We start from the raw sequence: 1,005,441 nt of genomic DNA on the forward strand, positions 1-1,005,441 counted from the left end.
CAAGGACCGCAGACTCCCCCCAGACATGATCGACGATGCCCTCCACCGCATCTCCTCCACTTCCCGCTCCTCCGCCCTTGAGCCCCGCCCCTCCAACCGCCACCAGGGCAGAACCCCACTGGTTCTCACCTACCACCCCACCAACGTCCTTGTACAGCGCATCATCTACCGTCAATTCCGCCACCTCCAAACGGACCCCACCACCAGGGATATATTTCCCTCCCCTCCCCTATCAGCGTTCCGAAAAGACCACTCCCTCCATGACTCCCTCATCAGGTCCACACCCCCCACCAACCCAACCTCCACTCCCGGCACCTTCCTCTGCAACCGCAAGAAATGCAAAACTTGCGCCCACACCTCCTCCCTTACTTCTCTCCAAGGCACCAAGGGATCCTTCCATATCCACCACAAATTCACCTGCACCTCCACAGGCATCATTTATTGCATCTGCTGCACCCGATGTGGCCTCCTTTATATTGGGGAGACAGGCCGCCTACTTGCGGAACGTTTCAGAGAACACCTCTGGGACACCCGGACCAACCAACCCAACCACCCCGTGGCTCAACACTTCAACTCCCCCTCCCACTCCACCAAGGACATGCAGGTCCTTGGACACCTCCATCGTCAGACCAGAACAACACGACGGCTGGAGGAAGAGCGCCTCATCTTCCGCCTGGGAACCGTCCAACCACAAGGGATGAACTCAGATTTCTCCAGTTTCCTCATTTCCCCTCCCCCCACCTTGTCTCAGTCAAATCCCTCGAACTCAGCACCGCCTTCCTAACCTGCAATCTTCTTCCTGACCTCTCCACCCCCACCCCACTCCGGCCTATCACCCTCACCTTGACCTCCTTCCACCTATCGCATCTCCATTGCCCCACCCCCAAGTCCCTCCTCCCTACCTTTTATCTTAGCCTGCTGGGCACACTTTCCTCATTCCTGATGAAGGGCTATTGCCCAAAACGTCGAATTTCCTGCTCCTTGGATGCTGCCTGACCTGCTGCGCTTTTTCAGCAACACATTTTCAGCTTCTAGAATTAAGTGTCCAGGTAACTTGCTCCCTTCTTGATTTGTCACATGTCTACAGTTCAACTTCCAGCTCATAAATTATGATCTGAAACTGCTAGACTTACACTGCAGATGCATTTATTCTGGATCGCATTGGCATTCTGCAGCTCTCATATGTTTAGATTAGATTAGATTAGATTCCCGTGGAACTTAACATCTCATTTCTCCTGGCATCCTTTATGTGTTCTCTTGAATTATGTTTTTCAAGTGTTTACTTTTCCTTTTGATATATTTATGAACAAATACCACCTTTCCATCAGATCCTGTACTATTTTAACCTTAGAACAAGGATAGCCCTGAACCACGAATCAGATATTCACCAAAAAGCTAGCACCTTTCACTATATTGTAGCTGCCATGCACCCACAAGTTCTTCACCTCTAACAACCTCTGACACCAACAACCCAGGATGACTGTCTCTCCCTGGCCTTCTGAACCGTGCTTTTCTGAAACATACATGCAGTAGAGTGCAATGGTGATTGCTGTGGACTCTGAACCAATAGTCTGAGTTCAAATCTTAGTAAATAGGGTTTTGTTGCTTTAGACAGGTAGAGAGGAAGGTAAAAGAGGTGTTGGAGAGTTCCATTACTAATCAAGGAGAATGTTACATCTGCACTCACAAAAGGCATGTTGAAGGGCTAATCAACTGAAGCAATATGGCTACAGTTCAAAAGTAAGATGGGCGCAATCACTCTGATTAGATTATACTATCTGCCCTTCAACAGCCACTGAGAGATTCAGGAACAAATTTGTAGGCAGATTACGGAAAGGTGTAATAAAAACAGAGTTGTCATGATGGGTAATTTCACTGTCCCCAATATTGACTGGGACTCCCTTACAGCAACAAGCTTTGACAGGGCTGAATTTGTTAAGTGCATCCAAGAGGGTTTCTTGAAACAATATGTGAATAGTCCAATTAGAGAAGGGGCCACACTGCACCTTGCATTGGCTAACGAGCCTGACAAGGTGACTGATGTTTCAGTGTGAGAGCATTTTGGTAACAGTGATCATAACTCCTTAAGTTTTAAGTTAACTATAAACAAGGATAAGTCAGGACCTTATGGGAAGGTACTAAATTGGGCGAGGGCAAATTTCAGTACTAGGTAGAAGCTTGGGAGTGTTAATTGGGAGGAGCTGTTACCAGATAAGTCCACACTTGACATGTGGGAACTGTTTAAAGATCTGTTGAGGAGAATTCAAGAACGGCATATTCAAGAAAGGGGATGCTTGGATAATGAGGAATGTTGTGATTTTAGCCAAAAGGGAAAAAGAAGCATATGTAAGGTTTTGGAAGCTGAAATCAGACAGAATTCATGAGGAATGTAAGGAAAGCAGGAAAGAACTCAAGCAGGGAATTAGGAGAGCAAAAAGTGGCCACAAAATGATTTTGGCAAGTAGAGTTAAATAGAATCCCAAGACATTCTATAGATATATTAAAAACAAAAGGTTAACTATGGAGAAGGTAGGACCACTCAAAGGTAAAAGAGGGAAATTGTGCTTGGAGGCAGATAATGTGGGTGAGACCTAAATGAGTACATTGTTTAGGAGAAGGATATGGAGGATAATGAGATTTATATGGAGTATGCTAATATACTAGGGTGTTTTGAGATCAAAAATGAAATGGTGTTGGATCTTTTGAAGATCATTAAGATGGAAAAATGCCTAGGACCTGATGGTATCTACCCCAGGTTACTGAGAGAAACAAGAGATGAGATTGCTGGGGCCGTGACCAAGATCTTTGTATCCTCGCTAGCCACTGGAGAGGTCCCAGAGGGCTAATGAGTAGCCTACATTGTTCCTCTGTTCAAGAAGGGAAATAGGGATAATCCAGGAAACTGCAATGAGTTTCACATCGGTAGTTGGAATATTAATGGAGAAAATTTTTAGGGACAGGATTTACGGCATTTGGTAAAACATGGCCTAATTAGGGGCGGTCAGCATGGCTTTGTGCAGGGCAGGTCATGTCTTACTATCTTAATAAAGTTTTGTGAGGTGGTGAGGAAGGTGATCGATGAAGGTAGATCAGTGGATGTTGTTTACTTGGATTTTAGTAAGGCTTTAAATAAGGTCCCTCATAATAGGTTCATCCAGAAGATTAAGATGCATGGGATCCATGGTGATGTGGCTGCATGGATTCAGAATTGTCTTGCCTGCAGCAGGCAGAGGGTAGTGATGGAAGGTCCATAACCAGTGGTGTTCTGCATGGATCCATATTGGGACCTTTGCTGTTTGTGGTATATATAAAATGACTTAGATGAAAATGTAGATGGGTTGGTTAGTGTGTTTGCAGATGATATAGAGGTCAATAGAGTTGTGGATAGTGTAGAAAGATTTTAAAGGATACAGCAGAATTAGTTATTAGTTATTAATCAGTTATTAGAATATGCAGATATGGGAAGAGAAATGGCAGAAAGAGTTTAATCCAGATAAGTGTGAGGTGCTGCACTTTGGGACATCAAATTTCAGGGAAAAGTACACAATTAATGGCAGGATTCAGAAAGTCAGTGATGTGCAGAAGGATCCTAGGGTTTAAGTTTAATTTAGATGAATGCGAGGTGCTGCATTTTGGAAAGGCAAATCAAGGCAGGACTTAGAGGCTTAATGATATAGTTTTGAAGAGTGTTGCTGAACAAAGAGATCTTGGAGTGCAGGTTCATAGTTCATTGAAAGTGGAGTTGCAGGTAAATAGGATAGTGAAGAAGGCTTGCCTTTATTGGTCAGTGCATTGAATAAAGGAGTTGGGAGATCATGTTGTGGTTGTATAGGACTTTTGGAATAGACCATTTTTGGAATATTACTTGCAATGTTTGTCTTCCTTTATAGGAAGGATGCTATGAAAATTGAAAAGGTTTATAAAAGATTTACAAAGTCATTGCCAGGGTTGGAGGGTTTGAGACATAGGGAGAGGCTGAATAGGCTGGGGCTATTTTCCCTGGAGCATCGGAGGCTGAAGGGTGATCTTATAGAAGTTTATAAAATTATGAAGAATAAGGATAGGGTGAATAGTCAATGTCTTTTCCCTGGGTTGGGTGGGTCCAGAATTAGAGGGTATAGGTTTAGGGTGAGAGGGGAAAGATTTAACAGGGACAATTTTTTCACGCAGAGGGTGGTGTGTTAATGGAATGAGCATGCCAGAGGAAGTGATGGAGGCTAGTACAATAACACCATTTAAAAGGCACCTGGGAGGGTATATCCAATAAACAGGAAGGGTTTACAGGGATATTGGTCAAGTGCTGGCAAATGGGACTAGATTAATTTAGGATATCGATTTGGCATGGACAAGTTAGACCAAAGGATATGTTTCTGTGCTGTACATCTCTATGACTCTAAACCCATAGCTCCTTGAAAGAATCAACAAGTTGGTAAAGAAGGCATATGGTATGCTTGCTGTTATTAGATTAGATTAGATTAGATTACTTACAGTGTGGAAACAGGCCCTTCGGCCCAACAAGTCCACACCGACCCGCATCCCTACATTTACCCCTTACCTAACACTACAGGCAATTTAACATGGCCAATTCACCTGACCCACACATCTTTGGACTGTGGGAGGAAACCAGAGCACCCGGAGGAAACCCACGCAGACACAGGGAGAACGTGCAAACTCCACACAGTCAATCGCCTGAGTCAGGAATTGAACCCGGGTCTCAGGCGCTGTGAGACAGCAGTGCTAACCACTGTGCCACCGTGCCGCCCACAGAGGTTGGGGAATTGAGTACAAGAGTCAGGATGTCATGTTGAAGTTTTAAATTACTTTGGTTAGGCCATACTTAGAGGATTGTCTTCAATTCTGTTCGCCACATTACATGAAGGATGTGGAGGCTTCGAGAGAGTGCAAAATAGATTTGCCAGGATGCTGCCTGGATTAGAGAGTATGAACTATAAGAACAGGCTGAAAAAATTCCAGTTGTTTTCTCTTTGAGTGGTGGAGGCTGAGGGGATGCTTGATAGAAGTCTATGAAATTATGAGATGCACAGATAAAGTTGATTGTCAGAAACTTTTCTCCAGAGTTGAAATGTCAAATACGAGGGGGCACGCATTTAAGGTTAGAGGGGGGACAGTTCAAAGGAGACGTGAGGAGTTAAGTTTTTACACAGAGAGTCATAGGAGTCTGAAACGCATTGCCAGTGATGGTAGTGGAGGCAGATACGATAAAGGCATTTAAGGGATGATAAGCACATGAACATGCAAGGAATGGAGAGGTATGGACCAGTGACAGACAGAAGGGATTAGTTTCATTTGGTGTCATGTTTGGCACAACATCGTGGGCTGAAGGATCCATCCCTGTGCTGTACAGTTCTATGTTCTAACTCCTGAGCATCTGTTAGTTCAGTTGGGTGGATGGCTGTTTTGTGATGCAGAATGACATCAAGAGTACAGCATCAATTCTTCCACTAGCTGAGGTTCCCATGGAGGCCCTGCCTTCTTAACCTTGCCCCTCGTTTGAGGTGTGGTGACCCTCAGGTCAAACCACCACCAGTCATCTCTCTGTAATGAGAGAACAGTCCTGTGGTCCTCTAGGACTACTGTAACTTTAGCTTACATACAGATAATGTTAGATTTATGTCTCATTCCGCTCATGCAAGGATTCTTCATCAGGAATTGGTTGAAACTTTGACTCTCCTGCTCCTCAGATGCTGCTTGACCTGCCGTGCATTTCCAGCACCACATTAATTTAACATAGTAGTTCATGGTTACTAATGCTTTAAAAACAAAAGCACAATAATACAAGCTTATGCTTTAATCCAAAATCCTCAACTCAACCATCCACTAGTCACTTTAACTTGCATACTGCTACTGCTTTTGACTAACTTCAATGTTTTCACAGCTATCTTGTAGGTCTAGGACACTTTAGTTCAAGCCTGAACTCATTCATTATTCCTTCACAGTGGAGTTATTACAAAAATACCTGACTCCTAATAGCTTATTTTCCTAGTTTGTATCTGTTTCACAGTTCTTGGCAAAAGCCATTATCTGCCTTCTCTGAGCTGACTGTCCACGGATCTCCAACTGCCGCAAGGCTATCTAAAAGCCAGGAAAATATTCCATCCTCTTTGCCCCTCACACACTCAAAGTGAGTTGCAAACTACATAACTCCCAATCTGCAATAGCTCTGTCTTTGAAATTCCTGGATTCATATGAAAGCCTATAACTTGCTCCTAAATTGGTTTCTCCTATTCCCTTCTCTGGCAAACACCCTAACCCTGTCTCAAGCAGAAATGTCAACTATTTATGACCAAGCATTTCATTTTAGAACAAAGGTTTCAGCCCCACATTTAAAGATTTTAACTTTATGGATTAAAAGCCCCAGGTGTAGCATTGAAATGCAGAAGTGTTCTGTCAGTGGATTGGAGTTATGTCATGAGGATTCTTAGACACTGGTACATGGTAGATGCCAAGGTCTGTGGACCTGGCATGTTATAGCCAGTGCCTCTAGAGCATGTCTCTTGATGTTTGGGCCCAGTTTCAAACAAGGAGTTTGTTTGGAGCAAACAGAGAGCTGCATTTGCCAGGTACTCATTCTTGATTCTTCAAGTCATATGGCATGGACACAGATCCTTTGGTCCAGCACATGCATGCTAACCAAACTTCCCAGATTAAACTAATCCCACTTGCCAGAATTTGGTCCATATCCCTCTAAACCTTTCCTATTCATGTACCTATCCAAATGTCTTTTAAATGTTGTAACTGTACCTATATTCACCATTTCCTCTGGTAATTCATTCCACATATGAACCACCCTCAGGTTCCTTTTAACATTGTCCTCTCTCACCTTAAAAATATGCTCTCTAGTTTTGAATTTACCTAGCCTAGCGAAAAAGACCTTTCCTATTCACCTTATCTATGTCTTTGGATCTTGTAGAATCTCTTTGGATTATCCTTAATGTTATCTGCTATCTCATATCCCCTTTATACCCTCTTAATTACCTCCATGAGTATGCCTCTGTACATCTTACACTCTTCAAGACATTCATTTGATCCCAGTTGTCTATTACCTAATATATGACTTCTTCTTATTCTGAATTGGAATCTCATTATCTTTATTCATCCATTGTTCCCTACTCTTCGCTTGTTGACAAATTTGGTAAAATTATACTCTGAATATTGATGAATTAACAAGAGTTAATCCCCATCAGTTGGCATCTCATTGCTGCCTAGCAAGAATCTCAACACACTGCAAAAGGCATGAGATGGAGTGAGACAGTCTCCACATTGAGATGGAAACAGCATGGCCCAATTCGACACACATCCCACCATAGCCTCCAATTCTCAGACTCCTTTTATATTCAATCATTAAGGTGTGATTGAAGCCACTGTGTGATTGCCATGAAATATTTGTCACCTCTCAGTAGCACAACTTGAATCTTCCTTTTGATCCTTACTCATCACATAGTCATTTGGCTAACATAGATCACATGATCGCTCTCGTTTACCCACCTTTAAATATATAGCCCAAACATGTAACCTTCCCACAAATCAAAAGATACAATCCTAAAACATAATAGTCATATAAATTTCACCATTATAACATTTTGTCTTTGAAAATTTGGAGACATTTCTCCTGCGGTAATTCTCAACCTTCAATGTTGCTTTGCACTTCATTTACTCACTCATGCTACTCAAACCATGACATGAACTCTAAGTTGTGTATTAGCATTTCACTTTCTGCTATCATGGGCAAATGCAATCAATCCCTAGCAGATTGCCAGTGGGAGCTCACTGAAAATTATGCAAATCATCCTATTGTAGGAGATTATTCAGAGATAGTGTAAAAGCCATGAGACTGGAACAAATGCATCTCTGCTGCACTTCTGCTGATGGTTTATAATAATGGGAAATCCGGTCCTTGATTCACTAAATTAACTTATTAATACAGCTCATGCAAATAAAATGAAAATAATTAAAATAGTTGTGTGAATAAATTATTCATTTATACTTTTTGGAAATGTTTAAGATCAATTTGAAATGTAGTTTGAGAGCTAGTAAAAGACCCAGTGTTTCAATATCTGCAAGTGACAATCTGCTTTATTTTGAGACAATCACACAGATTCATCAGTCAAATGGATTCATTTATTTAAAAAAATAATCATTTAAAGCATTAAATATCTTAATTACTGAAGGAGTGACACATTGTTGGTACTATTGACTTCTGCGAGGGATGTTAAACCAAAGTTCCACCTCTTTCAGGAGGATGACAAAGAGTCCACAGCACATATTGCAGAAGAACAGGGGTCCTCTGGTCAATATTTGCCCTTCAACAAACCCCATTAGAACATAATATCTGGTCATTATCACTGCCATTTATAAACATTTCTGTGTAACAATTGCTTTTCAAATTTCCTACATTACAACTGTGATTATAGTTTAAAGATACATAATTAAATGTGAAATCCTTTGTGGATCCCGAGGCCTGAAGTGCATTACATAAATGCACGTCTTCCTTCATTTTATCTGTATTGGCGATTTCAATTTTAAAGGTATAAATCCAAGCAGCTGATTGATGTTCATGTATCCACTAAATTGTGCTTATCTTCTTTCTAATGTTGACACTAATTTCTATTGGTTAAAGTAAGATTATGATGATAAACATTGAAGAGAGTAACAAAAAATATCCTGTGGTTAATTAAGTTTCCTGGAATCCAGTTGTACTGCTTGTCATCATAAAATATATTGTACTTAACTATAGTGCCAAAGTTCTATGTACATAAGTTCCACTTGAAAGACTAAATGACACAGTTTCAGTTTAGTTCAGCCAACCTGACTGCAAGAATAGCATACTCAATTAACTGAAAAGACAACTCAAAGATGGCAGTATTGGTTTCCTTCCAACAGCAGATTTTAAAGAGGTAATAGTTGATCTAAATGTTAGTGACCAAAAATTCTTGGAGCTTTAGTGTTTCTACTTAATAAGGTAATATATTCTTTTCAAAAACATCATCATATTGTAGTTTACAATAATATGAAGATATGAAGAATAACAGGGTAATACAGGTATACAATAGTTAAGAGCAGGAATCACAACAGTTTCACTGATATACAAAATAATTGTTTAAATCAGTTATTGTTAGAACTGATTTATCTTCACATAGTCTAATGATAATACTTCCTTGTCCTGGAAGCAAAAACCAGGGTGGCTCAAAGATAAGGGGAGGTGTAGGACAAATTTACCACAGGAGATTGATGGAACATACCACTTTACAAAATTCAAACACTTTTAGGACATAGATGGTGAGACAACTTAAAGAGTACACCAAACAGCAGATATTCAGCATCCATGTCAGCACAGTGAAACAATAAAGCCTCACATGTGTTACAGACTTCATCTCTGACAACAGAATGTTACATCCATAAAACTGTAGGTAACTTTCCGAAGATGTGCAGAAATAGGCCAGTTTCAGAGCAGCGACAAGTCAAATGCTTCCTCAAACAAAGGTGCTTATTATGGTAGAATCCCTTCCTTCAGAAAAGATAACTCTACCTACAATAGAAAAGATAGGGGCAAATCAATGATTCAACCAAACAAAATTTGATAGAATTTGCATTTGTCAATGGACAGCTCATTACTTTTAAGCTTTTGCAATACAAGTATCACTTTTCTATCAGATCAAATACCATTGCAGAAGAAATAAAAGTTACATCCTACAGTGATGCAGCTACATGGTGCAGATTTAATAACACTTAAGATCCAAGGTATCAGGTTTCATAGCGGAAACAGTAATGCAGAGACTTGAACAAGCTGCCCTCCCATCTATCCAACCCAATCTTTGGGTTCACTATATAGATTACATTTTTGACATCACAAAAAGGTTCAAATTAGAGGAAACATACAACACCATCAACAATATCCTGACAGGCATAATATTCACAAAAGACGAGAACGACAACAGTCTCCCATTCCTAGACGTGACAGTTGAATGTATAGTTAACAGAGAGCTTCAAACCAGCGTCTAGAGAAAAAAACAACACGGACCAAATAATTAACTTCAGAAGCAATTATTCCAACAACCACAAATGGTACTATATCAAGGCATTATTTCAATGAGCTACATCACACCACAGCACCCAAAAACTACAAAAAGCAGAAGAAAAATATCTATGCAATGTTTTCAAGAAAAATAGGCATCCAATAAACACAATCCACCGATTCCTCAGAAAGAAACTCAAACAAACAGACACAATGCAACCAAAAACTATAGCCACATTACCTTACACCAAAGACATCTCAGAAATGACTTCCAGACTACTCAGATCCCATGGCATCATGGTAGCCCAGAAACCTACAAACACTCTTAAACAATGACTAATAAACCTAAGGATCCATTAGATTCTACCAGCAAAGCTAATGTCATTTCCAAGATACCTTGCAAGAACTGTAAAAAACACTACAATGGACAAACTAACAGGAAACCTGCCATTAGGACACATGAATACCAATTGGCCACCAAAGGACATGACCCACTATCACTAGTTTCTATACATACCGACAAAGAAGGACACCACTTTGACTAGGACAACACACACATCCTAGGACAAATGAGACAAAAACACACATGAGAATTCTTAAAGGCATGGTATTCTAACCAGGACTCCATCAATAAACACATTGATTTAGATCCTATCTACCTTCCTTTGAAAAAGAGAACCTGAAATTACATCACTCACCTTAAGAAACCAAGACCTATAAACAGAGAGGCAGGACATACCACCAGCACTTCACCAGAGACTCTCACGGATGATGTTACCTACAATGCTGACAAAACACCTGAAAACAAATCTTCAAGCTCAGCGAACTAATTTACATACTTATCCAAACTATCTTATAAGCAATACTGAAACACAAAGAAGGTTGAAAAAGTGTAAATGATTTGCAATCAATACTTCGCACTTTCGAGCTTGCATGCATGTCTTGACAACTGGCCTGATTTCTTGTTGCCCAACCAGTCAAGACACAACCAGTCAAAGGTTTTCATTGAGCTTTCTATAATCATGGGATCTTCCCAGATACTGTGTATTCTTGATAGGTATGTCCCTGTCAGGCAGAGAGGAAGTGATAAGGGAAGGGAACAAGTGCATCTCTTGTTAAGCGGAAGAAGGAGGTTGATGTGTTGATGAGACAAGATGGTTCAGATGAGCGATGGAGAATTACATATCAGCTAGGAAGAATTTAAAGAGAGAGTTAAGAAGAGCAAAGAGAGGACATGAGAAAATAGACAGAATCTGTTAAGGTGACCTGTTTGGCATTAGAGAAATGTTTTACACTGTCAACAAATAGGAGGTTCTTGGATTTACAAGAGTTGTGGAAAAATTCTTATGTCTCTGAAGATAGAAGACAAAAATCAGCAAAGGTTACTAAAAGCAAATACTGAGACCAAGAAAGAGCAGTATGATCCACTTTAAATTATTGACTCTTAATTCAAAATTGTTCAGACAGCACAACATACTGAACTCATTGATATGAATCTGACTTAGATGTTAGATGATGAATCAACATAAATTCAATCCTTTGTTTTTAGAAGAATTATCAGGAGTAAAAAAAGAGATAATGCTAAGTAAGCCTCAACCTTTTTGTACCATCAGTACTTTGAGAATGTGCACGTGTCCAGGGAGATACATGAACACATCCAACCTAGTCAACATATTAAAGGAAGGAATTTACATAATTCAACTCAGATGTATCAGCAGATTGAGATTAAAGATTTGCGTAAAAAAAGTGGAGATGAGCTGTATGCAATTCCATGGAAACTAGACCATTGTTTGCAGATTCAGCAAATGGTCAAAAAGAAGAAATGTATGATCTAGAAATGCAGGATATTGCAAGCACTTATTTCAGCCATTTTCCATAATAGACAATCATGAGATTAAAGGTATGTCTTTTAAATGCATACGTTTGTGGGATGTGGGCATCACTGGCTGGCCCATCGCTGCTTGTCTTGAAAAGGTTGTTGTGAGCTGACTTGTTGAACTGCTGCAGTCCACCTGCTGTGGGTTGACTGACAAAGCCAAAAGGGAGAGAATTCCAGGATTTTGACCCGGTGACAGTGAAGGAACAGTGATATGTTTCCAAGTCTGGTGCTTGGTAATGAACCAGGCCAAGTATTTGATTTAGTTGTAGGTGGACACTTTGGAGAGAGTGACCATAATTCAGTTACATTTAGTTTAGCGATGGAAGGGGATAGGTACATGCCACAGGTCAAGAGTTAACGATGGGGCAAGAGCAATTATAATGGAATTAGGCAAGAATTAGGATGCATAGAATGGGGTAACAAATGCAGTGGATGCAGACAATGGAAATGTGGAGCTGGTTTAAGGAACAGATATTGCGTGTTCTTGATAGGTATGTCCCTGTCAGGCAAGGAGGAAGTGATAAGGGAAGGGAACTGTGGTTTATTACAGAAATTGCATCTCATGTTAAGCAGAAGAAAGAAGCTTATGTGTTGATGAGACAATATGGTTCAGATGAGGTGATGGAGGGTTGCAGATCAGCTAGGAAGGATTTAAAGAGAGAGTTAAGAAGAGCAAAGAGAGGACATGAACAGTCTTTAGCAAATAGAATAAAGGAGAACCCTAAAGCTTTCTATCGGTACGTGAGGAATAAACGGATGACTAGGATAGGAATAGGGCCAGTCAAAGACAGAAGTGGGAACTTGAGTGTGGACCATGCGGAGATCGGAGAGGTGCTAAATGAACATTTCTCATCAGGTTTCACTCAGGAAAAGGAGAATATTGTAGAGGAGAAGAATGAGATATGAGATATTAGACTATAAAGGATCGAGGTTAGTTACGAAGAGGTGTTATCAGTTCTAGAAGGAGTGAAGTAGACAAGTCCCCTGGGCCGGATTCTCTGGGAAGCTGGGGAGGAGGTAGCAGAGCCTCTGGCTTTGATATTTGAGTCGTCATTGTCTGTAAGTTTAGTAAAAGTGGACTGGAGGATTGCAAATATTGTGCCCTTGTTCAAGTAGGGCAATAGAGATGACCCATGTAATTATAGACCAGTGAGCCTTATGTCTGTTGTAGGAAAGGTTTTGGAAAGGATTATAAGAGATCAGATTTATAATCATCTAGCAAGCAACAATTTGATTTCAGATAGTCAACATGATTTTGTTAAGGGCAAGTCGTGTCTCACAAGCCTCATTGAGTTTTTTGAGAAGGTGACAAAGCATGTAGATGAGGCTGGGACAGTTGATGTGGTATACATGGACTTCAGTAAAGCCTTTGGTAAGGTTCCATATGGTAGGCTGTTGGAGAAAATGCAGAGGCATAGGATTGAGCTGATTTAGCAGTTTGGATTAGAAACTGGCTTTCAGAAAGAAGTCAGCGAAAGGTGGTTGATGGAAAGTACTCAGCTGGAATCCAGTTACAAGTGGTGTGCCACAAGGATCTGTTTTGGGATCACTGCTGTTTGTCATTTTTATAAATGACTAAGACGCAGGCATAGGTGGATGGATTAGTAAATTTGCAGATGACATTAAAGTCAGTAAAGTAGTGGACAGTTTGGAAGAATGTTACAGGTTGCAGGGGTATTTGGATAAACTGCAGAATTGGGCTGAGAGATGGCAAATGGAATTCAATGTAACTAAATGTGAGGTGATGCACTTTGGGAAGGATAACAGGAAGACAGAGTACTGGGTCAATGGAAAGATTCTTGGTAGTGTGGAAGTGCAGAGGACCTTGGAGTCCATGTACATAGATCCCTGAAAGTTGCCACCTTGGTTGATAGTGCTGTTAAGAAGGCATACGGTGTGTTAGGTTTCATTGGTAGAGGGATTGATTTCTGGAGCCGCAATATAATGCTGCAATTATACAAAACGCTCGTGCAGCCACACTCGGAATGTTGTGTAGAGTTCCAGTTGCCATATTTTGGGAAGGATGTGAAAGCATTGGAAAAGGTGCAGAGGAGATTTACCAGGATGTTGCCTGGTCTGGAGGAATGGCTGAGAGACTTGGGTCTGTTCTTATTGGAATGGAGAAGGCTAAGAGGGGATTTCAGATTAGATTAGATTACTTACAGTGTGGAAACAGGCCCTTTGGCCCAACAAGTCCACACTGACCCTCTGAAGAGCAACCCACTCATACCCATTTGCCTATATTTACCCTTTCACCTAACACTACAGGCAATTTAGCATGACCAATCCACCTAACCTACACATTTTTGGACAGTGGGAGGAAACCAGAGCACCCAGAGGAAACCCACGCAGACACGGCGAGAATGTGCAAACTCCACACAGACAGTTGCCTGAAGTGGGAATTGAACCCAGATCTCTGGCACTGTGAGGCAGCAGTGCTAACCACTGTGCCACCATGCCTTGATTTGATGGAGACATACAAGATGATCAGAGGTTTAGATAGGATAGACAGTGAAAGTCTTTTTCTTAGGATGATGAAAAGCTTATATGAGGGGACATAACTACAAATTGAGGGGTGATAGATTTAAGACAGATGTCAGAGGCAGACTCTTTACTCAGAGAATGGTAAGGGTGTGGAATGCCCTGCCTGCCAATGTAGTTAACTCTGCCACATTAGGGAGATTTAAACAATCCTTGGATAAGCACATGGATGATGATAGGATAGTGTAGGGGGGATGAGCTGAGAATAGTTCATAGGTCGGCACAACATTGAGGGCCGAAGGGCCTGTTCTGTGCTGTATTGTTCAATATACTATGTTTAAAGTTAGGATGATGATTGACTTTGAAGGGGAATGTGTAGATGATGGTGTTCCCATATATGTGCTGCCCTTGTCCTTCTAGGTGGAAGTACTCATGGGTTTGGAAGTGCTGTCTCAGTATCTTTGGTGAATTTCTGCAGTGTATCTTGCAGCTAGTACATTGTTGCTACTGAGCATCGGTGGTAGAGGGGTGGATGCTTGAGGATAGATTAGATTAGACTTACAGTGTGGAAACAGGCCCTTCGGCCCAACAAGTCCACACCGACCCGCCGAAGCGAAACCCACCCATACCCCTACATTACCCCTTACCTAACACTACGGGCAATTTAGCTTGGCCAATTCACCTGACCCGCACATCTTTGGACTGTGGGAGGAAACCGGAGCACCCGGAGGATACTACCAATCAAACAGGCTGCTTTGCCCTGGATGGTATCAAGTTTCTCAAGTGTTGTTGGAGTTGCATTCCTCCAGGCAAGTGGGGAGTATTCTATCACACACCTGACTTGTTCCTTAGTGATGATGGACAGGCTTTGGGGAGTCAGGAGGTGAGTTACTCGCTGCAGTATTCCTAACTTCTGACCTGCTCTTGTAGACACTGTGTTCATGTGATGAGTCCAATTGAGTTTCTAGTCAATGACAACACCCAGAGTGTTGATAATGGGGAATTCAGTGATGGTAACACAATTAAATGTCAAGGGGTAGTGGATAAATACTGTTAAGTAGCAACTACCTGAGTTTGCAGGGAAGACTTCTTCTGCAAAGGGAATCCGGGAAATTATAAGCATCCTCTAGTTAATGTGATAGATAGGTTTATTGGGAACAACACTCTCCATGAAGGACATCTAGAGGTAAAATAATCATCTAACACTATTTAATTGGATAGGCTCTGAGACTCAATAGAAAGCAGGAGTACTGGTGGACACTTCAGGGGCTCAGTTACATCATCATCCCCAAAATTATACTTTGATTGAAATTTGATGGCTTCTTCATGATTTGAACTACTGTTACAGTGTCCTTAGGAGTTTGCAATATTAACTTTCTTTATTTAGCCATCTGATTATCTTAAAACAATAGAAACAATAATAAAACAATAAAACAAAGTACTATGATTTTTTTTCCCCTTTGGCTGAAGTGGAATGGAGCAACAATTAAGGTATTCATCCAGCTGTCATTTAAAGGAACTGGTCAGGGAACCATTACCTGGAAATATGTTTCATTTAAATAAAAACAGAAAATGCTGGTAATTCTCAGCAAACATCTGTGGAAAGTGATGAAAAATCATCGATATGAAATGTTAACTCAGTATCTCTTTTCACTGATGACATGCTGATTAATTTCTGCATTTTCAGATTTTATGGCAGGCTTATAGCATTCACAGTATTTTGCTTTTGATGTCTGTTTTATGTATCCATTGTTCTGCAGAAAACAAAAAAAAAAGCTACAAATGCCATGGTAGATTTTATTGTGATTTATTTTGAGAGCAATATTCTGGCAGGTTACCTGAAAAGCATGTAATGCCTGGTGGGGTATTACTTGGCTCAGAGCGAGACTTCCATCCCTGTCTTGGGAACACGTCCCATGTCCAAGACAATTTAAACAATTAGGTGACTGATAGCTTTCTTGCCCTAATAGTTCCACATTGGAAGGAATGGCTGCTGTTGCAACGGCATCCAGATCTCAACAGGGAATGTGATGGCTTGAGATGCAAGCTGAGAGGCATTAGAGAGGATGGGCTGGAGGTAGGGGAGGGAAATCTTAGAGGGAAGAGGACACAAAGGGCAGAAGACCTTATAGGGGAGACATCTGATAAGTTCAAGGGTTCATAGGTCCAAGCAGTGAGCAAGCTTCCCTCTTGGCACCAGCCCAACCCCTCCCCCTCCCCAACCATGTAAAATAGTAATGGGAATAGAATAATAATCTATTGTCATTTGTATTTTCACAAAAAAATACAATGCAAAATGTTTGTCACTATACTCTGGCACCTACATCAATAATAGAAATCATACATTTAAAAAATGAGGACAAAGTCCATCTGTATTCAATTCATGGCTCATGTGTTTCCATTGTCAAAGAAAAGACAGGAACAACATTCTTCACCGCTGCAGAAAGTCAACATCAAAGCCAACATAAAAGAAATTGGTGATCCAGTGTTCCTAGATTGTGTTCAGACGAATTTCCTGCAGCAGTATATGTCCAGTCCAATGAAAAAGGATGCACTGAGTGGGAGTGGCCAGTCAGATGCATCCATGGTGGTACACCCAATTTCACTTTCCAAGACACACCTCTGGGCAGTGTAAGATTCTATCTCAAATCTTACTGTGATTTCTGTATGTCTATTATCCAGGTCCCAAATAACAGCCTAAGTTAAACAACCTGCTTATTCAACATCTGTCAGCATATTAAGCTAAATCAGAACATATAATCTGTTTTGAACAAAACATATTCAGAATTACTTTTTGCTTATTTGCCATCATTTCACTGTGCAATGAAAGAAAGAAAATATTCTCTTTATGTTGACAACACTGCACCTTTTTTTAACATTTCTGGATTACTGGAATTGTTATACATTGGCAGACACAGCATTCAAACAGCATACAAGCTTTAATGTAATTGTTAGGTTGTAGAATTGATGGAGCATTGCTGATGGTTGCAGTTGGGTAACTCAGGTGACTGATTTCAAATAATAACAGCAGTACAGTGGAAAGAGCTCCTGGAGTCCCATATAATGGAGGCTTCATTAAATATGGGATGTTATTCTCCAAACACCTATAGTGCTTGTCCACTCTTTCAGCATCTAATGAGTTTTGATTGTTCCAGCACAGAGCCAACAGTTATTCTATTTGTTTGAGGGACAGCACATACCACGCTCAGCCATTAACCTCTGGGTTGGGAACGTGAGTGATGGGAGTCAGATTTCGAAGTTGCCTTCAGATAGACTGAGAATTATCAAAGGCAGTCATGCCAGCAGCAAGTCTACAAACGCAGCAAACAGCTTATCAAGAAAATTGCAAATGTATCACATGCGGATTTCTATTTGCTGACAATAATGGATGAAAACTTACTGGCTACATTCGTGTGATTTTCTGATAAGCCACTTGGTGCTCGATGGTCTCTTCCCTCAGAAATGTGATTGAGTGAATATAGAATATTCTTTATTTGATGCCACAGATTTATTGTTTGTATCAATCAGATACTGAGGCAGAATCACCACCTGTTCTTTTTCTACTTTAAATTGAAGATGTTGGTGAGCTGCAGTTAAAAAGCAGCAAGTACTTTCTTTTATTTATCTTGTGATATCAGTTAACCACTTCAGGCACTAACTGTTAAGTACTTGATACCGACATGGACTTTAAACTGACCAATATTAATGTACTAGGTGAAAGTGAGGACTACAAATATCAGAGTCGAATAGTGTAGTGCTGGAAAAGCACAGCAGTCAGGCAGCATCCGAGGAGCAGGAGAGTGGACATTTTGACATTCCTGATGAAGGGTTTATGCCCAAAATGTCAACTCTCCTGCTTCTTAGATGCCGCCTGACCAGCTGTGCTTTTCCAGCAGCACACTCTATAATTAATATTAATGTCCCCTGTGCAGGCTCAGGACCTGAGGCAAAAAGTTGAAGGGTCTTGTTACTTCCAATGTCAAAAAATTGAAGTCATCATAAGCACTTCAGTCGAGCTAGAGAAAGAAGAACAGCAGCAACAAGCACACAGGATTTCACAGAATGTTAATTAACATTATAGTAAATGTACAAAAGGTGTAAAGTCACAGGCCATTAACCCTGACCATCAAAAAGCCCAGGGACCTCTACTACCAGTGCACTGGTTGCAAGTTTGTAGCATGGGTTTTTTGGAAGGGGCTGCAGAAATCTCTAAAAATCTCAACAGCCAGTTCTATCCTCCTTCCAGAGCACTGGTAGTAGACGTTCCTGGGCTTTTTGATGGTCAGAGTTAATGACTTGTGACTTTACACCTTTTGTCTTATGAGGAAAGGCTGAGGGCCTTGAGGCTGTTCTCATTAGAGAGAAGAAGGTTGAGAGGTGACTTAAAGAGACATACAAGATAATCAGAGGGTTAGATAGGGTGGACAGGGAGAGACTTTTTCCAAGTATGGGGACACAACTTTAAAGTGAGGGGAGATAGGTATAAGACAGATGTCAGAGGTAGTTTCTTTACTCAAAGCGTAGTAAGGGTATGGAATGTTTTGCCTGCATCAGTAGTAGTTTCGCCAAGCTAAAGTGCATTTAAGTTATCATTGGACAGGCAAATGGACATACATGGAATAGTGTAGGTGGGATGGGCTTCAGATTAATATGACAGGGCAGCGCAACATCGAGGGCTGAAGGGCCTGTACTGCGCTGTAATGTTCTATGTTCTATGTACATTTACAAAAATGTTACTTAACATTCTGTGAAGTCCTGTGAGCTTGTTGCTGGTGTTCTTCTTTCTTTAGCAAGACTGAAGTGATTTAGATTACTTCAATCTTCAGCAGTTGCCAGCATCACCCCAACACAAAAGCAAACTACTGAGGATGCTGGTGTGCTATTTGCTCTCATTTCTCTCTTCTTTACTCTTGGATGACTCCAACCAGCTGTTCGCTATTCCTCACCCCTCAGTCACATATTCTGTTCTGTTATGTTGTAAGCGATGACAGGAAAAGCTGCTCACAGTGATGATCATTATACCAGGCTCTGGCACCAGATATTGCTCCCCCCCACCCAACCCCCTGCCTCCCCCAGACCTTCCATCTCCCCTCTTAACTTGCATTACCTCAACAGCCCATTTCCCTATGTGGAGACCCACCACATTAGACTTTGCTTCCAACTGCCGTCTTTGTCCCCAAACACAGGCATTACACCTTAATGAGTTTTAAGAAGATTTGTAGCTCAGGTTGAGGTTCTGGGTGTAGGTTTGCTCACTGAGCTGGAAGGTTCAGTTCCAGATGTTTCATCATCCTACTATGTAACAGCTTCAGTGGGCCTCAGGCGAAACACTACTGAAAGTTCCTACTTTCTATTTATATGTTTGGGTTTCTTTGAGATGGTGATGTCATTTCCTGTGGTGAAGTCACTTCCTGTTCTTTTTCTCAGGGGGTGATAGATGGGGTCTAACTCGATGTATTTGATGATAGAGCCCTATCCAACTGGAACTCTATCAACAAGTGCATCGGGTTAGACCCCATCTACCACCCCCTGAGAAAAAGAACAGGAAATGACTTCACCACAGGAAATGACATCACCACACAAAAGAAACCCAAACATATAAATAGAAAGCAGGAATTATCTGCAATGCTTTGCCTGAGGCTCACTGAAGATATTACCTAGTAGAGTGATGAAATGGCTGGAAATGAACCTTCCAGCTCAGTGAGCAAACCTATATCCATTACACTTTAATGATATCTACCCTGGTTCTCCCTCCTCTTGTGGAGGCTTTGATCATAGTTACTACCAATAACTCCCTTTCCTGTAGCTTACAGTATCCCCTAATACTGTTCCACATATTCCACTTTATATCTGAGCTACCTTCTGGCCATAATTCCTGACTCCACCCCAACATTTACTTTTGCTTTACTGTGCTCAGACTTGACTGTTTCATCCCTTTTACTCCTTTGTCCCCACAACAGCCCATTACACATTCCTCAATGATTAATTCATGCACCCCCAGGACTGATTCATCTGTGATCTTTGACCCACTGTCTTTGCAGCTCCCTGATGACTATACATGAATCTCCTGACTGCTGGTGCTGACCCTACATGATGGACCATTATACACAAACCAGGCTGTAGTCAGACAGGTTTCCTGACAATGACTGTCCTGAGCAGACCACTGACCATAGCCAAGCCAGAGACTGTGTGTAAACTGTGTGCATTACTGACAGTATTGGGAACATCTGCCTGACAGCAGACCCTCCACCCTCCACTCCCCAAACTGGACTCGCCCCCTTGCTCCACATTCCGCTTCACTGGGTTAACCCTCACCACCCTTTGAACATGGCCATTTGGTTGCAGAAATGTATAGTCTATTTGTCGCCCAAGCAGCTGCTGGCATGTACTATCGGTGTTCGAATGATGTTGCAGTGTGTCCGTTTGCCAAGTACGACAAGTAATCTGTCTGTGTGTGCCTGCTCAAAAGAGCATGTCAATATGATAGTACTGATAGCTTTTAGGGTCTGGCTGAAGCACCAATGCGCTAAAGGCACAGCACAGCTCGGCAAGGCAAGGCATGGATGCTGTGAGCATGTAGGTAGACTATACGCCAGTGACCATACAAACAGGAAGTGAGCAATCTTGACAGACAGTCTGCTTCAATCCACAAGCTTGTCCCTGAGCACTAAGTATCCTTGCAGCTGCCTTTCAATTCTAGTTTCTGGTGCACATTGCAATATGGTCTACAGAGTCATAGAGTCAGATGTACAGCACAGAAACAGACCCTTCAGTCCAACTTGCCCATGCCAACCAGATATCTCAACCCAATCTAGTCCCACCTGCCAGCACGCAGCTCATATCCCCAAACCCTTCCTATTCATATACCTAACCAGATGCCTTTTAAATGATGTAATTGTACTTCCTGAACATCCTGAAAGTGGATCAGTGAGAGTGCCAGCACGATGCTGAGGGTTTGGAAAATATGGGACACTAATGTTCGTGGACAAGGGCTGTGTGAGATGCTATTCCATGGTGAGTGACATGGAAGCTCTTCATTGCCAGCAGCAAGCTGAAGTCTCCAGGTATTTGCTCTAACCTACATGTTGAGAATTCTCAGTGTTTCATTTGCTCTCGGCTGGTGGTAAGATGGGAAATCGAATTTTATTGGGAAAGATTTTTTTTCTTTATTCATTCATGGGATGAGGGAATTGCCAACGAGGCAGCGTTTATTGCTCATCCCTAATTGCCCAGAGGGCAATGAAGAGTCAACTACATTGCATCACATGGCCAGACCAGGTAACGTTGGCAGTTTACCTCCCTAAAGGACATCAGTAAACGAGATGGGTTTTGCCAACTATCGGCAATGAATTCATGGTCATCATCAGATTCTTAATTCCAGATATTCATTGAATTCAAATTCCACTATCTGCTGTGGTGGGATTTGAACCCAGGACCCCAGAATGTTTTCTGGATTTCCGAATTAACAGTCTGACAATATTAACACTGTTGCAATGTTGGTCTTTTTACAAGGTTAATATTTCCTTGAGATGTTTACCAGAGAGGGGATAATTGGCCAGGATCTAACTGGGCCAAGTTTGAAAGGTTTATTGGGGCCTTTTTTATTTGCCCCCTAACATATAATGCCTCTGGCCTAAGGCTTTTTATGCCTTTAAAAAAACCTGGTATAATCAAAAGGGAGTGGCTAGGTAGCTGTATAGCTAGCCTTTGTTTAGAGGTTTTGATTCAGCTCAGCAGCAGTGTGTGTGTGAAGAAAGGCTGCTGCGGTTTGGTACTCTCTCTCTTTGGCTTAAAGCCTGTAAGCCCTGGTTTGTTTCATTTTTACCCTTCGTGCTAAGAGATCTGTTTATGGGATTGTTGCAGGTATTTTCAGAACAGCATCATTATGGCAGGATAATCTGTCAGGTTTTGGAGGGGATAAGTTATCCCGTATTCTATTTTCTGTTCTTTGTGTTTCATTTCTTAATTTTGCAAATAAATTGTTTGTTTAAAACTTGCCAGTCGGATCGGCTCATTCACTCTGGAATATCCACTATACATTTACAAACAGCAAAGTTATGGTCTATGCTACATGCTTAAAAATGTTTTGAGGGGTCAGGCCTGGTCCATACACCACCCACCATCGCCTCCCCTCAAATAAGATGCTGTTAATAAAGTCATTGAAAAGAAATATACCTCCTTAACAGCTAACTTGCCACTTGGCAATGAGAATCTCATCTCAGTGCCTGGACCTTACTTAAAGATTGCAATAAGTTGCTCCAATTGTCGATATGAGCCTTTGCTGGACTTCTTGTGAAATTCTACCACATTTCTCAAAATAGCAAATGTCATACGTGACCCAAAAGCATTCCACCTTCTGTTTCTAATGCTGCAGATGCCGCCAATATTTTCTCTTTATTCTGAAACTGTTGCAGCAACCACAAATGAAAGCAACAATTTTTTAGACAAAGACAACAGGTTCATTAAACACACAAATGCAGTTGACATCGGGGTGCAATCATATACCCAATTCTTCTGCTTTAATGAGGTATCCACCTGTTCCCACAGCACATGATGACTAAATTGAAGCCCATTTTAAAACTTGCAGCAAGTAGACCTCAAGCAGGGAGTCAGAAGGAAGAGACTGTTTTGAAATTTTGATTTTGTAACTGTTTCATTCCTTTCAAAGAAAATGGAATGGTATAAATGGAATGATATATTTATAACCTCAAATCCACATTCCCATGTACCCCTGATAAGCTTTCAAACCCTTGCTTAACAAGAATCTACCAACTACTGTCTTAAAATATTCAAGAATGCAACTTCTGTCATTTTCTTCAGGAAGAGAGCTCCAAAGACTCTCGACCCTCTTGAGAAAAATCTATTGTTTCATGTACTCTGTTTTAAGTCATCTGTATATTCTTTTGGTGTTGCTTCTCTGGCTGATTCATTTATTTGCCTTCATGGCTGTTGCCCATTTTGAGGTGGCCTTCTTGTCAAGCGATATTGTGCAGAGTGAACAACCATTTCACCTTTGCTGCCCTATGTTTTAAGATTGATTGAGGGACCTAAAGCATGACTTTAAGTAGCCATGGTTTGGCAGATGAATGGATCTAATTATCTAGCATTGTTTAGCTGCTTCTGGGAAAGTAAACATTCAGCCTCAGCTTTGATTTCTAAAATTCATCCAGATATTTGCCTGTCTGGGGGAATAAAAAAAAACAGTGGTGATTGTTATAAAAACAAGCATTGTGACAGCTCCTAAAAAAATAACTGTGAAGTGGTGGCAACTATAGGAAAGAGAATTGATTTTTCTTCACAAAAGCAGCATATCACATTGCCAGTTATAACCATGTGTTTGGTGCTATTTGCTCTGGACACTGAGTCCACTGCAATTTCTAAGGCTGGGACTGACAGATATTTCTTACTGAATACATCATGGGGCATTGGTCAAAGGCAGCTAATTGAACCTTAAGTCGAGATTAGCCAGAATTCTAATAGAATGGCAGAGTAAGCACTATGGGCTCCTCATATTCTTATCATGTATGAAACAATAAAGCAAGAGGTGTGATCTCTCCATTACTCTCCGAATTAGCCTCTCACACTGAAGTGCAAAGCTGATAGCATTTTATTTGTAGTTGGTCATATTTGAGGCTACCAAAATGTGTGATGTCTTAGTGTAACAGGCAAGGTGCAGCATGCTGGCCAGGAAATATGTACTTTCATACTGTTTTAATATATTGTTGGTCAATCACTGCTCATTACAAAAATAAATGAAACAATTATAAATGTATGATTTTTATATCATGAATCTGCACCTTCCTCGTGCGAAGTGGGATATTATATTTCTTAATGGGAGGAAGGATACTTATGGTTGAGAATGTTATTGTGATATATATATATATATATATAGCTGCTGGAAAGAAAGGAAGAGTAGTAATAAAATCAAGGCATAAATTAAAAACTGACATAGAAATTTAAATTAATGCAATGTAAGAACTACCTAGTGGAAGAGTTTATATAAAATGATTGATTTATGAGTTAAAGAAATGGGAGCAAAATAAATGAGATGTTGGCGTAGTAATATGCATATATATGTGAATTGCAAAAATATTTTTCTCCTAATATATGCACTGAATTGAATTGAATGTAAATATTTTTGGTGTAGCTATTTAAGTATATATATTATATATCAAGAAAGTTTGAGTTTGATTTATTGCTATCACATGTACCGATATAAGGCAGATCATATCATACAAAATGCATCAGAGTAGTAGACTATAGTACTGAATACAGTGCTATATGCACAGAGAAGGTGCAGAGACAGAATTCAAAATTAATATTTGAGAGGTCCATTCAAAAGTCTGAAAACAGAGGGGAAGAAGCTGTTCTTGAAACTGTTTGTATGTGTATTAAAACTTCTTTATCTTCTGCCTGATGGAGAGGGTTTAAAAGAGTATAACCAGGGTGGGAGGGGTCTTTGATTATGTGAAAGTGAGGACTGCAGATGCTGGAGATCAGAGAGAAGATCAGAGTTGTGCTGAAAGAGTACAGCAGGTCAGGCAGCATCCAATGAGCAGGAAAATGGACGTTTCGGGCAGAAACCCTTCATCAGGAATGCTTACCTGAAACATTGAGTTTCCTGCTCCTTAGATGTTGCCTGACATGCTGTGCTTTTCCAGCACCACTCTAATCTTGGGTCTTTGATTATGTTGGTTGCTCTCCTGATGCAGGAAAGACTCAATGAATGGAAAGTTGTGTTGTGTAATGGACTGGCCCGTGGTCATGACTCTCTGTAGATTCTTGAGGAAGTACAGTCACCATACGACACTGATGCATCCAGATAGAATGCTTTCTATCGTCCATCTATAAAAAACTGGTAAGGGTCTTTGTGGACATGCTAGATTTCCTTAGCCCTCTGAGGAAGTAGAGCCATTGTTGTGCTTTCTTGATCGTGGTGTAGATGTGGGTGGACCAGGACAGATTGTTAGTGATCATCACTCCCAGGAACTTGATGCTTTCGATTATCTAAACCTCAGCACCATTGGTGGAATGCAGTCCACTCTGCTTCCTTGAAGTCAATGACCAGCTCCTTCATTTTGCTGACACTGATGGAAAGATTGTCGACTTTACACCATGCAGCTAAGCACTCCACCTCTTTCCTGCGTTATGTCTCGTCATTGTTTGAGATCCAACCTTCAATGTGGCATCGTCAGCAAACTTGTAAATCAAGTTGGGATGGAATTTGGCCCCACAGTCATGAGTATATAGGAATATAGTAAGGGGCTGAGTATACAGCCTTGTGGGTCATCTTGCAGTGTTGAGGATTATGATGGAGGTGGTGTTGTCACCTATTCTAACTGATTGTGGTCTGTGAGTCAGGAAGAGAAGTAGCAAGAAGATTTATACACCATGAAAAAGTGACATGGAGAAAGAAGGCGAGAGGAATAATTGGGACTGGAAAATTTAGACAGAACAGATGGATACTTCTAAATACATTAGAGGCAACAGCTCAAATGGCAGTGAGTAGTTGATGTAAGAATCAAATAATCAGCTTGTAAATGTTTTTGAAACTGGTTAGTTATTTCTTGATTTGCTTCAAATAATAAGTATTATGACTAAAGTTTGCAGTTTTGTACAACTTATTTGTACATTGAGAAATGGAGCACAAATAATTGCAAGCTTATATAAAGTTAAATAATAAATAGCAAAATCCTAAACTGTTCTTATAAGTGAGTTTTGATAGTAAGTGCATGGTCTTGTCAGGAACCTTTCTTGACAGTCAAGAGCTGATATAAAATTTCATTGCCCTCCGTCATGCAATAAATGTCTAAATAATGTTACAGCTATGGTGTGTTATTCTTGCATCAATCCATCATTCAGCTTTCTTTGGAAAGTATTTTGTTTCATGCCTAAGGCAGCGATTGCTATCCTGCATCTTTTAACTGCTGTTTTTTATGCGCTGAGATCCACCGAATGTCATACAAACTGCAAACAAGTCGAAGAGAGCTTAAGCTGTTAACTGTCACTGTGCTGTTGAGGTTTTCATAAATTAAAAGGGATTAGTACAGGTCAATGTCCTCTTTTTTTTAAAGTTACTGCTATTTTTGTTTGTTTCTTCGCTTAAAGGTTTAGCTTGCGACGAATACATTAAATTACTTGTTTAAAATTATCACGCAGTCATTTATGGAAAAATTTTGAACTTTGAGGAGGCAGAAATTTCTCAAAAGAGGGTGCCTTGGTGCGACATGAACCCAGCTCTGTTTACAGTGTTAAACATTAAATTGAATGGTGAGTCATGATTTCATACCTTGAGAACAGATTTTTCTTTACTTAAGTCTTCTAATGGTTTCGGAGCACTAACATATATGACATTCAATTTTATTCCTTTACCCCAGAGGCAATGAATCTAGGCTGCATAACTGAATTACAAAACTGGAAGACTGCAGGGAAAGAAGAGTGAATTTTAAAGCAGTGTTTAGAACTGAGATGGGACAGTGATATGGGCTTGGCAAAGGAAGGAACATAGTGGGTACAAACTGGTTAGAGAACGGGGGATAGGGAACAGGTAATGAGGATTATATGTTGAAACAGAATTTACATTAATATAAAGTTAAGTTTCTTAAAATTAAGAAAATTGAATAATGTGCTTATATAAAATGTCCATGCAAATATATTCAATGGAAGAAACATGGCTAATGGAAGCAGGCTGAAGAGAAGATAACTGCTACAGACAGAGTGATAACTGGCAGGGTATGTGCAAATGGTGTAAGAATAGAGTGCTCATAGAAAGGGGTGGCAGCAGTGATAATGTAGTATTTTGTTCAATTGGTGAGGCAACAGTTGTCTGTTTGAGCAAGTACTTGCATTCGTTGAACTGCTAAATAGGCTGAGGTGTTTAACAGGTGTGATTGCCTTCCATGCATGACAACGTGTAGATTTTGTTACATGTCTAGTGACACCTAAACTCCTTGTCTGCAAATATTGCTATCACATGTACTAGCCTGTCAGTAGGATATTGGATGCACATGCTCATACAAGCCAAAGTGTCACATGATTTTGCTTCAATTGCCATAAGCTACTGGGATTGATTGTATGTTCACCCAAATGGCCCAATTGTCTATTACTTGGTTATCTCACAAGAGATCCTTTGGTAATGTGAGATTGTGCCACTTACCATGGTATCTTGGAAATCATTGACTCTTTTTTTGTACTGGACCTAGGAAATTCACAGTTGTTCACTGTTGAGGACTGCTTTTAGCACTATCCAGAATGAGAATGTAATATGGACTTAGTGGGAGAGCATTTGAGGATCTCGAAGGTGTAAAATCTACCATGTGTGTCTTCCTCATAGTCTCTGTTATAATGTCTATCATATTAATTAAATTTGTATCTCATTGCTATCATGCTATAAATTGCACCTTTTTTCAGGCTTAATCTCATTAGTCTACCAAGCGGTTTTTCTCTACCAAAGCAGGTCTTGTAACTCCCTCCCAGGAAAGACGATGGTAATGGCAAATCTTCCTATACTATACTATGATGAGCATTAGATTCATCTTAGAAGTGGCAAACAATACAGACTCTGTTTAGTTTCCTCTTACATGTTGGCTGTGGTGGAAGCCTGAGGATTTCTTTGGGCATAGTTTTAAAGTGGCTGCTCATGCATATGGCCACCAGCCAGAATAGCTAAACATTCAAGTCTGAGCTGGGAAGTCCATGGAAATGAATCATTAGTCACACCAAGGAAGTTACAGATTGCATTGGGTGCTGATGGTCTGCTGAAGCGATCCTAGTCAAGGGTCAGTTTGACCAGAGCAAATGGACAAGAGGCACCTTGAATTCAGTTGAAATGCTTTGGGCAAGGAGAAAACTTTAAGAAATGGTACCAATATACTGGCTTAGAAAGTTAGTAGTAAAATAATTACTTAGGGCTCAAATTGGGCATCGTGAGGCATAGATATAACAGGGAAATCAAGATTCACAGAAGCAATTTAAAATGAAGTCACTGATTCAGGAACATTGCAAAGCAAAAAAATACAGCAATAAAGGGGCAATTTAGAAACCTAAGCAGACGAAGATAAATGGAAAAAGTTAGGAGACCATAGAGGTTGAAAATACAGGAGATTCATTTCTTAAACTGTGGTAAAGGACTCATCTTATAAAGCTGTGAAAAGCTGGATTCTTTTGTCAAAGCAATTAATAGAACAGCAATTGTTAACCACACTACAGATAGTGTAATTTGTTCAGCAAAGTTGCTAAGGAAATGGGAATCATTCATAAAGGCTGTGATTAGCTGGGTCCATCTAATGAATACTTGAAAAAGGTCACAGAACTTGAATCCTCTACTTTTTCCACAATATTACCCTAAAACATTTGAATACACTTCAGCAGAATTGGTACATTGCAAAATTAAAAGCCTTTAATGCAAGAAAAATAGTCACATTTGAAAATAAAATCTCAGAAATAATAACAATGGGAAGATTTAATTGCAGAGGTGGGCCAAAGAGAACATAATATTGAGTATCTAAGGAAAATAACTCTGAGATACCAAATTGCTTCCAAACTAGACACCAAATCAGAAGCTGATAAAAAATGTACCATTGTAGAAACTGGGGGACATTGTTGATGTTGTAGCTCACCAAGATTTAAAAGAAACAATAGATACTTCTGATTTAGTTCTGAGAGTGTTTGACAATTACTTTAACCTCAATACCAAAGAAATTCTTGAAAGTGGACTATGTATCAGTTGAGTACAGCATCCAGGATAATCCATAGATAACTCCATTAATGATTCTTCCAGATTAGTGGAAAGCTGTGACTATGGAGCTTTGAAATCAGAATTGATAAGAAACAGAATTGTTTTTGGAATTATTGTGCAGTCTTTGTCATATTTATTATGGCCAGCAAAATTTTTCCCTCAATAAAACCATTCAGGTAGTGTGTGAAGCTGAAGCCTAGAAGCAGCACAAATCAATTCTCAGAGAAGATCAACCTTATCACAGGAGATCAGCAGAATGAATTCTGTCTTTAGGTACAAATTTCCTAAAGATACATGTGAGAAATCAGTACAGTCCCAAGGACAGATATCAGATACTAACTGTCATTGTCTTCAATGTTCAGCAAAGGAGCCTCACAGCAGAGGCAGTGCCCAGCTACTGAACAAGAATGTTTCATCTATAAAATGTACACTCTTTCAGAAAATGTGCTGAAATAGGACATAGTAACAGAGTAACCAAAAATCAAACAGCTATTCATACAAAGAAGTCCTTTTGGTAGAACAGGCAACAATAGAATAAATGACAAAAGATATTCCTAGGTGGGAAAAATAATCCAGAGGATATTTATAGGACCATAATATGTAGGAACAGAAGTAGGCAATTTGGACCATCGAGTCTGCTCCACTATTCAATTAGATCATGGCTGATCTCATAATCTTCAACTCCACTTTCTTGACTATAACCCTTGATTTCCTTATTGAATATACATCTGTCTATCTCAGTCTTGAATATGCTCAATACCCAGACTCAACAGCCCTCCGTGATTTAAAAAAAATCCACATAATAACTATCCTTGAGAGAAGAAATTCCTCCTCATCGCTGTCTTAAATGGTGATTCCTTATTTTTAGATTATGATCTTTAGTCATAGACTCTCTCATGATTCCAATTTATTCCAGATCAATCTTCTGACCCTCATTTCCTCAGGTAATCTTTTGTTCCACTTTTGTTGCTTTTTAAAAAATTCTTCATGTTATGGGTAGAAAGAACATTATATCTTTTAGATAGATGTATAAAGCTGAGGAACCCCTTCTGATTTCAATACATATTGCTTTCTGTTTTGCAGTAGGTGGTCTTTCACTTACCTGCAGTTTTTGACTGTCACCTTCATTCTGAGAGGTCGAATTGCTTCTGAAAAGGTGATCCATAAAAATCTGCTGTGTTTGCTGTGTAGCTTTTAAATGCTCTCCTTAAAGTCACAGTCATATGTTATTTCCTACTAGTTTACACCTCAGACTTCTGGATCCAGGATGATCCACAGTATCTAATAGACTCTTTTTAACCTGTCTTCACGTTTTTGTTAGTCCTTTCTAACTAAACCTCTATTCTGACAATAAGTTGACAAAAACAAATCAACTTTTGTATTCTATAATAAACTTTGTGCAGTATCCAAAATCACTCACACCAGAATCCTGGTATCTAATATCTCATTGCTTTTTGTCGCACATGATTTAAGTGTTTTGACTTGGGCTGTGATAGCTTATTCCTGGAACTATCACAAATACCTAAACCTGTGTGCTCAGTTTTAAGTAATCTCTTGAATGCTTTATTCCAGCATTTTTGATTTGGGACTAACACAAAATCTTCACTCTAAGGTAAACTAGTGCACTATATATTCTTCCCTTCTCAGGAGCCACAGGTCCATACAACTATCCTATTCTAAAGACCTCACAGAACTTATTAAAACTCACAGCAAAACTGACCAAAATTCTTCCTCTCTTAGGTTAGGGTACTTTCCTAAACCTTAAAAAAAACAAGTTCACAAGTTTATAACAAATGTTGAGGCCCCATTCTTCATTCTGCTTTGTTACACAATAATCTAAGATAAACAAAATAATTGATTAGTGGTGATCACGAAACCATTCAGTCTGTAGCGTGGCCTCAAAATTGTTTTAAAAGAAGTCACCATGGCTAAAGGAATACTTAAAAGTTCATCATTAACTTAAAATACACACAACACCGACAGGTTAAGTGGAAGATAGACTGAGAGGGGACAAGAGTTGGCATTGGAGCATGGAGGAGCGAAATGGGAAGGGATTGGTATCAAGGGAGTGGAATAGGTGGACTCTCTGGGGAATGGTGAGAGTAGTCATTCAAGGGAAGAAAATAAATAGCCTAAAGGAGAAGTTCAGCACTCTCCATGTGTATGTCCATTTCAGGGCATTGCCTGACAGAGTTCTTAGAGGGCTTGAATTCACCTACAAATTTCAAAATTTTAGTATAGCAGGTTATCACTTTTAACTACATCACGGAACTTTTTTTAAGACAGGAATGAAACAACAATAATGTCATAAGGTGCTGCATTAGTCGATGTGGGATTTTACATATGCAAATGAGTTTAAGCAGAAACATAAGCAAAAATAAAATGAATTCTGAAAACTGGTGCAATTTATGCCTGGATTTCCAACTGAGTCCAAGAAAAACTTCCACCCAATGTATCTGTAAACTAGACACTCAACTTATATCCATCACAGAAAGCCTCCAAGTTACTGTATAATTTTTATTCTACTGAGCTTTGCATTCATTTAGTTTTATCTTGCACCCAAAAAAAGCCATTTTTACTGATGAGTGAGAACATCAATAACATTTATTGATAAAACAAACCAAATTTGAGGTGCTAATTTGAACATTATTTCTGCCATCTCTTGACTTTCAATGGATCAGCTGATAAAGATATGTTTTTATTTCCATATTCTGGCAGATTTCTACATTATACCTCGCCATTTATTTGCACCAAATATTCTCTTAAGAGATTTGAAAATTCTGAGAACTAACAGTGATACATGTTATGCAGATCTGAGACTTAACTAATTAAAATACAATGAAAATTCAAACAATGACATTTTTTAACATTTTTATTTTTTATTTTGGGAGTCAGTAGTGAATTCTGATTAATCTAGTTTCACTCATATCATGATTACAGAAAATGTTAAAAATTAATTTTAGAAATCATAAGCTCATAATAAAAGTATTGTAGGAAGAGATAGTTGGCATATTCCATTTCCCATTTTTACCCTATTAAATAAAACTAAAACATGACCTTTTAGCAAAATATGACCAATAGTTTACAGTCAACAAGCTTTAAAATTCTAAAAAGCTCTTACTAGGAATAAATCCATTTGCAGAATTATACTAAGCAATTGTAATAAATGTTGACACCATAAAAGAAGATTTAAAATTTTCAGCTTCATATATATATATACAAACCTCTGTACATAATGATTACACTCCATGGACAAAGCAGTAATTGGTTTCAAAGACTATTACTTTACCCGTCTTATTTGAAAATTAAGCGAAGTTTTATATCTGAGAATGGAATGGTGATTTGCTATTTAAACTGAAACCAAAAGAAGTAATATATGCATGTACTTTTATAGCAAGAATCATTGGTCTGGATGTTGCAGTGGTAATGATGGTGAAATTGTCAATATTTTCAGACATCACACTTATGAAACATATGCACAGTAAACAAGGAAATAGGGAAATTGTTTACGTGACTCCATGCTTCTCCAAAGGGTGCCTGTTGTAATCAATTAGAAATCACTGAACTGATTAGAACTTTATGTTTTACACTGTAATGTTTCTGTTGAAAATCTCCCATTCCCGAAACGTGATGCCTTTTTAATCAGCTGCAATTTAATTTTCAATAGTGTATCTCTTTCATGCCAGAAAACTGATTTGATATTTGTGTAATGTCAATTTCTTTCCATTGCAAAAAATTCCTTGATTTTAGTTTTCTTTAAATGTTTATGATATTCCAGCTTCAAATACTTATGACCAATCATTGTTTAAAATTTAAGTGCATTCTACTTTCTGGTTTGGTGCAATGAGCATACTTCAATGTAACAGGTTGCTCACTCTACTCAATGTTACTTCTGCTGCTGGATCTTGAGAGATTTTCATAACTTGGCATCAGTTTGAAACTAATGCTAGGAAAGATGAAATTCGCACCACTGTGTCTTCAAAGTCAGTGATGGATAAATCACATTTGCCACTGTCTGCAAAATCCTGCCCAATAAATTAGTTTCCAAACCAAATGCCAGAAATTTTAAGCCACTCAGCAACATTTTCAATCTCTTATAGGACAAAAGGAATTTCAAATACATTTCAGCTGTTTAGCATTTTTTGCACATTGTATGTATTTATTAATATTTAAAGCTCAGCAGCAGAATCTGTTGGTTAAAGTACATACTTTTTGTCTCATTGTTCTAATTGGAATCACTGCAATAAACTGTATTGATCTAAATGAGGTGCATCATTTTGTTCCATTCCCTCAGTTTGAAAACTAAAAAAAATTTGCAGACTGCATATTTTGTCTTCTGAAATGGAATTGTGTCGTTAGAATTGGTAAAGAGTTCAGTGAAATACATCACTGCCCAATCCCAGAATCTACGGAGGTTTGTTTTCGAGTTGTTTTTGGAGGAGGAGGAGGAGGAGGAGTCTTGCTCGGTAGAGGTGGTGGGAGCTGTGGAAAGAAAATCATTTTAGTGAGCTGTTTCTCTGACTTACAGAAACTCTAACAGTGAGCTTGGCTTCTATTGAATACAGTCTTAAATAGATTTAACGTTGTCATATTATGGCAAAGATTCAACAATACAAGGATAAAGAACAGTGTTGATATTTGTGAATTATTTGCAAAACAGTTAAACACGATTATTTTCTATTATTCAGATGATTTATCAGCAATTACAGTGAATGGATTTATGCAAATTATGCTGCAACACCAGTTGTGCAGTTAGCCATGGAACTCTGAGTTGCATTGGGAGTTTTGAAAATTACATCTTGTATTTTTGTCTCATCAGCGATAAGTGATGATATCTATATCTACTATATCTGATATAATAGAAATAAATTAAAATGATTGCAAGTTAAGCCTTATCTAATTAAGTTTGAGTACCCTCTTAAATGATGTGATAAACCTTAACTACTTTAGTCAACCTCTCCAGCTCTGAAGATGCACTATTAAAAGCATGGATTCTTATTTCTTCAGATTTGAATTTCTAATTTTTAAATAAGTTATATCTAAAATTGCCATACTTCTCCAAAATCATTTTTCTTTCAGCCATTTTTTCTCTCTCTCTTAAACAATCCTTTCTTTCACTCTTGATTTCTTAATTTGGTACCTGATTTCGCTTTGAATTTTCCTCATCATTTACCTTGCTTTTTCCTGTTTATTTCATGATGCTTTAGGTTTATTGGTTATTGTTACTGTGATCTCTCAGGTTGCAGATGCCTTCCTACCCTCATTGAGGTACTGTCAACTAAAAAACCCTTAAGAAATTAAACCTGCAAAAGCAAGTCTAATAAAATACCCATTAGATATCTTGCCACAGCAAATATATTTATCAAACTAATTTTATCAAATTAAATCAAACATTTTTGAAGTTTAATTGTGAAACTTTTAAAATTGCCAAGATTGACAGGTGCTAGTAGTTCAAAATACAGCCAAATGATTTTTTTTTCTTTATTCATTCACGAGATGAAGGCGCTGCTGGCTAGATAGCATTTATTGCCCAGAGGGCAGTTAAGAGTCAATCGCATTGCTATGGGTCTGAAGTCATATGTAGGCCAGACCAGGTAAGCAATGGCAGCTTCCTTCTGTGAAGAACATTAGTGAACCAGATGAATTTTTCCACCAATTGACATGGGTTCATGGTCGCCATTAGACACTTAATTCCAGATTTTTATTGAATTCAAATTCCACTATCTGCCATGGCGGGATTTGAACCAGGGTCCCCAAATCATTTCCCAGGCCTCTGAATTAACAGTCTAGCAACAATACTACGAGGCCACCGCCTCCCCCAAGTAGCTGACCTCTCTTAGTATCAACTTAGTAAACAAAACAAACTGTAACTTCACAGAGTTTTACTCTAATGAAGAAAAGTGATCAAATGTACTTAAATAGACTTACTAGAAAAATTAAAGTTAATAATTTCTCAGAATACAGGTAATTGATCCAAAGATACTGCAATTATGAAAAGAGAAATTTTGCTATTCAGCTTTAGATCTATGATTACCCTTGGTTGTAGAGGTGCAATGGAAATGGCAGATTCTTGACTATCAGTCAGAGTTCCATAATCACCAGAATTGCTTTTGAGAGGAAGAGGAGGTGGTAGTCCAGTCTGCTCAGGATTATCTGAGCCATTAAGATCCACATCTAGAAAGAATAGGTTGAAATTGTATTTCAATTTTAATCAGGATTTATTTGGTATGCAACATTTTCTCTTGCACACAAAGAAATTATAAAATGCAACTTTGAATAAATTGTGAGAAACACAAACAGAGCGAACAAAATAAAGTACAAATAGGTAAATACATAACTTAAACTACAAACAATACTTAAGAATGTAATATATCTAAAACTAGATACAGTATCCTTTGAAACTAAAGTATTATAAAGAATATATCTTAGAATAAGCTTATATTTTGTGAGTCATTTAGTGGGCAATTGAAAAATACAAATTCTATTAATTCCTGGCCAGTATTAGGAAAATATGGCATATGACTTAATTCTATGAAATAATGCGTCTAGTTACACTGTAACAATGATTTTATTGCTTAAGCTGGTGCAATTAATTTGAATGTGAAAAATAATTAAATCTCAGGAACATTTCAGAGTGTCTTAATTTGATTCATTGTGGTTTATTCCTAAGTTATGCTAATTTTCTCCTGTACATTAGAGATCTTATCATATGTAGAGGAAATTTTTCTCCTTTTAAATGTGAAGGCATGGATATTTTGATTTTTTTTTCATGTAAGTACAAATATAATTGCTCAACTTACGCCTGAATGTGGAAAAGATGTCATCTTCCCCATTTTTCCCACCATTCCATTTTGCATGCATACACACAATGCTTTCTGTTTCTGTCTCTCATGCCTCTTTCACAAAATATACCACAAATTATTTGATACCAGGCTATATTATATATTTATTAGTAAGATAACGTGCAACTTTTCTTCTCAGGTAGAAAGACAGTGCTGTCATGAAATAAAGCCTTTTTGTCATTTATTAACATATAAATACAAATGAAAAGAAAGCATTTGAATTGAAACCTATCCCCATTTGTTTTGATGATTATATATTAGTCTTGCACAGCAAGATTAGTCATGAAGATGGCCAGTGAAAGAAATAGCTAAACAACCTAATTAATGCTGTAATACTGGCTATAGCCACAACCTTGTGTAATCTATTTTCAGTCCTGAGCTTCAGTGTGCTATGTTCTATATACTGAACTCATACAACATGGTGTGCATTTTGTGGTAGTGGCAAAACAAGGTTGTTCGCCACTGGGCTCAAAGAAAGCATTGTTGATAGAATTAGTGATCTTGGTGGTGAGGACATGAATTATCTTTCTGTGAAATTAATGGTCATGTTTTCAATGGGGGCTCCCAGAATTAAAGTGCAGCAACCTGATCAAGCTTCTTAAGTACTCAGTTACAATAAAATTACTCACTGACAACCAACTATGAAAAGTAAAGTGTTAGCAATCAGAACAGGTCTTTATAATTTAACCAATACTGTAGGCATTTATAGACACTCCATATATTTTTCAGGGCCAGATGAGTGGTCCAGAAGTAAGTATTACTCAAATTGCTGTTATAAACACAGTTAAACTTCTTTGAACAAGCCTTAAATGTTTCTGAAGTTTCTAACAATGGCATAAGAATGGAAAGGGAAAGTTCTGGTCAGATCAACTTACCGCCTTATTTCACTGTAGGTGTCTACTATGTAACCCATGAAAAAATAGGGAAAGACAGACTTCATTTTCAGGCCTTTTATATTTTTAATCATCTGAATCTGATCAGATAGACTGTCACCAAAACCCCTTTAAGTTTATGTTCCAGTTCAATCTTATTTATAAATGATATATTGAGCATTAAACCAAGATTCAATAAAACAACTCTGCCAATGCCAGCAAAATGTGGGTGTTAAAGAATTTGGCTCCCACGAATGTTCCAGGTATGGCATTTCAATTTTGCACAGTATTTTAATATTAAAAAAAGCTCTTACTTCTCTTTTTCTTATTTTGTCCTTTACCTTACTTATCAGAAAGAAACAACTGTTTCCAACCTTATAAAATAATCTCAGAACATTTTCACTAGGATCTTACAATTTAGATTTCCCTCCCAGAAAATTGTTTCAACAAATTGCTTCTGCAATTTCTACACAGTGTGGTCTCTTCTCCTGTAATGGGTTGCTTAACATGGGACAAATATCCTAACTGCAGCCATATAAATGATCTACATGTTTGTTCTTGAACTTTTTGACATGCACCTATAAAATGACTAATTTCAAACTTAAGTAAAATATTGCTTTACCATCTACCTCCCTATTTTAAAAGATAAGTTTCTGATAACAAGATAGTAATCATTCATTCATTTCATCCATACAAAAAAATCTAAATTGTTTCAATGCTAATTGTTTTGAAAGTACTTCAGAGATTTTGCCTGTACTAAATTTGCAGAAAGACTGTAATTCTGATCATAGGTGATAAAAAAAATTCTGACATCAGTCCTAAATCTATCTTTTATTATTGATTTAAACTCTATCGTCTTCTCCTAATCTTGATAACTGTTTATATTTTCAAACTTCTTTCCCAATTCTCGAACTACCTCCACACTGACAGCTTTCAGACACTTCATTTCCATGCTGTAAACCCAACTGATTTGCATATTTCCTAAAATGGGCAAAATTTGCCATTATGGACTCGCCTGGTCTACCATTTTTGTATTTGTTCATGGGATGTGGATCTTGTTGGCGAGGCCGGCATTTATTGACCATCCTTAATTAAGTGTCAATCAAAATTCTGTAAGTATGGAATCAAACATATGGAATAACAGGTAAGGACGATAATTTCCTTCCATAGGGGACATTAATGAACTAGATGGGCTTTTCCTTACAATTGATAATGGTTTCATAGTGATTATTAGACTCTTAATTCCAGATTTTTATTGAATTCAAACTTCACCATCTGCCATTTTAGGATTCAAATCCAGGTCCCCAGAACAATACCCAGATCTCTGGATTAATAGGCTAGTGGTAATACCACTAGGCCAGCACCATCTGATTTGAATAGATCTTGAATAAGTCCTCATAAGAATAGCATCAAGATAATTTCTGCCCTGAGCAGTATGCAGTTTATCCTCAAACAATTTGCAGTCTGTTGCTTCAGCTTTGAGTTTCCACATTTGTTTTATGCATCAGATGGGCATGTTGGCTTAGAAATTTGATCACACGTGAAAATGGATGAGCATTGCAGATTCTAGTTCATGTAAGACATTGCAGACCCAAGTCCAAATTGTACTTTTTCACTAAAAAGGCAATCGAAATCTTGAATTTTCTTGTTTTAGAAGGCAACAGATTTTGGAACAATTGAAGCTTTCAAGACTGAGATTGCTAGATTTTTATTTAGTAATGATATCAAGGAAGTCCGAGATAAGATAGATACAGGATCACTGCAGGTGACAGAACAGGTGGCAAGAGCAGTTAATAATAAATCATTAAGTTAATAAAGCATACTGCATTAATGGGGCATTGAGTACAAGAGCAAGGAAATGATGTTAAACCTGAACAAAACACTTGATAGACCTCAGCTGGAGTAATGTGTACAGTTGTGAGTACTACATTATAGGAAAGATGTGAATCCATCGAAGACAGTGCGAAAACGGTTTACAAGAAAGGTTCCAGGAATGAGAGACTTCAGATATAAAGATAGATTGAACAAGTTGGAATTGTTCTCCATGAAGAGAAGGCTGAGAGCAATTTTGATAGAAGTTTTCAAAATCTTGGTGGAACTGGATGGAGCAGATAGGGAGAAGATGTTCTTTCTCGCAAAAAAAGAATAAGAGGACATAGATTTAAAATGATGTGCAAATAAAGCAAGGTGACATGAGAAAGCTTATTCACATGGTGAGTAATTGGGGTATGGGGTGCACTCCTGGAAATATGATGGAGGTAGGTTCAAGTGAGGTACTCAAAGGGGCATTGGATGGTTATGATGTTCTTTTTGACACAACCTCAGCACATCTGAATGAACACTGACTTCTTGCAATAAGCAACACTGCATTTTCTATAGAGTACTTGAACTTTGCAATGGAATAAAAGACAAAGCTAGGTTGATTATACTTCCAACACTGTCTTTGAGTTTGTGAAATGCGAAGCATTATGAGATGCAAAGTATAATGTGATTCAAATCTTGATGGATGTGCATTGTTATGACTGAGATGGGTGTGCACTGTCTTTCTCACTATTCCGTGGATCACAACATAAATTTAATTGTTTTACCCAATATGCAATAAGGCCAACTGAATGCATTCTTTATCTTTCATGCAGAATAAAATCAATCCACCAACTAGGTTTCCTTCATAAACAAAAATAATGCAAAACTGGTTCCTGCTCACAGTTTGTAATATGAAAATGTAAATGTTTATTTCTCTAAATAACCCCTAAACCATATACACAACACACACATATCATGTAAAGGGTACAAATCGCTGCAGAGTTTTAAAAAAAAACTTTTGGTCAATGTCTTAGTCCTTTAAATCAAAGAAGTTTGAAATGTTCAGATGCTCAAAGATGTATGTCACTGAACAGCTGCGATTGTCTCTGGGGACCTTTGCAGATGCAGTCATTGAGGAAATAACTGACAAACTCTATCAGAGGCTTCTCATGCAAAAGCAGCTGGACCACAACAGGGCTTCTTTACCAGAAACAGGAGACCTGAACTGTGAAGTTTCTTTCTTTTAATAGGCTTCTCCACAGTCACTCCAACTATTATGCAAAGTTGAAACTGAAGTTGACATAAACTAAAGCCAGGACTCTCCAGTTCACAAGCAGTTATCACAAGGCACGTGATAACTCCAATGTCCTTATATTGACTTCTTTAAAACACAAATTCATACATCTCAAATCCACAAAATGATGAAAGATGATGCCTTCGAAAACAGGTTTGGATGTGCTGGCAATGAAGGCTACCTCCCAATTACAGAATCACTAAAATCGTGTGTTGCAACAAGAAGCAATGAAAATAGGTGTGATGAGGGTATGTCATTCGTAATGCTTTGTTTTTAAAAAGGTAGCGCTTTCAGTAACCAGTGTAGTTTGCGTTTACAAAAGATAAATTGAAGAATGTAATACAAAAGTTTTGTTCCAAGAAAGCATTTGCTGAACAGGACGCTATTTGCACTCTTATGGATCAATGCTAGTAAGTAATTGGCTCTTACAAAAATAAATGCTTGTCAATGTAATTCCTTTTGGGATACATCATAATACTTACTCAGGCCAGGTTGTAAGGAGAAGGATAATTTGGGTTTGGGAGTTACTGGCGTTGTTATTGGTGGTGCAGTCAACCGTTTATCAGCTGACATATTAAGCACCTGGCTCTTTGGTCTTTGCGGTCTTAACGGACTGATCTGAAAACAAGAGAAAAGTTACGGTATGAAAAGAATCATGGCTTGAACAGAATCAATTTATCTTACAATGCAAGAATGGCTTGTCATGTGCCAAGTTAATTACTAGAAAATAAGGGTTTGCTACTTTGATTTAATACATTTGTTATGCATAGGTAACTTGATAATCTGACATTAATGTCACAATTATCGAGATGTAGGACTTTTAGTTCTGTGAGTGTATGCACTGCGTCAGTGGATGAGAAGTCTCATGTTTGATACTAGTTTGTACTCAGTAAAGGTGGCAATAGGAATACTTCAATTGATTGTAATGTGATTTGTTTGGATTTTAATTTGATATCATTTTGATTATCATGTAATTAATTAACTCATATCATGTGGACTTATACACTTGAGAAATAGTATATTTGAGGATTGGTAGTTCCTCTGGAACTATACCCAATTTAAGCAACAATTTTCAGGAAAGGAGAAAAAAAGTTGGAAAACAAAATCTTAAATCTCCATTTTATGTCAACTCATTTGTTGCAGTAGTTGAAACAACTAGTAATATTATATATTGGCATGGATCACAGTTGAGTTTGCTTCTTATTATGCAATCTCATCAGGATTTTATTCCATACACATCTAGCTTCATGATAACTATTACAGTAAAATGATTTAGCTCTAAGTAAAATCACTAAAAGTAGCAATAGCTTAATTGCAAAACATCCTTTGAAAAAGAGACACTACAAAAAACCTAAACACAATAGTTAAATAGTACTTCTGATTATTGACAGGATGCTATTTTGGCTTCCTTTTTTTCAATTGGAAACCTTTAATGTTCAATTTGGGTAGAACTGTGCATGTTATTTTACAAAGTTATGTTGTAAAATGGTTCAATGTACTTAGTTACCCAGCAAGATAATTTTCACCCTAGGGACTTACCTGTCCTCTTGAAGCGTTCTGACGTACTTGGAAAACCTATTTTGTTTTGAAATCTGAATATGAATTAATTACCCCTTTTAAAACATTTGACTATGACATTATACTTATTTAAAAGAAAATCCTTGCAACGTGACAAAGTGAAAGTTTGTCAACTGTGCAATTTCTTAATGTTACATTACCTCTTACAGTGTTTGCAATGCTAAATGTTTCAAGCATTCATTAAAATGGTTTCTCCTAATTATTTCATGGTTCTCAGAACTTGCATTTTAAGTAGTCAGGAGAAACACTGAATATTTAAATTGCAGTTACTTTATCCAGAAGTCGACAGAGGTTCCTAGCTCATAAATTATCTTGCAATTACTGTTTCAGACAGAATCACTGTCTCTGTAGTCTGGCCAGAAGTATTACCCAGCTGATGGAATTTTAAAGATCTAAATATCCTCCTCCTTAATCAGCTTCACCTTCTGTGATTTTAATTTGAACCTGCTACACTTATCAATGCTATTTTCATTATTTCTCAATGATAAATGCATTTTCCAGATACTTAGCCACCTAGCAGGGATATTTTCATTCTAGGTACTTGTGTGCCCTCTAAGTGCCTCTGATGTACTTGGAAAACAAATTCTGTTTCAAGTTAAAAATCACACAACACCAGGTTATAGTCCAACAGAGCGCTCTGAAAGCTAGTGCTTCCAATTAAACCTGTTGGACTATAACCTGGTGTTGTGTGATTTTAACTGTGTACACCCCTGTCCAACACCCGCATCTCCAAATCAAATTTTGTTTTGAAATTTAAATGTGAATCTGTTATCCATTTTTGAAAATCTGATTATGATTTTATACTTATTAAAATATCCTTACAATGTGACATCAATTAAAGGTTTAAAATATGGAGAATCATCAACAGCAAATTGGGTTACATTTTCAATATCAACAATGCAATTTCATAATATTACGTTTCCTCTTACAGACTTAGAAAATGCAATGCCAAATGTTTCAAGCATTCATTAAAATAGTTCCTCTTATTTATTTCACGGTTCTCAGAACTTGTATTTTAAGTAGTCAGGAGAAACACTGAATATTTAAATGGAAGTTACTTGTTCCAGAAGTCGACAGAAGCTCCTAGTTCATTAATTATCTTGCAATTACCGTTTCAGAAAGAATCACTGCCTCTGTAGACTGGCCAGAAATATCAGTAGTTTTAAATTCTTTGTCAAACATTTCTTGATGCTTGCTATTCCTTTTTTCCTTTTTTCGTTCTCTCTTATCTTTGTCTGTTTCATCTTTGTCCAATTTATCCTGAGATCTTGAATGCATTTTCTTTGGAAGAAGTGGTTCAAGAATAAATCTAAAGTAAACAATATTAAATAATGAAAAAAATGGATTTTCTCTTACAAATAATTAAATCTGATGTTACAATACAAAACCTGTTTAGATTAGTTCAGATTATTACAGTGTGGAAACAGGCCCTTCGGCCCAACAAGTCCACACCGACCCTCTGAAGAGCAACCCATCCAGACCCATTTCCCTACATTTACCCCTTCACCTAACACTATGGGCAATTTAGCATGGTCAATTCACCTAACCTGCACATTTTTGGACAATGGGAGGAAACTGGAGCACCCGGAGGAAACCTACGCAGACACGGGGAGAATGTGCAAACTCCACACAGACAGTTGCCTGAGGCGGGAACTGGCGCTGTGAGGCAGCAGTGCTAACCACTGTGCCACCGTGCCACCCATTATTTTCTATTAATACAATTTAAAGGACACGTTCTCGAAAAATATTTTGGTACAAAATATTACTGATGGACATTTCATAAAACTCCATTCGAGCAAATTACAATCCATAGAATGTTGACCAATTTTTACCTTTTAAGAATAAATGTTAACCAATTCTTTATTTTGGTTATGATGCAAAAGTCCCCGAAATATCAGTACTCATATCCTGGATTTTCTATTCTGCATTATTTTAATATTGACATTACTATTAGTGACAATGTACTTGCTCCAGAACAAAATTATTTAAGAGATTTTGGAATTTTCACTTATACTGTATTTTGAAATAATGCTTAGATTGAAAATTATATAGGCTGACATATTAAGATTATCTAAATTGGACATAAGAAATAAATTCTGCTGCACATGAAATGATTTTAAATGCTATTAATGGTTTACCTTTACAAACTATAACAGACAGTCATAATCAATTGCTGTCCTATTCTGGACCTGAATTTATTTCTAAAACTAATAGTTAAGCCTTAGCTATATACTTTAGGCCTTCTAACACTTTAAAAATGGAAAACTTCTTTACTTTAACCAAGACAAACTTTTAAACACATTTCAGTCATGGTTTGCAAATAGAAATCATTACACGACCAATAGTTAGCAAATACACAAATAAACTAAGTTGCAGCATATTTAACCATGAGGAAGCATTAGGAAATCATATACTTTTAGCTTGTCTTCCAGCAAACTTTCGATGGATTCGATTTCTGAAGAAATGCAAGATTCATTGGTCCCTGTTACTACTACTCATGCTTGGCTTCAGTCATCATCACCAATTCAGTTTGTAAAAATTGATGAAAGTATTTAATATATTGTCCTATCCTGATGATTCATAGGAACGTATATCCAATTTATCCTCTGGTGGACCCATCTGCCGTTTGAACTTCTTGTGATAATCATAGCTGTACTATTTCCCCAGATAAATCTTTGTGCGACCTATCACTGCATTTCTTCGACATTTCTTTTCCTTCTATACTTAGATTGCAGAATAAATTCCAATCCAACTCATTTTTGTTTTTGTTTTTAAATACTTGTCTCCCTGGTAATTTAAGATCATCAGAGTTGATGATCTGGAATCTGAGCTTCAAACACTGTGGCACATCCGGGAGGGGGAGAGTTACCTGGACGCTTTGTTTCAGGAGGCAGTCACTCCTGGGAGATTAAGTAATTCACATTCAGTTAGTGATCAGGGACATCAGAGTGTGACTGTAAGTGAGGCAGGTAGGGGGAACCGGAGTTCAGGAGTGCAGGAGCCTCAGCCCTTGACCTTGTCCAACAGGTATGAGATTCTTGCTCCCTGTACGGATGAGGAAAAGGGCTCTGGACAGGATGAGCCACGGCACCATGGTGCAGAAGGCCATTCAAAAGGGGGGAGCAAAAAGACAAGTAGTCGTTATAGGGGATTCTATAATTAAGGGGACAGATAGTATCTTCTGCAAGCCGGATCGGGAGTCTTGCATGATGTGTTGCCTGCCCAGTGCCAGGGTGCGGGACATCTCTGATCAGCTTGAAAGGATATTGGAGCAGGAGGGGGAGGATCCAGTTGTTGTGGTCCACGTTGGGACTAACAACATAGGCAAAGCTAGGGTGGAGGACCTGTTTGGGTATTATCAAGCACGAGGAAGGAAATTGAAGTACAGGTCCTCATGGGTCATAATCTCCGGATTACTGCCCGAGCCACGTGCCAATTGGGGCAGTAAATTAGGGAAGTAAACACATGGCTAAGGGATTAGTGTGGGAAAGAGGGATTCCACTTCATGGGGCATTGGCATCAGTTTTGGAACCGGGGGGATCTGTACCGTTGGGACGGTCTCCACCTGAACCGATCAGGTACCAATGTTCTAGCGAAGAGGATAAATAGGGTGGTCAGTAGGACTTTAAGCTTCTGAGTTGGGGCTGGGGGGGGGGGGGGGGGAGGGGGCTGGGAAAGTGAAAGCGACAGGGAGTATGGAGTTAAATGGAAAGCAGCAGGATAGCATGTGTGCAGGCGGATTTAAACTTGAGGCAGACTGGGAATGCAGCAAAAAGGAAGGATAACTTAGGACATTTTATGACTTCCAATATCTCTAATGATAAGAAAGTTAGCATTAAGGCACTTTACCTGAAAGCTCGTAGCATTCGTAACAAAGCATGTGAACTAATGGCACAGATCATTGTGAATGATTATGATGTGGTAGGCATCACAAAGACGTGGTTGCAGGGGGGTCAGGACTGGCAGTTAAACATCCAAGGATTTTCGACATATCGAAAAGACAGGGAGGCGGGCAGAGGGGACGGGGTTGCCTTGTTAGTTAAGAACAAAATTAAATCTATGGCACTGAATGACATAGCGTCGGATGATGTGGAGTCTGTGTGGGTGGAATTGAGGAACCACAAAGGCAAAAAAACCATAATGGGAGTTATGTACAGACCTCCTAACAGTGGTCAGGACCAGGGGTGCAACATGTACCGGGAAATAGAGAAGGCATGTCAGAAAGGCAAGGTCACGGTGATCATGGGAGATTTCAATACGCAGGTGGACTGGGTAAATAATGTTGCCAGTGGATTCAAAGAAAGGGAATTCATGGAATGCTTACAGGATGGCATTTTGGAACAGCTTGTCATGGAGCCCACAAGGGAGCAGGCTATTCTGGACCTAGTGCTATGTAATGAACCAGACTTTATAAAAAGTCTTAAAGTAAGGGAACACTTAGGAAGCAGCGATCATAATATGGTAGAGTTCAGTCTGCAGTTTAAAAGAGAGAAGGCAAAATCAGATGTAATAAAGGTAATTATGAGGGCATGAGAGAGGAACTGACAAAAATAGACTGGAAGCAGAGCCTAGCAGGGAAGACAGTAGAACAAAAATGGCAGGAGTTTGTGGGTATAATTGAGGACACTGTACAGAGGTTCATCCCCAAGAAAAGAAAGATTATCCGTGGAGGGATTAGACAGCCATGGCTGACAAAGGAAGTCAGGAAATGTATTAAAGAAAAAGAGAGATCCTATAAAGAGGCCAAGAGCACTGGCAAATCAGAAGATTGGGAAGGCTACAAAAACAAACAGAGGGTAACAAAGAGAGAAATAAGGAAGGAGAGGATCAAATATGAAGGTAGGCTAGCTAGTAATATTAGAAATGATAGCAAAAGTTTCTTTCAATACATAAGAAACAAATGACAGTCAAAAGTAGACATTGGGCCAGTTCAAACTGATGCTGGAAGCCTAGTGATGGGAGATAAGGAAATAGCTGGAGAACTTAATTAGTACTTTGCATCAGTCTTCACAGTGGAAGACATAAGTAATATCCCAACAATTAAAGGGAGTCAGGGGGCTGAGTTGAGAATGGTTGCCATTACAAAAGAGAAAGTGCTAGAAAAGCTAAAAGGTCTTAAAATTAATAAATCTCCTGGCCCCGATGGGCTACATCCTAGAGTTCTGAGGGAGGTGGCTGAGGAAATAGCGGAGGTGTTGGTTGAGATCTTTCAAAAGTCACTGGAGTCAGGGAAAGTCCCGGATGATTGGAAGATCGCTGTTGTAACCCCCTTGTTCAAGAAAGGATCAAGACAAAAGATGGAAAATTATAGGCCAATTAGCCTAGCCTCGGTTGTTGATAAAATTCTAGAATCCATCATTAAGGATGAGGTTTCTAAATTCTTGGAAGAGCAGGGTTGGATTAGAACAAGTCACCCCTGCTTATACGTCAAAAGAAATTCCTAAATATTGCAAGTAAGAATTTGCTGCCCTATTTTTTAAGAATCCCTACAGTGGAGAAACAGGCCCTTCGGCCCAACAAGTCCTCTCTGACCCTGCGAAGAGTAACCCACCCAGACCCATTCTCCTACTACTCTACATTTACCCCAGACTAATGCACCTAACCTACACATCCCTGAACACTATGGGCAAGTTAGCATGGCCAGTTCACCTAACCTGCACATCTTTGGATTGTGGGATGAAACCAGAGCGAACTCACGCAGGCACAGGAACAATGTACAAACTCCACAGAGACAGTCGCCTGAGGCCAGTAATGAACTGGGGTCCTTGCCGCTGTGAGGCAACAGTGCTAACCACTGAACCACCATGCCACCCCATAAAGATTACACCCATCCATTGAACACCAAACCAAACAGACCCACACAGCCCCCTTACCCTCTCTTCCCATAACCCTGCATTTCCCCATGGTTAATCCATTTCTAACCAGCATATCTTTGGACTGTGGGAGGAAACCCAAACAGACACGGGGAGAATGTTCAAACTCCACAAACAGTGATGGGTGGAATCGAACCAGGCTCCCTGACACTGTGAAATAGCATTGCAAACTGCTCAGCCACGGTGCCACCCTCATCAGTTCTATCTGTATTCCATCTTATTCTTCCTGTTCCTGTAACCACCCATTTGATAGGGGATATATTATTCAACAGTAATATAATCCTCTTTATAGTTTTACCTTTGAGATATTTGATCCTTCCTTAGCTTTGGATCTTAATTTATTCTACAATGCCAATATCGTTGCATGTACCTTGAACTCCTTATGTTCTTTGTATTTGTACTTCAATACATTTTTCAATATTTTACTCTCTAACCTGATGATTGCTACCGATTACAGCAATTCATCCTTTTGGTCTGGGTTTAAAGCGTTTAGCTTTTCCATACCTGATAGGCTTAAACCCTCCCTGTACTGCGCTACTTATCTTATGGTTTCTGATTTAGGACCTCTGCAGTTCATAAGATTATATATATTTATACAACTCTATATAAATTGTGTCTCACAAACTTGGTTGAGGCTTTTGAGGAAGTAACCAAGATGATTGATGAGGCCAGATTGGTAAAAATTGTTTACATCAACTTCAGTCACATCTTTGACAAGGCTCTGCATGCTGGACTAATTAGTAAAGTTAGATCACATGGGATTCAGTGTGAGTTTGCCAATTGGAACAAAATTGGCTTAACGGCAGGAGACAGAGAGTGATAATGGAGGGTTGTTTTTTGGACTGGAGGCCTGTCAACAATGGTGTTCCACAAGGATTGGTGCTGGGTCCACTCCTCTTTGTCATTTATATAAATGATTTAGATGAGAATATAGGAAGCATGGTGTGAATGACACCAAGTTTGTGAATGACACCAAGAATGGTGGTATAGTGGACAGGTAAAAAAGATTATCTAAGATTACAAAGAGATCTTGACCAATGGGTGGCATAGTTAGCATTGCTGCCTCACAGTGCCAGGGACCTGAGTTAAATTCCAACCTTGGGAGACTGTCTGGGGTGTGGAGTTTGCACATTCTCCCTGTATCTGTGTGGGTTTCTTCCGGGTGCTTCAGTTTCCTCCTACGATCCAAAGATGTGCAGGTCAGGTCAATTGGCCTTGCTAGGTTGCCCACAGTTTAGATTCCCTAGTGTGGAAACAGGCCCTTCAGCCCAACAAGTCCACACCGACCCTCCGAAGAGCATCCCATCCAAACCCATTCCCCTACATTTACCCCTGATTAATGCACCTAACACTATGGGCAATTTAGCCTGGCCAATTCACCTAACCTGCACATCTTTGGACTGTGGGAGGAAACCGGAGCACCCGGAGGAAACCCAAGCAGATACAGGGAGAATGTGCAAAGTCCACACAGACAGATGGGAATTGAACCTGGGTCCCTGGCACTGTGAGGAAGCAGTGAATGTTTAGGTATGGTGCATTAGTCAGGGTAAATATAGGATAACAGGGTAGGGGAATGGGCCTGGATGGGTTACTCTATGGAGGGATGGTTTGGGCTGAAAGGCCTGTTTTCACGCTGTAGGGATTCAAGAAAATTGGGTCATTAGCTGAAGAATGGCAAATGGAGTTTAATTTGGATAAATGCAAAGTATTGCATTTGATAAAACAAAGACAAGACTTTATAATTAAAAGTAGGGACTTGGATAGTGTTGTAGAACAAAGAGACCAAGGCGTTCAAGTACATAATTCTTTGAAGTTTGCATCATGTAGAGATAGGGTAGTTAAGAAGGCATTTAGCATACTTGCCTTCATTGCTCAGACTTTTGAGTATAGGAGTTGGGACGTTATGTGAGACCTTTTCTGAAGTACTGTGTCCAGTTCTGGTCGCCATGTTATAATCGAGAGTGTGGTGCTGGAAAAGCACAGTCGGTCAGGCAGCATCCAAGGAGCAGGAGAATCAACGTTTCAGGCATATGCTCTTCATCAGGCTTGTTATAGGAAGGATATTATTAAGCTGGGGAGGGTCCAGAAGAGATTTACCATGTCTGGGAATGGAGTGTTTGAATTATAAGGAGAGGCTGGCAAGGCTGGGACTTTTTTTCACTGGAGTGTAGGAGGTTGAGAGGTGACTTTACAGAAGTTTATAAAATAATAAGGGGTATAGATAGGTGAATGGCAGGTGTCTTTTCTCCAGGGTGGGGGATTTCAAGATTGGGGACATATTTTTAAGGTGAGAGAAGAAAGATTTAAAGAAGACATAGAACAGTACATCACAATACAGGCTCTTCGGCCCTCGATGCTCGCCTTCTATCCTACTCTAAGATCAGACTAACTTACATACCCTTCATTGTACTAACTTCCACGTGCCTATCCAAGAGTCACTTAAATGTCCCTATTGTGTCTGACTCTTCTACCACTGCTGGCTGTGCATTCCACGCACCCACCACTCTGAGTAAAGAACCTACCTCTGACATCTCCCCTAAACCTTCCTCCAATCACCTTAAAATTATTTCGCCCCATGACAGCCATTTCCACCATGGGGGAAAAAGGACTATCCATTCTATCTATGCCTCTCAACATCTTGTACATCTCTATCAAGTCACCTCTCATCCTTCTTCACTCTAATGAGAAAAGTCCTAGCTCCCTCAACCTTCCAGTCCAGGCAGCATTCTGGTAAATTTCATATGCACCCTCTCGAAAGTTTCCACATCTTTCCTATAATGAGGTGAGCAGAACTGAATACAATATTCCAAGTGTGGTCTAACTAGGACTCCATAGAGCTACAGCATAACCTCATGGCTCTTAAAACTCAATCCCTCCTGCCAATGAAAGCCAACACACCATAAACCTTCTTAACAACCCTATCTACTTTGGTGGCAAGTTTAAGGGATCCATGTACTTGGACCTCAAATCCCTGTATTCTTTCATACTGCCAAGAATCCTGCCTTTAACCCTGTATCCTGCATTCAAATTTGACCTTCCAATGTGAATGACTTCACACTTTTCCAGGTTGAATTCCACCTGCCATTTATCAGCCCAACTCTGTTTCCTGTCAATGTCTCGCTGCATCCTGCAACAGCCTTCCACACAATCCACACCTTTGTCATTGGCAAACTTACTAAATCACCATTCCACTTCCTCATCCAAGTCATTTATAAAACTCAAAAACAGCAGAGGTTCCAGAACAGATCCCTGCAGAACATCACTGGTCACCGAGTTCCAGGCTGAATACTTTCCATCTACCACTCTCAGACGTGATTGACGATGCTCTCCACTGCATCTCCTCTACGTCCCGCTCCTCCGCCCTTGAACCCTGCCCCTCCAAACACCACCAGGACAGAACCCCACTGGTCCTCACCTACCACCCCACCAACCTCCAGATACATTGTATCATCCTTCGTCATTTCCGCCACCAAGCGTATATTTCCCTCCCCTCCCCTATCAGCGTTCCAGAAAGACCACTCCCTCCGCGACTCCGTCAGATCCACACCCCTACCAACCCAACCTCCACTCCCGGCACCTACCCCTACAACCGCAAGAAATGCAAAACTTGATCCCATACCTCCCCCCTCACTTCCCTCCAAGGCCCCAAGGGATCCTTCCATATCTGTCACAAATTCACCTGCACCTCCACACATATCATTTACTGCATCCGCTGCACCTGATGTGGCCTCCTCTACATTGGGGAGAGGGGCCGCCTACTTACGAAACGTTTCAGAGAACACCTCTGGGACACCCGGACCAACCAACCCAACTGCCCCGTGGCTGAACACTTTAACTCCCCCTCCCACTCCGCCAAGGACATGTAGGTCCTTGGCCGCCTCCATCGCCAGACCATGGCAACACTACGCCTGGAGGAAGAGCGCCTCATCTTCCGCCTAGGAACTCAGTACCGCCTTCTTGACCTGCAATCTTCTTTCCGACCTCTCCGCCCCCACCCCCTCTCCACTCTATCACCCTCACCTTAACCTCCTTCCACCTATCGCATTCCCAATGCCCCTCCCCCAAGTCCATCCTCCTTACCTTTTATTTTAGCCTGCTTGGCACACCTTCCTCATTCCTGAAGAAGAACTTATGCCCGAAACGTCATTCTCCTGCTCCTTAGATGTTGCCTGACCTGCTGCGCTTTTGCAGCAGCACATTTTTCAGATCTACCACCACCCTTCTATGGGCCAGCCAATTCTGTATCCAGACAGACAGGTTTCCCTGTATCCCATGTCTCCTTACTTTCTGAATGCCCCTGCAATAGGGAACCTAATCAAACGCCTTGCAAAAATCCTTTTACACCACATCCACTGCTCTTCCTTCGTCAACATGTTTTGTCACACCCTCAAGGAATTCAATAAGGTTCATGAGGCATGACCTGCCCTTCACAAAGCCATGCTGACTATCTCTAATCAAATTATGGTTTTTCAAATAATCATAAATCCCATCTTTCAGAATCCTCTCCAATACTTTGCCCACCGCAGACATAACACTGACTGGCCTATAATTCCCAGAATTATCCTTATTCCCTTTTGTGAACAAGGGAATAACATTTGCTACCCTCCAATCATCTGGTACAACTCCAGTGGACAGTGAGGACACAAAGATCATCGCCAAAGGCTCTGCAATCTCTTCCCTTGCTTCCTGTTGTAACTTTGGCTATATCTCATCTGGCTCAGGGGATTTATCTATCCATATGTTTTTCAAAATCTTCAGCACATCCACCTTCCTAACATCAACCTGTTCAAGCATCAGTCTGTTTCACACTGCCCTCAGAAACGTCAAGGTCCCTCTCAGTAGTGAATACTGAAGCAAACTATTCATTGAGGACCTCTGCTACTGCCTCCGACTCCGGGCACAAGTTCCTCTACTATCCCTAATTGGCCCTACCGTCAATCTGGCCATCCTCTTGTTCCTCACATAAGTGTAGAATGTCTTAGGGTTTTCCTTAATCCTATTTGCTAAAGCTTTTACATCCCCCATTCTAGCTCTCCTAAGCCCATTCTTCAATTCCTTCTTGGCCATCTTGTAACCCTCTAAAGCCCTGTCTGATCCTTGCCTCCTCAACTTAAGTAAGCTTCTTTTCCTCTTGACTAGATGTTCCACATCCCTTGTCACCAGAGGTTCTTTCAACCTACCATCCCATTCCTTGCCTCAGTGGGACAAACTTGTCCAGCACTATCAGGATGTGCTCCCTCAACAACCTCCACATTTCTGTTGTGCATTTCCCCATGAATCCCAGCTCCTGTCTAAATGCATTGTAATTCCCCCTCCCCCAAATAAATACTTTCCCAAACTATCTGTTCATATTCCTCTCCATGAATATAGTAAAAGTCATGGAGTTATAATCACTATCACTGAAATACTCTCCCATCAAGAGATCTGACACCTGGCATGGTTTGTTGCCAAGCACCAAATCCAATATGGTCTCTCCCAGTCGGTCTGTCTACATATTGTGTCAGGAACCATTTGACACACCTGACAAAAACTGCTCTATCCAAACTATTTGAACTAAGCAGGTTCCAATCAACATTAGAGAAGTTAAATTTACCCATAACAACAACCCTGTTACTTCTACACATTTCCAGAGTCTGCCTCTCAATCAGCTCCTACGTGTCTTTGTTGCTATTGAGGGCCTGTAGAAAACTCCCAATAAAGTGACTGCTCCTTTCCTGTTTCTGACTTCCACCCATACTGATTCTGTAGACAAACCCACCTCGATGATCTCCTTTTCTGCAGCTATGATACTATCCTTGATTAGCAATGCCATTCCTCCACCTCTTCTACCTTCCCCACCACCACCCCAATTCACTTTGAAACACCTAAACCCTGGAACAGCCAACAATCATTCCTGCCCTGTAATATCCAAATCTCTATAATGGCTACAACATCATAGTTCCAAGTATTGATCCATGCTCTGAGGTCGTCACCCCTATTCCTGATACTCCTTGCATTAAAATAGATACACTTCAACCCATCACACTCACTGCACCTTTTCCCTATCAAGTGCCTATCCCTTCTCGCAGACTCTCTGAACGCTGTATCTGGCTGTTCACTACCTACTCCATTATCTGATCCGTAACTTAGGTTCCCTCCCAAATAGCTCTAGCAAACCTCCCGCCCAGGATATTGGTGCATCCCCCTCCTCGCCCCCACAAGTTCAGGTGCAACCCATCCTTCTTGTACAGGTCTCACCTTCCCTAGCAGGTATCCCAATGATCCACATATCTGAAGCCCTCCCTCCTACACGAGCCCTGCAGCCATATGTTCAGCTGCATTCACTCTCTATTCCGAGCCTCATTAGAATGTGGCACCAGTAGGGGGCAATGTTTTTGACACAGACAGTGGTGCATCTGTGAAATGAACTTCCAGAGCAAGTGGTGGATGCAGATACAGTTACAATGTTTGAAATACATTTGGATAGGTACATGGATAAGAAATGTTTGGAGGTATATGGGTCAAGTGCGGACAGATGGGACTGGTTTAGTTTGGGATTATGGTTGGCAGGGACTGAAGGGTCTGTTTCCATACTGTACAACTCTATGACAATATGTCTCAGTACAGATCAGGAGAATGAGGCCAGAAAATCATTTTTCCTAGTCCCTCACCCTTTAGGGTACTTTAGCATCTGTGGAAATCCAAGCTCTTGCTTGTGACAAGCTATTTCAATATTCAGATTTCAATGGGGCAGAGGGGGAATTTTAACCCTTATTTCCCAAAACTATGACAATGTGGCTGGCAAATATAGATGTTCCTTAAAGACATTGGTGATAGGCTCACCACAGTATTCCTTCCCAGATAGATCAAAGAATGATAAGAGAGCCTCAAGTAAATGCCAAAAAGAACTCAATAACTAATTAAAGACATTTTCTGTTTCTCATAAAGCTGATTTTATGCCTTGAAGTTCTATTTCCAACATTACTTTCCGACATAAGGTTTTGCTCGGAATGTACTCATGGTCTCACCATGCATACGAAAATCAATTTATTCAGTAACAATTATTGTCTTCGTATGCGTCACATTTCTCAGAAAGTTAATCATGTAAGCTCTCAAACATACCCATCAGAACCAGGCCTAGACGGGGTACTGTCAGATGACATAGAGGACACTGATGCAACTGACAAAGGTCTTGGAGTTGACGGCATTGTGAAGGATCGTACCATTGAGCGAGGCCGGCTTCCTCTGCGCTCATCTGGATTTATAGGCTGGGAGTAAAATATTCATAATGTAAAAATACATTCAATTTCTGAACATATTATGCTGTCAAGATTAACTATATTTTAAGGTTTCCTCAACTCCTTGAATTTGAACACAAGTCAGAAACATATGATAACACTTAGGATAGATCTGGTTTATCCACCAAGTGTATGTAAAAAATGAAAATTGGTGCAATATGAAAATCACTCTCTTTTTCACCCTGAATGCTGATGTCATCGTATTCAGAATAAAGAAATGTACACCGCGGAATAGTAGCTCCCAAATGCCTTGCTGAATTTGAGAACATGTTCTTAGACAGCCATAGCTTTTCAGTTAAGGTAGGAGCCAAGTAGTTGCTAAAACTCTGAACAGATGATACCATTTAGTGGACAAACTGCATATAAAGACAACAATGGCAATGTACTTACATATTTAATACTGAGTTGTAATATTATGCCATCTGAAAAAGCTACTGACATTTGCTATCCAACTAATGCATGTGTAATTCTGTGTGGGTGTCTGATATCTGTCTAATGTTTTTTATTCACTCATGGGAAGTGTGTCACTGTCAAGGCCAGCATTTATTATTATTCCCCTTCAATAAGGCACTAATAATGATTTTTGAAATGTGGCAGTCCAGGGTACAAATAAGGAGAGAGTTCAAGGATTTGATCCAGCAATAGTGAAGAAATAATTCTATATCAGTGTAGTGAGAGACTTGGAAGGGAACATGCAGATGGTGGTTTTCCCTTGTATCTGTGGTCCGTGTCCTTCTGGATAGTAGAAGTCACGGATTTGAAAGGTGCTATCGAGAGTTTCCTTGGTTAGTTACTGCAGTGCATCGCATAAAAGGTGCAGACTGCTATCACTGTGCATTAGTGGTAATGGAGTGAATATTGAGGATAGTGTGTAAATGATGTGAGTCAATTTGTTTTGAATGGTGCCAAGCTTCTTGAATGTTATTGGAGCTGCTTTCATTCAGGAAACTTTTCCATCACATTTATGACTTTTTGATGGTGGACAGGCATTGAGGAATTACGGGTTGTGTTACTCATCACAGAAGTCAAGTCTCTGATTTGCTGTTGTAGTCACAGTCTTTATATGGCCAGTGCAGTTCCTTTTATTGTCAATAGTATACCCCACAAGGTTGACAATGGGGTTTCAGTGATTATAATGTTGTTGAACATCAAGGGCAATAGTTAGATTCTCTCTTGTTGGAGATTGCCTGGCATTTGTGTATCATGTTGTGCATTTGTTTCTTGGCACTTAGCAGGCCAAATCTAGATGACATCTAGTTCTTGCTGCATATAGATATGGACTGTTTCAGTAGCTGAGGTGTTGTGTGTGGTGCTGAACATTGTGCAATCACCACTGAACACCCCCACTTTTGATCTTCTGATGGATGGCTATAACATGTCAATGGTGAGTGTGACCATATGGCCCCATGCTATCATGAATTTAAACAAACAAAAGATACTCTGAAGTGGAACTGCTTATGTCTTAATTGACATAGTTTGTAACATCAAATGCCTAATAGAGAAAGCACTTTTAAAGAAAAATTAATATGTTACAGGCTTATATCTGTATATCACTTCAGAATTAAGTTGTAGTTTTGTACATTGATAAGATTTAATTCTTGTTGTGTGACCCTACATATCTGGAGAATGAAGCAAGTGCTTTTTTTAGTTAACTTGTTTCAGGCATCAGCAGCAATCGTGAAGTCAAACTTTTACAAATGATTCCTTTAAGTATATCGATAGACTCTGGCACTCTCTGGAACACTTGAGCAAATCAATTTGTCATAAGCAAACATAAATCACCTTGCAATGCTTCATTATCTTAGCAGAGCACTTTAAACCAACAGGGAAAAGCTATAATGACAAGGATGTTCTCATAAGTGACTAATAACTAGTCTGGAAACAACAGGAAATGATATCGATGAGACGACCATCGCTCTTGAGAAACCAACAATAAATCTAGCCAACCTAATACAGTATGCTGTTCATTCACTGGTTAGCAAATAATGAGTTCCAGGATGCCACTGACCATGCACAGTGACTGAGGTTAGCAAGAATTAATGAACTCATAGCAGTTAGGTACGTAATACCTATTGCGGTCTCTTAGCTAATCAAGACTGAAAGATCTGTTAGAACTCCAGCCCATGTTTATAGTTGACTTAAATCAAGTTTAGAGTGGTGCTGGTAAAGCACAGTAGCTCATGCAGCATCCAAGAGCAGGAAAATCAACGTTTTGGGCAAAAGCCCTTCAGATTCCTGATGAACCACTCTAATCTTGACTCTGATCTCCAGCATCTGCAGTACTCACTTTCACCTATAATTGGCAATTCTTACAATTAAAGTTAAATCAAACACCCCAAAACAACAAAGAAATTCTGAAAAATTATGGATTCTGGAAATCAGAAACAAAAACTGAAACTGTTAGGAAAGCTCAGCAGATATGGCAGCATCTGTGGAGAGAAAGCAGAGTCAATGTTTTGGGTCCAGTTTGTAGAACAGTTCTGAAGAAGGATCACTGGACCTGAAATGTTGACTCTACTTTCTCACCTATACTGCCGGTGCTTTTGAATTTTTCCAGTAATTTTGGTTTTTGTTTTGACTATATAATTACACTTGTGGGCATGTTAGTGGGCTCAATCCTAAAAGGTGGTCAAAATTGAGGCTGTCCTCACTTCTCTCATCTCAAGACTCAAGTAGGATAAATGCTGGGTTTTCCCCTCTAACCCATAACCTGAACTCCTCTCACTGGCCTCAGAAATGCACTGCAAAGGTGGCCCCCAACATTTAGCCCTTTGTTCATATTATAATTTCTAAACTCCAAACTATCATTTTTTTCTGAACAAGAATCTAATTTGCATTGAATGAACTAATTCAGGCACTTATGCTTTATTTTGAATTTCTTCCTCTTCAAATGAGGGCCATGCCCTATACTTTGATTTCCTGGATAAGACAAAAGAGCTTTTCATAATCTAGACTGTGAGGATCCTAAAAATGAAAATCATGTCACTGCTAAATCTTCTCTTCTCCAGTGAAAGAATTTCACTGTACAATCCTATAAACTGCAATCCTCATGGATAGGGTGGACCTCAGTGCATTATAACAGTGCAGGCTTAATCAATTAAATTCTAGCAGTCTCAAGGAGTCTGTTCCACCATTCTATTCAATCATAACTGGTTTGTACTTCAACATTGTTTAGTCACCTTCATCCATATTCTTGGATACCTTTACTTAACTCAAAACTTCAGGCCTGAAAATTTTAATTGATATGCAGCACAAGAAAACTTTGCGGCTGAGGGTTCTAGATTTCCACCACCTTGATGTAAAAACTGGATCCTGATTTCACTCTTAAATGTCCTAAATCCAATTAAATGATTCTGTTCTCTACATTAGGATTGCTCCCCCAGATGAAGTAGTTTACTTGTAATTATCCTACTGTAACATTTTTATGATTTTAATCCCTTCAATTAGTTCTTCCCTAAACTTCAAACCTTGGTTCTTGTCAGCCTTTATTTAAACAAAGGACAATTTCTATAGTAGGAGTGCGTTACACAATGTTATCAACATTTTACATTGCTATGATTTTACTGAAAATATACCTAATTCAGTTTGGATGAGTAGTCCAGAATGAAACCCCCTACTTGAAATTTGGATAGTGCATGCTGCTACAAAATGGCAATAACTCACACTGAAAAAAGCACTTGACAAATTTGACATGTGTGGTTGGATCTTAAGTTTTAGATTTGTGGTCAAGTGGAGGTCCTGATCCTGCCAATCACCCGACACTGATTTACTTCAATTAATGACCAAACGGTGGGTGCACCATCAATTAAGAATGGGAGGTAGGCTCTCAAATCTGGAGAGCTTGTAGTCCGAGTAAGAGAGAGTACTTGCTTCTTGAGCTGCTTCCTCAACATTTTTTATAACTTTTCAATGAAAGTGCAACCATAGCAGCCAGGTTACTGTTGTGAATGGTGAACCAGGTAGGCAGGGAAACCCTTACAACATATACTTGGTGTGATGGTCCTCTATCCATTATGGAGAGGTCATATTCTAGCAGCTGGCCAGTTCTTGATACTGCAGAGGCCCCGGTGGTTTACTGGAAAATTCCAGGCAGTCTTTCACCTTTGCCCTTTATTTGCTGTTAACTTACCTGGAATGAGGACTCCCTGCTTACTAGCCCTTCGGCTATGGGAAAATAGGTAAAAACAAGGACTGCAGATGCCATTTGCTTTCCTGATTGCTTGTTGCAACTGCATGCTAATTTTTGATGTTCCATGTACCGATATTCTCAAGTTTTCTGAACATCAACATTTACAAATTCAAATGTAATCTCATACTTCCAAACATTAGATTTCATGTAACCTTGTTCCCAATCATTTAGGCAGCACAGTGACTTAGTGATTAGCACTGATGCCTCACAGTGCCAGGGACCTGAACAAACTTCCACCCTCAGGTGACTGTGTGGAGGTTGCACATTCTCTGCATGGGTTTCCTCTGGGTGCTCCGGTTTCCTTGCCCAATCCAGAGATGTGCAGGTTAGGTAGGCTGGCCATGCTAAATTGCCCATAGTGTCCAGGCTGGACGGATTAGCCATGAGAAATGTAGGGTTACAATGATAGGATTGGTCATGGGCATAATGTGAAAATGCCACATCAACAGTCACCCAAGCCTGGAATCAAACCTGGTGCTGTGAGGCAGCTGTGCTAACCACTGAGCCACCTTGCCAGCCCTTGTGTGGCTCATTATCGATTTCTTTGGGGAAATTCAGACATATTATTTTTTACTGACTCTATTCTTAAAATCTTAAAGAAATTTGTCAACCAAATGTTCCCTTTTATAAGACCATGTTACTTTGTTGTAATCATACTTTGCTTTTCTTGAGTGCATTGTTAAATATTTAATAATAGATTCCAGCAAATTCTTGATGTCAGGCCAACTCCAGGCCTGTTTTACTTGTTTTGTTTTCTCTTCTTTCTTCCTGGAATAGTGAGGTTTCAATTTCTAATTTTCAATCTGGTAGACTGAACCAGAATCTAGGTAAACTTGGGAAATCGCAGCCAGTACATCCACCATCTCTGCAAAAGTACTTTGTAGAACCCGAGGCCATTGTAGGCGATACGGTCCTAGGTATTTACGGACTTTTATTCCCTTAAATATTTCCAATGTATTTTTTCTGTTGATGCTAATTACATTACATTCCCCATTCTTATTAGAATTTATGTTAACCTTTATTACTACAATGAAGTTAAGCTCTAAGCTGTGAAGACAGACACATGATATTTGTTGAATATTTATGCAATACCTTCATTCCCTATGATACTTGTCTTGTTTGCTCTAAGGGACTATTGTTTATTGTGGCTACATGTTTTCTTTTTAACATTCTTATAAAGAAAAGATTGTGAGAGCTTTTATAATCCTGGCTAGTTTACTCTCACGTTCTACCTCTTTCCCCTTTTTGTCAGTATTTTAATGACGTTTTGCTGGTTTCTAAAACATTCCCAATCTTAATATTATTCTTTGCAAAATTATAAGCCTCTCCCTTTTAATCTAATAATATTCATTTCAACCGATCCTTGTGGCACACCAACTGGACTCACCATAAAGCTACAGTGGCTACAAGCGTTGGTCAGAGGCTAGGAATATTGCAATGAGCAACTCACCTCCTGACTCCTCAAAACATCTCCACCATTTACACGGTAAGATAGGGTTGCAATGGAATACTCCCCACTTGCCTGGTTGAGTGCAGCTCCAGCAACACTTATGACACCAACTAGGACAAAGTAGCCTGCTTAATTGGTACCGTATTCACAAATAGCCATTTCTTCCACCACCGACACTCAATAGTAACAGTTTATACTATCTATAAGGTGCACTGCAAAAATTCACCAAAGATCTTTCGATAAAACCTCCTAAACCATGATCACTCCATCCAGAAGGACGAGGACAGCAGAAATGTGGGAACACTACCACTTGCAAGCTCCTCTCCAACCTACACACCATCCTGACTTGGAAATATATCCATATTCCATCATTCTAAATCCCTGGAATTCCCTTCCTAAAGACATTGTGGTTCTAGCAGTACCTCAAGACAGTAGCTCATCAGCAATTTTCAAGGGCAGTTAGGGAAACAGAAAATCTTTAGTAAGCTATGGATCTTTCTTTTCAGTTTTTATTCTTTAACTGAATGCAATTCTGTTGAATGTTTGACTGGCTTAAGTTTTTCTCATTGCTTAGTTACTGTGCGGTAAACATGTATAATATACCATGTTAGGAATTTAGATCTTTTAATACAGAAGCAGATAGATTTTCATTTCAGTTACATGAATTTAACAGTTTATAAAGGTTCAGAAAGCCATTTGGAAGAGTGATCCAAGTACATAATTTCCGACAAAGCATGTGATGCTGTTAAGTGTCTAACTAGATCATTGTGGTGGTATTACCCAATTTGATATTTGTTGTATTGAGTTTATAACATACAGAAAAAAACCAGATTGGAGCCATTAGTGTCGTGGCCTGCTGCAAGGAACAGTTGGTAAGAACAAAAAGTTCAGATGAAAACTTCTGGCGGCACGGTGGCTCAGGGGTTAGCATTGCTGCCTCACAACACCAGGGTCCCAGGTTTGATTCCAGCCTCGGGTGACTGACTGTGTGGAGTTTGCACATTCTCCCTGTGTCTATTTGGGCGCTCCAGTTTCCTCCCACAGTGCAGGTCAGGTGAATTGGCCATATTAAATTGCCCATAGTGTTAGGTGCATTAGTCAGAGGGAATGGGTCTGGGTGGGTTATGCTTTGGAGGGTCGGTATGGACTTGATGGGCCGAAGGGCCTGTTTCCATACTGTAGGGAATCTAACCTAAGTCTACTGCATGCCAGTGCACTGGCACCTGTGCAATTCCAGTTAAGACTGGCCAAATGCTACTGCTCCCCCTTTCCCAATTCAAGTTCTGTTGACTTGTCTAAGCAACTTTTTTCAAAGTGTGAAAAGTGATTTTTTTTTAAAGATCTGGAGTTTTGTATTAAGTAGTATTGCTTTCTCTACACGGAAGTGCCTGAGCAATGAACAAAATTTAGTGAGATAACTAGTGACAGAATGACAATAATAGAAATTCTAATCTGGGGGAAAAACACAGATGAATGAGAACATAATTATAAAGGTAAGGCCTTGCATTCCAGATCATGTCAATACATTTAGGAACTTACTACTTTTGAAAATATAATTTAGGAGGTTCATTGAAGCTTTGCATCTGACAACTTACATTTGTTGAGCAAAGCAACATGATGTATTGTGTGTCAAGTTTGGTTCCTCATCATTGGCTTCAGTGGGTTAGATCCACATTGTGTCCTGTTTAAGTGTACAAACTCAAATTTTCACTTGGGACGATCATTTGATCAGGTCCTCCCATTCTCACTGCTAAGATCCCAACTTTTGTTTTGACTATTGAAACTATTGGTTAAAATCAGCAATTTGGATATAAAATTTATTGAGGAATGTACTATGTGAAAAGCGATTGGCACAGTAGCAGCTGATCAAAGATTTGATGCTAACAGCTCTTCGCATTTTTTCATCCATCATTTGTGACAATGGTTCAGCACGGAAAACAGAAAACTGAAGATGCATAAAAGAAATTAAATATTCAAATTCACGTAGCTGCTTAACAATATTATGTTGTCTCAAAGGAACGTAATTAGTCAATTATCTTGAGTGTATTGGCCATTGTTAAATAGATATATCCAGTAGCAGTATACACAAAATAAAGAACAATGAACAACTGCATTGGTGTAGTTGTTGAAATAGAATATTATCCATGACATCAGAAATAGCACTGAAAAATTTCTTACATAGACTTGAAAAAGCAAACTGGCCTTTAGTTTACTGTCTTGTCTGAAAAGAGAATACGTGTTCTAAGGTAGCTTATCTGTCTTGTACCGGATGATTAACCTGTACCATTATGTTAATCAAATTCTGCCAACTGACTCAAACTCAAGATCTAGATTCAGAGATATTGCTGACAATAGCACAAAGGCAATAAAACATTGAGATATTTAAATGTTAAAATTAATCGACAGAACCTGCTCAGTCTATTTGTATCTTTTATCATTTTTGTAATGCTGGGATAGACTTTTGTTATTGCTGTCCAACTGAGGTGGTGTACTACGTCATTATTTGGCTCCCTAAAGGTTGTGAACTCTGAGCAGGCACCCACTACAGCCTGCCAGGTATCACAAGGTGGACCTGGTGGGGTGGGAATATTGAGTGTTAGTAGCTTAGATTAATCTTGCATTCCAGCACTCCTAACCCATAAAAATAACATTGCACTTACCATTTTGGATCCTCTTTAGCTATAACTGTTGGGAGTATGCAGAGCACACATGCTGTCTAATTATCTCTCAAAATGCCAATCTGGGCTCTATTTATATCACTGCATTCAAATTTGCATAATGAGGGTTATCATAGGAAAGATATGCTCACTCCAGCTTCCACAGTTTTCACCCAAGATTTTCAGGAAGGACCAAACTGCTTTTGCCTGCAGACTGGTGAAACTCTCTCTTATTATCTACAGTTAATGCTGTTCTCAAGTTTGGATTTTGTAGCTGGCTTTGGTTAGATATTTTTCCCCATTGCTATGAGAGATCACTGCAGATAGAAAGTACCTATTATCAAATTACAAATTTTGATTGAGTACGACTATATCGTGGGACTATAAATGCAGTGTTAATTGATTTTATTTTGCCGTATGTTGTAGGGAAATAGTGCGTTTTGCACAATAAAGTATTACATTAAGTCATTGAGCAAAACTGGGTCAGGCTGTTTACAATATATATAGATGTATTTTGCATTTCTCATTCAATTATGATTTTGTATGGAAACCATTCACGGAGAAAAGAATGTGCTATGTGTGAAATAAATTCAAAATACTATGGATACTCAAACTTGAGTGGTTTCATATTTACTCATGAACATTGATTTCTATTAAGACTTAGTTAAAAATGTTTGATTATTTGTCATGAATCTAAAATGCTCTCTTTTTGAATTCCTTGGACAGTACAATTGAAGTGTTTTCTACTTCACCACTTAGAAAATAAATATTAAGTAAATATTAAATAATACTCCTAATTTTGTTCCAATGTTGTTCAAACACTTAATTGTTTGTTTAGGATCACAATCTAAGAAAAACAAAATAAAACACTGATACTTTCTGTGACTGGCAATCAGAGGCTGGTATAAAGAATAGGAAGCTGGATTTCAGAATATTGCAAGAAATAGACTGGACATTGGGGATTAGAGTACAGGCTGATGGATTGAAAGTTGGGAGACTGGGGATCAAATTTCTTTGGAGGAATATCTGCATTGGAAAAGTGAAGACACATCTTAAAACCTCTCATTATGATCATATTCTTGTGTCTGCAAAATCAGAGGGGATTAACGTGGTCCACAGTGCCTTGCGATCTCAAAGAGTCACCAATGCCCAGCTTTTCCCCCATTACTCTGCAAATTTTACTTTTCAAGTTCATATCCAATTCCCTTTGATTTATTACTACCTAATTCGCTATCATTATTCTTTCAAGTAAAATTTAACAGGTCGGTTATAGAACTTCTCCCTTTTGCCTACCTTTATTTGAAATTATTATAGCTCTCTTCTGGTTACCAACCCCCTGCCAAATTATTGGAAACTGTCGAGAACCTATTTTTATACAAATAATGAAGCAGCACTAAACAGCAGAAACACTGTCGTCCAAAAGGCAGTAAATTCCTTAACAGAAAGTATTAGATCTCCAATAGGATAGCAGGTGGGCTGCTAGGGCCTCTCGGAGTTTGAGTTTATACATTCTTATAACTCTCTCAATAGAAAATTGGTAGTAAAATACTGCAAATGAACTTAGGTCAAATACTACATTATTCGTATAATCTAAAACTTTAAACACGATGTGAATTTTTAATATATCACATCATGTAACATTTCTGGTTCCCTTCCTAAAATCTCATATAGTGTTTGCTTTTTATTCTCCATCCCAGCTTTGTATTTTCATGAATCCATTAAAATGCTTGACCATCTTTAGCTTTTCATTGCTGAAGGAGGTTTGGATCACACCAGTGACCTGTCACTTCTTTCTGATTGCTAGGATTATTTCCTAATATATGTTTTTCTATTTATGGTTTTTTTCACTTTTGCCCATTATGAATTTGAAGTATCTTGCTTTAAGATGTAAGCATTTTATTTCTTACTTTCATGTCCTCCCATCCAAAAAAAACTTGCTTCTGTTTATAACAATTATATACATGAATGAAATTCTGCTCCTGAGTTCTCTCAGTGAATAAAATGTTCGTTTAGGTTTACATTTACAACATGTAGATTTTTTTGTAGTGTTTTATTTCCAACTATTAACATCTAAGTAGTGTGTTTTGTTAGGCTTCCAAAAAGCTTCAACTTTAGAACAATGTTGAATATATGAATGTTACAATTTAATCAGACAATGTCTGAAATTTTATGAAATCAAGCACAGCCTAGGAACATTTTATGTAAGCAAACACCAGGAATTTTTGTTATACTTTTTGATATGGCAGATCTGGAAAGTTAGTGAATGGTGCAGATTACTTCAGAAAAGAACAGATGGTTGCACAGGAAGAAACAACAAACATAACTGATGGGATCATAGATGTTAGAATATATTTGGGAGTGAAAATGGACCCTCTCAAATTATACAGAGTTATTTTGAATCTGATTGCCTTGATACTTTGCAGCATTTATCAAATTGTATGCCCAGAACTTAGTCACTGTATAATTGCTTTAATAAGTAAATGCTTTGTATATTTTAATTTTATGCCTGGTTGCTCTTTAAGTAAAATAAAACTATATATTTTGGAACAAGACTCCGTCCGGCGTATAAGTATCACACACTAACATCTATAACGTATTTAGATTCAAAGTGACGATAATTCGTTATGATAGATTGAAACATTAATTGCAGTGTCAATGTTCAAAATCAATGCATCTTATTTAATTTTTTTCTGACCATAATGTGAACATTGGTATTCTTCACTTTGACACAAAATAATTTCATTCCAAATAACTGTCTTAAATCGCACATGATGCAATCAGAAAGAAAAACCTTTCAGTTTTCTCTTGTTGCTGCTGCCATTTTTCTTGTCTGCATACAGGTGCAGTCAGGCTAAGACCCAGAGTATGGTGAAAATTAAACCTTCTAGCATGTACAATGCAGGGAAAACAACAATAGACTACAGATTGGGGAGATTTACAGGTATTTCAATTATTAAGTACTTTGTATGTGGGTTAAATGTCTTTTTCATTCATGATTAGCAGTAACTGCTTTTTGTTTTGCAAAGTATGATTGATGACGTTTTATGCTGCACCTGTGTGTAATATACCTCGTAACCAAGGGGTTTTGCATATTAGTTAGAGAGTCGGTGAGACCCTTAGTGTCACCTCCACTAGGAAAGCCCACTTTCTTAGAGTCAGCTGTGGACCTTCCCAGGGTTAAAGGACGGCGGTCTGGAAAGTGTGCATCCCTGTCTGGGAGTTACTGGCGACTGTTATATTGCAGGCAAGATATTTGTGGAGAAGCATGGCATCAGCAGCAAGGGACCCAGCCACAGCTGAGTGATGGCAGACTGGCAAGTGGTGAGAGGAAGAAGAGTTCAGACGAGTGGGTTTCATGAATGTCCTCTGGAATTTTGCTGCAAGGTTTCTTTACATAAGTTTCTGTGGAGGTCTTGCCCACTCTGGTAGGATGTATGGTGGGCTGTTTCAGGCAGGAAATCTGCTTGAAGAGTTGAAGGAGGAGAAAGTGAGGACTGCAGATGCTGGAGAGCAGAGTCAGAACATGTGGTGCTGGAAAAGTACAGCCAGTGAGGCAACATCCGAGGAGCAGGAGAATTGACGTTTCGAGCATAATGAGGAATTCCTGATGAAGATCTTATGTTCGAAACATCGACTCGCCTGCTCTTCTGATGCTGCCTGATCGGCTGTGCTTTTCCAGCACCACACTTTTTGAAACGATGAAGCCAATGATAGTAAGTAGTATACATAGGATAGGTTCACTGGGAGTGCAAGAGATCATTGGGTGGATGCCAGAAGAGAGGAATCTCAGAGAACAGAACAGAGGGTAAACCCAGTGGTGATCAAGTCTGGTCCGGAAGAGGGAGTATTATCAAAGGCCACAATAGTAAGAGGAGAGTCAATGGTAGTCTTTTGTCATTGAGGGAAATAGTAGTCTGGGGTATCCTGATTTCTTGGGAAAAAACAGAAATGTTGTGAGGCATGTTAACCACATAGCTTCCTTTTTTGGATTGCTTGCGCTTTAAACTCTGAAATGATCTCTACCCATTAACTTTAACTTACATATCTGGCAGATTAAGATAGCAACAATTACTAAAGACATATTCTTTGGTGGGTCAAAAAAAACTTGTTAAATGCCAAGAGGCCTTTGGATTGATGCAATAGTATGTTACACCTAACAGGTTAATATCAATTTGAACCTAATAGCCATCACATAGTGATTCTTCAGTTACAACGACTCACTATGAAGACACGTGGAACAGTGAGGTACTTGCCCATAGGAAGTCAATCACTAGGCAAATTACTACTCTGTGTTGTTTCAAAGCTCAATGAGCTCAGCAAGGAAGTAGCTGAACTAATTGAGGCAGCACGAACTATGAACAAAACAAGTTAGCTTGTCTTGGAGTTTTATTACTTATCTCAATGAACCATGTTTAAAGAACCAAAAAAATGGAATGATGCAAAATGCTGGAAATCTGAAAGAGAGAGAATAAAAGCTAGAGATACTCAGCAGGTCTTGCAGCAGCTGTGGAAAGAGGAACAGTTAACATTTCAGATTAATGATCTTTTATTGACACACTGATGTTTCTGCCTCAGACTGAAAACTGAGAGAAAAGCTTCAGTGGACCATCTTCACCTATGGTATATATCAAAAAATAATACGTACACATGATTTGACTCCATATTGTTTCTCCACTTTTTCTTTTAATTCTTTGAAGCAGGTTTCCAATCTCTCATGGAAGGGTCTCAATGCTTCAGTTACTTTCTCACCATGAATTCGTACGCCTTCGTTCAAGAACGGGATCTAAATGATTTTTAAAAATGCACAATGATGTCATTGTTCCACATCAATAACTTACACCTGTACATCTCCTTTCACATAACCAATCTCTCAAAACACTATAGGAAATAAGAGAATTGTGAGGGAACTTACAAGAAGTATTGAAAAATACCAGGAAAAATCCAAGTTTAATGCATTAGAAACAAAGTATTGGTGAAACTCAATAGTTCTTGCAGAGTTTATAGAGAGGTTAAAATTTTGGTTAGAGTTAGGTTGGAGGGTGAGAAACATTAGGGACAAAGATGTCATGGGAACAAAGGCTTAGGTTGTGGTAATAATAGTAATAAAGAAACAAAGGATTGATCCAGAGTATTTATTAATTGTAGAATAAAGACTAATTCCATCTGAAAGTAAAAGCATGAAAAAAGGTTGGCATTTGGCAAAATAAAATCAAAAAGAGGGGACAGTATTTAAGATCTGAAGCTGGGCTTAATTGTAACATTTCAAGTTCGGGACAGCAAGCATTTTCTTTTTGGTTGCTTTCATGTTTTTACTTTCAGACACAGTGTAATCTGTCTTTGCAACAATATAAAACTTGTTGTATTTCTACCTCTCTTCAGTTCCAAGGAGCCATAGGACTCAAAAGTCTCTCTCCACACATATATAATACAACTATGTTGTTGCACTGTCCTCAGGCACTGGTTCATGGAAATGATTTTATATTTGTGATTACCCAAGAAGTACAAATATAACTTCACTTCAGCAAACTAGTGCATAGAATCATAGAAAACCCAGAGTGTGGAAACAGGCCATTTTGCACAAGTCCCCATCGAGCAGCCGAACAGCATTCTACCCAGTCCCATCCCTCTACCCAATAACCTGCATTTCCCATGTCTAATGCATTTAACCTACACATTCCTGAATACTTTGGGGAATTTAGCATGGCCAATCTACCTAACTTGCACATCTTTGGTGGGAGGAAACTGGAGCACCCAGCGGAAACCCACGCAAACATGGGGAATGTGCAAACTCCACGCACAGTCACTCGAGGTTGGAATTGAAGCTGGGTCCCTGATGCAGTCAGCCAATGTGCTGCCCCACTTTAACTGCACGCCTTGCATTTGCATCTAAAGAGGAAGCTCTTTACCAATGTATTTTAGATAAAAATAGAATGAATGGGGTAGAGTTCCAGGAGCCAGCAAAGAGAATGCTGAGATAAATGAAGCTTTCATAGGATGGTGTGAATAAAGATTTCAAACGTGAGGTATGAATATAGACATGCAATGACGTGGAGGTGGAAACCGGTGGTTTTGGCAATACAGCAGTTGTCTGAATGGAAAAACAATTCATGGTCAAACAGGATACCTGTTCAGAGAACACTAGTTCAACCTGTAAACAGGATTGATTATAAACTTAATAATATCGGTCAACTCCAACTGTCAATATTATCAGCCATAAATCATCACCTGTAGGGATAAAACTATGTTTTCCAACACATGTCTATTTTAAACCTTTTATATCAATTTCTCTACAATGTCATTCATATCAATACAAAACAAATATTTCTAGGCACCTATTTGCTGCATTTTAATTACCTTTCCAACTTTTAAAAACCAGTTAGTTCAGATTAATGTATTATCACTTGTTTTTAACCTCTCTAATATTCAGGCTTAAGCAAACCAAGCTGCTTAATTTTTGATCTCTATTCATTTATATAGTACAAGAAATTAAAATGTTTAGCTTTTATTAATTAAATATGAGTGGTCCTCTTTTCACTCTCATTCTTGGCAAAGGGATATGCATTACAAGGTATATATTTCACTGGATTTCTGTAAGTTATTTTAAGCCGATTGTTCTGAATTCTTGTCATGGAAGTATTCCTTTCATGCCTGAAAACAAATTTGTATTTTAACTGCATTGCTGGCTTATAGTGAAATAAATTCACATAATGTATTTTAGTTGTGTGCAGTGTGTTGGTTTTTGTATCTTTACATTTTTTAAGTTAAATGTTCAGTGAAGAAATGAATTGTATGCTCAAGTAAATGATTATAGTAGAGCAAATTCTGTCCATTTTTCAGTTGACTGCATCCAGTCCTATCACCAAATACTCCCTACTGCAAAGTTCAACACAATAATACACTCACATTAAAGTACAATAACTTCAACTTCAGTGAAATGTTTTTACAACTCCAATGCAATATTTTCATTTTTGACACTAGCTACTGTTATGCAACTAACACTGAATTCTTCAACAATAGTGTCACATTCCTTGGACAGACTGATAAAACAATATTGTTAAAACAAGAATTCAAAAGTCCAAAGAATGTCATAAAGTATCACAAGTTTTCAAGTTTTAAGACTTTTATTGTAACTCAAATTAAAAGCAACACTACCGAAATACTAAAATAAAACCATAAACTATGAAACTCTTCATGTGCGATATTCAGTACCCATGGCTCTCTTATGATTGCAACGTCATATTCTTATGTAGATATCTCTGCTTGCAGCTCATCAGTTCTGATGAAAGGTCACTGGACCTGAAATGTCTCCCCACAGATCCTGCCTGACCTGAATACTAATACAGTAGGTCATTTATACCGTACACTACAGAAAAGATCACACCTCTCTCCCATCAACAATGGGAAAAGTATCCCATTCTTTGTAACTTCTACACAAAAAAAGACACAAAGTTTGCAAATAAAAGTTGCTTGCTAATTGTGTTCATGGTTTAACCCTCCCATCAACTGGAACAGTAGGTTCTTTTATTTTGGTAAGTTTTAGATTTCTCTATGTTCGTAGCATCCTCTTCTCATGCTCTCTCTTTGTTGCTTTAACTTGTCTTTTCACTTTCCTTCAGAACTGTCTATAGTGAGCCTTATTCTTTTCATTGTACTATCAACCTGACATCAGTGAAACAATTTCTACTTCAACTTACTATCCTCCTTCATGTAGCTTTGGTTTCCCTGCCTTTGTATCTCATGGGAATGTCTCTCAACTGCACAGGAACCATCTCCTCTTCTTCAAAGGAAGCCCATTATTCTGTTAGATTTTTCTGCCAATTTTGAGGAGCACAAGTTGTCAGGACCTCTGCTTGAATACTGTTAAGGCCCCTAGCCTTTGTGGAATTCAGTGCTATCAAACATTTCTAGATTTCACGTGGAGTAAATTGAATGGCTGACGCTGAGAACCTCATGAGGAAGCAAACATGATTTATCCAGTCGGCACTTCTGGTGGAAAATGATTGCAAATGCTTTAGTGTTGTTTTTTGTAATGATGTGCTTAGCTTCCTCAATATAAAGGATGGCAATGTTACTGGAGTCTCCTCTACTTAGTGCTTAATAGTCCACTAGTGGATTCACCACACTGGATTGCTGTTGACAATGCAAGCAGTCTGACTTGGTTAACACCTTATTTTTAGGAATTGCTGGCACTGCTTCTAGCATGTCCCCACCATGACTTCTGATCATGGACTTCCCCAGCACCAATGTTTAATTGGACAACATTTCAACGCAACCACTACTACATTTCACAAAGTTAATGTAACAATTTAGCAACAGCAGAAAGGTCATAAGGTGGTGGTGAGGTAGAACTAGAAGTTGTTACATGTAAAAACGAGTGTTTTAACTTTAGCAAGGAGCAATATGTGAATGAAAAATTGAGGAAACTACAAATAGGCTCATGAACACACTAGAATTGACAATGCAGCAGGAAAACTCTCCAGCGCTGAGATAGGAAAGAAAACAAGTGAGAGCAGTTCCATTCAGCTGAATGGCAATACAAAGGTATGTCAAAGGATACAGGCAGGCTGAGAAGAATGAACAGGAATACTTAATAAAAAGGAATAAGAATAGTTAATTTTGTCAAAGCTTAGGATCTCACTTGAGACTGGTTGAGAGCCACTTTGCTACTGTGGTAGGGCAAAAGCTGATTGGAGAAAATCATGGATGGAATTCCAGGAATAATAGGTGTGCACATGTATAACATCACGTTCAAGACTTTTAGAGGGAAAAGGGAGTTAGAGATGGGGTAGTAGTTTGCAAAGACATTGAGTTGAAGCGTTTGTTGTTTTCTCACCCAGACCTTTCTGATGCCTCTTCAGGGCCTAGATCTCAGGAGTATGCTGCTGGAAAAGCACAGCAGGTCAGGCAGCATCCGAGGAGCAGGAGAATTGATGTTTCAGGCAAAATCACAGCCAAGAGGGTTGTGAGATAAACGGTGGTGGTGGTGGTGGTGGTGGGGGAGCGGAAATAGCTGAGAGTATGATAGGTTAGTGGAGTTGGGGGTAATGATGAAAGGCCGGAGAGGACGGTGGAGCCGATAGGTGGGAAGGAAGATGGACAGATAGGACAGGTCATGAGGGTATGCTGAGTTGGAAGGTAGGCACTAAGATAAGCTGGAGGAAGGGGAAATGAAGAAACTGGTGAAATCCACATTTTTGCCATGGGGTTGCAGGGTCCTGATGTGGAAGAGGAGGTATTCTGCCTCGATTGGTTAAGGAGTAGTGATGGAGGAGGCCAAGAACCTACATATTGTTGGAGGAGTGAGAGAGGGAATTGAAGTGTTCGGTGATGGGGCAGTGGGGTTGGTTGGTCCAGGTGTCCCAGAGATGTTCTCTGAAGTGCTCTGCAAGTTGGCATCCCAATGTAGAGGAGACTGCATCGGGAGCTACGGATACAGTAAATGACATGTGTGGAATTGCAGGTAAAACTCTGATGGATGTGGTCGGCTTCTTGGGGCCTTGGACTGAGGTGTGGGGAGGTGTGTGGGTGCAGGATATGCAATTCTGTGAGGGGCATGGACTCGATAAGGGAGTCGTGGAGGTAATGGTCTTTATGGAAAGCAGAGAGGGGTGGGGAGGGAAATACATCTCTGGTGGTGTTGGAAATGTCTGAAGGTGATGCTACATATACAGAGGTTGGTGGAGTGGAAGGTGAAGCCTAGATCTCCTCCATCCATCAGATCTTCCTTGACAACCAGCCTTGCCTTCTCTACAAGGCCAGGATTAAGTGGTTCGATCGTGTTCTGGGCTGGGTTAGACAAATTGCAGGTTTAGGAGCCAGGATGTGGCATTAGAAAGGATAAATAAGGTGCACAAAGGATTTAATAAATCATTTAGGATTAGCATCAGAAATTAATAATTACAATAATACAAATGACATATTGAAAGATCTATACCATACATACAGTGCTTGTATGTAAATACCTGGAGTGTGATAAAATACAAATTGCTGAACTGCAAGCACAAATATCTACATGTAAATATAATGTCGCAATAATAAGGAACAACTGCGTACTGAATATTTCTAGACACAAGGAAAGGATGGAGAAGGGTTGGCAGCTTTAAAAAGAATATTAAAGCATTAAACAGAATGGATGTCCTGCTGGGATAAGGATAGAATCAATTTTACTAAAATTAAGAAACATTGGAGGCGCTATTACACTAATGGATGTAATGTTTAAGTCACCAACTGGTGGGAAAGATATTAGATTAGATTAGATTCCCTACAGTGTGGAAACAGGCCGTTCGGCCCAACAACTTCACAATGACCCTCCGATGAGCAACCCACCCAGACCCATTCCCGACAATTACCCCTGACTAATCAACCTAACACTACGGGCAATTTAGCATGGCCAATTCACCTAACCTGCACATCTTTGGACTGTGGGAGAAAATTGGAGCACCCGGAGGAAACCCATGCAGACACGGGGAGAATGTGCAAACTCCACACAGACAGTTGCCCGAGGTGGGAATTGAACCCGGGTCCCTGGCGCTATGAGGCAGCAGTGCTAACCACTGAGTCATCATGGCGCCCCTACAAATAGAACTACACATTTTCAGGGAAAATATAGAGAGGTGCAAGGACTATATTAGTATAAACAGGCCTTTAGTTATCCTAAATATCAATTGATACCAATACTGTAGACAGAAGAGGTATTTCTGAAATACATTTAGGAGAGTTTTCTCAATACATATGTTACAGATTCAGTAAGGATGAGGCATTTCCGGATCAGGTTCTGGCGGTTTGCATACAACCCCCTACCGACAAATCTCATTCCACCAACACTTGCTGTGATTCTTGGTGAAAGCCTCAGTGCACTACAATCTACAACTACCACCACAGTGGCATGATCAGAAATCGGGAGCTATTGGCCTCTGATTGCTGCAACTCTTGGGGTAGGGTTTCTGCGCAACCAAGGACTTGATCAAGTGGGAGGCCTGACATTACCGAGGTAGATACCTGCTTGAACTTAAATTGTGTTGCAATTCCCCTGCAATGGAGCCAAGGGATTCTGCTGATACTCTTAACTGTTGAATAAAATCCCTTTCACTTCAACTAAGTTCTGCTGCAAATGTCAGTGGGGAGATATTTAGGGAGCAATGATAATAATGTCGTAAGGTTTAGACCAACTATGGAAAAAGGAAAGAAGCAAAGTAAAAATATTTAATTTGACAAGGATTCATTTCAAAGTTAGGCTTAGGTTTGGGCCCTAAATAAACTGAAAATCAACAGGAGAAAATTCCCCACAGCTTTCAGTCATACCGAGCATGCATGAAGATGATTGTCGTTGGTGGTCAATCATTTCTGTCCTAGGGCACAGCTGCAGGACTTCATGTTTTCCTGGGCCTGATCACTTTTTGGCTTTTTTATTAATGACATTTTCTCCACCATGAAGTCAGAAGTGGGGGTGTTCACTGATAACCACACAACATTCTGTACCATTCACACCTCATCAAAACAGGAGACTTTGAGGCCGTATGTCCATAAATAGTAACACAACATTCAGACTTGAACTGATAATTGGCAGATATCATTTGCACCATATAAATGCCAGGTAATGACCATGTCCAACCAGAAAGAATCTAACCCTCACTCTTTGATAGTCAATAGTATTACCATCACAGAATCCCACACTATCGTGATGGTTGCCACTGACCAGAAACTAAACTAAACAAGCTGTATCAATGCTTTTGCTACTATGACAGGTCAGAAATCAGGAATTGAGGTGAGTAACTCACTTCCTGAATACTGAATACCTGCCCACCACTGACAAGGCACATGACAGGAGTGAATTAGATTAATCACCATGTGATTGCAGTAGGGCAGCTCTAACAACAATCAGCAGTCTTGACACCATTCTGGCCAAAACTGCTCACTTGACTGGCACTTGATGCACAAAATTAAACAATAATTCCTTCCACTGAAGACACAGTAGCAGTAGTGTGTACTACCTACAAGATGCGATGCAGTAACTTATCATAAGCCCTGCAATAGAACCTATGCAACCAGTGACCTCTAGGAACAAGGTCACCAGATACAATGGGAACATAATCACATGTGAGATATCCCCCATTCTCCAAGTACACACTATCCTGACTTGGAACTATATTGCTGATTCTTAATTGGTACTGAAGCAAAATGCTGGAACTCCCTCCTTTACAACACTGTGAGTACACCTACATCATATTGACTGCCGTGATTCAAGAAGCCATGGCATGGAGGCGTTGGTGTTGGACTGGGGTGGACAAAGTTAAAAATCATACAGCACCAGGATACAGTCCACAGGTTTATTTGGAAGGCTGCTTCTTCATCAGGTAGGAACAGTGCTCCTCGAGCTAGAACATCCAAATTAACCTGTTGGACTATAATCTGGTGTGAGATTTTTAATGTGGTTCAAGAAGGCAGTTCACCTTCTCAAAGGAAATTAGGAATGGGCAGCAAATGCTGGCCTTGCCAGTGCCAGACACATCCCCTGAAACTAGAACTAAAAGAAAGATTGAGAAAATTATCTCCCTCCATGTATTTGAATGTTAGGCAACTCTTCAAATCACTGCTAAACCTCAAGAATCTTAGTAAAGCCAAAACTGAACCTTTTCCCTCAGAATTCTCAGGTCCATGGGCTGCCTTTCATGTTCTTTATCAGAGATCTTAATAATACTATTGTTAATACTACAGTAACCAGATCCTCTGAAGCATCTGATAAAATGTATACGATAGTAATGACCACTTCAGCAAACTTTCTTTGTAAAATATTCTTCCATTTTAATTTGTTTTTATAAGTAGCTGATTGAATGGCATTTAGAAAAAATGCCAACGGCATGATTTTTGTGGATTTTTTAAATCTAAGATTTCATTTTATAGGTTATGTTTTTATTTCTCTCAATACGAAAGTGCAAGAAATCACAACACATGGGCAAATCTTTATTTCATATACTTTTGGAAAATGGTTTGGTGACAAGTGGAAGGTTGTGCCCCACTCGTATGCTCTTGCATGACTAAGGGCATGGAACAATGCGTGGGTAGATGGCAAATAGGCCAATAGAGATGTGTGGAAGGAGCTTTGTGCAGATTTGTACAGCTGCAGGGATAAACCAAATATGCTTTTAAACGCCATATTAAAGGTCAGAAACTCTCCCACGCACACAAAAAAAATTGAACTGTGTAATGACAGAACTTTATTCATTGTGAAGACAGCTTTTGTAGCTGAAATTCATTCTTGATTCAAATCATGGTTTGTGCAAAACCACTGGACAATCTCAATAACTCTGATATAGCATAAATGTTTAGTGCTCACTACTGGGTAGACGGCATTGTGCATAGTGCAATGCAATTTCCACAAGCATAAGACTGTTTCATAAGCAAATGTAGCTACCTTTTCTTGGATTGATTTTGACATCCAATTTTGACTACATTCTCCAATAATGCAATATCACTGCATTAGGGATAGTGCAATTCACAATATTGCCTGCCGTTACCCTTTTATATTAAAGTACAGTAGCTTCAGACTTCAGGTTCTGCTTGTCCCAAAAATGTTCAGATAGAATCCCAGAATCCCTACAGTGTGGAAACAGGCCAGTCGGCCCTACAAATCCACATCGACCCTCCAAAGAATAAACCACCCAGACCGATTCCCTTATTACTCTACATTTACCCCGAACTAATGCACCTAACCTACACATCCCTGAATACTATTAATTTTAGCATGACCAATTTACCTGATCTGCACATCTTTGGATTGTGGGAGGAAACCGGAGCACAGGGAGAATGTGCAAACTCCACATAGTTGCCCAAGGTTGGAATTGAACCCGGGTCCCTGGCGCTGAGAGGCAGCAGTGATAACCACTGAGCCACCATGCCACCCATCAATGGTTTGGGCCTCAGATTTAACATCCCCTAACCAGGTGGAAATCAGAAAGGAACAGAAGTTAAACTGTACCTCAAGACTGCACACTAGTTCTTTGCAACAGATTGGCTCACTCCAAATTTTAAATGGTAGACAGCAGGGACACTCATTTAAAGTCAGTGGTATCCTTTTCAAAAATGCAGGTAGGCACTCAAACTACCATCATAATCTAAAGCCAAAACAGAAGAACAATGGTGGCATACACCACCCTCAAACATCCAGAAGTGGTCAGTGCGAAAACATCCTTCCATCTTATAACATTTCCATTGTCAATTAGCTTACAAACTCGCACACTGCATAACACATTCAGTTGTGTTTTTTGTTGTAATGTTAATTATGTCCTTGACCAGATGTTCATTCAGTTCTTCTAATAAATATTAATTGACATAAGATTAGCCTAGTCTCTCGAAGAATGAACACTTCTCAGTACCAAACTTTCCTTCAGTGTTTTAATTTATAATTGTGTATTTTTTAGACAATCCCCAAAACTGTAATAAATCCAATAAGAAGTTCAAAAGAAACTCTTTTTCTGACAGTTAAATGCATTTAAGGTGAATTTAAACTGAAGAAGATATTGATAAGGTAAGATAAAACAAAGTGGGGACAACACTCGTGTGGAGCATAAACACTAGTTCAGATCTTGTGGGCAAAATTAACATTTCCAAGTCTTATAATCCTGCCCCACTAGCCACCTGATGAAGGAGCAGCACTCTGAAAGCTAGTGCTTCCAAATAAAACTGTTGGACTATAACCTTGTGTTATGTAGTTTTTAACTTTGTCCACCCCAATCCAACACCAACACATCGTAAATTTCATTGACCATGTTAGCCAGATAAGATCGGCTAAGAACACAATTCTCCACACGGTGTCCAAAATTATTGTTGTTAATGATACAATCCCTACCCATGCTTTTGAAATACTTCAGGGTGCTGAAAAATATTCTAACACATAGTGGATCTTCTGAACTTTAAACATTTTTTTGGCATAGTTGATTAATTTGATGAAACTGTTTTAAGGATCACTTTCAGCAACAATTCCAAAAGGCTATTCTACCTTTAAAGTCTTCTCTTTTAGTAATGATACTAGTTGTCAGTCAAAATGGAAATATAAAAGTTGAAATATTCTGACCGTCAAAGAATCTGCAGAAGACAGTGGCACCCAGATTGCAAAAAGCAAATTAAAAATTCGTAAGTGAAGAAAATAAGCAGTAGTTAGAAAAGAAAGGGATATCACCAGCATGAATGAATGAATAAAGATTAAAGAATGAATCAAGGAAAGAGGGGAACAATGCATTGGGATTTTAGAGAAAAAAAGTCAATATGACAATATTCCAAAGAATGGAAGGATGGAAAAAAGGGGAGAACATTAATACTGAAGGCATATTGCAAAATAGACACTTTAATAATGAGTTAATTAGAGAAAAGGAATGAGAACATCTTTAAAGAACAGTGTATCACACTCGAAGATTGAATTAGCCAGGAAACGTAAACCTTCCTTATGCAACAAGAAAGGAGATTAAGGGCATGCAGTACAAAGGGTAGAAAATAACAAAGAATTCACAAGTTTTTCAATTAACAAACACTAACAAAAAAATGCATATAAATGGAAGGAGCATATTGAAGAGCTCTACAAAATCCATAGAATCCCTACAGTGTGGAAGCAGGCCAGTTGGCCTAACAGGTCTATACTGACAACTCCGAACAGCATCCCTCCCAGACCCATCTCTCTACCCTATCCCTGTAACCCTATATTTCCCATGGCTAATGGACCTAACCTGGACATCACTGAACACTATGGGCAATTTAGCATGGCCAATCCACCTAACTCCACATCTTTGGATTGTAGGAGGAAACCGGAACACCCATGGAAAACCCACACAGACCAGAGCACCCATGGAAAACACACACAGACACGGGGAGAATGTGCAGTCCCCACACAGACAATCGCCCATGGGTGGAATTGAACCTAGGTCCTTGGGGCTATACGCATACAGGGTGAAAACATGAGAAGAGTGCATTAGAAGAAAGCAATATTGATGTTGAATTCATTAGACCGCACATAAATACTAGTGACTCAGATATAAACAGCAATGAATGAGATAAAAAATGAAAAAGCTGCTGGAATGGATCAATTGTCTGCAGAGCTGATTATAAAAATGGGAAAAAGAACTTAATATCATGGTTTCCTAAGTAGTGATAAGATATTTACTGATCAGGCGAATGGCCAGACAGTTTCCATGACCACAACTCCACCATGGAACACAAGTGTCCACAAGTGTCAGGAACCTCATTTCATCTGGTGATCTTCCCCAACTGCCTCCAAGATCATAGTCCTTGAACCCTGTACAGCTTGCTTCTATATCCTTCGCAAAGTCCAAAAACAGGACTGCCTAGGCAGACCCATTGCATCAGCTTGCTCCTGCCCCACAGAACTCTTGCTCAAAACTCAACTCGTTTTTTTTTCTTCTCTTATCCAGTCTCTCGCTACTTGCATTCCCACACGATTCCTTTCATACTTCACTTCGCTTTTAGAATTTGCAGTTTGTGGGCTCCAGAGCCTCCTCTTTACCATGGATGTGCAATCCGTTTACACATCCATCCTCCATCAGGATGGTCTGAGGGGTCTCCACTTCTTCCTGGAAAATAAGGGCTGAATGGTCCCCATTCACCACTTTACTCCTCTGCCTGATTCACTCTGAACAACTTCTCTTTTAACTCCTCTCACTTTCTTTAGGTCAAAGTGTAGCTGTGGGTATCCACATGGGTCCCAGTTACAACTGGCTCTTTGTGGGGCAAGTGGAATATTCCATGTTCAGTCCTACTCCAGTTCCCATCCCCAATTCTTCCTCCAGTATATCAATGGCTTCATGGGTGCTGCTTTCCTCTTTTGGAAGAATTGAAAAAGTTTATCCATCTCGCTTCCAATTCCTACCCCCTCTGCCACCGTCACCAGGTCCATCTCTGACTCCTCCCTTCCACTCCTCCATATTTCTGTTCTTACTTTTTGGCAATAGGCTGGCTGCCAATATCCACTACAAATACATTGACCCCCAGAGTAAACTTGACTATGCATCCTCACGGATGAAGGGCTTATGCCCAAAATGTCAATTCTGCTCTTCGGATGCTGCCTGACCTGCTGTGCTTTTCCACCCTCACACCTCCTTTCTGTAAAGACTCTATTCTATTTTCCCAGCTCCTCCGTCACTGTTGCATCTGTCCAGAAGATGCCAATTTCGACAAGACGGCCTCTTAAAATGTCCACCTTCTTCCTCAACTGAGGATTCCCCAGCACTAAGGTTGACAGGGACCTCAGCTGTGTCCAATCCATCTCCCACATATTAGTCCTCTCTCGTCCCTCTCTTCCCTCTCACAACAGCAAGAGATTCCCCTAGCATCCTGCCAGCATCCACACCCATATGATCATTTGCCACCATTTCCGTCACCTCCAGTAAGATGCCACCACCAAGCACATATTCTCCTCCCCATCCTTGTCAGCCTTTCACCAGGACCATTTGTTCTGGAACACCCTGGTCCACTCTGCCTTCTCTCACAATACTTCTCCACAGCACCTTACCCTGCAATCGCAGAAGATGTAACATTTGACCATTTACTTCCTTCCTCCTCAGTATCTAAGGCCCCAAGCACAACATCCAAATGAAGCAGTGCTTTATCTGCACTTTACCCATTTTAGTCTATTGCATTTGCTGCTCACAATGTAGTCTCCGCTACATTGCGGAAATGAAGTGTAGACTGGATGACCACTTTGCAGAACACCTATCCCACTAATTTGGACAGACGACAGATTTCTTTTAATCAATAAATATCATAGTCGGTTGGCATTTTAAAATAATTAGTTTATTTTCCAAAATAGTTTCAAAATCTCTAGAAAAAAGGCGTTTAGCTGAAATTCAGTCCATTTTAGATAACTTTTCTTCCATTTTTATTACTGACATTACTGAAGTGTAACAGGTTACGAATGAATTTGCAGGTTATGATGTGAAAAAATAAAACACTTACAGAGAAAAAGTAGTCTCATGTGAAATTATCTACTAATATTTCTGTGTCACTATTGCAACTCATGATCTTCAGATATTTATTCTGTCTGATCAAATTAAGACAATCTTTTTAACCAGGAAAAATATAGTGCTAATTTTCTGAACCAGGTGATATTGGTTTACTCCTTTCAGACAAACAACATCTCATGTTAAAATCAAAGAGAATTTACCTGCCAGGCTATGAGGTCCTTCAGATTTTCGATCTTCTCAAGGTCTTCAGTGTGTTCTTGCATGTATTTTTCTGTAAAGAATGCCTATTATCAAAACAAAACACGTTGAAACAGTTTTATTAAAAACAATTGAAAATCTGTTTTTAAGTCGCGTTTTCATTATGGACCTAGCATACCTGGAAGTGGTACTACAATAATTGTAAATATATGATTGATTGGTCATGCTGGTGGGGATGGGGTAATCAACTTCTCGTTAATTTTACTAAACATTCAATGAAGAATTTCTAACGGGTATTGTATATAGAGTAAATATGTTGAGATGGGATTAATTTATCCATGACTTTGCTAAAACTAGCTAAGTACCAGTGAAAAATTATTTGATAATCTTAACAAAAATCTTGTTTTTCAAAAATATAGCAATTTTAAAAAGTTTCATATTTTTTCTATCAGTATTGTTAAACACAAAAGGGAGAAAAAAAAATAATGAACAAACCTTTTCATAATTGGCGAAACCCCCCATCACTGCAGGGTCGACAATTCCGTTCAGCAGCATGGACAAAGGGTTAATGGGCAGACTTGGATCATTCATGTGTTGTTGAACCATGTTGCTGATCTTCTCATTTGTTAACTGCATTGTCTCAATTGCGTTCTCCAAAGGGCTTATCTCGACCTGCAAGAATATATTAAAAAAATAGCATTCAAACCAGGACTTCTCTACTTGTTATAATTATTATTTGAAAGCATTCTGATATTTTGGTCTGCACTCAGATAATTATATATTAAAATATTTTATTCAAGTTGACAAAATATTTTGCTGTTCAGTTTTTTTAATCTTTCCCACCATTACCAATTACCAGTAATATATTTATGATGTAAAAACTGCTAAGATGATTCAGGACTCAAAAGGTTCATAATCCCATGGACTGAAATATTTTAGTAAAATAGTTTGTATTATGCAAATTCTAGAGGGTTATCTTTCTCTCAATGATTTTTCTTAGAATTTATCAATCTAAGACTAGTGCCTACAAGTACATGCAGGCAACTCCCTCGATTACAACCCAGTTCTGCTCGAGTCTGTTGGCAAGTCCATTTGTACAGTTGGAACTTGGGACAACATAAGTTGGAGGACAATATAAAATAGCTGTTCACAAATATGAAAAAATGTTCGTTTGTCCAATCTTTAAAATTATTAATACATCCCTATAAGAGATCACATTCTTAAGTACTAGCGTTCATTAGTCATTTGCAAATCCAGGGCCCCTTATACTGGTAAGCTAGATGAAATTTTTTAATGCATTGTTATAAAATTACTCCTTGGATGATGAAAATCTTGCTATGTATAATCTTGGATTTCAGACCAACTATGACTCAGTTTTACAACTGTCAGTAAAATATTAAAAATATAAAACTGAATAATGTCATCATAATAGCCAACACCAACAAATATTGAAAGCACAGAATGGCCTGGATTTTGGACTTAATTGCAAATATATGACACATCATGTTTTTTATGTTGACAGAGACTTCTCATGGGCATGTTATGATCCTTCAGAGTCCAATACAGTGGACTATTATCCACATAGAATTGGGATGCAGGAGAACAGAATGGTGAATGCTATTGTGGCCTGCAGAGTCCAAACCAGGAAATGTATAATTGAATAATAAACTTATTGTAAGACCACATTAAAAAAGTAAAATAGAGAAAGGGATAGAAAAATGGACTGAGAAACAAAAGCAAAAGATGTGTCAAAAAACAAATTTATCGATAAGTAAAATAAGAAAAATGAAATTCCATATGCTAACTTATAAACATTAAGTTTTAATGTCTGTGATATTGTTTGTTTAACAGCAATTGAAACTAGCTCAATGTTACAAATACATCTTGTTTTGAACAAATAACATCCAAGCTTTTATTCTACATTTAATTAGGTAACTAGTGGGTGACCATTGCTAGTCCACACAATTCATGTTTTTGAATGCTGAATCTTTGGCTAGATAATTTTGTATTGAAGCTTGAGGAGTTATCAGACAAGAGAGAGCACCCTCGCAATATGCGGACTTTGGACAGTGCAATCCAATTTAATACTGATACTGATATTCCGTGAACATATTCTTTAAGAATGTAACAAAGGTAAAGGGGAACATGTAGATCTAGTGTATTCAGATTTAGAGAACTCTTGTAAGGTGCCACATAAAAGGTTCCTGCACAAGTTGATGCGTTGGCATGGTACAGAATTGGCTAACTAACAGGAAAGAGTGTGTTTGGATAAGTGGACCATTTTCAGGTTGGCAAACTGTCACTCAGTTGAATTCTATAGGGATTAGTGCTGGTACCTGGTCTACATACAATCTATATTAATGACATGGAAGAAAGGAAGACTGTATTGCAGCTATGTTACCTAATGGTAGGAAATCAAGTTGTGAGAGGATACAAAGAGTCTGTAAAAGGATATGGATAGGGTAACTGAGGGGGTAAAAAAAATGGCAGATATCACGTGTGATTGCCCATTTTGGCAGGTAGAATAGAACAGCAGATTATGTAAATGGGGAGATACGGCAGAAAACTGTAATATAGAGGAATTTAGGGGTCTGCACATGAATCACATAAGTTAGTATTCAGATATATCATTAATTAGGATGGCAAATTGAATATTGACTTTATTGCAAGGGGAAAGGAGTTTAAACATAGGGAAGTCTTATTACAACTGGACAGGCATTGATGAGATAGGACCCCGGAGCAGTGTGTAGTTTTATCATTTTAAATGAGGAACAATATATTTGTATTGGAAGCAGATCAGTAAAGAATCAATAGGATGATTCCTGAAATGATGAGGTTCTCTAATGAGGAAACGCTGAACGGGTTTGTCAATACCAACTGAAGTTAAGAATCAGAAGTGAGCAATTCAACACATAATGTTCTTAGGGGGCATGACAGGGTAGATATTTAAAGGATGTGCTCTCCTTTAGCGAATCTATATATAGAGGAAACAGATTAAAAGTAAGGGGTTGTTCATTTAAAATGGAGATTAGGAGGCACTTCCTCACTCATTTCCTCAATTTACATTTGGATTTTCCTACCCAGAAAGCAGTGGAAAGTTGTGCCATTGAATATATGTGAGGCAGAGTCAGACAGATTTTTGATTTGACAAGGGAGATAAGAGAATTGTGAGGACACAAGGAAAATGCAATTCAGTCCAAAATCTTATTGAATGGTACAGCAGATTTGATTGGCCAAATTCTTATGAATTTTACTTACGATCTCCTGACTCCAAATTCCAGCTAAAATACTAGCATTACAGTTGTTATCTTAGGAAATGTGGGATTTGAGATACCTCTCCAAACAAACTACATCCATCTCTAACCTGGACACATATAAACTATCTGGCTTAATAAATTGTGGAATCTTGGTGTTGGTGAGTTATGTGCAACACTATGATATACCCAATTTCCTTCCCTCTGAAGTCTTCTGTATTTGAATTTTGACTGGTAGTTTACTCTGCTGATAAGAGAACAAAACTTTTTGGCAGAGTGTCAAGAAATAGACTGCACGCAAAATAAATCCTGTTGATTTATCAAGCTTCCTGTTGAAACAAATCTATGCCCTCAAAACCAGCTTCCTTCGCCTCTCAAATGGGACTATGGTTAGGGTTAGCACTCATCTATTAGTATGCATTTCAAAACATTTTTCTCCACTGCATTCAAAACTGCTCAAACAAATTTTTCTTGTTGTAATGGCAATATTTTTAAAACTTTTTTAAAAGTTAACTCTCACTTGTGACCAGTGTTTTGACGGATACATTCCTATTGCACAAGGAAAAAGTTAACATTAAAAATTCAACAACTTCACTGATTGCAAGATTTTAAACACGCTGTGCCTAATGTGAGTGGAGGATGATTAAATTCGTTCAAACTTAAATTTTATAATTCAAAACAAAAGTATACAGGAACTGAATTGGTGTTTTTAGGGTCCAACTGTTTGTACTGAGATCTGCTAATGTACATCCATTTAAGATTTGTGCATATCCTGATGAGATTGGGAAGTTCTTGAGCATTTCTGGCATTGCCAACATGGTAATGACATTGGGTACTTTTAAGTTCTAACTTCAGGAGCACACCTGGAGGAAGCTTCAGGCCATTAATTAAAAAAATAAAATTAAAGTCTACAGGAATTGCATTTCTGAATGCTAGCGATATTGCAATTGGGGTTCTCTTCACAAATGCAGTGAGAACTATTAATTAAAATGCAAATAAGCTTCACTGTGGATAACAAAAATCTAATTTAGTCATTATACCTGTCATCAAATTATAGATAAACTTTTTTCTGTAATACTGCATAAAATATGCAGTACTGAAACAGGTCATTCAGTCTGTGCTAGTACTGATACTCCCTGGAGTTCTATCAGCCTTTTAAGATACCCTCTTTTTTTATCCTGTACTTCTTTTAACTTCCTTCTGAAAGATCTAAGCTAGAATACTGCATATAATTTCAGTCTTTTAATTTAAGAAATGATATGAATGCATCAAAAGTGATTCAGACAAGGTTCACTTAACTGATTCCTGAGATTGAGGAAGTTTTCTCATGACAACATTGAGTGGGTATGTGAGTACAATACTCTAGAAATCCAAGTACTTTATGTCAACACATCTTCTGTATCTACAGTGCATGTTACTCCTTCAGAGGAGAAAAAGCATTAGATTGGCACTAGATGATAAAGTTGCCATAGTCCTAGTAGACCTAGGTTGCTTTTTCATTAGAGAGTTTAATGTGTGGGTCATCTTGCCTCAACCAAAGGGTGATGTTGAAAAGGTGGGTAACCTAACGTCTTGGTAACCTCAGCCAGTACTTGAGCGCTTGTTGGCATCACTCTACATCACAAAACATGTAAATTTCATTTAAAGAGCCAACGCAACACGATGGGCCAAGTGGCCTCCTTCTGCACCATAAAGCTTTTGTGAAAAAACTCCAGTAAGTTGGTTGAACATCATGGACATTTGCCAAAATCATTCTGACTACCTTGAGTTTTTCTGACTGTGCTTCTATACTATCGGATAATATATCAGATCCAAGCTCCGTGGTCCTGCCACAGCCAGCTATGAATTGTGGTGGACAGTGAACAACTCACTGGAGAGGAGGATTCACAATATCCCCATCATCAATAATAAGATAAGGCTAAAGCTTTCAAAATTAGTATTACAGAGACATGGTTACCGGGTGACTAAGACTATGAACTCTGTTCAAGGGTACCCGACATTTGTGAAGAACAGAAAAAAAAAATGGGGTAGCTTATTAATAAAAGTAGTGGTGGTGAGTATGATAGTGGTGTTCTAAATCACGATATGGAAGTGAAATTCAATTATTGTGCTCCATGCTACGGGTGCCTGTACACTGAAGTCATGAATAAATCCTGTCATATTACACAAATGCAAAGTTTAATATATAACCTAATCCCCAGTTGGTTTGAAAACGTGTTGCTTTAAGAAACTATCATGAAACATTCCAAGAACCTCCCATGCAGATGACTCCTGTTAATCTGATCTTTCTATTGTTTGTGTAGATTAAAGTAACCCATGGTTATTGTCATCCCTTTATCACAAGTTCCTAATATTTCTCCCTGATTACTTTGCCCCATATTAAGGTTACTGTCATGAAACATTTTTATCACTCCCACTAGGGACTCATTGGGCTTAAACATTTTTACATCCTGATCTCCTGAACCAAGGTAATCTTTCTAATTACTGCACAAATGCCATCCTTGATTAACAGTGCTACCACTCCACTTACACCTAGCTTACTTATCCTCTTTTCCCTCAATATTCAAGACTTAATTCTGGTCATTCTCAAGCCTGTAATGGTTGTCAGATCATATTTATTTACTTCCATGTGTTCAAAGTTTGTGAGAAGATTTGTAGCTCGGGTGCTCGTTGTTGTGCTTCTGTTCGCCGAGCTGGGAATTTGTGTTGCAGACGTTTCGTCCCCTGTCTAGGTGACATCCTCAGTGCTTGAGAGCCTCCTGTGAAGCGCTTCTGTGATGTTTCCTCCTGCATATATAGCAGTTTGTCTTTGCCGCTTCCGGTTGTCAGTTCCAGCTGTCCCCTGCAGTGGCCGGGTTCAGGTCGATGTGTTTGTTGATAGAATCTGTGGATGAGTGCCATGCCTCTAGGAATTCCCTGGCTGTTCTCTGTTTGGCTTGTCCTATAATAGTAGTGTTGTCCCAGTCGAACTCATGTTGCTTGTCATCTGTGTGTGTGGCTACTAAGGATAGTTGGTCGTGTCATTTCGTGGCTAATTGGTGTTCATGGATACGGATCGTTAGCTGTCTTCCTATGTAGCGTTTTGTGCAGTCCTTGCATAGGATTTTGTACACTACATTGGTTTTGCTCATGCTGGGTATCGGGTCCTTTGTCCTAGTGAGATGTTGTCTTGAGAGTGGCTGTTGGTTTGTGTGCTGTTATGAGTCCTAGTGGTCGTAGTAGTCTGGCTGTCAGTTCAGAAATGTTCTTGATGTATGGTAACGTGGCTAGTCCTTTGGGTTGTGGCATGTCCTCATTCCGTTGTCTTTCCCTTAGGCATCTGTTGATGAAATTGCGGGGGTATCCGTTTTTGACGATACATTGTAGAGGTGTTCTACTTCCTCTTTTTGCAGTTCTGGTGTGCTGCAATGTGTTGTGGCCCTTTTGAACAGTGTCCATGTGTGCTACTTATTTATTTTGATATGAATGTTATGTGCAGTTCAGATACAAAACCTTTAGCTTTGTAATGTCTAGTCTTGATTGTTGGTGTATTTCCTAGGATCCTCTTGGAAATCTTTTGACCTTCAATTCACACACTGCTATTTTCCTCTCATCTCTTTTCTTTGATACATCACTTCTTGCCAAATTTATTCCCTTATCTTTAGTTTAAAACTATCTTTACTTATCTAGAAATGCAGTTCACAAGATTGGCTCCAGCATGGTCAGATATGGATTTTTCCAATGGTTTATCCCACACTTGCCCCAGTATTAGTGTCAGTAGCCCAGAAACTGAAACCCACCATTCCCACCTGTCTTTGAGCCTGTATGCATCTCTCCAATTTTTTGCACCCTATGCCAATTTGCACGTTGCTTAATTAATACACTGGAGATTCGATGTTTTGCTTTCTAATTTAAAGCCTTGTTCCTCATACTCTTTATGCAGAATCTCTTTCTTCATTTTGTCTTTGTTGCTGATACCTATATGGACCATAATGACTGGATCTACCCTACTTCTTCAAGTCTCTTTCAACCTGAACTGATGTCTCAAACATTGCACTGGGCGAGCAACACAGCCACCTGGACTATTGCAATTTACTGTACAGAACTGTGTTGCTCTTAACCTCTTTATACTATCAACTATTACTACTTCTGCATTCCTGTTGTTCCTCACCTGAATGACTTCCGGTACCACTCATTTGCTAAAACTGCTCATTGACCCTGCATGCCCTGCTCTCATCCGAAAGAATCTCAAATCTACTGGACAATTGCAGAGGTAGACACTCCTGCCCTCTGACTCCCTTCCCTGCCTTGCTCTCAGTCATGCCCTCCTACCTCTGACCAAAGGAAAAAAAACAAAAGCTTCTATCCTAAGTGGTGTGATTGTCTCCCAGTACAAAAAGTTTCCTCCTCCCCGATTCTTCATAGTGTCTGTATTTCAGACTTTAAATCATAAACATTGGGCCAAAGCTGCTCGGACTTCACTTACTTCAGACACATTTGTCATGAATCACAATGGTATCCAGGAACTCCCATAAGCTTTAGTTTTGACAAATCACCTGCCATCCTCATCCTTCATGAACTTTGCTGAATTATTTGATAATATTATTCATTTTTATTATTTTATATGTGCCATTAACTTTAGCCCAAATTTGTTAACTATGTCAAAACATAAGAAAATATCTTTAGAGATCAGGTGTGGAAACAGGCCCTCCCGCCCAACAAGTCCACACCAACCATCTGAAGATCAACCTATCCAGACCCATTCCCCTACATTTACCCCTAACACTACGGGCAATTTAGCATGGTCAATTCACCTAACCTGCACGTTTTTGGACTGTGAGAGAAAACCAGAACACCTGGAGGAAACCCACGCAGACACGGGGAGAATGTGCAAACTCCACACAGACAGTTGCCTGAGGTGGGAATTGAACCCGGGTCTCTGGCACTGTGAGGCATCAGTGCTAGCCACTGTGCCACCATGACACCCAAATCTTAGCTACCTACTAGACTCGCTAAACAGTGAGCTGCTTTCTCTGTAGCAAAAGCAAATAATTTTCATCATCTCCAATGAATCTAGCTCTGTCTCAGACTGCCTATATTAGGATCCTGTCTTCACAAGTTCCTCTAGGTAATGATGAAAGGCTTGTCGCAGGGTCATCGCCATACTTGCTCTTCTCGGTGATACTGACTACATGTCTCAGGGTCTTTCTCTCACCCATTTTTCTCCCTGAACACAAAGGTTATTGATTCTCTCCTCACAGATGTTGTCTGACATGCTGAGCATTTACTTTTATATTATGGACTTCCAGCATTTGAAGTATTTTGCTTAGACTTAGCTTTTTATTCAGTGTCCAAATATGCTTTACCATTGCTTCGTCTTTATTTGAAAAATATTCTGCAAATTTTGCAAAACAAATTTTAAAAGATAATTTATTCTAATCCCCACCATTAAAATCCCACTGATGGTTCTTATTGGAGAGGATCATGATTCTCAGTCAGACACAAAATAAAATGCTAAAACAAGAAAATAACCAAAACACAAATATAATTGTCTATTTCTGACATATGTTTCTGCCTACTTATGACAAAAAAAATCTGTTTTTGCAACTGCTGTGCATAATCACTGGTGTAGGGACAGGTTATATAAATCATGATGCAAACCACATTAAAAAGTGAATATTAAGAGATGTAATTAAAATCTATTTAGCATGTTCCTCAGTAGAGTTGACAAAAATCCAATAAAAATGATTGCAAAGCTGTGTACCAAGTTGTCTCTTCTATATTCATTTCTTGACAGGAAACTGGATGATGATGACAGAAAAATTATTTGTCACGCTGAATGAAATCCTGAAGAGAAAACTTCAAGCAATTTAAGGGAGACAGTACAACTTACCAAAATCTGAAAGTGATATGGATGGTTGCAACCATGATCAACTTGGATAGTAAGCTGGTAAAAATAATTTGTTTGAATCCTTTCAGGATGATTGTCAGAAGTTGATATTCACAGACAATGAAAGCTGTCACAAATATTTTTCTCTTCCTCCAGAAGATGAGTTTTTTAAAAAAAATCTCACTTCAATGAACAGCAGAGCTTTGTTAATTAATGCCAGATAGTAAATTGCTATTTATTTGACATAAACATGTTCTACCTCTTTGATTAGGTACTCCAGTACTGAACATTCAGTTCAACAAATTCAGATCATAAACCGAGCTTCCACTTAGACAGACAGCAGGTATTGGTAATGGTCCTGTTGTTGCCATTCACACTTCATTTACTCATTTTTTGTACTTGCAACCCACCTAGCACCATAATTCCGCATGCCCTCTCACAATTCCAGCTTCCTTTTCCTCTCCATCAGCCCTTACCATTTTTGGCTGCATTCAATCTTGAATTTCGTGCATTTTTATTTGCTCATCAATGGTAGAGACAGGTGGTTGCTAAAGTGTGTGGTATGTTCAATGTATTCGAGAGACTCTTATTCAATACATTTAGAAGTGAGATATTTGATTGACAAGGTCTAGGTGATATACGTCATGATTTGGAGTTGCCGATGCTGGACTGGTTGTATAAAGTTAAAAATCACACAACACCAGGTTATACTCCAACAGATTTAATTGGAAGCACTAGCTTTTGGAGCGATGCTCCTTCATCAGGTGGTTCACTGATGGAGTGGCGCTCCGAAAGCTAGTGCTTCCAATTATACCTGTTGGACTATAACCTGGTGTTGTGTGATTTTTAACTAGGTGATATATGAGTTTTGTTTTGACAACATTCATGAACAAATTAAGTCTGCATCCAGCCCTGAAATCAGAAGTGGCAAGAAAAAACTTGTGCTCCATAGGTGCCAGGCAACAACAGAAAAATTAGATATTCCACACTATATTACATGATTCAAACATACTCTGCAATTTGAACTTCTGAGCCAAGATCATTTGCCATTACTATTCGGATTGCATTCTTTATAAGCAGATCCATCTCTCCTTATAATCCAGATGTGGAAACTAATCCACACGTATATTCCAGGCATCTGGGGTCAAAAAGGTCAACTTTTCAGAGTCAGAAACAAAGCGTACAGAAACAGACGCTTTGGTCCAACAAGTCCATGCTGAACATAATTCCAAACTAAACTAGTCCCACCTGCCTGCTCCTGGTCCATATCGCTCCAAAGCTTTCCTATTTATCTACTTATCCAAGTATCTTTTAAAAGTTGTAACTCTGCCCGCATCCACCACTTCCTCAGGAGGTTCAAACCACATGTGAACCACCCTCTATGTAAAATATTTGCCGCCATGTCTTTTTTAAATCTCTCCTCTCTCACCTTAAAAAAATGCCTGCTAGTCTCGAAGGAGGGAGAGTGTTGGAGATGGACGAAAGGGTCTGTGGGATGGGGAGAGAACTCTTGTTCAAAGAAATAGGCATGGAAGCGAGGGTGACAGAAGAAGAGTTCAAAGTAATGTCACGCCTGAAATTCACTAAGGCGGAGACCCAGAGGGATAAAACTGAGAGCTTTGTTGAGTACAGAACGTTCAGCATTAGGGACTGAAGGCGAGGAGGGATAGCAAATACATGGCAGGGGCTGGGAAAGGAGACAGAATTAGAGGGAAGGGGAGGGGAGGAAGGTTCCAGAGGGCTATGAGTATCTCTGAGTTGCTGCATTTTATGTTCCTTGATGTTTGAAAGAAAGATTCTTGCTACCATGTTGAATAAGCCAGTGGATGAAGTGGAATTTGGGGGACAGTGCGGCTCTGAGCCAGCATGAAGCGGTGCTGGTGGAGAGAAGTCAAGTGTGCATATAACAATGCGTGGCACTGAATGTGAATCTCAGAATGCAGCAGGAACAGCTATCTATTGGATGCTAGATATTATGGATCCATTGCTAGCCCAAACACCCATTGTTAGACACTAATTGTCCCCGCTAGTAGCAATTCATTCTCCTAAGCTGAATGATATCAACTCCTTTGTCTTTCCAAATGTATTTCTCTCTCTTTGGGATCAATTGCTTATTTCTTACCCTCTCTCCCCACCCTATTTTCTGCATAAAAAACAGCTTTTTCCGAACTACCAGCAGTTCTGAGGAAGGGTCACTGGATCCGAAATGTTAACGGAGTTCTATCCACAAATGCTGCCAGACCTGTTGAGATTTTACAGGAATTTCTGATTTTGTTCCCAATCCAAGTCAATAACATCTGTATAAATAATGCTGATAGACACCTTAGGTGGTTTTCTTTGTTTAAAAATTTCACTTGATTAGGTAGCAACCACTGACATGCTGGCTAAATTCATCAGTTCATAACTGTCCAAGCGAGTGTTTATTCTGTACCTAATAATAATGTCTAGCGGCCCTTCCACAAGTAATGCAACACCCATTGGTCCATAACTTTGTTCTTCTGAAATTATGCAATAATACCAGTATTATTTCAATCCAAGTAACAATCCCAGAATCAAAAGTTCTGAAAAATCATGATGATTGGCACAACAGTTTTCTAACTCACTTCCCTTGGGTGAAAATCCTCAGATCCGGGAATTTAAACTATTTTAGTCTTTTTAGTTCTACTTTCTATATCACTCCCTTCTTACAGCTCACATTAAATCTAGTTCATTCATTCCCTCAATCTATTTCTAGTTTTCTTTGTACTCCTGGGATTTAACAGTCATCCTCTACTCTGAAGATCAATACAAGGTAGTATAGAGTCATCGAGTCATACAACATTGAAACCGACCTTTGATAGCATAATGATAACAGACTGAATTTACACTGAGTAATTGGGAAGGTAGAATTGGGAAAGCTGACCTAGCAGATCGGTCTCTTAAATTGGATCCTTACCTGTTGGATGCGTTTGCAAAGATAAAACAGGCAGTGGATGAGCAGGCCAACAGGCTGGAATGCCTGCTGCCATTTACTTGCAATATAGGCTTAGTTTTAATGATAAATGTCAAGCACTAAAAGTTGGCTCCACACCAGTATATCCTCAACGGTAGTTACAGATGGGTAATGAATGCTTTTGCCAGTTATGCATAATCCCCAGGAACGTATTAAAAAACCTGTCATTTCTTAACCTCTATTTACAATATCAAAGAATTACTGCTTAATTCAATTAGTAATCATAGGATTTATAGATACTTAAAAGCACAATAGTTAAGATCCTATAAACAAAATTATTTGACTTATGATGAGAGCATTTATTTGATATGGGTGGACAGATGGTCAGATTCCCATTTGCCAAATTTCAAATGTTACTGAGAACCTGACGATAGCGAGTCTTGAATCTTACATGCAACACTCTGTTGAAGTGTTCACAGATGGCTTGTAAGACTGGCAGACAAAACAAAATGATGCTTTCATGTAAGTGACTGAACAGCAAAATTATGTCAATGTAATTCCTAATGCATGAACACCTTCTGCAAAGATGGTGCTGCAATTAGTTGTTAAATTCAAGAAAATTACTGAGTTACTTCCTCTTTAAAATAACATAGAAATTGATTAAAATAGTAACAATATTAAAGATTATTTAATATCACCCTGTTTAAAATGCAAGTGAAGATCTGTGGGATTATTTGGCCATTTAATGGCAGTGTTGTTCCATGAATAACTGCTCTTGCAGGTAAAACCATCTAATGAGATCCATCAAAGGAAATTACAAACAGACAAAACAGTGATAACATTTAAAGACTATTATAACCATTTCAAACATAAAGGAAACTTTAGTACTTAACAGTGCACACATGGCAAAAAGTCACAAGAATAAAAATTAACAAAATGACTTAATAGGATTAAGGGTTCAAGTAAACTGAATAATTCTTCCTCAAGTGTATTTGCACTGATAATACTATTAATAGTTACTGACATTTTGTCATTAAATTATGCAGTTCACTCTTATTTCACACCTAACTGTAAGCATCATGCAAAATTAGCAGGTACAGACTGTTAAATCATAAATATAAATTATTGCTATATCTAGCATTTAAGCCCACCATATTATTAAACTTAAAATAATAATTTTTCTTCTATAAACAATTCTCTACCTTTTCAATAATTTTTCATTTCATTATGCATATTAACATAATTTACTTTTATATTTCTCAGAATTTCTCAATATAGTTTCTAAAGGCTTCCATCAGTAAATTTAAAGAAGAAAAGCGATGAGTTGCTTAGCCATAGTAAGTAACCCTTAATAATATGCTGAAAACAAAGATCTCACAGGTACTGGCTCAAAGCTAAAAGCTATTCACCATATTACATCTAAAAATCTAGCTGGTATGCAAAGTATTGTGATTTATTTTACGCAGCAAGCAGTAGTGAAATTCACCTTGCTTTCTTCTTTTTAGTTTAATCCGTACAATTCTTGTAATTTGATAGATCTAAATTACTTTATTGAAAACCTTGCATTTCTTAAATGCCCACTTTTACCCTGAACATGGACATATCATTTACTGTGAATATTGCAATCTTACATTAACAGTCGTTCCTATTACAGTGGCATTGTCTTTACAAATCTGAGTCGGCATTCAATGTTACCTTTCTGCAGTTATGAATCTACTCAGTGTCCCTCTCACTCACATATACATAAACATACATACCCCTTTGATGCTAATTGTACATTAAAAGCTATCCTTCCCTGCCAGTTTTACCCTCCCCTCCATCAAATACAAATGCTCTGACTTCTTTGTCACTGATTGCGAACATTCTTTCAATTACCTTTCTTCTCTATTCCCTAGCTTTCAGGCTAAACTTGTCCTAATCCTCAACTCTCACTCTTTCTCAAGTTTCTCCATCTCCCTATATAGATACATTAAACTTGTCCACTCAAGCAACCTCCTATGTTCTCAACTATATGTTACCAACCACCAAATCTCCCTTTCTAGTTCTTAGTTGATAGTGTTAAGAGTTTCAGCTCCTTCGATTCCCTTGCCCATCAAAAAACTATCAATCTTAGTCTTTTGGCAAAGCATGATGTCCTGCAAAGGGTTTATAGCTTACTCAGCCCATCCAGAGCGTAAGCATTAATCTCTATCAAGACTATCCAAAACAAGCGGTTACAATAGACAAAAGTGGTGGCCTGGACTGATTTGCCTAAAAGCCTAGCTGTATAGATTGCTGAGGAGAATGAAAATTTTGATAATTCAGTACTTTCATTTTCCTTTGCTTTCCAGCTCCTCTCGAGACTCTGATGTTTGTTATACATAGCTCAGTGATAATGCCTGCCACTGCAGAAATGCAGAACCCATGATTTCAGATCAATCCCTGGACCAGGCTGGTGGCAATGCTTCTCAATGCCATTTAGATAGGGAGGTCACAGCCTGCCTCAATTTAACTGAATTAATGTGGTATGTAATCATAAAGTAAGTTACATATCAATTAGTCAAAATAATTTGCAAACAATCATCACTATGATGTATTAGATTGAACTATTAAACAGATAAAACTTTGAAAACATTTGATAACGATATTAAAGAAACTATTGGAACTGCTTATACTAAAAAGTTAAATTCCAGAATGTTTTTGGAACATTTCAACAAATTAGTTTGGGAAAACTGCAGAATTGCACTACATCTTACTGAATAATCTGCTAAATTTGTTTGGGTATCAGTATTTTTTCTAGATCAATTACTAATCATTGCTCAATACAAATCTACAAATAACACAATCTTATGTAAGAGCTTCCAGCATGATTTTAGTTTTCTGTGCACATCACAAATACATTATTAGCCATTGATCAGATGACTTGTGAAGCCTAAACAGATAAAAATGACATTAATTTTATCTGCATGCTGTATTTGTAAAGTAGTTGATTTAGGACACTCTAGGTAATGCTTACCATTGAGACAGATTTCACTTCAAACCATCTTAGGATGCCAGGCAATTTGTATGCTGTCACGTACGTGGTCCTTTCAATCCACATATTCTATGAAAACAGTTTATAGCAATTAGCTTAGCTTTGGAAAAATAAAGCTATTAAGAATCATTTACTAGACCTGCCATTAGGCACAAAACTGCACTAATAAATGATGCAGTTTAAAAAAACAATCTTGACTCCTGTTTGACGTTATTCATCTTGCATGGGCACAAGAGAAAAAAAAGATGCATCAGTAAAATTATTTCAGTTTCTTGAATGTCAATTGTGAAAAAATTACAAATATAGTTACTTTAAGCTCCAATTATTCTCCATTCAGTCCTTTTGCCTAATATGCTGCTGTTTGGAAGTGTGATTAGTTCTAAGTAAGCAAAACATTTGTAGGTCAATCTGATTAAAAATCTAGGCTGGACATTTTTTCTGAATCTCTGAACATTGAATAAAAAAAAAGAAAATAATGGATATGTGAAAATGTACTACAACATAACTGGGGGTTTAAATAATGAAAGATTGGAGAAGCTTGAATGATTAGAATTACAATAATGAAATACTCCCTGCAGTATAGGTGAATTGGAACTAAATTCAAATTGTAAATAATTGTAACACATTTCTCTCTCAGCTTTGGAATCCACATTGTTACTGGAAACATATTTGAAAAGTTAGCACTGTTGTGGTCAATTAGCAGAAAATAGTCATTTTCTTTTAATCTCAACTCTTTTGTTCTTTTTACAGCTTCCAAATTTAAAATAAAATCTTCTGCATTTTATATATAACTTGAAATATGGCAAACTTATTGATTGGAGGAAGCAAAAGGTATATAAAGTTGCATTATGATGAAAGGTGCTGATGAGTAAAGACTGGAGGTTAGGAGAACGCTCAATAAGCAGAGGGTCAAATTCAAGCCTCGGTGAAAAAACAGAACTTCAAAGATTTAAAGTACTTTGAGCAATGATTGCGCTTAAAGATCTCACTTTGGAGAACAATACGTTCTTTGATCTTTAGGGCCACTTAAATACATCACAAAAGCAATTTTCAGCCATGTCTCATTCCAATATTTTCTCTTTTTATTAATGCAAATATTAATGGGAGTCCACTGCTTTAGACTGCCATTTATTAGAAAATGATTAAAATTAATGACTTTTATAAGCATATGCCCACCTCTACCAATTAAGAACATATTCCAACTATGTCAAAAGTTACAGTTTAGGAACAAAAGTATATTACAGCAAATTCATTGTCAGGGTCTTTCTCTCCTTTCCTGATTGGTCTTGAATACTGGAACTTCTGTACTTCATTCACTGTATAAAAACTGTAAAAGAAAAATCATAAAAACTGTAAGAGCAAAAACAATTCTAGGTAAGAATACAACTGCTACGATAAATCAAAGTCATGAGGCTACAATATCAAATCACTTCCAATGATACACACACAAAAATTATTAGTACTCCTTTTATTTAGTTAGACTTTAACAGAAGTGACACTGACACACACTTTACTTTTGGAACAGCCTTGAACTTTACGTTGAACATCGACAATAGTCACTGTCGTGATTGTGACAAGGTCAGCCAGGCAGACCTCAGAGAATGAGTTAAACTGGTCCAATTAGTGAGCCCTACCTTGGTGATTTTCCTGGTGGTGGAGTAGTAATAAAATTGTTTACACCTGTGTTTTCACTGTGTTTTGCACCTATGCATACATGCATAGAATATAAGCACTATTGCGGGGCGGGGGAGAAAAAATACACACAAAAATAGAAAAAGAAGGAAAAAAGATATAAACAGGAAGGTCCAAGGTTCTGTTCACCCTGACAGCTGACTGAGGAAGCTGGATCAATGTCAAGCACACTCCATGTGTAAATAAAGGATGACTGAGTGGCAGGATTTCAGTGGCAATGAGAGAGAAGTACACTCCTGAAGAAATTCCCTCCCAACAGTCAGCTTTGAGTTGGGGGTAAGCATTTCTGACACCATGCTGTTAGTTGGGAAGGTTGACTCAGTTGAGGTAAAAACAATGACTGCAGATGCTGGAAACCAGATTTTGGATCAGTGGTGCTGGAAGAGCACAGCAGTTCAGGCAGCATCCAACGAGCAGTGAAATCGACGTTTCGGGTGAAGGGCTTTTGCCCGAAACGTCGATTTCGCTGCTCGTTGGATGCTGCCTGAACTGCTGTGCTCTTCCAGCACCACTGATCCTGACTCAGTTGATCCTACTGTCGAAGACTGGGCCCAGTATGTGGAAAGAATGCATTTTGTTTTCCAGACAAATGACATTGGGCCAAATGAAAAGCAATGATTAATTCTCCTAACAGCGTGTGGACGCACACCTTTCCTGGTCATCAGGAACATAACCTTTTCCTGAGGTACCAAAAATGAAAACCTTTCAGGAGTTGATGGATTTAGACCCCAAACCTCTAATTCTGAGACATTATCAGTTTTACTCAGCAATTTGAGAACCAAGGGAATCCAGGGGATTTTTGACGAGGTTAAGACAACTGGTAGAGGCATGCGATTTTGTTTTAACCCTTAATAAGATGCTAAAAGACTTTTGGTATGAGGGATCAATGATGTAACCATGCAATAGTGTCTACTGGATGAGGCCCAACTGGACTTCAAACAGATACTACAACTGACTTTATCGTTGGAAAAACGTGGCAGGTACAGCATACGAATTGCAGTGTATTTTTGATGGAAGTGGATACCCTCACCAGCCCAACAGACCTTGGGGAAGACAACTTGAGGAATGGCAATTGCATATCCTCACTCAGGACACATCCTGAACACAGGGACTCTTGGTTATGGATGTAAGCTTGCTTGCTAAGCTGGAAGGTTCATTTTCAGGCATTTTATCACTATACTAGGTCATATCATCAGTGAACCATTCCGGTGAAGCACTGGTGTTATGACCCGCTTTCTGTGTTTAGGTTTCCTTGGGATGGAGATGTCATTTCCTGTGGTGATGTCATTTCTGGTTCTTTTTCTCAGAGGGTGGTAAATGGGGTCCAAGCCGATGTGTTTGTTAATAAGAGTTCTGGTTGGAGTACCATTCTTTGAGGAATTCACGTGCGTGTCTTTCTAACATTTACCAGCAGGGAATTTGAGTTTTCCCTGATGTTGAATGGTATTCGACATATAAGAGCAGCGCCATACCATCCATCATCCAATGATCTGGCAGATAGAGCAATCCAAACTTTGAAGGCAGGTTTGAAGAAAAAAACAGCTTCACTAGAAACCGAACTGTCCTGGTTCCTATTTGATCATATAACTTCAGGGATAACTCTAGCAGAGTTGCTAATGGGGAGAAGACTCTGCATCAGGTTAAATCTGATCTTCCTAGATTCGGGGGGGGGGTTTGCCAATACTGGACACAAGATTCTGCTGACTGAGAGAGGCAGTTTCTTTCAGGGGACAAACTTTGGTGTAGGAACCATGGGAATGGCCCTGCAGGGTAAGAAGCATGGTCAATGTGAGGTCAGGTCTAGTGTAAGGTTTGGGTAGGTACAACAGTAAGTCCTGAACAAGCATAAGAAAACTGCAAACTCTTAAACGGTGTGGGAGAATAATGTGCCCAGCTCCTTGATTCTGACTGTTCTGGAACCAGTGGTTCTTCCTCTCCATCAAGCATTGAAGATACCCCTGAATCTGAGATGGACATGGTGGATGTTGCCACCATGACACTTTTGCTGCCCGAAGGAGGGAATGAATTTCTTCTGAGAAGCTCCAGATGCAAGAGGCAAGCTATTGTGCATTACATGCCATCCATATCCAAGGAAGAGTTGGAGGAATCTGAGCCGGTCCTACTGTTTGTAATGAGGTCAGCCAGGTTGACCTCATTGAATGAATTCCCTGATTGGACCAGATTAACAATCCCAATCAGGGAGTCCTAGCTGACAGATATAAACAGGAGCGTATGTGAGTTTCCAATCTCGACGGAGTTAGGTAAACCTCTCTTTCCCCTCTTTTTCACGTTCTTGTATAATGCGGATCATAATATTGCAAGTTAATATTGTGGATGTTAACACTAAAATGGAAATGGCATGTTTGTAAACAAGGACAGCTGTCCATTTCTTAGCTAATCTTGAGGAATGCAAGAGCTTTAAACCTATTTAAATGTCTGTAAATCAGACAATATTTGTCCACTCTGATTTGCCCTCTTGGATGTATTTCACTTCATCATTACTGTGTCTCTAGCGGTCCTGAATTGTATTGACTCAAGATTGATAGGTTAGGGTTGTCATATATTCAAGATGATTGAAATGTGCATGAGCATAGACTGTGCAGTCACTTTGTGCCATTGTTTTTTAAATAAAATAGTTTTGGACAATTAAAAAAACAGGAGTGTCAAAGGTTCTGTTCACCCTGAGAGCTAGAACAGTGTTAAGGCCTACCCATGTGTAAATAAAAGGGTGACTTTGTGACAGGATACTGGCCTCTGGAGTTATTTCAGTCCCATTTATTCAGGAAATAATTCATGGAACCTGTTCTACTAGATTTTGAAGTTTTTCTATGGACATTAATACTGATAATTAAAATTTGAAATTCAATTATGTTTCAGTAAAGCTGTTAAGTGCATCATTAATTCATTTATTTAAAAAAACAGTGGAGAGAGGAAGTTAATGTATATATATTTTAGTATCTTGTTGTAATTTCTGGCCTTATAGGATAAACTTAATAATATCCGGAAAATATCACCAAAACAACTTCTGTCTTGGAGTTTCTTCGCCAACTGGATAATATAATCAGTTCTCAGCAGAAAACCATGATGTCTGATCGTAAGCCAACTTTATCTTTGAGTACCATACTCTAGATGTGAGTGATCATTGTTCAAAAAAAAGTTTCATGATTGACAAACCTGACCCTAAAACCTTCTAATTTCTAAACTGACTCTGCAGTTAGTCTTCTTAAAACCAACATATAGTATACAGCAAAACTTCTAACCTATTGCTAAACATGTGCTGCCATCCAATTTAGCCCTATTCCACAGTCTTTTACTTTTTGCCTTGTGAATTAATTGCCAAGGAAATCCACTCTGATCCAGAGGGGAAGGTGATTGGGGACAACTGTTGCCAGTACGTTTGGGTGGAAAAAAAACTGTCAAGTTGGGGAAGGTGGGGTCTTGACCAGGAGACCTGAGTTCAAGTTCCACTTACTCCATTGGTCTATAATAACATCTCTGAATGGGTGATTGGAAAATCTAAACAGTGGGTCTTGAAATAATCTGGAATAACCATTTTGCTGTTTTTACTTAAAGATATCAACCTGGTGAATGAGTTAAGTATAAAGTACGAATTGCGGATGAGAAGTTCATTTAGGGCTGATTGTCAGTTGCTACTGCTCATTGGGTCAGATGGATTTGGAGGCTATTACTTATCCTAGAACTTCCTCTTACAGGGAGTGTGGGCATAGACTCCAAACACTACTTAAAGTGATTGACACCACTTCAAATATACTTGCTGCTTCAGCTGTGATGACCACCCATATAATGACAGACCTTCTGGTACACTTGAGCAACACCTGTTCCTTAAATTCTCTGAAGACTTAATCAAAAAATATTGTGGAACATCACACTATTGGAAAAAATATAGGAGTCATCATCAACCTCTGCTAGGGAGAGGGATACAACAGTGATGTGGGTGGACTCCTCACTTTGTATAGGACATCCCTTTGCCTCTGCGCCTCCTTCAAAAATGTCACAGCTGAAGATCTGTGTACTATCTTTTTTCAGTCCCCAAGCTCTCCTGTAACCTGCTGCTGGATGCTAGATAGCATGCTGAACATCATCTTTATGAGGAGGCAATATATACAGCTTCATGAAATGGCTTCTAATCAGTATTCATATGCAAAACCTTGAAATGTCTGACTAAGAATCTCCTGTCAAGTTCAAATTATGGTAATCATCAATTTGGACCAAATATTGTTTACTGAATCCAGACTTTCAAACAGACATGTATACTAGCTGGCGCAATCATTTTGTGTTTTTTTTCATCCTTGCTTAGGTATCCCCAAGATGTACAATACTGTGAAACTTAGCCCCTAGGGAAATGTTTCCAAGGATGAGGTATTAGTTATACAAATAGATAGATGTTTTGTTTTCAACTTTTGAGCGTGGAAGATGCATAAGAAATTTGACAATGCGATCTAAAATAATGAAGGGTTCAGACCAAGTAAGTAGAGAATTTTCTCTACGGCTGAGGGGTCAATTAGCAGAGAAGAGAAATAAAGTAATTGGTGAAAGAATTAAAAGTGACTCATCCCTTTGCTTTTATACTCACTTCAAAATAATACCAATTACATTTGTGCTCCATTCTGTTGCTCTTGAACAATATCATCTCACACTTATTCATATTAAATTGTATTTGCCACGTGTCTGCTTATTTCAGTGGTCTTTTTTGAAACATTGCACTATTCTGTCTAATTTTTGCAATGTGCCCAGGTTTTTTGCACAGGTTAAAGTTTATGAATGACAAATGATGAGACAACTTAATTTTCCAAAGCTTTCATATGTTTCTGTTGCAAATGAATGATATCACCCCAGAACACCAAGTCACACTTTTATTTTCCAGTTATTATTCTTCAGCAGTAGGAGACTTTTGTTTTATAAATGATTCTCATACTTAGTATAAAAGTTGATTGCTGGAGTAAGTATCTGCCACAAACGAAGGCAGTGACTAAATTTTTATAAATAAAAAAAGCCTAGTAATTATAAAACTGTGATTTTTAAACTTCAAGAGGTTGACTTAAGAAACCCCTATGGCAGTCAAGGTGCTATGGCAGAACAAAGACAGTATGACGCTGAGTAGAGAAAAATGTAATATACAAAGTGTAAAATATTGCAGGTAAGAAAGGTAAAATAAGCAATATACTTTACAAATGGTTTTGAAATAACTGATGACATCTTAATGCACTCAATTGAACACAGCAGCAACTATAAAGCTAAAACTCTGGAATATAATTCAAAAACAATGAATACCAGAAACACTTACTCAAGCAATATCCGTGTAAAGAAAAATAAATTAACTTTTTGGATGTAGGTACCCTGTCATCTAGTTAACTCATTTATTGTCTCCACAAAAGATGAGTAACTTGCTGATTGTTTCCAGAATGACATTCTTTAGCTGCAAATGTTAGGAACCTGCTTGATATTTTGCTTTTTTTACAGCAGTATAGAAGTCAGAGGATATTGCAATGGAAGTGTGCATTTGATCTGGCCAGATTGCAATGTGAGCATTTGGCTTAGCCCTGGTTGCCAAGACACAAGTGAAGCATTCAAGTGCTTGAGACACTGTAAAGAGCCTTAATTCAAATACTGCTTTAAATTAAACTTTGACAGTAGGACAACAAAAGGGCATAGGTTCAGAATAAAATGTTACCATCGAAGTAACATTGTAAAGTTCGTCATGCAAAGATTGATAAACACCAAAAGGAAACTCTTGCAAAGATGGTAGAGTTAACAAGTTACAAATCAATAGAAATGTAGTGGGAGTGTTTAAAAGGTCTGTCTATGGGTGAATGCATAAGTAGGGGCCAAATAACTTTTCTGGATGGATCTTGTAGCATATGTAAATAATGAAAGTTGGAGTCGATTTACCTCAATATTTGTTCAGACACAGTCTTGTTCTTGAATTTTGGTGGCAGTTCACGTATGGTTTGCACTGTGAAACACTGAATATCTACAAGGGTTTGTTAAAGAGTTTACTTGAGCATATTTCAAACACCATTTAGATATCAGGCATGGCTGAACCACATCATGTGTCCACGCAATATTTATCTATAACTTCAGGATTATCCTGGAGAGTAAATATAACCTCTGGCTTTTTACATATAATATCCAACTATCCCTGCACATTTCTCTTTGCTTTTTCAACTCACATTTCAAAAACACGGTACTAATGGAATTCTTTGTCAGTAAATTTGAATCCATTTGTTCCATTACTTCAACTGCCCATCATCACCAAATAAAACCTTCTCTTCATGCTCTCCCATGCCCTAGTTCTGAATCAGCTTTATTTTCTACTGTTTCCCCTATTTAGTTATCAATTTGAAGTCACAGCATCTCCAGCAATTATTTTTCCTTCTATCCGTTACCACTGGAAGCTAGCAAGGATACATCCTCTTTCAGAATTACATGTTGCTCTTAATAACACCAGATAAAAACATCGGATCAGATTTCAAATTTATGTTGACGACACCCAGCTCTACCTCAGCATCACCTATATGGTTTTCTCTATTGTTTTTGTCTAGCATCTAGCCTTGGATAATCCACAATGTCCTTGCCTTAAACGTGGGGAGAAATACATTCATTTTTAATTCCCATTACAACCTCGGTACCTTTTCCATTGAATGCTTCTATGCCATTCTGGCAATAAGTTGTTTGCAATCATGGCATCATATACAACTATGAACTAAATTTTTGATACAATATTAACTCCATTATAAATGTCACTTTTTCTTAATCTGCAGAGGATCACCTGTTTCCAAAGATAGCAAAGGTTCAAAAATCAAAGACTCAACAATAGATGAGCTAAAGCGGAAGTAGGTGATATTTTGCCAACTCGCATCAGGCATATTGTGTATAATTTTGTCCCTTTACTGGAGGAAAGATGTAATTACATTGGAGGCAGTTCAAAGAAGACTCACTAGATTAATTCCAGAGATGAAATGGTGGACTCATGAGCAGTTTAGGAATACATTTGCTCGAGTTTAGAAGAATGAGAGGATATCTAATTGAGATATATAAGATGTTAAAGGGGATTAACAAGTTAGATGTTGAGCAGACATTTCTCCTTGTGCAGTAACCTAGAATGAGAGGTCATGGATTTTGGCAGATTCAAAACAGAAATGAAGAGGAATTGCTTCTCTCAATGGATTGTGAATCTGTGGAATTAACTGCCCCAGAGTGTGGTGAATGCTGAGCCACTATAAATTTGAAGACAGAGATTTTCAATTACAGAGTCATAGAGTTACATAACATGGAAACAGATCCTTTGATCCAGCTTCTCCTTGCCGACCACAATTCTCAATTTAAACCAGCCCCATTTGCCTGCAATTGGCCGTCCCTTTAAACCTTTCCTATTCATGCAACTTTTAAATGTTGTAATTGTATCTGCATCAACCACTTCCTCTGACAGTCCATACCATATACGAATAAGTCTGTGTGAAAAGTTGCCCCTCAGATCCCTTTTAAATCTTTCTCCTCTCACCTTAAAATTATATCCTCTAGTTTTCAACTCTCCAATCCTAGAGATAAGACCTTGGCTATTCACCTTATCAATGCCACTCATGATTTTATAAACCTCTATAAGGTCACCTCCCAATCTTCTATGCTCTAGGGAAAAATGTCCCAGCCTATCCATATAAGTCATACCCTCCAGGGCCATTAACATCTTTGTAAATATTTTTCTGTACCCTTTCCAATTTAATAATATCCTTCCTGTAGCAGGATGACCAGAACTATATGGAATACCCCAAAAGTGGTCTCACCAATGTCTAGTAAAGCTGCAACAATGACATCCCAACTCCTATACTCAATGCTCTGGCCAATGAAGGCAAACACTGCAAATGTCTTCTTCATCACCCCATCTACTTCTGATGTTACTTTCAAGTAAATATATACCCGAAGCCCTAGTTCTCTCCGATCCCCAGGGTACTACCATTAACCGTGTAAGCCCTGCCCTGGTTCGTCTTATCAAAACGCAACTCCCCGCATTTAGTTAAAGTAAACTCCATCTGTCATTCTTCGGGCCACTGTCACAGTTGGTGAAGATCCCATTGTACTCTTAAATAATCTTTTTCACTGTCCACTATACCACCAATTTGGTGTCATCTGCAAAAGAATTAACAATGCTTCCATGGGACCCAGCACTGATCCCTGCCAAACACTGCTGGTCACAGGCCTCCAGTCTGAAACCACCTCCCCCCCCCCCCCCCTCTACTACCACCCTATTCATACCATAGAGCTAATCATGTGTCCAATTGGCAAGGTATTCTTGGATCTCATGTGATCTAACTTTAGTAACTAGTTTACCAAGCAGGACCTTGTCAAAGGCCTTGCTTAAGTCCATGTAGACAATGTCTATTGCTCCACCCTTATCTAATGTCTTGGTCATGTCCTCAAAACAAAACTCACTCAAGCTGATGAGACACTATTTTCTTTGTTCTTGCAGCTTGTACTTTAACTACCTGTAAACCGATGAGTTAGAACAGATCAAATTGATTGGTAATTAAATTTACCATATTGTCAAGAGTCTTTCAACTTGTTCATGAAGCCACTGGTATCTAAAGCACTTGTACCCGATTTCCTTCAAGAGGCAGGTAATAGTCAGCCAATTCACCTTTTTGGGAGACAATAACCGAATACCCTTTCCCTTTAATGACAACATAGAAATTAAGATATTAGCATGCTTATGGTTTAAACCATGATTGATGAGTAGCAGAACAAATATAGTCAAGAAACTCAGGACCAAAAAGGAAACCAAAGAGTCTTGAAGGCTTTTGGCTAATTAGCAATAGGTTAAAATGATTAAGGGAAGATGGCATGAAATTGGATTTGAGGTCGAGATGAGATCAGCCACAATAGTATTAGACAACGGAGCAGATTCAAGACACCGAATTGCCTTGTCCTGTTTATGTTCTTACTATACTATGACTGCAAACTACTGTACATCATTGTGCCAGAGCTGTTACTAGATTATAAACACTGCAGGTGGAACAACACTGATTCGGAACCACGATAAGCAAATTCAAAAAATATATGTCAATAAAATCTGAAGTAAACAAATGTTTCACTTTTTATTTCAAACAAAGCAATTTTTTTGGCATTTCGCATGTCTCAAAGTCTTTCCTGACAAAATTTGCTTTGAGCAAGATTAAGGAGAGTTTGTTATAAAAGCAATACAAGACATTGAATGTTGTTATATTCTGATGCTTGTGGCAACACCATTTGAATATGAGACAGTGTGTTGTCATCAGGGATTCAGAAAAGCATAACCGACGTAAAACTTTAATTTAAATTGCAATACCACCCAGATGAACAATGTGAGTTTGTACTTGTAGATTTCTGCTGAGAGTGGACAGTATAATTTGAATTACATACAAATAGTTGTTAAATGGTGTTGGCAACAATTTATTACTCTTGGTTGCACTGGTGAGATCAATTTGGGTCTGAGTTAATTTTTTGTTGAAGTAGTGCTTTGGGTCCAATACATAAAATAAATGCAGAGAAGATATTACATTAACACTAATGTCATATTATTATTTATTTATTTATTGTTAAATTGGAAATTTGCTTTGCGCACATTTAAAGGATACACTGTCCAGAAGAGTTTTTAATGTCATCACTTGGAGGAGATGTTGTCTTCATTTTTTCTGCATTCGGAAATATGCTGAACAGTCTTGCTTCAAAGTCTTCACGTCGCTCATATTCCTTTCCTCGATAAATGAACATCTTGTTCTAGAGAGAAAAAAAATATTAAGTTTTCTAACTATCAGAGCAACCAACTTTTCTGCTGTCATTTTGCTACACAGTGGAGAGGAGATTATGTTAAAATCTAAGACTACCTAATCTTTGTTATGGCGTAGCACCCTCTCACAATAATTGTTATTAGGCAATGGTGCATGCCAGTTGAGCCAACACAAATTAATGTTTCATTTACAGGGAACTTTGTAGAAAGAGGACAAGAGATCAGTGCACTGAAGATTCACGAACAATATATATAAACTGTTATAGCTGAATGGATGTTGAATTGTATTAATAGAACATTCAGCATAAATTATAGAACACCATTTTGACACTGTATTGGTTGGTGATCAGACTACATCCAGAAGAGCACTATGCGCTGCCTTTATCCTTGCAACATGGAGCAAAAAATTGTTTTGGAACAGGACAGATGCAAGAATAATTTAATGAACCTTAGGTAGACTCAAAGATATTTGTCCATTTACTAATCAGACCTTAAGACATGAGCAGAAATTGATTATTCAGCTCTACCACTCAATGAGATCATGACTGATCTGATGACCCTCAACTCCACTTGCTTGCCTGTTCCCCATCGCCATTCATTCCCTTTTTGCTTAACAATCTGTCTACCTCAGCCTTGAATATACTTAGTGACCCAGCCTCAACATCTCTCTCCAGATTCATAACCCACTATGAGAACAATTTCCTCCTCATGTCTGTCCTAAATGTGCAACCTGTCATAATTAGATTATGCCCTCTGGTCCTAGATTCGCCCACAGTGGGGAAACAACTGTTAATTTGTCAAGTCTTCTAAGCATCTTGTATGTTTCAAGAAGGTTGCTTCTCATTCTTCTAAACTCCAAAGAGTACAGCCCAACCTACTCATTTTCTATGTCGGTCCTCCTGTTTTGGACTGCCTCCAATGCCAGTATATCTATCTTTAGATAAGGATCCAAAAGTGTTCACAGTATTCCAGCTGTGGTCTGACTACTGCCTTGTATAGTTTTAACTATAGCCTGACAGAAATACAGACATAGAGATGGTCTACTAAAGGTCAATAATAAAGAACTGTATAGTATCCTCATTGACAGATCATTACAGTTTGACAGATTGAGAAGGGCCTGGGACATTAGCTCAACTGATGTTAGATTAAAACAGAAATAGACTGGATTTTTTCTTGTTTTATTAGATTCCCTAGAGTGTGGAAACAGGTCCTTCAGCCCAACATCCACATCGACCCTCCGAAGAGTAACCCACCAAGACCCATTTCCCTCTGACTAATGCACCTAATACTATGGGCAATTTAGAATGGCCAATTCATCTGACCTGCACATATTTGGACTCTAGGAGGAAACCTACGCAGACATGAGGAGAATGTGCAAACTCCACACAGACAGTCACCCAAAGCTGGAATCGAACCTGGGTCCCTGGTGCTGTGAGGCAGCAGTGCTAACCACTGAGCCACCGTGCCGCCCCAATAGTCCTTTTTCCAAAGTGTTGCAAGCTTCAAGAATACACCATCATTTACAGTGGCAGATGCAGATTCATTGTCTTCGAAAGGGAGTTCAACCAGTTCCTGACTGGAGCAGAAAACAGATGATATAAACATAAGTGTATTCATAGGTAAGATTTGGCCTTGTGATCAAGGGGAAGATGATTGATGATCAGGGGGATAAAAGGTGTTTTGAACAACAATGTTTTTTTTCCCAGCATGTTGTCAACAGGCTTGATGGACCAACTCATCTCTTCTGGCTTACATTTTCATATGCTGAAAATTATATTGGAAATAAACCTTATGTGTATTGCTAGCCCTCTAGAAAGTCTTGCTGATTATTGATAATCTGCAGATAAGCATGGACACCATATTTTACAGAGCCGCAGAACATTACTTTGAGGGTCTATACAACTTTTGTTTAAGAAGCAATAATTTAATTGCTATCAATATATGCTTAACTTCATAAATCATCAAATAGCACAGTTTTAAGAGCAATACTCGGTTTAAAAAAACTGGGGAATGGTTTACAGATTTGTCACTTATTCTTTACTTGAAAAAGACATGGACAGCAATTAAAAACTCAGTGGGTATGTCAGTAGTCAGTAATGTTCAGAGCTCACTTGAAGCGATTTGGAGGAAGATCTGAAATAAGCCAGTAAGCCCACCCAATTTAACAGTCAGAGGATGCTTACAATTGCAAATTAACATCCTATGGTGTAGTAAGGTCCCATATACTTTGAAGTTTTTTGATATAACTGGATGAAATTCAGAATAACTCTGAAGCATCACACAATGATAATTCTTGCTTTATAAAGGACAGTGGCACTTCTCTTGCTTTGATTACCATAATTCAATTATGTTAGCATAAAGGTCAATTCAGTAAATTAACATTGAAAACGATTGTTAACATACACAATAAAAATTGCAGAGGTTCCTTACAAGATAGTCCAGGGAGTTCATCATCCTGGATCCCCAACAATCTCCAGACTGATGCCACCATTAGGATCATTGCCACCAAAAGGTGAATTTGTTCACTGGCTCGAGTGAAAGTTGTTTAATTTGCATTGATTTATTATCCACAGTTTGTTCCAGACTTGCTGATGAGGTCAATGCTTCAAAGTGGCTTATGTGCCCCTTTACTGGTATGGAAAAAATGCAAATCACCTGGCCAATAGATTTCACAACTTTTTAAGACATTATTTTTATTTAGCCCTTGTTTAGTTTTTGTTATCATATACACTGAAACTGTTGATTGGAGTGCCAACACCATACAGACCACGGACATCTGTGCGGTAGCTTGAGAGATTAGAAGGAATGGAGGTGGCAGTTTGAGCATATACAGATCAGATCAAATATTTTGTTTTTACGTTTTAAAGTTGCTTCTTTCTTTCAACTGTATTTTCAAATATAATGTTCGGACTTTTTGAAAAACAATTGTACATTCCTCTAAGTATGCAAGAGTTGAAAACAGCATTTCTAACTGGAGGGAACATGCATTGATCAATGACAAGGATTCAATTCGTTCAGTGAGATGAAAAAAAAATTAAATCTAGGGTGACAGAGAGGAAAATAATGTCTTTATTTTTTCAATTAAAGGTCAAGGAGAAATATGATTTTTTAAAACCTTCAAACAATGAGAATTCTTTTTTTTTTGAAGAACTGCAGCACTTGAATTGATTTTCATAAACTCCGTTCTCTTAATAGCCAGTGTAAAAATTAATTCAATGAATTGATAGAGTAAATGCTTACTAACATACATAGCAAGGTATTTAACTTGGGGAGTTTAAGAAATGGTACAATGTATATTATAAATATATTTAAGTATTTTGAATAAGTGGCATTCATAATTTGTATTAATTTCTACTGAAGACAATAACTTTAAATAGATTCCAGTTGAAATTTTCAGAAGATATTCAGAAGAAAATTATAATTTTGACTAAATGTACATTTTAGAAAAGATTTTATATTCGACTGCGGTAAGGATTAGTCATTTAGATCAACTTTTCTGCAAATAATTGTTATTGCAATAAGATTACATGTGCAAGCAACTATTTGAATTTACAAATGAAGAAGTGTGTTGTTTGGAGGGATGTGGGCCAGGAGCAGGCAGATGGGTCTGGTTTAGTTTGAGATTATGTTTGGCATGGACTGGTTGGAACGAAGGGTCTGTTTCTGTATTGTATGATTGCATTCTGAAAATATCAGAACCTTTCTTTCAAGTACACTAGGATAATAGTAATGTTGTCAATTTTCAGTATTTGACTATGCAATAAAATTATCCATATAAACTTGCCTAAAACCAAAAATTCAGCAACACGCAAATATTTCTTGAAAAGATTTCTGAGGCTGATGTTACTCAGGGACTTGGGTGGCACAAGAATGCTGCAAAGTCATTCCACAGCCAAAAAGCGAGTTCAAATAAAATTCTGATGACATAGCAGTCTGTTGTCTGCAGTAGTATGGGTCATCCTATATGTGTTGACACAATGTCAATGCTAATCTTAATAGAAAACCGAGGACAAATTATCACAAAGAGACTTCAAGAAAGAATGTTTTACTTTCTTCTAAATAAAACAAAAGTGCCTTTATTTATCATTTCCTACCTAAACAACAGTTTGCATTTATGTAGTTCTTTTAACATAGAAAAATGTCAAAACATTCTGCATAGCAATATTATATTGTAAGAGTTCAGACCAAGCATACAAGGAGATTTAGGATAGGTGGCCAAAAGTTTGGGAAATTCCATAAACTCCTGCCTAGCAGCTGAAAGCATGGGCATCAATGGTTGTGGGATTAAACTGGAGGTATGCAATAGGGCAGAGATAGATGAGCACAGGTATCTCAAAGAGCTGAAAGACATTATTGGGACAGAGGATGGTGAGACCATGAGGAGACTTAAAAAATTGCTTCACAGAGGGCCAGTATAGCTGATGAGCTTAGTGGTGATAGGTGAACAAAGACTTTTTGTGTGTTAGGACAGTGGCAGCAGAACTTTGGATGACCTTAAGTTTAATGCAACAATATTCTGTAAATTCTGTAATTTTGACAATATAATTTGGTTTATGCTTACAATAATTTATTCATAAAGCAGACCAACTGATCGCACCTATACTGGATTGCTATTGTCAATTTATTTTTATGGGAAAAGTGATCTATAGGTATGCAATGTGAGCAATGACGGGGCAGGCATGGCAATATGTCACTCAAAATGTGAATACAGGATCACTATGAATACAGGGTTACTACCTATATTGAGATTTAGAGCAATTTGCATAACTTTCCAAGATGAGCACAAAGCGGAGACATAAATAATGATTAAGGAACAGAACATAGATATAAACATAAAGGACAGAAGTAGACACAAATATTAAGCCAAATTTTTCTGCAGAAAGACATCCAAGGGTATGCACTGTAAATTAGCTTTGATCTTCACATTTAGGTTTTTTTTTGCATGACAAGTTGCTGAATGTGCAAATTGATGACATTGCAGCAAGGGAAAGAAGGCATCTTGAATCCGAATGGACACGGTAAAAAACTGTCTTCTCTGAATGAGACTTTAGGACTGTGAAAGAAACAACAAAATAACTCAAAAGGAAGTGTAAAAACGTAAACTTGCTATCAATTCAAGTAAAAAAAAATAAAAGAGCCAGAATGAAACTCTGAAAGGAGAAAAGAAAATGTCAGAATGAAAAAAAAAAGCAAAATTTTCAAAATTTTGATATAAATATTGAGAAAAAGATGCTGGATCTGACTGGAGAAGAGCAGGATCTCTCACGTGGGGATGGGGAGACACCAATAGGCAACCAACCCAATAAGCCTGGTTCTATTGTGCTGCTCTTCCTTCACTAGCAGTGTTAACTCAATCTTAATCTCCATCAGCTTTTATCCATCTTTTACCAATAATCCCCTCTCTTTTCTTACGCACACACTAGTGAATGCCCACCATGAAGCAGTCAGTGCTGGAGATCTGCAGGTCCATCTCCAGCTTTGAGGGAGAAGCTCGTTAAAACTCAAAGGATACTCAAACAAGGTGCTTACTTACACCCTCCACCAACTCAGACTGTCATCTCAGTGAGTAGTCTTTCTAGATGAGATTTGGGTGCACAGTCTGGTGAGCACATCAGACATGTGATGCTGATATGTCTTTGCATCTGGTTGAGCAGAAAACAAGGCAGACATTCTAGGTGCCAGTTACCTGATCTGTCACAGGATGAAGATGCATTCCTGTTCTCAGGTATTATTGAATTGCTGACCACTGCACAGATCCAGGGGGGTGCTCTGTGGCTGATGGATATGCGCCTATATTGACACTCCTATCACTCTAGCCACAGACAGTCAGCATCAATGGTAAGGTGACAGGGGGATGAGGCACTTGACCTCATTCCAGGTTATTCCTTCTTCTCAGAGTAACAGGGTGGTGCCAGACTGTACAGACAGGATAGAGCAGCAACACATTGGCCCCTAGATGCTTCTTCCCTAGATATTCTAGAAGTGTCTGGTCCCTCTCTCTGGCCAATGATTTCAAAGCATATAGAAGTGTGATGGAATATTCCTCACCTGCCTAGATGAATTCAGCTCCAACAACATTCAAGAAGCTTGACACCGTTCAGGGCAAAGCAGCCTGCTTGATTAACATCACATCAACAAACCGTTACTCCCTCTTGCACCAAGCTTAATAGCAACAATATGTACCATCTACAAGATGCACTGCAGAAATTCACTAATTCCTTAGACAGCACCTTTCAAACCAATGATCATTTGCATTGAGAAGTACAAGGGCAGCAGATACATGGGAATGTCACCATCAACTGCAAATTATCCTTCAAGCCATTCGCAACGATTTTGTGAAGTCATTACACAGCTGACTTTTCATTTGCTACAGTGAGGTTCAAACATCTTGTTAGATAAATGATGTGCAGGCTCCATTTGTGAAACTCACACAATTCACCATCCCCTTCCTTTATGTCTCTTTTTATGATGCTGTTCCTGTGGCCTGACTGATTTTTCAGCCTCTTCCCCATTTTGGTTGATCCCCTTTACATAACTACTAAGAAGTCAATTTTACCTTTGACTTTGAAATTTCCCCAATCCTATCTGGCTCTGCACCCTCATCATATAGACTTCAGAGTTACAGTGATTTGTTGGAGGCCCACTGTTCTACTTTCAACTTCCAATGCTCCCAGTGAACATCTATGCACTATGAGGTTCCATTCCATTACTTGCAATTGCCTCCTGCTACAGGTAGCACTCTCAGAAACCCAGTACAATGACACCGACCCCTAAACTTGAGTTGCCCACTTTCCCAATGACCTCACAAAATGCCCCCAATAAGCTTCTTTACTAATGTTGATCAAATCCCTAACACTCAGCATGGCCCATTCTCAAGATTAACTTGGCAGAATAGACCCCTTTACCATAATCTGTAGACTGCTTGCACTTGACCTCAGCACGGACTGTGGCCCAACGAAGGACTGCAAGGATGGAGATTCCAAGAATCCCATAGGACCAAGCGCCTGACTAACCATGGCAAACCCTCTGTAGTTTAATCAGATGAGCCCCTTGACTAATTGTTGCAGTACTCTGTGACTGACTGTAGTCCTCCTTCACATTTGTGAGGACTGCTCCCTTTTGCCTTTCACACATCTCCATTTGCTTCAAGCACATGCAGTGTGTTTACCATGTAAGTGCTGACAGATATTTATCATTTGTCATTTATCTCAAGAGGGTTGGAATATAAACGCACCGTTGAGCTACTGAGACTTTATAAAGCTCTGGTTAGGCCCCATTTGGAGTACTGTGCCCAGTTGTGGTCCCCATACCTCAGGAAGGACATACTGGAACTGGAGCATGTCCAGCGGAGATTCACACGGATGATCCCTGGAATGGTAGGTCTAACATACGAGGAACGGCTGAGGATCCTGGGATTGTATTCGTTGGAGTTTAGAAGATTAAGGGGAGATTTAATAGAAACTTATAAGATAATACATGGCTTGGAAAGGGTGGATGCTAGGAAATTGTTTCCATTAGGCGAGGAGACTAGGACCTGCGGACATAGCCTTAGAATTAGAGGGGGTCAATTCAGAACAGAAATGTGGAGACATTTCTTCAGCCAGAGAGTGGTGGGCCTGTGGAATTCATTGCCGCAGAATGCAATGGAGGCAGGGACGCTAAATGTCTTCAAGGCAGAGATTGATAAATTCTTGATGTCACAAGGAATTAAGGGCTACGGGGAGAATGTGGGTAAGTGGAGTTGAAATGCCCATCAGCCATGATTGAATGGCGGAGTGGACTCGGTGGGCTGAATGGCCTTACTTCCACTCCTATGTCTTATGGATACTACAGGCCTGGTGATGTAGCACAATGCCATACAGCAACATGTGCATCCCTTCTGACTGATAGATTGACTATTCAGTGATACCCAGTATCACAAGTTCCTTTCCTCCATCAGCGCTGGAAATCAAACTCAAACTTTAGACACTGACAGCCTATAACTAAACACTCAATATCTTGAACACTGAGAGAGCAATGTGACCACACGGAAGGTGGCAACCTGTAACTCGCTGCTCAAGTCAGTGTGTATTATGAAAGGAACGTGAAGTCGGCAGAGGCTCACAGCTTTCGAGCAAGCTCTAAAGTGAGTGAGTCCTAAGAAAACAAGCTAAGAGCCATCAGATTTGTGTGCACTTCAGCTCAAAAACATCCCTGTTTGGAAGCACATCTGTCCCTCTGCATAAAGTAACCTGGCAGTAGCATGCCAGTCTTAGCTATGAAGTATTATGTTGAAGGCCTGCGGTGTTGTCTGAGTAGGGCTGAAAGCAGGCATGATGAGGAGATCAGGCCAATAGCTTGTTGATGCTGAGATGCAAGAATGATGGATCCAGCCATGAAGTATGCAAGGACGCTGTTCAGTTGAAGCAAGGCACGGTGGCTGGATTTTTTGAGCTGCAGCTATGAGATACCCATTTTTTTTAAAACCTGTCAGGAATATGTGCTATCTCGCTGGCATAATGGAGGATGAGAAATAGAAGTGGGATGTAAAAAGGAAAGGGAAGGGTACAATGAGATTCAAATACATGAAAATATGGTAAATGCCACTTCAGGACAAGGATCCTGAAGTTGCCATTTAAGGATTGAAGAGAAAGGTTTTCTCGACATTAAGAAATTGAATTTTTCATTCTCACCATATTGTCGCCTTTCTCACCATTACTCCTACCACATCAGGGAGAAGGAAATTAATTTTAAAATATCCAAATAATTCAGCGCATACTAATAAAAAATTGATTTTGTCGGCATTAGTTTTAGAGAAAGGAGACAAAATAATTGAAGGAAAAACATACATTTGGTGTTTATAATTAATTGAATGGGATGAACAGTTATTATTTTTTCCAAATGAGAAATTATCAAAGGCACATATAATTTTCAAATGTTTTAATTGAAAGTAACAATAATTATAAACTGCAAGACACAAATAGGATATATGCATTTTAATTAAAGCTATGTAAACAGTCTACATAACATTGGCTTTCCTGATGTTCATCCAGAACATTTCTGCTGTGTTCCAGTTTATATCAAATCTTCATTCACTCACCATTATGTGCTTGCTGACCTATGCTACTGCCTGGTAAAGACACATCTCGCATTTATAAAAAGATCAAGTGCATTTTCAAATTCCTCACTAGAATGGCTCCTCCCAACTCTGTAACTTCCTTCAAGCTGAAACCCTGACATATCAAAGCTCCTTTAATTTCAACAATTGAGCACACCCAATTTTAGTTATTCCGTCATGCTGCCTATATAAACAACTTCCTTGACATTATTTGAGGATTTCTCTATCTAATCACACTGTCTCAAGTTTCCTTTTTAAGACCTCCTTACAATCTACCCTCTTTAGTGGCTGAGTGTCATAATTTCTTTTATAATGTCTCTCCACACTTTCCATATTAAAAATGCTATAAATATAAATTATCATGAGTGTGTGGCTTTATGAAGACTAACATGCCTTTCTGAAAATTATCACAGAACAAAAAGTTTTTAAAAATCATAATTTTAAATGCAACTCACAAAGACGATTACTCCTTTCAAGCAACATATTACAAACAAATAATATCTGTACTTTGAAAATTGAAAGTGATCACTGTACACCAAAATCAACTATACTTCCTCACTTTCAGTCGTCATGATGTGTAGCCAGCTTTCATATTCTTCTCTTAAAACTTTAGATAAAGTTCAAATTGAAAACTGACTACTATACTTGGCAATCTGAAACATTTTCTGAATGTCAATGCACCACCAACTCAGCCATGCAGTACATTCACCCAGTGCGACATCATTCAGGTATTCAGAACAACAGACTGATTCTCATGCGACCCTGGTATAGTCCATTTCAATAGATTAACATTTTGTGGATCTAATTTTACAGGCAGGTACATTCTGATGCAAATGGTGTACTAAACTTTCTAACTTAAAACTGGGGCATGAAAGATTAATAGCAATGCCCTGCAATAAAACTGAGTCAGTTCAAGTTCGCAATACTCTTTGAACTAAAGATTTAGCAAAATATATATGGTCTGATAGCTTTCACTGATATTAGATAATTTATATTCTCATTCATCAAATAGTTTGATCTAACAACTATTAAATAGATTTTATTATTTAAGTTTAGAGACATGAATATATATAAAATCTCCATGCCTTGCTTTGTACAGCACTGAATAAGTAGTCATTAAAAATAACCCGTGTTTATAGAAGTTGCTGTAATACCTTACTTCAGGAATATTGAGAATAAGCAATTAAATATAATACACAAAATAAGATTGGTATTTGATTCCATTACAGCGATAAATGAAGTATAAAACTTCATGTTGGTCAGAAGAAGCAAGGCATGACGGCTGAACAGAGTTGTGGCCATGAGATACCGGCTCTCTTTTGCCTGTTGCAAATTTGGACTGTCTCGTTTCACGGTGGTGCAGAATTGGAAATTGGATGCAAAAGGAAGAGTTACAATGAGACGTAAATGAATGGAAATAAAGTAATCGCCATTTAAGGGAAAGACCTTGAAGATACCATTTAAGGCTTCAGGATAAAAAAGTTTTCTTGGTAAGGAGAAATTGATTTTTTTTATTCTCACCATATTTGAGAAGAGGCAGGTCTCCATAACTATTACAGAATTATTAAAAGGTCAAAAAATATAATTGCAGTAGAATTATGGGTATTATGGGGATACTCATATGTCTTATTCATATGCTTCTTTAGGACATCAATACAATCAAAAATTTATATAAAAAGTTCAAGTTTTCTGATAAGCATAGGATCACTTCACTGAAGATCGTAAACAATTAAGTGCAACTGAATATGAGAAGTTAGTTCAGTATCTCTCCCAACTGACGACTAGATCTGTAAAATAATTACAGCAATTTTTGCTTTTATTTCAGATATTCAAGTTATAGTACAATTGCAACAATGACCAGGAGAGTATGGATTAAATTCATTATGCTGAAGAATTGGTTTGGTGTGACAAATGTACTTAGCAGGGATAGACTGCAGAATTCCAAAACTGCAGATGCATCTTCAACTGACCGAACAAACTATTATCCAGAAGCAACCAGAACCATGTAAAAATACAAAAAAAAACTGAGGATGACACCAATTCAGTGGAGGGTTTATGCTCTCAATAATAAAAACAACATTTTGGATAATTCTTACCTTTTAACGAGTGAGAATTTCAGTTAAAATTTTTCACCAACTTGCCAGATTCTTGAAAATGATTCTTTGTTTGGTCTTGTACAAACCATTTTAAAAACACTTGAGTAATTGTTAGTATTGTTCATGAAATGAGTATAGAATTATGTAAATCAGTGTGTTTTAAGTCTAAGTAAATTTGGCATGAATTCAAAGTTAGTCGAAAAGGAAAGTGCAATTTTGTAGTCTATGGCTCTTTGTAAGATGTCTAAATTCAAATACAAAAATCGCATCTTGGAGTTAAATACTAATGCCATTTCCTTCAGTAAATCCAAATGGAAAAGTTCACCTCCTTTTGCATGTAATTTGCATACGTATAGATCTTTTTAATTACTTTAGATGAAACTCATTGTCACAACACTGCTGGTCTTGTCCCTCTACTGTATACATAATAACACACTGAGCAACTCAAAAAAGAAGTAGTCAAAAGACATTTTTGACAATACAAATAATAGAAAATTAAGATTGAAGTTTAATATGTTGGCACTCAAGAAAGACATTCTAAAAATATTAATATTGAAGAATATGCATTAAATCTGTCAAGGCATTGCCGACGGTGCAACAATGCCTCAGCAATGAATGTGCCTATTGAATCAACACAGCAGTTTTGACAGTTCACTTTAAAGGCAGGGAAAATTAAAAATCCATGTTAGGCAACATTGAAGGCTTATATGTAGTTTGATTCTGTCTCGTCTGTTCACATCTATTCATACTGCAAACTAATGTAAATAATAACTGCTAGTAACATTCATCTTGTATAATTATCTTCAGGTGTATATTATAATATGAGAGTTAGCCTTTCATGGTGCAACACATTTCCTTCCCATCAATTTTCTTTTCCCTATCTGAGAATGTTTCTGATTATAAACAAAAGAAACAATGAGACAATTAATATATCTGTAAAATGAGAAACAGTGTATTAAGCAAATGAACTAAAGTTTTCCTGCTGACTGAGTTGTCAAAATGTTTTCCATACCATTCTAAAAATGAAAAGTGCTCACCCGGATAAATGAAGGAAAGCCTTGACCATAGTATCCAACAGCAAAGTAATCTGGTTTTGCTCGAATCACTTTAACAATGTTCTCATAAAACTGAGCTTGTTTTTGCTGCAAAAATGATCCACAAAATTCAAATGATTAGCAACTCATATAAGAAAGAAGAAAAATTATCTGTCATTTAATGTCTTACCAGCAATTCACTCAGTTGCTCGTAATCAAACAGTTCATTTTCATATTGTTCTGCAAGTTCTTTGCCGATAGAAATGGCCTCCTCCCACATCTGAAAAAGAATGGCAAAGATAAAGCAGAAGTGCTCAATGTTTTCTACTTAATCAATACTGCATTTGATTCTCAATGCATTCAGCAATTAAGTTTAATACGTTTCATGTCATAAATTTTTTTCATGATTTGGAGGAACTGGTGTTGAATTGGGGTGGACCAAGTTAAAAATCAGACAACATCAGGTTATAGTTCAACAGGTTCACTTGGATGCACTAGCTTTTGGAGCACTGCTCCTTCATCAGGTAGCTGTGATTCTGCTACGTCGTACAAATTGTGCAACTACTAGCTTACTTTGACTGACAGCAACATAAACATTTTGAAAAGCAATTTTCATTTATTTTTACTGCTGTAGAAAAACACTAATTTCTGGAATTGCTGTGCATGGAGAAGGATTTTGGTGCCTTTCATCATTATAAGAGTTAATTACCCACGATTACACTATGGCATTGATTTGTACAGCATGAATGTATGGCGTAGCTTACCATCAGCAGATTACTTGAATTTCACAAAAACAGGAGGAATCTGGGTGGAGTGGGAATGAAAATTTGGTTTTAGCTTGGTCTGAGGGGTTGTTGAATTAGGAAGGTGAGTTGAAAGAACAGGGCTACGAGATGAGAAATCAGGAATCAAGAATTGAACTTCTTGAGGTGGAGTGGTTAGGAAAGGTAGAAGAATTAATCTAAACCACTGTCTAAAGTAAAAGATAATTCAATCAGCCATAAATGATCCAATGAGATCAAGAAACCTCCGTACCAATAATTTGAGTGGAAAGTAATTTTGAAGTCAGACCAGCACAGGACAACCTCATCGAGTCATAGAGATGTACAGCACGGAAATTAACCCTACGGTCTAACTCGTCCAAGCTGACCAGATATCATAACCTAATCTAGTCCCATTTGCCAGCACTTGGCACATATCCCTCAAAACCCTTCCTCTTCATATACCCATCCAGATGCCTTTTAAATAGTGCAATTGTACCAGCCTCCACTACTTCCTCTGACAGCTCATTCCATACAAGCAACACCCTCTCTGCATGAAAATGTAGCCCCTTAGGTCCCTTTTATATCTTGCCTCTCACCCTGCAACTATGCCCTCTAGTTCTGGATTCCCCCAACCCAGGGAAAAGAACTTGTCTGTTTAACCTATCCAAGTCTCTCATGATTTTACAAACTTCTATGAGGTCAACCATCAGCCTCCGATGCTCCAGAGAAAACAGCCCGAGCCTATTCAGCCTCTCCCTGTAGCTCAAATCCTCCAACCCTGGCAACATCCTTGTAAATCTTTTCTGAACCCTTTCAAGTTTCACAACATCCTTCCAATAGGAAGGAGACCAGAATTCCACACAATATTCCAAAAGTGGCCTAACCAATGCCGTGTACTCAATACTCTTGACCAATAAAGGAAAGTATATCAAATGCCTTCTTCACTATCCTATCTACCTATGACTTTACTTTCAAGGAACTATGAACCAGCATTCCAAGATCTCTTTGCTCAGTAACACTCCCTAGGACCTTACCATTAAGTGTATAGTCCTGCTTTGATTTGCTTTTCCCAAATACAGCACCACACATTTATTTAAATCAAACTTGGTCTGTCACTCCTCAGCCCATTGGCCCATCTGATCAAGATCCTGTTGGAATCTGAGGTAACCTTCTTCGCTGACCACAACAGCTCCAATTTTGGTGTCATATGCAAAGTTACTAACTATACCTCCTATGTTCATAACCAAATCAATTCTATAAAAGACAAAAAGTCGTGGACCCAGTACTGATCCTTGTGGCACTCCATTGGTCACGGGCCTCCAATCTGAAAAGCAACCCTCCACCATCATCCTCTGTCTCCTACCTTTGAGTCAGCTCTGTATGCAAATGGCTAGTTCTCCCTGTATTCCATGAGATCTAACCTTGCTGACCAGTCTCCCATAAGGAATCTTGTTGAATGCCTTACTGAAGTCCATATAGATCATGTCCACTGCTCTGTCCTCATTAATCTTCTTTGTTACTTCTTCAAAAAAACTCAATCAAGTCTGTAAGACATGTTGACTATCCCTAATCAGTCCCTGTCTTTTCAAATACATGTAAATCTTGTCCCTCAGGATTCTCTCCAACCACCTGCCCACCACCGACGTCAGACTCACTGGTCTATAATTTCCTGGTTTTTCCTTACCATCTTTTGAAAATAGTGGCACTGCATTCGCCAACTTCCAGTCTTCCAGCATCTCACCTCTGATTATCAATGATACAAATATCCCAGCAAGGGGCCCAGCAATCACTTCCCTAGCCTCCCACAGAGGTCTAGGGTACACCTGATCAGGTCCTGGGGATTTATCCACCTTTATGCGCTTCAAGACATCCAGCACCACCTCCTCTGTAATACTGACATTTTTCAAGGTGTCACCATCTATTTCCCCACATTCTATATCTTCCATGTCTTTCTCTACAGTAAACACTTGTTTAGTATCTCCCCCATGTTCTGTGGCTCCACACATAGGCTGCCTTGTTGAGCTACGAGGGGTCCTATTCTCTCCCTAGTTACCCTTTTGTCCTTAATATATTTATAAAAATCCTTTGGATTTTCCTTAACTTTCTTTGCCAAAGCTATCTCATGTCACTTTTTTGCCCTCCTGATTTCCCTCTTAAGTATACTCCTACCACCTTTATACTCTTCTAAGGATCCACTTGATCTATCCTGTCTATACCTGACATTGGTTCCTTCTTTTTCTTGACCAAACCCTCAATTTCTTTGCTCATCTAGCACTCCCTATACCTACCAGCCTTTCATTTCACCCTAACAAGAACATACTGTCTCTGGACTCTAGTTATCTCATTTTTGAAGGTTCCCATTTTCCAGCCGTCCCTTACCTACGAACATCTGCCCCCAATCAGCTTTTGAAAGTTGTTGTCTAAAATCATCAACATTAACCTTCCTCCAATTTAGAACTTAAACTTTTAGATCTGGTCTAGTTCTGCACCTTCTCTCGTAGGTACATCCACATACTGAATCAGAAAATATTCTGGTACACACTCAAATTCCTCTCCATCTAAACCCTTAACACTATGGCAGTCCCAGACTATGTTTTGAAAGCTAAAATCCCCTACCATAACCACCCTATTATTCTTACAAATAACTGAACTTTCTTCACAAATTTGTTTTTCAATTTCCCACTGAGTGTTAGGGGGTCTACCATACAATCCCAATAAGGTGATCATCCCTTTCTTATTTCTCAGTTCCACTCAAATAACTTCCCTGGATATATTCCGAGGAATATCCTCCCTAAGTACAGCAGTCATGTTATTCCTCATCAAAAATACCACTTCCTCTCCTCTCTTGCCCCTCCCCCACCAATCCTTCATGTGGCATTTGTATCTTGGAACATTAAGCTGTCAGTCCTGTCCATCCCTGAGCCATGTTTCCATAATTGATATGAAATTTCAGTCCTACATTCCTATCCATGTCCTGAGTTTGTCTGCCTTCCCTGTTAGGCCTCCTGCATTGAAGTAAATGCAGTTTAATTTATCAGTCCTATCTTATTCTCTGCTTTGTTCCTGCCTGCCCTGACTGTTTAACTTGCTCCCCTTCTCAACAGTGCCAGTCTCAGATTGATCCCTTTCCTCACTATTTCCCTGGGTCCCTCCCCAAAACCTTAGTAGTTTAAATCCTCCCGAGCAGCTCTATCAAATCTCCTTGTCAGTACATTAGTCCCCTTCCATTTCAGGTGCAAGCCTCCCTTCTTGTACAGGTCATTTCTACCCCAGAAGAGAGTCCAATGATCCAAAAATGTGAACCCTTCTCCCATGTACCAGTTCCTCAGCCACACACTCATCTGTTCTATTCATAACATCACTCACTTGTAGCACCAGGAGTAATCCAGATTTTACTACTCCCGAGGACCTCCTTTTTAAATTCCTGCCTGACTTTCTATATTGTCCCTTCAGAATCTCATCCTTTTCCCTTCCTGTCATTAGTTCCAATGTGTACAATGACGTCCTGCTGATCCCTTTCCCTTCTGAGAACATTTTGCACCCTCTCTGGGGCAACCTTGATCCTGGCATCAGGGAGGCAGCACACCATTCTGATTTTTCACTGCTGGCTGCAGAAATGTCTGTATGTGCCTCTGACTAGAGAGGCCCCTGTCACAATTAATTGCTTTGAACCCAACACAGCATTAGAGTCTGTCTTGATATCAATAATTTGGCTGTTCGTGCTACATTGCCCTGAGAGTCCATCACCTCCTATATTTTCCAAAACAGCACACTTGTTTGAAATGGGGAGAGCTATAGAAGACTCCTGCACTACCTGTCTACCCTTCCTACCTTTCCTGGAGTTAACCCATCTACGTGACTGTATCTGCAGCTTTTCTCCCTTCCTATAACACCATCCATCTCACCTCCTCGCTCTTGTAAATTCCTCATTGCCTCTGTCACTCCAACTGATCCATGCATTATGATAAGATTCGCAACCAAATACACTTACTGCAGACGTAATCAACAGCATCATAGAAACTCTCCCTAAACTTCCACATCTGATAGGAAGAGCCTATCACTCTACGAAGGGCCATCTTTGCTCCTTCACAATCTACAGACCCAGAAGATAGTACCGTCTTCTTGCTCTAAAAAAGTGCTCCAGGCTAACTTTGTAGTTATAGTTTATATTTTTAAAATGTAACTAAGAGACAGATTTCAATAAAACGTATAAATCAAGAAAGAACCCACCCTATTCATTACGGCAGACTTACAATAAGGTTACCCACATTAAAAACTATGCACTTATCTGTTCCTGTTATGTGAGCTCTCCCACACAGTTCCTCCAAGTTCAGCTGTGAATTTCGCTGTTTGTTAATTTTTCCTAGATTCACTCCGATGTCCAGGGATACATGAACTCAAACAGCAAAGGTAGCAACTGTACAGATTCACTGCTGTCAGTTAGCAGTGTAGGTTTCTTTCTCTCTCTCTCTCCCTCACTGATGAGGTGCTTGCTGCCTTTTGTCTGCCTTTCTTCCTTTTAAAAGTGCCGTTGTTTTGACTTTTTTCTCTAAAGTTCCAAAACAATGCAATAGCATATAAAATAGTAATTGCTGCCCTTGGAATTTGTGAAAATCACCCTCAACACCTAAAATACCTAAAAAAAATGTAGTTCTTATGACCACAATTTTTTCCTGTCCTCCATCTCGGAATACACAATAATAAGTTTTTATTATAGAATCCCTACAATGTGGAAACAGGCCCCTTGGCCCAACAAATGCACACCAACCCTCCGAAGAGCAACCCACCCAAACCCATTCTCCTACTCTATTACCTCTGACCTAGACATCCCTGAACACGATGGACAAGTTAGCATGGCAATTCATCTAACCTGCATATTTTTGGATTGTGGAAGGAAACCAGAGCACCCAGAGGAAACCCACACAAACACGGGAAGAATGTGCAAACTCCACACAGACAGTCGCCAGAGGTGGAATCAAACCCAGGTCCCTGGTGCATTGAGGCCCTGGTGCAATGATAACCACTGAGCCACCGTGCTGCCCAGTTCTATTTTAACTGTTACTTCATCAAAGTTGTTTAAAGTTAATGCTCCACAGAGTTTTTTTTTTGCAAATGTGGAAGGGTGTTAAGAAACCAGGTTGACGTTTTTCTGATAGTGAGCTAAATACAATCTAATGCATATAACTGATTATAGTACTTTTTACAATGCAAACTCTGTTGTACCCAGTGGATGAGTGGGACAATCAGTCAGTCCACCCTTCTAAGTGTAACAATACTTAAACAGACCAAATATGCCTTTCAAGTGCATTTACATCTACTCCATCAATTTTGGAATTTTAAACTGTGGGTTAAAATCCTTGAAAAAGCAGAATGGAATCTGTTTTAAATCAGCACGAAATGTAAATGGATTTGCAGCATTTGGGTTTCCTGTCTTGAAGATTCATGCTTCGTTCCCTTACACTGCTGGGAAAAATTGGATCTTTTAGAAACAGGGATTGGACAACCAGATCTTATGAAAGTCAGCTGAGTAATCTCGATTCTGTAAAAAGTGCAACTATTCGTGGGGAGATGGGAAGTCAAAAAGGAGTAGTAGCATGTATTGATTAGAAGCAGAAACGTGACAGGATGAACTGATAACTAGGTAAGGTATAAGGTGGGAATCATGGAAACTCTGAAGGAAAAGTGTCAATAAGCAAAGGAAAGTAAAAAACAGGATGAATATCAGATTAACCAAGAGAGTTGGGGAAGTTGAAGGGAATGAGATAGTAGACAGTGTGGTAAATAAAACAATTAGTAATAAGATTTATCAAATGAGACAACTTACTATCTATAATAAACCATAATTTCACCACTAAGAAAAGAACAATCTGTCAGTCATTTTTGCTATAGTATTCCTGTTTTTCGTAGCATTATGCATAAGGAACTTCTTAAAACAGTAAAGCAGTTCAGGGGTTAATCTAATTTTTAAAATATATCAAGTCAATAGATTAGGCAATATACAATTAACAAGTATGCTATTATCTTCACATCCAACATAAGAATTTAAAAAAATTATATAGTAAAGTGTGCATAAAAATAGAAAATGTGACCTTTTAAGATATTAAATTGTTAATGTTATTATACAATCAATGAAAAATTGTGTGATTATGATTATGTCGGTGTTGGCAGCAGTTGAACAAATGAGACAGTTAAGAAACTAGTCTGATCCAGTTCAAAATTGCGTGGGAAGAATGTAAGTATTTTAATTAGCATAATTTAGCTCCATGGAAGCACAGCCTGTTAAATGTCCCAAGAACGAGGATTTTTAAAATTCAATTCTGTATTATTCAAAACATATTGAAGAAAAAGTATACATTTAATAACATAATTAACAAATATAATTAATTATGAAATTATATTACTCTTTAGCACTTGTAATAATTCTGTGCAACAGAAATATGCAATTGTATTGGCTACAAAGGCACCAAAACGCTAACATATTGCTTATTTGAATTACAGATTCCCTACAAAATAGAAAGGGGTCTTTCAGCCCCTCAAGTCCTGCAACAACCCTCTGCAGAGCATCTCAACCTGACCCAACTCCCAACTTATTCCTGTAACCCTGTGTTTACTCTGGCTAATGGTCCACCTAGCCTGCATATCCTGAGGCACTATGGGTCAATTTAGCATGGCCAATCTACTAGCCTGCATCTTTGGACTATGGGAGAAAACTGAAGCACCTGGTGAAAACCACATAGACATGGGGAGAATGTGTAAACTTCACACAGACTATCACCCAAGGCTAGAAGCAAACCTGGGTCCTTGACACTGTGGGGCAGCAGTCCTAGCCATTGAGCTACCGTGCCCCTATGGAATATATTAGAAATGATTTCCCTGACACGTGCTTCGTTTCACAGAGTTGAAGGACAGGATAAAAGTGGAAATCTGGACAATTTTGAGTGCATAGTTTTACATTACTCTGAGAGTTCTGAGGAATGACTGAATTGGCAGATTTGGCTTGTAACTTTACTAAATACAGACCAGTTAAGGCACAATTACGATGAATGTGGAAACATCCAGTTCTCAACTAACTTTTAAGTCTCATTTTGAAGTTAACATCATGACATAGATACATGCAGTATAACTGGGATACTGATGCTGCGTCTAAATCTGCTTTGTAGAAGTCTTTTCTGAGTTAAGTATCTTCCTTGTTGGATGTTACTAGCTAGTCAGGACTTCGAAGTGCTGATCTCAATCAGCAGACAAATATTTATGACTGCTGGGGCTCACAGGCCTTACTAGGGGCAAGCAAACAATCAGAAAGATGCAGATGGGGACAAAGGGAAGGTTGGTCTGGCTCAAAAATAATCTGAAGCAGTGAACGTAAATGATTTTGTAACTGGACAGAATAAGATTTTTGGCTACACAGCTTTTCAGCGATAGTAAATTTGGAAATGAGTAAGCTAAGGGTTGCTGTTAAGATTGAAGACCTTCAGAACAGGTGATGACCTGGGGATTGCAGTGAGAGAGAGAAATTCTCACTGAGATCCTTGTAGAGGGAGGAGGAGAACTTCTTCAAGGTTGACATCCTTGGAAGAGACTTTGCAGTGAGATTAAAATTAACGAGGCAGAAGCATTGCTGATGAAGGGCTTTTGCCTGAAATGTAAATGTTCCCGCTCCTCGGATGCTGCCTGACCTGTGTGCTTTTCCAGCACCACTCTAATCTCCAGCATCGGCAGTACCCACTTTTGCCTTGCGCTTAAGTAATGCCATTCTATTCAAGCGATATACAACAAAAGGATATCCACAATAATCCCTCAGATGTAGGGACATAATTTCTCTAGCTTTTTGATTACTACTACTAACATTTTATGATGTAAATTTCCTTGTTTTTTAGACTGGAAAATGCTTTCAATACTTGGATGCACACTTCAATACTGGAAATTTTGTGAATCTTGACCAACACAATATTGCTGTTTTCAAAACATTCAAGTAGCTTAACAGTTGTTTAATGAGGCTACATTGCAATCTCACATTGTAAAGGCAGATGTAAAAAAACATAGCTTTGAGATTACTAAATCTGAGTCATAAACTCAAGAGAGCTTATTACACATATAAAACTATATCAATCTATGGATGCACTCAAATCGTGACAGTCCCCTTTTGGGTCAGCAGGAATCAACTCTGACAGCAGGTGCTAGAATGTCTGACAGGAAGTAGTCGACAAGGTGCACAATGCTGTGCTTAGATCAAAGAGTGAGGTCTGAGAGTTTGGAAGTGCTAAAATATTACTGCATACAGATATGAAATTGGCACAGACTTGAATTTACTGATTACTTAATGCAGACAGTTTATGACAGTTTATTACACTTTTAAATGCAATACTTTGTTTTATGTATTATGTTTAAATCTGTAAATTATGTAGCCTTTTTAGAGCATTTCCAAAAGGTGCTGCCTGCTGCAACTGAAAACATTCCTTTTGTCACAACATCTTTTATACACACAGTATTACCTTTCCTTTGTCAAAGTAATGGATGATTTCCTGGTAAAGCTGTTCTTTCAGTTGGCCTTGGGTCTGTGCTTGATATCCATCTCTCTGATTTAGGTGAGCTGCACATGGTTGGTCAGACCACTTAAAATTAATAAAGAATAAGTAAATGTTTTAATTTTATTTATCAATATATACATTTCTAAACTTCTCAACATTAACTAGATCACTGCAAGTTGATGTTGATGGCACAGAAGGGAGCAAATTGCGCACTGTCCTTGTACCTTTGCTAGATCAGTTTCACATTAACCCCATCTCCCATTAACCTGTTTTTTCCCCTTAAATGATCAAATGGTACTTGATAAAGCTACTCCCAAAAGCAGTGTGATTCATACTCCAACAATAATACAGTTCCAATTTAGTGTAAGAGGCCATCACAGAAATTGACCCCCATGGAGTGAATACTTTGCATCAATAGCGTTGAGAAAATATAACCTATTAATTGCCCAATGTGAATAGCTAGCAAACTGACGGTGAAGCACTTAACGAATAAAACTGTCTGTCTTTTTCATCTTTGCAGCTACAGTTCATTCTTCTTCGAATTTCTCAATGCAATTATAAAGATTAAATAAAACCTGAAATCAGCACAACATTAAAATTCTCAGAGCAAAACAAAATGCAGACTGCCAGTACCATTAGAACCTGTATCCTGCTGACTTTCCGGAGATACTTCCTTTGATTAATCTTTTGTGCTTCTGAAGCAACCTGGTATCTGTACATTTTACATTCATTCGTGGGATGTGGGCATTGCTGGTGAGCCATCATGTACTTGCGGACAAACTAGCAGGAAACCTGCCATCAGGATACATGAACACCAATTGGCCACCAAAAGACACGACCCACTATCACTAGTTTCTATACATAGAGACAAAGAAGGACACCACTTTGACTGGGACAACACACATCCTAGGACAGGCGAAACAAAGACACACATGAGAATTTTTAGAGTCATTGCATTCTAACCAGAACTCCATCAATGAACACACCGATTTAGATCCTATCTACCTTCCTTTGAAAAAAAGAACCAGAAATGACATCTTAAGAAACCAAGACCTATAAAGGGAGAGGCAGGACATACCACCAGTGCTTCACAGAGACTCTCACTATTACCTAGTATGGTGATGAAATGTCTGAAAATAAAACTTCAAGCTCAGCAAGCTAACTGACATCTATATCATCAACCTGAGTTACAAATCTTCTCAAAAACTGCTGACATGTATTTGCTGTCTCAAGCTGCCCTTGAGGTAAACTGCCTTCTTGAACTGTGTTAAAGAAAAATCACATAACACCAGGTTATAGTCCAACAGGTTTACTTGGAAGCACTAGCTTTCAAAACGCTGCTTTTTCATCAGGTGGTCCTGATGAAAAAGCAGCACTTCAAAAGCTAGTACATCCAAATAAACGTGTTGGACTATAACCTGGTGTTACCTGATTATTAACTTTGTCCACTCCAGTCCAACACTGGCACCTCCAAATCACAAATTCTTGAACTTATCATTTGGAGTAGGTACACCCACAATGCTATTATGGATGGAATTTACCAGTTTGACCCAATCACACTAGTTCAATAATGAGTGCAGGGAGACATGCCAGAGCAGAACCTGACATATCCATGAATGAAGTGGATCTCTTACACAGGATTACTTGCATATCAAACAGCATACGTAGCAAGTGGTAGACAAGCTAAATGATTGCACAACCAATAGATCAGATATAAGTCCTCCAGTTCTGCCATATCCAGTTGTGAATTAATTAATTGTGGAGGCTCCACAAACATCCTCATTCTCAATTTTGGGGCAATCAACACATCAATGCAAATGATAATGCTGAAGCATTTGCTACAATTTTCAACAACAAGTGCTAAATGCGTAATAGCATTTGGTCTCCACTGGCTGCCCTCAGCATCATAGATGCCAGTTTTCAGTCAATTTGATTCACTCTATGTGATATCGAGAACCAGAAAAAAGCAGTGACAATGGGTCCTGACAACATTTTGACAACAGCACTGAAAATGAATACATCCAACCTTGCTGCATCCTTTAGCCAACCTCATCTGATACAGCTGCAACACTGGCATTGTTCCAGCAAAGTGGAAAATTGCCAGCTTCATTATAAATACATACAGCAGGACAAATCCAACAATGTCAATAACTGCCCTCCAACATCAGTAAAATAATGGACAGTGTGAGCAATTGTGCTATCAAGCAGCACTTGCTTCACAATAACTTGTTTACTGCTGTTCAGTTTGGGTTCTGCAAGAGCCACTAAGCTCATAACCTAATTACAACATTGACCGAAACATGGACAAAAAAAACAGAATTTCAGAGATGAGGTGAGAGCGACTGCCATTCAGATCCAAGCCTCATTTCATCAAGCGTGCATTCGTCGTCATCACATCTAACACAAAGGAAAATAATTCTGGTTGTTGGAGGTCAGTTATCTCAACTCGAGGACATCTTTACAGTTGCTCAAGGTAGAGTTCCAGGCTCAATTATCTTCAAGTGCTTGATCAATGACCACCCCTCCATTAGGGTCAGAATTGGGTATGTTTGTTAATCATTGCACAATTTCTACATTATTTGTGATTCCTCAGAGAATGAAGCAACCTCTGTCCAAATGTAGCAAGACGTAAACAACATCCAGACTTGGACTGAAGCTTGGGAAGAAATACTGAAACCACTAAAATGCCAGGCAATGACCATCTTCAAAAAAAATTCAACAAATCACCCATGACATTCAACAGCAATACAATCATTGAAGACCCTCTACTGTCAACATCCTTGGGGTTACCAGAGATCAGAAACTAAACGACTGCCAATTGCTTTTAATTTTATTTTTCAAACTTAATCTGTAGTTGCATTATTTTCTTATGACTTAGGTGGACAGTTTCTTCAGCTCTTTCAACTAGGAGACAAAGCCAATAATAGACAGTGGTTAACATTACTGCCACACAGTACCAAGGATTTAGAAATGAACATACGAGGTATAGTTAATAAGTTTGCTAATAACACCAAAATTGGAAGTGCAGTGGAAAGCAAAGAAGGTTACCTCAGATTCCAACAGGATCTTCATCAGATGGGCCAATGGGCATAGGAGCAGCAGATCGAGTTTAATTTAGAAAAATGTGTGGTGCTGCATTTCGGAAAAGCAAATCAGAGGGGGACTGATACACTCAATGGTAAGGTCCTAGGGAGTGTTGCTGGACAAGGAGACCTTGGAATGCAGGTTCACAGTTCCTTGAGTGTAGAGTCACAGGTAGATAGGATAGCGAAGACGACATTTGGTTTGCTTTTCTTTATTGGTCAGGTTAATGAGTATAAGAGTTGGGAGGTCATGTTGCGGCTGTACAGGATGTTGGTTAGGCCACTTTTGGAATATTGCGTGCAATTCTGATCTCCTTCCTATTGAAGGAAATCAATAGGATTTCCTTCAAGTGTTCACAAAAGATTTGCAAGAATGTTGCCAGGTTTGGAGGATTTGAACTGTAGGGAGAGGCTGAATAGGCTGGGGCTGTTTTCCCTGGAGCTTCGGGGGCTGAGGGGTGACCTTATAGAGGTTTATAAAATCATGAGGCGCATGGATAGGATAAATAGACAAGGTCTTTTCCTTGGGGTGGGGGAGTCCAGAATTAGACAGCATAGGTTTAGGGCGAGAGGGGAAAGATATAAAAGGGGCAATGTTTTCACGCAGAGAGTTGTGTGTCTATGGAATGAGCTGCCAGGGCAGTAGTGGAGGCTGGTGCAATTGCTATTTTGAAAGGCATCTGGATGGGTGTATGAATAGGAAGGGTTTAGAGGGATTTGGGCCAAGTGTTGGCAAACTGGACTACATTAGGTTAGGATATCTGGTTGGCATGGATGAGTTGGACCAAATGGTCTGTTTCTGTGCTGTACATCTCTACAACTCTATGACCCGCATTAGATTTCAGCCTTGGATAGGTGGGTGGAGTTTGCACATTCTTCCAGTCTTCATGGGTTTCTGTCAAGTGCTCAGGTTTCCTTCCATAGTCCAAAGATGTGCAGGTTAGGAGGATCAGTCATGTTAAACTGCCCCTTAATGTCAAGGAATGTGCAGGCTAGCTGGTTTAGCCATGGAAAATGCAGGGTTATAGGGATAGGGAATGTGGCTCTTCGGAGAGTTGGTGCAGACTTGATGGGCCGAATGGCCACTTTCTGCACTGTAGGGATTCTATATCCCTTCACTGTGGGAGTTTTCAAGGTGGAATCAGGCAAATGAAAAAATTTATTGCTCCTCCCTCACATGCTTTATGAGCTGAACTAAGTAATGTATCAACCAAAGTCTGGGTGCACTTCTTTTTAAATGCTAATGAACTATTCAAATTACTTCTGGTGCAAAATCATCTCCTGCATATGATCTGTTTGACTTTTAACTTCATATAGTATAAAAGAATATTTTAAAATGTTCTGGTGTATTTTGTTTCTTTTAACAGTCGATATGAATGTGGGTTTATCAGCTATGATATTAGAAAAATATGAGGGATAAGTAATAAAGCTGCCATTAATTCATTATTCATGTCAGATACTGGCAGTGAAGTATACAATAGGCCAATCATGATACTGAAAAACGAATACTGCAGAATTTTAGGATGCTGCTCTTGTATATTGTGATACAATGTAGGAAAAAAACTGCTGGTTAATGCATTTAGCCAATTAAAAAAATTGTCTAGGAGCAAAAATGGGAGTAGAACTTTATAAACCACACATCTAATGGTTTATGATAAACAGAGGATATGATGGCAGAATAAAAATGGTAAATTTGTAGGAATACTAATTAAAGAACAGAAAACATCCAATCTTTCCAGATTATACAGAAACAAACAAAATAAACACTTCACCATAGCTTTTACAAGTTTTAATGGAGAGTGAGGGATTACATCCACATATTGTTTTTGTGGAGCGTAGCACCCAATAAAGCCAACAATATGAATTGTCTGGCAAATAACCAGAAAATATAATCACGCACAAGCACTTTAACTCAATCTGGAAAATTTATTCACTCAGCAAGCACAGAGGAAAGATAAGAAACTGATCAAAGTGTTATCAGAATTTATAACACTTTTGCCTTTCATCAGGTGACATCTGGAGCAGTGGAGTAATCAGCATATGCAGAAGATCATGCACATAAAACCTCAGTACCATTCTACAGAGAAGTAGTTTGCACTCATTGAAAGAGAACATTTTTGAAAGAAATCTAAATTTCCTGCAAAGTCAAATGATAGTCTTTCACCCTATTTGGCTAGAATTAGATAGGACCGAATCACAAATAACACTTTTATAAAGGAACTATGATGCAAAAGGTTTCAAGATTTAACCATGTGTCATTTCAGGTCTGAAATATTTGAAGGTTTAAAGACAGATGGATTCCATTTTGATATTATGGTTGCACTAATATATTCTGCTATGACTTATTTCAATGTAAACAAGTCTTTTGCATGCTCAAAACACTGTTTCTAAGACTAGGATTAAATAATATGTAGAATTACTAGTAGTATAATTCCTGTACTGCACTTGCTTTGGCTTAAAGTTGGCATTTCAGAACTAGATCAGAAAATCATATTGAACCTCTCTCCAAACTGATTCGGCAAATTGGGAAGTTGCAGACTTTTGAATACTTGGTTGACAGACAATGGGAACAGAGTTATATCTATTTTTTAGATCCACTGAGCAGGAGAACAACAATTTTGCCTCCACACACTGGATTGCGGGATAATTGCATTCAATAAAAATAACAAAATGCCCATGCCTTATGAATCATAAATAATGGGCAGCATGTTGGCTCAGTTGTTAGTACTGCTGCCACACAGCGCCAGGGACCTGATTTGGATTCCAGCCTCAGGCGACTGTGTGGAGTTTGCACATTCTCCCTGTGTCTGTGTGGATTCCTCCTACAATCCAAAGATGTGCAGGTCAGGTGAATTGGCCGTGCTAAATTGCCCACAGTGTAAGGTGTGTTAGTCAGGGGTAAATGTACTGGAATAGGTCTGGGTGGGGTACTCTTTGGAGGGTCGGTCTGGACTCGTTGGGCCAAATGGTCAGTTTTCACACTGTAGGAATTCTAATCTGGATTCAACATCTCTCAATCTCAGTTATTTTCATTATGGATACAATTCAGAGCATGATCTGCTGAAAGAAACATGTTTTCCCATTGAATGTAAAGAAGGGAAAAGCAAAAATAGAATGTTATACCAGAAACTGTTACCTGGGTACTGGAAACTATTTTCATTTATTCATGGGCTGTGGACATCACTGGCTAGTCCAGCATTTATTGCCCAACTCTAATTGCTACTGAGCAGGTGGTGGTGAAATATAAATAACACTTTCCAAATCATAATCAGAAACTAAGTAAACAAAATTCTACATGAGTACAAGTGAAATATTAGAATTATTTGTAATCTTTGCTGACAATCAAGAATTCAATTTAATAAAGAAATACAGCACAATATAACCATAAATTTCTTTCCAGTATTTGCACTGGGCATGAGTATAAGCTAACTGAGACTACAGACATATTAATTGATTTGGCTTAGATCAAAAGACAATCACAAACCCAATTAACTACTAAAAATCAAGAAGCATTTCACAACATCAATCCAAATTTATTCTGATCAATGCTGGTGTGAACAGATTAAATATAGTTTTTTTCCCAACAATTATAGACTGACTGGATGTGTTAGGTATCAAGATTTTCTGTATTGTTGATGTATTAAAAAATTCCCCTCTGAACTTATATTGCAATGTTAATAAATTATCATTCATTACAATAAATGTGTATATCTATCACTCACATATAGTATTTTCAAAATGGTCATTGGATTGTAAGATTTTGCACAAATATATTGAAACATTTTGCCAAGTTGTGTAAATGAGAAACTTTTGAAACTGCCAACATTTACCTTCAGCACTAGTTATGCCTGGTAAGTGATCAATATTTAAGGGTAATAAAGAACCACAGTGTTACTTTTTTAAACTCACTCATGACACAAGAATGTTCCCAGGATTGGTGAATTTAAACCAAAGGGAGAGGCTGAATAGGCTAGGACTAATTTCTCTGGAGCATCAGAAGCTGAACCTTATCGAGGTTTATAAAATCATGAGGGGCATGGATAGGGTAAATAGACAAGATCTTTTTCCTGGGATGGGGGAGTCCAGAACTAGAGGGCATAGGTTTAGGATGAGAGGGAAAAAATTTAATAGGGATCTAACGGGCAACATTTTCACACAGAGGGTGGTGCGTGTATGGAATAAGCTGCTAGTGGAAGTGGTGGAGGCTGGTACAATTACAACATTTAAAAGGCATCTGAATGATTACATGAATAGGAAGGGTGAAGAGAGATATGGGCCAAGTGCTGGCAAATGGGACTAGATTAGTTTAGGATATCTGGTTGGCATGGGCAAGTTTGATCAAAGAGCCTGCTTCTGTGCTGACTCCAGTTGTGCAGAGCATAGCATGTATGGACAATGTGGCACACCCAGACCAATCAAGCATTTGAATGTCATCTTCATGAGGTATTTTCATAGAATCTCTACAGGGTGGTAGGCCATTCAGCCCCTCAAGACCACACCGACTTCCCAAAGAGCATTCCACTCGGACCAACTTCCTACACTATCCCTGTAACTCTGCATTCTCCAGGCTAATCCACATAACCTATACATCTCCGGACACTATGGGTGATTTAGCAATGGCCAACCCACCTAACCTGCACTGTGGGAGGAAACCCATGCAGACACGGAGAGACTGTGCAAACTTTACGTATTCAGTTGCCAGAGGGTGGAATCTAACCTGGATCCATGGCTCTTCAAGGCAGCATTGCTAGCCGCTGAGTCACCGTGCCTTGAAAAAGGCAACATAAAGTAGGAATATCCTGAGCATCAAAGTAGACACAAAGTGAATGATTGACAAGAAAGAGAGCAAAAAGCCCTAAGATGCACTGTTGTCCATGTCATCAAATGGATGCCTGTGCCTGGGCACAAAGCAGTCTTGTGCAATATGGCAATCAGAGTTGGTTGTGCCCTCCAAAATGAACTACAGAGCATATTCTCCGTGGGTTAAGACGTGTCCTTATGATGTAGTGACGGTGATGTGTCAGATGCCAAGGTCCTTGGAAGTAGTATGTCTATCACTGCAGCCCATGGAGTCTACCTTAAGGTGTTGCTCAAGGTGTCCAAGATGGAAACCTGGAAGAGCAAGAAGTCACCAGGTAACCACTCTGGCTTTCAGGCTGGGCATTTTGGATATCTAGTTTTATCTAGCAGGTGAGAAAATGTACATTTGCATATTCATGAGATGAGATTAGCTAGTAATCAGAGTGATAACAAGCAATAAATCTTGCAAATAAGCATCTTGCTGCTCACTAGCGAGAATCTCATCTAGCCATCCAACACCTGTTTGGAAAGACAGAATTTTTAATTTTGACATCAGGAAGGTCCCTGCTGGACATCTCACTCAATTTCCCAACTATTTTGCCCAATATAATTGGGCAGAGTTAATGTTTCAAGTTCAATTACTCTTCTTCAGAACAGATTGAATTAGATGTTAAAAACAACCTGATTCAAGGGTTCAGAAATTGCATAATTAAAGCACTTCAAGTTAGCACAAATTACTGTAGATCAAGAGACCCTGTCTCCAGCCAAACTGACAAATTTCCCACCCGGGTTTGGGTCATTAATTGACCAAAGATCTCAAATTCACGACCGAACAGAAAAGTTGAACATGAACCTTTCGGGAGCTGAGAAGATTCCAACCACAGTCTTTAATGCTTTAAGTGGTTCCAATCTAGATTTTGTAACGTGCAGTTCAATCTACTTGTTATTAAATGCAGGCCATGAACTGGCATGAATATGACAATTCTCGAATGCCTAAAAATTGGCTAGTATGGTACAACAAAGGTCCTTTGTGTTCACAAGTTTCTTGCAGTGAAAAAGGGGCCAATTATCCGGTATCTCCCACAATAATGAGCATGCCAAAATACATTGTTACCACTCTCCCAACTAAATCTGGTAAACCTTGAAAATAAATTTGCTAGTATATTGTATTGGACTTAAGTGAGTAAACTAGTGAGATTGATAGAATCATAGAATCCCTACTGTGAGAAAAGAAGCTATCTTGACCATTGCATCTGCACCAATCCTCTGAAGAGCAACCCAGACCCCCAGCCTATCTCCATAACTATTCAAAGTTTGTGCGAAGATTTGTAGCTCGGGTGCTTGTTGTAGTGGTTCTGTTCGCCGAGCTGGAAGTTTTGGTTGCAAACGTTTTGTCCCCTGGCTAGGAGACATCATCAGTGCTCTGGAGCCACCTGCGAAGCGCTTCTTTGATGTTTCTTCCGGCATTTATAGTGGTTTGTCCTTGCCGCTTCCGGGTGTCAGTTTCAGCTGTCCGCTGTAGTGATTGGTATATTGGGTCCAGGTCGATGTGTCTGTTGATGGAGTTTGTGGATGAATGCCATGCCTCTAGGAATTCCCTGGCTGTTCTCTGTCTGGCTTGCCCTATGATAGCAACATGAATTCGACTGGGAAAACACTACTATCATAGGGCAAGCCAGACAGAGAACAGCCAGGGAATTCCTAGAGGCATGGCATTCATCCACAAACTCCATCAACAGACACATCGACCTGGACCCAATATACCAATCACTACAGCGGACAGCTGAAACTGACACCCGGAAGCGGCAAGGACAGACCACTATAAATGCCGGAAGAAACATCAAAGAAGCGCTTCGCAGGAGGCTCCAGAGCACTGATGATGTCTCCTAGCCAGGGGACGAAACGTTTGCAACCAAAACTTCCAGCTCGGCGAACAGAACCACTACTACTATCTCCATAACCCTGCAGTTACCGTGGCTAATCCACCTAGCCTGCACATCCCTGAACACTAAAGGGCAATTTAACGTGATTAATCCAACACATCTTTAGACTGTGGGAGGTAACAGGAGTACCCAGTGGAAATCCACAGAGATATGGAGAGAATGTTCAAATTCCAAACAGTCACCCAAGGCTAGAATTGAACCCAGGTTCCTAGTGCTGTGAGGCAGCAGTACCACAGTGTTGCCCTTGCCATTGGTAAAGTGTTTAGAATTGGAGCTGATGTTGGACCTGCATTGATATCTCCAGGATTAACCAAATGCCAACATTCTCTGTTGAAATTTTTAAGACTCTACACAGGTTAGAGATGTAATCCCTGGTCTGAACAAAAATAACATCCAGCAATTTCAGCTGGCAAATGTATGTAGGTAGACATGAAGCATTGCTAGGATTAAGTTCATTTGAAATAAAAACACTGTGCTAGAGAAATTTAGAAGATTTGCCAGCATCTGTGAAGTGAGAAGCAGAGTTAATGTTTCAAGTTCAATTACTCTTCTTCAGAACAGATTGAATTAGATGTTAAAAGCAACCTGATTCAAGGGTTCAGAAATTGCATAATTAAAGCACTTCAAGTTAGCACAAATTACTGTAGATCAAGAGACCCTGTCTCCAACCAAACTGACAAATTTCCCACCCAGGTTTGGGTCATTAATTGACCACTCAAAGATCTCAAATTCACGACCGAACAGAAAAGTTGAACATGAACCTTCTTGCCCTGAGTTTAATTTCTGTGGTGGCAGGAAGGAGGCAGGTGCTAACCCATTTGATCTCTTCCCTTCCCATTGCTCCTCACAAAGGGAACAGCCTAATCATGATTTTATATTGGTAAAATTGTTTTTAAAATGTCAAGTACTTTTTTGATTATAACTATTCTTTTTCCTCTTCTGGAAATGCTTATTCCTTTCAAGATACTATTCATGAACACAGGATCTCGAATCAGACTACAGTCATTTTTAATAAGTAAGCCTAAAGTATGAGACATCACAAGTAAGTTTAAAATTAAAATAAAGCACTGCAGATATCACAGATGTGAAATACAAACAGAAAGTGCTAGAGAAATTCAGCAGGCCTGGCAGCATCTTTGGAAACAGAAACAAAGTTAACATTTTGAGTCCAATATGACACTTTGGAACTTTTATTGGACTCTGCTTTTCTCTCTATTAGTAGTATCAGATCTGCTGAGAATCTATTCAAAAAGACTCAATGGAATCCTCACCAGAGGGTACAAACTTGTTATTAAACAAAATGACTCATCATTGGACAGCTTCATCTGAGCTACCTCTTTGCACTTCGAAGACCGTTAATTAAAGAATTTCTGAATTCTAGAATCAGTCTGCTATACAAGATAATCTGATTTCACCAGCCAAGAAAACATCACATTTCAGGCAAACAGCTAGGCCTGTTTGATAGTTTAAATATCTTTTGAGACCCATTTTCAGAAAGATTCTTACATTTGCCCGAAAAGTAAACTAGTTTCCTGCCTATAATTATCACCTCAACTGCATCATCTCTGACTTTGAGGAAGTTCCACAAATCCTGTCTTCAACGATCTGGACAATAAGACATGAGCAGAAATAGGTTATTCAGCTCATTGAGTCTATTCTGATATTCAATGAGAGCACGGTTGATCAGATAATCCTCAACTTCATTTTTCTGTCGGTTGCCCACAACCCTCGAGTCCCTTACAGATGAAAAAATATGTCAATCTCAGCCTTCATTTCATCACGGAACTCAGACGTTTACTAAGCATGATAATCATCCTTTTTGTTTGAATATTCAAAGGCGTAAAGCTCCGCTGTGTCTTCTATCTTTCTTGTGTGTTTTAATCTGTGTGAAATCAGAACAGTTACTCTGGGTTTGAATATGTGAATAAACAATATTCCTGGTTTAACTTGAAGGGAGTTTTCTGAGGTTCATTTTTAAACCAACTTTGCCAAAATAAGGTTTTGGGAATTACAGTACTATTTTCTCACTGTGGATCTATGTACTGTGAATGAACTGCAGCAGTTCAAGAAGGGGGCTCGCCACCATCTTTCTCAAGGGAAGCTACGGATGAGCAATAAATGCTGGACTGGCCAGCGACACCCATGTCACATGAGTGAATAATAAAATGACTCTTGACAAACAAAAAGCAAGGAGAATAATGGAGTGCAGACCGTCTCTCAACGTTTTCTGTAACACAAATCTGCTGGAGTTTCGCTATTCGGTCCCCGGGGTAGTCCTGTGTTCAAAGGCACTCACTTGGCATTAGGAACAGTCCTGTGTCCCACCCTCCAAGGAGCTCCACCCTGTGATCAGCATCATTTCTTCACTCATCTTTGAGCTTTGATCCCTGGTTGATCCTGTACCTCTTAGTTGCGTTGTTGATAGCTGTCACTGCTTCTGTTGGTGCTACCTGCGATGGAAAGTTCCTGGCCTCTGTCTGGTTAGTATCATTCAGGGGATGGGATTTTCACTCCGGGAAAGGCCTGGTGGTAGCCTTAAGGTGCTGAAAGAGACAGGCTTTCCCCAACAGATGCAATATTGGGCACAATGGCCTGAATTAAATTCTACCGTATTCCATTATGGGGAAAAGGGCATAGGCCTGTATGCAGCAATCTTCATATTTTCAAAAAAGTGCTATGCTTAAAATACAATGTAACATATGGCAAACTGACAATCAACATATTTGGAATTTGGAATGTGAGGCCACATTACTATTTTACTAACAACAATGAGAATAGCAAAGTAGAAAGTTTAAATACTGGATCCATTAGAAAGTTCATTCAGTTTCATGATTTCAATGAAAGTATTATCATAACGACAACAGCTTGTAGAAGCTTAGAAAATAATTTGACACTTTAAGTTAAAATGTTACCTTAAGAAGCTTTGCATTAAGCAGCAATGTGTAAGCAGCTTCAGTGTAGTTATCACATTCTTTGTGCAGGTCACACAGCTTATATAAATACCTAAGGAAACAACATTATCATTTTTGGACAGAATATGAAATTGAATATGAAATACTGAGAATGTTCTTAAGAAAATCCTTACATCACAGATTTAAAAATAAGACTACTCTTGAGTTTGAACAAATCTACATTGTTAATACCATATTATGGCTTGTTTAATTGGTATGGTGACTCTGGGTTTTGGACTTTTCATTATCTTGAAACCTCTACTGAAATGATGTGTAAATGTCAAGTAGCCCAAGTTCAAACAAGACCTTCTGACAACAATCAGTATATCCAAGAGACAGAAATGATTAGCAACAACTGAATCGTGTATGGCACAATGTTTAGCATTTATGGATCAAGAAGCCAAAATGTTCAGGGTAGGATATAAAAGGGAAAATGAGAAAGATCGGTTTAAAAAAAAGCATTATGTTGCCAAGCAGTAGGAACTTGTGTGGATATATCTTACTGGCATGTAATAAACCTCCACAGCACTGTGCAATTACGATGCCTAAAGGTAGCTATCCATGAAAGAAAATGTTGTAGTATAGTTTTTTTTTCAAGTTAAAACCCTCATTGGTTTTTATTCTTGGCTACTCTGCATTGTTCTATGATTGGCAGGAAATCACCTCAGAGTGCAGTAGAAATTGTTACTGAATGAAATCTAATCACAACGTGAAAAATTGGACTTTGACGAAAATGGGCAACAAGTCAAAGAAGCAATTGCTTTGTGTGCTGGTTCCCACAGCTTAAGTCCCAATTTAAATTTGACCTTGGGCCTTATTTACATTAAATAAGGCAAACTGTGGACACTATTTGAGAGATTCCATTCAGCTCATCAGTTGGACCCCAACCAAATCCAGATGCCTCTTAATTATTACTCATCTGTTGGAAATGAATCATTTGCAACAAGTTCAACTTTAACGGTGCTGTCAATGTCCCTGCCTGTTTCAAGAAGGCCAGCATCATCCCTGTGCCTAAGAAGGCTCATGCAGTATGTCTCAAACATTACCGCCCAGTGACCCTAACTGGCCCCAGTGGTCATGAAGTGCTTAGAAAGGCTGGTCATGGCATTAATCAACTCCAGCCTCTCCACTCCTTTTGAGCCACTCCAATTTGCTTATCAGACCAACAGATCCACATCAGATGTCATATTACTTGCCCTTCACTCCTCCCTAGAACATCATGACACCAAGAACATCTACATAAGAATCCTAAACATTGACTTCAGTTCGGCTTCAACACTATTATCTCCTTGAGACTGATTACTAAACTTAGCGATCTCGGACTAAGCCCCACTCTCTGCAACTGGATCCTCAGTTTCCTGACCCACAGGCCACAATCAGTGAAGACTGGGGACAATATTTCATCCTCACTAGCACTCAACACTGGAGCCCCCCAGGGGTGCATACTCAGCCCCCTACTGTACTCACAGTATACCCATGATTGTGTCGCCAAATACTAAACACATGCCATTTACAAGTTTGCTGATGACATCACCATAGTTGATCGAATCTCAGATGGCGATGAAACAGAGTACAGATGGGACATGGAAGATCTGGAAAAATACTGCTCTTAATGCCAGCAAAGCCAAGGAACTCATTATTCACTTTTGATGGGATGTTACTCATCCCCCCTACACATTAACAGCACAAAGGTGGAACAAATGGAGAGTGTCAAGCTCCTGGGAGTGGTCATTAACAACAAGCTTTCTTGGACTCTTCACGTGGATGCATTGGTTACAAAGGCCCAACAATGTCTTTCTTCCTCAGGCAGCTAGGAAAATTTGGCATGACAGCAAATACCCTTGCCAACTGTTATAGGTGCACCATCGAAGGCATTCTGTCTGGATGTATCGCTACCTGATATGGCAACTGGACCATTCCAGATCGTAGACAGTTACAGAGAGTGATGAGCTCAGTCTGGACAGTCACAAAGGCCAACCTCCCATCTAAAAAATTCATCTACCAGCCCTGCTGTCAAGGAAAGGCCTCCAGCATTCTCAAAGATGCATCCCACCCTGGCAATGATTTTCTACAACCTCTACCATCAGGGAGAAGGTACAGAAGCCTGAACACACGCACCAGCTGGTTTTGAAACATTTTCCACCCTATTGTTTTTAGAATACAGAATGGGCTCACAAACTCTTAGCATTCGCTTGTACCTGTGTTTTTTTTTGCTGCTGTTTACCTATTGTCTACTTATCTATGCTATTCAACTGTGCGATCTGCCTGTATTGCTTGTAACACAAAGTTTTCACTGTGCCTCGGTACACGTGAAAATAAATTCAATTCAATTCAATTTAAACATTTTGTTTTGCATACCGGATGTACATTTCTTCTCTCTCAATTTCTTTGTAGAAGTTCTGAAATATAAATCAGAAAATATTGCAATATAGTTATTTTTAATAATCGACATTTTAAAGTAAACAAAATAATTTTTGCTTAAAGACAATAGCTTAAAAATTCAAGAAGCTCTGCTTCACGGGTAGAACAGCAACATGCTGGAACTTCATACAGTTTGATTGTCTTGTTGTTGACCTGGATCCAAGTTTAAAAGATAAGCTTAAATGCATTACTTTTGTTCGTAGAATCCAACTGAATACCTGTTCCACAAAGAGCTTGGATTTTCAAACTGGCTTATTGATAATCCATCAGGGTAGCAGATCAGCATAACCAAAACCATGAGCATAGAAATTTCAAGTTGCAATTGCTCCCTCACTATTCTTATTCTCTCCAAAATACAAGTGAACTCTCAGATTGATTTCCATTGCTATATACTTTGTAAGGCCATTTATGGTTCCTGAATCGAAGCATATCATCTTTATTTCCTTGTTCAAAATGGTCTGGCTTTCCTATACAGATTTTCATAGAAAATAAGTATTCCACATTATGAGTCTCTTATGCACCCATTATAGTACTTCGGTTAGTATAATATTGATGTATTTTATTGATGATGTGAACAGGCAGCTGTTTAAACTCTACTTGCAGTACAGTTGAGAGAGAGTTCACAGAATCTTAAGGGGTTCGTGCTCAAGTGAAAACATAGATTACTAATCTCCAACTGCCAATTAAATTCACCATAACACAAAAGACATGGCAGGTAGCATGTTCCAATTATTTTAATTTAATTTGATTTGTGAAGGAAGCTAGTGATATCGGAAAAAATTGAAGCAAACTATCTGCTGAGATGTGTAACATTAGGAATGCAAGCTTTTCTCTTCCAGTTGGCTACCAAAGCTAAATCTCAAATTTTTGGAAGATCCTTTGGCACAAAAGAATAAAATGCTGTGTCAGAGCCAGACCACTGAGAAAAGAAATTAGGAAATAATTTTCACATAATGCATGGTAGAGGTCTGAAACCTTCTTCCACAATAGTAGATGCCAACTCAATCAATCATTTAAAATTTTGAGCCAACAGATTTTTGCTGGCCACGATAACCAAGGTGGCTAGTCACATTTAGGATATTGATCAGTAATGATGATCTTGCTGACTTCAGGTTTGAATGTTTATTCCTATTCCTAATTGACAAATGCAATATTTTCAAAATTATCTACAGCCCTGTCAGAAAGCTGGTGTAGATGCTCGATTGCTGCCCAGATCTCAAAACATCTTTCTCTAGAATGCATAAGAATTCAGCGACACTAAATGATATATCTTTGTTGAACTGTTTACAGAGGAACCTTGATTATCCGAATATCAATTATCCGAATTTTGGATTATCCGAAGAAGATCTTAAGATCCCACAAAACCGTTACATCAAAGAGGTAAGTGTAATCGATTTACCTGTACTGAGGAACATGTAAAAACGCTGCCAAAAACAAAGAAACATAAGCACCTCAAGCATTAGTGACGGGATATTTTTTAGGTAAGAGTTAGTTACACAGCCCTTTGCAAAATTTAAGTGTTTTACAGTATTCCCATCACTTTATCGGGCGTTCATGAATAGAATGGCTGAGAAGTATGCATGAGACAGTGCTCCTGTCTTTCTATCGCAACACTGAGTTCCCGGAAACTGACACATGCTTTTGAGATTAGAAAAGCTGTTTGGGACGTTGTTTAGTGCTGGGATTTCATATACAGTACTTATGTGATGGTAAGAATTTAGACCTTCTCAGTGTAACCTGAAATTTGCAGAATGTAAAGATTAGTTTGTTTAAATAGCAGACTCATTAAAATAATAGATTTAAACAAATTCTTTGGTAGAGCACAGTGTTAGATCAGTATGGCTTCCCTTGTTTACGGTAAAATTGATTATCTGAATAATCAATTATCCGAACAAAACAGTACCCACCCATCTCATTCAGATAATTGAGGTTCCTCTGTAGTTATATTAATCAAAGTCAAAGGCACAGAAAACTATCTAACCAGCTACTTATGGTTTAACTCTTGTATTTCCAAAATATATGCAGTTACTAATTTTTCAGCTTGGACAAGAAATTATTCAACAATATGATGTTTTAAAGGCTAATTTAAACTCAAATAGAAGGGTGGGCTTGTTTCCTAAATGCATTTCAACTGATACACAGAGTCACAGAGTCATACAATAGAGAAACAGGCCCTTTGGCCCACCATGCCTGTGCTGACCAATAAACACTCAACTACACTAGAGCTGAAAATGTATTGCTGGAAAAGCGCAGCAGGTCAGGCAGCATTCAAGGAGCAGGAGAATTGACGTTTCGGGCATGAGCCCTTCTTCCTGCTTCTTGGATGCTGCCTGAGTTGTTGCGTTTTTCCAGCAACACATTTTCAGCTCTGATCTCCAGCATCTGCAGTCCTCACTTACTCAACTACACTAATCTCATAAACCTGCATTTGGTTCACAGTCTACTATGCCCTGGAATTTCAAGTGCTCATCCAAAGGCTTCTTGAATTTTGCTTATCTCCATCAAACTCTCAGGCACACAATGATTCATGCTTTGACCATCTTGTGTGAGAGGAAGTATTTTCTCAGATTTCCTCTAAAACACTTATTTCCTCACCTAAAGCTTGTGCCTTCTGGTCTTAGACATGTCTGCCATGGGAAAAAGATTCTTATGATCTACCCTGTCTATGCCTCTCACAATTTTGTACACCTTAATCAAATGCCCCTACAACCTTTTCTGCTCCAAGGAAAACAAACCCATCCTAGCCAGTTTTTCCTGATAACTGAGTCTTTTCATGCCAGGCAACAGCCTGGTAAATCTCCTTTGCACCCTCTCCAGTACAATCATATCCTTCTGATAATGTAACAAACAGAACTGCACATTTACTCCATCTGAGGTTCAACCAATGTTTTATAAAAGTGTAACTAGATTTCCTTGCTCTTATATTCTATACCCCAGCTAGTGAAGGCAAGCATTCCATTTGTCTTTTTCACCACCATGTCTACTTGTGCAAGCACCTTCAGGAATTCTGTAGAATTGTACACTAAAGTCCCTTTGTTCATCCGTACTCTCTAGGGATCTGCCATTCACTGTGTATATCCTTCCCTTATTATAACTCCCAAAATGCATCACCTCACATTTACCAGGATTAAATTCCATCTGCCCTGTCAAATTTATCAGCTGATCAATATCAAACTGAAGCCTGCAACCATCCTCCTCACTATCAACACCACCATCAATTTTCATATGATCTTTAAACTTATTAATTATACCTTCTACATTCAACTCCAAGTTATTAATGTACATAACAAACAGCAAGGGTCCCAACATTCATTGCTGTGGTACAACGCTGATCATAAGCTTCCAATCACGAAAACAACCCTCCACCATCACCTGGCGCTTTGTATTTCCACCCCAATTTTGAATTGAGTTTGCCAACTTGCCTTAGATCTTTTTGGACAATCCTTCCATATTGGATCTTGTCAAAAATCTTACTAAAGTCCATGTAAACAAAATCAACCGCACTACCCTCATCAATAAATTAAGTCACCTTTTCAAAATACTTAATTTAGTCAGACAGAAACTCCCTCTAACAAATATGTGCTGACTATCTCTGTCCAATCTCTGCATTTCCAAGTGTTGATTAATTCTGTCTCTCATTATTTTCCAAGAATTTCCCTACCACGATGCCAGACTAACTGGTCTGTAATTACTTGGTCTGGCCGTGCTATCCTTCTTGAATATAGGAACCACATTAGCTATCTTCCAGTAATCTGGTACTTTAGTTATGTCCAGCAAAGTATTAAATATCTTCACGAGGGCCTCAGTAATCTCCTCCCTTGCCTCCCACAAAAGTCTGGAATACATCTCATTATGCCTACTAAAACATGTGATCCTTATTAATTTTCACATGTTCCAACGCAACTATTTTGTGATGTTTGCCCTGCATCTTTCAGAATTTGAACGATTTATGGTTTGGAAGGTTGTCCTAACTAGCCTTCCACATTGTTGGAAACATTATCATGTCCAGAGGTGTAGTCATTTCGGTACCAGTTTTGTGGCAGATTTCAAACGCATATCTCAGTACCTTTAGCAGAAGTCATTGTAGTTTAGGTAGAACACTTGTCACTGGTTACACCAAATAATTTCTGATGGCTTGTGACTGATTTCCAGTCTGAATTGCTTATTGAACAGGTACATATGGAATCCTGCGATATCAGACATTAGAGCAAGTATTTCATGCTCTGTGTTGGAGAAATTGGGATTGTGTTTTGAGACAGACTATTGGATGCAGATGCCACATTGCATCTTGTATGTTCCTAGCCTGTTCTGGGATGCATCGACTTCCAGAACTGCCTTCTGTCTTAGATCATAGTAAAGTAAAAGTGTTTGTTGACAATGCTTGTTGAGTGATTCGAACACATGTTGACAGCTCTCTCATCTCAGAATTCTGTCCTGTGTTGTTTCTAGGTGCTGCTTGAGATTAAAGAAAAAACATCAGGTACTCACTGTGGATTTTTTTCTGAGATCACAATGTAGATGTTCCTGTCTGAGGCCTTTTCTAGTCATCATTTTGATAAACCGTCAATACTGGTTTAACATTTAATTTTGACACTGCATCCTTTTTGTGACAATCTCTTAAATCTTCAAGTGATAAAGCAACCTTTCTTCCCCTTTCATATAATTATTTCCCATTTATTACAACTTTTTGAAAATAAGACTCTCTACCACAAAATGCTGTTCAATAAAATTTTCATTAGTAAAGGTGACCACAAAATCTTTTTTGTACAAAAACAGGGCATTATGTGACCATGTCTGGAAAACTGTGCACATTTAGTCTCATTACAGTTCAGAGAATGTTCGCTTTCCTAATTCTGGAGATGAAAGGATTATTTTATGACTAAACATTGGACAGATTGAGTCTGTATTTATTTTCATTTAAAAGGAGAGGCAATCATTATAAACTGAATGTATATAATGTGTGTAATGTTTGCATATGTATTTGTAAAAGATGCAACTTTAATATTTATTCTGATATTGAATTATACCGTAAAATACAATAATATGAACATTTTCTCCTCAAAATATGTATTTTTAACAATTTGTTGCAATTGAATTACTTTATATTCATGTTAAAGACCATTTGAATCAAATTCATCAATTAGGGCTGACTGCAACATGTACACTAAAATAGGACAAATATGATCTCAGATACATTTAATAAATAACTACGGGAATTGGTACTCAGACGAACATAGTGAGTAAATTCAATAATCCCAACAGGAGCTGTAATGGAATTGAGTTAGAGATTAGGTTTCAAAATTAACAACTTTAAGTACCATGAGGCAATGCAATCACTGAACTTCCATACAGAATATCAAATGCTGAACATTCTGACTCTTGTAATTTTTTATAAAAGAGATTAAATCTGATCACTGTAGGCATCTGCCATTCTTACTCTTTGACTGGCAAAAACAGTTTGGGACAATAAGTGGAAAATACTGATACAATTGCGTAAACTGCACTTTCCTGAAGTTGATCACCATCAGTAAAACATTCAATTAGTACTTACCAGTACATTAACTGTACAACTCATACGGTTTTCTTTATTTTCATCATGCATGATTGTTCTGTAGTCCAAAAGCCTCTCCATAAGCCTGACAACCAGCATGACAAAGTTTTCACCAGTCTTAGCCAGATACTTGTGTTTTCTACAGTGTTCCAGAAGGCTGGATAAAATGGTAAATAGCACATTAATTTCATACACAGGGAAAAGAATAATTGAAGTCAAATTTTAAGTATTTGAATGCTATGTGTTCTTCACATATTTCCATTATAGCAAAATCTGTTGTCCTGCAGTATAATTGTTATGCTATTTATTTCTGATACAGGATAATTATTCATAATAATTGACACTTACATCTTTTCGAATAGCACTTTGTACTGCTCATCCCCTCTACCTCCTTCCACTTCATGATCGAGCTTGGTTATGATTTCATTTTCAAACTATAATTAAATAGGGAGTGTAAATAATCAACAAAACAGCATGCTTCCAGTTCAAAGGAAATGCTTCATCTTCATTTATTAATAAAGTTTCTATGACTTACGTACTAAAATACATAAAGTAACTAATTGTTTCTAGCTTGCTTCATTGACCTTAAGAACAACAAATTTCAAAACGATCCATTGTCAGTTGTAGTGCATTTGCAGACAGTTGCAGGAATATAGAGCAAAACTTTGTTTGCTGCAGCATAAACAGTTGTTAGGTATTTGAAGAATGGTTTACTCATCTTACTTATATAAAGCAATGCTTATCCTGTATGAACGCATACAGACAATATTAACAAAGTTTACCTCGGTTAAAAACTTTGAAGTAACAATATGAATGGAGTCTTTCAACTTATTTTGAATAAGGAAGACATAAAAATGTAAATTTTCGACACTAAAAAATTGCAAAACTGAAGAAAATGCAGATAATAGGAAATATTTTGTGAGAATTACTATTCATTTACTCCACTGTCTCTCAAATGAGTTCTAATAGAAATTTGGTCAACTGTGCTTCTTAGTCCTGAGAACACAGAATGGATCAACATCTAATAATCAAAATCTATTTCTGATAATCTGTCTCCAGAATAGTTTCGTTCACCTTACAATTTGCTTGAGACACAAGCAGGAGACAAGAGCTATGCTATAAAAGTAACTTGGACAGAGCTTGTACAACCTGTAATGATTATTAACCTCATGGTGAAAATTACTTCGGAGTTTTTAACAGGATGCTCATCTGCACCATGTATATGCTTGATGGTGATCTTTACTATTCTATTTTGCTTTCCAAATAGAGATCCCTACTTTAGGGATATATTTAACTTGTAAGCAATTATTGTTAGACTCTTATATCAGATTAACAACTACCAATAACTGCATGATAAAGAACCTCAATTTTACAAACTTCTCCCTTTCCTGCTGAAATATTGGTTATTAATTAACTACACAATTAGACGTGTTCTTGAAAGGTATGTGATTATAAGGGGAAAAGAAATGAGCTGTAGAATCAAATTGGATAGTTCCTTCAAAAACTAGCACATATCCTATGAGATGAATTGCTTCCCATTGTGGTATAACCTATACATTCCTACTAGACTTTTCAAGAATACTCTTCATTTTCTAGGATGATAAGTTATATGATTAAAAGATTTGCATTCTCACTACACAATCATGACTATACAGTACAAATGTCATAAATATTCATAGATGGAGCCATCAATGTTTTAATATTTGTTAAGAATGCAATTTTCATAAACTCTGGACAAATGGCACTGTGTATGTAAATTTCATTCAAGCATCAAAGCATTCGAGAATCTATTTTGAATTATAGGCCCAAATCTTTCAAGGAGTGCCAAAAGGCATTGGATTGCCACTTCATTCCTATATTCTATGCCACAATTGCTCTGAATTTCTGACTGGTCTTTCAAGTCTGGCCTTTTCAGAAATACTGGGTGTACCTTAAACTGGATTGCCTCCAGATAGCACTGAATTGCCAGGGGAAAACAAACCACACTGTATTTTTATGGCTCTAGCTGCTACATTTTAATAAGTGTTTATGTCACACTGAAAAGTTTTGGGATATTTAAATGAGTTTTTCAGTGTGTTAGAGAATGACCGTGTGAATGGGTATGTGATCAGGTGAATATATCAGTAATTAAGTAGTTAAGTGGATAGCGTGGCAAGTAGGCAGGGCAGCAAGCTGGTTAGTCAGGTTAGGCGGAGCTGTCAGATCAGCTAAGTAAATGTGGGTGCCAGAGAGATTAGTCACAATGGCAAGTTACATAGTTACCCAGATGTTAGATTAGAATTTTTCTAATACATAATGAGTGAATATGCAGGTAAGTGAGTCTGACCGCTAATCCAGCATTGAAGACCAGTTTTGAAGGGACCTAGAGAACATTTCAAATGAGCTGGATAATTCCCACAGAATCAATGATTCAAGATTTCCATGGGATGTGTATCTTGGGTCATGCACCTGATCCTCAAATACCCAGGACTGGAAGACTGGAACATAATATTATATCAATGCAGTTCCTTATACTTAATGGATAATGGCATGTTTAGATTAGATTACTTACAGTGTGGAAACAGACCCTTCAGCCCAACACGTCCACACCGACCCGCCGAAGCGCAACCCACGCAGACCCATTCCCCTACATTTACCCCTTCATCTGACACTACGGGCAATTTAGCATGGCCAATTCACCTAACCTGCACATTTCTGGACTGTGGGAGGAAACCGGAGCACCTAGAGGAAACCCATGCAGACACGTGGAAACGTGTGCAAACTCCATACAGTCAGTCGCCTGAGGCGGGAATTGAACCCAGGTCTCTGGCACTGTGAGACAGCTCATGTTATTTAAGCCTCTGGAGAAACCTTAAGTATCCTTATGCTTGTATAAAAACAGATGAAGTAATTTACACATTGATGTTTCTGTACCATAAAAAGAGGGACCACAAAATATGTTCTGATAAAAGGTTATGATTTGAAATGTTAGTTCTTTCTCCACAGATATACCCAAACCTGCACATTTCCATCATCTTAATTTATTTCAAATTTCCAGCATCAAAGCCTTTTGCTTTTGCACAAACATTATATCCAGTAAAGTATATCAGGAATATTTCACACAGCTAATCACACATAAGATATGCATTGTCGTGGCGTTTGCTCCAGTTTCTGCTTACTAACTGGTTGGCCATTTTTTCTTGCTGATGCTCTTTGCACTAATAAAAAGAATAAAACACATAACGGTAATCTGAATTTAATAAATGGCAGAAGATACAGTAGGTCAGTCATTAAAGCTAGGGTCGCATTTGATTGTAAATTAGTCACCTGTCTTTTGCACTTAAAAGTCAGACATATTTTTAATAATTCTTCTATCTCTCAGGTACTCGACTGTTTTTTTTCTCTTCTCCCCGAAGTCTGCTATTTTTTTTCTCTCAGCTCATTCAAATTTGTCACTACTAGCCCAAGCTACAATACAACACAGTGCAACATCTGTTGTTCACTAACATTTTGAAAATTCAGCTTATTGCTCTTTTTTGCTGTTGTTTCAATATATAGCTGTCTATTTTACGGTTATTAAATGTAAATAATAAGCCAAAACAGGACAAATTAAAATTAAAGCAATTGTTGAGACTGTTTAAGGACAATGTATCCTTGTGCGCTTAATACTCACCTTTCAGGCATCAAAACAAAGCTTTTTTTTGTCTATAATCGATAATGAAATGGTTTGCTGTTTTGTCATGTACCTAATGGCAAAATTGTAGGCTCCCATTCAAAGAAGGCCCATTTATTTTGACAAAATTAACACAAAGCAGGAACTTTGGAAGGTGACAAGTGATGGTGGAGGACTAGAAATAAAGAAAGTTCTAACTTTGGATTCCCTTCATCACCTTCCAAGATGTCCTCAAGTTTCTACCCCATTATCTCACTAACCACCTTCCCACAATGACCAATTCCCTTCATCTGGGTTTTGTTGGTTGTCAATTTGTGATCTCACAGTTAGATTTAACAAATAAGTCTTAAAAGTCAATAAATTCTGTTTATTAATAGAATAATAAATCAATTTCTATATTTGGAAAATTATAATAAATCATTTGCTCAAACTGTTCTATAGTCCACTTGAAAGACTGAAGCCATGATGTTATAATTATACATACGTACTTTGTTTGGTACAGTTAAAATCAATCATAACTTGATGCAATTACATAATTAGTTAATCTCTTCTCAATGAAAGAAAAAACATCATTGCAAAATCTAGAGGACTTTAAAAAGCTGTTTCAAACAGATTTAGACAGCATTTGAAAGATATAACATCCACAAGAAATTAAATTTTTAACAACAACCTCAGAAATAGGCGAGTAGACCAGACAATGCTCGAAGGAAAGGTGCTCTGAATCGGACAGGGCTATTACCATGCTCTGCTCTCGGTTCCTGATATTAGGAGGTGGAGTTTCACTGGGCTCCTTGTGATGCCTGGCGTTGTGAATGTCAAAATGTACTTTGCTTTCTTTTGTTTATGGTTACCCTCCCGCATGTCTTCATCATCAGTGGAGCCGGTGTTACGTCTTTTATATAGATGCCTCTTCCCTCTGTGATGTTGGCCCAGTCCCAACCCCCGGAGCCAGCACCGGCCTCTTGACCTGCAATCTTCTTTCCGACCTCTCCGCCCCCACCCCCTCTCCGGCCTATCACTCTCACCCTCACCTCCTTCCACCTATCGTATTCCCAGCGCCCCTCCCCCAAATTCCCTCCCCCCAACCTTTCATCTCAGTCCGCTTGGCACACCAGCCTCATTCCTGAAGAAGGGCTTATGCCCGAAACGACGATTCTCCTGGTCCTCGGATGCTGCCTGGCCTGCTGTGTTTTTCCAGCACCACATTTTTCAACTTTCACCAGGGCCCTGTGTGGCTTCCTTTTGAAGTTTCTTCTCACCATTTTCCATTTACCTAGCTTCTCCACTGCCTCTTCCTTCAACAACCCTGTTTTCTCAGGTAGTGTTGAGTCAGTTGATGCCCCTCTGCTGCGTTCTCCATCCTTTTCTTGCAAGCCTCGCGCTCCTTTTGCTAACTCTCATCCCAATAGCTTTGGTGGAGAGAGAAACAAGGTCTGCTGCTGGTATTGCCACTTCTGGCCATTTGTGCGTATGTATCTGCAGCCCCCAACTCCCCAACCCTGTACCGCAAACCACCTCCCCATCCCCCACCTTCAGCAAGCTTTGTAGATGTGCCCTGCTTCCCCACACAGGTCACAGCTCTTAGTCAGGTGCCCCTTCTGTTTACAATTCCTGCATAGGGTAACTTTGCAGTCTACTGTCATATGCAGTGACCCCCCCCCGCAGGTTTGGCACACTCTAAACTGCTTCACATGTCAGGTAACTTTGACTCCCTCCGATCACAAAAGTGGAGGGTGGGTGGAGGGAGTTCCCATTGATGTCAACCTTCAGGGTCACCTTGATCTGCTGTTTGCTGGTCCAAATACCAAAGAGGTCCACTATATTGGTGCTGCCTTAATCCAGCTACACATAGCTCCCCAGGAGTCAGGTCATCTGCTAATGGGTCTTGGGGGCTGTACACATGAATTGTAGCAACCTGGTCCCTCTGTGCTGGGAGAATGAACATGGTGCCACAAACATGGGCCCTCACTTCCTTTCTCCTCAAACACCTTCAGGTGATGTCCGCATTGTTTTATGCTCCAGAAGGTGACATCAAAATATCCCTTGTTGGGGAAAGCCTGCAGACAAAACATATATGCTGCTTGGAACCTGCAGCAATCCCAGAAGATGCTCTTCACAAAGATGGTTCGCTGGATTGGCATACCTTTCTTCACTCCTTTATAGTCTCCCTGATTCTGCCAGCCTGGGGTTCTGGCACTGCATGTCAACCAGAGCTATGACTGCTGTACACTGAGTTGGTATAAAGGCAAAACCAGCATAAAGATTGACCAATAGCAGCTCAGCTCAATGTATGATCTTCCAAAAACCCTGATCTTAAAATCCTCTGATGATATGCAGCTTGGAACATACACTTAATCTTAGCCACAAGTAGAAGTAAAATTCTATGGATGCTGAACATCTAATCTAAAGTAGAAAATGTTTGAAGTACTCAGCAGGTGGGGGAATCATTTGTGGAGAAACAAACTTTTCACACTGAAAACTTTTCAACAAAACTAGATGTGTTCAGGTATTATGCAGGTAATAGGCAGGGAAAAACAATGGGAAGGAAGGTGGGAGGTGCTGCTGCTCATGCTTACATGGCTTTAATCAGAAAAGTGGAGGATGCCAAGGCATAGAGGTCAGAATGGTAATGGGTAGAGAATTAAAGTGAGTCGAGTCACATTTGTGTATTGAGCAGAGGTGTTTCTCAAAGGAGATTGCATTTGATCTCTCCAATGTAGAGGCAACACATGAGTCACAAATGCAGCACACAATGTTGAAAAAAAGTACCTGTAAATCATGGTTCTAAAAATCTTCACTAAGTTGAAAAAGACTTGAGAATGTTACAAATTTATAGCTAAAAACTTGCATTTAGAGCGTCTGCTTTTGTGTTTCATATGTTTTGAAAATAACAGCTGCAGAATGACAGACAAAAATTGCCAACAAATGTAATATTCTGAGGTCATTTTCAATATGTTTAAATTGATTTTGAATGGAAATCTGTATGATAGTTCACAACTTCCAATCTAAAATTTTCTTTTTAGCCTGTAGCACTTGAGTGCACAATATATTAGCACACGATCACGCCTAAGATCAGAAGCATAACTTACCTAATGGAGGCCATTCAGCAACCCAGTCTATGTTCACTTTTTGAAAGAGCAACCTGGCCTATCCCACAAAAGTGTCCTCTTATTCAAGTATGCATTCAAAAGTACCTTTTCAAAAGGGCAAGAGTCTCCTGTGGCTATCTGCCAGTGAAACTAGTATACCATTTTGGACACTGTTGCTGGGGATAGCCTCTCAGGGAAAAATAACAGTAGCAGCCAGGTCTGTGGTACTACGACTGACTCTGCTGTAAAGCAAGATATGGCAAAGTCCAAGTGGGAAATTATGATAGGGGGACTCTCTAGTCATGATGAAAGGCAAGGCTGGCATGAGTACGGAACACTGGATGATATTGACGCTGTAAAGAAAAAGGGGGTGGTATAGGTTAGGTATAGGCAGCTGAGATCAAGGGAACCCCCTGAGAAGTACAAGGGTTGTAGGAGTACACAAGAGGGAAATCAGGAGGGCAGAAAGGGGACATGAGATAGCCCAGTCAGATTAGGTAAAGAATAATCCAAAGAGATTCTGCAAGTATATCAAGAGCAAAAAAGTAACTAGGGAGCAAACACAGTCCCTTAGAGATCAACACGATCATCTAGGCGTACAGCTACAGGAGATAGGTGAGATCCTAAATGAATATTTCACATCAGTATTTACCATGGAAAAAGACATAGAAGCTAGAGATCTCCGGAAGTAAGCAGTGATGCCTTGAAAAGGGTTCATATTAGAGAAGAGGAGGGGTTGTGGGTGTCTTAAAATGGATAAATCCCTGAGATCTGATCAAGTGTATCCTGTGACATTGTTGTAAGCTATGGAAGAAACAACAGGGTCCCTAGCAGAGATATTTATATCATCAATAGCCACAGATGAGGTGCCAGCAGACTGCAGGGTTGGCTAAGATTGTGCCATGATTTAAGAAGGGCTGCCAGGGAACTTCAAACTGGTGAGCCTAACATTAGAAATGAGAAAGTTGTTGGGGGGGATTCTGAGAGACAGGATCTACATGCAATTGGAAAGGCAAGGTCTAATCAGGGATTGCCAGCATGGTTTTGTGCATGGAAAATCATGCCTCACAAATTTGATTGAATTTTTGAAGAGGTGACCAAGAAGATTGATAAGAGCAGTGTCGTACATGCTGTCAATATGGACTTTAGCGAGGTTTTCAACAAGGTACCTGATGGTAGACGAGATCACATGGGAGCCAGGGAGAGCTAGCCAATTGAATACAAAATTGGTTGACAGTAGAGACAAAGGGTTGTGGAGGAGGGTTGTTTCTCACACTGGAGGCTTGTGATCAGTGATGTGCTTTAGGGTTTGATGCTGGGTCCACTGTTGTTCATCATTTATATTAATTATATGAGAATACAGGAGACATGTTTGCGGATGACACCGAAATTGGCCATGATTTGGAGGTGCCGGTGTTGGACTGGTGTGGACAAAGTTAAAAATCACATAACACCAGGTTATAGTTCAAAAAGTGTTATCACCACCTGATGAATAGGCAGCACCTCAAAAGCTAGTGCTTCCAAATAAACCTGCTGGACTATAACCTGGTGTTGTGTGACTTTTAACGAAAATTGGTGGTATAGCAGATAGTGAAGAAGGTTATCTAAGAGTACAATAGGACCTTGATCAACTGTGCCAGTGGGCCGAGGAATGGCAGATGCAGTTTAGTTCAGATAAATGGGAGATGCTGCATTTTTGGTAAGACAAACTAGGGCAGGCAGGACTTGCACAGTTAATGGCAGGCCTCTGGGGAGTGTTATTCAACAGAGACCTAGGGGTGCAGGTATATAATTCCTTGAAAGTGGCACATCAGATAGACAAGGTAGTGAAGGTGGCATTTGCACATTTGCTTTCATTAGTTACAGCATCAACTACAGGTGTTGGGATTACAATTGTACAAAACATTGGTGAGGCCATGTTTGCAGCACTGCATACAATTCTGGTCGACCCGCCGTAAGATGAATGTTATTTAACTGTACAGGGTGCAAAAAAAGTTTGGGATGTTAATGAGGTTTGAGTTCTAAGAAAAGACTGGTGAAATAATTGCACAAAGGCCAGTATCCTGTCACCAAGTCACTCTTTATTCACTTGTGCACAGTACACTGGCTGTGGCCAACGAGCTCAGAGTCAGTCCTCTGGACTGAGGAGATAGTAAATCTCCTGGTTATATCGATCATCCAGAGTTTTCCAGATTAGCCTAGGTTAACCATCCTAATCAAGAATCTTATAGTCAACAAGATCCAATTGGTTCCTATCACTACAATTGGATAGGCTAGGACTTTATTCTCTAGAGTATGAGGGGTGACCTTCGGAGGTTTATAAAATTACAAGGGGCTTAGATAAGGTGAATAACCAAGGCCATGGGAGTCTAAAACTAGAGGGAGAAGGGAATGATTTAAAAATAACCTGAAGGTCAACTTTTTCACACAAAGGGTGACATGTATATGGAAAAAGCTGCCAAAAGAAGTGGTAGCGGTGGGTATAATTACAACATTATAGTATACTCCACAACCATCTGATGAAGGAACAGCACTCCGAAAGCTGGTGTTTCCAAATAAACCTGTTGGACTATAACCTGATATTGTGTGATTTTTAACATTGTACACCCCAGTCCATCACCGGCATCTTCAAGTCATTATAAAAGAAATTTAGGCAATTGCATAAATAGATGCATACAAATCCAACATAATCACATGCACATATACACTGTAATAAGCATTAACTCTATACAAACACTCCTTTAACACAAACACAGAAACCTAACACGGGACTCTTAAAATGGAGTGCTAGTACCCCTATCTCTGAGCCATGAGACCTAGTTTCAAATGATATGTAAGGACATCTCTGATTAGGTTGATTAGAAACTACCTACAAACCTAGCACAAATAAATAGCTACAAAGACATAAATTGCAGCAATATTCATGCTTCATAAACAAATATACATATTAGAAATACAGACATAATCAGTTACAAACAAATACTGGCAGCTTAAACAACTCAATGCAAGAAATCTTAGTAATGAATAGCTCAATGATTGAATAATTGAATGACTGAATGGTTGAATGAATGAATGACTGAATCAAGAAATCTGTGAGTAATATATTACAAATTTTACATATAGCAAAGATCTGTAGCAGTTTGTTGACAACACCTCCCTATATTTATTAAATTTATGTGACTACTCACCAAAAGCGAAAGTACAGGGAATTTTCTAACTTGTGTTTAAAAAGCACTCCAATTAACAAAGGCATTTTGATGGCTTTGTTTCACTAGCTTTTAATTCTACATGTTATGAATGAAATAAACTGATCAAAAATGAAAGACCAAACACCAACTGCTTAGCCCACATTTTATCCTGATATTTTAAAGGCCAATCCAAATGGAATAACAGCATTAGAATGTCTGCAGCTTAAAATGCAGTATGAAGATGTAACCTGTTTAACTGCATATCATTGGAACACAGTGCAGGAGCATACCTCGCTACATATACATCACTGCCTCAGAATGAAGTATTGATATGGATAACTCTGCAAGTAATGTCGAAGTTCAAGGAGCAAAAGTGAAAACAGTGGTCCAAATCTTCCAACTAGCATCAATGCAGCGTGCATTGCCACTGCCTGTGTCATTTACATTTACTCGGCCAGCACTCGCTATCCTGGCTGAGGTTTCAATGGGCTAATGCATATGCCCACAGGGAAGACTGTTGAACGCATTAAAATATGATAAAGACAGGACACATTCTCTTTTCATGATATGAGCTGCCTTATTAAGTTATGTTTTGAATATTCTGGTCTTTCACTGCAATAATGAGTTTGTGACTTGGGTGAGGTGGTCAGCTCAGTTATGCTAATTTCTGAGTTAGACCAGGTTAAGTGGTGTAATACTTCCTGGATGCAAATGCAGGTAAATCCTGCATATTTGGCTCTAGTCTTTGACAGTGAGGTCAATGTCAAATACTTTAGTGAAGAGCTCCAGAAAATGAAAAATCAATCAGGAGTTTAAACTTCCCAGGCAATTTATGTGCATGTACATGGTAGGACTTCATGAGCTCCTGATGCACACACCTCCCATCTTATGTTTAATCTCTAACAATCTGGATATTGGAAGACTTGTGTCTATATTTATTTGCAGACATAAATATTTCTTTGCACTGCAAATTTTATTACAGTATGTAATGTTATTAAGTCATTGTCAAATGGTTTTCGATATTCCCATGAATTCACTTACCCTCTGGAAACTTCTTGTTGAATGAAATTCACATTGCATCATATCAAAGAATATTGCAATTGTAGCTTTGCGCAGTTCAGTTTCTGGAATAAGAGTCATCTCCAAGATCGGACCCACCATTTCTGGGATAAATTTGATTTTGTGCTGGCCTTGAAGGAAAGAATAGCCCATAAAGACAAAGAATATAAAAGAAAATATTTGCTACTGCATAAAATTAAGCAAATTTACAAAATAAGCCATGCATTATTATAAAATGTTAGTAGCATCTGACAAAACAAGGGAATAAAACCAACAAAATAGCTTTACTTAACTAATAAGTAGGCTTAAATTTAAACAATCTGCCAGTTTGTTTCCTGATATTTTAATATCAATTTATTGTCTCTGACTCAAAGAGGTTGGTCTTTTAACACCACCTATTAGTCAATTAGCATGCTTAACTGCAATGTAACAACAATATTCTAGTGGCCTTACTGTACTACCTAGTCTAATTATAAGGGCACTTAAAATCCATCTATATTGGGCAACCACTACTTAAGAAAATCCACTCAAGTTTCTTTTGGAGTCATCAACTTCCAAGCGGATTAAACACAATCAACAGAAGGGCCACATTTAACACAACTCTTTCGTTTGAAAATTAGGCACTTGTTATAAACATAACAAATGACTTCTGAACATATTTATTTTCTAAGGGAGGGTCAATTATTTGCTGTTGATGACTTTGCCTTCTTTATCCTCCAATTCACCTGGTTGTACTAGGATCTGTGCGTTGTGTTTTTGCATTGGCTTGTGCAAGTACAGTACATAGCTGATGGGTTATTATTGTAATAATTCTACTTGTGTACATGAAAAGGTTGTGAAATGTTCTTCAGTGATCTTCATTTCAATAACTGGTATATCATATATAAAACTATGCTTCATTTCAGCAGGATTTGTTTACTTCTATAAATTCTTACACTGAAATAAAGTTAAAAATCACACGACACCAGGTGATAATCCAACAGATTTATTTGGAAGTACTAGCTTTCACAGTGCTGCTCCTTCATCAGGGTAACTAGTGGGGCAGGATCTTAAAGCACAGAATTCATTGCAAAAGATCACAATGTCATGCAATTAAAACAATATATTGAACAAACCTAGATTGCTGTTAAGTCTTTCATCTTTTAGAATGGTTTGCAGGTTTTGGTTTATTAATATGTAAATCCCAGAACTTCTCTGAAGTCGAATTCTCGAGATAATTTAAGGTTTTATTTTAAAAAATGACATCGCAGCTCAGACAATGTATTAAAGGTGTGAGGTTAGAGTCTGTCTGTATCCCAATCTTGAGTCAGACTGGTTCTATTTCCAAAGTAGGAATTGTTATATGGATTGAATGCCTGCAGGTTGTGTGCTTTTTCAGCAAAATAGAATGTATCTGCAAATACAATTCTGCAAATGCAAATTTCAATGTTCACCACCAAGAGTGGCTTGGTAGCAGTACTACTGATCGAGCTGGTCAGGTCCTAAAGGACTTGCTGTTTGACTGGCACAGTCAAACTGGTAGTTGGTTAGGGAACCAACAAAAGAGAAAAACATGCTGTGTGATACTATCACCATGCTAAATGGGACAGACTTTGAACAGATCTAGACTGGGCATCCATGAGGTGGTGCTGAGGGCCATCAACAGCAGCGCAATTGTACTCCAGCACAATCTGTAACCTGGATCGGCATATTCTCAAAACTCAACCATTAACTTGAATCCAGGGGAATCAACGCTGGTTCAATGGAGAGTGCAGGAGGGCATTCCAGGGGCACCACCAGGCATTCCTGAAGATGAGGTGTCAACCTGGTGAGGCCATCTAACTGGACTACCTGCATGCCAAACAGCATAAGCAGCAAGCGATAGAAAAAACTAAATAAGTCCCACAACCAAATCAGTCAGATCAACGCTCTGCAGTCCTCCCACATCTAGTCGTGAATGGTGGTGGATGATTAAACACATCACTAGAGGAGGAGGCTCCACAAAGAATCTTATCTTCAATGATGGAAGAGCCCAACACATCAGTGCAAAAGATAAGGCTGAAGCCTTTGCAGCAATCTTCAGCTAGAAGTGCTGAGTGGATGATCCATCTCAGCCTCCTCCAGTGGTCTCCAGCATTACAGACACCAGTCTTCAGCCAAGTCGATTCACTCCATGTTAGGATATCAAGAAATGGTTGGAGACACTGGATACTGCAAAGGCTCTAGGCTCTGACACAATTCTGGCAATAGTACTAAAGACTTGGGCTCCAGAAATTGCCCCTCTCCTAGCTAAACTTTTCAGTACATTTACAAGACTGACATCTACCCTACAATGTGGAAGATTGTCCAGGTATGTCTTGTCCAAAGAAACACACGACAAATCCATCCTGGTCAATTACTGCCCATCAGTCTACTTTCAATCATCAGTAAAAAGTGATAGAAGGTGTCATCGATTATACTATCAAACAACACATGCTCAGCCATTACTTGCTCAGTGACACTCAGTTTGGATTCCACCAGGGCTGCTCAGATCCTGGCCTCATTACAGCCTGGGTTCAAACATGGACAAAAGAGCTGAAATCCAGAGGTGAGGTGAGATTGACAGCCCTTGACATCAAGGCTACATTCGACCGAGTATAGCATCAAACCATCCTAACAAAACTGGAATCAATTGGTACTACGGGGCAAACTCTCCAGTGGTTGGAGTCAAAGCTGACACATAAGATGGTTGTGGTTGTTGGAGGTCAGTCATCTCAGCTCCAGGTCATCTCTGTATTTGTTCCTCAGTATAGTGTGTTAGACCCAACTGTCTACAGCTGCTTTATCAATTACCTTCTCTCCATCATAAAGTCAGCAGGGATGTTTGCCGATGATTGCACAATGTTCAACACTGTTTGTGACTCTTCAGACACAGAAACAGCCCATGTTCAAATGCAACAAGATCTGGTCAATATCTAGGCTTGGGCTGACAAATGCAAGTAATATTCACACCACACAAATGCCAGGCTATAACCATCACCAAGAGGAGAGAATCTAATGACCACTCCTAGAAATTCAATAGTATTATCGTCACTGAATCCCACACTATCAACTTCCTCGGGGTTATCATTGACTAGAAACTCAACTGGACTCATCACATAAGCACAGTGGTTACAAGAGCAGATCAGAGGCTTGAAGCACTGCGGCAAGTAACTCATCTCCTGACTCCCCAATGCCTGACCACCATCTACAAGGCACAAGTCATGAGTGTGATGGAATACTCCCTACTTGCCTGGATGAGTGCAGCCCCAAACTCAAGAAACTTGACACCACCCAGGACAAAGCAGCCCGCCTGATTAGCACTACATCCATTAACATCTACTCCCTTCATTACTGATGCTCATTAGCAGCATTACGTACTATCTACAAGATGCACTGCAAATATTCAGCAAGAAGCCTCAGATAGCACCTTCCAAACCATCACTGTTTCCATCTAGAAGGACAAGGGTAGCTGATACTTGGGAACACTACCACCACTTTCCCTCCAAGCCACTCATATATTCCTGACTTAGAAATATATTGCTGTTCCTTCACTGTCACTGGCTCAAAATCCTGGAATTCCCTCCCTAAGGGCAACATGGATCAACCTACAACAGATGACTGCAGCAGTTCAAGAAGGCAGCTCAACATTACCTTCTTAAGGACAACTAGGATGGGCAATAAATGCTGGCCAGCCAGCAATGCCCACATCCCACAATTGAATAATTTAAAAAAATCACCTAAAAGATTTTATAACCTGCACAAGGTTCAGGATTTGCTCAGTTCACACCTTGGATTCTGAGGTGCCCATACAATTATTCTACATGCAATGCTGTTTTTATTGGGTAATGTGAGAGTTGGGATGGGGAGGAGACATCCTCATTCTTGCCACATCTACAGTAACCTGCTGTGTGTGTGTCAAATGGTTTGAACAGCACACATGTGAATCCGTTCAACAGCATGAAAGGTCCATGCAGAGGCATCCAATTGCCCTCTGTGTTAAAGGCCTCCATGTTCCAGCATTTTGAAGATGTTGCTTGAATATTTATTCATGCAACTGCTAAATGATCATGTTTCTGAGCAGCTGTTTTGATTTTGATATTTCCCCAAAGACTCATTGGAACTATCTCCAATTGATCCAGGCACAGAAACTGTGGTCACCTCTGTGGATACAAATGGATGAAAAACACATGGGCCTGGAATCTCAGCATCAGCTTCAAGCCCCAGCAGATGTGCAGTCATCTTCTAATATGGAGTTTCTATCCAGAGGTACCCTCACAATGCAGCGAAAATGCAGGGAAGCCATGTTGCTCATCTGTCGTCGATCGCCGTGCAGATGCCAGGAAACATCATCACTATTCTCTGTTTCGAGGTGGCAGTCATAATGTCATGTCATGATGGCCAGCATATCTAAAATGCAGTCCCTCCTCCACCTCAGGTCCCCATGCAGGTCATGTATGGAAGTTCACTAAGTACAGACAAAGAACTGCACTTAAACCTTTAGATGCTTTGCTCCAGACAACTGAAAGATGCAATGAGGCTCTGTGATGGCCAATGAGAATCCATGAGAGCCACAGCTTTGTATCAAGTGGAACAATGAGGACATTCTTCATGAGGAACAACATCTTCAGCATCCATAACATGGCAACATTGGCTAAAGTAAAATCGACAGGATTTCTTTGTACACCTTTGCGTGAAGTCATCCTGCAGTGACTAAATGTTTTAATGCTATAAGGACTGTTAAAACCCAAGTACGAGATCAGCTTAGTAGTTTGATTTTTTTTTACATTTTCTCTGTCATTGGTTAAAGTTAAGGCTAAAGTTGATGGAACCTGACACAACAGCCTAATGCTTCATCGTTCAATTATGACAAAAGTTTCATGCAAGTGTAGGCACAATGTTGTCATTCGTACAAAACTATAACAACGTGTGGCACTAAGGATGACTGGTCTTTATTCCTTCATTTTTGTAGCTGCAGGTAAAGTCACAGTTGCTCGCAGAGCTGATGATGAAAAGAGACATCATATTTTAAAATGCAATGTATTTACAATCATGTTTCACTCTTGCAAGTTTTCTTCTTCCTCTACATCTCATTATCTCTAGGTGCATTCTCAGGATCTGTAGTTGGGATGGAGCTATGCTGGGCATTACCTAGACAGATGCAGACGCACCCTCTTTGACACCACATTGATCTGTGTGGCAACTTCAGACCAGATTGGCAGGGTCTGATGTTGTCGTCTCTTCTGTATGTCAGAAGAAACAGGACAGCCCATGTGTCTTCACTCACTCTACGACCACCTCCCCACGCCTGCCCCCGCCATCCCCTCACACACACACACACACACATCTCTCTCTCTCTCTCTCTCTCTCTCTCACACACACACACACACACACACACAAACAAGTCAAAATGATCAAGTCAGCAAAGTGAGATGACAATTTCCATTTTTCGGACACTTCCTTTACAATTGTGCCGCAATACTATGAAAGACAGTTGTGAGCATTCACTGTTTCATCGGATGCAGAATGCAGATGAAAATGCCTGAAACTGATACTTAGCTAATTTTTGGTAAAATTCAGCTGGAGGTAACTAATTAATTCTACTTATTGGATGATGGCATTTAATATTTCAATACACTCCCCTGTCACTCTTCAAAAAAGAAATCAGTGTCAGGTATTATATACTTTGCAAAATAAAATGTGAAATCTACTGTGGATGCTCAAATTCAATGGACTGGAAATATGAAAAATCATATTTGACCAAAATTTTACACGAGGCTCTTTCTCCACAGATGATACCTTGACTTGCTGAGTATTCTCATAATTTTCTATTTTTATTTTCAAATCCACCTTGACTGTCTCTAATCAACTGAAATGTTCAAGAAGCTGAGTCATCCCATTCTTAATTTAAGACTCTAGGAGTTTCCTCATTGACAGACTCTAGGTTAACTGGTTTATAATAAGGTGGTTTCCCTTTGTCATTATTTTGAAACAATGGACTGATAAGAATTTTCTTACCTACATGAATGGTCACTGAATCAAGACGTTTTTGGAAAATTATAGTTCAACCATCTGTAACTATTCTTTTCTTAAAACACTGGGATGAAAACAATCTTCTTGTGTCAACTCATTATTCTTTAGGGTCATGCATTTTTCCATTACTGTTAGCTAGCTCATGTTAATTTTGTTCAGCCTCTGTCCCTTATTCAATAATTGTTTCCCTGTCAAGTCTAGCACGTTGACCTCTTCTTTTATTGTAAATAATGATTCAGCGTGTCCAAGTTTACTTACTTTTATTGTTAACATAACTGTTACCAGTTTTGAAGGGCTTTCTCAGTCAAAAGGCCATGGCTCAAGACTGAACAGGTCAGCACAAAAATCTAAGCTGCAACTCCAATGGTTTACAGGGAAATGTTGCACTATGAATGGGCCATCTTTGGGATGGAGACCTTAAACATCGTCCTCTCCACCTTTTGAGCCTTTCTCAATGAAGACAATCCAGCACTGGTGTCATTGCACCAACTTTCTTCTTCATTTTCCTTACTCCAGAGTACCTTACCTCCAGGAAATTAACCACTCACATAAAGAAAGTAGGCAAAAGTGAGGACTGCAGATGCTGGAAACCAGAGTTTAGATTAGAGTGGTGCTGGAAAAGCACAGCAGGTCAGGCAGCATCCGAGGAGCAGGAAAATTGACATTTCGGGCAAAAGCCCTTCATCAGGAAGGGCTGAAATTTCTATGCAGCTGCATTCTTCCAAGGCACATGAATCTAGTGAGTGATCTCTTCATCACACATAAAGAAAGTCTACACAACAGAAAGGACACAGTTCAACCTCAGGCATCCTCAATCCAAAATGAAAATCACTTCAACCACAAAACCACAAACAGGACTAGGATATGTGGATGATCTTTTTGTGCTACTCACTCAGAAACTGATTTCCAGGTCATTACCGACTTCTTCCACAAAGCCATTTGAGCAAACAGACTTTTCACTGAGCACTTAAGATGCCTTTTGTACGTCAAAATTCAGACTTCTGAAGCAATGATTCACCCAGAACTCACTTTCAGGAGTGTGGTGGAAGTGCCTAAGGAGTGTTCTGAAAGCATCCCTGAGGGATCAAACAGTTACTTGATGTTTAGGAGCCCCTGGCTTGTGACCCACCAAAACAAAGAAGAGTTATTGAAGAAGGCACTGAACACATCAAGAGATTTCATTGGGAGAATGCAGAAGTGGTAAAGGAGTCTGAGAGAGTTCACGGAACTCCAAACTCTCATCTGCCTTACTCTTCAAGTATCACCAGCTCAACCCTCAGACTGCCCACTGTATATATCAACTACCTCAGAATTCATTAAACCGAGTGGAAGGAAATCACCCTTGATCGTGAGGGACTGTGTAAGAAAGGTACTTCAGAAAGTAATTTATTGGCTTCATTGGCTCTAAACTAGTTTGGGATGTCTTGAGAATATGAAAGGCTCTGCATAAAACAAAATATATAGAATACTTTCTTCCATGGATGCTACCTATGAAGCTGTACACTAAAATGAAGGGTGTCAACACTGCCCAACTAATACTACTATTCCATCAGGAAGGCACAAATACAGTGATAATCGCTCACTAGATTCATGTGCCTTGGAAGAATGCAGCTGCATAGAAATTTCAGAAGTTTCTTAATATCTAAGTACTTGGTTATGTTTTAAGAAACCTGCTTGAGCTGACTATGCCCAAGTAAACACACCCATATAAAATAAGTGAGGATCATGTGACAGACCCTCAGTGGACAAGCCTTCATTGGGATCATAGTTGAATAATAATAATGTCAAAAGGCCATATGAATCTCTGAAACCATGGTCAGAAATTAAGTGCTCTTTGACTGGGTGAGAGCGATTGCAGGCCCAGTTTCTTTGACTGCACTCAATTCCAGTGTGGCCCACGTGAAGCTTTGCCAATCAAAGTTCTAAGTTGCATCAACCTTAAAGTTGAAAGAACATAGAACATAGAACAATACAGCACAGAACAGGCCCTTCGGCCCACGATGTTGCGCCGAACATTTGTCCTAGCTTAAGCACCTACCCATGTACCTATTTAGACAACCCCAACATACACAAATACCTTCTACATTGAGTAATGTGCAAAATATCAAGTCTTAAACCAAGTTGGAAGATTGAAAAACCTCTAATAAAATCCATTAATTCACTTCCTAAAATGGATAAATGAATGATTAAGATGGATTAAATGCTTCAGTAACAAAGATGTGAAATTATCTACAACAGAACATCATGAATTTACTGCGCTATGTGTGTCTTCTGTGTAATGTGAATAATCACTGGTAAATGACGGAATTTAAGGTTGGATTGGCATTTTGGAGTTTTACTAGATTGCCTTTGAGAACTGGGGAATATTGATCTCGTTGAAGATTTCAGCCGTCATTGTTTACCATCTCCAGGAGATTTAGAGGGCTGTGTAGAGACGCATAACAAGGGGAAAGCATGACAGATTTGAAAGTAAAAGATAATGGCCCAAATGGCCTTTCTTAATTCCTTGTTTTCGTTTCTGTAAAGATATTAGGAGTTTAAATTAATTTGAAAAATGGATTTTTTACAACTTTACTGCAGATAATATTCTCTTTTGTTTTGAAAGTATATTTTAAGAGTATAAAGCACAGCATAGATCCTGAAGTATAATCTCAGTCATAATATATTGCTTATAGTTAGATTCAAAGCAAGGTTTTTTTTTCACAATTGTCACCATATTCAATGTTATTGAGAATGTGACACAAAAGATCACAAGAAAGCCTGCTGGCATTTGCTTCAATCAACTGCTTTTGAAAAATAACTAATGAGCATTGCTTGCCAAATTCAATTGCATAACATTTGTTTCAAATGTTGAGGAGTCCTTTAAGAGTGTACTATTAAGAAGCTTTTGTGATTCAAATTTTCAAACCTTATTTGCATTGGATGGCAATTTATGGTTAGCGTTTTACAATCATCAAAAATCATGCATATCCAAACTTTGCTCGCAATTACTGTAGCTTTAAATATCTTTTCTTTTAAAATAATAATGTTTCACAAAATATGCCATTCAAGAACACACAGAACATGTATAAATGTCAAAGATAAATTTTACATTTCGGAAATACGAACAACATAATTAATCTTTGAAATAACCCAGAAATTGACAAATATTTCTTAATAATCTTTGCCAAAAACATTGCGTGCCTGGTTAAAAACATTCTAATATTAAGAACATTTCCTTTCAAAAAGGAAAGCAGATATGTGTGTGCGTCCCTTATTTGTGATATGAAAAAGAAAATAATTCTTTTCATGTAGTATCTCTCAGTATTTGGTCATATAATCAAACAACCTGATAAAACTCCTTATTTCTACAACCAAACTGCAAATGTAGCCTGAATCTAAACTAAGTAAAGCAGTAAACAATGGATGATGGAAATCACAAACAAAAACAGAAATTGCAAGAGAAAGTAAGCAGGCTGGCGGTAACTGTGGAGAGAATGTGGAGTTAACATGTCGAGTCAGTGACCATTCGAATTACAGTGACACTAAAGAGAGATTCTTTCTCCACTTATTGCTGAATTCAATTTGGGCATCAACTCTGGATTTACACGTCCCAAGCTAATACAAAGCAGACTAACAACACAATCATTACCCAGAACAGGCAGAGTTTTGTTCTTTGGGTATGTGTGTGTGTTGGCAATGTTGAAAAGTGCCTTGGATTTTAATGGTACATTCACTCAATCATAAGATGATAAAATCCAGTTCTAAATGCTTCATGTGCCTTGGGATCAAGTTAGTTATCTTGAAAGATGTGCTGCTGTTGAGATGTAACTCCAGCAAGATATTTCAGGATATAGAAGGACACTGAGTAAAGGACTAACATAGTGAATAGTGCAGATGCTGAGATAAAGCTATTGTCTATTGTTCATTGCAACCTGCCTTAAAATGATTTCTGAGTGATCTACAGACATGTCTTGATTTGAAGTCTTCTACTGAACTTGGTTACTTAAGTGCAATCGGAAAGCTATTTTTCACACAAAAGATCATGGACATTTGGATTCTCTCTAATAAAAGACTATGAATACTTATTTAATGAAATCAATGGACATCGGTCAAGTTGGGTAAATATTATGGTTTATTTTGATTCATTCAGGGGATGTATTGCTCACCCTAATTGTCCTTGAAAACTGTCCTTGATGATGAGCTGCCTTCTTAAACCACTGTCTGGGTATAGGTTAACCAAGATCCAACTAAATTGCAGAATAGATTTGGGAAACCGAGTGTGTCGATTTACATTCCTTCGCATATCCTTTTCCTCATCCTCCAGATATAAATGAATAGCCATGAGTGCTAGGCAGGACTTGTTCAAGTACAACTGCCATGGGCAGTGACAGCAAAATAAAAGCACAATGTAAAGAAATAGAGATGAATGGTTGAAAATACATCAACTTCCTACAAGTACCTGCCAAATTGCTTGACATGGATTATAAGAGAGCTCACTATCAAATATGTTTCATTAGGTTTGCTGAACAAACTCCAGTTACAGAGACCTCACAGCAAGAAATCTAGTTTACTAACTTATATTGGTCCCTTAATAAGATCACAACACACTGGAGAAACTCAGCAAACCTGGTAGCGTATGTGGAGAGGGAAACACTCTTCTGCTGTCATGTTGGACACAAATGTTAACTCTGTTGTGGGATGTGGCCATTATGACAAAGTCAGCAATTATTTTTCATGCCAAATATCCCTTAAGAAAGAGTGACCTGTCGCCTTCTTGAAATACTTTGATTTATTGTTGAAGTTTTAAACAATTAGTTTGCAAGGGCATTTCAAGGACAGTTAAGACTCAACCACGTAACTGTTGGAATGGAATCTCATAAAGGCCAGATGAAAGAAGGAGGACAGATTTAGTTCCCAAAACAGTTAACTTTCTACATTAATCTAATTGTTTCATGGTCACATTACTAATAGTATCATTTTATTGCAGATTTGTTTTTAATTAACTGAATTTAAATACCCTCAAATAGCATGAAGAAAACTGAACTCATGCTTTTGAATTATTACTCTGCCTTGATTACTCTGCCAGTAATTTAAGGCAATGCCACCATACCCAATGCTTGCAAATTTTGGCTTTTTCAAACAATATTTGCAGTCCAATGGATTCCAGGTCGACGTATCCTTAACAGGCCATTAATATCATTGCTGTCTTTCAGACATTGCTACACACTAATTAGCTGTTTACTTGCTTCCAAAATGACTGATTATATTTCAAAAGGACATGTAGAATACAATGTAAAGGTAATTTTATTTTTGGTTTCAATGATGAATTAACTGTTATCCTGGAAAAAAGGATGGCCTAAGACAGAAGATGTATAAATTTCTTTGCATTAAAAATACCTTATTATTATTCTGTCTATTCATAGACACAACTTACCAAGGTTATACCACATGTCCCTGATCTCAAATCCAATTTGTCTCCTCATGTCACCATATCTGAAAAAAAACATAAATTCACTTCATCATAGTTAATGTTTTACTAATTTTAACACAAGCTAATTTCTATCAAAAAATAAAACCTGGCAGTACAAATTCGCATTGCAAGATCCCACATGACAAATCGTTGTTTGCATTCATCAGGTCAGCCAGCATACAATTAAAAATAAGAACAATTTAAACAGGTGGGAAGAGGAAAACACAAACAAAAAATTAGTGTGTCAAACCTGCATTTCCTCTGCTGTTATATGTTGTACATCTTGCAGTTGTGAAAATGTGATAAAGCAGCCATATATGAAATGTTAACTTCACTCTTCTCTAACAGATACTGCTAGACTTGCTGAGTGTTTCTCACAGCTTGCCTTTGTCGAATGCTTTGTCAACAATTCAGGAGGATGTCTCATTTTGATTTTTATAACTTACTATACTATTTAAAGACATTTGGGCGAACAGTTAAAAGTGGTTGGAATTTTGGGGAGCAGATTGGAATGCTGGGCATTGAATCAGACATACCCCATTAAAGCTTAAATTCCAACCTACAGTGGAGTGAAATGAAAAAAATTATAAAGTCGGAGAGTAAAATGGAGAGTAACATTTATGGAGTTTCCATGCAGTTCCCACTGCAGTTCACATCGTGGGTGTGAGAAACAAATTGAAATGTCACACTGATGCCCTAGCAGGCAGTTTCTTAAGGCGTAGGCTAGGCTGCAGGAATAGAGCAATATGAGTTTCATTTTGTAATCATACCTGATGTGGCAATGTTTGATAATGTGCATATGAAGTTGGAAATGCCCTACTTCTCAGTTCTAATATCCAGTACCATGATAAGCACTAAATAAGGCAGTAAAAAATAGCTGGGAATAGATTTTTGAAAGGTAACCTTTTATTTGAGTTAAGTGATTATAAATAATATTATAAATAACAAGTCTTTTAAAATGGATTTTGAAGAGATGTTTCACATTACATTCTGAATTTTAACTAACCATCAGTTAAATCAACCTCTTTCTTTTTAAAACCTCGGTCATTTTGATCCGATAATTAAAAATAATACAAATGTATGTAAGTATCTAAATGCTTTTGTTAAAGGTATTTACTTTTTCAGAATACGATAGTCATGGAAATATAAAATGTGTAATGAATAAAATATTTAAAACATTTTTAAGTGATGTGCAAATGTTGATTCAGCTTTCATCTCAGTTCCAATTCACTGAGGTGATTTGTACAGTTTCATAACTGTAAAAGAAATTGTGTTATCAATACAAATTAAAAGTTGTTCAGTAAAACAATCTCTAAGAGGTTCAAAGTCTTAACAACAAAACCACTTTTTCCAATGATTTGATCTCTCACTCATAATTCTTTCACATTCCAGCTTAGTTTCTCCTTTGTCCAAGTGCAGTACATTTTGCTCACAGTAATGTTATGTATGCAAGACATAGCACATGGAATGTTGCAAGCTCACCCGAAAAAGTATACTGCAAATTGCTTTGTAATCTTTACCCCTGTAAAAAATGGGAAGAACCCTTGGCCTGTTCTGTATTATCAACACTTCTACTGCCAATTTGAGGCAAGAAAATAATGCTCATTGCACGCTTCTGAATACTAACATAAATCTCTGTCATCTACTCAACAGAAATCCAAACTTGTATCACCTTTACTTAACTTTGTTGAAGTGTTGAGTTGCTAGATGCAAATATAATTGTGACAGTACATACTTTATAAAGTGTTGAACTCATGTTCCTGTTTGCCATCTATTCTGAGATTGCATGCTGTGCCTAACCAGAATTAGAAATGTTACATTTTCTGCCCATAGCCACTTACTGCTCAGGTTTACCTTGAGATAGGTTTATACACCGACCTTTGCATGTGTCAGGATGACATAATTCAAAGTGAAACAATTTTTAAGTATCAAAACAGTGCACATTGTTTTCTGAAATCCAATATCAAAATTTAGAGTGCAGATATTTATATTTACCAAGAAACTGAAAATCATTTATTCAACATTTCTGAGCTGTCTCCAATCAGACATTTAATTTTATCCAGGAACTGGTATTTATCCTAATCTTATACTCTCCTTAAAGTGCTGGCCTTAAGAGCCAGTTCCAGAATTTCAATATTTTTTCTGGTAACTCATTGCACCTGTTAAAAGAGGTAGTTATAGAACTGCTGAAGATATTGAATCTGCTTGGTTTTCTCTCTATGCATTCGAAGGTAGAAAATGTAACATTGCTATTGCAAGAGTAGAAGAGAAAAATGAGAAATATACTTCAGATAGCCTCCCATTGGTAGTGCACTTTTTTTTAAAAGAACAGATAACACTTGTGATTCTTCCATCTGCATAAGATGCAGACATGCAGAAAACAAAATTATTTGGGGATGGGGTAACTTTATATGCTGTATATTTGCTCATGGTTGAAGAGAATAATCTTTGCAAAGCATGCTCTGCCACATGCCGCTTGTGAAGTGATTATCAAGTATCGTTGTGGTTTGCTGTGCCAAGCTACTTCGCCACTGATTGTCATATTGGAACACCATTTTCCTGACATCAAATGTCTGCCTAATGTGGAAACTTTTACCATCTTCATGTCAAGCTTGCAAGCATCCTTGGTTAGGTTATTCATGGTTAGCCTGGCTATCTTTTCATACAGAACTTCTTTAGCTTTATAAGTTAATTTTTTGAATGGATCAATGACTAGTTAATGTGGGGAAAACAAACTAGGAACAGGTCAATATCAGGCTGACAGAATGTCACAAAGATCAGTGCTTGGGCCTTAGCTATTTATAATCTAAATCAAAAGACTACTGATGCTACAAAGCTAAATAGGAATGTAAGCTTTGAGGAAGACAAAAAGAGACTACACAGGGTAACAAATGGATTAATTGAGTTGGTAAGGATATGCCAGATGGAATTTAACATAGAAAAATTTGAAGTTATCCACTCTGGATGCAAATACAGAAATATAGACCTTTTTTTGCATCTTCCAATAGTTACCATTCTCATCTAACTTTGAATACTCAACTTGGAAATTGGTATTCAGAGGGACAAATCATGGAAAATTAACATACAATCACAGTAAGAGTTAGGAAAGCAAATGGTGCATGAGCCTTCATTACAAGGGATTAGTTCCTTTCCTCCAGATATTAAAAACAGGCAAGTGCACATGATGGTCTCCTCCTTCTGGATAATGTATTTTTCTAGATGATTTCTGGCTCAAAGTGGTTTGGAAGAGGAGACCTCTCTAATCTGTACTAGGAAGTTACAGGTGTTTGCTGAGAGGTCGCTGAGATAATACCACAGAGACTGTTCTCTTTGCAATAAATCTATCAGGTCATTCCTAGTCCATATCCAACAAGAGCATACATCCACCAAGAAGCTTCCTAATTTTATACTTATTAGTTTATTGTAGTCAATTTATACATAAACCAAAAAAAAAAGAATTTTGACAGACGTTTCTATGGCCAGCAGAGAAAAAGCAGAATGATGTGTTGTTTCCCTGGTGCCAGGATCAAGGATGTCTCAGAGAGGGTGCAGAATGTTCTCACGGGGAAGAGGGGCCAGCAACAGGTCATTGTCCACATTGGAACCAATGACATTGGAAGGGAAAAGGTTGAGACTCTGAAGGGAGATTACAGAGAGTTAGGCAGAAATTTAAAAAGGAGGTCCTCAAGGGTAGTAATATCTGGATCATTCCCAGTGCTATGAGCTAGTGAGGGCAGGAATAGGAGGATAGAGCAGATGAATGCATGGCTGAAGAGCTGGTGTATGGGAGAACGATTCACTTTTTTGGATCATTGGAATCTCTTTTGGTGTAGAAGAGACCTGTACAAGAAGGATGGATTGCACCCAAATTGGAAGGGGACTAATATGCTGGCAGGAAAATTTGCTAGAACTGCTTGGGAGGATTTAAACTAGTAAGGTAGGGGGGTGGGACCCAGGGAGATAGTGAGGAAAGAGATCGATCTGAGACGGGTATAGCTGAGAACAGAAGTGAGTCAAAGAGTCAGGGACAAGATAGGACTAATAAATTAAACTGCATTTATTTCAATGCAAGGGGCCTAACAGGGAAGGCAAGTGAACTCAGGGCATGGTTAGGAACATGGGACTGGGATATCATAGCAATTACGGAAACATGGCTCAGGGATGGGCAGGATTGGCAGCTTAATGTTCCAGGATTCAAATGCTACAGGAAGGATAGAAAGGGAGGCGAGAGAGGAGGGGGAGTGGCATTTTTGATAAGAGATAGTATTACAGTTGTGCTGAGGGAGGATATTCCCAGAAATACATCCAGGGAAGTTATTTGGGTGGAACTGAGAAATAAGAAAGAAAGAGATGATCACCTTATTGGGATAGTATCATCAACCCTCTAATAGTCAGAGGGAAATTGAGAAACAAGCTTGTAAGGAGGTCTCAGCTATCTATAAGAATAATAGGGTAGTTATGGGAGGGGATTTTAACTTTCCAAACAAACATCGACTGGGACTACCATAGTGTTAAAGGTTTAGATGGAGAGGAATATCTTAAGTGTGTACAAGACAATTTTCTGATTCAGTATGTGGATGTACCTACCAGAGGAGGTGCAAAACTTGACCTACTCTTGGAAAATAAGGCAGGGCAGGTGACTGAGGGGTCAGTGAGTGAGCATTTTGGGGCCAGCGACCATAATTCTATTTGTTTTAAAATAGTGATGAAACAGGATAGACCAGATCTAAAAGTTGAAGTTCTAAATTGGAGAAAAGCCAATTTTGACAGTATTAGGCAAGAGCTTTCGAAAGCTGATTGGAGGTAGGTGTTCACAGGTAAAGGGACGGCTGGAAAATGGGCAACCTTCAGAAATGAGATAATAAGAATCCAGAGAAAGTATATTCCTGTCAGGGTGAAAGGGAAGGCTGGTAGGTATAGGGAATGCTGGATGACTAAAAAAATTGAAGGTTTGGTTAAGAAAAAGAAGGAAGCATACGTAAGGTATAGACAGGATAGATTGAGTGAATCCTTAGAAGAGTACAAAGAAAGTAGGAGTATATTTAAGAGGGAAATCAGGAGGGCAAAACGGGGACATGAGATAGCTTTGGCAAATAGAATTAAGGAGAATCCAAAGGGTTTTTACAAATATATCAAGGCCAAAAGGTAACTAGGGGAAGAATAGGGTCCCACAAAGATCAGAAAGGCAGCCTTTGTGTGGAGCAACAGAAAATGGGGGAGAAACTAAATGAATATTTTGCATCAGTATTTACTGTGGAAAAGGATATGGAAGATATAGACTGTAGAGAAATAGATGATGACATCTTGCGAAATGCCCAAATTACAGGGGAGGAAGTGCTGGATGTCTTGAAATGGTTAAAAGTGGATAAATCCCCTGGACCTGATCAGGTATATCCGAGAACTCTGTGGGAAGCTAGAAACGTGATTGCTGGGCCTCTTGCTGAGATATTTGTATCATCGATAGCCACAGGTGAGGTGCCGGAAGACTGGAGGTTGGCATACGTGGTGCCACTGTTTAAGAAGGGCGGTGAAGACAAACCAGGGAACTACAGACTGGTGAGCCTGACCTCGATGGTGGGCAAGTTGCTGGAGGGAATCCTGAGGGAGACAGGATCTACATGTATTTGGAAAGGCAAGGACTGATCATGGATAGTCTACATGGCTTTGTGCGTGGGAAATCATATCCCACAAACTTGATTGACTTTTTTGAAGAAGTAACAAAGATGACTGATGAGGGCAGAGCAGTAGATGTGATCTATATGGACTTCAGTAAGGCGTTCGATAAGGTTCCCCATGGGAGACTGATTAGCAAGGTTAGATCTCATGGAATACAGGGAGAAGTAGCCATTTGGATACAGAACTGGCTCAAAGGTAGAAGACAGAGGGTGGTGGTGGAGGGTTGTTTTTCAGTCTGGAGGCCTGTGACCAGTGGAGTGCCACAAGGATCGGTGCTGGGCCCTCTACTTTTTGTGATTTACATAAATGATTTGGATGTGAGCATAAGAGGTACAGTTAGTAAGTTTGCAGATGACACCAAAGTTGGAGATGAAGTGGACAGCGAAGAGGGTTACCTTAGATTACAACTGGATCTGGACCAAATGGGCCAATGGGCTGAGAAGTGGCAGATGGAGTTTAATTCAGATAAATGTGAGGTGCTGCATTTTGGGAAAGCAAATCTTAGCAGGACTTATACACTTAATGGTAAGGTCCTAAGGAGTGTTGCTGAACAAAGAGATCTTGGAGTGCAGGGTCATAGCTCCTTGAAAGTGGAGTCACAGGTAGATAGGATAGTGAAGACGGTGTTTGGTATGCTTTCCTTTATTGGCCAGAGTATTGAGTACAGGAGTTGGGAGGTCATGTTGAAGCTGTACAGGACATTGGGTACGCCACTGTTGGAATATTGCATGCAATTCTGGTCTCCTTCCTATCGGAAAGATGTTGTGAAACTTGAAAGGGTTCAGAAAAGATTTGCAAGGATGTCGCCAGGGTTGGAGGATCTGAGCTACAGGGAGAGGCTGAACAGGCTGGGGCTGTTTTCCCTAGAGCATCGGAGGTTGAGGGGTGACCTTATAGAGGTTTACAAAATTATGAGGGGCATGGATAGGATAAATAGACAAAGTCTTTTCCCTGGGTTCAGGGAGTCCAAATCTAGAGGGCGTAGGTTTAGATGAGAGGGGAAAAATAAAAAAGACCTAAGAGGCAACTTTTTCACGCAGAGGGTGGTACATGTATGGAATGAGCTTCCAGAGGATGTGGTGGAGGCTGGTACAATTGCAACATTTAAAGGCATTTGGATGGGTATATGAATAGGAAGGGTTTTGAGGGATATGGGCCGGGTGCTGACAGGTGGGACTAGATTGGGTTGGGATATTTGGTCGGCATGGACGGGTTGGGCCAAAGGGTCTGTTTCCATGCTGTACATCTCTATGACTATGGCCTTAGCAAGAAACATTTAGTTATTTAAATCATACTTGAAATCAACTATTTAATATATTTTCCCACTTACTTCCCAAACATATCTCCTGTAACCTCTGGGATATGCAACCCACAGCTGGGAATCCTTTCCTTGGAGAAACTGCTAATGCATCTCCACTAGACTGATTTCTGCAATGAGCATTATGTCTTATGAAGTAAAACTGAGTAGGACAGACTTAAATTACAGAGAATTCAGAAGATTGGAAACTGGTCTCAGCTGAACATAGAAAACTCTTAAGTGTCTTAACAAGATAGACGCTGGGTGGATGTTTCCTTGGTTGAGGTTTAGAACAAGTGGTCACAGTGTTGAAATAAGGCTTAGGTCATTATTACTAAAATGGGGAGAAATTTCTAGAGGGTCATGAACCTTTTGAATTCCTGAGTATAGAAATCAATAATTTTTCGAATTAAGGGACATAGGGATGTAGATGTTCAGTAGTGATGCAGAGAATACAGGTAGGTTAATTGACTAGGCAAAACTGGGCGGATTGAACATACTGTTGGGAAATGTGAGGCTATACGTTTCGGCTGGAAGGATAATGTAGCTGAATATCATTTAAATAAAAAAAATTGCAGAATGCTATGGGACAGAAGAATTTTGTCTTCATCCATTAGTCATAAAATGCTAGTATCCAAATTCAGCACGTAAGGTAGATGGAATGTTGTTTACTTCAAATGGAATGAAGAGTAGAAGAAGGGAGGCTTTGCTAAAAATATACAAGCACTAGTCAGATCATCCGCTGGAATATTGTGAACAGTTTTGGTTCCCTTAACTAAGGAAAGATATACTGGTATTGGAGGTAGTCCAGAAAAAGTTCGCTCTGCTTATCCCACATATGGAGGGCCATTCTATAAACGTGCTGAAAATGTGTTGCTGGTTAAAGCGCAGCAGGTCAGGCAGCATCCAAGGAACAGGAAATTCGACGTTTCGGGCATGAGCCCTTCTTCCTGAAGAAGGGCTCATGCCCGAAACGTCGAATTTCCTGTTCCTTGGATGCTGCCTGACCTGCTGCGCTTTAACCAGCAACACATTTTCAGCTCTGATCTCCAGCATCTGCAGTCCTCACTTTTTACCCACTCAATAAATGTACTCACTTTGATTTAGAAACCTCCCCCTCAATGACGACGAAGCGCGAACTGGGGTTGGGGAGAGTCATTTAAAAAAAACAGTAGCGCCTTACTTAACTGGAGCTACAGTGCACGTGTGTCCATCATCGGTTTTAAACTTCTGTGGGTGGGGCCTTGAATCAAAGGATCATTTGGACCCCAACCATATTCTTAGCTAGCTACATGTTTTTTTTACCTAATGTCAACTTCTTCTGAAAATGCCTCAGCCAAAGATCAGTAGGTGTAGAATTTGGGGTCACTAAGAGGAGGACTGTTTTTCCAGGCTCCACAAGGAATTCTTGACCCTCTCTCTACCATGCTTCCCCGTCCTTGCAACAGAGCCCTCTCCTCATCTAATATTCCATAGACTATTTCCAGGGGTATTACGATGTGGCCTCCTCACATATTTACTGAGATTTGCACCCAATGACCTGACTAATTAATTGATTTCATGTTTAGCTAGGAGTTGGATCTAGTCATTCGAAATGAGTCAAGGGAGTTAACATGGTTTCAAACCAGTAAGGGCGAGTTCAACATTTATTCCATTGGCCTCACGGTTGCAAATTGTCTTGAGCTAAAACTAGCACTGGAATGTCAGTCAATGCTTGACTATGGAAGCATAGCAACTCTACCCAAATTGCTCTCAACGTATCTTTACTTCCAGTAGACGGTAAGATCCAGTCTGATTTTCATCTCCTTATCCTGATTACCCTATGGGAGCATGAAATTCAACTTTGATCATTTGAATTAAGCACAGAAATCACTTACTGTTTTCTCTTCAGTAAACAAAAATAAAGATATTGCGAGAAACAGTTATCTGTCAGTGTTTCACACATGGGGGGGATCTGGATTAAAGATGTGCAGTTATCATATTAACACACAATACATAATATGTTTTGACAGTTAAAATGATTGAGCCTATCCTTTATTTAATGGGAAAATAGATTTCAAGATGTAATACAATTTAATCAAAAGACACAAAGTTCAGTAGATTTAACTGGACAGAACACTATGGAAGTTGATTTAATAGATTTCATGTCTGTTGACCTAATTTTTTTTTTGTATGTATGTTGACAGCTGTCTTCTTATGCTATTTTTGTTCTGCATTGAACCATTGTACTCTTCATTTATCCTGGCTCACAGATGATGTCTCATTAAGCTTGGAAGAATATCTGTTTTCCTTGTCTGACAACTTCTAATAGATTAAAAATGGATTTTGTTATGGCATAAACCCACAGGGTATTAACTCTTTCCATCTGCTATCGTTAATGTCTATGGAAGTATTGCATCAACATGGCTGACAGAGCTATAATTGGTGACTATTTGGTGCCTTACAGATCAGCATTGTTGTAAGAAAATATAAGCAATTGCAAAAAAAAACTTTAAAATGACTAAATTTAAGTCGCAAAGCTTGTCTTCTAGTTCTATTGACAACAGGTATGGCATTAAAATTCTTGGAATAAAATTCTCGGTTTTTCAGTACTTTCATTTATAAGTGAAATTACTGCAGGAATATTGTTTTCATTGAAAGCTTTGTTTTCCCAGAAGTTCAAATACAATGATATTAATATTCACACACAACTCTACTGATTTATTTGCGCTCTAATGTTTTCAATGGGTAAGTCTTATGGCACATTGGATAGCATATTGATTTCTGAACCAGAAAATTCACATTCAACTCCTAGTCCAGGACTTGATTGCCATGATGTGTTTGTTATGTGGATAAGCAGTTGAGTTTCCTGGTCAGTTATGCTTCATGTGAAACAGCACATATTCGACCTATTCCAGGAAGGTCTAGCCTTGTGAACAGGTATAAACACATGCTGTGTCTGCCTCATACGGCATTAGACACAAGAGGAGAAAAGCAGAACAAAATTTTAGGTATTAGATGTCTGCTAAGTGTAGTAAATGGAGTGAATTTTCTATTATTGTTAATGCAATTTTAAAATTACTTTGCAGTGGTGAATATGATAAGACTTAAAATATTTGATATAAAACTTGAGCTTTCCATGGTTTAGTAGGTAAAGGCACTATGGTACTATTGTAACACAAAGCCCTAACTACCAGAAAATTCCAGATTCGTTTTCTCAAACATTCACTGTTGAATAGGTTAATGAGTGAAATTGGAGGCCAAACAAAAATTGGCAAGTGTTTGGAGAGAGGGGTTTTGAGAGCAGGCCAGGAAAGGAATTCAATAAAAGGTGCATTGATCTCTGGAGTTCCAGTGAAAAGTTGGTATCCAGGGAGAGCTAGCCAATTGGATACAAAAGTGGCTTGACAGTAGGAAAGAGGGGGTCGTGGAGGGAGGGTTGTAGTTTGAACTGGAGGCCTGTGACTAGTGGTGCTGAAATCACTGTTTGCTTTTTATATAGAAAATTTGAATGAGCAAATAGGAGGCATGGTTAGTAAATTTGGAGATGACACCAAAATCAGTTGTATTGTGGACTGTGAAGAAGTTATCTCAGAGTGTAGCAAGATCTTGATCAGCTGGGTCAATGGGTTGAGGAGTGGTAGATGGAGTTTAATTTAGATAAATGAGAGGTCTTGCATTTGGTAAGAAAAATCAGGGCAGGACTTACACAGTTAATGGTAGGGCCCTGGGGAGTGTTGTCAAACAGAGAGACCTAGGGGTGCAGGCACATAGTTCCTTGAAAGTGGCCACAGATAGAAAAGATGAAGAAGGGGTTTGATACACTTGCCCATCTACTGAAAGGCTAGATAAAGGACTATGGGGAGCGGCCAGGAAAATGAAGTTGAGACTAGGATAAGATCAGCCATGATCATGTTAAATGATCCTAATTCCTATGTTCCCATATTGCCTTCATTGATCAGAACATTGAATATAGGAATTGGGATGTCATGTCGCAGCTGTACAAGAACTGGGGAGGATACTTTTTGAGTACCGCATACAATTCTGGCTGCCCTGCCACAGAAACTGGAGAGGATGCAGAAAAGATTTACAAGGATGATTCTGGGTCCACAGGGTTTGAGTTATAAGGAGAGGCTGGATAGGCTGGGATATTTTTTCCCTGGAGCGTAGGAGGCTAAGGGGTGACCTTACAGATGTTTATGAAATCAGAGGCATAGATAAGATGAGTCGCCAAGGTGTTTTCCCCGGGGGAGTGGTGTCCAAAAGTAGAAGGCATAGGCAAAAGGTGAGAGGGTTAGATTTAAAAGGGAAATGAGGAGCAACCTTTTCATGCAGAGGGTGGTGGATATATGGAACTAACTGCCAGAGGAAGTGGTAGAGACGAGTGTAATTACCTTTAAAAGACATTTGGACAGGTACATGAATAAGAAAGATTTAGAGGGATTTGGGCCAAAAGGGATTAGTTCAGTTTGGGAAACTTAGTTGGCATGGACGAGTTGGACCGAAGAGTTTGTGTCCATGCTAAATGACTATGACACTATAATTGCTGCTGCATTTATATTAGATTAAGCAAGTATTATTTAGTCTACCTTATATTATTATTGATATTACAAGTCATTCCATTTACAAATATTTGAATTTCAGTCCAATTATTGCAATTGTGGAATACTGTCCTTTGAGCGAAACCTTTTTTTTAATTTACTTAAGGAATGTGGACATTGGCAGAGTCAATAACTGTTGACCATTTGAGAATATGGCGTTGATAGCTTTTTAACCCCTGCACCACTTGTGATGTAGGTACACATGCAGTACTGTTAGGTATGGAACTTTAGGATTATGACCTCCAATGAATAGTAATATATTTCCAAGTTAGGAAGGTGTAAGACTTGGATGTGGGACGTTCCCATGCACAATACTATCCTTGTTACTCCATGTGATAGAAATCATTGGAATTTGAATGTCCTATCATATTTAAGTTGTTACAGTATATTTTGTAAATGATATACACTGCATCCATGTTTCATCAGACAAACTGAGAAAGTTCTATCATACACCAGACATAAGTTTTGGTGGAAAGGCTGATTTGTTATGGAATATCTAGCCTCTGATGTAATTTTGTTGCTATTGTGTTTATGTGGTTGGCCCTAGGTTTCTGATCAATAGAAGCCCCAAGAAAGGTGATGGTTGGAAATTTGGTGATAGCAATGCCTATGAATCTCTAAGGAATGCGATTAACCTCTCTCTTATTAGAATGGTCATTGCCTGGAACTTGTGCATTGTCATTACTTATTAGCACATGCCAGAATTTTGTCCATTGCTGCCAATGGAAATTAATTGCTTCAGTACTTAGGAGTTACAAAAGGAAGTTAACACAAAAGCAATCACCAGTGAACACACTTTTGACCTGGAAGATCACTAAGCCAAATATGTATGTCTTCACAACATTGCCTGAAGAACTCCTGCAGCAATGCACAGGACCTTCCCCGAAGGCGTAACACCAGTCCATTTACCTCCTCCCTCCTCGGTATCCAAGGGTCCAAACCTACCTTCCAGGTGAAGCAGCACTTTACCTGCACTTTTCACAATATAATTTATTGCACTCACTGCTCACAATTTGGTGTCCACTAAATGGAGGAATCAAAGCGTAAACTGGGTGAGCATTTCACAGAAAATCTACATTCTGCCTGCAAAAAAAACCCCTGAGCTTTCCGTTGCATGCCACTTCAAAAATTCACCCTATTCCCTGGCCAACATTTCTGTCTCAGGGGTGCTGCAGCGCTCAAAGCGAGTTGGAAAAACAACACCATTTTATGCTTGGGGACCCTGCAGCCTTCCAGGCTCAATATTGAAATTAATAGTTTTAGGGCTTGAACTTTCCCATGTCCTAGCCTCCTACCTCACACACCAGACCTTGTTATCACATAGTCTGCCATTACACACAACCTATTGCTAGCCCACTAACAATCTTCATTAACAGCTATTCAGACTCCCAGCCAGATCTTTATCCACTCCTTTGTCTGTCCAACTGTTCTTCTCTCCCTTTGGACTCTATCCCTATCTATTGTTTATTCCTTAACCCCTCTACCCACCTTATCTTCTGCAGATAAACGGACATCTATCTAGCTACCATCAGTTCTGAGGAAGGATCACCAGACCCAAAATGTTAACTCTGATTTCTCTTCTCAGATGCTGCCAAACCTACAGAACTTTTCCAGAAACTTTTGTCTTTATTTGTGCATGACTTTGAGATGATTGGCCTCCAACATTCACAACTATTATCTTCTGTGTTAGTGGAACTGCAGCCAATAGAACTTTTTCTCCATTATGTTCAACTGACTTAAATTTTGCTAGCTATCCTGGAGGCCACATTTGGTGAAACGTTGCCTTGATTTCAGCAGCAGTCACTCTCATCTTATTCAAAGGCTGCAGTAAAGTTGAGGTGAATGACTGTGACAGAACCAAACTTAAGATTGGTTAGCAAGTCCTTGTTGAGGTAGTTGCTCTCAGAAGACTTGTTCTATCATTTTGCTAAGGTCAAGAGTAGGCTGATGGGGTAGTAGTTGGCTGGATTGGCTTTTTACAAACAAAAACACCTCAACAGTTTTCTATTTTTTTTTGTCAGATAAACAGATGCCACTGTTTATTTATACGTGAACCATTTTTTAAGTCTGTTTACTTCTGGATCATAAATTGTTAGCAATTGTTTTTAGGATCCATAACATTTGCTGTACCCAGTGTACTCAGCCGTTTCTTAATATCACAAGGAATTTATCAAATCAAATGATGACAGATTTCTCAGGAGGAGGCTGAGATGGATCATCTGACTGAAGATGATTACAAATACCTTCACCTGTCTTTTACACTCGCATCATGCTTCACCATTGTTGTGAATGGGGACACTCTCAGGACTCTTCTTCTGGTTTAATTATCCACCAATATTTATAATTAGAAGTGTAGGTCTGTAGATCTTTGATCTAATCTACTTGCGTGGACTACTCAGTTCTGTCTATAGCATGCTGCTTCCATTGTTCAACATGCAAGTACCGTTGAGCTTGACACCTCATTTTCAGACATGCTTCGTGCTGGTCCTGGTCTTACACTCCTTATTCAAGTTGGTCATTTGACTTGATGTTAATTGAAAAGTAAGAAATACAATCAGTCATTAAGTTACAGATTATGCTGAATTGCTACTATAAGCCCATTTGACACAGGAGCAAAAATTAGGTCATTCAGCCCAGCTCTGCATTCAATTGCAGCTCATAAGTTTCTCAACCTCATTTTCCTGCCTTCTCCACCTTTGATTCCCTCAGTTATTAAGAACTATCTACTTCTGTCTTAACTAAACTCAATGACCTGGCCTCCACATTCTTTGGCAATGAATTCCATAGATTCACCACTCCCTGGCTGAAGATGTTTCTCCTTTTCTCCATTCTAAAGGGTCTTCTTTTTACTTTAAGGCTGTGCCCTGGGGTCCTCGTCCCTCCTGTTAAAGGAAACACCTTCCCAACGTCCACTCTATCCAGGCCTTTCAGTATTCTGAAAGTTTCAATTAGATCCCTCCTCATCTTTCCAAAATCCATCGAGTATAGACTGATAGCCCTCAAACTTTCCCTATACATTAAGGCTTTCATTCCTGGGATCATTCTTCTGAACCTCCTCTGGGCCCACTCCAGGGCCAAAACATCCTTTCCGAGATATAGGGCTCAAAATTGCTCACACTAGTTTAAATGTGGTCTGACTAGAGACTTATAAAACCTCAGAAATACATTCCTGCTTTTGGGTTCTAGTCCTCTCAGAATAAATGTCAACATTGTATTTGCCTTCCTAACTACTGTCTGAACTTGCAAGTTAACCTGCAAATGGATTCTGAAGTAGGACTCCCAAGTCCCCTTGCACTTCAGATTTCTGAATTGTCTCCCCATTTAGAATTCTGTTGCTGGTAATGGCCCATAGTGTCTCATGGATGCCCAGAATCCATCATATCTAACATTGCGGAAAATGTCCTTAATGTGAAGATAGGGCTGCATTCAACAATGATTGTTTGATTGTTATTCCAATTAATATTGACATGAACAGATTTTTCTGTGACATGAAAGTGAGGATGAGTTCAAGTAGGTTTGGCTTGCCTGGCAGCCAAGTCCTTTTAGAATTGGCAAACTTGATTAGTAATTGTAATCTCCATCCCCATTATGTACTCCCACTTGCCTAAATATTTCTACCACTGGTGTCTAACATGGGGGAATATTATTCATCAACTGAGAGAAGGCAAAAGTGGTGATGAGCAGGGGTTTCCTTGTCACTAATAAAACACTGACATCTACCCAACAATGTGGAAAATCTCCCAAGCGTGTCCTGTCCCTAAAAAGCAGAATCAATCCAATCCAATTAATTATCACCCTATCAGATTACTCTCGCTCATCAGCAAGTGATGACAGGGGTCGCTGATAATGTTATCAAGGAACACTTGCAAAGGAATAAATTACTCACTGGCACTCAGTTTGCAATCTGCCAAGGCCACTTAACTCCTGATCTCATTACAGCATATATCCAAATGTTGACAAAATAGATAAACTCTACAATTGACGTGCAACCTAGAATTGATATCAAGGCAGAATTTGACCAAGTATGATATCATGAACCCCTGGCAAAATGGCAGTCAATGGAAATCAGAAGGAAAACTCAAGTAGCAAAAAGAAAGATGGTTGTGGTTAATAGTGGTCAAACATTTCAGCCACAGAATATCACTGGAGGAATCCATTTGGGCAGTCTACAAAGCCCAATCATCTTCTGCTGCTTCATCAATGACCTTCCCTCTATCATAAGGTAGTATTATTGATATATCACTAGACTTAGTAATTCAGAACCTCAGGCTAACCTTCTAGGGTCATGGTTTTGAATCCCAATATGACAGATGTTGAAATATAATTCAACAAAATAAGTAAAAAAATAGCCAAATCTATACATGTAACTACTCTCAATTGGTGTAAAAAACTTATCTGGCTATCGAAAGTCCTTTATGGAAGGAAATCGGTCTTCCTTACTTGGTTCGGCCTATATGTGACTATATATGACAGTAATGAAACTGCCTTTTTACTGGCCTCTGGGCAATTAGAATTAGTAAAAGGTGCGGACGTGGACACCCATATCCCATGAACAATTTTTGTTTGGAATGGAGCAGTTCTCTGATGACTGAACAATGTTCAGTGTTGTTTGTGACACCTCAGATATGAAAAAGATTGTGTTCGTATGCAACTAGACCTGAACAACATCCAGACTTGGGCTGTTAAGTGACAAATAACATTTGCGTCAGACAGACGTCAGGCAATGATCATTTCCAACAAAAGAAAATCTGCTGATTATCCTTGATATTAATGGTATTATGATTGCTGAATCCCTTTTGATATTCTGGGATTACCATTGACTAGAAACTGAACTAGATCAGCCATTAAAATACTGTAGATACAAGAGCAGGTCAGAAGTTTGGACTTCTGTACAGTAATGCACCTCCTGATTCCCAGTACCTGTCCACAAAGCAATCCCACTTGGTTAGCACTAAATCCATCAGCTTCAACATGTATTCCTTTAACACTGATGCATAATTGCACCAGTTTGTCCCATCTACAGGTGAACTACAGTAATTCACTAAGGGTCTACTACCGGTATCTTGCAAACCCGTGATATTGACCCGTGTAGAATCAGTAGGGCAGCATACACATTTGAACAGTATCATTTGCAAATACCCCGCCAAGCCACACATAATCCCGATTTGGAAAAATACCACTGCGAGGATCCACATCATCACAACCTCCACCAGGGCAATATGAGCAATAAATGTTGGCCTAGTTAGTAACTCCCACATCCCAGGAATGAATAAAATAATTCAAATCCAGCAGATTGAAGTAAAATCTTGCTGAAAGATTTCACTGAATTTTCAAAAGTCCATCATGATTCTTTAGTTCGATGCAAGTTAAACAGATCTTTCCATTACTTTACTGAAGACGATGACTAGGATGATGGGTATGTAATTGGGCAGATGGAATTTATCCTGCTTTTGTGGGTAGGACATACCTGTGCAATTTTCCACTTTGCCAGGTGAATATGCCAGTGTTGTAGATGCTGTCTTACAGCTTGGACGCATGGCTAATTCTAGAGCACAATTCTTTATCACTACAGTTTGGATAACGTCACGGTCATTGCATTTATTGCATCCAATGTACTCAGCTGTTTCTAGACTTCAAGTGGAATGAGTCAAATTGGTTGGCAACTGTGACTGCGGCAGCGATAGGCATCATACTCTACCTCTATTAGGATTTTGCTACTGTTTGCTATCTCTTGGAATAGGAAGAAAACTGTATGTTTTGGATATGACAATGACAAGTTCCCGCCATTGTCAAAAATTATACAATGATATGAACTTTCACACAAAAGTGGTTTTGCTGGGTGATACATTAAAGGCGTGCTTAGAAGAGCTCAAGGCTTTGAATTATACCCTACTTGGGTTGCCACATTCAGGAAAGGAGAGAATATAAGAAAGAATACCTGAAAATACGCAAGTGAAATGATTCATCTCTCCCCCAATAAATTATGATGTTTACCTGCAGGTCGGTAATGTTTATTGGAGTTTATATCAGGACTACATACATAGTTATCCAAATTGAGCCTTAATTCATTCACAGCACAAACACACAGAGACAAAAGATTACTTTCAGTTCCTAACAACAGAACAATACCTTATTTTCACTGATAGCTTTGATGAATTGACAAAGAAATGTTAACAGCTCAATAATAATTCCAAATATACATCAAAACATTGTTTGCAGCTATGCCATACTTACGACAGGCTTTCGAGGTGCAATACTGGAATTTAATAGCATAATTTATGAGAATAGCTCACAATATATCTGTGACATCAAGTATAAATTTAAAGGCTCAACATTGTATCCTTATATTTGGAGATAAGTAATGGCATGAAATCAAATTTGTATACCAGATTGGCGGGACCTTAACAAATATTACTACAAATTAATATTCTGTTGCTAACTTATCAATATGAAACTGACATTGCTTTTGACCATGAACAGTGTGTACGCTGATGAAAACTCAGAATATAAACACTTGAATGTCTGGATCATTTGCATACAAATGTAAGAATTTGGAGCAGATGTAGGCAATTCACCCCTCAAGCCTGTTCCAGCATTCAACAGGATTCATAGCCCTACACACGGATGAAAAAAACCACCATTTCGACAACACATCTATCCTGGGACAGGCTAAGCAAAGACATGCCAGAGAATTCCTAGAGGCCTGACACTCCAACCACAACGCCATAAGCAAGCACATAGATCTAGATGCCATCTATCAACCCCTCAGAAAACAAACAGGAAATGACTTCACCACAAACCCCAGGAACCCCATCTAGGAGAAAGATATAAATAGAAAGCAGGAGACAACAGCTTCACTTCACTTGGAGGTCGCCACTGATGATGTTACCTAGCCAGGTAATGAAACTTCTGGATATCAAACCTACAGCTCAGCGAGCAAACCTACACTCTAATTCAACAGGATCACACTGGTCTGTTCGCGATTTGAACTTCACATTGCAATCTAATCTCAATAGCCTTAGATTCTTGACAGTCAAATGAATCAATCTCTTTCAACCTTAAAAATATTCAATAACCTCATTTCCACTGGTTTCTGAGGCAGAATGTTCAAAAATCTCTCAACCTTCTGAGAGAAAAAATTCTCGTCACCAACCGAAAAGGACAATGTTTAAGTAACTCCTCCCAGGTCAGGGCTCACACCCAATGAAATATCTATCTAAATCCACATTGTCAAGACCAGTCTGGATTTTACATAATTTTCAATCAAGTAAACCCCACTCTTCTAAATTCCTGAAAGCAATTTCTAACATTTCCTCATAAGTTAACTCACATATTTCGGATATCAAGTAAACTGCCACTGAGCTTCTTCCAGCACATTTTACATCCTTCCTTAGGAAAGGAGACTAAAACTTCATTCAGTATGCAAGATGTTATTTCATGAATGCTCTATACAACTGAAATGTAACATACTGACTGTTATGCTCAACTCCACTCATAATAAAGTATGACATATTAGCCTTTAATTACATGCTGCAATTGCATACCAACTTATTGCAATTCAGCTAAATCCCTTCTAATTTCAGAATTTTGGAGCAGTACTTTAAATAATACTCTATTTTTGTTTTATTCTTCCCACCAAAACGAACATCACATCTTTTTCTGTATGATACTCCATCTGTCAAGTTTTTGTGAATTCACTCAACCTACTTATATCTGTCTTCATTCTCCTTTTCACAACATACCTCACTGAAGTTTTGGTGTCTTCTGCAAATTTAGCTCTCATATGCCTCAACTATCGATACAAATTGCAACAAGCTGTCATCTGAGCACAGACCGCTGCTGGACTTCACTCATTGTATCTACCAACTAGAAAAGAAAAGGACCTATTTATGCATACTGTTTTCTGCCAGCTAGTCAAACCTCTAACCAGACTCATTTGTCACTCCTTACTCCATGAACTTTGTGCAATGACCTTTCATACAGCACCTTGTGAAATACATTCAGGAAATCTAAGTATCGTACAGGCTTATACTTTTTTCCAAAGTGCTTGTTACTAATTCAAAGAACTCCAATAAATTAGTCAAACTTGATTTCGCTTTTACAAAACTTTGCTGATTCTTGCTGATTACCTTGAGATTTTCTTAGTGGTCACTGACAGCCTCTTTTATAACATTGCAACTCCTTCCCAACAACAATCTAATAAACATGTGGTTACCCATTCTGTGGCTCACTTCCTTCTTGAGTTATTTTTGATAGTTTCAGTTTAACTGAACTTTTCCAGGGTTTATTAAATATTGGTATATTTACGCCAATGCATCAACCTGCTCATTAGCAACCTCTTATCAGGTTTATCAAGATGTGTGGACTGGTGATTAAAATTTCTAATTTCATTACGTTCCTCTCTCACTGCCATCTTCTGACTTAAAGCTCGAATCATATTGTTTCTTTTAAATGTGGCCGACAGCAAAAACAGAAGCAATATAATTCATCATGATATCTGTCATTTCCTTAATATCTACTACTGACTCCCCATTCTCATTCACTGGAAAACAAAACACACTTGATTTATTTTATCCCTTTTTAAATACATACAGGAATTTCGTTATCTGTTTTTACATTTCAAGTTATCTTCCTCTTATAGTTTCTTTTTCTCGATTAACCTTTTGTTATTCGCTGCTATTCTTTATACACTTCCCAATCATCCGAATTCTCTCATCTTTGCATTAAGATGCATTTCCTTAAGTCTGATGATGTGCATGCTACAGATGAATGACTTTTCTTTATAGCAGGAATACATTTATTCAGAGTATTCTGAAATATCTGCTTGAATGCATGCCACTCTATTAATCCATCTCCTATCCTCACTTACCTATAGACTTCTGAGTTAGGTCAACTTTTTTTGTTCACATTGCTGCTCTCATTTAAGTTTGAAATATGAGAGTTAGACCCACTATTCCCCCAACTATGTTTCAAACCATGTATAATTCAACCATATTATGATAGGTACCACCTAGGGACTCTGAGATTATTAATAAATTGCCATATTACATATTATCGTGTTTAGTAAAATTTTCTTTCACATGGGTTCCAGAACATGCTGCTGTCAGAAATGATCTCTGACGCACCTATTAACTCTTCACCAAGGCTACCATTGTCAATTTCATTTTTCCACTTTGTATGTAGATTAAAGTTACCCATAATTATTGCCATCTCTTTATCACAAGCACTCAATATTTATTTTGTTCACTTGTCATTACATTATGGAGATCATTAGGGGACTGGCAGGCTACTTGTATTAGTGACTTCTCACCTCAACTACAGAGGAACCTCAATTATCCGGCATTCGATTATCCAAATATCAGATTATCTGGCAAGATCACAAGGTCCCGATGTTTGATTTAATTATATTATCCAGCATTCGAATATCCGGAATTCGATTAACCGAACGAAATACTCCCCACCCGTGTCCTTCGGATAATTGAGGTGCCTCTGTATTTCACATCTCCTCCATTCTGACCTTCTGAACAGAGTTAACTTCTATTACACCAAAACCATCTTTGATTTCACAGTACTATCCCTCCACATTCTATTCTTCTTGAAGAAGAATGTACCCATCTCATATACACCTCAATATTCAGGATTGAATCCTTGTCATCCTGCAGCCATGACTCTAATTAGTTCCCGCAATGTGTGCTATCATTTTGCTTCTTTTGTTATGAAGGCTGTTCACAAGCAATTGCCTTTAATTTTGTCACTGTCATCTTTGTAACATCCAGTCTTGATTATTGGTGTAATCATAGGTCTATTCCCATTGTTGCTTCCTTCATTTTTTCAACTTCATTTTCCATATTATCATGCTGCTCACAGCCATCAAAGATTGATTCTACACTCCCATTATTTAGTTTACAGCCTTCTCAATTTCCTGAGTTACATGGTTTTTGAAACTATCAGAGGCCCAGTCTGGTTCAGGTGTAGACAATCCCAGTGGTGCAGGTCCCATCTTTTCCAGTACTGATGCCAGTACCCAATGATCTGGCAGAAGGTTCTCCCACACCAGTCTTTGAGTAATGCATTTATTTCGCTCATCTTATTTGCCCTCCATCAATAGCTTGCGATTTAGTTAAATAATCCAGAGATTATTACCCCTGGGTTCTGCTCTTCAATTTGATACCTAGCTCCTCGTATCATCAAACCAGAAACTCTTTCCTTGTCCTACTTAGGTCATTGGTGTCAACATGGATCATGACAGTTGGAAATTCCCCATCCCACTAAAACTTCCTGTGCATCCATGAGCAGATGTATTGAATATTGGTACTAGTAGGCAATACAGACTTTTGGAGTTGCTTCCTCTGGATGGTAAATCAGGATCTTGCATTAGGGAGCATTGGTGGAAGGTAAAATTGCTCAGAGCTGATGAAACGGCTGCCAAGCACAGGCCCTTCTGAGTAATGTCCCTTAACTACAGTTAAAAGGTCTAACTAAGCTCAAGTTCCTATATTTGGAAAGTTTGAACAAGGATTAAAGCTTGCAAGCTGGTTGATAGATTGGGCTAGTATAGGTTAGGTAGGATTCGGTCGGCGCAACATCGAGGGCCGAAGGGCCTGTACTGTGCTGTATCCTTCTATGTTCTATGTTCTATGTCACAAAATCTAATCAACTACAGGATTAAAAAGCAAGATACTCATTCTCCAAGGGAAAACCTTCTTGGCAATTTCATAATAATGTTCCTATCGGTGATCGGTGTAGGATTACAACTTAAATATTTTAAAAATAATATACATACAGATATAGATACCAAATGTTCAAAGTGTAGAAATGAAGAAAATATTTCCTTTACAGAGAACTGGACAATGTCTAAGAAGTTCGGTTATCACGAGTTTGTAATAATTCACTTACTTGCTGATAATCTTGGCTCGTTTTGCACCAGAGAAATTCTCCAACTGAAGTGATTCTTGAGTGAGAAAAGCAACAGCCAAGTGAAAGTAGTTGTTCCATAACTGTGAATTAGACAGTAAAAGAAAATAAGCTAAAAAATAAAGCCACCAGTGAAAGCAGACATAGAATGATTACAAATCTTGAATACTGCCAAACAACTTTTCAAACATTGAAAATGATCTTTTATAAACAAGGAGTCTCATTTCCTTTAGAAGTAAATTATTGCTGAAAAAATTGAACAAAAAGATTAACAATCCTAAAGATTTTTTGTTAAGTTTCTTTCAAACCCACCTTTCAGTTGTATCCTATCCTTAATTTGGCATTCAATTAAATATTCAAATTTAGATTTCCTGTTTCAAACAGGCTTTGCACACCTGAGTTAAGGTTCTTCAATCTGATTGCCAACCAGTTGACAATGGTCGCAGCTTCGCTGTACAGGACACGACACTGAAATAGATTATTAATTGGTACAAGTTCCAGCACAAAAGAAGATATCAAAATCTGTGCGCAACTGTAATGGCTTCAAAAATGCAAATAACTGTAATATGTAAGGACTGCAAAATCCAGCCAAATATTTTAGCATCTTGCAACATAAGAAGATTGAAGTGTAATAAACAGAAGCAGACGGCCATCAGCCCCTTCGAGATGATTCTGCCGAGGGTCACTGGACTCAAAACATCAATTCTTTTTCTCTGTACAGATGCTGCCACACCTCTTATTTCTTTATCACTCTCTTTTCGCTTGAAATTGATGACATTTGTATTCTAAGATTTAATATAGGTAAGGGATGGTGATGCCTTTAAAAAGTATTGGTGAAGGAATCCTCAGGCAGCTGAACATATGCTCAATTTTGCATAAGGAAGAAACAGAGCCATAAGACCCAAAATGGCAGGGAAGGTCTGATACCACATTATAGCTGGTCTGTTAGCTTGGGATACTCATGCTAGTGTCCTCATAGGCATTGCACGCACCTTTGGAAATGACAAGCAGTATCCATACATACCTTACCCCTTGTGTTTTCACACGTTCACTAATTCTTACAGTGCATAGACCATGAGTGTGATCAAGCAATATTTTGTACGTATAACATTCAATTCCCAGAATACTTAGTAATTCCAAATCCAGAATATTTATTAATAAAAAGAACATGTGGTTCAATTGCTCAAAATGAATATTTCTGGTGTGATACTTTATTTTTGTAAAGCACTACATTTGGTAACTCACCATGCTATGAATTTTGTTTTCACAGAAAGTATGTGCAAAATAAAGCATTAGAGGGCATGTTGGGGAGATTGCAAAGAATGCTATGCTGTAAAGCTGCTCTGAGATATATTTACAGTACGATCAGAACAAACTTTCTAATTCCTACTTCTCATTGTAATTGTGGTCTTTGCTTTTTCATAGTTATTCATTCTTTACATGAAAACAGAAACTGCTATCACACTTATATAATCTCAGGAAAGACTACTTTTAAAAATGAATTTGAATTTTCAGTTAACTAAAATACTGCACAAGAGTTAACATTCTAAAAAAAAATTACTGCATAACAATTAAACAAACTGTAAACCCTCTCATTTATGTCCAAAAATCTGAATAAGACATTCCTTCTTTTCATTTTGACTTCCAGCCAAGAGTTGCCCTATACATTACAGGAGCTTGAGGATTTCTTCACCAATTCTGGGATCAAATCCAGGTATGTTTCTCCTCATTGTACTACTGTTTCCAAAATATGTGATGTTGCAAGATCTGTCCACTTGTAGTTGGCCAGACAACTATTGTTTCTGATAGTTGTTGACCACTGGTCTCAGCACACAATACTAGTAACTTTCGCTCATTCTTTGAGCCTGTGTAAAAACAAGCAAACAACACAAAAGACTCTTCCACGTGGCAACAGGAGACATGCTGGGATGTCCCAGACAAAGATTCAAACAAATCATACACAATTTTCAAATATGTGCTTTGACCTGAAAAGTGCATAGATGCTGTAAGAACTTCCTTTATTTACCAGTTTTATCTGCAGTTTTCTTACCTACCTCGGTTGCATATCCTCCTATTCCCATTAACTGAACCTATACCATTTCCTAATCTATGGGATGCAATTGCTTCCTAGATCAAATGCCCACAGATAACTCTCCCTTTCTTGGAAGCCTCAGGATATAGATTCCACCTATATAGCTCTGACCTGGGTTCCCCAAGTTCTTCGAGATGCGATTCTCTAAGATGTCAATACTTTTCATAGGCTCTTATATGACTCTTATGCTGAAGAAAGTGAGGACTACAGATGTTGGAGTCAGAGTCGAAAAGTGTGGTGCTGGAAAAGCATAGCAGGTCAGGCAGGAAAGCCTGAAATGTCGACTCCCCTTCTCCATGGAAGTTGCCTGACTTGCTATGCTTTTCCAGCACCATACTTTTCAACTCTTTTGTTGAAGACAATGGTTAGATTGTGAAAGCTGAATGAGGAATGTCTCAGTCCTTCACCATGTTTCATAATTTCAGTATGGAGTTATTAAAGTATGAATTTAACTTAATCTACAGCTTCACATAATGTACACCTAAATCATATTCACATAATCAGACACCAACAGAGCTTAGGAAGGTCTACTGCTGAATGCTAATCTAATTCTGTTGCAGTTAAAGAACATTTCCAAAATGCAATTTGACAATTTTCTTATGAATCATCTAAAATAAGATGACTGGCAATCATATTACTAAGAATCACAAGAATGATGACATTACATTTTATTCATTCAAGATATGCTAATTCATTTGTAGATTTAACATGCAATTATAGTGAAAAAAATCTCTCCAGTAGGGAGGATCAGACATGTTTATTCAAATGCCTAGCTTTGACCTTAACCTCTTGAATAAAAATAAATATTGGCAAATGTCACAATTTGATTAATGATAATATGCTTTTGTAAGCACCAATGCCTGGAGTACAAAAAAAATCAGTGTGCTTACAATAGTATGAAATGCTGAGAATTTAATGTTTTATTATCTGAAAAAATATATTATCTTATAATTTTTCAAAAGCAATGGAGAAGTAGACAAGTAAACAAATGGAAAATACTAAACAGAAGCTTTTCAAGTTATTTGTATTCACTGTCACCCAGTTTGCTGGGTCAAATTCTACACAGGTATACCTCCATTCCAAACGCAGCCATGTGCTATTAATTTAGAACTGGTAGATTTCAAAATTGCCAGTAATTCTGGGTAGAGGTTAGATGTTGTTTACATGCTTCATTAGGAAGCTGCTCCTTACTTTTCTGTGTGTTTGGAAGAAGGGCAATTGTATCTTTACCCGAATAGAATTTTTACAGTTGGCTTACTCTGCAGAAAAGACCATTATATATGAATATGAAAAGAAATGCATCAAATATGAAAAGAAATGCATCATGCGAAATGTAGAAATAAACTCATGAAATGTAATTTACCACTGGATTATAAACCTGCAACACTTCATTCCTAGCAATTCTGCATGACACAGATAGCAGTGGTTCAAGAAGGCACCTCACCACCACCTCCTTATGGGCAATTAGGAGCGGGCAGCAGATGCTGGCCTTACCGATAACATCCATTCCATTGTGAATGAAAAATAAAGAAATAACTGATTAAGACAGGAACTGTGGTGCTTTTTTGTTAAATCTATAAATCAATTAGCATAACTTGTATGAGTACAAAGGAGTGGCATCAGTCTTGATTTCTTATAATGCTATTTTATTCAAAACAAATGTTTGCAGTCCAAAGGTTAAATTACAGTGCTCAATTGTAACTTACTCAAAACCCATTCAGTTACATGGTTCAAAACAGAGCCCAGGGAGTCAGCTTACAGACGTTTACCAATAGTAGTGAACTCTATCTCTCCATCACTTGTCTTGACTCTCACATTTACTACTATCCAACAGAGTCTTGGACGAGCTTCAATTTCATCTAATTAAACAGAGAAAGTGGAAGCTGTGTTCTTCAGTTCTTTCAAAATTCTGTACTTCGATCCCTTCTCTGGATGCTGTTGCAGATTATACCAGACTTTCCAAACTGAAATTCTTCATTAATCTTGTAGCTGTGTGACAAACCTAATATCTTCTCAATCAAGAAGATTGCCTTGTTTGACCACCATAAAATTGCAAGTATCTGCCTTTCTTCAGCATATCTACTGCTACAGTCCTGATTATGACATTTAAATTCCCATTGTTCTGCTGTTGGCTTCTGATCTTTCACTCTTCATAAAGTTCAGATTATCTAATACTCTGCTGCCTGTATCCTATTCTACACTCAAGGCTGCTCGGTCACCACTTTTGTGCTTATCACCCCACATTGTTCTCCCATTATTCAAGATCTCCAATTATCTTCCCAATCCCGTAATCTGTTCAATGCTTTAGCCTTCCTTATCTCTATCACATTTTCTAGCCATACAATCCTCTGAAAAGTCTTAATTTATGTGACTTCAACCTCTTGTGCAACCTTACTCACTCCACCTACAATTGGCAATCATGCTCTAGATGCCTCAGGTCAAAGCTTTGGACCTTCCTCCATTAACACATCCTCTTTCAGCCCTCCTAAAAAACAACTTTCTTAGCTTGATTTTAGTCATTTCTCCTAATACATCCATCTTTAGTTAGGCTACCATCTTTGAATGTTCTACTGGAGTTTTTATTACTAATCCGTATTCATTTGGCAGCTATCTTTTTGATTAGACTACAATAACCTGGACAAAAGCAGTTGATTTGTGTACATAGCTTTTATTTTTATAACAGAAGTGCTAAACTGAGGATTCCTCTACTTTTTATGCCAAAGGTATACCTACATTGCTTATTCCTACCTAAAACAAGAAGCCCTGAGGGACAGTTCAAGAATTCTTCACCAGAGGCCATTGTTGAAGTAATGTCCTCTTCCAAACATCTTCAAGGAATGTTTCTGCACTAACATAATAAAATGCTTAAAGATGAATTTTAGTAGATCAGATAATAATCTGTTTTAGATCATATCCTACAGAAAACATTCACTTGTTGGTTGGAACAGCGTCCCTTTCAGGGCACAAAATCTAATTATTCAGTAAATAGAATCTCAGGCCATTCAACTTAGACATATTCAATGTTTATTTACTTATGCAAAGGTAGTATGTAGCACAGGATCTTTAATCATCCAAAATCTCAATATATATTTGTTTTGAAACTGTGACACATTGCACTAAGAGGTAGCAGCTCCACAATGGAGATTATGTTGGCAAGTTTCATCCATTGACTATTATAAAAAACATTTTTGGATACATGAATACATTGAGGAAGTCACACAAGCAAAACTTAAATCAACAATAGAACTGCTGTATCTGTTTAACTTTACTACGCTAGACATGTTACCATGTGGCCAACCACCAACCCCACCAAGGACATGCAAGCCCTGGACTGCCTCTATCACCAAATCCATGTCACCCGACAACTGGAGGAAGAACGCCTCATCTTCCACCTTAGGACCCTTCAATCACACGGTATCAACATTGACCTCAGTACTCATCACTCCCACATTCCTGATCCAACCTTCCAACTTGGCACCACCCTCTTAGCCTGTCCTCTCTGTCCATCTTCCTTTCCACCGACCTATCACAGTTACCCACAACGTGCATCCACCTATCGCCTTTCCATGTGTTCACCCCAGCCCCTCCCTCCCAAACATCTCAGCCCCCTTCTGCCCCCACATTTGTGATGAAAAGCTTTTGCCCGAAACGTTAACTTTCTTACTTCTCGTTGGGCCGATGGGCTTGTTTCCACAATGTAGGGAATCTAATCTAATCTTGAATGCTGCCTGACCTATTGTGCTTTTCCAGTGCTACCCTTCTCAACTCGGACTCTCCAGCACCTGCAGTCCTCACTTTCTCCTTGTTTGTTTGTCAAGCAATATTGATTAGGTTTCAAAAGTAACTTGTCATATGTGAAGTACTTTACATGTCCTGACAACATGAAACACAAAGAAATGGAACCTTTGGTTCAATAACCAGTCTAAGCTCCCTCACTCACATATTAGACAGTTTGAATGGAAGTGGGTTTCTGTGTAATCTATCACTGAAAATAGGCTGGAAGGTCCAGCAGTGACTGTAGAGAAACCAATATGATCATGCATAACAACTAATTCAAACTGAACTAGTGAAGCAGATTCTGTCTACAGGTATGCATTATTCATTGAAAAACAATTAAGAGTTTGTTTTTTCTAATCCGTTACTTCCCTAACGTCCTTCCAAAAGACTATTCCCGTGCAAATGTACTCTAATTTCTCACAACTGTCAGTGTCCATGTGCATAGATTCCTGAAAGTTGCCACCCAGGTTGGTAATGTTGTTAAGGCGACATATGGTGCGTTAGCTTTTATTGGTAGAGCGATTGAGTTTCAGAGCGATGAGGTCATGCTGTAACTGTACAAAACTCTGGTGTGGCCACACTTGGAGTATTGTATATAGTTCTGGTCACTGCATTATAGGAAGGTTGTGGAAGCATTGGAAAGGGTGAAGATGAGATATATCAGGATGTTGCCTGGTATGGAGGGAAGATCTTATGAGGAAAGGCTGAGGGACATGAGGCTGTTTTTGTTAGAGAGAAGAAAGTTGAGAGGTAACTTAATAGAGACATACAAGATTATCAGAGGATTAGATAAGGTGGACAGTGACAGCCTTTTTCCTCGGATGGTGATGGCTAGCAGTAGGGAACATAGATTTAAATTGAGAGGTGATAGATACAGGACAGATGCTAAACGTAGGTTCTTTACTCAGGAGGAGTAAGGGTGTGGAATGGCCTGCTTGCAACAGTAGTAGACTTGCCAATTTTAAGGACATTTAAATGGTCTTTGGATGAACAGATGGATGATAATGGAAGAGTGTAGGCTAGATGGGCTTCAGATTGGTTTCACAGGTCAGCGCAACATGGACGACCGAAGAGTCTTTACTGCGCTGTAATGATAACGAAAAGAAAAGAACAAACATATGATCAATGTATAGTAAGATTTTAAACCATGGACTTGAAATGAAATGTTCATCATTGCACTTTTAACTGATATTACATGCCATTAATTTTCTCGAGTTCTCCAAGGATTTAGAAAACAGTAGAATACACATTTATCAGACTGTGACTGAAAGTGGTTTAAAGAACTGATTCAGAGCAATGAACGAACACATGCCTTTATAACAGTAGTATAACAATGCTTGGCTGACACATGGAAATTCTTTTATGTGGGATTTCTTTGGCCCATTGATTTGCATTGTGCTAGAAGTCTGATAATATTTCAAATCTTCAGTATCTGTGATCAGTAAAAGGACAGCATACAGCATCAGATAATATAGCTATAGCTACTTTTTCCAAGATTAATTACTACATTTAACAAGACATTTAGACAGGAACATGGAAAGGAAAGGTTGAGAGGCATATAGACCAAACATAGGCACATGGGACTAAATCAATTTAGGAAATCTGGTTGGCATGGTTGAATTGGGCCAAAGGGTCTGTTTCTGTGTCGTATACATAGAACATTACAGTGCAGTGCAGGTCCTTTGGCCCTCGATGTTGCACTGACCTGTCATACCAATCTGAAGCCCATCTAACCTACACTATTCCATGTACGTCCATATGCTTGTCCATTGACAACTTAAATGTACTTAAAGTTGGCGAATCTACTACGTTGCAGGCAAAGCATTCCATACCCTTACTACTCTCTAAGTAAAGAAACTACTTCTGAACATCTGTCCTATATCTATCACCCCTCAACTTAAAGCTATGCCCCCTCGTGCTTGCCATCACCATATTTGGAAAAAGGTTCTTCCTGTCCACCCTATCTAACCCTCTGATTATCTTATATGTCTCTATTAAGTCACCTCTCAACCTTCTTCGCTCTAACGAAAACAGCCTCAAGTCCCTCAGCCTTTCCTCATAAGACCTTCCCCCCCCCCATTCCAGACAACATCTAGGAAATCACCTCTGCACCCTTTCCAAAACTTCCACATCCTTCTTATAATACTTCTATGATTCACGGTGACTAGCAAAAGTGACTGAAAAACCAAGGAACTGTGGATGCTGGAATTCAGAAACACAAACAGAAATTAGTGGAAAAACTCAGCAAAACCATTTTGCTAAGTGCTGAAGTCCTCAGTTCTGAAGAAGGATCATGGAGATATGCAGCATGGAAACAGACACATTGGTCCAACTCGTCCAAGACGACCAAATATCATAAATAAATCTAATCCCATTTGGCAGCATTTAGGCCTTATCCCTGTAAACCCTCCCTATTCATATACCCATCCAGATGCCTTTTAAACATAATTTAGATCCCTTTTAAATGTTTCGCCTCTCAACTTAAACCTAGGCCTTTGAGTTTTGGACTCCACTGCCCTGGGGAAAAGATCTTGTCTATTTACCCTATCCTTGTCCCTCATAATTTTATAAACTTCTATAAGGTCATCCCTCAGCCTCTGACACATCAGCTTCTTCCCCATAGCTCAAACCCTCCAATCCAGGCAACATAACTTGTAAATCTTCTCTGGACCCTTTCAAGTTTCACAATATTTGCAGCAGGGAGACAAGAATTGCACGCAGTATTACAATAGTGGCCTAAACAATGTTATGTACACCTGCAACATGACCTCCCAAGTCCTAGACTCATTGCACTGCCCAATAAAGACAAGCATACAAAACGCCTTCTTCACTAGCCTATTTACCAGTGAATCCACTTTCAAAGAACTAAGAGCCTGCACTCCAAGGTCTCTTTGCTTATCAAAAGTCCCCAGGACATTATCATCAAGTCCTGTAGCATTTCACATTTATCTAATTAAACTCCATCTGCCACTCTTCAGCCAGCCCATCTGATCAAGAATCTTCTTCACTGTCCACTACACCTCCAATTTTGGTATCATCTGCAAACATACTAACCATTTCTCCTATGTTCACATCCAATGAAAAGCAGCCCTGCTTGACCATCTTCTACCATGGAGTCATAGAGATGTACAGCATAGAAACAGACCTTTCGGTCTAACTCATCCATGTCGACCAGCTATCCCAATCTAATCAAGGACCACCTGCCAGCACCCAGCCCATATCCCTCCAAACCCTTCCTATTCACAGACCTATCCAGATACTTTTTAAATGTTGCAACTGTACAAGCCTCCACCACTTCCCCTGTCAACCCATTCCACACACACACACACCACCCTCTGCGTGAAAACATTGTCCCTAAGGTCTCTTTTATATTTTTCCCCTCTCACCCTAAACCTATGTCCTCTAGTTCTAGACTCCCACACCCCAGGGAAAAGACATTGTCTATTTATCCTATCCATGCCCCTCATGATTTTATAAACCTCTATGAGGTCACCCCCCAGCCTCTGAAGCTCCAAGGAAAACAGCCCTAGCCTATTCAACCACTCCCTGCACCTCAAATCCTCTAACCCTGACACCATCCTTGTAAAGGCAAAAGTGAGGATTGCAGATGCTGGAAACCAGAGTTTAGATCAGAGTGGTGCTGGAAAAGCACAGCAGGTCAGGCAGCATCCGAGGAGCAGGAAAATTGACCTTTCGGGCAAAAGACCTTCATTAGGAATAGAGGCAGGGATCCTCCAGGGTGGAGAGATAAATGGAGGGTGGGTGGGGCTGGAAGAAGGTAGCAAAGAGTACAATAGATAAATGGGTGTGGGGTTGGAAGTGATAGGTCAGAGGGGAGGGTGGAGTGGATAGGTGGGGAGGGTGGAGTGGATAGGTGGGGAGTGAAATTGGTAGGTAGGACAGTGATGAGGACAGAGCAAAGCTGGAAGGTTGGAACTGGGGTAAGGTGGGGGGAGGGGAAATGAGGAAACTGGGGAGGTCCACATTGGTGCCATTGGGGTTGAAGTGTTCCGAGGAGGAAGGTGAGGCGTTTTTCTTCCAGGCTTCGGGTGGTGAGGGAGCGGCGGTGAAGGAGGCCCAGGACCTCCATGTCCTCAGCAGAGTGGGAGGGGGAGTTGAAATGTTGGGCCACAGGGCGGTGGGGTTGATTGGTGTGGGTGTGGTGGAGATGTTCCCTGAAGCACTCTGCGAGGTGGCGCCCAGTCTCCACAGTGCAGAGGAGGCCGCATGAGGAGCAACAGATACAATAAATGATATTTGGTGGATGTGCATGTGAAACTGATGGATGTGGAAGGCTCCTTTGGGGCTTTGGATAGAGGCGAGGGAGGAGGTGTGGGCGCAGGTTTTGCAATTCCTTCGATGGCAGGGGAGGGTGCCAGGATGGGGGAGTGGGTTTTTGGGGGTGTGTGGACTTGACCAGGTAGTCACAGAGGGAATGGTCTTTGCGGAAAGTGGAAAGGAGTGAGAGGGAAATATATTTCTGGTGGTGGGGTCCGTTTGGAGGTGGTGGAAATGTCAGCAGATGATGCGGTTAATGTGAAAGCTGATAGGGTGGAAAGTGAGGTCCGGGGGGGGGTTCTGTCCTTGTTACAGCTGGAGGTGTGGGGTTTGAGGGTGGAGGTTCAGGATGTGGATGAGATGTGTTGGAGGGCATCTTCAACCACGTGGGAAGGGAAGTTGCGATCTCTAAAGAAAGAGGCCATCTGGTGTGATTGGTGGTGGAACTGGTCCTCCTGGGGTCAGATACAGTGGAGGCAGAGGAATTGGGAGTACGGGATGGCATTTTTGCAGGAAGTAGGGTGGGAAGAGGTGTAATCCAGGTAGCTGTGGAAGTCGGTGGGATCGTAAAAAATGTCAGTGTCAAGTCGGTCGTCATTAATAGAGATGGAGAGGTCCAGGAAGGGGAGGGAGTGTCAGAGATGGTCTAGGTGAATTTAAGGTCGGGGTGGAATGTGTTAGTGAAGTTGATGAACTGTTCAACCTCCTGACAGGAGCACGAGGTGGCGCCAATACTGCCATCAACGTAGGGGAGGAAGAGTTGGGGAGTGGTGCCAGTTAAACTACGGAAGATGGACTGTTCTACGTAGCCGACAAAGAGACAGGCATAGCTGGAGCCCATATGGGTGCCCATGGCTACTCCTTTGATCTGGAGGAAGTGGGAGGATTCAAAGGAGAAATTGTTGAGGGTGAGGACCAGTTCAGCAAAACGACTGAGAGTGTCAGTGGAAGGGTACTGTTAGGGATGTCAGGAGAGGAAGAAATGGAGGGCTTGGAGGCCCAGGTCATGGTGGATGGAGGTGCAGAGGGATTGGATGTCCATGGTGAAGATGAGGAGTTGGGGGCAAGGGAAACAGTCTTGAAGGAGGTAGAGGGTGTGGGTGGTGTCTCGAATGTATACGTGGAGTTCCTGGACTAGGTGGGATAGGACAGTATCGAGGTAGGTGGAGCTGAGTTTGGTGGGGTAGGAGCAGGCCCAGACAACGGGTCAGCTGGGGTGGTCAGGCTTGTGGGAAGGAGGTAGAATCAGGCGGTGTGGAGTTCCCGGACTACGAGGTTGGAAGCTGTGGGTGGGAGATCTCCTAAGGTGATGAAGTTCTATATGGTCTGGGAGATGATGGTTTGGTGATGGGGAATGGGGTCATAGTCAAGGGAGCGGTCGGAGAAGGTGTCTTTGAGTTGGCGTCTGGCTTCAGCGGTGTAGAAGTCAATGCGCCAAACTACCACTGCACCCCCTTTATCTGCTGGTTTGATGGTGAGGTTGGGATTGGAGTAGAGGGAGTGGAGGGCTGCACGTTGTGAGGGTGGGAGGTTGGAGTGGGGGAGGGGGATGGAATAGTTCATCTTCCATAGTTATACTGGCACCACTCCCCAACTCTTCCTCCGCTACATTGATGACTGCATTGGCGCCACCTCGTGCGCCCGCGAAGAGATTGAGCATTTCACCAACTTCACCAACACATTCCACCCCAACCTTAAATTCACCTGGACCATCTCTGACACCTCCCTCCCCTTCCTGGACCTCGCCATCTCCATTAATGACGAACGACTTGACAGTGATATTTTTGTTTTACAAACCCACTGACTCCCACAGCTACCTGGATTACACCTCTTGCCACCCTACCTCCTGCCAAAATGCCATCCTGTATTCTCAATTCCTCCGTCGTATCTGCTCCCAGGAAGAACAGTTCTACCACAGAACACACCAGATGGCCTCCTTCTTTAGAGATCGCAATTTCCCTTCCCACGTGGTTAAAGATGTCCTCCAACGCATCTCACCCATATCCTGCACCTCCGCCCTCAAACCCCACCCCACCAATTGTAACAAGGTCAGAAACCCCGGTCCTCAGTTTCCACCCTACCAATCTTTGCATTAACCAAATCATCTGCCGACATTTCTGCCACTTTCAAATGGACCCCACCACGAGAGATATATATCCCTCCCCACCCCTTTCTGCAAAGACCGTTCCCTCCGTGACTACCTGGTCAGGTCCACACCCCCAACAACCCATCCTCCTGTCCAGGGACCTACCCCTGCCACTGCAGGAATTGCAAAACCAGCGCCCACACCATCTCCCTCACCTCCATCCAAGGCTCCAAAGGAGCCTTCCACATCCATCAAAGTTTCACATGCACATTCACCAATGTCTTTTATTGTATCTGCTGCTCCCATGGGGTCTCCTCTACATTGGGGAGACTGGACGCCTCCTCGCAGAGCGCTTCAGGGAACATCTCTGGGACACCCGCACCAAGGAATCCCACCACCCCATGGCTCGACATTTCAACTCTCCATCCCCCACTCTGCCGAGGACATGCAGGTCCTGGGCCTCCTCCACCGCCACTCCCTCACCACCCGATGCCTGGAGGAAGAACGCCTCATCTTCCGCCTCGGGACACTTCAACCCCAGGGCATCAATGTAGACTTCACCAGCTTGTTCATTTCCCCTCCCCCCACCTTACCCCAGTTCCAACCATTCAGCTCTGCACTGTTCTCATGACTTGTCCCACCTGCCAATCTCCCTTCCCACCTATCTGCTCCACCCTCCCTTCTGACCTATCACCTCCATCCCCACCCCCATCCACCTATTGTACTCTTTGCTACCTTCTCTCCAGTCCCACACACCACCTATTTATCTCTCCACCCTGGAGGATCCCTGTCTCTATTCCTGATGAGGGGCTTTTGCCCGAAACGTCGATTTTCCTGTTCATTGGATGCTGCCTGACCTGCTGTGCTTTTCCAGCACCACTCTGATCGAAACATCCTTGTAAATCTTTTCTGAACCGTTTCAAGTTTCACAACATCCTTCCAATAGGAAGGAGCCCAGAATTGCACATAATATTCCAAAAGAGGCCTAACCAATGTTCTGTACAGCCACAACATAACCCCCCCAACTCCAGTACTCAATACTCTGACCGATAAAGGAAAGCATACCAAACACTTTCTTCACTATGCTATCTACATGTGACTCCACTTTCAAGGAGCTATGAACCTGCACTCTAAGGTCTCTTTGTTCAGCAAAACTCCCTAAAACTTTATCATTAAGTGTATAAGTCCTGTTAAGATTTGCTTTCCCAAAATGCAGCACCTCACATTTATCTAAATTAAACTCCACCTGCCACTCCTCAACCCACTGGCCCATCTGATCAACATCCCGTTGTAATCCGAGGTAACCTTCTTCACTGTCCACTACACCTCCAATTTTGGTGTCATCTGCAAACTCACTAAGTGTACCTCTTATGCTCACATCCAAATCATTTATATAAATGACAAAAAAGTAGTGGACCCAGCACCGATCCTTATGGCACTCCATTGGTCACAGGCCTCCAGTCTGAAAAACAACCCTCCACCACCACCCTCTGTCTCTACCTTTGAGCCAGTTCTCTATCCAAATGGCTATTTCTCCCTGTATTCCCTGAGCGCTAAGCTTGCTTGGGATCCATTATTAAGGTTAGGTAGTGTAAGAAACTTTATTGTTAGGTAGTGCTCACGTAAGGTAGTATTAGCAAGTCTGGAACTTGTTAGCTTCACTAGACAACAGTAAGCCATTATGTTACACTAAGAACAGACTGAAAAGCTGATGGCATAGCCTGAAGAGGCCCCAGGGAAGGTGAGAGATAACAGGACCTTGGAGCCGTGTCTAAATGCACGTAGCTCAAACTGAGGTAATAGAATGTTATCAGGTGAGAGCCAATGACATACGAAAATTCTGCATTTTACCAAATAAGGATGTAACTCTGGAATGTGACAGAACAAAAGGATAGACAAATTTGTGGGCGGCACGGTGGCAAAGTGGTTAGCACTGCTGCCTCACAGCGCCTGAGACCCGGGTTCAATTCCCGACTCAGGTGACTGACTGTGTGGAGTTTGCATGTTCTCCCCGTGTCTGCGTGGGTTTCCTCCGGGTGCTCCGGTTTCCTCCCACAGTCCAAAGATGTGCGGGTCAGGTGAATTGGCCAAGCTAAATTGCCCGTAATGTTCGGTAAGTGGTAAATGTAGGTGTATGGGTGGGTTGCGCTTCGGAGGGTCGGTGTGGACTTGTTGGGCCGAAGGGCCTGTTTCCACACTGTAAGTAATCTAATTTTAAAAAATAGTCAGAACGCGCCTTCTCCAGTGAGCTAGACACCTCACTGAACTGTGTACAATTCTCTCTCATTAAACCTGTTTATACTTTTAATCAGACCCGGTGTCTCTCTCCTCCAAACGAACACGGGGACAGAAGATCTGTCTCAACAACCACCACCATCTGTCTTCTATCTTTGAGCCAGTTCTCTATCCAAATGGCTATTTCTCCCTGTATTCCCTGAGAGCTAAGCTTGCTAACCAGTCTCCCATGGGGAACCTTGTTGAATGCCTTACTGAAGTCCATATAGATCAAGTCTACTGCTCTACCCTCATTTATCCTTTTTGTTACCTCTATCAAAAAAAATTCAAGTTTATGAGACATGATTTCCCATGCACAAAGCCATGCCTTTGCAAATACATGTACATTCTGTCCCTCCGAAATCCCTCCAACAACTTGCCCACGATTGCATCAGGTTCACTGGTCTATAGTTCCCTGGCTTGTCCTTACCACCTTTCTTAAATAGTGGCACCGCGTTTGCCAACCTCCAGTCTTCCAGCACCTCACCTGTGACCATCAACGATACAAATATCTCAGCAAGAGGTCCAACAATCACTTTCCCACAGAGTTCAAGGGTACACCTGACCAGACCCTGGAGATTTATCCAATTTTATGCATTTCAAGACATCTAGCACTTCCTCCTCTGTAATATGGACATTTTGTTTAGATTAGATTACTTACAGCGTGGAAACAGGCCCTTCGGCCCAACAAGTCCACACCGACCCGCCAAGGCACAACCCACCCATACCCCTACATTTACCCCTTACCTAACACTACGGGCAATTTAGCATGGCCAATTCACCTGACCCGCACATCTTTGGACTATGGGAAGAAACCGGAGCACACGGAGTAAACCCACGCAGACAAGGGGAGAACATGCAAACTCCACACAGTCTGTCGCCTGAGTCGGGAATTGAACCCGGGTCTCAGGCGCTGTGAGGCAGCAATGCTAACCACTGTGCCACCGTGCTGCCCACATTTTTCAAGATGCCACTATTTCCCTGCGTTCTATATCTTCCATGTCCTTTTCAACAGTAAATATTGATGCAAAATACTCTTTTAATATATCCCCCATGTCCTGTGGCTTCACACACAGGCCGACTTGCTGATCTTTGAGGGGCCCTTTTCTCTCCCTAGTTACTCTACTGTCCTTAATGTATTTGTAAAAACCCATTGGATTCTCTTGAATTCTATTTGCCAAAGCTATCTCATGTCCCCTTTTTGCCCTCCTGATTTCCCTCTTAAGTATATTCCTACTGCCTTTATCCTCACTCCATCTATTCTGTCTAATCCTGACATATGCTTCCTTCTTTTTCTTAACCAAAATTCTAAATTTCTTTTGCAGAAAGTGAGGACTGCAGATGCTGAAGATCAGAGTCGAGAATGCGGTGCTGGAAAAGCACAGCAGGTCAGGCAGCATCCGAGGGGCAGGAGTTTCAGGCATAAGCGCTTCATCAGGAATAGTCATCCAGCATTCTTTACACCTCCCAGCGTTTTCTTTCACCGTTATAGGAATATACTGATTCTGGACTCTCGTTATTTCATTTCTGAAGGCTTCCCATTTTCCAGCCGTCCCTTGACCTGTGAACATCTGCCCCCAAACAGCTTTTGAAAGTTCTTGTCTAATACTGTCAAAGTTCGTCTTCCCCCAATTTAGAACTTCAACTTTTACATTGGGTCTATCCTTTTTCATCACTATTTTAAAACTAAAATTATGGTCACTGGCCCCAAAGTGCTCCCCCACTGACATCACTGTCCTGCCTTATTTCCTAAGAGTAGGTCAAGTTTTGCACCTTCTCTGATAGGTACATCTATAAACCTAATCAGAAAATTTTCTTGTCCACACTTAACAAATTCCTCTCCATCTAAAGCCCTAATACTATGGCAGTCCCATTCCATGTTTGGAAAGTTAAAATCCCCTACCATAACCACCCTATTATTCTTACAGATAACTGAGATCTCCTTAAAAATTTGTTTCTCAATTTCCCTCTGACTATTAGGGGGTCTATAATACAATCCCAATAAGGTGATCATCCCTTCCTTACTTATCAGTTCCATCTAAATAAATTGCCTGGATGTATTTCCAGGAATATCCTCCCACAGTACGGCTGTAATGCTATCCCTTATCACTAATGGGCAGCATGGTGACACAGTGGTTAGCACTGCTGCCTCACAGCACCAGAGACCCGGGTTCAATTCCCGCCTCAGGCGACTGATTGTGTGGAGTTTGCACATTCTCCTCCGGGTGCTCCGGTTTCCTCCCACTGTCCAAAAACGTGCAGGTTAGGTGAATTGGCCATGCTAAATTGCCCGTAGTGTTAGGTGCAGGGGTAAATGTAGGGGAATGAATCTGGGTGGGTGCACTTTGGTGGGTTGGTGTGGACTTGTTGGGCCGAAGGGCCTGTTTCCATACTGTAAGTAATGTAATTTAATCTAATCCCTCCTCTCTTGCCTTCTTTTCTGTCCTTCCTGTAGCATTTGTTTCGTGGAACATTAAGCTGCCAGTCCTGCCCATCCCTGAGCCATGTTTCTGTAATTGCTATGATATCCCAGTCTCATGTTCCTAGCCATGCGCTGAGTTCATCTGCCTTCCCTGTCAGGCCTCTTGTATTGAAATAAATGCAGTTTAACTTATCAGTCCTACCTTGTTCTCTGCTTTGTCCCTGCCTGCTCTGTTTGCATACTTCTTTTCTCAGCTGTACCAGTCTCAGATTGATCTCTTTCCTCACTAACTCCTAGGTCCCACACCCCACCTTACTCGTTTAAATTCTCTCGAGCAGCTCTAGCACATCTCCCTGTCAGTAGTTTAGTCCTCTTCCAATTCAGGTGCAATCCGTCCTTCTTTTACAGGTTACTTCTACCCCAGAAGAGATTCCAACGATCCAAAAACGTGAATCCTACACCAGCTCCTCAGCCATGCATTCATCTGCTCTATCTTCCTATTCCTACCCTCACTAGATTGTAGCACCGGGAGTAACCCAGATATTACTACTCTCGAGGACCTCCTTTTTAAATTCCTGTCTAACTCTCTATATTGTCCCTTCAGAATCTCAACCTTTTCCCTTCCTATGTCGTTGGTTCCAATGTGTACAATGACTTCCTGCTGGGCCCTCTCCCCTTTGAAAACATTCTGCACCCTCTTTGAGATATCCTTGATCCTGGCACCAGGGAGGCAACACACCATTCTGATTTTTTGCTGCTGGCCACAGAAACGTCTGTCTGTGCCTTGGACTAGAGAGTCCCCTAACACAATCAAGCTTTTGGAATCCAATGTACTCCTCATTGCATTAGAGCCAGTCTCGATACCAGAAACTGTTTGTGCTACGTTCCCCTGAGAATCTATCACCCCCTACATTTTCCAAAACAGCACACTTGTTTGAAATAGGGATAGCCACAGATGACTCCTGCACTATCTGCCTATCTCTCTTATCTTTCCTGGAGTTAAACCCATCTCTGAGGCTGTATCTGTGATGTTTCTCCTTTCCTATAACTGCCATCCATCACACCCCCTTGCTCTTGTAAATTCCTCATTGCCTCTAACTGTCACTCCAACTGATCCATTGGATCTGATAGAATTCATAACCAACAGCATTTATTGCAGATATAATTCTCAATAAGATGCAAACTCTCCCAAAACGTCCACACATGACAAGTTGAGCATATCACTTTATTAAGGGCCATTTTTGCTTCTTCCAGTCTACAGACCCAGAAAATAGCACCATCTTCTTTCTCTACAAAACACTACGTTAGGCTAACTTAATACTTACATTATATATTTTTAAGTTTAAATAAGATGTCTTCTGCCTTTGAGCCAGTTCTGTATCCAAATAGCTAGTTCTCCCTCTATTCCATTCGATCTAAATTTGCTAACCAGTCTACCATGAGGAACTTGTGGAATGCCTTAATGAAGTCCACATAGATCACATCCACCACTCTGCCCTCATCAATCCTCTTTGTTACTTATTCAAAAAACTCCATCAAGTTTGTAAGACATGATTTTCCAAGGACAAATCCCTAATCAGTCCTTGTTTTTCTAAATACAAGTAAATCCTGTCCCTCAGGATTGACTGAAACTGAAACATGTTTGCTTTCTCTCCACAGATATTTCCACACCTACTGAGTTTTATCAGCAATTTCTGTTTTGGTTTGTAAAAGTGATTGTTGCAATATAATTTGTAATACTGTTGTAATTTGGTTGAGTGACAAAGATTTCCACTTCTGCTCCAAAAAATTCAGTTTGAATCTCGTACCTTGTTTGACATCTAGTGCAATATTGATGGAGATTTGCATTATTCAAGGGCAACTGTTGTGACTAAATGTTAATCCAAAATTTAACTTTACCAGTTGTTGTTCTTCTTATAGACTTAATATTTCAAGTTTTGAAAGGCACAAAGAAACCTTCATCTCCCGAATCTATTACAGTGCTGTTATTTAATGTCACATATTTCGATTCTGTAAACTTCTCAAAATACGTCCTTCCTATATTTTGGTCAATAGTCCGTCTTCATCCAGTACAACCTTCATCATATACAGCAAGAGCACAGATTTCAATGCAATTTTCCCATTTTACCTGGTGACTAGTAGAACTAAATTAGTTCTAAAACAAATGAAGATTTTTCATTTTCTACCTCTCTCTACTTTTATTTTGGTAACTATATTATTTAGTGCTGTTACTCAATACTCCATGCAACTATGTTATTGTCTCAAGAAAGATGCCTTGTTATTCCCCTCTCTTCAGCCTGGTTCAATCACAACTAAGCTGAATCTATTCTCTTGTCTTTACTGCTAATTTTGAAACAAAGCTGGAAGGTGCCTGACTCAGAAAGCCAGTAAGAGCTTTCAGCAATAGCAAGAATCCTGGAGACCATGAGGATGGCTATCTGAGACAAGATGGAGGACTTTACTACCAAAAACAGATTCATGGATATATTTAACCTCAGTGTTATCAAAAGGAAGCGAATGATGCAGAATGTTGACTCTGATTAATGAGATAGTGACAGCGTGCACTTAAAAAGTTAACTGTTTCAAAGCATCTCCAGAATAGTGACATTTGTTCCAATTTGCCTAACCCAGCCAGAAATCCCAGCCTGACCTTGTCCCATTTGCTAGCATTTGGACCATATCCCTCCAAATTCTTCCTTATCATATACCCATCCAGAAGCCTTTTAAATGTTGTAACTATAAGTGCCTCCACCATTTCCTTGAGAAGCTCGTTCCATACATGCACCACCCTCTGCATGAAAAAGTTACTCTTTAAGTCTTTTTTAAACTTTTCCTTTCTCACCCTTAAACCTATGCCCTAGCTTTAGACTCATCCAATCCTAGGTAAAAGACTTTGGCTATCCATCCTATCCTTGCCCCTCATAATTTTTTAAACTCCTATAAGGTCACTCCTCCGTGTCCGAAACTGCAGAGAAAAAGCCCATCCTATTCAGCCTCTCCCTAAACCTCAAAGCCTCCAGTCCCAGCAATATCCTTGTAAATGATTTTTGCACCGTTTCAAGTTTACCAACATTCTTTCTCCACTTTGAGCAGAGTGGTGAGGAGAGAGGGCAGAGAGAAGCGAGGGTTGCCGGATAAGTTAGTTTTCCCCACTGAAAAAAGGACTTACCTCGAGAGTCGGGCCTCGATTTTGAAAACAGCGGCGAGGAAAGAGAGCGGAGAGAAGCAAAGGCTGCCGGGAAGTTTTTAAGTGGGTGAGATCTAAACCCGAGACCCTACACCTTAGGGCCTCCCTCCCACCCACCTCCTCTCACCTTACTAAGAGTCTGTAAACTCATTCAGTTTTCAGGTTTTCTCATTCTTTTCTCCTTTTCTTCTTTTCCTTATTTAGTCCCTTGAGGTCTTTCAGATTAGTAGAGTATGGCTGATAGGACAGTTGCATGTTCCTCCTGCAGAATGTGGCAGGTGAGAGATACGACACACGTCTCTGCCGACCACATCTGCGGGAAGTGCACCCAATTCCAGATCCTCAAAAACCGAGTTAGGGAACTGGAACTGGAGGAATTGTGGATCATCAGGGAGGCTGAGGGAGAAATTGAGTGTTGTATAGGGAGGTGGTCACTCCTCAGACAGGATAAGGACAGTTGGGTTACAGTGAGGGGGAGGAAAGGAAGCCAACAGATAGAGCAGGGATCCCCAGTAGCCATTCCCCTCAGCAACAGGATTACCGTTTTGGATACTGCTGGTGGGGACAGCCTTAGTTATCAGATCTCTGGTACTGAGCCTGACACTGCGGCTCAGAAAGGAAGGGAGGAGAACAGAAAAGCGCAGTGGTAGGGGATTCAATCGTTAGACGGATTGACAGGAGATTTTGTGGTCAGGAGTGGGACTCCCGAAAGGTATGTTGCCTCCTCGGAGCCAGGGTCCGGGATGTCACCGATCGGGTTTACAAAACTCTGAACGGGGAGGGTGAGCAGCCAGAAATCGTGGTACATATTGGCACCAATGACACAGCTAGGAAAGGGATTGAGGATCTGAAAAGTAACTACAGAGAGCTAGTTTGAAGCTGAACAGCAGGATGAGTAGAGTAGTGTTCTCGGGTTTGCTACCGGTTCCACAAGAAGTGAGGTGAGGAACAGTCAGCGAATGCAGCTTAACACGTGGCTGCAAGGCTGGTGCTGGAGAGAGGGCTTCAGGTACTTGGATCATTGGGATGCCTTCTGGGGAAGGTTGCACCTGAACTGGAGGGATACAAATGAACTGGGTGGGAGACTTGTTTGTGTGGTTCGGGATGGCTTAAACTAGTTTGGCGGGGGGTGGGAACCAGAGCTACATATCCAAGAGGGAGGTAGTTGTAGATGTGGCAGTGACAGGATGTAGTGAATCTGTTGGGAAGTTTTCCATATGGTGAAACAAAGGGATCGGTTAAAGTGTCTCTGCTTTAACGCAAGGAGTATCAGAAATAAGAGTGATGAACTTAAGAGCATGGATCAGTACTTGGGACTATGATGTTGTGGTCATAACTGAGACGTAGGTTTCACAGAGGTAGGAATGGTTGCTAGATGTTCCAGGGTTTAGAACATTTAAAAAGAACAGGGAAGGTGGAAAAAGAGGAGGGAGTGTAATCAGAGAGTGCATCACAGTTTAGAAACAAAGGTTGTTCAGGAAGGTTTGTCTACTGAGTTAGTCTGGTTGGAAGTTCGGAACAGCAAGGAAGCAGCCACCTCAGTGGGGGTTTTCTACAGACCCCCTAATAGCAGTAGGAAGATTGAAGAACTCATAGGCCCTCAGATTTTGGAAAAATGTAGATGTAGCAGGGTTGTTGCAATGGTTGACTTCAACTTTCCCAATATTGACTGGAACCTCCTTAGTGCAGATGGTTTGGATGGAGCCGTTTTTGTCAGGTGTGTTCAGGAGAGTTTCCTTACCCAACATGTAGACAGGCTGAGGGGAGAGGCCATTTTGGATTTGGTGTTTGGCAATGAGCCAGCACAGGTGTCAGACCTTGCGGTGGGAGAACACTTCGATGACAGTGACCATAGCTGCCTCACATTTACCATTGCGTTGGAGAGGGAAAGGAGCAGTTACTGAGGGAAGATATTTAATTGGGGAAAAGAAAACAATGATGCTATCAGACAGGAATCGGAAAATACAGATTGGGAGCAATTGTTCCACAGGAAGAATTACCAGACATGTGGAGACTGTTTAAGGAGCAGTTGTTGCAAGTGATGCATGAATTTGTCCCTCTGAGAGGGGTAAGAAAGGATATGATTAAGGAACCTTGGATGAGGAGAACAGAGGAGCTTCTCATCAAAAGGAAGAAGGCAGCTTACGTAAGATGGAGGAAGCAAGGATCTAGCACAGCTTTAGAAGATTACAGGCTTACTAGAAAGGAGCTCAGAAATGGACTGGAGAGAGCCAGAAGGAGGCACGAGAAAGGCTTGGCAGGAAGGATTAGGGAGAACCCAAAAGCATTTTACTCACCCGTTAGGAATAAAAGAATGATCAGGGAGAAGGCAGGGCCGACCAGGGATAGCATAGGGAACTTGAGAATGGATTCTGAGCAGATAGGGGAAGCCCTAAATGAGCTTTTTGCTTCTGTTTTCACCAAGGAAAGGGACCTTGTTGTGAATGAGAACTTTAAGGAGCTGGGATACAGTCCTGACAGAACAAGATTGAAGAAGTTGATGTACTGGAAATTTTGGCAAACATTAAAATTGATAAGTCCCCAGGGCCAGACCAGATTTATCCCAGGCTGCTCCAGGAAGCGAGAAAGGAGGTTGCTAAGCCGTTGGTGAAGATATTTGCTTCTTCACTCTCCACAGGAGTCGTAACAGAGGATTGGAAGGAGGCGAATGTTGTTCTGCTTTTCAAGAAAGGTAATAGGGAAATCCCTGGCAATTACAGACCAGTCAGTCTTATGCCTGTGGTCAGCAAGGTTTTGGAGATTCTGAGAGATAGGATTTAGACTATTTGGAAAAGCATAGCATGGTGAAAGGCAGTTAGCATGGCTTTGAGAGGGGCAGGTCTTATCGAGTTCTTTGAGGTGGTGTCAAGACAGGTCGACAAAGCTTGAGCAGTGGATGTGATCTTCGTCAAGGCATTTGATAAGGTTCCCCATGGTAGGCTCATTCATAAAGTCAGGAGGTATAGGATACATGGAGATTTGGCTAAATGGATTCAGAATTGGTTGGCTGACAGAAAGCAGAGAGTGGTTGTAGATGGAAAATATTCTGCGTGGAGGTCAGTCTTGAGTGGTGTCCTGCAGGGCTCTGTTCTCGGGCCTCTGCTCTTTGTAGTTTTTATAAATGATTTGGATGAAGAGGTTGAGAGGTGGGCTAGTAAATTTGCATATGACACAAAGGTTGGAGGCGTCGTCGATAGAATAGAGAGCTACTGCAGGCTGCAGCGCGACACAGACAGGATGCATAGCTGGGCTGAGAAATTGCAGATGGAGTTCAACCTGGATAAATGTGAAGTGATGCATTTTGGAAGATCGAACTTGAATGCTCAATATAGGATTAAAGACAGGTTTCTTGGCAGTGTGGAGGAACAGAGGGATCTTGGTGTTCAAGTGCATTGATCCCTCAAAGTTGCCAGCCAAGTGGATAGGATTGTTAAGAAAACATATGGCGTTTTAGCTTTCATTCACAGGGGGATCGAGTTTAAGAGCTCCAAAGTTTTGCTACAGCTCTACAAGTTCCTGGTGAGACCACACTTGGAATATTGTGTCCAGTTCTGGTTGCCCGAGTATAGGAGAGATACAGAGGCTTTGGAGAGGGTGCAAAGAAGGTTTAACAGGATGCTGCCTGCACGGGAGGGCTTGTCTTATGAAGAGAGGTTGACTAAGCTCAGACTTTACTCTCTGGAGTGAAGGAGGAAGAGAGGTGACCTGATCGAGGTATACAAGGTAATGTGAGGCATAGACAGAGTCAATAGCCAGAGACTTTTCCCAGAGCCAGACTGACTGGCCTGAGGGGTCATAGCTTTAAGATATTAGGAGGAAGGTGTAGAGGAGACGTCAGAGGTAGGTTCTTTACACAGAGTTGTGAATGCATGGAATGCGTTGTCAGTGGTGGTAGTGGTGGAATAGAGTTATTAGGGACACTTAAGCCACTGCTGGACATTTACATAGACAGGAGTGAATTGAGGTTAGGTTGCGTAGATTAGGTTGTTTATTTTACATTACGATTAAATCCTCAGCATAACATTGTGGGCCGAAGAACTTGTTCTATGCTGTACTTTTCTAAGTTCTATGTAGAAGGGTGACGAGAATTATACACTGTATTCTTGAAATGGCAACACCAATGTCCTGTACAGCCACAAAATAACATCACAACTCCTATACTAGATGTTCCGACCAATGAAGGTAAGTGTGTCGAATGTCTCCTTCACAACTTGACTACTTGTGACTCCATTTTCAAGGAACTATGCTTCTATACCCCGAGGTGTCCTTGTTCAGCAACACACTCCAGGGCCCTACCATTAGCTGTATAAGTCCTGTCCTGGTTTGCCTCACCAAAGTACAACACGTCACATTTATTTAAATTAAGCTCAATCTGCCACTCTTCGGTTCACTGGCCCATCTGATCAGGGTCTTGTACTCCGAGATAATCTTTTTTCACTGCACATTAAACCACCTATTTTGGTCGCATCTGCAAACTTACTAACCATACCTCTTATATTCACAGCCAAATTAGTTTTAAAAATGACAAAAAAGCAATGGATGCAGCACCAATCTTTATGGTCACAGTCCTCCAGTCCAAAAAGCATCTCTTTGCCACCACCCTTTGTCTCCTACCTTCAAGCCAATTTTGTATCCAATTGACTAGTTTCTCTGGATCTTGTGTGATTTAACCCTCCTAACCAGTTCACCATGCCAAACACTTTGCTGAAATCCATACAGACAATGTCTACCACTCCATTTTTATCAATCTTCTTTGTTACCTCTTCAAAAAACTTAATTGAGTTAGTGAGACAAGATTTCCCATGCACAAAGCCATGTTGATGATCCCCAATCAGTCCTTGTCTTTCCAAATGCACGTAAATCAAGTCCTTCTGAATCCATTCCAACAACTTACCCACCACGGACACACTATATATATATATAGTTCCCTGGCTTTTCTTAGCAGCCTTTCTTAGATAATGGCACAACATTAGCCAGTTGCCACCTCATCCGTTGCCATTGATAATACAAATATCTCAGCAAAGGTCCCAGCAATCTCTTCTTTAGCTTCCCACAAAGCTCTGGAATACACCTGATTAAGTCCCAGAGATTTATATACCTTTATATATTTTAAGACCTCCAGCATTCCCTCTTTTGTAATACGAACTCTTTTCAAGACATTACTATTTATTTTTCCAAGTTCCCTCACTTCCATTTCCTTCTCCATAGTAAATACTGACGCAAAATACTCATTTAGGACCTCACCCAACTCATGTAGTGCCACACATAGACAGCCGCATTAATCTTTAAGGGGCCCTATTCTCTCCCTAGTTACACTTCTGTATTTTATGTACTTATAAGTTTTCTTTGGATTCTCCTTAATCATGATTTCCCTCTTAAGTATACACCTGCTGCCCTGATACTCCTGTAGGGATTCACTTGACCCAGCTATCTATGCCTGATATAAGCCTCCTTCTTTTCCTTGACCACAGCCTCAATTTTTCTGGTCATCCAGCCTTCTGTACACCTACCAGCCTTTCCTTCACAATAACAGGAACATACTAACTCTGAATGCTCATCATCTCATTTTTGAAGGCCTCCCACTTTTCAACCATCCCTTTCTCTGCGAATAGCCTCCTACATCAACTTTTGAAACTTCTTGTCTTATGCTGTCAAAATTGGCCTTACTCCAATATACAGCTTTAATGTTTTGATCAGTTCCATCCTTTTCCATAACTATTTAAATAGTAATAAAATTATGATCACTTGCCCCAAACTGCTCCCTTCCAGACATCTCAATCACTTGCACTGCCTTATTTACCAACAAAAGTTCCAGTATTGCTCCTTCTCTAGCAGGTACATCCACATACTGAATAAGAAAGTTTTCTTGTAACACCTAACAAATTCCTTCCCATCCAAACTCTTAACACTATTGTAGTCCACTATTTTTTGTTTCATTTTATAATTTAATAAATTCACTTAATTTTCCTGCACTGAGAACTGATGGGTCTTTATTTTCTCTCCTCTTTGCCAAAGAACTCCATTTAAAGAGATATTCATAAGGATACATTGCTTGAAACTTTTTATTCTTTTACAGCCTTAGAATAAACCACATAATTCGCAAACAGAAACATATTTTATACTTCTAACTAAACTACTGTTTTTGTAATGACTCAAAGATATAAAGTTGCTTTTACTGCTCTTACCTGTAGCTCGAAGTTCGTTTGATCAAGAAATTTCTTGTTCAGAATATCAGCATACTGATTTATTGCTCGGAGGAAGACTCTGAAAGGTAAAATCCAAATAAAAATACATTGTATTACCAAATCAATTGTAGCAATCTTAAAGGACCTGACAATGTAAACAAAGTTATTAACATTGTACTGTAAAACTACCAATTTTATTTAACATGCTGCAAGCGACAAATTAAAATCCTCCGAGCAGAAAATATTTCATTGATAATATCTTGTTGAATAGTATTGAGAACAAAATTAATGTACAACATATACATAAGAATTTTTATGAATTGGCAAATTCAGTACACACACAAATGGTTCTTCTTGCTGCAAAAGATGATGGTACTTAACACAAGAGAATTAAGACCTACGAAGCTCAGTGGTTCTTGAGGACAGAGTAAATTGGAGGCTGTGAGGTTCAGTGTTTGCGAACAAGATGTCTGGTTATTTCTCATACCTCAGAGAAACAGCCAGCCTGACAACATTGTGAAATCTATCATCAGCAATGGTGCAGTCAGTCTGTACCAAGCTACCAATCACTCCCTTTCTCTTCTTCAGATCAAGCAGAGTCAAGAGCCTCCAGAGAGAGAAACATCATATTAGAGCAACATTTCTGAGAAGGCACTGTCATAGCTTGCATCACTCTTGGAGAATGGTTTTTAGAAAAGACTTACAAGGATCTACTTGTGGTAATGCACCCAGAATGGATGATCAAGAGCAGGGAGAGCTTGGTAAAGAAAAGCTTGTTGGAAAGTGAGGCCCCCTCTCCAGTCTGATTGAGAAAGCACGGTTGAGGGTTTGTGAAAAATAACATTGCTTTCCATACAAATATTTATATCAAGGTTTGGACGGCTCTATGGTAGTTTCAGCTCTATGGTAGAAAACAATGCGTTCAAATCCTGCTTATACGTCACTTCATATCATTTGAAATCACCAATTTGCAATCTCCTTTCTCTGAGTTTATCATAATTTTCAATTTGGCATTTGAAGCAAATCTTAAAACAATTCCTCTTGTTTGAAAATATCTAAACAATTTGTGCAAATAGAAGACAAAAGCGGTCTCAGTTATACACAAAAATGTGGTTAAAGAAAAATTGTGATTCAATTGTTAATTGTTGGCAGTCTCCAGTATAAAGAGTTCAGACTAACGTTCACCCACTATCATCATACTGGGAAGGAGAAGCCATTTCTCAGTGGGAGGCACGCTAAGGACTTTCTTTATATGTACCTGTTGCACCATAGCCAATGACCATATTAAAGACCCCTAGCACAGCTCCGTCTATTTCAGCCATTGCTTGACAGGGTCAGGAATCAGTTGGAACCACAGGGAAAGCAGGTCTTACTTTCAATAGACAATATGCCTTTTATTGCAATCAACAGCATAGTGAGCCAGCTGATGGCTTAGTCATAGAGATGCACAGCACGGAAACAGACCCTTCAGTCCAACTCGTCCATGCCGACCAGATATCCTAAATTAATCTAGTCCCATTTGTCAACACTTGGCCCATATCCTTCTAAATCCTTCCTATTCATATACGCAGCCAGATGCCTTTTCCTCAGGCTGCTCAGGCTTTTAAATAGCATACCCTGAATAACTGTACATTCAGGTGTATGAGGTGCCTCAATAAAATAACCTTGATAAAAATTGGGAAAATAGCAAGGTTCTCAATCTGGACTGAATCCTTGTATGGGGAATAATTCTAACCTGCTGCACTACTGTTGACCCCCATGGGCAATAAATAATTGTCAAACAGATTTAGTATGCGATCATTACTCATAGTGTCAGAGATGTACAGCACGGAAACAGACTCTTTAAACCAACTCGTCAATGCCGACCAGATATCCTAACCTAATCTAGTCCCATTTGCCAGCACTATGTCCATATCTGTCTACACTCTTCCTATTCATATACTTATCCTGATGTCTTTTAAATGCTACAATTGTACCAGCCTCCATCACTTCCTCTGACATCTCATTCCATACATGCACCACCCGCTGTATGAAAATGTTGCCTCTTAGGTCCCGTTTAAATTTTCACATCTCACCCTAAACCTAGTGCTTAACTCCCTCACCCCAGGGAAAAGATCCTGTCTATTTACCCTATCCATGCCCTCTGTAAGGTCAACCTCCGACACGCCAGAGAAAACAGCCCCAGCCTATTCAGCCTTTCTGTATAGCTCAAATCCTACCAACCCTGGCGAATCCTTGCAAATCTTTTCTGAACCCTTTCAAGTTTCACAACATTCTTCCAATAGGCATTAGACCAGAATTGCACATAATATTCCAAAAGTGGCCTAATCCTTGCTAGATTATTTTATTTGAAGCAGACAAATTAAGTATTATCTAGGCCTCATTTGAGGAATTATGAATGACAGCTTCAAACTAGAATTAATAGAAATTACATAAAATCAGAGGAGCCAAAATAATGTTACACCAAAATATGCTTTGGCATTTTACATTATATAGCAAGATCTGAAAAAAAGTTGAGATTTTCATTCAAAGTAATTGGTATTAAGTTGTCTCAGAAAATAATGAAAGTTTCATTTCAGTCAATCCTAATGTAAGCATGTTTAAATGAGTCATTCAGTTGTGTACAATAGATCAGTGAGTGATTTGATTAAGGTCATATCTTTGCCATTTGTTGCAGCTCAATGAACATTTGAAAGAAGCCTTTGATTTAATAAAAAAATACCATTGCCTTGAGACAAAAAACAATTTTTGCAGAAGAATAGAATAGGTATAATTAAACTGGGTAGAAGGACAACTGAAGGGAATAGATAATAAGGAGTCATCATGACAAGGTATTGAATATCCAAACAAAACCCTAGACTCCTATACTCAGTTTAATGAGGTCAGATACATTTCTCTCCTGGTATCAAGACAATATAGTTTACTTGTCTTAATTGAGATTATCAGATCCTTCAATTTTTAACACTAATGTCTAAAGTACATCACATACATTACATATTTAATTATGCAAATTTCTTAAAATTTCAAATTCTCGCAAATCTTCAACAAAATGTTTAATTTGAAATAGAGATATCTAAAATGCCTGCACTAATTGGGAAACATTGCGGATTTATTTAAATGTAAAGCTTAATTTAATTATGCCTTCTGTCTAAGTTAAGAAATGCTGAAATAATCTGGATAACAGAGGATTAGCCTCTGTTATTAAGTGAATAATGAGAGGAGCATGTGCCATTATGAGCACTAGAAATACATTTATTTATAGTTTGCAAAAAAATGAAAAAAACTAAAACTTAAGGAAATCCCAAACCAACACTAGAATGACATGCTATTACTTTTCACCTAATATGAACTTCTTGGGTATGCTGTCCATTTCCAAGTGGAAGGTGAATTAGGTTGAAAAATGCTGAAATTCATTTTCTTTCTAGGAAAACTGTTCTAGGTCCTTTTGGTGGATTAGGAAGGGCTTGGGTGCAGAACACACATAAACCTTCTCTGGGCTTTAGATCCTTATTGTGAGAGCCACAAGAAAATTGTATTTTCCCTTGCATACATTTTTGTGAAAGTTTTTGAAAGTTCTAAAACGATACATCCTGCTTTCAGGTTTTCAGGTGGAAATCTGCTGAGCAGATTGGAGCCTTTTGAAAATGTTCTGATGCCATCAAATATCACTATTGGGGATGGTATTTTAATGTAGATTTGTTTTTAATGTAGTGATTCAATTTGTCATTGGAATCTGTCCTACAAAAATAAGTTTATCCTTAGATTGACTAAATTGTGTAACAATTGTTATGCATTATAGCACTTTTTCAATTCTCACATATATTATCATGCATTAATGAAAGGGCCTGTTGAGCTCTCCTGTAATGTTTTGTGCTGTGATTTATAGTAGTTGACAGATTTAGCAATTAAAAATAAATTGAAATCGAAAGTTGAAACAAAATTTCTACATTTGCGTCCCTTCAGTGAGTGTGAACACAGAAAATAATGGTGTCCTATTTGCATCAATGTCAGGAAGTGTCGCTAGGGGGCTGTGTCATGACAGCCACAGATCTTACAAATACTTGACTAAGTTCCAAAAGCCATGAAAGGGCTTCACCTTACCAGGTGGTCTAATGATCTGAAAACAACTGGATTTTAAGAGCCTTTAAAACAGAATATCCTTCTGATTTTTTTTTAAAAAGCAAACCTGATCAGCATTTAGAGGATTTCATTTCTTTGATACTAGGGAAAGTAAACTCCATTATAAATGATAATGTGTTTGAATTCAGGGCTTTCTGTTTAAGCTTTAATCTTCCACTAACAATTTTAAAACAACTCCCACTGCTGTGGTTGCTCCTGATGATAAAACATATGGATTGAAGTTATGCAGGATAAATAGGAAACATGGAAATAATATGGGTTCTGAGGGAGTATTCAGTAGCATGTCAGGATGAGGTGGGAGGCCTTTAAATGAAGTTGGGAGTTGAGCTGCTTTGAAATGGTCTTGATCTTAACCTGATTAAACAACTTTAAGGGAGAAAGTGACACCAATGTGAAATACGAGTTGTATCTGTGTGGGACAGCAACATTGATGAATTGATGGAAGTGGTTCATAGTAGATATAATGTAGGTAAAGTTCAGTAATACCCTGATTACACTGATACTGATTAAATTCAGTCTTTCATTTGTGACATTTAACTAGATTATTGAAATTAACAGCTTGAACCTCATCATAAGAGAAGCAGGAATTGGTGACTATGCTTGAAACTGCAGACTTACCTTTTTATAGATTAGATTAGATTACTTACAGTGTGGAAACAGGCCCTTCGGCCCAACAAGTCCACACCGACCCGCCAAAGCGCAACCCACCCATACCCCTACATTTACCCCTTGCCTAACACTATGGGCAATTTAGCATGGCCAATTCACCTGACCTGCTCATCTTTGGACTTATACTTCAGGAACTACATGGCTGGCTCCAGCTTCAACCCAGCAATAGCGTGAGTTGAGTGGCTCAGTGGTCAGACGCAATTCCCTCCAACAAAGGTAGGCCTCCTTTCACAACTGGAGGTGGGGGTCGGAGCGGGGGTGGGGGTGAAGAGTGTCATACTGGAGACAGCAGTAGTAAGGATGCTCACATGTCCTTTTATAACGAACTGAATGTTTGGGTGCAATTGTAAAGTAACTTCCTAGATCTTTTGATGCCACTGTGACCTTCAGTGGCAGTGAACAACTCAGTGTTCACAATTATTTGGGATCTGAGCTAATGTTGTCTTGTGCTCCTATTACTACTTGGCTGGTTTCTCTGATCAGGAGCAGATATTGATTTGACTTGACATAGTCCTTGTGTTTTGTTATAGAACATCTCACGATCAGATCTATTCCGCAACCAACAAAGGGATTGCCTTTCCTCGAGAACTGCTCAAAAAAAATCAGCTCAATTTAAAAAAGTAACCAGTCTTCATAACATAAAACACATGAGCCACACCTCTGAAGTTTAATTTAGATAACTGCAAAGCATTGCATTTTGGTAAGGCAAACCAGGGCCAGAATTACATAGTTAATAGCAGGGTCCTGTGGAGTGTTGCCAAACAAAGAGACGCAGGGGTGCTGGTTCATAGTTCCTTGAAAATGGAAAGTAGCCAGAATAGTGAAGAAAGTGTTTGGTCTGCTTGCCTTTATTGTTCAAAATATTGAGTATAAGAGTTGGAACATCATGGTGCAACTGTAAGGGACATTGGTGAGGTCACTTTTGGAATACTGAGTACAATTCCGGTCATCCTTCTATAAGAAGGATGTTGTTAAACTTGAGAGAGTACAGAAAAGATTTACAAGGACTGGAGGGTTTGAGTTACAGGGAGAAGCTGAACAGGCTGGGGCATTTTTCTCTGGAGCATTGGAGACTGATCAGTGACTTTCTGGAGCTTTATAAAACTGAGAGATGTGTTGATGGGTGACTGACCAAGGTATTTTTCCTAAGGTTGGGGAATCCAAAACTAGAGAGCATAGGTTTAAAGTAAGAGAAGGAAGATTGAGAAAAGACCAGAGGGATAGCTTTTTCATGCAGCGAGTAGTACATATATGGAACGAACTTGCCAGAGGAAGTGATGGAGTCAGGTTCAGTTACTCATTTGGATTCCTTTTAAATGTATTATAAGAATAGGACGGATTTAGAGGGATATGGGCCAAATGCTGGCAAGTGGGACTAGGTCAGATTGGGATGTCTGGTTGGCGTGGATGAGTTGGACTGAAGAGCTTGTTTCTATGCTGTATGACTTTATGAGTCTATAACTGAACATAACATGGATCAAGGCCAGAATAAAACTGAGAGCCTAATTTAGAAGCCTATAAAATAAAAAGATAAATCACTAAGCAGAATGAAGTGATTGCAATGATCTGTTTGAATATGATTTATACCAAAAGGAGAAAATTATTCAGGACAGCTAAGAATGGGCATAGAACAGTAAAGGTTTTTAGAAATTCTTGGGGAATTTATGTCAACTTTACATGGATGAAACACTAAAATTCCAATATTGTTCTTTTTTAGTCCAAATTAATAGCATTAGATTTTGTAGAGGAAATGGAATTTTCCTGATAAACATTTGCAAATACAAGTTCTATTTTATCTTCAGGACAAAATCACGAGTGATTGTTTCTTCAAATTTTACAAGAGTAAGAAAAAGTTTGAGTCACACCAATTGTGAACTGAGCATTGTACATTACATCAATAGATAGACTGCAAATGGAAGACTGATTGCTGCAGTGAGATAAAGAGAAGGAATCTCAACATTTATAAAATTATTTCTATACTCATTAATTCCATCATTTAATTCTGACTCAATGTAAATCAGGAGAAAGTGAGGACTGCAGATGCTGGAGTACCAGAGTTGAAAAATGTGGTGCTGGAAAAACACAGCAGGCCAGGCAGCATCCTAGGAGCAGGAGAATCGACGTTTCGGGCATAAGCCTTTCTTCAGGAATGAGGCTGGTGTGCCAAGCGGGCTAAGATAAAAGGTAGAGGGGAGGGAATTTGGGGGAGGGGTGCTGGGAATACGATAGGTGGAAGGGGGTGAGGGTGATAGACCGGAGAGGGGGTGGGGGCAGAGGTCGGGAAGAGGACTGCAGGTCAAGAGTGTGGTGCTGAATCCGAGGGTTTGAGGGGATGGGGGGAAAATGAGGAAGCTGGAGAAATCTACATTCATCCCGTGTGGTTGGAGGGCTCCTAGGCGGAAGATGAGGCGCTCTTCCTCCAGGCGTCGTGTGGCCAGGGTCTGGCGATGGAGGAGGCCAAGGACCTGCATGTCATTGGCGGAGTGGGAGGGGGAGTTAAAGTGTTCAGCCACGGGGTGGTTGGGATGGTTGGTGCAGGTGTCCCAGAGGTGTTCCCTGAAACATTCCACAAGTAGGCAGCCTGTCTCCCCAATGTAGAGGAGACCACATCAGGTGCAGCGGATACAGTAAATGATGCGTATGGAGGTGCAGGTGAATTTGCGACGGATATAGAAGGATCCATTGGGGTCTTGGAGGGAGGTGTGGGCGCAAGTTTTGCACTTCTTGCGGTTGCAGGGGAAGGTGCTGGGAATGGAAGTTGGGTTGGTGGGGGGTGTGGACCTGACGAGGGTGTCGCGGAGGGAGTGGTCTCTCCTGAATGCTGATAGGGGTGGAGAGGAAAATATATCCCTGGTGGTAGGGTCTGTCTGGAGGTGATGGAAATGACGGAGGATGATACGATGTATCCGGACATTGGTGGGGTGAAGGTGAGGACCAGTGGGGTTCTGTCCTGGTGGCAATTGGAGGGGCGGGGTTCAAGGGCGGAGGTGCGGGAAGTGGAGGAGATGCGGTGGAGAGCGTCGTTGACCATGTCGGAGGGGAAATTGCGGTCTTTGAAGAAGGAGGCCATTTGAGTTGTTCAGTAGTGGAATTGGTCCTCCTGGGAGCAGATGCAGCGGAGGTAGAGGAATTGGTAATATGGGATGGCGTTTTTACAGGGGACAGGGTGGGAGGAGGTGTAATCTAGGTAGCTGTGGGAGTCGGTCGGTTTGTAGTAAATCTCTGTGTTGAGTCGGTCGCCTGAGATAGAAATGGAGAGGTCTAGGAAGGGGAGGGAGGAGTCTGAGATGGTCCAGGTAAATTTGAGGTCAGGGTGGAAGGTGTTAGTAAAGTGGATGAACTGTTCAACCTCCTCGTGGGAGCACGAGGTAGCGCCAATACAATCATCGATGTAGTGGAGAAAAAGGTGGTGGTGGTGGTGGGGGGGCGGTGCCTGTATAGCTGCGGAAGATTGTCTGTTCCACATATCCGACGAAGAGACAGGCACAGCTGGGACCCATGCGGGTGCCCAATGTAAATCAGTCTAGTTTTCTAATGTCAATCGTAAAATAGTCTTGGTGCTCAGGGTGGCTGGTTTTCTCCCTGCTGTACTTATGATCTTTATGTGGCAAAGCATTTTGAAATGTTGTTTTGGGTCAATGATCCTAATTTCTAACTACAAAATTTGTTCAACAAACATATATTCCTTCTTGACTTCATAGAATGTTAATCCTTTTCTTGCTAGAAATTTTGCATGGTATCTATCTGTTGAAGGTTTTGAAGTTCTTTTGGAAGATGGACAAATTTCACATTATTTGACTAGAAATTTCCAGTTTCACAGGGTGGTTACCCATAATGAATACTATGTTCTTACTGTTAGCCTAACACAGGCTGAAACACTGTTCAAAAATTAAACAAAATTGCTCATTTACATACTAATTGGTCACACATTTTTGAAATACCCAGACTTTAACAGACGAACATGAAGAGAAAGCTTATTGGGCCTATATCAGCAAGAGCTATTTAGTCGTTTCTTCTTCAGCTACTAAGTGCTGTCAACAAAAGTGGTGAGTTTCCTTCCTACAGTCTCTCAGCAAAGTTCTGTTTTACAAAATTTGGAGCACATCATAAAACAGGTAATGCTACTGAAAGCCATTCATTAATTATTTCAGGAGTCACTTCGTTAGATTTTCTGGCATTTGTTTTTTGAATTATGGCATGAACTATTTCAATTTGTTAACTTAATCCAAGGTCTTTCAAAGAAATAACTATGTGATAATTTAGGTCATTTTGACAGTTTTTACCAAATAATACATATTCAGAAACTGTATTACAATTTTTTCACACATTTGTTGAACCATTCAAGAAGTTCTGCTCATCAAGTGTATAAACATTTTGCATCAATATCGAAATCACTGCTTCTACTCCATTGCAAGTCAGAATCACATTTTGCTTTGTCGATATTGTTGGTGGGTGCTTCAGTGATACTAAATTATTTTGTTAATTCAGTCTGTATCTTCAGCTTTTTTCCAAAAGCACTTGACGTTTAACTCAAATTCAGACCTATGTGGTTTAGTTTATTTTCAAAAATATGCACAATGCTCTTTCATGCTTTAATCCAATCCTGAAATTCTGTCGCTTATTTCATCCCTTGGTTCTTCCACAGAGTATATTATTTAAAAGTTATAGCGTTCAAAGCCACATCATACTAAGGATACACTTTGTCAAGCATTTTCATAACTGGGATCATTAAAAAGGAGCAGTACATGTAATATATTTGGATTTTCAGAAAGCAGCTGATAAAGTACGACACATCAGACCACTTAATAAGATAAATCCTCAGGTATATTAGCGTGGTTAAAGGACTGGCTAATAGAAGAGAGTGTTAGGATAAGGGGGGCATTTTCTAATTCTATAACTAGTAGAAAGTCAAAGGGATTAACACTGGAGCTACAATTAATTATAATAGTTATTAATGACTTGGATCAGGAAAATGAATGTACTAAAGCCACGTTTGCAGGTGAAAGCAAAAACAGATGGGAAGGCAAGCGGTGAGGATGACTCGGAGAGTAAAATGTGTGGGAAAATGAAATATAGTGTGGGAAAATGAGAGATTATACACTTTGGCAGAATAGAGAAACCAAATTTAACTTAAATGCAGAAGGATTGCAGAAAGCCAAATTACAGAGGAATTTGGATTTTCCGTGCGAAATTCTCAAAATTGGCTTCCAAGTTCAGCAGATAATGGAGAAGGCAAATGGAATACTGGCTTTTATTTTAAAAGGAATGGAATATAAAATAGGCAAGTCTTGCTAATACTATACAAGGTTCCAGCTGGAATACTGTCAACAACGTTGTCCCCTTAACTAAGCAAAGATATATTGGCATTGAAGGAAGTCCAGAAAAGGTGCACGCATTGAGGGGCTGCCTTATAAGGAGACAATGAGTAGGTTGGCTTGAAGAACCAGACAGTGCTGATTTAAGGTGACTGGCAAAAGAAGTGACAGTGACTTAAGGAAATAGGGTTGTCCACATATGCAACAGAGGCAAATTCAATTGTAGATTTCAAGAGAGTTGGACAATTACTGGACGAGTAAAGAAATTTCAGAGTGACAGATTCGTAGAAGAAAAGGCAAGACCGGGAAACTGGGTGAACTGTTCTTGTTGACAGTCATCATGGAGACGACGGATGAAATGGCATTTTTGAACCGAAAACATCACATGACAGCATGAAACTCAAACAGGTGGAAAACATACCAAGCATAATTAGGATTGACTTCCATTATAACATCATGATGGTTTCTCACAAGGAGCAAATTGAACATTGCATGAAAATGAACAGGAAAGCAATAAAAATGAAGGCAAAGTGACATGGGCCTTTGATGACAATGAATAAGGAATCGCTCTATTTACTGACCAGAGGGTTTATTAAGATAAAACCAAAAGTAAAATTTCACAGATCTTCGAACTTAAAATCAAAATAGATAAATGCTGAAAATACTCAGCAAATAAAGCAGTGCCCGTGGAGAGAAACAGAATTAACATTTCAGATCAATGACCATTCTTCAGAATTATAAGATTGATTTTGATGATTTGCATCAGAGCAGAGGAGAGAAGGGACTTTTATGATTTGAATGCATGGTCTGAAAAGGTGCTAAAAGCAGATTCAATAGTATTTTCAAACAAGAATTGGATATAGCAATTTTTGAGAAGATTTTAGCTCAGGTTGATGGAAATTAGCTCACTGAGCTGGAAGGTTTGTTTTCAGATGTTTTGTCATCATACTAGGAAATATCGCCAGTGAGAGTCTCTGGTAAAGTGCTGGTGGTATGTTGCATCTCTCTGTTTATAGGTCTTGGTTTCTTAAGGTGGGTGATGTCATTTTCGGTTCCTTTTTTTTCAGGGAAGGGAGATTGGATCTAAATCGATGTGTTTATTGAAGAAGTTCTAGTTAGAATGCCATGCCTCTCAGAATTCTCGTGTGTCTTTGTTTTGCCTGTCCTAGGATGAGTGTGAGGTCCCAGTCAAAGTGGTGTCCTTGTTTGTCTATGTGTATGGAAACAAGTGATAGTAGGGCATCGCTTTTGGTGGCTAGTTGGTGCTCGCGTATCCTGGTGGCGAGTTTCCTGCTTGTTTAGAACATAGAAAGAACATAGAAAGATACAGCGCAGTACAGGCCCTTCGGCCCTCGATGTTGCGCCGACCGAGTCCTACCTAACCTACACTAGCCCAATAACTTCCAAATGCCTATCCAATGCCCGCTTAAATGACCATAAAGAAGGAGAGTTCACCACTGCTACTGGCAGGGCATTCCATGAACTCACAACCCGCTGTGTAAAGAATCTACACAGTTTGTCCCATGTAACTTTTTTTTGTACAGTTCTTGCATGGTACCTTGTAAATGATGTTAGTTTTGCTAGTAGTATCTAATGGATCCTTCAGGTTCATTAATTGCTGTTTAAGTGTGTTGGTAGGTTTGTGGGCTACCACGATGCCAGAGGATCTGGGTAGTCTGGAAGTCATTTCTGATATGTCTTTGATGTAAGGTAATGTGGCTATAGTTTTTGGTTGCGTTGTGTCTATTGTTTGGGTTTGTTTCTTAAGAATCGGCGGATTGTGTTTATTGGGTATCTGTTTTTCTTGAAAATGTTGTATAGATATTTTTCTTCTGCTTTTTGTAGTTCTTGGGTGCTGCTGCATGATGTAACTTGTTGAAATATCTTGGAAAATATTGTGGATAAAGAGCTGGTAAGTAGAAAGAATTATATATTCTTTCAAAGAGCTGGCTCATAAACGATAGCTTAAATGGCTTCTTTCTGTGTTGGATGACTCTGTGGTAGAAGAGACTTAATGCATCATCCTTTATGGAAATAAAAATATCTTTATCGTTTCTTATGTATTTGTTTATATCTCTTGACCCCTAACAAGCAAAATAAACCACAACTGGCAATATTACTTGTAGAACTTGCAAACCAGACCAATGAGGATTCAAAGATCCTAGTACATCAGCGCTTTTAGTTTGTTTTCACGTTTAAATCCTTTTCAATATATTCTTTTACAAATCTAAATCCCAGATATCCTATTTTTCTTCTGATTTTGTTCTTCTGTGTACTCCACATTCATAAAACATACTCTCCATCAAATTGTTTGCAAAACACTGCTTTATAATTTCAACATTTTGGATATTGGGCGAACATAATTTTGAATTCAGAAATAATATAACATGACAAGCTGAAGGAACTTTTCCTCTCACTAATTGCAATTAACCTGAGACATTTATTTTTCCTCAAGGTAAAATGACAGTTTTAGTCTTGACATTTATTATGATACACACTGACTTGCTACTGATGATACTATTTTACAGTCTGATGTTTCACAGGTCAGCTAATTATCAAGTCACATTTGCCACAACTGTAACTTACAGTCAAGTCAATAAATGTTGTTAAAAATGTTGATTAGTTTTTTTTAAGAAGATTATCGTTGTTAAAATTTGAATCAATTCTCTTTCATAATTTATTTCTGATGAGTAATACCTAATGGATTATAAATCAGTTAACTACCCCCTGGGCATTAAAGAAATGAGGTAATATATGCCACTACTGCAATGAAGCTTGACACTTTGTCTCAGGTCAATTGAAGCGTTAAATAATCTAGAGATCATAATGTTGTCTCTTCCACACCATGTGGCTACTCCCTTGGCGTTTTAAATCCAACACTCAGCGCAGAACAATCAGTTCTGCAAGATAACACATTATCTATTGCGAGCAGGGTAGATTTATGATAAATCTGCTTTAACTGGAATTCCTAAACTGTTTTGTCCAAACTACTTTTTTTGTCAATGCATGATACACCAAATTTATTAAATGACTTGAGAATACTACGTGTTTTTTTTTAAGGTGAAATAGTATTAATTTTTGATCCTTGAAGGCAACCATATGTTCAGACTCCAATAGTCATAAAACGAGCACTCTTCAACCAGTAATAGAACTGCTGGGGCATGAGGATATCAATAAATAAAACAAAAAAACTTCAGGAAATACATCTGAATACATCAGAGAGGCTTAACAACCAGTGCTAAATGTTCACCAAGTATTAAATTACATTTTACAAAAAAGACTAAGATTTGATATAGTATAACTACAATCAAGAAGTAATGCTCAACCCACCTAAGAACTACTGCTTGGTGGAACTTGTATATGTGCACATATACTTAAATCTTCATTGTACTATCATCCCACTTATCAGGGTAAACCTTACTTCCTCTAATAAAAATTCTGTCAGGCTATTGTGAACTAATATCTACACATTATTTGATGCAAATCAAAATTTTATCCAAGTAAGTCTGTACTCTTACCAAACTGAAAATGGTTATTAATTCAATTCATAATAAAAAGAATTTATACAGTTTAAGTATTACACCCTGTTGTACTGTAGATTTATTCATATGATCAGAAATAAATATTTAATAATATACTTCAGATTAAATAAACTTTGCAGTGAGAAGTACTTTAAATTTTAGATTTAAAGTGTAAAGGAGAATATACCTCGAAAACTGTACAACATGGCCCCCTTGCTTTAAAAAAATAACTAAGTATTTTATATTTACAGCACATACGGTTGAAAAAGACAGACTTACATGTTTTAAAGAAAGGAGACTATAAAGGTTCAAAGAAGATCAAAAATACATTCCAAACATGTATTTTATACTATCATGCTAGCATACAAGAATTATAGCTCATAGACACAGTCCATTTTCAAAATTCCAAATGTGACCACTGCATACTTTATTAAATTGCATCTGATAGCCAGAATGGAGCTATATTAGAAAGTAGGATGATAATATGATTTTTATTTTTAGTATGTTTTGAGTAAAGACATTTTCAATTCAACTATTGTGCACGTTGTGGAAGTTTATCACAGTACTTATGATTGAATATTTTATTTTTAGTTGTTTCACTCTTTCATAAACTTTTACTTTACAATCTTCTATATTTTTACGTGCACTTGATTTCTAGAATTAGGAAAACTATCCCAATTAAGTTGATGATGAGAAGGGCCAGATGTAGAAGTCTCACCTATTGGTGGTGGAATGACAAGTTAGCTCATTATTGAGTTATGTGACATAAATTATCTTTGAGTCCACCAAGTCAATGGTGCCTCAGGAATGTAATGTAATGCACAGCCCTCCACTTACTCCTCAAGACCTTCTAATAAATCCTGTCAACTAGCTTACACCGATCCAGGAGTAATCCCTCATTAACAGGCATTCAGTGCCTGAGGGAGGTATTCAGCATTTGGAAAGAATGGAGGTAGACATAGAATGCCACCCCTTAAGTCTTGCCCCCAATCCATTACCAGATCACTGGCGATCCCAAAGCTACCCTAATCATGTGTCTTTGGAAACCAGTGACAATCTTCAAGCTGGACATCAAAGCATTACTGGCAACAGCCACTACTCCTGGATTTCAAGTTTACAAAACGAGGGAATTGCAAGGCCAGCAAAGAACTGCAATAGTTGAGTTTAAACCAAATGAAGGCAGGTGTTGAGTTAGGGGTATTGATGAGCCATGTTACAAAGGCAGAAGTAGGCCTTCTTGGTGATGGAGTAGATACGAGATTGTAGGTTCAGCTCAGAGTCAAATAACACATCATGGTTGAGAATGTCTTGTTTAGCTAAACAGTTTTGAGCCTCTTACCTAAGGAAAGATACGTTGGCACTGGATGCAGTCCACAGAAGGTTTACTAGGCTGATACTATGTATGGAGCAACTGTTTGTGAGGGCAGGTTGAGTGGATTGGGTGTGTACTTATTAGAGTATAAAAGAATGAGAAGCCACTTTTATCAAAACACACAAGATTGTTAGAGGACTTGACAGGGTAGGTGCAGAATAGTTGTTTTCCCTTGTGGAAGATTCTAGGACGAGATGGCATAATCTCAGTATAATAGATTGCATGTTTAAAAACAGAGATGAGGAGGAATTACTTCTCCCAGAAGTTAAAAATCACACAACACCAGGTTATAGTCCAACAGGTTTATTTGGAAGCACACTAGCTTTCGGAGCGACCCTCCTTCATCAGGTGATTGTGGAGGGCTGGATCGTAACACAGAATTCTGTGTTATGATCGAGCCCTCCACAATCACCTGATGAAGGAGCGTCGCTCCGAAAGCTAGTGTACTTCCAATTAAACCTGTTAGACTATAACCTGGTGTTGTGTGATTTTTAACTTTGTACACCCCAGTCCAACACCGGCATCTCCAAATCATTCTCCAAGAAGGTTATGAATCTGTGGAATTCTTTACAACAGAGAGCTGTTGAGGCTGGGTTATTAATTATATTCAAGGCTGAGACAGACAGATTTTTAATTTGTAAGGGAATCAAAGGCTATGGGGAAAAAGCAAGAAAGTAAAGCTGAGGATTATCAGGTCATTGATGATCTCACTGAATGACACTGCAAACTAGACAGGGTGTATGGCTTACATGCTCCTACGTCTTACTGTCTTAACTTCAGGTGATATCCTGAGAGAAGAGGAGCTGGCGGCTAGGGAGCAAAGTGTGAAATGGTATGCAAAGACAATATTTTTGGCCTTTCAAATATTTTATGCAAAACAATTTCTGCTCACCCAGTAATAGATGTTAGACAATCAGTTTGGCAAATCAGATGGCACAGAGGGGTCAAAGAGTGGTGGTGGTGACAGACGCTAGCATTGTAGGCTTTTGACTGAAATTCTTTACGATATTTTAAAATGTTATTGCCAAGGGACAACAACATCTAGAAGACAGATAGATAGATGGTATTCTGGCCACTGCTAAGATTATAGTATCAGCCAACATGGGGATGCAGAAAATAACTTGAGTGGTCAGCAATTTGTTGGACTAAGAATTAAGAAGAGTTTGCACAGGACATGAACATGACGTGAGAAAAACTAGAAAAAGGGCCTGGTTCATCAAAAGGGAACAGAGATATATTAGAAGGCTTGGCTTGGTGACAAGTGAATGACATGGAATCTGCAGATTCAGTCAACTGCATTTACTGAATTTTAGTGACAGTGAAGGCCTCGCATCTACTGTGTGACAGAATTTTTAAAAGCACTTTGTCTTGGAAAAGGGAAACCAGGGATGATCCTTAAGTAGTCAACAGTTGAGGAGGGCCGATTGTGCTTTATGTAGGCCAGCAAGACCTGGCAATGAATGGTTAAACCAGTTGGTTACCATAAAACATCAAGTCTGCACGTTTGGACTTATGGGAATAGTGATAAGAGGGAACCAAGGGAAATTACTAGGGTGAGGAAGAGTAAAGGCTTTGAAATGGTCAAACGAATCTGAAGTAAAGATGAGAGTTTGATTGAGCAGATCAGTTGCAACAGAAATGATGTGGTGAGTTGAGAGCCAAAGGGTAAACAGTTGGGAATTTTAAAGTCTTCGTGTAGGTTCCTTATGTGAGGGTGGAATCTGAATAGAAGCAATAGAAAGATTTGGTCAGGGATGCCCTCATCTGTGATAGACATGATGGGAGTAAAGAGGCCATGTGAAATGTTAAGGTCAAGGAGCTTGTTGAATATAGACAGGAAGCTAATAAGATTGTGCAGACTAAGAAGATTGAAGGACACGATAATATAGGTTGTTCACTTGTTCCTTGCTGTAATTTGCTTTTCTGTAATTACCTATGGCATTTATTTTTAAGCTGCAAATAGATTTGAAAATATCTGGTACCTCTAATGTATTCAGCAATAAGATGTCTCAAAAGATATCCAGCAAAAAAGAAATCCGATAGTAAAATCTGATATTTCCAAGTATAGGTAAAGCAATTCATCGAACAGGATGCAGGAATATGTATGTAAACATGGACAATATTCTATTTATTTCATTCCCTAAACCCCAATGCTAAATTAAGTTTTCCAACTGGTAAGTTGACAGACATGATTGATTCTTGCTCAATTAGAATAAAAATTATTTTGAACATCAATTAAAACCACTTATTACAATTTATCCTGGTGCTTTAAAATAACAGATAACATTTATTTATTGAATTAAGAATTTAGACTTTTGTTGAAGTATTTTACAAGTTGGATCTATTTTACATTTGTGCCTTGATTATCATACGAAGCAGATACTTTACTGAGCATGCAAGTAAATTAGTAAAACACAAAGGCTCTGTATCCATCTGAACACATTTTGGTCAAATTGATGAAAAGATCGGTGTTGATGAACTAATCAAGTTGGGTTAAAAATCTCTCTCAATGTGGGAACAATTCGCTGCATCTTTTAATTTCCAAGGTGTCAAGGCAAGATTCACATTAGGGAATGGCCAGTTGCATACTGAGGAGGATTATTGCTTGCTAGCAAACCTTATTAACTGCAAATCTCATTTCATTAACATCCAGTCCCCTGCTGTGAGCAAACTAGCCACTCAGAATTCCTGACATAGAAGCCAGAATGTGTATTTGCCAACTTTAGAACACGTTATGGCATTGCTGTCTATTCCTCTAGACCATGGAGACCACACTGACCTGGGTAGCACCGTGGACCAGGTGCCAGGGTCTGGTTTCTTGGCCACTATTGCTGGTCATGCAGGAAAAGGACAATGCTTCTCAGCATCACCTATTCATCAGGACCTTCATGTCCCTATCAAAGAATAGCAACACCACTTTCCCCTTCTCTGACATGTTCAAAATGCCTGTATGTCCCCAAGTTCTCATGTTTGGAATGATCTGTTAGGGAGTAAGAGGCATTGTGGGACAAATCCAACTGAATTGTCAGAATTATCACGAATAGTATGTTGCACAATGTTTTTCCTAAAGAAGACAATGTCAGCTTTGTTCAATGCATAAAAGAAAAATATCAAATGTTTCAAACACTGATCACACAAAGTGATTAGTTTGCCAAACCTGGATGCAAGTATCATCAATAATACATAAGAACATAATAAATTGTCAAAAGGTAGACCATATGAACCACTGAATCAGGTCCATCATTGAATAAGATTACAGATAAACTTTTATTATCAACTCCAGCTTCTCACCCTATCCACATATTCTTTGATTCCCTAAGTGAACTGCAGCCCAATGTTAAACATAGCTTTTAAACGTATCATGAATACAAAATTCAAGGCAGAGACTAGTTCTCAAGATATCTTAAATTGCCAATTACTGCAGATTTGTCAAGTTGAACTACTTCTATCCACAGAGATTGGTGTTTCATGTTTTTTTTATTTTATTGAGTGGAAAATCATGATATGTTGAGTATAAAAGTAAAAGACCAGACAAAATACCTGTGACTGTATTCTCCAGCAATGCCATACAGAAAGGAAGTAATTAGCAGGAGCATGCAGTACTGAAGAAAGCCACTGAACCTATCATACATTTATAATCCCAATGACTTAAATCACCCATATTTAAAATAGACAGTGCATGCATTAGTCAAAAGGTTTTAATCAGCATCCATTAGCATTCATATAAATTTCAAATATCCCAGTTATTGTACCTTAAGTGCTCTGAGTATTTCAAAAAGACAGTGAAGTCTTTGTTAATTTATGTCATTCTCTGAATGTTAAATCAGCTTGGAACGTGTTCTTTTGTTAATTATTTTAACATACTTATAGTTTGTAGGAAAGCTCAAACAGAAGATGCTGACATCCTCAGATCCAAAGTTTTTCTTGTTAGATATGAATTTTGTTTCCATAGAAGGGAGTGGTTGATGTTTTTAAATAACGTTATAAATATTGTTTTCCTCTGGGTACAATACCAGCTGAAACATAGTCACGTAAGACTGCAGAATTTAGAGTGATAGAGATATACAGCACAGAAATAGACCCTTCAGTCTAACTTGCACATACCGACCAGATATCCTAACCTAATCTAACCCCATTGGCCAACACTTGGCCCATATCCCTCTACACTCTTCCTATTACTGTACCCATTCAGATGCCTTTTAAATGCTGTAATTGTACCAGCTTATTCCATAAACGCACCACCCTCTGCGTGAAAACTTTGCTCCTTAGGCCCCTTTTAAATTTTTCCCCTCTCATCCTAAACCTATGCCCTCTAGTTCTGGGCTCCCGCAACCCAGGGAAAAGACGTTCTCTATTTATCCTATCCATGCCTATCATGATTTTATAGACATCTATAAGCTCAGCCCTCAGCCTCCCTGAGGGAAAACAGCCTCAGCCTATTCAGCCTCACCCTATAGCGGAATCCTCCAACCCTGGCAACATCCTTGTAAGATTTTTCTGAACCCTTCCAAGTTTCACAACATCCTTCCGATAGGAAAGAGATAAGAAATGCATGCAATATTCCAAAAGTGGCCTAACCAATATCCCGTACAGATGCAACATGACCTCCCCAACTCCTATACTCAATACTCTGACCAATAAATGAAAGCATACCAAATGCCTACTTCACTATCCTATCTATCTGTGACTCCATTTTCAAGGAACTATGAATGTGCACTCCAAGGGCTCTTTGTTCCACAACACTCCCCACGTCCTTACCATTAAGTGTATAAGTCCTGCTCTGATTTGCTTTTCCAAAATGCAGCACCTCGCATTTATCTAAATTCAACACCATCTGCCACGGCCCATCTGATCAAGATCGCATTGTACTCTCAGGTAATCTTCTTTATTGTCCACTATATCTCTAATTTTGGTGTCATCTGCCAACTTACTATGTTCACATTGAAATCATTTATATAAATGACGAAAATCACAGCAACGATCCTTGTGGCACAACACTGGTCACAAGCCTCCAGTCTGAAAAGCAACCCTCCACCACCACCCTCTGTCTTCTACCTTTGAGCCAGTTCTGAATCCAAATGGCTTGTTCAATTTCTTTAACAACATAATTTTTTTTTACACAAAAGACAAAAACAAAAGAAAAAATATTAAGCTACCTAAACATGGAACATTTTGAAAGATCTTAAACGACACAACAAAACAAACCCATTTTCTGACATTAAGCATTACAGAGACTGAATCAAGAGAAACTATTTCTCTATATCAAATCTTTAAATTTGACTTAATTCTTTTCCACTTTTTCGTGTGAACTGTGAAATCTTCTTACATGAAAACTCACAAAACTAAGAGCTTTGGCTTTTTCACCCCTTAATAATGTGCTGATTTCTAACCAAACACTCCTGAGCTGTCCTATACAACTAGAGAAACAATTTACCTCAAATCCCCAAAAGACCTCTTCAGAACTATCCCACAAATTTTCGGTTTCTAGGTATTCTAGGCTAAAATCAAACCTTGATTACTCTGAACTAAAACCAAGACAATGGCCTTTAATATTTCCACTCTGTATCCTTAACCATCACAGAAAGAAAATTCCACAAACACTCCAGATGGTCCCTGTTCTGACACATACTAGATTTGGTCTCTGTTCTAGAAGGACTGTCTGACCGAATTATTGTTTAAAATATCTCTTCACAAAAGAAACCCACCCATATGCTCCTACCTTACAATCAAATCTCTAAGTATATAAATACATCAGACACTCTTCATCACATATCTAATATTATTAATTCTTTATAAAAGTATATTTAAAAATAGTTTTGTATATTATTATAAAGAGGCAATATTCCAGAAGTCTACAATTTTCACTTTAGTTTACAAAGTAGAAATCAGAAGAAATCACTTCTAAACACAAACGGTGGTAGAAGTTTGGAACTCTCTTCCAGAAAGGGCAGTGGGCACCAAAGCAGTTGCAAATTTTAAATCTGAGATAGATATATTTTTGTTAAGCAAATGCATCAAAGGAATATTGGCAAAGGCAGGCATATGGAGTTCGCCCACAGATCAACCATAATCTCCCTGAACGGTGGAACAGGTTTGAAGGGCTGAATGGCTTATTCCATCTGCCTCATTTCATTGCATGTCTTTGGGAGATGTCTTATTAAAATGATGTACATCTCCCAGAATGCATGTCAAACACTATTCTGGCAAACTTGTCTAACAGATAAATCATGCTTACACAAATGTGCCAGCTACAGGGAATGTAGTTTAGAAATCAAATATATCACAAAGGAACATTCTCACTTTTCTAAATCTTGAGTTTTAAAATTAATACGCTTTGTTTTCCTCTTACTTGGGGTTTTTAAATTGGATTTTGTACCAATTTGAGGGTTGCTGAATGGAGTATTAAGGACAGATTAAGATGACTAGAATGTAATAAAACTGTTTAATCTCTGGTGGCATGGTACAAAGTGTTAGAGGGTGAACAATAAATACACTGATGTAATACTGTATTCTGATTTCATATTCTACATCCTATCATATTTTTATTAAACATTTTGATTTATTATTATTTGCAGTTAATTAGTGATCCAAAGTGCACTTGGGAAGCAAAGCCAGCTGAAGCTCTAGCGTATACGCTGAGGAACTGGGCACTATAAAAATCTACAGTGTTATGAGTGGTTGGAGGGTATAACTACGGTATGACAAGCTTATGTAAGCAGAGTTATAAATGCATATATAAGAAATTATAATGAGAACAAATAATAGGAAGTACAAAATATTCAATATATAATTATTGTATAGTAGTGTGCTATACCTACTTCTTTCTTGCAGGCATTTACTTAATGGATGGCACTGAAATCATTGACAGAACTATGACAATAACAAGCAAACATCAAAAAGTAAGGAATATAACATTTTGTATTTTAATAAATAATGTTCAATTCAATTAATTAATATTACTTGTTAATGTAATCAATTCTTATATCACATTTAAAACAACCAATTTCAATTTGGAGATTTTTACGTTCTCTAGCATCTGTTTTACAATTTCAATATTAATTCTCAGCCTTTCTTCATTTATGCATTTTGTTGAATGCACATCATCCCATAGTGACTTGTAAACAACGTGACACTCAATTGCTAATGCTGCAGAATCTCTTTTGCAAATTTCTTCTCGTATGTTCACTAATAAAAACATTGTTTCTATTGTCACAAGAAGTGCAAATGTTTCTGCTGCTGAGGTGCTTTGGAACTAATCTTGGGATCTTGTTATGCTTCCCAACTTAAAGGGAAACACTTACTTTGCTCCACCGAAAGAAGAATTATAAATCCTCCTAAAAGATAATCCAGATGCTATTGGAGGAAAGATTGATCTCTATAAGAGACAAAGGTTTTTGACAAACCAGTGGTATTAAAGGCAGATAAGTCAGCAGGATCTGATGGCTTTGCATCCAAGGATTTTAAAGGACATGGCTTAAGAGTGGAGGTATTCCTCAAAATATTCTAGAATTCTCTGAATTTTGGAAGTGTTCCAGCAGATTGTAAACTGCTAATATGACACTCTTGTTCAAGGAAGGGAAACAGATAAAGGAGAATTGTAGGCCACTTAGTCTAACATCAGTTGTTGAGTAAATGCTAGAGTCCAATATTAAGGAAGAAATAGCAAAGCATTTAGAAAGTGCAATCAAACAGCATCAATGTGACTTTGTTAGAGGAAAATCATACTTAACTGATTTTCAAGAGTGCATTGATGATGTAATAAACAGATTTGATAATGGGGAACCAGTAGACGTAGATTTTCAGAAGGCATTCAATACATTATCATATAAAAAGGTTATTGCACATGATAGGAATTTACATTATTGGGGGGAATTCGTTAGCTTGGATTGAGGATTGGTTACCTCACAAAAGACAGAAAATCAGGATTGTTTAGTCTTTTCTCAGGTTGGAAAGATGTAATTAGTGGAGTCTTACAGGAATCAGTCTTAGGGCTTCAATTATTTACTATTTATATGAATGGCTTGAAGGAGAAGGCAGTATATAATGTATCCTAATTTGCTGACAATGCAAAAAAAATGGTAGGGCATGTTGTGTTAAGGAATCTCCAAGGGGATATGAATATGTTGAGTACGCAAAAACTTGGCAGACAAAATTTATTGTTGGAAAGATTATGCACTTTGGTAGGAAGAATCAAAAGGCAGGCTATGATGTAAATGGAGAGACTCCCAAAGACTGCAGCTTAGAGGGATCTGGGTGTTCTTTTGTATGAAACACAAAATAATAAATTGTGTACAGCAAGTAATTAAGAAGGCAAATTGAATTTTGACCCTTATTACTAAGGGTTTGGAGGTTAAAAGCAGGGACACCTTATTACAACAATATAGAGTCTTGATGAAGCCACACCTGAACTATTGCATATACTTTTGGTCCTACCAAATAAAAGAAGGATATACTGGCATTGGAGGATATTCAAAAGAAATTCATTACACTGATTGTTGAGATGAAGGAGGTGGCTCATCAAGAACAGCTAAACAGGTTAGGTCTTTCTTCAGTAGAACCCAGAAAAATGTGGGGTGATATTATTGAAACATACAAAATTCAGAGGACTAACATAGATGTTAAGAAAATATTTCTACGATTGAGAAAATCTTGAACTAGGGAACGTAGTAACAAAATAAAGAGACTCTCATCTAAAACGGAGATCCAAAGAATTTCTCTCCCAGAATGTCTGGAATTATCTAACCCAATGAATTGGTAGGGCTAGATCACTGGAAGTGTTTAATATAGAGATAGATTTTTGATATATAGGGCTGTGATGCGCTAGTACAAACAAGAAGTTCAGACCTGGAGCAGGTCAGCCATGATCTTGTTGAATGGCTGGGCAGGACTGAGGGTCCTAACAGCCTATTCCTGTTCTTTTTTGTAACTCTCATCACAGTGCTGTCCATATAAAGGATTACTAAAAATAATAAGTCTCATGTTCCTGCCATCTCCCAATGATGAAAATTTCAAAACAAAATGCTCCATTTAGTTTTTTTTAAATGCTTTGTCTACCTGACAATGAATAATATTTTCCACATTAGGATTTTTCATAGTTATACTTAAAGCTAAGATCTCAAAATGGTATCTCACCTCGTTTGGGGGCTCAGCCAATTCATCCATTATGTGAGGATCTGCTTTGATTAACTACAATGTGCTAATGTTTTCTAAATAAGACTGCTCATGCTAATTCATTCTCAACACAAAGACAGAAATTGCTGGAAAACCTTAGCAGATCTGACAGGATCTGTGAAGAGAAAAGATTTAATGTTTCAGGACCAGTGACTCTTCTGCAAAACTGATAGTAGCAAGAAAAAGGTTGATACTTATTCAGAAGATAGGTTGAGGGAGAGTAAACAATAGGTGAAGATGGAGTCCAAAGAGAAAGTAAAACAGTCGGACATATAAAGGTGCCATGAAAGGTTGGTCTGGGGAATGAATTGCTGTCAATGAGGGGGGTTAGTAGCTGGCAATGGATTGTGTTTGGTAGCAGCCCGTGTAATGACAAGGCCGGGTCTGTGGGGGTGGGGGTAAGGACATGGCCTCAAGACCTAAAGTTTTTGAACTCGATATTAAGTTCCAGGGTTCCCAAGCAGAAAAGGAGGCATTGTTCTTTCAGCTTATGTGTGCTTCACTGGAGCACTGCAGCAAGCCTGAGAAATAGATATTGGCCAGGGAACAAGGTAGTGTGTTGAAGTGGCTGGTAACTGGAAGCTCAATCTTTTTTGCAGACAGAATAGAGGTGTTCTGCAAAACAGTTATCCAGTTTGCACTTCATTTCCCCAATGTAGCGGAGCGAACATTCCTGACAAAGAGCTTTTGCCCAAAACGCGATTCTCTTGCTCTCGGATGCTTCCTAACCTGCTGTGCTTTTCCAGCATCACACTTTCAACTCTGATCTGCAGCAAGTGCAGTCCTCACTTTCTCACAGTAGACTAGATTGAAGCAGCCCGTGTAATGACAAGGCCGGGTCTGTGGGGGTGGGGTAAGGACATGGGTAAAGTGCTGCTTCACCTGGAATGTGTGTTTGGGATATTGGGTAGTGAAGAAGGAGGAAGTAAACGGGGAGGGGTTACACTTTCTGTGATTGCAGGGCACGATGCCATGGGGCTGTGGTGATATGTTGGGAGTAAAGGAGTGGAGGACCAGGATGATCTCAAGGGAATGGTCTGCGGAAGGTTGACAAGGGAGGGAAGGGCAATATGTGCCTGGGGGTGGCATCTTGTCGGAGTGATGGAATGATCCTATGGATGTTGACGCTGGTGGAATGGTAAGTGAGGGCAAGGGGAACCCTATCATCATTCTATCTGATTTTGAGAGCAATGTGCTTAAAATCACAGAGACCTGACATCCAAGCTTGAATTTTGTTTTAAGCTCACTATGACAATGTTTTCAAATTCATTGTTCCTATTCTACAAAACATAATCGCCATATATCTGAAAGATGCCTGAAAGCTACTCCCATGGCAGGGTCTGCTTCCATCTGAGATGGCCTAATTTTAATAAGATAGATCTTGCTGATAAGTACCAAACTCCAGAAGCATAATTTAGTTCATATACATCTTTCTTTTAACTTCCAGATTGTTTGGTTCCTCTTTTGGAGAACAAAGAACTTCTTCCTTTTTGAGTCGATCTCCGAAGAGATATGTAGTTTCAACATCATTTCCCTATATTCCCAAGTATTTGATGGTAACAATGTCATAATCTCTTTGTCACTCAATTTTCTTCAAACCCTTCTGCCACTAGCCTTGATTTAACTTTATATGCACTATCAGGAGAGATCACTTTTGTGCATGTCCACATATATGATAGGGCAGTTTGTCCCCTTTTTGGCACCTCTGGTGTACATTCCAAATTTGCTCCAGATTTATAATTCTTGCTATTTGGCACCTTTCATTAATTTGTCTTTGAAACTGATTACAGCGATAAAGACTTCCTGATCATATGGGCTTCTGCTGCTGGTGGCATTCCTGGTCTACACCACATTGTTTAATTTTGCTCAGCTATATCCCCTATCTTTGCTTCTCCCTCTCTCTGGGCTGTTAGTGGTTGATCTCCCCTCCTATTAAAAGGGTTCCTTTCAAAGGTCTGTGATCTTTATCTAGGGACATGCTCATGCCCAGAGTCACTTTCTGAGTTTACACTATGGTTTTGCCGTCCAATTTTGTATCCATGTTCCAATTCATGGGGCTGACTTCTCGCCCCAGACAATGTACGTTTAACTGTTATACTTCCCGGTGGCTTTCTCCACTCTACGCATTATGGCTGCATTCCTCTAGACCAGCTCCATTTAGCAAATATTTGACTTTAGAACTCACTTTTGGTAAATGTCTTTTGGATGATGGGCTTATTTTGATCATAAGAATTGATTTGTCTTTCATCACACAAACTGTCAATTGGGACAGTCTGGTACTCATACCTGTGTAACATACAATTATGAGAAGCATGTGGTTCTTATAACTTCTACAAATTTACAATCCATACCAAGGCATCTTGAAGATGTTCTGAAGAGGGTCACTGGACCTGAAGCATTAACTCTAATTTATCTCCACAGATGCTGCTAGACCTGCTGAGGAGGTCTGTAGTGAACAATTATTTTTTCTGCCATTCCAATAATCCTTTTTGAACTTCCCCAATCTTTTACAATAAGCTATTTTTTTTCTTCTTAAAACGGCTTTCCAAATGCCTTACATTATGTTTTAAGGCTTGCTGAATTATTTCTGACACTGTGGTTTTAATGAGAATCTTTCTGCCTACATGCACCACATTCAAATGCCCAAAAAAGCAGAACCAATTGTATTCCCTTCAGCCAAATTGGGAACTCATCATATATCACAGAACAGAATAGAACCCTACAGTGGGGACATAGGCCATTTGGCCCAATGTCCATACCGATCCTCCAAAGAGTACCCCAATCAGACACATCCCTCTACCCCAAACACTGCACCACCTCCCCCCAATCTTAACTAACACTCCTAACCTACACATCCCTGAATGGGTAATTTAGAATAGCCAATCCACCTAATTTGCACATCTTTGGATTTTGAGAGGAAAGCAGAGCATGCACCGGAAACCACACAGACACAGGGAGAATGTGCAAACTCCACAGAATTTGCCCAAGGATGGAACTGAATCCAGGTCCCTGATGCTGTGAGGCAGCAGCCCCAACCAGTGATACCAGTGATGCCAATTTAGGATTTCTACCAAAACTAACTGAAACTGACAATATCTACCAACATTCTGCACTCAATCTGTAATGGCAGATCTGCCAAAATTTTAGGAACCATTTCCTATATGACAATGTGATTTATTTCATTTACACCTTTCTGGTGCTTTATTCATAACTATTATGTTCATATTTGTATGCATTTCTCTAAATTCATTGTGAGCAGTCTCCCCTGCATTATCAGTAGAATATTTTTCCAGTCATCCAAATCTAGCCCTTATCCACTTTTCCATTACGTTATCCATTGTTATATTAATACTTGTACTACGTATTTTTGCCAACTGACTAAATCTGGTCGTCAAATTTACAAAAGATAAAATGAAAATATTTTTTAGTCATCACATTCCTTTAAACCCATAAACTTTCTGAAATCTCTTGCTAAGAGTACACTTACTGTAGGCTGTAACTGTGGCCTTCAGTATTTCTTACAATTCTCACATCCATCATTTTTCTCTTCTATAAGCTTAATCTGTTCTTGCACCCTATTCCTGCACTCTTTACAAAATGCTTCAACCTTCCGAAGGACAGATAGACAATTGCTTTTGTAGTTTTAACACAATTAACATGTTGTCTTCTAAATTTCTGTCTCCCGATGTCAACAGTATCTCTTTAATTTCTTTAGTGCAGAGGTTATGTCCCATTAAAGGAAAGAAATAGTGTTTCAACTATATGGACTGCGAATGTAAAATTTTCCAAATACAAACAATCACTTGGTCATTTTCTATATCCAGTTGTATATGCAAATATATTTTCCCATTGATGGTTAGTGAATAACAATGCTATTTCACTGGATATTACATTGGCACTAATAAAATAATTGATTTGGCTGTTTTAAAGGGAATGACTACTCTTTATAAAATATTTTAGTACGTTATCATTCCCAAAGCTGAAACTGGTGAAATATTTAAATTCTTTAACGTTGTTCTGATCTGTATTACTGAGAGAGGCTCAATAGCCTTTTAGCCAGTTACTTCCACACAATGTGGTTGCTCCTCTGCTCTTTATTACTACACACTTGAAAGATTTTACCACCAACACATTCATTACTGAATTGACATTTATGGGTGATTGTACTATCGATCCCCAATAGACAGCGGGAAATTGAGAAGCAAATTTGTAAAGAGATCTCAGTTATCTATAAAAATAGAAGGGTGGCAATAGTAGGATATTTTAACTTTCCAAACATAGACTGGGACTGCCATAGTGTTAAGGGATCGGATGGAGAGGAATTTGTTAAGTATGTACAAGTTAGTGTTTTTATTTAGCATATGAATGTATCTACTAGAGAAGGAGCAAAATTTGACCTCTTCTTGGGAAATAAGACAAGACAAATGACTAAGGGGTCAGTGGGGAAGCACTTGGGGCAAGTGGTTATAATTCTACAGTTTTAAAATAGTTATGGAAAAGGATAGCTGGACTTAGAAGTTGAAGCTCTAAATTGGAAGAAGGCCAATTTTGACAGGATTAGGCAAGAACTTTCACAAGTTGATTGGGGGGGCGGATATTTGCAGGTGAAGGGATGGTTGGAAAGCGGGAAGCCTTCAAAAAGACAATAACAAGAGTCAAGGGACAGTATGTCTCTGTTAGGATGAAGAGCAAGGCTGACAGATGTAGGGAATGCTGGATGACTAGAGAAAGTGAAGTTCTAGTCAAGTAAAGTTTGGCATATGTCAGGCACAGACTGCAGGGACTGAGTGAATTCCTACAGAAGTATAAGAGCAGTAGGAATATACTTAAGAGGCAAAATGGGGGCTTGAGTGAGCTTTGCCAAATGGGGTTAAGGAGAATCTAAAGGTCTACAAATACAATGAGGACAAGAGAGTATCTAGGGAGAGAAAAGGGCCTCTTAAAGATCAGCAAGGCCGCAGGAGATGGGCGAGATACTAAATGAGAATTTTGTGTCAGTGTTTACTGTGGAGAAGGGTATGGAAACTAAAGAACTTGGGGAAATAAACAATGATGTGTTGAAAAGTATCCATACTACAGAGGTGATGTTGGATATATTGAAACATAAAGATGGGTACATCCCTGGGACCTGATCAGCTGTACAGGCCATTCTGTTATAACGAGTGTTTTGTCAACGCAAATTTGCTGTAACTCATTTGATGGATTGGGGATGCTGTTTCTCCACTGCAAACTTTTTAAGCATGTGTTGGCTGTAATCCTATTACAGCGCCAACACTTTAAGTGCTGTTTCCTATGTGATTTTTCTATAATGTGGGGCTGCTCAAGAGTGAAAGCATCGCGCTATAGAAGAACTGATTGTACCCTAGAAGTTTGACAGAAGCTAGAAAAATGATTGCTTGGCCTCTTGCTGAGATATTTGTATCATCAATAGGTACGGGTGAGGTGCTAGAAGACCAGAGGCTGGCTAACGTTGTGTCATTATTTAAGAAAAGTGGCAAGGAAAAGCCAGGAAACTATAGACCAGCGAATCTCACATCAGTGGTGGGCAAGTTATTGGAGAGGATTCTGAGGGACAGGATTTTGCATGTTTTGGAAAGTCAAGGAGTGATTAGTGATAGTCAATATGGCTTTGTGTGTGGGAAACCGTGTCTCACTAATTTGATTGGACTTTTTTGAAGAAGTGACGAAGCGGATTGATGAAAGCAGAGTGATGGATGTTGTGTATATGGACTTCTGCAAGGTGTTTGACAAGACTCTGCATGCTGGACTGATTAACAAGGTTAGATCACATGGAATGCAAGAAGGATCGGCTACTTGGATAAAAAATTGGCCAGAAGGTAGGAGACAGCGTGGTGATAAAGGGTTGCTTTTCGGACTGGAAGCCTGCGACCAATGATGCGCCACAGGGATTGGTGCTGGAACCACTGCTTTTCGTCATTTATACAAATGATTTGGATACAAACATAGGAGGTATGATGAGTAAGCTTTCAGATGGCACCAAAATTGGTGGTGTACTGGACAGTGAAGACAGTTACCTCAGATTACAATGGAACCTTGATCAGATGAGCCAATGGGCCAAGGAGTGGCAGATGGAGTTTAATCTAGATAAATGTGAGGTGCCACATTTTGGTAGGGCAGCACTTACTGCTAATGTCCTGGGAGTGTTGCTGAACAAAGAGACCTTGGAGTGCAGGTTCACAGTTCCTTGAAAGTGGAGTGGCAGGTAAACAAGGTAGTGAAGAAGGCATTTGATACACTTGGCTTTATTGGTCAGTGCATTGAGTGCAGGAGTTGGGAGGTCATGTTGTGGCTGTACAGGACATTGGTTGGGCCACTTTTTGAATACTGCATGAATTTCTGATCTCCTTCCTACAGGGAAGGCTGTTATTAAACTTGAAAGGATTCAGAAAATATTTACAAGCTTGCTGCTAGGGTTTGAAGATTTGAGCAATAGGGAGAGGCTGAATAGACTGGGATCTTCCTTGGAGCATCAGAGGTGAAGGGGTGATCTTATAGAAGTTTATAAAATCAAGAGTGACATGGATAGGGTGAATAGTCAAGGTTTTTTCTGCAGGATGGGGAAGTCCAAAACTAGAGGGCAGAGATTTAAGGTGAGAGGGGAAAGATTTAAAAGGGACCTAAGAAACAACGTTTTCATGCAGATGATGGTCTGTGTATGGACTGAGCTGCCAGAGGAAGTGGTGGAGGCTGGAACAATTATAACATTTTAAAGGCATCTGGATGGGTATATTAAGAGGAAGGGTTTAGAGGCATTTGGGCCAAATGCTAGTAAATGGGACTAGGTTGATTTAGGATATCCGGTCCGCATGAACGAGTTGGACTAAAGGGTCTGTTTCCATGCTGTAAATCTCTATGACTCTAATTGTGCAGAGCATAGCGTGTAAGGACAATGTGGCAAACAGTGTTTAGAGTATACTATAAGCCCACCCAGACCAATCCAAGCATTAGAACATCATCTTCATTGGGCGTATTCATGAATCTTGACAGTGTGGAAGCAGGCCATTCGGCCTCTCAAGTCCACATCGGCCTTCCAAAGAACATTCTACCCAGACCAACTCCCTACTAATACAATGATCTCACTTTGATCCATATCCCCATTTCTTCCTCTGAATATTCTATTTTGGTATAATTCTGAATACTATTACTACTGTTTTGGATATTTTACTAGTATAATTGTACTTTAAATTATACCTGAAGTATCAACTGACTATACCCTGGGCATTTCTGGGATTGATTCCTTTAACTCCCAAATTCTTTTCACTTCTCAAAATTGTCAAAAGCATTTCTGTTTTTATTTATCCCAGTTAAATTCTTGCTTCGTACTGTTGTCTGCAACCTGTATCGAGATGGTCTTGCCAGTCTGTTAACATTGTGTCCTCCATATTCTGTCATATGATCATCAGCCCTATTTGCACAATGAACACTGACAGAAAGTAACGTGTTTCAAGGAATATTTTGAGTGTCTTTAACATTTGTTCCAGCAGTGCTTTTTTTGTTGCAAACTAACCTATGTCAATCTAGAAGTCTGTCTAAACTCAAAACCTGGCACAATTTAATAACTGAGACGCCAGGGCAGATTGCAGAATGTCCGTATGGAATATTTTGCAATGTTCTAAGCTTTCTCCTAACAATGTTTCCTAAGAATGATGCCTACTTTTCAATATTTAACTTACAAACTTACTAACTACCCTCTGGATGTCACTGATAAACATTACAAGTTAAATTGATGGTTCTATGGATTCCAGTCATTTGTTTTTCTGGTCATAGTTTCATTCCAAATCTCACACATCAACTCCAGCTCTAATTCCCTATTCCTATAAGAAACACAAAGATGCACCCTGTCAGGTTCTCACCCAATTACCCCGAATTAACATATGACTATCATCTGCTCCCTAGTTTCAGGGCCTCAGGCATCCCTGCCAGACCCTACGAAACAGTAACACTAATAACTTTCTTTCAGTAGTTATTTGCTCGTCAAAGCAGTGTTTTAGAGCCCAGCTAAAGAGGAAGAAGTATGCACACAATAGTTTTTAGTTCACAAACTACTTTCATTTTTAAGATGTCATTGTTAGATTATTGTCACCATTTATTGTATAAAACCTATGAAGTTTTCCATCCAGTAGGGTCAGATAGGTGGAGAAGAAATACAGTTGAACTTCAAAAATAACTACAGTAGTTAGCTGTGGGCTACCTTGGGACATCTTGAGGATATAACAAGGCAAAACATAAATTCAAGTGCTTTCATCTATTTTTCAAGACTTTTGGTACGGGGCTCAACATTTACCACTTGGGTTTGCTAAGTGCAAAATTTGACTCACTGGGGAGAAAATACTGAATTAAATGAACATTCTTGGTGATGACCGGAAAATTATATGAAATCCATTCAAATAGACAGATCTTTTATAATGGATAGACAAGTCTTAGAAGCATCAATATAAACTTTTTATGGAATGGGTTTCATGTGTGCAAGGCTTATGAACAGAGCAGCTGTTCTGTTAAAAATTAATTCACAGATGCAACTCTTGGGAACAACATGACAGATGTGATGCTAGATAGAGAAAGGCTTCTGATACGTAAGATCTAAAACAGAACAGGGAACACATCTAGCTGCAACTTGCATTAAAAATCTGAGCTGGGTCAAATATTTCATATAAAAGTAGTGATTGAAATCCATATACCCAAGTTTTTTTCTCCATCATAATCAGAGTTAATTTTTGACAAAAGCTGTCAATTACACACACCAATGAAACTTTTAACTTCTAAATTTAAACTTGCTATTCATAATTACATTATTTATATAACTGCACAAACAGCACAAATTCAGTCCATTTAGCTGAATTATTACTGATGCCCTAGTTGAAGCAACTACTATAATATCGTTTAGTTTGAAAAGATTGCAATATCAGGCATAGTGGTTGAATGATATGCCCTAATTCATGAATGAATCACCATATATAGGTGGACAAATACAGCACTACTCCACGGTGCTACAGCTTACTTTATGAAGGGAAGTTTGAAGTATCTGTTCCTTTATCATAATACATGCAGCATGACAGTTGCTGTGACCATAGTTGGAATTAAATATCCCAAGATACTTGTTTTGTAAAACAGATAAGTAAAATGAAAAAGCAGTGTGGATTGTTTAAATAACAATAGATGGGGTAAAGTCAGAGAGAAGGGAACTTACCTTGGAAAACTAAGTCATGGAATCAGGATAGACGGTGCTAAGAGCCAAAATACTGGTGGGAGCAGTTCATTGACTTCTAACAGTATATAAAACTCTAAAAGGAGTTTAAATCAGGAAATTAAAGGTGCATGCAATAGGCTTAATCATTAATCATGGCAGACTTTAAAATCTGATATAGTCTGAATAAAGCAAATTTGTGTAAGCACATGGAGGACATGTTCATGGAATGAATTAATGGTAATTTTCTAGATTAATATGTTGAGGAACCAACAAGGCAACAGGTAATTTTACATGTAGCCATCTTCAACCAGACATGGTTAATTAATAACATTGTAATAAAGGAGCCTCTGAACCGAGCAACCATACTATGCAAGTCTCTCGTATTAAATTGAGAGTGCTTTAGTTAGTCTGAAGCTAAAATCTTACATTTGAACAAAGAAAACAATGTCGATGAAGACTGAGTTGGCTAAAATTAACTGGAAAACTATGTTAAAAGACTACATTAACAAATTGGCAATGGCAAACCCATTGAAAGAATTCATTCAAAATTTGCAACATACATTCTCTTAATCAATTCCACAGGATAAGTGATACAAACAGGATTAAAAAAAAGGAGAAAGTGAGGTCTGCAGATCAGAGCTGAAAATGTGTTGCTGGAAAAGCGCAGCAGATCAGGCAGCATCCAAGGAACAAGAGATTCAACGTTTCGGTCACAAGCCCTTCTTCAGGAGATTTCTGAAGAAGGGCTTGTGCCCGAAATGTCGAATCTCCTGTTCCTTGGATGCTGCCTGACCTGCTGTGCTTTTCCAGCAACAGGATTAAAAAAAAGTTTGTATTAGACTAAAGGACAAGGTTTATAATGTTGCCAAAGACAACGGTAAACCTGAAATCTTGAAGGATTTTAAAATACAACAAATAATGACAGAAGTAAAGGGAAAAAAAGTTAGGATATTTAATTTCTTATTAGATTCCCTACAGTGTGGAAACAAGCCCTTCGGCCCAAAAAGTCCACACTGACCCTCCGAAGAGCAACCTGACCCATTTCCCTACATTCACCTCTGATTAATGCACCTTACACTACAGGCAATTTAGCGTGGCCAATTCACCTGACCTGCACATCTTTGGACTGTGGGAGGAAACTGGAGCACCCGGAGGAAACCCACGCAGACAGGGTGAGAATGTGCAAACTCCACACAGAAATTGCCTGAGGCTAAAGAATTTTAACCATCAAAAAATATTCTACATTGCCCAACCTTTCCAGTGGCCAGCATGTTGTCTCTCCTCAGGATCTTAAGTGATTCAGTAACAGAACCTTTCATTCTTCTAAATTTCAAGATATCATTCTAACCTGTTCACATAAGACAACCAATTCATACCAGCAATCAGTCAAATGAATCTGCTCTGTATACTTTTATACAATTATACCCTTTCTTAAGCAAAGAGGCCAAAACTGTATTCAGCATTCTAGATGTGGTTACATCAATGCCTTGTACAATAGAAGTTACCAACTTTAATAACATCCTATTTATCTTTCTATTCTTTTGCTGTATACTGAGAGATTCGTGTACAATGACACTCAGACCCCTTTGAACAAAAATGTTCTGCAATTGTTCTCCATTTAGCTAATAATCTGTATATCTACAATTGCTGGTAATATGAACAAATTCATATTTAGTCATATTGTACCCCCATCTGCCAAATTTGTGCCCAATCACAACTTATCTGTATTCAAATAGTTGTTTGGTCATACAGAACTTGAGTATTGCTGAAAAAAGACATATTTACAACAGAAATTTAAATCGGCCAACACATCAGCAACACTGATGACAGTAAACATGGTAAATAACGTGTAAAAACAAAATATATTTTTATTTTTCTGTATTTTTGATTGTGCACTGAAATGGAAAAAAATATTGTTAGCAGAAACAGGAGTAATTGCTGTACTTCTAAAAAGCAAGTTATTAAAAGTCACTGTGCTGCATTATTCAAGCAGTAGTGGAGGCTGTTACAGACCAGATGGTGTGTACAAATTGAGATTCAGCAGGTTCCTGTTTGATTTGTGGAATTGTGACCAGTTGTGGATGACAAAGCTTGACAACAACTATGCAAAGGTTCCTGGGTAGTTGAATAGCTTGTGGAGGTCTAAGATACTGGTGGGAGCTTTTGGATTGCTACAAGAGCAGATGGTGCATCTTCCTCTCCGGGAAAATACCTCAAGCCTAAGGAAAGCCAGTTGATTTTACTACACCAGTTGCTGAAACCTGGTGCCTTTAACAAATAACCAATAGACTTTGCAGTTAGAGCACCAATTGTCTGTGACTTCTTGAAGTAGTGAAACAAACCTAGAGAAAGGAACCTGGATAAGAGGAAATCCTCAAAAGCAAAACAGTCATGGTAACAAACTCAGACTTTTTACCTCTCTACCCATAACACCATTTTTTCTTTGTGTGTGTGTGTTGGCAGGGCGGGGGGGGGGGGGGGGGGGGGGGGAAAGGGGCATGACGGGAGCTTTCAAAGAGGTTTTAAGGTATGACTACTGGAGTTATGTATCAACAGCTTATAGTGTTTTATCTGTGATTAGAATCTATTTACTTATAATACATAGTAGTTCTTGTTAAGTACAGAAACCTGATCCCCCTGTTTTCTATTCACCTAGGTTTAACTGGGGACTTTGCATATTTTGAAAAATAAATTCCAGTGCACCACTCCGGTGTGGAGTAACAACGCAGCTAAACTGAGGCAACATCTCAACAACAAATCAGGATGATAAAAATTTGTCATATTCCACTTTTAATTTGAAATTCTGGACAGCAAAATAAATAATGCTGGTTTAGTTTTGATAGAAGCTAAAATGTCAAAATTAACTAAGTTGACTTTATCTAAATGTATATTTTTATAATAATAATGGAGGGATTCACACTTCACTACAACAAAATTAGCATTTCACCCAGTGGAGGATATTTAGGATAGGTACAGGTAAAACCAGTAACCTCAGGTCTAAGTCCGTGCCAGATTTCAGATCCTGCTGGTCTTTGGTCTGGCTGCTCAGGGCGGTCAAATCAGGGGTTGCTTGGCCCATGAAAATCAAAAGAGACACTCAAAGCTTGCAGTTATATTGTGAACTATCCCAACATTGCAGCACCTAGCCAAACAAGCTGGTAAGTCATTTTACCCATTAAATAATAAATTAAAATTCATTCATGGCAGCTTAAAAATGTCTAGCTTCCAGCAGCTAGATTTGAGACCCTGTATCTATAATAATTATGAAACTATTATACCTTTAAAACATTGGTCATGCTTCATTTCATTAGGTGCTATTTTTCAAGGGTTTTTACAGTGAGACTAATAACATAAAGGTATAACTTAGTGGAGATTTATTGATTGCTCAAGGACTGTAATCTGAGGAAACCACATTATTTCCGGTGGAGGAGCTTGGAATCATTAACAGCAACTTCTGGATTTTCGCACAATTCTACATGTGCAAATTCCTGCAGTTGTCATCAGTTTAATTGAAATAATGAATGCTGTGTGGTTCAACATCATTGCCACAACAAGATCTGATGCATGTGTACAATCCTCACAGAATCCCTACAGTGCAGATGGAGGCCATTTGGCTCATCGAATCTGCACCAACCCTTTGAAGAGCATCACACCTAGACCCACCCCATCACTATGGCTAATCCACATATATTGTATACCCATGGACACTATGGGGGAATTTTACATGGCAGATCCATCTTACCTGCACATCGTTGCACTGGAGTATGAAGCTGGACCACCCAGCAAAAATCCTTGTTAAGACACAGGGAGAATGTACAAACTACACACAATCAGCCAGCCAAGGCTGGAATTGAATCTGTATCCCTGATGTTGTGAGGCAGCAGTGCTATCCTGCAGAATTCCTGTGCTCACCAAATCTAAATTTTTAGATTGAATTCACCCCGATATATAGTTTTAAACTGACTATGACAGTCATCTGCAGCCAATTGTTGCTGTGTGTTAATTGGCTCCAGGTTGAGATCCAGCTTAGATGAATGGAGCACATGCTCTAGTTCAGGACTGGAAAGCAGGAAGCGTCTAGGTACCCGCATTTTCAAATAATCAACGTACAAATTAGGTGCAAGAACATATTTCTCAAGCCTGCTCCACTATTCAATAAAGTCATGGCTGATTTGATTACTCCATTTTCTTGCTAACCCTTCACTCTTTGGCTTATCAAGAGACACACTCTCTTAAAATGTTCAAAGTCTATGTTTCCATTGACTTTTCAGTGAGAGAGTTTCAATCACTCACAACATTCCTTGAGGTTAAAAAAACTCATCTATCTTAAATGGGTGATTCTTTATTTTTAAACAATGACCCCTAGTTCTGTATTCTCCCATAAGAGGAAATATTCCCTCCATGCCAATCGAAACCCCTCAGGACATTATTCAGTCAAAGTGCCGCTTAGATGACTAAAATCTAAGGAATATAAGTCCAGTCAATCCAATCTCCCCTCATAAGAAAACCCACTATTCCCAGTTAACAGTCCAAACAAACTTCCCTGAGCTGCTTTCAACACATTTGCATCCTTCTTCAAATAAGGAGCCCAATATTTTGCACAATGCTCCAGATAAGATTTACAAGGATGTTGACAGAGCTACAGGGAGAGGCTGTTTTCCCTGGAGTGTCGGAGGCTGAAGGGTGACCTTATAAAGGTTTACAAAATTATGAGGGGCATGGATAGGATAAATAGGCAAAGTCTTTTCCCTAGGGTCGGGGAGTCCAGAACTAAGGGCATAGGTTAGGGTGAGAGGGGAAAGATATAAGAGACCTAAGGGGCAATTTTTTCACGCAGAGGTTGGTACATGTATGGAATGAGCTGCCAGAGGATGTGGTGGAGGCTGGTACAATTGCAACATTTAAGAGGCATTTGGATGGGTATATGAATAGGAAGGGTTTGGAGGGATATGGGCCAGGTGCTGGCAGGTGGGACTAGATTGGGTTGGGATATCTGGTCAGCATGGACGGGTTGGACCAAAGGGTCTGTTTCCATGCTGTACATCTCTATGACTCTATGTGGTTTCATCAATGTCCTGTGCAACTGAAGCATAAACTCCTTACTTTTGCATTCAAATCCATTGAAATTGACTGGCTTTCCCAATTGGTTGCTGGAGTTGCAAATTAACATTTCGTAACAAATTCACTGGGACACCCAGATTACACTGCATTTCAGAGTTCTGTAAACCCAAATAATTTAGATAAGATGCTTCTTTTTTATTTTTCCTGGCAAAATGAACAACTGCACATTTTCCTACATTGCATTCCGTTTGTCAAATCTTCTCACTTGCTTAGCTTCTATCCATTTGTAGTCTTATTGAGTCCTCTTCAAACTTACTTTCCAATCTATCTGTGTGATCAGCAAAATTAGCAACAGTAACTTTGATCCCTTCATTTAAGTCATTTATATAAACTGTGAAAAGTTAAGACCCCATCAATATTCCCTAACACACATTTGTTATACCTTGCCAACCAGAAATTTATGTCTGTTATCTCTGTTTGCTGTTATTTAACCAATCTTCTATCCAAGCCATTATGTTACTCACTACACCATGAACTTTAATTTCTGCAACAACATTTGATGTGGAACCTTATCAAATGCCATCTGGTAATCTTTCATCTAGCTCAACTCTTCCCTTTCTTCACAGGTCATACGATTACTGGGAAATTTAAAGAATGCAAAGGATTGTTTTAAAAGCAAGGACTGAGGAAGGAACTGCTGCATTCTTAAAAGCAAGTTTCAATTGTTCAGATGATGCAAGCTTCAATACCAGTGCTTCTGACATATCTTTTCTCCTCAATAGCAAAGTCTCTTCCAATATGATTAACAGAACACTTAACGCGACCATTCCATTTTTTCCAATTCTGCTCCTACCTCCTTGCCAATGAGAAGATTCCCCTGGTCCTCATCTCAACCTCCACACTGAACGGATCACCTGCTGCCATTCCAGTGTGATTCCATCAAAAAACATCTTCAGTTCTTATTCCTTTCCCACTCTCAGTCTTGCAAATGGATCATTCCCTCTGCAACACACTGGTTCCCTCCTCAAGTTGGCTCAACATCAACTACTGCCCCTTCCATGGAACCTTCCAGATCATGCATCGGAAATGCAGTGCTCGTATTTCTAAACTCATCTCTGCTTTATGACCATACAATTCTTCCAGATGAGACAGCATTTTATTTGTACTTCATTCAGTTTGAAATACAACTTTTACTCTCCATGTGATATCCCTTACTTTTGGATAAATATATGACCTATTGTGGAAACATCTGCTCAGTCAGTAATTGTGCCTCAAAACTTCTAGTGGAGTATAATATTATAATTCTCCTCAGTCCACTCAGATCTATGCTCTCGACTTCCATTACTAGTTCAATGTAAACTCAAGGAAATGTAGCTCATCTTTCAATCAGGCACCTCACAGCCTTTTGAACTCAACATCAAGTTTAACAATTTCAAAACCCAATCTTTGTTCACATTTTTTGGATGGTAATGGTTAATGAAAGCTCTGTGGCTTCCTTTTATATTTCCTCTAGATCTACATTTTACTTCTTGTCTCATTTACTTTGGCCTCTTTACTTGTCCCATTGCGGTCATCTGTGTGTACCATCTTTCCTTTCATCCATTAATTGCCCCTGCCTGCTGTGCTGCCACATACCTTTCCTTTATTCTTTCTCTACTCCTGCCTTTCCCTGCTTCAGTACTTTTTTACAACTGGTTACATGTGTATTGAACTGATAAACCTAAACACAGACATTGCATGAGCCTCTGAGTATTTCTAGCACCTGCAAATTTTAGCCCTCAGGCCTCAGGCTTTGGTCAGTAGTTGTGAACTGACATTACACTTCGGAGCCCTGAACACATATTCTAAGATAGTACTCTATTACAGTTCTGAGGCAGAATGACATTGCTGGAAGTGCTGGATTTCAATTGAATGAGATCTTAAACTACCATTTCAAAACTCAACATCTAAAATCAAATAAGTTAGTAATTTATTTATTTCAGTAATTTATGAATTCAGCCAGTTGTACTTAAGCTGAACCTTTGAGAAAGCAGCCATGCTTAGTTTCACACTCCATTTTTGCCCGTTTTTTTCTCAAGTTCACAACCAACCACCGAATTATGATCGAAGTTAGCTTCTACCATTGTTTGAGAAGAAAGGTTTGTAGTTGGACAACTCAGGAAAAAAACCTCTCATCTCCTTGTCAGATCTTTTGTGAATGATTTTAATTCTGTGATGACTGGTTTTGTTTCAGTCTTCAGAGAGGGAGAAAATTTTTTCTATCTACGCTATCACAAGCTCTCATCAACTGAAAATCTGTCTGAGGTCATGTCTTACCCTGTTCTAAGGGGAAGAGGCCTAAATTTCCAACCTCTTCTCATAGCATGTAAAAGTTTTCTCTGTTAAGGCCTTTAAATTTTCCTTGAAATGTCCAGAGTTTCCCACAATGCTCCATCTGAAGACTAACCTGGTGATAAAGTTCTAGCATTATCTTCTCTTTCATCCATGAGATATGGGCGTTACTGGATGGGCAAGTATTTATTGCCCATCTCTAGTAGCCATTGAAGTTTGGTGGTAAGCTGCCTTGAATCACTGCAGTCCATATGCTGTAAGTGAGTTCACAATACTAAAAGGGAGGGATTCCAGGATTTTGACCAAACTAAAGGAAGGCAGTATTTTTCTAGTCAGGATGGTGAGTGGCTTGGAGGGGAATTTGCTGGTGTATTCAATGGTGCTTTAATAAACCCAAGTAACTCACGATTTTTTTCAAATACCTGATCAACTCCCTCTACACTTCAAGGATTTGTCTTTTCAGATATCTAGATGTCTCTATTTTTCTCATGCAGGTTGCACCAGTTATAGTACATCAGTCCATATTAGTTGTCACATTTCTCTACATCGAACTTCATTTGTTATTTTTATTTTCAAATTCTGTGCCATTTTTTCCATTCTGTTTCTGTAATCCTGAAGTCCATAGCCAACACATCACAATTCATTGTTGCCCATGTTATTATCTGAAAACTTTACAATGCTCTTTCCTACACTCAAGTTCATAGGTTGTTCATAAAATTTATAAGATGCAAAACAATTGTTCATAAAATTTATAAGATGCTCCTTGGGGAACACCACACAAATCATCTCTCAGTGCAAAAACATCTATCATCAAAACTATTTCCTGTCACTGTGAGAAAACCATATCCATAACACCACTTTCCCCTTAATTACTTGCCTTCCATCTTTTAACAAGTTTCTGTGGAGCACATTGCTGAATGCCTTCAGAAAGTATATGCATAGATACTAAACTCAAACCACCTTTTCTGCTAACTCAAATAATTCATTCAAATTAGACAAACATAATTTGCCTTTTAACAAATCCACATTTCCTCACTTTGACTAAATCATTCCAAATAATGTTTTTTTCATAATGGTTTTCAATAACTACTCTAGTTTCCTCTTTTATGCCTCTCCTCTTGAATACTGGTACAACATGAGTAGTCTCCAGTTCCACGGCACCAATCCTGTACCCAATGAATACTGAAACACTGGGACCAATTCCTCTGTTAATTCTACCTTTGTTTCTTTGGGCTAAAAGACCAATTTGATATGGATCAATTTTCAGTATTGCTAATTATTTAGTATGTCTTCTCTGCTTGTTGGTGGAATGGTGGAAAGTGGTTACTTGATGTGGAAAAAACTGGCGACCATATTTTCTATTTTAAAATATTACTAATTGTCCTCCTATTTCAAAGTACTTAATTGGTTTCAAAATGTTTCTGGACTAGAGGTCATTAAAAACACTATAATACTTTTTTTCTCCCATCTACTTAGCTTTACTTATGTTTAGGCAATGAACCTCAATCTATTCAATCAGATCTCTGATTAACTGAGCCATAATAAAGCATAAATACAGGATTTCTGTGATACAGGATACTAAAAGACTCAAGCTCTCCAGAATTAAGCAATTTGTCACTCCATTAGTAATGTTTACTCTCAGCCATTCTTCACAGATTCTCAGTTGCTCACAAAGTTCAGAAGATTTGAACATTTTGACCAAACCTGTTTATATTTAGTTCATAAATTAAGAATTGTGATAAACATAGCAACCCAAGAAATAGCTTCTAACTTCTCAGAACAAGACGAGGTTTTTAGATTATAATGCACTGAGTACTATTCGATAATTCACATAGGATTAAGCGGTGGATACTTACTATCATGTCCACTTTTCCATATTGAATAAATGCACTCATGATCTTCTATTACATAAATGATTTGGATGGGAGCATAAGAGGTACAGTTAGTAAGTTTGCAGATGACACCAAAATTGGAGGTGTAGTGGACAGCGAAGAGGGTTACCTCAGATTACAACAGGATCTGGACCACTTGGGCCAATGGGCTGAGAAGTGGCAGATGGAGGTTAATTCAGATAAATGCGAGGTGCTGCGTTTTGGAAAACCAAATCTTAGCAGGATTTATACATTTAATGGTAAGATCCTCAGGAGTGTTGCTGAACAAAGAAACCTTGGAGTGCAGGTTCATAGCTCCTTGAAAGTGGAGTCGCAGGTAGATAAGATAGTGAATAAGGCATTTGGTATGCTTTCCTTTATTGGTCAGAGTACTGAGTACAAGAGTTGGGTGGTCATGTTGTGGCTGTACAGGAGATTGGTTAGGCCACTGTTGTAACATTGCGTGCAATTCTGGTCTCCTTCCTATCGGAAAGATGTTGTGAAATTTGAAAGGGTTCAGAAAAGATTTACAAGGATGTTGCCAGGGTAGGAGGATTGGAGCTGTAGGGAGAGGCTGAACAGGCTGAGGCTGTTTTCCCTGGAGTGTCAGAGGCTGAGGGGTGACCTTATAGAGGTTTACAAAATGATGAAGGATATGGATAGGGTAAAGAGGCAAAGTCTTTTCCATGTGTTTGGGGAGTCCAGAACTAGAGGGCATAGGTTTAGGGTGAGAGGGGAAAGATATAAAAGAGACCTACGGGGCAACTTTTTCACACAGAGCATGGAATGAGCTGACAGAGGTGGTGGTGGAGCCTGGTACAACTGCAACATTTAAGAGACATTTGGATGGGTATATGAATGGGAAGGTTTTGGAGGGACATGGGCTGGGGTGCTGGCAGGTGGGACTAGATTGGGTTGGGATATCTGGTTAGCATGGACGGGTTGGATCGAAGGGTCTGTTCCCGTGCTGTACATCCCTATGACTGTAAGTCATTCCATTAAAAATGATTTTTATAGAATAAGTGTTATATTTGTAAAAAACAAAAACCACAATAATTAATCAATTAGTTTCCTTAGCTTTAAATATTTCATGATTTGGAACTCTATCATGTGCATGTTAACTTCAAACTCAGAAATAGTAAATGCGAACTGTTACAGGGTGGGCAACCCATATAAAATGATAGAGGTCAATTATTCACTTCTTAACTAATGAAAGCCTAGATCACGTTTTTGTGTACCTTTAATTCATGCCCTATTAATGAAAAGGAAATGACTTGGGATGTGAGTAACTACCCTATTCGTAAAGCCAGTGCTTCTCCAATCCGTAAGTTTCTGTTACGTACAACTTTTTGAAATAAAATAGTCATTCACTGTTTACTGATACTTATAAGTCAGTAACAACTCAAATTTTTGACTAGAAACACAATTCTTCTGAATAACAGATTCTTACATTTCTGTGACCAATTGTCTTGGAAGGAAAATGCTAACAGGCTTCTTAAAACACTAAAGATGCAAATTGCTTGTCACCAACTTCCACCTGTAATCTGTTTCAGTCAGATAAACCCAATATAATTCTCAATTTATGATTTTCCTTCTCAACCAACAATGAATACATTAAGCAAAAGTCTAACCACATCAACATGAACACCTGAACAATCAAGATTCAGTGCACTTAATTAGTTATTTGTCTGCAACAAAATGGCAAATGACACATTGAATTTTAAATATCATTTAGTATCTATCATAAAAATGACTCAGGCTGCAAGTTAATGTAAATATAATTCATTTTGCAACAGCAGTGTGCATTTCACAGATCAAAAGGAACACAACAATAAAGCAAAGCTAATGCTAATTATATTGAATTTTGTTCATTTTTAAACATATCAAATGTTTTACGAACTTAAAACTGTTTTGCACCGGTAATTTGTAAACAAGATTTGCAAAATGATGCCACATACATTTTAAAAGTAATATTAGTACTATTCCAATGACTAGCCTTTTGAAATGCCGCTTGTTTCCATTGCCACTTCCAGACAGACTCACAATGATGGATCAAACATGGAGAAGAAATATTGCAGTAGCAATTTAGAATTTCTCTCAATACTTACTTATTTTGCATCATGTTCATTATAACCCAGTCAGCAAGATAGACGTTCTTTCCGATGAGATCTTTGAACATAATGAATGTCTCCATCAGAAAATCCTGAAAGAGTTCAAAGTTAAACTGTTTTTACAAAAAAACATTTTTTCGAGATTGTTGCATTACAAACTAAATGCACAAATATATAGGTTACTGGAGAACAGTTTGAACAATGCATTTTAGAAGCCTATTTCTGTCTGTTGTTTCAAAAACCTCCATCCTTTTGATCTCTAAGAAGTTCTCTCTTAATCATGACTGTTCCAAAGGAGTAAGCTCCAACTTTTCCAACCTCTCCTAATTTCTAAAGTCATTCATTCATTGGTGGTCCATTGCAGATGAGGATGATTCTTTCTTCCACTCTCAGGGTGAGTCCGTATATAACTGTACAGACCAAAGTGGCTGTACAGACCAATGTGGCAACCACAGGCTCTGTTACGCTTGGAGCAAAAGTGGTTGCGGAAAGGGGTGAATGGAATATGTTGTTACAGTGCCACCTTTTCGCTGTTTTCACCTGGCTTCTTTTTTCCTAAAGCATTCTAAATAATTTCTAAAGTACTTCATCCCTGGTACTGTCCTGCTAAATCTTCTCTATACTCTTTGAAAAGCTTTTATATTTTAAGTATGGTGCCCTGAATTGTCCACAATGCTCCACTGAAGCCAAACCGGTGATTTATAAAGGTCTAGTATGATCTTCGTACCGGTGAATCCAATGACTCCAAGTTCAAGTAATCCACACGTTTTTTAAAACCTTTTAATCTCTTCTACAACCTTTAAAGATTTGTCTTTACAGACACCAAGGGATTTTGCTCTGTTTACCTGGAACATACTATTTAACATACTGTTGGACGTACACTTAGTAGCTCTCACAATGTTCTACAATGGACTTAATTTGTCATCTTTCTGCCCATTTCACCATCCTGCTCATGTCATCCTGAATCCTCATCATAATTCACCATGTTGTCAAGTTAATATTAGCTGTAAACTTTAGAATGCTGCTTCCTAGATCCAAGTCTGACGTTGGATTTCGGATGGATATTAGATTTTTGGTTCCGTTAGATGAACTGTGGAATCTTTCCTGTATATGAATCAAGCATACACAATATGAAATTATTTCGTGTATCCTGGTGGCTAACTTTCTTCCTGTTTGTCCTACGTAGTGTTTGTGGCAGTCCTTGCATGGAATTTTGTGGATGACGTTGGTTTTGTCCATGGGTTGTACTGGGTCTTTTAAGTTTGTTAGTTTTTGTTTGAGTGTTGGTGTGTTTGTGTGCTACTAGAATTCCGAGGGGTTTTAGTAGTCTGGCTGTCATTTCTGAGACTTCTTTGATGTATGGTAAGGTGGTTAGGGTTTCTGGCTGTGTTAGGTCTGCTTGTCGTGGTTTGTTCTTGAGGAATTTGCGGACTGTATTTTTTGAGTTTTTGTTCTTCTTGAATACGTTGTGTAGGTGGTTCTCCTCTGTTTTCTGAAGTTTGTCTGTGCTGCAGTGTGCGGTGGCTTGTTGGAATAGTGTTCTGATACAGCTTCGTTTGTGTGTGTTGGGATGGTTGCTGGTGTAGTTAAGTATTTGGTCAGTGTTTGGTGGCTCGTTGGAATAGTGTTCTGATACAAACTCGCATTCCTGGACGTCACAGTCGAAAGAAAGGACAACAGAGAACTACAAACCTGCGTGTACAGAAAACTGACAAACACTGACCAAATACTTAACTACACCAGCAACCATCCCAACACACACAAACGAAGCTGTATCAGAACACTATTCCAACAAGCCACCACACACTGCAGCACAGACCAACTTCGGAAAACAGAGGAGAACCACCTATACAACGTATTCAAGAAGAACGGATACTCAAAAAATACAGTCCACAGGTTCCTCAGCAACAAACCACAACAAGCAGACCTAACACAGCCAGAAACCCTAACCACCTTACCATACTTCAAAGAAGTCTCAGAAATGACAGCCAGACTACTAAGACCCCTCGGAATCCTAGTAGCACACAAACCCACCAACACTTTCAAATAAAAACTAACAAACTTAAAAGACTCAGTACATCCAATGGACAAAATCAGCATCATCTACAAAATTCCATGCAAGGACTGCCACCGACACTACGTAGGACAAACAGGAAGAAAGATACACAAACATCAGCTAGCCACAAAAAGACACAATCCTCTCTCCCTCGTAGCCCTACACACGGATGAAGAAAACCACCATTTCGACTGGGACAACACATCTATCCTGGGACAGGCTAAGCAAAGACATGCCAGAGAATTCCTAGAGGCCTAGCACTCCAACCACAACGCCATAAACAAACACACAGATCTAGATACCATCTATCAACCCCTCAGAAAACAAACAGGAAATGGCATCACCACAAACCCCAGGAATCCCCATCCAGGACAAAGATATAAATAGAAAGCAGGAAGACAACAGCTTCGCTTCACTTGGAGGTCGCCACTGATGATGTTACCTAGCCAGGTAATGAAACATCTGGATATCAAACCTACAGCTCAGCGAGCAAACCTACACCCTAAACCTCAACCTGAGCTACAAACCTTCACAAACCTTGCTAGGTTAACATATTTTATGTAGTACTGAGAGACTGGTACACCAAATGAGGTAACATTTTTCATATGAGACATTAATTCAAGACCTTGCCTGCCCTCTTAGATGTACATGACCAATAATAATCTCTCAAATAATATCCCTAAGCTAAGTCATAGATTTATTATCACATTGTAGTTTGTGGACACTATAAAAAAAATTGCTCCTTTTCCTACTATTGTAATAGTAACTGCTCATCTGAAGTTTTTCCTTGGCTGAAAAGCTCTCCGGATATTTTTCAGTCATGACAGGCATTCTATAAAGAGAAAAATTCTTTGTTTTCTCTTTCGCTCTTTGCACCTGAAGTTCAAGTTATCCAGCAATAAGTTTTGAATACTTCTTCTGTCCTGTACCTCATTCCATAACATTTAATCACGAGTCCTGAGGCAAACATAGATCTTCCACTTCAAAAGAGAAGACTAATTTTGCACATTGCTTAAAATTCCTAGCATGTACCAGTGGGAATTGGCCAATTTAGACAAGCAATTTTCCTGGTTCAATTTCAGGTTACAAATCAGGTTTACAGAAAGTAAAATAGGAATTGGGAAAATATAATATACATTTAATTATTGTGTGGAGCATCGAAAACTCTGCTACAGCAGAACATAGAACATTACAGAGCAGTACAGGCCCTTCAGACCTCCACGTTGCACCGACCTATGGAACCAATCTGAAGCTCTTCTAACCTACCCTATTCCATTCTTGTCCATATACTTATCCAATTACCATTTAAATGCCCTTAAGGCTGGCGAGTTTACTATTGTTGCAGGCAGTGCAGTCCACACCCCTACCACTCTCTGAATAAAGAAACTACCTCTGACATCTGTCCTCTATCCGTCACCCTTCAATTTAAAGCTATGCCCCTCCTGCTAGCCATCACCATCTGAGGAAAAAGGCTCTCACTATCCACCCTATCCATTCCTCTGATAATCTTGCATGTCTCAATTAAGTCGCCTCTCAACCACCTTCTTTCTAACAAAACAGCCTCAAGTCCCTTAACTTTCCTCGTAAGACCTTCCCTCCACACCAGGCAACTAGTAAATCTCCTCTGAACTCTTTCTAAAGCTTACACATCCTTTCTACAATGCGGTGACCAGAACTATACGCAATACTCCAATTGTGTCCAGACCAGTGTTTTGTACAGCTGTAGCATGATCTTATGGTTCTGAAACTCAATCCCATCCGAATAAAAGCTAACACACATATGCCTTCTTAACAACCCTATCAACTTGGGTGGCAACTTTCAAGGATCTATGTACCTGGACACTGAGATCTCTCTGTTCATGTACACTACCAAGAATCTTACTATCAGGCCAGTACTCTGCATTCCTATTACTCTTTCCAAAGTGAATCATCTCACACTTCTCTGCAATAAACTCCACTTGCCAACTCTCAGCCCAGCTCTGCAGCTTGTCTATGTCTCTCTGTAATCTACAACATCATTTGGCACTACCCACCTTAGTGTCATCCACAAATTTACTAACCCATTCTTCTATGCCCTCATCCAGGTCATTTATAAAGATAACAAACAACAGTAGATCCAAAACAGATCCTTGCAGTACTCCACTAGTAACTGAACTCCAGGATGAATATTTCCCATCAACCACCACAGCTAGCTAATCTCTGATCCAAACTGCTAAATCACCCTCAATCCCATGCCTCCATATTTTGTGCAGTAGCCTACCAAGGGGAACCTTATCGAATGCCTTACTGAAAACCATATACACCACATCAACTGCTTTACCCTCATCCACCTGTTTGGTCACCTTCTCAAATAACTCAATAAGGTTGGTGAGGCATGACCTATCCTTCACAAAACCATGTTGACTATCCCTAATCAACTTATTCCTCTCTAGATGATCATAAATCCTATCTTTTATAACCCTTTCCAACACTTTACTGACAACCTAGGTAAGGCTCACTGATCTATAATTTCCAGGTTGTCACTACTCCTCTTCTTGAACAAGGGAACAGTATTGGCTATCCTCTAGTCTTCTGGCACTATTCCTCTAGACACTGATGACATAAAGATCAAAGCCAAAGGATTAGCAATCTCCTCCCTGGCTTCCCAGAGAATCCTAGGATAAATCCCATCTGACCCAGGGCACTTGTCTATTTTACGCTTTCCAGAATTGCTTGCACCTCCTTCTTATGCACCTCAATTCCATCTAGTCTAGTAGCCTGTACCTCAGTATTCGCCTCAACCACACTGTCTTTTTCTAATGTGAATACTGGTAAGTATTCGTTTAGCACTCCAGTAGTATAGCAAAAATATTTTAACATTAAAAGGGTTGTTGTAATACAATAGTTCCTTATGATTGCAAAATTTTACCACTTCACTTTTGTAACAATGTTTTGAACAATTTTTTTTGCTCAATAAATGTCTTTTCCAATATCCAAGGATTTGAAGGTAATTTTTCATTTTTCACCAGAAAATTTTTAATGAATGAATAAAACTTATTTTATGCTATAATTAAAGTTTTTATTTTAAAAGGCCAGAGCTTGGATTTCACATATGACCAGAATTGTGACTGTTAGGTGAAATTGCCAATTGTGCTGTCTGAGCACGTCTAATCTCTCAAGCTGCACCAACACTGTTCAGTCAACTTTATTAATGGGAATATTTTTGTTTAAAACTTAGTACTTTCTGTCCAGCAGATTTCTTTCAAATAATTTTGAAAAACAAACTTCACACTCATTATTAAGGAAAATGCATATAGATGTATAAATGAACAAAAGGAACCTTCTGATGATACTGCTTGTGTTGACAATGCTCTCTTCTATGAAATAGATTGCAGAAAGATCGAAAAAGAAAGAAGGGTGAAAAGAAATATTATTTTTGCATGGGATCTTCTAATTTGTCATTATTAAACTTTAGCCAGAGCAAACAATATGAAACAGTGGATGAAGAATTAGACTAGAGTTGAGGTTAGGTGAGATTTTATTGTCATAAGTACAAGAGTACTGGAATACAGTGGAATACAGTGAGTGGCCACTATTCAGCACCATCTTAGAATTAAAAAGTGCTAAAATTAAATAAACTGAAACAAAAGGAAAAGAAAATGTGCAGATCACCCTCACCGCTGCCATGAGTCTTGAGTCAGGCTTGCCAATGCCGCCTGCGCTGGATCCACCAATACCACAGTGCTGCCATCGCTGCAACCACTGCTTTGCCACTGCTGACGCCCAATGAGGTGAGCAACAGCAGAGCAAATAAGCACAGAAGGTGCGAGTTTGCATGAGTAGTTCAAAGTATAGTGATAGGATTAAGGATAATGATAGGAAAGGTAACAACGAGCAGGAAAGATCAAGAGAAAGCAAATTGGGTAGAGAAGCATGAGTGACAATAATACAATGCAAAGATTGTAGTGAACTGCAAACTTTAAGATTTAATAATATCAAATAATAATAATTTAATAATAGAGCTTTGAAAAACATAGGGCATCCAAAGAATAAAGTGTGGACTGCAGATGCTGGAGATCAGAGTTGAGAGTGTATTGCTGGAAGCATCCGAGGAACAGAAGAATCGACATTTCAGACCTGAGCCCTTCATCAGGAATGAGGCTTGTGGGCTGGGAGTTGCTGTGAGATAAATGGGAGAGGGGGGTGCTGGGGAGAAGGTAACTGAGAATGCAATAGGTAGATGAAGGTGGGGGAGAAGGTGATAGATTAGAGAGGAAGGTGAAGTGGATACAAGTTGGAGGTCTAGGAGTTGGAAGTATATCCCGAGTGGTGGGATCTGTTTGTAGGTGGTGGAAGTGGCAGAGGATGATGCGATATATATGGAAGCTGATGGGGTAGAAAGTGAGGACGAGGGGGATTCTGTTCTTGTTGCATTGGGAGGAGTGGGGTGAACAGTTCATGAACAGATGAAAAGTTCATCTCCCACAAGGAAGTTGAATAGTTCATGAACTTCACTAACACCTTTTGCCCTGACCTCAAATTCACCTGGACCCTCTTGGACATCTCTCACCCCTTCCTGTCCTCTTCATCTCCATCGCCAACGATCAACTAACCACGGACATCTCCTATAAACACACCAACTCCCACAACTACCTGGACTGCATCTCCTCTTGCCCTGCCTTCTTAAAAACGCCATCCCAAATTTCCAATTCCTCTGCCTCCACCGCATCTGTTCCCAGGATTACCAATTCCATCCCACATTCAAAGACCACAATTTCCTCTCCTATGTGGTCAATGATGCCCTTTTTGCACCTCATCCACTTCCCACAACTTTGCCCTTGAACCCCACCCTGCCCAACACAACAAGGACAGAACCACCTCACCTCATCTCCTCCCCTCCCCCAATCCCCAGTCCTCACTTTCCACCCCACCAACCTCTGTATACATTGCATCATCCTCCGCCACTTCCACCACTGAATTATAGATTTCCCTCCTTACTGCTATCAGCGTTTTGGAGAGACCATTCCCTCCGCAATTCCCTTGTCAGATCCATCTCCCCCACCAGCCCTCACCAGACTCCCAGCACCTTCCCCTGCCACTCCAAGAAGTGCAAACCCAGTGCCCACACCTCCCCTCTCATCTACCTCCAAGGCCCCAAAGGATCCTTCCACATCCAACTGAAATTTACCTGTACCTCCACAATGTCATCTATAGTATCCGTTGCACCCGATGTTGTCTTCTCTACACCAGACAGACAGGATGCCAACTTGCAGATCATTTCTGGGACACCCACACCAACCAATCCCACTGGCCTGTGGCTGATCATTCAACTCCCCCTCCCACTCCACCAAGGACATGCAGGTCCTGGGCCTCCCCCATCACTAAACCCTAACCCATCCAATGCCTGGAGGAAGAACATCTCATCTTTTGCCTTTGGACCCTGCAACCACATGGGATTAATGTGGATTTCATCAGTTTCCTTATTTCCCTCTCCCCACCTTATCACAGTCGCAAACCTCCAACTCAGCACCACCCCCTTGACCGGTCAATCGTTTTTCCCATCTATCTGCTGCACCCTCTTCTCCAACCTATCATCCTATCTCCCACCTTCAATTACCTAGTGCATTCTCAGCTACCTTCACCCAGCCCCACACCCCCCTCCCATTTATCTCTCAGCCTCCCAGCCCACAAGCCTAATTTCTGATGAAGGAATTATGCCCGAAACTTCGACTGTCCTGCTCCTCAGATGTTGCCTAATCTGTTGTGCTTTTCCAGCAACACACTCTCGACCAGCATCCAAAGGATACTTCAGAAAGTTTTACTAAAATGATTGGAAGCAATTTTTGAAATACATTTGAAGTTCATTGTCAGAATGAAGAATATTTACAATTCGAAACCTATTACTTGCACATGCTTCAAGTGCTATTGTGCATCTGTTCAATAGTTCATACAACTCAGTTCTGAAAACTAACTCCATAAAATTGTGCAAAATTAGTTGTTCCACTTACCACAACATCTGATCTCATTTTCCCAAAGACCTTGATTAAATGGGCATAATGATAATCTTCCATCTGCCTCAGAATGGCTGTCATGCAAGCAACAAAGTTACCCTGAAGTGCAAAATAGTTATTGTTAATCTTTATGGATCACTAATGTTTACATTCATGCATCTTACAATATCATTAATATTTTCCTCTGGAAGTACCTCTTTCAATCTGCTCTTAAAACGTCTTAAAATGAAACTATGGGTCAACTTATAAGGCAAGATCTGGATTAAGAGAAAAGGATTTTAGTTTTACAGTTGCTAAATTTAGCGTGCAACTCCAAAAAACCATCCAATCTGTATCCTCAGGAAAGTAGTCAAAATTCCTACCATTCGTTGTTTCAAATTGTTTTGATTTGGTGTCAAATGGTGATGTCATAGTTTGTTATCAAATGTTGATGAGGTATATTGGATCCTCTCAAAACTTCAGGATAATTTTCAATTTACTGCTATAGTATTAGCAAGCATTGTGGTTTGGGTATAGGTTTAGAAACTGATTCTCATATAGTACTTCTTGATGAAGAAATCTTCCAGATACTGAGTTGTTACTATAGCTTCCAATGCCGACTCTATTTCGCATTGAAGTGTGTGAAAGCTGCATTATTGAATTGATTTGATGTGTCTCAGTCATCAGCATGATCACTGACTACGGGGAGAAAAGTCAGAGTAGGGCTGAACAGGCCCAGTCAGAGCAGACAGGGAGGCTTTAGTACTTCCGTGAACTTTGAGAAATGAAACACTGAAGGAAGCTCTCAATGTCCCAGCTTCTAAACCACATAATTTACCTTATACCACAACCACCAATCAGGAGCTTAAACAACAGTCAATAAAGCTACATTCACTAGATTTGAACATTTGTTAGAATTTACTCAATTTCCCAATTTACTTTCAATTTAAAAAAAACTCTCAATTTGCACACCATCCATTCCTTGGATTGTTTACTTTTTAATCCAAGAAGCATAGCATGGGAAATGTATTTTTGACACTCGATGGCTCGAGGCTTATCCACAGTGGAAACTTTCTTGTTTGTTTCATAAATATCCAAAGGAGAATCAGCAGAAATTTTACTGGAGCACAGAGTTAGGGTTCCCCTGCTTCTACAGTAGCAGTTCGGAAGAGGAAACTCCCAACATGATTATTTTTGAAGTTTTTTTGGTATTTTACCAAGTGCTTTGATATGTTAAAAAACATTTGTTACGAAAGGATCTTTTCAGTGAAAAAAAAGTCAGACGTTTTGAAAAGCAATTTTTAACAAATTAGGAATATAGTAACAAAGTACAGATTATGCAGAAACATATGCCATTTTCTAATGTTTGTAAAATCTAAATGGCATTAATGGGAAGCTTTTCCACTTTGCATAGTCTAAGGTTAGAATTGCATTAGAATAAATTTGTAAATTTGCACATTCCATTTAACAATCATTGTCAATTACAGACCACATGTTCTTGTCTAATCTAATTACCATAACACAAAGCAAGCCATTTTTAAGGTAACAAATACAAAAAAAAAGACATAATGTACACATTCCAACCATATGTACTTTGTACATCAATGTTCTGAACTTGCTGACCAAAATCAGCATTCATCAATTCACAAGTCACCTTTATCTGAAGTTGCTGGCTCAGGCAATCAGAACTCAGTTAGGAATATCTAATCTTTTAAATCTGAAATAATTGCAAGTCCTAACTACAAAATGCAGCATAGTTTTGACTCCTCCAGAATAACTGTGCCTAATTTCTATGAGGCAAGCTTCACTCTCACTCATCCGGAAATACCTCAGAGATTCTAGTGTAAACTCCTGCACTCTTTTTTTTAAATTTGATGGCATCCTCTCTCATTGCAATTGGAACAGCAGTCACAGCAGGAGAGGACCGGTGTGAACCGGTGTGTAAACTGCAGCAGAGGGAATGAACTTGATAAGGCCTTAGGAGCGGACCTGGATTGAGCTACCATGCCTGATAGCTCGATTCAGGGCAGCAGGACTACAGCTTTGCTGAATCCAGAGGTAGAGCTCTGGAGGTGACGTCACAACTCAGGCCTAAGTCTGGGTGAGTAGTGTCTGGAGGGAGATAGAGTGTTTAGAATGTTGAGAGTGTTAAGTATTTAGGCTTGTGGTTTGCAATTTGTTAGGAATAGAGAGTGAGAGTGAGAAATTGATTTTGGTGAGTAGTAGATTGTACAACTGATTCCTGGTTTATTGCTTGCAGTTGGTAAGGATCACAAAGGCAGGGGTACTTGGCCCCTTCAGACACTTCCAGTGTCCATGATGAATATACATGTAGGAAGTGTGTTCAGCTGCAGTTCCTATTCGCCTCAGGAAGCAGCTGGAGACTTGGATGGCCTCACTATGGAGCATCAATGAGGCTGGGAACGTCATGGATAGCATGGCTAACGAGCTGGTCACACCATAAGTAAGGGCTACACAAACAGAAAAGTGTTGGGTGACGACCAACAAGACTATTTAGCATGGGCAGGCAGTGCAGGAGTCCTCTGCGACCATTTCCCTTTCAATCAGGTATACTGTTATAGATATTGTTCAGGGTATGCCTCTCAGGGGAAAGCAGCAGCAGTAGCAGTGGGACCATGACCAGCACTGTTGTACAGTAGGGACAGTCAAAGTGTAGGCAAGCAGTAGTGATAGGGATATGACAGATAAGAGCAGTTAGGCGTTTCTGTTGCCGCAAGCAAGAGCCCATGATGGTATGTTGCCTCCCTGGTGCCAAGATAAAGGATGTCCCCGAGTAGCACAGGATATACTGAAAGGGGAAAGTGAGCAACCAGTGTTTGTGGTCCATATTGGTATTAACAATATAGGCAGAATGAGGTAAAAGATTCTGTAAAGGGAATTTAGAGAGTTAGGTAGGAAGTTGAAAAGTAAGTCCTCGAGGTTTGTAATCTCACCATTATTCCCTAGGGCATGTACTAGAGAGGTCAGAGAAATAAAGATAATACAGATGAATGCACGGCTAAAGAGCTTGTACAGGAGGGAGAGCTTCCAATATCTGGATCAAAGGGATCTCTTCCAGGGCAGGTAAGACCTGTACAAGAGGGGGCTTGCATCTAAACTGGATAATATTTGTGCAGAAAGATTTCCTTGTGCCATTTAGAAGGGCTTAAATAAGTGAGATGGTGTGTGAGTAATAGAGCAAAAGGTCAGCATGTGAAGTGATTGAAAAGGTGGATATAAAGTCAAGTCAATCTAATAGGAAGATCAGGCAGGGCCTGGATAATGAACACTCCAGGACTGGAGGCCTGAAGTGTATTTACTTTAATACAAGATGTATATAACAGGTAAAGCAGATGAGTTTATAGCCTGGATTAGTACATGGGACTATGGTGTAGCAGCCATTACAGAAAGTCAGTTGAGAGGTCAGGATTGGCAACTCAAGATGCCAGGGTTTAGATGTTTCAGCATGATAAACAGGGATGTAAAAAGTGTGCGGGAGTTGAGTTAGGAGAATCTCACAGTTGTACTAAGAGAGGACATCTTGGAGAGTTCAGCTAGCAAGGCCATACAAGGAGAACTTAAGTATGGAAAGGTGCAATCATGATGATGGTGTTGTACCATAGGTCTCCCAACAGCCAGCAGGAAATAGAGGAATAGGTATGTAAGCAGATCAGAGAAAAATGCAAAAATAACTGGACTGTTGTAGTGGGTGATTTCAATTTTCCCAACATTGACTGAGACCTGCTTAAGTGTCAGGGGTTTAGACAGACAGAATTTGTTCGGTGATTACAAGAGGGTTTCTTCAAACAATAATGTAGAATATCCAAGTAAGGAAGAGGCCAAAGTAGACCTTGTATTGGGAAATGAGCCTGGCCTCACTTTCTCCTAATGAGCCTGGCCAAGCAATCAATGTTTCAGTGGGTGGGCATTTTAGGAATAGTGATCATAATTCAGTAAATTATAGGATAGATATGGATAAGGATAAGATTGGTCCTCAGGTGCATGTACTAAATTGAGGGAGGCTAATTACCACAGTATCAGAAAGGAATTAGAGAAATTAAATTGTCAGTGGCTGTTTGAGGGTAAATCCACATCTATCATGCGAGAATCTTTTAAAGGCCAATTGATCAGAGTTCAGGACCACCATGATTTTGTGAGGAAGACAGGATTTGGGAACCTTGGATGACAAGAGATATTGGAAGTCCAGTTAAAAAGAAAAGGGAACATATGAGAGATTCAGGAAACAAGGCCATTGAGGAATATAAAGGAAGCAAAAATGAACTCAAACAAGAAATCAGAAGGGCTGGAAAGGACACAAAATGTCCTAAGTAGGCAGGAGTAAGAAGAATTCCAAGACATTTTATACCTATATTAGGAGTAAGAGGGCAACCAGAGAAAGAACAAAGGAGTTAAGTTGTGTGCCAGTGGAAGTGGGTGATGTATTTAATCAGTATTTTTGCATCTGTATTCACTAAAAAGGACATAGATGATGGTAACATTAGGGACTTGCTTGTTGATTGTCTGGGACACGTTGATATTAAGGTGAGTGGTGATCTTGGGGGCCATGAAAAATATAAAGGCAAGTATATCCTTAGAGCCTGATGCGATCAATGCCACGATGGAGGTGGTGAGAAGGAGATTGCTGAGGCCTTGACAGAAGTCTTGATATCCTCTTTAGCCACAGGCAAGGACTGCTAAAAGAGGGGGTAGGGCAGTGGATTTTGTCTACATGGACTTCACTAAAGGATTTGACAAGATCCCTCACTGTAGGCTGGCCCAGAAGATTAAGTCACATAAGATCCCTGCCAAATTGGATATAAAATTGGCTTGGTCATAGAAGACAAAGGGTAGTTGTGAAAGGGTGTTGTTCTAACTGGAGGTCTATGACGAGAGGTATTCTGCAAAGATCAGTGCTAGAATCTCTGTTGTTTATAATACATATAAATGACTTAGTTGAAAATGTATGCAGTCAGAATTAGTAAGTTTAAAGAAGACACAAAAACTAGTAGAGTTGTGGATAGTGAGGAAAGTTATCAAAAGATATATGAGGAGAAAGTGAGGACTGCAGATGCTGGAGATCAGAGCTGAAAATGTGTTGCTGGAAAAGCGCAGGTCAGGCAGCATCCAAGGAGCAGGAGAATCGACGTTTCGGGCATGAGCCATTCTAAGGAGTGCTTTAGGAGTGACTAAGGAGTCAAGGAGTACTTAAGGCCCAAAAATACATCACTGCAGTGTCTCCCTACTTCCCGAACTAAAAGGGCTCATGCCCGAAACGTCGATTCTCCTGCTCCTTGGATGCTGCCTGACCTGCTGCACTTTTCCAAAAACACATTTTCAGTATCAAAAGATATAGCAGTTAATACATTGGGCAGAGAAACTGTAGATGGAACTTAATCCAGACAAATGTAAGGTGATGCATTTTGGGAGTTTAAATATAAGAGGAAGTGTACACAATAAATGGCAGGACCCTTAGGAACATTGATCTACAGAGGGATCTTGGGGTCAGAGTCTATACCTGCTTGAAAGTGATAACACAAGTGAATAAAATGTGAAGAAGGCATATGGTGTGCGTGTCTTCATTGGTCAGGGTATGGGTATATCCAGGCTTGGACTGACATCCACGCCACACAATGCCAGGCAATGACCACTCCTAACAAGAGAAAATCTAACCACTGCCACTTGACATTCAATAGCATTGCCATCATTGAATCCCCTAATATGAACATCCAGGGAGTTGCTATTGAGCAGAAGCTCAATTAGTCTAACCACAAGAATATTGTGGCTACATCAGTAGAACAAAGGCTAGGAATTTTGCCGCAAATAACACAGCTCTACATGGCATGAATTTGGAATTTGATAGAATGCCTCTTCACTTAGATGAGTGCAGTTCCAATTACATTCAAATGTACCTCACCCAGGTCATGCCACATCCACAATTGTCACAGAGTGCTATCAGTCTGTACCAACTATTTGATGCACTGCAAAAATTCACCAAGGCTTCTTAGACACCTTCCAAACCCATGATCATTACCATTCAGAAGTACAAAGGCAGCTGCTATGAGGGAACATCACCTGTAAGTTCCTCTGCGAGCCAATTGCCATCATGATTTGAAAATATTTGACCATTCCATCATAATTGCTTGGTCAAAGTCTTGGAACTCCCTAACAGCATTGTGGGTCTGCCTACTCCAAATGAACTGCAGCAGTTGAACAAAGCAGCTCATTATCACCTTCTGAAGACAGTTATGGATGGGCAATAAATGCTAGCATAGTCAGGAACATCCATATTCCATGAATGCACACCAAATAAATAAGGTGTTAAAGAAGACATACAACATGCTTGCCTTTATCAGTCAGGCATAGACTATAGAAGTTGGCAAGTAATGTAGCAGCTATATAAGACTTGTTATTCCACATTTGGCGTATTGTTTGCAGTTCCCGTCCCATCACTATAGGAAGGATATGCAGGCTCTGTAGACAGTGCAAACGAGGTTTACCAGGATGTCTCATGGATTGGAGTGCACTAGCTATAATGAGAAGTTGGACAAATCTGGATTGTTCTTGCTAGAATATCAGACGCTGAAGAACAACCTGATAGGGGCATTTATAGAGTCATGGAGTGATAGAAATGTAGAGCATGGAAACAGACCCTTCAGTCCAACTCATCCATGCCGACCAGATATCTTAACCTAATCTAGTCCCATTTGCCAGCACGTGGCCTATACCTCTCTTCACCCTTCCTATTCATATAACCATCCACATGCCTTTTAAATGCTGTAATGGTACCAGCCTCCACTACTTCCCCTGGCAGCTCATTCTATACATGCACCACCCTCTGCATGAAAACATTGCCCCATGGGTCCCTTTTATATCTTGTCCCTCTCATCTTAGACCTATGGCCTCTAGTTCTGGACTCCTCCACCCCAGGGAAAATACATTATCTGTTTATGCTATCCATGTCCCTCGTGATTTTATAAACCTCTACAAGGTCAACCCTCAGCCTCCGACGCTCCAAGGAAAACAGTCCCACATATTCAGCCTCTCCCAATACCTCAAATCCTCCAACCCTGGCAACATCCTTGTTCATTTTTTCTGAACTCTTTCAAGTTTCACAACATCCTTCTGATAGGAAGGAGACCAGAATTGCACACAATATTCCAAAAAGTGGCCTAACCAATGTCCTGTAAAGCCGCAACATTTAAAATTATGAGGGGGCTGAATAGGGTGGATAGTTGAGGTATTTTTACCAGGGTAGAAATATCAAATACTAAAGGCATAGATTTAAGGTTAGAGGCGATAAGTTTAAGTGAAATGTGTAAGGAAAGCATTTTTTTTTTAAACACAACGTGGTAGGTGCCTGGAACGTGCCACTTGGGGAGTGGTAAAAGTAGAAAAATTAGTTACATTTAAGAAGCATTTACATTGACACATGAATAGGCAGGGAAGAGAGAGATATTGACCATGTGTAGGAAGATAGTATTCTAAACGAATCCTATCATGATTAGCACAGACATGATGCGTCAAAGGGCCTGTTCAAGTGCCATACTATTGTATGTTCTAGCACCATGGCTTCAGCTACTGGACCTGATTTTCAAATCTTCAATTTGTCCATTTAGCATTATTAATGCTCTATGTAATAATTTAATTATGTAATAATAAACAAAATAATAAAAATAATAAACAAAACAAATTTTGGACAAACATAACTGGAAGGCAATAATAACAAAAGGAGATAAAGGTGAAGCAAAAATGAGAAGCAGCAAAATGGGAGGAAAGAAACATGAGTGAACAGAATGACAAGGTGGGAGGGACATAGCTGAAGACAAAAAGGCAAACAAGGTTAAGAGGAATTAAAACAAGAGATAAACATCAGCCAAATACATTTTTACAAACACAGCCAAACATTAGAACCAAGTAGCAGCTTGTTCTAAATTCCTAAATTAGCACTGGGTAAAATCTTAGCTAGTCACACGGGAATTCCTGGATTCTTCAAAGTTATTTTAAATATCCCAACATACTTTTATATTTTAGTGCACGGTGGCACAGTGGTTAGCACTGCTGCCTCACAGCGCCTGAGACCCGGGTTCAATTCCCGACTCAGGCGACTGACTGTGTGGAGTTTGCACGTTCTCTCCGTGTCAGCGTGGGTTTCCTCCTGGTGCTCCGGTTTCCTCCCACAGTCCAAAGATGTGCGGGTCAGGTGAATTGGCCACGCTAAATTGCCCATAGCGTTTGGTAAGGGGTAAATGTAGGGGTATGGGTGGGTTTCGCTTCGGCAGGTCGGTGTGGACTTGTTGGGCCGAAGGGCGTGTTTCCACACTGTAAATCTAATCTAACCTAAATTAAATGATTAACTCTGTTGCTGACACTATTGTTTTCTGCATATTGTCAGTTTCTGGATCCAACACTTAACTATTTTTGTAGAAATTTCAGAAAAGGACAGAATTTTAACCTGAGAAAAGGCCAGTTTGATTGGGTGCATATTAAAATCTGAATTCCAAACTAGCCAACTTCTAGATGCAATAGTATTGGGATAGATATGGGAAACTAATCTGCTTGCAGGATGAGGATTTGAATATTATAAGAAGTTAGAGCCTCATATTTAAATATAACCCCAACTGGCTGAAGCTTAAGAACTTAGATTCATAGAGATGAACAGCACGGAAACAGACCCTTCAGTCCAAATCGTCCATGCCAACCGGATATCCCAACCCAATCTAGTCCCACCTGCCAGCACCCGGCCCATATCCCTCCAACACTTCGTATTCATATATCCATTCAAATGCCTTTTAAATGTTGCAATTGTATCAGCCTCCACCACATCCTCTGGCAGCTCATTCCATACATGTACCACCCTCTGCGTTAAAATATTGCCCCTTAGGTCTCTTTTATATCTTTCCCCTCTCACCCTAAACCTATGCCCTCTAGTTCTGGACTCCCCAAACCCAGGAAAAAGACTTTGTCTATTTATTCTATCCATGCCCCTCATAAGTTTGTAAACCTCTATAAGGTCACTCCTCAGCCTTCGACGCTCCAGGGAAAACAGTCCCAGCCTGTTCAACCTCTCCCTATAGTTCTGATTCTCCAACCCTGGCAACATCCTTGTAAATCTTTTCCTGAACCCTTTCAAGTTTCACAACATCTTTCCGATAGGAAAGAGACCAGAATTGCACGCAATATTCCAACAGTGGCCTAACCAATGCCCTGTACAGCCGCAACATGACCCTCCAACTCCTGTACTCAATACTCTGACCAATAAAGGAAAGCACACCAAACACCTTCTTCACTATCCTATCTATCTGCGACTCCACTTTCAATGAGCTATGAACCTGCACTCCAAGGTCTCTTTGCTCAACAACACTCCCTAGGACTTTACCATAAAGTGTATAAGTCCTGCTAAGATTTGATTTCCCAAAATGCAGCACCTCGCATTTATCCGAATTAAACTCTCATCTGCCACTTCTCAGCCCATTGGCCCATCTGGTCCAGATCCTGTTGTAATCTGAGGTAACCCTCTTCGCTGTCCACTGCACCTCCAATTTTGGTGTCATCTGCAAACTTACCTCTTATGCTCATATCCCAATCATTTATATAAATGATGAAAAGTTGTGGACCCAGCACCGATCCTTGTGGCACTCCACTGGTCACATGCTTCCAGTCTGAAAAACAACCCTCCACCACCACCATCTGTCTTCTACCTTTGAGCCATTTCTGTCTCTAAATGGCGAGTTCTCCCTAAAGCTATACAAAGGGAAAGAATGCTGAAACTTGCATGTTACATCCAAAATAAGTGCTTCACTAACCCCCTCCAAGTGCCACCAATCACCTCCCATTCCTTCTACTCTCCTTCACAATGCCTCGGATTTATTTCACAAGATCTCGGCTCTCTCAATGACCCTTCAAAGCTCCACTGTGAAACTGAGAGTCTTCTCCTCAATCTGTCTTTCAGTTCTGATCTTCCTCATTCTTAATCACCTGGTGTTGCCGGCTCCATATTCTGATTACCCTCATCCTTCAGCTTTTTGCCAAAATTGATCCTGGTTCCGGATATCAGTCTTTCCCCACTTCTCTGATCCTTCTCAGCTCCCCTGCCACAGCTGTGTGCTGAAGGCCAGCCCCTGGATGACTGTGGTCAGGAAGGTAGAGACAGAGAAAAGTAATTTGCTTGTCTCCACATTAATGTCCAACTCAATGTAGCATGTTTTAAAAATGTAAGAAAGGCACCATAGCACAGACACTATAATTTCATAAAACAAAGATAGCAAAATCAACAATGCAATGACCAATTCAACAAAGTTAGTCTCACCAGCTACTAAAGAGCACTGATGATAAGGGGGGCCTACCACTTAAATAGATGGCATTATCACAATTGAATGAGACCAGAGACAATCTAATGATCAGATACTGCTAGAAAAATATGTTAAGAAATACAATATATTTTATGTTAATATGTTCAAGGGCTTATTGCAGTAAGGTTAAATATGTTTAACTGTATTATGTTGCCACTCCAAAGAAAATACATTAATGTGAATTTCCAGTCACGTCTGAGTGCCTCTCTCATCCATCAATTGTGCTCTGAAGGCAGCTATTCATACAAAAATATGTATGAAAGGAGCATAGAATCATTCTGTATGCATGCAGTTTGGATAGCTGACTCCCTGGATGCACAAAAACCCATTTTCTACTAACAGGACTTTTACTGTCTCAGAATGGATAAAGTATTCAAATATTCCCCATCACTCATAAGACCTTGGTTTTAAAATGAATCTAATATTTTTGTTCAGCAAAAGCATTTAAAATTACATCAGCTGTCTTACATACTGGCATATATTTCCCATAAAAATGAAAATAAACTACCAGCTGCAATTAGATTTAACAACTTGATTCGGATCTGATTTGCATTGCGAAGTTGAACAAACAATTTACTATCTCAACTATAATTAGTAATTGAGCTTTTGCTCTGCTGGTGAAAATCAAAGTAGTTACTAGTTTTTGTTTATATACCTGGGAAAATAGTTGAATAAAACACTAAGTTATAGTTGCCAATATTCTAAAGCAAAATAAAAATCTTGTATTGCTCAAAAAAGATTTTAGATTCAACCATTATATTTTCAAACCAATTTTCCATACAGCAAAACAGCAAACAACAAAAATGACAACACATATAACATTAACACAAAATTCATCATCTATACAATTCACATTTGTTCCATTAGGCATAAGGAAGTGACTTGGGTTCAAGTTTTAAATGGGGGCATTCCTGAGGGAAGTGAACTCTAATTTTTCTTGCTGAGGATACAGTACCAAAATCTGTACTAACAATAATAAAATAAAACTTATAATAGCCAGTAGATACTTTCAATTGCAAAATGGGACACATTTATCAGTATCTGGTAACTGCGTGAAATAGCTCAAGAGTTTAATTCATTTTGCAGAAAATATATTTTAAAGTTAAATTTGAGACTAAATGCAACATAAGATGCAATTCTTGTATATGACATTATATTCATAATATAGACAAAGCCAAAGTCTAACAATCCCTTGCTTTGTGGTATAAACTTCAAGAAATTTGCAAGTCAGATTGTATATAGTTAATCATGGTCCTTGAAGTCCACCTCTGGGAGGCAATGAAATCATCTTCTTGAGGGGTCACAAAATCTTATCAGCCTCGGCAAAGGACAAAAGGAAAATTACGACGTCAAAGAACTTACAAATCATTAATGCATCGCGCGTCTGTCTCTGCAGATGGCCTGTGATTATTTGATACTTCCATCAGGAAATGAACCTGCTATGGATAATGGCTGTAATACAGCATTTTATAAAGTGGCACTGATTGCCTCACCCTACTAATCCCAAGCACTTACAACTTGCAAAAGAGAAACAAAATGAAATGACAGAATTCACTCAATCTGAATAGCCACTACAGGATTTATTGAACACTGAAAATCAGTATGAACTTCTTCCCTGAACAACCTAACATCTTGTTACTTTTTTGCCAACATTTTCTAACTCTCCAGTTGTATGCTGTACCTCCATATATACAGCATGGCAATTAAAAAACTGGATGAACGAAACATTGTAAAAATGTGACATTCAGCACCCAATACAGTAGCACAACAAAGAACACTTTCTTTTTTAAAAAATCTTATTTAATTAATTCAAATTTATAGTTCAGGTGCTATCCTTCCCATATGATATTCACCCCATATTATGTTAGTAATTCCTTTTTTTTGAAGGCATTAGCAGCAACCACTGAAACTCAGCCAAAAACAGGAAAGTACTGCAACTCTTAAGTTCTACCGCTACGTCAAAAAGAAAGGCACAGCTTTCACCAGCACTGCACACCAGTTCAGAGACTTTCATGTCTAGATTACAGTTGGGAGGACAATCTTGTAGACATGTTTCTGAAGAGGAAGGCAGGCCCCAGATTGCTGGCACTTGGAGGACTGAAAGAGACTAGATACCTGCTTAACCTCCTGTATTAGACAATGCCAGGATCTTAGCCATTAAGAATTTCATGAAAATGCGTGGAGGGGTTCAGACACACAGACAGACTTGCCAGAGGCAGTTGCAGCTAGTAAACTGGAAGAAAAGATGGAGGATACTACAAATGCAATGAGTCCTGGACTGGCTTCAGCATACATGTGTCTGGCTGTCTTTACAGAGCAGTTGGTGAACCCATTGGATAGCCAAGTCAAGCATATTTGACGCCTGCCGGATATCTTTGTTATTCATTTACAGGATGATGGCGTTGTTGGCTCGGCTAGAATTTATTGCTAATTCCCAGTTGCCCAGGGGGCAGTTAAGAGTCAACCGCATTGTTATGGGTCTGGAGTCACATGTAGTCCGGACCAGGTAAGGATGTCAGTTTCCTTCCCTGAATGGCATTAGTGAACCAGATGGGCTTTTCTTAACAATCAACAATGGATTTGTGGTCATCATTAGACTCTTTATTTCAGTTTTGTTTTATTGAACTGAAATTCCACAATCTGCCATGGCTGGATTTGAACCTAGGTCCCCAGAATGTAACTTGGGTCTCTGGATTAATAGTACAGTAATAATACCATTAGGGCATCACCCCCACCGTGGGATATGTGCACAGAATTACACTCCATCGCTGTCACCATTGATGCTCTGTGTTAAGAGAAACCTTAATCTCATGCCACATGCTTATTCCTCTCAGAAAGACACCAACAGCGAGGAGAAACCCCATGCAAAGGATTCCCAAAAGTTTCCTCACAGCGGCTCCTCCTTCTGTCCCTTGCTATGATGCCAAGAAATTCCAGCTAAGATGCATAAGCATGAATCTGGGCAAGACGCTGTAGGGTTGGGCTCTCCGGCCACAAATTCCCCTAGGGATGAAGAACCAAGTCTTCTCAGCCAATGAGGTATAAAGTAGACAGTTTCAGGCCTGGCAACAGAAGTCAGGACTGCTCTTAAATATAGTGGGAAAGATGAGAAGAAAAAAATCTTCTGAAGGCACCCAGGTGACATGGATGCTACATCTGTAAACATATCCTCAGTGACAGCCTTACAAGGAGCTTTGTCATTGTTTCACATAGTTAAATCATATCCATGCAAGTGATGAGTGGTGTCTTCAGACATCCCAAGGATGAAAGAAGTCAAAATGTCCAAGAATTGCACATCTCTCATAAGATACCAATTCCTTGACAGTAGATAGCTTTAGATGTCAGGGCTCTTTGACCAATTATGTTGATGACTATAGCCAAGACGACGCACTTTAATGTGGATGGCACCGAGGCTAAACACAATTTGTAGGGAATTTGCTAAAGCTTGGCCTGCATAACTTTCTACATATTTTGTGAGAGAAAATATAGAAAAAGTGATGATTCAATAACACAGCAGAAAAGATTTATTCTATCAGCTTTCCATGGGATTGCACGGCCATTTAATGCTGGGAGGTGCACAATGGGCAGTTTGGTAGCTCTTGCTCATAGCTCACTAGCCTGCTGATAAAAGCTGCATACAACACTGCCTCTTGCAAATTCAATGCTTTTCAACAGGATGCTCAAACATTTCACGACAACTTAGCAGAATGCAGACACTTAGAAATGTTAAAGATGAATTGATAATGGATTGGTCAACAGGAGATTCCTTGCTATCTCCTGCATAACATGAGAAGACTTCAATGCACAACAGCTGGTATAAAAATTAGGATTTGCTTGTTGATTGGGTACAATGCTGATGTGACACCATTTGTGCAATTATATAGCTCAATGCTCCAGTAAATGCCCTCTCCTAATCTCAAACAGTTGAACACCTTTCAACAGCAGGGAGACCCCAACATTTGCATTATTCAAGAAGATGTTCCCTACTTAAAAATTAGTTACCAATTCATTTGTTTTCTCAGCATTTTCACAGTGCTTATTACTTTGTGTATCTGTAGTTATTTTAAGCTGCACATGTCTACAAGGAGATAGCAGGTGCTGAGGGATATTTTTCTGGTTCTAAGCTTTCAGTTCAAAGATGCAACACATTTTGTAACATAAGCAAAGAGAACACACAAAGCAGGATAAACATCTGGAAGTGAGGGGAAGATGGATTTTCACCAAGTGACCATCCCTCTCAGGATAATCAGGGAGTAATTCTTTTATTTGAAACACACTAAAGAGTAGTGTGCAAGACAGACATTCATGGTTCAGCAAGAGCATCAACACTGAAACTTAACATCCACTGCATATGTAACTGCAACTTCAGAGAAGAACAATAATTTTATTGTCAATAGTTATCAAGGAGATTGTGGTAATGAATTAAAGTCCACCTGGCTGCCTTCAGAACAAATCTCAATTTGCTATCCAGTGTTACATAGGGGAGGGCATAGATGCTCTCTATTCATTGAAGGCTAAGTATATATCAATTGAGTTTGCTCGAAAAATGAAGTTTAATGGTATAATTGGTTTAATTAGCATTGTACTTTCAATAGTGCAGGATACAATTGACTGCACACACATTGCTTTGCAGGCACCTCATATCAACTAAGCACAATGCTAGAACTGAACATATTCAACTGGTTCAATATACAGCTGACGTATGACCTCAGACAACCATCATACAGGTCAATGCTCTGCATCCTGACAGCACTGATGATCATTTTGGTTTGTGATAATCCACTTTGCCATAAAAGGTAGTGCCATAAAGCAACAACAGTTGACTGCTGACCATATGGCTGACTGTTTTGAGCAACAACCCATTCCTTCAGGTGCAGGAAGATTCAATGAAGAGTGCAGGACAGCATGCCAGATGCAGCACCAGGCATTATAAAAAATAAGGTATCAACCTGGTGAAGCTACAACAAAGGACTACTTGGCATGCCAAATAGCATAAGTAACAAGTGATAGGCAGAGCTAAGTGATTGCACAACTAATCTAAGCTCTGCAGTTCTGCCACATCCAACTAGGAACACTGTTGGATCACTAAACAACTCAATGGAAGAGGAGGTATAACAAACATCCCCACCCTCAAAGATGGGGGAGGCAGCATACCAACGCAAAAAGCACAGTTGAAGTATTTGCAACAATCTTCAGTCAGCAGTGCCGAATGGATGACTCATCTTGGCCTCTTCCAGAAGTCCCCAGCAACATAGATGCTGGTCTGCACCCAGTGCTATTCACTCCATATGATATAAAGAAATGGTTGGTTGGAGGCACTGGATACTGCAAATGCTATGGGCCTCGACCAACATCCTGCAATGGTACAGAAGACTTGTGCTCCAGAACTTGCCACACTCCGAGCCAAGCTCTACAACACTTGTCTGACAACCTGGAAAATTGTCTAGATGTGTCCTATAAATAAAAAGCAGGACAAATCTAATTCAGTCAAATGCCACTCTATCAGTCTATTCTTGATCAATAATAAGATGATAAAAAGTACCATCAATTGAGTTATCAAATAACATTTACTCAGTAATTTTGCACAATGTTCAGCATAATTTACCATTCCTCAGATAGTGAAGCAGTCCATGTCCAAATGCAGCATGAACTCGACAATATTCAGGCTTGGGCTGAAATGTGGTGAGTAACATTCACGCAACACAAGTGTCAAGGCATGACCATCTTCAATAAGTGACAATCTAATTACCTCTCCTTTACACTCAATGGCATTGTTATCACTGAATCCCCTATAATCAACATTCTAAGATTACCAGTGACCAGAAACTGAACTGAACTAGCCATATAAATAGCGTGGCTGCATGAGCAGGTCATAAGTAACTCACTTCCTGACTGCCAAAAGCTTGGCTACCATCTACAAGGCACAAGTCAGGAATGTGATGGAATATTCCCTACTTGCCTAGCTGAGTGCAGCTCCAAAAATAATCAAGAAACTTGACACCATCAGAACAAATCAGCCCACTTGTTTGGTACGATATCCACAAACGGCCATGTCCTCCATCACTGATGCTCAGTAGACGCAGTGTGTATCATCTATGGATTCACTGCAGAAAGTTACCAAGGTCCTTTGGACAGCACCTTCCAAAACCATGACTACTTCCAACTGGAAGTATAAGAACAGCATATACATGAAAACATCACCACTTGCAAGGAACTCCCCCCACAAAAAGCCACTCCCCATCCTGTTTGGAGACATATTGCCATTCCTTCACTGCTACTGGTAAAATTCTGGACTTCACTCCCCAACAATATTGCAGGTCTATCTAGAAGACATGGACTGCAGCAGTTTACAAAGGCAGCTCACCACTACATTCTAACAGGCAACTAGCAGTGGCAATACATGCTGGTCCAACCAGCAATACCCACATCCCATCAGTGGATATTAAAGAAAGTACAATGAAATGCTATGCTGATACATAAGATGAGACAGAGCAGACCATAGCTGTGCTGAAGCAACTCTTTTGCTGTCAGAGCCACTGCAACACTCAGCAAAGTATTACAGTCTGCACCCTGACCATCTTGAAGGGAATTCCCTTGCCAACAGCAATATGGTGAAAAGGTCTAAAATTAGAGTGTAAGGCAGAGGAAGAGCAGCAAGATTAGGATAGGAAGAGGAGAACAGAGGGCGTTACTTAGCTAGACCATTCTGCTGGACTGTCAGTGAAGTACTCGTCCATGTGGATCAGTAAAGGTAACCCAAATTGCTCACTCAACAAGTTCCACACCATATCCTTCTTCTCTCACTGACCATCGCAACATACGATTTAGTCATAATGCAAATAAAAAGCCACCAAAAAATAAACATTTAAAACCAAATTTATAAATGAAATCATTCCATGAACACAATTTTACTAATGTGGCTGCAGCTTATGTGGTTCATGGAACACTTGGCTTTCAAGGAGATTGCAGATGGCTTTGGAAAACGATCTTCAGCAGCTTTGGATCCAAAACACCTAGCTGTGCACTGCATTGCTTTGCTATGGGTGGCAGCAATCTGGACTGGAAAGGAAGGAAAGGAAAGTTGCTACATACTTAACAGAGGAAAACATGTTGTGCTACATGGAGGCCCTGCCATTCCCTTCAGGGTATCACTTTCAAAGTCCAGTAACCTGTTGAGAAAAGAGTGCTGCATTGGTAATGACACCCTGAAAAACCTCTTGCACACCAATGATGCCATGATAATGATAGCAAAAGTCTGACTTTTGACCGTAGTACTCAGACTCCTAGTCGAAGCTGTTTGTGCTTCAATTAAGCAGAGAAATTGACTAAAGATACTGATTTACAGTTGGGTTTATGATATTTTTATGCACTCAGTTTCCATTTCTGTAGTGGCAGCATTATGCTCCAAGTTGTGCAAAGTATAATGACAAGTTGATGTTGGATTCTCCCTTGTTTCTTTTTAGATAAATTTTCCAACTGGCTTCCCACGATTCCAGAAATGTTATTTGTGCTTATCCATTAGACATCTTCTCCAAGCTGTGACATGAAAGTCTTCTGCGGAAGAACTTGTGAGATTCCACTCTCTACCGAGTTGGAACCTGTATTATCTTTCTCATCTGCTGTTCCTCTCGGCCATTCATGCCCTCTTTCTATCCTCTAAATTTTGTTTGGCATCAGGATTTGAGCTGGTGACTGTAAATTTCAAATAGAATGATGGTGTCCCTCCATTGCCTGATCTGGTAGCATTTTCTCATCTGAAAGGAGAAAGATGCATGTATAAAATTGTGTTGTGAGGTGGATAGGAAAGCAAGAGGTTTGTACTTCAGCCATTTGAAGCTGGTAAAGCAGAAGAGATTCCAGAATGAGGATGAATGAGGGTCTGAAGGAAGATTAGGTGTGAAGATTGCTGGCATCTTTAGCAATTTCAGCTCCACCATTATGATAGACTCAGTAATGGTAACTCTGATAATGGGACTCGTCCATGGAGTCTGAATATGGCAAAATATTTCGCCTACTCCAGTTACTACGTTGCTGCGTCTAGTTGTAGAGTGATACAGCACAGAAACAGAGTCTTCGGTCCAACCAGTCCATGCTGAACATAATCCCAAACTAAACTAGTCCCACCTGCCTGCACCTGGCCCATGCCCCTCCAAAACTTTCTAATTCATGTATCTATCCAAATGTCTTTTAAATGTTGTCATTGTATATGCATCCACCACTTTCTCAGGAAGTTCATTCCACACACACACCACTCTTGTAAAAAAAAAAATTGCCTCTTAAGTCTTTTTCAAATCTCTTTCCTCTCACCTTAAAAATGTATCCCCTAATCTTGAAATCCCCCATCCTAGGGAAAGGACAACTACAATTAACACTACTTATACCTTTCATTATTTTCTAAACTTCTTTCGGATCACCTCTCAACCTCCTACGCACCACTGAAAAATGTGCCAGCCTATCTAGCTGTTCTTTATAACTTCATGCACTTTTTTTTGCAACAGAGCAAGACAGGTGCAACAGACAATATCTACAATCTATTTGGGTGGTGTGACTGTCATGGCTGTATAGCATGGTACAGTGTGCAGGATATGAGGTTTGCAGGAGTGCAAAGTTTTGGAGGGTACAGTACAGCTCATAAAATTCAGCCAAGTCCTCAATACCAGAGATGGTTCAGCTATAAGTGAAAAGTATGTGGTGGCCTGAGGAGTCCTGGGGCAGTTGGTAGGATATGGCATTTGAAGTTACATTTACTGACTTTGACCACTCATAATGTCAATAGACCTTTTTGCGTCACTGCAGCCAGGTCCACATGCTTTACTCTTGATACTGACCTGAAAAGTGCTGACATGGGATATATCCCTTCCTTTTGTTATGAAGTTAAAGGCATGTAATTTACTTTTAAGAGAGACTGAATACTGTTCTGAGAGATTACAAACACCTATGTATATGACTAGATTAGCAGTCCCAGAGTGTAATGGAAAATTGAAAATATAGAACATTTGGTTGTGAAATGGATACCTGAGTTTTCTTTGCTGTTTTGACAACAATTTGAATTTAACCAGTTTAAATTATACCCCAGGATACTAAAACCCATTTGAGTTTGAATTTATTGTTTTGCCAACATCAAAACAATGAGACAATCTAATGTTGGGGATAAGAAAATGTGGACATTTTGAAATTTGAAGAGAGAGCAACTGCCATCAAGACAGATAAGCCTGGAGATCTAATACTTGTTCTCCAAGAAATTAGGAAACACTCTCTATTCAAGGTACCTTTTCACTTGAAACATACTCGCATTAAAAAGATGACGACCCAGGGAGATCTTCAGCTGGAAGAAGAAAGGCACAGAAAATGACAGCGGCTGTATGGTTTTGAAATTAAGTAGATGTAATATTAATTAGTTAAAAAAAATTGATGTTATTTTCTTTAAACAGTGGAATTTGGGAGTTCTCGGTCACTCATATTTGAACAGATTGAGGTGAGGCAAGCTTTTCTGAGTGTTTGGGTTTAATTAACAGAGGGGTTCACCTCCATGTTGTAACATTTTTCAACTCCTCCAATAATATTTCCACTCCAAACACCCTGAATACAATTCTCTCTAAACCTGTCCTACCTTTCAAAGTTTCACAGATCAGACTTACTTCCTGCACGATCATACTACTTGCTCCAATCACAATGTACATTCTCCTTTTGAGGTGCAGGCTAGCTTTAACTGTCAACAGCTACTCATGATATTGGTTTCCAGTTCACATATCAAGCCAATCAATAGCACAGCTAGTGCTGTTTGGATGCCAAATTCATTTAAAATATGCAAGTTACCTATGGTGCACTGTACAGGCATCAGGTAATTATGCATTTTGTTCCATGTGCCCAACAGCTATAAAATTTGCTTGTCTTTTTGTGGGATGGATAAGGAATAAAGGCAGGATAACCAAGGAAACTTAATATATCTTCCGAAAACATATTTCTATTGGTAATAACATTATTTCTGACAGTCAGAAATAAAACAATTACAGTCTTACATGATTGCAAATCATACCATTTGGAATAGTGCAGCGATTTGGAACAAATAATTAATAAACAAAATTGACGTGTACCTTCAGACACGTTGAACAGAGATAAAGCAAGAATTTTTAGAATTCATTTTATTAGGTGGAGTAGTTTTATTCTTCTTTGCACAAACAACTGACACTAGCTGTAATTATACTGTTATCTTCATGCACCTGCAAAGTGCGTTTGAATACACATTGATAGCAAAGTGCTTGCTGCTTACAAGTTTGTTGGTCAATCTGATCCTTCAGTCTTTCAATACTTAGATTTTAGTTTTTTTATAAATTTTCTAACCAACTGTTTAAGAGATGTTATTACAAATGTTTGGAGAAAGTGATACTCGGCCTCCTGGCTCAAAAGTTGAAGTATTACCAATGGAGCACAGGAAATTAAGGCAGCATAGTTTCCGAGTGAGTCCAATCATGCATGCACAACTCATTTCTCTCAGTGAAAACCAGTAGCAGTATGACCATATTTCATCTCAAATATGTTTGTACTGTCTAGATTATGTTTGTATGGTCTTAACTTTGTATTACAGTCTTAATGAGCATTAATGACAGCAAAACAAATTAATTTAATGCATCCAACACTGAAATGTGCTCAAAATTTGATGGTTCTTAGAAAAAAAGATTAGTTTTTTTTAAATGTAAGCCTCAGTCCTTTACTTTGCCTCCAATTATGAGTATATGGAATGCAGATAATTAAAATGATTAATTAAATGGCTACACATTGTAAACCGTGACTTTTTGTCTCTAACGTATAGTTAAAAATGCCTCAAACTTCAAACTCATGATATTTTCCTTCAGTAAAGTGTGAGTGTATATTTTATGCCATGAGTAACAGAAATCAATAGATTGAGCAGTCTTGGTAAAATGAAGAGTTTACTGCTGACTTGATTCTGGCAACAACACAAGATTGATAATCTTGGTAAACTAGCCACTGCAAACCATCTCTATGCTCATAACTATGTTGCATAGTGGTCACCTATTTTCAAGAATAATTGTTGATTTTGCTGGAGTATATTTCTGTAATTGGACATTTCAAAGTCACACAGTAGCTAATGTTTAAATTACAATTGCTGAAATTTTCCCAATATATTTATTTTCTTTGTATAACCACTGCTATTTTTATGACTCAAATAATGAGTTTGAGTATATTTACAGAGAATATGATTGCAGTATTTCATGAATTATTCAGTGGAATGATATATTACCAAACATCCTCTGAATAGGTCACACAATCAAAATTCATATGATTTGGAATATATAATATCACTATACAATAAAGATATTCCACTATATTAAAATTCATAACACTGGCACCAACTCATAATTTTACATTAAATCTACCAAGTATATGCTGAACTCTCACTGTTTTTTTTAAAATCTAGAACAATTTCAGCTTTTAAGTGTACACGCATGTGGGTGATGAATGACCATTTTTGGAAATGGACGATTGGATATGGTACAATTTGCCAATATGCGTTAGGATAACTAGTGATACTGATCCATAATAATGACATACATTTCAGTGATCAGGGCACTACTTGCAGACAATACAAAGCTCAGTGGTATTATGAACAATGGGGTATGTGTTGAGAAACATCAAGACAACATTTTCAGGCTAATGAAATAGACATAATGGATGATATTTAATGAAGAGCAGTGTGAAGTCATACCATGTTTACCCTATTAAAATGTAAGTCAATAGAAAATAAGAGCCTACTCTAAAGCGGATGCAGAAGAAGAATGGACCTGAAGAATATACATAGAATTTATGCAGCAGCATTGGATAAGCAAAGCCATTTATTGGAAAAAAATGACAAAGATCATTAGAGCAGAGGCCAACACCATTTTTACAACCAATTTTTACCATATCATTTGCCACGTTCAAGTAAACGTTTAAAAATCTCATCTGTTGAATCAATGAGCACATGTCTGTAGGTGAAAGTGAGGACTGTGGATGCTGGAGATCAGAGTCGAGAGTGTAGTGCTGTAGGGCAGGCAGCATCCAAGGAGCAGGAGAATCGACATTTTGGACATAAGCCCTTCATCAGGAAGGAGGCTTATGGGTCGGGGCTGAGAGATAAATGGGAAGGGGTGGGGTTTGGGGGAAGGTAGCTGAGAAAGTGATAGGTAGATGAAGGTGAGGGAGAAGGTGATAGGTCAAAGGGGAGAGTGGTGGACAGGTCCGGAGAGTTGGGGTGAGTTGGAGGCTTGGGACTGGGAAAATGTAGGGGGAGGGGACATGAGAAAGCTGTTAAAACTTACATTTATCACGTGTGGTTGCGGGATCCCAAGACAGAATATGAGGCGTCCCTCCTCCAGGTGTTGGGTGGTAACAGTTTGGCTTACACGTGCCTATAGGTGGCTAAGTAAGTGAGCCAGGGTATGCAGTGAGTGAACGGATAAATTAGTGTGAGCGTAGGAATGGTTGAGTGGATGGAAGCATATAGTTGAGTTGGGTGGGATTTGGTGGGCATAGGCAGTTGGGTTATGGGAGATTTGTTTGGATTATTTGAGCAGTGGGCAGCCTGGTCAGTGGGTAGCGGGGTCAATGGATTGTTGGCTCTACGGGTGGGCAGTCTTGTATGGCAGGTTGTTGGAGTTGAGTGTCAGGTTTTACGAAGCTATGTTTAGGAAGACAATGTTAATTACTGAGTCATATTAGAGATTATAAGTTTAAGGTTAGTTTGATTTTAAGTCTCTGGTGCCAAAATCGGCATAAGCAGCACTCAGATAGGTCTGGGGCAGCATAAGTCAGCCCACTAGAAGTTTAGGTTTCCTGGGCATTACAAAGCTTGTGTGCATGTCAGGGTGCCTGACAATTGCTGAAAAGCAACAGTAGCAGAGATCTCAATATTCAATGTGGTTGACATCGAAGGATTTGCTCTCTTGAAAAACGGGAATATGTCTTAACTGATTTTTACATTTAAGTAAAAGCATGACAAAAATCTATAGCCAGTTTTAATAGATCACAGCCACATATATGGCTCAAACTATTTTCCTCAGTAATACTCCAAGCCTCACGATTATGTTTCATACTTCCCATTCCAGTACTCATACACTGTGTACTCAAAATAAAACCTTAAATTCGTACTCAATGTGTTAGAATTTGAAGCATTTTTACTGAACAGTTTTCTCTCTCAATAGTTTCATAGAAGTTTCTCTGAACCAAACAAGTTCCCTATGATCCAAAAGCTGTACTTTATCGATAATCTTCTCATTGCTAAGCCCCATGGCCAGCAGATTATGGCTATTATTTGCAGTAATCGACTTATTGGATTTACCACAGTATTGCACTATGATACCATTATTTCCAAAATGACTGGATACTAAACATAGATCAGAGGTTTTACAAGTTAAAGACATTTGTTGCCAATAAACAGAACTATGAATCATAAATAAAACGTATAAATGGTGTCAACAAAATAAAACTTATGGGTTACATATAGATTGCAAATTAAGAATGAAACAACTGTAATAGTTTTTCTCTCTGCCTCTAATACAAGTTTTGTCAGTGAAAACTTCATCAACTGACCAACTTTCTGAAGTTCTTGATCCTTTAGACTGCTTTAGCTTTTACTTGTTTGACAGAGGAACTTTCTTGGTGTGACGATAGCCTAGACTGAAGCGAGTGGGATCTTGAACTGGAAGTAAGTGGTTTTTCAATTCCCCCATGTGATCCAGTTTGCTGCATAAAGTGCTAATTGGCCAATTAATGGCAGCCATGAGTGTTCCTGGCCCACATCAATACAGTAGGGAGGGCTGCTTGCCCAATGGCCATGGGAGGGGGGAGGTGGGGGGGGGGGTTCTGGGCATGAAGTCAGCAGCCTCTCTGAGGTAGCTCAGGTCCCTGTCAGCTATGGCACTTTTACAAAAGAAAGAAGGAAATTATCCAGCAGGACTGTAAACCTGGACACCTTCAGAGCATTTGAACATCTTCTTGGAGATGAATATTTTATTTTAAAATTTAGTCTGAAGGCAGTTACTTAAAACTTGTCAGGGAAGGAGTCACAGCAATTATGAAAATTGGGGAAATTTGCAGCAGTTGCCAAATATTTGGGTTGCCACTGATGGCTGAAAGAAGGCACCTGACCAGAGAGTGAGAAGAGGAACTAAAATAGCCCAAGGATTCCTCCAGGTTATAAGGAGCATATGGGAGATTTTCTTGCCTGCCAATAATAAAATGAAAGCTCCCTGCCCGACACAGCAGTTAAATGAAGAACAAATAAGGTCTTAAGCTTTGGATTGTTCACAGAACATGGATCCAGTTTTATAAGCTAATAAGCAAATTCTATGATTTGCATGAATGAACAAGGCTGCACTGTAGAGGTGGGCATACATGGAAGATAATGGTGAGGCACTATCTGGGTATTGCATTACTTCCAATCAGAAGTATAGGGGGAAGAGGATCCACACATGGCAATGACACGAGTCTGAGGCAGATGCACATATTTGGGTAGCTGGGTGAAGCAGCAGCTTTGGATGATAAACTGTTCATTGCCTGGTAATGAACTGCACAAAATAGAATTCTCACAGTTCATGCTGTTGTGGAATGGGTGCCCCTGACATTCCCAGGAGGAAAACAGGGCCCACAGGTAAAGTAAAGGAATTGTACAAGAGGAGGATAGGTTGACCTGACCACGCTCATGCCAAATGAAAAAGTGATTGAGCTGTCTGCCAACAATTGGAGCAGAGGTGAGACTGGAGGACGGTGGCAAGATGGTGATCTCAAGGGTTTGCTTGTGAGATCAAGGGTTTGCTACTGACAGATACAGCAGCTCCAAGGCTCAAGAAGACAGTGTGTGATGGTGGCTATGCTTGCATTGGCTATTCTTTGTTCAATTGTGATGTTAAGGAGTACTATGCATTGGAGATCAAAGACTGAGTGCTTGCTGTAAATTGGGGAATATAAATTCTTAGACAGATCTCAGTGTGATTTCAAATGTTACCAAGGTGGAATGTTCTCCACTTGCAACCACCATGAGTTTGGAATATAGCCTTAACATTCCATCTTTATCTTTTTCATATGCTCCATTGATCAGGTACCCTACAAGAGATGCCATGCTAACTCTGCAGTGGAGAAAGGAAGCTCTAGTAGGTACGAGACACCAGCACAGATGCAGCAAACTTTGTTTTAACCAGCACCCTACGAACCAGCACTCTTGATTGACCAGCAAAAGTTATATATCTCAAATACTGCGAAGTTTATTGTATTATTCTGTCCAATTATTATAGTTTTTAACATTTACTCACCTAAATGTAAATATATTTGTTCAATCGCAAAATACCAATAGTTGGTTCAATTTCGAGTCAATTTATCCTCAAATACTGAGATTTATTGTGATGTCCAAGTAGTCCATTAAGGGAAGAGTGAGAAGGCTCTCTGCCATTAAATAATAATGCAGCTTTTCCTTAAATAGAACTTAAATAATTTACGCTGCAAATATAGTGTAATTGATGTATATACCTCATGCATTACATTTCCATTACTTAGTGTTGTTTTTACAATGATAATGTGGTCCTCTTTATTATCTGGAATATTTGAGCAATTGGCACACTCCAGATTCCATAGGTGCAGCTTAATAAAGATTTGCTGTACTGACACCTTCAGTAGAATTTTGCAGTTCAGTATACAGGGATGCACAAGCTGGTGAGTACAATGAACAATCACTTGTACAGTTGTCAGAGAAAAAGATGGAGCACATCTCACGAAGTTGGAGGATTTCTGGATTGATCCAGACACTAAATCCCAATCAGATGACAAGCCTCTGACATTGTCTGTAAGGCAGCAGATACTGGGCCTTCAGCAAGAAGTGCATGAAGCTGTGGCAAAGTTGGCAGAGGCATTATGGGCTAGAGCAAGGTCTTTGGAGGTATTCATCTAGGCCATGAGTATGCTGTCGCCCATGCTAGAAACTGTTTTGCAGGGGCATTCCCAGATGACCACAGAAGCGAGCACTGGTATGCACAGATACATGTATTCCATCGAGCTCTGTGCCACTAGTGGAACTAGGAGTCTCTTGTCACTCCCCGAAAACACAAAACTGCAAACAGATGTCACAAAGTTGAGAAGCAGCTGTCACCTGAATGCACCTCAGGGCACTTTTCTTTTGTACCTCTGCCATTTAAAAAAATCACCATTTAATAGTGTGGTGTGAGAGGGTTCCTCCACAACTGGTCCATCACAAGTTACGCCATCTAGAGGACTCCCAACAAAATCATCCAAAGCAAAGATACTACAGCTCATCAGCCTCTCTTCACTGCAGATGAATGCAAGGAAGGAACACCTTGCTATAATATATAGGAGAGAATACAAAAAAAAACACAGGACTCATATTTTGATTCACTTAGAAGCCTTTGTTTTCTCTTTGCCTCCACAAAGCAGAGGTATTTTAAGTTATTTTTGCTACACCTCATCATATTTGGGTTTAGTGGTTTATTTATGCTTAGAGAAAAAGAAGACAGTTAAATTTCATTAGGGTTGTTCGGTGCTGGGAAATCAAAATATGAACAGCTGTGATAATGGCTATGGGTGTAGTGGTGAACAGGCGTGCGTGATCTGAATTCCTACGGAGGTAACATGGTAGGAATATAGATTGACTGAAGGCTGTTCAGAAGGTTCTACTGTGTCCCCCATTGAAATTTCTGCATTATTAATTGCTCACATCATCATGACCATCGTTATTTCCTTGTAGGGGTCTACATCTCTCCAGTGTGGTGGTCTCTCCATATCCTCAGGAGGATGTTCAACTGAGGACTCTTACAGCTGCTTTTCCTCCAGGAAATCTCTTTGTCACAACACTAGATTGTGCAAGCACTACACACAACTACCATCCTGGCACTCTGCCTCAGCATACTTGTTGCAATCCATTGGGGTAGCAAGTTATAAATCAAGGCCTAACATTCCCAGAATCATATCAAACAGTAAAGTTTATTTTAAATATACATGCAGCACCCCAATTTACCGATTAAAGTTGGCAGAAAGCATGGACCATGTTTTTGTACTGAAGAGAATTATTTATTATAATTTATCAGACTGCAGCTGCAAGTAAACAGATAAACCACTGGCATATAACATTACTAACTCAACTTTAATCCTCAATAAAAACTCTCCTTTTATACACATGCACTAACAAGTAAAGAAAATAGACTATTGGCAAAGATAGAGAAAACCAGGAAAGTCAGTTCAATGGTATTTGCTTCCTTATACTGATGTTGAGATGATCTTATTTCAGCTTGCCAGATTCTTGGTGTTCTGCTGCCTTTCTCTAGAAACTTGCACTGGTTTGTAAATAGTAAAGAGCTGCTGATTCACTTGGAAAACGTATCTCATTTATCCATTCAAAAGTAACAACTCACAGCAAGTGCTGCAAGAAAAGTAACTTTTCCGAGTTTAAATTGATTTTTCTTTCACTGCAAAGAAGAGAAAGCTTCTCTGAGAGGGTACAGCACAAAATTCTGTGTCTTTCTTTCTTTAGGAGTCTGTGTCTCAGTGACTTGTTTCCGGTTCCAACCTGCTCAATTAGCTCAATCAGCTTCACTTGTAAACAATTTGTCAGTTCCTTTGTGTCTGCACAATTTGAGAAACCACAGTTACAGAAATCAGAGTGCATGTAAGTATTGAATTCCTTGCTGTAAAATGGTACAGTTGTCCTATAAACCCCTACTTTTGGAAAACAACTTTTTTCTCTTTGCAGTCCATAGTTTTCAAAGACACAAAAAATAAAAAGACAAAACTTCAGGCCTTCAGAGCCACTGGTATTGAATGCCCCCTTAACCAATGCCTCCCTTCCACCAACGCAGTTGGAGGTTTCTTTTCTCTGACAGCATTTCACATGGAAATATTACAGTGGAACTGGAAAAGCTGAGTTTCCTAAGGAACTGAACTTCAGACAGTTGCAATTCAGTCATTCTGACCTTGTAAACTCTGTTGTCTCTTGGCACATTTTTGTGGCTTAACTACTCTGGCCTCTGTATCCATCTGCACTAGAGACAATATCCCAAATTTCCTCGGAGCACAAGCTGCAGTGCATATAAGAGTGCACAAAAGTATCTGCACCTTTCGGGTTCCAATAATGAAACTTTATATAAATGCCAAACTTGTACTCAAAACCACCCACACCTACCAGTAAGTCCATCCCTGCTCCCAGCTGCCACGTGTAAACCTGTCTTGATAAACAAACTGATTGAAAATTAAGGTATTCACCCAGCCATTTTTCCAATCAGAGACCTGCATTATTCAAACCCAAACATTTTCTTGCAGCCTACTGGACCATTAATTAGCTTAACAATATTTAATTGCCACTTTGAATATGGTAGGTAGGCTTCAAGGGCTTGCTGAGTTATAGCATCGTGGCATGATTGCACCAGACATTACATCAGTATGGTTACGGAATGATCCCATTTTGGAAAAGGAACTTTTCTGCTCTACAATTCCCAAACTGAACTTAGTCTTCGAATAGTTTAACAGGCACCAGTAGTCAAGTTTCCTGATTATATAGACACAATACAATTAGATGATGGTTCAACAAAACTAGGAAAATCGATTGGTAAACAAATACTGTGTGTAAATATTACATCAATAGATATTCACACAATTCAGTGTGCTATACAAACGTTTCTGAGGCAGTGCCAAAAATCCTTAATTTCCCATTTATAATTTAATCGATGACAGAAAATAATACTAGAAATATTTATATATAAATATATGACAACTTGTTTAAAGAAAGGAACATAAGGCATCTCAAAATAACCTTCTACCTGTGAAAAATGGAAATAATAGAACATGAAAATATCTCGACTTCTCCAAAAATTAGAAATTAAAGAAAGGTTATGAATTCGCTTATGAAATGTCTATGGCTTGATACAAATCAGGAATGGTGGAGAGTCATGGACAAACCTGACAAATGGGCAGAACTGTAGTGCATGAAATTCAGTACAAAATAATGGTGAAATAAAAGTAGACGTTGCTGCAGAAACACAAGTCTGGCAGAATCTGTAGAGAGTCAGCTAAAGTTTAACATTTCAAGCCTAGTGTCACAATGAGTTTCGCCACCATTTACTGTTTTTATTTGCCACTTCAACATATGAATTTTGCTTTTATTTTACAGAATAATGCTGAACCAGCTAAAGGAGAAGATGAAAGTTATCTGGGAGTCTTGGTAGATTCAATACTTATTATGCCAATTCATTAAGGTTCTAAGGAAAGAAAAATGGAAGACTAACTGTACTGGAATGTTGCAATGAGTGTTACATATATTAGCACGTACTATTCTATTCTAAATTATGAGTCTATCAGAACTCCTGTGAGATATCCAACTTATCAGTTTTGCCTCCAATTTTTGCCCTTGCTCATCTTCAGCTAGTCCATCTCTTCGACTTTCTCTTTGCCTTCCTCGATATCGGTTTCCATTTCTGGGGTAGGCTGGCCACTGACGTCTACGAAAACCCACTGATTCCCACAGATAGCTGGACAATACATCCTCACACCTTGCTTCCTGCAAAGACTCCATTTTTTCTAATTTCTCCAACTCAGTTGCTTCTGTTCTGATGATCTTTCACAGGAGGGCCTCAGCAAACCTTTTCCTCAACCAAGGATTCTCCACCACTGTAGTTGACAGGGATCTTTGCCATTTCTAACCTTTCCCATACTTCAGCCCTCACTCATTCTTTCCCTCCCACAATACTGATTGGATATGGTTGCCAACATGTGAGGACAACATGAACCCAAAGAATCATAAACTGCCATTTCCATTACTTCCAGCAGAATGCCACCCACCCGATACACATTCCCCTCCCTTCCTTTTCAGCCTTTTGCAGAAACCATTTCCTCTGGGACACCCTGGTCAACTTCTCCTCTATTTCCATTACCTCACCATAATCCCATGGCACCTTCCCATTCAATTGCAGATGTAATACCTCTCCATTTATTTCTCTTTTCTCACTATTCAGGGCCCCAGACATAGCTTCCAGGTGGAGCAGCAATTTACTTGCATTTAATTCAATCTTGTCTACTCTATTCAGTGCACACACATGGTTCCCTCTACACTGGGGAGACGAGATTTACAAAGGATGACTGCTTTGCAGAACTCAATGTTCTGTCCACCAATATGACCCCAAGTTTCTGGCTGTTAGCCACTTCAACACACTACTGTGTTCCCTGGCTAACATTTCAGTGACAGGCTGCAACAGTGTTCCATTGAGACAGTATCTCATTTTCTGCTTGGGAACCTTACAGCCTCAATATCAAGTTCAATAATTTTAGGGCCTGAGTATTTTCTTCTAATCTCTTTACTGACCTCCACTACGAACCTCAGGCTTTTGCCCTGTTTCTCGGATGCTGCCTGACCTGCTGTGCTTTTCCAGCACCACTCTAATCTTGACTCTAATCACCAGCATCTGCAGTACTCACTTCCGCCTTCATTATAGCTAACCCATTTTTACTTACTAATGGTCTGGTTAGCAGCATTTCTTTTTCTCCAGCTCACCATTATCCATTCCTTTGTCTGCCCAACTGCTCTTCTCTCTCTCTCTCAGATTCCAGCTCTACCTATTGAACATAGAACAATACAGCCCTCAATGTTGCGTCGGTCTGTAAACTAATCTAAGGTCATCCCCCTACATTATCCCATTATCATCCATATGCTTATCCAAGGACTGTTTAAGTCCCACTAATGTGGCTGAGTTAACTACATTGGCAGGCAGGGCATTCCACGCCCTTACCATTCTCTGAGTAAAGAACCTGCCTCTGACATCTGTCTTAATCTATTACACCTCAATTTGCAACTATGCCCCCTCGTACAAGCCAAAGTCTTCATCCTAGGAAAAAGACTCTCACCGTCTACCCTATCTAACCCCCTGATCATCTTGTATGTCTCTATTAAATCTCCTCTTAACCTTCTCCTCTCCAATGAGAACAGACAAGTCTCTCAGCCTTTGCTCATAAGACCTTCCCTCCAATCAGACAACATCCTGGTAAATCTTCTCTGCATCTTTTCCCATGCTTCCACACCCTTCCTGTAATGGGGAGACCAGAACTTTACACGATATTCCAAATGAGGCCACTAGCATTTTGTACAGTTGCAGCATGACATCACGGCTCCAGAACTCAATTTCTCTACCAATAAAACCTAATATACCGTGTACCTTCTTAATAGCACTATCAACCAAGGTGGCAACTTGCAGGGATCTATGTACATGGACTCCAAGGTCCCTCTACACATCCACATTACCATGAATCTTTCCACTGACCCAGTATTCTGCCTTCCTGTTGTTCTTCCCAAAGTGAATTTTTACCTTTACCTGCATTGAACTCCATTTGCCACCTCTCAGCCCAATTCTGCAGTTTATCCAAGTCCCCCTGCAACCTGCAACATTCTTCCAAACTGTCCACCATTCCACCGACTTTAGTGCCATCTGCAAACTTACTCACCCATCCACCTATGCCTGCATCCAAGTCATTTATAAAAATGACAAACAGCAGTGGTCCCAAAACAGATCCTTGTGGCACACTACTAAGTAACCAGACTCAAGGTTGGATATTTTCCATCAACCACCTCTCGCTGCATTCATACAGAAAGACAGTTTCCGATGCAAACTGCTAGATTAGCCTTAATCCCATGCCTCTGCAGTTTCTCCAAAATTCTGGATTAGTAGTGCTGGAAGAGCACAGCAGTTCAGGCAGCATCCGAGAAGCAGTAAAATTGACGTTTCGGACAAAAGCCCTTCATCAGGAATAAAGGCAGAGAGCCTGAAGCTTGGAGAGATAAGCTAGAGAAGGGTCGGGGTGGGGAGAAAGTAACATAGAGTACAATAGATGAGTGGGGGAGGGGATGAAGGTGATAGGTCGGGGGTGGGTAGAGTGGATAGGATGTTAAGAAGATAGGCAGGTAGGATAAGTCATGGGGACAGTGCTGAGCTGGAAGTTTAGAACTAGGGTGAAGTGGGGGAAGGGGAAATGAGTAAACTGTTGAAGTCCACATTGATACCCTGGGGTTGGAGTATTCCGAGGCGGAAGACGAGGCTTTCTTCCTCCAGGCACCTGGTGGTGAGGGACCGGCGGTGAAGGAGGCCCAGGACCTGCATGTCCTCGGCAGAGTGGGAGGGGGAGTTGAAATGTTGGGCCACAGGGGGGTGAGTTGATTGGTGCGTGTGTCCCAAGAATGTTCCCTAAAGTGCTCTGCTAGGAGGCGTCCAGTCTCCCCAATGTAGACGGGACGGCATCAGGAGCAACGGATACAATAAATGATATTAGTGGGTGTGCAGATAAAACTTTGATGGATGTGGAAGGCTCCTTTAGGGCCTTGGATGGAGGTGAGGGAGAAGATGTGGGCGCAGGTTTTGCAGTTCCTGCGGTGGCAGGGGAAGGTGTCAGGATGGGAGGGAGGGTTGTAGGGGGGCGTGGACCTGACCAGGTAGTCACGGAGGGAACGGTCTTTGCAGAAGGCAGAAAGGGGTGGGGAGGGAAATATATCCCTGGTGGTGGGGTCTTTTTGGAGGTGACGTAAATGTCGGTGGATGATTTGGTTTATGCGAAGGTTAGTAGGGTGGAAGGTGAGCATCAGGAGCGTTCTGTCCTTGTTACGGTTGGAGGGGTGGAGTTTGAGGGCAGAGGTGCGGGATGTAGACGAGATGCGTTGGAGGGCATCTTTAACCACGTGGGACGGGAAATTGCAGTCTCTAAAGGAGGAGGCCATTTGGTGTGTTCTGTGGTGGAACTGGTCCTCCTGGGAGCAGATACAGCTGAGGCGGAGGAATTGGGAATACGGGATGGCATTTTTGCAAGAGGTAGGGTGGGAAGAGGTGTAATCCAGGTAGCTGTGGGAGTCGGTGGGTTTGTAAAAAAATGTCAGTGTCAAGTCGGTCGTCATTAATGGAGACGGAGAGGTCCAGGAAGGGGAGGAAGGTGTCAGAGATTGTCCAGGTAAATTTAAGGTCAGGGTGGAATGTGTTGGTGAAGTTGATGAATTGCTCAACCTCCTTGCTGGAGCACGGGGTGGCGCCAATGCAGTCATCAATGTAGCAGAGGAAGAGTGGGGAGTGGTGCCGGCGTAATTACAGAAGATCGACTGTTCTATGTAGCCAACAAAGAGACAGGCATAGCTGGGGCCCATACATGTGCCCATGGATTGTTAAGGGTGAGGACCAGTTCGACCAAACGAATGTGTGTGTCGGTGGAATGGTACTGTTGGGGATGTCGGGAGAGGAAAAAATAGAGGGCTTGGAGGACCTGGTCATGGTGGATGGAGGTGTAGAGGGATTGGATATCCACGGTGAAGATGAGGCATTGGGGGCCGGGGAAACGGAAGTCTTGGAGGAGGTGGAGGGCGTGGGTGGTGTCTCAAACGTATGTGGGGAGTTCCTGGACTAGGGGGGATAGGACAGTGTCGAGGTAGGTAGAGATGAGTTCAGTGGGGCAGGAGCATGCTGAGACAGTGGGTTGGCCAGAGTGGTCAGACTTGTGGATCTTGGGAAGGAGGTAGAACCGGGCAGTGCGGGGTTTCTCCAAAAGCCTACCATGTGGAACCTTATCAAAGGCTTTACTGAAGTCCATGTGCACCACATCAACTGCCCTAACCTCATCCACATGCTTGGTCACCTTCTCAAAAACCTCAATGAGGTTTGTGAGACACGACCTGCCCTTGACAAAACCATGTTGACTATCTCCAATCAAATTGTTGCTGGTTCAATGATTATAAATCCTATCGCTTATAATTCTTTCCAAAACTTTTCCTACAACAGATGTAAGGCTCACTGGTCTATAATTACCTGGCTCATCACTACTGCCCTTCTTGAACAAGGGCACAACATTTGCAATTCTCCAGTCCTCTTTTACTAAACCTGTAGACAATGATGATTCAAAGATCAAGGCCAAGGCTCCATCATCTCCTCCCTAGCTTCCCAGAGAATCCTCAGATAAATCCCACCTGGCCCAGGGGACCTATCTACTTTCACACCTTCTAGAATTGATAACATCTCCTCTTTACTAACCTTAACCCTTCTTAATCTAATGACCCATATCTCAATCTTCTCCTCTATAGTATTCTCCTTTCCCTGAGTGAAAACAGACAAGAAATATTCGTTTAGCACCTCTCCGATCTCCACAGGGTCCGCACACAACTTCACACTTCTGTCTTTGACAGGCCCTTTTCCTACTCTTGTCATCCTTTTATTCCTTATATACCTATAGAAAGCTTTAGGATTCTCTTTTATTCTCCCTGCTAAAGACTGCTCATGTCCCCTCCTTGCTCTTCTTAACTCTATCTTTAAATGCTTCCTAGTGAATCTGTAACTCTCCATCACCTCATCTGAACTATCTCGTCTCAACGTCACATAAGCCTCCCTCTTCCGCTTAAAAAGATCCAATTTCCTTAGTAAACCACGGTTCCCTCACCTAATCACTTTCTCCCTGCCTGACAGGGGCATACCTACCAAGGACACACAATATCTGTTCCTTAAACCAGCTCCCATTTTGATCATCCCCATCCTCTGCATTTTGCTACCCCATTCTATGTCTCCTAAGTCTTGTCTAAGCGCACTATAATTGCCCTTCCCCCATCTATAACTCTTGCCCTGTGGCATGTACCTATTCCTTTCCATCATTAAACTAAATGGTAACCATCATTTACTCCAGTCTACCACCCTGTCTTCAGAATGTAAACCTTTCCAATCTACAATTCGTTCTGAAGAAGGGTCATTGAACCCAAAACGTTGACTGTGCTTTTTCTCCACAGATGCTGCCAGACCTGCTGAGTTTCTCCAAAAATTTATGGGTTTCAGGCTTCTATAAAAGTAGGTACTAGATTGACAAAGATAAATGAAGGAGGAGAGTTGACCAATGTGCAGAAGAACTTACAGAACCAATCCTTACCTATTATTGAGCAGTTTTATCTGCAGCTGTGCAATAGCACTTTGAACTCTTAACTATAACATGTCCTTAAAAGATTTATCAGTTCACAATTACAGCTACAATATTCTCGTTAATTGAGGGTGACCGTACTTTTTCATTAACTAAGATACTAAACAGAAGGTATTTGATGTCAGTAAAGGATTAGGGCTTAACCAAATCGTTTCTCTCCCTTCCCGTCAACTGATAACCTGTAAGATACTTTTCAATGTGATTTTGAAATATTTTCAGATTCTCTGTGACCAGTACATTAAATCTCCCTATTATCATTCTACTCCATTTTCACTGTTGTGCAATTTCAAAAGCAAAAGATGCTAATTTCCTTTTCATTACTATCATTCAGCATGCTTTAGGCAATAATGCATGTGCTTTGTATCTCAATTTTCTGAGCATTACCATCACAGCATCACCGAAGCATAATCATTATCTTCCTCATCTAACAACATGAAAATTCTGCAGGGTACAGATTAACATCAAATTTCTTCTTTGATCTGAATGTGTATCCTGTATTCATTTCCTATTTGCCCTAACACAAATGCTAACTTATTTCATGAATAACGGCTGTATTTCTATATTTCAATCTTGGCTATCATAGAATTTTCTATTCTCCAAACTGGTCATTTTCTCCAGTTGATTTAATGTTAATTTCCCTATTTTTTACAATAAACATCACAATGTGATATTCATTTATTCACAAGTAAGGGGTGTGGTATTATGCCAAAGATATTTGCTGTATGATTCACAACTCGTCACTTCCACCAATTGTATACACATTAAAGTAGGTAAAAATTAAGTTTATAATCTCAGCTCAGTGATCTCTTTCGAAAACTGCATGTGTAAATGTCAAGTAAAGATGAAGCCAGATTCAGTTTGATACCATACAAATGATTATTTGGCAAATGCTTGCTGTCATGGTTCACGAGTGAACAACAATCACTGGGTTGAGATCGCATGAATGCAGTGATACCCTAGAGCCACAACCCAGGTTGCAGATGTTACTACTGGAGTGTTGTTAATTATTAATCAGAAACAAAACTAAAATTGGTGAATAGCTAGTGAGTGTTTATATAGTTTAGGGGCAAGTATTTAAGTTTACTTTTGCTAAGTTGAGAAAGTTGTTTAAGAAATAGAGGTATGCATAACCAGCTCAGCCTTGTGTCTTGTTAGAATTTAGGTGGCAGAGAAAATAAAGACTAGAAAGTAGAAAGGAAAGGAATTTGACAGTACTTAATGGAATACCCTTCAATGCATGGAGCCCAAGTGAAGAAAGAAAATAAGCTCAGGACCCTAAAATATATTTTTGTAACGATTGTCAAAACCTGGGCTAAAGAGGACAGGAATGGAAGGACAAAGATACTATGGCTCAGGAGTTAAGATTTCTCAAATAAGGAAAGGCCAATTTTACAGAGTTGAAATCTCACAAACAAAAAAGTGAACAGGAAATGGGTACTTCAAGTTAAATCAGTGGCACAGCAAATCTGGCATTCATGAAAGGGACAATGTGGGTTTAAAGAAATTATATTTCACAATGAAAAAAAATGAGATACATAAATCCACAGTAGTTAAATAGGATAAGGCAATAAAACAGAAGCTCATGCCATGTACTGAGATCTCACTATAGAAAATCCAGAGAACAGAAAACACAAGATTAATGAGATAAAAAGCACGAAGACACACAAAAAAGGACATTTAGAAGATTGCTTCAAATCACCCAAGATTACTGCAGTACCTTTCTTTCGAGTCCCCATTATTATTACGTATACACTTTGTGCTTCAGTAGTTACAGTATGGAAACATATAACCTCCTGCCAGAAGTGACTTTTTACCTTCGTTATTTCTTACCTCTACCCAAACTGCTGCTAAATCTTTATCTTCTGATCTTTGATAATTTCTCACAACTGTGCTAATGTCATTCTTAATTAACAGAGTCAACAACATCTTCCCACAGCATCTGAAATGTCAAAGAGCCTTGAATATTATGGTTGTGTTGCAACCACATTTTTGAAATGGCTACCAGTCTATATGTATTTTTTCCTTCTTGAACTATCAATTCATCCATTTTGTTCCAAATATTGCATGCATTTAGATAAAGCCTACTGATGTTTTTAATCATTCTTACAAACCTATGCACTATCTTTGGCCCAGGTAGAAGTTTATACAGTCTGTCCCTCTGCCACACTCTGGTTATCTTTACCCATGGTACAACCCTGATCTGAAAACCATTTGCCCCACAACAACTTTTGAGCCACACATTCAAATGTCTAATTTTATTTGGACAATGCCAATTTACTTGTAGTTTAAGTAGTATTCCAGAGTTTGGTACCTTGTGATTCTTTCTTTTAATTTAGTGCTTATTTGTTTCTAATTCCTCAGCCGAACTTGTTTCCTAATCACATCTACATCACTGATATCCACAGAATCCATGACAATGAATTGCCCCTGCCATCATGAATTCCTCTCCAGTCTATTGCAGGTTCTCAAACTCTGGCACAGTGAATGTTCTCGGTTTTATTTATGTTTACATTCTGTCCCCTACTACCACTATGTTTCTACTTATTTTCCCATTTGAATGGTTCCTGAATTACACTACAATGGTCAGTTCTCTCACCATCTTGCAGTCTCCATTTACAGCAATAAAAATGACAAGAACCTTAAAATGGTTGGATAATTGCAAAAAGGCCGAAGCACCAATCATGTCAACCATTGTACCTGCCTCTATTTCATGCAGCCTGTCCAAATGCATTGTCTTCATCCTGCTTTTATTCTTCAAAAAAACTTCCTGACCTTACTGTAAATCAAATTAGAAGACCCTAGACTAAGGAAAACAATATCCAAGCTACCTATCTGCTTCTGTGACGCACTGTAGTATCCAAAGAAAATGCTGAGCAATTCTTTATTATTAATCAACCTGTTTGGATGTGTTATGACAGACGTCTGCAGCTACCACAACCCAGAATAGGATGTGAAACCGGACCTTATGGTGCAGAAGTAGGGAAACCACCACTGCACCATAAGACTCTAAAACTGAACAGGTAACTTGGGCTACAAGTAACATCACAACAAGGTTTGACTGGTATGCAAATCCTTCTATGAGAAAATGCTGAAATGAATATTATACCTCAATAGCCAGAGAACAACGGATTAATCTCCATCTAAACTGACACAATTATTCAATAACAATCAGCATTTTACTTTAAGGGAAGATTTGTCTGTTTAATTTGATTATGTTCTTTTGAAGAGGTAAAAAGAATGGAGACAATGCATTTTGTATAGGCTACATGAATTTAAGGAAGGGTTTTTATGTGATTGGTTGATCCTGACCATCTCACATAATCAGAAAACTAAAAGCTGTGATCCAAGAGAAAGCAGCAAATTGGAGGCATAATTGGCTCAAATGGCAAGAAGGTTGAAGCATTATTTGAAACTGGAGTGTCCTGTCTTTTGATGTTCTACAATGTTCAGTATCTAGGTTTTGCTCTTGTGATTAATGTCAATAATTTTGAACTTTGAGTAAGGTACATGATTAAGAAGTTTGCAGATAATACAAGTACTGTTCATTTGATTGATAGCGAAGAAGAAAGCTGTAGGTCACAGGATGGTATCAGTGAATAGGAAAGGGTCAAATTGAATACAATCCATAGAAGTGGGAGATAACATATTTGGGGTGAGCAAAACATCAAGGGAATTCACAATAACTAGTATAATACAAAGAAATTTAGAAGAACAAATCTTTGGAATGAAAGTTCACAGATCCCTGAAGATAGCAGGACAGATTGGAGGTGGCATATATTTATTAGTTGTAAGTAGAGATTGCATATATCATATTAATACTTTCAACAGAATGGAGAGAAGTCAGAAGATTTAATTGCAATGTATAGAATTAGAAATATTAGATGTGGTGGAGTAAGGTCCACGACCATGGGGAACAGAGTAAATGGTAGCATCCCGACAGTGCGGAAAGAGGCCGTTCGGCCCACTGAGTTTACACCCAATGCCCCGAAGACCATCCTACTTAAGACCCAGATCCCTACTCAATTCTCAGAACCCTGCATTTACCGTGGTTAACTCACATAATCTGCACATCTTTGGACTGTGAGAAGAAACCAGAGCACCCAGAGGAAATCCATGCTGACATAGGGAGAATGTGACAACTCCACACATTCAGTCAAGGCTGGAATTGACCTGAGTCCTTTGCGCCGTGAGGCAGCAGCGCTAACTATTGTTAATAGAAGGGTTAGAAAAGGGTGGAGAAAAATTCTTTTCAGTCAGTGGCTTATAGAAGTTTAGACCTCCAACCTACAAAAATTGAAATCGTGATCATATTTAAAAAGTACTTGTGCGTACATTTGATGCCATAACCTACCAGACGATGCACCAGGAGCTGCAAAATGGGATGAGGCTAGACAGCTCTTTCATGTCAAATTCTCGATAGGCCAAATAGCCATTTTTGCGCTGTAAATGACTACAATTCTAAAACAATGTGATAATCACGGTTTAAAGGTGCTTGGATACTGTTCACTCCTCCAGCTTATTCAGAATGTTTCACAGCCATCCCAAGTGAATGCAGATTATCATCTCACTGCAATCTGATAATCACACAACAGCTACTTTCAAAACTCTGCAATATAAATATGATTTTTTATGGACAGGCTTTCAACAGAACCAATAATATTAGTTCATTCTTCAGTATACATCCAGAATGATTATTGACCAATATGAGTATTTATAACTAAGATTAAATTATGACATATTAAAATTCCTCTGGGAGTTACACAGAGGAAATTAGTATTCATAAAAGTCATAAACACATCCTGCTTTTAGACTCCCCACAAATGCAATGCGATGAAAATGTCCAGTCAGTGACTAAATGAAGAAAATTAAAGACTGACATATTTAGATAAATTTAATCACTAGTTTGCCATTTAGAGTTTATGAGTAAACATATTTTGAGCAAGGTGCAGGAGTGCAGATCTATTTGCCTCAATAGTAATGCATGTATCTAAAAGCAATGACACTAAAAAATTAAAACAATTGAAGAAAGACCAATCTTATAAAATAAAATTGATTAACTTCAATTTTGAAGATGTTATTTATGAAAATCAAATCCATTATTACCTTCAAATCCCTGCCACCCATTTTTTAAGGCACAACAATTTCTCCATTCAGGAGTTCTGTCAACAAATGGATCAATAAACTTAATCAAAAGCCATTTCTAGCTTGTAAAAGTCCAATGACATGAGCAATCATTGCAGAATGTAAGACTGCAATAAAAGTTCTCATTCTAGTTCAGCTGTTTTGAAAATGTCGATGAACTCTCCTTTAAGCTTCACAAATCAGGAAGCAAATCTCTAACAATCAGAAGTGAAAATTCTGCTGACATTGCTCAAAACACATACTGTGTAAGCATCATTACAGCAGGTTGTTTGGCTGGAGTAAATTATTTAGTGCTTCAAGGTAGACACTGTGAAATTTTTACTTCTATTTTACTGTTGGAAAATACATTCACATGGGAAACACTGAACATTTCTGCAAAGGCCAAACAATAATGAAATTCATGATTCCAGCAGAGGACAAATCAATGAAACACAGATTATTAAGGTAAAGTACAATAATATGCACATAGTGACCAAAAGTTTAAATAGATTGGGGCAGAATTTATGTGAAAGTGCAAGCAGGATGTGGCTACATCCACCCACTGACTATTTTACAGCTGTCGATTTACATCCAGATTCTTGCAGTTTTGTTAATATACGTAAAAATGCAACAATGAGCAAAAGCATTGTTCTGATTCCAGCTGGCAATACTCGACAAATCAAATTCCAGAGTGAAGCTTCGCTTGGTAGGCCTTAAAATTTATTTCGGTTATTTAGTTACAGTAGTGGTCAACCACGGACCATATTCACAAGAGGCTATCAATATATTTTAAAAGAGTGAATATTAGTTTATTCAATTAAAAAAAAACCTTATAAACATCTTACTATAGACAACAAAAATAAATACTCAACCTTTTTTCCCCTAGCGATAACGTTTACAGACATTCAGCTCCAGGGATGTATCACTTAGTGTCACAGAGCTGTACCACATGGAAAGACTCTTGAGTCCAACTCATCCACGCCTATTAGTTATCCTAAATTGATATAGTCCCATTTGCCCATATCCCTCTAAACTCTTCCTATTCATTTACCCATCCAGATGTCTTTTAAATGTTGTAATTGTACCAGCCTCCACCACTTCCTCTGGCAGTTCATTCCACACACACACCATCTTCTGTTGCCCCTTAGGTCCTTTTTAAATCCTTCCCCTCTACGTCCTGTAGTCCTGGGCCTTGACTGGTCACACCATCCATGCCCTCATGATTTAATAAACTTCCATAAGGTTACCCTTCAGCCTCCAATGCTCCAGGGAAAATAGCCACAATCTATTATGCACTTCCCTATAGCTTAAATCCTCAACCCTGACATCCTTTTAAATCTTTTCTGAATTTTTTAAAGGTTCACAATATCTTTTCTATAGCAGGGAGACTGGATTTGAATGTAGTATTCTAAAAATGGCCTAATTAATGTCCTGTATCATCGCAACATGACCTTCCAACTCCTACACTCAATTCAATGACCAATAAAGGCAAGAATATTGAAAGCCTTCTTCATTACCCTATCTACCTGTGACTCTACTTTCAAGGAACCATCAACCTGCATTCCAAGTCTCTTTGTTCAGCAACACTGCCCAGGATCTTACCAGTAAATTGTGCTCTGATTTACCTTTAACAAAACCTCACATTTACTTAAACTAACTCCACCTGCCTCTCCTCAGCCCATCAGTCCATCTGATCATGGTCCTGTTGCACTCTGAGATTATCTTCATCGCTGTCCACTACACCACCAATTTTGGTGTTATCTGCAAACATACTAACTATACTCCTATGTTCATATCCAAATCATTTATATAAATGACAAAAACCAGTGGACCCTCCACCGATCCTTGTAGCACACCGCTAGTCACAGGCCTCCTGTCTGAAAAACAACTCTGTCTCCTACCTTCAAGCCAGTTCTGCATCTAAATGGTTAGGTCTCCATGTATTCCATGTGATCTAACCCTGCTAACTAGCTTACCATGACGAACCTTGTCAAACGCCTTACTGAAGTCCATACAGATCACACCCACTGCTCTGTATTTATCAGTCCTCTTTGTTGCTTCTTCAAAAAAACTCAAGCAAGTTCATGAGATATGATTTCCCACACACAAAACCATGTTTACTATCCCTAATTAGTTCTTGCCTTTCCAAATGCATCTAAGTCCTGTCCCTCAGGATTCCTGACAACAACTTGCTCACCAGTTTGTAGCTTGCTGGTTTTTCCTTACCATTTTTCTTAAATGGTGGCACCACATAGGCCAACCTCCAGTCTTCTGGCACTCACCTGTGGCTATTGATGATACAAATATCTCAGGAAAGGGCCCAGGAATCACTTCCCTAGCTTCCCACAAAGTTCAACGTACACCTGATCATGTCCTGGGGATTTATCCAACTTGACTCATTTTAAGACGTCGAGCACCATCTCCTCTGTAATATAGACATTTTCAAGAAATTGCTATTTGTTTACCCAAGTTTTCTAGCTTCCATATCTTTCTCCACAGTAAACACTGATGCAAAATTCTTGTTTAGTATCTCCCCATCTCATCTGGTTCCACTAAATCCTTCCCTCTAAATTTTCTTACTCAGCTGACAGCGTTGCAAGTAGTGTTCTTTTGGCAAATTTCTGTATTCCTACATGTGATCTCACCAAGTAGCTTTTCTAGCTTTTTAGCCTAAGTCATAAGAAGTATTAGAAATGCTGTTTTGACATAATGCTAAAAAGTTGAATTCTATTTTGAAAAGGCACCTTCACAGAACGAAAAACCAAAAACCCATTTACATCCAATTTAGAATCCAAGTTCCCAAATAACAAGAATACATTTATAAAGCTTCATTACAAATGTAGAAACCATTGTGAACTGAGGGACATGCATGACTCACTGAATCTTCTCAAAGTAAAATAAGAAGTGTGTTTTACATATTCTGAGAATGTCCTAGCTGACCTTACATTTAGGTATTTTGAAGTGCATTCTTTGTTGTTGTATGTTATAATCTCTGTAGCCACTAATAACTATTAAAGGAATTCTTTCTATTAAAGGAATATTAAAGAATTGCAAATAATCTTCAGTGTTAAGTCCCATTCTGAACTACATCTTCCCACTAAAACATTTTTTTTTACAGAGAAAATTAAAATCATAATTAATGGAAAGACCATGTCTAAAGTTAACAGTTCTAAAGAACCGTTATAGTTATTGAGCTTGTTAGAACAGAGTCATGCATAATTGTCAAGATATTACATAAAAAAGCGGTAAGTTTAACAGTCATGACAGGTTCTGAAGGATACAAATACATAGAATGAATCAGATTCTGGCTTGAGATCCCAAACGTTATCTTGGAGAGACCAGCTAAATATATAAAAGCTGGTACACGATCTTCATGTTAAAGCACAAATTCAATGAAGAATTTTCAAATTTCACTACATTATAACATAGAAATCAATAAGAGTTCATATTTTCCCTCATTTCATGATAATAACAAAAATATATTGATTGTAAGATTGCATATGATCATGAAAATGTAACAGTGCAGTCTTTTTGTCTCACTTGTGTAGAATACAGCAGTTATTGCAGGTGCAGCAGCTTGTTGCCAGCAGTTACTTGCAGCTATCATACTTGTAATCATACTCATTAGCAACCACCTTGAACATTCATTTTTCAGGAGATAAGTAGTAAGTTAACAAGGCTCTTAACTCAGACAATTTATTTCAGCCACTAGGTTACCATGTAGCTTTCGCTTCATGAGACTACTAGAAAGGGACACAAATTGGGCATTGATGTGATTGTGGAAGCTTCCTCACAGTAACTTATCACCTTTGAATCATATTACCGGTATCTTCTGTGATTTTCTCACAATTGCAAAAGTTATCACATTTCAGCAAAATTTGCAAAGAATTATGGAACTATACTCACTCCAAGTTAACATCAGAAGTCATACTCTACACGTGTTTCTCATATCGAACTGCATAACTGCATATGTTTCCACATTATACTCTATTTGCCATTTTCCTGCCGACTCTCTGAGCCTGTCCAAATCCTCCTGAACGTGCTTTACATCTTCCTCACAGCAAATATTGTCGTTTAGCTCTGCATTATCTGCAAAATTGTAAATAGCACATTTGGTCCTCACATCCAAATAATCAATTTATGTTGTGAACAGCTGGGGCCCAAATTCTGATCCCTGTAATACCAATTAGTCATAGCTTGCCATTGTGAGAATTATCCATTTATTCCTAATATCAGCCTTCTGTCCATTAGCCAATCCTCAATTCATGTCAGTATATAATCTCCTATCTTGTGTATTTTGGTTTTGCTAACGAAATTCTTGTGGGGGACATAATCAAAAGGCTCCTCAAAGTCCAATTAAACTTGTCTTGATGAAACAGTTGCACACTGAAAGCTTGTGATTTCAAATAAACCTGCTGGACTATAACCTGCTGTCGTGCGACTTCTGACTTTTGTCCACCCCAGTCCAACACTGGCACCTCCACATCACGTTAACACCAAGAAAACAAAAAGAGAGGTTGAAAAATTCACAGCAGCGCAACTGAATAGTAAGGAATATTGTTAGATTATGATCCTCTGAGAATGAGAATGAATTTTAAATGAGCACATTAAGTGAATTGAATTATCTTCACTCATGAAATGTGTTACACATTTCAGTTTTCCATTTTGCAATGAGTATTTACATAAGTTAAATCTTAAAGCCTTTCAGATTTTGCAGTATCCACAATGTTCTAATACATGTCAGTTATTACCATGTTTCCACTTTGTTTCTTGAGTTGCTAGTGAGGGACTACAGAGTGTTAGGGAATGAGTTTAGGACTTGGGAATAAATCACACTGCAGGAGAAATTTTCTCCCCACCAGCCTGTGCTGTACCAAACCTTAGGCAGCATATATTGCTGACAATAGGTGGCCGAAATGGTAAAGATGCTGTTTCTGTAAAACTAACATGAGCATCTAAAAAAAGGTAATGGATCCAGTTCAAGTTTTGGTAAGGTAGTTTGATACCCCAATATTCCCTGCATAAAATTATCTGAAATTCTTCTTTTCCAGTTTTCGTGATTATAGAGTGATACCCTCCTGTTAGCAACTCATCAACGGTAAGATTTTCTTTGCTCTACCAAAAATCTCAAAACAGCTCCATTACGTCCACTTCATCTTCACTGTTTAATAAAGGTACTACAAAGTTAAAACCTCATTACTGTCCTGTTAATGAATCACTTTATCTCTTCTCTAAAACCTTATTCTTTTTGAGGTTGGGGGGTATCTATAAACAAAAAAAAAATGCTTTAACTGCTGCCTAAATAACAATTTATAGAGATTTATGATTATCTGTTGCATTTACATCCTGGATTCCCATTTATAGCAATCAGGATATCTTCCTTTACTCATATCCCCTATCAACTAATCCTCCAACTTTCAGGATATATATGACTAAAGCCTGAAAAATCTTTCCAGTTCTTGGTTTTAGTCTATGCCTCTAATTCTTTCTCTTAAGACCCATCAGTTCACATTTCATCACAGAAACTTTCTGACATTTGCCCAATCTACTAATATTTCTCTATTTCCATAACACTGTTTATCGCAATCTTCAAAATTAACCAGATATCACATCATTGTGAGTGATCTTTCGGTGTTCTACAAATTTCGATATGCTTGCTTATACCAGAGATCACACATATATATTCATAATAATTTTTGGAGGAGGGGCTTGAAGGCTGGGTGAGCAAGTTTGCGGATGATACCAAAGTCAGTGGAGTGGTGGACAGCGAAGAAGGATGTGGCAGGTTACAGCGGGATATAGATAAGTTGCAGAGCTGGGCAGAAAGGTGGCAAATGGAGTTCAATGTAGCTAAGTGTGAAGTCATTCACTTTGGTAGGAGTAACAAGAAGATGGATTACTGGGCTAATGGTAGGCTACTTGGTAGTGTGGATGAGCAGAGGGATCTTGGTGTCCATGTACACAGATCTCTGAAAGTTGCCACCCAGGTAAATAGTGCTGTGAAGAAGGCATATGGCGTACTGGGCTTTATTGGTAGAGGAATTGAGTTCTGGAGTCCGGAGGTCATGTTGCAGTTGTATAAGACTCTGGTGCGGCCTTATCTGGAGTATTGTGTGCAGTTTTGGTCACCATACTATAGGAAGGATGTGGAGGCACTGGAACGGGTGCAGAGGAGGTTTACCAGGATGTTGCCTGGCATGGCAGGAAGATCGTATGAGGAAAGGCTGTTCTCATTGAAGAAAAGAAGGTTTAGGGGAGATTTGATGATTAGAGGTTTAGATAGGGTTGACAGTGAGAACCTTTGTCCGCGTATGGAGTCAGCTGTTACTAGGGGACACAGCTTTAAATTAAGGGGAGGTTGGTATAGGACAGATGTTAGGGGTAGATTCTTTACTCAGCGGGTTGTGAGTTCATGGAATGCCCTGCCAGTATCAGTGATGGACTCTCCCTCTTTATGGTCATTCAAGCGGGCATTGGATAAGCATATGGAGGTTATTGGGCTAGTGTAGGTTATGTAGGCTTCAGTCGGCGCAACATCGAGGGCCGAAGGGCCTGTACTGCACTGTATTTTTCTATGTTTCTATGTCCTCAAATGTGTTGGGAGAGGAAATACTGTTGCTACATCTGGCAAAATATTAATTCACGTTCATTAACAGCAAAAATCTTAATTACGTGACATTTTGTTTACCTTAATTATGCCAGCACTTCAATAAATTTCAGTAAGAGTATATTTTGAAATGATTTATTTTTAGTTTGTAATAAGACACGAGTGTATTATTAGATCCTTTCTGTAAATGGTTTAGCCTTTATAAGGAATTTGTAAAAGTCCCTCATCGTGAAACTGTACATTAACTGTATAATAAATTTAAGCACATGAGTCCTCTTGGAATCCAAGTAAATTCCAGCTGTGCTTGCAGTGATTACACAATCCAATTTATCATAATCAATAAAACAAATATGCTTATAATAGGCTGCAAGTACTGTACTTTGCCACTTTCATAAATATAACAGGTTTAGTTTAAATCACATAAAGCAATGATGGTTTTACAGATTTCTAACAGTTCTCATTACTGTAATAATTGAGATGCAGTGTTCTATTCACTGTCATTAACAAAGTGTGCGTGTTTTGGACACGGATGGACATGGTTTTTATTCAGCCAAGCAATTAAATAAGCTGGCTTCCACATTTATTCATAGAACCACTGAAAAATGCAAGTACAAAATACAAAAATCTACACAGTTATTAAAAAATCAAGTTCCTGGTTAGCACAGCTGCCTCACAGCATCTGGAAGCCAAGTTCGATTCCAGCCTTGGATGGCTGTCTTTGCATGTCCTCTCACTGTCTGTGCAGGTTTTCGGCAGATTCTCCAGTTTCCCCCCATTGTCCAAAGATGTACAGGACTGGCCATGCTAAACTGCCCCGTATTTCTAGAGATGTGCAGGCTAGGTGCATTAACCATGGTAAATGCAGGGTTACAGAGAATTGGTAGTGGTAGTAGAGTATGGGTGGGATGCTCTTTGAAATGTAGACTTGATGGACCAAATGATCTCTTGCTGCACTTTAGGCATTCTACGATTCTATGATGATGAGTTGGAACGGATGCATAAATGTCTACTGAACCTAAGCAAAGACAGATGCATATCAGGAATAAACAGTAAAAGGAATTAAACTAAGGAAACAGACTAGAACAGAAAACGAGAGCAAATCTTTTTGTCTAAATGCAATCAGAAAGGGCCATGTATGTGAAAGAACATAAACACTGTCATGAATTGGAAAATGTCTCTTTGCATTCATGAGTCCCAGCATGCTAAGTATCTGGTCTCCTATTACTTTGTAGAAAGATATTGAGTTGTGATCCAGTGTCAAAAGAGGAAGTCTGAGAGAGTGAAATGCTTTTGAATGTGAAATGAATAATATCTTTATGAATACTTTTAGGTTGTTTAAGTCATGATTTGACTGGATTTATTATTCTCACATGTTCCAAGTGTGGATCTCATTGTAATCGTGAGACCTATCTCTTGGCACTCAACTTTTAATATTATTACGCAAATTAACAGATGTAATAAATATAAATTATTTGAACTCTTTAGCTCAAATATTTTGTTCCTCAGCTTCACCAACGCAGGCTAATTATCCATGTTTGCAGAACGTGAAACTTTAGACTTCAAGATTTATTGCCTCTAATTTCAGCCTCACATCTGCTACTCCAGCATTACAACAGACCAGCTTAGAATCGGCTTTTATGAGTGGTCAACTAAGTTCTGCAGCCGCTCTCTAGAAACCATCTATAATGTAGTGTGAGTTAAGAGTATAATATGATTTATTTAACATACTTTGGCATTATGTGAAAGCTACTCCTGGAAAATTGAATCTAAGACAATAGTTTAAATATTATCATTTCCAACTAATATTTTCCCAGTAGCAACATTATCTAAAACATTCAATATCTCACCTTAGTGCTAGATAGGTCAACTCCACTCTCTTTCAGTACCACACCAGTTTAGATGTGCAAAGCCTATAAATCTTGATGTTGGATACTATTCACAGTTCAGGTAGAAGCAATATGAAAATCTCTTAGAACACATTTCTATTTTAATGAAATGCCAATGGCAGTACTCATTTTTCTATTATAAGCTTGGAATGAGTTTTTATGCATATGCAATCTGAATACAGTGCACTTCAAAGTGATTCACTTAACTTTTTTGCCAAAACCCTTGGGTAAAGTGATGTACATTCAGCAAGAAGTGAAGGACTTCAAGGGAGTCCCAAACAATTGAAAGAACATATTTTCAAAAGTGTTTTTGATAAAAATAAGTTGTTTTGGAAATATTTCTAGGACAGAGATACTGGACCTAATTTTAAATCTCTGCAAGTGGACCTGTTTTAGGGTGAATTAAAATTCAAGTGTGATTAACAATGCAATTGAGTCAGCATTTAAATCTAATTCAAGTAGCTTTAAATATTGCCAGAATCCTTTTCTAAAAATACGAGCGGAGCATAGAAAAAGGAATGGCCACGACGTTTGGTGGGAATGTGGTAAGATGGGAGAAGATGGTCAGATGCCTCAACAGGTGGGCATCCTCTGTCCCCTGCAGACTGTTACTGGGCAATGAAATTCTACACTTGAGTCAAAGAGTTGAATGTTCTTCTGACAAAACATATAACTGTTGGACATTATCTTAGATACAGTAAATGTTCAAATTCCAAAAGTAGGTGGTGATCACATGCCCAATTGGGCATGCCAGAGGACTGCAACACAGGCAGCATACCAACACCGTGAGGCTCTCGCTCTACTTGAAATTCATCTCTATTCCTAAAATCTAACTTGCATTTCCTAAAATGGAGGTGCACCCTTACAAGAATAGGTGAAGGCAGTCATACAAAAAGTAACACTACCTTGGAAGCCCTGAAGAATGGCAAAAAATGGGAGATAGCATGGAGGCCTTGGTGGAAAAGACAGTGATAGCTTGTACTACCAAGGAGACAGAAGTGCTCTAGACACATCCATAAAAGACACTGAGAGCAGATAAGAATGGAAGTCAATGCCAGGTGTCAAATTACAAGAATTCTCCCTTCAGTACTGTAAGAAGTTCAATAGCATGAATGATCAAGATTAGTGAACGTTCTATCATCTGCTCCATTAGCTTCACACATTGTTTCATGCACCACAATGCACTAACCAATAATCAAATCAGAACTCACAACTAACATCCATTTGCGTCACTGCTGCATGCCTCAAACTCACATCTTGAACATACTGTCGGTTCTTTGACCACAACACCAAAACAAATTGTACAAAACTGACCACCACGTTCTTTCATTCAGGACACTGGTACTGCCAGCCAGTAGGACTTAACTGGAAGGCATAGGCAAGGCTACTAGTTTAAACACACATGTAGGAGATCGTGCTGGTTATTACACGGGCATAGATAACTCAGACTGTAGTCAGCAAGACTTAAACTATTGAAAATGATGCTCATATTCCCTTACATGTAGAACTAAAATGTCATGTTGCTATGACAACAAACATATACCTACAAGATTCACTCTCCATTGTCACTCAACAACTATATATTGAAGAAGTGGAATTCCTTTTGATTGTGATGTGGGTCAGAGTTGACATGTGGCACTCACAAAGCTAAATGTATACAGTCAATTACACATCGCTCTGTTAGAAAACTCAGAATCCTTGTATTCACTGTAGCTCAATCTCTCTGGCATGGGAAAATGAAATACAAATATTGCTCATTACGCAGAGAACCTTAATGACACGTCTTACATATCAGTGGACAGCAAATTAAGAGACATTGCAAATAACTCCTAAATCCAACTAAACATTAAAGCTTTTCACCATCACTGACAATATGACCCTTCTCCTACAGTATGGATCCCATTGTGGCTGCAGAAGTTCAAACATTACATTGAGGGCATCCTTAATGATTAGTAGACATTTTGCACACCATTTTTCATAGGAGTTAAGGCAGGAGACCTCAGCACCTTTTGGTGATGTGCCTGAAAGCATTCTGTTTTGCTTACTTCCCCTCTTGGTGGGGACCTTAGTTCATTGCTCTGTGGTGACCTTAGTTCATTGTCCCAATCACGCCGTATTCCAAGAGAAATGTCTACTAGTACATATATTTTTGGAACAGCTTGTTTTAGCAACTCAGAACGCAGCAAAATTCCTTTAGCATCTGCTACACTCTTCCCTGTAGACCCTTGAAGTGTTGCACAACTACAGAAAAAGTCAAAAACTTGAATTGGAGGCACAATCAGAATAAATCAACAAACATCTAACTAGAGCATACTCATTTAAAAAAAAAATGTTGGCAGGTGCATTAAGCTTTAAATTGACATAGATGGTATGAAATCTGAGGCTTGTTCTGTACACACTAACACCACCCTCAACAATGTGATGACTAGTGTGATTTGTCCGACTAGTGTGGCATGGAGTGGGTACCCTTCACAGCTTCAAGGGCATTCACAGCACCCATAAAATGGGTGCACATGATCACAATTTCTCACGAACTCAAATTATCTGTCTGGTTCAGTTGTGGAACTCAGCACCAGAAAAAACTATGATGTTTCAATTTGGGCTGCATCATTTTATAAACTGACATGCATATTACTGAAATCCACACAGATGACTAGATTTACTGTTTCAAAACATACTTCCCAACTAACTAAATTATTTAAAACAAAAAATTATTCAGACATTTTAATAGAGTTGGAGATGCAAATATAATGCAATTGATCAAAAGAACATTTCAAGGCCTTGTAAATTAAAAGGAAAGATCCTATAATTCATTGGTTACTTTCAGAAATCCAATGAAGCTATTAATTAATCATCTTATACTTTTGTCTTTCAAAATAAGTAATAACAATGCTAAGATAGCTAACCCAGAAATACATTTGGTCATATGTGTCAAACGTATATCTGATTCTGGGGCAAAATGTGCCATACAAAGGTCAGAGAAGACCCCAAGAAGACTTGACAGGGTGAATGGTGAAAATATGCTTCCACTTGTAGAAATCAAGAGCTAGGGCACAGCTTAAATATAAGGAGTCTCCTACTTACAAACATAACAGTTAGGAGGAATAGGCACTTCAGCCCTCGAGCTATCTCCAGCAATAAATAAGGTAATGTGTAATCTGATTATGCCACAATTTCATCAATCTCCAAATTCTCTCCCTTACTCATGAAGAATCAATCTACATCCGCCTTCAAAATGTTCAAATATTTTGCCTTCATTGACTTGGGATGAGGAGAGTTCCAAAGGCGTTCAATATGCTGTGAGTAAAATCTTTTCCTCAGCCATGTCTAAAAAAAAATGGAGCCTTATTAGGAAACCATAAACTAAAGATCTAAATACTCTCAAGAGGAAACATCATTTCCAGATCCACCCTGTATAATGTCTCATGACTTAACTTGTTTCAACCAAATGAACTCTTACCCTTTTACATTATAGCAAATACAAGAATAGCTTTGTCAAACTTTACTCATAAGATAGCCTTCTCTGATCTACTTCCAACATATTTGTATCCTTTCTTAAATAAGGAGAAAAGTACTGTACACTGAATGCCTGGTATACTCTCATCAATGCGTTACATAATTGAATTATGCAGTCTCAACGTGTGCAGGCAATTCCCCATGCAATAAATGAAATGGCATTTTTTAATGGTTTGTTGTGCCTGTGTCTTTTGTGGTTCACGCACAACCCCACTCAGAGCCATTGAATATCAAAATATTCAGTCTCTCAAGAATTATGGTAACTTGCTTTTTAAAATGTTCTGCTCAGTAAAATTGACAATTCTTGAACATTATACAGTCGGTTCTGATATAACGCGACAGTTCTGTTCTTGTACAATCTCATGCTATAAGAAAATTATCAAGGCTTACATTGACATTGAACGTCATTACCATTGTTGACTTTCCATGATCAATACCCTGCAGTTACTACTGATCAGAACTGAACTGCAGCAGCTACACAAATATTGTGGCTACAGGAGCAAGAAAAAGGCTAGAAATGTTGCAGTGACTAATTCATATCCTGTCACCTCAATTCCCATCCACTATTTACAAGGCACATGTCAAAGTGTTATGGAACATTCTCTATTTATTTAGGTGAGTGCAGTGCCAACCACAGTGAAGAAGTTTGAACCAAGTGGCAGTAATGTGCACCATCTACAAGAGGCAGTATATAAAATCAAGAATCTCTGTGGCAGAACCTTCTAAATCTGTGACCTCTTCCACCCAGAAGGACAATACAGATGATGTTTGGGAATACTATCAGCTCCAAGTTCTCCTTCAAGTCATTCATCATCCGGTCTTGAAAATATATCACTGTTTTTTCACTGTCGTCAAATCAAAATCCTGGAACTCCCTTCCTAATTTCATTGAGAGTGGCCCTGTCCCCTAAGAATAATGGTGGTTCAAGAAAGCAACTCAACATTTCTTTTTTCAGGTCATGTAGAGATGGGTAATAAGTAACGGCCAAGCCAGCACTCAGCAATCCCACATAAATCAGAAAAATAAATTGTTACTCAATATCACAGGACTAATATTATATTCATCACTATTTTCTAATGAGCTGTACACATTGTCATCACAAATCTATTCATTAAAGTTACTTTTTCTTTGTTAAATTCTACTCATTAAGCTGAGATGCTGATTTAATAAAAAAGGATTGCACTTAGATGTTATTTGGAATGATGCTGGATGTCCCAAATTTGTAAGATGTTAGGCCACAGCCGGAGTATTGTGTGCAGTATGCTTGCCACACTGTAGGATGCGACTACAGTAAGAAAGGGTGCTGAAAAGATGCACAGGATAATACTCAGACTGGAGTATTTCAGCTGCAAACAGAGAATAAATAGGCTGAAGTTGTTTACCTAAGAATACACAAGGTTGAGGAGGTTCTGATTGATGTGTTTACAATTCTGAGTGGCATAGATACGATAGATAAGAAGAAACTGCATGGTAAACTGGCAGTAAGGTTAGATCACATGGGATCAGGGAGAGCTAGCCAACTGGATACAAAATTAGCTTGACAGTAGAAGACAGATGGTAGTGGTAGAGGGTTGTTGTTCAGACTGGAGACAAGGATGGGTGCTGGATCCTCTGTTTGTCATTTACATAAACGATTTGGATGAGAATATAGAAAGCAAGGTTAGTGAGTTTGTAGATGACACCAAAATTGGAAGTATAGTGGACAGTGAAGAAGGTTATCAAAGCGTAAAACTGGATCTTGATAACTTGTCCAATGAGCTGAGGAATGGCAAATGGAGATTAATTCAGTTAAAGAAGAGGTGTTACACTTTAGTAAGGCAAACCAGGGCAGGACTTATACAGCTAATGGTAGGGCCCTGGGGAGTGTGTTATCAAACAGAGAACCTTGGGATACGGGCACACAGATCTTTGAGAGTGGCGTCATGGAAAGACAGGATAATGAAGGCGGCATTTGGCGCGCTTGTCTTCATCGGTCAGAATGCTGAGGACATGAGTTGGGGTGTCATGTTACAGCTATACAAGATATTGGTAAGAGATATTTGGAGTACAGTTTTGGTCATCCTGCTGTAGGAAAGATGACTATCACATTATAAACCTTTTCTCTTATGAGAGGGACCAATAACAAGGAAACATAGATTAAAGGTATGGGGCAGGAGATTTAGAGGGGATTTAAGGAAGAATTGTTTCATTTAGAGGGTTGTATGTATCTGGAACTCACAGCCCATAAGGGTATAGAGACAGAACCCATTGAAGAAGTACTTGGACGATCTCTTTCAGCACCATAGCATACGAGATTACAAGCCAAGTGCTGGAAAATGGGTCGAGAGTAGATAGGTATGTGATGATTGTTGCCTCTTTCCATGTTATAAAAACTATAAAGAATGCAAAAAAGATTTATAAAGTTGCCACCGAGACTAAAACGTATAAGTTATGAGAGAGGCTGGATAGGCTGAGACTATATTTCCGCAGCATCGCAGGCTGAGGGGTGACCATATAGAGGTTTATAAAATCATGAGGGGCATAGATAGGGTGATTAGCCAAGGTCCTTTCTCTGGGTACGCGATTCCAAAACTAGAGGGCATAGGTTTACGGTGAGAGGGGAAAGATTTACAAGGGACCTAAGGGGCAAGCTTTTCACACAGAGGATGGTCTATGTGCTTATGGAATGAGCTGCCGGAGGAAGTCATAGAGGCTGGTACAATTACAACATTTAAAAGACTTTAGGACAGGTACATAAATTGAAAAGATTTAGAGGGATATGGGCCAAATGCAGGAAAATGTGACTAGTTCAGCTAGGGAACCTGCTTACCACGGGTGAGTTGGGTCGACGGACCTGGTTTCATAGTGTATGACTACCACTCTACAAATCTTTCCCCTTACTAGAGGGATCAAAAACTAGGGAACATAGATTTTAAGGTATAAGGCAGGATATTTAGAGGAGATTTATGGAATTTTTTTTCATCTAAAGGGTTGTAGGTATCTTGAACTCACTACCTGAAACAGTATAGAGACAAGATCCATTGTAACACTGAAGAACTGCTGAGATGATTTCTTTCAGCACCATAGCATGCAAGGTTATGAGCCATGTGCTGGAAAAGGGTCGAGAGTAGATAGGTGCGTGATAACTGGTGCGGGCATGATGGGCTGAAGACTCTCTTTCCATACTATAAAACACTATGACTCTAATTTGAGAACTCGGTGCATTTCCAGCTGAAAACAAAGCCATTAATGATAGAGGCACTAAAATCCAAAATGCTCAAGAGGCTGTGTTGGACAGGTGCTGATATCTCAGGAGTCTAGAACTGGAGAAGATCAGAAAAAAAGAGAGGTCAATTGCAAACGAGAATGAGAATTTTAATATCAAGGCACTGTTTAACCAGAAGCCAATTAGGTCAGTGAACAGAATGCTGATGGGTGAAAAGGATTTGAGAGCTAGGAGACGTTTTGGATAACCTCAGGTTTACGAAGGGTACAGTTAATTAACAGCCATTCACTTATGTAATTATTCAACAAAATGTGCATTTTGAATTAATCAAGGCTCATTATCATAACTAAATTATTCAATAAATGCACAGATTCTTCACAAAATAAATAAATCTGAATTACAGAAATTCAACTTACAAAAATATAATATAGCCTATGAAACCCAGCTAACTTGATAACAAGCAGAACTTTAGATTGGTTTTGTGAAGATACCTAAATAAGAACTGCATAAATTTGATATTTTTGAAGAGACAACATGAAAGACAACAGTCACAAAAGCTGGCTGGTACCAAACTATCTGCAATTCATATTTCAGTATCATAGCTATCTCACACACTGCTTTTCTTTAATATTTAAAAGTGATATTCTTTGAATGGCATTGATTGCAATAAAACAACCCAGAGTCTAAGTGCATACATTTAGTGACATTTTTTTAAATGAAAAAGTTTTGATTCTTATATGGGATGTCTGTGTCATTGGCAGAGTTGGTACTTTGTACCCATCTCTGACTGCCCATAATTGATTGGCTGCCTGGCCTATTTCAGAGTGCAACTGTGGGTTATTTAGATCAGTTGGCTGGAAGGCTAGTTTGCAATGTAGAGTGACGCCAATAACAGGTTCAATTTCTGCATCGGTGGAGATTGCCATGAAGGCCCCTCCTTTTTGACCTCTCCCCTCCCTTTAAGTTGAACTACCACTAATCATCTCTCTATAATGAGACAGCAGCCATATGGTCCTCTGGGACAACATGGTGCCATTACTTACTCAGAGAGTCAACCACATTTGTATTGGTCTGTAGTCACAGGTGGCTGAATGCAGATGGCAGTTTTATTTCCATAAAAAGGTATTAGTGAACCAGATGGGTTTTAACGATTGATAACGGATATATGGTAATTCCAGATTTTATTGAGTTCATATTTCACTATTTGCCATGGTGGAATTTGAACCGTCCCCACAGGATTAGACTGAGGCTCTTGATTAATCATAGCTATAACACTTCTGTTGTCCTTGAACAATGTGCCACTCTTTCAATAATGTCGAATCAACAAATGTTCAGTTAGGTTGATCAAACTACATTTCAGCATTGCAATCTAACATGGATTGTAAACCATTGATTAATTGCAACTACTTTGGGAAGGCCAGACTAGACAGGTTATGAATATGCTAACTCATTAACATAGACAATTCATTTCAAATACAGTTCACAGTTTATCAATTAGCTCCACGATGACATTTGTTTATTGAAAAAAGGACAACTCTTATTTAAAATAATTTGACATTTCCATTTAACAAAGTATCAACCATAAAGTACTAATGTATTCTCTTTCCATTTAATTATCTTGCTATGAATTTATTTCAGCATTCTGGCCAAGGGATGTCAGAAACAGAAGGAAGGAAGATCTGCAAATCTTGCAGAAGGGGAAAATGGATTTTTTTTATTGGCACCAGAGTCAAACAAATTGATCATGGACAGCCCAATCAGAAAGACAATGTGGTAGATGCAATCTCCTTTCTACCTCTTTCACAGTTGCTTTCCTTTTACCTGGACAATAGGGTATGTGTGCCCTCAGGATGACAAGATTGAGCATAATACAGTACTCCAAAGTCTACAATGCAACATGCTGCAATAAACACTGCAGGGCTTCTCCAGGAAATACTGGCAGCAGATGCATTGCTTAATGGTTTGCTCTATGGCATTGTTTGTGGCAGCACAGCTCACTTTAGATTCATGCTATGCACATGGTTAGGTTGCACACTGGAGTTGTAAGCCTGCCGTTCTGTAGATAGTCCCTATCTGTAGTTGCTATTTGCTTATTTTGCATGGTAGCTCACATAGTGGTACAAAATAAAGTTATAATGATTCCATGGATACTAAGCATGCACAAATATGCTGAATGTGGTTAACATCTAATGTGCACACAAGACTAGAAACTTATGTGGTTGCACTGCATGTCTACATTTAGATGTTGCACCGAAAAGCAATGTATGTGCAGTCAATATTATGCTTATAGTCGCCGGAAGTAGTGTTCTCACCCTGTTGTGAGGCCTCAACACTACCCACAATTTGTGACAGATTTCAATAAAATGAACTTTCTTCAGAGACTGAGATAAGAGAGTTGCTTCGGGAAAATCCTGATTGGACAAGACATCTTGCTAGGAATCCTTCTTTGGGGTAGGTCCTCCTCCTTTGCCTCTGTAGTCAATCATCTAGTCATGCTGCAGGCCAACACAGATAGAAACTACAGTAGTCATAATTGAAATTAACTAGGAGAAAGTGAGGACTGCAGATGTTGGAGATCAGAGTCTGGAGTGTGGTGCTGGGAAAGCACATCAAGTCAGGAAGCATCAAAGGAGCAGGAGAGTCAACCTTTTGGGCAAGAGCCCTTCATCAGGAATGAGACTTGTGAGCTGAGGAGTTGGAGAGAGAAATGGGAGGATGGTGGGGCTGGGAGGAGGAAAGTAGCTGAAAGTGTAATAGGTAGATGGAGGTGGGAATAATGGTAGTGAGTCATAGAGGACAGTGGAACGGATAGGTAGGAAGGAAGATAGAAAGGTCATGAGGATGGTGCCAATTTTGAAAGTTGCAATTGGGATAAGGTGGGGGGAGGGAAAATGAGGAAACTGGAGAAGTCCACATTGATGGAGTGTGGTTGGAGGTGGAATATGAGGCTTTCTTCCTCCAGGCATCGGTCGGTTAGGGTGTGGCAACGGAGGCAGCCCAGGACCTGCATGTCCTTGGTGGAATGGGGGAGTTGAAGTGTTCGGCTATAGGGCGGTGGGGTTGGTTGGCACATGTGTCACAGAGACACTCTCTGAAGTGCTCTGAAAGTAGGTGTCCTGTCTCCCCGATGTAGAGGAGACCATATCGGAAGCAACAGATACTGTAAATTACATGTGTGGAAGCGCAGGAAGAACTCTGATGGCTGTGGAAGGCTTCTTTGGGGCCTTGGACAGAGGTGAGGGGAGAGGTGTCGGTGCAGATTTTGCAATTCTTATGGTGGCAGGGGAAGTCGGGAGGGGTGGTGGGTTGGTGAGGGATGTGGACCTGAGGAAAGTGTTGCCTTTACGGAATACAGATGGGGTGGGAAGGAAAATATATGTCTGGTGGCGGGGTCAGTTTATTGGTGGCGGGGTCAGTTGTTTATAGGTGGCGGAAGATGATGCGATGTATACAGAGGTTGGTGGGGCAGAAGGTGAAGGTGAGGACCGGGGGGGGGGTTCTGTTTTTGTGGCGGTTGGAGGGGTGGGTTTCGAGGGCGAAGGTGCTGGAAGTGGATTAGATGCACTGGAGGGCATCAAACACCACGTGGGAGGGGAAATTGCAGACTTTGAAGGAGGCCGCCATCTGGTGTGTTCTGTGTAGGAACTGGTCCTCCTGGAAGCAGATGCAGCGGTGGAGGAGGAATTGGGCATAACGGATAGCATTTTTACAGAAGGCAGGGTGGGAGGTGATAAGTCTATAGAAGATGTCCGTTTTGAGTCGGTCATTGTTGATGGAGTTGAAGAGGTCCAGGAAGTCTGAGATGGTCCAGGTGAATTTAAGGTTGGGATGGAACTTGTTGATGAACTGTTCAACCTCATCGTTGGAGCACGAGGTGGTACTGATACAGACATCAATGTAATGCAGGAAAAAGTGGGGAAATGGTGCCAGTGTAGCTGCGGAAGATGGACTGTTCCGTGTAACCGACAAAGGGACAGGCATAACTGGGGCCTATGCGGGTGCCCATGCCTACCCTTTTTGCTGGAGGAAGTGGGAGGATTCAAAGGTGAAATTATTGAGGGTGAGGACCAGTTCAACCAAACAAATGCGTGTGTCAGTGGAGGGGTACTGGTGGGAACAGCGGGAGAGGAAGAAACGGAGGGCTTGGAGGCCCTCACCATGGCAGACAGAGGTGTATAGAGACTGGATATCCATGGTGAAGATGAGGAATTGGAGATCAAAGAGAATACGGAGAAGGTGCTCTTGCCTGAAACATTGATTCTCCTGCTCCTGGGATGTTACTTGACCTGTTGTGCTTTTCCAACACCACACACTCAACTTATCACTGAAATTAAGTATTGCAAGTAGATGCTTGTGATTGAAAACTAAGAATTTTACCAAATGGAACACCAATTCCTGTAGAATTTAACAATTTAAATATAAGCACAAAATAGCAGATTAATTCAAGAACACACAGTACAATTAAATAAGCAACCCAGAAATAGTTAACGAACCCTACGAATAATACTGGTGGGCATCCTTTTTGCTGCTGAACATATATCTGGCTGCATGAGGTTGGGGAAAACAGTAGCTGGAGCACTTAAGTCAAAAATGGTACCTCTACAATTGAATCAGTGACAAATGCTGACTGACATCACGATCAGCCTAACAAGTGAAGTTTTAACATATGTTAAGAGTGCGGTGCTGGAAAAGTACAGGTCAGGCAGCATCCGAGAAGCAGGAGAATCGACGCTTCGGGCATAAACCCATCGCCAGAATTAAGCTTATCCCAAAACATCGAATCTCTTGCTCCTTAGATGCTACCTGACCTGTTGTGCTTTTCCAGCACTACACTCTTGACTCTGATCTCCGGCATCTGCGGTCCTCACTTTCTCCAAGTTTTAGTATATGCTCCTAATAATCACACAACAACCTTACCGAGATGCAACCTGACAAGGCACAACCAATTGTGTCCACATAAGCAGACTCAACTGCATTTCTTCAGCAAATGTACGTGCAGTTATTAAGATACAGCGAACAACAACAGTACAGAAAATTAGTATGCTAGTGCTGAAACAGCTTGGAAGGGGAAACACTTGTCCTTGCTTTCTTCCAGATATTCCATGCATCAAAGCTCCATCCTCCCTTCCCAAAGATTTTCAAGTTGCATGGTTCACAATTCACCTTTCTCCCACCATTTGCTTCCCACATACCAATCACCAACGTCTATGTCAGTAAAATATTGCTACTCCTGCAGAGAGGGACAACTCAAGACAACACTTCTTGTGAAGGTCGCAGTAATCTTAATCTTTAGTCGGGAATATTTAGGCAAAGCAATACTTTAATTTGGTAAATTCCTAACACCAGATACACATTACTGACAAATCACACCACTTATGCTAATGAAGATCACCAAAGAAAGTGTCATTATAATTTTGATGAAGTATTAAAGCAGTACTTCTTACACATATGTTGCTGCTAATATAAAATGGTGCACCTGAAACGATTAGCTGTATTATTCTAATTTTACATGTTTTTGGAAATTTAATGATAATCTTTAAGGAGACAATAAACTTACTTGTGTTGTTGTATTTAGGATGTCAGATTGGCAACAAAAGATTTTATTTGTGAAACAAAACAAGTAAAATAGAAAATAATAAAGAAATGATGCATCTGAACAAAAAATGTGCTCAAAGGACTGCAATTATGTTGCAAAAGACAAAGAATAATTTTAAATCGACTCAACACCATATTCTGAAAATACACACCCTTAAGTCTTTCAACTGTCCTCACAATTCCTCCTACAACGTATCATAAACTTCTTGAGCAGATTGTACAAACATACATTAAAACCTACAGGAGTGCAAATCAATAAGATCCTTACAGACACAAATCATTAGTAACAATGACAAGCTTAAATAATTCTTAGAGATAAGAAGTGATGCCTTTTCTAGAATAACCATGCAATTTTGGCTCATCAATGAAATTAAATTGCAGAAATGTATAAAAATTAAATTTATATTATTGACTCAAAAGCCTTTGTAACCCATATTAGTGAGCAAAGTTTTGTTGAATACTTACACATTATAGGTATTGTAAAAGAAAATTGCAATTAAGTTTTAGTTCACTCAACTTGAAACAGTATGTTGCAATGAAATATGATAACGGATAATTCATGAGCTGACCTGCACTTAAAAGGTAATTACAGAAAAATTGAAACCAGACAAAAAAATTATATTTGAATGGTCATGTACAGAAGTATGATCTTCTTGGCCAACATACATAATTTAGATTCACATACATCTAAGCAGTGGTAGGTACTAACAAGTGACTGTTCAAATGAAGTGCATCTGCAGTTTCTGCATGTTATGATTCCCCAATAAGAAAAATCTCCAGAGTCACATTACAAGTCTAAGAGCAGTGACCTATTTAATGTCATTGAAGATGCAGCAATATGAAAAGAATTGCTTTTAGCTCACCAACTAATGATGGTAGTGCTCCCAACTGACTAAACTGATGAACGACTCCCAACTGTTCACCGCTATATGCGTCAACTGATGCAGACAGCAGTCCCTTCGCAATTAAATAAAAGCTGCCAACTTTCGTATGCACTGCTCTCACATGACCTCTAGCTTTGAAAATATGGTGTTACTGTTTTATTTTATATGAATGCAAATGACGTTTCTGGGTTTTAGTATTTTGGTTAAAGCAGATGCAACAAAAGTCAGATACTTTTAAAAGTAGATTTGCATTTTTTGCAAAAAAAGGGAGTTTTATAAGAAAATGATATGGAATGAAAATGTCATAGCACTAAATGGCAGGGAAAACAATTAACATGCAGCCTTGGTTAAACTAATAGTTGTATTGTGCTCAACAGTCCAAGTAGAAAGTGTGTTAATTAATCATCAATATTTAAGTTTTTTGCTTAAAGATCAGTTATGCATATTAGTACACAGAATAGTTTCACTGTCAGATTCAACAAGTTTATCAAAATTCCACTAAGTGTGAAGAGGGGTTAAAGCACTAATATTCTAACTCTCCCTAGTGGGAGCCAGCAGCCTATAATACTACAGGAATTGATTGTTTTCTCTCAAATGTCAGCATGGAACATGTGGGCAGAAAACATCCAATTAAAAAAAACTGCAGCAAAATATCATTTTTCACTCTCACTTCAAGAAGCCTAGAATTCAGTTTGTGTAATAGCTTGCTGGCATGGATCCACTGTAGAACATCTCAGCCAAGATGATAAGGAGGCTATGTCTTGCTTTGCATGCACAGCTTGCCAGTAGCAGCTGATAGGAATTGGACTTCCCCAGCAGCCTGGAGAGCTTGTACACAGCAATCTCAGTAGCAGGAAATTTTATAAGTGCATGGCTGCCTCGAGTGAAAGCATCATTGGTCACAGCTGGCTAAATGTCTCACTGTTATAAGGAGAAAGGTGCAGACTAAACACTATGGAGGAGATGGAACTTTGAGCAATAGCTTAATGCGCAGCTTGGGAAGTAAGCTAACACTTGGTATTTTACAGTGCTGGATCATTACTAAAAATCTACTTCATATACACATGGATTTTAACGACAGAAACAGCACTCAGACGTTGCGCCTTCACTTCTAATTTACCTAAAGGTAAGCAATAATTTTTGTTTTAATTTCATAACTCTTATTTCTCATGACAAATGTTTAAATTAATTTCAACATTGCCTAATTGAAAAAATGTAGCTTCTGAGCATGGATAGCATAGACTTGAATGCAATATACATTACAGATTTTGAAAGGAGATTTGTGTTCTGCTTGCACTTTATAACTGTCATTATTTTCAAAGTCTACTATACTCACACATTGAATATAATGTGATTCATTTTAAGGAATTTACAAAACAGACTCTTGTTCAAACATCCAAATAAACTCATGTCATTTTACCTGCATCCCCATTGCTGCAGCTTTTCTATCATCACATAATTTATAAGTGACAGCTTGACAGAAATAATTTAGAGAACAGGCATGCATAAAAACCTTCTGAGATACATTGTCCAGTGAGACCTGATGGTCAATGATGACAAGTAGAAACTATAAGGCAATGATCTGAAATAATCAGAACACTTTAGGATACTCATCGCACAGCTTGGTTTTATTGTGCTCCTGTTACCTTGGAAATCCCCTGTAACGATACTGCAAAGCACTCCACATCTATGCTGCTGAAAAGATGATAAATAATTCTCACAGCTTTAAATCCTTTGAGAAAATATTCATTTGCTTAGCAACTTTACAGAAATCACACCTCCAGTATGAATTTTAAGCTTATTATGATGGTTTACAAATGGTATGGTTCAAGTACATAGTGGACCATTTTACCATTCTGGTACATACCATTGGCTTGCAGCATTATTTCATTTTAACTCCTTCATTTCCTGCTTTATAGAGTGTTTTATTATCAACTTTATTATATAAGATCAAGGATGTTGATGGTTCTCCATCTTTAATATTAAACAAAGACAGTAGAACATACTGAGCATTCCAAAGCCAAACAGTGAAGTCAGAAAGCACGACGAGTCTAAAAAACATTCAACCTTTCTCAAGTCACACCAAGGTGCATTGGTTACCTATAGGGTGTTTTCACTAAGTTTGTTTGATTTAATTGGGTTTAGGTTGGAAATAAACAAAAAGATTAAACAAGCAAAGTTATTTCTTATGAAAAACAGATGGTTTAGATAAATAACACTGAAGGTTTAAAATTAAGAACACTTTTGGTTGGAATTAAGGTGGCTAAAAAGACATTTTTTTAAAATTTAAAATTAGCTATCTACCTGATCAGTAAATCTTATGATTAAGTAATCAAATATATACTCAGACAATTAAGTTTTTTTATATTTAAATATTTGAGAAAAACACATTTTACTAATGGTCAAAAACACAGTTTATTTTAGATATCGTATCTCAGTGTTAGTTATTCGATAGTTTCAAGAACTAAAACATGAAAATACTTCATCATAATACCACCAAGCGCAATTCCATCAATATCTTTGCTTCAATTTTTCATAAAGTTAATTTGGAATTAACTGCGCCTAAGACCAAAATAACAGGTAAACATTCATTACAGAACAATAATAACAAATATTGAATATAATTTACATTCCATTTATACTTCTGTGGATGATCTGGAAGAAAATGATATTATTTTCTGAAGGATATAAAAGATGTGGACTACCTTAACTAGAGTTATAAAATATTAGAGAAGGAATCTACTATTTATTGACTAAAATGCCTAAGTTATGCATTGTCATTTTAAAAAAATATTATGTATATTGAATAAATTGTACATTACATTTAAATAATAACTGAATCTGTCAAAGATGCCTTTGGGAAGTTTGTCATTGGCAAAGTGCATGAAATATACTAAAATACAAATTCTTTCAAATAGAACTTGTCAGTAGAAACCTATCCTTGGCATATACCATTTAACATTAAGAAATTATTGCTTTCTGACTTAAACTGAAGAGAAGCAACTGTTATGTCGGTCTGAAGAATATATTAAATCTGATCTACAACCCAAAGGTAACATTATATCTAGAATGCATAATCCCACCCCAAATTTATGTCACTAAGTTTCTGTTTTTCTGTATTTATATCAAATGCGTTCTTGTTAATATTGCTGTTTCCAAGTCACATATCCTGGGTCCATTTCTGTTTATTTTTAAAAGTGAAACTTCCAATGATCCATGCTATGCAAAACCATCCAACATATAAGAAATGAACTTCGTGACGTAACTAAAAAGCGCTTTAAAAAACTAAATAGTTATGTTGTTGTAATAACTGAACAACAGGTCATTAAATAAGTGCATTTATCAAGCCTGCATTTCAAATGAAACAAATGTCAATTTAAGAAATCAGATCCATTCATCATTAATATTTTCAGTCTTTGACTTTAAAGTTCAAAATTCTTTATGAATCATTTTTATATTGAACAGGAACGAACTCTTGCAATGTTCCATCCTACTTATCTGCTATGAAAATGATAGTGGAAAACAGAAAATGTAATTTTGAAATAAAGACCTCAAAATATTTAAACAGATTGCGTAGCAGATTTCATAGCACATAAGTGTATGAATAGGGTCATTATATTTACATTTGTATAAAGCCCATAATAAAATCATTTCAAACAAGGTATATAAAATTGGTATAGTATCTGGAAAACAGTTCATGTTGCAACCTCCCAAAACATCCTGTGGGATTGTCTTGCAGCATATGAAGAAGCAGGACTGAATCAAGAAAGATCTTGGGCCACATCATAAATTTTGTGTTACATAAAGATGATATATAATCTTTAGAAAGCACTTCTGCAAAATAATAAGTACTTTCTATTTCCAATGTATTTCTGCTGTGATATGAAGATTATGATATTTCTGATAGCTGTCATATAATATTTAAATAGATCTCACCCAGAATTTAAAAAGGAAACAGAACCAGTTAATTCCAACACAAGCAAACTGCTGCTGTCTCACTTCTTTTAACTCTTAAATTAGCACCTTTTAATAATCTATTATTAATAGGTGCCAACATGATGTGTCAGCTATGTCTAAGTTGGTAATGCTTTCACTTCTATGTCAGATGGTGATGAATTAAAGCCCCACTCCACAGAAGTGAATACAAAATTTTAGGCTAAGATAACTGTCTCAGGTGAAAGTGCAAATGAGTTATCCTTACTATCCTAGACAAATTTCCATAACTCAATCATAAACATTTTTTAAGAGTCTTTACAATATTGCTACTTGCTGGAGATAGCTGTGTGCAAACTGGTTAATGCTTTACTAGCATAACATTGGAAGCATTTTTTTCACAGCCTCAAAAACATTATATGAATTCAAACTCTTTTATTTTTCTACAAAAGTAAGTATTGTGAAAGTAAAGAATTGAGTTAAAGAATAAAGGACATAGGAAGTAAAGGAGTTGTATGCCTGGGAACAGTACAATGTCTCTTCTGATACATAACAATAAAAAAATAAAAAGAATAACATTTCATAGTAGAAACTGTAGCATCAATTCAGTTGTTCTAATTATTTTTAAAATTGTTTAGTTTTCAAAGTGCAGCAATAAGACAATTTAACCATAACAGGTTTGTTTAGAGAAAATCTTTTTGTTGAACTGCCTGGAGTGTAAGTCAAATCATTTCAATGTTTTTACTTAAATCTATTTACTTTTAAAAATCATATTCAACTTGGACTTAGTAACGTAATGAAATATAATTTGAAATCTACCAATAATTCTACAGTTAAACAATCCCAAAACATCTGAAGTGTGTGAACCTGAATACAGTCTTTTGAAAACTCATCATTTAACTTCAGAATTGATTTTTGCATTTCTGATGTTGTTACAAGACTACCATTCAGCCACTGGCATCAGTCTAATTTCCAATTATGTTTGGGCTGATTAGAATTATTTTTCCAGCTATTAGCATGGAAGAAGATTAACCATGTGGTGGGTGAAGTATGGGTGCAGGAAATCGAGAGTCTCTGTTGTAGAGCAGAGCTGGAAGTTAGATATAAAGGAAATGTTGAGGGAACAGATTAGTGTGGGAAGATTTGTACGAAGTCCAGGGAAATAATCTTTTATTGCATTGATTTAATTTTTTAAAAAGTGCCTTTTTTTTTATTTATAGAGCTTTGAAGGCAATTTTATCAGGACCATTGCTCATGCCATTCAGTTGTATAGAATCTTGACAAGACCAGAACTGAAGTATTTCTCCTTTTTTGTGTTCATCATGGGATGTGAACATCTCCGGCTAAGTGCAAAAATCAAAGGAAGAAATAATTAATTATTGCCTAACCATAATTTCCCAGAAGGCAGTTAAGAATCAAGTACATTGCTGTGGGTCTAGAGTCACATATAGACCAGACCATGTAAGGATGTCAGACTTACCATAGAAGGATTACGATGGAGGTTCAAAAGACTAATCCCTGACTAATGAGAGTTTTTGATAAAGCGAGATTAAGGAATCTGGGCCTCTGTTCTCCAGAAGCATGAGAAATGATTTCATTGAAAGTTACAAGATTCTTATATGAGACAGAGTGGTTGTAGATTGGAAGTTTCACTTGGCTGGTGAATCTAAGACCAGGAGACAATGTCTCAGAATAAGGCGAGAGAGAATTTCTTCATTCAGAAAGTGGATAACATTTAGAATTTTCTACTTTAGAGAGCTCTGAAAGCTCAATTATTGATCATATTCAAGTCAAAAACTGGAAGATTTCTTAACCTTAATGACATCAAGAGATATGGAGGCATTGCTAAAAAGTGGCTTAAGATAGATGATCAGTCATGATATAATTGAATGACACTGTTGTCTTAATGGCTGAATGGTTTACTCTGTTCCAGTGTCCCTATGCCAAGTACCAATAGGAACATGAATTACTCGCCAATGGTAGCTGAAAATTGCATTAGAATCTTATGCCTAATGTAATTTACACATCTGCACAGTTCCAGGAAGGTCTCAAGGGAGGGAAGAGGAAGAAAGGCCTAAATTTTCCAATTATGGCTCAGATCATGCTTCCCTCCACTTCAACCTAATAAGGATAAGTAAAAGACTCCAAATAAGAATTAGCTTTACTGTTACATGTATTCTTTAGTGCTGTGAAAAATTCACAAGTCGCCACCTATAGCACCTTCTTAGATACAAAGGTACCTAAGTACAGATTGTTAAGCACAAATTCTTAGAGAAAAATTAGAAAGGTAAAGAAATCAAAAATCTATATCATCTTAGGTACAAAAGTACAAAATCAAAGGAATACATTAGAAAAATAAGGAAATAAAAAGTTCAGAATAACAGTGCCAGGGCACAATGGCACATAGCCTCCAGACTACGCTGGGTATCGCTTTAAGGCTCTTAGGCCAGGTGTCTGGTCTGGATTCACCGCAGGTCTGGGAGTCCACCTCGAGGCTCCCGGGACCAGGAATTCATGATGAGGCTGGGAGTCTGTGCTGAGGCTGGGAGTCCTCGCTGGCTTCACCTAAAGACCGAGATTCCACACTAAGGCCTGGAGTCTGCGGTGACTTCCCTTGACACTCAAGAATAGGCAATAGGAAAGGACAAAGGGGGAAAACATGAAAAGAGAAACTACAAGAAAAGAAACAGACAAAGCGAATGAGCTCCGGCTGAGGGATCCTACTCCTCTGCTATCTTGGATTTGACAGTCTTAACAGTGTTTGGCCTCTTCCCAGCCAGTTTGGTGGAAAAGTTGTTGTCGCTTCTATGCTTAGATCCAGACTAAAATTAAAGTCAGGTTACAATAATGTTTTTGCAATTCAAAATGAATATTTAGAAGAGCCTCACTGACTCTAAACAGATGCCCTTCCTACCTTCAGGCAATAAATACAGCCACTCTTATCTTGGTGACTGCAGGTTAATTAAGTAACTTGGAATACTTAGAGTAAAGTAGAGTAGAATTCCTACAGTGTGGAAACAGGCCCTTCGGCCCAACAAGTCCACACTGACCATCCGACGAGTAATCCGCCTAGACCCTTTCCCCTACCTTTACCCCTGATTAATGCATTTAAGCTACACATCCCTGAATACTATGGGCAATTCACCTAACCTACACATCTTTGGATTGCGGGAAGAAACTAGAGCACCTGGAGGAAACCCATGCAGACAAGGGGAGAATAATGTGCAAACTCCACACATACAGTCACCCGAGGCTCGAATCGAACTCAGGTCCCTGGCACTGAGGCAGCAGTACTACCTCTGAGCCACTGTGCTGCCTACTTGCATCTTTTTGGACAAGTAGCATTAAATTAAATCCTATTTAAAGTCATAAACATTTTTTAAAAATGTAGACTTCAACATTAAACCAAGTTTATAGTGGATAAAATGTACTTAGGACTCAATCAAATATAAGTGCATGTGGAAACTTCACTCACTGACCCCACAAATTTTTACTCCAGAAACCAATCTTTATTTTAGTCTTTCCTTTCAAGCAAACAGACAATATTCTGACTGAGAATTAATCTTTGTAAAGGAACATCCTTAATATTCAAGATCAAGAATAATTTAAACACAGACTAATAAGGCCATACACTAAGTTTTTTTTTGAATTAGATGCAAATACTATTGCTGGTCAAACTCTCAGTACTTGAAGACAGCTAAACAGGCTTTGCTTGGTGGATCTCTGAATGAATTCAGCAGTACACACGAATACATAGCTTGTGCATTTACTCAATTCAAAGATTATATCTCAATGTAAGATTCTACTGCTTCATTGGCTGTAAAAAAGTTTCATTGTCATGAAACTCAATTAAGAACAATGCTAATGCATTCTGATCCCTCTTCCCACCAAGATAAATGCTTAGATAGTTTTTTCAATTTTCCTCTGTTCTTAAGATAAGCTATTCTGATTAAAAGCAATTGTAGCCCTGTGCAAACTAGCAAAACCATCAGATTCATAAAACTGTTTTACTCTAGTTTTGCCATAAAGCTTAAACATGCAGTGAATTTTCATGCAAAGAATTTTCCTTGTGAAATAAGACAATGGGGTGGAGTTGGGGAGGGAATGAACAAACTCAAAAATAATTACAGTTAAATTAATTTTCACAAAAGTGCATCTCATTGCACAAGTTCAACAGTAATTTACAACAAAGCTTTTGATACACACAATCCTTTACACAGTACAAGCTGTTTTCAAAAATGATTTCCATTGTTCTCAATTGTAGGTAAAAGATGGTGAGTAAGGAACCAAGCAAATGTGAACTCACCAGTCCAGAGAATGAATCTGAACAGGCAGCTTCACAGACACTGGAAATGAAATATGCACCGGATCCAAACAGGCACATTAGAAAAAGAAATAAAGCTCTACAGGTGAGATTTAAAGATATCCGTGAGGCACAAAATGAACAAGAGAAGAGACTTTCTGCAGCACAGCAACTGGACAAGAAAACAATGAAAGCCATTTCTTATAAGGCAGCTTATCGCAAATACATGACAGTGCCTGCACGAAGGTCAATTCCAAATGTAACCAGAAGCACAGGTGTGCAGACATCACCTGATCTTAAAAAACGTTATCAGACATTTCCTTTGGAAAGGAAGAAAGTGAACGTCATTAAAATTGCTCCGACTGTTGATACATTCAGGAGACAAAACAATGATTGGACAATTGACTTGAAAGATAATGCCATCAATAAAGACTCCCAAATGAACACAGAAATCAGCTCACAAAGCTTCAGCAAACTGAATAAACAAGCTGGCAGTGACAGTTTTGATGATCCTAGCAACAAGGATCCAGGAGTACACAGTTACAATGAAGAGCTCGCTCAGGTTTTAAATTTAACAGAATCTAACCCTACTGAGCAAAATTATCAACTGTGCCATATGGCAAAATATAATAAGGTACCATCAGAAAATCAGAACTTTAACCAATCTGCACAAAGTGAGCTGCAGCTAACAGAGTTCACCTCCTTCCACTTAACAGAAACCAACTGTGAACTTTTGCAACCTGATTTATCAAATTCCTTTACACGGGACTCTTCACAAAATGTGACAGCACGAGAAGTACTTGAGAGAACTTTGCAACCAGCCAGTCTGCATTCTTTGCCAGTGAATGGTCAAGCTTGTTCAGTACAGTCTCCACAAACAGAAGAGGAGCCCTCTGAATCTACTGTGTCAAACATTACAACCAGACATGAAAATCAATGTCAGTCTAATCAGACAACAGTATCTGTAATGGAGTCAAGTCAGCAAATCAGGCCTCTTACAGAAGTGGTGGACCTGAAAGCACAGCTGCAAATAATGGAAAACCTGATCAGTTCCAGTCAGGAAACCATTAAGGTGTTACTTGGGGTTATTCAAGAATTAGAAAAAGGCGAAGCCCTCAGAGAAGGGTAAGATCACACAAAACTGTTTTATCAAAAGATATACACACAGTTTAGAAATGAGTTTCCAAATAATAAAATCAGGAAATGAGCTGCGACATGGTGTTCTAGAAAGCAAAGGACAAATGTTAAAATTATTAATTAAATAGATATTGTTTAAAATGGGTGACTCATATGCAACATTTTGATCAGCAAAATTCAAATAAATTTCCAAACATTTCCATAGCTTATGCCTAACAGAATTGAAGAATTTACTTAACAACTTATCCTCATCAGGCCAATAATTAAGGAGTGCAATGCACAACCAGTGACTGAAGTTATGTTGTCAACTGCACTTCACTGTAGGTTACACTGATCTCATTGATGAAATAAATACTTCTCACACCTGCTTGAACATATACCTAGAATTATGCTCACGTGGTAGGTGATATTAAATTAGAAAACATCTTTTTTTCCATAACATTAAGATGAGGGAGAATTTGCATTTCAACATGCCCAGGCAGCCCTGGCCCAGTTAGGAAGATATGAGCTGTGGCTATGCTTCACATTAGAATCATACTCCAGCCACATTAGATGATCTCCTACAGGATTATCAAATCATACAATTGGAAAGTCACGTCATAGCATGATCAAAGAATATTAAACATGTTAGTTATGTTTCACCACGGTGCTTTCTTAAATTGAAGAAAATCTGTTACAGTGCATTTTGTAAAGATAATTACAGCTCTTTTTTGTTCACAACATTACAGTTTGGATTTCTCTCCCACTAAAAGCAAGATCAACAAAATCTCTATTCTGCAGTTTTGAGAGATAAGCAAGCTGCTTTCTTTGTTTCATGCAGTTAGTACTTCATCTCTGTCCATTACGAAAAGAAGCATCAACAGTAAGCATATCAAGTCACCTCTGTCTTATGTACATGGCTGAATAATGTTCCACTAGGAGGAGTTGGTGATAAACACCTTTTTAAGCATTATAATTTGTAAACCAATCTTTCAATGACTTACTTAAAAAACAAATTAAAAATTGTCCGTGGATTAAACTTCAAGTTCTCAAAATCATGAATAATCGTTTTTTTTTATTTTAAGTGGGAAATATATATGTAATATTTAAATAATACCAACAGCTGATTCCACCAGATGTAACTTAAATTCATGAAAATTAAAATCTGACAAATTAGAAGTCCTGAACAAAAGTTAAAAAATAAGAAAAGCCAAGGTCAATTAAAACTTAAACTAGACAGAAAAAAAATGTTGAAGCTATTTTGAATAAAGTTTAATATTGCAACAGCGTAAAAAATTTGAAAATATGCTTTGCTGTCAGAATACTGTAGGATTGTATTAACCAAAAGACACATTTGATAGAAGCGAGCTGTGAAGAAAAATGTTCATGAAACAGAAATTAGAACAGATATATATTACTAAACACTGGTATTATTTCTCAAAGTTGTGAAATTCATATTTTAATAATAATCAACAATTTTACATAAATGTCTTATTCAAGGAAATCAGATTACGGGTCAGATATTACTGCTACCTTTTATTAGCATTCAAGCAATTAATACAACCATGTAATAATATTTTTCCAGTACTTTAACCCTTACATATATTAATTTCCAATCTTGTGTGTATTCTCCTCACGACATCATGATTGATTATCCAATAAAGACAGTAATTATTTTGTGTGAACAGTAAGTTGACATTTTTTTCAAACAAGTTTCCAGCTTGAATGTTTAAAATTATAAATATCTAATTCAAGAAAATATTTGAAATGATGCATTCAAATGGTTCAACAACCAAATGAAAATAATGTTTTGCAATGTACAAAAGCCAGACTCTATTGAAATATATCTAACTTATTGTAAAGGATTAAACCGATGCTTATGTGAACATCATCCAATAAAAACAGTGGCGGTTTTGTGTGCTTAGCTCTGGTGTAAACTGCTTTTCCAATAAGATGATGCATGACATTCACTCAAACCTTTAATACTACCATGCATATTTGCTCCCTTTAAGAGTTTAAATTGTAAGTAAATTACTATCAGCCTTCTACACAATCTTTTTTTCAAATACATTATTGGTAATAAAAGCTGTGATACCAGTGCAAAGACAGAGAGGGAGCAGATGGGTTGCTATTTTTGGGTCAGATAACCTGATAGGGCTTGAAGGAAAACTGTCCCATCAAGCTTAATAGCATCAGGCCTCAGCTGGGAAATACAGAAGTCCAGAAAAGTAAGGTGAGATGGGAAACTGCAGCTAGTGAAAACAGTAGAGGGAAAGAGGAAGGTCAGGGAAATCCTGTATGGTGGGTGGGAAAGATGAAACTGTGACTTAGAATAAAGGGAAAAATGATACATTTTCACTAAGCTGTGCACATGTGTAACCAGGCAGCAGCCAAGAAGATACCAAGCAGTCTTTGTTCTATGTCAACTAATGAACATGCAAAATAATGGGTTGCAAACTAGGAGGAACTTTTTTTTAACCAGAATCACTGCTGAGAGAGATGGTGGTAGGAGACAGAGGACACAGCTAAGTTGGATTAACAGGTCCATGGAAAGACATTTGATTTAGAATACCCTGCCTCCCTTTAGCCAGCCAGGGTTAACTTTAAAACGGAGATTAAATTTGCGTCACCCAGCGTCTGCCTTTCAGGAGTTGGTTGGTTGCTCCTCTTCTTGCCTTCATTACAATTGGAAGTCGGTTGATTCAAACTGGGTTTAAAATTGTTAACAATTTAACATCCCACTCAGCCTAGATTCACCCATTTTTTTAAGGATGCAACATCAGTGATATGTGTTCAAGATTTTAAATTAGAGAAAAAGTTGATTATAATTCATTCAGAGATATGGTCATGTAGCAAGTCTAACATTCATCATCCTCACCTAGTTGCCCTGAGAAGGTAATGGTGTGACTTCTTCAATCACTGTCAATAATGTGATGAAGGCGCAATCACAATATTCCAGGAAGTTGGCTTTTACAGACAATCTGACATGTTTATGGTGACTTTTCAAGTACTCCCAGCATTTAAATTTAAAGCTCCATGATGAGAGGTGGACCTTCAAAACGGCTACATGCTAAGAATGAACTTAACCAAAAGCATTGTTCAAACTGAGTTCAAAATTTAACTATTAGCAAGATTTAGGATTGTATGCTGCACACTGACATTACTTTGGTGATGAAAAGCCTGCTGAATCTGATCCTGCATTGCAGTATAGATGAAATTTGATCTTAATAATAAAAATCATGTCTTGTTTTAGGACAGGGGAGACAAGAGAGCAAAATGTTTAATTAGATCAACAACAAAATTAGATCAACAACAATGTGCGCCCACAATATGAACTAGGTAGAACATCTAACTGTATTTGTAACTGTTCAGAAGCATTACTTGCAATTTAGAACATAAGAATTGTCAAGTTCACTGCCATTTTCAACAACTCTAAAAAAATCAAGTTAAAATAACTTGGGCATGGCAGCATACATATGAAACAAATACTGAAAAAGTGTTGCATTCTCCTGATTACACACAATTCTCAATCCTATAATTTGTATGAAAAACCTCAAAGACCTTAATTTAGAATACAAAATACTTAGTGCAAAAGCTTTATTGCCTTTTTTGTAGTGGAATGAACTTCTACCAGAAAAACAACACTCACTACCAACCAAGATTTTCACTATTAGAAGACTTCAGGATGTCATTATATTGAGAACTATTTCCACAATAACAACATTATAGGAGAATACAAATGTTTCTTTAAGAATGCACATAACAGCCATCAAACGCTGTTAGCAATTTTCAATATTTCTTAAATCTTTAAGTTTCACTGCAGCCTGAGGGACACTACAAATTGCAAATGCAATATTGCTTATAATATTACTATTTCTTTGGGGAAATGGTTTTCAATTTCCAGCGACAGAAATCCCTGTGCTATAGAGAACAGAAAATAACTTCAAAGCTCTGACACATAGAATTAAGTTCGTATCCCTGCTTTTTGCTTGAATAAATTGTGACTTTCTCATCCTTTAATTTTTAGGCTCCTTTACCAGAAAATAAAAAGCACACTGCTTGCTTTTTACATACAAACATACACTAGTTAAAAAATAAAACTCTGTTACAGCCAACAGAACACGAGATTTTAATATGTCAAAAAAACTGCTCAATTATATGTTTTTTTTTCAAATTACATTTTTCCTTACATGTACAGGGATAGAGTTAGATATTGGGACAGGCTATATTGCCCTACTTGAAGCTGGCCAAAGCCCTTCTTCTGTATTATAACTACTCTGGGTCAATTTTTCAGACATCACAATATATAAAAATTGGCCCCTATACGACTGTCCCTCCATAGAGAGCCCTGGGATTGCCAAGTGAAGCATATATGATCTCCTAGCAGTTTATTAGTCTCCTTTCTTATCCTGTTGGTCATAAGTCTTAGACAGTCCTGCTGACATAAGGTGGGAGATGAAACAAAATCCAGTCTAAATCAAATGAACATTTAAGATTAAATCGGAATACAAAATTATCACTATTATAAACACACAAATATAGTTATGTACATAAAAGTTGAAATAACAAACTCACTATGCTAGGAAAGGCAGAAAACAAAGAGGTTGCACTCCTGAATTACACCACTGTGCAAATTAATACTGACAATTCCCACAGAAAAAAGATTTTTATATCAATAATTAGTGAACCTACTGATTCAAAGCCGCGATGGATTTGAATTTGTAATATGGTGGGAGCTAAATGAGTAGCATCTTTCTACAAGTTAGCTAAATTCCGAGCATCTTGCAATTGCTGGAGGAGAGTGGAGATATCTTCCTCTGTATTTTACTAGAGTTTCAAAGTCCATGCCTTATGAAAGTAAAATACTAAAATACCTACCCAAAATCTCAGAGAATACACATCAATTCAGATGATACCCCTAATGGTTGACATTTTAATCTCACTTCCTTGTCTCAGACATTATATTAATAACTCTCTCAAAATATTATTTTTGAAAGAAAACAGAGATCCACATATGTCATCAATAAGGTACGTTGCACAGACACTTTATTTGATTCACTTGTGGGATATAGGTGTTGCCAGCTAGGCCAGTGTTTATTGCCCATTCCTAATTGACTACACAGCAGTTAAGCGTCAATCACATTACTGTGGAATGTGGTCTGGAGTCACATGTAGGCCCAACCAGCTCAGGTCAACACGAGTCACCCAGATGCATTTCCTGACAAATAAAAATGGTTTCATGGTCATTATTAGACTCTTACTTCCTGATCTGTTGTTGTTATTATTTTTGTTGTTGTTGTTATTACTTATTCAGGCCAAAGGACATCTAAAGTCTCAACTTAGAATGATGGCTTTTTGTGACCACATTTAATTTTGTACGATTACTTAGATAGCTAAAACTCTAGCAATGCTTCACTGAAGATAAAATCTGAAAATTCTGAAAGCACTTGACGAATGCATTGGGGTTGACGGTGGCAACAAAATTCATTTTCAAATAAAAATGAAAGAACTTCTTTTACAAACATCTACATCCAACAAAATGGCCAACTATAGGAATGAAAAAACATATCATTGCTGCTTCCCTATATTGGTAAACTACAGTGGCCTACTTGTTAAATGGAGGCATTTAATTGGTTCTCTAAACAGCCTAAATAAATGCATCAGATGTAGCATCAGTGAAATCAAAAATCTTTGCTGCAATTGTGAACTGGATACTAAGGCAAAGATGAATTTAAAAAATTCATTTCTTATCTAATATTGCATTGTGACAAAGATAGGAAGTTATAACTTAGAACAAGAATACATCCCTTCTGAGCAAATATTTTTCCCAATGGAAAGAAATGAAACATGGCTAGACTCCAAACCCAAACTTCTCTCAGAGTACATTTGGCCATTTATCGCTGTGCAAAATGAAAAAGAAGACACATTCTTCAATGTTATACACATTCCAACATTAATCTTAAGAGAACAGAATCTTGTTACATTCTGTCCATGAATGCGAATTTATTCCATAACTGTGTCGACATAAATTTTAATATTTAAAAAAGTTACAGCCATACTGACAAATAATTTGCTAGGAGTCAAAAGGATGCTGCCTGCAATAGTCTTAAACATACATTATCTTATCTGTAGCATGAAAAAGAAATTAAATCATTATTTTTAAAAACACAAATAAAAGGTTATTTTCTGTTCCAAAAATTGAAGGGATAATTTTGATTAGTGAGCTTAAAAACTATAAGTTAAAATTAAAACATTGATAAATAATATTAACATGAGTGGTAATTTAATATTTCAATATTAACTGGAAATCAATAAATAAACTGTAAACATTTGTGTTACATTTTAATTCTTGCCTAAAAACTAATTAATGTCCATTTAGTATATAACATGCACCCTTCTCTTCATAGACTTTCCTATCGAACAGGACAGGATACTGCAAACTGTGACACCTGTCGAAACAGTGCGTGCATCATTTATAGGTAAGTGACTTGAAACGAAAAACAAAGCTTTTTAATGGTCCACATCATCTTAAATATGCAGGTTTCTGGTTATGGCTTGAAAAAATGGCATCATAGTTTTAAATAACACAAACATAACAAAGGTTACTTCACTTTAATTGTTCTTTTTATGTTCTTTAAATATATCTGAATCCCTGTATAGGAGACACCGCTGCAAACTCAATATAAACAAGCTACTGTCACTATCCTTTAGGATTCTAGTATCTGGTAACAGTCATGCAAACTTCCAAAATATCGATGAAGTTTATGTTTCAATTCTTTCGTGGAATGTTGGCATTGTTGGAAGGCCATTATTTTAAAAGTGGAGGGCTGTTTCAATGGGAAAATGTATAAAATCAATACAGTGAAGAAAAATCATGCAAGATATTCAAACCCTGAGAAGTAGCTGATCATCTTCCATACCGATGCACAGGTATTCTGTTCTTTGACAGCAATGTGAAGGAAAAAACCAACAAGAGTACTAAAATGTCACAAAATTAATAAGTATCATTCCAATCTAACATCAGATCAGAAAATGAGGGCATAGCTGGGTGGTAGGTCTACCTATGGAGGATGAACATCTTTAAAAGTAATGGGGCAGCACAGTGGCGCAGTGATTAGCACTACTGCCTCTCAGCGCCAGGGATCCAGGTTCGTTTTCCACCTTGGGCAACTATCCGTGTGGAGTTTGCACATGCACCCCATGTTTGTGTGGGTTTCCTCCAGGTGCTCTGGTTTCCTCCCACAATCCAAAGACATACAGCACAGGTGTATTGGCCATGCTAAATTGTCGGGTTAGGGGTAAATATAGGGTAGGAGAATAGATCTGGGTGAGTGACTCTTCGGAGGGTCAACACGGACTTGTTGGGCTGAAAGGCCTGTTTTCATACTGTAAGGAATCTAATCTAATTTAACATCCATCTGTACTGGTTCAATTGTCCTATAAAAGTGGGACATTTTTTAAATGTATCAGGAGATATAAGAAATGTTGTTCTGAACTTTATATTTCACTATTTTCTAATCCTATGATCTGCAATGTTGGACTTTGTAATTCTTTATTTTTCTAATTTTTGTTCCTCTGAAGAACTTTTACTGAAGAATCTGTATCTCAGTACCTTGTACCTAAGATGGCACTGCAAATGGCGACTTGAAAACTTTTCATTTTACACATTTGAATACGTGGGACAATAAAGCTAATTTAATTTAATTCAATGATACAAAGCTGATAAGAAGATTTTGTGGATTCACATTTTCAGTTTGGAATATAGGAGTACTGATATGTCTAGACATTAATTCCTAGCCAAATCATGTTAGCAGTACCAACCTGATGCAGTGTATATGTTTTTTAGAGGAACTATGTACATTTTAAGCTAAGTATATTATCTTGAGCCCTATAAAATAGTAAGGGAAGGCGGGGTTTATAGCTGTCCATGTCTTCCCTCTACAGCAGCATTTTACGGTTGACATAGTAAGTGAGGAAGATCATCACATCCAGAGACCAGCTGTACTACTTAAGTGGCTAATTAAGAGCTTTCTGCCCTTGATGACATGTTATCAGTAGTGTATGAGTCCTCTGCAGTGGGAGGAGTGCACCTGGTGAACCTTGAGTTCTCCCCTGCAGTGGCCAGTGCAGAGTAATAGTCGATGGTGGAATGACACATCTTTTTTAAAAACAGCCAAATTCATGTGGCTAAAACTTGCCCTGATGACAACATCCATCATTTCTGTACTTCAGTGCTGTGCAATTTGTAGAAATGTCTTCTCACCCACAGTGCACTGTAAAATGAAAGACTTGGTGCCAAAAGGCTCTCAAAATTCTGCCAAAATTAATTTTGCGCTACATGAATTCAATCACTCATCATTTGTTATTTTTATGCTACTGTAACGACTTAATTTGTAAATAAAACTTGTTATTGTTTAATGTAATAACCGGACAGTGTGGTATTTACCGCATTTTGAATGAGATAGAAATATCATCTGACTACCCTAGGTTGTAATAGGTATGTTAATAAAAAGGTACTGTTAATCCTTTGCATGTTATCCCATCAGTAGCACATTTAATAGTACAGGCTTTGAGCTATAAGAGACTCAAAGAAAAAATTGGTTCACATAGCTACTTTAAGTGGCACCATGCAGATTTAATTGAGATTCACTCCACACTTATAATCCACCAGGCAGGTAACTCAATGGGTTTGATCCTCATGGATTTCTTTACTACTATCATTAGTATGTTGCATACGTCATACACGTAATGACACACAGTCCCCAAGACTCAATGAAAGTCTGCACAGCAGAAACAAACAAATATTTACCTCCAGACTGAACTAAACAATGACTGAATTCAGTCAGGGTGTTAAGGTTCCCATCAATGGGCTAAAGACACAAGGGCAACTTCACACAGTCCATTTTTTGACCACCACCCAATCACATTTTAGGCCAATCTAGCATTCAATTAATGGCCACTGGGGTTCCCGTCCTTTCAAAACTACAGAAGTCAACCTTCAAGAGCTTCCAGACAACTGGAACTCTTTAGCGCCACATCGAAAAAGTGGAGTCTGGGATCATTAAAGCTAGTCAAGCAGATCCTAGTAAGGATGTTTAAAGATAATGGAATATAGCAGCGAGGGCATTCATTGTTATCTGAAAGCTCCTCTATGGGCCACAGAATACTTGATTATGAAGAATTCCTGGGTTCACCAAGTAGCCTTTCCAATATGGTGGAGAACACACCCGCTCCTGATAAAATGGAAACACCATAGAACATAACAGCACAATACAAGCCCTTCGGCCCTTGATGTTGTGCCGACCTGTGAAAATAATCTGATGCCCATCTAACCTACAACGTTCCATTATTATCCATATGAATGTCTAATGCCCTTAATGTCGACAAGTCTACTACTGTTATAGGCAGGCCGTTTCACACCCCTATGACTCTGAGTGAAGAAACCACCCCTAATATCTGTTCTAAATCTATCACCCCTCAATTTAGAGCTATGTCCCCTTGTGTTAGCCTTTACCATCTGAGCAACAAGGAGCCCTTAATTACTCATTTAAGCACCACAATTGGCTATTAGGTGGAAATAATATTCTCCATCTTCACCACCACAGGTCAAATACCACAGAAACGGGAGGACATAGTCACTCTATAAACTGACATTCTTACCATTTTCGGGTTCTCTCTACCTCTTAGCGGACTGAACGACCAACTAAAAGCACTGGGAAAAATCATGATTTCTATCATGAGTTACCACTTTCTCTGCACTTTTTACGAATCATGAGCTAAAATCAAAGTATGACCAACTTTTCTTAATTAAGAACTTGAAAATTATCTGGTATAGAGAATATCCGAGATTGCAAATAATCTGTGGCAGTGTCGTTGGCATAGCTTTCAAAGTCAATGTTGAAGAGAGATAATGAGGGAATCCTGCCACTTTTTAAGTCATTTGTGTGACCTCACTTGAAATATTGCTTAGTTTGTTATCACACAACAAAAATGGTTACTGCAGGTATTGATAGGGTATATTTGAGAGCAATCTAAATGATTGAAGGTTGCAGGGAGTAGGTTGATGTCTTTATTATGAAGGATTCATGATATTATTGAGCTACATAAACAATTTTTTCTTGTTTAAGACAAGTGAAGCAGAAATGTTCCCCTCATTCTAAGCCAAGTAAATTCAAACCTCATTTGTAGATACAATATTTTAATCAACAAGTGGTCAACCTTTGGATTGGAAAAAACGCTAAAATAACATGGTTATTCAGAAAAGGTGGGAACAGAAAGTAAGGATCTACAGACCAATTTGTTTAACATGTCATTGGGAAATTGGTAAAATCCATTTGTTAATGTTCCAAGATACAAATACTATGGGAAGGATAGAAGGGTGGGAGGGGTGGGGGGGCAGGACTAACATTACTGCTGTACTTAGGGAGGACATTGCTGGCAATATATCCAGAGAAGTTATTTGCGTGGAACTGAGAAATAAGAAAAGGACGATGACTGTAACAGGATTGTATTACAGACCCCTGAACAGTCAGAGGGAAATTTAGAAACTAATTTCCAAGAGATCTCAGTTATCTGTAAGGATAATAGTGAGGGTGTGGTGGGGGGGTTAACCTTCCAAATATAGATTGGGACTGCCACAGTAATAGGGCTTAGATGGAGAGCAATTTGTTAAGTGTGTGCAAGAAAATCTTCTGATTCAGTATGTGGATGTACCTACGGGAAAAAGTGCAAAACTTGACCTACTCTTGGGAATTAAGGCAGGGCAGGTGACGGAGGTGTCAGTGGGGGAGCACTTTGGGGCCAGCGACCATAATTCTATTAGTTTTAAATACTGATGGAAAAGGATAGACCGTATCTAAAAGTTGAAGTTCTAAATTGGAGGAAGGCCAATTTTGACGGTATTAGGCAAAAAATCAGCCTGATGAAGGAGCAGCACTCTGAAAGCTGGTAATTCCAATTCAACCTGTTGAACTATAACCTAGTTGTGTGATTTTTAACTTTATACACCCCAGTCCAACACTGGCATCTCCAAATCATAAAGGCTATAGGAGTATATACTTAAGAGGGAAATAAAGAGGGCAAAAAGGGGATATTAAACAGCTTTGGCAAATTGGTTTAAGGAGAATCCAAAGGGATTTTATAAATGCATTAAGGACAAAAGGGTAACTAGGGAGCGAATAGGGTTCCTCAAAGATCAGCAAGACAGCCTAGGCGTGGAAGTGCAGGAGATACTAAACAAGTATTTTGCATCAGTGTTTACTGTAGAGAAGGATATGGAACATACAGATGTGGGGAAATAGATGATGACATATTGAAAAATGTCCATATTACTAACGAGGAAGTGCTGGATGTCTTAAAATGCATAAAAGTGCATAAATCCCCAGGACCTGATCAGATGAACCCAGAACTCTGTGGGAAGCTCGGGAAAGCATTGCCGAGTCCCTTGCTGAGATACTTGTATCATCAATAGTCACAGACAAGGTGCTGGAAGACTGGAGGTTGGCTAACGTAGTGCCACTATTAAGAAAGGTGGTAAGAAAAAGCCATGGACTAGTGAGTCTGACATCAGTGGTGGGCAAGTTGTTGGAGGGAATCTTGAGGGACAGGACTTACATGTATTTGGAAAGGCGAGGACTGATTAGAAGTAGTCAACATGGCATGGGAAATCATGTGTCAATAACTTGATTGAGTTTTTTGAAGAAGTAATAAAGAGGATTGATGAGGTCTGAGCGGTGGAAGTGATCTATATGGACTTCAGCAAGGCATTCAACAAGGTTGCTCATGGTAGACTGATTGGCAACGTTAGATCACATGGAAACAGGGAGATCCACCCATTTGCATATAGAACTAGCTTGAAGGTAGAAGACAGAAACTGATGGTGGAGGGTTGCCTTTCAGACTGGAGGCCTGTGACCACTGGTGTGCCACAAGGATCAGTGCTGGGTCCACTGCTTTTCATCATTGGTATGGTTAGTAAGCTTGCAGATGATACCAAAATTGGAGGTGTAGTGGACAGCAAAGGAGGTTACCTCAGAGTAGAATGGAATTTTGATCAGATGGGGCACTGGGCCAAAGAGTGGCAGATAGGCTGGAGCTGTTTGCCCTGGAGTCTGAGGGATGAACTTATAGAGGTTTATAAAATCATGAGTGATATGAATAGAGTAAAAAGATGAGGACCTCTCCCTGAGGTAGGGGTGTTCAGAACTAGAGGACATAGGTTAAGAGGTGAGGGGAAAGATTTAAAAAAGGACCTAAGGGACAACTTTTTCACATAGAGGTTGGTGTGTGTATGGAATGAGCTGCCAGGGGAATTGGTGGAGGCTGGTACAATTGCAACTTTTAAAACGTATCTGGATGGGTATATAAATAGAAAAGTTTCAAGGGAAATGGACCAAGTTGGCAAATGGGACTAGATTAGTTCAGGATATCTGGTTGACATGGATGCATTGAACCTAAGGATCTGTTTCCATGCTGTACAACTCTATGATTCTAAGAAATAACAGGACATTTAAAGTATCAGCATGTTCGGATTCATCAACAGCAGCAGAACTGTATTCCAGCACAATCTGCAAACTCATAGCCTGGCATATTCCCCAATTCAACCATTACCATGAAGTCAGGGAATCAATTCTGGTTCAATTATCAGTACAGGAGGGCATGCCAGCAGCAGCATTAGGCATACCTAAAAATGAGGTGTCAACCTGGTGAAGCTACCAAACAGGACTACTGCATGCCAAATAGCATAAACATCAAGTAATAGACAGAGCTAAGCGATCCCACAACCAATGGATCAGACCTAAGCTCTGCAGTCCTTCCACATCCAGTCATGAATGGTGGTGGACAATTAAATAACTCACTGGAGGAGGTGGTTCCACAAATATCCCCATCCTCAATTACGGAGGAGCCCAGCAATTCATGCAAAAGATCAGGCAGATGCATTCGCAATAATCTTCAGTCACAAGTGCCAAGTGGATGATCCATCTCAGGCTCCTCCAATGGTCCCCAGCATCACAGATACCAGTCTCCAGCCAATTTGATTCTACCCACATGATATCAAGAAATGGCTGGACACACTGGATACTGCAAAGGCAATGGGCCCTGATAACATTCCACCAGTAGTACTGAAGACATGCATTCCAGAACTTGCTGCTCCCCTCACCAAACTCTTCCAGTAAAAGTACAACACTGACATCTCCCCAACAATGTGGAAAATTGCCGAGGTATGTTCTGTACACAAAAAGCAGGACAAATCCAACCTGGCCAATTACCACCCGATTGGTCGACTCTCCATCATCAGTAAAGTGATGAAAGGGGTCGTCAACAGTGCTATCAACAGCACCTGCTCAGCGACACCCAGTTTGGGTTTTGCCAAGATCACTCAGCTCCTGATCTCATTACAGCTTTGGTTCAAACATAGACAAAAGAACTAAATTCCAGAGGTGAGATGACAGCGACAGCCCTTGACATCAAAGCTGCATTTGACAGATTACGGCATCAAGGAGCCCTGGCAAAACTAGAATCAATGGGCATGAGGGGCAAACACTCCACTGGTTAGAGCCATACCTGGCACAAAGGATGATGATTCTGGTTGTGGAGGATCAATCACCTCAGCTCCAGGAAATCTCTGCAGGAGTCCCTCAGGGTAGTGCCCCCAGCCCAACAATCTTCAGCTGTTTCATCAATAACCTTTCCTCAGTCATAAGGTCTGAAGTGGGGATGTTCATACTGATGATTGCACAGTGTTCAGCACCATTCGTGACTCCTCAGATACTGAAGCAGTCTGTGCTCAAATACAACAAGATCTGGACAATATCCAGGCTTGGGTCAACAAGTAGCAAGTAACATTTGTGCCACACAAATGCCAGACAATGACCATCAACAATAAGAAACACTCTAACCACCACCCATTGACATTCAATGATATTACCATCATTGAATCCCCCACTGTCAACATTTTTGGGGTTATCATTGACCAGCAGCTCACCATATAAACACAGCGACTACCAGAGCAGGTCAGATACTGTGATGAATAACTCAACTTCTGACACCCCAAAGTCTATCCACCATCAACAAGGCACAAGTCAGAAGTGTGATGGAATACTCTCCACTTCCCAAAAAGATGCAGCCCTAACAACACTCAAGAAGCTTGACACCGTCCAGGCCAAAGCAACCCACTTGATTAGTACCACAAACATTCAATTCCCCACAACCAATGCTCAGTAGTAACATTGTATATGATCTATAAAATGTACTGCAGAAATTCACCCCTTGGACAGCACCTTCCAAACCCACAACCACTTCCATCTCGAAAGACAAGGGCAGCAGGTACTTGGGAACCTGCAAGATCCCCTCCAAGCCACTTACCACCCTGACTTGGAAATATACCGCCATTACTTCACATTGTGAGTCAACCCACAGCAAGTGGACTACAGCGATTTAAGGCAACTCACACCATCTGCTCAAGAGCAAATAGGGATAGGCTATGCTGGCCAGCCAACGACACCCAAGTCCCACAAATGAATAAAAAGACGTCAGAATCAGCATGTACTTATGAAGGGGAAATCAGATTTGATTAATTTGCTTGAGTTCTTCAAAGATGGAACAAGCAATGGGGGATAACAGAGACCCCATTGATTTGGTATATCTAGACTTCCAAAAGGCATTTGATAAGGTTCCGCAAAAATGGTTAATACATAGGATAAGATCACATGGAGTTTGGAATATTTTATTATCTTGGATAGACAATTGGCTAACCAACAGAAAGCATTATCAGGGGAGATAGGTCTTTATCTATATGGATTTCAGCAAGGCATTCGACAAAGTTCCTCATAATAGACTGGTTAGCAAGGTTAGATCACATGGAATATAGAGAGAACTGACCACTTGAATACAAAATTGGCTCAAAAGTAGGAGGCAGAGGGTGGTGGTGGAGGGTTGCTTTTCGGACTGGAAGCCTGAGACCAGCAGTGTGCCTCAAGGTTGGTGCTGGGTCCAGTGCCTTTTCTCATTTATATAAATGATGTGGACATGAATAAAGGAGGTACGGTTAGTAAGTTTGTAGATGATACTAAAACTGGTGGTGTCATGAACTGTGAAAGAAAGTTACATCAGAATACAACTGGACTTTGATCAGTTGGGCCAATGGACTGAGGAATGACAGCTGAAGTTTAATTTAGATAAAGGTGAGGTACTACATTTTGGTGGGGCAAATCAGAACAGGGCTTCTACACTTCATAGTAGAGTCCTGGGGGAGTGTTGCTGAACAAAGGGACCTTGGAGTACAGGTTCTTACTTCCTTGAATGTGGAGTCACAGGCAGACAGAATAGTGAAGGAGGCGTTTGGAAATCTTGCCCTTATTAGTCAGTGCAATGAGCATAGGAATTGGGAGATCATATTATTGCTGTAAAGGACATTGGTGAGGCCACTTTTGAAATACTATGTTCAATCTGGTTTACTTGCTATAGGAAAGATGTTGCAAAACCTGAAAGGGTACAGAATAGATCTGCAAGGATATTGCCAGGGTCTGAGCTACTGGGAGAGGCTGAATAAGCAGAGGCTACTTTCTCTGGAGAGTTGTAAACTGTGGGGTGACCTTACAAAAGTTTATAAAATCATGAAGGGCATGGATACGGTTAAAAGTCAAAGCCTTTTCCCCAGGTTAGGGGAGTCTAAAACTAGAGCGCATAAGTTTAAGGTGAGAGGGGAAAGACTTAAAAAAGACCTAAGAGGCAATATTTTCACATACAGGGTGGTGTGTGTATATGGAATGCGCTGGCAGAGATGATAGAGGCCGGTACAATTACATTTAAGTGCTAGTAAATAGGACTAGATAATTTAGGATATCTGGCTGGTATGGACAAGTTGTACCTGTTCAATGCTCCAATCCCAACTATTTAAAGGTGATATTAATAATCTGGATACAGGGAAAGCAAATTTACAGGTGACACTAAATTCAGTTGAGATGAAGAAATAAGACATTTACAAATAGATATGGTTAGGTTAGGTAAATGAGTAAAGTTTAACTACGGATAAATGTCAAGTTATTCATTTTTTTTGGAGGAATAGAAAGGCAACTTGTTATCCAAATGGAGTGAAACTTCAGGGTGTTTTGGGTGTCCTCATGCATGAATATCAGAAAACCAGCTTGCAGGTACAGCAGGTAATAAGGAAGGCAAATGGAATTTTGGTATTTATTGCTAAAGGAATAGAGTATAAAAGTAGAAAAGTGTTGCTTTACTATAAGGGTATTTGGAGGACCACACCTGGTGTATTATGTACAATTTTGGTCTCTGCACTTGAGAGGGAATGCAACTCCATTGGAGGCAGTTCAGAGGAGAATCGCATGATTGACTTCAAAGATGAGAGGTTTGTCTTATGAGGACAGATCGAGTAGTTTAGGCCAATACTGTCTGAAGTTTAGAAGAACAAGAAGAAATATAATTGAAAAAAAGAATATCTCTTGATGTATAGCAGTCTAGAACAAGAGGTCATAGCATTAAGGGAAAGCAGATTTAAAACAGTTTTAAAGGAGAAATTACTTCTCTTAGAGAGTCTCTATCTGTGGAATTCACTACCTCAGATTACAGCAAATTTTGGGACATTACATAAATTTAAAGAGGAGATACGACTTTTTAATTAGCAATGGGTTGAAGGGTTATGGAGAACAGTCAGGAAAGGGAAGTTGGCGCCAAGATGAGATCAACCATAATCGAAATAAATGGAGGACCAGGCTTGAGGGACAGAGTTGCTTACTTCTGTTCCTAGTTTGTATGTTATGAAGCAGCAGCATCTTCAGTCTCTTCTGCACAGTATTCCCAGTCTCATCAAATTATCAACCTTGCACTGTTTATAATGCAAGCTATTAATGTTGCAATCTGTGGTAATGATCCCTCAATAGTTGTATTCTTCATTCACAAAAATGCTTTGACTTTCAATGATTTTCTATTCTAATTTGTTATGCTACACTGTGGTGTTTAGTTTGACAGGGTGGGTGAATTACATGTTGAACACAAAATCATCTTTGAAATTAGCAATGAAATCTTTCTTTTGCACTGCCAAGTTTGGCCTGAATACATAAGGAAAAGATGAAATCGGTTAGCATTATATTTGCTGGAGTTCAGAGGAATGAGCAGGGATCTTACAGAAACCAATGCTTGGACCAGAGTGCTGGTGAATCATAAATTAGATCTGTAGATAGGGCTTTAAAGTAAAAAGGTAAAGGAGAAGGTAGGGTTCCAGGTTAGTGATGGGCCTGATTGTCACCAGAATATAAATCGAAAGGACAGGGTTTGCAAATGTTACACCATACCAATGAACCACCGAAGTAAGTGTAGGGAAATTCACGAACAAACTTAAAAGCTTTGTATCTTAATGTATGAAGCATGCAGAATAGGATAGACAAAACAAGTAACATAGTAAATCGAAATAAATGAATGTGATGTCATAGCCATTACAGAAGCACGGTTACAAGGAAATAAATACTGTGAACTTAACCTTCCATGGGGACAGGATGATAAAGGTGGTGGTGTAGCACTGCTATTAAGAGATGAAATGAGAACAGTTATGAGAGATATTCTAGGCTCAGATGATGTAGCTTTCATTTGAACAGATGTAAAAACAGCAAGGGAAATAAAAAAATCAAAAAAAAAAATAGAACAGTAATTATGGGTGATTTTAATCATGTTGGTTTGGTAAAACAAATAGTTGCTTTGACAAAAGATTCAGAGAGTGCATCAGGGATAGCATTAGAGAGAACACAGGTAAAAACAAGGACTGCAGATGCTGGAAATCAGAATCTAGATTGGTACTGGAAAAGCACAGCAGGTCAGGCAGCATGCGAGGAGCAGGAAAATCGATGTTTCAGGCAAAAGCCCTTCATCAGGAATAGAGGCAGGGTGCCTGCAGAGTGGAGAGATAAATGAGAGGGGGGGGTGGGGAGAAAGTAGCATAGAGTATAATAGGTGAATGGGAGTGGGGATGGAGGTGATAGGTCAGAGAGGAGGGTGGGGGAAATTAGCAAAGAGTACAATGGGTGAATGGGGGTGGGGATAAAGGTGATAGGAGAGAGAGGAGGGTGGAGTGGATAGGTGGAAAGATAGGCAGGTAGGACAGGTCATGAGGGTGGTGCTGACCTGGAAGGTTGGAGCTTGGGTGAGGTGGGGGAAGGGGAAATGAGGAAACTGGCAAAATCCACATTGATGCCATGGGGTTGAAGTGTTCCGAGGTGGAAGATGAGGCGTTCTTCCTCCAGGCGTCGGATGGTGAGAGAGCGGTGGTGGAGGCGGCCCAGGACCTGCATGTCCTCGGCAGAGTGGGAGGTGGAGTTGAAATGTTGGGCCACAAGACAGTGGGGTTGATTGGTGCAGGTATCCCGGTGATGTTCCCTAAAGCGCTCTGCAAGGAGGCGTTCAGTCTTCCCAATGTAGAGGAGACCGCATCGGGAGTAATGGATACAATAAATGATATTGGTGGATGTGCAGGTAAAACTTTGATGGATGTGGAAGGGCTCCTTTGGGGCCTTGGATGGAGGTGAGGGAGGAGGTGTGGGCGCAGGTTTTGCAATTCCTGCGTTGGCAGGGGAGGGTGGGTTGTTAGGGGACGTGGACCTGACCAGGTAGTCAGGGAGAGAACGGTTTTTGTGGAAAGCGGAAATGGGAAATATATCCCTGGTGGTGGAGTCTGTTTGGAGTGGCGGAAATGTCGTCGGATGATGTGGTTATTGCGAAGTTTGGTAGGGTGGAAGGTGAGCATCGGGGGATTCTGTCCGGTGGGTGCAGTGGTAGTTTGGCGCACTGACCTCTACACCAGACGCCAACTCGAAGACACCTCCTCCTACCGCCCCCTCAACCATGACCCCACCCTCCATCACCAACCGTCATCTCCCAGACCATACAGAACCTCATCACCTCAGGATATCTCCCACCCACAGCTTTCAACCTCATAGTCCGGGAACCCTGCACCGCCCGATTCTACCTCCTTCCCAAGATCCACAAGCCTGACCACCCTGGCCGACCCATTGTCTCAGCATGCTCCTGCCCCACCAAACTCATCTCCACCTGCCTTGACATCGTCCTATCCCCCCCTAGTCCAGGAACTCCCCGCATACGTTCGAGACACTTCTGGCACCCGTCTGGGCCCCAGCTCTGCCTATCTCTCTGTTGGCTAAGTAGAACAGTTCATCTTCCGTACTTACACTGGCACCACTCCCCACCTCTTCCTTCGCTACATTGATGACTGTATTGATGCTACCTCGTGCTCCTGCGAGGAGGTTGATCAATTCATCAACTTCACCAAAACGTCACACCCCAACCTTAAATTCACCTGGACCATCTCTGATACCTCCCTCCCCTTCCTGGACCTCTCCATCTCCATTAATGATGACTGACATGACACTGACATTTTTTTACAAACCCACCAACTCCCACAGTTACCTGGATTACACCTCTTCCCACCCTACCTCTCTCAAAAATGCCATCCCATATTCCCAATTCCTCTGCCTCCACCGTATCTCCTCCCAGGAAGACCAGTTCCACCACAGAACACACCAGATGGCCTCCTTCTTTAGAGACTGCAATTTCCCTTCCCACGTGGTTAAAGATGCCCTCCAACACATTTTATCCACAGCCTGCCCCTCCTCCCTCAAACCCCACCCCTCCAACCGTAACAAGGACAGAATCCCCCTGGTGCTCACCTTCCACCCTACCAACCTTCGCATAAACCACATCATCCGATGACATTTCCACCACCTCCAAATGGACCCAACCACCAGGGATATATTTCCCTTCCTACCCATTTCCGCTTTCCGCAAAGACATTCCCTCTCTGACTACCTGGTCAGGTCCATGCCCCTAACACACACTCCCTTCCTGGCACCCTTCCCTGCCACCGCAGGAATTGCAAAAGCTATGCCCACACCTCCTCCCTCACCTCCATCTAAGGCCCCAAAGCAGCCTTCCACATCCAAAGTTTTACCTGCACATCCATCAATATCGTTTATTGTATCCGTTGCTCCCGATGCAGTCTCCTTTACATTGGGGAGACTGGACACCTCCTAGCAAAGTGGTCTAGGGAACATGTCCGGGACACCCGCACCAATCAACCCCACTGCCCTATGGCCCAATATTTCAACTCCCCCTCCCACTCTGCCAAGGACAGGCAGGCCCTGGCCCTCCTCAACCATCGCTCCCTCACCACTTGACGCCTGGAGAAAGAGTGCCTCATCTTCCGCCCTGGAACACTTCAACCCCATGGCACCAATGTGGATTTCACCAGTTTGCTCATTTCCCCTCCCCCCCACCTCACCCCAGCTCAGCACCGCCCTCCTGACCTGTCCTACCTGCCTATCTTCCTTTCCACCTATCCACTCCACCCTCCGCTTTGACCTATCACTTTATCCCAACTCCCATTCACCCTCTGTACTCTTTGCTAATTTCCCCCACCCTCCTCTCTGACCTATCACCTCCATCCCCACCCCCATTCACCTATTGTACTCTATGCTACTTTCTCCCCATCCCCACCCCATCTCATTTATCTGTCCACTCTGCAGGCACCCTGCCTCTATTCCTGATGAAGGGCTTTTGCCTGAAATACGATTTTCCTGCTCCTCGAATGCTGCTTGGCCTGCTGTGCTTTTCCAGTACCACTCTAATCTAAACTTAGAGAGAACATGCCGACAACCAGGGAGTACGCTATCTTAGATCTGGAAATGGGTAATCAGACAAGTTTAATAAATTACCCCTGTGTATAACGTCTGCTACCAGTGATTATAACATAATGGAATTTAAAATTCAATTAATGGAGTGAGAAGTTGAGTTAGAAACAGCTTAACTTAAAGGGAATTACAATCCATTGATAGTTACCTAAAACGAACTGGGCAGGTAGATTAGCAGGATGATGATTGGGTGGGGAAGGAGCAGATGGAGGGTGGAGGAGCTTGAGCACCATTCCTCATGCTTTCCCCACCCCCACACACCAGGTCTTATCATTACATTGATTGCTGCCACATGCACCCCATTTTCAGTTCTTAACTATCATTAGCAGTTATTCATCTCCCAGCCTAGTTTTTTTATCCACTTCTTTGTCTGACTGTGTTTCTTCTCTTTGGGTTCTATTCCCTCCCCCACTCTATCTTCTGCATAAATTCCATCTTTTTCTGAACTACCATCAAGCCTGAAGAAGGGTCACTGGACCTGAAATGTTCACTTTGATTTCTCTCTAAAGATGTGCCACACCTGCTGAGATTTCCCAGCAATTTCTGTATTTTCTTCAGATTTCCGGTATCAGCAGTTCTTTTGGCTTTTTGTTATGAAGATTTCTGTCGTCGAAAATAGTCACAAAATTTAAAGAATGATCTTTTCAAATGCTATTTCATTTTACGGTTTTCCAATTTTACTCATTAGCATATAGTATTTCCATGAACTAACAGTCATATAAGTTTATCTTTGCTGATCTGAATCTAAGAGCTATTAGAAACATAAATCTCAATGAATTGCACATTTTAAGGATAGCTGGTTCCTTGTAGGCTGATTTCCCAATGCTGTGTTTTTTTTAAGATAATGTGATAGAAGTCTTTGGATTTTTATTTAGATTTTGATTGCTTTATTTGTGATATTAAGTTTTCATTCACAAAGCAATACTTCAATTTTTATTCCTTTAGACATCACTCCATTTTATATGTTCATCATACTGGAGTGCAGACTTAGTCTTTTGTCTTTGTTGACAATTGCAATGAACTGTTTAAGACATTGGTTTGGAAGAATTTAACTTGCTTGCCTGTTTATATACTGTTGCTTGAATATTTGTCCTTAATCTTTGGCTGACAGCGAGTTCTGAAATGGCTGATGCAATTTTATCCAACACTTATGCAGTATAACTATGATCTTTAACAATTTTGCCAATATTAATCTGTTTTATTTTTAAAAGTATAGTTTTAATTTTAAAAACATATTTAAATTTTTAAAATTCCTTTTGACAAAGGTAAGAATGTTGCTTCTTGTCATTTTACAAATGACAAGAAAATGTATCAGTAATAAAACTTGCTGGAAAAACTCAGCAGGTCTGGCAGCATCTGTGGACAGAAAGCAGAGTTACATGTTTTGGGTCCTGTGACCCTTCCTGTGAATTCTATAGGATCTGACCTGGTTAGTGACCTGCTGAAGTTTTCTAGCAATTTCTGCTTTTGTTTCTGATATCCAGCATCTGCAGCTCTTTACTTTTATAAACTGATGTATTAGAGTAGATTAGATTCTCTACAGTGTGGAAACAGGCCCTTTGGCCCAACAAGTCCATACTGCCTCCAAAGTCCTCCAAAGAGAAACCCACCCAAACCCATTCCCCTACCCGATATTTACGCCTTACTAACGCACCTAACACTGGGCAATTCAGCATGGCCAATCCACCTGATCTGCACATCTTTGGATTGTGGGAGGGAACTGGAGCACCCAGAGGAAACCCAAGCAGACACAGGGAGAATGTGCAAACTCCACTCAGACAGCTGCCTGAGGCTGAAATTGAACCTTGGACCCTGGTGCCATGGGGCAGTAGTGCTAACCACTGAGCCACCCAATTCTGAGTATAAAGAAGATGGACAAAAATTCAAAAATTTCAAATAATTATGAAAAAAAATCAGCCGTTATGAATACTCTAACAGCAGAGCATAATTAAAACTTCAGACCAAATTGTTACTACTAGTCATATGACAGTTCATTGAAAACAAAATGAATAGGAAACAATTGTAACATCTCATCCATTATAACATTTTAATTGTTAATATGGGATCAAATAAATGAATCAAGTCTCAGTATCACATTTTCGAAAGACACATTTTCTAGGTGCTCAAAACAAAATAATAATCTCAGAGTTTCTATAGCATGCAAAACATTGTGCTCTCCAATTTTTACTAAGCCTATGTTCTTTTGTGAAATATCTGGTGATCTGTTAAAACTTTGGATCACTATAGATGGATGACAATTTGATCATATCTTCCATGTAAAACTGTTGAAAAAAATCATGCTTGAATCTTTCCGTTTCTTCCCTTCAACAGTAACTTATACATGGGAGCCTCCTGTGAAGCGCTTCTGTGTTGTTTCCTCCGGCATTTATAGTGGTTTGTCTCTGCCGTTTCCGGTTGTCAGTTCCAGCTGTCCGCTGCAGTTGTCGGCATATTGGGTCCAGGTCGATGTGCTTATTGATAGAATCTGTGGATGAGTGCCACGCCTCTAGGAATTCCCTGGCTGTTCTCGGTTTGGCTTGTCCTATAATAGTAGTGTTGTCCCAGTCGAACTCATGCTGCTTGTCATCTGCGTGTGTCGCTACTAAGGATAGCTGGTCGTGTCGTTTCGTGGCTAGTTGGTGTTCATAGATACGGATTGTTAGCTGTCTTCCTGTTTGTCCTATGTAGTGTTTTGTGCAGTCCTTGCATGCAATTTTGTACAATACGTTGGTTTTGCACATGCTGGGTATCGGGTCATTTGTCCTGGTGAGTTGTTGTCCGAGAGTGGCTGTTGGTTTGTGTGCTGGAAGCAGCAGAGACAAACCACTATAAATGCCGGAGGAAACAACACAGAAGCGCTTCACAGGAGGCTCCCAAGCACCGAGGATGTCACCTAGACAGGCGACGAAATGTCTGCACACAAGTTCCCAGCTCGGCGAACAGAACCACAACAACGAGCAACCGAGCAACAAATTTTCTCACAAACTTTGAGTGACTTATACATTTGTGATAACTATGGTTAAAACAACACCCTAATAAAAATGAGTAATAACAGAGACACTACAGATTGTTATAAATAGATTTGGATTTGGGTAAACAAATAATGCATTAAGAGTGAAAAGGTCAAGTATTAATATTAACCTGTGTGCTCACGTTTACTCGTGAAAATTATAATTTTTTTTCTTGTATGAATATATACAAGAATAGCTAATCTAGGCTCGGATAAAGATATATTAAAGTGATTGGGAATTAGAGAAAGAGTAACAGTCTTTAAAACTCAGTGCAAAGTTACTACCTTCCAATTATATAAAACTGATCTGTAATGGAAGAAGAGCTTTGTATAATGGGCTGTGAAAAATCAATCTTGTGCTCTGGTAAACTGATGGACTTTACAAAGGTGGTGATCAGTCCAAGGACCTTGAGGTCCTCTGCACATTTCTCTATGCCTCATAGTTCTGTCCATGCCTCTACTCTTTCCTCTTCAGTCCTATAAGGGCTGCCCATTTTGAACATTGAGCAATGATGAGGGAAAAAAAATAGATGAAGTGATTTCCTACTGCCCTCCACATGTATGCCACAAGGAAAACACAGATCTTCTTTACAAAGGATCTTCCACTCAGTCATAGAGATGCACAGCACAGAAACAGACCGTTCGGTCCAACTCATCGATGCCAACCAGGTGTCCCAGTCCAATCTAGTTCCACCTGCCAGCAGCAGGCCCAAATGCCTCCAAACCCTTCCTATTCATATACCCATCCAGATGCCTTTTAAATGTTGCAATTGTACTAGCCTACACCACTTCCTCTGGCAGCTCATTCCATACACGCACCACCCTCTGCGTAAAAAAGTTGCCCCTTAGGTCTCTTTTATATCTTTCCCCTCTCACCCTAAACCTATGTCCTCTAGTTCTGGATTCCTCAGCCCCAGGGCTGAAAATGTGTTGCTGGTTAAAGCGCAGCAGGTCAGGCAGCATCCAAGGAACAGGAAACACAACGTTTCGGGCCAGAGCCCTTCATCAGGAAGGGCTCTGGCCCGAAACGTCGAATTTCCTGTTCCTTGGATGCTGCCTGACCTGCTGCGCTTTAACCAGCAACACATTTTCAGCTCTGATCTCCAGCATCTGCAGACCTCACTTTTTTCTCCTCAACCCAGGGAAAAGACTTGGCCTGTTTATCCTATCCATGCCCCTTATAATTTTATAAACCTCTATAAGGTCATCCCTCAGCCTCCGACGCACCAGAGAAAACAGTCCCAGCCTATTCAGCCTCTCCCTACAGTTCAAATCCTCTAAGCCTGGCAACATCTTTTTAAATTTTTTCTGAACCCTTTCAAGTTTCACAACGTCTTTCCGATAGGAAGGAAACCAGAATTGCACGCAATATTCCAACAGTGGTGTAACCAATGTCCTGTTCAGCCGCAACATAACCTCCCAACTCCTGTACTCAACTTGTGGAGGTTCTAGCCCTGGAGTTTCCAAACGAAGCTACAACCGTAGGGATAAGCAACAGGGTTCCACCTTCCAGCTATGGAAGCTATGGAGCGAAGACTCCAATTTGATTGGCTGCAAGATCCCTTTCAAGCTGTTTTTTTTGCCAGAGCCTGTGAAATGGTGTTTGGTCTTGTTTTAATTTGTGACAGTATCCCTATTATTTTAACACTGAGGCAGCCCAATGATTCTCCTTGCCACTCCCAAAACTTTTCACTGTGGGGTCATTGCAAACATGATGCATTAAAAGGAGGTGACTGCAGAAAAACTCTGGGAAGGACAATTTCAACTCAATTACATCATCAATTAAAATTTGCTGTTTTTTTCCATTGGTCATTACTTGTAACCTTGAGCACTAAAACCTTGCTAGGGCCTGAGGCAACTCAATTGCAGGAATAATCAGCCCAAAAACTCAAATGACTTGGTTATCCTATTTGAAAATCTTTGCACAAAAAACTCGAACTTCAGGCAAATTTGGCAGAAGCATCAGTCTGATGCAAGATACCAAACATGTCAAGACTGTAAACAAGGTATATGAACAATTACAATGCCACCTTCTGAAGGAGGGAGGCCTCAAAAATGTCGACTTTTTCTTCCTCAAACAAGGATTACCCACTACTATGGTCAACAGCGCCATAGCTATGTTCAACCCATCTCCCAAACTTCGGCCTCACCTCTTCCCTTCTGATCCACAACAATGATAGATTCCCCCAGTCCTTACTTTACCATGCCACCAGCCTTTGCAACCAAGGGTTGTAAGCTGTAATTCTGGTCATCTCAAATGGGATGCCACTACTAGACAGATATTCCCCTCCACTCTACAGGGACTGTTCTCTCTGAGACACTCTGGTCCACTCTTCCTCCATTCCCAACTCCGTCCCACACCACCACAGCCTCTGCAACTGCAGAAGGTGTACTATGTACCGTTTGCCTCCTCACTATTCAAGATCCTAACATACTTTTCAGGTGAAACAGTAATTTACCTGCTCTTGACTCAATCTAGTCTACTGTATTCGCTGTTCACAATGTCATTTCCTCTATACTGGAGAGAGGAAATGCAGACAACTAGGTGACCATATTGCAGAATATCTACATTCAATGACCACGAGCTTTCAGATGCTGCCACTTCAACACACCACAGTTGCCTGGCTAACATTTCTGTCTCAGGTCTGCTACAGAGTTCCCATGAGCCTCAGCACTAGGTTCCGGTACAGCATCTCATTTTCTGCTTGGGGACCGTTCACCTCGAGGACTCTAGTTTGAATTCAATAATATTAGAACTGGATTCCATTCTTCCATGCTTTTTATCCACCCTACACCCAATCCAATTATGACATATGTGCTAAAAGCAACCATCACACATTCTCATATACTCATAAGCCAATTGTCACATTATATAGCTTGCATTCAGTTCAGCTAACCCATTTTCTCCTACTCTTGGTTCTTATGATCACTTATTTAGCTTTTCTTTTGCTAGCCATACTCTCCTTGTTTACCTATCCATTTCATATGTCATTTTCTCTGGACTCCATTTCTACCTATCTGCTCACCTCTCCCATTCTCAGTTCCTTCGTCTTCACGCCAAACTTCAGCTTCAGCATAAATACTACTACTTCCCAGATGCGAACAGTTCTGAAGAACAGTGCCAGACTCAAAACATTAACACTGCTTTCTTCTAACAGATGTTGCCAAACCTGCTGAGTTTCCCCAGCAATTTGATTTCATTTCAGATCTGCAACACTTGGAGTTACTGTTTCAGTTCTGCTGCATTCATAGTTGTTTATATAAATTCTGAGGCATCTCTATCCCATCGCCCTTTTACCATTTGGAAAGTCCTCACAGAATGCTTGCTAAAAATAATGGTTTCTTCTTTACTTTACTTCTGTCTATGAAACATTCCCTGTACATTGAATCTTGTCTCTGCTCTTGTACGAGTAAGATCAAGTGGGAAATTAGTTACTCTTTGAACTAATGATTTTTAAACATGAGTTGGGGCAGCATGATGGCTCAGTTAGCACTACTGTCTCACAGCACCAGGGTCCCAGGTTAAATTCCAGCCTTGGGCGACTGTCTGTGTGGAGTTTGCACATGCTCCCAGTGTCTGCGTGGATTTTCTCCAGATGTTCCGGTTTCCTCCCACAGTTGAAAGATGTGCAGGTCAGGTGAACTGGCCATGTTAAATTGCCCATAGTGTTAGGTGCATTAGAGAGGGATGGGTTGCTCTTCGGAGGGTTGGTGTGGACTTGTTGAAGCGAAGGGCCTGCTTCCACAATGTAGGGAATCTAATTTAATCTAGCTTGGTGAAAAACAAAATCCAGTACAATTGCTCAAAACATCTTGCTTTACTCTCTGTAATTGTTGGGATAACTGCATTCATTTTTGCTATGGAAATTGGCACATGCACAAAGAGAGAGAGTGCAGTATTATGGTCAAAACCTCATCTTGGCATCAATTACAACACAAAAATGGAGAACATTCTAAAGTGTTTTGACAGTCGCCAGGGAAGGGGAGTGAGTTGATGACTAGAAAATGGTGCTTGTAACAGCAAATGAAGAGAATACTTTGGCCCCCCTGAATTGTAGTTGCTGGGACCATCTGAGAGACAGTTTAGAGGGGTGCAGGTGTCATCAGTGTAAGTGTAGAAACTGACACTTTTTCCTTTGGATGATGCCATCAAGTGTGTAAGTGTGAAAAATGATGGGCCAAGTATTTTGAGGGCAATCAGAGCTACTAACGCAGGGGTTTGAAGAGAAAGAGTACGGTTCTGGCCTGAGGCAGCAGAAGAGTTTCTGTGGTACTGCTTGGAATCAGTGGACTGAACCATATTCAAGAATTCGGAAGCCAACCTAAATGAGTATGCCACCATCGTCACTTCATTAGCTAGTAAGAAGAAGACTGTGTTGAAGTAGATTTTGTGCAAAAGAAGGTAATCCGCACATTTCCCAACCAAAAGTCACGGACGAACAATGAAATCAATTGCCTATTGCAGACCAGGTGTGGGGAGTTCAAGTCAGATGACCCAGACCTTTACAGGTAATCCAGATACAACCTTATAAGACCATTAAGGATGTCAAAAAACATACCAGATTAAGTTAGAAACCCAAACTAACTACACAGACACACTCTGTCTGTGGCAAGACCTACACAGCTATAAAAAGTGAAGCAGAATAGAATTGCAATAAAAGGCACATTTCTCCTTGATGTGCTCAATGTATTTAACACATGGTTTGAACAGAAGGTCAGCAAAATGATGTCACCTCTCTTGCCACCTTTTCTATCCTTCCTGTAGCATTTGTATCTGGAACATTAAGCTGCCGGTCCTGCCCAGTCCTCTGTTACGTTTCTGTAATGCTGTGATATCCCAGTCCCATGTTCCTAACCATGATCTGAGGTCACCTGCCTTTCCTGTTAGGCCTTTTGTATTGAAATAAATGCAGTTTAATTCAACACCTTGTTCTCTGCTTTGTCCTTCTCCCATTTACCAGCTCCTCAGCCACGCATTCATCTGCTCTATCCTTGAAATCCTATCCTCACGAGCTCGTAACACCAGGAGTAATCCAGATATTATGACCTTCGAGGACCTCCTTTTTAAGTTCCTGCCTAACTTTCTATATTCTCCTTTCAGAATCTCATCCTTTTCCTTTCCTATGTCGTTGGTCCCAATATGTGCAATGATGTCCTGCTAGGCCCTCTCTGCTTTGAGGACATTCTGCACCCTCTCGGAGACATCCCACCCTACCTCTTGCAAAAATGCCATCCCATATTCCCAATTCGTCCGCCTCCGCCATATCTGCTCCCAGGAGGATCACTTCCACCACAGCACACACCAGATGGCCTCCTTCTTTAGAGATCACAATTTCCACGTGGTTAAAGATGCCCTTCAACGCACCTCCGCCCTCAGACCCCACCCCTCCAACCATAACAAGGACAGAACGTCCCGATGCTCACCTTCCACCCTACCAACCTTCGCATAAACCAAGTCATCCGCTGACATTTCCGCCACCTCCAAACGACCCCACCACCAGGGATATATTTCCCTCCCCACCCCTTTTCTGCCTTCCGCAAAGACCGTTCCCTCTGTGACTACCTGGTCAGATCCACACTTCCCTACAACCCACCCTCCCATCCTGGCACCTTCCCCTGCCAATGCAGGAATTGCAAAATCTGTACCCACACCTCCTCCCTCACCTCCATCCAAGGCCCTAAAGGAGCCTTCCACCTCCAAGGTTTTACCTACACATCCACCAATATCATTTATTGCATCCGTTGGTCCGGATGCGGCTTCCTCTACATTGGGAAGACTGGATGCCTCCTAAGAGAGTGCGTTAGGGAACATCTCTGGGACACCGCACCAATCAACCACACCACCCTGTGGCCCAACATTTCAACTTCCCCTCCCACTCAGCCGAGGACATGGAGGTCCTGGGGCTCCTTCACCGCCGCTCCCTCACCACCAGACACCTGGAGGAAGAACGCCTCATCTTCTGCCTCGGAACACTTTAACCGCAGGGCATCAATGTGGACTTCAACGGTTTCCTCATTTCCCCTTCCCCCACCTCACCCCAGTTTCAAACTTCCAGCTCAGCACTGTCCCCATGACCTGTCCTACCTGCCTATCTTCTTTTCTACCTATCCACTCCACCCTCTCCCCCCGACCTATCACCTTCATCCCCTCCCCACTCACCTACTGTACTCCATGTTACTTTCTCCCCAGCCCCACCCTCCTCTAGCTTATCTCTCCACACTTCAGGCTCTCTGCCTTTACTCCTGATGAAGGGCTTTTGCCCGAAACGTCGATTTTTCCTGCTCCTCGGATGCTGCCTGAACTGCTGTGCTTTTCCACTCTAATCAAGATCCATGATCCTCTAACCAGGGAAGCAAAACACCATTCTGATTTTTCACTGTGGGCCACAGAAACATCTGTCTGTGCCTTTGACTAGACAGTCCCCTAAAACAATTCATCGTTTGGGACCCAACCTACCCTTCTTTACAGTAGAGCTCGTCTTGGTACCAGAAACCTGGCTATTCATGCCACATTCCACTGAGAATCCATCACTCCCTATATTTCCTAAAACAGCATACTTGTTTGAAATGGGGATAACCACAGAAGACCCTTGCACTCCCTGCCTACCTCTCTTACCTTTCCTGGAGTTAACCCATCTAGGTGACTGTATTCTACGGATTTTCTCCCTTCTTATAACGGCCATCCATCGCACTCTCTTGTTCTTGTAAATTCCTCATAGCATCTAACTGTTGCTCCAACCGATCCGTTCGATTTGATAGGATTTGCAATCAATGACATTTATTGCAGATATAATCCTCAGTAACACGTAAAACTCTCCCTGAACGATAAGAGGAGCATATCACTCTACTTAAGGCCATTTTTGTTTCTTCCAATCTACAGACCCAGAAAATAGCAGTCTTATTCTTCTATTAAACTCTGCTCCAGGCTAACTTATTACTTAGGACTACAGAAACATATCTCAATAAAACATATAATCAATAAAGAACCCACTCTACTCACTATTGTAGATTTACAGCAAGGCTATACTTAATACTATTCACTTATCTGTTTCTATGCTGTGACCTCTGCCCAACAAGTTCCTCCAAGATCAGTTCTAAAATTTGGCTGTTTGTTATGCTTCAATTATACACGACGTTGATGAGACCGCATTGAGTGTACTGTTTATTATACCTGTCACTGTATTTATGGAAGAATATTAATGTGTTGGAATCAGTTCAGAGAAGGTTTTTAGGCTAATGTCTGTAATAAGCGAACTGCCTTATTAGGGAAGGCTGAGCAGACCAAGTTTGTATCTTAGACTTTACAGGAGTCAGAGAGAACTTGACCAGGTGGATGTGGAAAGCGTATATCCTCTTCTTGGAGAATATAGAACGAGGAGGCACATTTAACACAGAGTTGAGAAAATATTTATCTCTGAGGGTTGAGTGTTTTTAAAACTCTCTTCTTCAAAAGGTAGTGCATGCAGAACCTTAAAATAGTTGTAAGGCAGAGGCAGATAGAGTCTTAATTACCATGGGGATGAAAGATTATTGGGGATATGCAGAAATGTAGAGTTGTCATTACAATCATATCAGCCATGACCTTATTGAATGGTGGAGCAGGCTTAAAAGGACTGACTGGCCTACTCTTGTTCTTGGTATTCAGTTACAGGATACATTGGAGGAAGATGATGTGGTGAACTGACAAAAGTTGTAGGCAGATCAAGAAGCATAAGGAAAAATCAGTTTACCACATGTGACTTTGAGGAGTTAGTTTGTCAAGAGAGAGGCATAACATTTGTTTTTTTTTTACAGTGGTGATGGCAAAAGTTTTGAAGGAAGAGGCAATACCCGAGAAAAGAAAACAATTAACGGTATCATTGAACATTTGGTAAATAGCAATGTAGGTTGGGTGATCAGCTGATTAAGCAAAATCAAGTTTAAAATCACACAAAACCAGGTCATAGTCCAACAGGTTTATTTGGAAGCACTAGCTTGTGGAGCAGGACCATAAGACATAGAATTTATAGCAAAAGATTAGTGTCATAGAAATGAAATGATGTACTGAACAAACTTAGATTGTTTTCAAATAATCCTGTTGGACTATAACCTGGTATTGTGATTTTTAATTTTGTCCACACCACTCCAACACCAGCTCCTCCACATCAAGCAAAATTAGATAAAACGAACAACAGATTTTTTTTCATGCACAGGTGAACTTGAAGATGGCTTGAAAAGAGATAAAAGACTGGAAATAACTCAATGATGACATTGAAGATGTCACTCTTAAGGGAATAGCAACATGCTGCAGTGTGTGGTGGCTCATTGGAATAGTGTTCTGATACAGCTTTGTTTGTGTGTTGGGATGGTTCTGGTGTAGTTAAGTATTTGATCAGTGTTTGTTGGCTTTCTGTATACGCAGGTTTGTAGTTCTCCGTTGTCCTTTCTTTCGACTGTATCAGAACACTATTCCAATCAGCCACCACACACTGCAGCACAGACAAACTTCGGAAAACAGAGGAGAACCACCTATACAACGTATTCAAGAATGCATACTCAAAAAATACAGTCTGCAGATTCCTCAAGAACAAACACGACAAGCAGACCAAACAAAGCCAGATACCCTAACCACCTTACCATACATCAAAGAAGTTTCAGAAATAACAGCCAGACTACTAAGACCCCCTCGGAATCCTAGTAGCACACAAACCCACCAACACTTTCAAACAAAAAGTAACAAACTTAAAAGACCCAGTACAACCCATGGACAAAACTATGCAAAATTCCGTGCAAGGACTGCCACAAACACTACGTAGGACAAACAGGAAGAAAGTTAGCCACCAGCATACACGAATACCAGCTAGCCACAAAAAGACACGACCCTCTCTCCCTCGTAGCCCTACACACAGATGAAAAAAATCATTTTGACTGGGACAACACATAAATCCTGGGACAAGCTAAGCAAAGACATGCCTGAGAATTCCTATAGGCCTGGCACTCCAATCACAATGCCATAAACAAACACATTGATCTAGATGTCATCTATCAACTCTTCAGAAAATGAACAGGAAATGACATCACCACAAATCCCAGGAACCCCATCCAGGAGAAAGATATAAATAGAAAGCAGGAGACAACAGCTTCGCTTCACTTGGAGGTCGCCACTGATGATGTTACCTAGCCAGGTAATGAAACATCTGGATATCAAACCTACAGCTCAGCGAGCAAACCTACACTCTAAACTTTCACAAACTCAAGTTATGTGGATCTGGCTATGTCAGGAGATTAAATAATTACGATCCAGGCAGTGAACTATCCCTTTTAACTCCAAAACTGAATCATCAAAAAACAATGCCCAACAAACTATCAGAATAATTCAGACAGCATCTGCAGAGAGGAAAATCTGATGTTAATTAGCTGCAGGATATTTTCAAGTTTTATATGTGGGGACGTACTATAATACTGGCACTGTTATGTACAGGAAACTTTGTTTTACCTGGCACCTTATGAATTAGCATTCTTGATAAACCGACAAAAAACATATACCTCAAATTTTGAAGTGTATTATTTTGCATTATTCTGTCCAATTATCAGTTTCAAATTTATTTCACTCAATGTAAATGTACATGTTGTTCAATCAAAGTAGCCACATGAAATATCAATGGTTGATTCAATCTTGCATCAGTTTCTCCTCAAATACAGTACTGTGATCTACCATGATGTCTGAGTAGTCAGTTGAGGCTGCGAGTAAGAAGGCTCTCAACTGGTAAACTTTATTTAAAGCGCAGTTGCATCATTATTTAAATGATTTATGCTGTAAATACAACATAACACTGATGTCTATACCCCCGCAATACATTTTTATTACTTAGTGTGTTTTTACATTGATTACATGAATCTCTTGATTATTGGAACATTTGATCAATCAGCACACAATCAAGTTCCATAGCTGCCAGATAATAAAACATTTACTGTACTCTCTTCCTTTCACCCAGCCATCCCAACTCCATCTAGCTTCTGATGGGCAAGGTCAGTTACCCAAAAGAGAAGGAATTTGATTGCAGAAAATGCAAGATAATAAATGATCTATAAAAGCACAAATTCACCCATCTGCACCAAAAAATAAGTGACAAGAAGATTCAACATCAGTGGGCAAAAATCACATTTCCGCAATATTTTTAACCATATTAACCTACTTTTAATTAACTCCACACTCGCGTATTTCATTACTCATGGGGGTTCTCTGGAAAGGGACCTCATGGATATGGATAAATGGTTATTTTTGGTTGCTGTGTATGTACAATGTGTCAGGAAACCAATGAATACTGTGAATTTAAAAGGATGCTTCTCTTAAAATATTTCACACATTCTTCATGGACCTTTGGTTGGAGGCATTTTGCCTCATAGGAACAAATTGTTTTATATAAATAGTATATTTCGTATATATTTATAATCAGCCTACTTAATTTCAGCAACCATACCTGACCTCATTGATCTGTTGGAATTCCAAGTGGTATCGAGTGTAATTAGCTGCTCTTTATCAATCCCATCTGAAACTGGCAATGTTTCCCTTAGTATTCGTAACAATGAAACATCTTTTCACAAACGCTTGAATCAACCACATGCCTGTTTTTATGTAACATTTCCAAGACAATATTTATTCCATTTTGTTCAGTGAATTTAATAAATTTGCAATTACATTGCATACTGCATTAAAAAATAGGTATATTGTCATGGCTCATCTAAACACAGTCAAAACACTTGTGCAGTTTGTTTTAAAATTCTGCTCTAGTTACAAAAAGCATTAAAATTCAAGTTACAAAATGCATTCATCAATTTCTGCATTTATACAAAGAGGATCAAAATTATACTTCAACACAAAACTAAACTGAACTGTCTAATCTCCATACTTTGGATAAAAATTTCAATCACTTTCAAATAATTCATGAGTTGCACACATCAATCTTCATGTTTTCTTATTAAGATTTATATTTACACTTATTCAATTATCAACAAAATACCACCACAACAATGTATCCTGATGTTATATTTATTTAGAATTATCAAATATATAGTGCAGTAACGACCAGTCAGTTGATATTATGTTTGTTTCAAGCTTTGTCACAATTTTCAAGACATTAACATAACTGCCACCCTCTATGCACTTCTCCCATCATACTTGTGTAGTTTTTCCTTAATGCATCTATACCAGTCTCTTCAACCACCCACTATGATAGAGTTCCACTTTATCATGTTTTGGTAAATAATTCCCTCCTGGATTTGTCGTATGTATTTTGTATTGATTGTGTCTAGATATATTCATCCCATACAAAGCATTCTCTTTGCATCCACTCTTAACAAAACCTTTTATAATTTTAATAACCTCCATAAAACTCTCAGCCTTCTTCAATGAAGAGGAAAACACTTAGCCTGTCAATTATTTCATGACGTTTGCATCCATACATTTCTGTCAACAGCATTATTCCACGTCATTTCTACACTATTTCCATTAACCGTCTTCCTTATGATAAGGCACCGGAACTGCATGCACAATTCAAAATCTAGTTTAAGAATGATAAAAAACAATTCCAACTTAACTTTTGTATATTTTATTTCTATCCCTCTCGAAATACAAATCCTTTTGTAATGGCTTCATAAAACTGTGATGTAATTGTTATCTAAGATTCCTGTTTTCTTGAGACTCACCCGGACTGCACTCACTTCTCCCCACATGGCCTTGCATTTCCAATAAGTGACATCCCTATTTTCCTAATTAAAATGTAGTATTTTATCCATGCTGAACTTTATTTGCCAATTACTGACTGATTCTGCAAATTGACTAATGTTCTTTAGCTTTGGATTCTTAACTTCTGACCTGCTCTTGTAGCCAGCTTATTTATATGGCCAGTTACATTTCTGGCTAAAGAAACCCACAGAATATTGGCAGTGGGGAATTTAGTGATGGCAACACCGATGAACGTCAATGGACAATGATCGGATTTTCTAGCTTTGGAAATGGTAATTGCCTGTCAGTCGTATGACACGAATGTTACTTGCGACTGGTCAGTCTAAACCCAGATGATGCACAGGTCTTGCTGCATTTGGACAAGGATTGCGTCTATATGAATGGCGCTGTACACTATGCAATCATCAGCAAAGATGACCATTTCTAACCGAGGGAAAGTTACTGGTGAAGCAACTTAATATGATTAGGCATGGGACATCTACCTGAGGAACCCCTGCACAGATGTCCTGGAGCTGAGGTGGCTGATCTCTGAGTCAGCTGAAGTGTGGCATTTGTAATACTGGGGTCCTCTCAACAAGGCTGAAATGCATTATCCACTTTGCACATCTGGTTGAACATGGTTGCAAATGCTTCAGCCTTATCTTTTGCACTGATGTGCTAATTATTCACTAATGGCTCCCACATTATTGAGGATGCAGATATTTGGTGAGCCACCTCCTCCAGTGAGATGTTTATTTGCCCATTCCCAATCATTGTGGATGTGGCAGGAATGCAGATATTAGGTCTGATATATTGGTTCTGGAAATAATTATCTATCAATCAATCACTTGCTGCTTACTTTGTTTGGTATACAAGCAAGCCTGGTTTTGTAGCTTCACCAAGTTGACACCTCATTTTTAAGGAATGGCTGGTGCTAGTCCTGGCATGCCTTCCTGCATTCTTCATTGAACCAGGGTTGATCCCCTGGCTTGATAAGTAATGGTATACTGGGGAATATGCCAGATCATAAGGTTGCAGATAGTACCGGAATAAGTTTCTGCTGCTGATGTTGAACCACAGTGTTTCATGGATGGTAGCAAAAATTAAAATTAATACTTCATAATTTTCAACAAATCTTTGACCAGGTTTTTGATAATCTTTGACTACTGCATATGATTTGATGTCAAATTGTGTTTTATAATGCCTCTATGAAGTGCCTTATGACATTTAAATGTGTTCGAGGTCTAAAATAATGTAATTTATTATTTCTATTGCCTGTCTGAGATCATTAACTGCACTTTGAATTCCACACAATCAGGGCAATTGGTTTCAATCGGAGAAAAAGCTTTGCGTGCACATAGATGCATACCTTCATTTCTGAGAGACAGCTAGCTATAATTAAAATATTTACAGCCATTAGTGGGAGAGTATTGGCATAAGATGATTGCTCCAAATTAGTCAGATGAGGATTAATAAAAGGGAAAAATCTTGTTTCAGACTAACTTGATTTGAGCAGGTGGAGTAGGCCAGTGCAGTTGATGTTCTGTAAATGAATTTACAAAAGGCAGATAAAACATCCCATATTACAGTTGTAAGAAAGATTGACATACATGGAATAAAATAGGCAATAGCAACATGGATACAAAACAGTAAGTTGTAATGACTAGTTGTTTTTAGTTTGGAGGGAGATGTACAGTGGTCTTAACCTTGGGAATAGGGGGCAAAATGCTGACATTTTCAGATGATAGAAAAGTAAACAATAAGGAAGATAGCAATGGACTTCAAGAAAACAAGAGAGCTGCTGTAATTGGCTGTTCAAAAGGCAGATTAAATTTTTAAAAAGCAAATGCTATTATTATAAAGTGTGCAAGATTAGAAAGCCCTGGGAACAATCTTGCACAAATCTTTGAAGGTGAAACAACAGGTTAAAGCAGCAGTTTATGAACCACATTTATTCCTGAGTTTTATAAATAGAAGTACAGAATGAAAACTCAGAAACTTATGCTACATCAATACAAATAGTGCATTCTTCCCAATTTTAGGCATCATTTAGAAAGGATAATATCAAGATAATCCAGCATCCAAATAAAATAATTACACTGAAATTCATGTTTTCCTTAAGATGGCTTGTTTCATTCAAGTATGTTGACAATTTTTCCCCAAAGTAAAAAAAAATCACTTTTTTGAAACAAACCAGTCAACTATTTTAGGTTCATGTATAGTTTATTATAATTCTGCAGGAAAATGGTATCATGCCAGATACATTGTTATTTATGTACCACTTAGCAGCTTTGATTTATTACAGTTACATTAGATATCCTCTGAACTGTAAGCTGCTGTAGCAAGGCTATGAGATCATTTCCAATTCAAGGAATTAAGAAAGCCTCCCTAAGTCTCATAGCAAGAAAACTTCTATTTTAAAATCCTGCATCAAAATTTACACTACAGTGCAAATACATTACGAGCATTTTTCATGTTGAAATAGGATATTTGCAAATTGCACGATAATTTGGATTATCTAACCAACAGTTTCAAAGAGATTGACAACCCAAAACACAACCTAAAGAATAGCCTGAGTCAAAGCTTGACACTGCATCAAGGTGACTGAAAAAAGTTAATTACATCAGACATTAGCGTTCGTATTAGTGTTTTACAGTCACATTCTATCTGTTTCTGTGGGAAAGCTGAAATCCAAAGGCCTCGCACATAACCCACCAGATGTATTTAGAATACGAGTGGAATGAGTCATGAACTTGTCATGGCCCAATATTCAGCCAGCCCAATATTCACAGTGCTTTTATAGGGGTACAATTTAAAAAAAAATAAAAACAAAAGTGTAAAATGCTAGGGGAATTTCTAGGTTGAAATTATGACATGTGCCCCAGAAAACGTTTGGTGCATTTTTGCAATCTGTGGGCATTTCTTTTATTTTTTTGAATATCATCCCAGTAAAACATTTCCTCTATCAAAAGTTACTTAAAACAAAACCTAAGCAGACTGCACAGTAGGGTCCTAACAAGAGAAAATTAAACATATAGCCAATCATAAGCGATGGACAAACTTTAGCAGCATATTAGGAGAACTGCTTTCCCTGCAGTGAATAACTTCATATGATTTTTCATGTGATCCGGAGAAGGCAAGTTGAGGCCCTGGCTTCACATATCAAATGAAAGGAATTCATGGTTTCCTTAAGATGCTTATTTCATTCAAGTATGTTGACATAATTGGAAGACAGTCATACCCCAAAAATTGTGCTACAGGACTATTCAGAAATCCCAAAGCATTGGTTATTCAGGAATTGACTAGGAAGCTTAAGGGGAGTGTCTGGAACTTTCTAAAAAGTCCCTTACTCAGCGTTACACTCAGACCTTTGTAGGATTCTGACTTACTTTCTTGAATAGTTACCCAGGAAAGGTTAAAGAATTAAATAACATTAAACTTCTCTAATTCCTGGCAGTTATAAAATTGACCATTTTCACTCACTGAACCCCAATTCCTCCCCCAATCTGATCCAATGATACCTCACGTCAAACTAACCCAAGCACCCCCCCCAACTACCTTTATCTACTGTGCCTCTCACACCCACTCACTTACTAGCTACCCCCTCTCACCCAATGACCTAATCCATCACCTATTCACCTGCCAGCCAACCACCTCACACATCAACCTGCCTCCCTATTCCTTCACCTACTTACCTTCTCACTATAGACTATCAGAAACATCTAAATCCTGAATTGTTTAAAAAGGGAACTCAATTTGGCTGCTAAAAAGAGTCCTCTGTTGCAACTTAAGGCAGCTACATCAAGTACCCTCTACTTTCTCAAAAGACTCAAATTAAAAGTTCCAGCTATAACTATAACATTCTGGGATAGGTAAGTCAATTAGACTCCCTACAGTTTACAAACAAGCACTTCGGCCCATCAAGTCCACACCAACCCTTCGAAGAGTAACCCACCCAGAGTCATTCCCCTCTCCTATATTTACCCCTGATTAATGCACCTAACGCTATGGGCAATTTAGCATGGCCAGTTCATCTGACCTGCACATCTTTGTATTGTGGAAGGAAACTGGAGCCTTTATAAACAATAAAGGATTTAGATGTCTCTTGATAGTGGTAATGTTCCCACATAGCAACTACCCTTAAACCTCCAGATGCTAGTGGTCATAGGTTTAGAAAAAGTAAAAGGAATGGGCTGGAATCACACCATAATTGCCATTGCTTATAAGATTTGGACAAGTATCTCTAACAAGAAATTGTGTTTGAGTCTAGGCTCGGCCCAAACCCACAAATATTTCACACACGAGGCGACAGCTTTATCAAAATCAGAGAGGTGTGGATGCAGGAAGCATGTGAGCTATAAAGGAAATCATCCCTCACTTTCCCATTATTATATACAATATCATGTATCTAGACAATATGCCTATATACCACATATCAGGAGATTTTAATGTGTAATTCACAATATTAAGATATCACATAAAGGAATGTATTACTTTCAATGATTAAATGTGACACACAAAGAATTGACTTATTATTGTCAGGTGATATCAGAGGAATAACGTTCAGTGACATCCACATCAGATGTTGCTTCTGCCAACTTGCTCACCTGATTACAATAAACGGCATTCCCAAGATACCCACAAATTCATGAAAAAGTCTGCTCCGTCAGAAATCACTTCACCTCTTCTCTGAGATGAGATCATAGAACTCATGACACACCAAGGCTTACACCTCAAATTATTCAAACTGTATGAATCCACATGCAAACCTTCAAGCGAAAAAAAAACTTGAGATCACTGCACTTCTTTTAGTGAACAAGATATTCCAGATGGCAAGATCTGCATATTTTAAATTTTAAAAATAATGCCTCATGCTCTGGGTTTGTCCCTACCAGAGAAACTGGTTTCTTTGCATCAAATATATTATCCTTTTAAACCTGTTAATTAGATCTCCACACAGCCTTTGAAACACAAGCAAAATTTAATTTCAGGTATAATTCTAGATTGATTCTTGCACCCTGTCCAAGCTCACGTATGCTTTGTTAGCTGTGCTGCCCAAATTTAAATGCAAAACACCAGATGGGGTCATAACCAATGTTCTGAGCCAAACTTCATCCTGGTTTCATTAGGTATGCACACACAGATTCTAAACAATCTATGAAATACCAGGAATTCTAAATTATTTACTTCTGCCCCCAGACCAGAGGTACTCTGAAGCTAAATGTGATATCCTATTTACAACAAATTATTCTTCCTTATACATTTAAATATCATGACATTTTAAAGATGACTAGATTGCTTACATTTTTCATTGTAAACTAATATACATAATTATTAATTCTACTATAACAGAACAAAAGAAGAATCTTCCAGATATTAACACTGCTGCCTCACAGCACCAGGGACCTGGGTTCAATTCCCACCTCAGGTGACTGACTGTGTGGAGTTTGCACGTTCTCCCCGTGTCTGCGTGGGTTTCCTCCGGGTGCTCCGGTTTCCTCCCACAGTCCAAAGATGTGCGGGTCAGGTGAATTGGCCATGCTAAATTGCCCATAGTGTTAGGTAAGGGGTATATGTTGGGGTATGGGTGGGTTGCGCTTCGGCGGGTCGGTGTGGACTTGTTGGGCCGAAGGGCCTGTTTCCACACTGTAAGTAATCTAATAATTCTAATACTATTAGATAGTGCATGACAACTACAGTCAGGTTTGATTGTATACACAAATTTACATGAACAGATAATTGTGTAGTAGTACAGGGTCTCCAGTGTCACTCAAGCCATTACCCCATTACCCTCAGGGTAGTTTCCTTGCCCTTACCATTTTCAGTTGGCTCAATAACTTTCCCTCCATCATAAGGTCAGAAATGGGGATGTTCACTCATGAAAGCACAATGTTCAGCACAATTCACGACTTCTCAGATACTGAAGCAGTCCATATACAAATGTAGCAAGACCTGGAAAATATTCAGGCTTGGACTGACAAATAACATCCATGCCAGACAATTAACATCACAAACAAGATAGAAGCTAACTATTGCCCCTTAACATTCTATGGCATTACCATCACTGACATCCTCCAGGAAGTTACCAATGACAAGAAACTGTGCTGTTCCAGCCACGTGAATAACATATCTACAACAGCATATCAGAGGTTAGGAATCTTGCAGCAAATTAATCTTCTCCTGCTTCCCCAAAGTCTGTCCATCCTCTGCAAAGCACAGTCTGGAGTTTGATGGAATACTGTCCTTTTTCTTGGATGAATGCAGCTCCAATTACATTCAAAAAGCTTGTTACAAGGTAGAACATGCAGCCTACTGATTGGCAACACATCCACAATCATTCACTCTCTCTAGCACTAAGTGACATCCATCTGTACTATCTATACAATGCACTGCAGAAATTCACCAAAGTTCCTTAGACAATATCTTCTAAACCCATTACCAATAGCATCTAGAGGTTTAAGGGTAGTTGCTATGTGGGAACATCACATGTAAGTTTCTCAAAAGCCACCCAGCATCATGATCTGGAAATATAGCACTGGTCCTTCAGTGTTGCTTGGTCAAAGTCTTGGAACTCACTCTCTAACAGCATTGTGGGTCTGCCTACACCAAAGAGACTGCAGCAATTCAAGAAGCAGCTTTGCCATCATTTTCTGAAGGTTATTTATGGATGGGCAATAAATGTTAGCACAGCCAGAAACACCCACATTCATGAATAAATAATAACAAACAATAATAAAAAAAAACAAGAAATGTAACCTGAGTGGTATTCAATATCCAAAGAAAATGAGCACAGAATTATATATCAAACATTAGACGTGGTGCTGAATATGTTCCTTCATGTTGCTCATGTTTAGTGCAGTTTGGGATGAAGAATATAGCACAGGATAAAGGATAATAAAACTCACTGGAATGTTTGAACCAATGTATTACACAGCAGTATTACTAGTTAACATGAACTATTAATGCTTACAATCTTTATTATTTTACGCAAAATATGTTTTATGATGAACTTGCTGTTTTATCACCAAGTGCCGATAGAAATTATTTAGACAAAGCTATGTCTTTTGAGGTAAAAACAATGACTGCAGATGCTGGAAACCAGATTCTGGATCAGTGGTGCTGGAAGAGCACAGCAGTTCAGGCAGCATCCAACGAGCAGCGAAATCGACATTTCGGGCAAAAGCCCTTCATCAGGAATAAAGGCAGTGAGCTGGAAGCATGGAATGATAAGCTAGGGGAGGGTTGGGGGTGGGGAGAGAGTAGCATAGAGTACAATGGGTGAGTGGGGGAGGAGATGAAGGTGATAGGTCAGGGAGGAGAGGGTGTAGTGGGGAGATGGAAAAGGAGCTAGGCAGGTCGGACAAGTCCGGACAAGTCATGGGACAGTGCTGAGCTGGAAGTTTGAAACTAGGATGAGGTGGGGGAAGGGGACATGAGAAAGCTGTTGAAGTCCACATTGACGCCCTGGGGTTGAAGTGTTCCGAGGCGGAAGATAAGGCTTTCTTCCTCCAGGCGTCTGGTGGTGAGGGAGCGGCGGTGAAGGAGGCCCAGGACCTCCATGTCCTCGGCAGAGTGGGAGGAGGAGTTGAAATGTTGGGCCACGGGGCGATGTGGTTGATTGGTGCGGGTGTCTCGGAGATGTTCCCTAAAGCGCTCTGCTAGGAGGTGCCCAGTCTCCCCAGCGTAGAGGAGACCACATCGGGAGCAACGGATACAATAAATGATATTAGTGAATGTGCAGGTAAAACTTTGATGGATGTGGAAGGCTCCTTTAGAGCCTTGGATAGAGGTGAGGGAGGAGGTGTGGGCACAGGTTTTACAGTTCCTGCGGTGGCAGGGGAAAGTGGCAGGATGGGAGGGTGGGTCGGAGAGGGGCGTGGACCTGACCAGGTAGTCACGGAGGGAACGGTCTTTGCGGAAGGCGAAAAGAGGTGGGGAGGGAAATATATCCCTGGTGGTGGGGTCTTTTTGGAGGTGGCAGAAATGTCGGCAGATGATTTGGTTTATGCGAAGGTTTGTAGGTTGGAAGGTGAGCACCAGGGGCGTTCTGTCCTTGTTACGGTTGGAGGGGTGTGGTCTGAGGGCGGAGGTGCAGGATGTGGACGAGATGCGTTGGAGGGCATCTTTAACCACGTGGGAAGGGAAATTGCTGTCTCTAAAGAAGGAGGCCATCTGGTGTGTTCTATGGTGGAACTGTTCCTCCTGGGAACAGATACGGTGGAGGCGGAGGAATTGGGAATACGGGATGGCATTTTTGCAAGAGATAGGTAGGGAAGAGGTTTGCAAGAGATAGGGTGGGATCTGGGAAAAGAACGATGTATTTCCCTATTTAACCTTCCTGATCTATACAGGTGCACCTAATATTACATCATACTAAAAGCTCTTCAGCATTTAAAAAAAATGTCTGTGACACTTCAGGAATTAGTCTGCATTCTCCTTGAAACAAAGATCAAGTAACATAGAATTATGAGGAATGATTCCCTGCAGACAGAGAAGTCAAAGGGACCCTTCCTTCAACTTCTCAATGAAACTTACAGCCCAACAGGTAATTCTGTCTATTACTCATGCTGGAGTTATCTGCTTAATCATAATTCCTTGCTCAAACTATAACCTCTTACTTTTTAAATGGTTATCCAATTCCCCTTTCAACAATCTTTCCTTTCTTTGACCTCTCCATCTCCAACTCGGGAAATGGACTGTCCACTGCCATCTACTACTGACTTCCATATCTAGCTTCACATCAGCTCTTCCTACCTCATTGCCCTGCAAGGAGTCTATCCCATTCTCCTAGTTCCTTCGCCTACATTGTAGCTATTTGGATGTTGCCACCTTCCGACAGGTTGGATCGAATATCTGTATATCTCTATAACTCTATTACATGGCTTCCTTCGTCCATAACTGTGGCTTCCCACCCAATGAGGTTGACAGGACCCTCAACCACATCAGATGCAGAACCCGTGCTTCTGCCCTTGCCCCTTCCCATCAGTTACATCATGATTGGGTTTTCCTTGTTCTCACTTTTCACCCATCAGCCTCCGCATTCAAAGAATCATTCTCTGCCATTTCAGACAACTCCAACAGATTACCCCAAAAAGATCTTCCCCTCATTCTCTGTCCGCATTTTGGATGGACCGTTTCCTTCAGAACACCCTAATCCATTCATCGACTACCAACACCACCCCGTTTTCCTGTGACATCTTCCCATGTAACTGCAGAAGGTGTAACAGCTGTCCCTTCACAACCTCCAATGTTCACCATCCAAGAGCCTGAACAGTCTTTCAAGGTGAAGTCGTATTTCACCTGTACCTCCTTCAATCTTGTGTATTGTATTTGCTGCACCCAACAGAGCTTACTATACATTAGACAAACCGAACACAGACAGTGTGACCACTATACAGAACACATCCAGTCTGTGCAAGTATAACCCTGTAACCGGTCATTTTAACACAGTGTCCTACTCGCATGCCCAAATATCAGTACTTGGCAAGCTGCAATGCTCCAGCAAATCACATCTAAAAATCGGAGGAGTAATATCTCATCTTCAAATTGGACACTTTATAACGTTCAGGGCTAAATATGGACTTCAACACATTCAAACCTTTAACCCATTCCTTCCTTTTCTTTTAGCTTTGATTGTTACATTCTCTGTCATCCTCTCTCCCACCCCCCCATCCCAGTGGGATTGTCTGTTCTTTCCAATCTGGCAGTTAGACACACCATTGTTCTGCCATTATCAAATTACAATCACTTAATCTGAACTATCAACATTCTTTCTCCTTGAGAACTTCCAAACCCTACCCCAATTTCTCCACTGTTGCAAAAATGCTGTCCTCTCTGCGCTTCACTTCAGCTCTGATGAAATCGTCTAGACTAGAAACATTAGCTTTCTTTCTCTCCACAGATGCTGCCCGACACGTTGTGATCTCCAGCATTTTTTGTTTTCAGTACAGATTCAAGCAGATTTACAACTATTCTAGTTATCAAACCTAAAATGGGTAAGACTTCTTAATAACTATTTTAACTTGCCTGGCCATCTTCAGAGAATTATGCACATGAACCCTGAGGACCTCTGCTCCAGTACTTGCCTTAAAATTATACTATTGAGTCGGTATTGTGTCTCCATGTTTCTTCTGTCAAAATGCTTATCTCACATTTCTCTGCATTGAAATTCATCTGCCCATTTGGCCAACTTGTCAATGTCACTCTGAAGTCACTCATTGTTATCCTCACAATTCACTATTCTCCATAGCTTAGTATCATCTGAAAATTTAGAGATCTTGCCCTCAATACCCATCTCCAAATCATTTATATAAATCATTATTGATCCTGGGGAAAACCATTTTCAAATAGTCTCCAAATCAAGAAATGACCATCTATACCTCCCCGGTTACTGATTATTTAGCCAACTTCTCAACCATGCTGCCAAGGACTTATCAAACCCAAACATTTCTAATTTGATGATCAATATGCCAACACCATGTCAAACAACATCCAAAGCACCACTCTCATCCACTGCGTGTGTCACCTTGTCAAAACTCGATCAAAAACTCAGACACACTCTTGACATGATCACTATCGAGTATTAACCTATTTCTCTCCAATTGTATATTTACCTTATCATATATTATGGCTTTATCAGTTTTTTCCACTATTAATTCAAGCTGACAGGTCTGTAGTTTTGTGTCCTTTTCTTAAATAATGACATCACAGTTGCAATCTTCTGGTCCCCCAGAATTAATCCTGTGTTCAGAGGGGCTTGGAAAGTTTCTGTCAATTTGTTTTGCAATTTGCTCCTTTAGCTCTCTCAGCAATCTAGGATACCTGATGAAGGGCTTTGCCCGAAACGTCGATTTCGCTGCACTTTGGATGCTGCCTGAACTGCTGTGCTCTTCCAGCACCATTGATCCAGAATTTGGTTTCCAGCATCTGCAGTCATTGTTTTTACCTCCAATCTAGGATACCTCCCAAGTGGTCGTGGCAACTTTTCCACCTGGAGTTTTTTTTAGCACTTCTTTGCAGCACTTTAGCTTTATTTTCAACTATACGAGTCGGTTGCTCAACACGTGGTTTCAGCTAGGCCACTGTCACCATTTTCTAACTTCGTAAAGGCAGAAGCAAAGTACTCACTTAGTACCGAATCAAAATTACTGGGGAAATTCAGCAGGTCTGGCAGCATCTGGGAGAGAAAGCAGATGCAGCTAGACCTACTGAACTTTCCCAGTGATTTTTTTGTTTCTGATTTCCGGCATTTGCAGTTCTTTGTTTTGATTTGAACTGATTTGGTACCTCTGCCTTAACCTTTGCTTCAGTGAGCAGCTTACCTCCTTGTTCGTTATAGGCCCCACTATTTGCTTTACTAATATTTTGTTATTAATATGTTAGATATCTAACAAAAATAGTAAAATTTAATAGTATTAAAACAAATATCCTACAAATATAGCCGCATAAATGACAAGTTTTGACAATTCAAAAAGCATCCCTTGAATTGACTATAGTCACAGTAAATCTTTGAATAAGCATTCCATTCCACTGATTTAGTTCAAATTGCATTAAGATATATTTTCGAAACAAATCATAGGGATTATTAAATTATTTGGATAATATGAGAACAGTACTCAGACTTCTATCACTTAGAACAAAAGTGCTTAATAGAAAGTCTTATGACAGGGTGAATGCACTCAGTCTTTTTCCCACGGTTGGGGAATCGAGGACAAGAGGGTAGCAGTACATTAGAAGGTTAGAGGGGAAAGAATAAAAGGGAACCTGAGGGGCAACCTTTTTTTTTTTTTACAGAGGGTGGTACACATATGGAATGAGCTGCCAGAAGTGGTTGAGGTGGGCACATTATCAATATCTTAAAGGCATCTGGACAAATACATGGATAGGAAGGATTAGAAGGATATAGGCCAAGTTCAGGGAAATATGATTAGCGTGGACAGACATTTTGGTCAGCATGGACCAGTTTGGGCCAAATGGCATGTCTCTGTGCTGTAGGATTCTATGACAAACATCCATGAAGAATAGAGTGAAAGAGTCATTTGGTAACTCAGAAACTGAATAATGTTGCCTGGATGAGTGCAACCCAACTACGCTCAATAGACATGACACCATCCAGGAAAAAGCAGCCTGCTTGATTGGCATCAAATCCGCAAGCATCCATTCCCTCCACCAATGACCCTCAGTAGCAGCAGTACTATATAGAAAATGCGCTGCAAAAAGTTACCAAATAAGCTGCTTAGACAGCACCTTCCAAACCCTCAATCATTCCCACGTAAAAGGGCAAGGGCAACAGATGCATGGAAACACTTGTTACTAGGTCAAATTCCTGGAATTCCCTCTGTAATGGCATTGTGCGTCTACCAACACGTGGAAGGCAGTAGTTCAAGAATGCAGCTCACAACCACCTTCTGAAAGGCAACTATGGAAAAGGAATAAATGCTGGCCAGCCAGCGATGTTCATGTCCCATGAGTGAATTTAATAAAGCACGATTCTTAACACACAGAATTGTTTACCAATATTCTTGCAATTCTGTCATGATGTGTGCAAGGCAAAAGACTTTAATACTATATCCCATTTTCAGCATAAATACAGACCTCCAACTGGCTTACAGAGATTTAAAGTGAATAGGAAAACTATGAAAAAGATAGCAGTCCTGGAATAAGTTAAGCTGTAAGGAAAAATATATTACTAATATTTATGTCAGGAAGGAATTTAATTGTAAATCTTTGCTGCAATAATTCAATATTAACTGTGTAAAAGCATCTTACATTCAGATTGATCTAATGCATACAATGGATGTTGTTTATGCTCCATTAGGATGAATGATTAATGACAGTGTAGTCTGCCCTTAACTGATTTAAAGCTACATCTATTATTACTTCCTAGTGTTGAACTCGACTTCAAGCAACAAGAGGACAAGTTTCAACCAGTTATGAAAAAACTACATCCGACTGAAGAAACTCAGGTTTCAACCATGCCTTACTCACAAGAATTCTGTTCATCTGCCTACCAAAAGCAAAAACCTAGCAAGACTGAATCAAAAAAGCATGGAAAATGGAAACTGTGGTTTCTTTAACATATCACTATTAAAGTTTCTATTTGTCAATTTCATTCATTTTGACTGATTTTGGAGTTGAGCTGAATACTCAATTATCAAGAATTTTAAATTAGCTGCCAATAATATGCACAAGGTAGCATTCATCCAAATAATCCATTTAGAAGATTTCAGTTTTCATAAATCACTTCCACACATGAGTAATGCACTCCTTTTCAGTTTATAGGTCACAGACAGGGAATTAAGTAATATTTTAAATGGATGTATTCAAATATTGTATTAATCTGTCAAAAATCATAATTGGGCCTGTTAATTTCAAATGTCACTTCACATGTTACTAATAAGATATTTTGATGCCTTCATCCATTAAATAATACCGAAAAGAAATAGCGCAAGTCGTACTTTTGCAGGGTTTTTCATGTTTATGATTAATTCAAGAACTCGAAATCAAGAGCGTGGAATTAGTATTTTCAAGCACATTACAGACTAATGTGGAAAAAGCACAATTTTCAAATAAGCATGTCTGATAATGTCGGTGCTGGTTGTTATAAGGTTTTTATTTGGCAAGTGATAAGCCTGTAAATCTGCTTAAAAGCATCACATTGAACTCCAATACTATATTCTGCCTTTCCAAATTTGCATTATGTTCCGGACTATACCTAAATGCACAAGTTGTGATGTATCTTTAATCATTTCCAATTAATAGCTGTGAACACAGGGTATATTCTTCTCCATTAGGAAAGTTTTAAGCTACTGGTACTTGAAATTAGGTCGACTGAAAATATTGACCACAGGTGTCTATATTTTGTTTTATTTTCAAAAGGTAAGGAAGAAATGAACTATTAATGGCCGCTACACAAGTTGTTTTTTGTGTTTTAACTTTTGCATAATGTAAAGTACATGAAAGAAAGCGACATACAAATGCAGAGGTTGATGATTTAATTGCACAGGTTGAGTTTAATTTCTCTATATTTGAAAAGTAAATGCCACAAAGAAACTTTTATAAAAAATGTAAAGTAGCATTTGCTATATGTACAAATTCAATTTCACGTTGTAAGTACTTTGCACTATAAACGTTCTTTTTCTTGTGAAAGTTTAAAGAGTCACTTGAAGAAATTAGGCTAAAGTAACACAACAGAAGTATATATAAAGTGAACTGAACAGATGAAATTGTTCAACTGTAAACACTTATTAAATAAATCACTATTTCTTACTTGAAGCAAAATTGCTGAGAAATTATTTTAATATTTACCTTCGTAAACTAATTTGACATAAATTTCAAATCTATTTTGCTTTAATTTGCAAATCAAGTTTAAGTAATTCCAAAATCCTAATACTTAAAAATCCACCATCAAAACCCAATATATTTATTTTTAATATATTAAATTTCAAATATAAGGATTTGAAAAATCATAGCTTTTCATTCACCAGTTAAAAATAATTTTGCATAAATGACTGTTTAGAAATCAAAATTATGTTGTATACTAGAGCAAATGAAATACGCAAATTAAACAAAAATTAAATACAACGGTCTACCTTCAGATCAATTCTACACTTTCTTAGATCTGCAAACCTGTTAAATTTTAAACAATTTTCCATATTTTAATCCAAAATCACTACATAATTTTAATTTTTAAGCCACAGCAATATTTAGCCTATTACATTTATTTTTGAACCTGCCGAATTACCATATTAAATATTACACATCTTACATCTTACAAAATTGAAGGTTATTGCACTGTACATTCATATGGGGTGGGGAATGGGGGGAAAGAATTTAATATTTCCCACTTAAAGAAAGGATGAGTGGAAATATGCCATTTTAAGGAACTAGCTTCAAAAAAAGTAATCAACTACATTGCCATTACTCTCTCCTCAAACACTTGGCCCACAATATACTTATCTACTGAGAAGGATGGTCAAAACAGGATTTGTTAGCATTTTGCTTTCTGCATTAACACAAAAATTTGGAAGTTATTACATTTTCCGGTGCATGACTGGACAATTAGGGGCAGCACAGTGGTTCAGTGGTTAGCACTGCTGCCTCACAGCACCAGGGACCCGGGTTCACTTCCCGCCTCGAGCAACTGTCTGTGTGGAGTTTGCACATTCTCCCAGTGTCTGTGTGGGTTTCCTTCGGGTGGTCTGGTTTCCTCCACAGTCCAAAGATGTGCAGGTTAGGTGAATTGAATCGTAGTGTTAGGTGTAGTAGTCAGGGGTAAATATAGGGGGCGTGGGTTTCTCTTTGGAGGTTCGGTGTGGACTTGTTGGGCCTAAGGGCCTGTTTCCACACTGTAGGTAATGTAATGTAATCTAATTGAGAAAAGGAAAGGATGCACTACAAAATGCCACTTTAAAATGTTCGGTTGCATACATATTACACCTCTCACTCCCTCTGTTTCTTTTTCCAATCTATTTTGCTTTGAAATATTTGCATTTTCTTATCCCGTGTTGCTATATTACAATTTTTCCCGTATCTCACAATGCTTCTCCACCCCTCTTTTCCAATCTCCATGCTGCCAACACGCAAACTCCACATTTATCATGCAGCAGGAATATTTTGAATGGGAAATGAGATCAGGAAGGAAAGCATGGTGCTTAGGGATAAATAAAAACTGACCATAGGAGAACACAAATAACTAGAAAATAAATCCATTGTGGGAGAAAAGGCAGGTAGTATTGAGGCAGTCTGTCAATATAAAAGCCTAAAGAATAGACCAAAGAAAACTGATATTCTGTAGTAGCACTTTGAAGACAACAAAAAATAGTCTTTTGTGTTGCAGTTGGCTGCATTTTGAAGCTAGAAAGTGTGTTTTGCATGGTAATAACATTGAAGATAAAGACTTAAAAATGTCAAAACTGTGGCTTGATGAGAGTTACGTTATTTTTCTTTTCAATTACAAGCAAAACCCTTGTCTCACAGCAAGATTATATAGCTTGTAATGTTACTGTAATCATTATCTAGATTTCTTGTTAATTGGTAGTTAAATAATGATTAAACAGACGTAACTTTCAGTTAGTATGCTTTTCACAGTCAGGAAAGAGAAACCACATCCGGAATGAGATACAACCTGCGTGTGTATATAGTTTAGGGAATTTTGAGGCAACTTGGGAATAAAACTTGGGACTCTCACTGTCTCTATTAAATCTCCTCTTAACCTTCTCCTCTCCAATGAGAACAGACACAGGTCTCTCAGTCTTTCCTCATAAGACCTTTCCTCCAGATCAGGCAACATCCTGGTAAATCTTTCCTGCATCTTTTCCAATGCTTCTACACCCTTCCCGTAATGGGGCGACCAGAACTGTACACAATATTCTAAGTGAGGCCACACTAGCATTTTGTACATTTGCAGCATGACAACACGGCTCCAGAACTCAATCCCTCTACCAATAAAACCTAATACACCGTATATCTTCTTAACAGCACTATCAACCAAGGGGGCAACTTACAGGGATCTACGTACATAGACTCCAAGATCCCTCGCACATCCACATTACCATGAATCTTTCCATTGACGCAGTATTTTGGCATCCTGTTATCCTTCCCAAAATGAATCACCTCACATTTAGCTGCATTGAACTCCATTTGCCACCTGTCAGCCCAATTCTGCAATTTATCCAAGTCCCCCTGCAACCTGTAACATTCTTCCATACTGTTCTCTACTCCACTGACTTTAGTGCCATCTGCAAACTTACTAACCTATCCACCTATAGCTGCATCCAAGTCATTTATAAAAATGACAAACAGCAGTGGTCCCAAAACAGATCCTTGTGGCACACCACTAGTAACCGGACTCAAGGCTGAATATTTTCCATCAACCACCACTCATTGCCTTCTTTCAGAAAGTCAGTTTCTAATCCAAAATGCTAAATCACCCTCTGCATTTTCCCCAACAGCTTACCATGTGGAACCTTATCAAAGGCTTTACTGAAGTCCACATACACCACGTCATCTACCCTACCATCATCCACATGCTGGTCACCTTCTCAAAACACTCAATGAGGTTTATGAGACATGACCTGCCCTTGACAAAACCAGGTTGACTATCTGAAATCAAATTGTTGCTTGCTAGGTGATTAAATCCTCTCTCTTATAATCCTTTCCAAAACATTTTTCCTACAACCTTTAACAGTAAGGTCCTGGGGAGCGTTGCTGAACAACCAGACCTTGGAGTGCAGGTTCATAGTTCCTTAAAAGTGGAGTTGCAGGTAAACAGGGTAGTGAAGGCAGCATTTGGTATGCTTGGCTTTATTGGTCAGTGCTCGGCTTTATTGATCAGTGCATTGAGTAAACGAATTGGGAGGTCACGTTGTGGATGGACAGGACATTGGTTAGGCCACTTTTGGAATAGTGCATGCAGTTCTGATCTCCCTACCACAGGAAGGATGTTGTGAAATAGAAAAGATTTACAAGGATGTTGCCAGAATTGGACAGTTTGAGTTATAAGGAGAGGCTGAATAGACTAGGGCTGTTGTCCTTGGAGTATCGGAAGCTATGGGGTGACCTTATAGAAGTTTATAAAATCATGTGGGGCATGGATAGAGTAAATAGGCAAGGTCTTTTCCTAGGGGTGTACAGGTTCTGAGTAAGGGTCACCAAACCCAAAACGTTAACTTTGATTTCTCTGTACAGATGCTGCCAGGCCTGTGAGCTTTTCCAGCAACTTTTTTTCCCCCTGGATTTACAGCATCCTCAGTTCTTTCAATTTCTGTTCAAAAAAGGGCCTATTGGAAGGGCACAATCAGTAAACCTTGCACAGGCAAGAGAGACCATATCCAGAGTGAGAGATAGCTCAACTGAGTATATAATTTAGGGAATTTGGTGGGAACACGAGAATTCAGAGGAGAAGAGGTGCTGTTTGCTTGTTTTTTTTGTGGCACATAATTTGTAAGGCTTTTTTTAAAAACAGGATACATTGAAGACCAGGATCAGAGGCCCTTCACAAAACAGTGACATCACAGGAAAACTAAGTTCATTGATTGGTGATCACTACTAATTTGACTATTGTAGGTTATTTTCAGATTCAAGGTAAATAGCAAAAATATTTACAGGTTACAAACTAAAAAACAAGCAGGACATTTCAAAAATCAAATTAAGAATAAAGTAATTAAAACAGAGAAGCTGGGCCAGGCGGGGTGTTGTAACTGCATGATGTAGAAGCTGGCGTTGATTGCTTCAGGAAGTCCGGCTCACAGCTGATGAGCTGGAGTCTGAGACTTGAACACTGCATAAGATCAGGAAAGGGGAGAGTTGTACATCAGGAGGCAGTAACACTCCTTAGATTAACTACCTTGAATTTAGTCAGTGGTCAGGGAATGTATGACTATCAGCAAGACAGTTAGAGGGATCTAGAAAGTAGTACTGAAGGAGCCTCAGACCTAAAGTTTGTCTGGCTTTTTCCCTGAGTGGATGAGAGCAGGGGCAATTGGGAGGATGAGCAAACTGACCACAGCACCGTGGTAGAAGGAGCCATTCAAGAGAGGAGAAAAAATGGGAAATGTAGTTGTAGTCAAGACAGTATAGTCAGAGGAATAGACCTGCTGTTCAGTGGTCAGGATTCCGAAGCCTGTGTTGCCTGCTTCGTGCCTGGGTTCAGGATATCTCATCTGAGCTGCAAAAGAACTTACAGGGCAGAAAAAGATCCAGTTGTCACGGTCCATGTAGGTAACAACAATATAGATAGTAACAATATTCCTGAAGGGAATTTAAGCAGTTAAGGGCTAAATTACAAAGCAAAACTAAAAAGGTATTATAGACCACACCATATCTCAAGGAGATAGCCTCAAGCATAATTGTCATCTTATTTAAAGATAAGCATAAAGCGTTGTGTTTCAGTTATGATTCGATTGTCTGCTATTCAGCTTTAAACATAACACTTATCCTTACAAAACAGTTAAAATAAAACAAAAAAAAAGAAGAATTGGCATAATTCTATAGTTTTATTTACTACTAATCATCAGCTGTTCCAATATATCATCAACACACCCTCGGCAAAAGCAAATTCAGCAAAACAGATTTTCCTCACTTGCTAGTTTGCCCAGTCCAAGAGAAAAGAACACTAAAATTAAAAATCCAGCAACAGAGAAGGAACTCAAGCAGTTTGCTGCAGCAGAGAGACAGCAGTACCTATCAGCTTCAAACCCCAATGTGAACTTAAACTGAAAGCAAACAAAAGCCCTGTGGGTCTGAGCGAGCCTGCTTCTGAAGCAGACATTCCGGCACTACTGCCAACACCTCTCTGCGAGAGAGGCAACACAAAACAAAATCCTCTTCAAGGCACAGTGACATCACAAAGATAATAATCTCTGGATAATCACCTGAGCCATGAACAACTGCCACACATTCAACATGATTAAAGAAATAAACATGTGGCTCAAAGATTGATGTGGGAGAAATATGTTAAAGACCCATGAATTTGAGCAGAGTACTGGGTGGAATTGTACCAATGGGAAGGGAATCATGCTAGGGCCAGAATCCAGGCAAATCACAGAGCTGCGGCTGTGGACAGTGTTTTAAACTGTTCTGTGGAAAATTATGAAAAACAAGGTGGGGGCGGGGGCTCAGCAGAGGGTATTAAATTTTTCAGACTAAGTAAAGAGGCAGTGAGTAAAAGAAAGAGTCGAGAAGGAATGGCACACTTGCTCAATGTTTAGCACTACTGCCTCACAGTGCCGAGAATCCAGGTTAGATTCCAGCCTTGGGTATTCTACTTAAATGTATGCAGTATATGAAATAAACTACATGAGCTTGTAGCGCAGGTTGGAATATGCTGCTGTGGGCATCACAGAGATGTGACTGCAAGCAGATGACGGCTGGGAATTAAATATCCAAGGATGCATGCCCTATCAAAAAGGCAGGCCGACGGGCGAGGGGTGAGTTTATATTGTTAGTAAAAAATTAAAATTAAACAACAGCAAGCAATGTAGGATTGGAAGGCATAAAATCTGGGTGGATAGAGTTGAGGAAGCACAAAGTTAAAAAAGACCTGATGGGACTTAGGTACAGGCGTCTGAGCAATAGTCAGGATATGGGGAAGAAAATAAAATTAGGAGACAGAAAAGGCATGAACTATTACAATAATCATGAGGGACTTCAATATGCAAGTGGGAAATCAGGTTGGTAGCAGATGCCAAGAACAGAAATTTGTGCCATGTCTATAAGATGGCTTTTTTGGAGCAGTTGAGGTACAGGCCACTAGGGAACAGACAATTCTGACTTTGGTGATTTGTAATGAGGGAGAAGCTGGAAATATTTGATTGGCAGGGGGGCCTAGCAGTGGCCTAAATAAAGGTTAGAGAGAGATAGGAGTGGATACTGGACCACTGGACACTGAGGTTAGAGAAGTAGAAGGCAAAGCAAAAAAATGACACAGAAACTGAATCAGAACTTTGCATTAGTTTTTACAGTGATACTAGTAGCTTAAATGGAACTTCAAGAGAGTAAAGGGGCAGAGGGCAGAGTTGAGTGCACTGGCCATCACTAAGGATAGGGTGCTGGGGAAGCTAAAAGTTCTGAACATGGATAAATCACCTGGTCTGATGGATTACACCCCAGAATTCTGAACAAGATAGCTGAGAAGATTGTAGAGGCTTTGGTGGTGATGTTTCACAAATCACAGAGTCAGCGAGGGTCTCAGAGGACTGAGAAATGTAACACACTTGTTAAAGATGGGAGGGAGGTTGACGACAGGAAACTATTAGCTAGTTGACCTTACTTCTGTCATTGGTATGATTTTTAGAGTCCGTTGTTCAGGAAGAAATTGTGAAGAACTTGGAAGTGCATGGTAAAATAGGTCTGAGTCAATACAGGTTTGTGAAGTAAGATCATGCCTGAAAAGTCTCTTAGAATTCTTTGAGGTGTTAATGAGTAAGATAGACAAAGGAGAGCTAGTGCATGTGATCTATTTGTATTTTGAGAAGGACTTTGACAAGTTACTGAATAGGAGACTGCTAAATAAAACAAGAACCAATCGTATTACGGGCAAGGTACTGGCATAGATAGCGGATTGGCTGACTGACAGAATTTCAAGTGCAAGGATAAAGGGACTTTGTCAGGATGGCAGCCGATTCAGGGTCAGTGTTGGGACCACAACTATTCGTGTTATACCTTAATGATCTAGACAAAAGAACTGAGGGCATTGCTGCTAAGTTTTCAGATGACACAAAGGTGGGGGGTGTGGGAGCAGGTAATGTTGACGAAGCAGAACAGGACAGTGGGCAAAGAAGTGACAGATGGAATACAATGTGGGAAAGTGTGATGTTACGCACCCAGGTAGGAAGAAGAGGTGTAGACTACCTTCTAAATGGGAAAGGCTTCCCAGTTAAGGTTAATACGCAGGTTCAGCTGGTAGGTCAGAAGGCAAATGCAACGTTATCAATCATTTCAAGAGGACTAGAACATAAGAGCAGAGATGTACTGCTGCAGCTGTATAAGGCTCTGGTCAGACTACATTAGCAATATTGAAAGTTGGTTTGGCCCTGTATCTAAGAATAGATGTGCTGGTGTTGGAGGAGTTCTAATGGAGGTTTATAAGAATGATTCCAGAAATGAAGGTCATGTAATATGAGCAACAGTTGAAGACTCTGGGTCTGTATTCTATGGATTTTTTTTGGGGGGGTGGAATCTGATTGAAACTTACAGAATCTGGAAAGGCCTGGATGGAGTGTACGTGGAGAAGATGTTTCCACTGATAGAAAAGATTAGGCCCCAGGGGCACAGCCTCAGAGTAAAGGGACGATCACTTAGTACTGAGAGGAGGGGGTATTTCTTCATCCAGAGGATGGTGAATCTGTGTAACGCATTGCTGCAGGAGGCCAAGTCATTGAGGGCATTTAAGACAAAGCTACATTGGTACTTGCTTGCTCAGGGGATCAAGGGTTACGGGGGAAGATAAGAGAATGAGGTTGAGAAATATATCAGCCATGATTGAACGATGAAGCAGAATTGAAGGGCAAAATGGCCTAATTTTTCTTCTATTTCTTATAGTTAAGAAGAGGGCCAGAGAGCTAAAATGTGTTTTGGGAAGGGCAACTTTTGAAAGTATGCTTTGATTCAATATAGTGGTCCTTATAACATGAACATTCAACCTGGCAACTTACTTAAAAATTAACAAATTTGGTGTCTTCTCAGTCAAATTAGATTTTCTGCGGAACATGCAAATAGTTTATCTGGCACCAAAACTTTCCTTGTCGGTGTTCTAACTATTTAGTGTCACATTTATAATTTTGATTCTTATTAACTAGACAGCTGAGATTTCTATATTTCATGAAATTTTCTTTTTCATAATTACAATCAAGTTATATTTTTGCACAGAATCATGAACAGATTCTTGAAGTGTGCTTCCAGTTTAATTTTCATATTCAGAAAACATTCGGGGATGAATGGAAGTTAAAATAATCACTACAATGGAAAAAAAACCCATTACAAGCTGTGTGAGCTCTTATCTGACCTGCGTCAATCGTATAAGTAGTCAGGTATTGGGCAGTAGTGAAGGGTTACTACAACAAAATGCCAATTCTAGTGGATGGCATGAATAAGAGAGTAAAGCAGTTCTGAGCATCCCAGAGATCTCTGTAACTAGTCAAATTATTGATCAAGTGCTATTATTGTTGCATTAATTGCATGATTTGTCATTTTTTTAAAATTGAGAGATTTCTAGTTGTTCATGGCATTGCAATAATTGCATGACTTAATTGTCATTTTTTTACATTGAGAAATTTCTAGTTGTTCATGGCTAGTGAGGGGTTTGGAGTGTGTTTTTTTTGTAAACCATTTCTATGTTAATTAGATGATCAGTGTCCACAGGCCAAGTAATATAATTATATATGCCAATGAACAGACCTGGGTTTAACAATTTCTGAGTAGATGTGTTACTAACTAATTGATACAGTAATCTTTTCTTCCACTCCATTAAACAAGCCAGGACTTACAGGTTAGAACCATCTGCAGGTCTAGTCTGAGAACATTTGACAAGTTTTTATCCATGTAACAATACTTCTTGTAGTTTGAATTTCATTATTAAACACTGAGAAACAGGAAGGTGCACATATACATTCAGAAGTACATATGTGGAAGCACATTAATTACTATCAGACTTTGAAGAAAGTAGTTCATGATTCACAGCAGGGATATATCCCAGTGGGGAAGGATTTAGAAAGGGGTACACAAACCATGGTTGACCAATCAAGTTAAGAATAATATCAAATTGAAACAAAAAACAAGTGGCGAGGATTAGTGATTAATGGATGGGAATATTTAAGCACCAAGAAAACATGATAAAAAAAGTATAAAACCAAAATCAATAAACTACTGACAGCCAAAAAACATACAGTAACAGCTTCTTTAAATATTAAAAAAACAACCTAAATTTAGGCCCCATAAAGAGCCAGGAATGACAAAAGGGTTGAATAAATATTTTGTATTACTATTTTCCACCATCTCTGTCAAAATTTTAAACTTATGAATAAACACTTGCAAAATTTAACACAAGGTTAATTTCAGTCAGACTTTAACTCAACTCAGGATGTACCTCATTGCTTTCTTTCCTTTAACGTAATGCATCATAGTCCTAGATGATCATACGGCTGTTCACTCTTTACAGAAAGATGACTGATAGTTGTTGCCTACTTTTTAAGCATTTTGCGAGTTTCATTTAGATCGGGTCTCATTCATCATCCCATAACACAATTCAGAATTACATTTCAATTATGGCTCAATGAATAGTATTCATGCCTTTGAGTTACAAGGTCTGCATTAAATTATTATTCCACAACTTGTAAACAAAAATCTACGTTGACACTCCAATGCCTCTCAAGTAAAAGATGAGCCCCTGAATACACTTGCAGGCGAATGCAAAAGATCACGTAGTACTATTTCAAACAAGAGTGTTATCCTTAGTGTAAAGCATTTTAAGACACCCTTTGATCCTGTTGAAAGACACTATATAAATGCAAGCCTTTTCTCTTGTGCTCTGTACCTCAAAGCATTAAAATTCAGTATTACATGAATTATACATTAATATTTAACTTAAAATGCTGCTTTGAAGATTCTGCAAATCTAAACTCCAAAATCCCCATTATCACCTAAATTGCTCTTCAATGTTTTCTCTCAGTATTAAATATATATTTCTGGGTACGGTAAAAAGCAATATGAGTTATTTATTACTGTAGTTAAATTACTCTACCACAATTAGAAAATATAAACTTAGTTTTCCTTAAATGTCAATTATTATATTGATAATCATTTTAAAACCCTATTTCAAAGTATTAATTTACAATAATGATGAAATAAGGGTGGAGAAAGCTCATATAAAGTGTAAACACAAGCACAAAACCAATGACCCAAATGGCCTGTTTCTGTGAAATATAAATATTAGTTTTTTTTAAAAAAATTGTTCATTGACAATTAAGTTGATTTATCACACTTTTGCCTATTTCATCATCATCTTGCAGTTTCGTTTGATATTCAAATGTGTTAATCAATTTTATAGTGCATTTTATTTTAGCATTGTTTATAAATTTGGATGGCAGTCTCTCAAACTCTGTGCCTAAATTATTGACAACCCAATGAAGAGCAGTATCAGAACTGAATTCTACACAACATTACCTCATTTCCAACCACACTGTAAATTGACCATAACTCCAATTCTCTGTCCCATTTCCTCTAACCAATCTTTAATCTAATTTACTACTCTTAGTTTCTCACCTTTTAAACTTCATCAACAGTCTCAATTGCAACACTGTCAAATGCTTCCTGAATTATATACACACCACTTCCAATGTACTTCTCCATGCATAACATTGGTCCTCAGTCACCTTTACAAAAACTCCATCGAGGTTGCCTGCATTACTCCACAAAAGCAATGCATTGACTACAGACTCTTGCACTAACCTGGGGAATGAAAGATAGAACATAAATGCAATAGTTCCTGCCATTCTATGACAGATTAAGTTTTGTTTGAGCTTCCTCAGGTTCATTCCATGTTGCTAAATTAGGTTAATTCACATAGCTGCATGCAGTGTTTGCTTTATAGGTACTATGACAGCAGTGTACATCTCTTCTTAAGAACAGCAATTTGGAAAATTAATTTGTTGTATAAAGAATTATCATGTATAGTCCCAAGCATATTATGTCATTGGTGAAATACAGCTCTCTCTACCATGCACGAGTCTAATTTTAGTTTCATTCAATTTAAGTAGCAAAGGAGATTGTTAAAGGAAAAGAAAGCCTAATGATCATAGATCAACTTTGATTTGAGTTCAATGGGTCAAATTCACTTACTAAGATTTAGCATGTGAAGTCTATCTCACTTCTAGCGAATGAGTTGCTGTTAGCTAGCAAGAACAGAACATCTCCCAGTACTTCAGTAAATCAAATCAGTTTACCTTTGAAAACAAACTGAAAGGATTCAACCTAAGTTTATAACATTAGCAAGCTGCATATTATTACTTTGCATCACTAAACAAAAAGAAAATAGACTGTTATCACAATGAAAATTTATCCTACACTATTCCATTTTCATCCATGTCTTTCCAATGACCATTTAAATATGCTTAAAGTATGACAGATGGGCTTCAGATTGGTTCCACAGGTTGGCTCAACATCGAAGGCCGAAGGGCCTGTGGTGCGCTGTAAAGTTCTATGTTCAGGTACCATGTAATGTCTAGCTGAACAGCCCAGCTAAATTAATTTTAATGCGGTAGAAAATGCAACGCATTGCCCATTACAAAATGTCTTTGAACAACTCTGGTTATCAGATGACTGGTTTCCAGAGAGCACCAGTACATCTTTGTGCTTGGCATTTTTAATGGAACAAGTATAATATGATGTTAAATGGCTTGCTACTTTACTTATAATGGTGTTCAAAGTTAAATGGAATCTCAAAATAAGATTTTTTTAAAAATTAAAATGACAGACATTGATTTATATAGTCCAAACATAAATCTATTATTCTTTACTTAAAAATCATCCTTATTGCTCATATGTGTGCAAAGCACCACTGTGAACTGAACATAAGAACACAAGAAATTGGAGAAAAAGACTGTGGCTCATCAAGCTTGCTCCACCACTGACTTATCATGTTGCTCATGAGTTCTAAATCTACTTTCCTGCCCATTCCCCATATCCCTCAGATTCCAAACATCTGACTGTAGGAAATTAAAAATAACTTCCTGATCAATAATCAGTTTTTTAAAAAAAGTAAACAGTGGAGAAAATCACATCTTGGAGCTGATTTCATGCTCAATTTTAATTTGCAGAATATTTGTCCATTAAATAGGATAACCTAAAACAGAAAGCAACCATGTATAAGCCAATAAAAACAATGTACTGTGGATGCTGTAAATCAGAAACAATAACAGAAGTTGCTAAAAAAAAACTCAGCAGGCCTAGCAGCATCGATGAAGAGAAATTAGAAGGGTCACCAGACCTGAAACTTTCTCTTCACAGATGCCGCCAGACCTGCCTAGCTTTTCCATCAACTTCTGTTTTTGATTGAAAAGCCAATACTTAGAGTAAAAGTAACTAAAGTGATTAATATTTGAATGCTAGATTTTTGCATCTTTAACTTGCTTGATAGGATTAAATAATTTGGGCATAAAAGAAGTGGGCGAGTGAAAATGTTTCTGAACATGCAATCCAAAATCCCAGGCTAATGCTCTTAGGACATGGATTCAAATTGCATCTTGACAATTGATACAATTTAAATTAATTTTTTTAAAAATCTGGAATTCAAAGTTATCTTCAGTAATAGTGACCATGAAGCTACCATCAATTATTGTAAAACTGTATCCAGTCATTAGGATATTCCTATTTTAGATTCTCTACAGTGTGGAAACAGGCCCTTCGACCCAACCAGTACACACCGACCCTCTGAAGAGTAAACCAACAAGATCCATTTCCCTCTGACTAATGCACCTAACACTATGGGCAATTCAGCATGGCCAATTCACCTGACTTGCACATCTTTGGAAACCAGAGCACCTGCAGGAGACCCACACAGACACGGGGAGAACATGCAAACTCCACACCGACAGTCGCCCGAGGTTGGAATCGAACCTGGGACCCTGGTGCTGTGAGGCAGCAATGCTAACCAAAGAGCCACCGTGCCACCCTTATCTTGTCTGATCAATCAAATTGCTGCAGAAAAGTATGACAAGATGGACTGCAGGCAGTACTGCAGTCACAGCTTTCTCCTGTCTCAAACCATGATCATTTGAATGGCAAAACAGACTCAGTGGAACATACTGTTTTCTCCAACTCCTATTTACTATGTTCTAATGGGGTGGTATCACCTTTGTACACATTTAGCAAATTTCACATCCAAAACTATTTCTGCTTCAATATATTTGCCCCTAACAAAAGTCTGTCACGAACCAGGGCAATCGAGTAGCACATTAGAATGTGATTTCAACATTTAAAAAAGGTTCAAAAATATTCCTGGACATATTTCAGTTTCATTCAAGCTAAAGTCCCCATTGTTATACCAGACCAGAAGGATGGTCTTGTTCAAGAGAGAAGATTGGTAGTGGTTTAGCCTCAGGCAACGAGAGCTTGATGAAGTGTGTCCTTCGTGGTGACCAGTTTGGTTAGGTCAGTTGACTGGTTTGCTATGCGGACTGACCCCAACAGCACAGGTTCAATTCCTGTACCAACTGAGGTTACCATGAAGTATTCTCTTTCTCAGCCACTCCCTTTATCTGAGGCGTGGTGACTCTCAAATGAGAATAGCAATTTGATTAATATGGTTGACAATGATTGTATCATAAAAAGCGTATATTTTATGGACTCTATACTAACACCTGTGCATAACTGATAATGACTTCAAAAGACTATACAATTATTGGATTGATAAGTAATCAGTTTCTCCATGAAGAAATTATATTTCAAAGCTTTCACAACACTCCTGTTAATATCCAATCACAAACCAATTACTGTTCCAGAAGACAGTAAGATAGAGGTGTCTTGTGTCATCGTGACTGTTCAATGTTGAGTGAAGGACAGTATGAGGACAGTGCAGTGATATGGCTGCATCATAAGAGGTCATGGGAAATCAAATCTCAGGTATGCAGGCAATACTATACACATAGCCAGAAGAAAAGAATATTTAGCACAGGGCTTGTCAGACTTTGGATCATGACATTCTCTGAGGTCATAAGCTCTGAGGCAGCAATGAACAACATGGAGCATGGACTGAATGACAACAACTGCGAGACGCCTTTAAATCTTTTTTTTCTCTAAGGATAGGCAATGGTCTAATGGATAGATATTTGATGCTTCCTGACCATTGCATAAAATGTCTTGAGAAAGTCGGGTGCCTTATTCGCTTCAAACAGATTAAACAATTCTAAAGGTGCTGAACTTCCCTCCCCTCAACCCCAATCCAGGACCTAAATTTCAATAAGGGCCACTAAGTTTAGCTCAAGAGGAGAAGGTAACAAAATACAAATATCAGTAACAAAGAATTGACACCTGTGATCAGGCATCAATTGAAGGAGAAATTAACATAAAAATAGATAGAGCTGCCAGAGGAAGTGTTGGAGACTGGTACAATTATAACATTTAAAAGACATCTGGATGGGGATATGAATAGGAAAGGTTTAGAGGGATATGGGCCAAGTGCTGACAAACGGGACTAGATTAGGTGAGGATGCCTGGTCAGCATGGGCGAGTTGAATCAAGAGATCTGTTTCCTTGCTGTACATCTCTATGACTCTATGAGATAAGAAATAAGGAAAATCAGATGGGTGTATGACATGGAAACATGGACAGAGGAAGACTTGCAAAAGGCCAAAGAAGGAGCAAGACATTGTCAATGATCTAATTAAAATACCGTGTATAAAGAAATTGTTAGCAACTAAGAGCTAGCTTATTGTTAAGAGTATCTTTGATAATGACTAATTCTATCGAGGGTTGTGACCAATTCAGAGAGCAAACACAATTTCCGATGCAATATTTGTAAAGTTTCCCAAAAGTCCAAAGAAACCTTAAAATGAATTTAAAGTACTCTGAATGTCGGAGATCTTACATTAAAAATAGAAATTGCTGGAGAAACTCTGGACTGACAGCATCTGTGGTGAGAGCCTCAGTTATAGCAGCAGAGCAGGCAATCCAACCCATCAAGTCTGCTCTGCGTTGAACTGCTAATTTGATAATCCTTGACTTCACTTTCCTGACTTCTTCCCATAACTTTTGCTTTTATTACCGATTAATAAATAATCGGTCTATAGTTCATGATAGAAATTATACAGCCCTTTGCAGTAAAGAATTCCACAGATTCATGACCTTTGAAGAGAAGAAATTCCTCCTCGTCTCTTCCTTCGGTAGAAATTCTCCCAAATGCTATCCACCTTTTTACCACATTGACATAACCTTAGAGATAAATGATATTATTTCATGTAAAAAAAAACACCCTAATTTAAAAGTAATCAGCAGAAAGCCAGTTGGAGGGGACTGAGAAAAGCATGTATCAGCAAATAAGATTAAGGGACAATTTTCAAGAAATTAGTTCCTAGTTCTCAACAAAGATGTATCCCAGCGAGAAAGGAGGATTCCAGGAAGGAGATAAGCCAACGATGGTTAACCATGGAGACTGAGGATGTCATCACACTGAAAGAAAGCATGTATAATGTGGCAAAGTTAGGGGTGACACAGAGGATTAGGAAAGTTTTATCATCAAAAAAAGCAGATGATGATGAACTTTGAGCGCAAAATTGCACAGAAAATCAACATGGACAGCAAAAGCTTCAATGGCTACTCTCTTCTTGTTTATATAACTAAAGTGAACAGAGACATTTTAGAGAAAGAGGCTGGGTAATAATAACGAAGAGGAAATGGTAGATGAATTAATACATTGTATCAGTCTTCACAGTAGAAGAAAATACGAAATCATAAAGGGTCATAATAGGTGCACGCAATAAATACAATAAGTATCACATAAAAATGCACTCAGAAAATTAAAGGGGCTAATAGTTGATAACTCCCGATTCTGGAAAAGCTTCAAATGACATGAAAACTTTGAATGCAAAACATATCTTCAAAAAGGGAAGGAGACAAAATAAAGTTAATTATAGGTCAGTTGTTAAATATCTTTGTGAAAATGTTAGAGTTCAGTATAAGCAATAAAGCGATAAGCGAAATAGCAAAGCATTTAAAATACCTAAAATAATCAAGCAGACTCAGTATCACTTTATAAACAAACACAGAGATTGCTAGAGAGCCTTCAAGGATTGGTAACACCTGCCAAGAGAAATAGAGTTAAAGTTTTGAGTTTGGTCTGACTCTTCACACAAAGTTTGCAGATGGATATAGACAGGTTAAGTAAGTGGGAAAAAGATGGTAAATGGAATATAATGTTGGGAAATGGAAGACTGGCACAAAGAATAGGGGAATTGGACATTATTTTATTGGAGGAGGACTACAGAAACCTACAGCAGAGGGATAGGTGGGTCCATATGTATAAATCACAAAAAGCTAGCATGTACGTTCAACAGGAAATAGGGAAGGCAAATACAATACTGGCCTTTATTTCAAAGAGAATGGCATATAAATATAGGCGTATCTTGCTAAAACTATACAAGACACTTGTTAGACTATACTCAAATACTGTGAACATTTTGGTACCTTGAACTAAGGAAAGATATGCTGGTATTAGGGGAGCCCACAGAAGGGTCACTAGATTGATTCTGAATATAGAGGGATTTTCTCAAGAGGAGAATTGAATAGGTTGGCCTGTACACATTGGAGTTTACAAGATTAAGTTAATGTAAGAATTCACTGAACAAATGTGCTCCGGCAGGTCTTAGGATTTGGAGTGCATGAGCGCCTTTGCTTAATAGTGGCAAACCTTTTGGAAAGCTAACAATGCATTACTCAATTGTTGCAGCAACAACAGCATACTGATATGTGGGGAATGTTTGTAGCATTAACTAGTCTATGGTACTGATGATACAAAAACAAATTGATTGAATGCGCTTTGCACCTCAGTTAATGGATCCCTCACTGGTCACTGTGTCTTGAAAGGCCTAAGACAGTTAACAATCAATGAGGGGCCATTCTCACATTTTGCATCATCATCAATATCATCCATCTCCTTGGTCTCTCTGACTCAGAAACCATCAGGAAAACCCTGTGAGAATGCTTCAGCTAAGGTGCGATCGTTGACCCCTTAAATTTAAACTGCAATCTTCAATCAAATATAAAATTGTATAAAACCTTCAACAAGAGGACGACTACAAAACCTTCACAATAATGCTGGACAAAACAGATAAAGGCATTAAATTAATGCAAGTTATTTCATTGTTTTCTAAAACAAAATGTCCAAATTTGAAAAACAAAATACCATTGAATTTGAATTACAATATAAAAAACTAAATTACTAAAGGAATAAGTTGCATAGTCAATTCTGTGGCAATAAAAATAACTGGTGATAAACAATGATGCACATATTAAAATGCCAAAAATGAGGGTTTTTCTTTAAACCGTCTTCATGCCAGAAGTATTACAACTCTCCACCCATAAATCTACGCATTTCCACGCTACCAAGACATAGTCCCAAGGGTAGAAAATGAAACAGTCATCCAACAACAATAGACAGATCATGGTCACAGTTATACAAACCCTAATGAACTCTAACACATTTAAACTGCTGTTAAGATTGGGGAGGGATTTAAATGCACAGTGTAAAACTATATAACTATCTATCAATCCCCTGAAATGATGTCATGTCCTTCTTGATTATATTTGTCATTTTTAGACAAAACAGTGTGGTAAGATTTTCTTAACCCATTTCCCTCTGTGATAATGTATTCTGTTTCTGTAATAAAAGCTTGTGTTTTTGGATTTATTTAAAATTTCCTAAAAAAGCCCTAGATTGGGAATAACAATTTACCATATTGTAAAGTATGCGAACAATCTTTGCAGTTGACTCCAATTACTTCCATTTCTTAACAATGTAATCTTTAATGAGACCACTAGAAATTATGTCTCTCTTTCAATACCAAATCTGATTTTGGTAAAGCGAATATATTTTAACGTGAAAATTTAGCCATTCAGACAGTTCGTGCAATTCCCTTTTTAACTTTCAAAAGTTACATGAGATTTTATATTATAAATGATGGGCTTTTAAACAAAATGTAGCAGTATATGTAGTCTTTTAACAGAAAGATTAGCTTACATTTGGCAAACAGTTTGAAGCGTTTTGTCGAAATCTCAGAGATTGTGGTTAAAGTAAATTATACAGAAATTATTATAGATCTGAACCACCTGTGGGCGCAACCAACCTAGACATAGAGGGCACTCTTTTTTTAAAAACTCTGTTTAAAATGCTAAACTGAAGACAATACACATATATAACAATGCAGTTATTCTTTAAATCTGAATAACTTCATCACTGAAATATTAGCCTTCATCTGTGTCAGTGTGAGAATTGAAAGATTGCATAAAATGCATGGTACTTTCTTGCCCAAAGACAAGTCTATAAAAAGGTATACATAAAATACATACACTTTAACAAACTTAGATTAAGAGCTAACTATTTTACTCCCATAAATTAGTCAATTTAGCCATCAACTAAAGCCAGATTCAAACATTAATTTCCACAGAAACTTACAATTAGATCAGAATCACGTCCCATGGAGATGACTGTCCTGTTTACAGTTCTCAATAGCTTCTCCATAATGAGCTGGACATGTCGCTGAGTTGGTCCCTAGGATAGAAATCAATCAATGAAGAGTGTTACCAACAACAATGAATATCATTGAAATTCATTTGCGTTGTGAAAAACATCAATTATAATTACATTTAAGGTGATGGTAACAGAATGAGTAGTCAATGGTAAAAGCAAAGTTTGTAGAACAAAGTGCACCAGTTACTATTAATCATACATTAATGAAATAAATTACTACTTTCCAACTTCCACTGTTACAGTCAACAGCAAAATGGTCAGTCATGTCAAGAGTCATGCTAAAAATCTAATGTGCACCTTTTGGAAATTATTCTGAAGTACAATGCAAAGACTCAGAAGTGTTGAAATATAATAGTAAATTGGGCATATTCGTATGTTCACAAAGGCTAAATCCAGATAAACAGGTGTTTTCCCAGACTTCACCAAGCATAAAGCCTGGTAGGTAATCTGGGCTGTATCATTTTCCATTCTATACTTTTGAAATGGAAAACACCATAGAAGATGAGATAACACCAAAGTTGTTTTTAAATATTAAGAATACCCGGCATTTGGATGATCTGCCTCACTGAATGAATTAATTCATCCTTCAGAAATATCAAAGATTGTACTTTTATAACCTTAAGATTACAAGATGCTTCATGAACGCAAAATCAAAACATGTCAATTTTTATTCAAATGAAGAATCCAGCTGAATCATTCTAGTAACTAAAATGCACCTATACAAATTGCAACCTTTGCTTACCCTGGCAAAAATAAACGTCTTCATGCTGGGTCAGAGAATTAACTGGGAAGGGAAGTTAAGAGATACGACAGCAATTAAACATGTAAAGATAAAAAAGAAACTATACGCTGGCATAGTTTGTTTTAATGGTTGAAAAATTATGACCGGAACAAAAGACATTGGAATCATCAATAAGCAGCTCTATTCATGACCTTCTCTAATACAGGGAAGATCATTACTCAAACATCTCAAGGTAATTGTCAGAGAACACTCCCTTGATAAACTCCTGCAGCTTGCTCCAGTCTCTGGTGAACTAAAAAAAACCACAATAATTTCCCTTTACATCAGGTATGACTGCAATTAAAGCATTATTATTAGCGTGCTATTTGAGCTGTCTTGAAATAGTAGTCACCAGCATAAAAGACCCAATGATAGAACAAATCAGACTTAACTTGCAAACTGAATTTGTCCTGAAGTTTATTAACAATCTTTAAAATGTTCCCAAAAAATATGGAGCATTTAGACTTCAGAAGACTGGGAATCATGTGTAGCTAGCAGGGCACAATATGTCTCATACAAGGTGTACAACAGAATTCCACTGAGAATTCACCTAGCATTCAGTAAGTCAGCCCAAACAGTTTGCCAAACTAGAAGCAAATTTGAAAAAAAGACCATTTGACAGACATCAATCATATTCCCATTGTGCCTTGACTCCAAACCATTGTGTAGACCAAGCAGGGCCTTGATAATGTCATGTGATTAATACTAGAGAGGAGGGACAACATCTTATTTATCAACAGCAGAACTCAGTAAGGTAATAGTGAACTGGCTGCAGCACAGAGGAGACATACCCAAACAAAAGAAAACACCCTGCTTAACACAAAAGTTTGACTGAGGGAGTGAAAAAGGACCAAGGGTTATATTTCTTCCTTACAAGTGCTTGGCCATAATTTCATCTGAAAAAGCCAGAAAATTCTCACCTTAATATACTTTAAAGAACCAAGAAAATTCTTCAGATTTGCAACACTTTTCAACACCTATCATAAAAGGACTGGTTAAAAATAAGGGACAGGTTTTACTTTACTCAGAGTAATCTAAGCATATGTTCCATCTTTTGAAATCACCTTTGCTTTTGTGTGAATGTATGCCTATTTTTTCATGGACGCACTGTCCAATGCATTAATACCAGGAGTTGTGAAAATAAGTGTTTATTCTTTCTTCATTTAAACTTCTAAGAAAGGCTGTATCTGTTCTTGAACATCATGACATCAGCCGGAAAGGTTTAAAACAATTCGAAAAAGATACCTTGCTACAGTCAGCCAACATGCGAGAAAGGCAAGTTATCCCAACACTAGTCCCTATCTATAATGACAGTTGAAAAAACAGCAAGGCCTCTGGAACAGATGGAATCACTTAAAATTCTGAAACACATAGACATACATATTATCGCTAACTACATTAATACAAATGAAGCTAAAGACAGCCATTTAAATTAACTACAAACCTCTTGATGAAAGCTAATTCTTACAGTACCTACATGTGCTATTAACTATGCAAACTAACTCAGATGACTGTTGTGACACATGACATTACATCATTGTGATGTTATTTTTACAATTATTTAAGTGAGCATAATAGCAAGTGCACTATCACAACAATATGTTTCTGACACAGCTGAACAATCATGTCTGTCCGACATTTGTGAAGTACAGTACATGGCAGGTGACCTGAGAGATGCTCTGATCGTGACTATTTTCAAATCTGATTCATGATAACTATAGAAGATCATTTCAAGGAACCTCCCCAGCTGCCTCCTCCCAAAAGCACAGGAACACCTTGCAGAGTCACAGTGCACATTTCATACATTGGGAGGTGCCACAAATATGCAAAGCAAATTCAAGAAAACATACAAGTAATAACACCTACCACTGCACATTTTGTTTTCACCACATAAAAACCTCTGACTCTACAAACCACATAAACTAACTCCCCTCATATTTGGCTGCCTCAGAAATGTATCCCTATCTACCATCCAGTCCACATTATTTCCTGACCTTTGCCTCCAGCAAAGAGGAGGCAATGCTGTAGTAACAAAACCACTGGGTGTATAATCTATCAGCCTAGATTAATGTTTTGGTGACATGGCCTCAAATCCCACCACTGCACATACTGAAGCTGGATTTCAATAAAACCTACTACAACGCAGAGTTCCCCTTAATAGCGTCTGGGGAATTATGCGAATGATGGAACAGCAGTCCCACAGATTAATCAAGGAACAGCCTGATATCATGTGTAAGATATTACTCAGAGGATGGCTATACACCTACGCTGTCATTCAATGAGATCACAGCTGATCTGATAATTCTTAACTTCACTTTCCTGTCTCTTCCTGATAACCCTGGATTCCTTTACTGATTAAAAATCTACCTACCTCGGCCTTCAATATACTCAACAGTCTAATTTCGACAGTCCTCAGTGGAAAAGAATTCCACAGATTCACTATCCTCAAGAGAAGAAATTCCTCCTTGTCTGTTGTAAATGAGCAACCTCTTATTCAGAGATCATGCCCTCTTGTCCTCAATTCTTCCACAAGAAACAACAACCTTTTTGCATTTATCCTGTCAAGTCCCTAAGAATCTTGCATGTTTAATAAGGTCATCTCTCATTCAACAAATATAGATCCAATTTACTGAATCGTGTCTCAAAAAACAGATCCGTTTCAGATCACCATATCTCCATATCAGCCAAGCGAACCTTCTCTGGACTGCTTTCGATGCCAGTTTATCTTTCTTCAGATAAGGAGTCCAAAATTACGCCCTTGCAGAGTTTTAGCAAAGTCTTGCTATTATATAAATTCACTGTGAAATTCTATTTGCCTTTCCTATTACCTATCAAAGTTAGATGATAGTTTTAGTGATTTATGCACAAGGCTTCCCAAATCCTCCTATTCAATAGTTTATTTCGGTGTTTAAGTAATATTCAGCTCCTCTATTCTTCCCGCCAAAGAGTATAACCTCACATTTTTTCCATCTGCCAAGTTTTTGCCCACTTGCTTACTCAGTCTTTACCCTCTTTGCATACTTTGTTTATCTATACCACTTGTCTTCCCACCTACTTCTGTTTAGTCCGCAAACATGCCTATAATGTATTCATTTCATTCATAAATATTGGAAAGAAATGTGGTCCCAGCACTGATCTCTGTGGCACGCCACCAGTTCAGGTTGCCATCCTGAAAACGCCTCCCTATCCCAACTGACTTACATTGGCTAACGAATCTTCTATCCATGCTGGTAAATTAACTTTAACACCTTGGAATCATACCTTGAGTAGCCTCATATGTGATATCTTATCAAATGCCTCCTGAAAAACCAATATGTTATAAGCACCACTTCTCCATGATGCATGTTAACTCCTCAAAGAAATCTAGTCAATTTGGCTGCCCCAATTTCCCCTTCATGAAGCTTAGCAGTCAGGAAGTTTTCATCCTGGGAGTCCTCAACATTGATTCGAGATCCAATGAACTCTCATAGCATCTGGTGAAAAATTGAAACAGACGCCTTCTGTTGATTACCACCAACTGTTCCCCCAACCTCAGTCTATAATCAGTGCTCCTTCAGAGTGCTGATGACACAGAATGCCCACTGGTGAGGGGACTTCAGTGTCAGTCACCAAGACTGCCTTATTAGCACCACTACTGAATGAACCGGCTGAGTCCTAAAGGATAGATAGGGTCCGTGGCAAGTAGTAGATCAACCATCAAGAAAAAAAATCTACTTGACTTCATCCCCACCAAACAACTGACCATAGATGATTCCAATCATGACATCAGTAAGAATGCCCATTATACAGATCTTATAGAGATGCCCCACCTTCACATTGAGCACACCCATCAGAGTTGTGCAGCACTACCACTGTACAATATGGGATCAACTTTGAATGATCTATCAACACAACATTGGATATCCACGAGGCCCTTTGGACCATCAGGAACAGCAGAAGTATATTCAAATACAACATGCAACCTTATGACATGGCACATCCCCACTCTAACACTATCAAGTTTGGACGAACACTAATCTAATTTTTGTCTTTCAGTTTGTGCAGATCTCCAATGTCCATATAAAGTATCGACTTCCATATCAGTAGTCAATGCACACATGCCAATCACGCCAAGCAGCATGCATGGACCCTCTGAGTTACAGGAAATCAATCTAGGTTCAATGAAGAATCTAGGAAGGCATACCAAAAGTAAACACAGGCATACATAAAATGGAGATATCAACTTGGTGAAGTTACAACCCAAGACTACTTACATGGCAAACTGTGGAAGCAGTTTGCAAGAGACAGGATTGAGCAATTGCAAAAGAAAAGTTCAGATCTAAGCTCTGCAATCAGACTACATCCCCATCATAAATGGTGACAGACAATTAAATGATCAACAGGGTATGGAGCCACCACAAATATCTCAATCCTTAATGACAGGAAAGCCCAGCACTTCAGTGCAAAAGGCAATGCTGAATTATCTGCATCCATCTTTAGCCAGAAGTGCCGAGTGGATGACCCACCTCGTCCTCCTCGAAAGTTGCAAATCTTCAACCCATTTGACTCAGTCCACATGACATCAAGAAATAATTGAAGACAATGAAAACTGCATTGCTGTGGCATTGACAACATTCCAACAACAGAACTAGCCCTGGCCCTTACCAAGCTGAACCAACACAACTGCAACAGTGGCACCTACCCAACTAGGTATGTTGGGAATGTCAGAGGTTCTGTTCACAGAGTTGGCTCTGAGGGAGCCAGACCAATGTCAAGTACTATGCACATATAAATAAAGGGTGACATGGTGAGGGGATATTAGCTTCTGTGGAGTTATTTCACATACATTAATCTAGGCTTTATTAATAATGGCAGAGTACAAAACCAAGGAGGTAATGCTGAACTTCCACTTATACCAAGGAGGTATAAGTCATTGGAGTATAGTCATACAAAGAGATGTAAGCACGAAAACAGACTCTTTGGTCCAACTCGTCTATGTCAAGCAGATATCCTAAATTAATCTAGGCCCATTTGCCAGCATTTGGCCCATATTGCTCTATTCATAAACCCATCAGGGTGCATTTTAAATAGTGTTAGTGTACCAGGCTCCACCACTTCTTCTAGCAGCTCATTCCAAACATACACCACCTTCTGGGTGAAAAGGTTGCTCCTTAGGTCCCTTTCAAATCTTTCCCCTCTCACCTTAACCTATGCCCACTAGCTTTAGACTGCCCTACCCTTGAGAAAAGACCTCATCTATTCACTCCATTCATGCCCCTCATGATTTTATAAACTTCTATAAAGTCACTCCTCAGCCTCTGATGCTCCAGGGAAAATAGCCTCAGTCTATTCAGCATCTCCCTATGGTTCAACCCTGCAAACCTGGCAACATCCTTGTAATCTTTTCTGATCCCTTTCAAGTTCCACAATATGCTTCATATAGCAGGGAGATCAGAATTGCACAAAGCATTCTAAAAATGGCCTAACTAATGTCCTGTGTATCCACAACATGACCTTCCAACTCCTAAACTCAATGCACTGAACAATAAAGGCAAGAATACTGAACGCCACCTTCACAATTCAGTCTTCCTGCAACTGTGCTTTCAAAAAAACTATGAAGCTGGACTCCAAGGTCTCTTCAGCACACCCCAGGACACTACCATTAAGTATATAAGTTCTACCCTGACTTGCCCTATCAAAATGTAGCACCTCACCTTTATCTACATTAAACGCCATCTTCCACTCTTTGGACCACCAGATCAAGGTCCCGTTGTACTTGGAGGTAACCTTCTTCAATGTTCACTGCACTTCCAATTTTGGTGTCATCTGCAAACTCACTAACCATACCTAACATCCAAATCATTTATATAATTAACAAAAAGCAATGGACCCAGCACCGATCCTTGTGGCACACAGCTGGTCACAGACCTCCAATCCGAAAAGCAACGCTCCATGTCACCCTCTGTCTCCTAACATGGAGCCAATTTTTTTTTACATTGTAAGGAGATCTGGGCACAACAGTAATAGGAAGGATATGAACACACTGGAGAGAGTGCAGAAGAGATTTACAAAAATGGCTCCACGGACGATAAACTTCCATTATGAGGACAGATGGGAGAAAGTCAGATTGATATCCTTGAGAGAAGGCAGTTTGGAGAAGATCTAATAGGAGCTTTCAAAATCACAACAAACCCAGATACAGTAGATTGGGAAAAACTGTTCTCACTTGTAACAGAATCGTGAATAAGATGACACAGATTTCAAGTGATGTAGCATGATGTGAGAAAAAAATCTTTACACAGAATGAGCAGTTCAGGTCTGGACTGCACCATTCATAACTATGGTGGATGCAGGTTTATTTGAAGAATTTAACAGGGTACTAGACGATTATGGAGTGTGTAAAGTTATGGAGCAAACCAGGTGAATAGCATTAAGTGATGGTGCTTGCTTACAACTGATGCAGACACAATCAGCCAAATGGTTTCCTTCTGCACTGTTACAATATAGAGTGATTCTGTTTCAAACTCCACCACCTTCAATTAACAGCTAAAACCACCTCAACCTCAGCCACACCCACAAAGTTTTGGTAAGCAAACAATGCTTGTGTCAGCTAGAAACTGAAGTCCAGGTCATTGTTGATTCCTTCTTTGACGAGTGTGGAAAAACAGGTCTTTCACAAAACACCAGAAAATTTAATAAAAACCAAAAGAACTGTGGATGCTGTAAATCAGAAACAAAAACAGAAATTGCTGGAAAAGAACAGTTCTGAGGAATGGTCACTCAATCCGAAACATTAACACTGATTTCCTTCCACAGATGCTGCCAGACCTGTTGTGCTTTTCCAGCAATTTGTTTTTTGTGACCCAGAAAACAAAGGCTATCTTCCAACATGCTCCCTCAATACAACAACTTGCTCAACAGTCAAATACCCATCAATTTGTTGGAGATCTTGGATTGTGTTAGATCAAAATTGAAAAACTCATGTGAAAAGGTACCGGACAATATGGGCAGATTTCATCAGGTATGAATAGGGTAGAAATCAAGGATTGGAGGACATGCACAAGCAATTCATTTACCAACATTCAAACACTAACCACCCTGCATGTAACAGTCCGCAGAGCATTGGACATGTCTGAACTCAAACTGAGCGGAAGCAGGCCATTCTTGATCCCAAAGGGACTGCCTAAGAAGTAGTAGCAAGCAAAGTGACCAATGACTGCTTGAACGAGAAGTCCAAGGAAAGTATTGAGCATGTTCCTGTGGTGCTATACGCTAATCAGCAGTGCCTTGATGTCAACATGTTGTTGCAGGAAAAGCTTTGGGTTTTTGTTTGATAAAACTAATGCTTTAGAACTCCTTTCTGAGGAATGCAATTAATAAAGTTTGGCATGACAGATTTTGCAGATGAAGAAAATAGGCAATTAAAATGGAGAAAAGCATTATGTAATGAGAACAAAGAAAACTGACAACTTCTGTCAATAATTATGGTAGTCAGACAATGTGCACAACAGACAATAAGTCTAACAATATACAAAATAGAAATAAATTTAAATAGAAATACTGTATTTTAGCATTTAAATATCCATACTGAAATGTCAAATGAAGAATTATAAGTGACAAACAGGATAAAACTACGAACCACATCTTTTCTGTAGAGTACTTCCAAAATGTTGCTAAGTAGATGGCAGCATGCTTTCAATTCCTCTTGTTTCTCCAAATGATACTTCAGTTGTTCAGTCATCATTGGTAGAAGGATGTCTCTGCAGTCTAGACAGAGTGAGTGGCACCATTCAAAATAACACAAAACTCTTATTAGGTAATAAACAGAGCTTAATTTTTACCCAAAGAACATCCATAGTACAAATATACTTGTGTCAATATAAAAATCATCCTTAATAAATAACTATATTTACATATATCACCAGTATGCAAATTCAAAATTTACATCATTTAGGATTATAATAAAAGAAAAATGACCAGATAACTTTCTAGGACTATACGGAACCTGTAAGCGTAATGTTGCAGTGCTGTCTTCATTTTTTAAAATTAATCCATTCACAGAATGAGAGCGCAACCAACATTTAATGTCATGCCAATTTTCTCTTTTTGGTGCTGGTGAGCCACCACTGCAATCCATGTGGCATAGATGCATCAATTTACCATTAAGTAGGGAATTACAGGATTTTGACTCATTATTCATAAAGAAAAGATTATATAATTCCAAGTCAGGATGGCATGTGACAGAGGCAAACCTTATATTCATATGTATCCACTGCCTTTTCTCCTCAGTGATAGGGGCTGCAGGTTTGAAAGGAGACTTAATGTGTGGCTGCTTTGCATGGTGTAGATGGAGCACACTGCTGCCAAAATATGCTGGTCATAGATTGGATACCACTCTAGTGAACTGCTCATTCTTTGATTGTTCTATTGTTATTGTATCCATTCAGGAAATTGAGCATACTCCACCACACTCCCTGATTGTGCTTTTTGGAACACATGGTTTTGCAGAGTCAGATATTAGCCACAGAATTCCCAGTCACTAATATACCCTTGTAGTTACAGTCATATTGGACTCAATACATTACCTTGATTCTCTCTCCACATATGCTGACAGTCCTACTGAGATTTTACGGCACTTCCTGTTTTTATTTTAAATGGCTGGTCTATTTGACTTTCTGGTTAAAGATCACCCCAGCAACCTAAGTCCATTGAATATTAAGGTAAAATGTTTGGCTGTGGCAAATAGTCATTATCTACGTGGGTGATGCAAACATTATTTGATGATTGCGAATTTGAATGCTGTGCAGGTCTTTCCACATGCAAGTTTGGCCTGCAACGGTTTCTGACAAGTCGGGAATTGCAATGAATTCTGCAACCATCAGTTAAATGTTTGAATTCCTGTGGGAAACCCCTACAGCAACATCCTGAGGCTCTGAAAACTGGCTTCTAAAAAACAACCAGAATCACCTTCCTTTATGTTCAATATAACTTCATTCAGTTGAAACATTTCTCCTTTAACTTCAGTGATATGAATTTTATTAAGGATCCCTGATACTACAGGGAAAGGCTGAATAGGCTGGAGCTGTTTTTCCTGGAGAGTCAGAGGCTGAGTGGTAATCTTATAAAGGGCTGTAAAATCATGAGGCACAGATAGGGGCAAATCAACAAGGTCTTTTCCCAGGATGGGGGGGGGGAATCCAAAACTAATGCGCTGCTTTAAGGTGAGAGAGGAGGGATTTAAAAGAGACCTAAGGGGGCAACCGTTTCACGCTGAGGGTGATGAGTGCATGGAATGAGCTAAAAAGGGGTAAAAACAATCACTGCAGATGCTGGAAATCAGATTCTGGATTAGTGGTGCTGGAAGAGCACAGCAGTTCAGGCAGCATCCAAAGTGCAGCGAAATCAATGTTTGGGTCAAAAGCCCTTCATCAGGAATAAAGGCAATGAGCCTGAAGCTTGGAGAGATAAGCTAGAGGAGGGTGGGGGAGGGGAGAAAGTAACAGAGTACAATGGGTGAGTGGGGGAGGAGATGAAGGTGATAGGTCAGGGAGGAGAGGGAGTGGAGTGGATAGGTGGAAAAGAAGATAGGCAGGTAGGACAAGTCCGAACACGTGATGGGGACAGTGCTGAGCCACATTGAAGTCCACATTGATGCCCTGGGGTTGAAGTGTTCCGAGGCGGAAGATGAGGCATTCTTCCTTCAGGCATTTGGTGGTGAGGGAGCAGCGGTGAAGGAGGCCCAGGACCTCCATGTCCTCGGGAGAGTTGAAATGTTTTTTTATTATTAATCCCCCCCACTATCGCCTAACTGCGGTAGTGCTTATTTTTTTCCCCAGCACCCATGGTGCGTGTGTGCAATTGTAAGACACAGTGAGAGACACAAAGTGCATAAATCTTTATTTAATTTCCACCACCAGGAAGATAGGAAACAGCCGAGTGGCCTGTGACAAGCAGTGCCCTTCACATCAAAGGGCAATGCTGTGAGATCAAAACAGTGAAGGGGAGGGCAGGGACTAAATCAAAATAGAGAGCCATCGGGTGGTGTGGTTGATTGGTGCGGGTGTCTCGGAGCTGTTCCCTAAAGCGCTCTGCTAAAAGGTGCCCAGTCTCCCCAATGTAGAGGAGACCGCATCGGGAGCAATGGATACAATAAATGATATTAGTGGATGTGCAGGTAAAATTTTGATGAATGTGGAAGGCTCCTTTAGGGTCTTGGATAGAGGTGAGGGAGGAGGTGTGGGCACAGGTTTTAGTTCCTGCGGTGGCAGGGGAAGGTGCCGGGAGTGGAGGTTGGGTTGGTGGGGGATGTGGACCTGACGAGGGAGTCATGGAGGGAGCGGTCTTTTCGGAATGCTGATAGGGGAGGGGAGGGAAATATATCCCTGGTGGTGGGGTCCGTTTGGAGGTGGTGGAAATGACGGCGGATGATACGCTGTATATGGAGGTTGGTGGGGTGGTAGGTGAGAACCAGTGGGGTTCCGTCCTGGTGGCGGTTGAAGGGGCGGGGCTCAAGGGCGAAGGAACGGGAAGTGGAGGAGATGCGGTGGAGGGCATCGTCGATCACGTCTGGGGGGAATCTGCGGTCCTTGAAGGAGGAGGCCATCTGGGCTGTACGGTATTGGAACTGGTCCTCCTGGGAGCAGATGCGGCAGAGATGAAGGAATTGGGAATATGGGATGGCGTTTTTACAGGGGGCAGGGTGGGAGGAGGTGTAGTCTAGGTAGCTGTGAGAGTCAGTCGGTTTACAGTAGATGTCTGCGTTGATTCGGTCGCCCAAGATAGAAATGGAAAGGTCTAGGAAGGGGAGGGAGGAGTCTGAGACGGTCCAGGTGAATTTGAGGTCGGGGTGGAAGGTGTTGGTAAAGTGGATGAACTGTTCAACCTCCTCATGGGAGCACGAGGCAGCGCTGATACAGTCATCGATGTAGCGGAGGAGAAGGTGGGGGGTGGTGCCAGTGTAGTTGCGGAAGATGGACTGTTCCACACATCCTACGAAGAGGCAGGCATAGCTGGGGCCCATGCGGGTGCCCATGGCAACTCCTTTGGTTTGGAGGAAGTGGGAGGATTGGAAAGAGAAGTTGTTCAGGGTGAGGACCAGTTCAGTCAGTCGAAGGAGGGTGTCAGTGGAAGGGTACTGGTTGGTACGGCAGGAAAGGAAGAAGCAGAGGGCTTTGAGTCCTTTGTGATGGGGGATGGAGGTGTACAGGGACTGGATGTCCATCGTGAAGATAAGGTGTTGGGAACCGGGGAAGCGAAAATCATGGAGGTGGTGGAGGGCGTGGGTGGTGTCCCGAACGTAGGTGGGGAGTTCTTGGACTAAGGGGGACAGGACATTATTCAAAAGGGCCACAACACACTGCAGCACACCTGAACTACAAAAAGAGGAAGAAGAACACCTATACAAGGTATTCAAAAAAAACGGATACGCGTGCAGTTTCATCAACAGATGCCTCAGGGAAAGACAACGAAATGAGGACATGCCACAACCCAAAGGACTGGCCACACTCCCATACATCAGGAGCATTTCTGAACTGACAGCCAGACTGCTGCGACCACTAGGACTCATAACAGCACACAAACCAACAGCCACTCTCAGACAACAACTCACCAGGACAAAGGACCCGATACCCAGCAGCAGCAAAACCAACGCAGTGTATAAAATCCCATGCAAGGACTGCACAAAACACTACATAGGACAAACAAGAAGACAGCTAACAACCCGCATCCACGAACACCAACTAGCCACGAAACGACACGACCAGCTATCCTTAGTAGCCGTACACTCAGATGACAAACAACATGAATTCGATTGGGACAACACCACTATTACAGGACAGGCCAAACAGAGAACAGCCAGGGAATTCCTAGAAGCATGGCACTCATCCACGAATTCGATTAACAGGCACATCGACCTAGACCCTATATACCGGCCACTGCAGCGAACAGCTACTGACAACCGGAAGCGGCAGATTCAAACCAGTATAAATGCCGGAGGAATCAGCACAGAAGCGCTTCACAGGAGGCTCCCAAGCACTGAAGATGTCACCTAGAAAGGGGACGAAATGTTTGCAAGAAAAACTCCCAGCTCGGCGAACAGAACCACAACAACACTTTCCTCATTCCTGATGAAGGGCTTATGCCCGAAATGTCGAATTTCCTGTTCCTTGGATGCTGCCTGACCTGCTGTGCTTTTCCAGTAGCACATTTTCAGCTCTGATCTCCAGCATCTGCAGACCTCACTTTCTCCAGGTAAATTTAAGGTCAGGGTGGAAGGTGTTGATGATGTTTCGGGCATGTTTATGCCCGAAACGTCGATTCTCCTGCTCCTCGAATGCTGCCTGGCCAGCTGTGTTTTTCCAGCACCACATTTTGCAACTCTAATGAATCATTAGCCTGGCATCCCTCAGGGAACTCAATCTGAACATCAGTAAGCAGATTACTACTGTGTTAGTGGCACTCGATAGCACTGAGGGTGACAACCTCCAAAATTTTGCTGATAATTGAAGGTAGAATGATGGCATTGTTATTGAAAGGAATGAATTCAGCCTGCTTTTGTAGACTTGGCATGCTTGAGCAACTTTCCACATTGTCAGGCTAGCATTGGGATTCTAGTGAAGAAGCCTGGCTGGGAGTTAGGCTAGTTCTAGAACACATCTTTATTTCTTAGCAATTGCATTTGCAGTATCCAGTACATTCAGACATTTCTTAAAATGAAGTGGAGTGAATCAAATTGGCTGAAGACTGACGATGCTGGAAACCTCACAAGGAGGCAGAGATGGATCAACAGCTTTTAACTGAAGATCACAAAGGAAACATAGTACAGAAAGAGGCTATTCAGCCTCACTAATCCCCATCAGTACTCCATGTTAGCCTGCTCTTATCTTTCCAAATTTAAATTTACCATCACAACTCTCTATTTTCTTATGCTTGTCCATTCTTCTCTTAAATGTATTGCTATGGTCACTTGACTTTGCATTAGCAAAACAAAGGAGCTGGTCATTGACTTCAGGAAATGGAACGGAGGGCATGTGGAGATGTTGAGAGGGTCAAGGTTCCTGGGAGTGACAATCAGTAACAATCTGCCCTGGTCCACCCACATTGACACTATGATCAAGAAAGACAGAAGTGCCTCTACTTCCCCAGAAGACTAAGGAAATTCAGCATGCTCATAATGACTCTTACAAATGTTTATAGTCGCATCTGGATACAACACAGCATGGTGTGGCAACTGTAGTTCTCAAGACTGCAGGAAACTACAGAGTTGTGAACACAGCCCAGTCCATCACAGCCTCCTCTCCATTGACTTCATCTATACTTCATTTTGCATCGGAAAAGCAACCAACACCAAAGACCCCTCTACTCCAGTTATATTCTCTTCCACCGCTTTCCATCAGGCAGAAGGTATACAATCTGAAAATACAAACAAACAGATTCAAGAACAGCTTCTTCCCCACTGTTACCAAACATTTGAATGGACCTCTTAAATGTTAACACTGATCTCCCTCTGCACCATCTCAGTAGTTGTAACACTGTATCCTGTTCTGCAAGCCTGATGTATTTGTGCAATATGAGCTGCCGAGAAAGCACATAACATTTTTCATTGTATCTCAGCACACGTGAAGGTAATGGATCAATTTTTTTTTAAAAGCGTTCCCTTTGCCTTGAGGTGAGACAAGATATTCTAAAAATAGGGATAGAGAAGTCACAATATACACCAAGTTTGTTATGGGATCAAAATGCCACCAGGAATAGAAACTGAAAAGAAATCTACTGAAATACTAAATGTCAGTATTATCACTTCACAGCATCTCAGAAAAAAAAGGCAACTGCTTCCTGAGAAGCACAGACAAAGATGATACTGCTGTATAGAAGCAAAAAAGGACTATTTTTCACAAACAACTAAGCAGGATGCTGCTTCTTCCAAAAAAATACAAAACATGGACGGACATAGACTAATGCGCCAAGGAAGGTTGGTACCTGGTAACCAGCTACAGGGTTCCTTGCTTCCATTTAACCTGATGCCAGGAGACTTATTTGGTTCTGGAATCAAGGTTGAAAACACTCAGCGTCATTCTGTCGCTTCTGGATACCACAGCTAAGTCTGTTCTGCTGGTGGAACTTTGGCTGTTGCTTGACTGGTCTGAGAAAAAGCTCTCAGTTTCAAAATAAGTCCTCAGATATGAGTGAGGAAGATTTTACATGGCCAATGTAACATGGTGTGCCATTGTTGTTTCCAGTGTCATTTTTCAAAATGTGTTAAAGGAACTACTGTTTAGCTTTTATTTGATGGGAAAAGCAAGTTAAGAATAATAAATACTAACCATCTTTCTCTCTCTCTGGATTCGCATTCCACCTACTACTTAATCTTTACCCATCCCATCTCGGCTTCAGCACGTATACCACCTTTGCCTACCTACAATCAGTTCCGAAGAAGAGTCACTGAACCCGAAACATTAACACTGCTTTCTCTCCACAGATATTGCCAGACTAGCTGAGTTTCTCCAGAAATTTATGTTTTTACTAATAATTCATGAATTTTACATATACACTTGGAAAGCATACTTTATTCAGCTTGCACACTTAATATCCTCACTTATAGGAAGTATGTTGTTCCATTCAGATTGCAGGCGATGATCAAGTTTCTTGCTGTGTATAATTCCTCTAGATTCAATGTTTACTCTTCCACTTGTCACATTACCAAATGGTCAATCAAAAGAGACAAAGAAGAAACACCCACGAATCGCCTAGATGTTTTCCTATGACACCGCACTTCGGCCCCAATAGGTTAAAAACAGGTTGAAGGGGCTCTGTCCTCGGGTTTTTACTTCCCCCTCCCATTGCCTTTCACTATGAGGGAGAACCTGCCATGCAAGTCTGTCCCAGTCTACTTCACTGTGATGCTGACTTGGTGCATATGCTTCCCAGTTTTTAAATAGGCCAACACACTTCTTAGTACTCTTTGTTAAATCAACTCTTGTTTATAGTTGTATAATTCCTAGGTTGTATACACCTTTTAGGCACAAATGTTCACAGTTCAGAGGTACTTGAAGGACCACCCCTCCCCACTCATCAAAAGATGACCTGATACCCTCTGCAATAAAAAGTGCCCTGAACTCTGAGGCCTCCTGGGACCATATCTTCAGGGTACTTCAGTCAAAGGGGGCCTCTGACTATCTAAGAAAGAATGCACTGACAACAAGCATGCTAAAAGATCTAATCTTCACTCTCTGGGTTCCCGACACCAGGAATGCCAAAACCTGATTTCAATAGGGACAGCTGGCATATAACTGGATAGATGCCTCTGGGTACTGTGAATTAGCAAATTAAGGAGCTATCCAAATCTCACACCTGCAAAAATTAGCAATGTCGAATTAATTAGCAGAATCTGGATGATTTCTTCTGGCATGTGGGACACAGCCGAGACATTTTCTCTCAAAGCAAAAATCAGAGCCCAAGTGATTAATTCCATTTTAAACCAAATGTAATAGTTTAGACTGGCTAGCTTTATTTGGATTAATTTACACTGGAATAGGAATACCTTAATCTTGTTTCAATTTGGAATTTCAAACGATTAGTATAAAGTTAATATGAGTTAGCATCATTGACTGTGGTATATGAACCAAATTGAATCCTCAGACAGACTGATTAGATATGCATCTCTCCTCTCTGCCTCATTGGTATTATTCCCACATTTATTCCAAGGGCAGACATTTTTCCCTTGTGCCCTGCTGAATGCTCAATGGTAATATCAATCAATTGAGCCAAGAACAAGTAACAAAGGGCACCTTTTTTTTAATTCAACCTATTTTTCGCAACAAACTGTTCATATATGTTATTACACACCTCTGGAGCAGGCGGGATTTGAACACGCACATCATGGTTAAGGGTTAGGGAGACTACCACTAATCCTACATGAGGACCACGAAGGGCTGCTTAAATGCTCCCTCTGATTAAAATCTTAAGGATCTAATTGACAAGACATATAGGCTCATAGAGTCATAGAAATGTACAGCGTGGAAACACACCCTGCGGTCCAACCTGTCCATGCCGACCATCCAAATGCCTCTTAAATGTTGCAATTGTACCAGCCTCCACCACTTCCTCTGGCAGATCATTCCATACACCTGGGGTGGCACGATGGCTTAGTGGTTAGCACTGCTGCTTCACAGCACCAGGGTCCCAGGTTCAATTCCAGCCTCAGGTGACCGTCTGTGTGGAGTTTGCACATTCTCCCAGTGTCTGCGTGGGTTTCCTCCGGGTGCTCTGGTTTCCTCCCACAGTCCAAAGATGTGCAGATCAGGTGAATTGGCCATGCTAAATTACTCATAGCGTTAGGTGCTTAAGTCAGAGGGAAACGGGTCCCGGTGGGTTACTTTTCAGAAGGTCGATGTGGGCAGGTTGGGCCGAAGGGTCTGTTTCCACACTGTAGGGAATCTAATCTAGGCCCTCTAGTTCTGGACTCCCCCACACCAGGGAAAAGACTTTGCCTATTTCCAAGCCCCTCATAATTTTGTAAACCTCTATAAGGTTACCCCTCAGCCTCCGACATTCCAGGGAAAACAGCCCCAGCCTGTTCAGCCTCTCCCTATAGCTCAAATCCTCCAACCCTGGCAACTTTTCTGAACGCTTTCAGTTTCACATCTTTCCAATAGGAAGTAGACCAGAATTGCACGCAATATTCCAACAGTGACTTAACCAATGTCCTGCAGCTACAACCTGACCTCCCAACTCCTGAACTCAATACTCTGGCCAATAAAGAAAAGCATACCAAAAGCCTTCTTCACTACCCTATCCACCTGCAACTCCACTTTCAAGGAGCTATGAACCTGCACTCCAAGGTCTCTTTGTTCAGCAACACTCCCTAGGACCTTACCATTAAGTGTATAAGTCCTGCTAAGATTTGCTTTCCCAAAATGCAGCATCTTACATTTATATGAATTAAACTCTATCTGCCAGTTCTCAGCCCATTGGCCCATCTGGTCAGGATCCCATTGTAATCTGAGGTAACCTCCTTTGCTGTCCACTACATGGCCAATTTTAGTGCCAGCTACAAACTTATTAACTATACTGGTTAGGCTCACATCCAAATCATTTATATAAATGATTAAAAGAAGTGGAACCAGCACTGCTCCTTGTTGGACACCTTTCATGTCTAAATAAATTTCTCACATGTAAGCTGTTCCTCCAAGATATTCAAAAGTTCTGATATTCTTTGCTAATAGGTAATTACCATACTCCGTGTTTTTGCCAGTCCCAGCTCTGTTGGTTGCTGTATATCTTTGAGCCAGAGGGTCTAACTTCCACTCCAGAGACCAGAGTTAAAAAATCAAGGTTGACAATCCTAGGTTTCTTTCACTCTCAGCAGGATGTTAAACATCACACAGCTCTATTTTGTGGAATAGTTCAGACTTGGAAGTTCTCCCTGGTTTTCTGGCTAACAAAGTCAACATCACTAAAATCATTTATTCAGCATTATCACATTCCTGTTTGTAGGTGTTCACAGCATGCTAATTAGTTGTGACATTTCCTCCATTATATAACTTATAAAATTTTAACAAATATTCAACTGGCTATAATGTGGAATATCCCAAATTTATGAAAGGTCACTACAGTAAATATTTTACTAAACAGCACTTATGGGACCAGGAGTGCACTGATGGATCAAATATTCCAGTTCATCAAGAGGCCCACATAATGTACAAACACACAATTAAATAATAGAAATGTAATGCAGAGGTATATACATCACTTTATTTACAGCATAAGTCACTTAAAAAAAAATGAAACTCTGCCTTTAATAAAGCTTATTAGTGGACAGCCTTCACACTTTTAGCTGACTACTCTAGCATTGTGGAGATTGCTATAATATTTGAGGTATATAATTTTTGCTTGTTTATCAAGAATCCAATTTCGTAAGCTGCTGTTTAAAACAAAGTTTGTTGTGCTTAAATACAATTCTTTCCTCATTTTATTTCAACACCATGAGTCCTCAGACCCCAGAGATCCAAGTTATCTTGGCTTTCAGTTACAGACATACAAACTTTGCGACAAAAATCCTAAAAGGGTGTCCCAGCATCAGCATCTTAGTCTGTAAAAGAGCAGTTTCAAAGCTGGTCATATAGCTTCAGGAGTCTGGTGTCAGACATTCAAGTAGCATGTCCTGTCCAGTGGAGTTGGTTTTGAGTGATTTGATAGAGATACTGGGCACGTGAATGCTGGGTTGCCTGTCTTGCCAGCTGACTTGGAGAACCTTGCAAAGGTATCAGTGATACTTCTCAACTGTTTTGAAGTGCCTATTGTGCACTGTCCAAATCTCCAAAGCACATAGGAGCATTGACGAAATGGCCTTCTTAATTAAACAAGCAAAAAACTAAGTTTTTTTTCGAACCAGCTCCCATCGGATAATAACTTGCCTCATCAAACAAGATGAATGGTGAGATCCTGGAAAATGTATGTCATTTTATATATCTTGAAAGCTTTACCTCAAGGAAGTTAGACATAAATGACAAAATCTGTCATAAGTTCCGATATGCCAGCTCAGTCAGCAGCCAACTTAGAAAAGAATATTTGAGGATCAGGATGTTAAACCCAAAACTAAGGTTGCAGTTTACCAGAAAGTGGCGATTGTGTTAAAATTTAAGTATAATGTTGGAGTCACAGTACAAAATGGCATGATGAAAGACAGATGCTGTGCAAGTTGATCATGAGAAGTAAACAAGATAGATCAGAGGTGCCATCAATTAATCTTATGCCATAGTGGCTGTTGAGTGGAGACATATGAAATAGAGACAGTCCAACGTACCAGTAAACATAAAAATCATTCATGAGGAAAACAATGACAAAAACTTTTCCAAGTTTGAATCTGCAAATAATCAAACAAACCATATAAAGTTTTTCAGAAGACCACCTTTTCATTGGCACAAAAGATCATTTGAATTATTCAACAACAACCTGTGCCAATCGTGACTCTGTTAGTAAAGTTCAGCCTCTTGAGTTATAAGGTTCTGGTTCAAGTCCCATTCCAGGACTCTCATGCAAAACCCAAAGCTGACAATCCAGTGCTACTGAGGGAGCACTGAAGACCCATCTACTTGCTTGGTTAGACTTAAAGGTCCTAAGTCAGTACTTCAAAGAAGAGAAGAGTTTTACAAGCTATTCTGCTGTAATGTGTTCTCTGCGAACCCACGCAATAGAAAATTGTGCTATGGAAAATCACACTGTACAAGATCGCTATAGAAAATCACTATCCCCATTCAGTCGAAAGTTCACATTATCCAAACAGCTTCCACAATTCGTCAATTGAGTTATAGCCAATTCATGTTATTGAAACATGTATTATACCAGGACAACCTTTACTGGTAATCTCAGTGATCCCCTCAATCAACATTACAAAAATATTATTTCAATATGACCGCACTGTTTGTAGGTATTATTATATGCATATTGGCTCCCACATTTTACAACACAACAACCAAACTTCAAAGTACTTTACTGCTCATAAAATGCTTGGAGACATTCAGGAGTCTTGAAAGTACTCTGTAAATGCAAGCTTTCCTTTTGAATAGAAAATTGTATTTCTAATATATCGGTGAAATAATTGTTTGGAAACTAACACTGAGGTCTAGCATTTTTAAAAGAACAGAATAATAAATAAAATACTGCTTCATTTGAGAAATATTATGGAAATGCAAATTATTAGCTCGGCGCAACATAGCATCTCAGTGTGCAAAAATACCTTTTGTTTAATGTTTGACAGGAAACGATAAATTAGTAGACAAAGAGCAGAAGGAAGGGAGCAAAATATACCAGTTCCTCTGAGAAATATAGATAGAAGTAACACAGAAGAGGTCAATGGGTAACCAGATTTTTAGAGGACATGGGTGCTGTTGTTGATGGGGAAGTCCTGATGGTGAATAAACAATGAAATCGCCTGTTAAAGAACAGATGTTTTTGAGCATAAATGCAGAGCTAAACACCAGACCTTGTAAAAACTTCGCTGCTGAACAAGAATTTCAGTAGATAAGAGGTAGAGTGTGCAAGAGTGAAAGTGGGAGTGCACAAGGGAGACAGAGGGAAGTCCTGGGTCTGAATGAGAATGTAAGACATGATGTTTCAGATTTCAAGTGTATAAAGGACAGCGATTAAGGAGACAATATTGCTTAAGATGTTGATTATGTCCTGCTCTAAAATGGAACTCAAACAAATGAGGAAGAATTAACCACTCTCAGCACAAGTTCTGTATATCTCAACCTTCATCGACATGCCTGCTACATGCAGTTGAACTCGCATTGATCTTATAATGGCCTTGATAAATCAATAACCTAAATTTTTTTTTGTATTTCAAAGGAATCTTTCCAGGTAAGATTTCCAGGTTTACCTATCGTCTCAAGTATGATGCATGATGATGTCAATTAACAATGATTGACAGATATAATTGATTCCACAGATATAAGACTGAGATTGATTAATAACTTAGCATTATGCATCCTCAAATGTTTGATTAATCTTAACAGAACATTGTCAAAAAAATTATATCTGTTGAGAATTGTATACAAGTAACAAAGAATATAATCTAAGTACACCTATGTCAGCCCATTTTCTTTTGACCTGAAAAAGGCATCTTAGTCAGGTAAAAAGGCACCTTCACATCATACAATTCCTGACGCAGAGTGGAATTTTGTTCCTATACAGTAGTATAAGAGAAGTTTGCATGCAACAAAGCTAACTAGGAACCTATTAAATCAGCTGCACAACTGAAGCTTGTTAACAGTAATCCCAAAATTGTAATTTTTGCATATATCATTCCACAAATATTGTTACATTAGAACAGGAAGCATGCAAATTTAACTGTGTGGAGTTCTATTACAATACTTGAAAGCACAGAATTAAAAGGATGTTCTCCTTACACGCGCTTTGAATCAATTCCACTGAAGTGAGTCGGAAAAATAGACAAATTTGTAAAAACCTGAGCAACATTTACTACATTAAAATTAGATGATATGCATACTTTAACCAATATGCAATTTAAGCATCTTGGAACATTAAATACTTTCCTCACACCGAACAATAATTTCATGTCCTTCTTAATTTATAACAAACTCCAAAACTCTTGATCATTTATATTGTAGTGAATGTTTTTACTATCTAGAACAAATTAGAACTTAAATGAAATAATTCAACCGCAGTGACAGATAACATACAAGAGCATATGAATTAGGAGCAGAAGCAGATCAGTCAGCTGATGGGATTGTTGCCTCAACTCCACTTTCCTGCCTATGTTGATATCACTGAACATACAAACAAGGAACAAGAATAGGCCAGATGGCATTTCAAACTCGCTCCACCATTCAATAAGATCATCTGCTCTAATTTTAACCTCAAGTCTATCTTCCTGTATACATCCATTAATCTTTCATTTCCTTGCTTATCAAAAATCTACTATCACTTTAAAAAATATTCAAATTTTCTAGATCCACTACCTTTTGAAGGAAGGAGTTTCAAAAACACACAAGCATCTCAGATTCTTTTCCTTATTTGTTTTAAATGGGTGGTCATTATTTTTAAACTAAGATCCCTAGTTCTAGATTTCCCTAAAAGAGAAAAAATCCTTTCAACATTCATCCAGTCAAGTCACCTCAGAATTTCATATTTCAATTAAGTCACCTATCATTTTTTTAAAACTCAAGAAGATACAGGTCTTGGTCTTTCTTTTATAAGGTATTATTTCTTTCTTTATTATAGGCATTAGCCTAGTAAACATTCCCTGAAATGTTTCCAATTCTCAAGGGATAGCATTAGCCGCCAGAGGTCATTGTACACATTGGTAGCAATGACATAAGTAGAAAAAGGAATGAGTTCTGACAAAGTGAAATTAGGAAGTTAGGCAAAAGGTTAAAAAGGAGGACCTCAAAAGGTAGTAATATCTGGATTGCTCCTGGTGCCACGTGTGAGTGAGATAAGGAATAGGAGGATAATGAAGTGCTGATGAATGCAGGGCTGAGGAGCTGATGCAGGGAGCTAGGATTCAGATTTCTGTATCATTGGGATCAGTTCTGGGGCAGAGGTGACATGCACATGAGGAACGAGTTGCTCATGAACTGGAGGGGGACTAATATCCCAGCGGGGAAATTTGGGAGGATTTAAACTAATCTGGCAGAGAGGTGAAACTCCAAATGGTAGTGAGGCAAAAAGAGAAATTTGAAGCTAAAGCAGAAGTTAAAGAGAGCAATAGACAGACAGGCAAGAGCACAACAAATAATGAGGGAAGACTGATGAATGAAACTGTATTTATTTCAAAGTAAGAAGCCGGACATATAAGGCAGATGAACTCAAGGCATCGATGAGAACATTGGACTGGGATATCATAGCTATTACAGAACCATGGTTGAAGGAGGGACAAGACTGGCAGAGTAAGTGGTCGGGGAAGGCACAATTACAACATTTAAGACGACATTTGGACAGGTTTTCATAGCACCACACTCTTCAACTCTGATCTCCAGCATCTACAGTCCTCACTTTCTCGTAGTTCATTATGACCTTACTGTGAAACCTCTTCCAAGAATGCCTACCTTGAAGGTCTCTCCTCCTCCCTCTATGAGGATCTCAATGAGTCTCTCTCACACTGCACCCTCCAGGTCGTCATCCTCAGCACCTGCCTACTGAACGGACTGATCCCACACAGATTTCGGACTATATTCAGACCATCACAATTTGAACCTGACCAGGACAACCAGTACATACAACAAATCCAAAGCCTCCAGAAACTATTCTTCTTCTGGATCCTCCACTCCACATTTGCAGCAATGTGGATTTCACCAGTTTCCTCATTTCCCCTCCTCCCACCTTCTCCCAGATCCAACCTTTCAACTCTGCACCACTCTCCTGAACCATCCTACCCGTCCATATTCCTTTCCACCTATCCGCTCCACCATCCTCTCGAACCAATGCCATCACCCCCCACCTTCCTCTACTTATGGCATTCCCAGCTATCTTCCTCCCAGTCTCACCCTCCCTCCCTTTATCTCTCAGCCCCCTTGGGCCACCTCCACATTCCTGATGAAGGGCTTATGCTCGAAACCTCGACTCTCCTGCTCCTCGGATGCTACCTGACTGGCTATGCTTTTCCAGCACCACACTCTTCGACTCTGATCTCCAGTGTCTGCAGTCCTCACTTTCTCCAAGTTGAGGGATAGTAAAGGTTTAGAGGGATGCGGGCCAAATGCAAACAATGGGGCTTGCTCAGTTTAGAAAATCTGGTCAACATGGATATGTTGGGCCAAAGGGCCTGTTACCATGCTGTATGTATCTATAATGTAAATACAGTGATCAGTACTGCACACATTATTCCAAAAATGGTCTCACCAATGCCCTGTATAATTGAATCATTAATCCTTTACTCTTGCATTCAATTCCCCTTGCAATAAAATAGAAGATTCCATTATATTTTTTGATCACTTGCTGTACTTGCATACTACATTCTGTGATTCATGTATTGGGACACCCAGATCTCTCTGCATCTCAAAGCTCTACAGCTTTTACTTAGATAATAGGTTTCTTTTTTATTCTTTCTGTTAAAATGGTCAATTCTACACATTCCCACATCATATCACTTGTCAAATTATTGACTACTCACTTAACCTGCCTACAACCCTTTATGCGCTTCTTTTGTCATTTTCAAGCTCATGTTCCTACCTATCTTTCTCATCAGTAAATTTAGCTTCCATACTTTTAATTCCTTTATCCAAATAATTCATGTAAATTGTTAAGGTTGAGGCCCCAGTACCAACGTCAGTGCCAGTCTAAAAAAAAGACCCACTTAACCCAATTCTCTGCTTCCTGTTAACCAGCCAAATGTCTATCCAGGCCAAAATGTTATTCATTAGGTTCTATTTTCTGCAATACCTTCTGACGTGGCACTTCACAAATGCATCCTAGAAATCTAAATACAACACATTCACTGCTTTCCCTTTTAGCACAGCACAAATTACGTCTTGAAAGAATTCTGATAAATTTGGACAGCATGTTTTGCCTTTGGCAAATCCATATTGATTCTGCCTGATTATCCTGAATTTATTCAAGTGACCTGTTATAACATCTTTAACAACAGCTTCTAATGAGTTATACTAGCTATTTTCCAACATAAAGGAATCTTCTCCAAATCTAATGAGTTTTGGAAATAAAAAACAAACGCATCAAAACATCAAGAGAGAGATGAGGAAACTTTATTTTCTCTCAGAGGGTTATTGGTCTTTGGAATTCCTTTTTTCAAAAGGCAGCAGACGCAGAATCTTTAAATATTTTTTAAAGAAGAGGTAAATAGACTCTTGATCACCAAGGGGATGAAAGAATATCAGGGATATGCAGGAATATATTTAAGTCATAAGATATTAGGAGCAGAATTAGGCCATTTGGCCCATCAAGTCTGCTCCGCCATTTGATTATGCCTAATATGCTCAACCCCATTTTCCTGCCTTCTCTCCATATCTCTTCAACCCATTACCACTTAAAATCTGTCTAACTCCTCCTTAAATTTACTCATTGTCCAAAGCATCCACTGCACTTTGGGGTAGTGAACTCCACAGATTCACAACCCCTTTGGGAGAAGTAGTTTCTCCTCAACTCTGTTTAAAATTTGCAACCCCTTATCCAAAGCCTATGACTTCTCATCCTAGAATGCCCCACAAGAGAAAGCATCGGTTCCACATCTATTTTATCCATACCTTCTATCATCTTGAATACCTCAATTTTATGTCCCCTCATTCTTCTAATTTCCAGAGAATATAGGCATAAACTGTTCAATCTCTCTTCATGCAACAAACCCTCATCAGTGGGGTCAATCGATTGAACCACTCTGAACCGTCTCCAATGCCACTACATCTTTCCACACACAAGGGGACCAAAACTGTGCACAATATTCCAGGTGTGGTCTCACCAATACCTTGTATAGATGCAATTTATACTTCCTTACCTTTGTATCCTATTCCTTTAGCTATAAAAGCCAACATTTCATTCACTTTCTTTGTTATCTGCAAACTAGCTTTCCGTGACTCATGAATGAGTATACGTAGGTCCCTCTGCACCACAGCACCCTAAAAGTTCTCCCCATTAAGATAATAGGTCGCCTTCCCAGTTCTTCAGCCCAAATGCATGACCACACACTTTTCCATATTAAACTCCATCTTACCATACTTTGGCCTACTCTCCTAACACATCTCTATCTAATTGTAAGGTTATATCCTCATTGTAATTTACAGTCCCACCTATTTTTGAGTTGTCGCAAATTTAGCTATAGAGCCTTCTCTCCCTGTATCCAAGTCATTAACTTAAATTGTAAATAGCTGGGTTCCAAGGACCGATTCCTGTGGGACCCACTAATTATATCTTGCCATCCAGAGAAAAAAAATTATCTCTGTCTTCTGTCCATCAGCCAGTCATCTATCCAGGTGAATAAATTACCCCTATTCCCATATAATCCAATGTGGTGAATTAAGCTTTTGTGCAGCACCTTATCAAATGTCTTCCAAAAGTCCAAATAAATTAAACCTACAACATCCCCATTATCTACTTTGCTCATTACAGTTGAGGTTAAAATCAGATCAGCTATATTTTTCATTAGTTGAGCAGGCTGGAAGCGCTGAGCGACTTATTCCTGTTCCTTGTTTGCATATTTATTTTTAGAAAAGTAACTAATGAGACAGATTAATATACTAGGATGAAATCCATCAGGACCTGCAGACTTCTCAACTCACAGCTTCAACAATTTACTCAGTACTTCCTTGGTAATTATAATTTTCTTGAGTTCCTCTCTTTCTTTCAATTCCTGATTTGCAGCTATTTCCAGGATGTTTCTTGCAGCTTTAGTGAAGGCTGATCCAAAATATCTGTTCAATTTGTCTACCAACTCTTTATTCTCCACTACTAATTTCCCAGCCTCACTTTCTTTATTGGATCAATACTTAGTTAATTTTTCTTTTTAAATATCTTAAGAATCTATCCCTGTTTTTATATTTTTAGCTAACTTTCTTTTGTACTCTGATTTTTCCTTCCTTAATCTTTTAGTAATGCTTTTTTTGATTTAATTATTCCTTTCTTTTACCTTCTGCTCACTCTTCTGACCTGCCACCTATCTTTGTACAATATATCTTTGCTTTAGAGTTTAATATTACCTTCGACTTTTTAAATTAACCTTAGATGACAGGCCCATCCTTTACAATTTTTCTTATTTATAGGAATGCATTAATTCAATGCTTCCTGGAATATCTCCTTAAATGTTTGCCATTGTATCTCTACTGATCCATCCGTTAGTCTAACCTGTCAGCTTACTTCTGCTAGCTCTGCCTCATAAACCCCACCCCACCCCCACCTCCAATTGCCCTTATTTAAATACAAAACAGTCGTTTTGAATCAACACTTCTCTCCCTTAAAAGTCGACAATCATTATGGTTGGTGCTACCTAGGAATGCTTTCACTATGAGTTCAGTAACCAAACTTAGCTTATTGGTCAAAGTCAGGTCCAGTATAGCCTTCTCTCTGGTTGGTTCCAAGCTGGTCTAAGAAATTGTCCTGAAAATGTTCAGTCAATTCCTCATCTACACTACTTCATCTGCATCTGATTTTTCCAGTCTTCGTGTAGCGTAAAATCTACCATGATAATCGTGAGACCCTTTCACAAGCTCTTGTTGTTTCCATCTTGAAACTCTATCCAACAATATATTGTCAGAGGGCCTGGACACTACTCACACAAGTAACCTCTTGCTTTTACCATTCCGCTTCCATATTTTAGTTTTCTGAATTTAGATCAACTTCCATTTTGTCAATGCTACCTTTAACTAACAGAGCCATTCCTTTCCCCTTTCCTAATCACCTGTCCTGACTAAAAATCACAGTCTTCAATATTCAAATCCCAATCTAGAGCATTCTGCAGATAAATGTATCTCTGGCGTGTAGATTACACTTATTTATCTCAATTTGTATTATTAGTTCATCTGCTTTGTTTCAAGTGCTACCTGAATTCAAATACAGTGCCTTACATTTTGTTCTTTTATTATACTGTAACCTCCAGTCTTATCTCCTGATTTGCTCTTTGATTTGAAGTCATAGACATTGACAGGAAGGGAACAATCATTTCCCACATTAAGTCCTTTCACTGTTGCCTTTTCCCCACACTTGGATTAACCACAAATTTCCAAATTTTGTCCCTTGTCCTCATTATTAGTTTAAAACGCTTCTCCAGTTCGGCATTCCTCAAAAACAAATCTCAGTCCGGTTCAGGTGTAGACCATCCTAATGGCACATATACCATTTTTCACAGTACAGTGGTTAGTGTCGCAGGAACTGGAGTCTTTTAGCCATGCATTCAGCTTTATAACATGGATCGCAGTATGCCAATTTGCAAGTGGCTCAGGTAATAGTCCTGACATTATTCAGAGATGATCAAGAACCATTGAGGTTCTACTTCTGAATTGGGCACCTAGTTCCTCATACAAGCTGGCAGAACTTCCTTCCTAGTTCTATATCTGTCATTGGTGTTTGCAAGGATCACAGAAAGCTCACCTCCAGTTCAGACCAGATAATCAGAACCCTGGCATCATGCAGCAAACAGGCCTGGCTGCAACTCTCATTCTTTCCTGCAACCAACACTGTCCATCCTTCTGACGATCCTGACCCCTACTGATCTACATTCCATTTGGCTCCCCCTGCTAAAATTCCTTCTTGTACCATGGTTCCATGATCATTTAGTTCATTCATTCCACAGACAAACAAGCTGAGAGAACCGTTTCGTAGAGGAATAAGACAGTTCTATTTTCTGGGTCTGTAGATTGAAAGAAGCAAAAATGGCCTTTAGTAGTGAAATACTCCTCTTGTCAGATGTGGGAGTTTAGGGAGAGAGTTTAGGTGTTCCTGAGGATTATATCTGCAATTAAATGCCACTGGTTGCGAATCCTATCAGATCAAATACATCAGGAGGCAATGAGAAATTTACAACAGCAAGGGGATGTGATGAATGGCAGTTATAGGAAGGGGGAAAATTCGCAGATACAGTCACGTAGATGGGTTAACTCCAGGAAAGGTAAGAGAGGTCGATTGCAAGTGCAGGAGGCTTCTGTGGCTATCCCCATTTCAAACTGGTATGCTGTTTTGGAAAATGTAGGGGGTGATGGATTCTCAGGGGAATGCAGCACAAACACCAAGTTTCTGGTATTGAGAATGGCCGCAATGCAATGTGGAGCACGTCGGGTTCCAAGAGATCAATTACGTTAGGGGACTCTCCAGTCAGAGGTGCAGACAGACATTTCTGTGGCCAGCAGTGAAAAATCAGAATCGTGTGTTGTTTCCCTGGTGCCAAGATCAAGGATGTCTCAGAGAGGGTGCAGAATGTTCTCAAGGGGGAGAGGTGCCAGCCGGAGGTCAATGTACATATCGGAACCAAAGGCATAGGAAGGGAAAAGGGCGAGATTTTGAAGGGAGATTATAGAGAGCTAGGCAGGAATTTAAAAAGGAGGTCCTCGAGAGTAGTAATATCTGAATTACTCCTGATGCTGCAAGCTAGTGAAGGCAGGAATAGGACAATAGAACAGATGAATGTATGGCTGGGGAGCTGGGAGAAGGATTTACATTTTTGAATCAGCAGAAGCTCTTTTGAGGTAGAAGTGATCGGTATAAGAAGGACAGATTGCACCTAAATTGGAAGAGGACTATATACTGGCAGGGAGATTTGCTAGAACTGCTCAGGACGATTTAAACTAGTAAATTTGGGGGTTGGGACCCAGGAAGATACTGAGGAAAGAGATCAATCTGAGACTAGTACAGTTTAGAACAAAGGCAAGTCAAACAGTCAGGGCAGGCAGGGACAAAATAGAAGAAGGTAGGACTGAAAAATTAAGCGGCATTTATCTCAATGCAAGAGGCCTAACAGGGAAAGCAGATGAACTCAGGGCATGATTAGGAACATGGGACTGGGAGATCATAGCAATTACAGAAACATGGCTCAAGGATGGACAGGACTGACAGCTTAATGTTCCAGGATACACATGTTACTGGAAGGACAGAAAGGGAGGCAAGACAGGAAGCGCTTTTGATAAGGGATAGCATTACAGCTATACTGAGAGAGGATATTCCCGGAAATACACCCTGGGAAGTTATCTGGGTGGAACTAAGAAAGAAAGAGATGATCACCTTATTGGGATAGTATCATCAACCCTCTAATAGTCAGAGGGAAATTGAGAAACAAATTTTTAAGGAGACCTCAGTTATTTGTTATGGTAGGGAATTTTAACTTTCCAAACATAGACTGGGACTACCATAGTGTTAAGATTTTAGATGGAGAGGAATTTGTTAAGTGTGCACAAGAAAGCTTTCTGCTTCGGTATGTGCACTTACTACAGAAGGTGCAAAACTTGATCTACTCTTGGGAAATAAGGCAGGGAAGGTGACTGAGGTGTCAGCAAAATTCTACTGGTTTTAAAACAGTAATGGAAAAGGATAAACCAGATCTAAAAGTTGAAGTTGGAGAAAGGCCAATTTTGATGGTATTAGGCAAGAACTTTCAAAAGCTGATTGGAGGCAGATGTTCACAGGTAAAGGGACAGCTGGAAAATGGGAAGCTTCAGAAATGAGACAACTAGAGTCCAGAGAAAGTATATTCCTGTTAGGGTGAAAGGAAAGACTGGTAGGTATAGGAAATGCTGGATGACAAGGTTAGCGGTACGGTGGCTCAGTGGTTAGCACTGCTGCCTCACAGCACCAGGGACTCGCATTCAATTCCCACCTCTGGCAACTGTCTGTGTGGAGTTTGCACATCCTCCCCGTGTCTATGTGGGTTTCCTCACACAGTCCAAAGATCTGCAGGTTAGGTGAACTGGCCACGCTAAATTGCCTGTAATGTTAGGTGTATGGGAATGTGTCTGGGTGGGTTGCTCTTGTTGGGCCGAAGGGCCTGTTTCCACACTGCAGGGAATCTAATCTAATCAGAAATTGAGGATTTGGTCAAGAAAAAGGAGGAAGCATATGTCAGGTATAAACAGGATAGATCGAGTAAATCCTTAGAAGAGTATAAAGTCAAGAGGAGTGTACATAAGAGAGAAATCTGGAGGGCAAAAAGGGGACATGACATAGCTTTGGCAAATAGAATTAAGGAGAATCCAAAGGGTTTTTACAAATATATTAAGGACAAAAAGGTATCTAGGGACAGATAAGGCCCCTCAAAGATCGGCAAGGCAGCATTTGTGTGGAGCCGCAGGAGATGGGTAGACACTAAACGAGCATTTTGCATCAGTATTTACTGTTGAAAAGGACATGGAAGATATAGAATGTAAGGAAATAGATGGCGATTTCTTGAAAAATGTCCAAATTACAGAGGAGGAAGTGCTGGCTGTCTTGAAACGCATAAAAGTGGATAAATCCCCTGAACCTAATCAGGTGTACCCTAGAACTCTGCGGGAAGCTGGGAAAGTGATTGCTGGGCCTCTTACTGAGATATTTGTGTCATCGACAATCACAGGTGAAGTACTGGAAGACTAGAGGTTGGCTAACGTGATGTCAATGTTTAAGAAAGGTGGTAAGGACAAGCCAAGGAACTATAGACCAGTGAGCCTGACGTCAGTGGGTAGGCAAGTTGTTGGAGGGAATCCTGAGAGACAGGACATACATGTATTTGGAAAGGCAAGGACTGGTTAGGGATAGTCAACATGGGAAATCATGTCTCACAAGCTTGATTGAGTTTTGTGAAGAAGTAACAAAGAGGATTGATGAGGGCAGAGCGACAGATGTGATCTATATGGACTTCAGTATGGCGTTTGACAAGGTTCCCATGGGAGACTGGTGAACAAGGTTAGATCTCAAGGAATACAGAGAGAACTAGCCATTTGGATACAGGACTAACTCAAAAGTAGAAGACGGAGTGTGGTGGTGGAGGGTTGTTTTTCAGACTGGACCTGTGACCAGTGGAGTGCTACAAGGATCAGTGCTGGGTCCACTACTTTTCATCATTTATATAAATGATTTGGATGTGAGCATAATAGGTATAGTTAGTAAGTTTGCAGATGACACCAAAATTGGAGGTGTAGTGAACAGCAAAGAAGGTTACGTCAGATTACAACAGGATCTTGATCAGATAGACCAATGGGCTGAGAAGTGGCAGATGGAGTTTAATTTAGATAAATGTGAGGTGCTGCATTTTGGAAAAGCAAATCTTAGCAGAACTTATACACTTAATGGTAAGGTCCCAGGGAGTGTTGCTGAACAAAGTGACCTTGGTGTGCAGGTTCATAGCTCTTTGAAAGTGGAGTCGCAGGTGGGTAGGATAATGAAGGCGGCATTTGGTATGCTTTCTTTTATTGGTCGGAGTATTGAGTACAGGAGTTGGGAGGTCATGTTGCAACTGTACAGGACAGTGTTAGACCACTGTTAGAATACTGCACACAATTCTGATCTCCTTTCTATCTGAAAGATGTTGTGAAACCTGAAAGGGTTCAGCAAAGATTTACAAGGATGTTGCCAGGGTTGGAGGATTTGAGCAATGGGGAGAGGTTGAATAGGCTAGGACTGTTTTCCCTGGTGCGTCAGAGGCTGTGGGGTGACCTTATAGAGGTTTGTAAAATCATGAGGAGCATGGACCGGATAAATAGACAAAGTCCTTTCCCTGGGATGGGGAAGTCCAGAACTAGAGGGCATACATTTAGGGTGAGAGGGCAAAGATTTTAAAAAAGACCTAAGGGGCAACTTTTTCACGCAGAGGGTGACATGTGTATGGAATGAACAGCCAGAGGAAGTGGTGGATGCTAGTACAATTATAATATTTAAGAGGCATTTGGATGGGTATATGTAGAGGTGGGGTTTGGAGGGACATGGGCCAGGTGCTGGCAGGTGGGACTAGATTGGGTTGGGATATCTGCTAGGCATGGATAAGTTGGACCAAAGGGTTGGTTTCTGTGCTGTACATCTCTGTGACTCTATGAATCCATAACCGCAGAGGCAGAACTCCTGTCCTGAGTCCTTGCCTACCTCACCTCATCCTCCAGCCCCTTGACCATATTGGAACACCCACTCTGAGGTCTGATCGCCTTCTGGTAAAAGAATCCAGGTGCCTCTCCATAAACTTTGAGCTGCAGTTAGTCAAACTGTAAATACTTAGCACAGATATGTTTTCCCTTGATCACAGTGGTATCTTTGAGTTCCAACAAACTGCAGCTTTTAAAAACACCTATACTGCCATTCTTCATGAATTTTTAATTAATTTAGTTACATTACTCATGCGTTTGTTGATTTTTGTATATTATATTAACTCTGTCACAAATGTGTATACTAATATTAAATTTTAAGAATAAAATAGGCTTTAACCAATTAACAAATACTCACTAAACAGTTAATTCCTCTTCCTGCCATAGAATAAGAATCAGCACCGATCAATCAGACCTCTGCTTTGTGCTGATGTCACTCTCCTTAGCTTTTTTAACTTTTGTTTTCTTTTGGGGGAAGTCGTGCCCACTGTGTCACACTCTGTTTTACCTAGTGTCCGTCTGCTCTCTTTCATGAGGTGTTTTATCTGGCACCTGTGCTTTCCCTTTCTTGCTGTGTTTTATTTGGTCTTGCGCGTTTTATCTGGTGTCCCCTCTCTCTCAATATTATATCTGCTGACCATTTTCTCTCTCTCGTGCTCTCTCTCTTGTTAATCAAAAACTAATCTACCAATGCCTTGAAAATATTCAGTGACCCAGTCTCTATTCTGGGGAAAAAGAGTTTCACTGACTAAGGACACTTGAGGGGAAAAGATGTATCATCACCTCTGACTTAAATTATTTATCCTTCATGTTTAAACTGTGCTCCCAAGTTCTAGTCTCTCTCATGAGGGGAAATATCTTTTTTTATCATCAAGATCGTCAAGTCCCATCAGGACCTTACACACTGCACATGGTTAATGCACTCTTCAGCTCTGGAGTTTCTCGACTTTTTAAAAAAAGAAATCCAGTGATGGGACTCGAAGCTGTTTACAGGCACACAAACATTTTCCTCGAGCTTAATTCTGCAGAAAACTGAAGAAACTGTGATGCCAAATATTGCTTTTCAAAGGTAATTTAATTAGCTCAATGCTAATTTCCTTCAAATCAACACAGTACTAGCAAATTCAAAATTTGAAAGATACCTTAGCAGGATAAAAATGCCACTTTAATTGCTAGAAAATCTTACTCACCATGCTGTGTGAAGAGGTCACTGTGCACTATTTCTATCAAACAGTACAGCTTCTGAAGCACAAGTCTGCCTGATGGAACTTTGTGGATAAAATCTGTAAATAGTTTACTGTACAAAAAAAAGCAATCATACAAGCCACAATTAAATTATGACCAAATTTAGGCCCTAAGTATACTATCAAAGAATACTTAATATTTTAAAATCCCTGAGGTTGACCACAAGAACGTCAGAACAATCATGTAATTTATCAAAAAATTCCAACACTACCAGACAACACAGCGAAAAGTACAACATAATTTTGTGATATGGCATTACTGGATTATAATTCTTATAACTCAATATTTAAAACTAAATGTTTGAAACACATATTCATATTTTTATAGTTAAAATATTTAAGGATGCTTTACTCTTTTAAATCTGACATTTTGAAGTCTATGCATGGATACCAAAACACAAAGCACATAGTTAAGAGTTTAAGTTTCAAACAAACAATTTTAAAAACATGCAACTCTTCATAAACTTTTCAAAGCTTGACAATTACTTTCTTTGCACATTTGAAACATTAGCAATTGCTATCTCAGCTGTCAAGTACCATAATAAACACCTCTCCATAAAAGATAAATTCCATAGAGGTCTATTTACAAATCTTCTATGGAATTAGTAGAACGGGCAATATTGAAAATACACATTACAAGAGAACATAGGTTAAAAATGGACCTACATTATTTTTACATTAGCTGTTATTTATGACCTGCCCATGTTAGTTCTGTTGGAGGCAGGAAACAAAATGTAGCGCCCTCATTTACATGACTATACAGTAAGTGAAGTATCTGCCAGCCAGCTGATTGTTTTGCACTTTGTTGAATGCAGAGACAATATACAGCTTTGCCAGTTTCCCTGAAGAGCAGATTTCTTAGAAGGTAACTACATCAAATTAAAGCTATTTAAAACTCAGTGAGGGGGAGCAGGGAAGGAGCAGGAGAAGGAGAAACAGACAAGAAAGGAGAGTGAGGTAGGAGATCCTGAGAAATAACCCACAGAAGGGAGGTGGTGACTAGGGAGATGAATTCATGCTGTAGAAAACCTAACAGAAAAGCCCAAAAAGTCTAATCAATTTGAGATGGTCAATGTCAGTGAATGCATTTCCACATGGCATCTCCCACTCCATTTCATGAGTCCCTTATTGTTCAATACACTACACCATTACGTATGACGAGTGCTACTACCCTGCGCACTTAAGGCACTCAACATTATACCCTCCTACTACATTGAGGGTAGTTTGTAAATTCCTTTCTCAAGATGGTCAGTCATGATTAGATTCCCTACAGTGTGGAAACAAGTCCACACCGACCTTCCGAAGAGCAACCCACCCAGACCCATTCCCCTACACCTAACACTATGGGCAATTCACCTAACTTTCACATCTTTGGACTGTGGGAGGAAACTGGAGCACCCGGAGGAAAGCCACGCAGACACAGGGAGAATGTGCAAACTCCACACAGTTAGTTGCCCGAGGCGGGAGTTGAACCTGGGTCCCTAGCGCTGTGAGGCAGCAGTGCTAACTACTGAGCCACTGTGTCGCCCAATGCAAGCCATTGAAACTGTTTATCAACACAGTAAGTGGTCAGGAGACCAATTATCTTCCATAGTACACCCTCAAGCAACCCTACAGATTCAAGTGTCATGTCACATCAGTCAGACAGTTTGACCATTGAAAAGACAACTTGTCTTTGTATTAAAAGAATCAATATTGCAATACTAGCAAAATCTGCAATACTTCTACCCAAGTCAAATCTAATCAGATAATGACTCCCATTTCTATTTCCAGGAAGAGAGGCCAGAAACTTGAAAGGCTTCATGACAGGAAATCAGGTGGGGCAACAACTAAGAAGAGCTTGCCAATCTATGAAATGGGTAGCAGAAAATATTTATTTTTGGATGGCACCTTGGATGCCCTGCTGCAATAAACACAGTAAAGGAATGGTTTGACAGATGCGGCAGTCTGAGTAATTCAAAATCTGGACCAGCTAGGTGCAGGAACTGCAAGTCACAAATGAATCGTAAAATTGCAAACTGGTTCACTAATTGACTCTGAGTGGGCAAAATCTAAAACATAACTTATAATTCCAAACAATCAGATTTGTTTTGCACTCAACAAGAGAAGCCTACTTAAGTAATTAGAAACGCATTAAGGCAACTTAGTTCTTACCTAAGTTCCTTGGGATCAAATACCAATTTCACATCATTGACAATTGTTGGCAGGTATTTCAAAGCTGCTCCCTATAAACATCATAGATAAGATACACTTAGTTTGGAACAGAAATTGACAGCCCTCAATCCCATTTTTGCAGATGGCTTTTATTTTGACATGACAATTTAAACAATATTTTTTTGAAGTATTACTGAAAAGTTCCTGAAAAATCACAGTTACATGATCTCTGTTATTTCAGTGCAAAGACATTATTGACAGCTTAAAAAAAAAATCAGGCTTGGAAACATTGCATCTAAGAAAATGGATTGCCTGCTGATAATAAAAGTGTTGATGCAGTATTGAGCCAAATGTCTGAAACACTGAAAATAACTGTTTATTCATTTGTTGATGTGGAAATCCTCGGTTGGATCATCATTTATTATACGTAAGTAATTGCTCTCACGAAGACAATGGCAATCAGCATTCCTGAAATGGTTACAGTCCATTTGGTGCAGATATATTGCGCTATTAGGAAATCAGTTTCAGGACTTCTGCCCCGGCAACAGAGAAGGATTAGTGATATAGTCCCTTGTCAGGATGGTGCATGGCGTAGAGAGGAATTTGCAGGTGGTGATACACCACTTGCTCCTGTCCTTGTCTTTCAAGGTGGTAGAGATTGTTGGTTTGGAAGCTGTTCTCTTGGAAACCTTGGTGAATTTTTTGACATGCATTTTGTAGATGATATATACTGCTGCCAACATGCATCGATGAAAGGAGTGAAGATTAAATCAGAAAGCAACCTCATGGTATTTGCTTTGTCATGGATGGTGTCAGTTTCTCAGATATTGCTGGATCTGCACACATCCAGGAAACAGGAAGTATTCCAACTGTGAGCTGTAAACATTGGACAAGCTTTGGGGAGTCACTCATAAAATGCCAAGCTTCTGCCCTGCAATTGAAGCCCAAGTATATATTTCTCAGGTCTAGTTTCATTTACTGTCAATGCTATATCAGCATTGATTGATACTGGAGGTGAAAATGTGTTGCTGGAAAAGCGCAGCAGGTCAGGCAGCATCCAAGGAGCAGGAGAATCAACGTTTCGGGCATGAGCCCTTCTTCGTGCCCGAAACGTCGATTCTCCTGCTCCTTGGATGCTGCCTGACCTGCTGCGCTTTTCCAGCAATACATTTTCAGCTCTGATCTCCAGAATCTGCAGTCCTCACTTTCTCCTTGATACTGGAGGTCTCAGCAATGATAATGCCATTGAATGTCAAAGTGCCATTAGTTGGACTCTTTCTTGCTAGATGTCATTATTGCCACATGTGGTGTGAATATTATTTCCCACTTACAAGCTCATTCCTGAACATTATCTAAATTTTCTTGTATTTGAATACAGGCTGTGAGAGAAATCAGGAATTGTTTTGAATGATTCATCAGTGAACATTCCTACTTCATTTCTTATGAAAAAAGGAAGGTCATTGACGAAGTAGCTTATGATGGGTGAGCATATAATATGAGCTTGAGAAAATCCTGCAGCGATGCCCTACAGCTGAGATGATGAACCTCTGACAACCACAACTATCTTCTCTTTTGCCAGGTATCACTCTGACCCCGTATAATCATCCTCATGACTCCTTTGCACACCTTAATGCCACACTTAGTCAAATGTTGTCTTCATATCAAGAACAATCATCCCCATTCCCCAACCCCTGCCAAATTTAGCTCTTCTGTCCATGTTTGGAACAAACTGTAATGAGGTCACGAGCTAAATGAGCCTATTGGAACCCAAAATGAGTGTCAGTGAGCATGTTATTATTAAGGAATTGTCATTTGATAGTACGCTTGATGACACCTTGCATCATTTTGATAATGATTGTGGGTAAACTAATAGGGTGGTAATTAACCAGATTAGATTTGCCCTTCATTTTGTTCAATGTTTTCCACAATACTGTAGATTACAATACACAATTTGTCCCAGGGTGCAGCAAACACTGGAGCAGAAGCTTCAGTATTACATTGTCACAGTCCTTAAACTTTGCAGTAGCCAGTACCTTCATTTTTTTCTTGATATCAGAGGGAGTGAATGAAATTGGCTAAAGGCTTACAAATGTGGCTGAAGGTTTCACATTTTGCACTAGCATGCTGGAGTCTTTCATCACTGAGAATGGGGATAATTGTGAAGTTTCTCCCTTGACTGAATTATGTAGAGGCTGAACATACTAGTCTTCACCAGACCAGACAAGATCATAGAAAAAGATACAAAAACAGAAATTGCTGGAAAAATTCAGTAGGTCTGAGCAGCTAGATACAGCATGCAGAGAATATGTGAGGAAGGATAGACAGTTGATAGATTGAAGTGTGCCTATTTTAACGCAAGTAGTATCAGGAATAAGGGTGACGAATTTCAGAGCATGGATCAGTACTTGGAAGTATGATGTATGGCAATTACAGACATTTGGATATCGCAAGGGCAGGAATGGTTGTTGGATGTTCCCGAGTTTAGATGTTTCAAAAAGAATAGAAGTGGGGAGGGGGAGGGGGGAGTGGAGATAAATGAGGTAGGGGAGCGGCATTGCTGATCAGGGATAGTGTCACAGCTGCAGAAAGGGAGGCCAGAAAGGAACTGAAGAATGGACTTAGGAGTGCTGGAAGGGGGAAAGAAAAAGCTTTCGCAGATAGGATTAAGGAAAACCCAAAGACATTCTATACTTACGTGAGGAACAAGAGGATGGCCAGAGTGAGGGTAGGGCCAATCAGGTATAGTGGAAGGAACTTACGTCTGGAGTCAGTGGAGATCAGGAAGGTCCTTAATGAATACTTTGCTTCACCATTCACTATTGAGAAGGACCTTGTTGTTTGTGAGGACAGCATAAAACAGGCTGATATGCTCGAACAGGTTGATGTTAAGAAGGATGTGCTGAAAAGTTTGAAGAACATACGATAGATAAGCCCCCTAGGCCAGATGGGATAAACCTAAGGTTACTAAGGAAGCAAGGGAAGAGATTGCTGCACCTTTGGCAATGAGCCTTGCGTCCTCGCTGTCCATTAGATTAGTGCCAGATGATTGGAGGGTGGCAAATGTTATTCCCTTGATCAAGAAAGAGAATAGGGATATTCCTGGGAATTATAGACCAGTCAGTCTTACGTCTGTGGTGGGCAAATTATTGGAGAGGATTCTGACAGACAGGATTTATGAATACTTGGAAAACCATAGTTTGGTTAGAAATGGTCAGCATGACTTTCTGAGGGGCAGTTCACGCCTCACAAGCCTTACTGAATTCTTTGAGGATGTGACAAAGCATGTTGAAGATAGAACAGTGGATGTGGTGTACATGGATTTTAACAAGGCATTTGATAAGGATCCTCATGGTAGGCTCATTCAGAAAGTAAGGAGACATGGAATACAGGGAAACCTGTCTGTCTAGATGCAGAGTTGGCTGGCCCATAGAAGACAGGGGGTGGTGGTAGATGGAAAGGATTCGGCCTGGGGCTCAGTGACCAATGGTGTTCTGTGGGGATCTGTTCTGGGATCTTTGCTCTTTGTGATTTTTTATAAATGACTTGGATGAGGAAGTGGAAGAGTGGATTAGTAAGTTTGCCAATGACACAAAGGTTGGTGGAGTGGTGGATAGTATGAAGAGACACTGACAGGATGCAGAACTGGGCTGAGAAGTTTCAGATGGAGTTCAACCTGGAAAAGTGCCAAGTGATTCATTTTGGAAGGTTAAATGTGAATGCAGAATACAGGGCTTAAAGCAAGATTCTTGACTGTGTATAGGAACAGAGGGATCTTGGGGTCCACATCCACAGACCCCTCAAAGTTGCCTGCAAAGTTGATAGATATGTTAAGAAGGCATATTGCATGTTGGCTTTCTTGAGCAGGGGGACTGAGTTTAAGAGTCGTGAAGTTATGCTACAGCTCTATAGAGCCCTGATGAGACCACACTTTGAATATTGTGTTCAGTTCTGGTCCCCTCATTACAGTAAGGATGTGGAAGTTTTAGAGAAGGTGCAGAGGAGATTTACCAGGATGCTGCTCGGACTGGACGGCACGTCTTATGAAGAAAGGTTGGGGGGAGATAGGACTTTTCTCATTGGAGTGAAGAAGGATGAGAGGTGTCTTGGTAGAAGTGTAGAAAATCATGAAAGGCGTAGATAAAGAGATTAGTCAGAGACATTTTCCCAGGTGAAAAATGGCTATCACAACGGGTCATAATTTTAAAGTGATTGGAGGAAGGTTTAGGGGAAATGTCAGAGATTGATTCTTTACACAGAGAGTGATGGGTGTGTGGAATGCACTGCCAGCAGTGGTAGTAGAGTCAGATACATTAAGGACATTTAAGTAATTCTTGGACAGTCATATGGATGATAATAAAATGAAGGGTATGTAGGTTAGTTTGATCTTAGCGTACAATAAAAGGTCAGCACCCCGTCGAGGGCCAAAGTGTCTCTGCAGTGCTGTACTGTTCTATGTTCTGTGTCTGACACATTTTATGGAGAAAAAGCAGAGTTAAGACCCACCGACTCGCAGTTATGTCCTCACACAGGGCATCCTACAAAGAGTCTACTCCATTCTCGCAGTTTCTCCATCTCCATCACATCTGTTTCAATGGTGCCAGTTTCTGCAAGGAAGTCTCTGAAATATCCACGTTTTTTTCCTCAATCAAGGATTCCCAACTACCATAGTTGGCAGGGCCCTCAGCTGTGTCTGACCCATCTCCCATATTTTGGTCCTCACCACTTCTCTTCCCTTACATAACTGTGATAGAATCTTCTTTGTCCTCATCCACCATCCCATATCTGAAGGAACATTAGCCATCATTTCCACCATCTCCAGACACATTCCCCTCCCCTCCCTTGCCAGCCTTCCACAGGGATCCACTCGTACTCCACTCCCAACACCTGCCCACATTCCCATGGCACCTTTCCACACAATTACAGAATACGTACCACTTGCCCATTTACTTCTACTCATTTCACTATCCAAGCCCCAGGAACACCTTCCAGGCGAAGCAATGATTTATCAGCACTTGACTCAATCTTGTCTGCTGAATACACTAATCAAAATGTGGTCTACTCGACACTGGGGAGATGAAATGCAAACTGGGTGACAGCTTTGCAGAACACCTATGTTCTGTCCACAAAAATGGTCAAGTTTCCTGTTGTCTGCCACTTCCACACACCACCGTGTTTCCTGGCTAATACCTCAGTCTCAGGCTTGCTGCAGTGTTCCAGTGAACTCTGCGCAAGATGTCAAACAGCATCTTGTTCGAGACCCTGCAGCCTTCAGGATTCAATATCAAATTCAATAAGCTTTACAGCTGAGCACCTTCTCCCATATCCTTAACCTAAACACCACACATTGGGTGCTGTTAGCACACAAGCTACTACCACAACCATCCCATTATCAGCTACTCATGATTTTCCCCTAGGCTGACCTTTACCCATTTTTTTTTAAATCTAACCAACTCTTATCCTCTCTCTCTCTGGGCTTCATCTCTAAGTATCATTTCCTCCTCCTCCCTCATCTACTCTATCATCAGCATATATACATCAATCTTTTCATACCTACACAATCTATTTTTTTTTAAGAGGAGTCCAAAACCAATCCGATATGTTAACTTTGCTTTTGCTCCACAGATGCTGTCAAATCTGCTTGCTGAGTTTTTGTTTCTGATTTCCAGCATCCGCAGTCCTTTAGCTTCTTCATAGGTGTAGTCCATTTGCCCGATTGAGCCACTTTATACAATTGTGGCTAATCAAACACTACACTATTCCCATAATCCTTTCTACCACTGGTAATCAGAAATCAATGTCAACTTTAAATGTACTCTAAGAATAAACTTCCAGAACCCTTTGGGGTAGAGATTTCCAAAGATTCACAATCCTTTGAGCAACATTTTTTTAAAAAAATTGCTCCTAATGGCATCTCTCCTATTTTTAAATTGTGATCCCTGGTTCAAGACAAACAAACAGGAGAAACATGTTACTTTCAGGTACTCTATCGTTTTTACTATTTTAGAGGCTTCAAGGTGACCACTTCTCATTCTTCAATACTCTACAGAATACAGGGCCAGTATGCACAATCTCTCTTCACAGAACAGTCCCATCAACCCAGAAATAAATTGGCAGAACATCATGGCTAGGATTAAGCAAGCCAGAGCAAAAAGCTTTGCAGGACTCAAAAATAATGGCCAGGTTGAAATTATTTTTCGGGTTCAAATACCTGTGTTCCTTAAGTTTTCTTGCATCTAACATACTGCTTATTTAACTGGGAGAAAGTGAGCACTGCAGATGCAGGAGATCAGAGTCAAAGAATTTGATGCTGGCGTAGTGCTTTTCCAGCACCACACACTTCGATACTGCTGATTTAAGACCATTGTTCCAAAGCACAAACTGTCCTGGACAGTTTAAAAACAGTGAGGTTTTATGGATGTATTGATGGTGAAACTGTCAGTATTCATTTTCTTTAGAGCTGTGAAAGTGACAGTGTCTTCTGGTGCCCACAGATGCAGTTAAAATGGGAACCCGGAAGCTACTGTCAATGATTTTCTCCTCCTTCACAAGTTGTTAAGTCTCTGCAAGGGAATCTTAGAAACCACTTGATTTGACATGAACTTCCAACTTTTTGTATTATTAGTGTTGCTATTTAAACCCTTGAAAAAGTTACATTTTGTTGAATAAGATCAAGTATCTTGCAGTATTCCCTGGAGATAAAGTAGCATTTTACAAATGCTGAATGTCAAATTCCTCCATTGTGATCAAAAAATCATAGATATTTAAAATCATGTGTTTTTAAAATGTCATGATTTAGAGATGCCAGTTTTGGACTGGGATGTATAAAGTTAAAAATCACACAACAGGTGGACTATAACCTGGTGTTGTGTGATTTTTCAAAATTTATGGTATTCTAGCTTCTACTTCAAAGCACATCTACATGGTCAAATCTTTATTTTGCTATTAGTGACAAAGATTATCAGTGTTCTTTACTACGGAGTTTGCAGTCTACAATCATTTTTAAATCTGATTTGCGTTTAACCTGTTTGACATCTGTAGTCAGTGTTTTTTTTAAGGTCAGTGGAGCGCAGCATAACATCACCACTGTTTGAGAAACCTGGGCCTTTGTCTACTTGCTCACCCTTGCTTTTTGAAATTGATTTGATTTATTTCACATGTAAACCAAAATGATTTGTGCTGATGTCTCAACAATTCTTTTCAATGCCCTTCACTACTTTCTCTTAACAGAAACAATATTGACAGTGAGTGAATTTGGCACAATTATTGTATATTTTTTATAATATATAAACAAATACATATTTGGACATACATTGATAATTTGTGTATTTTAATAAATGGCTATAAATGCAAGATTTTATAAAAGGACTATGTAAGCCATCTCCTTACAATTTAACATAAAAACACATTGTTTTAAATGGAGTTGGTGTGATCAGACCAAAGTCTACACATAGTCAGTTATAACCATAATGGACAAAAAAAGATCAACTCACAAGCTTTCATACCTTGGTACAAGAGTAGCTGTTTTTCCCTGGATAAACACATACAGACAGAGAGCAAGACAAGAGACAGAAACAGTTGCTGCTGTGGCAGCACACAAATAGCCATAAGCAGGATGCTATTGGGAAGTGGCTCTTTATTCAAAGAGACAGGATTTTAGATATCTTAGGAACAAGAAATTGTTGGCATGAGCTTTATTGCTGCAAGTTGTTTTGGGGAATCTCAGAATACCGTGTTGAACAACCTTCAAATAACAATGGAGGACTTACCTGGCACGCCAAGGAGAAAAATGATTGGCAAAAATTCAAGAGGAGCTTGGGATTTAACCTTCAAAGTTGTGTATTGTTTGGGAACATGATGTAAAATGTATCATTATGTATTTCAACTAAAGTTAATTAATGGGAAGTACCTTTTGTTTAGTTTCATGTACTATTGATATGTTTATTGCCTGTTAATATTTAGTCGATGCTTATTTTGTTTTGTCAATGTAAAATTCTTAGAATCTTTTCCTGCAGTTCTTTCTGTTGGTCACTGACAAATTCATTTGTTTTAAAAAAAAAGGTTGATTTCTAAAGTGATCATAACAATATATAAAGTCATAAATATATAACATATCCCCAATATATGAAAATAATACACATAAATAAACAACTAAATTAGAGCATTTTACATCTGTTTACACTGCATGAGCTTTTGAAACAACATTAAAGACACTCACAAAAGCAATCTTTTTTAAACAGAGAAGCTTCATGATTTTAGATTGTCAGGCAAGATTTACCTTAACTATTACTGTCTGATCTGAAGTACTGTTCATCATGTCATTGATTGACCTGAAGAGCTGCCTCAAGGAATCCATAAAGTTACTTTCTCCGTTATCCTCATACAACCTTGAAAAAAAAACATTTTATCTACATCTTAAGATTTAGTTACAGTATGTAAAGAAAAAAGCAAATATATTTGATCAATTATCTATTCCTAGTTATTAACATTGAGTGGTTAACATAGATTTTTTTGGTATATTCTACATGCACAAACACAAATTATTAAAGCAAATAGAATTATAAAAATGAATTTTAGAATGCCATTTATTCTAACTCTTCTTTTCTAGTACCAATAGTGAAGTCTTACATACATGTGACCACATCAGGTGATGAAACCAAGCATTTACAACAAATGAAACCGATATGCTGGAATAAGATTAGATTAGATTAGATTACTTACAGTGTGGAAACAGGCCCTTCGGCCCAACAAGTCCACACCGACCCGCCAAAGCACAACCCACCCATACCCCTACATTTACCCCTTACCTAACACTACGGGCAATTTAGCATGGCCAATTCACCTGACCCGCACATCTTTGGACTGTGGGAGGAAACCGGAGCACCCGGAGGAAACCCACGCAGACACGGGGAGAACGTGCAAACTCCACACAGTCTGTCTCCTGAGTTGGGAATTGAACCCGGGTCTCAGGCGCTGTGAGGCAGCAGTGCTAATAAGGTACACTATTTTTTTGTTCATCTGAAGTGAATACTATTTCTTGTTACAACTTTTGCTGATGTGCAGAAAATGAAAATTGGAGTATGCCATCAAGTAGTCTTGGCGTATGAACGTAAAGGCTATAGGTTGAAGATATAAGCATTTATCAAAATAAAAGCTGTTCAGAATTCAAAAAGGGAAGAATATAATCTGTTTCACTATTAATTCATTATTTGCATGTTTTGGTCTTAATGTATTTTTAAATTGAAAATTGAATGAAGCATTTAAAAGAGAAGTCTTTACTAATAACTCAACCTTGATCTTGCAATAGATTGTTCCATAAACTGTGGGTTTCACTGATCGCAGAGTTAAAGTGGATCATTTATCATCTACCTTCTATTTTATAAAAGATAATTAGTAGTAAAAGAAAATATAGAAAGTCTTATTTTATATTTAGATTTATTTGGTGTATTTGAAATTCAATGTAGTTTTAACATGATAATGAAATAACAAATATTGGTACCCTCCATAAAAGATGCTTCTTTTGTTTTTCTTTATATTCAAACTAAGAAATGTCATTGCCAGGGGCATAAAATACAGTTATTGCCAAATATGAATTTGAGTTAATATTGCCTTGAAAACAGAGGCTAAGGACCATTGTCACACTTTTAAAAAGGAGAAACCCATTCTTGGAGAGAATGAGGGAACTGAAAACAAGCACTGTGAATGAGTGAATGATGGAGTGTGTAGGTAACATGATAGCAAGTAGAACTCAGTGAAATAGAATATTGACAACTTCATAACTATAAGGATGTTTATGCCACACTAAGAATAATAGTGACCAAATGAAATTCTATGAATCATATGGTCTTCCAACAATATTTTTGACATTTTAAAGATTGAATTCTTTATCATTCTTGGCAATTTTGTATAAACTGAAAATGAATAGTATGTCATCGTTCTTTCCTGTAAGAAAAAAATAGTATGCCCATGTTTAAACTGATAACTTACAGAAGGGAGCTCTTTACTCTCTCCCTATTGTTCTCACATACAGTCGTGTATGAAAACATAAACAGTTTAATGTGTGCAACAAGTGTTCAATTAAAAATGAATTCAAGTGACAACAAGTACTTTTTCTCTTTGCTGGAACATAAATGCAATTAATCAGTTAAAAGTTAGAAGTGTTTTGCTTTAGTATTAAAATTGCTTATCACTGTTCTAGATTAAAATAGAGTAAGGAAAGATACTCAGCTTAATACACACCTGCAGAACATAAAACAAGTTCTAACTGACATGGTCCTATTTCTCTCTGCTTAGAAAACATTTGATATGAAATTGGGAGGAATGGTCAATGTCCAGCATTTCGAATGCTCTGCTTTTGTGACATAAACATTACCCGAATAAAGTTTTTGAAAATTATGCACATAAATTTTCTTTATATAATCAAAACACAAACATAATCAGAAACTGCTGAAAGCAACACAAAAAAGGTAGAGGTTATCTTTATTTTCATGTAAAACATTATTGCATAAAAGCTAAAAGATAGAAATTCTGAAACAAAGCACTGTGATACTAAATCAGAGATAAAAGTTATTTGCATGAGTTAAGAATCAAAGAACTGTGTTTAAAGTAAAATAATTTGTTTGCATTAATGTTTAACCTACGCCAAAGCACGTCACATGGCCATAAAGCATGAGTTGGGGATAGACCGAAACAGCTGCAGTTTTTATCTAGGTTTAGATTGTTTTGCATCAAGTTGGGATAGCAAAACAAAATAAATGTTAATCAATTAGGCATGTGCTTCACTCAAAAGAGTGTGGAATGCTGCTGGGATACTATCTAAATTTGGATCACATGAGGGAAAACCAGTTGGAAGAATCTAGTGCGATCCTCACAGATCTTCATGACGAAAAGTAGCCACCAAGTTAGTTTGGAAAGCAATGCAGAGGCAGTTGCATATCAGCCAGCAATCCATAAAATACCTGAAACATTTGCCAATATAAGGCCTTTAAAGAAAAAAATGGGAAGTTGCATAACTAAAATTCCGAATGGAAGAACTCCCAAAGAATTTTGCCTTAAGGATAGCTGGATTAATTCTTAATTGTTAGCAGAATTAAAGTGAATTCCAGAAAGCTTGGTATAAATTTGAATTGGCCCGTGAAGAAATGAATGGAATTTCAGGATTTTTGAAATGAATAAGGCAACTTTAGGAGGGAAAGTTAAAGAGTAGAACTGACTTAACTGATTTTATATATGGTGGTAACAATTGATTTATTTCATTTATATAACACCATTTTTCATTTTTTGTTTTCATTTACAAATGGAAATGACTGATGGCAAATGCTCTGTCAATTCATTAAACTTCTGGGTTTCTCTTTGAACAGTGACAGTCTCTTATAGCATCACCTTCACGAGTATATAATTATATATAACTATATACACAGGCAACTTAATGTTTTATCCAAAATGGCAACAAAATTTGAAAATATATGTGCTTGATTGATTCAAAATGCAAAACAGGATGTATTACATATCAAATATTCAAGTGTAAAACCACAGGGAGATTTCAATTTGAATGCATTGAAACAAAAGGAGGAAAAATGAACAGATTCTGAAATACAAATATGTGTCTGCCTGTCTTAAATGGAAAATGACAGTGCAGGTTTGTTATAATTGGTAAAATACAAAACAGAGCCACAAAAGCTATAAAAACAGAGACTGCTGGAAAAGGTCAGCAAGTCTGGCAACACGTGTGGAAAGAAATCAGAGTTAATGTTTCAGGTTGAGTGGCCCTTCCTCAGAAGCACAAAAGATACGGTGGGTAGAGTTTAATCAATATATAACTTTGGGCAATCTTTACTTCTCATGAAAACAAATAAATTACACATCAACTGTACTTTTGAAGCTAAAATGGTGAATGTAGTTCAGAAATGATGACATTGGGGTCATGCCAGAAATTATATCCACTACAATTAAAATCTAAAGTTTTGGCTCCCCTAATGCCTCAAAAGACAAATATTACAGCTGGACTGATACCAAGTCAATTCAAAGAGTTTCAAGATCTGACTTATCTGGTCTCACCCAAAATATCAACAGAAATGAAGCAACTAACTTAAGCAGTCAAGGAGCAGGAAGCTAGAAAAATAATATCAAACAAAATAAGCTGTACCTCCCAATCCTGATCAGTGTTCTCGTATTGCAGCTGGAAATTGAGCAAGTGTATTTAGCAGTGGAGAAGAGTGTCAAGCTCAGATATGATGTATGCTATTACGTGACCAGCAGACCACAATTCCCTATTTGGACTCATGCGTGGGTAAACCATCAGTTACAACAGTTGATTTATTACTCAATTCATTCAGCAATGTTACCAGGATTTCTCATAATTCTGAATCTTGAAAATGCAATGTTTGATCAAAAACTTATACTAAAGTCTAATATGTAGTAATTGCCAGGGTAGTTCAATGAACCAAGTCATTTGCCCTTCATAGAACAACACATATTGATAAGATTCTGGTCTCCATAAAATTGGACCTCAACTTGAGTAAACAGAACAAAGATGGACTTTGGCACAGATATAAAGGTGGAACAGGAACAAGAAAACAATCCTGTCTATGAATGAAATGTATATATAAACCTCCCACAAGCAAACTCAAGCATTCTAAAGTGCAAACCTCAAATTAAGTTACATACATAAAACAGTAAGATCCCAGGAATCTAATTTCAAATGTTGTTTGCTACTCAAACAAGAAATTAAAAAAAATCTAATATGATTCTTTATAGTATGACAGATGATTTCAACAGAAAAGAAAGCCATTTGGCCCAAATAGTCCATATGAGATCTCTCCAAAACTTCACCATCTCAATTCATGTGGCAGTGCAATTTTTTTTACTCCTCAGATAATCATACAATTCTCTTTATGTTGCCTCAACTGAATCAGCTGCCACAAAATCAGGTAATACTTTTCAACATAAAAGTATTTGCTCATTAGATTGGTATCCTCTGGTTCGTGATCCCACTGCCAACAGTCATGTTTTCTCCTATCTATCCCTAATGTTGATGAACAAGAAGAAATTTCTTAACAACCGTCTCCAAAGACAACAGCCTCAGCTCCTACATAGTAGTTGCGTAAGAATCATAGAATCCCTACACTGTAGAAATAGGCCATTTGGCCCAACAAGTCCACAAAAACCCTCCAAAGAGTAACCCACCTAGACCGATTCCCCCCCGACCCTATACTTAACCGACTATTGCACCTAACCTACACATTGCTGAACACAAGGGACAATTTCAAACTTAAATAGCTCAACCAAAGAACCATTTTCATGAATTGTATCTGTAATATATGTGATGCCTTTATACCCAGTGCTTAGCATCATAACTTCCTTATTATTACACAATATGGATCTATGTCTGCTCGCTGAGCTGGAAGATTCATTTTCAGACGTTTCAACACCATACTTGGTAACATCATCAGAGAGCCTCCAGTGAAGCACTAGTGTTAGTGACCCACTTTGTGTGTGTGTATTTTGGTTTCCTTGGATTGGCGATGTCAGTTTCTGTTCTTTTTCTCAGAGGGTGATAAATGAAGTCCAAATCAATGTATTTTGCTGATACAGTTCCTATTGGAATGCCATGCTTCTAGGAATTCTCGTGCGTGTCTCTGTCTGGCTTGTCCTAAGATGGACGAGTTTCCCAACCTAGGGAAAGGATCTTGACTACTCACCCTCTTCATGCCCTCATGATTTTATAAACCTGTCTAAAGTCACCCCTCAAAGACAACTAAATAACCAATCAATTGCCAAACTGAAAGATAATGATTAGATGTATACTACATACTCTATCAAGTATTCAAGAGCACTTCTCATTGCTATAGCCAGTGTTAGCAATCAGTAGGGTATTTACCTATTTCCCATACTAACCATTCTTGTAACTCCTAAACAAAAGTTTTAAAATATCATAATGGCTCGTGGCACAGTGGTATGTTCCTATCTCTGGGCCAGATGGCCTGGCTTCAAATCTCACCCATTCCTGAGGTGTGAGATATGCATTTCTGAGTAGGTTGATGATAAAGTTTCATAAGTAGCATTGTATTAAGAAAAATTATATGGCTTGTGCCTCTGCCCGCGAGGAGCTAGGTTAAGATTACCCAAATGCACTCGGGTACTCCGGTTTTCTCCCACAGTCAGGTGAATTGGCCATGCTAAAATTGCCCGTAGTGTTAGGTAAGTGTAGGGGAATGGGTGGGGCGTGGGTCAGTGTGGACTTGTTGGGCCGAAGGGCCTGTTTCCACACTGTAAGTAATCTAATCTAAAAAAAAACTAATGCATAGATTCTTATACATGACAGATAAAGCACTTTTAAGAATATCCAATCAGAGCTTTTTAATTCTGTGTGAGACTAGTATTGTTCCATAAAAATGAATTGCACAAAAGATAGTACAAAGGAGAACGCAGTGAGGATTTTTAAGACAATCAAAATATTTTTCAATTAATAAAATAAGAAAAGTAACATCTGAAAATCTGAATGTATGCTTTGATCCCTGAACAATGATACTCACATTGACTAATCGAGTTCTGTGTATAGAGATTCATTAGGATAGAAAGTTTGATGGAAGAACATAGGAGATCCAGGAGACCTGACATACACTCACTCTCTATAAGTGGATTTGCTACCCACTGCCCTTGATCTGCCACACTGATAGATCTGTGCCCTTATTCCTGGCAAAAACTTGGTGTATTTAACTCATATGTGAACCAGTTATGCCTAAATTCTATGATCTTTTAAGCCATGTAATATGTGCACCAATATGGAAACCACTATGAGTTTCTGCAGGTAAAATTACCCATGTAAAAGACTTTCAATTCATAAAATCTATTTAGTCAGCCCTTAGAATATATGATGATACATTTTTCAATGGATTCATGTGTGCATTAGGAATAGAATCATTTAAGAAGTAATACTTACTGATTAAAGAGTATTCGGGAACGAACAATGAATTTGAAGACATATTCTAAGGATTTCATCGCTTTATAAAGCTGATCTGTCACATTAGGTTTTTCTGAATTGTCCACATAATTTTTCAGCACTGTGGTAAGTTTCCTGATTAAAAATTAAGACTTAGTTCAATGCACCATTTACACATCTTGTTTCTGGAGAGAATTAAACCAAACAATTCATTTTCTTCAAAAACACTAATGACAGACTGTTCTACAAAACCAAATGACTATATTTTATTGTAGTAAATGGGTTATAGATGCCACTAGCAAGAGCAAACTTTGTTGTACATCAATATTTGCACTTAACTGAATGACTTCTCAGCCATTCTAGACAGCAATTAAGAGTGAACAATTTTATTATTAATTCGAGTCACACGTAACCCAGACAAAATGAAGATGGCAGATTTGCTTCCTGAAAGGACATTAGTGAACTTGGTGATTATTTTAAAAATAATCAATAGTTTTTGCGATCACTACTATTGAGATTAGTTTTCAATTCCAGATTTATGAATCTAATTTAAATTTCATCAGCTGCACAGGATCATAGGAGTACTCCAATGCTGCTATCTGTTAATTCCTCCAGGCATCCATATGTACTCTAAGTCTGGCATTGAAAGTTAAACAAAAATATGGGGAAGACTTGGACTACAGACCTGCCTGTTTTGAAACTTTCTGACTTCATTGCCATTAGGTTCCTAGCATCTAGCAGGAAAGACAGAATTTTAAAATTCTATTCATTCTACTCTAAGTATAAGCTGAGAGATCAGCAATAAAAGGATTATGGTCATTAGAGGTTTTTTGTAAATAGCTTAATTTCCATAAGTACCCCATCTTAGAAACTCTTTGCTTAGAACACAAAGCATTGAAAAGATTGGTAAGATTGGTGAATTTGTTAATTAAAAGAATTAAATTTCAATTCACACTACACTCCAGTAACCATTAACATGACATAGTAGATTGTTTTAATTACAACAGACCTTACACTATCCAGGATAGCATTTTCTTATTAGGATTTGTAAGCAAACTAGGCCTTTCCAACATGCAAACAGTATTATTGACATAAAAGAAAGGAAGCTATGTTCAATGAAGCAGAGCCATGTCACGAAATAAAAATTTGGGAACCAAAAACAAAAAGTTCAATTCTGAGAAAAGGTCACTCAAAGGGAAATGTTAATTATGATACCTCTTCACAGATACTATCAGATCTGTTGAGCTTTTCCAGCAATTTGTTTTTGGTTCATGATTTCTATTTGGTGACATGATTCTCAAGACTAATAACCTCATAGAAGAAAGGAAGTTATGTTCAATGTCAATATTACTGTCTGCAAATTGCAACAGCCTACCTTTCCAAAGCCAAAATGGCTGCAGATACTGTAAATCAGAAACAAAAGCACAAATGACTAGAAAAGCTCAATTCTGAGAAAGGGTCACTCAATGAGAAACATTAATTGTGATTTCTCTCCATAGATACTGTCAGACCTGTTGAGCTTTTCCAGCAACTTCTGCTTTTGTTTCTGATTTACAGCATCAGCAGTTATTTTTGTTTTTATTTAAGTTTGTGAAGCACTTTATTGATCAAAATACAGTGTCAGACTAGATGGATATCCATCTCAGATTACCCATCTCAGTAGAGTCTCCAGATAAAAAAAAAGGAGCATAATTGTCCAAGTCAAAATTACATGCAATCAGATTTTCCATACTAGGAGTTGCCGTCAAATTAAATCTATTGACATGTTAGAGGATTGGAAACTCTGGTGTATCTATTAATATAAGGGGTGCTCTAGGTACTGTACAAAATGTTTTGGAATCTGCAAAGAAATGTTTTTTAGAGATTAGTAGGATTATAATTGACCCCGCATTTCAACATTTTTAAGTTTGTGCCATAAGTATACTGGTTAGTTCAAGTTTATCTTCATTCCTTTTCTTGAAGGAACTTGTGTTCTGCAGTCAAAAACAAAACAAACATGAGATAGCCAGTTTTCAGTTTGCGATCTGACTTCTCCAGTAATAACATCACAACAGTAAAAACACGAGCTTTTGTCATAAAAAGCCAACTTATCAGAAGATATTAATCTGCATGCAGAATTTAAAGCAGACATCACTTGAAACACTTACGTATAAGCCAAGGTTGCGCTAAAGTGCTTTTTGATATAGGTTTCAAGAACAGGGTTGAAATGTTGAAATTTTCTATCAGCAATTAGTCCAATAATAAATACCTGTATTGTGGTAAAAGGTTTGAAACAAACAGCAGTCACTCATTGAGACTATAACTTACGTCTGTATTTTACTGCTTGATGTGCAATTGACAGCAAATTAGATTGCAAAAATAAAGCAATGAAATTGCAACACCAAATAACTGATTTTAAAATAACTTTGCTACAGTTAACATTATTTTGTTTGCAAAGATAGACATGATTTTGCTGCTTGTAAAACTAAAAAAAAACTTGCATTAAAGCACATATAGCACTTTTAAATTGCAACTTTACATAAGTCTGTCAAACAATATTTTGACACTCCGCCACATAAAGGAGATATTAATTTAAGGCACAAAAGCCGCAAAGTATTTTTTTACATTCCAACCTTCTCAGCTCACATAACCTGAGCTGCCCTTTTATTATTTTCTGCTTATACCCTAAGTCATTACTGTCCCCTAAATCCCTAATAGTACCCACAAGCCCCGTTCTCTCTTTTCCAGTTTGAGCATTTTTTTCAAAGTAAAACAGTAGGTGTCGAAGTAGAGAGTTAGGAAAATTTCTGAGATAATTAGAAAGCAACTAATTGTAAATAAACTGCAACCAGGAAATCAACAGGATTAATTTATCGAAATTCCACTTTTTTTCCACCTTGGGAATTTTTTTTTCAGAAAAAGCCTTAACTATGTTATCTGAAAGAAGATCCTAATGCACAATGTGCTCAATTTCCCAAAATGCATCAAGTAGAAAGTACAGAACTGATGGCAGAAGTCAGTGGAGTGGCCCTAGGTCCGTTGTGGAGCCAACACAGGCACAACACGTTTAACAGCCTATTTCAGCGCTGTATTTCCATTGTATCAGCACAACGGCTACATATGTCATGTATATATTTTCATGACATCCCTTGATTTACTATTAACATTCTGAACATCCGGGGAGCAAATATTTATATTTGTATGCAAACTCTGGACAGAATAACGTCACGTCAACATTCAACATGCAGATTTAAGAATGAATAATTATTTATTTGACTAAGATTCTGAAGAACAACCAATGAAACTATACCATGGCAGTATCTATGGTCATTGTTAAAATACTGCTTTAAAGCAAGTTATAAAATAAACCTCAAATATTTATTTCAACTGAGTAATCCCCATCATTTAAGAACAAGGTTATAACAAAGCTCACAACATAAATAATAAAAATATAAAATGCAAATGCTATAGAGAAATCTCTGCTTTAAATTAATTCTGAAAGCATCTCAAACAAAAATTTCTAAATTGATTAAATGAGACATGTCATCTTTAAAATTCTGTGATGCAACCAATTTTGTTGTACCACTTAATCATGATAAGCACAAGCAGGAAAATTAAATTTAAACTGTATACTGTATCATCAAAAGCACCAATGAAGTGGGCATCAAATAAGTTCCATTCAAAAAAAATCGATACTTAAATGAGCAGTTTAGGATATAATAAAAGCATAATCTGTTTAGCGCTGCGCTCAAAGCCATAAGTCAGAACAATTCTCAACATTTACCACCATCAATAAAATGGGCATTTACTACTCTACAAAAGAAAGAAAGAAAAAGAATGGCTAACAACTGGATTTATAGCCAAGTATACCTTTATCAATTACTAAGAATATTTTTCAAAGATTCATGGTTAAAATATGAATCAATTCATAATCAGAACTTATGATTTTTTAAAAGGATCTATGTTAAAAGGAAATAATAACTTGAAAAATGAAACTTACCAAAGAGTCAAACACTAAGGTGTCAAAAGTGTCACTGTCGGAATTCTCCATCATGATGTTAAAAAGTGCATCAAGTGTATCTTGCAAAAACTGAAAGAAAGGGGTTTAGATTAGAACAAATACTCAAATATGCAATATTAAAGTTTTATTGCTCACATTTTCTTTTATGTTCCAACAATGCCAGTATTAGTTCCACTATCTGTAAGAATAATAGGATAGTTATGGTAGGGGATTTTAACTTTCCAAACATCAACTGGGACTGCCATATTGTTAAAGGTTTAGATGGAAAGGAATTTCTTAAGTGTGTACAAGACAATTGTCTGATTCTGTATGTGAATGTACCTACTAGAGACGGTGCAAAACTTGACCTACTCTTGGGAAATAAGGCAGGGTAGGTGACTGAGGTGTTTGATGGGGGAGCACTTTGGGGCCAACGACCATAATTCTATTCATTTTAAAATAGTGATGTAAAAGGATAGACCAGATCTAAAAGTTGAAGTTCTAAACTGGAGAAAGGCCAACTTTGACGGTATTAGGTAAGAACTTTCAAAAGCTGATTAGAGGCAGGTGTTCGCAGGTAAAGGGACGGCTGGAAAATAGGAAGCCTTCAGAAATGAGATAACAAGAATCCAGAGAAAGTGTATTCCTGTCACGGTGAAAGGGAAGGCTGGCAACTATAGGGAATGCTGAATGACTAAAGAAATTGAGGGTTTGGTTAAGAAAAAGACCTTGTCTTTCCAAATACATGTACATCCTGTCAAGTATAGACAGGATAGATCGAGTGAATCCTTAGAAGAGTATAAAGGGAGTAGGAGTATACTTAAGAGGGAAATCAGGAGGACAAAAAGGGAACATGAGATAGCTTTGGCAAATAGAATTAAGGAGAATCCAAAGGGGTTTTACAAATATATTAAGGACAATAGGGTAACTAGGGAGAGAATATGGCCCCTCAAAGATCAGCATGGCGGCCTTTGTGTGGAGCCACAGAAAATGGGGGAGATATTAACTGAATATTTTGCATCAGTATTTACTGTGGAAAAGGATATGGAAGATATAGACTGTAGGGAAATAGATGGTGACATCTTGTCAAATGTCCAGATTACAGAGGGAGTGCTGGATGTCTTGAAACAGTTAAAAGGTAGATAAATCCCCAGGACCAGATCAGGTGTACCTGAGAACTCTGTGGAAAGTTAGAGAAGTGATTGCCGGGCCTCTTGCTGAGATATTTGTATCATCGATAGTCACAGGTGAGGTGTCGGAAGGCTGGAGGTTGGCAAACATGGTGCCACTGTTTAAGATGGGCGGTAAAGACAAGCCAGGGAACTATAGACCGGTGAGCCTGACCTCGGTGGTGGGCGAGTTGTTAGACAGAATCCTGAGGGACAGGATGTACATGTATTTGGAAAGACAAGGTCTAATTAGGGATAGTCAACATGGCTTTGAGAGTAGGAAATCATGTCTCACAAACTTGATTGAGTTTTTTGAAGAAGTAACAAAGAAGATTGATGCGGGCAGAGCAGTAGATGTGATCTATATGGACATCAGTAAGGTGTTCGACAAGGTTCCCCATGGGAGATTGATTAGCAAGGTTAGATCTCACGGAATACAGGGAGAACTGGCTCAAAGGTAGAAGACAGAGGGTGGTGGGTTGTTTCTCAGATTGGAGGCCTGTGACCAGTGAAGTGTGACAGGATCGGTGCTGGGTCCTCTACTTTTTGTCATTTACATAAATGATTTGGATGCGAGCATAAGAGGTACAGTTTGTAAGTTTGCAGATGACACCAAAATTGGAGGTGTAGTGGACAGCGAAGAGGATTACCTCCGATTACAACAGGATCTAGACCAGATGGGCCAAGGGGTTGAGAAGTGGCAGATGGATGATAAATGACAGGTGCTGCATTTTGGGAAAGCAAATTTTAGCAGGACTTATACACTTAATGGTAAGGTCCTAGGGAGTGTTGCTGAACAAAAGAGACCTTGGAGTGCAGGTTCATAGCTGAAAGTGGAGTTGCAGGTAGATAGGATAGTGAAGAAGGCATTTGGTATGCTTTCGTTTATTGGTCAGATTATTGAGTACAGGAGTTGGGAGGTCATGTTGCGGCTGTACAGGACATTGGTCAGGCCACTGTTGGAATATTGCGTGCAATTCTGGTCTCCTTCCTATCAGAAAGATTTGTGAAACTTGAAAGGGTTCAGAAAAGATTTACAAGGATGTTGCCAGGGTTGGCGGATTTGAGCTATAGGGAGAGGCTGAACAGGCTGGGGCTGTTTTCCCTGGAGCATCGGAGGCTGAGGGGTGACCTGATAGAGGTTTATAAAATTGAGGGGCATGGATAAGATAAATAGGCAAAGTCTTTTCCCTGGGGTCAGGGAGTCCAGAAGTAGAAGGCATAGGTTTAGGGTGAGAGGGGAAAGATATAAAAGAGACCTAAGGGGCAACTTTTTCACGCAGAGGGTGGCATGTGTATGCAATGAGCTGCCAGAGGATGTGGTACAACTGCAACATTTAAGAGACATTTGGATGGGTATATAAATAGGAAGGATTTGGAGGGATATGGGCCGGGTGCTGGCAGGTGGGACTAGACTGGGTTGGGATATGTGGTTGGCATGGACAGGTTGGACCAATGGGTCTGTTTCCATGCTGTACATCTCTATGACTCTATATCCTTATTTTACATACAGAGAGGTGAACTTAATTAATCTAATAATGTCTGTAACAGGGTTTTTGTCTTACATTTTTTTCCCTTTTAAAATAGCTATAACACTTATTTTATTGCCCTGTTCTTGTATTCTTGAACATTTTTCTTCAAATTACCCCACTTAAATGTCACAATTGACTTGGCTTCAGCAACCATTTAAGACAATTTTCAAAATACTAGTTACCTCTTATAGCTTTTCAATTTGGCATTATCCTTTGGATCTAGGTCTCGGTACCTCCAGATAATGTACAAAGTTGCATCTTATGATACTATCGCATGCTCCATAACATCACTAGCAACTATAGTCAAATGAGTCCATGTTTTATGAGACATAGGAAAATTATACAATATCAACAGAATATACTATTCTGCTACTGAAGTGTGCAGAGTCTCACTCTTTAAGACATCAAGAACAATTTTATTTTTCATTCTTAAATATGTGAACTAATTACATCAGGCTACAAAGATCTTAAGACCAAACCATATTTGATCTGCTCCAAACTGATGCCCTCCAGTTGGTGCCAGATATCCACGTCTCAGTGGGCTGCCTAAACCAAATGTTTTAGGTTGAATACTAGCTGCTGTTCCATATGATTAATATTTTATCCCACATATCCAGTTCCTATACAAAAAGAATCAAGTTATCAGTTCCTTGACATGGGAGCATGGCAGAGGGAAAAAAAAACTGCCTTCTGGTATGGAGTGTCCGAAGTGGAAGACCCTGAAACTGGAAAACTTTCAAAGACTGTCACATAATGGGTGAAAGGATGCTAAGGTGAACTTGGGGACCTGCTTCACAGTGAGAGATGTGGAATCCTCAGACAATAGAAGAATAATATCACAATGTAGAGTGCTCCTGAGAAAAAACAAACGACGGGAATTGCCTTGGTCATAGTGATGGCAGCATTGGTAGTGCAGGGAGGGAGTGTGTAGGTATGGAAATGCACAGAGAAGCAGCCTGAAATAAATTTCCACAAAAAGCTACAGTAATCCATTGTTACTTTGTGAGGCAGGACTAACAAGGGATATCAGAATTTGGAAACTTGTCTTACTTATAGTCAATTCTGCATCCTAAATATTACAATTGGAACAATCCCCAACATTTGAACAAGGCTATTATTAAAAATACCTACAATGGTAGTTTTAAAAAATTTATTCATGGAATGTCAGTATCATTGGCTCGGCCTACATTTCTTGCGCATTCCAAGTTTGCCCTTGAGATGGCAGTGGTGAGCTGCTTTCTTGAACCATTGCAGCCCATTTGGCGCATATACTTGCACAATTTTTTATGGAAGGAGTTCTTGGATTTTGATTGAGTACCACAGAAGGAACACTAATACATTTTCAAGTCAGGATAATCAGTGTCTTGGAGAGGAACTTGCAGGTGGTGGTGTCCCATATATCTGTTGCCATTGTCTTTCATTGGTTGAGAGTTTGAAAGGTACTGTCTAAGAAGCATTGGTGAACTTCTACAATACATTTCATGGATGGCACATACTGTTGCTCATCGCTACTGAGCAACGGTGTTGGACAGAGTGAATGTTTGTGGATGTGGTGTCAACCTAGTGAGCTGCTTTGTCTGGATAGTTTCAAGCTTCTTCAGTATTGTTGATGCTACACTTATCCAGGCAAGTGAGAAGTATTCCATCACATTCCTAACTTGCATTTTGTAGCCATGGGTAGACTTTGGGGAATCAGGACGTCAGGAATGCTTTTATGGCCAAAGGATTTACATGACATGTACAATCCAGTTTCTGTTCAACAGGAAACCATCTCCACTCCCTCCACACTCTGGTCCCCATCCATCTCTCTTTCGCGCGCACACTCTCTCACACACACACACACAACCAATGTTGGTAATTCAGAAATGCTAATCCCATTGAATGTCAAAGGAGCAATGGTTAGAGTCTCCTGTTGGAAATGATCGTTATCTGGTGCTTGCTTGGCTCAAACATTACTTGTTCTAATTACATGAAAAGATGCATCCTCATACTATTACAACAAACAGCTTCTAGTTAGTTAAACACCTCATGCACCACTATAAAAATTGAGGTTATGTTTAATACTCTATAAGCTATAAACTGAAAAAGGCACTAAAATCGGTGGTATAGTGGAAAAGTGAAGAAGATTATCTAAGTTAAAAATCACACAATACCAGGTTATAGCCCACAGATTTACTTGGAAGGACTAGCTTTAAGAATGCTGCTCCTTCATCAGGAAGGCAACCACCTGATGAAGGAGCAGTGCAGCGAAAGCTAGTGCTTCCAAATAAATGTCATGGACTATAACCTGGTATTTTGTGATTTTTAACTTTGTACACCCAAGTCTAACACCAGCGCCTCCAAACCAAGATTATCTAAGATTACTAAGAGATCTTTATCAATTGGGTCAATGGGCTAACAAGTGGCAGATGGAATTTAATTTGGATAAATGCGAGGTATCGCATTTTAGTAAAACAAACAAGAGCAAACGTATATGATAAATGGCATGGTCCTTGGTAGTGTTGTAGAACAAAAAGAGACGTAGGGGTTCTGGTACATAATTCTTTGAAATTTGCATCTCGGGTAGACAAGATGGTTAAGAAGGCATTTTGCACATGTGTCTTCATTACTCGGATCACTGAATATAGGAGCTGTGACATCATATTGAGGTTGTAGAGAACATTGGTGAGGTCTCTGCTGGAATACTGTGCACAGCTCTGGGCACTCTGCCAAAGATATTATTAAATTGGAGAGAGTTCAGTTTAGGTTTACCAGGAAGTTGCTGGGTTAGAGTTCTAAAAAAATAGACTGGATAGGCTGAGACTTGTTTCACTGTAACATAAGAGGTTAAGGGGTGAAATTATTGAGGTCTGTAACATCACAAAGGGAATAGATAGCAAGGTTTTCTTCCCTAAGGTGAGGGCCTTCAAAACTATGGGGGCATATTTTTAAGGTGAGAGAAGAAAGTTTTAAAAAGGACATGAGGGGCAACGTTTTACACAGAGAATGGTTTGTGTGCACAATAAAATGCCAGAGGAAGTGGTGGATGCAGATGTAGTTACAACTTTGACATTTGGATAATTACATGAATAGGAAGGGCTTGGAGGGATATGGCCAGACGCAGGCAAGTGGGACTAGTTTAGCCTAGGATTATGGTTGGTACAGACTAGTTGAAGCGAAGGATCTGTTTCCATGCTGTACGACTGTATGACATGCTGTAAAAGGTTACACAGTGAAGATCTCCTGAAAGGGCAGCTGGGAAGTTGTGTTGTAACCATTAGGCAAATGTGGTCAACAGAGATAGCAATTCAACACCTACATGAAAAATTAAGCTGATACTATCACATAATGGAGATAAATTTAGAAGGATTAAGGAAGTAAAAATTAAATAATAAGTATAATCGTGACAGGTAAAGTATGAAGCATTTTTAAAAATGGCATCATGAATAAAGGATGATAGGAAATTGTTACAGAAAGTACAAGTTTAAGTAAAGTGCTCATAATGTTGCCCAGCCAATTGCTGAATACACTTCGTTTTTAAAATATGGAAGATGGCAATGCAATTTGGAGACATCAGAAATACTCTATTACATCAACAAATGGCTTGACTTTGCAACTGAATCATTATAAGCAACTACATCCATATATAAAAACAATATCCAAACATACATATACCAATATATATGTTTGGGCGGCACGGTGGCGCAGTGGTTAGCACTGCTGCCTCACAGCGCCAGGGACCTGGGTTCAATTCCCGACTCAGGCGACTGACTGTGTGGAGTTTGCACATTCTCCCCGTGTCTGCGTGGGTTTCCTCCGGGTGCTCCGGTTTCCTCCCACAGTCCAAAGATGTGCGGGTCAGGTGAATTGGCCATGCTAAATTGCCCGTAGTATTAGGTAAGGGGTATATGTAGGGATATGGGTGGGTTGCGCTTCGGCGGGTCGGTGTGGACTTGTTGGGCCAAAGGGCCTGTTTCCACACCCGCATTAAAAAATCAGGTTGGATAAGAAATACATGCATACAAAAATGTTTCTCCAGGCTTCTCTTGCCCCACACTATTTCTCCAGGAGAGTACTCTCTAAATGGTGTTTGAATTTATTATGTACAACGGAAATGTCATTGATTTGCATTCAATAGTTAATTTTATTCCTATCAATGAATGCACTTCAAAATAAATCATTTTAGTCTAGATGTAATCTAATGACATGGTATTTTTCACCTTTTAGGGCAGACAGGAGAAAACGATGTGCATTCTACATCTCCAATGAACTAACTGCCAAATTTCAGAAGCTAAACGTTAAATCTAGGCAGATTAGCTCATACGCATAGAGTCGTGCAGATATGGTGGGAAATTGAGTTTTATTTATCGTGATGAAGACTAAACTGTTGAGAAAAAGCCTGCAGTATCACAACCTTTCTGGTCATAATACTCAATGCAGTACTCTGATCAAATGATATAAATTGCTGTTTGAAATCTCTCCTGAAAGTACTCGCCTGGAACTATAAAATTCCTTTCTGTAAAACTAGAGCTCAAGTATTATTTTGGATGGATCATATTCAAATACTTTATCAACATGAAACCTTTCAAATGAATTATGATTAACATTTAACTTCTGAAATGCAGAATCTAGCTCATTGGGGGTAACATCCAATACACCCGTGAATAGTTTGGAGCAAGTATGTGTTTTAAAGTTATACATCTGAAGAAACATAAAGCAGATACTGTGATATCTATAAAAAGTAAATTTGCTGAAACTGAAAATTTGAAACAGCAATCAATATGCAATATGGGGAAATGTGAAGTGACAAACTTTAGAAAGAAAATTGAGTAGAAGCAATAAAAACTGAACGATATAATTTTAAAAGAAGAGCCAGGAACAGAGGGAACAGGAGTTCACAGATACAAGCTGTTAAAAGTACCAGTTGATGATAAGGTTCTTAAAATAATCATATTGTACCTTGAAACAAACAGAGAATGCTGGAGAAATTCAGCAGGTCTGGCAGCATCCATTGAGAGAGAAACAAAATTAATATTTTGAGGTTAGTATGATTTTGAATTTGATACAAAGTTCGAAAATGAGAAACTTGGGTCAGAAACTGTTTAATTTAAATACACGCAATTACAAAGAAATGAGGATAGAGTTATCTGAAGGGAATGGGTGAATTGAATGACAATAAGCAAGCAGTGGCAGACATTTGAGGAGGAAATTCATGACTCTCAACAAAAATACTGTAGGAAGGATTCAAGAAGAGAGATAAAGCAACCATGGCTAACCAAGGAAGTTGACGAGAGTGTTTAGTTGAAAGAGAAAGCATAAAAGATGGCCACATTCAGTGATAGCCCCGAAGACTGGAAATAAATTCAGAACCCAGCAAAGGAGAACAAAAGAGATGGTAAGACAGAAAATAAACTACAGAAAATAAACTACAAGGGCAAACTAGTGAAAAACATGAACACTGATATTAAGAGTTTCTTGAAATATATGTAAAGGAAGAGAGAGGTCAAAGTAAACACATGCCTGTTAGAAAAAAGATCTGGGGAGACAATTTTGGGAAACAAGGAAATGGTAGCATCAGTCATAACAACAAAAGATGCATCAAACATTCCATTAATAGTAAAAGAACACAGGGGAGCAATTACATACAATCACCATTGTAATAGTGGTATTAGACAAACCAATGCACCTAAAAGCAGATATGTTGCCCGACTCCCTCCTCCGCACCCGTACCACCCCCCCCCCCCAACACCTTCACAAATTGGCCCCCATGTCTGCATTTGGTCTTCCCAATACAGAGGAGACTATATCAGGAGCAACATATGAGGTTAGATGACATGCAGGTGAATCTCTGTTGGACCTGGAAGGACTGTTTAGGGCCCTGGATGGAGGTGAGAGGGCAGGTGCAGGAGTACGTGTTACACCTCTTGTCGTTGCAGGGAAAGGTACTGGGTGTGGTGGAGAATGTGGTGAGGATCATAGAGTTGATGAGGGTGTCATGCAGTGAGCGGTCCCTGCGGAAAGCAGATGGAGTAGAGAAGGAAATATTTTATTGGTGGTGGGGTCTGATTGTAGTTGGCAGGATGATGCATTAGATTCGGAGGTTGGTGGGATGGTATGTGAGCATTAAGGGGACTCTATCCTTAATGTTGTTGGGGGGTGGGGGGAGAAAGAGAGAATGGCTCAAGGATAGGAAACAAGTGGGTACAAGGGTTCTTTTGCAGATTGACAACCTGTGACCAGTAGGGTTCCACAGGGATCAGTGCTGGGACAGCAATGATTTACAATACAGGTTATTGACTTGGAGAATGGATGCGAATATGCTGTAGCCTAATTTGCACAAGACACAAAAACAGATGGAAAGACAGGTTACGAAAGGAATCCAAACAGTTTATAGAGAGTTATTGATCAGTTAAATAAGTAGGCAAAAAGTTGGCAAATGAATGCGATGAAAATGTACAATTTTTACTTTGAAAGGGAGAACAGAAAAACTGCATAAAGCTGCAACACAAAGGGACATAAGTACACCTATGTGAAACGCAAAATGAACACATAGGTAATCAGGAAGGCTAATGGAATGTTGGTCCTTATTTCAAGGGGGAAAAGTATAGAAGTGAGAGTAGGCAAGTCTTACTGCAACCGTACAAGATGCTGCTGAAACCACATCTGGAGTACTGTGAACAGTTTGGTCCCCTTATTTAAAGGAAGATATAATTTCATGGGAGGCAGTTCAAAGATGACCCCCAGTATGGAGAGTTTGTCACATGAGCAAAGGTGAAACCGGTTGGAACTCTAATTATTGGAGTTTAGAAGAATGAGAGGGGATTTTATGAAAATATATGAGATTCGTTCTCGTTGAAATATATGGGGCTTAACAGGGTAAATGTTGAGAGGATGTTTTCCCTCACAGGAGATTCTAGGACAAAAGGGCATAGTCTCAACATAAAGGGATATCAAGACTGAGTTGAGGAGAAATTTCTTCTGAAAAGGGTTGAGGATCTTTGGAACTCCTTGCCACAGACAGCTCTTGGGGCAGATCCTTGTAAATCTTTAAGGCTAAGATAGGTAGATTCATGATCAGTAGGGGAATGGACAAGAAAGGGGACGTGAGGAGCTTTGAATCAGCCATCATTCTATTGAAGATTATGCAGGCTTGAGGCACTGAATAGCTAGCCCTTGTTCCTGTTACTTATGGTCTTATGGACTCTTCTTCAGAACTACTGCTCTTCTGAAGAGAAGCTCTACCAGACTCGAAGCATTAACACTGTTTTACTGTTTTTGTGATGCTGTCACAGCTGAGCTTCTCCAGTGTTCCATGTTGGTTTCAGATTTCCAGCATCTGCAGTGTGTTGCCTCAATAAAAATCCAGTGTGCCATAAAAATAAATTTTGCTTTTGAATTCTATCCACTGTTATGTGAAAATGTTACTTCATTTAAGGCTTTGCCGCTGAGTTATGAGTCCCATACTATAGATAGGATAACAAAAACTATGGAAATAATAGAGGAGGTTATTTTAGCACATGGAGAATGTCCTTTGATTATGTTATGAACCTAGAAAAGTTAGAAATGTTCTCCTGCAAACAGAGGTGGTTAGGGAGACCTTTGGAAAGGAATACAGGAACAAAGAAGCAGGACTAAATTATTTAGCTCCTCGTGCCTGATTTGGACTTCCACTAGAACATGATTTAGCATCAATCTTATTGCCATTTAATAGAAATGTTAATAATAGTTTTAATAGAATAGACAGGGAGAAATTGTTATTACTGCCAGGAGGATTGCTAATCCTATAAGGCAGATTTAAAATATACAATTATGTATGTGGAAATAAGCAAACACTATGACTGAAATGAAGAGCATAACATGTCCTTTATAGCACATTTTGATTTGGTAAATTATTTAACATTAATAAAAACTGAGCTAAGAATAGCCACTTAAGAACCATACTGTTATTAAGCAATTACAGAAAAAGAAATAGGTAGCTCAAAAAATATTGACACCTGCAGGGATTTAAGGTCGCTTTGTTCCTCAGTACTCCCTAGGGACCTACAATTTATTTAGTATATCCCTCTCAAAATGCATCACCTTGCATTTCTCAGGATTAAATTCCACCTGTCCTTGCTCTGCCCAATTTACCAGCTGATCAATATTAGGCTGTAACCTGAGACTACTCTCCTCACTACAAATAACAGCACAATTTTCGTGTCATCTTCTAACTTCCTAATTCCCCTCTACATTCATAGCCAAGTAATTTATGCACACATACACAGCAAAGGTCCCAGCACTAGCCCTGTGGTACACCATGTCACAGGCTTCCAATTACAAAGCAGCTGTCCAATATCACCCTTTGCCTTCAATTTGCAACTAATTTTGCATCCAGTTTGCCAAATTGCCTTCAATCTGATGGGTTCTTACCTTTTGGACCAGCCTTCCATGGGGTACTTTATCAAAGATCTTACTCAAACCCAAATAAACCACATCAATTACACTGCCTTTAACAATATATTCAGTCACATTTTCAAAAAGCTCAATTAAATTAGTCAGACAGGATCTCCCTCTCTCAAATCTGGCTGACAACCCCTGATCAATTCCTGTGATGTGTTGATTAATTTTGTCCCTCAGAACTGCTTCCAATAATTTCCTGACTACTGATGTCAGACTATGATTATCTGGCCTATCCCTACACTCTCCTTGAACAAAGGAAATACATTAGCTATCTTCCATCATCTGGCAGTTCACCCATGGCCAGTGAAGAATTATCTTCATCGGGCTGCCAGCAATCTCATCCTCTGCCTCCCAAAACAGGCTTGGATTCATCACATCAGGTCCTGGTGACTGTGCACCTTTGTGCCTGCCGAAACATCTAGTATCTCCTGCTTATTAATGTTAACATGTTCTAGAATCTCAAGATCCCAAATGAATCTCAGGCTACAATGCCTTTCTCTTCTGTGAATAAGTCCTCACCCATATCCACTGGCTCAACACACAGGTTGCCCCTTTGACCTCTAATCATCCCCACTCAACATATTCATAATGTGCCTTGGGGTTTTCCTTGATTCTCTCTGCCAAAGATTTTTCATGGCCCCTCTTGACACTACTAATTTCTTCTTTTGAGCATCCCACTCACACGGTAGCTCAGTGGTCAGCAATGCTGCCTCAAGGGATCTGGGCTCGATTCCACCCTCAGGTGACTGTGTGTGTGGAGTTTGCACATTCTCCCAGAGTCTGCAAGAGTGCTCCAGTTTCCCCTCTTGGTCCAAAAATGCGCAGGTTAAGTGGATTAACCATGGAAGATGTAGGGTTACAGTGGTAAGTTAGAGGGGTGGGTCTAGGTAGGATGTTCTTTGGAGGGTTGATGTGAACTCAATCGGCTGAATGGTGTGCTTCTGTGATGTAGGGATTCTATGATCAATGATCCACAACACACTAGATTCTTGAAGGGTATCCCCGGTTTTTAATACATTGCATCTGACATATACTTCCTTCTTTTTCTTTATAAAAATCTTAATATCTCTTAACATCCAAGATTCTCTGAACTTAGTACCCTTGGCCTTCCACTCTTAAGAGGAACATGCTGGCCTTGAATTACCACTTTTAAAAGACTCCCACTTTCCAAAAATAGACTTTGCTGCAAGTAGCCGCTTCTAATCTATGTTTGCCAAATCCTGACTAATGATATTGAAACTGGCCAACTTCCACATGATCCTTATCCCTTTTCATAATGACTTGAAACTTAAGAGTTATGGTCACTACCCCCAAAATGTTCACCCATAACCTTTATACCCCTTGACTGGTTTCATTCTCTAGGATTAGGTTGCGCATTGACCCATCACTAGTCGGTCTGTCTACATACTGGTACCAAATGCTCCGCTGGATACACTAAAAAGATTCTACCCCATCTAATCCTTTATATTAAGGTGATCCTAGTTAATATCCATAAAGTTGAGATCCCCTACAACTATAACCCAGTTTCTCTCACACCTTTCCTACATTACTTGCCAACATATCCACTCCTCTACCTACCTCCCTATAATTGTTGGGAGGCCGATAGTATAATACCAGCAAAATAATTTCCCTGAATTTCTAAGCTCTACCCAGATAGCCTTATTTGCAAACTGATCTAGAATATATCGTCCTTCATTGCTGCAGTAATGATTTCCTTTATCAATAATGCAATGCCCCACCTGTCTTACAACTTCCACATAATACGTGAAATATCTATTGCCTGCAATTTTGAGCTGCCAATCCTGTCCTTCCATCAACCATGTCTCGGTGATTGCAACAATATCATATAACAATAATCAAAGTTCCAAGTTCACCCATCTGGCCAGTCAGGTTCCTTGCATTAAAATAGATAAAATTTAGCTGTTTAGACCTGCCATGCCTTCTCCACCTACTGGACTGTTCTAGCATTCCTTCCAATCTGATTGTTGTAATCTCTGCTACATATGGCAAAGTACAAACAGCTTTAGCTAATTTACTTCGGTGGTTTGAATAGGCCACCTCTGTTCCTGTGTTCATATGCTTTGAAGAACTTGATAAAGGCAATATGCAGTGGCATTCTTTTTAACGGCATTCTTCCAGCACTTGCTCAACTGTGAAGATCATGACAGTCGGAGATCTTCCATTTCTGAAATTGCATTGGTGTTCAGGATAGTCAGGAAATACACTGTTATTAATTGTTGGAGATATTAAGCAAGAGGACTTAATGGACTTAGTCTGTAGGATTTATTTTGTGTTAAGCTATTAGGCAGCATACCAATACATATTGCTTACAATTTTGCCATAAAGTCCAGACGTCCCCTGACATATAACGTTATCAAAAAAACAGATTCATCAGCAAAGCAAACTGTAAACATTGAAAACAAAGGCACAGGAGATTCCAATAGAGGGGCGGCATGGTGGCTCAGTAGTTAGTACTGCAGCCTCACAGCACCAGGGACCCGGGTTCAATTCCAGACTAGGGTGACTGTCTGTGTGGAGTTTGCATATTCTCCCTGTGTCTGTGTAGGTTTCCTCCAACAGTCCAAAGATGTGCAAGTTAGGTGAATTGGTCAAGCTAAATTGCACATAATATTCAGGGATGTGTAGTTTACATGCATGAGTCAGAGGAAAGAAAGAGTAATAGGGTAGAGGAATGGGTTTGGGTGGGATACTCTGGAGGGTCAATTTGGACTTGTTGAACCAAATGGCATGTTTCCACGCTGTAGAGATTTTATGATTCTGTGAACAGATGAGCAAGATGAGTGCAATTCTGTATTCTTCACTAGTGAAAACACCACAAAGGGGGGTGCATCTAAACTTCACAAAGTCTAAACACCACAAAAAGCCCGCTTGTCCACAAATAGAGGAAACTTATGAAACTCCAACTGCAGATGCTATACCATATGAATTTATCAGTCACCAGAATCTAGCACCCCTGCAGCTATCTCCCATAATATTATCAGTTAATTTTCTACTAGATCATTCCTATTTTCTTACAAACTATAGATAAAGTAATAGCATCTTAAAATTTAGTAGTGGGGGGATAGAAGGTCAAAAGCCAGGAGATCATGTTAAACTTGAAATGAAATGTGAATTTAGCATATAGTCTGGGGAAAAAAAAATCACAGATGAGGAACGTCAGTTGTGTAGATAGATTGGAGAAGGTGGAACAAATTTCCTTGCAAAAGAAAACAGAGATTTGATAGAGATATTCAAGGTCACAAGGGGTGTTGACAGAATAGATAGGGAAATCATGTCCCCACTAGTATAAAGATAAAAACAAATGGGTATGGATTTGCAGTAATTATCAAAAGAAGCACTGTATACATGAAAGCTGTTCCTGAAGTGGGTTACGTGTGGAATATGCTGCTTGAGAACGTGGAGGACACAGATTCAATTGAGGCGGTTAAGATGAAATTGGATTATTTGGAGAAACTGGGGAGATGGCAGCAGACAAATCACTCATTTGAAGAGCTGATATAGACACATCAGACCAAATGCCCTCTTTCTATGCTCTAACAGTTCTGAGAAGACTCTAAGTTCCCCAAAATCTAAACAAAAGTGTTTACTTATCAATTTGTGGATAGTTGTGCTGTAAAAGGTCCAATAATTGCAAAATGAAAGGAAGGTGTGATCAAAGATACAAATTAGCCATTCTAACTAGATACAAAGGTAATGAATTTCAATTTACATGGGCAAAGAGCACAGAAAGCCATTTTTTTTTAAATGTGAACTCAAGACAATTTTGTCAGCTACTAATTTGAAACTGGCTTCTCTTTAAAAATTATCAGATTCTGTAGAAATCATAACACATAAAAGAGTTATGAGAGCAATGCTATGCTATGCTATGGAAACAGTAAGGACTGTAGATGCTGGGAGCCAGAGTCAATATATGCGAAGCTGGAAAAACACAGCCGGTCAGCCAGCAGGACTGCCAAATGATTTCGGCCTGAAACGTTCACTTTCGTACTCCTCAGACCCTATCTGACCTGCTGTGCTTTTTCAGCTTCACATCTGCTCTAACTTTGACAATTATATGACAATGTTGACATATAAGGACATGTTTGTTCAAGCAAACTATCCTTAATTCAAGTTGGGAAGGCACAGAAATAAATGGAACATCATTTGGACTTCAGCATGCCCTTAGTTGAGGCATTTGGCAATAAAGCAGCGGAAAATAATCGACTTTAAGTTTTGTAGTCACATTAGTTCTTCTCTACAAACCCAAAAAGTGCTACACAAAATGTGGAAACATTAGTTATATACAGATTTAAGAATCAAAAACTGTTCTTTATAACTCCAGAACAAAGTCCCCCTGACACAAAACAAGATCTTGGCCATTCCTTAGGCATAAACCATATACAAACAGCATACAGTTCTAGAGATTTCTAATTGAATAATTATTGAATTAGTTTACAGGGATAATATGTAGAAAATCCATTGATCCATTTTCATTGCCAGAAAGTCGAGCACTATTTTAATCCTGCCATACTGGAAATTTTCAATTCAATGTACATAGAAACTTAATGAAGAAATACAGCATGAGATCATCCGTTGTCAATGTATAATCTTAGAAACTCCAGTCCGCAGCCGAGAAAAATCAATTGCACATTTGCCAACTTTTAAAGATCAGTTATTGCACAACATCCATACTGAGGAAATTCAGGTAAAAATATCAGAAGTATAATTATACAGTCAGCAGCAAAGCAACAGTGCAGCCTTCTGGGAGGCAGCTTACTACGTGGCTGCCTCTACATCTGCCATCCAATAAATAATTGGGAGAAGGATAGGAAGCCTTCAGCTAAAGAATCTAGGACTAATTTAAATCAGGAGTATTGCCTTGATAACTTTTGTCCATGAGTTCAAGCCACTCAATCCTACAAATGCTTAGTCTTGAGCTTGTATGATTCACATATCCATCCAAAGCAGAATAAAACTGCCTGAGAATGTTACCTTCCTCTCAATAACCAGTCTAACTTTAATAAGCTAAGGTGTAGCTATGCTGTAAATATCTCAGATATTTTAAGATTCCAAGATTTCTCCCTCTAGAATTTCTCCCTTCACCATTAATGATAGGGCTAATTTCAGTTGTCACAGAAAAACAAATAAATAAGACCATTTACTAACATTACAATTTTATTAACAGAAATTAACAAGCAATACTTGATAATTGAAAGTATACTGTTGTGCTAAAATCTATCAAAAGTTGTAAATCTAAAACTATTAGAATCCAATTTCATGCTATTTCTAACTATTCAAGATCTAAAAATATCTAGGAATACCTAAAAATAGTTAATAGAATATCCATCAACATTTAAAGCTATATCTTAAAGCACTGAGTCAGATATCTTGGTGTGAGAAAATTTGTTTTTGAAAGTATTATTTGAGACTTCCAAATACTTCTGAAACCTCAGAGAGAGAGTTTTATTTTTACATAGTTTGGATCCCTCATGCTTTGCAAATGTGTAAGTGTTATGACACAAAGACACACAGCAAATCACAAGTTTCCCCATACCTGTGTTTGCTTCATAGAAAAATTAAAACATGCAAATGATCCTCAAAATTGACCCCAATGTTTCCAACCAACTTTTTGAATAACCATTACCAGACTCAAAATAATCGATATCAGACAAATAGTTGTATAACTTTTATTAATAATCCAGTAGCTTTAGCAGAGCATAGTTAATCAACAAGGTAATATAATTAATGTCTATGATTTAAGCCCTATCTTCTTCTGATTCTAGGCCCCACTCTCACAAAGACAGACTGAAAAACAGACAGACACATTTAAAGGATAAATCAAAAGGAAAAGAAAAATGAGATGTAATAGATCAGTTCATTTAAACAGTCTTGTATTCTGGGCAGAACGGTGGCTCAGTGGTTAGCACTGCTGCCTCTCAGTGCCAGAGACCCAGGTTTGATTCCAGCCTTGGTTAACTGTGTGGAGTTTCACAGGCAAAATCCTTCTAACTTAAACACAGTTCAAACTTTAGTTTGTCATTGTTAAACTGGTTGATGTCCTATAAGACGACTATTAGCATCTGCCATCTGTTTCATTATGCCGCCTCTCCAGATTAGAAATGTCTATAAAGTACTTTGAAGAAGAATTCACCTGCAATTAACTTTCAGGCCTGGCCTCAAACAAATATTAATTTGTTTGTTCTCCTCTTTCCTAACAAGAGGCAAGTTGATGCTCCAAAGGTCATCTGCAGCACTCAATTCACAGTTCACAGCTCCAAATCAAAAGTGATTTTAAAAAATGAAGGTCTCAACATAACCCTCTATAGAGATTCCTCCCACTTTCTCGTATCATTTAACATCACTCCATAATTATGCGATGAAGATTCAGATATGAAATTGTAAATTATCTCATCAACTTGTGATATTTTATACCCTTACTTGAATATTCCTTTCATCACTCTCCTTTTCTTGTAAACTTGAAAGGGACCCTCATTAAAGGTTTACCAGTAAGGAACATGTTTCATTTCTCACCTTCCTAAGTGTTGCCTTATGCAAGCTTCTAATGGTATCTGTGTGAAAAGGATCTTTGCAGTCTCTTATCACTTAGATGGTTGCAGTATTCTACCTGTAAATACCAGCTTATTTTCATGCCTAGATGTCACCATGAGTCTTCAGAAGCCTTCTTTTCAGTGATCAAACTGCTTATATCTTTGTTCTTTGTTGAGTGTGCATGAACGAGAAAATGCGCGTGAATGAGAGATGAGCAAATGAAAGAGAGAGCGAGCGCGAGATCGTGACCGAGCAAGAGACAGCATGCGAGAGAGAGGGAAAGAGCGAGAGCGAGAGTGAGACACCAATTTCGGTCTCATCTGCAATTTACTAACTTTCCCTATGTTCACGTGCAAATCATTTAAAAAACTGACAAAAAGCGGTGGACTCAGCTCTGATCCTTGTAGCACACCATTGGTCACAGGCCTCCAGTTTGAAAAGCAACACTTCACCCCCCACCCTGTCTTCTACCTTCAAGCGAGTTCTATTTCCAAATGGCTAGTTCTCCTTGTATTCTGTGATCTAACCTGCGAACCAATCCATCATGATGAAACCTGTCAAATACCTTAATGACATCCAGAGAGATCGCATTCACCACTCTGCCCTCATCAATCCTATTTGTTATTTCTTCAAACTCGTTAGCGAGACACAATTTCCCATGAACAAAGCCACACTGACTATCCCTAATCAGTCCTTGCCTTTCCAAAGACATGCAAATCCTATCCCTCAGGATTCCCTTCAATAACCATTGAATGACAACAAGAATAAAAGAAAAAGCCAAGTTTGACACCTTAATTAAAGATCTTCTGCAAGTGTAATGGATGGCCTTAGTAATCTTAGAAATAGCTTCCTGTTAGATTTACTTTCATGGATCCCCACATGCCTTTTTCAGACTTCGATAAATTTGTACAATAGTTTCAAGTGGAAGCCAATACCTTAACAACCTCTTCTCCATCCACCTTCATCAGTTGTCTCAAGTTCTGCTGTAGTAAATTTGTGTTTGATCGCCATTTCAAAAGTCCCAGGAGATCCACTGTAAACAGACCAGACATATGTAATTTCATTACTGATCAACATTGTAAATAAAAAGCGAATCTAATCTTAAGGAATTAAATAGCACAAAACATATTGTCTGCAGCTGCGACTTCATTTTACTATTGCATTTCACATGGTTCTCACAAGTAATCAGTTTTAGCCACAATGGTCTATTTTACAAAATGATCTATACAGTTTAAATTCCAATGAAGTACAATTAAATTATTTACTTTGTTGTGTTTTACATGAATACTAAGCATTAAGCTTTAAGAGTTGGTGGGGGAATTCAATTTACCACTGATACAAATGATCTTTCTGCTATGGAACTTGCTAATTATAAAGTTAAGCAGAGGTAGGAGACAGTTCAGTTTCTTTTCAGATTTTGAAGGAAAATTTAATATGAACTATTAGACAGAAGCTAATTTTGCAAAATATGAAAATTAAAAAGAGTAAAACAGGATTCTGAAGCAGCCTTATTTCATTACATCAAAACAAATTTAACTCATAAGGGGGAAGGATTGTAACAAGTGTTGAAAAAACATCTATTTATCTTGAAATTATAAAACTGCTAGTAAATATATTTAACTTTAGTGAAAAAAAAAGCTAAGTTAAAAATTTCACATTCTTCAGACAAGATGGAGCATGCCAGTTTCCATTTCCTGAAGGTTCTCTGACAGGCATTTCTAATTTGAACCTAATAATGATGACTAATTACTAGAATAATTATTACAATAATTTAATTATTATAACTAAAGTTATTATTAGTTTGGTGTCACAAACCCATTAGACATGGAAAATAGCAAATTCATTTAGCAGAGGATTACTACAGTGGAGATCATAATACGTGAGCTTGAACTCTATTTTGAGACTAATCCTAGAAGTGAAAGAGTAATGTCCATCAATGCCAACATTCAATAACGTAATCCTAAAATGACAAACTTGTTAAGAAAACAGGATGTACATCCCAACTTCTCATATGTTTATAAATCCTTCTTTTATCCTTATCCAATCCCTTAAAAAAGGTTTATTCTGTGCATCAGTGCAACAGGTTGCCATATTAGGTATTTCGCAAAGCAGTTAATGGTATATTTAAAATGAAATAATCTGAGTGTCATGCAGTTCACCAAAATAAATTCTCCAGAAAGTGTCATAGCATTTTCTTTTTTTAAAAAAAACAAAGCAAACATCTCAATATGATTTTGAAGTTTTCCAGATAGAGAGAGGCCATTAACTAACCCTCCAGGATTTTCTTTTCCCCGGTCCCCAACGCCTTATTTTCACGATGGATATCCAGTCCCTGTACACCTCCATCCCCCATCACGAAGGACTCAAAGCCCTCCGCTTCTTCCTTTCCCGCCGCACCAACCAGTACCCTTCCACTGACACCCTCCTCCGACTGACTGAACTGGTCCTCACCCTGAATAACTTCTCTTTTCAATCCTCCCACTTCCTCCAAACTAAAGGAGTTGCCATGGGCACCCGCATGGGCCCCAGCTATGCCTGTCTCTTCGTAGGATATGTGGAACAGTCCATCTTCCGCAACTACACTGGCACCACCCCCCACCTTTTCCTCCGCTACATCGATGACTGTATCGGTGCTGCCTCGTGCTCCCACGAGGAGGTTGAACAGTTCATCAACTTTACTAACACCTTCCATCCCGACCTCAAATTCACCTGGACTGTCTCAGACTCCTCCCTCCCCTTCCTAGACCTTTCTATTTCTATCTCAGGCGACCGACTCAACACAGACATCTACTATAAACCGACTGACTCCCACAGCTATCTGGACTACACCTCCTCCCACCCTGCCCCCTGTAAAAACTCCATCCCATATTCCCAATTCCTTCGTCTCCGCCGCATCTGCTCCCAGGAGGACCAGTTCAAACACCGCACAGCCCAGATGGCCTCCTACTGCAAGGACCGCAGATTCCCCCCAAACGTGATTGACGATGCCCTCCACTGCATCTCCTCCACTTCCCGCTCCTCCGCCCTTGAGCCCCGCTCCTCCAACCGCCACCAAGACAGAACCCCACTGGTTCTCACCTACCACCCTACCAACCTCCGTATACAACGTATCATCCGCCGTCATTTCCGCCACCTCCAAACGGACCCCACCACCAGGGATCTATTTCCCTCCCCTCCCCTATCAACGCTCCGCAAAGACCACTCCCTTCGTGACTCCCTCGTCAGGTCCACACCCCCCACCAACCCAACCTCCACTCCCGGCACCTTCCCCTGCAACCGCAGGAAATGTAAAACTTGCGCCCACACCTCCTCCCTCACTTCCCTCCAAGGCCCCAAGGGATCCTTCCATATCCGCCACAAGTTCACCTGTACCGCCACACACATCATCTATTGCATCCGCTGCACCCGATGTGGCCTCCTCTACATTGGGGAGACGGGCCGCCTACTTGCGGAACGCTTCAGAGAACACCTCAGGGACGCCCGGACCAACCAACCCAACCACCCCGTGGCTCAACACTTCAACTCCCCCTCCCACTCCACCGAGGACATGCAGGTCCTTGGATTCCTCCACCGGCAAGACATAACAACACGACGGTTGGAGGAAGAGCGCCTCATCTTCCGCCTGGGAACCCTCCAACCACAAGGGATGAACTCAGATTTCTCCAGTTTCCTCATTTCCCCTCCCCCCACCTTGTCTCAGTCGGTTCCCTCAACTCAGCACCACCCTCCTAACCTGCAATCTTCTTCCTAACCTCTCCGCCCCCACCCCACTCCGGCCTATCACCCTCACCTTGACCTCCTTCCACCTATCACATCTCCATCGCTCCTCCCCCAAGTCCCTCCTCCCTACCTTTTATCTTAGCCTACCTGGCACCCTCTCCTCATTCCTGATAAAGGGCTTATGCCTGAAACGTCGAATTTCTTATTCCTTGGATGCTGCCTGACCTGCTGTGCTTTAACCAGCAACACATTTTCGAAAGTTCATATCATACCCATACTTCATGCATACATCAAGACAGAAGTTAACAATGGGAATTTTCCTTACTTCCGAACAAACAAGAAATAGTGGGAAGATAGGTTTTCTTTACACTCTACTTTCCTGCCTTTTCCCCATAACGCTCGATTCTCTTTGATTTAAAAATTTGTCCATCTTAATAATCTAGACTCCACAGCTTACTTCTTCCTTATCTGTCTTAAATGAATGGTGCCTTGCTCTGAGATCATGCCATCTGGTTCTACATTCTCGAGGGGAAACAAATCTCTCAGAATCTACCCTTTGATGACTCCTAAGAATGCTGCATACTTCAATCAGATCTTCTCTCATTCTTCTACACTCCAATGAGTACAGACTCAATCCAATCTATCCTTCCTCATGAGACAGTCTATCCATACCCAGAATCAACTCGGGCAACGTTCTCTGGACTGCCCTGAATGACAGTACATCTTTCCTTAAATAAGGGGATCAAAACTGTTCAGTGTTTGAGGTATGGTCTCAATACAGTTTTGTAGAATTTTAGCAAGGACTTCCCATTTTTATTCTGTTTTATTTGAGTGCACCTAAACAGTGCTTTCAAAACCTGTAAACTGTTCCACTCAGACAAACAAGGGCAGCACCTAAAAGTTCAGCTCCATGCTAGGCAACATCCTGACTTGGAATTATATCACCTTTCCTTCAGTGACACTGTGATGAGATCATGTGAACCCTTTTTAACAGCACTCTAAATGGTCATAAAACATGGAAATAGAAGTCATTTAGGCCTATCAAGTCTGCTCCATCACTCAATCAAACCATGGCTCATCTAATAATTCTCAACTCCATTTTCTTGCTGTATGCACATAACCCCACTGTTTGCCGAACTGATTAAAAATCTGTCCATCTCAGCCTTCAACATACTTAATGACACAGCCTCTGCTGTAAAGAAGTCCACAGATTCAACATTCCTCATCTGTTTTAAATGTGAGAACTCTAGTGAGGTTAATAAAAATGGTTTCATGGTCCTCATTAGAGTATTAATTCCAGATTTTTCAAAACTGGGTACTGCTTCCATGTTATGTTCAGCATGGAGGAATACAAATTCACCAGCTGAGACTGGGTGATAAGTGATTACCAGCAGAAGGCTTCATTGCCCATGACGTTCTTGCCCTTAGTCCTAATTCATGAGAATTCAAGGGGTCCAGGGTCAATGTAAGGACTCTCAGGGCAACTCTCTCGACTACAGGCTATTGGGCCACCGCTTCTGCTGGCAGTGGTATCCGAGACATAAGATATGATTCCTTGAGTATAACTATTAGCAATGTAAGGCTACTGCTTGACTACTCTGTGGAACAGTTCTCCAATTTTAGCATGGATTTCCAGATTTTACTAACGAGGGCTTTGCAGAGTTAAGAAGGTTGGATTTTCTGTTGTCATGTCCAGAACCTAACTAAATACAGAATGACTCATTCAGCTTCATCCTTTTTACTAATTTTGTAGTAATTTAGTAGGCCACTTCAAATGACATTTAAGAGTCAACTATATTGTGGATCATAAAATGGAGATGCCAGTGTTGGACTGGGTTTTAATATTGTGGATCAGATTAGGTAAGGACAGCAGATTTCCTTCAAGGACATTAGTGAACTAGTTGAATTTTTATAACAATTAATGATGGTTTCACGGACATCAACAGACTAAATTTTACTTCCAGATTTACTAATTGAATTTAAATTCCATCGGTTGCCATGGTGGGATTTGAACTCACACCCCAAGAGCATTAACCTGAGCTTGTGCAGTACTTATCCAGTGACATTATCATAACACCACTGCCTATTAGTCAAAGAAATTCAATGTACCAAACACTTACAATCAATACAGTGAGGTTAAAAACAACCATTTTCTAATCTGATCAGTACAACTAACAAGCAGCAGGCATTTTTTATCCTTTCAATATCTTACCATTCTGTGTAAGTTTTGTTGAGCAGACCAAAGTGGAAATTTGAAATGAGTCTTTGCTGATGGCCAAGTTTCCAAAACTGTGCATATTTTTCCCAGTCATTGTGTAGCCCTTCTCTTCAAGTGTTGCTTTAGTCGCAGGCAGATTTAAATATGGTGCTGCATCTTCCAGCTTTTTGGCATCTGACTATTTAGAAAGAGAACTTAGACTCAATTATGTGCTTTATCTGAACATACATATTGAAAGCAAAACTCTTATTAGATCATCTACTGCTACAAATGAGGATAATACATCATTGTACTAACATACCTTATATACAATTAGGTCATGTTCACCATCTCTTAGTGTAGTTCCATCATACCTCATTAGCTTCACAAATGCCAATGCAAATATTTTCTCAGATTTGTCTTTCGCTGTTCAAAGGAGGAAACAGAGATTTAGATGATCTTTGCTGTATGAGAAACACCACAGAAATACATTTTTAAACCAAAAGTAAATGATTAAATACATATGCTTAAATTCATCAAAGACAATATACATTTTACAAATAATGCAGGAAGCACCAATCTTATTTTGTATATTAGCTTAGTACTACATATAAAAAAAGGTAACTACCAAAAATCAAAAAATTGTAATCAAGATTCTTTCAAATCCCAAAAGCAACATATTTGTTTCTTCTGGGGTAATAAATGCCAAATCGGTGTATCTAGTTTTATCTTACATTTATTTCTGAAATGTACTCAAAACATTTAGGAAATTGTAGAAATGCTTGCTTTCAATTAAGATATTGCATAAATTTGACAGGACAAGCTAAGAAGGGCAAAGATGAACACAGGACCATCCCACGGAATTAGAAACGTTTAAATGAGGCTATTTGAACTCTGATCAGTCAGCGGTCAATTTTCACTCTCGTCGCTGTGAAATCATGTAACTGATAAATACTGCTTGCTTAGAGTACAAAGATTCATAAACAGGCAATTAACAAAGTTGGTGCAACAATCAGCTGCACACTATTTTACAATTAATGTGCTAAGCAAAGGCCTTATTTGTGCATCTTGGCTTATTTTGAACTTAAATGAAATACTTGTTCTTTGTGAAGAAATCGCAGCAGCATAGCAACCCAGGAGGACTGATTTTTCATTGAAGAAAAATATATGTTTTCCAAAGGGTGCTTCGGACTACTTTGTAGTCCAGAAGGTATCAGGAGTGTTTAAAGTTATGGAGAGAGGGATCTAAAAATACAATTCCATTTGGATAAGCGTGTGGTAGGTCAATCTTCTTAGTTGATACTTCCGTTAGGATTGGCCCTTAATCACGGTCAACGTGCTGCATTTTCAATTTCTCCTCATCTTCTAGGAGATACTTGGTAACACGTGGTGAAGCACTCAGCAGACTATGGCAATACTGCGCCAAGATATGAATGCCTCTCAATACCAATAATGTCTCAATTATCCTGGGTGCTGAAACAGCCTCATCACGTTTTTAAGTAGTTTCTGTTCATGACTGCAAGACTATCTGCAAATTGATTGCATAATATGATTTTACAGTCTTTGGTCAGCATTAAATTTAAGCAGAAACATAATTTCTATTCAAAGGCTGTAACATCATGCCTAGGGACCTAGTTGGCATAAATGAAATTGAACTTTGGTAAACTTAGTAGTGGTAAAATTAGGTCGCAACGTCCTGCTTTTTATAAAGGATGCTCTTTTAACAGACAAGAAACTTTAGCATCTGCTGTTCATGAGAGCTAAGTACTCTACTTGCACTGTGAAAGGACAAAAACATTCAGAATTTCAGCAACTTTTTCGAATCATTTTAAGGTCTTCATTTCAACTCACTTACATGTGTTCCCTGCAATTTGCCAGCTTCACTCCCACTGTGGCTATTCAAACAAAATATGTATCATAGGGTTCAATATTCAATTGTTGTAAAAGATATTTCAATTTAGAAAGGTTCTGACCAGAAGTGTTTGATTACATCCATGAAGAGGTTACTTGAAGCTAAGAAAATCTAAGCTCAGTTGTGGGAAGGCTCCAGGAAGGGGCCATCTGATTTGCAAGAAATGGAATTGAAACCATAATTACATCAAAGCCCTATTGATGCGAAAGAGAAGGACACTCTCTCTGGTCTGAGTACTGTAAGCAGTTCATCAGGGAGTAATGGCATTATATTTTAGCATGTGTCCTAAAATCTTTAAATGCGTGTTAAACCCAAACAGTTTGATTTGTTCTATTTTATAATTGTCTGTGCACAATAAATGTTTTATTGTTAAAATCAAACCTTCACGAATTATGTGCGTGTGTTCTATTGAAAGACCACCTAGTTAAAACCAAAGAAAGTAAATATTGCCTATCGTGCCAGACTTCGCTCTGGGAACAAATTTGTTCAGTAATCACACTAGCTGGGTACATAAGATACCTTACGAAGCTTAGAGTATAGAAAGCGGAGAGGTGAAATGAAAAAATTAAATTAGGAAAGCAAAGTAAGGTGTTTTAAAAATATTCTCAAGTCAAGTATTTTATCAGTACATGGAACAGCAAGAATTTAAACTCAAGAAAGGGGTAGGCCTATCTGACATGTACTGTAACTTGTGCGTGGATGCAGAAGTTTTGTGGAATGCTCTTAATGAGTACTTTCTCTCTTCTCACCGCAGGAAGATGTTGCAGACATTCTAATTAAAAAGGAAATATCAGATAATATAAGCATAATAAGAACAGAGATACTGGAGGAACAAATATTATTGAAGGTGATAGATGAATTGTACCACGGACAATCAGACTATAATATATAGGAACAGAATTAGGCCATTCAGCCAATTGTGTCTGGTCTGCCATTCAAACATTACTCAACCCGTGGGCGGCACGGTGGCACAGTGGTTAGCACTGCTGCCTCACAGCGCCCGAGACCTGGGTTCAATTCCCGACTCAGGCGACTGACTGTGTGGAGATTGCACGTTCTCCCCGTGTCTGCGTGGGTTTCCTCCGGGTGCTCCGGTTTCCTCCCACAGTCCAAAGATGTGCGGGTCAGGTGAATTGGCCACGATAAATTGCCCGTAGTGTTAGGTAAGGGGTAAATGTCGGGGTATGGGTGGGTTGTGCTTCGGCAGGTCGGTGTGGACTTGTTGGCCCGAAGGGCCTGTTTCCACACTGTAAGTAATCTAATCTAAAAAAACCCCCATTCTCCTACCTTTTCCCTGTAAAAGTTGATCCCTTCACTCATCAAGAACCTATCTATCTCTGCCTTAAATTTGTCCAAAGTCAGAAGTCACAAGACACCAGGTTACAGTCCAATAGGTTTATCTGAAATCAAAAGCCTTTGGAGCATTGTTCCTTCACTGTTCCTGCACAGAGATCTCTCTGCATGTAATTTTGTACCTGTGCGCTTCCTTTTACTTCACCTGACCAAAAAGCAGTGCTCCAAAAGCTTCTAATTTCAAATAAGCCTGTTGGACTATAACCTGGTTTCATGTAACTTCTGACTTTGCTCACCCCTGTCCAATATTGGCACCTTCACATCATTAAATTTCCTCAATGACTTGGCCTCCATAGCCCTCAGTGGCAATGATTTCCACAGATTGAGCACCCTCTGGCTGAAGGAATTCCTCTTCATCTTAGTTATAAAGGGTTGTCCCTTCACCTTGAGGCTGTCTCCTCAGGTCCTGGTCTTTCCTAATAATGAAAATATCTTATCCACATTCACTCTATCCAGGCCTCTCAGTAGTCTGAGAATGTAAATGAAATTGCTCCTCATTCTTCTAAATTCTATTGAGTATACAGACCTAGAGTCCTCAACCACCCATGTGATAAGCTCTACATCCCAGGATTCTTGTCAAACTCCTCTGGATCCCGTCCAACATCAGCACATCCTTCCTTAGATTCAGGTCCCAAAACTGCTCTTATATTCTAATCTTCTCAAAACGAATGCTCACATTACATTTGCCTTCTTTAACTGCCAACTGAAACTGCATGTTAACCCTAAACCAGAACTCCCAAGTACCTTTGTGCTTTAGATTCTAAAGCCTTTCCCCATTTAGAAAATAATCTACACATCTCTTGTTGCTACCAAAGTGCGTAACCTCACTTTCCCACACTGTATTCCATCTGCCATTTCTTTGCCAACACTCCTAGCTTGTCCAAGTCGTTTTGCAGACTCTCCATTTCCTCAACACTAACTTCCCTTCCACCCGCCTTTGTGTCATCGTAAATTTCGCGACAATGCCCTCAGTTCCCTTGTGCAGTTCATTTATATATAACATGAATAGTTGTGTCTCCAATACAAATGTCTAAGGAACTTATTATCTCCTCAAAGAATTTTAATAGATTTGTCAGGCATGACCTCCTCTTGATAAAGCCTGATTGACTCAGGCCTATTTTACCACTTGCTCTCCTTTGTCTAACTTACTTGTTACTTCTTCAAAGGATTCGAAGAAACTTCCTCTTGACAAAGCCAAGCTGACTCTGTCTTATTTTACCATGCACTTCTAAATCTTCCAAAATCGCATCCCGAATAATGGATTCTAAAATCTTATCAACAACCGAGGTCAGGCTATCAGGGCTATGGTTTTCTATCTTCTGCCTCCCTCCCCCTTAAACAGGAGTGTTAAATTATACATTTTCCAGTACTCTGGGACCCTCCCTGACTAGAGTGATTCCTGAAGAGTCACAATGCCTCCACAATCTCCTTTGCTAGTTCTTCATAACCTTGGGATGTGGTCTATCCAGTTTGAGTGATTATTCACCTTCAGAAATTTCAGATTCCCCAGCACCTCCTCTATTAAGGGAGCCAGGAATGAAACAACAGAATGCTCTGCTGATCACTTTCTAGTCCTGACTAGATAATGGCAAGATGCCAGAGGAAGAGACATTTACAAGCATTGTACGCTTATTAAAATAGGATATAAGGGATATGCCAAGTAATTATGGGCCACTCGCTGTTACTTGGAAAAACATGGATTTGTTAAGGGAAAATTATGTCCTCTTAACAATTTTTTGAGGAAGTAACAAGGAGGATTGATTGGGTAGGGCAATTGGTTGGTGATGTCGTGTTCTGTGGTGATGCTATTTCCTGTTCTTTCGTAAAAGAACAGGAAATGGCATCACCACAGCAAATGACATCACCATAGGAACTGACATTACCACAGGATATGACATCACCCCCAAAGGAAACCTAAACACATAAATAGAAAGCAGGTCATGAACACCAGTGCTTCACTGGAGACTCAATGATGATGTTACCCAGCATGGTGATGAAGTGTCTGAAAACGAACCTACCAGCTCAATGAGCAAACTTACACCCATTTATGTGAATGTTGCTAAAGGTTGAAAACTTCAGTTATCAGGACAGATTGGACAGATGTGGGTCATTTTTCTTGGAATAGAAGAGGCTTAAAAGGTTGTTGAAGAATGTGTCCAAAATAACGAGGATTTTGGAAGTGAGCAGGGAAAACCGGTTTCCCTTAGTGGTGAGGTGAACGACCGGAGAACAAATTTAATCTGCTTGTTAGGTGGATCAGAAGTGACATGTGAAAATACTTTTTCACCCAGGTAATGCGTGTCTGGAAGTCACTGCCTTGTTTGGCAGATGGAAGCCCTCATCTCAGTTACAAGTAACTTCAAACTACACCTGAAGTGCTGTAATTTGCAGGGCTACAGATCAAGTGCTCATAAATGAGATTGGGGCCTATTTATTCAACTGGCATGATGGACTCAATGGTCTCTTTCTGTGTTGTAACTTTTCTGAATTTTTGTGGTTCTATAAGACTCACATCCAGAAGCTGAAATTTGCAAATAAAATATGAAAATCATAATAATGGCACAACTATCTAAAAAATACATGCCTTATTCATGCTTTTGCAATCCGGACAGAAGTAGTTCGGTATTGTATATAAAAGAAACATTGGCTCAAGTACTTACAATCTTGAGATGATCGATGTCGGAATGTGAACCTCAAGTGGCTTCTATTTACATCTTCAATAGGGATTGCCACCTTTAAAATAATACCAAAAGATACTCATGCTAAAGTTTACAACATAACCGCTCAGGATTTTATTTTAACTTTTTCAATTCCAGCTAATATACCGTGAACATACCTTTACCGTCTCAAACCAACGAGGCTGCTTCACTTGATAGTAAATAACAGACTTATATTCAGAGATACCATCATCTCCCGCACCAGGAAAAATTACATTCTTTTAAAAACAAGAAGCAAATATCAATGTGGTTTCAGAAATGTATTTAAAGATCTGAAAACTTCCTAAAGAACATGTAAGAAAACATATATATGTAAGACTTGGGAAATGTTCAGAAAATTTGTGGTCAGCATCAAATGTTCAGAACACAATTCACACAAAGTCACAGTCAAAACAGTAACAACTATTAATTAAGAGAAAGACAATAAAAAAAGTTTAATTTTGAATTCTAGAAAAATATTAACTGGTCAACAAACAACAGTTTAATTCATTTTCAGCGTCATAGATGTATCAGCCCATAATTATCATACCTCCAAACGCTTGCCTTCTTCATCATACACCATCATTGTGACCTCTACATTCTTGGAAGTTGTTTTGTTGCCTTTGTCAAACTCCCCTAGCTGTAGTGTAACATATATGTCATTACGAACATCACCTTTGCAAGAAAATGAGCAAGAAGATCCTTAAGTAACTGTTTTCAGGTCACTAAACATTAAAAAACACATTAACTACAATTATTAATTATTATAACAACAACAATAATTTATAAATAGACACAAGATTGTTTGAAAATAAATTGGGTCATTCTGACATTTACGTAGAATACAATTAGGAATAAATAAGACTCAACACATTTTAATCTGACCATAAATAAGATCACTATCACTTCATTCCATTTTACTTGGTTTTAATGTGAATACATTTTCCGAGCAAAACTACAGATTGATGAGTATTTACCATATTTAAATGATTTTTCAACGTACTCACCAGGCATTATTATTTCAGGAAAACCCATTTTTCTTGCAACTGCAGTAGTTCTATCAACTAGATGTGGAAAATCTTTTCGAATCTGATGAACATCACCTAACAGTAGCTTCATTGTAACCCACAAGCCTAGTGAATAACAGACACCAAATCAGATCTAGATCAAAAAATACATCTTTCCACTGGAAAAGGAACAAACATTTAAAATTCAGTTAAGTTCTAAAGGATAAATATAAATCCCCAAAATGTTTTGTTCTATTTATTTTAATGAAATGAGATAAGAAATGCAATCTATGAAAGTTTCTACCAATTCAGGTAGGTGTTTGATGAGGTGGCTGGTTGAAGTGCTCTGAATCCTGCATGCTTTTTCTGTTACTTGCACTTGGTCACCACACGCCTCATTCTGTGACACTCAAAGCAGTTGGGGCCTTCACAGATGTTTTTCCAATTCATACATTTTAAGGCAAATACTTCCAGTATATCAGTGGGGGTATTATATTTGTTTAGGAAGCCTTTCAGGGTGTCTTTACTGTATCTCCTATTCTTCTAATGATGGCTTACAATCGCAGAGCTCAGAGTACTGCACTTGTTTAGGGAGATTTGTGCTGGGCACACAGATAATGTGGCCCACTCACCACAGCTGGTTACATACGGCCTGTATCTTGATACTGGGATATTGGCTGTATTGAAAAATGTGTTGCTGGAAAAGCGCAGCAGGTCAGGTAGCATCCAAGGAGCAGGAGAATCGACATTTCAGGCATAAGCCCTTCTTCAGGAATGAGGAGGGTGTGCCAAGCAGGCTAAGATAAAAGGTAGGGAGGAGGGACTTGGGGGAAGGGCGTTGGGAATGCGATAGGTGGAAGGAAGTTAAGGTGAGGGTGATAGGCCAGAGAGGGGGTGGGGGCGGAGAGGTCGGGAAGAAGATTGCAGGTCAAGAAGGCGGTGCTGAGTCCAAGGGTTGGGACTGAGATAAGGTGTTTGGGGGGGGGGGGGGGGGGGGGGATGAAGCTAGAGGAATCTGCATTCATCCCTTGTGATTGGAGGGTTCCTAGGCGGAAGATGAGGCGCTCTTCCTCCAGGCATTGTGTTGCTATGGTCTGGCGATGGAGGAGGCCAAGGACCTCCATGTCCTTGGTGGAGTGGGAGGGGGAGTTAAAGTGTTCAGCCACAGGGTGGTTGGGTTGGTTGGTGCGGGTGTCCCAGAGGTTTCTCTGAAACGTTCCGCAAGTAGGCAGCCTGTCTCGCCAATGTAGAGGAGGCCACATCAGGTGCAGCAGATGCAGTAAATGATGCGCGTGGAGGTGCAGGTGGATTTGTGACTGATATGGAAGGATCCCCTGGGGCCTTGGAGGGAAGTGAGGGGGATGGTGTGGGCGCAAGTTTTGCATTTCTTGCATATGCAGAGGAAGATGCCGGGAGTGGAGGTTAGGTTGGTGGGGGATGTGGACCTGACGAGGTAGTCACGGAGGCAGTGGTCTTTCCGGAACGCTGATAGGGGAGGGGAGGGAAATACATCCTTGGTGGTGGGGTCTGTTTGGAGGAGGCGGAAATGACGATATATCTGGAGGTTGGTGGGGTGGTAGGTGAGGACCTGTCCTGGTGGCGATTGGAGGGGCAGGGTTCAAGGGCGGAGAGCGGGAAGTGGAGGCGATGCGGTGCACAGCATCATCAACCACATCTGAGGGGAAATTGCGGTCTTTGAAAAAGGAGGCCATCTGGGTTGTTTGGTATTGGAATTGGTCCTCCTGGGAGCAGATGAGGCGAAGGAATTGGGAATATGGGATGGCGTATTTACAGGGGGCAGGGTGGGAGGAGGTGTAATCTAGGTAGCTGTGGGAGTCAGTCGGTTTATAGTAAATGTCCACGTTGAGTTAGTCGCCCGAGATAAAAATGGAGGGGTCTAGGAAGGGGAGGGAGGAGTCTGAGACGGTCCAGTTAAATTTGAGGTCGGGGTGGAAGGTGTTAGTAAAATAGATGAACTGTTCAACCTCCTCATGGGAGCACGAGGTAGCGCCGATACAGTCATCAATGTAGCGGAGGAAAAGGTGGGGGTTGGTGCCAATGTAGCTGCGGAAGATGGACTGTTCCACATATCTGACGAGGAGGCATAGCTGGGCCCATGCGGGTGCCCATGGCTACTCCTTTGGTTTGGAGGAAGTGGGAGGATTGGAAAGAGAAGTTGTTCAGAGTAAGGACCAGTTTAGTCAGTCGAAGGAGGGTGTCAGTGGAAGGATACTGGTTGGGTCAGCGGGAAAGAAAGCAGTGGAGGGCTTTGAGGCCTTTGAAATGGGGGATGGAGGTGCATAGGGACTGGATGTCCATGGTGAAGATAAGGCGTTGGGGGCCGGGGAAGCGAAAATCATGGAGGAGGTGGAGGGCGTAGGTGGCGTCCCGAACGTAGGTGGGGAGTTCTTGGACTAAGGGGGACAGGACCATGTTGAGGTATGCAGAGATGTGTTCGGTGGGGCAGGAGCAGTCTGAGACAATGGGTCGGCCGGGGCAGTCAGGTTTGTGGATTTTGGGCAGGTGGTAGAAACAGGCGGTGTGGGGTTGTGGGACAATGAGGTTGGAGGCGGTGGATGGGAGATCCGCTGAGGTGATGAGGTTATGGAAGGTCTGGGAGATGATTTGGTGGTGGAAGGTGGGGTCATGGTCAAGGGGGCAATAGGAGGTGTCCGCGAGCTGGCGTTTAGCCTCAGCTGTATTGGACTGGGTGAAGATGGTCACATTGGTGTGCTACCAGTGATTTTGCAGAACTTTGCAAAGACAATGTTGGTGATAACTCTCCAGGGATTTGAGGTGACTGCTGTACATGGCACATGTTCCTCATATGCACAGATGGATGAGACTATTGCTGCACTATAGACCATGAGCCTTGGTGCTTGGCATGAGGTCTTGGACTTCAAACACTCTATTCCGTAGATATCTGAATGCCTGCACCGGTGCACTGGAGTCAATGTTGAATTTTATCATTAACATTTACTTGCACTAACAGGTGGTTTCGGAGGTGGAAAATTATCTACATTTGACAGGGGCTCACTACAGATTTTTTTAGTCATTAAACAGTATTGTGTGGCAGGAGCACACTTGTAGACAACTTTTGTTCGCTATGTTTAGTCTGAGCCCTATCTTTTATAGGCCTCAATGAATAGTGACTTGTATTTTGGCCTCTGAGTGTGTGCATATGCAGTTATCAGTGCAAGTAGACGTTAACTCACCTTATGCGCAGTTTGAGAACAGAAGTTGGGGTGGTCTTAGTTCTGGCCTGGAAGTGAAGGCTGAACAGTTTCCTGCTCGTTTTGTAAGATAGTTTCACTCCAGCAGAGCTTCATGGAGATGGAGTGGTATTGTATCAAGGAAGATGAAGAGAAGTGTTGGTGCAAAGACACAGCCTTGTATTGCATTTGCGGTGGATCCGTTGGTAAGGATCACAACTTGCACGTCAACGCAAAGCAGGCAGAGAATGGTGACAAATTTCTGGAGGCAGCTGAATTTAAAAAGAATATTCCACAATGCCTCAAAATTGACAGTGTCAAAGGCCTATGTGAAATTGAGGGTGGTCATGTACAGAGGTTGATAAACTTTCCTTGGATTTGTTACAGCACTGAAAATCATGCCATTGTGCCTTTTTGATGGACAGCAGGCACACTGAGATTGGGAAGGAAACTTGAGGAAGAATTTCAATGACCTTTCCCATGGTGGATAGTAAGGAAACCAATCAGTGATTTCCACAGTCATACCAGTCTACTTTCTTGAAGATCGCACAATTAGTATCTTTGAGATCTTCCAGCATGCTCTCTTCCTTCCGTAGAAGAACGATGAGCGCACAAAGTTGTGTCAAGGCTGCCTTTCTGCAACTGGTAGGACACTGCCCTGCAGCACCGAGCACACCAGAGACTGCAGCAGCCTCTCCCAAACCCCCGGAGACCTGGCAGACTCTCAGGAATTGGTGGCGGCGATAGCAAGACTTATCTCGAAGGTTGGGGTTGCGACTGAGGAGATCCGTGAGGAGATCCCAGGTCCAACCCATCGCAGAAGCATAAACAGGAGATCCAGGGTCTCATGGAGCGGATAGAGGTGGTGTAGGGTCGATCAGAAGAGGCGATCGAGTTCTTATCCGGTCGGACCAAGGCAGTGGAGTGGGAAGTGCAGGCCTTACAAGACCAGGTCGATGAAGTTGGAGGACGAATCTCTGGATTGACAAGCTCCCAGAGGGTAAAGAAGGTGGGCAGCCAGTCTCCCGTTCAAGGTTTTATAGTTGGTTTTCTTTGTAGTTTTTTGGTAGCAATAGTTGTTTCTAGTTATGATAGGGTAGCTTTTGTATACACTATTCTGTGACTCCATTTACTTGTGCTAGGCGCATTCTAAGCAGGGTTCTCCCTCCTGGGGGTTCAAGGGTCTCTGAAAGGAGATATGGCTAAGAGTCTTGTTAAACAGTGGAACTGAAACATCAACGAAAGTCATCCGCTTGTTAAAAGAAAAAAAAAGTGCTTTCTAGTCTTAAGAGGGAAAGGGTTGATATCACTGTTGCAGGAAACCCATTATTAGAGCATGTGAAAGACGAGCAAGGGCGGTTTGTGATACTCAAGGCCCTGATACATGGGAAGGAATATGACATTTTAAATGTCTACTACCCCCTGGTGCATCCCCTCAAATGTTTGGTTAGCACCTTCTCTATGTTGAGTGCCTTTGGAACATGGCACATTATTTTGGGGGGGATTTTAATTGCCTTTTGGCTCTAACAGTGGACAGGATGCCTAGTAGGCCCCCAACTATTCCTTTGCAGGCCAAGCAGGTGGCTAACTTATGTAAGGATGAGAGGCTGGTGGATATTTGGAGATGGCTTCACATTACCAGCAGGGACTTCACCTTTTTTTCAAACCCACATGAAAGTCACACAAGGATTGATCTTTTTCTGGCTCCCTCAACCTTTCTAGATTCAATTAAGGGTTGTAAAATTGGGAACATAGTCGTCTCTGATCACGCGGCGGAATATTTGGAGGAAGGCAAAGAGTGAGGGGCTAGGTTTGCGACACTGGCGTCTGGATCCTTTTCTCCTTAAGGATGCCAAATTTGTGGAATATGTTTTGAAGGAGTTTCAGGAGTTCTTGACTCACAACTAAGGCAAGGCTAGTAGTCAGTCAATGCTATGAGAGACCGCTAAGGCCTTTGCTAGGGAATTAGCTATTTCCTATTCGGCTGGCTGGAAATGACTGATGGGGGAGCAACAGAGTCTACTTGAGACGTGGTTGAAAGACTCCGAAGCAGTACATTTTGCGTGGCATTTGGTGACTAAGCTATAATGGATAATTGCCCTCTGGGCTGCCTTGAATTTAATACTTACACAAATTGCAAAGAAAGAAATTGCTTTTGCTCGACAAAGGCTGTTTGAGTATGGGGATAGACCAGGGAAGTATTTAGCATATCTGACTATGAAAAAGCGTGCTCCCCAATCCATTACTACAATTAGAGAAAGCATCGAAGTCCTTACATGCCAAAAGGATTAATAAGGCTTTTCAGAGTTTTTACTCTGAATAGTATCGGTCTGAAGGTTGCAAGTACGAATGGAAGCCTTTTTTTTAAGAACCCAGACCTCCCAGTGGTAATCTTGGAACAGGCCTCTCTCTTTATTGCCCCCTTGACAGTTCAGGAAATACAGGAGGTAGCTAGGCAACTTTTAAGAGTCAGAAAGCGCCTGACCCTGATGGTCTCCCAGGTGAGTTTTATAAGGAGTTTATAGGGATTCTGTCAGGGCTGATGTTGGAGCTGTACAATCACTCCTATATGCATGAATGTTTACCACCATCTTTGAGAGAAGCTAATATTTCCCTCATTCTGAAGGGGAAGTTTCCTGAGGATTGTGCCTCATACAGGCCCACCTCTCTATTAAATTCAGCTTTCAAGATTCTGCTTAAGAACTTGACACTGGGATTAGAGAAGGTGTTGCCCCATATTGTCAAAGAGGACCAGGCAGGTTTTGTAAGGGGCCGTAGGTATTCTAATAATATTAAAAGGTTGCTGAATATGGTCCAAGTATGTCAGCAGTGATCGATTCAGGGGTTGATGATTTCCTTAGATGCAGAGAAAGCACTTGAATGGGTGGAATAGCCGTATGTCTTTCATGTCTTATAGCAGTTTGGGTTGGGTGGGGTCTTTGCTCGGTGAGTGAAGGTTTTATATCACCACCCTCTGGCTATGGTAATCACCAACAGGGTGAAGTCTGGGAACTTTAGAATTGGTAGGGGTAGTTGTCAAGGCTGCCCCCTTTTATCACCGTTGTTTACAATGGTGATAGAACCACTGACAGAGGCCATTCATCAGAACGTCCATATAACCGCTCCGGAAGTGAGATTGAGGGTACACAAGATCACACTGTATGCGGATGATGTCCTTCTGTTTTTATCAAACCTGATCACCTCCATACCCCACCTGATACAATGTATCAATTCATTTGGGGCTATTTTAGGATATAAGATCAACTTTGCAAAATCGGAGGCTATGCCTTTGGGGAACCTCAAGGAAGTGCTAGGAGGTTGAAGGTGGCCCTAGGTTTCCATTTAAGTGGTCACAGGCGGGGTTCCGATTCCTAGGCATTTTTATCACCCCCATGTTTGATCAGTTATTTTGGACTAACTTTGCTCACTTGTTCTACAACATTAGGTGGTATCTCCAGAGGTGGGAGGCTCTTCCGATTTCATGGTTGGGCCGAATAGCCCTCATGAAGATGAATGTTCTTCCTCATTTGCTTTATCCCATATGTATGCTCCTTTCAATGTTTCCCAGGTCAACGCTGCGGAACCAATGGGTTGGTTTAGTTCCTTTGTCTGGCATAGTGGGTGGCCCCTCAAGCTTACTAAATTGTAGTCACCTCAAGGATGGGGAGGAGTTGATTTCCCATACATCAGGAGGTATCAATTGAGTTCCTTGCTGTCCTTTGTGTGCGATTGGGCAGGTAACGATCCGGACTCAATATGGCTGGATAGCAAGGCCTCCAAGGCAAAGTGCCCTCTTATTAACCTGTTGGTTCATGGATCAGATGAGGACATTTATGAACCACTGCCGGAATCCCATTGTTATTAGTACAGTCAAGGCATGGAGGGTGACACGTCAGAGCGAGGGTTGCTTATCCAAGACTTCGCCACTTACACCCATAGTTAGTATGCCGGGGTTCCAAACAGGGTTCAAACTATGGGCAGCGAAAGGAGTTTCCAGTTCTGGAGACTTGTTTGAGGGGGAGGTTATATGTCTTTCGAGAAATTGAGCCACAAATACAGGCTGCCCAGCAGAGATCTTTTCCATTTTTTTTTCAGGTTAGAGATTTCATCCAGAAAGAGACTACGCTTTTCACTAAGCCCTATAAGCCTGATACAGAGGGGTAGTTGCAACGTTCCACAAGTACCCTCTCGGTTAGTGCTCTCTATATCCTGCTGGGTGGCAGGGGCTGGCAGGATATTAACTGGTTATGTTAGGTCTGGGAGCAAGAGCTAGGAGTGGAGACCTCTTCTGAAATGTGGGAGGACATATGGGAGAACATGTGAAAGATCTCCATCTGTAATAGGACATGCGCTATGCAGTTAAAAGTCCTGCACAGGGTTCATCTGGCACCGGATTGTCTGGCGAAGTTTAAAAAAGGGTCATCTTCAACATGCCTCAAATATAAAATAAGTGTAGGTACTCTTACACATTGCTTCTGCACATGACACAGGCTCCATGTTTATTGGAGCACTGTGGCAGGAGAGACGGGAAGGGTTTGAGGACCGAAGTTAAAAGTAGACTCGATATCTCTGCCCCTAGGTCTACCGAATTTATCATCTTTAAATGGGCATGGAAAGAAACTACTTAATATTCTTACTGTGCACGGAAGAATATTCTGATGAATTGGGTGTCGGAGAACCCGCTGGGCTTGCTGGGTCGGCGGAAATTAATTATGGTGCACCACACAACAGACCTTTTTTTATACAAGACATGGCAGACCTTTTTGGGTTATTTAGATACAGATTTGACTGCTATCTTAACTAGGTAAAAACAATGACTGCAGATGCTGGAAACCAGATTCTGGATCAGTGGTGCTGGAAGAGCACAGCAGTTCAGGCAGCATCCAACGAGCAGCGAAATCGACATTTCGGGCAAAAGCCCTTCATCAGGAATAAAGGCAGTGAGCCGGAAGCATGGAATGATAAGCTAGGGGAAGGTGGGGGTGGGGAGAGAGTAGCATGGAATACAATGGGTGAGTGGGGGAGGAGATGAAGGTGATAGGTCAGGGAGGAGAGGGTGGAGTGGATAGGTGGGAAAGGAGCTAGGCAGGTCGGACAAGTCATGGGGACAATGCTGAGCTGAAAGTTTGAAACTAGGATGAGGTGGGGGAAGGGGAAATGAGGAAGCTGTTGAAGTCCACATTGATGCCCTGGGGTTGAAGTGTTCTGAGGCAGAAGATGAGGCGTTCTTCCTCCAGGTGTCTGGTGGTGAGGGAGCGGTGGTGAAGGAGGCCCAGGACCTCCATGTCCTCGGCAGAGTGGGAGGGGGAGTTGAAATGTTGGGCCACGGGGCAGTGTGGTTGATTGGTGCAGGTGTCTCGAAGATCTTAACTACAGCGTTTGTTTAACCAGGACAGTTAGGTTTGCTGAGCCCTGGAGGGGGTCCCCTGAGTTAATACAGATGTATATACAACGTTCCCATTCTTTTGTTTGGAAGCTTTGCGCTGAGTATTGCCATTTAGTGCTTTTGTGTGTATTTGTCATTTGTTATATTTTCAGTAACTTTATGTTTTGGTAAAGTCAAAAATAAATTTCTTGTTAATAAATACGTTTACAAAAACAAAAAGTGCCTTTCCACTGTATTTTGGTACTGCAGCAGGGATATCATCTGCATCGTAGACATTTTGTTTTTTTTAAGCAATCAGATGGCTTTTTCAACCTTACGGCATGCTGAGATGACGACAGGTAGTGTGGTGTGAGATGGTGCTCAGGCCACTTGTGAAGGCTATTTCTGGGTTAAGATTTTCGAAGTGCCCACCCAAGCAGTCAATGACTACGTCTCAGTGTATGCCGAGCTGTTTTCCCTTTCTTGGCTCTCAGTGAATAGCTTTGACTATGCTGAAGAAGCTGCACGCATCGTGATCGTCAGCCAGTTGCTGAGTCTGCAGCACTCTTTCCACCATCAGTATTCAGGCATACTGATCAGGATTAGGTGATATGAGATCCAAAAAAAAACAGCCTGGTACTGAAAGAGTAACCAGAAAAATATTTTTGCTCACTCAGCCAATTTCAGTCTTGGGTGCTGATAAGGACAATCTTGGAGGAGTTCAGCAACAGCCAAGCCCATATGCCATGGGCTTGTACAAGTGGGAAAAAAAAAGTGAAAACAAGTAATGAAAGAAGATTAACTGGTTAGGGAAATAGGAAGCATCCCTGTGGCCACAAAAGTGACTACAGAATGGATATTAATTCTAATGCAATGAGTGAAGGTTGTCACAGAGCAGCTGCAAGACATTCAGCTGGGTAAGTATGACCAGCAGATGTCATGGTCCACCTTGGGATGAACAATATAGGTAAAAAGGGAAATGCAGTCCTGACGTCAGACTATAGGTGAGAGTAGCAGTGATGAGAATGTCCCAGAGGATTCAAGAACAGAATGAATCTGTTAAGAGCTAAGATGATATTAAAGTAATACTTTGCGCCTTTATCTTTAACACCGAAGCAAATTTTTCCTAAACCACAACAACAAAAAAGGAAATCTAATCACTAGAAGGGTTCTAAACTGATACTGGATAGCTTGCCAGTACTTAAATTTGATAAAACACCAGGATCAGATAAGATGCATCTAAGGGCAATGAAGAAGTTGCAAGTGGAAATTGCGAGGCATTGACCATAATTTTTCAGACTTCCTTAGACTCTCACGTGATGTGAGAAAGCTGACAAATTGCAATCATTGCAACCATCAGTGCTGCTGAAATACAGACATTTTTTGTCAATGGTTTTAATATTGCACTTAACAAGAAAATTTGTAAGAATACTAATTTAAAAGGAAAACCAACATTTTTCGTAAGAGATTGCTAACTGGTTGCGAAGTGGGCTGTGATTGGTAGGGACATTGCCATGGAGAATATGCTAACAGTTAAGAACCAGGTTTTGCTGAAAACTGAAAGCAAGGCAGGTTGACTTAAACACTGCCCTGAGAAATGAACTAGGAAATGGCTGTCACCCACTTTGTTAACTGAGTTTAAATTGGTATTCTTCCAAATTGTCCTAAAGGGAAAGTTATAAAGCCTGGCACAATATGTCTTTTTGAAGTAATACTCAGTTACTTAACTACCACAGGACTATTCATTACAACCTTGTTCAAGCGGGGTTATAAAGATAAGTCCAGCAGTGACAGGTAGTTCATCTATAATGCCACAGTTGTGCTCTAGCGAAACCACACTGAATAGAAAATTGCTTAATAGAAATAATGAAGTCGAAGGAAAAAGTCGGGTTCGGGGCAGAAGGGGAAAAAATATCACTCACGATCACTCAAACATCATCCAAAAGTCTAATGCAAAGTATAACACAATCCGAATGAACACTAAAATCATACTTATTAACGAAACAAACATTAACTTGACACATTTAAAAAATGTAAGACAGCTGATCTCAGTACTGGTGCTCTCACAGAAAGCTGCTCTATCAACAGCTGACATCTGTGCATGTGCAGTACATATGAAGACTTGTGCTGACATTGCACATAGGCAGAACAGCGCAGAGACTTCCGACGCACGCACAAAATGGTACAAAAACTAGCAGTGACATCGCACATGCGCAGAACGGCGCGGACATGCACATGAACCAATCCTTACTGGGACTACGCTACTGTCAATGGAGGAAAGCATTCCAGAAAATACCGTCCCTAATTCTTCAGAGACATTACTGCCAAATCGCGCAGCCAAAACGTGCGTTATCCCAGAACTACCCGTACAGAATGGATAGTTTTGTCCTGCTGTTGGGGAACTTCTAGGAACAATAATTTAGGATAGAATTAACAGAGAAATGTGAGTTAATCAAGGAGAGTCAACACATATTTCTTAAGGCAAAAATCATTATTTAGTTTTCCAAAGAGATAACAGAAAAAGTAATGCTGTTGACCTGGGGTACATGAAGTTCCAAAAGCAGTTTGATACTGTGCCACATTACAGACTTGAGAGCAAAGAGACCATGGAATAAATAGTTGTGATGTAAGTACAAAATTGGCTGAGCAACAGAAAAGAGTGTAATAATTATTGGATATTTCCAGGCTGAAGGAAGGTTAGTAGTCCAGTTCCCCAGTGCTGGTACAGGTAACTTTGCTTTCCCTGACATTTATTAATAATCTAAACCTTGGTTTCAAGAAAACAAATTTCAAAGTTTGGAGATGATTAACAAAAACTTAGAAGCATTGTAAACTACGATGAGGACTATACAACTTCAAAAGGACAGTGACAAGTTGGTGGATTGAGCAATTAAATTGCAAATGAAGAACAATGTGGAAAAGTCTGACGAGATACATTTGATAAATAGAACCTGGAGAGACAGTATAAAATACTGCCTGTGCTGTTTTAGTTCAAATATCTCAGGATATTAGAGTGCGTCTAAGAAAAATTAAACAGCAAATTTCACAGGTGACCTTGGAGAAACCTGTGTGGAACAGCTCACACCATGGAAGCAGCTAAGTGCATAACTTTTAATTGTAACATTATTGCTCTTTTTTCTTTCTAGATCTAGAGTGGTGAGTGCAGTGGGTTCATTTTTTGACAACATTTAAAAGGCATCTGGATGGGCATACGAGTAGGAAGGGTTTAGAGGGATTTGGGCCAAGTGCTGGCAAATGGGACTAGATTAATGTTGGATAGCTGGTCGGCATGGACGAGTTGGACCAAAGAATCTGTCTCCGTGCTGTACAGCTCAATGACTCCATAAAGGGTGTGCAGAAGCAGAGAAACTTCAGTATGTATCTGAATGACATACGCAAGTGACATGAATAGACTTGCAGATTGGATAAATAATTGGTAAATTAATTTCAATACAAATAAATGGGAGGTAATACATTTTGTTGGGAACAACAGAAAGAAATGGCATTACTTGGAAGGGGCAGGTTTGGTTAAACTAGAGGAGGATATATTTGTTTCTAGTTAAAAGATACAATCTTAAGATGTTACAAAACCAGTTAGCAAAGGCCATAAAGAAATCAAATTCAGCACTAAGTTTCATTTCAAGCCGGACAGAATTGAAAAGTACAGCAGCTGTGATAAACCTGCATTTAAACTTGGTTAGACTGTACTTATGGTACTTGCAATTCTGGTTGCCATACTAGAAAAAAGAAGAATATACCAGACAGAGTTCCCAGAGAAGATCTGCAAGAATGATACCAAACATCTATGGGTATACAGATTAGGGGGAAAATGTTGAAAAAGGAGGCTGTGAGTGAGCTGATACAGATCCTTAAAATTATTAATCATTTGATAAAGTAAACGCAGAGGGAATGTTTTCTCTTCTCAGAAAGTACTACAAAAGGCATCATTAAAATATGACATGGAGGTGCCGGTGTTGGACTGGGGTGGACAAGTTAAAAATCACACAACACCAAGTTTTAGTTCAACAGGTTTATTTGGAAATACAAATTTTGGAGCTCTGAAAGCACGCACTTGCAAATAAATCTGTTCGACCATGACCTGGTGTTGTGAGATTTTTAACTTCTTCAGTAAAATCATTATCAAGAAGTTGAACTGGACTAGCCATATGTTGTAGCTACCCATGGCTGAAGGTAACATAAAATGAGCAACTGTGACTTTTAGGTAACAGAAGATAGCTGAAAGAAATGTCAGTTGAACACAGCAGTTTTCACAGTCAGTCAGTCAACTTGCAGGTGACATTCCAATGTGGAAGTGTTTGAGAGTTTGGAAGGTGCTGTCTTAGCTTCTCGGGTGAATGCCTGCACTGCGGTTTGAAAACCATGCAAAGTGCTGCTACTGAGCATCAGTGGAGGGGTGACTGGATGTTTCTGGATGTGTTGCCAATTAAGCAGGCTTTGTCCTGGATGATGTCAAGCTTCACGAATGCTATTAAGAACTGCACTCATCCAGGCAAGTGGGGAGTATTTCAACACGCTCCTGACTTGTGTTTTCTAGATGGTGCTGGCTTTGGGGAGTCAGGAGGTGAGTTACTCATTGCAGCATTCTAGCCTTGTACTTTGCCTTATAGCCACTGCATTTAAATGGTGAGTCCAGTTGAGTTTCTGGTCAATGGTAACTCCAGGAGGTTGATAGTTGGGAATTCAGAGATCTCAAGGGGCGGTGGTTTGACTGGCCCTTAGCAGAGATGATCATTGCCTGGCATTTATGTGGCATGAATGATACTTGTCCCTTGTCAGCCAAAGCTTGGATATTGTCCAGGTCTTGATGCATTTGGACATGGACTGCTTCATTATCTGAGAAATCATAAATGGTGCTGAATATTGTGCATCATCACCGAACATCTCCACTTCTGACCTTATGATGGAGGAAAGCTCGTTGAGTAAGCAGCTGAAAATAATTGGCCCTAAGACACTACCCAGAACTACTGAGGTTCTCCCAGGGACTGACATCCAACAACCGTAACCATCTTTCTATGTGTCAGGTATGACTTCAAGCAGCAGAGAGTTTGCCCTGATTCCCACCGATTCCAGTTTTGTTAGGGATCTTTGATGCCACACATAGTTCATTGCATCGATGTCAAAGGCTGTTACAATCATGTCACATTTTTGTTCATATCTGAACCAAAGCCAGGAGCTGAGTGGCTCGGATAGAATTCTAATTGTTGCCAGTAAGAAAGCCACTGTTGAGCAAATGCTGCTTCATAACTGACTCCTTTCATCATTTTACTGATCGAGAATAGACTGACAGGGTGATATTGACTGGGTTGAATGTGTTCTGCTTTGTGTACATAAGGAGTTACCCGGGCAATTTTCTATATTGTCAGATAGATGCCAGTGTTGTAGCCATATTGGAATAGCTCGGCTAGGGGTGTGGCACATTCTGGAGCAGAGGTCTTCAGTGCTATTGCCAGAACATTGCCAAGGCCCACAGTCTTTGCAGTATCCAATGCCTTCAACCATTTCTTGATATTACATGGAGTGGATTACGTTGGCTGAAGACTGGCATCTGTGATGCCAGGGACCACTGGAGATGGTCAAGGTCGATTATCCACTTGGCATTTCTGGTCAAAGATTGTTGTGAATGTTTCAGTCTTATCATTTGCACTGATGTGCTGGGTGCTTCCCTTATTGAGGATGGAAATATTTAAGGAGCCTTCTCCTCCAGTGATTTGTTTAATTGTCCACCACCATTCACGACTGAACGTGACAAGACTGCAGAGCTTAGATCAGATCCATTGGTTGTAAGATCACTTATTTCTGTCTATGACTCACTACTTATGCTGTTCGGCATGCAAATGGTCTTGCTTGGTAGCTGCATCAGGTTGATGCGTCACCTCTAGGAATGCCTGATGCTGTTCCTGGCTTGTCCTCTTGGACTCTCCATTGTACCAAGGTTGATTCTGTGGCTTGAAATAATGGTTGACTGGGGATATGCTGAGCTATGAGTACAATTCTGCTGCTGTTGATGGCCCAGAGGAGCTCACCATTGTTCAGTCTTGAGTCACTAGATCTGCTTGACGTCTGTCCCATTTAACATGCCACAGAATGGAATGGAAGGTATTCTCAATGTAAAACTGGGACTTAGCCTCCAACAGGACTATGTAGCGGTCACTTGTACTAACATTATCATGGACAGATGCACCTGCAGCAGGCAAACCAATGAGAAAGATGCATGTTTTACCCTCTTGTTGGTTCCCTCGTCACGTATGACAGGCTCAGTTGAGTAGCTATGTCCTTTAAATCCCAGTCGATCAGGTAATGTTGCTGTCAAGCCTCTCATGGTGGTGAACATTGAAATCTCTCACCCAGAATACATTTTACACCTTTGCCACCCTCAGTGCTTCCTCCAAGTGTTGTTCAAAATGGAGGTGCACTGATTCATCAGCTAAGGGAGTACAGAACATGGTAATCAGGTTTCCTTGCCTATGTTTGGCCTAGTGTCATGCGACTTCATGGTGTCCAAAGTCAATGTTGAGGACTCCCAGGGCAATTCATCTGCAAGTGTATACAACTGAGCCTCTGCTGAGTCTGCCCTACTGTTATCCAGGGATGCTGATGGGGCATTGTCTGTAAGGTATGATTCCACGAGCATGATTATGTTAGGCTGTTGCTTGAATAGTCTGAGAAACCGCTCTCCCGATTTTGGAACTTGCTTACAGATGTTAGGTAAGATGACTTTGTAGCATCGATAGGGCTGTTGTCGTTTCCAGAGCCTAGACTGATGCCAGGGCGTCCTTACAATTTTATTCCTTTTCTGAGACTTTGTAGCGATTGATGCTACCGAGTGGCTTGCTAAGCCATTTCAGAGGGCACTTGAGAGTGAACCACAGTGTGACGTCTCTGGAGTCATACGCAAGCAGACCAGGAGAGGATGATAGATTTCCTTCCATACTATCATAGAATCTCTATAGAGTGAAAGCAGGCTATTCAGCTTATAGAGCCCACACGGACCCTCCAAATCGTGCTGTAAAACTCTATGAACCCACACCGACCCCTCATCTCTATCCAATTAACCTCGCATTTCCCATGGCTAACCCCACCTAACCCTGGATACTATGGGCTATAGCACGGCCAATTCACCTAAGCTCCACATTTTTGGACTGAGAGAGCAAAGCATAAACTCCACAAAGACAGTCACCAAGAGTGGAATCGAAACCAGTCCCCTGATGTTGTAAGGCAGCAGTGCTAACTGAGCCACTATGTTGCCCTGAAGGACCTGACTGAACCAGACGAGTTTTTCCAACAAATGACAATGGTTTCACGATTATCATTAGATTCGGAATTCCAGATTTTTCTTTAAACGGAATTCAAATTCTACCATTTTCCATGGCGGGATCAAGCCTGAGTCCAAGAACACTGGCTGAGTTTCTGCATTAATATTCTAGTGATAATATAACTATTTGTGGTGAACTTTTATAAAAGTTCCAATAATTCTATTTTCAAAAGGAACATCTGTTATTTGAGGAATTAAAGACAGTGAAAATAACACTGCTCTTTTTTGATAGCCACAAATATGTTTTGAAGGAGAACTGCAAACAGAAACATAGATTGATGAGCTCAGTAGGCCAAGACAAATGGTACTGACTTTATGAGCACCCTTGTTCAGATGATCGTAGGCCAAAGATTACACCTGAAACCTTCCCTGTTTGAATCTCATATGTTTAAACAATGTTAAACAAAACAGTCCCTTTGTTACTAATCATTGGAGAAGTTGAAAAAGGTATGTTTTAATATTCCAGCCTTTCCACTGAAAACATGATTGCCTTGAGAGACATTCAATTAAAGAAACCTGTATATATTGCAATAAAATGTATAACAATTACTTCTATTTTATAGTAGGATAACAGAATTAAAATTCACAGATACTGTTATAACATTGCTTTACAGATATTTGATACTTCCACAAAGAACATAATGAAGCAGTTCTGAGTTTCTACAATTAGAAAAGGTACTGAAAAAAATTGCATGTAAAAACCTTCTTGCAAAACATTCACATATAAACAACTTTTCAGAATTGATTAACTTTGTCCTCATAACTTAGAAATACAGTGCAGAAAGGAGAAGGAACATAGATTGCACACAATCAAAATTAATCTAATAATTTGTATACAAATTTATTGAATCATGTTTTCTTACTTAGTATTTGTAATAAAATCCTTGTTCATTGAAAACTAAGTACATCTAAATGGGAAGCAACAGCAACTTATCAACTGATACAAGTTAAATTCTGAACGCAGACAAGAGGTTAGCAATATAAATCACAATAGATTATACGAGAATATTTAAGTTGACACTGATATCAGTGGTGGCTCAGATACTTTCCCCTCTTATGTGAAAATGACTAACTCCACAGATAATAATGAGTTATTTAAATGTTCAAATATTGTATACTTCCCTCCACATTCTGAACTATCAAATATAATGTGCTTAATTATCAACCCATTTCAGTAAAAGACATACTGAATGTAAATTACACTTGACCTTAAATTTTTCTAACATTTTGCCAAAATCTTGCTTATTCAACTTTGAATTAAAATTCAAAAGATTTGAACTCTAAATCATTTTAGTGAATCATTAAGGGTTATAGTGACCCAGTATGCATTGCAAGAAAATTCAACCAGAATGAAAGTGCACCTTGTTTTGAATACATTTGATCATTTTTATTTTATCAGAGAATCTCAGTGGGAAAAAAAAACAGCTGTAACTTTAATTCTGCTAAGCAATTTGCATACACATATAAAATGCATACTAGTATTACTGGAAATGCTCTTTTCAACTGAGTGATTTCATAAGATCTTTGCTTTCAGATTTTATTTTGCTAAAAATAGAATAATGTTCAATCAGAGTGCTACTAACAAGTTATTTTAATTTCTCTCAATTTTTTTTTGTAACAAAACAGTACTTACCTTGACCCTTGTGGTTTACTTCCTTGGCAGCAATTACTTTATTTATCACAGTCTGAAGGAAGTCATTCTCCCCTGCCACCCTGGGTGAAAAACGGGATGATATGTTCAGCTGCTTGTGTCGAATGGCGTCATCCAATGCTAGCCTGGAGGATGCACATGACGACCAACACCACAAGAAACAGAAGGGCCACACAAACCAGAATTCACAGTACAAGGGGACACAAAGTATCATTGCATAAATGCAACAAACGGTTATCATCAGCCAAAGCAAAGGGACAGGACAGATGGATAACAAGACAGACACAGGAAGATCATTATTCAAGAAATTGCTGATTGCACAAGATTGCAATACTACTGCCAACATCACAATAGGCTACCATAACTCCATCCCCAGCAACACATTTAAAAGAACCACCCAGTATCCACAGAAAACAAAAAATCTGAATGCATAGAGGAGTACTTTCCGATTACAATAGAGCACTCAAAAGTAAAATTCAAAATGTTTTTTCAGTAATTGAACATTTGATCACAATAACTACACATACATATACACACACACACACACACACACACACACCCATTCACCTACACGGAATTCATCCCGTTTGGATCACTATATCTAATCTTATGTTTCATGCATAACACTAAAAAATGTTTTAGATCTTGGTCAAAATCTACACCCATTTCTACAGTACTTCCAATAAATAATTTCATTCTCCTTCCAAACCCATGAACAACCAAAAACAAGGGAAGCAGATGCCTGGGAACATCACAACAGACGAGATACCCTCAAAGCCATACACCATCCTGACTTGCAACTACAATACCTTTTCTTCACTGTTGCTGGGCCAAAATCCTGGGAATTGTCTCCTAATACCACTAACTAACTGTAGCACATTCAAGAAGGCAGCTCACCATCATCTTTTCTAGGGAAATTAATGAAGAGCAATAAATGTTGACATAGCCAGGGACATCCTTTTGAAGTTTTCTTTTTCTCTCCTTAACTACATTATTTTCAATGGAAATGCTCCAAAGTTGGTTCGACCTTCCACAAATTGGATATAATTAGGACACTACTGAGCAGGCAGAGTAGCAGCAATACACCAAATATTTTAAAAGGTGGTTCACTGCAGTATGGTAAGGGGAAACGAGAAACACCTTGTAATATTAGTCCTCAGACTTCAGTGCATATATTATTTCCACAGTTAACCAATGGTCCACAATTGGTGACAATTTGACAGAATTCTCCATTGTCAAATTAAATCAATTCCTTGCAACTTCATAAATTATATTTGTTGACAGCAATCAACCAAGTTCAACATAAAATCCATATTTTTCTCACATCTAGACAAAGCCCAAACAGATGCTTCAAAGCTGACTCAGAACATACAGCACTTTAGAAAGTTAAAACTTTCAAACTGGAAGTTACTTTTGCCTGAACATTTATCTATTTTTTGAGTTCTTTATTCCGTTGGCCATTCTACTAGAATTTTCCATTGCTTTTTCTCCACAAAAATAGCATTAACATCTCTGTGAACAACAGCTAACAACATAAACTTAACAAATGGAACCTCCCACCCCCAAAATTTCAAACTCCGCCACTAACCCCATTCTAACACTTTTATTTTACAGCAGACCTATATTACAGGACAACCTCGATTAGCCAAACAATATGGGCGGGGAGTACTTTGTTCAGATAATCAAACGCTCAAATAATCACATGTTTGGATAATATAGTTTACCCAAGCATCAGGATCTTGAGATCTTGCTCGGCTAAGCGAGGTTGTACTGTATATCCTCAATCAAAATTATGTTGAATAGAACTCAATGGCAACTGAGCTTAAAACGCATTCTATTTTAGCTAGATTTTTTAAGTATAAACAAACAGAACGTAAAAAGAATAAGAAAGGGCATGTCAGTAGAGTATGCTACATTACTATGCAGCAACAGTCAAAGAATTGCATTAGCACACAATAAACTCAAGAAAATGCTAAATGGCCAAAACGTAGGAATGAAAGTTGACATAGATCGCATATATTAAATCAACTGAAGTGTGGTCGACCACAAACAGATAAAATGTGCCTTTATTAAACAGCTAACAAAAATATCAGACTGTCTTAACAATTCGTTTTTCACAATCAAAACTGTATGCAGATCAAATAAATTAAATTGGGAATGGACATCCATGGTTTATTAGATATCAGGTTTTGAATTTCTGAAATTTTAATCATCAGATTACTAGATTTTCAATGCTTTCATCTGATAATGTGACAATTACTCTAAAACAAAAGTGCTACCTTAGGTGAAAAAAAGGCCCCCAACTCACGGAAGGAGGTCCCACTTCCATGAACTAATTGTTAACCAGAAGGAGGCTAATTCCAGCAACATTACCATAGAACTGACTGCTGCTGGAACTATATCCAGTCCTAGCAAAGAACCACCAGGATCTGGATGACACTGACATTAGAAGGGTTGGGTCAAAGGGATAGGATCCATAGAGTGAACTAATAGAAAAATAAAGTTTTCAAGGTGCCTTGCAACAAAATGAAACACAGTAAACATAAAAACATTGATATGATTAAATAAACAAATATTTGATCAAAGATTGAGAGCTACTATGCTTTAAAATACGTACGGCTGGAACGGAATAAAATGTTGTTTGTCCTCATCATCCACTTTCCCAGTAATAATGTCAGTGACATCCATAACTGAAATAATAATACAGAAACATTTAATATGAAGAGGGACTTTAACGGAATGAGACAGAGGTAAAGTATAGCAGGGAATTTGGTTCATGCTGGAAATTTAACTGGTATAAACTTTGCCAAACTCATTTTAGAAATAAAGCCAGATTCAGACAGCAGTCTTTAAGAAACTTTAAAAACCCCTAATTAAACAAGGCAGTTGCATGACAGCAGCAATTTAAATCATTTGCCTCAATAAAGTCATGACTACTGTAGCTAAGAAGTGGTCTGAGTAAATCCACATTAAAAAAAGAGATTTGTTGCATCACATGGTCAGCAAGGAATATAGTCAACATGAATGGTGACTCCGTCTAACTGAGGAAAAGCTGAGTAAAGTGGGTTCTACGTGGATTTCGTTGCAAAGGCATACAGAGGTGCTTTAATTAAGGTTTACTGCAAGACAAATGCTCCATAACAATAGGTAGCAAGAGAGGTTAAAAGGCACTGACCAAAAGGCTTACATGCAGAGTGACATCACATACCACAAAATGATATACATGTAAGGAAATCAGATGACTGGTGGTAGGGTTGATCAATATTTCTAGTCTTTAGAGTAAAAAGTATTCAGTTTGTGTTGAGGTCTCTCGTCTTTTCCTCCTCGTTTCTTCTAAGCAGTCTAAGAATGAAACCTCTTCTTTTCAATTTAAAAAAATTGCAATCTAGAAAATGTACTACAGTGATTCACCATATTCCTACAATTGCATGTTTCGCCTCAGACATGTGGATGGGCAGTAGATGCATCAGACCGCCAACATCTATAAGTTCCTTTCAAGTCACACAACATCCTGATTTTGAATGATTTCACCACTTTTTCATTGTCACTGGATCAGTAACCTTAAACATCCCTTCTAATAGCACTGTGGGTGTAGCTATACCTCAACAACTGCTTTGGTTGATGAAGGCAGCTCACCACCATCTTCACAAGGGCAATTAAAGATGGATAACAAAGGCTGCCATGACGGAGAGGTGCTGGTGCTGGACTGGGGTGAACAAAGTTAAAAATCACACAACACCTGGTTATAGTCCAACAGGTTTATTTGCGGGATCAAGTTTTCAGAGCACTGCTCCTTTGTCAGGTAGCTAGTAGGGCAGCTAATAGGACACAGAATTTATCGTAAAAGATCATGCAACTGCTGCGATGTACTGAACAAACCTAAATTGCTGTATTTAATCACTTGGAATGGGTTGCAGATTTCAATTAATTAATATGTAATCCCCAGAACTACTTTCAAGTCATATTCCTGAGATAACTTAAGGTTTTATAAAAAGAGTGACATCTCAGTTCAGACAATGCATTAAAGGTGTGAGGTTAGAGGCAGGTCTGTATTCCAACCTTGAGTCAGACTGGTACTATCTTCGAAGTAGGAATTTATAAAATGTCACATGGACTGCCTGCCTACAGATGGTGTGCTTTTTGAACAAAATAGAATGCATCTGCAAATACAAATTATGTGTGCGTATGCATGTGATGAAATGAGAAAGAGGGTGCGTGAGAGAGAGAGGGGGAGAGTGTGTGTGTACACACACGCATGTGCTTGATAGAATGCATGCGCAAATGTGACAGAGTATATGCCTGTGGGAGGGTGCGCGTGTCCTTGAGAGCGTGTGTGCATATGAGAGGGGTTCTGCCTGAATGTGAGAGTGCGTGATCACTTGCAAGAATGTGTGTATGTGCGCAAGTGTATGAGACAGTGTATATAGTGTGCTGGGATAACCTGTAGTGTGACAGGAACATAAGATCCTGGTTGAGGCCATCCTCATGGGCACCGAACTGGGCTATCAGCCTCTGCTTGGTGACTCTGGTTGTTGCTTATCCTGAAGTCCGCCTTGGAGGGCGATCACTCAATGATCAAAGTCCTAATGTTCTTGACTATACACTCTCTCACACACACAAACAAAATATTACGAAGCTAGAAACTTTTGAAACTACTACTGCTCAAGAATTTGAAAGGGTTCAAAACAAAAAGTGTACAATAAATGAAGACTTCTGAAAAAAATAATTTAAGCAGCTTTTGATACAGGAATTAAGTGTGTAATGTTTTCTCAGTAATCCAACTATTTGACCCCTTCCTAAAATGAATCATGCAAAAAATTACTTAAAAATTTTAGTTCATTAATGTAAAACCATATCAAACAGTTTAACAGATGAAATCATAAAGTACATTTTGAGAGGCAACTTTTTAAAAAAGTTAAAACATGTAATGTGCAATCTCATTACTCTTTCTTTATATATGGGCAAAATATTCCCAGGTATTAATGACCAAGTTATCCTTGTATCCATTCATTGTACAGAACATTCCATTTTTATGCTGCAACTATACAAAACCTGGTGCGACCACACTTGGAATATTGTGTACAGTTCTGGTCGCCCCATTACAGAAAGGATGTGGAAGCATTGGAAAAGGCGCAGAGGTGATTTACCACAATGTTGCCTGGTCTGGAGGGAAGGTCTCATGAGGAAAGGCTGAGATACTTGGGTCTGTTCTCATTGGAAAGGCGGCAGCTAAGGGGGGCATTTGATAGAGACATACAAGATGATCAGAGGATTAGATAGGGGAGACAGAGAAAGACTTTTTCCTAGGACGATGATGTCAGCTTGTATGAGAGGGCACAACTACAAATTGAGGGGTGATAGATTTAAGACAGATGTCAGATGCAAGTTATTTATGCAGAGTTATAAGAGCGTGGGATGCCCTACCTGCTAAGGTAGTCAACTCAGCCACATTAGGGAGATTTAAACAATCCTTAGATAAGCACATGGATGATTTTGGGATAATGTAGGGGGATGAGCTGAGAATAGTTCACAGGTCGGCGCAACATTGAGGGCCAAAGGGCCTGTTCTGTGCTGTATTGTTCTATGTTCTAGTCAACATAATTACTGTTGACATATTTTTTTTTCAGGAGGGAGCTGTCAAAGATTATTATTTATATTCTGTGAAAAATGTTACTGCATCCACAAACAAAGGTAACTGAAGAAATACAATAAATTGATTATCACGTGTGATTATTAAAATAATAGGCTTTTTCAAAAGCAAAACAGGTACAAGCTGTAAGTTACATGGCGATTGTGCTATTCGGTCATATACTTTTGGTATACTGCATGCAAGTATTTTCGTATTAATGAAGGGACAGCACAAGATTTGCTACAACATTTAAGTGGGAGAAAGTGAAGACTGCAGATGTTGGAGATCAGAGCTGAAAAATGTGTTGCTGGAAAAGCGCAGCAGGTCAAGCAGCAACCAAGGAGCAGGAGAATCAACATTTCGGGCATAAGCCCTTCTTCAGGAAATGTATAAGTGTCAGTTGGGCTTAGATTTCTTGAGCAGTTCTACCTCTACCAGATTTCTTCTTGTTTACATACTGGAATACATCAATTAAAAAATTGCAGAAACCAATCTCCATCTTATTGTATTATCTACCCTTTTCCAATATGCTTCATCGCATTTCCTTTCATTTGAGTATTCAATTAGCATATTTGAGTTACTTACTCACTTTGTCAACTGTAGTATAAAACTTAAATACCTGTACATATTTGGAAAATGGCATCTATCACATGCAAAACCTTTAAATTATGCAAATTTCATACATATCCCTACTCGTTGTAATATTTAGTAGCTTAGTTGAAAATTTGAAAGTTGCTCAAAAAAGAAATGTTATGTTTATATTGCTTGATAGTTCAAGTTTAGTTATTTATATATTTTTATGTTATGACTGAGCCTTTACCTGCCACTCCAAAAGGTCTTCTCAACCCTGTAGTAAATTTCTTGGTATTGTTGTCTTTCAGCTCCATGCGACCCACTCTGACAATTTGGCACACAAAGCTAATTTTTTCTCTCTTTAGATCTTTGCTGCCAAGATCCTATGCAAAAAAACAGAAATATATCAAATAAAATATTCAGTTCAAATGAGACATATAGACACACACAAAGTATATAACCTCTTATTTTCCTTCACGTGCTGACTACTTTGGCTAAGGTGAGCACAATCTCACATCTTGAGTCAGAAGGTTCCAGTTCAAGTCCTATTCCAGGACTAGAGTACAAATAGCAAAGCTGAAAATCCACTGCAGAACTGAGGAGCCCTGCACCATCACGTATGTTTCTCAGCTAAAGAGGTTAAACGGAGGCCTCATTTGCCCTCTCGAGTGAGTGTTAAAGGTCCTTGGCAACAATTTTAAAAAATGTTATCCCAATTTCCTAGCTAATATTTATACCTCAATTAACATCACAAAAACAGATTGGCTAGCTATTACCACATTGTGAGACCCCCATACAGACTTGGGGCAGTCTTTCCACAACTATTCAAAGACCACACTTTATAATAATGAATTTGCTGAAATGAATTGTTGGGATATATTCAGTGGTCATGAATAGGGCTAAATAATGCAAGTTTTGTGAACTTGCAGCATTTTGTTTTAAATTGAGCAAAAAGCATACTCATCTTACATGATAGCTGTTCCTTTAAAAAAGTCTAAATGCATATTCTACTTAAAATGTAACTTTAATGTTGATTTTTTTTCCCATAGATGGTCTGAAAAAGCTAGTGACATTGGTTAGCTGAAAACAATTATGCATGTTACCATGGGATTAAAATTTAATCTGTGCAGTCATTTGAATTAAGCACACAAAATTCTTTTGACAAGCAAACTTTAAGTTTGGAACAGAAAACCTTTAAAAGCCCTTAATGCTAAACAACAAAGATTGCCTTAGTTTATGAAATCTTGGGAGAAGCTGTAGACTGATGTTGAAGGACAATTGCACCTAAGGATCTGTATACATGTCTACAGGTAGAATTGCACCTGTCTACGCAAGCACATTTGAGTCAAGTCTAAGCCAATTTGCAGTAGTCAGCACATCATAGCAAGTCTTATTACAAAAATACCAGTTGAAAATCAACAATTTGATGCAAGATGTCTTTTTATCTGCCAGTATTACAGCATGGTCAAGACTGCATCTTGCAGACACATAAACCAAGGGACCCGATCGCCATAAAAATTGCATAGTGGTCAATTCTAATAAGGGCAACTGCATCCATGAAAGACAGACTGCTGAGGGGGACAGCAAGTAAATTTTTGCCTCATTGGGTTCTTTATCACCCGCTCTAGACCTAACCCAGCAGATACATCCTTTAAGACTGCCAGTTCGATCAGTAGAGTCACAGAAATGTACAGCATGGAAACAGACTCTTCGGTTCAGCTCATCCATGCCAACCAGATATCCTAAATTAATCTGGTCCCACTTGCCTGCACCTGGCCCATACCACTCTAAAATTTTCCTAGTCATATACTCATCTGATGCCTTAAATGACGTAATTGTACCACCACTTGCTCTGGCAGCTCATTTCATACACGCACCACACTGTGTGGAAAAACGTGCCCCTTAGCTTCCTTTTAAATCTTTCCCCTCTCATCCTAAACCTATGTCCTCTAGTTCTGGACATCCCCCAACCCCAAGGAAAAGACCTTGTCTATTTACCCTATCCATGTCCCTCATGATCTTATAAACCTCCATAAGGTCATCTCTCAGTCTCCGATGCTCCAAGGAAAATAGCCCCAGCCTATTCAGTCTTTCCCTATAGCTCAAACCCTCCAACTCTGGCAACATCCACGAAAATCTTTTCTGAAACCTTTCAAATATCACAACATTTGTCCTATATGAGGGAGACAAGAATTGCACAAAATGTTCCAAAAGTGGCCGAAACAATGTCTTGTACAGCCACATGGCCTCCCAATGCCTATACTTAGTGCTCTGACCAGTAAAGGAAAGCATACTAAATATCTTTATCACTGCCTCTGCTACCTGAGACTATATTAGAAGAGTACCTGAAACACTAAGTGATGGATACTCAATATTCCATCTAGAGTACACTCATTCCTTCTTTCAAGAGGTGCCCAATATGGAGGAACAATGATTCATCAGCTGAGGGATTATAGTATAGGGTACTAGCCAACAGGTAAGTATCTTGCTTATATTTCACCTGATGCTGTATGCCTCTTTAGGGCATAGAGTCAATGTTGAGGATGCACGAGGCAACTTTCTTTTGACTGTATAGCACCCTGCTGCTATCTATTGATTCCTGTCTGTTGGAGAGGACATACCCAGAGATAGTGATAGAGGATTTGGGACATAGTCATACATGCTGAATTGTACCTTGGAGACAATTTCAAGCTAATCTTGTGGGACAGATGTTCCCATTTTAATCTCTCAAAGGTTAGCGAGGATGAATTTACAGAGTCAACAGGACTAACACACCTTTGAACTTTCTAGTTTCTAGGATAATACTGGGTAGTCTGTTCAGTTTTATTTTGATTTGGCTTTACACAGTAATTACTACAAAAATTACTTGCTGGGTTGCTTCAAGGGGAATTACAAGTCAGATATGGGCCAGACCAGGTAAAGTTGCCAGGTTTCTTTCCATGAGAGACCTTCTTTAATCAGCTGTATTTTTATGATCACCTGGTTGCTTCATAATCCCTATTACTTGTTCTAGCAATTTCTTCCAGATTTAATTTAAATTGTCGTAGCTGCCTTGCCTCATGAGCAACAGGCCAGCATCACCACTTTGCTGCAATTCTCATTCTGCTGAACTGAAGCGCTTTTACTGTATCATGATAACTTCAAGAACTCGGTTAATGAGCATAATGCAAATAATCCAAACAGCTGACTGCATGCAAAATTTCAATAAATTACAAAATTTGAAATTTTAAAACATAATTCTCTAGTTGCGCAGATTTTTTAAAACAAATGTCAGACATTTTACATCTTCTAACCTAAATCTATACAAATGAAAGCATATGCAAAGCCACAATTACATTGCCACCTTTTAATCAATAGCAAGGGATTAATTACATCATAATCCCTGAAATGTGAAACTAAGTTAAATTTAAAGTGAACAATCAGAAAACAAAATACCTGCACTAAAGTTTTATCAAGCTATTACTTGACCTAAAAGGTGAAAATAGCTTACTGTAAATACAGCTTTTAAATTGTTTAGCCGGTCTATGTCTTTTGGAAGGCCCGAACTCGCCCATCGCACTAGATAGTTTTCACTGCAGAGAGAAAAAAATAATTTTTATATTTTGATACTCCCGCCACACACACGCAGTCCTCATTACACCTTCTATCCATTAGTAACAACACTGCAGATTAAAGTATGTATTCTTATCAAATTAAAACAATTATGATATTAGAGAAACATTATGTTAAAATGAACTGTGGAATGTTAAATAATATGCAAGATATAGTTTTGTTTACAAACTAGAGAAACTATCAACAATAGGTGTGCATTCAGAAATACACATTTTAAATGTACTTTCAATTGTCATCTCAAGAATGTATTTCAGTTTAGAAACCAAAGCGAGAAAACAGAACAGTGGCAAGGACCATGAATTAGAACAATCATGAATTAATCCTATAAATAAATTATGATCAAGTATTTAGGAACTGCCTATAACATGCAATTACAAAGCTCAGTAACTGGCTATTTAGCCCAACAGTTCCATGCCAATGTTTAGGTCTTACCAGAGAGTCCTTCATTCAACCCCATCAATATATTTTTCTATTCCTTTCTTCATGCGCTTATGTCTAGCTTCCCCATAAACATATCTTTTTTCACATGCTCAACTACTTCTTTTGGTAATGAATTCCAACCACAGTGGAGGAAGAACAGGGTAAAACATGGTTTTCTCTGGCTCTGGCATCAAAAGTATAAGAGTGCAACCTCAGATAAGGGCTTAATTCTTTAGAACTACAGTGAGGAGAAATCTCTTCTAAGAATTCTGCGTCTTTAGAATAGTCTACTGAGGGTTGTGGATGCACTAAGTATATTTAAAACTGAGGACAGACTCATCTCAAAGAATCAAGGAATAAAGGAAAAAGCCAAAAGAATAAAGTTGAGGCAGATGATCAGCCATGAGATTATTCAATGGCAGAATATGCTTAAGGGACTGTATCACCCACTGCTACCATTTCTTGTGTGCTTAAATGGTACATGCAAAGGATTCAACAAAAATTGGTCAAGAATGCCTTTTCTTCTTGCAAACATTCTGATTTACTCTATTATGCTTTTAATTTCTGAATTATTTGCATTACATCTTTGAGTACACATTTCACAACTTTCCCATTACCTGCATGAAATTATTTGGACGACACTTCACTGGACTTGCTCTAATGCCCCTTCTAAGTAAAGGAATTATAACAGTTGTAGCTTACTCATTAAACATTATCCCTTTCTGTAATTAATGTATTTTCTTGTAATAGTGTCGCTGCTATTTCTTCTCTTACGTACTCCCAAATACGCAGATGCAATCCATCCAGATTGAGGGGTTATATCTTCTCTAATCCCGATTAGATTTTCAATTTTTTTTTACCTTTTTAACCTTGTATGTGTCTGCAGCGGTTTTGATCTCTTTTTAACTTCATGCATTTCTAACTCTATGTTAACCTCTCTGGTAAACATTAAAAGAAAGCGTATTACCCTTTTGTAATTTCACTGACATCAGTTGTGTTTATTCGTCACATCCTTCAACTTGATTGCTCTTTTGTTATTTGTGTAGATCCAACAATATTTCTATATTCCTTAATGATATATTTTCCATCTTCCTAATTATTTTTAGACTTAAGCATTTTATACAAGTTGTGTCATTTTTTTTGTCAATATTTTTAAGAGTATCCTTTCTTCCCTCTCCTTTTTCAATGTTGCCCGTATTTCTCAGTGGCGTGTAATTACTGGCCAGCTTGTTCTAGCATTTTACTCAGATATGTTTCTCCTAGACTTTTATTGACCACTAGTCCAAATTTTCCCACTGCTTTTCTATTTGCTTATCTAGAAATTTACCAGTTTATTTTCAGTATAATTATTCTCATCACTTAAAATCAGTTTTGATAAAAACAGGTTCTTACTTGGATATCAATACCTTCTTCTCTCAACCAAACTTTCACTCCATATCAATTATCCAAATTAAAAGTCAAGCTTACTATGTACCGAGGCTTGTGTTCCAGAGCCAAACCTATTATCTCAACTTGTACATTTAATTTTCAGTCCATTTTCTTTCAATGAAACCTTCCTGTCACATATTTACACAACCAAACAGGTCACTCAGCTCAGGGAAGTTCAGCTTGATTCTTATTCCAACTTATCATCACATCTCAGTTTTCTTTTCACTCTGCTGCAGTCTTTATTTAACATGTCTAAGTCTATCCTGTTCTTATGGCCATTAAGCTGCCTTTCTCTCTCCTGACGAAGGGCTCAGCCCGAAATGTCGATTGTCCTGCTCCTCGGATGCTGCCCGACCTGCTGCGCTTTTCCAGCAACACACTTTTGACCCTACCTTTTCCTCTCACCAACCATACCACCCAGAAAAATAGTTCACCAACTTCATACTTTGTTCTCATCATCCATTGCTGCAACTTGGATTATGCATTTAAGTCAACAATACCATTCCTCATCACATAACTCTGCTGAAGGTTGACTCACTTGCAAACAAAACTGTTTCCATCCACATTTACGTGTGGATGATTGCATTAACCTCTTGCCACTTATCATTTACATGAGTCTCAAATAGTTTATGCAATCCACAACATACCCTTCCCAAATATGTTAAGGAACCAGAGAGTGCTTGCATGCACAAGTTGTACAAATAGGAGCAAAAAAGTTAGATAGGGACTTAGACAAATTAAGCAAGTGGAAAAAGTGAAATTGGGAGTAAGTGAAGAAATTTATCATAATTTATTTTGGTTCTCAGAAAAATAATTTTGTGTACTTTGAAGTGGAAGTTTAGGAATGATGGAGGAACAAAGGGATTTTAGACCAAAAGTAGAAGTTGCTGCACAAGTACAGAAAGGAGCCAAAACGACTAAGGAAATGGAGGCTGAATTTTGGGGCAGCTCGGTGGCTCAGTGGTTAACATTGCTGCCTCACAGCACCAGGGACTCTGTTTTGATTCCAGCCTCGGGCAATTGCCTGTGTGGAGTTTGCACATTCTCCCTGTATCTGTGTGGGTTTCCTCTGGGTGGTCCGGTTTCCTCCTACAATCCAAGATGTGCAGGTCAGGTGAATTGACCATGCTAACTTGCCTATAGCTTTCGGTGCATTAGTCAGAGTGAAATGGTCTGGGGGGGGTTACTCTTCAGAGGGCCGGTGTGGACTTGTTGGGCCAAAGGGCCTGTTTCCACACTGTAGGAAGTCTAATCTAATACAGTGGAGAAGAACAATTGGGCAGCAGTTACATCCTATCTGGAATACTATCTTCAGATTTTGTCTTCCTACCCTAATGAAGTTGGAAATGTGGGGATGCTAGTCACAAGGTTCCTTACCTATTACATTGTATGAAAGGACTGGAGGAATGCAAACGTTACAAAGCTTCTTGGCTTATTTGGCTGGAAAGCTGATTTGTGATGCAGAGCGAAGCCAACAACATGGGTTCAATTCCCCCAAAGCTGAGGTTACCATGGAGGACTCTCTTTTGCAAGCACTCCCTTTGCTGAAGTATGGTGAGCCTCAGGTTAAACTACCACCAGTTATCTCTCTAATGAGAGCGCAGCTGTGGTCTGGTACTCTTAAAAATAAAAGGGGGGAAAAGGATAAACCTAACAATTAAAGATTGGTCAATTTAACTTCATATTTGAAAACTTACAGAAGCCAAGAGAAAATTAACAGCCATATGGACAAACATGAACAATAAAGGAATGGATTCATTTTTAAGGACAATTTTATTAATTTGATAACATTTTTGATGAGATGACTGACAGGATGGATGTGGACACTGCAGTAACATTTTCTATCTGACTTCAAAATTATGTTTGCTAACGTATCATACATTAGGCTTGCTAGTAAAATTATGATGCAAAAAAGACAGAGCAGGCTCGAGGCATGGAGCAAGCAGGGCGATTGTTACTGGAGACCGGTGCAGGCAGTCAGCAACTTGCAAGCCTCGTCAGATCATATGTGGAAGCTCCGCACTGATCTATTGCCATGGAATGTTTATCTCTAATCAGTTTCTGGCTGTAATGTAGAAAATAAGAAACTGTGTTTCGTATTTTTTAACCTATACTATGAATCATTAAGGTAATGTAACTTTTCTTTATTTCTCTATTTTGTAGCTCAGATTTGTATCTAGGTACTTTGTACCTAAGGTGGCACTGTGAGGGGTGCAAACTTTTCTAAGTACATTTAATTCTAATTCATAAACTTAATTGTAAAATTATGGATATAATGGACATAAATATATGGATATAAAGTTGATGGGTTATTAAAAATAAAGAGTTTAGTGAATGGCTATTTTCTGTAGTGGCAGAAGGTATTCAGTAGAGTTTCCATAGTTTTTGACATGTACCAATAGGACAAACTGGAGGTGAGAAGTTCAGTGGTTAAAAAACATTTAATTGACATATGGGATAAGTTAAACTTAGGCATGTGATAAATGGTACAGAAGGCAATGTGGAGTTCAAGAGTACCATAAGGCAGCATAGGTAAATAAATGCAGTCATGAAAAAGGCAGCAATGCCTTTTGCAAGCATAAAGTGTAGAAAATGGTACAAATTTAGAAGGGCTTCACAACAAAAAGAATTGAGGGCATTAGTGCACACAGCCATGAGGGTAACAAAAGAGGCTAACAAAGCAGTCACTAAAGCTCTGAATGGGATCCTGGGCCTTACAAATTGATTTAAAACAAACACTAAGAGGTTACACATCATGTCCAGATCTAGCCACCCAATTTCAAGAAGAGTGCTAGGGTTTTGAGAAGAGTAGAAAGTACATTCATTAAAATGATTCCAGCAATGAGTGATTACCATTATGTGGAGACTAAGGTTATTTTCTTAACAGCAGAAACTAGAGAGAGAATAGGACCAAAGTGGGCATGTATTTGTAGAACTGCAGGACATGGGTGAGGTCCTCAGTAAATATTTCTCCTCTGTTTACTGTGGAGAAAGACACAAAGACTTGGGAACTTGGGGAAGTTAGTGGTGATATCTTGGAGACAGTCCATATCACAGTATAAGTGGTGTTGGAACGTATTAGAATGTTTGGAGGTGGATAAATCTCTTGGTCCTGACCAGATATATCCAAGAACCCTGCAAAGACTAGAGAAAAAAATTGCAGGGGCCCAGGCTGATATTTTTGCATCATCGTTAGCCACGAGTGAGGTCCCAGAAGACAGCAAATGAGGCCCTTATTCAAAAAGGGCTGCAAAGAAATACCTGGGAACAATAGACCAGTAAGCCTAACTTCTGTGGTAGGAAAGATACTTGAGAAGATTCTAAGAGATAAGATATGCATGCGTTGCGTAAGACAGGATTTGTTGAGTAGTAGTCAGTGTGGCATTGTGCATAGGAGATCATGTCTCACAAATTTGTTGAAGTTCTTTGATGAATTGACCAGGAAGGTTGATGAGGGCAGAGTAGTGGAGGTAGTCTGTATGAATTTCAGTAAAGCCTTTGATAAGGTTCCACATGGTGGGGCGGCACGGTGGCACAGTGGTTAGCACTGCTGCCTCACAGCACCAGGGACCTGGGTTCAATTCCCGCCTCAGGTGACTGACTGTGTGGAGTTTGCACGTTCTCCCCGTGTCTGCGTGGGTTTCCTCCGGGTGCTCCGGTTTCCTCCCACAGTCCAAAGATGTGCGGCTCAGGTGAATTGGCCATGCTAAATTGCCCGTAGTGTTAGGTAAGGCGTATATGTAGGGGATGGGTGGGTTGCGCTTCGGCGGGTCGGTGTGGACTTGTTGGGCCGAAGGGCCTGTTTCCGCACTGTAAGTAATCTAATCTAATGGTAGGCTGTTCTGGAAGATTGGATCGCATGAAATCCAGGGGAAGCTGGCAGATTGGATAAACAATTGGTTTGATAGTAGGAAGCAGAGGACAACAGCAGAAGAATGCTTGTCGGACTGGAGGCCTCTAACTAGTGGAGTGCCTCAGGGGTCAGTGCTGGGCCCACTGTTGTTTATCTGTATCAGTAATTTGGATAAGAATATACAAGGCATAATTAGTAAGTTTGCAGATGGCACTAAAATCGGGGGTATTGTGGACAGTGAAGAAGGTTACCAGAAATTGCAGCAGCATCTTGATCAGCTGGGCAAGTGGCTGAGAAATGACAAATAGAGTTTAACATAGATAAGTATGAGCTCTTGGATTTTGCAAAGTCAAACCAAGGTAGGAGTTTTATAGTGAGTGGTAGGGCCTTAAGGAGTGTAGTGGTACAGAGGGATCTTGGGAGTTCAGGTGTACTGTTCTCCAAAAGTGGAGTCACAGGTAAATAGGGCAGTGAAGGCAGCTTTTGGCACACCTGCCTTCATCAGTCAGGGCACTGAATATAGAAGTTGGGAAATTATGTTGCAGTTGTACAGGATTTTGGTCATCTTGCTATCGGAAGGATGTTATTAAACTGGAAAGAGTGCAAACAAAACTTACAAGGATGCTGTCAAGATTCAACGGTCAGAGTTATAGAGAGAGGTTGGACAAGCTTGGTCTTTTTCCTTTAGAAGGTAGAAAACTGATGGGGAATTTTATAGAGGTGCATAAGATCATGAAAAACATAGATAGGGTGCACACACTTAGTCTTTTTCTCAGGGTTGGGGAATTGAGGACCAGAGGGCATCAGTTTAAGATTAGAGGGGAAAGAATAAAAGGAAATCCAAGGGCAATATGCATGAAATGAGCTGCTAGTGGAAGTGGTTAAGGTGAGTACATTAAAAACGTTTAAAAGGCATTAGGACAAATACATGGATAGGAAATGTTTAGAAGGATTAGGACCAAGTGACATTAGTGTGGATAGACATTTTGGTCGGTATGGACCAGTTTCAGCCAAAGGACCTGTCTTCATGCTGTAGGCATGGAAGACTCTATGAGCAGAAATGGTTAAGAGGAGAACAGGTATTTAATATCCCAAATGGTTTATATAGAATAAGTAAAGAGAAGCTGATTGCAGTGATAAATGGATCAATAGTCAGGCAGGATGGATTTAAGATGGTTAGCAAAAGACAACATGAGGAGAATTTTTTTTGAAAGTAATGAGTTAGCTAGGATTTGTAATGCACTGTCTTAACTGGGTGATGGATATGGATTCAAACAGAACCCTGCACTGAAGAGCTGGATAAACACTTGGATATTGACATAAATTGCAAGGACTATGGAAAGGAATGGGGAATTAGATCCAACTGAACTGAAAACAAATTTGCTGACAGTACAAAGCTAGATGAGAAAGCAAGTTGTAAAGGGACACAAAGAATCTGCAAAGGAACATATACTAGTTAAAGTGAGTAGTGCTGTTGGTCTACAATGTGGGAAAACGTTAAGTTATCCAACTGCAGAAAAACAGAACTGTATTTCCACAGAAACAAACTGCAGAATACAATTAAATGGAAGAGACTTTTCAGAATGCAGGCCTGTGACCAACAGTGTGCAACAAGGATCAGTGCTGAGTCCACTGCTTTTCATCATTTATATAAATAATGTGAATGTGAACATAGGATGTATGGTTAATAAGTTTTCAGATGACGTCAAAATTGGAGGTGTAGTGAACAGCAAAGGAGGTTACCTCAAAGTACAATGGAATCTTGATCAGATGGGCCAATGGGCAAAGAGTGGCAGATGGAATTTAATTTAGATAAATGTAAGGAGCTGCATTTTGGAAAAGCAAATCTGGACAGAACTTATACGCATAATGGTAAGGTCTTAGAGAGTGTTGCTGAACAAAGAGACCTTGGAGTACAGGTTCATAGTTCCTGTAGAAAGTCGAATCGCAGGTAGATAGGATACTGAAGAAAGTGCTTGGTATGCTTTCCTTTATTGGTCAGAACATCGAGTCCAAGTTCAGAGGTCATGTTGTGGTTGTACAAGACATTGGTTAGGGCACTTTTGGAATACAATGCGCAATTCTGATCTCCCTGTTAGAGGAATGATGGTGTGAAATTTGAAAGGGTTCAGAAAAGATTTAAAGATGTTGCCAGGGTTGGAGAGTTTGATCTATAGGGAGAGACTGAATAGGCTGGGGTTGTTTTCCTTGATGCATCAGAGGTTGAGAGTTGACCTTCTAGAGGTTTATAAAATCCTGTGGGGCATGGACAGGATAAATATGCAACATCTTTACTCTGGGGTTGGGGGAGTCCAGAACTAGAGGGCATAGGTTTAGGATGAGAGGGGCAAGATTTAAAGGGGATCTAAGAGGCAACTTTTTCAGGCATACATGGAAGTGAGCTGCCAGAGGAACTTCCAACTTATGGTGGAAGCTGGTAAGTTTACATGTAAATTGCATCTGGATGGGTTTATGAATAGGAAGGTTTAGAGGGATATGGGCCACGTACTGGCAAATGGGACTAGCTTTATTTAGAAAACCTGGTCAGCATGGACAAGTTGGACCGAAGGGTCTGTTTTCATGCTGTACATCTCTATGACTCTAATCTGTGTGTCCTTGCATAAGAATTGTAAAAGTTAGCCTCAGCAAATAATTAGGGAGGTGCTAAGCCCAGACAGGAAAAATAGGGATCCTAACTGTTTTTTAAAAAAGCTTTACCATGTTTAAATTTAAACAACTGATTCTTGAAGATTTTAAAATGTTTGCAATCAAACTCAATGAACAAGTTCACTGCATCCAGAAATTTCTAGCAAAATTCATCACCTCTTGGAAAGTGACACTACTTATATTGTTTGAACAGTCCAATCAAGCCAATACAAAGGTCTAGAAGATGAGAACTTCGGGTAAAAAATGAGGTCTGCAGATGCTGGAGATCACAGTTGAAAATGTGTTGCTGGTTAAAGCACAGCAGGTTAGGCAGCATCCAAGGAATAGGAAATTCGACATAAGATGAGGTGTCTACCACAGGCAAATCTTAACCAAGACAATCAAAGCCCAGTTTTGCTTGACTTGGTGCAAATGTCTCTCCTTAAATGTTTCAAAACAGAATTGCTTCTAACAAAGATAACATCAAAATGATCACATTATCAATGAGTTTCAACTCAAAACTCTAGTCACAAAGAGAAAGCAAGCTAGCATTTCAAGTCAACATGATTCTTCTTCAGAGCCGATGTGAAGTGGGCAGCAGTCACGCAAAAGGGGTGGTGGTGGAGAGGTTGGAGTGCTGGGAGAAGAAGTCTGAACTATCAACATCCTTTCTCCCACAGCTCTCCAACCCTCCCACTTGTCTAAACTATTGCATGAATGCTGCCCCCTTGTCATTCCACATCAACTGTGAAGAGTCATCTAGACTAGAAACATTAACTTGCTTTCTCTCCATGGATGTTGCCTGACACGCTATGATCTCCAGCATTTTTGTTTTCCATACCAATTCCAGCATCTACAGCAATTTACTCATAGGTTGTTTGAACCAACTGTAACTGCACAGCTTTAACATTTATTTATCGATCTACTTGTGTTCTACAAGAATAGTAAGCAGCACAAGGCTTAGTTAAAAGCCTGCTTCTGATCTCAACATCTCTTAAAAGCGTGGCTTATAAAAATTAACTTTTGTTTCACCTGTAAAGGTGAACCAATTTGCTTACAGTACAATTTCTGGTCAAGGTATAGTAGGTTGTATCTGTGTCCCTGCAAAAGAGACATCTGAGCACAGCCAACTGTAAAAACCTCAAATGAAGAATGATTTTCTGGACACAAATTCACAAAAATAATTTTAATATTTTTCATGTTTAGTTTCTAACTTATGATTTCTCTACTTTCTTTTGTCTGTCTTTGACACGTGCATGAATGTATTTGCGAACTGTTCCAATTGATCTTACATGCAGCAATATTTTTCTTTAACCCTAAAGGATTTTCTTTGGCCATTTTAAACTGAGCTTCACAAGCACAACTTGGAGACGAGGGCAATAATTTTGATGTAGTCTACTTGGACTTTATCCAGGCTTTTGATAAGATTCTGCATGGGAGACTGATAGCAACTTTAACAGCCCACATAATCCAAAGAAATTTGGCAAATTAGGTTTATAATTGGGTTAGTGGCAAGAAGCAGAGGTTGATGGTTGAGGAATGTTCTTTCTACTGAAATCCATGTCCAGTGGAGCCCCATAGAGGTCATTGCTGGGGGTCCTTACTACTTACAGGCTGGTCAGATGGGTTGAGCAGGAGCAAACAGAATTCAAACTGGAATTTATGAGGTGATGCACTTGGACAGGACAAACAGAGCAAGAAAGTACATGACTAATGGTAAGATCCTGGGAAGCACCGAGGATTAGAGGGGTCTTGATGTTCATGTAACTGGGCTCTTAAGATATCAGACAGGTGGGTAAAGTGGTTAGGATGGCATAGAGTATACTTACCTTTATTAGTCGAAGCATAGAGTTTAATAGCAGGGAGGTAATGCTGGCATTGTATAACAAATTGGTTAGGCCACAGCTAGAGTACTGTGTGCAGTTCTAGAATCCAAATTATAGGAGGGATGTGATAACACAGGAGAGGGTGTGGAGAAGATTTACCAGGATGTTTACCAGAGAGTTCCAGTTATGAGGGGAGATTGGACATTACAGCGAAGGAGAATGGACATGATTATGGATAAAATCACGAGGAGGAGTGTAGACAAGGTAGCCAGGAACAACCTTTTCCCCTTGATGGAGGGATCAATGACCGGCAGCATTGATTAGGTAAGGATCAGAAGGTTAAGAGGAAATTTGAGGGAAAACCTTTTCACCCAGAGGGTGGTGGGAATCTGGAACTCTCTGCCTTGATGTGGTAAAGGCAGAGACCTTCATAACATTTTAATCAATGGAAATGGATCAAAGACAAATAAGTGGAGAGGAGTTTGATTTTTGCATTAGGTAATGGAATGAGTCACTGGCAAGCACAGCATTTATTGTCCATCACTAATTGCAGTCAAGAAGTAGGTGGCATGCTACCTTTGTGAACTGCCGCAAACCATGATCAACCATCATAAAACAGAAGAGCAGAATAGGATTCATAGTTTGAAACATCTGTATACGTTAAACCAAGTGCAATCTCTTTATATATCAAACTAAAATGATTTAAACTAAAAACAGACAATGTATTTCAACTAAAATCGCATTATAAAAAGGCGCTGTTATTAAAATATATTCTAATAGTTAGGGCATGAAATCAGATTGCAGGCAAAAAGCAACTGTATAATCACTTAACAGCAATTGCAAAATAACTAAGAATAATGAATGAAATATTCCACTGACTACTGTTTTGAAATAATAGAAAGGAGCAGCACCTTTTAAAGGATAATTACTACATTTACCTGATGAAGGAGTGTCGCTCTGAAAGCTAGTGTGCTTCCAATTAAACCTGTTGGACTATAACCTGGTGTTGTGTGATTTTTAACTTTGTACACCCCAGTCCAACACTGGCATCTCCAAATCATTACTACATTTAACAATGTCTGTTCTACACTGATTGATTACTTGTAGAATGTATTAATTATGCAAATATTCATAGCTGAACAAATTTTGATTAAAAGGAAATGGACAAATAAATAACTTAGAAACTATGCAAAATTATGTTGACTACCAACCTGATAAACTTGGACATAATAGGATCATACAAAGACATTAAGACTTCAGCATCTTCTCCTATTTTGCAGACAACATTCTTCAAAGTTACAAAGAGACTGAAAGAAGGCGTGACAGCAAACTTTGCTTGTCTGTTTATGTCAATGTTATGCTTCTGAGACTGTAAGTGAGACAGACAAGAAATGGGTATTTAGGATACCTAGAAAGTTATCAATGCTCGATCCGTGTATTTTATTTACATAATCCACTTAATAAGCAGAAACATACATGCTCCAAGGACTTTGCAAGCATATAAGTATCACTTAAAATGTTGTTTTTTTTTAAGAATTACTACATGATGTCAAATCTACTTTGTGATTCTACAATGTATTTACTCCCACCATTTCAGGCAAAGAAAAAAATCACAATTATTTCCTGGAGCAAAGTTAAATGTTTAAATTGGAAGTTACATTGTTATCACCACATTATCCCCTTTCTCCATGAATTTAAGAAAAAAGCTTCCAAAGTCCCAAATCATATGAATATAAAACAATCTTAGAAGTTTCAAGCACCCAGATTCGTACAGCATTTTTGTTTAAATCTTGCATGTGAATATGACTGGAAAGACCTCTACATTAAAGTATCTCTTCACCAACGTATGAGAGTCCAATACGATCTACCGATTTGTTTACATCTGCAATTGCCATGTTGCTGTATTTAAATTAAACTAAAGCTCAATTTTGCAGATGAATTTAGTTATACAATATATACTCAAATACATTGTCATTTAAAATTAAAGCTGTAATCAATGTGAAAACTCATACAGCGTGTCAATTGGATACATAATTAGTTTAGCAACGAAGACAAACATGGTGGAGGTTGGTTTCAGGATTGAAGGCCTATCACCAGTTGTGTTCCACAGCGATTGGTTCTGGGTCCTCTTTTGTTTATCATTTGTATAAATGATTGGGATGAGAATACAGAAAGCATGGTTACTAACTTTATGGACAAAACAAAAATTGGTGGCATCGTGGTCAGTGAAGAAGGTTTTTTAAGATTACAAGGGGATGATCATCAAATGGATCAATGGGCTGAAAAGTGACAGGTGGAGTTCTGATTTGGGGATGCCGGTGTTGGACTGAGGTGTACAAAGTTAAAAATCACACAACACCAGGTTATAGTCCAACAGGTTTAATTGGACCAATTAAACCTGTTGGACTATAACCTAGTGTTGAGAGATTTTTAACCAAGTGGAGTTCAGTCTGGATAAATGCGAGGTATTGCATTTTGGTACAACAAACAGGGGCAAAACTTGTGTAATTCATGGCAGGGCCTTGGGTAGTGTTGTAGAACAGAGGGACCTAGGGGTTCAGGTACATAATTCTTTGAAGTTTGCATCACATATAGACAGGGTGATTAAAAAGGCATTTAGCATGCTTGCCTTCATTGCTTAGAGTATAGGAGTTGGAAAGTTGAAGTTGTACTGGACATTGACGAAGCCTCTTCTGGAGTACCGTTTCCAGTTCTGGTCACCCAGGGTTCAGAAGAGGTTTACCTGGATGTTGCTGGGTATGGAATGTTCGTGTTATAAAGAAAGGGTGGATAGGTGGGACTTCTTCCACTAGAGCATAGGAGATTCAGTAATGACCTTACAGAAGTTTTTAAAATAAGGAGGGATACAGATAGGTTAATAGTAGGTGTCTTTTCCCTAGGATGGGGGGTTTCAAAACTAGGGGGTACATTTTATAAAGTTGAGAGGAAAGAGATTTTAAAAAAGACAAAAGGGACAATTTTTTCTTGACAGGGTGGTTCCCATGTGGAATGGACTTCCCAAGGAAGTGGGCAGAGTTACAACATTTAAAAGACACTTGAATAAGTACATGAATAGGAAAGCTTTGGCGAGATATGGGCCAGGAGCAAGCAGGTGGGACCAGCTTAGTTTGGGATTATGTTCAGCACGGACTGGTTGGAACAAAAGGTCTGTTTTTTGTGCCGTATAACTATGACTCTATCACTACCAACCACAACATTCATATATATAGAATCTTAAATTAACATTTCAAACAGTTGCTTGCAATGTTACGGTGAATAAGGTTGCCTTTAACTGAAGCTGTGAATAACAGTAATAGCTGCATTAATAGCAAAAGCTTTGGTAATCTCACAGGAGACAGATTATTTATATCGGCAAACTTTGCCCATCTTCCAGTGCCACAGCAACCTCACCCCTGCTCAAAGCAGACGCTGAAATCACACGCTGCAGTTCAAGACATAATTAGAGTAACAGAATACTATGGAAAGGAGAAATACCTTTTCCAATTTTCAATAGGACAGAGTTTAAATTCTACGTAATACCTCATGCTGGCAGAATTAATGTCAATAAACCATCTTGGAAGACTTATTTAGGATACTATACATAGTGAAATCATGAATTTCTATGCAAAGAACAAATCTATAATTTTCCTACATTCAAAACATAATAACATTTCTCCCCTTGTGAGCGAAGTGTAGCAATATCCTGTGAGATAGCATTTCAAGCTCAATTCATGCTCTTAACTTACTTAATAAATTGGAAGCTAAACTTAAAGTTAAATTCTCTTCCTCCTGTTCAGGTCTTCTCACGTCAGGCAGGATTTTCTAAAAGGGCCTAATAAATGGCCACCATGGTACACAAAAATATTGAGTAAAGTATCATTTATTTCTTACCCAAACTTATCCTCTTTTAAATAGCAAGAATATAATCAGGAATATAATCCAGCAACACATTTTCAGCACAGGAGCATGTGTGTCATGCATAGAATTCTGAGATTGTAATTATATTAGGATCAACCTTAAATTACTCTTTAGTTGTTTGTAATTCATTATTCGCACAGTTTATATACACTAATCATGAAGGAAGTAAAACCTTGGGTACAGAAATTGAAACAATGTTTTCAAACACTACTTTTTTTAAAAAGCCGATTAAGCCAATTATTATATAGAATATCCAGCTTGATTAACCGAATTAAATATTAATTAGGTTTGAAGTTCACTAAATCTGTAAAGTTGACCATACTCAAGAGTTTGCAGCTGATTTCAGTATAAGTTCACTTGATCTTGACATAAACCCATCATCACTGACAATCCCCAAAACAATCATTCAAAATATTCAGCTAAAAGATTCTTTATGCAACAATTATTAGTTGGAAATGTAAAATGAATGAACAGGGGTTATTTGAGTGTTTCAAACATTACAGCAGAACATTAAAGAAATAAGTAAAATAAAATAAATTGCATACACTAAACCACTTCTCAAATCAACATAATATTGAAACATTAAATTAATCAATTCATACAAACCTGAAGCCATAGTTTAAGACAGTTACAACAATTAAAACCAGTTTACTTCCTCAGCAATTGTCATTTATGCTAAAATCAGATTTTACATCACTACAACTAAAAACCTGCAATTAAGTTTTAATAATAATAGTATGGCTGAATGGCAAACAGGGCATGAACATTTATTTTTAGTAGCAAATAGATTTTTTTTTAAACTGCTTCACCTAGCCATAAGTTTGCAAAGTATTCTTCCACCATTTCACTATATATGGAACTGACCTGACTCAGCCCTCAGTAAACCTTACTTTGGAAGGAATATTCTCAATACGGTTGTCTTCTTTAAAGGAAAACAAAACTGAAAAAGTAAATTTCTGATTTTGCAATATTTCAAAATATATCACAGAAGTGCTTCACAGGAGGCTCCCAAGCACTGAGGATGTCACCTAGACAAAACATCTGCAACACAAATTCCCAGCTTGGCAAACAGGACCACAACAACCAGCACCCGAGCTACAAATCTTCTCACAAACTTTGAACCATTTAATTTACAATTAATGTGCTTCATGTAGAAAGTATCCAGATTATAAAAATCTACTGCAATGCCCAATCAAAATTCATGACCAAAACAGATGGTAAATAATCCTCAATGCCATCTGCCTGCCTTTTCTCGATCACACTTGATTGCCTTACTGATTAAAAATCTCTCTCGGCCTTGACAACCTTCAGCAGTGAACAGATTCACCAAGCTCAAAGAATAAAAACTCCCTCTCACCTTGGTCTTAAATCAGCAACTCCTTACTCTGAGACCTAAAGCTATAACAATGGCTTCAGTCTTCCAAATATTTAAAAGTAGGAACTATTTATCCAGTACAGGATGTCAGATAGGCAATCTGACAATTTAGCAACAATGTAAGAGTCCACAGGGGTGGCAATAAGGTACAGCTCAGTGTCATTAGCACATGTGAAAAATAACTGCGCTTTCAACTGATGTCACTTAAGTTTAGCCTATAGTTGCAAAAGAAGGGTGCAGCTCTTTTTCTGGGCAACTAAAGTAGTAAGACTTTAGAAAAAAAAAGCCATTGCAATGGACTTGCTGGCTATGATTAGATAGAAAGAATGGAACTAAATAAAACAACGCTGGGGAGACATCGGAAGAGGTGTGGTCAATCATGTCAAAGGAAGGAGACTGATTGATAAAGATAGACAGTGTGCCTTTGTCACACTCACTCAGGATGTTATTTGTTACTTTGATAAGAGCTATTTCTGGAGCGTAACCTCATTGGAAGAATTCAAATAGGAATGGTTCTGGAAAGCTGGGAATGGATTTGGAAGGCAATGACAAATTCAAGGACTTCAGGAAAGAAAGAGACTGAAAATGGGATGAAAACTTCTAAGGTGTAACTCCACAAGCTTGTTTTCTTCGGGTACCAACTCAATGCCGTTATAAAATTGAAACCAGCTTTCATATCATATTAGGTGAAGTATTCAAAACTTCAATAATACCAGAGTGAAAAGATTTCTCATCTCCACTCTTCTGTCAATTTCAAATTAAAGATCTCTCATCACCAAGTCATGACCAGAAGGAATAGCCTTGCATTACTCTACCAAAACCTCTCATTAAAGCAAAATCAGTGTTATCTAGCAACAAGATGAATTGAGCTGGTAAATCAAAATATGCCAAACAAAGGAAGGAACACTGCACAAGGCTGTATAATGAGCAGCGTTTTATGATCCCCACAGGAGTACAACATTATATTATAATCCTTCCACTCAGTTTTATACAGTTATGGTCTCAGGAAACAACCACTAGTTTCACTTGTTTGCTAATCAAGCCAACAGTACTGACAGATTCCTTTTTCCTAGGTGATAATGACCTGTCTGTTAGAATACAGCTGTCAACTGAGAAAAAATGAATTAGGTAAGATTGCCAAATTATGAGCATGTCATCAAGTTTCAATAGCTAAATGAACATGGTCTTGGATGACTTCAGACATTCAATTTGGTGCAGTGCCAACTAACAAAATTTTTCACTGTATCATGAAAACCTTTACTAAATCATGTTAATTTTTTTTTTAAATGGACAGCAGCAGCACTATCTTTTCCAAGCTCTTTTCACAACTGAAGTCTCTCGTTCTTGATAACATTCTGGTAAATCTCCTCCATAGCTTTTCCAAAGCTTTTACATCTTATTTGAAAGCTGGTGTCCAGAACTGTCCAGATGACTCCAATCGAGGCTTAACCTCATTTATAAAGTTCCAGGGTGACCTTGCTGGTTTGATGTTCTATACATACTTGTAAATCCAAGTAATACATATAGTTTTTTCAATCATTTTATCAACTCTCCATCACCTTCAAGTTGTACATGTTTGGACATCAGGTGTCTCTCCTCAACTATACTTGTTAAAGTCATCCCACTAAGAATATACTGTCTTTCCATGTTAGTCCTGCCAAAATACATGATTTCACAATTCTCAGATGGAATACATGCTACTTACTATTTCTACCCATTTTGTCATCCTGTCTGTGTCATTCTGAAAATTACAACTATCCTCATAAATGCTTTGCCAAATTTGGCATCAGTGAACTTTATAATGCTACTCCTTATATCCAAGTAATCAGTTGTTAATAAAAGTTATTAAAGTGAGAATAAACCCCAAATTAAACCTCAATAACACTATGCCAATACCTATTCCATGGCTGAAATGATTCATCCATCAACATCCTTTGCCACATTATAACTTTCCCCTTAATTTGGTGGACTTCCATTTTTTTGGAAACCACCAAATTAAGACTTTGTCAGTTTCTTACAAACTTCCAGATACATAAACGTGTACTTTGACCAATCTTCTACCCGAAAGAATTTAATCAAATTAAGCATGATTCATCTTTAAAAATGTATGTCGTTCCAAGTTTATTTTGTCCCCAGTAGTGATTTGCAATAACTTTTCTAAGAACGATACAAGGCTGACTAGTCTGATTTGTGAACAGTTCTCCAGTACTGAATCTAATTAAGATTAGTAGAATATAAACACTGCCTCTAATATTTGCTTTGCTTCTTTCTTTGCCTCTTTCAGTGATCTAGGATACATGCTATTCAGGCCAGGTGGCAGATCAACTTTCAAGAATGTTAATATTTTTCAGGCATCTCTATTACTTCTTGTGATTTCCTTTTCCTTTTTTAACATAACTTGGTTTCCTTTATAAAATCAAATAAGAAGTGCTTGGTAATGTATTTGTCATAATATCTAATAATGGCACTCAATTTTGTTGCACAAGCTTGAATTCTACAACAAATTAACCAATCAATTTTTTTTGCACTGTTTGGAGGTCTGTTATATTAATAAAAACTCTTTCTTTATCTATTTGACTTCAAATAAGGAAAAGTACTAGACCCATACATTTGGAACTGGATCATCATCCTATTAAGCACTGCTATACCCCTCCTCTCTTTGCTTTGCCCATTCATGAATACTTGGTAGCCATAAATACTAAAAAAAAATTCCAGGCCTTGGTGACCCAAGCACACTAACACAACCACTTTACAAACCTTTATAGAAAGTGATGCTGATTGCTCAATCTGAGTTGCTATATTACAGGTACTGACAGATACTGATCAAATGCCCTCTTCACCACTTAAGAAAGGTAGAGTCAAAGAGATCCAGATCACAGAAAAAGCCCTTCAGCATTGGTTCCATGCTGATCACGAACAAGCATTTAACTATACTAACCCCACTTTTCAGCTCTGGACCATAGCCTTGTATGCTTTTGCATCACAAATGTACAACTAAATTCTTCTTAAATGTTGAGTGTTTCTGCCTATACCACCCTTATAGGCTGAGAGTTTTCGATTCCCAACACCCACAAGTTGAAAGAATTCTTCTTCCCCTTGTTGTTGTGGTTCTGTTCGCCGAGCTGGAAATTTGTGTTGCAGACGTTTCGTCCCGTCTAGGTGACATCCTTAGTGCTTGGGAGCCTCCTGTGAAGCGCTTCTGTGTTGTTTCCTCCGGCATTTATAGTGGTTTGTCTCTGCCACTTCCGGTTGTCCGTTCCAGCTGTCCGCTGCAGTGGCCGGTATATTAGGTCCAGGTCGATGTGTTTGTTGATAGAATCTGTGGATGGGTGCCACGCCTCTAGGAATTCCCTGGCTGTTCTCGGTTTGGCTTGTCCTATAATAGTAGTCTTCTTCCCCTTACCATACATTTATGCACCCATCATTAATCTCTCCACCAAAGGATAACGTTTCCTCCTGTCTACTCCCTATGTATGCCCCACAAACTTTAACACATCTCAATCAGAACCCCTATCAATCTCCTCTGCACTAAGGAAAACCTAGCCTGTCCAATTTCTTGACATAACAAACTCTCTAGCCCAGGCAACATTCCTGCAAATTTCATCTGCACCCTATCCCACGCCATCTGATCACTCCTATAATGTGGATTCCGGAACTGCACATAATACTTTGACTGTGGTTCCACAAATGTTTCATACAGTTCCAGCATTACCTCCTTGCTCCTAAACTCTATGCCTTAGCTAATAAAAGCAACTATACCATGTACCTTCTTAACGAGTTAATTCACCTGCATCCACCTGTCCCGATACCTCAAGGGCCCAATGTACTTCTGATCACCAGTGCTTCCCAAAGTCCGACCATTCATTGTCCTTTTCTGTTGGCTTTTATTTACGTTTGCCTGTTACTTTAATGTAAACCCTGATTTTTTTTTTGGTGGGGGATATTACTAACAATCTTCCATTTTCAACTTGTATGAAGTTCAAAACCAGACATCATAAATACAAACCAGCTCTGAAATCCAAGATTTCTGGAAAAAAATATTTACTCAGTGGTGAGAATATTAAATTCTTCATTACATTGTGTAGTTAGGTAATCAGGATAGATGCATTTAAGGGAGAGCTAATGAAGTATCTGAAGGACAAAGTTATAAGGTGATTCATCAAGCAAAAACATCAATGTAGATCAGTCGAGTAGAACAACGTTTGTGTGTGCAGTGAAATTCTGATTTCTGTATAACCTGAACGTCTGATAAATGGACAACAGATAAAACTTACCCAATACATTTTTTTAAATTTATAAAGGCTCTCTCTTTCTGGGATTCAGAGAGATTCAAAGCATTAAAATCCATTCATCTGTAACCAACAATGACCCTTTATCATCAACACATGTAGTTCACAAACCCTTTATATGCAGAAAGAAGGAATGAAAGACTGAAAGAAATAAAAAATTGAAAGAAATAAACATAAGATTAGAGATTCCACAGGATCAATACCCATATCCAAATTCCAATCCGCCATAAGAACGGAAACTGAGGAACAAATTGATATAGTTCCTACAAGGTCCCCAATTGTGGTTCTACTATCATCTAAATGAGTGCTAATCACTTCACAATACTTCAAAATATTTTGAAATGGTTGTGTCTCCGTCTAGCACTGAAGTAGAAGTACTGGATAACATGTTTATATTCAGTACCTTAAGCTGCACAATAATCTAATTTAGGCAGGCTGCTATAAATTTTGTTTTTACAAGTAACTTTTTTGACTTCTCCACATTTGACTACTTAGGACTTTTATACCTATTCATAATCCATACATTCCTGTGAATTTTGAAAGTCAATCAGAAAACAGCAATATCGAAATATTAAAACTGTATTTCAAAAGTAGACATTTAGTTATAGTTGTGTAAACGTGCATTCCTTTCTATTTTACATTAGATTGAGCACAGAATTTGGGAATTAGTGTTGGCATCAATTTTCCCTTACATTTATACATCTAACCCGAAGCTTGTATCTACACTTCCACTGTACCTTCAATTGACAGAAGCAGAACAGACATCATTTTTAACTGCCTGTTTCCTTGAACAGATCACAGCTGTACCTTCATTCAGCTGCAAATTTCCAATTGTTTTAAGTTTATACTTCGCTTTATCTTTTCCTTGGATCTTGAAAAGCTTTCATTTGTCATTTGCTTCTTCAAATTCGTACAAAAACTCTTCATCAGCTTTAATCTTTAACTTAATATCCCATCTGCAATAGCTTAGATTGTTCTTCACAGCTTCTAGTTTACACACTAACTGGGAAGTCACTGTTGGTCTCTTTCCTGATCTTGCATCCATGCTATCACCTTTCCCCTGCTGCTTCTGTAAAACTAGTCTCACTTTCAATTATATCCCAGACACTATCATATCAATTTCTGAATGTATTGATCTTTCTGGCTGCTAGCTTCATCAAAGTTCAATAGCAAATCTTTACCCAGAAATTCATATTTCTGCATTTTACTCAGATCGTAATTATACAACAGAGCATATTGTGGTATATCGAATGTCAATGTATATAACCCTAAGGGACACTGATCCTAGTAAGTCATGAGACGGTCTTCCTGACTTCAGAAAGCAGCAGAATAAACACCATCAGACCATAATTTAGATGATAAATTACGGAATAGGTTTATTAAAAATAGAGCAGCAACAGCATAATAAAATACACATTAAATAGGACAGTCCTTGAATAGAAAAAATAATGAACAAACACAACCCTGTAACACCAGTTTTGGCAATATCATATGTAATATCAGTTTTTAATAACAATAATGATATGTGAGATTTTCACACAGGACTTCAAAGAGACACCCACAATTCTCTAGCTATCATCAGAAAAACTGCTACAGACGTATTTGAAAAATATACATTCCGTTGTCTTCGGAGTTCAATTGGAAACCAAGGATATCTATTATGAAGCTTGCCAACTAAAAATGATTAATGCAAACCCATTTGCTATCTGGCTGTAAACCTTCGTTCATTGAATTAACAGTTCACAAAACAGAGGCAGTCACCATAAGGAATTGTTATCAGTTCAATTTTTTTTGTCAGGATGAATATTAGCAACTAAAAGCCAATTGGTCTCCTCCCAGCCTAGAACAGGATATGCTGACAGAACAAAATGCACAGCACTCAAACTGGAACATTAGATAACTGCAGTTTAATTCTGAAATTAGGATAAAAGAAAACGAACACCCAGCATGGGCAGGTTGAGCATTTTTAATACAGTGTGTTATAAAGAATTTTACGAAGCAATTTCTATGAATGCCTATTGAATATGCGCATTAAGAATTTCATACATCAATAATATGCTCTGAATAAAACCAACTAAAACATTCAAACCAGGACTGCAATTAAATTTAAATGTCGTATAAAGTAGTGGTATCGATCAAGGTTTTCACAGTGGCTTATGGTAATTGAGTGAAATTCAGGGTTGGCACTTAATAGGAAATTTTGCAGGGCATGGATACACTGCCTAAAAAAAGTCAAATTTTGTCTAAATTAGACAAATTACATTAAATTTTTTATCTCAAGCAATTGTCAATCATGCAACATTTCCTTTGCACAATCTTAATTTGTAAAGAGAATGTGGAAGGTTCAGAGAAAACATCACCTTCATCTTCCTTACTTTTCTAAGTACATTGCAAAGTCCAATGTTAAATTAAGGAACAAAAACAAAATGTTTACTGTCAATTTAACAAAACATTTCCAAGTTCTTTAGCACATTATCAAATTTGATGGTCAACATATAAACATTAAAACCCAAAAAAATTTAGACGTGAGCAAATTACATTGGTCTAAATGCAATTGACCATTTGTTTTAATCACCTTTTCTTCCTCGATTCTTTCTTCTATCCGTTTCAATGCCATTTCGTGAGCTCTAAACAGACTAATGGTGCTAGTTTGGTCAGGATCTAAAATATTGCCATCTTCATCTCGCACCACTAAATCAAGATCAAGGATTCTGGAAATTAATCAGAACAGATCTGTAATAAACTGAATGCATCATACATCTCGAAAAGTACTTTCTTAATTCCAGAAAAAGTGAAGACTATGGAAACCTAATGTGACTTTTTTTTGCATAATATGTCTGTACATATGAATTTGCCATAGTCATTCACTTACAGTATGCAACTTTAATCAATTTCGTGGTGTAGGCCCGAGTACATTCAAAAAAATAATAAACATGTTATATTGCTTCATAACACACCAGCAAATCTAGTGATTTATTAAGCATCTTCATTTAAACTCTACCAATTTTTAAACGGTATTTAATAGTATTTGTTCATTCACATCATACTGATTAGGTCAGGAATGGATTTGTTTTGCACCAATAAAATAGCACTTAGTTAATTAGATATTTAAAAGTTCATTGTCATATTTTGGTATGGAGTATTGTTCTTATGGGATGCATTTCTTTCAAAGTACTAATTTAAACACAATGTTTCCCCACATCCAATACATACTGCAGCTTTTTCAGAATCAGAAGTTTTGGTTCTACTGAAGTCTTGCCAAAAGAATAACTACTTTAAAGAACAATTCTGAAGGGAGGAACCACCATTTGATAAAGAAGGAAAAACATCTACTTTAGGGAAAAATATGAACTGTGCAACATTGAGTGGCAGGGCAGATGATTGATCCTATTATTCATATACTGACAATACAGAACAGAAAAGGCCCTTTGGCCTATCAAGTCCATAACATCAAACATACACAACGTACTGGTTCCACTTTTCAGCACTAGGCCCATAGCCTTGAATGTTATGACACCTATAAGCACTCATCCAAATACTTTTTTTTAAGAAGGTTGTGAGGTTGCCCTCCCAGGCAGTGCATTCCAGACCTCTACCAGACTCTGGGTGAAAACAAAAATTTCCTCAAATCCTTTTTGAACGCTGCCTCTCCCTTTAAAAGTGTACCCCCTTTTACAATCCTTTAACTAAGGGGAACAGCTGTTTTCTATCCAACATGTCCATAGCTCTCATAATCGTATATATCTCTAACAGGATCCCTTCAACGTCATTTGCTGTGAAAATAATGCAAGCTTATCCAGCCTCTCTTCAGAGATAAGGTGCTCCATCCCGGGCAATATTCTCGTGAATCGCCTCCATACCCACTATATCGCGATGACCGGAACTACACAGCACTCCAACTGTGCCCTAACCAAACTCCTGTGCGCTCCAACATAACCTCATAATCACTGACAAAGATGTGTCCCATTCTTAATTACTCTATTAACTTTCCCTGCCATATTCAGGAATCTGTAGGCAAGCACCCAAAGATCCCTCTGTCCCTTTGATCTAAGTGTCCTGCCATTCATTGAGTACTCAGTGACTTGTTACTTTTCCCAAGTGATTTATCTCACCGGCTGGTTCTATCTCCTAACCAAAATTCACAAACCTGACTGCCCCAGTTGATCTATTGTCTCGGCCTGCTCCTGCCCCACCAAACACATCTCTAAACACACTGTCCTACATCTCCCCATTCCAGGAACTCTCCTCCAAATTTCAGAACACCACCCTCGCCCTCAACCTCCTCCAAAACTTTCACTTCCCTGGCCCCCAACGCCTCATCTTCACAATGGACATCCAGTCCCAAAACATATCTACCTGCCATGGTGAAGGCCTCCAAACAGAAGGCTCTGTTTCTCCCTGTCCCATCAAACCCACCAGTACCCTTCCACTGACACTCTCGCTCGTTTGGCTGAACTGGTCCTCACCCTTAATAATTCCTCCTTTGAATCCCCCCCACTTCCTCCAGACCAAAGCGGTAGCCATGGGTACCCGCATGGGCCCCAGCTATGCCTGTGTCTTTGTAGGGTACATGGAACAGTCCATCTTCCGCAGCTACACAGGCACCGTTCCGTACTTTTTCCTCCACTACAATGACTGTACTCACGAAGTGGCTGTAAAGTTCATCAACTTCACTGGACCATCTCAGATACCTCCCTCCACTTTCTGGACCTTTCCATCTACACTAACGGTGACTGACTCAACATGGACATCTACTACAAATCCAAAGACTCCCCCAGCTACTTGGACTACATCTCCTCCCACCCTGTCTCCTGTAAAAACGCGACCCCATATTCCTAACTCCTCTGCAGCCACAGCATATGCTCCCAAGAGGGCCAATTCACAGAACATACCAGATGGCTTCCTTCTTCAAAGACCACAATTCGCGCTCCCACGTGGTCAATAATGCCCTCCAGCGCATCTCATCCACTTCCCGCACCTCTTCCCTCAAACACCACCACTCCAACTGCCCCAGGTCCTCACCTTCCACCCCACAAACCTCCAGACACATCATAGTATCCTTCGCTATTTCTGCCATCTACAAACAGACCCTACTACCAGGGAGATAGTTCCTCCCCACACCTATCTGCATTCCGTAAAGACCATTCCCCGAGTGATTCTCTTGTTAGGTCCATGCCCCCAACCAACCCATCCTCCACTCCCGGCACCTTCCCCTGCCATCACAAGAATTGCAAAACCTGCGCCCACACCTCACCCTTTAACTCCGTCCAAGGCACCAAAGGAGCCTTCCACATGAGTCAGCAATTTACCTGCACTTCCACATACACCTCATTTACTGTATCCATTGCTCCCGATGTGGTCTCCACTCCATTAGGGAGTCAGGACACCTACTTGTGGAACGCTTCAGATAACATCTCTGGAACACATGCACGAAACAATCCCATCACCCCGTGGCTGAACACTTTAACTCCACCTCATTCCACCAAGGACATGCAGGTCCTGGGCTGCCTCCACTGCCAAATCCTTACCACCCAAAGGCTGGAGGAAGAATGCTCATCTTCCGCCTTGGGACCCTCCAACCACATGGGATCAATGTGGATTTCACCAGTTTCCTGATTTCCCCTCCACCCACCATATCCAAGATCCAACCTTCCAACTCTGCACCGCCCTTCTGACCTGCCCATCTTCCTTCCCACCTATCCACTCCATCACCCGTTCCAAGGTATCACCTTCACCCACCTATTGCATTCTCAGCTACATTCCCCCCCAGCCCCGCCCCCCTCCCATTTATCTCTCAGCTCCACTGGGCCACCCCCTCATTCCTCATGAAGAGCTTAAGCTCGAAACTTCGATTCTTCTGCTCCGCGGATGCTGCCTGACCGACTGTGTTTTTCCAGCACCACACTCTTCGACTCTGATCGCCAGCATCTGCAGTGCTCAACTTCTTCCATTATCTCAAACTTATCAGGGTGAAATTCCACCTACCACCTATCTGTCCATCAGACCAATTCATCTATATCCTGCTTGAATCCAAAGTCACCTTCCTCACTGCTAGCCACCCAGCCAATCGTTATGTCATCTGCAAATATACTTATCACCCCTCTCATTCCTATCTACAAGAAAAACAAATCAAAGATTAATCAAAAGGAAGAAATTTGAAAAAGAATGGAAAGATGACTAGCCAGAGTTTCTACACGTACTTAAAAAGGAAGAGTTAAATGAAGTAAACTCAATGAAGAAATTATTGGTTCTCTAGAGAGGGAGAATAGAGAGTTAGTAGTAGATAATGAATAAATACTTTGTTTCCATTTTTACTAGATAGGATACAAAAACCATTCCAATGGTTATTATAAATTAGGAGCTGGAAGGGTCAGAGGAATTTAGTAAAATTTCAATTACCGGGAAATAGTACTAAGCAAACTGAAGAATCTGTGGGCTGACAAGTCTACTGATCTGGATGGATTTCATTTGGAGTTGGAACAGAGTGGCTAATGATCTACTAGATGCATTGGTGTTAATTTTCCAAGATTCTTTTAATTCAAGAAAGATTTTGTCAGACTGGAAAATAGCAAACACAAACGTCTACTAAGAGGGGAAGGAGGCAGAAAACAGAAGACTATTCATCAGTTGCACACTTAGGAAATCTCAACATTATTGGGAAGTCTGATTCCAAAGTGAAATCATGTCTGACCACTTTACCTATTATGCTGATAGGGTGAAATGAAATAAAGTGTTTATGCTCCATGTGGCACCAACAAAGGCCAGTGGGTGCAACAACCTGTGTCTACAAAATGTTATGGTTTCAATAATAACCTGAACATCCGTTACACAGATAGCAGATAAAACAAACACTGTACATTTGATGTCAAATTTATAAGACTTCCTCTCTGGGGATTGGAGAGATTCAAGGCATTAAAATCTAACCTACATCAACATGAAGATCTTTTGTCACGAGCATATTCTGCCCTCAAACCCCTTGTGTGCAGCAACAGGGGCTGGGAAAGGAATAAAAGGCTGAAGAAATAAACTCTAGATCACAGAAGCAAAGGATCAATGGTCATACTTAAATTCCAACCATCCATGAAACTAAAAACTAAGCAACAAAACGATACACAAGTCTGAAAGGTTGACTAGACAGATGGAATGTAACGTGGGAAAATGTGACAGAAAATGAAAACACATGAAGAACAACAACAGAAATACCAAAATGCAATGATATTTAGGCAACCTCGATTATCTAAACGACACGGGCAGGGAGTATTTTGTTCGGACATTAAGAGTAAAGATGTGATAAAAACAAAGAACTGCAGATGTTGGAAATCTGAATGAACAACACAGTAATGGAAAAGCTCAGCAGGTCTGGCGACATCTGTAAAGAAAAAATATTCAATGTTTCAAGACCCTTTGTCAAGACAAAGGTCATAGAATCCCTAGCATGGAAGCAGGTCATTCAACCCATCAAGTTCACAGCGATCCTCCAAAAAGAGTATCCTACACAAACTCACCCCTATCCTTTCCCTGTAGCCCTGCATTTCCCATAGTTAGCCCACCTAGCCTGCACATCCCTGAATACAATGGGCAGTTTAGCATTGCCAATCTACCTAACCTGAGCATCTTTGGACTGGGGGAGGAAATCAGAACCCCCAGAGGAAACCAATGCAGGCATCGGGAGAACGTGCAAACTTCACACAGACAGTCACCCAAGGCTGAAATCGAACCCAGGTCCCTGCTGTTGGGAGGCAGCAGTGCTAAACACTGTCACCCCAGGTCAGTGGACTTGAAACATTAACAAAGTACGGATGTTACAATTCAGTTTTCCGGGAAATTGATGGGACCACATCTTGAACACTACATGCAGTTTTGATTGGTTAAAGATGTAAATGCATTGGAAGCATTCAGATGAGACTTACTACATCAAGAACCAAAATTAAAGGGTTGTCTTCTGAGAATAGACTGAACATGCTGGGTGTGTTTCCACCAGAGTTTAGAAAAGGTGATGTGATTGGATTGTGGTGTAAAGATCACTTCATGTTTTGGCCTGGGGACTAAAAATTGGAAGAGGTTTCTTTAAGCTAAGGAAACATGCAAAAAGTTGTTTGCACGTTAATAACAAAAAACATTACAGCGTAGGAACAGGCTTTTCGGCCCTCTAAGCCTGCACCGATCCATGTCCTCCATCTAAATCTGTATCCCTTTGCTCCCTGCCCATTCATGTATGCCTCTAGATACATCTTAAATGACACTACTGTCCCGCTCCTACCACTCCTGCTGGCAACGCATTCCAGGCACTCACCACCCTCTGCATAAAGAACTTTCCATGAATATCTCCTGTAAATTTTTCCCCTCTCACTTTGAACTTGCAATTGAGTCCTCCACTCTGGGGAAAAAAGTTTCTTGCTATCCACCCTGCCTACACCTCTCGATTCCATAGGCCTCAATCAGGACCCCCCTCAACCACCTTCTTTACAATGAAAATAATCCTAATCTACCTCTCCTCACAGCTAGCAGCCTCCATACCAGACAATATCCTGGTGAATCTGCTCTGCACTCTCTCCAAAGCATCCCCATCTTTTTGGTAATGTGGCAACCAGAACTGTACGCAGTATTCCAAATGTGGTTGAACCGAAGTCTTATACAATTGTAACATGACCTGCCAACTCTTGGACTCAACACCTCATCTGATGAAGGAAAGCCTGCAGTATGCCTTCTTGACAACTCTACTGACTTGCATTGCCACCTTCAGGAAACAATGGACTTGAACACCCAGATCTCTACGTACATCAATTTTTCCCAGGACTTTTCCATTTACTGTATCATTCGCTCTGGAATTGCATCTTCCAAAATGCATCACCTCGCATTTGTCCAGATTGAACCCCATCTACCATTTTTCTGCCCAACTCTCCAATCTACCTATATTCTCTTACAGTCCCGTTTACTATCTGCTACTCCACCAATCTTAGTGTCATCTGCAAACTTGCCAATGAGGCAACCTTCCAACATACATACCACAAACAACAGTGGTCCCTGCACAGATCCCTGATCACAGGTCTCCATTTTAAGAAGCTGCTTTCCACTACTACTCTCGGTCTCCTGTTGCCCAACCAGTTCTCTATCCAACTAGCTAGAACACCCTGCTACTTCACCTTCGTCATCAGCCTACCATGGGAAATCTTATCAAATACCTTACTATAGTCCATATATGAGATCTACATCCCTTCCCTCATCAATCAACTTTGAAACCTCTTCAAAGAATTCTATTAGGTTTGTAAGACATGACCTTCCCTGCACAAAATCATGTTGTCTATCACTGATAAGCCCATTAACAAGTTACGGAAACACCTTGTGAATCGTAAATACAATTTTGCCATATTGGAGCAGTGAGAGAAAATTCCAGAAAGATTGGCACCCTTTGTGTACGGGGCAATCCTGACCAGAGATGCCTTTTGATTGGCTTTTCAGCTGGTACCAGTTATTGTGGGTTCAGACTTCTCAGCATAGCAACAACCACTTGACTGGTTCTGGTACAGGAGGATATAGCTTTACGTGTGGGCAATATATCCAGCAAAAAGAAAGTATAAATATCTCTTTTTCTCCCTGTGTATAAGTAGTAAAAGAAAATCTAGCTATTCTCCCTCACCTTTCCTGTGAGAGCTGTTGTGTCTGCAAATCCCCTGTTGAAAGGAAAAAAAAGGAAGAGCAACTTCAAAGACAACGGAAGGGCAAATTGTCAAGCAGTAAATGAAAGTCTCAGAATTGGTGTATCTACAATCGCGTGACATCAGCAAAGATCCATAAGGAATCAAAAGTTTAAAAAAAACTGACATGAATTAGTGCCATCAAACTGCATTCCCCAGATCTTCTTTCTGTCCACTCAATATTCATGTCAATAGCCTGAATGGGAATTTTTGAAAGGAATAAAGTTGAAGTAATTGATTATAGATAACAATCCAACTTGCTTACTTCTTGCCACTGATTAAAAACATTTTGATGATAGTAGTTATTTATTAGAAATGGAAAAAAGCCTCTAGTGGGCATATTCTTTACCCTGAATTGAATACACTGCATAGAATTAGAGCAATTTGGTGGTTTAGTCAAATTTTCACATTTGTGATGACTCCAGGAATAGTGGGGCTTGATTTCCAGTGCACTATTCATGAGAGTCATGGCAGTGGAAAAGATGTTACCACTTGTGCATGAGTCTAGAATCAGACAGCACTATTTTAAAATTCAGAGTCACCATTTAGAAGAGAAATAAGGAGCATTTTTTTTCTCTCTCTGATGGTTTTGCAACTTTGAAACTTAAGATGAGGGCATTAATATTTGTAAGACATACACATATACATTCCCTCGCCTAACAAGAATCTAAGGTTATTGGGGATAGATGGGAATGTGGAATCTGAAAGACAGATTAGCCATGATAATGGTTGAGTATACCACACCTGCGACTTGAAATGCTTGGAAGGCTACAGCGTGGGTCACTAACCGTAAGTGTAGCAGTGACGAAAATGGTGGAAGATAGATCTTGATATTAGACACCCCGTGACTATTCGTCAGATCTAGAAAGATGTTAGAGATGAAATACGTTTGAAGACGGGGCAGGGCAGACAAGGACAGATCGTTACAGGGTGAATGTTTCTACAGATTGAATGACAGGATTAGTTGGGTTACAGGTAAAAGGGAGGAGAATAGCACTAAAGTCAGAATGCTCATTCGGAGAGCTGGTGTAAACAGTATGAGCTGAATAGTCCCTTCTGCAATATAAGCATTTTGATTCTGTAATTCCAGGGCCTAACAGAATGGAGACAAGACAAGGATACAAAACATATGCCTAGATGAGGCGGGCCTCTGACTGAAAGAAAAACTAAGCAAGCAAAGAATACAGAAAAATGGAGCAGAGATTACGGATTTAATTTCTTGAACTCAGTAGTAATCCTGGATGTCCACAAAGTATCTAAAAAAATTTATAATTTGTTTCTCAAACTTACTGGAATAGTGCAATCAAAGATTGCATGGCTGAACTAATTTGGGTGGAGGTGGAGGAGACAGCATTGGAGGAATAATTAATATTAATTTGGAAAAGCTTTGTGAGCCTTTGTATACGTGCACACAAATAGCTATACATGTTATATATACATATATTTATTTTACAGCTAATAATTGCCTTGATTATCTACGAGGTCGTAAATGGAGTCAAGTATATAAAAAGAATATTTAATTACAGTGTCATCATCAACTAGTACTTTAATTCAGGTGAAATGAAACCTGATGTTCCTTTGGGGAGTCTGAACAAAAGGATTAGTACTGTAAAGAACACAAAGAACTTCACAAGTGTTTTGCTGCAAATATGATTGATACAATGAATACAAAAATTTTCTGTTACTTAATTGGCCTTATTACAGCGAACATTAGTATTTACCCCTCTAAACCAATATTGAGAGCTCATTAATTTCACCAATTAAACAACGTGATAGGTAATTGTCGGTTTAAATCTATAAATGCCATGGTTGTCCACGTGTGGCACATAAAAAGACTAACGTGAATAATTTTGAAATCACATCTGCAGCACTGTCACAGATCTTCCAAGCAAATTTATGGTACAAAGCAGCCTATTATGCAGTTTTGCCACGAAAGGCACTATTGTCATAAAATTATTCATCTGTTCTTTCCATATTTCTGAAGGTCACTATACTATTGGGACATGAGCACTTCAAAGATGGTTTCAAAATGAATAGAAATTTGCATATACATTTTAGAAAAGAGCTATAAAGATAAGCAACTAATGCACACATTTACATACAATGTGAAGCTGAAATGTATACATTATTAATGTGATGATTAAGTGAGAGGTAAAGTCCAACTTTAATGATTACTAATATAATTTTCAGTCAAAACTTCATACCTCATCACCCCACCAATAAAAACAAATTGTAATCAATGATTCGGTCAAGATTTCCAAAATGAAAACAAGCAATCTGAATGCTGCCATGAGCACTCAGGCTTTTACCAAGAGCATAAAGAACATTAATTATTCTTCTTTGGCACAGAGCAATCAAAAATAAATGTCAAAAGGTTTTGCTGACACAGGGTTAAGGTTAAAGGAGGCAGAGGGTAGTGTCAAGTACAAAAGCACCCAAATTGAGAACAATTAATTGATACCCATTCCTCAAAGTTACATTAGACAGTAGTAAGCAAATTTGTCACCCAAATTCCTACAGTCTTTTGTCAATTGAAATGAATAGTGAACATATACTCCTTAATTACCAAAATGTACCTGAATATTTATCATTGCTGATGGATTTCAGTGCACTTCAATTGCTCTACATAATAAAACATGGTCAGAAAAATAAGCATTCCATTTAAATTAAATAGACAAACTAATGCTTAAATTACTGAATTAACAATCAGCAACATAAATATTTCATAGGTTAAAATAGTCTGATATGAAGAATAGTTATCTGGATATATTTTATTATGCAGACCTGTTGCCGTAATCTATTTTGGCAGTGACTTTCTGCTTCAGTTCCTTCAGCTCATCTTGTGGGAGTGTTCCTGAAAGTATCTGGGAGCGCCATTCAATAAGATCATACATCATATGTCTAATTCGGCTGAACATCTCTTTGTTGTCATTCTAAAGGAGAAGATATTTGAATAGAAAATTAAATACATGGAAAACAAGCAGTGTTTTTCAAAACCATTCTTTATTAGATTTAACATTACTACTTAACAACTTCAGCTTAACTGAATACTGATCACTTGAAGCTCAGAGATGTTTACCACAAAACCTTGTTCTACAAATTACATTTTTCTGTCAAGCAGGAACTTCAAAATTGACACAAGTCATACATGTCATGGCAACAGACAATTATGTCAGCAGAAAAGGTAGATCCAGGAGTTGTGGTCTACTTCAATCCAATGAAACAGGAACATAACATATTTTATTTAGAATTTAAGCAGCTTGAGGGGGGAGGGGGAGAAGAGATTTAAAAGCAGACAAAGGATAGTAACCTCTAGATTAGTGCACAGAAGAAAATGGCAGGTTAAAAAATGGTGAGAGGCATATACAGGAGAGGGGGAGCTTCAGATTTGTAGAATATTGTATCGAATTTGTGGTCAAATGAACCAATGCAATTTGTACCTGTTGCATCTGATAAGTTGGGACTAATGTCTTGCAGGCAGTTTTAGGCCCCCTTGTGGCACAAAAGTTTATATCCCTATCCTAGAGCCAAGAGGCCAGGGTTCCTGTCCCAATTGCTCCAGAGGTGTGTAATAACATCTCTGAACAAATCAATGAGAAAAACAAAGTCTTTTTTTTAGAAAGCGGAGTCAGGTTTACAAGATTCTTGTGTTAACGAGATCGTGTCCCTACCCCTGAATCGAGACCAGGTTCAAGTCCCACCTGCTTCAGAGGTGTGTAATAGCATTGCTGAATAGGTCAATGAGAAAAATAGATGCAGGCCTGATTACAAGTGCTGTAAAGGAATTTGTACACAGTATTTTTGAAAATAGAATTAAGCAACACAGAGGAGAAGATTGATATTAAAAATAATAATGTTGGATGGAAACAGCAAAAATAGAGAAATCTAAATTTACATTTGGAGTGCATATGTGTATCTGCACAAAGTGTAATTAATCAATTTGGTCAGTCGCAGGTACAACTGCTAAGTGGAATGAGCATTTGTGATCATGGAAACAGTGTCAGAGACTTGGGACAGAAATATAGAATTTACCTGAATACTTATCCGGGGGGGAAAAAAAGTTGCCCACTCACCCATCCGCCCAGTCATCTACCAACTCACCCCAAAAACCTGAGAGCCTTAAAAAGCTACCCAAATATGGCAACTCATGTTCTAAAAAGAGTGGTATCACCCCTCTTTGACCACTGGGGATCAGAAGTCCTGGCTGAAAAATCACAAAGGTCAGGTCACAGAAGTCTTAGTGACCAGTGGCAATGCGTGCAGCACACCATCAATGCTGACCAGAAGATCCGGCCAGTAAGGTGCAGATGAATTCACCAGATGAATTCCAATGTGCAGAAGAGTGCAAATTTATGCACTTTGACAGGAATAATGCACAGAGATATGAAGGGGACAGGGCACAAATCTTTGAAGATGTTGAGCGATTAATGAACATATAGGGTCTTTGGGTTTATAAAATAGAGGCAACAGAACACAAAGGCTTGCAAGTTATGTTAAAATGATATGAAGCATTAGTTCAGTACCAGTTGAAGTATTAAGTATCAAGCTTTGGAGGGTGTAGAAGGCATTTACCACTTTTGCTGTAGGGGTGAAGAGACACTAGAGGTACAATTACATGGATAAGCTAAAGTTGCTGGGATTGCCCTCTGTAAAGCATGAACTGGAATGGGAAATGGTGTTTAAAATCATGAAAGATTTAGACAAAATAAATTACTCTCAGCATCTGAAGTAGGAAGAATTAGAGGTAAATATTTAAGGAAACTGGCAAAAAAACTAATGGTGACTTGAGAAAAGGCCTTTTGATACACAAGAGGTTAGGATTTGGATTGCACTGCTATTAAGTTGGTGGAAATAAGCTAAATAGCGGGAAACAGTAACAGATTCAATGGCAAAGTGGATAAATATTGATGAAAAACCAAACTATTGGGATTTTGAAAAAATAGAGGAGCAGGAATGACTAAATTTCATTTTGAAGGAGCTGGCAAGACTGCCTGGATCAAAGAATCTCTCCTTATGTGTTTTTTTGTTAGGATTTACATCCAACCATGACAGTAAAACGTGGCTCACATGTGGAACCGCAGGAAGTAGGTAAGATACTAAATGAGTATTTCATGTCTGTACTTACTCTGGAGAAGGATATGGGGGCTAGAGAAGCTGGAGAAATAAAATGGTGATATCTTGACAAGTGTCCACATTACAGAGGTAGTGGTGCTGGATACCTTAAAAAGCATAAAAGGTGCATAAAGGCCCAGAACCTGATCAGCTGTATCCCAGAACTTTGTGGAAAATTAGGGAAGTGATTGCTGGGCCCTCGGCTGAGATATCTGTACCATCGATAGCCACTGGTGAGGTATCGGAGGCCTGGAGGATGGCTATATGGTACAATTATTTAAGAAAGGCTGCAAGGAAAAGCCAGGGAACTATAGACTGGTGAGCCTTATGTCAATGGTGGATATGCTATTAGAGAGTATTCTGAGGGACAAAATCTTTGGAAAGGCAAAGAAGGATTAGGCACTGTCAATATGGTTTTGTGCATGGGAAGTAGTGTCTCACTAACATGATTGAGTTTTTTGAAGAAGTGACAAAGATGATTGATGAAGGCAGAGTGGTGGGCATTGTCTACATGGACTTTAGGAAGGCATACAATAAGGAGTGTGTTTATTGGGAATGTTGTGTATATTCGGAACAGCATACTTAAGTCTTGCTTGGATAGACTAAGTTCTCAAGGGGTTCTTTATTCTGTTCTTTGTGTTTCATTGCGTAATTTTGTGAATACATTTTTGTCTGTTTTAAAATCTAGTAGTCTACCTGGCTAACTTAATTGGGATAACTTTAACTGTACACTTACTGAAACAAATTACAAAGTTATGGTCTAGGCTGCCTACTGAAGAGTGTTTTGAGTGGTCTGGCTTTGTCCATAACGTTATATAAATGATTTGGATGTGAATAATGGAGGAATGGAAGTTTGCAGATGACACCAAAATTGGTGGTGTAGTGGGCAGTGGGCAGTGAAAAAGGTTATCTCAGAGTACAATGGGCGCTTGATCAGTTGGGCCAATGGACCGCGTACTGGCAAACAGAATTTAACTTAGATAAATGTGTGTTATTGCATTTTGGCAAGACAAATCAGGGCAGGAGTTATATATTTAATGGCACGGCCCTAGGGAGTGATACCGAACAAAGATACCTTGGGATACAGGTTTATAGTTCCTGACAGTGGAGTCACAGGTAGACAAAGTGTTTGATACTCCTGCCCTTATTTGTCACTACATTGAATATAGGAGTTACTGGTCATTTGTGGCTGTACAGGACATTGGTTACGCTATTTTTGAAATACTGTATGAAATTTTGGTCTCCCTGCTACAAAAAGATGTTATTAAACTTGAAAGGGTTCAGAAAAGATTTGCACAATTTTGCCGGGATTGAAGGGTTTCAGCTACAGGGACAAGCTGAAAAGGCTGCGGCTGTTTTCCCTGAAGCATCGCAGGTTGAGGAGTGACCTTATAGAAGTTTATAAAATCATGAGGGGCATGGATTGGGTGAATAGACAAGGTCTTTGTCACAGTGTAAGGGAGTCCAAAGCTTGACGGCAAAGGTTGAAGGTGAAATGGGAAAACGTTTAAAGGGACCTAAGGGCTCATTCCATACATGCACTACACTCCCACTATTTAGTTTATTTTCATCAACTTAATGAGCTGTCAGAGGAAGTGGTGGACGCTGGTACAACATTTAAAAGGCATCTGGATGGGTATATGAATAAGAAGGGTTTAGAGGGATATGATAAATGGGACTAGATTAATTTAGGATATCTGGTCAGTATGAACAATTTGACCCAAACACTCTGCTGTATAATGCTCTGCATATCATTCCATGAAAAAGTTTGGATAGACAAGATGGAATTGACAAAAACCATGCCCAACATATAGAGCTACAGTAATTATTTTCATGCTGTACAGAATATTACTAGATTCTTAGCTGCCTTCCAACTAATGGTCTCTTGCTACATTTCAAAACAGATTGTGGCTGAATTATATACAGAACAACTTCAGATTATCCGAACTTCAGATTATCCGAACTAGATCTCAAGTCCCTGCACATGCATTTCAATTGAAGTAGGAGAATTCTATTCCTCATCCATTTAATGGATCACTTTATAAAATACGCTCACACATTTCGCTTCTGTTGCTTTTTCTCCCATTATCTCATGATGACTCCTTTTTATTCCCAAACAAAAAGTAGCGCAACATCTTTCAGCTGACAAGAAAATATAAATGTATCTTTTTTGATGGGGGAGAGCAAATCGTAGTGAGTTAGCATACATGAAAATAAACAGGAAGAAATCTTGAAGGGAGGAAACATGAGGAAAACATTACCTCCCTTAAAAAAAACATTGATGAGAGGATGGAAACTGAAGTCAGCAAAAAAAACTTCCCTCTCTCTCGTGTTTTCCGTGTATTTTGTGCTTCTCTCTCTAAGGGCTCTGCGGTCGCTGAGCAGGGAGGGACAATGCTGCGTTAGTCTGGATGGCGGGACGACACCAAACAGAAAAATGCCAGCTACTTTCGAGAACCGGGATAAAACAGGAAAATATCAGCAAAACATTTCACAGATTACAGATTGATTTCATTTGTAAAACGTGATGAATTTTTTAAGCAATATCCAGTGTTTGTGCACATTTTATCGACTGAATGAGATAAAAACTCCGTAAACATTTTTTTTTAACCAAAATATGTTCAGTATGGCTTTGTTTGCAATCAGGTCAGTTATCCGAACAGTCAGTTATCCGAACAAAATACTCTCCGCCCATCTCGTTCAGACAATCGAGTTTGCTCTGTACATATACTTGCACCAATATCTAGTTTTGAGAAATAGATTTAGAGATAAGGAAACAAAAGGTAACATAGGTTATCTAGCAAGCAGTCACACCCAAAGCAAAAGCAGACGGGAATGTGACAATAAATGTATTGTATGCTGCAAAATTGCAACGACAAAACATGTGTGTCCAGAAATGATAACTGCTATCAATCTGACCTACCTCAGTTTCAAGAAATTACACTAAACCCACACAAAAATGACATTCTTGGCAATTATGCAATTATCCCTCTCATGTATTCCTTACAATCAAGGATCCTATTTATAGTGAAGCAGGACTGAAAAGATTGCCTGAGAAAGGTTGACTCATAACAACCTTCCTAGCAGGGTGGTTTAACATTCTCTTTACATCCTTGCAGACTGTACGAAACTCCTGTGGTGCTTTAATTAAAGTTCTTGAGCAAGATTGAAAAAAAAATGAAGGAACAAGAAAAGCAAAACAATATTCAAAATTCAAGAAAAAAGAACAAATGAGACACAAAAGCATTCAAGAAACAGGAGTTATGTTTAATGCCAGACCATTTTATTTTCAATGCATTTTCGAAGTCTCATTCATGGGTGTGGACATCACTGGCAAGGCAGCATTAGTCATCCATCCCTAGTTTTCCTTGGGAAGTTTATGGTGAGCTGTCAGTTGGATTGTTCAACTGGTGTAGGTATATCCGAACTGCTATTAGGAAGGAAGTTCCAGTATTTGGACCCAGACAGATCCATGGAGTGGAAGAACATTGAATAACAATAAAAAATAGAGGGTAAAATTCTAAATGGAGTCTTGGATCAGAAGGACCTGGGTATATATGTTTGAAAATTACATAGAGCAACGTACAGTACAGAAAGTAAAGCAACCAATATCCTTGGTTTCAACAACAAGGCATAGAGTATAGAGGTTAGAGATATTGAACTTGCATTAGATATTTGTAAGACTTCAGCTGAAGTATTGTCTGCAATTCTAGGTACCACAATATTTAAAGAATTTGAACGCATTGGAAAAAGTGCATAGGCCACTTACATGGATGGCTCCAGACATGACAAACTTAATTTATGAGGACAGACTGAAATTGGGAGCGCACTCTGCAGAGATGGCAGCTAGCAGGAAATATGATAGAGGTTTTCAACATCACGAACAGCAGTTGATACAGACAAACTGTTCTGGTATATAAAAGACCAAGATTTAAAATGATGTGCAAAAGCAGTAAAGATCTAGTAAAGCTAAACTGTTTCTTTGAATGAGTTAGAATATGGATTGCATTGCCTGGAGGTGGAGGCAGGTTAAATTGAGGCATTGAAAATGCATTAGATGATTATTTTGGATAAAATAATGTGCAGGAGTATAGCAGAAAAGCAAGAAACTGGCATTAGTTAATAACACTCACTAGTTATAGAGCCATAGTTAAGTACAGCATGGAAACAGAATCGTACTCCCCTCTCCCCCCCACCAAGATTGATTGGTTGTATTTGGTCCAGATCTTACAACATATGGACATATATTGCTTTGGTATGTAAGGAATTGCAAATGGCATTAAACGTTGTGCAATCTTCAGCAAGCATTTCCACTCTTGACCTTCTGATGGAGGGGAAGTCCTTGCTGTAGCAGCTAAAACTGAGACACTACACTCAAACTCCTGCAAAAGTTTACAGAAGCTGAGTACACTTACATCCAACAACCATCTTCCTGTGCTAGATGTTACAAAAACCGGTGGAGCTCTCTACCACCCAACAGTGCCTCACCCTAAGTTTCGCATGTTTTGCTACATTTGAACTAAGGCTGTAATGAGGTTGGATGTCTAGAAGCCTTAACAGAACAAACTGAGCATCAGTGACGAGGGGCTATTGCTGTGCAAGTGTTACTCTAGGACTGTTGACAATGTCCTCCCTCACTTTGGTCATAGATGAGAGGAGATTAATGGGGCAATAATTGGCTGAATTAGATATGCCCACACCAAGGTTAGGAATGGTTGCATTATGAAAAAAAATTGGTTTATCATAATACTCTACCCAACAGTGCTCAAATTGAGGTATGAAGGAGAATAAACAGGAAAAACAAAGCCAGAAATTTCAAGCAAGTGTTTGATCTCGAGTTCACCTGGTTGAAATTTAGGAGCACTAAGTTAACGTCAAATATGAAGACAGCAGTCATCATGGAGCTGAAGTGTTTCAATGATGTTAAATATAATAAACAGCTTAAAACATACAAGTGTAGAAAAAAAATGCTTAGAATATTGTAGTTCACTCACAACATACAACTGACGCCATATACTTGACCATTCTCGAAGAGTTGTAGTGACTTCCTGAACCAATGGAAGCTCATTTGGTATAACAGTTTCATGTTGCCTTCAATTAAATACAAAACAGGATGATTATATTCAAATTGCCAACTTACTTTCTTCAGAAACTTTGTTCCAGCAACAAGCGATTTCATGGGTTATATGTGCATATTACAAATTCTGATAGTGTGTAATTCCTTTCCACAAATTCATTCATCGAGTCAGAATTAATTTTTCTAACATTTAAAACTGAAGATACCAATATCGACATATAATTCAATTTCCTTAAGTAACCTGATAGCTGACACTATTTAAAGTCAAACAAAGCACACAAGTACACATTCAAAATAAGACATTAAAATCAAATTCAGATTGAAAATAAATTTCAATACTGCATTTAACTCACATATCAAATTAATTCATGCCTTTTCATTCCTAGTGGAAGATCTTAGCCTTAATCAAAAGCCTGGGCTTAATCTCTGTATTTTTACATTACAATAATTCAGGAAAATGGTTTTTAAAATTCTTATGTGCATTCGAAGCACGATTTGCACAAATTTTCAGTCAGCTATATTTGCACCAAGAGGAACTTTTGACATTTGAAAAGAACAAAAACAGAGTTGGAGTAATTATACAAATGTAACCGCACCAAGAATACCATTGCTTTCAGACTCAGCACTGTCAGAGATAGTTCACATGATATTACTCTTCCTATTAAACTTCTAACTCCCTTCCATAACAAAAATGCTACTGCTAAGAACTTTTAAGAAGGAAAAGCCAATAGAATTTAACTCAGCTTAACTTCCTAGAGCGTCAATAAACTTCAGCGATAAATTGAAAGAAGGTACAGGTCATTTTGTTATAATGCACTTTTCGCTAACAAATTAGCTGTAATGCACTTGACAAATTGGGTACTGTTTCTAAAGTGCAAACTTTTAAAATCTGTTGGCTGAGTGCGATTACATCACCAACACTAAGTGCTGCTTCAAAAGCGCAATTTTTCTATAATGTAAGGTTGCAAAGGAATGCAAGCATTGCATTATAGAAGAACTAACTGTACAAGTAAAATGCATCTGGAGGCAAGTGTGTGGCCATAAGTGCATTTTATTAAGATAATATCCCAAATTTTGAAAAACAGTTCCACAAATCCACAATGAAGTGACATATTTTAAGGACTTTAAGAGTAAACAGGAAACATTGGCTGTATTGTGAAATTACAGATATAACTATTTAAAACCTCAGTCTTCTGTAAATGCACCTTTTAAAAATTTCATTAGTCTGAAATAAGCAATTTATTGGTCAAAATTTGAAATTACTTCGCTCAAATTCATAAGTGTGGACAAAAATCTGTGGAATCCATCTGCAGCTAACAATATTTAGTTTCTTCAATGCAGTTTATAGATCCCATTAAATATTGCATGTTAAAGCATGACATTACTCCCAGTTAAACCCCACACCTCAAAATCTGCTAATAATGCAATGAGACCAAAATGCAACTATCCAGGAATAGCTTTACACAAGGAAATGAGGATTTCTTATTAGCACACCAATCATTATCCTTGGAAATAGAATGGAAAAAGAAGAGATAACTTTACATTGAAAGTGGTTCTACTAAAGTGAAATAATCACAGCAAAAAAAAATTGCAGCTTCAAATTTGTATGGTAAATCATTACACTTTCCTTGACATATCAAAGAATATATAAAATAATGATACCTACAAATTAATTTTTCATAGTTTTAAGTGGGGGACTTTTAGAACAAGTATTCCCAAACATTGAAAACACTCACATGGATATAGGTACATTGCACATAAAGTGGCCAAATTATTATTCAAATCCACAGAGTCATGCATGCATGAAAAAAGACCCTTCAGTCCAACCAGTCAATGCCAAACATAATGCCAAACTCAACTAGTCCCACCTGCCTATTCCTGGGCCGTATCACTCCAAATCTTTCCTACTCATATACTTGACCAAAAGCCTTTTAAATGTTGTAATTATATCCACATCCACCACTTCCTCTGGACATTCATTCCACATGTGAACCATCTGTGTAAAAGAATTTGTTCCTCGTGTCTTTTTTTTAAATCTCTCTCCCCTCACCTTAAAAATGTGCGCTCTCGTCTTGAAATGTCCCATCCCATGGAAAAGACACCCATCATTAACTCTGTCTATACCCGTCATAGATTTGTCAACTTCTGTAAGGTCACCTCTGAATCTCCTATGGTCCAGTGAAAGAAGTCCCAGCATATCCAGCCTTTTGTGACTCAAACCTTCCATACCCAGCAACCTCCAGGTAAATCTCTTCTGAATCCTCTCCAGCTTAATAATATCCTTCCTATAACTGGGCTACCAGAACAGGACGCATACCCTGATTTGGACGGTACTAGCTACGAGGAGAGATTGGACAAACTTGGTTTGTTTTCACTTGAAAATTGAAAAATGAGGCACAACCTGATAGAAGTTTACAAAATTATGAAGGGCATGGATAGAATAAATAATTGGGAATTTTTTTTCCAGGATATAAATCTTAATTACTAGGTGGCAAAAGTTTAAGGTACAAGTGGTAAGTTTAAAGGAGATGCGAGAGGCAAGTTTCTTTTCTTAAACACAAAGCATGGCAGTGTCTGGATTGCACTGCCAGAGGTGGTGGTGGAGACAGACACAGTAGCAGTGTTTAAGAAGCATCTTAACAGTAATAGGAATAAACAGAGAGTAGAGGGATACAGACCATGTAGTGGCAAATGGCTTTAACTTTCACAGACATCATGTGTCGACAGTCTTGGTGGTGTACGCCTGTGCAGTACTACTCTGTTCTTTGAAATAACTGCACGCTATTGCTGTCACAAAATTCCTTCTGAGTTGTTTCCCTTAAATCAAAACCCAACTATGCCCTCTCAACTGATGAACATTAATTACAGGGAACAGCTTCAGTATTCTTTTTATATTCTTGATAGTCATCCCATGGATTAAAAGGTTTTACAGTTATTACTACATAGCTTTTAATGGCATAACAAAGTGTTTTCCCTTGCTCCTTACAACAAATCCAAACTTAATCTCACTATTCTATTTCAATAATGTCATTGCTTCTCCTCATAGCCTGCATCGCCACCGCTCTCCGGCTTTCCACATCCTAACAGTCTGCACAAACCTTTCTAATGTTCTCCCAATATTTCCCAATTTATTCTATCAAAACTCTTAATAATCCTCAAATTTAAAAATCACTACTTTTTAAAAAAAATTCTTCTCTCAAAAAGGTGAAGCTCTAGCATCTTGTACACACTATATTTAATTCTGAATTTCTAGTACCAACCCAGTGAATCTAGGGTGAATGCGCTCATAGATGCGACAGAGCATCCAAAATAATGCAACGGGCTGGTCTTCCACTTTCAGACATCTAATGGATGTACTCATACAATTATCAGTTTATCTGAAGGCTAGTGTTCAAAGCACCACAACCTCCTCCTATTACTTTATTGCAAACAACCTAAATTTATAGCAGTTTTTTCAAAAAGTAGTAATTTTTTTAAAGTTGCATTTTAATTCTCAATTATTATTGTGGATTGACTGATACGTGCAAGTTCTACTCAATTTGTACAACAATACATCAATTATTTATTCACAAAGCATACTGTTCAACTACGTGGTTCCGTCTCTGTACTCTGGAAAACATTAGATGACATTGCTACATCTGTGGAAATTAGGTGCAGTTTTTTCATTAAAATGCAAGACAATTCTAAAGATTCAAAAATATAATTTGAATTTCATAGCTCACCCTTTGCCTTCAACCGTTGCTTCCTTCAGCTGAATATACGAAGCAGGAAAAATACCCTATAATAAAACAATATTTAATTGGAAAAATGGCATTTTGTCATCAGAAATGACAGTTTTAGTATTTTTCTAAAATCAGAAAATTAAAATCAGAATTTTGTGAACGTTGGTACATATAAATGTTCTCTACCAATGGAATTTTCACAGAAAAAAACATTATACTGTAAACAAATTGCTGTATGGACTGTCACATTCTATACACAAATGTATTCATTAATGCAATGCTGTTTCAATTTAATCAAATATCAATGTTCCAAAAATGCAATGAGACCATTTCATAATATCACTAAACATCAACAGGGTAACTGCATTACAACAAACTACTTTCCCCAGAAGCAGCATAAATTAGATATTATTCAAATTATAATAAAAATGTGTTCACTTGAAAATGAATAAAAGAAATAAACCCCAGCAACTAAGAATTAGTGTAAACTATTAAAAGGTCATTTTCTTGACTGTTGCCAACACACAACTAAAAATGTACTGTATTCATAATTACAAGAGTACTTGCTATTGTAAAACTTCAGTTACCAGAAAGACAAAGTTCAGCATAGCTCAAATTTAATAGCTGAAGTCAAAACTTAATTAAATTCAAACTCTCTCATTTCTTCCATTTTTTGCAACTTTTGTTCAACAGTATTTTAAATTGGGAAGGGAAAGCTAAGTGAGAGCGAGTATGGAGTTAAATGGAAAGATAAGCAGCAGAATAGCATGTGTGCAGGAGGATTTAAGCTCGAGGCAGACTAGGAATGCAGCAAAAAGGAAGGATAACTTAAGAACATCTTATGACTTCCAATATCATTAATAATGATAAGAAAGTTAGCATCAAGGCAATTTACCTGAATGCTCATAGTATTCGTAACAAAGTTGATAAATTAATGGCACAAATCATCGTGAATGGTTATGATGCGGTAGGCATCACAGAGACGTGGTTATTGGGGGTTCAGGATGGGCAGTTAAACATCTAAGGATTTACAACTTATCGAAAAGACAGAGGTGGGCTGGAGGGGGGGGGGGGGGGGGGGGGGGGTTGCCTTGTCAGTTAAGAATTGAAATAAATCTATGGCACTGAATGACATAGTCAGGTGACATGGAGTTGAGGTATCACAAAGGCAAAAAACACCATAATGGGAATTATGTACAGACCTCCTAAAAGTGGTCAGGACCATAGGCTTACTATATTTCGAGAAATAGATAGGGCATGTCAGAAAGGCAAGGTCATAGTGATCATGGGGGACTTCAATATGTAGGTGGACTAGGTGAATAATGTTGCTGGTGGATCCAAAGAAAGGGAATTCATGGAATACTTACAGGATAGTTTTTTGGAACACTTGTGATGGAGCCCACAAGGGAGCAGGCTATTCTGCACTTAGTGCTAAGTAATGAGCCAGACTTTATAAAAGATCTTAAAGTAAGGGAACACTTAGGAGGAGCAATCATAATATGGTAGAGTTCAGTCTGCAGCTTGAAAGAGAGAAGGCAAAATCAGATGTAATGATGTCACAGTTATATGAAGGTATTACAGGGGCATGAGAGAGGAACGCTGAAAACCGACTGGAAGCAGTGCCTAGCGGGGAAGAGAATAGAGCAACACTGGCAGGAGATTCTGGATGTAATTGAGGATACAGTAGAGTTCATCCCCAAGAAACGGAATGGAATTAGACAACCATAGCTGACAAATGAAGTCAGGAAATGTATCAAAGAAAAAGAGAGCGCCTATAAAGTGGCCAAGAGCATTGGGAAAAGAGAAGATTGAGAAGGCTACAAAAACAAACAGTGGATAACAAAGAGAGAAAAAGGACAGGATCAAATGTGAAAGCAGGCTAACCATATTAGAAATGATAGTAAAAAGTTTCTTTCAATGCATAAGCAGCAAAAGAAAGGCAAAAGTAGACACTGGGCCAATCCAAATTGATGCTAGAAGGCCAGTGATGGAAGATAAAGAAATAGCTGAAAAACTTAAGTACTTTGCCTCAGTCTTCACAGTGAGTAATACCCCAATAATTAAGGAGATTCAGGGACAGAGTTAAATATGGTAGCTATTACAAAAGAGAAAGTGCTAGAAAAGCTAAAAAGATCTAAAAATTGATAAATTTCCTGTCCCCAACGGGCTACATCCGAGAGTTCTGAGGGTAGCGGCTGAGAAAGCAGCAGAGGCGTTGGTTGTGATCTTTCAAAAGTCACTGGAGTCAGGGTAAGTCCCAGATGACTGGACAATCGCTGTTGTAGCCCCCTTGTTCAAGAAAGGATCAAGACAAAAGATGGAAAATTATAGGTCGATTAGCTGAACCTTAGTTGTTGGTAACATTCTAGAATCCATCATTAAGGATGGGATTTCTAAATTCTTGGAAGTGCAGAGTTGGATTATAACAAGTCAGCATGGATCTAGTAAAGGGAGGTCGTGTCTGACAAACCTGTTAGAATTCTTTGAAGAGGCAACAAGTACGTTAGACTAGGGAAACCCAGTGGATGTTATCTACCTCAACTTCCAAAAGGCATTTGATAAGGTGCCTCACGGGACGCTGCTGAGTAATGTGACAGTGTAAGAAAGTGGTCCAGGAAATGGCTGATGAAATTCAATGTGAGCAAATGAGAGGTCATGCACTTTGGGGAAAAAGTGAAGAGTACAGGTATGGACTATTTTCTAAGTGGTGAGAAAATTCATAAAGTCGAAGTACAAAGGGATCTGGCACTGCTAGTCCAGGATTCTCTAAAGTGAATGTGCAGGTTGTGTCCGTGATTAACAAAGTGAATATAATGTAATTTCTCTCAAGAGGGTTGGAATATAAAAGCAGCAATGTACTTCTGAGACTTTACAAAACTCTAGTTGTGCCCCATTTGGAATACTGTGTCCAATTTTGGGTCCTACACCTCAAAGGATTTACGGGCACTAGAGCTTGTCCAGCGAGATTCACAAGGATAACATACGATGAATGGCTGAAGATCCTGGGATTATATTCATTAGAGTTTAGAAGGTTGAGGGGAGATTTAATAGAAACTTACATGATAATGCATGGCTTAGAAAGGATGGAAGCTGGGAGGTTGTTTCCATTAGGCGGGCAGACTAGGACCCGTGGGCACAACCTTAGAATTAAAGGGACTCAATTTAGAACGGAAATGAGGAGACATTTCTTCAGCCAGTGAGTAGTTGTGCAGTGCAATGCACTGCATGGAGTGCAGTGGAGCCTTAGACGTTAAATATCTTCAAGGCAGAGGGTGATAAATTCTTAATCTTGCAAGGAATTAAGGGTTACGGGGGAGTGCGGTTAAGTGGAGCTGAAATGCCCATCACCCTTGATTAAATGGCGGAGTGGACTCAATGAGCTGAATGACCTTACTTCCACTCCAATGTTTTATGGACTATGGTCTAAATTGTGGGGTGAAAAGATTTGATATCGGATTTGTTGAAATGTCATGCTGTTGGAACACCATTGTACATTGTTTGAACATTTGTGTTCCAAGTAATATGCAGGAAAGACATTTTGAAATTGACTCTCACATAAATCATTCTATTCAGATAACCTTATAGTGTATTCTTTCTTTTATCATGAGTCTATCCAAGAATTAAATGGCAAATTATGATTTAATGAGAAAGAAAGGAAATCTATGCCAGCTACACAATTTCTTGGCTTTCTCCATTCTGTGCAGAACTAAGCCACATATTACTCCTCAGTAAAGACTAAAGAGATTTCTTAACCATTTAGTGATTACCTTTTAACAGAGTATGATATCTGAGTAAATGATGGACTGCACCATATAACGAGCAGCTCTTTTATACTTAGCTTGAAGGTCAAGATTCAATCCTTAGCAACAAGGTAATATTTTATATCCTTACTAAATTCTGAGTCATGGTTTGCTGCTGACAAAATGAATATGTTGTTAGAAGGCTAGATGTACACAAAAAGACTGAATTATATTATAGTCATAGAGTCATAGAGATGTACAGCACAAAAACAGATCCTTCGATCCATGCCTGACCAGGTAGACCAACCCAGTCTTGTTCCAACTGCCAGCACGTGGCCCATATCCCTCCAAACCCTTTGTACAATTATACCCATCGAGATGCCTTTCAAATGTTGCAATTGTACTAGCCTCCACTACTTCCTCTGGCAGCTCACTCCATACACATACCACCCTCTGCATGAAAACTTTGCCCCTTAGGTCTCTTTTACATCTTTACCCCCTTACCCTAAAGCTGTGTCCGATAGTCTGGACTCCCCCACACCAGGTAACAAAAGAACTTTGTCAATTTATGCTATTCATGCCTCTCATGATTTTATAAAACCACTAAGGTCACCCCTCAACCTCCAACGCTCCAGGGAAAACAGCCCCAGCCTATTCAACCTCCTCCGATAGCTCAAATCCTCCAACTCTGGCAACATCCTTGAAAATCCTTTCTAAACCCTTTCAAGTTTCACAATATCTTTCAGATAGCAAGGAGACCACAATCACAAGCAATATTCCAACAGCGGAACAGCCAATGTCTTGTACAGCCGCAACATGACCTCCCAACTCCTGTACTCAATACTCTGACCAATAAAGGAAAGCACACAAAACATCATCTTCACTATCCTATCTACCTGCGACTCCACTTTCAAGGAGCTGCACTCCAAGATCTCTGTTCAGCAACATTCCCCAGGACCTTACCATTAAATGTATAAGTCCTGCTAAGATTTGCTTTCCCAAAATGCAGCACCTCACATTTATCTAAATTAAACTCCATCTGCCACTCCTCAGCCCACTGGCCCATCTGATCAAGATCCCACTGTATTCTGAGGTAACCTTCTTTGCTATCCACTACACCTTCAATTTTGGTATAATCTGCTAACTTACTATGTGTCTTATGCTCAGAACCAAATCATTTGTATAAAAAATGCGAAGTAGTAGACCCAGCACCAATCCTGGTGACACTCCACTGGTCACAGGCCTCCAGTCTGAAAAACAACCCTCCACCACCACCCTGTCTCCTACCTTTGAGCCAGTTCTGTATCCAAAATGGCTAGTTCTCCCTGTATTCCATGAGATCCAACCTTGCTACCCAGTCTCTCATGGGGAACTTTGAAAAACGTCTTACTGAAGTCCATATAAATCACATCTACCGTTCTGCACACATCAATCCTATTTGTTACTTCCTCAAAAAACTCAATCAAGTTAGTGAGACATGATTTCCCACACACAAAGCCATGTTGACTATCCCAAATCAGTCGTTGCCTTTTCAAATACATCCTGTCCCTCAACTTGCCCACGATGGCATCAGGTTCACTAGTCTATAGTTCCCTGGCTTTTCTTTACCATCTTTCTTAAATATTGACATAACGTTGGCCAACCTCCAGTCTTCTAACACCTCACCTGCGACTATCAATGTAAGAGGCTCAGCAATCACTTCCCTAGCTTCCCACAGAGCACCAGGATACTCCTGATCAGGTCCTGGGGATTTATCCACTGTTACGTGTTTCAAGACATCCAGCACTTCTTCCTCTGTAATATCGACATTTTTCAAGATGTCACCATCTATTTCCCTACATTCTATATCTTCTATGTCTTTTTCCATAGTAAATACTGATGCAAAATATTCATTTAGTATCTTCCTCATTTTCTGTGGCTCCACACAAAGGCCGCCTTGCTGATCTTTGAGGGGCCCTATTCTCTCCCTAGTTACCCTTTTGTCCTTAATGTATTTGTGAAAACCCTTTAGATTCTCCTTAACTCTATTTGCCAAAGCTGTCTCATGTCCCTTTTTTGCCCTACTGATTTCTCTCTTAAGTACACTCCTATTGCTTTTATACTCTAAGGATTCACTTGATCTATCCTGTCTATACCTGACATATGCTCCCTTCTTTTTCTTAATCAAACCTTCAATTTCTCTAGTCATCCAGATTCCCTATACCTACCAGCCTTTTCTTTCACCCTAAAGGAATATACTTTCTCTGGACTCACGTCGTCTCATTTCTGAAGGTTTCCCATTTGCCAGCCGTTCCTTTACCTGCGAACATCTGCCTCCAGTTACCTTTTGAAGGTTTTTGTGTAATAATGTCAAAATTGGCATTTCTCCAAGTTAGAACTTCAAGTTTTGGATCTGGTCTGTCCATTTCCATCATTATTTTAAAGCTTATAGAATTATGGCCGCTGGCCCCAAAGTGCTCCCCCACTGGCACCTCAGTCACCTACCCTGCCTCATTTCCCAAGAGGAGTACAAGTTTTGCATCTTCTCTCTGAGGCACATCCACATACTAAATCAGAAAATTTTCTTGTACCCACTTAACAAATTCCTCTCCATCTGAACCCATAGCACTATGGCAGTCCCAGTCTATGTTTGGAAAGTTAAAATCCCCTACCATAACCACCCTAATTATTCTTGCAGATAACGGAGATCTCCTTCCAAATTTGTTTCTCAATTTCCCTCTGACTATTAGGGGGTCTATAATAGAATCCCAACAAAGTGATCACCCCTTTCTTATTTTTCAGTTCCACCCAAATAACTTCCCTGGATGTATATCCAGAAATATCCTCCCTCAGTACAGCTGTAATGTTATCCCTTATCAAAAAACGCCTCCCGTCTTGCCTCCCTTTCTGTCCTTCCAGTAACATGTGTATCCTGGAACATTATGCTGCCAGTCCTGTCCATCCTTGAGCCATGTTTCTGTAATTGCTATGATATCCCAATCCCATGTTCCGAACCATGTCCTGAGTTCATCTGCCTTCCCTCTTAGGCCTCTTGCATTGAAATAAATGCAGTTTAATTTATCAGTCCTACCTTTTTCTCTGCTTTGTCCTTGCCTGCCCTGACTGTTTGACTCGCTTCTGTTCTCAACTGTACCAGTCTCAGATTGATCTCTTTCCTCACTATCTCCCTGGGTCCCAACCCCCACCTTATAGTTTAAATCCTCCCGAGCAGGTCTTGCAAATTTCTCTGCCAGTATATTAGTGTCCTTCCATTTAGGTGCAATCCGTCCTTCTTGTACAGGTCACATCTACCCCAAAAGAGCTTCCAACGATCCAAAAGTGTGAACCCTTCTCCCATACCCCACCTCCACAGCCATGCATTCATCTGCTCTAGACTCCTATTCCTGCCCTCACTAGCTCCATAGCACCAGAAGTAATCCAGATATTACTCCTCTCAAGGACCTCATTTTTAAATTTCTGCCTAACTCTCTGTAATCTCCCTTCAGAATCTCAACTTTTTCCCTTCCTATGCCGTTAGTTCCAATGTGTACAATGACCTCCTGATGGTCCCACTTCCCCCTTGAGTACATTCTGCACCGTCTGAGCTATCCTTGATCCTGGTGCAGGGAAGTAACAAACCATTCTGATTTTTCGCTGCTGGCCACAGAAATGTCTGTCGGTACCTCAGACTAGAAAGTCCCCTAACACAATCAATCAATCTCTTGGAACCTGACGTATCCCTCATTGCATTAGTGCCAGTCTCAATACCAGAAACTTGGCTGCTCTTGCTATACTCCCCCGAGAATCCACCACCCCCAAAACAGCATACTTGTTTGAAATGGGGATAGCCACAGAAAACTCCAGCACTACCTGACTACTTCTCTTACTTTTCCTGGAGCTAATCCATCTATCTGACTGTATCTACGACCTTCCTGTAACTGCCTGCAACACATCTCCTTGCTCTTTTGAATTCCTCATTGCCTCCAACTGTCTCTGCAACTGATCAATTCGATCTGATAAGATTTGCAACCAACAGCATTTGTTGCAGATATAATCCTGAGTAAACCGTAAACTCTCCATAATCTCCCATATAGGGTCACAGAGTCATTGAGATGTACAGTACAGAAACAGACCCTTCGGTCCTATCCGTCCATATATCCCAATCCAATCTAGTCCCACCTGCCAGCACCCGGCCCATATCCCTCCAAACCCTTCCTATTCATATACCCACCCAAATGCCTCTTAAATGTTGCAATCATACAAGCTTCCACCACATCCTCTGGCAGTTCATTCCATACACATACCACCCTCTGTGTGAAAAAGTTGCCCCTTGGATCTCTTATATTTTTCCCTTCTCACCCTAAACCTATGCACTCTAGTTCTGGACTCCCCCACCCTAGGGAAAAGACTTTGTCTATTTATTCTATCCATGACCCTCAATTTTGTAAACCTCTATAAGGTCACCCCTCAGCCTCCGACACTCTAGGGAAAACAGCCCCAGCCTATTCAGCCCCTCCACCCTTTGGCTCAAATCCTCCAACCCTGGCAACATCCTTGTAAATCTTTTCTGAAACCAACATTTGTGAGAAGATTTGTAGCTCGGGTGCTCGTTGTTGTGGTTCTGTTCGCCGAGCTGGGAGTTTTTGTTGCAAACGTTTCGTCCCCTTTCTAGGTGACATCTTCAGTGCTCGGGAGCCTCCTGTGAAGCGCTCCTGTGCTGATTCCTCCGGCATTTATACTGGTTTGAATCTGCCGCTTCCGGTTGTCAGTTGCTGTCCGCTGCAGTGGCCGGTATATAGAGTCTAGGTCGATGTGTCTGTTGATAGAATTTGTGGATGAGTGCCATGCCTCTAGGAATTCCCTGGCTGTTCTCTGTTTGGCCTGCCCTATAATAGTGGTGTTGTCCCAATCGAATTCGTGTTGTTTGTCATCTGAGTGTATGGCTACTAGGGGTAGCTGGTGGTGTCGTTTCGTGGCTAGTTGGCGTTCATGGATGCGGGTTGTTAGCTGTCTTCCTGTTTGTCCTATGTCCATAGGACAAACAGGAAGACAGCTAACAACCCGCATCCATGAACGCCAACTAGCCACGAAACGACACCACCAGCTACCCCTAGTAGCCATACACTCAGATGACAAACACCACGAATTCGATTGGGACAACACCACTATTATAGGGCAGGCCAAACAGAGAACAGCCAGGGAATTCCTAGAGGCATGGCACTCATCCACAAATTCTATCAACAGACACATCGACCTAGACCCTATATACCGGCCACTGCAGCGGACAGCAACTGACAACTGAAGCGGCAGATTCAAACCAGTATAAATGCCGGAGGAATCAGCACAGGAGCGCTTCACAGGAGGCTCCCGAGCAATGAAGATGTCACCTAGAAAGGGGACGAAACGTTTGCAACAAAAACTTTTCTGAACCCTTTCAAGTTTCACAACATCTTTCCGATTGGAAGGAGACCTGAATTGCAAGCAATATTCCAACGGTGGTCTAACCAATATCCTGTTGAGCCGCAACATGACCTCCCAACTCCTGTACTCACTACTCTGACCGATAAAGGTAAGCATACCAAACACCTTCTTCACTATCCTATCTAGCTGCGAGTCCACTTTCAAGGAGCTATGAACCTGCACACCAAGGTCTCTGTTCAGCAACACTCCCTAGGATCTTACCATTAAGTCCTGCTAAGAAAAGCATATCACTCTACTAATGGCCATTTTTGTTTCTTTCAATCTACAGACCAAGGAAATAGCACTGTCCTATTCCACTACAAAACACTGCTCCAGGTTAAATTAATACTTATGGCTTATATTTTAAGTTTAATCAAGAGACATATCTCAATAAAACATATATTCAAGAAAGAACCCACTCCACTCACTACTGCAGATTTACTATAAGGCCACGCTTAAAATATCCTCTTATCTGTTTTGTGTTGTGACGTCTCCCAAACAGGTTCCTCCAAGATCAGTTGTGAACTTGACTGTTTGTTAATCTTCCCAGATGCACTCAGATGTCCAGCGATACATGAATTCAAACAGCAAAGACAGTAACTGTGCAGGTTCACTGCTCTGTCAGTTAGCAATGTGGGTTTCTTTTTCTTTGTCTCTCTTTCCTGCACTGACTGTACCATGTATTTCCTTTGTCTGTTCCTCCCCCTTTTAAAAGTGCTGCTGTTTTGACATTTTTTTCTCCAAAGTTCCAAAACAATGTAATAGCATATAATGTTTAGTGTTTTAAGTGGAATCAACAGAAACAAGACTAATTATTCCTGAGCTATTCCTTCATCAGAAACTAAAAAAAAAATTGAGTTCTGAATTTAACAAAGGATACTCCAGAATATTTTGGGTCAACTGAAATGTACTGCTATTAGATTTAAAATTACCTGCAATTACTATTTGTTGTTTTTAGGTCATGTTTTGGACTGCTTCTGAATTTCACTTCTGAAAGGTCCAGCTCTAATGTTTAGGCTGTCCACAGTCACCAAATAGCAGAAATAAGTTTTGTCTATTAATCTCTGTTTGCTTTTATATCAGTTTAAGAAGGAGCATGCTAATCAGCGTTAATCAAGATGTAGATCATGTGATGAACAACAATTATCAGTCTAAAGTGCAGCATGAAGTATGATGAAATTTAGCTGTGTTTTCCTGTAATGACAGTTGTTGAACCACAGCAAGAAATCTGTCTGCTGAGCATTTCTGCAACAGATCTTCAAATAACCAGAGCCATTGACCATTTACTGGTCCTGGTATAACACTGATAAGTTGAAGCATAAGTTCAGGTAACATTTTGGTAAATCTACATTGTACTCTCTCCAATCTTCGAATCGTGTGATGCGCAGATCTTTCATGAGTCTTGTCTCTGACTGATGAAGAGCTTTTGCCCGAAGCATCGATTTTCCTGCTCCTCGGATGTTGCCTGACCTGCTGTGCTTTTCCAGCACCACTCTAATCTTGACTCTGATCTCCAGCATCTACAGTCCTCCCTTTCGCCTTGTCTCTAACTTTGTATAGCTGTAATGATTCCTAGCTGCTATAATTTTTAATTCATATTTAACTTTAAATATGACAAGAACATTTACACCCAGTAATTTTTACAAACCATTCAGTGCAACCAGGTGACTAATTTAAACAAAGTAAATATTTTTTTCTTACAAATGATTCTGGATTTTTTTGTCAGTTCTGAAGAACTGTAGGCCACTATCAATTCCTTTAACTTTGTGAAAACAGAGTTTTCAGCCTCTGCCTATCTTTTCAAAATTCTGTATTGTGAATTAAGCAATCCAGTCACCTCGAATCAGATAGGAGCCTAATGAATTTACGTAAAATTTGGATTCTATGACCTACATAGGACCCAGTTCCCCAATACAATTTAACAGCCGACTTTGTGAAGTCTTTGTCATGGACATTCTGCTTAATGAAATCAAAAGTGGTCAAAAAGAAGCCCAAAGGTTCTGTCAGAAGCACTAGCCTCACAATGCTGACTCTCAACTAATCAAATACTTCATTGAGCTGTCAGGACGTAGCAATTGTGACAGAAAGGTGGTGCCTGATGAAGAATCAGCAACTTGTAGTAGAAGCCAGATAACCAACACACTATAACCAAGTTCGGACCTCAAAATAAACAAATTTGGCCTCCAACTGGAGGAATCAAACAGCCAGCCCAAAATCAAAACCCATATCCTGCAATTCAGTCCACTCAGAAATAGTGGTCACTGCTTCATTATAATTACAGAGGCTGCTATTAAAACATAAAATTCAGGAATATAGTAGATTGTTCTGAAAAACTGTAGCCTTGACCAAGCAGAACGTCATCAAAACTGAAGGGGAATCATTTGAGTTGATAAGTAATAAATCTAAACAAGCTCCCTAGCAGGATAGTGGAAACAGACAGTACTCATTCATCTAAATGTAAATTTCAATAGATTTTGTTCAGAGAACAGTATCTTACAATACAGTACAAATGACTGCAGGATTCTTAGCAGAAACATGCGACCAGACAGATAAATTTACCACTCAGTTTGTTTGTATAGCACACTTATACAACAATTTTTATTATACCCAAAGAAACAGATATTTAAAACTTGTCACTTTTGCATATATGTAAACTTTAAATTACTCACCTTTCTGGCTTTGCGACGATGTGTATACCCTCTGTACCAACCTAAACAGAAATGTTTAATGTAACTAATAAAGTCAAATTACAATGAGCATATTACATTACTATGCAGGAAACCTGAATTTACTTTAAGACCATGCCAAAATGGGTAAGATTAATAGCATAAATAACAAAGCAGTCAAATTCAAGTACTTTCTTACAACAGACAGACAGCCAAACCAAGTCAATCTTTCTATCTCTGTATTCACAGCGCACTTACTTGTTCCTAACCAGACTTTTTGAATGATCAACCCCAGACTGTGAATAAACAAAAGACTTAGTAATTCATGAATCTTACAATAACTATAGCAGAGTAAAATTAAACAACAAAGTAATCTAATTTGGTCTAAGCTATAAACTCAAAAACCTTTTACAGTTCAATTAAACTGTGGGCGGCACGGGTGGCACAGTGGTTAGCACTGTTGCCTCACAGCGCCTGAAGACCCGGGTTCAATTCCCGACTCAGGCGACTGACTGTGTGGAGTTTGCACGTTCTCCCCGTGTCTGCGTGGGTTTCCTCCGGGTGCTCCGGTTTCCTCCCACAGTCCAAAGATGTGCGGGTCAGGTGAATTGGCCATGCTAAATTGCCCGTAGTGTTAGGTAAGGGGTAATGTAGGGGTATGGGTGGGTTTCGCTTCGGCGGGTCGGTGTGGACTTGTTGGGCCGAAGGGCCTGTTTCCACACTGTAAATCTAATCTAATCTAATCTAAAAAGACATACAGACAAACATAGGTAAGAAATAAAATAATAAAAGTCAGATTATTTTAAGTTTTCATGTGGCATTGTTGCACAGGTTATGATGGTTTCTTGGTTGATATTGCAAAGGTGTCGATCAGAGACACATTTATAATTCGTTCAGATAAAAGCTGTAATACTTATAACCTAGCTTTCTATATTCTGAGCTTCCAAGAGCTGCTCAGGGGAGGTTAGGCAGGAAGCTTTGAAATATTCATGCTGTTTCCTTTTGCACAGAAAAAACAGTTCAAACCTCAATTCAAACTCTGACCACTCCATGACAGATTAACTACCTCCTGCACGAGGTACTCGTTACTATTCAACATCTACCATCTGCTTAAACATAAGGGCTTTTCCAGATTAATTGGAAGTAATTCTCAGGTACTAACCTCATTAATAGACAATTTCTATTATCTGTTTAAACAATGCTCTCCCCTCGCGATTAAGTGTTCACAGTAACTTCTGATTAAGAACCAACCTGTTATTAGCTTCCAAGGCTGGACTCCCAAATAAACAAAAGCTTGTTTGGTCAGTTTTCCCTTCAATGCAAGCCCAAAAGTCATCTTTAGGTCAAAGCTCCCAAATCACACCAACAAACCAAAATGGAGATAAAGAATTTTTTTTAAAATGAAGAATCAGCAAGGGCTCAACACTAGAATCATGGAAATTCACCGTAGCTTTGGTTTTGAACAGCAAAGAGGTGCTATGATTATGTTTAACCTGTTTCAGCAAAATTATTAAATCATTTATGACCAAAATGAGGAGAAATCTCTTCAAAGGATTATGGAATTCTGTCACTGAGGGTTGTACATACTCCAATATTGATAATATTTAGTGTTAAAAATGGAGAGACCTTAGGCTACTCGGACAGAATTACATACTCGTACCTAAAGTCTTGCAGATAACGTGAATCTGTAAAATTACACAAGGACTGATTATCCAGGTTTTCTTTGTAGTCTCAGATTAGATATATTTAATCAACCCTTTCAGAGATGCTACTAGGTCTCTGGAGCAGTTGGCACGTGAACCTGGGCATTCTGGCTCAGAGTTAGGGACACTACCATGGTGCTATAAGAGCTCCAACTCTGTCTTCTAATTAACCTGTACAGCAATGTTATTACACATTGCTGGAGTAGGTGCGACTTAAGTCTAGTACACCTGACCCAAAAAACAGGGACACCATTAATGCACCCTCAAAAGACATAGCTTTTCATTTGCTATTTAGCGATGCTAACTTTTCTTCTCTACCCAAATTAGCCATTACTACAAAGTCCAATAAGCATCCTCTCTGGAGCTGATGCATTCGACCCTTAAAAGGACCTGCATTTCCAACTCTGACAGTGCATTCCTCTTTCTAAAAAAAAACTATTTATACAAGGTACATAAGTATTGAAAAAAAAATGCCACTATTAAACAGTGAGAAATCCCTCTTGGGGAACCTTCAATAATGTTTCTACAGAGGCATATAGTATCTACTTTAAAGTTAGAGATTTCTTTCCTCTCCAGCTTTAAACTAGCTATACATATAGTATGCCATTTATCATGTATACTTTCTGTAGAATGCAAATTATTCCATAAAGACCAATTATTGATATAACATTCTATAGGCATAATTCTTTCAGTCCCTTTTATATGTAGCATTTCCTCTGAGATCTGTATCTAGATCTAAATAAAATGCTATGTCAATAGCATCAACGAAAGCTAGAGTTCCAGCAACTAATATGCTTTTCAGCACTCTTACTTTCTTTGTTTTCAAGCAGAGGGTAACTCTTCCCATTTTCTCGCCCATCACAAATCCTCCCGCACTGGAACATCCATCACATTTAATTGCATAGCATCACTAAAATGATTGATATCATACTCTTGGGATCCCAAATGGAGAACTTCAGTTAACACGTCTATATTCTCAATGTTTTAAAAAAGTTTCATTCACTCTCAAGAAGTCCTCCACCTTTAAATTTTATATCGCCAGACCTAGTTCCAGCACATCAAAACTTGGATTTGGTCTTGTCTGTGCCTAACCATTTGAGCTGTCTGACAAGACTTCAGCTGCTCCATCTCTCCTTGAAACAGCCTTAACTCTCTGTTCAGATGTGGCACAACTAATTACAATAAGATCGACATTTTCCAAGTATGAAAATTAGTAAACAATTACATTCAACTCAACCTGCTTAACTTCAAACCCAAATATTTGAAAGTTCACGAAGACTAACTGCCAATTTTGAATTCCTTCCTAATTTATTGGAGAACTTTCTCAACCCCAAGAGTTACAGGTTCCCAAGCTGAAAATGAAACACTGCTCTTTCAAGTTACACTGAGCTTCACTGAAGCACTGCTGCAAGCCTGAGACAGAGATATTAGCCAGGGAACATAGTGGTGGGTTGAAATGGCAAGCAACAGGAAGCTCAGGGCCATTTTTGCGGACTGAATGTAGGTGTTTTGTAAAGCAGTTAGCCAGTTTCCCCAGTGTATAGTAGACCACACTGTAAGCAGCAAACATAGTAGACTACATTGAGTGAAGTGAAGGTAAATCACTGTTTCACCTGGAAGATGTGCCTGCGGCCTGGGATAGTAAAGAGATACAAAGTGATTGGGCATGTGTTACACTTTCTGCGATTGCATGGGAAGGTGCTGTGGGGTGAGTGGCGGTCACCCTGGTGGTGGCATCCCATTGGAAGCAGTACAAGTGGTAGTGGACAGGCTGGACCGAAGGGTCTGTTTCCATGCTGTACATCTCTATGACTCTATGACTATGTGGATGCTGGTGGGGTGGTGAGGATTGGGGGACCCTACCACTGTGACAGAGAGAAGGATTGAGGGCAGAGTATGGAAGTTGGGTCAGACATAGCTGAGGAGCCCGTTAACCATGGTGAGAGGGAATCCTCAGCTAAGGAAGGAGGCTCCTTTGTAGAATCTTACATTGAAACAGATGCGATCAAGACATAGAGATTGCGAGAATGGAATAGAGTCTTTACAAGTAGCAGGATATGAGGATGTATAGTCAAACTAACTGTAGAAGTCGGTGGGTTTGTAATAGCCAGCCTAGTCCTAGAAATGGGAATAGAGATGTCGACAAAGGGGAGGTGAGAGAGTTGGCCAGAAGTCAAGAGCAAGGTGGAAATTGAAAGCAAAACTGATAAATCTTGCCAATGCCTGACAAGAGGGAGAAGCAGCACCAATTATGTCATTGGTGTATCAGAAAAAAGTTTGTGGGCCGAGTAGGACTGGAACAAGGCATCCCACAAAGGGGGAAGCCTAACTGTGGCACACGCTAGTACCCATGGCCACACCATTAATCTGAAGAAAGTGACAGGAATTAAAGAAGTAGTTGCTCAAAGTGTTGACTAGTTTGGCCAGGTGGAGGGTGGTGTGTGGTGATGGTGGCTGAGGACATTTCAGGCCCTTTTCCAGGAAGTGGAGAGCCCCAAAAGCACCAGTGGACAGATGTGTAGAGGGATTGCATATCCATGATGAAAAGGCTGCGGCTTGAGCCCATAAACTCAAAATTCTGAAAATGCCTTTTGATGAGCACCAGACTACTGATAAACAAAAAGATCATCTTCAGGTCCAGTGACCCTCCCACAGAATTCTCCACAGGTGCTGCCAGACCTGCTGAGTTTTTCCAGCAATTTCGATTTTTGTTCCAGATTTTCAGCATCCGCTGTGCTTTTGGTTTTTATGCAGTATATTTTCTGTATTTTGTTGGAATCTGCTGATAGGAACAAATATAGCACTTATTCCACCTTAATCAATTAGCAGGCTAAAGATCAATCCCTGCTACTTCCACAGTCATCACAAAAGGTAAAAAAAAATATATAGAAGACAATTTACCATTTTTTTCAAGACCAAGGCTGACAGAAAACATGGACCAGTTTCTGTACTTTTAACAAGAATGATTATTTATTACAAATGAATAGCTTCTATGTACAGATAAGATTATGACCATTGACAAAAGACTACTAGTTTAAGCTCTAATCCTTATCCCCATTATCACTGCTCTCACGTACAGACAAGAACGAAGTAAAAGGTAATAGGGGAGAGAGAAAAACATTTCAGGGAACCCTGCCCACTAAATTTGCAAAGATGATCTTTTTATTCATCAATACATTGCTTCTTGGTCTCTCTTCTGCAAATACTTTCAGTTGTTTGCAGAAAGCACAAGGCAACTGGTTCACAATTATAAAGGTCTTAATTTTACAATTAAAAATCACAAGTTAAAGAAACTGGAAATAGAAAACAAAGTGGCTGTCTTCAGGCTTGAGATGCTTTTTAATATAATGGGAAACAACATTTTTATGTACGAGGAAATGTTCACATTGGTTTGGTGAAGGATTCTAACTGGTAGACAGGTGACCATTGAGAATGCATTTGTTAGATGACGACAGGCAGTTGTAAGCTTTGTTTACATTAAAGTTGGCAGGTCAACTGATTCCTAAGGGCATTAACTTGACCAATGAACCAGAGAATGGCCATCATCTAAAATAAATGCAGTGTGTGTCCTTGTTCTTTTTGTCCGCAATGAAAAGCACCCTATATATTAATATATGTAGCTTCCAGGCTGCACAGGGCCAACTATGAACCCAACTGAATATCAAATTGGCTATCAGCATAATTTTTAGGATACTTGGGATAGTGTGACATTTGTTACCATCTCTCAGAATCACATCAAATATTGGACACTTATGTTTAAACAGAAGCAACACATTGACTAATCAGAGTCAAACATATTAGTTGCAATTTAAACAAAATTTGGTAGTTAATGGTCAGTCATTTTCCCAAAAAAGTCCACAACTGGATTTCAATCTGGTTGGGGTTTCTTAAAGTATTTTCCTCTTTCTTTCAATTCCCAAAATGGTTGTCTGAACCTCTTCAAAAAGAAGCCATTGCACAAAACTATTCAATTAGTTGGATGTTGTACAGAAACAAAAAAAAAAGGTAAACACTGTTAAAAATTTAAGTTGCACAGTGACAGATGATATTTCAATGTATTGAATTCGGACAAAATGTTTATATCTTGCACTAAGTATTTGTTGGTACATGTAACCATTTGCTTCCAGGGATTTGTATATTTAATAATGCAGGTATAAATGGATCTATTCCCAAGCATCTTGTATATTATGGATTATAATATTCTTTTCAGAACTGAAGTTTTACTCACAAAGAAGAGTGCAAGCATCATGTGCAAAGTAACATGGCTTCTTTAAATTTCCTATCACAAGCAACAACAGTGTTTCTGTGTCATCCATGTTGTTGTCGATCACAGCAGTGACATGATCCATGCTTTGTTTTCAACCAAAATACATTTAATCGTTAAACACTAATGAGCAACCTGATAAAGATGGTAAAACAGTCCCATTTTATCCGCAGTAAAACATCTTAATGCGTATGCATTCAGCGTGTGGGTGAGACCATTTTGGAACCATTACATATGATTCTGCAAAGCGGCTTGAACTAACTCTATTCTGATTGATGGCATGTACATACGACATGGGTACACAAGTTTGAATAATCTGGAGTTATCCGACTAGAATTTTGGCTTCTTGGGGGCATTTTTCACCTGGATTTCCTATTCTGTGATGGGAAAGGCTTATAACTTCATGACAATTAGTATTTCAGAATATCAGAATTTGATAGGAAGAATGTTGTTAATATTGAGAGGGTGTAGAAAAGATTTGTAAGGATTTTGCTGGAGCTGGGGGGTTTGAGTTATAGGGAGAGGCCCAAGGCTGGGGTTATTTTCCCTGGAGCATAGAAGGCGGAGGGGTGACTTTATAGAGGTTTATAAAACCATGAGGGGCATAGATAGGGTGAATAATCAATAATTGTTTTTGCTAGGGTGGGGGAGCCTAAATATAGAAGATGACGGTTTAAGGTGAGAGGGGCAAGATTGAGAAAGGTTCGGAGGGGTAACTTTTTCACGCAGAGGATGGTGTGTGTAGAGTATGCTGCCAAGGGAAGTGACTTATGTGGGTACAGTAGCAACATTTAAAAAGCAACTGAATAGGGATATGAATAGAAATAGTTGAGATAGATATGGGACAAATACTGGCAAATGAGGCTCAGTCAGATTGGGATGTCTGGTCAGTGCAGACGAGTTGGACCGTAGGTTCTGTTCCCATGTTATGCGACTCTATGATTCATCACAAGTTCACTGTGAAACACTAATACAAATACTTGCTGCTCACAAGGTCACACTACTGCTTGATTTCATGTCAAAGCCAGTATGGAATGATTATCTTTGGTGGAGTTGTCATACTTTTTGTTGACATGCTAGATCAGTTTTGCTAGCTTTCTAAATTGCCACATGTGTGACAGAGTAATCCATGTGAATAGATGGATCACTGTCAGCTGCCCAAACTAAATCAGAATCTGTTGGCCTAAAACTCAAATAAAGAGGGAGGAACCACTCCCTGAACATAAATAAGCCTAACAAAGACCATCTGAATCAAGTATTCAAACATCCTTAAATTAGGTAGGATAAAGTTCACAACTTACTGTCTGAGGATTACAGATATACCACCTGTTACCTGAATGCATAGGAAATTTGGAAAACTCCAACCACCAAAACATCAGTTCGCCAAGTTGCTATCTGTATTATACTTTTACAATGCTTTAATTTTGCTTGCAAAATATTGCCTTATATAAAAGCAACAGAATTAAGAAACTGGTTATCTACAATGGAGACACTCAGTAAACATTTCTAAATTCTATGTTTTAGACCCTTCACTTAGAGAGGTCAAAGTCCACACAGACGAAAATACACGTATGGAAAGTTCAGTTTTGAAAATTACATATCAGGGACGCTATAAAAATTTTTGCCTGCATCACATGTACTTTGAATAAAACTGACTTTTGTTAATAACGCAACAACTGATCAATAAGCAAGAAATCATCTCATTCCTAAGCTGGCCATATTAACTACACCAAATCAAATTTGGAACTCAGAAAGAGAATGAGTGCATCTATTAAAAAGGGTCTCATCGGGAGCACAATTCCTTTCCTTTAAGAGAAAAAAAAGCATCTTATTTCAGTCCTTTCTCCACTTCATACACATCTCCAACTAAGCAGGAGTTCGACAGAAAGTCAGTACAAAATAAGACCTAACAAAGTGACTTTGTTTGAGAACAAGCTAGCCTTCCAGTCGATATCTCGGGAGTAACTTCCAATAACAATTTGAATGAGGGGGTGGGTGGGAGCTTGCAGAAGTCAACATCTTACAACTTCTTGACAATGTCATCTTCATGCACAGTTAAGCTAACTATGGATGAAAGCTCAAAAGAATCTTTTTAATAGCACTACCAAAACTACAATTTTAACATGTAAAGGGATACAGAGAACAGATTATAATCTCCTGATTTTTAATATACATATTAAAATTCACAAAATATTTGCACTTGCCTTCACATGTTTCCAATATATGCACTGTATCACCAATCTGCAGAGGAAGTTCCACTTCGTCTCTGGAGTCATAATTGTATATTGCTGAAAACAAAATGAAAATATTCAAATTTAGTTCTATTTATAATATAAATAATCACTGCACAATCATACCAATTATTAACATGTCAATAATTTGTAGCATTACTTTTACTGAGAAACTCAAAGTAAACAGTACAAGCTTGTGACTGGCCCTGATCAAGAGATTTTACTAACTGTAAAATTGTAAACGCTACTTTCAAGCAGTGCTCATGGTCATAAGCATTTTGGTCTGAACTGAAATAGCAAATAAAACAAATCCCTGGACAACTACCAATGCTATTAAAAGGTGGTTACGATCTGATTCAAACTAGAGAGGATAAGCACAGAATAAGTTGTCAAGCAGAACACTAAAAACACTTAAGTGGGCACTTTGAAATTTGTACTATGTAAATAGTTTTTGGTTATCCATTTTTTTGACTGATAGGCGTTTCAAGTAGTGAAGACATTACCAGTAAATCTTTGCCTTCTTCAAAAATCACAGATTATACATACATAGTGTTTAACAAATATTTTGGACATTACCAATCTACTTACTACGCCAACATTTAGTTGAAGACAAATGCAAATTAAATTGAAAGTCATAAAGCCAAATTTAAATTCACATCTCTTAGAAGATCACTAAATTAAATACCTACAGCTTTCCTAAAGTAAAGTAATTGTACCCTGCTTTGTGCACAAATAGTTGCTTCATAATGCAGAAAAATTAACTTCCAAGTATTTCAATCAGAATGGGCTTGATTACTAACCCTTTTCTCATGCAATATCAATTGCTGCTCCCTTAAAATCTGGTATTTATTGCATCTAATGAATAGATGATAAAAAAATTCTCAAATTGCAAAGGAAAGCAGCATTTTGGAAGCATGTACATCTCAAAAATTATAATACAAATTTGCAACAATATCTTTCAACAGACTTCAGTTAACGAAATTCAAATTACCAAAATTTCGATTGAAAGCATAGTTTCTTTCTTCAGTAATACATATTTTTCACTTATCAAGAAACATAACTCGTTTTATCAGAGATATTTTTCACATCACCTGTAGCAAATGAACTATAATTATGCACAAGTGCTGATTAAACTAGAAACCACACTGTCAGAACTAGATCTTTAGCAGGTAAATCTCTCTTTGGAAAGGAATGTTTATTCACAATCCAGACATCAACTCTCATACTCGTTCTTAACGTTTATCCATTGTTCATACCAGGTAACACATGAAAATTTCTTCAAACAAGTCAAGTTCGCTGATAGAAATTAAAATATTTTTCAGCGACAGGTAATTTTCATTTTGCTGTGTGTTTTTCTGGTTTGATAGATTTTAAGTTATATACCAAAGAACTACACAGATTATTTCAGCAAACTAAAGTGGCTTAATGAAGAGTTTATTTAGCAATGGGAACATAGAGAACTGTCCTGAAGTACTGGTGAGAATCAATCAACTGGTTACAAAAGAGAAATTTAATGCATTGACAAGTCATATGAACACAAACTGAATAAATTTAAAGTAAATGAAGTACAAGGAACAGTCCAACACTTCTGTCACTTCCACTGTAGAGCTCATTCAGCTTGCACTACTGAACACTATGGTTAATTCATTAGTTCCAATATTCACTGTGCAAATGCACTTTTACTTTACAGCGGGTTGACAATCCAAAAAAAAAGTCTCAAAGACAAACTGAAGAAATGCAGGAAATCTGGCAACTGCAGAGAGAGAAACAAACGTTAACATTTCAAGTCCACTGTGACTTCTTTAAAACTCTCTGAAGAAGTCTGAGTGGACTCAAAAAAATTAACTATTTCTTACAATGCTGTCAGATCTGCTATTTTTTTGAAGGACTTCGTTTTTATTTCAGATTGCCAGCTTCTGTATGAATGATTGTGCATGATTTTGCTGCCGTGATAAGAGGCAGATTTAATACTTCACACACAGTCTGTGGGTGTGTTTACTGATCTAAATTAAACAAACATGAAGGAGGCAACTTATGGAATAATCTGAATATAGTCTTAATTAAAATTACTAAATTCAAATACAGGATATTCAAAATTCAGCGAAGAGAAAAAGAATAATGATATTTGATAAGGAGAGATGGAAGTGAGTACAGGCCTTAGATAGCTTTTCTCTTAGATATTCCTGCACCGTTTGTAGATTAGAGCTTCAAGTAAAGTCGATCATAGAAGTAACACACAACATACATTTATTCATTTTTTTACTTGCAAACTGCAAAGAAAATGGCATTCTGGAACTTTTGAAAATATGTACAGTTTCAAAAGTTATAATACAAATTTGTGACAATATCTTTCAACTGACTTCATTTAACAAAATTTGAAAGCATAGTAACATCGCTATAATCAACCATATTAGTTTCAATTTATCACTTCATCCACTTTAAACGAAAGCAAGATAGAAATCTTTGCCAACTGAGCAGCTTTTATATTATATGATGAGCTTGTGGTTGATAGTGCTCCAACTACAAATGGGTAGTCCTCCAAGCCACACAAACAGTACAGACCAACTACAAACAAATGCTTTATTAACTGATACCTATCGGAACAGGAGTGTACTGGTTGATCAAATAGTCCAGTTTATTGAAAGGTTCCCATAATCAATGTAAAATCTCACACTAAATAATAGAAACATAATGCAAGGGGTATACAGATCACTGTTATACTTCATTTACAACATGCATCACTTAAATATTAATGCAATTTTGTCTTAAATAAAACTTACTGGAAGAAAGCCTTCTCACTCGCACCCTCAACTAATTACTTAGACATTGTAGAGATCGTGGTAATGAGTAAACTTTCAGTATTTGAGGTATATAATTTCTGTCGAGTAAGTGAGGCAGTTAGAACAAAATTTACTTTATTTATGGCTTCACATTCAATATCTTATGTGGACTAGAGTTTGAAGAAGAGGTGTCTAATTTTTTAAAAAAGATAAAGGGAAAGAAAAAGGCACAATGGAACTTTCCTTTAAAATGGCACGGTCCCAGATAATTGCTGCTTTTTTTTTTAAAACTCACTTCAGGGAAGGCACGTGACTCTTTATTACTGGGCTGAAGTTCCATTCTGATTGAGCAGGCTTGAAGATGGTGTTGTCATTTCAGTTGGGGAAGCTTGCAGAAAGGAGCTACTTTCTAGAGCACTTTTGTGGAGAAACCACCATGAAACCTGACTGGTCACTTGAAGAGTGACTGAAACACTTTGTGATATCGTGTTTCTTGAGAAAGTTCCATCTGACTAGACCACAGAGACATCACCTATGTTGGTGACACCCACCTACACAGGCCACAATGCCTGTGGCAGTGTATATTTTTGTGGTAACCTGGAGAATAAACATTTGCACTTTGATATCATAAACTGTGTGGCAAACAATTCTACATCTTTACAGCATAAGATTTTTTCAACAATAAGTCAAATATTCGTATTTATAAAAGAAATAGCCAATGGATCTTTTTTATTCCAAGTAAAAATGATTGGCCATAAGGATCTGAGTACAACCAATAAATATTTGTTGTGACCAATGCAGGAGTGAGACTATTCTCATTTCAGTCGTAACATAAAATTTGAAATGGTCATCAAGTTACCCAATGCTGACGGATAATAGCAATTGGACAAGGATTAAAAGGTAAATCCAGGTTTCTTATGCAATTTTAAATAAAAACAGCTTTAGCATTTTGTTACAGTTCTTCTGTGAAGGAAGATACATCTCTCAGTAATTTACAATAAGTAACCAAGGGTAGGCATTGAATAGGCAAAATAATTTGGAATTAAAAGTATAAGTGAGGAAAACAGTTCTAACTGATCTAAGAGCACAACATTTAAAGGAGGAAAGCAAACCAGATAAGTCAACTGAATTAAATAGAACTCAATTGTAAATGAAACAGTTTAATTTTTTTTAAATGAAAAGCAATCTTGGACAGGTGAAGGAATTAGAAATGAGAAGACTGCACTTCAAAGAAAAAAGGGAGTGTTTCAGGAAAGACAGTAAAAACTGGAACAAAAAGAAATCACCTCTGACTTCAGAGAACAATTTTGTGAGATTAGAGTCCAAATCAAGATCCAAAGTGGAGCTGTCTAAATGCACGTAAAGCACCAAAAATTTGACAAAAGGGATTCCAAGTCATTTTGCATTGTTTGAAAAGATAGCTAAATGAACTGTAAAAAGAAAACTTAACACTTTTCATACAAGAATCTTATTTAGATTAGCATCTTTAAATCCAAACCAGCTTTCAAAGAAGCTTTTTGCAGGGCATTAGGAAGAGATTCGGTACCTTTACTAAAACAAGACCATGATCCGAAAATGTCTTTACTTTTTCAAGATTTGACTACTCAATTCCCAGAAGCCATTCAATGGAGAAAAAAAATACTGCTGCGGTGCTAGAGAAAAGTTAATCCAGTTCTTCACCTAACATGGATTACTGATGGAGATCCAGATGGATCAAGGTTCCAATTTTACACTTAGAATTTTTCAAGAGGTTTTGAGAACTTAAAGTATAACACAGATGAAGTCTCCAACATACCACCCATAAACCCTCCGTGAGCTTTAGGAAGGTAATATCAGACCACCAAAACAGTGGCCAAGGCATCGTGTCATGAGTACCCTTATTCTTCTGACAAAAGACTGGGATTTATTTTGTTTGCTAGCCAAAATTCACCCAAAATGCCTTCAGTCCTTTTGTATTAATTTAGTGACAAGGAAGAAACAAATCAAAAGTTTTTCAGAAGAGAGGTTTGAATGATCCATGTTAAAGGACTGGTGCACAGGAACATGCAATACTGCAGCACTACAAAGCACTGTTATGGCCCAGGCCAGGCCCCCTCAAAACATTTCAAGAAAGTAGCCCAGATCCTAAATTTTGCTAGTTGTTTTAAGCAGGTGTAACAAGGATATTCCATGCAGTTGGTCAAACCACAGTTTTAAACAAAACAGAATTTAACAAGATTACCAAATGAAGCTCAAACAATAAAAGGGAACAGAATACTGAATAACTTAACCTATCTGAAAACCAACCGATCATCCCAACTTAATGATGCCTTTCCAAATACTTGCAACAATCCTCATTAACACCCGTTGGCGCAAAACGTAAAATCAAACACAGGAGATACGTCAGAGTGAGACAGAGAATCAGTATGGAGCTGTTTCCTTGCATCCAGCAGCTTCACAACTGCTGGACTACCTTCAGTAAATAGCCAGACGGCCGAAAACCAAAACAAGCCAGAGAAAAGCTGAGCTCAGCGACCTGGCCACACCCCTTTTATTGTACAAGCGTTTTGTTTAAACTTAAAAGCCTTCTGCCCGAGGCAGTATCTGCTAGCTATAATCAAACTGGCCTTAAAACTATCCAAGCCCAGACTTTTCACAGTCTGTGTCTTTTACGACCTCTCTGGAAAAAACCAAAAACAACGCAACATTGTTAAAGGAGCAGCATTGTCACACCATGAAGAAATGGGCCAATAAGCATGTCAGGACACAAACATTTCAACCATGCAATGAGGTGTTCATTTTATCAACTTTATAAGGTGAAACATTTAAAGCACCACTCAATGGTTTATACAAGACATACAAAAGGATTGGTAAAGTAAGTGATTGACACCAAGATTGCTGGAAAAAAGATCTGACTGTGTCATATCAAGACAAGGAGAAAGACAAACAAACACAGGCATATCAGTTAGCAAAGGCAATGGAGAACAATAAAGATGATGAGAATTGCATAAGGCAAATCCCAACTATCCGCTTAGCTAATACTGAACTATTACGGAAGTCAGAACCTGGTTTTCATTGGTAGAGCCAGATGAGGAAACGTAATGAGGTTACTCGAAGTAGCAGTCTGCTTGGATAAACAAGATGTACATGTCAGCAATACATGTAGGTGTCGGGGAATCCTCTCTTATAAAGCATGGTCATAGTTGTTTGGGCTCAAGTGAAAGCAAAATTCTAATACATGATGGAAAACTACCTAATTGAATCCAGTCAAAACAGCTGGAGTTGTTATTGACTAAACCAGATATTTCAACCAGATTCTACGCAAAGCTCAGAAAGGTGAATACAATAACGAAGGCAGACTCCTCATCAATTCCTTGTTTGAAAGACTATTGACGGAGTTGGAAGTGTCAGATTTTGCATAAAAAGGTTTGTTAAAGGGATGCTAAGATGTTCCTTTAACACCCCAAGCTGAGAAGATAACAAAGGTAGCTTTTGTCTCAGCAACCGACTTTCGCCTTTGCTTAGTGATGTTGTTTAGACAAGAAAATACCTCACCATTTTACAGAGATATAGGAATTAAGTGGCAACCAATGCTTCTAATTGTGTATTTTACATTGAAGATGCACTAGTATACAGGAGAACTTGGAAAGAAAATTGGAACAAGAATTCCTATTCAGAAGATTATAATCAAATGATTGGATAATAAACCTGGACAAAGCTGAGTTTGCAAAAGCTCAGACAGCTTACATATGGTATATCATAGGGCAAGGAAGAACAGCAACAGGACAAACATTAATGGCGTTTGCTGACCCTAAAACTAAAGAGGAGATAACAGTTTTGGGGATGCGTGGTTTCTATTGAAAGTTTCTACCAAGGTCCACCAGGATTGCTTAATTAAATGGACAAATTTGAACCAAACAAAGCCAAGAGTGGGAGGAGGTCAGATCAGGCAAGTGGAGTCAGGCATCTTTTGAGAAGTTGAAAACAATTTTACGTCAGTGAAACAGGGCTAGCTGCGTCTAATTTTCCAAAACTCAAGATAACAATCAATGGTTGGGACTTCGGTGTAGGTACAATTCTGTTAAAAGATGAGAGTCAGGCCTAGAAAGTAAAACTTGAATCAACATCAAAAGATATTCTACAGAGGAAAGAGAACCTTTGGAAAGGTAGAAGACAGAGGGTGGTGGTGGAGGGTTGTTTTTCACATTGGAGGCCTATAACCAGTGGAGTGCCACAATGATCGGTGCTGGATCCACTACCATTCATTATATAAACGATTTGGATGGGAGCTATTTGGAAGAGGTATAGTTGGTAAGTTTGCAGATGACACCAAAATTGGAGGTGTAGTGGACAGCAAAGAAGGTTACCTCAGGTTACAACAGGATTTTGATCAAATGGGCCAATGGGCTGAGGAGTGGCAGATGGAGTTTAATTTAGATAAATGTGAGGTGCTGCATTTTGGGAAAACAAATCAAGCAGGTCTTATTCACTGAATGGTAAGGTCCTAGGGAGTGTTGCTGAACGAAGAGACCTTGGAGTGCAGGCTCATAGCTCCCTGACAGTGGTGTCGCAGGTAGACAGAATAGTAAAGGTGGCGTTTGGTATGCTTTCCTTTATTGGTCAGAGTATTAAGTACAGGAGTTGGGAGGTCATGTTGCAGCTGTGCAGGACATGGATTAGGCCACTGTTGAAATAGCGTGTGCAATTCCGGTCTCCTTCCTATCGGAAAGATGTTGTGAAACTTGAAAGGGTTCAGAAAAGCTTTACAAGGATATTGTCAGGGTTGGAGGATTTGAGCTACAGAGAGAGGTTGAATACGCTATGGCTATTTTCCCTGGAGCGTCGGAGGCTGAGGGGTGACCTTATAAAGGTTTATAAAATCATGAGAGGCATGGATAGGATAAATTGGCGAAATCGTATCCCTGGGGTGGGGGAGTCCAGAACTAGAAGGCATAGGTTTAGGATGAGAGGGGAAAGATATAAAAGAGACCTAACGGGCAACTTTTTCACACACAGAGAGTAGTATGTGGATGGAATGAGCTGCCAAAGGAAGTGGTGGAGGCTAGTATAATTGCAACATTTAGAAGGCATCCGGATGGATATATGAATAGGAAGGGTTTGGAGGGATATGGGACAGGTGCTGCTGGCAGGTGGGACTAGATTGGACTGGGATATCTGGTCAGTATGGAGGGATTGCACCAAGAGATCTGTTTCCGTGCTGTACATCTCTATGGCTACTGGTTCTTAATCTCTAGAAGCAGCAGAAAGAGTAGAACCAAGTCGATGTTTTGTTACTCAAAGGGTATCACAAGTACAATGGTAGTCCTTGCAGATTGGGCATTTACGGGTAAAATTTTAACTGTCAGAGGGCTTCCAGGGTGACCAGGAAACACCAGAAAACATCAAGATGGAAGTCTGAAATGGTTCTGCCTACTTCTGTGTTTAACTTGGCTACCTCAGGCATCATTTTTCTGCTTATTCACATCTAAAAGTGCTTATATTTTTGGCAAATTAAGTATTTGTTTGTTAAAGAAATAGAAATTTCATACATCACTGAAAGATTTGACAATTACACAAATTAAACTTCTGCTTATTTGTCTGAGGAATTCTAATGTCATCTAGTTATGGGACAAAATTCACAAGATGAAGGCCTTTTGCCTGAAACATCAATTTTCCTGCTCCTCAGATGCTGCCTGACCTGCTGTGCTTTTCCAGCACCACTCTAATCTTGATTCTGATCTCCAGCATCTGCAGTCCTCACTTTCGCCTAACCTACTGATATTATTGCTAGTGTCTGACGTTTACTATAGTAAGCTCTAATTGCTATAATAGATGATACTTCCATCTTTCAATAAAATATCTTAAACTATTACTAGCCTGACCCATATTTCATGCAAGATCTCAATTTATTCTCTATTCTTAGACTATCAAAAACTCACATCTAGAGAATAAAGTCATCCAATTCTCTCAGTTTAATCAGTGTCAATTATTTGACAGCCAAGTCAAGCATATTAAAGCTATCACTGCATAGATACTATTTTTTTCATGTAATAACACTGCAAGAGTTCATGGAAATCCAAAGTGAAACTCAAAAGTTTATGCTAAAAGGATAAACTCCTGCAAATTATCTGCTACAAGTTGGACACAGAACAAAAACAAACATGCTTAAGTGTTGCTAGGTTCAATATAGTCAGAACTCAGCTCAATAGTAACACTTCAGTGACAGACTGCCAAGACAAAAATTATCATAATTCAGCCTGAATGAGCTGAAGAAATAAATGGTGTCTTTTAGTGTGAAGATATTTCTCAACCTTATTGTTTAACTACTCAAGTACAATGTGATTAAAAAAGGAGTTTCTGATTCATTGCTGAAACATCTATTCAGATTGAATCAAATAATGTTTAAAGTATACCAAAAATAATGTTTTGCAGGAATATCTTCAGAAATCACAAGTAGGGCTCCATGCCCCTGCTTATGTTTGAAAAGCTTATTTATGGAGATACTTTTACATACTGAAAATGTCAAAAGCACTTCATATTCAATAAAAAAAAAAGACATTGATGATGCCTAGGTAAACCATACTTGCTGATTTGGCAGAAACAAAGTGAGATAGCACAAACCATTACAGCAATCCCAACCTTTTAGGTCTCATAAATTAGTCTTTATATCAGCTCCTGGGAGATACCAACTCAATAAATTGACAAACAAGATATGTATCTTCCTGCCATTTTGCAACTGGCTTGGCTAGTATAAAATCCAGTTGTTATAATCTCAAAGATAAAGTAATTAACTTTGTAAACTTTTCATTCAAAATTAGAAGCATCTAATAACAAGCAAGACTGTCCAGTGTTAATGACTGCAAACACCAACAATTTTGGTATCATTCCTTCACTGAAACTGACAGTAGTCTCTGGTGTCCACACAAGTGCAGAATAATGCGGAAAACTAAATGCTGCTGTCAGTGGTTCCATACTTGTCCACAGAATCAAGGTACTCCAATTGCAAGCAAGGGAAATGAATTGAGAACAACCTCCAATCTTACACTGATAATAACATAAAATATTTTTGAGGGTTTTTAACAGTAAGTCTGAGTTGAGTTCTAACTATATCGAACATGACTCAACATTTGGCTGTTTTTATTATTTATGTCTACTTTTTAAATCTCAATATTAGAGGAGTTTGAGGTTTAACTGGATTTTAATGATATAAAATTAAAATTAGAGTTAGCCAGACATTGTCACCATGCCTAAATAGTCACTTTTATATTTCTGTGACAACAAATTTCCTCAGTGTTGAAATGTCACATTATTTTAAATAAACTAGCAGAAATTTACTTCCCTTTATTTTAGCTTTGATCTTAATTCAGAGTAATTTACTTCGAGAATTTAAAAATGAACCATACTAAATTTTTTGTTCATGAGATGACGAAACTGCTCGCTCGACTAACATTTATTGCCCATTCATAACAGCTCGGGAGAAGGCCTTACTGAGCTGGCTTCTTAAACTGCTACACTCCTTGAGGTGTGAATAAACAGTTCTGTTTGGAAGGGACTGTCAAGATTTAACATGTCAGTACTGAAGGAACAGACAGAGAACATGCAAGCACATCCTATGCATCGCATCTCCTCCCTTTGTGATCTTTACCATAAGAGGGAGTCTTGAGGAGTTCATGCAGTGAATCTTGCATATGACACACACTGCCATCCCTGTAGTGAAAGGATAGAATATTGAAGGTAGTGAATAGGACACGAAAGCGAGCTGCTGTGTCCTGGACGTGTCATACTTATGTTCAATCTGCAGCCTTCAAGAGTAACCAAGAGTATTTCAACACTTTTTTATTCATTCATCGATGCAAGTGTTGCTTCCTAGGCCAGTATTTATTGCCCAATAAATTGGAGGGGGAAGAATGGAGGATCTGAGCTACAGGGAGAGGCTGAACAGGCTGGGGCTATTTTCCCTGGAGCGTCGGAGGCTGAGGGGTGACCTTATAGAGGTTAACAAAATTATGAGGGGCATGGATAGGATAAATAGACAAAGTCTTTTCCCTCGGGTCAGGAAGTGCAGAACTAGAGGGCACAGGTTTAGGGTGAGAGGGGAAAGATATAAGAGAGACCTAAGGGGCAACTTTTTCACGCAAAGGGTGGTACATGTATGGAATGAGCTGCCAAAGGATATGGTGGAGGCTGGTACAATTGCAACATTTAGGAGGCATTTGGATGGATATATGAATAGGAAGGGCATGGAGGGATATGGAACAGGTGCTGCTGACAGGTGGGACTAGATTGGGGTGGGATATCTGGTCGGCGTGGACAGGTTGGACCGAAGAGTCTGTGTCCATGCTGTACATCTCTATGACTCTAGAGAGCATAGGTTTAAGGTGAGGGGTAACATTTTCAAATAGAGGGTGGTGCATGTATGGAATAAATTGCTAGACTCTTAATTCCAGATGTCTGTTTACTTCAAATTCCACCATGCGCCATGGCAGGATTCAAGTCCCCAGGACATTACCTGGGTCACTCAATTAACAATCCCCGCTATATTATTACCAGGCCATCGCTGTTGGGCGTCACTCTAACTCACAAGTCAGCAATATTCAGGCAACTGTGTTAACATTACATTAGCAGCATTATGAATGATTGCTGTTCAGAGAGTTTTGGACATCTTTGAACTAGAAATGCAAAATTAGCATGCCAATACATAAGCAAATAGGAAGGCAAATAATATATTGATCTTTAATGCAAGAAGATTGAAGTGCAACAGTAAGGAAGTCATGCTGTAAATGTATAGGGCTCTGATTTCCTCCCACAGTCCAAAGATGCGCAGGTCAGGTGAATTGGCCTTGCTAAATTGCCCATTGTGTTAGGTGCATTAGTCAGAGGGAAATGGGTTTGGGTGGGTTACTCTTCGGAGGGTTGGTGTGGACCTTTTGGGCCAAAAGGTCTGTTTCCACAATGTAGGAAATCTAATCTAATCTAAACTTGTTCACTGGCTGTGTCCTTAAGACTTTCTCAATATAGGTAGCAGTCCCAAGCTGCGCTCAGCATATAACTCGGTCTCTGGAAGCATACTACATCCATTTTTCTTGATGTGTTTATTCTCCTCAGCTTCCCAGTTGTGGAGAATGTGGAATAAAGGCATAGCTGTCAACCAGAACAAGTGTTCCTTGACTTCCAATGACAGACTCCTTTCCTTTATGCTTTACTGCTCCTCCAATCATATACTCTGTCTTAGGAGTAGCAAAAGTAGAAAGGAGAGATCCTGTAATTAGAGGAACGGAAATCACAAGCATAAGAAAAACAGAATCTGTGGAAGAATAGCTCTCAGATCCTGCTTCAACTATTCTCACTATTCCTTTCATCAAAATCTGCACTACCGTTCCACATCTAGCGAGACACCTGCCCTTCAATCGTTCAGCCATAATATAAACTAACATTTTAATTTTTCATTTAAGTCTCGATTTTTCATGAGCTGTGAGATTTAGAAGGTGACTTTACCTTCTTCGCTATGTATTTTGGATTTCTGATTCTGTCCTAGCATCATCTTATGTGGTTTGATAACATTCTTAAAAGTGGCTTGGGATATTTTACTGCATTAAAAATTGAAGCTGATACCATTGCTGTTGCTCGTCTTTCAATAATTAGGTTCACATCAGAAAAAAAATCTATTTTTAGTGAAACTTACCTTTGGTTTTTGTCTGTAGTATTCAACTTAATGATTCCCAATACACAGTTATATAGTTTATTATCTACTCCTCCCTAAGTGAAAACTTATGATTCCTAACTAATCACCCCAAATAAAATCTCTGCTGTTGTAACTTAACTTCTTTATAATAATATTGCTCTCAATTCTGTAGTAATTATCAAACTATCAGCATTTTTACTTTATAATTGCTTTTCAATTCAAGGCTGAACCAATTCAAACAAGCTGTTGTTAACAACTGAGTCAGTTCAAAATTAATCAATATGCAGTAGTGTGCATTATGTTACACTTTGCAAATAATAAATCAGACTCGTGAGGTCACCATAATGTTTGAAGAGCGAGCACAGGGTGCAGGAAAAGTTTGTTGTTGTGCTTTTCCTGCCAGTCAGCAGGGCCTGAGAAGTAGCTTTACACCCTCCTATACATGTAATATTTCACCCCAAGAGTAAAGCAGCTTTAAGAAATTACATATTTAAGTAAAGAACTGCAGATGCTGGAAATCTGAAACAAAGTGAGTTTTGCCAGCAATTTCTGTTTAAGTGTGGCAGCATCTGTGAGGGGAAAGCAGAGTTAACATTTCAAGTCCAGTGACTCCTTTCCAGAACTGAAGAACAATCACAGGACTCAAAACGTTACTTCTTTTCTCCTAGGGATGTTGCCAGACCTGCTGAGTTTTGCAGCAATTTCTATTTAAGAAATAAAACAACTTCAAAAGAAAAACTTTACAACTGAAGCAGAATTTTATTTTCCCCATGTGAGAATTTGGACATAAAACAAATTTAATTCACAAGATCTTAGAATACTTTATAATTTGACAAATGGAACATCATGTTTCCTTTAATGATTTACATAAAAATAAAATTTCTGGAAAAAAGGTATTCGAGAAGTAACACTCAAAGAAGAATTTCTGATATGAATTTGCTACAAGTTTTCAACAGAAGTTTAAAAGAGTGAAAAAAATTATTACAAGATAAATTTGTAACGGAATCATACAGAGTAACCTTTTTAAAGGAGTTTACTGATCCTGGGAATGAAGGGCTTGTCACAGGAGGAGCAATTGAGGACCTTGGGTCTGTACTCTGAGTGTAGGTGAGGGGGGGAAAAAATCTTACCTAAACTCTAGATAGAGTGGACATGGAGATTATGTTTCCACTAATAGGCGAGATTAGGCACCAAAGACACAGCTTCTCATTGGAAGGAACAACCCTTTAGAGTTGAAATGCGGAGGAATTTCTTCAGACAGAGGGTAGTGAATCTCACTGCCACAGACGTCAAGTCACTGAATATTTAAGACAGAGACAAACAGGTGCTTGTTTGGCAAGGGAATCAATGGTGATTGGGAGAAGGGAGGAAAATGGAGTTGAGAAACAGATGAGCCATTATCAGATGGCGGAGCAGACTCGATGGGCTGAGTGTCCTAATTCTACTCCTCTACCTGATGGTCTTACAGTCTGAAAAAAATCTCTCCATTATGCCATACACCAACTAATCCATTTACAGCTATCAATTTCTTCTAAGCAGTAGTCAACAGCCAAATAATTGCAACTGGTCTGTCTCATATTGCTATCAGACTAGTATTTCACCAATGCTGTGTTACTTCAAATGCACAAATATGCTTGATGAAAAGATAAAGTAAAAGATTTACCATCCAACTGATGAATTCAATATCCAGGTTCTGACAATGTTCATCAATGAGAGAATCGCACTGTAATTTGTAATATCCAACATTTCAGATTTTCTCCTAATAGCAATGCTTGAGCAAAAGCTTGGAAATCTTTGCTGCAAATAATTAAATTTGCTCTCACTGCATGATTTCATACTTTCACCTTCCTACGTATGGCTTTAAAGAATGACATGTCTTTTATGATTGACAAAATAAGATCTAATTTTGAGCCAACAACAATTTAAAAGCTTTTCTCTGCTCAATATCTCTGGTCTTCCCATGTTCTCTTAAATTACCCTTCAGCACTTATGAGTCTCACACAAAAGTTATATCTACCATGCAATTACGAAGTGTAAAGCATTACTTTGCAAAGAAAGGCAGAAGAGCAGAAAAATACTGATGGAGTGAAAAGGAACAGGTATGAAAAATGAACATAAACCTAACCCATTTAAAAAGAAAAATAAGCCCAAGCTGAAAACATTTTATTATTTATGTCTACAAGAAGTCAAGCAAAGTTCATTATTCACTATAGGCCACATTCCATGCCCAACAACTTGGTCAGAAACTAAAGGCAATCAAACAAGACAAGTTTGGGAATTCCAGTAATTATACCACCATCACAAACTATTTGAAAATAAATAAATATTTTCAAGTTACAGAATAAAAATATTTTGAAAGTGACTTCTGAAAAAAAAATGCTACAGTAACTTTTACACATAACGCTGTCAGAAGTGCCGAAACACCCAAGTGACTTGACTGGAATTTGCTGAGCATAACAGATTCAATTTTCCTCTAAATCAACCAAATCCAGCATTTTTTTCCCCTCATTACCACCCAATAGCAACTGCTCACGGAACCAGAGAACATTGAACAATGTAAATGGCACTAAAAAAAGTTAGAAAAAGAACTTTTTGTTTGGCAGAAAAGTTTAGCATGGCATTTTCAAACCAAAACAAAATAAAAATTAGCATAACTAGTAAACAAATGAAACAACAGAAGTTGCTGGAAAAACTTAGCAGGTCTGGCATAATCTGTGGAGAGAAATCAATTAACGTTTCAGGTCTGGTAACTGTTCCTCAGTTCTTAGGAAGGATCACCGGACCCAAAATGTTAACTCTGATTTCTCTTCACAGATGCAGCCAGACCTGCTGAGCTTTTCCAGCAATGTTGGTTTTTGTTTAGTAGACAATGAAGGGCAGTTCAGATTGCTGTACAAGTAAAACCAAAACCGGTCTCTGGTATAATTGCACTAGCTGTTCATCAGTGGTTACATTATCTGGCTCAAAACCTTAACTAAAACTCCATTCCAGAAAAAATGAGCACAAAATCTAGGATAATACTCGACCTTTTGCCTCAAACAGGGTATTTGTATCTGATTAGGTAGTAGTCATGAGAGTTTACATCAGAATTAGATGTAGTATTAAAAATTTCAAAATATTTTTATTGCAGCTCCCGATATTGATACAGTCACTTCAATTCTCAGCCAATACTAAGCTATACAGTTTCAAAGGGTTGCAGTTTCCTCAGTATGTCGTGCTTTAAGTTTCCAAGTTGAGACCTTTATACCATTGTCACAGGTTATGACAGTGATGACATGAGCATGACTCTTAAAGAGTATGCTGCAAATAAGCTGCGAGATATAACAGGACACTCCAGTGCTGCACACAACAGTCCTTCTTTCAGACAAGAAGTCTGGGTTAAAACTCGATCTGCACACTCAAGTAAATACAGAAAGTCCCAGTGCACATTTCAAAGAACAAGACTTTCCCGAGCTCTCAATTAACATCACAAATAATTAATTGGTAAGCATCACATTTCTCTTTGGATGAATCTTCTTGCAGGCACATGAGCAAACATTCTCACATTACAACGGTTACTTCAAAAAAAAGGAGAAAGTGAGGACTGCAGATGCTGGAGATCAGAGTTGAAAAATGTGTTGCTGGAAAAACACAGCAGGTCAGGCAGCATCCAAGAGGCAGGAGAATCGACGTTTCGGGCATAAGCCCTTCTTCAGGAATGCCATTTGGCTCCTCAAGTCTGTCTGAAATCATTCAACATGATCACAGCTGACCTGCTCGAGGGCTTAACTCTTCTTTCACGTTAGTTCAGCATAGCCTCAATTACCAAAAATTTCAAAGATCTACCATCTCTTCAAATAGTTTCAGTCATCTAGACAGCAAAAATCACTGAATCAAAAATACAGCAGACAAATTCTCCTTTGACTCACTGTTCATAAATTTACTCTTGGGCAAGGATTATTCAAGTGACCCCACTGTCCTCTTAGTCACTCACTTATGAGACGTGGACATCACTGGCTGGCCAGCATTTATTGCCATCCTTAGTTGCCCTTCAGAAAGTGGTGGTGAACTGCCTTCTTGAATCAATGCAGTCTATGTACTACTGATAGACCCATAATGCCATTAGGAAAGGAATTCCAGGATTTTGATCCAGCGACAACGAGGGTACAGAAGGATCTCAGCATAGAATCATGTAAAAGATTACAGCACAAAATAAACCACTCAACAAATGATCATACCAGTTCAACTGAAGGACAACTCTCCTAGTCCCACTCATCAATTATTTCCTGATGGTAGTGCAAATTTTTCACCAGATAATTATCCAATTTAGATACAAGGACCTCTCAAACATATCTGCTTACACTACAAGCACGTAATTTCTGATCCTAATCACATATGGCATTAAAATGTTTTTTTCCCTGAATCACATGGTTGTGTCTATCATCTCAAGTTCTCAATCCTTCCATCAAAGGGAACAGTTTCTGTATAGATCCCTGTGTGAAGTTGCCACTCAAAATTTTCTTCTCGAAAGCAAACCTGCCCAGTTTTTCCAATGTATCCTTGCAACCGATGTCCCTCTTCTTTGGATAAATTCTCATACATCTTTGCCTATCTTCAGCTGCATCAATGACCTTCCCTCCATCTGAAGGTTAGAAGTGGAGTCATTTGCTCAAGACTGCGCAATGCTCAGCGCCATTTGCAACACCTCAAATACTGAAGCAGTCCAAGCTTAAGTACAGCAAAACCTAGACAATATCAAAGCTTGGGCTGACAAGTGACAAGCAATACTTACGCCACACAAGTACCGGGAAATGACCATTTCCAACAAGAGAGAATCTTATCTTTGCTCCTTAACATTCAATGGCAGAACCCCCACCACCACAAAGTTCCCCACTATCAATAACGTGGGGGTTTATCATTAACCAGAAAATGTTTTAGGCTTATCGTTTAATACTAAGGCTACAGCAGCAAGTCAATGGCTAGGAATCCTGCAGCAAAATACTTCACTTAACTCCCTAAAGTCTGTCCATCATCACCGGAGACAACCATCAACAGTCACTGGATTTGAAACATAACTCATTCTCTCAATAGATGCTGCCAGACTTGCTGCATTCCTCCAGCACAGTATTGTTCTTCCTGGCCACCATGCACAAGGCAAAAGCAAAAGGAGTGTAATGGAATACTCACCACTTGTCTGGGTGAGTTTAGCTTGAACAATACGAGGGAAGCTTGACACCATCCAGGACAAAGCAGCCCATTTTATTGGAACCACATCCCCAAACATCCATTACCTACACTTAGCAGTCGAAGCATGTGCCATTCCTGAATTTAGTGACAGGACCAGCACTTACTGTCCATCCCAATTTGAACTTAATAGGGTAGTGATGGACTGCTTCTTTGAACCGCCGCCTATCTATTTGCTGTACATAGTCCTACAATGCTGTTAGGAAGGGGGCACCAGAAATTTAGCCCAGAAACAGTGAAGAAATGGCAAAAAACTTCCAAGTTAGAATGGCAAGTGGTCTGGAGAAGTTGCTGGTGATAAACCCATGTATCTGCCTTATTTTACAAAATGGTAACAGTTGTGGGTTTGGAAGGTGCTGGCTAAGAAGGCTTGGTTAATATCTGCAGTGCATCTTGTAATGTGCACACTGATGATGCTTTACATTGGCAGTGGAGAGAGTGAATGCTAAAGAATAAGGCATCAGTCAGTCTGCTTTGTTCTCCATGGTGTCAATCTTCCCAAGTGTTGTTGGACCTTCACTCATCTAGGCAAGAGGGAAATATCCCATCCCATTTTTGACTTGTATCCTGCAGCAGGTGGACAGGCTTTGGGCGATTAGATGGCAAGTTACTTCTGCTTGATGCCTAGCCTCTGACCTGCTCATTGCCACAGTTCAGTTTCTAGTCAATGGTAAGAACACTGCATGCCATGGGACAATGATTAAATTCTTTCATGTTGTAGATGATCATTGGCTGATACTTTGTGACACCAATATTACTTGAAATTTGTCAGCTCAAGTCTGGATATTGCCCAGGTCTTGCCTTATTTAGATGTGCACTGCTTCAGTATCTGAGAAATCATGAGTAATGTTGAATATTGTGCAAATATCAGTAAATATCCTCAATTCTGATCTTAAAGTAGAAGGAAAGTCATAGATGAAGAAACTGAAAATAACTGAGACCTGGACTCTGCCTTGAACAACTCCCAGAGAGATGTCCTGGAGCCAAGATGACTGACCTCCAACAACATTTTTGTGGTTAAAAAAAAAGAAATCACTTTTGTCAATGTTAAAGAGCTATTAACACAAAAAACATGTTGGTAGAATTCTTGGACTATAAATCAGAGAATGTTGCATATAAAATGCAATGTATTTTAAGACCTTAATAACTCAGCTATTATGATCCTTGAAAGGAATGAGGGGCGCAGTGTATAAATGTATTTGCAGGAAAACTATACTTCTTAGAGCCAAACAGCAACACAGCTAAAGTTGTATTTGCCTTAAAGTGATTATTCAACATGGTATCAAATTTCAATCTTTCAATAGAAGCATGCCTTCTATATGCAGGAAATCTATCAATGCAGCAAAGCCCAAGTAGATGTAGAAAAAGAACTTAGCAGCACTAACAATTTTACCCTGGCTAAACACACCTGTACAATGCTTTAAGGTCAGTAAAGACATACTACTCATGACCAAGGCAAGATCCATGACCAGAAGGCATGTCACAATAGTAACTAAAAAATGCAGCCTTTTACTTAGTGCTGTGGAATTCAGATTATAAACAAGGAAAATTATTCAAAACAGCAGGTATCGACAGGTTACTCAACAAGCTCATATCTAGATTACTTCAGATGTTAGCATCTCATCGTCCCCACCCTAAAAATGGTATGTGTAAACCGATAGGCAAACATAGGTTATGACTGGACAAGTTTATTTTCCTGTGTGACACAATTCTCAGCATTTACAGAGAAGATAGTATAAACTCTGCTTTATGATGATATATTCTGAGTTTAATGAAAATATTTAAAGTGCTAGCATTATACAGTATAACAGCAAATAGACTTTAGTGATTGTTGAAAGGACAGAACATGAATAAATTACCCATATACTAAAAGGTACAAAGGAGCAAGTCAGAGATTTTCTATCATACAATACATACATCAATAAGTAGCAAATGAACAACCTTTGCATTTGAATTTCTGCAAAAAATTAAAGGAATCCAAGTGACAGCAAAATAATTTAAAGTAGTAAGATCACTTAATACCTTTATTACTGGACTGATTGCTGCTCCCATGCCTAATTAAAAGCCAACCCACCAGCTAAAGTACAATCCACACCATCTTGTTCCATTCACTATTTTAATGCACTAGTCATACAGCACAAAAACAGACCCTTCGGTCCATGCCGAACATAATCCCACTCCAAGCTCATCCTACCTGCCTGCTCCTGACCCATATCCCTCCAATCCTTTCCTGTTCATGTACTTATCCAAGTGTCTTTTAAACATTGTAATTGTGCCCACATTCACCACTTCCTCAGAAAACTTATTCCACACATGAACCACCCTCTGAAAAAAAAATTGCCTTTCATGCCTTTTTTTGAAATCTCTCTCCTCAGACTTTAAAAATATGTGGCCACTAGTCTTGAAGTCCCACTAGTCCCATCCTAGGGAAAAGCCAACTACCATTAACCCTATCCATACCCCTCATGATTTTATAAACTTCTCAGGTCACCTCTCAACCCCCTACACTCCAGTGAAAAAAGTCCCAGCCTTTCTATAAGTCACAAACCTTCCACACCTGGCAACATTCTGAACCCTCAACTCAAAATATCAAATGGGAAGTCATATTTTTCGATGTTCACTGATGACTACATTATCAACTAAGCAGTGAATAGATTTGGATAATAAAGCATGCAGGAATATGTGGAAAACATTTGGACTTAGGCTGCTAAGTGGCAAGGAACATTCACATTACACATATGAAACAATACAGTCTAATAAGCTCTGAATTACCATTGTTGAATTTCCCATTATCAGCATCCCGGGCACTGGTCACCATTGAAAAGAAAACTTTAACAGAATGAGAAACATAAATAATTTGACTACAAAAACAGTTGGAGGATTAGTATGCTGTGGCAAGTATTAAAGCCTTGCGACACATTACAAAATACCACTTGCTTGGATGAGCACAATTCCAAAAACACTCTAGTTCAGCATCATTCTGGACAACGCAATGTACTTGATCAGCATTCCACTAACCAAGTAAATTATTTATTCCCTCCTGTACTAATGCATCAATTCTGTTATATGTGCACTATCCACACAATGTATTACAGCCACCTCTTAAGACTTTTTGGACCTCCCAAATACTTGACCTCCTACACCAAGAAAACAAGGACAGTAAATGCATAAATCACCATTTGTGGGTTAGTCTCCAGGTTATGCACTTACCTGACTTGGAACTTTATAACTACAGCTTTAAAATCCTGAACTCCCTATCTAACAGTACCATGGGTGAACTACATAGACCGATTCAAGAAGATAGCCAACCTGTCATCACCTTCACAACAGTAATTAAGAACGGGAAATAAACGCTGATCCCATAAAACATCCAGATTCCAGTTGGAAAAAAAAAGTTACCAATGGCTTATCTGAAGATTCCTATTCCAGCAGTGATGCAAAAGGTATTCTACGCAGCACAGGAAAGCGGGTCTTGAAACATTTCCTAATGATTTAATGGCCTGTGTAAATGCTGCTGTACAGAATAGATGTAAAACTTTGATTTCATAAAGCACAAGTTTAAAACAAAATGATACACAAAATAAAATAAGACATAAATAAAACTGTTAGCTCTAGCTGAGCTTCTAACCAGGTGTACAATCTGTGTGACAAATTATTTTTAAATGTTAGAGTACAAGTGGAACTAATTCTCCTTTAATACTTAAAACCATTCAATGTACGGTCTCATTGCTTTCGATCACATTCTACATTGAGAAGGAGTCATACCTTGCCCTGAATAAACGCAAAATTGAGCATTTGTCTACTAGAAATTGTCTTAGACCTTCCAGCATCAGTACACAGACTACAAAGACTCAGCTTTCAAATGGGTAATAGCATTTTTGCATTAATGCATAGCTCTAGCCACCTCCTGACATGCAAGAGAAATACTACTCCAACAACATTGTGCAGTTCTATAGGAAGCGAAGAATATCAGTGACTTATTTATAATGCTGATTATTAGCTATTACTTTCTTCCCTTCCCCAAAATCATTTGGCCAAACTAATGGTCCCTTCTCAATGATCCAGAATGAACATATTTTCAATCATTAAATGCTTTTCATTATTAAAGTAAGTAATCTTCAAATATTTGCCAACAAATATTTAACGTAATTTATGGGATTTTCTTTCTTCCTAGGTATAATTGTAAATTTTGTCACCAAACCTTAAAATTCACATGCGTTTTATTAGTTTTAAAATACATATGCTACAGAATAGAAATGATCAAAAAGTTGAAGTTTAAATTGGAGTAAGGCCAGTTTTGACAGTATCAAACAGGAACTTTCACAAGTTGACTGGGGAACCTATTTGCGGGTAAAGGGATGGTTTGAACATGGGAGGCCTTTAAAAATTAGACTACAAGAGTTCAAAGACAGCATGTTCTTATTAGTGTGAAGGCAAGGCTGATAGGTGTAAGGCATGCTGGATGACTAGAGAAATTGAGGCACTGGACAAGAAGAAAAAAAGAAATGGAGGCATGTCAGATATAGACAACTGGGATTGAGTGAATTGCTGGAGAGTATAAAGGCAGTAGGACTATACGAGAGAGAAATCCCGAGGACAAAGGGGGACATGAGATAGCTTTGGCAAATAGGGTTAAGGAGAATCCAAAGGGGATTTTATAAATACATTAACAGCACAAAAAATAATTAGGGCATCTTAAAGATCAACATGGCCACGTACGGAACCGCAGATGGGTGAAATACTAACCCAATATTTTGCATCATTATTTCGTGTGATGATGGGCGTGGAGCTTGGGGAAATAAATAGTAATATCTCAGAGTTATAGAAGAGGAAGTCCTAGAGACCGTAAAACACAATTGTAGGTAAATCCACAGGACCTGCTCAGGTGTATCCAAGAGCTTTGTCAGAAGTATGGGAAGAGATTGCTGGGCCCCTTGCTGCGATATCTGTATCATTGACAGCCACAGGTGAGGTGCCGGAAGACTGGAGGTTGGCTAATGTTGCATTATTTAAGAAAGGATGTAAAGAGAAGCCAGGGAACTATAGATCATTGAGTCTTATGTTAGCGGTGACTAAGTTATTGGAGGGCAGTCTGAGGGACAGGATGTAAGTACATTTGGAAAAGCAAGGACTGACTCAGAATAGTCAACACTGCTTTGCGTGTGGGAAATTATGTCACCTTAGCTTGACTGAGTTTTGCGAAGAGACAACAAAGATGATCGATGAAGGAAAAGTTGTAGATGTCGTATATATGAATTCAGCAAAGCATCATCATGACAGACTAGTTAGCAAGGTTAGATCACACAGGGTCCAAGGGGAGCTGGCCAACTGAATATTAAATTGGCTTTAAGGTAAGAGACAGAGTGGTAGGAAAGGGCTAATTTTTAGACTGGGGCCTGTAACCAGCAAAATACCACAAGGAACAGTGCTAACTCCACTGCTTTTCCTCATTTATATAAATGAATTGGAAGTGAATATAGGAAGCATGGTTAGTGATTTTGCAAAAAAACACCAAAATAAGGGGTGGTGTGGTGAACAGTGAAGATTAATCTCAGAAAACAATCAGACCTTGATCAGATGAGCCAATTAGCCATGGAAGGCAGATGGAGTTTAGTTTAGATAGATCTAGATAAATGTGAACTGTTGCATTTTGGTAAGGCAAATCAGAGTAGGAGTTATACAGTTAATGGTAGGGGAGTGGAGCCAAAAGAAAGCTAGGGATGCAGGTGTTTTGTTTTACCAAAGTGGAGTGGTAGACAGGACAGTGAAGGTGGCATTTGGCATGCTTGCCTTTATTGGTCAGAACACTGAGTAGAAGGGTTGTGGCTCTACACAACGTTGGTGAGGCCACTTTTAGAATACTGCATACAGTATTAAGTGCAGGAGTTGGGACATCAAGTTGCAGCTGTACAGAACATTGGTTACGCCACTGTTGAAATATTGCATGCAATTCTGGTCTCCTTTCTATTGGAGAGAATTCGTGAAACTTGAAAGGGTTCAGAAAAGCTTTACAAGGATATTGCCAGGGTTGGAAGATTTAAGCTATAGGGAAAGGTTGAATAAGCTATGGCTATTTTCCCTGGAGTGCTGGAGGCTGTGGGGTGACCTTATAGAGATTTATAAAATCATGAGGGACACAGACAGGATAAATAGACAAAGTCTTATCCCTGGAGGTGGGGGGAGTCCAGAACTGGACACCATAGGTTTAGAGTGAGAGGAGAAAGATATAAGAGAGACCTAAGGGACAACGTTTTCACACAGAGGGTGGCATGTGTATGGAATGAGCTGCCAGAGGAAGTGGTGGAGGTTGGTACAATTGCAACATTTAAGCAGCATCTGGATGGGTATATGAATAGGAAGGGTTTGGAGGGATATGGGCCACATGCTGGCAGGTGTGACTAGACTGGATTGGGATATCTTGTTGGTACAGACAAGTTGGAGCGAAGGGTCTGTTTCCGGGCTGTACATCTCTTTGACTCTATTACTCTAATTCTAGTCGCCCAGATGCAGTCTTCTAGAGACATACAGCATGGAAACAGACCTATCGATCCAACCTGTCCATGTTGACCATAATCCTGAACAGGACAGATTATAAATTAGTTTTTAATGTCTAGCATCAAAGCCATAACATTGTTTAGTTCATTTATTACACTAATTGAATCATCCAACAAAGCTGAAATGTTTTGCTTCAAAACAGCTTAGGAATAAGAGTACACAAATTTTGTAAAGGCAAAAAAACTGATTTGATTCTGACATTGTGAATAAAAAACGTGCATTTGTATTTAACCTTACACAACCCAAGTGTCAGAAAAGACAGAAATATGTTGTGGTTCTGTTCGCCGAGCTGGAAGTTTTTGTTGCAAACGTTTCGTCCCCTGGCTAGGCGACATCATCAGTGCTTTGGAGCCTCCTGCGAAGCGCTTCTTTGATGTTTCTTCCGGTATTTGTAGTGGTCTGTCCTTGCCGCTTCCGGTTGTCAGTTTCAGCTGTCCGCTGTAGTGGTTGGTATATTGGGTCCAGGTCGACGTGTTTGTTGATGGAGTTTGTGGATGAATGCCATGCCTCTAGGAATTCCCTGGCTGTTCTCTGTCTGGCTTTCCCTATGATAGCAGTGTTTTCCCAGTCGAATTCATGTTGCTTGTTGTCTGCGTGTGTGGCTACTAGGGATAGCTAGTAGCCACACACGCAGACAACAAGCAACATGAATTCGACTGGGAAAACACTGCTATCATAGGGAAAGCCAGACAGAGAACAGCCAGGGAATTCCTAGAGGCATGGCATTCATCCACAAACTCCATCAACAAACACGTCGACCTGGACCCAATATACCAACCACTACAGCGGACAGCTGAAACTGACAACCGGAAGCGGCAAGGACAGACCACTACAAATACCGGAAGAAACATCAAAGAAGTGCTTCGCAGGAGGCTCCAAAGCACTGATGATGTCGCCTAGCCAGGGGACGAAACGTTTGCAACAAAAACTTCCAGCTCGGCGAACAGAACCACAACAACGAGCACCCGAGCTACAAATCTTCACACAAACCTTGAAGACAGAAATATCTTAACCCTAATAGCCGACAAAGGGTGCATGACTGTCATCCTGAACAGAATGCAATACATTTAAAAAGAAAATCCATAACCAACAGAAACCGATACCTTTCAATAGTTGGTGTTGGACCTGACTGTTAGAAAACTGCATTACAGCAGTCCTGAGGAAACAACACAAGACAGGTAAAATTAACAAGACAGACCTTGAAAGAATGAAACTAGAAGGATCCTGTTTCTACGGATTACTGAAGGTACATATAAACAAGGGGTCAACCCAAGACTCAGAGTCTCACTTCCTGGCACACCGATATATAGGCTAGCAAGGGAACTGCAAAGTAAACGGAAACACCTGGTAGAAAACTCAACCCATTCCTTCCACTCAACCCAGAAATTCCTTATCAGACATCGAGGTAGAGGATGACAAGATCACGATTTCCTTTGTGACGGCCCTAGTCCGACCAATAAACATCACCCTAGCCACAGAAACAATGGCCTCACTGCTAGATGAACCAAGGACACAAACATCTGACATCACCAATTCCATTCGCAAGGACAGCATCCTCAAACTATTAGACCTGTGACTTGTAACCCCTTCACCTTCAACGATAAGATCTACAAACAAATCACAAGTATAGGATCACTAATATCAGGATTTATTGCAGAAGCAGTTATGCAGAGATTAGAACAAATAGTCCTTCCCAAGATCCAGCCCAAACATTGGGTCCGCTGTAAGGACAACACATTTGTCATCACAAAACACAAACTAGAAGAAACCACAAGCACATAAACAACATCCTTACTGGGATAAAATTCACCAAAGACAGCAATAACTGACTCCCCTTCCTACACATCACAGTAGAACAAAAAGCCAATGGTGAGCTGCAGACCAGCATTTACATGAAAGCCGCACCCACCAACCAGATACTCAACTATCAGAGCAACCATTCCAATACCCACAAAACGGAGCTGCATCAGAACATTATTTGAAACTGGCCATGACACACTGCAGCACCCACGAATCGTGAGAAGCCAAGGAAAAACATCTATACAATGTATTCAGGAACAATGGTTACCCAATAAGCGCAGTCTGCCAATTCCTGCACAACAGATCTAAACTGGAAGACACAACACACCCAGAGACTCCAGTCACCCTAACATACATCAAAGACATTTTAGTGATGATGATCAGACTACTCTGGCCCCTCGGCATCATTATGGCCCACAAACCTACCACCACACTGAACAGCTCCGGATGAATTTAAAGGACCCCATATCCACAGCCAGCAGAATGAGCGTCATATACAAAATACCCTGCAAAGGCTGCATCAAACATTACATTGTGCAGACAGGCAGGAAGCTAGTCACCAGGATGCATGAAGTCACTAGCCACCAAAAGATATGAGCAACTATCACTAGTATCCACACACACTGACGAAGAGGGACACCGGTTTGGCTGGGACAATAAATCCATACTGGGACATGCCAAACAAAGACACACATGGGAATTCCTAGAGGCCTGGCATTCAAACCGGAACTCCATGAACAAACATACAGATTTGGACCCCATTTAACAACCTCTCAGAAACAGAACTGGAAATGAAATCATCTCTCACAACAAACCCAGACACACAAGTAGCAAGCAGGACAGAATAACAATGCTTCACCAGAGGCTCACTAATGATGTTACCTAGCACGGCGACAAAACATCTGAGAACAAACCTCATCAGCTCAGTGAGTAAACTCACAACCTGAACTTGGTTAGAGGATTTCAGCATGGAATTCTGAGAATAGTGAGTACAGATTTGAGGAGCAACAAAATGTTCAAGGAGTTTTGAAAGTAAAGGAAGGTTAGAGACCAGGTAAACCAATAGTAAGAAGGAAAGCTGCAGAGGCATCTGATTGGATATTCTCAATCTTTCTTGATAGATTTATAAGATCCTCACGCTAATTGGGATAAATGGCTTCCTGAAGCCAGGGTTATACTTGCATTCAAAGTGCTTCTGAAGTAGTAAGCAATTTTAGCTGAAGAAGCTGGACCCAGTACAATCTTGTTACGTTCCGGCTAAATCTAGCAGTGAATTGTTAAAACAGTTTTCTGCCATATAAGTTCGCATGTGGACTTGGACTTAAGGGAATGAAGTCGAGGCCTATATTGGAGGGATGATCAAACTGACCCCTTGTGGGTGTAGTGGTAGTGTCTCTACCCCTAGACTGGGAGGGCCAGGTTCAAGTTCCAACTGCTCTAGCAATGTGTAATGACATCCCCAAACATGTTTATTAGAACATAGTTTTAAAAAAATAGACCCAAGTGGGAGTTTCCTAATTTTAGTTGCATTTGTGGATACAATGATGGTACAGTTAAATAACATCTGTGGTATTGTGTAGATTGAAGAGTCAAAGGCTAGACAGATGAAATTTCATGAGTGCAGTTGTAAATGAATTGGAGGGAAATGTGTTTGCAAGCATGGACACCAAAGCACATAGGCTTGGCAACAGGAATACAGGTGGAGTTATGCAAGGATCAAAGACAGCTTTATCTCTGTGACTTAAAGTCTTCCTGGAAATCAGGAAGTTATACGTTATTTGGAGATCAAGGAAGTGGTTAAGGAAGTGGTTCAGAATGTGGGTTGAGGAGTTTCCATTGTGGCAAACATTTAGGTGGCTTTAAAAGGAACTGATTTGGGAGAGAGCATGATGATTGAGGTTGGAATTGCTGAGAATGAAAAGTTTGCTGGGGAGGCTGAGTGTGAAAAGGATAGATATCTGAACCTTTTGACTTTTAAGAGGTACTTGGATAGGTGGGAACAAAGTTGGGCATTCTGGAAGTGATCTGGGGGTTGAAGCCAAGTGAGGTTTTTTTTAAAATTTGATTTATTACTGTCATGTGTAGCGAGATATAGTGAAAAGCATTCTTTTGTATGCCACACAGACAAACCATACCTTACATAAGCACAGGGATATTAGAACAGATTGCAGAATATAGTGTTACAGCTGCAGAGAAGATGCAAAGAAAGATCACTAATATGAGAGGTTCATTTATAGATCTGATAACAGCTGGAAAGAAGCTGTTCTTGAATCTGTTAGTCCATGTTTTCAAACTTTTGTACCTTTTGCCTGATGGAAGAGTGTGGAAGAAAGTACAGAGTAGAGAGATCAAAGGAAAGAGAAATTGACAGGAGTAGTGGGGGGTGGGGTGGTTGAGGTGTAACTTAGTGATTGGTAACATCTGATAAGGACACAGAATCACTTAACTTTCAAAATGTTGTAGATTAGTTAGTTTCTCATAGTTGTAAAAACATTCATATTTTCCACTTGTCATTTTCATTCTGCCTGCTTTCCCTTCCCTAAAGATTTGGCCCATTTTGGGGGGTTTGGCCAGTTCTCCAAGTTCATGTTTTTTCTAGTTTGTTTTTAGTTGTATTCACAAGTGTGAGAGTTCAGAAGTAATGTAAACTTCAATAAGGAATTCCTCTGACTTTCTCTGCAATCTCTCTCCGGATGTTGTTTCCTCCTGCCTATAAGGATCTCTGTCTGAATTTTCCTTTTTGCCAAGGGGTGTGTTTTTGGGATGTTATTGTATTAAGACAATTAATTAGTAACAGTTACTATATTGGGATGGTTAAGTTATCCAATAGTTAAGTTATTCTAAGTTCCACCTTTTTCCATTCTGTTTCAACCGTAGTATTTAAATAAATTCTGTTTTGCTTAAAGCGGAGTGGTTAAACAGTTGCATCAGACCTGGAACACCCACTTCACACCCGCTTTTCAGAAAAAAAGAAAGTTTAGGTCTAGGCTACCTGGTTAAAATATTTTTAAGAACCTAGACTGGCCTATAACAATTATATGTCTTGATATCACAAGTATACATCTAGATGCTTCTTAAATGTTAAGGGGTTTGGCCTCTAATGCTCTTTCAGGCAGTGAGACCCAAATTCCCTTGAGGTGAATAAAAAAGTTTTTAACACATCCTTTTTAAACTTCCTGCCCCTTAGCTTAAAGCTGTACCTCCTAGTTTTTCTTTTGAGTTTTAAATGTAATTAATTAATTTGCATGACTTTTAGTTTAATTTTTTTCATTTGCTTGGCTCAAGACAGAAGTTTAAATGCATGGATAGTTGCTAAATACATAATCTGTAGAGACATATTTCAGCCATAGAAAAACTGCATGCACTTCAAGATAGCAGCTGGCAACATCTGAAATGTTTGCTGAAGGTATTACTAATGGCTATTTTATGCATTGACATTCTATCTAATACATTTTTTTATTTATATACAAATACTGAAATAACTTGAAACAACATTTTTGAAGTTATGCATTTGACATTTGTGATAAATTACAGTTACAGGAACGACAAAGTATTGTCAGTTGGAATGAAATTGACAATCATTGTACAAGGTTTTGTTTACATTTTGTTGCATCTTGCATTTAAGTTTTGATGAAATAAACTTTGAGTTGACTTAGAGTTCGAATGTGTTTGTCCCATATAGCTACAGAAAAAAAGTCTTCATTTCTTCCCAAATTTGAAATTAACTGTGGTAGTCAAATATCAAATAAAATGCATTTTCTGCGGATTATCAGTATTTATTCACTTGAAGCAATATTATAAATTCCCTTGCATGCTTACACTTGATGTATTGGACTGTTTAGCATGGTGTTGGAATAGATTCTGATAATCCAGAAGAAACAGTATTAATCTTCAAATAATGCTGGCTGTGATGCAGTCTTGAGATAAATAAATACTATTTGCACAACGTGGAATTCAGAATAGGCATGAGGGACAAAAAAGCTTTCATCTTGTTTAGTTTCTATCACGTTATTTGGGTAATCAGAGAATGTGTATTTTGGTGTTTAACCTCTGTTGTATTGTTGAAAAATATGAATGTGAATTTGTACACAGCAAAAGATAAGTGACCAGCTTGTTGGTTAAAAATTAGACATTGGCCAGAATGCCTGTTTTCTTCAAATTGTGCACTTAACTTGAAGCAATTCACAGTTGAACAGAGAATTTACAATCTCTCCACTGTAGGTCTTCTGCATGGTGCTGATTGTCCATCTCAATTACGTGCTTTGGTCCCGGATTTGAGTGTGAATCTGTAACATTATTAGTTAGGGAGAGATTGACCAAGCTTTCACAATAGGGTAGGAAAAATCATGCTTGTCATCAATGCTTTTGATAAAAGAAAGGGTACCTCAATCATTGATACAGATTATCAATGATGCAGATTCCAATTGTTTATACATTGCCAAATGTGCTCTGCTTCTGTTATATGCAAGTTTTAAAAGAGAAAAAAAAATCAATATCTGAAATGTTATTTCATATAATTTGACAGTCATGGTTCAGTGGGTAAACTCCTGACCTTCTCTAGCGTAGGGAGAACAATTCCCTTTTCTCAATATTTCTGCTTAACGTCAAAAACCACACAACACCAAATTATAGACCAACAGGTTTATTTGAAACCACAAATTTTCAGAGGCCCTACTCCCGCCTGAGGAAGGAATGGGAGCTACGAAAGCTTGTGATTTCAAATAAATCTGTTGGACTATAATCCAGTATGATTATAAGTTATAAGATTATATCCAAAGTTTTGACTTTGCCCACCCCAATTCAATACTCTTGCCTCTACATTAGATTAGATTCCCTACAGTGTGTAAACAGGCCCTTTGGCCCAACTAGTCCACACCGACCCTCCGAAGAGCAACCCACTCAGACCCATCTTCCCTAACTAATGCACCCAACTCTATGGGTAACTTAGCATGACCAATTCACCTAACCTGCACATCTGAACTGTGGGAGGAAACCGGAGCACCCGGAGGAAACCTACACAGACATGGGGAGAATGTGCAAACTCCACACAGACAGTGACCCAAGGATGGAATTGAACCCGGGTCCCTGGCTCTGTGAGGCAGCAGTACTAACCCCTGAGCCACCATGCCGCCTAATGAGTGCAGTCTTTTATCCTTGGTATCATCCTATAAATCTCTTCTGTATCCTCTCTTGGGTTTTGACAATTTTTCCTGGAGTGTGATGCCTAGAATTGTACACACTTCTCCAGATAATGCATAACTGGTGATTTTGTAAATGTTTAACATGGTTTCTTTATTTTTGTAATATCCCCTTTTAGCCAAAGATCCCATAATTTTCTTAACTCCTTATTCAGCTTATTCTGGTACATTCAAAAGTTTTTAATACTATGCACCCCAGATCCAGTGCTTGTATGTCCCTCTTAAAATACTGTTTAAATTACACTTCTCCATAATGGTTCATGTGTCACATTTTTCCACTTCATGTTGTAGCTACCACGTGTCTAGTCATTTCACCAGTCTATGTCTTCATACAATTTGGTATGATCCATCTATCTTTGCCTTATCCAATATTTTTACTTACCCCCTACAAAACTTAAACATTAACCTCATCCTTTTGTGAAGACGGGTGTATAGTGTCAGTGCTTCCATTCTGTCCTGTGTCCCTATAGGAACATTTTTTTTTGCTTATCATTGATACCATTCCTTCACTGTCCTTTTACTTTACAAGTTAAGTAAATACTTCCTGAATGCTATATAGAGTGATGCAATCAACATGGGTTCAATTCCTGCACTGACTGAGGTTACCACAAAAGGTCTCTTCTTGCCCAAGGCTTTGTGATCTTCAGGTTAAACTCAAATAAATGGGAGAAGAGCACCATGTTCTGGTTAGAAGTTTTCCTTTACGACTTGAAGAAAAGCAGAACGGCTGTTAGTGTCCTGGCTACGATTTATCCCTTTAGTAACATCACTGAAACTACATTGGCATTTAAGTCCTTGATGTAAATTGTCAATAGTATTTCCTGAAATTACACTTCAAGAAATACTTCAGAAAGGTTACATTATGATCAGTGTTTGAGATTTTGGAGAAGATTTGTAGCTCAGGTTGTAAATTTGCTCTCCGATGTTTCACCACCGTGGTAGCTCAGGTTGTAAGTTTGCTCGCTGAGCTGATGGGTTTGTCCTTACACGCTTTGTCACCATGCTAAGTGACATCAGTGAGCCTCCGATGAAGTGTTAATATTCTGTCCCATTTGCCATTTATGTGTAAACACATGTGTCGGGGGAGGGCACTGAAAGTCGTCTTTGTTCCCAGGTACTGTTGTTGAGACAATTCTTGATTTTTCTGCTGGCCAGCAACATGTTTCAGCATTCTTTCTCTGGTTGCTTCCACTGATTGTACCAACATCTCACTAATATAAACTCTGGCTTATCAGTAAGTTTTGGCTGTAGAAAACAGATATACTTGCAAGTTGTGGAAGAACTAACATTTCAATCTTCCCCACTCTCTCCCTGTAACTTGTTCCCAGCTCCAAGCTGTTCAATTACCCATGAATCAATCTCAGTTGTTGGCAGGCAAAAAGTCTCCATCATTAACAATTTTCATTAGTCCGTAGATCAATATTTATAAAGGTAAGTGAGTAGTCAAAAGGTTGGAAAATGGAGGATAATGTGAGAAAATGTGAAGTTTCCCATTTTGGAAGGGAGAACAAAAGAACAGATTATTATTTAAAAATAGAGAAAATGTGTAGAAGGCTGCAAACCAAAGCAACTTGAAGGTACTTATGCATGAAGCACAGAGAGCGAGTACATTGATGCAGCAAGTAATCAGAATGCTGATGGAATGTTGTCCTTTATTTCGAGGGGCTTGGAGTACAAGAGGATGGAAGTCTTACTGCAACTATACAAGGTGCTGGTGAGACCACATGTCAAATACTTTGGCAGTTTTGTTCCTCTTATTTAAAGTATCATTTCACTGGAAGCAGCTCAGAGAAGGTTCACTAGGATGATCCCCAGCATGAAGGGAATATCTGGTGAGCAAAGGTTAAGCAAAGGTTGGAGTTTAGAAGAATGAGGGGTGATCTCACTTAAACTTAAAGAATTCTTCAGGTTTTTTTTAAACAAAAGGGACATTACCCATCATGGGAGAGTGTCAGACCAGAACGCAGATTAAAGGGACATCAATTTAAAGACAGATGAGGACAAATTTCTTCTCTCAATCTTTGGAAATCCTTAACACATAACTGTGGGAGCAGTCATAGAGCATGGAAACAGACCCTTTGGCCCAACCAGTCCATGCCAAACATAATCCCAAACTAAATTGGTCCCATCTGCCTGCTCCCAGTACATATTCCTCCAGACCTTTCCTATTCATATAATTGATCCAAACGTATTTTTGACACTGTAAATTGTACCCACATCCAGCACTTTTTCCAGGAAGTTCATTCTCATTTGCCTCTCGTCTTTTTTAAAGTCTCTTGTTAAAAATGTGCTCCCTCGTCTGAAAGTCGCCCATTCTAGGGAAAAGACAACTACCATGAACTCTATCTATATCTCGCATGATTTTATAAACTTCTGTCAGATTGCCCCTCAATCTCCTATGCTCCAGTGAAAAAGGCTATAACTGTAGGGAAATCAAGGGTACGAGGAAACGCAGGAAAGTGGACATGGGGAATGTCGGATCAGCCATGATTCTACTGAATGGGAAAGAGGCTGAAGGGGCCAAACAGCCTAATCCTGTTCCAATTTCTTATGGTCTAACCAATTTCCTGTCACTAGCAAAAGCTGCATCAGTGCACTCCCTCAGCTCCAAATCATCCACAAATCTACAATTACTGCTTGTACAAACCACTGTTTGCAACGAAGCCTGCCATGTATGTCAGGTTATTTGCTTTTCAAAACTACAGCCACTCTTTCACAAAACTGACTTTTAAAACAGTTCAATTCCATCCAGAGTTTTAAAATAAAAAGACACAGTCCTTACATATGCTAATGATACCCACATCTATCTCTCCATCACTCAACTGTCAAGAAACCAGACTGCTTGTTTGTTCAACTTCCAGCAGCAGATAAGCAAATGATCCTCTATAAGTACAAAGCCATTGTGTTCATTACAATCTTCATTCTCTCGCTGCTAATTATAGTAAAGATAATGAAAGTGTGGCAGGGTTGGTGACATAAGACTGATAGAAGTTGCAAAAGCAGTAAAAGCACAGTATATTAATGCAGCTAGGAATCTCGACAAACCAATTAAATTGTCAGCTCAAAGGGAAATACACATTTTCTTTTGATAGCCCTTGGAGACATTACTCCAAGATGAATGGCTTGGAATTGAATATTCAAAAGATACATTAAATGTTCAAAAGGTCAGGAAGCGAGAAAAAGGTGACGGGGTTGCTCCATTAGTTAAGATTACTAACCACCAATATGAAAAAGCTTTTCTTCATATCTCCACTCCTCCTTTTGTCAATTATGTAAATATATGCCCTCTATCTCTTGATTCTTTCCCAAATTCAAATGTGGTACACTCTCAATCTATTCTGCCACCTTCAATGATTTATGCACCCTCTTTAGAATGACTTTTATTAATTGTCTGGAGACTAGCTTTTCTTTATTTCACGTTTTATTATTGAATTCAAATTTCAGAATCTGCCATAATGGGATTCAAACTCTTGAACACCAGGATATCAGTCTGGAGTTCTGGATTACCTTTCGTTATTTCTCTAATTCATAATTAAAAAGTTTGAACATTGCACTAATGGAAACTTTGTACAGTATTCTGGACAGTAATTGTACTTTTAAAAGGTTCCTTTAACTGTACCAAATTCAAGCTGAACTAGTAACAGAGATATTTTATACTTTCTCACAATGTGCATTAGAAGACTGAAGCCAAATTAAGGACATAAACTGTGAAGTAGATTGAAGTAATAAAAAGAGGCTATCCAAAATAGAGTACATTTGAACAAGGTGCAAAAATAAAGCACAGAGACCAATGTGCTGAAGCACTATTCAAACATTACAAACAATTTGCACTGAAGAAAGCAGATGATAGGCATGATTAATCAAAAATCAATTAGTAATGAATAAACAATTAATTTTGGGATACTGAACCACATTTGCAGGATAGGTCTTCATTTTTGATAGGGATCTGTTTGTGAACTACTGTACTATTACAAAAGTTAGTGGGCCATGTTCAACTGAAATCTGCAAATATTAAGTGATATGATTATAATGTGCCTATTCTCAGCACACAGAATCACTGAGGTTAAGCATTTATACAAAAAAACATTTTCTAAACATCAATGTTTTTAAAACATTAGTGGTAATCCCTTAGTGATAACTGGTTGCTGCAGCATGATGCAAGTTAATTACACGATCTTCCTTAAATGAATTTAGAAGGCTTACAGTTCAACTACCAGTACTTTTGCTAATAAAGTGAAGATTTAATAAACAGCTATTCCAGTAAAAGTCGCAGCTAAGTACAGTGGATGCAATTAGCCATTATACCCAAGGTTCGACGAAACGGGAGTAACTACAGCTAACTTTGCGAGATTGCAAGATATTCACAGATTTACAGTTCAACATTTAAACAAAATTATTTAATATTAATGAGGCCGTAGTTTGGGAGTGAACTCACGACCTCATGTTCAAAACATCCCAAAACTAAATCATTGGGCACGGCCTGGGAACTAGGCGCGCCCCAAACCCAATCTGTTTCATTTGATACGAGAGTAGAGAGAAGGAAAAGATTTCCAGGATCTATTCATCTTGATGAATTATTATATCATAAAAGAAATATTCATTCAAAAGCTGAAAACATTTCTTGAACTGAGCTGGGGTCAGAAAGGAGGCAGATGAAGAAGCTCGTGCGGAACGTAAAAGGAAAGAAACAGTAAAAAAAATAGGATTAGTTTTAGCTGCAAGATCTTTCATTCAGGACTAGCTGGAAGCAGTCACTCACTATCACTCACCCACTCCATATTTCTCTTTTTTGCTGGGAATCCAGCGCGTCATGGTTGCGTTTAAACTTCCTTGAACTTGTGTGTGTGTTTTTTCTCCCACCTTTTCCTCATTTCTCCTGGAAACTCCAGGCCGCCATTTTCCGCAGGAGGAGAGAGAAAGTTCCAGTCATGTGTCTCGAGCGTCACCGATCAAACTCCCAACGGTCACAGAGTTTACCCCAAAAAAAACTTCTCAGTGAGTCACTGCCTCACCGTTCCAGCGCCTGACGGTATGTTCCCTGCGCAAAGCCTTGTTACAGAGTTACTTAATTAGTTATCACATTTAATTATTTTTCTTCCAGTCAATCAGGCTTCCAGTGGATCGCACCCACACTAGGATTGTCCGAGGAGTGTTGAGAGGGTTATGCAATCGCCATTAGCTTGTGCAATATGCTTTGCCATTTGTTTGCACTGCGCCGTTGACAATCCAACTTGCCTTTTGTTTTAAATATATAGAATAGACTGCACGGCCAAAAGCTATTCGGCCCAACTAGTCCATGCTTCACTCCAGCCCCTTCCTTCCATCTTTCCTCATCTAATACTTATCCTTAAAACAACAAAGTACAGAGAGTGGTGGAAACCTGAAATTAAAAGTGGAAAGAACCCAGCAGTCTGGCAGATCTGTAAAAAGAGACAAGTTACTTTTCAGGTTTCCCGTGTTTCTCTCTTTGCTGACGTTTCCAAATCAGCTGAGCATTTTCTTTTTTGATTCAGTCCAGCACCTGTTTATTTTCTTCCTCACGTACTTATCCACTCTCCCTAAAATATGCCTACTGTATGCCATTAGCTTTACATCCCAAGTTCCACATTCTCACATTTAGGTAAATAAGTTTCTTTTGGTCACTGTCATATATACATGACCTCAAGCTCTTCCCTAAAAGAAAAAAGTTTTCTGTCTACAAAACCTTTTGATTGTTTAGAGTCATAGAGCTGTACAGCATGGAAACAGAGTCTAGATTAGAGTGGTGCTGGAAAAGCACCGAAGGCCAGGCAGCATCGGAGGAGCAGGAAAATCGACATTTTGGGCAAAAGCCCATAATCAGGAATGAGTTCATTATGTTAAACGGCATTATGGCACATATTTCCAGATAACTGAGGAATGTTCAGATAACCAGCACTCAAATTACCCCTTGTTACCATCAGATCAATTATCCGAACAATCTGAACAAAATACTCCCCGCCAGTCTCGTCTGGATAATCGAGGTTCTACTATATACTAAATTAAACTAGTCCCATTTGGCACATATCTCTCTAAACCTGTCCTATTCATGTAATCATCCAAATGTCTTTTAAATGTTGTAATTGTACCAGCGTCCACCAATTCTTCTGGCAGCTCATTCAATACATGCATCACCTTCTGTGTAAAAACATTGCCCTTAGGCCCCTTTTAAATCTTTCTTCTCTACTTAAACCTATAGCCTCTAGTTTTGGACTCCCCTAACCTGGGGAAAAGAACTTGTTTATTCACCTTCACCATGCCCCTCGTGATTTTATAAACCTTTATAAGGTCACTTCATAACATATGACAAGACATTTTTATTAGGTTACCTACAGCTTCTCCTTTCAAGATGAAATAAATTTTGATTGTCTCAGTATCATGAAACAAAAATAACTCTCAACAAAATAAGTTTTTTTCAATGGCCCAAAGCTCACGGAAAACTAAAACAAAGAAAACATATGAACTTAAACAATACCTACTATTTACACCTGTCCAAATTGTCCTCCAATACCTTGGGTATGTGCCAGAGAAAACCTGTAGACAGACACTCCACAATCACCTGGGTACAGACAAGATTGAAAGTAGGCAAGCAGCTAATGCAACTGCTCCCAAAGGAGTACCTATTTTATATAAAATTAAGAACCATGGATGCTGGAAATCTGAAATCAAAAAAGAAATTGCAGGAGAAACTCAACAAGAGTGTAGAGAAAGCAGAGTCAGTATTTCAGATCCAGTGACCCTTCATCAGAAGCTCAGTTAGCCAAATGGCCTATTCTTGTGGGGGTGTTTCTTAGGTTCTTATGATATCAGCTAATTAGGTAGTTCAATCTAAAATAAATATTTGCCAATTTTGACAATTTTAATTGTGCAGCGTCACCCGAAGTATGAATTTAACATTGCCAGTAGATTTATCAGATATGTTTCAGTAGGATAGCTATATAAAATAAATTAACCAACATATTTGATATATTAAAATATGCTTCAACAAATTGCTGTCTTTATTGCTCCCAATGAGTCAGAGTATTCATTTGATTTGTATCAAATGTATTTAAGATGATTGGAAAAGAACTTAAAGCTTTTCTCAAGTGAGGTTTTGATGCTTGGACCACTCTGGCATTGCATTGAATTATAATACCAAAAGATTTATCATCATGGTATGTTTGCCCTTCACAACTGGAGCCAACAAATGGAGGATATTCTGGAGAAGAAATGGGGGATCAATCGCAATCTGAAGTTTGAGAATTAAAACATTAACCAGGAATGTCATTCAAGCATCATGGAGCGTGAGAAGCCAGAGTGATCCCACTTGAAACCTCCTTCCACAGTGAATGGTTTCAATGAGCTGGTTTTGGACTTTTAATTCTTTAAACTATTATCGGTAATATGGTAAGTAGTCTTTGCTTAATGCAAAGGACAACTGAATGTTATTTCTGCTGTTCCTGAAATTTTCTGCACTGAATAAATATCTAGTTATCCTTCTAATTGTGCACTTGGTAATTTTGAGGGAAACCACTTTTAAAAAATTCTACATGTTACATGTCGGGTAAAAGTAGCAGTCTGTGAAATTGTGCACTAATGTTGTATGGTGCTACAATTATGTACCTCTTAATTAAAGTTGCCAACAAGATATCAAATTCAAGTTTTCTGTGGTGAACTCTCATGATAATACAGCAGGTTGAGATGAAACCTGAGGAATCTCTATTTGAACCTTACATCATTGGTAATCCTTCAATATTATTGTGTGCAGAGACTGAAAAATTGTAAAATGCTTGACTGGCCTGGAGAATGGCATGAAACCTATCAAAAAAACATTTGTGCAGCTTTTCTTAGCATACAGCTGTGCTATGAGGGACAAAGCCTCCCAGCTACAAATGGCACTGTGCTCCTTTGAAAAACTGATGGATACAATTAAGAATTCCCTCCTGAGATGTATGGAACAGATTCCACTCCCTCACTCAAGGTGGAATTTGACATGTACAAAGTTAAAAATTACAACACCAGGTTATAGTCCAATAGGTTTATTTGGAAGCAGTAGCTTTCGGAGCGCTGCTCCTCCTTCAGGTGGTTGTGGAGTATAAGATCATAAGACTCAGAATTTATTGCAAAAGTTCAGTGTGAAGTAACTGAAATTATATATTGAAAAAGACCTGGATTGTTTGTTAAGTCTCTTATTTTAGAATGAACATGTGAGTTTCAGTTCTTTCATATGTAAATTGCAGAACATTTTTTAAAGGTACACTCTCAAGTGAACTTTAATAATTGGTGTCATGTCAGCCCAGATAATGCATTTAAGGTGTGAGATGCTCTGTGCCAGCCACAGTGGTCAGACTGATTCTAATCTAAGAAATGGATTTATAGAGTCTTACATGTATTTGCACAGTTTTTGAACAAAACAAAACTTAATTCTGCAAGTGCAAATTCATCCCACAATGATATGTGGATACCAGTCCCTGATTTAAACCCTGCACGCTGCGTGATGTCTTTGTTGTCCACAGCAAATTGTGAATCCTTGGCTGCAATCCAGAACTTCATGTTTCAAGGATTTGTGATGTCTAAGGCAATTTGCCGTCAAGATGTTAGTTGTTCATCAGAGATAGTGGCAATTTTTTCATTCTTGATGGGTTTGAAGTGGCTACGTATCTCTCATTTAGATACTATTTGACCAGGTCTAACTGAACATTATGCCATAGCAGACATTTTAAGAGTGCAAGTGAGAATCTATTCACAAAAGGGCAAGGTTATCAACAATAATGTATCACCCAAGCCAATTATGTGCCTTCAAGACATTTTTTTTCCTCTCTCTCCCATTATATCTAAGTGCAATCCCAGACTTTGCAGCTGTAGTAAAGTGTACTTAGTAGTTGGTGCTATTGCCCAGGAAGGCATGAGTGGTTATTTCTGGCAGCAATTGTGCCTAATAGCCATGGCCTGCAGAAAATATACTGGCCAGATCCAGGCTCATCCTAATTAGCTTGGAGTTCTGAAAGCTTAGCCATCATAGGCAGGTGGAAGGATTGAACACATATGGAATATACTGATGGGAATCTTGCAGGAGGTCCCTGTGGGCACCAAAGGGGCAGCTAGAGTGAAGTCTAGGGCCCTTGTCATTTTACCATTGATGCTGAGCATCAATGGCTTGAGGCAATGGAGTGCAGGTCCGCATGTATATTTAGGAGACACTGAATGTGCTGCACTAGCTTTCTGGCAGTCACCACCCTCTATGGAGACAGCCAGGCACACCTAAATCAAGGCAAACACAGGACTGATATTAGTGGACTACTCCATCCTTTGATCCAACTTCACTGACAGCCACACACCCATGCCAGGGCCAACGCAAAACTGAATGTTGGGAGAATATTCCATCCTTTGATCCGATTTCCTTTGGCAAACCTGTGCCTTTTGAAGGAGTTATTAATCCTCAAAACAATGGGAATGTTGTGTGCTTGGCCTGACCAGGCCCCTGGTCTCCAGTAGTCTTCTGAATGCCGGAGCTTTTGTTGACTACCTGTGGAGTCATAGAAGTGAAACTTTTATCATATAATGTACAAAAGGTAATAGTCTCTGAATGTAAGGCTCTTACCTGCACTCCCCATACCATTAGTGGCTTCCTTCTCAGAGACTTATGGAGCTGAGGATCTTTGGTGCTGGCCTCTTCAGGGCAAAGGTTCACCTGAATGTTGCTAGTGTCTGCATAAGAGAAGAGACAATTGAGGAGAAAACCTTGTGCAGATTAGGAATGAGTTTTTGGACAGCAGACTGAAAGCAGGTGCTGCTATGCTATCTAGAAGAAAAGGGCAACAGAGTGTTAGTGAGAATGAATCCCCTTTTCAAAGAAACACAAAGATTTTCATAAGAGTGTTGAAAATTGTACTCAGAAGATTGAGAGAAAGAGATTTTGTTTCGAAGGACATTGGAAGATTCACATGAGCACGGCAGGGAGAAGGAAGACTGTTCAACCGCCAATAGATATTTAAGATTTAAGGCTAGCTATTGGTTAAATAATTGCCATAACAAATTCATGTGGCTGGAGATTTTGGTTATTTTAAGGAATGCTTTTTTCTGATTTAGTTTACGAGTTGCCTACTGAGTAATGTTTATTTGCTGTTGATTTTAATTTATTTGTTTCAATAGGAATTCTAAAAAATGAAATCTTATACAATTATTGACCTTAGTCACTGGGAAATTTATTTCTCTTTTAGAAGTTATTATTTTGTACAGAAGATTGAAACATACATCTTGATGCTTACTGAGGTTCAAAGAGCAGTTTTATTTCAAGCTGAAACTACACAAGATACATCATTGATGCAATCAGTCCTTATTTCTTAATTTGTTCTCTTCTTCTCTCATTCAGAACCACAGATATTTACTTTATTTTTTCAAGATTTTATTTAACATTTTTGATACTTCTCGGTTTAAAATTTGAACAAATTTTGATAAATAGTCAATTAAATGTTACTTATGATTAAGATTGATAACATCTACCATTTTGCTGACTTAAAAGATCCTGCGAAAATCTGAACACTTTGTGTTGGAACTGCTGTGCTTAAAGGAGAAGAAAGCCACCATTTTCTGGATAAATAATGATGAATAGCATATATATGGCTGTCACATCCCAACATCATAAAAGTCCACTTGCATTGTCCAAATGCCTCCTGAACACAAAACTCAAAAATCTGAGATTGAAAAATTTTGTCATAGGATTCTGAGAAGACCCTACAGACAGTAACACTCCCAAACATCTGTTTGATTTATCATATCTGTCTCATCATATTGCTTATATGCTCACGTGATTCATTGTGAGTCATTTTGTTCATGCTAAGAATGTGGACACCACTGGAAAGACCAGTATTATTGTACAGCTGTAATTATTAAGTAGCTTGATAATCTACTTCAGAGATTACTACATTGATGTGAGACTGGACTTACAGATAGTTAAAATGGGTAACATTGGATCTTCTCTGTAAAAGGGCATTTGTAAACAAGTTAGATGTTTTCCAATATAGTTCCTACCAATTACAGTGGACAAATTGTGTTAGCACCAACTGTATAAGTGATGGTTAGTAAGAATTCAGAAAAGTAGCCAATATTTTTAAAAAAGAGAGGAAATGGTAGAGGCAGGTACAAGTACAACATTTAAAATTCATTTATACAAGCACATGGATAGGAAAGGTTAAGAGGGATATGGGCCAAATGTGGGCAAATGAGACTAATTCATTTAAGAAACCTTGTTGGCATGGATGAGCTGGGCCAAAGGGTCTGTTTTCATGCTGTAGGACTCCATGTTTTATAGGACTCTATTACTAAACTGCTGCCTCTCTTATTTATTCATAGTGGTATTCACAATCTAACCACGTAAATAACTTACTATTTGACTAAGGCAAAGGTAACCTCCGCTTCCTCATAGTAGTTAATATTGGGTACTAGATTTGTTATTTGCACCTTTGTAGTCCTAGCAATGTACCAGGAGCATCACAGTTCCACCAGTGCCTGATGCCAAAGTACTGGATAGATTTAGATCTCAAGGTGGGAATGGGAATAGCGGCCCAGAAATAATAGGCTTTGAAGAATAGGAGTATGATGGGACAGCATGTTGATAAGTGAGCACAGATTGGTGGAAATGGAAATGGGGGTTGGTAGGCAAACTTTGGAGTACGCTGTCAATTGGAAAAGGGCGCCAGTAATACAGCACCCCCACCACTCTACCCTTCATGCCTAAGTTCCAAGCAGCAACTGCCAAGGTTCCCCAAGATCCCTGAACTCCAATCCAAATGAGTTCTCACTTTTTCTGAGAATAGGTGGACCATCCTAGGCCTCACCTGGCTTCTGTAAAATTGGGATCTGATCAGTGGTTGACAGGAAGGCCACTCAAGGGACATTTGGACCTCTGGAGTGAAAACCAGCCCATGGAGATAATGAAATTCTGTGCACCGATCACCCAAAGAATTTTCGGATCCCCTTGCCTGAAAAACAGTCAATGGAGATCTGTGAAAATCACCCAAACAAATAATTATTTATGTTGCATGTTGTGCCTAGTTCCTTGTCATTCCATCAGATACCTAGTTAGCCTGTTTTTCACACAATCTCCTTTACCAAGAGGCATGTGAATTGCATGCCAAGGATGACTTTATTTTTAATTTATTCATTCATAGGATGTGGATGTTGCTGGTCAGGCCAGCATTTATTGCCTAGAGAGCAGTTAGGATTTAACCACATTGCAATGGAGCCACATATAGGTGAGACCAGGTGAGGTCCCTGAAGTCATTAGTAAACCAAATGGGTTTTTCTGACAATCAATTGTTATTTCATGGTATTATTTTTTTGAACAGTGGGTTTTCATACATGGTCTTCAGAACATTAGCTAGGTCTCTATCAATAATCCTTCCATGCATATAGAGAGAGAGAGACTCATGGTGGTCTTACCTGAGGATCGCCACTCCTCAGGTGACGGGAGAGGTTGAGAAGGCAAGTCCTTCATTGTAACCATAGCTATTGTTGGCATCATTCTGCATTGTAAACGAGCCATCCAGCCTATTGAGGACAAAGTGAGAACTGCAGACATTAGAGATCAGAGTCAAAACATGTGGCACTGGAAAAGCACAGCCTGTCAGGCAGCATCCGAGGAGCAGGAGAGTCGATGTTTCAAGCAGAAGCTCTTCGTCATTCCACTCTTCAGCTCCTTGGATGCTACCTGACCGGCTGTGCTTTTCCAGTGTCACACTGTTTGATCCAGCCTACTGAGCCAACCTATTTTCCCTGTTCTGTAAAGAATGAAGAGGATTTTCTACACAGGACCCTTTCTGGTAGGCTTTGCCAATATTTCATACCAATATTTTTGTTTCTGGAAAATTTCTAAAGACATCATCAAAAATTTGTCAGTTTGGTTCCTGATGAAGGGCTTATGCTCGAAACGTCGAATTCTCTATTCCTGAGATGCTGCCTAACCTGCTGTGCTTTGACCAGCAACACATTTGCAGCTGTGATCTCCAGCATCTGCAGACCTCATTTTTTACTCGAAGATTTTAACCTACTGCGAATCCTCTTACAAGGATGCCTTCCTTGAAGAAGCTCTCTTCCTCCCTCTACAAGGATTTCAGTGAGTCCCTCTCTCACTGCACCCCCCAGGATTCCTGATGAAGGGCTTATGCTCGAAACGTCGAATTCTCTATTCCTGAGATGCTGCCTAACCTGCTGTGCTTTGACCAGCAACACATTTGCAGCTGTGATCTCCAGCATCTGCAGACCTCATTTTTTACTCGAAGATTTTAACCTACTGCGAATCCTCTTACAAGGATGCCTTCCTTGAAGAAGCTCTCTTCCTCCCTCTACAAGGATTTCAGTGAGTCCCTCTCTCACTGCACCCCCCAGGCATTCCTGATGAAGGGCTTATGCTCGAAACGTCGAATTCTCTATTCCTGAGATGCTGCCTAACCTGCTGTGCTTTGACCAGCAACACATTTGCAGCTGTGATCTCCAGCATCTGCAGACCTCATTTTTTACTCAGTTTGATACCACTAAATGGAAGACCTTATGTAAGTCAGAGCAGAATGTGAGTGACTGACCTTGGGAATACTGATGGAGACCCTTTGATCTAAAGAAGGAATGGGAGAAGATGATGAGTCTAAGCAGAGCAACACCATCTGCTGGAGAAGAGGAGGACACAAGAGAACTCTCAACTAGAGGCCCTCTCTACCCAGGATCTCCAGAAATCCCATGCAAACAACCTAATGCTAGTACATGAAGAGTGCACTTTACCAAAGAGGACATCACAAAGATGTTTAACCACATTGATAGAAAACATAGGCCTCAGAAGACTGCACAACCTGTGCTAATCAAAATTACTGAGGCACTTAATGTCATCCAAATAATGCGTTACTCCCCCAGTATTGCATTGAAGAATCAGGTTAGAATTTTGTGCTCAGAACTTTGGACAGGTACTTGAACCCACTTAAGTGATATGATAACATGAAGTCTTGTGAAGAAAAGGATTCCCAAGACCAAATTCAGAAACCCAATATTCCCTAAGATTAGTGTGCATACTTTGATAACTATATGTGGCCCTGTTGTGTTGTCTTACTATTTTGGATGAATCAGTAAAAGACCTATTAAATAGGACTATTATTTACTTATTAAATTTTCACCAAATACCTGATAGGCTGCATGCATACATGTAATTAATGGCAACCAAAAAGTGAGATCCAAGGAGTTAGTTTTCATAAAACTAGTGGGAAAGCCATTTAACCACACCTTGCCTGCTTGAAACTGAAGTCTACTGTAAGTAGTATGATACAGATGTCCTGAGCTTTCCTAGAAGAATAATTTTATTTAGATAAAATTTGCAGTTGTTCTAGTTATCCCATTTGATGTTGAAGCAGTAGTATGGAAGATACAGAAGGGTATTGAATAAATGTAGTTCTAGTTTCTCAGGCCAGGAATAGATCAGAGTCAAATCTGACTACATTTTAAATATAAACTACAACCTTAAAGAAATCATAGCTTTCCCTCCAATTGTTCTGTACTGTGACTGTAAACATCAAACTCAAATAAAAAAAACAATAATCAAAATATGTTAAAATAGTCAAAATCATTTGAATGAATAAATTATACACACAGTATCATAAACCCCAAAGGCACTCTGGTGGATTATCCTATTAGAATCAATAGTCACGCAGATGATTGCTTCAAATTGGTAAATTACAATCTCTATCATTAATTTACATCACATTTGAATCCAAGCTACTCAGCAGACCTTTGCCAATATCTTTGACATAACTTCCTTTTTTATGAGACATAAAAAATGATGTGAATGTCAACCAATCATACTGAATATTAAGTCATCCATCAAGTTCTTATCTGAAACAGTGTGGAAAACTAGTAACCAATCACTGAAAAATACTTTCTGACATGAACAGGAAATGCTACTGAAGTTGCTACTGTATTAATTCTGAAGATTATCCCAATTCACTAGAGGATTTATAGTCAATTTATATCCTCAAATAGGTGGCAGTGGACCTACTAAGGAAAATTTCTAAATATCAGTGCTGATCCTGTAAAATTCAATTTGAAACTACATTATGCTTTATATAAACTTGAAGATTCCCTCATTTAAAGTTAGCATTTATCAAATATTGAGTATTCAATAAATGTTAACAGTAAGCACCAAATTGACAACTGGATATCCATTAAAGTTCTGTTCTTTCCTTTTGCTCATTTTTAAATTGTTTCAACTTATCTAAAGTCCTCAGTAATTACTTGGTCTTGTATTTATTACATAATGTATTTAGTAGCATGAACAAATAAAACCAGAATGATATCAAGTGTACCACTATTATCAACGTACAGTGCATACAGCTTGACGAACTCAAAGTTAAACACCTGAAATCAAGGCTTCAAACACTGTGTCACATTCAGGAAGGAGAGAGTTCTCCAATACTGTGATCCAGGTAGTCACACCCTGTAGCTTAAAAATTTCAAATTTGACCACTGGTCAGAGACAGGAAGGCGTGACAACAAACAAGGCAGGTGGAAGAATCCTGAATGTAGCATTGGAGAAATCTCAGCTCTAAACCTTATCTAACAGTTATGCTTCCTGTTTAGATGAGGAAAGAGTCTGCAGAGAGGATGGTCAAACTGACCACTGCACTGTTCTCCAGGAAGCCCTTCATGCAGAGAGAGCACAAAGAAAAGTGATTGTGGTAGGAGATTCTATTATTAGGGGGATAGATAGGATCCTTTGTAAGCAGAACTGAGAGTCATGCATAGTGTGTTGCCTGTCTGGTGCCAGGGTGAAGGACATTACAAGTTGGCTTGAAAGGATACTGAGACAAAGGGGAAAGAATGAGTTGCTGCTGTCTATGTTGGCACCAACAACACAGGCAAGAGTAGGCAAAAGATCCTGATTGGATAATATCAGGAATTGGGAATAAAAGTTTAAATACAGACCTTAGGAGAGGTTATTAAAGTTGCCAGAATAAGTAATATAACAGAGAGTGTAGAATGGGTCAGGAATCTAACTTCAGGCACAGCAGATAAGATGACAACTGTGAGAAGAGGGCTGCCAATTCAGGATAGGATATTGTATTTAAGTGTATGCAGCATATGAAACAAGATAAATGATTGTACCCCAGATTAAAATTGAAAGGTATAATGTTATGGGCATCACAAGACATGGCTGCAAAGGGAACTTAATATCGAAGGATAAGCATCCTATTGAAAGGACAGGCAGATGAGCAGAGGAAGGAAAGTTCCTTTATCAGTAGAAAATAAAATTAAATCAATAGCAAAAAATGTTTTAGGGTTAGAAGGCATAGAATCTGAGTGGGTAGAGTTGAGAAACCACAAAGGGAAAAAGATCCCAGTGGGAGTTATTTACAGGCCCCCTAGCAGTAGTCAAAATGTGGGCAGAAGATTAATCAGGAGATTGAAAAGGCATGTAAGAGAGACACTATTACACTTCATGCAGGTTGGGAGCAGAACCAAAGATTATGGGATGTCAGTAAAAAAAATTTTTGAGCAACTTGTTGTATAGCCCATTAAAGAACAAACAATACTGAATTTGGTAATATTTAATGAGGCAGACTTGATTAGAGAGCTTTAGGGTAAAGGACCCCTGGGATGCAGTGACTGCAATATGATAAAATTCACCTTGAAGTTTGAGAGGAAGAAGCTGAAACCAGACATAACAGTATTACAATTATGGAAAGATAACCACAAAGAAAGGAGGAAGGAGTTGGCCAGAGTTGTTTGGAAGGGGAGCCTGGCAGGAAAGACAGTGGAGCAGTAAGAGCAAGAGTTTCTGTGGATAATTTGGGAGGCGCAGCAAAAATTCACTTGAAGGAAGAAGAAATATTTTAAGGGGAGGACAGGCAATTATGCCTCAAGGGAAGTCAAGGACAGTATAAAAGCAAAAGAAAAAGCAAACAATGTGTGTGAAAAAAAGCAATAATGAGAGAGAAAATGAAATATAAAGGTAATCCAGCTATGAATATAAAAGAAAATTACAGGAGTTTTTAAGGATATATAAAAGGTAAGAGAAAGGCAGAAGTGGACATTGGACTGATCAAAAGTTAGTCTGGAGAAGTAGTAATGGAAAACAAAGAAATGGCAGAGGAACGGAATAGGTACTTTGCATCAGTCTTCACTGTGGAGGACACCAGGAACATGCCAGAATTTCAGGGGAGTCGTGGATACAGGTGAGTATGATGACCATCACTAAGGAGAAGGTGCTGGGAAGCTGAAAGGTCTGAATCAGATGGGTTCTAAAGGAGGAATGTGAGGAGATCGTGGAGGCATTGGTGGTGATCTTTCAGGAATCATCTGAATGAGGGAGGATTCCACAGGACTGGAAAATGGCTAATATAACTGACCTATCACCATCATCCCCCACCTTCATCCACCAGTCGCATTCCTAGCTACCTTCCCCACAGCCCCACCTCCCTCTTATCTCAGCCCCCTTGGTCCCCATCCCCAATTCCTAATGAAGAGCTTATGCTCGAAACATCGATTCTCCTTCTCCTCGGATGCTGCCTGACTGGCTGTGCTTTTCCAGTGCCCACTTTTTGACTCTGATCTCTAGCATATGCAGTCCTCACTTTCTCCAAAGACAAGACTTATACAATTAAAAGTAAGATTTTGGGCAGTTCATAGAACAGAGACCTAGGAGTTCAGTACATAATTAGTTGAAGTGTGCATCACATGCAGATAAGTTGGTTAAGAAAGTATTTAACACCCTTGCCTTCATTGCTCAGAACTTTGATTGTAGGAATTGGGATGTTATGTTGAAGTTGTACAAGACATTGATGAGGCTTCTTTTGGAATGTGTCCAGTTCAGGTCACCTTGCTATAGGAATGAGACTATCAAGCTGAAGAGGGTTCAGAAGAGATTTACCAAGATATTGCTGGGAATGGAGGGTTTGAGATAGAAAGAGAGGCTGGATAGGCTGTGACTTTTTTTCTTTGGAGCATAGGAGGTTGAGAGGTAACTTTAAAGAAGTTTATAAAATCATGGAGGGTACAGGTAAGGTGAATGGCAGGTGTCTTTTCCCTCTGGTGGGGAGTTTCAAAACTAAGGGGCATATTTTTAAGGTGAAAGGAGAAAGATTAAAAAAGACGAGAGACCTTTCTTTCACACAGAGAGTGGTTCCTGTGTGGAATGAATTTCTAGAAGAAGGGCATAGGTTTAGGGTGAGAGGGGAAAGATATAAAAGAGACCTAAGGGGCAACTTTTTCACACAGAGAGTAGTACTTGTATGGAATGAGCTGCCAAAGGTGGAGGCTGGTACAACTGCAACATTTAAAAGGCATTTAGATGGGTATATGAATAGGAAGGGTTTGGAGGGGTATGGGCCAGGTGCTGGCAGGTGGGACTAGATTGGCTTGCGATATCTAGTCGGCATGGACAGGTTGGATCGAAGGGTCTGTTTCCATGCTGTACCTCTCTCTGACTCTAAGTAGATGCAGGTAAAGTTACATTGTTTAAAAGACATTTGACTAAGTACATGATAAGAATTTTTCAAAGAGATATGGGTCAAGTGCAGGCAGCAGTCTGTTTCTGTGCTGTTTGACTTTATCACAAGAGCAACAATACACTCTTGAGGCTGTATAATACTCTGGTGAGACCAGGTTTGGAATACTATAAGCAGTTTCAGGCCCTGTATCTAAGGAAGGATGTACTGCCCTTGGAGGGGGGGGGGGGGTCCAGAGGAGATTCACAAGAATGATCCTGTGAATGAAGGACTTGTTGGATTAGCAACAAAGCGAAGGACAGCAAACATGTGTGTGAAAAGTAGCAGCAGCAGCAGCAGGATAAATACCTAGGAACAGGACCTAGACCAAGGTCAGTCCAAGCAAAGAGCAAAAAAGATCAAACCTAGAGGTAAAACAGCAGCAACTGTACCAGGATAAATACCTCAGGAGATGAGGATGGAGTCATTCAGAGAGAAAGTGGAGCTGAATCTAAGCACCAAGGTCTGGAGGTGACACATGGCTTAAAATGGGACATAAGATTGGCTGCCCAGAACCAGCTCCATAGACTGAGTGAGTAGTATCTAGAGAGGGATGAAGTACTTTTTGTAGTTATAGTCAGCTGGGAATAGAGAGCAGGAATAAGCGACCTGAGTTTGGTCGGTATGGTTATGTAATCTGTTCCTGGTTTATTGTCTGTATTTGATAAGATTGATTTAGTCAATAAGATTTGAAATGGCAGAAGAACTCAGTCCCATGGAATGCCTGCAATATGTGGGAAATCAGGGACACTACAGCTGGACACAACCACCAGTGAGGGCTACAGACAGGATAGCATTAGGTGACCTTCAAGAAGACAAGTGAGCATGAGCAGACATTGTAGGAGTCTTCTATGGCCATTCCCCTCTCAAACAGTTCTGAATAATGTTATGCAGAGGGTGGCCTCTCATGGGAAAGCAGCAGCAGCAGCCAGATCAGTGGAATCGTGACTGGCACTGTTGTACAGCAGGAAAAGTCGAAATGTAGGCAAGCAGTGGTGACTGAGGACTGTATAGTTAGGGGCACCGAGAGGCATTTCTATGGCAACGAGCAAGGCTCCCTACTCAAACCTAGATTGTGTTTGAGAAGATCAAACACAGTAATTTTGACAGGTAGATAGGGGCATTAAAAATTGAGCAAACCTATGACACTCTTAGAAAGATGACTGTTTTGGAGAGTTAAAAAAAAGTTAACTTCCTGAGGTAATGAGAACTTGTGGAAGAACAGAGAATTAAAACGGCAAGATTAGCAGCTGAAATGGCTGATGTTTATGAGTTGGTTCATAAATCAAAAATTGGCTTCCAACATTAATTTCAATCCATGAGGGATAGAAATTGGGGAAAAGAGAAATCCTCACGTGCTAAGGGAAAGGTAGATCTCAATGAAAATCATAAGGATAACTTACCATGGAAAGAGAAGTTTGAAAGCTTCAGTGTTTTCACTGCAACAAAATAGGCCACGTGAAATCACTATGTTGGTGGGTTACTAAAAGCACTGGGAAGCCAGATGTAGGAAAACAGGATAAGCTGGTGAATTTTGTTGGAGTGGTAATGGACAGCACAGTGGAGGTTAAAAAGTTGTACCAGAATGTGCAACCTGCTTGGAGATTGATTAAGGAGGAAGTGTCAAATCTTCTTAAACCATATACCTGCAAAGGTAAAGTTTATTCACCTAGGCCAGGAGCCGCAAGGAAAGATGAGGGGATATGTACCTCTGAAGGACAATTACTAGAAAAAGTGTGAGTATTGGGAGCACACGTTGTGACAAGAAGTGCTCAATTATGTAGAGTGAGGTTAGAGCATCCAGTGAAGAGTGGAAAAGGCATGGTAGGAGCACTGGACAAACTCTCAGCTCCAGGAATACAAGTTGTGCTTGCTAACGATATAACTGGTTCACAGGTAGGAGTGCTGCCTACTGTGGTTGAAAATCTGTGAAAACTCAGGTAACAACAATTGCAGGAAGCATATCTTTTGATTTTCCTGACTGTGTGGTAACAAGGTCACACAATCACCAGTTGAAATAGAAAAGATCAAAGAGTATAGATAAGAAAATTGAAGTGGAAATAGCAGAGACCTTGTTTGATCAGATGGTTGAGACAAAACAGGAGCAGATGGATGGCAAAGTAGATATCTTTAGTTCAAATAAAGTAACTGAGTTACAACAGAAAGATGAGAAACTAAATCAATGGTATCAAAAGGCGTACACGGAAGAAGAATCTAGATGTATCCCGGTGTGCTACTATCTTAAAAATGATGTTTAATGAGGAAATGGAGACCATCACCATAAGACATAGGAAGTAAGGCCATTCAGCCCATCGAGTCCACTCCACCATTCAATGATGGCTGATGGGCATTTCAACTCCACTTACCAGCATTCTCCCCGTAGCCCTTAATTCCTTGTGACATCAAGAATTTATCAATCTCTGCCTTGAAGACATTTAGCGTCCCGGCCTCCACTGCACTCTGCGGCAATGAATTCCACAGGCCTACCACTCTCTGGCTGAACAAATGTCTCCGCGTTTCTGTTCTGAATTGACCCCCTCTAATTCTCAAGCTGTGTCCACGGGTCCTAGTCTCCTCGCCTAACAGAAACAATTTCCTAGCGTCCACCCTTTCCAAGCCATGTATTATCTTGTAAGTTTCTATTAGATCTCCCCTTAATCTTCTAAACTCCAATGAATACAATCCCAGGATCCTCAGCCATTCACATATTCAGGCAGATGAGAAATGTGCAGAAGTTCATCAAGTCATATTGCCAGTGGGTTATAGAAAGGAGGTGTTGCAGGTAGCACATGAACTACCAGTAGATGGTCATTTAGGAGTAAGAAAAACTCAAGCTAAAATACAAAAATATTTTGACTGACCTGGACTGCACAAGGATGTAGCTGAATTTTGCCAGACATGTCATACATGTCGGGTAACTGGAAAAACCATCGGCAGTAATAAAACCCACACCTTTAATACCTATTCCTGCATTTGAGGAACCTTTTTCAAGATTAATTGATGTGTAGGATCCCTACATAAAATAAAAAGTGGGAATCAGTATTCGTTAACAATAATGGATATGTCCAATTGATTCCCAGAGTCCGTTCCATTATTCATTATCACAGCTGAAAGGATTGTAGAGGGGTTACTCAAACTTTTCACGAGATATGGACTATCCACAGAGATACAATTAGATCAAGGATCAAATTTTATATAAAAATTATTCAAGGCAATTATGGACAGCTTAGGAATAAAACAATTCAAATCTACTGCATAACATCCAGAATCGTAGGGAGCGCTAGAAAGATGGCATCAGATATTTAAGACCATGTTGAGGGCTTATAATCAAGACTATCCCGATAATTGGGATAAAGGAATTCCATTTGTACTTTATGGCACCAGTGATGCACCAAATGAAATGACCAAATTCATGCAATTTGAATTAGTTTTTGGGCACGAAATGAAAGGACCACTAAAATTGATTAAGGAGAAATTGGTAAATCAAAATTCAGAGACCACATACTTAGACTATGTGTCAATTTTTTTGGGAATGGTTAAACAGAGTGGGGGAATTGGCTATTCAGCATTTAAAAGTATCACAGCATACAATGAAACAGGAAGCAGAGAAGAATTCAAAAATTTGCAATTTCGTTATTGGAGATAAGGTGTTAGTGTTACTTCCAGTGATAGGTGAACTTTTAAAAGCGTCAAAAAGGAGATTGTGTGAGGTGAACTATTTGATAAGGACTCCAGACAGAGAGAAATTTCACCGAGTGTGTCATGTGAACATTCTCAAAAAGTATTTTGGTAAGGAAGGAAAGCAAAAGGAGACTGTGTTACTGGTTACAACACAGAGTGAAGAACCAAGCTCAGAGGATTCTGAATTGGACATTCCTCAAATTATATTGGACAACAAGGAAGTTGTCAAATATTGGGATAAATTATTGAGTTATCTTCCAGAGGAAAATCAAAATGACCTGAAAGAGGTATTGCTATCGCATGCGGAGATATGTGGAAATAAGCTGGGAGGTACTAACCTAATTAAACATGATGTAGATATAGGAAGTGGTGTTCTGATTAAGCAACATTCCTTATAGGCATAACCCTCTAATATTGGCACGAGTTCAAAAGGAGATTGAATGCATGCTCCACAATGACATAATCAAAGTGAGTTACAGTGACTGGAGCTCACCCATAGTAATGATGCTAAAATCAGATGGTGCCCAATAGTTATGTGGACTATTGCAAAGTCAATGCAGTTACAAAGACTGATGCATATCAGATTCCACATTTGGAAGACTATTGAAAAGGTGGGACAAGCAACTTATATTTCTAAGTTGGACTTGCTCAGAGGATATTGGCAGGTACCTTTGTCTGAAGGAATGAAGACAATTTTGGCTTTTGTAACGCCAAATGGTCTATAAATTTAAAGTCATGGCGTTTGGTATGAAAAATACACCACATTTGAGAGACGAGCTAATAAGGTTATTTTCAGATTACTCAGTTGTGTGGTTTATTTTGATGACCTGGTGATATTTTGTCACACATGGAATGAATATTTGCAACATTTACAGTGCGGAAACAGACCCTTCAGTCCAACTCATCCATACCGACCAGATATCCTATCCTAACCTAGTCACATTTGCCAGCATTTGGCCCATATCTATCTGAACCTTTTCTATTCATATACCCATCTAGATGTCTTTTAAATGCTGTAATTGTACCAGCCTCCACCACTTCCTCTGGCAGCTTATTCCATTCACACACCACCCTCTGTGTAAAGATGTTGCCCCTTAGGTCCCTTTTATATCTTTCCCCTCTCACTTTAAACCTATGCTGTCTAGTTCTGGATGCCCCCACCTCAGGAAAAAGACCTTGTCCATTTATCCTATTCATACCCCTTGTGATTTTATAAATCTCTATAAGGTCACCCCTCAGCAAACGACGCTGCAGGGAAAACTGCCCCAGCCTATTCAGCCTCTCCTTATAGCTCAACACCTCCAACCCTTGCAGCATTCTTGTCAACCGTTTCTGAATCCTTTCAAGTTTTACAACATCCTTTCCATAGCAGGAAGACCAGAATTGCACGCAATATTCCAAAAGTGGCCTAACCAATGTCCTGTACAGCCACAACATGACCTCCCAACTCCTATATTCAATGCTCTGACCAATGAAAGAAAACATACCAAAGCCTTCTTCACTATCCTATCTACGTGACTCTACTTTCAAGGAACAATGAATTTGAACTCCAAGGTCTCTTTGTTCAGCAACACTGCCCAGGACTTTACCATTAAGCGTATAAGTCCTGCTCTGACTTGTTTTTCCAAAATGCAGCATTTCGCATTTATCTAAATTAAATTCCATCTGCCACTCATCAGCCAATTGGCCCATCTGATCAAGATCCCATTGTACTCTAAGGTAACTGTCCATTACGCCTCCAATTTTGGTGTCATCTGCAAACTTACTAACAATTCCTCTTCTGTTGACATCCAAATCATTTATATAAATGATGAAAAGCAGTGCACCTAGCACTAATCCTGGTCACGCACCACTGTTCACCAGCCTCCAGTCTGAAAAACAACACTCCACTTCCACCCTGCCTTCTACCTTCGAGTCAGTTCTGTATCCAAATAGCTAGTTCTCCCTGTATTCCATGAGATCTAACCTTGCTAACTGGTCTCCCATGAGGAACCTCGTCAATTGCCTTATTGAAGCCCGTATAGATCACATCTGGTGCTCTACCTTCATCAATCTTTTTTGTTACTTCAAAAAACTCAGTCAAGTTTATGAGACATAATTTTCCATGCACAAAGCCATGCTGACTATCTCCAATCAGTCCATGCCTTTCCCCAAATACATGCAAATCCTGTTTCTCAGGATTCCCACCAATAACCTGCCCACCACCGATGTCAGGCTCACCAGTCTATGGTTCCCTGGTATTTCCTTATGATCTTTCTGAAATAGTGGCACTACGTTAGTCAGTCTCCAGTCTTCCAGCACCTCTCCTTTGACGATCCATGTTACAAGTATCTTTGTCGAGACTTGGATTAGAAATATATGTATTCAGTGACAGGAGTAAATGGACCAAAACAGAATGTAGTAATGCATGTTTTCATGTGTATAGTCAATGTAATATATATGTATGTTGTCATGTACTAATAATTTAAGATTAAGGGGTTTTAAAATGAAGTCATCTTTGGATATTGATAGATTTTTTTAAGGGGGGAGGTGTGATGATACTGCTCCTTTAACAAGGTTATGTTGTCCTTGTTTTTTTTGTCAGAGGGATAGTAAAGGCAGAAGCTCCGATATGTCTGAGTTTATCTACTTGAAGAAGCTTTGAAGAGTTTTTTAAACACTTGTACAATGAAACCAGTTTAAAGTTTGGTTTGGTTTGGTTTTAACCAGCTGTTTTGTTTGCAGCTGCTGATCAGGTTTTAGCTGGGTACCCAGAGAAGCTGCTGCACCCAAAAACACAACTCCATGCTGATCCTATCTCACTCTATGACATCTCTCCTGGAGGAACCCTGTGTTTGATTTTTTTTTGCCAATGAGGTGTTTATGGGATGTTGCAAGTATTTGGAACAGCATCATTTTGTTGCATTTTCGTGTTGATTGGGTTTTCAGATAAGTTATGTTGTTCTATATTCGGTTCTCTTTTGTTTGCCAGTAAATAAATTCTGCTTTGTTTAAAACTGAGTGGTTGAGCCAGTAGCATCATCCCTGGAATATTTGGAAACAACTAGAAAAGTTAGAGTCTAGGCTACCTAATTGAAATGTTTTGAGGATGTCTAGCCTGGTCCATGTAAGCCGTGCCAGATTGGGAGGACCCCTCATCGTGTCTGCATTGAGGCAGGAGTTGGCAGAGGCCAGTAGAGAAGAAGGAAACAAGAACACAAAGAGGAAGAAAAAGAACAGATGAGCTCCAGCTGAGGTATCCTACTCCACCACCACCTTGGACTGGACTGGTTGTTTGAAGTGTATTTGTTTTAGTGCAAGAAGCAAGACGGGTAAGCCAAGTGAACTTAGAGTTTGGATTAGTATCTATAACTATGATGCTGTAGTGATTACACAGACTTGATTGAGAGAGGTACTAAACTGGCAGCTTATCATTCTGGGATTAAATGTTTCAGACAAGGTAGAGAGATGTAAAAGTGGTGGGGGAATTGCATAACTGAAAAGGAAGAATATCACAGCTCTACTGAGGGGTGAAACTTTGGAAGGCTCATCCAAAGTATGGGTACATCTCAGGAATAGGAAGAGCGCAATCACTTCAATGGGATCGTATTACAAGCCTCCCAAACAGCCAGTGGGTGATAGATGAACAGATACGTGGACAGATTATGAAAAGTGTAATAACAACAGGGTTGTTGTGGTCGGTGATTTTTAACTTCTCCTATTTTAACTCAGAGTCCCTTACTACCACGGCCTTGGATATCGGGGGATCTTTGTTAGGTGTGGCCAGGATAGATTTTAGAAACAATATATAAATAGTCCAACTGGGAAAGGGGCCATTCTCGACCTGGTATTGGTGAATCAGCTCAGCCAGATTAGATTAGATTTCCTACAGTGTGGAAACAGGCCCTTCGGCCCAACCAGTTCACACCGACCCTCCGAAGAGTAGCCCACCCAGACCCATTTCTCTCTGACGAATTGACCTAATACTATGGGGCAATTTAGAATGGCCAATTCACCTGACCTGCACATCTTTGGACTGTAGGAGGAAACCAGAGCACCCAGAGGAAACCCACGCAGACACGGGGAGAATGTGCAAACATTACACAGACAGTCATCCAGGGCTGGAATCGAACCTGGGACCCTGGTGCTGTGAGGCAGCAGTGCTATCCACTAAGCCACCGTGCCACCCTGAGGAAAGTTTCAGAGGAGGAGTGTTTCAGGAATAGAAAGATTTAAATTACTTATGGATAAGAATAAGAGTAATCCTAGGGTGAAAGTACTAAATTGGGGTAAGGCTAACTACCACAATATTAGTCAGGAAATGAGGAATGTAGATTATGGGCTAAATTGAGGCTAAATCCACTTCAGCTATGTGAGAATCTTTTAAAGGCCAGTTGATCAGATCTCAGGGCCAACATATTTCCTATGAAAATGAAGGATAAGGATGGCAAGATTCGGGAACCTTGGATGACAAGAGAAATTGAGAGCTTAGATCAAAAGAAAAAGGAGACTTACTCGAGGTTTGGGAAACTGAAGACAGATACTCAAAGAATACAATGATAGCAGGAAAGACTTAAGTAATGACTAAGGAAGATTAAAAAGGACCATGAAATGTCTCTGGCAAATAGGTTTAAGGAATACTCAAGGCATTTTATACATATATAAGGAGCAAGAAGGTAGCTGGAGAAAAGCTAAGTCCATGTAAGGACAAAGGAGGGAATTTAGGCCTGGAGCCAGAGAAAGTGGATAAGGTCCTTAATGAAGATTACACTGGTAATTACAAAGGAGAAGTACATGGTCGATTGTGTGTCTCAGGAACGGTATGATGATATTCCACGGCATGTCAATATAAAAAAGGAGGACGTGTTGGGTATTTCAAATAGCATTAGTGGACAGTTCTTGGGGTGTGATGGATCTATCCCAGAATGCTGAGGAAAGCAGGAGATGAAATTGCTGATGCCTTGTCCAAAATCTTTGTGTTCCCATTAGTGACAGGAGAGGTGCCAGAGGACTCAAGAATAGCCAAAATTGATCCTTTATTTGAGAAGGGCAATAGGGATAATCCTGGAAATAATAGGCTAATGAGCCTAATGTTGGTGATAGTGAAATTATTAGAGACAATTCTTAGGGATGGGAAAAATATGGACTTATTAGTGATAGACACAATGGATTTGTGTGGGGAAGGTTGTGTCTCACAAACTTGATTGAATTTTTTAGGAAGTGACAAAGATGATTGATGAGAGCGGGGAAGTGAATGCTGTCTATATAGACCTTAGTGAGGCATTTGACAAGGTCCCTCATGGCAGACTAATACAAAAGGTGAAGTAACATGGAATCCATGGTGAACTGGTAAGATGGAATACAGAATTGGCTTAGTCATGGTGGAAGGATTTTTCTTCTTAAATTTCCAAAATTATGAAAGGCATGGATAGAATAGATGGCCAGAATCTTTTTCCCAGAATAGAAATGTCAGTCCTATTAGTCTTAAGGGTTGAAGGTAAAAGGGGTAAGTTTAAAGGAGATGTCAAAGGCAGGATTTTTACATAAAGAATGGTAAATGCCAGATTGCGCTGCTAGAAGCTGTCGAGGCCAAGTCTTTGAGAGTACTTAAGACAAGGATAGATGGGGTCTTGATTAGTAAAGGAATCAATGATTATGAAGAGAAGGCAGGAGAAAGAGGTTAAAACCCATATTAGTCATGATCGAATGGCAGATGGGCTAACTGTCCTAATTCTGCTCTGGTATCTTATGGTTTTATGTTACCTCTTCAAAAAACTCCAGTGGGAAACATGACCTACACTTTAGAAATCCATACTGACTCTCCATAATCAATCTATAATTTTCAATATAATTACTAATTCTATCCTGAGTAATTGTTTCCAGAAGCTTCTGCAATACTGTGGTCTGTAATTGCTGGGCTTATCCTTAACAATCTTTCTTGAAGAAAGCCATAATATTTGCAATTTTCAAGTCTTCTGGCACTTCCCCCAAGTCTAAGGAATACTGAAAGATTATGGCAAGCAGGAGGCTTTTGACATTAATAACTGGTAACTTGTCCACAAACCAATCAGCCACTTGTTGCAGGCCAAAGCTCTATTCATACGCAGCTGCCTGGATTGAGTTGATCAGTTATAAGATTTCACTATTGCATGAACAAATAGCTGTGCGAATACTTACAATGCATCATTGGTGTACACATGATCAGTTGCACAATGTCATTGAAGAAAAGATTGTCCAAAGAAAAGAGCTGAGTGAAAGCACTTCTATACTTTGACAGACCATAAATATGAGACCCAGAGGGCATGCTGTTAGCTAAGTTCTAGCTAAAATGTACAGCAATCCTTCCACAATCCTTAGTTTTTAAAGTTAAAAATCAGAAGAGGCAGCGTTCTGAAAGCTTGTACAGGCACTTTCAAATAAGCCTGGAGACTATAATCTAGTGTTGTATGACTTTTAACTTAGTCCACCCCAGTCCAACACTGGCACCTCCTCATCTTGGTATTTAAAACAGGTCATTTCCTATTTCAGTCCTCAATCAAAATTACATGAAAAAATGTGATTTTTACACAGATGGTGAACTGCTTCTCTCTTTGTTGGAAAGCACCATGTTTAATAAAAAGAACCATCTGGACAAGGCTGGGAGATTAGATTTTTATGAAATAGCAAATAAGTGTAGTTTCACAGCTGTCAAACTGCAAAATTGCACAAGAGCTCTGGAGATTGGTTTCGCTGAAATAAAAAAAAGCAATACAATTTCATAACTGCTGTGGAAGGTCTAATATCCTGGGTAGAAGGTCCAATATCCTGGATGTAAGATTGCTCACTGAGCTGTAAAGTTCGTTTTCAGACTTTTTGTCACCATACCAGGTAACATCATCAGTGAGCCTCAGGTGAAGCCTGTTCTGCTTTCTATTTATGTGTTTAGGTTTCCTTGGGTTTGGTGATGTCATTTCCTCTTCTTTTTCTCAGAGAGTGGTAGATGGGGTCCAAACTGATGTGTTTGTTGGTAGTTGGAATGCCATGCTTCTAGGAATTCTTATGCATGTCTGTGTTTGGCTTGTTCTAGGATGGATGTGTTATCCCAGTCAAAGTAGTGCCCTTCTTCATCTGTATGTAAGGATACTAGTGATAGTGGGTCATGTCATTTTGTGGCTAGTTGACGTTCCTGTATCCTGGTGGTTGACTTTCTGCCTGTTTGTCCAATGTGGTGTTTGTCACAGCTCTTGCAAGGTAGTTTGTAAATGACGTTTGTCTTGTTTGTTGTCTGTATAGGGTCTTTTAAGTTCACTAGCTACTGTTTTGGTGTATTGGTGGGTTTGTGGGTTACCATGATGCCAAGGGGTCTGAGTAGCCTGGCAGTTATTTCTGAGATGCAGGGGAGAGTGGCTCGGGTTTCTGGACACGTTTTGTCTGCTTGTTTGGGTTTGTTGCTGAGACATCGGTGGACTATGTTCATTGGGTACCTGTTCTTTTTGAATACAGCTGTATAGGCCCAAAGGTGGGAAACCAATGCCATCCAATAGAGCACCAACCGTGAATAGGTGCACTTCATGCACAAATGCCGAAGGAAACAGGTGCTACCAAAATGTCTACTAGCCAAAAGAATGACAGAGCAAAATGGCCGCAGAATGCTTGGAGAAATGATTAAAGATGCCCCCAACAGACTGCATAAATACAACAGGGAAATTTCATACTGAAAACTTTACTCACTAACACATCAAGCCATGGAGAGACATAGTACAACGAGCCATATACATTAGACAGTGGCAACGCAGAAAATGAGAAAACTCGACCTGCAGAAAAAGATCACCAAACTCACACAAAATAAGAACACAGAAGCATGGATAAAAATCTTATCTTACCAACACTTAACAGGCACTGAAAAAGCCATCTTATTAAGAGGATTAAATACAACTACCGGGATGGGGACAAGAAAGATTTATTAGCTGCATGAGAAGCAACACTGAAAGACAATGAACTCACAGAAGAAACCCAGCAAACCATCAGAGAGACATTCACACCAACCTTAAGCAGGAAAAAGGAAGAAAACACACTCAATGCACAAGAAAAGAAAGTATTAGAAGGTCTCAAAAAAGATAAAAAAAACATCATTATTCCACCTGCAGGCAGTCATTTTAAACCAAGCAGACTACATTGAGAAAGCGAATGCAGAAAACTATCCACCAGAATACATGAATATCAACTAGCCACAACATGACATGATCCACTATCACTAGTATCCTTATATACAGATGGAGAAGGACACCACTTTGACTGGAACAACAATCCATCCTATGATAAGCCAAACACAGGCACGCATCAGAATTCCTAGCTTCATGGTGTTCCAACTGGAACCCTATCAACAAACACATCGATTTGGACCCATCTACCACCCTCTGAGAAAAAGAACAGGGAATGACATCACCTGCACAGGAAATGATATCACCAACCCAAGGAAACCTAAATACATAAATAGAAACCAGCGTTTCACCTGAGGCTCGCTGATAATGTTACCTAGTATTGGTGATGTAATTTCTGAAAATGAACCTTCCAGCTCAGCACACAAGCTTACATCCAGAACCTCAACCTAAGCTACGAATCTTCTCAAAATGCAGTCCAATATCCAGCTGCAGGTGCAACTGCAGAAGTAAACAATGATTTTAGAAAACATCATTGCCTAAACTACAGGAGAAGAAGACAATCTTCGGTTTTTGAGCAAGATCAGGCAAGTGCTTGAATTTAAGACTGTAAACACTTCTAAATCTAATCTTTATCTTAGTAAAATTATAACTTTTTTTCTTATGTATTTATTGTGATCTGTCTCTTGATTGATTAACAATTCGTATTAAGTTATCTCAGAGCAGTGATTTTGCTGTAAAGATACTAACGATATGTTCTTAAGCAAGGTATGTTTTTGTTTTTAGGTAATTTCTGGATTTGTAAATTTTTTAAAGAGCAGAAATGGCTTTTAGTAAGGCTTTGTGTTCTTTCCTTCAGATGCACAAGATCAGGCAGAATTTAAATGTTCTTGAAGAATATGTTTTGCAGGAAACGTGTTTGTTTGTGAATCCTATTGGACCACATGGATTGATTGGAGCAGCAGTTAGACGCAATGAGGAGTTTACAAGAACAGGGGTGTTTAATGAATGGCCATCTCAGGAAAATGGAGACACTGCAGATATGGTCAGATAGATGTCAGGTAGGTTGGAGAGATAGTCACATAGTGCAGGAGTCTCCTATGGGTACAGGACTGCCGTTTTGGATACTGTAGGGTCGGAATGACCTCTCAGGGGAGTATAGAACTGTCAGCCGGTAGCTGGCTCTGTGACTGGCTGTACTGTAATTATGGGTATGTCTGGTTCCATGCACTAGTTGAGATATTGTGTGTGTGCGCGTCTGCGCACTAGATCATGGGACTGGGATAACATGGCACCTTAATATTCCAGTGCTATAGGAATGATAGAAATGAAGGAAAGAGAGGAGGCCGAGTGGCGTCTTTGGTTAGGGATAACATTTCCACTGTACTTTGGGAGGATATTCCTGGGAGATCGCCTAGTGAAGTTATATGGGTGGAACTAAGAAATAAGAAAGAGATGATCACCTTGCTGGGATTGTATTATAGGATCTATTATGGGAGCTCATACATCAGGAGCGTTTCAGAACTGACAGCCGGACTACTGCGACTCTTAGGACTCATAACGGCACACAAACCAACAGCCACGCTCAGACAACAACTTACTAGAACAAAGGAGCCAATACCCAACATGAGCAAAACTAATGTAGTGTATAAAATACCATGCAAGGACTGCACAAAACACTATATAGGACAAACAGGAAGACAGCTAACAATCCGCATACATGAACACCAACTAGCCACGAAACGACACGACCAGCTATCCCTAGTAGCCACACACTCAGACAACAAGCAACATGAATTCGACTGGGAAAACACTACTATCATAGGGCAAGCCAGACAGAGAACAGCCAGGGAATTCCTAGAGGCATGGCATTCATCCACAAACTCCATCAACAAACACATCGACCTGTACCCAATATACCAACCACTACAGCGGACAGCTGAAACTGACACCCGGAAGCGGCAAGGACAGACCACTATAAATACCGGAAGAAACACCAAAGAAGCGCTTCGCAGGAGGCTCCACAGCACTGATGATGTCTCCTAGCCAGGGGACGAAACGTTTGCAACTAAAACTTCCAGCTCGGCGAACAGAACCACTACAACAAGCACCCGAGCTACAAATCTTCGCACAAACTTTGAATAATGTACTTATGATAGAAAGTAATGAACTTATCATGAAGTTACAAAAGATGGGCAATGATTAAAGCATATTAGGAAATGAGAACCAGCCTCGACCAAAGTGACTGTGCTAATCAACATCCTGCAGAATCCAGACAGCTTCAGCTACCAACAGACAGTTTGCAAACAAACCTGCAATCTGTGGGCCCTGCAATACACACCTGAATTTGGATTTGAATGGACTATCATCCCTGGGATAATTGGAAACATCGAGGTGTGCACCAGACACTGAGGTGCCTCTCATCCTTATTTGGAGGAGGCAACGTGCACCCAGCACCTCCAATAACCAGGTGTTGGACTCTTAAGAACTACCCTGCCATCATCATGCCAATATCTGATTGGGTCCAATCGATCAAGATGATCAAACCTGATCCATCCATTGGAAGATACTCAAGACCCTCCTAAAAGGTTGCGAAGCATTTGGAGTATAAGAATCGCAGGAAAATCACACTAAGCGTGGTAACTTGAGAATAACCACCGAAAGAGAAGACACCTCTGAAACCATCGGAAGAAGACCAGATGACATCACCACGTGGACCCCAGCCGATATTTAACGTGGTAGAATAAAACATAACATAGATTTGTAGTGTTTATCGTTAGTTCATTGCATATTTGTTGTTCTAATATTAATTGTGTGGAATAAATGAATTTTTAAAACTTTTATCAACGTCAACTCACAGTTCTTTTATGAGATATGAGTTCAAACATACTGTGTGGCAAGAGCAACAGTGTGAATAGCCAAGGTTTTTTTCTTAGGGTGGGGGAGTCTTAAACTAGAAGGCATAGGTTTAAGGTGAGGGGAGAAAGTTTGAAAAGGGGTAACTTTTTCACATAGACAGTGGTGTGTTTGTGGAACAAACTGTGAGAGGAAGCGGTGGAGCTGGGCACAGTTGCAATATTTAAAAGTATCTGAATGGTATATGAAGAGGAAGGGTTTAGAGGGATATGGGCCAAATGCTGGCAAATAAGACTAGTTATATTGAGATGTTTGGTCAGTGCGGACAAGTTGGACTGAAGGGTCCGCTTCGGTGTTGTATGACTCTATGTCTTAATGACTCTATAATATTGCAAATTTTGTCTGTTCCCTTTCTCATAATGATTTTGCCAACCCAGTCAAACACTTGAAAATCCTGAAAGCAACAACACCCCCAGATTCTATGGACTACCCAAAGTACACAAACCAGACATCCCACTCAGACCCATAGTATCACTACCAGGGACACCAGCATACAAACTGGCCAAAGAACTACAACAAAAACTGAAACACCTAGTCAGCGGATCCAAACACTCCATACAATCAACACAGGAATTCTTGGATGTCATCAGGAATACACACATAGACAAAGAAGAAACCATGGTATCATTCGACGTGACGGCACTGTTCACTTCAATTGACAAAACCCTAGTCAGAGAAACAATAGCCAACCTACTGGACATACATAACAGAACACAGGAGGCCGAACCTATCAACAAGGACGGCATACTTAAACTACTGGACCTGTGCCTCACCACACACTTTACATTCAACAATCAGATATACGAACAAATCAACGGAACACCCATGGGATCACCAATCTCGGGACTCATAGCAGAGGCAGTTATGCAAAGGTTAGAACATACAGCCCTACCACAAATCCAACCCAAACTCTGGATCAGATATGTTGATGACACCTTTGTAATCATCAAAAACACAAATATAGAAAAAACACACCGAATCATCAACGCCACACTCACAGGAATCCGATTCACACGAGAAGAGGAAAAGGATAGCCAACTCCCATTCCTAGACGTGTTAGTAGAGAGAACACCCAACGGAGAATTCACCACAAGGGTCCACAGGAAACCAACACACACAGAGCAAGTCTTAAACTATGAAAGTAACCACCCCAACACACACAAACGAAGCTGCATCAGGACACTATCCAAAAGGGCTACAACACACTGCAGTACACCAGAACTGCGAAAAGAGGAAGAGGAACATCTATACAAGGTATTCGCCAAAAACAGATACCCACGCAACTTTATCACCAGATTCCTAAGAGATAGACCGAGGAACGAGGACATGCCACAACCAAAAGGACTAGCCACTCTACCATACGTCAGGAGCGTCTCAGAACTGACAGCCAGACTACTGCGACCCATGGGACTCATAACAGCACACAAGCCAACATCCATGCTCAGACAACAACTCACTAGAACAAAGGACCCAATACCCAGCATGAGCCAAACTAACGTAGTTTACAAAATACCATGCAAGGACTGCACAAAACACTATATAGGACAAACAGGAAGACAGCTAACAATCTGCATCCATGAACATCAGCTAGCCACAAAACGACACGACCAGCTATCTCTAGTAGCCATACACTCAGACAACCAGCAACATGAATTTGACTGGGAAAATACCACTATCATAGGACAAGCCAGACAGAGAACAGCCAGAGAATTCCTAGAAGCATGGCATTCATCCCCAAACTCCATCAACAGACACATTGACCTGGACACCATATACAAACCACTACAGCTGAAACTGACACCAGGAAACGGCAAGAACATCCATCAACAGACACATCGACCTGGTCCTCACATACAAATCACTGCAGCTGAAACTGACACCCGGAAGCGGCAAGAACAAACCAATATAAATACCAGAAGAAACATCAAAGCAGCGCTTCACACAAGGCTCCAACAGCACTGATGATGTTCCCTAGCCAGGGAACGAAACGTTTGCAGCAAAAACTTCCAGCTCGGCGAGCAGAACCACAACAACTTGAAAATTAAAATATTGTACAATCGTAACTCCATTTTTAATAGATAACTCTCCAATTTGTCCACAAATTTCTTCCTCATTTTCCTACCCAAGTTGGAAAATGATCTGGCTGTCAGTGCCTAAACCAACTGCCTCCCCCCCCCCCCCAGCCGTCCCCCCTCACCATCACCAACACTACCACTATATCCAGTCAATTGCACTTCTTACTATAGTTTCTCTATTCTGTCACTATTTTTGCTGGACCAGAATCTAATTCCCAATAGCATAGAGTTTCTACATTAATCGTGATCTAGATCATCTCATTCCCAGACCAAAGTCTTTGCATCACATATATTATGCTCCAATCTCTGCCAACTAGAATTTGGTTGACAGCATTCCCTCTGGATCTCATATTTGCAATCTCTTAAGGGATAGTAGCGCTTACACTCAACTCTCTTCTTTGGACAACCTTTTCTTCAATGACATTGTGCAATTGATTAATTGTCCATATCATAAATATTTATAAATATTGAAAACTTACGAAGGCAATGGCATCAAGGGACTGCTCTTTGCATCTCAATGAATAGGCACCCACTTCCAGCCCTTATTCCTGTCTGTATGTACAGAAATCACCTTTTAGAATGGATGTTCAGTAAATTGTACATTATTCAGTGACTTTGATTTAAGTCATTCTAATTGAAGGTACTTCCTGCACTGCACTCAGTCTACCTGATCATGAATGACACAAATTGTAGATGTGTCATCAGTCTATCTCTTCTACACTTTATAATAGGTACACTTTGTGTTACTCAGCACACTTTTACTAATGCATTATGCAGAAATACAAATCATAGGAAAAGAAACTTGCGCGCAACTGACCTGCTTGTGTTTCTTCAAGACAACGGTCTTTCAGTATCAAATTCTGAAAAGGGCCAATATTCTCAAACTTAAATATCTGAAACTTTTGTCTTTAGCTGAAAATGAAGACAATGTGGTTTATTTGTTAATGTGTGGATAGGGTATGGGTTGGAAGAAGTTCAGTTCAGTATTTGATTCTGTGAAAGCTTGGAGGAAAAGAAATATGTTGATGTCCACTTAACTGTATGATATGTATTTTTCATGATGATGTAAGATTTTCAATTCATTCTGGTGGATGACTATAATGGCTATGGCTTTAATAGAATTGTGGACACTGAATTATCTGACACTCCCAGAATAAGTTGTCTTAACCTGATGATGAAATATGCAAATTATAGATGCTGGCAGTGCTGTATACATATTGGTGGCAGTTGGGGTGTTCCTTATAAAGCAAACGTGGAAGTTTTGGAAAAGAACCTCCTTTCTGTATTGTTTATTGTCATGGGCAAAATTTTACTGCTTTTGCTGGTTGTCTTTGTTTAGTTAAAAGCTAACTGAATTCTCTGCCCTGGCTTAGATGTAGCAGTCTCACCACATAGAAGGTGAACTCCAGAAAACCTGACATAAAATATAGGCTTGTGCAATACTGAAAGAGTGATGCATTGTCAATGTGCAGCCTTTTAGTTCAGACAGTAAACTTATGCCTTGACCAACAGCTCTAAAGCAATTGTATATGCTCTGTTGTGAATGAGATCTTTCGAAGTGCTAAGTTGGCTTTCATGGTTTCCATGTAATTACTGACAATTCAAAAGTATTTAATTGGTTATGAAACACTCTGGAATATCCAGAGATCATGAAAGATGTTGTAATTACAAGTTTTTCTACCTCATAAAATTAAAGTCTTGTAGCAGATTGCACATAACAGATGACCAGACATAGACAAGCTTCTGCAATAGCATATGAAGGACCACTTAAGTATTCCAAAGTTGTGCTAAATGATTACTCTGTTAAGATGTAGCTCATTATACTGGTTTTCAGCTAGTGACCTTGGAACTTGTATATGTGCATGAGTCAGAGATGCAGATGATATCTTTGATTGTAAGTGGTGCACCTTGACAGGTTTGCTGTTCAAAATATATTGACATTGAACTACTTTAAAGTCAAGGTGTTGCTTGCTTAATGAATAATAATTTGCATTATTCCTTGCTCGTGGACAGTAAGAGTGATTTTTTTTTTGCAATCCATATAAGTAATAGCATTATGCAATTTAAGCACATTCAGAGACACTGACTCAATATAGAATTTTCTTGACCTTTGAAAAACTTGTCATTGTAAATTTCTACAATTTTCTCATTCTGTTGTAAGTTGGCCATTGATAGGGAAGGTGATAAAGTCACTTGCACAAGTAGGTAGGATATAAAGCCAGACTCGGATTATCTATGTCAACAAATCCTTGGTAGCACAGAACTTAAGCATTTCCAAAAGGAGACTTGAAGTTAAAGGTATCATCTTGCTTTCATCAGAACTAGAAAATAAAAAAAAGTCCTAAGTATTTGCGTAGGTAGCTTCTAGTCTATGAAAATGCATCACACTATGAGCCTGCTGATGATCTTGAATTGATTTCTGCTGTAAATCTTAGCAAAGTGCAGATTATTTAATCAATGATTTCTAACAGCAGAATCACAATTAATAGTAATATACTTTTCTGAAGCTTACAAGAATGGGATGGTAACACACGAGTGGCATGCTGTCAGTTTAGAATGGTCAATGAAACGTGTTATCCAATGCCATCCATTATTCATTGCAATGTATGGCCTACGTACCTGACAACACATCAGCGCTGGAACTTATGTCATATTACTCATTTTCTCTAAGAATTAAGATTGATAGTTAACCGTTCTTGCTACTCTGTTTCAGTTATGGCCCAACCAATCTGCACCTTCTTCTCATTCTGTATAACATGGTGCCTCTTTTTCTTGAGTCTGTTTCTTGCATCTTGGTTCTGATAAATGCAAAATGAAAATGTTTCAACTTCTAGCCTCCTTTTACCATATATTTGCTAAAAATAGACTAGTCTGGCTCCTTAGAATGACCCAGAAGCATTCAAGGTTTCTGGCAGTTCCATGCTTGTTGATAAGGCTAGCTACTCAAGTTTGGTCTAGACAAACATGAAATAGAATGGAGGACTATAAACTGTCTTCAGACTTTTAGGGGACATTGAATAAGAAAGCTTTATGCCTTACCAATATCAACCTCCAGAAAATTGTAATCATCTTTGGCCACTTGTGCCACACAGCAGCAGACGCAAGGCAGCTTGTTGGCAAACCATTCCTTTCTTCATTGGATGTTCCAATAATGCACATAATTGAAATAGACTTCACTCAGAATAACCAATAACCAATCCTGTGTATCTGGATAGGATCAATAGTTTTCCATGAGGCAGGTATAAGTTCTCCCTGCCATAGATTCAGCGAAATTAATATTTAGTTTATGTATTCGAAACTAAAGATGAGTTAAAGCAATATGCAATCTATAATGCTGCATTCCAAGTTCAGAATTAGACAGAAATAATATTTGACTCAGACTGTATAAAAAACTGGGGTATTATTAAAGTATATTAATTTAAACAAGATTGCATAGTCCAGCCTTCTCAATTTTAGGGTGTTGCCACATGCAGACTGTTGAACAGTTAAGACATAAATATTAACAAAACATGTAACTAAGTTGTTGATTACTGATTAACGATGTCATGAAGTGTGCAGGAATAGCAGATTTAGTTGGCTCAAACGATAACATACTAATGGTGCCTTCAATCCATTGTCTTAATAGGCCAAATGTTTTGCCAAGAACCTTCCAGCATTTCTACGACACTGGCATTCAGGCAGTAGTACAGAGTTATTTTGCATTATGATTTTAAGCCATATCCCAGCAACAAGCATTTCCATCTGAATTTCAATTATGAGTAACCCATTTTTCAAGATAAAAATAGGCAGTTGATTGTTCAAAAGCATGCCTTGATGTTTTTAATAACCAGAAGCATTGTTTTTCATTCATCAAACACACCTACACATTGATGGAAATGGAAGATCTTATTCACCCCATGAATCATTGAAATAAATGAGAATTCTAAGTGGCAAGTATCAAAGCAAATAGCTAGGAAATCTTAGAATAATGCATTTTTGCTTAGGAGAAAACCACTTCTCTCTACCTTGAGCTTATTTTTCCAATTATTTGATAACAATTCATTTTGTTAATAACTCCTCCATCAGTGCCTTTCTACATATGATTGACTGTCATGTACTGAATTGCACCTTTCTGCGCCATAAATCTTTCTATGTTTACATACAAATCTTTCCGCTTTCTTTGATTCCTTGCTGGAGTATTTTCCTAAGGTGCTGAACATCTCCCACAAGGCAACATTATTAGATGTACATCTGATCAATGAATGTGGTAGGTAATAGATTTTTAAACTGAACTCAAATTTTAAAATTTAATATCCCAAATGTCACAGTGGTAATTTCCCTACTTATGGGCCAGAAGCTTCAGGTTCAAGTTTCACGAATGCCAGAGGTGTGTCATAACCTGTCACAACAGCTTGATTTAAAGTATCTTTCCAAAATGTAAGAAGCTCTTGTGACATAGTGGTAGTGTCCCCACCTCTGGGGCAGGAAGCCTGGGTTCAAGTCCCACCTGCTGTGAGGTTTGTAAAAACGTCCCTGAACCTGTTGATTAGAAAGTATCAATCCCAAATGTGCATTTACAACACAGGCTGGTTTTCAATGGTTAAGAATAGGATCCCTGGCTGATTTTACTTGGATGACTAAAGTAATGAGATCTTATGGTGCTGCTGCCAACAGATAATTTAGCGGAGGTTACAGGTTTGCAAGATTTAACATTGCTTATGAAAGGAAGTGACAGCTCATCTCTTTGTTCCATATCAAATAACTCCAGTTTCTGGCTCTAATTGGCTCACACTCCTAATTCCCTAACTCTTTACATATAAAAATACTACTCAGGTTTAGAAGAAGCAAGTCACAAACTTTATGAATACATGAGTAACCACACTCCAAGATGGTCAGGTGTGGGTTGATGGTGAGGCATGATCAGTTATTCTAGTTAGTTGGTGGTGAAAGAGGAAGCATGAAATAATATATAAAGTTAGCATAATAAGAGGTGGAATACTGAAGGGGCTGAGCTCCTTGTAGACAGATTAATCACTAGAGCTAGATGAATTGTGCCATAGGCTATCAGAGGAAGCCTGGAAAGAATTAATGGAAGCCCTGAAGATCTTTTCTAATCTTCATCGAATACATGTGAGGTACCAGAGCATGGTCTGCAAAAGTCATATCATTATGCAAAGCATAGTGATTATTTACACTCTCTATCATAACCACTTTACTTCCCCTCAAATGTGGCCTGTCATCCCCAACCTTTATAAACTTAATCAGTAATGACCCAACCTCCATAATCCTAATCAGTAAACATCCAACTTCATAATCCTAATCAGAAAGGACTAACTGCCACGAGACTCTTGAATGCCCAATAGCTGCCACCTTAAAAATGACTACTGCCAATGGGTTTGGCACGTTGGGAGTGCAAATGTGTATTTAAATCTATAAAGCCCCACTATAGAACCATATAAAAGTTACTGAACAGAAAAAGTTCATTCATCTTGTTTTCTGCTGAAAAAACTAGCCACCCATTCTAATCCCACTTTCTAGCACCTAGTCTGAGGCCTTGCAAGTTGTTTCATGTGCAGTTTCAGGTATCTTATAAATAAGTTGAGGGCTTCCTTCAAGAACTGGGTAGTGTTAGGATGGGCTACCGTCCCCGTGTTCGTTTGAAGGAGAGAAACACTGGATCTGATTCAAAATATAAGCTGGTTTAATGAGAGAGAGACGTACACAAAAAATACAGTAAGGTGTTTACAGCTCACTGGAGAAAGCGCCTTCTGATCTATTGTTCTCTTTGTCTAGCTTTTTAGCCCCCTCGCATCCCAGTGCTACATCCTTATTTGTTAGGATACGGTATACTCTTATGGGATTGGTCCCAAAACTGATAACATTCTGTTACCTCAGTATGAGCTAAGTGCAATCTAACACGGTTTCAATGTCCTGTTATCTGTTCACCCTCCCTGGGGCCTCTTCATGCCATCAGCTTTTCAGTCTGTTCTTAGTGTAACATAATGGCTTACTGTTGTCTAGTGAAGCTAACAATTTCCAGACTTGCTAATACTACCTTACGTGAGCACTACCTAACAATAAAGTTTCTTAACACAACCTAACCTTAATGATGCTTCCTAACAGTAGCAAATTCTGAAATTGTTTTTTCCCCTTGTCCTCTCTAAATCTTCTACCCATCACTTTCAATCTGTGTCCCTGGTAAATGAACTCTTGACCAGGAAAGCTGGTCAACCTTGTCCATTCTGTTGAAACCCCTCATCATTTTGTACACCAGAATTAAGTCAGCACTCCATTTCTTCTATTTTAAGGAAGACAACACTAACCTGTCTAATCATTCCTCTTAGCTGCAATTTTCAAACTCTGTCAAAATTCTCATAAGTTTCCTCTGTACTCTCCTTGGACCAATTGCACCTTTCCTGCAGTGTGTATACCAGACCATACACAAACCTCTGCTGTGGCCTAACTAGTATCTTGTATATTTAGAGCATTATATCCAGCTTTGGATTCAGTATCTCACCCATTGAAGAAAAAGATCTCATGCAACTTCTTTACCATCTTACCTATCTATTGTCCAACCTTCAGTGGTCTGTGAATATGCATTCCGAGATTCCTCATTTTCTTTAACTCTCTCAATACCCTTCAGTTCATTTTGTACTCCCTTGTTTTGTTTGCTCTCTCCAACTGCATAACTTCATACTTCTCTAAATTGAATTTCATTTGTCACCTTCCCACCTGCTCCACCAAAACATTTACATCATAGAACATAGAATATTACAGTGCAGTACAGACCATTTGGCCCTCAATGTTGTGCCACCCTGTGAAATCAATCTAACCTACACTATTCCATTCTCATCCATATGCCTATCCAATGACCACTTAAATGCCTGAAAGTTGGCAAATCTGCAACTGTTGCAGGCAGTGCATTCATGCCCCTACTACTCTGAGCAAAGAGACCACCTCTGACATCTGTCCTATATCTATCACCCCTCAATTTGAAGCTATGCCCCCTCATGCTAGCCATCATCATCCTAGGAAAAAGGCTCTCACTGTCCACCCAATCTAACCCTCTGATTATCTTATGTCTCAATTAATCACCTCTCAACCTTCTCTCTAATGAAAACAGCCTCAATTCCCTCAACTTTTCCTCGTAAGAGCTTCCCTCCGTACCAGGTAACAGCCTAGTAAATTTTCTCTGAACCCTTTCCAAAGCTTTCACATCCTTCCTACAATGCAGTGACCAGAACGGCACATAATACTCCAACTGTGGCCACACCAGAGTTTTGGACAGCTGCAGCATGACCTCATGGCTCCGAAACTCGATCCCTCTACACCATATACTCTATCAACCTGAGTGGCAACTTTCAGGGATCTATGTACATGGGCACCGACATCTCTCTGCTTATCTACACTACTGAGAATCTTACCATTCACTCAGTACTCTGCATTCCTGTTACTTCTTCCAAAGTGAATCACCTCATACTTTTCTGCATTAAACTCCATTTGCCACCTCTCATCCCAGCTCTGCAGCTTATCTTTGTCCCTCTGTAACCTACAACATCATTTGGCAGTATCCACAACTGTACCAACCTTAGTGTTGTCCTCAAATTTACTAACCCGTCCTTCTATGCCCCCATCCAGGTCATTTATAAACATGACAAACAGCAGTGGACCCAAAACAGATCCTTGCATACACTACTTGTAACTGAACTCCAGGCTGAACATTGCCTATCGACCACCACCCTCTGTCTTCTTTCAGCTCATCAATTTCTGATTCATACTGCTAAATCATCCTCAATCCCATGCCTCTATATTTTGTGCAGTAGCCTGCCATGGAGAACCTTATCAAATGCCTTACTGAAATCCATATACATCACATCAGTGGCTTTACCCTCATCTACCTGTTTGGTCACCTTCTCAAAGAACTCAGTAAGGTTTGTGAGGCACAACCTACCCATCACAAAACCATGTTGACTATCCTTAATCAACTTATTCCTTTTAAGATGCTTATAAATCCAACTCCTATAACCTTTTCCAACACTTCACCCGCAACTGAAGTAAGGCTCACTGGTCTATAATTACCAGGGTTGTCTCTACACCGCTTCTTGAACATCCTTCAGTTGGTATTCATCCTGTTCACTATCAATTAAGTGACTGATTTATATGCTGTCTGAAAATTTCTCATTCATGCCTCCCAAATCAAGGAAAAATAAAGCATAGAAACAACCATTCGGCCCTCCAAGCCTGTGCTGACACATTTTGCCCTTCCATACTAAATCTCTCTTCACTTACAGGATCCATATTCCTCTATTTCCTTCCTATTCATATATTCATTTAAGTGTTTCTTGAACACTGCTATTGTATCTGCTTCCACTACCTCCTCTGGCATCACATTCCAGACACTCACCACTCTTTGTGTTAAAAACTTGCCTCACACATCTCTTTTAAATCTCCCCTCCCGCACCTTGAACCTGTGTCCCCACAAAATTGACCCCTCCAACATGGGAAAAAGCCTCATATTTTCCACTCTATCCATGCCATTCACAGTCTTATCAACTTCTATCAGGACGTCCCTCAACCCCCCGGCATTCCAATAAAAACAAACCCAGTCTATTCAACCTTTCTTTATAGCTAAAATACCCATACCAGGCAACAACCTGAAACCTTTTTTGTACCCTCTCCAAAGCATCCATATCCTTCTGATAATGTGGTGATCAGAACTATATGCAATATCCAAGTACAATTCTTGAACATATACCACAAATAATAAGGGACCCAATCCTGAGCTTTGTGGAACACCACTGCAAATATTCATTTGCAAAATACATCCATTGTTCACTACCGTTTGTTTTTGTCACTAAGTCAGTTTTGGATCCAAAGTGCTTTATTCTTCTGTATTCCATGGGCTTGGATCTTTCTGGCTAGATTGCCATGTGGGACTTTGTTAAAAACTTTAGTAAATCCAAAAAGGATGCATCCACTGTACTAGCTTCATAAACCATTCATATTGCTTCCTCAAAAGTTAGTAAAACCCGAATTTCCCTTAACAAAGTCATACTGACTATCCTGGCTTAACATGTCTTTCTAAGTAAAGTTAATCCAATCTGTCAGCATGGATTCAGCAATATGCCTACCATTGGGGTCACCCTGAGCCTCTATTCCTGAGATGCTGCCTAACCTGCTGTGCTTTGACCAGCAACACATTTGCAGCAGGCAAAAAACTAGCCTGTGTCTTTTTCAATAGGCTGCATATGCTGCAAAGAAGCACCCAACATCATTCTGAATCAAGAGGTAACAGACAGTCTCAAAGATAGTTCTGAGGAAGTGGTTTCAGTGAGAAGTTCCATGTGATCCAGGTCTTGGGAACGTGGAGGTGAAAACTGGGGTTACTGATGTCATGCTTCCCATCCCTAGCAATGTCTGTAGAGTAGGTCTCCTCAGCTGTCATTCTTTTGCTTTCCTCTGCAGTTGCTGTACTACCCAAGGAGGGGCCTTTTCCATGGCTGCTGTTCACACAGCCAGTACTATTGCTGAATATGTTACACTCACCCTACACACTTACTACAGTACTCGCTTTTGCTACCTCCTCATTCAGGTCCCAGGCATGCAGCCCAGAGTCAGCCTCCCAATTCTGTGAAAGACATCTTTTATGCAGCATGGCAGCTGGAGAGGGCTGGATGGCAAAATAGATGGAGGGCCAAAGCTTTGTACTATCGGGCCCAGTCTCCATCTCCAACTCCCCTTTATCCCTAGCTTCTTCATCTCAACCTCTATCTCTGACATTCTGGCATTACCTGATAACCAACAAAGGAAAATGGGCTAAACGTAGAGATGGTAAGCAGTTATTTTGTACATCAGCCTCAAGAGATTTAACTATTTTCATCGTCTTTAAGTATATAATCTCCATTCAGGTTTATCATTTAAGCTTGATCCTTACTGCTAAAGTCTAATTGTTCAGCTTTCCTAAAGCTTTTCACTGTACTGCATGTGTGCATTTTGTTATTTAATTTACTGTGCGTGCCATATTCTGTTATACTCCTACAAATAATTGTACATGATAAGTAGTTGCGGACACAAGTAAGTGCTCATATTTTGTAAAATAGCTTATCCTTTGGAGAATACCAGCTGGAAATCTAACCCATTGAATCGAATATGATTCTTACATCCTGTCCTGACTATGGTGAGTTGAGGTGAATAAGGAAATTCTAAATGAGCATTATATGGAAAATACGCTTCCTATTTATTACTGCAACTATTTCCTGCTTTCTGTTCTATAATTACATTATGGGACACATGAGCACCAACATTAGGGCCTTCCCATTCCTGAGGATAAAGAAACTGCAGATAATCAAATGTAAGGCTTTATTTTTATCTGACTGTTGAGAAGATTTGATTTGAAAGCTTATCCATTATTATCCTCAGAAGTCACATGACACCAGGTTATAGTCCAACAGGTTTATTTGAAAAATGGTTGGAGGTAACAATTTTTTATTAACCTGTGCCCATTATTTTTTATGCAATAGCATGTAAACTTTGTGCTGCCTCTTATTTCCATGATAATTTCTGTAATCCAGTGCTAAACCTTGTGCTCGATGACATGTGTCAGCAGGGTGCCCAAATTCATGCAAATCTAGTGTCACTGAAAGCCAGCCAGTACTAGTTAACACTAAACCACATTGCTGAAAGGTAAAATGTGGTCTGACTGAAGGAGGTGCTTGAAGTTCTTAGAAATTGAATCTGAGCTACACTATGACTCTAAGAGTGACAAATAGTATGCAAGGCAAATAATGTGCTTCAAATTTCTTAGGAACATCGCTGAAGACCTTGTTATAGGTGACAGACAGGACAATAGAAGTAGTCATTGCACATAGAGTCAGGAAGATGTCCAAGCATACTCTCAAAGGGCATTGGGAGTAGATGTTTGCCACAGTCAATGTGCAACTCTTGTTACAAAAGAGCCTATGGTCTCGTGGTATTATTGCTCAACTATTAATCCACAAAGTCGGGTAACATTGCGGGCACGCAGGTTCAAATCCTGCCATGGCAAATGATGGAATTTGTATCCAGTAAATAGCAAGCCACTCAGTTGTATTGATTGTCCTAACAGCATTGCGGGTCTACGTATAGCAAATGGAATGCTGCAGTTCAAAGAGCCACTGACCACCACCTTCTCAAGGGTAATTAAGGATGAGCAATAAGTGTTGGCATAGCCAATAACACCCATGTGCAACATGTGAATTAAAAAATGTTCATAGGTTTGTTATTTTTGGGACTTAATTTGGGTTAAAATGGAGTTCTGAAGTATGCCAGACATCAGGCCTGCATAATGAGATAATTAGAGATTAAAAAGGAGAATTAGCTTTTTGCTGGAAAGAACATGCAAGGTGCTCATACTGGAAGATAATGGGGGATCGTCTGTATTTACAGTGATTAGATAGCTAGTCCCCAGAATCCCAGGGAAATGGTTGAAAATGTAGGGTTTTAAATATTTATCCCTCAGACCCCTTGGCTCCCCCAAATCCACTGCCAAATTCTAGTCACCTGACGCCTTACGGAACATTCACAAAACATCTCCGGAACATACGCACTAATCAACCCCACTGACAGGGGTGTGGGGCTGGAGGAAAGGTAGCTGGGAATGCGATGGGTAGAAGAAGGTGGGGAGTGATGGTGATAGGTTGGAGTGGAGGATGGAGCGGCTAGTTGGGAAGGAAGATGGAGGGGTAGGATAGTTTAGGACTTGCATATCCTTGGCGGAGTGGGATTATGAGTTGAAGTGTTCAGCTACAGGACAGTGGGGTTGATTGGTGCGTGTGTTCCGGAGATGTTCTGTGAATGTACTGCAAGTTCACTTCCTGTCTCTCCAATGTACATTAAGAGGAATGGGCAGTGTAAATGAGGCGTGTGGAGATGCAAGACGATCTCTGCCAGATGTGGAAAGGATCTTTTGGGCCCTTGGATGGAGGTGAGGCGGAAGGTATGGGTGCAGGTTTTACACTTCTTGAGGTGGCAGGAGAGGGTGCTGGGAGTGAAGGGTGGGTTGGTTGGGGGCATGGACCTAACAAGGGAGTCATGGAGGGAATGGCATCTGTGGAACCCAGATAGCGTGGGGAGGGAAATATATTTCTGGTGGTGGGGTCTGATTGTAGGTGGTGGAAATGGCAGAGGATAATGCTGTGTATCCAGAGATTAGTGGGGTGGAAGGTGAGGATCGGGGGGAATAAGCCTATTATTTCACGGTGAATAAAGAAGGAAAATGACAATTCAAAACTGAGTGAAGAAATTATTTGAGTGGTTTTGGTGGTCAATGTTGTGGCATTTGCTAGCTTATGAATAGTGTCTTTGAAGGCAAATATAAAAACTAATTGCCCAATTTTCTGCTGATTACCTTATTGTTAATACATTTTTCTACTTCTAGTTTGTTCACATTTAGTTGATTAGATAATTAATTTAAAGATAGTTAAGACATTAATGAAGAGTAGTGTGATATATTTTTATTTACAATTATCTGATGATTTGGAGCTGTTATACTTGGAGGCTGTATTCTATTCAAATAATGAGAGCTGAACACATCATTGCAAAAAATTACTTCAAGGGTTAGTAGCATGTTGAATCCAAATTTACCTACATTATTGCTAACTTGTCTCTAGATATGTAGTTGTATATTTAGTAATGGTAACACCTCTCTAATAGTCAATGCTATTGGTCAAGCTATCAGCATTAAACGTTCATAGCAATATTAAGAAATAGAAATTGGCAGAACAGAAGCATGTGAGGTACAGTTTTTATATTATTTGAATTTCAAATAGATTCCTGATTATGAACTTTCTTTGTCAAGCATATGTTCAGTATTACTGGATGATCATTCTTAATTTAGTTCATAAACATGTCATAGAAATAAATGTATGAACATCAATAACTGACTGAAATATAGAGAAAGAACAGAATTAATAAATTGTTACATTCAACAACTGATGTTTAGTCTATTGTTAAATATCATGGATTCATTACATACAGAACTTCATAATTATTTATCATCACTTATTTGAAAGTCACTTTGATACACATGCATATAGTGCAGTGCATTGCTGGAACCTTAGCTACAATATATAACAAATCCACTTAATTATTAAAAAGGGCAATAATCATGTGGGGGAAAAAAACTTTTCCAAATATTCCTGAATATGTTACATGAACAGCCACACCAAGTTTTATAAATATTAAGTTTAGTTCCATTTGTTTTAACCTGGTTGTCATTAGTGGCACTCATATCTGATTACTGATGTCCTTATGTCAAACTCAAGCAGGCAGAATCTTTGATAAATAGGGTCTTAGCACATCAAATAGTGTTGGTTGCACACCAAAGCAGTTTTTTGCATAGATGGCTGAAGAACTTGACTCTAACATGGTAACACAAGCACTAAGATGAAAGTCTTAAACTGGAAAAATCATTAGTGAGCACAGTATCCCTGAGAAAAAAAATTGAACCACAGAAGTGTGAAATATGTGACTTCAGCCTTAATTATATAATTCCTCTGCTCAGTGGTTACCAACAAAGTTAAATCTGAAAGCATACTCAAGGGTTACTGAGTTCTGGGCAATTATACTTACCATAAAAATGGAATTTAGAGCCAGCAGGTAGACATAGTCTAAGAGCACATCCGTCTGATAAATGCTGATTCCCCAAAGAATCCCTGTTCAGACCAGGCAGAGAGATGAATCTGCTCCCCTCTTTTAATGTCCTTTATTGGTTACAACAAATGTTTAAAATTATTTTCTGCCATGAGGTTATATCTCTCTCTAATAAAAATGTGGTTGCCCAATATCTGTTGTATCAGTAATAAGCCATTTGCAAGGTTATCTTGAGTGAAAAAAAAAACTTATTATCTGCTCACCCTGGCATCAAATCGATATACACACAGAGTGCAAGGTTAAAGAGGATAGTGTGCAGTATAAAAGGAAACTGAAAAGAATAAGCAGTTCAAAGTCCCAACAGTGCCCTGGAGGTATAAGATTTAGCCTGAGGCCACAATTGATGTCTTGTACCTTAACTGTAGCAAATATTTCAGTTGTCCTATGACATTTTGGTGTTCTAATGTTTCTTTTTAATCAGTTCTGTCACTAGATGCTTTTCCTTCTTAAGAGGCCAAGAGAACACTTTCTCCAACTAATATAAATTGTAGTCAAAAATCTATCTTCCCTTCTCTGCCAAAAACAGTTCTATGAAATACAAGTTTGTTTCATGTATTCCATCTGTGGGACCTTTAATTTGCTAATTAAAGTAAAAGCCACATCATGAATTAGTGAAATTTGCACAAAGGTATAAATCAGAATAGAAGATGAGGATTTCTACTTGCCCGATGGGTTAACTGATTTTAGTTCATTTGGACAAATGAAAATTTTGGTTCGGATTGTCTTTGTTGATCTCGCATCCATCTCATGCTTTGGTCAATGTCAGTTCAGAACCAAACCAGTCACTGAGACAAAAACAAGTCACTTTTACTCATGGATAGAGTTTATTGATTACTCAGTCTGATCGTTCCTGCTCCTAACCAGTCCCATTTGTTCCCAATTTGTACTTTTTTATGACTATCCAATCATCCAGGTTACTAATTAGAAGAACAATGAACAAGTATTACCTACCGTGGGTAGCAACAATAAATATTGGGTAGTGTTCTCCTTGGTGGCTACCCATCCAACCAATTTTCTAATTAATCTGTTCAGCGATGTTATTACACATCTCTGGAGCAGGTGGGATTTGAACCAGTCAGGGGTAGGCACATTATCACTATGCCACAAGAGGCCCTATCCATCCAATTATTCAGCCATTAATTCCAATCACCTACTTAACTATTGTGCTATTTTCAAATTTCCCCTTTTTTAATGAAATATATGAAGAAAAAAATCCATCCTTTATCATTATTATCGTTGAAGAGTGTGATGCTGGAAAAGCACAGCTGGTCAGGCAACATCCGAGGCGCAGGAGAATTGACATTTCAAGCATAAGCCCTTCATCAAGAATGAGGCTTGAGAGTCAAGGAGGCTGAGAGCTAAATGGGAGGGGGATGGGGCTGGGGGGGGCGGTTTCTGGGAATGCGATAGGTAGATGAAGGTGGGGGGTGAAGTTGATTGGCCAGAGGGAAGGGAGGGGCGGATGGGTGAGAAGGAAGATGGACAGGTAGGACAGTTCAAGAGGATGGTGCCAAGTTGGAAGGTTGGATCTGAGATAAGGTGGGAGAGGGGAAATGAGGTAACTAGTGAACTCCTCACTGATCCCATGTGGTTGGAGGGTCCCAAGATGAACGATGAAGCGTTCTTCCTCCAGGTATCACGTGGTTAGGATTTGGCAGTGAGAAGGCCGAGGACTTGCATGTCCTTAGCAGTGGGAGAGGGCTTTAAAATGTTCGGCCGCAGTGTGTTGGGTTGTTTAAATCGTGTGTCCCAGAGATGTTCTCTGAAATATTCTGCAAGTTGGCATCCTGAATCCCCATTGTAGAGAGACCACATCAGGAGCAACTGACACAGTAGATGATGTGTGTGGAAGTACAGGTAAATCTCTGTTGAATGTGGAATGATCCTTTCGGGCCTTGAATGGAGGTAAGGGGGGAGGTGTGGGTACAGGTTTTGCACTTCTTGCTGTGGCAGGGTAAAGTGCTGGGAGTGGAGGGTGTGTTGGTGGGGGGCATGGACCTAACAAGGGAGTCACAGAGGGAATGGTCTTTCCAGAATGCAGATGGCGGGTTGTGAAATATATCTCTGGTGGTGGGGTCTGATTGTAGGTGGCAGAGATGGCGGAGGATGATACGATGCATCCGGAGATTGGTGAGATTGAAGGGAGGTGGAAGGTGAAGACCAGCGGGTCTCTGTCCTTGTTGTGATTGGAGAAGTGGTGTTCAAGGGCAGAGGTGTGGGAAGTGGAGGAAATGCGCTAGAGGGCATCACCGACCATATGGGAGGGGAAATTGCGGTCTTTGAAGAAGGAGGCCATCTGGAGACTGTCCAACCACACGGAATCGATGTGGATTTCACAGTTTCATTTCCCCAGCCCCCATCTTATCCCAGATCCAACCTTCCAACTTGGCACCACCCTCTTGAACTGTCCTACCTATCCATCTTCCTTCCCACCTATCCAGTCCACCCTCCTCTCCAACCTATCACTTTCACCCCCACCTTCACCTACCTATCGCATTCCCACCTACCTTCCCCCAGCCCCAACCTCCTCCCATTTATCTCTCAGCCCCCATTGGGTTACAAGCCTCATTCCTGATGAAGGGCTTATGCTAGAAACGTCGATTCTCCTGCTCCTCGGTACTCCCTGACTGGATGTGCTTTTTCAGTACCACACTCTTCACCTCTGGTCTCCAGTATCTGCAGTACTCCCTTTCTCCTAGTCTATTACCTCTTTTATCATTATTATACTTATATACAATTGAACAGTATCAGCTTTCATATAACACTGTCAACTTTCTATATTCCTCTTTATTTTTTTGAAATTAAACTTCATCAATCTCGACGCAACTCAAACAAAAATGGATTTTTTTCATGTTCCTGTACCTTCTGGTTACCATCAGGTCTACAGCAAGAACTTTTTTTTGTGAAATTAACTGACAATTAATGACTCAAGTCAACCCACTTTATTTTTTTTTCTTTCTATGATTTCCATTGTGATACCAAGGCCAATCCTCAAACTATAAATTTATATTGCCCCAAAGGGAATATAATACAATACAATATACAATATTTTCTCATATTGTGACTTGTTATAGGATTTCCTTCCGAATATTGGATAAACACACCTCTGTATCATAACTTCCACTAACACCAATGATTCGACAAACTAAGATATTTTTAAAGGATCTTTTTTGTTCTTTGCTTTCCTCGATCAGAAGTTAACATTCACTCTTCTTTCCCATCAGGAATATGATAGACTCTGCTGTACTCAACTATCCATCCATAAAATTGATGTGGGAATCATTGCTAGCTTCATATCCTTTGGATCACCCAAACTGAGACGTTGGATGTGAATTTTTTTTAAACTTAATTTCTTTAATTTTTTTTGCTTTCAGGACTTCAACTGTAGCATGTTTCCGAGCACACTGTTCCAATATTACCTGGCTGACATTAGGTCTAGCCTGAGTGCACAACCAGTTTGTTCAATCAAGCTTCATAATAGTGTGTTTCTTCCCTAGAAACTAAACCTTCTTTCTGTGAGGACCTGGACTGATTTAATGTTACTTTACAATTTGGTTGGTCTGTTAAGATTATTATGCAGTATGTCCTCTATTTCTTAGTGTCTTTCACACACTCCATTATAAAAGAAACTGTCTGCTGCTGTGTTCATTACCATAGTGTTCATTTTTTCACAATTCCGAGGAACTTAACCAGTGACTCCAGTTCAGCCCCTAACTCTTTCTCCATTACCTTGTTTATTGTTACTCCTTTCTCTTTGCTACATGTTATTATAGACTTACCATATCAGAAGGGGCAGAAGAGAAAAGTACTCGTGGCAGGGGACTCGATAGTTAGGGGAATCGACAGGAGATTTTTTTGGTCAGGATTGGGATTCCCAGAAGGTATGTTGCCTCCCTGGTGCCAGGGCCCAGGACGTCTCCGATTGGGTGTATAAGGTTCTGAAAGGGGAGGGCGAACAGCCAGAAATCTTGTTACATATTGGCACTAATGATATAGCCAGGAAAAGGATCGACGATATAAAAAGTGATTTCAGGGAGTTAGGATGGAAGCTGCAAAGCAGGACGAACAGAGTAGTGTTCTTTATTTTACTACCGTTGCCACGAGATAGCAAGGCGAGGAACAGGGAGCGGGTGCAGCTTAATACGTGGCTGCGCAGCTGGTGTAGGAGGGAGGGCTTCAGATATGTAGATAATTGGGATGCCTTCTGGGGAAGGTGGGACCTGTACAAGAAGGACTGGTTGCATCTGAACTGGAAGGGGACCAAAGTCCTGGGTGGAAGGTTTGCTTGAGTAGTTCGAGAGGGTTTAAACTAGTATGGCAGGCGGGTGGGAACCTGAGCTGTATACCGGAGGTGAGAGTTGATGCAGATGAGGCAATAGCAAGAAGTAGACCAGCTAGTGGGAAGGATTTTCCTGGCAAGGAACCAAGATATCAGTTAAAGTGTGTTTGCTTTATCGCAAGGACTATCAGGAATAAAAGTGACGAACTTAGAGCATGGATCAGTACCCGGTGTATGATGTTGTGGCCATAACAGAGACATGGGTTTCTCAGAGGACAGAAATGGTTGCTGGATGTTCCAGGGTTTAGAGCATTTAAAAAGATTGGGGGGGGGGGGGGCCGAGAAGAGGAGGGGGTGTAGCACTATTAATCAGAGAGGGTATTACAGTTGCAGAAGCTTCCATTGTCGAGGAAGATCTGCCTACCGAGTCAGTCTGGGTGGAAATTAGGAACAGCAAGGGAGCAGTCACCTCTCTAGGGGTTTACTATAGGCCCCCCAATAGCAGCAGGGAGATGGAAGAAAGCATAGGTCGGCAGATTTTGGAAAAGTGTGGACGTAGTAGGGTTGTTGTAATGGGTGACTTTAACTTTCCCAATATTGATTGGAACCTCCAAGCAGAAGATTTGAATGGAGCTGTTTTTGTAAGCTGTGTTCAGGAGGGTTTCCTAACTCAGTACGTTGACAGGCCGACAAGGGGAGAGGCCATTCTAGACTTAGTGCTCGGAAACGAGCCGGGGCAGGTATCAGATCTTGTGGTGGGAGAGCATTTTGGTGATAGTGACCACAACTGCCTCACATTCTACATAGCTATGGAGAAGGAGAGGATTAGGCAAAATGGGAAGATATTTATTTGGGGAAGAGAAAACTATGATGTGATTAGACATGAGTTAGGAAGAATGGATTGGGAGCAATTATTCCATGGTAAAGGCACTATAGACATGTGGAGACTGTTTAAGGAACAGTTGTTGCAAGTGAAGAATAAATATGTCCCTCCGAGACAGGCAAGAAGTGGTAAGATAAAGGAACCTTGGATGATGAGAGCGGTGGAGCTTCTCGTCAAAAGGAAAAAGGTAGCTTACATAAGGTGGAGGAAGCCAGGGTCAAGCTCAGCTCTACAGGATTACAGGCAGGCGAAGAAGGAGCTTAAAAATGGGCTGAGGAGAGCCAGGAGGGGGCATGAGAAAGGCTCGGCAGAATGGATTAGGGAGAACACAAAGGCATTTTACACTTATGTGAGGTATAAGAGAATGGTCAAAGAAAGAGTAGGGCCAATCAGGGATAGCATAGAGAATTTGTGTGTGGAGTCTGAGGAGGTAGGGGAAGCCCTAAATGAGTTTTTTGCTTCTGTCTTTATGAAAGAAACAAACTTTGTAGTGAATGAAACCTTTGAAGAGCAGGTGTGCGTGCTGAATGGATAGAGATAGAGGAAGCTGATGTGCTGAAAATTTTGTCAAACATTAAGATTGACAAGTTGCCAGGCCCGGAACAGATGTGTCCTCGGCTGCTTTGGGAAACGAGAAGTGTAATCACTTCGCCACTTGCGAAGATCTTTTCATCCTCGCTCTCCACTGGAGTCGTACCTGAGGACTGGAGAAAGGCAAATGTAATTCCTCTCTTCAAGAAAGGAAATAGGAAAATCCCTGGCACTTACAGACCAGTAAGTCTCATGTCTGTCATCTGCAAGGTGTTAGAAAGGATTCTAAGGGATAGGATTTATGACCATCTGGAAGAGCATGGCTTGATTAAATGCAGTCAACACGGTTTGTGAGGACAGGTCATGCCTCACAAACCTTATCGAGTTCTTTGAGGATGTGACTAGAAACATTGATGAGGGTTGAGCTGTGGATGTGGTGTATATGGACTTCAGCAAGGCATTTGATCAGGTTCCCCATGGTAGGCTCATTCAGAAGGTCAGGAGGAATGGGATTCAGGGGAACATAGCTGTCTGGATACAGAATTGGCTGGCCAACAGAAGACAGAGAGTGGTAGTAGAAGGAAAATATTCTGCCTGGAAGTCTGTGGTGAGTGGTGTTCCACAGGGCTCTGTCCTTGGGCCTCTATCGTTTGTAATTTTTATTAATGACTTGGATGAGGGGATTGAAGGATGGGTCAGCAAGTTTGCAGATGACGCAAAGGTTGGAGGTGCCGTTGACAGTAGAGATGGCTATTGTAGGCTGCAGCGGGACATTGACAGGATGCAGAGATGGGCTGAGAGGTGGCAGATGGAGTTCAACCTGGATAAATGCAAGGTGATGCATTTTGGAAGGTCGAATTTGAAAGCTGAGTACAGGATTAAGGATAGGATTCTTGACAGTGTGGAGGAACAGAAGGATCTTGGGGTGCAAGTACATAGATCCCTTAAAATGGCCACCCAAGTGGACAGGGTTGTTAAGAAAGCATATGGTGTTTTGGCTTTCATTAACAGGGGGATTAAATTTAAGAGTCGTGAGATCTTGTTGCAGCTCTATAAAACTTTGGTTAGACCGCACTTGGAATCTGCATTCAGTTCTGATCATCCTATTATGAGAAAGATGTGGATGCTTTGGAGAGGGTTCAGAGGAGGTTTACCAGGATGCTGCCTGGACTGGAGGGCTTATCATATGAGGAGAGGTTGACTGAGCTTGTACTTTTTTTATTGGAGAAAAGGAGGAGAAGAGGGGACCTAATTGAGATATACAAGATAATGAGAGGCATAGATAGATTCGATAGCCAGAGACTATTTCCCAGGGCAGAAATGACTAACATGAGGGGTCATAGTTTTAAGCTGGTTGGAGGAAAGTATAGAGGGGGTGTCAGAGGCGGGTTCTTTACACAGAGTTGTGAGAGCATGGAATGCGTTGCCAGCAGCAGTTGTGGAGGCAGGGTCATTGGGTCATTTAAGAGACTCCTGGACATGCATACGGTCACAGAAATTTGAGGGTACATACATGAGGATCAGTGGTCAGCACAACATCATGGGCTGAAGGGCCTGTTCTGTGCTGTACTGTTCTATGTTCTATGTTCTAAGTTGTCTTGTCCACAAAGTTGAAGATGAAAATGGTTAATTTTCCTTATCCCATACCTTTAAATCATTGCTGCAACTCTCTTAAAGGCTGTTGCTAATGGGAGATAATAGTTATGATGGTGTCTTAGAACAGTTTTTACAAATACTGTAATTATTTCTGATCTCTTCTATAACTTTAGTGTACTTATTCTCCCTTACTCCTGCATTCATTAGTAGGAATTTTAACCCATGAATAGATGGATGACCAAACTGCTGACTTCATATCTAAGATAATTAGGCTATTTTTACCCTTTTACCTCCTGTTCCCTAATGCAAAGAACACCTGCTTAATGTTTATATTTTTCTTTTATTCTTAGTCCCAAAAGGAAACGCTATTTTTTTTTGTTGGGGAGGCCAAATCATTCTGGTTTTTAAAAATTTTACTGCTTTTTTTCTTCAACATAAATGCATTTGTGACCTGACTCTCCTCCCCATCATAGTCTTTCTTTAACATATTAAATGATCCCAGTTACTTCTCCAAAACAATAACCTTGTCACATGGCTTACGCACATACTTTGAACTTCTAATGTTGATGGCCTTCTGAAGAGTTAGATCATTATTCTTGATACTACATATATATTGATAAAGTAGTTAACTTCAGCTATTTTACAGGGATATTTTTTAATGATTGCAGCATGTTATCATTCCCAAACCTTATCATTACTTTTGTCCTTATTACTTAAAGAAAATCAGTAACGTTTCAACCATGCAATGTGGGCATGTGTTCACTGTCCAATATAATATAATTGAATTTGCCACTAAAACATTCAGTATTGAGCTAAATCTTGTTATAACTAATACAATTTTTTCTGCTAAATCAGTACCACCATCTTATCTTTCTGAACCTTTCACATCATGTGTGATTTAGAAAACCTGGTTATTCCATTTAGGATGTTCCATTGTGTAATAATATTTTGTGTCGCGTCTAAAACACTATTGACTATAGCCAGGCATTACTGGGATTCCTTCATTTGTTATCTTTCCCACAATCCTGTAGTCTGTTATAATAGCTAGAATCACTCTTTTTTTGAGTTTCTCACTTATTAATATTTGGGAGAATTGCAAACTGTATATGAATGAAATGAGATTAACTAATAATAAGATGGTACTACATAAAAATAGGCTTCTCACTGCACATTATGGAGATTCATATCTAACCAAAGGAATCTTTCTTTTAATATTGAGAACCTCAAATTTTCATTCTTGCTGTACTCTAACAATTTTCTCACTATTTCACATGTCATTCAGGTTCTGGAAAAATTCTACCAATGGTATTTCAGCTGTATACCTTTCAACAGAAGTCATCATACGGTATTGTTTTGTTTCTTTGTAAATATAGACATTATGTAAACATGATATAACCAATAAAATTACTTGCAAAATTAAACTAACCTCTTGGGAAGAACCATCTCACAATAATGTAAGGAAGCTTAGGAGGCTTTGCATAATAATACTGTCCATATAGATTTCTGGTACAAAATTTACTGTGCTTAATGCAGATCTTCCAATTTATGAGGAACCATTATAGCAACGCCGAGCCTAATTCATTGAATTCCCATGAGATCAGTGATCACTAAATAACTTTCTTATGTGGTAGTACTTGAAGAAACACATTTTCACATAATGTACTAGCTGGCTAACCATAGACACATGACCTCAACTTCTGCAGTAAGGGCATTCACTTTCTTCGTGGCATCCATTAAACAAATCAATTAAAACACAATGTCAGAAATGTGAAGCTGAAATTGAGTGAATTTTCAGAGCTGTAAGGAGAGCCATATACTGTAAAAGTACAGTAAGAAAGATTATAAATTACAATCTGCAACTTTGAAGTGCAGGACAATCAGAATGACTGAATTTTCCACTCCTTGCTGTTGTAGAAATGAAAGGAGATGTGAGACAGATTTGGATTTTATTTTTCCACTCTCGGTGACTAAACCATAGAATAGCTACTGAATTGAAGAAAAAGATTGAATTTTAATGCTTGGGAAAGGATGCTATAAACTGTATAGCACCCTCAATCTCACTGAAAAGCAGAGAAATTTTGAAGGTTTTTGATACACACTTTGAAATTTATGTTAATGTTGCTAACAAACAGTGCATGTTCAACATCAAAGCACAGGGAGAGAGGGGCCTATAGATCAGTGTGTAATAGCACTGACACAATTAGTTGAAACCTGTGAGTTTGGCCACCTGAAAAGTGATCTAATCCAAAATAGGATTATTTTTGGCATAGTACAGACCCTGCTATGATAGCACGACTACTGAGAAAGGAGAATTGTAATCTCTAGAAACTTATCAACATTAGCAGAAATCCTGAGAACGTCAGGAGAATCCTGGAATATATTTATAGAGAGTAGTCAAGGGTTAACATGTGCTGAAAAACATTCCAGACCAGCCGAGGACAAGAGAAAATAGGGGAGAAATAATTGCAGAAAGACCAGCAGAAAATCAAGGCCAGAGTACAGGATATAAGTAATATGAAGGACACCAATCAAAAGAAAAGAAAGCTGTGCTCTAGCTGTTAGAAGCTGAATCACTTTGAACATGTGTTTAGTTTGGAAAAAAAATGCAAGCCTATAAAATAAGATTGCTGGTGAGATATTATCTGATGAAGGACTATCATACAACTGGTTGGTGTCTTCATGGATAAAGGTGATAAATGGTTTGTGACTGTTAGGATGGTGATGAAAGAAGGACAGCATCAAGCAAGTGTAAAATTATCAGATAGATACTATTGTTTCATGCAACAATCTGAGCTTCACAGACCACAAAGTGGCTCAAGATTATGACACAAAAATGAAGTCCTTAAGGATAAGGATAGAACAATACTCATCCTAAGAGAATAAATCAGCTGAGAACCCAATTCAATGGGAAATATTAAGATTAATAGTTCCAAATAGCAGATATTAAGCAAACTCCACTCCAGTTCAAAGGCTTGGACTGGTAACGCAGCTCATGCCAGAATAGATTTGCAGCATTTTGCAGGGCACTAAACCATTGATTGCTGAACAGATCCTAAATAGTTAAAAATGTTTTTTTTAAAAGTCTTCCTGATAGATAGCACTAATCTAGCAGTGATAAAACCTGAAAAACAACCTGAAAAACTGAGTATGCATAGAGCCAAAGAATCTCAATATAGCTTTAAAGAGGTCCCATTACCCATGCCACCCAAAGAAGAAATTTTGTCACAACTCAACAAGACAAGTGTGAAGGATGAGTATTGACGGTTGACACTTCCTGGGCGCATAAGTTTTGTAGCTACATTCTGGACACCCTTTAGAAGATTGAATGGCAATTCCACTGCTCTATAAGAGCATCAGTACAATGTCATCAATAGTCTTTCTGTGATGAAATCATTTTTCTGAAAATCTGCTTGCCTAAAGAAGTGAGACATGATGGAGGCATCCATCATAGGCCATGATCAGAATCTAGTACATCATGTGGAGATGCTAGTGTTGGACTGGATGGACAAAGTTAAAAATCACACAATGTGAAGTTATAGTCCAAATTGTTTATTTGTAAATACAAGCTTTCGGAACACTGCTCCTTCGTCAGATAGCTAGAAGTAGCTCACCTGAAACTGAACTAGAAAAAGATGCAATTGAAGATGTCTAGAGTCATGTACAAACAGCAAAACAACCTGAATGTACCCTCTGAAGATGACAACTATACGAGAGGTACAGCAACCAACGATGTGAAAGTTGTATACTGATTTGTTGGATTCATTAATTATTTAGCAAAGTTGTTGCTTGTTTCCCTTGAGTATGAACATCTACACATGCTTATTGGTCATGATGTGCAGTGGTAATGGGACACAGAGCAAGAAGCAGCTTTCATTCAAATCAGAAAACTAGCAACAACAGTGTGACATGCTGTAGAAGTTGTCAACCCAGTGTGTCACATTGAGTTTGTAAGAAGGATTCTTGCTGCGAGGCTGAGTTTTCTTGCTGTATCTTACTAATCTCACCACATTATTTATCATTCCCATCCATGTGGCTTGTACCCGGTCTAGTTTCTGTCACATCTTACCACATGGCATTGCCGGCAAAACATGTCATTCCCTGGAGTTCAGAGGCACATCACTTCTGTGCAAAACCATCAAGACCTGACTATGACCAAAGCTCTGGACTGACCATACCAGGTCTCCCTGTTTGGTGAGACTTCACTGAGGACTACTCCCCTAAAGCGTTGGGTTATGGCTGGCTACTTGCTGCAGACGTGGTGTGTTTGGCACGAACATTGATGACATGGAGTACAGGTGTGACACTAATGTGGAACCATGAATGTTCCCTTGCAATACTGCCAGCTACCTAGCTGCGTGATTGCGCAAATTGGCTTTCCAAAACATTGCAAGACATTCTTACTGGATGCATTCAAGTCTTTGCAGGTGAATTTGTGTTTTGAGCAGGTGAGCAGCATTGGTAGGTAATCTGGACCATGCCAGATGCTTGTCCATGTGCTGTAACTTCACCTGATGCTGCCAAATGCTGCTGGTTACCTGTGTGCCCTGCTAGGCAGCTTTGAGCTTCCAGGAGGCGCTGCCAGGATAATTGTGAGGATTTTCTGAATGTTTGATGCCAATATCTGTTGAGGAAGGGTATGAGTTGTTTGTACTCATTGATCATGTCCTGGGCTGTTGTTTGCTCTTAGGCAAAGACAAGGTCATTCAGAAGAAGTGGAAAGCTGAAATCACCAAGTACATGCATTAGTTTCAATGTTGTTTTTTTTTCCAGTGACTGGTTTGTTAGTTGAGTTTGGTGAGAGCAAAGCAGAATATTAATGAGGCAAGATGAGCCATCAACAAAGAGATTAACAAGCTTCACAGAACGTCTACGTTCTCTCCACAAAAAATACCTTGAGCTTCCAGTTGCCTGCCACTTTAACAGAACCCTGTTTCCTGGCTAACATCTCTCTCTCGGGCTTTCTGCAGTGCTCCAGCGAAGCTCAGCACAAACTGGAAGAACAACTCCTCATTTTCTGTTTGGGGACCTTGCAGCCTTCTGGCCTCAATATTGTATTCAATAACTTTGACCTGAACTCCCCCATGTCTCAGCCCCCTACCACACAAACCAGGCCTTGTTATCATATAGTTTGCCATTACACACTCCCTACTGTTAGCCGCTATCAATCTCCATTAACAGCTATTCACTCTCCCAACCAGATTGTCATCTGCTCCTTTATCTGTCCAACTGTTTTTCTCGCTTTCTGGGCTCTAGCCCCAACTATCGTTTACTCCATAACCCCTCTCCCCATCCTATTTTTGCACATAAACCAACATTTCCTGAGCTACTGTTAGTTCTGAGGAAGTGTCACTGGACCTGGGACGTTAACTCTGATTTCTCTTCACAGATGCTGCCAGACCTGCTGAGCTTTTCCAGCAACTTCTGTTTTTGTTTCTGATTTACAGCATCCACAGTTCTTTTCATTTTGAATAAAAAGCGTTAATCACTGTAAATTGGCTACTTTGACTGCATCATGAGAATTTTGCTAAACCAGTTGTGAAAAATGTAAAATGTGAAGTGATGAGCTCTCATTAAGATGTATCTTGTCGTAATGCTCATCCAAGTCTGACACACATCATTCAGACCTGTATAAGTTCCCACCTATGAAATTGGAAAGGCAGTGTCTTACCCTACCCAACTACTTACCACAGGAACAACACTTCCCAGGAAAGGAACATCACCTCAGGGACAAGCAGGTAACAGCCAAATTGACAACAAAATCTCACATGCATTTTATTTTAAAACCGGAATAATGAATGAAGTATTTGTGCAGAGGATAATGAAATTGAGATAGATCAAAATTATCACAGTTTTGTTCATGCAGGATAGTTTTATTTTGTTGGCATTTATATTGTTCGAGTAAAAAATGAGGTCTGCAGATGCTGGAGATCACAGCTGCAAATGTGTTGCTGGTCAAAGCACAGCAGGTTAGGCAGCATCTCAGGAATAGAGAATTCGACGTTTCGAGCATAAGCCCTTCATCAGGAAAGGCATTTATATTGGGTAACTTGGACAACTTGGACCCGTAAATAATAGTTTGTGCTTTGTTTTCATTTATGATAAAGGGATCTTTGAAGAAATGAATTTGCATATCATGTACGGACTACTTGGAGAAATCATGCAACCTGGTACGTCTGCTATAAGAGCTTTCATTTTAGTGATAACCATTAAACGGATTATTTGAAACAGGTTGAATAATGTGTTGTAGCATTCTTATCAACTTTTTCTGGAGCCCAGTTTAGGCCCCACAGCTGTTCTTTCAGATCACTTGTCAATTCTGTGAATTCAGCACACTAGTTTCCCCATTATGAGTAGATATTTGCCTCAATTATTTAAATTATTCTACTCCTAGGATTAGCGTTGGGGTCATAGGCAGGTCAAAAGGAGGGGTAGAAAGTCTGCCTAACAACCTTGATTGAGTACTTATTCCATCATACCTTCAAATTCTTCATTGTCCATGTACAACTAAACAAGCTAAGTATGTAATTGCTCATTTTCTTGAGCCCTGGGTTCAAGTCCCACCTGCTCTTGACATGCATAATGTGAATAAGTTGATTAGAAAATTCTAAAATTGTTGATTTTCTGAGCAGAGACTCTGTACCAGAGCAACAGTCTCAGGAAGCATTGGTTGGGAAATTATGGGTTCCAGCTTAACTTTCAACTATTCCAAATTAGTAGATAGAAATAAAATTTTGAGAGTCCTGTTGGCATCATTGATCACTATAAATGTACAATTAAGAAATCCGTTTTATATAAAAATGAAATTGATATTTCTGCTTTTTATTCAGAATTCATCGACAGGAACATCATATTAAGTACTGTAATTATTGGCCACTACAATGTTCTTTCTTGTATCCAGTTGTACAGTAATATATTTCTTATTAGACCTATAACAGAATATTTGTTTACAATAAATTGTATTCTCTGCTCTTATAATTTATGTACTGAGACCTAATTACTGTACTGTGTATGATATATGCAATTTAAAAAATTGAGTTAAAGAATGAGTTTTACTCCTAACACAAATGGAGCAAATTTGTCTATTAGTTTCTTTGATTTAAATTTTAACAAATTTGGTAAATGTGAATTTACCTTCAGATGCCTAATCAAAACCTCCTTTCACCTCTTTGGAGAGGAATACCCATTGCACCTAATGATCTTAATGTAGTCTTGGTTTATTGATCTCATCAAAGAGATCAATATTGGTAGGATCAATACCTCATTAGTGTGGGACAGCTAGACAAAAATATAAATTTTGGTTAAGTTTCAGGTATTTACTTGCCCTATGCCCATGAAATCTTGAACTACGTTTTCCATCGAAGGCAATTTTCCAGAAATGTCCACACTACCACTCCTTCCTCAATCAACCTCTTGTTGCATGAACCTCTTATGATCTACATAATATGTATCAAAACAAACTGATACGCATTTTAAAGATTTGGAGACGCCGGTGTTGGACTGGTGTGTACAAAGTTAAAAATCACATAACACCAGGTTATAGTCCAACAGGTTTATTTGGAAGCACTGGCTTTTGGAGTGCTACTCCTTTAGCAGCTGGTTGTGGACAATAAGATTGTAAGACACAGAATTTATAGCAGTCGTTTACAGTGTGATGTAACTGAAATTATATATTGAAAAAGACCTGGATTGTTTGTTAGATCTCTCATCTTTTAGAATGACCACATTGGTTTCAGTTCTTTCATATATAAATCACAAAACATTTTTTTTGTAAGTTGCATTCTCAAGTGAACTTTAACAATTGGTGTCATGTCAGCCCAGATAATGTATTGAAGGTGTGAGCTTCCCTGTGAGGCTGTCTGTGCCACAATGGTCAGACTGATTCTAATCTAAAAAATGAATTTCCAGAATCTTACATGGATTCATGCAGTTTTTGATCAAAGTAAAATGTAATTCTGCAAGTACAAATTCACCCCACAAACTTACATGTGTATGTGTGTGTGGGTTGGTTGGGGGGGGGGGGGGGGTGCGCCAGTGGGGAGGTGGTGTTATGAGTGTCTGTGAGAGAGTGTGTGTATGTGAGTGTAAAGGGGTATATGTCTGTGAGAGGGCGTATGCGAAAGTGTATGTGTGAATGTATGAGAGAGAGTCTGTGTGAGGTGTGTGTGTGTGTGTGTGTGTGTGTGTCTGTCTGTCTGTCTGTCTGTCTGTCCATCTGTCTGCATGTGTGTATAGTACAATAGGGTCACCTGTGGTGTGACATGAACCCAAGGTCCCGGTTGAGGCCATCCTCCTGGGTAGCCAAGTTTGGTATCCAGGAGGATGGCCTCAACCAGGACCTTGGGTTCATGTCATACTCCAGGTGAACCATTGCACTATGCACACACAGACAGGCGGACACAGGCACACACACCTACACATAGACTCTCTGACAGACATGCACCTCATGCAGACCCTCTCTCATACGCTCACACAAACACACACACACACTTTCTCATAGACTTTATACCCCTTTACACTCACATACACACACTCGCTCACAGACACTCTTAACCCCACCCCACGCACGCACGTGGACATGCACACACATACACATATAAGTTTGTGGGGTGAATTTGTACTTGCAGAATTACATTTTACTTTGATTAAAAAAACTGCATGAATCCATCTACGATTCTGAAAATTTGTTTTTTAGATTAGAATCAGTTTGAGCACTGTAGAACAGACAGCCTCACAGGGAAGCTCACACCTTCAATACATTATCTGGGCCGACATGACACTAATTGTAAAATGATTTGGAGATGCTGGTGTTGGACTGGGAAGTTAAAAATCACACAACACCAGGTTATAGTCCAACAGATTTAATTGGAAGCACACTAGCTTTCGGAGCGCCGCTCCTTCATCAGGTGGTTGTGGAGGACAAAATTGTAAGGCACAAAATTTCTAGCAAAAATTTACAGTGTGACGTAACTGAAATTATACATTGAAAAATACCTTAATTGTCTGTTGAGTCTTTCATCTGTTTGAATATCATGATAGTTTCACTTCTTTCATGTATAAATCACAAAATTTTTTTTAAAAAGGTTGCATTCTCAGGTGTTAGCTAGACAATACGTTGAAGGTGTTAGCCCCCTGTGTTCTCTGTCTATGCCATGATGTTTAGATTGATTCTAATCTAAAAAGTGAGATAATGGAGTTTTACATGAATTCATGCAGTTTTTGATCAAAGTACAATGTAACTCTGCAAGTACAAAGTCACCCCACATCATACCCTGTTCTTATTAGGGCATCCCTGAGTACTTCCAGGTGCCCGTCACGTTCTTCCTCCTCAGAGCAGATCTGGTGTGCCCTTAGGGCTTGTCCATAGGGGTGGCTGCTTTAATATGTTTTGGGTGGAAGCTGGAGAAGTGTAGCATTGTGGGGTTGTCTGTGGGTTTGCGGTAGAGTGTGGTGCTGAGGTGTCCATCCTTGATGGAGATGCATGTGTCCAACAATGAGACAGATAGTCCAGAGTAGTCCATGGTGAGTTTGATGGTGGGATGAAACTTGTTGATAACACTGTGTAGTTTTATCAGTGACTCCTCACCATGGGTCCAGAGGAAGAAAATGTTGTCAATGTACCTGGTGTATAATGTTGGTTAGAGATCCTGCATAGACAAGATGTCTTGTTCGAACCTGTGCATGAAGATGTTGGCAAATTGGGGTGCAAATTTGGTCCCCATGGCTGTTCCATGTGTCTGGATAAAGAACTGGTTGTCAAAGGTGAAGACGTTGTGATCGAGGATAAAGCAGATGAGTTGTAGGATGGTGTTTGGAGATTGGCAGTTGTTGGTGTTGAGTACTGAGGCTGTTGCTGTGATGCCATCATTGTGGGGGATGCTGGTGTAGAGTGCTAAAACATCCATTGTGACGAGGAATGTTCCCAGCTCAACTGGTCCGTGGGTGCTGAGTTTCTGTAAGAAATCCGTAGTGCTGCGACAGAAGCTGGGATCTCCATCATAGCTGGAGAGATTCTCACACAGGGTCCCATTGCCTGATACGGTGGGACGTCCTGGTGTGTTTAGCTTGTGTACCTTTGGAAGGCAGTAGAAGTCACCTACACGAGAAGTACATGGGAATAGGGTGCGTAGGGAACTCTGAAGGACTGGATCCAAAGTCCTGATCAATGTGTTTAATTCACAGGTGTGTTCTTTGGTCGGATCAGCTGGTAGTTGCCTGTAGTGTTCCTGGTTGTTCAATTGTCGGTACACTTCCTTGCAGTAATCTGTTCTATTCTGAATGACAATGGCTCTTCTGTATCTGCTGGTTTGATAACAATGTTGTGATTGGTTTTGAGAACCTGGATGGCATTACATTGTGAATGGGTAATGTTTTGCTCTATCTTGTGGGTATGGCAGATGAGTCTGGTATTTATATATTTCCTGACAGTTTGAGCATACATGCCAAGCCCAGGGCAGCGGCCCTCCGGTATGGGTACAAGTTGACACCTTCTTTGATCGCATCTCTACTGATCCCTGTGATGACTGTTCCAGTTCATCAATGGGCTCATTGGGATCACTGCTGGCACCTTGAAAGAATTCCCGGAATCTCAGTTGTCTGATGAACTCCTTCGTGTCTGCTGCAAGAACCAACGAGTCCATTTTGGTGGTGGGGCAGAAGTTGAGACCTCTGCTCAGAACTTCAATCTCTTCCAGTCGAAGGGTGTGGTCCGATAAGTTGATAATAGACTTCCCCGCAGTGATAATGTCTACTGTGGTGCCAGGGTGGGCTTTGCTATTACTGGTGAGGATGCCAAGTTTCTCCAGTTTTTTGTTCTTGGTATGCATGTACGTGGTGTAGTTTTGTCACCTTGTCTGTTTGGCAATGTCGCATAATTGTACTGCTCTATCCTGAGCGCAGGATGAGAGTGTGGACTCCATCTGAATTTCAAGGTTGTGGCGCCTGCTGTAGAGTTGGTGCATGAGATGATTGAGGACTTTGTGAGAGGTGCGGTGGCAAAATTTCTCTACATAGTCTGTGTTGTAGGTTGACTTGAGTGGGTTAAAGTTCACTTGAGAATGTAACTTTAAAAAAAAAGTTTTGCGATTACATATGAAAGAACTGAAACCAACATGGTCATTCTAAAAGATGACAGACTTAACAAACAATCCAGGTCTTCTTAAATATATAATTTTAGTTACATCACATCGTAAGCATTTGCTGTAAATTCTGTTTCTTACAATCTTATTCTCTCCAACCACCTGATAAAGGAGCAACACTCCGAAAGCTAGTGTTTCCAAATAAACCTGTTGGGCTATAACCTGGTGATGTGTGATTTTTAATTTTGTTTACCTAAATTTAAAATGTGTACAATCATGAGCAGAGTTTTGACTTCAGGGTAAAGTCTCTGTAAAATACAGTTTTATGTTAGAATAGTGTAGCTTTTACACTAAAGTTACAATGGATGAATGTACAAACCTCCCCAAAATTTACTTTCTTTACATCTCGGCCAACAAAAAATTGAGTTGTCCACAGGAAACAGGTGTACAGAAATTACGTCTTCTAAATCTGTGTAGATTACTACACTGTATGAGAAATTAAATTTTAAGAATATAAAGTGTAACTAGACAGAGGATAGGGCCCCTCAAAAATTGCAAGGCAGCCTTTGTGTGGAATCTCAGGAGATGGGGGAGATACTAAATGAGTATTTTGCATTAATGTTTACTGTGGAGAAGGACATAGAAGATATAGAATGTGGGGAAATAGATGGTATCATTTTGAAAAATGTCCATGTTACAGAGGAGGAAGTGCTGGATGTCTTGAAACAAGTGAAAGTGGATAAGTCCCCAGATGTACCCTAGAACTCTGTAGGAAGCTAGGAAAGTGATTGCTTGGTCCTTGATGAGATATTTGTATCATCGATAGTCACAGATGAGGTGCCATCAGACTGGAGATTGGCTAACATGGTACCATTGTTTAAGAAAGGTGGTAAGGACAAGCCAGGGAACTATAGACTGGCAAGCTTGACGTCAGTGGTGAGCAAGTTGTTGTAGGGAATCCTGAGGGATAGGGCTTATACATATTTGGAAAGGCAACAACTGATTAGGTATAGTCAACGTGGCTTTGTGCGTGGGAAATCATGTCTCATGAACTTGATTGAGCTTTTGAAGAAGTAATGAAAAGGATTGATGTGGGCAGAGTGGTTGATGTGATTTATTTGGACTTCAGCAACACATTCGATGTGGTTTCACCATGGGAGACTGATTAGCATCGTTAGATCGCATGGAATACAGGGAGAACTAACTATTTCAATACAGGAACTGGCTCAAAGGTAGAAGACAGAGGGTGGTGGTAGAGGGTTGTTTTTCAGACTGGAGGCCTGTGACTAGTGGTGTTCCACAAGGATCAGTGTTGGGTCCACTACTTCACATCATTTATATAAATGATTTGGATATGAACTTGGGAGGTATAGTTAGTAAATTTGAAGATGACACCAAAATTGGAGGTGTAGTGGACAGCGAAGAAGATTACCTCAGATTACAATGGGATCTAGATCAGCTGGACCACTAGGCTGAGGAGCGGAGGATGGAGTTTAATTTAGGTAAATGTGAGGTGCTGCATTTTGAGAAAATAAATCTTAGCAGAACTTATACATTTAATGGTAAGGTCCTGGGAGTGTTGCTGAACAGAGACCTTGGAGTGCATCTTCATAGCGCCTTGAAAGTAGAATCACAGATAGATAGAATAGGATAGGAGTTTGGTATGCTTTCCTTTATTGATGAGAGCATTGAGTATAAGAGTTGGGCAGTCATGTTGTGGCTGTGCAAGACATGGGTTAGGCCACTTTTGGAATATTGCTTGCAATTCTGGTCTTCCTATTGGAAGGATTTTGTGAAATTGATAGAGTTCAAAAAGAATTACAAGGATGTTGCCAGGGCTGGAGGATTTCAGCTATTAGGAGGGGCTGAATAGGCTGAGGCTGTTTTCCCTGGAATGTTGAAGGCTGAGGGGTGACTTTATAGAGGTTTATAAAATCATGAGGGGCATGGATAGGATAAATAGATAAAGTCTTTTCCCTGGGGTCAGGGAGTCCAGAACTAGAGGGCATAGGTTTGGAGTGAGAGGGAAAGATATACAAGGGACCTAAGGGGCAATGTTTTCATGCAGAGGGTGGTACGTGTATGAAATGAGCTGCTCGAGGAAGTGGTGGAGGCTGGTACAACTGCATTATTTAAAAGGCATCTGGATGGTATATGAATAGGAAGGGTGTAGAGGGATATGGGCCAACTGCTGGCAAATATGACTAGATTAGGTTGGGATCTCTGGTCAGGCATGGACAAGTTGGACCAAAGAGTCTGTTTCCGTGCTGTACATCTTTATGAGTCTGTGACTCTATGACCTTCTTTTGATATAATCTCTCCTCAGAACCACTTCAACTTTTAAATTCAAGACATTTCTTCAATTCACGTCTATTATTTTTAAAAGTATTTGGTGCTAATAACAACTTGTGGCAATATATGCCTTTGGTTACTGATTCACTAACTAGAAGAAATAGTTTCCCTCTGTTATCTTGTTAAATAGCCATGTAATTATGAATAGAAGTGTAAAATATGCTCCCATAATTACTGAGTCACCAATCGGGTTGGTGATCCCAGATGGGGGAATTGTAGGGACTGCAATGAAACCATTTTTGTAGGTCCAGAACGATATGTCGTGCTCCTCCTGATCCCATCGAAATTATAATAAAATATTTCTTGGGGAATTATGAGAGAGAGAGAGAGAGCACACCCTATGTTTTATTTGCTGGTTGGGCTGCTCATTGCCTGACATAAAAAGGCAGAGATGGTGGACACACATTCTACTCATTTGTACTTGAAAAAAATGTCCAAGAACTGGGGAAAACTTTCACCTGTAAACCAGAGTAGGCATCCAGCCTATTTACCCTTCCACCTGAAAATTCCATCAGGCAAACATTGGGCATCAATGGAGCTACTCTGGTGGCCCTCCAATTCTACTGCCCAATCTTCTCCTTTATCAATTTCCTCCTTAAGTTACGTACAGTCCTCTTCACTGTTAGCCATTAAATGATTGTACCATTAGTACCATGCTGTGCATGTCCTTCTGTGTTTAATTATCTGGTTTGAAACGTCATGATTATTAGTTTTATTTTCAACATAATGGTTTGACATTGTAACATCTAGGTAATTTAGATAAAAGATTGGGCTGGCGTCCCATATGATTTCTGATATATTAGAACATAAAAACGTGGTTGTACCAAGCTAGAGCATTCAAGTCATATATAAAATTGTAATTTTTAAATCAAAGAAAATTTAGTATGCTTGTGGTTATTGTTTTCTGTTGTAAACACAAAATGAAAGAAATTAAAGGAAGCCCACATTTTAACATAACACAACATAAGGACAAAAGGAATAGCAGCCATTCAGTACTTTGCAGTGGTCTCGAATTTTAAATAATCTTCCCACCCATTTCCCAGCTCAGTTTCCAGCCCCATCTCCTCCCTTTGATTCCATCTGCCAACTCTTCCTTCCAACTACCATTGACTAAACAGGTCGTACACACTACCTCACTTCATCTATCACTACCTCACATTCCGCTACTCTCTAAACCCACTTTCCCTCTATCTTTATCTGTAGCACTCCCTACCCTCACTTCTAGTCCTGAAGAAGGATTATGTCTGAAACGTTGATTTCTCCACCTCTTCCTGCTGTCTGGCTTTCTGTGTTCTCCGAGTCTTCTGCTTGTCAGTACTTTGAGCTTGCTGCACCACACCATGAAATCATGGCTTGTCTTCTACTTCAGTGCCATTTTCCACATTATCTGCATATCTTTCGATATATCTAATGGATAGAAATCTATCAATCTTGGTCTTGAATATATTCAATGACTAAACCTCCAAAGCTAAATGAAGCTGAGAATTCTCCACCATCTGAGTGAAGAGATCCCTCATGTCAGTCCAAATACCTGCCCTTTTTCTGGTACATTTTCATCAGAGTTCTCAATTTCCTGCCTTTGTTGCCAAGGGAAAGATTCTTCCTGCATCTACCAACTCAAGACCTGCAAGAATTTTATATGCTTTAATGAGATCACCTCTAGTTTTTCTAAACTGTGGTGACTGGTCCAAAAGATAAATCACATGCCATCGAGGTGAGTTGGCAACATGGATATAGAACTAGCTTAGTTTTAGGAGACAAAGGGTAGCGGTGGAAGGATGCTTTTTGGATTGGAGGGTTGTGATTAGTGGTGTTTCACAGGGATCAATGCTGGAACCTCTGCTGTTCGTGGTCTACACAAATGATTTGGAAGAAAACATGGCTGGTGTAATTAGCACATTTGCGGACGATATAAAGATTGGTGGAGTTGCGAATAGTGAGACGGATTATCAGAGGATACAGCAGGATAGAGGTCGGTTGGAGGCATTAGCAGAAAAATAGCTGATGAAGTTTAATCCGAACAAATGTGAGGTGATGCATTTCAGAAAGTCAAGTACAGATTGAAATTATACAGTGAATGGCAGAACCCTAGGGAATATCGAAATGCAGAGGGATCTGGATGTGCAGGTCCACAGACCACTGAAGATGGCAGTGCAGGTAGATAAGAAACTAAAAAAGGCCTGAGGCATGCTTGCCTTCATTGGAAGGGACATTGTGTATGAGGATAGACAAGTTATGCTGCAGCTTTATAGAACTTTAGTTAGGCAACACTTGGAATATTCCATGCAGTACTGGTCACCACACTATCAGAAGGATATGGATACTTTGGAGTGGATACAGTAAAGGGTTACCAGAATGTTGCCTGGTATTGAAGATTTTAGGTTGGATAGACTGGGTTTGTTTTCAATTGAATGCAAGAGGTTGAGGAGCAATCTGATAGAAATTTATAAGATTGTGAATAGCATGGATAGAATGGAAAGTATGAGATTTTTTCCTAGGTTGGAGTGGTCAGTTACTAGGGGACACAGTTCAAGGTCTGGGGAGGTGTGCGGGATGTTTAAAAGAGATGTGCAAGGCAAGTTTTTCTTATAAAGTGTGGTGAGTGCCTGAAATACACCACCAGAAGAGGTGACGGAAGCAGACACAATAGGAGCATTCAAGAAGCACCTGGACGAATACATGAATAAGAAGGGAGTAGAGGGATGCCGATCCTGTTTTAGTATGGAAGAGCTAAGTGTGTCAGTGCAGGCTTGGAGGACTGAACAGCCCGTTCCTGTGCTGCATTGTTCCTTGTCCTTTAATATTGGCTGAGTCTCCTCAATCTCTCCCTGTAGGACACTGACAGGCTTTCCTGCCGAAAAATCAGTTCTTCAATTAGACTAGATTCCCTACTGTGTGGAAACAGGCCCTTCGGCCCAACTAGTCCACACCAACTCTTCAAAGAGTAACCCACCCAGACCCATTGCCCCTAACTAATGCACCTAACTCTATGGGTAATTTAGCATGATCAATTCACCTAACCTGCACATCTTTGGACTGTGGGAGGAAACCGGAGCACCCGGAGAAAACACACACAGACACGGGGAGAATGTGCAAACTCCACACACAGTTACCGAAGGCTGGAATCAAACCGGGGTCCTTGGCTGTGAGGCAGCAATGCTAACCACTGAGCCAACATGCAAATTGTTCTTTTTAAAATGTTGACCAAGGCTGGAGGAATGCACTGTCTTTTTCTAGCCTCACTATTCCTGAAGGTCACAATATAATTTCAATTATTTTAACTAATTCCTGATATAGCATATCATGCATTTTATCTGTATTAGACGGAGAATAAAAAGATCCATCAACCCGTTTTCTCCAGCTGACACAAAATCATTATTCTATTGTAAAACAAAACTCATTTGGCACATATGCAGAATTGGTAAAACACATAGTTTATAACATGACAATACAAGCTAATAAACAACACAAAATGCTCATAAGCAAACATCTGGTAATCAGGATCAAAAATGGACTTCTCTTGGCAGACATTCACTTTGGAAAAAAAACACTTTGGAGAAAAGTGGTTAGCTCTTCAGGGCAGAAAAGATATGTTTTAAGATGTTTAAATGGTTTTAAGTCTGATGTTCTGATGCCCAAAGATGAATGGTGCTGAGCACAAACATTTGTGACTGGGATCTTTACACATGCAGTCATTCAGCAAATGTTGACAAACTCTTTCAGGGGTTTCTCAAATGTAAGCAGCTGGACCAAACTATCAGATACCACAAAATAGGTTCTTTTCCAGAAACAGAAGAGATAAGTGACATTTTGTGATTAAGTATACATAGAAATAAAAATGTACTTTTAAAAAATTAAGACATTTGCAAACTCATTTTCATTGGTTCATTTCACCTGTAACCCTTCCAGTTATCTTTGATACCCATCATTACTTAGCTGAGTCAAGCAAAGTTGCATTCTTAGCAAAATGTTAACCATTACATTACGTTTCCCCTCTATGTGAACAATCTTGAAGTGATAAGACTGTAATAGCAAACTTGACCAAAACAGCCTGCATTTTGGTTTCTGAATTTTTGCAGAAAGGCACAGGGGTTATGATCATTATAGTGTTTACTGCAGCCACAATGGACGAATGTTTCAAAACCAGGCAAGTAGTTTCTAGAAACAAATATTCACCACAAAAGCCAGTTGCGATCTCATGGTTTCTTTTGCACTGTAGATGATCACTTTTGGAGTTGATTCAGCTCTTTAAAAAAGTATCCCACTGGTTTCTCCAGATCCAACTAACCTTCTTGTCACAAAACTGCAGCTACCCTGAGTCACAGGCACTGATTGCTTGAAGGGTTTTGTTGACATTAGGGACAGTCAGCATGGGTTTATTTATCAAAAGGTGCCTCTCAAAAGCTGCTTGACACTCCTCTGACTACATTGCCTTGACTTTCATTTGTCATTAATCTATCAGTGGAGTAGCTGAAATTTGGTATAAACAGAACCCAGACATCCCTCAACAAAAGCCTCAACACTTCTCACTTAATTTTTGGGACAGAAAGTTCTATCAAGGCCTATAGTTTTAGTTTTCTTGGCAGTACTTTTCCTCACCTTACTAAACGCCATAGATAAGTTGCCTGCGCTTTTGCAAACCCACTTGTGGCAAGGTTTAATACTAAATCAGCTGATTGTAAACTGGTAAGTGGAGCTTCGAGTTTAGTACATTATGAAGCTAAACTGCACAATTAGCAACATTGGCTACTACTTGATTGATAAGGCTCTGGAAAGTAGGTCATTTTTAATCTTGAATGTATCACTTAGCATTAGAAAAGAACATTTGGTATGACAAAGGCCAATATCTCTTTAGCTGAAAATGTGTTGCTGGAAAAGTGCAGCAGGTCAGGCAGCATCCAAGGAACAGGAAATTCAACGTTTCGGGCATGCATCAGGAATCCTGATGAAGGGCTTATGCCCGAAACGTCGAATTTCCTGTTCCTTGGATGCTGCCTGACCTGCTGCACTTTTCCAGCAACACATTTTCAGCTCTGATCTCCAGCATCTGCAGACCTCACTTTCTCCCCCAATATCTCTTTAGCTTTGATTTGTTAAAAGGACCTGCCAGTATCTCTTTAATATATCTATTTAGAGCAAAGAAAACTTACAGCCCAAGAACGGCCCTTCGGCCCTCCAAGCCTGAGCCGATCCAAATGTACTGTCTAAACCTATCGCCCAATTTCTAAGCATTTGTATCCCTCTGTTCCCCAACTACTCATGCATCTGTCCAGACACATCTTAAATGAATCTACCGTGCCTGCCTGTACCATCTCTGCTGGCAATGCCTTCCAAATGCCCAACACCCTCTGTGTGAAGTACTTGCCACATGTATCCCCCTTAAACTTTCCACCTCTCACCTTGAAAGCATGACCTCTTGTTATTGAATCCTTCACCCTGGGAAAAAGCTTGTCTCTATCCACTCTGTCTATACCCTTTTTGACTTTGTAAACCTTAATCAGGTTCCCCCCTCGATCTCTGTTTTTCTAGTGAACATAAACCTAACCTACTCAATCTCTCTTCATTTAGTACAAATTTTCTGCCAATTCCATCAATATAATCTTCTAAATAAGGAATTAGTTAGGAGTCAGTTTTGTTTATGGTTTCCAGCATCCACAGTTCATTTTTTTTCCTGATGATCCTGTTCTTTTTCCAAAGGCAATTGCTGTGCGATTTCCTCAATTGTCTACTTTCTAAATTCTTGCCTTTAATTCCAACCTCAACTCACTTGCCAATCCTCGTAGTGTTACCTTTGTTTTTTTATGCATGACTCAGCAATAAATCTCCCTAGGAAGGTCTTAGCAACTGCCAAAGCCATTTTGTTTTAAAAACGGATAATCAAATTGGTGCCTTTCCTTTTATCCTTTTCCAGTTGTTATTACCATACTTCCAATTAGACGTCATCAGAACTGAGTGACCTGGACAAGTCCTCACTTTCGTGCTATGACCAAAGCTTTTTTTTCTAGTCCCATGAATTCATGGATCACAATATAAGCTTAACTGTTTGATGCAGGTTCCCAGATGTGTTGTTCCTCTCTTAAACGTTGAATGAAATGTTTTGTCAGCCATGTTTATTCAATCAGCACAAATTTGCTGTTATTGCTATAAATCAAAACATATTCCACATAGACATAAAATTGGTTAACCCACACAGCTTGTATTATGACAATAAAAAATGTTTATCCATACACACACACACACACACACACACACACACAAACACACACACAAAATCAGATACCTCCTCAGAAGTTCACATTGGGAAGCATACCTTTGCACTAAGTTATAATTCTTAAAGGCAAAAGGTTTACATTTTGAGATTTTCAGATGACTGACAGTCTCTGATGTTCAGTTTCTCAAAGACAAATATTGCTGAAGATATGCAGTTGTCACCAGGGACCTTTGCAAATACAGTCACTCAACAAATATCAAACTTTTTCAGAGGCTTCTTGTACAGCAGCCACCGAACCAGGGCTCCAGGTACCGAAGTGGATCCCACAACAAGTGTTCCTTTCCACAAAGAGAAGAGATAAAATGGGAAGTTCCTTTCCTTCAGCAAGCTAGTCATCAACTACTTCAACAACATTCAAAGGAATTGCCACTCCTTAGAAAACACTATTTCAGCAGAACAGTCATAAAACCCAGGTAAATAGTTTCTAGTAAGCAAACAGTTATCACAAGACACATGACTATCAATATATGCCTGGTTAAAATTATATTGCAACATGGTCTCGCTTTAAAAGTAAACAAAAATTCATGTATCCATGATTGCTCAGACACAAGTCTATAAAAATATGAAATATGTCTTCATAACAAAAAAAATCTCCTATCCTCTGATTTTTCCCACTCCCCATCATCTCTAAGAACTTAACTCATTTTATACAGGAGTTTGACTCCTTAATTAAACTGTGATAGAAAGAGCAGAACATAATGCAAAGAGACTTCCATATCATCTTCAGCATGAACCATAAGTTACATGATCAGCAAATTTTCAATCACAGCAACTCAGGCAGTCAGCAATTAATGCTACTACTCAGTTGCCTGCAGCTAAGGTTGACAATAATCGGCTGTCCAGAGTTAACACTGACACTCATGCACTCTACAACTGCCTACAGTTTTTAGCTGTATACTGAAAAAGCATCATGACCTAACTCCAGAGACTGTTGCTACTCAGTCTCAGCATAGATCCATTAGGGTTTTCCATGTCTGTTTGTTTAGTAGAAATAGTAGATCTTTACTCTTAATTTTCCTTAAAAATTTGATGAACACAGCTTTCTGTAATCACTTGTTTTTTTTTGTAAACAGGAAATAGACCATAGTCACCTTTAACCTTTTGCTTTTCCAGTTCTAAGCATTCACATGATAAATCCTTTGCAATGCAGTAATGTTCAAAAGTCAATTTTCCAATTCTCATAATATATGAATATATGCATTCCCAATACCTAAGCTATTTATAGTTAACGTCATCACATGGGCTACCTACAGTTAAAACCAACTATCTGCAGCTAACACTGATACTCAGGCAGTCTGCAGTTTATCTTGACATTCAGGATGTCTTGCAGTTAATGCTGACACATTGCTGTCTGCAATTAATGTCGACATTTGGTCTGTCTGTGATTAATATCAATGCTGGGCTGTCTATGGTTAATGACGATATTTAAGCTGTCAAAGGTCAATATCAACACTTGGCTGTCTGAGGCTAATTCCCACAGTTGATTGTCAGGCAATGCTGAGGATAACTGATATCTATCACTTAAATCATTTTTGCTTCTTCAAGTACAATATCACATTTGTAATCACTCATTTCAACTTTCAACTGAAATTTGTTTAATCTCAAATAACATATTCAATGCTCACATAAAACGATTCAATTTAAATATTTTGTTCAAAATCTGCTCTCATTCTTTCTGTCATTTTTTAAAATTTTAGTTAAAGGCTAATGATAAAAGTGTATGATAATTTAGCAGACTGAAACTATTATCTCAACTGATTTTGTTTATTATTGTGTTGTTGCATCAGAAAACGAATTTTACCGTTGCAGCCTAACCATCTTCATATGCATCATTAATGACTTTCCCTCAATCATAAGACAAGAAATGGGGGTGTTCACTGATTGTTCATCAACTCCACTAGTACTCAAATAGTCTGTATCCATATTGGCCTCCTCTATATTGGGGAGGCAGGCCGCCTACTTGCGGAACGTTTCAGAGAACACCTCTGGGACACCCGGACCAACCAACCCAACCACCCCGTGGCTCAACACTTCAACTCCCCCTCCCACTCCACCAAGGACATGCCGGTCCTTGGACTCCTCCATCACCAGACCATAGCAATGGTCTGAAGAGTGCATCATCTTCTGCCTAGGAAGCCTCCAACCACAAGGGATGAACTCAGATTTCTCCAGTTTCCTAATTTTCCCTCCCCCCACCTTGTCTCAGTCCCAACCCTTGAACTCAGCACCACCTTCCTTACCTACAATCTTCTTCCTGACCTCTCCGTCCCCACCCCCACTCCGGCCTATCACCCTCACCTTAACCTCCTTCCACCTATCGCATTTCCAACGCCCCTCCCCCAAGTCCCTCCTTCCTACCTTTTATCTTAGCCTACTTGGCACACTCTCCTCATTCCTGAAGAAGGGCTCATGCCCGAAACGTCGATTCTCCTGCTCCTTGGATGCTGCCTGACCTGCTGTGCTTTTCCAGTAACACATTTTCAGCTCTGTATCCATATTTGGGCTGATAAGTGGCAAATAACATTTGCACCAACAAGTGTCAGGCGCTGACCATCTCCAACATGAAAGATAACCATTCAACCATTGACATTCAATGGCATTATCAGTGCTGAATCCCACACTATCAATATTCTGGGAGTTACCATTGACCAGAAATTGAACTCGACCAGCCATATAAATACTGTCACTATGAAAGAAGGTGTGCCTGTTACCAGCTACAATGTACTGTACAGGTCAGGAGTGTGATGTATTGCTCTGCACTTGATTGGATGTGTGCATCTCCTACAACACTCGAAGCATGCAAGTGCATTGCCACCACTTGCAACAATGCCTACAAGATACATTGCAGTAATTCATCAATGATGCTTCAACAGCCCCTTCCAAATCTGCAACCTCTCTGACCACAAGGACAAGGTCAGCAGATGTATAGGAACATCACTTGCAAGTTCACATCCACACCACTCATCACCTTGGAACAATATCTGTGTTCCTTCATTTTGTTGGGTCAAACTCCAGGAACTCCTTCCCTCGTAGCACTGTAAGTGTTCTTACATCCCAATTGACTGCCACATCTCCAGCAGACAGTTTACCAACACCTTCTCCAGGACAATTAGGGATGAGCAATAAATCCTAGCTAGTGATACGCATATTCTTAGAATTAAATTTTAAAACATTATAAAGACAGAAGAACAATAATTTCCCAAGCAACGATTTGGTATACCAGTAGACTGTACAAATATGCTTGGACTCAAAAGCTGTAAGTTATGCAAATAGTTCACTCAGTCCAAAACATTTGGCTCTAAAGCAATACTAACACTAGTGCATAACAACCCAAAATTGCCAAAATTAGAAGTAGTATCACTTCTGGTCATTTTTCACATGATTCACTCAGCATCCCATGCTGGAAAAAACACAAGTGCGAGCATGCTGGAAGCTCTCACATGGGCAGATTTCTGGCATCAAATAGCCTCTTGGATTGATTTGATGCATGCTCTGCCAAGTTGTCTTTTGAAGGTCCAGTTAATGGCTTGTTCAAAACAGAGCATATATCCAGTTGCATGTTGGCCAATCCCCTTTCTCAAACAAATATTCAAAATATCAACCATCCAACTTACTTCAGGAAGGTTGTTCTTCGAAGTGTGTTGGTGATTTGTTGGATTTGGGAAGAATATTGCAGTTTTCTGGACTGAGAGTCATAGAGATGTACAACACGGAAACAGACCCTTCAGTCCAACTCATCCATGCCGACCAGATATCCCAACCCAATCTAGTCTACCTGCCAGCACCTAGCCCATATCCCTCCAAACCCTCCTATTCATAGACCCATCCAGATGCCTATTAAATGTTGCAATTGTACTAGCCTCCACCACTTCCTCTGGCAGCTCATTCCATACATGTACCACCCTCTGTGTGAAAACGTTGCCCCTTACGTCTCTTTCATATCTTTCCCCTCTCACCCTAAACCTATGCCCTCGAGTTCTGGACTCCTCCACCCCGGGGAAAAAAATTGTCAATTTATCCTATCCATGCACCTCATGATTTTATAAACCTCTATAAGGTCACCCCTCAGCCTTCGACACTCCTGGGAAAACAGCCCCAGCCTAATCAATCTCTCCCTATAGCTAAAATCCTCCAACCCTGGTAATATTCTTGTAGATTAAATTAGATTAGATTCCCTACAGTGTGGAAATCTAATCTAATCTAATCTAATCTACAAGAATGTTGCCAGGGATCTTTTCTGAACCCTTTCAGGTTTCACAACATTTTTCCGATACGAAGGAGACAAGAATGGCATGCAACATTCCAACAGTGGCCTAACCAATGTCATGTATAGCCGCAACATGACCTCCCAATTCCTGTACTCAATACTCTGACCAACAAAGGAAAGCATACCAAACGCTGCCTTCACTATCTTATCTAGTTACAACACCATTTTCAAGGAATGATGAACCTGCACTCCAAGGTCTCTTTGTTCAGCAACACTCCCTAAGTGTATAAGTTCTGCTAAGATTTGCTTTCCCAAGATGCAGCACCTCGTATTTATCTAAATTAAACACCATATGCCACTTCTCAGCCCATAGGCCCATCTGATCAAGATCCCGTTGTAATTTGAGGTGACCTTCTTCGCTGTCCACTAACTTCCAATCTGCAAACTTACTAACTATACACCTTATGCTTACATCCAAATCATTTATATAAATGATGAAATGTAGTAGACCCAGCACTGATCCTTGTGGTACTCCACTGGTCACAGATCTCCAGTCTGAAAAACAACCCTCCACTGCCACCATTTGTCTTCTACCAGTTCTGAAGCTAAATGACTAGTTCTCCCTGTATTTCATGAGATCTAACTTTGCTAACCAGTCTCCCATGGGGGACCTTGTCGAATGCCTCACTGAAGTTCATATAGATCACATCTACTGCTCTGCCCTCATCAATCCACTTTGTCACTTCTTCAAAAACTCAATCAAGTTCATGAGATATGATTTCCCATGCGCAAAGCCATGTTGACTATCTCTAATCATTCCTTGCCTTTCCAAATACATGTACATCCTGTGCCCCAGGATTTCCTCCAACAACATGCCCACCGCTGACGTTAGACTCACTGGTTTATAGTTTCCTGGCTTGTCCTTACCACCTTTCACAGACAGTGGCACCACGTTAGCTAACCTCCAGTCTTCCGGCACCTCACTTGTGACTATTGATGATACAACTATTTCAGTAAGAGGCGCAACAATCACTTCCCCAGCTTCCCACAGAGTTCTAGGGTACACCTGATCAGATCCTGGGGATTTATCCACTTTTATGCATTTCAAGACATCCAACACTTCCTCCTCTGTAATATGGACATTTTTCAAGATTTCACCATCTTTTTCCCTACCTTCTATACCATCCATGTCCTTTTACACAGTAAATACTGATGCAAAATACTAGTTTAGTATCTCCCCCATCTCCTGTGGCTCCACACAGAGGCTGCCTTGCTGATTTTTGAGGGGCCCTGTTCTCTCCCTAGTTACCCTTTTGTCCTTAATGTATTTGTAAAAACCTTTTGGATTCTCCTTAACTCTATTCGCCAAAGCTATCTCATGTCCCCTTTTTGCCCTCCTGATTTCTATCTTAAGTATACTTCTACTGTCTTTATACTCTTCTAAGGATTCACTCAATCTATCCTGTCTATACCTGACATATGCTTCCTTCTTTTTCTTAACCAAACCCTTAACATTTTTAGTCATCCCTTTACTTGCCAGCCTTTCCTTTCACCCGAACAGGTGCATACTTTCTCAGGACTCTCAATATCTCATTTCTGAAGGCTTCCCATTTTCCAGCGGTTTCTTTACCTGCGAACATTTGCCCCCAATGAGCTTTTGAAAGTTCTTGCCTAATACCGTCAAAATTGGCCTTTCCCTAATTTAGAACTTCAACTTTTAGATCTGGTCTATCCTTTTCCATCACTATTTTAAAACTAATAGATTGAAGGAATTTTCTGTTATGCACATGGGCTGCTGGATCTATTGGGGCTGTTGTTTCAGTTGTTCTTGGCCTATAACATTGATATGGACATGTAGCACAGGTTGTAGAGAAGGGAAGCAGTATGCAGAGGGAAAAGGAAGAAGGCTATCCTGTGCTTTATCAATCAAGAGTTTAAGGAACATTTTTCCTACTTGCATTTTAGGCAGGAACAATGTGTGAGATGCTTAAATTATACCATCTCCTTGAAATGGACCCAGAATTGCACAGCAGTTCTCAAGAAACCCTTTCAGTGGCCATCAACATTACCATCACCCTTAACCTCTACCGAAGTGGATCCTCCCAGGAGCCAACAGGTAACAGAGATAGCATTATTTCAGCTTATTATCCATAAATATGTCACAGATATCCTGTAAGATGGAAATCCTGTTAGTCCAGAGAGCTGACTTCATTTTTTTTTCTGTTACCAGAGGGAAACAGGCAGATTACTTTGCTGGAGTAGCAGAATTCCCATTGTGTACTAGAAACCATCATTGCACACATTTTGTTATGTGGACCCAATATGTGTGCAGGGAGAAGTACAGGAACTTCTAGAGCTGCAGTGTGCGATCATGCTTAGAACATCATCATTGTGAACATCCACTATCTTGGCAGCAGCTATTGCACCTTTATCCTGAGGCAATTCACTATTCCCATTATTTTTGGACCAAGTAGACAACCAGCTTTTGGAAATAAGGGATATGTTTTTTCTACATGGCTCATATTTCTCTCCTGACATCTGATAATGCAAGGATAAGAGGATAATGTGCTTACAACAAGTGCCAGGCAGCAACAATAAATATCATGAAACAAACTAACGGCATCCATATACAAATAGTTCTGCCACCTAGATAGCTTTGGACAGTGCAGATCAGGTATCCAAGTTTGTGGTGAGTTGTTGTTGTATGCTCTGTGACCTTGATATCTCAGCTTTTATGGTAGCACAGGCCAAAGCCACCCAATATCTGAATGATGCAGTGAAAGCTCAGGAGGAGGTTGTGAGATTTGTGCTCAGACTGTGCTGCTGTGGCTATGGGCTTTAGTGATCAAACAGCCAAGGAAACCTTTATATCATTGCAGCAAGCTGCTCCCATCAGATTATGAGCATTGCTAAAGCACTGCACCTGGAAATTGCCAGAGCCATCATGCAGCACCAACCTGCTGTCTTCTGTCAGAAAGATGGCAGTAATGCTCCTGCCCTGCCACATTGTCAGAGGCCTTGTTGTTGCCCCTCAGTGAGCCAACAAAGGCTGCTGCAGCCAATGCCTGGTCACACAGGTGAAATTTTAACTTGCTAAGTGGGTGAATCTTTGTGAGGTGTTTAACGACCTTAGAAATTTACAGCACATACAAAGGCCATCAGGCACCCATCAACTTCTATATTTCATCTAAGTGCTTTTATTAGACTTTAAGAAGCCCTCATGGGTTGATATGAGATTTAAAGCATTAACTGCCAATAAATTGCAGCTTTTGTCCAAAATTCTGCAGTTAACATGAAATTAACTTTGATGGTCATAGATTTAATGGAATCTGTCAAGGAAAACACAGTAAAATGATGGATTGATGGGACTGAGCAATTGACATACTGCTTCTTTGTCTAAGAGACAGATCTTCATTCTGCATTAAAGATGATTTACACTAGTTTGGACAGAAGCAAAATATTAAATAGGAAATGGAAACAGAAAATGGCGGAAACACTTGGAAGTCATTTAGAGAATCTTGTAGCTTCTTTGACTTTGATCTGCACTTCACAGATGTCAACCTTTACAGCACCTTTGCAGCACTTTGAAGCTTTACTTTGAGTGTCTGCTGAGGAACAAGAATAAGAACAGTAGCCTTCTCTCTTCCAGTTGCTGCTCCACAAGCCACAGGAGATGATCTCAGAGACAAACACAGAGAATGCTGGAGAAACTCAGCAGGTCTGGCAGCATCTGTGAAGAGAGAAACTGATTAAATATTTCAAGACTGGTATGACACTTGTTCAGAGTCATACTGTCCTGAAATGTCAACTGTTTCTCTGTAGGGGGTTCGGAAGAGGTTCACAAGAATGATTCCAGGGATGAAAGATTTATCAGATGAAGAATGATTGAGGACTTTGGATCTGTACTCAAATAAATCCAGAAGGCTGAGGGGGAATTTCATTTAAACCTACAGACTTCTGAAAGACCTTAATAAAGTGAATATGGAGAAGATGTTTCCTCTAGCAGGAGAGACTAGGACCCAAGGACACAGCCTCAGTGTGAAAGGAAAACCTTTGAGAACTAAAATGAGGAGGACTTGCTTCACCCAGAAGGTGATTAATCTGTACAACACTTTGCCACAGTTATTGAGTTATTTAAGTCAGAGATAGATAGGTTCTGATTAGTAAGGGGATCAAGGGTTATGGGCAGAAAGCAGGAAAATGGGATTGAGAAACATATTAGTCATGATCGAAGCAAATTCAGTGGGCTGAATGGTCCAATTTTGCTCCTATATCTCGAGGTTTATAGTATACAGGCAAAGGATTAACATTCTGATCATGACTGAGTGCTTTTTTTTATGAGATTCAGAACTTTCATCAAGTGGTTTTTAAGATTCGCAGCCTTTTGGAAGAAGATCATCTTTTAAGTGAATTAAGTGGACATGCATTATCAGGAATGGTCAAGGTTACTACAACCCTTAACACCTTGCTAATAACCAACCATCTCTGGGATCTGCTGGGGACATTTGTAGAATGTAACAACCTGCTGCTCACAAGCCTCTTTTCCTGGTGGCATTTGGCAAAGTTGAACTACTGATGAGGCCATCACATTAATGGATTGGATCTGGCTGGATTCTTGAAGATGGGAAATCATCAGATGCGCACATAAAGTATTCAGGATGCTTTAGATCATGAGAGTAATCTCGAACAAAAGAGATTTCACCCCTGAAGTGCTTAAAAAGTGGTGCAGGTGCCTGGACAGGACTGAGACAAAAAAAAACTGCAAATGCTGGAATCCAAAGTAGACAGGCAGGAGGCTGGAAGAACACAGCAAGCCAGGCAGCATCAGGAGGTGAAGAAATCAACATTTTGGGTGTAACCCTTCTTCAGAACTGGAGGTGGGTGTAGGGGGAGTGGCAGATAAAGGAAGTAGTGAGGGCAGGGTGGTAAAGGGGGCATAGGTGAAGACAGGTAGAGGGTATGAGCTGGTTAGTCTGTGGGAGGAATTAATCCGGTAGGTGGCTGGGAGTAGTGGAAGGGAGGGGGATGGGCTGGGAAGGGAGTGGGGGGGAATGGGGAGGAGAGTTATTTCAAATTGGAGAACTCAATGTTGAGCTCTCTGGACTGTAGGCAGCCCAAGTGGAAGGCGAGGTGTTGTTCCTCCAATTTGCAGTTTGGTTCATTGTGGCAATGGAGGAGGCCAAGGATGGTCATGTCAGAAAAGGAGTTGGAAGGGAAATTAAAATGGGCGGTGACAGGGAGGTCTGGTCGGCCCCTGCAGGCCTATCTGAGATGCTTGGTGAACTGTTTCCTAAGTTTATGGTTGGTCTTCCCGATGTAGAGAAGACCACATCGGGACACCTAATGCAATAAACTAGGTTGGAAGAGAGGCAAGTGAACCTCTGTCTTACCTTGAAGGATTGTTTGGGGCCCTGGATGGAGATGAGGGAGGTGGTGTACCAGCAGATCTTGCATTTTTTCCAGTTGCAGGGGAACATTCCAGGGAGTTCAGGGAAGTTAGTGGAGAGAGTGACGCAAACAAAAGACTGTCCTGATCCTTGCGGAAGGCAGAGAGGGATGGGGAAGAGAAGATGTTCTTGGTGGTGGGGTCTAGTTGGAGTTGACAGAAGTGTTTAAGGATGATGCCTTAGATGCGCGGACTGGTGGGGTGGTAGGTGAGGATAAGGCAGACCCTGTCTTTATTGCATTTGGAGCAGGGAATGGAGGAGATGCGGTGGAGGGTTGTCTGAATGACAGCGGGGAGTAGGGGGAGGAAACACGTTGTTCAAAATAGGTGGACATCTGGTATGCTTGGGAGTGGATCATTTCCTCGTCCGAGCAAATGTGGCAAAGGCAGAGGAATTGGGAAAACAGGATAGATTTCTTGTAGGAATCCGGGTGGGAGGAAATGTAGTCTAGGTAGTTATGGGAGTTGTGGGTTTATAGTAAACATCTGTCTGTAGATTGTCATCGGAGATAGAAATGAAGAGGTCAAAGAAGGGGAAAGAGGTGTCCAAGATAGACCAAGTGGAATTAAGGGTGGGGTGGAAGTTGAGGGTGAAGTCGATGAGCTTCTGGGTTAAAATATTGGAAGTCCCTCCCTAATAGGGCTATGGAGTACCTATATAAAAGAGATTGCAGAAGTTCTAGAAGTCAGCCTACCCCAATCCTGTGAAGGGCAACTAGGGATAGGCAACAAATTCTGGCCTAGCCAGTAATGCCATTCCATAAATAAATAAAATTAATCCCTTCAGAAAGTTGACATCGGCCTATTAATTCCCTAATTATGATAAGGAAGCTGTTGTATAATTTGGAAAAGTAGATTAGTTGACCTACCCAAATAAATTATGATGTTACTATATTATCATCTATTTGTAAATTTTGCAAATTCTCAAGGTAGTTTTATTTCACTGAAAACAATACACTATTGTAATCTCAGAAATTCAGTATAGACCAAGTTGAAATTCAAAATCAATCTGTGTAACTTGTCAATCAAAGTGTTGAACAAAACATAGGCTATTTATAACTGAATCAATTGGCATTGAGATTGTTGGTGTAAGAAATGTTCGGAACATTTGGGTATCAGGTTCAGTTGTAAAAGGAAATTTCAAGGAATCTGTTTCTTTTTTCTGGGTGGGCGGGAAATGATTAAGGGCTTACATTGTTCATCTTATTTAGGTTTTCGTACAGAAATTTAATGATGAATCTACCTGGGCAATATGTGTGAACAGTCCACATCCTTTCATTCATGTTGCAGAAATAGACATTTATAAACATTTATAGAAACTGTTTTGACTCCGAATCATGCACCTCTCAGGAACCTCAGATGAAGGGATTGTTTATGATTCACAAAGGAAATCAAGGTTTGTGCAAAGATTTGTAGCTCGGGTGCTCGTTGTTGTGGTTCTGTTCGCCGAGCTGGAAGTTTGAAACTTCCAGCTCGGCGAACAGAATCACAAAGGAAATTTTTCACTCTTTCCAAGTATTTGGATGAGAAAGAAGAAGTTAGTAAGTTTGCGGACAATAGCAAATTTAGTGGCATATTTGACAGTGAAGAAGGTTTTCTAAGATTACAAAGATATCTTGACCACATAGATCAATGGGCTGAAAAATGGCAGATTGAGTTCAATCTGGATAAATGTGAGGTATTGAATTTTGGCACAAAAAACAAGGTACGGTTTATGAAATTAATGGTAGGTCCTTGAATAGTATTGTAGAACAGAGGCACCTGGGGTACAGGCACATAAGTCTTTGAAGTTCGCATCACATATAGACAGGATGGTTAAAAAGGCATTTGACACATTTGCCTGCATTGCTCAGTCCTTTGAGTATAGGACATGGTGAGGTTGTACAGGACATTGGTGAGGCCTCTTCTGAAATACTGTATCCAATTATAGTTGCCCAGTTATAGGAAAGATATTATTAAGCTGCAGAGGGTTCAGAAGAGATTTACCGGGATGTTGCTGGGTATGGAAGGTTTAAGTTGTAAAGAAACACTGGATAGGCTGGAATGTTTATTAAATAATAAGGGATATAGATAAGGTCGATGAAAGATGTCTTTTCCTGAGGATGGAGGAATTCAATATTAGGGAACACGTCTTTATGTTGAGAGGAGAGAGATTTAAAAAAGACATGAGGCGTATATGTTTTACATACGTGGAATAAATTGTCAGAGGAAATGACGAATGTGGGTACAACATTTAAAAGACAATTGGATAAGTACATGAATAAGAAAGGTTTGGAAGGATCTGGGCCAGGATATGCTGAGATATTTGAATCATCGATAGTCACAGGTAAGGTGCCAGAAGACTGGAGGTTGGCAAACGTGGTGCCACTGTTTAAGAATGGCGGTAAAGACAAGCCAGGGAACTATAGACTGGTGAGCCTGACCTCGGTGGTGGGCAAGTTGTTGGAGGGAATCCTGAGGGACAGGATGTACATGTATTTGGAAAGGCAAGGACTGATTCGGGATAGTCAACATGGCTTTGTGCGTGGGAAATCATGTCTCACAAACTTGATTGAGTTTTTTGAAGAAGTAACAAAGACAATTGATGAGGGCAGAGCAGTAGATGTGATCTGTATGGACTTCAGTAAGGCATTCGACAAGGTTCCCCATGGGAGACTGATTAGCAAGGTTAGATCTCATGGAATACAGGGAGAATTAGCCATGTGGATATAGAACTGGCTCAAAGGTAGAAGACAGAAGGTGGTGGTGGATGGTTGTTTTTCAGACTGGAGGCCTGTGACCAGTCGAGTGCCACAAGGATCAGTGCTGGGCCCTCTACTTTTTGTCATTTACATAAATGATTTGGATGCGAGCATAAGAGGTACAGTTAGTAAGTTTGCAGATGACTCCAAAATTGGAGGTGTAGTGGACAGCGAAGAGGGTTTCCTCAGATTACAACAGGATCTGGACTAGATGGGCCAATGGGCTGAAAAGTGGCAGATGGAGTTTAATTCAGATAAATACGAGATGCTGCATTTTCGGAAAGCAAATCTTAGCAGGATTTATAATGGTAAGGTCCTAGGGAGTGTTGCTGAACAAAGAGACCTTGGAGTGCAGGATCATAGCTCCTTGAAAGTGGAGTCGCAGGTAGGTAGGATATTGAAGAAGGCTCTTTCCTTCTTCAAACCTGAAGAAGGTTTGCTTTCCTTTATTGGTCAGAGTATTGAGTACAGGAGTTGGGAGGTCATGTTGCAGCTGTACAGGACATTGGTTAGGCCTCTGTTAGAATATTGCATGCAATTCTGGTCTCCTTTCTATTGGAAAGATGTTGTGAAACTTGAAAGGGTTCAGAAAAGATTTACAAGGATGTTGCCAGGGTTGGAGGATCTGAGCTACAGGGAGAGGCTGAACCGGCTGGAGCTGTTTTCCCTGGAGCGTCAGAGGCTGAGGGGTGACCTTATAGAGGTTTACAAACATATGAGGGGCAAGGATAGGATAAATAGACAAAGTCTTTTCCCTGGGATCGGGGATCCAGAACTAGAGGGCATAGGTTTAGGGTGAGAGGGGAAAAAGATAAAAGAGACCCTAAGGGAGAACGTTTTCATGCAGAGGGTGGTACGTGTATGGAATGAGCTGCCAGAGAATGTGATGGAGGCTGGTGCAATTGTAACATTTAAGAGGCATTTGGATGGGTATATGAATAGGAAGGGTTTTGAGGGATATGGGCCGGGTACTGTCAGGTGGGACTAGATTGGGTTGGGATATCTGGTGGGCATGGACGGGTTGGACCAAAGGGTCTGTTTCCATGCTGTACATTTCTATGACTCTTATGTGCAGACAGATGGGACTAGTTTAGTTTGGGATTATGTTCGGCATGGACCAGTTGGACCGAAGGGTCTGTTCCAATACTGTATCACTCTATCACTCTATTGCACTGCTCTTCAATTTTTAACATTATTTATTCATCAGATGTGGTATCTCCAGTAAGGACAGTATTTATTGTCCATTGTTAGTTGTCTTTGAGAAAGTGGCAATGAGCTGTCTTCTTGAACCGCTGTGGTCTGTGCAGTATACATGTGCAGACTGTTTACTTAGGTAAGAAGTTCAGGATAAAATAATAGCATTACTTATTCATTTAGCACAATTATTCTGCACAAGCAAATCTGATTTGGATAAAATTAGATTTTTTTTATAATGCACTCATTTGATTAAATTGTGACTCAAGTTGGGAAATGAATATGATATCTGGATTGCTGTTTTGCAACAATAAAACCAATGCCATGCAAAGATGTTTGTGTCTCTGCATTATTAATGTAAATCACTAAAGTGCTATAGAAAAAATAACAAATCAGTCATTGTACTGATTATTTCTGGACTCATCTCAGTCCATGTCAGTTGATTTTAAGTAAAACCTGCTAATTGTCCTCTCACACTTGTAACATAGGAACTGATGTTGTACAGCACATAGTTGTAGCTGTAATTGTCAAGATCCTAAAATTTGCTTATGTGAGGTAACTGTTCTGTGAAAGAAAATGTTCCTATAAAAGGAAGAGAGCCCTTTTAAAACTCCAACAGTGATATAGTGTGATACGATCATGTAAAACAATAGGCTGTATTTTCAGATGGTCAGATAATTGTTGCGGAGATGTAGATCGGAGTTGCACACTGGACCCCTACAGAATCCCCATTGTAGTAGACTCTGAAGGAATTGCCTAGAAAATTGAAGATTCTGCTGGGCAATTTGCCTACATGTGGAAATCTCGAGAAGTGTCCATTTAAACCTGATAATTTGGAGGGGTCCGCTGGAGTTAGTAAATAGTTACTCGGAAAAGTTAACAGGTCTAACTCTAATTATGTAACTATTTAATTACCCCCAACTTAGTTCATAATTCCCCAAATGTGTCTCCCCAGACCCTTACCTGAAGCAACTCTCACCCCATGTGACCGAAATCCACTGCAACAAAACCAGACAACTATACAGCACCCTTCTCCCATGTTTGACACTCTTCCCACTGCAGATAGACCCATAATCTCCTCCTCTAAACATGGAAGCTGACACTTGCTTGCTGGCATCCTCCCATCTGTTCCCCTCCACTGCTACTGGATCCTAACTCTATTGCTGCCATTAGACCATGATACCGGTGCCCTTGCCACCAGACTTTACAGTCTTCAACTTCGCTACTGGGTCCTACCCTCTCTGCCACCAGGGCTTGACACTACCTCTTTGGCCGTTGGAACCCAAAACCACCCATTGGCTCACTTAGAGACGTAGAATTATACAGCATGGAAACAGACCCTTCAGTCCAACGCGTCCATGCTGATGAGATATTCTGAATTAATCTAGTCCTATTTGCCAGCATTTGGCCTATATCTCTGTGTACCCTTCTTATTCAAATACCCATCCAGATGCCTTTTATATGTTGTAATTTTACCAGTTTCCCCCACTTCCTCTGACGGCACATTCCATACAAACACCACCCTATGCATGAGAAAGTTGCCCTTTAGGTCCCTTTTAAATCTTGCCCCTCCTATCTTAAACTTATGTCCTCCAGTTTTGTAGTTCACAACTCTGGGGAAAAGACCTTGGCTGTTCACCCTAACTATGCCCCTCATGATTTTATAAACTTCTGTAAGGTCACCCCTGAGCCTCTGACACTCTAAGGGAAATAGCCCCAGCCTATTCAGGTTCTCCCTATCACTCAAACCCTCCAACCATAGCAACATCCTTATAAGTCTTTTCCGAACCTCCCCCACCAGAACCAATATCTCCCAACCACCCTGACTTGCCCTAAACATTCCAACATTTATTTGGTCTCATTACCATATGGTGCACTATCCCTGACATACTTTGCACCTACCTTTGGTTCCATATTTAATCTGTATTTGGAATCTTAAATTCTAACCCCCATTTGGCAACTTTCCTCCTGACACCCTGATCTCAGATTTACCTTATTTACTGATCATTTCACAGCACCTGTCAAAGTGTCTGTCTGTAATGCTGGACCTTTAACTTTCCAAGTACAGTAATTGACTGCCTTGAGAAAGAGGGCATGGTTTGTGTTTCCCTGTCTGTTCTACATTATGAGGAACTTATCAGAATAGAAATATGACTCTGCATTTCTGAAGAAGACATGGTCGGACTCTTCTGTCAGAAATGTAGAACTCTTTCATTGTGTGAAAAAGGAGCAGAGTAACCAGAGAAAAACAAGCTAGTCCATCAAACCTATCCCATGATTAAGCTAAAGTAAGAACAACTGATTTGCTCATCGATTTTTATGCAGGGAAAAATCTAAACCAGTGCATCTTTTGCAATTTCTTTGTTTTTATTTCCTACACCCTAATTCTTTTTGTATTATAGTATCTGTCTTTTATCTGATATTTCTCTTCTTCTAATATGGTCTCTGGTGAGACCAATAACATTTCTTTTCAAAGAAGAATAATTCTAAATTCAATTATTAATTGAAAAAGGAACCTCAAGATTCAATGCTTTAAAGGCAGAAGATATTTTGCTTTATAAATGTCAAATAAAGCAATTACTATTTTCTATTTAAACACCTGAATTCTAAAACTTAAAATCAACATTTGTTAGACATGGATGATAAGGATTTCATTATAAACTATAAATTACATATTAATCGCAGATGTAACTAAGACAGAATTGTATAGCTGTTAGCTTAACATATAGGTTATCAAACCCTTTGAAACTCTGGCCCATATGTTTGCTGTGATAAAGTTTCTCTAACATTGTAAAAATGCTGGAAGAAATTGTGAATTCCAAGTCCCATCTATAAACCAAGTGTCTCTCATTTTCATGGGTACATAGTTGACATTTACATGGTTCCCGGAGGCAGCTGCCTCAAATCGAGTTAGATTTTGGAATCACTGGAGTGTGGGAACATACAATGGAGACAAGATAAGTTACCCCTTCATTTAGTCCTGGGACATCCGTAGGAGAGGGAAGGGACCCTTAATGATTGTGAAAAATAAGCATGGCTGTGTGTAAAAAGTGCATAAACTACTCTTTAAATTAAATAATTCATCGGATTTGGGCTGTGATCACTGGCTGGGTCAGCAGTATTTACCATCCCTAACTGCCTTGGGAAAGCCAGGGATACTTGCTTTCTTGACCTGCTGTATCCTTTAGGGTATTAGTACATTCACAGTCCTGTTAGGAAGAGACAAGTAGAATATTGACCCAATGATGGTGAAGGAGTGGCAACATAGTTACAAATCAGAATGGATTGTGATTTGAAGGGATATTTGCAGATGGCAGTGTTACAATTCATCCACTGCCTTTGTCCTTCTACATGATAGAAATTGCGCATGTTGTTGCAGGATCTTGTTGAGTTATTGTATATTGAAAATGGTGCACTATGCTGCCACTGTGTGTTGGTACTGAAAGAAGTGAATATTGAAGTTGGTGGGTGTGGATCCAATCAAATGTATTGCTTTGTTCTTGATGGTGTCAAACTTCTTCAGTATCCTTGGAGCTGCATTCACTCTGTCAAAGGGCGAGTATTCTATCCCACTCCTGATTTGTGCCCTTTAGTTAGTAGAAAGGCACTGGGGAGACAGGAGATGGGTTAGATGTGCTGAATTTCTAACTATGCTTGTAGCTGAAGAATTTATATGGCCTGCCCACTGCCATTTCTAGTCAATGGTAACGCTCAGATGTTGATAGTGGGGAATTCTATAGCAATGGCAATACTAATGAATGTCAAAGGGAGTTGGTTAGATTCTCTCTTGCAGATGAGTTGCAGATGGTTATACCATCACTTGCATAGCACAAATGTTACTTTCCACTTGTCAGCCCAAGCCTGGATATTTGTACTAGTCTTTTCAAATATGAACACAGACTGCTTCAGTATCTGAAGAACCAAATGCTACATCAACATCAACAAACATCCCATGTCATAGTAGTGTCCCTACCTCTGAGTTGGGAGGCCTGGGTTAAAGTCCCACCTGCTCCAGAGATGTGCAATAACATATCTGAACAGGTTGATTAGAAAATGTCTACCCTGACAAACTCCTATAGTGATGTTCTGGGTTTGAAATGTGATCTCCAACAATCACAGCTATCTTCCTTTTTGATAATATGATTCCAACCTGCAGAAAATATTCCTAATGACTCTTGTTTGCTTGGGCACTTTAATATTATACTTGTCAAGTGCTCCCTTGATGTAAAGACAGTCACTCTCTACTCACCACTGGAGTTCAGCTTTTTTTATCTCTGTTTGGACCAAATTTGCAATGACACCAGGAACTGAGTTGCCCAGTGGCGTCCAACTTTAGCATCAGTGAGCAGGTTAATGTTGAGCAAGTGCCATTTAATAAAACTGTTTATGACCCCTTCACTTTGCTGATGACTGGGATGATGATTGAGATTGCCAAATGTGCAAAGGAACTGTTAAAAAATGATGGTGTTAAAAAAGGAACACCAGATATTTCAGCCTTCCTTTGACATTAGCCTTTAAAAAATTTGTGCTGATGTCTGATTTTACAAGCTATATTTTCACAATAGTTGCCTATTAAGTGAGCATTTTGATGAGTAGCTCTAACTACTCAGAGAATTGAAATGTTTGTCACCACAGGAAATTAAACATTTATGTGAAATGGATATCTTCATAAGGGATAGACACTTAGTGGAATGTTTGTTTTCCAAAGATTATTTAAAGAAATTTAATGTGTTTTTTTTGTATCAATAAGATTTTTTTCAATAGCAACATCAACAATAGACAAATAACTTTGTTTACTGTCAGCATGTCTTCTTAGGTAGTCCATGCTGAATACAGTAATAGGTGAATTAGCATAGAGAGGGAAGGATAAAGAATGGTGGCTGGAGTGTATGTGTTAACACTGAGTTGCTATGGGGTGATAAACACTGGGATGTTTGGGGGAATTGGATGTATGAGGGGCCAAGGGGGGGTGGCCTGATGGGCGTAGGATGAGAAATCAGGGTTGCATAGATGGGGAAAGAGTGTTGATGGGTACATGGGTTTTAGATTGACTGATATGAGGAGACATGGATGGTGAAAACAAGAGAATTGGTTTGGTTCAGGTGTGTCAGGATCCATATAAAGGTATGAGGGACACAGGAGTGGACAAGGATGTTGCATGGAGAGGAGTGGCAGTGCAAGAGATCAAGGCATGTTTTATATTTTATTCTTTACTTTAAACATTAAACCCAGGTGCCGATGGGGGCTTTCAGCCCACCCCATCTCTGGAGCTCCCAGCCTCCTCTATTCTTTCCAGGTCACTTGCACTGATTTCCAAACCAGTCCTGGCCACTAGATTGGAAATAGGAAGTGCAGGTGAACATTTTGAAAGGTTATTTCATAGAGATAGGATTCCTCCTGCCTCTAGACACCTAACCTGTCAATGAAAATTCGGTACTTTATAGTCTTTACAACATATATTGACTTTCCTTCTTTGAGGATGCAACTTGACCTACAGCCACAGCAGTGCATAACCAACTAGGTTCCACTGGCAGGGTTTTCACCACGAATGATACACATCTGCAGAACCCGTCCACAAGCTCCAGTACAAAGTTTTAGTAAAATAAAGGTCAATGTGAAAGGGTTATGAAACCAGCATGGAAAAGAAGTTAGAGGTTTTGAAAGATATTGCTGGTTGATTTATTGATGAGTTTTATGTTTTCCTACTCTACAGTTGTTGAATGCTTATTATATTTCTGATGTGATAATTTTAATTGGATATATGTAAAATGAATTGAGCCTTCTGGAGGGATTCTCACCACTAGGTTCTGCAATATATCTCATCATATCATACCAAAAGCATCTCATTAGCTACATACCTGCCCCTATGATGACCCTGATGTCCAGTTTAGTTCAATTTTACCATGCACTGTTTCCAAAACAGCTCGCCACTCAGTGGCCAGCATCCCTTTTGCCCATGTCATCTTTCAGTCTGTTGTGCATCCATGCAAGCCCTGACAATCTGCCTGCATGGTTCCTGACATTTCATCTTGATAAGGTAACTGGGTGAAATTGGTGCCCCAGTCTGTGGGCAACAGCCTGGTAGTCCTGCAGGAAAGGGTTTTGAAAACACAGGATGTCTTCTTTCCTCAGGACCCCCAGTGGAGCTCATAGAAGCAAACTATGCCAGAATGGTCTGATATTGACACCTGGATTAGACAGTAGCAGCTGTCTGGAGGAATGCCCAGCATTCTAAGAAGTAGGTCAATAACCTTTCCCCTACTGCCAGCATAAGTATCATCATCATCTCTCCAAACTTCACACTCACTCTATTTTGCTACCGAACCCACATCCTGTGTGGGTTCATGTTTCAACATTCACGCTGTTGCTTATGATATCTTTCCTCATTCACTGTCACCCACCATAAGCCATAAGATTATTAAGCTTGCATGTTTTCAGCACTGTCTAATCAATCGTTTAGGACAACTCCCCCACCTATACTATAATTAATGCTGTGCCACTCATTTTCACCTCCATGATACTTTCCTCTCTCATTCCAGAAGCAAAATGGCACAAAAGAGCAGAAAGGGCCAAGACTGGTGAGGGCTGCCCGATATGCAGCTTTGCACTCGTTATGTGACTCTGACTGGTTGTGTTCAAGCCCGTGGACTGGTTTTGGGGGCGGTCATTGGCTTACTGTGTTGGGACCCCTAAAAAAAAGTGATCTCCTTTGACCTGACTGAGGTTTGTGAGTGGCAACCCACAAAGGCAAGAAAAGCAATGCAAGGTAGGGAAGCTGTGAGCATTCAGGTAGGCTCAGAGTATATGAGTGCTATCACACTGAGCAAAGAGCTCGGATGCAGGTTGGTCCAGGCCCTGATTCAGTGTCGTTACTGCAACATTACAGTGATAGATGGCAGTGCAGCCTGAGGTGCAGCATTGAAATGCAGAAGTATAAGTGGATCAGAGATATGCCATGATATTTCTAAGAGGCTAACACATGTTGGATGCGAATGTCTGTGGATGTGGGATGCGTTTATTCACGTTAGCAGTTCTTCAGTTCAAGCAGTGAATTGAAGTTGCCAGGTACCTATTCTGATTTCCATGTCAAGATTTCTTGACATCTACCTTATTTACCTTCTTGCTAAGGTGGGAAAATGAGTATGAGTTTGGCTGTTTCTCAAGTGTTTAAAAAACTGCAGTCCCCTTTAATTGGCAATTTTCCACTGCCTGGTGAGAAAGTCAGCTCTATGTTGTTCAATGCTCAAGGTGTTGAGCTAGGCCTCATCAGACTTCTTGTGCATTTCAGCCTCAAAGCTTGCCATAGTCCAGGTCACTCAGAACTCCTACAAGAGTTTGCCCATAGAGTTTTCAGTTTGAAATCTTATATCATTGAAATTGATCATTTAGAGTCATAGAGTCGTAGAGATGTACAGCATGGAAACAGAGCCTTCCGTCCAACCCATCCATGCCGACCAGATATCCCAACCCAATCTAGTCCCACCTGATTTGTCTAGGTTTGTGTCAAATTGTTTTTCTAAATGCACCACAGACAATTATAGAGGATTGAAAAATATTAATGACTATCAGTGCTGGTATATATTTTGAACTGTGCATTGCCATTTGAAATCAAACATTTTCACCATGTACGCTATGTCAACCTGAGTAAAAGGCAGAGTAAATAGCTGGGAGCCAGAAAGTATTCCATCTCAGATATGAAGTTCCAGACAACCACTCTGCTGATTGGATTTAGAATTTTCTAGTAGATAAAGCAAATCAATTTGCTACTTTATTAAAGGAAGACATTAGGGAAGAGTAGGAGTTTACTAAAAGCATAATTTAAGTCTAGACACTATTGTCATAAATTGCTCAAATTGCACTAGAAAGTAAGTGACTTCTGGCACTGCTCCAAACTGCAGTCTGGAGATACTCTTAAGAAAAATAAAACTAGCAATGCATTGCCCTGTGCTGTTTTATATTATGAGAATCCTGTTTTACTGGGGAATTGTCTTAAACTTTCTCAGAAGAGAGTCTTTGAATTAGATTAGGTAATCCACTATTAAGAAAGGTTTATTTTCAGCCAATTCTAAGGTTGGAATATTTTAATATCACACTATCATTCACAAAATTCACCAAAGAATGATGTAACGTGTAAAGGGCAAGGTGATGGCCTCAGGGTGTAATTGCTGGACCGTTAATCCAAAGAGCTGAAAGTGTTTTGCTGGAAAAGCGCAGCAGGTCAGGCAGCATCCAAGGACCAGGAGAATCGACATTTCGGGCACGAGCCCTTCTCCGTTAATCCAAAGACCCAGATACTATTCTGGAAACCTTGGGTTCAAATCCTGCCATGTCAGATGCTGGTATTTGAATTTAATTAAAATATCCAGAATTTAGAGTCTAATGATGACCATGAAACCAATGTCAATTGTCAGGCGAAGAACTCATCTAGCTCACTAATCCCTTTCAGGGGAGGAAACTGCCATCCTTAACTGGTCTGGCCTACATGTGACTCAAGACCATTAAAATTTTGTGGCTGAATCTTAACAATTTCTTGGGATGGGCAATACCTGCTGGACTAGCCAGCTGCACCCTTGTCCCACAATTGAAAATTTTAAATATCATATATAAAAATAAATCAACTTAGCCATTCAGAGGTCAGGTGTATTGATTTCTCCATTCTCCATAATCATTGAAACAAGAGTTCAAACTCCAATTTAGATTATTTGAATAAAAAGAGTTGCGATAAAATAGTGTCAACTTGAAAATGGCTAAATAAAAGGGGTGGAACTTTCCCAAGCACTGAAAAATATGGGTGTTGGTAAAAAGGTTGGGAAAACTGTGAGATGCCCAACAAGGAGTTTCTTACTACAGAGAGCAAAAAGTCCCATTTTTTACCAAGAGTTATAGAGTTGTAGAGAAGTACAGCATGAAAACAGACCCTTCGGTCCAACTCACCCATGCCTACCAGATATCCTAAATTAATCTAGTCCCATTTACCAGCATTTGTCCCATTTCTCTCTAAACCCTTTATTCATATACCAATCCAGATGCCTTTCAAATGTTGTAATTGTAACAGCATCCACCACTTCCTCTGGCAGCTCATTCCCTATGCGCACCATCCTATGTATGAAAACATTGCTCCTTGGTTCACTTTTAAACCGTTCCCCTCTCACTGTAAACCTATGCCTTCCAGTTTTGGAATCACCTACCTCAGAGAAAATACCTCATCTATTCACCCTATCCACACCCCTCATGATTTTATAAACCTCTATAAGGTCACCACTCAGTCTCCAACCCTCCAGGGACAATGGTCCTAGCCTATTCAACTTCTCCCTTTAGCTCAAACCCTCCAATCCTGGCAACATCCTTGTAAATCTTTTCTGAATCCTTTCAAGTTTCACAACATCCTTTCTATAGTGGGGAGACCAGAACTGCATGCAGTATTCCAAAAGTGGCCTAACCAATGTCCTGCACAGTTGCAACATGACCTCCCAACTCCTATACTCATTGCTCTGACCAGTAAAGGCAAACATGCCAAGCGACTTCATCACTATCCTATCTACGTGCAACTCCATTTTCAAGGAGCTATGAACCTGCACTCCAAGGTCTCTTTGTTTAGCAAGACTCTCCAGGACCTTACCATTAAGTGCATAAGTCCTGCTCTGATTTGCTTTTCCAAAATGCAGCACCTCACATTGATCTAAATTAAACTCCAGCTGCCACTCCTTGAGTCATTGGCCCATCTGATCAAGATCCCTTTGTACTCTGAGGTAACCTTCTTCGCTGTCCATTACACCTCCAATTTTGGTATCATCTGCAAATTTACTAACCAAACCTCCTATGTGCACATCCAAATCATTTGAATAGTGAGACAAGATTCTTGCTAGTGAGTAGCATATTTACATTCATTAACACGTACTTAATACCTATTTTCATTTAATTGATATGCAGTTTCTTTTCTCTCGCCTATCAGATAGAAACTAGACAGCAACAATTCCCAACATAAACATAGCCCAGTTACCTGGTGACTGCAGCTCATCATTTGCTCCTCCAAGCCTCCATCATGGACATTGGTTGACAACATCACAGGCATGCCACATGGGCAGTGGCCATACACATCCTTGCAGTCTACAGACATGGGCATCTGACACATCCTTACTGCACCCTCATGGTGCATCTCTGACCTACTTAAAATTTGGTTCAGGCCGTCAGTGCTTCTCATTGAAGTGCATTGGCTCCTTTAATTGTAATGCTACTATCAGGATACTTTGTGAACACATCCATCTCATGGATTGGACCAAGGCACAGCTCAGGGCTCCTTGCTTACTGTCAACCCTCACTCATTTTGTGACCACTTCAACGCTCACAGCATGCTTGCCTTGCCTTGCATTTTTGTGCTTGGTGCCCTCAGCCAGACCTCAAATATTCATAGTGCTTCTAAGTGGCATTTTTGCTTGTGAGTAGCATATTTACATTCATTAACATGTACTTATTACCTAATTTCATTTAATTGATATGCAGATTCTTTTCTCTCGCCTATCAGATAGAAACTAGACAGCAACGATTCCCAACATAAACATAGCCCAGTTACCTGGTGACTGCAGCTCATCATTTGCACAGATACAAAGTCAGGCAGCTTGCCATGGTTGTAAGCAGTCAAGTGGGCAGACATGTTGCTTTATGGCACCATGCTATGTCAATCTCATACCTGGACCATTCTTAAAACTTCTTCATCTTAAAACTCGCTTCTCTGCATTCTCTAACCTTCAACAATGGGTGCAAGAACATCGATTGTCTGAAAAAAATCACTTAGTTCACGAATATTTTTTAAGGACAGAATTCTCCTGCCATTACCTCATTGACCTAAATGTGACTCCAGACCCACAACAATGTAATTGACTCCAAACTGACTCCTAGGCAATTAGGAATGGGCAATAAATGCTGGTCTAACTGTTGATGCCCACATCCCATAAATATATATTTTTTAAATGCTCACCTGATGTTTCAACCTAAGAAGGAAGTTTTTCATTGCCAGGGAAGCCTCACAAATTAAGGTTTTGATGACCCAATAGTGCACAGTGCAATGAATTAAGATTGTGTGTTTTGAGGAATTACCCTATTTTATGAGGAAAATCAAGCATATAAAATATAATGGTGGAATTAGGAAAGGTTGGGCGAAATGTACTACCATAACAATTTAATAGCTCCCATCTGCTTCATGGTTTGGTTTTACTTCTGGGAGTATGAATATGTAATCGCTTCAGACAAAATACATGGAAATATGTTCCAATTTGATGTTTAATGTAAGCATACTATCTGGCTCTGTATACAGTTTTTAAACTGAATTAAAACATATAATATAAATGGATTGTACACTCCAAGTACTTTGTGTAAAATTATTAAAATTTAGTCATAATAAATTTCAATGTTTTATTCCATTTTAAAATAAATAAGAACATACTGTAAATCAAAGGAGGAGTAAGGCCATTCAGGGCTATTCAAGCCTGCTTTGGAAAAGTTTCTATTTCCATTCACTGTCCAGCATTATCTCCACTTCCCTGAACATGCAAAAATCTATTTTTTTCCCTGCTTTGAGCCTACTAAATGAGCTAGCATCTAATGCTGTTTGGGGTAGAGAATTCTATTGGTACATAAAGATAAACTATTTCCACTGGTTGTGGATTCTAGAACTAGGGAGCATAGTCTAACATTTTAGGCCAGACCTTTCAGACGGATGTTAGGAAGCACTTCTACAAATAAAGGGTGGTAACGGTTTGAAACCCTCTTCCACAAATGGAATTTGATACTAGATCAGTTGTGAATTTTAAATCTGAGATGGTAAATTTTTGATAAGCAAAAGTCTAAATGGATATGTGCCAAAAGTAGGGATATGTAATTTGGTCTCAGATCAGTCATGGTTTCCCTGGCAGGATAGGCTTGAGGGGCTGAATGGCCTACTCCTGTTCCTATGGTTATTTCAGGAACAAATTTCTTCATAATTTCAGTTCTAAAGGGCTAATCACTTATTCTGAGACTTGTCCTAGACTCCTCAACAATGAAAGCATTCTCTAAGTAGACCTTATCAAGCAGTTTAAGAATTCTATATGTTACAATTAGAATACTTCTCATTCTTCTAAATTTTAGGGAATAAAGGCCCAACACTGATTAGCAAGGTTAGATCTCATGGAATAAGGGAGAAATAGCCATTTGGATACAGAACTGGCTCAAAGGTAGAAGGCAGAGGGTGGCGGTGGAGGGCTGTTGTTCAGACTGGAGGCCTGTGACCAGTGGAGTGCCACAAGGATCGGTGCTGGGTCCTGTACTGGCTCAAAGGTGATGGAGGGTTGTTTTTCAGACTGGAGGCCTGTGATTAGTGGAGTGCCACAAAGATCGGTGCTGAGTTCTCTACTTTTTGTCATTTACATAAATGATTTGGATGTGAGCATAAGAGGTACAGTTAATAAGTTTGCAGATGACACCAAAATTCGAGGTGTAGTGGACAGCGAAGAGGGTTACATCAGATTACAACAGGATCTGGACCAGATGGGCGAATGGGCTGAGAAGTGGCAGATGGAGTTTAATTGAGATAAATGCGAGGTGCTACATTTTGGGAAAGCAAATCTTAGCAGGACTTATACACTTAATGGTAAGGTCCTCGGGAGTGTTGCTGAACAAAGAGACCTTGGAGTGCAGGTTCATAGCTCCTTGAAAGTGGAGTCGCAGGTAGGTAGGATAGTGAAGAAGGCGTTTGGTATGCTTTCCTTTATTGGCCAGAGTATTGAGTACAAACGTTGGGAGGTCATGTTGCGGCTGTACAGGACGTTGGTTAGGCCACTGTTGGAATATTGCGTGCAATTCTGGTTTCCTTCCTATTGGGAAGCTGTTGTGAAACCTGAAAGGGTTCAGAAAAGATTTACAAGGATGTTGCAAGGGTTGGAGGATCTGAGCTACAGGGAGAGGCTGAACAGGCTGGGGCTGTTTTCCCTGGAGCGTCAGAGGCTGAGGGGTGACCTTATAGAGGTTTACAAAATTATGAGGGGCATGGAAAGGATAAGTAGACAAAGTTTTTTCCCTGGGGTCAGGGAGTCCAGAACTGGAGGGCATAGGTTTAGGGTGAGAGGGGAAAGATATAAAAGAGCAATGTTTTCACACAAAGGGTGGTACGTGTATGGAATGAGCTGCCAGACGATATGGTGGAGGCTGGTTTGGAGGGATATGGGCCGCGTACTGTCAGGTGGGACTAGATTGGGTTGAGATATCTGGTCAGCATGGACGGGTTGGACCGAAGGGTCTGTTTCCATGCTGTACATCTAATTAGATTAGATTACTTACAGTATGGAAACAGGCCCTTCGGCCCAACAAGTCCACACCGATCTGTAACCCACTTACCCCTTTACCTAACACTATGGGCAATTTAGCATGGCCAATTCACCTGACCTGCACATCTTTGGACTGTGGGAGGAAACCGGAGCACCCGGAGGAAACCCACGCAGACATGGGGAGAATGTGCAAACTCCACACAGTCAGTCACCTGAGTCGGGAATTGAACCTGGGTCTCTGGCGCTGTGAGGTAGCAGTGCTAACCACTGTGCCACCATGCCCCTTCTCTGTGACTCTATGACACTGCAGTTACTCTGCATTAGACCACCCTTTCATCCTTTGAACTTTTTGATTGTTAGTAGATGATGGGATAAATTATGATTAGATTAATTACTTGTTTCTTTCTGCAAAAAGAAACATGTTAATGAATCTTTTGGTCTTGCACTCTTCAGAGTGCTAAATTTCAAACAATTAGAACAATTTGTTATGGGAGAAAAGTTTGCCAAACTGACTGTGATTGACTGGGTCATTACAATGGAGAAATCAAAGGCGATCTATAGGCTCCTTAAGTCCCCTGGGAATTCAAAACAGTTACAAGGCTTGAACATATTCCTTATTTTTGAAGAAAATGGGTTCCTCCATATTAATGTATGTTCCTTCCAGAGATCATAAATCAGTTTCTCAAAATACAATTTGGCTAAAATTCCCCTGTTCGTACCATGGTAATAATGGAAAATAAATTCTTCTGCAAGACTTGATCATTGGTCTTTACTTTGTACATTTGTGCAGACAATCCAGCAGAGACCTTTGCTGATGTTAGGACAAAGTGTTTTGGATCAGAAAACTCATTTGGTTTACCTGACAGTGGCAAAAACAATTTAGTTTTTAAACCTCATTGCAATTCTTTCATATTCTTGGCAAAGCATTATCTAAGCTTTGAGATAGAATAAGAAAGTTCTGTTCACCTAGCATATCATTCAGTCTTTCAGGAAGCATTTATTCAAAATTTGCACTTGATGGAAAAAGAACCTAAGAGGTGAATTGAGCCTACATTATATTAAATTTAGCCATCTTATTTGGAAAAGTGCATACCATGTTAGCTCTATCAATTTTTCACCGACTACTTTCCATCTCACAAGAATAATCTAATATGTGAGAACAATGAGACAGATTTTAGTTTATTGAGATACATGATATAGGCAAAATGATGACTAAAATTCAAAAAACTTACAAGGTCAATTCATTGCTCGTGTTAATGCTCCTGGATTATTTTGAGAAGATAAAATGATCAGAGGTTGAACCAAGTGCTCTCTTGTTCTGTATGGCTCAGTACCATACTATGTGGCGAGTAGACCAACTGAGCTGTCAGGGAATCCTGTGGATTTCTAATTCTGACATCTATTCCTCACAGTCCTGCTTGTTAGATTTCTGTAGATCCTAACTGCATCCAATGATCCTTTGTAGCCACTGCTAATTTGTATTAATCACTTTTAAGACCTGAATATAGCATGAACCCATTACCCTCACCTTTGCAGGCCAAATAGATGTGAAATCAGCCTCTGAGATGAGCGTCTTTGGCTTCAGAAGCAGCTGCAACATAAACTGCATATGAAAGGATTGCTGTCTTTCTGCTAAATGTTTAACAAACCTTTCATTTGTTTCCAAGTATGCAAATCTGCTCATAATGTATCAGTACACCACATATGTGGTATCATTGTAGCCCATCATCTCTTCTGGCTCTTCTACCTCTGAAAACAAAACAAGTTTTGTAAACTGCTTTCACAAAACAGACTGTCTTTGATTTCTAGTTTTCAAATTTCAATTTGTGAGTATTAATTATGTAGGACAGAATGCAAATTAGAACCAGCACTCACAATAAGGGAAAATAATTAGGGAAAAGAAGGATTTGTTCTTAAAATAGATATGAGGTTATACTTTGAATTGTAAATGTAAAATTATTGAACTGCAACAATACAGTCTGTTGCTAGGCAATCACAATAGGTATCAATATGAAATCAAAATGCTGTAGAACTGGATTTATTGATAGCAATATTGCAATAGATCTCTGTTGCTATGGAAGCTCAATAAGCTTGATTCTTCCAGTAATTTTTTTAGGGCTATTGCTGTTTCTGGGTAGAAAGATCAAACACAACATTTATATTAATGTAAACAATTACTCAGCAAAGTGATCCAGTTTTAAATTGGTCAACAAAGAACTTAGCAGAGCAAGTATGTTCATAAAGCTCATCTTTCATGCAGAGGTACATTCTGCATAGGCTAAACGTGCAGAACATTGCCTTACTTTGAATGCTTCCTATAAACACCCAGTGCATAACAGGTCAATCTTGGCAGGAGTTATTTTTCTGGACCCAACTGCTCACTTCCTTAAATCTTTTTTTCCTCAGTTACCCCTTCTATTTTGAACAACATGCTATTGCATTATCACAGCTATTGTGGTCTAAGAGCTGAAACACAGTATTGTTTGGGCATTCTTACTTCTTTTGACTATGGCTCAGGAGAAAACTGGACACAAAAGGGAGTGAAGCATGAGGAGGCATGTGTGTTGTGTTTTTGGTGCTTTCTACCTTCTCAATCATTTCAGAAAATACGGAGTGCAGCTTAGTCACAGATGTGGGTTTAGAGACTTGGCTTCAGGCCAGAATTTATTACCTAAATCTGCAGCTTTCTTTTTCATTAGATTCAGTAAAACATTGTTTGAAGAAATGTATTTGTGCAGAGTATAATATCTGGCTTGGTGCAGTCATAAGACCTCCATCTATGCTGTAACTTGTTTTCGCTTTAGTTTTTGGCAGCTATTAAGTCCATGACTTGAAATATGATGTCAGAAGTGGCAAGCTGAAATTGTTTTGATTTTTAGACTGTAAGAGAATCAGCTACTGTTAATAAAATCATAAAGCAGAGATTTAAACTGCAGTTTGAAACTTTAAAATATAGGGTGAGTCAGAATGATTGTGAATTTTCTGCTCTCTAATGCTTGGAAATGAAAGGAGATATGACCAGAAGTGTAAATTTTCCACCCTCAACTGACCAATTAAGATGAGATCCTATATTCAAGTCTGGATAAATGTGTTAAAATTGTATTGCAACCTAAGCCTTACTGAGGAGCAGAGAACACAGATTTTATAACTTATGAAGGACTTGAGAACACACTTTGAATCTTTTATTAATTTTTTAAAAAATTATTAGATGAAGGCATCACTGGCTAGACCAGCATTTATTGCCCATCCCTAGTTGCCCAGAGAGCAGTTAAGAGTCAACCACATTCCTATGGGTCTGGAATCACATGTAAGCCAAGTGTTTCCTTCCCTAAAGGCATTAGTGAACCAGATGGGTTTTTCCCAAATTTCCCAACATTTAACAATGGAGTCATGGTCATCATTAGACTCCTAATTCCAGATTTTTAAAATTAAATTCAAATTCCACCATGGCAGGATTTGAACCCAGATCCTCAGAATATTACTTGGGTCCCCTGGATTAACAATCAAGCAATAATACCACTAGACCATTGCCTTACTTATAAAAGGTATGTGTTCTACATCAGAGCTCAAGTGGTGAAGGAGACTATTGATCAATATGTGATGATATAATTTTTAACATTTATTTACAGAATGTGGACATTATAGGCTAGCCCAGTATTTGTTGTCCACCCCAACTGTCTTGATCAGGCAGTGTAAGCTGTGTTATTCACAGCACTGAGAGAGAATACTGACACATTTAGCTGAATCCTGTGAGTTTAATTTTTATCAACAAAGTAGAAAAACAGGGTAAATTTCATGCCATTTATTCAGCGAAGTACACGTGAAATGTTATACACATAAAATCAAAGAATTTTTCAGCTTTTCAACTCTTGATTCCTTTTCTTTGTTTGCAATAACTGAGATCCATAACTCGCCATCAGATAAATTTGTGAACATTAACAGCATGTATTTGAATGGTTATCTCTTAATTCCTATTACTGCTGATTAATAAGTAGGACCATTAGGTAGTTACTTTAATGGTTGTAGGTAGTGTAAAAACATTCCTCTATCTCACGAACTAAACTGAGCACAATATCCCATCCAATTCAGATAGATTCCCAGTAGGTATCACAATGTATGACTAATTCCCAGTGCCTTGTGAATTGCAAAGATTGATTATGAAACAGTTAGCACCTTACAAAATTGCAGTCAATGAGTAAACTCGTTTCATATTTCAGTAGAATGACATGCAATTATCCACTTTAATAGAGTTTGAATGCAATGTTATGCACAGCCTGATTAAATAGTGACCTCTAAACTTTACACAGTACCACATAAAATGATGGACTTTTGTCAGTGTGTAGCAAATCACCATAGTGTCTTGTAATCCTTGGAGCTAGGATTTCATATATATGCCACCTGGCAAATTAAATATAACTATCTGTTGCTCAACTGACTAACAGCAGTAGTTTTTATCCTTTTTTATCTCACACTCTATCATGACCAGTTCTTTGAAAATAATGTAAAAGCTATTTTAATTGAGAGATTTCATAAAAGGTACTTGAGTGCTGATAATGCTTCATCCTTAGACCTTGAAAGAAACATTGCTTAATCCACATGAGATATTTTTTGATGATGCCTTAAAGTTGACCAGTCTTCAAATCTTTGGCTTTGAAACTCATGCATCAAAGAAAGCAAACACTATGAGGACACTTTCCTTTCCATAAATGTAACTTCTCAAATAGGATTGAATTTTCTCCACTTTATGTGAAAGGGAGGATACACAACATATTTGATGTACCATGACATTTGAAACCAATTGAAAACACTACATTAAAATGAAAATACCTGCTTATACACAGAGAAAATAGACAATATACAGAAAAAAAGGAAGCATATGTCAAGTATAGACAGGATAGATCGAGTGAATCCTTAGAAGAGTATAAAGGAAGTAGGAGTATACTTAAGAGGGAAATCAGGAGGGCAAAAAGGGAACATGAGATAGCTTTTGGCAGATAGAATTAAGGAGAATCCAAAGAGTTTTTACAAATATATTAAGGACAAAAGGGTAACTAGAGAGAGAATAGGGCCCTTCAAAGATCAGCAAGGCAGCCTTTGTGTGGAGCCACAGAAAGTGGGGGAAATACTAAATGAATATTTTGCATCAGTATTTACTGTGGAAAAGGATATGGAAGATATAGACTGTAGGGAAATAGATGGTGACATCTTGCAAAATGTCCACATTACAGAGAAGGAAGTGCTAGATGTCTTGAAACAGCTAAAGGTGGATAAATCCCCAGGACCTGATCAGGTGTACAGGAGAACTCTGCGGGAAGCTAGAGAAGTGATTGCTGGGCCTCTTGCTGAGATAGTTGTATGATTGATAGTCACAGATGAGGTGCCAGAAGACTGGAGGTTGGCAAACGTAGTGCCATTGTTTAAGAAGGGCGGTAAAGACAAGCCAGGGAGCTATAGATCGGTGAGCCTGACCTCGGTGGTGGGCAAGTTGTTGGAGGGAATCCTGAGGGACAGGATGTATATATATTTGGAAAGGCAAGGACTGATTTGGGATAGTCAACATGGCTTTGTGCGTGGGAAATCATGTCTCACAAACTTGATTGAGTTTTTTGAAGAAGTAACAAAGAGGATTGATGAGGGCAGAGCGGTGGATGTGATCTATATGGACTTCAGTAAGGCATTCGACAAGGTTCCCATGGGAGACTGATTAGCAAGGTTAGATCTTTTGGAATACAGGGAGAACTAGCCACTTGGATATAGAACTGGCTCAAAGGTGATGGAGGGTTGTTTTTCAGACTGGAGGCCTGTGATTAGTGGAGTGCCACAAAGATCGGTGCTGAGTTCTCTACTTTTTGTCATTTACATAAATGATTTGGATGTGAGCATAAGAGGTACAGTTAATAAGTTTGCAGATGACACCAAAATTCGAGGTGTAGTGGACAGCGAAGAGGGTTACATCAGATTACAACAGGATCTGGACCAGATGGGCGAATGGGCTGAGAAGTGGCAGATGGAGTTTAATTGAGATAAATGTGAGGTGCTACATTTTGGGAAAGCAAATCTTAGCAGGACTTATACACTTAATGGTAAGGTCCTCGGGAGTGTTGCTGAACAAAGAGACCTTGGAGTGCAGGTTCATAGCTCCTTGAAAGTGGAGTCGCAGGTAGATAGGATGGTGAAGAAGGCATTTGGTATGCTTTCCTTTATTGGTCAGAGTATTGAGTACAGGAGTTGGGAGGTCATGTTGCTGTACAGGACATTGATTAGGTCACTGTTGGAATATTGCATGCAATTCTGGTGTCCTTTCTATCAGAAAGCTGTTGTGAAACTTGAAAGGGTTCAGAAAAGATTTACAAGGATGTTGCCAGGGTTGGAGGATCTGAGCTACAGGGAGAGGCTGAACAGGCTGAGGCTGTTTTCCCTGGACTGTCGGAGGCTGAGGGGTGACCTTATAGAGGTTTACAAACTTATGAGGGGCATGGATAGGATAAATAGACAAAGTCTTTTCCCTCGGGTGGGGGAGTCCAGAACTAGAGGGCATAGGTTTAGGGTGAGAGGGGAAAGATATAAAAGCAACCTAAGTGGCAACGTTTTCACACAGAGGGTGGTAGATGTATGGAATGAGCTGCCAGAGGATGTGGTGGAGGCTGGTACAATTGCAACATTTAAGAGGCATCTGGATGGGTATATGAATAGGAAGAGTTTGGAGGGATATGGGCCGGGTGCTAGCAGGTGGGACTAGATTGGGTTGGGATACCTGGTCGGCATGGACAGATTGGACCGAAGGGTCTGTTTCCATGCTGTACACCTCTGTGACTCTATGACTCTATCAGTTTTTAAAAATTTTTTTCTCATCAACCTGTTATGAAACTACTCCAAGACAACTGGAACTTGAAATTGGAACTTCTAGCCCCAAACTTGGGACTCCGTCATTGCGTCACAAAACCCTTTTATCAGCTATTTTAATGCTAACTGCTAGAATATTAATCCATGTGTTAAAACTCTTATGGTGCAGTGGTCCTGCCTCTACATGTGAGCCAGGAGGTGACGATTCAAAATTCTGGAGGTGTGTAATAACATCTCCAAACAGGGTGATTACAGTGTGTGTGTGTGTGTGTGTGTGTGTGTGTGTGTGTGTGTGTGTGTGTGTGTGTGTGTGTGTGTGTGTGTGTGTGTGTGTATATATATATATATATATAGTGGGGCCACCTGTAGTGTGACATGAATCCAAGGTCCAGGTTGAGGCCATCTGCATAGGTACCGAAAGCGACTATCAGCTTCTGCTTGGCCACATTGCATTGTTGCCTCCCCCCACACTCACGCATGCACTCTCTCACAGACTTTTACCCCATCACACTCACACACACACTTTACCAAGCTTGTTCACACAAACAACACTCTCTCATATGCACTTACACTCTCTCACACACACTCACACGCTCTCTCTCTCTCTCTCTCTCCCCCTGCATGCGCACATGCATATAAAGTCTCTGGGGTGAATTTGTATTTGCAGAATTGTATTTACAGATACATTCTATTTTGCTCAGAAAATACACAACTGGTAGGAAGTCAATGCAGACAGTCAATCCATATAATATTTTGTAAATTCCACGCTGGAAATAGAACTAGTTGGAGTCAAGATTGGGATACAGACAGACTCTGATCTCACACTCGTAAGGAATTGTCTGAGCTGAGATGTCACCTTTTATTTGATAAAACCTTAACTTATCTTGATACAGTGACTTAAAAGAAGTTCTGGGATTTACATATTAATGAACCAAAATCTATAAAGTATTCTAAAAGATGAAAGACTCAACAACAATCGAAGTTTGGAAAATATATCATTTTAATTGCATGACACTGTAATTTTTTGCTATAAATTCTGTGTTTTACGGACCTACTCCACAACCAACTGAAGAAGGAATGGCGCTTCGAAAACTAGTGCTTCCAAATAAACCTGTTGGATGATAATCTGGTGTTGTGTGGTTTTTAATTTTGTCCAACCCAGTCCAACACTGGCTCCTCCACATCATGACGATTTTTATGTCACCTTTTATTTTCCCAGTTACATTATATCTCTGCTCGTTTGTTCCTGGTCCTTTCACCAATAGAGTCAGATATGGTGCATTAATTCAAATGAAGTAATAAAACAGATTGCCTAAAAGCAAAAACAATTATGCAGACTCTTGGGGTAACAAGGATAGTTAGGAATATTAATGTATTTTTAATGTGTGTAAGGAAGCTGTAAAGTCGAGATTATCAGATGGATCACAGTGAAACTAGGCATGCTCTAAAGTATCTTAAAGCCAAGTATCTGAGTCAATGATTTTTTTTTGTGCTGTAATTTCTTTTGTAACTGTTATAGGCATGAGGATCACAGAGCAAATCTATTGTGAATCTCATATGTACTGTTCTTTTTCAGTGCATCATGGACAACAAATACTAACTTTGTATGTAGTGCGCCTTTTATATAAAGCAGTGAATGAGGCATTATTTGCAAGGGTTAAAACATTTCCAAAGGATTGGTAACACTAACAAGAAAGGGTTTTTAAAGAAGCAAGGTTCTCAAAAGCATAAAAGAATATCATTCGTACAACCACCATAGCCACACAAAAGCTACTTTTAATAAGACTATCACATTTATCAACAGGAAGAAACTCTCTTCTATAAAAGTGCATGCTTTTTTGTGAACTGCATCAACAAAAATTTGCATTTATATCGTACCTTTTACAAAATCTGCAGAGGTGTCTGGAAAATGAGCACTTACCCAAAGAAGTAGATGTTGGGAATTGTGACCAAATTCAAGAGTGTGGTGCTGGAAATGCACAGCAGGTCAGGCAGCATCCGAAGAGCAGGAGAATCGACATTTCGGACTAAGCCCTTCATCACCAATATCTGCAGTTATCACTTTTTCCCAATTGTGACCAAATGATTGATTAAAACTACCATGAGGACTAGGACACTAGGTAATCTAGGATGAGAGTATAAATACAAAGCAATTTCATAGGCAATTTTTATTTTAAATATACTCACAGAAACTTATAATCTAAACTATTGGCTAAGTATAAGTAGATATCTGATTTTCAATATATTAACAGATTATTTGACAAATATTCAAGAACATCTCTGCTTTATATTAAGTATAAAAATTACACATATTTTTAAAAATTTGAAAAAATAATTCTTGTTTAATAACAGATAAGACTGGACTTTGCCTCCATGGCGGTAACAAGAGTTCAGAATGTTTTCAGACTGATCCACTTCAGGTGTAATGTGTCTCGATGAGATTTTTATTGAAATCTTGTCTTAGTTGATATGGGGATAGGTTTCCTGCTCAATTAGCTGTGGCAAATAAACAAGCACTCAAAGCTAGCAATCAGCGACGTTGAAACTTGAAAATAGCAGCAACCTGAAATAGATTATGAGTAACTGGGAACGTGACATGAAGTGACATTAACTCTTTTAAAAGTTTAAAAAGAAGAAACTGTTTCTGTAGTGAGCCACCATTCTAGGGCAAGGAGGGTGGATGGAGTAGGGGTGACAGGGTGCTGGTGAACAGGAGTGGCAGTAGGCAAAATCCTTCCGTCAGGGAGTCTTTGCTGCATCAGTGCCCCGGAAGGCAAGGAGGCCCTGTAGGCTTTTACATGCCTACCCATATGGGGGTGAGTTTCCTGCTGACCCCAAACTCAGTTCAAATTTTAAAAACTCATCAGCTCTGTAAGTTCACAAATTACAATGGTCTAAATAGGAGAGAGTTATTCTCATACTGCTTCAGAAAAACATCATAGCAATGCAAAATATGCAGTATAGTAGTTCCATTAGTATACAAAGATGATGGATTACAAAATTGTGGTGAGAGAGATTGGCTGCTTGTAAACAAGGTCTGCAGAGGGATACTTTAATATGTTTTTGTTAGTATTAAAAGCTTTAATATATCTTATTTTTTCTCTGCGGTTTTTGTTAAAATCTTGTAGCTGATCTACTGAAGGAGAAAATAGATTAAACTCCACACCTCCTCAACTGTTGCCAATTTTGGATATTATCAATATTCAACAAGAAATACACTGAAACAAGACAACCGAAGCTATAGACCAAATAACTAACTTATATTGATCAAAGAATAAATATTTCTGCTAACAAAATAATACTTTGAAAAATGATAGCTAAAGCCTCTTGGTACTAAAATGATAAACATGAGAATAGAAACAGGCCATTTGCTGCTCAAGTTTGCTCCGCCTTTTGGTGAGATCATCACTAAACCATATCTTAACTCTGTTTACTGTTATGACCAAGTGGGAAAGCAGAATAGCTTCCTGCTTTTCAACTTCCTCATTGCAAAGGTGCAGTTATTTTTAGCACAAGGTTATACCTTTTTCCAATGAAAACATACTTAACAATTTTTACTGTTAACCTTGTTTTGGTTCTTTACTGTTATCTTGAGTTCAAGAAAAAGCCAATTTTTCATCTGCTAAACTCCAAACAAAAAGCAACATTAGTCATAAAGCCTTCATGTAGTCACTTTGGCCAGCACAAATACACGTATAAGTTAAAAGTGTCCAGTATGAAGGTAAAAGAATATACAGTTTGCAGTCCTTTAGGTATCTTCAAGGCATAGGCCTTCAACCTGAGAGCAAGATTCATTATTTGGATTTTTAAATACAGTCAGCAGTCATGAAAATGACAGTTATTTTAAAATCTTGACTCTCTGATGCTGCTTGTCTTGGGTTGTTTCCATGGAAACTGGATCAATTGCTTCAAGAAAAAACATACAGTAGTGGGGACAGCAGCTTCCCTGACAATAATCTTTGAAAGGCTTTTAGAACCACTCTTGAAATATTGGTTGCAGTGTGTTTTTCCAAGAAGTGGGATTGTCCAGGACAATTATGGTGTCAGTCTGTTGTAATTTATATTAATTATGGTTTTCCTTCGACTGCAATAGGTTTTGATGCTTCTGGATTGTTGGGAGTTTCTCTTTTTACACCCCTCTGACTCTAGAAAATGTATTGTTGGTCCAACTTGATGACATCCACGTAAATGTACTTTGTATTTTAATGTAATTTTCCTTTTCTGCCAAATTTACAACAGTTCTAACCAGTTGCTAGTTTTGAAATCCATATCTTCAAAAAGGAACTGACATTGTCTTGTAACACTATCCAGCTTGACCTTTTTTTCTTTTAATGCGTTTAATTACCAAACCCATCCTCAGACTTAAAATTGAGATAGCCGTCTTTTTTTTGTTTTTGAAGACAGATGAAAAATTCGACCAGCTCTTGCTTGAATAAATTTCTCTAAATTCCGAAATCTCTCTTCAACAGTCAATGTCCTAAATACTGCACTCCTCCACCACACCAGCAAACAGAACAGATTTCTTCTATCTACCTATCTAATTCCTTTCAAATTCTAAAAATCACAATCATATCACCATTTAACCATCTGCACCACAGAAATGCAAGCTTAGTTTATGTAACCTTACCTTATATTTTAAACTTTAACCTTTGAGTACTGAGAACATTCTGCTGAAAATGTGTTGCCCTTCTTCCTACGCCAGCACATAATTTCTAAATTGCAGTGCCCAGAATATTACACAGTTTTGTGTATCTGTACTAAAAAAGATCTCCTGTTTATATTGTAGCTCCCTAGATAAAAAGGCGAACATTCTATCAACTATTTTGATTTTTTTTTTGTCCCTGACTACTACAGTTTAGTAATCTGTATCAATGGCCTACAGATTTCTCATAGCCTTTCACTATTTAAAAAAATCAGATCTAACCTAGGTATTTCCAAAATGAATGGCATTGACTTGTATTGAAATACATCTGCTGCAGTTTTAGCCATTTACTTAATTTTTCAAAATAATTTCACACTCCAATCTGCACTTCATACTATGCCATCTGTCTTTATGTCATTGTCAACCTTGGTTTTATGGCTCTCTATAACAGTTTATAAGTCATTAATAAATATAGTGAATAAATTTGGCTGAACATGATAGCAGTAGCCACAGTTTTCCACCTCGAGTACTTTTCCTTGGAGAGATGTCACTGAGTAAGGGGATGTGGCTGTGAACTTATGCTTTGGGAAATATCCAGTATTCCTGCTGTCTGACATTCCCAACAATGCTAATAATTAATCATCAATTCCACAAGCTTTAATTTTAGTGAATAGTAGAGATCCAGCAGCACAAACTGGACATACATAAGACAAAAACAGAAAATGCTATACAAACTCTGTTAACATTTCTCCTTGCTCCCTATCCCAGTCTCGTTCAGTCCCATCCCACTGACATTTGTGATTCTTCTGAAGTTTTACATCAATTCCATAATTTCCAATTTCCTTGTCCTAGCCTAGTCAACATGGATGTGCATACGCTATCTACAAACATCCCCAATCAGGATCGTCTGAAGGCTGTCCATTCCTTCCTTGAAAAGAGGTCTAAACAGTTTCCATCCACAGCTACCCACTTTCATTTTGCACAACTTCCCCCCAGCTCATCTCATTTCTCCAATCAAAGATGTGGCTATTTGTACCTGCATGGTTTCCAGTTATGACTGTCTCTTTGTGAAGTGTGTGGAAGATTCTTTATTCCAGTTCTACTCTTGTTCCTTCACATGCCTCTTTCTCTGATGCACCAATGATCTCATGATGTGGCTTCTTGTTCTCATAGAGTCATAGAGTCATAGAGATGTACGGCCAACGATGTACAACCGTCCATGCCGACCAGATATCCCAATCCAATCTAGTCCCACCTGCCAGCACGCAGCCCATATCCCTCCAAACCCTTCCTATTCATATACTCATCCAAATGCCTCTTAAATGTTGCAATTGTACCAGCCTCCACCAAATCATCTGGCACCTCATTCCATACATGTACTATCCTCTGTGTGAAAACGTTGCCCCTTAGGTCTCTTTTATATCTTTCCCCTCTCACTCTAAACCTATGCCCTCTAGTTCTGGACTCCCCGACTCCCGGGAAAAGAATTTGTCTATTTATCCTATCCATGCTCCTCATAATTTTGTAAACCTCTATAAGGTCACCCCTCAGCCTCCGATGCTCCAGGGAAAACAGCCCCAGCCTGTTCAGCCTCTCCCTGTAGCTCAGATCCTCCAACCCTGGCAACATCCTTGTAAATCTTTTCTGAACCCTTTCAAGTTTCACAACATCTGGAATTGGAAAAATTAGTTTTGCTTCCAATTTCCTTTCTTCTGTCACATTCACCTGGTCCATCTCTGACTCTTCTCTTCTCTTCTGTGACTTCACTTTTCCATTCCTGAGGATAAGGTGTCCACAAATGTTCTTTATAAATGCACCAACTTCCATAAGTACCTTGACTACACTTCCTCACACCTTGCTTCCTGCAAGAATTCAATTCCATTTTACCACTTTTCTCTATCACTGTCACATCTGTTCTGAGGATGCCATCTTCCATAGGATTACCTCAGACATGCCCCTCTTTTTTCCTCCACCAAGCATCCCGCCCTCGATGTTGCGCTGACCAAATCCTACCTAACCTACACTAGCCCAATAACTTCCATATGCCTATCCAATGCCTGCTTAAATGACCATAAAGAGGGAGAGTTCACCACTGCTACTGGCAGGGCATTCCATGAACTCACAACCCGCTGCGTAAAGAATCTACCCCTAACATCTGTCCTATACCTACCACCCCTTAATTTAAAGCTGTGTCCCCTAGTAACAGCTGACTCCATTAGCGGTAAAAGGTTCTCAGTGTCGACCCTATCTAAACCCCTAATCATCTTATACACCTCTATCAAATCTCCCCTAAACCTTCTCTTCTCCAATGAGAACAGGCCCAAGTGCCTCAGCCTTTCCTCATACGATCTTCCTACCATGCCAGGCAACATCCTGGTAAACCTCCTCTGCACTCGTTCCAATGCCTCCACATCCTTCCTATAGTATGGCGACCAAAACTGCACACAATACTCCAGATGAGGCCGCACCAGAGTCTTATACAACTGCAACATGACCTCAGGACTCCGGAACTCAATTCCTCTACCAATAAAGCCCAGTACACCATATGCCTTCCTCACAGCACTATTTACCTGGGTGGCAACTTTCAGAGATCTGTGTACATGGACACCAAGATCCCTCTGCTCATCCACACTACCAAGTAGCCTACCATTAGCCCAGTAATCCATCTTCTTGTTACTCCTACCAAAGTGAATGACTTCACACTTAGCTACATTGAATTCCATCTGCCACCTTTCTGCCCAGCTCTGCAACCTATCTATATCCCGCTGTAACCTGCCACATCCTTCTTCACTGTCCACAACTCCACCGACCTTTGTGTCATCCGCAAACTTGCTCACCCAGCTTTCAAGCCCCTCCTCTAGATCATTTATAAAGATGACAAACAGCAACGGTCCCAAAACAGATCCCTGTGGTACACCGCTAGTAACTGCACTCCAAGATGAACCTAGTCCATCAACTACTACCCTCTGTCTCCTTCCAGCCAGCCAATTCCTAATCCAAACCTCTAATACACCCTCAATGCCATGCCTCCGTAGTTTTTGCATTAGCCTACCATGGGGTACCTTATCGAACGCCTTGCTAAAATCCATATACACCACATCTACTGCTTTACCCTCATCCACCTCCTTAGTCACCTTCTCAAAGAACTCAATAAGGTTTGTGAGGCACGACCTGCCCTTCACAAAACCATGCTGACTATCCTTGATCATATTATTCCTATCCAGATGTTCATAAATCTTATCCCTTACAATTCTCTCTAAGACTTTACCCACAACAGAAGTGAGACTCACTGGCCTATAGTTACTCGGGCTGTCCCTACTCCCCTTCTTGAACAAGGGGACCACATTCGCTATCCTCCAGTCTTCTGGTACTATTCCCGTTGACAATGACGACATAAAAATCAAGGCCAATGGCTCTGCTATCTCCTCCCTAGCTTCCCAGAAGATCCTAGGATAAATGCCATCAGGCCCAGGAGACTTATCTATTTTCATCCTTTCCAGTATTCCCAAAACCTCCTCCCTACATACTTCAAGGCCATCCATTCTAATCACTTGTGACTCAATATTCACACCAGCAACAGAGTCCCGTTCCTGAGTGAATACTGACGAAAAGTATTGATTTAGTGTCTCACCAATCTCCTCCGCCTCCACGCACAACTTCCCACTACTATCCTTGACTGGACCGATACCTACCCTATTCATCCTTTTATTCCTGACATACCTATAGAAAGCCTTTGGGTTTTCCCTAATCCTACCAACTAAGGACTTTTCATGTCACCTTCTCGCTGCTCTTAGCTCTCTCTTCAGATCCTTCCTGGCTGCCTTATAACTCTCAATCGCCCCAACTGAACCTTCATGCCTCATCCTTACATAGGCCGCCCTCTTCCCTTTCACAAGGGATTCCAATTCCCTATTAAACCATGGCTCCCTCACAAGACCCTTTACTCCCTGCCTGACTGGTACATACTTATCAAGGACACTCAATAGGTGTTCCTTGAACAATCTCCACATATCATTAGTGTTCTTCTCCTGAAGCCTGTTTTTCCAATCCACGCATCCTAAGTCATGCCTCACCGCATCATAATTTCCCTGCCCCCAGCTATAGCTCTTGCCCTGCAGTGCACACTTATCCCTCTCCATCACTAAAGTAAAAGTCACCGAGTTGTGGTCACTGTTCCCGAAGTGCTCACCTACCTCCAAGTCTAACACCTGGCCTGGTTCATTACCTAGAACCAAATCCAGTATAGCCTCACCTCTTGTTGGCCTGTCTACATATTGTGTCAGGAAACCCTCCTGCACACATTGGACAAACACCAACCCATCTAACGAACTCGAGCTATAGCTTTCCCAGTCAATATCTGGGAAGTTAAAGTCCCCCATAACAACCACCCTGCTACTTTCACTCTTCTCCTGAATCATCCTCGCAATACTATCCTCTACTTCTCTCGGACTATTGGGAGGCCTGTAGAAAACACCTAACAGGGTGACCTCACCTTTCCTATTTCTAACCTCAGTCCAAACTACCTCATATGGCAAATCTTCCTCCATCGTCCTTTCCACCGCTGTAATGCTATCCTTGACAAGCAATGCCACACCTCCCCCTCTTTTACCCCCATGTCTGACCCTACTAAAACATTTAAACCCTGGAACCTGCAACAGCCATTCCTGCCCCTGTTCTACCCATGTCTCTGTAATGGCCACAACATCGAAGTCCCAGGTACAAACCCACGCTGCAAGTTCACCTACCTTATTTCTCATACTTCTGGCATTGAAGTATACACTCTTCAAGCCACCTTTCTGTTTACAGGCACCCTCCTTCGAAATCGATGCCTTGTTCCTAACCTCCCTACACTCAAGGTCCTGTACCCTGAAGCTACAGTCCAGGTTCCCATGCCCCTGCAGAGTTAGTTAGTATTCGCTGCTCACAATGTATCTCCTTTAGGTTGGTGAGTCCAAACATAGACTGAGTGGCCACTTTGGGAATTCCTCCACACTGTCTATAAGGATGATACCTTCTAGTTGTTTGCCATTTCAATAAACCATCTACTCCTACGCCAATATTTCTAACCCACTCGAACTTTCCTACAAAAGTCAACAAGCTGAATCAACAGCACCTCATTTTCTGCTCGGGCACTTTTCAGCCAATAAGACATAATATTGAATTCAACAGGATTAGAAATTGTTGGAAAAATTCAGCAGGTCAGGCAGCATCTGTGGAGAGAAAGCAGAGTTAACATTTTGGGTCCATGACCCTTCTCTGCTTCTGAAGAAGTGTCCACAGATGTTGCCTGATCAATTGAGGGGTATGTCAGGTTCCAAGCGATTGATTGTGATAGGGGACTCTCTTGACAGAGGCACAGACAGACATTTCTGCGACCAGGGGAGGAAAATCAGAATAATGTATTGCCTCTCTGGTGCCAGGATCAAGGAAATCTCAGAGAGGGTGCATAATCATCTCAAGGGAAAGAAGAACCAGGAGGACATCATTGTACACATTGGAACTAACAACATAGGAAGGGAAAAGGATGAGATTCTGAACGGAGAATATAGAAAGTCCAGCAGAAGTTTAAGAAGGTGGTCCTCAAGTGTAGTAATACCTGGATTACTTCTGGTGCTACAAGCAAGTGAGGGTAGGTATAGGAAGATAGGGCAGATGAATGCATGGATAAGGAGCTGCTGTAGTGGAAAAGGGTTTACATTTTTGGATCTTTGGAATCTCTTCTGGGGTAGAATTGACCTGTATTGGAAGGGGACTAATACACTGGCAGGGAGAGTTGCTAGAGCTGCTCAGGAGGATTTAAACTAATATGTGGGGCAGGGGGAGGGGAGGTTCCCAGGGAAACAGTGAGGAAAGAGATCAATTTGAGACTGGCATGTTTGGGAAAGGGAGCAATTCAAACAGTCAAGGCAAACAAGAACAGTGAGGAAAGAGATCAATTTGAGACTGGTATGTTTGGGAAAGGGAGCAATTCAAACAGTCAAGGTAGACAAGAACAAAGAAGAGAACAAGGTGGGACTGATAAATTAAACTACATTTACTTCAATGCAAGAAGCCTAACAGGAAAGGCAGATGAACTCAGTATGGTTAAGAACATGGGAGTGGGACTTCATAGCAATTACAGAAATGTGACTCAGGGATGGACAGGACTGGCAGCTTAATGTTCCAGGACACAAATGCGATAGAAAGGGTGGAGCTGGTGGGGGGGTGCAAGTGTGAGAGATGAGGGGGTGTGGCATTTTTTGATAAGGGATTGCATTACCGCTGTACCTTGGGAGGATTTTCTTGGGAATGCATCCAGGGAGGTTATTTGGGTGGAACTGTGAAGGAAGAAAGGGATGATCATCTTATTGGAATTGTCTGATCACTTTATTGGAACTGTCTGATCACCTTATTGGAATTGTCTAATCACCTAATCGTCAGCCGGAGATGAAGAAACAAATTTGTAAGGAGATCTCAGTTATCTGTAAGAATAATAGGGGGGTTATGGTAGGGGATTTTAACTTTCTAAACATAGACTGGGAATGCCATAGTGTTAAGAGTTTAAATGGAGAGGAAATAATTGTGTACAAGGAAATGTTCTGATTCAGTGTGTGTGAATGTACCTACTAGAGAAGGTGCAAAACCTGACCTACTCTTGGGAAATAAGGCAGGGCAGGTCTGAGGCATCAGTGGGGGAGCATTTTGGGGCCAGCAACCATAATTCTCTTAGTTTTAAAATAGTGATTGAAAAGGATAGATCGGATCTAAAAGTTGAAGTTCTAATTTGTAGGCAGGCTAATTTTGATGGTATTAGACAAGAACGTTCAGTCCTTTTCCGCAGTGACACTGGCACCATTCCTTACCTTTTCCTCCTCTACATTGATGACTGTATCGGCACTACCTCGTGCTCCCACGAGGAGGTTGAACAGTTCATCAATTTCACCAACACATTCCACCTCAACCTTAAGTTCTTCTGGACCATCTCAGTCGTCTCCCTCCATTTCCTGGACCTCTCCATCTCCATCAATGTAAACTAACTCAACACAGGCATCTTCTACAGACCCAACTCCCACAGCTACCTTGACTACACCTCCTCTCACCCTGCCTCCTGTAAAAGCGCTATCCCTTATTCCTCATTCCTCCATCCCTACCGCATGTGCTGCCAGGAGGACCAGTTTCACAACAGAACACACCAGATGACCTCCTTCTTCAAAGATCGCAACTTCCCCTCCCAGCACATCTCATCCACTTCCCGCAACTCCACCCTCAAACCCCACCACTTCAACGGCAACAAGGACAGAACCCCCATGGTCCTCACCTTGCACCCTACCAACCTCTGTATACATCGTACCTTCCACTGTTTCCAATATCTACAAATGGACTCCACCAGCAAAGATATATTTCCCTCCCCACCCGTATCTTATTCCATAAAGACCATTCCCTCCGTAACTCTCTTGTCAGGTCCACGCAACACCACCACCACCCCCCCCCCCACCCCACCCCACCCCACCAATCCACTCTCCCCGCCCAGCAGTTTCCCTGCCACCGCAAGAATTGCAAAACCTGCACCTACACCTCCCCCCTCACCTCTGTCCAAGGAGCCTTCCACATCCATCAGAGATTTACCTGCATTTCCACTGTATCCTTTGCTTCAGATGCGATCTCCTTTAAATTGAAGAGACAGGACACATTACTTACAGAACAATTCATAGAACATCTCTGGGACACATGCATGAAGCAATCCCACCGCCCCGTGGCTGAACGCTTTAACTCCCCTTCCCACTCCACCAAGGACATGCAGCTACTGGACGTCCTCCATCACCAAACCCTAAGCACCCAATGCCTGAAGGAAGAATGCCTCATCTTCCATCTTTGGAACCTCCAATCTCATGGGGTTAATGTGGATTTTGTCAGTTTCTTCATTCCCCCTCCCCCCACCTTATCCCAGATCCAATCTTCCAACTTGGCACTGCCCTCATGACTTGTCCTACCTATCCATCTTTCTTCCCACCTATCTATCCCACACTCCACTTCGACCTGTCGTCATCACCCCCACCTTCATTTACCTATTGCATTCTCAACTACCTTCCCCTCCGCCCCACCCCCCCTCCCATTTATCTCTCCACCCCCTTGGCTGTCAAGCCTCATTCCTGATGAAGTGCTAATGCCCGAAAGATCGATTCTCCTTCTCCTCAGATGCTGCCTGACTTGCCGTGCTTTTCCAGAACCACACTCTTGACTCTGATCTCCAGCATTTGGCTGTTCTCACTTTCTCCAAGAACTATCAAATGCTGACTTGGGGCAGATGTTCGCAGGTAAAGGGAGAGCTGAAAAATGGGAAGACTTCAAAAGTGAGATAACAAAAGTCCAGAGACAGTATATTTCTGTTAGGATGAAAGAAAAGGCTGTAGGTGTAGGGAATGCTGGATGACTAGAGAAATTGAAGTTTTGGTTAAGAAAAAGAATGAAGCATATGTTAGATGTAGACAGGAGAGATCAAGTGAATCTCAGAAGAGTATAAAGGCAGTAGGAGTGTACTTAAGAGGGACATCAGAAGGGTAAAAGGGAACATGACATAGTTTTGGCAAATATGGTTAAAGAGAATCCAAAGGGTTTTTGTAAATGCATTAAGGACAAAAGCGTAACTAGGAAGAGAATGGGGCCCCTCAAAATTCAGCAAGGCAGCCTTTGTGGGGAGCCTCAGGACATGGGGGAGATACAAAATGTGTATTTTGCATCTATGTTTACTGTGGAGAAGGACATGGAAGATATAGAATGTGGGGAAATAGACATTTTGAAAAATGTCCATATCACTGAAGAGAAGGTACTAGATGTCTTGAAATGCATAAAAATGGATAAATCTCAGAACCTGATCAGGTGTACCTTATAACTCTGGGGGAAGCTCAGGAAGTGATTACTGGGCCCCTTGCTAAGATATTTGTATCATTGATAGTCACAGGTGAGGTGGCCAGAAGAATGGAGGTTGGCTATTTAAGAAAGGTGGTAAGGAAAAGCCAGGGAACTATAGACCGTTGAGCGTGACATCAGTGGTGAGCAAGTTGTTGGAGGGACCTCTGAGGGACAGGATTTACATGTATTTGGAAAGAGAAGGACTGATTGGGGATAGTCAACATGGCGTTGTGCATGGGAAATCATGTCTCACAAACTTAATTGAGTTTTTTGAAGAAGTAACAAAGAGAATTGATGTGAGCAGAGTGGTGGACATGATGTGATCTATATGAATTTCAGTAAGGCATTTGACAAGGTTCCTCATGGGAGATTGGTTAGCAAGGTTAGATCTTATGGAATACAGGAAGGATTAGCCATTTGGATACAGAACTGGCTCAAAGGTAGAAGACAGAGGGTGGTGGTGGAGGATTGCTTTTCAGACTGGAGGCCTGTGACCAGTGGAGTGCCAATAAATTTGGTTCCACCACTTTTCATCATCTATATAAATGATTTGGATGTGAACATAAGAGGTATAGTTAGTAAGTTTGTAGATGACACCAAAATTGGAGATGTAGTGGAAAGTGAAGTAGGTTATCTCACAGAACAGTGGGATCTTGATCAGATGGGCCAGTAGGCTGAGGAATGGCAGATGGAATTTAATTTAGACAAATGTAAGGTCTGCATTTTGGAAAAGCAAATCAGAGCAGGACTTATACACTTAATGGTGTTCCTGAACAAAGAGACCTTGGAGTGCAGGCTCATAGTTCCTTGAAAGTAGAGTCCCAGATCGATAGGATAGTGAAGAAGATATTTGGTATGCTTTTCTTTATTGGTGAGAGCATTGATATAGGAGTTGGGAGGTCAGCTATACAGGACATTGGTTAGGTCACTTTTGGAATATTGCATGCAGTTCTGGTCTCCTTCCTATCGGAAGATGTTGTGAAACTTCAAAGGGTTCAGAAAAGCTTTACACGAATCTTGCCAGGGTCGGAGGATTTTAGCTGTAGGGAGAGGCTGAATAGGCTGGAGTTGTTTTCCCTGGATCGTTGGAGGATGAGGGGTGACCTTATAGAGGTTTATAAAATCATGAGTGGCATGGATAGGATAAATGGACAATGTCTTTTCCCTGGGGTGGGGTAGTTCCAGAGCTAGAGGATATTGGTTCAGGGTGAAAGGGAAAGATATAAAAGGGACCTAAGGGGCAACTTTTTCATGCTGGCAAATGCGATTGGATTAGTTTAGGATATCTGGTCAGCATGGACAAGTTGAACTGAAGGGTCTGTTTCAGTGCTGAATATCTTTATGACTCTATGACTCTCACTGGCAATTTTGAATTTTGTTCCCGATTCCTTTTTTTATTGAGTTCAATATATTCAGATTATTACCTCAGTCTTCAAAGTCACATTCGATTGAGTGTAACAGTGAACTGGAATCAGTGGGAATTGGGCAAACTCTCTGCTGGTTGAAATCATATCCAGCACATAGGTGGATGGTTGTGGCTGTTGGAGGTCAGTCATCTCAGAGGCGAAGAATAATGCAGTAAGTATTACGCCTCCTGACTCCCCAAAGCTTGCCTACCACTGACAAGGCACAAGTGAGGATTTTGATGGAGTACTCTCCACTTGCCTGGCTGGGTGCAGTTCCAACAACAGTCAAGATGCCTTACACCACACAGGACAAAGCAGTCTGTTGATTGGCATCACATCTACAAGCATCTAGTTCCTCCACCAGTGATGCTTAGTTGCAGCATTGTGTACTGTTTACAAGGTATGCTGCAGAAATTCACCAACGAACCTTCGACAACACTTTCCAAACCCATGACCACTTCGATCCAGAAGGACAAAGGCAGCAGATGCATGGGAACATCACCACTAGCAAATTCCTCTACATGCTTTTCACCATCCTGACTTGTAAAATATATATTTGTTCTTTCGTTGTTGCTGGGTCAATCTCCTGGAATTCCCTCTCTAAGGGCATTTTGGGTCTACCTACAACACAACACATGGACTTCTGCAGTCCATGAAGGCAGCTCATAACCACTTCTCAAAGGCATCAAGGGATGGCAATAGTGCTGGCTAGCCAGAGACACCCACCTGCCACAAGTGAGTCGAAAAAAATTCTAGCAGTCTCTGTGTAGGCTGGGTTAGTAAGTAGCCTGTCACATTTTGTGCTTTTCTTTGTAAGACTATATCCATCTTCTATAAAAATGTCAAAGTCCAACCATTTCCCTGTAACCTTCATTTGCAGAATTCCCAAATATCACCCTCCTAGGTTCACCATTAACTAGAAACCCAACTACCCTAGCCTAGTACTGAACAGATAAAAATAACTAAACTCACTATTTCAGAATCTGTTAATTCTTGAAAGGAGCTAAAAACTCATGTATCTCTCAAAGTTTTCAAACAGATAAGAAGAACATTGAGCTTATCCACAAAAAATGAATGAAAGCTTTTTAAACAATTAGATTTGTATCACATACTGAGCTGAGGTTACCATGAAGGACTCTCCTTCTCAACCTCTCCCCTTGTTTGAGATGTGGTGACCATCAGGTTAAGCCACTGCCAATTAACTCTTTTTCTGTCTCTGTCTCTCTCTGTCTTTGTCTCTCTCTCTCTTTCTCTCTCTATCTCTCTCTCTAAGAGAACAACCCTATGCTCCCCTGGGACTATGGTGACTTTATATTTCTGGTTAGTCTTCCAAATTGTACAAAACAAAATAACACTTTAGACACTGGATAATCTATTCTAATGCATCTGAAGATATTTCCAGTTTACAATGCTGCTCTTTCAATGACAGTTTACCAGTTATCAGGAATAACAATTTGACAACCAGATTACTTAATGCTCATTTATATTTTCCAATCACAGCACTGCCATCAACTACTTTACTAAACAGATTCTTGAGTACCCTTAGCGTTAACATCTTCCCTCAAAGACATCGCTTCACAAACAGATTAATGAAACTTTTTATTCCACACAATAGATAAAATGAAATTCTTCTCAGTCAATGAGTTATGTTGATTTGAGCACTCAGCAGCATGTGGCCGTCAATGGTGAAATAAACATGTCCATGTACTTCAGTCCCTCTTGGGTGGCTCTGATATTTTCAAGGGTTTCTCTGGCTCACTTGATCCTGCCACCTTGGCATCTTTTTGGGCCTTCCTGAGCTATCACAGCATATTTGCCTTCAACTTCCTTCTCAGAGGAGATCTCTCACTTCTCCATCTCTTCCTGTACCCAGACATTCCTACTTAGTCGAGTTAGTTGTGGAACAACTTTGCTGTGGCATTCTCTGTCTGGGCTGTACGATATTACATGCCTGATGGGTCCAAGCACCAGAATTGCATCCTCGAGAACCCTATGGTCTGCTTTACAACGGTTGATGTGAAACTGTGCAATGTTGTACCTCTACTCTGGATCAGTCTGTGGATTTTTGACAAATTCCATGAGCCAGATTCGGAGAAGATAGCCCTTGTCATTGACCAACCATTCCTATGTGACCAAGGGGCCTGCAAGATACAAGTACCTCTGAATGTTCCAGAATGTAAGTTATGTGACCGATCCCTAGATAACATGTGCTGGCATGCATTATCCAACTGGAGTGGTCACAGGTGATCAATACATTCCTAGAGTGGAACTTTTCCACATTCATGAATACAACTAGTTGCTAATAGAGAGCTCTGATTGCTGTGGGAATTCAATTGATTGCATCTTGCATTTGCACAAATCCAAAACTTGCAGTGAAGCCAACTATCCTAGCTGATTAACTCACTGCATCCAAGAGGATATTCATAAATTGGTGAGCTTTATCGGTGAATGCCTGTGGTTCCTGCAGAGGTCTCCATTAGTTCCTTGAAATGATCCACTCAACTAGAAATTAATGGTTACTGTCATCTTCAGGACAACTGGGATAGAATTCTGTCTTAGTCCACAAGGATACAGGTGTTTATCCAGCAGTTTGTAGGTGTAGTACACAACCTACTGGGACATCTTGAGATGTTGTCAACACTGCTAGTTTATCATATACATATAGCTGAGTCCAAGCCTCTGGAGCTGGCTGTGAATCAATGCTTGCTGCCCACGTGTACCCTCTTGCCCGGTCTATTGTGACTCTGCTGATTCATCCACAATCAGTAATGGCTCGTGGAACTGTTGGTTCCTACAAGCATTAGCATTGAAGTAGGCAATGTCTGTGGTTTCTTCCGAGAAGAAAGATGTTGAGAATGGTAGGATTGATCTGTGCCATTGTGGTGTTACTTCCATGGGATCTGTGGAGGCAGCAATGTCATGCAGATAGTCATGTAGCTCTTAGACTTAAATGGTGCCAACCTGCGTCACATGCTGAAAAGAGCATCATCACACAATGTATCCAACCCAACCTCTTCCCCAACTGCTGAGGTTTCGTGGGAAGCTAAATTCTGTGTGGCTTAGAAGGGCAGCTCCTTGTGAGCAACATGACAGATATGGTGACAGTGTGCTTTATGTGTTTTATGAAGTTGCAAGCAAATGTGAACAATTGTTTGGATTTCCAGTCAAAATAAAAACAGTAATTGGATTTTGAAAAGAAAGAGACAGACGCATTTTTAGATTTCAAAGCTATCACAGGGTATGGAGAGAAAGCATGAACATGATATCAAGGTAGAGCATCAGCCATGATCATATTGAATGACAGAGCAGGCTCAAACGGCTGAATGGCCTAATCCTGCTCCTAGTTTCTATGTAAATTGAAACATATAAACTGAAACAATACATAAATGTATCTGTTCATCCATTTTATGAATTTGATTATTTTCATTGCATTATTACATTACTTGAATTCAGGTTTATCATGTGATCTGTTACCAAAGATAAAATTGAACAAATTTAGGAGGATCAGGGACAATTTTAAAAAATACTTTAGTTTGGAAAATTACAGTTCTGTGAATTTATCCTTTAAAGTGATCCAACAGAGAGTGCAAAACAGTTTTCACTGCAGACAAGCTTTTCAATGTTAATCATTAAGTGACCCTTAAATGTTATGAACGCATGATTGATTTCACTCAGTCTTCATAACAGATTGTGTCAAGATCTAACCATTTCTGAAAAAGGTTTAATAAGCTTGAATGCTGTTTGGGTGTTTTTCAAAAATCAATAATATCTCGTGATTAGAACCTTCATCAAATGTATTGGTATGTGCCTTGCTGTATAAGTGAGAAGGAGAAGGATTTCATGCGAATTGTTAAATATGGAGGCAGTCACTAAACTGCACTTTGCATGGGTAAGCTATTTTCTTGAATTAAGACGTCAGGAATGTTTGCAGTTAGTCATGAGGCTCTAAGAATATGTAGTCAATATCCAGGCAAGTAAGCTTTTAACATTAAAAAACATTGGATTTAACAGTTGAATTCTTAGTTTTGAGGTTGTCTCTTTCTTATTTTTCATCTACTTGTTCAATAGAGTAATCCCATTAAGTCTAAATTGCTTTTTATGATGGACAGTGGATTAGCTGAGCTGTAAAGCAGCACTGTATGAGGAATAGTAGACAAACAGTTTGTTGTCATATGGATCAGACCATTGTTGATATGATCATGACCACAATAATTGCATGATGTCTCTCATAAACACTTCTTCAAAAATCTTTACTGGATGACCTAACCTTTTAAAAGCTGAAAGCTACAACTGCTTTGGCTGTCGTAATTCATAAAGAAAATTCTAATCATAGATCTATGTCAGGCATGAGAATCAAACTTATTGCTATATTCTTTTAAATACAGGCAGTAACTTCAAACTTGTTGCAAAAGGTGATAATTTTATTCTTATTAAAATCAAGGTTTAGCAAAATTTTACTGGCCTTGATATTATTAACATTAACTCCAAGAGAACACAATGAAATATTTGTAAAGATCCAGTTTTAGCACCACTTAAACAAGTTTCCAATTTCTAATTTATCACTGTGGTGAGCTATCATACAACTGGTGTTTTTCTTTTAAAAGTGACAAATGGAATGGAAAACTATGATCAGTACGTCATTGTGTTCTTGCAATAGTTAACAGAAACCACCATTTTGACAGACCAAGCGAAAAACAAGCTGATAGAAAAACGAAGGGGAAGAACAGAAGGATTTTGCACATTGTCCTAATAAAAAGGAATGCTTTAACTACTTAAAACATTTTATACTGATAAATACCACCCAGTTCATTATTTTGAATTATTTGGAATTTTTTCTTATTTTCCTGCAGCATTCTCTGTACTTGCTATAATTTCCAGGAGTGCCTTAACCTGCTCAAGTTCTCCCACGTTGCTATTCTTAATTCGTGAAATTTGTCAGTCAGTGTTAATAAGCTGTTTGAGGGTCATCACAGTCAAATCTAACCACGTTTACACTCAGTACCCAAGTTTGCAAGTGACAGTTTTTTTGTACAGTTGAGCCATTATCCACCTTTTTTTGGCAGTAAAGGGTACTGATACATTCTAATCAACCTATTTAGACACATTAGTAATTAGAAGTTTGAACTCTAGTTGATTTCTCTGCGCAGGCTAATTGTTTTGACTCCCACCTGAGATTGTCTCACTCAAAACCAATTAAGGATTGAAAATAAGCACCCTGATTGGTCATACTTGCTCATTACTCTGTGGTATTTCTATTCAACTTATATATTTTAGATTATATGGGAAGAGTCAGCTTCCAAATCTTGAAATGTTTAACAAATGCCGGTAGTCCCCAACCTCATTTTTAGTTGGCTCATATAATTGCCAAATTAATTAATCAGCTGGTGTAATCCTCGGCTCAGTGATAATATTATTACTTTTGAGCTGTAAAGGTAGGTTCAAAACCCAATTTTCTGAATGAGCGCACAATATAGGCTGACACTTTAGTGCATTGCTTAAATGGTAGGGAATTATCAGAGGTTCCACCTTTTGGGCAAGGGTTAAACTGGGTGAATGTAAAAGATTCCATGCAAAGAAAACCAGTGAAGCTATCCAGACCAATATGTACCTTCTAACAAAGAGCTCAAAAAGATCAGGATTTATTTCAATCCTGATTCTGACGCTTTACTCATAATACAGTTTAGTCACTGTATTTACCTACATTATAACTGTTGTGTCAGAGTCTGAAAGGGTCATTTCCGCCACCTCCAAACAGACCCCACCACCAAGGGTATATTTCCATCCCCTCCCCTCCCCTCCCCTATCAGCGTTCCGGAAAGACCACTCCCTCTGTGACTCCCTCGTCAGGTCCACACCCCCCACCAACCCAACCTCCACTCCCCGGCACCTTCCCCTTCAACCGCAAGAAATGCAAAACTTGTGCCCACAGCCCCCCCTCACTTCCCTCCAAGGCCCCAAGGGATCCTTCCATATCTGTCACAAATCCATCTGCACCTCCACACACATCATTTACTGCATCCGCTGCACCCGATGTGGCCTCCTCCACATTGGGGAGACAGGCCGCCTACTTGCGGGATGTTTCAGAGAACACCTCTGGGACACCCGCACCAACCAACCCAACCACCCGTGGCTGAACACTTTAACTCCCTCTCCCACTCCGTCAAGGACATGCAGGTCCTTGGCCTCCTCCATCACCATACCATGGCAACACGACGCCTGGAGGAAGAGCGCCTCATCTTCTGCCTAGGAACCCTCCACCCACAAGGGATGAATGCAGATTTCTCCAGCTTCCTCATTTCCCCTTCCCCCACCTTATCCTCAGTCCCAACCCTCGGACTCAGCACCGCCTTCTTGACCTGCAATCTTCTTTCCAACCTCTCCGTCCCCACCCCCTCTCCGGCCTATCACCCTCACCTTAACCTCCTTCCACCTATCATATTCCCAACACCCCTCCCCCAAGTCCCTCCTCCCTACCTTTTGTCTTAGCCTGCTTGGCATACCTTCCTCATTCCTGCAGAAGGGCTTATGCCTGAAACGTCAATTCTCCTGCTCCTTGGATGCTGCCTGACCTGCTGCGCTTTTCCAGCAACACATTTTTCAGCTCTGAAAGGGTTAATACTGAGTAATGCCTTCAGCACCACCCATTATAATGACGTTGTATCGACTGGGTTGGAGTAACATCTGCAATCTGGGTTTTCATCATAGTGTCAAAAACACTGGGCTGAATTTTCTAGTTTTTAGGTAAAGTGCTTTGAATGTGTAATAAACGATTTACATATACATAATATTAATATGATTTTTAGAGTTTTGAATTGTAAAGTAGTTGCATTTGCTCCACCAATGCTGCCAAGTGATGCTGTTTCTCCAGCAATTTCTGTTGTATAGAATCTCTACAGTGTGGAAAAAGTCCATTATTCCCATACTGACCCTCCGAAAAGCATCCCACCCAGACCACCCCGGCACCCCCTACCCACCCATGCCTGTCCCTATAACCCCTGGTTAATCGACCTAACCTGAACACTCCTGGACACAATGGGCAATTGGCATGGCCAATCCACCGAGCCTGCATATCTTTGGACTGTGCGAGGAAAGAATGTGCAAACGCAACACAGACAGTCACCTGAGGGTGGTAATGAACTCAGGTCCTTGGTGCTGTGAGGCAGCTGTGTTAACCACTGAGGCCACTGTGCCACTCCTTTCAATTCCTCAGCATCTGCATTTCTTTGTTTTATTTCAATAACTAGATACTTTGTTTCATTTTAGTTTGTCTTAGTCTTTTTGTGTAATAAATTCAGTGCTGTTGTTGAAGAAACTCTGCACCCTTTTTTGGCGTTTCAAAAAAAAGAAATAACATGTATCATACCAGGTTTCATTCTAGGGTTGGACATGATCAGCTGGGATCATGACAAGTGAGAATCATAGTGGTCTGTCATGGCTTAATGGCCACTTTTCTTACACGTTCTTATGCACGTTATCTCATAAATTATGCAACTGGCCTCTATGATGGGTATCTCATGGAATTGCACAGTAAGTGAGAGAGAAATGCTTGCCATTGCTGGGATTTTGTGAGGTTCATGTTGCTGGCACAGTGTTTAAATCCCAACTCCACAGCAGAAACCTGGAGGTGCTGGTGGTTCGTGTGGTGGAGAGGAGGGTAGTGCTGTATTTTGCCTGATGAGCAAATGAGGTCATACCACCAATCTACAGCTAGGAAAAACTGAAATAGTGGCCCTAGTCAGTGTGATGTTTCAGGTGAAATGCAGTGAGCAGCAGTGCAAGAAGGAAGTCAATGATCTTCTGTATTTTGCAAGTCTAAGTGCCTCTATCTTCTCTCTGCTACCTCATATCACAAGGCCAACACCCACTCTTACTTTGCCACTACATATACCTCTCAAGAACCATGAGGTACAACTCTAGCATGCGACATATAGCTCAATAGCTCTCACCTAACTCCAAAACTAATCCTTGCTGGAAACATGATGTTGCATTATGACATACAACAATATGTCCACCCACTTAATTATTCAAAGCTTTGACCTGTTATAAGCTGTCTGCATCTTATTTTCTGCTGAAAAACACAATGCAAGTCGCTGTGCAAAGTGAGTCAAAGCACACTAAAAGCCAAAAGATCCATCCTTTGCTGATGTATGAGAAATGTGTGTGCCTCTGTGTACAAAGTGACCTGGCAGAAGAATGCATGGTGTTCCTAAGCTCCAAAGTGAAGAGTTGAAGAGATGAAAGTCACTCCAAGAACAGACATGTTGATGTGGTGAGGCGGGTAGTTTGCTGATGTCAACTTGCATGGACAAAAGATTGTGTTCATAGAGCATGTAGGGATAAAGACAGAGCTGGATGAGTCTCTAGATAAGCAAGTGGTAAGCTGTTGTTGCTAAGTAGCTGCTGAGATTTTCATTTTAGGAATTGACCCCATCATAGTTTCCTGCAGAGGGAGAGGTGTGTTGGAAACTTCACAGAAATGAGGCAGGTTTGAGCTATGTATAAAGTGCAAATAGAAGGAAGTAAGGTAATCACCACTCATTAGCAAGAATCTGAATTCACGTTTTAAATCTTAAGGGGGAGTCAGAAAGGGTTATCTTGATGTCTGTTTATTGCATCAGTTGTATGACACTTTGATCTTTTACAATAAATTCTGTGTCCTATGATCCTGCCCCATTAGTGACCTGATGAAGCAGCAGCACTATGAAAGCTTGTATTTCCAAATAAACCTGTTGGACTATAACTTGGTGTTGTGTGATTTTTAACTTTGTCCACCTCAGTACAACACCGGCATCTCCACATTATGATTATCTTTAAACCTACCTGGTTTCCTGCCAGCATGAAGACTCTAGAAACATTATGTTCAAGACCAAACTACAGAAGGAAGATTTGAAGTACTTTGGGCATCTTAGAATGTGTAAGGTGCTGACTCACTGGTATGTTGACATAAAAGTGAAACACTGTTCAACTAAGGTTTTGCAGTCAATTCAAGTCCAAAGTACAAGGATAAGCAAACAACTTACAACAGTAGAGTTTTGACTGCCACTTTATGAAGGTTATAACCTAAAAAAAATTACACTGCAAAATCAATGGAAACACAAATATAACAGACAATGAGGTTCTACAAATGTTAAAAGTACTTTTATTAGAATGACAATAACATTTCTACAAAAGTAAACACTTATGCTATTTAATAGCAATAGTTGAAAACTATCTTTTCTTACCATGTTTTTATGTACCTCCAATCCTTCTCCCCAATTACTTAAGATTTAATTTTCCCTAGCCTATATGCACTCATATTTTTCTTAAAAACTTAAAATCATTTTCTTATTTTGTGTCCTTGTGTTCTGCTTATCACTAATTAGTTTAGAAGTGTAAACAACCTTTTAAGAAAACACAACTGGACCAAAAATGTAAAGCTGCGGTTTGCTAGAACATCCAGAAACTAGCCCAGAGCCTGAATAAACTGGGATCGGCCTTTGCCCTGAAATATCTTCATGGTCGGTTGAGAGTAGAGCCATTGCCAACCCCAGAATACATTTATCGCTGTCGGGGAGTAAACTGGAGGTTACATTGGCAGCATTACCCCTTTTTGGATCAACAATACATCCCTGTTGTAAGAATGTAAGAAATAGGAGCAGGAGTAAATCATATGAGTATGGCTTCACCATTTAATAATATATTGAGTTCACATAAACTCCATTGTAGCAGCTTAAACCATTGAAGGCATGCAGGATTTCTTTGCAAGTGACTTCTCCTTGACCCGATAAACTTTGTGAGAGTCCGTGGTGGATCACCTCTATGTCACATCAAAGACCTTATGCTAGATGTTAACCCCCTGTGAGCATTAAGATGCTGGACGTACAATGAAAATTGGCTATTATGCTTTTTTTTCAACCCATTCAATATTAAAATATCATAAAACATGATTGTATGAATTGTTTAGCAGTAGCTGGAGTGTATTTTTGCTTCAATGTTTTACTCACCCATAGTACTGTACAGACTAAGACTGAGTCACGACAAGGTATGCTGGTCTCTCAAAGAATTCCCCATGCAGTTATAGAATTCTTATCAATTCTGTGATTCACTGGTTTTGAAAAATATATCTTGGTTAGACAGTGTGGGGAGGATACTCAAAATACACAGTATGTACACACAGGCAGTGAGCAAATCTATTCCCAAATGTCCCAAATAAACCAGGAAAATTCACCTACAGAATGAGCAGTCAGAGAAAAGTCACCTCCATAAATTCAATGCAAGGAAAATGTTGTAGAACTACTACTCCAATCACAGACTATTTTTCTCCCATGGGAATGGAGGAATAAAAGCAGTTAGAAAAGTAGCTGATAGCCCCTAGCAAGTCGAAGTCTTTCACTGCTTTATTCAGCCCAGGCTGGGATGAAAGAGACACCTGTGACTGAAGCTTGATTGACAGCCACCTGTGACTGAAGCTGGATCCCCGAATTCCATTCCGGTTGGGAATGTCATCCTTGGTGTCACCTGCTGGAGGTTGATAGAAGGGAGAGGATGGCTGCAAGGTGTGGGAGGAGAAGGGGCTGAAAGAGTGTTGTGGGGTAAATAGGAGACTGCAATAGGAGAGAAGAGGACTGCAAAAGTGTGGGTGAGAAGGAGGATACAATGAGGTGTGCGGGGAAAAGGGAACTGCACAATGGATATAGGATAGAAAAGAAATCTGCAAGATAAAATGAAGGAGATAAGGCACTCAAGATATGTGTGGAGCAGAGTTGGTGTCTGCAAGATATGTGTGTGGAAAGGAAAGGGTTGCAAGATTTGTCTGAAGGCAGATAGGGCCTATAAGATTGTTGTGAGGGTAAAGGACACTGCAAGATGGGTGTGGGGAGGAAGGACAGTTCAAAATTGGTGTTGGGGCTGAAGGATACTTCAAGATGGGTAGAGGATGAAGGACATCGCAAGATACATGTACGGGAAAAGGTGCATGCAATATTATTGTACAGGAAGAAAGAAACTGCAAAAGACTGTGAGGAGGGAACGAGACTGTTGGGGGAGAAGGAGGCAGAAAGGTGGGTGCAAGAGGAGAACGGATGTGCAAATTATGTAGGGGAGAGAGATACAAAGGAGAAAGAACCATTTTAAACCTGTCAACATAAGGAACATACAGCTAACTTTAAATCATTAAGGTAATGAATGCCTTGCAAATGAATATGAAATCTCTTGTTTAGGGCTATGTACATTCAGGTTCTACTGTACTTGGAAAAATGTAGTGAATCCTATTAAAATTAACATTGTGATAATTGTTAAGTTTTAAATCTAAAATTGAGATCTGGGTCGTATAAGAAGGGGTCTGACTGTTTGATTGAAATATTCCAGCTTTGTGAATTGAGATAGAAACACATTAGCTGTAGTACATAGAAGAGTGAGTTAGTTAGTTTGGATTATAAACTTTTGTTGCTAATTTGTGCCTATTACCTTGTCACAATTTTAGTATTGTAGTACCTAGGTGATTTGTGGGTTTAAGTTTACAGAAGTTAAATCACATGGAATACAGGGATAAATAGTCATTTGGATACAGAACTGGCTCAAAGGCAGAAGACAGAGGGTTGTGGTGGAGGATTGCTTTTCAGACTGGAGGCCTGTGAGTAACGGTGTGCCACAAGGATCTGTGTTGGGTACACTGCTTTTCGTCATCTATATGAATGATTTGGATGTGAACATAGGAGGTATAGTTAGTAAGCTTGCAGATGACACCAAAATTGGAGGTGTAGTGGACAGCAAAGAAGGTTCCCTCAGAAATACAACGGGATCTTGATCAGATGGGCCAATAAGCTGAGGAGTGGCAAATGGAGTTTAATTTAGATAAATGTGAGGTGCTGCATTTTGGAAAGGCAAATCAAGCAAACCTATATACTTAATGATAATGTCCTGGGAAGTGTTGCTGAACGAAGAGACCTTGGAGTGCAGGTTCATAGTTTCTTCAGAGTGGACTCGTAGATAGTGAAGAAGGTGTTTGGTATGCTTTCCATTATTAGTCAGTGCATTGAGTACAAGAGTTGGAGGTCATGTTGTCGCTGTACCAAATTGATTGGGCCACTTTTGGAATATTGTGGCAGTTGTGGTCTCCCTCCTATCAGAAGGGTGTTGTGAAACTTGAAAGCTTTCAGAAAAGTTTTACAAAGATGGTGCCAGTGTTGGAGGCTTTGAGCTATAGGGAAAGGCTGAATAGGCTGAGGTTGTTTTCCCTGGAACATTGGAGGCTGAGGGGTGACCTTATAGACGTTTATAAAATCATGAGGGGCATGGATAAGGTAAATAGACAAGGTCTTTTCTCCAGGGTAGGAGAACTAGAGGGCATGGGTTTAAGATGAAATAGGAAAGATAAAAAGGGACCTAAGGGGTAACTTTTTCACACTGAGAGTGGTGTGTGTATAGAATGAGCTGCCAGAGGAAGTGGCGGAGGCTGGTACAATTACAATATTTTAAAAGGCATCTGGATCGGTATATAAATAGGAGGAGTTCAAAGGGATATGAACCAAGTGCTGGTAAATGGGAGTAGATTAGTTTAGGATATCTGGTTGGCATGGGCAAGTTGGACCAAGTGTCTATGACTCTAAATTGATTATTAATGAGGATACTGATGAATTCTTTGAATTCTGTTTCTGTATTTGTCCAAATATCCCATATAACATAACAAAAGCTGAAGAAATTGTTGTCATGTGATTACGAATAAATTAGTGAGTATGAAAAGGTAGCCAGCAAAACCAAAATTGGGGCAACACGGTGGCTCAGTGGTTAGCACTGCTGCCTCACAGTGGCAGGGTACACGGGTTCAATTTCAGCCTTGGGCAACTGTCTGTGTGGAGTTTGCACATTCTCACTGTGTTTGGGTGCTCCAGTTTCCTCCCACCGTCCAAAGATGTACAGGTCAGATGAATTGGCTATGCTAAATTGCCCATAGTGTTAGGTGCAGTTGTCAGAGGGAAATGGGTCTGGATGGGTTACTCTTCGGAGGGTCGGTGTGGACTTGTTGGGCTGAAAGGCTTGTTTCCACACTGTGAGGAGTCTAATAAAAAAATTTAATTTAATAGTACATACCCCTATTTTTGAGGACTTCACTTGAAATTTTCTCTCGTCCTACATTTTAGAAGGTGTGTTTTGATTTTGACCTCTGTTAGGAGGTCTCCAATGCAAGAAATATTGGACAGTGATTGAAGGCCCTGATTAAGGTTTTGGGGAGCCATGTAGTTGTGTATTTGTAGTGGTTCAACAGATGGGCCTACATTCCCCCCCCCCCCCCCCCCCCCCCCCCCCCACCCCCAGCCAGTAGTGTAAACATTTGACAAGGAAGCAAAGAGGGGAGCAAAATAATTTCCAAATGGAAGGTTTTGATTAAAAATAATGGTGAATATTTTTTAAAAATATCTGGTTGGAATATAATGTACTGAAGAACGAATTCCTGCCTAATCTGATGACATAGGAACCTAATTAGTGTAATAATTGAGTAACTGCAGATAGCAACCTTAGTAACTGCAAATAGCAACCTTATCCATCACTGTTAATGAATTTGAAATACTTTAGCAGCTCATCTATGCATAATAATAAATAGGTTCTTTATTTTTAGCAAAATTCATATGATTTAGCAAAACAACTACAGAACAACTTCTATACAGGGGTTGAAAATGGCACAGCACTGCAAAATAAAGAAGTAATTCAATCTGAAAAGATAACAGTTCTATTCTTCTGAATTGAGCAGTGTGATCTCTGCCTTGAATTCTAACAGAGCTGTCTTTTGTCCATTTGAAGGGAGACTTTCTCAGTTATTTCATGCATGACTTGAAAATCTTCCAATAGCTACAAAGTATGAGTAACAAACATGTTTTACGTATATTTAAAGCTGGAAAACAGTTTTTGAGTTTATTTGGTTAATGTGCCTAATACTTAAAATGGCTTAGCAAAGCTTACAAAGTGTAATCAATCCTGAAGTGAGCATGCAGGTTGGGTTACAAAGTTTCTGCACATTATAAAACATTTATTTGGATCATTTCTTTTTTGTACAACGGAAAGCAGAAATGCAAACTGCAATGGAAATGGAGGTATGTGTTTCTATGAGAGAGTTACATTGCTGATTTGTCAGAAAATGAACCTTTGCAAAGTCTGTCTTTCCATATTTGATCATTTTAACATGATAAACATTTATTAATAATGCACCGTTGTGTGTTTTTCATGTTTCTCAGGTTCTTTAAATGTTGCTGTTCTGTTGCTGAATGAAGTACGTCAGCTGGATTTTCAGCTGGAAGGATTTTACTTCCTGATCAGGTCATCAAAAATATTGCACTGCTACTGTGACAGCTGAGAATTGCCGACAGTTTGCTGATGAATATAGGACAATGGAACTATTTTTTCAACAAGTGCCTGCAACTGACACAGATGAGAGGAGCGCAGGCAACTACTGGGAAATTATGATGTCGCAGGTAAAGGTTTTGCCGTCCAGCCAATTTATGGGAAACAATAGATTGGAAAACTTGGCATTCAAGACTCAAAACACACAGCGAAGATTCATGGGGGACTATAAGAAAAGAGCAGCTTCACCAGCTTCCCAGACTGCATCAATGCCAGAGCTGTCTAGTGAGCACTTCATACACACACCAAGTTTGAACAGCCAGAATGGAAATGATAGATTTAGCTACAAAAGTGCACTAAATCAGTATTATTCTGGCTCCGCAAAGTGTAGTTTCAATTTGAACTATTCAGATATTCCTTTAACAGCACATGGCTGGAAAATACAAGAATCTTCAGCTTACAAAGCAACTAACTCTGAAATTGCTTTTGATGCAAGCATTGAGAAAGTTCGAATAAAAGACTTCTGTGTGCAAAAGAAAGAGTGTGTGACTGTAATAACATCTGATACTGTAAAATATCACCAGTTACCTAAACGAAGCATTGTATCAACTTACACTGTCGATGAAAACTATGACAACAACAACGAAACAATACCTGATACAAAGGTAAGACTAACTCAAAAGTACTGGTATTAATTCAGTGTGGTGAAGAAAAGATAATACTCTCCACTAATCAGAGCAGCATTTAAAATGTCTGAAGACATTCTAGATTACTGTTAAAGTTTTTGCTTTTTCTAGAATGCATGGCTGAAAAATTTACACGTTTTGGCACAGTCATGCTGCAGGGTACTTATGTTGAAAACGCAGAGTAATGAGGATTAAGTCTAATCTGAAGGCAAATGGGCGGTCTAAAAGATCTTGACAACACAACCAAGTTGTGTTTGTCAAAATGTGTGGCACTGGAAAAACACAGCAGCTCAGGTAGCATCTGAAGAGCAGGAGTGTCGACATTTCGGGCATAAGCCCTTCATCAGGAATGTGAAGGGGGAAGGGAGCTGAGATATAAAAAGGGGGTGGGGATGTTGCTAGGGGGAAGGTAGTTGGGAAGATGATAGGTGGCTGCAGGTGGGGGGTAATTGTGATAGTTCGGTGGGGAGAATGGAGCAGATCGGTGCGAAGGAAGGTGGCCAGGTAGAACAGGTCAAGATGGCGGTGCCAAGTTGGAGGGTTGGATCTGCGATGAGGTGGAGGGAGGGGAGATTTGGAAACTAGTGAAGTCGATGTTGATTCTGTTTGGTTGAAGGGTTCCAAGCTGGAAGATGAGGTGTTCTTCTTCCGGTTAGCAGGTGGCTTTGTTTTGGGAATGGAGGAGGCCCAGGACTTGCATGTCCTTGTGGGCGTGTGAGTGTAAATTGAAGTTGTCGGCCATAAGGTTGTTTGCTGCATGTGTCCCAGATATGTTTCCTAAATGCTTTGCAAGTTGGTATTTTGTCGCCTTGATATAGAGGAGACCACATCTGAAGCAACTGACATAATAGATGAGTGTGTGGATGTGCAGGAAAATCTCTGCTGGATGTAAAAACATCCCGTGGGGCCTTGGATGGAGGTGTGAGGGAGGTATGAACACACGTTTTACACTTCTTGCAGTGGCAAGGGAAGGTGCAGAGGGTTGGTTGGTGGGGAGCATGGATCTAACAAAGGCGTCATGGAGGGAATGTTCTCTGTGGATTGCAGATAAAGGTGAGAAAAGAAATATATCTTTGGTAGTGCAGTCTGATTGTAAGTGGCAGAAATGGTGAAGGATAATGCACTGTATCTGAATATTAATGGGGTGGAAGGTGAGGACCAGAGGGATTCTATCCTTGTTGCAGTTGGAGGGAAGGGGTTCAAGGGCGGAGGGGCGGGAAGAGGAGGAGAGATGCTGGAGGACATTGCTGATCATATGGGAGGGGAAATTGTGGATCTTGAAGTAGGAGATCATCTGGGATGCCCTGGAGTGGAATTGCTCCTCCTGAGACCAGATACGGCAGAGGTGGAGGAACAGGGAGTAAGGGATCGCGTTTTTACAGGGAGAGTGGAGGGTGGGAGAAGGTCTAGTCAAGGTAGCTGTGGGAGGCTGTGGGTTTGAAATAGATATCCGTGATGAGTTGGTTGCTGGAGATAGAGACTGAAAGGTCCAGGAAGGGGAGGGAGGCATCATAGATTGTCTGTGTGAATTTAAGATCAGGGTGGAAGGTGTTTGTGAAGTTGATGAACTGCTTAACCTTCTCATGAGAGCACAAGGTAGTGCTGACACAGTCCTCACTGTAGCAGAGGAAAAGGTGGGGCATAGTGCCGGTATAACTGCACAAGGTGGACTGTTCCGCGTATCCTATGAAGAGGCAGGCATAGTTGGGGCCCATGTGGGTGTCCATGGCTACCCATTTGGTCTGAAGTAAGTGGGGGGATTCAAGGAAAAGTTTTTGAGGGTGAGGACCAGTTCCACCAATCAAATGAGTGTGTCGGTAGAGGGATACTGGTTAGGTCGGCGGGAGAGGAAGAAACGGAGGACTTGGAAGCCTTCACCATGGCACCACTTCAACTCCCCCTCTCATTCCTATTAGGACGTGCGCAAGTCCTGGGACTCCGCCGCTGCCAAACCAAAGTCACCTGCTAAATAGAGGACGAATACATCACCTTCCACCTCGGGACCCTTCAGCCACATGGCATCAACATCAACTTCACTCGTTTCCAAATCTCCCCTCCCCCACCTCATCCCAGATCCAACCCTCCAACTCGGCACAGCCCTCTTGACCTGTTCTACCTGTCCATCTTCCTTCCCATCTATCTGCTCCACCCTCCCCACCGACCTATCACATATATCCTCCATCTGCATCCACCTATCGCCTTCCCAATTACCTTCCCCCCAGCCCCATCCCACCCTCCTATTTATTTCTCAGCCCCCTTCCCCTCCACATTCCTCATGAAGGGCTTATACCTGAAATGAACTGAAAATGTGTTGCTGGAAAAGCGCAGCAGGTCAGGCAGCATCTTTCTTCAGGAAGGGCTCATGCCCGAAACATCGATTCTCCTGCTCTTTGGATGCTGCCTGACCTGCTGTGCTTTTCTAGCAACACATTTTCAGCTCTGATCTCCAGCATCTGCAGTCCTCACTTTCTCCTGCTTATACCTGAAATGTTGTCTCTCCTGCTTCTTGAATGCTGCCACACTTACTATGCTTTTCCAGCGTTACACTTTCGACTGACTCTCCAGTATCTTCAGTCCTCACTTTCTCTTCCTTGGTGATGTTTTTGACTGCTACCGTCACAGTGGAATACCATGGGACCAATTTTTATTTGCACTATGCATATTATAATAAACAAGTCCATCCCAATCTCTGTTCAGTATTTCTAAAAAAAAATAAACTCATCCTGTCTGTTATCCACTGCAATATTTTGTTGTAAAGACCTACCTCAGAGCATTAACAGATATTGAACTTGATGGGCTGAAAATCTGAAGTGAACATATTGTATGCATACTAAAATACATTTGATTGGAACCTGCATCAGTGTTCCCCAGTAAAGCTATGTGGTCAGGAGTTGGTTGTTTATTATTTGGAAATTTTGAACGTAAGATCTTTATTTTAATTCTGCTGCTAAGCACCTCCACTATGAAGGAAACAGTTAAGAGGCAAACACATTGCTATAGTTCTGATGTGAGATGCAGGCAAGATCCACTATGGATGACAGATTTATTTCTCTCAGGGACAATAGTGGACCCGTTGGGTTTTTACAACTATGATCCCTGTTGTGTGGCACTGTTACTGTGCTGCATGGCACCAACCTAGAACAAATCTAGCAATTCAAGACTGGCATCTGTGAGGCATCATGGGTTAGCAGCAGCTGAACTGTACTCTAACACAATCTGCGACATCTTGGCCCTGCTCATGCCTGCCATTTCTATCAAGCCAGATGAAGAGTACAGGAAGGTATGTCAGGAGGAGCACCAGGCAGATGTAAAAATGAGGTGTCAAACCAGTGAAGCCACAAAACAGGATTATTTACTTGTCAAATAGTATAAGCAACAAGTGATAGACAGAGCTAAGTGATTCCACAACCAATGGATCAGATCCAAGCCCCGAAGACCTGCCACATCCAGTTGTGAATGATGGTGGACAATTAAACAATTCACTGAAGGAGAAGGCTCCACAAACATTCCCATTGCCAATAATGTGGGAACCCAGCGCATCTGTGCAAAACATAAGATAAGACTGAAGTATTCAAAAAAAATTCAGCCAGAATTGTTGACCGGATGAGTCATACTTGACACAAAGGAACATCCTTGTGGTTGTTGATCAGTCATCTCAGCTCCAGGACATCTTGACAAGAGTTCCTCCGCCATCTCCAGAAGTGCCCAGCATCATAGATGCCAGTCTTGAGCCAATTTGATTCATTCCATATGACAGGAACGAATAGTTGAAGGTACCAGTCACTATAAAGTCTATAAGCCTTGACAACAATCCAGAAAACTTGTGCTCCAGATCTTCCTGTGGCCCTAACCAAGCTGTTTCAGACCAATTAGAACACTGGCATCAGACCAACAATGTGGAAAATTACACAGGTGTGTCCTGTATTCAAAAAGCAGAATGAATCCTACCTAGCCAATTATCATTCCATCAGCCTACTTTCGATCATCAGTAAATTGATAGAAGGTGTCAATAAATGTGCTAGCAAGTAACATTTGCTTATTAGTAACTTGCTCACTGATGCTCAGTTCAGGTTCCATCAGGGCTACTCAGCTCCTGACTTTAATACAGTCTGGGTTCAAACATGGATAAGAGAGCTAATTCCAGAGGTAAGGTGAGAGTGGCGGCCCTTGATATCAAGGCAATATTTGACCAAATGTGATATCAAGGAGTCTGAGCAAAACTGGAGTCAATGGGAATCAGGGAATCTCTACTGTTTTGAGTCATACCTGACACAAAGGAACATCCTTGTGGTTGTTGATCAGTCATCTCAGCTCCAGGACATCTTGACAAGAGTTCCTCAGGATAATGTCCTGAGGTCCAACCATCTTCAGCTGCTTCATTAACGAACTTCCCTCCATCATAAGGTTAGAAGTGGGAATGTTCACCAATGTTTCCGTGATGTTTAGCACCATTCACTTGTGCTTGGATACTGAAGTGGTCCATGTCCAAATGCAATATGATCTAGACAATATTAGGGTATGAGCTGACATTTGGCAAGTAAACATTGCACCACACAAGTCTCAGGAAATGATCATTTCCAACAACTGGGAATCCCCTCGCTGAATTCCCATCAATATCCTAGGAGCTACCATTGACCAGAAACTAATTAGGACAAGCCATATAAATACTATGTCTACAAGACTGCAAGAACAAGCGAGAAGCTAGGGATCCTGCAGCAAGTGAGTCACCACCTGAACTCCCAAGACCCCATCCACTATCACTGAGTTAACCAATTCCCCAACATTCAAAATAGCAGTGTGTACCATTTCCGGAATGCCCTGCAGAAATTCACGAACACTCCTGAGACAGTACCTACCAAACCCATGACCATTTCCATCTAGTGGACAAGTGCAGCAAATACGTGGGAACAGCAAGTTGCAAGATCCCCTCCAAGCCACACACCATCCTACCTTGGAAGTATATAACCATTCCTTCAATGCTGCTGAGTCAAACTTTTGTCAGCAATGTGGATCGACCTCTCGTGAAATTAAGTGCTGGTCCATCAAGCAACATGCATGTCCTGAATAAATTTAAATAAAATTATTGACACCAGCTTTATTCATTGAATTTAAATTCCAGTTTGTGCTGTGGTGAAATTTAAACCCATGTTTGTGAAACATTATCCTTGAGTGTCAGTCTAGTCATATTACCACTATACCACTATCTTTCACAAATTGAAATTTGAAAAGCTGTCCCTCTGTTATTTATGCTGAAGAAGAAGTTATTGCATTGAGGATAATGCTTATTGATGGGAATCTTACTTTGGAAATGAGATTTGGCATTGCAAATTTAACAAAAAATAAATTATTCCCAAGCCCAATACAGTTTTCAAAATAACATCTTCTACAACCATTTGTTAAAAATGTACTTATAATTTATGTAGATTACATTTCCTGTCATTCTCATTGGAAATCTTCTGCACAGACTCATTTTTGTCACCTGGGAGTTACACATGTTAAATAACTTTAGATTTATCTAACACGTCCTCGGGATATCTTGTGTGAGATATTGTGTGATGAGATATTATGTTATAGATTATCTTTACAACTCACTTACCAGTTCACTATATTCCTTAATACCAGGTTCCCGTTCATTCATTCATAAGACTTTACTATCCTATTATTTACTATAAAATGATTTTATTCATTCACTCATAAAACTGCTGTTCTATAATATCCAAATTTAAAAACAACCCTTTCAAATCCACTACTGCATTTCCACACCTTATCAGCCCCTGCTACAAGTAATGTTTACCTCTGAATAAGTGCAGCATACATCTAGTCTCCACTAAACATTATAATATTAATCAGCCATTACTAACCATCTCCTGGACCTGAAAAGATTAAATACCTGTTAAATCCCTTTTAACTAGATCATTATCCCTTTAAGTGGGAGAAAGTGAGGACTGCAGATGCTGGAGATCAGAGTTGAAGAGTGTGGTGCTGGAAAAGCAGTCGGTCAGGCAACATCCAAGGAGCAGGAGAATCGACATTTTGAGCATAAGCTCCTGATTAAGGGCATTTGCCCGAAATGTTGATTCTCCTGCTCCTCAGATGCTGCCTGTCCAGCTGTGCTTTTCCAGCATCACACTCTTCAACTCCTTATCCCTTTAAGCGTTTCCATGAAATTGCATGAATGAATGAAACTCATTCTGGCAAATAGTAAATAAATCTCATGACCCAGCTTCAGTAATCAGTTTATTATCCTTTATTCGTTTATGATGTGGAGTTGCCAGTGTTGAACTGAGGTGGACAAAGTTAAAAATCACACAACACCAGGTTATAGTCTAACAGGTTTATTTGGAAGAAATGGCTTTCAGAGTGCTGCTCCTTCATCAGGTGGTTGTGGAGTATAAAATTGTCAGACACAGAATTTATAGCATAGGTGTACAGTGTGATGTAACTGAAATTATATATTGAAAAAGACCTGGATTGTTTGTTAAGTCTCTCATCTTTTAGAATGACCATGTTGGTTTCAGTTCTTTCAAATGTAAATCCCAGAACTTTTTTTATAGTTACATTGGTTGGCGGCACGGTGGCACAGTGGTTAGCACTGCTGCCTCACAGCGCCAGGGACCTGGGTTCAATTCCCACCTCAGGCGACTGACTGTGTGGAGTTTGCACGTTCTCCCCGTGTCTGCGTGGGTTTCCTCCGGGTGCTCCGGTTTCCTCCCACAGTCCAAAGATGTGTGGGTCAGGTGAATTGGCCATGCTAAATTGCCCGTAGTGTTAGGTAAGGGGTATGGGTGGGTTGCGCTTCGGCGGGTCGGTGTGGACTTGTTGGGCCGAAGGGCCTGTTTCCACACTGTAAGTAATCTAATTTTGAAGTGAACTTTAACAATAGGTGCCATGTCAGCTCAGATAATGCGTTGAAGGTGTGAGGTGCCCTGTGTGAAGCTGTCTGTGTCCCAATATTCAGACTGATTCTATTTCCAAAAAAGGAACTTATACAATCTTAGAATTCATGCAATTTTGGAGCAAAATAAAATGTAATTCTGCAAGTACAAATTCACCCCACAAACTTATATGTGTTTGTGTGTGCATCTGGGTGTATGTGTGTGTGGGGAGGTTGAGTGTCTGTGAGACAGTGTGTGTATGTGTGTATGTATGTGAGTGTGAGTGTAAAAGGGTATAATTCTGTGAGAGGATGCATGTGTGGGTGTGAGTGTGGGGGCTGTGTATGTATGATTGTGTGTGTGTGTGTGTGTGTGTGTGCGCGCACCAGACGTGACACTTTTACAGCTTCTACCCAGAATATATTAAGACAGTCATCCTTTATGGATGAGCCCTACACATACATAGGATCTGTTCAAATGAGGAGGAACTTGATGGGCACTTGGAAGTACTCAAGGCTGCTCTCATAAGAACGGTGTATGATGCTCAACTCATCGACCATCAGTTTTGACGTGTCAGCATGAGAAACCGCAATGACCACCTCCGGAAACTGACACGAGCTGACAAGAAATTCTTCATTGTCCAGTACTTCCCAGGAACCGATAAACTACACCATGTTCTTCGCAGTCTGCAACAAATTAGCGATGAGGACGAGCACCTTGCCAAGACCCTCTCCACGTCCCCCCTTCTCACCTTTAAACAACCATCAAGCCTCAGATCATTGTTCACAGCAAACTGCCTGCCTTTCAGGACAACACCATATAACCCTGTCACAGCAGACTCTGAAAGACGTGTCAGAATTTCATTTATTCATGCAATTTCATGGAAACCCTTAAAGAGATAATGAGTTGAAGAGTGTGGTATTGGAAAAGCACAGCCAGTCAGGCAGCATCCGAGGAGCAGGAGAATCAGTGTTTCCGGCAAGAGCCCATTACACATGGATACACCACCCACTGTGTACGCGGCAGGGACTCATGTGACTCAGCCAACGTTCTCTATCTCATATGCTGCAGGCAAGGATGCCCTGAGGCATGGTACATTGGCGAGACTGAGCAGAGGTTACGGCAACAGATGAATGGAAATCGCACAACAATCAGCAGCCAGGAGTGTTCCCTCCCAGTCGGAGAGCACTTCAGTGGTCCAGGACATTCGACCTTGGACCTTCAGGTGACCATACTCAAAGGCAGAATTTGGGACAGGCAACAATGTAAAGTGGCCAAACAGAGACTGATAGCTAAGTTCCGTACCCATAGGGAGAGCCTCAACCGGGACCTTGGGTTCATATCACACTACAGGTGACCACCTGTGAGATATTGTGTTATAGGCTATCTTTATTAGCTCATTCACCCGCTCGCTATATTAATTAATCCTGGGTTCCTGTCCATTCATTGATAACCCTTTAGTAATCTGTTATTTACTATAACATGCTTTCATTCCTTCATTCATCAAACTGTGGTTCTGTAATATCCAAAATTAAAAACAACCCTTTCAAACCCATTACTGCATTTCCACACCTTATCAGCCTTTACTACAAGCAGTGTTTACCTCTGAATAGTTGTAGCATACCGAACAATACCATCCCCATCAAGTCTCCACGAAACATGATAATATTAATCAACCCTTACCAACCATCTCCTGGACCTGAATACATTAAATACCTGTTAAATCCCTTTTAACTGGACCATTATCCCTTTAAGCGTTTCCATGAACGAATGAAACTCATACCATCAAATAGTAAGTAAATCGCACAACCCCGCTGCAGTCATTATTTTAATATCCTTTATTCTTTTATTAAGTATAGGTTCAATTTTTAACTTACTTTGTGGATAAACACCTAGCATTTTTACTAATATTTGCTAACTTAAAAGACAAAAGGATGAACACCTCCTAAATATGCAAGCAGACTGGACAGACGTCTCATCAGAAGTAGCAACTAGCATGTTTTAACCCATCTCCTGTCCTCCTGGAAAGAAGCTCTTCAACCTTTGTGTGTTAGAGATAAAAAATATAACACCATAGTAAAGGAATTTTAACATAGGTAAGAACTGTGAACAATGAGGCTCTTGTAAGAACTGTATTTTGGGAGTCTATTTCCGCCTCGAATTTGTGCTGCGATTGCTGAATATAAGAGGCTATTATCACCACACCCAAATTCCAGTCATTATTTGAACATGATCCCATACTTGCATAGCTTTGCAATCAATACATTATACAAGCGTTGCTTCCATGAATGACAATTGAGATAAATAATTAGCTGATCAGTTTTATAGTTGTTGATAGTGAGGGCAAAATTTTGCCAGGAAATGATTGGACTTATCTTCGCTTCCATAAATGTTTCTATGGGACTTCTTCTGATCAGGCAGTTAGTCTTGTTTTATTTATAATCCAAAACTATCATCTTTCGATAATGCAGCACTCCTTCACTACTGTAGGAAATGTCAACACAGAATATATGTTCAACCTATTGAACACAGCTTTTTGACCTGGAATATAAGATTTCATACTGAATATAGTCACTACTTAAAGAAGGTTGACTGTGAAAACTATGGAAGGATTAGGGCTTGTGGACATTAAGTGGATAGAAGTTCCACCTTACAACATCCCACCACTGATGTCTTTCAGGAACATAATCCCACAAAAAATCCAGATTCAATTTTCTAATCAAGATTGGGTTCTCTGATCATATTGGTAGTTGGAGATGAGGTAACGCCTACATCAGCAAGTGAGCTAATGTAATCTTTGCACCTTTCATTTGCTGATTAATTTTCTGCAAACAGCCACACTGCGCAAAAGAGAGGAATGATTGACAGATGACTGTCCTAAAGCAAAGCAAAAAAGATTAAAATACAAAATATCTATAATGCTACCAAACTTTAGTACTTTAATATTATGTTCAATCCTGATGAAGCATCACTGGACCCAAAACGTTTACTCTGCTTTCTCTCCACAGATGCTGCCAGACTAGCTGCATTTTTCCAGCAATTTCTATTTTTGTTTAATATTTTAACACATGGGTATCTGTGAATACATGCATGTTATGTGTTATTTTAATGAAATATCCAATATCTAAAGTCTTAGTTAATATATTTCAAAGGATAAAGTTCTGCAAGGATATTAAATTGATACAATTATAATTTGTTTTACAGATTGAGAAAGTAAATATTCCTTTTTCATCAGTACCTAACAACAATAGGTTGAGCACCAAGAATGAAAACTGTGTTGTTCAAGGTAATGGCAATTTTGACAAAACCTTTTATTGAAAAAGATTGCATTCATTGAAGCTGACAGCTTTTGTCAACAGACTTTCAATGTCAGTACATTTGTGGTCAGGTTGAAGCAGCAACAAGGATAATTGCCAGAGCATATTATGATATCACACTCTGATTGTACTGCTTGTATTCAGATATCATTGCCCTTTCATGATCCCATACATTTGTAAGCATTTTTGATTTCTCTGATCAGAGACATTCTAAACTAAAATAGTGATTGTAAATGATCTGAATTTCCAAAGCACCTTTCATGATCTCTAGTTTTGAAGCCTATTCACTGTTGTAACACATAAAAAAGACTGCAGTCCTCTTGCTCACAAGGTCAAAGAATAATGTAATTATTTGTTGTTTTATGTGTGGTTAAGGGATAACTATTGGATAGAATGCAAAGGGAACTCATTGTTCTCATTGAATTGTGCTTTATTCATTTGAAAAGAGAGTTAGGTTAACATTCCATCTTAAAATTGTAATTTCAAATGTTCCACTAGTCTTTCAGAAATATCAGCCTGCTTTATGTACTCAAGAATTGTATGGATATGAACCCATAACCTTCTGACTCAGAGTGCTAGCATTTAATCAAAGCTGATACCTGATATTATGAGAATCTCTGATATATGACCTGGATGAAAAAACTACAATTGGGGAGGTATTTTCAGTGACCACAATTTACTCTACCTGAAGGCTTATTGAGAGCACAAAGATGCAAGGGCACCTTTTTTGAAAATTTAAATTCCACTTGTAATATTTGCATTACATTGGTTTAATCCAATTCATATGTGCACTGAGGAGAAGAGCTTAGTCAAAGAGCTGAATATACTGGTGTGCCTCAGATATGGGTTGAGGGGAGTGAACAACATTTCTTTTTTATGAAAGAAACAATGTTGTGTTTTTGTATTCACTCTTCATTACATGTTTACATTAATGTCCAATGTTGTCATTGTCACTTCCTAATTTGGCAGAACTTGCAAACTTTAATATAATGAGTATTGCAAATTTATTAGAAGAGGAAACTGCTACAGGATGGTTTGAAACATGATCCGTCATAATCACACCACTGAACTGATCTGTAAATCTGAATCTACCATCAGGGTCGCAAAAAATGCAGCTCTTACCTAATTGTCACTGTTCCTATCACATTTCCTGATTTTCCAGGCCCCGTAAAATCCTCATCTCTGCATTCTTTTACTTTTTATGAAGGATTGTGGATGGGGTCAGTTAGTTCAGTTGGCTGGACGGCTTGTCTGTAATGCAGAGTAATGTCAACAGTCTGAGCTCAACTCCCATACTGGCTGAGGTTACCATGAAAGCCTCACCAGTCATATCTGTCTAATGAGAGAGAGCAGAAGTCTGAAGCTTGGTAACTTTATGTTTACCTATAAAGAACTGGAGTTTAAAAGAATCAATGGAAGGAGATAGCAGAGGCAATTCGACACATACGTTTGATTTAATAGAACAAAGTGCAGTGCCACAGGTCTGGTGAATAGCTAATAAAATTTTCACAATTAAGAAAGAGGGGATGAACATGTCTAGGCATTGCAGACCATTGAGCTTAAGACCAGCGGTAGGAAAATGATAGAAATCCTACAAAAGGAAAAAGAGTAGAACATCTGGAAATAAATAATAACAGAACAAATAAAATAATAACAAATCAGGATGATTTCAAACTGGAAAGCCTCGCTTGATCAACCCTGTTGAAAATTTGTTGTGCAGGTAATTTCAACCATCTCTGATCCACATGAAGTGCGCTCCTGCACTTCAATGCTGCATCACAAGCAGCACAAGCAACCATCATTGTAATGCTGCGGCAGGGATACTGAACACCTCAGAATCATGCCTTTTGCTCATGAATTAAACTAGGCAGCACCTCTGGCTTTTGCTCTTTTGCATAGCATTCACTCATTCTGAGCCTACTTAGGTATTCATCATCTCTGACTTACCTTTTTGTGTTTTGACTCTCAACCAGCAATAAAGGTCCATATTACTTCTGTTTTGCCATGCTGTTTAACAAGGCACAAAGGAAGGAAACTTGTCATGATTTTCATAAGGGTCCAATCAAATCAAAGGGAATAGCATTTATTTGAGAGTTTTGGTAGTAAGTTCAGGACAACCTTTGCTATCAGTCCAGGCGCTTGGACACAGTCAGTCAGCCACCCAGAGCATTCAGAGTCAGGATGCTATCGATGTAAAGGGGAAGGAGTCTAATGTTATGCAGCCCACCACTGTCTTATTCTCCACAACCACCTAATGAAGGACCAGCGCTCTGAAAGCTAGTGCTTCCAAATATACCTTTTGGACTATAACACGATGTTGTGTGATTTTAAACTTCGTTCACCTCACTCCAATACCAACTCCTCCACATCATGTCAATCGGGAAAGGTAGATGTGGAAGGAGGAAGTTTTGGAAAGAGAGTTGGAGGCATCAGTGGTAGTTGTCTGGAGGGTGGAGAGGAAATGGACACCGGTGGCGGTTGCAGGTTAAGTGCCTGCAAAAATGGTTGAAAGAAAAGGATGCTGCCAGTATGGTGTTGAAGATGGGGAAAGAAGTACTCAGCCAATTCTATTCAAGAAAATGACAAATCATTGAAATAATGAACTACGGAGGAAACTCCAATATCCGAAGGACACAGGCGGGGAGTATTTCGTTCGGTTAATTCCAGATAATTGAATGCCGGATAACATAATTTAGCCAAGCATCGGGATCTTGCGATCTTGCCAGATAATCCGATATTCGGATAATTGAATGCTGGATAATTGAGATTCCTCTGTATTAAAATAAATATGCAATGTTTAGTTAAAGGCTGCAAAAGTTCAAGAGCTACTATACTTGGAAAAATTGCAGTGGATCGTACTGTAACGAATGTTGTCAATTGTTAAATTTAAATCTGAGATTGAGATCTAAGATGCAGTAGGTAAGCGTGTAGCTGCCTGTTTAAAATGTTAACTTGAAATGCAATACCTACAATCTCACCGGTCTACATGAAGGTGTAATTAGGGTGATGATTTTTAACGGGTGTGTGTCAGTTATTTGGAAAAAGAAACTTGTGATAAATTATGTCTATGGTACAAATTTAAATACTGTGTTTGAATGTTTTCATGGAATAGATATTTCATTAAGGACCTTAATTATTTCAGTAATGGCAAATTGACTACACTTGCTCCTGATCTCAAACAAAGCTGTTGACAAGAATCTAGAGAATTCCATTATATTAATTTAACTTTTCCCAATATTAATCTAATTACTGATTTCTGCTATCCTACAATAGTGATGCTATCATACAGCCTATACAGACCAATCACATCAGAGAACTCAACCTATGGCAAACTGGGAAATGACAAGTAATTTTAGCAAGGCGAAAGTGTGGACTGCAGATGCTGGAGATTAGAGTCAAGAGTATGGTGCTGGAAAAGCACAGCAGGTCAGGCAGCATCCGAGGAGCAGGAGAGTCAACGTTTCAGTCAAAAGCCCTACATCAGGAAAGCCTTTCTTGATGAAGGGCTTTTGCCTTAAACATCAATTCTCCTGCTCTTCAGATGCTGTCTGACCAGCTGTGCTTTTCCAGCACCACACTCTCTACAACTAATTTTAGCAGTCTACTTTATTTTGTAATTTTCATTTGTTTGTACGCTTATTCGAGTGTACTCCACCTGAAGACAGATTCTTGGCTCATTGTCTGTCAATGCTTCATCCTCAGCCATTTCTCGATAATTTGTTTTCCATTGTGTTCCAATGCCAGTGCCAGAGACAGGAGGCAGGTCACGGCTACATTGGGAATCAAAGCCACACTGCTGGTGTTGTACTGAACCCCCTGCTAGCCATCTAGCCAACTGAACTTCTTGGTCCCCATTTTGTTTTTGGAATTATTAACCTTGGAATTATTTTAACATTAAGTGAATAAATGAGTGATATTCCAGGAATATAAATTTAACTCTTAGCAGGGCAAGAAACATTAGCACTAATAATGAGTTTAGCGCACAATTAAAAATGCAGTTATAACTTTTTCAACAAGATAAAACGTTTTCAAAGATGGTTTACAATAATGAGAACAATAGCTTAAAAATGAAAGTTCACATCAGTTCAATAATTTATTTTTGATTTCCATTGCAAGGATTTCAACAGCACATCTTGTGGAAAAATAAGGAATTGCTGTTTGAGTTTAAATACATAGGTGTGGATGTTGAGAGTTGCTTTCAGTTTCTCAGAGTAACAAAAAGCTATCGCCGACAGTTTTCCATTATTCATCATAAAATCTGAACCAATGTGTTTCTCTGACACTTGTCATGAAGAAAACAATTTAAGCATTTCAGAATCACAGAATCTCTATTGTATAGAACATCAGCTGTTAGTTTCCAGCATTATGGCAGTGTGTATATTTCAGAATGTTGGTCATTGCTTGTGAAGAAAGTTGAAATTCCCGAAGATGGTGCAATTTCTAAATTTTTAATGTAAGTTTTCATTTTCTGTAAGGAGGTAAGGAAAGCTCTCTCAGTTACAGATGTGTATTGGCTCAGCATCTCTGCATGACATTGTCACAGTTACATCATTGAATCACTTTTGACATTTTTTGGCAATTCTTGGTGTTGGGGCTAGCATTGACTGTCTACATAGCTTGCCTGCTTTTACTAACTTTAAATCCTTAAAGACTATGTCAGATCACTTTTTTTCCTTTCAAATGACAGAAGCCTTTTAACTGCTCGAGTTCCGAATTCTGAATTTGTAGCAAATCTACATTAGTGGGCAGTATTGCCATTGCATTGCTAATAATGCAGTCCACTATATTCAGGAGGTGAAATAAAAGGAAAATACCTGTTCAAAGATGTACTATTGCTTACATAATGTACATAGCATAGATGCAGGCCATTTGGCCCATTACAATGTTTAGGTTGCAAAATGAGCTTTGAGGAAAGGACAAGAGATTTCAAATTTAACCTGCTTGTTTCATAACCTCTATAAAATGTATTAAGATCAATACAATCTGCTAAAGGTACTCCAAGAAGTCTCTGTACTTCCTCTCATTTCTTTGTACATCATGAGCTTTTCTTATTTCTGTCCCTGAATCTATATACAAGCATATTTGTAATCGATTATCATTTTTTGTATAGCAGAGCAGTTTGTTGTAGGCAATGTATTGCAATCTGTGGCAGTTGAAATAACTCTACAGAGGCCAATATTCCATTAGCAAGTCACCCTTTATTTGCACATGCAATGTACTTAAACAGTACAAAATATAGTTAACAATAAACAGAAAGCAGCAGTTCACTAAAAAAAACATATACAGGGGAAAGGTTGGCAAAGACAAAACCTAAACCCCATCATTCAACCAGTTTTCAGGGAGATAAGGACAAACCTCAAATCCCACTTTGTCATCACAAAGATAACAGTAACAAACACACACAAGACAGTGCAATCAAATAAGAAACAGTGCATAGAACACAGACCCAATATAGCGATAAAAAGACACCTGACACCCATGAGACTCCTGTTTATTATTTTTAATAGAGAAACTCCTGTTCTTTTTTTTCCTTTTTTTTTGCTAACTGCAGTAGTGCTTATTTTCCCCAGCACCCATGTGTGTGTGTGCAGGTGTGAGACACAGTGAGAGACACAAGCTGTGCGAATCTTTATTCAATTTCCACCACCAGGAAGAAAGGAAACACCTGAGTGGCCCTTCACAGCAAAGGGCAAAGCTGTGTGATCAAACAGTGAAGGGGAGGGCAGGGACTAAATCAAACTAGAGTTGGAGGGGGAAATAATGCACTCCACTCCCTGTGGCGCCCACCTCTACCTGAACAATTCCAGGGTGTTGGTGGACACCGCGTGCTCCTTCTCCAAGGACACCTGGGCCCTAACGTAACCACGGAAGAGGGGCAGGCAGTCGGCCCTCACGACAATCTCCACGGCCCGCTGCCTGGACCTGTTTATGGCCAGTTTGGCCAGGCCCAGGAGCAGACCCATGAGGAGGTCTTCAGACCTGCCCTCCCTCCTCCGTACTGGGTGCCCGAAGATCAGGAGCACGGGACTGAAGTGCAAACAAATGTAGAGGAGGAGGTTTTTAAGAAAATCAAAAAGAGAGTGCAAATGGCCACACCCAATATACACGTGGTCCATGGACTCCACAGCGCCACAGAACAAGCAGTTGGGCTGGGAGTCTGTGAATCACCACAATCTGCGGTTGCAGGGGACCACTGCATGCAGCAACCTCCACCCCAGATCCCCGAGAGAAAGGGGGAGGACTCCCACATAGAGAGCCTTCCACTGGGGATCCCCACCGCCTGGTGGCAAATGGGCACGCCAAGGCGTGTCTGGACGGTGGATGAGGGTAAATAGGTGGACGGTGTGCAGCAGCAGTCGATACAGGGCCTGCGTTTTTATTCTCCAAAAGGGAACAAAATTAAAATTCTGGAGGCAGCTCAGGTTGTGGGGCACAGGCTCCTGCAGGAAGTATGGGACCTTGGGGTCAATGTGAAATTCCATCCGGGCTGGGGTGAGCACGGACGGGATCCCACCACACCCCTGAGTGTCCTCCAACTGGTGCACTACGTCGGGTCCGAGTACCACTGTTGAAACTCCTGTTCATTTTTTTGTTGCTTTTTTCTCTCTTTTTTCTTTTTTTCCTTTTTTTCTTTTTCTTTGCTATTTTAAAATTAACCCTCACTAACTGCGGTAGTGCTTATTTTTCCTAAGCACCCATGGTGTGTGTGTGTGCAGGTGTGAGACACAGTGAGGAAGCTCCTGATCATTTTTTTTTCACTCATTTTTTAAAAAATTTTTAAGGTCCTGTTTATTTTTTTTTATTTTTTTTAATTTTCTTAAATTAACCCCCACACTACCGCCTAACTGCAGTGGTGTTTTTGTTTTCCCCAGCACCCATGATGTGTGTGTGTGTGTGTGTGTGTGTGTGTGTGTGTGTGCAGGTGTGAGACACAGTGAGAGACACAAAATGCATGAATCTTTATTCAATTTCCACCACCAGGAAGATAGGAAAACACCCGGGTGGCCAGTGACAAGCGCTGCCTTTCACAAAAGGGCAATGAAGGGGAGGGCAGGGACTAAATCAAAATAGAGTTGGAGGGGGAAATAATGCACTCCACTCCCTGCGGCGCCCACCTCTCCCTGAACAACTCCAGGAAATTTGTGGACACTGCGTGCTCCTTCTCCAAGGACACTTGGGCCCTAATATAACCGTGAAAGAGGGGCAGGCAGTCAGCCCTAATGACCCCCTCCATGGCCCCGCTGCCTGGACCTGTTTATGGCCAGTTTGGCCAGGCCCAGGAGCAGACCCACGAGCAGGTCTTCAGACCTGTACTCCCTCCTCCATACTGGGTGCCCGAAGATCAGGAGCGTGGGACTGAAGCGCAACCAAAAGCAGAGGAGCAGGCTTTTGAGAAAATCAAAAAGGGAGTGCAAACGCCGAAACCCAATATACACGTGGTCCACGGACTCCACAGCACCACAGAACAAGCAGTTGGGCTGGGAGTCCAGGAACCACCGCAATCTTCGGTTGCAGATACCCGAGAGAAAGGGGGAGGACTCCTGCATAGAGCTCGGATGGGCACGCCAGGGTGTGTCCGGACGGTGGATGAGGGAGAAGAGGTGGATGGTGTGCAGCAGCAGTCGATATAGGACCTGCCTTTTTACGTCCTTAAAAGGGACAAAATTAAAATTTCGGAGGCGGCTCAGGCTGTGGGGCACAGGCTCCCGTGGGAAGTATGGGACCTTGGGTCCAATGTGAAATTCTGTCCAGACTGGGGTGAGCACGGACGGGATCCCACCGCACACCTGAGCGTCCTCCAACTGGTACACTATGTCGGGTCCGAGTACCGCCGTTGAAACTCCTGTTCATTTTTTTTTTGTTTTTTTCCCTTTTTTCTCTCTTTTTCTTTTTTTCATTTTTTTTTCTTTTTCTTTGCTTTTTTTAAATTAACACACACACTACTACCTAACAGCGGTAGTGCTTATTTTTATCCCAGCACCCATGGTGTGTGTGTGTGTGTGTGTGTGTGTGTGTGTGTGTGCAGGCGTGAGACACAGTGAGGAAACTTCTGTTCATTTCTTTTTACACTCCAGTTTATTTATTTATTTTTCTTTTTTAAGGTCGTGTTTATTTTCTTTTTTCTCTTTTTTCTTTTTTTCCTTGTTTTTCTTTTTTTAAAAAATTAACCCCCACACTACTGCCTAAACTGCGGTAGTGCTTTTCTCCCCGCCAGCACCCATGGCGTGTGTGTGTGTGAAGGCGTGAGACACAGTGAGGAAACTCCTGTTCTTTTATTTTGTTTTTTTTAAAATAGAATTGGACGGGAGATTCTCCTGTTTTTTTTGTGAACAGATGTCTGACACTCCTGTTTATATTTTTTCTTTTTATATATATATAATTAACCCCCACAGTACCGCCTAACTGCGGTAGTGCTTATTTATTCCCCTGCACCCATGGTATGTGTGCGCAGGTGTGAGACACAGTGAGAGACACAAGGTGCACGAATCTTTATTCAATTTCCCCCACCAGGAAGTTAGGAAAACACCCGAGTGGCCAGTGACAAGCACTGCCCTTCACATCAAAGGGCAATGCTGTGTGAACAAACAGTGAAGGGGAGGGCAGGGACTAAATCAAAATAGAGTTGGAGGGGGAAATGATGCACTCCACTTCCTGCTGCGCCCACCTCTCCCTGAACAACTCCAGGGTGTTGGTGGACACCGCGTGCTCCTTCTCCAAGGACACCCGAGCCCTAATGTAACCGCGGAAGAGGGGCAGGCAGTTGGCCCTCACGACCGCCTCCATGGCCCACTGCCTGGACCTGTTTATGGCCAGTTTGGCCAGGCCCAGGAGCAGACCCACGAGGAGGTCTTCAGACCTGCCCTCCCTCCTCCGCACCGGGTGCCCGAAGATCAGGAGCGTGGGACTGAAGTGCAACCAAAAGCAGAGGAGAAGGTTTTTGAGAAAATCCATGAGGGAGTGAAATCGCCCACACCCAATATACACGTGGTCCATGGACTCCACAGCACCACAGAACAAGCAGTTGGGCTGGGAGTCCGTGAACCACCGCAATCTGCAGTTGCAGAGGACTGCTGCATGCAGCACCCTCCACCCCAGATCCCCGAGAGAAAGGGGAAAGACTCCCACGTATAGGGCCCTCCACTGGGGATCCCCACCGCCCAGTGGCAAATGGGCACGCCAAGGCGTGTCCGGACGGTGGATGAGGGAGAAGAGGTGGACGGTGTGCAGCAGCAATCGATACAAAGCTAGCCTTTTCACCCCCTGAAAAGAAACAAAATTAAAATTCCGGAGGCGGCTCAGGTTGTGGGGCACAGGTTCCCATGGGAAGTACGGGACCTTGGGGCCAATGTGAAATTCTGTCCGGGCTGGGGTGAGCGCAGAAGTGATCCCACCGCACACCTGAGCGTCCTCCAACTGGTGCACTACGTCGGGTCCGAGTACCGCTGTGAAACTCCTGTTCATTTTTTTTGTTTTTTTTCTCTCTTTTTCTTTTTTCTTCTTTTTTTCTTTTTCTTTGCTTTTTTTAAAAAATTAGCCCCCGCACTACTGCCTAACTACGGTAGTGCTTATTTTTCCCCAGCACCCATGGCGTATGTGTGTGCAGGTGTGAGACACAGTGAGGAAACTCCTGTCCATTTTTTTGCACTCCTGTCCACTTTTTTTTGCGCTCCTGCTTATTTATTTATTTATTTACGGTCCTGTTTATTTTCTTTTTTTTCTTTTTTAAAAAAATTAACCCCCACACTACCGCCTAACTGCGGTAGTGCTTTTTCTTTCCCCCAGCACCATGGTGTGTGTGTGTGCAGGTGTGAGACAACAGTGAGGAAACTCCTGTTCATTTTTTTTTCTTTTTTCTTTTGTCCTGTTTTTTTTTTAACCCCCACACTACCACCTAACTGCGGTAGTGCTTATTATTTTTATCCCCAGCACCCATGGTGTGTGTGTGCAGCTGTGAGACACAGTGAGAGACAAGGTGTACAAATCTTTATTCAATTTCCACCACCAGAAAAAGTAGGAAAACACCCGAGTGGCCTGTGACAAGCAGTGCCCTTCACATCAAAGGGCAATGCTGTGTGAACAAACAGTGAAGGGGAGGGCAGGGACTAAATCAAAATAGAGTTGGAGAGGGAAATGATGCACTCCACTCCCTGCTGCGCCCACCTCTCCCTGAACAACTCCAGGGTGTTGGTGGACACCGCGTGCTCCTTCTCCAAGGACACCCGGGCCCTAACGTAACCGCGGAAGAGGGGCAGGCAGTCGGCCCTAACGACCCCCTCCACGGCCCGCTGCCTGGACCTGTTTATGGCCAGTTTGGCCAGGCCCAGGAGCAGACCCACGAGGAGGTCTTCAGACCTGCCCTCCCTCCTCCGCTCCGGGTGCCCGAAGATCAGGAGCGTGGGACTGAAGTGCAACCAAAAGCAGAGGAGGAGGTTTTTAAGAAAATCAAAGAGGGAGTGCAAACGCCCACACCCAACATACACATGGTCCACGGACTCCACAGCACCACAGAACAAGCAATTGGGCTGGGAGTCCGTGAACCACCGCAATCTGTGGTTGCAGGGGACTGCTGCGTGCAGCACCCTCCACCCCAGATCCCCGAGAGAAAGGGGGAGGACTCCAGCATAGAGGGCCCTCCACTGGGGATCCCCACCGCCCAGTGGCAAATGGGCACGCCAAGGCGTGTCTGGACGGTGGATGAGGGAGAAGAGGTGGACGGTGTGCAGCAGCAGTCGATACAAAGCTAGCCTTTTCACCCCCTGAAAAGAAACAAAATTAAAATTCCGGAGGCGGCTCAGGTTGTGGGGCACAGGTTCCCATGGGAAGTACGGGACCTTGGGGCCAATGTGAAATTCTGTCCGGGCTGGGGTGAGCGCAGAAGTGATCCCACCGCACACCTGAGCATCCTCCAACTGGTGCACTACGTCGGGTCCGAGTACTGCTGTGAAACTCCTGTTCATTTTTTTTGTTGTTTTTTTCTCTCTTTTTCTTTTTTTCTTCTTTTTTTCTTTTTCTTTGCTTTTTTTTAAAAATTAGCCCCCACACTACTGCCTAACTACGGTAGTGCTTATTTTTCCCCAGCACCCATGGCGTATGTGTGTGCAGGTGTGAGACACAGTGAGGAAACTCCTGTCCATTTTTTTTTGCACTCCTGTCCATTTCTTTTTGCGCTCCTGTTTATTTATTTATTTATTTATTTACTGTCCTGTTTATTTTCTTTTTTTTTCTTTTTTAAAAAAATTAACCCCCACACTACCGCCTAACTGCGGCAGTGCTTTTTTTTCCCCCAGCACCATGGTGTGTGTGTGTGCAGGTGTGAGACAACAGTGAGGAAACTCCTGTTCATATCTGTCAAGCAGGGCTCCCTGATTGGGCCAGGTTAACAGCCTCAATGAGGGAATTCATATTCTGTGAGGTCTATCTGCTGACCTTGATACAATCACTATACCAGTTAATACAAATTACCTGCCGAAATAAGACCAAACTCTCACAACTAAACTGCTGCAGACATCTGTAGCAAACAGATCATCCCTATACAACATTGTTTATTTAATGATTTTTTCACATGCTAGAACATTAGCCAAAATATATTCCAACATCTACAGTTGTTATTTTTTGTCTCTAACTAAAGATGTATTCTCTGTTTAGGAGGTCAGCGCAGTGGTCAGGAATTTGTTCTTACATCCATCAATGCTAATTTCATCAGCTTTCCTCCAGGATAAAACACTTCTTGTCCCTTGTGACTGACAGCACTGACAAAAACTGATTAATTTAATCTGAAAAAGATAAAGCAGTGAGAGTGACAGGCAGCTTGGTGACCTTCTGGTTGGAAATCAATCGTCAAACTGCTTGAATTCCTGGGCCAACATGATTTCCATAATTTTTAAAAATGCCATTGCCAAATATGCATAATTCTCCAACTTGATGTAATTAAGTCTCTTATGACTGGTTCCAGCTAACCAGTATCACTCTGGTGAATTTATATTATTAGACTTAAAAAAAACTTTAAAGTTCAATTAATGTTTTATTTATCTATTTACAAACATTGATAAATAGGTACTATTGACCTGATTTGTTATTTTTTCATAAAAAAGATGAATGCAAGAAAATATCAGCAGACATCACACACCATGCAATTTCTATAGTTATTTAATGATACAAAAGTCCTTGTTGAAAAGAACAGAGAATTGATTGGTTTTTAAATTGTATAGTTATGTCCATTGTATTCAATGAGAACTCAAATTGAGTGTTACTATCAAAGTTAATAGTTAATTGTAAATATTTGGAACAGAAGCACGAACATCTCGTCCTAAAAATCATTCATGTTGTTATACCTCTGCCATGGTCAGTGTTACAAATAAAGTATGTGCAATCTCCAAAATATTGGGGGAGATCTTCTGATCTCCAGATCGTTGGATGTCCAATCTGATGTATGGATCTCTAGGGGAATTGTCTGGGAAGTTTCAACTTTTGGTGAACAGCTCCCAGGGATCCTCCATGAATGTTTCCAACTCTGAATTCAAGTTGGAGACTTCAAACATATCTGTGCAACTCCGTTAGGAAATTACTCAGGAAAATTAGACAGATTATAATCTGTAGTACAAAAATGACTGTCACAATCACCCTCTTGACCACCAATTAAATCCCTGACCCTTCAAATCGCCCATTCCCCCAAAGTAACAGTCCTCTCCACTGACTTGACCAGTCACCAGATTCCTTGACCATCTCCCAGACCTGACCACCACCTTGACCCGACTACCAAGCTACCCAACTCACTCACCTACCTAACTAATCCACCTCACCCACTATCTACTTATCCACGCAGCCACCTACTACTTCATCCACTTACCTATTCAAGCCCTTGTTACAGCTTGTTGAGGTACACAGAATTACCCAACTTACTTGTCTTTTAGACCCATGTTGACAAACACCGATCACTAATTATTACGTAGTGATGAACAGTAGACAAATTAGTAAAGTTAGGTCATATGGGATTTAGGATGTACCTGACAATTGGATACATAGACCCCCTAATATTCAGAGGGAAATTAAGAAACCAACTTGTAAGGAGATCTCAGCTATCTGTAAGAATAATAGAGTAGTAATGGTAGGCGATTTTAACTTTCTAAACATCGACTGGGACTGCCATAGTGTTAAAGGTTTAGATGGAGAGGAATTTCTTAAGTGTGTATAAGACAATTTTCTGATTCAGTATGTGGCTGTACCTACTTGTGAAGGTGCAAAACTTGACCTATTCTTGGGAAATAAGGCAGGGCAGGGGACTGAGGTGTCAGTGGGGGAGCACTTTGGGGCCAGCGACCAGAATTCTATTTGTTTTAAAATAGTGATGGAACAGGGTAGACCAAGTTGAAGTTCTAAATTGGAGAAAGACCAATTTTGCCGGTATTAGGCAAGAACTTTCAAAAGTTGATTGGAGGCAGATGTTCGCAGGTAAAGGGACGGCTGGAAAATGGGAAGCCTTCAGAAATGAGATAACGAGAATCCAGAGAAAGTATATTCCTGTCAGGGTGAAAGGGAAGGCTGGTAGGTATAGGGAATGCTGGATGATCAAAGAAATTGAGGGTTCGGTTAAGAAAAAGAAGGAAGCATATGTCAGGTATAGACAGGATAGATTGAGTGAATCCTTAGAAGAGCATAAAGAAAGTAGGAGTATACTTGAGAGGGAAATCAGGAGGGCAAAATGGGAACATGAGATAGCTTTGGCAAATAGAGTTAAGGAGAATCCAAAGGATTTTTACAAATATATTAAGGACAAAAGGGTAACTAGCGAGAGAATAGAGCCCCTCAAAGATCAGCAAGACGGCCTTTGTGTGGAACCACAGAAAATGGGGGTGATACTAAATGAATATTTTGCATCAGTATTTACTGTGGAAAAGGATATGGAAGATATAGACTGTAGGGAAATAGATGGTGACATCTTGCAAATTGTCCAGATTACAGAGGAGGAAGTGCTGGATGTCTTGAAATGGTTAAAAGTGGATAAGTCCCCTGGACCTGATCAGGTGTACCCGAGAACTCTGTGAGAAGCTAGAGAAGTGATTGCTGGGCCTCTTGCTGTGATATTTGTATGATCGATAGTCACAGGTGAGGTGCCAGAAGACTGGAGGTTGGCAAACATGGTGCCACTGTTTAAGAAGGGTGGTAAAGACATGCCAGGGAACTATAGACCAGTGAGCCTGACCTCGGTGATGGGCAAGTTGTTGGAGGGAATCCTGAGGGACAGGATGTACATGTATTTGCAAAGGCAAGGATTGATTCGGGGTAGACAACATGGCTTTGTGCGTGGGAAATCATGTCTCACAAAGTTGATTTAGGTTTTTGAAGAAGTAACAAAGAAGATTGATGAGGGCAGAGTAGTAGATGTGATCTATATGGACTTCAGTAAGGCGTTCGACAAGGTTCCCCATGGAAGACTGATTAGCAAGGTTAGATCTTTTGGAATACAGGGAAACTAGCCATTTGGATACAGAACTGGCTCAAAGTTAAAAGACAGAGGGTGGTGGTGGAGGGTTGTTTTTCAGACTGGAGGCCTGTGTCCAGTGGAGTGCCACAAGGATCTGTGCTGGGCCGTCTACTTTTTGTCATTTACATAAATGATTTGGATGCAAGTATAAGAGGTACAGTTAGTAAGTTTGCAGATGATGTCAAAGTTGGAGGTGTAGTGGACAGCGAAGAGGGTTACCTCAGATTACAACAGGATCTGGATCAGATGGGCCAATGGGCTGAGAAGTGACAGATGGAATTTAATTCAGATAAATGCGAGATGCTGCATTTTCGGAAAGCAAATCTTAGCAGGACTTATACACTTAATGGTAAGGTCCTAGGGAGTGTTGCTGGACAAAGAGAACTTGGAGTGCAGGTTCATAGCTCCTTGAAAATGGAGTCGTAGGTAGATAGGATAGTGAAGAAGGCGTTTGGTATGCTTTCCTTTGTTGGTCAGAGTATTGAGTTCAGGAGTTGGGAGGTCATGTTGTGGCTGTACAGGACATTGGTTAGGCCACTGTTGGAATATTGTGTACAATTCTGGTCTCCTTCCTATGGGAAAGATGTTGTGAAACTTGAAAGGGTTCTGAAAAGATTTACAAGGAATTTGCCAGGGTTGGAGGATCTGAGCTACAGGGAGAGGCTGAACAGGCTGGGGCTGTTTTCCCTGGAGTGTTGGAGGCTGAGGGGTGACCTTATAGAGGTTTACAAAATTATGAGGGGCGTGGATAGGGTAAATAGACAAAGTCTTTTCCCTGGGGTCGGGGAGTCCAGAACTAGAGGGCAAAGGTTTAGAGTGAGAGGGGAAAGATAACAAAGAGATCTAAGGGGCAACGTTTTCACGCAGAGGGTGGTAGGTGTATGGAATGAGCTGCCAGAGGATGTGGTGGAGGCTGGTACAATTGCAACATTTAAGAGGCATTTGGATGGGCATATGAATAGGAAGGGTTTTGAGAGATATGGGCTGGGTGTTGGTAGGTGGGACTAGATTGGGTTGGGATATCTGGCCGGCATGGACAGTTGGACCGAAGGGTCTGTTTCCATGCTGTACATCTCTGACTCTATAATGGCAAGAGACAGAGATTGATAACGGAGGGTTACCTTTTGGTCAGAAGGCCTGTCATGAGTGGTGTTAACAGGGATTGGTTCTAGATCCTCTTTTGTTTGTCATTTATATAAATGATTTGGATAAGAATATAGAAGGCATGATTAGTAAGTTTGTGGACGACCCCAAAATTGGTGGCACAGTAGACAGTGAAGAAGGTTTTCTAAGATTAGAAAGGGATCTTGATCAAATGGGTCAATAGGCTGAAAATGGCAAATGGAATCTAATCTGGATAAATGTGAGGTATTGCATTTTGGTGCAACAAACAAATGAAAGGCTTTTACAATTAATGGTAGGGCCTTGGAATAGTGTAGAACAGTGAGATCTAGATGTGCAAGTACACAATTTTTTGAAGTTGGCGTCACATATAGACAGGGTGGTTAAAAAGATGTTTGGCATGCTTGCCTTCAATGAATACAGGAGTTGAGAAGTTGTGTTGCAGTTGTCCAGGACATTGGTGAGGTCTCTTCTGGAATACTGTGTCAACTTCTGGTTGCCCAGTTATAAGAAGGATATTATTAAGCTGGAGAGGCTGCAGAAGAGGTTTACCAAGATGTTGCTGGGTATGGGAGTTTTGAGCTAAAAGAACGACTGAATAAGCTGGGACTTTTTTCACTGGAGCACAGGAGGTTGAGAGGCAACTTGATAGAAGTTTATAAAATAATGAGAGGTATAGATAGAGTTAATAGTATTTGTTGTTTCCCGAGGATAGGGGATTTCAAGACCAGGTGGCTCATTTTTTTAAGGAGAGAGGTTTGAAAAAGACATGAGGGGCAATTTTTTTTATACAGAGAATGGTTCACATGTAGAATGAGCCTCCAGAGGAAGTGGTTGATCTGGGTACAATTACAATGTTTAAAAGACATTTGGATAAGTACACAAATAGGACAGGTTTGGATGGATATGGACCAGAAGCAGTCAGGTGGAACTAGTTTAGTATGGGATTATGTTCGGCATGGACTAGTTGGACTGAAGGGTCTGTTTCTATACTGTACAACTCTGTTTACTATAGAAGACAGAAATAGTTGCAGATTAAGGAGAGAGACAGCAATTTAAAGCAATTATGATCTCCTGGAAATGGTTCTGAGTAAATAATTATAACTAAAGTCTGACAATTCAGTAATACTTGATAAACAAGAGTCCTAACATAAGGGCCTCCCAGATTGTCAATGTTGATTTTAATTTTCCAAGATTATATTGATTTTGGATAAGTTCCATCAAATGTAAAAATAGCTCTGTTCAAGAAAAATTGAAACAGGTAATTACAGTTCATTTAGCCTCACAACTTCCATAGGAAAAATTCTAACATTATGGATGTTATAGCAGACAATCAGAAAATGTTAGTGTTCTTAGGGAGAATCAGTAAGATTTTGTGAATGGGTCATATTTCTCCGATTTAAGGGAGTTATTTAAGGAAGTGACAAATATCTTGGATAAAAGGAAATCTGTCAATGTGTTATACTTGGATTTCCAAAAGGCATTTGATGAGGTGCCACCTCAAAACTTATGACACAAAGCCATAGTGGATGGGGCAACATTATCATGATGATAGGACTAGTTGGCAAACAGGATGCAATGCGTAGGCATATATCGGTCAGTTTCAAATTGGTAAGCTGTACTTAGTGAGGCGTCACAGGGATCTACGCTGGAGCTTCAATAATTTACAATCTATATAAATAGCTAAGATGAAATGATTGAATATTGCTTGCTAAATTTACTGATTATGTAAAAATAGTTCAGACAGAAAATTGTGAGGCAGTGAAGAGCTTTCAAAGGAGCCTAGACAGATAGGCTAAATAAGCAATCAAAAAAAAGGCAGGTGAAGTACAATGTGAAAATTTGTGATCGAGTTCACAGTGGTAGGAAGAATGGAATAATATAACATGAGTTAAATGGCGAAAGATCGCAAACTCTGCAGTACTGTAAGATCTAAGTTTTGAATCACAAGAATTAGTATGCTATAATTAAGGAGACAAACGGAATGTTGTTGTTTATTGCCAGGGGAAAGGAAAATTTTGCTACAAATTTTTAGGGTGTTAGTGTAACCAGATTTAAATTTGAAGTGTAATATATAATTTTGATGTCCTTAGTTAAGAAAGGAAATAATCACACTTGAAGTAATTCAGGGAAGATTGACTTGAGCTGATTCCTGGAATGAAGAGGTTTTCTTAATGAAGAAAGGTTTGACAGGTTAGGCCTGTAGCCTTTGGCATTTACAGGAATGAGAGTGATCTTGAAACAAAGAACATTCTGAGGGGAACTGACATGATGAATCCTCAGAGGGTATTTCCTCTTGTGGGAGAGACTAAAACTAGGAGGCTAGGTTAAAATTAAAGGTTCTCCCATTTAAGAATAAGATGAAGAGAAATTTTGTCATGTCGAGATAGTTGATCTGTGGAATTCACTCTCCAAAGAGCAGTAGAGACTGGGTCATTGAATTTTGCTTAAGGTCGAGTTGAATAGATTCTTCATTGTCAAGCAAATTAAAGGATATAGAGGGTAAGCAGAAATTTGAAATTCCGGCAATAATTTTTATTAACCATGATCTTATTACAGCATAGAGTGCTTGGCAAAAGAAACAAACAACAAGTACGTGCATCAGAGGGAAATCATTGGATGAAATAAAGCATATATAGTGAAGACCATCAAAGAACATGAAAAAAATATGATTGCCTACATGTTTTTGCTGTCCTAGTGTGAAATATCAATCCATACATCTGCCATTTCCACAGCTTCCCATTTTTAATGGTCAGATGTTGTCCTTTAAGTTCTGCTGCTTTGACAGATTTATTGTTTCTCATCTAACTATGCTGCAAGCAAACCTTTTTGAGCTGTTTTCTAATGCTTGTAGTCTACCTAAAATAAAAAGCAGGGTGTAAATTTATTTTAAAAAAAGCTTCTGCAAATTCTGGAGATCTCAAATAAAACCAGAAAGTGCTAGAGAAACACAGCAGGACTGGCAGCATCTGTGCAGAGAGAAAAATAAAATTAATGCTCCAAGTTCAGTATGATTCTCCCTCAGAATGGAAAGAGGGGCTGAGAAAGTGACATTTTCTATGCTGTTGAAACATGGGGGGAGGTGGAGAAAATTGAACCGATGATAAGAATGCCTGGAGCAAAAGGAAAAGTGCTCAACGTAAATAGTTAATGCTAACAAACAAATGACGTGCTGTTCTTTATTCTGAAATGAATTGTTGGAATCAATCTGAAGTAATACTATTGGAAATGTAATCTTCAATAAGTTTTTCAAGAAGTATAATATTTCAGGCAGAAACAGTGTTGGATTTATTCCAACATTGCCGAACTGCTCTATGAATTTATGACTGACAATCTGGAATGATTAAAACATCTCAATGTGAATGAGGTCTACTTTTCTTGATATTGCAAAACAAATACATCAAGCTGCCAAATAATAATCTTTATGTATCCTTCTTGTGTTGTTTAATGTTATTGAAAAGTTGAATTTTGTTTATATGTAAGTCACAGCATTGAAATTGAATAACTCAATCAGCATAAGCATAAAAAAGTTCTGTTGATCCCATGTTCAAATTCCATGCTTTACTATAACTACAGAAAAAATGATCGTAATAGTACTGAAAAACATTATATAAACTTAACACTTTGGAAATTAGGACAGTATTATTCATGTCTTCAGCTGAAATGGCTTTCAACTTTCCTAGATATTTTTAATTGAACTGATCAGACATTTTATGATACACATTTGGAGCATACAAGACTTGAACTGAGTCCTTGTGGCCTACAGATAAGGACACTACCATTGTACCACATCAACTTTCCTACATAAATTTGTTCATTGATAGGGAGCAAAGATAGGCAGAATCATAAGCAATATGGCTGGAAGCACAAAATTATGAACAGATATTGATAGATTAAATGAAAGCAAATAATGGCAAATTAATTTCAATATTGGAAAATGTGAGATCACCCACTTTGGACTTAAATGCTATGCATCTTTGGGCTTTGTGAACATCTGAAACTGTGTTGCTGGAAAAGCGCAGCAGGTCAGGCAGCATCCAAGGAGCAGGAGAATCAATGTTTCGGGCATGAGCCCTTCTTCAGGAAACTAAGAGGCATAAACGAAATGTCAATTCATCATGCCTGAAACATCGATTCTCCTGCTCCTTGAATGCTGCCTGACCTGCTGCGCTTTTCCAGCAACACAGTTTCAGCTCTGATCTCCAGCATCTGCAGTCCTCACTTTCTGCTTTGTGAACATCTGTAAACAATGGAGGTTCAAAGAAATCTGGTTCATGATATGGCACAGTATAAAAATTAGATACATTCTTTCAGGAGCAAAATTAGAAAGCATGTCTTCACAGAAGGGCAGAATTATTCATTTTGTAGCTAAAGTCTGATGTGGGACATAGAAGTGGGTGTCAATTCTGTTGGCAGCTGAGTCTGCTTTATTCATGTGATCACATGGTTCTCAGCTCATTAAATATGCAAGTGTGAGGAGAATGATTAATCTTATGGGCCTGACAGTCAACGCCTAAATTCTTGCATATACCTGGTCCTGTTACCTCTCAGAGGTGGGGGGGTCAAAGACCCTAGCGCTATATTTAAAGGGCACCCTGTTACTGTAAGACAGAAACATCAGTTCAGCATATACTGTCATATTCTTCCTCCATCCCCAACCATCAGAGATGTCATGCAAATGACAGAAAGTGGTCGCATTGTTTCAGCCATGCCTCACTATACACCATGACTAATAGATATGTGTACTTCACTTGCCTTTGCATGATGTTGTAAATGTGAATAAACAGTATTTTCAGCATTTTCTTTGCAGGTCTTCCTCCGTTCCAGTCTCAGACAATGGCAGATTCCCTTTACTCCAAATTTCATTGCAGTTCCTGACCTTGCTGGGATATTAATGTAATGGAATACCTGACACATGGTGCAAATGTATAGTGTAGAGAGAGAAGAAAACATCTGAGCTCATTTCACATACTGTTCACTTATTATTACACATATGGATTTGCTTTTAGTGAGCCCACAAATCATAACAGCAACTCCTCTTGTCTGAAAAATGCCTTCTCCAACTATTTGCTGTTAGTAAGAATCTGCATTCAGTGTGAAGAAAAGGTAAAATGGCGTCCATCACTGTCAGAAGACTATTCATCACTGTGACTCGTGAATGTCCCCTCATGTATACTTGATGACCCCATGTTAGAATCAACCTGCCCTCCATCATGTTTGAGCCTCCACCTGTGACAATGGTTTTTAATACAATAGTGATCGATTGGCTAGCACTTCCCTGAGCCTCCAGCGGTCATTATCCTCATGCCCACTGTGAACCTTAATCATTTCATTATCAATACCATCTGCTCCTTCCCCTTTCATAAAACCATCCAGGTCTCCCATGACCATGGAACTTGAATCCTACGATGTTTTATTCCCCAATCATTGTCAAGATCGCAATTGCATCCCTATAACCTCAACCCTGAGGTAGCCAGCATTGACATTGCTGACTTCACCTTTTAGACACAATGCTCAGCACCATCCCTGCCCATGTAACTATGTCACATGTTGTTGCAACACTTACATTCACAGCAACCTTTCACCCTTCCCTGATAATCCTGCCGTATTCTGACGAGAGAAGCTTTGACCTTAACCAGCCTCCTTGCCCTGTGTACAAGAACATTTTCTGATTCAGTATGTGGATATACCTTCTACAGAAGGTGCAAAACTTGACCTAATGTTGGGAAATGATGTAGGGCAAGTGACTGAGGTGTCAGCGGAGGAGCACTTTAGGGCCAGCAATCATAATTTTATTACTTTTAAAATACTGATGGAAAAGGATAGACCAGATCTAAAAGTTGAAGTTCTAAATTGGAGGAAGGCCAATTTTGACAAAATGATGCAAGAAATTTCAGAAGTTGATTGGAGGCAGATGTTCACAGGCAAAGGGATGGCTGGAAAATGGGAAGACTTCAAAAATGAGATAATGAGAGTCCAGAGACAGTATGTTCCTGTTAGGGTGAAAGGAAAGGCTGGTAGGTGTAGGGAATGCTGGATGATGACAGAAATTGAGGTTTTAGTCAAGAAAAAGAAGGAAGCATATGTCAGGTATAGACAGCAGAGATCGAGTTAATCCTCAGAAGAGTAGAATAGAGGTGGAATATACTTAAGCAGGAAATCAGGAGGGGATATGATAATTTTGGCACATAGGGTTAAGGAGAATCCAAAGGGGATTCCATAAATAAATTAAGGGCAAAAGGATCAGCATGGCAGTCTTTGTGTGGAACTATAGAAGATGGATGAGATACTAAAGGAGTATTTTGCGTCAGTGTTGACTGTGGAGGAGGACATGGAAGATATAGAATGTGGAGAAATAGATGGTGCAATCTTGAAAAATGTCCATAATTCAGAGGAGGAGCTGCTAGATGGCTTAAAAGGCATAAAGGTGAATAAATCCCCAGGACCTGATCTGGTATCACCCAGAACTCTGTGGGCAGCTAGAGAATTGATTACTGGGGCCCTTGCTGAAATAGTTCTTTCTTCGATAGTTACAGGTGAGGTGCCAGAAGACTGTAGGTTGGCTGACATGATGCCATTATTTTAGAAAGATGGTAAGGAAAAGCCAGGGAACTATAGACCGTTGAGCCTGACATCGATGGTGGGCAAGTTCTTGGAGGGAATCCTGAGAGACAGGTTTTAGAAAGGCAAGGACTGTTTAGGGATTGTTAACATGGCTTTGTGCATGGGAAATTATGTCTCATGAACTTGATTGAGATTTTGAAGAAGTAATGAAATGGATTGCTGAGGACAGAGTGGTAGACATGATATATGTGGACTTCAATTAGGAGTTCAACAAGGTTCCTCATAATAGGCTGGTTAGCAAGGTTAGATGACATGGAATACAGGGAGAACCTTGCCATTTGGATACAGAACTAGCTCAAATGTAGAAGACAGAGGACTGTGGTGGAGGGTTGCTTTTCAGACAGGAGGCCTGTGACCAGTGGTGTGTCAGAAGAATTGGTGCTGGGTCCACTACTTTTCCTCATTTTTACAATTGATTTGGATGTGAACAAAGGAGGTATGGCTAGTACGTTTGCAGATGACACCAAAATTGTAAGTGAAGTGGGCAGCGAAGCAGGTTACCTTAGAGTCGAATAGGATCTTGATCAGATGGGCCAATGGGCCAAGGAGTGGCAAGTGGAGTTTAATTTAGATAAATGTGAGGTGCTGCATTTTGGAAAAGCCAATCAGAGCAGGACTTATACACTTAATGGTAAGGTCCTCGAGCATGTTGCTGAACAATGAGATCTTGGAATGCAGGTTTATACTTTGTTGAAAATGGAGTCACAGATAGATAGGATAGTGAAGAAGGCATTTGGTATGTTTCCCTTTATTGGTCAGAGCATTGAGTATAGGAGTTGGGAGGTTGTGTTGCAGCTGTACAGGACATTGGTTAGGCCACTCTTGGAATGTTGAATCCTATAGGAAGGATGTTGTGAAACCTGAAAGGGTTCAGAAAGTAGTTACAAGAAAGGATGTTACCATTGTTGAAGGGTTTGAGACATGAAGAGAGGCTGAATAGGCTGGGGCTGTTTTCCCTGGAGTGTTGGAGGCTATGGGGTGACCTTATAGAGGTTTATAAAATCATGAGGGGCATGGCTAGGATAAATAGACAAAGTCTTTTCCCTGTGGTGGGGGAGTCCAGAACTAGAGGGCATAGGTTTAGGCTGAGAGGGAAAAGATTTAAAAGGAACCCAAAGGGTATCTTATTCACACAGAAGGTGATGCATAAATGGAATAAGCTACCAGAGGGAGTGGTGGAGGCTGGTACAATTACAACATTTAAAAGGTATCTGGTTGAGTATATGAATAGGAAGGGTTTAGAGGGATATGGGCCAAATGCAGGATATTTATTTAGGATATCTGGTTGGCATGGACGAGTTTTACTGAATGGTCTTTTCAGTGCTGTACTTCTCAATGACTCTATGACTCTAGTACAGCTCATATCAGTCCTCATGTTGGAAGTTGAGACATCATCACCTGCTTAATTTACAGCTGTTATTATTATCTTATGGGATATTAATTGTTAAATGACTCTTCTTGTAATAGCTTTATATAGTGACAGTAAAGTAAATGCTGGTAATGATGACCAAGTTTATTAAATTTTCAGGTCAGTGAAATTGTCAGTGAAATCTACACTGCAATGCAACCTGCAGAAAGTGACAAATAATTGTTCTGACAATTTGAACACATTACAATATAATATTTGGCCACAAGTGAATAAATTGTGGAGAAGTCATTTTAAAGAATGTATTCAATTTCCTATTTCCACACAAGAGTAAGAAGGAAACAGAGAATATATTTGAGGATTCCAATCTGCCTAAGACGTCTTCAGACCTTGAGCATTAAAACTGATCATTTCAGGAGCAAGCATGACAGTCTTATTTACATTTTTCCTGTCTTCTGTTGAAAAATAATTGAGTTTGAAATTAATTTTTTTGAGTCTTGCTTTGCCTGGTAGTTAGTTAATCATCTTTATTTGTTTCGACATTGATTAAACAAAACAACAGATTAGTTGGCTAGATTCCCGTTTGGTTGGCAGATCTACACTACAAGGAAGATTTCACTTGAGTCTGAATTTCAGGATCAACAACTCAGATTTAAAAAGGGGACAGACATCCTTTAATAATGAAGTTTTTAGATTTGTGCAATAGTTGAGTAAGATGTCTTGACCTATAGATGAAACTGAGGCTTTCAGAAACAAAGTTGTTTCATGTCAAAGAGTATTATGAAAAGTGCTAAGCTGTAAGGCCTTTAGACTTCTCAGTGGATCCATAAAGTTATTACATTTAAAGATAATTCATTTCCAAGTACAATATTTACATAATTTATTCCTTATTTGCCTACATTGAAGTATACATTAAAAATGAAATGTGTTGCCCTGTTTGAATAAACACTTATTTCAATGACATTTTTGAAATTGCTTGGTTATTAATTGCAGCAATTTAGTTTTTGATAATTTTGTTTCCTGTCAGAATGTATTAACAATGATCAATGGCTGACTGATATTTGAACTGAGTGTTGCATGTTTCAGATGAGTGAATTTGTAATTATCTTTAACGAATACACTGACCCTCGTCAGAATCTCATGGTCCTATCCCCAGAAAATATCATACTGGAGTGTTTTGGGCTAATTTTTTGAAGTAAGATATTAAAAAATATTATGAAAGTGTTATGTCCATTGATACTCATTCATGGTATATGGGCCTGGCTGCATAAGACAGCATTTATTGTCCATCCCTAATTGTCCTTGAGAAAGTGGTAGTGAACTGAATGTTGAGCCACTGCAGTCCTTGGTAAGAGGTACAGTTCATGAAATATACTGTTAGGAAGCGAGTTTCAGAATTTTGACCCAGCAATTATGAAAAAATGGCAAAATAGCTTTAAGTCAGGACAATGTGTGACTTCGAGGGAAACTTTCAGGTGGTGGTATTCATTTGAATATGTAATATAACCTTCAACAGCAATGTTGAGGGAGGGCTGAGCAGGCAGCTAAAACAGTTATATAAAGGCCTCCAGTTACAGCTGTTGATGTTGAGGGAGGAAATCAAGTAGAGCAGCTGGAAAAATTGAACAGACTTTCTTGGGAAGAAACTTGTTTTTAGGGGAAGGAGACCTCGTGAGGCGACATCATGAGACTGACAAAAAGCTTTCTCAGTTAGCTGTAAACCACAGGCTTAATTCCATGTAGATGCTGTGTCTTCCTGGTTTTGTCATGACTTTATGCCAGTGGAATAAAGAATGCCTGCTTCATGATCTTTGGGCCGTCTGTATGTTTAAAAAGTCAGCAGGATTCAACAGCACATTAAGCAATGAAAGATGGGATTGACCACTGAGAATGGAGCAGATATTGGAGGATTTGAAACTGGCAATACCTGACAGGGAGGCTTAGGCTGCTGTGACATCATCGGAGGCTCAGGCTCCAACAGAGGAAACCCAGGCAGAGGCATTTCATATTCATTTCCCTTGATGCTATAGAGTCTGGGGCAATCTATGAGGTACTGACAAGGTTTTCAGGGACAGCAGTGGCCTGAGCAGATACAGCAGAGCTTTAATAAGTACCAACAAGCCAAAGCAGAGAATCTAGTTTCATTCTCCCTGGAGTTAGTGAAGTTGATTGACCACATCACCTGTCTGGATTCCTCCTTCAAATTAACTAAGAATTGGTAACTGAACATCCTCCTAGAAGAACAATGAGGAATGAAAATGTTCAAATTGAGTTGAGGACACTTAATAGTGACAAACTTCAATTGTCTATCTTTGACTAGTGGGATCACACCATCTGGATCACGGAGAATGATTGAACTCCCAAGATTAGGCAACAGATTGCCATCAGGGAGATGTCTGTTGGCACAAATGGGGATGTAGGCTGAAGAGGCATTTGGGGCAGATTGCTGTACAGCATTTACAAATCCAGTTCTTGCTGTTCTGGTCCCACTGCTCCAAAGAGTTATTAGAATTAATATGAAGCTGGGCACTTCAAACAGGACTGCACCCAACAATCATTGCCATCAATGCCATCAAGCACAGAGACTCTATCCAATGCAATGGCTTTCAATTCTTACCAGACATTAAACTAGTTCAGCCTTCAAAACATTGAGAAGGGTCAAGGTTCCTACAGGAAGAGCCTTGGTTTTATGTGCATGACAGAGCCTTACCCTGCAGTGAGCATAGAATTTGGTAAAGTGGAAGAGTCATGCCCAACTGCCACAAAGGCAGAGGTATAAACTATTATCAGATTTTCAATGACTCTTGCTGAGGGACGTGAGCTGGATTGATATGTTTTTCATTATCTATCTGTCTGTTTCCTAAGGTCAAAGTCCCCTATCATTGATTTTCCTATGTGCACTCAATCACACTTTTCAAACTTTGGGAATTTTTGGTATTTGGTGACGTGATTGAATCTCCATTTGAAGCAAGGAAACAGAATAAAAATGGTGCTGGGGGTTACATGTGTGAAGAGATATCCAGGCATCCTTGGGAGGCAAGAATCATGACTATTTTTAGCAGCATTTTGAGTTCCACACGTACAGCTCAGGAGTCTTTTAACCTGTTCTGCAAATTCATCAGAGGTATGAGCAGGAGTAGACCATTCATGCCTTAAGCCTGCCAGACTAATCCATTTGGTCATGGCAGATCAACCCCAGGATTCAACTCCTCTTTTGTGCCAACTCATCCTAGCCCTCAACTCCCCAGTCTTTCAAAAATCTATCTAACACCTCTTTAAATACTTTCAGTCATCTAGCCTCTGCAACTCTCTGTAGTAGAGAATTGGGAGATGAAATTCCTTTGCATCTCAGTTTTAAATTAATTCTCCTTATTCTATAAATATGTCCTTTAGTTCTTGGGCAATAAGTCTTGAAGAGGAATTGCACAACAGAACCACCAGTAACAGGGAGGGAGGTCAGCGAGTAGGCAGCTGGAGCAATAAAATGGACCCTCTTGGGATGGGGCCCTCAGGACTTAGGACTTAATGCTGGGCCCAATACTCTTTGTTATCTATATCAATGATTTGGATGAAAACGTACAAGGCTTGATTCGTAAGTTTGCAGATATAGGAGGTATCATGGACAGTGAAGAAGATTACCAGAAAATGCAGCAGAATCTTGATCAGCTGGGGAAGCGGGCCCAGAAATAGCAAATGGGGTTTAACATAGATAAGTGTGAGGTGTTGCATTTTGGAAAGTCAAGTCAAGGTAGGAGTTTCATGGTGAATGGTAGGGCCTTAAGGAGGGTAATAGAATAGAGGGACCTTGAAGTTCAGGTACACTGTTCTCTGAAAGTGGAGTCACAGGTAGACAGGGCAGTGAAGAAGACTTTGGCACACTGCCTTCATCAGTCAGGCCATTGAGTATAGAAATTAAGAAGTTATGTTGCAGTTGTGAGGCATTGGTGAGGCCACACTTGGAGTATTGTGTCCAGTTTTGGCTACCTTGCTAAAGGACGGATGTTAAAGGACGGTCTTTTCGCAGCAGGGAGCGGCGGGAGCTGGGCAGAAATTCAGGCGGAGCGCAAAGCCGATCAGGAAGGTAAGTGATTGCTATTAGAGTGGGTGTGTTCTAAACCTCAGTTCCTACAAAGTAGGGTCTCCCTCCCTCCCTCCTCCTGTAACCTAAATTAAGAGTCCACAGACTTGCCACAAAAAGAGGGTCTAAGGAAGTTTGGATCAAAGAGTGAGGCTTCAGCTCAGGAGTCTTTGACAAGGAGGTTGAGTGAAGTGATTACGCCACAGTTGAAGAGGGTGAAGATATGACTGCCCAGCTGGTTCAGTGCGCTACGTGCTTGATGTGGGAGGTCAACGACTCTGGTGTGTCTGGCTCGTATATGTATGGAAAGTGTGTGCACATTCAGCTATTGACCGAGCATATTGCAGCACTGATGAAAGAACTCGAGGACCTTAGGCTCATCTGAGAGAACGAGATCTTTCTGGACAAGACCTTCAGTGAGGTTATTACACCAATCATGCCAGAAGAGAGCAGACGATGAGGAAGGCAGAGAGGAGACAGGTGCAAGAGACCCCAGGAGAAGTACCTGTCAGGAACAAGTTGAAGCTTTTTGAAACAGTAGAGACTGATGACACTGCCAGTTCGCAAGACGGCCAGGTCTGTCAATCAAAAGTTGGTGCAGAGGCAGAGCGGAAGAGTCGGACATCGCACAGAGCCGTGGTAATAGGGGACTCCATCGTGAGAGGAACTGACCGGGGTTTTTGTGGCAGCGGACGGGATTTAAGGATGGTGTGTGGCCTTCCTGGTGCCAGGGTGAAAGACATCGCGGACAGAGTGCGGGAAATCCTCAAGGATGATGGTCAAGAGCCAGAGGTGGTGGTACATGTCGGCACAAATGATGTCGGGAAGAAAAGGAGGAACATACTACAGCGGGACTTCGGAGAACTAGGAAGAAGGCTGAAAATCAGGACGTCCAAGGTGGTTATCTCTGGTTTGCTTCCAGTTCCTCGGGCTGGTGTGGCCAGAAACAGGGAGATAATGGATTTGAACGTGTGCTTGGGGAACTGGTGCAGGAAGCAAGGATTTAAATTCTTGGATCACTGGGGTATATTTTGTGGTAAGCATAAATTCCACAAGAGAGACGGTTTGCACTTTAATAGGTAAGGAACCAGCATTCTGGCAGGCAGGTTTTCTACTGCAACACCGCTACATTTAAACTAAGTAGCTGGGGGGGAGGGGACAAACTGGATGTTTAAAAAGGAAATTGAAGGGAAAGTTAGAACAAGAGAAGTCAAGAAAGACAACTGTATCAATGAGGCAGAAAACTCTGAAAGGGATCATGCTGTAAGGTTGAGTGAAATAGGGGTTGATGGGAAGGGTGAGAGCAGTAACAAATTAAAAATACTGTATATGAATGCATGAAGCATTAGACATAAGATGGATGAGCTTGAGGCTCTTTTGGAAATTGGCAGATACGATATTTTGGGGATAACTGAGATGTGGCTTTAAGTGGACAGGGCCTGGGAAATGAATATTCAAGGCTACAAGTGCTATTGTATGGACAGACTGACGGGCAGAGGGGGGGCGAGGTGGCCTTGTTGGTAAGGGAGGATATTCAGTCCCTTGCGCAGGGGGACCTAGAGTCAGGGGATGTAGAGTCAGTGTGGATAGAGCTGCGAAATACTAAGGGTAAAAAGACCCTCTTGGGAGTTAGCTACAGGCCCCCAAACTGTAGTCTGGATGTCGGATGTAAGATGAATCAGGAGCTGAAATTGGCCTGTCGCAAAGATGTTACTACAGTTGTTATGGGGGATTTTAACATGCAGGTAGACTGGGAGAATCAGGATGGTATTGGACCTCAAGAAAGAGACTATGTGGAGTGCCTCAGAGATGGATTCTTAGAACAGCTGGTGCTGGACCCGACCAGGGAGAAGGCAATTCTGGATCTGGGTATTGTGTAATGAACCAGAATTGATCAGAGACCTCGAAGTGAAGGAGCCATTGGGAAGTAGTGACCATAAAACGTTAAGCTTCAATCTGCAATTTGAGAGGGAGAGAGTACAGTCGGAAATGACAGTACTTCTGTTGAATAAAGGGAACTATGGAGCTATGAGGGAGGAGCTGGCCAAAGTTCAATGGTGCAATACCTTAGCAGGGATGACCGTGGAGGAACAATGGCGGATGTTTCTGCAGATGTTGCAGGCTCAGTTCATTCCTAAAAGGAAGAAAGATCCAGGAGGAGGCATGGACGGCCGTGGCTGACGAGGGAAGTTAAGAATCATATAAAGTTAAAAGAGAAAAAGTATAACATAGCAAAGGTAAGTGGGAAAACTGAGGACTGGGAAGCTTTTAAAGAGCAACAGAGGATTACTAAGAAGGAAACACGCAGAGGAAAAATGAGGTACGATGGTAAACTGGCCAATAATATAAAGGAGGATAGTAAAAGCTTTTTTAAGTATGTGCAAGGTAAAAAAAATTGGTTAGGACTAAAATTGGGCACTTGAAGACAGAAACAGGGGGATATATTACGGGGAACAAAGAAATGGCAGAAGAATTAAATGGGCACTTCAGATCCGTGTTCACTGGGGAAGACACAAGCAACCTCCCTGAGGTAACAGTGGCTGAAGGACCTGAACTTAAGGGAATCTATATTTACCAGGAATTGGTGTTGGAGAGACTGTTAGGTCTGAAGGTTGATAAGTCTCCGGGTCCTGATGGTCTACATCCCAGGGTACTGAAGGAGATGGCTCGGGAAATCGTGGATGCGTTGGTGATTATTTTCTAGAGTTCGATAGATTTGGGGTCGGTTCCTGAGGATTGGAGGGTGGCTAATGTTATACCACTTGTTAAGAAAGGTGGAAGAGAGAAAGCAGGAAATTATAGACCAGTTAGTCTGACCTCAGTGGTGGGAAAAATGCTGGAGTCTATTATAAAGTATGAGATTACGGTACATCTGGATAGCAGTAACAGGATAGGACAGAGTCAGCATGGATTTATGAAGGGGAAATCATGCTTGACTAATCTTCTGGAATTTTTTGAGGATGTAACTCTGAAGATGGATGAGGGAGATCCAGTAGATGTAGTGTACCTGGACTTTCAGAAAGCTTTTGATAAAGTCCCACACAGGAGGTTAGTGAGTAAAATTAGGGCGCATGGTATTGGGGGCAAAGTACTAACTTGGATTGAAAGTTGGTTGACTGCTAGGAAACAAAGAGTAGTGATAAACGGCTCCATTTTGGAATGGCAGGCAGTGACCAGTGGGGTACCGCAGGGATCAGTGCTGGAACCGCAGCTTTTTACAATATATGTTAATGATATAGAAGATGGTATCAGCAATAACATTAACAAATTTGCTGATGATACAAAGCTGGGTGGCAGGGTGAAATATGATGAGGATGTTAGGAGATTACAAGGGTGATCTGGACAAGTTAGGTGAGTTGGCAGATGCATGGCAGATGCAGTTTAATGTAGATTAATGTATGGTTATCCACTTTTGTGGCAAGAATAGGAAGGCAGATTACTATTTTAATGGAATCAATTTAGGTAAAGGGGCAGTACAGAGAGATCTGGGTGTTCTTGTACACCAGTCAATGAAGGCAATCATGCAGATAGGTGCAGCAGGTAGTGAAGAAGGCTAATAGCATGCTGGCCTTCATAACAAGAGGAATTGAGTATAGAAGCAAAGAGGTGCTTCTGCAGCTGTACAGGGCCCTGCTGAGACCACACCTGGAGTACTGTGTGTAGTTTTGGTCTCCAAATTTGAGGAAAGACATTCTGGCTATTGAGGGAGTGCAGCGTAGGTTCACGAGGTCAATTCTTGGAATGGCGGGATTACCTTACACTGAAAGACTGAAGCGACTGGGCTTGTATGCCCTTGAGTTTAGAAGACTGGGGATCTGATTGAGACATATAAGATTATTAAAGGATTGGACACTCTGGAGGCAGGAAACATGTTTCCGTTGATGGGTGAGTGCCGAACCAGAGAACACAGCTTAAAAATATGGGGTAGACCATATAAGACAGAGATGTGGAGAAACTTCTTCACCCAGAGAGTGGTGGCTGTGTGGAATGCTCTGCCCCAGAGGGCAGTGGAGGTCCAGTCTCTGGATTCATTTAAGAAAGAGTCGGATAGAGCTCTCAAAGATAGTGGAATCAAGGGTTATGGAAATAAGGCAGGAAGAGGATACTAATTAGGAATGATCAGCCATGATCATATTGAATGGCTGTGCAGGCTCAAAGGGTTGAATGGCCTACTCCTGCACCTATTGTCTATTGTCTATTATTAAACTGAAAAGAGTGCAGACAAAGTTTACAAGGATGTTGCTCAAGGAATGAGTTATAGGAAGGGTTGACCAAGCCAGGACTTTTTTCTTGAGAGTGTAGGAGATTGAGGAGGTTTCTTACAGAAATGTATAAGATCAAGAGAGGCATGGATAGATGAAAAAAATCAGGATTTTTCCAGGGTTGGGGAATTGAGGATGAGAGGAGATCAGTTTGAGGTAAGAGGGGAAAGAATGAGTGAGAACCTGAGGGGCAACTTGCACGGTGGCTCAGTGGTTAGCACGACTGCCTCACAGCGCCAGGGACTTGGGTTTGATTCCAGCCTCGAGCGACTACCTATGTGGAGTTTGCATATTCTCCCAGTCTCTGTGTGGGTTTCCTCTGGGTGCTCTGGTTTCCTCCCACAATCCAAAGATGTGATGGTTAAGTGAATTGGCCATGCTAAATTGCCCATAGTGTAGGGTAGGTGCAGTGCTCAGGGGTAAATATAGGATAATAGGGGAGGGTAATGGGTCTATGTGGGTTACTCTTCGGAGGGTCAGTGTGGACTTGTCAGGCCGAAGGGCCTGTTCCCACACTGTAGGGATTCTATGATTCTATGATATGGAATGAGTTGCCAGGAAAATGGTTGAGGCAGGAACACTGACAACATTTAAAAGGCATTTGGGCAAATGCCTGGATAGGAAAGGTTTATAAAGATATGGGCCAAGTGCAGGGAAATGGGGTTAGTGTGGATTGACATTTTGGTCAGCATTGACTACTTTGGTCTGAAGGGCCTGTCTCCGTGCTGTAGGGCTCGATGAGATGGAAACACTAGGCTTGTAAATATTGTGTTTTCCTTGTTTAACTTTAAGTTCGTCGCAGAGTTGTCATGGCTTGGTGCCAGTGAATTAAACAATCACTGCTTCGTGAACTTTGGGCTGTCCATGTGTTCAAATCTCATGTTAAACATTGACCCTTGTTCTTCTACATGTTATGGATTTGAGGTGTGCTTTCAGAGTAGTGTTGGAGAGTTACTGGGATTAATTCAGATTCTACATAATGATGCCATAGTGTGTCAATGGTATAAGATGTGAATGCAGAAGGTGGTGGATTTTGGGCATTGATTTAAAATAATTGGCAAATGAGATAGAGGAAATGACTGAAAAACAAATCCTTTTACCAATCCTCTCATACATTATCTTAAAATGTTGGTTTCCCCTTATCTTGGTACTCATGGGAATTGTCCTGATGACTGCAAGATAAAAGGCTTCAATGAAATGCATCTTTTATGAGTAATACAGTTTCTATACTACCAAATGCCTAAATATAGGGAAAAGTAAGAAAAATTGGACTGATTTTTGTGGCTGATGGTAAGTTTTGTCACCAAAGGCAAAAGTGTTATGCAACCCTGCTTTGGCTGAGGATGGGACATGAGACAGCATATCTCCCATAAAATTGCCATTTTCCAATTAAGGATGGTTGCCCTATTGCAAGAGTTGCGAACCAATTGGATGCACATGTAGTGATGTGTAGCGATTGTTGCACAAAAGCAAAACTATTGCTATAAAGTCAGTCACTGCCATATAGGGAAGGCTTTCCATGAACCACTAAAGTGCACATAAAGAGGCCAGACTCTCTCAAATCTACATGGTGTGTGCCAAACTTTACCCAGCAGTGTCTATAAGCAGTGGCAAGCACTTTCAACATGGGCAAAATGTCTGAGAAGTGGAAAGTTACCTGTAATTGAACACTTAAAAGGGTGAATTAGCCATTTGGTGAGTAGTTGAACTGGTAATGTTCCCAGCAAATATCCCTGTGATGTTTTAACTATGTTTTCAACTTCCCTTGCTGCCTTTAAGGATTTGTGCATTCAACTGAATTAGAGGATATTATACAAAGGTACTATTATGTCATTGTAAGCAAACTTTTTTTTTTACTTTGGAGTAACTGCTGGTTTAAGTTGATTTAAATTCGGTTTGCATGATATATTGTGAAAAATAATTCAGTCAAAGTTTAGGAGACACCTTCGAAATGGGGGATGAAACAGTCTCCTTCTAATCCATAGTCAGGTAGTCTATTATTACTTACTTTTCTAGAGGTTATGATTTGGTCACATTAATCTTCTCAGACTGAAAATACTGGCTACATAGTGTGTGTATGAATTCACAACTCTAGTATTATCTCATTACAGTATATTGTATATTTACAAGAAAATAATAACATTTGACATTGCATCTTTAACACCTCCCACAGCTGGCACAATGTGTTAGAGCACCAGTATAATTTAAAACTATGTTTTTATCTCTTAAATCCCATAATTTCTCCTGTTATCCAGGAAAATATCTTCATATGTAGGGAGAAAGATTAGAAGGTAAGCTATTGCTGGGTTTCTGTCAAATACCTTCCAAGGATCAGCCTACAGCAGCAGTGCAAAGGACCACACTCTTTGCATTGTTATGATGTGGAGACAGACAAATCAAATTAGCCTCCCTACCTCTGTATTCGCGAACACAGTAAAGTTAAAACTGTCAAAGACCCTCAAAATTGATCTCAATGTTTCCAAACCAGATTTTTTGAACAAACAATCCCAGACTTTGTGAATAATTGATTCCAGACTTTGGATTTGGAGCTTAAACAATAGATTTAACAATTTATTAATAATACAGTCACATTAGCAGAACAAATTAAACAATGAAGTAATCTAATTGTTACCCATGAGTTAAACCCAATAGCCTTTGTTTTCAACTACATTTACTGTAAAGACAAACAGACAAACAGTTCAGGGATTTTTTTTTAATAACAAAACTGGCAAAATTACTCAAGTGGTTTTCACAAAATCTTGTTCCACAGACTCATATGAATATTTCTTGCTTCATTTTCTGAATTTATCAATCTGTGCTATTTTTTGGTTTACTTTGAGGAAGTTTCAGAAATACGTATAACTCAGTTTCTATTTTTTGAACTTTCAATAGTTGATAATGGGAGGGTAGATAGGAAGCTTTCAAACCTTTATACTATAGCATCAAATGCCAAACTCCTTCTCTCAAAAACTCCAATTCTAAGCAGTTCGAAAGCTCCACTCTAACACTCCCCTCTTTTTTGATCATCATGTCCTCACCCTGAGTTGCAGGTACCAATTCCCAAGTACTGACGTTGTTAATGGTCAAGCATTTGCTAAGTGTTGGAGCATTAGCCTCTCTGGAGTAAAGCATTTGTGGAGTTCTTTGATTAAGAACCAACGTCCAATTAATTTCAGGCCAGGCCTTGCAAGCAAATACCAGTTTGTTTGTTCACTCCTTTTCTTAAATAAGTAGCTGCTCAGAGTTCAAAGATCACCTTTCGATTCTCAGCTCACAGTTTGCAGCTCCCAATCAAAACTGATTTTCAAGAATGAAAAATCAGCAAAGGTTCTAACAGCATAAATGGTTAAACAAGTGGAACCAGACAACATTTTGTTTAAGTGACTTAAAATGAATGGAAGTAGCTTTGGAGAAAGTCATATGTTTGTTTCTCTTTGTGATTTGTTCATGGATGGTTGAATTTGTCAGTTGACAAGATCATCGATTTTTATACACAAGATCATTGCTCTCTCTTTAGTGTATTCTTCAGTGCTGCCTCCAACTCCAACATATTTAAGAAAATATCAGTAAGAGTATATCTATTCCGCAACATCTTATTAATGTTTTAATTGAATCAATACTCAATGCTAACAGCCATCTCAATTCATTTTTAAAAAGCTATTAGAGGGCTACGCACGTTATCAGGGCAGCACATTTCTCTGCTGCAAAAATAATTTGGTGTGAGATATGAGTGTAGATAGGTTTAATAATCTTTTTAAAAAGAAACCAGTCAGGCAAAGCTAAGATCTCATTAATTTTCTTGCAGACTGATGTGAGCTAATATAGTTTCATCTGACATCTGACGCTTAGAATGTGATAGCTTTTGCAAGTCTAAAGAATTTTTTTGGAATTGTCATTATGTCAGGAAATCTGACATGAGGTGTTAGAATGGCTAGGGAAAGCGAAAATATTTCTCGCATGATATGCACCCTAGTGCCTAGAGGGACACCTCTCAACCTGCAAATTGATGAAACAATATCATTTGAGTTCACACTTGGGAAGGGAATATGGTTTTCTCTAGAACCATCATGTCAATTAATTCTGTCAGCTTGGGAATATTGTGAAACTGCTTTTTTTTCAACAAAGAACCAGGTTGTTAGAAGAACCAGTTAAAACAGAAAAGAACTGTGTAACTCCAATAGAATTATTGAGGGCACCATTCTGCAGATTATCAGATCCTCAAAGCAACTCAAAACCTCAGTCGTGCCAAAGTTCTCAAAAGGGGACAGAAGCACTTTAGAAATGTCCTTGAAGCATCCATGAGGCAATCGAATATCCATGCCAACCCCTGATAGTTCCTGACTTATGACTGATCAAAATGGAAAAGTTTTATTAAGGAAAGCACCACATATCAAAAAACTGCATCAGAATCAAGATGAAGTCAAGGTGTCAGAGAGAATGTGCAAATTGCCAAACACAAATTGGGTTCTGGGTAATACAAGGTGGAAGACAGGAGGAAGTTGTGGCTGTAAGTGCTGCTTCTTCTTGTTTGAGGTATTTTCAGTGTTGCAGCTGCTTTCCTCGAATTCTAGGAGCAGTTTTATAAGCAGTTGCTTTGTTCTGGAACTTTGGGGAAAGAAAGATCAAAACAACAACACTTTATAAAAGGAGGAAGGGAGACAAAAGCAGTGACCACATTGTGAAAAGTGAATCAACAAAGCAAGAACCGTATACTGCTGTCTGATCTAGCAGTGAACCTTCAAAACTATTGCCTCTGCTGTTTGATTTCAAGTACCTCTGGACATTGGAGTTCATGAAGAAAAATAAACAAAGAGTGAAACTCACAGCTGACCTTAGAGAAATCTATGTGGGGAGATCCAGGAGGGGAGCAGCCAAGTCGGTTGTATTTTTTGTAAATCTACAATAATGAGTAGAGTGGATTCTTTTTGATCATATGTATTACTGAGATCTGTTTCTTGATTAAACTTTAAGAATATAAAACATAGGTACTAAGTTAGCCTGGAGCAGTGCTTTTAGAGCAGTAAGACTGTGCTATTTTCAAGATCTGCAGATTGTTTAGGAGCAGAGATTGCCTTTAGTAGAGTGCTCTTCCTGTCAGATCTGGGAGGTAGAAGAGGGAGGCAGGTAGTGCAGGACTCTCCTGCGGCTAGCCCCATCTCAAACAATATGCTGCTTTGGAAAATGTAGGGGTGATTGACTCTCAGCGGAATGCAGCACTGACAGCCATGTTTCTGGTACCGAGACTGGCTGTCATGTAATGAGGGGTACGTCAGGTTCTAACCGGTCGATTGTCATAGTCAGAGGCACAGACAGATATTTCTGTGGCCAACAGCAAGACATCAGAATGGTGTGTTGCCTCCCTGGTTCCAGGATCATGGATATCTTGGAGAGGGTGTAAAATATTTTCAAAGGCAAGAGGGACCAGCAAGAGGTTGTTGTACACATTTGAACGAAAAACATAGAAAGAGATAAGGCTGAGATTCTGAGGTGAGGATATAAGAAGTTAGGCAGGAATTTAAAAAGGAGGTCCTCAAAGTTTGGGAGAAGATTTGTAGCTCGGGTGTTCGTTGTTGTGGTTTTGTTCGCTGAGCTGGGAATTTGTGTTGCAGATGTTTCGTTCCCTGTCTAGGTGACATCCTCAGTGCTTGGGAGCTGCCTGTGAAGCGCTTCTGTGATGTTTCCTCCGGCATTTATAGTGATTTGTACCTGCCGCTTCTGGTTGTCAGTTCCAGTTGTCCGCTGCAGTGGCCAGTATATTGGGTCCAGGTCGATGTGCTTATTGATTGAATCTGTGGATGAGTGCCATATCTCTAGGAATTCCCTGGCTGTTCTCTGTTTGGCTTGTCCTATAATAGTAGTGTTATAATACTATAATAATAGTATTATAATAGTACTATAATAATAGTAATAACACTACTATTATAGGACAAGCCAAACAGAGAACAGCCAGGGAATTCCTAGAGGCATGGCACTCATCCACAGATTCATTCAATAAGCACATCGACCTGGATCCAATACACTGGTCACTGCAGCGAACAGCTGGAACTGACAACCAGAAGCGGCAGGTACAAATCACTATAAATGCCGGAGGAAACATCACAGAAGCGCTTCACAGGAGGTTCCCAAGCACTGAGGATGTCACCTAGACAGGGGACGAAACGGCTGCTACAAAAATTCCCAGCTTGGCGAACAGAACCACAACAAAGGAGGTCCTTGAATGTAGTAATGTCTAGAGTACTCCTGTCAGCACAAGCTAATCAGGGAGGAATATCAGGGTTGAACAGATGAATGTGTGCTGAGGAGCTGGTGCATGAGAGAAGGATTCACATTTTTGGATCATTGGAATCTCTTCTGGGTTAGAAGTGATCTGTCTTAAATTGCATCTGAGTTAAACTAGTGGGGGGTGGGACCAGGGAGATAGTGAGAAAAGAGAGCAGTCTGAGACAGATACAGTAGGGAAAAGGAGTAAGTCAAACAGTCAAGGCAGACAGGAACAAAGCAGAGAATTAGATATGACTGATAAATTTCATTTATTTCAATGCAAGAGGCCTAACCGGTAAGGCAGATGAACTGAAGGCATGATTGGGAACATGGGACTGCGAAATCATAGCAATTACGGATACATGGCTCACAGATGGACAGATCTGACAGCTTAATGTTCCTGGACATGGATGCTATAGGAAGGGTAGAAAGGAGAGCAAGAGAGGGGGGGGGGGGAGCGGTGTGTGGGGGGTGGTGGCATTTTTGATTAAGAATAATGTTGTGGCTGTTCTTAGGGAAGATATCACTGGGAATGTATCCAGGGACGTTGTTTGGGTGGAACTGAGAAACAGGAAGGAGATGATCACCTTATTGGGATTATTCTCCCAGCACCCCAATAGCTGGTGGAAAATTGAGAAACAAATTTGTAAGGAGGTCTCAGTGATCTCTGAGAATAATAGGATAGTTATGGTAGGGGATTTTAACTTTCCAAACATAGACTGGGACTGCCATAGTGTTAAGGGCTTGGATGGAGAGGAATTTGTTAAGTATGCACAAGAAAATCTTCTGATTCAGTACGTGAATATACCTGGAGAAGGTGCAAAACTTGATCTACTCTTGGGAAATAAGGCAGGGCAGGTGACTGAGGTGTCAGTGGGGGAGCACTTTGGGGCCAGTGACCATAATTCTATCAGTTTTAAAGTAGTGATGGAAAAGGATAGACCAGATCTAAAAGATGAAGTTCTAAATTGGAGGAAGGCCAATTTTGATGGTATCAGACAAGAACTATCAAAATTTGATTGGGAGCAGATGTTCACAGGTAAAGGGACAGCTGGAAAAAAAGGGAGCATTCGAAAATGAGATAATGAGAGTTGACAGACATGAATGTTCATGTTAGGGTAAAATGCAAGGCTCGACAGTGTAGGGAATGTTGGATGACTAGAGAAATTGAGGCTTTAGTCACAAAACATAAGGAAGTACATGTCATGTATAGACAGCAGAGATCAAGTGAATTCCTAGAAGAATATAAAGGCAGTAGGAGTGTACTTAAGAGGGAAATCAGGAGGGCAGAAAGGGGACTTGAAATAGCTTTAGAAAATAAGGTTAAGGAGAATCCAAAGGGACTTTGCAAATATGTTAAGGACAAAAGCATAACAAGGGAAAGAGTAGGGCACCTAAAAAAATCAGCAAGGTCGCCTACATGTGGAACTGCAGGAGAAGGATGCGATACTAAATGAATATTTTGCATCAGTGTTTACTGTGAAGAAGAATATGGAAACTACAGAAGATAGTGAAATAAGTACCAACATTTTCAAAAATGTTCAAATTACAGAGGAGAAGGTGCTGGACATCTTAAAACGCAAAACAGTAGGTAAATCCCCAGGATCTGATCAGATCATAGAGTCATAGAGATGTACAGCACAAAAACAGCCCCTCCAATCCAACTCATCCATGCAAACCAGATATCCTAACCTAATCTAGTCCCATTTGCCAACACTTGGCCCATACTCCTCTGAGTCCATTATTGCCCCTCCCACATGGTTGATGATGCCCACCAGTGCATCTCATCCATGTCTGCACCTCTGCCTTTGAATACAACCCCTCCAACCACAACAAGGACAGAACCCCCCAGTCCTCACCTTCCACCCCACCAACCTCCACTTACATCACATCATCTGCCAACATTTCTACCACCTACCACCTACAGATCCCACCATCAGAGATATATTTTCCTCCCCACCCCTATCCTCTTTCGATAAAGACAGTTGCCTCTGTGACCACCTGGTCAGGTCCATGCCCCCTAACAACCCACCCTCCCCTCCTGGCACCTTCCCCTGCCAGTGCAGGAATTGCAAAACCTGTCCCTCTTTTCAATCTTACCCCTCTTACCCTAAACCTATGCCCTCTAGTTTTGGACTCCCCACCCTAGGGAAAAGACCTTGTATATATGCCCTATCAATTCCTTGCATGATTTTATAATCCTCTATAAGGTCACCCCTCAGCCTCTGACACTCCAGGGAAAACAGCCCCAGCCTATTCAACCTCTCCCTATAGTTCAAATCCTCCATCCCTGGCAACATCCAGGTAAATCTTTTCTGAACCCTTTCAAGTTTGTGCACCCAAGAATTCTCTGGGAAGCTAGGGAAGTGATTGCTGGGGCCCTTTGCTGCGATATTTGTATCATGAATAGCCACAGACGAGGTTCTCGAGACTGGACATTTGTTACTGTGTCATTCTTTAAGATAGGTGGTAAGGAAATGTCAGGAAATTATAAATCAGTGAGCCTGACAATGGTGGTGGCCAAATTGTTGGAGGGAATTCTGAGGGACAGGATTTACATGGATTTGGAAAGGCAAGGACTGACTAAGGATAGTAAACATGACTCTGTGCTTGGGAAATTGTGTCTCATGAACTTGATTGAATTTTTTGAAGAAGTAACAAAGAGGATTGATGAGGGCAGAGTGGTAGATGTGACCTATATGAACTTCAGTAAGGTATTCAAACAAGGTTCCTCAGGGTAGATTGGTTAGCAAGGTTAGATTACATGGAATACAGGAAAAACCAGCCATTTGGACGCAGAACTGTCTCAAAGGTAGAAGACAGAGGGCGGGGGAGGAGGGTTGCTTTTCAGACTGGAGGCCTGTGTCCAGTGGAGTGCCACAAGGATTGGCGTTAGGTCCATTGCTTTTTGTCATTTACATAAATGATTTGGGTGTGAACAAAGAAGGTATATTTAGTAAGTTTGCAAATGATACCACAGTTGAGGTGCAGTGGACAGCGAAGAAGATTACCTCAGAGTACAGTGCGATCTTGATCAGATGGGCCAATGGGCTGAGGAGTGGCAAATGGAGTTTAATTTAGATAAATGTGGGGTGCTGCATTTTGGAAAGGCAAATCAGGGCAGGGCCTATACACTTAATGGTAAGGACCTGGGGAGTATTGCTGAACAAAGAGACTTTGGAGTGCACGCTCGTACTTCCTTGAAAGTGGAGTTGCATTGAGATAGGAGAGTGAAGAAGGTGCTTGCCTTATTTAGTCAGTGCATTGAGTCTGGGAGTTGGGAGGTCATGTTGTGGCTGTACAGGACATTGGTTAGGCCACCTTTGGAGTATTGCGTTCAGTTCTGGTCCTATTCCAATTGGAAGGATGTTGTGTAACCTGAAAGGGTTCAGAAAGAATTTACGAGGATGTTGCCAGAGTTGGAGAGCTTGAGTTACGAGGAGAGGATGAATAGACCTGGGGCTATTTTTCCTGGAGCATCTGAGGCTGAAATGTGACCTAGTAGAGGTTTATAAAATCACAAGTGGCACGGATAAGGTGCATAGGCAAGGTCTTTTTCCTGTGGTTGGGGAGTTCGGAACTAGGGAGCATAGGTTTAAGGTGAGAGGGGAAAGATTTAAAAGGGACTTAAGGGGCAACATTTTAATGTGGTGTGTGAATGGAATGAGCTGCCAGAATAAATGGTGGAAGCTGGAAAGATTAGAACACTTAAAAGGCTTCTGGATGGGTATATGAATAGGAAGGGTTTAGAGGGATATGGAAAAAGTGCTGGCAAATGGGACTACATTTACATAGGATATTGGTCGGCATGGACAAGTTGGACCGAAGGGTCTGCTCCTGTGCTGTACATCTCCATGACTCTATGACCTAATCTGCCCGACCCTTGTAGCACTACCTATTCCTGCATATGACAGTCTGCAGATTACACATTGGATTTATTAGTCATCTCAGAATCAATTAATCTGGAATTGAAGCAAGTCATTTTCGATCCTCTATTGCTGGGGAAAAAAATTCAATGGTTTGATTTACATACACAATTAACAACTCAAAGCAGCATACCTTTCACATTGTGTTTATTATTTCCTCAAACGAGAATGTGCAATACATTTGTAATTAGCACAGCTCCATCAAATCTCCTTTAAACTAACTTGTTTTGTTTCTAAGAATTTTTATCTAATAGCTACATGCAATCTGTGTTCATGAGGGAAAATCCATTTTTCTATGCTGAACTTTTTGTAATCCATTCATATTGTAGTGCTCCAGGGCAATCACACCTCCTTTTACTGCACTTTGTTTAGTCCCTAAGCAGGCTTAATTAGCTTTACACCTCTCTGTAACTTCTTAACGTCTTAATTAGCTTTACTCTTTATAACCTCATGTGCTGTGAGCAACACAAGTCTGTTATGTCTCAGCTGGGAAATCTCAAACTCTACCTTCCTGTTGCTGGGAAACACCAAAGGATAAGTTCATTGAATTTTCCTAAACAATCACATAACAATTATCATATTCACTTGCTTTATCATGGGATATTGCTAGTCTAATTTAACAGCCTGACTGTAAATTAAAACCAACAAAGATTGTTTTCTTTTACCAAAAGAATTTTCTGAAATCTTGGGAATTGGGATTTTCTGATTATTACCTGCTGATGTCAGCCATCATTATTCGATAGTGCTTGTTTAAAAGAATGTTAATTTATGATAAGTTGGTCTTCAGAAACAGTTAATCTCCATGATACTGGTCCACTTGCGATCTTATGGAAGGAAAGTGGGTATTGGTAGCAATTAAGAAATGGAATGTTATCAATTTCTTTGGAATGATCAAAAAGTGATTAGATTAGATTACTTACAGTGTGGAACCAGGCCCTTCGGCCCAACAAGTCCACACCGACCCGCCGAAGTGCAACCCACCCATACCCCTACCCCTACCTTTACCCCTTCATTGTTGTGGTTCTGTTCGCCGAGCTGGAAGTTTTTGCTGCAAACGTTTCGTTCCCTGGCTAGGGAACATCATCAGTGCTATTGGAGCCTCCTGTGAAGCGCTGCTTTGATGTTTCTTCCGGTGTTTATAGTGGTTTGTTCTTGCCGCTTCCGGGTGTCAGTTTCAGCTGTAGTAGTTTGTATGTGGGGTCCAGGTCGATGTGTCTGTTGATGGATCTTCTTGCCGTTTCCGCGTGTCAGTTTCAGCTGTAGTGGTTTGTATATTGGGTCCAGGTCCATGTGTCTGTTAATGGAGTTTGTGGATGAATGCCATGCCTCTAGGAATTCCCTGGTTGTTCTCTGTCTGGCTTGTCCTATGATGGTAGTGTTTTCCCAGTCAAATTCATGTTCCTGGTTGTCTGAGTGTATGGCTACTAGGGATAGCTGGTCGCGTCATTTTGTGGCTAGCTGATGTTCATGGATGCGGATTGTTAGCTGTCTTCCTGTTTGTCCTATATAGTGTTTTGTGCAGTCCTTGCATGGTATTTTATAAACTACATTAGATTGGCTCGTGCTGGCTATTGGGTCCTTTGTTCTAGTGAGTTGTTGTCTGAGTGTGGAAGTTGGCTTGTGTGCTGTTATGAGTCCTAAGGGTCGCAGTAGTCTGGCTGTCAGTTCTGAGGCGCTCCTGACATATGGTAGTGTGGCTAGTCCTTTTGGTTGTGGCATGTCCTCGTTCCGTGGTCTATCTCTTAGGCATCTGGTGGTAAAGTTGCGTGGGTATCCGTTTTTGGCGAATACCTTGTATAGGTGTTCCTCTTCCTCTTTTCGCAGTTCTGGTGTACTGCAGTGTGTTGTGGCTCTTTTGAATAGTGTCCTGATGCAGCTTCGTTTGTGTGTGTTGGGGTGGTTACTTTCATAGTTTAGGACTTGGTCTGTGTGTGTTGGTTTCCTGTGTACCCTTGTGGTGAATTCTCCGTTGGGTGTTCTCTCTACTAACACGTCTAGGAATGGGAGTTGGCTATCCTTTTCCTCTTCTCTCGTGAATCGTATTCCTGTGAGTGTGGCGTTGATGATTCGGTGTGTTTTTTCTATTTCTGTGTTTTTGATGATTACAAAGGTGTCATCGACGTATCTGATCCAGAGTTTGGGTTGGATTTGTGGTAGGGCTGTATGTTCTAACCTTTGCATAACTGCCTCTGCTATGAGTCCCGAGATTGGTGATCCCATGGGTGTTCCGTTGATTTGTTCGTATATCTGATTGTTGAATGTAAAGTGTGTGGTGAGGCACAGGTCTAGTAGTTTAAGTATGCCGTCCTTGTTGATAGGTTCGGCCTCCTGTGTTCTGTTATGTATATCCAGTAGGTTGGCTATTGTTTCTCTGGCTAGGGTTTTGTCAATTGATGTGAACAGTGCCGTCACGTCGAACGATACCATGGTTTCTTCTTTGTCTATGTGTGTATTCCTGATGACATCCAAGAATTCCTGTGTTGATTGTATGGAGTGTTTGGATCCGCTGACTAGGTGTTTCAGTTTTTGTTGTAGTTCTTTGGCCAGTTTGTATGCTGGTGTCCCTGGTAGTGATACTATGGATCTGAGTGGGATGTCTGGTTTGTGTACTTTGGGTAGTCCGTAGAATCTGGGGGTGTTGTTGCTTTCAGGTTTCATTCTTTGCTGGTCCACTTTGGTTATCTGTCTGTTTTTTTGTAGATTCCTTAGTGTGTTGATTATTCTATTGGTGAGTTGTGGTGTGGGGTCGGAATCCTTCATTTGGTAGGTGTTGGTGTCTGCGAGTAGTTGTTGTGCTTTATTGATGTAGTCTGATTTATCTAGGATGACCGTCTTTCTGCCTTTATCTGCCGGTAGTATGATTATGTTCGTGTCATTTTTCAGTGCTTTCAGTGCTTCCCTCTCCTTGGTGTTGAGGTTATGTGTATGTCGTTTGTGTATGTGTATGTGTATGTGCATCCACAAACTCCATTAACAGACACATGGACCTGGACCCAATATACAAACCACTACAGCTGAAACTGACACGCGGAAACGGCAAGAACATCCATCAACAGACACATTGACCTGGACCCCACATACAAACTACTACAGCTGAAACTGACACCCGGAAGCGGCAAGAACAAACCACTATAAATACCGGAAGAAACATCAAAGCAGCACTTCACAGGAGGCTCCAATAGCACTGATGATGTTCCCTAGCCAGGGAACGAACGTTTGCAGCAAAAACTTCCAGCTCGGAGAACAGAACCACAACAACGGACACCCGAGCTACAAATCTTCAACCAGACTTTACCCCTTCACCTAACACTACGGGCAATTTAGCATGGCCAATTCACCTAACCTGCACACCTTTGGACTGTGGGAGGAAACCGGAGCAAACCCACGCAGACACGGGGAGAATGTGCAAATTCCACACAGTCGGTTGCCTGAATTGGGAATTGAACCCGGGTCTCAGGCGCTGTGAGGCAGCAGTGCTAACCACTGTGCCACCGTGCCGCCCTCTAGCAAAGTGCTAGATGTTAAGATTTTTTGGTGGAGGCACACATTAAAAATGGTGAAATGAAAGAAGTTTTTTAAAATTCTCAGGTGGGTAGGATAGAAAATGTGAACAAGGGAATCCCTACTGGTTTTTTAGAGGATGAAGAAAGCAGAAATGGGACAGTCAAGAGCTCAGTCAACCATAGTGGAGGCAAACATTTAATTGAGAAAAGGGAGCACATATCAACTTAGATCAGAAAGGTAGTTGTTTCAGAACAAGATTTGGAGATGTCGGTGTTGGACTGGGGTGTGCAAAGTTAAAAATCGCACAACACCAGGTTATAGTCCAACAGGTTTATTTGATGAAGGAGCAGCGCTCCGAAAGCTAGTGCTTCCAATTAAACCTGTTGGACTATAATCTGGTGTTGTGTGATTTTTAACTTTGTTTCAGAACAAGTGGGAGATAGACTGAATAAATATAAATCTGGATAATGAGGTAAGACAAATTATCAACCTGTAGGTAAAAAGAATTACAAGAAAATATGGACCATAACAAGTGAATCTACTGAAAGCAAATGTGGGTAAAGAAAATAATGTTTGATTATAAATTATGTAATTTCAATGAAATGTGAATGTCCCATCACAGATTGATTGGATAATATTATCTAGCAAATTGTAGACAAACACTGGGAAATATTTAACTAGGAGATGAATAAAATACAGAGAAATTGCATTCCTATTAGATTAATGAGGTTGCATTAAACTAAAATCACATTTGGTTAGAATTGAGCAGGAAGGAAATCGATAAATCTTAGCTGTTATCTCCCACTATCCCCTTTCTGAGCTGATTTACATTAGGCCAGGGGAGTTAAAAATGGACCCCTATATAGATTTAAAAGTAGGAATGCATGTAGAATAATTAATAAAAAACAAACAAGAAAATTGAATGGATTTCAAAAGTAGCACTGCATTCAAATGTGTCAGTTTCATTGATGGGTTAGGTTAAAGTTTCCCTCCATCTACATCTACAATTGCTCAGCTTTCTAATACTAATGATTTGCTTGAGGTATGCACAGTTTGACTCAGGTTGCCAAATAGTCAGCCACAACATTGTATCTGAATCAAACAATGAGTTTAACCTTTATTCAACCCTTTAAATTTGTCTTATGTAGATCCAGTTACTGGGTCTAATTAAATATGAATTTGTAGATGACAATTATTTTTCATTAAAACCTGGGAACAGGTGGTTAGTTAATTTTTATATAATAGAATAGAGACAAAAAGGACATTTAACAAGGTATTGTCATTTACCTTCAAAAGAAAACCCTCAGGTTCAGAACGAGGCACTGAATTATGTTGAGCAAATAATTTGAATGTTTGTGCTGTATCTGTGGTGCTAGCTTAGAATGTTGTTGCTGATTATGATTCTCTATATCCCACTGTTATCTTTGTTGTAAAAATGCACCAGCCAAGTAGGCAAAATTAAAATACCAAATCGCATTGAATAGTTCACATAGCATTTCAGAGTTTACCTAGTTAGAGTTTTAAAATAGATACTCCACTTATTGTACTGACAGCTGCTCAGCTATCCAATTGTTTCTTTAGATCAATTATGATTTGCTTTCAGAAACATTTGACATTAGAATATTTTATGATAGAAAAATCTTTTATTAATACAGTAATCAAAATGCAAATCATTCACATGCTTTCACTACTTCTTATTTAAATTTATGTATCCTGGCTGTGTCATTGTTTGTTTGTGAATAATGAAAACCACAACAGAAATTTACGTGGAGCAACAGCTGTTCATCTATTACTTGAAATATTGGGTATTAATATGTGTGAACTCAATCCGAATACACAAAGGAAGCATAGGAATTGTGATTAACCAAAATCTGTTGAAGGCAAGACAAATTTATAACAATGGACATATTTTCAGATACTGAAGGTATAGTTGCTGTGATAAATCATATATACATAATTCTTGGAGGGAGAACTTAAAGCTTGAAAGCTGCATCAGTATTTGTGCATTTTCAACACATTTCATTCAATACAAAGCCAAAGGAGAAAGATTCTACTTCACTGCAAAATAGACATGGGTATCATGATGTGTGATCAATCCATGTTTGTTCCTTTCAATGTTGGCAAGCTGCTGAGTTTGTACTGCCACAATTTTGAATGATTGCTTTGTGCAGATAATATAAAAATGTTCATCTCAACAGGAGTTCTATCATTGAGCCTGGCTAGCATCACATAATACTAGCTTCCATCATTTAAAGGAGAGATGGGATAGATCTAGAGAAAGAAATTCTGAGCAGCAGGAACAGTAAATTTATTGTACAACAGGTGAAGTACCATGCTCTAAGACTATTTTATGTTGCACTGGACCCTTTATTGGAGAAACTGGAAAGGAGGAAAGGAGTCATCTATCCACAGGGAATAGGAAGCAAACTCTCAGAGTGCTGCGTAATCAAATAACCTTTGTATCAATGACAGGAATAAGGCTCATTGACCTGGATGTGGTGCCTTGAAATAGTAAATGACCTCACATGAGTGGTTAAGATCAAGCTTTCAATGGCATACCCAACAAACTGGACCACTGAACTTCACACATTGTATAATGCATCAGACCTCCATCACTGACTTACCAGAAATCTCTATAAGTCACAACTCACTTCTGACATTCATAGCTTCATCTCACCCTCACACATTTAGTACCATTGTAGCTCTTAAGCGTGCATCTCTTGCATGCACTGACTGCTGTTCAGTCACGACAGTTAACCACACTGGAGTGCTGACATTTACACATTTCCCTCTCTCTTGCAGGACATGTGATACTTAAACTGGAGGCAGCAGCACCTAGCTAGTGGGACAGGCATAACTGCATGTCTTTACACTGATGGGGGAAGATGGTACTCAGTATTATTGACACTATGACTTGCAACTGGGCTGAGACCAGAACAAATTACAGTATTGTCAGACTTAATCTTTCTTCTCACATCCCACTTGCTCCCTTGTTTCACAATTTCTTTTGAAATACATTCTTTCTGATCACTCCCCCTCATCACAAGCCTATCATTGTGCCTTTCTCCCTTCAGAACTGAGGACATTTGTTGCTAAGTTTACAGAAGACACAAAGATAAGTGTAGTGACAGTTAGTGGTGAGGAGATAGGGAGACGGCAGAAGGATGGACAAGCTAGGAGAGTGGGCAAAGAAATGGAAGATGGCATACAGTGCAGGCAAGTGTGAGGTTATGCATTTTGGTAGGAAGATTAGCAGTGTAGACAATTTTCTAAATAGGAAATTCAGAAATCTGAAGCACAAGAGGACCTAGTTCAAGATTCTCTTAAGGTTAAGATGCAGGTTCAATTGGCATTTAAGAAGACAAATGCAATGTAACATTCATTTCAAGATGGCTCGAATACAAGAGCAGAGAAGTGCTGCTGAGGCTGCATCAGACTCTTTCCAGACTGCATTTGGAATAAGGAGAAAGTGAGGACTGCAGATGCTGGAGTACCAGAGTTGAAAAATGTGGTGCTGGAAAAACACAGCAGGCCAGGCAGTATCCAAGGAGCAGGAGAATCGACGTTTTGGGCATAAGCCCTTCTTCAGGAATGAGAGAATAATGCGAGCCATTTTGGGTCCCCTATCTAATGAAGGATGTATTGGCTTTGGAAGTGATCCAGATGAGGTTTAGAAGAATGATCCTGAAGATAAGGGGATTGTCATTTTTGAAGTAGTTGAGGACTCTGGGTCTGTATTCACTGAAGTTTAGAAGGATGAAGGGGAACTTAAAGGTCTGGATAGAGTGGATAAGGCAAAGATGTTTCTACTAGTTGGAGAGACTAAGACATGAGGGCAGAGCCTCAAAGTGAAGAGTTGAAACTTTAGAACAGAAAATAGATGGAATTTCTTCAGCCAGAGGGTATTGAATCTGTGGAACTTTTTGCCACAGGGGGCTATGGAGGTTAAGTCATTGAGCATATTTAAGTCAGAGACAGATGAGTTCTTGATTAGCAAGGGGGTCAAAAGGTATGGGGAGAAGGCAGGAAAATGGAGTTGAGAAACATTTGAGAAATAACACAACAGTCTTGATTGGCTGAATTCTGCTCCTTTATCTCATGGTCTTATGATGATATTCTGGGAGAAAACTCAATATAGAAATGCTTTAAAATGAGGTACATCTATCGTACTTGCTCAGATAGAAGTACCACACTAAAATATCCATCTTCTACAAACTGCTTCATAACTAGAACTCTGTCTTTCAAAAGTAATGACTAAGCCTGTTTCAATGAGACAGAATTACCTTCTGTTAGCTGTAAAAGTGCATTACCTAAAGAAAAAAAATACAAATAAAGTTGTTCAAGTGCAAACTGAAGCTGAATCACATTTTTAGAAACTACAAGAAATAATTCAGTTGCATAATAGAATAATTTGTTTTGGTTAAGAATTTGAACGATTCTCAATTTCCTGTGAATCAGATTAGTCACAGTGTAGAACTGCATTACCGTTAAAAGGAGCTACTGATGAAAATATTCCTTAGCCTGTGGAAATCTGACCTAGTTTCAACAACTTTGGGATTGACTAAACTGTTAAAATCATTATTCACAGTCAAGAGAAGTGTGGCAATTGGCTTAAACAAGCCCTGAATTCACTGACCATGAGGAAAATAAGTTGTCTTGGCCTATATGCCTGTTTATACAGTTGTCAGATGACATCATCTAAATACTGGGCTAAGCACCAGTAATGACATGTAGCTAAGCAGGCAATATTTCTACAATGTGCAGGAGAATGATTGATGTGTCTGATACTTGATTAAAAATTATTTTTGTTTTGTGGCTTGTGTGTTTAAAATGTGTGATGTAGAGGATGGTTTCTGAATGGCTATTATTGATTGATAATTTTAAGAGATTGTACATTAGGCAGTTTTTCTAAGAAGTCTTTGAAGCTGCTTATGTTGTCACTTTCAGGAAAATTTCAAAGATTTACCCAATTTTCCAAAATCTCATTGCTTCTACATGATGGATATTGGGTATTGAGGAATGCATTGGGGTCAGAAAGATGAAATTATGAAAGACTTAGAAGGTCATGGGAAATATGGGGTGAACTGGAGACATGGAGGGCATGAGAGGACACAATGGTGAGAAGTAGACATTGTAAAATGATAGGCGGGGTGAGAATTGAGGACTTGACTAAGTCATAACTGATGTCCTGTCAATAACTGCCACTCACCCACTTACATTGCCACTTGGTCATCCTCCTGTCACTTTGGAGACATAGTAAGCCATTTGGCATGAGAAAAATGATGGCCAGCTTTATAGGCCATGATGTAAAGCCTTTGCACCTCAGAGTTCTGGTATTTTCCCAAATAAGTGTATGACTTACACCTGCAATAGCAAACACGCTGTACACATCCAAATAGCAGCTATGTTACATTGCTAACGTTTTCGTAAGGTGTGAGATAGTTATCGTCATTGATTTAGATAAATCTTAAAATGTTCACTATAAACAAATAATCACTGTGTATGAAAGTGGCAGTTTGAAAATGCCCTGTAGTATACTTTTCAAACTGAGAACTGCGTCGAGTCTTGGTGTTGAACAACTGAGCAGTGCTAAGACCAGCAACTTGCATTAAACCATAAATTAACTTTGAAAGCTTTGCTATAACATTAGAATCCAGAAAGGGACAAAGCTCATAGTTGTTTCACTGGTTTCTGCCACTGGGTCCATTCTTGTTCCATTAAGTGCTATTGTCTTCGCTTTCTCTTTTTACAGTAGGAGCAATTTAAACAATTACTTGGCTAACTGCCAAATCTCTATGTTGATCAATTTCCTATCCCTTTAGGACACCTGCAGCATTGTAAAACTTGAGGATTGTTAGGTAATTCTCTTAGAAGCCAAGAAACAATTGTTTACGGTGCAGTCAAGGGTTTTATGATGACAAGAAATGAGATGCCCAAACTGAATATCAATTTGCTTAAAATAAAAATCAGAATGACTGAGTTCAATAGGTCACTACGCTTACATCTTGTTAATGGTGATGCCTTTCCCATTTTCTGGGCTGAACAACATGGCTTGCTTTATTTATGTGAAAGGATCTATCCATGCGATTATGTATTTTTCAAATTCAAGTTTATACTATACATGAATGCATGAAGCATTAGAAATAAGATGGATGAGCTTGAGGCTCTTTTGGAAATTGGCAGATATGATATTGTGGGGATAACTGAGACATGGCTTCAAGTGGACAGGGCCTGGGAAATGAATATTCAAGGCTACACATGCTATCGTAAGGACAGACTGACGGACAGAGGGGGTGGGGTGGCCATGTTGGTAAGGGATGATATTCAGTCCCTTGCGTGGGGAGACCTAGAATCAGGGGATGTAGAGTCAGTGTGGATAGAGCTGAGAAATTCTAAGGTTAAAAAGACCCTCTTGGGAGTTATCTATAGCCCCCAAACAGTAGTTTGGATGTCGGATGTAATTTGAATCAGGAGCTGAAATTGGCCTGTCGCAAAGATGTTACTACAGTGGTTATGGGGGATTTCAACATGCCGGTAGACTGAGGGAATCAGGATGGTATTGGACCTCAAGAAAGAGACTTTGTGGAGTGCCTCAGAGATAGATTCTTAGAACAGCTGGTGCTGGAGCCTACTGGGGAGAAGGCAATTCTGGATCAGGTATTGTGCAACGAACCAGAATTGATCAGGGACCTTGAAGTGAAAGAGCCATTAGGAAGTAGTGACCATAATACAATAAGCTTCAATCTGCAATTTGAGAGGGAGAGGGTATAATCAGAAGTGACAATATTTCTGTTGAATAAAGGGAACTATGGAGCTATGAGGGAGGAGCTGGCCAAAGTTCAGGGATGACAGTGGAGGAATAATGGCAGATATTTCTGTGTATATGCAGAAGATGCAGGATCAGTTCATTCCAAAAAGGAAGAAACATCCTAGGAGGAGGCATGGGATGCTGTGACTGACAAGGGAAGTTAAGAAAAATATAAAGTTAAAAGAGACAAAGTATAACATAGCAAAAATAAGTAGGAAAACCGAGGACTGGGAAGCTTTTAAAGAACAACAAAGGATTACTAAGAAGGAAATATGCAGAGAAAAAAATGAGGTACGAAGGTAATCTGGCCAAAAATATAAAGGAGGATAGTAAAAGCTTTTTTAGGTATGTGAAAGGCAAAAAAATGGTTAAGACTAAAATTGGGCCCTTGAAGACAGAAACAGAGGAATATATTATGGGGAACAAAGAAATGGCAGAAGAATTGAATTGTTACTTCAGATCTGTGTTCACTGGGGAAAACCCAAGCAATCTCCCTGAGGTAACAGTGGCTGAAGGACATGCACTTAAGGGAATTTATATTTGCCAGGAATTGGTGTTGGAGAGACTGTTAGGTCTGAAGGTTGATAAGTCCCTAGGGCCTGATGGTCTACATCCCAGGGTACTGAAGGAGGTGGCTCGAGAAATCGTAGATGCGTTGGTGATTATTTTCCAGAGTTCGATAGATTCGGGATCCGTTCCTGCGGATTGGAGGGTGGCTAATGTTGTACCACTTTTTAAGAAAGGTGGGAAAGAGAAAGCAGGAAAGTATAGACCAGTTAGTCTGACCTCAGTGGTGGGAAAGATGCTGGAGTCTATTATAAAGGATGAAATTACAACAAATCTGGATAGTAGTAACAGGATAGGTCAGTGCCAGCATGGATTTATGAAAGGGAAATCATTGCTTGACTAATCTTCTGGAATTTTTTGAGGATGTAACTCTGAAGATGGACGAGGGAGATCCAGTAGGTGTAGTGTACCTGGACTTGCAGAAAGCTTTTGATAAAGTCCCACAAAGGAGGTTAGTGAGCAAAATTAGGGCGTATGGTATTGGGGGCAAAGTACTAACTTGGATTGAAAGTTGGTTGGCTGATAGGAAACAAAGAGTAGTGATAAACTGCTCCATTTCGGAACGGCAGGCAGTAACCAGTGGGGTACCGCAGGGATCAGTGCTGGGATCGCAGCTTTTTACAATATATGTTAATGATATAGAAGATGGCATTAGTAATAGCATTACCAAATTTGCTGATGATACTAAGCTGGGTGGCAGGGTGAAATGTGAGGAGGATTCAAGGAGATTACAGGATGACCTGGACAGGTTAGGTGAGTGGTCAGATGCATGGCAGATGCAGTTTAATGTGGATAAATGTATGGTTATCCACTTTGGTGGCAAGAACAGGAAGGCAGATTACTATCTAAATGGAATCAATTTAGGTAAAGGGGCAGTACAAAGAGATCTGGGTGTTCTTGTACACCAGTCAATGAAGGTAAGCATGCAGGTACTGAAGAAGACTAATAGCATGCTAGCCTTTTTCACAAGAGGGATTGAGTAAAGAAGCGAAGAGGTTCTTCTGCAGCTGTACAGGGCCCTGGTGAGACCACACCTCGAGTACTGTGTGCAGTTCTGGTCTCCAAATTTGAGGAAAAACATTCTGGCTATTGAGGGAGTGTAGCCTAGGTTCACGAGGTCAATTCCTGGAATGGCAGGACCGCCTTACACTGAAAGACTGGAGCGACTGGGCTTGTATACCCTTGAGTTTAGAAGACTGAGAGGGGATCTGATTGAGACATATAAGATTATTAAAGGATTGGACACTCTGGAAGCAGGAAACATGTTTCCGCTGATGGGTGAGTGCCAAACCAGAGGACACTGCTTAAAAATACGGGGTAGACCATTTAGGACAGAGATGAGGAGAAACTTCTTCACCCAGAGAGTGGTGGCTGTGTGGAATGCTCTACCCCAGAGGGCAGTGGAGGCCCAGTCTCTGGATTCATTTAAGAAAGAGTCGGATAGAGCTCTCAAAGATAGTGGAATCAAGGGTTATGGAGATAAGGCAGGAACAGGATACTGATTAAGGATGATCAGCCATGATCATATTGAATGGTGGTAGAGGCTTGAAGGGCAGAATGGCCTACTCCTGCACCTATTGTCTGTTGTCTATTTATAGGAGAACTCATATCAGCACACAACATATACATATATATTTTTTGAACATCTCTGGTAGATAGGTATGGTAGGTCATTTGGATGAGAGAGAGGTGAGCAATAACTACGGACAGCTTATACAAAAGCTATACTTTCCAGCTGACTTATTAGTATGTAACCCACTATTTCCAAATTGATGTTACCAATCCCTGGAGTTGCTTTGATTAACATTTTTCTCTATTCAGAGCAGTAAATGTAGATTGAATTTCTGATTAGCTTGGTTTCTCTCTGTGAATGAAAATGGAGTTATAAAAGCTAGTGGTTTTAGAATCACTACCTCCTGTATAGCAGTTACATCTTATTTACTCAGAGCAGTTAGAAAAGACCATATGCTGAGTTTTTAACACTTTCCAGGGTCTGGATTGTGGGTGTGTACTGTGGCACCATGCCAGTTCCTGCTAGATCCCAACCCATTTTCAAAGTGGCCAGTTGGGTTTGGATTTGCCAACAGCAAGTGGTGGGCAGTCAACTTAGGCTAATGAGAATTACTTAGGGTCCCGTTAAGGTCCTATTCACGTGCCAGTTAAGATTTCAGTCAACAATGCAAACAACCCATGTTGTGATAATCTTAGGTGACATGGGGTTAAAGTGGTTTTGGGGAAGGTTGTTCAACCAAGGGACCACAGCTGCTCTACTCTGTGAACATATAGTACCTGCTGGGCCACAGCTGCTAAGAGTGCTCTTCCAGGAGTTTTTTTTTAGATTAGATTACTTACAGTGTGGAAACAGGCCCTTCGGCCCAACAAGTCCACACCGACCCGCCGAAGCGCAACCCACCCATACCCCTACATTTACCCCTTACCTAACACTACGGGCAATTTAGCATGGCCAATTCACCTGACCCGCACATCTTTGGACTGTGGGAGGAAACCGGAGCACCCGGAGGAAACCCACGCAGACATGTGGAGAATGTGCAAACTCCACACAGTCAGTCACCTGAGTCGGGAATTGAACCCGGATCTCAGGCGCTGTGAGGCAGCAGTGCTAACCACTGTGCCACCGTGCCGCCCACAAGTGTTATGACCAAAAAAATTTAAACCTATCTCCCATAGTGTCCATCTTCACATTGGCAGCTACCACCATGACTGGTTTGCTGCTGATCACTGTGTGCCAGAGGACATCCAATCAGCCCTCCTGTGTTATCAGTCTATCTATTATCCCTGATTTGATGATCAGCCTGATACCCCTTTAATTGCTTTGAAATAACAGCGGATGTGTCTTAAAGCACACCATGTGGGGTCAAGAACTGGAGTTAGCCCCCATATGTTCAGCTTTTGACATCAATTTCAAAAGTTAGCCATATGTCTGCTAAATTTAATTTCTAACTGCAGAAAATTCTGCACTTCAATTGGTGCTGGAAAAATGCATTTAGATTTTAATAATAGGATCAATATCTGAAAGAGCAAAATACCGAATGCTGAATCATTTCTGATTGACGTTTATTTTATTTTTTTACTTCATTCATCCTGTACCTAGGATTCAATGTCCTATGGCTACTGAAAGTCTACTGTCCTTAAGTAATTGGACATATAGCACTGTCTTTGCAACAGCAGTAATTCCAAAGATGTTTCAGGTTAAATGCAGATATTATAAACAGGTGCTAGTTCCTAAAGGTAAGTCACATCAGAAGAGACTTTCCTCAGATTTTTAAGATAATGTCTACATTCTGGGGGGAAGCCAAGCAATGAACTTCCAGCTTGTGACTTCCTTCTGGAAAGCTTGGGTAATTTTCCAACCATTGTACAGAAGTTCCAAGTTCTTTACATTGAATGGAATGAAAAACATGGTCAAGATGGTTGTGGGAGCTCCTTAAAATTCTAGCAAGAAACATTGATAGATAAAATAACAATTCCTGTAAGTTGTCCACATAGACTTCAGTCTGGCATTCAACAAGGTTCTGTCTAACCATTGACAGTCTGGTTAGCATGGTTAGATCACATGGAATACAGGACGAACCAGCCATTTAGATGCAAAATTTCCTGGAAGGTAGGAGACAGAGGATGGTGGTGGAGAGTCGCTTTTCAGACTGGATGCCTGTGACTAGCAATGTGCCACAAAGATCGGTGCTGAGTCCACTACTTTTAGTCATTTATATAAATGATCTGGATGTAAATATAGGAGGTATGATTAGTAAATTTGAAGATGACATCATAATTGATGGTTTAGTGGATGTCAAAGATGGTTACCTCAGAGTATAATAGAACCTTATCAGATGGACAGATGGGCCAAGAAGTGACAGATTGGCCAAGGAGTGGCAGATAGAGTTTAATTTGTATAAATGTGAGGGACTGCATTTTGGAAAGGCAAATCAGGGCAGGACATATACACTTAATGATAAGGTTCTGGGGAGTGTTGCCGAACAAAGAGACCTTGGGGAGCAGGTTCATAGTTCTTTGAAAGTGGAGTTGCAGGTAGACAGGGTAGTGAAGAAGGCATTTGGTATGCTTGCATTATTGGTCAGTGCATTGAGTCTAGGAGTTGTGAGGTCATGTTGCAGACATTTGTTGGGCCACTTTTGGAATACTGTGTTCAGTTCTGGTCTCCCTGCTATAGGAAAGATGTTGTGAAACTTGAAAGTGTTCGGAAAAGATTTACAATGATGTTGCCAGAGTTGGAGAGTTTGTACTATAGGGAGAGGCAATTTTCCTTGGAGCATCGGAGGATGAGGGGTGGCCTTGTGGCAGTTTATAAAATCATGAAGGGCATGGATAAAGTGAATAGTAAAGGTATTTTCCACAGGCCAAGGGAGTCCAAAACCAGACGGCATAAGTTTAGGGTGAAAAGGGAAAGATTTAAAAGGGGCAACGTTTTCACACAGACAGTGGTGCATGTATGACATGAGCTGCCAGAGGAAGTGGTGGAGGCTGGTACAATTACAACATTTAAAAGGCATCTGATTGGGTGTATGAACAGAAAGGGTTTGGTGGGATATGGACCAAATGCTGGCAAATGGGATTATTTAATGTAGACTATCTGGCCAGCATGGATGAATTGGACCGAAGGGTCTGTTTCCATGCTGTACATCTTTATGACTCTAAGTCAACCTTTGAAGTTTTGAAGAATCCTTCCAAAATCAAGGTTTGGATTATCTGTAGAATATAAGAAGTAAACCATTGATGTTGGTACAGGTGGCCACTGCTGATATGTGTAATAAAAAAGAACAGTGGTAATTCAAATTAAATAGGTATTTTACATTTTGTTAAATGTAACAATTCCACAAAGGTATTTGAACCACAATCATAATGTTTTAAAACAGGTCAAATTCATCATGTGCAGCAAAGACCTCTTCAAATTGATTTGACTATGGCATCATTGTAAGGATCCCACTCTGGATAAAATGTGGCAATTTCTTTTTCATCGTCAATCGTCCAGAACAAATCATCTTCCTCAACATCTATTGAATACAATCATAGAATCATAGAGTCATAGAGACATACAACACGGAAACAGACCCTTCGATTCAACTCGTCCATGCTGACCAGATATCCTAAACCAATCTAGTGCTGTTTGCCAACATTTGGTCCATAGCTCTCTAAACTTTTTCTATTCATATACCTATCCAGATACCTTTTAAATGTTCCAATTGTTCTAGCTTCCACCACGTCCTCTGGTAGCTCATTCCATACATGCACCATCCTCTGTATGAAAATATTGTCCCTTAGGTCACTTTTAAGTCTTTCCCTCACCCTAAACCTATCCTCTGTAGTTCTGGCCTCCCTCATACCAGGGAAAATACCTTGTCTATTTACCCTATCCATGCCCCTCATGATTTTATAAGTTTCTATAAGGTCACACCACAGCCTCCAACGCTCCAAGGAAAACAACCACAGCCTACTCAACCTCTCCCTTTAGCTCAGATCCTACAACCCTGGCACAATCCTTTTAAATCTTTTCTGAACCTTTTCAAGTTTCACAACATCCTTCCTATAGCAGGGAAACCAGAATTTCACACAATATTCCAAAAGTGGCCGAACCAATGTCCTGTGCAGCTGCAACATGACCTCCCAGCTCTTATACTCAATGCGTTGACCAATAAAGGAAAACGTTCTGCATTTTTTAATAATCTGATGACAGCTTGTGGATTAAGAGCAAGCCACACTTTGCTGATGAACCCACATAAAATATTAAGTGGGGCAACATGCAAATATCCTCTTTGATAGTCTTGATCCTCCATTAGCCATCCATCTATTCCATTCAGTGAAAACATGACTTTTGAATGGCTGGTTGAGACATACGACAAGCATTGAAAAAGAACCTTAGACACCAGACATAACCACAATTGGATGTTGCCTCTTGATCTCACTGGTTCTACGGGATCTAAACATGTCCATTGTTTGACCAGGCTACTGAGAAGCCACACATTATTGAATCATTGCTTCATGGAAATTCATTTACAGCTTAGCTTTACTTCTGAAAATTACCGTAGGCTTTGATTTGGTCACATCGGCCATAGAGTTTAGTATCTCTATGAATCATGTTTTCTCACATATTATCTTTTAGCTCAATCTGTTTTTGAACCTTTCCACAGTTTGTTACTGGGCACGCCAACATTACATGGATATTTCATCCATTTTACCAGTATGACATTGTGATTCTTAATGTTTTCCTTGCTGTCTGATGATGAATCTTGGAAATTGTAACATATGAGGTTAACAGATTGGACATAAATAGCCAAAGTGCATCATCAATGAAACTAGAACACATGGAACTGGGATCTGAAGGAAGTAGATTCCAGTGGAGTCATGCTAAGCTACATCTCTGTAAATAGGTAATAAATGTTAATTAGTTTACATTATATATGTTTTCCCATCCTCACTTTCAAAAGCAGTCAGAACTATTTGTGATATTTTTACAGAAACTAGTCATTTTGGCAGCAAGGTTTATTGATAGTCTGACTGATCTTGATCTCCAGTCTTAACAATACTTTTGGTTTGAATAGGCATGTGTATTACTTGCTCTGAATCTTTGCAGACTCAGGGTTTGATTTGACCCACTGAATTCCGGGCAGCACAGTGGCTCAATGGTGAGCACTGCTGCCTCACAGTGACAGGGACTGGGTTCAACTCCACTAATGTGTGACTGTGTGTGTGCAATGTGCACATTCTCCGTGTCTCTGTGGGGTTTTCTCTACGTGGTCTGATTTCCTCCTACAGTCCAAAGATGTGCAGGTTAGGTAGATTGACTATGCTAAATTGTCCCATAGTGTCTAGGAATGTGCAGGCTAGATGGATTAACCATGGAAATGCAGGGTTGGGCAGGGCGCACAGTTGAGGTGGGATGCTTTTGGGAGGGTAAGTGTGGGTTCACACTGTAGGAATTCTTTGAATTCTGTCCAAAACCTCTGCTTTTCTGATCACAGTGTAACCATTGTTAAAATTTTTGATAATCTATTCTGACGCATACTTCTAAAGATCAGACTGTCAGGTCTGTCGTCACATGATGTGTTTGATCTTCGGGAATCTTCTTGAGGGCAGATTCGAGCTTCTTTTATTCTTGCACCCAATTACCTAGCTACAGCTCAATTATTTGATGAGTTAGCAAATGTTATGGCTTCTAACTTGAAACCAGCTTCTTATTTTATTCGTTTTGCTGGAGGACTCATTTCAGCTTGTGATTTACCATGCACAGTCTCTGTGTAGGTGTACCTTAACTCCCATGCATCATCATCTTTTGCAATAAATGATGACTATAACCTTAACATGTATTTCTGAGCCTAAAATTTAAAGCAGACTTTTGATATTATGATCACAATGAAAATGGACTGTCAATATTCAACTTTCATAATCTGACCGTAATACCTGAGGTGTTCATGGACTAAAAATAATTCTAAAAAGGTCTTGATGGGCAGATACTCTTCCATTCACCTCCAGAATTCAACTCTTTTATCCATGTTTGATGTCACCTTTTTACTATTTTGAGGGGTAGCAAGTAATAAAGTTCATCTTTCACTCAAAAAGACCTGTGAATTGGCTCCTTCATTTTGATCTAATCAACTAAGCTTTAATTTATGTGTGATAACAGCATGCTAAAAAGAAAATCTTTTTGCAACCAGCCTAGAGAAAGGTAAAAAGCGAGGAGCCAATAATCACCCTTCCTCACTTGGTCATGAGCTCAGTCTATGATATGCCAACAGACAATTGACAGAATTGGAGTGAGAGAAACAAACTGGCTTCTCAAAACTTGTTTTAAAAACAACTTCAAATACAGTAGGCTTTTAATATTAAAATTGCTAAGTTGTCTGCATTTGATATTAATGCTTTCATAGAGTAGGATTAAATAATTTATTAAAAAATAAAATTCTTATCCTTACTCTAGACCGTATCTTTGTATTTTTGTGCTTTTAAAATTATGGACTGAGGTAAAAAAACAACTATTTTAAAACAAAGGATTTCAGCATGGTTTTTAAAAGCAAGTAACTTGACTCTTGAGGCAAGCACCATTTGAGCAGCTCTCGGAAGAAGTAGTAATTGAAGATTAGGTTGCAGAACTTTAAGTTGAGAGGCTCTGTATTCAGATAGAATTGTGGTTGGCAACAAGAGTTAATTGGTCTATGGATTAGTGACCAGTAGTCAGTAATAAAGGTTATTGCCTGCCAAAAATTGTGTGATTGGTTCTCAGGCAACTGAACAACTGAGGTTTGGAACAAGATAGGGAGAAATAATAAGAACTCCACCAACACTGGAGCTGTCTGTCGCTTCTCTGCAATCAAGACCCACTTTAGACCTGAAGAAAAACAGATTTTTTTTCTTCAGCAGTTGTTATAAATTGTGATTTTTTAAAAATTGATAAGCCAGAAACTCTTTATAAGTAAACCAGCCACCTTGTGCCCCATGTAATCTAGTGAAAGGATTCTGAACAGAAAGCTGAGAAGAAAACTTCCGATCAGCATAACCAAGTAAACAGATCTTGTGAACAAAACTACTGAACTGCTTTCCCATTATCTCTCTGTCCATGTGTTCTTTTTAGAGTCATAGAGTCCAACAGCACAAAGACAAATCTTTTGGCTCAAACTGATCTGTGCCAACCAAAGTGTTCATCCATGCTAACCCCATTTCCCTGCACTTGGCCCATATCCTTCTAAACCTTTCCTATCCATGCATTTGTCCAAATGTCTTTTAAATGTTGTTAATGTACTCACCTCAACCACTTCCACTGGCAGCTCATTCCATAACGTTTTACACCCTCTGTGTACAAAACAGTTGCCCTTCAAGCTCCCTTTTATTCTTTCCCCTCTAATCTTAAAGTTATGTTGTCTAGTCCTTGATTCCCCAACCCTGGGAAAAAGACTGAGTGCATTCACCTTTTCCATGCCTGTCATGATCTTATATACTTCTATAAGATCCCCACCCCACCCTCCAATTCTTCTATGCTCTAAAGAAAAAGATTCTAGCTTGTCCAACGTCTCCCTATAGACCCTTGAGTCCCAGCAATTTCCTTGTAATTTTCTTCTGCAATCTTTCCAGTTTAATAACATCCTTGCCATAGCAAGGTGACCAAAACTGAAAATAACTGAACACATCTGTATGTCTCTCTCTACATGTGCATGTGCATGGGAGTATGTGTAAAGGGGAATTTATAAAGGAATTAAAGTTTTAATTATGATGATAGTTTATAACTGCTTACCTTTTGCTCGATTCAACATATATCAGAATGCAGTACAAACATTTTTAATGGTAATTAATCGCTTAAATATTTTAGAATCAATCAGCCATATATAAAAAAAAACAAGCCTCAACCCCTTAACCAAGGTGGCACCTTGCATTTAGATATTTTTTATCAAACTGTTTAGACATGTTATGACAACTCTTGAGCAGGTAGGACTTGAACCTGACCTCTGGTCCAGAGGTTAGGACTCCTCTAATCACTGTACCTCCTTCGTCCACTGCCAGTTGCATAGGGAGTAGCCTAATTCTTACATTTAACACTGGTTAAAATAATGCTTCAGCATAAGGCTGCATCTTGGCCAGCTTGTAAGGTTGTTAATCCCTGAAGTATTAGATAACTTTCAGTACCTCTGTTGCTGAGTTAAGCTTCATTTAAGCACAGTGCAAAGGCTAAGAGAATTTGTTGTGAAATTTAGAGCTCCAAAGAAGGAATACATTCTGTCTATGAATGGATCATAATGACACCTGATAGGAAATACATTTGCATAGACTTTATGCAAAGAGAGGATGAGTTGTGATGCCCAATATTCATCATGAAATAGTCAATTCCGAATCTCCAGACTCGCCCATTGATAGAGCCTGCATCACTTACTGAATTGCCCCTTAACCAAAATTAACACTTTCAGCAATGAAAGAAGGAAAAATAGTCAAAAAAGATTGAATCTGTTTCAAATCAAAGATTTTGAAATGGAAAATTATGTTACTTTTAACATTTCAAACTTCAATTGAATAAGTTTGATTGACTTTCAAATTTGACATCTGAAGAGAATAATTACAAGAAACCAAAATTAGACTATCTGAATTTGACCATAAAACTGCTTTTGCAAGATCATTCTGATAGTTCATTATATTCTTGGTTCTTAAATTGAATAACATACATTTGTATTCAAATGTTGGCTGGCAGTTTGACAATGCTTTAGTGTCTGGATTTTAAAGATATATGCAAATGTATGTATTGTTCTCACCAGATCCATTCAAGCAGAAATTGTTTTTTAAAATATTCACTGGTGCCATTTCATTTTTATCTGTTACCTTTTCAGACATTTCACAAAGTCAATTGACTTTTCCTTTTAATATTTATTATTTTCATCAGAAATTAGCATTTAAAGAGAGTCATAACTATTCTATATATTTCTAAATTATTACAAATGCAATGTGCACAGAATTTCTGTCAATACATGTTAACCTGATAACTGATTTTTGTGAGTATACTGTTTGTGTCTTAAAATATATACTTTTTGTTTGAAACATGTTTGATTTCACTTTATGAATATATTATATCGAATGACTGAATTCCTGATTTGGCTTGCTAGAATCACATTATGAAGTGGGTGAATACACTAAATATACAGATATCAATAAATTCTGACAACTTCCCAGGAATAGTGCTAAAAGATGTGTGCTTGAACAATCACCCTTGTCTCCATGAGCTTACAAATTGCAGCTTTATATGACTTTCCATGAAAAGTTACTTAATGTATCCAAAAGCAATAACTTCAAAAGCATCTTTAACAAAATAAAGCATCTCAAGATATTTCACAGGAGCGTTAGAACACAAAGTATGACACCAACCTGTATAAGGAAATATCAAGCAAATCTTTTGTAAGTACCAGGGGTCTCAGGTGCCAGTTTTGAACCAGTGAAAACCCTGTGTTGCCTATTTTTGAGAAGGCATGCCAGATTTTTACCACTCAGGCACCTGACCACCAGATCAAGGATCCCAGGGGCTAAAGTTGCACCCACCAAGAACTTTTGGTTAATCGGAGCCAGCAATTCTGCAGTACCTGGTGGAGAGGATGATGTGGGAAAGGTATAGTTGTCTCAGTTACATAGGGTGACATTTGTGACTTTAGCAAGAGGCATGGTGCTTGTCTGAAGGGATTCAGATGAGGGATGGGGTTTGAGTAACAGTGGAAAAGGTGGTGCTCAAGGTGAGCTACTGGCATGAAGTGAGGACTGGCTCTCTGCCAGAAGGCAGGGAATTGGGATAAAAGGTTCTTTTTCAGAATGGCAGCCGGTGACAAGTGGTATCCCACAGGGTTCAGTGTTGGGGCTGCAGCTGTTTACTTTATATATTAATGATCCAGATGAAGGGACTGGGGGCATTCTGGTGAAGTTTGCTGATGATATGAAGTTAGGTGGACAGGCACTTGGTTACTGAGGAGGTGGGGAGGCTGCAGAAAGATGCAGACAGTTTAGGAGAATGGTCCCGGAAATGGCTGATGAAATTCTATATGAACAATTGGGACATCTTACACTTTGGAAAAAAGAATACAGGCATGGACTATTTTCTAAACGGTAATAAAGTTCATAAAGCCGAAGTACAAAGGGATCTGGGAGTGCGAGTTTAGGTTTCTCTAAAGATTAACTTGCAGGTTGTGTCTGTGATTAAGAAAGCAAATGTAATGTTGTAATTTATCTCAAGAGAGTTGGAATCTAAAAGCAGCGATGTGCTTCTGAGACTTTATAAAGCTCTAGTTAGGCCCCATTTAGCATACTGTATCCAATTTTGGGCTCCACACCTCAGGAAGGACGACTGGCACTGGACTGTGTTCAGCGGAGATTCACATGGATGATACCTGGAATGGTAGGCCTACTATACGATGAACGGCTGAGGATCCTGGGATTATATTCATTAGAGTTTAGAAGGTTGAGGGGAGAACTAATAGAAACTTACAAGATAATGCATGGCTTAGAAATGATGGACACTGGGGAGTTATTTCCATTAGGCAGGGAAAATAAGACCTGTGGGCACAGCCTTAGAATTAGAGGGGGTCAATTTAAAACAGAAATGAAGAGACATTTCTTCAGCCAGAGAGTGGTGGGCCTGTGGAATTCATTGCCACAGAGCTCAGTGGAGGCTGGGACTTTAAATGTCTTCGAGGCAGAGATTGATAAATTCTTGATCTCGCAAGGAATTAGGACTATGGGGAGAGTGCAGGTAAGTGGAGCTGAAATGCCCATCAACCATGATTAAATGGCAGAGTGGACTCGATGGGCCGAATTGCCTTACTTCCACTCCTATGTCTTAGGGCCTTATGGTCTTCTGGTGGGAAGTCATTGTGTGAATGTAAAAATATGATTTTCAACATGAAGAAAAATTTTCCTGATACTTCCCTCAACTTGTAAATGATGAATTCAGACTCTTGCTGTTGAGCAATGACTAACTTATTTCCATGCATTTGCATTTGATTAGCATCTCAACTTATTTTACTTCTATGTCAGTTACAATTCTCCTATCCCTCATCAAAAAATTTAACAGCACCTGTTCTCAACACTTAAACCAGAATGGGTACCTGCTGGCGACAGCTCACTAACTGCTGTCCCAGCCATCATCCAATTGCTTCTTCAGAATAACATCCTGAACCAACAAACCATCAGCTTCATCAGATCACACCTGCTCTTAGATCAACTCAGAAACCCCATTAACCATTCAACACCTTTACTTTGGAGCTCAGTGACACCTAAGACTAGCATGTTTCTGCCAGGTCTCTTTGTGCACACGAATACACACAATTCATGCATTTTATGATTCTTAGCTTGCCTCCTGTATTATTAACACACTTTAATAGTTGGATGCTTCTGGCATCTGCAAACTTCACATTGCTTTATTAGTGCATCAGGTCATTAGTGCTTATGGTATGTGTTCTGGTTTGCTTTGTCTAATAACATGGACATTCTGTGGCCTTCCTGTGCTGTCCTTTCAAAGGCAATGATTGCCCTTTTCTTTATCACACCATTCACCAATACCGTCAGATCCCAGTTCCTGAAACATTGAATGAGTTTACCTTTCCTCTGTGTCATGTGTTGGTGATGATGGTCAAGTGCCAGAGAGTGACGGCCAGATCTTGGCTTGTTGCGATGATGTGCAGTTGGACCTTAAATGCAACAACAGAACCATGAAAGCCAGAAGGCTGCAAGAGTGATGGGTCCTTCCAGCTCTCTGGCTATGCTAGTCCCTAAGAGCTAGGTTGTGTAAACAATGAGGTAGAGAGTCGAAGATTGTGAGTAGAGTTGCTCTGAGCCATGGTGGATTGTGTACCATGAATCTCACTCAGTAAAACTCTTTGACTGTAATTGAGAAAATTCCATTCATTGAATTCTAAAGGAAAAATGGGGATGGATTTGAAAGGTGAGAACTTGTTCAATGGTTTTGCAGAAGAAATGGAGTTTGGACACAAGATGATAGAAGGCAAGAGTGGTGGTGCCATGGGTTGGTGTTTTCAGAGAGGAAATGACAACAGATTTGAAAGCAAGGCAGGCAACATCTGAAGAGAATCAGCTAATATTTGAGAAGAAGGGTAGTTAGGTGATCAACAGTTTAGTGGGAATAAAATTGAGGGAGAGGAGGTTAGACTTATTGACCAAGATGTACTCAGAAGATGGCCTATCAAAAGGCTGAACACAGAAAAACCAATTGATCAGATTGTTTGAATCTTAGTGACACATAGAGTCATGAGCTCCCCATACATATTGCTGTAGGTGAGAGTGGAGGGGTCTAAGAAGAGGAGTTTAAGAAGTCTCTTTACAGGACAGAATATAAGTTCTGGGTTATCGCTGCATTCAAAGGCAATCTTGGTATAATGAACAGTTTGAGGAGATGAGAGTAGGAACTGATATTGTTTTAAGTGGTCCAGTCAGACCTGGTGTTGGATAGCTAAACTGGTGGCTGCCGTAACCTTTCAAGTCTGTTTCCCTTTGACTTGAGGGAATGGAGATGAGGACCATACCTGAGAAAGTCAGAGTAAGTGAGAGAATAATAGTCCTGCAAAAAGCAGATGAATCAGGGTAATTTTATCACACTGATAAATTCATGTATGATATGAATTTATGATGATATTTAACAATATTTTACAGTCATTATAGCTATGAACAAGCTGAGTGTTAATATTAGTTTACATTTTCTGATTGGTTTTACTCGGCATTTAGATGAGGTAAACCCATTCGGAAAATTGGAGATCTCAAATAGCTGATCTCTGGCCACTTTTTGTGAAAAACACCATTATCTGATGGAGAGAGGAAGAAATCATGACAAGAATTAACTGCCTGAAACAAATGAAAATTTCAGCAAAGCATTTGTTTGAAGCACCAAATATCTATCACCTCGATGTTCAGGCGTCTAGGATGAAAAATTATACTTATGGTCATGAATAATCAGATAAAAGGCACTGTGATAGAAATTGATTCAGTCTTTTCAAAGCCATTTGTGTGGCTTGTTTTTTCATGTTCATGCTGTCATAAATCTTTTCTGCCAATAATTCTAGCTTTCTTGTCTCTTGCAACATCAATGGTATCAATAGGTTTTCTTTCTACTATTTGTATAAGTGATGGACCAAAGGAAAATGAACAACCAGGTCAGACTGTAGGGAAGGTACTTCTGTGTCCACCCACTGTTAAACACATCTGTAGAAAGAAGAGAAGTTGATGGCATCAGAGATTGCATGAATGTCTGATCAACTGTAATGGTGGAGGCTTTTTTGAAGCACTACAATCACATTATGCTTTCAATGGAACTGCTTGAAAGGATAATCAGAAGACAGTAGTCCTGATTGGTTATAGCTGTCTAATTCATCTGCATGTCATGAAATGTCAAGCTGTAACTAACTGTGGGAAACTTGGTACAGAATATTACCCTTTTGTGTTCAGACCTGATATCAGGGTCAAATGGTACTCCATGGGAAACAGTCAACCAGCAGTGAGTTGGCCAATTATTGACCAGAGAGTGGCTCACTAACAAATCAGCCCCAAGGGTGGGCTATCAAAGCTCAATAGCCAGTAGAATGCCTTCCAGCTTGAGGAAGCTCCAACCTGCTGTTGAGATTAAAAAAAAGAGAGAGGCTGGTTCCATTTGTGAGGTGCCACTCTTCAGGTTGTAGAGTCATAGATTATTATAGTTTGGAAACCTTTGGCCCTGCTAGTCCACGCCAACCATGTTCCCAAACTAAACTAGTCCCACCTGCCTGCATTTGGCACGTAGCCCTTCAAACGTTTCCTATTCATGTACTTATCCAAATGTCTCTTAAATGTTGTAAATGTTTCCGCATCCACTTCTTCCTCTGGCTGCACACACAAACCACTCTCTGGGTAAAACTGTTGCCCCTCATGTCCTTTTTAAAGCTTTCTCCTCTCACCTTAAAAATGTGTCCCATAGTTTTGAACTTCCCCCACTCGAGAGAAAAGACCTTTGCTAGTCACCTTATAAACCTCAATCGGGTCACCCCTCAACCCCCTGCACTCCAGTGAAAAAAGTCTCAAGCCCATCTAGCCTATTTTTAGAACTCAAATTCTCAATTCCCAGCAACATCCCAGTAAATCTTTTTGGAACCTTCTCCAAGTTAATAATATCCTTTCGATAGCACAGTGACAAAACTGCATACACCAATGTCTTGTGCAATCTTAACATGATGTCACAACTCCTATACTCAAGGTCTAAACAATGAAGGCAAGTGTGCTAAATGTCTTCTTAACCACTGTGTTCCTGAGATGCAAATTTCAATGAATTATATCCCTGAACCCCAAAGTCACACTGTTCTACAACACTACACAGGGCCCTAGCGTTAATTGTATAAGCCCCATCCTTGATTATTTTATCAAAATGCAATACAACATTTTTATCCAAATTAAACTCCATCTGCCACTCCTCAGCTCATTGACCCAATTGATTAAGATCTCTTTGTAATCTTAGATAACCTTCTTCTCTGTACACTATACCATCAATTTTGGTGTCATCTGTAAACTTACTAACTATGCCTCCTATATTTTTCAAGCTTTTAAATTTCAAATATCTTCAGCACCCGGGCTACCATCTTCCCCAATACCTTGGGGACCCTGGAGGTCAACAGGAAATTTGAGTCAGCCCTGACAATAGGTCTTCAATCACTTTTAATTGGCTAATTACCACTTTTTGGCAGCTAGGGCTACCAAGAAAATGGCCTAGGAATGGGATGGAGCCTGAAAATGTCTAACGGCTCTATGTTGACCAATTAGAAGTTGAAAAGATTAGATAAATTGTGTTAATTAAGTGAAAAGTTAATTCCCTCTGTTTAATTCCTCTCTGTCAATCACAACAATGTTTTAAAATTTGGTTTCAACAGGCAGTTATCATACTTCAATTAAAACTTAGTTAACTAGATCAAAAGGAAGGAGTTAAATCCAAGTAAAAAGAAAACTTTTATTAACTACAACCCCAAAATGAAAGAAAAGTGAAATCAGCACAAACACAAAATTTGAAAATTGGGGAAGGTGTCTATTATAAATAGGAAGATAAAAACAGATATAATTCTTTGAGCCCTTGTGTTATGAGACCAAAACCTGGGTCCAGGACTGTTTAGCTGTTGTTTCATCTTCCAAAGCAAACTTTCTGTGATCCTTAGTTCTTGGTGAATGGTTGCTCTCCAAGTTTCTTTCTCCTTCAGTGTTTCTTTCGAAAGATTATAAGAAACAATCAGGGATGGAAAGAGAGACTCCCTTCCAGTTCTTGGCTACAGATCCATTTTACCCTCTGCTATGTTGCTCAGCTACTGAAATAGTGTCCATTTGTGCATTCTAGAGCATCCATAGTATTTTGTTTTTAACAAAAGCTGACTTATAATTGCATTCCAAAAACAATAGAAGAAAACATATTGCTCCAAATGTTCTGATCAGTATCAGAAACCTTGGCTTGAATCTTATGTATGGTTGGCTAAGTAAAAGTTCCATCAAGTTTCAAGATATTTATTGGTCAAAGTATTGAGTAGAGGAGTTGGGAGGTCATGTTGCAGCTATACAAGACATTGATTAGACTACTGTTGGAATATTGTGTGCAAGTCTGGTCTCCTTCCTATCAAAAGTATGTTGTGAAATTTGAAAGGGTTCAGAAAAGATTTACAAGGATGTTGCCAGCGTTGGAGGATTTGAGCTTTGGGAGAGGTTGAATAGGCTAGGGCTGTTTTCCCTGGAGTGCCAGAGGCTGAGGGATGACCCTATAGGGGTTTATAAAATCATGAGGAGCATGGATAGAATAGACAAAGTCTTTTCCCTGTGGTGGGGGAGTCCAGAACTAGAGGGCATACGTTTAGGGTGAGAGGGGACAGAAATGAAAGGGACCTACAGGGCAACTTTTTCACACAGAAGGTGGTATATGTGTGGAATGCGCTGCCAGAGGAAGTGGGGGAGGCTGGTACAATTGCAACATCTGGATGGGTATATGAATAGGAAGGGATTGGAGGGATATGGGCCAGGTGCTGGCAGGTGGGACTAGATTGGGTTGGAATATCTGGTCGGCAAGGGCAGGTTGGACAGAAGGGTTTGTTTCCGTGCTGTACATCCCTATGACAAAGAGTTTCTTTCTGTAAGGCCTAGCAAGATTTGTCATCATTGCTCACCAAAACAAGCCTCGTTAACAACCTATCTTACTCGTATGATGCCCCTCTCACCCGTTTCTAGCCCCAACCTTCCACCTGTCATTCCCTGAAGAACTCACTGCTCAAAGAATATTTCCCAATTGAACTGGCACCCCTGGTGCTCATGCCATCTTTGAAAGACCGCTGCGCACACAGGTAAGTGTTGACAATCCAGTGTTACCTTTCACCAACAATATAATGATACTATAACCACAAAGCCAGACTGCTCATTGCACATAGCTTGTATGGCTGATTTGCCCTTGCACATACAATCTCATTCTCTCATTCTAGTCACTGTTTAACCACCAGGCCACACAGTTTACCTGTCCTCAGCTATATTGTGGCTGAGTACCCTCTCTGAGTCACACTACTTTGTCCCCAGTGCCCACTGTTGACCTGAACCTTATCATTGTCCAATAGAGAACATCACTTACAGGCAAGCAATTGGACAAGTACAAATGCAACCTTGTATTTAGTCAGCAAAAGTGAACACAAATAAAATGAATAGATGCTACACTTTGCCCCCACCATGTAAACAAAATGTAGGCATAATGGGCAATGACTATTTCGCGTTTTACTATGGTCTGCTGTGCCTAGCCCTCATCTACTGAAAAGGGTGTCAATCAGGTGCTGTCTAATGCAGCTGAGATCTATAATGCACAAGGAGATCTTCCTCCACCCTAAATCCTTGTCCTCATCCTTGGAAGACTGCTCCCACCCCCTGAGTTCCTGAACATCTATCATACCACCTTGTTGCCTGTTCCAGTCGTGCAGAGCACAGCATGCCATGATGATGGAGTGCACTCTGTCCAGTCTCTACTGGATGGCCCCCCTCCCCAAACATCCCAACAAGTGGAACCGTATCTTCAGTATCCACATTATCTGCTCCACCATAGCCCTGTTGGAAACATTGACAACAATTAGGGAATTGCCTAATAGTATTATTATGCATGGCTAACGGGTAGCCCTTGTAACCCAGTAACCAGTCTTATAAGGCACCTGGACCATCACATGCACCAGATACATGAGAGTGCTCCACAATATGCCAGTCATGGCAGCTGCCAGGAAAGTGGGCAGGAAGTGGTGACAGTGATCACAGACTGCACATTAATTGAATGGAATCCATTCCTGTTGGCAAATTCTGCATTCTTGTGATATGCCACTCTCAGTGACAGATATGTGCTGTTGTTGGCACTCTGCACCTAGGGAAACTCAGCTATGTTTCTAAAAGTTCCAGCCTGGGCTGCAGTATTGACATCATCATTGGGAGATGAAATGAAACAACATGACTTTGCACAAATAATTGTAGGTACATGACTGAGAGATTTCACAACAGGTTACCTCTTGCTCCCTGGAGGACCCAGTCACAAAGAAGGTCAGCATTGCAGTAACCTTCATGGCCACTGAGATAGGTCCTGCTCCAGAATCTGGAGCATCCGAAGACTGCATCAGCACTGCACCTTGCTGATCCCCAGGAAATGTAGTCAGGGCTAGAAAACATGTGCCCTCCTGCTGACCTCACCCATCTTGAAGGTCCTGAAACTACAGTCTCTCTCTGAGATGAGTGCTTCTTGCCCTTTGCAGTGATCTTCTTCTGCTGTTAGCCCTGGTGCTCCTGCATCTGCCTTCACTGTCTTAGGTAGTCATAGCAACCAACACCCCACCAGTGTTTGGATGCATGACTTTTGGTGGAAATGATCTATATTGATAACACAAGGATATTGTGAAACCTGAAAAGGTTCAGAAAAGAATTACAAGAATGTTGCCAGGGTTGGACAGTTTCAGCGATAGGGAGAGGCTGATTCAGCTGGGCCTATTTTCCCTGTAGAGTCAGAGTCTGAGGGGTGACCTTGTAAAAGTTTAGAGGGGCATGGATAGGGTAAATAGGCAAGGCCTTTCTCTGGGGTGGAGGAGTTCAGAACTAGAGGGCAAAGGTTAGGGAGAAAGATTGCAAAGAGACCTAAAGGGGAACTTTTTGACGCTGAGGGTGGTGCATGTATGGAATGAGCTGCCAGAGGAAGTGGTGGAGGCTGATACAATTACGACATTTAAAAGGCATCTGGATGGGTATATGAATAGGAAATGGGCCAAGTGCTGGCAAATGTGTTTAGCCGAATTTAAGATATCTGGCCGGCATGGACAAGTTGGACCAAAGAGTCTTTTTCCGTGCTGTACATCTCTATGACTTGATGACACAGAACAAATAGATTGTTAGCTCTGAAGACAGACAGTGGTAGTGCATCTTGCTGATGAGGGATGCACACATTCCCCCAGTGTAGTGAGACATGTTGCATCCCAATAATGAATCTGTCATCCATTCAGCTTCAGCACGTGCAGCAACCTGGTGAAGATGCTCTGGCTGAGTGACCAATGCATTAGATCAGAAGGGAATACCTGCTGCACTCTGACCCTTTTTTATCCTGAACCCCCACATCAAGCATGAAACTTGCTGCGTTCAAATAGACGATGAAGCAATTCTCCCACAGCCTTCCAAAACACCCTTGGAAGTTCCAGAAGGTATGGGCCATTTTTGGCCAGCATTCACCTTTTAAGCTATTCTGTGACTTCTGCATCACTGAGATTCCAATCTTTAATTTGCAAGGTCGAATGGCATAAAGCAAATTGTTTTTGACCAGAAATTGAATTGATGCACAGTCACAACTCATTGGGGTAGCGCAATGAATATTCAGGGAGAAAGTGAGGTCTGCAGATGCTGGAGATCAGAGCTGAAAATGTGTTGCTGGAAAAGCGCAGCAGATCGGGCAGCATCCAAGGAACAGGAGATTCGACGTTTCGGGCATAAGCCCTTCTTCAGGAATCATTCCTGAAGAAGGGCTTATGCCCGAAACGTCGAATCTCCTGTTCCTTGGATGCTGCCTGACCTGCTGCGCTTTTCCAGCAACACATTTTCAGCACTGAATATTCAGCCCAACTATTCACAGAATCATCACAAAAGTTAAGATTTTTAAAAGAAATATGCAAAATCCCCAAACTATCTGATTTTCAGATCAGGCTGACAGAAAACACAAACCAGGATTCTGTACTTAATAAGAAATCATTATTTATTATTGGTCATTAGATTCTGTTAAGGTAAACTGTTGAGCTAAATTAAGTAAAATCTACAAATTATAAGTTTCAAACACATATAAACTCAATCACAAACAGACAAACATAGCTGTTGAGTTTGACTGGCCGAAATGGACAACAGGCCATGGTCAGTCTGCTGGGCTGTGTGCAGATACTGCCCATTACTGATGGTACCTGGACTCCCTGACTAACAGCAGCCCCTTTTGATTTGTCTGAGAACTAGACCCCATCTATTTCACAACATGGCCATTTCATTGAATAAATATACAGTGTGTTTACTGTGCAAGCATCTAGCTCATGCTGTAGGTTTTAGATTGATGCCTCATTGTGCTGTACAGCGAAACATCCCTCATCTCCCACTCTGTACAGATCCCTACTGACAAACAGCCTGTCTGTGTGTCTGCGCAAAAGTGCACCTCAACACAGCAGTTTTGATAGTCTCTGGCTCAGATACCAAAATGCTAACAGACAAGGCAAGGCACATATGCTGCAAACACGCAGGTAGGTGCTAAATGGGTGACATCTAAAAAAAGAAAGCGAGCAACCCTGATATGTTGCCTGATTCAGTCCATGAGTTGGGTGCATGTCCATGCAAACAATGTCCTTGTAGCAGCTGTTCATTGCGAGTTGCTGAAGCACCACAAATGCAGGTCTCAGCATAGAGTCACAGAGTCATAGAGATATACAGCATGGAAACAGACTCTTTGATCTAACTTGTCCATTTGCCAGCACTTGGCCCATATCCCTCTAAAGTCTTTCTATTCATATACCCATCCAGATGCCTTTTAAATGCTGTAATTGTATCAGCCTCCACCACTTCCTCTGGCAGCTCATTCCATATGTTCAGCATCCTGTAAGTAGATTAGGAAGGTGCAGGAGGATCATTAATTACCGAATGCTACTGTCTGTGGATAGGATTGTGTGTGGCTAATGCCAATAGGTCATGACTTGAGATTCTGTTGTGTGGCAACTAACATGGTCACTCTTTGCATCAAGATGAGGTTGTCACATACTCAGTCTGACTTCCATGTCGAGGGTTCTCAACATCTTGCATGCTCAAGGTGGGTGGTAGTATAGGAAGCTGCATGTTACTGAGAAAGTGATGCACAGTTAATAAAATCATTATCAAGCAACAATTCCTCTTAATTGGCAACTCACCACTCTTAAGTGAGAAACTATCCTCAATGCCTGGAACTTTGGTTAAAGATGCAATGAGTGGCTTCCAATGTTGAGATCAGCTTTGCTGGACTTCTCACATGATTCTGCCATGATTCTCACCTTTCTCACCTTAACCCATATTGCTCATATTCCTACAAGATTCTGCTCTTTCTTTCTTACATTGACCAGGCAAAAAAGCTACTGCCTTACGTTTTTTCCAATTCTTCTGCCCACTTCTCTGATGGAAGATTCTTCAAGACTCAGACAACACAGCAAAACTTGGAAACATCTATGAAGGGTATCTGTGCAGAAGCTTTTTTTTTAACAGCACTGCTAATAAAGTGAGTTAAACATACCAAAGCTTCTCAATGTGTTAATGAATGAGTGAATGAGTAACTGTACAATTATGTAAATTTGCAGGGTAGTGGGGGTAAGTGAATAGATGGTTTGGGTTTATGGACAAGTGGGTAGAGTGGGTGAGATAAGCAGTTAACAGGGTAGTGCGGCAGCTGAGTAGGGTTTTAAGATTGTGTCAAGTCCAGGGTGGATATGGGAATTGGAGTGTGATGTGGTGTGAGGTGACTGGGATGTCAATTGCAAAGTTACACATGTGCTAAACTAGGACTTTTTTTCTAACATTTCTTCAATAACTATTCAGGTTACTAAATGGGAATGCTCAAAAGATTTTGACTCAAACTCAGGGCTTTTTGAAGGGTTTTTAGGGGGAAGTGGAATTGTACATCAGAAGTTTGAACTTCCTGTTTCAGGACTTCTGCTGGATTGAAACATGCATCTTGAGATTTATGTCCAATTTTTAACTATTCGGAAACTAGAAGAGTTGAGCTATTGTGAGGAAATTGCTGGCCATATTCCAATGTTTGGAAGCACCCTTATGAATTAACCAAAATGTAGAGGACAGAAGATTATCTTCTTTTCTTAAAGGCATACAAATTAATATTAAACATATGTAGATGTATTTTCTGTTACAGTTAGATCATGGAGAATTGTTTTCTTCTGTTATTTGAAAAAGAACTAAATTGACACCCATTAACAAAGTTCATTAATCTTGATTCTGTATTTGCAATTCCGATATTGTAGTGAAATTAACAATTAAAATAGCTGCAACAACACTTTGGTAAACCTACAGGATCTTTGTTATCAGCTTCAATTGTATGTTTTAACATATACTGTTGGGCTACTGCCATCAGTGAACTAGGAGGCAAATTTGATTGAAAGTTCAGAATAACTGCAGCTCTTTGTTGAACTTGGATGTTCTTTGGTAGCTGTAAATTACTTGTAATTGGCTTGTTATGACATTACCTAAGAACAAGGGCTCTTGTGGCACCTAGCAGTGTCCTTACTTCTGGACCAGGAGGTCTGGGTTCATTCCCACCTGCTTCACAGGTGTGTCATAAAATCCCAGAAAGGTTGATTGGAAAACATCTACCTCAAGAACAGGCTCAAAGGTAGGGGCAATGTCACTGCTCCACAAGTTGCTTTCTTTGGTTCTTGTGACACAGTGCAGTGTCCATACCTTTGGTCTTGAAGACATGGATCAAAGTCAAACCTGCTGAAAAGGTGTGTAATAATACATGCGAGTAAGCTGGTTAAAAGATATCTTTAAACAACCCATTTGTTATTTGCTGTCAGTCTGAAGTACAGTGAAAATGCTCGGCAATGAAGAAGATAAACACTGATTTCTATTTATAGGTGTGTTTCCAAATCAATAAGATGGTGCAACTACTGTTCCTATGGTTAGAGTGATCTTAATGTTTGTGGAACCACTATCAGTAACCACCTTTTAGTGTCTGAATGTGAACTGTTTGGCCTGAATCAGTCAGAATAAAGTTAGGGTTACCATAAGGCTTGTTACGCATACAATGCTTTGCATTTATTTAGGTATTTGTCTGCCAAGTGGAGAACTACCCTGTAACTTTGCAGAAAGCATGACTTTACTTTTTGGAATTTTCTGTATGTTTAGTAGCATCGCAAGTATAGCTGGCAACTTTCTTGGTATATTGTGTATTTTTTATTCATTCAGTTTACCACCTCCTCCCCAGCCCCGTCAACCTCCTTAATGGGATGTGGCATTAAGTGACAGCTTCATTCACATTTTCTCCCCTTTAGGAATGCTAGATAGTTCCATTTGTAGTAGTTGGGCAGTAAGGGTGTCACTTTATAATAAATAATAAAGTGCAGATTACATTTTTCCACATTGTTCTTGCTAGCTTTTAGCTTGAGACTCTACCAGCATCCTCTTGATGGATTTCTCCTTTATTGTGGCTCAGTGGTTAGCACTGCTGCCTCACAGCACGAAGGACCTAGGTTCAATTCCTGCCTCAGGTGAGGGTCTGTGTGGAGTTTGCACATTCTCCCTGTGTCTCCATGGGTTTCCTCTTGGTGCTCCGGTTTCCTCCCATGGTCCAAAGATGTGCAGTTTAGGTGAATTAGTCATGCTAAATTGTCCATAGTGTTAGGTGCATTAGTCAGGGGCAAATATAGGGTAGGGGAATGGGTCTGGGTGGGTCACTCTTTGGAGGGTTGGTGTGGATTGGTTGGACCAACTGGCCTGTTTACATACTGTTGGTAATCTACATTGTCTTATTGGTAATATAACCCACTGAACTAAAATTAACCTGTGATGTCAGACCAATAATTTATCTGAGAGTATCAAATAAAAAGAGACTTTGCAGTTAATCTAGAACCAGTTGCACATCAAAACCTCCAATTTCTACATGTGTTTTAGCAACTTCAACTATGTTATATGAAAAATTAAGGCTGTTATGGCACTTCAGAGATTCCAACCAACACACCTGCTCATTAACTGATTTATATGGGCCACTAGCAGAACTGGCTAAGAAAACAATATTTGCAGCCAAAGGGTTCAGGCAGTAGGTAATTATCTTTTATTACATGCATACTGTGGGTGTCCATGGCGCCAAGTGCAGCAAACAATGTTCATTGGTCTGGGTTATTCCTTATCAGGTTTCTGTTAGCATTTCATGTATGTTTTTAATGGAAAGTTGGAAAGACAGTCTACATTTTACTCTAGCATAATTCACTTTCAGAAAGTAATTGCAGAAAATGCTCGCACAATAGTTCTCCTACATCACTGATAGTCATTTTAGAAGCAGGAACAACCTTATTAGTGATGCTTGAAATACTACATCATGTGCAAACTGACTTCCCTAAGCCTGTTTTATCTTGTGTGAATTATTAAATCCTAGAACTGCCAGTAACAATTTATTTTTTGCTCAACTGTACATTGTGACATCCTAAAATCAAACAAAACTGGTCAAATCCTGATCAATGTCTGAAACTAATTGTAAGAATTTTTTTATTGGCATAGACACATTGGAGCGAGTTTCTTCAACACTTTGGTAGTGGCTTTGAAAGAACAGGAACCAGGAAAGTGGCGAGGAAGATGTATCAGACTGGCTCTTTGGACTTCTTCCTCCATTAAAGCCTGGCAGTAGCAAAATGTTGATTTAAGTTATTTATGGGGTCAATCAAAAGGGATCTTTCATGGAGTTGGCAGTCTCACAAAAAAAACAGTTAAACATCCTAACTTCTCAACATTTGTACCTGATCTAACCTTTACTTGCTGAAAATGGAAAATGAGTAGCCATTGAGAAGTCTCTCATGGAAACTACCACTGAGAGTGATGAGGTTAAAAAAAAAGCCTTCCGGCCTTTTCATTCCCAATCCCCATGACTCAAATTGGTCTTTTCTGCCCGAGGTCACAATAACTGTACTGCCACTGCACCCATCATGAACTCCATCGCCTTGCCCCACGTCATAAATCCTCAACCCATCTGCCCAAATCTCTATTTGGATGGCAATCCCAGGGGCAGGTTCTTAACTAACCACCTTCAGTAAGGTTGCACCTCATGTCCCCATTGGCATAGAGTTGGGGTGTGAAAATCAGCTTCAATATTGAGACTTATGACTTGAACAAAAAAAAATCAGGTTACAGCTTGCAATTAGTTGCCTTTTAAATGTCCTTAAGTTAGTTTTGGACATATGCTGTTGGTACTGTAGAGCAAGACATCTGTTGTTGGGATAGATACTGGAAAGTAATCAGTCACCCCAATTAAATTCTGCTTCTTACCCATACCTGAAATGATACCAGATGTGCAGGCAAATGACTGTACCAAATCGTAACTCACAGTGGAACTCAGTTACTAAAGTTGTCAGAATTATGTTTGGATTCAGTCCAATAGTGAACTGCTGGGTATGTGACTGTTGGGAATGGCTGAAATGACAATGCATTTGAACTGTTCCTGTACATTTTTTACTTTTTCCATTTGGGCAGAGTGCAGTTATTTCTGATCTTTGCATCTTTTAAAGAGACCAAAAGAATTGGTAAATATACTGAGAATTTGTGAATCATAAAGTGAGTTAATTGAGTCCCCAGTATGACAAACAACATTAATCATTTCAATTTTAAAATAAGTCTTCACTTTGATTCTAGTTCTTTAGTTCAACAGTAGAGCCAGAAATACAAATTTGCTTAAAAATTAGTAAAGTCTTTGGGCAGATGTTTGCATATGGGTGAATTAACAAATGTCCCTTCTGCAAGTAATAACTCTGCTATTTGGATTTTACTTACACTTGAGCTCCATAACTAATTTTGTCTCTGAAATTGAGACAAACATATGTACAGAACTATGCACCATATCATCTTAGATGACATTCTGTTTATTTGTTTCGATTTATTTTTCTCATGGGATTTGGGTATCTGGAGAAGGCTGCTATTTGCTGCCTATTTCTAGTTGTCCTTGAATTGGGTGGCTTTCTAGTCCATTTCAGAGAATAATGAAGATTCAATCACATTACTATGGATCTGGGGTCATACGTCAGCTAGACCTTATAAAGATGGGAGATTTCCTATCCTAATGTGAAATTAGTAAAGTTCACAATGGTTTTTACAGCAGTCAGTGATAGTTTCATGGTCACCGTTACTGAGACTAATTTTAGGTTCCAGAATTATGAGTTGAATTTTAATTCCACAATTGGGATTTGAACTCATGCACAAGGAACAATAGTCATAGAGTTATAAAGCATAGAAACAGACCCTTCAGCCCACCATTTCTATGCTGACCAACAAGCTCCAAACTTCAGTAATCTCAATTACCTGCACTTGGTCCAAAGCCTATTATTCTCTGGCATTTTAAGTGTTAATCTAGATGCTTCTTAAATGTTGTGAGAGTATCTACCTCCAATGTCTGCGCCTTTGAGTTGTTGGTGACATTATCATAATGCCACTGCCTTTCCCAATTTTCAAAAAGATTTTTGACCCTCACCAGGGCCAGAAACAGAGGCAGACGGGAGCTAAAATTAGCCCTATCATATGGTATGCCTGTAGGCATGCTGACTCTAGACATTTTCACAGAGGTACAACAGGTGTGAGTGAGTTGTGCGGGAGGACCATATGTCCGCATCCTGCAGGTATATGAACCATTTAAAGTCACTTGCAGAAAACCTACTGGGATTTTCCAATCTGAGATTCTTGAAACCATCAGTTTAAGGTCAGTTTAGATGCCTGGATGTGATCTTTGGATGACAGACTTAGGGGAAGAGATGTCCTTTTGGGCGCAGGAGTAGCCCAAACTCACCTTGTACAAGGACTCATCCTGAAGTACCCACTTTTCAAAATTTAACTTGGTCATAGTCTGCTGTTCCTCTAAAGCTGAAAAATCTAATTTATGCTCCAATCTGATGTGCACCCCCACTATTTTTGATTTGATGGCAAGCACTTCTCAAGAGAATCATGTGAGTGCTTAAAATCAGTCCCAACCCAGCCTCTTTACCATTCATGAAAGAACGCTTCTTTTCAAGCGTTCTAAATCTAAACTGGCACAGAGAAAAAAGAACAAATCATCATTCTACAGTACATAAAAAAAAGTCATGACTGATCTTGCATTTTCTATCCTTATGCCAGACTTTACATTATTTAAGTAAACAATAATTCAAAATGGTTAAAAGAATAATAAAAATTGCAAATTGCACAGGATATTGTGAATGATAACTAATGGAAACTGTAAATCTAAAAAAGTACTTTCAATTAAATTGCAAGAGTAAAACAAGACAATCAGTATCAAGCAGCTAAAAAGTAAATTTTAGACTAATAGCAGGAGGTTCTTCCCACAAAAAATGTTTCACATTTGTGTAAATGCATCAATTCTGGATGAAAGAATTAAGCTACCTTATTCACAACGCTCTTGTGAATTGAATAAATTGACAACAAAATCTAAACGCATATGTGATTTTCCCCAAAGTGCATTACTTATGTTTGATTTAGATACTGCAATGAAGAGATATGGATGAGTCAGCTTACTTGTCGCATGTTACATCTTGCATGTTTTTGGTGTCATTTCAACAACTGCTGTATTTAATTGATTAAAGGTTGTGCTGCAAAAAAACAGAAAGCAGTTAGTTTCTGTAAACAGCTGCCTTGTTTACAGCTGCCTTTGGTCGCCTGTTTGTCAACTTTATATTCTTTAAAAATTGAGGAATTTTCACATGTAGTCATTTTCATTTCCCACCCTGAACACTAAAACATTTTGTTTACAGGTACATTAAATAACTCCATACTAGCACCTTCTTTTTTGTACATTGAATTAGTGCTTCAAATTTACAAAGTATAGATTGCTGGAACCTGCAGCAAGCAATTGGACAATCATTGACATGAAATTCATAAGATAATTATTTTAATTGGCTTATTATTAAATCAAGTAAAATAAAAGCAAAGGAGACTCCAGAAAGAACACTTGGTATAAAATGTATCTTATAATATTACTTTGAACAGGTATATGTATCCCAGAATCTTAAATTCTATATTAGTCAATAAATGTATCAAAATTGACCTGTGTGGTGATATTCCATATTTTTAGATGTTAAATGCACCTGTGACACATTTTGTTGACCTTATACAATAAAGTGAGATAAAATCATTCTCTATGCATACTGCATTCAAAATCTATAGGGTCAGGGAAAATTACTTACTGTTAGGAGATGTAAAAGGGTGACTTAAAAGTTGCCCTACAGTTAAGAAAGACAAAGGGTAGAGCCAATTAAAATGTGAAAACTGTTCAATTTATTATCTCAGCTATAGAAAAGAATGGTTCCTTTTTGTTGTAAGGATCAATCAGCATCACAGAGCAGCAGCAGGAAATCATGGTTGTAAGTCCCAGAGTAGCTAAATGCACTTATGCCTGAAGCAATGTACTAGTAAGTAAGATATTTCCTGGACTATCCTGATAAGTGATGCTGTTGGAATGCAATACAGTTCAATTTAAAGTTAGCACATAATCACAGAAGAAGATTGCACTTGCATCAACTGTTCAACTTTCCAAATAATGTTGTATTATTTAATGTAATAACACAACAATGAAAAAATTGTGTTATTCCATTAAATACACAAATAAAATCGTATAAACTATATGTATAAGGTACTAAATGTTTGCACAATATGATAGGTGCTTAATAACTCAGGCACATGGGAGACAAACACGTATTTCCTATTATGTCAGAAAGAGGAATGTTAATGCCATAAATATTCAGCCTCTTACTAAATTTACCAAACTTGCAAACAATCTTGACATCATGAAAAATAAACAAGGAAATCAGAGTTGGTGGCAGTTTGAGATCTCTGCTCATACTAATTAACCTCCATGCTGAACACTGAGCAGCATCGTCTCAGGGCATGATGCACAGGCACAAGCCATATGCACCCTGTATCTATAGATGTTGGCATCTGGTGTCTGCCAACGCAGCATGACCTTCATGGCACCTCTCTGATATGCTGGAAAGATACTCATTAGACACAGACTTGGAATGCATGGTGTACTGGCAGGTATCATTGAGAAAGCTATAGCAAGGGCACCTTGCACCAACAGAGAGGAACCTAGCTCAAAGATTAGACAGTCTGTATCTCAAAGCTTTTGTGCTAACCTGATTCCTTGCCTTGCCTTGTATTGCCATGACATGCTTTTCCTGTTAGCACACCAGTGCTATAGCCAATGAGACATTTGTAGTAATGGGCATGAGAACAGAGATGGGGGAAATTCAAGGTGAAAGGAGGAATGTTGTACAGATTCAGAGGGCATGGTAATGTAGTTATAGCTATCATTATGGCCTTCAAAGAGAGAGTGTAATAGAGCAGGGTGAGCATCTTCCCTCACTTGCTCTAATCCACCTACACCTGGCATCATTAACCATGCATGTTTGGAACACTTTGCCATCTGTTCTTACGGCAAAAAGCTGCAGCACCCAATTTCATCTCCTTAATGTCTACCTCTCTCCCATTCAAGGAGCAAAACGGTCCATTATAGGGCAGAGATAGGCTCTGGACTGCTTTTGGAGGTTGCCCTACAGCTAAAAAAAGCTATGGCTTAGAGTCATAGAATTGCACAGCATGGAACCAGACCTTTCAGTCCAACTTGTCTGTGCTGACCAGATATCCTAAATTAATCTAGTCCCATTTGCCAACCATTTTGCTCATATTCCTCTATTTCCTTGCTACTCAAGTACTCATCCAGATGCCTTTTAAATATGGTAATTGTACCAGTCTCCACCACTTCCTTTGGCAGCTCATTCCATATACACACCATCTTCTGTGTGAAAAAGTTGCCCCTTAAAGTCCTCTCACTTTAAACACTTGCCCTTTAGTTTTGGACTCCACTGCCTGGGAAAGATACCTTTGACTATTCACCCTATCTATGCCTCTTATGATTTGATTAGCCTCTATATAAGGTCACTCCTCAGTCTCCAATGCTCCAGTTAAAATACTCCCAGCTTATTCAGCCTCTCCCTATGGCTGAAACCCTCCAATCCTGGCAACATCCTTGTAAAATCTTTTCTGGACCCTTTCAAGTTTAACATCTTTCCTGTTGTGCCAGACTCTCTAGAAAAGGCTATATTTCTTACCCTGATTGAGGTCTGAACTATAACAAGTTTCCAGGCTTTGTATCTGCTCTAAACAGTAAGGCAAAACCACAGTAATATTAGTCTGGCATTTCTGGTTGCTGGGACAAAGTATACAAAGCCAAGGCAAAGCAGGGATGTTGTGAGCATCCAGATAATATCAAAGTGAGTGAGTGTTATAACCATGAGAGGGAAAAATCTGGAGTTTTCACCTGGTCTAGTCTAGAGCTGAGTGTAAGACCTTGAATGCACAATGTCTTTGCTGCAGCATTACAATGATATTTTCCAATGCAGCATGAGGTGCAACATTAAAGTGTACAAGTGAGTTGTAAATAGGTCAGAGATGTACTATGAGTTTGTTTGGATGCCTGTGTTCATGGATATAGGGTGAATGTGGCTGGTAACCATGCAACATGCCCTTAGATGTTGGTGCCTGATTTTCAACATAAAAGTCATTTGAAGCATGCAGTGAGCTAAATCAGCCTGGTGCTTGCTGTAGTTTTCCTGTTCAGATTTCCTGATGTCAAGTTTATTTGGTGAGTTTGGTGAAATGGGAGGCTGAATGTTAATGAGGCAAATTGATCTGTTTAATGAGTCATTTAACAAGCTATAATCACCATTAATTAGCATTACACTGCTGCCTAGAAAGAATCTCACCATCCACCCAGACACGTCCTGACGTGCCCATTTGCCACCGGGCAGTGGGGATCCCCAGTGGAGGGTTCTCTACGTGGGAGTCCTCCCCCTTTCTCTCGGGGATGTGAGGTGGAGAGTGGTGTGGAGTCTGTGGACCATGCATTTGCATTCCCTTTTTGATTTTCCTTAAAAACCTCCTTCTCTGTTTTTAGTCGTGCTTCAGTCTCACGCTCCTGATCTTCGGGTACCCAATACGGAGGAGGGAGGCAGGTCTGAAGACCTTCTCGTGGGTCTACTCCTGGGCCTAGCCAAACTGGCCATAAACAAGTCCAGGTAGCGGGCCATGGAGGGGGTCGTTAGGACCGACTGCCTGTCCCTCTTCAGCGGTTACATTAGAACCTGGTTGTCTCTGGAGAAGGAGTACATGGTGTCCACCAACACCCTGGAGCTGTTCAACTCTGTTCAACCCCTCCAATTCTATTTTGGTTTAATCCCTGCCCTCCCCTTCACTGTTTGAGCACGCAACATTGCCCTTTGATGTCAAGGGCACTGCTTGTCACTGGCCACTTGGGTGTTTCCTTTCTTTCTGGTGGTGGAAATTTAATAAAGATTTGTGCAACTTGTGTCTTTCACTGTGTCTAAAAAAAAGAGAAAAAATAAACAGGAATGTCAGAAGTTCTGTTCACACTGGAAGCTGGCTCTGAAGGAACTGGATCAATGTCAAGTACAATGTACATGAGTAACTTGGTGATATCTGATATAAGCAAAACCCCAGCATAGTCTGATACCACTGTTCATTGATTAAAGTTCCAAAATCATTACATCTAAGTATATTCTTAGCTCTGAGACTAAAGCAGATAGCAAGTAGAAAGCTCCAAGACACTGGCCTGTGCAGCAGCGGGTTGTTTCTCGGCAGTCTGTGTGTAGGAGATTCCAGTATTTTAGCAGCTATGAGCACAAAGCAGCACTCCTGGAAGCTGTTCACACTGGAAGCTGGCTCTGAGGGAACTGGATCAATGTCAAGTACAATGTACATGAGAGACTCTGTGAATTTATTTTTTAAAAAAAGAAAAAAAAATCTCACCATGCCATTTGTGAAAAGCATAAAAGATGGAGTGCAGTGATCTTGATGTCAATATGACTCTACGGAACTTGTCATCCAATTCTGCCACATATCTTGCCATGGTCCATGTCACTGAGATCCTTGAAATATTCCACCCACAGTTTCTGATAATGGAGTGGATAAGCACTCGGACGTTCTCCTGGAATGGCCTATCATTTATCTGGTTCTTATCAAGGTTTGCAAAATGGTCACCTCACACCAGGTCTCTCCCTCTGGTGTGGAGAATGTTGCATGTAGCAGTCTTTTGAATTTCTAAAGGCACATCAGCCTCACAATCCTGATCATTGGGAACCCAGTAGGAATGGAGAAAGGCAGATCAGAGGACATCCTCATGAATACACTCCTGGGCCTGGTGGTCACAAATCTTACAATCATTTGTAATTTAGCTGCATTTATGCTCAATTAATGAAGAACTAAATTGATGTGCGATTGCTTTGCTACTCAGGTGGGCTTGTGGTCCAGTGTGGGATGAAGAGCTTCCTGATGAAGGGCTTCTGCCCGAAACGTCGATTTTTCTGCTCCTCGGATGCTGCTTGACCCGCTGTGCTTTTCCAGCACCACTCTGATCTAAAGTCTGGTTTCCAGCATCTGCAGTCCTCACTTTTGCCTTGTGGTCCAATGTTTCTGCCCTACTTCTTGACTAGAAGGTCTGGGTTCAAATCCTAAATTGGATTCCCCAAACACCGATGAGATATGTCTGAACTGGTTGATTTTTTAAAAAATACTGTATTGTTTTATTCTTAAATTAACTCTGTCCCCAATTTATTGTAATGAACTCTCTTCAGGAAATTCCCTGACATTTTTCACCTAATCTAATTAATGTATTGCAGTGGCTTTTCCTGCGATAATAAGGGATGTAGCATTCACCATGTTTCAATCTCCTAAGGAATACTCAAAGCTACTAAAGGCTTACAGTGGTGCTTGAAGGCAATTAGCAAATTCAACATATTCACCCAAACCCCAGTGGAGGTGGTTGCAGCATAGACTGACATTTTAACTTACCACAAGATTGAAGCAATAAGGCTGCTGAGAAGAAAAGGCCTTTTTAACTTTACATTTGTGCTTTTATATTATTTCAGAATGTCTGAGAATTTGAGCAGAAATCAGATACTTTCAGACACTGAACAAAATTTAAATTGTTCAGCTTTTATTGTTCTGACATTTAGCATATTATTATTTGCATATTATAATTCTCAGTAACATACTTACTGTTAACTTCTTCACTGCTGTTTGTATTCACTACTACTAGAAGTTTTAAATGACCAAGTAAACAAATATTGCATTGTTCTTCTCCTGCAAACATTAAAACAGTCCATTTACTTTAATGAGAATAGTAAATATTAAAAGGGTTGCAAACAACAACAATATTGAACATCCAGTTTATTGATTTCGATAATGTCCAATGAGGCAGGAAATCTGACCAGAACTGCAGATGAACTAGCTTTCAAATAATTTAAATTCATCCTTGACGTCCATGTAATCCAGTAAACTGAAGTTCAGTTTAAAGTCTGGTCTGAAGATATTGACATTGCGCTGCTGTACAGAAGGAGTGCTGCTTTGTGCTCATAGCTGCTAAAATACTGGAATCTCCTACACACAGACTGCCGAGAAACAACCCGCTGCTGCACAGGCCAGTGTCTTGGAGCTTTCTACTTGCTATCTGCTTTAGTCTCAGAGCTAAGAATATACTTAGATGTAATGATTTTGGAACTTTAATCAATGAACAGTGGTATCAGACTATGCTGGGGTTTTGCTTATATCAGATACAGGACTGTTAAATGATTAGGATCTGGAATGGACTGCCTGCATGAGAGGATAAAGGAGGCTGAATCAGTTGGAGCTTCAAATATAATGAGTGAGCTTCTGATGAGACAGCCTTCTAATGAGCCACTGTATTGTATCTTGTATATGGTGCACACTACTGTCACTGCTTATTACTGGTGGAGGGAATGAATGTTTAAGTTAGTGGATTTGGCTATGTTATACTTTAGACTTAAGTGGATGTGCATAGGTTTGGAGGGTATGGGGACCACTGACTGAAGTGGTATGGATTGGCATAAATTGGCATGAATGGATCATAAACAGTTGATGGGGATGGGGTGTTGAGGGCTGGAAGGCTTCATGTGTAAAACAGTACAATTAGGACAAAGTCCTAGAGTGCTGAGTGGATCCTTATTTCAGCCCACCTCAAAATTCACTCGCCTTTGTGGCTGAACCTGGCAAGCTTGATTCCAACTGTACCCATTTAGTGCTTTCCCTCCTAACATTTAGGAACTTCATCCCAAGGTGGGTGCAGCCTGCTGGAAATCTCCTAGGGAGCAATAATGCCATTATTTCAGGTTGATCAGAACCGATCATTAAGTCAATGTCCAAGTTCCTCCTGTGTACACAAAGGTTTCCCAATGAAAATTTATCTTAAATACAATCAATCATATTTGAAACAATAGAGTCTGTTTACCTATCCTTCTGCCACTGGAAAAGGTTTTCTTCCCTTACAATACATGACATATAAACTATCAAAAAAGTTCACAAGTTTGAACACATTCTTTGACTCTGTCACGGCATAAGGAAACAATGCCATCTTCTCCAATAACTCCATATAACTGAAGTCTGTCATCCCTGGTCCCAGTTTAGTAAGTCTCTTCTGCACTCTCTCGAAGGCATTAGCATCCTTTCTATTTAATGGTGTCCAGAACTAACTGGGCTCCTTAGCAGGGTTACACAAAGGTTTGACAAAACTTACTTGTAATTATTCTCAATTAATGAAATCAGGGAGCCATGTGCTTCTTTAACTACATTGTCTTTCCATCTTCAAATTTTAATGTGCGTACATCAGCAAGAGTCTCTGATCCTGCAACCTTATAATCATATCCCTCAGTTATCCTGCCAGAATCCACAAAGACATAATACTCTACATTAAATTTGATCTGCAATAGTTCTATTCATTTTACCTGTCTGCATGTGTTGTTCTGAAGTCTGTTTGTATCTGTCTTATAGATACTACATTTCTGAGTTCCATATCATCTACAAATCTGGAAATTAAACATTACATATCCATGTTCAGATCAGAAACACACAAGTACAAGAGTAATTGTTCTACAGTTAATCTTCGGGTACTCATTGCATACCTCCCTCGAGACTGAAGAGTAACTGTTCATCATTAATCACACTTTTTCTCCATTTAGTAAACTTTGTATCCATCTTGTAACTGACCCTTTAATCCTGTGGTACTTTGTTAGGGGCATTTTGAAAGTTCATGCATATATCAACTGCACTATGCTCATCAAGGCTTACCATTATTTTATCAAAATGACGTGCTTCTAACAATTTCATGTCATTTTTCATTTATTTGCCATATTTCTCAAATTGTCAGTTATGTTTTCCCTGGCCTATTGGGCTGAATCCTCTTGAGGCAGTATGTATCCCAACGACAGGACCAGGAATGAGTGGGACTCCTGTGTGGAGTTAGAATGACTGGCCATGTCCGATCATGTGGTGGTCACCAATCAGATATGCACATGGCAATAGCAAATTCAGTTGGTTGGGAGGAACAGGCATGAGGTCACTGGCCCTGCCATTACTGCATTGTGGCCAAAGGTCTGGCGTCTTATTTAACTGGCTCCCAAAGAGGTATGTAATCCCTGCCGGTCAACAGCATTTTTTCCTGTTTGGGGGTCAGACTGTGAACTTGAACTGCTGCCAACCCTCTCTTTGACTGCCACATTTGAATTGCTGGACACCTTCCCTCAGTCACCTTTGACCTTTCCGTTAATTCTGTTGACCTATCCTCCTGTGATTCTCAAGCCACTCATCATTATCTGTCATCAAATCTCTGTCAACTCCCCCCATCACCCTTGACCTGGCAATCCGCATGTGCAACCCTCCATCTATCACCTTTGACTTGCTTTCAGTTATCCTTGACTCTCCTTGCCTCACCATTGACCAGTTTCTATCTCTTTTGTATACTTGAGTTGACTTTGAGAGAGAGAGAGAGAGAGACCTTCACTCTGTTGTTCAGCTCCCTCACTTTGCCCTCCAACATCCTTCTTTTGGGTTAATATAACTTAATCTTTATTCTGTGGACTGGCATGCCATGACCTCTCCAAAAGTAAATCTCAGTGCTCAACAGGTCAACCTCTTGTCTGTTAGTCCCGTGACAAACTTCCCTTAATGTCAGTGATGGCAAAAATATTTACAAGCAATAAGCAGAATCAGTTGAAGCAAGAAAAGTAGCAACTACTTACTTCAAATCCACCAGAAATACAATCTCGCCTGCTGAGGCTACTTGAATTGACTGCAGAAAAGCTCCGCCAAGAACTCAAAGATCATTATTATCTATTTACCATTCAAAAGGGAATTGATATAGACCAGATGAAAGTGGAGGCGCATTCACAACCATTCATCAAGAAGGATATTATCACCACACCTGCTGAATCTCATTACTGGAAAGGAAAGACTAGTACATAAAAAATCCAGTTCAAATGTGTCGAATAACATGACCTTAAATTTTCATGATGTGATTGTGATGGTGCAGTTTTGACTTTCACTCCTGTCAATCATTCCCCAGAAGTAAGTCAATTCAATCCACAAGTAATTTCTTAATTATTACAAGTACTACTATTCAAGACAACAATTCACACAATTGGACTTTATACAATGGAACTGGGATCTATTCTCCAGTCATCCCATTTTGGCTTTCATTGAACCCACTGGAGGGAAAACTAAATTCATTTCCAGTAAGAGAGTTTAAATAGCCTTTCTATCTCTTAACATGGTTGTGGACTTGGGCTCACAGCAATGTCTATCTCTGGTCTCCTAGGTGAAGTTAAAGCTCCAGTCTGATCCAGGAGCTTCTGACCTGAGTTCCTTTTTCAGACTCCTTATTACAAACTTATATATGGGTTTCCCTTTCAAATTCCAATATTCTGAACAAATGCGCCTCCACCTTGTTACAACGAAAAAATGATTTTCACGTCTACCCTTTCCCTTCCTTTCCCAGTACTTTCCTTTCAGATCTGAAGAGGAAATCCTGGGGCACTCTCAGCTATCCATCTATTGCCTTGGCTATCTGCCTTCCTCTCACTGTCTGATATCCTTTTGCCTCACCATTTTCTCACATGACATGAAAATTGCCTCCATATCCTTTTCCTCAAACTTTGGTTGGGACTGTGAAATTTAAATATTTCCTTACTGGGCCTCAAATTATGACTGATATTCTCCCAACCAGGGCTTATATCAGTATGTAATGCCTCTTGTTTCACCTGCACCATTTTAAGCTTATACTCATAACTTCTGTTTTCTCAATGCACTTTAAACTCTAGTTTCCGCAGTTTGATTTCATGTTTTTTTAAAAATTCATCCTCTTTCTTCAAAGATTTCTGCCATCTCTAGTTTTTTAGGGGTTGGTTTGGTGTTGGTTAGCTCAGTTGGCTGGATGGCAGGTTTGTAATGCAGAGTGATGCAAACAGTGTGGGTTCAATTCCTAGACTGGCTAATATTACCATGAGGGGGCTTTCCTTTTCAACCTCTCCCCTCACCTCAGATTAAGGCACTACCAATTGTCTCTCCTTATGAGATAATGTCATGTCTTAAATGCAGTTTAGACCCTGATGTTTTCCTTCACATATTTTATGTACTAATACCATACCTAAATCCTTGTTGTTTCTGCTCCAATTCCAATCCAAGACACACATTCCCCTAAACTTTACCACAGTTTATTGGGGAAGAACACTTGGAAATTAAGCCCTGTTCTCCCTGGATTTGTCCATAAAGTTAGAATTTTCAAAGTAAGAAAGAATAGGCCAGGCTTTTGTGCTGATCAATAATTATTATTCATTGCAAGTAATTAGGCTCTAGCTACAGGTAGACAGTTAGAAACCTTCAGCATCTAAGAGTAATAATTAAAACTCTACTTTCCCTTAAACTCCCCCTTACACACACACACACACACACACACACACACACACAGATGGAGGGGAAAAGTAAAAGAAAGTCCAGTAGACTTTGTAAACAAATTCTGTTGAATCAGTTCTTGTTGAGCCAAAAGTTCCTTCCTGGCTTCCCTTTCCAAATACTTCTATTGTTTAAAAAAGGCATACAATAGCTGGTTCACTTGTAAAATGTCTCTGAATTATCATTCAGAGCAACTGCTGAAGGAAAACTTAACTTTTTTTCAGGTTTAAAGTGAGTTTTGACTGCAGAGAACAAAGAATTTAATACTTCCATGCTTATGGAGATCAAGTTCCTCTTCTGTAAATTGTTCCCAGTTCTAAGCTGTTCAGTTACCTAACAACCAAGAATGCAGCCATTGGCAGCAAAAAGCCTCTGTCATTGATAACTGGTCACTAGTCCATAGACCAAGTAACATAGGTTGCTACCTAGCTTCATCTGTATACAACAGTTCAGATCCTATTCATCTTGATCTCTTCAATTACTGCTTGTTCAAACAGCTTTTATGACATTTACTTGCCAAAACATGTTGCCATTCTTTCAAAACATTGATTTTAAACAGTTCTTTCTCATTTTGATTATAAAAAGCACAAAATTAAATTAACACTGTCCTTATAATGGTTACATTACAATTACACGTTTGCTTGAATTCATGGAGCTAGTGGGAGGGAATTCAATTAAAATGAGTCACACAGGCACAAACACTACTTTGCTTGGGCACTTATGCTCCTGTCTACGCAAGTGAAATATCTGCCTGTCAATTTGATGGTGCCATAGTGGGTTTCAGGGCAGAAGGTGACTTGTTGAGAGAGCTGGGCATTTGAATGGCATCAAGGCCGCGTAATAGAAGTTAGCAAATTATGGATAATCTCACCTTTATGCATCTACAAAACATTGTCTTCTGCCATACCAACAACTGTTCACTCCATTGGCCAGCTCCTCCCAGAACATTAACAAGGAAGCCAGCAGCCTTAAAGAAAGCAACTTTCCTATCCTGCATATCCTGGAGTAAAGCCTCCAAATTAGAGTTGGGTAGAGTTATAGAGATGTACAGCAGAGAAACAAATATCCTGACCTGATCTAGTCCCATTTGCCAGCATGTAGCCCATATCTGTCTAAAACCTTCCTATTCATATACCCCTCCAGATGCCACCACTTCCTCTGGCAATTCGTTCCACCCTGTGCGTGAAAAAAATTGCCCCCGAGGTCCCCTTTAAATTTTTTCCCTGTCACCCTAAACCTATGGTTTCTAGTTCTGGACTCTCCTATCCCAGTGAAAAGACCTTGTCTATTTGCCCTAAAATGCCCCTCATGATTTTATGAACCCCTATAAGGCCACCCACAGCCTCCGATGCTCCAGGAAATACAGTCCCAGCCTATTCAGCCTCTCCCTACAGCTCATATCCTCCAACTCTGGCAACATCCTTCTAAATCTTTTCTGAACCCTTTCAAGTTTCACAACATAACATCCTAAAAAAACAAAATAAAGAAATCTTTAATTGCAAACATAAAGTCGTTAAATATTTCAACGCGCTGTTGTCCAGTGATTACAAGAAACAAACTTTAAATAGCTACCGACTGGCTGACTATCTTGCCACGGACATGCGTTTCTGGTGCAGCAGCCAATTTATGTATGTTCTTCAGGAGCAGTCACCTCAGTGCATATGTGAGAGTGTGACACAGGCTCTTGTGGCTGAGAAAAAGATAAAATCATTTTAATGCTGATAGAGCCTCATCTCTGCAGGCAAAGCAAATTGATCTGTGTTGGGATTAATTACATTAATCCAATAAAAATTGGATCCTTTCTAAAAATCCTAATTAAACATCCTCAACTCGATAGACTTTAGAGGACATAAAAATAAAACAAAGACCTGTGAATACTGGAAATCTAAAATAAAAATAGAAAGGGTTGGAGAAATTAAGGAGCTCTGGCACCATTTGTAGAGTGAGAAGGACAGAGTTAATGTTTTGAGCCCAGTGACAGTGGTCACTGGACTTGAAATGTTAACTCTGTTTATTTGTTCACAGATTCTGCCAGACCTGCTGACGTTTTCTAGCACGTCTTGTTTTTGCTTTAAAGTTCATGATGGACAACATTCTCTGAGATTGCCTTAACACAATCCATGGTGATTTGTAGTGGTTTAGAGAGAAAATCACTACTAATTTATATCTATTCTTTACTGCCACATAAAGGGACATTGCAACGGCGAGACGCAATCCCTCCATGATTCAGTTCCATGTCCATTCTTGGTTAACTGGCTACCCAGTAACATGAAAATATTGAGTGGAAATAAATTGAAGATTACACATTCAGAGGAATACAAGGCTGTTCTAAAAGGCATAATTTATGGGTCGAAAGTATGGATTTGGAAATGCACAGCAGGTCAGGCAGCATCCGAGGAGCAGAAGAAGCAACGTTTCAGGCATAAGCCCTTCATCAGGAATTTAGCTGAAGACCTTCGTGGCAGAGGAAATGACCCAAGAGAGAGAGACTCATTGAGATTCTTGTAGAAAGAGGAGGAGAACTTCTTCAAGGTACGATTTGGAGCTACCAGTGTTGGACTGGGGTGTACAAAGTTAAAATTCACAGAACACCAGGTTATAATCCAACAGGTTTAATTGGAAGCACACTAGTTTTCGGAGTGTTGCTTCTTCATCAGGTGGTAGTGGAGGGCTCAATCCTACACACAGAATTTATAGCAAAAATTTACTGTGTGATGTAACTGAAATTATACATTGAAAAATTGATTGTCTATTAAGCCTTTCATCTGTTAGAATACAGTGATGGTTTCACTTCTTTCATGTGTAAATCACAAAACCTTTTTTTAAAAAAGTTGTATTCTCGGGTTAGCTGTTAACAATGGTGATAGCTAGACAATATGTTGAAGATGTTGGCCCCCTGTGTTCTCTGTCTATGCCATGATGTTTAGATTGATTATAATCTAAAAAGTAAGATAACGGAGTTTTACATAAATTCATGCAGTTTTTGAGCTCAGAGGTCTACATGAATGCATGCAGTTTTTGAGCAAAGTACAATGTAACTCTACAGGTACAAATTCACCCCACAAAATATATGTGTGCATGTGAGTCTTTGTCTGTCTGTGTGTGTGTGTCTGTCTGGGTTGGGGGCTGTGAGTGTGAGAAAGTGTATGTGTGTGTGTAGTCAGTGCAGAGTGTCTTAAGTCTGTGAGGGAGTGCATTAATGAGTGTGAGAGTCTGTGTGGTCTATAAGGGTGTGTGTGGGTATCCGTGTGCGCGTCTGTATATGTGTGTGTCCATGTGTATGTGTGTGTGTAGGAGCATCTGCGTGTGTGTATAGTGCAATGGTGGTCACCTGTAATATGATATGAACCCAAGGTCCTAGTTGAGGCCCTCCCTATGGGTACCATAGTCAAGGTAGGCATCCTTGGAAGACTCTTTGCTGTAGGGTTGAAATCAACTAGGAAAAAGTGAGGACTGCAAATGCTGGAGATCAGAGTCAAGAGCGTGGTGCTCAAAAATCACAGCAGCATCCGAGGAGCAGGAGAATCAATGTTTCGGGCATAAGCATGTCATCAGGAGATAGCATAATTTATAACAAAAACTGAAATATTGTACTAAAAATACTACTCCATAAATTAACTATATTTTATAAGTATTAGAAAGGTTGCATTTTGGTCAGAAAGATAAAATATCTTTTCAAAATATCTGCTTTTAGAGACATTTACTCTTGAGTTACTTTGTAGTTTTGATTAGCAGCTTCAGTTTTCATTATGCTAATGAATGATGTGATGAATCTCACAATAATTTTTGTTGCTAAGCGACAGATTTTATGATGCTCAGAAATGTTTACCAAGGCATCACATGAGTGATTAAGTTTCTTAGCTTGCAACAAAAACCTTTTAAAAAAAATTATCAGCAAATTTTTAAAAATACATTTTAAACATAAATTAACAAGTAAACAATACTTTGTAAGTGCAGATTGAGTTGGAAATGTTTGAGAAAATGATTACAGCATCAATAACATTATGTTAGAGCTCAGAATTCATGGTTAGAATATGAATTTCTTACATCATGCTAGATCAATTTTAAAACTACATTCAGCATACAAGGTAAAATTAAAATGGTTATTTTGCTTTTTGAAAACATCCATTATAAACGAATATATTTGCGACTGCTGCATTATAAATTCAATTGCAATTCATGATATTTTCTGAACCCTAAAATTGCATTACCATCACGTACTTTACCCTTGTGTAGCTAATATTCAATGCAGCAAATTTCACCTCTCAATAGAGATAGAGAACTATCTCTCTGACCTTACTTTGCTGTCATGGAAAACAGTTAATGCAGCAATCATGATCTCCTCAGCAGACCTTTTATAAGACCCAAACCTTCTGAAAATGTTCATTAGAATTTCCAAAGCGATGTCTGAAATGCTGCACTGGACATTTTATGAAACTCAGAACAGAGATGATGGCTGATTACTGGAGCATAACTCTCATTTTATTGGCAGAAATTGCTAGAAATCCCCTGCACACTCTAAGACTAGCATGAAAACAATTCTGTGCAGTTTTCACTACTGAAATGAAACAAATGCAGCTCCTTATATAAACCTCACAACTCAGTTGCCAATTAATCTTACATCTGGGGAATACTGCACTGACTCCCCATTTATCAAATTATTTTTAGTTGATACAATGTGCTAGAGATTGATAATCTTGAGGTTCATCTGAAATATCCAGAAAATCAATGGTGTTATTTGAAGTGTAAACTTAATCTACTGGGAGATTCCAGACATTACTTTTACTTGATTTGACTGAACGTTTGACTGTTGTAAAAGGCATGAAGCCACTGACTTCCTCTTTCTGAACATTTATAACAGCACATACCTTATTTTGTACCAGTTAGTTGTTTGTGTGTAACTCAAAGTACAGAAAGGAAAATTAAAGCCATGTCAAATTCTATTACCGAATTCTGTACTATAATAATAGGTATCAGTGGAGTGTACTTGAAGAGTTTTATGTACACCTCAGCTTCAATCTTCAAGCTGTTATTTAATTTTGATTATTTTTAATAACACACATTAAATTGCACATTGATATTGCAGAGACTAGAATTGTTTTGGGACACAGGGGGATATATTTGCTGCAGCATGGTTAAGACTTCCATCTGCCAAAATTCTACACATTTTGCTTAGTACAATGAAAAGAGCTGTGGGAGGAATTTTCTCATTTTTTGGAAGTATGGGGTAAGTGCCTTGTGGTGACTAACATAATGCCTCACTATCAAGAAAGCTCGCCATACCTTTCACCAATCAGATAATTGAGAGCTGACGGGAAAGATAAAGCATGTTTCTCACAAATCATAGGCCTTGATACTGGTGTCCCAGGTCACCAGATTCTGCTGACCATAGCTTCTGGATCCTAAACACTCCTGTCAAGGCCTATTCTTTGGGGTCAAAAAGATTGGTACTGGAAAAGCACAGCAGGTCAGGCAGCATCAGAGGATCAGGAAAGTCAAGTTTATGGGCATAAGCCCTTCATCAGGAATGTGAAGGGTTTATGTGCAAAATGCTGGCTCTCCTGCTCCTCGGATGATGCCTGACCTGCTTTTCCAGCATCATCCTTTCAACTCTGACTCTCCAGCATCTGCAGTCCTCACTTTTGCCTTCACGTCAAAGGCAAATCCTTTTTATACTCTTCTTGAGGGGAGATGGGTGTGGGAGAGGAAAATCTGAGGATCATAGGTAAGGGCAGGGGTTTGGCTAACTGAGACCACTCTCTCGCACCCCCCCCCCCCCCCCGTTCAAGCTACTATTTGCCATCAGATTAGGTCAATAACAAGCATGCATCGCCCACTACCTGCAAGGAGGCCACCCTGGTTTCCCAGTGAGGGAAAGGCTGAGAAGGCAGGTAATCAGAGAGGTGGCAAGTTGAGGACTGCAGTGCCTATTAATTAACCAGCTAATGGTCTTAATCTGTGGTGGGTTGAGAAAGTCACCCAGAATCTATTTAGTGATGTGGCAAGAAACATGTGAGTTCCTCTCCAGGGCCAACTCTCCCCAATATTTCTCAGTCTTACCGCCTCCAGGGAGGGGAAAATTGCATCCCATGTTGCTAATACCATTTCAAGGCTACCTACTCATGAAAAATAGTTTTCAGAAAACTTCAGGAAAATCCCATAAGTCAGAATATCAAAGTCACATGAGTTTCTGATATTAAAAGTCAATGCTTTACTATGTATTAAACACCCTATCTCTGCTATTTAGATGGCGATATTAACCAGCTTCCTCTAAGACGTGGTTACACATTGCAACTTTGAGAGCAAGTGTATGTACTGAATGCAAGTCAACCTTTACTTTAAGTGGAACTGAATGATCCTTCTCCTTTTCACTACTGAGGTTTATGTGTGCTGTATACCTATTTTTATTAATATTTCTGATTACCGCTCGCTTTGGCTCAACACCAACTGTTCTGTTATTTCTTCTGTTTTCCACCCAATCACAGAGAACCCCTTCCAGTTACTGAACACTAAATACATATCTACACCAGTAGGCTAGAGTTCATAATAGAACAGGAAGGCAGGAGTGAAAAGCCTGTTGGCCTTCCTGCTGTAGCCTCCCTCCACCCGCTCCACCTCAATTAAGTTCCATTGCCTATTGGAAACTCCCACCAACTGAAAGGAAGAAACTTGGTGGAAGAACCCCTGCCTTTTTAAAATAACTCCTCACTACCAGTGTGCCAGAGGTGTTCTGATGTATATGGGAGATCTCACATTGCTTCTCTGTGGTCTGGGTTCCAGTGATGATCCTCCTCCTAAGGCCCTTCTGCCAACAGTATATTAGATTGGGATTTAATCCTATCAAGGCTCCCAGAAATTCCTGGTGGATGGGTCCACTCCCATGACCTTTAAATTCTGCCTATTAAACCTTCCTTCTCATGTGTTATCTGATCTGATGAACATATCTAGCAATTTCTGTTTTTGATTTTGTATAAAGCATTCCCAAAACAAGGTAAAGTCAATAACTTGCCCAACAATTGCCCTTAAGCATAATTTCCCAGACTTTGTGTTCTCAGTATGAAATTTGTTGGCCAATATACATATTGAAAATTCAAACTTGTCTGAGACTGAATTTAAGTGGTTGAGAAAATCATATATAAGGAAAGGATGAAGCTTTCATTGGGAGTGCAAATTTGGAAAATGGCCACTTTAGTCTTAAAAAAAAGCGCAATTCTATTTTTGTGTTGGTTAGGTTTTGAATGAGCTAAAATCAGACTCTTTATTTCAGTGCCATGCATTGCTGTCCACTGAAACATTCCTATTATTCATTTCAGTCAATTTTGTGACCTCTTTGAATTAAATTTTTAATGACATGTCCAGGAAAAGGAACAAATGCATAGTGAAGGAGGCAATCAAGGATGAAGAAACCAACACAAGGTTGAAGTATACGCGGAAGTGCTGATTGATTACCAACTTGTACTTTATAACCTTGAAGATGTTAGGTGCAAGAGGAAGTAGGAATTTAAGTTGTGAAGTCCCAGGAAAGAGTCAGAGAATCATGATTGGAAATTTTGATTAAGAAGAAAATTTAGATTATAAACCTTACATTTTGTGCCACCTATTTCGAGAAAACTAATTATTTTAATAGATTTCAATCATTTTGTCAATAAAGCACATACAGAGAGAATTAGGCATAAAATCCGAGATTCTGTTTGTAGGAAAAGATTTTCAAGTCTGTTGCATATTGTTAAATGTGGATTATCCACATTGAATAGATTGGAGAGGTTGATAAAATGTGTGCCAACTAAATCTTACTGCATGAGAGAGATGAAGTGCTTATGTTTCAGTGTCCATAAATCTGATTAAAACATTAGCATTTCCTGCACGTAATGCTTATGCTGGAGTTTCTTTTCCTGTCCTTCGAGCCACTATTTTTGCCAACAGCATTTTTTTGCCTTTTCTTTCATATTTGTTACCTATCTGATTTCAAATCTATCCATTTGCTCAGTCTATTATGTATCTATTCATCCAATATGTTTCTGTTCCATTCCCTTAAGGGTGATTAATATTGCAAGTGTCAGTAAGTATGCTTGTGAATGTGATTATTCGGAATTCTCTTACTTTGTGTGATATTTCACTGTGTTACCATAAATTTAACAAAAATCCTGTTTACAATAATAAAACTGAATGTGAGTAGTTGGTTTTTATGCCTGGGTTATTTACACTCCAGTCCTGACTAATTGTATAAATGCACTGAATGTTAGTATCCAATCTAATAACACAAGACATAGATTCATTCAGCATCATCTAGGACAAGATTGATTACAATTAAAGGTCCACCATCTCCACCATCCTTGCACTTAGTGTATTATCTATAGCATGCACTGCAGTAACTCTCAAATGTATATTTGACAATAAAAGCATGCAGTGCTGTGAATGTGTTGCTGGAAAAACATAGCAGGTCAGGCAGCATCTGAGGAGCAGGAAAATTGATGTTTCAGGCTGGAGCCCTTCATCAGGAATGAGGCAGGGAGCCTCAGGGGTGGAGAGATGAAAGGGAGGGGAGGTGGAGCTGGGGAGAAGGTGGCTGAGAGTGCAATAGGTAGATGCAGGTGGGGATAAAGGTGATAGGTCAGAGAGGAAGATAGAGCGGATAGGTGAGATGGAAGATTGACAGGTGGGACAGGTCATGAGGCCGGTGCTGAGCTGGAAGGTTGGAACTGGGATAAGCTGGGGGGAGGGGAAATGACGAAACTGGTGAAGTCCACAATGATGCCCTGGGGTTAAAGGGTTCTGATGCAGAAGATAAAGTGTTCTTCCTCCAGGCGTCAAGTGGTGAGGAAGTGGCGATAGAGGAGGCCCAGGGCCTGCATGTCCTCGGCAGAGTGGGAGGCAGAGTTGAAATGTTCGGCCACAGGTTGGTGGGGTTGATTGGTGCGGGTATCCCGGAGATGTTCTCTCAAGCACTCTGCGAGAAGGTGTCCAATCTCCCCAATATAAAGGAGACTGCATTGGGAGCAACGGATACTATTATTGACATGTGTAGAAGTGCAGGCGAAACTTTGATGGATGTAGAAGGCTTCTTTGGGGTCTTGGACGGACGTAAGGGAGGAGGTGTGGGACAGTTATTGCAATTCTTGCAGTGTCAGGGGATGGTGGCTTGTTATGGGGTGTGGACCCGACTAGGTGGTCACGGAGGGAACGGTCTTTGCAGAAAGCGGGTAGGGGTGAGGAGGGAAGTATATCCCTGGTGGCGGGGTCCATTAGTAGGTGGTGGAATTGTTGACAGATGATGCAATTTGTGCGGAGGTTGGTGGGGTAGAAGGTGAGGACCGGGGGTGGGGGGAGCGGGGTTCTGTCCTTTCTGTCCTTGTTGCGGTTGGAGGGGTGAGTTTCGAGGGCGGAGGTGCAGGACGTGAATGAGATGCATTGGAGGGCATCTTCAACCATCCTGGAGGGGAAATTTTAGTCTTTAAAGAAGGAGGCCATCTGATGTGGTCTGTGGTGGAACTGGTCCTTCTGGGAGCAGATACGGCAGAAGCAGAGGAATTGGCAATATGGGATGGCATTTTTGTAGGAGGTAGGGTGAGAGGAGGTATAATCCAGGCAGCTGTGGGAGTCGCTGGATTTGTACAAAATGTCAGTGTTGAGTCGGTCCACATGGATGGAGATGGAGAGGTCTAGTAAGTGGGGGGAAGGTGTCCGAGATCGTCCAGGTAAATTTAAGGTCAGTGTGGTATGTGTAAGTGAAGTTGATGAACTGCTCGACCACCTCATGGGAGCACGAGGTGGCGCCGATGCAGTCATCAATGTAGCGGAGGAAGAGGTGGGGAGTGGTGCCGGTGTAACTCCAGAAGACGGACTGTTCTACAAAGCTGACAAAGAGACAGGCATAGCTGGGGCCCATGCAGGTGGTCATGGCTACGTCTTTTGTCTAGAGGAGGTACGAAGATTGGAAGGAGAAATTGTTGAGGGTGAGTACAAATTCAGCCAAATGAATAAGAGTGTCATTGGAAGGGTATTGTTGGGGACATCAGGAGAGGAAGAAATGGAGGGCTTGGAGGCCCTGGTCATGGCGGATGGAGGTGTAGAGGGACCGAATGTCCATGGTGAAGATGAGGCATTTGGGTCTGGGGAAATGGAAGTCTTGGGGGAGGTGGAAGATGTGGGTGGTGTCCCGAATGTATGTGGGGAGTTCCTGGAAGAGGGGGGGGGAAAGGACAGTATCGAGGTAGTTGGAGCTGAGTTCGGTGGGGCAGGAGCATTCTGAGACGATAGGTTTGCCAGGGTAGTCAGGCTTGTGGATCTTGGGTAGGTGATAGAATTGGGTGGTGCGGGGTTCCTGAACTATTAGGTTGGAAGCTGTGGGTGGGAGATCCCCTGAGGTGATGAGGTTGTGTATGGTCTGGGAGATGATGGTTTGGTGATGAGGGGGTGAGGTCATAGTCGAGCGGGCAGTAAAAGGAGGTGTCTTCAAGTTGGTGCCTGGCTTCAACGGTGTAGAGGTCAGTGCACCAAACTACCACTGTACCCCCTTTTTCCGCTAGTTTGATGGTGAGATTAGGTTTGGAGCAGAGGGAGTGGAGGGCTGTGTGTTGTGAGGGTGAGAGGTTGGAGTGGTGAGGCAGTTGGACAGGTTGAGGTAGTTGATGTCATGATGGAAGTTTGAAATGAAGAGGTCAAGGGCGGTAGCAGGCCAGCACGGGGTATCCAGGTGGATGGAGTGTGTTGAGGGTGGGAGAAGGGGTCCTCGGTGGGTGGGCGGGTGCCTTGGTTGTAAAAGTAAGCACGGAGGTGGAGGCGGCGGAAGAAACGTTCAAGGTTGCGGCATGTGTTGAACTCATTAACCTGGGACCGTAGAGGGATAAAGGTGAGGCCTTTACTGAGGACTAAATGTTTGTCCTCAGTGAGGGGGAGGTCTGGGGAATAGTGAAGATATGGCAGGGATGGGAGTTAGGACCTGGAGTAAGGCTGGAATTTGAGGTGGGATTGGAGCTAGGACCTGGAGTGGGACAGGAGTTCAATGTGGGATGGGAGCTAGGACCTGGAGTGGGGCTGGAGTTTGAGGTGGGATTGGAGCTAGGACCTGGAGTGGGGCTGGAGTTCGAGGTAGGATGGGAGCTAGGACCTGGAATGGGGCTGAGGTTCGAGGTGGGATTGGAGCTAGGACCTGGAGTGGGTGTTGAAGTTTGAGGTGGGATTGGAGCTAGGACCTGGAGTGGGGCTGGAGTTCGAGGTGGGGGCAGAGACAGTGGCTTGGGGGTCATGGTTCTAGGCTCAGTAGTGATGTCACCAAAGGAGATGACCCTTACAAAGGGTGTGGAAGTGGTTCTTATGGTTAAGTTAACGGGGCTGGACATGACGTCCCGGGCTCCAGCCTGAAACTGTCGATTTTCCTGCTCTTCAGATGCTGTCTTACCTGCTGTGCTTTTCCAGCAACACGCTCTCAACTTTGATCCTCCAGCGACCGCAGACCTCACTGTCTCCGAATAAAAACATGCAACCTGTATTGACTAAAATTATAAGGGCATTAGATGCATGGCAACATTATTGCATCCTGTTCCCCTCCAAGTCATGTCCCATCCAGTCTTTGGCTTTTATTGCTATTCCCTGAGTGTAGCAGGATCACAATCCTGGAACTCCTGAATTAACAACATTATGAGAGTACCTTCATCATGTGGATTGTGGTAATTCAGGAAGAAGGTTCACTACCTTCCAAAGTGAAACCTGGGCTGGCTGATAAATACAGGTCTTGCCATTAATGCTCAGATCATGAGAATGAATGAATCAAAAATAACATTTCTTGTGATCACTGTTGTTCAGAACTAGAGACAAGGATTAGAAACAGGACAAAGCAATTTGGCTCTTCAGCCTGCAGTGTTGTTCAATAACAGCTGAGGTGGTCTCAATTCCACCTTTCTGTCTATGCCATAACCCTTGACTCCCTTGTTAATCAAAAATCTAACTCCACTATGAATACATTCAATGATACAACACTGAATTCCTCAGACTAATCTCTCTCAGAGAGAAAAGAACATCTCATCTCAGTCTTAAATAGGAGACCCACAGTTTTGTGCAATATCTCCTAGTTCTATATCCCACTTAAGGCCATCCATTAGGTCATCCAAAACTCTGATGCATGTATCTTAACTTGCAAGTCCCTTTTCTATCACAACCTGTACTCAGTAGCTTACATTTGCTCCAAGTCACACAATATCTTGATTTTAAAATTGCTATCCTTGTTTTCAAGGCCTAATCCAACCCTATCTGTGCAATCTCCTCCCATCCCACAATCCTTAGAAATGTCTGTGCTCCTCTAATCTTTGCCTCTAGTGCACCCATTATATTTGCTCCACCATTAGCAATGGTCCCTTCAGTTACCAACATCCCAAGCTCTGAAATGCTCTCCCTAACCCTCTCTGCTTATCTGCTTATTTTCCTTCATTAAAACAGTCCTTAAACCTACTTCTTTAACCAAGATTTTTGTCATCTGATTTATATTCCCTGACCATCACATAGTTTTTAAATGCTCCTGTTAACATTTTATGACATTAAAGGCAGGATATAAATACAAATTGTTGTCATACTTTTCATTCTATGCAAACCGAGATCGATAATATGATTTTCAGCAGGTAGAAACCTCAAGCATGATGGAGCAATGAAAGCAGAGGTTTTCATAATTCCCCTGTGCATTGCTACAATGTGCCTAGAATCTGTGGCACTCAGAGCCCATAAACCCATATGGGTTAAGCATGATTAGGACTGAAATCTTATTTAAATTTGAGAATTATTTCACAATGTACTTGGAGCACTTGAATAGTGCTTCTACAAACTCAGTAGCTGTGTGTTATTGTTTTCAAAATGATTGGTCCTTAACTTCAATCAAGTGACTTGTTAGCAATATTTTGTTTGCTTGTAACTATTCCTTAAGATAATTAAATTTTGCTGTTAATTTTTAGTAGTGAATATTTTAATATTCTAAAGCTGGGCAACAATCCTTTTCCTAAAGCAATGTAAATATTTTCTGAACAACTTGTACTGAAATGTTATTCCTCACCTCCCATCAGATGGGGTCTGAACCTAGGCCTTCTGGTTCAGAGGTAGGGACACTACCTTTGCACTACAAAAGCCTCATAAGTAAAGGTGCCATAAATCCAGAGGACCATTGGACTCATTAGAGACCAATTTTCTTGCTCTGACAATCACAACATGCTTGTCTATGTTGTCACAAAGCTAGTCCCTTCTTTCAAAGAACTGTTCCTTTTCTCAAGGATACTGTGCCCTTGGTTTCTTTTCAGAGGGTTTGTAAACATCTCCCGGCTCCGAGGTGACTAGTTTAATACAGAGATGAAAAAGGATTTTGAGAGTCCTTTTGTGTATATGTAAACAGATGAGACTTCAGGCCAAAGTGGTCATGTTTTAGAAGTGACCTGTATAATTAAATGGGAGTGGTCACCTCTCTAGCTGAGCAGTTCAGTCCAGAACTAGTTAGAAGTTCAGCTGTGTGGAAACGTCTCTCTGTCTCTCTTCTTCTGCCCTTTTAACTTCATCCTGTAAGCATTTGTTCCATTTTTACTGTTTTTTTAAGGGGGTTTGCTTATCGGGACGGTTGTGTATATTCAGAACAGTATAATGAAGTCTAGTTAAAATAGACTGAGTTCTGTAGGGGCTCTTTATTCTGGTCTTTGTGTTTCATTGTGTAATTTTGTGAATACATTTTTGTATGTTTAAAACCTAGTAGTCAACCTAGCTGACTTATTGCAAAGTTATGGTCTGGGTTGCCTGCTTAAGAATGTTTTGAGTGGTCTGGCCTAGTCCATAACAATGTAAATTTGATGTTGAACAAAGTATAAGCCATACAATATAGCATTAGAATTAGATATTATCTTACATTATATGGTTAAAAATGTATTTCATAACATAATAGCACATTTTAAGGATATGCCAAAGCAAAATACAAACAACTAAATAGCTTTGAATCATTGGCATTGTTGTTATGTAGGAAAATGTTAAGTAGAACACAGTTAATGATAGTTTTATTGTGTTGTACATATATAAAATTTAATTAAGAAGTATCAGAATAATATCTTTGGTATTTATATTGTTTTATTAGCCCGTTATCTTTTCTTTTTTAAATACACTTACCTTTGTTTGCCTTCAGCAGTCAAGTGTAATTAATTCAGACATTATCTTAGATCTTCATCAGTTGTAGTAAATTTGTAGTACAACAGACAAAGAACTGAGATAGAAGTGCTAAACATCTTACATCAATCTCTCTTTCACTACAGTAAAGACAGATTATAATTCTCAAGCTTCTTTAATATACAAAGAAGTTGAACTATTTGAACTTTCATTTACATTTTGGAATGTAAACAAATGATGCTTTAGATAAATATATACTAAATATTGTTCCATTGATATTTATTTTTCAGAATTGGTAAGGCTACTTAGAATTCTTGCTGAGTTAGATGCATTTAGTATTATAGTGAAACGCTATATATGTAATAAATGTTACAGATAACAATTAATGTTTTTAACTTTAAATAATGTATCCATTGTTTGCTTGTTTCATTTGTTTAATGATGTTTAGATGTCTATTTACAATGAACAAGTCCTTCACAGGTACTTTATTGACAAATTAGCTGAATCTAAGATAGGAATCTAAGATAAAATAAAGAGCTGCAGATGCTGGCAATCTGAAACAAAAACAAAAATTGCTGGAGAATCTCAACAGGTGTGGCAGTACTTGTGGACATAAAGCAGAAAACAGAATTCGGAAGGAAGTCACTGGAGCTGGAACATTAACTTGATGTTTCCTGACTTGCTGAGAGAGGTAAAATGATCACAGGGAAAGGGAGTTAGTGAGAAAAGGGTTGGCACAATTGCACGGGCGAGGGGATGACCAAGAAGCAAATGCAGCACATCATTGAGTAACTTTACAACCCAACCACTGCAATCCCATATTATTCCTGACTTTTCAAGTCAATTGGCTTCACTGGGCATGATAACAAGTGTGAGAGTTGATTTCAACTCCATTATTTAAAGGGACATTCACAACATGAAATCTGATAGACTCTGGAGTTGGGAACAGAATTAATTGATAGAATGGATTGCATGCATTCAAATGTTCCAACTTGTCTTACTGATGCCTGATCAATGTCAAGTCAGATGTTACAAGGATCCTCAGGGTGATATTGTTCAATATCGATCAGAGGAAGAAACCTGCCAGTGAAATGAAAGGTATGGTTAGGCATTATTAATGAGAAGGGAGTGTGGTTCCACATTCATGGACTCTGAATTGAAATGTTTTAATAACCTCAGAAGGATGGGAAAAGTGAGTACAATGGCATTTTCAACTATATTCCAATATGTGTAAACACTTAGCTCCTCATTCTGCCTTCTCAAACTTCAAAGCATCATTCGTCATATCAGTTTACTTCACTGATATACCCATCCCTTTCTATGCATTTGCTTACAATGCCTTCTGTCTATCCACCACTGACACATTCATGTTTATGCAATGTCATGCCTGGCCTTCATCGTTCCCCTCAATAAATGCTCTTTGTTCGTCCATTCTAATATGCCACTACTCTCGCTTGGCAGACTCTTCTCTCCCTTGCTACAAATGAGTACATGAAGGTGAGAGAGAGGCACCAGATCTGGACCTCTAGCCATCTCATAATCAACAACTACAGAAGAGGTTGTGCTGGACATTAGCAAACTCTTGGCATGCTCGACTGCTGGAAAAGGGATCCTCACACAGTGATAGAATTAAATATCAGAGAATTCAATGCACACATCACTGACTAGTGTTGACTTGATTAAACAGGCTGTGAAATATGATTGGGTGTCCAATGACCAGTCAAAGCATTCTCATTTTCACAGTTCCAATTCAAGTCTTTAATCTCCCATAAAGCCATGCGGCAATCTGTAGGAAGTTGTGGGTGAGAACAATGGTGACTTCTCAGAGAATGTCTCAGACTCTGTTGGTACACCATGCAAACCAGACACTAGCTAGATTTTCACCTGGCAATTTGCACATCAAAATTGAGCAAGAGAAGATGGTGGAGATACGAAGAACACTGGATAATCTATGTCAGAGGCAACAGGATAATCCAAGTTCTGCACATCTGAATGTAGATGCTGTTCCTCAGGGATCATCAATGAAATGGATACTGCTAGAGCAACCTCATAGGATATACAATGTACTGTTGTATTGTACATGCTTGCAGAGAGATTAGAAGAATCTATTTTAAACAGGAGTGCTCTGATATCACAAGTTTTTGTGATAATGTCTCTATCTCTGAAAAGAATAGCCATCTACATAGAACATCACACACCTCATTCAAACAACTGCAATTAGACGACCATCAATGGCTGTCACACCACAAGTGGTATTTAAAATACGAATGTCTTACCTGCTAATTAGAGAGTTGTTATGTTTCTTCCTTTGGATAGACCTGCTAGGCAGTGACAGGCTTTAACCAGGATCAGTAATCTCAGGTTCACAAATCCTGCAACCTTCAGGGCTGTTGACTGCCTGAAGCCAACAACTGTGTATTGCTTGCTACTGTCACTGGGGAGCAGTGGCATAGGCTGGCAATACACTAACATAAGGCCCACAATTGCCAAGGGGCCCAAACCATAAATGAATGATTTTACAGGGTGGGAGTTGCAAGGCGGATTGAGTCATAGAATAGCCGAAGAGAATGGGTAGCAAAGGGCAGGACAGCTGCTCAGAGAGGCAACCAACTCCTGATGGCAGGTCCTTCAATCACCCACTAAGTGTTCTGAGCAAAGGACCCTGGCTCGGAGCCATCAAGCAATAGTATCAGCATTGTTTACTGGCATTCTCAGATCACTAATCCCACACCCACCATTGCTGAAGAATTCCAATGGCAGTGGGATAAGACCCTGGAGTGGACATTTTTTGCTGGAACCTCCCTCTCTCCTGACTGTTAAATGGAACTTTATCCCCCCACAACCATCATCCCACCACCCATCTTGCTTCAGAGTAGGAAATTAAATATCACCCTATGAATGGTACCATTATTTTAACTAGAGATCTTGGCACTCTGGCCTTGGTCACCTCATCAATCCATAACAATGTGTTGTGTGGTTTATTGTCAGCATGGAAATAGAATTGGGCTATAATAGAGTTAAAACAAGACATGGAAGTGGGGACTAGGCTCAATGCCAACTCCTCCACTGCCAGTCTGTGCCCCCTAAGCAGTAATCTGGCTCAATTACCAAATTTGTCACTGCTTTTGTTGGGGGTCCCTCAACCTCCAAAACCAGATGCCAAGACCTTCTTAGCAATCACAGCACAAATTTGAACAGCCTGCATCAATCACTGCTGAAGACACAGAGCCAAGAGGGTTGCAATAAATAGAAGTGCCAGAAGATAGAGAAAGAAAGCGTGTGTGAAAATTTGTACTTACATAAAAATATTGACATGGGTATATTGCTCAATGTTAGAATCTTAAGTTGCCATTTTAGTTTTCAGCCATATAAATATCTTTTGTTTCCACATTAGTTTCCTGTTATCTTTGTCATTTCTGCTGAAAAGTAAGACAAAAGTTGACACCAAGCAATGGTGCCTGTGAATCTGATGCTTAGTTATTTGCAGGATTGCTTTGTGTTGGGAGATGGGAGGAAGAGGACTTTATCTGATTTATGGATGGATGGAACCTAACTGAATCTTGCACCAATGAGTGTGCCCTGTGCAGCAATGTACAATCTCATTGGTGCCTTGGCTGCATCACATTTCACCTAAGAATTATTTAGTGAGGTTCTATGCCAATGCTCCTCAAACTCTTCTCTGTGTGACTCGATTCTAGTGGTTCACACTTTGTCTGACCACTAAGTGAGAGTTGCAGGAATGGGAGAGAGTGGTTGAGCTGGTTATAGGTTAACCCAACAGAAACACTGAACAAATGAGACATACTGTTACTGATTCATCTTGATACCTCAAAATACACTCCCAAATACTTCATTTCCAAATATTACTGGATTTATTCCATGATTTATTGGTACAGGCTACTTTAGCTTTGCTGGTTACAGTGCAGGTACAGATCCAAGTTCCTTTTGAATGAATTGAGTTTTCTGCTTAATTACCAAACTGGGTAGCAAATTCCAGACAGCCTTGGTGAAACGGTATCTCCTTATGTTCTCTCTAATCTTTCTACTTGTCATCCTAAATCTGTGTACCTATATAAATGACCTCTCCTTTTTTAAGATTTGTCTCAATTTCTCTGCACTTGCTCGCCTATGGAGGTGGAATATTTATTTTTATTGAACATGGAAGAATGTTCGTTCTTTTCTGTAATTAACAATGTGCTAATGAAATTATATTCTCAGAAATCGGATTTCAAAGTCAGCTATCTTTGGGATTTCATTAATTAGTCACTGAACATGAAGACTCCCACATTCTCTTTTTTTCCCATTGAAATAAGAGATTTTACCCTCAAGCAAATAGACTGGCTAATTCTGTTTCACATATGTTCCTGAGCTGTTTACTAAGAGGTGGGTAAACTAGCTGTCAGTGTACCCTCTGTTTCTTTCCCCTCCTGCTTCTTGCAACTTGACTGTAACCATATGGCAATTCAAATTAGTCGTAAATTGATGCAGACAGTCTCCTGATACGTCAGCATGCTGCACCATCCGAATATCAAGACATTGCATTACAGTATATTTGGTCACTATTTCTATTTTAATTTTTGAATCTGTTATACCAGTTCTTGACTCCGGCTACTGTGCTGCCATTTGTCAAATTCTCTGTTCATTCATGTATACAAACTTAACATTGGGTTATTTATGAAATATATCTCTATTAGCCCTGCATTAGTATGACATCAAAAACATTTCAGTGGTTTTATGGTTCCCTAAATATAAGACAATTTTCCTCATTGATCAATAGTCCCTTGAAAACCTAGTTCAGTAAGTGTAGCCACTTTAGAATGCAAATGTAAAGTCAAAGATGAAAAAGTGGGTTTGACTCAAGAACCCATTCAGCTTCTTTTAATAACTTAAACAGAAACAAAGCATATCATGTTTTGCTCTTAATGCTACTTACGTATTCAAAGTTTATTTTGTAGAATAGCAAATTAAGTTATTCTTACAGCTCTAAATAAAGCTTGTAATACTGCACCTATTATATCTTTCAGCTTTGTCAGAAGACACTGGGAATAACACAAAAACAGGTTTCTTTATTCGACACTCCCATTTCAAAGCACCAAAATCTGAGGTAAAAGCTGAATAAGAAATTATTACCTCATAAAATAAAACATTGCAATTATTATCTGTAAAACTTTTAAATTTGTGACCTTTTGACTAACTTGATGATGCTGTATTATAATGTATAAATAAAAGGGAACTAATAGAACAGTAACAAGCCATTTTGTTTTAAATTGCTCACCTGCTTCTGGTGATATGTTCCAATTTTCCGTGGTTTGGGTGGTGATCACTCATGCTGGAAAAAGTCAGCAGCCTCAATAATATATTAAAAGAATAGGTCATATCAAATGTTTTACACAAGACAATTTTCTTGTTATTTAGGGCTGCAGTAGGGATGGGGTTGGTTGGCTCTGTCGGCTGCACAGTTGGCTTGAAATTCGGAGCGATGCTAACAGTGTGTGTTCAATTCCTGTACAGACTGAAGGTATCATGAAGTACTCTCCTTAACTTTTCTCTTTGCTGGAGGCATGTTGACTCTCAGGTTAAACCACCATCAGTCATCTCTTTCTAATGAGAGAGTAGTTCTATGGTCTGGCGAGACTATGGCAATTTTACCATTGGATTGAAGGATAGGGATGTATTTTACTATCACCTAAATAACAAGCTTTGGAGGGGAAAGTGGGAGGGCTGATATAGATGACAAAGGAATGTGCTGGGAGAGGAAATCAATCACTTCCCACTTCCATCGCATATTGCCAGATTTGTTGCCAACTGAAGAAAATATATGTGTAGTGGGATACTACCCCCCTCCCACCACCCCACCTCCACTACTGTTTATTGGTATAAAGAGACTGCCATGTAAACCCTGTGCAGGACCTCTCCTTATTGGACACTCCACAGACCACAGATGGGCCCTGTGACTAAGGCATTGCCACTAAAATAAGAAACCCTTCCCCTCAAACCACTCATCTCCACACTTGATTGCCAGGGTCTGCCTGTCCTGCCCTAGCTTGCTGAAAAAGCTTTGTCTTTTGAAGGTGCCTCAGCATGTAGGTACACTTTTCCCACTCCTGCAACCTTGGCAATGCAACCACTAATGTTGGTGTAGTTAGGAAAAAGGCTGAGCAGCTGGCCCACTGATTCACTGGGCAGTTTTGAAAGGCAGCCTATCATCCTCTATTGGATATTGGTTCTGCCACTAGCAAATACCATGCCAGGTCCTTCCACCTCTTTGTGCACGGTTCTTTGCTATCAAACAGCTCAAGCAGTTCAGTCCAGAGAGTCACTGTATGGCAGGAAAAGGAAACAAGGAAGTAAAAACAGAAAATTCTCAAAATACTCTATATATTCTGTGGGTAGAGAAACAGTTTTCAGATTTATTGTTTCAGATTGTGACTTATCATCAGTTCTGAAACCTGAAATGTTAACTCTGTTTATCTTTCCACAGATACTATCAGACCTGCTAAGTGTTCCTAGAATTTTCATTTTTATTTCAGATTTTTAGCATCCACAGAATTTTGCTTAGAGGAATAAAAATTGAGAATAAAAAAGAGCTGTAGAGAGAAGCCGAATAGGCTGGGGCTGTCTTCCTCGGAATGTCACAGGCTGAGGCGTGGCCTTATAGAGGTTTATAAAATTATGAGGGACATGGATAAGGTAAATAGACAAGGTCTTTTCCCTGGGATGGGGGATTCCAGAACTACAGGGCATATGTTTAGGGTGAGAGGGGAGAGATATAAAAGGGACCAAAGGAGCAACTTTTTCATGCAGAGAGTGGTGCGTTATGGAATGAGTTGCCAGGGGAAGTGGTGAAGGCTGGTACAATTACAACATTTAAAAGGCATCTGGATGGGTATATGAATAGGAAGAGATATGGGCCAAATGCTGTCAAATGGAAGTGAATTAATTTAGGATATCTGCTTGGCATGGACAAGTTGGACCAAAGGGTCTGTTTCCTTGCTGTACATCTCCATGAGAAAGTGTCAAATCTCTGTGCGAAATGTGTTTCCTTTGGTAAAATCCACAGTTCTCAGTGAGTAGTCATGACTATTTTCAAGACTAGTAATGGGATCAGAGTGAGAATATGTATGGGAAGCACTAGACTACCTCCAACCAGAGACGATTTATGCATATATGCAGGGGCTCACAAGAGCTAATGATTACCCTTTCATGGCAACTGAGTACAGCAGAAGACTAACAATAGTCCATGAACTGGATATACCAATTCCTGTGAGAGTTTGTAAGGAAAACAGCCTCTACGTATCCAATGACAACACATGTTTATATTTTCCATTAGGTAATTTAAAGCAGAGGGATTGATTTAGCTTTAAAAGCAGACACTTTTAGGCATCTTTTCTACCATTAAGTATACACTACAATTCTGCTTAAGAGGCAATAAAGTGAAACTGTAGAGATGAGTACTACATCCAAATTGGAAATCTGATATGATTCAAATGGAGGAATACTTCAAAATTGTATTCCAATGAAATTTACCTGTTGGTTTTAAAAACAGTGACAGTGTGGATCCATGGAGGGCCAATTTGTGTTTCTTTCCAAAGTTATGCATTTGTATTTTGTATGTTGGAAGTGAATTACTATCTGCAGGAATTGCCAGCACACTCATCCCCAGCGACTTAGTAAATTTGTCTGTTTGATTTATCTGGAATTCTAATGAAATAAGGAACAGCTATGCACTGTTTTCCTGGTGGTTCTGATTACAGTTTCCCCTACTCGGGGAATTTGTCAGTTTTAATAAGGCTCTGGGATGTGCTAATCTTAGGAACTAATTTAATGAGAGTGTTCATTCCTGTTTGGCTATTATGCATCATACCTGCTCATTTTGGAAAAGACACCAGCGGGAACCAGCTTTTTAGTTTATCATTTCTCCAATCCAGTCTGAATATTCCATCGAAAAGCTATTCTCGAGCCCATAGGAACTGATTAATTCTTAAGAATGGATACCAGAGTAGCTTTAGAATCTGATTCAGCTTGGTCCAAATTCAGTTTCCATTTGGATTTGTTCTGACTTCGGATGACATATCAGCACCTTATTGTGTGCAATGGCATGAAAATAGATGAACATCAAGGGTGAATTCAACTCAAGCCTATTGACAGCTTTTACATTTCAGTACTAAAATAACCAATTCCAGCAATACTGCAGCACTGGGAAATAAATTTATTTTCTCTGCAGATATGACTCTCTGGAGTTTGGTTCTAAAGATGATGCGTTTGACTTTCTGCACTCAGAGTGACTAGATCAATTTTGGATGATGTTGAATTCTCAATTTTCTTTGCAGTGAAAGATTGTGTCATTGTTTTGCAGTTTATTTTTTTTAGATGTTAGTTTCTGATATGCCTTGATTTGTAATTAACAAAGATGGTGCCTTGATACTCAGAAAATATATTGTTTCATTTTTTTATTTAAAGTTGTATTGTTTATTGTTTCTGTAAAAACTACCCTTTTCTCCACCTGATATTTGCACAAATCTTAATATTGAAAAAATGGTTAATTTTGCATTAGTATAGGAATAGTACCCAGAAAGCAACATAGTAACAACCATGACAGATTTATGAATATGAGGTTCCTTCTGGCAGTGATTGAAGCTAAATTAACTTTGAGATTGTTTTAAAGATATTTTTATTAGAAATTTAACATTTTCACAAGTTTACAAAAATAAACAAAACTCTCAAATACAAACATTGATGTACAATTAAATCAAATATACAATAGTCAAAATTTAACAAAGGAAAGAAAAAAAACAAAATAAAATAAAAAAAAACAAAACTCAACCTTCTACTAATCTAACCTATAACTAACCAGAGTGTATACTTAAGTCTCTTACATGCTCGGAATGTATTAACATCAAATGTAATAAAACCCGTATTCATGCGGGATTCCTCTCCCAAGGGGCCCCGGAGCAGCCAGGTTTGTAATCTTCACTAAATAAAGGCCCTTGTTAGGATGGCCGAAATATCTGCATTTATGTAATTCAAAAAGGGCTGCCATATTTTATAAAATAATTCAGTCTTTCGATGTACCATATTTGTAAGGAAGTCAAGGGGAATACATTCCATCATTAATCTGTGCCAATTTGAAAGTCCAGGGGGGCCCTCAGCCACCCAGTTCACCAAAATACTTTTCCTTGCACAGAAAGAGAGAATAGAAAATAGTCTCTTCCCGTGCATATCCAGGGAGGAAAAGTTCGAAAAGCCCAAAAGGAGAGATACAGGGTCCACTCTAATTTCCGTTCCTAAAATTTCTGTCAGGGTACTTGCTACTTTAGTCCAATATCTACGGATCTTATGACAAGTCCATAGGCAATGTACAAGAGTGCCCACCTCTATTTTGCATTTGGGACACATTGGTGATGCTCCTGCCTTAAATTTTGCCAATCTAGCCAGTGCTATATGGGCCCTATGAAGTATCTTCAGCTGGATAGCCTGGGTTCTGTTACAGATAGTAATTCTTCTAACATTTTCCCAAATATCATTCCACGTTTCTATAGAGTTTTCTAGTCCCAAATCCTGATCCCATGTTTTAAGCAGATTGTCCATATCTCCCGACACTTCATCATGTAGTAAATGATAAATAGTACTAACGGAGGATACCCCCACTGGTCGTAGGACATTACATTCTCTATCTGATTTATAAAGACTATCTATTAACGTAGTCTTCTTCTGTATATAATCTCGAATTTGGAAGTATCGAAAAACTTTGAGATTTAAACCTTAATGAACTTGTAAAACTGAATTTAAGGATCATTTATTTGAATGTTTCTGTCAGTGTTGTATTTGATAAGTTTGAACAATACTCAAGTCAGAACCTTCATTTCTTTCATGTAACTTATAGAAAATATGTAATATATGGATTAAGTACTAGTTAAGATGAAGAAGCACCTACTTTCTTCTCTATTAAGCTCCTGTTCTACCTAATTTTCACTCTCAGTTATTTGAAATGGGGCAGTGGCCTGAGTTGTGGGTTTTTCTCCTTGGTAGCATATTATTCGGAATGGTTAAAGGACGCATGAGTTCCACTCTTGCAAGGTTCAGGAAGAAAAAAAAAGAAATGAGTTATAATGTTTAGCATTAGCAGAAGCTGAGAAAAAATAGTGGTGAGAGATTTTCCTTTCTGTTACATCCGATTAACATTATTTCCTAGAAACATCAAAAAAGAAAAACGGACAGTAAGCTTTCAGGTTGACTTGACAGGCATCAGGCCTCCAAACCTGCCTCAGAATTTCCCAGAATGTTTTCCAAGTCTGCAGTTGCAATAAATATTGTTCCAATTGGAACATTTAATTGAGTGAGAACTGGGAATTCTTAGCTATTCAAGCTCATTTTCTGCTCTGTGCCCTCACAAGCTCTGTATACTTCATAACTTGACAAAATGCTGTGCATGGAGCCCAGACTAGTTTCCCTCTACAGACTGGCCAGATTTTTCATTTGACTGCTGACTCTGTGCCCAGGTTCCTAGTATAAGGTCATTTCACGGGCAGTACTATACTAAGAGAGCACAGAGGCCTTGCAAATGCCATATTTATTTTAGATATATATGTAGTTTTGATCGTGTAACCTAAAATGCAAACTTATAAATAAGTCAGCAAACAAGTTACGGATACTGGCAATAAACTTAAATCTTCATCTAAAACTAATAGTTCTCAAATTTTCCATGCATTCCAAGACTAACAAATGAAAGTTTTCCCTGTCAGACCACTGCACCTGTATCTATTCAATGTTATTACCATGCAATATGGTAGGCAATTCTTTTGTGGTCAACACTGAATTACTTTTTAAATTGCTTTTGGACCTGAGAGGCTGTATATTAATAATAATCACTTTCAGCTTTTTATTCATCATATGGAGATGGAGGAAGTGGGGGAGGATGGGGACGGGGGTAGAGTTGGTGAATGAATCATTGCCAAAGATGTAGTTCACATGTAAATGTACCTCAATATTGGCTGTCTGTACTGTCTTGGAACATTGTGTGGTCCTACTGTAGAAAGTGCAATTTCACAAATTACAGACAAAAATACTCTGGGGGCGTTTAAATTTAAAAGTCATTTATATTCCACTCAAACATTTCGCTTAGATTTGCATGTGTATTAACTGACTGATGCAAAATACCACAGCCTCTGGCTGCTATGTTGTTGAGAAAAGCAGTAACAGGACTGCAATGCGGAAATAGTATTGCCAACATTGCAATAAAAGAGCCATTAATGCAAGGGAAGCGACGCGTCACATGGAATCTTCCAACTGCACTGGAAATCTTCCCCATTTTTCAATAGTGCCTTTTCATTTTTTTAGAGTCATGCCATGAATTTTATTGTGCCACTTGGTTTATTGAAAAACTATAGTGCATTTGACCTCAAGTTTCTAATTAATCAAAACTACAAATTGCTAAGGCACAAAGTAACAGACAATTTAAATATTAGAAAATGATTATAGTTCTGGATGTAGGTTTGCTCACTGAGCTGGAAAGTTTGTTTTCAGATGTTTCATCACCATAATAGGTAACATATTCAGTCAGCCTCTGGATGAAGCACTGGTGGTGTAGCCCATTTTTTATTTATATATTTGGGGTTCCTTGGGTTGGTGACATCATTTCTTGTGGTGATGTAATTTCCTGTTTTTTCAGGGGTTGGTAAATGGGATCTAAGTCAATGTGTTTGTTGATAGAGTTTCAGTTAGAATGCCATGCTTCTACGAATGCTCATGTGTGTTTCTGTTTGGCTTGTCCTAGGATGGATGTTGTCCCAGTCGAAATGGTGCCCTTCCTCCTCCATATGTCAGGATACTAGTGAGAGTGGGTCATTTCATTTTGTGGCTAGTTGATATTCATGTATTCTGGTGGCTAGTTTTCTGCCAGTTTGTCCAATGTTGAAATATTGATAGAAGCAATCATCTCAACATCCACAAACAAAGCAGCATTAGAATATTATTTCAACAAGCCACCACACACTGCAGCAGAGAGGAACTATGCAGAGCAGAGGAAAATCATTTACACAGTATATTAAAAAAGAATGGGTATCCAATGAACACAGTCTTCTGATTTCTATGCAACAAACCCAATAAAGCAGACAAAACGCATCCAGAAACCCTAGCCACTCTCCCCTACATCAAAGACATCTCGGAAATGACTGTCAACTACTCAGATCCCTTGGCATCATGGTAGCCCACAAACCCACCAACACATTAAAACAGCAGCTAATGAACTTGAAAGACCCTATACAGACAACAAGCAAAACTAATGTCATTTACAAAATACCTTGCAAAAATTGTAGCAAACACTACATTGGACACACTGGTAGAAAACTAGCCACCAGGATGCACGAACATCAACTAACCACAAAAAGATATGACTCACTCTCACTAGTATCCTTACATACAGAGGAGGAAGGATACCACTTCGACCGGGGCAACACTAGAACAAGCCAAACAGAGACACATACAAGAATTCCTAGAAGCATGGGGCATTCCAACCAGAACTCTATCAACAAACACATTGACTTGGATTCCATTTAACACCCCTGAGAAAAAGAATGGGAAATGACATCATCACAGAAAATGATGCAACCACAGGAAATTACATCATCTGCTCAAGGAAACCCAAATATATAAATGTAAAGCAGGCTACACCACCAGTGCTTCATCCAGATACTCACTGAAGATGTTACATAGTATGATAATGAAATATCTGAAAATGAACCTTCCAGCTCAGTGAGCAAACCTACATCCAGAACCTCAACCCGAGCTACAAATCTTCTCAAAACTCGCTAATGATTATAGTTCATATTTATTACAAATGAGAGAATCCTGCAAATCCATAAACCAACTAAAAAACCCAAAGAAGTAAAGCAAAATATATCAGATTTTTGAGACTATCACATTTTTGGAATTAGTCTCAGCAAAATAAAATGAGCAAGATTTATTAACAGTAATATTACACAGATTGCTTCAGTACTAAATGCAGGTTATGTTCACCTTCAAAAATATGCTTATTGAAAAAATATTGCAAGCAAAATTACTGAATCAGGAGTGACTTAAAATGTATAGTGGGCATGTCATGAAAAATCATTAATCTTGATATTTGCATTCAATTGCCATTGGGTGTTTCCTGCTATAATATTGTTTACATTAATAACCATAAAATATATGTAACAATGTATAATAAACACACATCTTTAAGTGTTACTCCTCTCCAATGTGCAATTAGTCATGGTACACATTATCCCTCAGTAATGTAGACTTTACGTTTAATTGCATTCACATGGTATGATATATAGGAAGGGAATTTCTTGTTAATGCATGCCACCTAGCTGAATGAAAAGAGACTCAACAGCTTTAGATGTGAGCACTAAAGTAACTCTCACAATTCTTCAACTGAAGCCAAGCTTTCAATTTTATATGTGCTATTTTGTCTCATTTAATAGGGTTAAAGTGCTAATGTTCATTTTCATTCGATTAGAAGGAATTAGGACAGAAAATATTGCAGCAACTTTAGCATAAAGGATCTTAGCACTTTAATTATATAGTTCCTGCCATGTTACTGTAGATTAATTTGCAATTTTCTTTTTCTTTTCAGCTGTATGTAACATCGAGCAAAGACAATGCAATGATCCCATCCGCTCTTATCACCCTAGCAATCAGAGAGGAAGCAAGCAAAGATCATTCCTATGCTTCATCTACTTGTTTACAGCATACCCAGCCTGGACACTCCCATCAATTATTAATAAGCAATCCAAATGTTAAAACACTACACACACCACTGTTAAAAATGCCAGATGAGGAGACCATTTTGGACTCCACTACGCATTGGAGAAAAGGCAGAATCTTAACCAAATCCAGGAAGGGGTTTTCCTCCATTACAATCACAGCCCGAAAATTGATAAAGCCACTCAATAATACTTCCAAACAAACTGTCATTGGTTCTCCCAATGAGAAAAATCCAGCAGCACGTGACAGAACTGTGAAAGTTCTGAAAAATTTCAAGAGTTGTAAAGGTATTGCACATATTCATTCCCCCACTGATAATGCCAATGAATTTCTTTGTGATGGATATACAGCTGCAGTGGAGTGTTCTGAGCCTCGCTCAGCACTACATTCAACAGAAGACAGGCCAAGCTCTTTAAAAATTGATAGCAGGCATCCTGAAATCTTGCTGCTAAGCAACAGCGGTGACAAAACCCACCTTCTTGCACAGCAGTTTCACTCATCTATATCCTTTTCACATTTTGATGTTCCGCCACAGTGCTTTAAGAGTACATATTATTTAGACAAATCTTTTTTGGTTGATCTTTGCTCTCTTACAAACAAGGAATTAAAACAGAAAACAACTTTATCTTTCAAGCTAAATTGCACTTCTTCCATATCATCAGCAGATGGTGGCAATGGCACAGTTAAACTCATTCCTTTCACAGAAACCTCAAAACAAAAAGTTGATTTCAACATATTGGATCAGAAAACATTGGATGCATCTCTGACAGACAATGACTGCATTCGGGAACAAATATCAACTCCTCAGAAGGAATGTAAATCTGCATGTCAATGTAATGGATATGTGCGTTCTGCTATAAAAGGTGCTCCAAGATTACCTAAAGAGTCTGCTCATTTCTTTTTTTTCCTTTCAAATATGAAAAAAGGAATGACTTTTGCCAGAATTGATCAGAAGTATAAGTGTCATCAACAAAAAATGCAGCATTCCTTCTTTGAGATTGTCACGGAAACAGGTATGTCCCAACAAATAAATTACTTTCCTAAAAATACATTGAAGAATAGATTCCACTTGAGAAATTGCACCAAAATAATGAATGAAATTGTGCTGATTATATTACAAAATTTCTGCTAAGAAATAATTTGCATTATTACGGATGAAAAATATTCCACTAACAAATACAGTCTGGTAGCATTAATAAAATGTATTTCATAGAATCCCTGCAATGTGGAAGCAGACCACTCAGCCCATTGTGTCCTTACAACCCTCCAAGCAGCATCCCAACCAGACCCAACCACCTACCCTATCCCTGTAACTCTGCATTTCCCATGGCTAATCCACCTATCCTGCAAATCCCTGGACACAATGGGCAATTTACCAAAGCCAATGCACCTAACCTGCACATCTTTGGACTGTGGGAGTACATTGCAGCATCCGGAGGAAACCCACGCAGATGTGGGGAGAATGTGCAAACTCCACACAGACAGTCGCCCAAAGGTGGAGCCTCTGGTTCACACTGAGCCATCATGCTACCAGTAGTTCTTTCCATTAAAAATGTATTATTTATAGTTAAAAGTGTTAATTTTTGCAGACTTCTCAATGCAACTAAAAATTGGTTCAGCATGGAAAATAAGTATTTTTATCAAGGGTTAGTCCTTCTCCTGTGAGTAAAATAGCTCAAATGACTGCACGTAGCTGTACATAATATGCTGAGCCCTTTACTAATTTAATTATATTTCTCAATTCTTAATGCTTTCTTAAATATTAAAAATTTTAAAGCATGCTTACGCATGGCTTGTATGTCTAAGGAAATAAGACAATTTTTCTCATACATGGAGTTCGCAATTTTGACCTGGTACCTATGATTAGATTTGAGGAAATGACTTGATCTGGATGAATTGCATCTATAACAATGGCAAAAGATTGCAGAAAACAAAACTTGAAGGTGTTTTGGTTGTAAGTCACTTACTTTGAAAATTTCCAATCTTTTGTGTGGTTCAGCTTATTTTGTATGGATTGTAGTAATATAATTTATGAACATTTGATCCACATCAAAGATTCTCCTGAAAATATTAAGGTGCAGTACAGTAGAGAGTAATAGTAGTGGATATGAAAGAAACAAAAACTGGAAATGTTGAAAATCTGAAATACTGACAACTCTGGGAAAATACATTGGACCCATCAGAATCTGAAAAAAAGAAATACTTTCATTTATGTAGATCCTTTGAGAACCTCAGAATGTCCCAAAGTGCTTTACAATCAAGTAGGTCCTTTCGACATGTGCTCACTGCTATTGAAATGTCAGGCACAGTTCAGCCAGTTTTTTTGCACAGAAAGCTTCCAACAACAGCAATATGATATCGAGTAGGAATTTCTTTTCTGTGATAGTCTTCTAAGTAGTGTGAGGGAATGTTTTATATCCGTCTGAGAGAGCAGTTAGGGCCTCAATTTAATAGTCTCATCTTAAAGTACAGGCCCTCCAATGGTGCAGCACTTCCTCAATAATGCAATGAAATGTGAGTTTTGATTTTTGTGATCGATTCTCAGATGATACTGGCTCCACAAGTTTCATACTCAAAGGAGAGAGTGTTAACAAATAATTTGTGGCAAACTAATGAGTTTGGTATTCTACTGATGATTGACATTCAAAATGTTAACTCATACTGTCTCTTTCAGATGCTGATAAATGTGGAACATGGTCATGATTTTCGTTTTTTTAAGGACAGTGCTAGATGTTCATTGGTTTTGGTTGGATCACCTTTGATGTGAAATAACTATTGAAGACATTTTAACTGAACATAATTAAGTATAATATAAATATATTTTGAGCCTAATTCTGAACATGAATGAATTTTGGTATTAGAAACTAAAGAGAATGACCAACTGGTAGAATCACATTTAAATGTAAACTAAACTCAAAGTGGAATATGAAGGGTATCGGTTTCAGTTTTTCAAATAGAAAGGCTGTAATATTTTAATATGCCTGGTTACTGGAGTGATTCATATTTGAAATTATATTTTCAGATGTTTCATATAAATCTTTGTATTATTATCCCCTACATTGCATTTTGATAAGAATAGTTGAGTTCAGAACTACAGCACTAGAAATATGTGCTTCTTCTCCAGATAATTGTGGCTTAGAATCCCCAGAAATACATTAGAGATTATATGCTTTTACAGAGAAATAGTGGTTATGACTAGTGGATTTGTGTAGTAGATGGTCAGTTATTGTCCATAGAAAGGTGCTGAGCAAGTGTTTGGTTAGGATCAAGTTGAAGGCAATGGTATAAATATTTATTGAGAAGGTCAAATACTCCATTGAATTGTCATGGTTCCATTGGGTAGAAAGGAGGTAAGAAAGTGTTAGTATGGGTCATGGGTCAACAAGCCACCATAATCAGGAATGACATGGAATTTTCAGTAACTTTATTTAAAGAACATTGAGGATCATGGGGCATTCAAACAGAATTTTATTCCCTTAAGTTATGCTGATGGAGTAAAGATTTTATTGTCAAATTACTGTTGTCATTATTGTCAGGCACAATACAGCTGATCTTAGGATCATTGCACTTTTAATATATATAATCATAAACTAAACAAGGCATGACTTCAAAGTTTGCTGATGACATGAAACTTGGAAATTTAATGTACATTTAGGAGGGTAAAAATAGATGGCAGGAGGACACAGATGAGTGAAAAGAGCAGGCACAAAGCAAATGGAATTTGTGGAGGCAATGGCCTAGTGGTATTATGGCTAAAGTATTAATCTGGAGACCCAGGTAATGTTCTGAGGACCTAGGTTAAAATACTGCCATAGCAAATGCTAGAATTTGGATGTGATTGAAATATCTAGAAGTAAGAGTCCAATAATGACCATGAAAGCAATGTCATTGTTCGGGGGAAAAGCCCATCTAGCTCATTAATGTTGTTTAGGGAAGGGAGCTGCCTAAATGTGATTTCAGACTCACAGCAATGTGGTTGATGCTTAACTGCCATCAAGGTAATTAGAAATGGCATTAAATGCTGGTCTACATCCCATGAACAAAAAATGTTTAATTCAGAGAGCATTAGGGGATGCATTTTGTCATGTTATGACCTACGAAATCTAGCCTCGTTAATCCTGGAGTTGGACCAAATATTCTTTTCAGGTACATACAATACCCCAACATATCTGACTGTCAGGCCAAGCTTAATAGAAGGCACAGACCACATTTCTGTACTATTATTGTTTATTGTAAGTAATTGGATGGACTATAGCTACAAGTAAACAAATATATATTTGTTGGCATATTGCATTAATAACTAAAACTCTAATACCCTTACAACTTCCCCAAGACAGAAACACACAACACACACACACAGACACTCATACACACGTGCACAGAGAAAATAGATTTTTGGCACAAGTAGGAGAAAATTATTCACTTGGTCTCTGATTTATCAATTCAAAAGTCACAGCTCACAGCAATAGCTGCAGGAAAGGTAACTAGCATTCTTCAAGTTTAAACTGAGTTTTGTTTTAACTGCAAAAATGGTAGAACAATAGTACACCTTTCTGCATCCTTTTATCCCTCTCTGTGTCCGTGTCTCTGTAATTTGTTTCCAGTTCCAACCTGCTCAGTTAGCTGAGACACAATCAGCTTCACTTCTAAGCAGCTCTTCATCTCCTGACCTTCTGCTCAAGTTGCAGGATCCCGCAGCCGCAAAACCAGAGTTCACAATTGATTTCAAATTCCTCACTGTGAAATAATGGAGCCATCCCAGTAATTCCTTGTTTTATTTATAAGTAGATCATTCTCCTTGCAGTATTTAAGTGCAGAAAAGTAAAAAAACAGGGTTCAACATGAGAGAGACCCGAAAGATGTATGAACACAATCTTTATTACTGATTGGGCAAATTGATGAGTTGATTTGAGAAAAAGACAGATCAGATTCAAAAATTTATAAACAAAGGAATAGGTCCTGATTCTTGTTCCCAGGTCTGGAGTACAGTCAGTAGAAATCCTATTTCCACAATCCCAACATTTTGTATTCTCAGTCCAGGTGTGTGGGCTGTACTGTGAGCCAGGCCAGTTGACAAGCAAGAATCTAAGATGCTTCCCTGTTCCTAAGGTGAGCTAGGCAGAAAAAGCCTGCCTGGGCCTCTGGCAGTGTTCAAAGTTTAAATATAAAGATTTAAACAGAAAACATTCCAACTGCATTTGTCCCCTACTGCCTATTATCACCCCATTCCAACTTAGATCTCCACAGCCACTGCTCTTTGCCTTTTCCTGTCAATGCCAACTCATCTGTCATCCAGCATTGGCATGCTGACAGATCCATCTTTTCACCCTTCATCTACTATGCTAATTGGTTCAGTAAATTGAATTAGTGCAGCTCAAGCTCAAGAAGCTCAATAACATTCTGGACGAAGCTACTCAATTGATCAGCATCCTGTCTATACCTTCAATATTCCTTCCTTCCTCTAGTGTGCACTGTGAGTGCCATTTAGAAGATGCACTGCGCCAACTTTTTTTTTTCTATGTTTCTAACTTATCCAGGCCCCTTGGATAGGATTGTTTAAATACATGACCTCAGCAAGACAAGAGCAGCAGAAAATTGGAGTTACCGCCACATTCAAGCTCTCCTCCAATCCACAGACTAGGCTGACTGGGAATTATAAGACCCTAAGTAGGCCATTCAGTGCATTAAGTCTGCTGGGCCATTAAATGAAATCACGTGTTATGGACCCAATGAAACCCCCTTCAAATATATCAAGGAGATAGCCGAGATCCTAGTTTTTAAAATTTATTTCAAGGCACTATAAGGTGCTATATACCAGATGTAATTCAATTGGTCACTACTCAGCTTTAAGCCAACCACACTTTATTCTTAGCTCTAGTTAAAATACAAACAAAAGAAAGAAGAATTGGAATAACTTAACTCTACTGGAAAACTTAACAGAATAATAAGATTATTTAACTACTAAATAGTAACTGTTCCATTATAGTAACATCCCATCAACACGCCCTTGGCAAAGACAAAATCAGTAAAATGGATTGTCTCACATATAATGTTTCCCCAATCCAGAAGGAAGAACATCAAAGAAAATTCTGGCATAGAGATAGAGAACTCAAGCTTTTAGTTGTAGCCAAAACAGATGTATGGCAGCTGCAAAACCCTAATAATATAGTTAATGATGCAATCTCATCAGCCCTCTACTGTAAAGAATTCCACAGATACATAATCATATAAGTATGTTCTTCAGTGATCCATGGAGATAGTCATATCACCCAGCAGCTCATTGCTTTTAAAATATCCAGCTGATGTTATGCAAAGTATATAGACCATACAAACTAAAGACTGGTGGATCATATTTCCTTCATTTTTGGTATTTCTTGTGAATTGGCCTGATGTGTGCAAGACAAAAAACATTTGAAACATTATCCATTTTTAAGGGTTGACTTTTACCAGTCTTATGGAGGCAGGTGTGATGATGCGCCTCCTTTAACAAGGTTATATTCTCCTTGTTTTTTTCAGAGGGACTGTAAAAGCAGTGATTCTGAAAAATCTGTCTTGGATGGGTTTTAGGGCCAGTTTGATTATATCTAACAGATACTGCCTCAGACAAAAGGCTTTTAAGTTAGAAAAAAAACACTTGTCCAATGAAAGGGGAGTGGCCGGTTCTCCCAGCTGTTTCTCTCTGATGGTTTGATTAGCCAACAGCAGAGTTTTAGGCTGTTGATCCAAAAAACAGCTATAAGGAAGAGGGTGTTTCATGCTGCCATCACTCTCTCTCTCTCTCTCTCGTAAAACCTTGTGTTCTATTTTACCTTTTGTGCCAAGGGTTGTTTATGGGGATTGTTGTAAGTATTGTGAACAGCATCATTAAGTTGGGATAATCTGTTTGGTTTTCGGATAAGTTAAGTTATTCGGTATTCCATTTTTTTTTGTGTTTCATTCAGTAATCTTGTAAATAAATTCTGTTTTGTTTAAAACTAAATGGTTTGACAAGCTGCATTACTCCTGGAGTGTCCACGTTACACCTGCTTTAAACAACAAGCAAAGTTAGGGTCTGGACTACTTTCTGGAGATGTTTTGAGGGGGTCTGGCCTAGTCCATAACAGAGCTGTCCCCAAAGGCAGCAGGGAAGCCTACTGGGATGGCTGTCTGACAGTCTTACCTCTGGACATCTTTCCTAGGGATTGGTCGCCACAAGAACCAGCAGACCACTCCACAGATGCAGGAAAACTATGAACTTAATTAAGAATCCTATTGAACACCATTTTATCCTAGTGCTGTAATTTTCCCAGCCTCATTTGGGCCTCACTTTGTCAAGAGCCTAACAATAGATTGAAGTTTGCTTTGCAATGGGATGTCCAACCTGTGATTCAAATTGATGTTTCAATTCATTTAATGATAGTAATTCTAGAATGTCGTAGTAAAGATATTATATCAGATGTTATATTAGACTCTGCCTCATTGTTGTAGGGTTTTCTTTGTGGTTTTGTAAAAGGAAATCATGTTTAACTAATTTATTAGAAATCTTTTAAGAAGTAACAATACCATTGATCAAGAGGAACCTACATGATATGATTACATTTCCAAAAGGCATTTAACAATGCATTACATTAAATGTTGTTCATAAGAATTAATGGTAAACAGGTTAATATATTATCATGAATTGAGAATTGGTTGGCTGGGAAGTGGAGAGTAGAGGATAAAGGGTAATGTTTGAGTTGGCAAAATGGAATCAATGGAGTGTCGCACAAACCAGGGCAGGAGCATCAGCTGTTTACAATCTAAAGCACAACCTATACTTGGATAACCTAATTGAATTCATGATTGCTCAATTTACTCAAGATAGGTAGGAAACTAAGTTATCAGGACAAAAAGGGATTTGGATAGCTTTAACGAATGGACAAAAATGGCTAATGGAGGATGATGTGAGAACATGCGAACTTGTCCACTTTGTCAGGAAAAATAGGAAAGCAGAATATTACTTAAATGGAGTGAGATTGCAAAATTTTGAAGACCGGAAGAATCTGGGTGTCCTGGTATATGAATGAATAAAGTTTTGTCATGCAAGTTAAGCAACCAGGAAGGCCAATGAAATGTTATCATTCATTGCAAGGGGAAAGGAACATAAAAATAGAGATTTTTTGCTGCGGTTGACCATGTTCCAAACCAAAATAATCACACTTGCTTGCATTTGGCCCTATCCCACCAAACCTTTCCTGTTCATGTACTTATCCAAATGCCTTTTAAATGTTGTAACTGTACCTGCATCAATCACTTCCTCTAGCAGTTTATTCCACATACGAACCACTGTCTGTGTAAAAATATTGCTGCTAATGTCCTTTTTAAATCTCTATCCTCTCACCTTAAAAAAGGCCCTTAGTTTTGAACTCTCCCCTGCTGTATGACTCTATGTTAATGAGATAACATCTAGAGTATTGTGTAAAATAATGGGCTTTTTTTTGGCTGAATGCCAGTTGTATTGAGTTTGTTGAAGGGTTTTTCATTATATTGACTTAGCAAGATTTCTTGCCAAATCTTACCAAATTCACATTGTTAAGTACCTACCTTTCATCACTCCATGGCATCCCTCTCAGCCAATTTTCCTAATCTTACCATCCACTATTTCCTGAATAATTGGCTACTCAATGGAGTGATGAAAGACCAGCATCATAAGCAGCCATTCTCACGCAATGTTCCCACACAACAGTAATGTAATGGCATAGCAGCCACAAAGCCACACAGCTCATGAGACCTAACCAGCATGGCTGACACTTCCTTTTACATACAGCCCCATTGTCTCACCCTAATTACCATTTAGCCACCATAGTTTACCTTAGCTACATACCACCTAAACACCCATGCTAAGCCACCACCCCTGTGTCCCCAGTGCCAACTGGAGAACCACAAGGTGTCACTGTCCATTAGGGAACATCACATACAGGCAAGGAATTGGATAATTTCAAAGATGAGATTTTACTTACAGCCAGCAAAAGTAAATGTAAATGGAATAGTTAGACGCTACAGTTTCACCCCATAATGTAAACCAAATGCCGACATCAAGTTGAATGTCTGTTTTACATTCCATGATAGCTTGCTGCAACCAGCTCTCATCAGTGAATCAGTGAAGTCCTGTCTGGCTTATAGTGATCCATGCAGCTGTGTTTTGTAATGGACAAGAAGAGCTTCCTCCTCCTGAGTGTCCTTGTCCACCCTCTTGGAAGACTGCTTCTATTCCCCATTCCTGAGCATTCAGTGCATCATCTCATTGCCAGCTCCAATTGTGCAGAACCCAACACACTAGGAAGATGCAGTACACTCTTTCTGGACTATACTGGAAACCCCAACACCCAACCCCCACCTCTAAAGCAGTCCAAGCAATGGAATCACATTTTCAGGAACTCAGCTGTCTCCTGCACCATGGCTCTGGTATGCCTAGCAGTTGGTTGAAGATACTGTGCTGGCTGAGTGACCAATACATTTTATCAGAAAAACTGCGCTTTGACTCCCTTCCCAACCCAAACCAAGTCAATCATTCAAGTTTCCAGTCCATTCAGGAGTTTCCATTGTTATACTTACACAACATATGATGAAGTGATGTTTCTGTTCTCCTACAGCATCCTTGGAAGTTTCACACTTGATGGGATTCTTTTCACAAGAATTTTCCTCTTTTGTTGTCATTGCCACTAACTTCTGCATCAATGTGATGCCAATGTTAACTCTGCAATCATTAATGGCAGCATTCAAAAGTTTAGCATGTTCACTATGCACGCATTGCAAATGTGTGAAGATATGATTGCAACTGAAATGAAGCAGGAATTGCAAATGCATGCTACATGCATTTGCCCCTTCAATATCCTGTCATTCAGCAGACATGGAACCTACTGTTCTGTCCATAAACCTAGCACTGACTCTGCACACCCAGCACATTCTCCCATCTATTTTCCATTTGCATTTAGAGAATGGCATGTGATGGCAGGATTGCAGTTCATGATCCACACTGTCATCACTTGGCTCAATTTGATTGCTAAGTACCCCTCCAGAGCTTAAATGTTCCCTTTTTCCTCAGTCTATCTCAACTGCCCATTTCCATCTGTCTCCTCCATGTGGAGGCCCACTGCATTGACCTTTGCCTCCCAAATGTCCTCCTTACACTGAACCTTGACCTTACATTTCAATGATGCACATGCGGCTCCCCAATGCTCCCCTGCAGACACTACAGTGCCGATGACTGCCAATAAACTCTCTCACACTTAATACGCACTTCAATACTGTTCTACCTCACTGCCCCATAAACCAAAGTTGCAATTCTAAATATACCACATCTATCAGTTCTCCTTTAATAAAAATGAAAGCATGCCCATTTAACTCTATTTGTGTCTTCAAGTTATCGACCAAATAACAAATGATATATACATTCAGATAAAGTGCCCTTAACAATGTCATGTTAACATTATTCTTCATTCTGATCCGATTTGATACTTGCCTTCACTTCAACTGTCGAAGTTTGCGTATTATGCTTCTACTTCCTGTTACCAGTTTGCACCGTCCAATCTGAGTCCAGGTTCCCATTCACCTTCAAACCCTGTTTAAATCTTCCCTGTCAACACGAGCAAACCTCCCTGAAAGGATGGTTGTTCTGGTCGTTAAGGTGCAAACTATCAATCTTACACAGATCCTACCTACCCAGAACTTGTCCTAATGTCTCAGAAATCTGATGTCCTCCCTCCTATATTAGTTCTCCAGCCACATGTTTTCAGTTAATCACTGCCATGTGGTATTCTGAGATTTCTCCTTTTAAGACCCTACTTTTTAATCTCACTCTTTTTTCCCAAAAGTCTGCTTTCAGGACCTCATCTGTCTGCCAGTGAAAGCAATGTAGGTCTTAATGTCTAGCTATTCACCTTCCCCTAGGAGAACTTGCTACAGTCCAATATATAGAAAGTGGAGTTGAGGCCGTAATAGAGACTGCCGTGATCTTGTTGAATGGCAGAGCAAGTTTGAGAAACCTATTAGCCAACTGCTCCTAGTCACTATGTTCACAAGTCTTTGAACTATAATTTCTCCCTCAAGCTACTTACACAAAAATGAAAGAAAATAGTGTTATGATTGAGTAAACTATTAGATAATTGCAATACATTTATGAGTCTCCAAAACACAACAGATTTGGGAGTGCTTGGTTGGTGTTATGTCTTCGACTGTTTTCTATTTGCAATAGGACTGCATAGAGTTTCTGGTTGTCATATTGTTCTGATTTGGCATTTGCTATATTGCACTCTTATATCATCAGATGTATGTACATGACACAACCTTTATTCTGAGCATCTGCTGATTATTTCTCCTGTATTCTCAGTGTCATCAGCTGATGTTGTACTCAAATCTTTTGTCTGATACTCAAGTGGGTGAGGTCATTATTCTCATGACAGTAATGGGCATCTTTCTTTTTGCTCTGTGTTTTGCTTTAAGCAATTTGTATTCCTGAATGTATCAATGTGTGGTAGTGCAGAGGTATCTCTGCATTGTCTGCTGAATAGTAAGTCTGCAGATTAAGTAAACATACTGAGCAGTGCCACTGTAAGATGTAGAGTGGCTATATTTGGATTATGTTTCTTCGTTGGCATTTCATACTTGAAGAATTTATGATTTGAACTATACATTCCACCTTTCAATTAGATCTGGGATAATATAGTGATGAAATGGTGCATTATTGGGCTATAAGTGCCTAATACTTTAAGGCCTAATGAAAATGAATATAAGAAGTCACTTTGATATGAAGCAAATATATTAGATTAATTGAGTTCAGATATATGTAAACTAACGAGTGGATGTATTAGCTTAAACTACTTTAGAAATATTCAACAAGAAAATCTCACTGCCTTCTGCCCGTCAGAGACTGCTGAGTGGCAGCTGCCACTTGGAGCTCTGTCTTAATTTTCACGACACTGGTCACAATCCATTGGTGAAAGTCCACAGCGCCGGTCTCACAAACACAGTCTGATGGTGAAGTGTCCCTATGGTGAAAAGTTCTCCAATATTAATAGTATTCTGGTTACGAGCTATATCACCATTTCATAGTACTTTCAGTACTTTATCAGACACTCCATTGACCAGATAACAAGCTGAAAACATCTCTAGATTGCTCCATGTTAACTCCATAAAAGAATGGTTCCCATAGACAATCAAGGTTATACATTACAGTCAAAACAAGAGTTTTCGTTTGGACTGGGACTGCTCTCTATGTAATTTTCCACTTTTATCAATTGTTCATTTTCACATCCAATTAATCCTTATTGATTAACTCCGAATGGTCTAGTTTGGAAGTGTCATTTTTGAGCCAAGCATAACAAGTTGACTCCAAAAGAACCTTCCACATCCATCAAAATTTCACCTACACTTCTACAGATGTCATTTACTGTATCCATTACTCCCGATGCAATCTCCACTATGCTGAGGAGACAGGGCGCCTACTTGCAGAGCGCTTCAGAGAACGTCTCTGGGATACCCACACCAATCACCCCACTGCCCTATGGCCAAACACTTCAACTCCTCCTCCAACTCCATCCAGGACATGCTGGTCCTGGGCATCTTCCATCACCACTCCCTAACCATCCGATGCCTGGAGGAAGAATGCCTCATCTTCCGCGTCGGGACCCTCCAACCCCAAGGCATCAATGTGGATTTCACCAGTTTCCTATTGCACACTCAGCTACTTTCCCCCCCAACTTTACCCCCTCCATTTATCTCACCACCCCCTCGGCTCATTCCTGATGAAAGGCCTCCTGCTCCTTGGATGCTGCTTGACCTGCTGTGCTTTTCCAGCACCACACTCTCGACTCTCAGTTCTCGCACCCCATTTTGAAGGATCACCCAGTGTATTTGGGTCAGTTGTCAGAGACTACCTTCAGATTGAACTTAATTAGTCTGTAAAAGAAATGCTAGATTTGTAATAATTGACAGAAATTTGGAAGAAAATCATGCATCACAGCCAAGAAATCATTCTACACTTACTAAAGCAGTCAGTTCCAAGTATAGACTATGGATGTATGGGTATTAGATGAGGCAGTAGTGTTTCTAGATATGAAGGTTGACATATCTTGCACTCTCTTGCAGCCATACCTCTTGGTAGATTTTTGGCTAATACACCATCTACCTGTCCAATTAATCAATTCCCAAGTGTGTTTGGTGCAAGTGTTGGGGGATTTCAGGTCAAATGAGCCCTGAGATTACAGCTTGCATTCTCTTAAAGTTGACTCCTTAAGATACCCCAAGTTCTTAACTGTACAGCAAAATTTTATTAACCTCTGGAACAATCATCAGTCACTTTCCTCATTGTTGTTGAAGCACAAGATGGTTGCGAATTTCTAACTGCAATACTTAACGTTTATATCGCCCGAAATGCTTAAGTTTAATGTTGTTTCAACAAAGAATGGAGGAATGCAATATTACTCTCATCCCACAACACAATAGGTCACAACATAAAATAACAATGCTTTCATAGTTACTAAGATGACCAACTATTTGCCCTATCTAAAAGCAGGTTTAAAAACAATAATATTGATCACCCAGAATTGTTGACTATCCCATACCACACACATTCTTCAGGAATGAGGGATAAAGCAAATTAGAGTAATGCTTTTCCAACACTACTCTAATCTTGACTCTTTGACATATTTAGGCACCTTGTGTCTAAACAAATGTTCATAGAGATATCTATCTTACTGACACTCATGAGGGAGCTATACCAATTTGTGTGATGTTAAACTTTTCAGAACTTTATATCCCTCTCCATCTTATCAAGTTTAACCTTGGTCTTATTCTAAATTTGAATGCTACACTTACCTGAAAGGTTGATGGGGGTTGTATCTGCGCACAGGTACAATGCTGCACTACCCTTGAAACAATTGAAAAGTGTGGTGCTGAGAAAACACAGCTATCAGACAGCATCCAGGAGAGTCGACATTTCAAGCATGAGTTCTTCATCAGGAATCCTTGGATGCTGCCTGACCTGCTGTGCCTTTCCAGCACCACACTTTTCAACAGTTTCAAGGATAGCACCATACAATTTGGCTAGATATTTCATAGAACATGTTTTGATGCCAAATGCTCTTAGTTGAATGGAATCCTGGGCCTGTCTGTCCTGTGGCTGTGGCTTCTTGCTATCGAACACTTGTTTTGGCCTTTCCTTTTTACATTGGTACTTCCAATGGCCTCTAATACCAGATGCCTTGAATATATTTTTGATAAATGGTTAGTTTTGGATGTAATTATGAATATCATCATGTCATTATTGTGCCAAAGCTGGAAGAAATATGAATAAATTGTAAACTGTACCCACTCAGTAATATGTTTCGTGCTTGCATCCCTTTACAGTTTTACTTTCATCTTGTAACCTAGGAGTTATTTGAAGTGGTCTTGTTGAAATGATTAAACCTGTGAAACAATGATCAAAATGTACCAGCCTTTCCAAAAATTGGGTGAATTTTGTTTTGTATTTTATACTGTCTTTTTTTATTGATGAAATACAGCCTCTGACATTATATTTTAAAGTTTTTATCTATCAAACAGTTTACACTTTACCATCAGAGATAAAATAACAGCACTTAACAAAAATCAAAATGACTGTGGATGCTGGAAATCAGGGTTAAATTCAGAAATTGCTGGAAAAGCTCAGCAGGTCTAGCAGCATTTGTGGACAGAAATCAGAGTTAACATTTTGGGTCCAGTGACCTTTACTCAGAACAAATATTCTGAGAATGTTCTGAGGAAGGGTCACTGGATCCGGAATGTTTACTCTGATTTCTCTCCACAGATGCTGCCAAACCTGCTGTGCTTTTCCAACAATTTCTGGTTTTGTTTCAAATAACAGCAAATGACTGAATTAATGTGAGATTTTTCTTTACAGATGATGTAACATTTCCCAACAATCATGTTGATTTATTTGGAAAGAGGAAAGACATTGTGAAACAAGGAAGACAAAAGTCCACCTTCAGAATGATAGCAAAGTCTACAACCAAATCTCCCCTTATACATCAAGGTGAAAATAATAATGTTAGCCAGTCACAGCTCAATACTGAGTGTGAGAAAACCACATTGCAACTACTCACATTGCGGGTAAGAGGCTTTAAACCCTATTTTAAACTAGATATAGCAATAAAAAAGGAGAAATGGTTTGATATTATAGCCTGTGCTCTGTTGAAGGATGATGCACAGTGCTGGTATGTGAATTGCTCAATTTAAAAAACCACAGTGGAATAGTTTTGTGCTAAAATGTTAAACCATGTTCCTAAATGCAGTTTGTGAAGTTAAAGAAAATAAGCTGGCGGAAATAGTTTTGCTATGATTTAGACCCCCTACATTGAAAAAAAATGTTTAGTATCTCTCTTGTCAAAGAGAAGTATTTTAAATTAACAGATTGAAAAAGTACATAGTAGAACTATTATCCGTTCTTCACCAGGCTTGTTTCACATGATGAAGTTGGAATTTTTCTAATTTCATGATGATATATTTTTGTCACCATTTCAAACTGAACATTGTTCATCCAGGATATTTTGTTTTTCAACATGTATAAGGGTGAGTTTATTAATAAACTGATGAACCTTCCTGATTCCAGATTTCCCCAATCGGTGTTTAATCCATGCTTTACAAAGAGAGAAATGGGTACAGTTGGTTGCACAAAAATTGGAGCTATGCATCTTCAAGTTTAAAAAAGAAAACACGGTCAGGGTTATTGCCCCTGATCATTATCCAATAACCCAATTAGGAATGCATAAATATGAATAGGATTGGAATAGGCTGTGATACCCTTAACCTGAACAGTCTTCCAACTCATACTGTCAAAGCTCACACAGGAATAATATCCTGTTTTATGAAGAATAAAGGGTGATTGATGCTTTGGAACTGTTCACACCTAGAGCGAAGAAGGAAGAGAAATGATTTGTTGGTGAAAGTTGGTGAGAAATACTTTCATTGATTCTGTAGTGTGTTGGTGAATAGTTGTTTCACCTCTAAAATATCATGAAAGATAATGAATTTGATTGAAACACAGATTGATGGTATGAATATTTCTTCTCCTTGTTGGTTTTGATGTATACCCAAGTCCATGAAAGAAAATCATCAATATTTATTAATAGAACATAGAAAAGTACAGCACAGAACAGGCCCTTTGGTCCATGATGGTGTGCCGAGGTATAATCCTAATGTAAAATATAGTAAATTAACCCATACACTCCTCAACCCATTGCTATCCATGTGCATGTCTAGCAGCCGCTTAAATGTCCCCAGTGACTCTGCTTCCACCACCACAGCTGGCAACGCATTCCATGCATTCACAGCTCTCTGCGTAAAGAACCTATCTCTGACGTCTCTGACTCTATCTATTCCACTCATTATTTTGTACACCTTGATCAGGTCTCTTCTCTTCCTCCTTCTCTCCAGAGAGAAAAGTCCGAGCTTATTCAACCCTTCTTCATAAGGCAAGCCCTCCAGTCCAGGCAGCATCCTGGTAAACCTTCTTTGCACCCTCTCCAAAGCCTCTGTATCTTTCCTATCGTACGGCAACTAGAACTGGACACAATATTCCAAGTGTGATCTCTCCAGGGATTTGTAGAGCTGCAGCAAAACCTCGCGGCTCTTAAACTCGATCCCCCGTTAATGAAAGCCGAAACACCATAAGCTTTCTTAACAACCCCATCCACTTGGGTGGCAACTTTGAGGGATTAATTCATAACAGGCTATCAATGCCCCTTGCAGCAGAACATTACTTTAGGCTTCAGAGTCTCTAAACACTTTCTCAATATTTCTACTCTGCAACGTTTAAATGAATTTGGAAAGTAACAACACTTAATCTTTTGTCAAACCTTAAAATGATTTTTAATCAACCTGTTTGGACATATTATTACACACCTCCAAGGCAGATGAGACTTGAGCCAGACTGTACATAAGACCCTTGAATTCATTTTTGATTAATGCATTCCAAGATGTTATGGCACTTTGAATTTGGACAATCTAACCCAAAGTAAGGGACATTACCACTGCACCACAGGAAATTTCACAAACCCACACCGGAGGTACAAAAGATCAGGGTGAAAAGAAACCAACAAGTGTTTTCAATATTTTATTTACTTTCCTCCTAGGGTCTAAGGGAGCAAAGGTGTTCATTGGACTCCATATGGAAAATGTAGACATTCACTGGCACGAACTGGCTCCCTTTCCTATTTTCAAATTCCCTGAGGAATGGCCCCTGATTCTTGATGTTTTGTAGGCCTCCTCCTGTTCCACTGCTTCCAGATGATGTCCACTTGAATTGGATTTAAATGCCCAGTAATTAAAATTCTCTAGCCTAATTTCTGCCACAGTTGAGTTTACAATTCACATGAGTACTTGCCCACCAAGTAAGTGGCAGTTAAACTGAGCCAATAGTTTCTTTACACCTTGTTGCTACCAGTTATCCTCCATCACGCTAGTACGCTATATGTCTCACAGTTTGTTTTAAAATTTAAGATATTCAAAATATAATTTTGAGTTTAATTTTCATGCTTCACTCACAAGGGAAGAAATTAACTTAAAAAACAGAGGGGGACTGAAGTATGAAAAGTCAATTCATGACTTGAGGTCATCCATCCATAACTGAAATGGGTAGTTAGGTGGGAGACCAAACCTCTGCAAGGAAATGGGTTGGTAATGGGTTTAAATTTGTTGTTGAGGCTTCAAGCTTCATTGTAATTCAGCTTCAGTGACTGAAAATCTACCAACCACCTCCAGGTGAGGGTTTGTCACATCCACAAAGTGAGTTACAATAACTTTCCCTTGCATCCAACATTACCTGCCTGAAGGATCTCCATAGTCAGCAACAATCCCCACGTCCACTACAACCTCCACCCCTCCAACCCATTCCACCTCCTAGAACTTCCTCTCAAAACGTCTGCTTTTACTTCAGATTGACAAATTTTCCTTCACAGGCCTGCAGTACTCCAGTTTGTTCACCACCTCCAACCAACAACCTTCTCATGTACTTGTTCCTATCCACCTGCTTATGTGGCATTGAAAATTCCTTCACTTTGAAGGACATTTAGTTAAAAGCGTTGTTCTCTGTTCCATGACAGCAGATGCTAAAAAAGTTAACTTGCCCTCCAGGATGATTCAGTGATACAATCACTATGTGACAACCGTTTTTAAATTTGGGTTTAAATCTAAGCAAATACCTTCATCCTATATCTACAATCTCATTTAATTTTACCTATGTGAAAACTAAAAATTGGATTGCGATTGTAAGTGAGAAACTTGATGCAATTACAAGGTAGCACAATTAATTACTTTGCTAGGTGGAGAGTTTTGACATATGCTTCAACACAAGACAGCTGAGAGGCAAGAAAATGATGATTATGTATAACAATAGAGGAAGCATATTTTAAAGCAGTTTGATTTTCTTTCTGTTGCAAAAGTGTTTAGGTATCTGAGGTGTTGATGGTGAGGGTGTCTTAAGCATCACCCACAATGGTGATGTCATTTGGGCTTGGTGGAAAAGAAGCTCATGATCCTGGGTCTTCCTCATATTCTGTCAATATCTAAAACATCAGTATAATTTGTATCATGCTGATATCATGCAATAATCTTGTTTAAGACAGGAGCCTTTTCTCATTGGACTACTTAGTGGTTTTCCTCTACCACACCTGACTAAATTTTCTGTGGGTGGCACAGCGGCACAGTGGTTAGCACTGCTGTCTCACAGCGCCTGAGACCCGGGTTCAATTCCCGACTGAGGTGACTGACTGTGTGGAGTTTGCACGTTCTCCCTGTGTCTGCGTGGGTTTCCTCCGGGTGCACCGGTTTCCTCCCACAGTCCAAAGATGTGCGGGTCAGGTGAATTGGCCATGCTAAATTGCCCGTAGTATTAGGTTAGGGGTATGGGTGGGTTGCGCTTCGGCGGGTCGGTGTGGACTTGTTGGGCCGAAGGGCCTGTTTCCACACTGTAAGTAATCTAATCTAATCTAAATAGGCTCTGTGTCTCCCTATCAGGAAAGAGAATGATGGTAGCAAAGCTACCAAATAATGGTAAGGATTTATACCACAACACTTTGCTTCTGCTGTTTTCTATAATTCTTCAACCTTTTTAATAGTTATTTCAGCTTCTACATGAACAAGAGTAACCGGGATAATTGGATCTCAAATTTTATCTCTCAGTGTAGGACAAAGGTATCACCCCTGCTGAGTACTTCCTTGATGGCTCAGACAAAACTGGGAGCTTTCCACAGAAGTCATGGCCAATGAAACCCATTTTTAGTGTTACAAAATGCAAATATAAAACAACTTCAAGCTGTGGATCTTGCAACTTAGATTTGTCTTTAAGACTAAGTACAATCCTTTTACATCTTTGCAATGAAACTCATCAACAATAATAAAGACAAGTTTTCTATAATAAAGTTTTAATAGTAATTAAGTTGAAAAGTAATTTGAAGTATTTGCCTATAATAGCTGAGCAAAATGTACAACAAATGGAACTATTCCCCAGAATGAAATAATGTATTTTCTATTTAACTGTTCATCATATTGAAAATAAAATTGCTCAAGTATATGAAAATGACTCACACTCCATTATCTGTTATTAGTCCTGTGATGCTCAGTAATGGAGTTCACATTTCAGTATAGCTGTAAAATTGCTTTTTGGTCACTTAGGGGAACATTTGATTTCTGTATCACTTTACACTACAGCAGGATTAGAGGGAATCAAGATAAAATTGAACTTTGTACATTAGCAATTTCTTTACATTTTTTAGCTGGAGATTATATAAGTTCTCTCAAACCACAATTCTGAACCTATATATATTTCTTTCCAAGAGATATACCTGTACCTGTACATCCCTATTATGGTAGTAACAGTATGCCCTAATAGCAAGTTTCTGGCACAAGTATTTGTCTTCCTTTGATGATAATTCCTCTTGAAGTTCCAGGCTCATCCCTGTACAGCCAAAAGCCTCTGAGAGTGTCTGGCACCTCTTATTGTGTCAGGCCACCCTTCAAGATATTTTCTAATCAGCCCGTCCAGAGATATTATGATGTACCTGGATGAAAATGTAGATGGGTGTATTAGTAAGTTTGCAAATGATACAAAGATTGATGGAGTTGTGAATAGTATAGAAGGTTGTCAATGGATACAGTGGGATATAAATCAGTTGCAAATATGGTTGGAGAAATGGCAGATGGAGTTTAGATTAGATTAGATTAGATTAGATTCCCTACAGTGTGGAAACAGGCCCTTCAGCCCAACCAGTCCACACTGACCCTCTGAAGAGTAACCCACCCAAGACCTATTTTTCTCTGACTAATGCACCTAACACTATGGGCTATTTAGCATGGCCAATTCACCTAACCTGTACATCTTCGGACTGTGGGAGGAAATCGAAGCACCTGGAGGAAATCCCCACAGACACAGGGAGAATGTGCAAACTCTACACAGTCTCCCGAGGCTGGAATCGAACCTGGGACCCTGGTGCTGTGAGGCAGCAGTACTACCCACTGAGCCACCATGCCGCCCCTAATTGGGTGAATGTGAGGTGCTGCTCCGTGGGAGATCACATAAAAAGGAACAGTATACACTTAATGAAAGGATCCTGAACAGCATTGATGTAGAGAGGGATCTTGGGTTCAAGTGCATAGTTCCCTGAAAGTGGCCACTCAACTACATATGGTGGTAAAGAAGGCATATGGCATGCTTGCATTTATTGGTCAGTAAATTGAGTACAAGGGTAGGGATGCCATGTTGCAGCTTTATAAGACTTTGGTTAGGCCACCCTGAGAGTATTGCATTTAATTCTGGTCACCACGTTACAGGAAAGATGTGGAAGTACTGGAGAGGGTGCAGAAGAGGTTTCCCAGGATGCTGCTTGGATTAGATGGAATGAGTTATAAGAAGACATTAGAGAAACTCAGGTTGTTTCCTTTGGAGCAGCGGAAGAGGAGACTAGGTAGAAGTTTATAAAATTACGAAATGCATAAATAGGGTTGACGGTTGTGCGCATACATTTAAGGTGAGAGCAGGAAAGTTCAAAGGAGAAGTGAGGGGCAAATTATTTACACAGAGAGTGGTAGGAGTCTGGAGTAGCTGACAGAGGCAGATACAATAGGCACATTTAAGGTAAGCACATGAATATGTGAGAAGTGGAGGGATATGGACCAAAGGCAGGCAGAAAGGATTAGTTTAATTTGGCATCACGTTCAGCACAAAATGGCGGGCCAAAGAGCCCATTCCTGTGTTGTACAGTTCTATGTTCTACCTCTAGAGCAGATGGGACTTGAACCCAGGCCTCCTGTCTCAGACATATGGATACACCATTGGAAGACAAGAGCACAATTTGGATCTCTCTTCAATAATAACTGAAGGCATCATGGAAAGTTTATGGGTCATTATTGTTTCCCTTTGAAGATGATTGCATTTGTGCTGACCAAAATGCAGTAGATTGATTTTGAGTACTTCTTCCATTTTGATGCCCATGTTTTTAACTTGTAAATCCAATGGAATGGACTTGCTTGAGTTTTGCAAACTACTAGTGTACGTGAAGTGAACGTTTTGGTACCAGGTTTGTAGTTGATGTCAAAGTCATATCCCTATATTTTATCAGAAGTTATTGTAGCCTAGATGGCACACTTGTAGGCCAATGATTTCTAGTGTTTTGTGATCAATTTCCACAGTGGTTTGCTCAGTGAATGGGTATATCTGGAAGCTCATGATACCAAATACTAGAATAAGTGTTCCACACTCCATATTAGAATAATTGAATTGTGCTTGCAATAAACTTTTGAATTCAAATGCAATTAGTTTATCTTCTTGCATGATGCACACTCTTGCCTATTCACATAAAGCATCAACTTCCTGGAATGCCTACTTCCTTAGGCCACACTACTGCATGATGCAGTTTTCTGATGCCAATGCTTGTTTGAGAGATTCAAATCTATGATTGTCCTTCTGCCACACACATGCTAAGTCTTTCTTTAGGAACATTGCCAATGATGATGCTTTGTCAGATAAGTTTGAAACATATGACAGTGAGAAGTTGAACAATCCAAGACTTGTCTGTAGGTTTTTGTCTTAAGAAGTAAGTATTTGTCTTACATCCTTGACTTACCTTGGGTGGGATAGTTTCCACAACCTGAATGTGTAGTGCCAATATCACTTAGATTGTCTTAATCATTGTCTTTGATGGTTTTGCCCATAGTTGTAATTTCAGCAATGGTGCATATACATCAAAGCATATTTTCTGGGGTTTTTCCATATGTTGTTCAAACAGATCTTGACTGAAGAAATAACCAAAACATTATCTGTGGAAGCAATATTTTCCAAATGGCGTTCTGAAGGTACTGACTTCCATAAATTATATGGCTAAGTGTTAAATATTCATGGGTCCAGCTTGCAGAAAAATTTCACTCCTGTGACCTTCTCTAGTATTGGAATCTTATGTGAGTATATATTTAGGCAGAGGTTCAGATATTATATTGACTATATTTTCTGCCACCTGCTCACAGTAAACCTATGCTTTAAATCTATAAATCCATACCTTTCTTTTATTCCAAGAGATCTTTTGGAATTCTTTAGTAGGTGTTGAGGCAATCACCAATTCCATTATCTGTTCACAGTTTAGCTTCTGAAAAGTTGCTTTCATTGCCCTTATTATGGCATATATTGTCAAGTTGCTTTGTTGACTCTTGTGGCTTTTGCCTGCAGGACATCATTTCTAAGTGATAAATTCTAAAATTGATTCTTACATGCAGCTAATCTTTTAACACGTTCCGCGGGGTTGCAAGATCTTTCTGGTCCTTTTCAGATAAGATGTGGAGGAGCCAGTGTTGGACTGGGATGGACAAAGTTCCAACTTACACAACACCATGTTAGAGTCCAACAGGTTTATTTGGAAGCACTGGCTTTTGGAGCATTGCTCCTTCAGCAGGTGGTTGTGGAGTATAAGATCATAAGACACAGAATTTATAGCAAAAAATTACATTGTCATGCAACTGAAATGATTACCAACTACTATCAGTACATTCATGACTTGTTGGTCTATGCATCCTTTGTTCAAAAGGCTCAAACACAGATTATCTATCCACAGCTTTCTAGTTTATGTTGGAAGATTTAGTGTTCATCCTTCTGTGTTTCAGCATTGTGTTTGGTGTTCCTTTTCAATTTTTCAGTTAGAAATTTGTTCTGTTGGCTGTCCACTGTTCCTGAATGCAGCCACTTTTTTTTGTTGTTTCAGTTAAGGCACGCTTTCTGTAAGTTCAGTGTGGGTTGATTACCGCACAACCTTCAAATTTGAAATAACCTTTAGATAGGACAGGTATGATTCCATTGGTTGTCTACATGACCTTGGTCAACTCAAAGGTACTCACAGTTTGGGAACAAGTTTTATTTTCTTTCTTTTGCTTTCTGTATTTTGGGAACTTCTGGATTGCTGTTTTATTTTGTTTGCTGCGGCTGCCCTTGACCTTCAAACTTGTAATGATGGTTTCTTCTTTATTGTGTTGGGACAAAAAAAATCCAGCTGTGATGCAATTATATTCCTGCAGTAAAAACAAAATATTTCAGATGCTGGAAATGTGACATAAGAAAAAACAGAAAATGCTGGTGAAATTCAACAGGTCCAGCAGCAATTACGGGGAGAGAAATAAAGTTAATGTTTTGAGTCTGATATGATTTCTGTTTAGAACTGAAATAGGCTGGTTTTTGTGCTGTTGACAGTACAGGAGGAGGAGTGAGTAGATTAATGCTGAACATGCTAAAAGCTAAACACATAGGGAGTGCTAATTGTGTTAAAGAGAAACAGATGTAATTTGGGTGTAAATGATAGATGTGAATAAGAGAAAACTCAGCTGAGTACAAAAACAAGACATGGTCAGCTGGGAGGGTGGAGAGGGGGAGTGTTCTGTAATCAAGATGAAGAACAATGTTTGTGTTCTGAGATTGTTGAACTTGAAGCTCAATCCTCAAAGCAATAATATGCCTAAGCGGAAAATGAAGTGTTGTTTCTCCAGCTAGCATTAAATTTTATTGTAGCAGGCCCAGAATGAAATAATTAGAATGAGTGCAAAGTGGTTAATTAAAAAGGGAGGCAAGTGGATGATTGGGGTCATTCTTAAGGACAGAGTTGGGGATGATCTGCAAAGTGATCACCTGTCTGTGTTTGATCTCACCATTAATCTTATCACTTTTGACTCATTTCAATAAAATCTTGGCTTACAACGAGGCAAATATTCATGAAGTTTTAAAATGAATTTGGAAGATTCACCTATCTTGTATGAGTAGAACAATCTCTAGGTGGAGAAAAACTTTACTGTAAAAGTCAATTCTGAGATTGAACATTCTCACGCTGAAAAAGGAAAAGAACATAAACATGCCATCAGGATTTAAGAGTCACCTTGGTCTGGTTTTGGGAGAATTTAATATCTATTTAAAGAACAATGTAAAGTATATTTAGGAAGTGTGTTTTTGGTTGTACTAAAAGAAAAAGAAGTGTTTGGTTAAGGTTGCTGATATTCATTCATTTCAGTCTTTTGTTACGTTAAAAGTTTAATGGATAATTTTGAATTCATGCTTTCAGCTAGTAACTTGAGTTTAAGATTTCTTAAAAGTTTAGGTGTTGAGAGTTCATAACACTGAATGAGTACATTCCAATAAGGACTAATTCAGGATTCTTCCTTCAACTAGCTATCAGGACTAGACCACTACATATCTATTTCCCTATAAAAATTGCCAAGTAATGGAGTAAGGTTGATTTTCAGGATTGCTTATCTTGTGAAACCACTGCCTTGGCTGTATTGTAGAAGGAGCTGTTGAGCAAGAGAGAGAATCTGTGCATCCATCAATCAGAGACATTTTAATGCTGCATCCAATATGCAATTCCAAACTATAATTGGCAAGTTGTAGGGGCCGACCTCAATTGTTTTCTCCTTCAGTTGCTGGATAGTCCAACACTTAGCAAAATATAAAAGGTGGTGAGGAGACAGAATAAATGTGAACTTAAATAAATAGATTACGCTTTTACAACATTCAAGAATTGTGATGTAGGGAAACACAGAAAGCAATTTGTTCGCAACAAGGACACGTGAATAGTAATGAAATAATGGCTAGATGATAAATTTGATGATGTTAGTCAAGATGACAGAGGTTTTCCCTGGACTTCTTCAAAAACTGCCAAGGGACATTTTACAAGTCCCTTAATGGTGTATCTCTGAAAGTAAGGTCTTTACAATGGTACTTAAAACTATGACATTCTGACTCAGAGCTTAGAGCGCTACCACTGAGTCATTTCGAATATCAGAAGAGGAGGCACTCAGCCATCATATTTCGCCAACAGCCATCGAATTAGTCCCATACCCCGGTTTTTCTCCATGTAGTGCTGTAATTTTTTCCCTTTCAAGCCTAGGTCTGCTGTCATTTGTTATTTTTGCATTTGTTCTAACATTGTTTACTGATTTCTGATCATTGTTTCTGTTTTTTAAGATGTATCGCTCCTATCTTTTTTACTAATTTCTTTAAATCTGTGTCTATGAGTTGCTGACCTTTCTCACGACTGGAAACAGTTAATGCTTAATTACACTATCAAAAAGCTTCTATTATATTTTTCCTCAGTCTTTTCTATTTTAAGCTAATCAATCCCAGTTTTTCCAGGGTTTCCAAGTTGTTGAAGTTCTTGGTCCCTGGAGCCAGGTCCACTGCACCTAACCCTAAAGCAACTCCAAAATCCCAAATTAAAGCACCTAACCCCAAAGCAACCCCAAAATCCCAAATTAAAGTACCTAACCCCAAAGCAAATCAAACCTGAAGAGTTAAAGTCATGTTAAATGCTAGTCACTAACATTTGGTGGTTTTGGTGGTAAGGGTGGGAGGATTGGACAGGGGTGTGGGGGGGGGGGGGGGAGAGGTTGGGGGAGCTGATTCTCTGCTCTTTCTCATGCCATTTAGCAATTAGTTGCAAAGAATGTTTTTTCTGAATTTATTTTAACAATGTTCAAAATTAGTTTGCAGCCAATAGCAAACCCAAACTGTCCTCTCACAGGTTATTGTAATTTTCTGACAGCTACTCTGTGGTTAGACCATTCCTCAATGATACTTCGACACTGATGCTACAGTGCATGCTCCCAATCAGGGACGATCAGATGTTGTTGCCTCACAGAGTATTTTGAAAAACCAGGTGACATTACATTTGAAACCATAATTTGTCATTTAAAAAGCTAGCTGATGGTTTAAGTACAACATAATCTTGCAGTATAAATGTTTCTGAACATTCCCTAATTGAATTCTATAGCTCCAACACAGTATGGTGTGCTACATTATAAAACAGGATAAGTAGTTCTGTGGGAGTTGACACTTAGGATGCAGAGCACACTGTCATGGGGCAGATGACTTACCTTTAAGATGTAAATGGAAGAACATCAATAATGTCTTTTTTGCAGAATCCATTTCCCTCCAATTATGTCCCTTTTGCTTTGCTTGCAGTATTCATCATATATGAAACAAATCACACTACTTGTACCATGTTGCCCTTGAAAGTAATTAATCCTGACAAACTGGAAATGCTGAGTGATTTATTTTCTTTCATACGTTACTGTCCTTATTTTTTATTATTTTCTAATTAAGAAAGTTTAGTTTTACTTTCCTAATTTACCTTCAATGCTACTAAGCATATATAGGTCAAAATTTCAGTCCAGAGATGAGGGATGCTATATTGTTGGAGGTGCAGTCTCTTGAATAAAGTATTAAATTGATATCCTTTCTGTCTTTTTGGGTGATGTATAAAACCTCATACCTATTGCACCTGTCCATATAACATTAACAATTTTACAACCAATTCATTCACTATAAAAATGCTCTGGGACAGCCTACAAACACAATAAGATATCATACAACTGGAAGTTCTTTCTTTTAACAATAAAGTGACAATCAGATTGGTTAAGGATGGTCATAAGACCAAAAGATAGAGGAGCATGGAAACTTACACTGAAGTGGACAACACCATACACTGCACAATGGAACTGATGAATGGGACAATCATAAATGTGGTACAATCTTTAATTCTGAATAGTCTGTTGAATGCCTGCCTGCTCATTTGCTGAGTCACAAAAGCCATAGAGATGTGCCTTGATTTTGCACTACCGCAGAGAAACACTGAAAAGATGTTTTTCTGCATTGATGACATGGTAAACTACCTCATACTTGTCTGAAGACAGCATGATAAGCAGATAAAGATGATTGAACTTTTCCAGCATTAAGTCCCGACTTCTTCCATTACCGTACAAAATCAGACCATTGTAGGATGTGACGAAACTGAGAAATGAAAGACATTTTTCACATTTGACTGTCACTTTGTTTCCTTTTTTTTCCAAACAACATTTGTAGATAAAACGACTCTATTCCAGCTGTCTCAAAGCTCCGGTCAACATAAATTTCCCATTGGGTCCCCTTCAACTTGTTGCATGTTACTGTAAATTGACCTAGATGTGTATAGTTAAAATTATATTGCAAGTTAGGCCACAACACAAAAGATGTTTGGGTATTTCTTTTCGAGATTTCTGTGGTTCTTCTGCCAAAACTACGGTAGACAGAGAGGAATTTCCCCACAGATAATCACCCAGTGTGGCAATGGTGTAAAGTGCACTGTGTTTTGTCAGTCATTCTTCACAAAGTAAGTTGGTGATGTGAGGTACAGTGTCTGTGGCCTTGGTATAGCAATCCAATGGACACAAATGAGTAATCTCACTGCAGTGAGTTTTGACATTTAATGTAATAAATCTGCAGCTTTGTATTTAATTGATCTTTTGACATGAACTCCTAATTGGTTCACTAAGATACTTTTACATTTATCCTACTTTAGTCTTAATATTTGATTGAATCCTAATGCTCTCTGAATGTGGCTTTGTTCAATTCCTAAGAATAAGTTTTAAAAGCAATTTGGGAGAGACCCCAAATGGTTACAGAATGATATTACAGCAAAACTGAAGATAAAAGAAATTTACAAAAGATGGGTGGGGAAATGTTGAGGAATACTGTTAATTGATGTAATGCAAGTAACTAATACCAAGATAGTGATATTCCAACGAACCAGAATGTGTTGGCATTAACTATGAGAAACTTTATAGAAATCAACCTGAGAGTAGTAGGAACACAGTAATGAACAGCCAAATGGAAGAACTGTCTTCACCATTTAATTTTAGTTCCTTTGCAATGGAAGTGGTGACCTGTAACTTTAATTTGAATATAAAAACAGTCTGAATGAAAGCATAAAAACCTCTATTCATCAATCATGTGCATGTTGGAAACCTTTTGAATGATCCACCCATTTGCCTTTAAATATATACAAAATGGAGTTGTCATGAAAACCTTTATTATTTCAGTACTGTACCATACAATCACCTGAAATCATAATGCAATTATTCTTACATTCTTTTGTCACTAGGAGGCACTGGAGATGTATAAACCAGATTTCATCTCTCGATCACAGAAGCGTGTGCAACAACTTGAGGTTAAGGCAAAGCGAAGAAAAGTCCAGCTGACTGAGCCAATGGAACTGCAAAGAAAAAGAATGGAGTCCTCAGTGCAAAACATGCCATTCTCTTCACCAATTAAAAAGCGGCAATGTACCATTCCACATCCTTTGAGTGGTAGGTTCTTTGTTATTACAAACTTGACTTGTTTAAGTTCTGTGGAGAAAGCATACTCTTGTCTTTAGAAAAGTAGATCAACTTCAGATACTTGGGTAAAAACCATTTCATGCTGAGATATTTGGTTTGTTTGATTTTTAAATTATATGTCAATCTGATTTGGTTATTTTCTGTGAGAGAAAAATTCTCCCTCAAATTTCCTGTGCAGCCAACAATTTAGAGCATTCAGGTTTGATGGAATACTGGAACTAATCTATAGATAGAATTGCACTACAAACATCCAGTAATTCGTAAAAGTGGAAATGATTCCATTTGGTGGGGTGTGTGAGTGCCTTCTTGAGGTAGGTCATCAGTAGGCAGGCCAATTTTTTTTGAGAAATTTTGGACATATTATTGTTAGACACACCCAATCCAAACAGGAATTGCTTTTAGGTCTATTTCGTGTCTGTAGTGTCTTATTGACATATCATAACTGGAAGTATTGCTGACAGAAGTGTGTAATAAAAGCTGACATCCATTTCTGATTGTGTTGCAGTAAGTTCACTTTGCTGTATTATAAGAAAAACACGGTTCCCATATTGTAACTGACTGCATGATCAGTGAACTGTGAGTTTTGTATTTTCACAAGTTAGAAATTGTTAACCCCATTGGCCATGTTTTAAATTCATTGCAAGTTTCCAACTAGAATTGAGACTGCTAAAAGGGGTGGGGCCCACGAAATCGAGCATAACTGCATCTCTAAAGAAGGTGCAACTTCCATTTAAAGCAACATTCAATTTATTGGCAAGCGGCATCAAGTGAATCATGCTGGAAATGTGCAACATTGGAAAACAACTGCACAGTCCTCACAAAGGAGACCAGCATTCAAGACCACAAAAATGGAGATATTCCTTTAACAAGTAGGCTACAAAGGTTTTACCCTTTATGCCACATAAGGGTATACTTCTGGGCAAAAAGATGGTCCAGAGGGTCAACCTAGCTAATCTTCAGAGCAACTGAGGGAAAATATGGAACAGGTTAAGCTGCTTCAAATAATTGGCTCATTATTATTTGGAGAGTGGATGATTAAAATCTGAATGCTACAGAGAGTTCCTGCAATATTATCATGAAGTGCATTGCAAACAACTAAATTCGAATTCACATATATACAACTAGATGAGGCGGGTGATTTTCAACAAATACTTACTTCTTTTTCAGTACAGTTATTACTCTTTAAAGGTGCAATTAATTAAATCAAAATCAATGATTCAAATACAATGTTTTCTTGAATGAAAGAAAACAATCAGTAGTGAAGTTATTACCTACAAGCCTAAGAAAAGGTAATAAAATGTAATATCGAATGCACATAAACACACGCAATAATTTAAAAGGAAAGTGTGCCTGGTAAAAATAGAAAGAATAAAGGCTGTGCAAAGTTCTTAAAGTCTTTGCATTTTTTTAAACCAGAGACCACAGTTGTTTAAAAGTTGGCTATTATCCAATACTTGGTGAATGGATTTTTTCCCCAGTTTGCTTTTTTCTGGGGTGCCGTCTCCTGATATGATCAGAAGAACAGGCAGGGAGAGAAAGAGAAAGGGAATCTTCCAGTTTTTGATCACAAATCCATTTTCAGTCTCTCTCCTGTTGCTCAAAAGTGGTTGTTGAAACAGGATTAATTTATGGGTTCCTGGATTCTGGCTCTGTTTCCCCAAGTTGGATACTCTACCGTCAAACCCTTATGTCAATTAGTCATCCAAACAATGTTGTAAAAAACAGGATTAAAAGAGGAGATGTGAATTTCTTAATGCTGACTCAGTTGTCTGGTTTCACTGTCTTTTAGATAAAATTATAATGTCAATGCAGGCAGTATTGTTTATTCCACATGAGTCTCCAGCATTTCCCTCAATCCATTGTCAGAGGATCATGACTGCCATTATAGGTCAGTATTTGTCTTTTAATAAAATCATTTTAGTCCAAAAACAGTCCTAGTTATAACTGTCAGATTAAAGAATCATAGAGACGAACAGCACGGAAACAGGCCCTTCGGTCCAACTGGTCCATGGCAACCAGATATCCTCAATTAATATAGCTCCATTAGCCAATGCTTAGCCCATCTCCTTCTGAAGCCGTCCTATTCACTTACCCATCCAGACATCTTTTAAATGCTGTAATTGCACCAGCCTCTACCACTTTCTCTGGCAACTCATTCCATACATGCACCACCCTGTGTGTGAAGAAATTGCTTCTTAGGTCCTTTTAATATCTTCCCCCTTTCACCTTAAACCTATGCCCTCTAGTTCTGGACTTCCCCCACCCCACGGAAAGGACCTTGTCTATTTATCCTATCCATGCACATCATGATTTATAAACCTCTATAAGGTCAGTCCTCAGCCTCCAACGCTCTAGGGAAAGCAGCCCCAGTCTATTCACCCTCTCCCTCTCGCTCAAATCCTCCAACCCTGGCAACATCCTTGTAAAGTTTTTCTGAACCCTTTCAAGTTTCACAACATCCTTCCGATAGGAAGGAGACTAGAATTGCATGCAATATTCCAACAGTGGCCTAACCAATATCCTGTACAACCGCATCATGACCTCCCAACTCCTATACTCAATGCTCTGACCAATAAAGGAAAGCATACCAAACTTCTCTTCACTATCCTATCTACCTGATACTCTACTTTCAAGGAACTATGAACCTGTGCTCCAAGGTCTTTTGGTTCAGCAACACTACCCAGGACTTTACCATTAACTGTACAAGTCCTGATCTGATTTGCTTTTCCAAAATGCAGCACCTCACATTTATCTAAATTAAACTCCATCTGCCACTCCTCAGTCCATTGGCCCATCTGATCAAGATCCCGTTGTAATCTGAGGTAACCTTCTTCGCTGTCCACTACACCTCTAATTTTGGTGTCATCTGCAAACTTACTAACTGTACCTCCTATGTTCACATCCAAATCATTTAGAAAAATGACAAAAATCAGTGGACTTGCGGCACTCCACTGGTTACAGGCCTCCAGTATGAATAGCAACCCTCTGTCTTCTGCCTTTGATCCAATCCTGTATCCAAATGGCTAATTCTTCCTACATTCCATGTGATCTATCCTTGCTGACCAATCTCCCATGAGGAACCTTGTCAAATGACTTACTGAAGTCCATATAGATCACATAAACTGCTCTGCTCTCATCAATCCTCTTCATCACTTCTTCAAAAAACTCAATCAGGTTTTCCCATATACAAAACCATGCTGACTATCCCAAATCAGTGCTTGCCTTTCCAAGTACATGTAAATCTTGCCCCTCAGGATTCCCTACAATAACTTGCCCACTACCGATGTCAGGTTCACTGGTCTAAAGTTCCCTGACTTTTCCTTACCACCTTTCTTAAATAGTGGCACCATGATAGTGAACTCCCCATCTTCTGACACCTCATCTGTGACTATTAATGACACAAATATCTCAGCAAAGGGTTCAGGAATCATTTCCCAAGCTTCCCACGTAGTTCTAGAGTACACCTGATCCGGTCCTAGGGATTTGTCCTCTTTTATGCGTTTTGACATCCAACATCCCCTCCTCTGTAATATGGACTTTATTCAAGATGTCACTATCTGTTTCCCCACATTCTATATCTTCCACGTCCTTCTCCATAGTAAACACTGATGCAAAATTTGTGTGAAGATTTGTAGCTCGGGTGCTTGTTGTAGTGGTTCTGTTCGCCGAGCTGGAAGTTTTTGTTGCAAACGTTTCGTCCCCTGGCTAGGAGACATCATCAGTGCTCTGGAGCCTCCTGCGAAGCGCTTCTTTAATGTTTCTTCCGGCATTTATAGTGGTCTGTCCTTGCCGCTTCCAGGTGTCAGTTTCAGCTGTCCGCTGTAGTGATTGGTATATTGGGTCCAGGTCGATGTGTCTGTTGATGGAGTTTGTGGATGAATGCCATGCCTCTAGGAATTCCCTGGCTGTTCTCTGTCTGGCTTGCCCTATGATAGTAGTGTTTTCCCAGTCGAATTCATGTTGCTTGTTGTCTGAGTGTGTGGCTACTAGGGATAGCTGGTCGTGTCGTTTCGTGGCTAGTTGGTGTTCATGTATGCGGATTGTTAGCTGTCTTCCTGTTTGTCCTATATAGTGTTTTGTGCAGTCCTTGCATGGTATTTTATAAACTACATTAGTTTTGCTCATGTTGGGTATTGGCTCCTTTGTTCTAGTAAGTTGTTGTCTGAGCGTGGCTGTTGGTTTGTGTGCCATTATGAGTCCTAGGGGTCGCAGTAGTCTGGCTGTCAATTCTGAAACGCTCCTGATGTATGGTAGTGTGGCTAGTCCTTTTGGTTGTGGCATGTCCTCGTTCCGTGGTCTATCTCTTAGGCATCTGTTGATAAAGTTGCGCGGGTATCCGTTTTTGGCGAATACCTTGTATAGGTGTTCCTCTTCCCCTTTTCGCAGTTCTGGTGTACTGCAGTGTGTTGTAGCTTTTTTGAATAGTGTCCTGATGCAGCTTCGTTTGTGTGTGTTGGGGTGGTTACTTACGAACAAATCAACGGAACACCCATGGGATCACCAATCTCGGGACTCATAGCAGAGGCAGTTATGCAAAGGTTAGAACAAACAGCCCTACCACAAATTCAACCCAAACTCTGGGTCAGATATGTCGGTGACACTTTCGTAATCATCAAAAACACGGAAATAGAAAAAACACACCGGATCATCAACACCACACTCACAGGCATCCGATTCACGAGAGAAGTAGAAAAGGATAGCCAACTCCCATTCCTAGACGTGATAGTACAGAGAACACCGAACGGAGAATTCACCACAGGAAAACTACACACACAGACCAAGTCCTAAACTATGAAAGTAACCACCCCAACACACACAAACGAAGCTGCATCAGGACACTATTCAAAAGAGCTACAACACACTGCAGTACACCAGAACTGCGAAAAGAGGAAGAGGAACACCTATACAAAGTATTCGCCAAAAACGGATACCCGCGCAACTTTATCAACAGATGCCTAAGAGATAGACCATGGAATGAGGACATGCCACAACCAAAAGGACTAGCCACACTACCATACATCAGGAGCGTTTCAGAACTGACAGCCAGACTACTGCGACACCTAGGACTCATAACGGCACACAAACCAACAGCCACGCTCAGACAACAACTTACTAGAACAAAGGAGCCAATACCCAACATGAGCAAAACTAATGTAGTTTATAAAATACCATGCAAGGACTGCACAAAACACTATATAGGACAAACAGGAAGACAGCTAACAATCCGCATACATGAACACCAACTAGCCACGAAACGACACGACCAGCTATCCCTAGTAGCCACACACTCAGACAACAAGCAACATGAATTCGACTGGGAAAACACTACTATCATAGGGCAAGCCAGACAGAGAACAGCCAGGGAATTCCTAGAGGCATGGCATTCATCCACAAACTCCATCAACAGACACATCGACCTGGACCCAATATACCAATCACTACAGCGGACAGCTGAAACTGACACCCGGAAGCGGCAAGGACAGACCACTATAAATGCCGGAAGAAACATTAAAGAAGCGCTTCGCAGGAGGCTCCAGAGCACTGATGATGTCTCCTAGCCAGGGGACGAAACGTTTGCAACAAAAACTTCCAGCTCGGCGAACAGAACCACTACAACTGATGCAAAATACTCGTTTAGTATCTTCAGATGATGCTAATTTATTATCATTTAATATCATAGTAATAGCCGTACTGCATATAACAAATTTCCTAACTTTAATTATGTAACTTCCATTAAGGCAAACCCACAACTGAAGATTTCATTAAACCCTAACTCTAAGATATAACATCATTAAAACTTTCCATCAGCCAAATGAGTGCACAACAGACAATTTCTTTAGAGGCTTTGTTCATAATAGATGGAATTTGGGTTTCAGTCTTTAAAATATATTTGCTGCAGTGTCTTGATTGAATTGGGTTGGGAATGTGAGCAACAGGAGGCTGCTTTCTCAGCCAAGAGTAAGTAGTTAAAAATCACACAACACCAGGTTATCGTCCAACAGGTTTAATTGGAAGCACACTAGCTTTTGGAGCACCGCTCCTTCATCAGGTGGTTCTGATGGAGGAGCGACGTTCCGAAAATAAGTGTACTTCCAATTAAACCTGTGGGACTACAACCTGGTGTTGTGTGATTTTTAACTTTGTACATCCCTGTCCAACACCGGCATCTCCAAATCAAGAGTAAGTAGGCTTGTGATGTGCAAGTTAAATCCCCTGGAATTTGGTCAGGTTGAGATTGCAAACCCATGATCTTCCAGATTTCACCAAAATGGGTTTCAAAGCCAGTGATCTCTTGGAACTGGCCAGAAAAAAGGCCATTAAAAAATCAATTAAAGACCTTCTTTAACCATGGATTCTGACTTTCCAACCAGAGTATCTCTTTAGCTGTGAGCAACTCACGATGGGGGGTTTGAGTCAATGCTCAGTTTTGATCTGACTTTCTTTAAACTATCCAATTTTGGAATTTGCTTTTCAGGTAGGCAACATCTTTAGATTACCTACAGTGTGGAAACAGGCCCTTCGGCCCAACAAGTCCACACCGACCCGCCGAAGCGCAACCCACCCATACCCCTACATTTACCCCTTACCTAACACTACAGGCAATATAGAATGGCCAATTCACCTGACCCTCACATCTTTGGACGTGGGAGGAAACCGAAGCACCCGGAGGAAACCCACGCAGACACAGGGAGAACGTGCAAACTCCACACAGTCAGTCGCCAGAGATGGGAAGTGAACCCCAGTCTCTGGCGCTGTGAGGCAGCAGTGCTAACCACTGTGCCATCTTCTTTCCTGTTTTTTCTGCCTTGTCTTGGCTCATCTTTTGGAATTCCGATGTTACACTTCATAAGGTTGGACTGGCTTGAAGCACCTGATTTATGTTCAAAATTAAACTGAGAAGAGTATTCTGAGAAGTTCTGTGTTCTTGTGCATTTCTGACCATCTCTCACCACCAGCATATCAAGCAATCAAGCTACTGTATGTACAAAAGCTGATATAATCTTTGCAGTGTACAGATCTGTAAAGAAATAAAACTGTGCACCCAATGTTCACTTCACCTGCATTTAACCAGAATCCATGAAATGGTGATCTGGTGGCTCTCCACAGGGAGAATAATGTGGCAATAAAGATTCTTAAACAAATCATACCTAATTGTGCTGACAATGGGGGCAGGAGGTGGGAGGGGAGAGATCCAAAAATCCTATGACATATCGTACTTAGAAGTTAAAGTTCATTATTATCTACTTTTGCTCTGTTTCCCACCTGACTGAAAGCTGAGTAGTTTGGAAAAGTGGGGTGTCAGTGTCAAAGTAGGATATCAGTCTAGCATTTAGGAGCACAGGAAAAGAATAGGGTGTGGAGAAAATTGGCAGAAACTAAAGGAGGGTTTTGGAAAGCAATAAGGAGACAGAAGATTTGGGAGAGACCGGAGTGGAGAAGCAGTGGATGGTCAGACTGGTAATTACAAAGAAGGGAGGAGGCTTATGAAAAAAAGATCATCATAGTTTTGGACTGGAAAATGTAAAGGTATGGGGTCCAAGGCAGAATGCTTGAGATTCTGAGTTTGAAAGTAGGGGATGGTCAGCAGATTTACATATTATAATGAGCTCTCCAAACTCGTGAAATTATGGTCTGAATGTTTGCTTCACATTTTGATGCACACTTGCCAACTCTGATTCAGGAGAAGTTCCTTTAATGGCTAAATTTTCATTCTTGGGTACAGTGCGAACTGGAATTATATCAGCTGACCTGAAAATATCCACAAGGGCTACCAGGAAAGGTGTTTTAAAAGGCCAGTTTGAGTATTCTGGGACTTTGTCCTTGTAATAATAAAAACAGTGAGTCTCTCTACTCCTCATCCTCACTCAATCTCCATGTTCTGTTCATGCCAAACCATGCCACTATTTATGCTTTATGGCCCCTCATACCCTCCATTACAAATTATGCCCTCTACCCTCATATCTTCCTGCATTATATCCTATCTGGTAAGTTTTTGCCCATTCAGTTAACTTGCCTAGATCGCTGTGAAAATTCTATCATCTTCCACACTACCCTCCCACTCATTTTTATGTCATCTGCAAATGCTTCTATTGTATATTCACTTCATTCAATCAAGCATATTGGTCAGACCATTGAATAAAGGAGTTGGGAGGTCATGTTGTAGCTGTACAGGATGTTTAGGCCTCTTTTGGAATATTGCATGCAATTCTAGTTTCTTTCCTATTGGAAGGATGTTGTGAAACTTGAAAGAATTCAGAAAAGATTTACAAGGATGTTGCCAGGATTGGAGGATTTGAGCTATAGGGAGAGGCTGAATAGGCTGCGGCTGTTTCCCCTGGAGTGCCGGAGGCTTAGGGGTGACCTTATAGAGGTTTATAAAATCATGAGGGACATGGATAGGATAAATAGACAAGGTCTTTTCCCTGGGATGGAGGAGTCCAGACTAGAGGGCATAGGTTTAGGTTGAGAGTAAAAAAATATAAAACAGACCCAACGGGTAACCTTTTCATGCAGAAGGTAGTACATATATGGATGAGCTGCCAGAGGAAGTGATGGCAGCTGGTAAAATTGCAACATTTAAAAGGCACCTGGATGGGTATATGAAGAGGAATGGTTTAGAAGGATAAGGGCCAGGTGCTGGTAAATGGGACTAGATCAGGTTGAGATAGCTGGTCGGCATGGACGAGTTAGACCGAAGGATCTGTTTCTGTGGCTATACATCTCTATTTCTCTATGACTCTATTAGTATTTATTGCAAAGGACTGTGGTCATGGAATGGATCCATATGGCTCTTTAGTAGTTACAGGTTGCCATCCTACAAAATGCTCCCTTGATCCCATTCTCTGTCTTCTATTAGTAAGTCAATCCTCGATCATGATAATATAAACCTCCCAATATCACGGCCTCTTATTTTAATAAATAAATTTACATGTGGTACTTTATTGAATACTGTTTGGAAATCTAAATATATTTCATCTCCTGATTCAAGTTTTATCTGTTGCTACCTCCACAAAGAGCTCTAATAAATTTGTCAGGCAAGATTTCCCCTGCATGAAGCCATTTTGGCTCTGCTTGATTATGTTGTGCATTTGTAAATAGTCTACTATTATTATCCTTTCTAGTGGACTCCAACCTTTTCCCAAAGGCAGATGTTAAGCTAACTGGCCTATAGTTACCTTTTTTCAGTCCTTCTCCCTTTTTGAAGGTTGTTACATTGGCACCTGTTCTAGGATCTAATGATTCTGGAAGATTACTGTTAGTGCATCCTCTATTTCCTTTAAAATCCTCGGATACAACCATCAGATCTCAGGGACTACTTGGATTCTCTAGTAATAGTTTTATGGTTCTACTTTCCTCCCCCACTTTAGCCCCTTTATTATTATTTTTGGGAATGTTTTAAGGATCTTCTAACATAAATACTGTTGCAAAGCATTTATTCAACTCCTCTGCCTTTTCCTGGTTTTCCATTATTAGTTTTCCAGTCTTGTTCTCTAAGGGTCCTATGTTCTCTCTCTTTATTTTTATATATTTAAAGAAACATTTATTGTGCATTTTTATATACTTGCTAGTTTGTCCTTAATTTATTTTCTCCTACTTTATTATTTTTTCAGTCGTCTTTTGTTGGCTTTCAGTACTTTTCCAATCTCTGATTTACAACTAATCTTTGCCACATTGAATGTGTTTTTCTTTCAATTTTATACTAGCCTTACTTTCTTGGTTAATCTGGCTTTCTGCTTTATAAAATCCTTTTTCCTTACTGGGATATATCTTTGCTGTGAATTATGAATTATTTTCCTAACTTGGGTGGCACGGTGGCACAGTGGTTAGCATTGCTGCCTCACAGTGCCAGAGACCCCGGTTCAATTCCCGCCTCAGGCGACTGACTGTGTGGAGTTTACACATTCTTCCCATGTCTGTGTGGGTTTCCTCCGGGTGCCCTGGTTTCCTCCCACAGTCCAAAAATGTGCAGGATAGGTGAATTAACCATGCTAAATTGCCCGTATTGTTAGGGGCAGGGATGAATGTAGGGGAATGGGTCTGGGTGGGTTGTGCTGCGGTGGTTTGGTGTGGACTTGTTGGGCCGAAGGGCCTGTTTTCACACTGTAAGTAATCTAATCTAAAATGTTTGCCATCGTCTCTCAACCACATTTTCTGCTAAAATCTTTTTCAAATCCATTCCAGCTAACTCTGCTCTCATCCCAATATAATTACCCTTATATAAGTTTAGCACCATTGTTCTTGATCCTAGTTCCCCACTCCCAAACTGAATGCTAAATTCTACTATGTTATAGTCTTTGTTTTTTCGGGCATCTGAGATTATTTGTTAAACTTGTTTCATTATACCTTACTAGAGCCAAAATAGTCTGATGACCAGCTGGATCCACAATATACAGCAAAATGTCCTGAATATATTCTAATTACTCTCAGAAAGTTGTACACAGCTAAAAATTACAAATAGTATGCCACCATGATTGAGATCTCAGCTTCCATTCACAAACTGTTTGGTTACTGGTCTCACCCTGGTTTAGAATCAAACATTTGTTGCTCAAACTCAAATTTAAAAAAGAAACAGTTTCCTGACAAAAAAAATGATGATATCAGAAGTTTGCAATGCAAAGTTACCACAAAGATGCACTGTGTTTCACTGAACATTTCAATGACCTATACCCTGTACTTCACCATATACAATGTTTAACTTGTGCAAACTGTAAAATTTAGGACCACACTTCCAGACAATGTGCAGCAGCATACAAAGGTTTCGCATAAAGTTCAGAGTGATGAATAAAATAGAACTGCTGGCATAAGCCATTTAGTGAACCGAAGAAATTGAAAAGCAGTCATTCTATCTTGCATAATGTGATATGTAAATTCAGAAAGTGTCTAACCTCCAGCGCAGTTTTCCCTCTTTGCATAATATCATTACATTCTGGCATTGTCACACACACCTGGGAATCTCCGTACTATTATCAAACATGAAATCAAAATTATACATCTAGAAAACACATTTACACCAAGATCTCTCTTCTTAAAAAATAGTCAATGCTTCATTTAAAATAACATTCAACAGATTTTCAAGGTCTTATATGATTGTGGCCTTTGATAAATATAAAGCAAATGCTCCTTCAGAAAGTAACAAATATAACCCAGATATGTCAGAATTTTATTTAGGTAATGAAACAATTAACTAAAACCTTGCAATGTTAGAGAGGTAGAATGTATCATTAAAATTATGCATATTAGTTCACAATTCAATAGTCACAAATTTAATATCAAGACAGCACAAATTAAAGTTTGGATATGGTAGCACAGTGAGTATCCTTTCCTACTATCATAGGTTTTAATTAAAAATTATATCCAGATGAGAAAAAAAAACATTTTGACATAGGATACACAATACAGAAAGAGACCAATCAGCCTAGCCCGACTATATTGATGTTAATGCTCCACTTGAATCTCCCCCTACCTTTTCTAATCAAAATCAATTACTATAACTATATTCTTATCTTTAGCCTTCCTTTTAAGTCTACATTGAACATTCACTTCACTTCTCCCTCCAACTGCAATTCCACGTTCTCACTGCTCTTAAGATAAGAAGTTATTCCCAAATCCCTATTGGATTTCTTAATGATTTTAAAAACCTGTAAGTAGGCCACTCCTCAGACCTTTTTCTGAGAAAAATTAATACCATCCCATCAATCCTTTCCTAATATGCATACCCATGCATTTCTTTTATCAACCTTATCTATCTTCTCTGCACCATCTCTACACATAGTACCTCTATAACCCTTACATAATATAGCAACCAGAAGGCTGGTCTACCAAGATTCAATACAAATTTGGCATAACTGCCCTGCATTTTAATTTATCCCCCCTCAATATAAAGCTGAATGCCTGGTTTGTTTTAATTATGGATCTGGTGCAACTGCAATTTTTAATGCACATGTATTCCAAGATCACAACTAGATTTGCAACTTTCAAGTAATACATGCCTTTCCTCCACTTCTTAAAAAAAAGACCTCATATTTATTTCTATTAAACATCATTTGCCAATAATTTGCCCATTCTACAAGTTTACGAATGATCTTCTGTAATTGTAGCAGTCCTCCTCAGCATTGATCATATCCTCAAATTGTAATCCCTAATTTAGAAATGATACTTTTGTTTCCAAAGTCCACATTATGAATGTAAATTGTGAGCAACAAATGTCCCAGCACTAATCCCTGCAAAATGTGATATCCAATTTTCCATCACTCTGAATATGACACTTACCACCCACTTTTTGCTTTTAGCCTTGAAGCCAGTTAACAATCCACGTCTCCTGGTTCCACATTTTCAAACCACATTCATTATTCTATTCTAGGTCAGTATAACAAATACCTTTTGAAATTCCATAGAGCAATTAACCCTGAACCAGAGAATACACTTGAAAAGAAAGATGGTGGTAAATGGAATCCGCCATAATCACACACACTCCACCTTAAAGTTTAAAATGAAATAATAGGATGGATTCTTCTCCATCATGCACTCAACAGAGGGCAAGATAACAATATAAATTGGTAGAGATTTCAGATGGTGAATTATTACTAAGTTATCAACCAACCATCTTTTCCCTTCCATGCTGCTGCTAAGACTGTTGCTAGCCAATCTGTCTCTATATGAGTGTCCAGGTCCCTGGTAGATTTTCTCTGCCTCCGTCTGTTATTGCCACATTCCAGGGTCAATATGAAAGTTGCGTTAGGACATTGAAAGCAGGAACACTGGTCTTGATGCCCATAAATGGATAGAAACGGCCTCTTTCTCCATTCGCTTTCCACATCCAATATTTTTTTGGTGCTCGCCTGTACTGTTGGGATACCTCTATTCTTTTAACTCCTGAGTCACCTATTTTAATGCTACAGTAGCTACCCAATCCAACAACACCAAAATTTTACAGCTAAGACACAGGGGTCCCGTTTTAGATACAGAAGATGCTTTGGACTCCAGCATGAATACCTGCTGAACCATGACCCAAAAAACTGCATAAGCTCTGCAGCTGTGATTGATGAGTGTGTGAATCTTAACTCATTATAATATCACAACTGGGAGGAAAGCTACAAGAGTAATTCTGATTACTCCCACACCACTATTTCCCCAAGGCTCCGCTATTTATTATCCTCAGGTGTTTGTAGAATGTCCTTTAAAAGTCATGGTTGAATATGACTTGGTGGGCGGCACGGTGGCACAGTGGTTAGCACTGCTGCCTCACAGCGCCTGTAGACCCGGGTTCAATTCCCGACTCAGGCGACTGACTGTGTGGAGTTTGCACGTTCTCCCCGTGTCTGCGTGGGTTTCCTCCGGGTGCTCCGGTTTCCTCCCACAGTCCAAAGATGTGCGGGTCAGGTGAATTGGCCAAGCTAAATTGCCCGTAGTGTTAGGTAAGGGGTAAATGTAGGGGTATGGGTGGGTTGCGCTTCGGCGGGTCGGTGTGGACTTGTTGGGCCGAAGGGCCTGTTTCCACACTGTAAGTCTAAGTCTAAGAAATGACCTCACCTTTCCTGCAGGGGTGTGCATTTCAGATTCTAACCTTCTACTAAATAAAATAGTTTATTTTCTCAAGTCACTGCTTCTTTTGCCAATCATTTTACAGTGATGCCCTCTGGCTCTTGACAACAGAAACAATTTCTTAATCTCCTCTTTGGACCGCTTGGAACTTTGAACACCTCCTGCCCTTTTATTCCAATCAACCTTTTCTCAACCATTTCTTCTCCAAAAAGAATAACTGCACCTCCTCCAATTTGTCCACAGAACAAAACCTCAACCCTAGATCATTCTTATAAACCTTTCCTGAACCCTGTTTCAAATGTTCATATCCTTCCTAAGTGCAAGAGCATAATTGGGTGCAATGCTCCCGTTGAAGCCAAATTACTGTCTTGTAATGGCCATTTGGGTAAACAGTATAAAAATTTGATTTGTGAAAAAATAGTATAAATTTACTAAATATAAAATTTTAAAATACACAGATATATAAGGTAAAATCATGAAGAGTCATAAGCTTTGAATTAAAATGCATAATTATAGTTCTTAAAGCACAATAGGGCTATAGCATATCATTAGGAGAATATTAACAATGAAATATTTAAAGCTCAATAAATTCTAGAACACTGGAATGTAATCATGAGATGGCTGAAGTGCATAACTGATTAGAGTTGACACAGTTATGATTTGAGGTTGAGCTGCCAGTTCGAAGATTGGCGATGGAATAACACCATTTCAAAATTGGGTGTTATAAAAAAATTTACTGTTTCACTGTTCAATTCACTCATATCAAAATGACATCAATTTGCAAAAGCTCCACTCAAGACATTATTACCAGTTTGATTTATGACTTTGTTATTTGATAGACACTGCTGTCATATCTTTATACTCTACTACTGTTTGCCTTTATGCAGCTTTATTCATTAGGGCTAGTGAGGCACCATTGGTTACAGATATCTCTATAATATAAATGATCAAATTTGTAAAATAATCAACAAGGAATTTCTCATTTAACCCTTTCTGTTTTCTCAGCAGTGACAGACTGATTGACAATGGATAGTCAATGTGTCGCTGATTGTAGCTAGTAAATCAGGGAAACTTCAGCAATAGCACACAAACTTGAGTAACCCTGATGATTTACTCAAGACATTCTGGCTTTGATGCCATCATTGTCACCAAGTAACATTGCCTCACAATTCATCTATTTGCCTAATACAAGAATGATTCAATTGTATTTGACCCATATTTCTATTTAGAGTCACAGAGACGCACAGCATGGAAACAGACCCTTCGTCCAGCTCATCCATGCCAACCAGATATCCTAAATAAATCTAATCCCATTTGCCAGCATTTGGCCCATATCCCTCTAAACCCTTCCTATTCATATACCCATCCAAATACCTTTTAGATATTGTAATTATACCAATGTCCATCACTTCCCCTCGCAGCTCATTCCATGCATGTACAAACCTTTTGGTGTGAAAAAGTTGCCCCTTGGTCCCTTTTAAACGTTTCCCCTCTCACCTTAAACCTCTGCCATCTAGATTTGGATTCCCCCACCGCAGGGGAAATACCTTGTCTATTTACCCTATCCATGCCCAACATAGTTTTATAAACCTCTATAGAGGTCACTCCTCAGCCTCTGATCCTTCAGAGAGCATAGCCCCAGTCTATTTGGCTCTAACCCTTGTAATATTTGTTGATAGATCTGCTTTGACGAAATCAACCCAGAGCTTTTGAGGGCAAATTTCTTTAACCAGATATTAGTGGTACTGGAAGGGTTTACTATTTTTCCAGCATGGAAACTCTCGGGCTATCTGATCTGGTATTGGGAACTTGAGTTGACTTCAGGGTTTCACCTCACCACCCAATTTTAGAAAAGGCCCACCCCAAGCACACAGCCTATCATGTCTCCCTGTGGGGCAGAGGCTAGTGTTTTACTTGTACTGTTAACATTTTTGTCTACTATAACCTCGCTTGATGTACTGTTATGTTTGTACCTCTGTCTATTCCTGTCACATGCTGGAGATCTTTACCCATATTGCTTCACTGCATTAATTTCTTGTCAATTTAACAATTTGAATTTCCTCTCCATCCCCACACATTATTTATTTTAACGCCAGTTCTACAACCTTAAATAATTCATCAAGATATTAATCATCTGGCAATTCAAGTGGAGTTCACTCTTTCCCTAATATTGGTGCTAGACTAGCACCATGGATTAAACCCCATTTCTCCAAATACTTAGGTTGGTGTTCAACTCTTTGATCTTATTTACCCAAAGCCATTTGCTCACGGCTCAAGTAGTAATCCAGAAATTATTAACTTTATGATTCTGCTTTGTGTTTCAGGCCTTAGCTATTTATACTCCCTCAATAGAGCACCTTTCTCCAATGCTGTTAGTAACCATGACAACTAGATTCTTCCCCTCCCTCTAAATTCCTCTCCAGGTCCAAAGAGATATCCTGAACAGTGGCACAGGACATAAAACACCACTTTGGGACTGTCTTTCTCAATTGCAGACAACAGCATCCATTTCTCTAGCTGTACTATCCCTTCCCACTAATATATACATTTTTGTCCAATTTCCACCTTGGATGAGCTGAAAATATGTTGCTGGAAAAGTGCAGCAGGTCAGGCAGCATCCAAGGAGCAGGAGAATCGATGTTTCGGGCATGAGCCCTCCTTCAGGACTCCTGAAGAAGGGCTTATGCCCGAAACATCGATTCTCCTGCTCCTTGGATGCTGCCTGACCTGCTGCACTTTTCCAGCAACACATTTTCAGCTCTGATCTCCAGCATCTGCAGTCCTCACTTTCCCCACCTTGGATAACCCCTGTAACACATTACTGTGGGCAGTTTATTCAGTCTTCTTGCAGTCTGTACTTACATGCCCACAGGCTGCAGGAACATTGCACCTATTAGCAAGTACAAGGGCTGAGGTTCCTCAAATCCAACCTGCTGGACCCCTTACCTGCCTCAGTTAGAGCCACCCTCTTATATCCCTGATCACCGATTAAATCTGAAGTACCAGCCTAGTAGGTATGACTGCCTCTCGAAACAAAGTGACCAAGTAATTTTCTATCTCCCTGATGCATTGCATTGTCTAAGGATCAGGCTTCAGCTCATCAGCCCTGAGCCAAATAATGTTCTTCACATGCTACAGTTGCAGTGTTACCTCTATTGTATTTTGGATAATTAATTAGAGTTTAAAGTATTATTCAACAATTACCAATAGTTAGAACAAATAACTCTAGTTAAGGCATAAATTGAGGATATTACTTATATTTTCCTGGTGCTATTTTAAAGCATTACTTTGTCTAGAGAAAGAAAATACAATACCAGTAAATCAGAGAAGTGACAAGACTATTAGTCCAGAGACTCTTGCAATGTTCTGGGGAACCCAAGTTCAAATCCTACCACAGTAGTTGATCAACTTTGGATTGAACAAACATCTGGAATTACGAGTTTAATGATGACCATGAAACAATGGTTAGAATCAGATGTGGTTCACTAATGTCCTTTAGGGAGGGAAACTGACTCCAGATCCACAACAACGTGGTTTAACTGTTCCTTGGGCAATTAAGGATGAGTAATAAATGCTGACCTAGTCAGTGACACCCACATCCCACGAAGGAATTTGAAACAAAATTGCCTGCCTACTCAGTTATCAATACCTTGTGTTTTGTTGCTTCTCACTTCCTCCCTCAGTATATTCCTTGTCACATAAGAAGCCAGAAGAGTATATCTTCCCTCATTGTGTCGAATCCTGTCAATCATAGAATCCCAAGTTAAGTACTCTGTCAAAGTTGCACTCCATCAATATGGCCTCTGTGCTCTTTACTTCATGTGTTAGCAAAACTCATCTATATAATTTTTATTAAGAGGTCAGCTCTTGTTCTAAGTAATCATACTAATTAACTGTACAGCTGCCTTTAACAAGCAATTATATACCATTGACTTACATTGTGAAAGAAGCTACAAGTTAAGGTTGAGTAAGGTTGCAAAACTTGTCTAGATTTTGGAAAGTGATCAATCCTCGAACCATTTTGAATTCTCTCACTCACCAAGTTCACAATTAAGGTTCCCTGCAGTAGTTGTACTCTGTTGGACTGGCTAGTCCAACAATTTACTTTCCATAGCTATGTCTTGCTGTTTCTTCCCAGACCAATAATAAGTTATCAAAGAGCAGAAATGATGTTCTTCATGTAATCATGGCTTCATTTAGATGCTGTGATTACAGGACATGTTTGGCTTCTTATGTCTTATGAAAGAACTGGAGGATGAAGATGGTGATTGTATCACGACAGTTAACTCCTCACGTGAGGCACTTTTGGTTGCATCTCAGAAGAATGCTCCTAAAGTGTGTGACCTTGGCTGCAGCATTTAATTTGTATGATTCACTGAGTGGGGATAGCTGAAAGATGACTTAAGGAGCACCAACATTATGCATGTAAGATGCTTGTTCTTCAGTATCCTCATTAACATCAACTTTGTCCCTATACCATCCATTGCTGTGAATGGATCTGCAAGAAGGAAGAGGAAGGTAAAAATAGATGAGCATCAACTTCTTGGGTTTGATCAGATAGAAGGTTGTCAGTTGGCAAGATATCAGGGCAGTAGTGCAATGCTCAGCCAGTAACTTGGCATCAGCAAGATAGTTCCATTCATTAACGCATCTGCTTTAAAATCTGCTTCAGTGTCTCTCCTCCATCTACAGTTTCCTTCAGCTAGTAGCTCAGCCTAATATATCAGTCCCTGGCTTTTCTCTCCTGTATATCATGTTCCTGTTTCCATCATTGAGAACAATAATTTGATACTAATTTGACTCTTTTCCCTGGAAACATCAGCTTTGTTATTTTGTCCTTTAATCATGCTTATGATCATCACACCTTGAATCTTTTGTGGTTTAATATTGGGAAGATTGAAACCAATGTATTCAATTCCATCTCCAACATTTGCTAGTTACTAATGCTATCCATCTTCCTGGCAAGAGCCTGTAACTAAACAAATTATTTGGGCCTTTAGTATCATATCAAATAGAAAAATTAGCTTCTGATTATAAAGTTATCACATCATTAAGACCATCTATTCCTAACTCCATAACATCACCTGATTTCACTTCTGCCTGATTTTATAAGGAATAAGGACACGAGTAGGACTTCCATCCCTGAAACCTGCCACTGAAACCCACATTCTGTCTTTGTTATCCTTAGAATTGACTGTACCAATATCTGGTATCCCATATTCTGCCCTTCACCTACTTCAGACCAACCAAAGTTTTGCCATGTCAGACCAAGCCTTGCTCTCCTCTCATCTTGTGTTCACTGACCTACATTGCGTCCTACATTTTTAATATTCTTATCCTTGTTTCCAAATCTTTCCATAGCCCTGCCAATCTCCACACCCATTCATTCTTTACAACCTCCTATTTTCCTAAAATACTTTAAGGTGTCTCTACCCATCTAATTCTAACTTCTTGATAATGCCCAATTTTAACTACTCTACCATTGTTAGCTATACCTTTAGATATCTAAGTTTTAAACTCTAGGATTCTCTCTTTACCTGTACAACTTGATTTTATTTCCTTTTGAGGCAACGTAAAACACCCCTCTGGCTTTGGACATCTGACCTCATGTTTCCTTTTGGAATGTGACATATTTTGTTTCATAATGGCTTTGTGTTGTGCCTTGGAATGCTTAATGATGTTAAAAGGTGCTATATAAAGATAAATTGTTATATTACAGGTGATATAAAAGTAGAAGTTGTTGTTGAGTGACACAGATCCTTGTACTTTCAATCACTTGTCATTTGCCTATTGAATTGATTGATCAGCTGTGATCATAATGAATGGTGGTGCAGGATCGAAGGACCAAACTACCTGTACCTGGTCCTATTTTCTATGTTCCTATCTTTCTATTTTCCTTGCAGATTGAAAATATACTGCTCCATTTTTCAAATTGGTATCTACTTTATTTTCTCATACATATATCTCTTTATTAACCTTTTTAGATAATCTATTTAAACCAAAGGAGAGAATGATTCCAGAGAAGGAAATGCAGATGAGATCCAAAAGGTAATGAGAGATCATTTTTGAAGAGTTTTTAGTTATTGAAAATTTATCTTGAACATAAAATCCTTGTTGAAGTTAGCCACTGGTTAACCCTTTAGAGCTTCTGCTGTTGACAAAGGCTTTTGTGAACATTTGACATGGGGGTAGAAGGAAACCACTTGACCCCTTGAGGTTGCTCTGCTATTTATTAAGCTCATGTCTTATTTGTTTGTGTTTCAACAGGAGCATGGATTAGTGAACTGAGAACTCAACACAATGTATTTGCACAGTTCTCACTTTGTTGTCACTTATTTTAATGTTTGAAATGCCTAATTTCCCCACTAAATGAATTGCTGTAAAATAAAAAGCACAGTGACTCAGGTGGGACTTCTGCTCCTGGTCTCTAATCCATAGTACCATCAAGCAAATTTGTCTGCAGAGAGTAAACTACAAAAATCCATTGCAAAAGTTCTTTGTCTTGCTAAAGAAAATCAAATGTAAGAAGTGGTCAGTAGGACTAGTTTTACCACCTCAATGAATGTGTTTTCAGTAGGCTGAAGGGGTCAGCAGCAGCATGTACATTGTGATGGCTTGGTAGCCCATTAAGTAATCTCCTGTTGACATCGGCCTTATAGTATAAGGTGGTGAGTCAGGCACTCACTTGTCCTTAGACATCTTAATTTGCCCCGTTCATCATTATAGTGAAGACAGTAGAAGACAAGAATAGGAGTGAGAAGGTTATGTTTTCTTATTAAAGATGTCAAAGGGATGGGAAAGAAGTGGTTGTACATCCTATTTGGAGGCAATCATTGTGTGTAGAGGGTATCCCACTCCCACCATTGTGCCCTATCTTCATGTCTCTTGGTCTGGTTTCTAAAACTCCTGTTGTCACTGGCTGCCTATTCTCTCCCCACTCAAAAGGCGCAGGTCTTACCTTGGTCTGGATTTCACTGATATTACTTAGGGGACTGCTTGCAAAGGGCAGTAAGTCCATGCTCTGTGAAATGTTAAGGCCAATGCAGGACAGCATTTTCAAAAGTCAGTCACCTTTTCTAACAGGTGGGCAAACAATAAGCCTACCTCCCTGCCCTCATAAAATTTGCCCAAATCTATCCAAATTTAAATAACCAAATCGAGCACATGTGTAGCTTTACATTCTGCAGTGTGTGCAGAGATGTGATATTATTCATTCAAATAAATTTTAGAAAACCAGAATCTAATTAAATCCATGCATAACAATGACTGCACATTTTTAATTTTGTTGGAAAACTGATAATTTTTTTTATTTTAATGTGAATACTTTTGAAAATTATGATTACACTTAACTATCAACAGTAACAGTGTATTATATTTTGTTCATTTTAATATTACTCATCCATGTGCCTTTCTGAAAGGAATGCAAATAGTTTTTATTTGCAAACATTTAGATTCTTGGTTTGATATTCATGTCCAAAATATACTCAGGTAAAAGGGGGACAAAATAGGTTGAATATTTTTGTATAGGGGTGATTCCCTCACCCTAACAATGTGAACATCCAAAATGTGCTTGCCCCTAACCTGACCTGAAATTATCTGTCCTTGTTTGTTCACCTCAATCACCAAGTCAATGCATCCCAGTTATAGGCCTTGCCCTCACCTTAGCCCCCAGATACAGCCTGGGCTGAGAAAAGGCAGTCAACACTGTATTTCCAGCTTTTGGGTTACCAATGAATCAGAAAACATACACCTTACAGCTGTTAAAAAAACAATGGGACATGTCTTTTTCGGCCCTCTAACCTTCTTGCTTTCTTTTGTGATTCATTCCAATCCGAGCTAGATTCGGTGCTGTTTGCAATGATTCTTCTGAAAAATGAAGAGGTCTCTGTAATTTGATGTGAATTAAGTGGTAGAATGCTCCACACCAGATATTCTTTTTCCACCTTTGGAGGAATCTGTGGATGTTTTAGGGTGAGATTAGACCTAGAAAAGGCAGTTGGAATTCCAGGGAAAAAAAGGGACATTGGCAGAAAAAGAATTGTTTGAATGACAGAAAACAGACAGTATTGGTGAACAGGTTTTCTGGTTTTCAAACCAGAGAAAGGCATTGATACAAGGATTTGGTGTTTCTTAATGACTTAGACTTGTGTGTGCAGAGCACAATTTCAAAATTTGCAGATGGCATTGAATATGCAAGTACTGTGAACTATGAGAAAGTGAGTGATGAACATCGAAAGAGCTGAGATGGATTGATAGAATGTATGGAAACATGTCAGATGAAATTTAATGCAAGAAAGGCCGTAGGTACTCATTTTGATGGGAAGAATGAAGAGAGTCAAAACAAATTTACTAGGTGAATTTCTAAACTTCAGAGAATATACACACAACTTGCTAAAGATAGCAGGGTGGGTTATGAAGGTAGCCTAGGCACCTGCCTATCAAAAGTGGTTTAAAAAGTACATGAAATCTAGTGCCTCATAAACAGAGACATAGGGCTAATCAGCTAAATGTTAATTTTGTAAAGTTTCATGGAGGGTTTCCCTCCTCAAGGCCTGTTGAGTTTTCTCATGTTATGTTCTTAAACTCACCTCATTACCTATACACCATGCCTGTATGGTGATTCACTAGTCATATTCCCCACTCATTGTAGGTGGCAGTATGTGCCACTGATGGGCCATCTTGGGATCCCTGATTGCTGGCACCATATTTAAAAGGCCTTTATTTACCCAGTCAAGCACTAGCAATCCTGTGCTAGTTCATGTTATTTGCCCTGGACATGGCAAACAAAATACTGGCGCTCCACTTTTCTGACAGGAATCCAGAGGTCCTAACGGATAAGGCAGTGTAGGGGAAGGCTATCCTATTTCCCCAGAGCTGACAGAGGACAACCTGACATCAGACCCTACCATCTGCTCTAAGGTTGCCATCTAGGTCAATTTGGTGTCCATGGACTGGAAAAATGTTCAGCAAAGTTGCAAGGAGGTCAATGACCTTCTCTGCTTGGTGAGGGTAAGTGATGTCATCTTATCTCCATTACCAAAACACATGGTCTATCACTTCCATTGCATGCAACATCCTCCCTTGCTGATTCTCATCCACCCCAAACTCCTCCTACTATCCCTGCATGTCTCCTGCTCTATGTACACAATCATCCAGGCACCTCATCACCATTCTCCATGATGATGTTACCTAGTACGGTGATGAACGTCTTACAACAAACCTTCCAGCTCAGTGAGCAAACTTACATCCAAAATCCAAAGAACCCTCAAATGATACATTTGCAAAGCTGCCTCCTGCACCCTCCACCAATTCAGATACAGACACTTTTGCAAGATTAAGGTTGGGAGCACTTGCTGATGAGCACATCACTGACACATCGCTGTAGCTGTTTGAGGAAGAGACATTCCAAGTCATTGACACTTGAAAGACAGTGGGAGGCCAGGTAGGAGATGACTCCATATTATCATCCATATATACCAATGTAAAAATGCAGAAGCCGATACAGGGGCAGCAAGCAGGTACGTCAGAGGGAAATTGACACACAGTTTGCAGTGCTGCACCAACACTACTGCCTTAGGCATTTTTAAAATTCATTCATCAGAATGCAGAAGTTGCTGGCTACAGTAGCATTTATTGCCCATCCCTAATCACCCAGATGTCAATTAAGAGTCATCTACATCGTCATGGGACCGGAGTCACATGTAGGTTGGATCCACTAAGGATGATAGAGTTCCTTCCCTGAAGGACATTAGGTTTTCCAACAGTCGACTGTGGTCATTTAATAAAGGTTGCTATTAGGCGAGCTCTTCATTTTAGATTTTTTTACTGAATTCAAAATTCAGTATCTGCCATGGTAAGATTTGAACCCCTGTCTGAATTCGAAGAACATTTACCTGGTGCTCTCGATTGTTAGCCCAGTGACATAGCCATTCCTCCATGACCTCCCCAGCATGTGAGCATCTGACTTTCATCAGTTTGGAGTTGCCATAGAGATTGGCAGGTCCAGCAGGCTCAGAGTCAGCTGGATATGTGCACAGATCGGCACTCCATCATTCCATCCATTCATGCTAAGCACAAGCAGCAGGACAACAGAGGGATGTATGACCTTGACCTCACTCCAGGTAGCTCTTCCTCACAAGGAGACAGTGCAGCATCAGTAGGCAATCAGCTAGAGGAGGAAACGCAGCCATTCCCCTCCACACCCTACAGAAAGGTGGCACGGTGGCTCAGTGGTTAACACTGCTGCCTCACAGCAGCAGGGACCCAGATTCGATTCCAGCCTCTGATGACTGTCTGTGTGGAGTTTGATATTCTCTCCGTGTCTGCACTGGCTTCCTCCAGGTGCTCAGGTTTCCTTCCACAGTCCAAAGATGCACAGGTCAGGTGAATTGGCCATGCTAAATTGCCCATTGTGTTAGGTGCATTAGTCAGAGGGAAATTGGTCTTCAGAGGGACCGTGTGGACTTGTTGGACTGAAGGGTGTGTTTCCACACTGTAGAGAATGTAATCTAATCTAAAAAGAAAATCTCCAGAGATGACCAGGCATTCCACCTCAACCTGTCTGCCACCCTTGACCCAATGGGTAACAAGCTGATGACAGTACACCTATGGCTGGACAATCTAAATCACAATAACCCCACTAGGGTTACTCAACTGAAACACTAAGGTGAACAGGCTCCATTGCTGGCCAGGCTACCTCCACCTCAGTTACAGAGCCTGGAACTGCACTGAGATAGAGCACAAGGGAGAGAAGGAAAGCCCTCCCAACAGCACAAAGGCAATCTGGGTGACACCGTACTGGGAATATGTTCTCACATGTGTTAACTGTTGTTCACTTTTATTATCATGAGTTCAGTGAGCAAATGTCTTTCTGGCACAACTGCAAGATTAAAGAAACAGAGCCTACCTATCCTTAGGGCTTCATGATGGTTTATGATCCAAAATGTGAAGTGATCAGCACCTGCACCATATGGTCTTTAGGACTTTAGAAGGCGTTTGCTACTTTGATACCTAGATCATAATACATTGTGCATCAGAGCCATTAATGGCACTGACTCTCTATGCTGCATATTATGGTAAAAGTGCTTGGGGCCAGGTTTGATAGTCCATAGAGGTTCATGTAGCATGTAGAACTCACAGGCATCTTTCATTTGTACTGTGTGGGTGTCAATGTAATGCCCTTTAAAGGAGCCTCAAAAGTTAAGCTCCCTTCCTAACAGAATGGAACAGTCAACCCGCCCACTCTGGGAGTGGGCACAGCTGTTTTCATTTCCATTTGCACGTTTTATTTACAGCACAATGGAAGGAAACAGTGACTGTGCTTGATATGTTGAGTCTCAGGCTCAGCATCGTACCCTTGGTGTAAATATGCACATTTTCTTTCTGGGTAGTCTTCCCCATCAATTTTGTTGACTTTGAACTTCACCAAGTCCCACCCAACCCATCCACCTAAAGCTTTATGTTCCCCCTTTACTCTCTCAGCCCCAGGCATATTGAGTCAATATGTCTGATAAAATAGTGCACTGTCCCCCATCAAAGTCATGGTGACTGTCAATAATCCCCACCCCCCACCCCACCACCTCCTACCCTTCCAAGTTCTATTGTCTCTCCCCATGATCGAGAGTTACCACCCCTTCACTATCATAATCTTCTGTATATCCCATCAGCATCCAATCCCACAATTGTGTTCCCAAATTTCCCTCCTATAACAATAGCCTGTGATAAATCCCTTTTGACTTTAATTGAGCAGATCCCTAGGATTGACAAGAGCTTGTTTCCTTGGTAGGTTTGGATGACTAACTAAATCCCAACTAATCTCTGCAACTGCCTAATTAATCTTCCTGTGATTCCTGGACTGATTGGACTGGACCCGAACTGTGACCAACTTCCTGCACTGCAGAAGTACTGACCACCTACTCCTGACTACCCCAAGTGACTAACTGGCTGTGCCCAAACATGCTGCACAGAGAGTCTGACGCCGGTGGTGGGCAACGTGTTGGAGGGAATCCTGTGGGGCAGGATGTACGCGTATTTGGAAAGGCAAGGATTGATTAGGGATAATCATCATGGCTTTATGTGTGGGAAATCATGTCTCACAAACTTGACTGAGTTTTTGAGGAAGTAACAAAGAGGATTGATGATGATAGAGCAGTAGATGTGATCTTTATGGACTTCAGTAAAGCGTTCAACAAGAAGAAGGGCTTATGCCCGAAACGTCGAATCTCCTGTTCCTTGGATGCTGCCTGACCTGCTGCGCTTTTCCAGCAACAAATTTTCAGCTCTCCATGGGAGACTGGTGAGCAAGGTTAGATCTCATGGAATACAGGGAGAACTCACCATTTGGATATAGAACTGGCTCAAAGATAGAAGACAGAGGATGCTGGTGGATGGTTGTTTTTCAGACTGGAGGCCTGTGACCAGTGGAGTGCCACAAGGATCGGTGCTGGGTCCACTACTTTTCGTCATTTATATAAATGATTTGGATGTGAGCATAAGAGGTATAATTAGTAAGCTTGCTGATGGCGCCAAAATTGGAAGTGTAGTGGACAGCGAAGGAGGTTACATCAGATAACAATGGGATCTTGATCAGATGGGCAATGGGCTAAGAAGTGGCAGATGGAATTTAATTCAGATAAATGCGAGATGCTGCATTTTGGGAAAGAAAATCTTAGCAGGACTTGTGCACTTAATGGTAAGGTCCTAGAGAGTGTTGCTGAACAAAGAGACTGGAGTATAGGTTCATAGCTCCTTGAAGTGGAGTTGCAGGTAGATAGGATAGTGAAGAAGGAGTTTGGTATGCTTTCCTTTATTGGTCAGAGTATTGAGTACAGGAGTTGGGAGGTCATGTTGAAGCTACACAGGACATTGGTTAGGGCACTGTTGGAATATTGTGTGCAAGTCTGGTTTCCTTCCTATCAGAAAAATATTGTGAAATTTGAAAGGGTTCAGAAAAGATTTACAAGGATGTTGCCAGCATTGGAGGATTCGAGCTTTGGGAGAGGTTGAATAGGCTAGGGTTGTTTTCCCTGTGGCGTTGGAGGCTGAGGGGTGACCTTATAGAGGTTTATAAAATCATGAGGGGCATGGGTAGGATAAATAGACAAGGTCTTTTCCCTGGGGTGGGAGAGTCCAGAACCAAAAGGCATAGTTTTAGGGTGAAAGGGGAAAGATATAAAGGAGACCTAAGGGGCAACCTTTTCATGCAGAGGGTGGTACATGTATGGAATGAGCTGCCAGAGAAAGTGGTGGAGGCTGGTACAATTGTAACATTTAAAAGGCATCTGGATGGGTATATGAATAGGAAGGGTTTGGAGGGATATGGGCCAGGTGCTGGCAGTTGGGACTAGATTGGATTGGGATATCTGGTTGGCCTGGATGAGTTGAATCAGTTTCCGCGTTGTACATCTCTATGACGCTACGATCCATGAGTGAAGGGTGTCTCCCTTGACTTGACTGAGGACTGGTTCCTTTAGACACAGGGTCATTTGGTTGATACATATGCAATGGGTTTGTCACAGTTACTGTTGGCACATGGTGCAAATATGTGATTGACAGAGTATGGCAATGTACAGTAAAATGTCTACTCCCTTAACTCATCACTGCTGACAGTCACGACAAGCTGCCTGGCTTTTTGCTTGTGTTAGACAGCAAGATAACACTGAAGTACTGTGGAGGTTTTTAAGCCCTGGCTGAGAGGACAAAGCACAAAGAGGCAGGGAAAGGCAGGGATGGCTGTGAACATTCAAACATGCAAATTGAGTATGAGCTACAAGAGGAAGTGAGGAGTACTGAGATGCTCTCTGTCCAATCCGTTTGATGGGTTCTTGTCCCTGCACACAAGGTGTCCTGGCAGCAACATTACAATAAAGGGTTCTGACACACAACAAACTGCAGCTTTGAAGTGCAGAATCATCTTGTAAATGGATTGGAGACTTGCCCTGATGATGCACTGAGGCCAGTTGCTGTTAGATACATTTATGGACCGGTTTGCATAAGGTCACTGCCCATTGTGTATACCCAAAGATGTCGCTGCCTATTGCACAAAATGGAGTTCTGGAGGAGAAAGTGATGAGCTGGAATCCTGAGGCAACCAATTCTCGTGTGGCAATTATCACTGTCTAGCTTCTATCTAGCGGTTGGCAGATTGGGAAAATGCAGTTCATGTGATAAGATTAGACAATGACAAGGTGTATGCAAAAGGCCACTCGCTGCTCACTAGCAAGAATATTGTTACGCTGTTTAACACTTGGCTGGAAAATGGAGCTAGCCATCTCACGCCATTTTCCCAGCTTTCCTGCTAACAGTGACATTGTTTAGTCCCTGTGAAGATTACATCCTTAGAGTACAAATGCAAGGAAGTTGAGGGACCGTTATAAAATACTGATTTCCCCTTATCTATCATATCCAATTCTGGGCATCACAATTTATGAGTCGAGAGAGTGGTACTGGAAAAGCACAGCAGGTCAGGCAGTATCCGAGGAGCAGAAGAATCAACATTTCAGGCAAAAGGCCTTCATCAGGAATTCCTGACCTGCTGTGCTTTTCCAGCACCAAACTCAACTCTAATCTCTAGTATCTCCAGTCCTCACTTTCGCCATCACAATTTATGATGTGAAGGCTTTAGGGGAGGGAGCAAAAAGAATTATATGAATGGTTCTGTGAATAAGTGATTTCAGTTATATGCATCGAATGGAGAAGCTGGGTTTGTTTTCATTACAGAAGAGAGTGTTAAGAGTAAATTTGACAAAGGTATTCAAAATCATGAGAGATCAAGGCAGAGTGGACAGATAAAAACTGTTCCTGATGCTGGCCGAGTCAAGATAATATGGATGTAAACAGAACCAAAGGCAACATGAAAAAAAACATTTTATATAATGTATAGGATTAGTTTGGATAGGATTGTGCTGCTTGAAAGGATGGTGGAGGCAGATTAAATCAGGCCTTTTAAAAAGAAGTTGGATGAGGCCCAAAAGGAAAAATAAACAAGAAAAGCTGAGGAAAAGATTGAGAAATGGGATTGACAGAATTATTGTTGTAAAGGGCTGGCATGAAGTCTTCTTTTGTGCATAACCGTTGTATGATTCAAAGAGTAGAAACTTATGACATGGATGTTTGGTTTTTTTTATACTGAAAAATGGGAATTGAGTATTTTCTAGGTGCATGACAAAAGAAAAGCTTCCTTGGAATGTTAAAAAGGCTTAGACTTATTTTAATAACTTCAATCATCTGTAATGCTGCTCTCTGCAGGAGTGGAATTCTATCATCCTCTTAACAAGCTGAAGAAAAAAGTTAACTGCTCCTACATTTTGTACAGTTCAATACCACACAGACCAGTGAACTGAATAAGCAAAGGTTATTCTGTGCTGAAGTTCATTCTTGACAATATCAGAGACGTCTGTCTGGACTCTTTTGTTTTTGTTCTATTTCCATGATGACATAAATCCACCAGACTTGTTTAACGGTGGTGAAACTGAATACAGTAAGGGTGAAATCTAGTACAGCCAAAGGAAAGACAATTGTATTTAACCTAACTGACACTGAAGAAGTAACGAGGTATCATTGTGTTAATATTGTTTTACATGTTAAATATTTTGCAGTTTAATATTTAATACCATCATATAAAGAAGGTAAATTATATATGCAAATTATACAATATAGGCAAAGCATTTTGACTTTCCAATATTCCTATATCTTGAAAATTTTATATTGTACATATTTTGAAAACTATGTAGCATTACCAGCTTAGTGACTATTATACTTAATAGGTAAGGAGACATCACTGAAGAACAATATATAGATGTTAAAATACAGGCAAAGTACTGCAGATGCTGGAAATCGAAATAAACAGAGAATCCTGGAGAAATGTTGCAGGTCTGGCAGTATCAGTGGAGAGTGAGCATTCTGAGTCTAGTATTACCCTTCTTCAGAACTGTAATATTTTACAGACCGTTGGTCCATTGGACCAAAGTTGTGGTATTGATTTTTACACTGAATTAGAGCTATCAGCACTGTTAGGACTCATGGGGATCAGTTTGTTGTAACATTTTCCTTTGGCAAGACCCAGTAAGCTCAAAAATTGATTCCTCTAAGGAGTTCCTTTTGTTTCATCATGCACTGTATTATATGAATATATGTAGTATATAACATATAGTATACCTAAGAATTTCCTTAAATTGACTGTCAATTTTTTTTGATCAATCTGTTTTGTTATAAAACTACCCATTCTATTGCTAATTTGCATTAATGACCTCAATCCCTAATACTTGGCTGCATTCTGACATGTAATGCTTTCACAAAGATTAGGCAAAAGTTGGGGAAATGTCCTCTGTGTAGATGCCAAGAGCTGCATGATCTTGGTGCTTTGATACAGCCTGGTATTGTGTGGTGGAACATGCCTCCTCTCACAAACCTCCACACTGGTTGCTCATTTCGGGTTTGTCGTCATCTGGAGCTATTGAATAGAGAACAGATGTTTCCCATTTGGGGAGGAAAAAATGATCATTCTTAGAAGGGCTGTTGTGATACTGTGGTAATGTCCCTACCTCTGAGCCAGAAGGTGCAGGTTCAAATCCCACCTACTCAAGAGGTGCATCATAACATCTCTGAACAGCTTTAATAGAAAATATCTATAAGACAGATTGGTAAAACTAATGTTAGTCATTCTTGCATTCTTCCTAATTGGAAACTTTGCAAAGCCTGAAAGTACATCACAAATGAATCTAAGATGGCAGCTTAGTAGCAGCACGGTGTGCAGTTGCCCAGAGCTCAACTGCTCCATCCACTTTTCGTTTCTTTTTCTGCTTTCACTGCTTTTTTTCTTACTTTAATATACTTATCTCTGTGGAGAGCAAGTTTGTGCAACACTGAGGAGATTAGCAAAGAGGAGACTGAGCCCAGTGCAATCGCAGAACAGACTAGTCGAACATGGAGAGACCAGGCAGCCCGAGGCAGCGGTAGCGAGAGCAAGTAGTCCCCGGTTGAATCGGGCACTGACTGGAGGCAAGGTCCCGGTACGGACTACTTGAAGAACTGTATTGCTGAATTTCTTATTTCTTTGATTTTGTAATTTATTGCTGAAAATGTGTTGCTGGTTAAAGCACAGCAGGTTAGGCAGCATCCAAGGAATAGGAAATTCGACGTTTCGGCCATAAGCCCTTCATCAGGAATGAGGAGAGTGTGCCAAGCAGGCTAAGATAAAAGGTAGGGAGGAGGGACTTGGGGGAGGGACGATGGAGATGTGATAGGTGGAAGGAGGTCAAGGTGAGGGTGATAGGGCGGAGTGGGGTGGGGGCGGAGAGGTCAGGAAGAAGATTGCAGGTTAGGAGGGCGGTGCTGAGTTGAGGGAACCGACTGAGACAAGGTGGGGGGAGGGGAAATGAGGAAACTGGAGAAATCTGAGTTCATTCCTTGTGGTTGGAGGGTTCCCAGGCGGAAGATGAGGCGCTCCTCCTCCAGCCGTCGTGTTGTTATGTTCTGCCAGTGGAGGAGTCCAAGGACCTGCATGTCCTCGGTGGAGTGGGAGGGAGAGTTAAAGTGTTGAGCCACGAGGTGGTTGGGTTGGTTGGTCCGGGCGTCCCAGAGGTGTTCTCTGAAGCGTTCCGCAAGTAAGCGGCCCATCTCCCCAATATCGAGGAGGCCACATCGGGTGCAGCGGATGCAATAGATGATGTGTGTGGAGGTACAGGTGAACTTGTGGCGGATATGGAAGGATCCCTTGGGGCCTTGGAGGGAAGTGAGGGAGGAGGTGTGGGCGCAAGTTTTACATTTCCTGCGGTTGCAGGGGAAGGTGCCGGGAGTGGAGGTTGGATTGGTGGGGGGTGTGGACCTGATGAGGGAGTCACGAAGGGAGTGGTCTTTGCGGAACGCTGATAGGGGAGAGGAGGGAAATATATCCCTGGTGGTGGGGTCCGTTTGGAGGTGGCGGAAATGACGGCGGATGATACGTTGTATACGGAGGTTGGTGGGGTGGTAGGTGAGAACCAGTGGGGTTCTGCCTTGGTGGCGGTTGGAGGAGCGGGGCTCAAGGGCGGAGGAGCGGGAAGTGGAGGAGATGCGGTGGAGGGCATCGTTGATCACGTCTGGGGGGAATCTGCGGTCCTTGAAGAAGGAAGCCATCTGGGCTATGCGGTGTTGGAAATGGTCCTCCTGGGAGCAGATGCGGCAGAGACGAAGGAATTGGGAATATGGGATGGAGTTTTTACAGGGGGCAGGGTGGGAGGAGGTGTAGTCCAGGTAGCTGTGGGAATCACAATAAATTTTGTAATTTATTCTCAAGATTCTGTACCTAGGCACCTTTGTACCCAAGATGGTGCTGTAAGTGGTGACTTTGTAAACTTTTCACTGCACTCATGTGAGTACATAAGACAATAAACATAATTCTAAATGTGAACCATAGCTAGTGTTTGGTCCAAGAAACAAGGGAAAACAAAAACAAGCAAAGCTTGCAGGGAAAAGTGGTTTGACTCATTTAAAAGAAGTAGAATGTCTCGTTGATGCAGCAAACAGAATTAATGTGTCCTGACTATGTAATAATATTACATTTTGTAAAGAAAGTTAACATTCTTTTAATGGACACTAGGAACTGAAAAAGAGAGTTCCAGGAGTTGTCTGTCCATTGTTGACTCACTCAGCTAGAAAGGCAGACAAGCTGGTGTATTATCTCAGCATTGACCATTTTCCATTGAAGGGAGAACTTTAGAATTCAGTTAACCTTTAGAAAACATAATTGGTCCTTCTAAACGCATGAGAGTGTAAAGCTTTAGAGAAGGCAGGAGCCTGAAAGAACTGCCACAGGGAATTACAGCACAATTGTTATTGCTTTGGGGAAAAATGATTCATCAGAAGTTAACATAACAGTGATCTTAGGTTTTGATATACATAAGAACCTGTGAGACACCATTTTAAACAGACACCTCCAGGAAGAACAATGAGTTACATTCTTAAACAGACAGTTCTTGACTAAAGAAAATTCAAGGAAAACATCTTTCAGAATCAACCACTGATCTGCCAAAAAAATCCAGGCAATCCACAAGTGAAAGGTAGGAGAGGTAGGCAGGTAGTGCAGGAATCTTCTGTGACTATCCTCATTTCAAACAAGTATGTTGTTTTGGAAAATATAGGGGGTGATAGACTTTCAGGGGAATGTATCACGAACAGCCAGGTCTCTATTATCAAGACTGGCTATAATGTAATAAGGGGTATGTCTGGTTCCAAGCAATTGATTGTGTTAGGGGACTCTAGTCAGAGGCACAGACAGATGTTTCTGCAGCTGGCAACGAAAATTCAGAATGGTGTGTTGCCTCCCCAGTGCCAGGATCAATGATATTTCAGAGGGTGCAAAATCTACTCAAAGGGGACAGGGACCAGCAGGAGATTATTGTACACATTGGAACTAACAACATCGGAAGGGAAAAGGATGAGATTCTGAAGGGAGAATGTAGAAAGTTAGGCAGGAAGTTAAAAAGGAGGTCCTCCAGTGTACTAATACTTGGATTACTCCCAGTAAGCTACAAGCTAGTGAGGGTAGGAATAGGAGGATAGAGCAGGCAAATAGATGGCTGAGGAGCTGGTGCAGAGGAGAAGGGTTCAAGTTTTTGGATCATTGGAATCTCTTCTGGGGTAGAAGTGACCTGTACAAGAAGGATGGATTGCACTTGAATTGGAAGGGGACTAATATACTGGCAAGGAGATTTGCTAGAGCTGCTCGGAAGGATTTCAACAAGTAAAGTTGGTGGGGGGGGGCGGGGGGGTGCGGGTGTGGGATCCAGGGAGGTAGTGAGAAAAAAGATCAATCTGAGACTGGTACAGTTGGGAAAAGGAGTCAGTCAGTCAGCACAGGAAGGAGGCAAAACAGAGAACAAGGTAGGACTGTTAAATTAAACTGCATTTACTTCAATGCAAGATGCCTAGCAGGGAAGGCAGATGAACTCAAGGCATGGTTAAGAACATGGGACTGGGACATCATGGCAACTATAAAAATGTGGCTCAGGGATGGACAGGATTGACAACTTAATGTTCCAGTATACAAATGCTACAGGAAGGATAGAAAGGGGGGGTAGTAGCATTTTTGAGAAGGGACAGCATTACACCTTTACTTAGGGAAGATATTCCTGGGAATGCATCCAGGGAAGTTAGCTGGGTGGAACTGAGAAATAACAGAGATGGTCACCTTATTGGGATTATATTACAGACTGCCTAATCAACAGGAAATTGAGAAAGAAATTTGTAGGAGATTTCAGTTGTCTGTCAGAATGATAGGGTTGTTATGGTTGGGGATTTTAATTTTCCAAACGTAGACTGGGACTGCCATAGTGTTGAGGGTTTAGATGGAAAGGAATTTAAGTGTGTTCAAGAAAACTTTCTGATTCAGTATGTGGATGTACCTACTAGAGAAGATGTAAAGCTTGGAGAAAGTGAGGACTGCTGATGCTGGAGATCAGAGCTGAAAAATGTGTTGCTGGAAAAGCGCAGCAGGGCAGCCAGCATCCAAAGGGCAGGAGAATCGACGTTTCGGACATAAACCCTTCTTCAGGAATTACAGCAAAGTGTAAAACTTGACCTACTCTTGGGAAATAAGACAGGTGGGGGAGCACTTTGGGGCCAGCAACCATAATTCTCTTAGTTTTAAAATAATGATGGAAAAGGATAGACTAGATCTAAATGTTGAAGTTCTGGGGGAAGGCAAAATTTGATGGTATTAGGCAAGAACTTCCAAAAGCTGACTGGGGACAGATATTCACAGGTAAAAGGATGGCTGAAAAATGGGAATCCTTCAAAAATGAGATGACAACAGTCCAGAGACAGTATATTCCTGTTAGGGTGAAAAGAAAGGCCGGTTAGGTGTAGGGAATGCTGGATGACAAGGGAAGTTTAGGTTTTGATCAAGGTAAAGAAGAAAGCAAACGTCAGGTGCTGACAGCAGAGATCGTGTGAATCTTAAAAAGAGTATAAAGACAGTAGGAGTATACTTAAGAGGGAAATCAGGAGGGCAAAAACGGGACAAATAGAGATAAAGAGAATCCAAAGGGTTAAGACATTAAGGACAAAAGGGTAACTAAGGAGAGAATAGAGCCCCTCAAAGATTAGCAAGGCAGCCTACATGTGGAGCCACAGGTGATAGGGGAGATACTAAACAAGTATTTTGCATCAGTGTTTACTGTGGAGAAGGACATGGAAGATATAGAATGTGGGACAATAGATTGTGATATCTTGAAAAGTATTCACATTATGGAGGAGGAGGTGCCGGATGTCTTGAGATGCATAAAAGTGGATAAATCCCAGAACCTGATCAGGTGTACACTAGAATTCTATGGGAAGCTAGGGAAGTGATTGTTGGGCCTCTTGCTGAGATATTTGTATCATCGATAGTCACAGGTGAGGTGCCAGAAGATTGGAGGTTGGCTAACATGGTAGCACTATTTAAGAAAGGTGGTAAGGATAAGTCAGGAAACTATAGACCGGTGAGCCTGACATCGGTGGTGGCATGTTATTGGAGGGAATCCTCAAGGCCAGGACTTGCATTTATTTGGAAAGGCAAGGAATGAATAGGGATAGTCAACATGGCTTTGTATGTGGGAAATCAAGTCTCACGAACTTGATTGAGCTTTTTGAAGAAGTAACAAAGAGGATTGATGAGGGCAGAGTGGTGGATATAATCTATATGGATTTAGTAAGGTGTTCAACAAGGTTCCTCATGGGAGACTGGTTCACAAGGTTAGATTTCATGGAATACAGGGAGAACTAAACATTTGGATACAGAACTGGCTCAAAGGTTGAAGACAGGGTGGTGGTGGAGGGTTGCTTTTCAGACTGGAGGCCTGTGACCAGTGGTGTGGCACAAAGATCAGTATTGGGTCCACTACTTTTTGTCATTTATATAAATGATTTGGATTTGAACATAGGAGGTATAATTAGTAAGTTTGCAGATGACACCAAAATTGAAGGTGTAGTGGACAGTGAAGAAGGTCACCTCACAGTACAACAGGATCTTGATCAGATAGACCAATGGGCTGATGAGTGGCAGATGAGTTTAATTTAGATAAATGTGAGGGGCTGCATTTTAGGAAAGCAAATCTTAGCAGGAATTATACACTTAATAGTAAGGTCCTAAGGAGTATTGCTGAACAAAGAGACCTTGGAGTGCAGGTTCATAGTTCCTTGAAGGTAGAGTCACATGTAGATAGGATAGTGAAGAAAACTATTATTGGTCAGAGTATTGAGTATTGGAGTTAAAAGGTCACGTTGCAGCTGCACAGGACATTGGTTAGGCAACTTTTGGAATATTGCGTGCAATTCTGGTCTCCTTCCTATCGGAAAAATATTGTGAAACTTGAAAGGTCCAGAAAAGATTTACAAGGATGTTGCCAGGGTTGGAGGATTTGAGCTATAGGAAGAGGCTAAATGGGCTGGTGCTGTCGGGGGCTGAGGGGTAACCTTATAGAGGTGTATAAAATCTGATGGGCATGGAAAGGATAAATAGACAAGGTCTTTCTTTGGGGTGGGGGAGTCCAGAATAGAAGGCATAGGTTTAGGATGAGAGGGGAAAGATATAAAAGGGACCTAAGGGGCAACTTTTTCACGCAGAGGATGGTGCATGTATGGAATGAGCTGTCAGAGGAAGGCTGGAGGCTGGTACAGGTGCACACTCCTTTATCTGAAATGCTTGGGACCAGCTGGTCTTTGGAATTCAGAACTTTTTGAATTTCAGAGTAAGTGACAGTTTGATGGCGAATTTTTAAAAAGGTCTTACTGGAGGAACACGCTCACTGAGTAAAACAGGCCTTGAGAGAGAATTGAGGCCTGCCAGAGCTGGGCCACACCCCCTCCCCCCAATGTCACATCTGAGTGACATGCATCAAGTGGGTGTCGACTTAGGTTAATTGTTTGCATGCCAAACAACCTTGTCAATGAGAAAAAACTTTACAGAAAAACCTTCAGACCTTGGAGCTTTTCTGATATCAGGATTTCGGATAAAAGATTGTCGACCTGTACAGTTACAGAATTTAAAAGGCATCTGGTTGGTTATATGAATAGGAAGGGATATGAATCAAGTGCTAGCAAATGGGATGAGATTAGCTTAGGTTATCTAGTCAGCATGAATGAGTTCGATCGAAGGGTCTTTTTCCATGCTGTGCAATTCTATGACTCTCTCTAATTGCAATAATTGCAGAGGTACTGAGGAACAAGAACATATTTCTCTTCTTCTCAATGTCTGCTGTATCTATTGAGTCCATTAGTACAAATAAGCAGACTCCAATAATTCAACAATAGACCTGACATCAGTCTACCTCTTTAACTTAGGATAGAAAACTTTCAAGCAGGTATTAGGTCTGTCACAGTAAAGAGCTCATCATATGTACATCTTTATAAGTGCTATAACCATCGTAAGTTTTGTATCTGTATTTTAGCTAATAATGTTTCCTTATTAACTTTCAGCAATATAAATTAATCTCTGTCTTGTGTGATGATGCTGCTCCTTTAATTAACAAGGTTATGTTTTCCTTGGTTTTTCTTCTGAGAGGTTGTAATAGACACAGGCTTCGAAAAGTCTAAGTTTGAAGGGTTTTAGGGCCAGTTTGATTAAAACTAACAGAAACTGCTTCAGACAAAAGGCTTTTAAGTTTAAAAAAGTACTTGTACAATGAAAAGGGAGTGGCCAGTACTCCCAGCTTAGCCTTTCTCTGGGTTAGTTTGGTCTGGCTATTCAGTGTAAGCAGTCAGGCAGTTGTGCAGCTGCTGAATCCAAATAAACAGGTCCATACTGACTGTCTCTCTCTCTCTCTCTCTCTCTCTCTCTGACATTTGTCCTGTAAGACCATATGTTTGATTTTACCTTTTGTGCCAAGGGGTGTTTTAGGGGATTGTTGCATCATTAAGTTGGGACGATCTGCTGGGTTTTCAGATAGGTTAAGTTATTCAGTATTCTGTTCTCATTAGTTTGTTTCATTCAGTAATCTTGTAAATAAATTCTATTTTTTTTAAACTGAGTGCGTGTGCAGTTCACAATCAAATGTAGCCTGAGTTGAAGACTGTTGTGGTTTGTCATGAGGCTGCTTTAAATCTTTTTGTGAGGTGGCTAATGATGATAGAGCTGGGGTGGCACTGGTTCTTCAGTTCACCTTTCATGCCATCCTGAATCACAGAATATTACTGAAGACGGGTCTTACTGGACTCAGTATGTTAACTCTGTTTCTTTCTCCATGGATGCTGCCAGACCTGCTGAGTTTTTCTGTTTTTATTGAAGACTATTACTAATTTAGCTTTATTTCTATTCCTATAAACTTATTTCTGTAAACATTTCAATAAACTGAAGGAAGTCTTGATATAAATGATTGCCATTTGGATCCAGTTATGGACACTGTCATTTTTAAGAAACACAAACTTTTTATGTTGAGCCGAATACTGAGCAGCTGCAAAATAGAACTATGTCTGGAGTGGTTGGAGCAGAATTTTTTTTTTGTCTTTATATAGTGTAATTATTGGATTAATTGAACGCCTGAATTCTTTGCTTAAAATCTTCTTCTCCCTCTGATGTTGTGTTTGGAGATGGGGAAGGGCATTAAATCAAGCAGGATGTTAGATGGTGAGCATAATCCAGGTTCCTGCCCCCGTCACAAAAGTCAGTCTTCCCAACCTGCTGACAAATTAGTCAATTAATGACCAGTGAGGGACTGTATTCTGCTGCTCTGAATGTTAAGCTTACTATAGGAGGCCTGTCACAACAGTTAAACCAGACAAACTGCTTGGGACGCATCGCCCCTGAGAAAGGATAGAGTCTCTGATTGAGTGAGCCAGTATTAGCAAGGATAGGAAGGGTGCTGAGAGCTACCTAGCTGCTGACTGCCTCCTGATCTCTTCTGCCATGGAACACTTCAACCCTAGGGCATCAATGTGGACTTGACCAGTTTTCTCATTTCCCCTCCCCCCTCCTTACCTCAATTCCAACCTTCCGGCTCAGCACTGTCCTCATGACCTGTCCTACCTGCCAATCTCCCTTCCCATCTATTCACTCCACCCTTCCCCTGACCTATCACCTCCATCCCCACTCCTATTCACCTATTGTACTCTTTGATACCTTCTCCCCAGTCCCACCGTGCCTCCCCACACACACACCCATTTACCTCTCCACCCTGGATGCTTCTTGCCTCTATTCCTGATGAAGGGCTTTTGCCTGAAACGTCGATTTTCCTGCTCCTCACATGCTGTCTGACCTGCTGTGCTTTTCCAGCACCACTCTGATCTAAACTCTGGTTTCCAGCATCTGCAATCCTCACTTTTGCCTTGCCTCCTTATCTCTGTAACTCCATTACCACAAACCACCGAGTTCACTTATCTCTGGACTGGGAACAGTCCCCACCACTATGCTGATAGTGCCAAGCAAAAGACCTGCTGATTGCTGAATTGTCAGCAATTCTTGGTGGGTGAGACCTCCTGCCCCAGGTCCCGATTGTGGGAAAGAGCTTCCAAATGACTCACAAATATCTGACTGGTGCATGATTCAATGGGCTTTCTGCAGAAGAGGCAACATGCTGCATCCCAGGTGAGACTCCTGCCATCTTCAGAAGGTTCCATCTACTGATACAACGGATTTTCATGGTGGAAAAATATCCCAGTTTAATCTGGAGAAACTTCTACAGTATTGGAGGAATGCAGTCTGCATGCAGCCAATAACTATCCTAGGCAGCCTAACAAGTTCAAGCTAAAAATTAAATCTGTTATTTTTCTAAAGTTCTCAAGAAGGTACGACAGTCAAAAGAGACTTACTGATCAGCATCCATCTCACTTTGCTGGTGTTACTTTCTGAAAATGGGTAGCTAAAGTTAACAGATGAAAGCTCAATTTATAACCCAAGCAAGAAAACATGGTGCTGGAGAGTGGGGCACACAGTGTTTGAGGCAGCGTAGTAAGGGACTGAGTGCTGGGCATCTTTTTTGGTGAAATATAGATGCGCCAAGGATACCTTCAGGGCAAGGAGCTAAATTATATACATTTTTGTAGCTTCAAGATGAAAATGCTAGGTATAACATTTTCAGAGACAAAAGTTGCTGGCTGTGCAGAGAAACATTTGAAGGAGTAATTGATTGGGTAAATTCAAATTGAGATGCATAGATGTCAAATTGATTACTTTTGTTATGTCAATACTAAATTAGGTGTTTTAGATCTTAGCAATGGAAATGCTTAATTATAGCAAGGGCCTCAATAACTTGAAGCTACCTAAAGTCAAATGCAGCTGAAAAGGTTATACTAAGCCAGGGAATCTCAGTCAGTTTACTAGATTACCTTTCCTAGTGACAGTTATTTCTGTCCTGTGTTACTCGAAAGATGGTCATCAAATTCATTTTCTGCAATACACAACCATATAAAGGCTGCTAAGGTCTAATGTCTGTTTTCATTTCAAAATTGCATGACAGGATTTATAACATGCTGCCAGAGGTGAAAAGGAAAAAGGAGGAAGAGAAGAAGAAAATTATTTCTCAAACAAATCGATTGCGTGCTGAGGTTTTCAAAAAGGTATGACAGCCAAAGAGACTTACTAGTCAGCATCCATCTCACTTTGCTGGTGTTAATTTCTTTTTATTGTTCCTCCTAGAAATTGCTTGACCAAATACTACAGAGAACCAATGACAATGGGCAAGAATCAGCATGAAGGACTGTTACCTGTGATTTCTAGAGAAATGTTATCATTGAAGCCACTACAATTTACTAAAGTGCTAATTGCTCAACCCCAACCTATTAAGTTGGAATCCATTCATTTTTAAACTACAAATTTTATGAATCTTCATAAAGATTCATATTTTGTGAAACCATAGCTTATCACTATTTCACAGTAGAGAGTTCATTGGTTCATTAGACAGAGCTGCATTTACAACAGAAGTAATGGGTGTTTAATAGTTATACATTTTATTTAATCTTCATCCACTGGAATCAATTCAGCCAGGATTTCTGCCTACCTATCGCACTTGTTGCCTTTGGTCACAGTTCTGGATGTTTTTTATGACTTGTGTTAGTCTCAGAGTCAGATTACGAATAGCTGGATCAACTCACACTTCTCTCCTCCAAGCCCTCCCTTGATTCATTGAACCACATTATGCAATAAAATGCACAGTAAAACTGGCCTGTAGCCGATTGACACACTATTTTAGTATAAAAGCAAACAAAATCACAATGAACTTGTAACATCACAAAAAGTGCCTATCTTCTATCCAAGTCTAGCCAATAGCTTATAGTGTCATAGAGTCATAGAGATGTACAGCATGGAAACAGACCCTTCGGTCCAACCTTATCAGTTATCCCGACCCAATTTAGTCCCACCTGCCAGCACCCAGCCCATATCCTCCAAACCCTTCCTATTCATATACCCATCCAAATGCCTTTTAAATGTTGCAATAGTACCAGCCTCCACCATTTCCTCTGGCAGCTCATTCCATACACATACCACCCTCTGCGTGAAAAGTTACACTTTAGGTCCCTTTTATATCTTTTCCTTCTCACCCTAAACCTATGCTCTCTAGTTCTGGACTCCCCCGATCCAGGGAAAAGACCTTATCTATTTGTCTTATCCATGCCCCTCATGATTTTATAAACCTCTATAAGGTTACCCCTCAGCCTCTGACACTCTAGGGAAAACAGCCCCAGCCGGTTAAGCCTGTCCCTATAGCTCAAATCCTCCAACCCTGGCAATATCCTTGTAAATCTTTTCTGAACTCTTTCAAATTTCACAACATCTTTCCAATAGGAAGGAGACCAGAATTTCACATAATATTCCAACAGTGGCCTAACCAATATCCTGTACAGCCGCAACATGACCTCCCAACTCCTATACTCAATACTCTGACCAAGAAAGGAAAGCATACCAAACACATTCTTCACTATCCTATCTACCTATGACCCATATTTGATATTTGATTGAGACCCATAGCCCTTATAAGCCTGTAAAGGTGCATCTTGTTGGTCGATTATCTCAACATCAGACATGATTTGATCTGTTGGACAACCCTTTAGCAATAGTTGCAGATTATTTAGCACTTACTAATTTATAGATGGAGGCCAAATATCACTCATCCTGTTTGGAATATGTCAAATAGAGGTTGATACAGTTAAGAATCAACCCATAGAATTTTTGATTACTTTTGTGAGGTCCTCAAAGACCTTCCAAAGCAATCAGATGCAGGTTCAGTTACAGAAGGTGTATGGATGAACATTCATCTAACATCACACCCTATAGCAGTGATCAGGAAAGGATAGTGACATTTATTGAGCTTGGTTAATCTTTACAGGGCCTGAAAATAAGGAGAAGGAATAAAGGTGTGGAGAACAACTCAGAATAAAATGCCCTGGTGCACAAGTACTCAATTGAGGACTCATTATTTCAGTCTTTCTGCGCTTCATCTTTTTGAAAATTGCAGGCAGTTTCGCTGAAAAGAATCAAACCACTTTGAAACCATATAGGAATATTATACACATATGAAACTATACACTTCATATATTGAAGTAATCTGCTTTTTTTTAATAGTTCTATAATGGCCCAGTGCAACAATTATTAATGAATAGTCTTTGAATAGAGCTCAATATAGCAAATTATATTCACAAAGCAAGTTTTGCAATAATTGTATATAACTTAGAATAATGTAAGCTGACAGCGATGTGGAAAATCTATTAATTGATAGGTTAAAGCTGCAAAACTAATCAAAAATAATCAATAATTTAATCGTGTATTTGCATATTTTGAATTTTAGGTTATATTCACTACGACTGCAACAGTTAGCATTTGTGAACCACATCAAATAGCCCTAAAAGCTGATTAACAGCTCACCTTTAATTATCATGCCTGTGTTTGGATCAACTACCCAAAAGTATTATGTAACTAGATTTTATGTTTGTTTCATTTATTTAAAGACTAAATAATGCCTTTTCTATAGTCTCACAGTCCATCTGCCTTTAGTGAAAGATAATTTGAAATAGTCATCCTGTGAAAGAATAAAAAGTAGATTAAACACTGACTGGCTGCATGATTAATACAAGAAGTATTGCATATTCTACGTACTTTATTTAATTACACTCATTGTTCAGCTAAAGAACTGTTACATTATTACATAACAAACCATTGTTTTATTCTGTATCTGTAATTTTTAAATGAAAATTATTACAGTTTATAAATGCAGCATATAACTCTAATTTTGGTACTCCACTATTGAACTTATACCACATTTCCAGGCAAATATAATTGGAATAACAATTGCCTTTTCTCCCAGAAGTAAAGATACATGGTAAGTGTAGTGCCTGAAACCTTACTGCAAAAAAAGTGTTTTTTCCCTTGTTGTACAACAGGCATACAACGTATATATTGACAAGACTGTTCTTTGTTAAAAGAAACTGACTGCTGTGTTAAAGGTTCTTGATAGCCATGTGTTTTATTTCTTTTCCTCTCTTAATTTCTTGATGGTGTTGAATCATGTGAGCATGGGTCCAGAGGTGCTGACAGCCCTTTGGTATCTGACCCAAATGATCTTTCTTCTTCTGTGCATTCAGTGTCAGCAAGCTATTCACCAGTCTAATCCTGTCTACGTACAATATCCAGGCAAGCAAAAACATGTTTCCTGCAGATGTGGCTAAATGACTTTCAAGAACAGGATGTCTCTTTCTCTCCCTCTCTCCCTCATTGATGAGTATTAATGCAATGTGCAATCTTCTGCCATTGTATGGCAATCATCCACCTTAGCAAAAAAAAGATTCAATTAGAACCTCTTGATTGTTGTGGCACAGTAATACACCACATATGAAGGATTAGAGAAAGTGACTGAATGTTCGATTTAAAAAAGGGTTTTACAAATGGTTTTCAAGGATGAATGAAAAATAGAAAGGCAGAATTTTGGGTAGGGAATTTTAAAGCCTGGGATTGAATTGGTGACCCTATCATTAATGGCTGGATGAAGTAAGGAGTTGGGGAAATTGGGAGAAATTGCAATGGCAGGAAGGACCTATCCTCAGAAAGTGAGGTAAGGGTGACTGCCTTTGACAAAATAAATGTGGCATTAAGAAACCCAAGCAAAACTGGTGTCAATGGTAATCGGAGGATACTGTCCATTGACCTAATGGGAGGATAGTTGTGGTTACTGGAGGTCAACCATCTTATCCAGCAAGCATTGTTGCATGAGTTTCCCGGTCCGGTGTTCTAGGTCCAACCATTGTCAGGTACTTCCTCAAAGTTTCTACAATATACTGAATGGGAAACAAATCAGGCAGGTAAAACAATAAGGTCTGTATATGGTTATGTGGATAACTTCATGACCATTTTAGACCATGAGCAATTTAACCACAAAATTAAGAGAACTTGTATAATTTACTCCTGGTGCTGGTCGTTAAGACATATAGTCATAGTAGTTTAATCTTGTTAGTTTTCCCTTATGTGGAATTGTTTATTTCTCTTCTTGGTATAATCCCATCACATGCAAAAATAATAGTTTCCATTAGCAGAATCTTCCCCTTCCCCTACTCCAGTAGGGCTATCTGTTCTTTCCAGTTTAGCAGTTAGACATGCCATTGTTCTGCCATTCTCAAATTCTGATCACATAATCTACACTTTCAGCAGCTTTTCTCCCCCAGCATTACACCTCCCCTCACTGCTGCATAAGTGCTGCCCCCTCCACACTTTACATCATCTCTGATGAAGAGTCACCTAGATTCAAAACGTTAGCTTGGAGCCGTAGAGATTTACAGTATGGAAACAGACCTTTCGGTCCAACTCGTCCAGGCTGACCAGATATCCTAAATTAATCTACTTCCAATTGTTACCATCTGGCCCATATCCCTCTAAATACCCATCCAGATGCCTTTTAAATGTTGGAATTGTACCAGCTTCCAACACTTCCTCTGGCAGCTCAATCTATATATGCACCACCGTCTGAGTGAAAATATTGCACCTTGCATCCCTTTTATATCTTCCCCTCTCACCTTAAACTATGCCCTTTAATTTTGAACTTCCCTGCCCTGGGGAAAAAAGAACTTGGCTATTCACCCTCCCTCATGATTTTATAAACCTCTATAAGATCACCCTTCAACCTCTGACCCTCCAGGGAAAATATCCCAGCCTATTCAGCCTCTCCCTGTAGCTCAAAAACCCTCCAACCCCAGCAACATAACTCTCTTCTGCACCCTTTCAAGTTTAACAAAATCATTCCTGTAGCTTTTCTTTAACTTATATTCATACAGCCATTACGTGCATTAAAAGGCTTTATGGTGGAGTTGTAACTAACAACATGAAACACTGAGCATGCTACTCCTCATTTTCCTGGATTCTGATGAAGAATTAGCAGACTCGAAATGTTGACTCTGCTTTCTTCCCACAGATGCTGCCAGAGGTGCTAAGTTTCTCCAGCAATTTCTGTTTCTGTGTTTCATTTCCATGGTTTGATTGATAGCAACATGTATTAACAAACGGTTTGATGTGGAATTTGAATTCCATTGGGCAGGATGGGGTGGTTGAAAGTGTGCAATAAGTAAGCTTCACACAGTCAGGAAGGAGACAGCACAGCTTTTGCTGTTTTTCCATGGATGCTGTAATCCCCAACATTTTTTTTTGTTTTCAATCCAGATTCCAGCATCTGCAGTAATTTGCTCCTTCCTTGCATATCTTTGTAATTTTAGAACTTAAGCAGCAAAAGTACAGTCACCATGTAAAAGTAAAGGCTCATTCATTTAAGACAGGCATGACAAGAATTTCTTTCTGTCTGAGGGTCATGAGTCTTTGGAACTCTTTCTTTAACAGGAAGTGGAAGTAAAGTCTTTAAGCATTTTTAAGACAGAGTGGATATATTCTTGGGAAGAAAGCACGGTGGCACAGTGGTTAGCACTGCTGCCTCACAGCGCCAGAGGCTTGGGTTCAATTCCCACCTCACGCAACTGTCTGAGTGGAGCTTACACATTCTCCCAATGTCTGCGTGGGTTTCCTCCGGGTGCTCCAGTTTCCTCCCACAATCCAAAAATGTGCAGGTAAGGTGAATTGGCCATGCTAAATTGCCTGTAGTGTTAGGTGAAGGAGTAAATGTAGGGGAATGGGTCTGGGTGGGTTGCTCTTCGGCGGGTCGGTGTGGACTTGTTGGGTCGAAGGGTCTGTTTCCACACCGTAAACAATCTAATCTAAAATGGAGTGAAAGGGTAGGTAAGAAAGTGAAGTTGAGGTTACAATAATGATGTAAAGAAACCATTGCAAATGACGGAGACAGTCCTGAAAGAGCCGGAAGACAGACAGTAAGAATTATGCAGAGATGAAAAGAAGGAAACATTGCAGCAGAATAATCCAGAAATGATAGAAACAGCTATCATATACTGATCATATCATGTTGATCATATACTGGTAACTGCGATTCTGGATGAAATTGTCCTATTCTATGCTCAGTAGCTTGTGACTTTACACCCATTAAAATTAATGGGCAGAAAATCATAGATTGACAAGCAGAACACTGATAAGCCCCAGCCTTCAAATATCTGATTTACTGTTTTGCACCGAGAGATTTGCTAGTGAGTAAAAGGTTACTTTGATGTCTCCATTCTACTGAAGCATGAAGTGCATCTCCAAGACTGCTGAACTACAATATTTGATTCTACTGTTTTTGTTTTTATATTTAACAATTTAATTCCCAGTGAACACAGTGACAGAGATTATCAACATAATATCTATAACTTTACAGAAAGGGGTTGTACAATAAATTTAATATCATAAATCTCTAAGAATCATTACTGGGCCAATTTTCCATTCTTACATATTTGAAAATGTAATGTTTACTGTTGGCATGCATTAGCAATGAGATAATTTAACTTACATCAATGTATGTTTTGGACAGTTAGCCTGATACAAATTACACACAAAGTGCATGATGTCCTTGTCAGTTATTGATCTATCCTTCAGTCTATCATTGTTAGTAATAGCAGTATACAATTTTCTCCAAGTGTTCTAATATTTGAAGATTCTGCTCCATCTCTGATTTGTCCAAAATAACAATAACTTATCTGAGAGTTGCATGGTTGAAGTATAATCAAATCTATGATCTAGAAGTGTAAGAAAATGGCCTTGTGTCATGATCAACATGTTTTAAGAAATCAGAAATTACTTTGAATTCAACTCAACAATTCTGATATAATAAAATGATTTGCCTTACTTTGCTTTAACCAGCAGGATTGCAGTTATGGGGAGAATTTTATGGTCCTTTGCAAGTAGGGTGAGCCCATAAAGCTTTCTGGATAAAGTTCCCAGTGTGCATCTGCCCATTTCTAAAGACATTTTCTCATCAATCTGTTCAGAGATGTCATCCACACCTTCTGTAAGAGGTAGGATTCAAAACTAGGCCTCCTGGTTCAAGGTAAGGAGGCTACAACTGTGCCATAAGAGCCCCTTACCTATATCTAAACTTTATTTTTAGTTGACCCGTTCAGATAGGCTAGTATACATCTTTGGTGCAGGTGGGACTTGAACCTGTGTCTCCCAGCTCAGAGGTAGGGACGTTACTACTGTGCCAGAAGGACCCCTTGCCCACTCCTAAAGCCTTCTTCTATTCCATATATTTTCCAAAGCAAACCACAAGATGTTATTTCACACCTCTGGAGCAGGTGGGACTTGAACCCAGGCCTCCTGGCCCACAGGTAGGGACATTATTACCACATCATGAGAGCTCCTGAAAAGTTGTTGCACACCTCTGGAGCAGGTGGAACTCGAATCCATGTCTCCTGCTTTACAGACAAGGATGTTATCACTAAAGAAGCTCATTGCTAAATTTTCTTCGATATACCCAGAAGTACTATCACACACAAGTGGGTGATTTTCTCATCACCAAAATCACTGTGACTTTTTAAATGTATTTCCTTTTTAAATCACTAACCAATTAAAAACACTTGTGTAACCAATTAAATATTTACAAGCAAAGCCCTCTAAGGGCAATGCAAACCATCAAGAGGAAGGGACTAAATCAAAATGGAGCTGGAGAGGAAAATAAAGCAGTCTACCCGCAACAATGCCATCCTCTCTCTAAAGGCATCGAGAGCATTGATGGACACTACATATTCCCTTTCCAATGTCAAACATAACTGTGGAAGAGGGGCAGACAAACAGCAGAGATGACCCCCTTCCAAAGCATGCTACCTGCTCTTATTTATAGCCTCCTCACTCCCCCAATCCACTCCTCCTCTTCCCCTGAATCTGCCAAGAACTCTCCACTATTAAACTAACCTATTATCTGACATCTGACCCTTTATCTTCAGAGCTGGATGCAGGCTAGCAGCTCTGTGGCATGAACTGACCTCTCCAGCTGGTTGTCAGGCCAGAAAGTATAATAAGGGAGGGTGGGGTGGGGTGGGTAGCAGTGTAAGTCCTACCTCAAGCCATTTAAGACTCCTGAGAGCATTTTATTTTCAATAGCGGAACAAGAAAAAAAGAAATCTGGCCTTCTATAAAATCTTGCATTGTTTGTGTTATAATCTAACATTAAAATGAATATCGTATGGCATAGTAATACTAAATCATTCTACTCATAACAGTCCTTGCACTCAATTCTTCCTGCTCCCTCAGGCAGGACAATTTCCACATGTTGAGGTTTATATTAGATTCCCTAGGCCCAACCAGTCTACACCAACCCTCCAAAGAGTAACCCACCCAGCCTCATTGCCCCTGACTAATGCACCTAACCCTATGGGCAATTCACTTGAAACACACATCTTTGTGACAGTGGGGGGAAACTGAAACACGCAGAGAAAGCCCACGCAGACATGGGGAGAATGTGCAAACTCCACACAGACAGTCGCCCAAGGCTGGGATCGAACCAGTGACCCTGGCGCTGTGATGCAGCAATGCTAACCACTGAGCCACCGTGCCACCCTGGGGTATTTTAGAAAATCTGTCCCATTTCAATAAATTTGGCCACAATATAGAATCTGGCCCAGCAATGAATATTGGGTCTTGTATGTCTTTTTGAAGCTTGAAATATGGTTTCAGTTACTTGATTTAATTGGATCCGCCCTCTAATAATTGGCTGGGTTGGTGTTTTAGTTGCCTAGCTGCAATCATCTGCTGCTGTGCTCGACCTAGACAGGAATGTGCTGAGTATGCAAACACTACTTCGATTATCTTTAACACCTAAATTATACTTTCTGGCCTGGCAATAATTAGGCAGTAAAATTATGAATGTTTTGAAAATTTGCCCAAAATCTATGCAGATTTAATTTTTTGCCGAATGTGTTTCCATATTTACTTCAATAATACAACTAACTTAAAAGCCATTTCAGCCTTCACTTGAACTAGTGGCTACTTGAATCAAACGTCAGTTTGACGGGGAAATAATTAAATGAAATTGAATTCAAATTTGTTGTCGAATCTAAACTCTTATTGACCACCAAGCTGCACTTCAACCGATCTCTGGCCTCTATTAATTCTCTGATATCCCTTCTACTTCTTGTTTACTAATTCCAATTAACAATGACTCAAATTCTATACTTTTAATTCTCTTAGTGCTCTCTTAATTCAACAATAGCTGCTATTCTGTTCTCATAACAACAGATAGAGCCGTTGGTTGCTCAGTAAATTATTAATAAAATCAGTAGTTCACTTGTTATTGGAGACTCATGATATACAATGCCAGGATAACATTGTAGTGAGCCGTTCCAGGCTCGGTTCAAAATATAAGCTGGGTTCACAAAAATCAAGCTAGCTCTGTGGCATGGATATCACTTTCCTTGCAACTAATTTTAGTTTGGTGTCCTGGAAAAGTGACACCATCGAAGAGGCTAAGCTGTCAATCACATTGAAGAATTCTCACAGAGGAATATAAGAGCAAGATATGGACATTAAGTTCCTGCACTGCCATTCTAGACTGTAGATGATCACCTACCTCGATGCCATCTTCCTGCACTAACTTTACATCCCCTGTTGTCATTGCTAACTAGAAATTTAGCAATCTCTATCTTGAACTTACTTAATGCCTGAGTTTCCACAGTTCTTTGGGTAGACAATTACAAAGATTCACCACCCTCTAAGTGAAAACGAACCTCCTCATCTCAGTCCTAAATGTTTACCTTTTCTTCTGAGACTGTGTCCCTGGGTTCCAGATCTTACAATTGCTGGAACCGTTATGTCTGCATCTCCTCTGTTCATCCCTTTAAGAAGTTCGTAAGTTTCAATGAGATTACCTCACATTCTTCCTTACTTGAGAGAATACAGGCCCATTCTCCTCAATTTTATAAGACCATTCTGCATTCCCAGAAATCAATCAGCTGCATATCCTCCTTGGCAAGTATGCCCTTCCTTCGGCAAATGAACAGAACTGCACACAACATGCCAGGTGCAGCCTGAACAGGGTTATATATATGATTGAAGCAAGTTTTCTTTCCTCCTGTACTTAAATCATCTTGTGATAAAAGCTAACACAATGTTAGCTGCACCTGCACGCAAGTTTTCACTGACTGAGGATCAAGATACCTAACTCTCTATAGCTATCAACATTTTCCAATCTCTCACCTTTCAAGAAGACCTCGCACCTCCATTCCTCCTGAAAAGTGGATGAACTCACAATTATCCACAATGTATTCCGTCTGCTTTATTCTTGCCCACTCAGGCAGATTGTCTAAATCCACTTGTAATCTCTTTGAATCCACCCCAGACAACAAACCAGGAAGCAACACACTGGTTTTATCATGCATTTATTATAAATTTTAAAGAAACAATATGTATATTATACAAATACAATTAAAGGTAGAAACTGAGATACCAAATTTCTTCTTCTTCAGGTCACATCCTTGATTACCCATAGGTTGCTGATCCAAGGCTTGTGTCCAATTGCATTCTGGGACAGGAACAGGAGGCAGGCCCCATGTCTATCTCAGCCAGAATAATGATTGGGCCTTGACTGACCTTGCACAATATTATATATAAACATTTAAAAAAATAATATTACTCTAAGGATCTGTCACAATTTTATTACTTGATAAAATGTTAGTTTTTTTAGTCTCAAATTAGTTTTTCAGAGGCAGAAGTTGTTCAACAGCAATTAGGATTTAATAAACTGTGAGAAAAAAAATATCCTTATGAAACTTCATTGCATGTTCAAGACTTTCTACAGTGAGAACAATAGCTTAAAAGAAGATATTAATGACAGTTCAGTGACATCTAATTGATTTCCATCTGTGAGGCCTTCAGTTATGCATCCTGGAGAGGAATGGAACCTGACAGCAACTTCTTGATTTCGGAGTTTACCTGTGAATGTTTACTTGCCAATTTGAAAGAGTGAACGCTGACAATATCACTACCTTTAGAACTGCAACATCAGAGCTAGTGATTCATCATTTAATTTGTGACACCAATGTTGGGTCTGTCATTTACATTCAGGGTAAGTAATTGACTGCCTCCAATAGTGTTCAACTGAGGCTGTAGAATGTATGTTCCATGCACTGCAGTAACTTACTAGGGTCGACATTTCGGACATAAGCCCTTCATCAGGAATGAAGCTTATGGACTGGGGGGGCTGAGAGATAAATGGAAGGGGGTGGGTTTGGGGGGAAAGGTAGCTGAGAATGTGAATGGTAGATGAAGGTGAGGGAGAAGGTGATAGGTCGGAGAGGAGGGTGGAGCGGATAGATGGGAAAGGTGATGGACAGGTCAGGAGGGTGGTGCTGAGTTGGAGGCTTGGGACTGGGATAATATGGGTGGGGAGGGGACATGAGGAACTTGTTGAAATCCACATTGATCCCGTGCGGTTGCAGGGTCCCAAGGTGGAATATGACGCATTCTTCCTCCAGGTGTCAGGTGGTAAGGGTTTGGCATTGAGGAGGCCCAGGACCTGCATGTCCTTGATGGATTGGGAAGGGGAGTTGAAATGTTCAGCTATGGGCGGTGGGGTTGGTTGGAGTGTGTCCTAGAGATGTCCTCTGAAATGATCCACAAGTAGGTGTTCTGTCTCTCCGATGTAGAGGAGAGTTACACACTGTCCTGACTTGGTCATGTGTGCTACTTCATTGTCACTTGCTAGTATCCTGAAAGTCCCTAAGAAAAATACCATTGTGAGATCATCAACACCAAAAGGACTGCAACAGTTTGTGGAAGGGTCGCCACCTTTTTTTTGGGACAACTAGGGATGGGAAATAAATGTAACCTTGTTACTGTTGCCCACTGCACAAAACCAAACTAAAAACACCATGCAGAAATCATGAAAACCAAATTATTGTCCTGAATACAAATCTTAATTCTGTCTAAATCAGAATGCACTTTTAATATTAACTCAGATCAGAGGTAAACACTTTTGAAGGCACAATTTTGCTTGTGCACTAACTGTTAGGGTGTAGTTTAAGATTAGATCATTGAAATGAAATTCAAGTATGTCTAAATTTGAGAAGAATCAATGCTGAATGAGAAAGTATTGAATTCTGTTACCCAGCACTTTCCCAGCTGTTTTGACTTGCTGTGATATCAAAGAAAATGAATATCAACATGCCAGAGGAGTGACTGCTTTTCCCCTGCTGGGAAACTGGCTGTATATCATAGCATGGGGTGTTGGACACGCCTTGTAATGTTTTTGTTGATCATACAGTACACTTCATAAAATCCTTTTTTTAAAAAAATTGCCCTGTAATGTTAGTCGAGTAGCCAAGAATACTTGTTTTCCTGGTATTAACAGAGAAACTGTGTAAAAATAAAGAAATATTGTTTACCGCTGATCATGGATAGAATTCAACAGGAACCTACATTGTCAAAAATGTTATTGTGTGAACTAATGTTGGAACTCTTGAGGATCATTTGTGGGATTAGAAGGCACCTCCTGCGTGGGTAGCTCTTGTTATTCAGAATGTAGGTGGGATTGAAGAGCAGGCTTGATGCCTGGAATTTGAAGGAGCTGTAGCAACTTCCTGGAAAGCATTCAAAGTATGGAAAAGCAATGATGCAATGGTCATGTGACATCTACAAGGAGGTACACACAACTGTAGGCAAACATGTTAAGTTTACTTCAATAAAGATTTTATGTTAAACGCACTGTACACATAAATCATAGTATCGGAAGTGACACTGTGGTGAGTATTGCAGAGCTATAAGAAAACACAGTTATAAAGTCACAGAAATCTACAGCACAGAGAAAAGCCCTTCAGTACACCAAGTCTGTGCCAGTCAAAAGCAAGCACCTAACCATTTAATCCATGTTCCAGCACTTGGCCCATAATGTTGCATGCCTTGGCTTTGTAAGTGCACATCTAAATATTTCATGTTACAGGCAGAGAGACACAGGTATGTGCAGAACTGTGAGCTGCCACAAAGTAAACAAAACTGAAGATCAACAAGCAACTCACGTTAAAACACGGCTGAAGAGAAAATGGGTTTTCCCTATGCTGTCCTGTTCAAATGACAGGCAATATGCAGCAAAACCGGATTTTCTTCCACACACAATGGCAGGATTATGAATAGTAACAAATCTATTGAGCAAACCAGAAATGTTTCAAGATATTACGTTTTCACAATTGGCGTTTCAAAACATATTTCACTCTAAATCTTTCTGAAGAGCAGAAAAAAAAGAGTAATTGTTCAACAAGCTTTGAAGGCACATTTGGAATCCTAAGTGAATGTTATGTGTGAATAGTATGTATTCAATACTAAGGGAAAAAGTGAAAAAGAAATCATTGATCAATATATAAAATCATTGACACAACTCACAGAAGCCTGTGAATTTGCAAAATTAAAGGATGATCCAATTAAAGATAAGATTGTATGAGGCATATGGGATCATGAAGTGAAAGCACACCTACTGAGAGAGGAGAAACCTATAGTCATGACAGCAATCTTCATCCAGTCATACAATATGCATCTGTGTTGTGTGCAATGATAGTTCTATGCGTGGTTACCATGCTCATTAGTTAAATAGTGAAAGGGTTGTGCCTGAAGCGTCGACTCTGTCTCTCCGCGGATGCTGCCTGACCTGCTGTGCTTTCTCCTGCACCTCACTTTATTGACTCGGACTTTCCAGCATCTGCAGTCCTTACCATCTCCTAGTCAACTAAAAGACACTATCAAAGATTGCACATGACTAAAGGTATTGGGGGAGGTATAGAGAGCAACTGATGTCCATAAATAGAACTTACCAATATTTCAATAGTAACTCCTTCTACTGTCTTCTGTGGAGCCTGTTAATTGAATTAATCATACCCTCACTGAAGTATTCGAGAGAATCTTACAAAGGTGACTTTGGAGGCAGGAAAGGCAGGGTGATGTTTGCCTGGCAGTGACAAGTAACTAGTTATCAGCAGTTAGGTGTACACTAAGGTCAAATTGGTAATATCACTGGGATCTTGCTATTGAGACTAAAGTCTAGCTGCTGACTGGAAGTGACCTCCAAAGAGGGCCACAACTGTTGCTCTACTCCTCAATGCTGGCAGAATAGCTACATTTGCAATTTACTAAACCTTCTTTTGAAGTATTCAGAGGAGTCCTTCACCTTAAAGCCCCTCATGGTCTTTCTTATACATAGGCAGGTGTCCTGGAGATCCGGACAGACACCCAGAACATAAGATGCTTCCACATATCCTCCTTAACATGCTTCTTAAGACAAGATAGTTGGAGGTGTCCTCTCAATTTGTCACCTCCAGCAGAATAACAAGCAGGTGGCCCACAAGTCCTGGATATGTCCTAAAGATTTGTTTAAAAACTAAGGTAACAATGTTCTGACAGTTTCTTTTAGTTTTGAATTTATTCCTCCACCAAACCTTTAAGAACATTTAGCAAACAGCTATGGTACATAAAACAGATTATATGGTCAATATTCTTGCTACCTTCATTTAAGTCACGTGTCTGAAGTTCTGCTGCATGAGTCACTCCATTATGAGTTGTTAACAGCTGTGCTACAAGCACCAGCCTGTCAAAATCTGGCTTCAAGTCTCCCAGCTAAATCCTCTTGGCTTATATTTTAATATTTACCTTGGACCATATCCTCCTTACATGTCAGGATTGTTACTGCCACAATTTCCAGATTCTCTCTCCCACTGTGACCGTTTTGTAGGTTTGAGCAAAGGTAGTGTTGGAAACCATCTGCTTCTGTGTACGTGTCCAAGATGTTAAGCAATAACATCAGAAAAGTGCAACTATGTTACTGTGGAAGGTGTTTCTGGCCATTTCATTTTTAGACAAATGTTTAAAGGTATAAGTTGAACAAATTTTGGATATTAACTTTCCCAAATAAGTGATTAAGCACCAAGGGGGCAATTGCAAACTTTCAACAATCCATTTACAAGATTTTCTGAATTGGTGCCATATTTCAATTGCAGGATATTGCTGCTGTTCAAGTGTTGTTTACATCTGATCTCCTTCTGCCAACAACGCACCTTTCGGAATTTTTAATGGGTCTTTCAATTTTTTTGGGTAAACTATTGGAAACTCAAAATTAACTTATACCATATTGCAGACAACCTCTGCTGTTTCTGTTGTAAAATACTCCTAATAATTGAACCTTTATGAAAATGAGCCAAGTCCCAACTAATGCTCTGTAAATGGGAATCTTGACACTTATACATTGGGTGTATTCTCTCCAACCCCTGAATAATGGGGACCATTGTGGAAAGGTTGGGAAAATTGGGTGAGATATTCAGCAAGGACCTTTTGATGTAGAAAAAAAGCAATCCCATTTTCCATCCAAATGTTGAATGGTGAGATGAGATTCTTGTTAATGAGTGGTGAGGACCTATTAATGAAGATTATAAATTATTAAAACCCTCATTGCTACCTAATCTCACTTCATTAAAATGCAGTTTCCCACACTCCCACCTGCTGGATAGAAACTAGATGTGAGAATTACCAACACAAAAGTCAAAGTAGTTACCTGGAGACTCCAGCCCACCTACTGCTCCTCTGGACTTACATTTTTGGGCACCCAGCATTAGCATCTCAAGGCACATACCAAGGACAGTGACTGTCCATAGAGCTTGGCTTCTCACAGACAGCAGCTTCACCACATTGTTGTGGCACATCTCCAATCCACTTACAATAAAGTTCTGAGCTTCAATGTTGTACTTTTCAGTGCACTGGCATTTTTATTGCAATGCTGCTGCAAGGACACTCCATGTGCAAGGACTAGCACCCAGCTCATGGTTTGGATCAGACAGTGTTTCAGGGCTGCTTGCTCGCTCTAACAGTGCTAACTCAATTTGTACTTACTTTGATGCTCACAGCATGCCTGCTTTGCTTTATCAGTGCTTTGCCTTGTCAGCTGCACCTAAAATGACTCCATTTCAACATGACTCTAACATGCTGACAGAGGTGGAGCATAGATATAATGTAGTTCATTCTTCAACTAGAGTGATTGTGGATAATACTATAAACAACCTGAAAATGGATTCTGTTGCTTCAACCACTCTGGGACAGGGTAGGAGGTTTTGTAGTACACTCCAAACAGATAATGCCTCATAGTTCTAGTGTGCCATGCTCTGCATAACTGGAGTAGGCAAAGAGGGGATGTGACGGAGTTAGAGGATCTGGGACAGCTGGAGCAGTCTTCCAAAGAGGAAGGTGAGGACATTGAGAAGGAAGAAAGTAACTTCCTGCCTGATAGAGTGCAGCAGTGTCATGCATAACAAGCTAGACAAAAGTTAATTGATATTCAGCTCCTAAATGAAATCACCTGCGTATCCATGAGGTGCTGTGGGCCATCAGTAAAAGCAAAATTGTATTCAGCCACAATGTGTAACCTCATGTCCCAGTATATCCCCCACTCCCCCACACTGTCAAGCTAAAGGGTCAATACTGGTTCAGTGAAGAGTGCACAAGGGAATGCCAATCTTTAGCCAATTTGACACACTCCATAGATGTCAAGAAATGCCTGGTGGCACTGGATATTGCAAAGGCTATGAGCTGTGAAAACTGAAGACTTGTGGTCCGGAAAGAGCTGTGCCCCAAGCCAAGCTCTTCCAGTACAACTACAACATGGCGCCTACTTGAAATTATGAAAGATGGCATAGGTCTCTCCTGCATACAAAAAGTAGGACAAATCCACTCTGGCTAATTATTGCCCCTTAGTCTACTCTAGATCATCAGCAACATGAAAAAAGGTATCATCAATGGTACTGACAAGTGGCACTTGCACAGATCCACCTGTTCATTCATATCAAAATTTGTTTCCACCTCGGCCATTCAACACCTGACCTCTGACAGGTCCTGACTTGGGCAAAACATGAACTCAAGAGGCAAATTGTGAATGACTGGTCTTGACATCAAGGAACCTTAGGAAAAGTTAAGACAGTGAGAATCTAGGGGAAAACTCTGCACTGATTAGAATCATATTTAACACTCAGGATGATGAGAATGGTTATTGCAGGGCAATCATCTGAGTCCCAGGATATTACATCAGGAACTCTTCAGGATAATGCTCTAGGCCAACACATCTTTAGCTAATTCATCAGAAACAGCAGTAACCATGACTTTGTCTATAATGCTACTGACCTCTGATTGCCTGGCAGCTCCAGCTGGGAGGAACATCATATTCTGGGGTCCTCAGACAGGAAGAGGTCTGGCTAGTGTTCACCTCAGTGCCTTCTTTCTAAGAGCGAACCTGAGTCTTTCAGCACTTTTCAAGGCAGTGCACAAGACACCCATCTAACTCAGAAGATCTACCCAATGTTTCAGTTCTTATCTGCAATATTAACCCAATTTTCCCTTCTCCAGAGTTACCAGTGGACTACTGGGTATTTCTAGAATTTTCTGTTTTTATCTCAGATTTCCAGCGATTGCAGTATTTTGCATTTTGCTCTGTTTCTGCATTGATATCTACTATGCTCATCTGCGTTCAAGAAATCTAAATTAAGCTTAAGCCTGAGAGCCTTACAGGTGAAGAGGGGAAGAATAAAATGAAGAGGATATGTTTGTGGTGGGACCACACCATGGAGAGAGGTGAATTCATTCTTATAAAAAGGAGCCTTTATTAAGTGCTTAGACTATATACATAATTGGATAAGACAGAGCATTCTTTGAACCATGTTGGTTTAGTCCTGGCTCCATCTGTGTCTAACATTAGCAGGCATCATTTTATGTATATTTATACATTATTGTATTAGAGTTTACTTATTATCCTGAAATGCTTTCTTAGAAGAGGGCTGCATTTAAACAGAAAATTTGAGGTAAACACATAAAAGGGTACAGTAGTAAGGAGAGGAGCTAAGTGAATTTAGTTGAGATTTAGATGATCAAATGAGTCTTTTGTAATGCACATTCAATGAGGAAAAACCAGGAGGTAAGAGTGCATGGAAGGATAAAGGTAGAGGAAGTGACAATGCAGCAAAGGGGAGGGACAGGAGGATACAGAACTTTGGGTGACTGAAAGGCATGAATTAGTGAGGGAAACATAGGGTTGGTTGGAAGGGAAATGCAGTTTGGAAAGGTGACAGGAACAGGATGCAGCTGAAGTGAGGTTGTATGGAGGAAGTATGTGTGGATAAGATAGGAAATGGGCTGCTTACAATCACATATTTTAAATACAGAAAGAAAAGATTAAATCACAAATAGAAAAAAAGGAATAAACCAAAAAGGCACAAAGAACATAAAGATAGCCAACATGCCAAAGAGAAAAGAGATAATAAGCAGCATAAAGACATCAATGACCTTTCAGAGAAGTGCTTACATTCTTTGACTTATCGGGTAGGATTTCATGACCCTCTTTGAAGCAGTTGAGTAAGTGAAAGGACCAATGTACCATAAAATATACGGAGTGGTAGAAAGACCATCAACTTCCTGACCACCCCTGATCAAGTCAAAGGCAGAAGAGGTTGAGGTTGGCTTACCTGCTCCTAAGGCAATCGAGGCTCTTATCTTTGCAGTCACCACATGGACTTCTGATCAGGCATCCTGCACATCACAGAGGGTCTCTCAAGTAGGAAGGGCATCTCGACTGGAGAATCTACTCCACTCTATTGCTGTCTGCCCTGATGACCCCCACACAGGTAACGTCTTGGACATCTATCACTGGTTGCCAGACTGGTCCTGTTGCAGAAACTAGCAGTGGCCAGTACTCCCAGTGGTCCTGCTGGGATAAAGAGCAGTCAGCCCACTGATTGGTTTCTAGCTATCAGAAGCAGACTCCTCACACTCAAAAGTCCAGGATCCCTGACAGCACAGCAGTTAAATGGCTCATTATCATTTAATCATGTCAGTGTTCCCAGAATGTTACCACTGGCTTAACAGGACAATATCATTGGCACAGTTAATAAATCCAGTTCTTCATGTGCAATGTTTTGAAGGAATGATTAGATTAGATTAGTTTCCCTACAATGTGGAAACAGGGCATTTGGCCCAACACTGACCCTCCAAAGAGGAATCCACCCAGACCCAATCCCCTACATTTACCCCTAACTAATGCACCTAATACTATGGGCAATTTAGCATCTCCAATTCACCTGACCTGCACATCTTTGGACTGTGGGAGGAAACTGGAGCACCTGAAGGAAACCCACACAGACACGGAGAGAACATGCAAACTCCACACAGTCACCCAAGACAGGAATCGAACCCTGTTCCCTGGTGCTGTAAGGCAGCAGTGCTAACCACTGAGCCACCGTGTCACCCTTAATATTATTGAATTAGTCAACAAACCAGAGTTGGTGGGATTAGTGGAAGAGTACCTAATTAGCAGATGATATATACACACACAAGTATTTCCATATGCAAATCTCCAGTGCTTCTCTGGTCCATGCCCCCAGAAACCTTGACATTCACAAATTCATGGTAAGGGACCAATGTCCCGTTCCCCCCATCCAATCCTGGCTAGGTTTCCCTCAGCATCACAAATAAGGAGGTTCATCTGGAAGTTTTGAAAATTTCCTTCCGTTGAGAGTTAGGGTCCCAGTCTTGATGTGTCCAACTGATGAAGCCATAATACTCCCTTTTGGATGCTGATATATTGAATCTTAAATTCAGGATATTAGCTCCTACCACCACCACCCCCCCACCCCCCCACCAACAGATATGCTGGATTCTCATTCAAATTTCCAGATGTTTAGAGTTCTGTACTAAGCTACACTTGTTTTGTTAATGGAGACAAAACTTTTCTTTACCCTCACAAGGTACTCAGAAATGATACAAGACCCAATTGTTCTAGGTCTCCACCATTATTTGGGAAATTCTAATAGTCTTCTGCTGGAATTCTCAGGGCTTTGGTCTCTTTAGAAACTTGCCTCAGATAAAATGTTTCAGGTCATGCTTTTATGGTGTTCTGCCATTTTTTAAAAATACACTGTCCTGCCCTGCTTTTGAGGTTTTCCAGGGCTCTTAGTCCTAATTTCTTGGTCAATTGTTCATCATTGATAGCAGGGAGAGACATTGGAAATCATTAACAGCAAGTCTGAATCCACTTTGTACATAACCAATCTCACTGTCAATGGTGCAATAACCCTTAGTGACTGCAAGATCGATTCAGAATGTTCCAGGCTTCTTATTCAGTCCTTCACCTCAGGCGTTAAAACACCCATGAAAAAAATTCTATTAGAGAAAACTCAGACAATCAAAAGACTTCTGTATAAATAGGTTGAATGATTTTCATGCAAAGATTGATATCTTGCATTCAATTAAGTTGCAAATCATATTTCCATTACATTTCTCAATTAGAGAGAAAAAAATGGTAAATTCCAAGAGATCAGTTGTGTTAGGGACTCTCTAGTCCGAGGCACAGACAGACGTTTCTGTGGCCAGCAGCGAAAAATCAGAATGGTGTGTTGCCTCCCTGGTGCCAGGATTAAGGATGTCTCAGAGAGAATGCAGAATGTTCTCAAGGGGGAGAGGGTCCAGCAGGAGGTCATTGTACACACTGGAACCAATGATATAGGAAGGGAAAACGATGAGATTCTGAAGGGAGATTACAGAGAGTTAAGCAGGAATTTGAAAAGGAGGTCCTCGAGACTAGTAATATCTGGATTACACCCAGTGTTGCAAGCTAGTGAGGGCAGGAATAAGAGGAGAGAGCAGGTGAATGCGTGACTGAGGAGCTGGTATATGGGAGAAGGATTCACATTTTTGGATCATTGGAATCTCTTCTGGGGTAGACGTGGCCTGTTCAAGAAGGACAGATTGCACCTGATTTGGAAAGGGACTAACATACTGGCTGGAAGATTTGCAAGAGCTACTCAGGAGGATTTAAACTAGTTAGGTGGTGGAGGGAGGGAGCACCCAGGGAGATAGTGATAAAAGAGTTCAATCTGAGACTGGTACAGTTGAGAAAAGAAGCAAGTAAAACAGTCAGGGCAGGCAGGGACAAAGCAGAGGACAAGGTAGGACTGATAAATTAAACTGCATTTATTTCAATGCAAGAGGTCTAACAGGGAAGGCAGATGAACTCAGGGCATGGTTAGGAACATGAGACTAGGATATCATAGCAGTTACAGAAACATGGCTCAGGGATGGACAGGACTGGCAGCTTAATGTTCCAGGATACAAATGCTACAGGAAGGATAGAAAGGGAAGCAAGAGAGGAGGGAGAGTGGCGTTTTTGATAAGGGATAGTGTTATAGCTGTACTAAGGAAGGATATTCCCAGAAATAAATCTAGGCAAGTTATTTGGGTGGAACTGAGAAATAATAAAAGGATGATCACCTTATTGGGATTATAATATAGACCTCCTAATAGTCAGTGGGAAGTTGAGAAACAAATTCCTAAGGAGATTTCAATTATCTATAAGATTAATAGGGTGGTTATGGTAGGGGATTTTAACTTTCCAAACATTGACTGGGACTGCTATAGTGTTAAGGGTTTAGATGGAAAGGAATTTAAGTGTGGACAAGAAAGTTTTCTGATTCAATTTGTGGATGTACCTCCTAGAGAAGGTGCAGGACTTGAATAACTCTTGGGAAGTAAGGCAGGGCAGGTGACTGAGGTGTCAGTGGGGGAGCACGTTGGGGCCAGAAACTATAATTCTCTTAGTCTTAAAATAACGATGGAAAAGGATAGACCAGATCTAAACTTTGAAGTTCTAAATTGGAGAAAGGCCTGTGTCCCACCCCTCCACCTTACTAGTTTTAAATCCTCCTGAGCAGCTCCAGCAAATCTCCCTGCCAGTATATTAGTCCCCTTCCAATTCAGGTGGAATCCGTCCTTCTTGTCCAGGTCACTTCTACTCCAGAAGAGATTACAATGATACAAAACATGAATGTGGATGGTATTAGGCAAGAACATTCAAAAGCTGATTGGGAGCAGATGTTCTCAGGTATAGGGATGGCTGGAAAATGGGAAGCCTTCAGAAATGAGATAACGAGAGTCCAGTATATTCCCATTATGGTGCAAGGAAAGGCTGATACGTAAAGGGAATGCTGGATGACTAAAGAAATTGAGGGTTTGGTTAAGAAAAAGAAGGAAGCATATGTCAGGTATAGATAAGATAGACCGAGTGAATCCTTAGAAGAGTACAAAAGCAATAGGAGTATACTTAAGAGGGAAATCAGGAGGGAAAAAGGGGACATGAGATAGCTTTGGCAAATAGAGTTAAGGAGAATCCAAAGGGTTTTTACAAATACATTAAGGACAAAAGGGTAACTAGGGAGAGAATAGGGCCCCTCAAAGATCAGTAAGGTGGCCTTTGTGTGGAGCCTCAGGAGATGGGGTAGATACTAAATGAGGATTTTGCATCAGTATTTACTGTGGAAAAGGACATGGAAGATATACAATGTAGGGAAAAACATGGTGACATCTTCAAAAATGTCCATATTACAGAGGAGGAAGTGCTGGATGTCTTGAAATGTATAAAAGTGGATAGATCTCCAGCATCTGATCAGGTGCACCCTCAAACTCTGTGGAAAGCTAGAGAAGTGATTGCTGGGCCTCTTGCTGAGATATTTGTATCATCGATAGTCACAAGTGAGGTGCCAGAAGACTTGAGGTTGGCTAACATGGTTCCACTATTTAAGAAAGGTGGTAAGGACAAGCCAGGGAACTATAGACCGGTGAGCCTGACGTTGGTGCTGGGCAAGTTGTTGGAGGTAGTTCTGAGGGATAGGATTTGGAAAGGCAAGGACTGATTAGGGATAGTCAACATGGTTTTGTGGTGGGAAATCATTTCTCACGAACCTGATTGAGTTTTTTGAAGAAGTAACAAAGAAGATTGATGAGGGCAGAGCCATATCCGTGATCTATATGGACTTCAGTAAGGTGTTCAACAAGGTTCCCCTGGGAGACTGATTAGCAAGGTTAGATCTCATGGAATACAGGGAGAACTAGCCATTTGGATACAGAACTGGCTCAAAGGTAGATGACAGAGGGTGGTGGTGGAGGGTTGTTTTTCAGAGTGGAGGCCTGTGACCAGTGGAGTGCCACAAGAATCGTTGCTGGGTCCTCTACTTTTCATCATTCATATAAATAGTTTGATTGTGAGCATACGAGGTTTAGTTAGTAAGTTTGCGGGTGACATTGGAGGTGTAGTGAACAGTGAAGAAGGTTACTTCAGATTACAAAGGAATCTTGATTAGATGGGCCAATGGGCTGAAGAGTTTAATTTAGATAAATGTGAGGTACTGCATTTTGGGAAAGCAAATCTTAGCAGGAATTATACAGTTAATGATTAAAGTCATAGAGTCATAGAGATGTACAGCACAGAAACCCTAGGGAGTGTTGCTGAACAAAGAGACCATGGAGTGCAGATTCATAGCTCCATGAAAGTAGAGTCGCAGGTAGATAGGATAGTAAAGAAGGCATTTGGTATGCTTTCCTTTAATGGTCAGAATATTGAGTACAGGAGTTGTGAGATCATGTTGCAGCTGTATAAGACATTGGTTAGGCCACTTTTGGAATGTTGCATGCAATTCTGGTCTCCTTCCTATTGGAAGGATGTTGTGAAACTTGAAAGAATTCAGAGAAGATTTACAAGGATGTTGCCAGGGATGGGGGATTTGAGATATAGAGAGAGGTTGAATAGGCTAGGCATGTCAGAGGCTGAGGGGTGACCTTATAGAGGTTTACAAAATCATGAGGAGCATGGATAGGGTAAATGGACACAGTCTTTTCTCTGTGGTGGCGGCAGCAGGGGATGTGAGAGTGTGTGTGTGTGTGTGTGGGGGGGGGGGGGGGGGGGGGGGGGGGTGAGGGAAGCATGGAGTCCACAACTAGAGGGCATATGCTTAGGGTGAGAGGGGAAAGATATAAAAGAGACATTAGGAGCAATATTTTCACTCAGAGGGTAATGTGTGTGTGGAATGGGCTGCCAGAGGACGTGGTCAAGGCTGCTATAATTACAACATTTAAAAGGCATCTGGATGGGTATATGAATTGGAAGGGTTTGGAGGGATATGGGCCGGGTGCTGGCTGGTGGGACTAGATTGGGTTGGGATATCTGTCGGCATGGACAAGTTGGTCCGAACAGTGTGTTTCTGTGCTGTACATCTCTATGACTCTATGACTTTAATCATGCCCTTTTCTTTTGCAACTTTTGTTTGGCTTCACTTTCATACATTCTTTATAGTTTTCTTGTGATGTTGTTCCGTTAATTTTGGTAAATCCCCTGTATAATCAGTGATAATTTAATGCAGCTTTATGAATATTTTATCTGAGCCAACCAAATGCAAATACAAATGCAATAGCCATAGAATCATGCAGTGAAGAAGAAGCCTTTTGTCCCGTTAGGTCTGCAGCAAAATAGAACATTATCTGCACTATTCACACTTTTCTGCCCTTGGCCCGTAACCCTGAATGTTTTGACACTTAAAGTGCTTATTCAAGTGCTTTGTTAATCCTGTGATATTACTCACTCAAACTACCATTCCAGGCAGAGCATTCTCAGTCCCACCACTCTCTGGGTTAAAAACCTTTTCTTCAATTCTAAACCTCCTGCCTTTCACTTTAAAAGTCTGTCCCCTTGCTCTTCAACTATTGGGAGCAGGTGCTTTCTAACCATCCTCTCAATGCCCATCATAATGTTATACATCTCTATCAGGCTCCCCCCTCAACTTTCTCTGCTCCAAAGAAAACAACCTGAGCTTATCCTGTCTTCATAGCTGAAACTTTCTATCCCAGACAACATCCTGATGAAAAAGGTAAAAACAATGACTGCAGATGCTGGAAACCAGAGTCTAGATTAGAGTGGTGCTGGAAAAGCACAGCAGGTCAGGCAGCATCCGAGGAGCAGGGAAATCGACGTTTCAGGCAAAAGCCCTTCATCAGGAATACATCCTGATGCGTCTCCTTTGCATGCCCTCCAGTTCAATCCTTCCTGATTGAAGATTTGTAGCTCGGGTGTCCGTTGTTGTGGTTCTGCTCACCGAGCTGGAAGTTTTTGCTGCAAACGTTTCGTTCCCTGGCTAGGGAACATCATCAGTGCTGTTGGAGCCTCGTGTGAAGCGCTGCTTTGATGTTTCTTCCGGTATTTATATTGGTTTGTTCTTGCCGCTTCCGGGTGTCAGTTTCAGCTGCAGTGATTTGTATGTGGGGTCCAGGTCGATGTGTCTGTTGATGGATGTTCTTGCCGTTTCCGGGTGTCAGTTTCAGCTGTAGTGGTTTGTATATGGTGTCCAGGTCAATGTGTCTGTTGATGGAGTTTGGGGATGAATGCCATGCTTCTAGGAATTCTCTGGCTGTTCTCTGTCTGGCTTGTCCTATGATAGTGGTGTTTTCCCAGTCAAATTCATGTTGCTGGTTGTCTGAGTGTATGGCTACTAGAGATAGCTGGTTGTGTCGTTTTGTGGCTAGCTGATGTTCATGGATGCGGATTGTTAGCTGTCTTCCTGTTTGTCCTATATAGTGTTTTGTGCAGTCCTTGCATGGTATTTTGTAAACTACGTTAGTTTGGCTCATGCTGGGTATTGGGTCCTTTGTTCTAGTGAGTTGTTGTCTGAGCGTGGATGTTGGCTTGTGTGCTGTTATGAGTCCTAAGGGTCGCAGTAGTCTGGCTGTCAGTTCTGAGACGCTCCTGACGTATGGTAGAGTGGCTAGTCCTTTTGGTTGTGGCATGTCCTCGTTCCTCGGTCTATCTCTTAGGCATCTGGTGATAAAGTTGCGTGGGTATCCGTTTTTGGCGAATACCTTGTATAGATGTTCCTCTTCCTCTTTTTGCAGTTCTGGTGTACTGCAGTGTGTTGTGGCTCTTTTGAATAGTGTCCTGATGCAGCTTCGTTTGTGTGTGTTGGGGTGGTTACTTTCATAGTTTAAGACTTGGTCTGTGTGTGTTGGTTTCCTGTGTACCCTTGTGGTGAATTCTCCGTTGGGTGTTCTCTCTACTAACACGTCTAGGAATGGGAGTTGGCTATCCTTTTCCTCTTCTCGTGTGAATCGGATTCACCCCAACACACACAAACGAAGCTGCATCAGGACACTATTCAAAAGGGCCACAACACACTGCAGTACACCAGAACTGCAAAAAGAGGAAGAGGAACATCTATACAAGGTATTCGCCAAAAACGGATACCCACGCAACTTTATCACCAGATGCCTAAGAGATAGACCGAGGAACGAGGACATGCCACAACCAAAAGGACTAGCCACTCTACCATACGTCAGGAGCGTCTCAGAACTGACAGCCAGACTACTGCGACCCTTAGGACTCATAACAGCACACAAGCCAACATCCATGCTCAGACAACAACTCACTAGAACAAAGGACCCAATACCCAGCATGAGCCAAACTAACGTAGTTTACAAAATACCATGCAAGGACTGCACAAAACACTATATAGGACAAACAGGAAGACAGCTAACAATCCGCATCCATGAACATCAGCTAGCCACAAAACGACACAACCAGCTATCTCTAGTAGCCATACACTCAGACAACCAGCAACATGAATTTGACTGGGAAAACACCACTATCATAGGACAAGCCAGACAGAGAACAGCCAGAGAATTCCTAGAAGCATGGCATTCATCCCCAAACTCCATCAACAGACACATGGACCTGGACCCAATATACAAACCACTACAGCTGAAACTGACACCCGGAAACGGCAAGAACATCCATCAACAGACACATCGACCTGGACCCCACATACAAATCACTGCAGCTGAAACTGACACCCGGAAGCGGCAAGAACAAACCAATATAAATACCGGAAGAAACATCAAAGCAGCGCTTCACACGAGGCTCCAACAGCACTGATGATGTTCCCTAGCCAGGGAACGAAACGTTTGCAGCAAAAACTTCCAGCTCGGCGAGCAGAACCACAACAATCCTTCCTATAAATTAGTTCCCGGAACACCACGTTGTACTGCAGGTATGGCCTAACCAAATTCCATACAGCTCAAACATGATTGTTGCTATAATCTATACTTTGACTGATGAAGTCTAGCATCACATATACCTTCTTAACAACCCTAATAACTTGTCCTGCACACTCTGAGCACCCCAAGATCTCTCTGTTCCCATGAGCTTCCTCGTGTACTGCCAGCTACATAAATCAAGATAAGTAGATACAAGTTCCAAAAGCTATATATACATATCTGCTATTTTTCCTTTCTAAATTAATCCACAAAGTTAAAACTTTTCCTTATTTATGAATTTTTAAATACATTTAAATTATCTCAACAATTTTTTTTTCTGGCGATTATCTTATTAACTTCCCACTAGTTCAAAAGAATGCAATACCAACTGAGCTTACAAACAGCACATCCAGGACACGCTGTGAATGGAAATTCCTGTTAGCAATTACCAAAACAATGTCGAAGTTCAAGGTCCAGCTGCAAGCCGGAAGCTATGGCTTTAGTTTGGTCAGTCTCATCTGAAAATGATGTTTCTGGGATCCATCATAAAATCTGTACTGAGGATGAATTAAGCACAGGTCTTTGATAGGAAACATTGTCACAATTATTTGTGATACAGAAATTAATGTTGTATAGACAATTAAGAATTTTCCTATAAATTTAGATGTCTGTTAGATGCTTGTAATTTTACAAATCCTACTTACCACTACAAATTTTCAATTACAAGAAAACATGGCGGCTGGCAGTAATTGAAAACAAATTGGGAGAACAGTTTGTCTTCTTTTTTAATAAGTGTTGCAGACAGTCCATTTTTGACTTTATGGACCACAATTTAGATAAGGGTCTTGAGGGGGCACAGGGAATGTGAAACACAATTGCCTCACCAAATAAAGGTTATGCAGGCTTCACACGTACCATGATGCCTGTTCTTCAATTATATCACTGATTATATCTATCTGATTATAGCACTCATTCATTCAGTAGGGACTCGGTTTCACATGAGACTAGCACCAAGTAAAGTGAGCCTGCCTCTCTCAAATGCAGCCGGGACCACTTAAAAAGAATATGCATTCTGGCAGAAAGTGGTGTTGGACAAACCTGTGCAAATGTTTCTCAGAGAGATGAAAAGAAAATAATGGAGCAGCAAGGCAGAGACAAGGCTGCCAGATTCTTCGAAATAGTGCAAGGGACCTCAGTGCAGGGAGGACAGTGGTCAGAAGACCATAAAACATAGAAGCAGAATCAGGCCTTTTAGCCCATCAAGTCTGCTATGCCATTTGATCATGACTGATATGTTTCTCAAACCCATTCTCCTTCCTTCACTCTGTAACCCTTGATTCCCTTAGCAATCAAGCAACTATCTATCTCTGTCTTAAACACACTCACTGATTTAGCCTCCAGAGCCTTCTGCAGAAATAGGTTCCACAGATGAACCACTCTCTGGGTGGAGAGAAATTCCTCCTCATCTCAATTTGAAAGAGTCATCCCTTCACTCTGAGGCTGTGTCCTCGGGTCCAAGTCTCTCCTACTAATAGAAACATCTTCTCATCTCCACTCTCTCCAGGCATCTCAACATTCTGTAGGTTTTAATAAGATTCCGCAGCCCCCTCCCCATATCAATCTAAACTCCATCGAGTACAGACCCAGCATCCTCAACTGCTTTGCGTATTCCTTCATCCCAAGATCATACCTGTGAAACTCCTCTGAACGCCCTCCAATGCCAGCACATCCTGATAAAAAGTCCCTCTTCAGTTCCTCTGCCATTTCTTTATTCCACATTACAACTTCTCCAGCCTCATTTTTCAGTAGTGCAATGTCCATTCTTGCCTCTTTCTTGCCTTTTAGAGAATCTAAAAAGCTCTTACAATCAGCTTTTATATTACTATCTACCTTACTCTTATACTTCATCTTCACTCTCCTTATTGCTTTTTTAATTATCTTCTGCTGTTTTTTAAAACGTTCCGAATCCTCTGGTTTCCCACTAGTCTTCACCGCGTTGTATGTCTTTTCTTTTGCTTTTATGCTGTTCCTGCCTTCCCTTGTCAGCCATGGTAGCCTCGTCTTCCCCTTAGTGTATTTTTTCTTCCTTGGGATGAATTTCTGCTGTTGCTCCTGAATTACCCCCATAAACTCCTGCCATTGCTGCTCCATCATCTTCTCTGCTTGGTTCCTCTTCCAATCAACTCTGGTCAGCTCCTCCCTCATGTCTTCATAGTTACCTTTACTTAATTGTAATACTGTTACATTTGATTCCACTTCGCCCTCTCAAACTATGGGGTGAATTCAATCATATTGTGGTCACTACCCCCTAGCGATTCCATTGCCTTAAGCTCCCTAATCAAGCCTGCCTCATTTCACATCATCAAATCCAGAATTGACTGTTCCCTATTGGCTCTACCACAAGCCACTCCAAACATCCATCTCATGGACATTACACCAATCTAATTTTCATACTTAAGTCCCCCATGATTATTGAAATTGTGCCTTTCTTACAAGCCTATTCTATCTCCTGATTTATTTTCTTCCCCACATCCTGATTAATGTTAGGAGGCCTGATGAAGGGCTTATACCGAAACAACGATTCTCCTACTCCTCGGATGCTGCCTGATCTGCTGAGCTTTTCCAGCACTGCACTCTCGACTCTGATCTTCAGCATCTGCAGTTCTCACTTTCTCCTCCCGATACATAACTCGCATGAAGGTCTTTTTCCTTTGTGGCTCTTAAACTGAACCCATGCAGATTCTACGCCTTCCGACTGATTGATTTAATTTCATTTCTTACTAACAAGGCAACTTTGTCCCCTCTGCCTACATGCCTGTCATATCAATAGGATGTGGATCTTTGGCTCCGTTGTTGTCAGCCATGATTCCTTTGCAGCCACCTGTCTGTGATACCCAGAGCATTGCACCTTCCAATTTCAATCTACACTACAAGGTCATTTACCTTGTTTCATAGATCACATCCTCAGTCTTGCATTGACTGACCTCTTCTCATATTTGTCCCCCTATCTGCTGTGCCTGAAGTTAGATTCCTGATCCTTTCTATTCTATTCTATTACTTGTTCTGGACATTTTAATAACCCTGCTGAGCCATCATCTCCCACCCACCCCCAGAACTTTTCCCATAATCTTCCACACAACTGAACACTCACCCCTACTATTTAGTTTACAGCCCTATCCACAGCCCTACTTATGCTATTCGCTAGGACTCTGGCCCAGCATGACTCAGGTGGCAAAAAAACCCTACAGCATTGTAGTTGCTGGAAATTAGAGACAAATAAATTGCTGGAAGAATTCAGCAGGTCTGGCAGTATCTGATGGAGAGAAAGCAGAGTTGACTTTTCAGGGTTAGTGATCCTTCTTCAGAACAGTATAGCCTGCCCCATCAGATCGGCTCCCTCTTTTATTCAGTACTGACGCCAAAGTCTCACGAATTTGGACCCATTTCTCCCACATCAATCTTTTGAGTCATACATTTACCTCTTTAATCTTGTTGACCCTATTCCAATTTGCTGTGGTTCTGATTCTCCATTTAGCCCCTAGCTGCTCATAGTCCACTTTCTATCTATATTGTTGCTATCAATGCTGACTTTGACAACTGGATCTTTCCCCTCTTATTCCATGTTTCTTTGGAGACTAAATGAGATCTCCTGAACCCAGGCACCAGGCAGGCAACAAGGGTTTTGGGACTCTTAACCCTGGCTACAGTCAGGAAAGCATACCAATGCCTCTACTTCCTCAGAAGGCTAAGGAAATAGGGAGAGAGAGCAATTAAATGCGTGGCTACAGGGATGGTGCAGGAGGGAGGGATTCCGGTTTCTGGACAACTGGGGTTCTTTCTGGGGAAGGTGGGACCTCTATAAAAAGGATGGTCTACACCTGAACCTGAGGGGCACCAGTATCCTTGGGGGGAGGTTTGCTAGTGCTCTTTGGGAGGGTTTAAACTAACTCCGCCGGGGCATGGGAACCTGGACTGTAGCTTTAGGGTACAGGACCTTGAGTGTAGGGAGGTTATGAATAATGCAGCGATCTCGAAGGAGGGTGCCTGTAAACAGAAGGGTGGATTGAAGTGTGTATACTTCAATGCCAGAAGTATAAGAAATAAGGTAGGTGAACTTGCAGCGTGGGTTGGTACCTGGGACTTCGATGTTGTGGCCATTACAGAGACGTGGGTAGAACAGGGACAAGAATGGCTGTTGCAGGTTCCAGGGTTTAAATGTTTTAGTAGGATCAGACATGGGGGTAAAAAAGGGGGAGGTGTGGCATTACTTGTCAGAGATAGTATTACAGCAGTGGAATGGACGATGGAAGAGGACTTGCCATCTGAGGTAGTTTGAGCTGAGGTTAGAAATAGGAAAGGTGAGGTCACCCTGTTAGGTGTTTTCTACAGGCCTCCTAATAGTCCTAGAGAAGTAGAGGATAATATTGCGAGGATGATTCAGGAAAAGAGTGAAGGTAGCAGGGTGGTTGTTATGGGGGACTTTAACTTCCCAGATATTGACTGGGAGAACTATAGCTCGAGTTCATTAGATGGGTCGGTGTTTGTCCAATGTGTGCAGGAGGGTTTCCTGACACAATATGTAGACAGGCCAACAAGAGGTGAGGCTATACTGGATTTGGTTCTAGGTAATGAACCAGGCCAGGTGTTAGACTTGGAGGTAGGTGAGCACTTCGGGGACAGTGACCACAACTCGGTGACTTTTACTTTAGTGATGGAGAGGGATAAGTGTGCGCCGCAGGGCAAGAGTTATAGCTGGGGGCAGGGAAACTATGATGCAGTGAGGCATGACTTAGGATGTGTGGATTGGAAAAACAGGCTTCAAGAGAAGAACACTAATGAGATGTGGGGATTGTTCAAGGAGCAGCTACTACGTGTCCTCGATAAGTATGTACCAGTCAGGCATGGTGTAAAGGGCCTTGTGAGGCAGCCGTGGTTTAGTAAGGAATTGGAATCCCTTGTGAAAGGGAAGAAGGCGGCATATGTAAAGATGAGGCATGAAGGTTCAGTTGGCGCGATAGAGAGTTATAAGGTAGCCAGGAAGGATCTAAAGAGAGAGCTAAGAGAAGCGAGAAGGGGACATGAAAAGTCTTTAGCTGGTAGGATTAGGGAAAACCCAAAGGCTTTCTATAGGTATGTCAGGAATAAAAGGATGACTAGGGTAGGTATTGGTCCAGTCAAGGATAGTAGTGGGAAGTTGTGTGTGGAGGCGGAGGAGATTGGAGAGACACTAAATCAATACTTTTCATCAGTATTCACTCAGGAACAGGACACTGTTGCTGATGTGAATATGGAGTCACAAATGATTAGAATGGATGGCCTGGAAATATGCAGGGAAGAGGTTCTGGGAATATTGGAGAGGATGAAAATAGATAAGTCTCCTGGGCCTGATGGCATTTACCCTAGGATCCTATGGGAAGCTAGGGAGGAGATAGCAGAGCCATCGGCCTGGATTTTTATGTCGTCATTGTCAACGGGAATAGTACCAGAGGACTGGAGGATAGCGAATGTGGTCCCCTTGTTCAAGAAAGGGAGTAGGGATAGCCCTAGTAACTATAGGCCAGTGAGTCTGACTTCAGTGGTGGGCAAAGTCTTAGAGAGAATGGTAAGGGATAAGATTTATGAACATCTAGATAGGAATAACGTGATCAAGGATAGCCAGCATGGTTTTGTGAAGGGAAGGTCGTGCCTTACAAACCTTATTGAGTTCTTTGAGAAGGTGACTAAGGAAGTGGACGAGGGTAAAGCAGTAGATGTTGTGTATATGGATTTTAGTAAGGCGTTCGATAAGGTTCCCCATGGTAGGCTAATGCTAAAAGTACGGAGGTATGGCATTGAGGATACATTAGAGGTTTGGATTAGGAATTGGCTAGCTGGAAGGAGACAGAGGGTAGTAGTTGATGGACTATGTTCATCTTGGAGTGCAGTTACTAGCGGTGTACCACAAGGATCTGTTTTGGGACCATTGCTTTTTGTTATCTTTATAAATGATCTAGAGGAAGGGCTTGAAAGCTGGGTAAGCAAGTTCGCGGATGACACAAAAGTCGGTGGAGTTGTGGATAGTGAGGAAGGAAGTGGTAGGTTACAGCGGGATATAGATAAGTTGCAGAGCTGGGCAGAAATGTGGCAAATGGAATTCAATGTAGCTAAGTGTGAAGTCAGTCACTTTGGTAGGAGTAACAAGAAGATGGATTACTGGGCTAATGGTAGGCTACTTGGTAGTGTGGATGAGCAGAGGGATCTTGGTGTCCATGTACACAGATCTTTGCCACCCAGGTAAATAGTGCTGTGAGGAAGGCATATGGTGTACTGGGCTTTATTGGTAGAGGAATTGAGTTCCGGAGTCCTGAGGTCATGTTGCAACTGTATAAGACTCTGGTGCGGCCTCATCTGGAGTATTGTGTGCAGTTTTGGTCGCCATACTATAGGAAGGATGTGGAGGCATTGGAACGAGTGCAGAGGAGGTTTACCAGGATGTTGCCTGGAATGGTAGGAAAATCTTATGAGGAAAGGCTGAGGCACTTGGGGCTGTTCTCATTGGAGAAGAGAAGGTTTAGGGGAGATTTGATAGAGGTGTATAAGATGATTAGGGGTTTAGATAGGGTCGACACTGAGAACCTTTTACCGCTAATGGAGTCAGGTGTTACTAGGGGACACAGCTTTAAATTAAGGGGTGGTAGGTATAGGACAGATGTTAGGGGTAGATTCTTTACACAGCGGGTTGTGAGTTCATGGAATGCCCTGCCAGTAGCAGTGGTGAACTCTCCTTCTTTATGGTCATTTAAGCGGGCATTGGATAGGCATTTGGAAGTTATTGGGCTAGTGTAGGTTAGGTAGGATTCGGTCGGCGCAACATCGAGGGCCGAAGGGCCTGTATTGCGCTGTATCTTTTTATGTTCTATGTTCTATGAAACTCAGTATGTCCACAATGACTGTTATCAATTGTTATAGATGCACCATAGACAACATCCTATTAGGATGCATCAAACCTTGGTATTGAAGCTGCTCTATCCAAGACTGCAAGAAATTACAGTGTTGTGAACATTGTCCAGTCCATCACGAAAACCAGCCTTCTTTCCCTTGACTCCATATACACTTTCCGCTGCCTCAAAAAGTAACCAACATAATTAAAGAGGTAAAAACAATGACTGCAGATGCTGGAAACCAGATTCTGGATCAGTGGTGCTGGAAGAGCACAGCTGTTTAGGCAGCATCCAACGAGCAGCGAAATTTACGTTTCGGGCAAAAGCCCTTCATCAGGAATAAAGGGCTTTTATTCCTTACACCCTTTATTCCTGACGAAGGACTTTTGCCCGAAACGTCGATTTCGCTGCTCGTTGGATGCTGCCTGAACTGCTGTGCTCTTCCAGCACCACTGATCCAGAACATTATTAAAGAGCCCTCCTAACCCAGTTTTACTCTCTTCCATCAGGCAGAAGATACAAAAGTTTTAAAACATGTTCCAGTAGCTTCCACCCTGCTGTTATCAGACTTATGAATGGGCTTCTCATATTTTAGGGTTGATCTTTCTCTGTACTTTCTTTGTAGCTGTAAGGCTATATTCTGCATTCTGATATATTACTCTGATGCACTTATGTAGGTATGATTTGTCTGGTTAGCATGCAAAACAATATTTTTCACTGTATCTTGGTACACGTGACAATAATGAATCAAATCAAATCAAATCAAATCAAATCAGCTTGTGCAAAGCCTACTGATATCTGTGTAGGGAGCCATACAATCCTCCAGACAAGTATTTAGCAGATAGTGAGGTCAAAGTTAGTCTGAGACCTAATAACATTGTATTGGAAAATGATCAAAGACTTCACAGGAGTGGTTAAGGTTAGGAAACGTTATCTTCTACTCAACACTTCTCAATGAACCACACTACCATTCACCACATCTACCAATAAGCAGCTGTGCCTACCTCACCTTCAAGCAATTATTAATGCTGCAAACCTTACACCCACATCCTGAACTTCCACACACTTCCAGCTATTCAGCTACATCAATAAAACATATTACACATTATGCACTATCCCTTTTCCTCTCTCTTGGAGGTCAAGATAGTACACAGCAGGAGGTAGGAATGAAGGACTGGCATGGAACATGGATCATTGCATTTCCTTGGCACCTTAGAAGGGATGATTATCCAAATTATTGGCTGGGCAGTCTCTGAGGCCTTTGCAATAGCATCACAGAAACCACTCAGAATTATGGTATTTTCCTGTCTTACGTTCCTTCAAAATTGCTGTTTATTCACATCTTGTAATTGTGTATGAAATACAAACCTTTTGCTTTATATCCACCCTCATGTCCCCAAACCCAGCCAACACTCCTTTCTGCATTGATTATTTCAGACATCAACAACTGTTCCATGGTCAGACAGTGCAACTTGAGAAAGAAGGAGAAGTGGAGAAAAGACATCTGATGAAGAAGCATTGTTTCATGATCGGAGGCTTGCAACCATCAGTTCAGAAACTGGCACTGTGCCAAGCAGAGTATCAATGTAGGATCTGCATATGGTATGTCACTGGGCACGTAGAGGCTCAGTCAAGCCAGAAGGAAAGGGCAATGCATGGGCCACCTCACAGGTATACAGGTTCTACCATAAGAGACAAGGAGACCAAAGAGGCGCCTGTTTTATAGTTGATGACCCTACACTTCGTAGCAAACCTGTATCGCAGTTCTGTACCCACTTCCTTGATGCCCCCTCAATCATTGCTCCCGATCAAATACTATAAACCAGATGCAGTTAGAGACCTAAGTCATGAGTGGGGATGAAGGGGATCCAAATAAAGAAAGTGAAAATATACATGACAGGCTGTGAGTAAATTGGCTGAGAGATAGGATTCTGGGAAATCCAAGATGGAGAGCTGGAAAAATTTCTAGTTGTATCTACTTGAGGTATTTTGGGTGCGGAGGTGATTTCCTCAAATTCCAGGAGCAGCAATGACTGCTTTATATGCTGTTGCATTGTTTTGGAACGTTGGAGAAAAAAATTCAAAACAACCACACTTTTAAAAAGGAGAGGAACAGACAAAGGCAGCAACATGATGAGGTCAGTGCAGGAGGGAGGCAGGAGGGGGAGAGAGAGAGAGAGAGAGAAAGAAACTCACACACTGCTAATCGACACAGCAGTGAACCTGCACAGTTACTGCCTTTGCTGTTTGAATTCATGTATTGCTGGACAATGGAGTATGTCTGGGATAATTAACAGGCATTGAAATTCACAACTAATCTTGGAGGAACTGTTTAGAAGAGGTCACAGCACATTAACAGATAAGTGGATATTTTTAAGTGTGGCCTTACAGTAAGTCTGCAGTAGTGAGTAGAGTGGGTTCTTTCTTGATTATAAGTTTTATTGAGCTATGTTTCTTGATTAAACTTAAAAATCTAAGCTATAAGTATTCAGTTAGCCTGGAGCAGTATTTTGTAGAGGAATAAGACAGTGCTATTTTCTGGGACTGTAGATTGGGAGAAGGAAAATGACCTTTAGTAGAGTGATTGGCTCTTCTTGTCGGATGTGGGAGTTTAGGGAGAGTTTACGTGTTATTATTGAGGATTATATCCGCAATATGGTTGGTTGCGAATCCTATCAGATCGAATGGATTGGTTGGAGAGACAGTTAGAGACAATGAGGAATTTACAAGAACAAAGAGATGTGATGGATGGCAGTTATAGGAAGGGGAAAAAGCTGCAGATACAGACACATGGATGGGTTAACTCCAGGAAAGGTAAGAGAGCTAAGCAGGAATTGCAGAGGTCTTCTGTGGCTATCCCCATTTCATGCAAGTATGCTGTTTTGGAAAATTTAGAGGGTAATGGATTTTCAGAGGAGTGTAGCAAAACAGCCAGGTTTCTGGTATCGAGACTGGCTCAAATGCAATGAGGGGTATGTTGGGTTCCAAGAAATCAATTGTGTTAGGGGACACTCTAGTCTGAGGCACAGACAGACGTTTCTGTGGCTAGCAGTGAAAAATCAGAATGATGCATTGCCTCCCCGGTGACAGGATTAGGAATGTTCAAAGAGAATGCACAATGTTCTCAAGGATGAGAGGGATTATCAGGAGGTCATTGTACACATTGGAACGAACAACAAAGGAAGGGAAAATGATGAGATTCTGAAGGGAGAATATGGAATGTTAGGCAGGAATTTAAAAAGGAGCTCCTTGAGAGTAGTAATATCTGGTTTACTCCAGGAGCTGTGAGCTAGTGGGAGTAGGAATAGGAGGAGAGAGCAGATGAATGCATGGCTGAAGAGCTGGTGTATGGGAGAAGGATTCACATTTTTGGATCATTAGAATCTCATCTGAGGTAGAAGTGACATGTACAAGAAGGATAGATTGCATCTGAATTGGAAGGGGACTAATACACTGGCAGGGAGATTTTCAAGGGCTGCTTGGGAGGATTTAAACTATTAAGGTGGTGGTGAGGGGGGGTGGGGGGGTGGAATCCAGGGAGATAGTGAGGAAAAAGATCAATCAGTTGAGAAAAGAAGCAAGTCAAACAGTCAGGGCAGGCAGGGACACGCAGAGAACAAGGTAGGATTGATGAATTAAACTGCATTTATTTCAATGCAAGAAGTCTAACAGGGAAGGCAGATAAACCCAAAGCATGATTAGGAACATGGGGCTGGGATATGATAGCAATTACAGAAACATGGCTCAGGGATGGACAGGACCAGCAGCTTAATGTTTCAGGATATAAATTTTACAGGAAAGACAGAAAGGGAAGCAAGAGAAAAAGGGGAATGGCATTTTTGATAAGGGATAGCATTATAGCTGTACTGAGGGAAGGTATTCCCAGAAATACATCCAGGGAAGTTATTTGGGTTGAACTGAGAAATAAGAAATGTATGTAATATAGACCTCTAAATAGTCAGAGGTCTATATAAAATCATGAAGGGCATGGATAGGATAAATAGACACAGTCTTTTCCCTGTGGTAGGGCAGTCCAGAACTAGAGGGCATAGGTTTACATTGAGAGGGGAAAGATATAAAAGAGACCTAAGGGGCAATCTTTTCATGCAGAGGGTGGTACATGTATAGAATGAGCTGCCAGAGGAAGTGGGACAGGCTTGTATGATTGCAACATTTAAAAGGCACCTGGATGGGTATCTGAAGAGGAAGGGTTTGGAGGGAAATGGGCCAGATACTGGCAGGTGAGACTAGATTGAGTTGGGATATCTGGTCAGTATGGATAAATTGGACAGAAGGGTCTGTTCCCGTGCTGTACATCTCTTTGACTTTATGACTCTATGTGCTGAAAGAAAAGAATATCAATGAGAGAGTGTTACCTACATTACAGACAAATATGGATGCTTTTATCATAGAATAGAATTTCACGGGTTGACATAAGTGTTTTCCTACATTTTGAAATGGAATGTTGTAACCTGTCAGTCATTCTTAACATATTCTCCTCACAGCTGCTAGATATTGTGAATCAATCTTCGGCACAAAAATTGAAATGTTGCAAGGGCGCATTGTTTTCATTGTGTCCACTAGATGCTAATGTTCTGTGACATGAGCTTAGTTAGCTAGTCACTGGCATCTAAGCTGGTGGGAGTTTTTGGAAGAAACCAAGCTAAGATTGCTTGCTTTAAACGTTTGACTGAAGATACATGAAAACCCCTTTACTTGTCTTTTGGACTCACATGCTGGGTTTTACTATCGTTGAAGATGGGAAATGTTCATGGAATTTCCTCTTGCATTATTTGACTGGTTTATTGCCACCACCATTTTGAGGATGCATTAGGGTCATAGAACCTTATGCTGATTTATTGTTACCCCTGCTGTTGAATGATTTCTGTTTCATTTTTGTGTTTCAGGTTCAATTTATAGTTGGTGTTTTAAATTGGCAATACATATAACTGGTGTTGTAGCTTCATTAATTTAGTACAACATTTACACTGCTACCTTCTTGTGATGTAAGTTAGTTTCAGATACACATAAATGTGATTATGACAGAATTGGTCATGACAGAAGTATTCGCTCTCATTTTCAAATCCAAGCTCATGAAAGATAAGTGAACTGAGAATCCTTTAAGAATATACTTCACACCTGCTGTCGTAACCACAGAGGAACATAGGACTAAGGAGGAGGATTATGCCATTTAGCCCCTCAAGTTCGCTTCCCCATTTTATAAAATCATGGCTTTCATCTCATTATAATATATCATCCCCTTGCTTCACGCGAATTTGTCTCTGCCTTAATAATATTCAAACATTCTGCTTTTATTATTTTCTCAGGAACAGTATTCCAAATACTCATGACCCTTGTGAGATAAACAAATTAATCTCATCTCTGTTTTAAATGTGCAACTCTTTCAGCAGTTATCCCTAATTCTAGATTCTGTCATAAGAGGAAACATTCTCCCCACATTTTGTCAAGAACACTGAGGATCTTGTATGTTTCAATCAAGTCACTTCTTAGTCTTCTGAACTCTAGCAGATACAAGCTTAGTCTGACAAACCTTTTCTCATTAGGCAACCTGCCACTTAAAGTATTAGACCAATAGAATATTGCTGAACTAGTTCCAACACATTTATATCCTTTCTTAAATAAGGTGTCCAGTCCTGTACATAGTACTCCACATGTAGTCTTACCAATGCCCTGCATAACTGATGCATAAACTCATTATTTTTGTATTCAATTCCCTTCACAATATCTGATAAGTTTGATTTGTTTTCCTCATTACTTGCTGTATCTGCAGACTAACCTTTTGTGATCCATGTACTAGGACACTCTAATCCCAGTGCATGTCAGAGCTTTGCAATCGCTCACCATTTAGATAATATGCTTGCTTTTCATTTATCCTGTAAAAATGGACAATTTCATATTTTCTACATTATTCCCCATTTGGCAGATTTTTATCCATTCTCTCAACCTATCCCAAACCTCTTGTAGCCTCCTATGTCATCTGCCCTACACCAGAAGACTGGAAGTTGACTAACAATGTGCCACTATTGAAGAAAGGTGGTAAGGAAAAGCTAAGAAGTACAGACCGGTGAACCTGTCCTCTGTGCTGGGCATATTGTTGGAGGGCATCCTGAGCGACAGGAATTATACATATTTGGAAAGGCAAGGCCTGATTAGGGATAGTGAACATGGTTTTGTGCTTGGCAGATTGTGTCTCATTAACTTGATTGAATTGTTTTGAAGAAGTAATGAAGACGATTGATGAAGGCAGAGCAGTGGATGACATCTATATGTACTTCAGTAAAGCATTCAATAAGGTTTCCCATGTAGACTGGTTAGCAAGGTTAGATTGCATAGAATACAGGGAGAACTAGTCATTTGGATACAGAACTGGCTCAAAGACAGAAGACAGAGGGTGGTGGTGGAGGGTTGCTTTGTAGACTGGAGGTCCTCGACCAGCAGCGTGCTACAAGGATTGGTGCTGGGTTCACTACATTTTGTCATTTATATAAATGCTTTGGATGTGAACACAAGAGGTATAGTTAATAAGTTTGCAGATGACAACAAAATTGGAGGTGTAGTCAACAGCGAAGAAGGTTATAAATCTGATTGAGCAGAACCACAACAACGAAGAAGGTTATCTCAAAGTACAATGGGGATCTTGATCAGATTGGCCAATGGGCTGAAGAGTGGTAGATGGAGTTTAATTTAGATAAATGTGAGGTGCTGCAGTTTGGAAAGGTAAATTAGGACAGGGCTTATACACTTAATGGTAAGGTTCTAGGGAGTGTTGCTGAACAAAGAGATCGTGGAGTGCAGGTTCATAGTTCCTTGAAAGTAGACAGGATAGTGAAGAAGGTGTTTGGTGTGCTTGCCTTTATTGGTCAGTGCATTGAGTTTGGAGGTCATGTTGTGGCTGTATACGACATTGATTAGACCGCTTTTAGAGTACTGCACGCGATTCTGGTCTCCCTGCTGTAGGAAGGACGTTGTGAAACGTGAAAGGGTTCAGAAAAGATTTACGAGGATGCTACCAGGGTTGGAGGGTTTGAGTTATAGCAAGAGGCTAAATAGGCTGGGACTATTTTCTTTGGAGTGTCAGAGGCTGAGGGGTGACTTTATAGAGGTTTATAAAATCACAAGGGACCCGGAAAAAATAAATAGGCAAGGCCTTTTCCCCAGGGTTGGGGAGTCCAAAATTAAAGGGCAAATATTTAAGGTGAGAAGGGAAAGATATAAAAGGGACCTAAGGAGCAACTTTTCCACGGAGATGGTGGTGGGCATATGGAATGAGCTGCCACAGGAAGTGGTGGAGAATGGTACGGTTACTATATTTAAAAGGCATCTGGATGGGTATATGAATAGTAAGTGTTTAGAGAGATATGGGCCTATTTGCTGGCAAATGGGACTAAATTTATATCAGATATCTGGTTGACATAGAGGGGTTGGATCTAAAGGTCTGTTTCCGTGCTGTATATCTCTATGATTGTATGAATCTACATCACTAACTTTCCTAATTATCTTAGTAAATATAACCACATCTTTTTGTCATCAGTAAATTGGCAAACATACCTTCTGTTCTTTCATCCGAGCTATTTATTGTAAACAGTTGAGGTTCGAACACTGACTCCTGAGGCACATTGCTCATTATGTCCTGTCAGTATGAAAAATACCTTGTTATGTCTATTCTGTGTTTCTTACTAAGCAGCTAATCTTCTATCCATGGCAATATATTACCCCCATACCATAGGTTTTTCTTAAATACCCAATAACCTTTAACATAATACTTTATCAAATACCTTTTGGAAATCCTAATACACCCATCATTTCCCCTTTAAGGAACTCCAACAGACCAGTTAAACATGATTTCCCTTCACAAAACCATGTTGAATCTGCCTTAAACTAATCTATGCGTCCTGCTACAATTTAGTTAATGACAGCTTTTATTATGTTCCTTATGACAGATGTTAAGCTAACTGGCATATAGTTTCCTGTTTTCTGTTTCACTCTTTTTGGAAAATAATATTTACATTTTCTGTCTCCCAATCGAAAACGTCCTTTCCTGAATCAAGGGAATTTGGGAAAACTAAGAGCAATGCATCAATTATTACACTAGCCACGTCTTTTAAAATCTTAAGATTAGTCCATCAGGATTGAAATATTTTGTCAACCCACAGTTCAAATAATTTTCTCAGTATGACTTCTCTGGTGTTAGTAGTTTTCCTGAGACCCTCCCCTTCCATTTTCTGATTTAAAGCAACTTCTGGGATTTTGTATCATCTATAATGGGGACTGATGCAAACTACCTATTCTATTCAGTTGTCATCTCTTTGTATTCTATTATCAATTCTCCAGACTCATTTTCTATAGGACTCCTCTTTTATAAATATTTATAGAAACCAATGTTTTTTATATTTCTTGTTATCTTTCTCATATATTCTAATTTCTGTTCCCTCCCTCATTTAATTTGGCCATTCTTTGCTGTTTTGTATTCTGTCCAATCTCTTGATGTGCCACTTGTCTTTGCACAGTTATATATTTTTTCTTTAATTTGCATATGATCTTTAACCTTTTCAATGAGCTACATATGATAGGTCCCTTACTTAGAGTTCTTCTTACTCATTGGAATTAATCTATTCTGTAACTCTGAAATATCCCCTTAAATGCCTACTATTGCTTCTCTATTTACCTATCCTTTAAGCTAATGTGTCAATTCATGTAATCCCCTCTGCCTTCCTGACTTTCTTATTTCTTGAAAAACAAGTCTTGGACCCACTCATCGCCCCCTACAAACTCAATGCAAAATTTAGTCAGATTGTGGTTGCCACTATCTGGGTGCCTTCACTAGGAGCTACTTAATCAATGGAGTCTAGATTAGAGTAGTGCTGGAAAAGCACAGCAGGTTAGGCAGCATCCGAGGAGCAGGAAAACCAACATTTCGGGCAAAAGCCCTTCATCAGGAATAGGCTACTTAATCAATGCTGCTTGTTGCACATTATTAGGTTTAGTGCAGCCTTCTCTCTGACTAGCTGTAGAACAGACTGGGCTAAGAAACTATTCTGAAAACGTTCTGTGAACTCTTCATCTAGGCTACATTTGCATATTTGACTTATCTAGTCAATATGTAGATTAAAATGTCCTATGATTATCCTCATGTCTTTCTGACAAGTTCTTACTATTTCTTTCTTTACACTCCAGTGTACCGTGTGTTTACTGTTAGGGGTTGGTTCCACATCCTGGCTTCCTTAAGTTAAGCCATTCCATTCCATTCTATTAGGATAATACCATAATTAACTAATTGAGTCACACCAAGCATTTTCCTAACTCCCTATGCTTCTAAATGTTCTATATCCTTCAATATCCAGGTACAAATCCATGTCACCCTGCAGCCATGTCTCTGTAATTTTTACCAGATTGCACTTATTTATTCTATTTGTGCTCTCAGTTCATCTGTTTTGTTTCAAATACATTCAGATACAGAGGTTTTAGTTATATTGTTTTATTCTTTTTGTAACTCTTGTCATATGTTGATTTTCTATCAGATTTGTCCTCTCTATTCTTTCCTGTCACAGTCTGTTTATCACTTCCTGTGTTAATATCTTTCTCTCTTCCTGTATCACACTCTAATTTATCACATCTTCTCAGATTTGATCCCTTGCCCTTTCTATCTTAGTTTAAAAGCCTGTACAATTCCTTCATTATGCAACTTGCAAGAACATCAGCTCAACATAGCTCATGGGGACCATTCCATTAGTACCCAGGACTGGTACCAGTGCTCCACAAACCAGAACCTACTTCTCTCCCACCAATTGTTAACCCACACATTATTCTCCCAATTCAGATTTTCTCTGAACCGATTTACATAGGGCTCAAGTAATAATCCAAATATTATGACCGTTGAAGTTCTTAAAGTGGTACCTCGCACCTAGCTTCTCATACTGACAATGCAGAATTTCTACCTGTGTCCTGCCAATGTGGTTTGTATCTAGGTGGACCATAACCACTGGATTCTTCTCCTCCCATCAAACATTCCTCTCTATGTCTGAACAGATATCCTGAATCCTGGAAATAGACAGGCAATATAACCATCTGAATTCACAGTCTTTGCTCAGAGAATGCAGTCAATCTCTCTGACTATATTGCCCCCTTTACTAATACTTTCCTTTTTGCTCCTCCATTTGAATGGTTTCCTGTATCACAGTGACATGGCCAGTAGGCTCATCACCCTGCTCACTCTCATTAAAACAAGCTGAAAGAACCTCAAACCCATTGGACAACTGCAAATGCTGAGGCTTCTGTCTCCAGCCCTTCATGACCCTTTACCTTCCTCACACAGCCTCAATTTCCAGTCCATGAGCACTAACCTATTCAGAAGATCCTGTCAAAACAGTTGTGGCTGCATCCTGGTACAAAGTATCCAGGCAACTTTCCCAGTCTCTGATGCACTGCAGTGACCATAGTTCACCCTGCAGCACATAAGCTCTGAGCCTATGGCTTACCGCAGACATGTTTATCTTGGATCCAGGAATTCTGACATGCTTTAGCTGTGATCCATGCCTGTCTAGCCATCATTAATGTGTTCTGAGAAAATACTTTATTATTATTTTCAATTAGAAACTTATGTTTTTACATATTTTAATAACTGCACCACCAGTTGCTGTATTACTTTAAACCTGAGAAATAGAATAAAATTTAATCAGTTACCAAATACTCATCAAATAACTAGATTTTCCTCCCGTAGCAGAATAAGAACAATTCCATGAGGCTGAAAACTTCAGGAAAAGCAAAACCAAAGGAGCACCTTTGAATCTTCCTTTCCTCGTTTCTTTAATCGCTCACTCCCAGTACTCAATTAGAACTTGCAGTCAAGTGCTAAAGTCACACTTGCTTCTTTACTAACTAAGCCCAACTGCTCTATCTACTCATTCTGAGGAAGGGTCGCTCCATCTGCAACATTAACTCTGCTTTCTCTCCACAGATGCTGCCAAATTTGCTGACATTTTCTGTTTTTGTTTACAACTGCTCTTTCATTGGAAACCTTGTTAGAACCAAGCTTAAGGCTAGGAACTTTACAACTTAATATTTAACTGCAATTTAACTGTTTGTTTCACTACAAACAAAATAAGACGATATAAAAATATTTAGACGTTTACCCACCATCTGCAAGCATTTAGTCCCCCTCATCTGGGTGCTGCTGACTGCCTGTCATAACATCCATTTCTCACCTGCTTCTCTCTGATCATGGTATCACATTACAATGGAACAGAAGCCAGCTCAGATTAATTAATGACATTCCTATGATGCACAAAGAGAGTGAAGAAGAACACATCAAGGGGGAATCATGATTTGGAGATGCCAGTGTTGGACTGGGGGTGTGGACAAAGTTAAAAAATCACACAACACCAGGTTATAGTCCAACAGGTTTATTTGGAAGCACTAGCTTTTGGAGCGCTGCTCCTTCATCAGGTGGTTGTCTTGTGTAGTAATGTTGAGTGACAGCAACCAAGTAAACAAGAAAACCAAGTTGTTAAGCAAGTTCAACAGAGAACAACAGGTATCTCTCCAGCAGGGTACATGGTTACTAGATCAGGGTGACTTGTCTGACCTCCAAAGCGTTACATGTTAGTCTTGTAAACTCTTTCTTACTTGTTTGTATAATTAGTGATTTGGCAACATGTTATGCTTTTGTCTTTGTGGGAAAGTAAGGTTGTGTTATGTTTCATGGTCAGATATCTTTCCTCCTGATATTATTACTGTACCACAGCATGTAACTTGAGGATATAAAGGTCTCAAAATCAACCTTACCTTGGAGTACTTGAAGCATGGCATGCTATTGAAACCACACTCTGTTTTAATGACTTAATGTTAGTCCAGGTACTCATGGTCCTGTACTGGAATATTTGTATATAATAGTTAGCTATAATAGATACGTGTTGGATTATTTTATACTGCAATAAGCCAGTTTATTTTGTTAAGGGAGATAGCAAACATTGGCACATCAGGTAAGATACTCTGCTGGGGCAAAATCACATCACAAACAATTTGGAAAACTGGGACAATGCCATATGTACAACATAATGCAATTGTAACTATTTTGAGATTGACAGTGAAATTATAACAATTTTATTTATACATCACTGCATCACACTTTCCAGGCCGATTCCAAAGCAATTCAGAGAATGAATTATTCTGAAATTGCGCAGACATGCGGCAGCAATTTTACATAATCACCAATGACCAGATAATTTGACTTTTGGCGATCCTGTTTAATAGGATGTGGTTCAAACCGGGAAACGTCCCTCCAATAGTACCATGGGATAAGTGGCATTCAGAACAGGGCAATCCTGGTATTAAATCACTTACTTTATTGAAGATTGCAATAAAATACTGTAAAAATGCTAATTACATCTCCATGTTATAGACATTTATCTCTCTTCCAGGACAAAAGCTGTTTCAATGTAAGAAGAATATTGAGTATTTCGTTAAAAGTATAATTGAGGGTGTGATCATAAACAAGGTGAAAACATTCTTGCTCGGTGTCACTTTGTTTCTGGAGAGGGAGTCATGGTGGGTGCACAGATAGTTTGTGTCACTGGCATTTCTGTCTCAAACTTAACTCAATTTTTCTGTGAAGTTTGGAAAAGTTTGTTGTGAAGTGCAATAGGAACTC

General features: G+C 39.8%; 1 protein-coding gene across 2 annotated transcripts; it reads right to left on the reverse strand.

The window, feature by feature from the left end:
• Positions 1 to 32,022: 32,022 nt before the first annotated feature.
• dock1 (dedicator of cytokinesis 1) lies at positions 32,023 to 626,576 on the reverse strand. 2 transcript variants are annotated; one of them, XM_060841973.1, is made up of 52 exons: positions 626,006 to 626,562; positions 589,993 to 590,076; positions 581,825 to 581,865; positions 569,977 to 570,032; positions 566,172 to 566,268; positions 558,850 to 558,998; positions 548,946 to 549,081; positions 538,000 to 538,157; positions 526,494 to 526,575; positions 523,251 to 523,386; positions 519,419 to 519,491; positions 516,784 to 516,863; positions 499,241 to 499,366; positions 498,784 to 498,908; positions 498,374 to 498,472; positions 498,198 to 498,270; positions 492,595 to 492,698; positions 492,288 to 492,471; positions 487,291 to 487,388; positions 468,688 to 468,777; positions 466,856 to 466,956; positions 464,709 to 464,843; positions 458,046 to 458,154; positions 449,771 to 449,841; positions 447,563 to 447,669; positions 422,015 to 422,142; positions 413,541 to 413,636; positions 273,990 to 274,091; positions 265,944 to 266,038; positions 221,177 to 221,255; positions 194,858 to 194,958; positions 172,373 to 172,431; positions 160,909 to 161,057; positions 150,287 to 150,372; positions 149,939 to 150,095; positions 144,325 to 144,365; positions 141,928 to 142,018; positions 129,154 to 129,273; positions 120,088 to 120,177; positions 119,901 to 120,005; positions 107,519 to 107,660; positions 103,800 to 103,881; positions 97,440 to 97,524; positions 96,180 to 96,266; positions 81,625 to 81,801; positions 81,132 to 81,215; positions 67,611 to 67,748; positions 54,494 to 54,639; positions 42,630 to 42,828; positions 40,424 to 40,559; positions 35,165 to 35,304; positions 32,023 to 33,612 (listed from the first exon to the last, which is right to left on the reverse strand). In XM_060841973.1, the coding sequence occupies exons 1-52, from the start codon at positions 626,046 to 626,048 to the stop codon at positions 33,517 to 33,519; spliced, it is 5,568 nt and encodes a 1,855-aa protein (XP_060697956.1). In that variant the 5' UTR covers positions 626,049 to 626,562; the 3' UTR covers positions 32,023 to 33,516. The 2 variants fall into 2 exon arrangements, with proteins under 2 accessions (XP_060697956.1, XP_060697957.1); XM_060841974.1 differs by lacking the exons at positions 32,023 to 33,612; positions 35,165 to 35,304; positions 40,424 to 40,559; ... (17 more) ...; positions 172,373 to 172,431; positions 194,858 to 194,958 and adding an exon at positions 201,060 to 201,829 and having other exon boundaries at positions 626,006 to 626,576.
• Between the last annotated feature and the right edge of the window lie 378,865 nt (positions 626,577 to 1,005,441).

Source organism: Hemiscyllium ocellatum, chromosome 22, assembly GCF_020745735.1.
Source record: "Hemiscyllium ocellatum isolate sHemOce1 chromosome 22, sHemOce1.pat.X.cur, whole genome shotgun sequence".
In the NCBI taxonomy this organism is placed as follows: Eukaryota; Metazoa; Chordata; class Chondrichthyes; order Orectolobiformes; family Hemiscylliidae; genus Hemiscyllium; species Hemiscyllium ocellatum.

Excerpts from the sequence above, each read along its gene's own strand:
- dock1 (XM_060841973.1), bottom strand. The coding sequence starts at position 626,048 with ATGACGCGCTGGATTCCCAGCAAAAAAGAGAAATATGGAGTGG. Across the intron at positions 498,271-498,373 it reads GTTGGTTTGAGACGGTAAAG|GTGGCAATCCCTATTGAAGA; the intron begins GTATGTTCACGG and ends ATTATTTTAAAG. Across the intron at positions 466,957-468,687 it reads CCTTAGTGTTTGACTCTTTG|GTATTTATTATTGGACTAAT; the intron begins GTAAGTTTCATT and ends ACCACAATACAG.